This window comes from Typopeltis vanoorti, chromosome 10, assembly GCF_054136105.1.
Source record: "Typopeltis vanoorti isolate ZY-2024b chromosome 10, IOZ_Tvanoo_1.0, whole genome shotgun sequence".
NCBI classification, from domain to species: domain Eukaryota; kingdom Metazoa; phylum Arthropoda; class Arachnida; order Uropygi; family Thelyphonidae; genus Typopeltis; species Typopeltis vanoorti.
The window spans coordinates 130900557-131708676 of record NC_143558.1 but is presented as its reverse complement, the minus strand read 5'-3'; the positions used below and the strand labels follow the sequence as shown (position 1 = coordinate 131708676).

The window sequence follows — 808120 nt, the reverse complement described above, 5'->3', positions numbered from 1 at the left end:
TGTCCAGTGTTTGTTATGTGGATAGGCTGAGGGCATATGGACTGCAAAGTTTGGTAGACAAAAGAAAGAGAGGTGGTATGATTGAGCCACCATTTAAACTGTTGAGAAGTAGTTACAGGTCAATACTTGGGGAGAACAAAAGCAAGGGACAAGGACAATGAGCCATCTCCCTGAAGGTTATAAATGGAAGTGGTGAGCAAGAGGGTAAGGAGTGGCTTTTTTGCATGTAGAATGGTTGGACCATGGAATACATTGCTTGATAGGGTAGTGAGAGCACAGTGAATGAGTTTAAGGAGGGTAATAATAGTGTCAGGCAATAATAATGGTTTTATTGGATCTCTTTTCTGCCTATTAACGAAATTTTTTAACCCGGAAATCTTTAAGACAGTATATTCTCATAGGGAGCACTCCATACCTTTCACGATCTTGGTCACTTTCCTGTGGATTCTCTGCACCACTTCCTCATCTTTAAGATGCCTGGTAAATCAGGTTCCTCATCACAGTAGAAACCAGGTGATTAAATCTCAGCACATCAGTTTATGCGTGGTCTGATCCAAGATCCTGGGTAGTCTTTGCAACATGTGAAATTTTCCCTGTGCACTTTTAGCTTCTGTTGACTATCATTTTCAGATCCTAAATGTCATCCATCTGGAGCACAGTTTAATAAATATATAGCAGTTTGCACTTATTACCAACAAAACCTGATCAGCTGGTACATAATCTAGCTGCCATTCACATTGCCAGATTGTGCCCAGTGAATACTGGGTAGTAGTAGTATGCAAGTACACTGTTCAGACCACACTATGGCAGTCTGGAAGCCCTCTGTATGGGCAACATGTCTAAGTTTAAGATTATCTCCCTATACACTAACTACTCGGCCAGCCTGGCTGGCTAAGTGGTTACTGTATCCACTCTCCAGCCAACAGGCTATGGGTTCGAATCCCACCGTGGGCATGGATGTTTGCGATTGTCTGTGGAAATACTAGTGATGGTGGTCGGCGGTAGATAGCATTGGTGTAGTTATGGTCAGTTAGAGGATCGAGTGATGGAGACAGAGCTTTAGAGCAGGTGCCCTCCCTTGATGAGTCTTTGGACTCCCTGGAGGTGTCAAATAATAATAATAATAATAATGTTCTCCTGCTCTTTTTCTATTCTCTTTAGTGGTACCAGAATGAGAGTAAACCTAAATAAATGCAGTGTTACTGTTAAATAACAAACCTCCCTTGAAAAAAATTCCTCCAAAAAATGTAAATAATTAATAAATTTTACAAAAAAAAAAAAAAATCTTCCACAACTGCATCAATATTCATAGCATAAACACCAACCTAAATGATGGACATCACTTGCAGATGACACCTGATCACCTGTTTTTGAATGAACATCCCAAATCTCTGCTACAATAACAACATATCATCTTAACTGTCCAAATCACATCCTATACAATTACTTCCACCACAAAGTGTTACTTATGCTTTTGTGCAAGCTGAAAGTCCTTGCCAGGAGATTCCTAATCTTGAATTTTGCCTTTTTGACCTTCAGTGGCTTAAGATTTGCTTTTCTTGTTATGTTTCATCTGTTGTTTCTACTATTTCTCCTAATTCTGAAAACCATTCTTACTTTTTTAACTTATCTGTGAAGCTTGATTTTATACAATCCGATTTCCCTAACAGGGGGAGTCCTCTTCCTTGGTGACCACCTTACCGGCCATTAAAGATCAAATATGCATCCTCAAAAGTTTCATATCCATCATAAATTTCAATGTAATATCAATGGTATTACAATTTTAATACGCACTTCGCATCCATGGTAATTTGGATGTATATATACGTCCTGGCCAGTAGCGTGGTTAATGTCCACAATTCTGACTCCCTTTTTTGAATGCCAGTGACCTAGCTGGAAGAGATGAATGAAAGCAAATCATTCATCTTTCAACCAGAATCTCTGAAAATTGTCTACACACACACACCAAACACTTTGGATCTCTACTTAACTAGATCTCTCCTTCCAGGTACTGCTTCTCTTGATAATTCAGATCACAATCTTATCCAGTTTCATCTCTTGTGGAACATCTTCCTCAGCCATTCACAACCATAGGTAGTTTGCATGACAACTATTGTTGACTCTCTAGATGCTTGTATCATATTACTAATATTATCTGTGGTGGAATGGAGGTTTTCGTTTCTCGTTCTGCTCAAAATTCCCATCTTATATGCAATCCATGGTTTTCTAAAAGTGTGCCAGGGCAGTCCAAGCAAAAAAAAAAAGCTTATAAGTGACTCGAGATAAAAACTGCAGTTTCATTCGCCCAAACTAAATCTCACAATACTTGCAAACCATAATTTAAAAAAAAAAAAGTGAAGTCTGACTCCAGTTGATGGGAATAAATGTAAAAAACTTGCAACCTGATAAGACTGACAACCTCCCATCATTCTTCTCATCCAACTTCTACATGTATGACAAAAATAAGCCACTTTCTTTACCTAGAACACTGCACACATGCAGTGCTTCCCTGTAGCTTTCCAGAAAGACAGAAGGAACATGAACAACCTGTACACCAAAAAGCTTCTCATCCAGATGGAATCCCTTATAGCATGGAAGCAAGTCCATATACAGCAACTTCCAAAAAAAGTGATCTGTTTACCATCCAACTATCGAGTTATTGCTCTCACATCAGTATTGTCATGAAAAATTTTTTTTTATTTGTGTGGGGTTCTGCCCGTTCCTCGACCACCCCTTAGGACCGGTTGAGCCATCCTAATGAGGGATTAAGTACTATATCCTATGAATGTATCCTGTGTGTGTTCACTGGGCTGGTTTGACTGCTTGTGGGATGAAAAACCCCAGATAAAGTGGGGGGGAACCCTGCTGTCCACACCCAAGACTGGCTAACTTGGCTAAGGCTGAGAAAGATCCTTAAGCTCCTCACATCGTCGATGGGAATCGAACCTAGGACACTCCTTCCCCAGGCCTTAGAAAGGGTGCAGGCATATGGTTGTGAAGTGCATAGCCACTAGGCTAACCGTGCAGACCTCACGAATAATGAAATTCATCAACACTCAATTTCTTTCTGGAGAAATGTCAACTAATTAATGACCACCAATATGAATTTTACCAATTAACATCCACAGCAGATCTAGCCTACATCTCCCACCTCTGAACACGTGCCATGGAAATTTGGAAAAACTTGTGTTGTTGCACTTGACATTTCCAAGTCATTTGATAAGGTCATCAAGAGCTTCTCATCAAATTGTCATTTTATGGTCTTCCTTCCTTCCTTCCTTTGTAATTAGATTGCTAGTTTTTATCTTAGGTTGTTTGCTGTGTATAATGGTGAAAGGTCTCTCCCTTCAGATTTTCCTGTTAATTCAGATTCAAATAACCAAGTCTCGGTTATTTGAATGTACCGTCTCCCTTGTATATATAAATAACCTACTCTCAATTCCTTCAGCTACTCAGTTTTGCTGATGGCACTCTCCACCTCTCCTACTCATTTAATAAACCTTTCAGTTCTCAAACTTCAAGACTGTTGACAATAAGTGCCCTAAACACTGATCTTAACACTATCCTGCAGTGGGGGAAACAGCCTAGTCACGTTCATTGCTTCCAAAACAGTTGTTTTCTCACAATAAAAGGCTTTCAATAAATTTAAAAGTGTCCTCTAAAACTCATTGAGAGATACGAAAAGATCGCTCCAAAATAATGAGCTATGATACCAGCACTCACATTCTAAAATGTGGAGTCCATGAACCGATCATACTCTAATGGCAAGCTCTTGCCAGGAAAGCTTGTATAATTTGTATACAAGTGAGTAACAGTGAGTAATGTAAAATGATCTCTTATAACCTATAAACCTGAAATATCACTCCAGAATAATGGATCTCAGGTTGATTCTGCCAGACAACGCAAAAACAATGCAAGTACCAGACCCATCACTGTGATGAGGGCTCTGCAATACTACAGGAAAAAACTTCACAATGTGCAGAATTTCAACATCCCACACCAACAAGAACTGCCTCGAGTAAGTACATGCAAGATGACTGTAGTATCTCAATGGCTCATAGAACCATTGCAATACTAAGACCTAAATCAATGATTAAGTTATATTTTCAAATGCAAAAAGAAAGGTGGTGTTTTGCTATATATTAAAAATAAAAAATATTGCAGTTGAAAAACAGGAAAAAGCAAAAGAGTGCAATTCTAGTAGCTATACGACTTAATTAGCAGTAAATTCAGTAGGAGAAGGAATATGAAAAGGTTGGAAGACGCAAGAGTGAGAAAGTGAAAATCGTACATGTGTTACCTAGTTAAGGTAATATATGTTTTAATTAAGAAGGGCTATGATGGCAAATGAGTCTATGCATAGGCTGTAGAAAGAATGGATGTGAGTTTTTGGATATGTGGAATGAGTTTGATTGAATATTGGATTTGTATGAGAGGGATGACCATATATTTAGTATCAGGAGTATATAGATACTTGAATGCATTTAGTTTCAGGAGTCTTGGAAAGATATTAATTGGTAGGAGACTGACACAGAGAAACTGAATTTTAATTGGAGAAATAGTCAGAATCTGTGTCTAAGAGCAACGATGTTATGTAGCTGTTTTAATGATAGGAATGGATATTAGCATGGAAATAATTATAAGAAGAGACTGATTTTGTGTTCTTATGGATCGGACCTATCAAGCATGTGCAAGTATGTCTGTATAAGTAAAACACTAGATAAGAACAGAGATCTACAAGTTGTCCAACTCTCTGATGCAGACTGTAGAGAAGAGTATGCAAAAAAGCATGTAGGTAACTTATGTCTGAACACAAATACTAGGAGTATCAGAAACAAAGAGGTAGAATTTGTTGAATTGGTTATTATGTTTGGACCACATATTGTAGATATTAATGAGACCTGGAGATCAAAAGAAGACATCTGGTGTGAGATGGAGTCTAACAAGATCAAACACATAGTGGGGTGTTGTCACAGACCAGGTAGATCTGTTGCTAGTGATGGAGATATGCATCACCAAATGAAGATGATGGGTGCAAAAAGAATAATCATAATGGGAAACTTTAATTATCCAAACATTGATTGGGTAGCAGCACAATCTCATGAGAAGAATGAGATTTTTCTGCTACCCAATCAATGAGAAGTATTATTGAGCTGTTGAGACACTACTTTCTCAAGTGGCATGTGGCAGAAGGAACTGGAGGTGAAAGAATATTACATTTGAATTATAGTGTCAGAGGGGATTTTAGTTAAAATATTTTTAACTATTCTACCTTTGGTTTGTGACAGAGATCATATAGTACTCACCTGAGAAGTGACAAAGTTTATGAATGTTCCATTCCAAAACATGACGTGCTAAACTGCAAAGCAGGAAATTATGATCACCTGAGGAGTATGCATTGTTCACCATGGTATCAATTAACGGATGGGAAAAATATTGGCAGTGCATGGGAAGTGTTTAAAAAAAAATGCTTAAATGATACAATATCAGAATGTGTCACAAGAGTTCAAAGAATAAATAGGGCAGGAGAAAATGGATGTGTAACGTATTAACCAAAAGATTCATAAGGAAAAGTTGTGGAAGGATTACTGTGTACATAGGAAAGATGTCAGTTATGAAATTTACAAGCAGCAGGCCAGAAAAGTCACAAGTATTGTACATAAACTATGTCTGCATATATGTAAAAAACTGGTTCTGCAAGTTTAGACAGCCCAAAAGAATTCTGTCATTATGCTGAAAGTAAAAGAAAGAATGAATATGAAAGAATAATTACTGACTACAGATATTATGTGGGTGATAGATGCAGAAAAGCTTGATCAACTAATGAGTAGCCATTTTGCTAAAAGCTATCAACTTGGTGTATGCAAAATTGCACTCCACTGCTAGATCTTCACTGGATGAAGAAACTCAGGTATATGAAGAGGAGGCACTACAGCATTTGCACAAACTGAATAAGAATTCAGCCACAGCATGTAGTTGAACTGGCTATTCCTTTGACCAGACTAGACAATTTAAGTGCAAAACATGGAAGATTCCACAAAAATGGAAAGAATGTATTGCAATCCCATTGCACAAGGGTGGTGCAAAGACTGATGTATCCAATTATGGACCTATCGGTATCTGGGATAGTAGTAAATATTTTGAAAAGTTGGTCATGGCTCACATACTGAAATGGGTTGATAGAAAACTATACTCTGCAACGAACAGTATAAGTTTACTAAAGTGAAGGTCATGTTTGGGCAACTTGCTCAATATCTAATAATGTCACCATTGAGTTAGACAAGTTAGATTGGATGCATTATGCTTTTCATTGTGCTAAGGCTTTTGACAGAATACAGCATGGTACACTGTTGCATAAATTGGAGAATACAGCATTGGATTATAGAATATTGATATCTGACTGACAGATATCAAAAAGAGATGTATGGGGGAATATTATTATCATTATTATTATTATTACGGGCAATTCCAGGGAGTCCTTAGACTCATCGAGGGAGGCCCTAAAAATCATGTCCACACAACTATACGACATTCTCACAGTATCTATCGTACCATGCCTTGAACTCACTCACCATCATAGCACCCACAACAGACTCTGGCAGCTTATTCTGCTCATTTACCACTCTAAAAGTAAAGAACCCAGCTCTAACATCCCTGCTAACCACACTCTTGCCCAGCTTCCATAGGTGTCCCCTAGTTCTCCCACCACCAGTCCTGATCTCAAAAATATCCTCTGAATTAATCCTATAGAAACCTTTAGCAATTTGAATATCTCAATCATATCTCCCCTTTTCCACCTATCAACTAAGTTCTGCAACCCACAAATCTTCAACCTGTTCTCATAAGGTTCATTCCATAGACCTGCTATCATCTTAGTCACTCGCCTCTGGATCCTCTCCACCTCCTCCCCATCAAGAAGGAACCTAGGTGACCAAATCTGGGCACAGTAGTTGAGATGAGGTCTTATCAAGGCTCGGTACAGAGGTACAATAACTTACTTGTCTCTGCTCGTCAAGGTATTTTTCAACAACCAAGTGAGTTGATGAGCTGATTTAGCTACTTTTGCAATGTGTCCCCTAAACTTCATCTCCTTATCCACCAACACTCCCAAGTCCCTGGATTCATCAATCTCCTGGAGTACAGTTCCACCAATGTGGTATACTGCTGCTAATCTTTTCACCCCAAAATGCATAACCTTACATTTTGTCAATATGAATTTGTAATGTTTAAAGTAACCAGTGGTCTGCCACAAAGGTTAGTCAATCTTTACATTAATGATATTGGAAGGATTTGACATGCAACAGAGTTATTTACGATGATGCAAAAATAGGTAATTATTATTCAGGCCTCTATGGAGTCAAAAGACTAATCATGGGAGGTTCCTCCTAGGAAACACAAAGTCTACCATACCACTCCTTAAACTCATTGACCGTTTTCGCTCTCACCACTCTATCATGCAATACATTCCATGGTTCAACCACCCTCCATGCAAAGAAACCACTCCTCACCCTCTTGCTCACAGTTTCCTTTTGTAACTTCCAAGGATGGCCCTGTCATCACTCCTTCCCGCTGTTCAACCAAGCGAAAGAACTCCCCAGTGTCAACCCTGTAACCACCTCTCAACAGTTTAAAAGTCTCAATCATATCACCTCTCCTTCTATCTGCCAAACTCTGCAGTCCACATTCCCTCTGCTGATCCTCATAACTAACATTGTACAGTACTGAAACCTTCTTTGTTATCTGCCTTTGTACATTTTCCACAGTAAATTTATCCCCTTCAAATCCTGGGGACCAAATCTGAGAACAGTAGTCTAAGTGTCGTCTGATCAGGGTCTTATACAACGGAATGATAACTCTTTTATCTCTGCAGGTCAGCATCCTTCTCATTATTGCAGCAATCCCCTGTGTTACCTTCACCACCTTTGCAATATGTCCCCTAAATTTCAGGTTTCTATCAATCATCAACCCACAGATCTCTTGTCTCCCCTACTTCCTCCAATAGAGTATGCAGCATCCCATCGATGTGTCCCAAACCTCAAGACCTTATGTTTTGTTGCATTAAACTGACACCTCCATTGATTTGCACATCTGTCTAGCTTATTCAAATCCTCCTGCAAGGCTATCACATCTGCAGTATTACTAATGACCCTTCCCAGCTTCTCATCATCCGCAAACAACTGACTATCCCCTTGCAATCCACTGACAATGTCATTGATATAAATGTTAAACAGTATTGAGCTCTGTGGGACCCCACTTGTAACCCTCTGCCTCCTTGAAACTGCCCCACCATACACAACTCTCTGATACCTATCAGACAGCCAATCCTGAATACACTTGACCAACCTGACATTCAGACCCATGTGCTGCAACTTAAATATCAGCTTATCATGTGGCACCCTGTGAAATGCCTTCTCTAAATCCAAGAAAATGGCAGTATATGCCTTTCCCTCACTACTGCACTTGTAACTTTATTATAAAAGGTTAGCATATTACTAAAACAAGATCGCCCCTTCCCAAATCCATGTTGACTCTCACATATAACATAACCTTATCTGCCCAATGATGTATACGGTCCTTCATTAATTTCTCCAAGATCTTAACTTCTGATAATACGCCAACTGGACTATAATTAGACACAGTCTGCTACTGCCCATATGCAGTGGCACTATCTTACCTTCCTTCCATTCCCCGGGGATATTTCCCATAGCCAGACTTTCATTGAAAAGCCAAGTCAATGGATCTGTCAGTTTTTTAGCACATTCTCTCGAAACTCGTGGTGAAATTCTATCCAATCCCACAGCTTTAGTGACATCCAGAATACTCAGTATTTAGAACACACTCTCCTTAGGCACATCTAAACTGCAAACCTGCCCTATCCCTCTAGTATTAAAATTTACTCCTCCAGGATGACATACTCCAATAAAGTGTTCATTGAACAATTCCACTATGCCCATAGCATCAGTCACCCTATTCTCATTTTCATCCCACAATATCATTCTTCCACAATCATTTCTCCTCCTACTGGCCACATAGCTAAAAAATTCCCTAGGATTTTAGGGTCAATCTCTTCTCGTATTCCAGTTTTGCCTTCCTTACTAGTCACTGTACTGGCCTGTGTCTTATATTCTTCATGCATCTGCTCTTCACCTGTCTCCTTATATCTCTTTCATTGCCTCTTTTTCGCATACAGTTATTGTTTAATATTGTTTGTTATCCACTTTACTCCAAATTGTGTCCTCTTCTTCACTGGTGGAATACAGCTTACTATTGCTGCTAACAAATATTCCTTCACAATTTCCCAAGCACTAATGATATCCCGACTTTCCAATTCCTCCCTCCATGAAACTTCCTCAAGTTGACGTCTATGACTATTATAATCAGCTGCCTTATAATTCCACATAAGTTCCAGTCTCTTGGATACTCCTGCATGTCTGTTCATCTTCCAAGTCAATACCATGTGGTCATTCTCTCTCCAATGGTGGGAGAGATGTCATCTCAGTTATCAACTCTTCTGATGCTATGACCAATTCCAAAACTCTTGAACCTCTTTTTCCCTCTATTACATGTTGCCTAAGACATTTGTCCCTCAAGAATTTTAGAAATTTCATTCCCTTATTGCTACATGCATCTTCCTCTCCACAATTTATACTGCTGTAGTTAAAATCTCCCATAACTAACAATCATTCTTCTTGCACTTGCCAAGCTCAACTGTCTAAACATCTCCTCGTCCCCACCCTTTGTGCTCTTTGGTTTGTAGCAACACCCCACTAACTATTCTGTCTGCCCATCTCTACTTCACACCATATGCTTTCAAAATCATTAGTGTCACTGCCTTCCAAAGGCTCCACTCTTAGAGGACATAAGTCGTCACTTATCATAAGCAGTACTCCATCACTACACTTTCCATTCCTATCCTGCTAAAAATGCTGTACTCAGCTACTTCTATTCCTGTTATTATATCCTCTTCTGTCAACCACGTCTCAGTGATCCCAATAATCTTTTGCCATGCTGATGCTATCAGCGTCACTAATTCCTCTTCTTTCCGGATATGCCTGGCATGTATAAAGCATAAAAATGCCACTGTTTCTATACCCAGCATTATCTATACTGCACTCAGCGTTACCTGATATCGTCTCCCTTCTCCCAAGTACCCATTCCCACAAGAGGCCACCCCTGCTACCATCCACCTTGGACATTCTAGTTTCCCTGAATTGACACCGACTCGTTCGCAACAGCAATCTCTCCAGATGCCTACGTCCTTAGTCATTCAAATGCAAGCAGCCTCTCGCATACAATTCCTTTCTGTCCTCAAATGCCCTCCGAGCATCTACATATTCCAATCCTCTCTTCTGACACATTCTAGCTATTATGTTATTCAATATTGGAAGGGGACCAATCGTTCCTTGCTGTTGGCACACTCTCCCTCGATGAGTCTTTGGACTCCCTAGAGGATAATAATAATAATAATATTATTATTATTATTATTACTGCTCTTCTGCTCAGCTCGTCACTATCATACCTAGGCAACATCACACTATCTTTCCTCTCTGTATCTTCTTTCGTACAACCTCAAGCATGAATCTCATATCTTTCGCTGCCCAATTTACATTACCTCTCAAGTAATTTGTTCCTACCATCAGTCATATCATCCACCCTTTCACCCCTCTTAATTGCCATAACTACACTTTCTATTGTTCCTCCAGGCAAACACTCCGCATGCATCCTATCTTGAACATCACAGATCATCAAGTCCCCATACATTACACCTCTTACCACCCTGTTCCTTCATTGCTCACATGCATCCCTCACTCTCTCTCCTCTAACAATTTCTCTCTGTGTTCCCCTACTTATCTGCCTTTCTGACATCACTCTATCTGTGGTTCTAGTGCTCCCTCACATTCTTCTCATTCCCGCTCTCCTACTGTTTCCATTCTCTCCTCTTCTATCATTCTCATAACTCTCACTCCTACTCTGATTCGCCTTGCATTCATCTCTTCCATTTGCCTAATCACATCTTTCACACTTCTCATTCCCAAGACATTCCACCTGCTCTTTCAGCTCATCTCTCTCTCTCTCTGCAAATCAGCCACTCTTATTTGCCATTCATCTTCCCAATTGAGACCATCTCCGTCTTCACAATCCTTAATCCTTTCCATAGTCCTCACTCTCATTATTTTATTCATGTTTCTCTCACCATTCTCGCCCTCTACGTGGAGAATCTCCCGCCTCTGACTCAACGAGGTTAGTTATAGTCATTTCTAACTCATCAAGTTCCTCCCATTGTCTGCATTTTGCTCATATACGTATTTCCTCTTCTCTCACCTGCCACATATACAACCACTAGGACGCATGTATTCCGTAAGGTAAGGTAATCAGGAGTGCTGTTGATATGCAGTACTTGCAAAATGATTTGAACATGCCTGAATTATGTGCATGTGAAAATAGCTACCGGTGGAATGTTAATGAATGTAAAGTCATACATTTTGGTGTGATTAGATATCTAATATATTATATTGGTGGAATTATGCTAGAAGAAACTGATCAGGCTAGGGATCTTGAAGTCTTAGTACACAGGAAGTTGAAGTTCAAGGGCCATATAGCAAATATTGGAAATACAACTTGGAGAATGATAGCAATTCTGAAATGAATATTTACATGTAAACAAAAGGATGTCGTTTTGCCTCTTTGCAAGGCCTGGATAAGACTTCACTTGAATTATTGCATTCAGGTCTTCTGGTTTCAGCAGTGATTCTGACACAATGTTAAAAATGTACCAGAATTGTTGAATTCTGATTATGAAGACAGATTGAGATTTTGCAGATTGCAGACACTAGCAAACATAGAAAGAGGGATGATATGAATGAATAAATAAAATCAGTTAACGACTATTATTCCCTAATGGGAGTAGATGAGGGCGTTTTAAACCAAATCTATGGAGACTGGGTGACAGCCAAACTCCATCCGTAGAAAATATGAAATATACGCCTCAACTGTTCAGTGATATTAAATAACTTCCGTGAATACAGTACGACAGACATCTACCGTACTTTATTCACGGAATTATTATTTAAATTAGAGATTTCGCGTCGATTTTCTTGAGTTTATGGGATATAAGATCCAAGTTTCGGAGAGAAAAAACCGCTTGCCCGTGCCCAACCGAGATCGTCTATCTCAGAAACCGATCAAAGAAATCTTAGAAAAAGTTTCCCTACTGTGTGACTAGAATCGAACTTAGAAAGGTCTCTTTCCGAGCAGTTTAGAGCTATGGATGTTGAAGCCAGTTCAGCGTGAGTTCACAGTCCTATCTCTGAATATAATTTTTCAAATAAGAATATTTCATCCCTGATTAAGTGTTATTGGGCAATAGAAACTTCTTGAATAAACAAAGCTTTACTTCCTGTTCTCTTTTCTAATTTATAATGGCAACAGTGCCATGGACAATTCCAACCACAGAATCATAATGTATGGGAAAAAAAAGGCTAGTCCACACCACAATAAATGGGCTGAGAGTGAGTTGCAGTCAATACATTCCAATAATGAAAATACTATGTCACTGAGCACTATCCACAAACTTGGCACCTTAACAAGCATGTTTCCTCTTTATAAGCGTATCATCTGTTTGGAGAAAACTATGTCCATTATTTGGAGGAATGATTTTTTTTCCCTACAAATACAACTCAAACGATAATTGCAATGCTAAAACGAACTTTGACATAAAAGATAAGGAGGTCATTTTGCCTCTTTACAAGGCCTTGATAACATCTCATTTGGACTATTGTGCGCAGGTCTGGTTTTCGTTGAGATTCTGATACAGTGGAAAATGTTAAAATGATATCAGGATTGTGGAATACTGATTGGGAAGAGAGATTGAGAATTTGTAGACTGCAGACAGGAGAAAGATAGGGTGATATGATTGAGACTTACAAACTTCTGAAAGGGTCATACAGGATTTCAGCTATAAAATTTTCCATTTTATGGAGGGTGGAGAAAGGACAAAAGGACACCCTTGGAAGCTGAGAATGAATGCCGCTAAGAAGGGGGTGAGATCTAGATTTTTCTTGCATAGAGTGGTGCGTTATTGAAATGGATTGCCATTGGATGTTGTGTGTGCAAGCAGTGTGAATGAATTCGAGAACTATGAGAGTTGGTACATGTATGTAGCCTCCTTCGACGAGTTTCTAATTCCCTGGAGGTCTCTCTTAATAATGATGATAATAATAATATATTTATCTCTCTCACGAAAGGCAGATGAGCCTATAACAAAAAATGCCATGTGAGGGCAGAGTTCGGAATACAGTAATATGTTGATATTCTGCCATATATTTCTCCTGTAGAGCCTGTGTAGCTCAGTGGATGTGGCGTTTGCCAACCAAGGCGCTTGGCCGCACGAAGGAAGACTTGGTTTCGAGTCTAGTCGGCGACTAGAGGAAATTTTTCTAAGCCTTTTTTCGACCAGTTCCCGAGTTAGTCGATCTCTGGCACGGGCAAGCAGGTTTTTCCTCCCGGAAACTCGGGTTTTTCGTCCTGTAAACTCAAGAAAATCGACCGTAGAACCCACATTATTTCAGACATTAAATATATTGTGTTAGAATTAGGGACCACGAGATGGCGGCACATTTGAGCCGTCTCCACTGAGTACCGCTTAATTAGTGATAGCCTTGGGCCATCTATCTCTCTTGGGTACCAGTGGAGATTGAACTGCCCACTCAGTCTCCAAAAGTTAGATAGGGCTAAATGGCCTCGCCTACTCCCCGTATACGGGAATAAAAAGGCGTTAGCTGATTTTTTTGATGATTTCTCCTGCATAGGATTTTTTTTTTTTTTTTTTTTTTTTTGACCAGAGAAGCCAGATCAAAAGGTAATATCATACATGCTAAACATCATCAGTGATTTAGACTCAGGTTTCAGAACAGTTATTGTATTCGCTGTATAAGATACAGCTTGTATAAGCTTCTTCTTCTTCTTTTTTTTTAGTTTCATTCACATTCTTTGCAATTGGCATAATTCAATTTTGTAAGGTCTAGCCTTGTTACATCGTTCGCCTACTCCGTTTGTACCATAATACTAGACAAAAGAAATACCTTCATGGATTGAATCCAGCTGAGATTAAAGGATCTTTTTACAGGCTTTTTATTTATCGCCTCAGTTTTCGAGTTATCAATCTGTAGTGGGTACGGTTTCTCTCTCACTCTCTCTTTCTGCCTTTCCTGGAAACTCTTGTTTCTAAATACCATCTCAAAAAAAAATCTATAGTAGAACACATTATTTCAGACAACACGATCATTAGGATTTAAAATGAATAGATGACATTTGAAGGTTAATTAGAGCCTCGCCTACTCCGTTTGAAAATAAAAATGCATTATAGGACTTAAATATAAAGAGCTAATAAGCTTCATTTCGGCGATATAAACATTATTTAAATTAAGGGGATATTAAATCCCACATTGTTTTAAAACCGAATAAGAAACTCAAAGATTGGAATCAGAGAGTTTCTAGCCGAATATAGTAAACTATAAAGTATCGGCGACCACTAGCGTGAGCTAATGCAAGTGACCCTAGTACGTAGTACAATACCGGACAACTCGTAGCAAAGGTTCTGATCGCTATTCTTAGGTATTTTCCATAATGTAAAAACACATTTCCTAGGAAATGTATGCTGTTATTACATTATGGTGGAAGGTCACTACCCAGACCGGTTTCAGCCTTTTTTTGAGGCTTCATCAGTGAGCAGCTAGACCAATTAATACCAAAGTGTATAGCGAAAAGAACTTATATACTCTGCTATACGAGTTTCCAAACAGGTGCAACCATTAAGTTACTTAAATATAAAGAGCTAATAAGCTTCATTTCTGCGATATAAACATTATTTAAATTATAGAAACTCTCTGATTCCAATCTTTGAGTTTCTTATTCGGTTTTAAAACAATGTGGGATTTAATATCCCGTTAATTTAAATAATGCATTATAGGATTTATTTATTTTCTATGTCATTGTCAGAATTGTGTTCGATTCACAGCCTAAATGTTGGAAATCCTATAATTGAGAATATGGAAGAGTGACTGGAATTATGAAATCCTAGAATTTATTGTCCATTGATATTTTTCTCTTTACAGTGTGTTTGTCATTAAATTCCAATGTCTTTGTAATAGACATTTCCATATATTTTATCGCAATCTTAGAGGATTAACATACTAAACATTAAATGTTAATATTATTATCCAGTTTTCTTTTTTCCATTTCTAATGACGTTGTTATCTTCCGTTTGCTTATGATATCATTAACAGAAATATTATTTTGTGTGCGAGCGATTGGTATCTCCCGTCTTTTATCACTAGTTCTGATCTTATGAGTAGCGCATCTGTGTATATCAGTCGCTAATGACCAATTCTTTTTAGGATTGGTCATTAGCTATTGAGCTGAAGTCTATTGAGTTTTAGACTAATATTGTAATAGCAGAATCTTCCTTGGAAATTTGCATTACCAAGGAAAATCTCCATCTCGCCCAAAAGACAAACCAGCCCGAAGAACACGTGCCTTTAACATAATACATTGACATCATAATCCCGTAGCTGTTAAACCAAGCTTGCAGTTCTGTTCTGACACTGATTTCCCGTATCTATTGCAATTCATGCATGTTTATTGAGGTTCATAATCACTGCTGTTAAATGTTCTACACATACTGGCCACTGAATTAGAAACTTTTATTTAATACCGTGTTGAACCTCCTTTAGCCCGAATTACAGCACACACCCAGTTCGTCATAGATTCCGAAAGGTGCTTGATTGTATCCACGTCTAAAACATACCAGTCATTCACCAGACAGTCTTGTAAGTGGCTCAGATTTTGTGGAAGAGGACGTTGTTACCGGATCTGTTTTTCTAACATGTCCCATACATTCTTAATGTGGTTCAGATCTGGGCTTGTGGTGGCCAGGGAAAATGGAGAAAGTCATTGTCATGCCTGCTGAACAATTTTTGCGCGATGGATAGTAGCATTGTCGTCCATGAAACAACCGTCACCTGCTGGATAAAACGTCAACATTTCACAGTTATACGTCTTAGACAATCAATGCGGGTTAATTTCTCACTGATTAAACATCCAGGATATCTCTCCTTTCGATAACGAACTCAGCTCGGTCGTTTTCGAAATAGTGGCCACAGCCAGACTGGCACCCACAATAAGCCCTTTATCGAAGTCCGAAAGTTTTTGTTTATTTTTTTTTTTATTGTAACCAACACTATTGCCGATTACTGACCAGCATCATTCTTAAGTAGTTGCTAAGAACACGTGGTGACGCACCTGATCAAGTATTTTACATATTCGCTGCATAAGTGACTTTTACGTACATCTGTATAAAGGTCTCTAATTCAATGTCCGGTCTGTGTAGAAAATCCCAAGTATTTGTAAGCGTCGTAACTGAAAATGCGATGATCATAACGGAAAACATTTAGCTAGGGAAAAAGCAAAAGTATATTGAATTCTGGAACTTTCCCGGTAGCCAATCAGAGATAGCTGGCCCAAGTCTATCACTAGTTTTAAGTGTCATCCCGTGACGATACTGGTAACCAAGAGGCGTCATTTCGTTTTTCTTAACCCCTAACACGGTGTGTTGCTGTCTAAATTAGTGTCGGTTTTCAGAAATAGCAGGTGACTTATAGCAGCTGTACCAGAGGTCTAAAATATCTAGTACTTCCACCTACTATCTTCTGATAATAATATAAATAATAAGCTAACGCCGTCTTATTCCCTTATAGAAGGGCAAGGCCTTTTAACCCTATGTAGCTTTTGGAGATTGAGTGGGCAGTTCAGTCTCCACTGGTAGCCAATCAGAGATATCTGGCCCATGACTATCACTAATTATAAGCCATCACCGACGAAGAGCCTAACCCTAGGGGATATGTTACTTTCTGAATTAATTTGGATTCTACGGTCAGGCTATGTAGTAATAGGGGTACATGAATTGTGATATAAGAACTGATCATTATTCCGTTTTCAGAAATTGAGTTATTTCCAATTGCAGTTCGAGTAGACGAGGGGAGAAGATTCTTTTAATATCTACTTTTCTACTGCATACATTTCGAACATTGGCGGCTTGTACATAAGCACTGCGACACTGCAGCACCCCGAAGGAAAAAACGAAAACATTAAATTTTGTTTGGGTTTATAAATAATAACAATACTTAGAACCTTATATAAATGCAATGAAACATGTTAAAGGTTACAGCTTATGTTTCGACATTGACTGAATAGTTAATAATTGAAATTGTTAGATTAACGCTTTAGATTACGAAACAAATGCATAGGGATCTAAGGCGGAATTACCACGTTCGGCCAACTGCGGCGCTAGACTCGCCGATATTCGTCTGCACTTGTCACTGCACATAACAAGTGAATCGGACACTGCTCAACGAGCGGTGTCGCTACAGATAAATTGTATGCTTGCGTGTTATTTCTGTGAGATACAAAATTTTTATTATTGGTGTGTTCGTGGTGAGGTGAAATATTTTTGGCAAATCTTATGTTATTCTGTTAAAACAACATATAATTATTTATTTATTATAGATACAAGGCTGAATTATGACGAGTGTCACTGTTGAAAATATGAAAATAATTATATTTTCTCAATTATCGTTACACGAAACAAATACACTGATCTAATGCAATCTTGCAATGTCGAAACCGACACTGCTCATTGCGCAGTGTCGCTACAGATAAATTGTATGCTTGCGCGCGTTATTTTTATTTCTGTGTACGAAACTTTTATTATTGGTGTGCGTTCGTGGTAAGGGTGAAATATTAAAAAAAAAAAGCAATTTTTACCATGTAAATTTACTTATTAATAAATTGGTTACTGATTAGAAAAAAATGAATTATTTTTCTTATTTTCTATATGCAGCACGCCTACTTAAAATTTTCACCCGGTCGCCACTGATTTCGAATGTTACAAAATTGACCTACGAGCAGCAAAAGTGATTATATTAACCAAGGAAGGAACAATATTCAATATGTGATTAAGTGCATTAATTGTATTTAATCTAATTTTCTTGTAGAGAAATACACGAATAACAGAAATCAAGTTTCGAAATTCCGGGATGTAAAAATAACACAGGCAATAAAAAATAAAAAATAAAAATAAAATAAATAATAAAATCTGCTGAGCACTTTTTATTCGCTTGCAGGGAAGGACGTTTTGGTTCCATCTAACTTTCGAAGACTGAGTAACTGATTCAATCGCTACCAGCAGCCAATCGGAGATAGCAGGACCAAGACCATCAGTAATTTAAAACGGCCTCCAATGAAGAGATGTCAGAGAAGGGCCGTCATCTTGTGGTTACTAATTTTTGACACAATATATTTATTGTCTGAAATAAATCTATTTCAGACAATATGGTCAGTCTTGAGTGTACGAGACGAAAAAAAAATTCACTTGCTCAGGCCAGAGATAGACTACCTCAGGAACCACTCGAAGAAAGTCATAAAGCGACTAGAATCGAACTTCGGGCAGTTTAGCTCTGTAGAAGAAAATGCCACTTCCACTGAGCAACATAGTCCTCAAGGCCTTAAGTGGTGAAAAAAATCAGACGCACAGAAAGTAAGCTATGCTAATTAAACAGGAGAGTTCATGGAAAATCGTGAGGCGCTTGTATCCCTGTGGACGTGGCTTTTGTACCCATAACACCAGCCACCCAGAAGATAATCTTTTCTTCGACCAGTTCCCGAGTTAGTAGGGCTCGGGAAAGCGGGTTATTTCTCCGAGAAACCTTTCCATAAGTTTTATGGAAAGGTTCATTACTCTTTAATTGTTCTTGTAGCGCCATAGAGAAGATCACTTTTCCTTTTCTTTTCCCTCTTCACATGCTGATATTCCTATTACATTTAAACCGATCTATTTGTTTTCAGTTTTTGTGTTATCATTGGAACTATTAATTCTGCTACGTTTTTTTTTTTTTTTAGTCCATTAGAATTACTTTTTCTATCACACACCCACTGCATTCTCTTTTCTATAAGTCTATCTTCATCATAATATCATATAATAGTCTTTATATGACAAAGACATAATAAAAGCAATATTTTTCGTCAGACTAGGTTGCCCAGCTACCAGCCCGCCTCCTCTTGCCTGTGCCAAAGATCGATTATCTTGGAACCTGCTGGAGAAATACCGGGTAAACGTTCCTTGAGATTAAATCCTGAGTGCGCTACTGATCTTGAGAATATGGCATTTGCTTCCACAGCTTCTAGTCTTGATAATGCAATGGTCTCAAAACTTCATAGTCTTGAGAATATGGTATTTGTTCCATAGCGATAGGCGGCCTGAAGAAAGATTGTTATAGGTTTCAGCCGCCAAATAGCGGAACGTTTTCTCGGCATTTTTCCAGCAGGTTCCAAGATAATCGATCTTTGGCACAGGCAAGAAGAGGTGGGCTGGTAGCCAGTCGAGCCAATCTGTTGAAAAAGATTGCTTTTATTATAGCTTTGTCATACAAAGACTATTATATGATGTTATGCTGAGAAGCAGACCTAAAGAAAAGAGAACGTAGTCGGTGTGTGATAATGGCATGTTTCGAATGCCATCTCTATTTTTATTGTTATTATTTTTTTTTTAAAGGGAAAATGTAATGTCATTGCTTTTTAATCTGACTGCGAGTTAATTTTCATAAGGTGCTTGCAGGATTCTTTCTTCAGGGAATTTTGGATTTACCATCTCGCAAACGGGCCAGGAGAACACGTAAAGTTTACACAAGAATTTATCTTTAGGCATAAAACACTTTATATTAAAATTATCATTAAGGAATCCGATCTGGACAGGCTATTATCCTGGAGGGCTTGTAAGAACAGTTGATTATTATATCTGTGAAAAATACTGATGTATTAACTTACCAAAGAACGGGAAATCAAAGTTACAGCAAAATAAAAGCATTTCAGCCACTGTGGAAGAATTACGTTTGGAAGGGGAAGCAGGTTTCCGAAAATATTTTTGCATTAATAATATTTTTATGATAAATAAAATATAAATTCACCAATACGTTTTCTTCAGGTAAGGTCTTTTAGTTCTATTTTGTTTTTCTTTAATTCCTTGCATGGATTACTCTGTATTAAAAGTATTGTTGATTCCGTTTAATCTATTCTAGGAATTTATCATGGTGCATGTAACACATAATTGACACTGTGATCTCACTTGTAAAACTAATTTCGATATATATTTCCTGTAATTTTTTAAACAAAACCAAAACATGATTTTATTGTTATTATAACTTATATATAGTTTATTTTCCCTTCATAATTTATATATTATTCCCTGTATAATTTATCTATTAAATTTATGCTGTTCTCATTTGTAATTATTATTATTATTATGATTCCTGATACCTCCAAGGAGTCCGAAGACTCATCGTGGGAGGACATCTTCAACTGTCTCTACACCTTACCTCTACTACGAATCAACGCCATCTACCGCCCACCTCCAACACCACCACAACTAGTAATTTTTGTCTGTAAATTGCGTGTGTTCTGAAGGGCCGATTTGTATGTATGCGGGATGAAAAACCCGAGTTTCCGGGAGAAAAAACCCTGCTACCTCCGTATCCTAATGTATCCTAATTTGTTGTAAATAATGCTGTACCAATTGCTTACTACTGTACCACTAGTGTTTGGATACGGAAAAAAAAAAAAATTCCTTGCAGACCTGATTGCACTGGTTCTATGCGACTCTGAAAGGACTGCTAAATATGTTGTCACGCTAATTTCATGTTTATTATTATTGTTACATGACACCTCCAAGGACTCATCGTTTGTGTGCTATTCCATGATCAGAAGAGAGAACTGTGAATAACTTAGCGCTGTTGACATTTTGCTTGGGAGAAAGTAAAAGATACAGTAGCGCACTCAGGATTTAATCGCGTATGTGTGTGTGTGTTTGGGGGGGGGGGGGAGTTGAGTGGATGATTTGAGAATACACACTGCGTATCGCATACGACCTATGACTGAGCATCTGCAATGATTCATAAATAGTATAGAAATAGAAGACACGACACAACATAAATAAAAGAAAAAATAATTTTAATTAGGAAAAGATTTTTGGAAAATTTTCTAGTTTTTTCCCTTTTTCTTTGCCCTGTCTCTGGGTGCGCCACTGAAAAGATATAAGACAAAATGATAAGGATTTGGTGACTTTGCTCTACCTAGCACTCAGGTTCAGCTTCGGTTACTTATGTAAGAGCTTTTTGTAACATTGCGAGAAACGGGAATGTGAGTTTTGGAAAAAAAAAAAAAAGTGAAGAATAGCGCTTAGTCGATATCGTATAATTAATCCATTGTGGCACTGCCCAACCTTCTCTATTACTATTACACATGCCGTTTGTTACATAGGAAAAAGAAGCCAGTACTGATAAAAAGCATGCGTAGAGAAACCTTATTTGAATTTACGAATTACAAGATCTCCTGAGTTAGTTTCCTGATTGGTATTAATGATGTAATTTATCTCATGATAGTTTCTTTCGTAATCAGTAAAATAAATTAATTAAAATAAAATTGTTTGGAGTGAGGGACATATACAGATCGGTACTGTAAAACGGCTTTCTACACGTTTTCGTTTATACTGCAGGGAAGTGTTATTTTAGGTCGCTTTATTAATATTATTACTTTTCTCTTTTTATCAGCTGATATCATCTGACGTGGTAGCTGCTGCCTGATTTGCAAGCTGTTTCAGAGAACGGGTGAGAAATAGTATCCGCACATATGCCTAGATTTTTGTTACTCCCCCCCCCCCACAGAAATCTTACGTATTAAAATTGCTTGGATATTACATCACCAAAGGATTCAAAGGCGCGAAGCATTAAAAAAAAACCCAATTCTTATACCTGCCTACACATTCACACATTTTTGGAAATTCGTTCTTGAAATAAATATTTTTTTTGTGGTTGTAGTTATTTTTATTTTTGTTATGTTATGGAAATAGTACCAAAAAACACCTGTTTCTGGTACTATTTCCTTTTAACGGAGGAGTATGAGCGACAAAGTTCATTGTATTTCTACCCTTAGAACCCAATGGATTAAGGTACTGTACTTGTTGTTGGGAGCTCGCAACTTTTGGAGTAGGTTTACTGTTGATATTCACCTGCTTTCCTTCAAAATCTGCCTGTAGCTTGCATTAAAATAAGTTAACATACTTTTTTAAGTATAATTTTCTGCCAAGTAAAAACGAGCTGCTTGATTATGATAGCTTTAACAATCTTTCAAAATGGCGCTTGTTTTAAATTTTATTACTCCCCTAAACTGTGATTATTGTTGCACACAACCCGTTTTGTTTTCCTGGGCGATACCCCACCACTACATCCACATGAGATCTGCTAAAACTTTCATTTGGAAAATTCCACATAAAGATTTTCTCGATGGCGACGCATAATTGTATCAGCATTTTTCTGTTTATTTTATTTTATTTAATTTTTTATTTTATATTTTCTTTTGCCTTTAAATACACTAATTTATATAGTTTACAAATGAAATGTAAAAAAAAACAAAAAACTATTGCTAGTTGAATGTACATTTACAAATTTAATACATAAAATGAGTGCATTTTTAATAAAAAGTACCATGTATTCATTGGATAATGCCTGAGAAAAACTGAGTACATGTATAACCGCTGTGTTGGATATAGTTGAGATATCTAATAAGCAAGTTATAAAGGTATTTCATTCTTGTTAATGTGACATCATGCAGAACTTGAAAAAGGAGGAACTGTTAGTAAGTGAACAGGAGGTATATTAGGAATTGAATAGACTTGATGTAAATAAAGCTGTGGGACTTGATGCTATTTCACCATGAGTTTTGAGGGAGTGTTCCAGAGCGTTAACAACAGCTTTTGTATATCTTTTTAACATGAGTCTCTCACTGGGTCAAGTTCCAAAAGAGTGCAAAGAGGGTAAAATTGTTCCATTTCATGAGGGAGGTGATAAGGGTAGGGCTTTGAATTATAGACCAGTCTGTGTGTCTGGAGTTAAGGTATTAGAGAAGTTAGGACAAAGATTCAGAATTGGGTTGACAACAAAAAAATGCTCTTTGGAGGCCAGCATGGATTTACTAAACGAAGATCATTCTTTAGCAATCTGCTTACTTTTTATAAGAAAGTGACAAATGCATTGGATAAGGGTGTTGCATATACAGTGGTATATTTAGATTTTGCAAAAGCATTTGATAAATTTCCACACAAAGTTTGTAGGACAATCACAAACATCCATGCCATGGCGGGATTCAAGTCCACGGCCTCTTGGCTGGAGAGCAGATACTCTAGCCACTTTGCCCGCCAGGCCAGCATTTATTTTGCCACATGACAAGCTGGTAATTGAATTGGAACGAATGGGGCTGAACAGTGGATTAGTTCGCTGGATTGGAGATTGGCTGTCTGATAGGTATCAGTGAGTTGCCTATGGAGGAACGATATCCCAGAAGAGGAAAGTTACTAGTGGTGTACTCCAAGGGTCTTTTGGGTCAATTGCTGTTTAATTTGTATGTAAATGATATTTGGAGAGGTCTGAATGGTGATATGCAGTTGTTTGCAGATGATGCAAAGTTGGAGAGCTATCTGGAGTAGAGTGGATGTTGTAGTTTTGCAAGAGAACTTGAATACACTGGTTGAATGGGTAAATGAGTGGGGGTGTCAGTTCAATGTTGCAAAGTGGAAGGTTTTGAAATTTGGGAAGCAGCGATGGATGTAGAGTATACAATCGGTGGAAATATCGTGGAAGTGGTAGAGGAGATGAGAGATTTGGGAGTGATTGTAGACAAGGACCTAAAATTTTTGGGACATGCTACTAAAATTGTGAGGACAACACAGCAGATAATGGGAATGATACAGAGAGTACTGACTTGTAAAAGTAAGGATGTTATGGTTCCTTTGTACAAGGCTTTGATCAGGCCACATATGGATTACTGCACAGATTTGGTCACCTGGTTTTCAAAAAGATGAAGATGTGTTGGAAAAAGTTCAGAGACGATTGATTAAGGTGGTTTCTGGTCTCTGGAATGTTGAGTATGAAGACTGATTGATAAAATGCAATTTGCAGAAATTGGTGGATAGGGGGAGGAGACTGGGTATGATTGAGACATATAAGCTGTTAAGAGGTTATTAAGAGATTAATGTCAGGGAGGTTTTGCACAGAATGGGTGAAGATATGAAGAGAACAAGAGGTCATCCCTGGAAGCTGTATAAGGAGGGTGTGAGCAAGGGAGTGAGGAGCAGGTTTTTTGCATGTAGAGTGGTGAGTGATTGGAATGTATTGCCCTAGAGTGTGGTGAGCACAGAGATTGTAAATATATTTAAGGCACGGAATGATAAACTGTGTGTTTAACAGTGGACCTCCCACAATGAGTCTTTGACTCCATGGAGGTTTTTATAATAATAATGTATATGATTTTGGTTTTAATTTTTTCAGATTGTGAAATTTGGATAGGACAGTGATGTGATGCAAGATACTTTTATCAAGAGACAGTATGAAAATGGAATATAAACCATAACTATAGTGACTCTTGTCACCCAGTATTTTTTTTTAATTTAATTATCTATTATTTTTATTTCTATATTTATTTATTTTTAAAATTATTGGAGTTACAGTAACTTTATTGCATCACACCAATAAATGCAAATCTAAAGTTTACCACAGAATTTTCATTGGTATCATTTTCATTGGTAAACAGCACTCTCCATCCTCTTTTCACGGTGTGAAAAGAGGTGGGAGAGCGCTGTTAATAATTGAAGAGGAATTGTGTCCATAAACTGTGGAAGTTCATAGTGCATGCAGAGATTTTGAATCTGTGTGGTGTGAAGTTTAAATTAACAGGCTAGTATATTTAATAGGATGGTGTTATAGGCCAGGGAATGTAGAGAATATTGATTGTGAAATGTTTAGGCAAATTGGTTAGGCATGTAAAAAGAAGGTGATCTTGATGGGAGACTTTAATTACAAGAATATAGAATGGAAAGAGGAGATAGTGTAGGGAACAAGGAAAGTGAGTTTTTTGAATTTCTGAGAGAGATAATTATCTTAAGTAACATTGTGACTGAAGTATCTAGAGGTTTAATGTTTTGGATTTCGTGATAACCTTCACAAAATGTAGTTGCTAATGTGGTGGTGACACTTCCATTGGTTGGTGAGAGAGAGATATTGAAGTACTTGTTTTGGAAAGTGGTGAAACAACCAAAGTACATGCCAAATATGGATATATGTGAAAGTATAAAGTGGGTGATTATAGGAGTCAGCATCATTACATTGGGTAGATGTGCTGAGCAGAAAAGATGTTGACAGTGAATGGAAATTCACAAGGCAGTATCTGACACAAGCAATGTATAACTGCATACCAAGGATTAAGGGAGTAAATAGAATAGGAGTGAAATGGATCAACAGTGAAATCAAGCAAGCTGGATTGGAAATGAAAGAGTTAAGGAAGTAAAAGATGGGTGATGATTGGATCTAAGATTATAAGTGCATGCTAGAAAGATGACAAGCATGGTAAAGAAAGAAAAGAGACAGTATAAGAGAGATTGACTGGTCAAGCCAAGGTTAACTTGAGGGAATTTTTCTGCTATATGGCAAGCAAGAGGAAGCTTGCCATATAGCTTGCCAAAGGATATAATGGAATTATTGAATGAGCACTTTATCAGTGTATATCATACTAGTGTAAATGATGTGGTGCAATATATACAAGGGAGGCAAGTATTAAGAGAACTGGAAATGAAAGAATAAGAGGTATTGATTGGGTTAAATGTTAATAAGGCTGTGGGAAATGGATGACATATCACTACATATTTTAAGGAATGTGCACCACAATTGACTATGCCTTTGACCTACTTATTCAATGAAAGTCTTTCAGTGGGGATGGTTCCTAAAGAGTGGAAAGAAGATGAAATAGTATCATTCCACAAGCATGTTTCTAGAACAGAAGTTTCTAATTATAGACTAGTCTGTATCAGTGGCACACTCAGGATTTAATCTTGGGGAGGGGGCTGAGTTGAATAGACGATTTACGAATACACACTACGCATTGCATATGACCTATGACTCAGCATCTGCAGTGATCGCCAATATGACAAATAGTATAGAAATAGAAGACACAACATAAATTTAAAAAAATCAATTTTAATTAGGAAAAGAAGTGGGGTAGGGCCCCTTGGCCCCCTCCCTGGGTGCACTACTGGTCTGTATAAATGCAGTTGTGGTCAAGGTGTTGGAGAGATTGATTAGGAATAGAATACAGGATTGGGTTGATACATAGCATTCTTTATGATGGTCAGCATTGATTTGCAAAGGGTAGGTCCTGTTTTAGCAATTTATTTGCATTTTATGATAGGGTAATAAGTATGTTAGGGAAAGTCATCTTATTATTATGTGACACCTCCAGTCCAAAGTCTCATTGAGGGAGGTCACCTACAATGAACAGCTATCATCATATATACCAACGCCATCTACCGCCTACCACTAGTATTTTCACACACAATTACAAACATCCATGCCTGTGGCAGGATTCGAACCTGCAGCCTTTTGGCTGGAGAGTGGATATGCTAACCACTTGGCCAACTAGGTTGTCACAATATTTTTGGACATTGCAAAAGCATTGGTGTACAAGCTGCTGAGGATGAGAATAGATAGCATATTAATTAGATGGATTGGAGATTGGCTCTCTGAACAGTACCAGCAGGTTGTGTATGAAAGAGCAGTGTCTCAAAACAGGAGGGTAACCAGTGGCATGCTCCAGGGTTCTATTCTTGTGCCGCTGCTGATGTTAATTCCATTCAGGAAGATTTGAATAGACTTCTGACTTGGACAGTGCAGTGAAGGGAAGTCAATATTAAAATGTGCAATTTTAATATTAATAAGTGCAAGATGTTGCATTTTGGAGTACAGGAATGTAAGGCTGTGTATTGAAGGTCTCGTACTGCAGAAAGTGGATGAGATTCAAGATTTTGGAGTGATGGTTGAGAGTAGACTGAAGTGTAGAGGGCATATTGTTAGTGCTGCTATAATAAGAAGCACTCTAACATGTAGGGATAAGGAAGTGGTTGTGCCACTGTATCAAGCACTAGTCAGACCACATTAGGACTATTGTGCTCACATTTGGTCACCTGCTTTTCATTGTGATGTGGAAACATTGGAGAGAGTGTAGAGATGAATGACTAAGACAATATCAGTACTTTGAAATGCTGGCTATGGAGATAGGATGAAGAAATGTGGATTGTAAAGTTTAGTGGATAGGAGGAAAAGATGTGATATAGTAGAGATTTAAATTTAGTGAGAGGATTTTATCAGATAATTCCAGATGAGATTATGAAAGAGTGGAAGACGAGAGGGGAAAACCAGATGTCATTCCTGGATGTTATGTGAAGTGTGGTGAAGAGGAGTGCGAAGAGTAGATTTTTTTTCACGGAGAATTGTCAGTTAGTGGAACACACATTGCTAATGCAAGGGTGTTAAGGATTTTAAGATTTGGTATGATAAGTATTTTGTCAGTTGAATGAACTTCCTACAATGAGTCTGCTGACTTCTTATATATATGTATATAATATATATAAGAAGTCAGCAGGAAAAAAAAATTTTTTTAGAAATAAGAGTTTGAGTTTTGTTAACGTTGAAGTTAGTAAGATTATCAGAACTTCATTGAAGAATTGTTTGGAGATCAGGATTTAGGATTTCAACTTATATATAATTTTAATGTTATACACACAGCAGAATTAAGCTGCAAATGAGTGGAAAATTAAAGAGAATTTAAACACATGGGTTTGAGCAGTGGATTGAAAGACTTATTGCACTAGTTATGTAAGAATTGCTGAAGCAGTTAAAGCAATGAAGGGTGATGTGTTATGTTTATTAATTGTGTATGTATATATTATCTGTTTTTTTTGCATCTTTTGAGGGGGGGGGGAACCCTGACATCCTAGAATGAGACTGTCTAATATATCTTCAGTTGAAAAATCCCTTTTAAGTTCTTGAATTCAAATGGAATTTCAACATAGATCTTTCTAGCTGAAGAGCAAATGCTCGATTTTCTTGTGACCTTGCTCTGGAGAGTCTCATACTTATTAAGAAATACCCAGGAAGGGAGATTGTTCCGTAACATAGTAGAAAGAATGAATGAAGAGAATTTTGCTATGTGAGTTTATAGTTGTGCTATTCACCATCCTTTCACCGTTCATCTTGACAGATTTGGAAGAAAGTTTGGGATATTTTGATACTGATTCTTATGACCAGTATCAGTGGAAATATTTATTGAAAACATACATTAAAAATTTAATGCCTGTTTATGGACAGTGAATTGAACTGGTCAGTTCATGAACACTTTAATTGTTCTATTCTGTGCTGAGTTAACACTTTTTGGGAGTTCCGGTGTGTGTGGGGAGAGTTGGCTTTTAGTTTGCATTTAAATGTTAGAACAGTATTAATGGTTTGTGATTAATACAAAGTTAACATTTATTCAGAGGTAAAATCATATCTGGAATGAAAATGAGAACTGGTTTCTTGGATTCTGAGAAGGTGATGCTTATGGTGTGGATGACTGATTTTATTGTTATCTCAAGGAGAGAAATCTTCTCTTATCTAGAGATTTGGGTATTGGTCAACAAGTTATTAGAGGGAAAAAATATTTTTTTTTTTTTTTGAGAAATAAGACAGAGGTTGAGTTTTTGTTAATGTTGAAGTTAATAAGATTTTAAGAACATCATTGGCGAATTGTTTGGAGATCAGGATTTTGGATTGTAGAAATGGATCTTCCAAAAGTTTTGTTTATTTGTATAATGAAATTTATTAAATGAGAAGAGGATTCAATGTCATGAAAACATATTTTACTTTTCTCTCTCATTTAATAAATATAACTGTAGATTGGATTTGCAATAATCTGGGTAAGGATGGTAATATTTATTGAAGGAGGACTACAGACAAATGAATAATCACATGGTATCCACAGAGAGAAGAGGATAGCTGAAATGCAAAGAATAGTTCATGAATGGAAGCTTTCTTAATAGGCCTTTGCCAAACCTAATGAATTGCCATAGAGATATTGACATCAGTCTGCTGAATTACTTCAGGTGTTTCCATTGCATATGTTCACCAGTGTATGACATGATATGATAAGAGCTATACTTAAACAATTGCAGAGGAATCCATACTGCAATGTTACTTACTTGAGAAGTTTCTAGATGTAGAAATTAACTGATAATTGATTTCTTCATCATTTTGGAAAGAAGTGCAATAAGAGTAATAGGACATAGATTAGTGGTTAAGGATTGGCTATGAGTCTTAAGAATTGATTCAATATGTGATAAATTTCTATGCTGTGGGGTAATTATGGGTGGAATAGAAGAGTATGAAAAGGCACAACAAACCCCAGGAACAGTTATAAAAATGCCACAAGTAAATTTTACTGGACAGAATTTTTCAGTTTTTTTTTTTTTTTTTTTCTCTCTGGCAAAAAATGAGAAAGTGATTTGAATTGTAACTTTAGAATAGTGCAGGGGATGATGACATTTACTTAGACATCACCAATGCAACTATTGGAGAAAAAAAATAATAAGTCAGAGTTGTTTTTTATGTGAGTAGTAATGTAATAGGAGCATTTTAGTGCAGAAGTGGTCAAAACTGAGTTGGCCAAAAGTTACAGCAGTAGCTTTGTTAACAGACCAAAAAAACATGAATGCTGTTTGGACATCATCCAAGTTTCCTTTATCTTTGGTACTTTCAGAGTCAGTGTAAATGTACACAGAGATAGATGGTTGATGGAAGCTGGTGTGTTGTGTAAAGTGCAGTATAATTACATTGTGCTGTACCAGAAGTCAGTTGACATAGACATGCAATTGTTGGTTAACAGACTTGCATTACGTGTATCACATTCATACATATACAGTTAGTCTTTGACATAAGATATATGCAACTTACGAACACTTGTATTTACAGCAGTCATCCCACAATGCATTTGCTGAATACCGCCTCACTCTACCAGCCCATAGACTGATGTTATTTTTGCCTTCAATACATATTATTGAAGAAATACTTTTGCTCAGGTGCTACTGAGAGTGAGAAAACCCTCAGACTTTTGAGTGGGATATACATATAATTTGCATATAGCATTGGACAAAGGATTATAGATGCAGCATTGAGTGAGGTGACAGCAGAGAAGCTGCTAACAATATATGTTTATTCATTTACAGGATTCAACAAAGATAAAGATAGACTAGAAGCACAGAAAGTCACAGAAGAAGAAGAAAGAGAGAGAGAAAAAAAACCACTCTGAGCTCCATAAACAGTTTATAGTAAAAAACTCAGCAGACTTTTGTTTCTTTTAATAAGATAATTTTGTTGTATGAGGAAATGAACTCCAACATGAGAGACAAAGAGGACAGAATTTTGCAAACTACAATTGCTTGCTACAAAAAATTTTATGCAGAAAAAGAAAAAAACAAATTGTGCAAGGCTACACTGGAAGCAATGTACACATTTTTAGAGAAGCCCATTCTTGCTGTCACCTAATCCCGCTGAAGATAAGCCTGGACCTACCACAAGTTATGCATCTGGTAACCCATCATCAGAATGCTGTATTGCAATTGCTGAAATTGAAGAATTTGTTGTGGCTGACCTGTCCACTCTCCTCCAATGAATGGTCCAATTAATGAAGTAGCAGTTTTGAAGAAATGCACAGAAGCACTATACACTCACTGTTTCATTATTTATTACAGTATGGTACTGTATACAGTAATTTTATGTTAACATTTGTACACTATATCATTTTATTATAAACAAAGATTTAATTGAGATTTAAAATATAACAAAATTTATACATTTTAGCATTGAGGCTTGCTTATTAGTAGAATGAATGGAACTCCATCATAAGCGCCACTGATGCTAAATGTGTTGAAGGTGAGATGCGATATGTGTGATGAAACATGGTTTGTCAATGAGTAGCAAAACTCGCTACCAAACACATTCATTCAGCAAAAGTTTGTGTAATTGGGGAGAAGCCAATGAGTTGTAACTGATGAAGTTGATAATTAAATTTTTATTTGAAAAAGTATGTTTTATAGATCAGAAGTTATTATTATTACGGGTATCTCCATGGAATCAGTAGACTCATCGCGGGTGACCCAAATTATCAAAACCATATTTATCATATCTCTTCTTGAATTCATTTACAGACGAAGAACTCGCAACTGAGTCAGGCAATGCATTCCACTCATTCACCACCCTCCAAGTGAAAACCTCGTTCTCACACCCTTGTTAACCACACTTTTCCTTAATTTCCAAGGATGACCTCTTGTTCTTCCATCACTGTCACACAGCTGAAACATTTCCCCTTCATCAATCTTATAAAAACCTTTTAGTAATTTAAATGTTTCTATCATATCCCCTCTTTTCTGTCTATCAACCACCCTCTGCAATCCACAAGCTCTCAATCTATCAATGTAGATAGCATTTTTTACATCACTCACCAACTTAGTCACTCTCCTCTGAATCCTCTCCACAACCTCCTCATTTCCAAGGAGTCCAGGTGACCCGACCTGAGGTAGATGAACTGGAGGAGGTATATTGAAAAATATTAATGTGAATACAGCAGTGGGCCTGGACAAGATATCTATTTGTGTGCTACAGAATGTGCAAGTAAACTCGGTGCTTCTGACAAAGTTGTTTAATCTGTCTCACCTCTGGCAAGGTTCCAAGGGAGTGGAAAGAAGGTAAGATAGTTCCATTCCAAATTACACACCATTTAGCATCTCTGGAGTGGTGGTTAAAGTATTGGAAAGTTGGTTAAAAGTACAATTAAGGAATGGTTGGATAGGAATCTGATACTTTATAGGGGCAGCATTGCTTTGTAAAAGGTAAGTGCTGCTTTAGTAATTAATTCACATTTTATAATAAGGTGACAGCAAATTGGGTAAAGGAAATGGCTACACCATGATACCACTCAACTTTGCAAAGGCATTTGACAGATTACAGCATGGAAAACTATTACCAAAATTGAAGCAAATGGGAATGGATATGAGGCTGATGGCATGGATAAGGGTGGTTGAGAGACAGACATTAAAGGGTGGTGCATGGTTAAGTGGAATCAAGCCAAATGAGAGTAACTAGTGGAGTGCCCCTGGACTGTATACTAGGACCGCTACTCTTGCAGGAAGAGTAATAGGACATATTACTCTTCCTGCAATGGTTAATTTTGTACATTAATGTGTACAAAACTAGGGAGGGCAGTAGTTGATAAAGACGATTTGGCCGAGTGGTTAGCGTATCCGCTCTCCTGTCAAAAGGCTGCAGGTTCAAATCCTGCCATGGGCATGGAAGTTTGTGATTGTCTATGAAAATACTAGAGGTGGTGGTGGTCAGTAGATGGCGTCGGTGTAGATCAGGGGTCCCCAACCTTTTTCCACTTGTTTATCCCTTTTCAACCCGTTTCTATAATTTGTACCCTTTGTTTTTAAAATAGCTGTTTTAAATACTGACACTTTTGTTCAGTGCCCATCTCAATGTAAAATAGTGGAAATGAGGTAATGAGTTGGGAAAGGAAAATTACTACACTAAAAGTACAAACCACAGATTTAATCTTACAATAATTGTAAAATTCGTAAAAGCGGTGATTCAAACTTAAGATTTATTGTTCCATAACTAACGTTTTGCATTTTATTTGCTTTACTTGTTTTTCCACCATTACTGATTATTTTTCGTGTACCCCGGAACAGCCCAGCACGTATCTCCTGGGGTACGCGTACCACTGGTTGTGAACTGATGGTGTAGATGATGATGGTGGATTGGAGATGGAGAGTTGTAGAGTAGGCCCTCCCTCGAGAAGTCTTTTGACTCCTTGGAGGTGTCACAAAATAATAATATATCTTACATGATGATTTAAATAAATTAACAGTGGGCAAAGGACAATGGTTGTCGATTCAGTGTTGTAAAATGTAAGGTAATGCACTTCGGAATGAAAAGATTACACACTTCATATCATATCAATGGTACTTTATGAAGCTAGTGATCTGAGAGTGATGGTGGATGGAGATTTGAAATTCAGAGGATATATTGCAAGAGCTGGCAAAATAGCTCAGATTAGAGGATGCTGAAGAACACATTAACAAGTAAAGATAGGAGGTTATTATCCCTCTTTATAAGGCTATGATCATCCTCAGATCAGAGGATGCTGAAGAACACATTGGCAAGGTTGTTATTCCTCTTTATAAGGCAATGATTTAGCCACATGTTGACTACTGTGCACAGATTTGGTCACCTGCATTTCTTGGGAATTGGAGGTGGTGGAAAAGATTCAGAGATGAGTGACCAAGCTAATGGTCTGTAGAATGTTTCCTATTAGGATAGATTGAGGGTGTGTGGGTTGCAGAGTTTAGCTGACAGGTGGAGGAAATAGGATATGATAGAAACTTATAAGTTACTAAAGAGATAAGATTGACACAGAAGATATTTTTCAATATGTGGGGAGTAGGAGTAGAACAAGAGGTCACACTTGGATGCGTGAAGGGTATGGGAATTCTTTGAACCTCGAAATGAGCCTCCTGGGGAAGTATCGTGATAAATAGGCTGTAGAACCATATGATGTGTGACAGGTTGCTCTGTCCTGTTGGAATACCTGTGCATGAAATGGAATGTTTTTTGCATGACACATCATATGCAAACCCTGGATGAATAGGACCAACACATTCTTGATAGTGTTTACTATTGAAGGTCACAGTTACACCACCCTCTCAATGAAGTAGGGGCCAATTATGCAATGGCTAGAAACTGCACACCACTGTGCTCTGACCTTCTCCTTGTGAGGTTTCTCTTGGACAAACTTAGGTCTTGAGAAACCAAGAAACCTGTAGGTTCATCTTTTTACATGACTGCTTAGATGGAAATGTGCTTTGTTTAAGAACCAGACATTATGGAGGAAGGATGAATCATCATAGACATTGGTGCACAGTATTCCTGCCAGCAGTGTAATCCGTTGAGTTAAACACTGATCCACCTGTTTGATGTACAAAAAATTACCCAACTCCTTAGGGATTCTCTGTAGTGACTGCCTTGGTATCCTAAGTTTTACTGCTTGTTGGCATTGACTGTGTTTTGGAGATTGTAACACTTGCTTGAGCATGCCCATGATTCTCATTTGTGTTAATAGTTTGTGGTCTCCTCGAATGCCCTTTTGCACTGCAGCAGAACACTCCCAGTACATCAGAACATTTCAATTAAGGCAGTGATGACACTATTGCTTGGGGCATGCTTACAGAAATGATAAACAAACTGCCTACAAACATTGTAGACTTGGACCATTTGCTCTACCAACTTCGTATGAACAAAAATAATGCTTAACAATAAATATCTTTTCTTCTAATGCCAACAGCATTGCTACAGCTAAATGTAATGGCATAGACTCGTGTGCTCTTCTATTAATGTGCATGCAGTTGAATGGCATATCTCATACTGCATGTGTTGAAGGGGGGGGGTGTCGAAGTTCAGTACTGTCTTTTGCACACCATACAATGGGACACCACCCTTTTATCTCTCATGGTCAATGTCCTCTTCAGTATTACGACAGTTCTCTGAGATGTTTTCAGAGAACTGCACCTTGAAATATGTTCTCTGAATAAAATTCTATCTGCAATCACCCCAGTCTCTCTTGCTTAATATGCTTTTTCCAATACAACTTCACCTTGTGAGCATGAAGCATCCCATCTGTGGATCTTGAGTTTCAAAACCTTACATTTAGTTGCATTAAACTGACGGTCCCCATTAATTTGCCCATCTTTCTAGCTTATTCAAAATTTTTTTGAAGAGCCAGAACATCAGTACTATTACTAGTAACTCTCTTGAACTTCATATCATCTGGCATCATTTGCAGTCCAATGACATTGTTATTGACATGAGGATTGAACATTAATGGTCCCAGTACTAAACCCTGTAGAACTTCACTTGTTTCTACTCCCTGATACTTCCCCCACCCATATACAACTCTCTGATATCTATATTGTTTTAATCCTTATGGAGGTGGGCAGTAGATGGAGATGATTCGTAGTAGAGGCTTGGTGTAGTGGTTGAGACAGTTGTAGGTGTCCTCCCACGATGAGTCTTCAGACTCCTTGGAGGTGTCAGGAATAATAATAATAATTATCCAAGTGTAAGCAAACAAAATTTGCCAATGAAAATAAATTCCTGATGAATCCACTTGTATATAGAGATTGTTAATTCACATCGGTTCTCTTAGTATCCCATAATGTACATCACATTTACTTTTGGATGTGTATAATGATTTGCATTATGGGAAGAATCACTATACTTGTTTCGGGTTTTATTGAAATCTCTTATCATTGGGAGGGAGACTCAGGAAAATAAAGCTGGATTAATACAGAAATCATAAGTTTTTAATATGTAAGTAGTAAATCGGTGTATCAGCATATTATTGACATACTCTGGATCAGAGAAAATGGGTGAACCTTTTTTCACTTGATTCTAAAGTACATTATACTTGTCAAGGAATTGTATTCTTGTTTTAATCCTTACCCAAGTGTTAAGCCAACTTTGCATGTGAAAAAGCTCATGCACTTCATATACAAACTTTCTTCATATACAAATTGCATGCTTCATATACATGTTTCATATGCAAATTGCATTCTAATGCCTACACTTGAGTAAGCATTAGAATGCAATATCTTGTCTACTTTATAACCAAGTGAAAAACGTTCATACAACTCTTTGCAACCCCTTGTGTGTGTGTCACTGGAAAAAAAAATTATAAAAGATATTTTCATGCTGTAATTTGTTTGCTTATGAATGGCTAAAATAATAATGAAAAGAAGAATACAACTTCTCATCTATTATAATTATATAGTGATGCTGACTGCAAGGATGAAAAAACAAACAGAAAATGGAACTTCATGTTTAAATCATCTTTGAAAATAAAACATAAGTTCACATCATAAGAAGACATAATCATGAATGGTAGAAGTATTAGAAATAAAGGAAAGGAGTTTTTTTGGCATTTGTCAGCTGATTTGGCCAAAAATTATAGCCATCAGAGAGACCTGTTTGAAAGAGAATGATATAGTTACAGGAATATAATGTAAGGGATGTTGTATGTTCATAGAAGATAATAGGACTGGAAGGGCGTTATTAATGATAGCTGAAGAACTTCAACCAACAAAAGAGAAGTTAAGGAGGATTGTAGGTCTGAGGGAATGTTTCATTTGAGGCTGTCTGGTGTGAGATGGATTCTAATAGGATAGAAATATATTGTTGGTTGCTATTATAGATCTGGAGGTTTCAGAGTAAGATGTGGATGCCTGTATTGGCAGACTAGCATAATGAGTGCAGGCTGAGCAATTATCATGGGAGACTTAAACTATGAGGATATAGATTAGGAGGAGGAAAGGGCACATGCCAAGATGGAAATTGAATTTATACAGTACTAAGGGATAATTACCTGAAAGCATGTGATGGAGGGGACCAGAGGTTTGAGAGTGTTGTATCTGGTAATAGCATCAAAAGATCCATCTATAACTACAGTCGCAACTTTGCCTACAACTGAGAAAAGTGACCATGCAATCATATTCTCTGAGGTTGCCTAACATGTGGAATTCACAGTTAAGAAAAGGTTTACATGGAACTACAAAACTGGTGATTATGACAAACTTAGGTGGCAGCTGGGAGCAGTGCCATAACATAAGAAGCTACAAGGAATGAATATCAGTAGGACATGGGAAGTGGTCAGAGATTTGGAGAGGCAGCATCACAGTGCATACTAGGTCAGGAGGATAAACCGAGCTGCAAAAAAAAATTTTTTTTGTGGAAAGAATATAAACAAGAAAGTGATTAGCATGCTCCTGAGCAATTCAAAGTGCAGGCAAGAAGAATGACTAGTCTGGTAAGGAAGGTTGAATCATATTATGAGAGAAAATTTGCTAAGTAGGCCAAAGTAAATCCAAAAGAGTTTTTTGGATTTACTATGTAAAAAAAAAGTGAGAGAAAGAATGATTATGAAAGGATAATTTTCATGATGGGAAAGTCATAGAAGCAGAAGAAATAGTTGAGTTACTAAGTGATCACTTTGCAACGATATATCATTCCAGGTGGAGGCTGCAGTTACTGATGTGTTAGAGACTGATATAAGAATTGAGGTGGATGAACAAGTTTCTGTGGAGTAACAATAGCAGTGGATGAGGTTAAGCCATACACTGCTATTATTATTAGTTTTTTTTCAGATTTTGCAAAGGCATTTGATAGGTGCCACATGACGAGTTTGTTTTTAAGTTGTAACGTATGGATTTGGATATCTGGTTAGTGCATTGGATTGCTAACTGTCTTTCTGATAGATCAGGGAGTTGTATATGGTGGAAGAATATCAGCAAGTAGGAAGGTTATGAGTGGACTTCTACAAGGTTCAGTACTGCGACCATTATTACAGGGAGATATTCAATTGTTTGCAGATGATGATGTGAAGCTTAGGAGGGTTATTAATAATAGTGCTGATGTTTTGGCTCTTCAAGAGGATTTGAATAACCTGGAAAGGTTGACAGATGAATGGGTATGTCTGCTTAATGCAACCATATGTATGGTTTCCAAATTCAGGATCCATATTTGCTGCAATATCGAGGAGGTTTTGTATTTTTTGTTTTTTTTCTCTCAGCTCAAGAGAGATAAAATGATAGTGATCCTATTGTATAAAGCTTTGTTCTGACTTGTCTGGATTTCTCTGCTCAAATCTGGTCAGCAGGATTTGAGGGTAGTGAAGTAACCTTGCAGAGAGTGCAGAGATGGATAAAAAAATGATATTGGGACTGTACAGTGTTGATTATGAGGATAGACTGAGGACTTGAAGACTTCAGAGTTTGGTGGATAGAAGACAAAGTGGGGGATATGACTAAGACATTTAAACTGTTGAAGGGTTATTATTGGGTTAACATAGAGGAGATTTTTCATATGGTAGAATGAGGGGGAAGGGGCCATCCCTGGAAGTTATAAAAGGAAGTAATGAATATAAGGAATAAGAAGTAAGTTTTTTGCATAGGGAGTGGTAGGAGCATGAATTCATTGCCTGAGGTTGGGGAAAGTGCAAATGGTGGGTTAGTTTAAGTAGTGGTGTAGTAGACTTGATATTGATTAGCATTGACTTCCTATGTAGTCCTGTGACTTCATGGTAGTCAAGAAAATAATAAAATATCATGTGAATACAGGAGTGGGATTGGATGCTACAGTGGGACTGAATGTCAACTCGTGTGTTTGAGAAAAATTGCACTTCCTCTGATGAAATTGTTTAATTACTAATAATTGGTCTGTAATTTGCTACTTCTGCCTAGGAGCCAACTTTGTGACTCAGTATCATGGAACCTAAGCAGAAGTAGCAAATTAGAGACCAATTATTATTTCTGGAGTGGTGATTAAAGCAGGGTGATCATACGTCCCTTTTTTTTAACAGGATTGTCCCCTTTTTTAGACTCTGGTCCCGTTGTCCCAACAAAACCTTAATGGGATGCTAATTGTCTCTTTTTATTAACTTTAGTTCTGTTTTGTTCCTTTTTTGAATTCGTGGCATGACTTCATTCCTGTATGTTCGAATATGGAAAGGATAATGTCTCTGCTGGTGACATGTGATAGCTTGAGATCGAAAACATGCATTCATGCTATGACAGTTATCAACCGTTATGAATGCACTCTCTCTGCGACAGGACAAAAATGCTGCAACCAGTGGTAGCACTGCTTCATCTGGGCTGTAACAAGGTTACTTTGTCCGGCAAAGGTTGGTCGATTGGTAGAGCCTCTGCTACTAATGGCTCAGTTAAGTAAGTTTGAGCGCGGTTAGTAGTTGGAAGAGGACCAATCGTTCGATGCTGTTGCACACTCTCCCTCGATGAGTCTTTGGACTCCCTGGAGATGTCAAATAATAATAATAATATACCATTGTTTTGTACTTCACATGCCAGTGTGTTAGTAATTGTGAAAGTTAAAGTGAGTATATATTGTGAGTGGTGATATTTCATCCAGATTTTATCATGCTGATAAGGAAGTGTAGTTTCACTCAGGATTTAAAAGAACAATATTCCTTCTTGAAACACGATGAAACAACAAACAAGTTGCAATGTACTATGTGCCGTTCAGTTTTTTCAATTGAACATGGAGGCCATTCTGATATAAAACAGCATTTGACGAAGCAAGAACATAAATTGGCAGCCACTGCTTGCAGTTCAAGTTAAGATGTTGCATCATTTTTCATGAAAGATTCAAAAGGGAAATTAACTGACGAAAGTAAATGTCTTGCAGCTCAAGAAGGTTTGTTTGCATTTCAATGCAGCGAAACATAACCTTTTTTTGAGGTCGATGGACTACACCTCTGCAATAGTTAGAAATTTCTTTCAAAAGAAATTTACATGTGGGCAAAAAAAGTGCCAAACAATTTTAGTGAATGTCCTGTCACCTTATGCAATGCGAGAAATAGCAGTTGAATTTAAACAAGCCAAATGTGTCAGTTATGGTAGACACATCAAACCACAGAGATCTGAAGTTTGTGCCTGTCCTTGTTAGGTTCTTCTTTGGTGCATCAATCTGAAGATTGTTAATTATAGCAGCACATCATAATATCCTGTCTTGTGACCTCCTTTTTATCTCTTCATAACTCTTTGTGTCAATTAGCATCATTCTTCTTGTTTGAGTGCCCTCTCCTATTGGAGGTTGGCGACCACCTTGGCAAATTTTGAGCGATTCTCAGCCACTCGGAGCAGTCTCTCAGAGTTCATGCCAGTCCACTATCCGATGTCTGCCAGCCAAGATTTTCTTTGTCTTTCTTGTCCTTTTCTTCCATATATCTTCTCTTTTTATAATCAATTGAAGTATCTTATATTTTTCATTATGAAGTAGGTGACCAAATATGCAGTTTTCCTTCTTTTTTATGGTATCTAAAAGTTCACGTGATTTCCCCATTTGTTCCATTTGTTGATTGGACGTTTTTGCTGTCCATGGTATTTTTAACATTCGTCTGTATAACTACATCTCAAAGGCTTCGTCTTTTTATTGATGTTGTCTTTAAGGTCTAAGTTTCTGCACCATACAGCAGTACAGACCATACATAGCATTTAACCATGCTCTAAGCTCTAAATTTAAACTGCAGTTACACAGTGTTGATTTCATCAAGAGAAAATTTTTCTTGCCATTTCTGGATTGCAATCTTCATTTAACCAGCATCCGAGATATTTAAACTTTGCCACTCTTTCTATTTGTTTTCCATTTAAAGAAAGTGCTGAATTAGGAATTGGTTTCTTGCTTATGACCATGAATTTAGTTTTGGTGATATTTATTTTTAATCTCATTTTTTTAATCTCATTTTTTCACTCTCTTCATTCACTAGTTCCAGAAGATTTTGAAGATCCTGAATATTGTCAGCGAGGAGAGCTGTGTCATCAGCATATTGGATATTACTGATGATTTTACTATTTACATTAATCCCTTCCTTTCAAGACATTTTGAAATATGGCCTCTGAGTATATGTTAAAAAGAAGAGGTGACAGCACACATCCTTGCCTTAGTCCTCGTTTGATGTTAATGGAGTCTGTAATAATGTCATCAACTTGAACATGCCTTTTGGTTCCAATATGAGTTTTCAATGATCCTAATGTCTTTACCATCTAATCCAATTCTTTTTAATAGTGCAATCATTTTAGCATGTGGGACTTTGCCAAATGCTTTCTCGAAGTCGATGAATCAAATGAATATTTCCTCGTTTTTTAGTCAACACATTTTTGGAATAAGATCTGAGAACAGAAAAGAGCCTCTCTTGTTCCCAAACCATTTCTAAAGCCAAACTGGGCATCACTGATGGTTTCTTCACATTTTCTGTATATTCTTTTTTGAATTATTTTCAGAAACATTTTGAGAACGTGACTCATTAGGCTGATCATTGTATAGTCATTACAAGTTTTCGCATTCACTTTTTTAGGTAGCATGATGAAGGTCAACTGTAACCAGTCTTGAGGGATTATGCATGTATTGTAGATCTTATTAAATTGCTTTACTAGTATATTAATGTTGTCACCTTCTAATAACTTTACTATTTCTGCTGGTATTCTATCTGGGCCCTAAGGCTTTACCATTTTTAGCTGAGTTTAGTGCACATTCTACCTCTGGTCTTAGAATGCATGGCCCTTCCATATGTTCATAAGTATTTGCTGGATTCTGTCTGTTATCAGTAAAGAGTTCTTCTATATATTTCACCCATTCTTGTATTTTGTCACCCTTTTTGAATATTATTTCTCCCTTTTTGTTTCGAAGGATACAGAATTGTTTTTATTATTATTATTTGACACCTCCAGGGAGTCCAAAGACTCATCGAGGGAGAGTGTGCCAACAGCATTGAACGATTGGTCCCTTTCCAACTACTAATCGTGCTCAAACTTACTTAACTGAGCCATTAATAGCAGAGGCTCTAACAATCGACCAACCTTTGCCTCTTAAATATACCTGAGGTCTTTTCCAACTTTTTGTGTAGATTAAAATTGTTATGCTTTTCCTGTAGAATTTCTATTTCTTTACATTTTGGCATCATTATGTTATTTAAAAAAAGCACTCGGCCAACCAGGCCGACCTGGTTGGCCGAGTGGTTCCATCTTTGTCAGGGTGGATTTCAGTTTGTCTTCGTTATCAGCTATAACTACTATATCAACAAACTGTAGCCAGTTAATATCAATTCCATTTATCGTAATTCCTATTTCTGTTAGGTCTTTCAATTTATTTATTTCATCTTCAATGTAGAGATTAAACAGTATGGGTGAAAGAGAGCATCCCTGTCTTACCCTCCATGCATTCCTGCTATTGTGGTTTTTGTTTTACTGCTGGCTGTTTCAATTAGGGCTTCTTGGTGCTGGTAAAGATTAAATATGAGCTTTCTATCTTTCCAGTCTACCTTTATTGTTTTTAGGAGGTGAAACATTTGGTTCCAGTCAATACTATTGAAGGCTTTTTCCAGGTTAAGAAAGACTATCAGAGTATTTTGATTCTTCTGAAATCTTCTTTCGATAAGTGTTCTTAGAGCTAGGATTGCTTCTCTTGTCCCCTGCTGTTTCCTGAATCCAAACTGGTCATTGCCAATATACTCTTCAGCTTTCTTTGTTAGTCTTTTTTGTATAATTTTTAGTAGTATTTTCGAAGCATATGATATACTTGTTTGCATTATTTACTTTAGGAATGGGTATGTTAGAGCATTGTGTAAAATCTTTGGGAATGATCTCTGTTTCATATATATCCTTTATCTTGAAAAGGTATGACTTAGTTATGTTTCCTGAATATTTTATTAATTCTGAGGGGATGTTATTTATGCCTGCTGCCTCGTTGGTCAACAGTTCATTTAGTGGCCATTCAAATCCATCTTTTAATATAGTTAGACCAATTTCTTCCACAACAAGTCTTGTTTCATCTTCTATAGCCTTGGTGTTTAGATCTTTTCCACTATATACGAGGGATGTCCAGAAAGTAAGTTCTGATGGGCTGTCAGAGAAACAAAAATATACTTACAAAAAAACTTTTTAAAGTAGACATCTTTCACTACTTTTATACATAATTTCTGCCATTGTTCAGGCACTTATCATAACGGAGCACGCACCAAGAGTAGTATATCTTCATCGCAGAAGGTTGTGGCCTGTGATGCAAACCATGTATTGACTGCTTCTTTGACCTCGTCATTGTCTTGAAACTGCCGGCCACCAAGGAAAGATTACAGATGTTTGAACAGGTGAAAGTTGCTTGGCGTGAGGTCAGAACTATATGAGGGATGATGGAATTGTTCCCAGCCGAAGGTGGCGAGTCACTGGTGGTGGTGAATCACTCATTGCGTGTTTGCCGATGCATTTCAGCTGCTTTAAAGTTCCTCGCATTCAAGAAATGGATAACTGACCTAATTTTACATGTGGCGGGTGATTCGATTTTCTTAGATATTATAAACACACACCAGGAAGCATATACACTGCGAGAATGTCTGAAAATGGCACCAACGCCTTGCTAAGGAATCAGCAAACTCAGCACGCATATACACCATTGCGATTCCAGTGCTGCAGTAGAAATATTTAAAAATGGAACTTACTTTCTGGACATCCCTCGTAGATCTTCCAAGTACTCCTGCCATCTTTTTGAAATGCTTCCTTATCTATAAGTATGTTTATTTTTGATAATTGTACTTCTTGTCTTGTTTTGCTAGCTTATTCCTTTTATAATGTTATAAGCTTTATTGATTCTCACACTCTTTGTTAGATTTTCTATTTCTTTACATATCTCTGTATACCATTGTTCTTTTGCTTCTTTACACTTTCTATTTATCATATTTTTATATGCTTATATTTGTCTTTGCTTTCTTCATTTAGGGAGGTTTTGTATTTTCTTCTTTTAACTATTAAATCTAGAATGTCCTGGGTGATCTATGACTTTTTTATTTGCTTGTTCCTTAATCCTATGCAGTCATTGGCAGCCTTCAAGATTGTATCCTTCAAATGAGTCCATTTTTCCTCTATATTTTTCTTTTCCCTCTCTCCAGTTTTAATGCTTTCATCAGTTTACTGTTTATAATTTCTATGGTTTTCCTCTGTTTCCAGGTTATGTTTCCTTTTCCTTTGCCTTTTCCTTGGTTGTGAGAGCTTTTTAAATTTCAGATTGCATTTCAATAAAACCAAATTGTGGTCACTGTCAACATCAGCTCCTGGGTAACTTTTGCATGATTTTACTTGATTTTTAAATCTATTTCTTGTCATACTATAATCTATTTGGTTCCTTCCTATATGCCCTGGAATTTTCCAAGTATACCTTCTTCTTTTTGGTACCTCATATCAGGTATTAGTAATGATCAGATTGAATTGGTGGCACAACTCCAACAGTCTATCTCCTCTTTCATTTTGGCATCCAAGTCCATACATTCCCATCTCTCTACCATCTTTCCTTCACTAGTGATTGCATTCCAATCACCCACAACAATAAGATTATCTTCCTTTTTGGTGAGTTTGATTAGATTCTCAATTTCTACATATACTCTCTCAACTTCATCTTCACTGTGGTCGCTAGTAGGCATATAAGTTTGTATTATTATAATATTTGTTGGTTTTGCTTCTAGTTTTATCATTATCAATCTGCTACTACATTTTACTGAGTTGATTACTTTTCTTCCCCATTCCTTATTGAGAACCACTCCATTTTTTGCCTTCTCATCACCTGAATAAATGATTCTGTAATCACCACTCTAAAAGTTTCTAGTTCCATTCTATCTCATTTCACTAATTCCCAATATGGCTATTTTTAATCTATCTATTTCTCTCTTCAAATTTTCTAATTTTCCAGTTTGTAGGAGAGTTCTCACATTCCACGTCCCAATGAATGTACAAAGATTTCGCTGGTTTACGACCTGGGAAGCCTTGCTTCTTCCCCTGCCATGCACAAGTATTGAGCCATTGTGTGCTTTACTATCTCTTAGAATGTCCATCCATACCGCTATCTTACTAGGGAAAAATAGAAAAAGGTGGTATCCTGCTTTCCTTGTCCAGCTCTGGCTCAGTGTGCTAGCCATTTCTCATTCTTAATGATTGTCCACCTACCACAGTATCCTTTACACCGTTGTCACTTATGGTAATCTTCTGCTGATCAGGATGAAAGTTGTTGCTGCCCCAACTTCCAGCATGCTGTAACTTATTGAATGGCAGTTACATCTCGCCATGTCTCATCCCTGTCAGTGGAAATGTGTGGATTTTTATAGAGATAGCCATGCTACTGTCTGTCTCATCACTTCCTGTTGGTAGATGCCATCCCATTGTCCATGACTGCTTATTCACAGGTTTCCCTGTGAATAAGCAGCAGTTTATTTGCTGCTAACCTCTGTATCCAGAAGCCATTTCCCTATCTGCAACCTGTGGACGTGCTTGGCAGCATGGGACTCATGCCCCTTGTTAGGTACTTCATCCCAAATAAAGATATTCAGGTTAAAGTGATAGATTTTCAGAACATAACAGGAGAAACAGCAGAACTGCTTGCAAATCATATATTGGATATTATGCAGAAACAGCAGCTGACTGAGAAAATTATTGCATTTTCTGCTGATAACTGCAACACCAACTTCAGTGGAACAAATGAAGTGATTCCGACAATGTATTTTCAAGACTCAACAAAGGGTTAAAAATGAACATTAATGCTATTGGCTGTGCTGCTCATGTTGTTCATAATGGCATACAGACAAGTGCTGATATTTTGCCTATTGATATCAAAACAATTGTAAATAAAATATTTCAGTATTTCTACATTTACACCGTGAGAGTAGAGGAATTGAAGTGTTTCTGTGCATTTACAGAAATTGAATACAAGCATGTTCTAGGTAGTTTACAAACAAGATGGTTATCATTACTACCAGCTGTGAATAGGATTATTGACATGTATGATGGACTCAGATCTTACTTTTTATCACAAGATAAATGCCCTACATTGTTGAAATCATTTTCAGTAATAACCAACAATCAATACTTTGGCTCCATTTCATTCAAAGCCAGCTGAAAATATTCTCAGCAACAATAACGAAAACAGAAAGGGAAAATATTTCAGCAACTGAAGTGGTAGAAGAATTTGAATTGCTCAGACAGAAAATTACAAATAAGGAAGCTGAGAACTTTCAAATTAAAATGTTATCAATTGTTTCAGAGTTCAAAGATGAGGATGTCTTTGATGAAAAAAATTTTTAGACATTACAAATTTATTTTATGATACTTTCCTTGAATATTTAATCAAATGGACTTATCATTTCCAGCTATTAAAAGCATTTCACTGGATTAAGTTGCAAACTCCACTAACTTGAGCTGAATTTGAAAGCAGCCTAAAAGCAGTCAGTGATGTTGACAGTAAAATATTCAGTATTGTTGAGGCACAGTAATCTTTTTGCATGGAATGAGGAGTTAGCTGGAAAAGAGATCAATGCAGCTTGGGTAATTTTCAAGAACTACCTAGTAGAAGCAACGTCTAAATGTATTCCAAGGGTCAGAAGGTTAAATTAGGTAGGTGTGAAATGGATGAATAGAGAAATTAAGCATGCGATACAGAGAAAGAGGGCATTGTGGAGGCAACATAAGAGAAGTGGTGATAACCAATTCCATGAGGATTACAAAGACCAGACAATGCATGCTACTTGGTTGGTATGGGTAGCAAAAGGGAGGTATGAACAACAGTTAGCTAATGAAGCCAAAAAGAATCCTAAGGAGTTCTTTCGATATGTAGCCAGCAAAAAAAAGAATGATTATGGAAGGATGACATTGATTCGAGAAAATGGTATAAAGACAGCTGTTGCGGAAGATGTAGTGGAGATATTTAATGAGCAGTTCATAAAGGTCTTTCAGTCTTGTGAATGTGACTTCATGGAGAGATTGACAGCAGTTGATGATGGGGAGGAGAGACTGACTCTGAGTGAGCAAGAAGTGTATGTGGAGTTGAGCAAACTAGATGATAATAAGGCTGTGTGACTTGATAATATATTACCACATATTCTGAAGGAATGTTCCAGGGAGTTGACATCTGCCATGACATATTTTTTTAATATGAGTCTTGCATTGAGTCAAGTTCCTAAGGAAGGCAAGATTGTGCAGCTTCATAAGGGAGATGATAGAACTCGAGCATCAAATTATAGGTCTATCTGTGTGTCAGGTGTCGTGGTTAAGTTGTTGGAGAAGCTTGTGTGTGAACTAGAATCCAGAATTGGGTTGACAACAGTGGTATTATCTTTGATGAACAGCATGGATTTGCTAAAGGGAGGTCATGTTTTAGTAATCTACTTACTTATTACAATAAGGTGACCTTCCTTGGACAGAGGAGAGGGATACACAGTAATATACTTAGATTTTGCAAAGGCTTTTGATAGATTACCGCATGATAAGTTGATAGTCAAACTATAGCGGATGGAGTTGGATATCAGATTAGTGCATTGGATTGGAGACTTGCTATCTGTTAGGTATCAGCAAGTTGTGTATGGGGGAGCAATATCCAAGAAAAGGAAAGTCACTAGCGGTGTGGCTTGGATCTGTTTTAGAGCCGTTACTGTTTAACTTGTATATTAATGATATTGGTGAAGATTTGGATAGAGATATTCAGTTGTTTGCAGATGATGCAAAGTTGGGATGAACCACTAAGAGTAGAGAAGATGTTGTTGCCTTACAAGAAGACTTGAATAAATTGAGTGATTGGGAATGGGGATGTGAGTTCAATGTTACAAAATGTAAGGTTTTAAAATTTGGGAAACAAAGATGGGATGCAGAATTTATGCTTGGTGAGGATATACTGCAGAGGTGGAGGAAATAAGAGATCTTGGGGTGATAGTGGATAAGGATCTGAAATTTAGGGTACACATTGCCAAAATTGAAAAGACAACACAAAAGACTTTGGGAATGATGTGGAGGACACTGACTTGTAGAAGTAGGAAGATTCTTGTTCCATTGTATAAGGCTTTGATTAGGCCACACATAGACTACTGTGCCCAGATTTGGTCATCTGGTTTTAAGAAGGACGAAGAGATGCTGGAAAGGGTTCAGTGGTGACTGACTGAGGTAGTTTCTGACCTCTGTTTTTTAAGCCACTGATGATATTTGTTATTTTCAAACTGAAGTATTTGGCAGTATATTTAATAAATAATACTTTTACTTGTGCTTAAGTGTATATAATTTAAAGTAGACTTAATATTATCTTCATTTGAGTGGGTGTCTAAACTTGAGATTCCACTCAGTGAAGAATATGCCAGAAAATATGCTGGAAAAGAAGCTACTCCATTATAGCAAATATAAATACGAAAGACTTTTCATTGAATCTTCTTCTGCTTACAAAACCTCAGCAAATTTGGTTGCATGAAACTACCCCAAATTTGAGAAACTCATCTTCTGCACTCCAGCTCAACAGTGGAATGGATTGAGAGATTTAATTGTGAGTCTCCCAATGGTGAATGAGTTTAAGGAGAGGTATGATAGTATTGTGTGAATAATGGTTAGGGAGTGCCTAATTTAGCTCACTAGAGGGCATTATTTACGACTTTAGATCTATTCTCAATTGACATGCTTCATCTTCATTACTTAGTAGTGCCTGTGTGTATGTATCTTATGTTTTTTTATTACCTGATGATGGCAATTTGACTGTTGAAATATTAGAAGTATTAATTTTAGTTAATATAGTCAACTTTGTAATATCCTTAAAATTATAGCTATAAATAGTCATTGTATAAACCTTACCTTCAGGCTTTCTACATTGAAAAATTATTGGCAGAAGATATCCAGAAAGAATATTCAGAGGTACATTTCACTTTTGAAAATTTGATGCAGGACCATAAATGTTCAAAATATTATGTGGGTAAGAGGATGGTTGACGGAGAGATACCAGACAGCAGTTTATTCCCGAGTCAAGTCAGTAGAGGCCTGTGACTAGTAGCATTCTATAGGACCATGGATCACTACTATTTAATTTGTACCTTAAGGATATAGGAAATGATCTGAGATGATATACTCAGTTGTTGCAAATTGACTATTTCTCTATCTGTTTTGCATCATTCATGCAAAATCAGGTAGAGCAATAGTCAATAGAAATTATATTAAATGGATTAGCAATATGGGCAAAGGAAAACAGGTGTCAGTTTAATGTAGCTTTGGCAAAGTGTATGGTTATGCATTTTAGGGTGAAAAGATTACCAGTTGTGTAAAACATTGATGGAACTACACTCCATGACATTGATTAACTCCAGGATTTGTGGGGATGTTGGTGGATAGGTAGTCAAAGTTTAGAAGGAATATTGCAAAAGTGGCTAGAACAGCTTATTGGATTACTTGGTTACTGAAAAACACCCTGATAAGCAGGGATGAATAGGTTGTTATACCTCTTCATAAGGCCTGGATAAGACTCCATCTTGACTATTGTGCACTGATCTGGTCACCTTTGTTTCTTAGAAATGAGTAGAAGATTGAGATGATCTAGAGATGACTAACAAAGATGGTAGTGGCAGGTGTATCGAGTACAACCTATGATGATAGGTTAAAGATTTGTGAATTACAGAAATTTGTTCGATAGGCAGAAAAGTGGGTGATACAAATTGAGACATACAAATTATTATTATTATTATTCATACCTCCATGGAGTCAAGAGACTCATCGTGGGAAGACCTTCCTAGGAAATGCAGTCTATCATACCACTCCTTGAACACATTGACTGTTCTTGCTCTCACCACTATCAGGCAACGCATTCCACGGTTCAACCACCCTCCATGCACAGAAACCACTCCTCAACCTCTTGTTCCCAGCTTCCTTTCGTAACTTCCAGGGATGGCCCCTTGTCATCGCTCCTTCCCGCTGTTCCACCAATTGAAAAAACTCTCCAGTGTCAACCCTCTAACTGCCTCTCAGCAGTTTAAAAGTCTCAATCATGTCACCTCCCTCAGCCGATTCTCATAACTAACATTGTACAGTCCTGAAACCATCTTTGTTATCCACCTCTGTACCATTTCATAGTTAATTTATCCCCTTCAAATCCTGGGGACAAAATTTGAGAACAATAGTCTCAAATTTGGAACAATAACTCTTTTATCTCTGCAGGTCAGCATCCCTCTCAGTATTGCAGCAATCCTCTCAGTTACTTTCACCACCTTTGCAATATTCTCCCTGAATTTCAGTTTTCTATCAATCATCACTTCTGGATCTCTTGTCTCCCTACTTCCTCTAGTATAGCTCCTCAAATCGAGTATGCAGCCTCCCATCGATGTATCCCAAACTTCAAGACTTTATATTTTGCTGCCTTGAACCTATAATCCCCATTCATTTGCCCATCTGTTCAGTTTATTCAAATCCTCTTGAAGGGCTGCCACATCTGCACCATTACTAATAACCCTGACCAGCTTCACATCATCTGCAAACAACTGAATATCCCAATGCAATCCATTGATAATGTCATTGATTAAAGGTTAATCGATACATGTCCCAATACGAGTCCTGTGAAACCTTACTTGTAACCTTCTGTTACAAGTAAGGTTACAACCATACACAACTGCACCATACACAACTCTGTAATACCTATCAGATAGCCAATTCCTGAATCCAGTTGACTAATCTGACATCTAAACCCATGTGCTGCAACTTATGTATCAGCTTATCATGTGGTACCCTATCAAATGCCTTTGCAAAATTCAAAAAAATGGCAGTATATGCCTTTCCCTCATCAACTACTCTTCTCACTTGATTATAAAAGGCAATCATATTACTAAAGGAAGATTGCCCCTTAATAAATCAGTGTTGATTCTCAGATAACATTACCCTCATCTGCCAAATGGTGTATATGGTCTCTCACTAATTTCTCCAAGACCTTAATTTTGTGTCATCACAAACTGGTCTAATTATAGGCCAGTTTGTGATGACACACAAACTGGCCTATAATTAGACACTTCCAATCTGCTACTGCCCTTATGCAGTGGCACTATCTTACCTTCCTTCCATTCCCTGAGCACCTTTCTTGTAGTCTGATTTTCATTGAAAAGCCAGGGAGCTGTCAGTTCTTTAGCACATTCGCTCAAAACCTGTGGTGAAATACCATCCAGCCCCCCCCCCCCCCCAGTTTCACTGACATCCAAGAGTACTCAGTATTTGGTACATCCTCTCCTTTTGCACCGCTAAACCACGATCCTGCCCTATCCCTTTGGTATTAAAAGGGTACTTCAGGATGAAATACTCCAATAAAGTGTTCATTAAACAACTCCACTATGTCCTCTGCATCAGTCACTCTATTCCCATTTTTATCCCACAATGTCATTCTTCCACAATAATTCTCCTCCTACTGGCCACATAGCTAAAGAATTCCCTAGGAATTTCTTTGGATCTTAAAGCCAATCTCTTCTCATATTCCAGTTTTGCCTTCCTCCATACTAGTCACTCCTGGCCTGAGTCTTATATTCCTCATGTATCTGCTCTCCACCCCTCTCTTTACATCTCTTCCATAATCTCTTTTTCACCTGCAGTTCCTGTTTGATAATGTTTGTCATCCACTTTACACCAAATTGTGTTCTCTCCTTCACTTGTAGTATACAGCTTACTATTGCTGCTAACAAATATTCCTTCACAATTTCCCAAGCACTAATGATATCTCACCCTTCTGGTTTCTCCCTTTATGGAATTGTCTCAAGTTGATATCTAAGACTATTATAATTACCCACCATCTAATTCCACATACATTCCCTTTTCTTTGATACTCCTGCATGTCTGTTCGTCTTCCAAGTCAAAACCACATGGTCACTCTCTCCAATTTGGGGGAGAGATGTCATCTCAGTTATTATCAGCTCTTTTGATGCCATGACCAAATCCAAAACTCTCGAACCTCTCGAAATTACCGAAAAGTTTTTCCATGATTAATACAGAAGAAATATTTCAGACCAGGGGAGAATTAGAGGCCATCCTTGGAAATTGAGCGATAGTGTGAGGATTATATTTTTTGCTTGGAAAGGGTTGAATGAGTGGAATAGGTTGCCACAGTCTTGTGGGTGCTGTAATGAGTTCCGAATAAAAGACAAAAATCTTGCTTTCCTGTGAATCAGTTCAAAGCACAGTATGTAGCTATTGCATGAATATCGGATACTGCTTGGTATAATGTTTAGGACCTGCTTCAATGTATGTACAGACTGCATGGAATTGTCCTTAAAATAATAATATAGTCTGAAAATGAGAGAGTGAGAGAGAGAAGCATTTGTGAAAATGGTAGGATACTGTAAAAACCACTTTCTGTATTATGTAATTACCATATTCTATTTCATATGAATTACTATTTAATAAATTGTAATTTTCATAATACCTGGTAATTGTTTTTTTGTTTTTCTGCAGATGGAATAGTGAATCAATCAGAATCATCAAGACTATGATTGAGTAGTAATGGCACTCCCACCTCAATCCTATCAGGTATTGGCAAGATCTGTTCTTCAAACATTGCTTATTAATACAGCATTTCTTTATATGGCATACAATATCTGGTTGTTGAGTGTGCAGTAACTTATGATTTGGTAAAGAAATATAAATTAAATAAGAATATTATTGTTTATCTAGTATTATTATTATTTTTTGTATACATTTACCTGAATTATCAGTACTGAATGATTTTATTTGTAAGCAAATAGTTCCTTAATGAATTCATTGTAACCAGTAAATTTTCTCATGCAAATTATTATTATCATCCAGGCCTCCATGGAGTCAAAAGACTCGTCATGGGAGGTCGTTTTTAGGAAACACAAAGTTTATCATACCACTCTTTGAACCCATTGACCGTTCCTGCTCCAACCACTCTCTCAGGCAATGCATTCCAAGGTTAAACCAACCTCCACGCAAAGAAACCACTCCTCACCCACTTGCGCACAGCCTCCTTTCATAACTTCCAGGGATGGCCCCTTGTCATTGCTCCTTCCTGTTGTTCCACCAAGCAAAAGAGTCCCCCTCCCACCCCCCAGTGTCAACCCTGTAACTACCTCTCAGCAGTTTAAAAGTCTCGATCATATCACTTCTCCTTCTTCTATCCACCAAACTCTGCGGTCAACATTCCCTCAGTCGATCCTCATAACTCATATTGTACAGTCCTGAAACCATCTTTTTATCCGCCTCTGTACCCTTTCCACAGTCAATTTATCCCCTTCAAATCCTGGGGACCAAATCTGAGAACAATAGTCTAAGTGTGATCTGATCAGAGTCTTATACAATGGAATGATAACTCTTTTATCTCTGCAGGTCAGTGTCGTTCTCAGTATTGCAGCAATCCTCTGAATTACCCTCATTGTCTTTGCAATATGCTCCCTGAAATTCAGTTTTTTATCAGTCATCACCCCCAGATCTCTTGTCTCCCCTACCTCCTCCAGTACAGCTCCTCCAATTGATTAGTATGCATCCTCCCTTCGATGGATCCCAAACCTCAAGACTTTTAATTAGTACTGATATCAATTCAAAAATCCCATGTTTATTGATGTATTATGGTAATAGTGAAAAATACTCAAAGATTATGATATATGAGAACCATTCATAAACCTGTGGCAAAAATTTATGAACTTCTGAGACAAATGCAAAACAAAAAAAACACTTTCCTTTTCCTGGGGACAGAGAATCGCATGAAACTGTGGTGATACCTGTGCATTGGGAAAACTGGAAACAGGCAACATAAAAAAAAAAGAGTGCTAAACATTCAAGTGAGTTCTTTACTTTGTCATCTGCCACATTATTAAACTGTTGCATAGATTAGAATTGCACTCCTAAAGATTTTTTTTTTTTTTTTGTTGTTTTTCAGGTTGTGAACAATCTGGTAATGTAAACATGATGAAGAGATGGCATACCAAGAATATGACAAATAGGTGTTACATGTGTATTATTATTATCCTAAGACCTCCATGAAGTTGCAAACTCATCTAGGAAGCCCCTTTTGTCATACACAGAGCTCATCATACTGAAAAGTAATCTATCTTACTGTGCCTTAAACACAATCAAATTCTTTGCAGAAACCATGCTCTCAGGCAGTGCATTCCAATCATTCATAACTCCATGCAAAAAACCTGCTGATCACTCCCCTGTTCACATCCTCCTTATTCAGCTTCCAGGGATGACCTCTTGATCTCCCCCAATCTCTCACCTTTTTATGAAAGACTTCTTCAACCATAATCCTAAAACAATCCCTTACTAACTTGTTTATCTCTATCATATCACCTCCTCTTCCTCCTATCCACTAGACTTTGTAAATTGCATTGTCTCAATCTTTCTTCATATTCAACATTCCAGAGATCAGAAAGTATTTTGGTCAATTGCCTCTGGACCAATGTTCCCTCTAATTTTTTGCTGTGAGTGTGCACAGAAATTTGCATGTGTGCAAAATTTGCCTTCTTTTGAAAAGTATGTGTGTACGCATACGAGTCACCATACTGATCATTTAAGCAAAAAAGTTAAAACATTTTAGTTTACTCTTTACCTTCTAATGTAAATGGGACGTCAGCCAGGTCACCCCAAATCCCCACCGTGTTCCCACACACAGCAGTAGCCTCCCCAGTAAACGGTCAGAAATCACGATTCACAAGCCTTGGGCAGGACTTGATCCGGGAACTTCGCGCATGCAAGGCCAACACGATACCGACTGTACTAGATAGGATTCTAAGTGTGTGTATTATTACCATCACCAAGTAAGTTGGGTGACATCAATCACAGAGCTAACATAAATATTTTATATGTATTTAATATTGATCTGATTAGAAGTAAGAAATAAAGAAATTTTAATTTCATCTTGAAAATCTAGTGTGTGCATATTTTTTGCTTTGTGTGCTAGTTGTAAAACGTGTGCGTGCGCGCACATACACGTTTTACAACACACGTTTTAGAGGGAACTTTGCTCTGGACCCTCTTCAACATCTCTCTATGCTTTTGAAAACCAGGCCACATCTCTGTCCAGTAGTCCATATGGGGTCTAATCAGTGCCTTATACAATGGAACCAGAATCTTCTTACTTCTACCAGTTAGTGTTCTTTGCATCAGTGCCAGAATTCATTGTGGTGTCCTCACAATTATGGCAATATGTCATCTTAATTTTAGATCCTTGTCCACCATTACCTGAAGATCTCTTGTTTCCTCCACTTTCAACAATATACCCCTACCAAGACTAAATTCTACACCCCATCTTTGTTTTCTAAATTTTAAAACCTTACATTTTGCAGAGTGGAGCTGCCATCTTTGAACTGGCATCCCCACTCCCAGGCCCATTCACTCAGTCTATTCATGTCTTCTTGTAAGGTCACAGCATCTGCTATACCCCTTATAGTTCGTCTCAACTTTGCATCATCAGCAAACAACTGTTTCTCATTCAGATCTTACAATTTCATTAACATGCAGCTTAAACAGCAGTGACTCTCCCTAAAACAGACCACTGAGGCACACCACTAATGACTTTCCTCTTCTGGGATATTGCTTCCCCCCCACTTACCTCATACACAACTTGTTGATAGTTATCAGACTGTCAGCCAGTCTCCACTACAGTGCACTAGTCTAATATCCAATTCCATCTACTCTAGTTTACTGTCCACTTATCATGTGGTAATCTATCAAAAGCCTTTGCAAAGTCTAAGTATACTACTGTGTTTTGATCTCCCATGTCCAATGCTAGTATCACCTTATGGTAATAAGTAAGTAGATTACTGAAATGTGATCTCCCTTTCTGCAGATCCATGCTGTCCATCAAAGATACAACCATTGTTGTCAACCTAATTCTGGATCCTGATATTCTCACCAGCCTTTCCAACACTTAACTACAACACCTAATTAATGCCTTATATGCCTATAATTTGATGCTTGAGTTCGGTCACCTCCCTTATGAAGCAGCATAGTTTGCTTTCATTTTACTCCTTGGGAAGTTGACCTAATATAAGACTTATATTAAACAAATATGTCAGATGTAGATGTCAACTTGTTTGCACATTCCTTCAAAATACGTGGTGATTATGTTATCAAGTCCCACAGTCTTATTAATATCAAATTTGCTTAATTCCCCATATACCTATTCCTCACTCATAGTCATCATCCACTGTTCTCAAATTCTCCATGAACGCAGTGAGTGGAGAAAATGGTATAAGGACAGCTGCTAAAGAGGATATATTTCAGATATTTAATGAGCAGTTTATTAAGGTCTTTCATCCCTGTGAATATGACATCATGGAGAGTTTAAGAGCAGTGGTTGATGAAGAGGAGAGACTGACTGTGAGTGAAGAAGAGGTATATGGGGAATTAAGTAAACTTGATAGAGGTATATGGGGAATCAAGCAAACTTTATGTAGCCAGCAAACTTTTTTTGATCGAAAGAACTCCTTACGTTTTTTTTTTTTTTGACTTCATTAGCTAACTGATGCTGATCGGAACTTTTGCTATCCTTAACAACAGTCACCATCCTTGCCTCTTCTTTATATTCTTCATGGAATAGAGCATTGCATCTACTCTTATGCTGCCTCTATAATGCCTTTTTTCTCTGTATCCATTTCACACTTACCTTATTTTAACCTCTTGACCTTTGGAATACATTTAGACATTGTTTCTAGTAGATGGTTATTGAATATCACTCAATAAGCATTGATCTCCTTTCCTGCCAACTCCTCATTCCATGCTACACCTCCAATCTGTCTTCTGAGCTTCTCATAATCACCAACCTTGTAATTCCACATGTACCCTTTTCTAACAGAAATCCTCACATGGTTGGCAACCACTCAGGTAAACACTTCATGGTCACTCTCACCAACTGGATAGAAATTTGACACTTCATTTATAACAACATCCTCTGATGAGATGATCAAAACCAAGACCTTTAATCCTCGTGTGCTCTCTTTTACATACTGCCTGACGTAGTGGTCTCTCAAAAACTCAAAGAACTCGTTTTCTTTATCTCTGGTTGAATCTCGTCATCCCAATCTATGTTGCTCTAATTAAAATTGCCCATAATGATCATAATAATAATCATCATATCTACTTGTTCATACAATCCTGGAATGGGTTGAGCCCCCCCCCAACTGAGGAGGCTAATTAATGCAACTGGGCTTCCACTCCTTGCCGTATCCCCTAAGGGCAGTGAACACACATGGACTATAGTCAGTATTTCTGACTATAGTCCATGTGTGTTCACAGGGCTAGTTTGCCTATTCTTGGGGGACGAAAAAACAGAGTTTCTGGGTGAAAAAAAAATCCTATCTCTGTATGAGACTGGCTAACTCACCTTTTGTCGAAAGAAACTAAGTAAAGGTTCATCACATCATTGACGGGAATCGAACCCAGGTCTTTCCAACCAAAGGGCTTTGTTTCTATACTGACTTGAGCTATGGAGGCTCCCATGATGATCACCTTTTCTTAATTGCTTGGCTAATTTGCTTATGTTTCCTGGTCATTATCCTCTACATACGAAGTCTATATCAACATCCAGCGAAGTATTTCCTTAAGTTTACCTCACACCATGTTGGAGGCTTAATGGATTGTATGCAGCACTCAGAAAGGATTAAAACAGAATTTAATAATTCCTATATTTTGTCTCAGTCACTGACACATCTTCACAGATTACAAAAAAACTAATGTAACATATACACAAATACCACACAATACTAAGCCCAACCATGTGGGTGACTCTAAAGTCCTATCTAGGTGGAACGCCCTCTAAGGGCAGTTGTAGGTGGCCTGGAATGTAAGGTGGGATCTCTGATGATAAGTCTTTCCTAAATCTTAGGAAGCTTAATGCATCTGTATTTATTAAGATTTGGTTGATTTCTGAGAGCTGCTGTTGATTCTAAAAATAGTCTTTTTTTTTTTTAATTTGCTTTGGTGGAGCATGGTGGTTTTTTCCCATGAGATCCTGTGGGTTGTATCCAAGACATGGTCAGCCAGGCCTGACTGACCATATTCGTGGTTGCAGATGTATGACGGGCATCCTCCAGGCAGATGGTTGCTGATCTGCCTGTCTGTCCAAAGTATGCCAGCTTACAGGAACAGGGTACTTTATAAACTCCAGGCACTGAGAGAGGAGGGAGTTGATCTTTTGTAGAACGGATAATAGCAAGTTTGCTTTGGGGCTTAAATGCTGTGTGTAGGTTGTACTTTTTTAAAATCTTTGCTATTTTTTCCGATGTGCCACGGATGTAGGGTATGGTGATGGCATTACTAATCTCTTTGTGAAGAGAAGACTGGGGAATGGGGGAGGAACTGATTTTGTTTTTAATACTGTGATCGCTGTAGCCATTGGAGAGGAAAATGTTGTGTATGTGGTCAAGCTCACACCCAGTTGTAAGGGTGTTTCTACTGGAACAATAATTGTGGGCTCTCTTAGTTAGAGTTTTAATATAAAAAAATCTATGTGTTAAGCTAAAGATCAGCTTTTATTCCAAAAAAGCCCTTCGCATATATAACCGCACTAGCTGGGCCGGTTTGCACTACTGCGCGAACAAATCGCCACTACTCGTGCAACCCTCTCCAAGACAAACAGCGCCATTGGCTCCTTACAATCGGAGCTCTCCGCTGTTCTTAACCCTGAGCTTTGGTCCATTCTCTCTGGCATCTCAGCTTCTGCACAGAAAGAATTTCAAAAAATAAAAAAAAATAAGCATCAAAAAGTATAACAATCTGTGTAAATCCTAACTGCAACCGCTTCAACCCCTCCAAATAGTAGTTAATCTATCTTCCAAAAGGCTCAACAACAATGCCGTCAGTGCCCTAATCCTCGGTCACAATTTTGCTGTCGCACCGAAAGAAGTGCCGGTGCTTGATGTAATGTATAATATCGAATGCAGGATCTGTCTCATAGCACTGGAGATAGTAAATAACATCAGACTTGACGTCGCCAACATCCTCGTTCAGTCATCACCTCCAAAAAGTAATTTATTGTCCAGCCAACGTACTGCTCTCATGAAATTATGGAAAAAAAGAAGTATCATCATCGCTAACACATCTTGCTACAAACTATCAAAACAGCTGGCTAACTCTCTGACCCCTCTCACTGAACTTTCCACATCCTATATAAAAAAAAACTCTACCCATTTTAAAACCCTAATAGAAAATCTAACCTTATATAACACAGACATATTGGTAAGCTTTGACATCTCCTCTCCATGACTTATTTTTCACGGTATTAACAACACCAAAAAACACTTTTAACAACAAAGATGTTTTATTAACGCTTATATTTCGCTGATTTTCAACTCAGCATCATCAGAGCACAACACACATGTAAACGCGACAGTGAGCGAGTGAAACAATATTATTGCAAAAGACAAAAGATCTAAAGTCCTATTTCTGGCGCCCTCTAATGGGAAAAAAAAAAAAAAAAAAAAAAAAAAAAAAAAAAAAAAAAAAAACAGCAGTTATCCAGGAGTTTTTCTTAGGATAACCGTCTCCCAAATTTTTGGCAAATTAATGCAACCATATTTGTTAAGGTTGGGAGAATTCTTCAAAGCCATTGCTGACTCAAAAAGTCATCTTTCAGATCTATAATGACTCCTAAATAGCACATTCGTTTTCCTCCATCTAATCCTGTATGAAGGAGTGTCCAAAGCGTGGTCTGCCAGTCCCGACTTGCCATAGTAATAGTAGCGAATGTATCTTTCATGTTCTTCCAGGCAGATGTTCACTGAACTTCCTGTTTGCCCATAATAGGCCAAATCACAGTCACACGGAACTTCATACACTCCTGGGTGTGCTAAAGGGTGAAGTTTATCCTTAGGCGAGCGGATCAGAGTTGCAAGCTTGACATGAGGTTTGAAAGTGGTGCGAAGGCCATGTTTCAACAATACTTTGGCTATCTTTTCCGATGTACCTCTGATATAGGGAATAGAAATGGTCATGTTGTATTCTTGTGTATTAGGGGAGGGCAGAGTAATGGGCCTATGTAGTATTTTATCTATTTTGTAGGGATTGTAGCCGTTGGCTAAGAACGTATGGCGCAGGTATTGGAGTTCAGTGGTCAGAGCTGTATCGTTAGAACAAATGGCTCTGGCTCTGTGTGTAAGTGTTTTTTAAAATGCCGTACTGTTGGACTGGATGATGATGTGATTGTTTATGTAGGTATCTTCCTGTGTGTGTAGGCTTTCTGTAAATAGAAAAAGATAGTGCACCATCTGAAAGGCGGGTAACTAATGTGTCAAGAAATGGTAAACAGTTATTTGATTCTTTTTCTACTGTGAAGTAAATTTTGGTGTGTTGGCTGTTTAGGTAGGTGACAAAAGCATCCAAAAGTCTTGTCCATGGGGCCAGATGGCAAACACATCATCTACATAGCATAACCACACTTGTGGCTTGTATGTAGCTGTGGTAAGTACTTTGTTTTCAAAGTGTTCCATGTAAAAATTTGCTAATGGGGGAGAGAGGGGGGGAACCCATAGCAGTACCATTAATCTGTTTGTAGAATTCCCCCCCCCCATGTAAAGTAACCTGCATTCATGGTAAATTGAAATAATTCAAAAATATCTGGGGGAAATTAGACTTGATTAAATCAAGAGTGTCTATAAGTGGTACATTGGTAAATAAGGAGGTGACATCGAAACTAACCATTATGTCTGAATCTTTTAGGATTAGATTTTTAACCAGTGTTTTGAAATGGATTGAATTTTTTACAAAAGTAGAGGAGTTGCCAGTAAGGGGGGGCAAGCGACTTGGCTAAATGCCGGGCCAGTTTATATGTGGGACTATCTATGCTATCAACTATGGGGCTTAAGGGACTATTAGTTTTGTGGATTTTTGGTAATTCAATAATACGGGGTGGTTTAACATGAATTGGTTTTATTTTCCTGATGATTTCTTTGGGCCATGATGTCACTTTTTTCAGTAATTTTCGGACATTTTTCTTGTGAGACATTGTAGGGTCTCAATGTATAATTTGATATGTGGAACTGTCACATATGAGATCTTGCATTTTTCTGTTATACTCTTCTTTATTCATGATAACTGTTGCATTTCCTTTATCGGCTTTTGTAATAATAATATTTTTAATTATTATTACAAACTGAACTCCAATATCTGCGCCATATGTTCTTAGCCAACGGCTACAATCCCTACAAAATAGATAAAATACTACATAGGCCCATTACTCTGCCCTCCCCTAATACACAAGAATACAACATGACCATTTCTATTCCCTATATCAGAGGTACATCGGAAAAGATAGCCAAAGTATTGTTGAAACATGGCCTTCGCACCACTTTCAAACCTCATGTCAAGCTTGCAACTCTGATCCGCTCGCCTAAGGATAAACTTCACCCTTTAGCACACCCAGGAGTGTATGAAGTTCCATGTGACTGTGATTTGGCCTATTATGGGCAAACAGGAAGATCAGTGAACATCTGCCTGGAAGAACATGAAAGATACATTCGCTACTATTACTATGGCAAGTCGGGACTGGCAGACCACGCTTTGGACACTCCTTCACACAGGATTAGATGGAGGAAAACGAATGTGCTATTTAGGAGTCGTTATAGATCTGAAAGATGACTTTTTGAGTCAGCAATGGCTTTGAAGAATTCTCCCAACCTTAACAAATGTGGTTGCATTAATTTGCCAAAAATTTGGGAGACGGTTATCCTAAGAAAAACTCCTTGATAACTGCTGTTTTTTTTTTTTTTTTTTTTTTTTTTTCCTGTTAGAGGGCGCCAAAAATAGGACTTTAGATCTTTTGTCTTTTGCAATTATATTGTTTCACTCACTCACTGTCGCGTTTACATGTGTGTTGTGCTCTGATGATGCTGAGTTGAAAATCAGCGAAATATAAGCGTTAATAAAACATCTTTGTTGTTAAAAGTGTTTGTGGTGTTGTTAATACCGTGAAAAATAAGTCATGAATAACCATCAACACCTAAGCTTATCTGTTAGTTTGACATCTCCTCATTGTTTACCAATATTCCCTTAAACCTTAACACTCTTAGAAAACGTTTTTCCTTCTGACATCTTAGATCTCTTTTCCTTTGCCATCAATTCTGGTTATTTTTCTTGGAAGAATAAAATCTACAAGCAGATAGAGGGAACTGCCATGGGCTCCCCCCCCCCTCCCACTTGCCAATTTTTATATGGAAGATTTTGAAAAATGAGCCATAGACTCAGCCCTTCTCAAACCTTCTATCTGGCTAAGATAGGTAGATCAGCGCTTCCAAAACTGTGGGCTGCAAGCCCCTTGTGGGCGTTAAGTTTTGTTGAGGGGGCCGTGAAATAATGAAAACAAATTTAAAATGTTTTAAGACTAAGTAGTTCTTTTTTTAATCTTAAAAGAAATAAATTTAATTTTTATTATTTCCTTTTTGTTATTTTTTTATATTTTAATGGAAAAAAAGCACACATTGGTGCAGGTTCACAAATTTTGCTTCCTGCGTATTTTGGCGATTAATGAATATTAGTAAATATATGTTTATTCATATAAGTTTCATTTCAAAGGTATTGAGAAGAAGCAAAAAAAAAAAAATCTTACAAACGCAAAATCTTGAATATAAACACAATAAATATTATAATAATATATGTCTATATTACGATTTTTTTTTTAGATGAGGGGCCGTGAAATATTTTAATTTTTTAGAAGAGGGCCTTTACATCCATAAGTTTGGGAAGCATTGATGTAGATGATGTGTTCCCTATTTGGCCTCATGGCCCAGACACACTAGACTCCTTCCTCAGTCACCTCAACAGCCTACATTCCGAGAATCCAGTTTACGAAGGAAAAGAACAATTGTTTACCCTTCCTAGACACCTTAGTTACATGCCTTCCTAATGGTACACTTTCCTTCACTGTATATAGAAAACCTACGCACATAGGCAGATACATTCACAAACTCTTCCACCACCACCACTACCCCGCTCAACAATATGGCATTATTATAACTCTAACTAAGAGCCCACAATCTTTGTTCCAGTGAAACCGCTCTTACAACTGAGCTTGACCACATACACAACACTTTCCTCTCCAATGGCTACAGCGATCATAGTATTAAAAACAAATTGGTTCCTCCCCCATTCCCCAGTCTTCTCTTCACAAAGAGTTTAGTAATGCCATCACCATACCCTACATCCATAGCACATCGGAAAAAATAGCCAAGATTTTAAAAAAGTACAACCTACACACAGTATTTAAGCCCACTGCAAACTTGCTACCTTATCCGTTCTACAAAAGATCAGCTCCCTCCTCTCTCAGTGCCTGAAGTTTATAAAGTGCTCTGTTCCTGTAAGCTGGCATACTTTGGACAGACAGGCAGATCAGCAACCATCCGCTTGGAGAAATACAAGTCATACATCTGCAACCACGACTATGGTCAGTTGTGGTTGTAGATGTACCTTACATGGCTGACCATGTTTTGGATACAACCCACAGGATCTCATGCGGAAAAAACCACCATGCTCCACCACAGCAAATTCAAAAAAGAGAGAATATTTTTAAAATCAACAGCAGTGCTCAGAAATCAACCAAATCTTAATAAATACGGTTGCATTAAGCTTCCTAAGATTTAGGAAACGCTCAGAGATCCCACCTTACATTCCAGGCCACTTACAACCACCCTTAGAGGGTGCTCCACCTAGATAAGAGTTTAGAGTCACCCACTCAGTTGGGCTTAGTATTGTGTGGTATTTGTGTATATGTTACATCAGTTTTTTTGTAATCCTTAAAGATGTGTCAGTGACTGAGACGAAATATAGGAAGTATTAAATTCTGTTTTAATCCTTTCTGAGTGCTGTGTACAATCCATTAAGCCTCCGTTATCTACATTGCCTACCTCACACCTTACTGCCTCATTACCACTACCACCACTATTTCCCCCTTGCATCTCTACCTTGTATGGACACAACTCTTTTTTTTTTTTTATCATCAATAGCACTTCACCTCCCTTTTTAACCTTTCTGTATTCAAGAAATACATCATATCCCTCCATCTCTATTCCTGTCAGGATGTCATCCTCATTCAGCCATGTCTCACTTATTCCAACAATTTTTGGGTGAATATTATTATTATTAATATTATTATTATTATTATTATTACGGGCAACTCCAGGGAGTCATTGGACTCATCGAGGGAGGCCCCAAATCATATTCATCACAACTATTTGACATTCATACAGTATCTATCATACCTCGCCTTAAACTCATTCACCGTCACAGCATCCACCACAGACTCAGGGAGCGCATTCCACTCATTCACTACTCTAAAAGTAAAGAACCCAGCTCTAACACCTTTACTAACCACACTTTTGCCCAGTTTCCATGGATGTCCCCTAGTCCTCCCACAACCAGCCCTGTTCTCAAAAATATCTTCTGAATCAATTTTATAGAAACCCTTCAGTAATTTGAATGTCTCAATCATATCTCCCCTCCTCCGCCTATCAACCAATTTTTGTAACCCACAAATCCTCAACCTGTTCTCATACGGTTCATTCCACAGACCTGCTATCATCTTGGTAACTCGCCTCTGGATCCTCTCCACCTCCTCCCCATCAAGAAGAAACCTAGGTGACCAAATCTGAGCACAGTAGTCTAGATGGGGTCTTATCAAGGCTCGATACAGAGGAACAATAACCTGCTTGTCTCTGCTTGTCATCGTATTCTTCAGCAACCAAGTGATTTGATGAGCTGTTTTGGTCACTTTTGCAATGTGTCCCCTAAATTTCAATTCCTTATCTACCAACACTCCTAAATCTCGTGCCTCATCAATTTCCTGGAGCACGGTTCCACCAATGCAGTAAACTGCCGCCAATCTTTTCACCCCAAAATGCATAACCTTACATTTTGCCACATTAAACTGACATCCATTCTCCTTAGCCCAGACCTCCAATCTATCCAAATCATCCTGCAAAATTTTGACGTCATCTGCATTCACTATTGCCCTACCCAACTTCGCATCATCCGCAAACAAATGAACTGTTCCTCTCAGATCATTTCCTATATCATTTATGAACAAATTAAACAGCAGTGGTCCAAGAACAGATCCTTGTGGCACATCACTAGTCACAGGCCGTCTTGTGGACTCTACTCCCGAGTAAACCACTCTCTGATATCTCTCCGTCAACCACCCTCCTACCCATCTCACCAACCCTATGTCCATTCCCATATGCTGCAATTTACTGATTAGAATTCCATGTGGAATCCTGTCAAAGGCCTTGGCAAGGTCCAGTAGAATCACCGTAAACCCATTACCCTTATCCAGTTCAGCCGTCACTGTGTTATAATACGTGAGCAAGTTACTGAGGCATGACCTACCCTTCACAAAACCATGCTGTCCCCGATACAGTATCCCATTTTCTTCTATCCAATCTTGTATTTTCCTCTTGACTATTTTCTCTAAAACCTTGACAATGATTCCTGATATGCTAATCGGTCGGTAATTTACTACAGCAGTCTTGGAACCACCTTTATGCAGTGGAACTATTTTCCCCTCTTTCCACCCGCTCGGGACTAACCCAGACCCGAGACTCAAATTAAACAAAATGGTCAAGTGTACTGACAATTCTTTAGCTGCTTCTCGTACAACACGAGCAGGTATACCATCCAATCCCACAGATGAATTGACATTGAGGTTATGCAATAGACTACTCACCTCCACTTCATTAACCACAATTCCCGTATAATCTACTAGTTTATTCGTTTCTGCAATGTCACCACCTGGATGATATACTTTTGCAAAGTGCTCACTCAGTAACTCAACTATCTCAACTGATTCAATTACCTCCCTACCATCGGCATTCTTTAAAATCAATCTGCCATGTACATTTTTCCTTTTACTTGCTACATATCTAAAAAACTGTTTAGGATTCTCTTTAGCCTGCATGGCCAATGTTCTTTCGTAATCCTTTTTTGCTTTTCTTACCACACTCGTCACCCTTCTGGCCTGTGCTTTATACCGTTCATGTGCCTGCCGGTCACCCTTCTCCTTAAATTCCCTCCATAGTTGTTTCTTTTTTTGCAACTCAAGCTTAATGGTGTTATTCATCCATTTAACCCCTACTTGATTTATTATTCGGACTCTAGGTATACAGTCAGCCATTGCTTCTTGCAAGCACTTCTTAACTACCTCCCATGCACTATCAACTTCTAGTCCTTGCAGTTGTACATTCCATGGCTACCAATCAAACTCCTAAGCTTGTCATACTTTCCAGCCCGATAATTCCACATGTACCCTGTCTTAATTGAAAATTCTACACCTTTAGCCACCTCCCAAGTTAAGACCCTATGATCACTCTCACCGATTGGTGGCAATGTGGTCATATTTGTTACAGCCAAATCCTCAGATGTAATTACTAGGTCAAGTACTCTCTGACCCCTAGTATTTTCCATTACATGCTGTCGCAGATAGTTATCCCTTAATAACCGCATAAAATCCAGTTCCTTCCTCCCGTGTGTCCTCTCCTCACTCCAATCAATGCGACCATAGTTGAAATCTCCCATAATAATCACCCTCCTTTCACCCATTTCTTCTATTTGCTTGTGCATACTGTCACCACCATCTTTTCCATCACCTGGTCTATAGCAGCACCCAATTGTATATTTAGTTCTGCTAGCCACAATCTCACACCAAATGGCCTCAAATGTGCTCTTTTCTCTATCCTGCAATTCAACTTCTATTCTCCTTGGCTGGAGCTCATCAGCTATCATCAACAATACTCCTCCCCCCATTTTATTCTCTCTGTCATTCCTGAACACACTATACCGATCACATTCAATCCCACTAGTTATATCATCTACAGTCAGCCATGTTTCACTAATACCTATAACCTGTGGTCTGGAAGTGCCAACCATGGCCAAAAACTCTTCCTTCTTGTTCCTAATACTCCTAGTATTAGTGTACATGAATTTAAAACCCCCATTAGCCCCAACCCTACCTTGATGCCTTATATTAACTATCCCACTCAGATTTGTTGTCCTTATTTGCTCTGGCATATTATATTCATTCTTACATTCAACTGCCTCCATAAGGACTGTATCTTTACTCCCCCCCCCCCCCTAACAAATCTAGTTTCCCTGAATTTGCACATCCACTACATTCAGCAACACTTTCTCAAGTCTTCTTACACCGTAACCATTCAAATGCAAGCCATCCATCTTATATAGATCCTTTCGCCCATCAAACTCACTCCACACATCCACAAATTCCACACCACTCGTCATACATAACCCACGCATAAAGTCATTTGCAATTATAACCCTCCTTTTAAACATTTCACTGTCATACCGTGGCAAAAGACTAATCGTTCTAACTCTCTCACTCTTTTCTTTTGCTACCTCAAACAATTCATTCAGGTCTTCTATCATTTCCATTTTATCTCCTTTCAAATCATTCGTACCTGCCACAACAATCATTTCTTTCACCCTTTCCTTTTGCTCTCTAATAGACGCAGTTACTTCCTTTATGGTCGCATCAGGTTGGTATGATTTTGTCAAATCCTCTACTAACACACCTCGTACTAACGAGTCTCCATACAGCACTCTATCCTTCATTTTGTTCATGTTCACATTCATACGTCTATTTTTCCTGTCATACCTTTTATTATTGGTTGGTTCATTCAGTCTACTTTTGTTCATGCACTCTAGCTGCTGTTTTGCTCTTTCTATCGCACTATTCAACAACGCGATCTCACCCAATGCATCTATCTCATCTTTTTTGTTCTCTGAGAAACCATTTATACTATCATTCACACTTTCTACATTCACACTCTCACAATTTTCATGTACAACCTTGCCGTTTCTTGTCATATCCTGTTTCCTTCATTCTGAAGGTTGACAAAAATATCACACTTCAATTCCGCATTCTCCCTGCATTTTCTACACACATTCAATCCTTTATTATCTTCTAACCACACTCCGACCGCACTCCGCAAAGCGTACATTTCACAGCTAGTACACTGACTCATTTCTTTTATGCTACCGTTCTTTGATAACGATGGCGAACCTTCATTACTGGCCGCCATTTTCCTTCGCACAGGTGCCATTCTTATCTGTGATGTGTTTTGTCAAATTATACCCTAATCTTTAATAATTATTCAATTAATAAATAAGAGGAAAAAAAGTACAAACATCAGAACATTTAAGTACTAAATATAATTAAATAAAATGAAATATAACTAAATACAGTAACTTAGCTTCGTTTTGTCTTCCACCGTTACGCGTTCGATTCCGACGGTACCAATATATATTATATCGCGACAGCAACTAACTTCCAAAAAACAACCACTGAAGTACACTCGTATTCAGAGAAACAATTTAGCACTCAAAAACGTTGAAAAACGGGGATAAAAGCGGACTATTCACCGATTAAAAATCACTTTCTACTGCACAGCTCAAATTCACCGCCACGTGCAACTCAATTAATGCAGCCATTTAATTTCCCTTATTTCTGATAATTCTAATATTCATATACAAACACAACAGCTTATTCCTGACTATAACAAGTTTCATTGATACCACTTGCTTTTCTTGATCCTTTTCTTTTTCTCCTTACTTATCTCGGAATCTTCTTCAAATCCGAGTATTTTCTCTACACTTTTTTCCCAAGGTCATTTCCTTCCCTTTTTCTGCTCATGTTTCACATCCTCTTGGAACATCTGCGATTCTCATGCTCTGTTTCTACCTTTCCACCCTGTCTCCTTGTTTATCTTGCATGCTTCTCTTTACTCATGCTTCCCACTTCATAAGCACCATTTCAATCTTTCCTTCCTTACTCTTCTTACTTGCTTAGATTCATTCTTTGCACTCATTACTCTTTCTTCAGCAGCTGTGTCTCCAAATGACCTGCACCGAAACCATTTAATTGCAGTCCCTCGCTCTTATATAGTTCAATTCTTCCTTCAAACTCATTCCACACATTAACAAATTGCACACCTTTCTCTTCACACGTTTCTGCTAACACATCATTCATAATTCTAGTAGCAAGGCTTATACGTTGGTCAGACATAACTGGTAATTAGTTTACGGAATTAACAACGCATATAAAGTATATTAATTAAAGGTAACTTTAATGAATAACTTCTATATTTCGGCAACGTCACATTGCCATCTTCAGGAACATAAAGATATGGTATGTGCACGCAGGCACTAACAGAAAGCAAATGAGGAAGAAAGTAAGAAACTAATATTGTTCCTAAAGTCCTAATGGTGCCCTCTGGCAGGCTAATTTGGTAGTCTTGGCATGTGGGCTGAAGTTCTCATAATGTAAGTCTCCCAAATTTGGGGTAGTTTCATGCACCCAAATTTGTTGAGGTAGGAACGTTTTTTAGAGCTGCTGAAGATTCTTTGAATAATCTTTCGTATTTAAACTTGCTGCGATGAATTATTTTTGTTTTTATTATTATTATTATTATTATTAAACAAGACCTCATGGAGTCAAAGACTCATCTAGGAGGTCCTTTTATCTCACACACATCTCATCATACCGGGTCTTAAACACATTCAAACTCCTTGCAGACACCACACTCTCAGGCAAGGCATTCCAATCATTCACAACTCTGCACGAAAAAAACCTGCCTCTCACTCCCCTACTCACACCCTCTTTATACAGTTTCCAGGTATGACCTCTGGTTCTCCCCTGATCTCCCACTATTCTCTGTAGAACTTCTCCACCATTGATCCTATAACAACCCCTTACCAACTTGTAGGTCTCTATCATATCTCCCCTCTTCCTTCTCTCCACTAGACTCTGCAAATTACATCTTTTCAATCTTTCCTCATACTCGACATTCCAGAGGTCAGAAACTACCTTAGTCAGTCGCCTTTGGACTCTTTCCAACATCTCTTCATCCTTCTGAAAACCAGGTGACCAAATCTGGGCACAATAGTCCATGTGTGGCCTAATCAAAGCCTTATACAATGGAACAAGAATCTCCCTACTTCTACACGTCAGTGTCCTCCTCATCATTCCCAGAAGTCTTTGTGTTGTCTTCACAATTTTGGCGATGTGTCCCCTAAATTTTAGATCCTTATCCACTATCACTCCCAGATCTCTTATTTCCTCTACTTCCAACAATATATTCTCACCAAGCATAAATTCTGCATCCCATCTTTGTTTTCCAAATTTTAAAACCTTACATTTTGTAACATTGAACTCGCATCCACATTTTCTTGCCCAATTACTCAATTTATTCAAGTCTTCTTGCAAGGCCACAACATCTTCACTACTCTTTATGGTTCGTCCCAACTTTGCATCATCTGCAAACAACTGAATATCTCCATCCAAATCTTCGCCAATATCATTAATATACAAGTTAAATAGTAATGGCCCTAAAACAGATCCCTGAGGCACTCCACTAGTGACTTTCCTTTTCCTGGATATTGCACCCCCATACACAACTTGTTGATACCTATCAGATAGCCAGTCTCCAATCCAGTGCACTAATCTAATATCCAACCCCATCTGCTCTAGTTTGACTGTCAACTTATCATGAGGTACTCTATCAAAAGCTTTTGCAAAATCCAAGTATATTACTGTGTATCCTTCTCCTCTGTCCAAGGAAGCAGTCACTTTATTGTAATAAGTAAGTAGATTACTAAAACACGACCTCCCTTTAGCAAATCCATGCTCTCCATCAAAGATTATACCATTGTTGTCAACCCAACTCTGGATCCTAGTTCTCACAAGCTTCTCCAACAACTTAACCACAACACCTGACACACAGATAGGCCTATAGTTTGATGCTTGAGTTCGATCACCTCCTTTATGAAGTGGCACAATCTTGCCCTCCTTCCACTCTTTAGGGACTTGACCAAGTGCAAGACTCGTATTAAAAAAATATGTCAAGGCAGGTGTCAACTCTCTGGCACATTCCTTCAGAATACGCGGTGATATATTATCAAGTCCCACAGCCTTATTTACATCTAGTTTACTCAACTCCCCAAACACCTCTTGCTCACTTACAGTCGGTCTCTCCTCCCCATCATCAACTGCTCTTAATCTCTCCATGAAGTCACATTCACAAGATTGAAAGATCTTTATGAACTGCTCATTAAATTTCTTCCAACGAATTTTATGGTGGGTATCTAAGGCATGGTCTGCCAGCCCAGAGCGGCTGTACTGGTGAAACCGGATGTAGTCTTTGTGTTCTGAAATCCTGATATTTGTTGTTCTGCCTGTTTGGCCAAAGTAGGACAATTTACAGCTGCAAGGGACCTGGTATACACCAGGTAGGTCTAGGGGAAGTGGTTGGGCTTTGGTAGAGCGGATAAGGGATGCCAACTTTTTATATGGTCTGTAACAGGAAGGTCATATTTTTTGAGGATGTTGGTTATTTTCTCAGAGGTGCCCTGGATGTAGGGGATAGTGATAGACTTGGTGTAATCTTTATTGTGGAGGGGGGTTGTGGTTTACTGGTTTTAGTATTTTTTGGATTTTTTTGGGGTTATATCCATTGGCTAAGAAAGTGTTGAGGATGTGGTTTAGTTCAGTAGTTAGGGCCTTGTCATCTGAGCAGATTAATTTTGCCCTGTTATATAGTGTTTTCATAACCCCATATTGTTGTGCGGGGGGGGGGCTGGTGAATGTATCTGCCAGTATGGGTGGGTTTTCTGTGAACAGAGAAAACCAAAGATCCATCAAGCTGGCAGGTGATTAAAGTGTCTAGGAAGGGGAGGGTGTTGTTTTCCTCTTTTTCTAAGGTGAACTGGACTCTGGGGTGTTGGTTGTTTAAGTGTGTTAGGAAGGAGTGGAGTGTGTCTGAGCCATGTGGCCAAATAGCAAACACATCATCCACATAACGAAGCCAAATAGTGGGTTTTTGTGGAGCGGAGTTTAAGGCTTTCCCTTCAAATGTCTCCATAAAGAAATTGGCCAAGGGTGGGGAAAGCGGTGAACCCATGGCTCACCCATGCACATACCATATCTTTATGTTCCTGAAGATGGCAATGTGAAGTTGCCGAAATATAGAAGTTATTCATTAAAGTTACCTTTAATTAATATACTTTATATGCGTTGTTAATTTCATAAACTAATTACCAGTCACATCATTCTTGCCCTCTGCCCCATCACATTGTTTTCTTTTATCCTTCTCAACAACCTCCTGAAATCCAATCTCAAGTTCTCTTTGTTCTCTGTCAAGTCATTTGTCCCTACTACCACTATCAACTCCTTTGCTTACTTACTTCTAATATCCAGTACCTTAGAATAAATATACTCTATTCATTTTACCTTCCTGACAACAAGTCTTGTGCATCTTCTCGTTTATCATACCTCTAATATTTGGATTGCCATACAATGCCACTCGCAAGTCTTTTGTAACCTTTTTCATACCAACATCATTTGTATTTGTCTTCTTCATTCTTACATACATATCTACAGTTCTCTTTATTTCACTCTGCATCTGCCTCTTCTCTTGAAACATTTTCACTGACTCAGCTTGCAAATTTTGCATCCTTTTTTTTTGCTATCATTCATTCTTGTTATTTTATCCCAGTCATACACACACTTGTTTGCTGTCAATCCCACTTTCCCCCTTATCATTAATTATACACTGTTTTTAAAATTATTATTGCCTAGTTTATCTTTAATTTCAGTGTTTTTCAATCAACATCGCCCACTTTATTGTCACTTGAACTTTTTTTTTTTTTTTTTTGCTATCACTTCCACACACTCTGAACATTCTCATAATCTACAACTGTCGTGTCAGTTACAATGCCATGTTCTCTACTCATATTTAAACTATTTAAATTCATATTTAAGCAAGTCTCGTGATCCATCAGAATATCACATTTCCTACATACCCATACTCGTTCTTTTCTCTTATTCAGCCTCTCTATATAAATGTCTGCGACATCTTTCCATGCGTACATGCTACATTTGTGGCATCATATATTTTTTTGAGAAATCCACTTGGTTTACTTTGTCTTCCTTGCAGACCTCTTCAATGATTTGCCTTTCACTGCAATGTTGTATCAGTGTGCTAACAGAAACAATGAATACACGATAATGTTGTCTAAGAAATGCATCCAAACACAGTGTTCCACACTCAGATATCTCATTAATTCATTAATGGGTTAATTCACCTTATGTTCGACACTATTGTTTTCAAACTTCCATGAAGGCAAATACACATCATAAGAACTCCATCTGTCACATACAGCTCATCATACTGTGCATTAAATACATGCAGTCACCATAATCTCAGGCAGTGCATTCCAATCATTCTCCACTCCATGTATAAAATATCTGCTTCTCACTCCTTCACTCACACCACCCTTAACAGCTTTCAGGGGTGACTTCCTGTACTTATTCCATCTCCCACCATTGTATGAAAAACTTCAATATTAATCTGATTAAAAAAAAATCCTCTTACCAACTTATATGCCTCTATCACCCTCCCCCCCCCCACACACACACATCCACTAAGTTCTGTAAATTGCATTTTCTCAACCTTTCTTCATACTCAGTATTCCGAAGACGAGAAACTACCTTAGTCAATTGCCTCTGAACTGGTTCCAATATCTCTTCATATTTTTTGAAAACCAGATGACCAAATCTGTGTACAGTCCATATGTGGCCAAATCAAAGCCTTATGCCTTGAACCATAATCTCCTTATTTCTACAAGTCATTGCTAGAATTCATTGTGCTTTTCTCACAATTTTAGCATATGTCCACCTTTAACTACCACACCTCAGATCTCTTATTTCTTCCACCTCCTCCATTATATTCCCACCAATTGCATACGCTTCATCTGATCTTTGCTTTCTGAATTTTAAAACTTGACACTTTGCAACATTGAACTGACATCCCTCACTCCACTCTACTTTTCATAGTGTTTCCCAAGTTTGTATTGTGTCCAAACTACTGAATATCCCCATTCAAACCTTCCCCCAATATGATTAACATATAATTTAAACAACAATGGCTGTAAAATAGACCATTGCGGTATTCTGCTAGTGACTTTACTCTTCCAGGATATTTCTCCCCCCCCCCCCTTATAACTTGCTGATGCCCATCAGATATCTTAATCTGATCTGTTATCCAACCTCATCCATTTCAGTTTAACTATCAACTTATCATGTGACAGTTGATCAAAAGCCTTTACAAAATCTAAGTATACTGTAGTGTATGCATCTATCTTGTCCAGTGTGCCTGTCACCTTATTGTAATAGATAATCAAATGACTAAAACATGACCTGCCTTAGCAAATCCATGCTATCCATCAAAGAGAATGCTACTGTTGTCAACCCAATTCTAGATCTTTTTCCTATAATTTGAAACTAGAGTTTTGTCACCTTCATTATGAGTTAGTACTACCATCTTGCCTTCCTTCCTCTCCTTTGAAACTTGGTCCAATGTAAGATTCATATGCCTTGACAGACATATGCCATCTCAATGGCACATTCTCTCAAAACATGCAGTGATATATATCAAGTCTCATGGCCTTATTAACATCAACTTTACTTCTTACTTCCCCATATACCTCCTGTTAATTCACAATCAGTCTCTCCTCCTTCCTTTCCACTTGACTCAAACTCTACATGATGTGACATTTTCCAGGATGAAATGCCCTTATGAACTGCTCATTTATTATCTCAACTGCATCCTCTGCACTGGTTATTCTTTAGCCATTTTCACCGACCAATATCATCATTCTATAATCATTCTTCTGCTGGCTATGTATTGAAAGAACTCCCTAGTTTTTTTTTTTTTTTTTTTTTTTTTTTTTTTTTTTTGTGCTTTAGCTAACTGCTGCTCATATTACATTTTGCTACCCTTACCAACCAGTTACCCTCCTTGCCTGTTCTTTATACTCCTCATGGAACTGAGGAGTAAAAAATCCTTTCCATAATGCCTTCTTTCTCCAGATTGTATTATTAATCTATTCATTCATCAATCCATTTCACACCTATCTTATATTACCTTTTGACTCTTGGAATGCATTTACACATTTCTTTTACTAGATAGTTCTTGAATAGCAACCAAGTACTATTTATCTCTTTTTCACCCAACTTTTCATTTTGTGCTACACAACTCATCTTATGAGCTTTTCATAATCAACAGCCTTGTAGTTTCCACATATACACAGTCCTGCCATCAATACTGTTACAACTTCTGCACACCTCTGCACTGACCACAGAATTGCACAAGATTGGGTCTGTTAGTGGTGCTGTGTGCAGCCAGCATTCACATGTTAATCAGTAGAGATAGGTGTCTAGCTGTACAGGTTAACATGCAGTGCAGAGATTATGAGAATAGTGTAGCTGTAATAGCACTTCACAAAGTTGGAATGCAGCCATCTGTTATTTTCGACTTGCTAAAAACACTCAGGATCAGTAGAATGTTTGTGTATCAGACTATTAACTGTTATAATGACATAGAAGATGTATCTGACTGCCAAAGAACAGGTCAACCACATTGCATTAGGGAGCAGCACCTTGTGAGGGCTGTGAAGGCATGCCTCTGCCATAATCCTATGAGAACACAGAAGGTGATGCTGCGACAGGGAACGATGCCATATGTACTAATTAATGACCTGGAGGTGAGAGCCTATAGTCTTTTTACGTAACACTTCTTAACACCATAACTTATGCGGCAGAGGATGATAAAATCAAAGGCACTTCTCTGACAGTACGCAATAACAATAACAGACACAGAAATATCATCTTCACTGATGAGAAGATTTTTAGTGGCCATTGAAGAGTCATTTAACTGCCAGAAGGATTGTGTATATACCCTGGATGGTTGCACAGCATGTGCTTTGGCACCAGGGATTCAGATAGGTCATCACGCAACATTGTCTGTGATGGTTTAGTGTGTGTGTGTGTGGGAGGTTGATGTATCAAGGGATATCCAAGTTTCATTTCTGTGAGAAAGGGATCACAACCTCTGCCAAAGTGTATTAAGACACTCTGCTAGAACCTGTGGTATGGCCCCCTGAACAATATCTTGTTTCACAGTAGGGCAGTGAACTTTTCAACATGACTCAGCCTGTGCATATAAGACGAGGAACACGCAACAGTGGCTGGAGACAAATGTGCACAACCACATATCGCCATCTGGAGGTCCCGATCTGACTCCTTTGGGCTTCAAGTTGAGGTTGGAGCTTGAGAGAGTAGCCTGCAAGAAATGATACCTGAGCATTGCCAGCCTGAAGGTGAATTTGGGGTGAGCAGCAGTGGCAGCATTTCCATTTGATATGGTGTGTGCCACCATTGATATGTTACCTCACAGACTTCAGGCATGCTTGAAGGCAAAATGGGGACATTTAAAACATTGAGTGCTGCTGTATGCAAGTTATACGTATGGTTTGTATGTGCTGAAAGCTGTAAACGATTTTACTGATAAATTAAAGATGCACTGTTTGAGTTGTAACAGTATTTTTGGCTAGACAAGGTATATTATTTTCTCACAGAGGTCTTCATGTAGCTGGCAATCACCTAGGTAATTGCTTCATGGTCATTCCCATCAATAACAAGATTTGAAACCTCATTTATAATGACATCCTCCAATGAGATGATTAAATCCAAGATCCTTGATCAGTGCATGCACTCTGCTGCATACTGCCTATGGTAGCTGGCGCTCAAGAACTTGAGAAATTAGTTTCTTTACTTCCAGATGCTATTTTGCCATCTCAATATGTATTTACCATAATTAAAATCACCCATGATCACCTTTTCTTGTTTGCATGGCTGATTTGCTTATACATTTCATTGTGCCTGCCGTTCACATTAGTAGGTTTATAGCAGCATCCAACTAAGTATTTCATTCTGTTCACCTTTATCTCATGCCTTACTTTTTTAAAATGATTTCCACGATTCCCCCCTCCTTCCCACTCACATTTTTACTTATATGGGTATCACTCCTTTTCTATCGTCAGCAGCACTCCCCCCCCCCTTTTTTTTTTCTGTGTTTATGAAAAACATCATGCCATCTGTTTGTATTCCCTTCTGGATTTTAGTGTTTCATTTATTCCAACATTTTTGGGTAAAATAACTCAATTAGTGCAACAGTTTAGTTCCCCTTATTTTTGATACTTGTAGCATTTCTATACAAACATGACAGTTCATTTCTAGGTATGTAAGTTCCACTGCTGCCACCTATTAGATATTACTTCTCCATACCTTCGTCATCTTCATTCCTCTCTCTCTCATTACCCATCCCAGAACTCTCTACAGACCCAAATGCACTGCCCTTATATCCCAGGCCATCCTATTCCTTTTTTGTCTACTTACACATTCACTTCCTCTTTGAGCATCGACCTTTCTCATGCTGTGTCCCCCACCATTTCCTTGTCTTTCTTGCACTCCTTTTCTCTTATTCTCCACACTCATGCTTCTCACATTTCTCCATTCATGAGCATGCTTTTAATCCCTCCTTCCCTACTCTTCCACATAATTTCTTACATGCTCAGATCCATTCTCTGCACTCATTACTTTCTCTTCAACAGTTTATCACTCTTATACAGTTCATTCATCTCTAACTTATCTTACACATCACAAACTGCATTCCTGTCTTTTCGTACATTTCTGTTAATGTACTATTCATAATCTTTTCTCTCAGCCTCAACTTATCACTATCATACCTGGGCAATACACTGTCTACCTTTTCTATGATGTTGTTATATTTTATTCTTCTCAACAACCTCCTGATTATCCATTCTTTCATTTTCCTTGTTTCCAACCAAATCATTCATTCCTACTATTGCTAAACTATTTTGCTCACTTACTCCTTGTATCTAGTGCCTCAATCCCTCTATTCATTATACTTGCAAGAAAACTAACCTTGTGTATTCCCTTGGTCAAGACCTATGATTGATTTCCAATACCATGCCACTGGCGAGTCATTCATTACCTTTTTCATGTGGCCACTATTCGTTTCAGTCTTCTTCACTCATCAGTACATATCTACTATTTTCATTTCATTCTGCATAGTCTGTTAACCTACTAGTAATTGCATTTGTTTTTCATCATATTCTTGTACACTTTCTTATTGTCAATCACACTCTTTTTCTTTGCTATTCAGTTTCACACATGCTTTCTTAAAAGTGACATACTCTTTCCCAACATCTGTTTGCTTACTCTGCCATGTCCCCTGCTCTGATTCAAACAAGCCTTGTGGTCTATTAGCATGTTACACTTTTTGTGTACCCACATTTGTCATCTCTCTTATTCAACCTCTCCACATAAACATTACAACATATCCTCATGCATACATATTACACTCATGGCATCATAAAAATCCACACCATTTAGTTTGTCTTTCACATCAGTCTCTTCAGTGGTATCCCTCTTACTGCCATTTTGTCCCCAACTTCTAAACGAAAAATAGAGAATTTAAAGTAATACTGTCTAAACATTTAACCAAACACTACATATCAATCACAATATTACACAGCAACACTCATTCTTTAAATTGAACAACATTGTAACACAATAAATATAAAATTACTTATCTTGTTGCAGCCTTTACAATGATATTCTCTGTATATATTTGAATCCTTTCCCTGTTGTTTCATATTAAATAACATGAAGAACAAAATACATGCAAAAGTTGCTGATATTTCATTGGATTTCAAACCCACATTTTCTGAGCAGAGATGCTTAAGGCTCAAGGCTGGATAACTGGGAGACCTCCACATGGCCTTTTGGGGAATGCAGAGAACCGACCAGGACTCCTGACCTAATGTCCAGTCCTCATCTTCTCGTGGTGCACCCTGTTGGATATCTACCTGGATACTGAACGAATGAGGATGGGCTGGCAATTTGGGATATAGCTGCCCAAATTGTATTTTTATTGGCTTAAACCACAACTCATAATGATGGTGCAACATGATAGAATTTCATGGTGGCTGGGGCATTGCCTGGTAAACAAGACTCCAGTTGTTTTCGTCAGCAAAACAGGATGAACACCGAAAAGTTAGCTACTGGAACAAAGCCCAACTCAGCATCAGCAGAGAACAAGATTGGTACCATCAGCATGAGAAGCATCAATGGCAAAGAAATGGAACTAGCAGAAGAAATGGATAAGTACCAGATTGACATAATTTTGTCGTCTTTGTTTTGGTAACACCAAAACAAAGAAGACAAAAACAGGTGAGATCCTTCTAAGCAACAAATATAAGATGTTTTATTCAGGAAATAACAATCAGAAAAAAGGAGTAGCTATAATATCAAATACTAAATATGAGGATAATCTTCTTGAATGGCAGGCAATGTCAAGTAGAGCAGTGTGTGGACTAATATCAGAATGAGGAACTTGACATTGAGACTTATTTGTGGTTATGGTTCCACAGATGGTTCTACTATGGAAGAAGTGAAGGAATTTTGTCCTTGTGGACGAATTGGGCCTTGTTGGAGATTTAAACAGCAGAGTAGGAAATGATTACCAATATTTTGGGAAAATTTGGAAAAAAGAGCAACGCTAATAATAATGGTAAGTACTTGCTAGATTTCTGCTTAGGATTAGCCAGCCTAGTTGGCTGAGTGGTTAGCATATCTGCTCTCCAGCAAGAGGCTGAAGGTTCATATCCTGCCATGGGCATGGATGTTTGATTGTCTGTGAAAATACTAGTGGTGGTGGTGGGCAGTAGATGGCATTGGTGTGGTTGATGATTGTAGTTGCAGTTTGTTGGAGTTGGTGAATTGAGTGGTGGAAGCAGAGAGTTGTCGAGTAGATGTCCTCTCTCGACGAGTCATTCGACTCCCTGGAGGTGTCACATAATAATAGTAATAATAGTTATTACAAATTCCGTGTTCCAAGATAAAAGTGTGTGCAAATACACATGGAGAAAAGATGCAAGAAATAAAAAAAAGTCTCATTGATTATGTTATAGTTGATACTGGTGTTTTCCCACTGGTTCAGGACACAAAAGTATATAGATGATTAAGTGATCACTATTTATTTTTGAGCAGGTTCATTCAATTCAATAAAATTGAATTTCATATTGAAAAGAAGAGTGTGTAACAAAGTTTTAAAATGAATCAAGATTGATCAGCTTTCAGAGGTGAACTATAAACTGAAATACACAAACATCAATGAAGAAAAAAATGAAAGAGTTTCAAAACAAGAACCAAACCTTGGAGATGCAATGGCAAATCCTGAAGAAAACATTGATTGATTCAGCCAGAGAGGAATGTGGTACAGTAATTTGCAAGGATAGAAAAATCAAAACTCCATGGTGGACTCGGGAAGTTAAAGAGGCAGTCAAGGAGAAGAAAGAAGCATATCGAAAGTTCCTGGCAAGTAAGTCAGCTTGTACTTTTTGGGAATACTGAGAAAAATTTAAGAAAGCAAAGCTTGTGTAAACTTAGCTAAACAAAAGTCATTTGAAAACTTTGGGAAGAACCTAGGAAATAAATATCAGGAAGGTGGTAAAATATTTTGAGTACTATCGAAAAAGCTCAGAAAAATGAAGGAAAAAGTACTGTGAGAGGTGATGAAGGTTGACATGAAAACTTAATCTAATGATATTCTTGTTGTATGGAGTAATTACTTTGAAAGACTGCTAAATGAAACAAGGAGTGCTGGCACATCAATAATAAAACTCCCAACAGGAATGCAGTCAGGAATATATATCCATATTTGAAGTAGAAGTCATAAAAAAACCTCAAATGTGTGAAAGGCAACTGGAGTAAATGAAATTCAATCCGAAATCCTGAAATATGGAGCTATGAAAGTTGTGCAGTGTTGCATAATTCAGAAGGCCTAGTCAGACGATCGAATTCCAGATGAATGGAGCAGAGCTTACATAATACCAATCTATAAAAAGGAAAATAAAACTGAATGTGAGAATTATAGAGGAATCTCTCTACTGAGTGTTCCTGGTAAGATTTATGCAAGTATTCTTGAGAAATGGAGAAGAACAAGAAGAAGAAATGGAAAAGTTTAGGCCAAATCAAGGTTGTCAGGATCAGGTTTTCTCCTTAAGACAAATAGTTGAGAAATCATGGAAATATAACAAGGAGCTGTATTTTAAGTTTTGTAGATCTGGAAGAGGCAGTATGAAAAGGTGCCAAGATGAAATCTGTTCAAATTGCTCCTGTTATGTAACGTAAATGGGACACTATGTAAAGCAATACATAGTCTTTGTCTATCTATCTGTTTGTCTTTAGCCTGTAATTCCCCCATTGCTGGGATAGGCCTCTCCCATTGCAGGAGGATTGGGTTTACCTCTCGCATGGTGTGCCACTCCATCTTAGGAGAGTGTATACATATTTGTCTGGATGAATGCATGAAGGTGAAAGAGACAATCGCAAACATCCATGCCCTAGGCCAGATTCGAACCTGCAGCCTCTTGGTTGGAGAGCGGATACGCTAACCACTCTACCAGGCTGACACATAGTCTCCACTTGAGTTGCAAATCAGCAGATAGAATTGAAGGAGATACAGGAAGATGGTTTGATGTTAAATCAGGTGTGCGACAAGGGTGTACATAATCTCCCCTGTTATTTATCATCTATATGGATCAAATTATTAAAGAAAGTGGTAAACCTGATATCAAAATTGGAGATGTTTATCTCAGCTCTTTGCCTTTATGCAGATGATGTTATACTTCTAAATAAATCGTAGAAGTCATCAACATTCCCTGACTAAATTGAATAACTGTTATAAATTTGGTATGAAAATCAGCATTAAAAAGACAAAGATGATGAAAATAGGCAGAAACATTGAAAATATCATCTGCATCCTGAATGGAGAACCTATAGAACAAATAAAACATTTCGGCTATTTAGGCACACTTTTAACAAAGATGACCAATTAAATTTGGAAATAGACAGCAGAATTAGCAAAGCTGGTATGGTAGAAAGTCCACTGAATAAATTTATATGTATTAAGGGAGAGATTAGTCAAAACACTAAACTAGCTCTATACAAGATGTTGTTCAAACCAGTTTTAATTTATGGATCTGAGAGCTGGGTTAGAAATAAAACTCTTTATCAAAAATTACAGATATGAGAGGCCTGACAAAGATTAGGAATTGAACAGATGGCATCAATGGCAGTATCATATAAAAAATGGGGATATTAGGAAAAGAACTGACATTGTTGGCATTCAGGAATGTATTAGCAGAGTTAATCTCAGGTGGTATGGCCACTTGAACATAATAGAAGAGGAAAGGTTAGCTAAACAAGTGTTCTTTGCTAGGATGGCAGGAAAAAGCCCCAGAGGAAGACCATGATATAGGTGGATTCATACAGTAAAAAGTGCCTTAAAAGACAGAAATAAAATACCTGATAATATTGGTATGTTGACAGATAACTGGCTAATCTGGAGGAAAATTATCTGTAATTACCTGGTATTGCAAGAAATACCAGGTAATAACAATTAGCATTGTAAACTTGTAAAGTGTTAATATATTGTAATGAAAAAAGAACTGAAGTCCTAATCTGACACTCTTTAATGTTGGATTAAAAGCAGTTTACAGTTGTTCAGGTGAAGTTGGTCTTAAAGTGACAATCTCCCTAATTTTGGTTAAATTAATGCAGTCATATTTGAAGTTAAGAGGATGTTTCACTGCTGATTCTGACTCAAAAAGTACTCTCTTTCTCTCTCTCTCCCTTTCCGCTGTAACTTGTAACACCTTTCATACAACACTATAGTTTCATCTATCTAATTCACTGTGAGAGGATTTAGTTTTTCTTTTACTTTCTTTCTTTCTTTCTTGTGTGGAGGAATGTATTGTACTCTCCCAGCTGTTAAAAGACCTTCCTGTCTGTCCATAGTATCTTAAGTTAATTTAACTAAGTCCTAATCCCACAGGACTTGCTTCATACATACTTTATTATTATTATTATGGGTATCTCCATGGAATCAATAGACTCATCACGGGAGACCCAAATTATCAAAACAATGTCTATCATATCTCTTCTTGAATTCATTTACAGATGAAGAACTTGCAACTCAGTCAGGCAATGCATTCCATCATTCACCACCCTCCAGGTGAAAAACCTCGTTCTCACACCCTTGTTAACCACACTTTTCCTTAATTTCCAAGGATGACCTCTTGTTCTTCCATCACTATCACACAGCTGAAACATTTCCCCTTCATCAATCTTATAAAAACCTTTTTAGTAATTTAAATGTTTCTATCATATCCCCTCTTTTCCGTCTATCAACCAACCTCTGCAATCCACAAGCTCTCAATCTATCAATGTAGAGAGCAATTTTTACATCACTCACCAACTTAGTCACTCTCCTCTGAACCCTCTCTACAACCTCCTCATCTCCAAGTATTCCAGGTGACCAGACCTGAGTACAGTAATCCAAATGTGGAAGTATCAATGCTTTATAAAGGGGAATAATAACCTCTTTATCTCTGGATGTTAGTGTGGTCCTCAATAACCAAGTAATCCTATGTGCAATCTTGGACACCTTAGCAATGTGTCTCCTGAACTTCATCTCCTTAACTACCAACACCCCTAAGTTCCTAGCTTCATCAATCTATTGGAGTACCATTCCATCAATGTAGTACACAGCTGGTAATCTTTTAATCTCAAAATGCATAACTTTACACTTTTCCACATTGAACTGACATCCATTACCTTTTGCCCATTTTGCCAGCTTATTTAGATTATCTTGCAAACTCTCGACATCAGCTTGATTTTTTATTGTGCTACCCAATGCATCATCAGCAAACAACTGAATATCTCCCTTTAAGCCATTTCCTATATGGTTTATTATTATTATTATTCAGGCCTCCATGGAGTCAAAAACTCATCATGGGAGGTCCTTCCTAGGAAACATCACTAAGTCTATCAAGACTCATCATGGGAGGTCCCTCTTAGGAAACACAAAGTCTATCATACCACTCCTTAAATTCATTGACCGTTCTTGCTCTCACCACTCTATAAGGCAATGAATTCCATGGTTCCTTTGGATAAAGTGGTTCCTTTGCATAAAGGTGACTCTAAAACTACAGTAGTTAATTAGACCAATCACCATCTCACGAGTAGTGGTAAAAGTATTGGAAAAGTTGGTTAAAGACAAAATTCAAGAATGGGTGGATCAGGATATGATATTCTATAGAGGCCAACATGGTTTTGTTAAAGGTGGATCCTGCCTTAGCAATCTATTAACTTTTTGTAATAGAATGAGATCTGAGCTGGACGAAGGAACTGGCTACATCAGGGGTCGCCAAACTTCTTTGACCGTCGACCCCTTCAAGAGTTTCTTGACTTTTTATCGACCCCTCTATTTTACTATTATGTAATTATAATAGGACAAGCAAAAAAAAAAAAAAAAGACGCTTATACGAGTTTTTAGATTGTTTATTTTATAGTTACAGTGTTTACTGTATGTATAATATAGTATATATTATTATATTACTATTACTACTACTATTACTATCACTAGTAATATCACTGGTATTACTACCAGCCCTGCTCAACTCTTCAACATAGAGAAGTTTAGTTCGTGAATGAATAACGATTGAATTATAATATTGATGAATTTAAGAACATTAAAGCTCACTTGTATGTCGATGTGCAGAAATGAGACTGGGATTGAATACGTGTAAGTAAATGAGAACCGTGCATGTGTTGCAATCTCGCTCCCGCCGCGCCGACTGGGCAGGAACCACCAACATCCATTTATTGATAAATACGTCATTTTGGCCTACTTGATTGGCCTCTATCTATTTTCATGACCTTGCTCCATCTTACAGGTCCTATTCATGTCACTGTTCCCACGATTCACTCTTAATTGCATTGTCATTCAGGATGGAGGTAATCCAAGTTAACCAAATTAAATATTACCCATACAATGATGTCTTATATTTTTCTATCAACCCCTGAGCCCGAATTGACCCCTAACAATGTTATATCGACCACTTTGGCGACCACTGGGCTACATAGTGGTACTTCTGGATTTTTCTAAGACCTTTGACAGGATACCCCATTGAACACTGTTACGCAAATTGGAGCAGATGGGAATGGATACTAAATTGGTGATATGGATAGGAGAATAGCTCAGGGAGAGATACCAGAAGTTGGTGTTTTTAGGAGCCCAGTCAAGGATTAGGCAGGTGACCAGTGGTGTGCCTTGGGGTTCTGTGCTTGGGCCATTGTTGTTTAATTTGTATATAAACGATATTGGAAATGGCTTAAAGGGAGATATTCAGTTGTTTGCTGATGATGCAAAGTTGGGTAGCTTAATAAAAAATCATGCTGATGTTGAAAGTTTGCAGGATGATTTAAATAAGCTGGTAGAATGGGCAAAAGGTAATGGATGTCAGTTCAATGTGGAAAAGTGTAAAGTTATGCATTTTGGGATTAAAAGATTACCAGCTGTGTATTACATTGATGGAACAGTACTCCAAGAGATTGATGAGGCTAGGGACTTAGCTGTGTTGGTAGATTGGGAGATGAAGTTCAGGGGACACATTGCTAAGGTGTTCAAGATTGCATAGGATTACTTGGTTGTTGAGGAACACACTAACATTCAGAGATAAAGAGGATATTATTTCTCTTTATAAAGCATTGATACTTCCACATTTGGATTACTGTGCTCAGGTGTGGTCACCTGGATTTCTAGGAGATGAGGAGGCTGTGGAGAGGGTTCAGAGGAGAGTGACTAAGTTGGTGAGTGATGTAAAAAATGTTCCCTACATTGATAGATTGAGAGCTTCTGGATTGCAGAAGTTAGTTGATAGGCGGAGAAGAGGGGATATGATAGAAACATTTAAATTACGGAAAGGTTTTTATAGGATTGATGCAAGAACAAGAGGTCATCCCTGGAAATTAAAGAAGAGTGGGTTAACAAAGGTGTGAGAACAAGGTTTTTTGCCTGGAGGGTGGTGAATGTGTGAAATTCATTGCCTGACTTAGTTGTGAGCTCGTCGTCTGTAAATGAATTCAAGAAGAGATATGACAGATATTGTTTTGCTAGTTTGGGTCTCCGCAATGAGTCTACTGACTCCATGGAGAAATCCGTAATAATAATAATGGTTCAACCACCCTCCATGCAAAGAAACCACTCCTCACCCTGCATTTTTGAAAATTATGGAGACAACTGCCGTGTTTGAATAAAACTTTAGTTTAATATAACTAAAATCTACATTCGATGTTTCGACCTTTAAGGTCATCTTCTGGAGCATACAACTATACACAGAAAACAAGCTACACTACAATGAAACTGGTTTGTTAAAGATACTGACCAACCGCTGCAACAATTGTTGGCCTGACCTCTGGAGAAAGAAAAAAAAAAAAAAAAATTATACATCAACGCTAGAGTCCTATTATTAGTGTTATCTGTTGGTTGTAGTAATACATTGGGTGTAACAACAAGTATCGATCTATATACATATATTAACATCATGATTATACTTGTACATTCCAGCCAGTTGTATGGAATGGTTTCTAATACTAGCTGAAGATTGGCTAGAGTCCTGACTTATTTTTTTATTGAGTCCTGACTTATAGTTTTTATTCAAACACGGTAGTTGTCTCCATAATTTTCAAAAATGCATTCGGATCACCGTGTAAGCTTAAAAGAAAGCACTCCTCACCCTCTTGCTCACAGTTTCCTTTCTTAACTTCCAGGGATGGCCCCTTGTCATCACTCCTTCCCACTGTTCAACCAAGCGAAAGAACTCCCCAACCCTGTAACCACCTCTCAACAGTTTAAAAGTCTCAATCATATCACCTCTCCTTCTATCTACCAAACTCTGCAGTCCACATTCCCTCAGCCGATCCTCATAACTCAACATTGCACAGTCCTGAAACTGTCTTTGTTATCTTCTTCTATACCCTTTCCACAGTTAATTTATCCCCTTCAAATCCTGGGGACCAAATCTGAGAACAATAGTCTAAGTGTGGTCTGATCAGGGTCTTATACAACGGAATGATAACTCTTTTATCTCTGCAGGTCAGCGTCCTTCTCCTTACTGCAGCAGTCTTTTGTGTTACCTTCACTACCTTTGCAATATGTCCTTTGAATTTCAGGTTTCTATCAATCATCAACCCCAGATCTCGTCTTCCCTACTTCCTCCAGTATATCTCCTCCAATACAGGATGCAGCATCCCATCGATGTGTCCCAAATCTCAAGACCTTACATTTTGCTGCATTAAACTGAGACCCCCATTCATTTGCCCATCTGTCTAGCTTATTCAAATCCTCTTGCAGGACTATCACTTCTGCAATATTACTAATTCCCAGCTTCACATCATCCACAAACAACTGACTATCACCTTGCAATCCACTGACAATATCATTGATATAAAGGTTAAGCAGTATAGGTCCCAGTACTGAGCCCTGTAGGACCCCACTTATAACCCTCTGCCTCCTTGAAACTGCCCCACCATACGCAACTCGCTGATGCCTATCGGACAGCCAATCCTGAATCCAGTTGACCAACCTGACATCCAGACTCATGTGCTGCAACTTAAATATCAGCTTGTCGTGTGGCACCCTGTCAAATGCCTTCGCTAAATCTAAGAAAATGGCAGTATATGCCTTTCCGTAATTTACTGCTCTTTTAAGTTTATTATAAAAGCCTAGCATATTAGTAAAACAAGAGCACCCCTTCACAAATCATATTGACTCTCACAGATAACATTACCCTCATCTGCCCAGTGCTGTATACAGTCCCTATGTACAAATTAAACAACAATGGCCCAAGCACAGAGCTTGGGCCATTAGATAACTTGAGTTTTAGAGGTTTAGTTAACTTTGAAATGTACTCCAGGATATATAAATGATTCTGCTTTTGTCTTTGGATTTGTGGAGGAGGAAATGTGGAGGGGAATTCATTATTTTATTTTTTTTTATAGTGGTTGTAGTCATCATCTAGAAATGTATGGGGAAAGTTGTTGAGCTCTAGGAAGAGCTGTATCATTAGAATGAATAGCCCATACTCTCTGACTTAGCATTTTAAGGATACCATATTGTTTGGCTAGTGTTATATTTGAAGGTTGATTGCCCCATGTTATCCCCCATCTTTATACATCTAACCTTTAAAACCAAAGTCAGTCTAGGAGATTTATATGTAATTTTATTTTAGTTGGTTAAAATGTTTCAGATTGGTATCTGTGATGGTGCATAGATTTCAAAATCAGCATGTTATATTTAATCAAATTAATGAAGCTTGAATATATAAAAAAATTAAAATATTTACTGTAAATATATAAATATATACAATAGATACAATTCTCTGTAATAAGCAATTCACTTTATATCTCTAAGGATATCTAACATTCTCTATAGGTAATTGCAGTTAGCAAATTCCAATATTCTATATATCTAACTTTCAAATTCTTTCTGAATTCAGAGAATAACTATATGGCCATTCTAGAATTGCTCTATATGAGCTCAAAGAAAATTCTTTTGTTCCCTGATTCTCATGGTTAAATTCAAATCTTAGAGATGATCAAATACTATACAACACAAACTATGAACAGTATTCAAGCTGAAAGTTCTATGGTTTTATGTGACCATATATAAACTTCCTTTGCAGCAGCTTTTATTTTATTACTATATTCCTTTTTTGTTTCTACTCCATTCATTCATTCAATCTCATCTCTTAAATTTCTTACTTTATAAAGTAAAAGGCCTCACTTCACTATTCTACTTGCATATGTTGTCTTCTTTCAGCAAGCAAGTTTCCTTAAACACATCTTTCTTTCATTTTTCTAAGTAGGCATGAAAAATAATCACTCAAACAATAGGAGTAAATTAATTGAGCAGTTCCAAATGCACTTTAATACAGATTCCCTCTTTCTTCTCATAAAACATTCTCACTAATACATGAAGACTTGATACATTATACTGTCATTCAATTATTAACTTGATAGGTTTGCCTTGGAGACAGTTAAAGATGCATATAAAACCTTTTCTGCGATTAGTGTCCTTGGTAAATGTGGCGGTCGAGTTTAGCTAGTCTAGAAAACGTGTTTTTAAAGTTAAATATAGTGTGGCTTTTTGTCACAAATTGTGCTGCAATTGTGCATCGGTTAGAAACAAGTGTCCTTCAGTGGTATTATTGTTTAGAACTGTGTTGTATATATTGTGTTTTCACTGCCGTTTGTTTCACTATATCAACACATGTAAAGATGGCGTCCAACAAGAAACGTACGTCAGCGGCGCGCAGGACTTCTACTACTACACGAAAGGCTGGCTCAGCGTTAGATTTTTTGCAATGGATGCGTTGCGGAAACTGCTATATGTATGCACCGAAAAATGTGAAGGATCTGTGGTCGGTCTGGCAAAATGAGAAGAACGAAAATGTCGACGTATGTGAGAAGTGTCGGGATAGGCTGGAGCGTTTAGGAATGGAAGCTGACTTCGGGACCGTAGCGGAAGAACTTCGGCGGGAGTTTATGAAAATGAAAAATGACCTTCATCTTCTTCATGAGGAAGTGTTAGTGATCGGTAAGGAGATACTGGAAGTTAAAGCTGAGTTTAATGTGTTAAACAGAGAAATTAGGACTATAGAGATTACTTTAGCTGAAGTAACTAGAACAGGATTACATATGGGTGAGTCTTTGGTGAATGATTCAGTAATAAATAGTATGGGAGTGATTGGGAGTCAACATAATAAAACCACAAGTGGCCTAGAAGAAATGAGATGTAGTGAGAGTGGGGGGGTAAGTAATAGAGAGTTGAGTAACGAAGCTGGGAGAGTCATGCTGAATAGTGTAGAGAATGAGTCCATGAGTGTGGACTTGAATGAAGTTAAGAGTGGTAAAATATATGGTGATTCTATGATTAAGGGTATGGAGACTGGTATGCATGAGGAGTGCTTGGCTGATGGGACAATAGAAAGAGTGGCCTTAGCAATAAAGAGAGGGCATGAAGCAGCTAAGATGATAGTTATGGTGGGTACGAATGACCTGAGAGGTAGTATAAATCGGGTAGGAAAAGATTTAAGAACATTATTAGATATTGTGAAGAGGAAAAGTGTCAATGGGAGAATAGTGTGTGTGCTGCCTCGTTTTGACAATTACGAGTTAAGTAGACGAGCAATGATAATGAATGATATGATTGCAAGAATGTGCAGAAAAAGAGGTCTGGAGTTTGTTGATGTTTGGAGTGTGTTTGAAGGAAAAAGGCAGTTGTATGCTAGAGATGGACTGCATCTTAACATGGAAGGACATAAGCGATTGAAGAAGTTATTGTTTTCTGAACAGGTTGAAGTTATTGGGCAGGGAAACTAATATTGAAAAGGTTGAGTGTAAGAGAGAGAAACTTTAGCACTGATTGTGTATTTATTGATCCTTATAGGCTGAATAAATTGCATAAGAGAGGGGATAAAAATCGGCATAGGACTACGGTAGTTAGTGACTTATATATCAGTTCTAAAGCCGGAACAAGATCTAGAGGGAATCTGCAATTTTTGTATACCAATGCTAGAAGCATTCGAAATAAGAGAGAAGAATTTTTGGCATTAGTCAGTGAAATCTCACCAAAAGTTGTAGGCATTAGTGAAACTTGGCTGTCAGCAGAAGATGTGGTCACTGGAATTGAATGTGATGGGTACAGTATTTTCAGGGAGGATAGAGAAGATAGAACAGGAGGAGGAGTACTGTTGATGATAGCTGATGTGTTGCAGCCAAAGAAAGTAGTATATCATGATGATAGACATGTGAATGAGAGTTCATTTGAGGCAGTCTGGTGCGAAATAGTGACCAACGCAACCAAATATACAGTTGGATGCTGCTATAGGCCAGGGAGTACGGGGGGAGATATTGAATTCATGCATCAGCAACTTAGTGCAATGAGTGAAGGCTTGGTGATTATTATGGGAGATTTTAATTACGGTGATATCAATTGGAAGGAGGAAATATCACGTAGCAAAAAGGAAATGGAATTCATACATCTTCTACGAGATAATTACTTGAAACAGCACGTAACTGAAGGGACACGTGGTATGAGAGTGTTGGACCTGGTTATTGGTTCAGAGGTTATATGCATAAGTAAGGTGTCCTCGTTACCTCCAGTTGGTGAAAGCGATCAATGTGGTATTGACTTGGGAGGTTGCAAAATCTGTGGATTTTTCTATTAAGAAGGGGTATGTACGGAACTACAGGTTAGGCAATTATAACAAGCTTCGGAGTGAGCTTGCAGCCATCCCATGGCAGAATATATTGCAAGGGAAAGATGTTAGCAGTGCTTGGGATAAAATCAGCGGGTATCTGAGGAAAGCAATATCAGATTGTGTCCCCATGGTTAGGAGGTCAAACAAGGCAGGCATTAGATGGATGAGCAGTAGTATTAAGCTTGAACTGCAAAAAAAGAAAATGTTATGGAGAATTTACAAGGAGAAAGGCGATCAGGACACCCATGAGCAGTACAAGGCTCAAGCTAGGAAAGTTACCAGCATAGTAAGAAAAGCTAAATCAGATTATGAGAAGACCTTAGCCAAAGAGATCAAGGGTAATCCCAAAGAGTTCTTCCGCTATGTGGCAAGTAAGAGGAAGAATGACTTTGGAAGGATAACCTTAGTGGGTGCTGATGGTATTGAGGTGACAAAATCAGATGTAATAGTCGAGTTACTGAGTGATCACTTTTCAAAAGTCTATCACCTAAGTGAGGATATCTCTATACCTACAGCAATACCTAATGTGAGAATTGAAGCTAAAGAATCAGAGGTATTAAATATATTGCAAAACTTAAATGCAAACACTGCGGTAGGCTTAGATGGAATATCAGCTCGGGTGTTGCGTGAATGTGCAAATGAATTGTCAACCCCTCTCACCTGGATATTTAACTTAAGTTTGAACTCTGGTATGGTCCCTAGGGAGTGGAAGTTAGGCAAAGTGGTTCCTTTGCATAAGGGTGGCTCTAAAACTGCAGTATTGAATTACAGACCAATCACCATCTCAGGAGTAGTGGTAAAAGTATTGGAAAAGTTGGTTAAAGACAAAATTCAAGAATGGGTGGATCAGGATATGATACTCTATAGAGGCCAACATGGTTTTGTTAAAGGTAGATCCTGCCTTAGCAATTTATTAACTATTCATAATAGAATAACATCTGAGTTGGACAAAGGAACTGGCTACACAGTGGTACTTCTGGATTTTGCTAAGGCTTTTGACAGGATACCCCATAGAACACTGTTACACAAATTGGAGCAGATGGGAATGGATATTAAATTGGTGATATGGATAGGAGAATGGCTCAGGGAGAGATACCATAAGGTGGTGTATGGAGGAGCCGAGTCCAGAATGAGGCAGGTGACCAGTGGTGTGCCTCAGGGCTCTGTGCTTGGGCCAATGTTGTTTAATTTGTTTATAAATGATATAGGAAACGGCTTAAAGGGAGATATTCAGTTGTTTGCTGATGATGCAAAGTTGTGTAGTGCAATAAAAAATCAAGCTGATGTTGAAAGTTTGCAGGAGGATTTAAATAAGCTGGTAAATTGGGCAAAAGGAAATGGATATCAGTTCAATGTGGAAAAGTGTAAAGTCATGCATTTTGGGATTAAAAGATTACCAGCTGTGTACTACATCGATGGAAAGGTACTCCAAGAGATTGATGAGGCTAGGGACTTAGGGGTATTGGTAGATAGTGAGATGAAGTTCAGAGGACACATTGCTAAGGTGTCCAAGATTGCACATAGGATTACTTGGTTGTTGAGGAACACACTGACATCCAGAGATAAAGAGGTTATTATTCCCCTTTATAAAGCATTGATACTTCCACATTTGGATTACTGTGCTCAGGTCTGGTCACCTGGATTCCTTGGAGATGAGGAGGCTGTGGAGAGGGTTCAGAGAAGAGTGACCAAGTTGGTGAGTGATATAAAAAATGCTCCCTACATTGATAGATTGAGAGCTTGTGGATTGCAGAGATTGGTTGATAGGCGAAGAAGAGGGGATATGATAGAAACATTCAAATTACTAAAAGGTTTTTATAGGATTGATGCAGGGGAAATGTTTCAGCTGTGTGATAGAAGAACAAGAGGTCATCTGTGGAAATTGAAGAAGAGTGTGGTTAACAAAGGTGTCAGAACAAGGTTTTTTGCCTGGAGGGTGGTGAATGAGTGGAATTCATTGCCTGACTTAGTTGTGAGCTCTTCGTCTGTAAATGAATTCAAGAAGAGATATGACAGATATTGTTTTGCTAGTTTGGGTCTCCCGCGATGAGTCTACTGACTCCATGGAGATAATAATAATAATAAATCTGTAGTCTATTCCACTTTTTTGTGTTAGCTACCTTGCTTGCCTGCTCTTTGCTTAGCAACGAGTCTTCTGGTATCCAGTGATGGCTGTTCTAAAAACAACTGATGCGCTTCCTGTTACCAAGATTGAAAGTGAAACGCGAGTAACAAAATGGCTGCGATTACTACAGTGCTTCACTTTGTAATAGCATATGACACCCGAACACTATCACACCACCGTAAACAAACATAGAATAAAATATTAAAGTAACTTTAACTAACTTGTATTAATATTTAATATATTAAAGCTATTAATAGAATAATATACGTAGGCTGTTCAATAAGTTATAAGACTATATTTATACAGAAAACAGATTACCTTTAATCGTCATCATTTACATGGTCTTTTTCGAAGTAACTACCGTGAGACACAATGCATTTGTCCCAACGTTGTGTCCACTTCTTAAACGCATGTGAAAGTCCTTTTTTTGAGAGTTCTTTCAAAACCGCCTCCGCAGCTTTTACACATGCTTTGTTGCTTTCAAAATGGCGGCCTCTTAGTGGTTTCTTGAGCTGAGGAAACAGCCAGAAATCACACGGTGCAAGATCATGACTGTATGGAGGGTGTGGTAGGATATCTATGTTGTTCTTCTGCAAAACGTCCACTACCCAACTAGCAATATGTGGCCTTGCATTATCGTGGTGCAATAAGAAGCCATTCTTCAACAATGGACACTTCCTTTTGACATGCTGTACCATTGTCCATAAAACATCTGCATAGTATGAGCCATTTACAGTATTCCCAGGTTCTACAGCATGTTGGTAAAGAATGCCTTCGTAGTCAAAAAAACATTATTGTCATAACTTTACCAGCCGATTTTACAGTTGTTGCTTTCTTGGGGGTAGGCGAAGACAGATGCTTCCATTCACTGCATTGTTGTTTCATTATAGGATCATAGTGATACAACCAAGCTTCATCTGCTGTAATGATGCATTTTAAGAAGTTGTTGCCTTCTTGTTCCAGTCTTTCTTTCCATTCTGTGCACACATCCACTCGATGCTGCATTTGCTCCGGTGTCAAGAGTTTGGGAATCCATCGGGTGCAAACACGTTTCAGTCCCAAATGTTCAGCCATGATTGAGTGAACACTTCCCACAGAAATATTCAGGACAACATGCACTTCCCACAGAAATATTCAGGACAACATGCAGCTGGTGTACTGTAATTCTGTGATCCTCCTTGATGATAATTGCTGCTGTGTTGATGATTGTCTCTGTGATGGACGTTGAAGGTCTTCCCTCACGCTCAAGAACTTCCACATTTTGCCTTCCTTCCTTAAAAGTTTTATGCCAGCAAAAAACACTTGCCCTCGACATTGCTTCATCATGGAAAGCTTCATGTATCATGTTAAAAGTGTCCAATGCCAATTTTTGCAAACGCACATAAAATTTAATCACATAACGCTGTTCCAAGGACGCTTCCATTTCGATGACTGGTTACGCGGCTAGTAGGCGCGCCGAAACAAGCTTGCGTTTTGTCACGTGACACTCTGGCACATCAGCCCATATACGCCATCTATCAACCTCTTTTAATACAGACAGCAACATTTCTTTATTCCCCAGAAATTAAAATTGTGATGAGTGGTTTCGCCACAGTAAAATTAGTCTTATTACTTATTGAACAACCCTCGTACATGCAACATTATTTCTCTGTAAATCTTTAACTATTACAACATACAGTAAGGAAGTTTACTACTTATAATTACATTTAAGCCTCCTTTATTATGCTATTGCTTTACCACATGGCAGTTATGATAACGCTAATCTATAAAGTTGTATTACAAAATGTGAACACATCCATACATATTTTGGATTATCTTATACATAACAAAAAGTGTATTCCTCATTAATGAAAAGTTGATATTATTATTACATGACACCTCCAGGAAGTCCATAAACTCATCGACGGAGGGCACTTACTCTACAACTCTGTCTCCACCAGCTACAACGAATCGTAACTACACCAATGCCATCTACTGCCCACCACCATCACTAGTAATTTCTCAGATAATCACAAACACCCATGCCCACAGCATAATTAAAACCCACAGCATTTTGGCTGGAGAGTGGATACGCTAGCCACCAGGCTGGCATTTAAGTAGCTTCCAATATGTGTACGATTTTATATATTTTCTAATCTACATTAGAAATAATAATAATCTAATGTAGATTATTATTATTTTTATTATACTGGTATCTCCATGGAGTCAGACGACTCATCATGGAAGGCACATGCTAACCTTTGTACATGCAATACCTATGAAACCTGTCTTTATTCTCATTCGCTGTCAGGACACACACACACAACTAATTCTGGCAATCCATTCCACTCACTCACTCACCATTCTCCAAGCAAAAATCTATCTGCACATCCTTACTAACCACACTCTTATACAACCTCTAGTTCTCTCTTTATTTGTCATGTATTGAAACATTCCCTCTGTCTCAGTCTTATAGAAACCCTTTAATAACTTAAGTTTCTATCATGTCCATTCTTTTCTGCCTATCAACTAAACTTTGCATTCCACCCACCTTCAACCTATCCTCATAGGGAGAATTTTACAGACCTGTCACCAGTTTCATCCCTCATCTCTGAATTCTCTCCACCACCTCCTGATCCCCAAGAAACCCAGGTGAACAAATCTACGCACATAATAGTTTAGATTAGATGCGACCAAATCATGGCCTTATGAAGAGGGATAATAACTTTATCTTTATTAGTTAGTATGTTTTTCAACATCTAAGTAATTCTTTGAGCTATTTGACCAACTTTTGCAATATGCCCTCTGAATTTCAACTCTGTCTACCATTATCTCCAATTTTCTAGCCTCATAAGTTGCCTTCAATCCAGTTCTATTAGTGTTATACACAGTATGTAACATTTTTGCATCATCAGCAAACAACTGAATATCTCCCATTGAATCTTTCTCTATATTATTAATATACAAATTAAAGTGTAGTAGCCCTAGTTGCTTCAACTTCTGTAATAATTTTCCATGCAGTATTATGTCAAATAGATGCAGTCTTAGGTGTTGATTGTTCAAAATAGCACTTCATGGTATAAACAACACCAGAGGAAAATAAATAATTACTTTAATTAATATTATTATTAGTAGTAGTAATGCCTGTGTAGCTCAGTGGAAGTAGTACTTGCATCCTTTGTGCTGGGTCACCCGAAGATAGACTTAAGTTCAAGTCTAGTCTCCAACTGGAGGAACTTTTTCTAAGCCTTTCTTCGACTGGTTCCCAAGTTAGTCAATCTCTGACACAGGCAAGCAGATTTTTTCCTCTGTAAACTCTGTTTTTCGTCCTGTAAAATCAAGAAAATCAACCCTCGAACCCACATTATTTCAGACAGTAACATATCCTGTTAAGATTAGGTACAAGGAGATGGCAGCACTTGTTTACCCATCTCTTCGTCGGTTGCTGCTTATAATTAGCAATAGTCATGGACCAACTATCGCTGATTAATTGCTGGTGGAGATTGAGCTGTCCACTCGGTCTCCAAAAGCCAAATAGGGTTAAAATGCCTCGCTTACTCTCTATAAGAGAATAAAAGGTGTTAGCTAGCTTAGCTTATTATTAGTTTTGGTAACCTCCATGGAGTCAACAGACTCATCGTGGAATTCTGGGAATGCATTTCACTCATCAACTCTCCACTCAAAAAATCTACTCTTCACATCCTTCTTAACCACATCTTTATACAACTTCCAGGGATGGCCTCTCATTCTTCCCATCTTAGCATCCACTCTTTTTATAATTTCTTCTGTATTAATCTTAAGGTCTCTATCATAGTCCTCTTTTCTTCCTCTCTACCAACCTCTGTAATCTACATTCCCTCAAATGCTCTTCATAATCTACACTGCATAGTCCTGATATCACTTTGGTCATTCGTCTTTGGACCCTCTTTCGTGATTCCACATCACATTGAAAGCCAGGTGACCAAATCTGAGCATGATAGTTCTCTGATGTGGACTGTTGTCCACATCAGAGGTTTGAAAAGTGCTTTATATAAAATGTGGTTTGACCAGTGTTTTATATACAGGCACCACCTCCATATCCCTACATGTTAGAGTACTTTTTATCATAGCAGCGATATGATGTGCAGTCTTTGCAATACTTGCAATGTGGCCTCGGAACTTCAGTCCACTGTCTACCATCACTCCAAGAGCCTGTATCTCATCCACTTCCTGAAGTACAGCTCCACCAATGCAGCACATAGCCTTATATCTCTGTATCCCAAAGTATAACACCTTGCATTTGTTAACATTAAAACTGTGACCCCACTCATCTCCATGTGTGGCCTAATCAAAGCCTTACACAACGGAACAAGAATCCTCCCTACTTCTACATGTCAGTGTCCTCTGCATCATTCCCAGAAGCCTTTGTGTTGTTTTCACAATTTTGGCGATGTGTCCCCTAAATTTTAGATCCTTATCCACTATCACCCCCAGATCTCTTGATTAACATATATTATTAACATCTAGTTTACTCAACTCCCCATACACCTCTTGCTCACTTACAATCAGTCTCTTCTCCCCATCATCTACTGCTCTTAATCTCTCCATGAAGTCACATTCACAAGATTTAAAGACCATTATGAATTGCTCATTAAGTATCTTCACCACACATTCTGCAACAGCTGTTCTTATACCATTTTCTCCTATCAATGTCATCCTTCCATAATCATTCTTTTTTTTTCTGGCTACATATCGAAAGAACTCCTAAGGATTCTTTTTGGCTTCATTAGCTAACTCCTGTTCATACCTCTCTTTAGCTACCCTCACCAACCAAGTCACCCTCCTTGCCTGGTCTTTGTAGACCTCCTGGAATTGGTTATTTCCACTTCTCTTATGCTGTCTCCACAATGCCCTCTTTCTCTGTATCACATGCTTAATCTCTTTATTCATTCATCTCACACCTACCTTATTTAACCTTTTCACCCTTGGAATACTCTTAGACATTGCATCTACTAGATAGTTTTTGAAAATCCCCCAAGCTGCATTGATCTTTTTCCAGCTAACTCCTCATTCCATGCTACACCTGCAAGCTGTCTCTTGAGGTCTTCATAATCACCCCCTTTGTAGTTCCACATATACCATTTTCTCACAGAAGGTCACACACTGCTGGCAACCACCCAGGTAATCACCTCATGGTCACTCTCACCAATTAGTGGATGATTTGACACCTCATTTATAATTGCATCCTCTGATGAGATGACCAAATCCAAGACCGTTAATCCTCATTTGCCCTCTGTTACATACTGTCTGAGGTAGTTATCCCTCAAAAACTCAAGAAACTCATTTTCTTTACTTCCAGTTGCTATCTCATCATTCCAGTCTATATTGCCATAATTAAAATCGCCCATAATGATCACCCTTTTCTTATTTGCTTGACTAATTTGATTATACATTTCATTATCACCACCATCCACATTACCTGGTCTATAACAACATCCAACCAATTATTTGATTCCATTCACATCTATCTCACACCGTACTGCCTCAAAACCGCTGGCACCATTTCCCTCTTGCATATCTACTTTGTATGGAGATAACTCTTTCTCTATCATCAGTAGCACTTCCCCTCCTTTTTTACCCCTTCTATCCTCACGAAATACATCATACCCTTCCATCTCTATTCCTGTCAGGATGTTGTCTTCTTCCAACCCTATCTCACTTATTCAGACAATCTTTGGGTGCACAGACACAATTAATACAACAATTTCATCTGCCTTGTTTTTTATACTTCTAGCATTTGTATACAAACACAACAGCTCATTTCTGTATCTACAGCTAGTTCCACTGATACCACTCACTCGATGTGATCTCTCCATGCTGGACTGGGGCCATTTCCCTTTCTGCTTATTCATTTTAAAACCATTTTCAGTGCCAACTGTTTCCTCTTGATCCCATGTCATTCCATTTCTTTCCTGTCTACACATGCTCTCACCTCCTCTCGGAGCATCCACCTTTCTCAAGCTGTGTACCCCCTGTCCACCTTGAGCTCCCCGTTTCCCTGATCCTCTTGCACACTCATTCTCTCATTTTCTATACACATACCACTTACTTCCTCATTCATAACCACCTCTTCAGTCTCTCCTGTCTTACTTTCCTGCTCTTCCACATCACTTCCCGTTTAATCTGATTCATTCTCTCTCACTCTACTCACTTTTCTACCTTCCAGCAGCATTCTCTCCAAGCAACTCACACCATAACCACTCAAATGCAGTCCATCGCTCCCATACAGTTCATTTCTTCCTTCAAACCCATTACACATATTAACAAACTGTACTCCCATCTCCTCACATATTTCAGCCAGAATATCATTCATAATCCTTGCCTCTCTGCCTCATCTCTCGACAGTCATACCTAAGCAACACGCTGACTACCCTTCCTGTCACACTATTCTCTTTTATCCTTCTAAGCAGCCTCCCGACATCCATTATGACTTGCTCTTTGTTCTCTGTCAAATCATTCATGCCAATTAAAACCATCAACTCCTTTGTCCCTCCTCATATCCAGTGCCTCAATCACTTTACACATTTTACCACCTGGAAAACATTCCTCGTGTTTCCTATCATCCAGCACACCTTTAATAATGGAGTCGCCATATAATGTCAGTCTCTCATCTTTCATTAACTCTTTCGTGCCATCATGATTAGTTTTAATAGTTTTTACCCAAATTTTCTTAATTTCATTCCACATCCATTTCTTCTCTTCCCTCATTCAAACCAATTCAACTTCTGAATCGTGCGTCACATTCTCTCTATCATTTATTCTTTCTAATTTTCTAACTCTGGACACCCTCTTCTCACTTTCACTCTCATTCATCCTTCTGTGCTTCTGTACTTTCGGTCGAACATGCGTCCGACTTTCGCTATCATTCATTCTTTCGATTTTTTTCCACTTTCGATTCCTTCATCAAGCCATTTCCAGTTTCATTCGTTCTCTCAATTTCATTTCCTTCTACCACTCTCGCCTCACTTTTGTCCTTATTTACATCCATTATGGTTTTTAAATCACTCGTTTTCTTTTTTTACTGATTTTTTAACATTCTTTTGCCTCTCCCTCACACCATCCTTCTCTTTCGAAGGTGCAGTCATTTTTCCTGCGACTTTCTCGCTACTAACACTTTTTGTCATCAATTTCATATTTGCATTCATCAATTCCTTGTTCAGGTCACACTTTGCACACACCCTCCTTCCATTTGCCCTAATCATCCACAAATCATTTATGTAATCGAAAGAATACATATAACACACCTCACACTTAACGAAACAGCTGAAGCTAAGTTAAAGTCGTGGAATGACAAAGCCACCGCCATGTTTAATCTGCCGGTTACCACTGTAAAGTCTAATAATAACAACAAATTCATAGTTAAGTTAAAGCAAAACAAAATCCCCCACACTAATAATAATGGTAGCGCACAACTTTTACGGCAGCTCTTACTCAAACAAACACTCATATATATACTTAATTATTCCAAGAATACTTATCTCAATCTGGAGCTCTTCTTACACACATCTGCCACGCTTGACTTTCAAGTGCCCTCTCTTTTTCCAATTATAAGTGCCCTTATAATTGGAAGAAACTTCTGTCCTCAAACCATGCTTGTGGAGAGGTATTATATTGCCTTCTTTCTACTCCTTAGAAACCTTCCCCACTGCAAGACTTTCATTAAATAAGCAGGTCAAGGGCATGACTCACTCATGGCTAACTGATGCACATTCTTTCAAAATACCTGTCATCCATTCCTACAGCCTTATTAACATCTAATCCAAACAATGCTTGATACATCTGTGATTCTTTCACCTTTAATTCTCCTTATTCTTGCCTCCCTTCTACATGTTGCACACCATCATTCATATTACTATGATATACACTGATTAATTGTTCGTTAAATAATTCCACTATATCATTTGTTATGGTTACTCTGAATCCATAATTATCCACTAGTGTCAACCTGCTTTATTTATTTTTCCTCTTGCTTGCCACATAGCAGAAAAAATCCCTTGGATTAACTTTGACCTGACCAGCCAGTCTCCTCTCACATTCTGGTTTTTCTTTTTTAACCATGCTTGTCACTTCTCTGGCATGAAGTTTATATTCTTCATGCATCTGTTCACTGCAAGCTGTCTTATATTTTCTCCATAACAACTTTTGTAACACTGCTTGCTTGATTTCACTGTTCATCCATCTTACTTCTACTCTGTATCTGCTTAACTCTTGGTATACAGTTATTCATTGCTTGTATTAGATATTGCTTTATCATTTCCCATGCACTGCCAACATCCTAGCTCCATAGACAAATTCCAATTGTCTACAGAGCTTTTCATAATCACTCACCTTATAGTTCCACATATAGACCTTTTTTACTGTTTTTGCACTTGCTAATATATGACTGGATTTCCACCTGTCACCTAACAGGTCAAAGTTGCAAATATGGTAGCACTCAATTAGATAGTTGTAGAAAAAATTCAAATTATAATTGAAAGGAACTGATGTCCTAACAAGTACCCTGTAGGAATCAGATAAAACAAAATAATACAGAAAAGTCAAAATGTGATCTTAGTATGACAGCCTCCCATATCTTTGGCAAATGAATGTAACTGTATTTGTTGAGGTTGTGTGTGTGTGTGGGGGGGGTTTCCTAGGTAATGTTGATCCTAAAAAAGTTTCTTAGGCCTATAGCAACTTTACTGCAGTCATATTGTCTTCCCATTTAATGCTGTGTGAAGGAATGTTCAGAGCATAGTCTGTCCTGACTTGCCATCAGTATGGAGATAATTGTGGATGCTGTTTTTGTGTTCCGTAAGGTGGATGCTAACAAATCTACTAGATTGGCCAAAGTAGGCTAAGCTCAGATATAAAATACTTCATACACTCTTGAATGTGCAAGAGGAAGCTGATTCTTAGGAGAATGGATGAAGGTTGCTTGCTGAATGTGTAGTTGGAAAGTGGTATGGAGATTTTATTTGTGGAGAACTTTATTTGTCTTTTTTGATGTACTTATTGTGATCTGGACAGGAAAGAGCAGTGCACAACTGCTCAGATTAGCACAAGAGTGCAGTTTGTTCGCCAAGATGGTCGCTGACCTTCGATAGAAGATAGCACAATAATAATAAGAAGATTGTGATCTAGTATGTTGCTTGTTAGAGCGATAGGAGTACATGTAGTATTTTGTCTTTTATAGGAGTTGCAAAGACACCTACGTTTAGTAGCTACAACTTAATATGTGTGTGTGTGTGTTTTAAGGATATCCATCCTGTCAGTATGGTACACTTAAAACACTTTTTTTGGGGATTTCCTGTAACCAAAAAAAGGATAAAGAATCATTTTGATAGTCATGTAACTAGTGTGTTTAGGAAGGGGGAGAAAGTTGTTAGTTTCGTTTTGTATAGTGAAGTGTATTTTAGGATGTTGCATGTTTAAGAGCACTACAAATGTATCTAATGTATCTGGGCCATGAGGCCAAATAGCAGACGTATAATTTACATTGAATAGTTAAACTGCTGGTTTGTATGTAGCTAAGTTGAATGTCTGATTTTCTAGAAATTCCATGTAGAAATTGGTTAGATTTAAGCATATATGACATATAAGATGTTAAGTGGATGTTTATATATTTTATAAATATATAAACACCTACATGGCACTGCTGTTGGTCCTCCCTGCTGCCCAATGTAGAAATTAACTGTTGTTAATTTCTACATTGAGCCAGTCACTAGATCTGAACACATTAGTATGATCAGAGATTTATACAATGAAACCACCACCTTTTTATTTTGGCTTGTCTGCATCCTTCTCAGTATTGTAGCAATCTTCTGTCAAATGTCTTTACAACCTTTGCATATGTCTTCTGAACTTCAAATTTCTATCTACAGTCACTTTGTGTTCCCTATTTTCCTTCACTTCTTCCATCATAACACACTGAAGTGAGTATGAATCTGGGATCAGATTCATAGATTTCAAACCCTTATATTTATCTGTATTAAACTGAAATCTCCATTCATATGCACACATTTTTGGCTTATTCAAATTCTTCTGAACAGCCATAGCATCAGTTCTTTTACTAATAACCCTTCCAAGCATCATATCATCTATAAACAACTGAATGCCTTCCTGTAATCCAAAGTAACAGTGAACAATGATAGTTCCAATACTGAACCCTGTGGAACTCCACTTGTAACCTTTGTACTCCCAATACTACTGCTCCAATATACAATGCTCTTATATTTATTAGAAAGCCTGAAGCCAGTTTCCAATCCAGTCCACTAACCTGATATCTAAACTCGTATATTTCAACTTAAATATCAGTTTTTTTCATGTGGTTCTCCATTAGATGCCTTTGCAAAATCTAGAAAAATTACAGTGTGTGCCGTTCTCTCATCCACTGTTCTTGTTACTTTATTATTAAAGACAGCTAGATCACTAAAATGCTAGCCTTAATAAATAGCATGGCCCTCATCTTCCTAATTCTATATATAAGGTCTGACCAATTTTTCTAAAATCATAACCATAGAAAAAAAAAATATAATCCATTTATAGTTTGATACCTCCATTCTTCATCATTATTGTGCAGTGGCACTTTCTTATCCTGTTTCTATTCTACAATAACTTGATCTCTTGATATGTACTAGAGCAAAAGTCTGACCAATTTTTCTACAATCTTAACAACCATAGAAAAAATATAATCCATTTATAGTTTGATACCTCCATTCTTCATCATTCTTGTGCTGTGGCACTTACTTATCCTGTTTCTACTCTACAGGAACTTGATCTGTTGCAAAACTTTCCTTTATCAGCGAGGCCAATGACATGGTCAGTTCCTTAGCACATTTTCTTAAAAATATGCAGCAAAATCCCATCCAGGCTCTCTGCTTAATTAATAATATATAGAGTGCTCAGCATTTAGAATACGTCCTTCACTTCTAATACTTCATCTCTCCTTACTTCTCTAGAAATAAAGCCTGCTTTACATTGATGAATCACCTTAATAAATTCATTTTTAAATATCTTGACTACAACATTTGAATTTAGTCACCAAACTATTACTATCTCCATTCAGCAGGGTCATCCATTTCTCCTCCTACTGGCCACACAGTGAATGAACTTAGGATGTTCCTTGGATCACAGGGCCACTCTTCTCTCATATTCTGTTTTTCTCCTTCTTGCTATACTAAGCACCTTTATTACTTAGGCCTTGCATTCCTCATGCATTGCTTTTCTTTATGTGACTTCCATAACCTCTTTTTCATTTACAATTGCTGTTTGATTTCTATAATCACTCATTTTACTCCAAATCACTTTATCATCTGTATTTGAGGTATGCAATCTGCCATTGCTGCTCCCATGCATTTCTGACTTCTCTTTGATTTGAAGATCTGTGGATTGCATTCCTTGGGAAACACATAGTGGTAGACTGTTCCAGAGTACAGGAGGAGAAATTGTTCTGTAGGTTTGGAGTTGAATTGTGAGGGAGTGTTGATTAACTGTTGCACTCATCTGAATGGATTTGACAGAGAGTTAATGAAATATAATTTCAAAAGAGCAAAGTAGGAAATTAGCATCCTATCCAGATGGCAGTTATGCTTTCTGGTCTCTAGCTATTAACTTTATTTTCTATCCAATGCTATTCCCACTACTATCATAACCAGACGGTTCTATGCATAATCACCCACAGAACAGCCAATCCCCTGGCTTCCTAATTCTCCCACTCTTGCAGAGTTGATCTTTGTAAGTGTAAGCCAACCACTGAAAACACTCAGTGCTCTGTTTGACCTTTCACCAAAAAGAGACCATAAAAAAATCTTGTTCAAATTGTATACCAATAAATCCTAATCCTAATGGCATTCCTCCAATTGTTCTAAAGTTATGTACTCCAGAGATAGCTCCCAGTTTATGCCACCTTTTTTATGCTCTCTTATTCCACTGGTATCTATCCTGCAGTTTGGAAATTAGTCTACATACAGCCCATTCCTAAAAAGGGTGACAAATAATTATCTTCAAATGTCTATCCAGTATCTCTCATCTCAATTCTCTCTAACGTAATGGAAAGAACATTCAACACTCAAATTCTATTTTGCTTTGGATATATATATATATATATATATATAATCCAAAGCAAAATATATATTCTGCTTTGGACAAACAGGATATTTTGTTGAAAAAGGACTGTAGGAAAACACCAGTCTCACATTATCCATAAAAAGTCTGAAAAGCTCTTGAAAAAACTATTTTCAAATTGTTTCTGTGAAACCTCTTTGGGCTTGTAAGTGATTAAATTTTCATATTCTTCGAGATCTTCCTGCTGTGCATCTAAATTTAGTAGGTCGGAATCATCCAATTTCTCAGAATGAGATTTAATTAATTAGATTAATTTGAAAAGCCTCTAAAATCATTTGCACAATGTGGAAGAATGTGCTTCCAAATGCACTCATATTGCTAGCAGTAATTTCATTCGACTTAGCAACTTTATAACCAGGCTGAGATTTTTCTGATTTGTCTAGAAAAGTATTGGAAGGCATTCACTTCTAAAAAAAAAAAAGGCCGGTTTCATTGACATGAAATATTTGTTGATCGCATTCTTACACAGTTTTCTTCACAATCTCTGGATATCTCCTTATCTGCACTTGCAGCTTCACCTGTGATTAGAACATTATGTAGACTGTTTCTCTTTTTGAAATGCTCAAATCACCCAGCACTAACATGGAATTCTTCTTCTTTTCCATCATGATAGCCTTTTCTTTCCAGGTTACAAAGAGACTTTTGATTTAATAAAGCCAGTGTTTAGCGGGATCCTTTTTTTGGTTACAATCTTCGATCCATATAAAAAGAAGTCTCTCTAATTCAATCATTATAATACTTGGATTTCGAGTGCATGCATGATGAACTTGATGCAGCCTTTCTCTTTGTATTCAGCAGTTGATTCATCCATTTTTTTTTCTTGTCCTATCTTTGCTCTGGACTCGCCTTGTTCATTTTTCTTTATTATTTCAAGTTTTTCTTCCAATCAGATTACTTTTTGAATCATTTTCACACTTCTATTTTTTGCTCACTAATTCTTTTACTCATGATTAAAAGTTAGGAAAATAATTTAAAATAAAAAAGTAAGGTAAACAATTGCATGAGATACGATCAGCAAAATGCTATGTAAAGCAGACGACATAAATTTTGGCAGTAAATTTGGAACATAGTGTATATGGAAATAGTGTAGTATGCCATTAAAAAATAACTTTGTAAAATATTTCAAATTGGTAATTAAATTATTTCATCCTGGTGAGTGATTTTTTTAAAATAGCTAGCCATAAAAAATGTATAGATCGAAAATTTTTAAAATCCGTAACATTTATTTTTAAGATGTATATATGCTCACTAATTGAATTTTAGAGGCATACTAATCGAATTTGGGTATCGGAAAAAAATGATGCACTAATTGAAAATGCACTAATCAGGGTCATTAATCGAGGGATTGCTGTACTGCTTTCCTTGACTTGTTTTGTATATGCATATGTTAACCTGTACTGTTATTTATTTATATACTGCTGAAACTTCTGCAGTAATTTTGTTTATATGTAGATACTGCATTGTTTAACTTAAATTTTGTATATTCATTTTATTTACTAGTTTATTTTTTGACTAATCATGTATTGCTGTAGGACACCTTGTCTGTTTGGTACCTTCTAGTAATTCTGTCTATACTGCATTGCTAAATGTAATTTTCATCCATGCATATTATATAATAATCACTTCTTTGACTATTTTTCTACTGCTGTAAAAGCATCTGTTATAATTTTACGTATATGTAGATACGGCATTTCTTGGCTTGGTTTTGCGTATTTTGTGTATTAACTTATATTGTTAACTATTTTTGTACTACCATAATAACCCTTGATGTTGTGTGTTGCTGTGCCCTCTGCAGCAGTTCTGTTTATCTGTAGATGCTGCTTTGTGGAACTAGATTTTTGTACAGCCATATTGTTTACAATTTTCTGTAACTGCATATGTATAGTTGTAACCTTTAGTATGGCACAGTATGACCTGTGTTGTCTTTGTATCAAATAAACTATAAACCAAACAAGAGAGCGAGCGCTGAAGCACTATTACACTACTCCAACTTAAACTGGAATGACTATTTCTTTAGCTAAAAGTTGGGAGAGTCGTCCTTATTTATGGCAAGCAGTAAATAAAGTTTTTTTTGGTTAAATTATTTATATATCACATCTGACCATCTTCCTATGGTATTGTTATATTGTATGCTCATATCTGTTGAAAGGAAAAAGGAAAAAATCCATGTTGCCCTACTTTTTTAATTCTTGTTCACTGATGATGATCTGTTATCAAACCAGAATAGTTGCATTAATAAAGTATTATCTACATCTTTCCAGAGCTCTTTCTGATGCAGTATTCTTCAGGTATGCAAATTAATTTATGAAAAATATCTTACTTTTTAAAATCACTCTTGAAGAAGGATGTTCTGGAATTTTCTTGACATGTTTATTGCATCTTTTTACATTTGAGATTATTTAAGAAAATATTTTAAGATTGCTTTAAATTATTTAAAAATGTCAAATGTTATGTGTATTAGCATTGTGATATAAAAAGTTGAGAAATAAAATTTAATATACTGACATTATTCACATCACTCTGATCTAGGTACATCAAGTTAACTCAGATGTTTCTAATAAACAAAGATAAAAAGATATAGGAGAAAAGTAATAAATATTAAATGATAAATGTTAATCACAAATTTTAGATTTTATGTACGGGATAGTTAATTTACTGGCAATAATTTTTTTTTTTTTTTTGAATTTTTCATAGCTAGACAATATATATATTCAAAAACAAAAAAATGAAATTGCAACTCTCTATTTTCGAGATGGAAAACGGAGGATTGATTTTGTACTTGTCTATGTCCAAACTGATGATCCAAAACTTGATCATAATCGAATGGTGTTTGAAGAAAGTCTTGAAGAAGAAGGAGTTGAACTTGAAACTGAAGATAAAATGGTAAATATTAAGAATTTAGAATGAGATAATGTATTATTATTTATTATTGACTTTATGTATTTGGTTGCATTTTGTGTATAGTTTTGTCATAGGCATTATGAATAAGGGCGATGAATTTTATTATTATTATTCAGGCCTCCATGGAGTCAAAAGACTCATTGTGGGAGGTCCTTCCTAAGAACATAAAGTCTGTCAAGATTCATCCAGCGGAGGCCCCCCCCAAGAAACACAAAGTCTATCATACCACTCCTTAAGCTCATTGACCGTTCTCGCTCTCACCACTCCATCAGGCAATGCATTCCACGGTTCAACTACCCTCCATGCAAAGAACTCCTCACCCTCTTGCTCACAGTTTCCTTTCGTAACTTCCAGGGATGGCCTTTTGTCATCACTCCTTCCTGCTGTTCAGCCAAGCGAAAGAACTCCCCAGTGTCAACCCTGTAACCACCTCTCAGCAGTTTAAAAGTCTCAGTCATATCACCTCTCCTTCTTCTATCCACCAAACTCTGCAGTTCACATTCCCTCAGCCAATCCTCATAACCAAAATTGTACAGTTCTGAAACCATCTTTGTCATCCGTCTTTGTACCCTTTCCACAGTTAATTTATCCCCTTCAAATCCTGGGAACCAAATCTGAGAACAATAGTATAAGTGTGGTCTGATCAGAGACTTATACAACGGAATGATAACCCTTTTATCTCTGCAGGTCAGTGTCCTTCTAATAATTGCATCAATCCTCTGTGTTACCTTCACCACCTTTGCAATATGTCCCCTAAATTTCAGGTTTCTAACAATCATCAACCCCAGATCTCTTGTCTCCCCTACTTTCTCCAGTATAACTCCTCCCATAGAGAATGCAGCATCCCATCGATGTTTCCCAAACCTCAAGACCTTACATTTTGCTGCATTAAACTGACACCCCCATTCATTTGCATATCTATCTAGCTTATTCAAATCCTCTTGCGGGACTACCACATATGCACTATTTCTAATAATCCTTCCCAGTTTCGCATCATCTGCAAACAACTGAATATCCCCTTGCAATGTCATTGATATAAAGGTTAAACAATATAGGTCCTAGTACTGAGCCCTGTGGGACCCCACTTGTAACCCTCTGCCTCCTTGAAACTGCTCCACCATACACAACTCTCTGATACCTCTCAGACAGCCAATCCTGAATCCAGTTGACCAATCTGACATCCAGACCCATGTGCTGCAACTTAAATATCAGCTTATCATGTGGCACCCTGTCAAATGCCTTTGCTAAGTCTAAGAAAATTGCAGTATATGCCTTTCCCTCATCCAATGTTCTTGTAACTGTATTATAAAAGGCTAGCATATTGCTAAAACAAGAGCGCCCTTTCACAGATAACAGGGTAATGTTATCTGACTCTCACAGATAACATTACCCTCATCTTGTTTATTATTTTAACGGTATAATAGAACACAGAAACTAAGTAAATAATTAATTTATTAACTTGATGCTGATATTTTGCTGGTGTTATAACCAGCATCTTCAGAGCACAAAAACACTGTTTGTCACAATACGCGAGACTAAAACAACATGGTGTACTTAAACAAAATTGTAGCAGCAACACAAAGACTAGAGTCCTGATTTTGGCACCCTCTATCTGAAAAAAACAAAAAAACAAAAAGAGCTATCATATATTACTAGAGTCCTAGAAAAGTGCTAGTTTTTTCTTAATATGACTGTCTCCCAGATCTTAGGCAAGTTAATACAGCCATATTTGTTGAGATTTGGAGTGTGTTTTAGGGCTTCTGTCGCCTCTAAGAACAAATCTTTTCTAGGACTTGAGTAATATATGATAGCTTTTTTTTTTTTTTTTTCAGATAGAGGGCGCCAAAATCAGGACTCTAGTCTTTGTGTTGCTGCTACAATTTTGTTTAAGTGCACCATGTTGTTTTAGTCTCGCGTATTGTGACAAACAGTGTTTTTGTGCTCTGAAGATGCTGGTTATAACACCAGCGAAATATCAGCATCAAGTTAATAAATTAATTATTTACTTAGTTTCTGTGTTCTGTTATACCGTTAAAATAATAAACATGTTCGACGAACACATAAGTCTGTCCACACGATTACCCTCATCTGCCCAATGCTGTATACAGTCCCTCACTACTTTCTCTGAGATCTTAACAACTACTGATGACACACAAACTGGCCTATAATTAGACACGTCCAGTCTGTTACCACCCTTATGCAATGGCACTATCTTACCTTCCTTCCATTCCCTGGGCACCTTTCCTGCAGCCTGACTTTCATTGAAAAGCCAGGTTAAAGGCACTGTCAGTTCCCTAGCACATTCTCTCAAAACTCATGGTGAAATACCATCTGGTCCCAAAGCTTTATTGAGTTCTCTAGAGTTCTCCGTATCTGAAACACACTCTCCTCCTGTACCTCTAAACCTCGAACCAGCCCTATCCCTCTAGCATTAACAAATTTTTGGCGGAAATTTCCAGGCTCTCATATTTGTAATTATAACATGTTCCTTATATGCAGCATCTACTCAAAAGTAGAAAAATATTTTATTTTCCTCATTGTATGTTTAGTCAGCAAGCATATTGGCATGTAATCAGATTCTGCATAACTATACAGACCGAGACATGCACGGAAAGCTACTGCATTGTTGTCGATAACTTGACACAGAGGCAATAGGGATCGTGGTCGGGAGAGATTGATGGTAATTAATTTTGTTTTGGTATTATTCTTACTAACTGTAACAACGTTTACTTCTTTATTATTTCGAATTCAAATTAAGACTGTTAATTGTTGCTCTTCCTTCAACTCTTTAGTTCAGTATCCTGATATCTTTGTGGCAGTTAAGACGTGCTAAATCTGAAATTATTTTTAGAATTTTTTCTTGTCATATGTTGTCATCAGAGTGGAGGTAATACTGTTTTATTGTTTTGCTTTCAAAAAGTTATAAATTGTGTAAATCATTCCGATACTTCCTTTGTGTTTTAAATTACTATTTAAATTTTAAAACATGAGTGACGGTAGAAAGTGACTTAGTGGTAGTGAATATAAGAAGAGCAGAAAAGAAAAGGAAGCGAAAATTAATGAAGTAGTATCAAAGACAAAAAACTGGACAGTTTTTTTGCATCAGTATCTGCTAATAGTAATTGTGATTTAGAAAAAGAAGTGGTTCAGGAGACGGAAATGGAATCTGTTTCAAATGACGTGCCTGCAGAAAATCCCAACAATTTGGCAGCACAGGTGATAGTGAGTAATGATCGAGCTGAGTGGATTCTAAATAATGTAACACGCAAGTATATCGCAGTTAACGGGTTCCCACAAAATTTAGACGGTGATCTTTCAAAATCACAAAGAGCTAATCCTGACAAAGTAAGACATGTTTCTAAGAAACTCATTGAGAGGAATCTGATTAATGGTAAAAAATAATAAGAGATTTTCTTGTTTACTCTCCTAGTACCGGAAAGATCTTTTGTGCGCCTTGTTGCCCTTTTGGTGGATGGGGAGATGATGATAGTCACTTTGTCAGTGGATTTAACTGGAAAAATGCAGAAGCATGAGTGAGTCATCATAAGAAAGCAACTAGTCATATGAGCTGTCTGATAGCTCTGAAACAAAGAGAAAATCTTGCAGGGAGAATTGACTTACAAATAGCTCAGCAACTGGAAGAAGAAATTAAGTATTGGAAGGCGGCGTTAAAACGAGTAGTTAGAGTTGTAAAAACTTTGGCCAGTAGAGGACTTGCTTTGAGGGGAAAGATGACATTTTTGGTTCTGTGCATAATGGAAATGTAATGATGTGTCTAGAGTTAATTAGTGAATTTGATTCCTTTCTTGTTGTGAGTACATTGCCAAAAGCGGGGAAAAAAGGAAAAGGTTTCGTTTCCTATCTTTCCTTTGGTACACATGAGGAATTTATTAAAATAATGGGCGAGAAAGTAATCAAATTTATTGTGGAAGACCTTAAAATAGCTAAGTACTATTCTATAAGTGACTCAACATCAGACTTGTCTCATGTTGATCAGTTGTCCTTCGTTGTACAATATGTGAAAGAACATGGAACTCCTGTGGAGTGTTTCTTGCGTTCCATTTCTATCGTAAGTCACAAATCTGAAGAGTTTTCAAGAGGTGGTTTTGACTTCACTAAACGAGCTTGGAATTGATGTAGAAAATTGCAGAAGGCAGGCATATGATAATGCTAGTAACATATCAGGCAAGTACACATGACTGCAAGCAAGAATTCTTGAAATAAATCCATTGGCAGAATTCACACCGTGCGCTGGACATTCTTTGTCTCTAATTGCTAGTTGCGCTGTCAAATCCTGTCGGTACTCTTCTGCATTTTTTGATGTCCTTCAGAAAATGTACGTATTTTTCACATCTTCAACACATCGGTGGAGTGTTCTAAGAAAGCACCTGGAAACTTCTGCAAAAGTAATCAAACATCCTTCACCTTCTTGTTGGTCAGCTCGTGATGATTCCTGTCGGAGTCTTTGTGAGGGATGGAAGGAAATAATTTGCACTTTGTCTGAAATTGAAAATGACACCACCCAGAAGAAAGTTATGCGATGTGAAGCAAGTGGGATTCTACGGCAACTTCAGTCACTGGAGTTTGGGATCATCATCTGCTTATGGGGTGATATTCTCACAAGAATGAATGCCACCAGCAAGAAATTACAAAGTGTAAGCATTGATATAGGAATTGTGTGTGAACTGTATGGGTCCCTCGAAGAATATTTCAAAGAACTAGAGTTACTCTATGAATTCTATGAAGAACAGGGCAAAAAATTAGTGGAGTTGACTTGCACGAGGAAGAGAAAAAGAAGAGGAAAAAGCCCACCAGGTTTTTTGATGACAGTGCAGATGAAAGTAACGAAAATGAAGACTAGTACAATTCATTAGTCAGTTTCAAAACTGATACTTATCACACAATTTTGCACAGTCTCTCATTCGAAATGAATCGAAGAAAAGTGTCGTATGAAACTTCTTGAAGGAGTTTGGGTTTCTCACAACAGTACACGTGATATGTGAAAAGGACGTCATAAAAGGCGCAAAAAAACTTCAAGAACACTTTTCGACTGATATTGAATCTGAATTTGTAAATGAATGTCTGCATGTCAGAGTGCACACGAAATCAAGTGGCCTAGAAATAAATACATTCCTACAACTTTCACAGAAAATCCAACAGGAAGTCTTACAGTGTATATATCCCAATCTGAACACTGCTGTTACGATTTTTCTGTGTAAGATGGCAACAAATTGCTCAGCTGGGCGATTGTTTTCCGCCCTCAAAAGGTTGAAAGACTACTTCTGTACCATCTTCTGTCATAGAACAAAACTGACAGAAGAAAGGCTCAGCAACTTGGGAGTTCTACAAATTGAGAACGATGTTACAAGGGCACTGGACTATGAGGATGTGCCTTTGCCGAGCGAGCGGAAAGACATAGAATATTCAAATATTCTAGGACATTTTGGGTGAGTCATAAAATATATATATATATATTACGAATTTATGATATTAATAGGTTATGCAAGTAAATCAACATGTTCATTAAATATGAGGGGTGGCACTTTCTGTGGGCCTAGGGGCGGGAAATACCTAAATACGCCACTGCCAATAAGAGTTCAGCAGTAAGGCAGAGTCATAGTTGATAGAACACTTGTGGTTATCTGGTGTGAGAAGTCCTCAAGTGTGCCGTTTCCTATGACTTAAGGCCTGCAGAACAAATATATATATATAATTCATCTTATGTTTGGCACTGTTGAAGACAGTGCTAATAGTTCCTAAGGTTTCATTTGGTGCTGTATTTGGTATGTTTTTATATTAAGCCATTCTAATTCTCTTTTTTCACTTGCTTAATTCTTTGGTGAGACACCTTTTGGCAACTCGTGTAGGAAAATGACTTCTCCATTGCTTCCACCTCTGGCTCCCACTGATGAGACCTCAATAAAGGTCGAAACTGGTCTGGGTAATGGCCCTTCACTTAATGCATAGCATTATACATGTCTGCAAGGAGATATGCTTTGCATTATGGAAGACTAGGAAGCAGTGATGAGAGCTTGGTCCACCTTTACCACGAGTTTCCTCAGTCCTGAAGATACTTCAGGGGCAAAATTTGTTTGCTTACACTTGAATAAAGGATTAAACTAAATTTTTTTTATTCTTTATTTAATATAGCATCATATATTTGTATAATTTAATAATCTAGTTTTATAAAAGAATGTTTTAAATTTTCTTGCTATTTGTATTTTCACTATATTATTTAAGGAAATTACAACGTACTAGGATATACATTAAAATAAATTTTAATATATTTCTCTATTTCGGCAACGTCACATTGCCATTTTTAAGAACTTAAGTACAAGACACGTGCACGCAGGCACAACAAAACAGTAAGTGAGGAAGAAGTATGAAGCTATTATTTCTCCTAAAGTCCTGATGGTGCCCTCTAGTGGGCAATGTTGGTATTCTTGGGCAATTGGGCTGAAGGTCTTCTGATGTAGGTTTCCCAAATTTGAGGAAGTCTCATGCAGCCAAATTTGTTGAGGTTTGGATCGTTTCTTAGGGCTGAAGCTGATTCTATGAAAAGCCTTTCATATCTGTATTGCTACGGTGTATTATCCTGGCTTTCTTCCACCATATTCTATGGCAGGTATCCAGTGCATGGACCATGCAATATTCTATGGCAGGTATCCAGTGCATGGTCCATGCACTGGATACCTGCCATAGAATACGGTGGAAGAAAGCCAGGATAATACACCGTAGCAAATACAGATATGAAAGGCTTTTCATAGAATCAGCTTCAGCCCTTTACAAGCTTGAAAACATTACAAGCAATTGTTTGCTTGCAATGTTTTCAAGGATTTAAAAATTCTTCTGCCAATCTCCTGGGTCTTCCTCTTTATTGGTGACCCTTTGGTTTATATTTCCAAGCACTATTTGGCCATCTCTCCTTATTCTTTCTTTCCATGTGGTTTTTCCAGTTCTTTCTATAATTTGTGATGTTATCTGTTATGTTAATTATGGATCTGTTTTCTTATTTCTTCATTGCTTATCTTGTCTATTATTTTATAGCCTACGAGTGGTCTTACGAACTTCATTTCTGCAGCTTCCATTTGTCTTTTATCTTGTTCTCACCAACTTCATGTTTCACTGCCATATTTCAGAATTGGTTTGGCTATTATTTTATATAGTTTTATTTGGGTTGTTCTAGGCCAGTGCTTCCCAAACTGTGGGCTGCGGCCCCCCTTGGGGACCGTTAGTTTTGTTGAGGGGCCATGAAATAATGAAAACAAATTTAAAATGTTTTAAGACTAAATATTTCACCTGATATTGACTTTCTGTGTAGCAGTATTGAAACACATCCATCACATTAAATTGATAACTTCTTTTATGTTTATAATTCTTACTTTGTTTATTACCTAATCGTTTTACGTTTCATGTGCTTGTACTGCAGATGTACAATAATATATCTGTCTATATAAAAATATAAGATAATGTGCCATGTCAGATGTGTATGCAAGATGCTAAAAACTAATATTTGCATTTGATTTTTGCAATATTCATTGTGTATGTTTTGTATTGTATATAAATACAATAAATATTATAATAATATATGTCTATATTATGATGTTTTTTTTTTTTTTCGATGGGGGACGTGAAATATTTTAATTTTTCCAAAGGGGCCTTTACATCCATAAGTTTGGGAAGCACTGTTCTAGTGTTCTAGACATCTGTTTACTGAAGTGTGTATTCAAAGTTCCAATGACTGCTAGGAATTTTTGCTTTTTATATGCAATGTCGATTTCTCCATTGGGGCTTGTGTAATTTCCTAGATATTAAAATTTGTTCACTTGTTCTATTACTTCGTTGTGGATGATGAGTTTGCATCTTTTAATTTCTTTGGCTTGAAATGCTATTGATTTTATTTTATTCATTGAGATCTTCATGTCATACTATTTTATTGTTTTGTTCAATACGTGTAGATTTTTCTATAATTGGTCTTCATTTTCAGCAAAAATAACTTGATCATCAGCATATAGTAGGCTGGTTAATTCTTTATTTCTAATTTTAATTCCTATGATTTTATTTTTTCTCCATTCTCTTGAAAGTTTTTTCCATATATTTTGAAGAGTATTGGTGATTATCCACTTCCTGGAATGAGACCTCTATTGGTTTTAATTTATTCAATTGTTTCATTATTAATTTTAATATAGCTTTCCTCCATTATATTCGCTATTGCTTTTGTGGTTTGAGGTGGAGCTTTCAATTCATACAGTATGTCGATTAATTTTGTTCTGTTGATTTGATCATGTGCTTTCTCATAATCTAGGAAGGTTAAGTTCTATTTTTTTTTTCTATAATTTGTTTGAGTGTAAATGTGGGATCTGTGCAGGATCTTCCTTTGCTAAAGCTGCATTGTTCTTCTCCAATAATTTCCTTGGCCAATGGTGTTAATTTATTTTTAATTATATCTAGATATAATTAAAAATAAATAGTTTAAAATATAATAAAAATAAATAAATTAAAAATAAATAGAATAATTAATTGGATTGGAGACTGGCTATCTGATAGGTATCAACAAGTTGTGTATGGGGGTGCGATATCCAGGAAAAGGAAAGTCACTAGAGGAGTGCCTCAGGGGTCTGTTTTAGGGCCATTACTATTTAACTTGTATATTAATGATATTGGTGAAGATTTTGAGGGAGATATTCAGTTGTTTGCAGATGATGCAAAGTTGGGATGAACCATAAAGAGCAATGAAGATGTTGTGGCCTTGCAAGAAGACTTGAATAAATTGAGTGATTGGGCAAGCAAATGGGGATGTGAGTTCAATGTTGCAAAATGTAAAGTTTTAAAATTTGGAAAACAAAGATGAGATGCAGAATTTATGCTTGGTGAGAATATATTGTTGGAAGTGGAGAAAATAAGAGATCTGGGGGTGATAGTGGATAAGGATCTAAAATTTAGGGGACACGTCACCAAAATTGTGAAGACAACACAAAGACTTCTGGGAATGAAGCGGAGGACACTGATGTGTAGAAGTAGGGATATTCTTGTTCCGTTGTATAAGGCTTTGATTAGGCCACACATGGACTATTGTCTCCAGATTTGGTCACCAGGTTTTCAGAAGGATGAAGAGATGTTGGAAAGGGTCCAAAGGCGACTGACTAAGGTAGTTTCTGACCTCTGGAATGTTGAGTATGAGGAAAGACTGAGAAGATGTAATTTGCAGAGTCTAGTGGAGAGAAGGAAGAGGGGAGATATGGTAGAGACCTACAAGTTGGTAAGGGGTTGTTATAAGATCAGTGGTGGAGAAGTTCTACAGAGAATAGTGGGAGATCAAGGGAGAACCAGAGGTCATCCCTGGAAACTTTATAAAGAGGGTGTGAGTAAGGGAGTGAGAGGCAGGTTTTTTTCATGCAGAGTTGTGAATGATTGGAATTCCTTGCCTGAGAGTGTGGTGTCTGCAAGGAGTTTGAGTGTGTTTAAGACATGGTATGATGAGATGTGTGTGTGATAAAAGGACCTCCCAAATGAGTCTTTGACTCCATGAGGTCTTGTTTAATAATAATAATATTTTATAGCATGTATTTAATAAGGATATTCCTCTGTAGTTTCTGCAATCCTTTCTGTTTCCTTTTTTGAATATGTTTATGACTATTGCTGTCTTCCATTCTTGTGAGAAGTTTCCTTCTTCCCATTTTTTGTTTAGAAATTTAATTAATCGTAATTGAAATGATTTAGAGCTGTATTTGTATAGTTCTGAATTTATTCCATCTTCTCCTGTAGATTTTGTATTTTTTAGTTTTTCCAAAATTTTCTTTAGATCATTTAACTGTATTGGTTCTTCATTTGTTTCCTGACTTATTACTTGCTTTATTTCAATTTGATTATTATTGTTTAGAAGCTGGGTTTGGTCCATTCTTTTGTGGAGGAACCTTCTAATTGTAGATTATCCTTTGTTTCTTGAGTCATTTTTTTAATGATTTTATAGCTCTTTAGTTGAGGTCCATATATGTCATGCTCTAATCTTGATACAAATTTTTCCCAGTCTTGTCTTCTGATTTTCCTGGTTTCTCGTGTTATTGCTCTGATTCTTTTATATTCTATTTCATTTCCTATGGTTCTGCATTTTCTTTCTTATTAAAGATTCTATTTATGGGTTCCAGGTTCTTAGTCCTTTCCTTTTTCTTTGCAGTTTTGTTCCTAGGGCTTCATGTGCTGCTTGTTTTACTATTTGTTTAATGTAATGAATGTAATGTATATAATGACATATAATGTATGTATAACATAATGTATATAATGAACAACAGTAAATCTGAATAATCTGGCCTTGCACAGCACAGAGTTTGACACTACCACAATATCCTCTGGTTCAGTACTCACCTTTTACATCAATGCTGGATTAAATTTGAGTAACTATTTAAGAGAGAGTACTGAAGCACTTTTACACCTTCCAAACTTAAATCAGAATAGCTCTATTCATTTCCAAGATTTGGGAGAGTCACTTCCTCATAAATAGCAAGCTGTAGTGTGCTTCTACTCCTCCCCCCCCGTATATATTGGACCTTTTAATATATATAATGCTATGTTTTTCAGTCATTTTATCTATCCAATTTTTGTTATTTATTGTATTTCAAAGTAGTTTTAGCTTTTATTTTACTTATTCTAATTTTATTTTGTAACTGCTCATATAGTAGCCCTCTGTCATTTAGGTCATGGTCCCTTAAATATGACCTAAATTTTCTACAAATAAACCAGCACTGGATAAAAGCTTTCTCAGATTTGACACTTGTTGGTCGACTGATCATTTGATAATCAAAATCCATTTTGAAATATATTCTTCTTATATTTTCTTCTTGAAAAGACATCAGTTCCTTTCTAACAACAACTGGGGTTATGGTTTTAGCAGTTTTTTTGTGTTTGAGTTGCATATTCACAGGTTTCTTCAATTTTTTTCTTTAACACTAAGTTATTGTTAATATATATATATATAAACAAATGTCCCGATTGACTCATCAATGGCCAGCCCAAATCCCTGGGCCTAGAAACATGAAATTCAGAGAGTATATTCCTTCCATGACCTACTAAAAAGGGATTTTTAGAAATTCGACCCATGAGGGAGGCGAAAAGGGGTAAAATGTGTTTTAACAGATTCCTTAATATCTCTTAAGCTTGATGAGATATCAACTTTGTTTTTGCTTACAGAGGTTACTTATACAACTGCTTAAAAATAATTCAGGATTTTGTCCTAATCAATCCCTAAAGGGGGAAAATCTAGATTCGGGGGTGAATTATAGAACCCTTCGTATCTCCTGTGTTTGTTGAGTTATATTTTGGCATATAGGTGTCTTTTTAAAATCTTTAGAAAGTGTTTTAATGGTTTTTAAAATTTCACCCCTAAAAGGGTAAAAAGCGGTATTTTTTATTCGAAAGAGGACATTTCTCTGGTGGTCCTCTAACAGTTTTTTGTAAGCTTATCTATATCTTTATAAAAATGAAACAACAAGCTAAGAAATTTAAAAAAAAAAAAAACTGATTTCAAAAAGAAAAAAAAGAGAAGGGACTTTCACTAGAAAGTGAAAAATAATCCTTTCTTAAATATATGAATTTAAATTTTTTGGAGTCTGTGCCAAATTTAACGCAAACAAGTTGACTCTATACAAAGTATAGTTTCCTACTATACATACTTATCCTAACAAAAAAAAGTGAGTATGTGTATTGGAAGTTACGTATCGTTACTTCATACATTCAGCAATAAGAATATGTTTATTTTCGGTGAAAGTACATGTATGTTATTTTCTGTAGTTACACCCGTATCTGCTAGGTGGTGAGTAGACTTGCAGCAGCATGTTAGCGGTGCATAGGTGACAGAGCTCTCACAAGAGAAGCTGTGACTTGTGTTAATAAGTATGAGTGGCTAAATCTGTGGATTCATATGAGTATTCCATGAATAATTATTTTTCTTAGGACTACTTCGTGTTTCAGTTATTTTTCCATACACTTCTGAATTAGTTCTTTTCAGAACTTTTAGTAATATTCGACAACAATAAAATAGGTTATCGTGTAATTGAAAATTTATGTAATTAGTTTGCGTTAAATTTGGCGCTGACTTTAAAAAGTTTAAATTCATGTATTTAAGAAAGGAATTATTTTTCACTTTTTAGTTTTGTCTCTTCTCTCTTTTTTTTTTTTTTTTTTTTTTAAGTGGGTATAGCAGTTGAGTTTTTAAATGTTAATGGGGAGATGGTGCCTCACACTATTGTCCCCATCACAGGAGATGGAGCTTGCCTGTTCTGGTCCCTCTCCTATCTCATGTATGACACTCAACTAATGGCTAGGGATATTAGCTCACATGTCCTGACCTTTTACTTACTGATTTATGCAAGCTGGTGGCAGCTGGGCAATTGTTTGAGTTCATCTTTGAGGTTTACCGCAATGGTGAGCTCTATCAGAATCTCGGTGCTGAAGGTCACCCCCATGAGGAAGCTATGCTTTTTGCATGATCTTTCTAGGGACATTTCAATGCATACCTGCCACATGAACTGGAAAGTGTCCACCACTCCACGCCTCCCTCAGCCCGACTCTGTCTCACACCTCTCACAGCCATCAGATCTTCCTGTCTCTTGGCAAACATTGTGCCAGATACAGAACTGATAGATCAACCCACAGAGGTGGAGGCACGGCAATTTTCATTAAAAATTTCATCTCTCATCACTCCACAAACATCCCTCCTACCTCCAACCTTGAGGTCACAGGCATTGAGATTCTCACAAGTTCTGTCGACAAATTAAAAATCTTTGCAGCATACCATCCCCCATGAAAATCATTATTATTCTCGGATTTGAACGCCTTATTTGATACCGGAGAGCCTACCATTGTGGCAGGTGATTTAAATGCCAAGCATTCTACCTGGAATAGCCATTCCACCAACAAAAATGTGGAATTTGCTTGCCACATCCACAACTTAAGGATGTGGCAAGCAAATATGCTCAAAGTAATCCTGCGGTGCACCATGGCCAAATACCAACAGAATTACCCCGAGGTGCACAGAACGGCAGTCTCAGTATAAGCAAAGCAATCCTGGAAGATAAGTAGAAAGGTGAGCACTTCCAAGGAAGGTTAAGGTTCACTCAGGCATGGTATATGATCGAAATGTGGCTTATGAGGAAGACAGCACCGTATCTCTGGGTACCATGAGCCACAAGTGCCAGTACTGCAATGCCTCAAGTGGAAGGAGGATGCGACCTTGGCATGTGCTACAGTGCTGGCAAGGTGCAGCTTTCGCCCTTCCAACTTCTGCCTGAGCCTCTCTACAGCCCTGGTAATGGACAGTCACCCTGAGCATGTCCACTTCATGGACTGTGTTTCGGAAACACAATGGTTGCTTCAACATAACATCATTCGGGGCCAAGCAGATTCTTCAAGATGGCTTTTCCGACCTTCAAAGTTCAGGGGCAGGTGTATCACTTGGTAGGAAGTCTGCTGCCAGCATCTCAACAGGAAGCCCACTTCCTACAAACTTGTTTTGTGGATGAGGACAAAAGGGAGGTGCGCTTGAGTGCAGCAACTTTCCTGACCCAAAATAGGAATTGGTCGAACAACTGCAGAGGATGTTATACGACGTCAAAGTTACATAAAGGACCCGAAGACTGCCCTGGACAAGGTACCTCAAACCTACAAGATGTTCAAAGTTGTCATCCATGCAGATAGAAAGGCTGCTGATGCTCATGGATGCTTCTATGTAGCAACACCAAATGAGTTAGCTCTGGTGAATGCTGGTCAGCAATTTGAACAACGAGACATTGTGCTGCAGATTTCCCTGCCTCAACATGATCCAAGACAAAGTTGCCCCTCAAGAAGACACTCTCTGCCGTGAGCTTCTACTCATACCGCATCATTTTCAGGGAAGGGGAGGTCAACCACGTGGAATACTCCCTCTTCAGTCAATTTTTGGTTGACATGTACACCAAATTAAAGACTGGGAGGTTGAAATATCTTAGGAACCACTAGGTGTACCTGGAACAGACAGCTACATTCACTTAAAGGATGCAGTAGGGAAGCAGGATGCTGATGCTGCTCAGCTGGGTCAAAGGGTGTTTCCCCCCCCCATCATCCTTCCCTGGGGAAACCTCACCACATGCATGAGCAGGCTCGAGATGCCATGACACACGTCTCCCATTACGGCTGACCTGATCTGTTCATGTTCACCTGTAACCACAGGTGAAAGGATATCACAGATGCACTGCTACCTGGACAAAAGTCCCACTGTTGTGACATCATAGCCAGGGTGTTCCATCTCAAGATGAAGAACATAATGCCTCTCTTGAACAAGGGCAGCCTGTTTGGAGAGTGCAGTGCTTCAATATACTCTGTGGAGTGGTAAAAGCAAGGTCTGCCTCACATCCACATCTTGCTGTTGCTAGAGCAGTGTATCCTTCCTGACATGATCGACAGTTATCTGTGCCAAAATACCTAACCCTGAACAAGATACTGTCCTCCACAAAATTGTGAAGGCCAACATGATTCATGGGCCCTGCAGCAGCTTGAACTATAATTCACCTTGCATGAAAGGAGGCAGGTGCAGCAACAGGTACTCCTGGCCAATTCTCAAGGATACTCAGACAGTAGACTATCAATGCCTGTGGTATCAGAGGAGGTCTCCAGCTGATGGTGACTTCACCGTAGAAATCAGTTGGATAGAGCTGTACTTCTGTTGGGTGGTGCCCAACAACCCTGTCCTGTCACTTATGTCAATGCTCACATCAGTGTGGAATTATGCAACCTCTGTCAAGTCCATCAAGTACATTTGCAAATATGTGAACAAGGGAAGTGACCAGGCAGCTTTTGCCCTAGAGAACGAGAGGGATGAGATGAAGTTGTACGAGAGTGGGCAGTACATCAGCAGCTCGGAGGGCATTTGGAGGATCTTGGCATTCCCGATTCATGAGAGGTACCCTGTTGTCTTCCATCTTGCTGTTCACCTCAAGAAAGGTCAGCGTGTGTACTTCACCTCCAACAACCTGTCCGAGAAGCTCAGCAGCCCTCCTCACACAACACTTTTGGCTTTCTTTGAGCTCTGCAGAACTGACAATTTTGCAAAAACCCTCCTGTACTCTGAGGTTCCTTTTTATTTTGTGTGGAAGAATAACAAGTTCATGAGAAGGAAGCAGGGGAAAGATGTCGATGGCTGGCCACGGGGTGAAGATGGACCACGTGCTGGGAAGGGTGTGCACCATCCACCCAAACAACACCGAGTGTTATCATCTCCTCATGCTGCTGCATGAGGTTCGAGGCCCAACATCCTTTTCAGAGCTGAAGACTATGAATGGTGTCCTCCATTCCACATTCCAGTCTACATGCAAGGTGTTAGGTTTGCTGGAGTATGACACGCACTGGGATACTGCCCTCTGTGATTCTCCCTTCAAAGTGCTGGAGCTCTTCAGTTATGTTGATGTTCTGTCAACTCTCCGATCTTTTGAGTCTTTGGGAGAAGTACAAAGACAGTCTCAGAGGACATCACACGACAGGTGGAGAGGACGTTGCAAGTCAGTGTCAGCAGGTGATGGATGAGGTGTACAACAGATGCCTGATGCTGATTGAGGATGCAGTGTTGGCTTTAGGAGGACAGGGTGTGCAGCCTGCATCAGTCAGCAAGATCTGGAGTAGTCTTGCGGAACAGGACTATCTAAGGGAGACCAGCTACGACACGAATGCCTTGGGGGCAAGGCATTTGTGTCATAGCTGGTCTCCCTCAGATGTCAATTAACGGGGGTTCACTGATGGATGAGCAGCTCACTGTCTATCGGCTGGTCCTTAGCAGTGGTGAGTCAGGTGCTGGGCAGGTCTTTTTCCTGGATGCTTCTTGTGGTACTGGGAAGACCTTTCCACATCAATTTGCTCCTGTCGAAGGTAAGGAGTGATCATGGCATTGCCTTGGATGTCACATCTTCTGGCATCCCTGCTACGCTGTTGGAGGGAGACAAGATGGCCCACGCTGCCTGCAAGCTGCCTGTCAACCTCATCCATGCAGAAACACCCATGTGCAGCATCTCAAAACAAAGCAATATGGCCAAGTGATGCAGGACTGCAAGCTCATTGTTTGGGATGAGAGCACCATGGTGCACAAGGGGAGTGGGGGTGAGGCACTGAGCATAACCATCAAAGACATCAAGGGCAATGAAGGAGTGATGTGGGAGTCACTGTGCTGCTGGCTGGAGACTTGGTAGACTCTTCTAATGGTGCCAAGGGGAACTCGAGCAGACGAGGTTAAGATGTGCCTCAAGGTGTCGTATCTGTGGCCCCTCATCTGGAAACTCTCTTTCAGGAAGAACATGAGGGTCCACTTCAGAGGCAATGTCTCTGCTGGGCAATTCTCTGAACCCCTACTCAAAATAGGGGACGGAGAGTATCCCAAGTCCAAGGGAAAGGTGACCATCCCTGCAGGCCTGGGCTCAGTAGTGAAAACTCTAGCAAACCTAACAGCCAGGATATACCCTGATATTGCTGATATCAAGTAGATGTCCATGGACTGGTGACGGAGATGGAGATAATAGAGGACGGAGAGTATCCCAAGTCTGAGGGAAAGGTGACCATCCCTGCAGGCCTGGACTCAGTAGTGACAACTCTAGCAGACCTCACAGCCAGGATATACCCTGATGTTGCTGATTTCAAGGAGATGTCCATGGACTGGCTGTGCATGCATGCATGCATGCCATTCTGACCCCGAAGAATGACAAGGCTGCCGTCATTAATGACACTTTAATTAACTCGTTCGAAGGGTCAGAAATAGAGTAGAGGTCTGTGGACTCAGTGGGAGCAAATGGATGACATGGTCCACTATCCCGTGGAGTTCCTTAACGCCCTCCTGCTTCCCAGCACACAAGCCTCTCCTCAAAGTGGGGGCTCCAGTGATGTTGCTACAGAACCTCAACCTGCCCAAACTCTGCAATGGCACCACGCTGCAAGTGAAGGCTCCACAGGAATGTCATCAAGGCCAAGTATTCACTGGCTGTGTTTGGTGAGGGGAGTTGGTGTTCATACCACCAGAGTATCCCTTCTAGTTCAAGAGGTGAAGCATCACAGTCTGCTTTGCTGTGACCATCAACAAGTCCCAGGGGAAGACGCTGAAGATGTGCAGGGATTGACTTGAGGAAGGACTGCTTCTCACATGGGTAGTTCTACGTGGCCTGCTCCAATGTGAGCTCACCCACCTGGTGATCCTGGCACTTGAGAGGAGAACCACCAATGTGCTCTACAAGGAGGTCCTTAAGTAGAGAAAAAACGTCGTAGGTATTTTTCTCATTACTTTTTTTATTTCTTTATCAAATGTTATATTTTGAATTTCAGTTCGTTTTTCTGCATCAACCCACTTTGCTTTATTCAAGCTATATATACTTTTTCGTTGTTAGTTTTCATTTACTTTTGTGAACACCTTTGCGAAGCATGGGTACTATGCTATTATATCACAAAACCAATTCAAAAAGTAAAAATAACAGTTTATAAAACAATAAGTGTTATATACCCAGAAGTGTTATAATTCGATTGTTTTTAAATAACAAACATTTATAAATTTCGAATTCTATGTACAAATGTATAAAAATATCATGTGAGGTATCAAATTAAAGGGAATTTGATTATTATGTTAAAATAGATTGAGAATCCAAATCAGTCATAACTTTGATCATTTCAACTCCAAGGTGCTGCATCATCAGGGTTTTTTTTTTCTTCTCCTCATTTTACATAAGTTAAGGAGGTGAATAGTCTATTACAAAACCTCAATGTCAATACATCTGTGGGATTGGATGGTATAGCTTGTATCGTATGTGAAGCAGCTAAAGAATTGTCAGTACCCTTGACCATTTTGTGTAATTTGAGTGTCGGGTCTGAGTTAGTCCCGAGGGGGGTGGAAAGAGGGGAAAATAGTTCCACTGCATAAAAGAGGTTCCAAGACTGCTGTTGTAAATTACCGCCCAATCAGCATATCAGGAATCGTTGTCAAGGTCTTGGAGAAAATAATCGAGAAGAAAATTCAGGATTGGATAGATGAAAATGGGATACTGTATGGGGAACAGCATGGTTTTATGAAGGGTAGATCATGCCTCAGTAACTCGCTCACGTTTTATAACACAGTGACGGCTGAACTGGATAAGGGTAATGGGTTTAGAGTGTTTCTACTGGACCTTGCTAAGGCCTTTGACTGGATACCACATGGAATTCTAATCAGTAAACTGCAGCATATGGGGATGGATATAGGGTTGGTGAAATGGATAGGAGGGTGGTTGATGGAGAGATATCAGAAAGTGGTTTATTCAGGGGTAGAGTCCAAAAGATGGCCTGTGACTAGTGGTGTGCCACAGGGGTCTGTTCTTGGACCACTACTTTTCAATTTGTTCATTAACAATATAGAAAAGGATCTGAGAGGAAGTGTTCATTTGTTTGCTGATTATGCAAAGTTGGGTAGAGCAATAGTAAGTGCACAAGATGTCAAAATTTTGCAAAATGATTTGGATAGTTTGAAGGACTGGGCTAAGGAGAATGGATGTCAATTTAATGTGGCGAAGTGCAAGGTTATACATTTTGGGGTGAAAAGATTAGCAGCAGTATATCACATTGGTGGAACCATACTCCAGGAGATTGATGAGGCCAGGGATTTGGGAGTGTTGGTGGATAGGGAGTTGAAGTTCAGGGGGCACATCACAAAAGTGGCTAAATCAGCTCATCAAATCACTTGGTTGCTGAAAAATACTTTCACAAGCAGGTTATTGTTCCTCTGTATCGAACCTTGATAAGACCTCATCTAGACTACTGTGCCCAGATTTGGGCGCCAGGGTTTCTTCTTGATGGGGAGGTGGTGGAGAGGATCCAGAGATGAGTGACCAAGATGATAGCAGGTCTATGGAATGAACCTTATGAGAAACAGGTTGAAGATTTGTGGGTTGCAGAAGTTGGTTGATAGGCAGAAAAGGAGTGATATGATTGAGACATTCAAATTACTGAAGGGTTTCTATAAGATTAATTCAGAAGATATTTTTGAGAATAGGACTGGTGGTGGGAGGACTAGGGACAATACATGGAAGCTGGGCAAGAGTGTGGTTAGCAAGGGTGTTAGAGCTAGGTTTTTTACTTGGAGAGTGGTGAATGAGCAGAATAAGCTGCTAGAGTCTGTTGTGGGTGCCATGACTGTGAATGAGTTCAAGGTGAGGTATGATAGATACTGTGTGAATGTCGAATAGTTGTTCTTGACATGATGTTAGGGCCTCCCTCGATGAGTCTGACTCCTTAGAGTTGCCCGTAATAATAATTTCTAGTTAGTACTTCAACAACTGCTTTTATTTTATTTTATTTTTTGATTTTTTTTTGTTTTTTTTTCTTTTAGCATTATTTATGCACACATTCATCTCCTACTCTTTGTTGCATTTAAAATAATACTATGAATTTTCAACCATAATTACAAAAATAAATAAATAAAATAAAATATAAATAAATTCATTTTTAGTACCTCTTTTTATCAAATATCATCATCAAATTCCTGACATGTACCCTCAAGGGATGTACAGGATATTATGATAGTACTACATGAAGAAATATTACTACAAAAAGAAATTGTTGATAAATTTAATTTATCAACAATTTTCCTCCAAATCAATCTGTTATCTGTCAAGACTCCAACATTATCAGATCTTATATTTCTGTCTTCTAAGGCACTTTTTACTGTATCAGTCCACCTATATCTTGGTCTTCCTTTGGGTCCTTTTCCTGCCAACCTGGCAGAGAACACTTGTTTTGCTAATCTTTCCTCTACCATTCTGTGTAAGTGACCATACCACCTGAGATTAGCTCTGCTAACACATTCCTGAATGCTTACATTTTTTATATTATATTCTTTTATTATATTATATTCTTTCCTAAAATTCTCATTTTTAATATGATATTGCCATTGATGCCATCTATTCATACCCCTAATCTTTCTCAGGACTCTCATATTTGTGGTCTCTAGTTTTCATTATTTGACATGATATGGCACTAAAATTGATTGGCACTACTCGCTGGTTTCTTTCTTTCTACAATCAGTTTTTGAACACAGAATAATGGGGTATAATTTTGTTGTTAGTATATAGTTCCAAATTCTTGGACACGTTTGCAATGGACATATAAGTGCTTCCATAGAAACAAATACTGTATATGTAGAGGGGTAAAAAAAAAAGCTGTTTGTTTCAAGATTTATTAGAAACTGATAATTAAGGGAATTTCTATATTTGGTTGGTATATTTAAATATACCAGTAATAAAAAGCACCTCTATATATTTGGTGTAGCTTAGTACTGGAAGGAAAATGACCAGAGAAAACTAATGCAAGTGTACTTGAATTAGTTTAGTAAAAATCAATATAATTCACTTTATATACATTTTCATCCTTCTGACTGAATTCATCCCATGCATTTGTAAACTGCAGCACTTTCTTCTTGCCCAATTTCTCTATCATCTTACTCATCATTTCTGTTTTTTGTATCAGCTCACAACTAGCATACCTCAGTAGCACAGTCCTTTCCTACTATAATATTCTCCATCAGTGTAGAGTCATCAAATATCACCATCATGATTATCACCACTGTCATGAGTTAAAATCCTTATTTCTCAAATCATTTAATGTACAAGAATTCTGTAGTGTTAGCACAGTTGGATGTTTGTGATTACATTAAAAAGAAATATATAATTCTTTAACCTTAAAAACTGAATATCTTATGCAGTGAACTTTGATTACACTTATTTCCTTTATCTTATGCAAACCTTAAAACTAAATCACTAAGATTTTTTAATTATTAATAAAAGCTTTAGTTTGTATTATCTTTCTAAAAATTAAATCTTTCTTACTATTTTTGTAAGTTCATCTCCACATCAAACATTCTTTTCTCGTGGAAAGGCTTAGACGTTGGTTATACATTCTTACTAAATAGCTTAAGGAAATTACAACGTACAATAGAATATACATTAAAATATTGGAAGTGTATTAAAGTAAATTTTAATACACTTCCAATATTTCGGCAACGTCATGTTGCCATTTTCACAGGAACTTAAAAACAAGACACGTGCACACAAGCACAACACATGGTAAATGAGGACGAAGCAGGAAGCTATTCTCCTAAAAGTCCTGATGGTGCCCCCTAGCGGGCAATGTTGGTATTCTTGGCTGATTGGGCTGAAGGTTTTCTGATGTGGGTTTCCCAAATTTGGGGCAGTCTCATGCAACCAAATTTGTTGAGGTTTGGATTGTTTCTTAGGGCTGAGGCTGATTCCATGAATAGCCTTTCGTATTTGAATTTACTACGGTGTATTAAATTCAAATACGAAAATTTGAATTTAATACACCGCCATGGCTTTCTTCCACCATATTCTATGACTGGTATCCAGTGCATGGTCTGCAAGACCAGAGTGGCTGTATTGGTGAAACTGGATGTAGTCCTTCTGTTCTGAAATTCTGATATTAGCTGTCATGCCCGTTTGGCCAAAGTAGGACAGCTTACAGCTGCAAGGGACCTGGTATACACCAGGTAGGTCTAGGGGGGGGGGGGGAGGTTGGTCTTTAGTGGAGCGGATAAGGGATGCCAATTTTTTATATGGTCTGTAACAAGAAGTTAAGTCATGTTTTTTAGGATTTTTGTAATTTTTTCCGAAGTGCTTCGGATATAGGGAATGGTGATGGATTTAGAGTAATCCTTGTTGTGAAGGGGGGAGAGGGGGTTGTGGTTTATTGGTTTCAATATTTTTTGGATTTTTGATAAAGGGAATGCCACAGTATTGCTTAACCAAACAGATTACACAGGTAAACTGAATGCTCTATTGTTAGATCGGGCTACTTGCCTCTCTATCGAGTACAACCCCACCGACTCACAAATTAGAAAACTCCACAGGCTTCTTAAGAAGATCACTTCTTGGCCTGTAGAAGTCACTAACAAATTAAAACCATTTAACTACCCCCCCCCCCCCCCCCCCCGCGTATATATGGACTCCCAAAAATACATAAAGAAAATGTGCCATTACGTCCCATAGTGGATGGCATTGATTCTCCCACATACAAACTAGCTGAACATTTGGCCAAAGCTTTCACACACTATACTGGCATCACACCTTCACACACAAAAAACTTAGCCCACTTCAAAGCCAGCATAGAAAACCTTACACTCCAACAGACTGACGTAATGGTCAGTTTTGATGTCTCCTCCTTATCCATATCCCACTCAAAGAATCCTTAGAGCTAATCCAAGCTAACTTTCCTCCTGATATCACCCTATTTCAGTTCACAATGAATTCAGGCTATTTTGTTTGGCAAGGAAAATTCTACAAACAAATAGAGGGGACAGCCATAGTTTCCCCATTCTCCCTACCCTTGGCCAACTTGTGGCCAACTATGGAGACTTTTGAAGAGAAAGCCTTAAACTCTGCCCCACAAAAACCAACCATATGGCTTTGCTGTGTTGATGATGCGTTCGCTATTTGGCCACATGGCTCCGATGCACTCCTCTCCTTCCTAACACACTTAAACAACGAACACCCCAGAATCGAGTTCACCCTGGAAGAAGAAAAAAACAACTGCCTTTTTCTTAGACACACTAGTTACCCACCAGCCTGATGGAACCTTGGTTTTCTCAGTTTATAGAAACACCCACCCATACAGGCAGATACATTCACCAACAATCCTTCCTCCACCCTCACAACAATATGGAGTCATTAAGACACTACACAACAGGGCTAAACTTATCTGTTCAAATGACGATGCCCTGACCACAGAACTAAACCACATTCTCAACGCTTTCTCAGCCAATGGCTACCCCCCCCCCACAAAAAAAAAAATCCAAAAAATATTGAAACCAATAAACCATAACCCCCCCTCCCCCCCTTCACAACAAGGATTACTCTAAATCCATCACCATTCCCTATATCCGAGGCACCTCAAAAAGAATTACAAAAATCCTAAAAAAACACGACTTAACTTCTTGTTACAGACCATATAAAAAATTGGCATCCCTTATCTGCTCCACTAAAGACCAACCTCTCCCCCTAGACCTACCTGGTGTATACCAGGTCCCTTGCAGCTGTAAGCTGTCCTACTTTGACCAAACAGGCAGGACAGCTAATATCAGAATTTCAGAACACAAGGACTACATCTGGTTTCACCAATACAGTACTCTGGTCTTGCAGACCATGCGCTGGATGCCTGTCATAGAATACGGTGGAAGAAAGCCATGATAATACACCGTAGTAAATTCAGATACGAAAGGCTATTCATGGAATCAGCCTCAGCCCTAAGAAACAATCCAAACCTCAACAAATTTGGTTACATGAGACTACCCCAAATTTGGGAAATCCACATCAGAAAACCTTCAGCCCAATCGGCCAAGAATAACAACATTGCCACTAGGGGGCACCATCAGGACTTTTTAGGAGAAAGAATAGCTTCCTGCTTCGTCCTGATTTACTGTGTGTTGTGCTTGTGTGCACATGTCTTGTTTTTAAGTTCCTGTGAAAATTACAATGTGAAATTGCCGAAATATTGAAAGTGTATTAAAATTTATTTTAATGTATATTCTATTGTATGTTGTCATTTCCTTAAGCTATTTAGTAAGGAAGTAAACATTCTTTTATGGCTCGATTGTAATTTTAATTATTTTAAATAAACTAACCCTCACATATATTTATATGTGAGGGTTAGTTTATAGTCTGAGGATTTCATATTTACAGAGTTCTCAGGATGGTGAAACACATTTTGTTAAGTTGCATGCAACATGGGATGTTCTTACACTCTATGCAGAAAAGTTAAATTTTAAGATGCCAGTCAAGGTAAGTTAATTTTAAAAAGTTTTATGAACATTTAGTACAGTTAGTATCATTAAATGCTGTATTTTTTTTTTTTTTTTTTTTACATATTCATGTCTTTTAGAGAAGATTCTACTGTCAAAATATAGTGTTAAATTGATTTTTTTTTTTTAGTTTACAGCAACTTGCAAACTACAAAAAGTCTAATATTTCTCATTAGATAGACTGCAGTTTTTTTTTTTTTTTTCCCATATACATTTGATTCTCGCACATAAAAGGTCACAGCACCTATAGCATTAGTGCTATGTGTGGACAAGAAGTAAGGAGGAATCTGTTCACATTTTGTTTGAACATCTGAAAGTTGCATTCTGTGGGGAAGACTGCCCCAAAGAACAGAAGCAGATGGAATGAAGGAAGAGGCAATGCAGTTTGTTCAGTGAGTTTAAAGATGCAAAAGGGTGTTGGTTAGAAGTGGCTCTTGTTCTAATGATTTTGGAGGAAAGTGGAGGAATAATAGTGGCTGAATCAGCAGAGCTCTGTCCACGAAAGTATCTGTCTACATAAGAGGCACAAGGCAGAATCTGAACATGTGTTGCGAGAGGGATTGAAATGGATATGTGAGAGAGGAATCATTAATTAATAGATTGTCCTCTTCTGGATAGAATCGAGCATTCTTGGTGAGGATTTTGATGCACCACCTGAAATATGGGAGCAATATTCCATGGTTGGGTGCATTTGAGAATTATATATAGTTACCAGCTGTGAAGGTATGAAGCAGAGCACTGTCTACCTGTCTTGTGCAAAAAGTACCTCAAATTTTTTGGCTGCTGCAGTGCCAGGAAAGATCAGAGGTATAAGTCAGTCCAAGGAGGAAAATCTGATTTTGTTTGGATCTCAGTATTGCTGAAAGTAAAGGAGAGGGATGGGAGCTCTTTCTTGTGAGAGATCAGACAGGACTAAGTTTTGGTGACATTGAAATCTACAAGGTCGTCCTTGCTCCATTGGGATATAGCTATATCAGAGTTCAGGCTACTGGTCGTGGTGGATCTTGAGGATACTAATACTTAAGCACTACAAGGGTTGTCAAATGAAAAGGAGGACTGGCATGTACCGTCATCAGGAAAGCTATGGATAAGATTGGAAATCTGTTAAAGCAGGTCATTTATATACACGACAAAGAGAGTGGATGAAAGAAAGGAATCCTTGGGGACTCCTGCATTGGTGGGAAAATCTGAGGAGAGGAAATCGTCCACAATGACACATAGTTCGCAACCAGTAAGAAAGTTGGTGGCAGACCATAGAATGGCAGTTTGCTAAGTATGACCCTGTGCCAAATCCAATCCAATGCCTTTGAAACGTTGGATGTCTTCATGTGAGTTTCATCAAATTTTTCCATTTCTTGAGTCTTGGGTGGTGAAGGCTAGAATATCAGCTGTAGATTGTGAGTGGTGGAATCCATACTATCGGTCACTGATTATTTGGGAGGTCTAAAGGTGGTTCAAGAGTTGGCTGTTGATAGCCTTTTCCTATTTTAGAGAGAACAAAGGTGAGAGCAGTTGGATAGTAGTTCATTGGTTGACTTTTATAACTTTTCTTTGGGTTGGGCTGGATTTGGAACAACTGGAAAACAGACCCACATTCCTGTGAGGATGTGAGCCTGTTTTCATGTTGTAGGGTAGATTCTTGTTGAATAGGATATATTGAAGAGGTGATACAGGATAGGTGTGTTAGTTCTGGGGCACAATTTTTTAACGCAATTGGTGGGATGCTGTCAGGACCAGATACCTTATGTTCAGGTTATTAAGGATTCTGCAGATTTCTTTCTGTGGAAGAGTATGGGTGATATGGAGAGAGCCATTCTTGGTGGAGTAGAACAAACTTTGTCCAGGGCATCAATTCAGGAATTAGAAGAGAAGAGTGATGCCAGAAAGTTGGCCTTGTGTTCAGATTAGGTAACTACAGTACCATCTGGATATGAGAGTGGTAGAAACCTGGGAAGGCAAAAGTTGCACCCAATGGCCTTGTTGAAAGGGACTAGAAGGAGTGACTGCCATTTGGCCATTTCAGTGTCTAATTTGGGTTTGGTGATGATTCCATTACAGCTGTAAGTGCAGTATAGGCAGATTGGGCAGCTGCAGTTTTACTCTTGGGCAATTCATGGTATGCAGGTTTTTTTCTTTTACTGTGTTGGCACACTTTTTTTGAGAACCAAGACTTGGATGGTGTCTGAGAACTTTGAATGGAATAAAGCCTTCATTCCTATGAGGTTGATTTCTGTTATTTGATCTGAGCAGGTGTTTGGATCAGAAGAACTGAAGCTGTGATCAGACCATGGGAAGGAGAAATAGAAGTCACGGAAGTCATCCCATTTGGTGCCCTTGTGGTACACAAGAGCACCAAAGGACACAAGACTGAGAACTAGTGGGTGAAGGTTGGTATGTGGTAAAAGAGACGTATGAAATTGTGATCTGAGTTACCAGGAGGAAAACTTACATCCACAGTATACTTGGACTGCGAGCTTGTTAGGAAGAGGTCAGATGTGTTGGCAAAGTGGAGGGTGTTGTCAGGTATTCTGGAAGGGAGATTGATCTGCTATAGCTCATTGCTAATGGTAAACACCTCACTATCACTTCCTGCTTGTTCAGTGAAACTGGAGAAGGGAATCCAATATGTGTTGGGGACACTGAAGTCCCGAAGAAGGATGACCTCACTATTGGGCTATTTTGACTGCAAAAAGATTAACTTTAGAGAGAGATAGTTGAAAAAGTCAGGGATTGCCTCTAATAGTGTCCTAACAGTGTATGAAAAATATGTCGAAACCTGAGGACTTCCAACAGCTGCCATAACCTTCTGACTTATGTACAAGGCAAGTAGAATAAAGAGCTAAAGGATTAACTTTCTGCTAATCTTAGGAAATGGCGATACACTGCAAAGTATGTGAGGAAATAGCCGTTGATAACAAGATTATTATAAAGTGCATAAACTCTAACTGCAACAGTAACTATCGTTTTTACTATGCTGAACTGAGTGAAAGTCAGTACAAAAGAAACGATCAAAAGACAGAAAGCAGAACTGGAAATGCATTCCATGCAAATTTAGGGAGCAAACAAGCTCACAGCGGTCAAGTCCTTTGTCCAAAAGCGGTATACATTCCAGTGCTGACCTAGTACTCGCAGGCAAATGAGTCACTCAGCCCTGAACACCAATGCAGCAATGTCCATTGTTTATTTAATGAGTGTGATCTGTGACCTGAAGAAGGGGTTAATTGAACTGAAAACTTCTGCTGAATATACATCTGCCAAAATAGACGAGTTTTTATAAACGATAGTTGTGCTAACAGAGGAAATTAAAGAACTTAAATACAGAACTGGAGCATTCCAATTTACAATTACAGTGCAATCTTAAATTAATTAATCACACTGTTGATGATCTCTGCCAACCAGCCATAAACAGAAATTTGGAAATAGCAACTATCCCTCAAGAGCCCCATGAAAGCATATTATTATTATTATTATTATTATTAAACAAGACCTCATGGAGTCAAAGACTCATCTAGGAGGTCCTTTTATCTCACACACATCTCATCATACCGGGTCTTAAACACATTCAAACTCCTTGCAGACACCACACTCTCAGGCAAGGCATTCCAATCATTCACAACTCTGCACGAAAAAAACCTGCCTCTCACTCCCCTACTCACACCCTCTTTATACAGTTTCCAGGGATGACCTCTGGTTCTCCCCTGATCTCCCACTATTCGCTGTAGAACTTCTCCACCATTGATCCTATAGCAACCCCTTACCAACTTGTAGGTCTCTATCATATCTCCCCTCTTCCTTCTCTCCACTAGTCTCTGCAAATTACATCTTTTCAATCTTTCCTCATACTCGACATTCCAGAGGTCAGAAACTACCTTAGTCAGTCGCCTTTGGACCCTTTCCAACATCTCCTCATCCTTCTGAAAACCAGGTGACCAAATCTGGGCACAATAGTCCATGTGTGGCCTAATCAAAGCCTTATACAATGGAACAAGAATCTCCCTACTTCTACACGTCAGTGTCCTCCTCATCATTCCCAGAAGTCTTTGTGTTGTCTTCACAATTTTGGCGATGTGACCCCTAAATTTTAGATCCTTATCCCCTATCACTCCCAGATCTCTTATTTCCTCTACTTCCAACAATATATTCTTACCAAGCATAAATTCTGCATCCCATCTTTGTTTTCCAAACCCTAAAACCTTACATTTTGCAACATTGAACTCTACCCCCATTTGCTTGCCCAATCACTCAATTTATTCAAGTCTTCTTGCAAGGCCACAACATCTTCACTACTCTTTATGGTTCTTCCCAACTTTGCATCATCTGCAAACAACTGAATATCTCCATCCAAATCTTCGCCAATATCATTAATATACAAGTTAAATAGTAATGGCCCTAAAACAGATCCCTGAGGCACTCCACTAGTGACTTTCCTTTTCCTGGATATTGCACCCCCATACACAACTTGTTGATACCTATCAGATAGCCAGTCTCCAATCCAATGCACTAATCTAATATCCAACCCCATCTGCTCTAGTTTGACTGTCAACTTATCATGAGGTACTCTATCAAAAGCTTTTGCGAAATCCAAGTATATTACTGTGTATCCTTCTCCTCTGTCCAAGGAAGCAGTCACTTTATTGTAATAAGTAAGTAGATTACTAAAACACGACCTCCCTTTAGCAAATCCATGCTGTCCATCAAAGATTATACCATTGTTGTCAACCCAACTCTGGATTCTAGCTCTCACAAGCTTCTCCAACAACTTAACCACAACACCCGACACACAGATAGGCCTATAGTTTGATGCTTGAGTTCGATCACCTCCTTTATGAAGTGGCACAATCTTGCCCTCCTTCCACTCTTTAGGGACTTGACCAAGTGCAAGACTCGTATTAAAAAAATATGTCAAGGCAGGTGTCAACTCTCTGGCACATTCCTTCAGAATACGTGGCGATATATTATCAAGTCCCACAGCCTTATTTACATCTAGTTTACTCAACTCCCCAAACACCTCTTGCTCACTTACAGTCAGTCTCTCCTCCCCATCATCAACTGCTCTTAATCTCTCCATGAAGTCACATTCACAAGATTGAAAGATCTTTATGAACTGCTCATTAAGTATCTCCACCACACATTCTGCAACAGCTGTCTTTATACCATTTCCTCCAATCAATGTCATCCTTCCATAATCATTCTTTCTTTTGCTGGCTACATATCGAAAGAACTCCCTAGGATTCTTTTTGGCTTCATTAGCTAACTGCTGTTCATACCTCTCTTTAGCTACTCTCACCAACCAAGTCACTCTCCTTGCCTGGTCTTTGTAGAACTCATGAAATTGGTTACTTCCACTTCTCTTATGCTGCCTCCACAATGCCCTTTTTCTCTGTATTGCATGCTTAATCTCTTTATTCATCCATCTCACACCTAACTTATTTAACCTTCTCACCCGTGGTATACATTTAGACATTGCATCCACTAAATATTTTTTGAAAATCCCCCAAGCTGCATTGATCTCTTTTCCAGCTAACTCCTCATTCCATGCTACACCTGCAAGCTGTCTCCTGAGCTCTTCATAATCACCCCCCTTGTAGTTCCACATATACCCTTTTTTCACAGGGGTCCTTGCACTGCTGGCAACCACCCAAGTAATCACCTCATGGTCACTTTCACCAATTGGTGGATGATTTGATACCTCATTGATAATTACATCCTCCGATGAGATGACCAAATCCAAGACCCTTAATCCTCTTGTGCCCTCTGTTACATACTGTCTGAGGTAGTTATCCCTCAAAAACTCAAGAAACTCATTTTCTTTACTTCCAGTTGCTATCTCTTCATTCCAGTCTATATTGCCATAATTAAAATCACCCATAATGATCACCCTTTTCTTATTTGCTTGGCTTATTTGACTATACATTTCACTATCACCACCATCCACATTACCAGGTCTATAACAACATCCCACCAAGTATTTGATTCTATTCACCTCTATCTCACACCATACTGCCTCAAAACCACTGGCCCCATTTCCCCCTTGCATCTCTACCTTGTATGGACATAACTCTTTCTCTATCATCAATAGCACTCCCCCTCCCTTTTTACCCCTTCTATCCTCACGAAACACATCATACCTTTCCATCTCTATTCCTGTCAGGATGTCATCCTCATCTAACCATGTCTCACTTATTCCGACAATCTCTGGGTGCACAGACGCAATTAGTGCAACCATTTCATCCGCCTTGTTTCTTATACTTCTAGCATTGGTATACAAACACAACAACTCATTTCTGGATCTACAGCTAGTTCCACTGATACCACTCACTCGATGTGATCTCTCCATGCTGGACTGGGGCCATTTCCCTTTCTGCTTCTTCATTTTAGAACCCTTTGCAATTCCATCTGTTTCCTTTTGATCCCTGATCATCCCATTACTTTCCTGCCTACACATTCTCTCACCTCCTCTTGGAGCATCCACCTTTCTCACGCTGTGTATCCCTGTCCACCCTGAGCCTCCCCGTTTCCCTGCTCCTCTTGCACACCCATTCTCTCATTATCTATACTCATACCACTCACTTCGACATTCATTTCCACTCCTTCAATCTCTCCTGTCTTACTCTCCTGCTCTTCCACATCACTCCCCTCTTGATCTGATTCATTCTCTCTATTCACTTCTCTACCTTCCAGCAGCAGTCTCTCCAAGCGACTCACACCATAACCACTCAAATGCAGTCCATCGCTCCCATACAGCTCACTTCGTCCCTCAAACTCATTCCACACATTAACAAACTGTACTCCCATCTCCTCACACATTTCAGCCAGAATATCATTCATAATCCTTGCTCTCCGCCTCATTTCACCACAATCATACCTAGGCAACACACTGACCACCCTTCCTGTCACACTATTCTCCTTTATCTTTCCAAGCAGTCTCCTGACATTCATTTTGACATGCTCTTTGTTCTCTCTCAAATCATTTGTTCCAATTAATACAATTAACTCTTTTGCTCGTTCCCGCCTCATGTTCAATGCCTCAATCACTCTACTCATTTTACCGCCTGGAAAACATACCTTGTGCATTTTATCCTCTAGCACACCTTTAATAATGGAGTCGCCATACAACGCCACTCGCTCATCTTTTGTTAACTCTTTCATGCCATCATGATTTATTTTAATAGTTTTGACCTGCATTCTCTTAATTTCATTCCGCATCCATTTCATTTCTTGCTTCATCAAATCCAATTCACCTTCTGAACCTCGCGACACATTCACTCTATCATTAAATCTTTCTAACTTTCTAACTCTCGACCCTCTCTTCTCACTTTCCCTCTCATTCATCCTTCTTTGTTTCCGTACTTTCGGTCCAACATACGTCCAACTTTCACTGTCATTCTTCTCACTTTCACTCTCACATATCTTTCTTTGTTTCCGTACTTTCGGACTAACATGCGTCCAACTTTCGCTATCATTCTTTTCACTTTTACTGTCATTCATCTTTCTTTGGTTTAGTACTTTCGTTCCAACATGCGTCCAACTTTCGCCATCAGTCATTCTTTTTTCGCTATCATTCATTCTTTCGATTTTTTTTACTTGCGGTTTCTGCACCACGCCATTTCTACTTTCATTCGTTCTCTCAATTTCGTTTCTTTCCGCCTCACTTTCGTCCCTTTTAACATCCGTTACGGTTGTCAAATCGCTCTTTTTCTTTTTTCCTGATTTTTTAACATTTTTTCGCCTGTCTTTCTCGCCATTCTCTTTCAAACGTGCACTCACGACACAATCGGTACTAGCACTTTCTGTCATCAACTTCATATTCGCATTCATCAATTCCTCGTTCAGGTCACATTTCGCACACACCCTTCTTCCATCCGCACTAAACATCCACAAATCATTTATGTAATCGAAGGAATACATATAACAGACCTCACACTTAACGAACCTACTGAAATCCAAATTAAAATTATGGAATGACAATGCAGCCGCTATTTTTTTTTCTCTGCAGGTTACTAGGTCTAATATTAACGTTTTCGTATTTAGTTTAAGCAAGAAAAAAAAAAACCCACACTAATACTATCGGTAGCGTACAACGTTTACAGCCGCTCTTACTTAAACAATTACGCATATATACTTAATTATTCCTAGTAAAACTTATCTGAATCAGGAGCTCTTCAAAGCACGTTCGTAGCGCCTGACCCACTAGCGCCCTCCCTATATATGAAATAATAAAAAAGATTTCACAAAAACGTTAAGTGGATTTTAATTAGAAGGAGATCGAAGCAGCCCACAGAATCCATAATGCACAAAAAAACAAGCTAAAACATATTATTGTAAAATTCAGATCTAAGGAGATGAGAGATAGATAGCTAGAAGGAAACAAGAACACAAAATACAAAATAAATTCTAAAGATATAAGTAGTAATTTTAAAGACTGCAAAATATACTTAAATGAACAGTTGACTGCAAACATGAAGCATTTACTGTATGCAGCAAAAAAATATAAACAGGATAAAGGCTAAGTTTCTCTGAATCAAAGACAGTAAACTCTTCATGAGAAAGTTTATTTTTCACTTGGTTAGAGTATAATAAATTTGGTTTAATCCTTTATCCAAGTGTGAGCAAACAAAGTTTGCGCCTGAAAGTATCTTCAGGACTGGGTTAAGGTGGTACAACACCAGGGCAACTCGTTGCAAAGGTGGAGCAAGCTACCAACACTCCTATCTCAGTATCTCCTATAATGCAAAACACATCTCCTTGCGGCTATGTCTAATGTTATGCATTAAGGGATGGGCCACTACCCAGACTAGTTTCGACCTTTATTGAGGTCTCTTCAGTGGGAGCCAGGCCGAAGTGGAGATGTCATCCTTATAGTCCTTATAAGGACTGTCTTAAAGGGGCGAAGCAAGAATGCTTTTCATCTTCCCTGTTATCTGTAGAGGACAGTGTATGGATAAGGTGTTATTGAGCTATTAAAGCTCTGATCATGGCAGGAAGGTAACAGCAATAGCCGAGCCTCAGTTAGAACTTCATTGGCTACAGCATTGCCATCCATTACCCTCCAAGGGTATTGGATTGAATGAATCAATCACCGACTATGTAAGTAAAGGTGAAATCTCAAAAATACGGACGATCTCTAGCCCACTCCATAGTGGGCGAAAGACCGTCCTAATCTCAGCGTTGGTTCCACTCAGTGACGGGCTCCCCGACCACTGAGCAGAACCGCTCATATTCCGAGGAAAATAATTCACTGGCAAGTACCCCTCAGCGGGCCGTGCCGGAGAACACTTTCCCCGGAGACTCAAGGTGCTCCTTTAGGGCAAAACCTAAGAGAGCGAACTCATTAACCCAGGATAACAGCAACAGCCGAACCTCAGTTAAACTTCATTGGTTCAGCATTGCCATCCGTTACCCTATATGGGCATCTCATATAGAATCAATCACCGCATCTCACGGTCGATTGATTCTCTATACCAGTGGAGATATCAGGCAGAAGCATTAGCAGGTCATCTCTACCTATAGGAATTGCCAATTGGTGTGCCACCCTTTTAATAATTTACTCTGAATTTAGAGAAAGATGTTCAAAGTTTATTTTTCACTTGATTAGAGTATAATAAATTTAGTTTAATCCTTTATCCAAGTGTGAGCAAACAAAGTTTGCACCTGAAAGTATCTTCAGGAATGGGTTAAGGTGGTACAACACCAGGGCAACTCGTTGCAAAGGTGGAGCAAGATACCAACATTCCTATCTCCTATAATGCAAAAACATCTCCTTGTGGCTATGTCTAATGTTATGCATTAAGGGAAGGGCCACTACCCAGACTAGTTTCGACCTTTATTGAGGTCTCTTCAGTGGGAGCCAGGCCCAAGTGGAGATATCAGGCAGAAGCATTAGCAGGTCATCTCTACCTATAGGAATTGCTAATTGGTGTGCCATCCTTTTAATAATTTACTCTGGATTTAGAGAAAGATGTTGAAAGTTTATTTTTCACGAGTTGCCCTGGTGTTGTACCACCTTAACCCAGTCCTGAAGATACTTTCAGGCGCAAACTTTGTTTGCTCACACATGGATAAAGGATTAAACTAAATTTATTATACTCTAACCAAGTGAAAAATAAACTTTGAACATCTTTCTCTAAATCCTGAGTAAATTATTAAAAGGGTGGCACACCAATTGGCAATTCCTATAGGTAGAGATGACCTGCTAATGCTTCTGCCTGATATCTCCACTTTGGCCTGGCTCCCACTGAAGAGACTTCAATAAAGGTCGAAACTAGTCTGGGTAGTGGCCCTTCCCTTAATGCATAACATTAGACATAGCCGCAAGGAGATGTGTTTTGCATTATAGGAGATACTGAGATAGGAGTGTTGGTAGCTTGCTCCACCTTTGCAACGAGTTGCCCTGGTGTTATATCACCTTAACCCAGTCCTGAAGATACTTTCAGGTGCAAACTTTGTTTGCTCACACTTGGATAAAGGATTAAACTAAATTTATTATTATCTTCATGAGAAAAGATGACATGTCGCACATATGAGGATAAAGTGCAAAGATGACTTCCAAAAACTTTAAAAATAATGAAAGAATCCCTGATTACTTTACAATGGATAATAAGCACATGGATATTAGTATAACTGCTTTTGAAAATTGTATAATTTGTAATGACCCAACAGAATTAGAAAGATTTTTATATTTCAATAATGAGCCTATTCTAAAAATATTGCATTTAAACATTAGAAGTATAAGAGATAAAATGGAACATCCAGAACTAATATTAAATTACCTGGATTATAATATAGATATTTTAATACTAAAAAATACTAACAAATGCAAAAATTTAGAAGGATTTAAAAAATACTATTACTGTAGGGATTATAACACATCTGGGGAATTATTGCTCATTGCTCGAAGGCATTTAACTATTACACACATTAGTACTACAAAAATGGAAACAGACGAGAATGTTAACATTTATTTAGAGAACTACAATTACTACATAATGGCTATTTATATATATCTCATTCTTTTATGCCTTACACAAGAACTGGACACTGTACTACATAATACCAATTATGATAATGTTATCATAATTGGTGACATGAATCCTGATCTGCTAAGCGACAGATGTTATTCTCTCGATTTCATGGATTTTATTAGCCATGTTTGGCTTTGAGCAACATATAAAGTCCCGACGAGGGATTTCAATGGCTGTGCTTTGTGTTTGGATCATGTGTTTATAAGAACAAAGTCCAACTCAAGTCAAGAGAGCAGTGTTAAAACAGCCAATCACAGATCACTTTCTGATAGCAGTAACAATCCATCTACAGTCAGCATCTACAGACATAAAAGATCTCGGCATCCAGTAACCTAGAATAAGCTGTTCTAAAACATAAATTAAGTACTATATCCTGGGAACAAATACAATTTGAAACCAATGTTGACAATGCTTACAGCATATTGTTTAGCATATTAGATACTGAAATACAACATGCCACTGTCATACAGCAAGGAAACAGGCACAATAGCAAAGCCATGGATAATGGCTTTGCTATTGTGCAAGACATAACGTGCAAAACTCAAGAGATAGGATATAGAAAACACCAAAACGTACCCTCACAACGAATACTATGAGAATAACTTCAGATATTATAGGAACCAAGTAAGTCAAAAATTGAAAAAAGGGAAAAACAAGTATTACTGTAATGAATTTTTGAAATGTGAAGGTGGTGCCAAAAAACAATGGAAATTCGTAAGCAATACACTGGACAAAAATATCCGAGAACCAACACTTCCAAGATTTAGTAATGAGGACAACAATCATATAGATTAACGCAGTGAAAGAATGTTAGCATACAGATTTAATAATTGCTTCATAACTGACAATGAAAAACTTGTAAATAATCCTAATAATCCATCTGTAAATTGCGAACTTAAAGAAATGAGAGTTCAATTTTCCTTTTTCCCTACTTGTGAGAATGAAATCAAAAATATTATAATGAAATTTAAAAATTCTTCTGCTCCAGGCCACGATAATATTAATGTCAGAATTGTGCAGGAGTGCCAGGAATTCTGTGCTAATGACTGGTGTACTTCAAACAGAATTTAAGACTGAACATACTCACGTAACCACAGTAATAAGATTTTTTAATTAATTTTAATAATTTTTAATTAAGTCAATATTTCATCCTAAGTATCATAGGACATAATGAGTATGGTTAATTCACACAATACTGGGAATCGCATACAGTTAGAGTGCATTACTGTAGTTACATGTGTATGTTTAGTCATGAATGCTCCACAGGTTTCATTATACAACAACTGAATTAAGAAAGCTGTGGTAATACCAACATATAAAAAAAAAGATGCAAAAATGATCTTCAAAACTACAGGCCAATCTCCCTACTCCTGGTTTTCTCAAAAATATTGGAGAAATTAGTAAGAAAAAAAGATTAGTAACTTTTTTTTTAGAAAAAAAACCACTTCTCTAAGAAGCAGTATGGGTTTAGACAGAAACTAAACACTGAGCATGCACTGATGAACTTCACAAACTTGATTTATTCATCACAAGACTAACACAAACTAACTTTTGCAGTTTTCTAGACCTGCAGAAAGTTTTTGACACAGTACCCCATGATATTTTATTTAAAAAAAAGCTGAAGAATATAGGAATTAGAGGCTGTGCACATGACTGGTTTAAGAGTTATTTAACATCTAGATCACAAGCAGTAAAAATCAACGAAAGTTATAGCAGTTTTCTTCAGGTAAAATGTGGTGTTCCACAAGGTTCTATGCTTGGGTCAGTACTATTTATAATTTACATCGACTTCTGTGACCTATAGTTATCAAGGAAAGTAAATAAACACCTTTGCAGATGATACTGCATTGATATTCACTGCAAATTCTGTAAATGAAATGTGAAATATGGTGAACACAGATTTGCAAATTAGTGACAAATTGGTTTCATGTGAACAAACTCACTCTGAATGCTGGAAAAACAAAATTTATAATTTTTAAACTCAAAAATACACCTAATAGTAAAACGAATTTTTCCATCCATATATTCCTACATAACTGGAACTGCTGTAAAAGTAACCAAAATTGTAACTGTATGGAGATTGAAAATGAGAATACTATAACCTACCTAAGATTAAAAATAGACAGCAACTTATGCTGGAAACCACATATTACAGAAGTATGCAACAAATAAGATTTATGCTATCTCGAGTCTTCTTAAAGAGATTCTTAACTCTGACAATGTTAAGAACCTTATGTTTTGCCTGGATACAAACTGTTGTACAGTATGGTATACTAAGTTGGGGAAAGAACATATCACACCCCACTGACACCATTAATCTCTTTACAAAATAAATTAATACGCATTTTAACCAACATTAAATATAGAGACGCTACCGTGAACACTAAATATACCGTATTAAATATCCTTCCACTTAGACAACTACATGCTGGCCTGGCTGGCCGAGTGGTTAGCATATCTGCTCTCCAGTCAAAAGGCGGCAGGTTCAAACCCCACCGTGGGCATGGATGTTTGTGAGTGTCTGTGGAAATACTAGTGGTGGTGTTCGGTGGTAGATGGCGTTGGTGTAGTTGCAGTCAGTTGGTGGATTGAGTAGTGGAGGCAGAGTTGTAGAGCAGGTGCCCTCCCTCGATGAGTCCTTGGACTCCCTGGAGGTATCAAATAATAATAATAATAATATTTACAGGATGCTACTTTCCTCAAGGCTGATAACCAGTACGTAAGTATTAGAAAAGAAACTTACTTCTGCAGAAAAGCAGGCTTAAAATATTTTATCACTAAAGTGCAAAAAAAATAATACACAAACACTATCTATTTGGCTCCAGAAATCTTCAACGGCTTGCCGCTCTTAACACATACAGAAATCTGGTTAGACAGTATACCTAAATTTTTATAAGAATGATGAAAATTTGTTTAGAATAATTGTATAAAAAGTAATTAACCAATTTATACTAAGAGAAATTAATCAATACAGAATATTCAAGTAATTTTACTGAACTGCGTTGTTCTTATTCCATGTGTACATATGTAATATATATATATATTATTCTCTGTATATATTGTCGATATCTTTGTGTACTATTATGATTTTTTTTTGAATTACTGCATTGGTCTTATTCCACATGTATATATGAGTAGAGCACGCATGCACGCACATATATTATTCTCTAAATATATTTTCCATATTTTTGTGTACTATTTATGCTGTGTAATTGTTACACTTCTTGTAACTCGGACGAGCTCATGCTCTTGGGTTATACATAGGGTGTCATTGTTTTACTATTTTGAAAGATTTGATGGCATTTGTAGAGTGATAGAGAGAGAAAAGGGCAGGGTGTTCCAGTAAGGAAATTTTGAGCCAAAGCAGATCAAATGGGGATTCGAGATTTTGCAGGGTCTGGCATGTTATGTCAGTTTCGATGAATGCACAAGTGCCATCCTTGTGGCAGATAGAACTGTTTAATGTGTGGTTTTGCATTTGAGGTGAACAGTGGTTAAGATTGCCAGTTGGGGTCCTGGCAGGAATATTTATTCTGGTTTAGATGACTATAGGTGGTGGTTCACATCATTTACATTGCTGCCATTTAAGCCATAGATGTTTGTGAAGTGGATGTGGAAACTTTTTTTCCCCCTTTGGTAAGAATTAATATTGGTGGATTGTTTGGAGAGTTTCAGTTGGATTTTTTTTTTTTTTGTGGTTCGATTTAGGGCTGTGCTACCTTGTTTCCATAGGTTCTGTTGTATTTTTTAAGACCAGTGGTTTAATAATCAGCCTAACAATCAAAAGCCGAATTTATAATTTCAAAATTATTTATATTTTTCAACATAATCTCCCTTAAGACTAATACATTTATTCCAGCACTGTTATCCCGTCCCTATAGTAGTTCTCAGTAAGATCTGCAAAATACCCCTCTACAGCTGCAGTCACCCCTTGATTTGAAGAAAAACGCTAACCAGCGAAGAAGAGTTTTAGTTTTGGGAAGAGATAGAAGTCAGAGGGAGCCAAATCTGGGGAATAGGGTCGATGTTCCAACAATTCATAGAGCAGATTCCTTAATTTTCCCATTGCCAAAACACCTTTGTGGGTAGGTGCATTGTCCTGATGAAAGATGATATTTTTCTTCTGCAAACCGGATCTTTTATCACAAATTTTTTCGTCTAGTCTGGTTAAAAGATTGTAATAATATTCCCCAGTTATTGTTTTACCCTTTTCAAGATAATTAATAAACATTCCAAAACACCAGTGCCATGACCTTTCCTGCTGAAGGAACTGACTTTGTCTTTTTTGGTGCTGAACAACTGGCTTCTGTTCACTGTTTTGAGTGCTGTTTGGATTCTGGTGGGTAATGGTTGAATCCAAGTCTCATCCATAGTAATAAATCGATGCACAAAGTCTGTTTTATTCTTGTTAAAACGCTCCAAGCACTGTTCAGAGATTTTCATGCGAGTGTGTTTTTGATCTGCTGTGAGCAAGCGCAGCACCAATCTTGCGCAAAGCTTTTTCATTTGCAATTCTTCATGCAAAATATATCCTACACGTTCTTTTGAAATGCCTGTAGTCTCAGCAGTTTCACACACTTTGACTTGCCAGTTCATTCAATACCATATCGTGCACTTGATCAATGATTTCTGGTGATGTTACACTTTTTGGACGTCTTTCACATGGATCATCTTCAAGACTGGTACGGCCAAGTTTAAACTTGGCAGCCCATTTCTTAATTGTCAGAATCGAAGAAGAAGAGTGCCCATAAATTTTTATGAACTTAGAATGAATTTTTTTTGGTGTTAAACCTTCTTTTACAAAGAATTTTATAACTGCACTATATTGAATTTTATCCATTTCAAGGGATACAGAGACAACACTTTTGCTTCAGACAGCTGTATACTTGATAGAATGGCTTGCAATTTCACATGGATGCTTATGACAGATGTACCAACCTAAAAAAAAAAATCTTGCCATTGCCATCAGTGAAATTCTACATGCGTGCTTTTGGAAACTACTCTAACTGAATTCCCTCCTCAAATGGGAACATGGACCATGGAGATCTTCATTCTCTAGTTCACAAAGGACCATAGAGTAGATATTAGGAAATATTCCTTACAGAGATTTTCTACTCAGTTCATTATTGACAGTTTGCTTTCAGCTCTGTAAGTGAAGCACCTGTTCAGTTTTTTATATTGTTTATTCTAGATCTGCCTCTTTTTTGAGTTCCTGAAATAAGTCCTTCAAGAACTTGCATTGATAAACCATTTGATCTGCTGATATGACCAAGCTAGATAAGTTGTTTCCTTCGAATCTTAGTTATGATGTAATCTCTTGGACAGGCAAAAGAACCAGTTCTTTGTCTTGCTTCAAAATTCGATGTATGGTATCTTCAGGAGTCAACTATTGCACTTCATTTCAAATGCCAGCAACCTCTTTTCATCTTCTTTAAAGACGGTGCAAGTTTCACTTCCATATAGATGTACTGAATTAATAACTACTGTGTGAATAAGGCATAATCTATTTGTAATTGTAAGCCTATCTGTCCAAAGCAGTTTTTAGTTTTTGGAGTGCTGTTGTTGCTTTTATAATTTTTGTTCTAATATCCTGTCTTAATTTTCCATCTTTATTAAAGTTATTGCCTAGGTATTTAAACTAATCAACTTTCTTCTATGAGTGTATTCTCAAGTAGGATTTTTTCAGTTTCTGCTACGGCTCTTCCTTCTTGGTCAGAGGTACAGATATTTGTCACTGTTTTTGATTTTTGGGTACGTAAGGTTAAGCCAATTTTTTAAGAGTATAATTTGAGGTGATTTCCTGAAGATCTGATTTGTTTCCTGCTAAATGATCACTGTCACCAGCAAACTTTAGATGACTTATTCTTCTTCCACCTACTGTCACTCCAATATTACAGTTCTTCAGGGATTCATTTACAACATATTTGTGGAAACAGTTACATAACATCAGTGATAATTTGCATTCCTGTTTCACTCCACACCACTCCATTAGAAAGGGAGCGATGTAAATCCCCATGATTTCATTGATTGTTTCAGAAGATGAGTACAGGGATTCAATCAATCATATGCAGTGTCAAGCAGATGTTATGGCCTTACAAGAGGACTTGAATAGATTGCATGAATAGGCAAATAAATGGAACTGTCAGTTCAATGTTGCAAAGTGTAAGCTTTTGAGATTTGGTAAGCAATGATGGGATGCAAAGTATACACTTGACGGGGAAACTTTAATGGAAGTAGAGGAGATGAGAGATCTAAGAATAATGGTAGATAAGGATCTGAAATTCAGGAGCTACATTGCACAAGTTGTGAAGACGTCCCATCAGATGATGGCAATGATGCAGAAGACCATGACATGAAGAAATAGGGAGGTTTTGATACCATTGTATACAGTGGTGAGCTATAAGGGGTTCGCGGGGGCCCTTTGTTAAATTTTTCTCAAATTTGCGAGCCTCTTGTTTTTCTTGTTTACTTTTTTATTTTTTCAAAAAAAAAATTTTTTGAAACATATTAAGCGATAAACTCATAAGGTAACTTAACAAAAATTAGTCTATTCGGCAGCGTATAGATTATTTGGAATTATTGTTTCAACTCCTCTATAATGAATGTGCCCAAATTTGACAATAAAATAAGCACATGTGCTAACTTGACCCTTCTCTCTTCTAGTAGCCAATTGTATGGTAAAACCAGTAGCCAATCAAATGTTTTATAAAAGATTCCATTCTGTTATATTTTGATAGTTAAAAAATTTTTTTCTTATGTAAGATAAATTAACACAATTCATTATGTGCAAATATTTCATGTTTAGATCATGATATATTTGTTTAAAAATGATATCCTTTAGACGTTGATTGTCCTCACATACTTTTTGATTGGAATTTGTACACAAGCTGTATTAATAAAAGTTTTTGTGTGAAATACGGCTTTTTTTTTTTTTTGCTCGACGATGCAAGCCCTTTGTTAAAATTTCCATAGCTCACCACTGATTGTATGATACCTTGATCAGGCCTCATTATTGTGCACAGATTTGGTTGCCTGGTTTTCATGGTGATGAAGATATGTTGGAAAGGGCCCAGAGAAGATGCACGAAGGTGGTCAGTGGTTTTTGAAATGTGGAGTATGAGGACAGATTGATAAAATGTAAATTGCAAAACCTCATGAATAGGAGGAGAGGGAGATATGATTCAGACATATAAGCTAGTTGCGTTGACATGGAGGAGATTTTTCATAGAATGGGTGAGGGGGATAGGACAAGAGGTCATCGCTGGAAACTGTATAAGGAGGGTGTGAGCAGAGGAGTGAGAAGAGGGTTCTTTGCATGGAGAGTGGTTGGTGAGTGGAATGCATTGCTTGAGTGTGTTGTGGGCGTAGACACATTGTGTCTATCTACACCCACAACACACTTTATCAGTTTAAGGCATGGTTGGATGAGCATTGTGTGCAATAGTGTGTACCTTCCATGATGAGCTCTGACTCCATGGAGGTCAAATGTTAATAATGATACTAATAATATTATTTTGCTATTCCATAATGTTGCAGAATATTCCAAAGGACATCGTGCTAAATAGAATCAAACGCTTCCTGTAGGTCACTATAATTCATCATCATGCCTGTTAAGGATTTAGGCCTAGAGTCACCTATTCTAGCCTTAGAAGTCATCGTTGAATCTCTTAAGAGGACATCCTGGTTTTCTTTTTCCTAACGGTGTGTAATTTAAGGCTTGTTTTGGTAATCTTTCTGTTTTCATTCTTTCAACATGCCAAACATGGTTGGAAGAGGATGACATCCTGACAGGAATAGAGATGGAAGGGTATGATGTGTTTCGTGAGGATAGAAGGGTTATAAAGGGGTGGGGAGTGCTATTGATGATAGAGAAAGAGTTATGTCCATACAAAGTAGAAATGCAAGACGGAAATAGTGCCAGTGGTTTTGAGGCTGTATGGTGTGAGATAGAGGTGAATGGAATCAAATACTTGGTAGGATGTTGTTATAGACCAGGTAATGTGGATGATGGTGATAGTGAAATGTATAGTCAAATTAGCCAAGCAAATAAGAAAAGGGGTGATCATTATGGGTGATTTTAATTATGGCAATATAGACTTGAATGATGAGATAGCAACTGGAAGTAAAGAAAATGAGTGTCTTGAGTTTTTGAGGGATAACTACCTCAGACAGTATGTAGCAGAGGGCACACGAGGATTAAGGGTCTTAGATTTGGTCATCTCATGTAATTATAAATGAGGTGTCAAATCATCCACCAATTGCTGAGAGTGACCATGAGGTGATTACCTGGGTGGTTGCCAGCAGTGCGAGGACCACTGTGAGAAAAGGGTATATGTGGAACTACAAGAGGGAGTGATTATGAAGAGCTCAGGAGACAGCTTGCGGATATAGCGTGGAATGAGGAGTTAGCTGAAAAAAAGAGAACAATGCAGCTTAGGAGATTTTCAAAACTTATCTAGTAGATGCAATGTCTAAATCAAATCTATTCCAAAGGTGAGAAGGTTAAATAAGGTAGGTGTGAGATGGATGAATAAAGAGATTAAGCATGCGATACAGAGAAAAAGGGTATTGTGGAGGCAGCATAAGAGAAGTGGAAGTAACCAATTTCATGAGGTCTACAAAGACCAGGCAAGGAGGGTCACTTGAGTTGGTGAGAGTAGCTAAAGAGATGTATGAACAGCAGTTAGCTAATGAAGCCAGAAAGAATTCTTTTGATATGTACCCAGCAAAAGAAAGAATGATTATGGAAGGATGACATTGATTGGAGAAAATGGTATAAAGAGAGCTGTTGCAGAATGTGTGGTGGAGATACTTAATGAGCAGTTCATAAAGATCTTTCAATCTTGTGAATGTGACTTCATGGAGAGATTGAGAGCAGTTGGTAACGGGGAGGAGAGACTGACTCTAAGTGAGCAAGAGGTGTTTGGGGAGTTGAGTAAACTAGATGTAAATAAGGCTGTGGGACTTGATAATATATCACCGCGTATTCTGAAGGAATGTGCCAGAGAGTTGACACCTGCCTTGACATATTTTTTTAATACGAGTCTTGCACTTGGTCAAGTTCCTAAGGAGTGGAAGAAGGGCAAGATTGGCCACTCCATAAAGGAGGTGATCAAACTAAAGCATCAAACTATATGCCTATCTGTTTGTCAGGTGTTGTTGTTAAGTTGTTGGAGAAGCTTGTGAGAACTAGGATCCAGAGTTAAGTTGACAACAATGGTATTATCTTTGATGGACAGCATGTATTTGCTAAATGGAGGTCATGTTTTAGTAATCTACTTACTTATTACAATAAAGTGACTGCTTCCTTGGACAGATGAGAAGGATACACAGTGATATACTTGGATTTCGCAAAGGCTTTTGATAGAGTACCTCATGATAAGTTGACAGTCAAACTAGAGCAGATGGGATTGGATATTAGATTAGTGCATTGGATTGGAGACTGGCTATCTGATAGGTATCATCAAGTTGTGTATGGGGTGCGATATCCAGGAAAAGGAAAGTCACTAGTGGAGTGCCTGAGGGGTCTGTTTTAGGGCCATTACTGTTTAACTTGTATATTGATGATATTGGCGAAGAGTTGTATGGAGATATTCAGTTGTTTGCAGATGATGCAAAGTTGGGATGAACCATAAAGAGTAGTGAAGATGTTGTGACCTTACAAGAAGACTTGAATAAATTGAGTGATTGGGCACGGAAATGGGGATGCGAGTTCAATGTTACAAAATGTAAGGTTTTAAAATTTGGAAAACAAAGATGGGATGCAGAATATATGCTTGATGAGAATATATTGTTGAAGGTAGATCTGGGGGTGATAATGGACAAGAATCTGAAATTTAGGGGACACATAGCCAAAATTGTGAAGACAACACAAAGGCTTCTGGGAATGATGCAGAGGACGCTGACGTGTAGAAGTAGGGAGATTCTTGTTCTGTTGTATAAGGCTTTGATTAGGCCACACATGGACTATTGTGCCCAGATTTGGTCACCTGGTTTTCAGAAGGATGAAGAGATGTTGGAAAGGGTCCAAAGGCAATTGACTAAGGTAGTTTCTGACCTTTGGAATGTCGAGTATGAGGAAAGATGGAGAAGATGTAATATGCAAAGTCTGGTGGACAGGAGGAAGAAGGGAGATATGATAGAGACCTACAAGTTGTTAAGGGGTTGTTATAGGATCAATGCTGGAGAAGTTCTGCAGAAAATAATGGGAGATTGGGGGAGAACCAGAGGTCATCCCTGGAAACTGTATAAAGAGGGTGTGAGTAGGGGGAGTGAGAGGCAGGTTTTTTTCGTGCAGAGTTGTGAATGATTGGAATGCCTTGCCTGAGAGTGTGGTGTCTGCAAAGAGTTTGAGTGTGTTTAAGACACGGTATGATGAGATGTGTGAGTAATAAAAGGACCTCCCAGATGAGTCTTTGACTCCATGAGGTTTTAGGGTAATAATAATATGGCACACTAAATGTAGGCACGTTGGCCTGTAGTATGGCACTTGCAATGTGCCATAATAAAATTATGGTACGTACTTTATTATGTTATATGTATTTTTCTCGTATGATATGTAATATAAATATAAACTGACCTTATAAATATATCATCAGTTGTACTCCTGTTCTTTTTAAATTCAGCCTGGAAGTCTCATAAATTGAATTCCATTTTTGCTTCAATATGCGAGAGTAAGGTGTACAAAAATATTTTACTTGTGTGGCTGTCGAGGCTAATTATTCTAAAAATTATGTCACTTTTTGCTGTTTCCTTTTTCTTTGCAGTAGGAATAAGGATAACTGTGCATCAGTCTTTTGGCTAGATCTCATTGTTCCACACTTGCTGGCAAATTTTGTGAAGTGCACTAACAATAGGTTCTCCCCTTCTTTAAATAGCTGTGATGGAATATCAATTCCTGCTGTTTTTCCTATTTTAATCTTAAGATGACACTTTCTATTTCTTCTCTAAGTGTAGGATAATCAATCATTGGGACAAAACCCTCTAAATTTTGTTGGTCTAAGCTATCACACTGGAATTGTTTGCTTGAATAGTCATGCCATCTTTTCATTATTATTTCACGATCAATAATAATTGCACCATCTCATTCTCTATTATCCAGCTTTCATGAACAAAGGGCTTTGTTAATTTCTTAATTATTTCGTATGCTCTTCTATGGTTATTCTTATGAAAATTATCCTCAATTTCTTTGTATATAACCATTTATTTTTTTACAAAGTTTACTTTTTTAATCTGCCTTATCAGTCAATTATACTGTTTATTGTTGTCTCAAATGTGCTGAAATGGTTGTAATCTTTTCTGCTGATCACAAAGCTGTAATATTTCTTGGGTCATCCAAGGTTTATTAATAATGCATAATCTTTCTAGGATATTTGCAGCAACATCAGTGAATGTCCTTGGTAAGAGGTATCAGGATCAAGAGAACAGCAGGGATTTCAGAAAATGTAGAACCAAGATTTGTTTTAAGAGAACAGAGGGTTTTGGAAAGAGTAGAACCAATATTTGTTTTAAATAATTTTCATTTGTATTTTATTTGAGTTGTATAAGTTTAAACTTTTGTTTTCTTATTTTTCTCATGGTTCTAAATACAAATTTCAACATGAATGCTACTGTGAATAATTTATGGTCACTTCTATTGTCAGCACCTGGGAATGATCTAGTTCTTGCTGAGTTTATACAGGTTTTATATTTAGTATATAATAAGTATATAATCAGTTAGGTTTCAAGTTCTTACATCTGGTGAGATTCAAGTCCATTTTCATGACCTTTTATGTGGGAAAAGTGTGTTAGTTATGATGAGATCATTCTGAATATCAAATTCTCTCAGTGTCATACTCATAATATTTATAGAAATATTTATAGATTAATAGAAACAAATCCAAAAGAGCCAATAAAGGAGAAAATTCCTCCCTATGTCTATTCATATTTTTTGAATTTCAATTCCCTTGTACTATTGGGAAGTCTTTCTTAGGTGTTTGACAGATCAGTCATTGATTTGGTCACACAAGAGATATCACTATATGAGGTTGTTATTATTATTATTATGGGCAACTCCAAGGAGTCCCTAAACATCATGTCTACAACTATTCAGCTTCCACACAGTATCTGTCATACCTTGCCTTGAACCCACTCACAGTCATGGCACTCACAACAGACTCTGGCAACTTATTCCACTCATTCACCACTCTCCATGCAAAAAACCTAGTTCTAACACTTTTGCTAACCACACTCTTGCCCACTTTCTATGGATGGCCCCTAGTCCTCCCACCACCAGACCTGTTCTGAAAAATATCCTCTGAATTAATCTTATAGATACCCTCCAGTAATTTGAATGTCTCAATCATATCACCCCTCTTCTGCCTATCAACCAATATCTGCAACCCACAAATCTTCAACCTGTTCTCATAAGGTACATTCCATAAACCTGCTATCATCTTGGTCACTCGCCTCTGGATCCTCTCCCCATCAAGAAGAAACCTGGTGCTCAGATCTGGGCACAGTAGTCAAGATGAGTTCTTATCAAGGCTCGATACAGAGGAACAATAACTTGCTTGTCGCTGTTCATCAAAGTGTTCTTCAGTAACCAAGTGATTTGATGAGCTGATTTAGCCACTTTTGCAATGTGCCCCCTAAACTTCAACTCCCTGTCCACCAACCCCCCCAAATCCCTGGCTTCGTCAATCTCCTGGAGTACAGTTCCACCAATGTGGTATGCTGCTGTTAATCTTTTCACCCCAAAATGTATAACCTTACACTTTGCCACATTAAATTGACATCCATTCTTCATAGCCCAGCCCCCCCCAATCCATCCAAATCCTCATGCACAATTTTGACATCTTGTGCATTCACTATTGCTATATCCAACTTTGCATCATCAGCAAACAAATGAATAATTCCTCTCAGATCCTTTCCGATATCATTAATGAAGAAATTAAATAGTAGTGGTCCAAGAACAGAACCCTGTGGCACACCACTAGTCACAGGCCGTCTTTTGAACTCTACTCCTGAATAAACTATTCTCTGGTATCTCTCCATCAACCACCCACCTATCCATCTCACCAACCCTATATCCGTCCCCATATGCTGCAGTTTGCTGATTAGAATTCCATGTGGTATCCTGTCAAAGGCCTTAGCAAGGTCCAGCAATATGACTGTTAACCCATTACCCTTATCCAGCTCAGCCGTCACTGTGTTATAAAACGTGAGCAAGTTAGTGAGGCATGATCTACCCTTCACAATGTTGATGCATATACTTGTATAATAGATATATGTATTGGTTTACCCTTTAATCTTACTACTACAAATATACAATTCACAGGTTTCAAGTCTATGATACAGAAAGAAAGAAATTTCTTTTCTCTGTTGTTAAATCTTCAAATCCTGGCCATCTTGTCTCACATTGAATTGTCCATCCAGTGATGGACAATTCATACCATTCTTGTTGCAGAATCTTGAGTTGTTGATATAATGTTGATATAAATCACATGTTAATACAATGGTCTAACATTCCATGTTCAAGTTGTAAATCTGTTTCTCAGACGAAATTCATGTTTAAATATCTTTATATTTAAAAAATATAAAGAAGATTTAAAAAATATAAGAAAGGTCACCAATAGCACATTTTTTGTCATCTCTCCTAGTGTCTCCAAAAGATAATGTGGTCTTTGTTTGTCCAGGCGATGAACAAACTGCTATGACATTCTGTAAGGTTTCTTTTCATATCTGTATAGTGGGTAATTAAAGACAGGTGACTCCTCTCCTTTCTTCATGCAAGGGTTTAGCTGGAAATAGTGGAATAACAACTTTCACACCTAGGGTTACCCTACCAGGAGCATATATGTGTATACTTCTGATGTGCTTCACCTATTCGATCCAGTGTTACTCCTCTGTCTCATTGAGGCAGCTTGCGGGACCAGGAAGGGGCGGGAGGGCACATGAAAACACTGAGAGCTAAATCAAAGTAAATCTCATATTTTTCACATAGAAGTATAAAAATGGTGTATCATCATATTATTAAACTCTGGAGAACAGATAGTCATATCAAGTTTTTTCCCTCACTAGCAAAGCATGTGCTGCATCATTCACATTTTCTTGCAAGTGATTTGTTTCAACCAGCAGTCACCTCCTCTGCATTTCCTCTCCTCTCCATAGCCTCAGTCACTCTTCTTATCATTGTTGGTCTCAGACATACTTTTGACACCTGCTCCATTTTCACATTTTTCACCTTAGACTCCCCATTCAGCACTATAGTACTTACCAGCATTTCACTGTAGTCGCTCCTCTCTGACTCATCTGTCATTGGCACCTTTCTTCTTATGCCTCCAACTTCCAATCTCTTCAATTTCACTCTGCACATGCCTCACTTCCTCAACCTTAACCTTACCAATTATTACATTGTGGTCACATTATTCATGCTATCTTCTTTACCATTCTTCATTCGTTCTTCTATAATCTCACCATTTTTTGCATCTTCCTCTGTCTTACTACACTCTGCCATGGTATTTACCATATTTGTACTACATTCACTACTCCCAGCTTTCCCTATACTCATATTGTTTGTCGTTTATGTCACCATCAATTGTTTCTTTCAGCAGATCACTTGTCTGCTTTTTCATAAATTTTTTAATACTCATTTGCTGCTGTTTTATGGCGGTACCTCTTTGCTATCAGAAGAGCACTCATTATTCTCATTGTATTCTTGCTGCTATCATCTTCAGTCACTGATATGTTACCACCCATCAACTTTACATTCAAATCACACTTTGCACACACCATCCTTCCATCTACCTTAAAAGTTAATAATTTATTGACATAATTCAATGAATACATGTAGCACACATCACATTTCATGAAACAACTAAAATTGAAATTTAACTCTTGAACAGCAAAGCTAGTGCTATTGATTGCTTTTGATTCTAGTTAGTATACTTCACTCTAAGTTTAACGATTTTATAAACATACTCAAACAAATAAGCCCACATGCTACAAACACTGCAAGCATACAACTCCTGCTCCAACTCTTATGCACAAACACACAAATATCCACAGTTGATTAAAAAACTTATCTGAACCTAGAGCTTTCTCTCACAAGCCTACCAGCAAACTACCACATGATGGTAATGTGTACTAATTCCAGGCATATTCAGAATATGCCTGGGTTCTGAGTTGTTGGCATTAGTTAGTTCTTCCCTCAAAAAGTTATTGGCATTATTGAGACATGGCTGGCAGAAAATGATATAGATAGTTGTATGGCATGTATTGCATTTTCAAGGAGAATTGAGAGGTGTGTGATAGAGAGGCATAGTGGTGTGTCCTGTAAGTAATTATCTACTGGATACCAAATGAACAAGGATAGGATGGCAAAATGGAACTTAGCTAACCAAATTGTATTCTGTATTGGCTTAAATCCTAAACAAATATATAATGGTATATATATTATACCATTATATATTTGTTTATATACTTATGTATATTATACTTAAATCCTAAATATATATACAATATGATGAAATTTCATGCCAGCATGGTCATTGCCAAGTTTCAACAGTTTGCTGTTTTTGCCAGGAAATAGAAAATCATGGTGAACAGCGTAAAGCCAGCACTGGAACAAACTCGTTAAGGTGAAAGTGATGTTTATTTTGGCTGGTATAAATGATTTAGCAGGTGACAAATGAAAAAGTAATAGTTGAGTCTGTTGCCACTGTATGATATAGGCAAGCTGAAATGGAAAGCTATGATCACAAATCAGTCAGTGCACAGATTGTGCAGGAGGAATGGTGTGGAGTTTGTGATTTGGGGAGTCAGTTTGATGGAAGGAAGGATTTATATAAGGCTTACTTGAGTCTTGAGAAAGTGCTTTCAGTGAGAGTTTGGAAGTACAAAGCCAGGGAAACTTAAATGTTTAGTGGGTATGAAGGTGAGTGTGGGTCCAGCCAACCTAGAGGTTAGTACCCCAGGTTAACTTTAGCTGTGATTGCTTTTATGGTTTTAATGACACAAGAACAGTAAAGGTGATACTGCACCATATCAAAGGTTATAGCAATACACAAGGTAAGACAATCACAAACATCCATGCCTGCAACAGGATTCGAACCCACGACCTGTTGGTTGGAGAATGGGTATGCTAACCACTCGGCCAACCAGGCTGTTGAAACAAGGTGTAAGAGAGGTGGTGGGATAAAAGAGATATTGTAGTTGATGTATATTAATGCCAAAAGTATTTGAAATAAGGTTGCGGAGTTTTTTGGCATTGGTTAGCACAACTTGGCCAAAAGTTATAGGCATTAGTGAGACATGGCTGACCGAGAATGATATGGTCATTGGAATGGAATGCAAGAAATATAGCGTCTTCAAAGATGATCGACAGAGGCAGGGGTTTTGCTAAGGATAGCAGGGAGAATAAAGCCAAAAAGTAGAAATACATTAGAGGAACAGGGATTCAAAGGGAAATTCATTTGAGGCTATTTGGTGTGAAATAGTGGTCAGGCTAAATATGTAATTGGCTGCTGTTATAATTCAGAGGATATATGGGAGAATATAAACACATGCGCTTCACAAATTAGCATGATGAGGTAGAGGTTGAGTAATTATTATGGGCAATTTCAACTATGTGGGCATAGATTGGGAGGAGGAATGTTCAGGAAATAGATTTTTTGCAGCTGTTGAGGGATAATTACATGAGATAGCATATGGGCACAAAGTTCAAAAGTGCTTGATCAGATCATTGCATCAGAGAATTCAACACTAACTAATCTATCTACACTGCCTCTGCTTAGAGAAAGTGATCATGTAGCATTGACCTGGGAGATTGTCAGACATGCAGAATTTTCTTTTAAGAAGGGATATATGTGGAATTACAAAGCAGGTGATTATGACAAATCTAGGAGACAGCTTTCAGCAGAGCAATGGCATAAGAATTTGGAGGGGAGAAATGTTGTTGGTGAATGAGAAGTGATCAAGGGATGTTGCAGTATATGAATGTATACCTAGAATTAGAAGAATAAATCAGGTAGGAGTTTGATGAATGAACAGTTTCATTAAGCAGGAGTTGTACACAAAGAAAAGGTTGTGGAGGGATTATAAAGAAGGGTGATCAGCATGCCCATGAGCAGTATAAGGTACAGGCAAGAAGGGTGACTGATATGGTAAGGAAAGCCGAAGCTAATTACGAGAGAAAGCTACTGATGAGGCTGAAAGAAATTCAGGAGTTCTTTTGCTAAATGGCAAGTAAAAGGAGGAATGAGCATGGAAGGATGACTTTAAAAAGTGCTGATGGTGAGGAAGTAACAGAACTAAACTAAATAGTTGTATTACTGAGTGAGCATTTTGCAGGAGTGTACCTTCCAGGTGGCGACTGACTAATAGGAGAATAGAGGTTGAAGAAATGGTGCTTAAAATAGTGCAGAACCTCAATATGAACACAACCATGAGATTAGATAGTATATTGTCCTGTGTATTACGAGAAAGAGCAAAATAATTATCAGTTCCTCTGGACAAATTATTTAATTCAAGTGTCTGTAGTGGGAAGGTGGCATTGGAGTGGAAAGAGGACAAAATAGTCCCATTGCATAAATGAGGCTTGAAGAAAGAAGTAGCAAATTATAGGCCAATCAGCATCTCAGGAGTGGTTGTTAAGGTATTGGAGAAATTAGTGAAGATCAGGACTGTGTGGATAGGAATATGATAGTCTTGTATAAGGGATAGCATGGTTTTGTGAAGAGTAGGGCTTGCCTTAGTAATTTGCTTACTTTTTATAATCAAGTGACAGTGAAGTTGGATAAGGGAAATGGCTATTCAGTGATATTGCAAGACTTTGCCAAAGCATTTGACAAGATTCCACATAGAACTCTGTTGCATAAATTGGAGTAAACCGGGATGGATATAAAGCTAGTGATTTGAATTAGAGGGTGCTTATGGATAGATATCAAGGAGTGGTTTATGGAGGAGTTGAGTCCAGGAGAAAGCAAGTGGTGTACCACAGGGCTCAGCACTTAGTCCTGTATTGTTTAATTTGTATATCAATGATAGAGGAAATGATTTGATGGAAAATATTCAGTTCTTTGCTGATGATGCAAAACTGTGAAGAGCAGTAGTAAATGAAGGTGATGCAGAGATCCTGCAGATAGACTTAAAAACACTGGCAATATGGGTGAAGGTAAATGGCTGCCAGTTTAATGTAACTAAGTGTAAGATTATTGTTATTATTATGTGACACCTCCAGGGAGTCTAAAGACTCATCGAGGGAGGGCATCTGCTCTACAACTCACCATCTCCACCACTCAAATCCTCCAACTACAACGCCATCTACCACCCACTAGCACTACTTTCACAGACAATCACATGCCCATGGCGTGATTCGAACCCGCAGCCTTTTGGCTGGAGAGCGGATATGCTAACCACTCGGCCAACCAGGCCGGCCATGTCTTATCACAGTTTTTGCTTCAAAACATCTTTAATACCTCCTTCAGTTCTAATTGCTGATTTACAACTTACACATACAGCATGAATTTCTTGATTCATATCCCATTTACACCATATATTTGCAGTGTTTGGAACAGCTTTTCTCTCTCTCTCTCTTGGCACCATGTTATGCCTTTTTCCAGATCTACAAAACAAATAAAAATCTAATCCTGAGACTATATGGCCTCCCAGTTGGTTATTCTCCAAATTTCTCTTCCATAGTTTCTCTTAGGTTTCTCCTTAAGTACACTTGCATAACACTTATCAGGAACATTCAATACGAAATTCTTCTATAACTTTCACATTCAATTTTATTTCCCTTTTCTATATATTGGTACTATGAAAGCTCCATCCCAACCATCTGAAATTTCACCTTCTGGTGCAGCCACTGTAAAACTTTCATATCTCCATATCTGAGCATTTCTGGTAAAATATCATTTACTCTATTCCAGCTAACTTTTTTTTTTTTTTAGATTTTTTATGGCTTTTTCTTCCTCAAGTATTAGTATATATTTCTAATTGCATTCCTCCTGAATATTTTCTACTATCATTCTGACTTCTTAATTCATTTAATTGTCTTTCAAAGTAATTACTCCAGACATCTAGTAGAATATCCTTATCTTAAGATTTCATGTCACCTTGGTCATCAGTGATTCTTTTTAAATTGCTCTTTTCTCCATTTGTGATCTTTCTGAATGGCCTCCAGAACATTTTGCTACTTCTCTGATATCATCATCAAATTTCTGACATGTACCCTTGTGTGTGTGTGGGGGGGGGGAATGCACTTTCGGAAGGGATCAGATGCTGTGTGCTATAATTGATGGAACTGAACTGTAGGAAAGTAATGAGGCCAGAGAAGTGTGTGATTGTGGACAGGGAGGTGAAATTTAGATGACATATTGCGATGCGAACCAAAAGAGCACAGATTACATATTTGTTGAAGAACACACTAACAAGCCGGGATGTGAAGGTTACTGTTGCCCGTTATGAGGCTTTAATAAGGCCACATCTGGACCGTTGCATGCAGATCTGTATTCCTGTATTCTGTGAAGATGAAGAAGTGGTGAAGATGAAGAGACGTGATAGTAGTGTTTAAGTTATTAAAGGGGTTTTATAGGATTGACATTGAAGAACCTTTACAGTACATGACAAGAAGGGAGAGAACAACGGTTTACCAATGAAAGTTGTATAAGAAGGTGGCTAGCAAGAGTGTTAGGACTAAGTTTTTTGCTTGGAGGGTGGTGAAAGTGGAATGGGTTGCCAGAGGTGGTTGTGGATGCTTCATCAGTGAATGAGTTTAAGGAGAGGTATGATAGATGTTGTGTGAATGAAGGCTAGCCTGTGAATAAATGGATCTCTCACTTTGAGTCATCTGATTCCTTGGAGATACCTGTATAATAATCATGATAAAAATAATAAAATTTCAAAATACGGAATTGGACATTGAAACTTATTTGTGTCTATGGTCTCACAGAAAGCTAGTAAAGAAAGAAGGATTTTTTTTTTTTATTCATTAGGAGGAGAAGGTATCTGGAATAAAGAAAATGGAAAATCTGGTCCTTGTTGAGATCTAAACAGTAGATTAGAAAATTTAACCCAGGCATATTGAAATGTATTGGTAAAATTTTGTAATAAAGGGCAAAGTCAATAATAATGGTCAGAGCATGCTAGGTTTCTTTTTAAGATACAGACTTGTCAGCAATAATATTATGTTTCAACGTAATAATGTGCACATATTCATTTGACACATGAAAAAAAGAAAACCTTTAGATTTTAAGATCTGAGGGCATATTGTAAAGGCTATGAAGACATCTCAGAGAATTGTGGCAATGTTGAGGAGAACATTGTCCACGAGAGATAAAAATTTGCTGATCTCATTGTATAAAGCTTTGATCTGACCACATCTTGATTTCTGTGCTCAGATCTGGTCATTGAGATTTCAAGGGAGTGAAGTAACCTTGGAGTGAGCACAGACATGGATAAAAAATTATATGAGGGCTGTTCAACATTGATTATGAGGATAGACTAAGGATATGCAGACTGCAGAGTGTGGTGGATAGAGGCAAAGGGAGGATATGATCAAGACATTAAAGCCTGTTGAAGAGTTATTATCATATTAACACTGAGGATATTTTTCATATGGTAGAATGAGGGACAGGAACAAGGACAAGTTGTAACATCCCTGGAAGTTGCATAAGGAGGTGGTGAATAAAAGGATAAGAAGTGAATTTTTTGCATGGAGAGTTTTAGGAGCATGGAATGTATTTGCCTGAGAGGGTGGTGAAACTGCAGACTGGATGATTTTAAGCAGTGGTATGATAGACTTTGTGTTGACACGATGAGTCTTGTGACCCCATGGATACTATTATTGTTATTATTAACATCTGACCTCCATGTAATCACAGAATCATTGTGGGAGGTACACTTTATCCCACACAAAGCTCATCCAACTATGCCTTAAACTGATTCAATCTGTCTACACACTCAGGAAATGCATTCCACTCGCCAACTACTCCATGTAAAGAACCTGGTCCTCACTCCTCTGCTCACACCCTCCTTATACAGTTTCCAAGGACGACCTCTTGTTCTACCCCTCTCCTATTCTATGAAAAATCTCTTCCACATCAGCCTGATAATATCCCCCCTGACTAGCATATGTGTCTGAATCATATCCCTCTCTCCTCCTCCCATTCACGAGGCTTTGCAATTTACATTCTCTCAATCTGTCTTTGTATTCCAAAGACTACTGGCCACCATTGTGAATCTTCTCTTGAGCCTTTCTAACATATCCTTGTCACTGTGAAAACCTGGTGACCAAATCTATTTATAATAAACCATGTGAGGCTTGAACAAGGCCTTATACATGGTATCATAATTCTACATGTTAGGATACTCTGCACCATTGCCATTATACATTAAACAAGGCAGGCATTAGATGGATGAGCAGTAGTATCAAGCTTGAACTGCAAAAAAAGAAAATGTTATGGAGAATTTACAAGGAGAAAGGCGATCAGGACACCCATGAGCAGTACAAGGCTCAAGCTAGGAAAGTTACCAGCATAGTAAGAAAAGCTAAATCAGATTATGAGAAGACCTTAGCCAAAGAGATCAGGGGTAATCCCAAAGAGTTCTTCCGCTATGTGGCAAGTAAGAGGAAGAATGACTTCGGAAGGATAACCTTAGTGGGTGCTGATGGTATTGAGGTGACAAAATCAGATGTAATAGTCGAGTTACTGAGTGATCACTTTTCAAAAGTCTATCACCCAAGTGAGGATATCTCTATACCTACAGCAATACCTAATGTGAGAATTGAAGCTAAAGAATCAGAGGTATTAAATATATTGCAAAACTTAAATGCAAACACTGCGGTAGGCTTAGATGGAATATCAGCTCGGGTGTTGCGTGAATGTGCAAATGAATTGTCAACCCCTCTCACCTGGATATTTAACTTAAGTTTGAACTCTGGTATGGTCCCTAGGGAGTGGAAGTTAGGCAAAGTGGTTCCTTTGCATAAGGGTGGCTCTAAAACTGCGGTATTGAATTACAGACCAATCACCATCTCAGGAGTAGTGGTAAAAGTATTGGAAAAGTTGGTTAAAGACAAAATTCAAGAATGGGTGGATCAGGATATGATACTCTATAGAGGCCAACATGGTTTTGTTAAAGGTAGATCCTGCCTTAGCAATCTATTAACTATTCATAATAGAATAACATCTGAGTTGGATAAAGGAACTGGCTACACAGTGGTACTTCTGGATTTTGCTAAGGCTTTTGACAGGATACCCCATAGAACACTGTTACGCAAATTGGAGCAGATGGGAATGGATATTAAATTGGTGATATGGATAGGAGAATGGCTCAGGGAGAGATACCATAAGGTGGTGTATGGAGGAGCCGAGTCCAGAATGAGGCAGGTGACCAGTGGTGTGCCTCAGGGCTCTGTGCTTGGGCCAATGTTGTTTAATTTGTATATAAATGATATAGGAAACGGCTTAAAGGGAGATATTCAGTTGTTTGCTGATGATGCAAAGTTGTGTAGTGCAATAAAAAATCAAGCTGATGTTGAAAGTTTGCAGGAGGATTTAAATAAGCTGGTAAAATGGGCAAAAGAAAATGGATGTCAGTTCAATGTGGAAAAGTGTAAAGTCATGCATTTTGGGATTAAAAGATTACCAGCTGTGTACTACATCGATGGAAAGGTACTCCAAGAGATTGATGAGGCTAGGGACTTAGGGGTATTGGTAGATAGGGAGATGAAGTTCAGAGGACACATTGCTAAGGTGTCCAAGATTGCACATAGGATTACTTGGTTGTTGAGGAACACACTGACATCCAGAGATAAAGAGGTTATTATTCCCCTTCATAAAGCATTGATACTTCCACATTTGGATTACTGTGCTCAGGTCTGGTCACCTGGATTCCTTGGAGATGAGGAGGCTGTGGAGAGGGTTCAGAGAAGAGTGACCAAGTTGGTGAGTGATATAAAAAATGCTCCCTACATTGATAGATTGAGAGCTTGTGGATTGCAGAGATTGGTTGATAGGCGAAGAAGAGGGGATATGATAGAAACATTCAAATTACTAAAAGGTTTTTATAGGATTGATGCAGGGGAAATGTTTCAGCTGTGTGAAAGTGATGGAAGAACAAGAGGTCATCTCTGGAAATTAAAGAAGAGTGTGGTTAACAAAGGTGTCAGAACAAGGTTTTTTGCCTGGAGGGTGGTGAATGAGTGGAATTCATTGCCTGACTTAGTTGTGAGCTCTTCGTCTGTAAATGAATTCAAGAAGAGATATGACAGATATTGTTTTGCTAGTTTGGGTCTCCCGCGATGAGTCTACTGACTCCATGGAGATACCCGTAATAATAATAATAATAATAATTATCCGATGTTACATCTTCAGAACTTATGCATTGTGGCATCTGAATTTCAGATTCTTGTTCACACCACTACTAGATCTCTCATCTCCTCTACCTCCTTTAAAGTGTCTCCATTAAGTGTTTACTTCGCATCCCATCATTGCTTACCAAATTTTAAAACCTTACACTTTGTAACGTTGAAGTGACATTTTCATACTGTTATCCACTCATACAATTAATTCGTCATCCTGTAAGGCCACAATATCTGCCTGACTCTGCATTACTCTCCCCAATTTTGCATCATCTGCAAACAGTTGCATATCTTCTGTTAAATCAATATCATCAATATACAAATTGGACAGTGGCCCTAATACAGACCCCCGTGGCACACCACTAGTGACTTTCCTCTTTTGGAATATTGACCTCCATATACAACTTTCTGATACCTATCTGACAGCCAATCACTGATCCAACTCAAGTCTGTTATCCAATCCCATCTGTTTCAGTTTATTTAATAGGTTGTCATTGGCTGTCTATCAAAATCTTTTGCAAGATCTGAATATACCACTGTATATGCATCATTTCTCTTGTCCAAGACATTTGTTGGTTTGTTATAGTACATAAGTAAGTAAGTAAAATATGATCTCCTTATAACAAACCCATGCTCTCATATGCTTCTGAGAAAACTTCTGTTATCAAACAATTTCTGTGTCTACTTATCACCAATCTCTCTAATACCTTCACCTCAACTCCAGATATACAGATTAATCTATAATTTGTAGCAACACACCCTGATCGTCAACTTTATGCACTGGAACAATTTTACCTTCTTTCCACTTACGTGAAGCCTGTGCTGTTGTAAGAATCTTATTAACATGTTCACTACCAACTACGAGTATACTCGTAGTTGGTAAATCAGCCACACATGCCAGCTACGAGTATTCTCGTATGACGCTTACCGCCGGCAACGAGATTACTGTACTGAACTTGAAGAAGTGAAAATGCTTGGCTTGTGGAGCTAGCATCAAAACTGTGTATTCTCATAGATGGTATATGCTCTGCACAAGCCAACTACGAGTATACTCGTATGACGTTTACCTCCGGCAACGAGATTACCGTACCGACCTTGAAGAAGTGAAATTGCTCGGTGTATGGGAACAGACTATGCCAAAGTAGCGTGGCAGCAAACGTGTTAAACAGGCATGCCAATGCTACTGCCATTTCCCTGGAACATTCCCTTAAGACACGTGGTGATATGTCATTAAATTCTATTGCCTTGTTGACATCAAGGTTATTTATTTCCTCAAATACCTCCTGCCCACTCACAGTTAAGCCATCCTCTCCTGTCCTCTACATTTAAGTTTCTCATTATTTCACCCTCATTAGGATGAAACACCCTTATAAATTAATCACTGAATACTTCAACAGTGTCTTCTGCAGCAGTTACCATTCTACCATTTTCATCCATTTAACGTCATTGTACAATAATCATTCTTCCTTCTACTAACAACATATGTTAAAAATTCTCTAGGGTTTTTTATGCCAGATTTGCTAATTTCTGCTCATACTGTACTTTTGTTTTTCTTACTGAGTTGCTTTCCTGACTTGTTCTTTATACTCTTCATGTAACTGATTATCACCATTATTCATCTTGTACTGCCTGCAAAGTACAGCAATCCTTCGATTAATGTGCCTCTGATTATTGCGTTTTCAATTAGTGCATCATTTTTTTTCTGTACCCAAATTCGATTAGTGCACCTATATGCATCTTAAAAATAAATGTTACAGATTTTAAAAATTTTCTATCTATACATTTTTATGGCTAACTATTTAAAAAAAAAATACCCACCAGGATGAAATAATTTAGTTACCAGTTTAAAACATTTTACAAAGTTATTTTTTAATGGCATACTATACTATTTCTACGTACACTATGTTGCAGATTTACCGTCAAAATTTATGTTGTCTGCTAATTACACAGCATTTTTCTGATCATATCTCGTGCCTCCTTTGCAATTGTTTTCCTTACATTTTTTTATTTTAAAGTATTTTCACAACCTGTCATCACGAGTAAAAGAATTATTGAGCAAAAAAGTAGAAGCGTGAAAATGATTTGGAAGAAAAACTTGAAATAATAAAGAAAATTTAACAATGTGAGTCCAGATCAAAATTAAAATTTAAATTAAAAGCATTAAGTCTCTTTGCAATCGTGAAAGAAAGGACTGTCAGTGATGGAAAAGAAGAATTCCACTCTAGTGCTTGAGTGGTTTGAGCATTTCAAAAAGAGTAATAGCCTACATAATGTTCTAATCACAGATGAAGCTGCAAGTGCAGATAAGGAGGTGGCCGCAAATTGTCCAGAAATTTTGAAGAAAATTGTGGAAGAAGGGGGTCTGTTGTGACCAACAAATACTTAATGTCGATGAAACCGGCCTTTTTTTGGAAGCAAATGCCTTCCAAGACTTTTCTGGCCAAATTGGAGAAATCTTAGCTTGGTTATAAAGTCGCCAAGTCAAATGGAATTATTGCTAGCAATATGCGAGCCATTTGGAAGCACATTCTTCCACATTGTGCAAATGATTTTAGAGGCTTTTCAAATGAATCTAAGTTAATTAAATCCCTTTCTGATAAATTGAGTGATTCTGACCTGCTAAATTTAGATGCACAGCAGGAAGATCCTGAAGAATACGAAGAAAATTTAATCACTGACAAGCCTAAAGAGATTTCACAGAAACAATTTGAAAATAATTTTTGTACAATCAAAGTTTTTAAATAGCAATGCTTAGAGGCTGAAGAGAGAAGTAGTAGAAGAGGCAATAGGGCCATATTATCAGTATATGAAGGAAAAAAAAAGTGTGCCCACCCACCAAACTATGTTAGCTCAATTCTTTTAAGAAGTAGAATAATAATTTTATATTCTGAATATGTTTTATTGTCTTCCCCCTGTATAGTTTTCCTTTAACTAGTCCCTGAGCTATATACCCTAATTCTTTTATTAAAAAAAAAAATTAAGGCTCAAAAAAGAAAATTTATACTTTTCCCCATAGGTTATTATTTTTGATTAATGCCCCTGTTTTAAAGAATGCATTAATCGAGGGATTGCTGTATCTTCTTACTGATTTCATGCTTAAGCCCCTCATTCATTCATTTTACACCCACCTTATTCAGCCTTTTGGACTTTGGAATACATTCACACGTTGATGCTGTAATGTATTTCTTTGTTAGTTCCCAAGCAGCATTTATTTCCTTACCACCCAACTCCTCATTCCATGCTATAGCTCCAAGCTGTTTCATAAACTTGTTTTAATAACCAACCTTGTAATTCCACGTATATCCTTTCCTCACAGAAGTCTACATATGGTTAGGCATAACTCAGGTGATTACTTCATGATCACTCTCATCAACTGGAGGAAAGTGTAAAACCCCACTCACAATTACATCCTCAATTGAAATAATCAGATCTAAAACTCTCACTCCTCATGTGTTCTCCTTTACATGCTGTCTGAGATAGCTGTCTCTCAGAAACTCAAATTCACTTTCCTCATCTCTTCATTCCAATCTATACTGTTGTAATTAAAATCGCTCATAATAATCACCCTTCCTTTGTTCAATGACCCAAGTTGTTTGTACATTTCTTAATCACTTCCCTCCCATTCCCTTGCCTATAGCAACATCCAACTAAATATGTTTTCCTGTCAATCACCACCTCACATCACACTGCCTCATAACCATTGTCACTACTTCCATCTTTCATGTCAACCTTATGTGAACATAATTCCCCTGCTATCATCAGCAGTACTCCTCCTCCTTTATTGTCATTTCTATCCTCGCAAAAAATACTATGTCCTTGCATTTCTATTCCCTTTAGGATACCATCTTCATTCAACCATGTTTCACCTATTCCTATGATTTTGAGTCGAATAGGTGTTGCACTGATATGATCATCAGCTTGTTGAGAGCTCCTGAACAGATTAGTAGTTATCATTGGCAATTTTACTAGAATTTTACATAGTATTGTTTGATTTTTGTTTCTTGGTGTGTCTGTGTGATTTTTGTGTGTTTTCTGTGTTATTTTAATTATTATTTTTAAGATAGCGTACATATGGCACCGATTAAAAAAAAAAAATGGCGGCCAGATCGCCATGTTTGTTTAAGAGTTTTGATGTAAATGAGTTTATGCAATGTGCTGTCTGTGAGATGTATGCTTTGTGAAGAACGGTGGGAGTCTGGTTAGATGGTGATAGTGGAGTTAATATGTGCAGAAAGTGTAAGGAGAATGAGGATCTCAAGCGTGTTTCGGGTGGCGAGAGTGATATCGTTAATGATAGTCAGAATGAAAAAAATGGCGGTGTGATAGGAAATTGCGAGGTAGTGCCAGATAGGTGTGAGAGCATCGTTGAAAGTGTAAATTAAGGTAGAAATACAGAACGAATGGATGATGATTTGATTGATAATGAAAATGGTGAGATAAATGCGAGTAGTGAAATCGCAAAGTTGAGCAGAGCGATACACAGAGCAAAAAGGCAACTGGAGTGTATGGAAAAATGTGTGCTGAACATACCTAATAATAAAGGTAAAAGTCTATTACGAAAAATAATAGAATGTTCGTAAACGTCAATAAAACGAAGGAACGAGTGCTTTATGGGGATTCGCTATTAAGAGGTGTGATAGTTGAGAGTTTGACGAAATCGTACCAGCTGGGTGCGAACATAAAGGACGTCAGCGAATCTATTCGAGTGCAAAAACAGAGGGTGAAAGAGATAATAATTGTGGCAGGAACAAATGATTTGAAAGAAGACAAAATGGAAATGATAGAGGATGTGAGGGAATTACTTGAGGCAAAAGAGAAGAGTGAGAGAGTTAGGATGCTGAATATTTTACCGCGGTATGACAGTGAAGTGTTTAGAAGGAGGGCCATAATTACCAATGACTTTATGCATGGAGAGTGGTGTGGAATTTGTGGATGTGTGGAGTGAGTTCGATGGGCGAAAGAATTTATATAAGATGGATGGATTGCATTTGAATGGAGTTGGTGTACGGAGGCTTGAAAAAGTGCTGATGAATGATGTGGAAGTGGATGTACAGACTCAGGGAAACTAGATTTATTGAAGGGTGGGGGTAGATATGCAGACTTTAGGGAGGCAGTTGAGTGTATGAATGAGTATAATATGCCTGAGCGAGTATGAAGGACAACAAATCAGAATGGGATAGTTAGTATAAGGCATCAAAGTAGGGATGGGACTAATGGGCTTCTGCAATTCGTGTACACTAATGCCAGGAGTATTAGGAACAAGAAGGAAGAGTTTTTGGCCCTGGTTGGCACTTCCAGCCCACAGGTTGTTGGTATTAGTGAAACATGGCTGACAGAAGATGATTAAGCTAGTGGGATTGAATGTGACGGGTATAGCGTGTTCAGGAGTGAGAGGGAGAATAAAAAGGGGGAGGAGTGTTATTGATGATAGCTGATGAGTTGCAGCCAAGGAGTATAGAAGTTGAACTGCTGGATAGAGAAAAGAGCACATCTGAGGCTGTTTGGTGTGGATAGAATCCAGCAGAACAAAATATACAATTGGGTGATGCTATAGACCAGGTGATGATGGAATAGATGGTGGGGATAGTATGCATAGGCAAATAGAAGAAATGAGCGGAAGGAGGGTAATTATTATGGGTGATTTCAATTATGGTAACATTGACTGGAAAGACGAGAGGGCACATGGGAGGAAGGAATTGGATTTTATGCGGGTATTAAGGGACAACTATCTGTGACAGCATGTAGTGGAAAATACCAGGGGACAGAGAGTGCTTGACCTAGTAATTGCAACTGAGAATGTGGCTGTAACGAACATGACCATGTTGCCACCAGTTGGTGAGAGTGATCATAAAGTCATGACTTGGGAGGTGGCTAAAGCAGTGGAATTTACAATTAAGACAGGGTACATGTGGAATTACTGGGCTGGTAAGTATGACAAGCTTAGGAGTGTGCTTGGCTCAGTGCCATGGCATGTAAAACTGCAAGGGCTGGATGTTGATAGCGCATGGGAGGTGGTTAAGAAGTGTTTGCAGGAGGTAATGGTTGACTGTATACCAAGAGTCTGAATAATAAATCAAGTAGGGGTTAAATGGATGAATAACACTATTAAGCTTGAGCTGCAAAAAAAGAAACAATTATGGAGGGAATTTAAGGAGAAAGGTGACCAACAAGTGCAGGAACAGTATAAAGCTCTGGCCAGGTTGGTAACAAGGGTGGCAAGAAAAGCAAAAGCGGATTATGAAAGAAAATTGGCCATGCAGGCTAAAAAGAATCCCAAACAGTTTTTTCAATATGTTGCAAGTAAAAGGAAAAATGCTCATGGCAGAATGATTTTAAAAAATGATGAGGGTAGGGAGGTAACTGAATCAGTCGATATAGTGGAATTACTGAGCGAGCACTTTGCAAGAGTATATCATCCAGGTGGTGACATTGCAGGAATAGAAGAACCAACAGCTTATACTGGAATTGTGATGAATGAAGTAGAGGTAACTAGTCTATTACAGAACCTCAATGTCAATACATCTGTGGGATTGGATGGTATACCAGCTCGTGTCGTACGTGAAGCTGCTAAAGAATTGTCAGTTCCCTTGACCATTTTGTTTAATTTGAGAGTTTTTATATAGTTTCTACTATATATAGTTTCTACTATATTCGGCATGAAACTCTTTGAGTTTCTTATTCGGCTAAGAAACTATATGGGATGTAATATCCCTTAACTTAAACATGTTTAATTTGAGCCTCGTGTCTGGGTCAGTCTCAAGGGGGTCGAAAGAGGGGAAAATAGTTCCACTGCATAAAGGTGGTTCCAAGGCTGCTGTTGAAAATTACTGGCCAATCAACATAACAGGAATCATTATCAAGGTCTTGGAGAAAATAGTCAAGAGAAAAATACAAGATTGGATAGATGAAAATGGGATACTGTATCGGGGACAGCATGGTTTTGTGAAAGGTAGGTCATGCCTGAGTGACTTGCTCACGTATTATAACACAGTGACGGCTGAACTGGATAAGGGTAATGGGTTTACAGCGATTCTACTGGACCTTGCTAAGGCCTTTGCCAGGATACCACATGGAATTCTAATCAGTAAATTGCAGCATATGGGGATGGAAATAGGGTTGGTGAGAAGGATAGGAGGGTGGTTGACGGAGAGATATCAGAGAGTGGTTTATTCAGGAGAAGAGTCCACAAGACGGCCTGTGACTAGTGGTGTGCCACAAGGATCTGTTCTTGGACCACTGCTGTTTAATTTGTTCATTAATGATATAGGAAAGGATTTGAGAGGAACAGTTCATTTGTTTGCGGATGATGCAAAGTTGGTTAGGGCAATAGTGAATGCAGATGATGTCAAAATTTTGTAAGATGATTTGGATAGATTGGAGGTCTGGGCTAAGGAGAATGGATGTCAATTTAATGTGACAAAATGTAAGGTTATGCATTTTGGGGTGAAAAGTTTAGCAGCAGTTTACTACATTGGTGGAACTGTACTCCAGGAAATTGATGAGGCACGAGATTTAGGAGTGTTGGTGGATAAGAAGTTGAAGTTTAGGGGGCACATTGCAAAAGTGGCCAAATCAGCTCATCAAATCACTTGGTTGCTGAAGAATACGTTGACAAGCAGGTTATTGTTCCTCTGTATCGAGCCTTGATAAGGTTACCTAGGTGACCTTATCAAGAAGAAACCTAGGTGACCAAATCTGGGCTCTACTGTGCCCAGATTTGGTCACCTAGGTTTCTTCTTGACGGAGAGGAGGTTGAGAGGATCCAAAGGCGAGTGACCAAGATGATAGCAGGTCTGTGGAATGAACCTTATGAGAACAGGTTGTGGATTTGTGGGTTGCAAAAATTGGTTGATAGGCGGAGGGGGGGATATGATTGAGGCATTCAAATTACTGAAGGGTTTCTATAAAATTAATTCAGAAGATATTTTTGAGAACAGGCCTGGTTGTGGGCCGACTAGGGGACATCCATGGAAACTGGGCAAAAGTGTGGTTAGTAAGGGTGTTAGAGCTGGGTTCTTTACTTTTAGAGTGGTGAATGAGTGGAATGGGCTGCCAGAGTCTGTGGTGGGTGCTATGACGGTGAATGAGTTTAAGGCAAGGTATGATAGATACTGTGTGAATGTCAAATAGTTGTGATGAATATGATTTGGGGCCTCCTTCGATAAGTCTAAGGACTCCCTGGAGTTGCCCGTAATAATAATAAACTCAAACAGTGAAACCATTCCATCTCCTTTATTTTGGATACTCTGGCATTTTTTAAATAAACACAGCAGTTCACTTTTAGGTCTATAACTAGTCTTACCGAAGCCACTTGTTGGTTGTGACCACCACACTTGCCCTTGCCCCATGTTTATCAATGCTCAACACATATATCTATATCTGCTCAATCTGAAATTCCCTATCTACATCCTGATCTATTCCATTTCTCTGCTGATCATCCCCATAGATACATTCACTACTACTTCCAACATCCACTCTACCTATGCAGTGTCTCCCTTTTCACCCCCTTTCCCTGTTCCTCTTGCATTCCATTCTCTTCATCTCTCGCACTACTACTGCTTCCATTGACAAGCACTTCCCCCTCTTCAGTACCACTCTTCTGATTTTTCACTTCATCTCTTACTTCTGATCTCTTGCTTGAATCACACACTGCACTTCCATCTAGCAATAGTGTATCCAGTGCACTCACTCCAAAGCCCAAATGCAATCCATGATGCCTGTATAATTCCTTTTTTTTTTCCCCTCAAATACATGCTATGTATCTACAAACTGACTCCCTTCTCCTCACACAGCTCTCTGCTAGCACACCATTGATGATTTTGGCTCTTTGTCTCAACTCATCATTTTCATACCTCAGCAACACACTGACAACCATTTCCCACTATACTGTTATTTTTCATTCAGTAACTTCCTGATATTCACCCTTACATTCTCTTCATGTCCACTTAAATCATTTATTCCCACAACCACCACTAATTCTCTTGTTTGTTTCCTCCTCATGTCCAAAGCATGAATAATTTTGCTCATGTACCCTCCTGTATATCAGACATTATGGATTCTGTCATTAACCAATCCAATAGAATCTCCATACTTCTAAATAATAATAAATAATAATGGTAAATAATAATTTTGTTATCAGTGATAGTGATATCTTCACATGGTTGATGATTCTATTGTACAATAGATATGACATTGGAAGTGGTTATTATTTTTGGCTGGAGTTACAGTGTGGTCACCCATTTTGGTCTTGTATTGGATGATGAGTTTCATCACCTAGTGTGAGACCATCATTCTGCTTATATGAGTGATATACTAAGTGACTTGATGTCAGTTTCATGTTTGGTCTGTAGTGCAAGGTTTCAACATTATGTAATCCTTAGCCACCCCACATTGTTTTTGAACCATTTCATTTTTTCTTGTATAATGTACATTACTACTGTGTTATAATAAATTTAGTTTAATCCTTTATCCAAGTGTGTGCAAACAAAGTTTACGCCTGAAAGTATCTTCAGGACTGGGGTAAAGTGGTACAACACCGGGCGACTCCTTGCAAAGGTGGAGCAAGCTACCAACACTCCTGTCTCAGTATCTCCCATAATGCAAAACACATCTCCTTGCGGATATGTATAACGTTATGCATTAAATGGGAAGGGCCACTACCCAGACTAGTTTTGACCTTTATTGAGGTCTTTTCAGTGGGAGCCAGGCCCAAGTGCACATACCAAGGCAGAATCATTAGCAAGGTCATCTCCTCCTATAGGAGCTGCCAAATGGTGTGCCACCTTTTTATTACTTGATACTTTCAGGCGCAAACTTTGTTTGCACACACTTGGATAAAGGATTAAACTAAATTTATTATAGTCTGACCAAGTGAAAAATAAACTTTCATCATCTACTACTGTGTTAATATGTTATACAAGAAAAAATGAAACAGTTCAAAAACAAGAACCAAATCTTGTAGTCTCAGTAGCAAATTCTGAAGAAGGTTGATTGATTGCTAGGGAGGTATGTGGTGACGTTGTGTGTAAGGATAGAAAAATAAGAACACCATGGTGGACACAAAAAGTTAAAGAAGCTTTGGAAAAGAAGAAAAAAAGCATACTGAAAGTTTCTATAAAATAAGTCAGTAGATGCCCTAAAAGAATATGGAGAAAAATGTAAGGGAACTGAGCTATGTGCAAAAGTAGTAAACAAAAGTCATTGGAAAACTTTGGTAAGAATATAGAAGATAAATCCCAGGAAGTTGGGATTTATTGCAGACTATTGAAAAAGCTTCTTATAAACACAGTTAAGAGCACCATAAAAGGAAAGAAAGATGATAAAGGTGACATAAAAACTGAAGTTAAGTATATCCTATGTGTGGACTAATTACTCCAGAGTAATGCAAATAGGAGTACATATTAATATATTTCAAAAATGTTCTAGAGCAATGTAAAGAGGAGTATGTATCAATACCTAAGGTAGAAAAGAGATGTCAGAAGTCTGAAATGTGGAAAGGCAGCTGGAGCAGAAGATATTCAACCAGAAATGCTCAAATATAGAGGTATAAAAGTTTTGCTCAGATACACTGCATAATTTAGAGGGCCTGATCAGAAAAAACTCAAATCCCAGATGATTGGAGTAGAACTCGTAGTTTCTATCTATTAAAAAAGGGGAATCAATTCACGTGTCATAAATATAGAAGAATTTCTCTACCAAGTGTTCTACACTTAGTAGGAAACCCTTACTAAATGTTCAGTAAGGGTTTTTAATAGGGCATTTGACAAATCCTAACCTCGCGTGACAGGCAATAAAGTTCTGAAACATTCTTGTATTGAGATAGTAAAAATATTGACTGTCTACATTATTGTACAAAATATGTATAAAAAAATATACAAAAAATTAAGACGTGTATTAAATACGTGTCTTAATTTCTTTTTAGCCAATATTTATAAAACAAAAGTTCAGTTTCTTATTGTTAAACATCTCCTCGATATATTCAGCTCTTGACTTTGCTATAAATCATATAGAAACAAATACAGATATATTTGTATTTGTTTCTATAGAAACAAATACAGATATATATATATATATATATATATATATATATATATATATATATGCAAAAGATATGTACAGGGATCTTCGACCTATATCGTCCTTGACATGCGTCGTTTTGACTTTACGGTGGTAATCTCATAAATAATTTAAAAAATAAATTTGGACTTGAAGCAGTGCGACGGAAAATTCAAACGTCGTGGGTGAACTTGTTTGTGAGCGCGACGGAAGAATATGCCGTTATGCGGTGTTTGTTTGGGAGAGGTGGTGTCGCTTGGGTTTCAGTATACACTCTTTGGGTACCGCGTGCTTTGTTTACATCTGCTCTCTCTCACTTTTCTGTTTTTTGTGACTTTTTACCCTTCAATATGGTTCCCAAATGAAATGCAGACTCTTTCGATGGCAGTGTGGCGAAGAAAAGGAAAGCCATTACATTAGAAGTGAAATTAGACATTATTAAAAGGGCAAAAAAGGGAGAAATGCCAATGAACATTGGCCGCATGTTAAACTTAAGTCGTACCACAGTTGGGACTATTATCAAGGATAAAGTTCGCATCCTTGAACATGTGAAAGGATTGGTACCCATGAAATAGACTGTGATTACGAAAAAACGTAGTAGGCTCATGATTGAAATGAAAAGGCTTCTTGTTCTTTGGCTGGAAGACCATCATCAATGCCGTATCCCAATTAGCCTCATGTTAATTCATGAAAAGGCGAAAAGATTGTTTTATGTTTGTTTTTTTATTACATTTTCATTTTTGTCATTTTTCTGTACTATACAGTAATTATGTTCTCCCTTTCATTTTCCTATGGCCTAGTTCTGTTTCTTGATATATACGTATGACTTTAGGGTGTTTTAGGTTAGGTGACTTAGGCTATGGTACTTCCGACTTGCATCGAAAATCGCCTTACGTCCGTCCGTAGGAATGTATCTCCGACGTAATTAGAGGACCCCTGTGTGTGTGTGTGTGTGTGTGTGTGTGTATGTAAATAAGTTTTTTTACCTTGGCAATAATGTATATTAAGGTTACCAAGTAATTTTATAAACTTGGTTATTTTACTCCTAATCCCAAGTAAGCAAACAGTTAAGTTTGCGCCTGAACGTAGTTCAAGTCTAAGGGTATTGCACCACCTTTAGACTTGAACTACGTTCAGCTGCAAACTTAACTGTTTGCTTACTTGGGATTAGGAGTAAAATAACCAAGTTTATAAAATTACTTGATAACCCTAATATATATATATATATATATATATAATGTATATGTGTGTTGCATTAAATTGTGATTATATTATTATATTTTTTTTTTCTAATTCTTAGCAAGAGGTTCATCTTGAATGCTTGTTACCTTTCAAAAAGTCTTTACAGACCCAGGTGTGTTCAGTTTTATTTTAAGTTTTTTTTATGATTAATTTTTTATTTTAGATATTTGGTTCTGCTGTTAGAAGGTAAGACGGTATTGATAAATAAGAAGGTATTAAATAAAAGTTTGTAATTCAGTGGCTCGAACATGCGTGTGTTTTATCATGTACATTCCTTCTGCCTTGATACTTCTACCTGCCTATTTATCCTCCAAGTCAGGACTACATGGTCACTTTCAGCAACTAGGAGGAAGTATGACATCTGTCATGAGACCTTCCAATGCTCAAATTTATCATCATCATGCATATCAAGGATTTAGGCCTAGCATGGCCTGTTCCTGCCTTAGAAGTCGTCGTTGAATTGTTTAAGAGGACGTCCTGGTTTTCTTTTTCCTAATGGCTTAGGAAAAAGAAAACCAGGGCAATGATATATGTGAATGATAGTTCATTTGAAGTGGTCTGGTGTGAAATAGTGACCAACACAACCAAATGTACAGTTGGTTGCTGCTATAGGCCAGGGGATGATGTTGAATTCATGCACCAGCAAATTAGTGCAATGAGTGCAAGGTTAGTGATTATTATGGGGAATTTTAATTATGGTGATGTCAGTTGGAAGGAGGAAATATCAAATGGCAAAAAGGAAATGGAATTCATACGTCTTCCAAGAGATAATTATTTGGAACAGCACATAACTGAAGGGACACGTGGTGTGAGAAGTAAGGTACATATGCACCTTACTTATGCATATGTACAGAGGACATATGCATAAGTAAGGTGTCCTTGTTACCTCCAATTGGTGAGAGTGATCATGTGATATTAACTTGGGAGGTTGCAAAATTTATTGATTTCTCTCTTAAGAAGGGGGTATATACAGAACTACAGGTTAGGCAATTATAACAAGCTTCGGAGTGAGCTTACAGCTGTCCCATAGCAGAATATATTGCAGGGGAAAGATGTTAGCAGTGCATGGGATATAATCAGCGGGTATCTGAGGAAGGCAATATCAGAATGTATCCCCATGGTCAGGAAGACAAACAAGGTAGGCATTAGATGGATGAGTAGTAGTATCAGGCTTGATCTGCAAAAAAAAAAAAAAAAAACGTTATGGAGAATTTGCAAGGAGAAAGGCGATCGGTACACCCATGAGCAGTACAAGGCTCAAGCTAGGAAGGTTACTTGCATAGTAAAAAAGCTAAATGAAATTATGAGAAGACCTCCAAGGAGATCAAGGGTAATCCCAAAGAGTTCTTCCGCTATGTGGCAAGTAAAAGAAAGAATGATTTCGGAAGGATAACCTTAGTGGGTGCTGATGGTATTGAGATGACCAATTCAAATGTAATAGTAGAGTTACTGAGTGATCACTTTTCAAACGTCTATCACCCAAGTGAGGATATCTCTGTAGCAATAGCTAATGTGAGCATTGAAGTTAATAAATCAGAGGTACTTAGTATATTGCAAAATTTAAATGCAAACACTGCTGTAGGTTTAGATGAAATATCAGCTTGGGTGTTGCGTTAATGTGCAACACCCAAGTTGCACTCTAAAACTGCGGTAGTTATTATTATTACGGGTGACTCCAAGGAGTCCTTAGACTCATCGAGGGTGGTCCTAAACATCATGTCCATCACAACTATTCGACATTCACACAGTATCTATCATACCTTGCCTTAAACTCATTCACCGTCATAGCACCCACAACAGACTCTGGCAGCTTATTCCACTCATTCACCATTCTCAAAGTAAAAAACCCAGCTCTAACATCCTAACTAACCACACTCTTGCCCAGCTTCCATGGATGTCCCCTAGTCCTCCCACCACCAGTCCTGTTCTCAAAAATATCCTCTGAATTAATCCTATAGAAACCCATCAGCAATTTGAATGTCTCAATCATATATATCGCCTTTTCCTCCTATTGACCAATTTCTGCAACCCACAAATTTTCAACCTGTTTTCATAAGGTTCATTCCATAGACCTGCTATCATCTTGGTCACTCGCCTCTGGATCCTCTCAAGCTCCTCCCCATCAAGAAGAAACCTAGGTGACCAAATCTGAGCACAGTAGTCAAGATGGGGTCTTATCAAGGCTCGATACAGAGGAACAATAACTTGCTTATCTCTGCTTGTCAAAGTATTCTTCAGCATCCAAGAGATTTGATGAGCTGATTTAGACACTTTTGCAATGTGCCCCTAAACTTCAACTCCCTATCCACCAACACTCCCAAGTCCCTAGCCTCATCAATCTCCTGGAGTACAGTTCCACCAATGTGATATACTGCTGCTAATCTTTTCACCCCAAAATGCATAACCTTACATTTTGCCACATTAAATTGACATCCATTCTCCTTAGCCCAGACTTCCAATCTATCCAAATCATCCTGCAAAATTTTGACATCTTCTGCATTCACCATTGCTCTACCCAACTTTGCATCATCAGTGAACAAATGAACCGTTCCTCTCAGATCCTTCCCTATATCGTTAATGAACAAATTAAACAGCAGTGGTCCAAGAACAGAACCCTGTGGCACACCACTAGTCACAGGTCGTCTTTTGGACTCTAGTAAACTACTCTCTGGTATCTCTCCATCAACCACCCCCCTATCCATCTCACCAACCCTATATCCATTACCATCTGCCACAGTTTACTGATTAGAATTCCATGTGATATCCTGTCAAAGGCCTTAGCCAGGTTATGTAGTATCACTGTAAACCCTTTACCCTTATCCAGTTCAGCTGTCACTGTGTTATAAAACCTGAGCAAGTTACCCTTCACAAAACCGTGTTGTCCCCCATACAGTATCTCATTTTCATCAATCCATTCCTGAATTTTTCCCTTGAATACTTTCTCCAAGACCTTGACAATGACTCCTGATATGCTGATCGGTCAGTAATTTGCAACAGTAGTCTTGGATCCTCCTTTATGCAGTGGAACTAATTTCCCCTCTTTTCACCCCTTCGGGAGTAAACCAGACCCGAGACTCAGATTAAACAATATGGGTAAGGGCACTGACAATTCTCTACCTGTGCTGGTATACCGTCCAATCCCAGAGATGTATTCACATTAAAGTTCTGTGATAGACTATTCATCTCCACTTCATTCACCAAAATTTCCCTAGAAACTAATGATTCCTTCATTCCTTCAATGTTACCACTGGGATGATATACTCTTGCAAAGTTCTCACTCAGTAATTCCACTATATTGACTGATTCAGTGACCTTCCTATCATTGGCATTCCTTAAAATCATTCTGCCGTGTGCAATTTTTCTTTTACTTACAGCATATTGAAAGAATTGTTTGGGATTCTCTTTAGGTTGCATAACTAATTTCCTTTCATAATCCGCTTTGACTATCTGGGAGGTCTTCTTCCGTTGCAGTGACGAAATAGAGAGAAAAATTGTGGAATCTAGAGAAATTATTTTCAATCCTGTTCATCTAAATAACAACTTAAGCTACAACCTCCCAGATAGTCATTCAGCTGTAATCATGTACTGGCGTTCACGTGATGCAGCAAACACGCACTCTCCCAACAATGCAACAAATGAAAGAACAGCTTCAAATACAACTACAACGTTTTCATGCTAAGTATGTATAAAGACTGTCTGTGTTGTTCATAATCTTTTAACCCTCAATGTTTAGTGTTTTTTCTTTTATAATGTCACCTGAAGAAGGCTGTTACAGGCCGAAACTAGTAGTGTGTTTATGTTAAAACCTTTTTACTTAAATCTCGGTTCTAGTCATTTAATTCTTCATAAAACTATATATATATATATATATATATATAGACACACACACACACACACACACACACACACACACACACACACACACACACACACACACACACACACACACACACACACACACACACACATCCCATATATACATCTGTAGTCATATGTACATTATATGTATATATGACTACAGTGTCACTTCACAGTATTGTATTCTTTTATGTATTTTTTGTCATGTGTGTGGTTTTTTTGTATGTGGTAGCATATGCATGTATTCTTCTTAGCCAAATGCTAAATAAATAAAGGTTTTTTCCAAAATAGGAAAAAGTAATTACTAAAGGAAAGAGCCAAAAGGCTTCATTTTGGTGATGTAAAATTACATAGCCGAGGAAAAGTACTAAGGAAATGGAAATGTCAGAGAAATGTATTTTTCATAAGTGAACACACAGTCAGTGCGTAAAAGTAATTACTAAAGAAAATAAAAGGTGAATATATGGATGCTTGGGCAGTGCCCACGTCTTAAGTACGAGCTAAAGCAACTTCGGGATGCTGAGGATTGTATTGTTGTAAGCTCTCAGGTCAACTTATGAAACTTTTATGGTTTCTGCAAACATTTGGCTTTGAAATAATGTTGGATTTAATATCCACTTTGTCTATGGAATTTTACATCACCGAAATGAAGCCTTTTGTCTTTTTTTAGTGATTACTTTTATGCACTGACTGAGAGTTCACATTTCTATGAAAAATACATTTCTATGACATTTCGATTTCCTTAGTACTGAATGAGAGTTTTTGCTCTCTTAAGATTTCTGCCTGGTTTCTGAGGAGAATCAATCAGTTCGAAACAGCTGTCAGGCCAGTGAAACCTTTATACAAATCTTCTAATAAAAGGTGAATATAGTGATGCTTGGGCATCACCATGTCTTTTAAAAAGGTGGCAAAAGCAGCTCATAGGGTTGAAGAACACTCTGACATGCAGAGATAAGCAGGTTGTTATCCCTCTTTATTAGACCTTGATAAGGTCCCCCATCTGGACATCTGTGCTTGGATCTTATTGGCTAGGTTTCTTGGAGATGAAGAAAAAGTAGAGAGTATATACAGGTGATCGACTGAGATGGGTGGCAGTTCTATGGAATACTCTTTGAGGATAAGTTGAAGATTTGTGGGTTACAGAAATGTTAATAGGCAGAAAAGGGCTGATGGAGACATGAATTATTTAAATGTTTTATAGAATTGATACAGAGGATATTTTTCAGTACAGGTCTAGTAATGGGAGAAGTGGGGTCATCTTTGAAAATTCAACAAGAGTCTGGCAAGGATATAAGAACTAGATTTTTTGTTTGGAGAATCGTGAATATGTGGAATAGATTGTCAGACTGTTATGGGTGCCCTGTTGGTGAATGAGTTCAAAGCAAAGTATTACAGATATTGTGCAAATGTTGGCTAACTGCTTGACATAAAAAAGTTTAGGGTCTTCCTCACTGAGTCCACAGATTCCATGTAGTTGCCTGCATAATAATAATTATAAAAATTATTTTGTTAGTTATGCCAGCATGCTTTTGTATTCTTCATTAATATCCACATTTAATCATTTTCCTAATATCATTAAAATATATAAGTAAAACAAAAATGGCCCTAAAATACATCCCTGCAGCACACTCTTAGTGACTTTCCTCTCTGTGATACTGCTTCCTCACCCAATACATACTAGCTGATTCCTATCAGACAGCCAATTCACCATTCAACTAATGTGTTATCTAACTTCCATTGGTCTTAGTAGAAATATGAACTTCTCATTCAGTACTCTATTATGGCTTTTGGCAAATTGAAATATGCTGCCGTTACATATGCTACTCTTTTGTAGAATTGCATAAACAGATTGCTAAAACACAATGTTCCCTGCACAAAAACACTTAAGTTGACACTCATTTTGCATCATAGTCCTCAACCATTCTAACACGATTTGAAACGCAGGTCATTGGTCTTAAAACAGTCCAGTTCACTTTCAGATTCATTATTTCACTGATTGTACACCTTTGCCTTGCATAGTTTAGTGATGTCATCAGGCTGCTCATTATCAATGTTTTCTCTCTCATCTCACTGTTGTCATACTAGGTGATTCACGAACCACTTTCTCATCTATATAATATTATCCTTCACTTACCACCATGATAAGCATTGAAATGTGATAATTAATGATAATCATTGTGTATGTGTGAGAGTGTAATCCTCCTGTAATATTGTAATGGGACTCCATGGAGGTGCTTCAGAAATAATACATTTTCATATTCAATAAAAATGCAATAAACAAATCTTACAAATAGTGTGGTATGCTGTTTATAAAAATTTAAAAACATAATTAATTATAGCATAATTTTGTATTATAATACATAATAATGACATAATTGAGTAATCTTCAATATTTTTGACTACTTTTAGGAATACAGCAGAACCAGACAGGAGAGGGCAAAAGATTTTTTGTATTCTTCTGCAGATGCATTCAGTTATGATTACAATCTAATACCGGACGAGCCTCAAAAATTTTGTTGTACTTTTAGTAGAGAGCACGCAGACCAGTAAGTTCAATAAAGAGTTTTGATTTTAATTTTGTCAACCCAAGTTCTGCTGTGATTTTAAAATTTATTGATCGTTTTTTTTTTTTTTTTTTTGTGATAATCCTAATCATGATTAGATCTCTACCATAGTTATATGTTGAATGTTGGGAAGAAACTGAAAAGTGTCAGAGAGCTGTACTGGGTTGAACATATACTGTGCTGAAATGTAATGCTGCCTGCTAATAAAATAAAAATTAGGAAAGTGTTTCAAAGAACTCAGAATTCCATTTACTGCCAGCTCACACTAGTAGAGACTCCTTCTTCTTCTTCTACAGCTTTTCCCACTTAAGTTGGGTCGCTGTTTGTAGTGAGCCTCCTCCACAACTTCCTGTCTTGGGCTGTAGCCACATCCAAGTTCTTCATCCTCAAGTCCTCCTCCACCATGTCCCTCCATCTCTTCTTTGGCTGCCTGTGCTTCCTCCTCCCCTGCACACCTCCATCCTGCTGATGTTATTTTTCCTCAGGGCCACAGCTTCCATAGCATATGTCATAGCTGGTCTCACTACTGTCCTGTAAATTTTGCCTTTTAGATTGATTGGCACCCTCTTATCGCATAACACTCCAGCCATCTCTCTCCAGTTCCTCCATCCTGCTTGTATCCTGCATCCCATTTCCTTCTCAACCTCGCCATCCTTTTTCATTGTTGAACCTAAGTATCTAAAGTCACTGACCTTCCTGATGACATTTCCTTCTGGCTCCAGATCTGTCTCCTTGCTGCCATCCACTTTGCAAAACATATACTCTGTCTTACTTCTGCTCAGTCTCATAACTTTCTCTTCCAGTACTTTCCTCCAACTTTCCAGTTTAGCTGCCACTTCTTCTCTTGATTTTGCACACAGCACGATGTCATCTGCATACAACATAGTCCAAGGCACGTTTCTCTTACCACCTCCGTCACTACCTCCATCACAATATTAAACAGGAACGGACTTAATGCTGACCCTTGATGCAAGCCAGCTGTCACTGGAAAACTTTGTCTCTTCCAGGCAGGTACACACTCTTGTCTTCACATTTCTGTACATTTCCTGCACCAGCCTGACATAAATCTCCGGTACCTTCTTCTTCCTCAGACACATCCAGACTTCTTGCCTGGGCACTCTATCATACGCTTTCTCCAGATCAATAAATAGCAGATGTAGCTCCCGTTGTTTCTCTCGAAACTTTTCCATCATCTGTCGTAACCCAAAGATAGCATCTGTCATCGATCGACCTGGCATGAAGCCAAATTGCTCCTTTGCAATCCCCACTTCCTTCCTCAGTTTTCCATCAAGAACCCTCTCTAGGATTTTCATTGTGTGGGACATGAACTTTATTCCTCTGTAATTTTTACAGTCTTGTGCATCCCCTTTACTCTTGTAGATGGGGACAAGAGTACTTTCCCTCCATTCTTCGGGTATAGTTTCCTGTTGACAAACTTTTATTAACATGTCCCACAGCAGGTCAATTCCCTCTTCCCCCAGTGCCTTCCATGCCTCCACTGGGATCCTGTCAGGGCCCACCGAATTTCCATTCTTCATCCTCTTTATGGTCTCCTTCACTTCCACTCTACTAATGTTCTGCACCATCCCCCTCATAAGGCTCCCCACCTTCTCTCTGAGTCCTTTCATTTTCTTCATTCAAAAGCCCTTCAAAGTATATTCTCCATCTGTTTCTTATATCTGCATCCCTCCTTAATTCTGCAGAGAGTGGTCAAGAATATAGAGTATCCCTGGAATATTCCAGCACTGATAAAGATGACCCTCATTAAAAAAAAATTGATAAAAATGCAAAAATAGTTTGTTTTCTGAGAACCCAGAATTCCATTTACTGTCAACTCACGCTAGTAGAGACTATTATAGTAAATAATCAAAAATCCTGACTGAATTCGAATAGGCACATCTAGATGAAATTCAGTGCAGCAAACTATCTCCTATAACAAACTATTTTTGCATTCTTATCAATTTTGTTTAGTGAGGATCATCTTTATCAGTGCTGGAATACTCCAGGGTTCTGTATTCTTGACCACTCTCTCCATCAGTGACCCTCCCGTCCCTCTCTCTCTCTCTCTAACCTCATCCTATCCATAGTTTTGCTAATGAGTGTACTCTCCATTCCACTTCTTCATTTGAGAACCCTTATAGTTCTCAAATGATTCAAGCTTCAATATCTTCCATAACCAGTTTGTTAAACACTGATGGCCCTCACCACTTTCAAGTTTCAAGTTGGATGGAGGTAATCTACTGAATTTCAATGCAGCAAAAACATAATCATGTCATTATCTGGAAGAAAAATTCTCTTTCACTCTTACTTTTGACAAGATCAGTTTTTCACTTCTTGCACTGACTTTTCTATTTAGTTTATCATGGCATAAAACATATCACATCCGTAGTCTCCTTAGCATCCAGAAAAACTAGGTATTCTTTTTTGTTCAAGATGTTGTTCGTGTTCAATTCCATACACTTTATATATCCCCAATCTGACCAACCTTAGAATACTGCACTCACATTTGGGATGGTGCACCCAAAATCCCCTTAAGAATTCTTGATTATACATAGAAGAGTGCAGTCTACCTAATAGATGATGTCTTTCTTACATATCCCCCCCCCTCCCCTCCTTGATTTACTTTTTCATAGGTGCATTGTTTCTGCATTATGCCATTTGTTATAAGTATGTTCATGAGTGTTGTTGCACTTAACTAGCCAGTACCATTTCTTCACTTTCCTCTAATTATGTAAGGATGCAAGCAGCCACTAATCACCATCCATACACAGTTCAGCTAACTTATGAAACTCATCTTCTTCATTCATTCCATAATTTATGAGATAAAAAACTAATTGATTAAAGAGAAAGAAGGAATCTCTTGCTATGTTTCTTGAAAAATTAGGGATTGTATTCATTTGGAAGATATTTCCCCATTCTTTTTTCAAATGAATATATTCTCCAACTTTTCAAGAAACAATATATTCCTTCATTTTTCTTAACTACCTGTCTACGCACAACACTGTTGTGTTACAGGTTTTTGATCTCTCTCATGTGTAGGGGTAATGTAAAAACAAAATAAATAAATTCAGGTCCTTCTTTGATGAGCCATTCTGTTGGTGGATGCAATGCTCTGTCTCATAATCAACATTCCGGTTTGTGTAATACATCTTCTTTTCAACTGAGGTTGAAACTATTTGTGCCAGTCAAATATTTCCATGTTATTTTCCTTAAACTTAAATTAAACTAGGTTTATGGAAGAGAGGCATAACTCTCTTCCATAAACCTATCACAATGGAGAAGGCATTGCATTGTGCAGAGTTGTTGCATATCTATACTTGGTCATCTTTCCACTACAGCCAAAGCACTCGGTCCATACCAGCAAATTAGCTTCATACCATCATTCCTCCACCTGCTACATCACTGTTGAGCTGATGCACTTGAGCATAAAGCATTCCCTAGGCATCCACCACAATCACACTTTTTCTATCTTATCAGAAAAGTATGTAGAACAATTTCTGTTGCTCCATATCATGGGTTTTTCAGTGTTCTACAAACCAGTTGTGATACTCTTTACACTAACATGCTCTCTGCTGTTGATTGCCATAGTTCATCTTATGTCCACCTTTCTTTCCATAGAAACTGAGACTGTGCAACTCTTTGCATAGCATTTCACTACTAACCTGAAAGCCTGTAAAGATTCTTTAAACCTAAGAGTGATCATTTGTGCATAGGGCTATTTGAGATTTCCTGACTTCCCTTTCAAGCATTCTTTGTTTCCTCTGTGTTTCATGTATGAGGTGACAAAGTTTCCACTGACTGATGTCGTTGCCTGTAGTTGACTTGAGTGACACAATCTTTTACCAATTAGTGAAAGATAGTATCACTCAAATCGTCATGAACGGATAGGTGATTTGGAACATTGATTTATTTGTGATAACTGTTATCATCATAATCCAACTGCCTTGGAGTCAAAAGAGTAATTGTGAGAATTGATGGAAGTTTTTCCACTTGGCTATGCTACCAATGATGTATTTGGTTTAATCCTCTATCCAAGTGTAAGCAAACAAAGTTTGCACCTCAAGTATTTTCAGGACTGGGGCAACTTGTGGTAATGGTGGTATAACTTCTCATCACTTGCCTTAGTATCCCATAATGCAAAGCACATCTCCTTGTGGACATGTATAATGCTATGCATTAAGGGAAGGGTCACTACCCAGACCAATTTCGACCTTTATTGAGGTCTCATCAGTGGGAGCCAGACCTAGAGGTGGTGATGCTAAGGTGGAAGTAATGGAGAACTCATATTTCCATATACTAGTTGCCAAAAGGTGTCATACCTTATTGTTAAAATTCTCTGAATTAGAGAGAGTTGATGGAAGTTTTTTCACTTGGCTATGCTACCAATTATATATGGAAATATGTATGTAATCGTATATGGAAATATGACTTCTCCATTACTTCCACCTTAGTATCACCACTTCTGGGTCTGGCTCTCACTGATGAGACCTCAATACGATACCCAAATATGGTGATACCCAAATTCCAGACAATTTGAGATTTCCCCTTCTTTGAATTACCCTGACATCAAACCTCTCCTGGCATAAACACATCACAACCATTGCATCCTCAGCTTCAAAAAAAATTAGGATTTCTGTTTTGCTCAAGACGTTACTTCACCCCTGAACAGCTGTTAACATTACAGATGTTAATATATGTTAACATCACAAATCTGCCCAGCTATTGAATACTCCTCTCACATATGGGATGGGGGCCCCTAAAAGCTCTCTCAAATTGCTTGACTCAATACAGAGGAGAGCAGTTAGACATTAAAAACCCATCTCTTACCAACCCGCTCCCCCCCCACTTTCGCGCAGACATTTGGTTTCTGCAGTATGTATATTCTACAAATATTTCCATGGGAAATGCTTATCTGAAATAACATCAATAATTCCCCCACATAGTACTAAGTCTGTTGAAACATGTGCAACTGCTGTATTATAGAACAGTCTTCTCCCTGTTGTGTTTCCCAAGGAATACAATATACAGTCTTTCAAATCAAACGTAAACAAGTTCCTCCTTTCCCAACCCACTACCCATATATGGTACTAATGTACTATGGGTTGATCAACCAACCTCTCATGTACAGATTCAACATTAAAAAAAACAAAAAAAAACTCACTGGATTCCTAGAAACACACAAATATCAATTTCTAGGACTGCTTTATTAATCTCATGGTTACATAATTCCTTGTATACCTTCCACTCATTTATCAGTACCTCCTCCTTCCTTTCCATTGCATTCAAGCTTCACAGAATGTTATACTTACAAGGATGAAATACCTTGTGTAATTGTTCATTAAATCTCTGAGCTATCCTCTTCAGTGGTTGCCATTTCACTATTTTCCTTTGAAAACACATCCTCCTATAATCATTCTTTCTTTCAATGACCACATATCACAAGAACTGAAATTTTTTCTTGGCCTGTTGGCAGAATTGCTGCACTTTGTCCATCCTTATCAAATGCGTTACCTTCCTAGTCTCCTCTTTTTTAGTATTCATACAGTCGGTTATTACCATTTATTATTATTATTATTAACATCTGACCTTTGGAGTCAAAGGACTTATCATGGTAGGTCCATACTTTATCATCCAAAAAGTTCATTAAACTGTACCTTAAACCCATTCACAGTTTCCGCACTCACTACACTCTTAGGCATTGCATTCCACTCACCAATCACTCTTCATGCAAAGAACCTGCTTTTCACTTCCATGATCACACTATCCTTAAACATCTTCCAGGGATGGCCTCTTGTTCTACCTCTGTTGTTTTTTCAATCTTCTTTACTCAGCTGCCACCTGTCCCATCTCATGAAAACTAACATATATCTAACCCATTCCATAAAGGTAGACATAAGCCTACTGTCCAACTACTGACCAGTTGCAATCACCTCAATCCTCTCCAAAATAATGGAGAAGTTATTAATGGTCAGCTTCTTCACTACCTAGAAGCTCCTCAATTAATCAGCAACCACGAGTATGGATATTGTCAATCCAGATGCATGGCTGATATCTTAGCATACGTCACTCATCATTGGATATGTGCCATGGAAAGGTTCAGAGAAATGTTCTGTTGCCCTTGGCATTTCCAAGGCATCAAGGCCTGCTTTACAAACTGCCTTTCTTCAGTCATCCTGCCACCCTCTGTAACTGATAGCCAGCTTTCTCTCTCTCTTTCTTTCTTTCTGGTTGTTCACTGTGCATCACGGTTAATGGCATCCCTCTTTGAGCTTTGCTACCAATGCAGAACTTATTTCCACTTATGAAGTTACCGTATTTTTTGGACGATAAGATGCACCCCAAATTTCTGAGACGATTTTTAGAAAAAAATATTATATTATACTCAGGTCTCCATTTTCTCACCTACCCTCTTTCTCTTATACATAAATGACCTACTCTCAATCGCTACAAATCTTATCTGTGGCTTTGCCAACAATACCCTCTCCACTCATCCTACTCCTTTGATATAGTTCCCAGATACTCCTTACATCAAGATTGTCTGCAACCATTGCCTTAATACACTGATCTCCATACCATCCTTCAGTAGGGAAAGAATAACTGAGCCATTTTCAGTGTTGCCAAAATGCAGTTCTGCCTTTTCTCTCTCAAAAGGAGATCTCAGCTCACCTTCCTGCATCCTCAGTAATATGCATATCACCAGGCAGGAGATGAACTCCCTCTTCTTCTTTGACTGACATTTACCTCCAGCCTCTCTTTGCACAAACACCACTTCAATAGTTTCCTCAGCTTCTAAAAAAAACTAGGCATTCTTTTCCACTTGTTACCGTATTTTTCGGACGATAAGATGCACCCCAAATTTCTGAGACTATTTTAAGAAAAAAATATGTTATTATATAAAGATATTTACAAATTCTTACTTAATTTTTATTTATTGTTACAATCATTCGTATTAGCAATATTCAGTTCATCTTCACTCTCTGTACTATCACTCGTCTCGTTAATGTCACCGTTCGTATTACTTTCGTCTGAACTGTTGTTGTCACGCCTTTCAAAAACTGCGTTATCTTCGGTATCATCCATTGCATTACTTATCCCGCATTTCATAAATGACTTTATAATCGTCTCTTCTTTCACAGCTTCCCATGAATTTTTCACCTAGGTACATACTTTGTTGGCCATTTCATACGTCCTGTTGCTGTAACATCGTGATTTGGCTTTGCCATCCATTTGTTCCCCTCTTTCCACATAAAATTTTTGAATGGTTTATTAATAGATCCATCCAAGGGTTGTAATTGACTTGTAAGGCCTCCAGGAATGACAGCTGATTCTGTATTCATTTCTTTTAGAAACTTCCTGGTTGATTCTGTTTTATGCACTCTGAATTGATCCCACACTAACATCGCAGACTTTTTAAACAACACACCTGGACATTTTTCCCATATCTTTTGTATCCATAATTTCATTTCTGTTTTGTCCATCCAGCCCTTATCTTGAACGTGGATGCCACGAGGAATTTCATCTCTCGGTAATGTTTTTCTCTTGAAGATTAACACGGGGAGGGAGTAGTTTTGTTCTGTCCACACAACAAGCTAAAACTACAGTGTAGTGAGTTTTTTCATGACCTGTTGTTTCGCTCACTATTGATTTGGTGTCTTTTGAATCTACTGTCCGATTTGAAGGAACATCAAAAGTTAGAGGCACTTCATCCATGTTTGCAATTTGATTAAGCTCAAAGTTAAATTTCCTTCTTGCTGATATGACAAATCTATGGAATTCTATAATTTTAGCTTCATAGTCAGCTGGCATTTTTTGGGCTAGAGTGGTTTTTGTATGCATGCATAACCCGTGTCTTTTCATAAATCTAAAGCACCAAGACGGTGATCCGGTAAAATTTAAAATTCCATTAGCAGTTGCCCATTGTTTTACTTCAAAAATGATCATTCTCATAGAAACAGATATTCCCATGTTTCGATGATTTTTTACCCAATTTTTCATTTGTACTTCTAATTTTGGCCATTTTTATAGGTGCAAATGGAATGTTTTCTTGTGTTTACATAGCAGTTTTAATTGTTCCTCTTCTTTTCTCCACTCACGAACCATTTTTTCTGTTGGTGATGGACCAAAATGTCTTTCTGCTGCTCTGTTTCCATATTGTTTTGCATAATTTATCACATTTAATTTATAACTCACGTTATATGAAAGTCTTTTTTTTTTTTGTTTTACACTCATTTTATCTAATTTTAAGATAAAAATTTTAACGACTTATAAAAAAATAATTCAAATGAACCATACAAAAGCGCATATGTTTACATACTAATGACTATTGATGCTCTAAATCAGTGATTGTGCAGCGAGATAACTTAGGCACCTACCTTTAGTGGGCGTACTTACTAATTTTATTAACATATTGCACTAGTAATATACTTAAATATACTTAAATACAGTGTAAAGATTCGTGTTTTAATGTTACCTTCGGACCATAAGATGCACATGAATTTTAAGTCGATTTTTCTATGTAAAAAGGTGCGTCTTATGGTCCAAAAAATACGGTATTTTACATTCATGCCCAGCTACTAACCCATACAATTTCCAAATTCACTCATCCTTAGAACACTGTGCACACAGTTGGGGTGATACACCTAAAACCTCATTGAAAATTCTTGATGCTGTCCAAATGAGAGCAATTTGGCTTGTAGATGACCCTTCCTTCACAGGCTCACTTCATCCTCTATCTCACAGATTTAGTGCTTCAGCTTTGTGTCTTCTCTTCTACAGGTACTTCCATGGTCACTGCTCCAGTGAATTGGCAAACATCATTCTTTCATTGCTGTTAGGTAAAACAGCTGCTGTCCAACATCCCATTACATTAAAACCTGCAAACTTATTGAACTTGCTACTCCTCTTTCTCATTTTTTCCATCTACCTCTGTCCTCGAGAACAGCCTACCTGATAATCTGTTTCCCAACAATTTCAACCTACAGCTCTTTAAGAAGAATGTCAATAGGTTTCTTCTTCTTTCTCAACCTTCATTAGCACCTCACACACGGTACACTGATGTGCTATAGGTTCCTGTACCTCTCGTATGTTGAATAAATATATAAAAAAAATGCCCTACTGATTTCTCTACCATGCAAGTTCTCATGTTTAGGTACTTTAAGAAGCTTCTCTGTTTATTATAATTGCCTAATAGAGGACATATAGTTATCTATATGTCCTTTCTTAGTCCAAGTTTTTGAATATATTGTTATCTTCCAAGTCAAAACTGCATGGAACACTTTCACAGATCGGAGGCAGATAGTTTATTTATAGACTGATTCTCAGATTCAGATACTGCTACTAGATCTTGTTGAACTACAAATCTCTTCCATCATGTGCTACTTGAGATGGTTATATCTCCATAATTTCGTAAATTCTTTTTCATCTTGCATGAGTTCTCTTTCTCCAGTCTATATTCTACAATTAAAAAAGTAGTAGCATCCAGTTGTATATTTTGTCCTTTAAGCTTCATTTCAGATATTGATTTTACTCATTTGCAATCATTAGCAATGCTTCCCAGCCTGAAATAAACTGAGCTCATCATTTTCATGGTTTCATCATGGTTTCACTAATGCCGATAATTTTTGGTCCCATTATATCTACTAATGCTATGAATTTCTTGCTTTAGTTTGTGCTTCTGTCATTAGTGTATGTGCAAGATAGCAACACACACCAGGCTATTTAGTATTCTGGTAACTCGTAAAACATGATAGCTTCATGTAGGAAGCTGGAGTTGATTCCTCAGCCAAATTCCCCAATATATTTTTGTGGTTTTCACTTTTCTTTCTTGACCAAGCTGGTCCTGACATCCTGGGGTCACCTTAATTTTACTGTCATCTTTCTCTCTCACTTTGTGTGTCATTATACTCATAATTACAACATCTTAATTTAATCCACATGTCTACACTTTTAAGCAACCACCAAGACATATCAATCTTTCCTAGCTACTCGCATTCAGTCATTCATTGAAGAACAGTTTCTCCAAGAACCTCTAAACCTATTCAAATGTAATCCATCTTGTACATTCATATTCTTTTGGCTATTGTCCTACACATTATACTAAGTGTCCATAGCAGAACAAAGATTCATTAAATTATCTCAACACATTTTTAAATTATTTTCATTGTTGTGCTTTCTTTGTTAAAATATCTAGAACGCTTTTTTTTTTTTAGGTTTTTGATAGAAAACCATGAAACGTTTTTTTCATATGCACAGCGATCTGCAGTCATTTGGGAGATAATTAACAATGCTCATTTCACAGTAGAAGGACCACCAAAAAAGGGTAGGTGAAATCTGTCTTATATTTGAGTAAATATAAAATTTGAGACTGAGTTACATTATATCTAACTTCCTTCCTAATCTTCAAATTATAATCGTATGAATTGGAGGATACTAATTCTGTCTTTTATCTTCAGTAGTGTAATTAGTGCTTTTGATCTCTAAATGTGTTCTTTTTCTTTTGGATGTTAAGCTTAGGTATGTATTTTTCAATTTTTCATTTGGTAAGCATGTGATATTGGGATATTTTTTGTTAATTTCCACAGACTTTTTTTTTTTTGGTTTAGTTGAAATTCTATACATTTCCTAGTTTTATCATCATTTTCTCCTCTTCTCACAAAAATTAGTTTGTATGCAGGGATTGGGAGGGGCATGTGTTAACTCAATATTCTTTCCCTCCTATCCTAACAACAAGCACAAAAAAAAAATTCTAAACTAGATGAGTCTTTGACTCCAATGAGGTCTTGGGGTAATAATAATAATAAAAGATCTTTCTTAATAATACGGGGGATGTTTGAAAAGTTTGATAAAAAAAACAAGTTAAACATATTTTTTTGGAAAATATCACCTTTATTTCTCAACATGGTCTCCATCGAGGTCTACACATTTGGTCCAGCGAGTTTCCAATTTTTTAATCCTATCTAAAAAGTAGGATTTGTCAAATTGTGCAATTGACAGCCTTGATGACATCCTTGTTCAAAGAAAATTTTTTCCCGCCAAGCCAAATGTTTAATTTTGGGAACAAAAAAAGAAGTCACATGGGGTCAAGTCCAGAGAATATGGTGGATGTGGAACCATATGAACCTCAATTTGTGCAATTTTGCCATTGCGATGCCCAATGTATGGGACGTTGCATTGTCTTGATGAAAGAGCACTTTTTTGTGCACCAATCTTGGGTGTTTTTCCTCCAGTTCTTCTTTTAAATGGTCCAACAATGATGCATGATAGACTCCTGTTATTGTCTTACCCTTTTCCAAATAGTATCATATCATGATAATTCCTTGGGAATCCCAAAAAACAGTGGCCATCACCTTCTCAGCTGACAAAACGGTCTTCTGCTTTTTTCGGTTTCTCTTTCACTGGACATTGTCCACTGCTTTGACTGCTACTTGGACTCAGGTGTATAGTCATGGATCCAAGATTTGTCTACAGCCATGAATTGATGCAAAAAATCCTGAAATTGCAATTAAACATCGCCAAACACTGCGTTGAAATGTCTGTTTGCATGCATTTTTGATCGAGAGTCAACAATTGCGGCACCCATGCTCATTATTCATGCTCTTTCTTCTTTGGGGATGATAGTACACTCTGTTTTTCATTTGACATACCTTGTCATACACAAGTATTCCTAGCTTTAAGATCTTTCATAAACAGTGCTTTAAATGTTGTTGTTCTTGCCATTCTCAAGTGCGAAACCACTGGAGAATGGGAACTGGACTACTACTACTAATACTACAAAAAAGAAGTTAATAATTAGAAGAAACACACGTATAAACCACAGTGAAAATTATTTAATTGTAAATATTTCATCCTAAGTATCTTAGGACATCATCAGTACAGTATTTAAACAAAATTAGGAATAACATACAGTTAGGGCATATGATTACAATAGAATCTCATGAAAACGTGCATAACATGCTAAAGTAGTACAAAAAAAAACAACAACAAAAAAAAAAAAACGTTAATTATTTAACACAATTTTGTATGATAATTTCCCATACTTTAGGAATAGTGAGAACGTCGTTGCGGTTTAGGTTTGGTCTGTTTAGTAGGGCTTCAGAACTTTCTTTGTAAATAAAGATCTATGTAAAAGTTTAGCCATTTCCCAATGGATCCTATGGTTTGGATTTTCAATTCCGTGTTGAGAGAGGCCAGATTTCTGTGGTTTAAGAAGACGAATGTGGTCTTGATGTTCCGAGATGTGTTTCTGAACAGACCTACCTGTCTGTCCAAAGTAAGATAATTTGCATGAGCATGGAATCTCATAAACACCAGGTAACATCAGACAGGTAACATCATGTGTTTTTGAGCAGGTAGGTCTGTTCAGAAACGCATCTCGGAACATCAAGACCACATTCGTCTTCTTAAACCGCAGAAATCTGGCCTCTCTCAACATGGAATTGAAAATCCAAACCATAGGATCATCCATTGGGAAAAGGCTAAACTTTTATATAGAGCTTTATTTAAACATGAATGTTTATACAAAGACAGTTCTGAAGCCCTACTACACAGACCAAACCTAAACCGCAACGACGTTCTTACTATTCTTAAAGTATGGGAAATTATCATACAAAATTGTGTTAAATAATTAACGTTTTTTTTTGTACTACTTTAGCACGTTATGCACGTTTTCATGAGATTCTATTGTAATCATGCGCCCTAACTGTATGTTATTCCTAATTTTGTTTAAATACTGTACTGATGATGTCCTAAGATACTTAGGATGAAATATTTACAATTAAATAATTTTCACTGTGGTTTATACGTGTGTTTCTTCTAATTATGAACGCACCACAGGTTTCGTTATTTAAAAAAAAAAAAAAAAAAAAGAAGTTAATCTATCTCTTTTTTTCTTTCAAGAAATATTTGGTTGCAATTACTAACCCAAAGAGTTATTTCGTTGTGTGGACGAATGACTATGGAAGATTAACCTTAGTGAGTCACAAGGAAACGGAAGTGGATAAAATAGTTGACTTACTGAGTGACCACTTTGCAGGCATATATCATCCTAGCAGGTTACTGCTTTAACCTATGTGGTGGACACTAATGTGGGAACAGAGATGGATGAATTGGAGGTTCTTAGGATATTGCAGAATCTCAATGTAAATACAGCTGTGGGATTATATGGGATATCAGCTAGGGTTTTGCAAGAATCTGCAAGGGAACTGGCAATGCCTTTGACTAGTTTGTTTAATTTAAGTCTCAGCTCTGGTAGAGTTCCAAGGGAGTGGAAAGAGGGCAAAATAACTCCTTTGCAATAAGGGAGGTTCTAAGACTGCAATAACAAATTATAGACCAATCAGTATCTCAGGCATGGTAAAAGTACTAGAAACATTGGTAGAATGCATTTGGAATTTATTAACTTCTTATAATAGAGTAAAGCTGAGTTGGACAAGGGAAAGGGCTGCACGATGCTTTTGCTGGATTTTGCAAAGGTATTTGACAGAATACCACATGGAACTCTGTTATGCAAATTAGAACAAATGGGGATGGATATGACACTGGTTAAATGGATAAGAGGGTGGCTGCTGGACAGATATCAAAAAGTGGTATATGGAGGGCCAGAGTCAAGGCAAAAACAGGTGACTAGTGGTGTGCCACAAGGTTCAGTGCTGGGTCCATTACTGTTTAATTTGTACATATATGATATAGGAAATAACCTGAAAGGAAATATTCAGTTGCTTGCTGATGATGCAAAATTAGGTAGAGTAATAGTTAAGAAAGGAAAAAGATGGCTAGGTTATAATCCAGTGAGTGACAGAATCATTTCTCTCAGAGTGAGTGGACATCCAATGAATATGACCATCATTCAGGTTTATGCACCTACTACAGAGGCACCAGGAGAAGACATTAAAGAACTTTATGGCAAGTTACAAGAAGTGATAGATGCAACACTAAAGTGAGTTTTATGGCTACTTATCGGAGATTGGAATGCAAAAGTAGGAGAGACTGAGGAACAAGGAATAACAGGTCGTTTTGATTTAGGTATTCATAACACTGCAGAGAAGAGACTAGTTGAGTTTTGTGCAGAGAATTCTTTGTTTGTTGCTAACACCGCTTTAAACAGTACAAAAGAAGATTGTACACATGGATATCCCCTGATGGACAATACAAAAATCAAATTGACTATATACTTGGACAAAGAAGATGGAGAAGTGCAATTCAGTCTGTCAAGACTTTTCCAGGTGCAGACTGTGGAACAGACCATGAGTTATTAGTGGCTACGATAATGTGAAATTACGGAAACTGAAAACAACACAAATGTCGATCAGATATGATCTTGGAAACATACCAACTGAATTAGTATATTAATACAATATTAGTATACAGAATAGATTCAACACACTCAATTTGTGTGAAAGAGAACCAGATGAACAATGGGAAGAGATTAAAGATATAATTAAAACAGAAGTAAAGAAAAATATTCCAACAGTTTTTAAGAAGAAGTCCAAATGGCTGTCAGAGATGCCATCAAAACTGCTCAGGAAAGGAGGAAAATGAGGGCCACAGGAAATTTGCAGGAAGTATGGCATTTGAATGCAGAGTTTCCATAACAAGCCAGAAGAGACAAGGAAAAATACTTTAACCAGGAATGCTAACAAATGGAATACCAAAACAAGAAAGGAAAAACAAGAGATCTTTTCAAAAAGATCAGAGAACTGACAGGGAAGTTTAGTGCCAAGGTGACAATATTGAAAAGTAAACACAAAGGATATCTTATGGAAGCTGCAGACATCAAAGAAAGATGGAAAGAGTATATAGAAGCCCTTTACAGAAAGGACTCCAAAATTACTGAGAAATTTGAGCAGGATTATACACAGAAATCGGTACCACTGGAGAGTGAAGTGAGGTGGGCATTGCAACAGCTATCCAGCACTAGGAGGAGATGGCATACCCATTGAGCCGCTCAAAGCCCTGGGAGAAGAGGCGGTTAAAATTTTAACAGCTCTATGTGAGCGAATTTGGATAACAACTACATGGCCTAGGGCATAAATGGCGAACCTATGGCACGCATGCCAGAGGTGCACGTTCGAGAATTTTGCTGGTACGTCAATGATTTACAGGTTATATCCTTTTTATACGTTTATAAATTATTCAACCTTTTTTTTTTTTAATTGTTTCAATACGTACAAGTTAAATTTTGTTTTACACCAAAGAGCAGCTATGAAGACAGCTGCTCTCTTTTGAGCAGCTATCTTGTTTGAGCTAGCACAGGAACTCACACATATATTATATGCCATATTTCAATTCGTGGTAGAATTTTATTTGAATTTAGCCTTTGTGATCTGTCATAATGACATCGAGAATTTCAAATGCAATAAAACAAGCACTTATTTCGTGTAATTGAAAAATTGGACAAGAGTTTATAGTTAGATACTGTGTTTCCAGTGCAACATATGGTTTTGCTTGAGTTGCATGTCGAATGAATCACATGTCCCCTCTCACAGCATCGTTTCTGTGAGAGGGGACATGTGATTCATTAGTTAGCACTGTTACAGCTGTCTCTAATTGCACTTCTTCTTCAAGTGTCATCCTCTAGAAGGAGGTTGGCAACCATGTCACGGAACCTTTTTCTTTCTTTTTGCTGCTCTGGAACATTTATGGTAATTCAAGACAGTCCGGTCCTTAATCTCTTCAAACCACATTCTCCTGGGTCTACCTCTCCCTCTTTTTCTATCCAATTTCCCTTCTAATATTAATTTCTGAATGTCTTCTTGTCTAGTTAGATGTCGAAAATATTTAAGTTTTCGCTCTTTAATTATTTTCATTTTTGCTTTCTTTAAAACATCTTTGTTTTTCATTTTCTCTGTCCATGGTATTTTCAACATTCTTCTGATGGTCCACATTTCGAAAGCTTCTAATTTTTTCTCTGCTTCTTTATTTAGAGTCCAAGTTTCATGTTGTAGAGAAGGCTTGACCAGATATAGCATTTTATTAATCTTTTTCATCATCATCATCATCAAATTCCTGCCATGTACCCTCAAGGGGTGTACAGGATTAATCTTTTTCTTGTATCTATATTAATGTTTCTGGATGGTAGAACAGTTTTCATATCAGTAAAGGCTTTTCTTGCTATCTCTATTTTTCTTTTTATTTCTTTAAGGGAATTTCCTCTGTCTGTGAACATTTGTCCCAAATATATAAAAGACTGAACCTGTTCACTTTTCTTTTTGTTAACAGTTATGTTCAGTTGCTTATTTATTGGTTCTTTTGATATAATCATGCACTTTGTTTTCTTTAGGTTAAATTTCTGTTGTAAATTTCTGTGATTAAGTTTTGAAGATCATCTTCAGATTCAGCTATAAGAACTGTGTCATCTGCATACCTGAAGTTGTTGAAGTTCCTACCTCCGACTTTTACACCCTTCAGTTCTGAAATATTTTTAAAAACTTGCTCACTATATATATTGTACAGTAAGGGTGATAAGATACATCCTTGCTTTACTCCTTTTTTTGATTTCAAAGTTGCCAGAATATCTTATTGAGGTCATTTGATTCCAGTATATATTTGTAATTATACGTAGATCTTTCCCTTTTAACCCATTATTCTGTAGGATATGTATTAATTTCTTGTGATCTATTGAATCAAATTGTTTGATGTAATCAATAAAATAAAGATATATGTTTTTCTGGTTGTCAAGGCTTCTTTCACATAATGTTTTCAAATTGACGATTCCTTCTCTTGTACCTTTGTAATTTTGAAAACCTGATTGAGTGTCTTCTATTTCTACTGACAAAGTACTAATTGCACTATCTGTTGAGTAATATATTAAAGACTGCAAAAGCATCCATATCTTAATCAGGGATACAATAAAACTACTTGTTTTTCTTGCATCTGCAGTATAATAGCTGTTGGGGAGGGTGTGTTTTTAACCGCAGGGAGCGAGTTATATCACCTCGCCTCGACGTGAACATGTTTAAACATTTTTTGTGTGCGAGGCATATGCAACACTTTTTAATGTATTTTTTCATTAAGTAAAATCAGGTGTGTCAGTTATACGCGAGGGCGAATTATTTTTGAGTAAATATGGTAAGTGTTTTGCCGACAAAGTGACATTCTTCTGCTGCATCCCTTGCTCAGCTAACTTTAACGATGAGTTACAATGCATAAATATTTTTCTCACTACTGTTTTGTTTTTTCAAACCAACATAATGAAAATCAATTTAATAATACAATAATTAATTTTGCACTGAATAACATTATAAATTTATATATAAATAAATATTATAAATAAAATAAAATATTATTTATAAAATTATAAATAATTATTTATAAAATATAAATAAATATATACCATATTTGCCAGCGTATAAGACGCACTGGCCTATAAGATGCACCCCCTTTTTGGTACACATTTTTTAGGAAAAAAACTTTATCACTGAATATTATAATGAATTAACAGTATTTCAAATATAAAGTAATAAGTAGGTCTACTTTCAACAAAAACCTAATCTAACTGGTAAAGAGTACCCACCTTTTAAGTACCCAGAAATTCATCTCCAGGGCTAAATGAAGAGACACTTGAAACCTCTTGTGCCCTTGGAATCTACAGTTTTGTTTGAGGGCACATCAAAAGCGGTACCTTGTCCATGTTTCCTATTTGCTCAATTTCAAAATTTTCTCGTTTCCTTGCGTTAATGAAGAATCGATGAAATTCAATAATTTTTTCTTCATATTCAGCTGGCATTTTTTGTGATATTTTTGTTTTAATCTGCATACATAGCTTGTTTCTCTTCACGAATCTTGAACACCATGATGTTGATCCAGTAAAGTTGACTATCCCTCTGTTAGTGGCTATCTCTTTCACTTGATGAGACACTGAAAGTCTCGCTTTTCTGTGGTCTAAAATCCAAGTATTCAGTTCTGCCTCAAGTTCTGGCCATTTTGTAGTTCCACTTCATAGGTTATGTTTACTGCGAGTTGCTTTTTTTAGATCCTCTTCCTGATTCTGCCAAGTTCTTATCATTTTCTCAGTTGGGGGTGGCCCGAAATGCCTCTCTGCACCTATTTCCATGTTCTTTAGCATACACAACCACACCTAGCTTGTATGCAATATTGTAGCAATGCTGACGTTTTTTAGCCATAATTTGCCAAGAAATTTAGAGAAAATTTAACAGCAGAAATTTATCACTGTTTACAACAACCCCAACAATAACAACAATTGGAAAGTTTAAACAAACAGGAACACAACTGTGATCGTCGATGATAGCGCATGCACATACACTGAACTCTACGTAACTGGAATGCTCTTACACACCGCAAGGAAGCAAGCAAGAAACATTTTTCTTGGAACAGAGAAAATTTCCAGAAATGAAAGTGATAAAAAACTGAGTATCGGCGTATAAGACGCACCCTGTTTTTCAGACCTATTTTCAAAGAAAAAAAGTGCATCTTATACACCGGCAAATACGGTATATTATAAATTTATATATAAATAAATATTATAAATGGAATAAAATATTATTTATAAAATTATAAATAATTATAAAATATTATAAATAAATATATATATTATTTTATAAATAAATTAATTAAGTTAGATTAATTTTCTATTAATTTTTTCTCTATTAAAAACTGCCCGGCACATCAGCAAATCGATTGGTAAATTTTTGGCACACGCACATAAGAAGGTTCACCACCACTGCCCTAGGGAATGGAAAAAAATCAGTTTATATACCTTTATTGAAGAAAAGCAATGCAAGAGAGTATGAAAATTACTGAACTATAGCACTGATTTCTCATGCAAGTAAAGTCTTACTTAAGATCATCAGAAAAGACTGGAACCATTCATGAAGAGAGAAATGCCAGATGAACAGGCAGGATTTCGAAAAGGCAGAGAAAGAAGAGATCAAATTGCCAATGTGAAATGGGTAATAGAAAGAGCACAGGAATATCAAAAGAATGTCTACCTTTGTTTCCTTGACTATTGCAAGATTTTGACTCTGTAGATCAGAGGTCGGTAATGCAGTGCCCGTGGGCGCCATGGCACCCGCAGTGAATTTTTAGTGCACCCTCAGAGAAATTGTAAACTGTTTTGGAGCTCGCAACAGTAATTTTGCAGCGTAGATCGCAGTATATCTAAGAGATACATTTATTACTAGTATGTGCTAAAATGCAAGAAAACATAAAGGAAAAAACTGCAAATATAATACATGATGGTACAAATTAAGTGAATATTGAATCCAACATTATTTCATAGCTGAATATATAGAAACTAAAAGTTTCGGCGGATGCAAGCATAAGTAGTACCTTATGGGCAACTTGTAGTAAAGGTGGAGCAGGCTCCAGACCTTGCTTGAAGATACTCATCCTCCCAATCGTTTAAAATAGTACTTTCTTTCTTTTCCTTTCACGTTTATCCATTATAAAGGGTTAGAAATATATTTGTAAACCCAAGCATTTGCACTGATAGCGGGAGTGATTCAACAAACACACATACTAAAAAACCAAAGAGGTCTAACAATGTTTAGAAATGGTATGAAGGGTAGATGACATCAACAACTCAAACTACTTATGATCAGAGGTCTCTCGGGCGCTCGCATCTGTTCTGACAGATACATGCTAATTGTTAACATGAATATTCTTTAACCATTAAAGAATATTCCTGTTAACAATTAGCATATATCTGTCAGATCAGATGCAAGCCCCTTGCTTTATCGATCATAATGACAAATGTATTTGTTTATTATGCAATAATAGTGTGGGTATTTCTAAAAAAAAGTAATATAGAAAGACATTTAAAAACCATTCATGCCAATTGTAATTTTAAGTTTAATTATTTAAATCAGGAGGAGTTGGCAATGCAGCGCCCATGAGTGTCATGGCACCCTCAGTATTGCGCCCTTCATATTAAAAAGGTTGCCGACCACTGCTATAGATCATGTGAAACTGTGGAATGTGTTAAGAACAATGGGAGTCCCAGAGCATTTCATTATCCTTCTGAGGAATCTTTATTATGAACAAGAAGCTACTGTCCAAATAGATCTTGGAGAAACTGAGTATTTCACAATAGGTAAAGGGGTGCAACAAGGATGTATTTTATCTCTGTACCTGTTTAACTTGTACAGTGAATACATTTTAAGAATGGCAGGGTGAGGAATCTTCAGTTGGAATTAAAATTGGTGGGAAAAACATTAATAATTTGAGGTATGCAGATGATAACACCTTGCTAGCAGAATGCAAAGAAGATTCAGAGAAACTTATTATGAAAGTTAAAGAAGAAAGTGCTAAATATGGTCTTAACCTCAAAAAGACAAAAGTTATGGCAACATGTGAACTTAATGATTTTGAAGTAGATGGGGAGAAAATGGAAGCAGTTAACAATTTTGTGCTCTTAGGATCCAGAATTGATAAAGATGATTATTGTACTGAAGAAGTTAGAAGAAAGTTATTACTCGGAAAGAAAGCAATGATAAATTTAAGCAAGATCTTTAAAGATAAAGATATTAGCCTTGCAACAAAAATCAGAATCATGAAAGCAATGGTATTCCCTGTGGTACTGTATGGATGTGAAAGTTGGATCCTGAGAAAGAGTGAAAGAAGGAAGATAGATGCATTTGAATTATGGGTTTGGAGATGCTTACTAAGAATACCATGGACTGCAAAGCAAACCAACAAATCAGTGATAGAATAAAGCCAGATTGTACCCTCAAAGCTATTATCATCAAGCAAATATTGTCATACTTCGGACATATTTTGCAAGCAAACGACAGTCTGGAGAAGTTGATGATACTTGCTAAAGTTGATGGAAGCTGGAGAAGAGGAAGACAAAGAATTAGATTGGTGAATGGAGTTAAAGAAACAACTGGAGTGCTCTTGGAAATTCTGAAAGACATGGTCAAGGACAGATCTAAATGGAGAGTGTATGTTCATGGGATCGCCAGGAGTCGAAAACAACTGGATGGAACATAACACACACAATAGTTAATCAAGGCAATGTGGAGTGTTTGCAGAACGACTTAAACAGGGTGTCAGTTTAATGTCAAGAAATGTAAATTTATGCATTTTGGGATAAATAGATTACGAGCCATGTTATCACATTGATGGCACTGTACTCCAGGAAATGAGGAAGCTAGAGATTTAGGGATGGTGGGAGACAGAGTTAAAGTTTAGGGTCATGTTTCTAAGGTAGCCCATATGATTACTTGGCTAGTGAAGAATACATTAAAAAGTAGAAGTAAGGAAGTTGTCATATCTCTTTATAAGGCATTGATACACCCATATATCTGGATTACTGTGCTCAAGTCTGGTCCCCTGGGTTTCTTGGGAAAGAGGAAGCGGTGGAGTGGATTCAGAGGCAAGTGACCCAGATGGTGAGTGGCCTGTGGAATGTTCCCTATGAGGATAGATTAAAGGTGTGTGGATTGCAGAAGTTGGTTGATTGGAGAAAAAGAGGGGATATGATAGAAGCATTTAAGTTGCTTAAAGAGTTTTATAGGATAGATACAGGGGAAAGGTTTCAGCACTTGGCTAGAAGGACCAGAAGAAGGGATCATCCCAGGTTAGTAATGGTGTGAAGACTAGATTTTTTGCTTGAAGAGTGAATCAGTGGAATGGGTTGCCAGAGTCAGTTGTGAGTGCTTTGTTGTTGATGGGTTCAAGGAGAAGTATGATAGATTATATGGGTAGATTGGGTCTCCTGCGATGAATCCTTGGACTCCATGGAGGTGCCCATATAATAATAATATTTGAAGTTCTCTGTGTTACCAATTGTTTCAACTCATTGAAACAGTTAATTAATAATTAATTAGGAAATTTTTTAAAACTTTCTGTTGTTGAACTCCTTGCATTTCCAGTTATAAAGGCATTCAGTGCTGTTATTTTGCTAATTACTCTTCATAATAACAACTAAATGTGAATAAATATGTTAGGTTTCTGCTGATAGAGGAATGGGGAAACAAAAAGAATGAAGGAGGGGAAAAATGAAACAAGCAATGTTCAGAATGTACAAATTATATTTAATTTCTGGCAACTAAAAAGAATTTAACAACTTCTGTGTATTAATCAGAATTAATCAAATTTTGACTGAAATACAGATATTCACTTATTGTAATTAATTACATGTATATAAAGATATGTCGTTATTTCAAAATAAACTAAATTTAGTCAACAAGAAACTAAATCCTATTACAATTATTTTAGTTTCTAATTTACTTCATACTAATTAAAGCGATAATTCATCACTTGGAAATAAGAGCAAAGTCCAGTTGGTTAAAAAATATATATATATATATATCGGGATATATTTTTCTACTGTGAAAAACAAATAGTTAAACAATGCTGATCCCACCCAGTTATACTAATGAGAGAAATAATATACTATCTGGTTACAAAGTGGAGATAATTATTATTAAACATGAATTCTTCTTCTTCTGTATTTTAAGCTAAAATGAAATACAATGATTCAAAAATAAAATGATTCTGAAGCATGTGTGAGACTTAAATATCCTGAAAAGCTGATAGTAACAAAAAAAAGTGTACATGGTGAAAGTAAATAAAAACAAAAATGGCTAAAATAGGTAAGATATTTACAACATCGTGATTTTCTAAAGATAAAAGAATCCATAACTAGTTTTTACAGAGGTAAAAATTTTCAAGAATAGTCATCTCAGGGCAGCATTCACTAAAGGGAACATGAAGGTCATGAGTTTTGAATTTGGTCATAATATTATTGTGAATGGAATATCATAACTACCACTAACTGCACACGGTGGTTGTGTTATCTTGATCTGGTGGATTATGCATATAGAATGTTTCAAAAATAAAATGGTTAATGTGAAATTACAAGTGATTAGACTTAGTAGAAAGGTAGAATTCAGTGGGTTCAACCACCATTCCACAATACTTGATCTAATACTTAGAACTCAGAACAAAATTGGATTCCTTTTCCTGGTATAACTTTGATATTGACAACATTGGGAGTTTCTAAAGAAAAAAGAAATTATTTTCATTTGCCAGCAACTAAAGAATATAATTGTGCATTCTGACCATTTGTTTCATTTTTCCTTTCTTTCATTCACTTTGTTTTCTCTTTCACCTACCTATAAGCAGAAACCTAACATGTTAAGGATACCAAGCAATTTTATAAGCTAGGTTTTAATCCTTTTTCCCAAGTAAGCAAGCAGACAAGTAAGTCAAGTTTGCACCTGAACATAGTTCAAGTCTGAGGCAACTTGTGGTAAAGGTGGAGTAAGCTCCGATCACTTTCCTTAGTATTTTCCCCTAATGCAAACCACATCCCCTTGCAGAGATGTATGATGCTATGTATTAAAGGTAAGGACCACAACCAGATCGGTTTCCCTTAAAGTGCGGGGATATCTCTCCAGAAACTCGCAAAATCCCCTGGATCACCCAATAATGAGTCACCCACAGGATCAGAAAGTCAGAAACTCGGTGTTTTTCCCCTCAGTAACAGGCTCACCCTGCCACTGAGAAGAACTCTGAGAACCGGTCGGTTGGCTCTACACCGTGGCAGGCTCCCCCCACCACCAAGCAGAGCTGCTCATTTGCTCATCTGGAAGGGTAACAGCAACAGCCGTGCCTCAGTTAACTTCACAGGCTACAGCATTGCCATTTATTATCCCCCCACCCTGGATCTGGGTGACAGTAACAGCCGAGCCTTAGTTAAAACTTCACGGGCTACAGCATTGCCATTCATTACCCAAGCTTCCAACTGATTTCGACCTTTATTGAGGTCTCGTCAGTGTGAGCCAGACCCAAAAAATGCTGAGGTTGAAGTAATGCAGAACTTATAAATTTTACCTAAACAAGTTGCCATAAGGTGCTTTGACCTTATTAAATAAAAATCTCAGGATGAGAGTAAGATGTAGAAAGTTTTTTTACCTTGGGTATATACTATGTTAAAGATACCAAGCAATTTTATAAGCTAGGTTTTAATCTTTTTTCCCAAGTAAGCAAACAGACAAGTAAGTCGAGTTTGCGCCTGAACATAGTTCAATGTGGTAAAGGTGGAGTAAGCTCCGATCACTTTCCTTAGTATTTTCCACTGATGCAAGGCACATCCCCTTGCAGAGATGTATGATGCTATGCATTAAAGGCAACGGCCACTACCCAGACTGGTTTCGATCTTTATTGAGGTCTCATCAATGAGAGCCAGAACCAATAAGCTGTGCATTACTTCAACCTTAGTATATTTTGGGTCTATCTCCCACTGACGAGACCTCAATAAAGGTCGAAACTGGTCTGGGTAGTGGCCATTGCCTTTAATGCATAGCATCGTACATCTCCTCAAGGGGATGTGCTTTGCATAAGGGGAAAATACTAAGGAAAGTGATCGGAGCTTACTCCACCTTTACCACGAGTTGCTTCAGACTTGAACTATGTTCAGGTGCAAACTTGACTTACTTGTCTGTTTGCTTACTTGGGAAAAAGGATTAAAACCTAGCTTATAAAATTGCTTGGTATTTTTAATATAGTATATACCCAAGGTAAAAAACTTTCTACAGAAACCTAACATATTTATTCTCATTTAGTTGTTAATTATGAAGCATAATTAACATAATAGCATAAATACAATATTGAATGCTTTTTTAACTGGAAACACAAAGAACGTGAAGTAAAAGGGTTCAGTAATGCTTTGGAGTTAGTTAAGGAATATTTGATAACATCTGCAACACAGTGTATTCCTAGGGCGATGGTGTTGAGGGGAATCGTACGAGGGTTGTTTGAAAAGTTTGGTAAATTTAAAATTGATGGCAACACAATTTGTTCCATTCATACCAGTGTCGGCTTTTTCATGATCATTTTCATCTATCATCATTTTCATTATCACTGGAAAATTTTTAGCCATGTGTGACGTATAGTTCTTGTTTCACAAACATTTAAAATAACTGTGTTCGCATTTTTCATAAAAATAGAGAAAAACGAGTTTTGTGCAGTGATAAAACACTTTTATTTGAAGAAGTGGACAGCCGCACAGATCAAAACCAAGTTAGATGCAGTTCATGGGGACTCTGCACCAGCATTAAAGACAATTTATTTTTGGATAAATGATTTTAAACGTGGTTGTAAGTCCATCGAAGATGAATCGCACTCCAGACTCCTGCCTCAGTTCACTACGAAGGAAATGATGACAAAAATCCATGGTATCGTTATGGAAGACCGCCTAATGAAAGTACATGTGATTGCTGAGATTGTAGGCATCTCAACTGATTCCTGTATGAAAAATTGCACATGAAAAACCTGTGTGCGTGATGGGGATCGCAATTGTTGACTATGATCAAAAATGCATATGAAAAGACATTTCAATGCCAGTGTTTGGCAATGTTTAATCACAATTTACAGGATTTTTTGTGTCAATTTGTGACTGTAGACAAAACTTGGATCAACCACTACACACCTGAGTCCAAGCAGTAGTCAAAACAGTGGACAATTCCTGGTGAAAGAGCACCAAAAAATGCAAAGACTGTTTTGGCAGCTGGGAAGGTGATGGCCACTGTTTTTTGGGATTCCCAAGGAATTATCATGATATCATACTATTTGGAAAAGGGTAAGATAATAACAGGAGTCTATTATGCATCATTGTTGGACCATTTAAAAGAAGAACTGAAGAAAAAACACCCAAGATTGGAGCACAAAAAAGTGCTCTTTCATCGAGACAATGCAACGTTTCGTACATTGGCCATCGCAATGGAAAATTGCATGAATTGAGGCTCATATTGGTTCCAAATCCACCATATTCTCTGGACTTGGCCCCATGTGACTTCTTTTTTTGTTCCCAAAATTAAACATTTGGCTTGGCGGGAAAAAATTTTCTTAGAACAAGGATGTCATCAAGGCTGTCAATGACTATTTTGCACAATTTGACAAATCCTACTTTTTAGATAGGATTAAAAAATTGGAAACTCGCTGGACCAAATGTGTAGACCTCAATGGAGACTATGGTGACAAATAAAGGTGATTTTTTTACCCAAAAAATGTGTTTGACTTATTTTTTTTATCCAACTTTTCAAACAACTATAATAAATTTTGTTTAATCCTTTATCCATGTGTAAGCAAACAAAGTTTGCACCTGAAGTATCTTCAGGACTGAGGCAACTCGTGGTAAAGGTGGGCCAAGTTCTCATCACTCCTTGTCTTAGTATCGTCCATAATGCAAAGCACATCTCCTTGTGGATATGTATAATGCTATGCAATAATGGAAGGGCCATTACCCAGACCGATTTTGACCTTTATTGAGGTCTCATCAGTGGCAGCCAGACCCAGAGGTGGTGATACTATGGTGGAAGCAATGGAGATCTCATATTTACCTATACGAGTTGCCAAAAGTGTCTCACCTTATTATTAAATTACTCTGGATTCAGAGAAAGATATTGGAAGTTTTTTCCCACTTGGTTAGACTATAATTAATTTAGTTTAATCCTTTATCCAAGTGTAAGCAAAGTTTGTGCGTGAAGTATCTTCAGGATCGAGGCAACTCGTCTGTCGAGATCTCAGTAAAGATCGAAACCGGTCTGGTTAGTGGCCATTCCCTTAATGCATAGCATTGTACATGTCTGCAAGAAGATGTACTATGCATTATGGGAGATACTAAGACAAGGAGTGATGAGAGCTTGGTTCACCTTTACCACGAGTTGCCTCAGTCCTGAAGATACTTTAGGCACAAACTTTGTTTGCTTACACTTGGATAAAGGATTAAACTAAATTAATTATAGTCTAACCAAGTTGGAAAAAACTTCCAATATCTTTCTCTAAATCCAGAGTAATTTAATAATACGGTGAGACACTTTTGGCAACTCGTATAATTAAATATGAGATCTCCATTGCTTCCACCTTAGCATCACCACCTCTGGGTCTGGCTCCCACTGATGAGACCTCAATAAAGGTTGAAACCAGTCTGGGTAGTGGCCTTTCCCTTAATGCATAGCATTATACATGTCTGCAAGGAGATGTGCTTTGCATTATGGGAGATACTGAGACAAGGAGTGATGAGAGCTTGGTTCACCTTTACCATGAATTGCCTCAGTCCTGAAGATACTTCAGGCGCAAACTTTGTTTGCTTACACTTGGATAAAGGATTAAACTAAATTTATTATTATTTTCAAACAATCCTCGTAATGCAAATAAAGAAGATATTATGACAGAACAGAGATGGCAGAGAGCAGTTGCATGAAGAGTGTAAAGTTTAAACTTGGAACATGAGATGTAAGGAACAGAGACTGCAGTATTAAAAGAAACTGGTGCTGAAGATCAAGAAACATCTCAGAGAGTTCTTTATTATGTGACCAGTAGGAGGAGGGATCACTATGGAGTGACCTTATTGTAATAATAAGTACTCTGGATGTCAGTGAGGTGTTCATTCAGATTGGATCAGATTTCACATGTTTTAAAGGAGTTGACTGAGTTATTGATCTGGTTATTTAATAAGAGTCTTTCACTGTTTGACCCACTAGTAGTGAAAATGGTGTATATGGGTGGTGCACAAATGTAAGCATCAAACTGTGAACTAGTTTTCAATTCTTCGGTAATACAATATTGGAAAAATTGTTAAGGACTCATTTACAGAAATGGGTGTATGTGGAGAAAATTCTTTATAGTGGATTCGTTAAAGGATAGTGTTTAGTAATCCAGTCACATTTAAAAATTTAAAATAAGGTGATATGTTGATATTTAAATTGCAGTGAATAGATTTAGATGATTAGCTAGTCAATTGAGTCAACTGCCAATTGGCTTTCTGACATATATGAGAGCATTGTGAGTAAATGAGTACCATTACAGTAGAGGAAGTTTCCATAAGGCTTATTTATAGGCTCATCACTCTTTACTTTTTATGTTAATGATATTATGGAATGGATTGCAGAGGCATATGCAACTATTATGATGAAAGCTGACAGAGAGAATAAAGGCCAAGTAACTGTGCTAATAGTGGTTCTGCAGGATGATTTCTTTGAATGGATTGAAAAGGGGACAAGTAATTGGGATGTCAGTTGAAGCTGAATGTAAAATTTATGCTGTAGGAGGTAGAGATTGCAGGGACCTTGTGGTAATGTACAACAGAGAGGTGAAATTACACATGCATGCATATTGCAAAGTTAAAAAACTATCCATTGGATTGTTGCAGTACTGAGAAGGACCTTGACTGGAGGAGATGAAAATAGGGTCATTTCACTGTAGAGCCTTGATTAGACTACATCTGGATTACTGCACATAAATTTGGTCACCTTTGTATATAAGGAGATGGATGACTTTAGAAAAGGAACACCAGAATAGCAGATTAGAATGATATTAGGGCTTTGGAATGCGAGCTATGAGGATGATTGGGGAAATATAATTTACAGCTTGATGGACAGGAAGAGAAGGATGGCTGTTATGGTGTTTTGAGATATTAAATGCTTTTGAGAGGTGCTGACCAAATAGATACTGGGAAGATTTTCTGAAAAGTAGCATAAAGGATCGTAAGAAAGAAAGGGCCATCCCTTCCTTAAAGTTGTACAAGAGAGTGACAGGTAGATTTGTACATGGAGAATGGATGTGTGTTTAATTCATTTTTCCAGAAGATGAGTGAGTGGACAGACATTTAGACAAGAGCCTCATGTGAGAACTACTCTAGGTCCATTAAAGTTGATCATTCAATATCTTGTTGATGATAATAATAATAACTTATTCTTCATCATTACTTGTGATATAGATGAATAATGTGAGCTGTGTATTCCCAAGAAGACTTATTGGTGATATAATATTATTTAAAGTACAACTTTATTTGGGACTGAATTGAAGTCTTCAAGAGTAATATAATAGGCAAATTCAAAAATTAAAGATAGAACTGATAACAATTGATTTCATTATAAGCAAAAGATAGTATTTCATTTATTAAGATATGAATAGTGATATCATGTTGTTTAAAAATAAATTTTTGTTTTGCAGTTACTGATAATTAGAATCTCACAAACTTTGGTAAGAAGAGAAATTAATTGATATCTTTCCTTCCTTGACACACTGGTTACATGACTACCAAATGGTTCATTACCCTTTTTCTGTTTATAGAAAACCCAAACACACTGGAAGATACTTACATAAGCAGCATTTTGTCCTCTTTAAAATAGAGGACAAAATACTGCAAACTCCCATTCTCTCTTGCAACTCATACATAAGATCAGAGAAAACTGTTCCCATTTCTTATATCTATGGTATATCTGAAAAGATAGCAAAAATTCTTAACAAATGTAATCTCTGTTTCATTTGTAAACCACTTATATATCTAGCAACTGTCATCTGTTCTTCTAAGGATCAAATTAAGTGTCTGTGACTTTGCCTACTTAAGACTAGTAGATCTGGTAACGCCCACCTTGAAACACACAAACACTATATTCCTGATAATCTGTATGGCAAGTCAGATTGGACAGACCTCCTGCTGTATATTCCTTCCTTTCACCCATGATGAAATGGAAGAAGAGAACTATACCACATAGAAATCATTGTTTGTGAGACAATTTTTGAAATCAGTATCAGCTTTGAATATTCACCTAACATCAATGAGTATGGCTGCATTAATATGGCCAAGGTCTAAAAGACTATCAATCATTCTAAGTCCATGTTTAATCCAACTTCTTGGAATTAACTTCTTTTTTAACTAGCTACTAGAGATCTCCTTGATATTGTTGTTATTATTATTTTCTATCATTTATAATTTGAAATGTTTCTACAATAATCTAATTGAGTGTTATGTGTTTTATCATGGTTATAATTGTGCCCTGAAGATTTCTGTTTAGAAATCTAGTGTAATATTAAATGTTCAATAAATATATATTTTTTCTAGTGTTGTTTGCACTTTTAAGCACTATTATGAATAACCACCAACACCAAGCATGTTTATACATATATTTTGACCGGCATTGAGTAGGATCTTGATATGCCTTTTTTTTATTATTATCATTGTTATCATCATTATTATTATCCTAAGATCCCATGGAGTCAAAGACTCATCTATGAGATTCTTTTGTGATACATACAGTTCATCATACTTGTCTCAAATACATTCAAATTCTCTTCAGACACCACACTCTCAGGCAAGGCATTCCAATCATTCACAACTCTGCATGCAAAAAACCTGCTTCTCACTCCCTTGTTTGCACTCTCATTATATAGCCTAGATGGGCAAACTGGTGCTCGCGAGCTGCATGTGGCTCCCAAAGCTACTCTGTGCTGCTCCTGAGACACTATTGGTTTTCATTGCCATTTTTCCTAAACTTTTATATTAATACAGGTAACTCTTGTATATTGTGGTACTTATACACGCGGTCTACAAATTGTAGTAACCCCTGTTCAATGCAGTACTTATACAACACAGTTTTTAAAAAAAACATGGTCTACAAATTGTACTAACCCTTTATCTTTTCTTATTTTTTTTTACTGCGTGACTTAAAAATGAAATTTTATCTTTGTTAAATTTGCATCTGCCCATATCACGCATGTAGTTATAAGTAGCGAATTTATATTAGGGGAAATATCCTTTTTACAGGCATGTACATCAATTGTTTACTGTATAAAGTGTTTATTGTTGAAAATGGGTGCAATTCTAGCTCGCCTCCTCGTGGTGCACCGTAGGTCTTGCTAAAGAGCTAGAGCGACTGGTGGCCAGACCATTGTGCAATCTCCTGACCATACTTACACATGGAAACTCAAAACTTTCACAACAGTTCTTCTTCGAACCAGCTGATAAGGAATATTGGACATAATAGCCTATCAAAATGTCAATGTCTTTCTAAACTTCTATGAGAAAAAAACGTCGATCCACTTCTCATTCAAGAATCACATATCGAAACTGAAGATCAAGTTAAATGTAGAGCAATAATCCCTGGCTAAGACATTCTCGGGATTACTTACAGTCGTAGCTACGGCAACATAACATATGTCCAAAATGGTATTGAGAATGCTGTACTGATATCTTCTTCGACTGATGACGAAATCCATAAGATCACTGTTAAAATAGTGGACATTATGATTGTGAATGTATATAAACCCCGCAACTGTTTGGCCAAATGATGTTCTACAGACATACTCCCACCCAACGGTGTACTCTGGGGGACTTCAACAGTCATCGTACTTCTTGGAAATGCGATCGGAATGATCAAAACGGGGAAATATTAGCTGAATGGGCAGATCAACACCATCTTCACTTGGTTTTTGATGCGAAGGAAAAAGGCACCTTTAAATCAAAAGCCTGGAATAAGGAATATAACCCAGATTTGACATTCGTCTCCACTGATAGTGAAAATCAGCCTCTACAGACTTTCAGACATATTCTTGAGGTTTTTCCAAATAGCCAGCACCGTCCCATCTTTATGGAATTAGGAGCCCAAATTTCAGTGATAACATCATTTCCTAGACCAAGTTGGAATTTCCAAAAAAAAGCCAACTGGGAAAACTTCACTGCAGATCTAGATACACGCCTTAGAAGAATCCCCCCAACTTACAAAAACTATACGTGGTTCACTGGAGTAGTTATAGCGGTGGCAAAAATACACATTCCTTGAGGCTACTGAAAATAATACGTGCCTGGATGGACCAATGAAAGCGAATCCCTGTATCGGGAATTCCTTGAAAGTAAGGATCCTGAGATAGGAGTAGAACTGCTCCATAGTCTCAACGCTGCTTGTAGGGAAAAGTGGATTCAAATAACTGGAAACATAGATTTCAAACACTCTAGTAGAAAAGCCTGGTCGCTACTTAAAAAGCTTGGTTCAAGTCCCTCTGTACCAAATTAATCTCCTCTTGTCGATCCGAATCAGATAGCTGCTCATATTGTTTTGCTTTCTAGAGCTCCGATAGATAAAGAACATACTAAAGAGGTAAAACGCAAACTAAAGGCTATGAAGTCTGTAACTCAAAAGAATCAACAATTCTCTTTGCCTTTTTCCCATGAGGAAATATCGTCAGCACTTCAAAATATCAAAATGGGGAAGGCTCCTGGATTTGACAATGTTCATAATGAATTCCTGACGCACTGTGGACCTTATGCAAGATTGTGGCTGGCTAAGTTCTTTAACGATATACTTGAAAGTGACTGCATTCCTAAAGAATTTAAAAGACAAAAATCATTGCTGTGTTAAAACCAGGTAAGCCAGCAGACAGTACTGAAAGCTATCGCCCCATAGCCCTTTTAAGTGCAACCTACAAATTGTTGGAGAGATTAATATTGAACAGGATCAGTGATAAAATTTTGGAATGTGTTCCAATAGAACAAGCAGGGTTCAGAAGAGATCACAGCTGCACAGATCAAGTTCTCAGTTTAACAACCTACATTGAAGCAATATTTCAAAGATGCCTGAAGACTACTGCAGTCTTTATTGACTTAACAGCGGCTTATGATACTGTTTGGAGGAAGGGACTCGTGGGCCAAGCGGTATGGACGCGATTTGAAGAGCTCCTGATTCAGATAAGTTTTACTAGGAATAATTAAGTATATATGCATAATTGTTTAAGTAAGAGTGGCTGTAAACGTTGTACGCTACCGATATTATTAGTGCGGGGATTTTTTCTTGCCTACACTAAATACGAAATCGTTATTATTAGACCTAGTAACCTGCAGAGAAAAAAAAAAAAATGGCAGCGGCATTGTTATTCCATGATTTTAATTTAGATTTCAGTTCGATTACATAAATGATTTGTGGATGTTTAGTGCAGATGGAAGAAGGGTGTGTGCAAAGTGTGACATGAATGAGGAATTGATGAATGCGAATATGAAATTGATGACAGAAAGTTCTAGTACCGATTGTGTCGCGAGTGCACGTTTGAAAGAGGATAGTGAGAAAGAGAGGCGAAAAAATGTTAAAAAAACCAGAAAAAAGAAAAAGAGCGATTTGACAACTGTAACGGATGTTAAAAGGGACAAAAGTGAGGCGGAAAGAAACGAAATTGAGAGAACGAATGAAAGTAGAAATGGCGTGATGCAGAAATCACAAGTAAAAAAAATCGAAAGAATGAATGATAGCGAAAAACGAATGAATAATGGCGAAAGTTGGAGGCATGTTGGAATGAAAGGACTGAACCAAAGAAAGATGAATGACAGTAAAAGTGAGAAGAATGATAGCGAAAGTTGGACGCATGTTGGACTGGAAGTACGGAAACAAAGAAGGATGAATCAGAGGGAAAGTGAGAAGAGGTGGTTGAGAGTTAGAAAGTTAGAAAGATTTAATGATAGAGAGAATGTGTCGCGAGGTTCGGAAGGTGAATTGGATAGGATGAAGCAAGAAATGAAATGGATGCGGAATGAAATTAAGAGAATTCAGGTCAAAACTATTAAAATAAATCATGATGGCATGAAAGAGTTAACGAAAGATGAGCGAGTGGCGTTGTATGGCGACTCCATTATTAAAGGTGTGCTAGAGGATAACATACACAAGGTATGTTTTCCAGGCGGTAAAATGAGTAGAGTGATTGAGGCATTGAATATGAGATGGGAGCGAGCGAAAGAGTTAATTGTATTAATTGGTACAGATGATTTAAGAGAGAACAAAGAGCATGTCAAAATGAATGTCAGGAGACTGCTTGGAAAGATAAAAGAGAATAGTGTGACAGGAAGGGTAGTCAGTGTGTTGCCTAGGTATGATTTTGGTGAAATGAGGCAGAGAGCAAGGATTATGAATGATATTCTGGCTGAAATGTGTGAAGAGATGGGAGTACAGTTTGTTAATGTGTGGAATGAGTTTGAGGGACGAAGTGAGCTGTATGGGAGCGATGGACTGCATTTGAGTGATTATGGTGTGAGTCGCTTGGAGAGACTGCTGCTGGAAAGTAGAGAAGTGAATATAGAGAATGAATGAGATCGAGAGGGGAGTGATGTGGAAGAGCAGGAGAGTAAGACAGGAGAGATTGAGGAAGTAGAAATGAATAGGGAAGTGAGTGGTATGAGTATAGAAAATGAGAGAAAGGGTGTGCAAGAGGAGCAAGAAAACGGGGAGGCTCAGGGTGGACAGGGGTACATAGCATGAGAAAGGTGGATGCTCCAAGAGGAGGTGAGAGCATGTGTAGGCAGGAAAGTAATGGGATGATCAGGGATCAAGAGGAAACAGATGGAATTGCAAAGGGTTCTAAAATGAAGAAGCAGAAAGGGAAACGGCCGCAGTCCAGCATGGAGAGATCACATCTAGTGAGTGGTATCAGTGGAACTAGCTGTAGATCCAGAAATGAGTTGTTGTGTTTGTATACCAATGCTAGAAGTATAAGAAACAACACAGATAAAATGGTTGCATTAATTGTGTCTGTGCACCCAGAGATTGTCGGAATAAGTGAGACACGGTTAGATGAGGACAACAGGATGTCGTCCTCATCTAACCATGTCTCACATATGATGTGTTTCGGGAGGATAGAAGGGGTAAAAAGGGAGGGGGGAGTGCTGTTGATGATAAAGAAAGAGTTATGTCCATACAAGGTAGAGATGCAAGAGGGAAATAGGGCCAGTGGTTTTGAAGCAGTATGGTGTGAGATAGAGGTGAATAGAATCAAATACTTGGTGGGATGTTGTTATAGACCTGGTAATGTGGATGGTGGTGATAGTGAAATGTATAGTCAAATAAGAAAAGGCTGATCATTATGGGTGATTTTAATTATGGCAATATAGACTGGAATGAAGAGATAGCAACTGGAAGTAAAGAAAATGAGTTTCTTGAGTTTTTGAGGGATAACTACCTCAGACAGTATGTAACAGAGGGCACACGAGGATTAAGGGTCTTGGATTTGGTCATCTCATCGGAGGATGTAATTATCAATGAGGTGTCAAATCATCCACCAGTTGGTGAAAGTGACCATGAGGTGATTACCTGGGTGGTTGCCAGCAGTGCAAGGACCCCTGTGAAAAAAGGGTATATGTGGAATTACAAGGGGGGGGGGTGATTATGAAGAGCTCAGGAGACAGCTTGTAGGTGTAGCATGGAATGAGGAGTTAGCTGGAAAAGAGATCAATGCAGCTTGGAGGATTTTCAAAAACTACTTAGTAGATGCAATGTCTAAATGTATTCCATGCGTGAGAAGGTTAAATAAGATAGGTGTGAGATGGATGAATAAAGAGATTAAGCATGCAATACAGAGAAAAAGGGCATTGTGGAGGCAGCATAAGAGAAGTGGAAGTAACCAATTTCATGAGGTCTGCAAAAACCAGGCAAAGAGGGTGACTTGGTTGGTGAGAGTAGCCAAAGTGAGGTATGAACAGCAGTTAGCTAATGAAGCCAAAAAGAATCCTAGGGAGTTCTTTCGATATGTAGCCAGCAAAAGAAAGAATGATTATGGAAGGATGACATTGATTGGAGGAAATGGTATAAAGACAGCTGTTGCAGAATGTGTGGTGGAGATACTTAATGAGCAGTTCATAAAGATCTTTCAATCTTGTGAATGTGACTTCATGGAGAGATTAAGGGCAGTTGATGATGGGGAGGAGAAACTGACTGTTAGTAAGCAAGAGGTTGTAAGCGTATTCTGAAGGAATGTGCCAGAGAGTTGACACCTGCCTTGACATATTTTTTAATACAAGTCTTGCACTTGGTCAAGTCCCTAAAGAGTGGAAGGAGGGCAAGATTGTGCCACTTCATAAAGGAGGTGATCGAACTCAAGCATCAAACTATAGGCCTATCTGTGTGTCAGGTGTTGTGGTTAAGTTGTTGGAGAAGCTTGTGAGAACTAGGATTCAGAGTTGGGTTGACAACAATGGTATAATCTTTGATGGACAGCATGGATTTGCTGAAGGGAGGTAATGTTTTAGTAATCTACTTACTTATTACAATAAAGTGACTGCTTCCTTGGACTGAGGAGAAGGATACACAGTAATATACTTAGATTTCGCAAAAGCTTTTGATAGAGTACCTCATGATAAGTTGACAGTCAAACTAGAGCAGATGGGGTTGGATATTAGATTAGTGCATTGGATTGGAGACTGGCTATCTGATAGGTATCAACAAGTTGTGTATGGTGGTGCAATATCCAGGAAAAGGAAAGTCACTAGTGGAGTGCCTCAGCGGTCTGTTTTAGGGCCATTACTATTTAACTTGTATATTAATGATATTGGCGAAGATTTGGATGGAGATATTCAATTGTTTGCAGATGATGCAAAGTTGGGACGAACCATAAAGAGTAATGAAGATGTTGTGGCCTTTCAAGAAGACTTGAATAAATTGAGTGATTGGGAAAGCAAATGGGGATGTGAGTTCAATGTTGCAAAATGTAACGTTTTAAAATTTGAAAAACAAAGATGGGATGCAGAATTTCTGCTTGGTGAGAATATATTGTTGGAAGTAGAGGAAATAAGAGATCTGGGGGTGATAGTCGATAAGGATCTAAAATTTAGGGGGGACATTGCCAAAATTGTGAAGACAACACAAAGACTTCTGGGAATGATGCGGAGGACACTGACGTGTAGAAGTAGGGAGATTCTTGTTCCGTTGTATAAGGATTTGATTAGGCCACACATGGACTATTGTGCCCAGATTTGGTCACCTTTTTTTCAGAAGGATGAAGAGATGTTGGAGAGGGTCCAAAGACGACTGACTAAGGTAGTTTCTGACCTCTGGAATGTTGAGTATGAGGAAAGATTGAGAAGATGTAATTTGCAGAGTCTGGTGGACAGGAGGAAGAGGGGGAGATATGATGGAGACCTACAAGTTGGTAAGGGGTTGTTATAGGATCAATGGTGGAGGAGTTCTACAGAGAATAGTGGGAGATCAGGGGAGAACCAGAGGTCATACCTGGAAACTGTATAAAGAGGGTGTGAGTAGGGTAATGAGAGGCAGATTTTTTTCGTGCAGAGTTGTGAGTGATTGGAATGCCTTGCCTGAGAGTGTGGTGTCTGCAAGGAGTTTGAATGTGTTTAAGACACGGTATGATGAGATGTGTGTGAGATAAAAGGACCTCCTAGATGAGTTTTTGACTCCATGAGGTCTTGTTTAATAATAATAATATAAATTTCTTAAGGTCATCCCATGTAAAATATTGGGTCATCTCCTAAACAACTTACTGTGTGATCGATATTTCAGGGTAGTCACCGCAGGAAGCATCAGTAAGCAGAGAGTGCTTAAAAGTGGATTACCTCAGGGCTCAGTGCTCGCGCCACTGCTTTTTAGCCTTTACATCGCAGATATTCCTGAAACAGCCAGCAGCAAGTTTGCTTATGTAGATGATCTAGCTTTGGTGATCAGCGACAAATCTATCAAAAGAACTGAAGAAATATTGACAAATGATCTGTAGGCTTTATGTCAGTTCTATAAAAAATGGAGATTAACACCAAATTCTGGTAAAACCGAATGTTTTTGCTTTCACCTGAACAATAGTCTTGTAAATAAAAATCCAGAGATACGTGCTGATGGAACATTAATTTCGTTTAATCCCACAACTAAATATCTTGGAATAACTCTGGATAGAACTCTGACATATAAACAGCATATGATTAATATCGCTGTTAAAGTTCGCACCAGAAATAACATAATAACTAATAATTAAGGAATTGACAGCGTACACTAGAAATATAAATTAAATAGACTTTAATATATACTTTCCGATATTTCGGCATTGTTCGGCATTCCGATATAAGGAATTGACAGCGTACACTAGAAATATAAATTAAATAGACTTTAATATATACTTTCCGATATTTCGGCAAACGTCACGTTGCCATCTTATTGGGAACTTATTACAAAGACGTGCACACAAGTACTACATAACAGCAAATGAGAACAGAAGCTAGGAAGTTAACGTTTTCCAGTTCTCATTTGCTGTTATGTAGTACTTGTGTGCACGTGTCTTTGTAATAAGTTCCCAAGAAGATGGCAACGTGATGTTTGCCGAAATATCGAAAAGTATATATTAAAGTCTATTTAATTTATATTTCTAGTGTACGCTGTCAATTCCTTAATTATTAGTTATCATGTATAACCAGCGTATAAGCCTCTCAACAAGAAAAGAAATAACATAGTTTAGAAGCTTTGTGGTATATTATGGGGCTCAAGTGCCACAACTCTGTGGTACTGCAATGGGTCTAGTTTACAGTACAGCAGAGTATGGTGCTACTGTCTAGCTCAATAGTTACCATGTCGATAAACTAGATACTCAACTTAACTCTACTCTGCGTTTAATAACAGGTTGCGTTAGGAGTACACCCTTACAATGGCTCCCCACTTTGAGCCATATTGCTCCTCCGGAACCACCACGACAGGAAGCCTTGCTTCGTGAATATAAAATAATTTCAAATAACCAAAATCTCCCAATACATGAATTTATTCCAGATGCTTTATCCAATAGACTAAAATCTAGAAGACCTGCCATAAAAACCGCCCATAATCTTCTTAGCCAGAATTGACAGTATGGTGAGTAGGTGGGATGTACTGTGGTCCCAAGCAGTATCACCCGAAGTTTGCAATCACATAAACATCTTCCAAAAACCATCTGGATTTGACCTGCCCAGGAACATATGGACAACGGCTAACAGGATTCGTACAGGCCATGGTGTATGTGGAGACTTACTTTCATAGTGGGGTAAAATATCAAATCCCCACTGTACCTGTGGAGCTGAGACACAAACCATTTACCATTTAGTACAGGAATGCGAGCTGACAGCATATCCAAGTGACTTTTTACCAAATCATATTTGGTAAAAAGTGTTTCTACATTTGATGGCCTTTGTCACTTCCTCCAAAATTAGTTCCAAAAGTGACTACTATGATTGCTGCATTACCCACCACCTGTGTCTCCTGGACCCTGCGTCATCACTCTTCATGCAGTACACACAAGTTACGCACTTGTAGTGGTAGCGAACATAACTAGTGTGGTATAGTGTAGATAAGTACTTTTCTGATTAATAAATACTTAAGATTGATTTTAGTGAAAGTTATAAAACTTTTGTTTAAAAAGGCTGAGCAACAGAAGAGTATAAAACAGGGGAAAAAAAACAAGAAAAGAGAGTGTTTAACCAACAATGGGAGGACAATTTTGTTTTTACTGTTAAGGTTGAAAAGGCTTTGTGTCTTATCTGTCATACAACCATTAGCCACGTTAAAGCCAGTAATGTAAAGCGCTACGTGAATGTAATCATCAAAAGTTTGCATCTGAATTTCCTCCTGAATCAGAACTGCAAAAAAACAAGATAAAATGTTTGAAATATAATTTAATCACTCAACAAAATAGCCTATTTTCCTTCTGTAAGCAAAGTGATTTGGCTAATGAAGCTAGTTTTGTTATAGCTTGGAATATTGCTCGAAGTCAACTACCTTACAGTCATGGAGAATTTGTAAAAAAAAAAAGAATATTAGTAATGCGATTGCAATTCTCTCTCCAGAGAACTCAAAACTTTAACAGGTAATAGAACAAATTCCTATCTCCTGCCTCACTGCTAAGAGACATATTTCTGAAATTAGTTCTATAATCGTATGTTCACTGCAGAGTGATCTGAAAAGCTGCATTGCTTTCAGTTTGGCATTAGATGAATCTACAGACATTCAAGATATTCCTCAGCTAACTATATTTGTTCGCTATGTTACAAACGATGGAAATGTAAAAGAAGAATTTTTAGACTTGATAAGCTTAAAGGAAACCACAACAGGTATTGACATCAAAAATACTGAATTAAATATTTTTAATTAGAACTTAACAAAAATTTATTAAATGCTCAACTACCATTGCATAAACTAGTCAGCATTGCAACAGACAGAGCACCAGCTATGGTAGGTCAAAATACTGGCCTAATTGTGCAGTTGACACATGATATCAACTATCCTGAATGGCTCTTTATTCATTGTGTCATTCACTTCAAGCATTTAGTAAGCAAACACTTCAAGTTCAACAATGTTATAAATTGTTTTAGAAATTGTGAATTTCATTAGGACAAGTGCAAAAACACACTGTGAATTTAGAAATTTTATTGAGGAACTGGAGCTTGAAGAAAAGCCAAGTGATCTTTCATTCTATTGTATTATAAGATGGCTGTCAACTACCAACCTTTTGAATAAGTTTGTTGCTCTTTTTGAATGAATTATAGCTTTCATGAAAGAAAAGAAATATCCACAACTAGATCATGGATGGGTACAGGATCTGATGTTCTTTACAGATATAATGCAACGCCTCCAATATTTAAATCTGGCACTTCAAGGAAGGAACAAAGTTATTACAAACTTGCCCAATCAGTTTTCAGAATAAAATAAATCTTTTTCAAAGAGATCCAGCAACAAAGAAATTTGAAAATTTTCCCACCCTTAACATGTTTGCTGCCAACTACGCGTATACTCATAGTTGGTATATGAGCCTCACAAGCCAACTACGAATATACTCGTATGTCGATTACTGGTGGCAACAAGATTACTCATACTGACCTTGAAGAAGTGAAATTGCTTGGCGTGTGGTAATAAACCATGCCCGAGGAGCGTGGCAGCGAACGTGTTAAATTAAGTATAACTACTTTTCCTGATGCTGACATTAAACACAGTAAACTGAAACAATATGAAGGAAACTTAGAAATACTTTATAATGATTTTTAGAATAGGTTTGAGAAACTAAAAAAGTTAGTCATGTTTAGAATTTCTTGTGAATTCTTTTGCGATTGATGTCATCAACAATGGATGTCCTGTTGTTGCACCTTTTACCTTATTGCTTCAATAAGGTAATATTGCTTCAGTACAATACAGAGCTTATTGAGCTGCAGGAAGATGTGGGGTTTGAAGCTAGTACATGAAAGCTCATTTGTAACATGACCTTTTTGAAACAAATTCCAGAAGCAGATCGTCAGAAAACTGGCTTCGGAATACTCTGTTTTTGGGACAACTTACTGTTGTGAATCTCTCTTCTCTGCAATGAAATTTCTTTAGTCAAAACATCGTGTTATCCTCACTAACAGCTACCTCACTGAGCTTCTTAGAACAGCTTTGACATCTTACCAGCCAGATTTTAAACTATTAACTGCGCAAATCAAGACTCAATCAAAGCCTTCAATGAGTAGAGATTAAACATATTCTTCTTTGACAAGTAGGACTATTATATATAGATGTATTTTTTATTATTTATAAATACAGTTTTAAAATAATATTTTCTGCAGCTCTTGAACATTCAGAAATGTATGAAAAGTATTATGTGGTTCTTATTACTGAAGAACTTGCCCACCCCTGTTATATAGCTTCCAGGGATGACCTCTTGTTCTCCCTTGATCTTGCATTTTACGAAAATCCTCTTCAACATTGATCCAGTAACTACCCCTTACCAACTTGTATGTCTCTATCATATCACCCCCTCTTTCTACTATCTAGTCAAGCCATCCACTAGACTGTAAATTGCATCTTCCCAACCTTTCCTCATATTCAACATTCCAGAGGTTAGAAACTACCTTAGTCAGTCACCTCTGGACCCTTTCCAACATCTCTTTGTCCTTCTGAAAACTAGGTGACCAAATCTGGGCACAGTAGTCCATGTGTGACCTAATCAAAACCTTATACAATGGAACAAGAATCTCCCTACTTCTACAAGTTAGTGTCCTCCGCATCATTCCCAAAGTCTTTGTGTCTTCGCAATTTTGGCAATGCGTCCCCTAAATTTTAGATCCTTATCCACTGTCACTACAAGATCTCTTATTTCCTTTACACCCAACAATATATCCCCACCAAGTGTAAATTCTACATCTCGTCTTTGTTTCCCAAATTTTAAAACCTTACATTTTGCAACATTCAACTGCTCTATTTCCCATAGTTGTCCCAATTTTGCATCATCTGCAAACAACTGAATATCCCCATCCCAATTATTCCCAATATCATTAACATACAGGTTAATCAGCAATTGCCATAAAACAGACCCCTGAGGAATATCACCACTGAGTGACTTTCTCTTCTGGGATATTTCCCCCCCTCCCATACACAACTTGCTGATACCTATCAGATAGCCAATCTCTGATCCAATGCAATAGTCTAACATCCAACCCCATCTGCTAGTTTGACAATCAAGTTATCATGCAGTTATCTATCAAAAAGTCTTTGCAAAATCTAAGTATACCATTGTGTATCCATCTCCTTTATCCAATGAAGCTTTCACCTTATTGTAATAAGTAAGTAGATTACTAAAACATGACCAACCCTTTAGCAAAATTATGCTGTCCATCAAAGATAACACCACTGTTGTCAACCCAATTCTTGATCCTTATTCTCACCAGTCTCTCTAAAATTTTAAACACAACAACTGACACACAGATAGGCCATAATTTGATGCTTGAGTTCTGTCACCTCCTTTATGAAGCGGCACAATCTTACCTTCCTTCCACTCCTTTGGAACTTGCCCCCCCCCCCCATTTACTCTTTCTATCTTCACGAAACACATCATACCCTTTCACTCCTATTCCTGTCAGGATGTCATCCTCATCCAACCACGTCTCACTTATTCCAACAATTTTTGGGTGAACAGACTCGATTACTGTGACCATTTCATTTGCCTTGTTTCTTACACGTCTAGCATTCGTATACAAACTTAACAGCTTATTCCTGGATCTATAAAAAGTTTCACTGATATGAGATAGGCTGCAAAAGTTTTTGACCTGACTTACAAAATGCACACTAATTTTAAAATGCTATGCATGACAGATAGCACCATCTGTGGGGAGCTTAGTATATCAGTTTTAACTGTCTACTGTCGTCATTCAGTTGGAGGCACTCACTTGACTAATACGTGGCACGCTAAATGGCTGTAATGTTAAAAATTTAGTACCACGCCATTTTTAGTTTCTAAAGTTTTTCCCCAAAGATGGACTTTCTCCAAGTGCTATCAAACAGTGATTGGATGGTATTTATGGAAGCTTCTTTATATTCCACTGTGAAAGCATGGAAGAATGGGCTAAACAGTTTTGCCTAGGAAGAAAGCATCAAAGATGATCCTTACGATTGTCGGCCTGTGAAAGTGATGACTGAAGAAAATGTCTCTCTTGTTGAAGAGGAACTGCTTAATGACAGACAGCTGGAAATCAAAGAAATCTCAGCAAAGTTGGGGCTTTCTATAGCAACCATCTTTTGCATCATTCACAAGAAGCTTCCCATGACAAAAGTCATTGCAAGATGGGTGCGCTGACTTTTCTCTTCAATTCAGAAGGAGCATTGTGTGAATTGTTCCTGCAAGTTTTTAGAGCTTTGCCAAGGGAATCAGAAGTGCTAGAATCTATTGCCGTCATGGATGAAACTATGGTCCTTTATTATGATCCTCTTTCCAAATGGAAATCCATGGAGTGGCAAAAAAACCTGGCAAAGCACCGCTGAGAAAATCCAAGGGTACTCAGTCCACCAAGAAGATCATGGCAACAATCTTTTGGCATTGCTGGGGAATTCTCTTGGTTGACTTTAAAGAAAGGAATACCACCATGAATGCAGAATATGATGCTTCACTCCTCCACAAACTGCACGACGCCATAAAGGAAAAGAGACTAGGAATGCTGAATCATGGTGTTCGCTTGCTTCATGACAATGCTCCAGTCCATACAGCTATTATCGTGAAAGCTGCAGTGAAGAACTGTGGCTTCCAGGAGAACAAACACTAGCCCTACAACCAAGATCTAGCACCCAGTGACTACCACCTCTTCTCGAAACTGAAGAAAGACCTTTGAGGAAGAAAATTTGCAGATGATACTGAGGTGAAAGATGTAGTTTTAGGCCATTTGCAGACTATTATGTAGACTATTTTCTGAAGGACATAGAAATGTTAATTCAAAGATATGAAAAGTGTCTTGAAGTAAATGGAGATTATGTCAAAAAGTAATTCAGTTGTTTTCTTTCTATCATCTCTAAAAGTTAGTCAGGCCAGAAACTTGAGGAACCACCCTCATACCACTTATTAGATGTGACTTCTCCAAACTTAACTCAAGCCATTTCTTTTTCTCCTTATTCATCTTAGAACTTTCTTCAAATCCAACTGGTTTCCTTTGATCCCAAGTTCCCCTTCCTTTTTTATCTACATGCATTTGCATTCTCTTGGAGCATCAACCTTTCTCATGCTGTGTTCCCCTATCCATTTCTATGTTTATCTTGCAGACTTATTATCTCATTCTCTATATTCATGCTACCCACTTCTTCATTTATTCACCACTTCAATCTCTCCTTTCCTTACTCTCCTGCTCTTTCATATCACTTCTTACTTGACCAGATTCATTCTCTGTACTCATTTCTGTACCTTGTAGCAACAGTCTCTCCAAATGACTCACACCACCAAAACCATTCAAATGCAGTCCATCACTCTTATGCAGTTCAGTTTATCCTTCAAACTCATCCACACTTTAACAAACTGTACTCCTTTCTCCTCACACATTTCTGCTAATATATCATTCACAATCTTCACTCTCCACCTCAATTCATCACTGTCATACCTGGGCAACACACTGACTACCTTTTCTATCACACTGTAAACTTTTTTCCTCTTCAAGAACATCCTTATATCCCGTCTTATGTGTTGCTTATTCCCAGTCAAGTCAAGTCATTTATCCCTATTACCAATACCAACTCTTTTACTCACTTACTCCTGATATCCAACACCTCAATCACTCTATTCGTTTTACTTCCAGAAAAACAAACCTTGTGCATCTTCTTGTTTACCATACCTCTAATAACAGGATCCCCATACAATGGCACTCGCTGTCGTTCATTAACTTTTTCATACCGACATCATTCAGTTTCATCTTTTTCAATCTTCCATATATATCTCAAATTCTCTTGATTTCACTCTGCATCCATTTCATCTCTTGTCTCATCTTAACCAATTCAGCTTTCAAATCTTACATCACTTTTTGCTCTCATTCACTCTCTCAATTTTATCGCCAGCCATACATGCTTGTTTGCTGTCAGTGTCACTCATTACCTTACTGTTAATTGTACTCTGTTTTTCAACTTATGCTACATTCATATTTCTTTCCTCGTTCTTACCATCAATTGTTACATTCATTAGATCGCTCATTCGCTTTTTGAAACTTTTACCAATTTTTCGATGCTCAAAAACACTGTCCTTCATTGCTATCAAAAAAGCACTCATCCTTCTTGTGTCATTCTTGCTCCTAACACTTTCAGTTATCAGTGTTACTGCATATCTAGTGCTCATTCAGATCATATTTCGCACACACCCTCCTTTCATCTGCCTTAAATATCCATAACTTATCTACATAATCGAATGAATACATATATCATTTTATTGCTGAATGATGAGTCAGTTATGTTCATTATATTTACAAGTGAAATCAGTTTGCAATAGACAGAGCTTGTCTCACCACTTGAGGGAGACTGTGAGAATAGAAGGCCTAGAATTTGTATGAAGCTGTTTCCATCTTTTTTTCAAGCCATAGTGATCTTTACTCTTGGATGAATTATTAATCACCCAGCTGGCATTGATATGTATTCATGTCAAGGTTGCTAGATTAAAATTGCACAGCAGTTGTGATATTCCATTGAAATAATGTTGATGTGAAGTTTAAGATAATTCATATAGTTCATCCATGGATGTTTTGGTGGTTCTTCTTAAGAAGAAGAATCACCAAATCCCTTCTCATCTTAAGAAGGAGATCAGAGTATTTTTTTGAATGTGACCAGGTTGCAAAAATATTTTCCACATAAGTGTTTCAATCTCAGTATTCAGCAGAGTGGAAATGAGTGAGTTAGTGAGTGCTAACTTGTGGATACTGATAATGTTTTAATGGGTGTAGAAAAGCTGAAAGTTACGTCTATGCATCTTGGCAGTGTGCAGAGGGGTGTCGTTTTGTCTGATGGCACTGAATGATGAATGAAAACAGAATATGTGGAGAGAGAAAGAGCTCTGTTGAAAACAAAGATAGAAGACACAAACACTAAGTTGAGGAGGGTGAACGATGCAATTAGGAGACTGAAGTTGGATAGTGTGAGAGAACGTGATAGACAGGGAAAGAGAAAACTGAAGAATGGTGAGAAAGTGTGGGAGCAAGGGTCAGAGAGATGAGGAGGAGAAGGAAAAGAGATAGAGAATGGAGTGAGAGAGATTGGAAGCAGAGAGGGTCATATGATAGAAGAATGAATAAAGCTGTTTGGAGTGTCATGTAAGAAAGTTCGATAAATTGCGGTGTGCAGAGTGGAGTGCCAGAGGACTGCTTGCCTGCAGAAATGATAAGGGCGTGTGGTGATGGCAATGAAGTGAGGTGAAAATGTAAAGGAGACAGTGGTGATAGCTGGCATGAATGACCCGAGAGGTAGCATGAATCATATAGCAGAGTTGAGATTGATATTAAGGATGGTGTAGCAGATATATCGAGGAAGATAGCATGTTGCGTAGGTATGATAATACAGAGTGGAGGAGAAGAGCAGTGATAACGAATGCAATTGATAGTGAGGATGTTTAGGAAAAGAGGTCTGGAATATGGTAAATGTATGGAGTTGATGGATTACATTTGAACATAAAAGGATGTAGGAAAAAAAAAAGATTAAAAAAAGCCTGCCATTTTTTTAAGAAATTTTTAAAAATAACATTATAAACTCAAGGAGCTATATAAGCTTGTCCAGACCAGACTTCTACAAACACCCATGTTCACAGTATGACTTGAATCCATCAACTGTTGTTTGGAGAGCAGGTATGCTATCCACTTGGCCAACCAAGCTGGCTGGTTGGCCAAAATGGAAATATTTCCATCTTGGCCATTTCCAGCCGGCCTTGTTGGCCGAGTGGTTAGCGTACACGCTCTCCAGCCAAAAGGCTGTGGGCAGGTTCGAATCCCGCCTTGGGCATTGATGTTTGTGATTGTCTGTGAAAATAGTGGTGGTGATTGGCAGTAGATGGCGTTGGTGTAATTGAAGGTAGTTGCGGTTGGCAGATTGATGGAGAGTTGTAGAGTAGGTGCTTTCCACAACTGATTTATCCCCTTCCAATCCTGGGGACCAAATTTGAGAACAATAGTCTGAGTGGTCTGATCAGGGTGTTATACAACGGGATGATAACTCTTTTATCTCTGTAGGTCAGTGTCCTTCTCACTATTGCAGTAATCCTCTGGGTTACCTTCACCAGCTTTGCGATATTCCCCCTGAATTTGAGTTTTCTATCAATCATAACCCCCAGATCTCTTGTCATCCCTTCTTCCTCTAGTACAGCTCCTCCAATCGAGTATTCAGCCTCAAATTCATGTATCCCAAACTTCAAGACTTTACATTTTGCTGCATTGAACCGAAACCCCCATTCATTGGCCCATCTGTCTAGCTTATTCAAATCCTCTTGCAAGACCACCACATCTGCACTATTACTAATAACCCTTCCCAGCTTCACATCATCCACAAACAACTGAATATCCCCATGCAATACAGTGATAATGTCACTGATATAAAGGTTAAACAATACAGGTCCCGGTACTGAGCCCTGTGGAACCCCACTTGTAACTTTCTGCTTCCTTGATATTGCCCAACCATACACAATTTCCTGATACCTATTAGACAGAAAATCCTGAATCCAGTTGACTAACCCAACATCTAAACCCATGTGCTGTAACTTAAATACCAGCTTATCATGAGGCGCCCTGTCAAATGACTTTGCAAAATCAAAAAAATTGATTGTCACTTTATTATAAATGGCAATCATATTCCTTAAGCAACAGCACCCCTTAACAAATCCATGTTGATTCTCACAGATAATATTAACCTCATTTGTCCAACACTGTATCTTTAGTCCCTCATTAATTTCTCCAAGACTTTAACAACTACTGATGACACACATACTGGCCTATAATTAGACACTTCAAGTTTGCTACCACCCTTATGCAATGGCACTATCTTACCTTCCTTCCATTCCTTGGGTATCTTTCCCGTAGCTAGACTTTTATTGAAAAGCCAGGCGAAAGGAGCTATCAGTTCTTTAGTGCATTCTCTCAAAACCCGTGGTGAAATATGATCCAATCCCAGTGCTTTACTGACATCCTGAGTACTCAGTATTTGGAACACACTCCTCTTGCACCTCTAAACCTTGAACCTGCCCTACCCCTCTAGTATTAAAACCTTCTTCTTCTCCAGGATGAAATACTCCAATAAAGTGCTCATTGAACAACTCCACTATGTCCTCTGCATCAGTCACTCTATTCCCATTTTCATCCCACAATGTCATTCGCCACAATCATTTCTCCTCCTACTGGCCATATAGCTAAAAAATTCCCTAGGATTTTCTTTGTATCTTAGTGCCAATCTCTTCTCATATTCCAGTTTTGCCTTCCTCACCATACTAGTCACTCTCCTGGCCTGAGTATTATATTCTTCATGCATCTGCTCGACACCCCTCTCCTTATATCTCTTCCATAAATCCCTTTTTCACCTGCAGTTCCTATTCGATATTATTTTTCATTCACTTTACACCAAATTGTGTTAGCTTCTTCACAGCTTACTATTGCTGCTAATAAATATTCCTTCATCATTTCCCAAGCACTAATGATATCCCAGCCTTCCAATTCTGACCCCCATGCAACTGCCCCAAGTTGATATCTAACAATATTATAATCGCCTGTCTCATAATTCCACACATGTTTCATTTTCTTTGATACTCCTGCATGTCTATTCATCTTCCATGTCAAAACCACATGGTCACTCTCTCCAAATGATGAGAGAGATGGCATTTCATTTATTTTCAGCCCTTCTGATGCTGTGACCAAATCCAAAACTCCTGAATCTCTTGTTCCCTCTATTACATGTTGCATAAAACATTTGTCACCTCAAGGATTCTAAAAATTCCATTCCCTTAATGCTACATGCATCGTCCTCTCCCCAATTTATACCAATGTAGTTTAAATCTCCCGTAACAATCATTCTTCTTCTACTTGCTAGGCTGAACTGTTTAATCATCTCCTGCTCCCCACCCTATGTACTACTTGGCTTGTATCTACACCCCACTAAATATTCTGTCTTGCCCACCTCTTCCTCACACCATATGCTTTCAAAATCATTAATGTCACTGTCTTCCGAAGCCTACATTCTTAGAGGACATAAGTCATCACTTATCATAAGCAGTACTCTACCAGCACGTTTTTCCCTCCTATCCTGCCAAAAAATGCTGTGTCCTACTACTTCTATTCCTGTTATTATATCATCTTCCGCCAATCATGATTCTTCTCTTTCTTCTGTTTCACTTTTTTTTTTATTTCTTTGGTGTCTGTTTTTAATATTATAGTGGCTTGAGAAATGAGGGTGTGTATAGTATATTGCAGTGACACGTACAGTATGGTAGAGTGACACGTAGCATGGTAGAGTGTTACTCAAAAAGTTGAACTGTGTCCTTTCACAGTAGATAACACTGGCCAACAAAAAAAAAATTTTTTTCTGCTGATTATGATCTGACACTTGTTTTTTTACTAATTTGGGTGCGCTGATTTCAAATATCAAACCCATTTTTCTCTATCACGTCAGGTTTTTCCTCTGTGGCATTTTCTTTTTGCTAATTTGTAAGTTTTTGATAGTTTTAAGGAGGCAATACAATTTAGAGGATCACAAAAATCGATTTTTTAATATTATTTTCTGAAAGTATGTACTTTTAAAAATCTGTTCCTAACTTTTTATCAAGAAATTCAAAAAATTCCCGAAGATATAGCCTATTATTCAAAGCGGTGTGCAGATCAGAATCGGAGCACCCACCGCTCTTGCTTGTTAGTAAACGAATAAATGCGTAAGAACCTGCAACGGCACGTACTGGCGCTTTGAATGCAAGAGCGGCCGATAACCGACCTAATACATTTAGGTGATGAAAAAGTAGGCTATGACAGCTGCCTAAAACAAATGAATGCTATATTCGTCATAGCAGACAAAGAACGATCGAAATCAGTCAATCGTTAACCGATCGTGAAAGTATGATGAGTGCTTATAACGTTTCAATAAAGTCTCTGGTTTTTTTTTGTCTTATTAATTGCATGTTAGTCAGCAGTGAAGAAAATACATCATGTCTACTGCTCGAAATTGTGTCAATAGTGTAGATTCCTTCTGCTACATTTGTGGCAGCTTTACTGTTCCCAGTCAAAGGACAAATATCACTGATTTCGTTAAGAAAGTGTACTTTGCATACTTTGACGTAAAAATTGCAGATCAGGACAAGTCATGGGCTCCAAATAAAGTGTGTAAGTCGTGTAGAAAATTTACGACAGTGGAGCAAGGGAAAACACCAAAAATTAGCTTTTGGCATTCCAATGATTTGGCATGAACCGAAAAATCACATAATGATTGCTATTTTTGTTTAGTTCAGACTTCTGGTTATAATAAGAATAAGAAAAAAATTGTGCATCCAAATCTCGACTCTGCAATTCGGCCAGTTGCTCATTGCAATGAAATAGCCGTGCCAATTTATAAAGGACTTCCTTTACTTGAGAACGAGCATGATCGGGAAACACCAGATGTTCTTGAGGAGCAAGACCCGGATGTTGATTTAGACAATGAAAATTTAATTTCTAGTTCTGGACCGCAACGTTTTACTCAAGCGGAATTGAATGACTTAGTAAGAGATTTGGGCCTATCAAAGGAATCATCGGAATTGTTAGCTTCAAGATTAAATGAAAAAAACTTACTGGAGCAAGATACGAAGATAACTTTTTATCGTAGCAGGGAAAGTAATCCTGTACAATATTTTAAACACGAGTGTGGGTTTGTTTACTGTAACAATGTGTCAGGTTTACTAACTGAAATGAGTGTTGTACAATATCATCCAAACGAGTGGCGTTTATTTATCGACAGTTCAAGCAGAAGTCTCAAGTGTGTCTTACTATACAACGGGAATGTATATGGCTCAATTCCTACTGGCTATTCAGTCCACTTAAAGGAAACATATGAGGATATTAAAAAGGTTCTGAAGTTATTAAAATATACAGACCATAACTGGATCATCTGTGTGGATCTTAAAATGGTGAACTTTTTACTTGGCTTTCAAAGAGGATATACAAAGTTTCCGTGTTTTCTATGCTTCTGGGATAGTCGAGCTAGAAACCAACACTGGAGTCAGAAACATTGGCCTCTTAGAATATCCTTAAATGTTGGAGAACAGAATGTTATAAATCAACCTTTAATCGACAGAGAAAAAATCATTTTTCCACTTCTACACATCAAACTAGGTCTTATGAAGCAGTATGTTAAAGCTTTAGATTTACAAGGTGACTGTTTCCAGTACATATGTGAAAAATTTCCACGACTTAGTTATGAAAAAATTAAAGCCGGTGTATTTGATGGACTGCAAATTAGAACTTTAATGAGAGACCCAAATTTCATCAACTCTATGAACGAAATAGAGAAAGAGACCTGGACTTCATTTACGATGGTTGCGAATAATTTTCTTGGAAACAAAAAAGAGTGCAATTACAAAGATCTAGCGGAAACAATGCTTGAAAATTTCCAGCCCCTAGTTTGCAACATGAACATAAAGCTTCATTTCCTATACAGTCATCTTGATAGATTTCCCGCCAAAAATTTAGGTGCTGTAAGCGATGCACAAAGCTAAAGATTTCATCAAGACTTAAAAACTATTAAAGATCGGTACCAAGGAAGATGGGATTCTCACATGATGGCTGACTACTGTTGGAGTATTCAAAGGGATTGCCAAAACAGAACACACAGCAGCAATTGCTACAAACAAAAATTTATTCCCTGAAACTCATGTGTAAGTAAAATTGTTATTTTTTTTTATAAATATTCTTGTAATTTTTAATGAATATTGTTAAGTAGTTATGTATCTAATTATTGGCCTCTCTCACATTCAAAGCGCCAGTATGTGCTGTTGCAGGTTCTTATGTATTTATTCGTTTACTAACAAGCGAGAGAGTGGTGAGCTCTCCAATTCTGATCTGCGCACCGCTTTGAATAATAGGCTATATCTTCAGGAATTTTTTGAATTTCTTGATAAAAAGTTGGGAATACTTTCAGAAAATAATATTAAAAAATCGATTTTTTTTGATCCTCTAAATAGTACTGCCTCCTTAAAACTTTCAAAAACTTACAAATTAGCAATACAAAAATGCCACAGAGAAAAATCCTGACGTGATAGAGAAAAATGGGTTTGATATTTGAAATCAGCACACCCAAATTAGTAAAAAACAAGTCTCATATAAAAGTCAGCAAAAATTGCGTTGGACTGTGTAATCATAGTAAAAATGAATAAGAGATATTTCCTATGTGATATTTCTTGTCATATACTCTCAAACGGCTTTGAGAATACAGATAACCCTCATATAACGCAGTATTATTCAATGCAGTTTCGATATAACGCAGTCTACAAATTGTAGTAACCCTTTATCTGTTCTTTTTTTTTTTTTTTTACCGCAAGACTTAAAAATCTAATTTTTATCTTCATTAAATTTGTGTCTGCCTGTATCACGTATGTAATTATAAGTAGCGAATTTATATTAGGGGAAATACCTTTAGCAGGCATGTGCATCAATTGTTTACCGCATAAAGTGTTTATTGTTGAAAATTGTCTTTGTTTTCTGCCAGGAAAGCGCATTAAATTAATTTCAAGCTGAGCACTTTATTTTCAGGTGAGTTACATACAATATGTAATGCTTATTTTTTACGTAAAAGTTTTATTTTTATAGTAATGGCCACTTATAGGGCTTTTGCGATATGGTTGAAAATGAAATTAGTGAATTTATGAATGGGAAATAGATTTTAATCAGTAGGAACCAGTACACTTAACAGATGACGTCGAACCAAACGGCAGGGAATGTTCTGCCGAAGATTCTGATTGTGACGAATCCGTTAAAGAATTCAGTTTAAAGAAATTAGCAGAAGAATGGGACTTGTCAAGAAAGTTAGGAAGTTATTTTATGGATAATGATCTCTCAATGGAGTGCTCCTGAAAATTCACGAGACAATTGGATATTTGTTTAGCTCCATATTATGAAGTTGATAAAAAAAATTGCAGCATAGTCATGAGCAATGTCTTATTACTGACTTCTTAATAACTAAACCAACCAAAGTATGTAATGAGAATTATACAAATGACGTCCAAGAGATTTCAAGTCATGATGACGTACGGCCACTCATAAATAAAGAACATCTACGAAATGTTAGTTTTGAAGACAGTGATGCTGATTAAATTATGCACTTTATTTTATTTTGCCTAAAGCATTTCATGCATTATAAGCAATGAAGTTTATGTACAATTTATATTTTTATAAGTTTACACTATGCATTTGTTTCATAGTTTATATGTTTTCTTAACTTACATGAATTACCTGAATTAAATAAAAATATTTTTTTGTTTGATTTGTCCTTGTTGTTTATATAATTAAAAAAAAAAACGATTTCGGAACCTAACCGTACTTTTTGCTATGTGATCTGAGTCTCGCATAACACGATTTACATAACGTGACATTTCTGTGGAACCTAACATCCGCGTTATACGAGTATTACCTGTATATGATAGGAAATAGAAGCTTATAGAACAATATTTAGTGGGATGTTATAGATCAGGAAATACAGATGCTAATGAGCAGGAAATGTTTAGGCAAATTAGTTTTGAAAATGCAAATCAGATGATTGTTATGGAGAACTTTGGCCATAGCAATATGAACTGGCCAGAGGAGGCCAGCATTTACTACTAAGAGAAGTGAATATTTGAATTTCTTGAGGTAACATGAGGATCAAGAGTTTTGCACTTGGTTTTAGCATCAGAGGATCTCATGACTGAGATGTCATACTTACTCCCAGTTGTTTAGAATGACCGTGGAGGATAAATAGACATGTAGAAGTATCAAAGCAGAAAGAATTTATGTGGAATTTTATTATAGATAGTTAATTGTTATAGACTTAGTGATCAGCTTGGAACAGTACAGTGGATGGCAGAATTTGAAGGTAGAGAGGTAGTCAACTGTCAATAGACTTAGTGATCAGCTTGGAACAGTACAGTGGATGGCAGAATTTGAAGGTAGAGAGGTAGTCAACTGTCAATAGACTTAGTGATCAGCTTGGAACCGTACAATGGACAGCAGAATTTGAAGGGAGAAATGTTGCTATTGCATGTGAGAACTTTAGAAAGAAACTGTTGTCAGAAGCAGCTGATTTTACAGCTTGAGTGAAGAAGGTAGTCATTTGGAGTTAAATGGATGATACATAAATTAAACAGTGTTATTGCAGATGACAAAGAGACTATGGAAGGCATATAAAAAGAGGGATGGGTTGCATGGGGAATATAAGACTATAGGTAGGAAGCTGACTAGTATAGTAAGGAGAGAAAACTTATATTATGAGAGGAGATTAGCACTGTGATAGAAGGAGAATCCCAAGGCAATTAGAAAAAAATGATTGTGGACAAATTACCCTGCTAGATGCAGATGGAACTTGGATGACCAAGGAAAATGACATAGATGAGCTGTTTGATTACTTTATTAAAGTGTTCTGTTCTTGTAAAACAGGTTTTATTCCTGGAGGGATAAAGTGTTAGAAGTGAACGAAGAGAATATATTCTGAATATTGACTACACTAAATGTCGATAAGGCAAGGGAGCTAGATCTAGGTTCACCATGTATTTTAACAGAATGTGCTGTAGAACTGACTGTGCTATTCGTGTTAACATGGCTGTTTATTGAAAGTCTCGCAATTGGACAGATTCCTGGATGTGAAAGGAGGATGAGATAGTGCCATTGAATAAGGGTGGTGGTAGAATGGAAATATCACACTGTGGGCCAGTTTGAATTTCTTCTGTGGTTGTTAAAAGATTTTGGAGAAACTCGAAAGAACTCATAAACAGAATTGGGCAGATGAGGGCAATATTATTTATGCAGACCAGTGTAGATTTGTTGAGGGGTACCCTTATTTTAGTAATCTGGTTACCTTTTACAATGGATGAATCAGAATAATTTTTATTTTGATGACATCTTTCCCAAACACAGCCTTAGTTCACTCCATAAATCAGCTTCATCTTTCATCGTATGTTTTTATATTTTTACTTCTGAGGCCTTTATGTTAGTGTTTTTTTTTTTCATCCTTAACAGTTAAGTTCTAGATTTTTTAATGTTTTAATATTTTTTACTTTTAACTTTTACAAGTTTTATAATGTCTTTACTGTTAATATCACATAATTCATTACTAATTTATTCTCATATATGTTCCATCTTTTAATAGCATCCCATCATTTTTCACTTTACTCTTATTTATATCTAAGATTTCAATGGAGCTCCATCTTACCATTCATATGATATTCGTTACAAATGAATATCATATTCATTTATCACCATCTACAATCTCCGCTTCAAGTTTTCAAAGATCATAATTGCCAAAAATACAGCAAAGATAGGCAATAACAGTTAATTAATGATTATTTCATTAATTATTCAATTTAAAAAGAGCTGTAGTAAAAAAAAATACATTCTGGTTCAAGGGTGCTCCTTAAAAATAAAAACTTTACGTATCTTTTTGTATCAAAGATCACAAAAAGAGCAACATGAACGTTGGTTCAGAGATAAGGTTTTGAAATTTGTGACCCACAGATGGGATGCTTCATACTCACTTGGTGGATTTATACTGAAGAAGTGAAGAAAGCAAGGAATCTTGTGTGATTGTAGGTAGAAATTTGATATTTAGAGGACATACCACAAAGATGGTGAAGAAAACTCAGAGAATTCCTGTAATATTGCGAAGGATACTGACCAAGAGAGAGAGAGAGATTAAAGGGTGGTGGTTTCATTGTATAATGCTTTTCTCAGACCATCCTCTGGATTTTGTTCTTGGATATGGTCACTGGGAATGAAATAACCTTGAGGGCAAGTGCAGAGATGGATAAGAAAAATTATATCAGTATTGTGCAGCATTGGTTATGAGGTTAGACTGATGGCATGCAAACTACAAAGTTTGGTGAATAGAAGATAACGGGGAGAATGCCATTAAGATATTTATACTGTGGAAAGGTTGTTATTGGATTGACATTGGGCTGAATAATAATAATATTATTATTTGCCAGATTGCAAAAGGAAATAGTGAGTAAAAGGATGAAAAATACGTTTTTTGCATAGAGAGTGGTAGGAACCCTAAATGCATTACCTGGGAGGGTGTTAAAAGTAAAAATGGTGGATAAGTTTAAGAAGTATGATAGACTTTGTTGCCTAGCATTGACCTTCCTTGATGAAGTTTATGACTATGAAGGTCAGGAAATAATTCATAAGCAGACCCAGAAAGAGAACTGAGGATGAATGAACAAGATCAGAGTTTTCTAAGAGTTGAAAATAATCTTAGCCAGAGTGGGCGAAAGTGGAATTTCCTGGCTGCACTTCTACCTGTTTGTAAAATTTGTTATTCCAGCTGAAGTAGCCCAAGCCCATCAAAAAGTCAAAATTATTTATTCTTCAGGAGGAATGCTTTGCAATAACATCTGAATGACTTCATTAACAGAATGTTTGTGAATAATGAAATGATGAAAAAACTTGCCATGATATCTGGCCCAAAGCTGATTTGAAATACAGAGTTCTTTGTTGGATGTATGCTTAGAGCATGCAAGTCATTTTAAGATGAATATTTAAAGAGAATTCCAAGGCCTTATTACATCAACTCAATCTAAATTGGAATGACTCTCTCCTTATCCAATATTTGGAAGATGATAATTCTCAGTTATTCTGAATAAAGATTTATTTAAAATAAGAATTTGCCAGTTTCATGTTTTAACCAACTCAGATACTATCTTGATCTCATGGCTCTTGCCATGTACATGAAATTCATTGATGCATCTAATAGACAAGCTTAGGTGGTGAATGTTATTCATATTTTAGAGTCGGCCATGGTTATGAAGAATTGTCTAACCTGAACAAGTTTGGTTGCATTAATTTGCCAAAAATTTGGGAAACTGTTATCTTAAGATCAACTCCTACATAGCTGCAATACTTCTTTTTACAAATTATCATACATATCATACATTGCCATCATCAGAGATAACAAAAAAACAGTGATATGTACAGGCAGGCACTAGTACTAGGCAAATGAGGCTGAAGAAAGGCAACAGAAGTCGAGCCTATCTAATTATTGGCCTCTCTCACATTCAAAGCGCCAGTATGTGCTGTTGCAGGTTCTTACGTATTTATTCATTTACTAACAAGCGAGAGAGTGGTGAGCATTCCGATTCTGATCTGCGCACCGCTTTGAATAATAGGCTATATCTTCGGGAATTTTTCGAATTTCTCAATAAAAAGTTAGGAACAGATTTTTAAAAGTACATACTTTCAGAAAATGATATTAAAAAAAATCGATTTTTTTGAACCTCTAAATAGTACTGCCTCCCTAAAACTATCAAAAACTTACAAATTAGCAAAAAAAAAAAAAAAAATGCCATAGAGGAAAAACCTGACCTGATAGAGAAAAATGGGTTTGATATTTGAAATCAGTGCACCCAAATTATTAAAAAACAAGTCTCATATAAAAGTCAGCAAAAATTGTGTTGGACTGTGTAATTGACAAAGGTGGTTACTGGTCTTTGAACTGTTGGGTAGAAAGATTGAGAAGATGCAATTTGCAGATTCTACTGGATAGGAGGAGGGGTGATATGACAGAGACGTATAAAGTGGTAACGTTATTATCAGATTAATGTTGAAGAGATTTTTCATAAAATGGTGGGTGATGGAGTGAGGCAATCACTGGAAGATGTTAAAGAGGCTAAGCAGAGGGGAGAGAGAAGCATGTTTTCTTGCATAGAGAGTGGTGAATGATTGGAATACATTGCCTGAGAGTGCGGGTCTGCAGAGAATGTGAATATGTTTAAGACATGGTGTGATGTGCTGTATGTATGACAGGGAACCTCTCACCAATATTTGTCTGCATGGAGGTCTGGGAATGATGATGATGATGATAATAATAATTATTAATTTTTATGGCTATTTTGCCTATTTTTGTTTAGGACTACCCATTTTTATAATGTCATTGACTTTTTACTCAATTTTTAGGGCATTATTGATGTTTTAAAGACAGATACATGAAGAATATATGGGAAGAATAATTTTGGACATACCTAATTAGGATGGTACTGGTTGTCTTCTTATTGAGTGGCATCCAGTGTGTGGCAATATACATTTATATTACTGCTGAAGAATGACTGAAAGAAAGGAGAGGGGCGGGTTTTGAAATGTGGAGATAGAGAGATGTGTGAGAATTGCGTGGGAGGCAAGAGGTATGTGAATTTTAAAAACTGGATTTTAAGGATGGGCTGAGAATTATTTAGGAAGGAGGTGAAAGATGGAAATTTTGGGGAAAGGAGAAGGATAGAATATGATGGAACCATCTATCACCCCTAATCTTGTTCCATCATATTCTATCATTCTCCTTTTCTCAAAATTTCTATCTTTCTTAAACTTTGCAGTCATTTACCTTATTCATACTGCCAGTCTATTTGAGTCATCCTGCAGGATGATTTAAACAGACTGGCACTATGAATTTTACACTGTACTTTGACTTTACTTTGGCTCTCTTCCCAGTTTTATATCATCAGCAAACAACTGAATATTTTCACTGAAATCATTTCATTTATCTTCTTGTTCTTCCCCTGCCCTATAACCAAAATAGAACCTTGGTCTCCTGATTTTTTTTTTGCCTCCAACCCTGCCTATTCAAAACTTTTCTCCAGTTTGGACATTGCAATATGATGTTGCTATGTTGATCTTGGTTATCTTTTGGTCTTTACCAAAAAAATTTACTATTTATAGTCTTCTTAGGAATATAGCATTTTTCCATTTAAAAAATATGTCTGGACAGTTGGAACTTTTTTGAGCTTGATTAAACTAGATATTATAGGTATTTTATGTGGTTGGCATAAGTTATTGTTGTATCTTATTCTCCAGAGACCATTATTCATTGGGCCACATATTTTTTTTATTATTATTACATCACACCTCCAGGGAGGCCAAAGATTCATCAAGGGAGAGCATCTACTCTACAACTCTTTGTCTCACTACTCCACCAACCTTCATCATCTAACACCAACGCCATCTACCACTGACTACCACCACTAGTACTTCACAGACAATCATAAACATCCATGCCCACGTCTGGATTTGAACCTGCAGCCTTTTGGCTGGAAAGCTGATACGCTAACCACTCGGCCAACCAGGCCAGCAATTTTTCTAAGGATTTTCCTTTAAAAAGCTGAAATCACATCCTCCACTTCTGCTGCAGGTATCCAGGTTTCATTTCACAATGAATTATCAGTTTGTATATTTGTGTATTCTTCCAGTGAATATCTTTTGATCTGAGTACACATGAATAAAATTCTCCCCTCTTTATTCAATTCTGAACTTCTAATGTTAGATTCTAATTCATGAGATGTTAGATCTAAGATTTAATTTCTTAGATCTAACATCTCATTTTTTTGTTGTTTGTGGTTGGTGTTGAGGTTATCAGGTGAAAAGACGTGCTATTAGAAAGCTCCTGAAAGATCTGTGATTTTTGTATTTATTAAGTGTTTTCTTAGATTTAATTGTGTATTTTTAGTATATCATTGTAGTTTTTTAGTGTAATTATTATACTACAGCATTTTATAACGTAATTGCAAAAATATTAATTTTTACTAATCAAGAACGGTGCCGAAAACTCCTTGTAACAAGGCAGTGTCTAAAGCTCAAGTTCTTACTATTGAGGAGAGCATTTGTCCTGATGAACAAAAGAACTGCTGCAGTGATGATGGTAATTTTTCTGAGGATAAGTTGACATTAGAAATATCTTGATTAAAAGAAATTATTAGAAAATCGTCAAGAGAATTGGAAAAGGTGGAAAAACATTTGATTAAATTTAGACACGATAAGAAAAAGGATTAGAACAAGAACAGGTTGTACTGAACTTGGTAATCAAAATATCAATAACAACAAGGTAAGTCAGTTAAAATCGAAGAATAAACAGGTCATATGGTATGGTGGCTCAATCTTAAAATTGGCACTTGCCAAGGGAGTCACCACTTGTAGTTTCTTGGGAGCGAAAATTAAAAATGTGACAAATTTAATTGAAAAGCAAAAAAGAAAAGTAAAAGAGATGGTAGTTCTGGTAGGTACTAATTTAAGTAATGACAAATATAGTATGAGAGAACATATGAAAGATCTGTTGGAAGAAGCAAGAAAGAAATGTGAGAAAGTAAGAATTGTAGGATTACTACCCAGTATGACAGTACTGAGCTAAGGAGGAGGGCGATGAAAGCAAATGATTTCATGCACAGGCTATGTAGAAGAAATGAATGCGAATTTTTAGATCTGTGGACTTAAGACTTGTATAAGAAGGATGGCCTGTACTTGAATTCATTTGGCATCAGGAGCCTAGAGGAATTACTTCTTGGTATGAGACCTAATGCAGAGAGTAAGGGAAATTAGATCACCATGGGAAGAATGGGAAAACTGTATGTATAAGTTCAGCTATGGTATACTTCTTCTTCTTCCTAACATGGAATTTAGGCCATGTGGCCTGTTCCAGTCTCATGCCATCTCGTTCTTGGTCTTCCGATTCTTCTTTTTCCACTTATTTTGTATCCATATAATATTTTTGGTAGTCTGCTGTTGTCCATTCGATTTAAATGCTCTAGCCATTTTTGTTTATACTGTCTTATGTAGTAATTAATTGGTTTTATTTTCAGGGATTGTAAGATTTCTTCATTTGTTCTGTGGTCCCACATGGTATATCCAGCTGTTTTTCTGAGGAACTTCATTTCTGCTGTATGCTTTGGTTTTGGACCTTTTAAGTATATCTGGTGGAAGGAAAAGAGAAAATTCTAGAACAAGACCAAATAGATTACATATCTAATTATAAGAATAGGCTAGGTGGTAAGTTATTATGTCTATGCCATGGGTGGCCAACTACGTGTCATTTTGGAGCCAAAATAATTCCAGTAAGACTTAGAAGAGCCGCAACCTTTGACCAATGTGATGGTACGGGAGTAAGTGAGTGTGCGATGGCCTAGTTTTAATGAGCTTGTAAGAACTGCTTTGACTTTACACACAACTAATTTTAAGGAGCTTAGTAAGAAAATGGATACAAGGAAGGCCTCTACTAGTAAATAAGTAACTAAAATTATTGTATTTCTACTTTAAAATTATTCTAATTGTTCAAAGTAAACTTCATTTTATGTTTTTTCGAATTAAACTTTTTTGTTGCAGTAATTTTTATTAATTCTATTTTTTTCTCTCTCTCTCTCTCTCTTTTATTTTATTCCTCTTTTTTGTTGTCTCCTCTTCTCTTTTTGTTTGTTCTTTCCTGTTAGATCGTGAATAGCCACATGATGCATGGATGCGAGCAGCATTCAGCTCACGAGTCACGTTGTGGCCACCATTGGTCTATACAGAAATTCCAGGAGCATTAGAAATAAAAGGGTTTAGTTCGTTGCTTTATTGAATACAATGTGGCATAAGATTGTTGGCATTAGTGAAACCTGGCTATCAGAATTCCTAAAAAAACTATTTTTAGGAATGACAGAAGAGATAGGAGAGGAGGAGGAGTACTACTAATGATATCAGATGACTTACAAGAATAAAAAAAAACGAATTTATAATTTCAAAATTAGTTTTATTTTTCACATAATCTCCTTAAGACATTTATTCCAGCGATGCTCCAATTATCCCATCCCTGTAGTAGTTCTCAGTAAGATTTGCAAAATACCCCTCTACAAGCTGCAATCACTTGATTCGAAGAAAAATGTCAACCAGTGAGGAAGAATTTTAGTTTTGAGAAGAGATGGAAGTCAGAGGGAGCCAAATTTAGGGAATAGGATGGATGTTCCTACAATTCATAGTTCAGATCCCTTAATTTTCCCATTGCCAAAACTTTTATGGTCAGGTGCATTGTCCTGATGAAAGATGATTTTTTTCTTCCGCAAACTGGGTCTTTTCTCACAAATTTTTTTTGTCTAGTTTGGTTAAAAGATCGGAATAATATTCCCCGGTTATTTTTTTACCCTTTCCAAGATAATTAATAAACAAAATGCTTTTAGCATCCCAAAACACCAATGCCATGACTTTCCTGCTGATGGAACTGACTTTGTCTTCTTGGGCACTGAACCAACCGGTTTCTGTCCACTGTTTTGACTGCTGTTTGGATTCTGGTGTGTAATAGTGAATCCAAGTCTCATTAATAGTAATAAATCGATGCACAAAGTCTGTTTTATTCTTGTTAAAACGCTCCAAGCACTTAAGAGATTTTCATGCGAGTGTGTTTTTGATCTGCTGTGAGCAAGCACGGCGCCCATCTTGCGCAACGCTTTTTCATTTGCAATGTATCCTACATGTTCTTTTGAAATGCCTGTAGTCTCAGCAATTTCATGTACTTTGACTCACCGATCATCCAATGCCACATCGTGCACTCAATCAATGATATCTGGTGTTGTTATACTTTTTGGACGTCCTTCACTTGGATCATCTTTAAGGCTGGTAAGGCCATGTTTAAACTCGGCAGCCCATTTCTTAATTGTTAAAAATGAAGGAGAAGAGTGCCCATAAACTTTTATGATCTTCGAATGAATTTCTTTTGCTGTTAAACCTTCTTTTACAAAGAATTTTTTAACCACGCAATATTCAATTTTATCCATTTCAAGGGATACAGACAACATTTTTGCTTCAGGCAGCTGTATAAAACAAACTACTTGATAGAATGGCTTGAAATTTTATGCGGATGCTCATGACAGATGTACCAACTTAGAAAAAAAAAATCTTGCCAATAGTATTGCCATCTATGGTTGAGGCAAAGAACTTTTCAGACCACCCTTGCAAGTCCAGTTAGGGTAGAAACACAAGAAAACAATGATGGTAACAACCTCTCATGCAGTGGTGAGTTTGAGTCTATCTGGTGTGAAATGGTGGTTAACAGAATGAAATATGTGTTGGGTTGTTTCTACAGACCTGGCCGCTCAGTTGCAGGGGACAAAGAAATGCATTGCTAATTTAGCCTTATGGGTACCAAATGAATGATCATTATGGGTTACTTTAATTTTTCAAACACTGTTTGGGTAGAAGAGAAATATCATGATAAGAAATAAGAGGAATTTATTGAATTGTTGCGAGACAACTTTTTCAAGCAGCATGTGAAAGAAGGAACTCGAGGTCAAAGAGTGTTGGAGTTGCTCATAGCGTTAGAAGGGGTCTCTGTTAAGCATGTGGCTATTTTACCACCGATTGGTGACAGTGATCATGCTGTGCTTTCTTAGGAAGTATCTAATTGTATTGATGCTCCGATTAAAACTGGTTATATGCTGAACTATAGAGTTGAAAATTATGATCCCATGGTATCAGTTACTGAATGGGAAAATGTCAGCAATGATAGGAATCAGAAAAAATGCTTAAATGAAGTATCTGAATGTATCCCTAGTGTTCAAAGAATAAATAGGTTGGGAGTGAAACAAATGTGCAACCTTATTAAGCAAGAGATCCATAAAAAGATGATGATCTGGAAACAATATCATGAGAATAAGAGTGAGAGGAGTTATGAAATATATAAAATTCAGACCAGAAATGTAACGAGTATTGTGTGAAACGCTAAATCGGAGTACAAAAAGAAATTGGCCATGCAATCTAACGGCAACCCAAAAGAATTTTATCATTATCCCGCAAACAAAAGAAAGAATGAACGTGGAAGAATAACTTTATTGAATGCAGTTGGTACTCGAGTGTCGGAAGCTGATGAGATTGTTCAGTAATGAGTGCTCACTTTGCTAAGCTTTATCAACCAGGTGTATGTAACATGGTGCAGAGTACTACTGTTACATTGGATGAAGAGTTAGAGGTTCATGAAAATGAGGTTGAAGAGCTGTTGCATAACCTGGATAAGAATTTGTACATAGGGACAGATAGATTACACGGTCCAACACAATTTTTGCTGACTTTTATATGAGATTTGTTTTTTGCTAATTTGGGTGCGCCGATTTCAAATATCAAACCCATTTTTCTTTATCACGTCAGGATTTTCCTCTATTGCATTTTTGTATTGCTAATTTGTACGTTTTTGATAGTTTTAAGGAGGCAGTACTATTTAGAGGATCAAAAAAATCGATTTCTTAATATTATTTTCTGAAAGTATGTACTTTTAAAAATCTGTTCTTAACTTTTTATCAAGAAATTCGAAAAATTCCAAAAGATGTAGCCTATTATTCAAAGCGGTGCGCAGATCAGAATCGGAGTGCTCACCGCTCTCACTTGTTAGTAAACAAATAAATGCGTAAGAACCTGCAACGGCACGTACTGGAGCTTTGAATGCGAGAGAGGCTGATAATTAGATACATAACTACTTAACAATATTCATTAAAAATCACAAGAATATTTATAAAAAAATAATTTTACTTACACATGAGTTTCAGGGAATAAATTTTTGTTTGTAGCAATTTCTGCTGTGTGTTCTGTTTTGGCAATCCCTTTGAATATTCCACATGATGGCCGAGTAGTCGGCCATCATGTGAGAATCCCATCTTCCTTGGTACTGATCTTCCATAGTTTTTAAGTCTTGATGAAATCTTTCGCCTTGTGCATCGCTTACAGCACCTAAATTTTCGGCGGGAAATCTTCATAGATTTCCCGCCGAAATGCTTGAAAATTTCCCTGGAAATTTCCAAGCATTGTCTCCACTAGATCTTTGTAATTGCATGCTTTTTTGTTTCCAAGAAAATTATTCGCAACCATCGTAAATGAAGTCCAGGTCTCTTTCTCAATTTCATTCATAGAGTTGATGAAATTTGGGTTCTCTCATTAAAGTTCTAATTTGCGGTCCATCAAATACACCGGCTTTAATTTTTTTATAACTAAGTCATGGAAATTTTTCACATATGTATTGGAAACAGTCACCTTGTAAATCTAAAGCTTTAACATACTGCTTCATAAGACCTAGTTTGATGTGTAGAGGTGGAAAAATGATTTTTTCTCTGTCGATTAAAGGTTGATTTATAACATTCTGTTCTCCAACATTTAAGGATATTCTAAGAGGCCAATGTTTCTGACTCCAGTGTTGGTTTCTAGCTCGACTATCCCAGAAGCATAGAAAACACGGAAACTTTGTATATCCTCTTTGAAAGCCAAGTAAAAAGTTCACCATTTTAAGATCCACACAGATGATCCAGTTATGGTCTGTATATTTTAATAACTTCAGAACCTTTTTAATATCCTCATATGTTTCCTTTAAGTGGACTGAATAGCCAGTAGGAATTGAGCCATATACATTCCCGTTGTATAGTAAGACACACTTGAGACTTCTGCTTGAACTGTCGATAAATAAACGCCACTCGTTTGGATGATATTGTACAACACTCATTTCAGTTAGTAAACCTGACACATTGTTACAGTAAACAAACCCACACTCGTGTTTAAAATATTGTACAGGATTACTTTCCCTGCTACGATAAAAAGTTATCTTCGTATCTTGCTCCAGTAAGTTTTTTTCATTTAATCTTGAAGCTAACAATTCCGATGATTCCTTTGATAGGCCCAAATCTCTTACTAAGTCATTCAATTCCGCTTGAGTAAAACGTTGCGGTCCAGAACTAGAAATTAAATTTTCATTGTCTAAATCAACATCCGGGTCTTGCTCCTCAAGAACATCTGGTGTTTCCCGATCATGCTCGTTCTCAAGTAAAGGAAGTCCTTTATAAATTGGCACGGCTATTTCATTGCAATGAGCAACTGGCCGAATTGCAGAGTCGAGATTTGGATGCACAATTTTTTTCTTATTCTTATTATAACCAGAAGTCTGAACTAAACAAAAATAGCAATCATTATGTGATTTTTCGGTTCATGCCAAATCATTGGAATGCCAAAAGCTAATTTTTGGTGTTTTCCCTTGCTCCACTGTCGTAAATTTTCTACACGACTTACACACTTTATTTGGAGCCCATGACTTGTCCTGATCTGCAATTTTTACGTCAAAGTATGCAAAGTACACTTTCTTAACGAAATCAGTGATATTTGTCCTTTGACTGGGAACAGTAAAACTGCCACAAATGTAGCAGAAGGAATCTACACTATTGATACAATTTCGAGTAGTAGACATGATGTATTTTCTTCACTGCTGACTAACATGCAGTTAACAAGACAAAAAAAACCAGAGACTTTATTGAAACGTTATAAGTGCTCATCATACTTTCACGATCCATTAACGATTGACTGATTTCGATCGTTCTTTGTCCGCTATGACTCATATAGCATTCATTTGGTTTAGGCAGTTGTCATCGTCTACTTTTCATCACCTAAATGTATTAGGTCGGTTATCGGCCTCTCTCGCATTCAAAGCGCCAGTACGTGCCGTTGCAGGTTCTTACGCATTTATTCGTTTACTAACAAGCGAGAGTGGTGAGTGCTCCAATTCTGATCTGCACACCGCTTTGAATAATAGGCTATATCTTTGGGAATTTTTCGAATTTCTTGATAAAAAGTTAGGAACAGATTTTTAAAAGAACATACTTTCAGAAAATAATATTAAAAAATCGATTTTTTTGATCCTCTAAATAGTACTGCCTCCTTAGAACTATCAAAAACTTACAAATTAGCAATACAAAAATGCCATAGAGGAAAATCCTGACGTGATAGAGAAAAATGGGTTTGATATTTGAAATCAGCGCACCCAAATTAGTAAAAAAACAAGTGTCAGATCATAATCAGCAGAAAAAATTTTTTTTTTGTTGGCCAGTGTTATCAGCACTTATCCTAAAGAAATGTTCAGCCAAATATTTGCTAAGCCTTTCACATATTTATATAATTTGAGTCTCAGCTCAGTATATACCACAGGAATGGAAGGAATGTATGATAGTTCCATTGTAGAAGAGTGGTGCAAAAACTCAGTCCAAACTACTGACCTATTAGTATCTCTGATGTGGTAGTGAAGATTTTAGAGAAGTTGATAAAAACTATCATACAGAAATGGGTAGAGAAACAAGCTATACTCTGCAAGGAGTAGCATGGGTTTATTAAAGGAAGGTCATGTTTTAGCCATTTGCTCATATTTTATAATAATGTTACGGCCAATTTGGATAAAGGGAATGGATACACTATGATATGTTGGACTCTTCTAAGACATTTGATAGGATACCACACAACAGGCTGTTGCGGAAACTGGAGAACATAGGATTGGAATATAAACTGTTGACTTGGATCAGGGGATGGTTGAGAGACAGATGTCAAAAGTGGTATACAGTGGGTGTTAATCTGCCAGATTTAAGGTGACCAGTGGTGTACTTCAGGGTTCAGTCCTTGGGCCATTATTGTTCAATCTGTATATTGATGACATCAGACTGAGTCTAACATCTGATGTCCAATTGTTTGCCGATGATGCGAAAATAGGTAGGGCAATCAGGGATTCTACTGATATTCAGCACTTACAAAATGATTTGAATAGGCTGGAAATTTGGGCAAACAAAAATGGGTGTTAGATTAATGTTAGTAAGTGTAAAGTTATGCACTTTGGCATGATTAGAGTTCCAGTAGCATATTATATCAGAGGGGTTATGCTACAAGAAACTGAGGAGGCCAGGGACCTTGGCGTTTTGGTGAATAGGAATTTGAAGTTCAAAGGTCATATAGCAAAAGTTGCAAATACAACTCAGAGGATAATGTTGAAGTGAACCTTGACTTGTAAAAGCTTCGTGCAAGAAGGGTGCCATGCTTGCTCATAGCAGATCAAAAACGTACTCGCATAAAAATATCTGAACAGTGCTTGGAGCATTTTAACAAGAATAAAACTGATTTTGTGCATCGATTTATTACTATTAATGAGAGTTGGATTCACTATTACACACAAGAATCCAAACAGCAGTCAAAACAGTGAACAGAATCTGGTTGTTCAGCACCAAAGACAGAGTCTGTTCTATCAGCAGGAAAGTCATGACATTGGTGTTTTGTGATGCCAAAGGTATTTTGTTTATTAATTATTTTGAAAAGGGTAAAACAATAACCGGGGAATATTATTCCGATCTTTTAACCCAACTAGACAAAAAAAATTTGTGAGAAAAGACCCAGTTTGCAGAAGAAAAAAATCATCTTTCATCAGGACAATGCACCTGACCACAAAAGTTTTGGCAATGGGAAAATTAAGAGATCTGAACTATGAATTGTTGGAACATCCACCCTATTCCCTAAATTTGGCTCCCTCTGACTTCTATCTCTTCTCAAAACTAAAACTCTTTCTTGCTGGTCAGCATTTTCCTTCGAATCAAGAGTGATTGCAGCTGTATAGGGGTATTTTTCAGATCTTACTGACAACCGCTACATTACCAAGAACAGGACGGGATAATGTTGCTGGAGCATTGCTGGAATAAATGTATTAGTCTTAAGGGAGATTTTTGAAAAATAAAAATAATTTTGAAAATATAAATTTGGTTTTTTCATTGTTAGGCCGAGAATGTTTCAGACCACTCTTTTATTAGTCACACCATCCAGATGCAAAAAGGTAGATAAGAATATGATATTGTATGAGGAGCAACATGGCTTTGTAAAGGGTCTGTCGTGTCTTAGTTATTTCCTAACATTTTTATAGTAGAGTGACAGCTGAGTTAGATAAGGGAAATGGCTACATGATTCCGATGGAATTTGCAAAGGCATTTGACCGAATACCACATGGAACTTTGTTATGCAAGTTAGAACAAATGGGGATGGTTATGACACTGCTTATGTGGACAAGATGGTGATTTGTGGACAGATATCAAAAAGTTGTACATGGAAGAGCTGAATCCACGCAAAAGCAGGTAACCATTGCCGTGCTAGCACAGCTACTGTTTAATTTGTACATAAATGATATATGAAATAACTTGAAAGGAAATATTCAGATGCATCATTTGTTTGCTGGTGATGCAATATTAGATAGGATAATAGTTATTCAAGGTGATGCAGAAAGCTTGAGGATGATTTCAATAGGCTGTTAGTATGGACAAAAAAGATTATAGGTGTTAGTTTAATGTGAAGAAATGTAAAGTAATGAAGTTTGGGATAAATAGATTACAAGTTGTGTACCATATTAATGGAACTGTATTCTACGGAATAGAAGAAGCTAGAAATTTAGTGATGATGGTAGACAGAGAAGGTTGCTAAGATAGCTCATAAGATTGCATAGTTGTTGAAGAGGGCGCTAGTGGGTCAAGCGCTACGAACGTGTTTTGAAGAGCTCCTGATTCAGATAAGTTTTACTAGGAATAATTAAGTATATATGCGTAATTGTTTAAGTAAGAGTGGCTGTAAACGTTGTACGCTACCGATATTATTAGTGTGGGGTTTTTTTCTTGCTTAAACTAAATACGAAAACATTATATATTAGACCTAGTAACCTGCAGAGAAAAAAAAAAAATGGCGGCGGCATTGTCATTCCATGATTTTAATGTGGATTTCAGTCGGTTCATTAAGTGTGAGGTCTGTTATATGTATTCCTTCGATTACATAAATGATTTGTGGATGTTTAGTGCGGATGGAAGAAGGGTGTGTGCGAAATGTGACCTGAACGAGGAATTGATGAATGCGAATATGAAGTTGATGACAGAAAGTGCTAGTACCGATTGTGTCGCGAGTGCACGTTTGAAAGAGGAGGATGGCGAGAAAGACAGGCGAAAAAATGTTAAAAAATCAGGAAAAAAGAAAAAGAGCGATTTGACAACCATAACGGATGTTAAAAGGGACGAAAGTGAGGCGGAAAGAAACGAAATTGAGAGAACGAATGAAAGTAGAAATGGCGTGGTGCAGAAATCGCAAGTAAAAAAAATCAAAAGAATGAATGATAGCGAAAAAAGAATGACTGATGGCGAAAGTTGGACGCATGTTGGAACGAAAGTACTGAACCAAAGAAAGATGAATGACAGTAAAAGTGAGAAGAATGATAGTGAAATTTGGACGTATGTTGGACCGAAATTACGGAAACAAAGAAGGATGAATGAGAGGGAAAGTGAGAAGAGGGGGTCGAGAGTTAGAAAGTTAGAAAGATTTAATGATAGAGTGAATGTGTCGCGAGGTTCAGAAGGTGAATTGGATTGGATGAAGCAAGAAATGAAATGGATGCGGAATGAAATTAAGAGAATTCAGGTCAAAACTATTAAAATAAATCATGATGGCATGAAAGAGTTAACAAATGATGAGCGAGTGGCGTTGTATGGTGACTCCATTATTAAAGGTGTGCTAGAGGATAAAATGCACAAGGTATGTTTTCCAGGCGGTAAAACGAGTAGAGTGATTGAGGCATTGAATATGAGGCGGGAACGAGCAAAAAAGTTAATTGTATTAATTGGTACGAATGATTTGAGAGAGAACAAAGAGCATGTCAAAATGAATGTCAGGAGACTGCTTGGAAAGATAAAGGAGAACAGTGTGACAGGAAGGGTGGTCAGTGTGTTGCCTAGGTATGATTGTGGTGAAATGAGGCGGAGAGCAAGGATTATGAATGATATTCTGGCTGAAATGTGTGAGGAGATGGGACTACAGTTTGTTAATGTGTGGAATGAGTTTGAGGGACGAAGTGAGCTGTATGGGAGCGATGGACTGCATTTGAGTGGTTATGGTGTGAGTCGCTTGGAGAGACTGCTGCTGGAAGGTAGAGAAGTGAATAGAGAGAATGAATCAGATCGAGAGGGGAGTGATGAGGAAGAGCAGGAGAGTAAGACAGGAGAGATTGAAGGAGTGGAAATGAATGTGGAAGTGAGTGGTATGAGTATAGAAAATGAGAGAATGGGTGTGCAAGAGGAGCAGGGAAACGGGGAGGCTCAGGGTGGACAGGGATACACAGCGTGAGAAAGGTGAATGCTCCAAGAGGAGGTGAGAGAATGTGTAGGCAGGAAAGTAATGGGATGATCAGGGATCAAAAGGAAACAGATAGAATTGCAAAGGGTTCTAAAATGAAGAAGCAGAAAGGGAAATGGCCCCAGTCCAGCATGGAGAGATCACATCGAGTGAGTGGTATCAGTGGAACTAGCTGTAGATCCAGAAATGAGTTGTTGTGTTTGTATACCAATGCTAGAAGTATAAGAAACAAGGCGGATGAAATGGTTGCACTAATTGCGTCTGTGCACCCAGAGATTGTCGGAATAAGTGAGACATGGTTAGATGAGGATGACATCCTGACAGGAATAGAGATGGAAAGGTATGATGTGTTTCATGATAATAGAAGGGGTAAAAAGGGAGGGGGAGTGCTATTGATGATAGAGAAAGAGTTATGTCCATACAAGGTAGAGATGCAAGAGGGAAATGGGGCCAGTGGTTTTGAGGCAGTATGGTGTGAGATAGAGGTGAATAGAATCAAATACTTGGTGGGATGTTGTTATAGACCTGGTAATGTGGATGGTGGTGATAGTGAAATGTATAGTCAAATAAGCCAAGCAAATAAGAAAAGGGTGATCATTATGGGTGATTTTAATTATGGCAATATAGACTGGAATGAAGAGATAGCAACTGGGAGTAAAGAAAATGAGTTGAGTTTTTGAGGGATAACTACCTCAGACAGTATGTAACAGAGGGCACACGAGGATTAAGGGTCTTGGATTTGGTCATCTCATCGGAGGATGTAATTATCAATGGGGTATCAAATCATCCACCAATTGGTGAAAGTGACCATGAGGTGATTACTTGGGTGGTTGCCAGCAGTGCAAGGACCCCTGTGAAAAAAGGGTATATGTGGAACTACAAGGGGGGTGATTATGAAGAGCTCAGGAGACAGCTTGCAGGTGTAGCATGGAATGATAAGTTAGCTGGAAAAGAGATCAATGCAGCTTGGGGGATTTTCAAAAAATATTTAGCGGATGCAATGTCTAAATGTATACCACGGGTGAGAAGGTTAAATAAGTTAGGTGTGAGATGGATGAATAAAGAGATTAAGCATGCAATACAGAGAAAAAGGTCATTGTGGAGGCAGCATAAGAGAAGTGGAAGTAACCAATTTCATTAGTTTTACAAAGACCAGGCAGGGAGAGTGACTTGGTTGGTGAGAGTAGCTAAAGAGAGGTATGAACAGCAGTTAGCTAATGAAGCTAAAAAGAATCCTAGGGAGTTCTTTCGATATGTAGCCAGCAAAAGAAAGAATGATTATGGAAGGATGACATTGATTGGAGGAAATGGTATAAAAAGAGCTGTTGCAGAATGTGTGGTGGAGATACTTAATGAGCAGTTCATAAAGATCTTTCAATCTTGTGAATATGACTTCATGGAGAGATTGAGAGCAGTTGGTAACGGGGAGGAGAGACTGACTGTAAGTGAGCAAGAGGTGTTTGGGGAGTTGAGTAAACTAGATGTAAATAAGGCTGTGGGACTTGATAATATATCACTGCGTATTCTTAAGGAATGTGCCAGAGAGTTGACACCTGCCTTGACATATTTTTTTAATACGAGTCTTGCACTTGGTCAAGTCCCTAAAGAGTGGAAGGAGGGCAAGATTGTGCCACTTCATAAAGGAGGTGATCGAACTCAAGCATCAAACTATAGGCCTATCTGTGTGTCAGGTGTTGTGGTTAAGATGTTGGAGAAGCTTGTGAGAACTAGGATCCAGAGTTGGGTTGACAACAATGGTATAATCTTTGATGGACAGCATGGATTTGCTAAAGGGAGGTCGTGTTTTAGTAATCTACTTACTTATTACAATAAAGTGACTGCTTCCTTGGACAGAGGAGAAGGATACACAGTAATATACTTGGATTTCGCAAAAGCTTTTGATAGAGTACCTCATGATAAGTTGACAGTCAAACTAGAGCAGATGGGGTTGGATATTAGATTAGTGCATTGGATTGGAGACTGGCTATCTGATAGGTATCAACAAGTTGTGTATGGAGGTGCAATATCCAGGAAAAGGAAAGTCACTAGTGGAGTGCCTCAGGGATCTGTTTTAGGGCCATTACTATTTAACTTGTATATTAATGATATTGGCAAAGATTTGGATGGAGATATTCAGTTGTTTGCAGATGATGCAAAGTTGGGACGAACCATAAAGAGTAGTGAAGATGTTGTGGATTTGTAAGAAGACTTGAATAAATTGAGTGATTGGGCAAGCAAATGGGGATGTGAGTTCAATGTTGCAAATTGTAAGGTTTTAAAATTTGGAAAACAAAGATGGGATGCAGAATTTATGCTTGGTGAGAATATATTGTTGGGAGGAAATAAGATATCTGGGAGTGATAGTGGATAAGGATCTAAAATTTAGGGGACTCATCGCCAAAATTGTGAAGACAACACAAAGACTTCTGGGAATGATGAGGAGGATACTGACGTGTAGAAGTAGGGAGATTCTTGTTCCATTGTATAATGCTTTGATTAGGCCACACATGGACTATTGTGCCCAGATTTGGTCACCTGGTTTTCAGAAGGATGAAGAGATGTTGGAAAGGGTCCAAAGGCGACTGACTAAGGTAGTTTCTGACCTCTGGAATGTTGAGTATGAGGAAAGATTGAAAAGATGTAATTTGCAGAGTCTAGTGGAGAGAAGGAAGATGGGAGATATTATTATTATTATTATTATTAAACAAGACCTCATGGAGTCAAAGACTCATCTAGGAGGTCCTTTTATCTCCCACACATCTCATCATACCGGGTCTTAAACACATTCAAACTCCCTGCAGACACCACACTCTCAGGCAAGGCATTCCAATCATTCACAACTCTGCACGAAAAAAACCTGCCTCTCACTCCCCTACTCACACCCTCTTTATACAGTTTCCAGGGATGACCTCTGGTTCTCCCCTGATCTCCCACTATTCTCTGTAGAACTTCTCCACCATTGATCCTATAACAACCCCTTACCAACTTGTAGGTCTCTATCATATCTCCCCTCTTCCTTCCCCCCACTAGACTCTGCAAATTACATCTTTTCAATCTTTCCTCATACTCGACATTCCAGAGGTCAGAAACTACCTTAGTCAGTCGCCTTTGGACCCTTTCCAACATCTCTTCATCCTTCTGAAAACCAGGTGACCAAATCTGGGCACAATAGTCCATGTGTGGCCTAATCAAAGCCTTATACAATGGAACAAGAATCTCCCTACTTCTACTCGTCAGTGTCCTCCATATCATTCCCAGAAGCCTTTGTGTTGTCTTCACAATTTTATATCCTTATCCACTATCACCCCCAGATCTCTTATTTCCTCTACCTCCAACAAAATATTCTCACCAAGCATAAATTCTGCATCCTATCTTTGTTTTCCAAATTTTAAAACCTTATATTTTGCAACATTGAACTCGCATCTCCATTTCTGTGTCCAATCACTCAATTTATTCAAGTCTCCTTGCAAGGCCACAACATCTTCACTACTCTTTATGGTTTGTCCCAACTTTGCATCATCTGCAAACAACTGAATATCTCCATCCAAATCTTCGCCAATATCATTAATATACAAGTTAAACAGTAATGACCCTAAAACAGACCCCTGAGGCACTCCACTAGTGACTTTCCTTTTCCTGGATATCGCACCCACATACACAACTTGTTGATTCCTATCAGATAGCCAGTCTCCAATCCAATGCACTAATCTAATATCCAACCCCATCTGCTCTAGTTTGACTGTCAACTTATCATGAGGTACTCTATCAAAAGTCTTTGTGAAATCCAAGTATATTACTGTGTATCCTTCTCCTCTGTCCAAGGAAGCAGTCACTTTATTGTAATAAGTAAGTAGATTACTAAAACATGACCTCCCTTTAGCAAATACATGCTGTCCATGAAAGATAATACCATTGTTGTCAACCCAATTCTGGATGCTAGTTCTCACACGCTTCTCCAACAACTTAACCACAACACCTGACACACAGATAGGCCTATAGTTTGATGCTTGAGTTCGATTACCTCCTTTATGAAGTGGCACAATCTTGCCCTTCTTCCACTCCTTAGGGACTTGACCAAGTGCAAGACTCATATTAAAAAAATATGTCAAGGCAGGTGTCAACTCTCTGGCACATTCCTTCAGAAGATGCGGTGATATATTATCAAGTCCAACAGCCTTATTTACATCTAGTTTACTCAACTCTGCAAACACCTCTTGCTCACTTACAGTCAGTCTCTCCTCCTCATCATCAGCTGCTCTCAATCTCTCCATGAAGTCACATTCACAAGATCGAAAGATCTTTATGAACTGCTCATTAAGTATCTCATCTCCACCACACATTCTGCAACAGCTGTCTTTATAACATTTTCTGCAATCAATGTCATCCTTCCATAATCATTCTTTCTTTTGCTGGCTATGTATCGAAAGAACTCCCTAGGATTCTTTTTGGCTTCATTAGCTTACTGCTGTTCATACCTCTCTTTAACTACTCTCACCAACCAAATCACCCTCCTTGTCTAGTCTTTGTAGACCTCATGAAATTGGTTATTTCCACTTCTCTTATGCTGCCTCCACAATGCCCTGTTTCTCTATATCGCATGCTTAATCTCTTTATTCGTCCATCTCACACCTACCTTATTTAACCTTCTCACCCTTGGAATACATTTAGACATTGCATCTACTAGATAGTTTTTTAAAATCCCCCAAGCTGTATTGATCTCTTTTCCAGCTAACTCCTCATTCGATGCTACACCCGCAAGCTCTCTCCTGAGCGCTTCATAATCACCCCCCCCCCGTAGTTACACATATTCCCTTTTTTCACAGGGGTCCTTGCACTGTTGGCAACCACCCAGTAATCAACTCATGGCTACTCTTACCAATTGGTGGATGATTTGACACCTCATTTATAATTACATCCTCTGATGAGATGACCAAATCCAAGATCCTTAATCCTTGTGTACCCTCTGTTACATACTGTCTGAGGTAGTTATCCCTCAAAAACTACAGACACTCATTTTCTTTACTTCCAGTTGCTATCTCATCATTCCAGTCTATATTGCCATAATTAAAATCACCTATAATGTGATCACCCTTTTCTTATTTGCTTGGCTGATTTGACTATACATTTCACTGTCACCACCATACTGCCTCAAATCCACTGGCACTATTTCCATCTTGCATCTCTACTTTGTATGGACATAACTCTTTCTCTATCATCAATAACACTTCCCCTCCTTTTTTACCCCTTCTATCCTCACAAAACACATCATACCTTTCCATCTCTATTCCTGTCAGGATGTCATCCTCTTCCAACCATGTCTCACTTATTCCGACAATCTTTGGGTGAACAGATGCCATTAGTGCAACCATTTCATCTGCCTTGTTTCTTATACTTCTAGCATTGGTATACAAACACAACAGCTCATTTCTGGATCTACAGCTAGTTCCACTGATGCCACTCACTCGACATGATTTCTCCATGCTAGACTGGGGCCATTTCCCTTTCTGCTTCTTCATTTTAGAACCCTTTTTAATTCCAACTGTTTCCTCTTGATCCCTGGTCATCCCATTCTTTCCTGCCTACACATGCTCTCACCTCCTCTTGGAGCATCCACCTTTCTCACGCTGTGTACCCCTGTCCACCCTGAGCCTCCCCGTTTCACTGCTCCTCTTGCACACCCATTTTCTCATTTTCTATACTCATACCACTCACTTCCCCATTCATATCCACTTCTTCAATCTCTCCTGTCTTACTCTCCTGCTCTTCCACATCACTCCCCTCTCGATCTGATTCATTCTCTCTATTCACTTCTCTACCTTCCAGCAGCAGTCTCTCCGACTCACACCATAACCACTGAAATGCAGTCCATCACTCCCATACAGCTCACTTCTTCCCTCAAACTCATTCCACACATTAATAAACTGTACTCCCATCTCCTCACACATTTCAGCCAGCATATCATTTATAATCCTTGCTCTCTGCCTCATTTCACCACAGTCATACCTAGGCAACACACTGACTACCCTTCCTGTTACACTATTTTCTTTTATCCTTCCAAGCAGCGTCCTGATATCCATTCTGACACACTCTTTGCCCTCTCTAAAATCATTTGTACCAATTAATACTATTAACTCTTTTGCTCGCTCCCGCCTCATATCCAATGCCTCAATCACTCTAATTATTTTACCGCCTGGAAAACATACCTTGTGCATTCTATCCTCTAGCACACCTTTAATAATGGATTCACCATACAACGCCACTCATTCATCTTTCGTTAACTCTTTCATGCCATCATGATTTATTTTAATAGTTTTGACCTGAATTCTCTTAATTTCATTCCACATCCATTTCATTTCTTGCCTCATCCAATCCAATTCAACTTCCAAATCTCGCGACACATTCTCTCTATCATTCAATCTTTCTTTCTATCTCTCGACCCCCCCTCTTCTCACTTTTACTCTCATTTATCCTTCTTTGTTTCCGTACTTTCGGTCCAACATACGTCCAACTTTTGTTATCATTCATTCTTTCGATTTTTTTCACTTCTGATTTCTGCGTCATGCCATTTCTAGTTTCATTCGTTCTCTCAATTTCATTTCCTTCCACCACTCTCGCCTCACTTTCGTACCTTTTAACATGCGTAGTTATATCTAAGTAGATTATAAAACATAATGTTTCTTTTACAAATCTTTGTTGACCATAACACTACTGTTGTCAACACCCTCCCGTAACTTCACTACAACTCTTTGTACACTGATTAGGGCTGTAATTCACTATCTTAGTCTTTTATTACCTTCTTTATGAAATGAAATAATTTTATTCTCTCTCCACTCCTTTGAGACATTGCCCCATTGAAGTCTTGTTAATCTCATATCAAGGCTTTTGAATGCTTCCTACAGACTGTAGTTTCATGATTGACTTAAAGGCAGCATATTCTTACAGTATTTGGGCAATATGATTAGAGATTGCACTAATCACATGTGAACTCATATCATGCAAATATGAAGTTTTCCAAACAGATTTAAATTATGGCACTCGACCATATGTCAGTGATTTGAGCAGTTAAACAGTGCTAATGACACTGTTTTCAGAAATATTATTATTATTATTACTATTATTATTTTCGGGCTACTCCAAGGAGTACTTAGACTTTTCGAGGGAGACCCTAAACATCATGTCCACACAACTATACGACATTCTCACAGTATCTATCATACCTTTCCTTGAACTCGCTCACTGTCATAGCACCCACAACAGACTCTGGCAGCTTATTCCACTTATTTACCACTCTAAAAATAAATAACCCAGCTCTAACACCACTGCTAACCACACTCTTGCCCAGCTTCCATAGGTGTCCCCTAGTTCTCCCACCACCAGTCCTGATCACAAAAATATCCTCTGAATTAATCTTATAGAATCGTTTTAGCAATTTGAATGTCTCAATCATATCTCCCCTTTTCCACCTATCAACCAGTTTCTGCAACCCACAAATCTTCAACCTGTTCTCCTATGGTTCATTCCATAGACCTGCTATCATCTTAGTCACTCGCCTCTGGATCCTCTCCACTTCCTCCCCATCAAGAAAGAACCTAGGTGACCAAATCTGGGCACAGTAGTCAAGATGAGTCTTATCAAGGCTCGGTACAGAGGTACAATAACTTGCTTGTCTCTGCTCGTTAAGGTATTTTTCAACAACCAAGTGAGTTGATGAGCTGATTTAGCTACTTTCGCAATGTGCCCCCTAAACTTCATCTCCCTATTCACCAACACTCCCAAGTCCCTGGCCTCATCAATCTCTTGGAGTACAGTTCCACCCATGTGGTATACTGCTGCTAATCTTTTCACCCCAAAATGCATAACCTTACATTTTGTCACATTAAATTGACATCCATTCTCCTTAGCCCAGAACTCCAATCTATGTAAGTCATCCTGCAAGACTTTGACATCTTCTGCATTCACTATCGCCCTCCCCAACTTTGCATCATCAGCAAACAAATGAACTGTTCCACTTAGATCCTTCCCTATATCGTGAATGAACAGATTAAACAGCAGTGGTCCAAGAACAGAACCCTGCGGCACACCACTAGTCGCAGGCCGTCTTTTGGACCCTACTCCTGAATAAACTACTCTTTGATATCTCTCCATCAACCACCCACCTATCCATCTCACCAATCCTATATCCATTCCCATATGTTGTAGTTTACGAATTAGAATTCCATGTGGTATCCTGTCAAACGCCTTTGCCAGGGGTCCAGCAGTATCACTGCCCATTTCCCTTATCCAGTTCAGCCGTCACCTTGTTATAAAACTTGAGCAAATTACTCAGGCCTGATCTACCCTTTACAAAGCCATGTCGTCCCCTGTACAGTATCTCATTTTCATCAATCCATTCCTATATTTTTTTCTTGACTACTTTCTCCAAGACCTTGACAACAACTCCTGATATGCTGATCGGTTGGTAATTTGCAACCATAGTCTTGGATCCTCCTTTATGCAGTGAAACTATTTTCCCCTCTTTCCACGCCTTTGGGACTAAACCAGACCCGAGACTCAGATTAAACAACATGGTCAAGGGCACTGATAATTCCTTAGCCGCTTCACGCAAGACCCGTGCCGTTATATCATCCAATCCCACAGATGTATTCACATTAAGGTTCTGTAATAGACTATTCACCTCCACTTCATTCATCACAATTCCCATATAAACTAATGGCTCCTTCATTTTTTCAATGTCACCACCTGGATGATATACTTTTGCAAAGTGCACGCTCAGTAACTCCACTATATCGGCTGGTTCAGTGACCTCCTTACCATCAGCATTCCTTAAAATCATTTTGCCATGTACAGTTTTTTTTCTTGCTTGCAGCATATTGAAAGAACTGTTTGGGATTCTCTTTTGCTTGCATAGCTAGTTTCCTTTCATAATCGGCTTTTGCTGTTTTTACCACACTCGTTACCCTTCTGGCCTGCACTTTATACTGTTCATGTGCCTGCAGGTCACCCCTTTCTTTAAATTCCCTCCACAGTTGTTTCTTTTTTTGCAGCTCAAGCTTATTGGTGTTATTCATCCATTTAACCCCCACTTGTTTTACTATTCGGACCCTAGGTATACAATCAGCCATAACCTTTTGTAAATGCTCCTTGACCACTTCCCATGCTCTATCGACATCCAGCCCTTGCAGTTGTACATGCCATAGCACTGATCCAAGCAATCTCCTAAGCTTGTCATACTTGCCAGCACGGTAATTCCACATATACCATTTCTTAATCAAAAATTCCACACCTTTAGCCACCTCCCAGGCCAAGACCTTATGATCACTCTAACCAATAGGTGGCAACTTGGTCATATTCATTACAAATATACAGAAAAAAAACTCAATATATACCTGGATGCTTGCTAGTTTGGAAACAAAATAAAAAAGTGGTTTGATCAAACATTTCATTGAACTTTAATCCTGTTACAAGATGGGGGAAAAAGACAGAAAATAGAACTAGGCATTTTCTCCAACAGGTGTTACTGAATGGCTACAGAAAAAATACCTATGACATTCAAAGGTACTGCTGTAAACCAGTTTGCCTATCTAGTTGGCCAAGTGTAACCACTCTTTGTCTGACAGGCTCTAGGTTTGAGTCCTATGGTAGGCATTGTGGGTTAGGTGCTAGATGAATTTTATTCTACCAGTGTGAATCCATCATTCTGCTTATTGGAGCCCTGAAGTGGCTTGGAAATCATCTGTGCTTTTCTAGAGCAGGGATTCTCCAGATTTCTTAACCTGCCTGCCTGCCTACCTACAGTAGTAACACTATACTATAGGTTTACAACCTTTTGTGGGTAGAATTCACATAAAAATATATATTCACATACACTCATGAGACTAAACACTATGACCACATACCTTGTAGCATCTTTGCTCAAGATGACTGCTTGCACCCATCTTGGCATTGACTCCACTAGACCATAGCAAGTGACCTGAGGTATTCTGGGCTAACTAACAGAATAACATTCAAGAGGTCAGTGATTGAGTGAGGTACTGGTGTCAACTGGCAGAAGCTGGGTTCCACTTGATCCCACAAATGCTTGATGGGATTCAAATTAGGAAAATTAGTCATTATCACATGGAATACTTGAATGTGCTGTTTAATATGCCTTGCTGGAAGAATCCTGATCCATCAGGCCACAGTGTCACTATGCAGGGAAACTGGTCCAAAACAATCTCCAGGTGGATACTACCACCACTGGCCTGATTCAGGCCAACTGAGCAGCCTGATTGGCCTCTATATCTATAGTATATGAAACAGAACCAAGGAACAAAACTACACAATATTTGGAAAGTTAAAAAAGAGTTGTCATGTTAGTGAAGTTTAATCTCAATAAGTTGATGATAGAACAGTCAATCAAACTCATAGTTGTTTTTAAGTTCTATTGGCCTTTTCATATATTATAGTATATATATATATATGTATATGTATTTATGTATATGTATATGTATATATATGTATATGTATATGTATATGTATATATATATATGTATGTATATATATATATGTATATGTATATATATATATGTATGTATATATATATATGTATGTATATATATATATGTATGTATATATATATATGTATGTATATATATATATGTATGTATATATGTATATGTATGTATATATGTATATGTATGTATATATATATATATATATATATATATATATATATATATATATATATATAGTATATTGTTTCACCTACAATTCTTCCTGCTAAGATTGTCTTCTTACCATGTTTAAACAATATTTGATATTTGATACTGGTAGTCTTTCACAATGTAGAGGTTTCTGTAGTCATCTTCTCTTGTCCAGCACTAAGAATATAACTTTTTTTTGTTTAAGTTAAGGGATATTACATCCCATATAGTTTCTTAGCTGAATAAGAAACTCAAAGAGTTTCAAGCCGAATATAGTAGAAACTCTATAAAGTTTGGCGATTCCAAGCGTAAGCAAATACCTAGAAACTGCAGCAACTGACCCTAAAGGTAGTGCAAGCTGAGGCAACTCGTGTCAAAGGTGGAGCAAGATCCGATCACTATTCTTGATATTTACCCATAATGTTTACCCATAATGTGAACTTAGCTCCTAGGAGCTGTATTATTGTTCGACATTATGAGAGAAGGTCACTACCCAGACCGGTTTCAACCTTTATTGAGGTCTCATCAGTGAGTAGGCAGACCTAGTTAATATCAAGTTTGTAGCGAACAGAACTTACAACCCTTCTACGAGTTTTGCCATGAGGTGTCCTAATAATTATTTGATATATGAAGAGCCAAAGGCTTCAATTCGGCGACATATAACTTGTTTAAGTTAAGGGATATTACATCCCATATAGTTTCTTAGCCGAATAAGAAAGTTTCTTATTCGGCTAAGAAACTATATGGGATGTAATATCCCTTAACTTAAACAAGTTATATGTCGCCGAATTGAAGCCTTTGGCTCTTCATATATCTAACTTTTTTTTTTTTTTTCTAAATCAAATATATAGTTTTTTCCCATTTTGAAGTGAATTGGCTGTATTTAAGTGCTTAAGGATGTTTACTTGTGGCTATCTGAAGTCTTCTGATATGAATAACTATACATTTTCTTTGAAACAATATGATCTACAGAGCATGAGGATTCATCACCAGAAAAATGTATAAACATGTACAACAGAATAATGTTGAAAGTTTATTTTTCACTTGGTTAGAATATAATAAATTTAGTTTAATCCTTTATCCAAGTGTGAGCAAACAAAGTTTGTGCCTGAAAGCTTCAGGACTGGGGTAAGGTAGTGCAACACCAGGACGACTCCTTGCAAAGGTGGAACAAGCTACTAACACTCCTATCACAGTATCTCCCATAATGCAAAACACATCTCCTTGCAGATATGTCTAATGTTATGTTATGCATTAAGTGAAGGGCCACTACCCAGACTAGTTTCGACCTTTATTGAGGTCTCTTCAGTGGGAGCCAGGCCCAAGTGGAGATACCAGGCAGAAGCATTAGCAAGGTCATCTCTACCTATAGGAGTTGCCAAATGGTGTGCCACCTTTTTAATAAATTACTCTGGATTTAGAGAAAGATGTTGAAAGTTTATTTTTCACTTGGTTAGAATATAATAAATTTAGTTTAATCCTTTATCCAAGTATGAGCAAACAAAGTTTGCACCTGAACCTTACCCCAGTCCTGAAGACACTTTCAGGTGCAAACTTTGTTTGCTCACACTTGGATAAAGGATTAAACTAAATTTATTATGTACAACAGAATAATGTTTATTAAGCAAAACGAAATCATTGAGATCATCATTCTCTTTTTTTTTTTCTTTTCCCTTCCTCCCATTATTTCAATACATTTTTCTTTTAGGTATTCTTCATCTTCTTAAAAATAGAGCATATTTAGCAGCTTATCCTTTGCATGATGTAAGTATTTTTATAAAATTATCTAGCATTTTTTAAAAGTATAATTTTTTTTTGTTTGCCAGGTTAGCCAATTAGATAGCATCTCCATTATTCAGCAAACATATTTGTGAGTTCAAATTCCACCTTTGCTGGTTGTGAATTGATTTTGAAAAATGGATGTTTGCAGATATTTTTTGGGTGGTAGATAAATTTCATTGGATGTGATTAGATTATATTGGATTACGTTGGATGTAATGTGATTACATCACATCCAGCCTTTTTAACAATTTCAAGCCTGAAATTGTTGAAAAAGTTTCAACTACTTCAGTTCTAACATAGAACTGTGTTAGTCTGTAGAATAGCACTACCAGATTATTCAGTCGCCCATGGTACTAATATACTTTACAATTGTCATCGTAGGAATTATCATTAAAAAAACAACAACAACATAAATAACAGAAATTTGTTTTTAAGATAAAACTGAAAAATCTGTAATTTGTTAATGACTTGATTATTTTAACTAAGAAAAAATATGCATTATATTATTCAAACTTAAAACTATTTTTATGGTTAGCAATGAAACTTTTTATAAAATGATAAAATATAAATTTACATGTATTATTTAAGAGTCAAACCTACATAACTGGCAGGAAACCCTCACATAATCTTGTAAAGAATGTGGAGAACCAACTGAGGTGTCTAATCCTCACTTTCTTGTGGTGCACTCTGTTAGTAGGTATCCAACTGGATTCGGCAGTGCAGACTGGCTGGCAATTTTAGACTTATCTGCTCAAATTGAATTACATAGTAACTTAATTCACTTTTAATTTTCTATGGATCTGTTGTATATATAAATATATCAAATATATAAGCCCAAGCTTATATATTTGATGTTCCACTATGCTACCTACATGAAAACTAAGTTTTATTTTTATATATTTCATTAAATAAGTGCATGTGTTAAACACACAAAATAAGTTTGTATTGAAATAGTAGCATTCTTTTACTCACTCATACACATTTATAACCTTAAAATATTGGATCTTCTGGCACTAAATACAAGATATTATTATTATTATTACGGGTATCTCCATGGAGTCAGTAGACTCATTGCGGGAGACCCAAACTAGCAAAACAATATCTATCATATCTCTTCTTGAATTCATTTACAGACAAAGAACTCACAACTGAGTCAAGCAATGAATTCCACTCATTCACTACCCTCCAGGCAAAAAATCTCATTCTCACACCCTTGTTAACCACACTTTTCTTTAATTTCCAGGGATGACCTCTTGTTCTTCCATCATTATCACACAAGCTGAAACATTTCTCCTGCATCAATCTTAAAAAAACCTTTCAGTAATTTAGATGTTTCTATCACATCCCCTCTTCTCCGCCTATCAATCAACCTCTTCAATCCACAAGCTCTCAATCTATCAATGTAGGGAGCATTTTTTACATCACTCACCAACCTAGTCACTCTCCTCTGAATCTTCTCCACAACCTCCTCATCTCCAAGGAATCCAAGCAACCAAAACCTGGAAAACAAAAAAAAAATTATATCTGCAAAGGCAGAAGATATCTTAGAGACTCAAACAAATATTCACAGAAAACTTGGCAAATACTGCTCTAGAAAATCGGAACACAAAATTCTCATCAGTGCGTAATTCCACTAAGGGAAACAGCAGCTACACATTTTCATGCATACAATCACACAGGCAAAATAACAACTTATACCTGTGTACTCAACATATGCCTTACTTCTCTAGCATATTCAGTTACTACTTAAAACAAGTACCAAAAAAAATCAACAGTTTTCTCCATAAATAAATAACAAAATGAATTTAACTTACATATATATTTTTTTAGTATAACATTTTCACCCTAGTATCAAGAGCATCTTCAGCCATGGCTTTCAAATTGAACAACATCAACAACCATTTCTGATTGACAAAAAATCTCAGTCCAATCCTTGGTCAAGTTGATGACAGCAGTGAATTCCTTTTTCTTGTTTGATAAGCTTTATACCAGACAAATCAAGAAACTTTCTGAATATCAACTTCTTCAACCCTAAATTTTGTTCTATATCATTGTTCAATGGAGATCTGCTAATACTTTGATTTCAATGTCAGCCAAACAAAATCATGGAATGGGGGAACCCTTAACCACCTTGCCAGTCATTATGGATCAAATATGCATCCGCATACGCTTCGTATCCATCATATATTTCAACGTAATATCAATGGTATTACAATTTCAATATGCACTTCGCATCCATGATAACTTGAACGTCTATAGACGTCTTAGCCGGTAGCGTGGTTACTACTCACTTGTACAACTTTCAAGTTGAGTGATGCAGCAGTTTTCATGTGGCAACCATTGAAGTAAGAGTGTGTGAGTGGAGCATGACAGAAGTTGTGTCATGGAGCAAAGAGCTGTGATAAAATTTTACTGTAAATTAGGAAATACTGCTACAGAAGTGTACCAAGACCTAAAACAAAGTTTACAGTTTTAACTGTCTGAGCTGTGCACAGGTGTTCCACTAGTTTTCAACTTTTAAAGATGGGGAAATTCATCCTTCAGGGACTGCAAATTCTTCTGGAGTCCCTGAAGGATGAAGACACTGTGGATGACCTGTTTCTGCATGGACAAATGAAAATGTGGTGAAAGCTAGGGAGATTGTTGCCCATGACAAGCAAATAACCACTAGACTACTCACTTGTACAGCAAGGAAATGGCCAGATTAATCTTAAAATAGATTTGCACAAGAGGAAGATTTGTTTGAAGTTCGTGCCATGCACATTGATACACAGAGAGCAAGCATGCTGACAAAATTTCATTCATCCATTTGATCAAGATTGTGATGTGTTGCAAAGAATTATCACCAGTGATGAAAGTTGGTGTTTTCAGTTTGATCCAGAAATGAAATGCCAGAGCATAGAATGGAGCCAAACATCTTGGCTCCATTCTATGCTCAACGAGCACGCTTCTCTCTGGCAGAAGAAAGTCAGGTTTCAAAAATCACATGTCATGACAATGGTCATTGTTTTTTTTTCGATGCTGCTGGAATTATCCACTGTGAATTTGTTCGTAAGGGCAAAACAGTGAACAGTCAGTATTATTTAGGAGCAATGCAATGTCTGTACACCCACATGTCAGTAAAGAACTATTACAAAACAATTCGAAAATTACAAAACAAGATGAAGTCTGCTTTGTAAGGGAGCTGTACAGCAACATTGAGGATATCCAGTTCAGTGTGACCCAAAGACTGAAGGAGGATCCCGTTCAGGACTTCCACTGTGCCTTCAAACATCTGTATGATAGATGTAAATGTTGTGTGGAGTTGGAGGGAGATTATTTTGAATCTGTGTAATTAACAATTCCAAATATAGTTCTTTGTTTTGATATAATAATTATTGTCTCATCACTTGCTGTGTACATATGATAAAAATAGAAACATTACTTCAAATAAACTGCACAGCTTGTTTCGCATTCTTAGAAGACTTCATCGGGTGCATAACACAAGAGAAATACCAACAACAAACATTGCAAGAAAAAAATCTATACATTAAAATGCTAACGTAATAACATTTGTAGGCATTCTGTGTATTTCGTCATTGTTAGGCATGTGCTTGCGTTCAAGATCTTGTGAATGCCAAAGTTTGATAGCAGCTCAATAACATTCTGATCGAGTATTACTGAGGTCAGTGTTGAAATGAACTGGATTGAGGATGGTTTCTTTAGATTCTAAAATTTTTCTTTCCAGTTTGTCATATCATCGAATGATGTTTTCCCATTTGTCCCACATGAGTGGGTGAGTGATAGTTTTCATCGTTAGCGTCAGCAATGTTTGTTTGTATTTCTCTCATGTTATGCATCCAATGAAATCTTCTAAGAAGGCGAAACTAGTTGTGTGGTTTATTTAAAATAAAATAGTGTTTCTATTTTTATCTCTTGGCTTCTAGTCATTTAATCTGTTTCAAAACTGTCTCTCTCAGCCAAGTCAGTTATATATATTACACACACACACACACACACACACATGCACATTAAACCCCATGACAGATATTTAGGTGATTTGCATGACTGCCCAGTGGGAAATTCCAGATACCTCCTGGGCCAGTTTGTCCCTGGTCACATCTATCACTAGTGATGGAAGTGCTTGATAATGTGCAATACATAACTCTCCCATTCATGTCAATCTTCATATTCCCATAGCATGGTTTGTTTCCACAAACAGTGATCTAGCAAGGTGAATATTTCTGCCTTATCAGCATATCCTCTATAGCTGGAGGAATACCAAACCAGAACCTCTAGGTCTGGTTTGGTATTTAGACAACTTTCATCATCGAATAAAATACACTATATCTTCTTACTAGAGGTCTGAAGTGGCTAATGTGATGTTTCATCTTCAGAGTAAGGTCTTCCTTCCCCCCAAATTCTTTTCATATGCAGTGCTGGTTAAGAGCCTTGCTGGGCATGCTTGAAGACCTTGTAGTTGATAAATTATGAACACTCACACACTTGCCTTCATTTGAAGGTACAGCAGTAAAACAGTTTCCGAAGACCAGACAGCTGGCAAATAGTCTGTCTACAAGAAATAGGGATTCCAATTTTTGATTATTACTGAAGGGCATGAATTTTCCTTCCTTACTGACTTTATTGGCATGTTTTGTAGTTGTGCTATGAGACCTGGATTTTTCTGATCTCTGGTTAGAAGAGCACCACAGTTTCAAGACAGAGTTTTTCTAATTACAGGCTGTCGCATTTGCATCTAATTTCATAAACTCCAGGGCGTTTGTAATATGGGCTGGGAGTCTTCGGTAAATTCAGCCACAATCTTATAAGGTTGGTGGGTTTATGTGTACTTTGAAGTCATATTTTCAAAAATATTGTTTCAGTGCATTGACAGGCCTTGTTGCAAAAGGCAGCAAACTGTACCTCTTTATCTTGTGTTTTCTGTATTTGCAATGTTCTGCTTGCACTCTGCTATAGCTATTTCATAAAAAGAAATCTCAGTGAAGCAGTTCAGCATTCAAACATAGTGGATTTTATACTGTGGATTCATTCTGTGTTTTCAAGTTTTTGGGATTTCTTGTTTATTATGAGTTTATCATGAAGCTGTCTTTCAGCGAGAAGTTCTTATTTAGAAATGCCTATTATACATTATAGACATTTCTAAATAAGAACTTCTCTCTGAAAGCTAATTTTTCTATTTATCTAACTTCGCAGTTATTTTATTTCATTGTACTGTGCTTTCACTTGAAAGATAATATGGATTTCATTCAGTTACCAGTCAGTGGAAGATTAGGAAATTAATTTTATTACTTTTCACTTTTAAATAGTGTTATATTATATGCATATTTATTTATAGATTCAAAATGGATTTAATCAAAGTGGTAGAACACACAATTTAAATAAACCTTTACTTTTTTTTTTTCCAGGGACCACATGGAAGAGGTCCTTTTTTGGCTGACCTTGATCTACCCAATGAAAGACGGGTATGAAAAATTTCTGCTTAAATTTTCTATTTTACGATGTTAGTAATTTTGAATTTATTTGACTATTTAAACTTCAACTTCTAATTTGATTAAACAGTTATTATTATTACCTGAGTCAAGGACTTATCGAGGGAGGCCATACATTACCAAAACCGGCTGTTGTACCTTCCCTTAAATTCAGTCACACTAGATTCACTCATTACCCTTAAAAGCAAAGTATTATTCCACTCACTCACTACTCTGTGTGAGAGAAAAACCTAGGTCTTACCCTTTTCTTGATTGTGAACAAACTTAACTTCCATGGATGCCCCATGTTTTCTTCCCACCATCCATATAATTATTATTATTACTACTACTACTATTACCGGCAACTCCAAGGAGTCCATAGACTCATCGAGGGAGGCCCTAACATCATGTCAAGAACAACAATTCGACATTCACACAGCATCTATCATACTTCACCTTGAACTCATTTATAGTCGTGGCACCCACAACAGACTCTGGCAGCTTACTCCACTTATTCACCACTCTCCAAGTAAAAAATCTATCTCTTACACCCTTGCTAACCACACTCTTGCCCAGCTTCCATGTATGGCCCATAGTCCTCCCACCATCAGTCCTATTCTCAAAAATATCTTCTGAATTAATCTTATAGAAACTCTTCAGTAATTTGGATGTCTCAATCATACCACCCCTTTTCTGCCTATCAACCAATTTCTGCAATCCACAAATCTTCAACCTGTTCTCATAAGGTTCATTCCATAGACCTGCTATCATCTTGGCCACTCATCTCTGGATCCTCTCCACCACCTCCCCATCAAGAAGAAACCCTGGCGCCCAAATCTGAGCACAGTAGTCTGATGAGGTCTTATCAAGGTTCGATACAGAGGAACAATAACCTGCTTGTGAAAGTATTTTTCAGCAACCAAGTGATTTGATGAGCTCATTAAGCTACTTTTGCGATGTGTCCCCCTAAACTTCAACTCCTTATCCACCAACACTCTCAAATCCCTGTCCTCATCAATCTCCTGGAGTACAGTTCCACCAATGTGATATATTGCTGCTAATCTTTTCAGTCCAAAATACATAACCTTACATTTTGCCACATTAAATTGAAATCCATTCTCCTTAGCCCCATCCTCCAAACTATGCAAATCATCTTGCAAAATTTTGACATCTTCTGCATTCACTATTGCTCTACCCAACTTTGCATCATCAGTGAACAAATGAACCGTTCCTCTCAGATCCTTCCCTATATCGTTAATGAACAAATTAAACAGCAGTGGTCCAAGAACAGAACCCTGTGCACATTACTAGACACAGGCCATCTTTTGGACTACTCCTGAATAAACCACTCTCTGATTTCTCTCCATCAACCACCCTCCTATTCATCTCACCAACCCTATATCCATCCCCATATGCTGCAGTTAACTGATTAGAATTCCATGTAGTATCCTGTCAATGGCCTTAGGAAGGTCCAGTAGAATCACAGCAAACCCATTACCCTTATCCAGTTCAGCCGTCACTGTGTTATAAAACATGAGCGAGTTACTGAGACATGATCTACCCTTCACAAAACCATGCTATCCCCCATACAGTATCCCATTTTCATGTATCCAATCTTGTATTTTCCTCTTGATTATTTTCTCCAAGACCTTGACAACGATTCCTGATATGCTGATCGGTCGGTAATTTACAACAGCATTCTTGGAACCTCCTTTATGCAGTGGAACTATTTTCCCCTCTTTCCACCCCCTTGGGACTAACCCAGACCTGAGACTCAAATTAACCAAAATGATCAAGGGCATTGATAATTCTTTAGCCCCTTCACATACAACAGCTGGTATACCATCCAATCCCACAGATGTATTGACATTGAGGTTTTGTAATAGACTATTCACCACAGTTCCCATATAATCTATTGGTTCATTCATTTCTGCAATGTCACCACCTGGATGATATATTCTTGCAAAGTGCTCGCTCAGTAATTCCACTATATCAACTGATTCGGTTACCTCCCTACAATCGGCATGCTTTAAAATCATTCTGCCATATACATTTTTTCTTTTTCTTGCAACATATCGAAAAAAATGTTTGGGATTCTCTTTAGCCTGCATGGCTAATGTTCTTTCATAATCTGCTTTTACTTTTCTTACCACACCTGTTACCCTTCTGGACTCTGCTTTATACTGTTCATGTACCTTTCTCCTTAAATTCCCTCCACAGTTGTTTCTTTTTTTTTTTGCAGCTCAAGCTTAATGGTGTTATCTATCCATTTAAACCCTACTTGATTTATTATTCGGGCTCTACGTATAAAGTCAGCCATTGTCTCCTGCAAACACTTCTTAACCACCTCCCATGCACTATCAACATCCAGCCCTTGCAGTTTTACATGCCATGGCACCAAGCAAACTCCTAAGCTTGTCATACTTATCAGCCCAATAATTCCACATGTACCCTGTCTTAATTGTAAATTCCACACCTTTAGCCACCCCTCAAGTCCAAAATCCTATGATTACTCTCACGAATTGGTGGCAACATGGTCATATTCGTTACAGCCAAATTCTCAGATGCTATTATTAAGTCACGCACTCTCTGACCCCTAGTATTTTCCATTACATGCTGTTGCAGATAGTTAATAACTGCATAAAATCCAATTCCTTTCTCCCATGTGTCCTCTCCTCCTTCCAATCAATGTTACCATAGTTGAAATCTCCCATAATAATTACTCTCCTTCCACTCATTTCTTCTATTTGCTTATGCATACTATCTCCACCATATATTCCATCACCTGGTCTATGGCATCACCCAATTATATATTTTGTTCTGCTAGCCTCAGTCTCACACCAAATAGCCTCAAATGTGCTCTTTTCTCTATCCTGCAGTTCAACTTCTATTCTCCTTGGCTGCAGCTCATCAGCTATCATCAATAACACTCTTCCCCCCCCATTTTATTCTCCCTGTCACTCCTGAACACACTATACCCCTTGCATTCAATCCCACTACCTATATCATCTTCTGTCAGCCATGTTTCACTAATGCCAATAACCTGTGGCCTGGAAGTGCCAACCAAGGGCAAAAATTCTTCCTTCTTGTTCCTAATACTTCTGGCATTAGTATACATGAATTGCAGAAGCCCATTTGTCCCATCAGACGATATTCTATAACACCCATTCAGAAGTTTATAGATCTTGATCATATCACCTGTCTTTCTCCTGGGAACCAGAATCTGTGGAAATAATAATAATAATAATAAAATGGAATAAAAATTTACATCAAGGAATTAAACTTTCTCCTACTGTAAACTTAAACACTCTCCTCTTTGCTGATGACCAAATAATAATTACAAATTCTGAAGATAACTTACAGAAAGGTATTTTAGATCTAAATGAGATATCCAAAGATTATGGTATGATAATATCAACAGAAAAATCAAAAACTATGGCCTTTAAAGGACAAGATCCTGCAAGAACTAAAATAGTAATAGTTAACAAGATCTTAGAACAGGTGAATTCATTTAACTACATAGGATGTATGATCACATATGAAAATTAAAAAGATATAAACGTAAAAATTGCAAAATATTTAAAAATAACAGGTGTAATTAACTCTATATTTAAACCAAACCTAGTTCAAAAACAAACCAGACTAAAAGTATACAATACATTAGCCCTACCAGCCTTAACTTATGGAAGCGAAATCTGGACAATAAAACAAAAAGACAAACAAAGATTAACAACAGCAGAAATGAAGTTTATGAGAAAAACTGCAACATATACCCTATTTGATCACAAAAGAAATGAAGAAATTATGAAAGAATTAAACCAAGAACCAGTAATAGAAAAAATTAAAAAATATAAACAAAAATGGATGGAACACGCTCAAAGAATGAAAACAGAAAGATTACCAAAACAAGCCTTAAAGTACAAGCCATTAGGAAAAAGAAAACCAGGACCTCCTCTTAAACGATTAAACGATGACTTCTAAGGCCAGAACAGGCCATGCTAGGCCTATATCCTTGATACACATGATGATGACCAGAACCTGTAATCTGACTCTGGTTAAAATGTGAGCAAATTGCTAAATGTGAACTTCTTTTAGTAAACCCATGCTGCTTCCTGCAGAGTGTATCATGTTTGTTTACCCATTTCTGTATGCGAGTTCTTACCAACTTTTCTAAAATCTTCAATACCACACTAGAGATACTGATAGGTCAGTACAGACACATCAGTTTTTTCACTGTCCTTGTACAATAGAACTATTATAAATTCCTCCCATTCCTCTGGTATCATTCCTTAGCTGAGACTCAAGTTACACAAACATGCAAAAGGCCTATTCATTTGAACACTACTTCAGCAAACATGCTGATATTCCATCTGTCCCTATTGACAAATTCGTATCCAGATTTATGCAACATCTCTTAAAGGATAATGGGTGATATTTCCTGATTTTATTAAATAGTGGAGGGGGGGGATATATATATATATATATATATATATATAGAGAGAGAGAGAGAGAGAGAGAGAGAGAGAATTCAGCTGCTAATGGGTTCAGCATCAACATTTGACTTGGCAATTTAAGTACTAAAAGTACATTTTACTGTTTCAAGTATATTACCAGTACTACTTGAGCTCATAAAAAGAATATGTGTAGTGTGTGAGTGTTTTCATGCTTTCAAATCAGACTGCAGTGAAGGCTGTGGTTTTGACTTGCTTACTTACACTTATTGGATAATCAAGATTTGGAGAGTGGTAGAGATTTTGGATGGATTGAGACATAAGGTCCCTCATTTAGAGTGAGGATTCATTATTTTGGTTATTCATTTGATGAACCTGTTAGGAGAGTGGAAATGGTATTCAGACCTTGAAGGGAGAGTGGAAATCATTGAAAAGAAGAAAGTGAAAAGTTGGAGCAGTGGAAATATGGTATCCATATGGAATGTTTAAAGTTATTGTGTGGGTGTTGTTTTTTTTACGTACATACTGTCTGTAATAATTTTTAGGCTGTAACCATTATTGCAAAAATGTTTTAATTATCTGAAATTCGTTTTGTAGGATCTGCATCCATGGGACAAATTGTCCAAATTCTGTTATTTTTATTTATTTATTTATTATTTTTTATTGGGCAGTTGAGTGGTGCTAGTCAACATATGTGTGGCATTCTATGCAAGTAGATTTTCTGTATTCCAAGAAGACAAAGTAGAGTGATAAGTTTGTGATGAGTGTATCTAAATGGAAGATATTTAAGATGCTTTGCAGATGACATAGTTATCTTTACTTCAACTGCACATGAATTACAGACTTGTATCCATGAGCTCCAAATTGCTAGCAGAACAGCAGGCCTAAAGATAAACCTAAAGAAGACCCTAGTTATGTTCAATAGCTATGTCCAACCAGAAGTAATAAAAATCAATAATGAGAAAATTAAACAAGTAGATCATTACATATACTTAGGACAACAGATATCAATGGAACAAGATATCATGGATGAAATTAAAAGGCGCACGATGTGCTTGGGTGGAAAGCATTTGGAAAATTACATTCAATATTCAAAAGCCACCTACCATTGTGTCTGAAGAGAAAAGTTTTTAACCAGTGTATTCTTCCTATACTGACATATAGCTGTGAAACATGGACACTGATGCAAAGGAAATTCAGAAATTAAGAACAACGCAATTCGTTTTGTAGGATCTGATCACAATTTCTTATCCATGTATTCCACAAAAGGAATACATGGATAAGAAATCAAACCAAAATCTCCAACATCATAGGAAGAGTGAAACGTCTGAAGTCGCAATGGGCTGGGCATATTGCTCGAAGACAGGATAAGCGATGGACAAAAGAATTACTGGATTGGGTTCCATGAGAGGAAAAACGACCACGACGCTGACCTAAATCACATTTGATTGATGATATCATCAGATTTGCAGGAGTGACATGGAAAAGGAGAGCCATGGACAGAGAGTTTTGGAGTAATCTTGGAAAGGCCTTCATCCAGCAGTGGATTGACAATGGATGATGATGATGATATCTGAAACTGGTAGAGTTCTGTTTTTCTCCAGTGTCAGTTGCTGAGGCAGCTAAGGAATGTGTCAAGGGTCTAGGAGTCTTGATCAAATGATAAATACACCATTTGCATATCAGTCTTGAGGTTTAAGAAGGGAGGAGTTTTCAATGCTTTTTCTTTTTCTAATTATTCCTCCATATTACAGCTGCTAGATAGGGAAGGAGGGGAAGAAGTCATTCAAGAACAAGTTTAACTAGCTGGTAGCATGTGTGATTTAAAAAAAAAAAAGTCATACTATGTCTAAGGGACATTTCCTTTTTAATGAGGAGATAGTTGAATTTTTAGAGACAGTTTAAACAGGGAGGTCACATCAGTATAGAATGAAATATTATTTGTGGGAAACATGTATCCTTATCTACATTAAAATTCATTTATTTAATTTGATATATTTATTTAATGCAAGGTTCTACATGAATCCTCAACACTAGACTGGTTTCATCTTCTTTGACTAGATAACAGAGACTTAACCAAAAACTAGATGCTCCTTCAGACCACACAGATTAACTCTTGATCATCCCAAGATACTCAGCAGTGGTTTCACTCAGTGACAAAAAATCCATCAGCAAGCAGATTTTTTTTTTCTGTACAAAATTATATGAAACAAACTTGGCATCTGATTAATAGATGCTGGATTATGCTTCTAAAGCTACTGCCTTTGAAACCATAAAAAAACAGCTTCATGAAAGAGGCAAGCCTTTCAAACAGTTAGAAAATGACTCAGTACGTTTTAGGCTCTATCTACTCTATCCTAGAACTGTAGAGAAAGATCTCCCCCCTTCATAAAATATGACCCCTCAAGTAAATTACTTTTTGTAATCAAACAAATAAAACCAGCAAATGACCAGGAATCTGGCACAAGGCCCAAAGTTATTAAGCAACACATAGTCTAATATGGCCTTTCATACTAAGATTAATAATGAAAGTTTTGGAACTGGACATATACCAAACATATTACTTATTTGTTTGCTTGTGCTTGGCAGATCCAAGCATAAGCAAAGGTTTGCTTATGCTTGGTTATGCTTTGCTTATGCCTGGATCTGCCGAAACTCTTATAGTTTCTATATTCGGCACGAAACTCTTGTTGTTTCTCTATTCGGCTTTGAAATAATGTTGGATTCAATATCTACTTAATTTGAATAATTTTGCATTGTCAAAGTGAAGCCTTTTGGCTCTCTTTTTTTCAGATATTACTTATTAATCACACCCATATACAAACAAAGGAAAAGAAATTCAATCAGCAACTACACACCCATAGCTACACTACCAGTTATCAACCAATTTATGGAGAGGATTGTTTCTTAACAAACTTGCTACATATATAGAAAACTTTGATATCATTCCTAAAACACTCTATGGTTTCCAGAAGAGCAAATGAATAACAACTCTCTTGGAGAATTTCATAGATCTAATCCACACTGCCTTAGATAAAAACACAATTGTTATGGTGATCTTTATTGACCTGTCTAAAGTTTGATACACTAAAGCATGAAACATTTCTAGCAAAGCTAAGACATGTTGGAATAGCTAGGTTTCTGTCCCATCCTGTCAAGTGTCATCTCTACCAAGGAGGTTGTTCTTGACTGTTATGGAACTCTAGCTGGGATCCATTATGTGCAGTAGAAAGATGAGATGGTGAGGCTCTAATCTCTTTCATCTCACAGTTAGTAGTATTATAGGTCCATAGATATGTGTTCATGGTTTTCCTGTTTCACAGGATGAAAAATCTGAATTTCTGGGGGGGGGGGGGGGGAATCCCTCGATTTTCCTATGAGACAGGCAATGCACCATTTGATTGAAAACACCTGATAATAGTTCCTCTTGTTATAAATGGGATTTGAACATTGCTTTTTTCCAACCAAAGGGCTTGTCTGTACCAACTGAGATACAGAAGCTCTGGGCCTCTGCACACATGGTTTAAAAATTAACTTAAAGAAAGGAAACAGATAGCATGCATTGGATCATCCCATAGTACAGAGTTACCAGTAACCTCATATTTATTTAGCATATGGCTCACACATGAAAAGTTACATTACAATAATCATTTATATATATATATATATAAACATAATATTTAATAGACATATGTACTATAATAATACATAATACAGTCATAAAAGACACACTCAAGAATAGACTACAACTCTGTGTCTAGGTTCATTATCCAGTCAACCACACTTAGTGTAACGTGGATGAAGTCTGACAGGTTTCCATTGTATGCATGTCGGGCATATTCTACTGTAATATGATTAATTGTCTGGTGGGATGATCCACAGTTCCACCTGGGTGAGGCAATCATGTCCCATTTGTAAAGGTAGTCTGCACATCTACCATGATTGGTGCAGATTATGTTAAGGTAGACCAAGGTTTCCGAGGTAGGTCAAAACCCAAAGGCATCTGCGTTGGGTCCACTAATTCATGGAAGTACCCTGTTGAAGTGTTACACCAGGATTCTTTCCACTTTTCTTTCATGTTAAAACTTGTCTCTGCAGGATTTTTCATTGTTAAGATTAGAGGGTGCCTTGATTTTAGCCTATTTATTTCTAGGGGTGGGATGTCTTCATGGATTGGGAGATCTTGGGTTTCCATGATTTTGCTGTATTCGTGTAGAAGAAAGTTGGATGAAGCTGCAGAGGTGTGGAGGTGGGATGTTGCTTAGCACCGGGAGCCAGTAAGTTGGTGTTGATTTCACAGTTCCAGTAATAAGGTGCATAATGGTGTTAAGCTGAACATCAACCATGTACACATGGGCACTGTTCAGCCATACAGGTGAGCAGTATTCAGCTGCAAAGTAAATGAGACCAAGAGCAGTGCATTATTTCATGCTTTTAGATTGGATGCTATGTTAATGAGATGTGGTTTAAAAGATAGAGTTCTATCCAAAGTGATACCCAGATATTTCGGGAATCTGTTGTAGCATAGCAGTTTGTGGTTGAAGTAGACCATCAGTTCTTTGTTAGCATGGTTATTATTCAGGTGGAAAAATGAAACTTCTGTTTTGCTAGGATTTGGGCATAATCTCCATTTGCAGAAGTATTCATCTAGGACTTCAATGTCATTTGTTAGTATATCTTCCATTGTAGTAAAGTTGGTGTGTCTGATGGCTTGAGCAATGTCATCATTGTAACAAAACTTCTTGGAGGCTGTATTAGGCAAATCTGCGATGTATAAGTTAAAAAGGAGGGGAACCTCATAGTTCCTGACAGTAACCAAACAGTTCAGGAACAGCTCCAGAAAGTAGAGAGAGCTGTTCTCTCTCCTTTCCTCTTCAGTATCTATATGTGCAATATCAGTCAGCTACCTTTCAAACCAAGATCTTACAGTACACAGGTGACACAGCAATGGTATCCATCTATACTGACATAATTGCTGCACAAGCAAACATACAATACATCAATCTTATCATCAGATTGCTCACCCTAAACTACATTCACATAAACTTTGATAAGACAATACCAATGATTTTCAGAAACCCATTCAGCCAGCCAGTTGACAGTAAGTTATAACAATCAGACATCTGCCCTCCTACATACTAGGCAAATATATAGTGTTTGCTGTTTTTGCAATTTGTAAAAATTGCAAAATACAGTATCATTTTTATCATTTATGTATGTTTATATAATAATCGCTGCATAGGCAAACATACAGTACAACAATCTTGTCACCAGATTGCTCACCTTAACTACATTCACATAAACTTTGATAAGACATAAAATTAAGCCATATATAGAACTACCAAAACAGAATATAAACATTGAAGAACATTGGTGCAAATTAAAGGAAATAATATTAAATTCGGCAGAAAAAACAATAGGTTATACAACAATTGCCACAGAAAGTAAAAAGGATTGGATCTCAAATGAAGTAAAAAGGTTAAGCGATCAAAGGAAAAGCAGGGAACTAAAACAGAACTATAACAGAAATGAATATAATAGATTAACCAGAGAAATTAGAAAACTAGTTAAAAGAGACAGGAATAACTGGTTAGAAGAAAAATGCAAAATGGCAGAAAAGCTATCAAAAGAAAATAACCTTCATGGATTATATAAACAAATAGACCAAATTAGCAAGACATGGACAACAAAAATTATAATGATCAAAAACAAAGAGGGACAACTAATTGAAAGTAAAACAAAAAGAATGGCCAAATGGGAAGAATATTTCAAAGATTTATATAATAAAAACAGCTCCCAGGATATTACGATTCCAGCCACTGAAATGGAAGAGGAAACGAATATCTTTACCAAAGAAATAATAGACACTGCATAGAAAAACTCAAAACTAGGAAAGCTAGTTTTGAGTTTTTATACATGCAGTGTCTATTATTCAAAAGGAACAACTTTTGGAACCATTAGAAACATTATTTGAAAGGATCTACAAAAACGGAGCAGTGCCTACTGATTGGACCAAATCAGTCATAACTCCTATATACAAGAAAGGAGATAAAACAGAATGCAATAATTACAGAGGCATTAGCCTCCTCAGTATTCCAAGTAAGGTTTTTACGAAAGTACTTCAAAAACAAATTAAGCCATATATAGAACTGGCACTAGGAGAAGAACAAGCCGGTTTCAGACCAGGGCGAAGCACAATTGATCAACTATTCACCTTAAGACAGCTAATAGAAAAGACACTAGAGTACAACCAAAGTTGCTACATAAATTTCATAGACTTTTGTCAGGCATTTGATTCAATCCGTAGAAGAGAACTATGGAAGAATTTGGAATTCCCAACAAAACCATAAGAATAATAAAGAATCTATATGAGAAATCTGAAAGTGCAGTACGTTATGAACCAGTTGGTTACAGTGTTGGACACTGTGACCAACTGGTTCCACACACAGAGAGCGGAATAAGACAGGGATGCAATCTGTCACCAGATCCGTTGAATGTTACACTGGAAGAAGCAACCAATAAGGCCTTAAACAATGAAGATTCCGGAATCAAAATATATGGGGAAAATGTGACAAATTTAAAATTTGCAGATGACGTTGCATTACTTGCAAGCACAGATGAAAATCTACAGCGAATTCCTGATAAAATAAAGGAGTGTATAAAATCTGGATTAAACATAAATATAGACAAAACAAAAATTATGCAAATAGGAAAAAAAAGCACCAATCTGAAAATTGAAATTGATAGTAAGAATCTAGAGCAGGTAGAAAACTTCACCTACCTTGGAGGAGTTATTGAGTACAATGGTGAAATTATAAAAGATATAAACAGACTAATCAGTCAAGCATCCCAAACATTTGGACGACTTAATGAAATATGGAAGTCAAGAGACATCAAACAAGTAACAAAAGTAAGAATCTATGGAACAACCTCCCAATACTCCTCTATGGAAGTGAATGCTGGAATCTCAAAAAGGCTGAAGAGAAAAAATTAAAAATGGGTTGCCTAAGAAGATTACTTGGAGTATCTCTGCTGGATTGACTAAGAAACGAAAACATGAGGAAACGACTAAAACAAGAAATAACAATAATAGACAAAATCCAAGAAAGAAGACTGTGATGGTTTGGCCATGTGACCAGAATGGGAACAGAAAGACTACCATTTAAAGCCCTGAATACAACAATGGAAGGTAAAAGATCCAAAGGATGGCCCAGAATTAGATGGATAGACAAAATAAAAGAGGACCTGAAAACCAAATCACAACAAGCGACACCAAACTGAACAGAATTGTTCAGACTCTCCCAGGACAGACAGAAGTGGAAAGAGTTCATTCGGCCTCATCATCATCCACATAGATGATGGAAGAGAGAAGAAGATATAATAATGGTTACCTAACATTTTGTGCTTATTCTGAATTGTATATTTGTAAATACTCTGTATATCTGATGATGATAATAAACTTAATGTATTGTAAAAAAAAAAAATTTTAAAAATCTTCAGACCTCCATGATCAAATAATCATTGCGGGAGGTCCCACTCTCGTATACATAGTTCATAACATTGTGTCTTAAACACATTCATGTTCTCTGCAGACACCATATTCTCAGGGCAATGCACTCCATGCAGAAAATGTGTATCTCACTCCTTTTTTCACACCCTCCTTATAAAGCTTCCAGTGATTACCTCTTGTTCTCCCTCATCTCTCATCATTCTATGAAAAACCTTTTCAACATTAATAAGAATCTCTTACCAACTTGCACAACTCTATCATATCATCCCTCCTCCTATCGGCTGGATTTTGTAAATTGCATATCTTCTCAACCTTTCTTCATACTTAACATTCCAGGGACCCCTCTTGTAAAGCCCCATTTGCACTTGTAGTTCTTCCCAACTTTGCTTCATCTGCAAATAACCGAATATCTGCATTCAAACTTTCCCCAATATAGTTAACATACAGGTTTAACAGCGATTGCCTTAAACCAGACACTTGAGGCACACCACTAGTGACTTTCCTCTTCTGGGATATTGTTACCCCAAATCTTGCTAATGCATATCACTCAGCCAGTCTCCAATCCATTGTACTAACTTAGCATTTGTAAAATCTAAGTATACTACTATGTTTCCATCTCCCATGTCCACTTGTTACCTTATTGTATAAGTATGAAAAATAATAAAACATGACTTTCCTGTAGCAAATCTGTGCTACCCATCAAAGAGAATACCACTGTTGTCAGCCTATTCTGGATCCTGGTTCTTACTAATCTCTCTGACACACAGATTCACCTATATAACTTGAAGCTTGTGTTCTCTCATAACCTTTAAGCAGTACAATCTTGCCTTCATTTTCCACTCATTTGGAACTTGACCCATTGTAAGACACATTAAACAAGTATACCAAGGTTTAACTTCCTGGCACATTCCATCAAAACATGCGGCGATATATTAAGTCCCACAGCCTTAGTAATATTAAATATGTCCAATTTTCCTTATACCTCTTGTTCACTCAGTCTCTCCTCTTCTACTACTCTAAACAATGTCACTTTCACAAGGATAAACTGCCTCTATGAACTGTTCATTTGATATCTCATTCTGATGGCTACATATTTAAAGAACTGCATAGGCTTCTTTTGTGTATGTGGCTTCATTAGTTAATCACTTCTTATACTGCATCTATGCCACCCTTACCAACTGACTCTTGACATGAACTTGGCTGTTCTTTGTATTGCTCATGGAACTGGTTATTATCACTCATGTTGCTTTCATAATACCTTTTTTAATCTGAATTGAATGCTAAATCTGTAGATGTGAAATGCATTCATGTATTTCACATCTACCTTATTTAACCTTGTGACCTTTGAAATACATTTACATTGCTTCCACTAGATGCTTCTTGAATACCATCCATGCAGCATTGATATTATTATTAAACAAGACCTCATGGAGTCAAAGACTCATCTAGGAGGTCCTTTTATCTCACACACATCTCATCATACCGGGTCTTAAACACATTCGAACTCCTTGCAGACACCATACTCTCAGGCAAGGCATTCCAATCATTCACAACTCTGCACGAAAAAAACCTGCCTCTCACTCCCCTACTCACACCCTCTTTATACAGTTTCCGGGGACTCCTCCTTCCGTGCAACATCAGCAAGTGGTCTCCTGATCTTTCCATAATCATCAGCCTTGTTGAGCTATATATATCCTTTTCTCACAGAGGTCTGCAGGTGAAGGGGTAACCACCCAGGTAATCACTCAATCGTCACTCTTACCAAACTGAAGATTTTACACTTTATTTATAACGATATCCTCTTATGATGATCAAATCCAAGACCCTTTATCCTTGCATACCCTCTATATACTTCTGAGGTAGTTGTCCTTCAAAAACTTGAGAAATTCATTTTCAATACTGTCAGATGCTATGTCATCATTCTGATATATATTGCCATAATGAAAATTGCTCATAATAATGACCATTTTCCTGTTTGCTTGGCTAATTTGCTAATACATTTCATCTTCACTACCTTTCACATTATAGGTCTATAGCAAGATCAGACTAAGTGTTTCATTCTGTTTATTTCACTCCATAATGCCTCAAAACCACTGCAAACGCCCCCCCCCCCCCAATCTCTATCTTGCAAGGGTACACCTCTTTTTCTATTGTGAACAGAACCTCCATGAAAAACATCATACCTTTTCATCTCTATTGCAGTCAGGGTGTCATGATCATCCAAACACATCTGACTTATCCCAACAATTCTCAACACTGCTAGTGTTACGAGAAGTAGCGGTGTGTAAAGAGGGCTCCCTTTTGAGCTAAGGTTTTTTGAAATAATTAATAGTATCTAAGTGTGTGTGTGTGTGTGTGTGCATGAGTAAGAGTTGCTATAAAAATTGAGTGCTTGCAGTGTTATTATAGTGTGGGATTTTTTGTTTCGTTTATTTACAAATTCTTTGAAATTAGAGCTCAGTATAGTAACCGGCGAAGGAAAGATGGTGGTGGCTTTGTAAATGGAGGAATTTAAATTTGATTTTAGTCATTTCATGAAATGTGTGCTGTATGTACTCGTTTGATTATATAGAAAAATTGTGGATATCTAAGGCAGAGTGTGAGCTGAACTGAATGAGGATTTCATGAGTACTAATGTCGATAGCTGAAAGTGTTAGTAGCAAGAATGCTGCGAGGAGGAGGATGAGTGCTCGTCTGATAGAAAAGATGGAGTAAAAGGGCAGCAAAAAATGTTAAAAAAGCATTGAAAATGAAAATGAGTGATCTGAGAAACTTAATTGATGGTAAGAAAGACTAAAGTGATGTAAATGTGGTGGAAGTTACAAAACAAGGTGACGAGCGTGAACTGTATGATCACCCAAAAATGAGCAACCTGAGTGATCATTTAACGCAGCGGTGGCTCTGCTCAGTGACAGGCTCCCCACTACCAAACAGAACTGCTCATATTCCAGGAAACGCATCAGCCAAGGAAGCCCTGATACAGAGCACCCCCAATGGATCCAAATCCTTGGATGCTCAAAAGCTCTGTAAGGCATAAACCTTAAGGAAGCAAAAATTCTGCTCCCCCAGAAATAAAGTGCCAACCGGTTTCCCTGTTTAAGTGCAGGGTTACCTCTCCAAAAACTTGTGGAATCAGATACAGTAATGAGTGATCATTTAACTCAGCAGTGGCTCTGCTCAGTGACAGGCTCCCCTTCCACAAAGCAGAACCGCTCCTTTTTCAGGAAAAGCATCAGCTATGGAAGCCCAAAACAGGCCACCCCAACAGATCAAAATCCCTGGATTCTCAAAAGTTCCCTAAGGCAAAAACCTTAAGGGAGCAAACACTCTGTTCCCTCAGAATCAAACCACCAACCAATTTTGATCTTCATTGAGTTCTCAGTGGAAGCCAGACCCAGAGGTGATACCAAGGTTGAAGTAATGTACAAGTCATATTTTTATATATGAGTTGCCAAAAGGTGTCACACCTTATTATTAAAATACTCTGGATTAGAGATAGGTAGTTGTTGAAAGTTTTTCACTTAGTTATACTATAAATTAAAGATACCAAGAAATTATATACAGGTATCCCTTGCTTAACGCAGATTTGATTATCATGGTGAAATTAATTGCAAGAGTTTTGATTAACACGCCAATTTACCACGCAAAATCATGCTCATGCCACGAGGCTGCTAGCCTCGTGGTCCCAAATTCTCTTAATGAGCTGTGTGAGAATGTGAAGGTTTTATTTTTCCCATCAAATACAACATCATTGCTACAACCCATGGACATGGGCGTCATCGCAACTTTCAAAGCCTATTTTCTTAAAAAAGCCATTCTCAAAGGCACTAGAAACAACAACGTGAGAAAATGTGATTACGCTCCACGAATTGTGGAAAAAATTTAACATTAAACACGCAATTGAGAACATATGTGACTCATGGGAGCAAGTGTCTTCTAGTTGCACGAAAGCTGTTTGGAAAAACCTTCTGCCAGAATGAGCTAATGACTTAGGTTGCTTTCAAAATCCTGTGAACAACATAGTCAAAGAAATCATTGCAATTGGTGAAGATCTCGGTTTTGATGGTGTTCATGCAGAAGATGTTAAAGAATTATTGGATTCAAATTCAAAAGATTTCAGTGACAGTGATCTTCTTGAAATTGAACAATGTACATATGAAGACAACGAACAAATGGAATGTGAAGATGAGGTTCCAAAGGAAATAACAGTCAAAGAACTGGATGGAATATTTCGCAGTTTAGAATCGCTTAAGCAGCAAGTAATGGATATGGATCCAGATGTTAATTGAAGAATGCTTGTTTGCCGAGGTCTGGAGAGTCATTTTGCTTGTTATCATAGAATTTATGCTGATAAGAAAAAAACTAAAACTGTTCAAACGATTCTTTACAACTTCTTTTGATTAAAAAAAATTGCAGTAACTAATGTAGGTACAAGTATTTATTAAATATTTACTTTGCATTCATTTTTTATCTTTCCTAAAAGAGTACCATATAAAATGAACTATTAGTACAGTAATCGATCAGGGACGAATTGTACTTTTTACCATTGATTATTAGATTTGATTAATGTGATTTTGATATACGCAGTGACATTGAGTGATTAATTAACCGCGATAATCGAGGGATACCTGTACTTCGTTTAATCCTTTATCCAAGTGTAAGCAAACAAAGTTTGTACCTGAAGTATTTTCATAAGTGGGCCAACTCCTGGTAAAGGTGGTATGACTTCACATCACTTTCCTTAGTATTCCATAATGCAAAGCACATCTCCTTGCAAATTGTATATAAAAATATGATTTCTGCATTATTTCAACCTTGATATCACTTCTGGGTCTGGCTCCCACTGATGAGACCTCAATAAAGGTCGAAACCGGTCTGGATAGTGACCCTTCCCATAATGCATAGCATTACACGTCTACAAGGAGATGTGCTATGCATTATGGGATACTAAGGCAAGTGACGTGAAGTCATACCACCTTTACTATGAGTTACCCCAGTCCTGAAAATAGTTCATACACAAACTTTGTTTCCTTACACTGGGATAAAGGATTAAACCAAGTATATAATTTCTTGGTATCTTTAATTTATAGCATAACCAAGTGAAAAACTTTCAACAACCAACGGTATACCAGCTCATGTTTTACATGAAGCGCTGAGGGAATTTTCAGTCTCCTTTTGACCATATTGTTTACTCTAAGTCTCAATTCTGGGTTAATCCTAAGGAGGTGAAAGAGGAGAAAATAGTTCCATTACATAAAGGAGGCTCCAAGACTACTGTAGCAGATTACTGACCAATCAGCATATCAAGAGCTGTTGTCAAAGTAATCGAAAAGTTGTTGAAGAGCAAAATACAGGAATGGATAGATGGAAATTGGATACTGTATGGGGGCGACAGCATGGTTTTGTGAAGGGTATTTCATGCCTCAGTAACTTGCTGACATTTTATGATACAGTGACAGCTGAGTTGGATAAAGGTAATGGGTTTATAGTGATACTGTTGGACTTTGCAAAGGTCTTTGATAGGATACTACACAGAATTCTAATCAGTAAACTGCAGCATATGGGGATGGATATAGGGTTGCTGTGATGGATAGGAGAATGGTTGATTGAGAGATATCAGAGAGTAGTTTATTAAAGAGTAGTCCAAAAGAAGGCCTGTGACTAGTGGTGTGCTGCAGGGTTTTGTTCATTAACGATACAGGACAGGATCTGAGAGGAACTGTTCAGTTATGTGCTGATGATGCAAAGTTGGGTAGAGCGATAGTTAATTATTATTATTATTATCATCATCTTGGGCAACTCCAAGGAGTCGACAGACTCATCGACGGAGGCCCTAACATCATGTCAAGAACAACTATTCGACATTCACACAGTATCTATCATACCTTGCTTTGAACTCATTCACAGTCATGGCACCCACAACAGACTCTGGCAGCTTATTCCACTCATTCACCACTCTCCAAGTAAAAAACCTAGCTCTAACACTCTTTCTAACCACATTCTTGCCCAGCTCCCATGTATGGCCCCTAGTCCTACCACCAGTTCTATTCTGAAAAATCTCTTCTGGATTAATCCTATAGAAACCCTTCAGTAATTTGAATGTCTCAATCATATCACCCCTTTTCCGCCTATCAACCAATTTTTGTAACCCACAAATCTTCAACATGTTCTCATAAGGTTCATTCCACAGACCTGCTATCATCTTGGTCACTCGTCTCTGGATCCGCTCCACCTCCTCCCCATCAAGAAGAAACCCTGGCGCCCATATATGGGCACAGTAGTCTAGATGGGGTCTTATCAGGGCTCGATATAGAGGAACAATAACTTGTTTGTCTCTGCTTGTTAAAGTATTTTTCAGCAACCAAGTGATTTGATGAGCTGATTTGGCCACTTTTGCAATGTGCCTCCTAAACTTCAACTCCCTATCCACCAACACTCCCAAATCCTTGTCCTCATCCTGGAGTACGGTTCCACCAATGTGATATACTGCTGCTAATCTTTTCACTCCAAAATGCATAACCTTACACTTTGCCACATTAAATTGACATCCATTTTCCCTAGCCCAGTCCTCCAAACTATCCAAATCATCCTGCAAAATTTTGACATCCTTTGACATCCTGTGCATAATACAGATGATGTCAAAATTTTGCAGGATGATTTGGATAGATTGGCAGACTGGGTAAAGGAGAATGGATGTCAGTTAATATGGCAAAGTGTAAGGTTACGCATTTTGGGGTGAAAAGATTACCAACTGTATACCACATTGGTGGAACTGTACTCCATGAAATTGATGACGCCAGAGACTTGGGAGTGCTAGTGGATAGGGAGTTAAAGTTAAAGTTTGGGCAGTGGGGGGCACATAGCAAAAGTGGCTAAAGCAGCTTATCAGATCACTTGGTTACTGAAGAATACTTTGATGAGCAGAGACAAGCAAGTTATTGTTCCACTTTATCAAGCCTTGATAAGACCCCATCTTGACTATTTGTGCAGATATGGGCCCCAGGTCTTGGTGATGGGGAGGAGGTGGAAAGGATCCAGAGGCAAATGACCAAGATGGTAGCAGGTTTATGGAATGAACCTTATGAGAACAGGTTGAAGATTTGTGGGTTACAGAAACTGGTTAATAGGTTGAAAAGGGATGATATGATTGAGACATTCAAATTACTAATGGGCTTTTACAGGATTAATTCAGAGGAAATTTTTCAGAACAGGTGTGGTGGTAGGAGAACTAGGAGCCATCCATGGAAACTGAGTAAGAGTATAGTTAGCAAGGATGTGAAAACTAGAATTTTTGCTTGAGAGTGGTGAATGAATGGAATAGTCTACCAGAGTCTGTTCTAGGTGCCATGATTATGAATGAGTTCAAAGCAGAGTATGATAGATACTGCATAAATATTGAATAGTTGTTGACATGATGTTTAGGGCCTCTTTTGATGAGTCTAAGGACTATTGGAGTTGCCCATAGTAATAATATTCTTTGGCCTGCTTAGCTGATTTTCTTGCACAATATGAATTAGCCTTCCTTATAATACTAGTTACTTGTCTGCTCTTTGTGTTTCCCATGAGCATTGCTGATCACATTTTTGTTTATATTCCTTCCACGATGTTTTTTTTTTTTTTTTTTTTAAACTCCTGCTTTATATTGGTACTAATACACTACTCCTTACGTGGTTTATCCTACTGAACCTGGGTGTGCAGTCTGATTATGGCTCTTAAACAATTTCTGACCACTTCCCATGCACATGTACCTTCTTATGCCATGGCATTCCTCCAAGCTGCCATCTAAGTTTGTTAGAATGACCAAGTTTGTAGTTCCACTTTTGTTGACTGAAATGTTCAGTCAACAAAATGTTGAATGGTCACTTAACCTTATCAGAAGTAGATTTGCTACCATAGTTATAGACAGATCTTTTGATGCTGTTATCAGAACAAACACTCGCAAAGCCTTGGCCCCCTCCATTCCATGCTGTTTCAGGTAATTACACGTTAGTAACTATATAAATGCTATTTCCATCTTTCCATGTGCCCTTTTCTTCTTCCAATCTATATCCTCATTGTGGAAGCCTCCCTTGATAATTGCTCAGCCTGCACTCATTGTGTTAATCTGCCAATGCATAGTAGCCATATCTGCCTGTGGACTCCCTGGTCTATAGCAGCAACAAACAGTATTTTATTTTCCCCTCTTGACCTCTATCTCATACTTAACAGCCTCAAATGAAGCATTTACCTCAGATCTACAATCCTCCTTAACTTCTATTTTTACTGGTTGAAGTTCTTCAGCTTTCATTAATAATGCATTTCCTCCTCCTGCCCTGTTTCCTCTTTTTTCTCTGGTGTCGCTAGTGAAAGGCAGTCATGTTGAGTTATGCTAGAAAATGTGTTTTTAAATTAAAGTATAGTGTGGTTTTTTATCTCATATTGTGTTGCAGTTGTGCTTCGGTTGGATACAAGTGTCCTTCGGTGGTGTTATTGTTCGAAACTCTGCTGTATATATTGTGTTTTCGCTGCTGTTTGTTTCACTACTTCAGTGTCTAAAGATGTTCAACAGATGCCATCATCAACAGACGTACATCAGCGCTCGGAGGACTTCTATGCGAAAGTCTGGCACTGCGTTGGATTTTTCGCAATGGATGCATTGCGGAACCTGCTATATGTATGTGCCGAAGAATGTGAAGGATCTGTGGACTGTTTGGCTAAATGAGAAGAATGAAAATGTCAACGTATGTGAGAAGTGTTGGGATAGGCTGGAGCGATAGGAATGGAAGCAGACGCGGGATCGTAGTGGAAGAACTTCAGCAGGAGTTCATGAGAATGAAAAGTGACCTTCATCTTCTGCAAGAGGAATTGAAAGTGCTCAGTAAGGAGGTTCTGGAAATTAAAACTGAGTTAAATGTGTTGAATAGAGAAATTATGGCTATGGAAATTACTTTAGCTGAAGTAACTAGAAGAGGATTAAGTGGGGGAGAGTCTTTGGTGATTGATGAAGTAATAAATAGTATGGGAGTGATTGGGAGTCGACAGAATGAAAACACAAGAGGTCTAGAAGAGACGAGATGTCGTGAGAGTGAGGGAGTAAGTAAAAGAGTGCTGAGTAATGAAACTGGGAGAGTCATGCTGAATAGCATAGAAAATGAGACCATGAGTGACGCTTGTTTGGACTTGAATGAAGTTATGAGTGGTAAAATATATGGTGATTCTATGATTATGGGTATGGAAAGCGGTATGCCTGAGGAGTGCTTGGCTGGTGGAACAATAGAGAGAGAGAGAGAGAGAGAGTGACTTTAGCAATAAAGAGAGGGCACGATGCAGAAAAGATGATAGTTATGGTGGGTACAAATGACCTGAGTGGCAGTACAAATCGGGTAGCAAAAGATTTAAGAACATTGTTAGATATCGTGAAGAAGAAAAGTGTTAATGGGAGGATAGTGTGTGCTACCTCGTTTTGACAATTATGAGTTAAGTAGATGAGCAATGATAATGAATGATATGATTGCAAGAATGTGCAAAAAAATAGGTCTGAAATTTGTTGATGTCTGGAGTGTGTTTGAAGGAAAAAGACAGCTGTATGCAAGAGATGGGTTGCATCTGAACACGGAAGGTCATAAGCGATTGAAGAAGTTACTGTTTTCTGAACAAGTTGAAGTAATTGGGCAGGGAAATTAAAATTGAAAAGGTTGAGTGTAAGAGGGAGAAACTTAAGCAGTGATTGTATATTTGTTGACAATCACTGCTGATCACATTTGTGGAATAAATTGCAGAATAGAGTGGATAACCATCGGCATGGGACTACTGAAATTAGTGACATGTATATCAGTTCTAAAGCAGGTACAAGAACTAAAGGGAATCTGCAATTTTTGTATACCAATGCAAGTAGCATTCGAAATAAGAGAGAAGAATTTTTGACATTAGTCAGTGCAATCTCACCAAAAGTTGTAAGCATTAGCGAAACTTGGCTGTCAGCAGAAGATGTGGTCACTAGAATTGAATGTGATGGGTACAGTATTTTGAGGGAGGATAGAGAAAATAGAACCGGGGGGGGGGGGTAAATTTTGCTATAGCACCGAAAACGATAGACAAACTTGAAGTTATTTGTAATATGGAAAGAGGCCTAAGATTCATACCTAATAACATAGCAGACAAAATACGTATAGAAACTGCGAACATTTTAAACCATAACAAAACAATAACAAGCAACATAACTAAACATGAATTAACAGTGATAAAATCACTTAAAACAAATCCGAACATAGTAATAACCAGAGACGATAAAGGAAATGCCACTGTCATTTTAAACCGTACCACTTATATATAAAAAATGAATCTGCTGGTCTCTGATAATAACACATACAAATCAGTTAACTGCAACCCAACTAACAGAACAAAAAACAAAACAGAGAAACTACTTAAGTCAATTACCACATGGCCCGAAGATACAGTCAAAAAATTGTTTCCACGCTACGCGCGCTCCCCAAGAATTTACGGGCTACCGAAAATTCACAAAGAAAACACCCCGTTAAGACCTGTCATTGAAGGAATTGATAGCCCGATGTATCACTTAGCCAAAAAATTAGCGGCAACACTCAAGGAGTTGGTAGGTCATTCCCCCTCCTATATCAAAAACACACAACACTTCATAAAATCATCAAAGACATTACATTAGAAAAAGATGATTTATTAGTCAGTTTTGACGTCGCTGTTCTCTTTACGAATGTCCCAATCAATGACACAATCCTTCTCCTACAGAACAAATTCCCTCCAGATATCACGGCGCTTTTTTGCGCATGTATTACGGACGGGTTATTTTGTATGGCAAAACGCCTTCTACTTACAAAAAGAAGGCACAGCCATGGGCTGGCCATTATCCCCCCCAAATTGCTAACTTTTACATGGAACATTTTGAGCAACTTACCCTAGATTCCTCCCCTCTAAAACCCAAAGTCTGGCTTAGATACATTGGTGATGTTTTCGCGATCTGGTCCCATGGCCGCCAGACATTAGACACATTCCTTAGCCACCTAAACAAACAACACAAACGCAATTGAAATTGAAAAACACAACACACTTCCGTTTCTAGATACACTTTTCACACTTCTTCCCTCGGGCAATCTTTCCTTCACTGTTTACCGAAAACCGACGCATATGGGACAATACATACACATAAACTCCTACCACCACCCAACACAAAAACTAGGTGTCTTCAACACGCTAAAAAACAGAGCTCAGACGATCTGTTCCAGTGAACAGGCATTGAAAGATGAATTTAAAATTATCAGTAATAACTTACAGAAAAACGGATACAGCCAACACACTATTAACAAAATTCTCTACAAAACCACAATAAAAAACAAAGACCAACCAGACTACAGTAAAACTATAACCATTCCCTACATTAAAGGAATATCAGACAAAATAAACAGAGTACTACAAAAGTACAACCTCAAAGCCACCTTTAAACCTCCTGCAAAATTAAAAAGCTTACTCAACTCATCCAAAGACCCACTCCCTCCACTAGCTCACCCTGGAGTATACCAGATTTATACTCATACCATATATGGGAGAAACAGGATGCACTATTCCTATTAGACAAAAAGAACATAAACGACACATTAAATATAATAATTATGGTGAAGCTGGCCTTTCTGATCATGCCCTGAATACCTTACACAGAATTGACTGGAAAACCACCAGCTGTCTTCATCACGCTAGAACATGGTATGAACGGAAATTCAAGGAAGCCTGTGAGATTATTATCAACCACTCCATTCTGAACAACAATGATGGTCTAAAAATCCCAAACATATGGAAGGTATATATTCGACCTTCCTCACCAAGAACAACTATAAACAGGACTGTAGAAAAATCCAGTATTGTAAATCAGAAATAAGAATTGTAATACTAAAAATAGGACACCAATTGTTTCTGAAAGAAAACCATCTAAAAGAATGTTTATTCGTGTCATTGTAAAATAGAATTTAGCTTGATGTAAAAATTTATTTATTATTTATTTTTTTATTCATTTTTTTTATTATTTTTTATTTTTTCACCAGAGGTCACGCCAGTAGAATAACATGTGATCAAATCATTGTTTCTGTAGCTTACAGTTAATGATGTAACTCAGCTTGTCCTGTATATTTATGTACGCTCCAGATGATCATCTTGATGTGAAGATCGAAACGTCAGGATAATAAAAAAAAGTTTTTTAACATGGTTGTAAATTCCATAAAATTTTTAAAATGAATCTGATCACTGTGTAACCCTAAAAGAAAGGATTAAATGCAAACACTGTTGTTGGTTTAGATGGAATATCAGCTTGGGTGTTGTGTAAATGTGCAAAGGAATTGTCAACACCTCTTACTTGGTTATTTAACATAAGTTTGAACTCTGGTATGGTCCCTAGGGAGTGGAAGGAAAGCAAAGTAGTTCCTTTACATAAAGGTGCTCTAATACTGCAGTAGTCAATTACTTACCAATCACCATATCGGGAGTGGTGGTAAAATTATCGGAAAAGTTGGTTAAAGACAAACAGGAATTGGTGGATCAGGATATGATACTCAATAGGGGCCAACATAGTTTAGTTAAAGGTCGATCCTGCGTTAGCAATTTATTAACTTTTTATAATAGAATGACATGTGAGTTGGGACAAAGGAAATGACTACACACTGGAACTTCTGGATTTTGCTAAGGCTTTTGACAGGATACGCCATGGAATACTGTTGCACAAATTGGAGCAGATGGGGATGGATATTTATGGATAGGAGAATAGTTCAGGGAGAGATACCAGAAGGTGGTGTATGCAGGAGCAGAGTTCAGTATGAGCCAGGTGACCAGTGGTGTGCCTCAGGGTTCTGTGCTTGGGCAATTGTTGTTTAATTTGTACATAAATGATATAGGAAATGGCTTAAAGGTAATTCGGTTGTTTGATGATGATGCAAAGTTGGGTAGTGCAATAAAAAACCAAGCTGATGTTGAGAGTTTGCATGATGATTTAAATAAGCTGGCAAAATTGGCAAAAGGTAATGGATGTCAGTTAAATGTGGTCAGTGTAAAGTTATGGGATTAAAAGATTACCAGCTGTGTACTACATTGATGGAACGGTACTCCAAGAGATTGATGAGGCTAGGGACTTAGGGGTGTTAGTGGATAGGGAGATGAAGTTCAGGGGACACATTGCTAAGGTGTCCAAGATTGCACATAGGATTACTTGGTTATTGAGGAACACACTAACATCCAGAGATAAAGAGTTTTTTTTTAAAAATAACAATTTTTTTCAATCCAAGCGATAGGATCCATTGGGAAAAGTCTAAACTTTTACATAGATCTTTATATAAACTTGAATATTTATATAAAGAAAGTTCTGAAGCCCTACTACACAGACCAAATTTAAACTGCAACGACGTTCTTACTATTCCTAAAGTATGGGAAATTGTCATAAAAAATTGTGTAAAATAATTATTAGTTTTTTTTTTTTAAATTAAAAAAATTTTTTTTTTTTTACTTCTGTAACACGTTACTCACGTTTAATGAGATTCTATTGTAATCATGTGCCCTAACTGTATGTTATTCCTATTATTGTTTAAACTACTGTACTGAGGATGTCCTAAGATACTTAGGATGAAATATTTACAATTAAATAATTTTCACTGTGGTTAATACGTGTGTTTCTTTTAATTAGAGATAAAGAGGTTATTATTCCCCTTTAAATCGTTGATACTTCCATATTTGGATTACTGTGCTCAGATTTGGTCACCTGGATTCCTTCGAGATGAGGAGGTTGTGAAGAAGGTTCAGAGGAGAGTGACTAAGTTGATGAGTGATGTAAAAAATGCTCCCTACATTGATATATTGAGAGTTTTTGGATTGCAGCATTTGGTTGATAGGCGGAGATGAGGGTATATAATAAAAACATTTAAATTACTAAAAGGTTTTTATAAGATTAATGCAGGGGAAATGTTTCAGCTGTGCGATAGTGATGGAAGAACAAGAGATCATCCCTGGAAATTAAGGAAAAGTGTGGTTAACAAGGGTGTGAGAATGAGGTTTTTAACCTGGAGGATGGTGAATGAGTGGAATCCATTGCCTGACTCAGTTGAGTAAAATGCTTCGTCTGTAAATGAATTCAAGAAAAGATATGATAAATATTGTTTTGATATTTTGGGTCTCTCACGATGCGTTTATTGACTCCATGGAGATACCCATAATAATAATACTGTATCCCGTATATTCTCTCCCTCTAATTACATCCATTCTCTGTAAATCGGTTCTTACTCATGCTGATAATTTTTGGCCAAGTTGTGCTGTCCAGTTCTAAAAACTCCTCTCCTTTATTTCTGATACTTTGGTATTCCTATGCATTCATTTAATTATTTCTTTTGGCCTACATATACCCTTGAATAATGCATTACCAGCTCATTCGCATTTGAAACCTGGGAAACTGCACTCAGATTTCATATTCATTCCTTTACTCACACTCCTTTGTCTGGGACAATCAAACAATCAAACATGTGGCTACACACATGTTTGATTTCTTCTCTCTCTAATATCTCTAGTTTTTCCGATTTTGCACTTCCAAACTCTCGCTGATCAACTTTTCTCTAAATATCTACTTCAGCATCTCTCAGATATAAGGCATATACAAGTCCTTTCATCCAACAAATTTGCTCTGCACATCTATAAACTGCACACCATTCCTCCTGTGCAATCTTCTCATTGGCTCATTAGCAATCATGGCCTTTCTTCTCAGTTCTGTCCTATCATACCAATGCAGCACATACACAATCTTTACTTTCTTTCCTCTTCATTTTTGCTTCTTTCAACAACTCTTTTATATCTTCTCACATTGCTTATTTCTCACCTTTCAAATCATTTGTGGTTATCAAAACAATCGACTCTCTCTCTCTCTCTCTCATCATCATCATCATCATCATCAATTTCCTGATATATACCCTCAAGGGGTGTATAGGATATGATAGTACTACATGAATTATCAGATCTTATATTTGTATCTTCTAAGGCACTTTTTACTGTATCAATCCACCTATATCTTGGTCTTCCTCTGGGTCTTTTTCCTTCCAACCTTGCAGAGAACACTTCAGTTGCAAATCTTTCCTCACCCATTCTGTTTTAGTGACCATACCATCTGAGATTAGCTCTGCTACCTCATTAACCTGGATAATAACCTGGATGCTGACAATATCAAGTTCTTTTCTAATATCCTCATTCTCTAGTCTTTGGTCAAGTGTTTTACTTCTCACCTAGCTCTCTGATCCATAAGTTAAAATTGGCTTGAATGCTGTCTTGTATACAGCTAATTTAGTGTTCTGGCTAATTTCTCTCTTATTACATATAAATTTATTCATTTGACTGCCTACCATACCAGCTTTATTGATTCTGTTGTCTGTTTCCATATTTAATTTACCATCTTCACTAAAAACCATGCCTAAGTAGCTGAAATGTTTTACTTGTTCTATAGGTTCTCCATCCCCAGTGCAGTTGATATTTTCAATGTCTCTGCTTATTTTCTTTGTCTGTTTAATACTGACCTTTATACCATATCTACTATAATAGTTGTTCAATTAAGTCAGGTTGTTCAATAAATCAGCTACAAATCTGTAAAAATAAAATTACCGACTTGTAGCTGATTTATTTTGTATTTATTACAGACTTGTATTCTTAGTATTTATTAGTAATAAAATTACAAACTTGTAGCTGATTTATTAGTATAACATTATCTGCATAAAGCAAAGAGCTGAGATTAACACCTCCAATTTTGATATCAGGTTTAATACCACTTTCCTTCATAATATGATCCATATAGATAATGGATAATAGAGGGGATAACATACATCCTTGTCTGACACCAGATTTGCATTAAACCACCTTGCTGTACTTCATTCAGTTCTAACTGCTGACTTACTACTCAAATAAAGACTAAGTATTGCTTGATATAATGCCCCACTGACACCATATAACTGTAGCATTTTGAATAGTTTTTGAATTAAATTACTCCATACTTCAAGGATATCTTTTTCTCCTGTTTTCATGTCACCTTTATCATCTCTAACTCCTTTTACAACACTCTTTCCTCCATTTCTGAGCTTCTTCAAGACCTCCAGAATATCTTGCCGTATTCTTGATATTTATTTTCTATTTTCTTACCAAAGTCCTCCCATGTCTTTTGTGTAGCTAGTTTTACACAGTGTTCAGCTTTCTTACATTTGTCTCTGTATTCTCTAAGAGCACAAGCTGACTTATTTGCCAAGAACTTTTGATATGCTTTCTTCTTTTCTTTCACTGCCTCTTTAACTTCATTTGTCCATCATGGAGTTTTGATTTTTCTATCCTTACAGATAACCTCACCACATACTTCTCTGGCTGAATCAGTCAGTGTTTTCTTCAGGACTGGTCACTGAATCTCCAAGGTTTGGTTCCTCTTCTGAAACTTTTTCACTTTTTCTTCAATTATGTTTGCATATTTTAGTCTACAGTTCACATCTGAGAGTTGCTCAACTTTTATTTGCTTTAAAACTTTCTTACATGTTCCTCTTTTCAATATGAAATTCAATTTTATCCTGCTCAAGACTAAATAGTGATCACTTCCAATTTCAAATCCTCTGTATACTTGGATGTATCCAATCAGAAGACCTCCTCCCCGATAAACATCAATAATGAACAACAAACAAGGGAGACAAGGAGCAACCAACCACCGGCAAGCAAGAACCATGTGATCAAGCCACACTCTGAACAATGTCGAACTTACGCTACTGAATAAAGGACTTAACTATGCAATAGCACCTAAAAAGGTAAACAAATTGGATTTTATCTACCACATAGAAAGAGGCATCAGGTTCTTACCTAACAATATAGCAGATAAAATATGACTAGAAACTAGTAATGTCCTAAACACACTAAGAGAACCATACAGAACAATCTCACAAAAACAGAACTAGCAGCAATTAAGTCATTAAAAGCCAAACAAAACATAATAATAATAACGAAATCAGATAAAGGCAATGCCACTGTTGTCCTTGACAGGTCAACATACGTACTTCAAATGAATCAGCTAGTAGCCGATAACACACATAAGCTGGTAAATTATAACCCAACAAAAAGGATAAAGGATAAAACAGAGAAACTACTCAAATCCGTCACTTCTTGGCCACCAGACATGGTTAAAAAAACTCAAACCCCACTACGCTTGCCCCCTCAGAATATATGGGGTCCCGAAAATACACAAACAAAATGTACCCCTTCGACCAATCGTGGAAGGAATAGACAGTCCCAATTACCACTTAGCCAAGAAAGTAGCGGCAACGCTCGAGGAATTGGTATGTCATTCCCCTCCTACATAAAAAAATACACAACACTTTATAAACAAAATTAAAAACATAACACTCGACGAAGACGACTTATTAGTCAGTTTCGACGTTTCTGCCCTTTTCACTAATGTCCCCATCAATGACACAATTCTCCTACTACAGAACAAATTTCTGCCCGACATTACAAGCCCTCTTTGCCCACGTACTACAGTCAGGTTACTTTGTGTGGCAAAATAAATTTTACCTACAGAAAGAAGGTACAGCCATGGGCTCACCACCATTCCCCCCCCCCCGCTAACTTCTACATGGAAACCTTTGAACAAAGGGCTCTTGATTCCACAATGCTAAGACCAATAGTCTGGCTCAGATACGTTAACGACGTGTTCGCGATCTGGCCGCACGGGCGACAAACGCTAAACACATTCCTTAGCGACTTGAACAAACAACACGAATGCATACAATTCACCATTGAAATCGAAAATCAAAATTCGCTCCCGTTCCTAGACACACTAGTCACATGTCTTCCTTCAGGCAGTCTATCCTTCACGGTCTACCAAAAACCGACACACACTGGCCAATACATGCTAATTCATACCACCACCCATCACAAAAATATAGAGTCATTAACACCCTTAAAATCAGAGCTACAACAATTTTCTCTAACCAGCAAGCCCTGAAACAAGAACTAAAAATCATCAGTGACACATTCATAAATAATGGCTATAACAAAAATACTATTAATAAAATACTCCATAAAACAACAACAAAAATGAAAATAGATTACAGTAAAACCATAGCCATCCCATACATTAAAGGATTATCGGAAAAAATCAACAGAATCCTACAACATTATAACCTCAGTGCCACTGTTAAACCACCCACTAAACTTAAAACCATATTCAACTCCTCTAAGGATCCTCTTCTCCCATTAGCACATCCTGGAGTCTATTGCATACGCTGCACCTGTAACTTACCATACATTGGTGAATCAGGACGGACAATCCCTATATGCAAGAAAGAACACATTAAATATACCACTATGGCGAAGCAGGCCTCTCAGACAACGCGCTCAACACCTTACACCAAATCAACAAATCAACCCGCTCTTTACACCACACAAAAACCTGGTATGAAAGGAAATTTAAGGAAGCCTGAGAAATCCTGATAAACCACCCAAATATCAACAACAAAGATGGCATGAAAATTCCAAAAATCTGGATGGCACACATTCTGCCTACCTAATATATAAAATCCAGCATAAGTCAGGACTCTAGCCAATCTTCAGCCAGTGAGTATAGCTTCTGTCCTGTGTATATGTCCTTGGTAAATGTGGCGGTCGAGTTTAGCTAGTCTAGAAAACGTGTTTTTAAAGTTAAATATAGTGTGGCTTTTTGTCACAAATTGTGCTGCAATTGTGCATCGGTTAGAAACAAGTGTCCTTCAGTGGTATTATTGTTTAGAACTGTGTTGTATATATTGTGTTTTCACTGCCGTTTGTTTCACTATATCAACGTGTAAAGATGGCGTCCAACAAGAAACGTACTACAGCGGCGCGCAGGACTTCTACTACTCAGCGTTAGATTTTTCGCAATGGATGCGTTGCGGAAACTGCTACATGTATGCACCGAAAAATGTGAAGGATCTGTGGTCGGTCTGGCAAAATGAGAAGAACGAAAATGTCGACGTATGTGAGAAGTGTCGGGATAGGCTGGAGCGTTTAGGAATGGAAGCTGACATCGGGACCGTAGCGGAAGAACTTCGGCGGGAGTTTATGAAAATGAAAAATGACCTTCATCTTCTTCATGAGGAAGTGAAAGTGATCGGTAAGGAGATACTGGAAGTTAAAGCTGAGTTTAATGTGTTAAACAGAGAAATTAGGACTATAGAGATTACTTTAGCTGAAGTAACTAGAACAGGATTACATATGGGTGAGTCTTTGGTGAATGATTCAGTAATAAATAGTATGGGAGTGATTGGGAGTCAACATAATAAAACCACAAGTGGCCTAGAAGAAATGAGATGTAGTGAGAGTGGGGGGTATGTAATAGAGAGTTGAGTAATGAAGCTGGGAGAGTCATGCTGAATAGTGTAGAGAATGAGTCCATGAGTGTGGACTTGAATGAAGTTAAGAGTGGTAAAATATATGGTGATTCTATGATTAAGGGTATGGAGAGTGGTATGCATGAGGAGTGCTTGGCTGATGGGACAATAGAAAGAGTGGCTTTAGCAATAAAGAGAGGGCATGAAGCAGACAAGATGATAGTTATGGTGGGTACGAATGACCTGAGAGGTAGTATAAATCGGGTAGGAAAAGATTTAAGAACATTATTAGATATTGTGAAGAGGAAAAGTGTCAATGGGAGAATAGTGTGCGTGCTGCCTCGTTTTGACAATTACGAGTTAAGTAGACGAGCAATGATAATGAATGATATGATTGCAAGAATGTGCAGAAAAAGAGGTCTGGAGTTTGTTGATGTTTGGAGTGTGTTTGAAGGAAAAAGGCAGTTGTATGCTAGAGATGGACTGCATCTTAACATGGAAGGACATAAGCGATTGAAGAAGTTATTGTTTTCTGAACAGGTTGAAGTTATTGGGCAGGGAAACTAATATTGAAAAGGTTGAGTGTAAGAGAGAGAAACTTTAGCACTGATTGTGTATTTATTGATCCTTATAGGCAGAATAAATTGCATAAGAGAGGGGATAAAAATCGGCATAGGACTACGGTAGTTAGTGACTTATATATCAGTTCTAAAGCCGGTACAAGATCTAGAGGGAATCTGCAATTTTTGTATACCAATGCTAGAAGCATTCGAAATAAGAGAGAAGAATTTTTGGCATTAGTCAGTGAAATCTCACCAAAAGTTGTAGGCATTAGTGAAACTTGGCTGTCAGCAGAAGATGTGGTCACTGGAATTGAATGTGATGGGTACAGTATTTTCAGGGAGGATAGAGAAGATAGAACAGGAGGAGGAGTACTGTTGATGATAGCTGATGTGTTGCAGCCAAAGAAAGTAGTATATCATGATGATAGACATGTGAATGAGAGTTCATTTGAGGCAGTCTGGTGCGAAATAGTGACCAACGCAACCAAATATACAGTTGGATGCTGCTATAGGCCAGGGAGTACGGGGGGAGATATTGAATTCATGCATCAGCAACTTAGTGCAGTGAGTGAAGGCTTAGTGATTATTATGGGGGATTTTAATTATGGTGATATCAATTGGAAGGAGGAAATATCACGTAGCAAAAAGGAAATGGAGTTCATACATCTTCTACGAGATAATTACTTGAAACAGCACGTAACTGAAGGGACACATGGTGTGAGAGTGTTGGACCTGGTTATTGGTTCAGAGGTTATATGCATAAGTAAGGTGTCCTCGTTACCTCCAGTTGGTGAAAGCGATCATGTGGTATTGACTTGGGAGGTTGCAAAATCTGTGGATTTTTCTATTAAGAAGGGGTATGTACGGAACTACAGGTTAGGCAATTATAACAAGCTTCGGAGTGAGCTTGCAGCCATCCCATGGCAGAACATATTGCAAGGGAAAGATGTTAGCAGTGCTTGGGATAAAATCAGCGGGTATCTGAGGAAAGCAATATCAGATTGTGTCCCCATGGTCAGGAGGTCAAACAAGGCAGGCATTAGATGGATGAGCAGTAGTATCAAGCTTGAACTGCAAAAAAAGAAAATGTTATGGAGAATTTACAAGGAGAAAGGTGATCAGGACACCCATGAGCAGTACAAGGCTCAAGCTAGGAAGGTTACCAGCATAGTAAGAAAAGCTAAATCAGATTATGAGAAGACCTTAGCCAAAGAGATCAAGGGTAATCCCAAAGAGTTCTTCCGCTATGTGGCAAGTAAGAGGAAGAATGACTTCGGAAGGATAACCTTAGTGGGTGCTGATGGTATTGAGGTGACAAAATCAGATGTAATAGTCGAGTTACTGAGTGATCACTTTTCAAAAGTCTATCACCCAAGTGAGGATATCTCTATACCTATAGCAATACCTAATGTGAGAATTGAAGCTAAAGAATCAGAGGTATTAAATATATTGCAAAACTTAAATGCAAACTCTGCGGTAGGCTTAGATGGAATATCAGCTCGGGTGTTGCGTGAATGTGCAAATGAATTGTCAACCCCTCTTACCTGGATATTTAATTTAAGTTTGAACTCTGGTATGGTCCCTAGGGAGTGGAAGTTAGGCAAAGTGGTTCCTTTGCATAAGGGTGGCTCTAAAACTGCAGTATTGAATTACAGACCAATCACCATCTCAGGAGTAGTGGTAAAAGTATTGGAAAAGTTGGTTAAAGACAAAATTCAAGAATGGGTGGATCAGGATATGATACTCTATAGAGGCCAACATGGTTTTGTTAAAGGTAGATCCTGCCTTAGCAATCTATTAACTATTCATAATAGAATAACATCCGAGTTGGACAAAGGAACTGGCTACACAGTGGTACTTCTGGATTTTGTTAAGGCTTTTGACAGGATACCCCATAGAACACTGTTACGCAAATTGGAGCAGATGGGAATGGATATTAAATTGGTGATATGGATAGGAGAATGGCTCAGGGAGAGATACCATAAGGTGGTGTATGGAGGAGCCGAGTCCAGAATGAGGCAGGTGACCAGTGGTGTACCTCAGGGCTCTGTGCTTGGGCCAATGTTGTTTAATTTGTATATAAATGATATAGGAAACAGCTTAAAGGGAGATATTCAGTTGTTTGCTGATGATGCAAAGTTGTGTAGTGCAATAAAAAATCAAGCTGATGTTGAAAGTTTGCAGGAGGATTTAAATAAGCTGGTAAAATGGGCAAAAGAAAATGGATGTCAGTTCAATGTGGAAAAGTGTAAAGTCATGCATTTTGGGATTAAAAGATTACCAGCTATGTACTACATCGATGGAAAGGTACTCCAAGAGATTGATGAGGCTAGAGACTTAGGGGTATTGGTAGATAGGGAGATGAAGTTCAGAGGACACATTGCTAAGGTGTCCAAGATTGCACATAGGATTACTTGGTTGTTGAGAAACACACTGACATCCAGAGATAAAGAGGTTATTATTCCCCTTTATAAAGCATCGATACTTCCACATTTGGATTACTGTGCTCAGGTCTGGTCACCTGGATTCCTTGGAGATGAGGAGGCTGTGGAGAGGGTTCAGAGAAGAGTGACCAAGTTGGTGAGTGATATAAAAAATGCTCCCTACATTGATAGATTGAGAGCTTGTGGATTGCAGAGATTGGTTGATAGGCGAAGAAGAGGGGATATGATAGAAACATTCAAATTACTAAAAGGTTTTTATAGGATTGATGCAGGGGAAATGTTTCAGCTGTGTGATAGTGATGGAAGAACAAGAGGTCATCTCTGGAAATTAAAGAAGAGTGTGGTTAACAAAGGTGTCAGAACAAGGTTTTTTGCCTGGAGGGTGGTGAATGAGTGGAATTCATTGCCTGACTTAGTTGTGAGCTCTTCGTCTGTAAATGAATTCAAGAAGAGATATGACAGATATTGTTTTGCTAGTTTGGGTCTCCCGCGATGAGTCTACTGACTCCATGGCTATACCTGTAATAATAATAATATTAGAAACCATTCCCTACCAACTGGCTGGAATGTACAAGTATAATCATGATGTTAATATGTGTATATAGATAGATACTTGTTGTTGCGCCCAATGTATTTCTACAACCAACAGATAACACTAATCTTTTGGATAACTAATCTTTTGATTGTAGTGTAGCTTGTTTTCTGTGTATAGTTGTATGCTCCCGAAGATGATCTTGACATAAAGGTCGAAACATCGAATGTAGATTTTAGTTACATTAAACTAAAGTTTTTATTCAAACACAGTAGTTGTCTCCATAATTTTCAAAAATGCAGAAAAATACCTGGATACCATACTGGAAAGATCACAATATTGATTCAGTCATTTAAGGTTACACGGTGATCAGCATTCATATTTATAGATTTAGGGACACTAAAACACGTGTGTTGAAAAGATTATTTTATTAATTATTAATAAAATACCACTTGACGTTTCGACCCCTGTATCGAGGTCATCATCAGAAGGATACATGTGTATAGGGAACCAAGTTACATGCTCTAGCCTTGTATACCGGTAACTGAATCTGCATTGTTAATTAATCGTTTTCCTAGCCTGACCATTAGCGATAATTAAATAAAATAACATCAAAAATAAAAAATTAAATAAATAAATATATAAAAATACAATTAAAAAAAATAAAAAATAAACGAATAACAAAAAATTAATAAGTAAATAAATAACAAAATAAAAATAAAATACAACTACAATAAACTGCTCAAGTCCTCATGATATTCTTCTGGAATCGTACAGTTCTGATTGTTATATGATTTCCTTCAGCTGCTGGTGAATGTTAAAAAAAAAAAAAAAAAAAAAAAAAAAAAAAAAACTTCATTCAGTTGTCTTCTTGTAGTGCGATTTTTCTTCGGCTTGTTCTGGTTGTTATACAGGTTGTAAATAGGTCCTAAACATTCTTGGAATGATTAGGCCATCATTTTTGTTTAGATTTGGGTTATGTTTGAGCATTTCACAAGCTTCTTTAAATTTCCTCTCGAACCAGGTTTTGCTGTGGTGTATTTTTCCAATCAATTCTGTGGTATGTTTGGAGTGCGTGGTCAGAAAGACTGGTTTTTCCAAAATGGAGGTATTTAATGTGTCGTTTGTGTTCGTCTTTCCTAATTGAGATAGTTCGCCCTGTTTCCCCTTGTATGGTATGTTACATGTGCACTCTGTTTTATATACCCCTGGGTGGGCTAGGTGTGGAAGAGGATCTTTAGAAGAACTGAGTAGGTGTCTCGACTTAGTTGGGGGGTTTAAAGGTGGTTTTGATGTTGTATTTGTGTAGTGTTCTGTCTATTTTTTCAGAAATGCCTCTAACATAAGGAATGGCAATAGCATTCTTTAAATTTTTTTTGTTCTTACTGGTATCTCTGTAGAGGATTGTGAATAGTTTTTTTACTGTATCCAATTTTTATAAATGTTTGGTTGATGATCTTGTATTCCTGGTTTAGAGCTTGTTCATATGAACAAATAGTTTGAGCTCTGTGTTTAAGGGTGGTCATGACACCTAGTTTTTGTGTAGGGTGGTGGTAAGAATTTTTGTGTATGTACTGGCCTGTGTGTGGAGGTTTGCGGTAGACTGAGACAGAGAGACAGCCAGAGGGAAGACGGCAATGATATTTTCGCTATTTGGCAAAAATATCGTTGACGTATCTGAGCCAAATTTTGGGCTTTAGGCATGCTGCTTCTAGAGCACGTTGCTCAGTCTTCCATATAAAAGTTAGCTGATGAAAGTTTATTTTTCACTTGGTTAGACTATAATAAATTTAGTTTAATCCTTTATCCAAGTGTGAGCAAACAAAGTTTGCACCTGAAAGTATCTTCAGGACTGGGATAAGGTGGTACAACACCAGGCAACTCATTGCAAAGGTGGAGCAAGCTCACAACACTCCTATCTCAGTATCTCCCATAATGCAAAACACATCTCCTTGCAGATATGTATAATGTTATGCATTAAGGGGAGGGCCACTACCCAGACTAGTTTGACCTTTATTGAGGTCTCTTCCGTGGGAGCTAGGTCCGAGTGGAGATACCAGGCAATATCTCCACTTGGGCCTGGAATTTGTTTTTGCATTCTGGGAGATACTGAGATAGGAGTGGTGTGAACTTGCTCCACCTTTGCAACCAGTTACCCGGTGTTGTACCACCTTATCCCAGTCCTGAAGATACTTTCAGGCGCAAACTTTGTTTGCTCACACATGGATGAAGGGTTAAACTGAATTTATTATAAAAGTTAGCTATTGGGAGGAGGGGGAAGTGGTGAGCCCATGGCTGTACCCTCTTTTTGAATGTAAAAATTGTTTTGCCATACGAAATATGTTCTGTAAGAGCAAGATAGTATCATTGATCGGGACATTGGTGAAAAGGGAAGTTATGTCAAAGCTGACTGTCTTGGTCGTTGAGTGTAATGTTTTTAATTTTATTTACGATATGTTGTGTATTTTTTATGTGTGAAGGGGACTGACCTACCAATTCCTTGAGTGTGGCTGCTAATTTTTTGGCTGAGTGATAATTTGGGCTGTCGATTCCTTCAACAATCGGACATTATCGTGTGTCTGCTTTGTGTATTTTTGGCAGCCCATAAATTCTGGGTGCGCAGGCATAATGAGATTTTATATTTTGTTGTTGTTTCTTCCAGCCAAGTGCGAACGGATTTGTAGTTTACCATTTGGTAGGTGTTGCGGTCCGATATGAAATGGAGAAAGTATTTTTTTAACTTGGGTATAATTATGTTAAAGATACCAATCTATTTTAAACTTGGTTTTACTCCATTTTTCTACTCTTGCATCAATTGCAGGTGCAAACCTGACAATTTGTCTGTTTGCTCACTTGGGAAAAATGGAGTAAAACCAAGTTTAAAATTGCTTGGTATCTTTAACACCGATATGAAATGGTTCATTTTTTTTTATGTATGCTGTCCGGTCTAAAACAACAGTGGCATTACCTTTATATGTTTTTGTGATTATAATGTCTTGGTTATTTTTTAAGGATTTAAGGGCCGGATTTTTGGTTTTGTTTAGGTTGCTGCTTGGTTTTTTGTTTGAATTTAGTATACACGATGTTTCCATGCGTATTTTATCAGCTAGATTGGTGTGGGAGAGATCTTAAACACCCTCTCGATGTGATAAATGATATCAAGTGTCTTCACTGACCTCAGAGCATTGGTGTAGTTTGGCCCTTTCTTCAGCAGTAAAAGTTCATTGGGTGAGATTGTGGTTTGATTGGTTGATAACCAAGCCGCGGTTATCATGGTGGTGGTTGGTGGTGGTTGGTTACTCCTTGTGATGTCTGTTTGTAATTGGGTGTTCCTTTCGTTATGGCGTCCTGATTGTCTTATGCTTTTCCATTGTTGTAGTGCTTGAAATTTTATTATTAATTTTCTTTGTTTTACAGTAATTGGTGCTTGGCCGAGTTGTCTGTGATCCTGTCTAAAATCTCCAAAATTTCTGGATTAACATAGTAGTCGGATAGCTCTAATTTAAGTTGTAGAACTTTGGCTTGGGTAGATGCTAGTTTTTTTTGTGCCTTTTATATGGAAGACTTTGAGCAACATGCTCTTACGGCAGCATGCCTAAAGTCCTAAATTTGGCCCAGATACATCGACGATATTTTCTCCATTTGGCCCCACGGCCACAAAGCACTAAATACATTCCTTAGCCACCTAAACAAATGTATCCAATTCACCATTGAAATAAAAAAAAACAGCTCTCTTCCTTTCCTAGACACACTGGTCACATGTCTTCCCCCTGGCTGTCTCTCTGTCTCAGTCTACCGCAAACCTCCACAGACACAGGCCAATACATACACAAAAATTCTTACCACCACCAACACAAAAATTAGGTGTCATAAGCACCCTTAAACACAGAGCTCAAACTATTTGTTCAAATAAGCAAGCTCTAAACCAGGAATACAACATCATCAACCAAACTTATAAAAAATGGATACAGTAAAAAAACTATTCACAAGATCCTCCACAGAGATACCAGTAAAAACAGAAAAGATTTAAAGAATGCTGTTGCCATTCCTTATGTTAGAGGCATTTCTGAAAAAATAGAACACTACACAAATACAACATCAAAACCACCTTTAAACCCCCGACTAAGTCGAGACACCTACACAGTTCTTTTAAAGATCCTCTTCCACACCTAGCCCGCCCTGGGGTATACAAAATGCAGTGCACGTGTAACATACCATACATAGGCGAAACAGGGCGAACTATCCCAATTAGGAAAGATGAACACAAACGACACATTAAATACCTCCATTTGGGAAAAACCAGTCTTTCTGACCATGCACTCCAAACATACCACAGAATTGATTGGAAAAATACACCACAGCAAAACCTGGTTCGAGAGGAAATTTAAAGAAGCTTGTGAAATGCTCAAACATGACCCAAATCTAAACAAAAATGATGGCCTAACCATTCCAAGAATGTGGAGGACCCATCTACAACCTGTATAACAACCAAAACAAGCCGAAGAAAAATCCCTCTACAAGAAGACAACTTGGTGAAGTTTTTTTACATTCAACAGCAGCTGAAGGAAATCATATTATAACAATCAGAACTGTAAGAATCCAGAAGAATATTAATGCATGAGGACTTAAGCAGTTTATTGTAGTTTTATTTTATTATTTATTTATTTTAATTTTTTATTTTAGGTATAGTTTCTGGGAAAATTCCCATGCTAATCCTCTTAAACACTATTATTATAATTATGGGTATTATGGCCTATTTTTGTTTAGGAGTGTCCCTTATTTTAAATATATTGGCTATAATTACTCAAAAAAAAGGGATATATATATTTTTGGGCATTATGGGTGAGTATAGAAGGCAAATTATAGATGAATAAAAGAGGTGGAAAAATTTGTACATACCTTGTTTTGATACTAGGATGTCTTCCAATTCCATGATCCTGCTGAAGGTTGTTTATAACGAGGGGGGGAAGGGAGTATGGGGGGAGTGTTTTGACATGGAAAAATAAATTTGGAAACCCGGGTTTTTGTATTAATAATGTATATATAAATATATATATATATTATTGTGTTTAAGGGTGCTTATTTTGGGGGTGGAGAGAAGGGGAAGGGTTTCCTTATGGCGAAACTGGGGCAGGGGGAAACGTTAACAGGGTGCGGACCGTTTTTCGGTTGACTTACTATCATTGGAACATTTTCGGAATCTCGAAACATTCCGAAAATGTTCTGACGATGGTCAGTTGACCGAAACAGTCTGCACCCCATTAAAATTACCCCCTGCCCCAGTTTCCCCAGAAGTAAACCATTCAACCTTCTCTCCCCTCCCCTAAATAAGCATCCGTAAACACAATAATATATTTATATATATATATATATATATATTATTAATACAAAAACCCAGGTTTCCAAATTTATTTTTCCCCGCGTCAAAACACCCCCCCCTTTACCACGCTCCCCTCCTCGTTATAAACAACCTTCAGCAGGATCATGGAATTGGAAGATATCCTAGTATCAAAACAAGGTATGTACAAATTTTTACAGCTCTTTTATTCTGCTATAATTTGTCTTCTATACTTACCCATAATGCCCTGAAATATATATACCCCTTTCTTGAGTAATTATATCCAATGTATTTAAAATAAGGGACACTCGTGAACAAAACAGGCTATAATAGCCATAATTATAATAATCAATTTTTTATAATTTTTTTTATTCATTTATTTTATTTTTTTTTTTAAATTGTATTTTTATATTTTTATTTATTTATTATATTTAAAAAAATTTTTTTTCTCTTTATTCTATTTTATTTATTTATTTTTTGATGTTATTTTATTTAATTATTGCTAGAGGTCAGGCTAGGAAAAATATTAATTAACAACATAGATTCAGTTTACCGGTATACAAGGCTAGAGCATGTAGCTTAGTTCCCTATATGCATGTATCCTTCTAATGGTGACCTCGATACAGGGGTCGAAACGTCAAGTGGTATTTTATTAATAATTAATAAAATAATATTTTCAACACGTGTTTTTGTGTCCCTAAATCTATAAATATGAATATTGATTCAATGATTACAAAAAGAGACGATATCAGCGAACTTTATCAGGTAATTCAGAATTAATAAAACTGATGAATTATGTAAAGTGATCAGTTTAGGACATAAATGACACATTAATTATAATAACTATGATTCCTTCACAACTGTCTCCCATAGGGCTCAGTGTTATCCCCTTTAGTTTTTAACGTCTATGTGTACGACTTACCGCATACCAGCTCAAGCAAGTATATGTACTCTGATGACCTAGCGATCCTGCATCAATCTACCTGCTTTGCACACCTGGAGTCAACCTTGAACACAGACCTGAACATCCTGGAAGAGTACTTGAAGCCAAATCCAATAAAAACTGTGTCCACAGTATTTCATTGACACCTCGACCTTTCTTTCTGTGGGAAAATGGTAGGACACGAGCATCACCCGAAATACCTTGGAGTGAGGCTGAACAGAAGCTTCACCTATAAAAGGCACATCACCAACCTGTCCAACAAAATTAAAAAGAGCAACAATATCATTTCAAGGCTTGCTAGAACAACCTGGGGTTGTGGTGCAGAATTCCTAAGGTCGTCTGCACTAGCCCTCGCATTCTCTGCAGCAGAATATTGTGCTCCTGTCTGGGAAAGAAATGCACATACTAACATTATAAACACCCAGCTGAACTCTACCATGTGCACAATTAGTGGGACAGTGAGAAGCACCCCTCTCTCCTGTCTGCCTGTCCTATCTAACATTGCTCCACCACACATACGGAGAAGACAATCCTTGATTAAAGAATTTAATAAAGCAATGAGCAACCCACTCCTGCCCTTGCACCAAACTCTCATAAATCCACCTAGTCTTCGCCTAAAATCTAGAAAGCCTTTCTGGTTCATAGATGAATTCTCTTCAGCTGCCCTGCCATCAACACCTGACATGTGGAGAGCCTGGTTTTGCTCTTCCTTGGTCATCAATCAACAGGATCAGAACTAACCAGGGCAGATGTGGCTACCTACTACATAAATAGGGGCTGTTAGACCACCCTTATTGTGATTGTTCTCCCAGGCTCAGACGATTACTCATATTGTGAACGACTGCCCAAGGTGCCAATTTCATGATGGTGGCATACAGGACAACCAAAAGGTGACTGATGAGGCCTTGGATTGGCTTTCCAGACTGGACATTTATTTATTCTTTTGCCATAAGAATAAATAAATAGCACTGTGGTGAAGCTGGCCTTTCTGATGATGTCCTGAAAACTTTACATAGAATTGGCTAAAAGCTAGTTGTTTAGCTAGTTGTTACGCTCATACCACATGGTATGAGCGTAAATTTAAGGAAGGCTGTGAGATTCATATCAACCACCCCAATCTGAACAATAATGATGGTCTAAAAATCCCAAGCATATGGAAGACACATATTCTAGCCACTGAACCCTTCTCCCTAAGAGTTGACTATAAACATGACTGTAGATAATCCATAATCTTAAATCTAATATAACAATTGTCATGTTAAAAATAGGACATCATTGTTACTGTAAGAAAATTATCTATATGAAAGAATGTTTCTCTTATGTTATCTTAAATAGAATTTAGCTTTGATGTAGTTTCTAAATAATTAATTTTTAATTTTATTTGTATTTTTATTATTTTTTTATTTCACTAAAGATCGTGCCAGTAGAATAATCATTGATCAAATCATTGTTTCTTTAGCATACTGTGTGAAATGTAACTCAGCTTGTCCTTAAACAGGGTGGCAATAAATTAACTTTCCCTCTTTGGAGATATCTGTAGCTAAAACTAATACACGGAATGAGACCATATTTTATATTGAGACTTTTGAAGGCATGGGGAGATGAATTCTGCGAAAAAAATATTTAGTACCAATAGTCGCCGATAGGGGAAATTTTGGCACTGGCAGAGTCAAAAGCAGTCAAATATTTGCAGTAAATGCAGATATAAAGGATTATGCAAAGTTTACTGTGTGTACGTGACAGCAGCACCACCAATTCCACTTAAAAAGGGATTGGGAACGTTCAGGAAGTTATTCGAATGACTGATGAATTGTGCTCAATATGCATCCTACCTTGCCTCAGCGTGCGTTACCTGTTAAGTTGTTTTACCTTACACAGTTCAATGCCATAGTGGCCCTTCGGAAATTTAGAAAGGCGTCATAACCTGCATACAGATCCTATGTCAGCTGTAGCACTGAGAGCTATGATTAAGAAGTTTGAAGAAACTGGATCACTAGGAGTTAGACCTGGCAGAGGACGGAAAGCAGTGCAAGAAGCTAGTTGTAGACGTTGCTGCTGCAGTGTTCAACGACACAGGGACCAGTACTGGTTCATGGGCTCGTGCCATAGCTCGCAAACTTGATATTGCTTATGGGACAGTCTGGAAAATCTTACGGAAAATGCTTCACTTCTATCCGTATAAGTTGAGTCGTCTGCAAGCACTAACTACTGTAGATTATGATGAGTGCATGACCTTCGTGCTAACATTTCTTGCCTGAATGGAGGTCGACAATGACTGGCCTTGGAGAATATTGTGGGGTGATGAGGCTCATTTTTATCTGAATGGGTCGGTCAACACTCACAACTGCAGAATTTGGGCATGTGATCATCCCCAAGCGATCCAGCAAGTACCACTGCATTCTCCAAAAGTAACCATGTGGTGTGGCTTCACAGTCTACTTTTTTGAGCGTATTAACCCTGCAGGTCCTGTAACCTGCTCCATTACTGGAGAGATTTATCGACGAATGCTGGAAAATTTTGTCATTCCTGCATTGCAGCAAAGACAATGTTTGGACTCCATAATTTTTATGCAGGATGAAGCACGGCCACACATTGAACGTTTAGTACAGCGCCTTTTACGCTAGCATTTCAGTAATGAGAGGGTTATCAGTCAGTTCTTTCCGATGGCATGACTGCCTCGATCCCTGGACATTACTCCATGTGACTTTTGGCTGTGGGGATATTTGAAATCCATTATGTATGTTGGTGGCGTTCCCAACTTGCACATCTTGAAAGAGAACATAAAACGGGCTGTTATGAATATCCAATCTGACTCCTTACGCTCAGCTGTAGAGCATGTTGCACACCGGATGCAATTTGTTGTACACAAGAAAGGCAGCACATTGAATATCGTGTATGTGGTCCAGGGGACCCTGATTCTAATGAATAAAACATTATTTCCTGTGAGTTCAATCACTACATTAATTTCTGTGTCTCTTGCAAGTTGTTATTTTAGTTTAATTATTATTATCATTGTAACACGCCACATATCCAGCTGGAATGAGTGACGTGGCTGCCGCTTACACCATTGGAATATTATTATTCCATTTTATCTGCCTTTAATGTAATTATCCTCTTGTTTTCGGCTCTGCCAGTGCCAAAATTTAACTTATTGGCGACTTTTGGTATTAAATCTTTTTTTCGTGGAATTCATCTCCCCATGCCTTCGAAAGTCTCAATATAAAATTTGGTCTTTCCGTTTATTGGTTTTAACTACAGATTCCTCCGAAGAGGGAGAGTCATTTTATGGCCACCCTGTATATTTGTATATACTCCAGATGATGACCTAAATATGAAGGTCAAAATGTTGGGAAATTAAAATAGTTATTTATAACACGGTTGTAAAGTCCATAATTTCCAAAATGAATGCTGATCACGTGTGACACTAAAACATAGGTAATGATCTTATTCTTGGTCATATGGTCAAACACCTTGGCAAAAATGCCAAAGAATAACTTCTGGACATTCTTAATACTTCTTGGCAAACAGGCAAACTTCCAAAAGAATGGAAAAAATCAGTTATTGTACCCATCCTGAAACCTGACAAAAATGCTGCAGAATGTCAAAGCTATAGATCTATTGCATTAACTAGAATACTCAGTAAAATTACTGAAAGAATCATACGCTCCAGTCTCATGCACTGGCTGACAAAAAAAAAAATAAGAAAATTAACTACTACCAAACTGCCTATAGAGCCCGTATAGGCTCTATACGGGCTCTATAGGCAGTTTCACCGATTTTTGCTATCGACATCTTCAGGGATACAATTGGTAAGCGATATGAAGGTAACAGACTAGGTTTTAACTGACAGTTCTAATTCATAAAAAATTAGTATTGTGCGAGACAATGCGCATGTCTCGGGAACATGATTTATTTGTTACGAAACATAATGTAATTGGCGTGAAAGTTCATTTCTTTGATGTTTAAATCAGATGTGATCTAATTAAAGTTTTCCAAATTTCCGATAGGATTAGGCCTTGATTCTTATTTAGGTTTCCTGTTGAACGGGTGACCATAGCAGCCTCCTTGAAGGTTCTGGAATGGTAGTTCTTTTCTATATAGGGCATATGACTCTTATCCCACTCAATAAGATGGTTGGTAGAGGCAAAGTGGGAAGAAAGGCCTGAAATATCTTGTTTGTTGTTTCTAACATAGCCTATGAGCCCCTTCTGTCTCGTTTCGAAGTTTCTAATGGTCTGATCAGTGTAACTAACACCACAGGAGCAAGGTATATTATATACTCCAGACTACTTGTAGAATGGATGAGGATCTTTCGGTGATCTTAAAAATTTCCAAATAGTATTGACCAGCTTGAATGCTACTCTAATATTGTGTGGTTTTAAAAGGATAGCCAATTTTTTGGCTATCCTTCTAAATAACATTTCCAAAAAATTGGCTATCCTTCTAAAACCACACAATATTAAAACTCACTTGACTAACATTCATAAAAAGTGTTATAGTTTATTAATAATAGACTCATTTCAGAAAAGAAAAAAAAAAACCAACAAAAAAAGACAACTGCCATATTCCTTGATATGACTGCTGCTTTCGATCATGTTTGGATGAAAAAATTAATTCAAACAATACACGATATTGGAATTAGAGGAAATGCTGTAATCTGGATTGCTTATTTCATGAGAGGAAGAAAGATCAAGGTTAGAATCAATGCAGCAATATCTAGAGAGTGGAGAACCTGGACTGAGGGTTCTGTCTGAGAACAGGTTCTGAAGGGACAGGTTCTGTCTGAGAACCTGGACTGAAGGGACTGAGTACTAAGCCTTGGTGTTTCACAGGGCTTAGTCCCTTACTATTCCTTTTATATGTTAATAACATTCATCCCTACCTTACAGAAGACACAAAAGTAGCTTGACATGCAGATGATACAGCCATCTGGCACACTAGTGCTAAAATCAGAGAATCAGAAGAGATTATAAACAAATCCATGAGAGGATTAGAAAAACTCAAAATTAACCCAGATAAAACAAAACTAAGTACCTTTAGTACAGACAGGAAAAATATGCATTCCTACAATTCCAAAGTCATGATCAACAACAAGCTAATTGAAAAAGTCACAAATCCAAAATACCTTGGTGTTACACTTGATCAGGAATTACGTTTTGCACAACATATCTGTAACACTTCCAACAGAGCTCTCAAAAAAATTAAATATACTGAAAAGGCTTTGTGGAACAAATTGGGGTGCAAACCTAAAAATCCTCAAAACTACTTACACTACACTAATAATGGAGTATTCAGCACCTATCTGGTCACCTTCAGCTTCATCGGTAAGGAAAAATTAGAGAAAGTGCAAGCAAAAGCTTCCAAGATTATCATTGGTGCAGTCTCATCCACTAACAACATCAGCACCCAACAGGAATGTGGGCTTGACCTGCTGGAGGACAGACAAAAATTTGCCACCATAAAATTCATTAATAATATCAGATGCTACCAAAGCAATCATATCTCCCTAAAAACTTATGAACAGTGGAATCAAAAATGCAGACTTGACAGATCATCAACTTTACGATATGATGACATTATCAGGAAGGAAATAGGTCTTAGGGAGATATGATCACTTTGGTCATTAATCAGCTAAATGCCCACATAAACAAAGAACCTCTATTTTCCAGTCCTTTACTTCCATAAATCTAAACCTTACCAAACTCTGTGCAAAAAAAGAATCGAAAGAAATACTCAAAGAAAAAGTCTGAAATACTATCAACCTTCTTTCATCCTCCAAACAGGTTATTTATTATATTGATGGATCGTCAGACACCAATATGATTAATGGAGTTGCTGGTGTTCTCCTTCTACTCCTAAAAGGTGAAAACTTTTAATAAAAGTTGGATCTGGGAGAATTGCTTCCAATTTTACCAGCGAACTTGATGCAATTAATAAAGCACTCGAAGCCTACTTAAAATTATCATCATCTCAACAATCAGAGGGAATTATAATTTACAGTGAATCAAGATCATCTATGGAGGCAATCAAAAATGGCAATACCAAGCTCACACAATACACCCATGAACTCTTAAATCAACTAAAGTGTTTAGGAAAAAGTTGCATTTTACAATGGATTCCTGCTCACATAGGCATTGATTACAATGAAGCAGTTGATAAATTAGCAAAAGAGGCCAGAGAACTCAACCAAGAAACTGACATAACTCTTGCTGATGCTAATGCACTAGCAAAAGCTAGACTAATTCGACTGAAATCGTGATACATCAAATTCCGAAAATCAATGCTGACAGAAAGACCTTCACCACAATATCAAGACTATGAACGGGACATTATAGAGGAATTAAAATCAATATAGATGATACGAGAACATATAGAAACTGCAACAACTGCCCTAATACTGAACTGACACCTACATACATTTTTACCTGTCCAGCAATTACAGCAGCCTTACAAGCAATAGTCCATAATTCTGAACAACAGCTCTACACAAACAAAATCACCGACATAGCCAAAGCAGTTCAAGGAGCACATGGAAATATCTAAGACTCTTCAAAGGACAAGACAACAACAGATCTTTTGTCCATTACCATTGTATTGTTTCACTTACTCACTGTCACGTATAAATGCTGTGTTGTGCTCTGATGATGCTGATTTGAAATTCAGCGAAATATAAGCAAGTTAATAAAACATCTTTTTATAAAATAGTTTGGTGTCATTAATTCCGTTAAGAAGAAATCACGAATAACCATCAACAAGTAAACTTATCTGTTAGATTATGGTTTGATAAGGGTGATATCCTGATGGGAATAGAAATGGAAGGTTATGATGTTTTCTGTGAGAATAGACAGGACCAAAATGGTGGGAGTGCTATCGATGGTAGCAGAGGAATTATGCCCTCATAAGATAGACATGTAAGAATGAAATAGTGGCAGTAGTTATTTAGTTGAATGTTACTATAGGTTAGGGAATGTAGAGGCTGGTCATGAAATGTATTAACAACTTGGGTTAGAGAACAAGGGGAGGGTGATTAGTATGAGTGAATTTAATTTTGCAGTGTACATTGAAAGGAAGAAATAGCATTTGGGGATAAGGAAAATGAATTTCTTTAGAGACAACTATCTTAGACAGTATGTAGAGAGGACACACACAAGGATTGAGCATTTTAGATATAATTTCATCAGAGGATGTGATTGTGAGTGAGATTTCACAATTACCACCGGCTAGTGAGAGTGATCATGAAATGCTCATCTGAGTTGTGGCTAACCATGTGATGACTATGAGGAAAGCATATGTGGAATTACAAGCCTGGTGATTTTGAAAAGTTCAGGAGACTACTTGGAGCAGTAGCATGGAATGAGGTGTTAAGCAGCAGGGAGATGAATATTGCATGGGAACTGACCATAAGTATTTAACAACATTGATGTGCAAATGTACTCTAAAGGTCAAAATACTGAATAAAATAGGTGTCAAATGTGGATGGTGAATAAAAGGAAATATTTAAGAAGATACTGTGGATGCAGCGCAAGATGAATAATGGTAGCGATCAATTGCATGAGTAGTGTGAAGTTCAGGCCAGGAAGATGACTCAGTTGGTAAAAACATCAGTACAGTATGAGCAGAAATTAGCATATCAGACCAAGAAAAATCCTATAGAGTTTTTCAGACATGGCAAGTACAAGAAAGAAGGATTATGGTAAGATAAAAATGGTGGAATTGTAACTGTTTCAGAAGACATAATTGAGGTATTCAGTGAACAGTTTATAAGAGTGTTTCATCCTCATCATGGAGAAATCAAGAGAAACTCATGTAGAGGAAATAGAAGAGGATGGCTTAATTGTGAGTGAGGAGGATGTATATGAGGAAATAAACTTGATGTGAATAAGGCAATATGATTTGGTGACATAAAACCACTTGTCTTAACCTACCAATGTGGATGAAGTATTCAGACCATCTATCTACCTTAGGATTTTTCGGATTTTTAATGGATTAAAACATCATTGGCATTTGCCTTTTATCATGTAATTATCCTTCTTCATTGTTAATCCTCTAGTGGCAATTGGAGAGCCATTAGTGAATTAACTGTCATGAGAGACATTTGTGTCACTTGACTTGAAGTATATGTATAACCCAGAATTTCATTCATTGTCCTTTGATATACGAATGTTTGATTTCAATCCAGAAATGACCATATATCAGCCTTTGTAGTGAATTCATTTAGCAGTAGTAAATTTGCTTTCTTTTATTCTTGAAATCAGTGCAGTGGAACAAGACAGTTTATGTTCTCCCATTTTACTGACAACATATGAGGGCTGTTCAATAAGTAATAAGATTAATTTTACAGTGGCGAAACCACTCATCACAATATTAATTTCTGTGGAATAAAGAAATGTTGCTGTCTGTATTAACAAAAGAGGTTGATAGATGGCGTATACGTGCTGAAGTGCCAGAGTGTCACGTGACTAAATGCAAGCTTGTTTCGGCGCGCCTACTAGCCATGCGACCAGTCATCGAAATGGAAGCGTCCTTGGAACAGCGTTATGTGATTAAATTTTATGTGCATTTGCAAAAATCGGCATTGGACACTTTAAACATGATACACGAAGCTTTCCATGATGAAGCAATGTTGAGGGCAAGTGTTTTTCGCTGGCATAAAACTTCTGAGGAAGGAAGGCAAAATGTGGAAGATCTTGAACGTGAGGGAAGACCTTCAACGTCCATCACAGAGACAATGATCAACACAGCAGCGATTATCATCAAGGAGGATCGCAGAATTACAGTATGCTAGCTGCATGTTGTCCTTAATATTTCTGTGAGAAGTGTTCACTCAATCATGGCTGAACATTTGGGACTGAAACATGTTTGCGCCCGATGGATTCCCAAACTCTTGACACCGGAGCAAATGCAGCATCGAGTGGATGTGTGCACAGAATGGAAAGAAAGACTGGAACAAGAAGATGACAACTTCTTAAAACACATCGTGATGAAGCTTGGTTGTATCACTATGACCCTACAATGAAACAACAAAGCAGTGAATGGAAGCATCCTTCTTCGCCTACCCCCAAGAAAGCGAAAACTGTAAAATCGGCTGGTAAAGTTATGACCATAATGTTTTTTGACTACGAAGGCATTGTTTACCAACACGCTGTAGAACCTGGGAATACTGTATACGGCTCATACTATGCGGATGTTTTACGGACAATGGTACAGCACGTCAAAAGGAAGCGTCCATTGCTGAAGAATGGCATCGTATTGCACCACGATAATGCAAGGCCACATATTGCTGGTTGTATAGTGGATGTTTTGCAGAACAACAACATAGATAGCCTACCACACCCTCTATACAGTCCTGATCTCACACCGTGCGATTTCTGGATGTTTACTCAGCTGAAGAAACCACTAAGAGGCCGCTGTTTCGAAAGCAACAAAGCATGTGTAAAAGCTGCGGAGGCGGTTTTGAAAGGACTCTCAAAAAGCGGACTTTCACGTGTGTTTAAGAAGTGGACGCAACGTTGGGACAAATGCATCGCGTCTCAAGGTAGTTACTTCGAAAAAGACCATGTAAATGATGACGGTTAAAGGTAATCTGTTTTCTGTATAAATATAGTCTTATAACTTATCGAACAGCCTCCATAAAAGTAATTATTTTTGTGCAATTTTGAAATGCTTGCATTAAAAATTATTATATTAAACATTTAATTTGTTTTTTTCCAGATAACATTTATTGAAATAAACATGAACTATTGCTTTCTATCCTTGGAAAATACCATTATGTGGATGATCATACTTCAGTTTTAGAAATGAACAACAAATGTTGTTTAAATTACATTATTTGTTTTCAATTGTCAGCAGATGGGTCTGGATGTCAGATTGGTCAACTGGATTCAGAATTGGCTGTCTGATAGGTATGGGAGAGTTGTGTATGTTGGAGCAATATCAAAGAGGCAGAAGGTTACAAGTGGGGTTCCACAGGACTCAGTACTGGGACCTATATTGTTTAAACTTTATATCACTGACATTGTCTGTGGATTGCAAGGGGATATTCGGTTGTTTGCAGATGATGCGAAGCTGGGATGAATGGGGATATCAGTTTAATGCAGCAAAATGTAAGGTCTTGAGGTTTGGGAAACATCGATGGGATGCTGCATACTCTATGGGAGGAGTTATACTGGAGGAAGTAGGGGAGACAAGAGATCTGGGGTTGATGATTGATAGAAACATGAAATTTAAGGGACATATTGCAAAGGTGGTGAAGGTAACACAGAGGATTGCTGCAGTTATGAGAAGAACACTGATCTGCAGAGATAAAATGGTTATCATTCCGTTGTATAAGACTCTGATCAGACCACAATTAGACTATTGTTCTCAGATCTGGTCCCCAGGATTTGAAGGGGATAAATTAACTGTGGAAAGAGTACAAAGGCAGATAAGAAAGATGGTGTTGGGACTGTACAATGTTAGTTATGAGGATCAGCTGAGGGAGTGTGGACTGCCGAGTTTGGTGGATAGAAGGAGGGGTGATATGATTGAGACTTTTAAACTGTTGAGAGGCGGTTACGGGGTTGACACTGTGGAGTTCTTTCGCTTGGTTGAACAGCGGGAAGGAGTCATGCCAAGGGGCCATCCCTGGAAGTTACAAAAGGAAACTGTGAGAAAGAGGGTGAGGAGTGGTTTCTTTGCATGGAGGGTGGTTGAACCATGGAATGCATTGCCTGATGGAGTGGTGAGAGCAAGAACGGTCAATGCATTTAAGGAGTGGTATGATAGAATTTGTGTTTCCTAGGAGGAACCTCCCTCGATTAGTCTTAATAGACTTGTGTTTCTTAGAAAGGACCTCCCATGATTAGTCTTTTGACTCCATGGAGGCCTGAATAATAATAATAATTGTGCAACTTATTTTAAATATCAAAAATTTGTTTCCAATTATTTTTCAACAGTAACTTATTTGCCTTTTGCTTATCATTGTAACAGATGATTTTTTTTTCTTCTGCATTTCACATTTCTAAAACATATGAAAGATATCGTATACAGACTGATTTAGAATTTATGCTAATTTTGAGGATTTCCAATTGCATCCTGCCCTCTCTGCTCTTGGAACTGAATTATAAATAAGTATGCCATCTAATTTTTTTACTGGTTTGATAGTGTTTGTAGACTGTATTCAAAATCTATTACTCATTTTATCATTTTGAAAAAAGAAATAAGGCAGTAATATTCTTGTATCTGTCAAAGCGGGTACTTACCCAGACTATTTCTTAGCAATCGACATCAGTTATGCAGCTGCTTGCTGAAATTATTCTAAGTTTCAGAAATACTATGATATATTTTTGCCATATAAAAACTGTTTACATGTATGCTATAAAAAATAAAGTTCCGTAGTGTGTTAATTTTTTTTTTTAAATGAAATTTCAAATATTACTTCTTTTACTGCTACTTTTACTGCTTCTGTCTTAGAAGTACTTGATAATAATCCTCTCAGGCTAGATAAAGGCTATCGAGTGATTTACCTCTAAGGTTAGTCACTCAATAGCTTAATACTAGAGGGATAGGGCAGGTTCGAGGTATAGCGGTGCAGGAGGAGAACGTGTTCCAAATACTGAGTACTCTGGATGTCAGTAAAGCTGTGGGACTGGATGGTATTTCACCATGAGTTTTGAGAGAATGTGCTAAGGAACTGACAGCTCCTTTGACCTGGCTTTTCAATGTAAGTCTGGCTACGGGAAAGGTGCACAAGGAATCGAAGGAAGGTAAGATAGTGCCATTGCATAAGGGCAGGAGCCGACCGGATGTGTCTAATTATAGGCCAGTTTGTGTGTCATCAGTAGTTGTTTAGATCTTGGAGAAATTAGTTAGGGACCGTATACAGCATTGGCAGATGAGGGTAATGTTATCTGTGAGAGTCAACATGGATTTGTGAGGAGGGCGCTCTTGTTTTAGTAACATGCTAGCCTTTTATAATAAAGTTACAAGAGCAGTAGATGAGGGGAAAGGAATATACTGCCATTTTCTTGGATTTAGCGAAGGCATTTGACAGGGTGCCACATGATAAGCTGATATTTTAGTTGCAGTACATGGGTTTGGATGTCAGTTTGGTCAACTGGATTCAGGATTGCTGTCCAATAGGTTTCAGGGAGTTGTGTATGGTGGAGCAGTTTCAAGGAGGCAAAGGGTTACATGGTGGGGTCCCACAGGGCTCAGTACTGGGACCTATATTGTTTAACCTTTATATCAATGACATTGTCAGTTAATTGCAGGTGGATATTCAGTTGTTTGCAGATGATGTGAAGCTGGAAAGGGTTATTAGTAATAGTGCAGATGTGGTAGTCATGCAAGAGGATTTGAATAAGCAACATACATGGACAAATGAAATGGGGTGGTGGTTTAATGCAGCAAAATGTAATGTCTTGAGGTTTGGGACACATTGATGGGACGCTGCATACTCTGTTGGAGGAGATATACTGGAGGAAGTAGGGGAAACAAGAGATCTGGGATTGATGATTGATAGAAACATGAAATTCAAGGGACATATTGCAAAGGTGGTCAAGGTCAGCATATCACAGAGGATTGCTGCAATAATGAGAAGGATGCTGATCTGCAGAGATAAAAGAGTTATCATTCCATTGTATAAGTCCCTGATCAGACCACACTTAGACTATTGTTCTCAGATTTGATCCCCAGGATTTGAAGGGGATAAATTTGGTGGGTAGAAGAAGGTGAGTTGATATGATTGAGACTTTTAAATTGTTGAGTGGTGGTAACAGAGTTGACACTCAGGAGTTCTTTCGCTTGGTTGAACAGCAGGAAGGAGTGATGACAAGGGACCATCCCTGCAAGTTACGAAAGGAAGCTGTGAGAAAGAGGGTGAGGAGTGGTTTCTTTGCATGGAGGGTGGTTGAACTGTGGAATGCATTGCCTGATAGAGTGGAGAGAGTTAGAACGGTCAATGAGTTTAAGGAGTGGTATGATAGGTTGTGTGTTTTGTAGGAGGACCTCCCACGATGAGTCATGATAGACTTGTGTGTCCTAGGAAGGACCTCCCACAATGATTCTTGACTCCTTGGAGGCCTTAATAATAATAATAATAATAAATAATTCATCTGTGATGTATATGTAGTTCTAATGGAGTTCTACTGTTGCTCCCAATCATCCAGCAGAAGTGTGTAGGGGATAGGTAGTAATGCAATGTTCAGAACTTACGCATTTCTGGTAGGGTTTGGAATCCTGATTGACGATATGTATGATTTCTACATAGTTAAAAATTTATTCTTGGAGAAGTTGCCACTCAAGTGATGCTATGAACAGCAATGCTGCTGGCCAATCGAGAAGATTATCCAAGATTTGGGAAGATATGAAAGAAATAAGTCTTTACACTATTCCAGAACGAACGACAAAATTTCCTTGCTTTCAGTTAGCATTAGCAAAATTAGCAAAAAAATTCTAGCAAGAGATGGCTACTGATAGTTTTCATGCCAAGGTGTACATAATAAACGTATTTTGCTTGACTTGATTTGAAACTTGTTAAATCAATAGATACTAAAGACAATGGTGTTAAATATTTTGATAACCAATTCATTTTAGAACATCTTTTCAGAACCATCTTCTATTAATTTTGCAAATGGGAACATTATTTTTGTTAATATCTTTTTACAACTTAATTGCTCTTCATTTTCAGATTCTTTATAGTGAGTGGTCGAGGCTAAGGTGTTGGTATAAACAACAACCATTGAATCTTATCAGGTATGATTGTTGAATTTGGAGATATTTCACTATATATATATTAAATTATTTAAGTAATTTGTACTAGGAATTTACTATTATTTGAGTTTAGAAAATGCAGTATTCTTATCTAATGGCACAATTTAAAAATTCATTTCAGAAAAGATATATAGTGGTGTCCAAAAGCTAAGGACAAACTACATTTTTACTTGTATATGAAAAAGATATTCGTACCTGCAGCTAAATGTGGACATACATGTATTGCTAGCATACTAATAAGTTATATTACATGAAAAATGTGTTATAAATTTTGTACAGATTAAATTGCAATATATTTTAGGCAAAAATTTCTTAAGGACATACATAGTAAGGGAATTAACGTATACATCACTTACAGAAAACTATGTGTAGAGACATTTCAATATGGAATATATCTGTCCCAAACTGCGATGCATTTCTCATAACATCGTACCATGCTTAGCTCCAAGTGATTCAGGAATTCTTGAGGCAAACTAGCCCTCTCCTCTTTCAGAGCAAGGATAAGGCCATGTTTATTTTCTAGAGGCAGATTGTGAGCAGCATTGTGTCTTCCTATTATTTCCCAAACATGTTCTGTGTGGTTGAGATCTGGGGAACATGCTGGCCATTCAATTCGATTAATATCTTTGGTCTAAATATGTATCTCCACTGCTCGTGTATGATGTGGTGTGCCATTGTCATCCTTAAAAATGAACTCTTTGCCTACAGTACTATGGAACAATCAAACATGATGAACTTCATTTCAATATCGTTCACCAGTCATAGCCCCTTTTCCAGCACTTGTAGCTCAGTCCATTGAGCGTAATGCTTCCCCACACCGTGACCCCAGCATCGCTGTATCTATCCCTTTCAAGAACATTCTCCCGAAGGTAAGCAGTAATATTTTCACACCAGATCAAGTGCCATCTAGAATCGGAGGAAATACTAAAACAACTCTCCTGTAAAGGGTACATTATTCCGTTGGTGTCTTGTCCAGTTTTTATGGATACAACACCACTGAAAATATGCTATATGATGAGCTGTAGATAAAGGGATACAGATTTCAGGTATTAGCATACTTGACGTCTTGCCACAGTTTGTCGAGATATCTGCTTACTCGTACTTGAATATAGCTGACTTGCAAGCTGGCCTGCCATGGTCCATTGATTATATTTTGCTGTTATAACCAAAAATCTGTCTTTATGCTCCCTGATAGAGCATATCATCTAAATGATGTCTTTGAGACATTACGATACATCCAAGTTTGCAACTTTATTCCTTAATAAATAGAGCTTCCTTCAAACACAATTGGTTTAGTGAAGCCTTTTATCCTGTTGAGTGCTACGACATGACCCCTTTGTGTGCAATTCAAAAATTTGAATGTGCATTTACTTTGTAATCTAAATTGTCAGTTATAGTTATACAAATTACCACAACCTGATTTGTCTGAATTTGTGGTTGTAATCTTCAGAAATAGCGTTCATCCTTAGGTTTTGGACAGCAGTGTATATCTATGATTTATTCTATGTTAAGAATTCATTATTCTTCTTATTCATGTGGGGTTCCCCCTTTCCTCCACTGTCCCTTAGGACTGGTTGAGTCCTCCTGATGAGGGATTAAGTATATATTTTATGACTGTAGATCCTTTTGTGTTCACGGGCTGGTTTGCCTGTTCTGAGGAACAAAAAACTGAAGTTTCTGGGTGGAAAAACCTTCTTCCTCCCTATGAGATTGGCTAACTCACCTTTAGTCGAAAGAGACCAGATAAAGGCTCCTCTCATCATGAATGTGAATCGAACCCAGGTCTTTCCAACCAAAGGGCTTCTTCTAAACTGAATGAGCTATGGAGGCTCTAATTCATTATTACTGTAATTCATTCATTATTGATTAGAGTAATTCATTATTACTCTAATTCATTGTTACTGTAATGGAGCTATTCCAAAATGTCATTATGATGTTAAAGAAAGCAGATTCTTTCCTATCCAGAATACTCTGGATAGGAATATTCTCAAATATTCTGGTAGTCCTTCCCTTGTGTTAAGATTGAGTACTGCATGTTAAAAAGATCAGTTATTAAATACAGCCTGTTATAATGATGAATCCAGGATGAAAACAATAATCAAATAATGTAAATGCTCAAAGGGAAAAAAATGTGGGATAAACTGTTTTAATTAGCCATAAGCTGGAGATTAATTTTAGAGTTTACATAATTATGCCTATGTAATTTGAACTCTGTTTATTGCTATTTTGGTTCAGTATCTCAGACAAAAATATTGTTCTCAGATACTGTTGCATCAGCTCTCTTACAGAGCAAAACTTTTGTGATTCCTCTAATACCACATTCATTGAACCTGCAAGCCATCTCTCAGATAAAAAGCATCTTTGCCTTACCAAATCACTCTGTATATCTACTGCCATGATGCCACCTTCTCCCATTGTCTTGTTTACTGTCATTACTACCATTGCTGTTTCTCTCAATTCAGGTATATTGCCATGGTGACAGATGCTCTTACTTACCCCCCCCCTCTTTCTCTCTCTCTCTCTCTCTCTCACACACACACACACACACACAGTTCTATTTTGTTTTTCTGAAGAATTTCCTCTCCATTTGTTGAAACTGTTCATCATGGAGGAAATCTCCCATTGATGGTACTGGCTGTTTTAATTCTTCCTCCTTTTTCTTTACTTTAGTTTCTGTATTCTTTGCTCTACTTCTTCTGAGTATTTTGTATCTTATCCTTGTGAGAGATTTGAGGGGGTGGGGATATTCAGTTGTTTGCTGATGATACAAAACTGAGGAGGGCAATATTCGATGTAGATATCTTACAATAGGTGATGTAAATATCTTACAGGATGATTTACATAAATTGGCAGTGTGGGCAAAGTTATCAAAATGTAAAATGTTAGGTAATGCACTTCAGGATTGAAAGATTACATACACAGTATCATATCGATGGCACTAGTTTACAGGAAATTGACTAGGCTAGGGATATGGGGATGACGGTGAATAAAGATTTAAATTTCAGAGAATATATGTGCCCAGATTTGGTTACCTGGTTTTCAGAAGGATGAAGAGATGTTGGAAAGGGACCAGAGGTGACTGACTAAGGTAGTTTCTAACCTCTGGAATGTCGAGTATGAGGCAAGATTGAGAAGATGCAATTTGCAGAGTCTGGTGGACAGGAGGAAGAGAAGGAGATATGATAGAGACCTACAAGTTAGTAAGGGGTTGTTATAGAATGAGTGCTGGAGAGGTTCTACAGAAAATACTGGGAGATCAGGGGAGATCCAGAGGTCATCCCTGGAAACTGTATAAAGAGGGTGTGAGTAGGGGAGTGAGAAGCAGGTTTTTTTCATGCAGAGTTGTGAATGATTGGAATGCCTTGGCTGATAGTGTGGTGTCTGCAGAGAATTTGAGTGTTTAAAGTACGGTATGATGAGCTGTGTGTATGAATAAAAGGACCTCCCGGATGAGTCGCAGGAGTTGGTAAAATAGCTCAGAGGATTACTTGGATATTGAAGAACACACTGACAAGTAAAGATAGCTAAGTTACTAACCCTCTTTATAGGGCTATCAATCAGCCACATCTTGACTACTGTGCACAGATTTGGTCACCTGGGTTTCTTGGTGATCAAGCTGTTGACTGGTTTGTCACCAGCTTGATCACTCTTGCAAACTTGTCACCACACATCATCAGTCTATGAGGATAGATTGTTAACCAAATTCTGCAATCAAGAATTTGGTTAACAGGTAGAGGAGAGGGGATATGATAAAAATGATAAGTTCCTAAAGGGATTCTATAAGATGATAAGTAGGGTGAGGACACGGGGTCGCCGTTGAAAGTTGTGCAAGTGTTTTAGTAAGGGTATGTGGACAATGTTCTTCCTGTACAGAATGGAAAATGAGTGGAATTGATTGCCAGGGGTAGTTACAAGTGCCCCAATAGTGAACAACACACAAAAAAAATAAGGTTATTCAAGATAATCCCATTTAATTCAAAACTCAGTGGTAAATAAATAGAACATATTATACTAAGAAAGCTCACAGAAAAACAAATGACTGCTGCTTCTAATAAACCAGTATGCTGGACACGGAAAGGTTTATGGTTGATCAATAGGATGAAAGCTCTGCCTGAGCAGGACCAATTCTGTTCTGTCCTTGTTAACAAGAGTGAAATGTCTTACAGTACCATAACTATCTACCAGCATCAACTTGCCATAATTATTTTTCTTTTGCTTGCTGCATAGCAGAAAAATTCTCTTGGATCAGCTTTTACCTTACTGGCCAATCTCTTCTCATATTCTACTTTAAAAAAAAAATTTTTTTTAACCATGCTTATCACTTTTCTGGCCTACTTTATATTCTTCAGGCATCTGTTCACTTCAAACTGTCTTGTACTTCCTCCAATAACAACTTCTTTTGTAGCAATGCTTCCTTGATTTCACCTTTCATCCGTCACACTTATCTTACTCTATTCTTTTGCTTAACTCTTGCTAAGTGGTTTGCATTTCTTGCGTTAGATACTGCCTTATCATTTCGCATGCACTGTCAACATCTTTTCTACACAATTCATCAACCCAATGTATTCCCTTTTCCTTTGCCATCAATTCTGGTTATTTTTCTTCGAAGAAAAAAATCTACAAGCAGATAGGAGGGAACTGCCTTGGGTTTCCTCCCTCTCACTCCCTGTTGAAAATTTTTATATGGAATATTTTGAAAAACGAGCCATAGACTCAGCCCCCCTCTCAAACCTTCTATCTGGCTAAGATATGTAGATGATGTGTTCTCTATTTGGCCTCATGGCCCAGACACATTAGACTCCTTCCTCAGTCACCTCAACAGCCTACATCCATGAATCCAGTTTATGATGGAAAAGGAAAAAAACAAGTGTTTACCCTTCCTAGACACCTTAGATATACGCCTTCCTAATGGTACACTTTCCTTCACTGTATATAGAAAACCTATGCACACAGGCAGATACATTCACAAACTCTCCCATCACCACCCCGCTCAACAATATGGCATTATTAAAACTCTAACCAAGAGATCCCACAATCTTTGTTCCATTGGAACTGCCCTTACAACTGAGCTTGACCACATACACAACAATTTCCTCTCCAATGGCTACAGCGATCACAGTATTAAAAAAATAATCAGTTCTCTCCCCTCCCCATTCCCCGGTCTTCTCTTCAGAAAGAGTTTATAAATGCCATCACCATACCCTACATCCGTGGCACATCAGAAAAAATAACCAACATTTGAAAAAAGTTCAACCTGCACGCAGCATTTAAGTCCCACTGCAAACTTGCTACCCTTATCCGTTTGACAAAAGATTAGCTCCCTCCTCTCTCAGTGCCTGGAGTTTATAAAGTACCCTGTTCCAGCAAGCTGGCATACTTTGAACAGACAGGCAGATCAGCAACTATCCTCCTGGAGGAACACAAGTCATACATCTGCAACCATGACTATGGTTAGTCAGGCCTGGCTGACCATGTCTTGGATATAACCCACAGGATCTCATGGAAAAAAACCACCATGCTCCACCACAGCAAATTCAATAAAGAGAGGCTATTTTTAGAGTCGGCAGAAGCTCTCAGAAATCAACCAAATCTTAATAAATACGGTTGCATTAAGCTTCCTAAGATTTGGGAAACACTTATCATCAGAGATCCCACCTTACATTGCAGGCCACCTACAACTGCCTTTAGAGGGCGCTTCACCTAGATAGGACTTTAGAGTCACCCACATGTTTGGGCTTAGCATTATGTGGTATTTGTGTAGATGTTACATTAGTTTTTTGTAATCCCTGAAGATATCTCAATGACTGAGATGAAATATAGGAAGTATTAAATTCTGTTTAATCCTTTCTGAGTGCTGTATGCAATCCATTAAGCCTCCAACAGGATGTTCTCACAGCACTTAAGCCTCTGCACATGGCTTAACTGCTTTAGATAGTTATCCTTCAGAAACTCAACAAATTCACTCTGATCCAGATTTGGTCACCTCGGTTCCTTCTTGATGGGCAGGAGGTTGAGAGGATCCAGAGGCGAGTGACTAAGATGATAGCAGGTCTATGGAATGCACCATATGAGAACAGGTTGAAGATTTGTGGGTTGCAGAAACTAGTTGATAGGCAAAAAAGGGGAGATATGATTGAGACATTCAAATTGCTAAAAGGATTAATTCAGATGATATTTTTGAGATCAGGACTGGTGGTGGGAGAACTAGGGGACACCCATGGAAGCTGGGCAAGAGCATGATTAGCAGGGGTGTTAGAGCTGGGTTCTTTACTTTTAGAGTGGTAAATGAGTGGAATAAGCTGCCAGAGTCTGTTGTGGGTGCTATGACAGTGAGCGAGTTCAAGGCAAGGTATGATAGATACTGTGAGAATGTTGAACAGCTGCGTGAACATGATGTTTAGGGCCTCCCTCGATGAGTCTAAGGACTCTTGGAGTAGCCCGTGGTAATAATAATAATAATAATAATAATAATCTCTTCTTTCCAATCGACATTCCTATAATTGAAATCTCCCATTAGGATCATCTTCCTTTTACTTGCCCAACTGATTTGTCTAAACAATCAATACTTTCCACATTCCTTGACCTTAGCAGAATCCTGTTAGATATACTATTCTTTTCATCTCAACTTCACACAAAACAGCTTCCAAGTCTTTACATATACCACTATTTTCCACTTCGACTCTTGAAGGACATAATTTGCTTGCTACCATTAACAATACTCCCCCTGCTGACAGTACAGTCATACTCCGAAATTATGCGGTAGGGACCAACAGAAAGCACTTAAGCCGAATTCACGTAACTCGGGGTATAATTTTGTGTGTAATTTATATATACAAACATACAAAATATTAGTTAATTGGGACCAAAGTTTACAAAAACACCTATATTTTTTCAGAAATCTAATCATATTTGCAGTTTTTCGTACATAAAAAAAGAAAGTTATTTCGATGTTGATGGTTTATAAAATCTAATAGATTCGTCTGACAGCATAATGTCTTTTTCTTGTCACGCAAAACTTCTTCATAGCAAGCCAATGATTTTTTTTATTCCTTGACTTGTGGCTACAGTTCATTCCTTGTTAGAATCTATGTTGTTCTCCAAAATCTGTAAACCTTTCTTAATTAAGCTGAGACCTTCTGTTAATTTTGCAGTTGTCATCTGCTTTTCTGGTAGAACTGGATCTGAGGTTTCGGTCTCTTCAGTAGTGCTTTGCTCGCTCATCTCTATGAGCTCGTCGATTGTAAGCTCCTTGTTATGTGAGTCTAACAGCTGCTGACATCTTCACTGTTGACTTCTAAATCTAATTGCCTTGCAAGGTTGACTACTTTTTCTATTGCCTCAGCAACTTCATCAGTTTCTGGCAACATTTCCGTTTTGCATTTAAAAAAGGATGGACAAAGTTTTTTCCAGACACCAAGGTTTTTTTTTGGAAATTTCACCCCAAGAGTCTCCGATAATCCTTACAGCATTTAAACACATTAAACTGTTTCTAAAACTCTTTAACAGACAGTTGCTCATTTTGCCTCATAGCTTCATTCAGACTTGCAAATGAACACAGTGTGTAGTATGCTTTGAATGTTTTGATAACTCCCTGGTCCATCGGTTGAAGTAAGCTGGTTGTATTTGGAGGCATGAAAACAACTTTTACATGTGGATCAAAATCAATTAAAGTTGCAGGAGGGTGACCAGGTGCATTATCAATAATGAGCATAACTTTAAACGGAATTTTTTTAAACTAGCAATAACGTTCAACTTCAGGTATGAAGTGGTGACCAAACTAGTCTTCAAAAATAGAAGCTGTCACCGAAGCTTTAGAATTTGGCTTCCAAATCACTGGCAAGCCACTTTAGATTTATTTTTTAGAGCTCTCGGATTACTGGCGAATGCAGCCGGCACCTGGAAAGATACAACTAGTGGTGAAGCAGGATGGGAATACATATAAGAAACTGCCTAACTTCAGATTCACGTAAGTCTCAGTAGCATAAGTCGGGGTATGACCGTATATCATTCTGAGTCAACCATGTTTCACTTATGCCAATTAAGTTTAGGTGTGCTGATTCGATCAATGCCACAAACTCTGCCATTTATTTCTGATGCTCCATAAATTAGTATATAAACAACAATTTTGCACTCTTTGAGGCCATCCCATGAACACAATCTGTACTCTCTCTCTCCTATAGATATCTTGACTCTGATTTTCATTTATATTCTTACCATCCCCCACTGTTTTGCATTGCATCACTTTGTCTTGCTATAATCACTTCCATACCTTTGTATCCATCCTCTTGCTGTCTTTCCATAACCTGATTTTCAACCTCTCTCTCTCTGACTCTTGTATAGTGGTATAGTACAAACCCTATGTACTCTTAGTAAACAACAATTGCTCCAAATGACCAGCACCATACCCATTCACATGCATTCCATCCGCTTTGAACCATTCTAATTTCCCTTCAAATTCATTCCATACATTCACAAATTACTGCTCACTGCCTGAAAAAAGTCAGCCATCTTGTCATTCAGTATTATTGCTCTCCTTTTCAGTTCACTACTGTCACATCAGGGTAACAAACTGATCACTTTCCCAGAGAAAGTATTATCCTTCACCTCATGCAACAACTTCCTCAAATCTTTTCCACTTTCTTTGTCTCACTGTCCAAGTCTTTTGTGCAACCCACTAATTCTGAGGCCAAAAGCACCTGGTATTCATTTTATTATATCCTCCTATTGTATTGTACCCATAGTCATTCTTTCTCTTACTTGTTACATAGCCAAACATTAAAACTCTTTATTATTTACTTCATCTTCTTAGCTCATTTTCTTTCATAGTCTGATTTAATCTTCATAACCATACTCATTATCCCCTTGCCTGTGCTTTTTGTTTATATTCATTCCACAGTTCTTCCTTTTTTTCTTTTTTTTTCTTTTAGCATTTGAAATGATACTCAGTTTATCCCTCTAATCCTGGGTAAGCAGTCTGATACTGCCTGTCTCGAGCATTCCTTGACCACTACACTTAGCATACATTGCTGTCCTCTTATGCCATGGCATGCCCCCCCCCCCCCCAAAAAAAAGGAAGAAAGAAAGCTTTATTGTTCTGCATAAACTCTTCTTTCTTGACTAAAAATGCAATATATTGAGCAACTTCCAAGAACAAGACTGCATGGTCACTTTCTCTAGTTGGTGGTAGAGCTGTTGTTTCAGTTACAGATAGATCTGCTGATGCTGTTACCAGAACAAAATCCCTGAAACCCTTTTACCTCTCAATCACATGCTGTTTTAGATATTTATGCCTTGGTAACTGTATAATTTCCATTTTCATATTGCCATGTTCCCTTTCATTCTTCCAATCTATGTGCACATAGAGAAAGTCTCCCATGGTAATTGCTTGACCTGCACTCATTGTGCTAATTCATGCTATCTACATCTTCGTCTGAATTCTGAGGTCTATAGTAGCAATGAACAATATATTTTGTCTTATTGGCCCCTTCTTGCACCAGATAGCCTCAAATGAAACATTTCTCTCAAGATATACAATACTCCTTATCTTCTATTTTTATTGAAGTTCTTCAGGTATCATTAATAATACCCCCACCTTCTGATCCGTTCCCTCTATCTTCTCTGAGAATATAATATATCTTACATTCTCTTCCTGTAACTACATTCCATTCTATGCCAATCAGGTTTTGCTGATGCCAATACTTTAAGGTCAAATTGAGCTAAAGAATGCCAAAAACTCCTATCTTTTATTTCTACTACTTCAAGCATTTGTGATTTTCAGTTCCCATATTCCTGATGGACTACATTTGAATTAATTTGGAGTTAGATGTTTGGAGAAAGTGGTGGTCCATTGAGAGTTTGGATGTGCAAAACCAGAGAGACTAGAGATATTATATAGGGGATGCAATCAAGCATATGTCTGGCCACCGATGGAACAAATTAGTGGGAATGGAGGAATGACTTGTGGAAAATAGATATAGCTAGGATAAAGGAACAAGAGTATAGGAATCATTATTATTATTATCTAAGACATCCAGGGAGTCAAGGGTACATCGAGGGAGGCTGTAAATTACCCAACCCAGCTATCATACCTACCCTTGAATTCACTCACACTAGATGCACTCACTACCCGTATGGGCAAATTATTCTACTCACTCACTGCTCTCTGGGAGAAAAATCTAGCTCTTAACCCTTTCTTAACTGAGAACAACCTTAAATTCCATGGATGGCCTGGTGTTCTCTCTCTCCGCCTTCCATATAACGAAAAATTTCATCAGTTGAAATGCTATAACACCCATTCAAAAGTTTATAGACCTCTGTCATATCACCCCTCTTTCTCCTGTTAACTAGCGTCTGTAATCCACATACTCGCAATCTGTCCTCATAATCTAAATCCCATAATCCGGATATAATCTTTATAACTCTTCTTTGCACCCTTTCCACATCTTCTTTATCCCCTTGGAACCCAGGAGACCAAATCTATGCACAGTAATCCAAGTGTGGGCTTATCAAAGCCTTATAAAGAGGCAAAATCACTTCTTTATCCTTACATGTCAAGGTTCGCTTCAACATACCAGTTATTCTCTGAGTTGTATTTGCAAACTTTTGCTATGTGACCTTTGAACTTTAAATTGTTAAATGATTGTGAAAATTGATATTCACGATATCTACCCATGTGTACATCCACATCATTATTTTATTTGTCTTCCACACAGATCTATGCAATGATTTACCTTTCACCACCATGTTGTGTCAGTGTACTAACAAAAACAATGAATTTATGATAATATTGCTTAAGAAATTTATCGAAAACTTCATTCTCCACTCAAATATCTCACAGTGATAAATAATCTGCTATTTAGATTATATCAGCATGTATTTAAATATAAAATTTACTTATCATGCTACAGCCCACATGGTGACTGATGTTTAACTCACTCTATCTTGCACTAATTTCAATTTAATTACAGAATACTGGAGACTGTGTTTAGGAGTACGTCGTCTGCATAAAGTAAAGAGCTAAGTTTGATATCTCTGATTCTAATATTAGGTTGAATGACACTTTCTTTCATAATGTGATCCATACAGATGTTGAGTAAGAGCGAAGATTATATGTACAATTGTCTTACAACCAGATTTTACATTAAACCATCTTTCCATATTTCTTTGAATTCTAACTGCTGACTTACAACTTAAATATAGACTATTTATTGCCCTGTATAATGTTCTATTTAACTCATACAGCTGTATTATTTTGAATAGCTTTTCCCTATGCACCTTGTGATATGCCTTTTCCAAATCTACAAAACATTAGTACAGATCTTTGTCATATTCCCATGATTTCTCGACTGGCATGAATATAAATTTAAGATGCTAAGAAATTAAAAGCAGTTCCGTTTAATATTGTTTGTCATCCACTTTACTCCAAATTGTGTCCTCTTCTTCACTTGTGGAATACAGCTTACCATTGCTGCTAACAAATATTCCTTCACAATTTCCCAAGCACTAATGATATCCCTGCCTTCCAATTCCTCCCTCCACAAAACTTCTCTAATTGATGTCTAAGACTATTATAATCGCCTGCTTTATAATTCCACATACGTTCCTATCTGTTTGATACTCCTGCATGTCTATTCATTTTTAAAGTCAAAACCATATGGTCACTCTCTCCAACTGGTCGGTGAGATGTCATCTCAGTTATTATCAACCAGTGGCGGTCCATATAAGCACTACGACACTGCAGCACCCCAGAATTTGGGGTGCTGCAGTGTCGTAAGGAAAGAATGAAAAAATTAAATTTTGTTTGTGTTTATAAATAATAACAATGCTTACAACATTATATAAATGCAGTACAACATGTTAAAGGTTACAGCTTATGTTTTGACAGTGATTGAATAGTTAATAATTGGAATTGTTCGATTAATGCTTTAGATTACGAAACAGATACACTATGATCTAATGCAGTGTTAGAATTATCACGTTCATCCAATCGCAGCCAGACTCACCGATATTCGTTTGCACTTCTTATTGCATGTAACTAATGAATCTGACACTGCTCTTTGTGCAGTGTATGCTTGCACGCGTTATTCTTTATTGGTGCGTATTCGTAGTGAGGGTGAACTATTTTTTGCAAATCTTATTTTATTCTGTTAAAATAACATATAATTATGTGTTTATTATAGATACAGGGCTGAATTATGATGAGTGTCACTGTTGAAAATATGAAAAGAATTATATTTTTTCAATTATTGTTACATGAAACAAATGCACTGCGATCTACCGCAGTGTGAGAATTATTGTGCCAATTGTAGCTAGACTCGCCGATATTTGTTTACTCTTGACACTGCTCGTTTGGGCAGTGTATCATTGTATGTTATTTCTGTGAGATATGAAACTTTTATTATTGGTGTTGGTAAGTGGTGATGGGGAAATATTTTTAATAAAGCAATTTTTAACATGTAAATTTATTTATTAATAAATTGGTTACTGATTAGGAAAAAAAGAATCTTTTAAAATTTTATTTTGTATATGCAGCACCCCCACTTAAAATTTTCACCGGCCGCCACTGTTATCAACTCTTCTGATGCTATAACCAAATCCAAAACTCTTGAATCTCTTGTTCCCTCTGTTACATGTTGCCTAAGTCATTCGTCCCTCAAAGATTCTAGAAATTCCATTCCCTTATTGCTACATGCATCTTTCTCTCCCCAATTTATACTGCTGTAGTTAAAATCTCCCATGACAATTATTCTTCTTGCACTTGCCAAACTCAACTGTCTCAACATCTCCTGGTCCCCACCCTCTGTGCTCCTGGGTCTGTAGAAACACCCCACTAAATATCCAGTCTTGCCTATCTCTACCTCACACCATATGCTTTCAAAATCATTAGTGTCACTGCCTTCCGAAGCCTGCACTCTTAGAGAACATGAGTCGTCACTTATCATAAGCAGTACTCTACCACTATGCTTTCCCTTTCTATCCTGCTGAAAAATGCTGTACTCTGCTACTTCTATTCCTGTTATCATATCCTCTTCTGTCAACTATGTCACTGTGATCCCAGTAATCTTTGGCCAAGTGGATGCTATCAGTGCCACCAATTCCTCTCCCTTATTCCGAATACTCCTGGCATTAGTATAAAGCATAAAAATGTCATTGTTTCTATACCCAGCACTATCCCCTCTAAACTCCACTGGGCTCAGCATTACCTGATGTCATCCCCCTTCTCCCAAGTACCATTCCCACAAGAGGCCACCTCTGCTACCATCCACACTGGGACACACTGACGCGTTCAGAACAGCAATCTCTCCAAATGCCTACGTCTTTCCTCATTCAAATGCAAGCGGTCTCTCGCATACAATTCCTCTCTGTTCCCAAACGCACTCTAAGCATCCACATATTCCAATCCTCTCTTCTGACACATTCTCGCTATTATGACATTCAGTGTTACTGCTTTTCTGCTCAACTCGTCACTATCATACCTAGGCAACACACACACATACTATCTTTCCTCTCTGTCTTCTTTCATATACCCTCAAGCAAGAATCTCATATCTCTCACTGCCCTACTTAAATTACCACTCAAGTCATTTGTTCCTACCATCACAATCATCTCATTCACCCTTTCACCTCTCTTAATTGCCATAGCCACACTTTCTATCATTCCTCATGGCAAACACTCCTCATGTTTAACACAGTGACAAACAGTGAAACGTATTCATAACAAGACTAAACACAACCAGGCACTATGATAATTTGTATAGGGCAACTGTAAGGTAGCATCTTATATCCACACTACTCAACAATTTGCCATATAATGTAAAACATCTGCACATTTACTGATCATTAAAATGCAAATTGTGTAAATTTATCAGCACGCTTGGTACTTCAAAAGTTGGCACATGTATCTCATAAAACATAGTAACCACAGCAACAAATGCTAACAAAAACAAAAAGTTAATCGTTAATGCCACTGCCTTCAGAAAAGCTAACTTTAACTTTGAAGTTAGTTGGATTACTCTGCCTCATATTCTTTTACTGCTAATATTAGCACCCAATTCATTTTCATAAATATATCATTTCCATTCTTCTATATCCTGCCATGGGCATGGATGTTTGTGATTGTCTGTTTTAATAAGGAAATACCATGAGTAGACATATGAATTAAAAATTATAGTAATGGAATCAACTCTCGTAAAATATTATTTATTAGTATAATTTTTGCCTGAGTATCACAGGCCTCCTCAGTAGATTTAGAAAGCTAATTAAACAATAACTGACAATTCCAAAAGGCACCACCTAAGTAGCTAATGTAAGATAACTAAAAAGGTCAATAAATTTCCTAACTAAAAAAAAAAAAAATATATATATATATATATATATATACATACAATAAAAAGTTAGGAAAGATTAGCTGATTTATAAAGTACTATCTCCCATAAAGGGGATAGATGTAAACCATCGGATCTGTTTAAGTTAGGAGAGTGAAGTAAAGTTTCACATGTTTCTTTATAAAGCCATTCCATGAGGAACTGACTTTTGTGAAGGACTCTTGTCTTGTTCCAATGAGCTCTATGTGTAGTGATGATGACATGTTCTGCAAGTTATCTTTTTAGTTATCTTACATTAGCTACTTAGGTGGCATCTTTTGGAATTGTCAGTTATTGTTTAATTAGCTTCATAAATGTACTGAAGATGCCTGTGATACTCAGGTGAAAATTATACTAATAAATAATATTTTATGTGAGCTAATTCCATTATTATAATTTTAAATTTGTGATTGTCTGTGTGAATACTGGTGGTGGTGGGCAGTAGATGGTGTAGTTGTAGTTGGTGGATTTCAGTGGTGGAGACAGAGTTGTAGAGTAGATGCCCTCCCTCGATGAGTCTTTGGACTCCCTGGAGGTGTTACATAATAATAATAAAATAATAATATTATCCAATGCATTGATATTACTGTGCAGTGTGTGAATATCCCTTAAGTAAAAATGTAATAATAATAATATGATTGTAACGTGAAAATAATGTGATAAAATTGCTATATAATATAAGAAAATATAGTATAACAAAACATTGTTATAAAAAATGTAATAATATTGAGATGTAATATATGAATGTTACTGTGGGTAATGTAATTACTATGTGATATACAGTAGTGGACAAATTAATCTGAACACTCGTTTTAAAGAAAAATTTTAATTTCCCAAGAAAATAAGTACAAAAATTAAACTCGAACTTTACCTAACAATTTCATGAAGATGAACTTGAAATTTCTGGAAATTGCAGTGAAAGTGACGCATCCCCTATTTTGTCGAATCTTCTCTTCGACTGAACGCACCAAATCATCGGGTTACTAAAGATGGTTGCCCGCTCCGTTCATCTTTGTGCATACCTGTCCTTCCTTCATTAAAATGTCTTACCCATCTTCGTACCTTTGAATCACTCATTGCGTGTTCTCCATAAACTTCAATAATTTGCAATGATTTTCAGCTGCTTTAACGTTCCTCACATTCAAGAAATGGATAACTGACCTAATTTCACATGCGACAGGTGATTTGATTTTCTTTGGCATTATAAACACACACCAAGAAGCATATGCACTGTCTGAAAATGGCATCAATGCCTTGCTAAGGAATCAACAAACTCAGCATGCACGTGCACCATTGAGATTGCAGCACTGCAGTGAAAATATTTAAAAATGAACTTACTTTCTGGACATCCCTTGTATTATAATTTAATTTTCTAAGTCACTTTTTCATTATGGTCCCCAAATTTCTTGTTGGGTTAATGTCTGGAGACTTATCTGGCTGCTGAAGCATTTAGGTGTTTTGATTTATGAGGGACACTTTTACTTTTTTTGAATTGTGGCATGGATGGACCTAGATCCTGTTGAAAGATGAGTTCTTTGTATTTCTGGATCTGTGGGACCACTCTTTTCTCCAATATTTTTATGTATTGGTCCCTTTTCATCATACTGTCAACAGGCACAAGTGATCTTGGACTGTCACATGTAAAATTACCCCAGAACATCTTTTTAGCTGGGTGTTTAAGTGCTTGTTGAAGAACAAGCTCCTAAACACCCAGCAGCTGAGAAGAGAAGTCAGCAGAATGACTCATTCTGTTAAAAATGGTTAAGATGGTTAAAACACACAATGAGTATAAGGAGAATGACTTATTCTCTTTGGACAAAGAAATGATGACCCTCATCTGAGAATATGACCTTTCACTTCTCAACAGTTTAATCTTTGTCCACTTTTGTACATTGAACCTCCTCTTTTTCAGCTTAGCCTTTGTCAACAATTGTTTTTTTGGTCTGTGGTCAGTCCCCTCTGCTTCCAACAATTTTTGATGGACTGTCATATCAAAAACATTAATCCTGCTAGCTGTCAGGCCTCTATTTAAGTTTATAGCAAACAATCTTGGATTAATTTTGTTTTTCCTAACTAGTAAACGATCATGAGTAAGTCTAAATTTCCTTTTTTGCCTCCATTTTTCTTTTCTGTCAGGAGAAAAGGTACTTTTATCTCTATACCTCTTGAAAATCACATTAACAACACCTGAACCAATACCACACTCATTGGCAATTTGTCTTTTAGTGGTGAATGTGTGCTGAGAAAGAGTACATATTTTTGAATGCTTTTCTTGGAGATGTGTCCATTTTATAGCGCCTCAAAATGATTATAACAATATGAGTGTAAACTTGTTTACACTATTAAAAATGCACAACACTATTAAGAAACATTGTAAAGACGGTTAAAACACACAGCACTCAACCAAAATAGTGAACTAAAACCAAAACTGAAAATAGTAAACTGAAACCCAAATTATTGTGAACTGAAACAAAAACCAAACCAAAAACTTGATGAAAATTCAGTTTGTTTGGATTAATTTGTTTGCTACTGTATGAATACTGTATTACTATCATCATCATCACTTTCCTGATATGTACCTTCAAGAAGTGTTCAGGTAAACTTAATCATGTAGTTCAGCACTACATGATTAAGTTTACATTATTATTAATCTCCTATCAACAATTTTCCTCCAAATCAATCTATTACTTGTGAGCATTACAATGTTGTCATATCTAACATTTTGTTGCTTCTAAGACATTTCTGACCGAATCAACTATTTTGTTAACCTTTCTTCACCCATTCTATTTAAGTGGCTATACTAGCTCAGATTAGCTCTGTTGTCACATTATTGAATGCTAATAATTTCAAGTTTCTAATATCTTCATTTTTAATTTGATTCTACCACTGATGCCATTGATTCTTACTGCTTAATTACTTACTGTCCTCTTCTGTCAGGGATGGGTTGAGTCTTCCATTTTTCCACAACAACCACCGTCTCAGTTTCTTGCGTGGCTGGTGAGCAGTCTGTATGTTTGTAATCCAGAGTTGACCTTTATTGTTGTTATCCATTTAGTTCTTGGTCTTCTTTTTTTCTTTTATTCTAGCATATAGAGCAAGGTTGAGTAGTATTTTTGATGGCATTCAAAAATACTACTCAACCTTGCTCTATATGCTAGAAATGAGTCTGTATATTTTAGGTCTTGTCTTACAGTTTAATTTGTTTTCTTTTCTGTCCATTTTGTTTTATTTATTTTTCTGAGACATTTCATCTCGAAAGCCTCCAGTTTTTGTATCTCTGTCTTCTTGAGTGTCCAAGTTTCTGAAGCATATAGCACAGTGGGTATTATAATTGCATTATGTAATTTTATTTTTAGAGGTTTGGAGATTTTATTATTTTTCCAGATTTTGCCTAGCTTATTAAATGATGACCATGCAGTCGATATTCTATGTTTAATAGTGATCATGGTATCTAGGTGTTCTGTTATTACTGTTCCTAAATAGTTGAATTGTTTTACCTGTTCAATTGTTGATCCATTCAAGGAGAGGTTTAGTTTTTCTTCGTTTTTTTCCAATTACCAAGATTTTTGTTTTGCCTGTATTTATTCATGCTGTATTCTTTAGCTGTATTGTTTAGTTTGGTTATTAGGTTCACCATTTTTTTTTTTTTTTTTTTGTATGTGTGTGTGTGCTATCATCACAATGTTATCTGCATATTTTATGTTATTAAGGTTATAACCCTTTTACTCCTTCCTAGGCTTGGTTAACCATATCCTCTAAGTAGATTTTAAAAAGGTATGGGAAGATTGGACATCCTTGGGCTGCTTGTTTACTGACATTTATTTTATCTGTCGTTATACTGTTGAATTTAATTATTGCTTCTGTGAGACTATAATATTTTTCTAAGAAGTTTAGGGTATCTTCATCGATTTGTTTCTGTTTTAATATTTTTAATAAGGTTACTCTGTTTATTGAGTCGAATGCCTGTTTAAAATCTATAAAACAGTAACAGATATATTTGATATATTCCCAGTATAATTCTGTTAGTTTTTGTATTATGAAGATCTGATACAATGTGGAGCGATTCTTTCTGAAGCCTGCCTTTTCTTCACTAAGAATGATCTTATATGTGTTCTTTATTCTGTTCTGTAAGACTCTTGTAAATATTTTGTAAGCATGGCTGAGTAATGTGATTGGTCTATAGTTTTTACAATTTTTCTTATCACCTTTCCTGTAAGTGGTGAGGAATTTTAAAGTTGTTTGCTTTCCTTCTTTCTGATGGAATTTGGTCTATCCCTGGTGCTTTGTCAGATTTCATTTGCTTTAGAACATTCTCCACTTCCGATGGAAAGATCATTAAGGTGTCATGTCTTGAGTTAGCGTGGGGCTTTGTTATTAGGTAGCTATTGCTTTCATTCTTAAAGGTTTCTTAGTACGGTTCCATCAATATTGCCTTTATCGCATTTGGGTTTCCTGTTTCCTCACCCTGATGGTTAATGATTGTTAGCAGTAGTGGTGAAAAGTTTTTTGTAATTTCTTTGTGTTATGTAATGTTTTTGAGTTATGATGTTTATATGCTTCATTGCATTTTTCTGCTTTTTCGTTTAGCCAGTTTTCTTTAGCCTGTCTGCAGAGTTTATCAATTTCATTTTTGAGTTGTTTGTATTTCTTCTTGTTTTCTTCTCAGGTATGTTTGTTTATTTTGGTTTTTAGTTTTCTTTTTTCTTCACATTTTTCTAATATTTCAGATGTTATCGATTTATCATTGGGTCTCTTATAAATTCCTAAAGTTTCCCTTGCCAAGTTAATTAATATTTCTTTTCTTGTTTTCCAAAGGTTTTCGGTTTCATCTGTTTGAGTCCTATTTATTTCTTCAATTTTCCTAATGTAGTCTAATTTGGTTATTTTATTTGGTTATTTTTAAACTTTTCCATGTGGAGTTTATCAATTCTACTTCTTTTATAATGATTTCTTTCACTTTGAATTTTATCCGCATTGTTGCAGAGAGGAGTTCATGGTGTGCATCCAGATCTAGGCTTTTGAGCGTTCTTACGTTTTTGATTGAGGTTTTCCATTTACTTCTAATTAGGACATAATCTATACAATTTTGTATTTCTCTATCTGGTGAGGTCCAGATGTATTTAAAAGTAGGTCTATGGTAAAACATTGTGTTTGAGATGACAAGGTTGTTTTCTTTGCAGAAATTGAGCATAGTTTTTCCCCTTTCATTTTCGGTTCGAATTCTAAATTTCCCCATTACATCTTTTAGCTCTTCTCTGAAAGTTCTGATCTTAGCATTGAAATCTCCACTTATGAATAAGATATGTATGGAGTTTATTACTATTATTATTATTACCCCAAGACCTCATGGAGTCAAGGACTCATCTGGGAGGTCCTTTTATCACACACACATCTCATCATACCGTGTCTTAAACACACTCAAACTCCTTGCAGACACCACACTCTCAGGCAAGATATTCCAATCATTTACAACTCTGCATGAAAAAACCTGCCTCTCACTCCCCTACTCACACCCTCTTTATACAGTTTCCAGGGATGACCTCTGGTTCCCCCCTGATCTCCCACTATTCTTTGTAGAACTTCTCCACCATTGATCTTATAACAACCTGTTACCAACTTGTTGATCTCTATCATATCTCCCTCTCTTTGTTGTAGAATAGTTCGATGTCTTCTTCATTGTGACTTGCGTCCGGTGCGTAAATATGGATAACCTTTATGTGTAGTCCTTTTTCTTTGGCTTTTAGTCTAGTTCATATTATTCTGGATGAGATAGGCTTAATATGTGTTACACTTGCAGTAAGAATTTGTTTTATTAGGATTGCAATTCCTTCTCTATGTACATTGTCAATTCTTCCTGAATAGAATAATTTGCCCCCTGGTATGGTTAAGCATCTTTCTGTCCAGTGAGTTTCTGAGATTCCAGTGATATCTCACTTTATTCTTTTCAGATTCTCTTGTAGAATTTGGAGTTTTCCTGCTTTGTATAGAGATCTGATATTTACAATAGCTATATACTTATCACATTTTGCTGACCACATAGATTTCTCACTAACACTATGTGAGGCTCTTGTTGGTGCTTCAGCTACTCCGTACGCGGTAGTGTGAGATGTATTCCCGGTAATTGTGATCCATGGAAGTTTTTGGCATTTTAGTGTGGCCGGCTTGCCTTTTCTCTGCCACACCCTTTGGTCCATGGCTCGCTATTCTTTATTCGGAGCAACTCGTTGGGGCTTCCCTCATCCGCAACCCAGGGACGAGCCTGGTAAGAGTCCGGTCTCCCCCAAAACCTGGCAGATGAGTGGGAGGCTTCCTTCATCTGCCACCAAGGGACGAGCCTGGTAGGAGTCCGGTCTCCCCCAAGACCTGTTTTATTAACCTTCTCCCATTCTATTTAAGTGGCCATACTAGCTCAGTTGGCTCTGTTGACACATTCTTGAATGCTGATAATTTCAAGTTTGTTTCTGATATCTTCATTTTTAATTTGATTCTACCATTGATTCACTCCCCTAATTTTTCACATAATTCTCATATCTGTGGTCTCTAGTGTTCGATCAAGTGCTTTATTTCTAAACGACCTCTCAGATCCATATCTTAAAACTAGTTTAAACACTGTCTTGTGTACTGCTATTTTGGTGTTTTGGCTTATTTCTCTCCTATTCCATATAAATTTATTCAGCTGGCTACCCACCATACCAGCTTTTCTTATTCTGTTGTCTATTTCTAGATTTAACCTGCCATCTTCAATAAAAACTGTTCCTAAATAGCTGAAATATTTTACTTGTTCTACAGGAGCTCCTTTCAGAATGCAGCTATGCTCCTGCCTATTTTCATGGTTTTGGTCTTTTTATTGCTGATTTTCTATGCCAAATTTGTTACAGCTGTTATTCAATTTAGTTAGAGAATCCTGGAGTCTTGCACTAGATGTGTTTAGGAGCTCCTTGTTTTATGCAGATGATACTGCATAAAACAAGGAGCTAAGTTTGACATCTCCAATTCTAATATCAGACTACATGCCACTTTCTTTCATAATGTGATCCATATAGATCATGAATAAGAGTGGAGATAATGTGCATCCCTGTTTTACCTCTGATTTTACATTAAATCATCTTTCTGTATTTCCTTCAATTCTAACTGCTAACTGTTGATTTAAATATAGGCTATATATTGCTCTGTATAATGTTCCATTCATCCCATATAACTATAATGTTTTGAAAAGCTTTTCTGGGCATATGCCTTTTCTAGATCTACAAAACTCAAGTACAGATCTTTGTCATATTCCCATGATTTCTCAATTATTTATTTTAAAGTGCAAATCTCATCTTGTCAACCTCTATTTGACCTGAACCCAGCTTGTTCTTCACCAAGTTTCTCTTGCACAAGCTTTCTCAACCTTTTCAATTATGCTTGAATAAATTTCACCTAGAACACTAGGTAGAGAAATTTCTCTGTAATTCTCAGTTTTATTTCCTTTTTATAGATGGTACTATGAGAGATTTACTCCAATCATTGGGAATTTGACCTTCTGATGAGGTCCTCTGAATCATGCAGTGTACCTACTACAAAACTTTTATACCTCCATACTTAAACATTTCTCATCAAATATCACCAGCTGCCTTTCCTTGTTTCAAGTTTCTGACAGCTTTTTTTTTTTTTTTTTTTTTTTACTTCAAGTACTCCTCTTTGCATTCTTCTTGAAAATTTTCTAGTATTGTTTTGTTGCTGCTTGGTTCGTTTAATAGTCTTTCAAAGTAATTACTCCAGACATCTAGGACATCCTTATCTTCAGTTTTCATGTCACCTTTATCATCTTTGATTCCTTTTACAGTACTCTGTTATACTATGTAAAATATAATGTTACAACATTACTATGCAAATGTAATAATGTAATATTAAGATGTAACATATGAAAATATAATGTAATAATAATAAAAAAAAGTTTATTTAAAAAATTATTATTATATACTATAACTGATGGCAATAAAAATGATGTCATTAATTTTGAATATATAATAATAATAATGGATTATGTCTAGATATCATAAACTCTTATTTAAGTTATTCATTCTTTGCCATAAACATTTGTGCTTAATTAGTGCAAGGTCCTGAAATTAATCTTATATTTTGAGATATATACTGTATTTTCTAATATTCATTAATAAAAAGAGTTTGTAAAAAAAAAAGTATTATTCAGGACCTACATGGTGTCATAAGACTCATTGTGGAAGACTCATCTTAAACAGCACAAAGTATCTCTTACCATTCCTTAAAGTCATTCACTGTTTGTGCTCTCACTACCCTGTCAAGCAATGCATTTCATGGTCCAACCAACCTCTGTGAAAAACTCATCACCCTCTTACTCTGCACTTCCATTCATAACTTTCAGGGCTTGTCCTTTGTTCTTGCTCTTTCCTCTTGATCTGTTATATGAAAGAACTCCCCAGTGTGAATCCTGTAACTATCCATCCTTCAACAGTTTAAATGTCTCAGACATATCTTTTCTCCTTCTATCAACCAAACTCTGCAGTCTGCATATCCTCAGTCTAGCCTCATATCTATCATTGTACAGTCCTGATATAATTTTTGTTATCTGCCTTTGTACCCTCTCCAAGGTTAATTTATTCCTTCAAATTGTAGTGACCAAATGTGAGCAGAATAATCCAGATGAAGTCTGATCAGGGCTTTATACAATGGAACTGCAACTCTTCTCTCTCTGCTTGTTAATATCCTTCTCATTATTGCTGCAGTCTTCTGGGTTACCTTCACTACCTTTGCAATATGTCCCCAAAACTTCGTTTCTATTAATCATATTCCCAAGGTCCCTTGGTTCTTCCACTTCCTCTAATACAGCTCATCTAACAAAGTATATAGATTCCTATCAGTGTGTCCCAAACTTCAAGACCATATATTTATTATTATTATTATTAAACAAGACCTCATGGAGTCAAAGACTCATCTAGGAGGTCCTTTTATCTCACACACATCTCATCATACCGCGTCTTAAACACATTCAAACTCCTTGCAGACACCACACTCTCAGGCAAGGCATTCCAATCACTCACAACTCTGCACGAAAAAAACCTCCCTCTCACTCCCCTACTCACACCCTCTTTATACAGTTTCCAGGGATGACCTCTGGTTCTCCCCTGATCTCCCACTATTCTCTGTAGAACTTCTCCACCATTGATCCTATAACAACCCCTTACCAACTTGTAGGTCTCTATCATATCTCCCCTCTTCCTTCTCTCCACTAGACTCTGCAAATTACATCTTTTCAATCTTTCCTCATACTCGACATTCCAGAGGTCAGAAACTACCTTAGTCAGTCGCCTTTGGACCCTTTCCAACATCTCTTCATCCTTCTGAAAACCAGGTGACCAAATTGGGAACAATAGTTCATGTGTGGCCTAATCAAAGCCTTATACAATGGAGCAAGAATCTCCCTACTTCTACACGTCAGTGTCCTCCTCATCATTCCCAGAAGTCTTTGTGTTGTCTTCACAATTTTGGCGAAGTGTCCCCTAAATTTTAGATCCTTATCCACTATCACTCCCAGATCTCTTATTTCCTCCCAACAATATATTCTCACCAAGCATAAATTCTGCATCCCATCTTTGTTTTCCAAATTTTAAAACTTTACATTTTGCAACATTGAACTCACATCCCCATTTGCTTGCCCAATCACTCAATTTATTCAAGTCTTCTTGCAAGGCCACGACATCTTCACTACTCTTTATGGTTCGTCCAAACTTTGCATCATCTGCAAACAACTGAATATCTCCATCCAAATCTTCGCTAATATCATTAATATACAAGTTAAATAGTAATGGCCCTAAAACAGATCCCTAAGGCACTCCACTAGTGACTTTCCTTTTCCTGGATATTGCACCCCCATACACAACTTGTTGATACCTATCAGATAGCCAGTCTCCAATCCAATGCACTAATCTAATATCCAACCCCATCTGCTCTAGTTTGACTGTCAACTTATCATGAGGTACTCTATCAAAAGCTTTTGCGAAATCCAAGTATATTACTGTGTATCCTTCTCCTCTGTCCAAGGAAGCAGTCACTTTATTGTAATAAGTAAGTAGATTACTAAAACACGATCTTCCTTTAGCAAATCCATGCTGTCCATCAAAGATTATACCATTGTTTTCAACCCAACTCTTAATCCTAGTTCTCACAAGCTTCTCCAACAACTTAACCACAACACCTGACACACAGATAGGCCTATAGTTTGATGCTTGAGTTCGATTACCTCCTTTATGAAGTGGCACAATCTTGCCCTTCTTCCACTCCTTAGGGACTTGACCGAGTGCAAGACTCGTATTAAAAAAATATGTCAAGGCAGGTGTCAACTCTCTGGCACATTCCTTCAGAATACGCGGTGATATATTATCAAGTCCCACAGCCTTATTTACATCTAGTTTACTCAACTCCGCAAACACCTCTTGCTCACTTACAGTCAGTCTCTCCTCCCCATCATCAACTGCTCTCAATCTCTCCATGAAGTCACATTCACAAGATTGAAAGATCTTTATGAACTGCTCATTAAGTATCTCCACCACACATTCTGCAACAGCTGTCTTTATACCATTTCCTCCAATCAATGTCATCCTTCCATAATCATTCTTTCTTTTGCTGGCTACATATCGAAAGAACTCCCTAGGATTCTTTTTAGCTTCATTAGCTAACTGCTGTTCATACCTCTCTTTAGCTACTCTCACCAACCAAGTCACCCTCCTTGCCTGGTCTTTGTAGACCTCATGAAATTGGTTACTTCCACTTCTCTTATGCTGCCTCCACAATGCCCTTTTTCTCTGTATTCCATGCTTAATCTCTTTATTCATCCATCTCACACCTATCTTATTTAACCTTCTCACGCATGGAATACATTTAGACATTACATCTATTAAATATTTTTTGAAAATCCCCCAAGCTGCATTGATCTCTTTTCCAGCTAACTCCTCATTCCATGCTACACCTGCAAGCTGTCTCCTGAGCTCTTCATAATCACCCCCCTTGTAGTTCCACATATACCCTTTTTTCACAGGGGTCCTTGCACTGCTGGCAACCACCCAAGTAATCACCTCATGGTCACTTTCACCAATTGGTGGATGATTTGATACCTCATTGAAAATTACATCCTCCGATGAGATGACCAAATCCAAGACCCTTAATCCTCTTGTGCCCTCTGTTACATACTGTCTGAGGTAGTTATCCCTCAAAAACTCAAGAAACTCATTTTCTTTACTTCCAGTTGCCATCTCTTCATTCCAGTCTATATTGCCATAATTAAAATCACCCATAATGATCACCCTTTTCTTATTTGCTTGGCTTATTTGACTATACATTTCACTATCACCACCATCCACTTTACCAGGTCTATAACAACATCCCACCAAGTATTTGGTTCTATTCACCTCTATCTCACACCATACTGCCTCAAAACCACTGGCCCCATTTCCCTCTTGCATCTCTACCTTGTATGGACATAACTCTTTCTCTATCATCAGTAGCACTCCCCCTCCCTTTTTACCCCTTCTATCCTCACAAAACACATCATACCTTTCCATCTCTATTCCTGTCAGGATGTCATCCTCATCTAACCATGTCTCACTTATTCCGACAATCTCTGGGTGCACAGACGCAATTAGTGCAACCATTTCATCCGCCTTGTTTCTTATACTTCTAGCATTTGTATACAAACACAACAACTCATTTCTGGATCTACAGCTAGTTCCACTGATACCACTCACTCGATGTGATCTCTCCATTCTGGACTGGGGCCATTTCCCTTTCTGCTTCTTCATTTTAGAACCCTTTGCAATTCCATCTGTTTCCTTTTGATCCCTGATCATCCCATTACTTTCCTGCCTACACATGCTCTCACCTCCTCTTGGAGCATCCACCTTTCTCACGCTGTGTATCCCTGTCCACCCTGAGCCTCCCCGTTTCCCTGCTCCTCTTGCACACCCATTCTCTCATTTTCTATACTCATACCACTCACTTCGACATTCATTTCCACTCCTTCAATCTCTCCTGTCTTACTCTCCTGCTCTTCCACATTACTCCCCTCTCGATCTGATTCATTCTCTCTATTCACTTCTCCACTTTCCAGCAGCAGTCTCTCCAAGCGACTCACACCATAACCACTCAAATGCAGTCCATCGCTCCCATACAGCTCACTTCGTCCCTCAAACTCTTTCCACACATTAACAAACTATACTCCCATCTCCTCACACATTTCAGCCAGAATATCATTCATAATCCTTGCTCTCCACCTCATTTCACCACAATCATACCTAAGCAACACACTGACCACCCTTCCTGTCACACTATTCTCCTTTATCTTTCCAAGCAGTCTCCTGACATTCATTTTGACATGCTCTTTGTTCTCTCTCAAATCATTTGTACCAATTAATACAATTAACTCTTTTGCTCATTCCTGCCTCATATTCAATGCCTCAATCACTCTACTCATTTTACCGCCTGGAAAACATACCTTGTGCATTTTATCCTCTAGCACACCTTTAATAATGGAGTCGCCATACAACGCCACTCGCTTATCTTTTGTTAACTCTTTCATGCCATCATGATTTATTTTAATAGTTTTGACCTGAATTCTCTTAATTTCATTCCGCATCCATTTCATTTCTTGCTTCATCCAATCCAATTCACCTTCCGAACCTCGCGACAAATTCACTCTATCATTAAGTCTTTCTAACTTTCTAACTCTCGACCCCCTCTTCTCACTTTCACTCTCACATATCTTTCTTTTTTTCCGTACTTTCAAACTAACATGCGTCCAACTTTCGCTATCATTCTTCTCACTTTTACTGTCATTCATCTTTCTTTGGTTCAGTACTTTCGTTCCAACATGCATCCAACTTTCGCCATCAGTCATTCTTTTTTCGCTATCATTCATTCTTTCAATTTTTTTTACTTGCGATTTGTGCATTACGCCATTTCTACTTTCATTCATTCTCTCAATTTCCTTTCTTTCCGCCTCACTTTCGTCCCTTTTAACATCCGTTACGGTTGTCAAATCTCCCTTTTTCTTTTTTCCTGATTTTTTAACATTTTTTCTCCTGTCTTCCTCACCATCCTTCTCTTTCAAATGTGCACTCGCGACACAATCGGTACTAGCACTTTCTGTCATCAACTTCATATTCGCATTCATCAATTCCTCGTTCAGGTCACATTTCGCACACATCCTTCTTCCATCCGCACTAAACACCCACAAATCATTTATGTAATCGAAGGAATACATATAACAGACCTCACACTTAACGAACCGACTGAAATCCAAATTAAAATCATGGAATGACAATGCCGCCTCCATTTTTTTTTTCTCTGCAGGTTACTAGGTGTAATATTAACGTTTTCGCATTTAGTTTAAGCAAGAAAAAACCCCCACACTAATAATATCGGTAGCATACAATGTTTACAGCCGCTCTTACTTAAACAATTACGCATATATACTTAATTATTCCTAGTAAAACTTATCTGAATCAGGAGCTCTTCAAAACACGTCCGTAGCACTTGACCCACTAGCACCTGATTTCAGTTCTCGTTAGTAATTTGTCAAGGATTGTTCATTACGTATCTCAAGTCTTAAATTACTTGTAATTTTTGCTTTATATAATGGGAAAGATGACCCTATTTGGGTAGATAACTTTGACATTGCACACAAGGAAACTGCTCTTGAGGACAGAAGAAGTGATGGAGAATAGAAGCTTCTTGGTAAGTCTTACCCATTTTCAGTTTTTTTTTCTGAAAATGGGTAAGACTTACCAAGAATCCCGCATATATCTCGCACCACGATTTTTTAACTTTAACTTTGGGAAAAAAGCGTGAATTATATTCGAGTAAATACACTAATTTTTTTAGCTTTCAAGTTCTTAAGTATGGATGATTGATTAAAGACTGGATTTATAAAACGTACAAAAGAGAGCAATATAGCAGATATAGAAATAAGCAATATCACTCCTCTCGTTGATGACAAATTATTTATATTAAGTAAAAATGTATAGTATCTTTATAAATTTTGTTCTATTAAAAATAAATCTTTTTTTTTGTTTAAATGTACATCAAAATTCAAATAAAACAGACATTTACTATGAAATATATTTTTATTTATTATTATTATTATTATTTTGATAAGATACTTGGTAATAATGAAAATTAAAGAAGGGCACATGGATATCTGAAGTTTCAGAAACACTGATCTATCCAAATATTTAGTCTGAAACATAGGTGTATATTACGCTGTTCGTTTTCTTAAATTCCGCTTCGAATTTGGATAGACGAAACCAGCGTGATATGCTCTTCTTACATTTTTTCAGCGTCATTTCAATTTTGAATGTGAAACATATTGAGTGCATTGTGTATTATGTATTTAAGTGACTTTGGACAGTTTTTGACTGATTTTAATTGTGAACTTATTTTTGGATTTTTGATAGACAAATAAAATTTTCAAGATAATAGTTTATAAATGATAAACCAGATGCTGGACCATGTCTTACTTCATGTAATATACATCTGTTATATTATTCTGTAGACTGGTCCCTCCCCTTATTTCTTTGCTCCTTGCTCCTTCCCCCTGATGCTATTAGAGTATTCGAGGACTAGGGGTGAATCTTTCCTATCTTGCTAAGTCATTTCGTATTGTGCAGCCACCGAAGGAGGCAAGCTAGTCTCAATATGTGCCAGTCCCAAGCCCTGATCAATAGCGAAGGTTGATGTCAGGAAACGCATCCGGTCGTAAAACTTTACTGCCAGCTTTAGCTATAATATGAGTCAAAGAGAAAAATGATATGAGGGCTAGGGTGTACCCCTTAAGTGACGCTCAGCCACATGGCTCTACAGCTGCGAGAAGTAGATGAGGGCTACCGCATCAAGGGTGGGTGCGGTTAAAGAAGCGAGCCCAGCAGGTGGAGAGGATGTTGCGAGTGGGAACACTGAATGTTGGAAGCATGACTGGAAGGGGAAGAGAGGTGGCAGACATGATGAAGAAGAGGAAGTTGGACATTTTGTGTGTGTAGGAGACAAAGTGGAAGGGGGAAAGGCAAAGGAACTGGGAGATGGATATAAATTATTCTACTTTGGAGCGAATAACAAGGGAAGAAATGGTGTAGGAATTGTGGTGGGTGGCAGAATGAAGGGCAAAGTACTGGAAGTGGGTAGAAGGAACAACAGGATCATGCGAATGAAATTGGGTCTTGGAGAAGAGCGGGTGGTCATATTATGTGTATATGCCCTGCAAGTTGGCTGTACAGCAGAGGAGAAAGATGAGTTCTGGAACGTGTTAGATGAAGAAATGAGGGAACTGGAAGAAAACGAGATGGCGATTGTTGGAGGAGACTTGAACGGACACATAGGGAGACAGAATAGAGACTGTGAAAGGGTTCATGGTGGCCACGGAGTGGGAATGATGAACCAGGAAGACAGAATGATGAACTTTGCAGTAGCATTTGATCTGGCAATTGTGAACTCGTTTTTCTACAAGAGGCAAGAACATTTGATAACATTTAGGAGTGGTAACAACAGTTCACAAATTGACTACATTTTGACTAGAAGAAAACATCTTAAGGTTGTGACAAATTGTAAAGTAATTCCAACAGATCAAGTGGCACAGCAACACTGACTGCTGTGCGCAGACTTTAAAATAAGATCAAAGATAAGACCTCTGGAAGCCATGGGATGAAGACAATTAAGTGATTTCACTTAAAAGAAGAGAGTGTGAGGAATCGTTTTAGGGAGAGGGTGTTAGAGAGGATTTCGGATGGACTGGAAAGTGTACAAGATTGGTGGAAACATAATTCAATAGTAATCCAGAGCTGTGCAATCGAGGTGCTCTTGATGAGACATCTGGAAAGCTTAGAGAGCAGAAGGAGGGTTGGTGGTGGAATAATAATAATGTACAAGTGGCAGTGACAGCTAAGAGGAAGGCAAAGCAGAAGTGGGATGAGTCAAGCGTGGAAGAGGACAGAGAGGTGTATAGAGTGAGAAAGCAAGAAGCCAAGTGAGTTGTGGCACAGGTGAAGGCCTTGGCATATCAAGATCTGTATGATCAATTAGAAACAAAGGAAGGACAGAGAAAAATTTACCAACTAGCGAAATGTAGAAATAAAGCAGCAAAGGACATCTTACATGTGAGGCAGATCAAAGACGCTGAAGGAAGAGTATTATGGAGGGATGTGGACATAAGAAACAGATGGAGAATATACTTTGAGGGAGTTTTGAATGAGGAAAATGCAATGACTCACAGAGAAGATGGGCAGCCTTTTGAGGGGATGGTGCAGAACATCAGTAGAGTGAAAGTGATGGTGGCCATGAAGAGGATGAGGAATGGAAAATCGGTGGGCCCCGGCAGGATTCCAGTGGAGGCATGGAAGGCACTGGGGAAGAGGGAATTGACCTGCTGTGGGACCTGTTCGTGAAAGTTTGCCAACTGGAAAATATACCCGAGGAATGGAAGGAGAGTACTCTTGTCCCCATCTACAAGAGCAAAGGGGTGCACAAGACTAAAAATTACAGAGGAATAAAGTTGATGTCCCACACAATGAAAATCCTAGAAAGGGTTCTTGATGGAAGATTGAGGAAGGAGGTGGAGATTGCAAAGTAACAATTTGGCTTCATGCCTGGTAGATCAACAACAGATGCTATCTTTGGGTTACGGCAGATGATGGAAAAGTTTCGAGAGAAACAATGGGAGCTACATCTGGCATTTATTGATCTGGAAAAAGCATACGATAGAGTGCCAAGGCAAGAAGTCTGGAGGTGTCTGAAGGAGAAGAAAGTTCCGGAGAAATATGTCAGGTTGGTGCGGGAGATGTACAGAAATGTGAAGACAATTGTTCGGACCTGTCTGGGACAGACAGAAAGTTTTCAAGTAACAGTTGGCTTGCATCAAGGGTCAGCATTAAGTCTGTTTCTGTTTAACATGGTGAAACAGAAGGTAGTGACAGAGGAGGTGAGAGAAGATGCGCCTTGGACAATGTTGTGTGCAGATGACATCTTGCTGTGTGCAGATTGAAGAGAAGAAGCAGGAACTAAACTGGAAAGATGAAGAAAAGTTATGGAAGAGGGAGGTATGAGACTGAGCAGAAGTAAGACGGAGTATGTGTGTTGCACAGTGGGCGGCGGCCAGGAGACAGATCTGGAGATGGAAGGAAATGTCATCAGGAAGGTGAGGGACTTTAGATACTTAGGTTCAACAGTGGAAGAAGATGGAGGAGCTGAGAAGGAAGTGGGATGCAGGATACAAGCAGGTTGGAGGAACTGGAGGGAGATGGCTGGAGTGTTATGCGATAAGAGAGTGCCGATCAATCTGAAAGGCAAAATCTATAGGACAGTAGTGAGGCCAGCTATGATGTATGCTATAGAAACTGTGGCCCTGAGGAAAAATAACATCAGCAGGATGGATGTAGCAGAGATGAGAATGCTTAGGTGGATGTGCAGTGTGCCAAGAAATGATCATCTGAGAAATGACTGTGTGAGGGGAACAGTGAAAGTTACGAACTTAGGAACGAAGATACAGGAGGCAAGGTTGAGATGGTATGGTCATGTGATGAGGAGGGAGGATGAATATGTCCGAAGAAGGGTCATGCAGATGGATGTACAAGGAAGGAGGAAGTGTGGGCTGCCAAAGAAGAGATGGAGGGATCTGGTACAAGAGGACTTGAGGATGTAGAACTTGGATGTGCTGACAGCCCAAGACAGGAGGATGTGGAGGAGACTCATCATCAACAGTGACCCCACTTAAGTGGGAGAAGCTGTAGAAGAAGTAAAAATCCATAGAAGGCAACTGTTTTAAATCGATTTTATTTTTTTAAAACTCTTAAAAATAATAAATTCATTAACTCAAAATTAATAATTAATAGAAAAAGAATAATTTATCAACACGAAATTTATTTCATTTAGATGAGTAATTTGAAAGAAAAAGTTATCGGCAGCTGCTTTTCTCAATAGGAAAGAAGAAAAGGAAGAGCAAGTAAAGAAAGCAACAAGCGATATAAGGTTATTTGGAATTTTAATGAAAGATACCAAAGAGAACAAATTTTCAACAGACCCAGCACCAAAAGTTATAAAAATTTCAACACCAGCCGTCAGAGGAGCTTCTACATCCTCATCCACCAATACCAATGATCCCCCTCGCATCAGCCACTGATACTGACGTAACAACCATTTGTGATGATTCCAAAGATGATGAGGTAAACGATGATTCCGGCAAACTGGAATTATGAACAGATGATCCAATTAAAAATCAAGAGTATTTTATTGAAACTGATCCCTTCTACTGGCCAGAGAAATTTGATGACAAAACTAGAATTGAACTTATAAAAAAAAGTCCTATTCAAGTAAAATTAAATTAATATCCTTTGAATGATCAAGGCAGAAAATTTTCGAATAATTATTTTCAACGAATGGTTAAAAATTCTGAAAATATTAAAAGTAGTCATGTTTCATGTGAAATTGAAATAGAAGAGAAAACTACAATAACATCAAAACCAGGAAATCGAAAAGTAATGTTTTAATGATAATTATATGGTGGATGTTCAATTAGAAAATATTCATAATTCCAAAATAATAGATTTTAATGATCCCACAGCATGGCACATAACCAATAGTAACATACAATTTGTTCAATATGGATCCGAGTTGTGCGATAATATAAGTGTTTATCCTGATACAGAAAATCGGCATTTTGATAAAAAATGGTTTGTAAAAACCACGTAAAACGTAGAATAAGTACTCAGAAATTGGTTGATATAGTGCAAGCAAAAAGATGCACTGTTCTGTTTTCCATGTATTCTTTTTGGAAAAAAACAATGTATGGACCACTGTGGAGTTCTGAGACTGGCAGCATTTGAATCCTCTGTTACCACGTCATGAAAATTCATTATATCATAAAAAAATTACGTCGAATGGAAACCTTTCAAATCAAAAATTAAAAAAGTAGTTTTATAGACGACCAATTACAAGAAGCAATTTTAAAAGAAAAAGAAAAGTGGAGGCATATTTTAAAAGTTATTTTGGATGCCATTCTGCACTGCATAAAAAATGATGCTTTGAGAGGTACTTGTGAAAAAATTGGTCATCCTGAATGTAGAAAATTTTTGAACAAGATAGAATTAATAAGTCATTGCGATCCTATTATTGCGCAACATATTGAATGTCATAAGAAAAATCAAGTTAATTATTTCTCTCCTGTAATACAAAATGATATAATTAATATAGTTGCTTCTAAAATTCGACAGCATATTATTTCAAATGTTCAAAAAGCAAAATATATATATATATTATTATTTGATAGCACACCTGATTCTTCTAACCATTAACAGATAACTCAAATTTTGTGAAATGTTAACATTGATCCTAACATGAATAAATGTAGCATTGAAGAAACCTTCATAGAATTTATTGTGACACATGAAAAAATTGGCGAAGCACTTGCGAACGACATTGAAAAAAAGTTAATATCAGACAGATTAAATATTAGAAATATAAGAGGACAGTCATATGATAATGGAGCAAATATGGCTGGTAAATACAAGGGGGTACAAGCCAGGATATTACTTTTAAACAATGTGGCAAGGTTTGTTCCATGCACTGCTCACAGCCTTGATTTAATAGGCGTTCATGCTGCACAAACATCTGTTCAAATGAAATCATGTTTTGGAACAATTCAACAATTGTTTAACTTTTTTGTAAATTCTAGTAGTAGATGGGATCTTTTAAAGGAAAAATTATCTGTTCGACTTAAAGGTTTAAGTGACACGAGATGGTCCGCAAAAGCTAACGTGGTAAAAGCCTTACGAAATCAAATGCCTTTAATAATACAACTTAATGAAATGTGTGATAGACAAATTACAGTAGACTCTGTAACAATTGCTCGAATGTTGCTAAAATTATTAACAAAATTTAATTTTGTTGCACTTTTATTACTAAATCTCTTAAGGAATTGACAACGTAGATATGAATATAAATTAAATTACACTTTAATACCGGAGAACTGCGAGTTCTCCGATATTGTACTACATACTAGGGTCACTTTCGTTAGCTCACGCTAGTGGTCGCTGATACTTTATAGTTTACTATATTCGGCATGAAACTCTCTGATTCCAATCTTTGAGTTTCTTATTTGGTTTTAAAACAATGTGGGATTTAATATCCCCTTAATTTAAATAATGTTTATATCGCCGAAATTAAGCTCATTAGCTCTTTATATTTAAGTAACTTAATGGTTGCACCTGTTTGGAAACTCGTATAGCAGAGTATATAAGTTCTTTTCGCTATACACTTTGGTATTAATTTGGTCTAGCTACTCACTGATGAAGCCTCAAAAAAGGCTGAAACCTGTCTGGGTAGTGACCTCCCACCATAATGTAATAACAGCATACATTTCCTAGGAAATGTGTTTTTACGTTATGGAAAATACCTAAGAATAGCAATCAGAACTTTACCGACTTTGCTGTGAGTTCTTCGGTATCGTACTACGTACTAGGGTCACTTGCATTAGCTCACGCTAGTGGTCGCCGATACTTTATAGTTTACTATATTCGGCATGAAACTCTCTGATTCCAATCTTTGAGTTTCTTATTCGGTTTTAAAACAATGTGGGATTTAATATCCCCTTAATTTAAATAACACTTTAATAAATATTTCCGATATTTCGGATATGTCACGTTGCCATCTTCAAAAGGAACTTATAAAAAAGGCACATGCACGTAGGCACTACAACACAGTAACTGAGAATGAAGTGATGAAGTTATTGTTCTCCTAAAAGTCCTGATGGTGCCCTCTAGCAGGCTAAGTAGGTGGTGTTCTTGGCAGTTGAGCTGAAGGTCTGCTGATGTAAACCTCCCAAATTTGGGGTAGTCTCATACAACCAAATTTGTTGAGGTTTGGAGAGTTTCTTAGGTGTGAGGCTGGTTCCATAAATAGTCTTTCGAATTTGTATTTGCTACGGTGTATTACTGTAGCTTTCTTCCACCGTATTCTGTGGCGTGTATTCAGAGAATGATTTGCAAGACCAGAATGGCTGTACTTGTGAAAATGGATGTAGTCCTTGTGTTCCAAAATTCTGATATTCGCTGTTCTGCCTGTTTAGCCAAAGTAAGACATTTTACAGCTGCAAGAGACCTGGTATACACCAGGTAGGTATAGGGGAAGTGGTGGTCTTTAGTGGAGCGGATAAGGGATGCCAATTTTCTGTATGGTCTGTAACAGGAGGTCGTCATGTTTTTTTAAGATTTTGGTAATCTTTTTCAATGTGCCTCGGATATAGGGAATGGTGATGGATTTGGAGTAATCCTTGTTGGGGAGGGGGGGGGTTGTTAGGTTTCTATATTTTTTTTTTGAGGGTGGGGGTAGCCATTGGCTGAGAAAGTGTTGAGGATGTACTTTAGTTCAGTGTTTATGGCGATGTCGTTAGATTAGTTTAGCCCTGTTGTATAGTGTTTTCACCATTCCATATTGTGAGGGGGAAGGGATTGTTGGTGATTGTACCTGCCTGTATGGGTGGGTTTTCTATAAACTGAGAAAACCAAGGTTCCATCAGGCTGGTGGGTGGCTAATGTGTCTATGAAAGGGAGGCTGTTGTTTTCCTCTTTTTCCAGGGTGAACTTGATTCTGGGGTGTTGGTTGTTAAGTGTGTTAAGAAGGAGAGGAGTGTATTAGAGCCATGTGGCCAAATAGCGAACACATCATCAACGTAGCAAAGATATATGGTTGGTTCTTGTGGGGAAGATGCTAAGGCGTTTTCTTCAAAGGTCTCCATAAAGAAATTGACCAAGGGTGGAGAGAGTGGTGAACCCATGGCTGTCCCCCTCTATTTGTCTGTAGAATTTTCCCTGCGAAACGAAATAGCCTGAGTTCATTGTGAACTGAAATAGGGCTGAGATATCAGGAGAAAATTTAGCTTGGATTAGCCTATAGTTTCTTTGAGTGGGACATTTGTGAATAAGGAGGAGACTTCAAAGCTGACCATTATGTCAGTATGTTGGAGTGTAAGGTTTTCTATGCTGGCTTTGAAGTGGGCTGAGTTTTTTTGTGTGTGATGGTGTGTTGTCAGTATAGTGTGTGAGCTCTTTGGCCAGATGTTTAGCTAATTTGTATGTGTGGGAATCAATGCCCTGCACTATGGGACGTAATGGCACATTTTCTTTATGTATTTTTGGGAGTCCATAAATACAAGGGGGGGGGGGTAGAGTTAAACGGCTTTAATCTGTTGGTAACTTCTATAGGTCAAGAAGTGATTTTCTTAAGGAGCCTGTGAAGTTTTCTAATTTGTGAGTTGGTGGGATTGTATTCGATAGGGAGGTAAGTAGCCCGATCTAATAGAAGAGCATTAAGCTTACCTGTGTAGTCCTTTTGGTTAAGTACTGCAGTCGGATTTCCCTTATCCGCTTTGGTGATAACTATTTCGCTATTATTCCTCATTTCCTGCAGAGCTTTATATTCCTTGTTGGATATGTTGGTTTTTGGTGGTCTTGCTTTGGAGAGGACACAAGCTTTAAAGCGTACAAGCTTTCATGCACTTTAAATCATGAGCTTCGGTCAATTTTACATGACATTTCATGTACCGCTGCAGACAAAGAATTTGAAAAAACAAGAGGTCGACAGATGGAAGAATTTGAAATATTAAAAAGAACTCGACCATCAATCAAAAACTTCCTACCAACACCGTAATCAACCTTTCTTCAGTCACCCTGAAGCCTGAAGTACTCAACGTGCTTTCACGTGGCCACAACTTCGCCATTGCTCCCAGAAAAATACCTAGTGAGGATATTATGATCCAGATCGAATGCAGAATCCATCACCTTCCAAATCAAATCGCCAACAGTGTAAGACTGGATGTAGCTTGTATCCTCTCCAAAGCAAGACTACCAAAAACCAACATATCCAACAAGGAATATAAACCTCTGCAGGAAATGAGGAATAATAAAGAAATAGTTATCACCAAAGCGGATAAGGGAAAGGCGACTGCAGTACTTAACCAAAAGGACACAGGTAAGTTTAATGCTCTTCTATCAGATCGGGCTACTTACCTCTCTATCGAATACAATCCCACCAACTCACAAATCAGAAAACTCCACAGGCTCCTTAAGAAGGTCACTTTTTGGCCTGTGGAAATCACTAACAAATTAAAACCATTTAACTCCTCCCCGTATTTATGGACTCCCAAAAATACATAAAGAAAATGTGCCATTACGTCCTATAGTGCATGGCATTGATTCCCACACATACAAATTAGCTAAACAATTGGCCAAAGAGAACACACCATCACACATAAAAAAAAAAACTCAGCCCACTTCAAAGCCAGCATAGAAAACCTTACACTCCAGCATACTGACATAATGGTCAGCTTTGACGTCTCCTCCTTATTCACAAATGTCCCACTCAAAGAAACTATAGGCTAATCCAAGCTAAATTTTCTCCTGATATCTCAGCCCTATTTCAGTTCACAATGAACTCAGGCTATTTCGTTTGGCAGGGAAAATTCTACAGACAAATAGAGGGGGACAGCCATGGGTTCACCACTCTCTCCACCCTTGGCCAATTTCTTTATGGAGACCTTTGAAGAAAACGCCTTAGCCTCTGCCCCACAAGAACCAACCATATATCTTTGCTACGTTGATGATGTGTTCGCTATTTGGCCACATGGCTCTGATACACTCCTCTCCTTCTTAACACACTTAACAACCAACACCCCAGAATCAAGTTCACCCTGGAAAAAGAGGAAAACAACAGCCTCCCTTTCATAGACACATTAGCCACCCACCAGCCTGATGGAACCTTGGTTTTCTCAGTTTATAGAAAACCCACCCATACAGGCAGGTACAATCACCAACAATCCCTTCCCCCTCACAACAATATGGAGTGATGAAAACACTATACAACAGGGCTAAACTAATCTAACGACATCGCCATAAACACTGAACTAAAGTACATCCTCAACACTTTCTCAGCCAATGGCTACCCCCACCCTAAAAAAAAAAATATAGAAACCCAAACCCCCCCCTCCCCAACAAGGATTACTCGAAATCCATCACCATTCCCTACATCCGAGGCACCTCGGAAAAGATTACCAAAATCTTAAAAAAACATGACGACCTCCTGTTACAGACCATACAGAAAATTGGCATCCCTTATCCGCTCCACTAAAGACCACCACTTCCCCTATACTTATCTGGTGTATACCAGGTCCCTTGCAGCTGTAAAATGTCTTACTTTGGCTAAAGGCAGAACAGCGAATATCAGAATTTTGGAACACAAGGACTACATCCGTTTTCACAAGTACAGCCATTCTGGTCTTGCTATGCTCTGAATACACGCCACAGAATACGGTGGAAGAAAGCTACAGTAATACACCGTAGCAAATACAAATTCAAAAGACTATTTATGAAATCAGCCTCACACCTAAGAAACTCTCCAAACCTCAACAAATTTGGTTGTATTGGACTACCCCAAACTTGGGAGGCTTACATCAGCAGACCTTCAGCCCAACTGCCAAGAACACCTACTTAGCCCACTAGAGGGCACCATCAGGACTTTTAGGAGAATAATAGCCTCATCACTTCATTCTCAATTACTGTATTGTAGTGCCTACGTGCACGTGCCTTTTTTTATAAGTTCCTTTTGAAGATGGCAACGTGATGTTGCCGAAATATCGGAAATATTTATTAAAGTGTAATTTAATTTATATTCGTATCTACGTTGTCAATTCTTTAAAAGATTTAGTAATGCATAAATAATGTATAAGCTTGTCTACGAGAGTTTTGCACTATTAATATTTTGGGATACAATATTAGGAAAGATAAATAAAATAAATTTTCTTTTACAAGAAAAAAAACACAGTAGAAAATGATTAAATCTCTAAAAAATGAAATTCAAAAGTACCGAAATAATTTTTTTGATTTGCTTCACAATTTGGCAAAACGTTTAGCTCAAACAATAAATATTGAAACTTACATTCCAAAAAAGAGATGCCCGCAAAATAAAAAAATATGCCTGGTGAGAAAGCTACTGATGATTCGTTTGCCATGAATGAATCTCCATTACTGAAAAAAGAAATTGTGTGAAGTTTTAGATCTAATACTCATACAGCTCAATGATAGATTTACTGCTTTACAAGAGGTCGCAAACGACTTCAATTTTTTTAAATGGGCACGCTTTAAAAATTATGCAGCTAGATGATCTTAAACGATGCGCAGCTGACCTGGCATTGAAATATGATAGCGACTTAGATGCTCCAGGATTTGTATGTGCAATTTTAGAGTTTCATATATCAAGCCATGGAAGTGGCTTGATATGTGAAAGTTTTGAAAATTTAGGCAATATGGACGCTTTTCAAATCTTGCAAAAAAATTACAAACTCTCATTACAAAACACGTTTCCAAATCTAGACATAGCATTAAGGATTTTCATAACAGTGCCTGTAATAACAGCTTCCTGCTAACATTCATTTAGCATATTAAAAATTGTAAAATCGTACCTTCATTCTTCTTTTGGAAGAACGAGCGATTGACAAACATGTCTATAATATCAATTGAAAAAGATATTGCAAAAACATTAAATTATGGCGATATAATAGATGTGTTTGCAAAGGAAAAAGCTAGAAAAATTTCTTTATAAAATATGCTGAACTGATTTATGTTTTGATTATATTATTTTATGTTATGCCTATGTCATGTATTTCTTTAATTTATTTGTCATTGAATATGAATAAAAATTTGTTCTTATTTAATAGATTATTTATTTATACAAATACATAATTGGATTTACAGGCAATTCATTTTGATGGGGTTAATAGTAAGTATTTAACATATTGCATTTAGTAAAATTTAACTTGTTACATTTAAATTTTTTAAAATGTTTGGGTTGGGGGGGGGGCACAAGTTAGACACTTGCCCACAGGTACTTCATACCCTCGTTACGGCACTGATTAAAATATACTAAAAGGATGAAAAAAATACGCAGCAAAATAACTAGGAAAGAATTTTAAACATTGAAACAGAAGAAAAAACTTCCACACCCCCTTTCTTACTGAGAGGTCAGTAACTAACACTACCTGGAGCAAGTGGCTTGTTTTACACAAAATGTCATTCTGTACTCTACTACCCCCCCCCCCCTGTGGTTAGCTGGGGAAAACGGGGGGGGGGGGGTAAGGAGTTAGTGGGGCACAAGTTAGACACTTGCCACGGGTGCTTCATACCCTCGTTACAGCACTGTTGACAAAAATAAATAAATCTGATTGCTGCGATTTATTTTCTTGAATTACTCATACATGAAATGTTGTTCAGCATAATAGTACCTTAGTACTGTATATGGATAGAAAGTTCAGGAGAGAGAGAGAAAAGAAGAAGAAATTTGTTAAAATTACATTTGAAGACCAGCAGATCTTTTTTTTCAGGGCTCTATGAAATACATAAGAAAGGGACTCTGTTCCAACAAAAATGCAGCAGTAGACAGAACAAATAAAGAGATCGAAACATTTTTGTGAATTTGAAATGAACTGTGAAGGAATTTTAATAAATTTAGTTTAATCCTTTATCCAAGTGTGAGCAAACAAAGGTTGCGCCTGAAAGTATCTTCAGGACTGGGGTAAGGTGGTACAACACTAGGACAACTCGTTGCAAAGGTGGAGCAAGCCACCAACAGCTCCTGTCTCAGTATCTCCTATAATGCAAAACACATCTCCTTGCGGATATGTCTAATGTTATGCATTAAGGGAAGGGCCACTACCCAGACTAGTTTCGACCTTTATTGAGGTCTCTTCAGTGGGAGCCAAGCCCAAGTGGAGATAGTTTCGACCTTTATTGAGGTCTCTTCAGTGGGAGCCAAGCCCAAGTGGAGATATCAGGCAGAAGCATTAGCAGGTCATCTCTACCTATAGGAATTGCCAAATGGTGTGCCACCCTTTTTTTAATAAATTACTCTGGATTTAGAGAATGATGTTAAAATTTTATTTTTCACTTGGTTAGAGTATAATAAATTTAGTTTAATCCTTTATCCAAGTGTGAGCAAACAAAGTTTGCGCCTGAAAGTATCTTCAGGACTGGGGTAAGGTGGTACAACACCAGGCAACTCGTTGCAAAAGTGGAGCAAGCTACCAACAGCTCCTGTCTCAGTATCTCCTATAATGCAAAACACATCTCCTTGCGGATATGTCTAATGTTATGCATTAAGGGAAGGGCCACTACCCAGACTAAGTGAAAAATAAAATTTTAACATCTTTCTCTAAATTCAGAGTAATTTATTAAAAAAAGGGTGGCACACCATTTGGCAATTCCTATAGGTAGAGATGACCTGCTAATGCTTCTGCCTGGTATCTCAACTTGGGCCTGGCTCCCACTGAAGAGACCTCAATAAAGGTCAAAATTAGTCTGGGTAGTGGCCCTTCCCTTAATGCATAACATTAGACATATCCGCAAGGAGATGTGTTTTGCATTATAGGAGATACTGAGACAGGAGCTGTGAAGGAATTTTGTATAGGCACTGTTTTGTAAATTTTAAATTGTAAACTTAAAATTGTAAATTTTAAATGTATAGTACTATACATTTAAAACCCAGGAAAAATTAGTACTATAAAGTTTTAAATGTATATAATACTAATAGTACTATGGACAGGTCAGGTTTTTTTTTTGTACTTTTTATTTATTTTTTATGGTAACCCAGAAACTCTGCTGTAATAGGATGGTGATCTTATACCAAGTGATGAACTTTATCTCTCACCTGAAGACAATTTTACAAATATCCGTGCCTAAATTGTGATTCAAAACTACAGCCGTTGGTTGGAGAATGAGTGTGTTAACCACTTGGGAAATTAGGCTGCTGAGTACTGATGCCAGTTTTATGAACAGGACCATGAAAATATTTGTAAAAACAAGTAGCAGAAACTGAATGTCTGTGTAAAATAGAGCAGAGTGAACTAGTTAAGGATGGACCCCTGATCAATCCAGCTACTGTCTTCTGGACAGAGCTGGGTGTTCAGGAGCTGTTAGAAGCACTGTCTCAAATATGAGAAGAGTATTCAGTGATTGAATGGATATGTGATGTGTATAGAGTTAACAATTGTTTAAAGATAAAGTAACATCCTGAGGGAAAGAGGCGGAAGGGGATACGTAATTTCTTGGATGCTGACAATAACTATTTGTAATATATTCTGGAGCTGTTAGAAGCACTGTCCCGAATATGAGAACAGTGTTCAATGATTTAGTGGATTTGCTATTTGTATACCATCCGAGAAATTAGGTCCTCTCCTGAGCAAAAGAGGAGAGGACCTAATTTCTCGGATGGTAACTAGAAATATATGTAATATATTCATTCAAAGAATGACTGGAAGGTAGATCCGGTAAAGAGAAATCTTATCTTGAGTGTTGTCAAAAGTAAGACTGAAAGAAGTTAGTTAATTTTTTATAAGAAATAATTTATGGTAGAGCTTTACTAACATTGACTATAACAGGATTATTAAAATCCATTTGAAGATCATGAATTAGGGTTGCAGAAATTTGATATCAGTAGAGTTTGTTGATTTCTGTAATGCAAGGTTTGTCTAATAAGAAAGAAGGGTGCAGTGTGCTATCACCTCAACTGTGAATTCAATTTGAATTCAGCGAAGAAAGTTGTTGATATACATAAAAAAAAAAAGTAGATAAAAGAACAGAGCCTCATGGAACTCCAGCATTAGTTGCACTATTTGAGGATAATAATCCATTCTGAAACTGGGTTGCCAGCTTTCTCTTTGATTGCTTATGTTCATCAGAAGAGTGACCTTATAATAGGAGAGACTATATGATGGTCTCTCCCATTATATGCTGTCTTAAAGAATGAAATATAGTCAGAGATATCAATAGCCACCACTCTTTCTTGGTGATGATGATTTTACACTCATGCTTAGACCCACACTTCACCGTGTAGGCATTTGAGACCGAAATCCTATGGAATAAGTTGGCTAATCCTTATTCAAGGAGTTTCTTATGTCTACAGATGAATGTGTTCATGGGGTCGGTTTGCCTTTCCTGAAGGACGAAAAATCCATGGTTTCTGGGTGGGAAAAAACCTCTACCTCCGTATGAGATTGGCTAACTCATACGGAGGTAGAGGGTTACCTTTAGTCGAAAGAACCAGATGAAGGTTCCTCACATCATGGATGGTAATTGAACCCAGGTCTTTCTGACTGAAGGGCTTCGTCTATACTGATGAAGCTGCGAAGGCTCTTCTTGGTGATATATGGTGGGGGGGGGGGGGGGTTGAATGCACAGATTCATCTTATATTTATCCCATTTACCTGTATTCATTCCATTCCTAACAAGAAATGGGAAGAATATGGGCTAAATTTGAAGTTTCAGAATGATATCACTGCAATAGGTGAGAAAAAAAAAAAAAAAAAAAAACAGGGGACAGCTCTGAAAGCAACCCTTCAAAACAATTTGAGAATTATCGTCTGAACCAGGAGATTTTGATATCAAGTTTGGACATTATTCCAGCTTGAAGAAGTTCAAGTATGTGTTTCTGTTAGGAAAAGTAGATGTGGTTTTTGCAAATTATAAATGAAATTGCACATCAAGTTCTAAGGCCACATATATTTCTGTACTGAATCTTACGGATTCAATACAGATTCAAGTTTGGGGGGGGGGGGTTTACTTTTTTCTGCATGTAATTTGTGTCCGTCTGCTTGACTTTTGTTAGCTATTCCTTAGCTAAATTACATGGAATATATAGTAATGGATTTACTAAAATGAAGAGCCAAAAGGCTTCAGTTTGGTGATGAAAAACTACATTCGGCTTTGAAATAATGCTGGATCTAATATCCACTTTACTTATATATAATGGATTCTTTTCCTGGCCATAGACATGAAGAATTTCTCTCTCTCTCCCCTCTACTAATTGTGTCATTGGCAGTATCTTCCAGTTTTCATTGCATGGGCACTCCAAGACAAAACTGGCAGAATAATGTGAAAAAGATTATTTATTGACCAATCTGGAAACCTCTTGAAGTGTAACTGTTATTTTGGTCTAGAATATCTATCTTGCAGCCACTCCGTGAAGCAGTTTGTTATGGTGCATTTCATTAATGTGGGATTAATGTGATAAACCTTACACTTTGCCACATTCAGCTGATAACCATTATCCTTTTGCCACACTTCCAGTTCTTTATTAAATATTATCTTCTTCAGTTTTGTATCACCATCAATAACAAACTAGATATTCCCTCTCAAATCATCTCCAGTATCATTAATGTAGAAATTAAATAACATTAGACCAAGTATAGAGCCCCATGCCACACACACACATGCTACCTGCCTTTGCCTTGATTCTGTCACTCTCTTCTCCATCTTCTATTTACTATAATATAAGGGTAAATGTGGCGCTCGAGTTTAGCTAGTCTAGAAAACGTGTTTTTAAAGTTAAATATAGTGTGGCTTTTTGTCACAAATTATGCTGCAATTGTGCATCGGTTAGAAACAAGTGTCCGTCAGTGGTATTATTGTTTAGAACTGTGTTGTATATATTGTATTTTCACTGCCGTTTGTTTCACTATAACAACGTGTAAAGATGGCGTCCAACAAGAAACGTACATCAGCGGCGCGCAGGACTTCTACTACTACACGAAAGGCTGGCTCAGCGTTAGATTTTTCGCAATGGATGCGTTGCGGAAACTGCTACATGTATGCACCGAAAAATGTGAAGGATCTGTGGTCGGTCTGGCAAAATGAGAAGAAAGAAAATGTCGACGTATGTGAGAAGTGTCGGGATAGGCTGGAGCGTTTAGGAATGGAAGCAGACATCGGGACCGTAGCGGAAGAACTTCGGCGGGAGTTTATGAAAATGAAAAATGACCTTCATCTTCTTCATGAGGAAGTGGAAGTGATCGGTAAGGAGATTCTGGAAGTTAAAGCTGAGTTTAATGTGTTAAACAGAGAAATTAGGACTATAGAGATTACTTTAGCTGAAGTAACTAGAACAGGGTTACATATGGGTGAGTCTTTGAATGATTCAGTAATAAATAGTATGGGAGTGATTGGGAGTCAACATAATAAAACCACAAGTGGCCTAGAAGAAATGAGATGTAGTGAGAGTGGGGGGGTAAGTAATAGAGAGTTGAGTAATGAAGCTGGGAGAGTCATGCTGAATAGTGTAGAGAATGAGTCCATGAGTGTGGACTTGAATGAAGTTAAGAGTGGTAAAATATATGGTGATTCTATGATTAAGGGTATGGAGAGTGGTATGCATGAGGAGTGCTTGGCTGATGGGACAATAGAAAGAGTGGCTTTAGCAATAAAGAGAGGGCATGAAGCAGACAAGATGATAGTTATGGTGAGTACGAATGACCTGAGAGGTAGTATAAATCGGGTAGGAAAAGATTTAAGAACATTATTAGATATTGTGAAGAGGAAAAGTGTCAATGGGAGAATAGTGTGCGTGCTGCCTCGTTTTGACAATTATGAGTTAAGTAGACGAGCAATGATAATGAATGATATGATTGCAAGAATGTGCAGAAAAAGAGGTCTGGAGTTTGTTGATGTTTGGAGTGTGTTTGAAGGAAAAAGGCAGTTGTATGCTAGAGATGGACTGCATCTTAACATGGAAGGACATAAGCGATTGAAGGAGTTATTGTTTTCTGAACAGGTTCAAGTTATTGGGCAGGGAAACTAATATTGAAAAGGTTGAGTGTAAGAGAGAGAAACTTTAGCACTGATTGTGTATTTATTGATCCTTATAGGCAGAATAAATTGCAGAAGAGAGGGGATAAAAATCGGCATAGGACTACGGTAGTTAGTGACTTATATATCAGTTCTAAAGCCGGTACAAGATCTAGAGGGAATCTGCAATTTTTGTATACCAATGCTAGAAGCATTCGAAATAAGAGAGAAGAATTTTTGGCATTAGTCAGTGAAATCTCACCAAAAGTTGTAGGCATTAGTGAAACTTGGCTGTCAGCAGAAGATGTGGTCACTGGAATTGAATGTGAAGGGTACAGTATTTTCAGGGAGGATAGAGAAGATAGAACAGGAGGAGGAGTACTGTTGATGATAGCTGATGTGTTGCAGCCAAAGAAAGTAGTATATCATGATGATAGACATGTGAATGAGAGTTCATTTGAGGCAGTCTGGTGCGAAATAGTGACCAACGCAACCAAATATACAGTTGGATGCTGCTATAGGCCAGGGAGTACGGGGGAAGATATTGAATTCATGCATCAGCAACTTAGTGCAATGAGTGAAGGCTTAGTGATTATTATGGGGGATTTTAATTATGGTGATATCAATTGGAAGGAGGAAATATCACGTAGCAAAAAGGAAATGGAGTTCATACATCTTCTACGAGATAATTACTAGAAACAGCACGTAACTGAAGGGACACGTGGTGTGAGAATGTTGGACCTGGTTATTGGTTCAGAGGTTATATGCATAAGTAAGGTGTCCTCGTTACCTCCAGTTGGTGAAAGCGATCATGTGGTATTGACTTGGGAGGTTGCAAAATCTGTGGATTTTTCTATTAAGAAGGGGTATGTACGGAACTACAGGTTAGGCAATTATAACAAGCTTCGGAGTGAGCTTGCAGCCATCCCATGGCAAAACATATTGCAAGGGAAAGATGTTAGCAGTGCTTGGGATAAAATCAGCGGGTATCTGAGGAAAGCAATATCAGATTGTGTCCCTATGGTCAGGAGGTCAAACAAGGCAGGCATTAGATGGATGAGCAGTAGTATCAAGCTTGAACTGCAAAAAAAGAAAATGTTATGGAGAATTTACAAGGAGAAGGGCGATCAGGACACCCATGAGCAGTACAAGGCTCAAGCTAGGAAGGTTACCAGCATAATAAGAAAAGCTAAATCAGATTATGAGAAGACCTTAGCCAAAGAGATCAAGGGTAATCCCAAAGAGTTCTTCCGCTATGTGGCAAGTAAGAGGAAGAATGACTTCGGAAGGATAACCTTAGTGGGTGCTGATGGTATTGAGGTGACAAAATCAGATGTAATAGTCGAGTTACTGTGTGATCACTTCTCAAAAGTCTATCACCCAAGTGAGGATATCTCTATACCTATAGCAATACCTAATGTGAGAATTGAAGCTAAAGAATCAGAGGTATTAAATATATTGCAAAACTTAAATGCAAACACTGCGGTAGGCTTAGATGGAATATCAGCTCGGGTGTTGCGTGAATGTGCAAATGAATTGTCAACCCCTCTTACCTGGATATTTAATTTAAGTTTGAACTCTGGTATGGTCCCTAGGGAGTGGAAGTTAGGCAAAGTGGTTCCTTTGCATAAGGGTGGCTCTAAAACTGCGGTATTGAATTACAGACCAATCACCATCTCAGGAGTAGTGGTAAAAGTATTGGAAAAATTGGTTAAAGACAAAATTCAAGAATGGGTGGATCAGGATATGATACTCTATAGAGGCCAACATGGTTTTGTTAAAGGTAGATCCTGCCTTAGCAATCTATTAACTATTCATAATAGAATAACATCCGAGTTGGACAAAGGAACTGGCTACACAGTGGTACTTCTGGATTTTGCTAAGGCTTTTGACAGGATACCCCATAGAACACTGTTACGCAAATTGGAGCAGATGGGAATGGATATTAAATTGGTGATATGGATAGGAGAATGGCTCAGGGAGAGATACCATAAGGTGGTGTATGGAGGAGCCGAGTCCAGAATGAGGCAGGTGACCAGTGGTGTACCTCAGGGCTCTGTGCTTGGGCCAATGTTGTTTAATTTGTATATAAATGATATAGGAAACGGCTTAAAGGGAGATATTCAGTTGTTTGCTGATGATGCAAAGTTGTGTAGTGCAATAAAAAATCAAGCTGATGTTGAAAGTTTGCAGGAGGATTTAAATAAGCTGGTAAAATGGGCAAAAGAAAATGGATGTCAGTTCAATGTGGAAAAGTGTAAAGTCATGCATTTTGGGATTAAAAGATTACCAGCTGTGTACTACATCGATGGAAAGGTACTCCAAGAGATTGATGAGGCTAGGGACTTAGGGGTATTGGTAGATAGGGAGATGAAGTTCAGAGGACACATTGCTAAGGTGTCCAAGATTGCACATAGGATTACTTGGTTGTTGAGGAACACACTGACATCTAGAGATAAAGAGGTTATTATTCCCCTTTATAAAGCATTGATACTTCCACATTTGGATTACTGTGCTCAGGTCTGGTCACCTGGATTCCTTGGAGATCAGGAGGCTGTGGAGAGGGTTCAGAGAAGAGTGACCAAGTTGGTGAGTGATATAAAAAATACTCCCTACATTGATAGATTGAGAGCTTGTGGATTGCAGAGATTGGTTGATAGGCGAAGAAGAGGGGATATGATAGAAACATTCAAATTACTAAAAGGTTTTTATAGGATTGATGCAGGGGAAATGTTTCAGCTGTGTGATAGTGATGGAAGAACAAGAGGTCATCTCTGGAAATTAAAGAAGAGTGTGGTTAACAAAGGTGTCAGAACAAGGTTTTTTGCCTGGAGGGTGGTGAATGAGTGGAATTCATTGCCTGACTTAGTTGTGAGCTCTTCGTCTGTAAATGAATTCAAGAAGAGATATGACAGATATTGTTTTGCTAGTTTGGGTCTCCCGCGATGAGTCTACTGACTCCATGGAGATACCCGTAATAATAATAATAATAATAATAATAATAATAATAATAATATCCATAATAGATTTCCATGTGGTGTCCTTTCAGAATTATTGTATATGTGGTCCAGTTTCAATTTACTTATTAGTCCAGATCTCTATAAATAGCTTATTCCACATATCTATTTTGTTTTTTATTTGCAGAAAATATTTTGGTGACAAGACAGGTTTGTATTTCGCATTTCAATCCTTTTACGTTAGAATGCTAATACCTCCTGCAGTATTTGGTGTTTTGACAACATTGTATGGATTGTCCTCAATACATGATAGTACAGTAAGGTATGTATTATATTTTAATGAAAATTAATCATTGTATACCACAAACATTAAATTATTCTAAAATATTTGGTTTTTTGTATCTAAAAAATTTGGAACTTGCATCGGTACTGCACTAAATGGCACACCTGTAAATGATACCATATTATTCCTGACAAGAAATTATATTCTTATTTTTACTCATGCTTTACTTTTATGTAAACTTTCATATATGCTAGGATCAAGAGTTCTAGATCTGATCATTTCATCAGAGGATGTAATTGTGAGAGAGGTTGCACACTTTCTTCCAGTTGGTGAAAGTGATCATGAAGTGACCACCTGGGTTGTGGCTAGCTATATTCTGACTTTGTGAGAAAAGGATATATATATGGAATTATAAGACTGGTGATATGACAAGCTTAGGAGACAGCTTGGAGGTATAACATGGAACGAGGAGTTGAGTGGTAAGGAAATAAATGCTACATGGGAACTGGCAAAGAAATACATAACAGCATCAATGTGTGAATATATTCTAAAGGCCAAAAGACTGAATAAGGTAGGTGTAAAATGTATGAATAAGGAGCTTAAGCCTGAAATCTGGAAGAAGGTATTTTGAAGGAAGTACAAGATGAATAATGGTAAATAATCAGTCACATGAAGAGTATAAAGAACAACCCAGGAGAGTGACTTAGTAAGGAAAATAAAAGTGTAGTATGAGCAGAAATGGGCAAATCAGGTGAAGAAAAACCATACAGAGTTTTTAGATATGTGGCAAGTAAAAGGAAGAATGATCATGGTAAGATGATGTTAATGGGTGAAAGTGGTAGAATGGTAACTGCTGCAGAAGACATTGTTGAGGTATTCAATGATCAATTTATAAGGATGTTTCATCTTGAGCAGGGTGGAATCATGAGGAACTTAAGTGTTGAGGACTTAGGGGAGGATGGCTTAATTGTGAGTGAGCAGGAGGTATTTAAAAAAAGGTTCGAAGAGTGTTGCAATCTTTTTTGACACTGTTTTCCTGCATAAGGGATGACAATTGAGGATTTATATTGAGTCTTGGCAGATTGTTGTTGTTGTGTCGGGTTGCTATGAAGTATCATTTTAATTAAATTTCTTGGATAGCTGTTGTTTACCAGGGTCTATGATATGTGAGTTAATTCTTCCTGGAGATCTTTTCTTCTGATATGATGCTGGTGGCTCTCTTTTTGAGTATGTGTATGATGCTATTTTTGAGAAATGTGGTGAGTAGACGAGAAGTGAAGATAACATCCAGTGTGGGTTGGTTTATGTAGACTTTAAGGTTGATATGCCCATCTGCTTGTTTTTTTGATTAGGTAATCTAAAAATGTTAGTTGCCTATCCTTCTCAAGTTCCAAGGTAAATTTGATTTCCTAAGGAAGGAATTTATCTTTGTTAGAAAGTCAAAAAGTGCTGTTTTAGTTTTTCTCCAAATTATAAAGACGTCATCAACATACCGCCACCATACTAATGGCTTACTGCCACCATACTAATGGTATACAACATCCCTTGCTTTTGTGGTTTAAACTACATAGGTCAGACATCAGGAAGTCTTGAAATAAGAAAAAAGGAGCACGTAGGGGATGTTAAAAACAACAGAATAGATATCCCCAGATTAGCCCTCCACTTCTTTAACAAGCCACACCATTGAATGAGACAAAAGTTCCATGCCTTACCTAGAAGAAGATTTCTGGTGTCGCAATTTCAAAGAAGCTACAGTGGTTCTTCATTCTGAAAGCAGCCTAAACAGAAATCAAGGAATGATCCTACATGACATATGGAAAACTCTAATAGGATCGCTAAGCTTGCCAGAATTTAGTTTCGCTGCAAACTACAGAGCATGTAGTTTGCAGCGAAATAACAATAACTAATGAAACACGCTCCATGCATATGATGTTATGCGTCTTTTTAATTTTTTAAAAATTCATGTTATATTTTATACGTTTGTTCTATGTACTAGCTACTTTGAGTTGTCTTTTCTGTTTTCTATGCCGTGAAGAAGCCAAACAACCCAGATGGTGAAACTTGTTGGCATAATTTATCATTAAATTCATTGGTCCATAAAAAAACCCAGTGTAATATTATTCTAAAATCTACTAGATCTTATTTCCTACACTCTATAGTCTAACAAATTTATTAGTTTTACAACTGCACCAGTTGGACTATATATTAAGTGTGAGATAAGATCTTAAATCAAAGACCAAGTAGATATTATTTATATTCTCTGCTTATATATATATATATATATATATCCTTAATTTAAACTAGTCGTGGCTTAATTATAAATCCCATAAATTTCTATCCTATGTAGGTTCAAGTTTTTTAGGATAATGCACTGACAGAATCAGTCCATGTTGTTCACAAACCATTTAATCAAACCAAAATTTTACAATACTCTTACTAGCCTCAATTTCTGCTAATCTAACTTTGTTCTATGCTAATTCACAATCTAGCATGTCATTAACTGAATATAAGGCATACCTTGGTTAAGCCTAATTCAACATTATTATACAGTATCTCATAAACATAGACACTTGACATTATTATTATTATTCAGGCCTCCATGGAGTCAAAAGACTAATCGTGGGAGGTCCTTCCTAAGAACATAAAGTCTGTCAAGACTCATCGAGAGGAGGTTCCCCCCCCCCTAAGAAACACAAAGTCTATCATACCACTCCTTAAACATTGACCGTTCTCACTCTCACCACTCCATCAGGCAATGCATTCCATGGTTCAACCACCCTCCATGCAAAGAAACCACTCCTCACCCTCTTGCTCCCAGTTTCTTCACACTTCCAGGGATGGCCTCTTGTCATCACTCCTTCCTGCTGTGCAACCAAGCGAAAGAACTCCCCAGTGTCAACCCTGTAACCACCTCACCAGTTTAAAAGTCTCAATCATATCACCTCTCCTTCTTCTGTCCACCAAACTCTGCAGTCCACATTCCCTCAGCCGATTCTCATAACCAAAATTGTACAGTCCTGAAACCCTCTTTGTACCCTTTCCACAGTTAATTTATCCCCTTCAAATCCTGGGGACCAAATCTGAGAACAATAGTCTAAGTATGGTCTGATCAGAGACTTATACAACGGAATGATAACCCTTTTATCTCTGCAGGTCAATGTCCTTCTCATAATTGCAGCAATCCTCTGTGTTACCTTCAGCACCTTTGCAATATGTCCCTTAAATTTCATGTTTCTATCAATCATCAACCCCAGATCTCTTGTCTCCCCTACTTCCTCCAGTATAACTCCTCCCATAGAGTATGCAGCATCCCATTGAAGTTTCCCAAACCTCAAGACCTTACATTTTGCTGCATTAAACTGATAACCCCATTCATGTGCCCATTTATCTAGCTTATTCAAATCCTCTTGCAGGGCTACCACATCTGCACTATTACTAATAATCCTTCCCAGCTTCGCATCATCTGCAAACAACTGAATATCCCCTTGCATTCCACTGGCAATGTCATTGATATAGAGGTTAAACAATATAGGTCCTAGTACTGAGCCCTGTGGGACCACACTTGTAACCCTCTGCCTCCTTGAAACTGCTCCACCATACACAACTCTCTGATACCTATCAGACAGCCAATCCTGAATCCAGTTATTATTATTATTATTATTAAACAAGACCTCATGGAGTCAAAGACTCATCTAGGAGGTCCTTTTATCTCACACACATCTCATCATTCCGGGTCTTAAACACATTCAAACTCCTTGCAGACACCACACTCTCAGGCAAGGCATTCCAATCATTCACAACTCTGCACGAAAAAAACCTGCCTCTCACTCCCCTACTCACACCCTCTTTATACAGTTTCCAGGGATGACCTCTGGTTCTCCCCTGATCTCCCAATATTCGCTGTAGAACTTCTCCACCATTCATCCTATAGCAACCCCTAACCAACTTGTAGGTCTCTATCATATCTCCCCTCTTCCTTCTCTCCACTAGTCTCTGCAAATTACATCTTTTCAATCTTTCCTCATACTCGACATTCCAGAGGTCAGAAACAACCTTAGTCAGTCGCCTTTGGACCCTTTCCAACATCTCTTCATCCTTCTGAAAACCAGGTGACCAAATCTGGGCACAATAGTCCATGTGTGGCCTAATCAAAGCCTTATACAATGGAACAAGAATCTCCCTACTTCTACACGTCAGTGTCCTCCTCATCACTCCCAGAAGTCTCTGTGTTGTCTTCACAATTTTGGCGATGTGACCCCTAAATTTTAGATCCTTATCCACTATCACTCCCAGATCTCTTATTTCCTCTACTTCCAACAATATATTCTCACCAAGCACAAATTCTGCATCCTATCTTTGTTTTCCAAATTTTAAAACCTTACATTTTGCAACATTGAACTCACATCCCCATTTGCTTGCCCAATCACTCAATTTATTCAAGTCTTCTTACAAGGCCACAACATCTTCACTACTCTTTATGGTTCGTCCCGACTTTGCATCATCTGCAAACAACTGAATATCTCCATCCAAATCTTCGCCAATATCATTAATATACAAGTTAAATAGTAATGGCCCTAAAACAGATCCCTGAGGCACTCCACTAGTGACTTTCCTTTTCCTGGATATTGCACCCCCATACACAACTTGTTGATACCTATCAGATAGCCAGTCTCCAATCCAATGCACTAATCTAATATCCAACCCCATCTGCTCTAGTTTGACTGTCAACTTATCATGAGGTACTCTATCAAAAGCTTTTGCGAAATCCAAGTATATTACTGTGTATCCTTCTCCTCTGTCCAAGGAAGCAGTCACTTTATTGTAATAAGTAAGTAGATTACTAAAACACGACCTCCCTTTAGCAAATCCATGCTGTCCATCAAAGATTATACCATTGTTGTCAACCCAACTCTGGATCCTAGTTCTCACAAGCTTCTCTAACAACTTAACCACAACACCTGACACACAGATAGGCCTATAGTTTGATGCTTGAGTTCGATCACCTCCTTTATGAAGTGGCACAATCTTGCCCTCCTTCCACTCTTTAGGGACTTGACCAAGTGCAAGACTCGTATTAAAATAATATGTCAAGGCAGGTGTCAACTCTCTGGCACATTCCTTCAGAATACGCGGTGATATATTATCAAGTCCCACAGCCTTATTTACATCTAGTTTACTCAACTCCCCAAACACCTCTTGCTCACTTACAGTCAGTCTCTCCTCCCCATCATCAACTGCTCTTAATCTCTCCATGAAGTCACATTCACAAGATTGAAAGATCTTTATGAACTGCTCATTAAGTATCTCCACCACACATTCTGCAACAGCTGTCTTTATACCATTTCCTCCAATCAATGTCATCCTTCCATAATCATTCTTTCTTTTGCTGGCTACATATCGAAAGAACTCCCTAGGATTCTTTTTAGCTTCATTAGCTAACTGCTGTTCATACCTCTCTTTAGCTACTCTCACCAACCAAGTCACTCTCCTTGCCTGGTCTTTGTAGAACTCATGAAATTGGTTACTTCCACTTCTCTTATGCTGCCTCCACAATGCCCTTTTTCTCTGTATTGCATGCTTAATCTCTTTATTCATCCATCTCACACCTAACTTATTTAACCTTCTCACCCGTGGTATACATTTAGACATTGCATCCACTAAATATTTTTTTAAAATCCCCCAAGTTGCATTGATCTCTTTTCCAGCTAACTCCTCATTCCATGCTACACCTGCAAGCTGTCTCCTGAGCTCTTCATAATCACCCCCCTTGTAGTTCCACATATACCCTTTTTTCACAGGGGTCCTTGCACTGCTGGCAACCACCCAAGTAATCACCTCATGGTCACTTTCACCAATTGGTGGATGATTTGATACCTCATTGATAATTACATCCTCCGATGAGATGACCAAATCCAAGACCCTTAATCCTCTTGTGCCCTCTGTTACATACTGTCTGAGGTAGTTATCCCTCAAAAACTCAAGAAACTCATTTTCTTTACTTCCAGTTGCGATCTCTTCATTCCAGTCTATATTGCCATAATTAAAATCACCCATAATGATCACCCTTTTCTTATTTGCTTGGCTTATTTGACCATACATTTCACTATCACCACCATCCACATTACCAGGTCTATAACAACATCCCACCAAGTATTTGATTCTATTCACCTCTATCTCACACCATACTGCCTCAAAACCACTGGCCCCATTTCCCCCTTGCATCTCTACCTTGTATGGACATAACTCTTTCTCTATCATCAATAGCACTCCCCCTCCCTTTTTACCCCTTCTATCCTCATGAAACACATCATACCTTTCAATCTCTATTCCTGTCAGGATGTCATCCTCATCTAACCATGTCTCACTTATTACGACAATCTCTGGGTGCACAGACGCAATTAGTGCAACCATTTCATCTGCCTTGTTTCTTATACTTCTAGCATTGGTATACAAACACAACAACTCATTTCTGGATCTACAGCTAGTTCCACTGATACCACTCACTCGATGTGATCTCTCCATGCTGGACTGGGGCCATTTCCCTTTCTGCTTCTTCATTTTAGAACCCTTTGCAATTCCATCTGTTTCCTTTTGATCCCTGATCATCCCATTACTTTCCTGCCCACACATTCTCTCACCTCCTCTTAGAGCATCCACCTTTCTCACGCTGTGTATCCCTGTCCACCCTGAGCCTCCCCGTTTCCCTGCTCCTCTTGCACACCCATTCTCTCATTTTCTATACTCATACCACTCACTTCGACATTCATTTCCACTCCTTCAATCTCTCCTGTCTTACTCTCCTGCTCTTCCACATCACTCCCCTCTCGATCTGATTCATTCTCTCTATTCACTTCTCTACCTTCCAGCAGCAGTCTCTCCAAGCGACTCACACCATAACCACTCAAATGCAGTCCATCGCTCCCATACAGCTCACTTCGTCCCTCAAACTCATTCCACACATTAACAAACTCTACTCCCATCTCCTCACACATTTCAGCCAGAATGTCATTCATAATCCTTGCTCTCAGCCTCATTTCACCACAATCATACCTAGGCAACACACTGACCACCCTTTCTGTCACACTATTCTCCTTTATCTTTCCAAGCAGTCTCCTGACATTCATTTTGACATGCTCTTTGTTCTCTCTCAAATCATTCGTACCAATTAATACAATTAACTCTTTTGCTCGTTCCCGCCTCATATTCAATGCCTCAATCACTCTACTCATTTTACCGCCTGGAAAACATACCTTGTGCATTTTATCCTCTAGCACACCTTTAATAATGGAGTCGCCATACAATGCACTCGCTCATCTTTTGTTAACTCTTTCATGCCATCATGATTTATTTTAATAGTTTTGACCTGCATTCTCTTAATTTCATTCCGCATCCATTTCATTTCTTGCTTCATCCAATCCAATTCACCTTCTGAACCTCGCGACACATTCACTCTATCATTAAATCTTTCTAACTTTCTAACTCTCGACCTTCTCTTCTCACTTTCCCTCTCATTCATCCTTCTTTGTTTCCGTACTTTCGGTCCAACATGCGTCCAACTTTCACTGTCATTCTTCTCACTTTCACTCTCACATATCTTTCTTTGTTTCCGTACTTTCGGACTAACATGCATCCAACTTTCGCAATCATTCTTCTCACTTTTACTGTCATTCATCTTTCTTTGGTTCAGTACTTTCGTTCCAACATGCGTCCAACTTTCGCCATCAGTCATTCTTTTTTCGCTATCATTCATTCTTTCGATTTTTTTTACTTGCGATTTTTGCACCACGCCATTTCTACTTTCATTCGTTCTCTCAATTTCGTTTCTTTCTGCCTCACTTTCGTCCCTTTTAACATCCGTTACAGTTGTCAAATCGCTCTTTTTCTTTTTTCCTGATTTTTTAACATTTTTTCGCCTGTCTTTCTCGCCATCCTCTTTCAAACGTGCACTCGCGACACAATCTGTACTAGCACTTTCTGTCATCAACTTCATATTCGCATTCATCAATTCCTCGTTCAGGTCACATTTCGCATACACCCTTCTTCCATCCGCACTAAACATCCACAAATCATTTATGTAATCGAAGGAATACATATAACAGACCTCACAGTTAACGAACCTACTAAAATCCAAATTAAAATCATGGAATGAGAATGCAGCCGCCATTTTTTTTTTCTCTGCAGGTTACTAGGTCTAATATTAACGTTTTCGTATTTAGTTTAAGCAAGAAAAAAAAACCCCACACTAATAATATCGGTAGCGTACAACGTTTACAGCCGCTCTTACTTAAACAATTACGCATATATACTTAATTATTCCTAGTAAAACTTATCTGAATCAGGAGCTCTTCAAAGCACGTTCGTAGCGCTTGACCCACTAGCGCCCTCTTATCCATAGTTGACCAATCTGACATCCAGACCCATGTGCTGCAACTTAAATATCAGCTTATCATGTGGCACCCTCTCAAATGCCTTCGCTAAGTCTAAGAAAATTGCAGTATATGGCTTTCCCTCATCTAATGTTCTTGTAACTTTATTATAAAAGGCTAGCATATTGCTAAAACAAGAGTGCCCTTTCACAAATCCATGTTGACGCTCACAGATAACATTACCCTCATCTGCCCAATGCTGTATACGGTCCCTCACTGCTTTCTCCAAGATCTTAACAACTACTGATGACACACAAACTGGCCTATAATTAGACACTTCCAGTCTGTTACCACCCTTATGCATACATTCTTGTTCAGCCAGTTTATGACAGCCAGTCACTGATCCAAATCAGAAGTCTGTTATCCAATCCCATGTATTTCAATTTATTTTCCATCTTATCATGTCATAGTCTATGAAAAGCTTTTGCGAAATCCAAGTACATCACTGTATATACATCTTCCCTGTCCAAGGTATTTGTCACCTTGTAATAGTGCAAAAGTAAGTTAGTGAAACATGATCACCCTTTAACAAACCCATGCTGATGTAAAATCTCTCATGATGTGTGACTTCGTCTTATCGTGTTCGTTGACCAATTTTCCCACTATTTTTACCACCACTCCTGAGATATTTATTAGTCTCTAATTTGTTACTGCAGTCTTGTTCCCATATGCATGGGAATTATTTTGTACTCTTTTTCATTGCCTTGGAACTCACTAGAGCAGAGACTGAAAGAGCCTAGTCAGAGACTCTGTCAGTTCCCTTGCACATTCCTTCAAAATGTGAGGTGATATCCCACTAATCCCACAGCTATATTTATATTGAGATTCCGCAATATTCTAAGAGTCTCCAATTTATCCACCTCTGTTCCCAAATAAGTATCTGTCACACGTAGCAATTGAGCATTAACCTCATTTGTATAATATACCTTTGCAAAATGGTCACTCAATAACACAGCTATTTAATTCTTCTGTCATCTCTTGACCATCAGCACTCATTAAGGTTATTATTCCATGGTCATTCTTCCTCATACTTGCCACATAGTGAAAAAACTCTTTTGGGATTTTCTTCGGTCCGCTAGGCTAGTTTCTTCTTATAATCTGATTTTACCCTCCTTACCATACTGGTCACCTTTCCTCTTATATATTCTCCATACCATTTTCTTTTTCTGCAGTTCTTGCTTAATGATATTACTCATCCATCTAACTCCTACTTGATTAACCCTCTTTACCTTAGGTATATGATTTAATATTGCTTTCTCTAGATGCCCCTTAACAACCCTCCCTGCACTGCTAATTCCACATTCCTCATGTTGTAATAGATTTCACGGTATGATATGAGCACAGATGGATAAGAAAATAACTATTTATTAACTTAGAAGCTAATATTTTACTGGTATTATATCCAGCATCTTCAGTGTACACAACACAAAGTTTGTGTTGTGTGCTCTGTTAATAAATTAATAATAAAGTGCTAAGTTAATAAATAGTTATTTTCTTATCCATCTGTGTTCATATCATACCGTGAAATCTATTACAACATGTTTGACGAACACATAAGCCTATCCACCCACATTCCTCATGTTTTACAATACTCTTGCATCACAAGTCCTCTCCATCACATGCTGCCTCAAATAATTATCTCTCAGTAGGTGTATAAATTCTATTTTTTTTTTCTTTTCTGCCATATGGTCTTTCTTCTTTCCAATCTATATCTCCATATTTGAATAACTCCATAATAATCACTTGACTTGTACTCGTAGTATTTGCTGATGCATGTCTTCCAGATAATTTCTAGGAAAACCCCATGGCCTCTAGCAGCAACAACAAACTGTATATTTTGTCTTATTGGATTTAATCTCACACGAGACTGCCTCAAATGAACAACTACCCACCTACCTATCTCTTATTCTTTTTGACTACAAATCATCTCCTGTCATTGGAACTATCCATCTCCTCCATCTTGTCTTTTCTGTCTTCCCTGAAAATACTAAACCCTACATATTCTATCCCTATAACCACATCTGCTGTTAGTCGAGTTGCACTAATGCTTATAACTTTAGACGAGGTTGCATTAACCAGTACAAAAAAACTCTTCTCTTTGTTCCTAATACTTTTGGCATTAGTATATAGCAACGTTTCTCAACCTTTCTAAAGCCAGGGAACAGTAAAATGGTGAAAACAATTCTACGGACCACTAAGTTACAGAGGCGTAGCTGTGGGAGGGGGTGGGTGATCCGCCCTGGGCGGCACTTTTTTGGCGTTTAAGAAATCTTGCCTTACCGTCTATAAAACAGCAACTGAGTGATGAAATAGACTTTGACAATGTCATCGATTTTGCGAACAGAAAAGCAAGAAAAATAACATTTTAGAATATTGGAATTAAAGTTATACTTCAAAAATAAACATAGTGTTTTTAATTTATTTCCCTATATGACATTTTAACTTTTCATAATTTTTTTAAAAACCCAAGTAGGAATTACCAACATTTCGGAAAAACTGTGCCATTTATAACATAATAAATCTAAAAACATGTTTTGAATACAAATTATTATTATCCAGGCCTCCCCATGAAGTCAAAAGACTCATTGTAGGAGATTTTTTAGGAAACACAAAGTTTATCATACCATGCTTTGAACCCATTGACTGTTCTCACTCTAACCACTCTCTCCCAAGCAATGCATTCCAAGGTTAAACCACCATCAACACAAAGAAACCACTCCTCACCCCTCTTGCACACCGCCTCCCTTTGTAACTTCCAGGGATGGCCCCTTGTCATCGCTCCTTCTGCCGTTCCAACAAGTGAAAGAACTCTCTAATGTCTACCCTGTAACAGTCTCGATTATATCACCTCTCCTTCTTCTATCCACTAAAATCTACAGTCCACATTCCCTCAGTCGATCCTCATAACTTATATTGTACAGTTCTGAAACCATCTTTGTTATCTGCCTCTGTACCCTTTCCACAGTCAGTTTATCCCCTTCAAATCCCAGGGACCAAATCTGAGAACAATAGTCTAAGTGTGGTCTGATCAGAGTCTTATACAACGGAATGATAACTTTTTTATCTCTGTAGGTCAGCATCCTTCTTATTATTGCAGCAATCCTCCGAGTTACCTTCACCGCCTTGCGATATGCTCCCTGAATTTCAGGTTTCTATCAGTCATCACCCCCAGATCTCTTGTCTCCCCTACCTCCTCCAGTACAGCTCCTCCCATCGATGGATCACAAACCTCGAGACTTTACATTTTGCTGCATTGAACCAATACCCCTGTTCGTTTGCCCATCTGGCTAGTTTATTCAAATCCTCTTGCAGGGCTGCCACATCTGCACTGTTACGGATAACCCTTCCCAGCTTCACATCATCCGCAAACAACTGAGTGTCCCATTGCAATCCATTGACAGTATCATTGATATAAAGGTTGAAAACAATACAGGTCCCAGTACTTGATATTTCCCCACCATACACAACTCTGATACCTATCAGTCAACCAATCCAGAATCCATTTGACTAACCCGACATTTAAACCCATGTGCTGCAACTTAAATATCAGCTTATCATGTGGCACCCTGTCAAATGCCTTTGCAAAATCCAAAAATATGGCAGTATATACCTTTCCCTCATCAACTGCTCTTGTTACTTTATTATAAAAGGCAATCATATTACTAAAGCAAGAGCACCCCTTAACAAATCCATGTTGATACTCACAGATGACATTATCCTCATCTGCCCAACACTGTATATAGTCCCTCACTAATTTCTTGCTACTTTCTCCCAGACCTTAACAACTACTGATGACACACAAACAGGCCTATAATTAGACACTTCCAGTCTGCTACCGCCTTTATGCAGCGGCGCTATCTTACCTTCCTTCTATTCCCTGGGTACCTTTCCCGCACCCAGACTTTTATTGAAAAGCCAGGTCAACGGAGCTGTCAGTTATTTAGCACATTCTCTCAAAACCCGTAGTGAAATACCATTCGGTCCAACAGCATTAGTGGTATCCAGAGTACTCAGTATTTGAAACACACTCTCCTCTTACACCTCTAAACCCTGAACCTGCCATGCCCCTCTAGTATTAAAATCTCCTCCAGGATGAAATACACCAATAAAGTGCGCATTGAACATCTCCACTATGTCCTCTGCATCAGTCACTCTATTCCCATTTTTATCCCCCAAGTCATTCTTCCAAATCATTTCTCCTCCTACTGGCCACATAGCTAAAAAATTCCCTAGGATTTTCTTTGGATCTTTGTGCCAATCTCTTCTCATATTCTAGTTTTGCCTTCCTCACCATTCTGGTCACTCTCCTGGTCTATGTCTTATATTCTTCGTATATCTGTCCTCCACCCTTCTCCTTATATCTCTTCCATAATCTCTTTTTCAACTGCAGTTCCTGTTTGATATTGTTTGTCATCTACTTTATACCAAATTGTGTCCGCTTCTTCACCTGTGGAATACAGCTTACTATTGCTGCTAACAAATATTCTTTCACAATTTCCAAGCACTAATGATATCCTTTCTTTCCAATTCTGCCCTCCATGGAACTGCCCTAGTTGATACCTAAGACTGTTCTAATCACCTGCCTTATAATTCCATATACGTTCCCTTTTCTTTGGTACACCTGCATGTCTGTTCATCTACCAAGTCAAAACCACATGGTCATTCTCTCCAACTGGTGGGAGAGATGTCACTCACTTATTATCAGCTCTTCTGATGCCATGACCAAATCTGAAACTCTTGAACCTCTTGGTCCCTCTATTACATGCTGCCGAAGTCATTTGTCCCTCAAGAATTCCAGAAATTCTATCCCCTTCTTACTACTTGCATTTTCCTTTTTCCAGCTTATACTGCTATAGTTATAATCTCCCATAACAAATATTCTTCTTGCACTTGCCAAGCTCAACTGCCTAAACATCTCCTGGTCCCCATGCTCTGTGCTCCCTGGTTTATAGCAACACCCTACTCAATATGGAAACATAATTAATTAATTGGAAGTAAACGATTAAAAGTATATCATCATTGAACAAAGTTTTAATTTTTATTAAACAAATAAATAATATGATCTAATTATGTTACTGCTTACTTCTAATGAGATGGTTGAGCTTCTCGGCCCTTCCAGAGTTGCTGGATATATGGCTCAATATTGGTCAAATTCAGTCGAAGATCGGCACACACACGAAGGCGATTTCTGTATTTTGTTTTTATTTGAAGGAGCAATAAAAATCCTTTCTCACAAAGATAGGTTGTAGAGAACTGCATGACGATTTTTAATGCTTCTTCAGATAATTCGGGAAATTCACTTCTCACTGAAGGCAAGATCCAAAATCAAGCCAAACCAAGATCATGTAATTGCATTTTAAGTCCACTTTCACTTGAAAACTCAATTAACTGTTCTTTTTTTGATAATGAAAGGCTATTCTTGTGGCTGCAAACCTGAAATGGATCGCGAACCCACAGAAATTTCTTATAAAAGTTATTGGGAAAATATGTTTCAAAATTCTGTTTCATATTTTTGAGGTGGTCACAAACCCTTTTCAGAAACTCAAAATCAACAAAAATATCATTTTCCACTAAAAAGGATTCCAATGTTGGAAAAGGTGCAAATTGTCTGTCTTTTACATAATTAATTCATAAAACCATTTTTTTCTTGAATGCCTTTATTCAGTGGTAGGCATCAAGAACAGTTAAAGAATTTCCCTGAAGGGAGAGATTTAATTCATTTAATTTTGAAAAAATGTCTGAAAGATAGGATAGTGTTGATAACCATGCTTTGTCAGCAAGGAGTGATGCAAAATCAGAATTAGGTTCATTTACAAATAATAAAACTTCGTGCCGTAATTGAAATAACCTTGTTAGTACTTTGCCCGTGGAAAGCCAACGAATTTCAGAATGAAGCAAAAGTTGTATATATTCACTGCCCATTTCATTGCAGAGTACTGAAAATAACCTGTTATTTAACGGTCGAGCTTTAATAAAATTAACTAGCTTTACAGCATCATATTTCACAATTTTAAATTCTGGTGGCATTCCTTTGGAGGCTAATGCTTCCCTATGTATGAAACAATGTACTCAAATCATATCCGGAGCTACTTTCTCGACCATAGAAACAACCCCCCCTATGCCTGCCTGTAAGGGCCCAAGCTCCATCCGAACAGAGGCCTATATATTTTTCACACTGGATCCCTTTGTGTATTATGTTGTTATTGAGAGTGTGAAATATTTCTTCTCCAGTTGTTCGGGATGGCAAAATTCTACAAAACAGAATATCATCATGAATGTTGTTATCATGCATATCTTACATAGCATATTAACTGCGCATCACTTGTAACATCAGTAGTCTCATCTATTTGTAATGCATAATAAGGGCTCTTCTTAACTCTTTCAATTAACTGAGATTCTAGGTCACCTACCATATCATTAATTCTGTGACCGACAGTGTTATTTGAAAGAGGAATCAAATCAACATCTTTTAGTAACTTGTTGCCAAACACCGTTTTTACCACATCTTTTATAGCTGGAAGTAGCAAATTTTCCCCGATAGAATGAGGTTCCCTGTTTTTGCTATGCGCAAACTTAAGAGATAGGATGCTTCTAGCCTTGCTATTAATGGAACCCATGGCCGAAACTATATCTTTCCCATGATTTAATGTCCCTAAGCGTCGCTGAAAAAATTCAATTGGCTTATTTTTCACATCACAATGTTTACTTTCTAAATGTCGTCGGAGATTCGCAGGTTTCATGCACTCATTCGACAAACTTCATAACAGAAAATACATTGAGGTTTCTGTTCACTTTCATCTCCACACCAATTAAACCCAAATTCCAAATATGAACTGTAATATTTCCTACTGTATTTTTTCTTTGAATTGCTTGTTTCTTCTTTTTTAATAGTATCAGATTTACTTGCCTTTACAACACTTGTATCACACAATTAGGGTTAGCATCACCTGTTTCATTTGCCCTTCTTTTCAAAGTCCTAGTTCTAAGCCACTTTTCCATTATTAAAAAACGTTTCTGAAAAATATATAAATATATAATACTTGGGTTAACTCAGGACACACTTTTGTCCTAGTATCACTTAACACTTCTCAAGATATACTGAGCCTTGGTTGAAGAAGGGAAACGTTCAATAATAAAAATCAGTAAACAACAAGCCATTGGTTGAAATGCGGATAACACAGGTTCACTTCAAATCTGACGAAACAGCAAGGGAAGGTGGAAGCAATAAAACTATATTATTGTTCACTTCACCCCTCTTTTATTATTGTCATTCTGCCACTACAAATTTAGCAGCAGAATGATGAATAATAAAAAGGGTGATGTGAATAACAATATAGTTTTATTGCTTCCGCCTTGGAACATTCTGACGATATTTTTTTTTAAGTCTCCATTTGATTTCAATAATTTTACTTATTACATTTTAATTTGTTTAGATAATTGAAAAATATATATTTATTTAATTAATTTAAGTCTGCCTGCGGACCACAGGTTGAGAAACACTGGTATATAGAAACTGCAGCATTATCCCTTTAGGGCCCAACCACTTTTACTTCCTCAATTGTTGAAGGACTTGAGAGACTAGATTCCACACTTGTTGGTCATTCTCATACTCACTCGCCTCATGCGTGCCTTCACGCTGATTGCTTTACCCTTCACCCACTCTAATTGCTTAAGTTTTCTGAATTTGTGATTAAGAATGCTTAATGAACAAAGCTTTCTCTCTGGATACCTAACACCAAAACCATTTAGGTGCAGTCTGTCTGCATTAATGAAATTCTTTTTTCTGTCAAATTCAGACACTAAGTTCACAAGTCCTTATCATTCCTTCTGCACAACCTGCATATTGGTTCAAGAACCACTCCATATACACTCCATGAACCATGGAGTTTTAAATATCATGCATACACACTTGTTTTGTATGATTTGTATTTTTTTGATGTTTAGTTTTATGTGCCTAGCTAACTGCATTGAATCAGTAACAGGTAAAGTTGTTCTATTGCTTGGTTTGCTTTTGACAAGTGTAATCTATATGGGATGCAAAGTAGAAGCCTTTATCTAGCTATTATTATTATTATTATTCAGGCCTCCATGGAGTCAAAAGACTCATCGTGGGAGGTCCTTCCTAAGAACATAAAGTCTGTCAAGACTCATTGAGGGGAGGTCCCCCCTAAGAAACACAAAGTCTATCATACCACTCTTTAAACTCATTGACCTTTCTCGCTCCCACCACTCCACCAGGCAATGCATTCCACGGTTCAACCACCCTCCATGCAAAGAAACCACTCCTTACCCTCTTGCTCACAGTTTCCTTTTGTAACTTCCAGGGATGGCCTCTTGTCATCACTCCTTCCTGCTGTTCAACCAAGTGAAAGAATTCCCCAGTGTCAACCCTGTAACCACCTCTCAACAGTTTAAAAGTCTCAATCATATCACCTCTCCTTCTATCCACCAAACTCTGCAGTCCGCATTTCCTCAGCCGATCCTCATAACTATGCTTGTACAGTCCTGAAACCATCTTTGTCATCCGTCTTTGTATCCTTTCCACAGTTAATTTATCCCCTTCAAATCCTGTGGACCAAATCTGAGAACAATAGTCCAAGTGTGGTCTGATCAGAGACTTATACAGCAGAATGATAACCCTCTTATCTCTGCAGGTCAGTGTCCTTCTCATAATTGCAGCAATCCTCTGTGTTACCTTCACCACCTTTGCAGTATGTCCCCTAAATTTCAGGTTTCTACAAATCATCAATCCCAGATCTCTTGTCTCCCCCTTACTTCCTCCAGTACAGCTCCTCCCATAGAGTATGCAGCATCCCATTGATGTTTCCCAAACCTCAAGACCTTACATTTTGTTGCATTAAACTGACAACCCCCATTTATTTGCCCATCTATCTAGCTTATTCAAATCCTCTTGTAGGGCTACCACATCTGCACTATTACTAATAATCCTTCCCAGCTTTGCATCATCCACAAACAACTGAATATTCCCTTGCAATCCACTGGCAATGTCATTGATATAAAGGTTAAACAATAAACAATAAAACTCGTGGTGAAATACCATCCAGTCCCACAGCTTTACTGACATCCAGAGTACTCAGTATCTGAAACACACTCTCCTCCTGTACCTCTTAACCTCAAACCATCCCTATCCCTCTAGCATTAAAACTGAATCCTCTAGGATGAAATACTCCAATAAAGTGTTCATTGAACAATTCCACTATGTCCTCTGCATCAGTCACTCTATTTCCATTTTTATCCCACAATATCATTCTTCCACAGTCATTTCTCCTCCTGCTGGCCACATAGCTAAAAAAATTCCCTAGGATTTTCTTTGTATCTTAGGGTCAATCTCCTCTCATATTCCAGTTTCGCTTTCCTTACCACACTAGTCACTCTTCTGGCCTGTGTGTTATATTCTTCATGCATCTTCTCTTCGCCTGTCTCCTTATATCTCTTCAATAGCCTCTTTTTTGCATGCAATTCCTGTTTAATATTGATTGTCATCCACTTTACTCCAAATTGTGTCCTCTTCTTCACTCGTGGTATATAACTTACCATTGCTGCTAACAAATATTCTTTCACAATTTCCCACGCACTAATGATATCCCGGCCTTCCAATTCCTCCCTCCATGAAACTTCCCGAAGTTGACGTCTAAGACTATTATAATCACCAGCATTATAATTCCACATAAGTTCCCGTCTCTTTGATACTCCTGCATGTCTATTCATTTTCCAAGTCAAAACCATATGGTCACTCTCTCCAACTGATGGGAGAGATGTCAACTCAGTTAATATCAACTCTTCTGATGCTATAACCAAATCCAAAACTCTTGAACCTGTTGTTCCCTCTGTTACATGTTGCCTAAGACATTTGTCCCTCAAGAATTCTAGAAATTCCATTCCGCTATTGCTACATGCATCTTCCTCTCTCCAATTTATACTACTGTAGTTAAAATCCCATAACAATCATTCTTCTTGCACTTGCCAAACTTAGCTGTCTAAACATCTCCTGGTCCCCATCCTCTGTGCTCCTGGGTCTGTAGCAACACCCCCCTAAATATCCTGTCTTGCCTACCTCGACCTCACACCACATGCTCTCAAAACCATTTATCTCACTTCCTTCCAAAGCCCCCACTCTTAGAGGACATAGGTCATCACTTATCATAAGCAGCACCCCACCACCACGCCTTCCCCTCCTATCCTGACGAAAAATGCTATACCCAGTGACTTCCATTCCTGTTGTTATATCCCCTTCTGTCAACCACGTCTCAGTGATCGCAATATTCCTAAATATTTGGGTGACTGGTTGCCAAGTGATGTGGTTTTCAAACGTGTTGACCTCACCTTCAGGTCGTACATGTTTCTTGTAAAGAGGACATTGACATGCTCGTCTGTGTTGATGTGACCTTAAGGTTAAATCAATGTAGAAGTCATATATTCTCCATATGCAAGTAGAAAAAAATCACACCTTATTATTAATTATGAATGAGAATAGTTGTAGACAATTTTTCATCGGGTTACATTATATATTATATTGAAAAATAAATTATATTTTTGTTTCAATCCTATACTCAACTGTAAAGTTAAGTTTGAAATAACTGCATGACAATTCCTGTAATAGTATGAAACCAGGTTAGAACAGTAAAAATCGAGAGTCCAATGGAATGCATAGAAAGCAATGCTGAAATCCTTATCCAGACATTCTGAAAATGAGGTACAGTCAGTAACAAAATAAAAAAATAAAAAATAAAATAAAAAAAAGTGTATCTCAGTAACATCCCAACTGGTTTTCTGGTGAACTTTCCTTCATAATGGAAATAAAGATGCATGTACTAAATTTTGTTAGCATTGGTACATCTCAAGTTATGGCCAACTATCCAGATTGCTTTCGAGACAGTGCATTGCAGTTCATATATCATTTGGGTGGCAACTTCCCAAAGGCTAAATGTTTTAACTGTGTAAAGGTCAGACATATCATTAATCAGTGTCCCAAACCCTTGCAGAAATGATAGAAATGATGTGTTCTGAACATTGCATTACTACCCCGTTCAAACTTTTGCCAAATGACTGGGAGCATCGGTATGCCTCGTTAGAACTGCATGTACACTGCAGATGAGTAAAGGAGAGTTCTTGGATCATTCATTACAAACCATACTTGGTAAAATCACAAAATTTTCATTACAATATCAATTGGAAATTAGCTCCAAAATTCTAACAAGACTAGATCCACTTTCCATTTCAAATATGAATAGGAATAGTATTATTAAAAAATAATTATAATGAATCTATTACAATAGCTGTACAGATAGAAGACCAAATGCAAACAAATGAAACCTTTATACAAGGAAAAATCAGAGAAGTAGAAACATGAAACCTAGTACAATATCTGAAAAAACTTAGTATCTAGACAAGATCATCATAAAGGAAAGATGAATAAATTAAAATATTGGAGGTTAAACATAAGAAATTAAACAAAACTTTAAAAAAAAATCATAAACTAAAAAGTTGAAGAAATTATTTTAAAAAAAAGAAGTAAAGATTGAGAAGGTTGTTGTTCATCAAATGAAGACTTCTCAGGCTCAGAAGAGTTCATGGATTATTAGGAACCATTTAATGCTAATAAAGAGAGGGATACAATTAAAAAAAAAAAAGTAAAGTTCACTGATGAAAAGTTTTCTCACTAGGAATACACTTTATCGAAAAGAAAATAAGCTGCTTCCGAATGAAGAACAGTCACCATGAAATACAAAGAATGGCAAGCAGCTGCAAAAACTGGAAAAGAATTTACATGAAGCAGCATAAACAATTGGTCCTTCACAAATTGAAGACCTCATCAGATTCATCCAAAATCTAAGCTTTAAAGATTTACCAGTTACATTTCAATTATCATATCATCTTTCTTTTTCATTGCCTCATTAAATGTATAAGTTCCATACACCAGTTAAACAAGAAGCCATACAGAATATTATCCTATACCATAATATTAGGCTGATATTTCTCAAAATACATATTTCTGCAGATATAAAGACAGATACTGACTTCTCTCTTATTGGCACTTGGGAAGGTTTAACAGAGCCGAAGTGGGAGTTCTTATCTCTGTTACCCCCCCCCCCCCCTTTCCTTCCTTGGTTTATTCTATAATATTCAGAAGGATGCATCTTGATAATAGACTGGAAATACCATGGATGTGTATTAAGATTTATAAATGTATATGTTCCATTGAGTGGAACAGATTTTATCACATATTATTTTAGTATATATTTGAAATGGCGCCAAAAAGGGCAAGAAATGTGATGCTAAAAAAAAAGCACCGCAGACGAGAACAAGAAGGTTAGTCCAACTAACGAGATTATTGGAGACATGAAGGAGGTTAATGAAAATGAATTAACCTAAAAACAGTGAAGTTGAAGCATATCATCAGAGAGATTACGTGGGAATTGTAAAAAGTTGAGATACATTTAAATGAACAGAGGTTGAAAAATAATTAAACAAGAAAATAAGAAACAACAAAGCAAGGAAACAGGTAAGTCAGAAAATAATTGAAATCAGGTAAGTGACATTGTTAGTAAAAAGAAAGAAGTTATTTAGTATAGTGGCTCTATAATAAAAACATGCCATAAATGAGAGAGTTACAACATTCAGTTTTCCTGAAGCAAAAATTAAGAATATAAAGGAAGCAATTCAAAAACAGAAAATAAGACTAAACGAAATTGTAATTGTAGTAGGTACTAACGACTTAACTGGTGATAAGTTCAGTATGAGAGAGAGAGAAAGAGGACATGAAAGGGTCATTGGAAGAGGCAAGAGTGAGAAAGTGAAAATCGTCAGTATTTTACCTTGCTATGATAAAAATGAATTAAGAACAAGGGCTGGCAAATGATTCGATGTGTAGGCTGTGTAGAAAGAATGGATACGAGTTTTTGGATGTGTGGAGTGAATTTGAGGGAAGGTTGGATTTGTATAAGAGGGTTGGCCTACACCTGAATGCGTTTGGTGTCAGGAGTCTAGAAAAACTAATAACTGGTATGAAACTTAACACAGACAGTCAGACAAGGAGAGAACAATTTCGGATATGCGTTTGTCCGGTTCAGACCCGTCAAATATGTGCAAAGTTGTCTACATGTATAAGACAGTAGAGAAGAGTTGCTCAACTGTGTCAGGCAGACTGCAGACAAGAAAAAACAAAAGAACAAACAGGTAGATTATTATGTCTGTACATGAATTCTAGGAGTATCAGAAACAAAGGGATAGAGTTTGTTAACTTAGTCAATATTTTGCGACCTTAGATTGTAGGTATTAGTTAGACCTGGCTATCAGAATCAGACCTACTAACTGGTATCGAGTGTCAAGGGTACAGTATTTTTAGGAAGGACAGAGAGGATAGGAGAGGAGGGGGGTGTGCTGCTGATGATATTGGACGACTTGAATTGAGACCTATGGTTGTAGTACTACTAACAATATTTAATGTGGTGGTGAGTTTAAAGCCATCTGGTGTGAGGTGGAATCTAACGAGATTAATTGCATAGTGGGGTGTTGTTACAGACCTGGTGGATCGGTTGCTAGTGATGAAGAAATGCATCACTAAATAGAAAAAACGAGTGTGAAAAGCAGGGCCGGCTCAACACGGTAAGCAGGTGATGCGTTGCATCAGGGCGACTTTTTCAAGGGGCGTTGAATTGAGTACAAAAATAAAATAAAAACATATTTTAATATTAAAATTTATTAAATGTGGATATGAACTAAACATGTTCTAATAAATACTGTGAATTTTAATAACATTTAGCAAAATCTGGAAGTTGTTTTTTGCTATGCATAGTGTAGAGCTAGTGGAAGCACTAGACGAGCTGGACGTTCGTCCAGAGCGTTGCGTTTCAGCGGGCACCCTTGCACTACTGACTTTTTTTAAATATGCAGCGCACATTCGCCAGTTAGGATGTGTACCCTTCATAACCTCTATTACGAAGTGACATTTGGGCATTGTTTGCAAATCGTCATATTGGTGATTGCTAAACAAACAGTGAATACTTAGTTAATTCACACTGAGGTAAGTAGATTCAAAATTTAATCTTTATAAATCAAAGAAAAATTTATGCATTTCTTTAAGTATTTATTATATCTTTTATTATTACATTTATTTTTTGTTCAATAGATTTTTTATTTCAGAATGGAACTCTTGGAACTGAATTGTAAATCAAATATTCTACTGGTTTGAAGGTTTTAGCAGACAATTTCAATATCTATTACTTCATTTTACCTTTTGATAAGAAAAGTAAGCCAATAATATTGCTGTATCTGCTGAATCAGATACTTCTAATTCAGGACTATTTCTTTTCAATCTGCAATCATTTGTTCAACTGTCTGTTGACATTATTCTAAGTTTTAGAATCTAAAAACCGTTTACATGTATGCAACAAAAAAAAAAGTTCAGCAGTGTTTTTTTTTTTTTTCAAAATATTTGAGGAAATATTCCAGGGCATTTCATTTAAAGACATAAGTATTCTGCCTCCAGCTGGTGACAGTGATCAATCATGCGGTACTCACTTGGAAAGTGACTGAGTTTATGAATGTTCCATTCAGAAAAGGTTACATGTTGAACTACAAAGCAGGAAATTTTGACCAACTGAGGAGTATACTGAGAATGGAATGGGATTGCTTACTGGATGGAAAGAATATCGACAGTGCATGGGAAGCATTTAAACAATACTTAAATGATGCGATATCAGAATGTGTCCCGAGAGTTCGAAGAAGAAATAGAGTAGGAGTCAAATGTGTAATCTTATTAAGCAAGGATTCGTAAGAAAAAGACGATGTGGAAGGAATACTGTGTGCATAAGGATGACATCCGTAATGAACATTATAAGCAGCACGCTAGAATAGTCACAACTGTTGTACAGAAAGGAAAGTTTGAGTATGAAAAGAAACTGGCTCTGCATGCTAAAGAAAACCCACAGGAATTCTATCGATATGCTGCAAGTGAAAGAATGAATATGAAAGGATAACTCTTCTAAATCCAGATGCTGTGAGGGTTACAGATGCAGAAGAGGTTGTTCAGTTAATGACTGCCCATTTTGTTAAAAGCTATCAACTTGGTGTACACAACATTGAGCTAACTGCTACCTCTTCACTAGATGAAAAAATGCAGGTATATGAGGATGAGGTATTAGAGCTATTGCAAATTGAATAAGAATTCAGCAATAGGGACTGATGGGATATCTGCATGTGTGCTAAAAGAGTGTTCAGCTGAACTGACCATTCCTTTTTAATCCTTTATCCAAGTGTGAGCTCCTGAAAGTATCTTCAGGACTGGGTTAAGGTGGTACAACACCAGGGCAACTCGTTGCAAAGGTGGAGCAAGCTAAAAGGTCGACACTAGTCTGGGTAGTGGCCCTTCCCTTAATGCATAACATTAGACATATCCGCAAGGAGATGTGTTTTGCATTATAGGAGATACTGAGATAGGAGTGTTGGTAGCTTGCTCCACCTTTGCAACGAGTTGCCCTGGTGTTGTACCACCTTAACCCAGTCCTGAAGATACTTTCAGGCGCAAACTTTGTTTGCTCACACTTGGATAAAGGATTAAACTAAATTTATTATGACCATTCTTTGTTTGCTCACACTTGGATAAAGGATTAAACTAAATTTATTATGAGTCTCAGAACAGGGAAGATTCCACAGGAGTGGAAGGAATGTATGGTAATTCCATTGCACAAGGGTGGTGCAAAGACCAATGTATCCAACTATTGACCAATTAGTATCTCAGGAGTGGTGGTGATGATTTTGGAAAAATTGGTTAGAGCTTGCATTCACGTTAGGGTTGACAGTGAATCTCTACTTCGCAATGAACAACATGGGTTTACTAAGGGAAGATCATGTTTTAGCAACTTACTTACATTCTATAACAATGTTACCATTGAACTAGATATGGGGGATTGGATACACCATCATACTTTTGGATTTTGCTAAGGCTTTTGACAGAATACAGAATGGTAGTTTGTTGCATAAATTGGAGAATATGGGTTTGAGTTATAGAACATTAGTATGGATAAGAGGATGGCTGACTGACAGATATCAAAAAGTGGTATACAGGGGATATGAGGTCTGCAAGATTTAAGGTAACAAGTGGTGTACCACAAGGATCAGTGCTTGGTCCACTATTATTCAATCTGTACATTAATGATATTGGGAAGTATTTGATAAGCTAGATAGGTAAGCTAATCAGGAATGCTGCTGATATGCAGTACTTGGAGAATGATTTGAATAGGCTGGAATTGTGGGCATGGGAAAATGGGTGTCAGTTCAGTGTCAGTAAATGTACAGTCATTCATTTCTGTGTGATTAGATATCCAATGTCATATTATATTGGTGGGATTTAGAAGAAACTGATGAGGCTAGGGATCTTGGACTGTTTATGGATAGGAATTTGAAGTTCAGGTGCCATGTGGCAAAAATTGAATACAACTCAAAAGGTAACTGCAAAGCTGAAAGAACTTTCACATGTAAAGATAAGGATGTATTTTGCCTCTTTACAAGGTCTGATAAGACCTCACTTGGACTAATGTGTGCAGGTCTGGTCTCCTGGTTTCTGTTGTGATTCTGATATATTGGAGAGAGTACAAAGGAGAGTGTTAAAAATGATATCAGGATTGTGGAATACTGATTATGAAGACAGATTGAGAATTTGTAGACTACAGATACTAGCAAACAGAGGAAAGAGGAACAGACACAAACTTCTGAAAGGGTTATACAGGATTTCAAATGATGGAATTTTTCAATTAATGGAGGATGAGGAAAGGACAAGAGGGCATCCTCAAAAGCTGAGAATGAAGGCACTAAGAAGGGGGTGAGGGACAGATTTTTCTCTCAGAGGGTGGTGCGTGATTGGAAAAGATCGCCATTGGGTGTTGTGAGTGCAAGCAGTGTGAATGAATTCAATAATAAGTATGACAGCCGGTGTGGGTAGTATATGGCCTCACTCGATGAGTCTCTGACCTCCTGGAGGTCTCTCTTAATAATAATAATTCTACAGTGCCCACTACATCACAGCAGGTGGGGATTTGAGCTGAATCGAAATCCCCCATTGGACTAAATAGAAGGTGGCCCCAGAAGTGGTCACCTCATTGCAGTTAAAAATATAGCTTGGTAATGCTGAACCTAGCAGACATACGGAGGATTCACAACCCTAATTTCCAGGCTTACACTTACATGAAACTTTGTTTTATGTAAGTTTTCCTGTCTTGATTGCATTTACATCTCTTCTGTTATAAACAGAGTAATTTGGATAGAAGATCTTGATATCAATATGTCACATAATCAGCTTCTTAAATTCCACTGCATCGAACATGAAGTCTAAATGGTCCAGAACTGTCAGGATCAGTTCTGGATCATTTAATCTTCCACCAGATTTTACATTGATCTTGTCAGCGAAACTCTAGACCCTCTTTTCAAACTAGCATACTGTTACCTGGGACTGGGATATGTGGTTGAAATACAAAGAATCAGTAAAACAAAATATGCTTTTCTCAATAAGAAAAAAGTTAAACGATCTCTATAAAGAGAATGAGAAGCTGGTTCGTATGTGGCATCATCAGAAGCAACAGCATAACTTGAAAGTCAGAAAAAAATTGGAAGAAAGAAATTTTAAAATAATAATACAGCAATACTTCACACGTAGACCTTCAGCCACATTTTTAACAGCAGTTCACCAAAATCTGACACACCAAGAAAGTACTGTCACACAAATCTGTGTGAATAATAAAAGGTATCCACTACCACATGATATTCTTAATTCGTTTCAAACACGCTATGAACATATGTTTGAAGATAGTAGTTCTGTGGGAAACTATAACGGTTGAACATTAATGCCATTTCTGTTCGCATAGTGAACAGGAATGGCATTAATAGGTGAGCTCAACAGACCCATTACAGCAACTAGCTGTAGTTACTACAGCTTATAAGAATGCTAGACAAGAAATACACTCAGACCTGACAGTCTGAGGATAAGAACTTTTTTTTGCAGGAAGATGACAGTGCATATCATGTGCACACGATACAGTTCCCATGATACTCTGGATTTTATTTTTCCCATTCTGGTTATACTGTTTACTTCTTTTCTTTTTAGAAGTCACGTACCGAGTGAGTATGTAGAAAGCCATACTTAACTCTTTCTAAAACCTAACAGACTTAATAAGCATCTAGAGGCCTATTTCTCAATCTAATGCTGAATACAAGATCTTTTGTTTGCATTATCAACTGCAGTAATGAGATACATAATCAAAAGCGCACAAGTGTATTGAGCTCCCCACTGAGCAGAAGAATTTTTTTCTGTTTCTGCTACATGGTCTACTCCACCTAGTTAAAATGAAAAAAACAAAAAACAAAAAAACAGACAATGGCTGCACTCCCAGTGGATTGTACTCAAGCATTTGAAAATGTCTGGCATTCCCTTTCTGTTGTATATCTTCTGGAAAATTAGGGGTCAGCAGGTGGCAGCTATCTGTTAATAAAGGAGCATAATTCAATACAACTACCTTATTTCTCGTCCGTAGGTTATTATTATTTAGGCTTTCAAGGAGTCAAAAGACTTGTCGTGGGAGGTCCCTCCTAGGAAACACAAAGTCTATCATACCACTCCTTAAACTCACTGACCGTTCTTGCTTTCACCTCATTATCAGGCAATGCATTCCACGGTTCAACCACCCTCCAGGCAAAGAAATCACTGCTCACCCTCTTTCTCACAGTTTCCTTTCGTAACTTCCAGGGATGGCCCCTTGTCATCAATCCTTCCCGCTGTTCAACCAAGCGAAAGAACTCCCAAGTGTCAACCCTGTAACCACCTCTCAACAGTTTAAAAGTCTCAATCATATCACCTCTCCTTCTTCTATCCACCATACTCTGCAGTCCACACTTCCTCAGCCAATCCTCATAACTAACATTGAACAGGCCTGAAACTGTCTTTCTTATCTGCCTCTGTACCCTTTCCACAGTTAATTTATCCCCTTCAAATCCTGGGGAGCAAATCTGAGAACAATAGTCTAAGCGTGGTCTGATCAAGATCTTATAGAAGGGAATGATAACTCTTTTATCTCTGCAGGTCAGCGTCCTTCTCATTATTGCAACAATCCTCTGTGTTACCTTGACCACCTTTGCAATATGTCCCTTGAATGTCATGTTTCTATCAATAATCAATCCCAGATCTCTTGTCTCCCCTACTTCCTCCAGTATATCTCCTCCAATAGAGTATGTGGCCCAAACCTCAAGACCCTACATTTTGCTGCATTAAACTGAAACCCCCATTCATTTGCCCATCTGTCTAGCTTACTCAAATCCTCTTGCATGACTACAACATCTGCACTATTACTAATAACCCTTCCCAGCTTCGCATCATCTGCAAACAACCGAATATCCCCTTGCAATCCACGGATGTCAGTGATATAAAGGTTAAACAATATAGGTCCCAGTACTGAACCCTGTGGAACCCCACTCGTAACCTTCTGCCTCTTTGATATTGCTCCAACATACACAACTCTCTGATACCTATCAGACAGCCAATCCTGAATCCAGTTGACCAACCTGACATCCAAACCCGTGTGCTGCAATTTAATTATCAGCTTATCATGTGGCACCCCAGGACCGCCGAGAATAATTTTTGGGCCTGTGACAAGTCTGTGGTCTGGGCTCCACTTAGAAAAGTGCATCACTTTTTCAATATCTTGGTGTTATTCCATCTTTGAATATTTCAATAGTAAATGCTTGTTTTTTAAATCTTCTTTTGCCTTCTCACGATCCCTTTTCTCCTTTCGTTTTTGATTTCCAGATTTATGATGATACATTTCTATTGGTCAAATTTTTGTTATTAAAAATATAATTTTAATAATTAAAAAATGAAATACTAAAGAATACTTTTATTTTTTAGCACACGGCCCACACTATACAGTTGCACACTTTACAAACAATCACAAAACCTTCGTCTATCCAAATACTAACAAGAACGAAGTGTTCTGGCAAAAACATTACTGTGAATGCAATTACTAGCTAGCGCTAGCACTGCAGACTGTAACAACCTTGCAGAAACGGCTATCGATGTCATCACTGGCTATAACTTCAGCGATCCGCGTCGAGAGAATCAGTTTCTTCCGGTCACTCACGGCAAGCTAAAGAGCGTAGCCGTCTGTCTAAAACAAAACACAGTATCATTCTCGATATGCCATTATTCTTTATCATTGTTGTATTATTACAAGAATTAAAACCATGCATTAAAACACAGTTATACGACATGTCAGGCCTTTTTCGATGCTGGGCCCTTGACAAAAGTCTCAGATGTCATCCCCTCTCGGCGGCCCTGTCAAGTGTCAAATGCCTTTGCTAAATCCAAGCAAACAGCAGTATATGCCTTTCCCTCATCTACTGCTCTTGTAACTTTATTATAAAAGGCTAGCATATTACTAAAACAATAGTGCCCCCTCACAAATCCATTGACTCTCACAGATAACATTACCCTCATCTGCCCAGTGTTGTATACGGTCCCTAACTAATTTCTCCAAGATCTTAACAACTACTGATGACACACAAACTGGCCTATAATTAGACACTTCCAGTCTGATACCACCCTTATGCAATGGCATTATCTTTCCTTCCTTCCATTCCCTGGGCAGCTGTCCTGTAGCCAGACTTTCATTGAAAAGCCAAAGGAGCTGTCAGTTAATTAGCACATTCTCTCAAAACTCGTGGCGAAATACCATCCAGTCCCGCAGCCTTACTGACATCCAGAATAGTCAGTGTTTGGAAAACGTTCTCCTCCTGCATCTCCAGACCGCAAACCTACCCTATCCTTCTAGTATTAAAATTTACTCCTCCAGGATGAAATACACCAATAAAGTGTTCATTGAACAATTCCACTATGTCCTCTGCATCAGTCACTCTATTCCCATTTTTATCCCACAATCATTTCTCCTCCTACTGGCCACATCACTAAAAAATTCCCTAGGATTTTCTTTGGATATTATGGCCAATCTCTTCTCATATTCCAGTTTCGCCTTCCTTACCAAACTAGTCACTCTCCTGACCTTTATCTTATATTTTTCATGCATCTGCTCTTCACCTGTCTTCTTATATCTCTTCCATAGCCTCTTTTTCACGTGCAGCTCCTGTTTAATATTGTTTGTCAACCACTTTACACCAAATTATGTCCTCTTCTTCACTTGTGGAGTACAGCTTACTATTGCTGTTAACAAATATTCCTTCACAATTTCCCAAGCACTAATGATATCCTGGCCTTCCAATTTCTCCCTCCATGAAACTTCCCCAAGTTGATGTCTAAGACTATTGTAATCACCTGCTTTATAGTTCCACATATATTCCCATTTCTTTGATATTCCTGATTGTCTATTCATCTTCCAAGTCAAACCCACATGGTCACTCTCTCCAACTGGTGGGAGAGATGTTATCTCACTTATTTTCAGCTCTTCTGATGCTATGACCAAATCAAAAACTCTTGAACCTGTTGTTTCCTCTATTACATATTGCCTAAGATATTTGTCTTAGGCAATATTGTAATAGAATTCCCTTATTGCTACATGCTTCTTTCTCTCCTCAATTTATACTACTGTAGTTAAAATCTTCCATAACAATCATTCTTCTTGTACTTGCCAAGCTCAACTGTCTAAACATCTCCTGGTCCCCACCCTCTGTGCTCCTTGGTTTGTAGCAACACCCCACTAAATATCCCGTCTTGCCTATCCTACCTCACACCATATGCTTTCGAAATCATTAGTGTCACGCCTTCCAAAGCCTGCACTCTTAGAGGACATAAGTCGTTACTTATCATAAGCAGTCCTCTACCACTATGCTTTCCCTTTCTATCGTGCTGAAAAATGCTGTACTCTGCTACTTCTATTCCTGTTATTATATCCTCTTGTGTGCCAAAGTTTATTGGGATCACGTCTCAGTGATCCCAGTAATCTTTGACCAGGTGGATGCTATCAGTACCACCAATTGCTATCCTTTATTCTGGATACTCCTGGCATTAGTATAAAGCATAAAACTGCCGCTATTCCTATACCCAGCATTATCTCCCTCTAAACTCCATTGGGCTCACCTCTACTTGATGTTATCCTCCTTCTCCCAAGTACCCTTTCCCACAAGAGGCCACCTCTGCTACCATCCAACTTGGGCATTCTAGTTTCCGTGCATTGATACACTGAGTCGTTCAGAACAGCAATCTCTCCAGATCCCTACATCCTTCCTCATTCAAATGCAAGCGGTCTCTCGCATGCATTTCCTCTCTTTCATCAAACGCTGTCCAAGCATCCACATATTCCACTCTTTTCTGAAACATTGTAGGCTATTATATTATTCAATATGATTGCTCTTCTGCTCAGCTAGTCGGAATCATACCTAGGCAACATGCACACTATCTTTCCTCAGGCATCTTCTTTCGTACCTCAAGCAAGAATCTATATCTCTCGCTGCCCAGTTTACCTCTCAAGTCATTTGTTCCTACCATCACAATCATTTCATCCACCCTTTCACTTCTCTTAATTGCCATAGCCACACTTTCTGTTGTTCTCCCAGGCAAACACTCTTCACACATTCTATCTTGCACACCGCTGATCATTGAGTCACCATACATAACACCTCTTACCATTCCCTCTTTCCATTCTCTCCTCTTCTATCATTCCCATAACTCTTTCTCATTCTTTCTCTTCCACTTATCCTATTCAGTGGCACACCCAGAGGGGAGGCCAAGGGGCCCCGGCTCCCCCCAAAGAAAAGGAAAAAACACTAGAAAAATTTCCAAAAATCTTTTCCTAATTAAAATTCATTTTTTTTATTTATGTTGTGTGCTACTTATGAATTAGCGATCACTGCAGATGCTCAGTTATAGGTCATATGCAATGTGTAGTGTGTATTTGCAAAACGTCTACTCAACTCGGCCCCCCCCTCAAAGGTTAAATCCTGAGTGCGCCACTGATCCTATTCATCCTATTCTCTCCTCTTCCATCATTCCCATAAATCTCTTATTCTCTCTCATTATCTCTCTGCCACTTATCCTATTCTCTCCTCTTCTATCGTTCACATAACTTTCTTTCATTCCCTCTCTTCTACTGTTCCCATTCTTTCCTCTTCTCTCAATTCCCATACCTCTTTCTCTCATTCCCTGTCTTCTACTGTTTCTATACTCTCCTATTCTATCATTCCCAAAACCCTCTCTCATTCCTTCTCTCCTGCTTCTATACTCTCCTCTTCTATCATTCCCTAACCTCTCTGTCATTCCCTCTCTCCTACTGCTTCTATTCTCTGTTCTTCTATCATTCCCAAAATTTTCTCTTACTCCTATTCTGATTCACCTTGCATATATCTCTTCCATTCTAATCTCGTCTTTCATATTTCTCATCTCGTTCACAAGATATTCCACCTCCTCTGTCAGCTCATGTATCCCTTTCTGTAAGTCAATCACTTTTACTTGCCATTCTTTTACCCAATCAAAACCATCTCCGTAAACTTCACAGTCATTCAAGCCTTCCACACACTTCTGCCTCTTATTTTCTCATTAATACTTTGCTCGTCATTCTCTCCTATCACACTACTCGTCTGCTGTTCATCATTCTCTCCTATCACACTACTCATCTCCTGACATTCATTTCCCGTCCCTGAAGCAATTAGGTTGGTTATCGATATGTCCAATTCATTAATTTCTTCCCACTGTCTGCATTTTGTGCATATACGCACTCCTTCTTCTCTCACCCGCCACATATCCAACTCCCAGGAAGCATACATGCTGCAATCATTGCATGCCACAAAGTTCTTTATTATATTACATATAATAGAATTCTTAAATGACAGAGAACTCGGTGGCATGCCATTTATGACTGCAGTTGCGTCCTCCATCATTCCTTACTGCCAAGTACGTAACTACTAAACTAATAGCCAAAAAATATATATGAACACTGTATCACGGATACATATATAAATAAATAAATGCTAAATGTAAACACACACACAGACACACACACACACACACATATATATAATGCTATAATCAACTATACTTGATAGCGAAAACTTATCTTCTCTTCCACCGCAATGCCTCCGACTGTGACCTGGGTTTCTCAGTAACCCAACGAAACTCCAAAAACAGAACTACTAAATAACACTTGTGTTACTGAGAAAAAAATGCAGCACAATTCACAAAAGAATTCACACTATACACCGTTTAAAAAACACTTTTCGCTACCACCACTCAAATCGCCCGCCACGTGCTTCAGCAACCATTTTTTGGTCCATCTGATGCCAAAAGGTTTGAAAGGAATTTATTCAGATATCAAAAAAGCATGGAGGTGTAGGTCTTCTTGAATTAAAATTCTCCTATTTAAGCAGTACAGCTTCAAAAATTCATAAAATGATTCTGATTCAGATAATGATTCTGTATCTCCCCCCCCCGAATTTTGACAAAATTCTGCAAAATCGTGGACTAAACTGCCAGTGCTGACATTCAGAAATGACATGCAGGTTCTCATCATATCTTGTCATAATTCAAGGAGTCAAGTAAGTTGCCCTCATGCTTACTCTTAGCATTGGTTCCTGAACCTTTTTTTTGCTGGAAGTTGACAATTTGTATGCTGTGCCTGGCATAACAGTTTCCTCAACAACGAAGGAAAATATTAACCTATTCTGATGATATAGTAGGCAGTTTGAGTTATAATGATTCTGTGTCCCCCCCCAATTTTGAAAAAATTCTGCAAAATCGTGGACTAAATTGCCAGTGCTGACATGTAGAAATTTAATTTTTTTTGGAAGATGGGATCTCAGAGGCATTCCCTTTGATCTAACCTCTAAGAAAGAACCTCATCATATTTCGAATTCTACCTACCTGTCTAGTATTATCACTTCAAGAACTTAAATGTAGAATCATTGAAATATTAGTAAACTGGAAAATTGGGCTACATTCATTTTCATCTAAAGCAGTAGTAGTTGAAACCATAGTCTTCCCTGCCCAGCTGGACATAATAAATATTACAGAAACTGAAGTAAAATAATTATACAGTAAACCTGTGCAATTTTTTTGGTCCATCTGATGCCAAAAAGTTTAAAAGGAATTTATTCAGCTATTAAAGAAGCATGGAGGTGTAGGACTTCTTGAATTAAAATTCTCCTATTTAAGCAGTACAGCTTCAAAAATCCATAAAATACTGTAGACCAGTCATATGCAGACCTTGTCCAGTACTACCTAAGTTTTCATCTCTCACTATTTGGAATAAATTATTACAATGGCAAGAACTGAGATTGTTCTCAGCAATCAGAGAATGCTACAGCATTCTATGATTGCTGAGAACATTCTGGCACATGACATTCTTTCTATTAATAACAGCAGAACATGGTATAAGGAAATCATTAACCTCTTCTGTTAAGAACTTTCACAGTTGGCTCTTTACAGTGATAATCTCTTTAATCTCACTTTAATAACTTCCAAAGGTACCCTAACAGGAAGAATTTTGCTTATAGAATTGCATATAGTTGCATCTAAGTAAATGTCATCAAATGGAAGTACTTTAATGTCAGAGATACAATTTGTGACATTTGTTACAGATTGGAAACAGTAGAACATACACACACATTCTCCAACTGCCTTCTTCCCTTTGTGTTTGGAAAACAGATTAAGTAATGTATTTGGCACTGCAATAGTTAGAACAATTTTTGGTAATACCCCCCCTCACTCCACTTCACAATGGGAATAGAATTTTTATTTTAGAAAAATACATTTCTTTTGTATGTCATATTGTTGAAAACCAACAATAGGACATACAAATGTTCAGTATTCTATTACGGAAATTTTTTGTTCAGTTTCACAATTTTTATATTTAGAATGCCGGATTCTTGGAGATACCACATTTTCTCTTGGTTGTGTAGATGACCCATATTATGCAATATTCAGTAAAGGTGGGATGGGGGGGGGATAAAATGTCTGTTTTTATTATGAGAGGTTTTTCATATGGTTCCATCCTCTTAGTTGACTGTGGATTTTTTTGTCAACTGCAGGGATGACTAGAGCAATACCATGCAGAGACAGTCAACTCAAGGCAGTTAACTTAGAAAAGGTCACCTCGGTACCAGTCTTCTCTGATTTTAGTTTCAATTGGTCTTTAGGTTGTTCAGCTTCATGAGACTGGTGAAAATGTAAAAAGGATAACCTTTGACTTCATGATGATATAAAGGAGCTGCAGCCTTCTTTATCTCTCTCTCTCTCACTATCCATCCATCTTTTCCTTCTCCTAATACTCTTAGGAGAAGGAAACTCTTGCACCTCTAGACTTATGATGAATATCCCTTTTTTTTGTCACCTCAGTAATGGTCTATTCTAGTCTGGGTAGTGACCTTTTATATAATGCATAGCAGTATACATGTCTGAATGGAAATGTACTTTGAATTATGGAATATTAAGGCAATTAGTATGAAAATCAACAGTCCCTTTATCCAAATAGCCTAGTCGGGAAGATACTTGATGCACAAGTTCGTTTTGGTCTACACTTTCATAAAGGATTAAAGAAGAACATAATTCTTGTCAAGCATAATTTACTTTGTATCTAATGAAAAAAAGAAACATTACATGGTTTTTTTGTCTAGTTCTTCTATTTCCCCAATCACTTCCTCATATCTCTGGTTCAACCTCCATCAGAACTCCTCCTTCCACTCTCCATTTTACTGCGCTAAATAAAGTAATGATCCATCTCTTTTATAATCTAGTCTATTCTTCTAACTTATTTGACATCCCATCCCAAACTACACTCCTTTATCCTCACTAATGTGTTCCAGTACTATGCATGATGTTTGTTTGCCATCTCAACTCACAAGACAAGCTTATGCGGTATGGCACAGAAAAAACAGTAGTGAACTTTGAGACCCCCCCCCCTTTCAGTACATGCAGTATGAGATATGCCATTCGACTGCATGCACGTTAATAGAAGATCATGTGTAGAGTCTACGCCATTGCATTTAGCTGTAGCAATGGTGTTGACATTGGAGAAAAATATGTTTATCATTGAGCATTATTTTCGTTCATATGGAGTTGGTGGAGCAAATGGTCCATGTCTATGACATGTTTGCGAGCAGTTTGTTCGTCATTTCTCTAAGCGTGTTCCAAGGAATAATATCATCATTGCCTTAATTGAAAGTTTTCAACATACTGGGAGTGTTCTGCCACAATGCAAAGGGCATCCGGCGAGACCATGAACTATTAACACAAATGAGAATCTCAGTCATGTGTTGGAGCAAGTTACAGTCTCAGAAACAGTCAACACCGAAAAGCAGTAAAACTTAGGATACCGAGGCAGTCACTACAGAGAATCCTTAAGGAGCTGGGTGCATTTTTGTACATCACTCAAGTGATTGGTGTTTAACAGCAGTGGATTATGCTGCATAGCAGGAATACTCTGCACACGTGCTGGCAAATGTTTATGAAGATCCATCCTGCCTCCATAATGTCTGGTCCTTAGACGAAGTGCATTTCCATCTAAGTGGTCATGTAAACAGATAAACTTAGAGATTTCTTAGTTTATCGAGACTTGAATTTGTCCAAGAGAATCCCCTTCACCGGGAGGTTACTGCAAGATGTGCAGTTTCTGGCCATGACATAATTGGACCCTACTTCATTAAAGAGGGTGGTGTAACTGTGACCTTGAATAGTGAACACTACATTCTCAGTGTAGGTTTACAGAATTCCTGTACCCTTCTTGCTCTCCTGATCTCACATTTCTTTGTTTGGGGTATATTGAAGGAATGCCTTGAAACCTTGATGAACTACTGGGTAAAATTACATGATATGTCCAGCAGATGTCCCATCTCTTGTTCCCCAGGACGACTGAGAACCTTCGCATGCACTAAGAAACCTGTCTTGAAAGACAAGTTGCCTATCTTGAGCACGTAATTATTGTCGTTAATGCTTTATTTGACCAAGATTTCAATGATAGTTGTGGATGTGCATATCAAGTATAAACATATATATCTTTCTTAATAAACCCATTTACTCCATAACAGTTGTAGTTTTCAGTACTGTTTTTTTTTGTGCCATACTTACACTTGTGTATAGGATTGAAACAAGAATGTAATTTAGTGTGAAGTATAGTATACATTGTAACCAAGTGAATAACTTTCCACATTCTGTTCTCCTGTACTTCTATATCACCTCTTACTCTCAGATCTCTTGTGTTCTATCATATATTTAAGGATGGTCCGTCTCTTATACAGTTCAATCCATTTCTCTAACTCATCCGCCTCATCCACAAACTGAACTCCTTTACTCTCACACAGGTCTTGCAACTTATTGTTCATGATTTTTGTATCAACCTGCAGCACACTTGCTACCTTTCCTTCCATTATTGTCTGTTATTCTTTGAATACCTCCTGATATCTCGTCACATTTTATCTCTGTGTTCATCCAAATTGTTTATTTCCACTGCCACTTCAAAGTCTTTTTCTCTTACTTACTCCTCACATTCAAAGCTTCAGTCATCCTCCTCACTCTCCCTCCTGGAATGCAGATCTTGTGCAATTTGCTATTCACTGTGCCTTGGTAACAGAATTCCCATACATTGGGAATTTCATTAGCAGAATTCCACCAGTTCACTAACTTTGCTTTCAAATTTTCCATCACTTTCTCATTGTTATTCCATTCCTATGTCCAACATCATTTACTCTGTGTTTCTTATTCTCATTCAAGAATCCTCATAGTCTATTAGAATGTCACACTTTTCCATAACCATAGCATTTTGCTTTTCTTGCAAACAGTGAGCAAGACTGTGAATTTTAATCACTTTAGTACTAGCACTCATGGTTTATCCCTTCTACCTGGTACCACTCACTTTCTTATGTTCTGTACTGCCTTATCTCTAATATCTAATAATAACCTTTCTCTAATATTATTTTCTTCGTGTTCTCTGTTCAAGGAAACCTTGTAATCCATTAGAATATCACACTTCTTGCAAGCTAATGTTCAAAACATTTCTGTTGTTCACTGCTCTCTCCATTAAAATCTTTCAATTTCCCAATGCATGCATAATACACTCACAGCAAGTAGCAGTATACCATCCTCTCAGCCATTGATGTTATTAACTTTACACTCTCGACCATGGAACGCTTTGTCTGTCTTAAAATTTTATTACGAGTTGACCTGTTTTGGCCCACGGCATGGTAGTCATAGAACACGTGTTTTATTGCAGCCATAAAACAAGTTTTCCTGTTTTTGGTTCATCTTTTTCTGATTTGTGAAAAAATTGTTCATTACAGTTGTGAACAGTGACCAGTTCGTTTGCCCTCTGTGTCTAGTGAGTCACTGAGTGAATTATAAATTTATAGTGAAACAAATTTAAAAAGAAAATACATTTTTAAAAGGTAAGTATATGTAATTTAATATTATTTTACTTATTAGTTTTATGATTATTGCATTTAAACTGAAATAATTTAATTTAGCATTTTGGGATTAAATTAGTTGATTTTTAATTAAATGTGCCGGTCAATTTTTTATATATGAAATTGTGCTAAAAACTGTTAATTCCGAATACTTTTTTCCCCAAGAATTAAAGATCATTAAAATCAATATAAAATGAAAATAATGCATATATAGCTTACATTGGCAAATAATTGCATTAAAAAAAATGCTAAAAGATGTTTATTGATGTAATTATTTAACTACATCAATTCTAAACATTTATTGATGTAATTATTGGTCTCCAAGCTTCGTACCCCACCCCCTTCCCCTCCCCGGAAAATTTTCTGCGGACGCCCGTTGCATATGTAACATTGCATATCTAACTATGCAATGGAAGCAACGCTTTATCAGTATTAGGCTTGGTGATATCCTCACAGTATGTGGTTGTAGTGACTGAAATGGTAGTGACCATGAAATGTATAATCAAATTATCCAAGCAAATATGAAAAGAGTGATCGTTATGGGCAAATTTAATTATGGCAGTATAGACTGGAATGATGAGATATCAACTGCAAGTAAAGAAATGAGTTTCTTGAGTTTTTGAGGGATAACTACCTCAGAATATGTAACAGATGGGACATGAGGATTGAGAGTATTGGATTTGATCATCTCATCAGAGAATGTAATTATAAATGAGGTGTCAATATTTGTTGGATTTCTGCTCAGGACATGGACTGGTTATTACTAACACCATGTTCCAACATAAAAATGTGCACAAATTCACATGGAGAGAAGAGGTAAGGAATAAGAAAAGTCTCATTGACTATATTATTATTGATAGTGATGTTTTCTCTCTGGTGCAGGACACTAGAGTGTACATAGGATTTGAAATTGGAAGTGATCACCATTTAGTCTTAAGCAGGATAAAATTGAATTTCATATTGAAAAGAAGAACATGTAAGAAAGTTTTAAAATGAATAAAAGTTGAGCAGCTCTCAGATATGAACTGTAGACTAAATATACAAACATTATTCAAGAAAAAATGGAAGAGTTTGAGAACAGGAATCAAACCTTGGAGATTCAGTGGCAAGCTCTGAAGAAAACATTGATTCTGCTAGAGAGGCATGTGGTGAGGTTGTCTGCAAGGATAGAAAAATCAGAACTCCATGGTGGACACAGGAAGTTAAAGAGGCAGTGAAGGAAAAGAAGAAAGCATATCAAAAGTTCCTGGCAAATAAGTCAGCTTGTGCTCTTAGAGAATACAGAGACAAATGTAAGAAAACTAAACACTGTGTAAAACTAGCTAAAAAAAGTCATGGGAAGACTTTGGTAAGAACATGGAAAATAAATATCAAGGAGGTAGCAAGATATTCTGGAGGTTGTTGAAGAAGCTCAGAATTGGAAGAAACAGTGCTGTAAAAGGAATTAGAGATGATAAAGGTGATATGAAAACTGGAGAAAATTATATCCTTGAAGGTATGGAGTAAATACTTCGAAAAATTGCTAAATGAAACTAGCAGTGATGACAGCACAGTGATAAAAAAACACTGACCATGCATGCAATTAGGAATACATAATCATGCTTGAAGTAGAAAAAAGCCATCAAAAGTCTGAAATGTGGAAAAGCCACTGAAGTAGATGATATTAGACCAGAAATGCTCAAGTATGGAAGTATAAAAGTTTTACAGGCATAGTTTAGAGGGCCTTGACAGAAGGACGAATTCCAGATGATTGGAGTAGAGCTCTCATAGTACCCATATATAAAAAGGGAAATAAAACTGATTGTGAGAATTACTGAGATATTTCTCTACTGAGTGTTCCTGGTAAGATTTATGCCAGTATACTTGAGAAACGGTTGAGAAGGATTGTGGAAGAGAAGCTTGGTGAGGAACAAGCTGGATTCAGGCCAAATAGAGGCTGTCAGGATCAGATATTCACTTTACGACAAATAGTTGAGAAAGCATGGGAATATAACAAAGATCTGTATTTAAGTTTTGTAGATTTGGAAAAAGCATATGACAAGGTGCCAAGAGAGAAGTTATTCAAAATGCTACAGTTGTATGGTGTCAGTGGATCATTATATCAAGCAATACTTAATCTTTATATGAGTTTTAAGTCAGCAGTTAGAATTGAAGGAAGTACAGGGAGATGGTTTAATGTTAAATTTGGTGTCAGACAAGGATGTACATTATCACCTCTGTTATTCATTATCTATATGGATTACATTATGAAGGAAAGTGGTATTAAACCTGACATCAAAATTGGAGATGTTAATGTCAGATCCTTGCTTTATGCGGATGATGTTATACTTCTAAATAAATCTGCTGCAAGTCTGCAAGATTCCCTGACTAAATTGAATAACTGTTGTGATAGATATGGTATGATGGTCAGCAATAACAAGACAAAGATAATGAAAATAGGTAGAAGCATTGAAAATATCAGCTGCATTGTGAATGGAGAACCTATAGAACAAGTAAAACATTTCAGCTACTTAGGTACGATTTTTAGTGAAGATGGTAAATTAAATATGGAAATAGACAACAGAATCAACAAAGCTGGTATGGTAGGAAGTCAACTGAATAAATGTATATGGAATAAGAGCGAAATTAGTCAAAACACTAAATTAGCTGTATACAAGGCAGTGTTCAAATCAATTTTAACTTATGGATCTGAAAGCTGGGTCAGAAGTAAAACACTTGACCAGAGACTAGAGACTACAGATATGAGAGTCCTGAGAAAGATTAGGGGCGTGAACAGATGGCATCAATGGCAATATCATATTAAAAATGAGGATATTAGGAAAGAACTTGACATTGTCATCATCCAGGAATGCGTTAGCAGAGCAAATCTCAGGTGGTATGGTCACTTAAATAGAATGGGCGAGGAAAGATTAGCCAAACAAGTGTTCTCTGCCAGGTTGGCAGGAAAAAGACCCAGAGTAAGACCAAGATATAGGTGCATTGATACGGTAAAAAGTGCCTTAGAAGATATATATATAAATATAAGATCTGACAATGCTGTAGGCTTTGAAAGGTAACAGATTGATTTGGCAGAAAATTGTAGGTAGGAAGTTAGTAATGATGTAAATTTTTCATGTAGTAGTATCATATTCTGTACACCCCTTGAGGGTAAATGTCAGGAATTTGATGATGGTATCAAATCACCCACCAATTGGTGAGAGTGACCATGAAATGATTACCTGGATGGTTGCCAGCAATGTGAGGACCTCTGTGAGAATAGTACTGATGTTAATTCTCTACAGGAAGATTTGAATAGACTTTTAAGCTTGGAAAAATGAGTGGGATTGTAGTTTAAATGTTATTAAATGCAAGGTGTTGCACTTTGGGATACAGAGATATAAGGCTACATACTCTATTGTTGGAGCTGTATACTTCAGAAAGTGGATGAGATTCCTAATCTTAGAGCGATGGGGGGACAGTGGACTGAAATTGTGATGGCACAACACATGTTGTAAAGACTGCACGCCATATAGCTGCTATGATAAAAAGTCCATTGACATGTAGGGAGAGGGAGGTGGTGGTGTCTCTATACAAGGCATTGGTGAGACAACAAATGGACTATTGTGCTCATATTTGGTCACCTACCTAATTTTCACTGTGATGTGGAAACACTAGAGAGCAGTGCCGTCGCCTGACTGTTTCTGTTGGGTGTGCTGTCGTATTGGTTATATAACCTACATACAAATTTCACGTCAATTTGAACATAGGCAACGGCCGTCCACAGAAAATTTTCCGGGGGGGGCGGGGTGCGAAGCTTGGAGACCAATAATTACATCAATAAATATTTAGAATTATTGATGTAATTAAATAATTACATCAAGAAACATCTTTTAGCATATTTTTGATGCAATTATTTGTTGATGTAAGCTATAAATACATTATTTTCATTTTATATTGATTTTAATGATCTTTAATTCTTGGGGAAAAAAGTATTCGGAATTAACAGTTTTTAGCACAAAATTTCATATAGAAAAAATTGATCGGCATATTTAATTAAAAATCAACTAATTAATTAATCCCAAAATACTAAATTAAATTATTTCAGTTTAAATGCAAAAATCATAAAACTAACAAGTAAAATAATATTAAATTACATATACTTATCTTTTAAAAATGTATTTTTTTTTTTATTTGTTTCACTATAAATTTATTCATTCAGTGACTGACTAGACAGAAACTCAAAAAATTCACTCTCCTTGTTACTATCTCTTCTTTCCAATTGACATTTCTATAATTAAAATCTTCCATTAGGATCATCTTAGCATCTTGCTTAACACATTCGGGTCATTTTCCATAGATTCATTTTGATTACTTTTTTCTGTTGGCTTAAAAGTAGAATAATGTTCTCCATGTCAGGTGACTAGCCTGGCGATGGATAGTCCAGTGGTAGGGCAGCTACCTTGAGGCTTCTGAACTAGCCTTCTTCCAAATTTAAACCCATAGGAGGAATAGGGCATATTGAAAGGGAAAGAGAAGATTATAGTAGGTTAGAGTTGAATTATAGTAGAGGTTTATAGAGGGGGACATAGATATATAATGCCAGAAATGGAAAGACTCCATGGTCCTCAAGTACTCTAATAGCACAAGGGTTGTAAAATAAGAAGACTTGGCTGATAAGGCCTTATAGGAAAGTTTAAAGTGAGTGGATCTTTCTCAAAGTAGAAGAGGAAGAGAACAGATCCAGCTAGAGGACCATGGGAGTGCCACTTCCCTTACAATCAAGATGATTGCCTCTTATGGTCCCGATGGTCCACGAGTCCTTATTCAGTATATTTGGGCCACCCCATCACACACACACACACATATATATATATGGTGGTTCCCCTATCCTCACCAAGAGGACCTGCTTCTAGAGGTTACAGGGTCCCCTGAAAAGACCCTGTAAGCCATTAGGAAAAAAAAAACCAGGACTTCCTCTTAAAAGTTCAACGATGACTTCTAAGGCCAGAACAGGCCATTCTAGGCCTAAATCCTTGATAGGCATGATGATGATGCTTAGCACATAGCATAAAAATTTTCTTAGATCAGCTTTCACCTGAACGGCCAGTCTCCTCTCATATTCTACTTTATCTTTTTTAACCATGCTTATCATTTTTCTGGCCTGCACTTTATGTTCTTCATGCATCTCTTCACCTTCACCTCAAACTGTCTTTTACTTCCTCCATAACTTCTTTTGTAGCACTGCTTGCTTGATTTCACCTTTCATCCATTACACTCATCTTACTCTATTTATTCGCTTAACTCTTGGTATGCAGTTTGCATTACTTGTGATAGATACTGCCTTATCATTTCGCATGCACTGTCAACATCTTTTCTACACAATTCATCAATCCAATGTATCGATGCTAGTTGACTATTTTGTGGGTGATTGATATATTGTGGAACTATAACGTGGGTGATTATCAGAAGCTCCTTATGGAGTTTCTGATAATCACCCGCCTTATAGTTCCACATATAGACTCTCTTGATAACTTTTTGCTGTTTTGACTACCTTCCAAACCAATATCTCATGATCACTTTCACCAAAAGGTGGCAGTGTTGATATCTCATTCACAACCATATACTGTGAGGATATCACCAAATCTAACACCGATAAAGTGTTGCTTCCGTCACATGCTGCTTTAGATAGTTATCCTGCAGAAACTCAACAAATTCACTCTCCTTGTTATTATCTCTTCTTTCCTGTTGACATTTCTATAATTAAAATCTCCCATTAGGCTCATCTTCCTTTTACTTGCCCAATTAATTTGTCTAAACAATCAATACCCTCAACATTCCCTGGCCTTAGCAGCATACTATTAGATATACTATTCTGTTGATCTCAATACTTTACACATACTACTATTTTCCATTCTGAATCTTGAAGGACACAATTCATCTGCTACCATTTACAATACAACCCCCCCCTCCTTTTTTTCAGCTTCCTATCCTTTTGGAAAATTCTATATCCTACCATTTCAAGTCCTGACAGTATATCATCCTCATTCAACAAAGTTTAACTTATGCCAATTAAGTTTCGGTTTACTGATTCGATCAGTGCTACAAACTCTGCCCTTTAATTTCTAATACTCAGTAAATTGTGTAGAAGCATAACAATTTTGCACTCTTTGAGACCATACTATCAACACAATCACTTTTTACTCTCTGCTGTAGTGCACTTCTCTCTTTGTCCTGACCATCCCCGTTTTCCTGATCCTGACTTTGATTTTCATTTATGTTCTTATCATCTCCACCATTTTGATCTGCTATAATCACTTCCTCACCTCTGTATCCATCCTTTCACAACATGCTTCTCAACTTTTCTCTGACTCATAGTGGTACTAATTTCATATGAACTTTTATAATTAATCTTAGTAAACAATAATCGCTCCAAATAACCAACACCAAATTCGTTCAAATGCATCCGATCACTATTGTAACGTCTCTCGTATTGATTCCATACATTCATAAATTGAACTCTCTCCACCTGACACAATTCAGCCATCTTGTTATTCAGTATCATTGCTCTCCTTCTCATTAAATTTATCTTTCTTTAGCTCTTTTACAGCTCTCTTCTTACAACTGTCCTCTGACAGAGGGAAAGCTTGGAATGAGAAATCAGATATAAAGGAGATCAGTGCTACTTGGGCACTGATCAAGAATTATTTAATATTATCAGAATCTCAATATATTCTAAGGGTAGGTGGTTTTATAAGGCAGGCATAAAATGAATGAAGAGAGTGATTAAGAATGTTACTTGGAACTCTTCTTTCAGATTGCAGAAGGTTGTGTATAAAGGTGCAGTATCACAGAAGTGAATTAGAAGTGGTATGCTGAAGAGTCTGTTTTTAGCTGCTACTGTATGGTAATGATATATGAGAGAGGTTTATATAAGAATAGGTTGTTGTTTTCAGTTAATGCATAAGGCCTATTTTCAACAGAACTTGGTTGAGGAATATTATTAAGGTGAAGGAAATGAGGGATCTTGGTATGATTGTGGATAAGGATCTGAAATTTAGGACAACATTGCTAGAATTGTATGAATATCACAAAGATTGTGGCACCACCAAGGAAGACATTACATTTAGAAGTAAAGAGAATATGGTGGCATTTGTATAAGATCTTGATCATGCCACACCACATTACTGAATATCGTGTGCAGGTTGTTTGGTCACCTAATTTTTAAAGGTGGGGGAGAATGATATATATATATATATAGAAAAGGGTACAGAGGGGACTAATGTAATATTAGGACTTTGGAACGTTGGAATAAGAACATATTGAGAAAATGTCACTCACAGAGTTTGGTGATAGATTGGAGGAAGAAAGGCAGGGGTGCTATTATTGAGAGATATTATAAATTGGCAAGCAGTTGTTACCAAATTAATGTGGGACAGAGATGAAATGGATGGTGACAGAGTTAGAATATGAAGCTCTCTCATAAAAGGAGATTGTATACGGAGTAGAGACGGGAAGATATTGTGTATAGTTTCTAAGTGGAATACGTTGACTTATAATTTGTAAACAGCCAATGAGTTTTAAAAAACAGTTTAATGAGTTTTGTGAGCGATAGTCAGGACCTTTCATGATGAGTCTTTCCTTTCCTTTTGTGTTACAAGGTGATCAGCATTCATTTTAAACAAGGTTATGGACTCTACAACCATGTTATAAATAATTATTTTAATTTACCAATGTTTCGACCTTCATAGTAAGGTCATCATCTGGGGTATATGCACATGTACACACACACACACACACACACAGAGACACAGAGAGACAAGCTAAATTACATTTCACGTAGTATGCTAAAGAGACAACGATTTGATCAATAGTTATTCTACTGGCCTGATCTCTAGTGAAAATTAAAATTTAATAAATAAAAATTAAAAAAAATACTACAAATAAATGAAATAAAATAAATTAACTACATTAAAGCTATATTCCATTTAATACAACATCAGAGAAACATTCTTTCATATAGATAGTTTTATTACAGTAAAAATGACCTAATTTAACATGACAATTGTTATATTAGATTCAGGATCCTGGATTACCTGTGGTCCTATTTATAATTAACTCTTAGGGAGAAAGGTTAAGTGGGGGAGGGGTAGAATATGTGCTTTCCATATGCTTGGGAATTTTAGATCATCATTATTGTTAAGATTAGGGTGATTGATAAGAATCTCACAGGCCTCCTTAAATTTACGTGCATACCATGTTTTGGTGTGATGTAAACAACAGGTGCTTTTCCAGTCAGTTTTATGTAAAGTGTTTAGGGCATGACCAGAAAGACCAGTTTGACCATAGTTATTATATTTAATGTGTCGTTTTTGTTCCTGTTTTCTGATAGGAATTGTATGTCCTGTTGCCTCTCTATAGGGAAAATTACAGGTGCAATGAATATGGTATACTCCAGGGTGGGCCAGCAGTGGGAGTGGATCTTTGGATGAGTTGAGCAAGTTCTTTAATTTTGCAGGGGGTTTAAAGGTGGCTTTAAAGTTGTATTTTTGTAGCATTTTGTTTATTTTGTCTGATATCCCTTTAATCTATGGAATGGTTACAGTTTTATTGTAGTCTTGTTTATTTCGGTTTTTAAGTGAGGTCTTGTACAGAAATTTGTTGATAGTATTTCGGCTGTAACTATTTTTTAGGAAGGTATTGCTGATAACTTTTAATTCATCTTTAAGTGGTTGTTCATTGAAGCAAATCTTCAAAGCCTTGTTTTTTAGTGTATTAATGACCCTAGTTTTTGTGCTGTGGTGTAGTGGTGGTAGGAGTTTTTTATGTATATATTGGCCAGTATGTGTTGATTTCCCATAAACAGTGTTGGAAAGACTGCCAGGAGGAAGACGTGTTACGAGTGTATCTAGAAATGGAAATGTTTTGCTTTTCAATCTCAATTGTGAATTGTATTCTTTCGTGTTGTTTGTTTAGGTGGCTGAGGAAAGTGTCTAATGTATGGCGGCCATGGGGTCAGATAGCAAAAACATTGTCAACGTATCTAAGCCAGACTTTGGGTTTTAATTAGAGGAATCTAGAGCACATTGCTCAAAAATGTTCGATGTAAAAGTTAACAATGGAGGGGGGGGGGGAATAATGCTGAGCCTATGGCTGTGCCTTCTTTTTGTAGGTAGAAAGTGTTTGCCACACAAAATAGCCAGAACATAGTACATGCACAAAGAGCGCTGTGATATTGGGAGGGAATTTGTCCTGTAATAGAAGGATTGCGTCTTGATTGAGACATTTGTGAAGAGGGTAGAGACGTCAAAACTGACTAATAAATAATATTTTTTCAGAGTGATGGCTTTGATTTTATTTACAGCGTTGTGTGTTTTTAATAGAGGTTGGGGAATGACCTACCAACTCCTTGGATGTTTACACTAGTTTCTTGGCTAAGTGATAATTGGGGCTATCTATACCTTCGACTATCGGCTGGAGTGGGCCAGAAGCAAGTACAACAGGAACCACAAAATGCCTTTAGCGAACAGTCATGTAGTCAACCAATCTAGCCATGCTCTGAACAATGATGAACTCACTGTACTCAGCAAATGTTTAAACTTTGCCATGACACATAGAATGATTAACAAACTTGATTTTATTTTCCATATAGAAAGAAGTTCAGATTTATCTCTACCACCAAAGCAGATAAAATACATTTGGAAACCTCTAACATTTTAAATTTAAATTATACTAATACAATAACCAGCAACCTAATAAAATCAGAATTGACAGTTGTGAAATCACTAAAATGAAATCTGGACATCATAATTACTGGAGATGATAAAGACAGTGCCACAGTTATTCTAAATCAAACTGCTTATGTGGAAAAAATGAATCCAATAGTCTCGGACAACAGCAAATATCAGCTTGTTAACTATGACCCTACTAACTGAATAAAAAAGAAAATGGCGAAGCTACTTAAATCAGTCGCCACATGGCCCGGAGATACCATTAAAAAATTAATTCCTCACTATGCTCGTTCCCCGAGAATTTACGGTCTACCACAGATTCACAAACAAAACACACCACTCCGGCCAATAGTCGAAGGTATAGACAGCCCAATTATCACTTAGCCAAGAAATTAGTGTCAATACTCAAGGAGTTGGTAGGTCATTCCCCATCCTATATTAAAAATGCACACCACTTTGTAAACAAAATCAAAGACATCACAATGGAAAAAAAGATGATTTATTAGTCAGTTTTGATGCCTCTGTCCTCTTCACAAATGTTCCAATCAATGACCTAATCCTTCTATTACAGGACAAATTCCCTCCCGATATCACAGCGCTCTTTGCTCATGTACTATGTTTGGCTATTTTGTATGGCAAAGCATTTTCTACCTACGATATAGTCATATTAGTTTTGAATCAAAAATAATTTCCATTCAGTATTTTTTGAATTACGATGGAGTCTCATTATATAATGCAACTTTATTATTCTCTTTATTTATCTCATTATATAGCAGCCACAGCCTGCAACAATTGCTGTTGTTACTCAAGCACTGCAATGAATTATTTAAATGTAACTTAACTTCATATATATTCCAACTCTGATAATTCTTATGATACAAGAAGTGCAATATTAGCACATATTAAGCATTATACATTTTATTTTATATTTGGCTACTCAATATGAAATCAATGCAAACCACATTTTAAAATTTATTAGCTAACTGATAGTTGTTTCTTTAACACAGAAAATTGGTTCACTCTTCCTGCTCATTGTTATCCTAAAGTTGACCTGTGCTCTGTGGGAAATTGGAATTATATTTTTTTGTTCAGATGACTGCACTGTTAGAAATAGTGTGATACACTAGTGCACTGAAATGTTGGAAGTTTTTTCACTTGGTTAGACTATAAATTATATATTTAGTTTAATTCTTTATCCAAGTGTAAGCAAACAAAGTTTAAGCCTGAAGTATCTTCAGGACAGGAGCAACTCGTGGCAAAGGCAGACTAACTTCACATCACTTGCCTTAGTATAGGGAAATAGGACTTCTGCATTGATATCACCTCTGGGTCTGGCTCCCACTGAAGAGAGCTCAATAAAGGTCGAAATCAGTCTGGGTGGTGACCCTTCCCAGAATGCATAGCATTATACATGTGTGCAAGGAGATGTGCTTTGCATTATGGGATATTAAGGCAAGTGATGTGAAGTTAGTCCACCTTTGCCGCGAGTTTCCCTTGTCCTGAAGATACTTCAGGTGCAAACTTTATTTGCTTACACTTGGATAAGGGATTAAACTAAATATATAATTTATTGTCTAACCAAGTGAAAAAACTTCCAACATCTTTCTATAATCCAGAGTAATTTAATAATAAGATGTGACACCTTTTGGCAACTCATATAGGGAAATATGACTTCTGCATTGCTTCAACCTTGGTATCACCTCTGGATCTGGCTCCTACTGAAGAGACCTCAATAAAGGTCGAAACCGGTCTGGGTAGTGATCCTTCCCATAATGCATGGCATTATACATGTCTGCAAGGAGATGTGCTTTGCATTATGGGATATTGAGGCAAGTGATGTGAAATTAGTCCATGTTTGCCACAAGTTGCCCATGTCCTGAAGATACTTCAGGTGCAAACTTTGTTTGCTTACACATAAAGGATTAAAGTAAATATTTTATTATTATTATTAAAACAAGACCTCATGGAGTCAAAGACTCATCTAGGAGGTCCATTTATCTTACACACACATCTCATCATACCGTGTCTTAAACACATTCAAACTACTTGCAGACACCACGCTCTCAGGCAGGGCATTCCAATCACTCACAACTCTGCACGAAAAAAACCTGCCTCTCACTCCCTTTCTCACACCCTCCTTATACAGTTTCCAGGGATGACCTCTGGTTCTCCCCTGATCTCCCACTATTCTCTGTAGAACTTCTCCAGCATTGATCCTATAACAACCCCTTACCAACTTGTAGGTCTCTATCATATCTCCCCTCTTCCTTCTCTCCACGAGACTCTGCAAATTACATCTTTTCAATCTTTCCTCATACTCAACATTCCAGAGGTCAGAAACTACCTTAGTCATTCGCCTTTGGACCCTTTCCAACATCTCTTCATCCTTCTGAAAACCCGGTGACCAAATCTGGGCACAATAGTCCAAGTGCGGCCTAATCAAAGCCTTATACATTGGAACAAGTATCTCCCTACTTCTACATGTCAGTGTCCTCCGCATCATTCCCAGAAGTCTTTGTGTTGTCTTCACAATTTTGGCAATGTGTCCCCTAAATTTTAGATCCTTATCCACTATCACCCCCAGATCTCTTATTTCCTCTACTTCCAACAATATATTCTCACCAAGCATAAATTCTGCATCCCATCTTTGTTTTCCAAATTTTAAAACCTTACATTTTGCAACATTGAACTCGCATCCCCATTTGCTTGCCCAATCACTCAATTTATTCAAGTCTTCTTGCAAGGCCACAACATCTTCACTACTCTTTATGGTTCGTCCCAACTTTGCATCATCTGCAAACAACTGAATATCTCCATCCAAATCTTCACCAATATCATTAATATATAAGTTAAATAGTAATGGCCCTAAAACAGACCCCTGAGGCACTCCACTAGTGACTTTCCTTTTCCTGGATATTGCACCCCCATACACAACTTGTTGATACCTATCAGATAGCCAGACTCCAATCCAATGCACTAATCTAATATCCAACCCCATCTGCTCTAGTTTGACTGTCAACTTATCATGAGGTACTCTATCAAAAGCTTTTGCGAAATCCAAGTATATTACTGTGTATCCTTCTCCTCTGTCCAAGGAAGCAGTCACTTTATTGTAATAAGTAAGTAGATTACTAAAACATGACCTCCCTTTAGCAAATCCATGCTGTCCATCAAAAATTATACCATTGTTGTCAACCCAACTCTGGATCCTAGTTCTCACAAGCTTCTCCAACAACTTAACCACAACACCTGACACACAGATAGGCCTATAGTTTGATGCTTGAGTTCGATCACCTCCTTTATGAAGTGGCACAATCTTGCCCTCCTTCCACTCTTTAGGAACTTGACCAAGTGCAAGACTCGTATTAAAAAAATATGTCAAGGCAGGTGTCAACTCTCTAGCACACTCCTTCAGAATACGTGGTGATATATTATCAAGTCCCACAGCCTTATTTACATCTAGTTTACTCAATTCCCCAAACACCTCTTGCTCACTTACAGTCAGTCTCTCCTCCCCATCATCAACTGCTCTTAATCTCTCCATGAAGTCACATTCACAAGATTGAAAGATCTTTATGAATTGCTCATTAAGTATCTCCACAACACATTCTGCAACAGCTGTCTTTATACCATTTCCTCCAATCAATGTCATCCTTCCATAATCATTCTTTCTTTTGCTGGCTACATATCGAAAGAACTCCCTAGGATTCTTTTTGGCTACATTAGCTAACTGCTGTTCATACCTCTCTTTAGCTACTCTCACCAACCAAGTCACCCTCCTTGCCTGGTCTTTGTAGACCTCATGAAATTGGTTACTTCCACTTCTCTTATGCTGTCTCCACAATGCCTTTTTTTTCTGTATTGCATGCTTAATCTCTTTATTCATCCATCTCACACCTACCTTATTTAACCTTCTCACCCATGGTATACATTTAGACATTGCATCTACTAAATAGTTTTTGAAAATCCCCCAAGCTGCATTGATCTCTTTTCCAGCTAACTCCTCATTCCATGCTACATCTGCAAGCTGTCTCCTGAGCTCTTCATAATCACCCCCCTTGTAGTTCCACATATACCCTTTTTTTACAGGGGTCCTTGCACTGCTGGCAACCACCCAGGTAATCACCTCATGGTCACTTTCACCAATTGGTGGATGATTTGACACCTGATTTATAATTACATCCTCCGATGAGATGACCAAATCCAAGACCCTTAATCCTCGTGTGCCCTCTGTTACATACTGTCTGAGGTAGTTATCCCTCAAAAACTCAAGAAACTCATTTTCTTTACTTCCAGTCGCTATCTCTTCATTCCAGTCTATATTGCCATAATTAAAATCACCCATAATGATCACTCTTTTCTTATTTGCTTGGCTTATTTGACTATACATTTCACTATCACCACCATCCACATTACCAGGTCTATAACAACATCCCACCAAGTATTTGATTTTATTCACCTCTATCTCACACCATACTGCCTCAAAACCACTGGCCCTATTTCCCTCTTGCATCTCTACCTTGTATGGACATAACTCTTTCTCTATCATCAATAGCACTCCCCCTCCCTTTTTATCCCTTCTATCCTCACGAAACACATCATACCTTTCCATCTCTATTCCTGTCAGGATGTCGTCCTCATCTAACCATGTCTCACTTATTCCGACAATCTCTGGGTGCACAGACGCAATTAGTGCAACCATTTCATCCGCCTTGTTTCTTATGCTTCTAGCATTGGTATATAAACACAACAACTCATTTCTGGATCTACAGCTAGTTCCACTGATACCATTCACTCGATGTGCTCTCTCCATGCTGGACTGGGGCCATTTCTCTTTCTGCTTCTTCATTTTAGAACCCTTTGCAACAACATCTGTTTCCTCTTGATCCCTGGTCATCCCATTACTTTCCTGCCTACACATGCTCTCACCTCCTCTTGGAGCATCCACCTTTCTCACGCTGTGTATCCCTGTCCACCCTGGGCCTCCCCGTTTCCCTGCTCCTCTTGCACACCCATTCTCTCATTTTCTATACTCATACCACTCACCTCTCCATTGATTTCCACTTCTTCAATCTCTCCCGTCTTACTCTCCTGCTCTTCCACATCACTCCCCTCTCGATCTGATTCATTTTCTCTATTCACTTCTCTACCTTCCAGCAGCAGTCTCTCCAAGCAACTCACACCATAACCACTCAAATGCAGTCCATCACTCCCATACAGCTCACTTCGTCCCTCAAACTCATTCCACACATTAACAAACTGTACTCCCATCTCCTCACACATTTCAGCCAGAATACCATTCATAATCCTTGCTCTCCGCCTCATTTCACCACAATCATACCTAGGCAACACACTGACCACCCTTCCTGTCACACTATTCTCTTTTATCTTTCCAAGCAGTCTCTTGACATTCATTTTGACATGCTCTTTGTTCTCTCTCAAATCATTTGTACCAATTAATACAATTAACTCTTTTGCTCGCTCCCGCCTCATATCCAATGCCTCAATCACTCTACTTATTTTACCACCTGGAAAACATACCTTGTGCATTTTATCCTCTAGCACACCTTTAATAATGGAGTCGCCATACAACGCCACTCGCTCATCTTTCGTTAACTCTTTCATGCCATCGTGATTTATTGTAATAGTTTTGACCTGAATTCTCTTAATTTCATTCTGCATCCATTTCATTTCTTGCCTCATCCAATCTAATTCACTTTCCGAACCTCGCGACACATTCTCTCTATCATTAAATCTTTATAACTTTCTAACTCTCGACCCCCTCTTCTCACATTCCCTCTCATTCATCCTTCTTTGTTTCCGTACTTTCGGTCTAACATACGTCCAACTTTCACTATCATTCTTCTCACTTTCACTCTCATTTATCTTTCTTTGTTTCCGTACTTTCGGACTAACATGCGTCCAACTTTCGCTATCATTCTTCTCACTTTTACTGTCATTCATCTTTCTTTGTTTCAGTACTTTCGGTCCAACATGCGTCGAACTTTCGCCATCATTTATTCTTTCGATTTTTTTTACTTGCGATTTCTGCATTACGCAAGTTCTACTTTCATTCGTTCTCTCAATTTCGTTTCTTTCCACCTCACTTTCGTCCCTTTTAACATCCGTTACGGTTGTCAAATCGCTCTTTTTCTTTTTTCCTGATTTTTTAACATTTTTTCGCTTCTCCTGCTCACTATCCTTTTCTTTCAAACGTGCAATCGCGATACAATCGGTACTAGCACTTTCTGTCATCAATTTCATATTCGCATTCATTAGTTCTTCGTTCAGGTCACACTTCGCACACACCCTTCTTCCATCCGCACTAAACATCCACAAATCATTTATGTAATCGAAGGAATACATATAACAGACCTCACACGTAACGAAACGACTGAAATCTACATTCAAATCATGGAATGACAATGCCGCCGCCATTTTTTTTTTTCTCTCTGCCGGTTATAGGTCTAATAATAACGATTTCGTAATTTAGTTTAGACAAGAAAAAAAAAAACCCACACTAATAATACCGGTAGCGTACAACGTTTACAGCCGCTCTTACTCAAACAATCACACATATATACTTAATTATTCCTAGTAAAAACTTATCTGAATCAGGAGCTCTTCAAAACATAATTTAAAAATGTAAGGTTTTAAAATTTTGAAACAAAGATGGGATGTAGAATTTACTCTTAATGGGGATATATTGTTGGAGGTTTAAGAAATAAAAGATCTTGGGGTGATGGTGGATAAGGATCTGAAATTTAGAGGATACATTGCCAATTGTGAGGACAACACAACAAATTCTGGCTATGGTGTGAGAACACTTGTAGAAGCAATGGGATTTTAGTTCCATTGTATTAAGCCTTTATTAGACCACATATGGACTACTGCGCACAGATTTGGTTACCTGGTTTTCAAAAGACGAAGACTGATCTCTGGAATGTTGAATATGAAGAAAGGTTCAGAAGATGCAATTTACAGAGTCTAGTAGATAGAAGGAAGATGAGTGATATGATAGAGCTGTACAAGTTGGTAAGGGGTTGCTATAGGATTGCTGTTGAAGAGGTTTATCATAAAATGGTGAGAGATAGGGAAAGAACAAGAGGTCATTCCTGGAAGCTGTGTGAGGAGGGTGTGAACAAGGGAGTGAGAGGAAGGTTTTTTGCATGGGGAGTTGTGAATGATTGGAATGTATTGCCTGAGAGTGTGGTATCTGCAGAGAATTTGAATATGTTTAAGGCAAGGTATGATGATCTGTGTGTATGATAAAGGCAACTCCTAGATGTGTCTTTGACTCCATGAGGATTTTAGGATAATGGTAATAACCTTATGGAAAAAATATATAAATCATTTTAATAATAATTTAATTGAAGGGGGAATGTATTGTCATTAAATTGGTTCTCATTATCACTAAATTGTCATTAAATTGTATAATATATATATATACACACACCAGGGGGACTCTGCCCCCCCCCCCCATGCATTCCAGACTGATAGGCCGGTTCTCCGTGAATTCTGATGACTCAAATTTTGAAAACTTGAAAGGGGGATGCCCCCAGGTGCCTACGCTGCCAACCCCCTGAGTTCCGGACTGGTAGGTCTGTTCTCCTTGAATTCTGATGACTTGAATCTTGAAGACTTGACACTCAGGGTAGCCCCGAGTTTCAAAACGTTTCAAATAACTTGACAAAAAACGTGACATGAAACCGTTACAAAAAAAAGGCTTATCATTTTATATTATAGAGTAGATATACACACACTATCTACCAATAATCGTCTGGACACCCCTGTTATTTGAAGTTATGGAACATTTCAGGTTCCTTGATAACATATAAACCTGTGTATAGATAGTAGGAAGCAGTATTTCATTGTAGCAGTTGAATACAGTGGTATAGCAACATGACATGAACTCACTGACTTCGAGAAAGGTGTCATCACAGGCTGTCACATTGGTGGCATGTCCATACGTGCTATTGCTGCTCAACTAGAGAATCCAAAATCAACGTTTGACAATGTGATCAACAAATGGAGATGTTCTGGCATCACAAGTGTAGAAAAACATCCAGGATAACTGCCCAAAATGACTGACAGGAACAGGAAGCTGTTAAAACAGGTGGCACACAAACACTGGCTACAATTGGCACAAACCATCTGTGATGAGTTCCAGAGTGCCACTACCCCCATGTTCAGCACTAATACTGTAAGAAAAGAACTCCATTTACTGGGTTTCCATGGAAGAGCAGCGTCACATAAGCCAAACATCACAATAACAACACACTAGGTGGCTCGTCTGGACTTGTGCAAAGAGCATGTGAACTGGACAATTGACCAGAGGAAAACAGTATACTCTGGAGCAATGAATCTAGATTCATCTGTTTCCAGTCTGATGGTAGGGTGTGGAGGTAGCCTGGTGATTGCTTGTTACCACAGAATGTTGTACCCACACAATGTGCCCAGTAAAGTTTGGTGGTGGAGGAGTAATGGTGTGGGGCACATTCAGCTGGTTTGGAGTGGGACCACTGATCATTGTCTGTGGTTCCATGAAGGCAGCTCAGTACCTTGATATTCTGGATAATCAGGTGTTGCCTACACTGTGGAGTTTTTATGGAACAGACTCGTGTTGCTGTCAAGACGATCCCATGCTACAAAGCTGCAGCTGTTATGGAATGGTATGAAGAGATGGGTGTTAAACAACTGCTCTGGCGTGCACAGAGTCCTGACCTCAACCCCATCAAATACCTGTGGGACAAATTGGAGCACCGATTGAGGTCCAGAGCAGCACATCCTCGATATGTCGCTGAGATGGGTGCTGCTTTGATGTTGGAATGGAGACAATTTTCGCGTGATGTCTGCTGCACATTGGCAGAAAGCCTCCCTCAAAGTGTGCAGGAAGTAATCAAAGCCAAAGGTGGCCCTACCCCATATTAGGTTCACCTGCTGGTATCAGTTGTAAATTGCTGAAGTGTCTGAAGACAATTATTGGTAGATAGTGTATATAATTTAATAACAATGAAACAAGCAGTGACCATGGTAGTAGAAAATACTCAGCAGGCATCCAATCAGGAAGACATATCAAAACTTGAAGTAGAATGCACCATCAAAAACCTGAAATGTGGAATGGCAGCTGGAGTAGATGATATTTGACCAGAAATTCTCAAGTATGGAGGTATAAAAGTTTTACAGTGGCTGCACTGCATAATTCAGAAATCCTAGTTAAAGGGTCAAATTCCAGATAATTGGAGTAGAGCTCTCATAGTACCCATCTATAAAAAAGGGAAAATAAAACTGAATGTGAGAATTCTTCTTCATGTAGCTTCCTCAGTGAGAGGGTGCAGCACCATGTTCTTCCAGTTCTCTCTCTGTTGGTGGCTTTCCTTTTTGTTTCTGCATAGCCATGTGATACTGCCCATGATCTTATATCTTCAAGCCATGTCCTTCGTTTTTTGCTTCTTGATCCTTTTCCCATAATTTTTCCTTCTAAAACTGTTAGTATCCTCTGTCCTCCTGGACCTCTCAGTACATGTCCTGCCAATCTCATCTTTCTCTGGATCATTTCCTGTAATAAAGATCTCTGAGTTCTCATTCTCTGTAGTACATCTGTATTTATTATTATTATTCAGGCCTCCATGGAGTTGAAAGACTCATTGTCGAAGGTCCTTCCTAAGAAACACAAAGTCTATCATATCACTCCTTAAACTCGCTCTCACCATTCTCGCTCTCACCACTCCATCAGGCAATGCATTCCATGGTTCAACCACCCTTCATGCAAAGAAACCACTCCTCACCCTCTTTCTCACAGTTTCCTTTCGTACCTTCGAGAGATGCTCTCTTGTAATCACTCCTTCCCGCTGTTCAACCAAGCGAAAGAACTCCCCTGTGTCAACCCTGTAACTACCTCTCAACAGTTTAAAAGGTCTCGATCATATCACCTCTCCTTCTATCCACCAAACTCTGCAGTCCACATTCCCTCAGCCAATCCTCATAACTAACATGGTACAGTCCTGAAACCATTGATTATATAGAGAAAAACCTTTGGAGAATTCATTGCTAAATTTAACACACGTGAACCACAGTAGTAGGTTTTTTCTTACGTAAATATTTCATCCTAGGTATCTTGGGTGCGTACATAAAATGGAATCCAAATTGCGTGAACTGGCGCATTGCAGCCTGAACTTAAATTAAATTAATTAGAATTAAATTACAATTAAGTTATTTTTAATTGTAATTTAATTCTAATTAATTTAATTTAATTTAAGTTCAGGCTGCAATGCGCCACTGCACGCAATTTCAATTCCATTTTATGTGCGCACCCTATCCTTTGTGTCATTCCTAGTATTGTTCTACTGTACTGATGATGTCCTAAGATACCTAGGACGAAATATTTACGTACTAAAAAACCTACTGCTGTGGGTCACGTGTGTTAAATTCAGTCAGTCCTGAAACCATCTTTGTTATCCACCGTTGTACCCTTTCCACAGTTAAATTATCTCCTTCAAATCCTGGAGACCAAATCTGAGAACAATAGTCTAAGTGTGGACTGATCAGAGACTTATACAACGGAATGATAACCCTTTTATCTCTGTAGGTCAGTATCCTTCTCATTATTGCAGCAATCCGCTGTGTTACCTTCACCACCTTTGCAAATATGTCCCCTAAATTTCAGGTTTCAACGAATCATCAACCCCAGATCTCTTGTCTCCCCTACTTCCTCCAGTACAGCTCCTCCCATAGAGTATGCAGCATCCCATCGATGTTTCCCAAACCTCATTAATTCGAAACTTGCATTAAACTGACAACCCCCATTTATTTGCCCATCTATCTAGCTTATTCAAATCCTCTTGTAGGGCTACCACATCTGCACTATTACTAATAATCCTTCCCAGCTTTGCATCATCCGCAAACAACTGAATATCACCTTGCAATCCACTGACAATTTCATTTATATAAAGGTTAAACAATATCGGTCCCAGTACTGAGTTCTTTGAGACCACACTTGTAACCCTTGCCTCCTTGAAACTGTCCCACCATACACAACTCTCTGATACCTATCGGACAGCCAATCCTCAATCCAGTTGACCAATCTGACATCCAGACCCATGTGCTGCAACTTAAATATCAGCTTATCATGTGGCACCCTGTCAAATGCCTTTGCTAAGTCTAAGAAAATTGCAGTATATGCCTTTCCCTCATCTAATGTTCTTGTAATTTTATTATAAACAGCTAGCATATTGCTAAAACAAGAGCGCCCCTTCACAAATCCATGTTGACTCTCACGGATAACACCATCCTCATCTGCCCAATGCTATACGGTCCCTCACTACTTTCTCCAAGATCTTAACAACTACTGATGACACACAAACTGGCCTATAATTAGACACTTCCAGTCTGATACCACCCTTATGCAATGGCATTATCTTTCCTTCCTTCCATTCCCTGGGCAGCTGTCCTGTAGCCAGACTTTCATTGAAAAGCCAAGTCAAAGGCACTGTCAGTTTCATAGCACATTCTCTCAAAACTCATGGTGAAATACCACCCAGTCCCACAGCTTTACTGACATCCAGAGTACTCAGTATTTGAAACACACCCTCCTCCTGTACCTTAAACCTGCCCTATTCCTCTAGTATTAAAACTGACTCCTCCAGGATGTCAGTTTTAATCAGAGGAGATAGTGGAACAATTCCACTATCTCCTCTGATTCAGTCACTCTATTCCTATTTTTATCCCGCAATATCATTCTTCCACAGTCATTTCTCCTATTACTGGCCCATAGCTAAAAAATCCCCTAGGATTTTCTTTGGATCTTAGGGCCAATCTCCTCTCATATTCCAATTTCACCTTCCTTACCATACTAGTCACTCTTTTGGCCTGTGTCTTATATTTGGCATGCATCTTCTCTTCTCTTCACCTGTCTCCTTATATCTCTTCCATAGCCTCTTTTTCGCATGCAATTCCTGTTTAATATTGTTTGTCATCCACTTTACTCCAAATTGTGTCCTCTTCTTCACTCGTGGTATACAAATTACCATTGCTGCTAACAAATATTCTTTCACAATTTCCTACTCACTAATGATATCCCGGCCTCCCAATTCTTCCCTCCGTGAAACTTCCCAAAGTTGACGTCTAAGACTATTATAATCACCTGCTTTATAATTCCACATAAGTTCCTGTCTCTTTGGTACTCCTGCATGTCTATTCATCATCCAAGTGAAAACCACATAGTCGTTCTCTCCAACTTGTGGGAGAGATGTCATCTCAGTTATTATCAACTCTTCTGATGCTGTAACCAAATCCAAAACTCTTGAACCTCTTGTTCCCTCTGTTACATGTTGCCTAAGATATTTGTCCCTCAAGAATTCTAGAAATTCCATTCCCTTATTGCTGTATGCATGTTCCTCTCCCCAGTTTATACTGCTGTAGTTAAAATCTCGCATAACAATCATCTTCTTGCACTTGCCAAACTCAACTGTCTAAACATCTCCTGGGTCTGTAGCAACACCCCACTAAATATCCTGTCTTGTTCACCTCTACCTCACACCATATGTTTTCAAAACCATTAGTGTCACTGCCTTCCAAAGCTTCCACTCTTAGAGGACATAGGTCATCACTTATAAGCAGTACTCCACCACCATGCTTTCCCTTCCTACCCTGCTGAAAAATGCTGTATTCAGTGACTTCTATTCCTGTTATTATATCCTCTTCTGTCAACCACATCTCAGTGATCCGAATAATTTTTGGCCAGGCTGATGCTATCTACATTACCAATTCCTCTCCATTATTCTGGATACTCCTGGCATTAGTATAAAGCATATAAATGCTGTTGTTTTTATACTCAGCATTATCCCCTCTAGACTCAGACTCCACTTTGCTCAGTGTTACCTGATGTCTGTTCTGTCCATAGGATTTTCAGAGCTCTCCTATAGCACCACATTTCAAACGCCATTATCTGTTGCCTTACTCTCTTCTTGAATATCCAGGTCTCACTTCCATATGTGAAAATTGGCCATACTAATGTTCTTATCATCGCTTTCTTTGTCTCGATACTCACAGAACTTCTGAGCAGATCTTTATTTTTCCAGAATGCATCTTTAGCTATGGCTGTTCTTTTTTTTTTATTTCTTTATCTTGCTTTCCATCTGCAGTAAAGTAGGTGTCTAAATATTTGTATTCTGTTGTATGTTCAATTTTCATATTGTTTATGAATTATTCTGGCTCGAATCAGTTTTCTTTTGAGATTTTCATAACTTTGGTCTTTATTGCATTTATATCTAATCCAAATTATTTACCTTCTTCAGTTAGGGGCTGCAGTAATTTGATTAATTTGTTTCTGTTTTCTGCTATTAGATTAAATTAAATTAAATTAAATTAAATTAATTAAATTAAATAAATAAAATTAAATTGTGAGAATTACAGAGCTCTTTCCCTACTGAATGTTCCTGGTAAAATTTATGCAAATATACTTAAGAAGTATAATAAATTTAGTTTATCCAAGTGTGAGCAAACAAAGTTTGCGCCTGAAAATATCTTTAGGACTGAATATGGTGTTGTACTACCTTACCGGTGTAGGTAGTACAACACTGGACAACTCGTTGCAAAGGTGGACAAAGCTACCAGCAATCCTATCCTAGTAACTCCCATAATGCAAAACACATCTCCTTGCGGATATGTATAATGTTATGCATTAAGGGATTGGCCACTACCCAGACTAGTTTTGACCTTTATTGAGGCCTCTTCAGTGGGAGCGAGGCCCAGAGTTTGAGATACCAGGCAGAAGCAATAGCAAGGTCATCTTTACCTATAGGAGTTGCCAAAAGGTATGCCACCTTTTTTATTAAATTACTCTGGATTTAGAGAAAGATGTTGAAAGTTTATTTTTCACTTGGTTAGACTATAATAAATTTAGTTTAATCCTTTATCCAAGTGTGAGCAAACAAAGTTTGCGCCTGAAAATATCTTCAGGACTGAATATGGTGTTGTACTACCGTACCGGGGTAGGTAGTACAACACTGCTCCACCTTTGCTATGAGTTGCCCGGTGTTGTACTACCTACCCTGGTAAGGTAGTACAACACCATATTCAGTCCTGAAGATATTTTCAGGCACAAACTTTGTTTGCTCACACTTGGATAAAGGATTAAACTAAATTTATTATAGTCTAACCAAGGGAAAAATAAACTTTTAACATACTTAAGAAGTAGCTAAAAAGGATTGTGAAAGGAAAGCTTGATGAACAACAACCTGGATTCGTACCAAATAAGTTTATAGAATCAGATTTTCACTTTAAGACTAAAGAAAAAATTAGTCCAAACACTAAATTATATATATATACATATATATATATATATATATGTAGAATGTTTTTTACCTTGGATATAATATATGTTAAAGATACCAAGCTATTTTAAATATCAACTTGACGTTCTTGTCTGTTTGCTTACTTGGGAAATGGATTAAAACCATGTTTATATTTAAAATAGCATGGTATCTTTAACATATATGCATATACAGTATACATATATATATATATATATACATACAAGACAATATTCAAACCAATTTTTATTTATGGATCTGAGAGCTGGGTTAGAAATAAAACACTTGACCAAAGACTGCAGACAACAGATATGAGAGCTCTGAGAAAGATTAAGACACTGAACAGATGGCATCAGTCGCTAAATCATATTTAAAATTAGGATATTGGAACTTGTGATTGTTAGCATTCATGAATGTGTTAGCAGAGGTAATCTCAGGTGGTATTGTCACTTAAACAGAATTGGAGATGAAAGATTTGTGAAACAAGTTTTTTTTTGCCCTCGCTAACAGGAAAATGACCAGAGAGGTAGACCAAGATATAAGTGGAATTGATACAGTAAAATATGCCTTAAAAAATATTTTCTGAAGTATGAAAACTGCATCATGCTAAAAAGGTAATTCACCTCATCAACGGTACTAAGAATATATAACCATATGGAGAAAGCGATGCTTAGAGAGCAGGTTCAAACTACTTGCATAAACATAGCATTTGTTCAAAAGCAGATTGAAATTTTAAAATTGGAATTTTAAGTTTAAGTTAAAATTGAAATTTTAAAATTGGAGTTTTAAGCCTAATTTTGGGATATCCTTCTCTAGGATATCCCAAAATCCAGATATTTGGGATATCCTTGAGAGAATTACTGGCAACTTTATTAAACATATCCCTGAAACAAAGAAAGTAAAACTTATATCCAAATTTCATAGACTTAAAGATTGACAATATTCAGATAGCCAATGGATAAATTTAATAAATATAGTTTAATCCTTTATCAAAGTGTAAGCAAACAAAGTTTGCGCCTGAAAATATCTTCAGGACTGAGGTAAGGTGGTGCAACACCATGTATCTCCGAGCAAAGGTGGTGGACCAAGCTCTCATCACTCCTTGTCTCAGTATCTCCCATAATGCAAAGCACATCTCCTTGCAGACATGTATACTGCTATGCATTAAGGGAAGGGCCACTATCCAGACCGGTTTCGACCTTTGTTGAGGTCTCGTCAGTGGGACGCAGACCCAAAAGTGGAGATACTAAGGCAGAAACAATAGGAGAGGTCATATTTACCTGTACGGGTTGCCAACAGGTTGTTATTGAATAACCTGCTTATTGAATTACTCTGGATTTAGAGAAAGATGTTGGAAGTTTATTTCATTTGGTTACACTATAATAAATTTAGTTTAAACTTTTATCCAAGTAATAAATTTAGTTTAATCCTTTATCCCAGTGAGAGCAAACAAAGTTTGCGCCTGAAAATATCTTCAGGACTGAATATAGTGTTGTACTATCCTACCTGGGTAAGTAGTACAACACCAAGGCGACTCGTAGCAAAGGTGGCGCTACGACATATCCACCTTTCTTCACCTTTTCTACGAGTTGCCTTGGTGTTGTACTACTTACCCAGGTAAGATAGTACAACACTATATTCAGTCCTGAAGATATTTTCAGGCACAAACTTTGTTTGCTCTCACTGGGATAAAGGATTAAACTAAATTTATTATAGTCTAACCTAGTGAAAAATAAACTTTCAACATCTTTATCCAAGTGTAAGTTATGAAGATATTTTCAGGCGCAAACTTTGTTTGCTTACACTTAGATGAAGGATTAAACTAAATTTATTATAGTCTAACCAAGTGAAAAATAATCTTCCAACGTCTTTCTCTAAATCCAGAGTAATTCAGTAATAAGGTGGTGCACCTGTTGGCAACCCGTATAGGTAAATATGACCTCTCCTATTGTTTCTGCCTTAGTATCTCCATGTTTGGGTCTGCCTCTCACTGACGAGACCTCAATAAAGGTCGAAACCGGTCTGGATAGTGGCCCTTCCCTTAATGTATAGCAGTATACATGTCTGCAAGGAGATGTGCTTTGCATTATGGGAGATACTGAGACAAGGAGTGATTAGAGCTTGGTCCACCTACGCTTGGAGTTGCCTGCTGATGTACTACCTTACCTCAGTCCTGAAGATATTTTCAGGCACAAACTTTGTTTGCTTACACTTGGATAAAGGATTAAACTGAATTTATTATAGTCTAACAAAGTGCAAAATGAACTTCTGACAAATTTAAATTTCTACTCATTGAATGAAAACAGTCAACTACTCACAGTTGAGGATAACAACAACCAACCAGAATTAAGTGATAAGAGGAGCTTCCAATTGACTTCAATGAACAGTCATGTGATCAACCTTTCTAACCATGTCCTGAACAATAATGAACTCTTGCTACTTAGTAAAGGCATAAACTTTGCTGTGTCATCCTGGATTATTAACAAATTACATTTTATATGCCATATGAAAAGAAGCTTAAGATTTCTCCCAACCACCAAAACTGATAAAAACAATAACTAGCAATCTAACCAAATCTGAATTGGCAGCTATCAAATCTTTTAAAATCAAATCAGGACATCGAGAGCTGATAAAGGCAGTGTCACTGTGATTTTAAACTGAACAACTTACTTGGGAAAAAATGAATCAATTAGTCTCAGACAACAGTACCTATGAACTTGTTAACTATAACTCAACCAATCGGATAAAAAAGAAAACAGAAAAATTACTTAAATCAGTCACATCTTGGCCCATGGGTGCAGTTAAAAATCTACTTATGCACTATGCTTGTTCCCCTAGAATTTGCAGTTTACTCAAGATTCACAAGCAGAAAGTATAGCTCCAAACGATACTTCAAGGTATCGACAACCTCCAATTATCATCTAGCTTTAACATTCAGATGGTAGGTCATTTCCTCTTCTATGTTAAAAATACAACACTTTGTAAACAAAATGAAAGACATCACACTGGAAAAAAGGATTTATTCGTCTGTTTTGACATCTCTGCCCTTTTCACAAATATCCCAGTCAATGACACAATTCTTTTACAGGACATATTCCTGCATGATATCACCTCTTTGCACATGTATTACATTTTGGCAATTTTGTATGGCAAAACACTTTCTATCTACAAAAAGAAGACACAGCCATGTGCTCACCGTTATTCTCCCCACCCCAATTTCTAAATTTTATGTGGACATTTTTGAGCAACATGGTCCAGATTCCTTTATTTTAAAACCCAAAGTCTTGCTTAGATTTGTTGGCAATGTTTTTGCTATCTTGTCCCATGGCTGCTAAATATTAGACACTTTCCTCAGCCACCTAAACAAAAACTAAACACAAATGCATAAAATTCACAGTTAGAGGTTGCAAGTTGTAACAAACTTCCTTTTCTAGATACACTCGTCACATGTCTTCCTTCGAGCAGTTTTTCCTTCACTGTTTACTGGAAGCCTACACATATGGCCATTTCATGCACAAACTCTTTTCACCACCCAACACAAAAACTAGGTGTCACCAACAGACTGAAAAACAGGGCTTTAAAAATTTGCTCCAGTGATCAAGTTCTTAAAGATAAATTAACCTCCTTACTGGCAAGGCGGATGAAATAGTGAGACCAAATTGTACTTCTTATCATGTTGTTCAATAGGTGTTACAGAATTGTATTTAGCTGGACATCTATAGATGTCCAGCCAAATACAATTCTGTAACACGGAACCCCCAACCATCCAGGACATCGGATATCAGATGTCCTGGCTGGTTGGGGGGTTAAAAGTTATCAGCATACCTTCCTGAAAAATAGCTGTAGCCAAAATGTAACCAGTAAAATTCTTCACAAGACCTGAACTTAACTCTTCTTCTTCTTCTTCTGCAGCTTCTCCCACTTAAGTGGGGTCACTGTTTATTATGAGTCTCCTCCACACCTTCCTGTCTTGGGCTGTCACCACATCCAAGTTCTTCATCTTCAAGTCCTCTTCTACCAGCTCCCTCCATCTCTTCTTTGGCCGCCCACGCATCCGCCTTCCTTGCACATCCATCTGCATGACCCTTCTTCCCACATATTCGTCCTCTCTCCTCATCACATGACCAAACCATCTCAACCTTGCCTCCTGTATTTTCGCTCCTAAGTTCGTAACTTTCACTGTTCCCCTGACATAGTCATTTCTCAGATGATCCTTTCTGGTCACACCGCACATCCACCTAAGCATTCTCATCTCTGCTACTTCCATCCTGCTAATGTTATTTTTCCTCAGGGCCACAGTTTCTATAGCATATGTCATAGCTGGCCTCGCTACTGTCCTATAAATTTTGCCTTTCAGATTGATCGGCACCCTCTTATCACATAACACTCCAGCCATCTCCCTCCAGTTCCTCCAACCTGCTTGTATCCTGCATCCCACTTCCTTCTCACCTCCTCCATCTTCTTCCACTGTCGAACCTAAGTATCTAAAGTCTCTCACCTTCCTGATGACATTTCCTTCCAGCTCCAGGTCTGTCTCCTGGCCACCGCCCACTGCGCAACACATATACTCTGTCTTACTTCTGCTCAGTCTCATACCTCTCTCTTCCAGTACTTTTCTCCATCTTTCCAGTTTAGTTTCCGCTTCTTCTCTTGAATCTACACACAGCAAGATGTCATCTGCATACAGCATTGTCCAAGGTGCATCTTCTCTCACCTCCTCTGTTACCACCTCCATCACAATATTAAACAGAAACGGACTTAATGCTGACCCTTGATGCAAGCCAACTGTTACTTGAAAACTTTCTGTCTGTCCCAAACAGGTCCGAACACTTGTCTTCACATTTCTGTACATTTCGTGCACCAACCTGACATATTTCTCCGGCACCTTCTTCTCCCTCAGACACCTCCAGACTTCTTGCCTTGGCACTCTATCGTGTGCTTTCTCCAGATCAATAAATACCAGATGTAGCTCCCTTTGTTTCTCTCGATATTTTTCCATCATCTGTCGTAACCCAAAGATAGCATCTGTTGTTGATCTACCAGGCATGAAGCCAAATTGTTCCTTTGCAATCTCCACCTCCTCCCTCAATCTACCATCAAGAACCCTTTCTAGGATCTTCATTGTGTGGGACATCAACTTTATTCCTCTGTAATTTTTACAGTCTTGTACATCCCCTTTACCCTTGTAGATGGGAACAAGAGTACTCTCCCTCCATTCCTCGGGTATATTTTCCTGTTGGCAAACTTTCATGAACAGGTCCCATAGCAGGTCAATTCCCTCTTCCCCCAGTGCCTTCCATGCCTCCACTGGAATTCTGTCGGGGCCCACCGCTTTTCCATTCCTCATCCTATTCATGGCCTCCGTCACTTCCATTCTACTGATGTTCTGCACCATCCCCTCAGAAGGCTGCCCATCTCCTCTGTGAGTCCTTGCATTTTCCTCATTCAGAAGTCCCTCAAAGTATATTTTCCATCTGTTTCTTATGTCCACATCCCTCCATAATACTCTTCCTTCAGCATCTTTGATCTGCCTCACATGTAAGATGTCCTTAGCTGCTTTATTTCTACATTTCGCTAGTTGGTAAATTTTTCTCTGTCCTTCCTTTGTTTCTAATTGATCATACAGATCTTGATATGCCATGGCCTTCGCCTGTGCCACAACTCCCTTGTCTTCTTGCTTTCTCTCTTTGTACACCTCTCTGTCCTCTTCCACTCTTGCCTCATCCCACTTCTGCTTTGCCTTCCTCTTAGCTGTCACTGCCACTTGTACATCATTATTCCACCACCAACCCTCCTTCTGCTCTCTAATCTTTCCAGATGTCTCACCAAGCACCTCGATTGCACAGCTCAGGATTACTTTTGAATTATGTTTCCACCAATCTTGTACACTTTCCAGTCCATCCGAAATCCTCTCTAACACTCTCTCCCTAAAATGATTCCTCACACTCTCTTCTTTTAAGCGAAACCACTTAATTGTCTTCATCCCATGGCAACCAGAAGTTCTTATCTTCGATCTTAATTTAAAGTCTGCGCACAGCAGTCGGTGTTGTTGTGCTACTTGATCTGTTGGAATTACCTTACAATTTGTCACAACCTTAAGATGTTTTCTTCTAGTCAAAATGTAGTCAATTTGTGAGCTGTTGTTACCACTTTTAAATGTTATCAAATGTTCTTCCCTCTTGAAGAAAAACGAGTTCACAATTGCCAGATCAAACGCTACTGCAAAGTCCACAACCCTCTCTCCTTCCTGGTTCATCATTCCCACTCCGTGGCCACCATGCACCCTTTCACAGTCTCTATTCTGTCTTCCTATGTGCCCGTTCAAGTCTCCTCCGACAATCACCATCTCATTTTCTTCCAATTCCCTCATTTCTTCATCTAACACGTTCCAGAACTCATCTTTTTCCTCTGCTGTACAACCAACTTGCGGGGCATATACACATAATACGACCACCCGCTCTTCTCCAAGACCCAATTTCATTCGCATGATCCTGTCGTTCCTTCTACCCACGTCCAGTACTTCACCCTTCATTCTGCCACACACCACAATTCCTACACCATTTCTTCCCTCGTTATTCGCTCCAGAGTAGAACAATTTATATCCATCTCCCAGTTCCTTTGCCTTTCCCCCTTTCCACCTTGTCTCCTGCACACATAAAATGTCCAACTTCCTCTTCCTCATCATGTCTGCCACCTCTCTTCCCCTTCCAGTCATGCTTCCAACATTCAGTGTTCCCACTCGCAACATCCTCTCCACCTGCTGGGCTCGCTTCTTTAACCGCACCCGCCCTTGATGCGGTAGCCCTCGTCCACTTCTCACAGCTGTAGGGCGATGTGGCTGCGCGTCGCTTAATGGGTACGCCCTAGCCCTTATATAATTTTCTCTTCGACTCATAATCATAGTTTGAGTTGGCACTGAAGTTTTACGACCGGATGCCCTTCCTGACATCAACCCTCGCATTTATCCGGGCTTGGGACCGGCACCTATTGAGGCTAGCTTGCCTCCTTCAGTGGCTGCATAATTAACAATAAACTAAATTACAATAAAACTGGAACCATTACATACATTAAAGGGATATCAGATAAAATAAACAGAATACTACAGAAATACAACTTTAATGCCACCTTTAAAAAAGAAAACAGAAAAATTTAGATCTCCTGCAAATTAAAGTACTTATTCAACTCATTCAAAGATCCACTTCCTCCCCTGGCCCACCCAGGAGTATATTATATTCATTTCACCTGTAATTTGCCCTATATAGTTGAAACAGGAGAAATGTAGAAATGTAGAGAGAGAGAAATGTAGAAAAAGATCATGATTACAAATAAGTCTGTGCTTAGGTTGTGTAGAAGCAGGGAGTGTCCAGTTTGTTCTTGGTGTGAATTTGATACAACTGGATTTGGAGTTGGGTATCTGGAGAAAGTGTTGTTCAGAGTTTGGAACCACAGATTCAAGGAAAGTAGAGTATTTGGGGTGGGAATTGCATGTATCCTTGAGGTGAGTGATTGGAAAAATGATCAAATGATGCTGTAACTCCTCAGGTTCTGAAATTGAGTGGGATAGTAATCGTAATAAGTTAGGGTGGGGAGGAGAGGATCACGTATTCTAATCCTAGAAGTCTATAATTACTGAGAGGAGTTTTAGGCGTAGAAAAGTTTTTATTAGTTCATCTTCACAATTGTTGACAGAAGATGATATAGGGATAGCAAGGGATATATTTTCAGAGAGGATAGAGGTAACAGGCAAAAGTTGTTTCATGGATGACAATGCTGCTGTTTATTACGGCAAGAAGAATTGTTCTAAAGTGGTTCAGGAAGCATGACAGCACTGACACCATTTCCCTGGCCACCACAAATCCTGGATCTGAATCCCATTGAGAATGTATAGGATATCTTAGAAACACAGATCTGGGAGCAAAGTATATCATGTGTTAGTAGATGTAGATGCAATCCAACACCTTGTAGAGTCTATGCCAAACTGCATATGCTGTAATGCTATGCCAAAATGCTGTAATTCAGGGCTAAACACAGTATTAATTAAAAGTTATGTGTAACATGGTATAGTGTAACAGGAGTAGTGGATAAAATGTTAGTAAAGTGGTTAAAGACACAATTTAGGAATAGGTATAGTTATTAAATTTAATGTGCCGTTTATTTTCCTTTTTTCGGGTAGGAATTGTCCTGTTTCACCTATATAGAGTAAATTACAGGTGAAATTGAATATGGTATACTCCAGGGTGGGCCAGGGAAGGAAATGGATTCTTGGATGAGTTGAATAAGTACTTTAATTTTGCAGTCGGTTTAAATTTTTCTGTTTTCTTTTTTAAAAGATAGAAATATTATGGTGAGACAGAATGCTTTGTGAAAAAGTAGGTCCTGCTTTCGTAATTTACTTACTTTTTATAATAGAGTGATAACTGAGTTGGATAAAGGAAATGGCTATGTTATAGTACTGCTGGACTTTGCAAAGAGTATATAAAGAAAAAGGTGATTTGACAAGATACCAGGTGGAAATCTGTTACATAGGTTGGAGCAAGTAGGGGATGATGCAAATCTGGTGATATGGATAAGAATGTAGCTGTTGGACAGACATCAAAGAATAATATATGCAGGAATTGAATCCTGGAGAATGTGGGTAACTAGTAGTGTACTGCAGGACTCTGTGTTTTGGCTGTTGCTATATAATTTGCACATCAGTGATAATTTGTATATCAGGTACCATTCTAGCCCTGTGGAATTGCATTTCTTCCATAATAGTAGACCACTAGAAGAAAGACTGCTTTAAGTTCAGTTCTCTAGTCACGACTAGTGGAAATTTTTGAGACTTCTTTTCGGCTAATTCTTGAATTATTTGATCCTCACCACAGGCTAGGTTTTTGTCTCCTGGATACTCATTGTTAATCCTGCAACTGAAGAAAATCAATTATAGAACTTGCACAACGTTAGACAATGATATATAGTGTTAAGTTTAAAGTCTATGAAATGGTGGCATTTAACTGTTATATCCGCCTCCTTGGATGACTATGAAGTCATTCATGGCTAAGAGTGGAAATTCACTGCCCACTATCCTTCTATAAGTTAGACCTAAATGGCCTTGCTTGTTTTCTTTGTGGAAAAAAAGCTTTGGTAGATTTATTTCTAACATCAGTAATTAGTATATGATTTTTGGGAAAATGCCTAGTTGTTTTCTGATAATATAAACTGGAAAGAGTGATAGTTAATGATGATGATATAAAGATCTTGCAGAGTGATTTAAATCTGGCAGTGCAGGCAAAGGATAATTGATGCTAGCTTAATGTGGCAAAATGTAAAGTCATGCACTTTTGGAAGAATAAGAGATCAGTTTGCATATGTTGATGGAACTAGAGTGCACTAAATTGATGAGGCCAGGGATTTGGAAGTACCTGAGGAGGGAGTTAGTTCAGAGATTGCATATTGCAAAAATGGGCAAAACAGCTCATTAGATTACTTGAATAAATTTACTTTAATCCTTTATCCAAGTGTGAGCAAACAAAGTTTGCTCCTGAAAATATCTTCAGGACAGAAAACAGGCACAAACTTTGTTTGCTCTCACATAAAGGATTAAACTAAATTTATTATAGTCTAACCAAGTGAAAAATAAACTTTCAAGATTACTTGAATGTTGAAGAATACATTGACAAGCAGGTATAGGGAGGTTATTCTTCTTCTTTATAAGACTTTAATAATGTCACATCTCTATTATTGCACACAAATCTTCTCACTTGGATTATTTGGAATGAGATGTGGTTTGAGAGGATTCAGAGACATGTGACCTAGTTTGTGACAGGTTTGTGCAGTATTCTCTGTGAGTACAAATTGATTGAAGAATTACAAAGGCTAGTTGATATTCAGAAAAAAAAAAGGGATGTGATAGAAACATATAACTTATTATTGGGTACTATAGGATAGCATGATGTTTTTTCATTACATAGTAGGAAATGAGAGAATAATGGGATCACTTGGAAATTGTGTAAGAGTGTACTGGCAAGCATTTGAGGCTAGAATATTTGCTTGGAGGATTGCAAGTGCTTTGTTGGTGAACGTATTCAGTAAAAAATATGATAGTTATTGTGCAAATGATGGTTAGCACAAGTCTTTCATACACAGAGTTATTTTCATAACTCTGTGTATGAAAATATAAAATTTAAGGTTTAAAATGAGTGGAATGTTTCATAAAATATAGATATTAGAAATATTGCAATTAAATCATTAAATATTACAATTATTTTATATGATCGGCTAAATAGTGTGTATATTAATATCAAATGAAAATTGTAGTAATATCTCATTTAATAACAATAAAAAATTGAATCAGATTTTTGCCTCAGGATATTTAAAATTATTTCAATGTTTTTGCAGTAATGAAATTTGCTTAGAGAGACGTTTAGGAAATACCATCATGTGTCCGAAGTGTGAAAAAAAATGTGACTATTATTTACTGAGTGACATCTGTGGTAACATGAAGGTAAATAATAATTTTCATGTATGAGAAATATGGAAAATGCATAATTTAATATCAGAATATTTGAATATTAGATAATACTCCATGTCAGTGGGGTCTAGTCTGCAACCTACAAGCTAAAAGCTGGCCTTCTGTTTTTATTCTGGCTGCAAGTATTACAGCAGCACAGTATTCATGTTGTAGGCTTAATGGATTGTATACAGCACTCAGAAAGCATTAAAACTGAATTTAATACTTTCTATATTTCATCTCAGTCACTGAGACATCTTCAGGGATTACAAAAAACCAATGTAACACATACACAAATACCACACAATACTAAGCCCAACCACATGGGTGACTCTAAAGTCCTATCTAGGTGGAACGCCCTCTAAGGGCAATTGTAGGTGGCCTGGAATGTAAGGTGGGATCTCTGATGATAAGTGTTTCCCAAATCTTAGGAAGCTTAATGCAACCGTATTTATTAAGATTTTGTTGATTTCTGAGAGCTGTTGCTGATTCTAAAAATAGTTCTCTTTTTTGAATTTGCTGTGGTGGAGCATGGTGGTTTTTTTCCATGTGATCCTGTGGGTTGTATCCAAGACATGGTCAGCCAGGCCTGACTAACCATAGTCGTGGTTGCAGATGTATGACTTGTGTTCCATCGGTCGGATGGTTGCTGATCTGCCTGTCTGTCCAAAGTATGCCGGTTTACAGGAACAGGGTACTTTATAAACTCCAGGCACTGAGAGAGAGGAGGGAGCTGATCTTTTGTAGAACAGATAAGGGTAGCAAGTTTGCAGTAGGGCTTAAATGCTGTGTGTAGGTTGTACTTTATTAAAATCTTGGCTATTTTTTCCCGATGTGCCGCGGATGTAGGGTATGGTGCTGGCATTTATAAACTCTTTCTGAAGAGAAGACCGAGGAATGGGGGAGGAACTGATTATTTTTTTAATCCTGTGATCGCTATAGCCATTGGGGAGGAAAATGTTGTGTATGTGGTCAAGCTCAGTTGTAAGGACGGTTCCACTGGAACAAATATTGTGGGCTCTCTTGGTTAGAGTTTTAATAATGCCATATTGTTGAGCGGGGTGGTGGTGGGAGAGTTTGTGAATGTATCTGCCTGTGTGCATAGGTTTTCTATTACAGTGAAGGAAAGTGTACCATTAGGAAGGCATGCAACTAAGGTGTCTAGGAAGGGTAAGCGATTGATCTTTTCCTTTTTCATCGTAAACTGGATTCTTCGATGTAGGCTGTTGAGGTGACTAAGGAAGGAGTCTAATGTGTCTGGGCCATGAATCCAAATAGAGAAAACATCATCTACATATCTTAGCCAGATAGAAGGTTTGAGAGGGGCTGAGTCTATAGCTCGTTTTCAAAATCTTCCATATAAAAATTGGCAAGAAGGAGGGAACCCATTGCGGTTCCCTCTATCATTTTGTAGATTTTGTTCTTCCAAGAAAAATATCCAGAATTGATGGCAAAGGAAAAGAGATCTAAGATGTCAGCAGGAAAAACGTTTTCTAAGAGTGTTAAGGTATCAATTAAGGGAATATTGGTAAACAATGTGGAGATGTCGAAGCTTACCAATATGTCTGTGTTATTTAAGGTTAGATTTTCTATTAGGGTTTTAAAATGGGTAGAGTTTTTTTTATATAGGATATGGAAAGTTCACTGAGGGGGATCAGAGAGTTGGCCAGCTGTTTTGACAGCTTGTAGCAAGGTGCGATTTACTATAGGTCTTAATGGAGAACTGGATTTGGTTTGTGGATTTGTGGTAAACTGTATATTCGGGGGGGGGGGGGACAGAAAGGTTTGAGATTTTTCGTAATGCAGAGGCCAGGAAGATACTTTTTTAAGTAAGTTTTTTAATTTTTTAACTTGTGTTTTTGTGGGATAATGTTCTAGTGGGATCTAGGTAGAGCGATCTTGGGGCTAATCTCCATTTTTCTATTGTATTCCATGGCATTAAGAACGACGGAGGCATTACCATTAGCCGCTCTGGTGATTATGATACTTTTTTCTTTCTGTAATTTCATGAGAGCAGTGCTTTGGCCGGATGATAAATTACTTTTTGGAGGCAAATACTGGGTGAGGATGTTGGCAACGTCAAGTCTGATGTTATTTGCTATCTCCAGTGCTAAGCGACAGATCCCGCGTTCGATATTATACATTAGATCTAGCACCGCTACTTCTTTTGGTGCAACCGCAAAATTGTGGCTGAGGCTTAGGGCACTCACGGCATCGTCGTTGAGCATTTTGGAAGATAGATTAACTACTGTCTGGAGTGGTTGAATTTGCAGTTGCTGTTTGGATTTACACAGATTGTTATATTTTTTGATATGTTTTATTTTTTATTTTTTGAAATTATTTCTTTGCTGAAGCTTCTGAGATGCCAGAGAGAATGGAACAAAGCTCAGGGTTAAGTACAGCGGAGAGCTCTGAGACAAAATATAGGCAGTATTGAATTCTGTTTTAAACCTTTCTGAGTGCTGTATACAATCCATTAAGCCTCCAACATGATGTCCTCACAGCACTTAAGCCTCTACACACAGCACAGTATTCATGGAATATGCCTAATTCAGTGGAAAAAACAAATGACAAAGGTGAAGCAATCATCAGTAAAATAGAAACAGAAATTGGTAATTGCACAATACAAAAAAAAGTATAATTAATTTTTATTGTAGTTTTTGAAAAATAAAAATCCCAAGTATAAGAGAATTTATTGATAAGATCTTAGTCATCACTAGGAAATACATATATTTGAGATTGCATGAAATTTCTTCTTCTAACGTGTTAAGCCTACTGGCCTGTTTCAGAGCTGTCTTAAGCCCTTCTAAGTTGTACCCATCCCAAGGATAAGGTGACTAGCCCTATGACTCCAGGTATATTTTATGGTTGTAGCTGTGTGTGTGTTCATAGGTCCAGTTTTCCTGATGAAATATTACAAAAACTGTAATTTTTATACCATTCTGTAGATCATTGTCTTGATATTATTATTATTATTATTATTATTTAAGACCTCCAAGGAGTCGAGGCCTCGTCGAGGGAAAGCTATGAATCAACCAAGCCAGCTGTCATACCTTCCCCTAAATTCATTCACACTAGATGCACTCACTACCCTCTAAAGGGGAACGTTTCCACTCACTCACTGCTCTCTGGGAGAAAAACCTAGTTCTTATCCCTTTTGTTACTACAAATAAATTTAACTTCCATGGATGCCCCTGTGTTCTCTCCACACCTTCCATATAATGAAAAATTTCATCAGATGATCCTATAGCACCTATTCAAAAGTTTATCGACTTCTATCATATCATATCACCCCTCTTTCTCCTGTTAGCCAGAGTCTGCAATCCACATACTCACAATCTGTCCTCATAATCTGGATATAATTTTTATAACTCCTCTTTGCACCCTTTCCACAACTTCTTTATTCCCTTGAAACCTGCACACAATAATCCAGGCGTAGTCTTATCAAAGCCTTATAAAGAGGCAAAATCACTTCCTTATCCTTACATGTCAAAGTTCGCTTCAACATCACAATTATCCTCTGAGTTGTATTTGCAACTTTTGCTTTGTGACCTTTGAATTTCAAATTTCTATCCACAAATACTCTATTCGCTGCTAATAGGCTATGCAGCAGATAGTGGTAAGTTTTTATGCCAAAAGAAAAACAAACTCTCCAAGTGTTGCTGTGATTTGCTGCTAAGAGGCAATAGTAGCAAAGATGATGCTGAGCAAGCATGACAACTCATTTTGCTTGTTAGAATATGCCAGAACCATGTCTGGTGTGATAGTGCTGCAATAATTTCGAGCAGGATTCCAGAAGGAACCACTTATGTACAACAGCATCAAGTATCTTTGGCCGAGATGTCCAGGGCCAGATGAAGAAACAGTGGATTGTGTTAGAGAAGCTTAAGCATGCAGCTCATGGAAGTTCACTACTTGTGCAAGCTGGTGTCTCACAACCAACAGTGTGGTGAATTCTCCATAAGAAACTGAAGGTTAAACCATTCATGCTTCAGCTGCATCAGGCTCTCAGCATTAATGACAAAGAAGTGCATCTTAATTTCTGCAAGGACTTACAGGAGAGGTTTGAAATTGATGGTTTCATGAAGTCGCTCATCTTTAGCAACGATGCAACTTTTCATGTGTGTGTGGGAAGGTGAATCAGCACAATATGCAAATCTGGGGGTACTAACAATCCCAATGCAGTCATTAGGCATGTGGGAAACTCACTAAAGGTGAATGTCTTTTGCTCAGTTTTGAAGGTGTACAGGCCAGTTTTCTTCGTAGAGCCCACTGTCACTGGAATAACATACATGGACATGGTGGAGAACTGGCTGATGCCACAACTTAATGATTACATCTGTCAACAAGGCAGCTGTCTGGCTCATTACCACACTGAAGTGTGAAGGTACCTCAACAAAAACTTGGTGCAACGTTGGATAGGACGCACAGATCAAGATGATAACATGTTAATGTGGTAGTCACCCATGTCACCAGATTTAACCCCATGTGATTTTTCTTGTGGAGTTTTGTGAAGGACACTGCCTTTGTCCCCCATTCCTCGCTAATCTCGTGAAACTTCGTAACTATATCACCTCAGCTGTGACACTGATCAACCATGACATGCTCACATGCTTGTGGGAAGAAATGGATTATTGGCTTGATTTCTACTGTATCAGCAAAGTTGGACACATTGAGCATTTGTGAGGTTTGTAAACCTCTGCTGTGACACTGATCAACCAAGACATGCTCACACGCTTGTGGGAAGAAATGGATTATTGGCTTGATTTCTACTGTATCAGCAAAGTTGGACACATTGAGCATTTGTGAGGTTTGTAAACCTCTGCTGTGACACTGATCAACCAAGACATGCTCACATGCTTGTGGGAAGAAATGGATTATTGGCTTGATTTCTACTGTATCAGCTAAGTTGGACACATTGAGCATTTGTGAGGTTTGTAAAAAGACAAATTGTAAAGTTTGTACAATTTGTTTATTTTAGTGTAAGAAAATATAGTATCTGTTGTGTAATTTATTAGTGGTGAATGTTTAAAATGTTTCATCGACTTCTAAATAACACTGTACAAATTCCATATACGTTCTTCATTAGAATATCATTCTCACATGTGGGATGGTGTACCAAAACCCTCTCTAGAAACACTCGATACTCTTCAGAGGAGGATGATTGGGTTAAATGGCCCTTCTCTCTCAAGACTCATTATAGTCCCCCTTCCAAAGACATAGTGTTTCTACTTTGTGCATCTTCTACATTTTTATTACTGGTGTGCTACTGAACTAGCTGTTACCATTCCTCCGCTTTCCCTCGAGCTTAAACAGCTGCTGGTCTACATCTATTCACTGTCATTTCTTTCTCTCAGGGTTACATGGTCAGCATTCATTTTTTAGAAATAATGGAGAGAAAAATACGCCCGTGAGAACAATTCCTTTACTTAAAACTGAAAAAAAAAAAAAATCTTGAGATCTCCACTGTATCAAATCATTGTCATCAGAAATTACACACACACACACACACACACATATATATATATATATATATATATATATATATATATATATATATATATATATATATATGTGTGAACTAAAAAAGATGCTTCATCATAATACACTTAAGTACTATAATAAATTTAGTTTAATCCTTTATCCAAATGTAAGCAAACAAAGTTTGCACCTGAAAATATCTTCAGGACTGAGGTAAGGTAGTGTAACACCAGGCAACTCCGAGCAAAGGTGGACCAAGCTCTCATCACTCCTTGTCTCAGTATCTCCTTGCGGACATGTATACTGCTATGCATTAAGGGAAGGGCCACTACTCAGACCAGAGACAAGGAGTAATGAGAGCTAGGTCCACCTTTGCTCGGAGTTGCACTACCTTACCTCAGTTCTGAAGATATTTTCAGGCGCAAACTTTGTTTGCTTACACTTGGATAAAAGATTAAACTAAATTTATTATAGTCTAACCAAGTTAAAAATAAACTTCCAACATCTTTCTCTAAATCCAGAGTAATTCAATAATAAGGTGGTACACCTGTTGGCAACTCCTTTAGGTAAATATGACCTCTCCTATTGCTTCTGCCTTAGTATCTCCATGTTTGGGTCTGCGTCCCACTGACGAGACCTCAATAAAGATTGAAACCGGTCTGGATAGTGGCCCTTCCCTTAATGCATAGCAGTATACATGTCTGCAAGGAGATGTGCTTTACATTATGGGAGATACTGAGATGAGTGATGAGAGCTTGGTCCATCTTTGCTCAGAGTTGCCTGGTGTTGTGCTACCTTACCTCAGTCCTGAAGATATTTTGAGGCGCAAACTTTGTTTGCTTACACTTGGATAAAGGATTAAGCTAAGTTTATTATAGTCTAACCAAGTGAAAAATAAACTTCCAACACCTAAGTACTATAGCATAACTGTTTTGTTAACTGTTTACACTAGTTGTCTTTCCCTCTTGTGAGGGAAAGAAAGAAAAACAGGAAAAGTAAAATTTAAAAAAAAAAAGAGATTAAATTAAATTTAAAATAAAAATGATAAAAAAATTAACAGTTGCACGACTTCAGTTGCTACTTTTTCACTTTTTCCAACAGTCATGTTATCTTTAGGTGCTTTCTACTGACCAGATTTTCTTGTGTCAGAGTTCTGCCATCTTATTCTCCTGTTGTTCTTAATGCTATACCATTTGCAGATGGGTCTTCAAGTTGCAAGTTCATCATTTTTGTTGAGATGGATAAATAATTAGCATATCAAAAGTAGAAGCTTGTGAGATGCTAATTCATTATCAGCTCACTGCACCAAAATTGGTATGAAAGATATTCAATACTTTGAGTAATCTTTCATATCAAGTTTTAGTGCAGTGTAAGGACAGGTGCCTTTCCAATTAATTCTGTAACACATTTGGAATGCATAATCAGAAAGGCCTGTTTTACCATAATGAGAGAATTTAGTGTGTCGTTTGTTCATCTTTTCTTATTGGGATTGTGTGTCCTGTTTTCCCTATGTGAGATAAGTTAAAGGTGAACTGTATTTTGTATACTCCTGGGTTGTTGTTGTTGTCTTGTCCTTTGAAGAGTCTTAGATGTTTCCGTGCGCTCTTTGTACTGCTTTGGCTATGTCTGTGATTTTGTTTGTATAGAGCTGTTGTTCAGGATTAGGATCTATTTCTTGCAAGGCTGCTGTAATTGCTGGACAGGTAAAGATGTGAGTGGGTGTCAGTTCCGTATTGGGGCAGTTGTTGCAGTTTCTATATGTTCTCGTATCATCTGTATTGATCTTCATTCCTCTATAATGTCCTGTTCGTAGTCTTGCTATCGTAGTGGAGGTCCTTCTGTCAGCATTGATCTCGGGAATTTGATGTTGTATCACTGATTTCAATGGAATTAGTTTAGCTTTTGCTAGTGCATTGGCATCAGCAAGAGTTATCATATGAGTTTCTTGGTTGAGTTCTCTGGCCTCTTTTGCTAATTTATCAGCTGCTTCGTTGTGATCAATGCCTACATGAGCAGGAATCCATTGTAGAATGCAACTTTTACCTAAACACTTTAGATGATTTAAGAGTTTATGGATGTCTTGTGTGAGCTTGGTATTGCCATTTTTGATTGCCTCCATAGCTGATCTTGAGTCACTGTAAATTATAATTCCTTCAGATTGTTGAGATGATGATAGATTTAAGTAGGCTTCTAGTGCTTTAATTATTGCGTAGAGTTCGCTGGTAAAATTGGAAGCGATTCTCCCAGATCCAACTTTTATTGAAAGTTTTTCACCTTTCGGGAGTAGAAGGAGAACACCAGCGCCTCCATTAATCATATTGGTGTCTGATGATCCATCGGTATAACAAATAACCTGTTTGGAGGATGAAAGAAGGTTGATGGTATTTAGGCCTTTTTCTTTAAGCATTTCTTTTGGTTCTTTTTTTGTACAGAGTTTGGTAAGGTTTAGATTTATGAAGGTATTTGAAGGTAAAGGACTGGAAAATAGAGGTTCTTTGTTTATGTGGACATTTAGCTGATCAAGACCTATTTCTTTCCTGATAGTGTCATCATATTGTAAAGTCGATGATCTGTGAAGTCTGCAAATTTGGTTCCAATGTTCATAGGTTTTTAGGGAGACATGATCACTTTGGTAGCTTCTGATATTATTTATGAATTTTATGGTGGCAAATTTTCGTCTGTCCTCCAGCAGGTCAAGCCCACATTCCTGTTGGGCTCTGATGTTGTTAGTGGATGAGACTGCACCAATGATAATCTTGGATGCTTTTGCTTGTATTTTGTCTAGGTTTTTCTTTACCGATGAAGCCGAAGGTGACCAGATAGGTGCTGCATATTCCATTATTGGCCTTATTAGTGTAGTGTAAGTAGTTTTGAGGATTTTTGGCTTTGCACCCCAATTTGTTCCACAAAGCCTTTTCAGTATATTTAATTTTTTTAGAGCTCTGTTGGAAGTGTTAGAGATGTGTTGTGCAAAACGTAATTCCTGATCAAGCGTAATACCAAGGTATTTTGGATTTGTGACTTTTTCAATTAGCTTGTTATTGATCATGACTTTGGGATTGTAGGAATGTCTATTTTTCCTGTCTGTACTAAATGTACTTAGTTTTGTTTTGTCTGGGTTGATTTTAAGTTTGAGTTCGTTTGACCATTTTTCTAATCCTCTCATGGATTTGTTTAGAATTTCCTCTGATTCTTTGATTTTAGCACTAGTGTGCCAGATGGCTATATCATCTGCATAGCAAGTTACTTTTGTGTCTTCTGTAAGGTAGGGATGAATATTATTGACATATAGAAGGAATAGTAAGGGACTGAGTACTGAGCCCTGGGGAACACCAGCCCAGGTTCTCCGCTCTTTTGATATTGCTGTATTGATTCTGACTTTGATCTTTCTTCCTCTGATGAAATCAGCAATCCAGATTAAAGCGTTTCCTCTGATTCCAATATCATGTATTGTTTGTATTAATTTTTTGATCCAAACACGATCAAAAGCAGCAGTCATATCAAGGAATATGGCAGTTGTCTTTTTTGTTGGTTTTTCCTGAAATGAGTCTATTATTGTTTGGCAGAAATGGAATAATTGATCTGTTGTCGAATGACGAGTTCTATAAGCAGTTTGGTAGTAGTTGATTTTCTTATTTTTTGTCAGCCAGTGCATAAGCCTGGAGTGTATGATTCTTTCAGTAATTTTACAAAGTATGCTAGTTAATGCGATAGGTCTGTAACTTTGACATTCTGCAGCATTTTTGTCAGGTTTCAGGATGGGTACAATAACTGATTTTTTCCATTCTTTTGGAAGTTTGCCCGTTCGCCAAGAGGTATTGAGATATATAGATACATACTCCTGGGTGGATTAGAGGTAAGAAATGTAGATTACAAAACTGCTATAACCACACTCTGTACATTAGGCGAATATTGGCAAAAAATAAAAAAAATGAATGAACCCTGTGTAAATACACTATTAAGGCAACTTTCAAAACCATCCACAGAATTAAAAATTATACTCAACTAAAGATCCCCTTGCCCATCTAGAGATACACAAAATCCACTGCACCTATAACTTATCATACATGGGGGGGGAACAGGAAATGCAATCCTAATAAAAAAAGATGAACACAAATGATATATGCACTCTCCTGGTAACTGTGATCTTTTCTTAACTAGATCTCCAAGATATATTGTTGTCACCTCTCCTCAGACTACAATCTTTCGGAAGTTTCCTCTATTTCCACTCTTTTGATCCAAACACCATCTCCCAGCAAGTCACAGAAATTATTTTCACAGGCTGATGTAAAGTGTTTCCCATCCAAAATTCATGCCTGCTTTCCAAACCATGTTTTAACAACATGTGTATTCAGATGCTCTGAAGGGTCTGTCAAGCCTATGTTGGATATGAACAGGAAAGCCATTAATGTTCCAAGAGTTATAATTTCCCACAGTACTATTCTCTTCAACAGATTTTTTTAGTGTTTTTTGAAAGGAGTCAGGGATATCTTGAGTGGTAAACAGGTCTTCACGATAAACTTGAATTTGACTCATAGTTCTTTCTTTGTGGAATTTAGTGAATTGTCTGTTGAAGAATGCATCTAAAGGGTTATCTGCTAAGTGCTGCTGTATTCTTATTTTAAAATTTCTTCTATGAAAGTTTTGTAAAAATAAGTTGACCAGAGAGCTTACAGGAATACACCCACCAGCATTTATGAGTTGCCCTAGTGCGGACCATTTAGAAAACAAACACTGCCCAGGCATCCATATATTCTCTTTCTAATTTTTTACAGAGACCAAGCAGAAACTTTAAGAGAGCAGAAACTTTCTTTCAATACTAAGAAACTTGAAATGTCAGAGAGGTGTATTTTTCGTAAGCAAACTTTCGGTCGGTGCATAAAAATATTTACTAAAATAAAGAGACAAAATGCGATGCAAAATGTATCGGTGCTCATCTTCAGTTCGGCATTCGTGTTTTCTAAATAGTCCACGCTAGGGCAACTTGTAAATGCAGGTGAGTGTATTCCTGTAAGCTCTCTGGTCAACTTATTTTTATGAAACTTTCATAGTTTCTACATTCAGCTTTGAAATAATGCTGGATCTAATATTCACTTGATTTTTATGATTTTTCATCTCCGAACTGAAGCCTTTGGGCTCTTTATTTTAGTAAAAATTTCTTTTTTCTGTTTGTTTCTGCTTTTCCACTTTTATCTCTATGTTAATGTTTCTAATGATATTGCTACATTCTATTCATTACATTGGTTTACTACGAACCAGCTTCTCACTTTATACAGGTCTTTCAACTTTTTTCTTTTGACGAAAGCCCGTTCCTTTCCCCATTCAATCATATTCTGTTTTACTGCTTGTATAAATGTTAACCACATATCCCAATTCCAGGTAACATTATTACTTGAACAGAGGGTCTGGAATTTGGTTGAAATGATCAACTGAAAATTTGGTAGAAGTTTCCATGGTCGAGAACTGATCTTTACTTGTTCCATGCAGTGGAATTAAAATATAACTGAGTTATGATCTGAATGCTAATGCTAAGATGTTTTATCTGAATTATCCTATTTATAAGGGAAGAAGAGATATAAATTACCAATACCTTGATTCAGTAATGTTGGATCGTAGCTTCTGCTCAATTATGTTTTATCGTCTTATAACTCTCTTGTTAGTATTTAATTAGTTGTAGGCTGATATATCATCCGAACATGAAGAAAATTTATATTATACTGCGCAACTCCATGTTCAATTGCATGAGCAACTTTGATAAATCAACCTTCAACTGTACCAGGTTATTATAAAGCTGATTTTAGGCCGAGGTTCTCTTTATTATATAGGGTTCTCGCTAAGATTCAAATTATTTTAATGAGCGGTGCAATGAAAAAAATCAGGCAAATACAAGATTCAATTCAAATAAAATTATTTAATGCAGTGTCACATAAATTACATCATAACACAGTATTCCAACAGGGACATTACAATTAAACGAATATAAAGCTCCCAATAAGATACTAGTATACTACTCGGCTGAGCTTAAAATTATAATTAAAAACTATATTAACAGATCTTATTCTTCTTGTTACAAAGAACTTCTATCATACATAACTTCACTCTGACCAAGGTTACATCTCAAAACATTTTAAATATCAAATCAGTTCAAGATATTCAGAAAGAATACAACTCATGAACCATCAGACATTCATTTGTAATTCTCTAAGCTCAGTCAATCAAATTTAGTTCTTGTAAGTTCGAGATTCCTAAATTATAACAAATAGGCTTCTCAATATTCTCGTTCAGTCAATGAACACCTAATTCAATAATATAGCATTTGTCACTTGAAGAGGGAAAAGTCTTAGCACATCGCACATTAAATCTTGACTCGCTGAATACAGCAACTAGGAATAAATTACTTTCGGCAGAATTAATTTTCATTATTTCTCACTAAGTATAGTAAATGTAATCTTATCAGGATATAGCTTCATCACATCATAAGGAGATCGAACAACATTTTTAAATTCCTTGCTGACTTTTACTTTCTAGTAACAAACTTAAAAGAATCTTCTATTTCCGCGATTGATTTATAGACTCGAGAGAATATAATCTTTATGCACTTGTTTAAATTATCTACCCATTTCTTCCTTTTCTTATACGTATTTTCATATGTCCTGCACTATTCCACTGCTAGATGTTAGGAAGTTTTGGTAGAAATCCAACTCCGAAAAAAAGGTAAGTTAAAATGCCATGCGATTCCCGATCCTTTCTATTCCATTTTTGGCACGTCAAAATCCCCCTTCAATCCCTAGCTACCATTCTCTATACACCCCCACTCATTTTTTCTTTTTTACTTTTGTTTTCATGTCCACTCGTTCCTTTTTCCTGCCAGTAACTGGTTCTCACCGATTTAGCTCACATTGAACTTGCTTTACCCTTGGTATTACTATTATTATTACTATTATTACGGGCAACTCCAGGGAGTCATTGGACTCATCGAGGGAGGCCCCAAATCATATTCATCACAACTATTTGATATTCATACAGTATCTATCATACCTCGCCTTAAACTCATTCACTCATTTCTAGCTGATATGGTATATAGTAGTTCATGCTCCAACACGTGCTAGGAGAAATTTTTATGATTTCTCACAACAACCAATCAAATGATTGGTTGTTGTAAGAAATCATAAAAAAACCAATCAAATGATGTCACAAGGAATCTTCTGGATATATTAAAATTACATACATCACAGTTTCTTATATTATTATTAAAGGAATAAAGCAAATAAAATAAATGACACTTTAATACAGAGCCTTTTAATGTCTATGATATACTCTAAAATTACATAAATAAAATTAACTAACAAAATTAGTAGCACTCCTCTCCTCTCCTATCTCTTCTGTCATTCCTAAAAATAGTACATCCATTACACTCGATCCCACTTACCATATTTAACACATCTTTTAAATTTTGTTTTGTCTATCCTCTATTTTTTTTATTAATTCATCTTTTCTTTTCGATGATCTTGTCTGCATATTAAGTTCTTTCATTTGTCTTACGTGCTTTTCTGTTTCTCCAACAGTTTCTCTTTATAGAACAGTTTAATGTGTTCCATTTGTCTTGTATCTGTTCAGTTGTTATGCTAGGTTTCTTATTGGTAATTTCAGCTGATGTTCTTCCATCCATATTTGACTGGGAATTTTGGGGATAATTTCTAGCTGATTTGGTTATACAGTTTTTTGTGATTTTACCAACTGTAGTTTGTTTAAAAGCGCCATCTTTACTGGACTGAATTGGATGATCTGGAAACTCTCCTTTATGCCTCTCTGTTTTAATTAGCTCCCTTTCTTTCAGAAAAATGTGCTAATGTGGTGTTCAGAACTTTTGCATTTTTGACAGGGTTTGAGACACTGATTACCAATATGTCCACTCTCCATGCAGTTGAAACATTTAGATTTGGGGCAGATAAATAAATTAAATTCCGTGTGATGATACAGCGTTCGCCCTTTATACGGGAGTTCACAGTACCATCTAGTCCCCCCAAAATTTTATCCGGGAACCGGCATAGGCTGACGAATCAGACCTATGGCTGGGTCAGTATTCCTGACTGTAGTCCGTGTGTGTGTGTGTGTGTCTTCGGACCGGTTTGCTTGCTTGCTTGCAGGGTGAAAAACACCAGATAAACTGGCAGAAAAAACCCTGCTGTCCACGCCCAGGACTGGCTAACTTGGCTATGGCTGGGGAAGATCCTTGAGCTCCTCACGTCATTGACAGGAATTCCTTCCCCAGGCATATGGTTGCGAAGCGCAAAGCCACTAGGCTAACTTCGCGAACTTGGGGCAGATGCCATCCAAGTGATTGTATGAACCATAATGAAGGCACTGCCTCTGTACTTCAGGAGAGTATACCATAATTTGGGATGTACTGATGTTGACAAAATTTGGTATGAGCGTCTATGTATGCTTTTTCACATCCTGAAATTTCAGTTCATAGAGTTCACCTTTAGATCTCAGGTGGGGAAAAAGACTAAAACCTCTGCTGATTGGAAGAAGGGAAAAAACCTTTCAGTCATGAGACTGAGAATTAAATATTTCTATGATATAGAAATATTGTATACCAGCAGCAAATGCTCTATTTGAGCTACTATAAAATGGCTTCTGTGATACCACCACAAGTAATCTTGTAATACAGATATTAACTTCACTACCAGCAATCTTAATATTTACCTAAAAAAAGAAAAAAAATGGTGGTAACGGGGGCAAAATAAAATCAAAGTGAAAAACAAACAAAAGAAAACCAAAGTACTTACCTTGCTGAAATCCAAGCTGTCATCAATGAGAGCCAGCCCCAGAAGTGATACCAAGGTTGAAGTAATGCAGAAGTCGCATTTCTATATACAAGTAGTCGAAAGGTGTCACACTTTATTACTAAAATACTCCGTATTAGAGAAAGATGTTGAAAGGTTTTTGACTTGGTTATACTATAAATTAAGATATAAATACTATAAAGAAATTTTATTCTTGGTTTCATCCTGTATCCAAGTGTAAACAAAGTTAGCTTGTAAAGTCACTTCACGACTGGGCTGTTTGTATATAGAGACTAATGACTTCACATCATAAGCTGTGGACTAGATTAGAGTGTGATGAAAATCTGTTTTACGTGGTTTGATGATTAAAGATGTTAGTAATACTATTAGAATGCGAAGAGGAAAATTAAAAAAGGAAATAATTTTACTGTGTAAGTGATGTAAAAGGTGACAAGTATAGAATGAGAGTCGATTTGAGAATATATTGGGAAAAATGCAATTACTAAAATACAGTTACTAAAAGATAATTACCTACAACAGCATGTGGTAGAGAGGATACTGCATTTGAGAATACTCAGTCTGGAAATGACTACTGAAAATATTTCCATAACTAAGCCACCCACTTTGTCCATTAGGAGAGGGTTATCATACAGTCTTAAGCTTGGAGAAGGCTGAGCAAATGGGGGATTCTGGGGTTTGTTATAATGGATATCACTGGATACTCTCATGGGCAAAAGATACCAATTATCTCTTTCCCATACTGATAACCTATTTAAATCATCCTGCAAACTCTCCACATGGTCTTAATTCCCTATTACTCTACCTAATTTTGCATCGTGATCAAATAATTCAATATTTCTCTTCAGGTAATTTCCTATAGCATTTATGTACAAATTGAACAGTAGTGGTCCTATTACTGAACCTTGTGGCACACCGGTAGTCACCAGCTTTCTCCTGGATTCTGCTCCTCCATATACCACTTTTGGATATCTGTCCAGTAACCATCCTCTTATCCACATAACCAGTACCATATGGTATTCTCTCAAATGCCTTTGCAAAATCCATCAGAATCATCATATACCCATTTCCTTTATCTAGCTCAGCTGTCACTCTGTTTTAAAAAGGTAAGAAATTAACGGTAAGACATGATTGACCTTTCACAAAGTCGTCTTGCCACTCAGAGTATTGTATTCTTATCTCTCTTTTTGACCAATTTTTCCAGTACTTTTAGCACCGCACCTGAGATACTGATTGGTCTATGATATTGCTACTGCAGTCTTAGAACCTCCCTTATGTAAGGGAATCATTTTGCCCTCTTTCCACTCCCTTGGAACTCTGCCAGAGCTGAGACTTAAATTAAAGAGCCTAGTCAAATGCATTATTAGTTCCCATGCACATTTCCACAAAATTATTATTATGTGACACTTCTAAGGAGTGTCCAAAGATACATCGAGGGAAGGCACCTACTCTACAACTCTCCGTCTCCACCACTCAATCCACCAACTGCAGTGAACCACAAATACCATTGTCATCTGCACCAGTGCTATCTGCTGCCCACCACCACCACTACTAGTATTTTCACAGATAATCACAAACATCCATGGCAGGATTTGAACCTGCAACTTTTGGCTGGAGAGCAGATACACTGACCACTTGGCCAACCAGGCTGACAAGCTGATTAAATATCCCATCTAATTCAACAACTGTATTTACATTGAGATTCTGCAATATCCTAAGAATCTTCAATTCATCCACCTCTGTTCCCACATAAGTCTGTCACATGTTACTGCATTAACCTTACTTGGATGATAGGATGATATATATCCTTGCAAAGTGATCACCCAGTAACTCAACTATTTTATCTGCTTATGTCACTTCATGATCATCAGCACTCATTAAGGTTAATCTTCCATAGTTATTCTTCCTCTTACTTGGCACATAACAAAAGAATTCTCTGGGATTTCCTTTGGCCTGCTTCTTATAATCTTATTGTAATCTTATTTTGCCTTTGTACTGTTCATGAGTTATCTGGTCTGCTTTCTCCTTATATGCCTTCCACAGCATTTTCTTTTTCTGCAGCTGGTGAGGTGGGAAAATGTAACAAAAGTGGTAAGGTAGGGTCCTACAGACCCACCCAAATAATGTAGTGTATTATAGAAATCCATATCTTTTTAATCAATATTAGTAGATTCTTCCTCACAGTCTTGTTCTGTATCAGGCTCATGGTTACTGACTAATTCTAAATCAATTTCGGTATCATCATTTCCGCTAAATGGCTCCTCGTCTGTGAAAGTGTCATCTATAAGTTGACGTAACCTCTGTTCTTCATGCCCGTAACTCATCTGGTAAAAAAAAAGATATTATTCTCAAAATACCCTCTAAATATTTACGAAAATGTATAAAATGTATAAAAAATGTATAAAAAAATATACAGCAGTAACGATAATATTTTAGTAAAATATACATGAAAACAACTTACGTTTCGGAAGTAAATATAGTCACACTTTTGGTAAGGTGGAGTCTGGTGGACCCCAGCACACTTTGCACCTCTGCACACTAAACTTGCTTGCATGCAACACCTGTCGTGTATGGCATCGGGTAGTGGGTTACAGGAGGGGAAGCTATACTGAGGCATGACTCACTGCCACGCGTTGTTAAAAAGTTATAGTCAATTTAAAATCTTTGGGGTCTGTGACAACCTAGATCTTCAAGACCTAAGTCTATGTGACTTAGGTAAGAGGTAAGACAAGAAATACCCATTCCCCCACCTTACTAACACCAGGTGAATGATATTATTCATCCATCTAGCTTCTACATGATTAACCCTCCTTACCTTAGATATACAATTTAATTTTGCTTGTTCTATATGCCCATTAGCTATCTTCCATGAGCTACTAACATCCCTCCCTTTGCAGGATTTTAGTAGGTCATGGAAGATGGAAGATAGCTAATTGGTATCTAGAGGAAGCAATATTAAATTGTACACTGCAAGGCATGTGATTATGACACTACTTCAAGCTTCCTCCAAAGCTTGCCATAATCACCTGCCTTCTAGTTCCACATATATCCCTTCCTGACAGAATATTCCTCATTTTTCACAATATCCCAGTTAGGACCGCATGGTCCTTTCACCAATTGGAAGCAACATGGCCACCTCATGCTGTCTCAAATAATTATCTCTCAGTAGATGTATAAATTCGATTTCCTTCCTGCCATGTGATCTCTCTTCCTTCCACTCTATATCTCCATAGTTTAAGTATTTTATATAATAATCACTTGATCTACTCTCATTGTACCAATATGTTGATACATATCTTCCAGATCACCCCTGTACCCCCCCCCCCCCTAGCATATATCAGCAACTAGTCATATGTTGTCTTATTGGTCTTGATTTCACAGCAGACAGCTTCAAATGAACAGCCACTCCTCCCACCTATCTCCTATTCTTTTTGGCTACAATTCATCTGCTACCCTATCATGTATCATGTCTTTTCTATCTTCCCTGAAAATACTAAACCCTTCACATTCTATTTTTGTAAAAACTACATCATCCGCTGTTAGCCAAGTTTCACTAATGTCTATAACTTTTGGCAAGGTTGCACTAACCAGTGATAACCCCCTCCCTGTTCCTTATATTTCTGGCAATAGTATATAGAAATGCCGGTATCCCTTTAGGCCCTCCACCCCAACCACCTTTACTTCCTGTTAACCATATTCAATATTTTTGCTTGAGAGACTGTATTCTACATCTAAAAGCTCAGATGAACAAAGAGCACTCTCTAGACACATTAGGCCAGAACCAGTTAGATGCAGTCCATCAGCATTATACAGATATTTCTTTCTCTCAAACTCCAGCCACAGGTCTACAAACTCTTCATCATCCCTTCTGCACAACCTGTGCATTGTTTCATTTGCTATCAACACCCTATTCCTCAGTTTACCTGAATCATAGCATGGTAGCAGACTTACAATCCTCACCTTCTCGCCCTTCAGTTTTGCTTCGTTCACCAACTCCTTCACATCCTACCTCATGAAATACTTCTCACCCCTCAGATCATTAGTGCTGACCAAGACAATTGATTCCTTCACATTACCTTTTACCTGTTGTCTTGACTAATATAATTCATTTTGATACCACAGAAACATAATTTTGTTATACTTGAAGTACTTCTCTGATCATAGTTTCTGTACATAATTTTCTCCTTACCTTGTTTTTCTCATTTGTTCACATAATCTCAATTTTTACGTTGGACTGCCTGCTAATCTCTTGCTGCTTCTGCAAATGTTTTTGATTTCATGCTTTGCCCTGTGAAGTATAACATGTGGTCACACTGTTTCCTCTATTTCCTTGTTGAGGTCTATTTTGTGCTTCTGTATTTCCACCACTGCATATTCAATATTAATTCCAACATTAACATTTTTATTTTACTATCAATGCTGTCTAATTGACAGCATTGATAGTAAAATATCTACTGACATTTGTTTCATTCTTGCTGGCTAACTGGCACTTGCTATTGAAACACTTATGCATGTTTGTTTATCAGTTTCACTCACCTTCCTTATATAACTTAGTGAGAATGATAAAATGGAAACCAGTTTGAGATTGCAATTGTTGAAGTGGGATTTGGTTTAATGCAGAAAATGTAAGGTCTTGAGGTTTGGGAAACATCGATGGGATGCTGCATACTGGAGGAGTTATACTGGAGGAAGTAGGGGAGACAAGAGATCTGGGGTTGATGATTGATAGAAACCTGAAATTTAGGGGACATATTGCAAAGGTGGTGAAGGTAACACAGAGGACTGCTGCAATAACGAGAAGGACATTGACCTGCAGAGATAAAAGGGTTATCATTCAGTTGTATAAGTCTCTGATCAGACCACACTTGGACTATTGTTCTCAGATTTGGTCCCCAGGATTTGAAGGGGATAAATTAACTGCGGAAAGGGTACAAAGGCGAATATCAAAGATGGTTTCAGCACTGTACCATGTTAGTTGTGAGGATCGGTTGAGGGAATGTGGACTGCAGAGTTTGATGGATAGAAGAAGGAGAGGTGATGTGATTGAGACTTTTAAACTGTTGAGAGGTGGTTACAGGGTTGACAATGGGGAGTTCTTTCGCTTGGTTGAATAGCGGGAAGGAGTCATGACAAGAGGCCATCCCTGGAAGTTACGAAAGGAAACTGTTTACAAGAGGGTGAGGAGTGGTTTCTTTGCATGGAGGGTGGTTTAACCATGGAATGCATTGCCTGATGGAGTGGTGAGAGCGAGAACGGTCAATGAGTTTAAGGAGTGGTATGATAGACTGTGTTTCTCGGGAGGGGGGGGGGAACTCCCCTTGAGTCTTAGTAGACTTTGTGTTTCTTAGGAAGGACCTACCACGATGAGTCTTTTGACTCCATGGAGGCCTGAATAATAATAATAATAATGGATTGTTATTTTTTGTTATTATTATTACATGACACACCTCCAAGGAGTCCAAAGATTTATTGAGGGAGAGCACCTGCTCTACAATTCTGCATTTCCACCAATTCACCACCTACTGCAAACTGCATCCTCTACACCAGGGTTTCTCAAACTTTTTCTACAATGGAACAGTTCCATTGTAGAAAAACAAATCCTGATGGTTATTTTGTTATGTATTAATTAATAATTAATTGGTAATTTAGCTGATTATTATTAATTAATATTCGATAATTAATAATTAATTAAACATCAATTAAAGTTTAATTTGATTGGTGTTTTAATTGATTTAATTAAAGCGTCATTAACCCATCATTAAATTAATTTGTGCTGATTTTCATTGACATATCCTATTCTGATTACCAAATATATTTATAATATTATTATAAGTACTTACGAGTGAATGTAGACTTTTCTTCTGTGTTCTGGTAGTTTTCTCCCTCCTTTTGTACATCCTGGAGATCGCTTTGTAGGCTAGAGGTGGATGAATCACTATCTGTTCCATCACAAACACCTTCAGTAAGAGATTTCTTAATATCAAAATTAAACAAAGTGCCTTGTCTCTTATTCATATTAGAATTTAAATCTGTATTCCTATTACTTTTAAAAAAATCATGGCACTCCGGTTTCAGAACAAGCACTTACACACTGCAATACGAACTTGCGAAGAAAGTATTCAGTATTACTAGATCTGAGAAGCAGATACAGACCACCTTGATCTTCAATTTCAGTGGAAAAATTTTCTTTATTCTTCCTTGCTGATTGGTCACTGACATTTGCAACATAGATGCTATTTTGTTCAGTTTTGAGAACACGCAGCTTATTGTTGTAATCGGCTTGCAGAATTTTTATGATCAGTCATAAATGGCAGTATTCTCTTTCCCGATTGTTGAAAGATTTTGATGTGAGAAAATTAACGATAATTCTTGAATATTTCCATGTTTAAAAATATACCGCTTGGTCAATGAAATTTGCTACACAGATATCATTTCCTTCAGTTTTGAGAACACACCACCCATTGTTATAATCTGCTTGCAGGCAATTTTTATGACCCATCATAAACAGCGGTATTCCCTTTCCCAAATGTTGAAAGGTTTCGATGTGTGAAAATTAACGATACACAGATGTTATTAGGTGTTCTGGGTCTGAGCTTTTCGACATATTCACGAATATTATTCTCCTCAGAATATTTCTACTATAAAATATTTATAGTCGATTTTTTTTTCGCTCTTCTAAAATTAAAATGACAAATTCCAGAACTTCTCGTGGAACACCTATTCACCTTCCTTGGAACACTAGTGTTCTGCAGAACACAGTTTGAGAAACCGTGCTCTACACTAATGCCATCTACTTCCCACCTCTAGTATTTTCACAGACAATCACAAATATCCATGCCCATGGTGGGATTCAAACCCACAGCATTTTGGCTGGAGAGCGGATACCCTAACCAGGCCGGCATTGTTGTTTTTGTTTAGTGATTTTTTTATCTTTAGGGGAGAGTTTTTTATGAAATTTCAATGTTTGTGGTTGTGGTATGAGAAGGTAGCCTGCAGAACTGCTTTATTATAGATGGAGAAGATACTGCTTCTATAGTTAATTGCAGTGTATTATTTTTTTTTTTTATGGACCCATGCATGAGAGGCTACAGGACCTACAACAAAACAATGCCATGTATGGACAAGTAGTTAAAGAGAAAGAAGGATCTGCTAACAAGTTTTTTGAAAAGGTGGGATTGTGTTAATTGTGAAACACAGTGTGCAGAAGACTGTTTCTCTGATCTTCTTTGGAACAGTCTTATTTCAGATAGAATGAAATAAGATAATGAGAAGTTGGCCTGATATGTTTGTGAATAATTTTGTATGAATGAATGTTGCACATGTAAGAACAAAAGCCACCAGTTGATCACTTGTGGCTTTTGTTTGTTGTTACACAATTAAAGGAAAACAGAGGATGCTGGCCAGCTTGATGTAGTAATGCTCATAAGTGTCTAAAAAGTGGGGGGGGGAATATTGCAGCAAAGAATGCCTGTGTGAGAGAGGGGTTAGTTATATGGTGGATTCCCTCTTCTGTATAATTATGAATTCTTAGGGAGGATTTGGGTACACCATTCTAAACCCAAGACCAGTATTCTACTATCAGTCAAATTTCAGCTGTATAAAGTGTTGTGTGTTGAGAAGGATAAGAGCAATGTTTTAAATGAAAAAGAATACCAAGTTTTTCAGATATTGCAGAGATTACGGATGTAATATGTCAGTATAAGCTAGATGTTTAATCAGCCCAATAAAGAAAAACTGATCTTGATTGGAAATTTGCACATTATCAAAAGTAAGAGGTAATAGCCATGATGGTTGTCAATCATTCTGTATGAGCTGGAAAGTGTGTGTGTGTGTGTGTGTGTGTGTGAGGTAGGGAAATAAATATGGAAAGAGCCACTTCAGGTCTCCAATAAGCAAGCTGCCGGTGTTTCACCAAACAGTCATCTACCCTCTAAGGAAGGGCTAGTTGGCAATTTCTCAAATAGTGTAGTTATTCTTTTAAGGTAGCAATACTGGCTTTATGTGTCAGTCCCATTTGTGAAAATAGTTAACATCACAGAAAGCTAAGATTGGCTTGGCTATTCCTTATAAGCAATAAGAATATTTCTTTATCATTGTTTCAGGCCAGAAAAATAAGTATTGTATGGAAAGCTAAATCAGAGAATAAAAAGAAATTGCCTGTGCAGGCTAAAGGCATATCAAAATTTTACCATTATGTCAAAATTAAAAGAATGAATTAGTAGGATCTGACATGATGTGTTCATTTGTTTTCCAATGATGCAAAGATAGGTAGGACAATCAAGGATGCTATCGACATACAGCACTTACAGAATGGTTTGAATAGGCTAGAACTGTGGGTATAATTGCTGTCAGTTCAATGTTAGTAAGTTTAAAGTTATTATGTGTGATGAGATTTCCAATGCCATCTTGTATTGATGGGATTATGTTCAAGAAACTGATGAGGCTAGGGATATTTGAGTTATGGTGTATTTTGGAATTTGAAGTTCAGAAGTCACATATCAAAAATTACAAATACAATTGACAGAATAATTGTTGTATTGACACAAATGTACTTGTATGAATAAGTAAGTCAATTTTACCTGTTTATAAGGCAATAATGACACCTGTACTAATGCACAGATTTGGCCTCCAGGGTTCAGAGGGGATAAATAAGCTGTTGGGAGGGAACAAAGAAGTTTAACAATAATTATAGTTGGATTATGAAATGCAGGTTATGAGGACAGATTGTGAGTGTGGACTGTAGACACTGATCTGAGAAAGAGGAGTGATGTGATAGAGTTCTGTAAACTATTAAATTTTTGTGATAGGATATTGTGTAATGGAATTTTTTGTTATATGGAAAGTGGGGAGAGAACACAAGGATATCTATGGAAGATAAGTTTGTTTGCTGTTAAAAAAGTGGTAAGAGGTAGATTTTTCTCTCATAGAGCAGTCAGGGAATGGAATGGTTTATGCCTATTGAAATGGTGAATGCATTCTAGTGCGAAGGAGTTTAAAAGGAGGTTTGACAGCTGGTGTATGACTTCCATCAATGAGTTCTTGAATCCTTGGAGGTCTCAGATAATAATAATAATAAAACCTTATTCTCATGGGCTAGAATATTTTTATTTTTTTATAGTTACAACTGTCTTATTATAATTTCTGCAGTTCAAACAAAAAATAGAATAAAAATTACATATTGTTTCAGGCATTTGAAGTGTTTGACAACTATATATGTTTGGTATTTTCTCTGTTTGTGTCTGTTTGGGGTAAGTTGAAACAGTTTTGTTTATGCATACATTATGTTTTATTAACCCTTAAAATATAATTAATTCTGCTGATTTGTAATTTTTGTGGTTTAATTCATAATACAAAGAAAATAAGCTATTTATTTTTACTAATTTATATAAATATCCAGCAGTTTCATAGTAGAAATAGTTTATTTTTATGATGGTATCTTTTTTGTGTACCATAACAATCAGTTAGTGGCAATGGCTCCAAATTGAAATGGACAACACAAAGTGCCAAAGCCGTAATTTGGTACTATCAACCAATAGATAAAGAGAGATTTTCAAATATGAAGTTGACCTTAAAATCACTGTCAATCATATTTTTTGGCAAATTAATACAGCCATACTTGTTTAGATTTTGGGAGTGCTCCATTGCTTATTTCAGAAATAGTCTCTCTCTCTCCTTTAATGACTTCTATGTAGCATTTAGTTTTCTTCCATGTAATTCTGTGTGAAGAGGTATCTGTCATAGGCTGCTAGTCCCGGTTTGCAATAATGTTGGTGAAAAATGTATTTATGTTCTCCAAGGTGGATGTCAACAGATCTTTCTGTGTGTGTGTGTATGTCTGTTTAAACTTCACACATTGCTGAATATAATAAAGGAATGGTGTTCAACCTTCATTCAGCAACCTGAATGAGGGTTGTAGTGGCATTTTGGCTGCTCAAATGCACTAAAAATCTTATATGTCTGTACCTGGCCAAATAGCAAGCGTCATCTACACAGCACAGCTAAACCACTGGTGTGAATGTGGCTGTGCTGAGTGCTTGGTTCTCTTGTTGTTTTCCTTTTCATGTGAAATAACCAGCATATACTGTAAATCTGAATAATTCAGATATGTCTGGAAGGGAAGGGCATTTAATCAAATCATGAGTCTCTCTCTCTTACTGAAAAATTAAGTAATGAAGTAATGTCGAAGGTAATCATGTCTACTCTTTTTAGTGTATTATTTCTTAATATAGTTTTAAAGTGAACAGACTTTCTAAAAATGTATGAAGCAATTTTTTTATTTATTTTTTATTTTTTTACAAAAGTGAACTAATTTTGATGATAATCATTGTAATCAATTGGGTGGTACTAGCATAGGTCATATTAGTTGCAGTGATTCATCTGTTTTGCAGATAAATCATTTATTTTTAGTAAATTCTAGTAATTATTATGGTAGTATTTTACTCACTTCAGGCTGTATAGCTGAATTTGTGTGTTTGTTTACAAATTTCAATATGCAGTATCATTCAAAAAGCATTTTTAACTTCACCAATGCATATGAGGAAAATGTTGGCAAGACTTCTTTGTTCACTGAGTTTAGCATGATGGATTTCATAAGATGTTTGTATTCAATTTACTTCTTGTCAAGAGTGAATGGTTTATGGTATGAAAGCAAGAGTGAGGAGAGAGTGTGTTGGAAATGACTTAAGGACAAGAAATGCAAGTTGTGTGGAAAGCAGAAATGATGTAATTAATATTAATGATGTAAGGCAGGATAGTGAATTGCAGAGAAGGTGTACACAATAGTGGACAAAATATGAATGAGAGTATGAGAAAGTGACAAAACATGTTTCTCAGGTGAAGAAATCGAGGATGTTAGTGAAGCTGTTAGTTTGCATATGGGAGAAGTGAAAGAATTGATTTTCTTGACTGGCAATCATTTGAAAAGTGGGATATATGCAATGAGAGAAGATGTGCAAGAGTGGCTGATAGAAGTGAAAAAGAAGAATATGGCATTAAATATTGTGGATCTGCTGCCTCAGTTTGATAGGAGTGAAATGAGAAGAAACATCACAATTAGTAAGGAGTCAATGAGAAGATTGTGCAGGAAAAATAGTGTGCAGTTTTTAGATGTATGGAGTGAATTTGATGGCCAAAGGACTTGAATATGGAAGGACAGAATATGGAACTCCAAAACTATTAATTTGAATAGTTTTGGAGTTAGATGTTTGGAGAGAGGGATGTTGGAAGTGTAAAATCAGGGAAACTAGGAGTACCATACTAAGGGTGATGCAGCCAAGTGTGGGTTCAGCCACTCCTGGGATAAATTAGCATGTATGAAAATGATTATGCAATACCAAATTTAGTTTCACAGGCTTCAAATTTGAATGGGTTCGTAACGACATTACAAAAGGGTAACTATATGTTTAAGGGGATATTGAAATGCATGTACATGAATGCCAGAATTATCAGAAATAAAGGAGAGACGTTTTTGGTACTGGTCAGCTCTACTTGGCCAAAATTAATAGGCATCAGTGAGACGTGGTTGACAGAAAATGATATAGTCACCATGATAAAAACGTGAAGGGTATTGTATTTTCATGGAAGATAGAGGAAATAGAACAGGAGGTCAGGAGGAGGAGTATTACTAATATCTGAAAAAAATTAGAAGATAATGATGTTTAGTTGGACATTTTAAGGATATCTGGTATGAGAGGCCAAATAGGATAATATATATTGTTGGTTGCTGTTGTAGACCTGGTGGTACACAGAGAAATGTGAATGCTATGCATCTGCAGATTAGCACAGTGATTGCAGGCCAAGCAACTATTATACAGGAATCAGCTGGGAATTAGAGGAAGGAAAGAGGCATAGCAAGATGGAACTGAAATTTATACAATTGCTAAGGTGATTACTTGAAACAGCATGTCATGGACAGGACCAGGGCTGAATCTGATAATACCATCTTTTGATGCTATTATGAGATCCAGCATTGTCAAACAACAGTTAGGAGGATAAACCAAGTGGAAGTCTAGTGGATGAGTGCAGATATGAAACAGGAACTGGGGAAAAAAACATTATGGATGGAATATAAAGAAAAAAGTGATCACCATATTCATGAGGCAGTATAAAGTGGAAGCAAGACATTTGACTAGTGTGGTAAGAAAATCCAAATCAGATTGAGAGAAAATTAGATAAATAGTCAAAGTAAATCCAAAAGAGTTTTTTTTTTCGCTGTGTAGCAAGGTAAGAGGAAGAATAATTAAGGGAGGATGACTTTAATCAGTGTTAATAACTTCATCATCATCATAACACTAATTACGGGTATAGATCATATTGGTCTGTTCCGGTCTCATTATCCATCCAATATCCTTTTTTGAGGTCTACCTTGCCTTCTCTTTCCAATTGGCTTATATTTTAATATTTGTTTAGGATGTCGGGTGTTGGCCATTCGGTTTACATGTTCAATCCATTTTTTTTTATTATTATTGTTATTCAGGCCTCCATGGAGTCAAAAGACTCATCATGGGAGGTCCTTTCTAAGAAACACGTCTATCAAGACTCATCGACGAAGGTCCCTCCTAGGAAACACAAAGTCTATCATACCACTTCTTAAATGCATCGACCGTTCTCGCTCTCACCACTCCATCAGACAATGCATTCCATGGTTCAACCATCCTCCATGCAAAGAAACCACTCCTCACCCTCTTTCTCGCAGTTTCCTTTCATAACGTCCAGGGATGGCCCCTTGTTGTGACTCCTTCACGCTGTTCAACCAAGCGAAAGAACTCCCCAGTGTCAACCCTATAACCACTCTCAACAGTTTAAAAGTCTCAATCATATCACCCCTCCTTCTTCTATCCACCAAAGTCTGCAGTCTACACTCCCTCAGCCAATACTCATAACTGACATTGTACTGTCCCGACACCATCTTTGTTATCCGCCTTTGTACCCTTTCCATAATTAATTTATCCCCTTCAAATCCTGGGGACCAAATCTGAGAACAATAGTCTAAGTATGGTCTGATCAGAGACTTATACAACGGAATGATAACCCTTTTATCTCTGCAGGTCAATGTCCTTCTCATAATTGCAGCAATCCTCTGTGTTACCTTAAGCACCTTTGCAATATGTCCCTTAAATTTCATGTTTCTATCAATCATCAACCCCAGATCTCTTGTCTCCCCTACTTCCTCCAGTATAACTATTTCTGGAGTCCTATATATAGTCCTAGCTATTTTCATGGATCAAAACTTCGTCGGCATTCTACCTTTTATCATGCCATTACCTTCCTCCGCCATTAATCTCGTTATGGCTATTCTATAGCCATTAGTGGATTAACTGTTGCTGAGTGACCTTTGTGTCCCCCTGTCTTTATGCCTATTGTGTTGCTTAGAATTTCATTTACTGTCCTAAGTTATTTGACCTTTCTTGCCTCTAAAATGATTTATTGTGTCTCTTCCCAACAATTGAAACGAATTTCACATATGCGAAAAAAATCAATCCTGAAATGACCACTGATCAGCTTTTGCAATGAATCTATTTAGTGATAGTAAATTTGGTGTATTTTATTCTACAAATCAGTGCACTGGAAGAGTTGCACTGATTGTTCTTTCACTTTACGTATAATAATTGAATAATTGTTTTTCGAATTTCAGAATTTTCAAATGTTTGCTTTGAAAATATTATGTCAAATATTTATATTTTTAAATAATATTTATTGAAATAAATATGTCCTTTTGCTTTCGTTTCTAGCCAAATAGCATTATATGGATCATCACAATTCAGTTTTAGAAACGATTTTTTGTTATTCATAAAGACAGAATAAAAAAAATGTTAAAATGCTAAATTGCATTACTCGGTTTCCGATTGTGTCTTTTTGGTATCAAAAATTTATGTCCAATGATATTTTAGCAGTGATTCTTCGCCTTCGTCTTTTATTTATTTATTTATTTGTGTTATGCATATTACGATAATATCTAGTGCATATCCTCGTAGATATGTTGAAAATACGTGAAAAATATCATATACGGAAGGATTCAAAATTTTTGCTCATTTTGAAGATTTTCTAATGCTTCCCCCCCCCCCCCATCTCCTTATCCTCTCCTGGAACTCAATTGCATAACTACTCAAAATTTCTATACAGGTTTGAAAGCTTTTCTAGACAGCATTCAAAATCAGTTACTTCATTTTACCATTTTGACAAAAGATATACGGCAATCAGATTGTACCGTGAAGCTTCTAATTCTGTTCTATTTATTTGCAATCTAAAACCAGCTGTTCTACTGTCCGCTGAAATTATGTGAAATTTTAGAAATAATATGCTATATTTTCACCATGCAAAATTGTTTATATGCATACCACACAAAAGAACGTTCAGTAGTATTATTTTTGTTTGTTTTTCTTTAAAAAAATCTAAATACTATTTCTGCTGCTGGAAGCTATTTCTGAAATAATCTACGTCTTATAAATACTTGGTAATATCCTCTTAGCTGGAGGAAAAGTTGAAGGCTTATTACTCTCAGTGCTATTGAGAAGAAAGGGGAGAACACTAAAGTCGCACTAAAGTGCTTCAGCCTGTAGTGCAGAATATGTCAAGAATGTCTTGTTTCCTTTTCGATTGTTGATTACAGATATCCTAACAGAAATACTGACATTTCGTTTACATGCTTATACATTATTTATGCCAAAATAATTGCTTAATTTATAATGATCAGTTTCACTTTTATTATCAAAAATTAGAAATTAAATCATACAGTTATCTTGAAAAAGAGGATTTGAATTATTTTCAAAGAAAAGGTGCATATGCGTTTCATAATCTTTTTTTTTTTGGGGGGGGGGGGGTTATAGTCCTAATCAATCTGCAGATATTTCAGATAATTTATTTCATAAATCGTTCGCAAGACAGCTGTTACAAATGTAAATCACTTGGGGAACATACCCATTCATTTTAGTGTAAAATAGTAGCAAAGGTTCAGTTACTTTAGATATGTAATCTAGAAGAAAATGTTATGTCTGCTGAGATTAGAATCTTACGTGAATAATTTTTCTGACATGATTTCTCTATTCGTTATAATGTAACCAATTTCCAGATTTTTTCCCTCATGCAGACTCCATGTTATATGCAGTGATTTCTTCTTTGTACTAAAAAAAAAAAAAAATCAGATAACAGAAGAAAAATATGTAGTATTTTCTTTTCCACTCAAACAAATGTTCTTTCTTTGTGTTTTGAAGAGAAAGTGCAAATGACTTTTTTCTTACTATTTTTGCCATTATAACATCTCATATAATTATAAGAGTGACATTTTACCATTTTTCTCCCACACAAGAAACAGAAATAAGGTAGTAATAATATTGTTGATTATGTCAAACTTCATTGTAGCAGAAATTTTTATTACAAAACTTTGTAATATATATATATATATCTCCGAAACAAGAAATTTGGAACCCATATCACATCAATGTTGAGTGTTGGCAAGGTGAAAATGTTCCCGTTATTATTTATATATTTCATTTATTAAGTGGGGGGGGGGGCTATGACCAACACCCCGTGTTCCGGTCTGGTAGGCCAGTTCTCCTTCAATTGTGATAACTCGAAAAGGGGTTCCGCCCCTGAATTCTGATGACTCGAATTTTGAAGACTCGACACTCAGGGTAGCCCCTGAGTTTCAAAACATTTCGAAAAACATGACATAAAAAGGCTTATCATTTTATATATATATAGGGTAGATTTTATTTCATTATTTTTTATTGTTTTGGTGAAATACTTTACCTGGAATACTCTTTCCAGTTCCTCTGGAACTGGAAAGAGTATTCCAGTTCCTCTTATATTTTATTCCTTCGAAAATATCATTCTGTGTCATAAAAAGAACTTAAAAATTCGCTTTCAAGATGAAAAGGAAACAGTTCATTTAGGTATCCCTCTATCAATATTTGTAGTCCTGAAAAGGACTGTTTTGATGGCCTTGAAAACAAACATTTTTTATTTCATATTGTTCAGAATTAAAATTCTTGAACAGTGTGGAACACCCTAAAGCAAGGGTAAACACACAAAGCAGTTTTACACTCAGGGCACCAGATTTTTGTTTCCTTTCTGATATTTTTTTTTATTACATACATAACATTTGCATGCGGGTTTTGTACTTTCTTTGTACAAAAAAATCTAAATATTACTTCTGCTGCTGCTGGAAGCTATTTCTGAAATAATCTATGTCTTATAAATACTTGGTAATTCTACAAATCAGTGCACCGGAAGAGTTGCACTGATTGTTCTTTCACTTCACGTATAATAATTGAATAATTTTTTTTCGAATTTCAGAATTTTCAAATGTTTGCTTTGAAAATATTATGTCAAATATTTATATTTTTAAATAATATTTATTGAACTAAATATATCCTTTTGTTTCTAACCAAATATACATAAATAATATTGTCTGATTTATAATTTGCTAATTTATAAAAATCACCACATAGTTTCATTAGAGAAAAATAACAAATTATTAGAGAAAAATAACAAATTAAATAAAAACTGTACCTATGTTTCATAACAGTTTTCGGGTGTGTGATAGTAATGCAATGGGGGGGGGGGTAAACTATCAGAGGCGAAATAAAGTTCAATTCTATTGTGAAAGGAAATGAAATTTTGATATACATATTTTGAATGATAAAAATAAGCAAATGTATAGCTTACTTTAAAAATTGGAGAATAAAATATCTGAATTATGCAGAAAATATAAATTTAAATCATAACTGTTAATTTCATTTTGTAATGATCAATTATACAAGGAAACCAAGAAAGTGAAAGTACAAAGAATAGTAGATTACTATACAACATGAAGAAAAAAATTTAGTAATATGATTAAAGAATTTCATGTTATTCTCTATAAAGCAAAGTTGCTCAAGCGTGTCCTAAAGGAAATCTGTGAAGTATTATTCGATTTCGAAGGTTTTGTACAAAAATAAAAATAATATAAACTGGAACGTTGGCAGCCGGTTTTCTTTTCTTTTTTTAAAAGAATATTTCAAATAATTATCGTGAATTAATTTCTTCGAGAACAAAGAAAAATCTTTTGTCTAGTAAGCGATTAGAAAAAAAATTAGCACAAAAAATAAAAAATTAAATTGGTTCTCCAAGGTAAGGCTTTGTTCACTTAAATATTTTTAAGTGAACAAATTATACAAGATCTTTATTTTGTCCAGACATTAAAATTGTATTGTACAATAAAAAGAGAAAACAAAAATATAAATAATTTCTCTATTTTTAGTCTATCCTATATAACTAAAATCCAGTTAACCAGCATGGAACAAGGAAGTGCGTTTCTTGTTATAGGCAACTGAGAGGCAGCTACGAACGTGAGATAATCCGATTAACCATGATTAACCATTCTCTTCAGCATGAGGTGAGGGTTTATCACACTTTTTAATGGACATGACAGTCGAATTGCACTTCTTATCCAGTTCTTTAAACAGGTGGGCTGAAACATATCCAGATTTAGGTGGACGGTTAATATTTCATTAATGTAAATATTGAAAAGTGTTGGAGACAGAGGGCATCCCTCTCTTACTCCTTGGTTTATAGATTGTTTTTCAGATAACTTTTCATTTATTTTTATTTCATTATCTTTGTATATATTTAATATTGCATCTAGTAAAATATTAGGTATATTTATTCTTTGTAATATATCAAACAGTATATATCTTTTTACTTTGTCAAATGCTTTTTCGTAATCTATAAAAAAAAGATGAGTTTCCAAATTAAATTCTCTTCTTTTTTCTATAAGTAGTTTTAAACAGAAAGCTGCATCCTTTTCTAAATCCATTTTGACATTCTGATAATATTTTTTCACTGTATATTTTTAGTATATTATTCTTCTGCTGATTTGCCATTTTTTATTTTATTTAGGTTTTCCTTTAATTCTTTCATTGTTATCATATCATTTAAGGTATTGTGTAAGTTTCTGGTGTAATTATTTTTGAAGACAGTGTTATCCATCCAAAGATCTGTAAAGTAATCCACAAATTCTTTTACATCTATTTCACAATTTATATTTGCAGTTTATTTTATATTTGCATTCATGTGTTTTAGTATTTTGTATACGCTGGGTCTTATTTTGTATGTCATTTTCTAGATATGATACAAATTTTTCCCAGCTTTCTCTGTGTCTCTTTCTGCTTTCTCTTTTGGCTATTGCTCGGCTTCTTTTATATTCAATTTCATCTTCTTGTTTTTTTTCTACTTAACCATCTTTTAAAAGCCAACTTTTTATTTTCAATTATTGTTTTTATTTCATGGTCCCATATATGTAATTTTTTATTTTTATGATATTTTTTGTGTGTTCCTAGACTTTCATATGCTGCTGATGCGATAATTTATTTTATATTATTCTATTCTTTCTCAATGTCTTCATTTTCTTGTATTTTTTCTAAGTAGTTATTAATCCTCTGTTGGTATAAATTTCTTATACTTGAATCATTTAGTTGTTTTAGTTTGTAATTAGATTTTGTTTCTCTAGTTTGTTTATTTTTTGGATTTTTTGTATCCAGTTAGATTGAAATCTTAGTTTTGCCTGTACTAAATAGTGATCTGTGTCTATTTCTAGCCCTCTTTTAACTTTAACATCTAGGAAGAGGTTTTCTGCTTTTTCATTTGTTATAATAAGAGATGGCGCTAGGGTCACTGAAGAATGCAGCAGTGGATTTGAACTGTTGTTAAAAAAAGTGTTTTATAAAAGGTGTATAATGTGAATTCTTTTGTGAATTGTGCTCCATTTTTTCGTCAGTAACACAAGTGTTGTTTAGTGGTTCTGCTTTAGAATTTCATTGATACATATTGTGTTATTTTTGAGTTACCGAGAACGCGAGGTCACAGTCAGAGTATTGGCCGCAGAAGAAAAGATAAGTTATTCGCTATCTGGTATAGATGAATATAGCGTTTATATATATATATATTATTATTATTATTATTATTGTTCCGGGAAACTCCAAGGAGTCGACAGACTCATCGAGGGAGGCCCTAACATCATGTCAAGAACAACTATTCAACATTCACATAATATCTATCATACCTTGCCTTGAACTCATTCATGGTCGTAGCACCCACAAAAGACTCTGGAAGCTTATTCCACTCATTTACCACTCTCCAAGTAAAGAACCTAGCTCTAACACCCTTGTCAACCACGCTCTTGCCCAGCTTCCATGCATGGCCCCTAGTCCTCCCACCACCACACAGTCATCTCTCGACTTACATCTGTTCGAGTTATGTCCTTTCAAAGATACATCTGTGAACCCATTATGGAATAAATAGCATTTTCAGCAACAGTGCTTTCAGCGGAAACTTTCTTCGGCAGTCGGACATGTCTTCAACAGGCCCTCTGTTGATTCTGTGTTTGAGAAATGGGTTATTTGTGTATTTATTGTTAAATATTTTGCGATGTTTTGTGCACATGGTCCTTACACGCACAATCAAAAAATCTAGTGAAAAATCACAGAAAAAGAAGCGAGCAATTGATCTTGCATTGAAGTTGCAAGTTATAAAGCAACACAAAGCTGGTAAGCCCGTCAGTGTGATTGCACATGACTTCAAATGGTCTCATTCTACAGCGACAATCATTTTGAAAAATAAGGATAAAATTATAGAGGCTGTGAAAGGATCTGCTTCCATTGAAGCAACGACAAGGTCCTATCGGTGATATGGAAAAGCTACTTGCATCATGGATAGAGGACCTGAACCAAAAGTGCATACCCCTTCACCATAAATGCTAAGGCACTAAGTCTCTTCAACATGTTGAAGGAGAAAGCAGAACCCGATTATGACTATGAATTCAAAGCTTGTTCCTGTTGGTTCATGAGATTCAAGCAGCGTTTTGCACTGCATAATGTGAAAATATATGGTGAGTCTGCAAGTCCCAATGAGAAGGCTGCCAAGGAGTTTGTGGAGAAATTGGATAAAATTATTATGGAGGAAAATTATTTGCCATAGCAAATATTTAATATGGATGAGACGTCCTTGTTTCGGGAAAAAATGCCCAAGCAGACATTCATCCACAAAAAGCTAAAATCTATACCTAGTTTCAAAGCTGTTAATGCCCTTACTACAATTCTGTTGTGGATAATATGGCTGGATATAAACTGAAACCATTTGTGATATGACAGAGTGAGACTCCACGAATCTTTAAAAACATTAGAAAGCATACTCCCAGTTCATTATCGGAGCAATAAGAAGTTGTGGGTGACTCAAAAATTGTTTGAGGATGCCTTAATCAACTGCTATGTGAGTGAAATAAAACGCTATTGTGTGAAAGAAAATGAAGAATTTATAATTTTATTCATTCTAGATAATGATCCAGGTCATCCGTCTTATAGCGGTGATCTTCACCAAGTTCAAGGTCATGTTTCTCCCTCCAAACACTACTTCATTGATCCAACCGATGTATCAGGGAGCTCTTGTAGTGTTTAAGGCTAATTATCTACGGAGAACTTTTTCAAGCGATTTCTGCTACTGAAGAAAATGCCCAGACTCTCGTGAAATTTTTAAAAATATTCAATATTTATCATGCTATTAAAAATATTGCTATGGCTTGGGATGAAGTGACCTCTCAGTGTATGAGTGGCATATGGAAAAAAATAAAAAGATCTGTGAATGATTTTGGAGGTTTGTAGTAGTGGGCCTAGCAAACAATCATAATCTCGAAGTGAATGATGACTACATAATTCAACTCATAGGAAGTTCACCTGAAGAGTTGACCATTGAAGAATTGGTTGAACTGGAGGAACAACTGTTGCAGAAGAGGAAAAATGAGAAAAGGAAGAGGTAGTTACACAATTTACAGTGAAGGGTCTTGCAAAAATGTTCTTTGCAGTTAGCAAAGTTCCCAAAATTGCTGAAAACATGAACCCCAATGTTGAACGCTACTTAATAATAGAAACGAAAATACATGATGCGTTTGCTTGCTATGAATAAATTTACAATGAAAACAAGAAGAGGAATAAGCAAAGCACATTTGACGTTTTCATAAAAAAAACAAAGGTTACACCAGAAGAGCCACAGCCTGATCATTCACACAGGGAAGACAACAAAGATGTGATTGTGAAGGAAGATTGGGGTGATTATTCTCCTGTTTTATAGTGGCAGTAACACACAGTACAGTTTTATAATAGGGTTTAAAAATTAAAATGACGGTATAATTATTACGGTTAAGTAATAGCCCCTGTAACTCTGTTCATTTAATATCGACTTACGTCCAGCCGGCTGGAACGGAACCCGGACGTGAGTCGAGGGATGACTGTATATACATTTAGCATTTATATATATATATATAATACAGTATTTATATAGCATTTATATATAATTAATAATTACTTTAGTAGTTCTTCGGCAGTAAGGATTGATGGCAGATTCAGCTGCAATCTCAAATGGTATGTCACCAACTCCTCCGCCATTTAAGAACTCTAAGTAATATAATAAGGGACTTTGTGGCATGCAGTGCTTGCGGCATGTTTGCGTCTCGGGAGTTGGATATGTGGCAGGTGAGAGAAGGGAAGGAGTGCGTATGTGACCAAAATGCAGGCAGTGGGAGGAAATAAATGAATTAGATATATCGATAACTGACCTAGTTGCTCCAGGAATGGGAAATGAATATTGGAAGATGAGTAGTCTGATAGGAGAGATTGAAGAAAAAAATATGAATGAGAAAATAATAGTTGATAGTGTGAAAGGCATGAGTGACTGTGAATGTTTTGGAGATGGTTTTGTTTGGGAGAATGAATTTCGATTAATAGTGACTGACTTGCAGAGAGAGCTGAAAGAGGGGGTGGAATGTCTTGTGAATGAGATGAGAACTCTGTTATATGAAAGATGAGATTAGGAGAATGGAAGAGATAAATGCAAGGCGAATCAGAGTAGAGGAGAGAGAGAGAGTTTTGGGAATGATAGAAGCTAGAAGAGGAGCAGTAGAGGAGAGGGAATGATAGAAGAGGAGAGAATGGAAACAGTAGAAGAGAGGGAGTGAGAGAGAGTTAAGGGAATGATAGAGGAGAGGAGAATGGAAACAGTCAGAGAGAGGAAATGAGAAGAATGCGAGGGAGTGCTGGAACCAGGGATAGAGTGATGTGAGGATAGCAGGTAAGTAGGGGAACACAGAGAGAGAGGGTTAGAGGAGAGTGAGGGATGCAGGTGAGCAAATAAGGAACAGATTGGTTTGAGGTGTGATGTATGGAGACTTGATGATCTCTAGTGTGCAAGATAGGATGCCAGAGGTGTGTTTGCCTGGAGGGATGAGAGAAAATGTGGCTATGACAATTAAGAGGGGTGAAAGAATGGATGAAATGATTGTGATGGTGGGCATGAATGACTTGAGAGACAGTGGAAATCGGGCGGCAAGAAATTTTAAGTTTCTTGCTTGAAGTTGTGGAAAATAAAATGCAGAGAGGGAAGATTGTGTGTGTGTGTGTGTGTGTTGCCCAGGTATGATAGTGACGAGCTGAGTAGAAGAGCAGCAATACTGAATCGAATAATAGCCAGAATGTGTGAGAAGAGAGGATTGCAATGCGTGGATGCTTGGAGGGCGTTTGAGGACAGAAGAGAACTGTATGCTAGAGACTGATTGCATTTGAATGAGGAAGGACGAAGGTATCTGGAAAGATTGCTGTTTTCTGAATGAGTCAGTGTGTCAATACAGGGAAACTAGAATTCCCAGGATGGATGGATGGTAGCAGGGGTGGCTTCTTGTAGGAATGGGTGCTTGGGATAAGGGGAACGACATCAGGTAACATTGAGCCCAGCGGGGTCGAGAGAGGACAATGATAGGTATAGAAGCAGTGACATTTTTATGCTCTATACTAATGCCAGGAGTATCCGAAATAAAGGAGATGAATTGGTGGCGCTGATAGCATAAACCTGGCCAAAGATTATTGGAATCTCTGAAACGTGGCTGACAGAGTATGATATAATAACTGAAAGTGAAGCGGCAGGGTGCAGCATTTTTCGTCAGGACAGGAAAGGAAAACATAGTGTGGAGTACTGCTTGTGATAAGTGATGACTTATGTCCTCTAGGAGTAGAGGCTTTGGAAGGCACAAATGGTTTTGAAAGCATATGGTGTGAAGTAGAAGTGGCCAAGATAGGATATTTAGTGGGGTGTTACTATAAACCAGGGAGCACAGAGGGTCAGGACCAGGAGATGTTTAGGCAGTTGAGCTTGGCAAGTGCAAGAAGAATGATTATTATGGGATATTTTAACTACAGCAGTATAAGCTGGGAAGAGGAAAATGCAAGTAGTAAGAAGGGGATAGAATTTCTGGAATTCTTGAGGGACAAATGTCTTTGACAGAATGTAACAGAGGGAACAAGAGGTTCAAGAGTTTTGGATTTGGTCATAGCATCAGAAGAGCTGATAATAAGTGAGATGACATCTCTCCCACCAGTTGGTGAGAGTGACCATGTGGTTTTGACTTGGAAGATGAACAGACATGCAGGTGTATCAAAGAAAAGGGAACATATGTGGAATTATAAGGCAAGTGATTATAATAGTTGTAGGTATCAACTAGGGGCAGTTCCATGGAGGGTAGAATTGGAAGACCAGGATATCATTAGTGCTTGGGAAATTGTGAAAGAATATTTGTTAGCAGAATAGTAAGCTGTATTTCACGGGTAAAGAAACGGACACATAAAGTGGAATGCAAACAATATCAAACAGGAACTGCAGTTGAAAAAGAGATTATGGAAGAGATATAAGGAGTGGGGTGGAGGACAGATACATGAAGAATATAAGACGCAGGGCAGGACCGCAACCAGAATGGTGAGGAAGGCAAAATTGGAATATGAGAAGAGATTGGCACTAAGATCCAAAGAAAATCCTAGGGAATTTTTTAGCTGTGTGGCCAGTAGGGTTAGAAACAATTGTGGAAGAATGACATTGTGGGATAAAAATGGGAATAGAGTGACTGATGCAGAGTACATAGTGGATTTGTTCAATGAGCACTTTTTTGGAGTATTTCATCATGGAGGAGGTTTAAATACTAGAGGGATAGGACAGTTTTAGAGGTGCAAGAGGAGAGTGTGTTCCAAATACTGAGTACTCTGGATACCAGTAAAGCTGTTGGACTGGATGGTATTTCACCATGTTTTCTTTTTCCAAAGTTTCTTAACCTTTTCGAGTCTGCTGTCGTTTCCCATGTTTTCTCTCCGGTTTGGATTTCGTTGAGACTTGAAAGTAATATTTGTTTCCCTAAGTCAAGTGACTAGTATGATGATAGGTATCCTAGTGGTGGGGCTGCCACCCTTAAGACAACTAGGTTTGCCTTTTTTAGTGGATAGTGGAAACTACAGTTTGAGAGGAAAGAGTCAGCCCCTTGCCCTCAAGTTGCTCTTATAGCACTGGGGGAGGGGAGGTAAGAGTAAGAAGTAAGAGAGAGTAGAGTGAAAGAAGAGTAGAAGACCAGTCTCCAGATGTGATATACAAGAAGTATATATTTTATGAAGTAAGATCAGGTCTAGCTTGGGTATCTCGCGTTTGCCATGCCGATACTCACCAATGTGCGCCCCTGAGAACAACTTAACACGTATAAAACCAACAGTAATAACTTTAATGAATTAAAAGTTCAAATATTTGTTACTGAAAGTAACAGTACATCATCAGTGTAGAACAAACAGTTAAAGGAATGGAATACAAAGTACAGAACAGTCAGTGGATTACCAATGAAAATTGGTGCATTGTGCTAGAAAATTAATATTAATAAATTATATTAAATAATTCTTAAAAACTATTTCATTGATGGTTGCATAAGATAAGAATCTCCCAAACTTTTGGGAGAGACAGACAGTCGTTTCGATTCAAATTCGGCCTATGTAAAAGTGCTTCGCAACTCTCTTTGAAAAGGCGTTCATATTTAAACTTGCATCTGTGGAAAAAACAAGCTTTATCCCACAGGATATTATGTTTAGAAAGTTTAGAAAATTTATTAATATTAATTTTCTGGCACGCAGCAACAATTTTCATTGGTAATTGTACTTTGTATTCCATTCCTTTAACTGTTTGTTCTACACTGATGATGTACTGTTACTTTTAGTACGAAATATTGGTACATTTAATTCATTAAAGTTATTACTAAAGTTATTGCCAAGCCAATACTCACCAATGTGAGCCCCTGAGAATTGTTAATAACTTAACATGTATAAAACCAACAGTAATAACTTCAATGAATTAAAGGTTAAAATATTTGTTGGTTAAGGGTGTTACTTAAGGGGGAGCTTAAGGGTCAAAGCTGTATAACTGAGAGGAGACCTCCACATAGCCTTTAAAGGAATGTGGAGAACCGACCAGGTCTTCTGACTTAATGTCCAATCCTCACCTTCTCGTGGTGCACCCTGTTGGGTATCTACTTAGATACTGAACGGACAAGGATGGTCTGGCAATTTGGGATTTAGCCGATCAAATTGTATTCTTATTGGTTAAACCAAAATATAGAATGATGGTACAACATGACAAAATTTCATGCCGGCTGGGGCGTCGCCCGGTTAAACAAGGCCCCCCCCGTTGTTTTCACCAGGGAACCATGGCGAACAGCGAAAAGTCAGCTACTGGAACAAATCTGAAAATAAACCCCAACTCAACATCACCAGAGTTAAAGATCGGTACTATCAACGTAAGAAGCCTGAATGGCAAAGAATTAGATAAGTACCAGATCGACATAATAGGGGTGACTGAAACAAAAAAGACCAAAACTGCTGAGATCTTTGTGAGCAATAAATACAAAATGTTATATTCAGGCAATGATAATCAAGGAAAAGAAGGAGTAGCCATAGTATTCAACACAAAATACGATTCTAATCTTCTTGAATGGCAGTCAGTCTCAAGTAGAGTAATGTGGACAAATATGAGAATGGGGAACTGGACAATGAGACTTATTTGTGATATGGTCCCACAGAGGGTTCTACTAAGGTAGAAGTGGAGGAATTTTTTGAGGCTTTAGAAAAAGCAACTAACACAATGAAAAATGAAAAGTTGGTCCTTGTTGGGGATCTAAATAGCAGAGTAGGAAATGATTGTGAGACATACAGAAATATTTTGGGAAAATTTGGAGAAAAGAGCAAAGCTAATAATAATGGCAAATATCTGTTGGATTTCTGCTCAGGACACGGACTGGTTATTACTAACACCATGTTCCAACATAAAAATGTGCACAAATTCACATGGAGAGAAGAGGCTAGGAATAAGAAAAGTCTCATTGACTATGTTGATAGTGATGTTTTCTCCCTGGTGCAGGACACCAGAGTGTACAGAGGATTTGAAATTGGAAGTGATCACTATTTAGTCTTGAGCAGGATAAAATTGAATTTCATATTGAAAAGAATAACATGTAAGAAAGTTTTAAAGCGAATAAAAGTTGAGCAGCTCTCAGATGTGAACTGTTGGCTGAAATACACAAAGATTATTGAAGAAAAAATGAAAGAGTTTGAGAACAGGAATCAAACCTTGGAGATTCAGTGGCAAACTCTGAAGAAAACATTGATTGATTCTGCCAGAGAGGCATGTGGTGAGGTTATCTGTAAGGATAAAAAAATAGATGGTGCCCGTCGCTCTAACGGTATTTTAGAATGTGCTCTAGGAAACAAAAAGGTTGGGAACCCCTGGGTTAGCATAATCCCTCTCCAGCCAAGAGGCTACAGGTTCAAATCCCACCAAGGGCATGGATGTTTATGATAGTCTGACTAACCATTTATCATATGTCCTGCTGTAACCTGTGTCCTGGCTCATTACGAATGTCTTTGCACCATAAAAATCAAATAAAAAATTAAAAAACCTCCTCTAAAATATCCCCACCAATCTTATACACTGCATCCCATCTTTGCTTCCCAAATTTTAAAACATTACACTACATTACCACATACTTGCCCATTCAGACAGTCCTTTTATGAAATCAATTTGAAACACAGAAATACATGAGTGAGAAGTCTTCTTCTCACTTGTGTATTTCTGTGTTTCAAACTGCTTTGGAAATGTCAAGAATAACAGAAGAGAGATCTTCAAAACCATTCTGTGGCATGTATCCAGAGGTAGGCAGATGGTGTAGATTAAGAGATCTGCCATGGGTCTAGAGTTATTATGAGACCTCACATCGAGTCAAGCGACTCATTATATAGGTTCCAATCTCATACAGAAAACTCATCATACTGTGTCTTAAATGCATTCACTGTCTTTGCACTCACCACCATTTCAGGCAGTACATTCCAATCACTGCTCTCCTCACCTAGTTTCTCACACCCTCCTTATACAGCTTCCATTGATGGTGTCTTGTTCTTCCCATGTCTACAGCTATTCTGTAAAAAATCTCATCCACATTAATCTGGTAATTATCCCTTAACAACAAAATTTGATAAAAATAAGAAAAAATAAGAAACCAGAGGTCATCCCTGGAAACTGTATAAAGAGGGTGTGAGTAGGGGAGTGAGAGGCAGGTTTTTTTCGTGCAGAGTTGTGAGTGATTGGAATGCCTTGCCTGAGAGTGTGGTGTCTGCAAGGAGTTTGAATGTGTTTAAGACGCGGTATGATGAGATGTGTGTGAGATAAAAGGACCTCCTAGATGAGTCTTTGACTCCATGAGGTCTTGTTTAATAATAATAATAATAAAACCTTATCCCACCCACAGTATAAAAAAAAATAACAAAAAAAAAGTACTATAGATTGATAATAACCTTTTTTGTGGGGGGGGCACACATAAAAAATGTTTCAATCATGCCTATCCCCCCCCCTCCCTCTCCTGCTGTTCATTATGCTCTGCATTTATTCTAATAAATTATGAAGAAAGCTGTGTTACAGTAATAACTTCAGTTTAATATAAATCAAAATATTCACCAAACATTTCAACCTTCATATGAAGCTTGAAAACAAACTGAGGACAAGCTATATTACAATATGCATAGTATGCTAAAGTCATACTAATTTGGTCAACATTAATACTGCTATCCTGACCAATAGAGGGATTAAAAAAAATTAATACATCAAAGCTATCCTGTTATCTGTTTAGCTAGAAATTTCTAACAGATAAATAAGAAAAATTAGCTAATAAGTTACAGATTACTCACAGATAAATTAGAACAAACACGGAATTGACTGTGGCCAGTATATGAAATATGAGTTGAAATTATTGCTTAGGGTCCTGAAGTTAAAGAATTACCAGAGAACTTCCAAACAGAAATTATGTAGAATGAATCATCTATATTCTTAGGTTACTGTTATTGTTTAGATTAAGATGGTTAATGAAAATTTCACAGACTTGCCTAAATTGGTGTTTATACTACTAGGTTTTTCTTTGATGTAGGGAACAGTAACCTTTCCAATGAATTTAGTTAGTGTAGGGGAGTTAAGAGAATGATTTGAGAATCCTGATTTATCAAAATTGTTAAATTTTATGTCTTTTTTGCTTCTTTTTTGATGGATTGGGATTGCACATTTGGTTTTCCTAATATGAGGGTTGTGTGAGAAGTCTGGTAAATTTCCAATAGACATCGACACAATTCGTTCATTCATACCAGTGTTGGCATGTATCATCTTTTTCATGACCCCTTGAAAAATTTTAGCGATGTCAACACGTATTTCTCATTTGGCAAACACTTAAAATGACTGTGTTCGCATTTTTCATAAAAATGGAGAAGAACGAGAAATTTCCAACCGAGCCAAACAAAAATTTATCTCGGTGGGAAAAAATTTTCTTGGAATGAGGATGTCATTCAAACACTTTCAGTTGAAGAAGTAGATGGCCATGCAGATCAAAGCCGAATTAGATGCAGTTCATGAGGACTCTTCACCAGCATTAAAGACTATTTATTTTTGGATAAATGAGTTTAAATGTGGTCGTAAGTCCATCAAAGATGAAGCGAGCTCTGGACGCCCGACTGAGGTCACTACGAAGGAAATGAATGACAAAATCCATGGTCTCATTATGGAAGATCGCTGAGTGAAAGTGCATGAGATTGTAGGCATATCAACTGAACAGGTGTATAATATCCTGCACAAAAACTTGCACAAGAAAAAACTGCATGCAATGGATGTCACAATAGTTGACTGCCGATCAAAAATGCATGCAAAAAAACATTTCAACTGTGTTTGGCGATATTTAATCGCAATTTGCAGTATTTTTTGTGTCTATTCGTGACTGTAGATGAGACTTGGATCTACCACTACACACCTGAGTCCAAGCAGTGGACAATGTCTGGTGAAAGAACACCAAAAAATGCAAAGATCATTTTGGCAGCTGGAAAGGTGATGGCCGCTGTTTTTTGGGATTTTCCCAAGGAATAATCATGATAGACTATTTGAAAAAGGTTAAGACAACAACACGAGTCTATTATGCATCATTGTTGGACCGTTTAAAAGAAGAACTGAAGAAAAAAATAGGCCATCATTGACATACACAAAAGTGTTCTTTCATCAAGACAATGCACTGTTTCACACATCGGCCATTGCAATGGCAAAATTGCACAAATTGAGATTTGAATTGGTTCCACATTCACCATATTTTCTGGACATGGTTACCATGTGACATCTTGTTCCCAAACTTAAAAATTTGGCTCGGTGGGAAAAAATTTCTTCGAACGAGGATGTCATCAAGGCTGTTAATGACTATTTTGCACAATTGGAAAAATGTGAAATTAGCTGGATCAAATGTGTAGACCTCGATGGAGACTATGTTGAGAAATAAAGGTGATTTTTTCCAAAAAAATGTGTTTATCTTATTTTTTTTACCAAACTTTTCAAACAACCCTTGTATAAGGTAAGTTAGAAGTGACTGGATTCAATATACACTAGGATTGGGCATGAGGGAGGGGTATCATTGTAGAGTAATTTTTTTGCACATTGGCTAACATGTCTTCAAGGCCCCACACTGAACAATGAAATTCATCTTATACCAAACGACAATCACAAACATCCGTGTCCACATCTGGGTCAAACCTCCAGCCCATAGGTTGGAGAGCGGGTATGCTAACTCTCAGCCAACCAGACTGAATTAACTTACCTGTCTTGCATTTTTCTCTGTTCTTTTTCAGGGTATCTGTCAACTTACTTGCTAGGAACTTTGATACACTTTCTTTTTTTATTAAAATAGCTTCTTTAACTTCTTGTATCCACCATAGAATGAATTCTTATTTTTCTAGCCTTACAAACAACTTCACGATATCCCTCCCTATCTGCAGTGCCAGCTCTAGGGGTCTTGGTGCCCCGATGCAATTTTAAATTTAGCACCCCTTACTTTTTTTTTAAACGTAGTCAAAATTTAAAGGTCAAAAAATCAAAACACACATTTTTATGTAAAATCGTATACTTTGAAAAATACATATATTAACATCCCAATTGGACAGGACGTCTATATACGTGCAACAAAATCTGGATAAGGTGAATGCTATCTGCTGAAAGAAAGCGGAAAAGAAGTGCAATTTAGCCGCCATGTCTATTAGGTGTGATAATCCTTCATGCTAAAGTTAACTTAACCAGATTATCTTGTGATAGCTGCATCTCAGTTGCCTGCAAGAAACACAATTCCTTGTTCTATGCTGGGTAACTGAACTTTTAGTTATATTGGATAGACTAAAAATATAGAAATTATTTTTATTTTTTATTTTCTCCTTTTATTGCACAAATTTTAATATCGGGACAAAATAAGAAATCCTTACATGCTTTCTTCACTTGATTATTGCATATCTTGGAGAATCAATATCATTTTTAATTTTTCGTGTTAATTTTGTCTAATTGTTTAGGCGACAATACATTTTATTTGTTCTCGAAGAACTTAATTCACGATAATTATTTTAATTATTTTGATGAAAAAAAAACGGGCTGTTGCTGTTCCAGATTGTTATTTTTATTGAAAATCGAATTTCAGAGAATACTTAACAGATTGCACGAAGGACATGCTTTGAGACTTTGCTTTATAGATAATAATATGGAAATCTTTAATTATATCAGATCTGAAGTGTGCATTCTTGTGAAAAGTATGAAATACAACATTAGAAGAACATTTTTATTTATAATTCGGTTGCTATAAGCGGTCGTGTTAGCAGGGGGGGGGTAAAATACTTCAAAACAATCGTAAAATTTTAATAATTTCCATATAGGACATGTCTCAGATAATTTCTTCGTGTATATATATATATATTTATTTATTTATTTATGTTGCTTCCACTCACTAAAGGTTATTTTATAACACAGAGAGTAATTGTATGCGAGAGACCGCTTGCATTTGAATGAGGAAGGACGTAGGCATCTGGAGAGATTGCTGTTCTTAACGAGTAAGTGTGTCCCAGTGTGGATGGTAGCAGGGGGTGGCCTCTTGTGGGAATGGGTACTTGGGATAAGGGGTACGACATCAGGTAACGCTGAGCCCAGTGGAGTCTAGAGGGGATAATGCTGGGTATAGAAAAATGGCATATTTATGCTTTATACTAATGCCAGAAGTATTTGGAATAAGGGAGAGGAATTGGTGGTACTGATAGCATCAGCCTGGCCAAAGATTATTGGGATCACCGAGACATAGTTGACAGAAGAGGATATAATAACAGGAATAGAAGTTGCTGGGTACAGTATTTCTCGACAGAATAGAAAGGGGAAGCATGGTGGTAGAGTACTGCTTATGATAAATGACGACCTATATTCTCTAAGAGTGGAGGCTTTGGAAGGCTGTGACCCTAATGATTTTGAAAGCATATGGTGTGAGGTAGACGTGGGCAAGACAGGATATTTAGTGGGGTGTTGCTACAGACCAAGGAGCAGAGAGGGTGGAGACCAGGAGATGTGGAGACAGTTGAGCTTGGCAAGTGCAAGAAGAATGATTGTTATGAGAGATTTTAACTACAGCAGTATGAATTGGGGAGAGGAACATGCATGTAGCAATAAGGGAATGGAATTTCTAGAATTCTTGATGGACAAATGTCTTAGGCAACATGTAACAGAGGGAACAAGCAGTTCAAGAGTTTTGGATTTGGTTATAGCATCAGAAGAGTTGATAATTACTGAGATGACATCTCTCCCACCAGTTGGAGAGAGTGATCATATGGTTTTGAATTGGAAAATGAATAGACTTGCAGGAGTATCAAACAGACGGGAACGTATGTGGAATTATAAAGCAGGTGATTATAATAGTCTTAGACGCCAACTTAGAGAAGTTTCGTGGAGGGAGGAATTGGAAGTCCAGGATATCATTAGTGCTTGAGAAATTTTGAAGGAATATTTGTTAGCAGCAATGGTAAGCTGTATTCCACGAGCAAAGAAGAGGACACAATTTAGAGTAAAGTGGATGGCAAACAATATTAAACAGGAACTGCATGCGAAAAAGAGGCTATGGAAGAGATATAAGGAGACAGGTGAAGAGAAGATTCATGAAGAATATAAGACACAGCCCAGGAGAGTGACTAGTATGGTAAGGAAGGTGAAACAGGAATACGAGAAAAGATTGGCCCTTAGATCCAAGGAAAATTCTAGGGAATTTTTAGCTATGTGGCCAGCAGGAGGAGAAATGACTGTGGAAGAATGACATTTTGGGATAAAAATGGGAATAAAGTGACTGATGCAGAGGACATAGGTGAATTGCTCAATGAACACTTTACAGTATTTCATCCTGGAGGAGTCGGTTTTAATACTAGAGGGATAGAGCAGGTTCAAGATTTAGAGGCACAAGAGGAGAGCGTGTTTCAAATACTGAATACTCTGGAAGTCAGTAAAGCTGTGGGACTGAATGGTATTTCACCACGAGTTTTGAGAGAATGTGCTAGGGAATTGAGAGTGCCTTTGACCCGGCTTTTCATTGAAAGTCTGGCTGCGGGAAAGGTGACCATGGAATGAAAGGAATGTAGGATAGTGCCATTGCATAAGGGCGATATCAGACTGGAAGTGTCTAATTATAGGCCAGTTTGTGTGTCATCAGTAGTTAGTAAGATCTTGCAGAAAGTAGTGAGGGACCGTATACAGCATTGGACAGATGAGGGTAATGGTATCTGTGAGAGTAAAATGGATTTGTGAAAGGGTGCCTTGTTTTAGCAATATGCCTTTTATAATAAAGTTACAGGAGCATTTGATGAGGGAAAGACATATACTGCCATTTTCCTAGACTTAGCAAAGGCATTTGACAGGGTGCCACATGATAAGCTGATATTTAAGTTGCAGCACATGAGTTTTGCATGTCAGGTTGGTCAACTGGATTCAGGATTGGATGTCCGATAGATATCAGAGAGTTGTGTGTGGTGAACAATATCAAAGAGGCAGAAGGTTACAAGTGGGGTTCCACAAGGCTCATTAATGAGTCCTGTATTGTTTAACCTTTATATCAATGACAATGTCCATGGATTAGAAGGGGATATTCAGTTGTTTGCGGATGATGCGAAGCTGGGAAGGGTTATTAGTAATAGTGCAGATGTGATAGCCCTGCAAGAGGATTTGAATAAGCTAAATAGATGGGCAAATGAATGTGGGCATCAGTTTAATGCAGCAAAATGTAAGGTCTTGAGGTTTGGGAAACATCAATGGGATGCTGCATACTCTATGGGAGGAGTTAAACTGGAGGAAGTAGGGGAGACAAGAGATCTATGGTTGATAATTGATAGAAACTGAAATTTAGGGGACATATTGCAAAGGTAGTGAAGGCAACGCAGAGGATTGCTGCAATTATGAGAAGGACACTGACCTGCAGAGATAAAAGGGTTATCATTCCGTTGTATAAGGCTCTGATCAGACTACACTTAGACTATTGCTCTCAGATCTGGTCCCCAGGATTTGAAGGGGATAAATTAACTGTGAAAGGGTACAAAGGCGGATAACAAAGATGGTTTCAGGACTGTACAATGTTAGGTATGAGGATCTGAGAGAGTGTGGACTGCAGAGTTTGGTGGATAGAAGGAGAGGTGATATGATTGAGACTTTTAAACTGTTAAGAGGTCATCTCCAGTTACAGGGTTGACACTGGGGAGTTCTTTCGTTTGGTTGAGCAGCAGGAAGCAGTCATGACAAGGAACCTAGAAGTAACGAAAGGAAACGGTGAGTAAGAGGGTGAGGAATGGTTTCTTTGCATGGAGGGTGGTTGAACCATGGAGTGCATTCCCTGATAGAGTGGTGAGAGCGAGAACGGTCAGTGCATTTAAGGAGTGGTATGATAGACTTTGTGTTTCCTAGGAGGGACCTCCCTCGATGAGTCTTGGAGGCCTGAATAATAATAATAATAATACTTTGTTTTGTTTTTCAACTGTTGAGTTCATTTGAAATACTAATGAATATAATTTTTCGATATTTTAAAATTAGTTTTCGTGTAGGAATGTAATGCAATTTAACATATCTTGTGCATAAAAGCAGAAAGTTGTTCTCAAACAGCAGCAGTATATCTAAATCTGTAAGCGTATATATCTTGGAAACCACCAAAACGTTCACTTGGAATTTCCTAATGGAGAAAATTCAAAGTAACATAGGTTCCCTCTTCAAGTGAAGAAGTCATGAACTTTACAAATCTGATATAATTAGTCATTCTCATTATGTCCGATGTTCAGTTGACAAAAATAGGTAGAAAATAATCACGTGCACTTTCTGTTCAAAAATCACACAAAGAAAGTACGTTATAAATTACACTTCATTCTGAAATCTCCACTCAGTAAAAAAGAAAATACAGTTATCCCTTGCCTAACACAGTTTTGCGGGATTTGATTAACATGCCAAAATGAATTGTGACAGTCCCTTTATATCCAAGGCAAGAGTTTTGATTAACGCCCCTTTAACCCTGTGGAGCTTGCAGCTGATCTGAGAGATATATGCAAAATGTTTAATATAAATATTCCTACACAATTCAATGTATAGCTTGGAGGTCATGAGTAGCTGTGCATTCATATGTTATGAGTGATATTCCAAACTGTTTTTTGCTGTCAGTTTGATTTAACACATGTTATGTAAAGGTTTGTGATATTTGATAGTAAATTGTATCTGAGAGATACCATGACCTCCAATGTCGGTATAGTATGGTATAATTTTTCTTTTTTTTTTTTTCATTAATTTCTAGATTGTAGCTGAAAATAAATAAACCATCATGTATTACTGAAATAGAGAACCAAAGGCTTATTTTTCATACATGTCCTCTAGGAGATGTGCTTTACATTATGGAAAATATTAAGGAAAGTGATCTGGAGCTTACTCCACCTTTACTACGAGTTGCCCATTAGGTTGCTTATGCTTGCATCCACCGAAACTTTTAGTTTCTATATATTCAGAACGAAATTCTTGTGGTTTCTATATTCGGCTATTAAATAATTTTGGATTCAATATCCACTTAATTTGTACCATCATGTATCATAATTGCAGTGTTTTTTCTTTTTGTTTTATTGCTCATTTGCCGTGGTCTGGAGAGTCATTTTGCTTGTTATCATAGAATTTATGTCGATAAGAAAAAATTAAAACTGTTCAAACGACTCTTGATAACTTCTTTTGATAAAAAATTGCAGTAAATAATGTAGGTAGAAGTATTTATTAAACATTTACTTGGCATTCATTTTTTATCTTTCCTAAAAGAGTACCATATAAAACGTATTATTAATACAGTAATCGATCATGGACGAATTGTAATTTTTACCATTGATTATTAAATTTGATTAACGCGATTTTGATATACGCGGTAATAACATCGAGGGATTAATTAACCGCATTAATTGAGGGATACCTGTACTACGTATTTTCTTATTATTCTTGTCATCATAATTATTATCTGGCATTTTCTTTTAGTACAAAAAAGAGATCGCCGCATATTTAAAAAGTCATTTCCACTAGTTTAGATAGGTACCGATTTTTTGAAGTAGTGATACTTTCGTTACAACTTTCCACTAAGATGTATGAGTATGCTTCCCAAGAGATTTACGTTTGTAACAATTGTCTTATCAATGGTTTTGAAAATAAAGTATTTTAAACATCAGCAGGATGAATAGGTGGGTCCCCCCCCTCCCAAAAAAAAAAGCTGAACTTTTATGCACCTATTTTTTTCTTAATTCAAATATTTCTTTCTTAAATAACTAAATCAAGTAATTTATAAATTTTCGATAATAAAAGTGAAACTGTGATTATTATAAATTAAGAAATTATTATTATTATTATTATTATTATTAAACAAGACCTCATGGAGTCAAAGTCTCATCTAGGAGGTCCTTTTATCTCACACACATCTCATCATATTGCGTCTTAAACACATTCAAACTCCTTGCAGACACCACACTCTCAGGCAAGGCATTCCAATCACTCACAACTCTGCACGAAAAAAACCTGCCTCTCACTCCCCTACTCACATCCTCTTTATACAGTTTCCAGGGATGACCTCTGGTTCTCCCATGATCTCCCACTATTCTCTGTAGAACTTCTCCACCATTGATCCTATGACAACCCCTTATCAACTTGTAGGTCTCTATCATATCTCCCCTCTTCCTTCTCTCCACTAGACTCTGCAAATTACATCTTATCAATCTTTCCTCATACTCGACATTCCAGAGGTCAGAAACTACCTTAGTCAGTCGCCTTTGGACCCTTTCCAACATCTCTTCATCCTTCTGAAAACCAGGTGACCAAATTTGGGCACAATAGTCCATGTGTGGCCTAATCAGATTAAAGCCTTATACAATGGAACAAAAATCTCCCTACTTCTACACATCAGTGTCCTCGGCATCATTTCTAGAAGTCTTTGTGTTGTCTTCACAGTTTTGGCGATGTGTCCCCTAAATTTTAGATCCTTATCCACTATCACCCCCAGATCTCTTATTTCCTCTACTTCCAACAATATATTCTCACCAAGCATAAATTCTGCATCCCATCTTTGTTTTCCAAATTTTAAAACCTTACATTTTGCAACATTGAACTCGCATCCCCATTTGCTTGCCCAATCACTCAATTTATTCAAGTCTTCTTGCAAGGCCACAACATCTTCACTACTCTTTATGGTTCGTCCAAACTTTGCATCATCTGCAAACAACTGAATATCTCCAACCAAATCTTCTCCAATATCATTAATATACAAGTTAAATAAACTTGTTAAATATGGCCCTAAAACAGATCCCTGAGGCACTCCACTAGTGACTTTCCTTTTCCTGGATATTGCACCCCCATACACAACTTGTTGATACCTATCAGATAGCCAGTCTCCAATCCAATGCACTAATCTAATATCCAACCCCATCTGCTCTAGTTTGACTATCAACTTATCATGAGGTACTCTGTCAAAAGCTTTTGCGAAATCCAAGTATATTACTGTGTATCCTTCTCCTCTGTCCAAGGAAGCAGTCACTTTATTGTAATAAGTAAGTAGATTACTAAAACATGACCTCCCTTTAGCAAATCCATGCTGTCCATCAAAGATTATACCATTGTTGTCAACCCAACTCTGGATCCTAGTTCTCACAAGCTTCTCTAACAACTTAACCACAACACCTGACACACAGATAGGCCTATAGTTTGATGCTTGAGTTCGATCACCTCCTTTATGAAGTGGCACAATCTTGCCCTCCTTCCACTCTTTAGGGACTTGACCAAGTGCAAAGCTCGTATTAAAAAAATATGTCAAGGCAGGTGTCAACTCTCTGGCACATTCCTTCAGAATACGCGGTGATATATTATCAAGTCCCACAGCCTTATTTACATCTAGTTTACTCAATTCCCCAAACACCTCTTGCTCACTTACAGTCAGTCTCTTCTTCCCATCATCAACTGCTCTTAATCTCTCCATGAAGTCACATTCACAAGATTGAAAGATCTTTATGAACTGCTCATTAAGTATCTCCACCACACGTTCTGCAACAGCTGTCTTTATACCATTTCCTCCAATCAATGTCATCCTTCCATAATCATTCTTTCTTTTGCTGGCTACATATTGAAAGAACTGCCTAGGATTCTTTTTGGCTTCATTAGCTAACTGCTGTTCATACCTCTCTTTAGCTACTCTCACCAGCCAAGTCACCCTCCTTGCCTGGTCTTTGTAGACCTCACGAAATTGGTTACTTTCACTTCTCTTATGCTGGCTCCACAATGCCCTTTTTCTCTGTATTGCATGCTTAATCTCTTTATTCATCCATCTCACACCTACCTTATTTAACCTTCTCACCCATGGTATACATTTAGACATTGCATCTACTAAATATTTTTTGAAAATCCCCCAAGCTGCATTGATCTCTTTTCCAGCTAACTCCTCATTCCATGCTACACCTGCAAGCTGTCTCCTGAGCTCTTCATAATCACCCCCCTTGTAGTTCCACATATACCCTTTTTTCACAGGGGTCCTTGCACTGCTGGCAACCACCCAAGTAATCACCTCATGGTCACTTTCACCAATTGGTGGATGATTTGATACCTCATTGATAATTACATCCTCCGATGAGATGACCAAATCCAAGACCCTTAATCCTCATGTGCCCTATGTTACATACTGTCTGAGGTAGTTATCCCTCAAAAACTCAAGAAACTCATTTTCTTTACTTCCAGTTGCTATCTCTTCATTCCAGTCTATATTGCTATAATTAAAATCACCCATAATGATCACCCTTTTCTTATTTGCTTGGCTTATTTGACTATATATTTCACTATCACCACCATCCACATTACCAGGTCTATAATCTAAAATCGTCGCTTGGTGTCGCACTGATTAGATCGTCGGCTTGTCGAGAGCTCCTGAAAAGATTAGTATTATTTTGTGTTAACATTAGATATTTTACTAGAATTTTAAGTAGTATTGTTTGCTTTTTGTTTCGTGGTGTGTCTGTGCTAATTTTGCGTGTTTTCTGTTATTTTAATTATTATTTTTATGAAAGGATAGCGTACACATGGCACTGATAAAGAAAAAAATGGCGGCCAGGTCGCCATGTTTGTTTAAGAGTTTTGATGTAAACGAATTTATGCAATGTGCTGTCTGTGAGATGTATGCCTTGCGAAGAGCGGTGGGAATCTGGTTAGAAAGTGATAGTGGAGTTAATATGTGTAGAAAGTGTAAAGAGAATGAGGACTTCAAGCGTGTTTCGTGTGTCGAGACCGATATCGTTAACGGTAGTCAGAATGTAGAAAATGGCGGTGTGCTAGAGAATTGCGTGGTAGTGCCAGATAGGTGTGAGAGCGTCGCTGAAAGTGTAAATGAAGGTAGAAACACAGAAAGAATGGATGATTTGATTGATAATGAAAATGGTGAGATAAATGCGAGTAGTGAAATTGCCCGTTTGAATGGCACAATACACAGAGCCAAAAGACAACTGGAGCATATGGAAAAATGTGTGTTGAACGTACCGACAAATAACCGGAGGAAGTCTGTGACGGCAAAAAATAGAATGTTCGTAAACGTCTATAAAATGAAGCAGCGAGTGCTGTATGGGGATTCGCTATTAAGAGGCGTAATAATTGAGAGTTTAACGAAGTCGCACCAGCCGGGTGTGAACATAAAGGACGTCAGCGAATCTATTCGACTGCAAAAACAGAGCGTGAAAGAGATGATAATCATGGCAGGAACGAATGATTTGAAAGAAGACAAAATGGAAATGCTAGAGGATGTGAGGGAGTTGTTTGAGGTAGCAAAAGAGAAGAGTGAGAGAGTCAGGATGGTGTGTATCTTACCGCAGTATGACAGTGAAGTGTTTAGAAGGAGGGCCATAATTGCCAATGACTTTATGCGTGGGATATGCATGGAGAGTGGTGTGGAATTTGTGGATGTGTGGAATGAGTTCGATGGGCGAAAGGACTTATATAAGATGGATGGGTTACATTTGAATGGAGTTGGTGTACGGAGACTTGAAAGAGTGTTGATGAATGATGTGGAAGTGGATGTACAGACTCAGGGAAACTAGATTTCTTAAGAGGGGGGGGAGTAGATATGCAGACTTTAGGGGGGGCAGTTAAGTGTATGAATGAGCATATTATGCCCAGGCGAGTACGACGGACAACAAATCAGAATGGGATAGTTAGTATAAGGCATCAAAGTAGGGATGGGACAAATGGGCTTCTGCGATTCATGTACACTAATACCAGGAGTATTAGGAACAAGAAGGAAGAGTTTTTGGCCATGGTTGGCACTTCCAGGCCACAGGTTGTCGGTATTAGTGAAACATGGCTGACAGAAGATGATAAAGCTAGTGGGATTGAATGCGATGGGTATAGCATGTTCAGGAGTGACAGGGTGAATAAAAAGGGGGAAGGAGTGTTATTGATGATAGCTGATGAGCTTCCGCCAAGGAGTATAGAAGTTGAACTGCAGGATGGGGAAAAAAGCACATTTGAGGCTGTTTGGTGTGAGATAAAATTTAGCAGAACAAAATATACAATTGGGTGCTGCTATAGACCGGGTGATGGAGTGGATGGTGGGGATAGTATGCATAAGCAAATAGAAGAAATGAGTGGAAGGAGGGTAATTATTATGGGTGATTTCAATTATGGTAACATTGACTGGAGAGAGGAGAGGGCACATGGGAGGAAGGAATTTGATTTTATGCAGTTATTAAGGGACAACTATCTACGGCAACATGTATTGGAAAATACCAGGGGGCAGAGAGTGCTGGACCTAGTAATTGCAACTGAGAATGTAGCTGTAACGAACATGACCATGTTGCCACCAATTGGTGAGAGTGACCATAAGGTCATGACTTGGGAGGTGGCTAAAGGAGTCGAATTTACAATTAAGACAGGGTACATGTGGAATTACCGGGCTGGTAAGTATGACAAGCTTAGGTGTGTGCTTGGCTCAATGCCATGGCATGTAAAACTGCAAGGGCTGGATGTTGATAGTGCATGGGAGGTGGTTAAGAACTGTTTGCAGGAGGCAATGGTTGACTGTATACCAAGAGTCTGAATAATAAATCAAGTAGGGGTTAAATGGATGAATAACACTATTAAGCTTGAGCTGCAAAAAAAGAAACAAATGTGGAGGGAATTTAAGGAGAAGGGTGACCATCAGGTGCAGGAACAGTATAAAGCTCAGGCCAGGATGGTAACAAGGGTGGTAAGAAAAGCAAAAGCAGATTACGAAAGGAAATTGGCCATGCAGGCTAAAGAGAATCCCAAACAGTTTTTTCAATATGTTGCAAGTAAAAGGAAAAATGCTCATGGTAGAATGATCTTAAAAAATGCTGAGGGTAGGGAGGTAACCGAATCAGTCGATGTTGTGGAATTACTGAGCGAGCACTTTGCAAGAGTATATCATCCAGGTGGTGACTTTGCAGAAATGGAAGAACCAACAGCTTATACTGGAATTGTGATGAATGAAGTAGAGGTAACTAGTCTATTACAGAACCTCAATGTCAATACATCTGTGGGATTGGATGGTATACCAGCTCGTGTCGTACGTGAAGCTGCCAAAGAATTGTCAGTGCCCTTGACCATTTTGTTTAATTTGAGCCTCAGGACTTGGTCAGTCCCAAGGGGGTGGAAAGAGGGGAAAATAGTTCCACTGCACAAAGGTGGTTCCAAGGCTGCTGTTGAAAATTACCGGCCAATCAGCATAACAGGAATCATTATCAAGGTCTTAGAGAAAATAGTCAAGAGGAAAATACAAGATTGGATAGAAGAAAATGGGATACTGTATCGGGGACAGCATGGTTTTGTGAAGGGTAGGTCATGCCTCAGTAACTTGCTCACGTATTATAACACAGTGACGGCTGAACTGGATAAGGGTAATGGGTTTACAGTGATTCTACTGGACCTTGCTAAGGCCTTTGACAGGATACCACATGGAATTCTAATCAGTAAATTGCAGCATATGGAGATGGATAGGAGGGTGGTTGATGGAAAGATATCAGAGAGTGGTTTATTCAGGAGTAGAGTCCACAAGACGGCCTGTGACTAGTGGTGTGCCACAAGGATCTGTTCTTGGACCACTGCTGTTTAATTTGTTCATAAATGATATAGGAAAAGATCTGAGAGGAACAGTTCATTTGTTTGCAGATGATGCGGAGTTGGGTAGGGCAATAGCGAATGCAGATGATGTCAAAATTTTGCAGGATGATTTGGATAGATTGGAGGTCTGGGCTAAGGAGAATGGATGTCAATGTAATGTGGGAAAATGTAAGGTTATGCATTTTGGGGTGAAAAGATTGGAGGCAGTTTACTGCATTGGTGGAACCGTGCTCCAGGAAATTAATGAGGCACGAGATTTAGGAGTGTTGGTGGATAAGGAATTGCAAAAGTGGCCAAATCAGCTCATCAAATCAGTATTTCTAGCCTAGCTCCCATTGATGAGACGGCCCCGAGAGAAAGCTCCATGTTCCAGTCTTCTTTTGGATTCCAGTTGCCAGTTACCAGATCCCGAGAGAGAGCTCCTATGTTCCAGTCTTCTTTTGGATTCCAGTTGCCAGTTACCAGATCCCGAGAGAGAGCTCCTATTCCAGTATTGTTTGGTAAGAACCCTTCTAGTTTCTCTTTTGTTGGTTTTTATTTTTTGCTCCTCGTTCCAATAGGTGCAGGTCCGTTTTAGGGTATTTCCTTTCGGGGACTAAAATTTGCTATTCCGTTGATAAGGTATTTGCTTTCAAACAATGTCGAGATTCTTGCCAAGAGTTCGTACTCTTGGGATCGAAATTGACCCAAACATCGACAAAGCGACGTTTGTGAGAGCCCTTCTCAAAGTAGTCAAAGCAGAAAGTATTTATGGGCTTACCCCTTACGGGGGGGCGGGGGTAGATTCCAAATAGTAACAAACAACATAGAAACAAGAGAAACGCTCCTTAAAGGCGTAGAATGTGAAGGGAAAAAATACCTACCCTTCCTAGTCGGGAGTATTTTAAAATCCGTAATAATTGACAGGTTTCCACTTGAATATCTAGAGAAAGGGGAGGAAATCATTAAAACCATTTTCTCCAAGTTGGGGACTGTCCGAAACGTAACAATCGGACAAGACGCGGATATCCCAGAGTGGAAATCAGGGGAAGTGAGCATTTCAATCGAGATGAAAACCGAGGTTCCCAACTTGATTTTTTTAGGCTCAGCAAGAGTAATAGTCAATTATCCAGGCGTAAGAAAACAATGTTTTCGGTGCACCGCTTTGGGTCACCTTAGCGCTCACTGCCCGAAAAACAACACATGCCGCAACTGCTTATCGACAGAACACACATTGAATCAATGTGAGTCACCATGCCGTAAATGTGGGAACATATCCCATAAAATAGAAATTTGTCCTAATAGGACCCTTGCAGAAAGAGCAGGAGGCGCCATAACACCTGCGGCAGTAGCCCTTCCTAAGCTCACAACACAGGACTTTCGAGCTACCGGCCAAACAGTAAACGAACCACAAACAACTGAACCAGAAGAGTTTCCAGCCCTCCAACCGCCAGCTTCCGCAACGACTACATTAGGAAATCGGGCAATAACTGGGAGGAATGCAGAAGGGAGAATTAGGAAGAAAAAGAAACAGAACACTAAGAAATCGAAGGCAACAATGACAGCACAGAAACAGAGGAAATGGAAATCAACACCAGTACAACTAAACGACCCATCACGCCAGAAGAAGAAGGAGAAATGAAACGAAATAAACAGGACACTGAAAGCCAAATAGAAGCCTCAAGTTCAGATGAGGATGAGGAAGGAAATGAGATAATATCGCAAAACAACTCAGAAAATGAGGAAGAAACCTCATCAGAAGAAGAAGACAGAGAGCAAGGAAACAATCCAGAAATTAAGGAAGGAACAGACTCTGTTAAAAGCAAGACTCCAAACGGCTCTGTCATTCTGCAGAACTTTAAGTGATCTCCTAAAACGGCAGAAAAACTATTTCAGATAATGACCACAAAAGGAGAGCCAACTTTCTTGTTCTTTAAGAGGAGCAATAAACTCATATGGGGAGAACTCTATGTAAAGGATATAACCAAGGTCGAGCCCCAGCAACTGGACGGTCACCTGGACTTAACAGAGGAAGAAAAACAACACTTATGTGACACATTGAAGTCGCTGACACGAGTAGATCTGGAAAAGAGATACTCAGGGATAATGAAGGAATTTGAAAAAAGAACTTTACCAGTAGATTCAAACACCGGTTCTTCTCACCCCATTACAAAACCAGTAAAAAGAAAAGACCCCCGATATGAATATTCGAATGTAACAAAACGAATCCTATTCTATCTTAGGAATAAACCCGAGATAAAAAAACAAAGTCCACACAGCAGTACAGGAAAAGGGAGACGTGGGTTTGCAATGTGAAGGTGAGCTAGAGAGTCTTAGAATATGGCTCAAGTTTGGGAAAGTCACTTACGACCGAGCGGAATGGAATGAATGCTTGAAAAGAATATGGCAACTTAATGATGAAGAGTCAGTACACGTACTCACAGCGATGGAAAACGTGGTAAAAGACTATGAGGTAGCGGTAAAAGATAGCAGGGCAAATATGACTTAAAAAAAAAAAAAAAAAAAAAAGCCCCTTCTAAGTTTCTTGGTTCTATTTCTGTATGTTCACGCTTAATCCACATAGGAGGGGGAAGACCTGAGAACCCGAGCGGCGAAGGCTTACAGCGAGGCGATGCAGCTCCTTGCGGGCTGCATCACTCGGGCCAGGCTCTTCCCCCGTTCTTGCGGTACTTTTCTGTTAATTCACCGACTTTTGTTGTTCTGTTTATGTGTATTCTAGCTCCTTTGTCGTTTCTGTTTATGTGAATCTTAGTTCTTTTGATTTTCAATTTATGTGTGTCTTCCTGCATTTGTCTTTTCACTTCTTTCATCGGCCAGACATCTGAAGAGGTGGCTGGCCGGAGAACGCGGAGGAGAACGGATGGAGGGAGATGATGTCGGAGATCTGCTTGGTGCTGGCATTTAAGTCAGGCCAAGTAGATCGACTGAGGCCTCTTTTAACTATCTACTACTATCCACTCTATCTTTCCTCTCCTCTCTCACTATCAGGCTGACTCTCAGCACAACTTTTTTTAAATCTAAAGAGGCCAGTGATGAAAGGCATGAACTCCCATTCTACCTGAATAAAGGTCGAAAATAGTCTGGGTAGTTGCCCTTCCCTTAATGCATAACATTAGACATATCCGCAAGGAGATGTGTTTTGCATTATAGGAGATACTGAGACAGGAGTCTTGGTAGCTTGCTCCACCTTTGCAATGAGTTGCCCTGGTGTTGTACCACCTTAACCCAGTCCTGAAGATACTTTCAGGTGCAAACTTTGTTTGCTCACACTTGGATAAAGGATTAAATTAAATTTATTATACTCTAACCAAGTGAAAAATAAACTTTCAACATCTTTCTCTAAATCCAGAGTAATTTATTAAAAAAGGGTGGCACACCATTTGGCAACTCCTATAGTTAGAGATGACCTGCGAATGCTTCTGCCTGGTATCTCCACTTGGGCCTGGCTCCCACTGAAGAGACCTCAATAAAGGTCGAAACTAGTCTGGGTAGTGGCCCTTCCCTTAATGCATAACATTAGACATATCCGCAAGTAGATGTGTTTTGCAACCTTTGCAACGAGTTATCGTGGTGTTGTACCACCTTACCCCAGTCCTGAAGATACTTTCAGGTGCAAACTTTGTTTGCTCGCACTTGGATAAAGGATTAAACTAAATTTATTATACTCTAAGCAAGTGAAAAATAAACTTTCAACATAATTTCCTGAGAAGATTATTGTCTTATATTTCTAGGACAAAAGTTATTTCCTGAGAAGATTATTGTGTAGTATTTCTAAGACAATAGTTATTTCCAGCTGCAGTAAAATTTGGAATTTTTTAAGGTAAAAAAAACTAACACTACTGAATTTTTTGTTGTATACATGTGAATGGTTTTTATATGGTGGAAATATAAAAATAATTTCTAAAACTTAGACTAATGATTGTAGATTGCAAAGAAATAGTCCAGAATTCGGTGAATACAAAAATATTATTGGCTTATTTCGTTTATTAAATGGTAAAATGAAATAATAGACTGAATACTGTCTGTGAAAACTTTCAGTAGAAAATTAGAGTAGTTATTTATAATTCAATTCTGAGAGGGGAGGGTATAATTGGAAATCTTCAAAATTAGCAAAAATTTGAATCAGTCTGTGCAGAATATCTTTCATATATTTTTTCCATACCTATGGAAGTTTCTCCACATCTCATTTTATATTATCGCATATCTAAGCAATATATGCATCATACAAAAAAGTAAATAAAAATCATCTATTGCCATTTCAAGAAGACGAATAAGTTCTTGTTGAATTATCACTGCACAATCATAAAGTTATTTTTTGGTCATAAAAGTAGAAACACTTGTTTCTAAAACTGAAGCTTGATGTTCCTTATAATGGTGTTTTCCAAAGAAAGAAAACAAAAGCTTATATTTATTTTAATATATGTGACTTTTAAAAAATACAAATCTTTAACATAATGATTTTCAAAACAAGCATTTGAAAATTCTGCAATAATATTTACGGTACATGAAAGAAGATAAATCTTTTGTTCTATTGTACTGATTTGAAGAATGATAGACAGTAAATTTAGTACTACCATTAAATAATTTTATTACAAGGAAGACTGTTGTCAATTTAAGTAGATGATTTATTTGACCTATATTGTTTAACCTTTATACCAGTGACATTGTCAGTGGATTTCCGTGGGATATTCAGTTGTTTGCGGATGTGGTAGCCCTGCAAGAGGATTTGAATAAACTAGACAGATGTGAAATGAATGGGGGGGAGGGTATCGGTTTAATGCAGCAAAATATAAGGTCTTGAGGTTTGGGACACTTCGTACTCTATTTGAGGAGTCGCTGGAGGAAGTAGGGGGGAGACAGATCTGGAGTTGATGATTGATAGAAACCTGAAATTCAGGGGACATATTGCAAAGGTGGTGAAGGTAACACAGAGGATTGCTGCAATACTGAGAAGGACACTGACCTGCAGAGATAAAAGAGTTATCATTCCATTGTATAAGACCCTGATCAGACCCCACTTAAACTATTGTTCATTAATTTGGTCCCCAGGATTTGAAACAATGTGGATTTTATATCCCCTTAATTTAAAATATTGTTTATATCGCCGAAATGAAGCTTATTAGTTTTTTATATTTAAGTAACTTAATGGTTGCACCTCTTTGGAAACTCGTATAGCAGAGTATATATATAAGTTCTTTTCGCTATGCACTTTGGTATTATGGTCTAGCTACTCACTGATGAAGCCTCAAAGAAGGCTGAAACCGGTCTGGGTAGTGACCTCCCTCCATAATGTAATGACAGCATACATTTCCTGGGAAATGTGTTTTTACATTATGGAAAATACCTAAGAATAGCGATCTGAACTTTCCCCACCTTTGCAACGAGTTGTCCTGTATAGTACTACGTACTAGGGTCACTTGCATTAACTCACACTAGTATCGCCGATACTTTATAGTTTACTATATTCGGCATGAAACTCTCTGATTCCAATCTTTGAGTTTCTTATTTGGTTTTGAAACAATGTGGATTTTATATCCCCTTAATTTAAAATATTGTTTATATCGCCGAAATGAAGCTTATTAGCTCTTTATATTTAAGTTGTTAAAGTGACTTGTCAAGAGATCAAACCTGTCAGCCAAAGAATTAATAATAGTGTCCACAATTGGAAGAAAAAATGCAATTTTAAAGTTAGATTGCGGATTAACTGGCGCTTTGTCCGAACATTCATAGCTGAACAGTCTTTTCTTACGTCTGCGTAATGTACTGCTTTTGAACTCAGGAGAAATTTCTAAATCTAATGCTAACTCTTTTGCAGATTCGAGTATAACATTAAAATTTTTATCTGATCTAAATTCTTTATTAAAGTCTATTACATTATTCAAAATTAAGTGGATATTGCATACCACATTATTTCTTAGCCAACTAAGAAACTCAAAATAGGAAATCTAATCCAAGAGTTTCATGCCAAATATAGAAAACTTTGTAAAGTTCGGCAAGACCAAGCGTAAACCAGCACCTGGTAGTGCAATGCTGGGCAACTCGTAGTAAAGGTGGAGTAAGCTCCAATCACTGTATTTAGTATTTTCCCATAATGTAAAACACAGCTACTAGGAGAAGTATTATTGTTCTACATTATGAGAGAAGGTCACTACCCAGACCAGGCTCTTATTTCAGTAATTATATTTGTGCATCTTTTGACGAATCGTACAGTAAAGAAATAAGCTCTGACTACTGAAACTTTAGTATTACATCTAGGTCTACCTACTCACTGACGAGACCTCAAAAAAGGTCGAAACCGGTCTGGGTAGTGACCTCCTCTCATAATGTAGAACAATAATACATCTCCTGGGAGCTGTGTTTTACATTATGGGAAAATGCTAAAGACAGTGATTGGAGCTTACTCCACCTTTACTATGAGTTGCCCAGCATTGCACTACCAGGTGTTGGCTTACGCTTGGTCTTGCCGAACTTTATATAGTTTTCTATATTCAGCATGAAACTCTTACATTAGATTTCCTATCTTTGAGTTTCTTATTCGGCTAAGAAATAATGTGGTATTCAATATCCACTTAATTTTGAATATTTTACTTTGCCGAAGTGAAGCCTGTTGGCTCTTATTTCAGTAAAGTCTATTACATTATTTAACGCGTTTATAGATTCACTTAAATTTGTGTTTGTATTCTGAAGCATTTTACTCACTACATTGATCCTGCACAAAATTTCATACCAGGTTATAAGTGAACACAAAAATCCTTAATCTTTAATTTTCAATGCTGATGTCTTTGCTTCATATTTTGTATTATTATCAATTTGAATATTATCATAAATTTCCACAAAAGAATCAAGATATAATATTGGATCTGTCAATCCTCACTTCCTATCTAGTATCAGATAAAGTTTTAAGTGGTATTTTGGTGTACTTTTTCAGTACATCCCATTGTTTAGTGGAAGCACTAAAGAAATTATAAATTTCTTGTATAGTACTAAAAAAAACTCACTGTTTCAGTATTAACTTAACTTTTTCAGTATTATCATCAGTGATTACCAAATTTAATGTGTGTGCTGTGCACAGGACAAAGAGGGCTTGAGGATTAATATTTGATATGTGTCTCTGAAGGCTCTGTGTTTTCCTCGCATATTTGCTCTGTTATCGTATCCTTATCCCCGCAAATTTTTAATATCTAAATTTAAATCTTTTAATTTATCTAACAGGTATGTGGATAAACCTTTTCTTGTTGAATCAAAAACTTCTAGGAATTCCAAAAAATGTTCTTCCGCAGTAATTATATTTCTTTCATCTTTATGGACAAATAGTCATTTCTTCAGTATGACTTATGTCAGGGGTGCAGTCTAGTATTATAGAAAAATATTTGTTATCATCTAAACAATGGACTGAACAATTTGATTTGAAATTAAAGATATTAATTCATTTTGAATATTTTTACTTAAATAATGAGCGTTTTTTTTTTTTTTTTTTTGGTTCTGGATTTTGGCCCAATGATTTGCAATAACAATATCAAATTTTGAAAATAATTCTACTAATTTTAAAAAATTGCCATTTATCTTTCTCATAAATAATATCCGATGTTCCATGAAAAGCTAAACACTGCCCTGCAAGATATTTTATTATATCGACTATTGTATCAAGAACAGCACAGCAATGTCATTTCTCAACTTCATATGCTGTTCAAGTTTACAATCTATTGTGGTATGATTTTTTAATTGTTTTTTAAGTTCCATCCACTTAATGAAATATCTTAAATGTGATGCACTTCCTTCATGAGAAGTAAGAGTTTTCGATAAATTTTGTCAATTAGAATAACCATAGGTAGTTAATTTCTGGTTTCTTTCATTTGAAAATATTTTGCAACAAAAACAATAAACACAGTTTACGGAAATGGAATACATGAGCCATGTTCTTGGCAAAATTTCATTGTTTACTACTTTACAGTTATAATAAACATTGCTAAAACTTTGACCAATCATCACGTGGATAAAAATTATTTCTAGTTTGTTTTAGTCCTTGTTTTATGAGAAATTTGTGAATATTACCATTAATATGTATATTATGTATATTATTTCTGGGAAAACTCCCATGTTACTCCTCTTAATAAACTATTATAATTACAGCTATTTTGCCTGCTTCAGTTTAGGAGTGCCCCTGTTTAAATGTCATTGGCTATTTACTCACAGATTCTTAGGGCATTGTAGGTGTAAGTTTACCAAAACATATATGTAGCAAAAGGAAGAGAAATTTACACATACCCTTTTCTGGGTGTTGCGGCTTTTCTTCTTTAGAAGAAGAAAAAGGTATGTGTAAATTTCTCTTCCTTATGCTACATATACGTTTTAGTAAACTTACATCTACAATGCCCTAAGAATCTGTGAGTAAATAGCCAATGACATTTAAACAGGAGCACTCCTAAACTGAAGCAGGCAAAATAGCCGTAATTATAATAATAAATACCATTAATAATTGCAGGCCAAGTTGCCAGATCACTTGAATTAAAACTGGTTTGGAGATTTGTAGTGTCGCGTATGACTGATGGTGATGGTTCTAATAAATCCAAATCAGAAGTCGTATTTGATAGCTGTGTAGAAAGTTCTGCAAAATTTGTGGAATGTTGATTCTCTTCATTTTCATCTTGTTTGTTATCTTCAGACTTTTTGAGAAATTTAGTTAGCTGTCCTCTCAGTTTCCCTTTTTGAAGTTCTTTTGGTGCTTTTCTTTTTTTATTTGCAGCTCCGGATAATTTTTTTCGTCTCCATTATGCCCAAATTTATTCTGAAATAAAATCTATTAAACAAAAAATTTGGTAAGATAAACAATAAATGTAAATAAAAGATAAAAGTAAATACTTACAAGCAAAATTCTTCTTTGATGTGTAAAGCCTTAGTTTAAATTTTGAATCTACTTACCTCAGTGTGAATTAACTGCACATTTGCTGTGTGCTTAGCAATCAACAATTCAATGATTAACAAATAATAACCAATTAAGCAAACAGACAAGTAAGTCAAGTTTGTGCCTGAACGTGGTTCAAGACTTATGGTGGTGGTGCAACACTAAGGCAACTCATGGTAAAGATGGATTAAGTTCTGATCACTTTCCTTAGTATTTCCCATAAATGTAAAACACATCTCCTAGGAGATGTATGATGTTATACATTATGGGTGGGGGTCACTACCCAGACCGGTTTTTTAACCTTTATTGAGGTCTCATCAGTGAGTAGGAAGACCCTGAAATGCCAAAGTTTAAGTAATACAGAGCTTATCAATTTTACCTATGCAAGTTGCCACAAGGTGCTTTGACCTTATTAATTAAGAATCTCCGGATGAGAGAAAGATGTGAAAAGTTTTTTACCTTGGTATAATATATATTAAAGATACCAAGGTTATAAAATTACTTGATATCTTTAACATATATTATATCCAAGGTAAAAAACTTTTCACAAATAATAACCAAATACCACTTCATGATAGAGATTAAGCTAGTTACACGTGTGTGCCTCACATTCTAACTGACGAATGCAAATGTGTTGCATGTAAGAAAAAAAGAAAGTCGGTAGTGTAAGGCGCCCCCTGTAATACGACGCCCCAGGTGAATGCTTGGGGCATCTGTGTTTCTGCCAGCACCATACTACAGCTATTCAACCACTCCTCCATAATCAACTTGCACTTTTTGCTGAATGTTATTAAAAGTCACAATATTAATTGCAATATATTTAGTGCATATCCACATCAAATAAACACTAATATTAAAATGTGTTTTATTTTATTTTGCTTACTCACTTCAGCGCCCTGATGCAACGCATCGCCTGCTTACCATGTTAAGCTGGTCCTGTGTAGCTGAATCAATCATTGTTTTCTTTGGGGTTTGTTACTGAGTCTTCAGAATTTGGTTCTCATTTTCAAACTCTTTCATATTTTTCTTGAATGATGCTTGTATAGTTCCGTGCAGTTAACCTGATGTGAGGAGCTAAAGATCTTTCTCAGACATAGACAAGTTAGCCGGTCTTGGGCATGGACTGCTGGGTTTTTCCTTCCACAAAGCAGGCAAACTCTTAAGAACACAGTGCTTCACAGACAATTACACATGTTTGAGCGTGGGGGTAATGACCCCACATCGTAGTGAGTTATGAAACCCATTTTTGGGTTTCATAACTTTTAATTCTTTTTAAAAACTCTCTTATATATTTTTCTTTTCATTTATTTTATTTTTTTTTTCTAAAACAAAGTGTTGACTTATCACTTTCATATTCCCTGTATCCTGGACCAGTGTGAAGATATCTATCTACAATAGGATAGTCAATAAGACTTTTTTCTTGAATTTTCTCTTCGTGTGAATTTGTACACATCTTTATGTTGAAGCATGGTTAGAGATGTGTACAAAGAGATAAAGAGAGATAAAAATTTGATTTAAATTTTTATTCCTCTCTTACTGTTCTCTGGAACAGTTTTTTCTTTTATGTATTTTCTCAAGAGTAATAATATGCATGTCTTCAAATGTTATCCTCCTGCGAGATCCTCCTGCAAGGCCACAAAATATGCTCTACTTCTCATTGTTCTATCAACTTTTTATCATCTGAATACTGGTGAATATCTCCAGATAAGCTGGTCCCATGTTATTAACATAGAAGTTAATATTGTTCCAAAAACAGATTCCTGTGCTAACAAGCCACTAGTTACTTTCTCTTTTTTGGGATACCGCTCCTCCATAATCAACCTGCTGATATCTATCTATGAGCCAGTGAGCTATTCAACTCACTAATGTTATCTAATTCTAACAGTTTCAATTTAGCTATCAGCTTGTCATGTGGAAGTCTATCAAAGGCCTTCAAAAAATCCAAGTACACTACCATATATACATTTCATTTCACTAGAGAATTTGTCATTATAATACATAAGCAGATTGCTAAAGCATGACCTTTGCCTAATAAATTCATGCTATCCATCAAAAAGAATACTGCTATTATAAATCCATTTCTGAATTCCAGTTCTCACCACACTCTTGATCATCTTAACAACTCCAGACACATAAATTGACTTAAGTCTTATTCTCCCCTTTGTGAAGTGGAACAAAGAAGAACAAAAAGTGATTAATATGGATGATTTCAATCAATATTCTCATAATTGAAATCACCCATAATGATCACTTTTTGCTTGCTCACTGAGCTGAGTTGCCTATACATTTCTTTTTTTCCATCCTCCACATTCCCCAGCCAGTTTCAACACCCAACGAAATATCTTATTCTGTCAACTTCCCCTCACACCATATGTTTCAAAACTTCTGCCACTTTTTTATCTTCATATCTCAATGTTGTGTGGACATCATTCCTCTACTATCATCAGCAGCACTCCCTCTTCCTTCTTGCCCTTTCTATCCACACAAAAAACATATCATTCCATTTCTATTCCCATCAAGATATCATTTTCATCCAACCACGTTTCACTTATTCCAACTATTTTGGGGCAGCTGAACCCTATCAAAGCAACAAGTTTATCATTCTTATTTCTGATACTCCTGCCATTTCTAAATAAGCATACAATTCATTTCTTTGTCTGTAACCAGTTTTATTCATGCCACCCGTTGCCTGTGACCTGTCCATGCTTGTTCCTATCCAGTTATCCTTTGTCTCATATATCCCCCAGGCTCAACTACTCACCATGTATTCCAGGCCATTCCATTTCTATCCCATTATATGCATTCATTACTATTACTGCTTTCAGAATCCACTCTCCTTACACTGTCTCCCTGATCTCCCTGACCCTCAAACTTACATTTCTGTTCTCATGTTTTCATCTCCATTCACAGTCACATTGATCTCACCTGGCACTACTCTCCTGCTTATTTGCATTATCTCTGACTTTCACTGGTACCTTATTCACATCACACTTCTTCACTTCTTCGAAGCAACAGACTTTCCAAGATGACTAAACCATTCAATTGCACTCTCTCTCTCCTTCACCTCTTTACACTTCCATTCATCCCATACATTCAGAGTCTGCACACATTTCTGCTAACAATCCATTCAAGATCTTGGCTTTCTGCCACAACTCACCATTTTCATTATTGCACAACACGCAAATTACTTTTCCCACCACATTGTTGTTGTTCACTCTTCTCAGTAATCTCTTGATCTCCATCCTCACATTCTTCTTATTCCAAACCAAATCATTTATTCCATCACAACCATTGACTCCCTCACATACTGTCTTCCCAATAACCAGTTCTTGAATTTCTCTGTTCATCTTGCTTCCTGAAAACAGTCCTTGTGTACCCTTTCATCCACCACACCTTTTATAATTAAATCTCCATATAATGCTACTCTTGAGTCATTTGCTTTCTCTTTTTTATCCCCCATCTTTCATTTAATTCTTTAGCACTCTTTCATTTGTATCTGCCATTTCTTCTTAATCATTTCATTGTTCAATTCTTGCATTCCAGCAATTGTTCCCACTAATGCTCCATCAATCAGGCTTTCTTCCATTCTCAAGTCACACCAGCTCTTGCTTTCTTAGTCAGCTCACTTCTGTTTCTGCATTTACACTTACTTTTCTGGCTATCATTCTCTGTCTTACACCTGTTACCATCTGTTGTCTTTTATTTTTCACTTCCTGTTCCTTGCTTTCTTTCAATCATTCAAACCACTACAGTTCTTAAAAAGATCACACTTTCTGCACACCCTCACTCTCTCACTTCACTAGTTTATTATTATTATTATTGTGTTCAACTCCAAGGAGTCCTTGGACACCGAGAGAAGCCCTAAACATCATGTCGAGAACTATTCAGCATTAATGCAGTATCTATCATACTTTTCTTTGTGGCAGGTTATTCTACTCATTCACCACTCTCCAAGTAAAAAACCTAGTTCTAACACCCTTGCTAACTACACTCTTGCTCGGTTTCTAGAGATGGCCCCTAGTTCTCCCACCACCACACCTGTTCTGAAAATCATCTGAATTAATCCTGTAAAAGTCCCTCAGTAATTTGAATGTCTCCATCATATCACTCCTTTCCCACCTATCAACCAGTTTCTGTAACCCACAAATCTTCAACCTGTTCTCGTAAGGTTCATTCCATCTTGGTCACTCACCTTTGGATCCTCTCTACCTTCTTCCCATGATGATCAAGAAATCCTGGTTCCCAGATCTACACACAGATGGATTCTTATCAAGGCTTGATAAAGAGGAACAATAACCTGCTTGTCAAAGTATTCTTCAGTAACCAAGTGATCTGATGAGCTGATTTAGTCCCTTTTGCTATGTGCTCCGTAAACTTTAACTCCCTATCTTCTAACACTCTCAAGTCTCTGGGTTTGAGTACGGTTCCACCAATGTGGTATACTGCTGATAATCTTTTCACTCCAAAATGCATAACCTTACACTTTGCCACCTTAAACTGACATCCATTCTCCTTACCCCATTCTGCCAATCTATCCAAATCATCCTGCAAAATGTTGACATGATGTGTGTATTCACTATTGCTCTACCCAACTTTACATCATTGGCAAATAACTGAACAGTTCCTCTTTCCTATATCATTAATGAACAAATTAAATAGCAGTGGTCCAAGAACTAGTCACAGTTCACCACTAATCACAGTTAACTAGAACTGTGACTAGTGGTGTCCCTGTGGCACGCTATTAGTCACAGGCCTTCATTTGGACTCTACTCCTGAATAAACTTATCTGTGATATCTCTCCATTAACCACCCTCCTATTCATCTCACCAACCTTATATCCATCCCTATCTGCTCACTAAAGTTTAATCTCTCAATAAACACATCTGACACATTCGCTTACAAATACATATTACACTCCTTACAATCAGCCATCATAGTAAAATCCACACCACTCACCATATGTAAGTTTTTCACCATGCATCTGGTTTTCTCTCGATAAGCTTATATAGTTCCTTCAGTGTATTAAGGCTTTTTGGGATTAAGTATATTTCCTATAAATTGCATCGAGTGGAAACAGTCTCATTGGAGGAACATAATTTATGCCATATTTTTATCCTCTAAAATATTCTTATCTCAAAGTATGAACTCGTTTTGCTATGAGCCAGAGACTTTCTTATATATTTAGAATTTTGCCACGGAAATAATTCAGAGAAAAATTGTGCATCATAATGTGTTTTCACAAATATTATATTCACAAACTCTGCTTTGAGAAATATGATTTGTATCTGAAAATTAAGATTTTGTCAGAAAGTAGTTTAGCCTTGAAATTAATTTTGAAATGGAATTATTTCTTGATTCATAAATATTACGCTTTATAGGATTTCTCTTTATGAAGTTATGGCGACGTGAACAGTCATATTATGGTTGGCACTGGGGTTTGACTGATTTTGATGTAGAGCAGGTATTTAACATGTTATGAAAATACAAATTGAAGAATTTTGATTAATAATTGATTAAGTATACTTCTTAAAACCTAATACAAACTACTTCGACTGCATAAAGTTAATTTTTTGTCATTACAAGCACATTATTGAATATTAATATACCAAAATTCTTATGTAATGGCTTACTTTCATGCACATAATTTTTTTTTCCCACAGCAAAGTAATTATTGAATATTAATCTTGAATTAATTTGTGATTATAGAAATCAAATGAATCAGTTTTAGATGATAAAATTATTAGAAGTAGTTTGTTTATCATAATTGAACAGTACAAATGTGGCAAGTCGGGTCTAGCAGACCCGACTTGCCATAATGATAGTGTCAGATGTATTTTTTTTTTTTTTGTTTACCAAGGCAGATGTTATATTATATTATGGACAACAGACAGTTCTTCTTTTTTTTGAAAGTTTATTTTTCACTTGGTTAGAGTATAATAAATTTAGTTAATCCTTTATCCAAGTGTGAGCAAACAAAGTTTGCGCCTGAAAGTATCTTCAGGACTGGGGTAAGGTGGTACAACACCAGGGCACTCCTTGCAAAGGTGGAGCAAGCTACCAACACTCCTATCTCAGTATCTCCCATAATGCAAAACACATCTCCTTGCAGATATGTCTAATGTTATGCATTAAGGGAAGGGCCACAACCCAGACTAGTTTCGACCTTTATTGAGGTCTCTTTAGTGGGAACCAGGCCCAAGTGGAGATACAAGGCAGAAGCATTAGCAGGTCGATAGGTAGAGATGACCTGCTAATGCTTCTGCCTGGTATCTACACTTGGGCCTGGTTCCCACTGAAGAGACCTCAATAAAGGTCGAAACTAGTCTGGGTTGTGGCCCTTCCCTTAATGCATAACATTAGACATATCCGCAAGGAGATGTGTTTTGCATTATGAGAGATACTGAGATAGGAGTGTTGGTAGCTTGCTCCACCTATGCAAGGAGTACCCTGGTGTTGTACCACCTTACCCCAGTCCTGAAGATACTTTCAGGTGCAAACTTTGTTTGGTCACACTTGGATAAAGGATTAAACTAAATTTATTAGACACTTCTTCTGTATGTCCATAGTAAGCCTGGTCACAAGAACAGGGCACTTTCATAAAACTCCTGGATGTGATAAAGAAGAGTATTTATCCCTAGGTGAACGGATGAGAGTTGCCAATTTGACATAACGTTTAAATACGTTGCATAGCTGATATTTATTGAGCACTCTAGATATCTTTTCAGATGTGCCTTAAATGTATGGGATAGTGGTCCCACTGTTATACCAAATTGTTGTTTTCACATACTGTGACAAACTGTTTTTGCTCTGAAGATGCTGGATATAATACCAGCGAAATATCAGCAAATAAGTTAATAAATACTATTATCATTTTGTGTTGGCATCAATACTGTAAAAATAAATAACATGCACTATGAGCACATAAGACTTTCCACATGTTTTAGTAGTACATTTATGAAGTAGTGATAGTCCTGAAAGATGTAATTATAAATTTTTTATCTAATCTTCTACTGGTTAGGAAAAAAAAAAGTGAGTATGTAATATTGATTGATGATGATGTGGCTAAGTGGAGGGAAGGTTCGAAGGGGGAAAAGAGAGACTTGACGCTATAACTTTGGTGATTATCGAAAGCTCTGTAATCAGTTTACATCATTATACGTGATAATAAGCTCAAAGTAGTAAAGAGATTGAAAAGTTTATTTTTCACTTGGTTAGAATATAATAAATTTAGTTTAATCCTTTATCCAAGTGTGAGCAAACAAAGTTTGCACCTGAAAGTATCTTCAGGACTGGGGTAAGTTTGTTTGCTCACACTTGGATAAAGGATTAAACTAAATTTATTATATTCTAACCAAGTGAAAAATAAACTTTCAACATCTTTCTCTAAATCCAGAGTAATTTAATAAAAAGGTGGCACACCGTTTGGCAACTCCTATAGGTAGAAATGACCTTGCTAATGCTTCTACCTGGTATCTCCACTTGGGCCTGGCTCCCACTGAAGAGACCTCAATAAAGGTCGAAACTAGTCTGGGTAGTGGCCCTTCCCTTAATGCATAACATTACACATATTCGCAAGGAAATGTATTTTGCATTGTGGGAGATACTGAGATAGGAGTGATGTTAGCTTCCTCCACCTTTGCAACGAGTTGCCCTGTGTTGTACCACCTTACCCCAGTCCTGAAGATACTTTCAGGCGTAAACTTTGTTTGCTCACACTTGGATAAAGGATTAAACTAAATTTATTATAGTGAAGAGATTGTCAGAGTACAGGATTAACATAGAACTGCATACCAAGAATCAGTAGATAAAGGTTAAATAGTGAAAATGACCACAGAAAGACTTCTTATGAGAAAAGCATAAAATGGCCATCAATACACTGATGACTCTTTCTTTTAAGGTTACATGGTGATTAGCATTCATATTTATTAATTTAGGGACACAAAACATACGTGTTGAAAAGATTATTTTACTGATTATTAATAAAATGACTTGACATTTCGACCCCTGTATTAAGGTCATCATCAGAAGGATACATGTGTATAGGAACCAAGCTGCATGCTGTTGCACTCTATGAAGGTAAATTAAATCTACGTTGTTAACTAATCTTTTTCTTAGCTTGACCTCTAGTGATAAAAAAAAAACCTACAATAAATTCTGCTAATGTCCTCACGTACTAAGATTCTTCTGGAATTGTACAGTTCAGGTTGCTATTGAATGTTCAGGGAAAAAAAAAACCCATTTCACTAAGTCTTCTTGTATTGAGATTTTTCTTTGTGGTTGCTATGAAATGAGTTATATCCAAGTTGAGCATTTCACATGCTTCTTTGAATTTCTGCTCGAACCAGGTTTTGGTGCGGTGTAGGGCCGGTTTTGTGTTGGGTGGTGATAAGAAGTTTTGTGTATGTACTGGCCTGTGTATGTAGGTTTGTGGTAGACTGAGAAAGAGAGACAGCCTGAAGGAAGATGTGTGATGAGTGTGTCTAGAAACGGAAGAGAGTTGCTTTTTTTCTATTTAAATGGTGAATTGGATGCGTTTGTGTTGTTTGTTCAGGTGGCTAAGGAATGTATTTAGTGCTTTACGGCCGTGGGGCCAAATGGCAAAAATATCGTCCACTTATCTGAGCGAAATTTTGGGCTTTAGGCACGCCGACTCTAGAGCTCGTTGCTCAAAGTCGTCCATATAAAAGTTTGCTATTTGGGGGGGGAGTGGTGAGCCCATGGCTGTACCCTCTTTTTGAAGGTAAAAATTGTTTTGGCACACAAAATACCCGGAGTGGAGTACATGGGCAAAGAGGGCCATGATGTCATGTGGAAATATGTTCTGTAAGAGCAAGATAGTATCATTGATCGGGACATTGGTGCAAAAGGGAAACTATGTCGAAGTTGACTAATTGATCTTGGTCATTGTGTGTAATGATTTTAATTTTGTTTATGAAATTTGTATTTTTTATGTAGGGAGGAGAATGACCTACCAATTCTTTGGGTGTGACTAATTTTTTGGCTAAGTGGTAATTCAGGCTGTCAATTCCTTCCACAATTGGACATAATGGTGTATCTGTTTTGTGTACTTTTGACAGGCCATAAATTCTGAGTGCATGGGCATACTGAGATATTAATTTTTTAATTGTTTCTTCCAGCCATGTGTTAACTGATTTAAGTAATTCAGTTGTTTTCTTTTTGTTGTGTTGCATGGGGTTGTAATTTACCATTTGGTAGGTGTTGTGGTACGATACCAAATGGTTAATTTTTTCTATGTTGGTTGTCCGATTTAAAACAACGGTGGCATTCCCTTTATCTGCTTTTGTGATAATAATGTCATGGTTATTTTTTAGGGATTTGAGGGCTAGTTTTTCTGCTTTGTTTAGGTTGCTGCTTAATTTTTTGTTTGAATTTAGTAAACAAGCAATTTCTATCCTTATTTTGTCAGCTAAATTGGCGGGGAGGGATCTTAAACCTCTCTCAATATGATAAATTATATCAAGTTTATTTACTGACCTCGGAGCAATGACATAGTTTAACCCTTTCTCCAACAGCGCGAATTCACCTTGGGTGAGATTGTAATCTGATTGGTTGATAACCAGGCAGTGGTCCGATGGTGGTTGGTTACTCCTAACTTCGTTTTTGAGTGATTGGCTGCTCCTTTTGTTATGGCATCGTAATTGTCTTGTGCTTTCCTGTAGTTTTAATGCTTGAAACTTTGTTCTCAATTCTTCTTTATTTTTGAGTAATAGGTGCTTGGTCGAGTCATCTGTGATCTTGTCCAAAATATCCTAAATTTCTGGATTAATATAACTGGATAGCTCAAATTTTAGTTGTAACACTTTGGCTTGGGTATATGCTAAGTTTTTTCGTGCCTCGTGGATCTGTTTCCTTAGTTAACAAAAAACAAAGATTTCAAGAATGCTATTGTCATACCATATGTTAGAGGCATTTCCAAAAAAATAGACAGAACGCTACACAAATGCAACATCAAAACCATCTTTAAACCCCCGACAAAATTAAATATAAAACCCCTACTCAGTTCTTCCAAGGATCCTTTGCCACACCTAACCCACCTAGAGGTTTACAAAATACACTGCACATGTTACATACCATGCATAGGGAAAACAGGGCGAACCATCCCAATCAGGAAGGATGAACACAAACGACACATTAAATACCTCCATTTTGGAAAAACCGGCCTTTCTGACCACACACTCCAAACATACCACAAAATTGATTGGAAAGGTATCAAGTCCCTACACCGCATCAAAACCTGGTTCAAGCAGAAATTCAAAGAAGCATGTGAAATGCTGAAACATAATCTGAATCTGAATAAAAATGATGGTCTAATCATTCCAAGAATGTGGAGGACCCATCTGCAACCTTCATAGCAACGACAAAGAAAAATCTCAATACAAGAAGACTTGGTGAAGTGTCCCCCCCCCCCCCTTAACATTCAATAGCAACCTGAACCGTTCAAATCCAGAGGATAATCGTAATATAACAATATGAACTGTACAATTCCAGAAGAATCTTAGTGCATGAGGACTTTAGCAGAGTTTATTGTAGTTTTTTTTTTTATCACTAGAGGTCAGGCTAAGAAAAAGATTAGTTAACAACATAGATTTAATTTACCTTTATAGAGTGCAACAGCACGTACCTTGGTTCCTATACACATGTATCCTTCTGATGATGAATTGCTCAATACAGGGGTCGAAACGTCAAGTTGCTTTATTAAGAATTAGTAAAATAATATTTTCAACATGTGTGTTTTGTGTCCCTAAATTCATAAATATGAATACACTGATGGATGAAGAATAAACAATGCAGACTAGAAACTAGCAAGCATAATAAGAAAAGAAAAACATCAATATGAAAAGAAAGCGCCTTTGGAGTGATGATAACTGAATAGTGATAGGTGATGTTGACAGTGGTAGATTAAAGCTGCAGATTATGCAGTAGATTATTTAATGAGCACTTAGTGTATTTGTTAGTGGTGATATTGTTATGCAATTGATAGGATTATTAGAATGACAAGAAGTGAATGAAGTGAAGGTGTATGAGGTGATAAGTAAGCATTGTTGTTAATGAGGCAGGCTGTAGGGCTGGTTGATCTATTGTTGCATAATTTTAGAAAATATATAAAGAATGGGTATTAAACTTGCGAAACTTTGAAACTTATGAAACTCTATTTCCATCTCCAGTTTGCAAACCTTCACCTACTTTTCCTGACACAAACCCCACTTGTGAAGTGGGGCTTATGCATATGTTCACTTCAGTATACTGTGTCAAAGAGTACTCAGCTTGGAATCTTCAGATTTTGACCTCCTTTAGCTGTAAATCTCTGATTCATATGCTGTCGCTACTGCTCTCCTAATGCCACCAGCAATTCTGAACTTTTACATTTCCTTTCCTTAAAGTAGATATCCCCATTCAACTTTACTAGCAGTGAGGTCATTTTCCTTGGAGACTTCAATATTCACAACATTGCTGGCTTTCCTATTCCAAGTACATAGATCAAGCAGATAGCCTGAAACATTTGCCATTACCAACAGCCTTAGGAAAATAGTACACATGCATACTAAATACCAGACAACCCCAACCACTCTCTGAATACCTTGGACCTCTTCCTCATAGTAACCCATCCATGTTAACTAAACTAAACTCTGAATTTAGTCTGTCATCTGGGCAGTTCAGACCACAATCTCATGCTGATCTCCTCTCCTTGGAACAGCACAAACACAATCATTCACATCCACAAATTATATAGCATTACAAAAATGCCAAGTGAGTTGATCTATGCAACTGCTCTGCGACATTTCCTTGGATGGATTAAAGCTTAATGCAACCGTATTTATTAAGATTTGGTTGATTTCTGAGAGCTTCTGCCGATTCTAAAAATAGCCTCTCTTTTTTGAATTTGCTGTGGTGGAGCATGGTGGTTTTTTTCCATGAGATCCTGTGGGTTATATCCAAGACATCTTCAGTGATTACAAAAAATTAATGTAACATCTACACAAATACCACACAATACTAAGCCCAACCATGTGGGTGACTCTAAAGTCCTATCTAGGTGGAGCGCCTTCTAAGGGCAGTTGTAGGTGGCCTGCAATGTAAGGTGGGATCTCTGATGATAAGTGTTTCCCAAATCTTAGGAAGCTTAATGCAACCGTATTTATTAAGATTTGGTTGATTTCTGAGAGCTTCTGCCGACTCTAAAAATAGCCTCTCTTTTTTGAATTTGCTGTGGTGGAGCATGGCGGTTTTTTCCACGAGATCCTGTGGGTTATATCCAAGACATGGTCAGCCAGGCCTGACTAACCATAGTCATGGTTGCAGATGTATGACTTGTGTTCCTCCAGGCAGATGGTTGCTGATCTGCCTGTCTGTCCAAAGTATGCCAGCTTGCAGGAACATGGTATATTATAAACTCCAGGCACTGAGAGAGGAGGGAGCTGATCTTTTGTAGAACGGATAAGGGTAGCAAGTTTGAGGTGGGGCTTAAATGCTGTGTGTAGGTTGCACTTTTTTTAAAATGTTGGCTATTTTTTCTGATGTGCCACGGATGTAGGGTATGGTGATGTCATTTCTAAACTCTTTCTGAAGAGAAGATTGGGGAATGGGGGGAAGAACTGATTTTTTTTTAATACTGTGATCACTGTAGCCATTGGAGAGGAAAGTGTTGTGTATGTGGTCAAGCTCAGTTGTAAGGGCAGTTCCATTGGAACAAAGATTGTGGGCTCTCTTGGTTAGAGTTTTAATAATGCTGTATTGTTGACAGGGGTGGTGGTGGGAGAGTTTTCCTTCACTGTCTCCCACCAGGTGGTGGGAAACAGTGAAGGAAAGTGTACCTAAGGTATCTGGGAAGGGTAATCAATTGTTTTATTCTTTTTCCATCGTAAACGGGATTCTTGAATGTAGGCTGTTGAAGTGACTGAGGAAGGAGTCTAATGTGTCTGGGCCATGAGGCCAAATACAGAACACATCATCTACATATCTTAGCCAGATAGAAGGTTTGAGAATGGCTGAGTCTGTGGCTCATTTTTCATCATCATCATCATCATCAAATTCCTGCCATATACCCTCAAGGGGTGTACAGGATATGACAGTACTATATGAAAAATTTACATCATTACTAACTTCCTATCTACAATTTTCCTCCAAATCAGTCTGTTACTTGTCAAGACTCCAACATTATCAGATCTTATATTTCTATCGTCTAAGGCACTTTGTACCGTATCAATCCACCTATATCTTGGTCTTCCTCTGGGTCGTTTTCCTGCCAACCTGACAGAGAACACTTGTTTTGCTAATCTTTCCTCTCCCATTCTATTTAAGTGACCATACCACCTGAGATTAGCTCTGCTAACGCATTCCTGGATGCTGACAATGTCAAGTTATTTCCTAATATCCTCATTTTTAATATGATATTGCCATTGATGCCATCTGTTCACGCCTCTAATCTTTCTCAGGACTCTCATATCTGCGGTCTATAGTCTTTGGTCAAGTGTTTTACTTCTGACCCAGCTCTCGGATCCATAAGTTAAAACGGGTTTGAACACTGTCTTGTATACAGCTAATTTAGTGTTCCGACTACTTTCTCTCTTATTCCATATGAATTTATTCATTTGACTTCCCACCATACCAGCTTTGCTGATTGTGTTGTCGATTTCTATATTTAATTTACCATCTTCAGTAAAAATCATGCCTAAGTAACTGAAATGTTTTACTTGTTCCACAGGTTCTCCATTCACAACACAGTTGACATTTTCAATGATTCTGCCTATTTTCATTGTCTTTGTCTTTTTATTGCTGACCTTCATACCATATCTATTACAACAGCTATTCAATTTAGTCAGAGAATCTTGCAGACTTGTAGCGGATTTATTTAGAAGTATAACATCATCCGCATAAAGCAAAGAGCTGACATTAACATCTTCGATTTTGATATCAGGTTTAATACCACTTTCCTTCATAATGTGATCCATATAGATATGGATAACAGAGGGGATAATGTACATCCTTGTCTCACACCAGATTTAACATTAAACCATCTTCCTGTACTTCCTTCAATTCTAACTGCTGACTTACAACTCAAATAAAGACTAAGTATTGCTTGATATAATGCCCCATCGACACCATATAACTGCAGCGTATTGAATAGCTTCTCTCTTGGCACCTTGTCATATGAATTTTCCAAATCGACAAAACTTAAATACAGATCTTTGTTATATTCCCATGCTTTCTCGACTATTTGTCGTAAAGTGAAGATCTGATCCTGACAGCCTCTATTTGGCCTGAATCCAGCTTGTTCTTCACCAAACTTTTCTTCCACAATTCTTCTCAACCGTTTCTCAAGTATACTTGCATAGATCTTGCTAGGAACACTCAGTAGGGAAATACCTCTGTAATTCTCACATGCAGTTTTATTTCCCTTTTTATATATGGGTACTATGAGAGCTCTACTCCAATCATCGGGAATTCGTCCCTCAGTCCAGGCTTTCTGAACTATGCAGTGCAGCCACTGTAAGACTTTTATACCACCATACTTCACCATTTCTGGTCGAATATCATCTACTCCTGCTGCCTTTCCACATTTCAAGCCTTTGATGGCGTTTTCTACTTCAAGTATGGATATGTATTCCTGACTGCATGCCTGGTCAGTGTTTTTTATCACTGTGCTGTCATCACTGCTTGTTTCATTTAGCAGTTTTTCAAAGTAATTACTCCATACTTCAAGGATATCTTTTTCTCCTGTTTTCATGTCACCTTTATCATCTCTAACTCCTTTTACAGCACTCTTTCCTCCATTCCTAAGCTTCTTCAACAACCTCCAGAATATTTTGCCACCTTCTTGATATTTATTTTCTATATTCTTGCCAAAGTCCTCCCATGACTTTTGTTTAGCTAGTTTTACACACTGTTTAGCTTTCTTACATTTGTCTCTGTATTCTGTAAGAGTAAAAGCTGATTTATTTGCCAGGAACTTTTGATATGCTTTCTTCTTTTCCTTCACTGCCTCTTTAACTTCCTGTGTCCACCAGGGAGTTCTGATTTTTTTATCTTTGCACACAACCTCACCACATACCTCTCTGGCAGAATCAATCAATGTTTTCTTCAGAGTTTGCCACTGAATCTCCAAGGTTTGATTCCTGTTCTCAAACTCTTTCATTTTCTTTTCAATAATCTTTCTGTATTTTAGTCTACAGTTCACATCTGAGAGCTGCTCAACTTTTATTCGCTTTAAAACTTTCTTACATGTTATTCTTTTCAATATGAAATTCAATTTTATCCTGCTTAAGACTAAATAGTGATCACTTCCAATTTCAAATCCTCTGTACACTCTGGTGTCCTGCACCAGGGAGAAAACATCACTATCAACAATAACATAGTCAATGAGACTTTTCTTATTCCTAGCCTCTTCTCTCCATGTGAATTTGTGCACATTTTTATGTTGGAAAATGGTGTTACTAATAACCAGTCCATGTCCTGAGCAGAAATCCAACAGATATTTGGCATTATTATTAGCTCATTTTTCAAAATCTTCCATATAAAAATTGCCGAGAGGGGGGGGGGAAACCTATGGCAGTTCCCTCCATCTGCTTGTTGATTTTATTCTTCCAAGAAAAATAACCAGAAATGATGGCAAAGGAAGAGAGATTTAAGATGTCAGAAAGAAAAACGTTTACTAACAGTGTTAAGGTGTCAATTAAGGGAATATTGGTAAACAATGAAGAGATGTCAAAGCTTACCAATATGTCTCTGTTATTTAAGGTTAGATTTTCTATTAGAGTTTTAAAATCCGTAGATTTTTTATATAGGAACTGGAATGTCCAGTGAGGGGGGGCCAGAGAGTTGGCCAGATGTTTTGACATTTGTAGCAAGGTGCGTTGGTGGCATTTACTATAGGTCTTAGTGTGGAATTGGTTTTGTGGACTTTTGGTGAACCTTATATACGGGGGAGGAGACAGAAAGTTTTGAGTTTTTTCATAATGCCATGAAGATACTTTTTTTAAGTAAGTTTTTTAATTTTTTAACTTGTGGGGTTGTGTTCTAGTGGGATGTAGGTAGAGCGATCGCTGAGGATAATCTCCATTTTTAGATTGTATTCCATGGCATTAAGAACGACTGTGGCATTACCCTTATCCGCTCTGGTGATGACGATAGTATTTTCTATCCGTAATTTCTTAACAGGAGGGCGTTGACCAGATGATAAATTACTTTTTGGAGGCAAAGACTGGGCAAGGATGTTGGCAGCATCAAGCCTGATGTTATTTGCTATCTCCGGCGCTAAGTGACAGATCCCGCGTTTGATATTTAACATCACATCAAGCACTGATACTTCTTTCATTGCAACTGCAAAATTGTGGCCGAGGCTTAGGGGCACTGATGACATTGTCGTTGAGCCTTTTGGAAGAAAAATTAACTACTGTCTAGAGCGGTTGAATTTGCAGTTGTGGTTTGGATTTACACAGATTGTTATACTTTTTGATGTGTTTATTTTTTATTTTTTAAAATTCTTTCTGTGCAGAAGCTTCTGGGAAGCCAGGGAGAATGGACCAAAGCTCAGGCTTAAGTAAGCGGAGAGCCCTGATTGTACAAATAGCGGCGATTTGTTGCTGCAGCAGTGCAAACCTGGTGCGGTTATATATGCGGAGGGCTTTTTTGGAACGAAAGTTTATCTTTAGTTTAACACAGTAGGGTATCACTCTTGTATCCTGACATCTTTTTAAAAAGGGCCAGCCTGTTTAGTTGCCTAGATTTTCGTAGTTTCAACTTACCTTATTGTCTGGATTTGCGTGCTATTCTTTCTCCATGAATGAATGAATAGAATCTGTGTGTAGAGGCTTAAGTGCTGTGAGGACATCATGTTGGAGGCATAATGGATTGTATACAGCACTCAGAAAGGATTAAAACAATGTAATACTTCCTATATTTCGTCTCAGTCACTATCACATCTTCAGGGATTACAAAAAAACTAATGTAACATCTACACAAATACCACACAATACTAAGCCCAACCACATGGGTGAAACTGAAGTCCTATCCAGCTTTGCACTACTGCGGGAACAAATCGCCACTACTCGTGCCATCCTCTCTGAGACTAACGCCATCATTGGCTTCTTACAATCGGAGCTCTCTGCTGTACTTAACCCTGAGCTTTGGTGCCGGTGCTTGATGTAATGTTTAACCATACTACCGGCCAGGACATATATATACATCCATGTTACCATGGATGCGGAGTGCATATTAAAATTGTAATACTATTGACATTACATTGAAATATATGATGGATACGAAGCATAGGAGGATGCGTATTTGATCCATAATGGCCGGTAAGGTGGTTAATATTCAATGCGGGATCTGTCACTTAGTGCTGGAGATAGCAAATAACATTAGACTTGACGTCGCCAACATCCTCACCCAGTCTTCGCCTCCAAAAAATAATTTATTGTCCAGCCAAAGCACTGCTCTCATGAAATACAGAAAGAAAAAAGTATCATCATCAGCAGAGCGGATGAGGATAAAGCCATGGAATACTAATCTTAATGCCATGGAATACAATCAGAAAATGGAGGTTATCATCCGAGATCACTCTACCTAGATCCCACTAGAACACGACCCACAAAAACACAAGTTAAAAAATGAAAAAACTTACTTAAAAAAGTATCTTCCTGGCCTTCGGACATTACGAAAAAACTCAAACCTTTCTGTTTCCTTTCCCCCCGAATATACAGTTTACCAAAAATCCACAAACCCAATTCCTCACTAATACCTATAGTAGATACCACCAATGCACCTTGCTACAAACTGTCAAAACAGCTGGCCAACTCTCTAACCCCCTCACTGGACTTTCCAATTCCTATAAGAAAAATCTACCCATTTTAAAACCCTACTAGAAAATCTAACCTTAAATAACACAGACATATTGGTAAGCTTTGACATCTCCTCATTGTTTACCAATATTCCCTTAATTGATACCTTAACACTCTTAGAAAACGTTTTTCCTGCTGACATCTTTGATTTCTTTTCCTTTGCCATCAATTCTGGTTATTTTTCTTGGAAGAACAAAATCTACAAGCAGATAGAGGGAACTGCCATGGGTTTTCTCCCCCCTCTGCCAATTTTTATATGGAAAATTTTGAAAAACGATCCATAGACTCAGCCCCTCTGGAACCTTGTATTTGGCTAAGATATGTAGATGATGTATTCTGTATTTGGCCTCATGGCCCAAATACATTAAACTCCTTCCTCAGTCACTTCAACTGCCTACACCCAAGAATCCAGTTTACGATGGAAAAAGAAAAAAACAATTGTTTAGCCTTCCTAGACACTTTAGTAACACTCCTTCCTAACGGTACACTTTCCTTCACTGTATATAGAAAATCTATGCATACAGGCAGATACATTCACAAACTCTCCCATCACCACCCCGCTCAACAATATGGCATTATTAAAACTCTAACCAAGATAGCCCACAATCTTGTGGGCTATCTTGGTTAGAGTTTTACTAATGGCGCTCCACCTAGATAGGACTTTAGAGTCACCCATGTGGTTGGGCTTAGTATTGTGTGGTATTTGTGTATATGTTACGTTAGTTTTTTGTAATCCCTGAAGATGTCTCAATGACTGAGATGAAATATATAGAAAGTATTAAATTTAGTTTTAATGCTTTCTGAGTGTTGTATACAATCCCACGCCTCCAACATCATTGAATATTGCTCTCACATCTGAGTTAGTTTCCCTAAGATACTGGACACTCTGTACAGAAAAGGACGATCCGACTGATTAATAATTCCTAATGCACTCTCACCTCAAAAATGCTGGACTCTGTACTGAAAAGGACAATCCTTAATACTCTCTCACTAATACACTTCACTCATTTTTACACAGGCATTCCTTGTGAAAGTGAGTGAAATTTTGTGAAAGTTGTGTTTCCTCTGCTTGCATCTTTTACAAATACTTCTACTGGATGAGAGATAGATGTAGAAAGTTTTTTACCTTGGGTATAATATATGTTAAAGATACCAAGTTATTTTAAATATAAACCTGTTTTTTTACTTCATTTCCCAAGTAAGCAAACAGAAAGTCAGTCAATTTTGCACCTGCAAGTGTTGCAAGTCTAGCTGACCCTGCACGCAGTGCAAGTCCAAGGCAACTCGTGGTAAAGGTAGAATAAGCTCTGATCACTATTCTTAATATTTTCCCTTAATGCAAAGCACATCTCCTGGAGATGTATGATGCTATTTATTAAAGGTAAGGGGCCACTACCTAGACCAGTTTCGATCTTTATTGAGGTCTCATCATAGCATCATACATCTCCAGGAGATGTGCTTTGCATTAAGGGTAAATATTAAGAATAGTGATCAGAGCTTGTTCTACCTTTACCACGAGTTACCTTGGACTTGTATTACGTTCAGGGTCAGCTAGACTTGCAAGCACTTGCAGGCGCAAACTTGACTGACTTGTCTGTTTCCTTACTTGGGAAATGGAGTAAAAATCCAGGTTTATATTTAAAATAACTTGTTATCTTTAACATATATTATACCCAAGGTAAAAAACTTTCTACATCTATCTCTCATCCTGAGAATTTTATTTAATAAGGTCAAAGCACCTTATGGTAACTTGTGTTGGTAAAATATTTATAAGCTCTATATTACTTAAAACTTAGTATTTCTTAGCCTGGCTCCAACTGTTGAGACCTCAATAAAGGTCGAAACCGGTTTGGGTAGTGGCCCCTTGCCTTCAATACATAGCATCATACATCTCCTCCAGGAGATGTGCTTTGTATTAAGGGTAAATATTAAGAATAGTGATCAGAGCTTATTCTACCTTTACCATGAGTTACCTTGGACTTGCAATACGTGCAGGGTCAGCTAGACTTGCAACACTTGCAGGCGCAAACTTGACTGACTTGTCTGTTTGCTTACTTGGGAAATGGAGTAAAAAACCAGGTTTATATTTAAAATAACATGGTATCTTTAACAAATACTTCTACTGCTCATCAGAATTACTATTAATAATATTCCTACTCTTTGTCAAATCGATTCAAATACATGCAGCAAGTAATGAACACTACCTCATCTCACACTGCATTTTCAAACTCTCTGAATGAATTTTGCCTCCTTTTCATTCATCCCTTCTGTTGCTGCCATCTTAAACAGTCAGCCATCTTATATGCTTCTGATTAATGAATACAATCCACATATCTTCAATGTAAATGGGGAACTAGTTCCTTCTTGGTCATCCTTGATAATAGTGAACTATAGGGTGAGCAAGCTCTAATGTGATCCCCCGTTCAAAAAATATATTTTATTTGTTTATCAGGAAGGTTCTCAAAGGAGTAAGAGTGGAATCAAAATAGTGGAATAAAAACCACTGTACATGATGAGTGTTAAGACAAAGGTTTCTAGTCATGAAAAAGTTTGTATATCTTCAGTTGTTGTTAAGGTATACTGTGAAGTCATTTGAGTAGTTTGCTTATACTCTATGATAAAGTGGCAAATGTGATGGAGAACAACAACAACAACACCTCATATATAGTACAGAATCCTCACAGGCTGCCTGGCTTGAGAAGACAAATTACATGGGAAGATATTAATGAGTTTAATGTTGGTAAATGCAAGGTTATCAACTGAACATTTTGAACACCTTGCGACTGAATAATAATATCATTGCGATACAATGGATGATGACGCTGGAAATCTAGAGATAATGGTGGACAGTGTCCACTATTAAGCAGTCCACATTGCTAAGGTGGTTATGTCATTCACATTGAATAACTGCAATATTGAAAAAACATTAACTTGTATGAATACGAGGACATTAACATATGTGAATAAACAAGTTATTCTACAACTTAACAAAGCTTTGATATCATTTTTTAAGAGATAATACTGCCATAAGGTTTCTTCGATTCATATAAAAACACAGGAAAATAACCAAATAATGTTTATTTTTCAAATGCCATATATTTCAGCTTGAAAATCACAGGCCAACATCAGTGGCAATATTAGTTAACAGAATAAAATAGTTAGTAGAATGTGAACAATGGATTGATTTGAAACAGTAAGAGCTGTTTTATGTTATATATAAAACTGAGGAAACACAGTATTACTCAGGTTTATTAATAATAAAAATAACTTTGATGTATGAATCGAATAAGACTCTTGAAGTTGAAAGTTTATTTTTCACTTGGTTAGAATATAATAAATTTAGTTTAATCCTTTATCCAAGTGTGAGCAAACAAAGTTTGTGCCTGAAAGTATCTTCAGGACTGGGTTAAGGTAGTGCAACACCAGGACGACGCCTTGCAAAGGTGGAGCAAGCTACTAACACTCCTATTTCAGTATCTCCCATAATGCAAAACACATCTCCTTGCGGATATGTCTAATGTGTTTCTTTGTGTTTCCTAGGAGGGACCTTCCTCGATGAGTCTTGATAGACTTGTTTCTTAATAATATGGAGGTAAGAAATGTTTTCAGTGGCTGCACTGCATAATTCAAATGGTCTGGTCAGAAGCTCTGATTCCAGATGATTCCCATAGAACCCTCATAATTCCCATCTTTAAAAAAAATATTTAGGAAAAAAAATAAGCTGAATGTGAGAATTACAGAGGAATTTTTCTTAATAAATGTTCCAGTTCACATGGAGAGAAGACACAAGAAATAAGAAAAGCTTCATTGACTGTATCATTGTTGATATCATAAGGCTGGTTCAGGATACAAGGGCGAACAGGGGATTCGAAATTAGAAGTGACCATTACTTAGTACTAAGTAGGATAAAAATCAACATCACATTGAAAAGAACAGTATGTAAAAAAGTTTTAAAGAGAATTAATGTTGAGCAACTTTTACAGGTAAACTGTAGACTCAACTTTTACAGGTAAACTGTAGACTCAACTTTGCAGCATTTTAAAAACGAGAACCAAAACTTGGGGTCTCATTGGCAAATTCTGAAGAAGACTTTGATTGAATCAGCTAGGGAGGCTTTTCTATCCTTGTCTACAAGGATAGAAAAATAAGAACCTATGGTGGACACAAGAAGTTAAAGAAGCACTCGTTGAAAAGAAGAAAGCATAGCAAAAGTTCCTAGCAAATAAGTCAGCAGATGGCCTAAAAGAATACAGAGAAAAACGTAAGTGAGCTAAGCTATGTGTAAAGGTATCTTAACAAATGTCATGGGAAGATTTTGGTAAGTGGATGAGTATGGAAAATAAATATCAGGAAGGTGGCAAAATGTTCTTGAGGCTATTGAAGAAAGAAGAAAATTTACTGTAAAAGGAATCAAAGATGATAATAGCACCATGAATACTGAAGATAGGGATATCCTAGATGTCTGCAGAAATCACTTTGAAAGACTTTTAAATGAACCACGCAGTGATAGAACCATACAAGAAAATTTTCAAGAGGATTGCAAAGAGGAGTACATATCAATACTTGAAGTAGAAAAAGCCATCAACAACTTGAAATGTCAAAAGGCAGCTGGAGTAGTGTCTGGAGCCAATTATTAGTATATAGTGTATATATAAAATCATTCAGAATATAAAATATTCTTAGCACACCCATATTACAAATATACTCCAGGTTTACAAATGAACTTTTTGTGGGTGTGAGCCACCACAAAAAAAAAGAAAATAAACATATTGAAAGAACTCTCTAGAATTTGGGAGTTGCTTTTGCCCCATCATCTAGTTTCCTCTTATAATTAGTGATGAACTATTTACTTATGCTATAATTTATTCTATTTACTGCCAATCGTCTTGCTGATCATCTTTTCATTATATTCGCTCCGTAACTTTATCTGCAACTTCTGCTTAATGATGTGTATTGGCTACCTAACACTTATCTGATTAATTTTTCTAACTCTGGGTTTACAGTCTAATACTGCTTTCTTGAAATATCCCTTTACCATTTCTCATGCACTGCTACTATTTTTCTCCTCTAAATTTATAATGCTATATCACTGCACTAAGCTGGAACGCTGTTCGTCATAGTAACCTGCTTGTAATTTCTTATATACTTCTTCTTAACAGAAAATTGTTCATGTCTTTCAATCTCCCATGTAAAGATTTGCATACTTGCTCTCCCGAATCAGAAGCAGTGGGGTTTATCTTTCTTATTTTAAAGTTTTCTGATGTTATCACCAGATCCAGCATTCTTGAACCTTGAGTCCCTGTGAGAAGTTCTGCACCCATTGTGCTGATTTGCCAGTGCATGTTAAAGATACCAAGCTATTTTAAACCTGGTTTTACTCCATTTCCCAAGTAAGCAAACAGACAAACAAGTCAAGTTTGTGCCTGCAAGTGTTGCAAGTCTAGCTGACCCTGCACATAGTGCAAGACCAAGGCAACTCATGGTAAAAGTAGAATAAGCTCTGATCACTAATCTTAATATTTACCCATAATGCAAAGCACATCTCCTGGAGGAGATATATGATGCTTTGTATTAAAGGCAAGGGGCAACTACCCAGACCGGTTTCGACCTTTATTGAGGTCTCATCAGTGGGAGGCAGGCTAGAAATACCAAGATTTTAGTAACAGAGCTTATAAGTATTTTACCAGAACAAGTTACCATAAGGTGTTTTAACCTTATTAAATAAAAATCTCAAGAGGAGATATAAATGTAGAAAGTATTTTACCTTGGGTATAATAAATGTTAAAGATACCAAGCTATTTTAAACCTGGTTTTACTCCATTTCCCAACTAAGCAAACAGACAAACAAGTCAAGTTTAATACAAAGCATCATACATCTCCTCCAGGAGATGTGCATTGCATTATGGGTAAATATTAAGATTAGTGATCACAGTTTATTCTACTTTTACCATGCGTTGCCTTGGTCTTGCACTACGTGCAGGGTCAGCTACACTTGCAACACTTGCAACACTTGCAGGCCAAGTAAGCAAACAGACTTGTTTGTCTGTTTGCTTACTTGGGAAATGGAGTAAAGCCAGGTTTAAAATAGCTTGGTATCTTTAACATTTATTATACCCAAGGTAAAATACTTGCCAGTGCATGTTAACCACATTCTCATATATATATTCTAGCCTATAGCAGCAACAAGCTATGTATTTGATTGTTGTGGCCTCTAGATAGTTTTGAATAAACTACTATCTGCATTTCTCTCCATCTAATGTACTCCTATTCTTTGTGGCTTCATGTCTTCTGCTTTTTTTAGCAAAGCCCATCCTGTTTCCGTACTCTCTTACTATATCCCTTTCTTCTATGTCTACATCATCCACTATAAACTAAGTCTTACTAATACCTGTAGCTTTTGGCCAAGTTAAATAAACCACTGTCAAAAACTCCTTATTCTGAATTCTTCTGGCATTAGTAAATGGCAACTCTTCCTTTTCATCCTGCATCCTATCTCCAACCTTGTGTTGATTATCTCATTTAAGTTCAGAACCTGAGCAGCTACAGTCAGCTTCATAGGATCATTCTCCTACTCACTTACACCTAGGATGTTTACATCTAATCTTGCCTGCATTTTCTCTAAATACTCTAGTTTCCCTCACTCTGCACTTCTGAATTCTCATTGAAGAATATCTTATGAAGAAATCAAAGCAAATCCATTCAAGTGTAGACCATCTACCTTATATAATTCTCTTTTCTATCAAATTCACTCTACACAACCACACCATTCTTCTTCCACAACATACACATTCACTCATTCGAAATCATGGCCCTCCTTATTGCCTTGTCTCCGTCATACTATCTCAGCAGACTCACAATCTTTACTTACTTGCTCCTGTTATTCTCTTGTACCAGCAACTTTTCTTATCCTCGTGCTTACCACACTTGTTTCCGTATGTACCTACTGAAAATCATCTTTTTCACTTTTCTTTTGCATCATCATAGCTTTGTTACAGGGAAACATGTTTTTTTGTCATTCTTTCCTCAGGCATCTGTTATTATAGAGTATCCATAGAGAATTCTGTCTTTATCCTTCTTCTTTCACTTCACTTGTTATACTCCACTTTCTCTTCTCATGCATCTTTCTCTCTCTCTTTTTTTTGTTTCTCATACAGGAGTAGCAGGGTTTTTTATCCCCTGAAAATTCGGTTTTTCATTCCACATACTGACAAATTGGCCTTCAGGACACTCACAAATTACAGACAAAAAAAATCTTAGTGGTAGTGGCAGACAGTAGATGCTGTTGATTGAGATAGATGGAAGTGGTGGAGGTAGAGAGTTGTAGAGTAGGCGGCATCCCTTGATGAGTCTTTGGGATCGTCGGAGGTGTCATAAAATAATAATAAAATTATTCTTCTGTTATTCCTTTCATCAGACATTTCTTAAACCATTCATCTCACTTTTTTTTCTCCTGTGAAGGATTCCACTGAAGTCTTTTCTTGCATGCGGCCCTTTTCTTTATTTTCCATCACTTCATTCTTGCTATCACTCATATTGCATGCATCCTCTTGTTTCCACTATTTTACTTACAATAATCTCACTGATCACATTTGATGATCACTGGTATAGCCTAGTTGCTTTTCCATAATCTAAGCAATTAACCAACTAATCTAGTGACCAGCCAAGTTTTTATCCTTTCTACTAATTTATTTTCTGTCCATATTTGCTACAGTTTATATATTGCTATATTATATTTTTACTTCTCATGGAATTATTTTTTATCAATTGCATTAATAAAATTAAACGATACCATGACTTTTTTTTATATCAAACTCTGTGATAATATTTCATAAAATCAAAACAAATTGCAAAGATAAAACTTACATTAACAAAGTCATGTTTTTCCCTCCAGGATATATCTATATACATATATATATATATATATATATATGTATATATATATATATATATATGTATATGTAGATTTTTTTTATTATTTTTTTTTTGAACTTGATAAAATATACATTGGAAGATAGTTAACAAAAACGGACTATTTACATATTATAAGAATGTATATTTCAGGAAAAAAGGATTTTCTTTTTAATAATACAATAGAAATGAAGGAAAAAAGTACATTAGTGGTAGGCAAGATGTGTCTTTTCAGTAAGAGTCAATATTACAGTTCAGCATCACTTTTAGTTATTCTTCAACTGAAGTGTATTGTTGTCGGCAATCCAGAACAGGATACCAGTTGGATTCCACTCCTCTATGAATTTTGTGACAATTCCTGTTTCTTTGAAGTAATCAAATTCCAGTGAAAGCCTGCTTTGTAGTTTCTGCCGTAGGCTACACATGAGGGTTTGTTCCGATTCAGTGATGGATGGGTGCTGGTTATTTCTTGTGTTCTTAATGTAGAAACTGTAAATAAATAAATAAATAAATTTCGTGTGATGATACTGCGTTCCCCCTTTTTACGGGAGTTCACAGTACCATCTAGGCCCCCCCCCCCCCAATTTTATCTGGGCTCTGGAACCGGCATAGGCTGACAAATCAGACCTATGGCTGGGTCAGTATTCCTGACTGTAATCCGTGTGTCTTCAGACCGGTTTGCCTGCTTGCGGGATGAAAAACACCAGATAAACTGGCGGAAAAAACCCTGCTGTCCACGCCCAAGACTGGCTAACTTGGCTATGGCTGAGGAAGATCCTTAAGCTCCTCACGTCGTTGACGGGAATTGAACCTAGGACACTCCTTCCCCAGGCATATGGTTACAAAGCGCAAAGCCACTAGGCTAACCACATGGACAGAAATTGTAAATGATGGCCTTGGTGCAGATGAAGAGGAAATTACATATTTTGTGTTTGTTCTCCTCTGTATGGACTAAATTCCAGTAGTCTTCTTGGCTGTGTGCGTAGTTACAGGTGCTAGAGGCTGTATTCAGGGCGTAGGTGATCATCGCTTTGTATGCAGGACAGGCTAGATATGTGTGTTCCAAGGTGCCTGAAACTTCACAGAATAGACACTAATCCATTTGTCTTAGCTGAAATTTGTGGAGCTTAGTAGGAGTTGGCAAGATGTTATGCCATAGCCTCCACTGTATGTCGGAATCTGGTTTGGTACACCTCGATTTATATGGAAGATCCCACTGAAAACTGGGTGGCATGTGCAGCTTAGTAAATGAGAGGGTTAAGGATGAATATAAGAAGGGCAAAGTTGAAGGCACTGTTATGAGGAAGTGGTATATTCTCTTGTAGTTGGAGGGAATAATTGGAAGTGAGGCTTCAGATGATGCAGGATGAAAGGTAGGCTCCCCGCAGTTTCTAGAAGAAATACGGATTCCCTGAGGTGTAGCGATATCTCTGGATAGGCTTTTCTAATAGCAGTTTGCATCTGTTGGTATTGCTTTTCAGTTTTTGGGTTCTTCATTGGTAGACTTGTGAATGTTTTCCGCTTTAGCTCCCTGCAGTTTCTAGAAGAAATACGGATTCCCTGAGGTGTAGCGATATCTGGATAGGCTTTTCTAATAGCAGTTTGCATCTGTTGGTATTGCTTTTCAGTTTTGGGGTTCTTCATTGGTAGACTTGTGAATGTTTTCCACTTTAGCTCCCTGCAGTTTCTAGAAGAAATACGGATTCCCTGAGGTGTAGCGATATCTGGATAGGCTTTTCTAATAGCAGTTTGCATCTGTTGGTATTGCTTTTCATTTTTTGGGTTCTTCATTGGTAGGCTTGTGAATGTTTTCCACTTTAGGGTCTGGGTAAGGAGGTCCACTATGATTCTTATTCCTGCCCAGTTCCATGTAGGGAAAAGAAATGACTGGCCATTTGTGAGACTTGCTATGTTTCTGTTCGAAAACAGTGGTTCTGATAGTACAGCTGACTCTGTTGATCCTGTCAACAGAGGCAGCTGTATATGTATGTGACGAAGTCCTGTCTTTTTCAACCTCTGTAGAGCATCTTTGTAAAAATGAGGTAGTTTAAGAGGAGATGGTGTAGAAATGGCCATTCGGAGGATTGTGGAAAGTGTAAGTCCTTGGGTGGATGATTTCATGATGCATTCGAAGGTGGTTATGTAAGCATGACTGGACTGAAGTGTCTTTAGAAGAATGATTATCCTCAAGGATGTAATCTTGTTTTCATGGGAAATCAGGCCTTGACCTCCGTTATTGAGTGGCTTGCAGATTTCAGAGTATGTTGTCCAGTTAGTATTGTTCCAGTGGGAACGTTTGATTGCCTTTTGAATGTGATGGATAAATTCTTCAGGGGGTGTGAGTACTTTGAGAGTATTCCATAACACACTCGCAGCCATCTGGTTAACTATTAGTACTCTTCCTCTAAGTGTAGACATGGAACGAATGCTGTTCCATTTACCTAGCACCTGTTTAAAACGGTTGTGCAACTGTGTTCAGTTCAGTGTGTTATATATTCTGCTGTTGCCAAGGTACACACCGAAGTATCTTTGTCCTTCACTTGACCAGGTACATTCAATTGGAGAATCATTTCTATCCTTCCATCTGCCTGACCACAAACCAGTAGTTTTTGAAGAATTTAATTTGGCCCCTGAAGCTTGTGCATATACTCTGTGTGCTTCCTCGGTTACTGTCATTTCTTCTTTGTTTCTGATTATTACAGTGATGTCATCGGCATATGCTGATAGGCTTATTTTTTTATGTGGATCTGTTATGCTGGTTCGTTTGGAGATGATGGTGTCATGTACTCTTTTTAAGAAGGGTTCTATGTCCAGTGTGTATAATTGTCCAGAGAGAGGACATCCTTGCTTGATCCTTCAAGAGTATGACAAAGTGCGAGTGAGCCTGTTGTTGATTTTTAAACAGAAGTGTGCATCTCTGTATAGCAATTGCACTGTTTCAGTGATGAGACAACCATAGCCAAATGTCTTTAGAACTTCATAAAGATACTCCTGCTCTACCCTGTCGAAAGCCTTCTCCTGATCAAGGCTGATCAGTGCTAGGTTTTCATGTTGGCTATTCGCGATGTGGATGAGATCTCTTATTAAATGGAGGTTATCATGTATTGATCTTCCTGGGACAGAGTACGTTTGATGTTGGCCAATAACTTCAATAAACTTCAGCAAACTGAATAAATGGCTTTATTCGGTTTGCTATAACTTTGGAAATTATTTTGAAATCGGTATTAATTAGGGAGATTGGACGCCAGTTTTGGATATCCGTGTACTCTCCCTTCTTCGGTATCAGTTGTGCTACTGAGGTCGTGACGGATTGTGGGAGCCCGTTAAGGTAGGCTTCTTGCGGTGTTTTGAGGAGAAATGGTCCTCAAAAATCGGAGCTGATTCCAGAAGACTTGGAAAAACTCTGATGTGAGACCATCAAGGCCAAGAAATTTGTTTTTTGGCAAGGATGTGCATGCAGTTTTCAGTTCATCTAGCATGATTTTGTTTTCTAAGTGGTTCCGATCTGTTGCAGAGATTTTTTTTTGTTTCTTTCAGTATTTCGTGAATGGCATGATGGGATATTCATGTGGAGCTGTATGCATTCTTGTAGTATTGTAGGATTTCAGAAGTGATTTTACTTGGATCGTCTGTGATGCTGCCATCTTGAAGTCTGATAGCAGAGATGGAGTTTGCTGCCTGGCATTTTTTTTAAAGAGAGAAAATATTTTATGGGGGCATATGAAAGATTTATTTGTGTATGCCGCGATCGAAGTAGGGCACCTTTTGTTGATAATTCTGCGTGTCTTTGCATGGCTTGGAAGGCAGAATGATATTCAGAATGATAGATAGATAGATTACTTGTCCACCCATTCCTGAATTCAAACTCTTATCAACTTTTCCAAGACCTCAACTGTTATTCTAGAGATGCTGTGTAATCCACTGTCTATTTTGGGACTACCCTTATGCTAAGCTTCTAATATGTTTTCTAAGGAATGTTGCCTCTTTCCATTTCTCTGGAGTTGTTCTTGTGTTGAGACTCCAGCTAAAACCAGGTCAAAGGCATTAATAATTTGTTCACAAATTATTAGTGCCATGCAATATAATGTCCATGCAAGATTTTAGAATATCTTAGAAATGCTTGTAAACCCCTTATGTATTTTAAGTTCATCTGTGATAGATGCCATTTTATTTCCATCCCGATGATAGGCCCTACCAAAGGAATTGCTCAGTTGTTTAACTCTTTCTTCTGCAGCTTTTATTATTTATCAGTCGCATTCAGTAAAGCTTTCCTTTCCAAGTTGTCCTTTCTTTTACTTTCTACATAGGGAGAAAACAAAGTTCAACATTTCTTTTAATTAACTTAGTAAACTGCTTCTCATAATTTTTGTTTTCCTTGTTGTGCTTGTTACTTTGCTAATCTTTTATAATACTGCCTTCCCGGTGCTCTTTTTGCCAAAACCTAATATATCATTTTCTTTTATGGAGCTTTTACTCACTAGGTTTTTCTTCATTCATTTATTTCAACTAACTCTTTTAATTGGAAGTACTGGATGGCATGAGCGTTCTGGCTAGAACAAAAGTGGAATGATTTGCTATGGCTAATGATATAAATGAGTACTATTTGTGAGATTTAGTAGTAATTCAGGAGAAGGGTGTTTTTGGCAAGGTATGATCACAAGTTAGCTGCAGAAGAAAATGGACTTCACTGTGCCATTGTAAGTGATTATGTTTGTAGCAGCAAGTGTGAAATGTATGGTCTTTGTAGAACAAGAGATTTATGGCAAGAGATTGACACTGTAGAATGTGTTTGTCGAAAGTGAGCGAATGCCAGAAGTTTGAATAGTGTTAGAAGAGGATAGAAGTGAGCTGAAAGATGAAATGTGTGATAATGTGATCGACATAGTTATTGTTGCAAGTGGTTTGCGTGACTGCATAAATGACTTGGTGTAAAATGAAGAGAATGACCAGATGGTAATGGAAAAGATAACATACTTATGTGGAGTTCTTCACAGAACAAAACTTCAGATCGAGCGGTTGAAGAAATAAATGCCTGGTAGATTGTATTAGACAGAAGCGAAAGAAAAGAGCGAGAAAAAACCCAGCATGAAAGAGCTAAAGCATGAAAATAAGGATCAGATTTTGTATGATGATTCATATACAAGGAGTCCTTGAAGAGAGTGAGATGAAATTGTGTTTTCCTGGAGCTAAGATTAAAGGTGTTAGTGATGCATAAGGATGCAGACAGTTTAAGGTTTAAGATATGTTTATTTTGGATGGTACAAATACTTTAGCAAGTGACAAGTGTGATTTGTGAGAAGACATGAAACATTTGCTAGTGCATCAAAATAAGAAGAGTGAGAAAAACTAAAAGTTGCGAGTCTATTGCCACGATATGATAGATGGGAGCTGAGACAGAGAGCTATTATCATGCCAAGTTGTGCAAGAGAGATGGCATGGAGTTTGTGGATTTGTGGAGTTAGATTGATGGAAGGATTGATTTATATAAGGTGATGGCTTGCATCTAAATGGATTTGGTGTCAGAGAAGTCTTGAGAAAGTGTTGTTCAGTGAGAATTAGGAAGGACAAAGTCAATAGTTTGGAAGTACAAAGTCAGGGAAACTAGAATGTTTAGGCAGATACAGGTTACCATGGGTCCAAGCAACCTAGAGGTTAGTAAGTAGGAGAGTGATCGCATAGTGCTACATTTTGCATCATTGAGTCGGCTTTCAGCAGAGCTATGGGTGTAAGAATTTTGAGGAAGGGAAGTGGGCAAGAAGTGTTTGAAGGAAGCAGTATCTAAATGTGTACCTAGAGTCAGAAGGTTAAATCAGATAGGAGTTAGATGAATGAATAGCTTCATTAAGCAGGAGTAGCATACAAAGAAAAGGTTCTGGAGGAATTATGAGCACAGGCAAGAAGGATGACTGATATGGCAAGGAAGGCCAAGACTAATTATGAGAGAAAGCTAGTGGATGAGGCCAAAAGCCTAAGGAGTTCTTTTGCTTTGTGGCAAATAAAAGGAGGAATAAGTATGGAAGGATGACATCAAAAAGTGCTGATGGTAGGAAGGTAACAGAATCAAATCAAATAGTTACAGGAGTGTACCTTCTTGGTAGGTGATATTGACTGTAGGAGAATAGAGGTTGAAGAAATGGAGATGCTTAAAATATGCAGAACCCGAATATGAACACAGCCATGGGATTAGATGGCATATTGGCCTGTGTATTACTATAATGTGAAAAGGAATTATAAGCTCCTCTGACCAAGTTGTTTAATTCAAATCTCCTGTTGTGGGAAGGTGCGATTGAGTGGAAAGAGGACAAAATTGTCACATTGCATAAATGAGGCTCAAAGATAGAAGTAGCAAATTATAGGCCAGTCAGACATCTTAGGAGTGGTGGTTAAGGTATTGGAGAAATTAGTGAAAGACAGGATTCAGGGCTGTGTGGATAGGAATGTGATAGTCTTTTATGAGGGACAACATGGTCTTGTGAAGAGTAGGACTTGCCTTAGTAATTTACTTACTTTTTTACAATCAAGTGACAGTGGAGTTGGATAAGGGAAATGGCTACTCAGTGATATTGCTACACTTTGCAAAGGCATTTGAACAAGATTCCACATAGAACATTGCTGCATAAATTGGAGCAAATGGGATAGACATGAATCTGGTGATTTGATTTAGAGAGTAGCTGATGGACAGATATCAAAGAGTAGTTTATGGAGGATTTGAGTTCAGGAGAAAGCAAGTGACCAGTGATGTACTACAGGGCTCAGTTCTTGGTCCCCTGTTGTTTACTTTGTATATTAATGATATAGGAAATGATTTAAACAGATTAGCAGTATGAGAAAAGGTAAACTGTAAATGCAACTAGTGACTCAGGTGTGATTGTGAATGGAAAGTTGAAGTTCCATGGGGATGAAGTTGTGGAGAGTATTCAGAGCCGAGTGACCAAGATTGTGGCAGGTCTGTGGAATATTTCATATGAAAATAGATTGATGGTATGCAGGCTTCAAAAATCAGCTGATAGGTAAAAACGGGGAGGTATGATAGAAGCATTTGAGTTTTTAAAGCGGTTTTATAGTATTGGCACTGAAAACTTTTTTCAGTACATGGCAAGACAGGAGAGAAGGAGTCAATAGTGGAAGTTTTGGGGATTAGGACTAGATTTTTTTGGAGGGGTGGTGAATAAGTGAAATAGGTTGTCAAAGGTGATTGTATGTGCTTCATTGAATGAGTTTAAGGAGAGGCATGATGGTATTTTGTGAATGATGGCCAGTGTGCGAATAATGGATCTCCCACAATTAGTCTTTTGACTCCATTGATATATAATATAATATTACTATTATTATTATTATTACGGGCAACTCCAGGGAGTCATTAGACTCATCGAGGGAGGCCCCAAATCATATTCATCACAACTATGCGATATTCATACAGTATCTATTATACCTCGCCTTAAACTCATTCACTGTCACAGCATCCACCATAGACTCTGGGAGCGCATTCCACTCATTCACCACTCTAAAAGTAAAGAACCCAGCTCTAACAACTTTACTAACCACACTTTTGCCCGGTTTCCATGGATGTCCCCTTGTCCTCCCACAACCAGCCCTGTTCTCAAAAATATCTTCTGAATTAATTTTATAGAAACCCTTCAGTAATTTGAATGTCTCAATCATATCTCCCCTCCTCTGCCTATCAACTAATTTTTGCAACCCACAAATCCTCAACCTGTTCTCATACGGTTCATTCCACAGACCTGCTATCATCTTGGTCACTCGCCTCTGGATCCTCTCCACCTCCTCCCCATCAAGAAGAAACCTAGGTGACCAAATCTGGGCACATTAGTCGAGATGGGGTCTTATCAAAGCTCGATACATAGGAACAATAATCTGCTTGTCAACGTATTCTTCAGCAACCAAGTGATTTGATGAGCTGATTTGGCCACTTTTGCAATGTGCCCTCTAAACTTCAACTCCTTATCCACCAACACTCCTAAATCTCGTGCCTCATCAATTTCCTGGAGTACAGCTCCACCAATGTAGTAAACTGCTGCTAATCTTTTCACCCCAAAATGTATAACCTTACAATTTGCCACATTAAATTGACATCCATTCTCCTTAGCCCAGACCTCCAATCTATCCAAATCATCTTGCAAAATTTTAACGTCATCTGCATTCACTATTGCCCTACCCAACTTTGCATCATCGGCAAACAAATGAACTGTTCCTCTCAGATCCTTTCCTATATCATTAATGAACAAATTAAACAGCAGTGGTCCAAGAACAGATCCTTGTGGCACACCACTAGTCACAGGCCGTCTTGTGGACTCTACTCCTGAATAAACCACTCTCTGATATCTCTCCGTCAACCACCCACCCATCCATCTCACCAACCCTATATCCATCCCCATATGCTGCAATCTACTGATTAGAATTCCATGTGGTATCCTGTCAAAGACCTTAGCAAGGTCCAGTAGAATCACTGTAAACCCATTACCCTTATCCAGTTCAGCCGTCACTGTGTTATAATACGTGAGCTAGTTACCGAGGCATGACCTACCCTTCACAAAACCATGCTGTCCCCGATACAGTATCCCATTTTCTTCTATCCAATCTTGTATTTTCCTCTTGACTACTTTCTCCAAGACCTTGATAATGATTCCTGTTATGCTGATTGGCCGGTAATGTTCAACAGCAGCCTTGGAACCACCTTTATGCAGTGGAACTATTTTCCCCTCTTTCCACACCCTTGGGACTGTCCCAGACCTGAGGCTCAAATTAAACAAAATGGTCAAGGGCACTGACAATTCTTTGGCAGCTTCACGTACGACACGAGCTGGTATACCATCCAATCCCACAGATGTATTGACATTGAGGTTCTGTAATAGACTGGTTACCTCTACTTCATTCATCGCAGTTCCAGTATAAGCTGTTGGTTCTTTCATTCCTGCAATGTCACCACCTGGATGATATACTCTTGCAAAGTGCTCGCTCAATAATTCCACTATATCGACTGATTCGGTTACCTTACTACCCTCAGCATTTTTTAAGATCATTCTACCATGAACATTTTTCCTTTTACTTGCAACATATTGAAAAAACTGTTTTCAATATGTTGCAAGTAATTTGGATTCTCTTTAGCCTGCATGGCCAATTTTCTTTCATAATCCGCTTTTGCTTTTCTTACCACCCTTGTTACCATCCTGGCCTGAGCTTTATACTGTTCCTGCGCCTGCTGGTCACCTTTCTCCTTAAATTCCCTCCACAATTGTTTCCTTTTTTTTTTTGCAGCTCAAGCTTAATAGTGTTATTCATCCATTTAACCCCTACTTAATTTATTATTCGGACTCTTGGTATACAGTCAACCATTGCCTCCTGCAAACACCTCTTAACCACCTCCCATACACTATCAACATCCAGCCCTTGCAGTTTTACATGCCATGGCACTGAGCCAAGCACACACATAAGTTTGTCATACTTACCAGCCCGGTAATTCCACATGTACCCTGTCTTAATTGTAAATCCCACTCCTTTAGCCACCTCCCAAGTCATGACCTTATGGTCACTCTCACCAATTGGTGGCAACATGGTCATGTTCGTCACAGCCACATTCTCAGTTGCAATTACTAGGTCCAGCACTCTCTGCCCCCTGGTATTTTCCACTACATGCTGTCGCAGATAGTTGTCCCTTAATAACCGCATAAAATCCAATTCCTTCCTCCGATGTGCCCTCTCCTCTTTCCAGTCAATGTTACCATAATTGAAATTACCCATAATAATTACCCTCCTTCCACTCATTTCTTCTATTTGCCTATGCATACTATCCCCACCATCTATTCCATCACCTGGTAGCTGTATATAATATATAATAGTATATAGTAATATAATAGTATAATAATAATAATATTGTGAAGTACTACTGCCTTATTAACATCAGATTTACTGACTTTCTCACATAACTCCTGTTCATTTACCATCAGTCATTCTTCTGCCATACCCTGTATGCTCTAGCTTCTCACGATGCTGCCTTCATGAGAGTGAATACCTTAATAAGCTGCTCATTGAATACATCAACTATATTCTTGGCATAGGTTACCAATCTGCCAGTGTCATCAACTAATGTCATTCTCAATCATTTTCTTCTACTTGGCACATTTTCTTCTACTTATTATTGTTTCACTTTATTTTATATTATATATATATCTGATCCAAACATGAAAGGCCTCAAGACCTATAGTGGGATTTGTGCCTGTGTGAGCAAGAGTAATATGTTCACATTTTGCTTGAATAGCTGAAGGTTGTGATCTTTCCAGAATGGGAGTGACTGTTCCAAAGGACAGAAGAAGATGGGATGAAGGAGGAAGCAGTGAAGTTCATTTGGTGAGTTTCGAGATGGACTGTAAAAGAGTGTTGGTTAGCAGTGTCTCTTGTTTTAATGATTTTCAAGGAGAGCGGAGGAATAATACTTGGCAACTCAGCACAACACTGTCCATGAATTGATCTGTAGAAGAGGCACAAGGCGGAAACTGAATGTCTGTAAGAGAGGATTGAAGTGGGCATGTGAGGGAAGGATCATTAATTAGCCCGGATTGCCATCTTCGAGCAATCACTACCCAAATTTGGGAGCAGTATTTCATGGCTGGGTGGATTTGAGATTTATATAGTGTTAGGAACTGTGAAGTAGCGTCTCGTGCAAAAAAGTACACCAAGTGTTTTGGTGGCTGCAGAAGTTATAGTTGAAAGGTTGTTGTTCCAAGAAAGATCGGAGATGTAGATCAGTCCAAGTAGAAAAATCTGATCATGTTTGGATATCTCAGTATTACTTAAGACAAAGGATGCAAGATAACAAGGTTGTCCTTGCTACACTGGAGTATAGCTAGTAGATCTGAGATTACGTCACTGATCATAGTAGATCTTGACGATTTTGATATTTGAGCACTACAAAGTTTGTTGAATGAAAAGGAGGAATGGAGTGTACTGTCAGCAGCAAAGCTAAGGATAAGATTGGAAGTTTGTGAAGGCAAGTCATTTATATATGAGAGGAAGAGAGAGTGGGTGAAAGAACAGAAATCTGGGGTACTCCTGCATTGATGGGGAAATCTGAGGAGAGTAAACTGTCCACTCTGATACATGGCGAGTGACCAGTGAGAAAGTTGGTGATCCAGTTGCAGAGTGAGTAAGGCAGACTATAGGATGCCAATTTGTTAAGTAGGCCACTATGCAAAACCTGATCAAAAATCCTAGGGAATTTTTTAGCAATGTGGCCAGTAGGAGGAGAAATGACTGTGGAAGAATGATATTGTGGGATAAAAATGGGAATAGAGTGACTGATGCAGAGGACATAGTGGAATTGTTCACTGAACACTTTATTGGAGTATTTCATCCTAGAGGAATCAGTTTTAATGCTAAAGGGATAGGGCTGGTTCGAGGTTTAGAGGTACAGGAGGAGAGTGTGTTTCAGATACTGAGTACTCTGGATGTCAGTAAAGCTTTAGGACTGGATGGTATTTCACCACGAGTTTTAAGAGAATGTGCCAGGGAACTGACAGTGCCTTTTACCTGGCTTTTCAATGAAAGTCTGGCTTTGGCAAAGGTGCCCAGGGAATGGAAGGAAGGTAAGATAGTGCCATTGCATAAGGGTGGTAACAGACTGGAAGTGTCTAATTATAGGCCAGTCTGTGTGTCATCAATAGTTGTTAAGATCCTGGAGAAAGTAGTGAGGGACCGTATACAGCATTGGGCAGATGAGGGTAATGTTATCTGTGAGAGTCAACATGGATTTGTGAAAGGGCGCTTTTGTTTTAGCAATATGCTAGCTGTTTATAATAAAGTTACAAGAACATTAGATGAGGGAACGGCATATACTGCAATTTTCTTAGACTTAGCAAAGGCATTTGACAGGGTGCCACATGATAAGCTGATATTTAAGTTGCAGCACATGGGTCTGGATGTCAGATTGGTCAACTAGATCCACCATACACATCTATCTGATAGGTATCAGAGAGTTGTGTATGGTGGAGCAGTTTCAAGGAGGCAGAGGGTTACAAGTGGGGCCCCACAGGACTCAGTATTAGGACCTATATTGTTTAACCTTTATATCAATGACATTGCCAGTGGATTGCAAGGGGATATTCAGTTGTTTGCGGATGATTCGAAGCTGGGAAGGATTATTAGTAATAATGTGGTAGCCCTGCAAGAGGATTTGAATAAGCTAGATAGATGGGCAAATGAATGGGGGAATCAGTTTAATGCAGCAAAATGTAAGGTCTTGACGTTTGGGAAACATCGATGGGATGCAGCATACTCTATGGGAGGAGTTATGCTGGAGGAAGTAGAGGACACAAGAGATCTGGGGTTGATGGTTGATAGAAACCTGAAGTTTAGGGGACATATTGCAAAGGTGGTGAAGGTAACACAGAGGATTGCTGCAATTATGAGAAGGACACTGACCTGCAGAGATAAGAGGGTTATCATTCCGTTGTATAAGTCTCTGATCAGACCACACTTGAACTATTGTTCTCAGATTTGGTCTCCAGGATTTGAAGGGGATAAATTAACTGTGGAAAGGATACAAAGACGGATGACAAAGATGGTTTCAGGACTGTACAAGGATAGTTACGAGGATCGGCTGAGGGAATGTGGATTGCAGAGTTTGGTGGATAGAAGAAGGAGAGGTGATATGATTGAGACTTTTAAACTGTTGAGAGGTGGTTACAGGGTTGACACTGGGAAGTTCTTTTGCTTGGTTGAACAGCAAGAAGGAGTGCTGACAAGAGGCCATCCCTGGAAGTTACGAAAGGAAACTGTGAGCAAGAGGGTGAGGAGTGGTTTCTTTGTGTGGAGGGTGGTTGAACCATGGAATGCATTACCTGATGGAGTGGTGAGAGCGAGAACGGTCAATGAGTTTAAGGAGTGGTATGATAGACTTTGTGTTTCTTAGGGGGGGGGGGGGGGGATCTCCCCTAAGAAACTTAGGGGTGATCCTGAGTCTTGACAGATTTTATGTTCTTAGGAAGGACCTCCCACGATGAGTCTTTCGACTCCATGTAGGCCTGAATAATAATAATAATAATTCATGGCTTGATTGTAGAGGTGGGTAGTGAAAGCAAGATCAGCTGTGGATTGCGAGTAGAGAATCCATACTACTTGTCACTGATTAGTTGGTATGACTCTAGGTGGTTCAAGAGTTGGTTGTTGATGAACTTCTTCATTATTTTAGAGAGAACATAAGTGACAGCAGTTGGATGGTAGTTTGTTGGTAGACTTTTACCACCTTTCTTTGGGGGTTGACTGGATGTGGAACATGTTTTCATATTGTAGGGTAGATGCCAGTTGAATAGGATTGATTGAAGGAGCAATACAGGAGAGGTGGTAGTTTTTGGGGGACAATTTTTTAACACAATAGGTTGGATACCATCATTTCCAGATGCTTTGTTTGAGTTCAGGTTATTGAGGATTCTTTGGATTTCTTTTTCTCGGAAGACTAAGGGCAATATGATGGGACTCGTTCTTGGAAGAGTGGAGAGAACTTTTCCAAGGTCATCATTGCAGGAATTGGAAGAGAAGAGTGATGCCAGTAAGTCGGTGAAGTAACTGCAGTAGCATCCGGATGTGGGAGAGTGGTGGAAACAAGTAGAAGGTACTGTATAATCTGTAGTTTAGGAAATTGAGGTGAACAGTGGCCATTGAGGTTGCCAGTTGGGATTCTGATAGGAATACTACTTCTGTTTTTAATTACTGTAAGTGGTGGTGCATGTTATTTATATTGTTATTTTGGCCATGGATGTTGGTGAAATGGATGTGGAAACTTTTATTTTGTAAGAATTAATGTTGGTGGGTTGTTTGGTTTGGATTTTTGTTGTTTTTTATGATTCTTTTGGTTGGATTTTTGATGTGTTTTTTTTATTGAATTTTTTTTTTAATGAGTTTTTTTAACTATTTTTTGTTGGAGAATTTTTAAGATCCACATTAAAATCGTGCTTCTTTGGGTTGTGGTTCATTTTATTTGGTGAGGAAGAGATGAAGTGGAAGTGGTCATTGCAGTGAGAGGTGACAGACTTGCAAACACACCGCTCATACAGATAGAACATGGTCTCTTGTCTGTATGTGGCCTTGACAGTTGCCCCTGCAGCCACAGTACTTGATCTCCCTCCAGTCATGAACTGACAAAATACATGGCTGCAGTCTTGGTCCCCTATAGTGAGATTGGTATGTCATTGACAGTATCACTCTCATTAAATTGGGGAAGAGTGCAGGGGGGACAGAAACTGGAACACTTGCTCTAATGACCAAAAATGGTTACAGGTCTTTAAAAAGTAAGGTGGTGGTATTTCACTGGGTGATGAAAGACATCTACCACCTAGAAATTTATTTAGAGTACAATTTTGAATTTGGCACACTACCTTTTTCTATTTCCTTTCACTTTAACTGTTCCTGTCATATGTAACCAACTTCTCTCTTGAATCTAAAATACACTATTAAAAAAAAAAAAATACACACCATTTCCTCCTGCTCTCCTATCTAATACTTAGGGATTCTAATATTCTTCTTGGGTATGGTTGTTTAAAAAAAAATTAAAAACATAACAGATTAGCAACTTTAATTTATTTTATAAAATGAATTTTTTATATACAATTTTGTAATTATACAAAATCTGTGTAATTAAAAACTGTTAAATAATTCAGTAAAATACTTCCTTTGCAGGATTTGGTTAGACCTGACTATGAAGATTCTGCAGACCACTATTGTCTCGATAAAGTTACAATGGTGAGAATATCTCAGCTATATCATAATAACTTAAATATTTCCAGTCATATGATTATTATTATATTCTTAATCTCACTTGGCCAATGCCCTAAATAATCAGGGTTAAATGGGTTCTGAAACATCTTGAAGTTGATGTAATGTGAGTTACTTGACATCCAGCCAGCTTCTGTTTTTCCATATTTTCTGAAATTGTGGCATTGCTGACCTTGCCATGGTAATTCTTCTTTTAATTTCTGGTTGACATCTATCTACTCTTGGCACTTATTAGAGCTCCAAGGTAAATGAATTCGTCTAACTTCTCAATGTCAGTGTTGTGGGCAAAATTGTCATTTTCATCTATGGCCAAGTATTTTGTTTTATCACAATTAATTATTAAACCATATTTCAGGCTTTCCCATTCAACTCTTTTAATGAGGGACTCCAGTTCTCCTTTGCTGCTGGCAATAAGAATGGTATTGTCAGCATACCTAAGATTATTTATATTTTTGCTGCCAACTGAGAAACCACTATTGTGTCCATTAAGTGTCTTTCTCAGAATGTATTCTCCATAAAGATTGTATAGATAACGGGGAAGTATGCATCCTTGTCTCACACCTTTCTCAACATTGAACCACTGAGATGTTTCTCCATCCATTTTCACGGCAGCCTGATTCCTCTCATAGAGTTGTTGTAAAAGGCGTTTCAAATGTTCTGGGATAACCCTTTTACTTATTATTTTCCACAAGTCCTCCCACCAGAACACAATCAAATGTTTTGGTGTAATCAATGAAGCACAAGGGAATATTAAATTTGTGAGCCTTAGATTAGAAAGTTGATTTTTTTGTTTTTCAGAATTGCATTCGTCGACATTTTCTTTTTTGCATATTGGAATAAAAATGGACTTTACCCAATCATCAGGCCAATCTCCTGTGTCTCCCATATTTTATTACACATTTTTCTGATGATTTTGATTCCTATGGGTTCCAGACATGCAAGAAGTTCACTTGGTATTTGGTCATGGCCCAGAGCTTCTTCAACTTCTCTTAAAATGGAAGGTTCTGCATGGAAGTCTCTGGTGTTTTCTTTGTTGAATGAGACTGATTATCTTTGTATAGATTTGAGCTATAGTCCTTCCATCTATTAAAAATGTCAGTTGGATGAGTAAGAATATGATTGTTGATATCATCTATACTTGGATATTTTGGTTTAAATTTTCTATTCAACAGCCTTATTTTGCTAAATAGGTCTGTTTTCAAAACTCAATTAGATTTGAATTAGAGGATACTGAATGGATCCCCATAAGGAAAGGTGTGAGGAAGGGTTGTTTGATGTCCCCACTTCTTTTAATGTCTATAGTGAATGGATGATGAGAGAGGCCTTGGAAGACCTCAAGGATGGAATAAAAATAAATGGACATCTGATAAATAATATAAGATATGCAGATGATATTGCACTCATGAGCAAAACAGAGGAAGGTTTGCAAAGAATTTTGAATAGATTGAACAGGATTGAAAATTAAAGATATAAAAGATGAGTCTTGACAGACTTTATGTCTTAGGAAGGACCTTCCTCGATGAGTCTTTTGACTCCTTGGAGGCCTGAATAATAATAATAATAAAAACGAAAATAAACATTAAAAAGACAAAAGTGATGAAGAGTTCAAGGAAAGGAAATGAACTGATGGAAATCATTTTGAACAGACAAAGAATAGAGAATGTAAAAAGTTTCAAATACCTTGGGAACTGGATAACAGATGACAATAGATCTAACTATAAAATTAAGAATAGAATTAAGAAAGCAAATGCAGCATTTTTCCAAACATATATACTTATTAGGAAACAGAAATCTGAACAAAAAATTAAAAGTAAGATTCCTCAGGACAATGATTTGGAGTATGGGGACATATGGATGTGAGTCCTGGATGATCAATAAGGAGGTGACTGACCAATTGAATGCATTTGAAATGTGGTGTTTGAGAAAAATGGATCGTATCAGCTGGACTGAAAGAGTGAGTAATGAAGAGATTCTTAAAAGATTCAAGGTGAAAAAACACTATATGGCTAGTATTCAGAGAAGAAAAATAACGTTTGCAGGACATTTGATGAGGGACTCTTCTGGAGAGCTCCCCAGAATAGTATTACAGGGGAAGGTGGAAGGGAGGAGAGGAAGAGGATGACTCCGACTGAAATGGAAAGACAACATTAAAGATTGGACAGGAAAGAGTCTTAAAGAAGTAAGTTTGCCAAATAAAAAAGCCGCCATTTCCCATTGACAGTTAAATATGTGCTTATTATATTTTATTAATAAAAAATTTATGGTCGTACATATTAAACTGAACATTTTAGAACTCACTTATTAAATACTTAAGGAAACAACCCATAAAGTATCATACGATGTGAATTTCATGAACTTTTATAGTTTATATATATATATATATATATATATAATTATATTATGCATGAATTCTCCTACTCAAATTGCGAGTCTCTATCACCCCGAGTTTCACATTTGAACGATAACTCGCTCCCTGCAGTAAACAATACGCCATCCCCAACAGCCATTATACTGCAGAAACATGAAAACGAATTAGTTTTATCATGTCACTGGATAAGGTTCACAGACATTATTTGCAGACTGTGTAATATATTTCTCAACAAATAGCGCAATTACAGACAACTGGGAATATAAACACTAACTAATGAATCACATCTTCCCACAACAGAAACTGCTATATACAGCAGGTGCAACATATGGTTTTGCTTGACACTACCCCGTCACGAACGAGTTAAAACTAAGAAATATGTAGTGAATGCATTTCAGATATTATGGAAATCGGTTTAAGAGAATTAGCATTTCAATTCCATTGTCAGCTTGTTTTGTTTGGGTTGCACGAATTTTTGTTGATACCGCACCAATCATATGCACTTCTTAATAGTGGCTTTATCTCTATTATACTGGCCTACAGTTGCGCACATCTTTCACTTCTCATTAGTAATTTGTCAAGGATTGTTCATTACGTATCTCAAGTCTTAAATTACTGGTAATTTTTGCTTGATATAATGGGAAAGAAGATGACTCCATTTGGGTAGATAACTTTGATTGCACATAAGGAAACCACTCTTGAGGACAGAAGAAGTGATGGAGAATAGAAGCTTCTTGGCAAGTCATACCCATTTTCAGTTTTTTTTCCTGAAAACTTTAATTTCAGAAAATCCCCGCATATATCTCGGAACACGATTTTTTAGCTTTAATTTTGAGAAAAAAGTGCAAGTTATAGTCGAGTAAATACAATAATTTTTTTAGCTTTCAAATTGTTAAGTATGGATCATTGGTTAAAGACTGGATTTATAAAACGCACAAAAGTGAGCAATATAGCAGATATAGAAATAAGCAATTTCACTCCTCTCATTGATGATAAATTATTTATATTAAGTAAAAATGTATAGTATCTTTATAAATTTTGTTCTATTAAAAATAAATCTTTTTTTTTGTTTAAATGTACATCTAAATTCAAATAAAGCAGACATTTACAATGAAATATATTTTTATTTATTATTATTAATATTATTTTGATAAGGGTATTTTGAAAAGGTACTTGGTAATAATGAAAATTAAAGAAGGGTACACGGATATCTGAAGTTTCAGAAACACTGATCTATCCAAAAATAATTAGTCTGAAACATAGGTGTATATTACGATGTTCGTTTTCTTAAATTCCGCTTCGAATTTGGATAGACGAAATAGCGTCTACGTCTATCCAAATATGCACTTCTTACATTTTTTTTGGCGTCATTTCAATTTTGAATGTGAAACATATTGAGTGTATTGTATATTCTGTTTAAGTGACTTTGGACAATTTGACTTTGATTTTAATTGTGTACTTATTTTTGATAGACAAAATTTTAAAGATAATATTAATTAGCTGAGGGACCATAGCTAAAAATCCTGTATATGTGCATGATAGACAATGGACGTGTCAGGCTGACGCGGCTCGAATTAAATTAATAAACATAGGTTATTTATGAGCTATAAAACTCTTTAGATGATCTTTGTTTACATATACTGCAATTGGCCCTTGTTACTTTTTGATGTATTTTTGCATCATTTCATTTTATGCATTACAGTAACAGTGTTACTGTGCAGTTGCCTTTTGTTTTATAAAATATATTGTTGTTTAGTAAATTTTTTTGTGAATTTGAATTATTATTCACGTAAAGTAAGTACATCTATTATATTTTTGCTAAGTTTGAAAATCAATTAACTTGTTTCATTTTAGTTAATTGTCTTATTTTGAAAACAAAAGATTTTTGTTATATTCGGTAGACGTCTAGAAAATAAATAATTTTCAATAAGAGATTTATTTATATATGTTCTTGTTCTGGTTGGAAGACATTGGGGTTGGCGTCCTTTTACTAATTTCTTTAATAAATAATTTTAATATTCTAGAAATTTCTTAATTATTAAACAATTACCAGAATGTAAAAAATATTAAATAAACATCACTGAGAAATCAATCAATGCTAATATCTCTACATGTTAATTTTCAAAAAATACCTAAAACGTAAGCATATTTGTTATTCAAAACATCTGAAAAATCAAATCCTGTAATAAAAAAAAAAATAGCCAGTTTTGGGCCATTCACGTTAAAAATAATAGACGATTAAGGAGTTAAAAAAGTTTAAGGGAAAATTTCAGAAATTATTATTTATTTTGGTGGACAACTTTTAACGCTCTTCTTATTTTAAAGTCTAACCAAGTGTGTTAACCTCTAGATGTCGGAAAAAAAGCAGAAGTTATCTGGTGCACAAAACAAGAAAAGACAATTGCAACAAGTACAACTGGAACATAAATTAGCTGGATCGCTGAATAAATTTTTAACTTCAGGACCACATAAAAAATGAAGAACAGAAAGTTCTGATGAAGCAAGTACTCAGTGTAGCTCTACCACAGAAAAAGAAAGGACACATGATAACTATGAAGATACAAATGTTACATGTGAAAATGAAACTGGCCTGACTGTACTGTCTACAGAAGTTGCAGCAGAAGAAATATTGGATTCCAATTCAGCACACGAAACTTCAAATTTTACTTTAAATTTTAATGTTAATGATCCAGGTACTTGGCCAAATCATATAACTACCAAAGTTAGAGATTGTTTAGTTGAGCATTGCCCGCTTCAAGTAGTTAATAACGAATTTCCCAAAGATGAATCTGGCTGCATGTTTTCCGATTCATACTATTATTGAACTTTAGCAAATGGAGAAAAACTTTTACGAAGTTATTTAGTTTATTCAGAATCGTGAAATTCGGTTTTCTGTTATTATTGCAAAATATTTGGCAGTCAAAATTCCCAACTTTCTAACGAATATGGTTGTAACGATTAGCAACATTTGAGTCATATACTAAAAATACACGAGACAAGTTCCACGCACATTAAAAACTGTTCAAAATACAGCAAACTTAAAATGTCGTTGGATAAGAAATGCATTATTGATTGTGCACAACAAAGATTATACGAAACTGAGAAAAAATATTGGCAATCTGTTATTGTACTATTAATCTACATAATACAATATTTATCAAGACAGTATATAGCTTTTAGAGGTTCTTCACAAAAACATTTTGAAAATGATAACGTCAATTTTTTAAAGTTATTAGAAACTGTCACTAAATTTGATTCGATAATGGCAGAACACTTGAATCGCATCCAAACATCACATAAAAGGATCATTGCTCATTATTTAGGTGATAAATTACAAAATGAAATCATCCATACAATTTCTGAAGCTATAAAACAAAAAATTTTAGAAATGGTTAAATAGGCAAAATGTTAATTAATTCTTGACACTACTCTGGATATAAGCCACACAGAACAATTATCTATTGTTATTAGATTTGTTAATCAAAATAAAGATACAAATATAGCAGAAATTCCTGAACATTTTTTGGGTTTTCATTCTGTAGAAGATACCACTGGGCAAGGACTATTTCAATTTATAAAAAAATTATTAAATATTAACATGCTGGATTTACGCAGCCAAGCTTATGATAATGGTTCTAATATGCAAGGCAAACATAATGGACTGCAGAAAAATCCTTGAAATAAATTAAAGGGCTTTTTTTATTCCATGTGCTGCTCTTCATTAAATTTGGTAGTTAATGGTGGAGCTAAGATATCCTGTGAAACTTAATTTTTTGGGGGTAATACAGGAATTATATAATTATTTTTCAATATCTGTGAAGCATTGGGCTATATTAAAAAGACATATTTGTGTTTTAAATTTGAATCCACTTTCTGCTACTAGGTGGGAAAGTAGAGTAGAAGCAATAAAGCCACTTAAAAATAATATCATGGAAATTTACCAGGCTCTTTTTGATATTATGGAAGATGAAACTAAAGATATCGATTTTAGAGTTCAGGCAGACAACTTATAATTTATTCGTTTAAATTTATTTGCTCTGTTCATGTTTGGTACAAAATCTTAAGTCTCGTAAATGTTGCAGGCATAATAATGCAGAATCCGACATTTGATATAGGAAAAATTATAGAAAATCTTGATTATGTTATACAAGAATTAAATACTTGCCGAACAGACCAATATTTTGAAAATATTATTAGAACTGCAAAAGAAATAGCAAACGATCTTAATATTGATCCTATTTTTCCAAATATTTGCAGAAGCACAAAAACAAAGATGTTTGGTTACAAAGCATCAGATGAGACAACGCATGATCCTAAACAAAATTTTTAAATAAATTTTTTCTTCCCGATTTTAGACACGACAATAACTTCAGTCACGGAAAGATTCATACTCTTAAAACAACATAGCGAGGACTTTAAAGTTATAAGAGACACTAGCAAATTAAAAGATTGGAGCGATGAAGATTTAATTAAACATTGTAAAGATTTACCTTAAAACTGAGCGCCAATCGCGATATTGATGGTATGACTTTATTTTGAGGAATTAAAAGCTTTGCAATGTTTTATTGAAAAAGACTCGGCTCCTCAGGATGGTTTAAATTATATATATGAAAATAAATGAACCTACACGTTTCCGAATACTGCAATTGTGATGTATATTTATTTAACATTACCAATACCGTAGCATGGGAAAGAAGTTTTTCAAAACTGAAACTAATAAAAAATTATTTGCGGTCAACAATGTCTGGAGAACATCTAACGGATTTATCAATTATATCAATTGAAAATAATATTATGGATTCATTAGACGTTGAAGATATTATTAAAAATTCTGTGGCATCTAAAGCAAGATGGATAAATATGTAAAATAAATACATTTATACTAATTGTTATATAGTTAAAAGCATATCTCCAAATTATCTTTGTTATGTAATATTTCTTTTTACATTAAAATAAAAATTTTTCATGAAACTTATTTTATGGGGGCACTGAAAAAAGTTTTGCACAAGGGCTCCTTCTACCCACGGTGCGGCCTTGCAAGCAGTCCAACCATAAAAAACATTTGAAACAGATAAATTCAAAAGAATTAAAAAAAATGTGGAAGAAAATGACTTGAGATTAAAAAAAACCACATCGATGAAGATTTAACAAATTTTAATAATCATTTATTGAATCACAAAGAAAGAGCCTCCTTTGAATTTCCTCCTAAGACCAGGGAATGCCTATCAGTGTCAATGATAAAACTATTGAAGAAAAGAAGAATGATGAATACAGGAAAATACTATTTATAGTATAAAATTATCTGTAAACAACTGAGGCAGAATATCAAAGAAGACTAATATACAGTAGAACTCGGTTATAACGATCACAGTTACAGCGAAATCACGTTTATAACGAATAATTTTGAAGGTATATTTGAATTACATTGCATGCATTTCATGTTTATTACGAATTCGTTTCACGCGAATAACGAACGAATAATACGCGTTAGTCGTTCCTTTACTGACATTTCGTACGTGCGCATTTTCTGGTTGTGGAAAAATGTCGGGAGTCAAATGGAAGATTTTATCGGTTTCCGAAAAAGTAGAAATTATATGGGAGGTGGAAAGTGGCCGATCAAATCTGACAGTAGCAAAGAAGTATGGTTTGTCCCCATTTACAATATCAACAATTTGGAAGAATCGCGAGTTGACTCCGAAAGCTTTTGAAAACAATTTATCGAAGTGTAAAAAACTTAAAAAGTGTAATAAAAGTGACGTTGATGAGGCACTTCTTTTGTGGTTTAAAGTGCAAAGAACTGCTGACTTACCTATTAGTGGAACAATTTTGAAAGTTCAAGCCGAAAAATTTGCTGTTCAACTTGGTTATAGCGATTTTAAATGCAACAATGGGTGGATTGATCGCTTTAAGAACAGAAACAATATTGTCTATGCAAAAGTAAGTGGCAAGGCATTGTCCATTGACAAAAACGTTGTTTCTGACTGGATCAAGAATGTATGGCCGGACATCAAACGAAGGTATGGATACAACAACATTTATAATGCAGACGAAGCAGGGTATTTTTATAATTTAATGCCCGATAAAACGTTTCCATTTGAAAACGAAAAGTGTATTGGCGGAAAACGTATCAAAAATACTCGCAATTTTAGTTTGTGCGAACATGACCGTTAGCGATAAAAGAAAGCTTCTTGTAATTGGAAAATCAGCAAAGCCTAGATGCTTTAAAAACATGAAACTTCTCGTTGATTATACAGCGAATAAGAAGGCCTGGATGACATCTTCAATTTTCGAAAATAAAATTCGCAAGTGGGATAAAAATCTTTGCAGTAAAAACCGGAAAATTTTGTTATTGATAGACAACTGTCCTGCCCATCCTGTAGTGGCTAATTTAACAAACATAAAACTTGTTTTTTTGCCACCGAATGTGACATCTGTCTTGCAACCACTCGATCAAGGCATAATTAGATGTTTTAAATCCCATTTTCGTCGTCTGATAGTCTTGGAACTGATAGAACGCAGAGAAAAATCCACGGAAAAAGCTTATGCTTACGACTCGAAGATCAGTGCACTTCACGTAATACCTTTAATGAGTGATGTTTGGAATTTGGTGTAATCGTCTATGATACAAAACTGTTGTAAGAAAGCCGGCCTTACGGAATACGAGTGCGAATCTGAAGAAGATGAAGAGGATAACCTACCGTTATCAGCGTGGTTAAAAGTGCAAAACTTGAACAATTTTGAAACGTGTGCAGAGATTGATAATTTTATAGACATTGATAATGGCGTCGCAACTTCGGGTATACCGACAGACGCTGACATCTTAAAACAAGTCTCTCATACACCAGAAGAAGATAATAGTAATAGTGACTCCGAGGAAGAAAATAACAATGATGAGAAAATTGTAACCTGGTGTGAAGCAGAAAGTGCTTTACATATTTTAACGAGATTTATGGAATCGCGATCTGTAAGTTCAGACGACACATTCAAGCATCTTAGTGGTATAAGGAACAATTTCAAACATATGCAATATGTGTCTTCTGCAAAGCAAAGCACGCTTGATGATTTTTTATGTAAAAATGTGAAGTAAAAAAAATTTTTGTTCTTTATATGTAGGTATGCACATATGTATTTATGTTACCCAACATACCTATGCTGAGAAAAATCTGAAAAGATTTTTAATTCACTCAGATTATGACCTTCTTGGATATAACGAATAACAGATATTATGAACAAATATATGCGGTCTGTGGAATTCGTTATAACCAAGTTCTACTGTATATGGAACGACAAAGTTGGCAGAAGCAGCTAGGCTCTGCAGTGTCCTAAAAAGTTGAAAAAGAATAAGTCTAAAGCAACCATTACCATCAGCCTTCATAGACAATAGCTTAGGACTTTGATTGGTTCAATGCCATGGCATGTACAACTGCAAGGAGCAGAAGTTGATAGTGCATGGGAGGCAGTTAAGAAGTGTTTGCATGAAGCAATGGCTGACAGTATACCTAGAGTCCGAATGATAAATCAAGAAGGGTTAAATAGATGAATAACACCATTAAGCTTGAGCTGCAAAAAAAGAAACAACATGGAGGGAATATAAGGAGAAAGGTGACCGGCAGGCTCATGAACGATATAAAGTGCAGGCCAGAAGGATAACAAGTGTGGTAAGAAAAGCAAAAAAGATTACGAAATATCATTGGCCATGCAGGCTAAAGAGAATCCTAAACAGTTTTTTCGATATGTTTCAAGTAAAAGAAAAAATGTATATGGCAGAATGATTTTAAAGAATGCCGATGGTAGGGATCTGATATAACTGAATCAGTTAATATAGTTGAGTTACTGAGTGAGCACTTTGCAAGAATATATCATCCAGGTGGTGACATTGCAGAAATGAATGAACCAGTAGATTATACAGGAATTGTGCTGAATGAAGTGGAGGTGAGTAGTCTATTGCATAACCTCAATGTCAATACATCTGTGGGATTGGATGGTATACCAGCTCGTGTCATACGAGAAGGCTAAAGAATTGTCAGTACCCTCGACCATTTTATTTAATTTGAGTCTCGGGTCTGGGTTAGTCCAGAGGGGGTGGAAAGAGGGGGAAAATAGTTCCACTGCATAAAGATGGTTCCAAGACTGCTGTTGTAAATTACCGAACCGATTAGCATATCAGGAATTGTTGTCAAGGTCTTAGAGAAATTAGTCAAGAAAAGAATACAGGATTGGATAGATGAAAATGGGATATTGTATGGGGGACAACATGGTTTTGTGAAGGGTAGATCATGCTGCAGTAACTTGCTCACGTTTTATAACACAGTGATGGCTGAACTTGATAAGGGTAATGGGTTTACAGTGATTCTACTGGACCTTGCCAATGCCTTTGACAGGATACCACATGGAACTCTAATCAGAAAACTGCAGCAGATGGGGATGGATATAGGGTTGGTGAGATGGATAGGAGGGTGGTTGATGGAGAGATACCAGAGAGTGGTTTATTCAGGAGTTGAGTCTAAAAGACAGCTTGTGACCAGTGGTGTGCTGCATGGCTCTGTTCTTGGACCAGTTCTTTTCAATTTGTTCATCAATGATATAGGAAAGGAATCTGAGAGGTAGTGTTCACTTGTTTGCTGATGATGCAAAGTTGAGTAGAGCAATTGTGAGTGCACAGGATGTCAAAATTTTAAATGATGATTTGGATAGCTTGGAGGAACATTGGTGGAACTGTACTCCAGGAGATTGATGAGGCCAGAGATTTGGGAGTGTTGGTGGATAGGGAATTGAAGTTTAGGGGTCACATTGCAAAAGTGGCTAAATCAGCTCATCAAAATCACTTGGCTTCTGAAAAATACTTTAACATGCAGAGGCAAACAAGTTATTGTTCCTCTGTATCAAAATTTTAAAGGATGATTTGGATAGCTTGGAGGAACATTGGTGGAACTGTACTCCAGGAGATTGATGAGGCCAGAGATTTGGGAGTGTTGGTGGATAGGGAATTGAAGTTTAGGGGTCACATTGCAAAAGTGGCTAAATCAGCTCATCAAAATCACTTGGCTTCTGAAAAATACTTTAACATGCAGAGATAAACAAGTTATTGTTCCTCTGTATCGAACCTTGATAAGACCCCATCTGGACTACTGTGCCCAGTTATGGGTGCCAGGGTTTCTTCGTGATGGGTAGGAAGTGGAGAGGATCCAGAGGCAAGTGACCAAGATGATAGCAGGTCTGTGGAATGAACCTTATGAGAATACGTTGAAGAATTGTGGGTTGCAAAAATTGGTCCATAGGCGGAAAAGGGGTGATATGATTGAGACATTCAAATTACTGAAGGGTTTCTATAAGATTAATCCAGAAGATATTTTTGAAAATAGGACTTGTGGTGGGAGGACTAGGGGCCATGCATGGAAGCTGGGCAAGAGTGTGGTTGAGAAGGGTGTTAGAGCTAGGTTTTTTACTTGGAGAGTGGTGAATGAGTGGAATAAGCTTCCAGAGTCTGTTGTGGGTGCTACAACCATGAATGAGTTCAAGTCAAGGTATGATAGATACTGTGTGAATGTCAAATAGTTGTTCTTGACATGATGTTAGGGCCTCCCTCGATGAGTCTGTCGACTCCTTGGAGTTGCCCGGGATAATAATAATATAAATAATAATATACATATAAAACATTCCCCAGTGTCATTCTAAACAGAATACAAATCTCCATCAATGAAAAAAGCTGCAAAGAACAGACTGGTTTCCAGAAAGGCTTTTCGACAATAAACTGCATTCAGACTATTACTCAGCTAACAGAAAGGTGCAGAGAATACCAGATGCCACCTTGTTTTCTTTTTATATATTTTAAAAATGCATTTCACATGGTTGAACATAAATGCAGTATTTCAAACTTTAATAGAACAAGTAGTAGGTGATGTCTTATTGCCTAATCTCTTCACATCTACTCACTGGACAGCATCATTCAAAAAACTGACATGAAAGGCGGAATAAACATTGATAGTGAAATGTTAAATATTCTATTATTCGCTGACGATGTGGTATTAATATCTGATCCCCTCCGAACTCTTACAATCAGTGCTGAATGAAATAAGCCAGAACTGCCAAAAAATTGGATTGGAAATACATCCAAACAAAACAAGATGGATGAAAAATGAATACTGTAAAGATTATACAATCACTCTAGAATCCCACACCATTGAAAAATTTGACAGTCCAAAAAAATGAATAACGACATATCAAATGAAAAGCAAGGAGAAAAAGAGCTGCTTGGATAGCCTTTAACAAAATAAAATTAACAATCAAAATATATTATTATTATTTGTGACACCTCCAAGGAGTCTGAAGACTCATCGCGGGAGGACACCTACTATTATACAACTGTCTCAACCACTACACTGAACCTCTATTACCAATCATCTCCATCCACCGCCCACCAACACCACAACTAGTATTTATTGTCTGTTAATGGCGTGTGTTCTTAAGGGCCGATTTGTCTGTATGCGGGATGAAAAACCCGAGTTTCCGGGAGAAAAAACCCTGCTACCTCCATATGAGATTGGCTAACTCACCTTCGATTGAAAATCGTCCAGATAAAGATTCCTCCCATCGCGACGAGAATCGAACTTAGGCTTATTCCAATTGCACTATGGAGGCGCTATAATATAGATAGAAATAAGAGACCATCTTTTTCACTAGTCTCATCCTGCCAGCATTAATTTATGGCAGTGAAATATGGAACACAAGAAAGAATGTGCAATATAAATAAAATAGACCACGTAAGACATACTCAAATCAGAAAGTCTGGACTCATTGATATAATAAAAGCAATCTACAACAGCAAAAGTAGATGGGCAGGACATCTCACCTGAATGAGAGACAACAGATGGACAGTCAGAGTAACAAATTGGTATCCGAGAGATACCAAAAGGAAACCTCGAAGACTGGCCTTATGGTGGGAAGACCCAGTGATCAAGAAAGTTGGAAGAATATAGAATCACAGGAATAGCTGGAATCTTTACGACCTGCAGTCATGGAGAAATCCTGACTGAAATCACAGGTCCATCAGGGTATTCAGGACACAAGTACATTTCTCTATGAAGACAGATTTTAATTGTCCGATGATTCATCAACCCTCATGACATCATCCTTGGTAAGTGCTCTCTCTTGATTCAGATCTTGACTCAGTTTTTTCTTATCTCTTTTTTTCTTTTTTTAACTTTCCTAGATCATTAGGGTTGCTGAAGCATGCGGCAGGTGATTTGAGGTGTGGTAAAAAAAAAAGTGTTTTTTAAAAGGTGTATAGTGCGAATTCTTTTCTGAATTGTGCTACATTTTTTTCTCAGTAACACAAGTGTTCTTTAGTGGTTCTGCTTTTGGAGGTTTGTTGTTATATAGTGTGTTATTTTTGGGTTACTGAGAAGGCGATGTCATAGTTGGCAGCATTTGTGGTGGAAGAGAAGATAAGTTTTTGCTATCTGTATAATTGAATATAGCGTTTATATTTACATATGTATATTTAGTATTTTTATATATATATATATATATATAGCGATTACTTTAGTAGTTACCTTGGTAGTAAGGAATGATGGCAGAAACAGCTGCAATCACAAATGGCATCTCGCAAACCCTCCACAATTTAAGAACTCTACATGCTGCATGCCAAAAGGACTTTGGGGCATGCAGTGTTTGCAGCATGTATGCTTCCCTGGAGTTGGATGTGTGGTGGGTGAGAGAATGGGGAGTGCGTATATATGCAAAATACAGGCAGTGGGAGGAAATCAAGGAATTAGATATCTCAATAACCGACGTAGTTGCTTCAGGAACAGGAAATGAATGTTGCGAGTTGAGTAGTGTGATAGGAGAGAATGACACGCAAAATATTAATGAGAAAATACAGGAAAAGAAAATACATAAAGAAAATAGAAGCAGTAGAAGAGAGAGTGGTTTGGGAATGATAGAAGAGGAGAGTATAGAAACAGTGGGAGAGAGGGAATGAGAGAGAGGTATGGAAATGCTAGAAGAGGAGAGAATAGAAACAGTAGAAGAGAGTTATGGGAATGAAAGAGGAGGGGAGAATGGAAACAGTCAAAGAGAGGAAATGAGAAGGAGTGCTGGAACCAGGGATAGAGTGATGCCAGGACAGCAGGTAAGTAGGGGATCACAGAGAGAAAGGGTTAGAGGAGAGAGAGTGAGGGAGTGCAGGTGAGCAATCGAGGAACAGAATGGTTAGAGGTGTGATGTATGGAGACTCGATGATCTCAGGTGTGCAAGAATAGGATGCCAAAGGTGTGTTTGCCTGGAGGAATGCTAGCAAATATGATTATGGCAAATAAGAGGGGTGAAAGGATGGATGAAATTATTGTGATGGCAGGCACAAATGACTTGAGAGGCGATGTAAATTAGGTGGCAAGAGATCTGAGATTCTTGCTTGAGGTTGTGCAAAAGAAAACACAGAGAGGAAAGATTGTGTGTGTTGCCCAGGTATGATAGTTACGAGTTGAGCAGAAGAGCAGTAATACTGAATAGCATAATAGCCAGAATGTGTCTGAAGAGAGGATTGGAATATATCAATGCTTGGAGGACAGAGGGAAACTGTATGCGAGAGATTGCTTGCATTTGGAGGCAGGACGAAGCTGTCTGGAGAGATTGCCATTTTCTGAACGAGTCAGTGTCAATGCAGGAAAACTGGAATTCCCAGGGTGGATGGTAGCTGGGGTGGACTCTTGTGGGAATGGGTGCTTGGAGGAAGGTAGACGACATCAGGTAACACTCCGGTGGGGTCGAGTGCGGACACTGATAGGTATAGAAACAGTGACATTTTCATGCTCTATACTAATTCCAGGAGTATCCAAAATAAAGGAGATGTATTGTGGCTCTGATAGCATCAGCCTGGCCAAAGATTATTGGGATATCTGAGATGTGGTTGACGGAGAATGATATGATAACAGGAATTGAAGTGGCTGTGTACAGCATTTTTGGCAGGATAGGAAAGGAAAACGTGGTGATGGAGTACTGCTTATGATAAGTAATGACTTATGTCTGCTAAGAGTAGAAGCTTTGGAAGCAGTGACACTAATGGTTTTGAAAGCATATGGTGTGAGGTAGAAGTGGCCAAGACAGGATATTTAGTGGGGTGTTGCTATAAACCAGGGAGCACAGAGGGTGGAGAGCAGGAGATGTTTAGGCAGTTGAGCTTGGCAAGGGAAAGAAGAATGATTGTTATGGGAGATTTTAACTACAGCACTATAAGTGGGAAGAGGAAAATGCCTGTAGTAATAAGCGGATGGAATTTCTAGAATTCTTGATGGACAAATGTCTTCGGCAACAAGCAATAGAGGGAACAAGAGGTTCAAGAGTTTTGGATTTTGTCATAGCATAAGAAGAGCTGATAATAAGTGAGATGACATCTCTCCCACCAGTTCTAGAAAGTGACCGTGTGGTTTTGACTTGGAAGATGAATAGACATGCAGGTGTATCAAAGGAATGGAACGTATGTGCAATTATAAGGCAGGTGATTATAATAGTTGTAGGTATCAACTAGGGGCATTTCCATGAAGGGCAGAATTGGAATGCCAGAATATCATTAGTGCTTGGGAAATTCTGAAGGAATATTTGTTAGCAGCAATAGTAAGCTGTATTCCACGAGTGAAGAAGCAGACACAATTTGATGTAAAGTGGAATGCAAACAATATCAAACAGGAACTGCAATTGAAAAAGAGATTATGAAGGAGATATAAGGAGAGAGGTGGAGGACAGATACACGAAGAATATAAGACGCAGGCCAAGAGAGTGACCAGTATGGTGAGAAGGTAAAACTGGAATATGAGATGAGATTGGCACTAAGATCCAAAGAAAATCCTAGGGAATTTTTTAGCTATGTGGCTAATAGGAGTAGAAATGATTGGGGAAGAATGACATTGCGGGATAAAAATGGGAATAGAGTGACTGCTGCAGAGGACATAGTTGAGTTGTTCAATGAGCAATTTATTGGCGTATTTCATTCTGGATAAGAAGGTTTCAATACTAGAGGGATAGGGCAGGTTTAGAGGTGCAAGAGGAGAGTATGTTCCAAATACTGAGTACTCTGGATACCAGTAAAGCTGTGGGACTGGATGGTATTTCGCCACGGGTTTGAGAGAATGTGCTAAAGAACTGACAGCTCTGTTGACCTGGCTCTTCAATAAAAGCCTGGCTGTGGAAAGGTACCCGAGGAATGGAAGGAAGGTAATATAGTGCTGCTGCACAAGGGTGGTAGCAGACTGGAAGTGTCTAATTATAGACCAGTTTGTGTGTCATTAGTAGTTGTTAAGGTCTTGGAGAAATTATTGAAGGACTGTATACAGCGTTGGGCAGATAAGGGTAATGCTATTTGTGAGAATCAACATAGATTTGTTAAGGGGTGCTCTTGCTTTAGTAATATGATTGCCTTTTATAATAAAGTGACAAGAGCAGTTGATGAGGGAAAGGCATATACTGCCATTTTTTTAGATTTTGTAAAGGTATTTGACAGGGTGCCAAATGATAAGCTGATATTTCAATTGCAGCACATGGGTTTAGATGTCGGGTTAGTCAACTGGATTCAACATTGGCTGTCTGATAGGTATCAGAGAGTTGTGTATGGTGGGGCAATATCATGGAGGCAGAAGATTACAAGTGGTGTTCCACATGGTACTGGGTCCGCTGTTGTTTAACCTTTATATTAATGACATTGTCAATGGATTGCAAAGGGATATTCAGTTGTTTGCAGAAGATGTGAAGCCCCGAAGGGTTATCAGTAATAGTGCAGATGTGGCAGCACTACAAGAGGATTTGAATAAACTAGACAGATGGGCAAATTAATGGGGTGTCGGTTCAATGCAGCAAAATGTAAAGTTTTGAGGTTTGGGATCCATTGATGGGACGCTGCATACTCTGGAGGAAGTAGGGGAGACAAGAGACCTGGGAGTGATGATTAATAGAAAACTGAAATTCAGGAGCATATTGCAAAGGTAGTGAAGGTAACCCAGACGATTGCTGTATACTGAGGAGGACGCTGACCTGCATATATAAAAGAGTTATCATTCCATTGTGTAAGACTCTGATCAGACGACACTTAGACTATTGTTCTCAGGTTTGGTCCTCAGGATTTGAAGGGGATAAATTGACTGTGTAAATGGTAAAGAGGCGAATAACAAGGATGGTTTCAGGACTGTACAATGTCATTTATGAGGATTGACTGAGGGAATGTGGAATGCAGAATTTGGTGGATAAAAGAAGGAGAGGTGATATGACCAAGACTTTTAAACTGTTGGGAGGCAGTCAGAGGGTAGACATTGGGGAGTTCTTTGGCTTGATCGAACAGCGGGAAGAAGTGATGACAAGGGGCATCCCTGGAAGTTACGAAATAAGGTTGTGAGCAAAAGGTGAGGAATGGTTTCTTTGCATAGAGGGTGGTTGAACCATGGAATGCATTGTTTTAGAGAGCGGTTAGAGCAGGAACGGTGAATGGGTTCAAGTAGTGGTATGATAAACTTTGTGTTTCCTAAAAATGACCTCTTGACTTCATGGAGGACTGGATGATGATAATAATAATAATAATAAAACCTTTTTTGTTTATGTTTCTTAAGTATAGCTTTCAGTCTAAGTTTTAACTCTGTCACCAGTCGATTATGATCAGATGCAATAACCACACTAGGATAGGTTTTTGTAATCAGTTTGGTGTCTGACTATAATTGCATTATTATCCTATGGCAGTCACCAAGTATATATATAGCCTTCGAGTGGTAACTTAAACTACATGTTTGTGATTATTAGTTCCTCTTTTCAGAATTGAATTAGATGGTCCCCACTCTCTCATTTCTTGTTTTCAGTTGATGTTCGCCAACTATATCTTCACTTCCACCTTTCCCAACTTATGCTAAAGTTTAATATCATGTTCCTCTGTATTTCTTATTAGTTCTTTTAATTGAGCATAAAATTCTTTGAACTTGGTATCATTCTTGTCAACAGTAGGGACATAGACCTGTATAAGATTAATATCTAGTGGTTGACCTTTCAGTTTGAATATCTGAGTAGGGGATGAAGGTTAACCGTGACTTGGCATCTTTGTTTATTATTATTCTAACTCATATTCATTATTAGGACAGAATTACTGCTGAAAACACACAGATACTGTTAGGAATATGTTTTCCTGTATTTTTCCATGAAAACATTATTTTTGTGGAAAAAATACCAGAAACATATTCCTATCATGTCCTCTCTCCATAGAAGCCTATGCAGTGACACACATAACAAACAAACAAACTTCTATTTTAGCAGCAAATGCAGCTAAAATAAAAGTTTGTTTTGCTTATGTGTATGCAGCAATTATAGTGTCTGTAGGAGGGGAGATTTTTTTTTTATTATGTAGGGTCATTTTCAATCTTGTTGTTTCTAATTTAACTAATTGTCAGTAGATATAGTACACTGACTGTAAATGTCTCTGTACTGTATTTAGTGATACAATAAAACTTCTTTTTTTTTTTTTGCATCTACAGTATGGTGTCTACTGTGGATGGAATGCTTTTGTCTATATAGGGATATTTTCTTTCCAGTCTTCAAAAAGAATAGATGTAGTGAGAAAAATTCATCTATTCCTGCATAATCAGAAGAGGACTGCATCTGATAATCTCCAGCAAAATACTAGCATATGTGGGATATCTACTGTTGATAAAATAGAAGGGCTATTGACGACAACAAAAAAAAGTGATGAGGGTAAAATTTTTTGAACAGGTAGTTAATTTTTATTATTTTTTTTAAATAACAGACAAACCTTATAAATTTAAGGAACTATACAAACTTATCCAGAGCAGGGATTATGCAAACATCCATCTGCATAGTATGGGATTTGAACCCATGACCTGTTGGTTGGACAAGGGCATATGCTAACCACTCAGTCAACCAGGCTGGTAGATAATAGATTGTGCATACCAATGATCCTGACAGCATAACTATCAGGGTCATTGGTATGCAATCTCCTTGCCATAACAAGCGCAGATACTGATGTATTACATAAAATACTTTTCTACATAATGTAAGTTAAATCTTGCTTGAAAGGTTAACAATATGAAAATTTTGCTTTGTTTTCTATTATAAACTAAATTGACTTTCAAAAATATTATAACAAGCATACAAGTATATCATGTTTCAGTAGTAATAAAAGTATTTCAGAATCTTTATTAATAAAAAAAAAAAATGTAGAATCCTTATTTTTCTACTTTTTTTTTTAAATGAAAACAAAATGCTCTTCTTACTATTCCTTAGGTAGTTTGACTGTAAATTAATGATTTTCTGTTACTTGCTCAATATTTATTAACAAGAATGCTATACCATGTTATTAGATAATGCTAAGATTTTATTTTAATGTCATTACCTATAATATGGATAGTTATTTTTATTAAAAGGGATCCTTGATGTTTAAATTATATTCATAGGAATTTGTTCCAGTAATGCCACAATGGAAAAAGGCAGTTCGAAATTCTATTGCATTATCTGCTGTAATTTTTATGGTAAGGCTTCTCTTAAGTATTTTACAATATATTTTGGCTATATTGATAGCAAGTTCAGGTAACCAGTTCAATTTTTGTTTTTAAATCATCTTTTGATATATTTATTATTTATTTAGTACTCATTTCTAAAATGGTATGATATAGGCTAGAATGAAAAGGGATCTTTCTCACATGATCCTAATTTTGCTCTTAAAATAAAAAAAAAATAAAAATAAAAAATAAAAAAATAATAAAAAAAATTTAAAAAAATATATATACATACATACATACACAGTCATACCCCGAAGTTACGCAGTAAGTGGACCAACAAAAAGCGCATAAGCCGAATTCGCGTAACTCGGGGTATAATTTTGCATGTAATTTATATATACAAACATACAATTGGGATACATACAATACAAACATACATACAAAGGTACCCATTCCCTGGGTACCTTTCCCACAGCCAGACTTTTGTTGAAAAGCTAGGTCAATGGAGCTGCCAATCCTTTAGCACATTCTCTCAAAACCCGTGGTGAAATACCATCCAGTCCAACAGCTTTACTGACATCCAGAGTACTCAGTATCTGAAACACACTCTCCTCCTGTACCTCTAAACCCCGAACCTTCCCTATCCCTCTAGTATTAAAATTTACTCCTCCAAGATGAAATACACCAATAAAGTGTTCATTGAACAACTCCACTATGTTCTCTGCATCAGTCACTCTATTCCCATTTTTATCCCACAATGTCATTCTTCCACAATCGTTTTTCAGCCTACTGGCCACATAGCTAAAAAATTCCCTAGGATTTTCTTTGGATCTTAGTGCCAGTTTCTTCTCATATTCCAGTTTTACCTTCCTCACCATTCTGGTCACTCTCCTGGCCTGTGTCTTGTATTCTTCGTATATCTGTCCTCACCCCTTTCCTTATATCTCTTCCATAATCTCTTTTTCAACTGCAGTTCGTGTTTGATATCATTTGTCATCAGCTTTACACCAAATTGTGTCCACTTCTTCACCCGTGGAATACAGCTTACTATTGCTGCTAACATATATTCTTTCACAATTTTCCCAAGCACTAATGATATCCTGGCCTTCCAATTCTGCCCTCCATGGAACTGCCCCTAGTTGACCTACGACTATTATAATCACCTGTCTTATAATTCCACATACGTTCACTTTTCTTTGATACACCTGCATGTCTGTTCAACTTCCAAGTCAAAACCACATGGTCACTCTCTCCAACTGGTGGGAGAGATGTCATCTCACTTACTATCAGCTCTTCTGATCCAAAACTGTTGAACCTCATGTTCCCTCTATTACATGCTGCCGAAGACATTTGTCCCTCACGAATTCCAGAAATTATATCCCCTTCTTGCTACTTTCATTTTCCTCTTCCCAGCTTATACTGCTGTAGTTAAAATCTCCCATAACAATTATTCTTGCACTTACCAAGCTCAACTGCCTAAACATCTCCTGATCCCTACCCTCTTTGCTCCCTGGTTTATAGCAACACCCCACTAAATATTCTGTCTTGGCCACTTCTACTTCACACCATATGCTTTCAAAACCATTTGACACAAATAGTTTTGACAAACTGCCTTCCAAAGCCTCCATTCTTAGAGGACATATGTTATCACTTATCATAAGCAGTACTCCACCACTATGTTTTCCTTTCCTATCCTGCCCAAAAATGCTGTACCCTGCCACTTCAATTTCAATTATTATATCATCCTCTGTCAACCACGTCTCAGAGTTCCCAATAATCGTTGGCCAGGTTGATGCTATTAGCACCACCAATTCATCTCCGTTATTTCGGATACTTCTGGCATAGGGCATGAAAATGTCACTGCTTCTATTCCTATTATTGTCCCCTCTCGACCCCCCCCCCTCCCCAGGCTCAATGTTATCTGATGTTGTTTCCCAAGTACCCATTCCCATTAGAGGCCACCGCTGCTACCATCCACCCTGGGAATTTTATTTTCCCTGCATTGACGCACTGACTCGTTCAGAAAACAGCAATCTTTCCCGATGCCTTCGTCCTTCCTCATTCATATGCAAGCAGTCTTTAGCATACAGTTCCCGTCTGTCCTCAAATGCCCTCCAAGCTTCCACGTATTCCAATCCTCTCTTCTCACATGTTCTGGCTATTATTCGATTCAGTAATGCTGCTCTTCTGCTTAGCTCGTCACTATCATACCTTGGCAACCCACACACAATCTTCCCTCTATGCCTTTTATTTTGCACAACTTCAAGCAAGAATCTCAGATCTGTCGCTGCCCGATTTACACTGCCTCTCAAGTCATTCATGTACACAATCATTTCATTCATCCTTTCACCCCTCTTAATTGCCATCACCACATTTTCTATCATCCCTCCAGGCAAACCACCTCTGGCATCCTATCTTGCTCACCAGAGATCATCAAGTCTCCATACATCCTACCTGTAACCATTCTATTCTTTGATTGCTCACCTGAATCGCTCTCTCTCTCTTCTAACCCTTTCTCTCTGTGTTCCCCTACTTACCTGCTGTCCTCGCATCACTCTGTCCCTGGTTCCAGCACTCCCTCGCATTCCTCTCATTTCCTCTCACTGACTGTTTCCGTTCTCCCCTCATCTATCATTCCCATCTCTCTCTCACTCCCTCTCTTCTACTGTTTCCATTCTATCCTCTTCTATCATCCCAAAACTCTCTCTCTCTCCCCTATTCTGATTTGCCTCACATTTATCTCATCCTTTCTTCTAATCTCAACTTTCATACTTCTCATCACATTCACAAGATATTCCACCTCCTCTTTCAGCTCATCTATCTCTCTCTCTCTCTGCAAGTCAGTCACTCTTAATCGATATTCATTCTCCCAAACAAAACCATCTCTGAAACTTTCACAGTCACTCATGCCTTCTACACTATCGACTATTATTTTCTCTTTCATATTTTTTTCTTCATTCTCTCCTATCACACTACTCATCTTCCGATATTTATTTCCTGTTCCTGGAGCAACTAGGTCAGTCATCGATATATCTAATTCATTTATTTACTCCCACTGCCTGCATTTTGCACACATACGCACTCCCCCCTCTCTCTCTCACCAGCCCCATATCCAACTCCCAAGATGCTTGCCACAAAGTTCCTTATTATATTACTTATAATAGAGTTCTTGAATGGCAGAGGACTTGGTGACATGCGATTGCATCTGAATGCACCATCATTCCTTACTGCCAAGGAACTACTAAAGTAATCGTTAATTATATATAAATGCTATATAAACACTGTATATTATATATATATATATATATATATATATATATATATATATATATATATATATATATATATATATGAAAGAATGATCATTAACTCGATTAACATACATATTTTTATAAAGAATTGAATGACTAGAACTGAGATTTAAGTAAAAAGGTTTAATATAAAAACACGACTAGTTTCAGCTTGTAACAGCCTTCATCAGGTGACATTATAAAATAGAGAAAATAGAAAAAACACTGAAGCTTAAATAAACAATGAACATCATAGTTTATTTAATGTATAGAGAGTCTCAATACATAATTGACACTAAATTGTTGTGGTTGTATTTAAAGCTGTTCTTTCATTAGTTGTATTGTTGGAAAAGTGTGTGCTAGTAGCATCTCGTGAACGCCAGTACATGATTACATCTGAATGACAATCTGGGAGGTTGTAGCTCAAGTTATTATTTAGATGAACAGGATTGAAGATGATTTCTCTAGATTTCATGATTTTTCTCTCTAGTTCATCATTGCAACGGAAGATGTTAGTAGATTTTTCCCAGCAGACTTTGTCTCTTTGGTTTTCATCATTAGCATTATTTCTGGTGTATACAATATTTTATATACACCAGAAGAAACAAATAGATTCAAAGGCAATATATCTATTCCTTACATAAGTACAGTTTCACATAAATTAGCAAAAGTTCTAAGAAAATACAATATCAGAACCTTGTTCACTCCACTTCCAAAGATCCGTTCTTAATAAGCCACCCAAAACCTTGTCATCATCAACTCAAATACCCTGGTGTATATAAAATATTGTGTGATCCTGCCATATGAATGGATGTTTGTGATTGTCTGTGAAAATACTAGTGGTCGTGGTGGTCAGTAGATGATGAGGTTCGCTGTAGTTGGTGGATCTAGTGGTGGAGACGTAGAGCTGTAGAATAGGTGCCCTCTCTTGATGAGTCTTTGGACTCCCTGGAGGTGTCATATAATAATAATAAGAAGAAGAATATGTAAATAATTAAGAGCAGATGCATTTTCTCCCATCTGGTTTTATACCATTATGAATTATAATATGAGAAAGATACAAAACTTCATTGAAGAAAAACTGGAACTTTGGTTAATTGGTTATTTAATTGAAGTTTTGAACTTTAAATATTCTGAAATTACTGATTTCAGTAACTTGCAACAGCATTCAATGCAAGAAGAGAAAACAAGCAATCATCCTGAAAATGTGTTGCTGCTTTTTTACCCCTCATTACTCAGTTACTCCTCATTAGAGCCTGAAAGGATTAAGCTGAATTCCATGCACCCAGGAGCATTATGGTTAATTCATATCGTATGATTGTCCTCCTTCAAACTTATCAGTAGTATTCACTGTTCAAATATAATTTAGAAAATGAAGAAACTCCTTCAGCACATGCCCATTATTCCTCTATATTGAAGAGAAAGAAGTTTATAGGATCATAAAGTTGGGAAGAATTCTGATTCACCAAAAAGTAGCACTGCTCATGCTTCAGGAAGATTTGCATAGACTTTCGACTTGGACAAAAGAGTGGGGTTCTAGTTTTAATATTAGTAAGTGCATGGTGTTGCATTTTGAAGTGCAGAAATATAAGGCTATGTACTATATTGAGTGGATGAGATTCAAGATTTTGGAGTGATGGTCGAAAGTAGACTGAAGTTTAGAGAGGATATTGCAAGTGTTGCAAAGACTGCACATCATACTGCCACTATGATAAGTACTCATGTAGGGATAAGGAGGTGGCTGTGCAACTGTATAAAACATTGATCTCATCACACTGGTTAAAAGTTTTTCCACTTGGTTATGCTATAAATTAAAGGTGCCACGAAATTATATCCTTGGTTTTATCCTTTATCCAAGTGTAAGCAAACAAAGTTGGTTTGTGCAGTAATTTCATGACTGAGCAACTCATATATATAGAGGCTAATGACTTCATATCACTTGCCTTAGTATCCTATAGTTCAGCGTTTCCCAAACATTTCCTATGATGGAACACTTCACAAATCCTGAAATTTTCACGGAACACCTTGGTTATTTTGTAATGTATTATTTATTAATTGTTAATTTAGCTGATCTTTTATTATTAATTAATAATTGATCCTTATTTATTAATTGATTAAACATAAACATCATTAAATTAATTTGTGCTGATTTTCATTGACATATCCCATTCTGATCACCAAAAATTTATAATATTATTTTAAGTACTTACGAGTGAATGCAGACTTTTTCTCCTGTGTGCTGGTAGGATTTTCCCTTCTTTTGTACATCCTGGAAATCGCTTTGTAGACTGGTGGTGGATAACTCACTATATGTTGTGTCACAAACACCTTCAATAACAGATTTCTTAATACCAAAATTAAACAAAGTCCCTTGTCTCTTATTCTTATTAAAATTTAAATCTGCAGGCCTATTACTTTTAAAAAATCATTCACTACAGTTTTGAAACCTTCTCCCTATAATACGAACTTGCAAAGAAAGTATTCAGTATTACTAGATTTGAGAACCGGATACAGACTACCTTGATTTCAATTTTAGTGGAAAAATTTTCTTTATACTTCCTTGCTGATTGGTCACTAACATTTGCAACACAGATCTTATTTCGTTCAATTTTGAGAACAGAGGATATGCCGCCCATTGTTGTAATCGACTTGCAGGTAATTTTTATGTTTGGTCATAAACAGCAGTATTCCCTTTCCCGATTGTTGAAATATATTTTGATGTGTGAAAATTAACGATAATTCATGAATACAGTATTTCCATGTTTAAAAATATGCCACTTGGTCACTGACATTTGCTACACAGAGGCGAAAATTATACTATTAAATAATCTTTGTACGTGAGTTTTTTCTGTTATTAATTTTGTATCAGGCATCTTAAGATGCCTGTGACACACAGGCGAAAATTATACTATTAAATAATCTTTGTACGTGAGTTTTTTCCATTATTAATTTTGTATCGATATGTCTACTCACAGCATACCTCTTTTAAAACTTACACAGATGTCATTTCCTTCAGTTTTGAGAACAGATGACAAATTCCAGGAGAACTTCTCGTGGAACACTTATTCACCTTCTGCGGAATACAGTTTGGGAAACCCTGCTATTGTTCAAAGCACATATCCTTACAGACGTATAATGCTGTGCATTATGGAAAGGGTCGCTACCGAGACTGGTTTCGACCTATATTGAGATCTCATTTGTGGGAGCCAGAATCAGAAGTGAATAAGAAGCATTCACTTCATTTTTTTCTGCATTACTTCAGAAGTCATATGGAAATATGACTTCTGAAGTAATGCAGAAGTCATATTTCCATATACAAGTAACCAAAAGGTGTCGCACCTTATTACTAAAATACTCTGGATTAGAGATAGATGTTGAAAGTTTACTTCACATGCAAACTTTGTTTGCTTACACTTGGTTAAAGGATTAAACCAAGAATATAATTTGTTGGCACCTTTCATTTATAGTATAACAAAGTGTAAAGTTTAATTTTAATTAAATTTAGTGGGTTAATCAGCACAAGATGTGAGGAAGGTTTGGAATGAAGAGATTAAGAAGTCTTTGGAATAATACTGTCACGGTTTTGGCATTGGTTCAGCTTAGCAGTAACAAACAAAGCCACACTTCCACTTGGAGAAAGTGATTGATCATGTGGTCTTATGATAATTTTCTGTTATGAAGTCACAAACTAGTAATTCTTACAAACTGAGGAGTAATTCTTACAAAGCTTAGATCAGTGCCATGGCATTAGAATATGGAGAGGAAAGCTATTACCAGTGCATGGGAAATGGTCAAGGGATGTTTGAAGAAAATGATTTTAGACTGTATACCCAGAGGATCAATCAGGTATAACATTATTATTATTATTATTCAGGCCTCCATGGAGTCAAAAGACTCATCTCAGGATGTCCCTCCTAGGAAACACAAAGTCTATCATACCACTCCTTAAACTCATTGACCATTTTCGCTCTCCACTCTGTGAGGGAATGCATTCCACGGTTCAGCCATCCTCCTGCTTACAGTTTCCTTTGGTAAATTCCAGGGATGGTCCCTTGTCTTCATTCATTCCTTCCTGCTGTTCAACCAAGTGAAAGAACTCCTCAGTGTCAATCCTGTAACCACCTCTCAACAGTTTAAAAGTCTCAATCATATGACCTCTCCTTCTTCTATCCACCAAACTCTGCAGTCCACATTTCCTCAGCCGATCCTCATAACTAACATTGTACAGTCTTGAAACTGTTTGTTAACACAGTTAATTTATCCCCTTCAAATCCTGGGGACCAAATCTGAGAACAATAGTCTAAGTGTGGTCTGATCATGGTCTTATAGAACGGAATGTAACTCTTTTATCTCTAGAGGTCAGCATCCTTCTGATTATTGCAGCAATCCTCTGTGCTACCTGAATTCACCACCTTTGCAATATGTCCCCCTGAATTTCAGGTTTCTATCAATCATCAACCCCAGATCTCTTGTCTACCCTACTTCCTCCAGTATAGCCACTCTATCAAGTGGCTATACTGCAGTGTGGCATCGATGTGTCCTAAACCTCAAGACCTTACCTTTTGCTGCAGTAAACTGAACATCCCTATTCATTTTCCCATCTGTCTAGCTTATTCAAATCCTCTTGCCATTAAACAGGAGCTGCAGAAAAAGCTGTGGAAGGTATATAAAGGAAAAAAGTGATTAGGAAGCCCACGAGCAGTACAAGGCACAATAAGAAGAGTGACTTGTTATGGTAAGGAAGTAATTATGAAAGTTAACTAATGATGCCAAAGGAAATCCCTTTGACTATGTGGAGTGTAAAAGAATGAATGACTATAAAAGCACTTCATTAGCACTTCAGTGAGTGCTAATGGTAGGGAGATGAGAGAAGTAAATGAAATAGTTGAGTTACTAAGTGATCATTTTCCAAAGGTGTGCTGTCTGGGTGGAGCAGACATGTGACAGATGGAGATCCAGGCAAAGATGTTGCAGTGCTAGATGTGTCATTGACTGATGAGAAAATAGAAGCAGGTGAATTAGAGATACTTACAATACTGCAGAGCCTTAATAGTGAATGGTCAGTGGAATTTGAAGCTCCTCAATTTAATTTATGCTTTAGTTTTGGGAACATGATATGGAGTGGAAAGAGTACAAAATAGTTCCACTACATAAAAGAGACTCCAAGACAGAAGTTGCAAATTATAGGCCATTCAGTATCTCGTGAGTGGTGGTTAAAGTATTGGAGAAGTTAGTAAATGGTAGAATTCAGGAATGGGTGGACAGGATTGTGATTCTCTGTAGGAGTTTATATAATTTTGAGGAGTAAGTTTTGCTTTAGTAATTTGTTTACTTTTTATTATAAAATGATATTTGAGCTGGGTAAAAGGAAATGCGACTCATTGATCCTGCTGGAGTTTGCAAAAGACATTTGACAGGATTGCACGTTGAACCCTGCATGATGATTTGTGACTGATGGAGAGATATCAAAAATCAGTATATAGTGGAATTGATTCCAGGAGAAAGCAGGTGATTAAGATGTACTTCAGAGCTGAGTACACTACTGTTTAATTAATACATCAGTGATACAGCAAATGATTTAATTGGAAATACTGAGTTGTTTGCCAGTTGCCAAGTTAGAAAGAGCAATAGTCAACAAAAATGATGTAGTGACTCTGCAGGGTGACTTAAATAAACATTGTGTAGGGGAAAAAGATAACTGCTAATGAAAATAAAACCATTTATTTATAAAGTGCTTCACTGTGTGTGTGTGTGTGTGTGTGTGTGTGTGTGTGTGTGTGTGTGTGTGTGTCATCTATACCATTAATTTTAATGGTATAGATGAGAACACAGACTGATAAAAAATAACTATTTATTAACTTATTGCTGATATTTCACTGGTATTCTATCCAGTATCTTCAGAGCACAAAAACAGTTTGTTACAGTACACAAAACAACAATCCGGTGTAACAATGGCACTAACTTGAACAATTGTGATGTACAACAGTGCTAATTAGGCACCATCTATGTTGGGGGAAAAAAACAAAACAGAGAAAGCAGGTATTAATTAGGTCTTAAGATGACTGTCTCCCTATTAACCTAATTAATACCTGCTTTCTCTCTCTCTCTCTCTTTTTTTTTTTTTCAACATAGATGCCACCTAATTAGGGTTTTAGTCTTTGTGTTGTACATCACAATTGTTCAAACTAGTCCTATTGTTAGACTGAATTGTTGTTGTTTTGTGTACAATAGGTTTTTATGCTCTGAAGATACTGATAAGAAAATAACAGTCTGTGTTCTCATCTATACCGTAAAAATTAATCAACATGTACGACAAACACATAAGCCTTTCTGCATGTTATATATATATATGTATATATATATATATATTATGTATATGCAACACACAGACTGGAAGAATGAAAATTGTAGTTGTGAACTACTGTACACACATGCACATATATACAAATTAACTTAAAACAAGTTTATTAAAATTATTACTATTATTATTATTCAGGCCTCCATGGAGTCAAAAGACTCATCATAGGAGGTCCTTTCCAAGAAACACAAGTCCATTAAGACTCATCAAGGGGGGGGGGTCCCTACTAGGAAACAAAAAGTCTATCATACCACTCCTTAAATGCATTGACCGTTCTCACTCTTACCACTCCATGAGGCAATGCATTCCATGGTTCAACCAACCTCCATGCAAAGAAACCATTCCTCGCCCTCTTTCTCATAGTTTCCTTTCGTAACTTCCAGGGATGGCCCCTTGTCATGACTCCTTCCCGCTGTTCAACCAAGCGAAAGAACTCCCCACCTCTCAACAGTTGAAAAGTCTCAATCATATCACCCCTCCTTCTTCTATCCACTAAATAAACAACAGTTTTGTCATCAGACTTACATCATCAGGGATACACAACTTGTTTGAAAGACTAAAAAAAATCATTTACACATAGCAGTTGTTATCAGAACTTCAAAACCAGTACATACAAATGAAGTAACAATTAAAAAACAACAACAATTAGTTTGAAAGAAACAGAAATGCCATATATTGATCAAAAGTTTTCCAAAAATGTTTAATAAAGCTCAGAAATGGTCATACAATGTATTAAAAACCTGTGTTTAATCCATCATCAAGTTTGGTGTGCTTGCAACAAAAATCTAACAACTGGGGATTTGGGATATACAGAACATGACAACCACAAATAGCATTGTTCCACGGCTTACATAATAATTAAACAATTTTTGTTTTTCTTTTGGTAACTATATTTGTATGTACTAGTTTTGAAGTCCTGGTGACATACTATGTGCAATTGATTTTTTCTAGTCTTTATACAAGTTTTGTGCCTCAGACGACGTAAATCAGACAGCATGAAACCTGCCTGGTTATATTGTTTATTTTAATAAACTTGTTTTATGTTTAAAAACATGTGGTCTCAATAGAAGAAATTAAATAAAGATTACATTAATTTTGTTACATTTGATTTTAAATGCCAAGGAAATTAATAAAAATTAATAATGTTAGTCCTGTGCAGTGAACTTATTGTGAAAGTGTTTTAAATCTAAAAAGTGAAAGAAGGATAGATATTTTCCAAATTCAAACTCAGTATTTGTGTGTATTGTTGGAATTGAAGATATGATAATAAACAGAGCATCATCAGTAAAAGTGAATAAGAAGTACATTATACTCTTTTTCAGGTTATCTTGGAAGTAAAGAAATATACTACAGGCCATACTGCTTCCGAAGGTAGCGGGATATTAGTTCACTGTTACTATGGCATGGCAACAGTAAAGTGCATCGCATTCAGTGGCGTATTTAGGTATAGGCCGTATAAGCCTGGGCCTAGAGCAGCAAATTTTGAGGGGCAGCGGAAATTTCCAGGCTCTTATTTTTGTAATTATAACATGTTCCTTGTATGCTGCATCTACTCACAAGTAGAGAAATATTTTTCTTTTCCTTAATTGTAAGTTTAGTCTGCAAGCATATTGGCATATAATCAGATTCTGCATAACTATACAGACCGAGACACGTGCACGGAAAGCTACTGTATTGTTGTCGTTAACCTGACACAAAGGCAATAGGGATCGCAGTCGGGAGAGATTGATGCTAATTAATTTTGTGTCAGTATTATTCTTACTAACTGTAACAACTTTTCCTTCTTTATTATTTCGAATTCAAATTAAGATTGTTAATTGTTGCCCTTCTTTCAACGCTTTAGTTCAGTATCCTGATATATTTGTGGCAGTTAAGACGTGCTAAATCTGAAATTATTTTTAGTTTTCAGTGCCCTTCTCTTATGTTGTCATCAGAGTGGAGGTAATACTGTTTGATTGTTTTGCTTTTAAAAAGTTATAAATTGGGTAAATCATTTCGATACTTCCTGCGTGTTTTAAATTGCTATTTAAAATTTAAAACATGACTGACGGTAGAAAGCGACTTAGCGATAGTAAATATAAGAAGTGGTAGTATCAAAGACAAGAAAACTTGACAGTTTATTTGCGTTGGTATCTGCTAATAGTAATTGTGATTTGGAAAAAGAACAAGAACTTGTTGAGGAGATGGAAATTGAATCTATTTGAAATGGCGTGCCTACAACAAATCTCAACGATTTAGCAGCACAGGTGATAGTGAGTAATGACCCAGCTGAGTGGATTCTAAATGACGTAACATGCGAGTATATTGCAGTTTCCGCAAAATTTAGACAGTGATTTTTCAAAATCACAAAGAGCTTATCCTGACAAAGTAAGACATGTTTCTAAGAAACTCATTGAGAAGAATCTGATTAACCCCTTAATGCACCAATTAAAAATCAGAAAGCAGTCGTTTTTCTGCCAAGTTTTTTATTCTTTATTTTCTTTATACACGAAAGAACATTAACAAATCTTGGAGAAAAAAACAAAAAAAAAAATCTTTTTTTGCAAAAAAAAGGTTAACTAAACTGCATCTACTTTGCTAAACCGAGTAGGCAAAAAAAAAATCTTGAAAATAATAATATTTTAGTCAAAATTTACCACTGTGTGGTAAATTCTAAAACCGGGATGACACAAAGAGGAACGACACAGTCAGCACACATATATCTTGTTTCTTTGCAAACCCTTTTATTGTGTTCATTCCTTTTTCTTGAGCAAGAAAAAAGAGGAAACACTGGCGAGTTGGATTTTCTTTCTTTTCTGTTGGTGGTGTGAAAGATGGAAAATGTCGTGCAGATAATCTCAGTGGTGTTGGGATATTTGATGAACGTACACTTCTTGAAATGCTTGTAGTTTTATATTTTTCAATGGATAGTTCAATTACTTTGAGGCGAAAATCAAGTGAATCCATCTTACCACTAGATTTTTGGTAAAGCACGAAAGCATTCCACAGTGCCAAGTCTAAGAGATGAAAGAAAATCTTTTTATAATACTTCTTGCCTCTCTTTCTGGGTACAACATACGGAGACAGGTGTTGATCAATGCAATGAACACCACCTATGGTATGGTTGTAATCCAACACAAGTTGCGGTTTTTTTATTCTTCCTTTGTGCATCTCTATATCTACCATTGATGTAGTGTGAATGGTCGAAATAAGAGAGATATCTTTCTTGTCCTTCCATTTCATTACACACACTTTCCCTCTCTGAAAACCAATTACTTCTCCAGTTTTCAATTTTTTATTCTTCAATTCACTGGGTACTTCTTTTCATGATACGCATAATGTTCCATAAACATCAGTTTTATTTATTATCAATAGATCCACTAATCCAGCTGAATTATAGAAATTGTCCATAATCAAACAATAACCTTTATTCAATAAAGGTTTCATCAGAGTCATCACTACTTGCGAAGACATTGGAAGATTGCTAAAATCTCTGTCCAGAATCATATTCTTGCCAGTATAGATTATAAAATAATAGACATATCCACTTTGTGATTCACATAATAAGTATGTTTTTATGCCAAATCTGGCCCTTCTGAGAGGAATGTATTGAACCCATCACAAAACTTTCGTCAATAGTCACCAATTTCTCTGGCATAATCGAATTGCCAGATTTTCTATTCAAATCTTCATAAATTGGCCAGATTTTGTTGAGTTTTGGGTGAGGGTGATTTGCTGGATCAAATTCATCATTATTTGAAAAATGTAGAAATTGTTTTATGGCCTCGAAGTGTTTCCCGTTCATACAATCTGGAAAAAATGGTGTATATAATAATGGATTTTTTGTCCAATAATGATGATATTCTGATTTTCTTACTATACTTTGCAAAAGTACAACAGCCAAAAATACTCTGATTTCATTTGGATTTGTGTCATACCAAGAAGTATTTTCTTTATCGCCGGTACGACTCCTCGCATATCTATTTGTTTCATCCACAACACGTTGAATCAATTGAACATCAAAAAAATGCTCAAAGAAATTTAGGCAGTTCTTATCGTGGACAAAAAATGTGCAAACGAAATAGCTGATACACGCTGTTGGCAACTTTTCTCGGCTGAAAGGAAATAGGCACAAAATTGTCTAGCGTGTATATTCGGTTGTATTTATATGTGAAACCAAAATTCACGGTCACACGTATTAACTCGGGTATGTGAAAAAAATTCAATTTCTTGGACCAGAGTTAACTTGGTTGAGTGTGTTAAGGGGTTAATGGCAAAAAAATAATAAGAGTTTTCTTGTTTACTCACCTAGTACCAGAAAGATCTTCTGTGTGCCTTGTCGCTTTTTTGGTGGAGGGGGAGCTGACGATAGTTGCTTTGTTAGTTTTTTAATGACTGGAAAAATGCAGAAGCATGAGTGAACATCACGAGAAAGCAACTAGTCATATCAACTGTCTGATAGCTCTGAAACAAAGAACAAATCTTGTAGGGAGAATTGACTTGCAAATAACTCAGCAACTGGAAGAAATTTAGTACTGGAAGGTGGTGTTAAAATGAGTAGTTGCAGTTGTAATTCTTTATATATTATTTTAATAATTATTTATTAAAATAATGGACGAGAAAATAATCGAATTTATTGTGGAAGAACTTAAAATAGCTAAGTACTATTCCATAAGTGGTGACTCAACACCAGATTTGTCTCATGTTGATCAGCTGTCCTTCATTGTACGATATGTGAAAGAACATGGAACTCCTGTGGAGTGTTTCTTGCATTTCATTCATATCGTAAGTCACAAATCTGAAGAGTTACAAGAGGCGGTTCTGACTTCACTAAATGAGCTTGGAATTGATGTAGCAAATTGCAGAGGGCAGGCATATGATAATGCTAGTAACATGTCAGGCAAGTATACAGGACTGCAAGCAAGAATTCTTGAAATAAATCCATTGGCAGAATTCACACCGTACACTGGACATTCTCTGTCTCTAATTGGTACGTGTGCTGCCGAATCCTGTCGGTACTCTTCTGCATTTTTTGATGTCCTTCAGAAACTGTACGTATTTTTCACATTTTCAACACGTCGGTGGAGTGTTCTAAGAAAGAACACTCCACCTGGAAACTTTTGCAAAAGTAATCAAACGTCCTTCGCCTACTTGTTGGTCAGCTCGTGATGATGCCTCCTGGAGTCTTCGTGAAGGAAGAAAGGAAATAATTTCCACTTTGTCCGAAATTGAAAATGACACCACCCAGAAGAAAGTTATACGATGTGAAGCAAGTGGGTTTCTATGACAACTTCAGTCACTGGAGGTTGGGATCATGGGGTGATATTCTCGCAAGAATGAATGCCACAAGCAAGATATTAAAAAGTGTAAACATTGATATAGGAATTGTGTGTGAACTGTATGGGTCCCTCGAAGAATATTTCAAAGAACTAGAGTTACTCTGTGAATCCTATGAAGAACAAGACAAGAAACTTAGTGGAGCTGACTTGTATGAGGAAGAGAAAAAGAGGAAGAAAAAGTCCACCAGGTTTTTTGACGACAGTGCAGATGAAAGTAAAGAAAATGAAGACGAGTACAATCCATCAGTCAGTTTCAAACTGATACTTATGACACAATTTTGCACAATTTCTCATTCGAAATGAATCGAAGAAAAGTGTTGTATGATAACCTCTCGAAAGTGTTCCAGTTTCTCACAACAATGCATGTGATATGTGAAAAGGACATCATGAAAGGGGAAAAAACTTCAAGAACACTTTTTGACTGATATTGAACCTGAATGTGTAAATGAATGTCTGCACTTCAGAGTATGCCTGAAATCAAGTGGCCTAGAAATAAATTCATTCCTACAACTTTCACTGAAAATTCGACAGGAAGCCCTATAGTGTATATATCCCAATCTAGAAACTGCTGTTGCGATTTTTCTGTGTAAGATGGCAACAAATTGCTCAGTGGAACGATCATTTTCCACCTTCAAAAGGTTCAAGCACCACAGAACAATTATGACAGAAGAAAGGCTCAGCAACTTGGCAGTTCTACAAATTGAGAGCGATATTACAAGGGCACTGGACTATGAAGACGTGATAAATACCTTCACTGAGCAAGCAGCAAGACATAGAATATTCTAGGACATTTTGGATGAGTCATAATATATATATATATTTATATTACGAATTTACGATATAAATAGGTTATGCATGTAAATCAATAAAATGCCACCCTTCATTAAATATGAGGGGCGGCACTTTCTGCGGGCTTAGGGCTGGAAATACCTAAATACGCCACTGGTCACGTCCCCTAAAAGCCATCATTGCCTAAATCACATCATTTTATGTATAAGATTACATTATGATTGCTAATATAAAATTGCACAGACAAGATGACTCTATGCGACTGTGTGCCTTTGGATTTTCTGGAATTAACTGATAGGCTGTAACAAAGTAGATGTCATATAGTTTATTATAAAGTGGCTTAAGATTAGCAGTGATTGTTTACGTTATGAAGTGAACTACACTCATCACAATGCACATTTCCGAATATGACAAGTTTTATTACAATAATATATACATAAACACTCTTATCCCTTCATTAATTTAATGAGGAAGCTCCTCAACACTACTCAGGCTGTGGGTAGTATCGCCACACTGTGCATCTACACTAAATAAAGATTCAGAGCTGCTATTTACCATGAAACACGTTTTCCACCACCTCCTCTATCATTCCATCAAAGGACCAGAATTTTTCTTCTTCTCCAATAACGTGAGTTACGCAACTTTTCCATGTGCATCAGTAATTTTTTGAAATCTTTCCATGATGAGTCATTCAACATCTGAAATTTTGAAAGTTATATTTTTAGCTGCAACATGCCCCTTAATATGTGCCCAGATGAGTTCTATGGAGTTCAGTTCACAATGGTATGGTGGAAGACACTTAACTGTGTGTCTTTTCTGTTCGGCAGTTCTGTTGATGCGATATTTTTGAAACTGACTCTTGCCATTTGCCACCAAGTTCAATAGTTCTGTTTTCACCATATCAAAAGTAAAACCGATTCCTTTCAGCCACTTCTGAATGTCCTTGTTGCATGTAGCCTGAGATGGCACATTTTCCAGTCGGACAGAATGGTAAGGTGCATTGTCCATTGCAATAACGCTGTTAGGCTCAATGTTTGGCAGAAACATGTTCATAATGCTTTCCATTCATTTCCTCATGATAATTGCCTTGTGATTTCATCCGTAATTTCTTGCCGTAAAATTTGGGTCTTTGGTACAAATCTGTCTTCACTGCCAGCGTGCATTATGATTATATGAGACCCCTTTCCACTCGGTGCTTTCAGTCCTGTCGTTAAGGCCAACAAAAATGCTTGACAAGCACTTTTTACTGTTGCATCCTTTAGAACTTTAGTGCAGGTGTGACTGACATTCACCCAGGTTTAATCTGTATAATAAATTTTTCGTTCTTCACAGTGATGCCATAAAATTATATCTTTCCTTTCAAGTAATGCCAATGATTGCTTTCTTGTGGCGTAAACAAAACCAAGGTCCAGTAAGTTATTGTTAATGAAATGTGAGGAAGATCTTCATCATTGTTTACAGCAGTGATTACCGTATATATCGTAGAAATTTCATTCTTTCGGAAGAAATCGTGCACTTTCTGACAAGTTGCTGACAGCATAAAGTTGTCGTGTTTCACTGAGCATGTGGATAGTCCTACGCTGCTAGGCCTCTTCTTCCCCGGCATACGCAGTTGTCTCGTCGTGGTCAATTCCTTCTTCGTGTGGTATACTGCCCTCTTGCTTACACCTGTCAGTTCCACTACTTCACAATATTGCCTACTGTTTCATCAGGATTTCTCGTCTGTAAACCAGCGTAAACATTTAGTATGACGTCCTTTTCGGAGCTTCTCAGAGTTTTGCCTTTAGAAGGCACTACTGATTTCGGACTACCATGAGTGGGAATACAAGAGCCAGCACCACCATTCATCTCTGCCATGTTTTGGGTAAAGTCTGCAGTCGGCGCAGACTACATGATAGATAATTGCATTTTCCAAATAAATGTTCCCTGTAACAATTTAGGGTATGAAACATAATTCTAGCATCGGTAAGTAAGCAAGTAGTAAAATAATTATATGAAAAGTACCACACGATGTGATAATGTAAAAAAAAAATAAGGAACTATTTTATGCAGCGTAAGCTTATAGTATGAATGGTAAGAAAAGCCGGAAACGTAGCTTACTCCGCTACTAACAAGATAACCTGAAAAATAGTATAGTAAAAATCCAAAGTAACTAATTAATCCAAATATTTTATGTGTTAATGATCGCAAATTCAACCTTTGATTGTTCACATATACAAAATTTGGATTCAGCAACTTGTTGAATTTTTTATTGAGTAACAAGTCTGTGAAAAATTAAGACATTTTTTTCAGTCCAAGTCTTAGTACTTGGACATGAAAAACCCTAGTCTAAACCTGTCAGTACTTTGGGAGAGAGAGAAATAAAGTATTAGAAAAAAAAGCGCAGCATTCAGAAATTGATGGTTAGAAATATCATACTCTATGAAGGAAAACATAGCTTCAAGTTGAAATGATTTGCTTTAGTTAATTTATTATTATTATGCAGGTATCTTCATGGAGTCAAAGACTCATTGCAGGAGACCCATCCTAACCATTATTCATACTCTGTTAATCCATTCCCCTCATTCACCACTCTACAAACAAAATTTCTACTCACCTCCTTACTAACTACACTTATATAACTTCCATGGGTGACTACTTGTTATCTTCCAACTTGTCATATATTGAAAAATTTCTCTTCTGTCAGTCTTCTGCCCACCAACTAAACTGTGCAACCCCTACACCTTCAACACTTTCACTGGTTTGATTGCATTGTCCTGATCTGGAAAAAACCTAATTGACGAAATCTGTGTGCAGTAGTCATTCGAATGTTTGTGTAAAGAAGGCTCCCATTTCAGATAAGTTTTTTGAAATAATTAATTGTAAATAATTTTGTGTTTATGAGTAAAAGTCAGGGTCTGGCTCCCACTGATGAGACCTCAGTAAAGGTTGAAACTGGTTCTGGTAGTGACCCTTCCCATAATGCATAGCATTTATACATACCTGTAAGGATATGTGCTTTGCATTATGGGATACTAAGGAAAGTGATGTGAAGTCATTAGCTTTCATATACGAGTTGTCCCAGTCCTGAAAATACTTCAGGTGCAAACTGTGTTTACTACACTCGGACAAAGGATTAAACCAAGTATATAACTTGTTTGTATCTTTAATTTATTGCTGTAAAAGTTGTGCAATTGCAGTGTTTGTTATGTGTACTTGTTAGATAGAGTTTGTTTATGAAATTTAGCACCTCCGCAGCACAATTGGAAGAACAACGGTATGTTGCGCCCTTCGATTGGAATAGGCCTAAGTTCAATTCTCGTCACGACGGGAGGAATCTTTATCTGGCCGATTTCAATCAAAGATGAGTTAGCCAATCTCATACGCAGGTAGCAGGGTTTTTACTCCCGGAAATTCGGGTTTTTCATCCCGCATACAGAAAAATCGGCCCTTCAGAACACACGCAATTTACAGACAAAAAATACTAGTTGTGGTAGTGGTGGAGGTAGGCAGTAGATGGTGTTGATGGAGATGATTCATAGTAGAGGTTCGGTGTAGTAGTTGAGACAGTTGTAGGAGTCCTCCTGCGATGAGTCTTCCGACTCCTTGGAGGTGTCACGAATAATAATAATAATGAAATCATTAAAGTTAAAGCTTAGTATTGTAACCAAAAAAAAAGGATATGCTCATCTTCAAGGAAGATAGAGAAGATAGAACAGGGGGGGAGGAGTAGTGTTGATGATAGCTGATGTGTTGCAGCCAAAGAAAGTAGTATATCTTCTCTATATTATTTAAGGAAATTACAATATACTAGGATATACATTAAAATAAATTTTAATATATGTCTATAATTCGGCAACGTCACGTTGCCATTTTCAAGAACTTAAGTACAAGACATGTGCACGTAGGCACAGCAGAACAATAAGTGAGGAAGAAGTATGAAGCTGTTATTTCTCCTAAAGTCCTGATGGTGCCCTCTAGCGGGCAATGTTGGTATTCTTGGGTGATTGGGCTTGAAGGTCTTCTGATGTAGGTTTCCCAAATTTGAGGAAGTCTCATGCAGCCAAATTTGTTGAGGTTTGGATCGTTTCTTAGGGCTGAAGCTGATTCTATGAAAAGCCTTCCATATCTGTATTTCATATCATAAAAAGTGGGCTGAGTTTTTTATGTAGAATACATAAAAAACTCAGCCCACTTCAAAGCCAGCATAGAAAACCTTACACTCAAACACACTGACATAATGGTCAGTTTTGATGTCTCCTCCTTATTCACAAATGTCCCACTCAAAGAATCCTTAGAGCTAATCCAAGCTAAATTTCCTCCCGATATCACAACCCTATTTCAGTTCACAATAAACTCAGGCTATTTTGTTTGGCAAGGAAAATTCTACAAACAAATAGAGGAGACAGCCATGGGTTCTCCACTCTCCCCACCCTTGGCCAACTTTTATATGGAGACTTTTGAAGAGAAAGCCTTAACCTCTGCCCCACAAAAACCAACCATTTTGCTTCACTACGTAGATGATGTATTCGCTATTTGGCCACATGGCTCCGATGCACTCCTCTCCTTCTTAACACACTTAAACAACCAACACCCCAGAATCAAATTCACCCTGGAAGAAGAAAAAAACAACTGCATTCCTTTCTTAGACACACTAGTCACCCGCCAGCCTGATGGAACCTTGGTTTTCTCAGTATATAGAAAACCCACCCATACAGGCAGATACAACCCCCCCCCCCCACAACAATATGGAGTCATTAAGACACTACACAATAGGGCTAAACTTATCTGCTCTAATGACAATGCCCTAACCACAGAACTAAACCACATTCTCAACACTTTCTCAGCCAATGGCTACCCCCCCAAAAAAATCCAAAAAATATCGAAACCAGTAAACCACAACCCCCCCCCCTCCCCCTCACAATAAGCATTACTCTAAATCCATCACCATACCCTATATTCAAGGCACCTCGGAAAAAATCACAAAAATCCTAAAAAAACATAACTTCTTGTTACATCCAATAAAAAATTGGCATCCCTTATCCGCACAACTAAAGACCAACCTCCCCCCCCCCCCTAGACCTAGCTGGTGTATACCAGGTCCCTTGCAGCTGTAAGCTGTCCTACTTTGGCCAAACAGGCAGGACAGCAAATATCAGAATTTCAGAACACAAGGACTACATCCGGTTTCACCAATACAGCCACTCTGGTCTTGCTGACCATGCACTGGATACCTACCATAGAATACGGTGGAAGAAAGCCAGGATAATACACCGTAGCAAACACAGATATGAAAGGCTTTTCATAGAATCAGCTTCAGCCTTAAGAAACGATCCAAACCTCAACAAATTTGGCTGCATGAGACTTCCTCAAATTTGGGAAACCTACATCAGAAGACCTTCAGCCCAATCGCCCAAGAATACCAACATTGCCCGCTAGAGGGCACCATCAGGACTTTAGGAGAAATAACAGCTTCATACTTCTTCCTCACTTATTGTTTTGTTGTGCCTACGTGCACGTGTCTTGTACTTAAGTTCTTGAAAATGGCAACGTGACGTTGCCGATATAGAAATATATTAAAATTTATTTTAATGCATATCCTAGTACGTTGTAATTTCCTTAAATAATATCGTGAAGATATACTACTTTCTTTAGCTGCAACACATCAGCTATCATCAACACTGCTCCCCCCCTGTTCTATCTTCTCTATCTTCCTTGAAGATGCCACTATCCTTTTTTCAAATGCATAACCAACGTCTAAGACTTTCCACAAGAAAAGTAGTATATCAAGATGATAGACATGTGAATGAGAGTTCATTTGAGGCGGTCTGGTGTGCAATAGTGACCAATGCAACCAAATATACAGTTGGATGCTGCTGTAGGCCAGGGAGTATAGGGGGAGATATTGAATTCATGCATCAGCAAATTAGTGCAATGAGTGCAGGTTTAGTGATTATTATGGGGGGATTTTAATTATGGCGATATCAATTGGAAGGAAGAACTATCACATAGCAAAAAGGAAATGGAGTTCATACATCTTCTACGAGATAATTACTTGAAACAGCACATAACTGAAGGGACATGTGGTGTGAGAGTGTTGGATCTGGTTATTGGTTCAGAGGATATATCCATAAGTAAGGTGTCCTCGTTACCTCCAGTTGGTGAAAGCGATCATGTGGTATTGACTTGGGAGGGTGCAAATTCTGTGAATTTTTCTGTTAAGAAGGGGTATATACGGAACTACAGGTTAGGCAATTATAACGAGCTTTGGAGTGAGCTTGCAGCCATCCCATGGCAGAACTTATTGCAGGGGAAAGATGTTATCAATGCATGGGATAAAATCAGCGGGTATCTGAGGAAAGCAATATCTGATTGTGTCCCAATCGTCAGGAAGTCAAACAAGGCAGGTGTTAGATGGATGAGCAGTAGTATCAAGCTTGATCTGCAAAAAAAAAAAAAAATGTTATGGAGAATTTACAAGGAGAAAGGCGATCAGTACACCCATGAGCAGTACAAGGCTCAAGCTAGGAAGGTTACCAGCATAGTAAGAAAAGCTAAATCAGATTATGAGAAGACCTTAGCCAAAGAGATCAAGGGTAATCCCAAAGAGTTCTTCTGCTATGTGGCAAGTAAAAGGAAGAATGACTTCAGAAGGATGACTTTAGTGGGTGCTGATGGTATTGAGGTGACAAAATCAGATGTAATAGTTGAGTTACTGAGTGATCACTTTTCAAAAGTCTATCACCCAAGTGAGGATATCTCTGTACCTGTAGCAATAACTAATGTGAGAATTGAAGCTAAGAAATCAGAGGTATTTAATATATTGCAAAATTTATATGCACACACTGCTGTAGGTTTAGATGAAATATCAGCTCGGGTGTTGCGTGAATGTGCAAATGAATTGTCAACCACTCTTACTTGTGTTGGATTCTGAATGAAGAGAAATTTAAATTATTAATACTCTCCTCAGAAACCAACATAATCCACCATGGCAAAGGCTACATTTGTAAATATTATTTAATGTAAATCACTTGTTTATAATTTAATATTCATATAACTACCTTTAATTTTATCTAATATTTAATTATTTAATCAAGAACGTATGTATTAATAGTAGAAAAACTCTGTGATAAAATATTATTAAGCTATTTTAATTATTACTATGTTAATATTATAAGAACTTATATTTGATAATTTAACTGCGCAGTATTTGAAATGTAAATATTCTCTATTTATTCCTGTTTGTGAAAGTTTAACGTTATGTAATAGCTCAATTTTATTTGTTTTGTTGTCATGGAGACGCATGTAAGTAAGCGAGCGCAAGAATTGGAACAGAACGTGAAGAGGAAGTTTATTGAAAATGCTGAAAGTTTACTGGAAAGTTAAAGAGATCTCGAGAAGAATTTAGGCAGGAAAAATGGATATAAAAAGGAGGAACGCTGGAAAAAAAGAGCATTAGGAGATTAGAGCATTAGAGATTTATTAGAGAGAGAAGGATTGGCATTAGGTTGGAATCGGGCATTCGGCAAGTCACTCAAGCAACTAAATAAAGTCTACAAGTTGAGAAGCAGTTAGCTAATAAGTTTCTGAATAACAAATAAAGCAACGGAAGATAGCTGAGTGACTACTGAATGACTAGCGATATTTTAGTTGAGATTTATTTTCAGGGCCGACCTTTCAAGGACACACTGAAACATGAAGCATAGTAAGACTAGAGAATAAATAGAGGCAACAGGGTTGTGTTTAATGATAGCGGTGTTTAGAATTATAGTGCCTAAAGAATTATTTGAATGCCAGAAGAATGAACATCTGTGCATATAAAACCCCAAGTTAAAGAATTATTGTGTATTGCCCTAATTCAAGAGTAATCAGTAGTGCTTCATACAAGAACATCTGATTATATGTATTGTGCCCGTAAATTAATTCGGTTAATGCTAGAAGATTTATTTTAATGAGTGCTGTTTATTGTTAAAAGTGTTTACAGTTATAAAAAGTGTTTGTGTGTATGTTGATGAAGGAAGAAGATTAACGGTAAGATTATTTGAACTTTAATATTTCTGTTCAGAGAAGTGTGTGAGTTTCATCTTAGAATTCCCTGATATAACAGTAACTATCGCGGAGAATTAAAAGAAGCGTAAAATTAAAAGTGTCTGTTTATGAAGAGGTATTACTGCAATTTTTATTGTATTTGGAACTTAAGGAACTATGAAAAGACTGTGATATAGAGATAACAGATTTATCTTGTCAGAGTTTGATTGTACTTATCGGAGAAGCTGAAGTGATTGTGATATCTTAATTACTGATTTGAAGTTAAGTGTAAAATTTATGATTTTAACATTAAATGTTTGTTTTTGTTAATGAAAAGTTGTATTTTGCCTGAATCTCTTTTACTGCACCATTCATAAAATATTCGAACCAAAGCGGGAAAATTAAGTAAGTTAAATATACTCGGCCAGTATATATAATAACATCATATAAAAGAGGATAGGTTATGAGTTGATTTTTCTTCAATTCTTGAACTAATTCAGATATAGAGTGCACAGTCTATAAATATAAATTTTCTCTATATTGAATTAGAAATCAACTAGCAACTTATAATTTTGTTTAAGAACATCATAGTGACTAACATGTCGGATCCAAAGTATAAATTAAGAAGTAGGATCCAACACTTGGATATTTAATTTAAGTTTGAACTCTGGTATGATCCCTAGGGAGTGGAAGTTAGGCAAAGTGGTTCCTTTGCATAATGGTGGCTCTAATTACAGACCAATCACCATCTCAGGAGTAGTGGTAAAAGTATTGGAAAAGTTGGTTAAAGACAAAATTCAAGAATGGGTGGATCAGGATATGATACTCTATAGAGGCCAACATGGTTTTGTTAAAGGTAGATCCTGCCTTAGCAATCTATTAACTTTTCATAATAGAATGACATCTGAGTTGGACAAAGGAACTGGCTACACAGTGGTACTTCTGGATTTTGCTAAGGCTTTTGACAGGATACCCGATGGAACACTGCTACGCAAATTGGAGCAGATGGGAATGGATACTAAATTGGTGATATGGATAGGAGAATGGCTCAGGGAGAGATATCAGAAGTTGGTGTATGGAGGAGCAGAGTCCAGGATGAGGCATGTGACCAGTGGTGTGCCTCACGGCTCTGTGCTTAGGCCATTGTTGTTTAATTTGTATATAAATGATATAGGACAGTGGTGGCGAACCTTTTTATGCGCATGCCAAAAGTTTACAAATCGAGTTGCTGACGTGCCGGTGCGTGCCAAAAACTTAGAAATCAAGTTGATGACGGCACGTTATCAATTTGATTTGTAAGTTTTTAGTAGGGGAAAAATTAATAGTAAATCTATAATTAATTTATAATAATATATAATATTTTATAAATAATTATTTATAATTTTATAAATAATATTTTATTTTATTTATAATATTATCAGTGTAAAATTGATTATTGTATTATTAAATTGATTTTAATGTTGGCTTGAAAAAAAAAAAAACGATAGTGAGAAAAATATTTATGCATTGTAACACCATAAGTTAGCTGAGCAGGGGAACTCAACTTGTCGGCGAAATACTTACCGTATTTACTCGAAAAACTCAAGATTACAGCTTAACAAATTGATGAACAGTTAAAACCCGTTTCCTGCTACATAAATGAACATTTGACTAAACTTAATAAGCAACTTCTTTATGAACCAAAACAAATGAGAGCAAGTGGTGCAGTTAAATATGTATGGATAAGAGATGGCAAACTATTCATGAGAAAGAATGACAACACTCAAGTGATACTGATAAAAACACCGGACGATCTCAATGAACTCAAACAAAGAAGGCAGTAAATCTAAATGTTACCTATGAATAATTGGAGCAATATAAACCTAATGAATTTAGGATTTAACATGAATAATTTAGATTCTTATACACCTGTAAACTGTAAAAATATATATAATTTAATTTCTGTTAAGAAATTTTTTGATACTACTATAAATTCATCCAAGAATTTCAATATATATATCACGTTGATATCAGATCCATAAGGTCAAATTTTGATAATTTAATGTTAATTTTTTACAGAGATCCAATCATATATAGATGTACTAGTCTTACGTGAAATATGGATCAAACTGCTTGAGGTTGATCATTATTCTCTCACAGATTACAATATGTATTATGATTGTTGCGATTATAAACGTTCAGGTGGATTAATTCTATATGCTAAAAAAAAATATTTATAAATTTCACAAACGGGAATTAAAATTGCAAAGTGCTGAAACTGTAATGATTTACGATACAGCAATGAATATACTTATAATTGTTATATACCACGCATGCGATGGCCCAGTAGATATCTTTCTAAAAGAGCTAAATAATATCTTAAAAACCTTAAAGTATGACAATATCATACTAGTGGGGGATATAAATTTGGACCTTCATAAGAGTAATAGTAAAACTGAAGAATATAAAAATATATTATCTACTCATGGGTTTCTTGCTTACATCGATGGCAATACGAGAGAAGTGTACAACTCGAATAGTTGCATTGATCACATATTCATAAGAAACAGAATGGCCTTTGAATTATCCACTGCAATCTACATTAGTAATATAACAGATCACCATTCGATACTTTTGAAACTATCTATACCTGATAGTGTTAACATGAGTTGCACAGGGAGTCAGAATAAATTTGTAATTGGCACCGATTATAAAAAATTTGAAAGATACATAAAACATTATCAACCGCCACAAACTGACTTATTAGACACAAATCAGTTTCAGTTATATGAAATTTATCAAAATGATTAAATATGCAGACACTAAATCGCAAATCATAAAACAGTTACTACAAAAAAGGACGTTCACACACACTGGATAACAGATGAACTAAAAAAATATGATAAAGACAAAAGAGAAGCTCTACTATAAGCATAAAAAAATCCATACAATTTAAATTTTGAATATGACTATAAAAATTTCATGAAACATCTAAAGGAAAAAATAAAACAGGCAAAAGAACATTCTCTGCTATCGAAATTTCTTTCTTGTTGTAATGATAAAAGTAAAGAATAGAGGTTGGTCAATATGATAATAGGTAACACAAAACAGAAAACGCGAGAATTTCCAGAGGGCAATGACATCACTGATATACTTAACAAAATCAACAACCTCTTTACCAACTATGGCAGTTGTGTTTTCGACCCTTTCTGCAGGGTCAAATGTGTGGCCTAATCAAAGCCTTATACAACTGAACAAGAATCTCCCTACTTCTACAAGTCAATGTCCTCCGCATCATTCCCAGAAGCCTTTGTGTTGTCTTCACAATTTTGGCGATGTATCCCCTAAATTTTAGATCCTTATCCACTATCATCCCCAGATCACTTATTTCCTCTACCTCCAACAATATATTCTCACCAAGCATAAATTCTGCATCCCATCTTTGTTTTCCAAATTTTAAAATCTTACATTTTGCTACATTGAACTCACATTCCCAATCGCTCAATTTATTTAAGTCTTCTTGTAAGGCCACAACATCTTCATTACTCTTTATGGTTCGTCCCAACTTTGCAAACAACTGAATATCTCCATCCAAATCTTCGCTAATGTTATTAATATACAATTTAAACAGTAATGGCCCTAAAACAGACCTGTCAGGCACTCGACTAGTGACTTTCCTTTTCCTGGATATCGCACCCCCATACACAACTTGTTGATACCTATCAGATAGCCAGTCTCCAATCCAATGCAGTAATCTAATATCAAACTCCATCTGATCTAGTTTGACTGTCAATTTATCATGAGGTACTCTATCAAAAGACTTTGTGAAATCCATTAATATTACTGTGTATCCTTCTCCTCTGTCCAAGGAAGCAGTCACTTTATTGTAATAATTAAGTAGATTACTAAAACATAACCTCCCTTTAGTAAATCCATGCTGTCCATCAAAGGTAATACCATTGTTGTCAACCCAACTCTGGATCCTAGTTCTCACAAGCTTCTCCAACAACTTAACCACAACACCTGACACACAGATAGGCCTATAGTTTGATGCTTGAGTTTGATCACCTCCTTTATGAAGTGGCACAATCTTGCCCTCTTTCCACTCCTTAGGAACTTAACCAAGTGCAAGACTCGTATTAAAAAAATATGTCAAGGCAGGTGTCGACTCTGTGGCACATTCCTTCAGAAGACGCGGTGATATATTATCAAGTCCCATAGCCTTATTTACATCCAGTTTACTCAACTCCCCAAACATCTCTTGCTCACTTACAGTCAGTCTCTTCTTCCCATCATCAACTGCTCTTAATCTCTCCATGAAGTCACATTCACAAGATTGAAAGATCTTTATGAACTGCTCATTAAGTATCTCCACCACACATTCTGCAACAGCTGTCTTTATACCATTTTCTCCAATCAATGTCATCCTTCCACAATCATTCTCTCTTTTGCTGGCTACATATCGAAAGAACTCCCTAGAATTCTTTTTGGCTTCATTAGTTAACTGCTGTTCATACCTCTCCTTAGCAACTCTCACCAACCAAGTCGCTCTCCTGGTCTTTGTAGACCTCATGAAATTGGTTATTTCCACTTCTCTTACGCTGCGTCCACAATGCCCTTTTTCTCTGTATCGCATGCTTAATCTCTTTATTCATCCATCTTACACCTACCTTATTTAACCTTCTCACCCTTGGAATACATTTAGAGATTGTATCTACTAGATAGTTTTTGAAAATCCCCCAAGCTGCATTGATCTCTTTTCCAGATAACTCCTCATTCCACGCTACACCCGCAAGCTGTCTCCTGAGCTCTTCATAATCACTCTCCCTTGTAGTTCCACATATACCCTTTTCTCACAGGGGTCCTAGCACTGCTGGAAACCACCCAGTTAATCACCTCATGGTCACTCTTACCAATTGGATGATTTGACACCTCATTTATAATTACATCCTCTGATGAGATGACCAAATCTAAGACCCTTAATCTTCATGTGCCCTCTGTTACATACTGTCTGAGGTAGTTATCCCTCAAAAACTCAAGACACTCGTTTTCTTTACTTCCAGTTGCTATCTCATCATTCCAGTCTATATTGCCATAATTAAAATCACCCATAATGATCACCCTTTTCTTATTTGCTTGGCTAATTTGACTATACATTTCACTATCACCACCATCCACATTACCTGGTCATCCCACCAAGTATTTGATTCCATTCACCTCTATCTCACACCATACTGCCTCAAAACCACTGGCACTATTTCCGTCTAGCAATTATTCTTGTGAGTAATTATTTTCTGAAATGAATTTATAAAAGACATTTTAAGAAATAGATTGATTGATGAATCTAGTTTGGCATGTGTATTACTAAAACTGACAAAACATGAACCTGATATAAAGTATTTGGCATCTAATGTACAACAGCAAAAAATCTCATTAATAAATTGATAGATTAATATTGATAAATTAATAAATTGATAATAGATTGATATTGATGTGTATACGACAATGCATATGTCAAATTATGCATTCATTTTTATGAAATTCTATGTTAATTTTTAAACTTGTTTCAATAAAATTAACTAGATAAAATCATTCCAATGTCTTTAACATACCAATTGAAGAACAGTGGTATCGAAACTGACTGCTGCACTGCCATATACAACTTTCTGATACTTTGACAGCCAGTCACTGATCCGACTCAGAAGTCTTTTATCCAATCTCATCTGTTTCAATTAATGAGATTGTCATGTGACAATCTCTCAAAAACCTTTGCAAAATCCAAGTACACCACTGTATATGCATCTCTCCTCTGTGAGGTCACTTTGTTATAGTACATAAGTAAGTTAGTGAAAGATGATCTCCCCTTAACAAACCCATGCTGATAACCTCAGGGAATACTGCTTTCAACCCATTTCTATATCCTACATCTCACGAATCTCTTCAGTATACCTTCACCACAACTCCAGATATACAGACTGGCATATAATTTGAAGCTACTGCCTTATCACCACCTTTATGCTGTGAAACAATTTAACATCTTTCTACTCCCTTGGAACTTGTGCTGTTGCAAGACTTTTATTAAACAGGAATGCCAGTGTTACTGCCAATTCCTTGGAACATTCCCTTAAGATGGGTGGTGATATTGCCTGTGTAGCTCAGTGGAAGTGTGTTTTCTAAACCGCCCAAGGCAGATTTCCAGTTCAAGTCTACTGATGACTAGAAGAACTTTTGCCAGCCATGAGAACTATTATTATGTGTTACATAATAATAGTTCTGATATGTCATCAAATCCTATTTCCTTCGTGACATCAAGTTTATTTATTTCCACAAATACCTCCTGCTCACTCACAATTAAGCTGTCCTCTATCCTTAAGTTCCTCACTATTCCATCCTGATCAGGATGAAATATCCTTATAAATAGATCAGTGAATACCTCAACAATATCTTCTGCCACAGTTACCATTCTACCACTTTCATCCATTAATATCATCTTACCATGATCATTCTTCCTTCTACTTGCCGTATATCTAAAAAATTCTCTAGGGTTTTTCTTTGTCTGATTTGCCAATTTCTGCTCATAATTTACTTTTGTTTGCCTTACTGAGTCACTCTCCTGGCTTTTCTTTATCCTCTTTAGAGGGAGCTTGTGTAGCTCAGTGGATGTGGCGTTTGCATACCACGGCACTTGGCCGCACGAAGGAAGATTTGGTTTCGAGTCTAGTTGGCGACTAGAGGAAAATTTTCTAAGCCTTTTTTTGACCGGTTCCCGAGTTAGTCGATCTCTGGCATGGGCAAGTGGGTTTTTCGTCCCATAAACTCAAGAAAATCGACTGTAGAACCCACATTATTTCAGACATTAAATACGAGTGTTAGGGACCACGAGATGGTGGCACCTGTAGAGCTGTCTCTCTTCACTGCGTGCTGCTTAATTTGTGATAGCCTTGAGCCAGCTATCTCTGATTGGGTACCAGTGGAGATTGAACTGCCCACTCAGTCTCCAAAAAAGTTAGATAGGGCTAAAAACGGTCTCGCCTTCTCCCTGTATATACAGGAATAAAAAGGCGTTAGCTGATTTTTTTTCCCCTTTTATGTAACTGATTATTACCATCATCGTGTACTTCCTCCAAAGTACTTTCTTTTTCCAGATTTCATGCTTAAGCTCCACATTCATCCATTTTACACCTACCTTATTCAGCCTTTTGGCCTTTGGGATACATTCGTATGTTGATGCTGTTATGTATTTCTTTGTAAGTTCCCATGCAGCATTTATTTCCATACTGCTCAACTCCTCGTTCCATGTTACAGCTCCAAGCTGTCTCCTAAACTTGGGATGATCAACAGGCTTATAATTCCACATATATCCTTTCCTCACAAACGCCTGCATATGACTAGCCACAACACAAGTGATCAATTCACGATCACTTCCACCAACTGAAGGAAAGAGTGAAACCCCCTCTCACAATTTCATCCTCTGATGAAATGATCAGATATAGAACTCTCCATCCTCACGTGCCCTTCTTTACAGTGCTGCCTGAGATAGTTATCTCTAAAAGAGCTCGAGAAAGTAATTTTCTTTATTGCCAAATGCTCTCTCTCTTTACATTTTAATTTATACTGCCATAATTAAAATCACCCATAATAATTACCCTTCCTTTGTTCATTAATCCAAGTTGTTTATACATTTCTTTAACACCACCTTCCACATTCCTGTTACGATGGCATCTTCATTCAACCATGTTTTACTCATTCCACTGATTTAGGGGTGAATAAACTCAGTCACTGAAACATTTCATTTCCCTTATTTCTGTTACTTCTAGCATTTGTAAACAAACACCCTACCCTTTTTCCTCTTTTTCTCTTGCATTCTCATTCTCTCCATCTCTCACACTACTACTGTTTCCACTGCTAATCACTTCTGCCTCTGCAATACCACACTCTCCTGATTTTTCCCTTCATCTCTTTCTTCTGATCTCTTGCACGCATCACACTGTATTTCCATCCAGCAGCCCCTTCTGCAATACATTCACTCCAAAGCCATTTAAATGCAACCCATCACACCTTTATAATTTCATTCTTCCCTCAAACATAAGCCATACATTCACAAACTGCCCTCTCTTCTCCTCACACAGCTCTGCTCTCATACTATTCATGATTTTGGATCTCCATCGCAATTCACCATTGTCATACACACCGACAACCTTACCTACTACACTGTTATCTTTCACTCTTCTCAATAGTTTCCTGATATTCGCCCTCACATCCTCCTTTCGTCCACTTAGATCTTTCGTCCCCACAATCAAAACTAACTCTCTTGTTCATTTCTTCATCATGTCCAAAGCCTTAATTATCCTACTCATTCTCCAGCGTGAATAGCAGACATTATGTACTCTCTCAGTAACTAGTCTTCTAATTATGGAGTCTCCATATACTACTATCCTGGAATCGCTCGTCACTTCCTTTTCTCTTTTTTTCTTTCATTCCATTCTCTTTCACACTTTCTTTAGAGTCCACTAGACATCTAACGTCACTCTGCATATTCCTCATTTCATTTTTCATTTTCAATAACGGTTTCATTAAATCTTGCATTCCGATAATTTCACTCTTTATCACTCCCACAGTCTCACTACCTCTCGTTTTTCTGCACCCTACTTCAGTTTCCTGTCATATTTTCTTTTGCTTCTACATCCTTGCATTCTCTCACTCCTCAGTTTCTCTAACTTTCGTTTCATTTCCATTTTTCGTAACTTTTGGTCTACATCCTTGTATTCTTTCACTTCCTCAGTTTCTCTAGCCTTTGTTTCATTTCCTTTTCTTTCGTTAGTTTCACATTCTTTGTCCCGTGGTCCAAAAAAATATCGAACTTCCGAGAAATCCATACTTTTTCTTGTCTGTCATTCATTCTCTCTCTCTCTCTCTCCACAAACACATCTCTTGCACTCCACCATGCATACATATTGTACTCACAACATCAAATCATTTTCAAAAAGTCTTTCGTTAATGCCACTTAATTTATGCATCACTCATCTGTTAGCTCCGGTCAACGCCCACGTGGTTGGTCTTGTGACTTCCATTGTGTTATACTTAAAAAGGCAATTTCAACTAATAAATCCAGAATTCTCACCAAATTGGAGGCGGAAGAAATAAGAAATCTTGGGGTGATGTGGATAAGGATCTAAAATTTAGAGGACACGTTGCCAAAATTGTGAGGAAAACGCAACAAATTCTGGGATAGATACGGATGACTTCCTTCCTTCTACAAGGAAGGAGATTCTTGTTCAATTGTATAAGGCTCTGATTAGGCCACACATGGACTACTGTGCACAGATTTGGTCACCTGGTTTTCAAAAGGATGAAGAGATGTTGGGAAGGGTTCAGAGGCGATTGGCTAAAGTAGTTTCAGATCTCTGGAATGTTGAATATGAGGAAAGATTGAGAAGATGCAATTTACAAGGTCACTTCTGGATGGGAGGAAGACGTGATATGATAGAGACGTACAAGTTGGTAAGGGATTGTTATAGGATCACTGTTGAAGAGGTTTTTCATAAAATGGTGGGAGATCAGAGAACAAGAGGTCATCCCTGGAAGCTGTATAAGGAGGATATGAATAGGGGAGTGAGAAGCAGGTTTTTTGCATGCAGAGTTGTGAATAATTGGAATGCCTTGGCTGGGAGTGGTGTCTGCAGAGTGTAAGAATGTGTTTAAGGTGTGGTATGTTGAGCTCTGTGTATGACAAAGTCTATAATGGGACCTCCTGAATGAGTCTTTGACATGACTATATCAAACCAGATCTCACCTGATTGCAGTAATTATACAATAGGTTTGCATGTCATTCAGTTTGCACGTGCATATAAAAGAAAACCACTACGAGAAGTGTGTAATTTATAGAGACTCATTGAGCTCTTTGCCAACTATCTCTTCTCCTGTGTATAATCCACATCCAGTGCTGTATGAATGTTACACCTATTGTACAAAATAAAAACCCTTAATATTGATCTAACAGATAAGCTTAGGTATTGATGGTTATTCAGGACTTATTTTTCATGGTATTAACAACAACACCACACACTTTTATCACAAAGATGGTTTATTAATGCTTATATTTCGCTGATTTTCAACTCAGCATCATCAGAGCACAACACAGTTGTAAAAGCGACAGTGAGTGAATGAAACAATGCAATTGCAATTGGCAAAAGATCTAAAGTCCTATTTTTGGCACCCTCTAATGGAAAAAAAAAAAAAACAGCTATGAGGGAGTTTCTCTTAGGATAACAGTCTTGCAAATTAATGCAACCATATTTCTTAAGGTTATAAGAATTCTTTAAAGCCATTGCTGACTCAAAAAATAATCTTTCCGATCTGTAACAGTTCCTAAATAGCACATTCATTTTCTTCCATCTAATTCCATAAAAGGAGTGTCCAAAGCATGGTCTGCCAGTCCTGACTCACCATAGTAAGAGTAGCGAATGTATTTTTCATGTCCTTCCAGGCGGATGTTAACTGATCTTCCTGTTTGTCCATAACAGGCCACGTCACAGTCACATGGAACTTCGTACACTCCTGGGTATGCTAAAAAACACTTTATTTTAAACACAAGTATTTTAAAAACACTTACACACAGAGCCATTTGTTCTAACGATACAGCTCTGATCACTGAACTCCAATATCTGCGCCATACGTTCTTAGCCAACGGCTACAATCCCTACAAAATAGATAAAATACTACATAGGTCCATTACTCTGCCTTCCCCTAATACACAAGAATACAACATGACCATTTCTATTCCCTATATCAGAGGTACATCGGAAAAGATAGCCAAAGAATTGTTGAAACATGGCCTTCGCAACACTTTCAAACCTCATGTCAAGCTGGCAACTTTGATCTGCTCGCCTAAGGATAAACTTCACCCTTTAGCACACCCAGGAGTGTAGGAAGTGACTGTGACTTGGCCTATTATGGGCAAACAGGAAGATCAGTGAACATCCGCCTGGAAGAACATGAAAGATACATTCGCTACTATTACTATGGCAAGTCGGGACTGGCAGACCATGCTTTGGACACTCCTTCACACAGGATTAGATGGAGGAAAACGAATGTGCTATTTAGGAGTCGTTATAGATCTGAAAGATTATTTTTTGAGTCAGCAATGGCTTTGAAGAATTCTCCCAACCTTATCAAATATGGTTGCATTAATTTGCCAAAAATCTGGGAGATGGTTATCCTAAGAAAAACTCCTGGATAGCTGCTGGTTTTTTTTTTTTTTTTTTTTTTGTTAGAGGGCGCCAAAAAAATAGGACTTTAGATCTTTTGTCTTTTACAATTATATTGTTTCACTCACTCACTGTCATATTTACAAGTGTGTTGTGCTCTGACGATGCTGAGTTGAAAATCAGCGAAATATAAGCGTTAATAAACCATCTTTGTGATAAAAGTGTGTGTGGTGTTGTGAATACCGTGAAAAATAAGTCATGAACTTTAATATTGATGTTCGGTTGTGCCAAATTGGAATTAAGGAAAATGAGACTGTAAATGCAGCTGCTAGATTAGCTCGTACTTGCTCTGTGTATTGTTTGACAGTACCATATACGAGATAAAGACAGTTATAAGTTCAAAGCTAATTGTTTGGTGGCAGTCATCATAGCAAGAAGTATTGACAAACAAATTATATGACATTAAGCCTGAAATTAATCATTGTTATTCTAATCAATGTAGAAAGAGAAGATGGGAAGTTATTCTTGCTAGGCTCTGCATCGGTCACAGTCATCTTACACATTGTTATTTACTAAGAGCTGATGACCCTCCTGGGTGTGAAAAATGCAATATGCATCTTACTATTTGTCATATTCTGGTGGAGTGCTAGCACTTTATATAAGAGAGGAATGAAATTTTTAACTATCTAGCAAAGCCATATATAACACTGAGGCAGATGTTATCAGATTCTGACAGATTGCATGATGTTTTTAATCTTCTACAAAGAATTAATTTATATAAACACATTTTACTGTAATTTTATTTATATGTAGATACTGCATTGTTTATCTTAATTATTGTGCATACATATTATTTACTAGTTTTCCTTTGACTATTTATGTACTTTTGCAGCCCTTGACCTTGTGTATTGCTGTGACCTTTGCTGTAACTTTTGACCTTATGCATTGCTAAAACCTTTGCTGAAATTTTATTTATATGTGGATACTGAATAACTTAACTTAATTTTTGTACATAATATTAGTAAATAATATCTTTGACTATTTATCTTTGACCTTGTGTACTGCTATAATTTTACTATGACACAGTGGGACCTTTACTGTTCTTGCACCAATAATCCCTAAACCAACCAACCAACCAACCAGATCTGCTCTCTGACAGATTTCTGCTTCAGTATTACTAACATCAATCTCAAGTCTCTCTCTCTCTCTCTACACAATTCATTACTTCACAGGTAATTTGTACAAACCATTCATCTCATCTATAATTTCACCTTGCTTCATTGCCTTTGCCACTCACTGTCATTTCACTTGGTATTAACTCCTTTCAGCACTGAACTCAGCATATTCCAAATCATTGAATCTCCATAAGTGATATTTTTAACAGATTTTTCCTTCTTCTCTCACTGGCATCCCTGACTCTTTCTGCTTCCAATCTCTCTCTCTCTCTCTCTCTCCCACTTCATTCCTCTCATCTCTCTCTCTCCCACTTTCCTTCATTCCTCTCATCTCTCTCTCTCTCTCTCTCTCTCTCTCTCTGTCTCCCACTTTCCTTCATTCCTCTCATCTCTCTCTCTCCCACTTTCCTTCATTCCTCTCATCTCTCTCTCTCTCTATTCCTTGCGACTTTCTTCAATTTCTTCTCTTTCCCATCTTTTTCATTCTCCTCTCTCCCTCTCTGACATCCTTCTCTCTCTCTCACACCTACTCACATTCTCCTTACAGGGGCTTTTGTCCACTATGAATGACAGAGAGAAAGCTGCCAATCCAGTTACTGAGTGGTAGACAGACCAAAGGCAACCATGACTTATTTTTAATGGTATTAACAACACCAAATGAACTATTTTATAAAAAAGATAGTTTGTTTGGTGTTGTTAATACCATTAAAAATAAGTCATGAATAACTGTCAATACCTAAGCTTATCTGTTAGATCAAAGGCCACCAATTTGCTAAGCATGTCTCGATGCCCAACATGATGAAAAGCCTTGAAAGCCAGCCTGGTTGGCCGAGTAGTTTGCGTATCTGCTCTTCATCCAAATGCTGTGGGTTCGAATCCTGTCGTGGACATGGATGTTTGTGATTGTCTGTGAAAATACTACTGGTGGTGGGCAGTAAATGCTGTTGGTGTAGATGATGTGGTGTATTGAGTGGTGGTGGTGATGGAGAGTTGTAGAGTAGGTGCCCCCCCCCCCCTCGATGAGTCTGGGACTCCCTGGAGGTGTCAAGTAATAATAATAATTAGAATAATGTCAAAGGCAGTAATGCACGTTGCTCCGAACCTTCCATGGCATGTGATGTAGTAAGAGATCACCCATCTATCTAGATTGGCAGAATCCATACGATTGTCATTGATTAACAGCTGGGTCTCTAACTAGTGGAGAAGTTGATTATCAATAACTTTCTCTATTATTTAGGAGAAAATTGAAGTAATTGCATGTGGGTGTTAGTTAGATAACATGCTTTTATCCAATTTTTGGAATAGGTTGAATATATGCTTGCTTCCATGTGTTGTGATAGTGCCATCTCAGTATAGAAGATTGAAGAGAGACAATGGAGAACAAGTGTAGGCGCTGGATCACATGATTTCAGTATAGTTTAAGAGATTGGGACAAAGACTTTTTAGTGTTTAAGCTATTTAGTAATTTTTCTTTTCTTTTCTGAAAAACATGACACATATGGTGCTTAGTTACTGGCATGTTATAGGGGTCATTTGTCTTGGTCATCTGTGCTGGAGTTAGAGTAAGAAAGTGATGACATTAGGTTAGCTTTATATTTGAGTGCTTTGTATTTGAGGGCTGAAAGGTGGAAGTGAAGGCGAACAGAAGTTGCATCCAAAAACCTGCAAAAGAGATCAGAAGGGTTTGTAAGTAAGAAGCTGGGCTTCTCATTGCAAGACATATGTGCCAAGCCAAGTTTTTTTTTTAAACGCTTTCATACAGCTTTTGTTGAACCAGGACTTGGAAAGTGGATGAGAATTTTGGGTCAGTTGGGAGATGAAGACCTTCCTGCCAGTGAGAATAATTTCTGTAACTTGCTCAGGGCAACTCTCTGAGTCAGAATGCCATGCTCTGCAGAGTGGAATCTACAGAGCATGGAAAGGAAGAATAGTAGTTCCAGAAATCATTCCACTGGGTATTGTTGGAGGGAAACAAAAACTCATGATCCAAATTTCCAAGATGGGAGGTGACCTCTATAGTGTATCTCAAAGGAGAAATGGCTAAAAAAATATCAAAGGTATTTTAAAATTGGAGAGGGAGGTTATCAGTAATTCATGTTTGTAGATGTGTGATTTGTGTTAGGTCATTGCTTATAGGAAAAATTTAAATTTTCTTCATTATGTCCAGCTTGACTGGCATTGGAAGAAGGAGTGTCACTTGAAGTAGTGGACTATAAGGTTACCTCACAATATGACGTCAACGTTTGAATAGCTGGAAAGCAGAAGGTTGAGCTTCGTGGATAGGAAAGTGAAGTGGTCAGAGTGGGTTCCAGAATTTGGAGAGTGGTGAATATAGCAGATTTATGTTTACTGAATTGCGCAAAGAAACCTTGAGCCATTCTTTGAACCAACAGCAGTAAACGATTTGACTCCTTCCAACTACTAACCACGCTCAAACTTGCTTAACTTTTTGCGAGCCATCAGATTGCATAAAAGACATAAGTGCTACCCTCTTGTTGAAATGAATCATTAAGAGTGTAATTTTGGCATTGAACGTGGACTGTGGTTGATAAAGGTGCACTGTGGGTTTCTCTCACAAGCAAGAGGTCTGGTCTGGACGTCTGTAAGTGATGATGAATGTTATTTATCTTGGAAGTGCCACGGATATTTGTAAAGTGGATGAGAAAGTCAATTTTTTTTTAAGGGATTCTGATATGATTTGAATATTGCCCTTGGTTTGATGGGATTAGTTTTGTGTGTGTGTGTTACTATGAATTATTTAGGTATTTTTTAAGTGTTTCCCATGCAGTCCATAATCCAGCATACTCCTCAGATGGTCATGATTTACTACTTTATAAGAGGGTGGTCTGAAAAGTTCCCAGCCTAACAATGAAAAAACGAATTTATAATTTAGAAATTATTTTTATTTTTCAACATAGTTTCCCTTAAGACTAATACATTTATTCCAGCAATGCTCCAGAGCTATTATCCTGTCCCTGTAGTGGTTCTCAGTAAGATCTACAAAATACCCTATACAGCTGCAATCACCTCTTGATTCGAAGAAAAATGCTGACCAGCAGGGAAGAGATAGAAGTCAGAGGGAGCCAAATCTGGGGAATATTTTTGTCTAGTCTGGTTAAAAGACTGGAATAATATTCCCCAGTTATTGCTTTACCCTTTTCAAGATAATTAATAAACAGTATGCCTTTAGCATACCAAAACACAGATTCCATGACCTTTCTTGCTGATGGAACTGACTTTGTCTTTGGCGCTGAACAACCGGCTTCTGTCCATTGTTTTGACTGCTGTTTGGATTCTGGTGTGTCATGGTGAATCCAGGTCTCATCCATAGTAATAAATCAATGCACAAAATCAATTTTTATTCTTGATAAAACTCTCCATGCACTGTTCAGAGATTTTCATGCGAGTGCATTTTTGATCTGCTGTGAGCAAGTGCGGCACCCATCTTGTGCAAAGCTTCTTTATTTGCAATTCTTCATGCAAAATATATCATACACATTCTTTTGAAATGCCTTCAATCTCAGCAGTTTCAAGCACTTTGATTTGCTGAGCATCCAATATCTTATCCTGCACTTGATCAATGATTTCTGGTGTTGTTACGCTTTTTGGATATCCTTCACATGGATCATCTTCAAGGCTGGTATAGCCATGTTTAAACTCGGCAGCCCATTTCATAATTGTCGAAAACGAAGGAGAAAAGTGTCCATAAACTTTTATGAACTTTGAATGAATTTCTTTTGGCTTTAAACTTTATTTTACAAAGAATTTTTATAACTGCACAATACTCAATTTTATCCATTTCAAGGGATACAGATAACACTTTTGCTTCAGACAGCTGTATAAAACAAACTACTTGATAAATTGACTTGCAATTTCACATGGATGTTTATGATGGATGCCTTTGACAGATACCAGCTTAGAAAAAAAAAATCTTTCTGATAGTGTTGCCATCTGTTGTCAAGGCCGAGAATGTTTCAGACCACCCTCTTAGTTCAGCATGTAAACTTTTTCTAAATGTTCCATTCAGAATCTTAGCCACCTCCCATGTGAGTATCACATGATCACTGTCACCAACTGGAGGCAGAATAATTACTTCTTTTACTGAAACTCCCTCTAACACTCTTTGACCTCGAGTTCCTTCTGTCACATGTTTTATAAGGCTTTGATATGACATCTAGGCTACTGTGCACAATTTTGTGACCTGGTTTTCTTTTGAATGTGGCAATGGTAGAGAGAATTCAGAGGCAGTGACCAAAATAGTGACTGGTTTGTGGATTGCTCCATATGAGGAAAGTTTAGCCAATATACAGAAAGGAAGATACATAATAGAAGACTATGAATGTTCCATTCATAGACTTCTATTATGTCATGATGCCATGACCTTTCCTGCTGATGGAACTGACTTTGTCTTCTTTGGTGCTGAACAACCGTTTGGATTCTTGTGTGTTATGGTGAATCCAAGGAGGATTCATATGGTGAATAAAGGGGATTTTATTATTATTATTAAGATTCATCAAGGGAGTCCCTAAACATCATGCCAAGCACTATACAGTGTTTACGCAGTAACTCGCACTCCGCTAAATCATACTTCATTTTCAACTCATTCACAGTCACCCACATTCACTTGGACCCATAATAGACTCTGATAACCTATTTCATTCATTCACCACTCTTCAAGAAAAGATCTAGTCCTTACACCCTTGTAACTACACTCTTGCTCAGTTTCTAAGGATTTGCCACTAAATCTCCCACCACCAGACCTGTTTTGAAAAATTTCCTCTGTATTAATCATGTAAAAACTCTTGAGTGATTTGTATGTCTCAGTCATATAATCTGTCACCCACAATCTTCAACTAGTCATAAGGTTCATTTCATAGACCTGCTACCATCATGGTCACTCATTTCTGGATCCTCTCCACCTCCTCCTCCTCATTGCTAAGAAACCCAGGTGACTAGTCTGCATGCAGTAGTCAAGATAGGATATTACCAAGTCTCAATAAAGAGATATAGCAACCTGCTTGTTTCTTCTCATCAGGGTATTCTTCACTAATCAAGTAATCTGATGTGCCGCATTAGTCACTTTTGCAATATGTCCTCTAAACTTTAATCCCTATCCACTACACCCCAAATCCCTGGAGCACAATTCCATCAATGTGGTACACAGCTGGTAATCTTTTTGTCCCAAAATACAAAGCTTGCACTTTGCCATATTAAATTGATATTTTCCTTTGCCCAGACTGCCAGTCTTTCCAAATCATCCTACAAAATTTTGACATCATCCATGTTAACTATTGCTCTACCCAAGTCTTCATCATCGGAAAACAACTGAATAGTTCTTCTCGAATCCTTTCCTATATCATTAATGTACAAATTAAATACTAGCTGCCTAACAACAGAAACCTGTGACACACACCACAAGTTAGAGGTCTTCCTACTAATTGTGTGCCACTACTGCTCCTGAATAAACTATGCTCTTGTTATGGATTTCAGATTTCTTTTTTCTTTGGTCTATTTTATTTCTTACTTGTACCAGGAGTTAGTTCCGGCAAATTTATTTAGTTTTAAATGACTGCGCCAGCTGGCGACTATTTCCCGATTCTTAGGTCTACTTTAATGACTATCTCTACAATAATGCTTAGTAACGGGAACACGTGGTATGCAGTCGCGGCTCCCCCTTTTTTCTTACATAAATGTTTCCCCCTTCACTTACACAGGTTCGAAATTTTAATAAGTGGTAAGTCAGTCTCATTTAACAGAACATACAAACTTTGATCTAAAACAATGCATTTTAATATTACTATTTATAATATACATGAAATCAAGCAATGGTATTAATATACAAGAAATACATTTCTGCACACATGCAATGAGCTCATTCAATCTCTCTTACGTACCTCTTAAAATACATGGTTATGCAATCATAACTCAGAAGCATTATTTAATCAATGTTACTTCAGTGGCTTGCTCTAAGATTGAATGATACTTCTGTTATTATGTTAGTTCTGGCAGTACTAAGTTATTCAAATTTATACATGATATTTTCGCTCAATCTTATTAATTTCAAATCTTATGAGAGTTAATCTCCTTGCTATAAGATTTATGCAATTCACAGGCTCATTGTACAAAGTAGTACTTTTAATCAATGCATTTTATATAACACTACGTTTCTTGAACTGTTCCATTAAAAGTTCACACATACACACTTTCATAAGTCACAGCAGGAAGGTCCCAACAGGACGTTCAGTCCTAAACGGATCTCCTAGTCGGGTCAAGCAAGGCTATGCTTAAGGTTTCCCCTTTCTCTTTGTTCACACTGGTTTATACAGCACTTCTTATGCATGTAGGGTAAGAAATATTTGGCTTACCGGTTATTCTCCTTAGCGAAGTTGTCCCTTGGCTTTATGGCTGATCTTTCCTCGGATATGGCAAGACTTCCTTGTCGTTTCTGCTGTCTTTCTTGACTCAAATCTTTCGAAGTGTTGAATCCTTCTAAGTAGTTACATTGGCAGTAATTCACCAATGGCCCTGTCTGCTGGTTCCTTGTTGTACAGTTGGATGACCAGTACATAATGGAACCCACTGCAACGTGGAGGGTTGCTGGAAACTGGCGACAAGCATCTTCAGCCTTTACGGCCTTCTCACTGGCACACAAAAAAAATGTAGGAAACAAGAGAGCATTTGAAGAGCATGGCACGCTTATATTATGGCAGCGAGTGCCCCCCCCCTCTCTCTCTCTCTCTGTGTCTACGTCACTCACTCAGCTGTCTTTGATTGGTCTCATACAGTCATGTTCTTTACTCGGTGGCCTTCTTGACGGAACTCTTACTGCAGGGGTTACTGGATGATGTCTCGGATTTTTCTGCTGTGTCATGGACTGATACGTAATGATGAGACTCTCCGCTGATTGGGTAACAACTCTGAGGTCACTTAACACAACTTTCCCCTGTATCGGGCATGATTTCTAACATAGCTTTTGAATTACCTTACAATAATATTATTGGTTAAATTGCTATACTCTCAAATTACACTTTATTCATTGCTTCTATGCCTTTGCTCTTGAGAGCTCAAGCATGTCTTTATCTTAAGTGAGTAATTTTCTCATGTTGTGGCTGAAACAAATGGCGGTCACAGAGTGGGCCATTTATTTCCAACACAACACTCTGATATCTCTCCATCAACCACCCTCTTATCCACTTCACCAACTTTATATCCATCCCCATTGTTTCAATTTATAGATTAAAATTCCATGTACTATTCTGTCAAAGGCTTTTGCAAAGTTCAGAAGCCACTTTAAACTCCTTACTTTTATCCAACAGCTGTCACTGTATTATAAAACCTGAGCAAGTTACTGAGGCACAACCTACCCTTCACAAAAACCAATGCTAATCAGTCGGTAATTTGTTACATCAGTCTTGGAGCCTTCTTTATGCAATGGAACTATTTTCCTCTCTTTCCATCCATTGGGACTAACACAGAGCTGAGACTTAGATGAAATAATGTGGGCAAAGGCACTGCCAGTTCCCTAGCACCTCACCTTCTCGTAAAATTCAATCTGGTATATCATCTAATCCCATAGCTGAATTCATATGAAGGTACCATGCCATGCACCTTCACTTCATTTACCTCAGGTTTCATATAATCCTTTGTTTCTCTCGTTATTGCAATATATCCACCTGGATGGTATACTCTTGCAAAATGTTCACATAGTAATTCTACTGTTTCGCTTAATTCGGTTACCTTCCTACCATAAGCATTCATTAAAATTAATTTGCCCTAAACATTCTTCCTTTTATTTGCAACATATCGGAATAACTCTTTCAGATTATCTTTGGACTGCCCTGCTAATTTCCTTGCATACTCTGCCTTTGCCTTTCTTACTACACTGGCTACCCTTCTGGACTGTGTTTTGTACTGCTCATGTGCCTGCTGGTCACCTTTCTCTTTGAATTTCGTCCACATTTTTTTTCCCTAGCTCCAGCTTGATGATGATCATCATCCATTTACCTTCTGCTTGATTTATTTTCCTAAGTATGCAGTCTGTTATTACTTCACTCAAACACTCTTTTACCTCTTCCCATGCACTATTAACACTCAGCCCTTGCAGTTTCACATGCCATGGCACGGCACTGATCCTGGCAATCTTCTAAGCTTGTCATGCCTACTAGCCTAGTAATTCCGCATATTCCCTCTCTTAACTGAAAGTTCTACACACTTAGCAACCTCCCAGGTTCCACATTCACTGTCACAAGACCATATGATTGCTCTCACCAGTTAGTGGCAATGTGGTCATATTGGTTATGGAAATTTTCTCTGATGCAATTACTATATCTAGCACTCTCAAACCCAGAGTACATTTCATCACATGCTGCCTCAGGTAATTATTCATTAGTGACTGCATAAATTCCATTTCCTTCCTCCCATGTGTCGTTCCAATATATGTTTACATAGTTGAAGTAGCCCATAATAATTACCTGCCCTCCACTCATTGAGCTTATTTGCTGATACATACTCTCCCCATCATCCTTTACATCCCTTGGTCTACTATAGAAGCATCCAGTTGTATATTTTGTTCTGCTGGCTGCTCTCACACCAGATGGCCTCAAATGTGATGTTTTCACTCTCCTGCAGTTGAAATTTTACTCTATCTTTTGTTGCAGTTCATTGGCTGTTATCAGTAATACTACTCCCCCCTGTCCTCCCTGAACACACTTTACTCTTCACATTCTGTCCCACTAACTATATCATTTACTGTCAGCCATGTCTCAATAAGGCCAATAACTTATTTAGTTTAATCCTTTATCTAAGTGTAAGGACACAAAGTTTGAGCCTGAAGTATCTTCAGGATTGGGGGCTACTCGTGGCAAAGGTGGACTAAGTTCTCATCACTTTCCTTAGTATCCCATAATGCAAGCACAGCTCCTTGCGGACATGTATAATGTTGTGCATTATGGGAAGGGTCACTACCCAGACCGGTTTCAACCTTTATTGAGGTCTCTTCGGTGGGAGCCAGACCCAGAGGTGATACCAAGGTTGAAGCAGTGCAGAACTCATATTTCCATATGCCAATTGCTAAAAAGGTGTCACACCTTATTAGTAAATTACTCTGGTTTAGGGAAAGATGTTGGAAGTTTTTTTTTTCTCACTTGGTTAGACTATAAATTATATATTTAGTTTAATCCTTTATTCAAGTGTAGGCAAACAAAGTTTATGCCTGAAGTATCTTCAGGACTGGGGAAACTCGTGGTAAAGGTGGACTAAGTTCTCGTCATTTTCCTTACTTTCCCATAATGCAAAGTGCATCTCCTTGTGGACATGTATAATGCTATGCATTATGGGAAGGTCATTACTAAAGACCAAAGTTTGTTTTCTTACACTTGGATAAAGGATTAAACTAAATATATAATTTATAGTCTAACCAAGTGAGAAAAAAAAAAACTTCCAACATCTTTCTCTAATCCAGAATAATTTAATAATAAGGTGTAACACTTAAATATAAAGAGCTAATAAGCTTCATTTTGGCGATATAAAAAAAAAAAAGTGTGACACCTTTTGGCAACTGGCATATGGAAATATAAGTAAAACATTGCTTCAACCTTGGTATCACCTCTAGGTATGGCTCCCACTGAAAAGACCTCAATAAAGGTCGAAACCGGTCTGGGTAGTGACCCTTCCCATAATGCTATGCATTATGGGAAGACTATTGGTTAGACTATAAATTATATATTTAGTTTAATCCTTTATCCAAATGTAAGCAAACAAAGTTTATGCCTGAAGTATCTTCAGGACTGGGCAACTTATGGCAAAGGTGGACTAAGTTATTATTATTATTTATTATTATTACCCCAAGACCTCATGGAGTCAAAGACTCATCTGGGAGGTCCTTTTATCACACACATAGCTCATCATACCGTACCTTGAACACATTCAAACTCCTTGCAGACACCACACTCTTAGTCAAGGCATTCCAATCATTCACAACTCTGCATGCAAAAAACCCTGCCTCTCATTTCCCTAACTGACACCCTCTTTATACAGTTTCCAGGGATGACCTCTGGTTCTCCCCCGATTTGCTGTAGAACTTCTCCAGCATTGATCCTATAACAACCCCTTACCAACTTGTAGGTCTCTATCATATCTCTCCTCTTCCTCCTGTCCACCAGACTCTGCAAATTACATCTTCTCAATCTTGCCTCATACTCGACATTCCAGAGGTCAGAAACTACATTAGTCAATCACCTTTGGACCATTTCCAACATCTCTTCATCCTTCTGAAAACCAGGTGAACAAATCTGGGCAAAATAGTCCATGTATGGCCTAATCAAAGCCTTATACAACTGAACAAGAATCTCCTTACTTCTGCAAGTCAATGTCCTCTGCATCATTCCCAGAAGCCTTTGTGTTGTTTCACAATTTTGGCTACGTGTCCCCTAAATTTCAGATCCTTATCCACTATCACCCCTAGATCTCTTATTTCTTCTACATCCAACAATATATCCTCACCAAGCAAAAAATTCTGCATCCCATCTTTGTTTTCCAAATTTTAAAGCCTTCCATTTTGCAACATTGAACTCGCATCTCCATTTCCATGCCCAATCACTCAATTTCTTCAAGTCTTCTTGCAAGGCCACAACATCTTCACTACTTTTTATGGTTCGTCCCAACTTTGTGTCATCTGCAAACAACTGAATATCTCCATCCAAATCTTCACCTATATCATTAATATACAAGTTAAACAGTAATGGCCCCAAAACAGAGCCCTGAGGCACTCCACTAGTGACTTTCCTTTTCCTGGATATTGCTCCCCCATACACAACTTGTTGATACCTATCAGATAGCCTGTATCCAAATCACTAATCTAATATCCAACCCCATCTGCTCTAGTTTGACTATCAATTTATCATGAGGTACTCTATCAAAAGCCTTTGCGAAATCTCAGTATATTGCTGTGTATCCTTCTCCTCTGTCCAAGGAAGCAGTCACTTTATTGTAATAAGTAAGTAGATTGCTAAAACATGACCTTCCTTTAGCAAATCCATGCTCTCCAGCTCTCCATCAAAGATAATACCATTGTTGTCAACCCAACTCTGGATCCTTGTTCTCACAAGCTTCTCCAATAACTTAACCACAACACCTGACACACAGATAGGCCTATAGTTTGATGCTTGAGTTCGATCACCTCCTTTATGAAGTGGCACAATCTTGCCCTCCTTCCACTCCTTAGGAAATTTACCGAGTGCAAGACTCATATTAAAAAAATATATCAAGATAGGTGTCAACTCCCTGGCACATTCCTTCAGAATACATGGCAATATATTATCAAGTCCCACAGCCTTATTAACATCTAGTTTACTCAACCCCCCATACACCTCTTGCTCACTTACAGTCAGTCTCTCCTCCCCATCATCTTCTGCTCTCAATCTCTTCATGAAATCACATTCACAAGATTGAAAAACCATCTATGAATTGCTCATTAAGTATCTCCACCACGTATTTTGCAACAGCTGCCTTATACCATTTTCTCCAATCACTGTCATCCTTCCATAATCATTCTTTCTTTTGCTGGCTGCATATCGAAAGAACTCCCTAGGATTCTTTTTGGCTTCATTAGCTAACTGCTGTTCATACCTCTCTTTTGCTACCCCTCACCAACCAAGTCACCCTCCTTGCCTTGTCTTTGTATACCTCATGGAATTGGTTATTTCCACTTCTCTTATGCTGCCTCCACAATGCTTTCTTTCTCTGTATTGCATGCTTAATCTCTTTATTCATCCATCTCACACCTACCTTATTTAACCTTCTCACCCATGGTATACATTTAGACATTGCATCTACTAAATATTTTTTGAAAATCCCCCAAGCTGCATTGATCTCTTTTCCAGCTAACTCCTCATTGCATGCTACACCTGCAAGCTGTCTCCTGAGCTCTTCATAATCACCCCCCTTGTAGTTCCACATATACCCTTTTTTCACAGGGGTCCTTGCACTGCTGGCAACCACCCAAGTAATCACCTCGTGGTCACTTTCAGCAATTGGTGGATGATTTGACACCTCATTTATAATTACATTCTCTGATGAGATGACCAAATCCAAGACCCTCATGTGCCCTGTCTTACGTACTGTCTGAGGTAGTTATCCCTCAAAAATTCAAGAAACTCATTTTCTTTACTTCCAGTTGCTATCTCATCATTCCAGTCTATATTGCTATAATTAAAATCGTCCATAATGAACACCCTTTTCTTATTTGCTTAACTAATTTGATTGTATATTTCATTATTGCCAAAAGTTCTCATCACTTTCCTTAGTATCTCATAATGCAAAGCACATCTCCTTGTGGATATGTATAATGCTGTGCATTATGGGAAGGGTCACTACTTCAGGTACAAACTTTGTTTGCTTACACTTGGATAAAGGATTAAAATTTTTGTGACCCTTTCCATAAAGCATAGCGTTAAGGGAAGTGTCACTAAATATATAATTTATTGGCCTTATTGAGACAGGGCTGACAGTAAATGATATAGTGGGATAGAATGAAGTGTAAAGTGTGTTCAGGGAAGACAGGGGAGAAAGAATGGGGTAGTAGTATTACTAATAACAGCCAATGAATTGCAACAAAAGATAGAGTAGAATTTCAATTGCTGACGAGTGAAAATATCACATTTGAGGCCATCTGGTGTGAGAGTGGCCAGTAGAACAAAATATACAACTGGATGCTTCTATAGACTAGGGGATGTAAAGGATGATGGGGAGAGTATGCATCAGCAAATAAGCTCAGAGAGCAGGTGATTGTTATGGGTTACTTCAACTATGGTAACATATATTGGAATGACACATGGGTCAAAGGAAATGGAATTTATGCAGTTACTAAGGAATTAAACTAAATATATAATTTTTAGTCTAACCAAGTGAAAAAAAACTTCCAACAAGGCCAATAACCTTTGGCCAGAATGAGCTAACCAATACCAAAAACTCCTCACCCCTTGTTTTGAATGCTCCTGGGATTAGTGTACATAAAGTGCAAAAGCCTTTTAGACCAGCACTGTTCAGACACTTTATACTAACTATCCCATTCTTGTTTGTTACCAGCAGTAGTAACTTATTATTATTATGTGACACCTTTAGGGAGTCCAAGGACTCATTGCAGGAGGGCATTCTACCCCACTTCGCTAAATACATATCACCCTCTTCCCTACTACTTAATGCTATTACTACTATCAACATTGTCTACTGCCCATCATCACCAACAACAGTATTTTTTTTTTGCCTGTAAATTAATTGTGTTCTGAAGGCTGATTTGCCTGTATGTGGGATGAAAAACCCAAGTTTTCAGAAGAAAAAACCCTGCTGCTACTACCACATGAGATCGGCTAACTCACCCTCAACACACCACCGAACTTAGTCGTCTTATGCACATTCTTACACTCACCTGCCTCACTGATATCTGTCTATCCACTCAACAGCTCCTCCCCCCCCCCTTCCCTAATAAAAATCCTCTAGTTTCCCTAATTTTGCACATTCACTGTCACTTCATTCAACATCACTTTCTTCCAAACTCTGACCACCAAATTCATTCAGATGCATCCATCACTCCAATCCTCCACCCATGCGCAAATTCCACACTATTCCTCCTTGCATAACCTACACATTGACCCATTCACTATTATGGCCTTCCTTTTCATCTCAACTTTGTCGTACTGCAGCAACAGACTTACTATCTTAACTCTCTCATTCTTTTCTTTTGCAACTATTTTCAGTAACTCTTTCATGTCCTTTCTCATACCATACTTTACTCCTTTCAAATAATTCGTTCTAGCCAAAACAGTCATCTCTTTCAATGTACCCATTTATACATTGTAAATTTTTGCAATTGGGAAGCATGATTTTTCCTCTCACCAATCACACCTCTTATGATAAAATCACCATACAAGACCTTATTTAATAATTTTTCCTTCTCTCTTAATCAAGCATTATTTTCTCGTACTTCTTTCTTTCTGTTATCAGCTGATCCACTCACCAGACATTTCTGCATTTGCCGCAGCTCATGCTTCATCCTCTGTATTTATCCCTATAATTAATCTATTTATCACTTTTAATCTATCTTTCAATGCTATCTTCCATTACACCATCACACACATTTTCACACATATTCTCTATTCTGTCCACCACTTCAATCTCACTTCTTAATCTGCACTTCTACCCCTTGCTTTCGTAGCATTTTCAGCACACTCTACCATCACTAACACTTCAAACCAAAGTACATTTGTCTTTGGTAATGTGTATATTTTCCAGACACAGTACAAAGTCCCTCTGCTTGAATTCTTGAAACATTACATGCCTTGGGTGCTACTGTTCTTTGATGCTTTGCATCGGTGAAGTGTGCTACACTATATAACTTACCATGCAGAAAGACTATATTGACTACATTTAAATAAAAACTTTTAATTTAAATCTAATTACAACCACAATACAATCTAATTCTAATGCAATTTGTAACTAATATCATTGTTTTTTCTAAACTAAACAGCTTTCAGAACTTTCCAAACACAGGTCTATTACAAGATGCCCCCTGACTGCAATCCCATGGAATAGATGCCAAAGAAATTTTCCTATACATGACCTGACAGGACACAACAGGTTACTTCCGAAAGTTGTGTAAAAGGATGTGGTTAGCAAAGGTGTAAGGATTAGATTTTTTGTTTGGAGAGTGGTAAATGAGTAAAATAGGTTGCAAAGGTCATTGTGAATACTCTGCAATAAAGAGATGAACTTCCTAGGGAGATATGATAGGCATTCTGTCAATAATGATTAGCATTACCACCTTGAATTGATCTGTTCAAAAATAGGAATGCTATCCCCATAAAGCACCTCACAGTGCTTGGAGCAAAGGTAATCTTCTTCTGCAGCTTGTCCCACTTAAGTGGGGGTCGTTGTTTTTGGTGAGTCTTCTCCACATCCTCCTGTCTTTGGCTGTAACTACATCCAAGTTCTTCATCCTAAAGTTCTCTTCCACCAGCTCCCTCCATCCCTTCTTTGGCCACCCGTGCTTCCTCCTCCCTTGTACATCCATCTGCTTGATCTTTCTTCCCACATATATTCGTCCTCCCTCCTCATCACATGACCAAACCATCTCAACCTTGCCTCCTGTATCTTCGCTCCTAAGTTCATAACTTTCACCCTTCCATTTGCATAGTAATTCTCAGACGATCCTTTCTGGTCACACCGCACATCCACCTAAGCATTCTCATCTCTGCTACCTCCATCCTGCTGAGGTTATTTTTCCACAGTTTCCATAGCATATGTCATAGCTGGTCTCACTACTGCCCTATAGATTTTTCCTTTCAGATTGATCAGCACCCTCGTATCGCATAGCACTCCAGCCATCTCTCTCTCTCTCTCTCTCTCTCTCCAGTTCCTCCATCCTGCTTGTATCCTGCATCCCACTTCCATCTCAGCCTCTCCATCCTCTTCTACTGTTGAACCTAAATCCCTAACCTTCTTACCAGCTCCAGATCTGTCTCCTGGCCACCATCCACTTTGCAACACATATACTCTGTCTTACTTCTGCTCAGTCTCATACCTCTCTCTTACAATACTTTCCTCCATCTTTCCAGTTTAGCTGCCACTTCTTCTCTTGAATCTGCACACAGCAAGATGTCATCTGCATACAAAATTGTCCAAGGCCATCTTTTCTCACCACCTCCATCACAATATTAAAGAGGAATGGACTTAATGCTGACCCTTGATGCAAGCCAACTGTCGCGAAAACTTTTCGTCTGTCCCAGGCAGGTCCGAACTCTTGTCTTCACATTTCTGTACATCTCCTGCACCAACACGACATATTTTTCAGGAACCTTCTTCGCCCTCAGACATCTCTGGACTTCTTGCCTTGTCACTCTATCGTACGCTTTCTCCAGATCAATAAACACCAGATGTAGCTCCCATTGTTTGGGAGCTACATGGGTTATGGCAGATGATTTCCATCATCTGCCATAACCCAAAAATAGCATCTGTCGTTGATTGACCAGGCATGAAGCCAAATTGCTCCTTTGCAATCTCCACCTCCTTCCTGAATCTACCATCAAGAACCCTTTCTAGGATTTTCATTGTGTGGGACATCAACTTTATACCTCTGTAATTCTTACAGTCTTGTGCATCCCCTTTACCCTTGTAGATGGGGGACAAGAGTACTCTCCCTCCATTCCTCGGGTATATTTTCTGTTGGCAAGCTTTCATGAACAGGTCCCACATCAGGTCAATTCCCTCTTCCCCCAGTACCTTCTGTGCTTCCACTGGGATCCTATCAGGTTTTCCATTCTTCATCCTCTTCATGGCCTCCTTCACTTCCACTCTACCGATGTTCTGCACCATCCTCTCAGAAGGCTGCCCATCTTCTCTGTGAGTCCTTGCATTTTCCTCATTCAAAAGTCCCTCAAAGTATACTCTCCATCTGTTTCTTATATCCACATCCCTCCATAATACTCTTCCTCCAGAGGCTTTGATCTGCCTCACATGTAAGATGTCCTTTGATTCCTTATTTCTATATTTTGCTAGTTGTTAAATTTTTCTCTGTCCTTTTGTTTTTAATTGATCATAAAGATCTTAATACGACATGGCCTTTGCATGCACCACAACTCTCTTGGCTTCTTGCTTTCTCTCTCTCTGTATGCCTCTCTGTCCTCTTCCACTCTTCACTCGTTCCACCTCTGCTTTGCCTTCCTCTTAGCCCTCACTGCTTCTTGTACATTGTTATTCCACCACCAACCCTCCTTATGCTCTCTATTCTTTCCAGATGTCTCACCAAGCACCTCAATTGCACAGCTCAGAATTGCTTTTGAATTATGTCTTCACCAATCTTGTACACTTTCTAATCCATCCAAAATCCTCTCTAACACCCTCTACCTAAAATGGTTCCTCACACTCTCTTCTTTTAAGCGAAACATGTAATTGTCTTCATCCCATAGCTTCCAAAAGTTCTTATCTTTGATCTTATTTTAAAGTCTACGCACAGCAGCCGGTGTTGCTGCGCCACTTGATCAGTTGGGATTACCTTACAATTTGTCACTTCTTTAAGATGTTTTCCTCTATTCAAAATGCAGTCAATTTGTGAACTGTTGTTACCACTTCTAAAAGTTATCAAATGTTCTTCTCTCTTGTAGAAAAACGAGTTCACGATTGCCAGATCAAATGTTACTGCAAAGTGCACAATCCTCTCACCTTCCTGGTTCATCATTCTCACTCCATGTCCGCCATGCACCCTTTCACAGTCCCTATTCTGTCTTCCTATGTGCTTGTTCAAGTCTCCTTGGACGGACAGTCGCCATCTCATTTTCTTCAAGTTCCCTCATTTCTTCATCTAGCATGTTCCAGAACTCACCTTTCTCCTCTGCTGTACAGCCAACTTGCGGGGCATATACACGTAAGACAACCACTTACTCTTCTCCAAGCCCCAGTTTCATTCACATGATCCTGTTGTTCCTCCTACCCACTTCCAGTACTTCACCCTTCATTCTGTCACACACCACAATTCTGACACCATTTCTTCCCTCTTTATTTCCTCCAAAGTAGAACAATTTATACTCATCTCCCATTTCCTTTGCCTTTTTCCCCTTCTACCTTGTCTCATGCACACATAAAATGTCCAGCTTCCTCGTCATGTCTGCCACCTCTCTTCCCTTTCCAGTCATGCTTCCAACATTCAATATTCCCACTTGCAACATTCTCTCCACCTGCTGGGCTCACTTCTTGAACCGCATCCACCCTTGATGTGGTAGCCCTTATCTACTTCACCTCACAGCTGTAGGGCAGTGTTGCTACATGTCGCCTAAGGGGTATGGCCAAGCCCTTGTATCACTTTCTTTTCGACTCATCAGATCATAGCTAGAGCTGGCAGTGAAGTTTTTACCATTGCCATTTATCCAGGCTTGGGACCGGCACCTACTGAGGCTAGCTTGCTTCCTTCAGTGGCTGCATAAGACGAAATGACATAACAAAATAGGAAAGATTCATCCCTAGCCCTCGAATACTGTAATAGCAGGGGGAAGGAGCAAGAAGCAAAGGAAGAAGAGGAGGAACCAGTCTACAAATAATATAACAGATGTATATTACATGAAGTGAGGCATGATCCAGCATCAGGTACCTCGGGTTTGCCATGCCCGTACTCACTAAAGTGAGCCCCGGAGGAAAGGTAATCAGAAATTAAATATTGGAAAGTGGGAAGTTGACAGCCATTCAGGGAGGGTGCTAAGTGCATTGATGTGTTAACACTTTAAGTGGTTCATATTAGTACATGAATTCACTGATATGATGTTCACTATAGTATGGGCAGAAGTAAGAAGATGAGTTGCTCATAACAAATGAACTCCTGTTTTCTCGGACAATTAGCTGTTATATTTGGCTTATTTAAAATTTCATTTAATAGATTTCTAATTATTGTAGAAGTAGGAAATGTGGTGGATTTGTGAAATATCCCCAAGACCCCCTCACATCCTTCTGTTTTCCCCTCTCATCTCAGAACCTGTTGTCATTTGATGCTAATGTGATATATTTCCTATGTTATATTCTTTTTAGTACCATCTATGCAAAAATTATATTTTAACTGAAGAAAAAAAAAAAAAGCTTAGGAAATGCTGTAATTCTGAGCTAATTGTATTTTTAATATTTCAGCTAATATTGGTATTAGCAGCTGTGTTTGGCATAATAATTTATCAATTCGCTGCACAGGCAGGACTAATTTTTTCACATGGAGATAGATATGCTCAGTATGCAGGAATAGTTGCCTCATCAAGTGCATCTGTATTGAATCTGATTATCATAATCATCTTAGATCAGGTACTTAGTCTGATAATATTGCTTTAGATCTATACTAGTACAGTTACATCCCAAGTTATCTAAGTAATGTGTTCCATAAACCTTTATGTAACTCGAATTTTATGTAAGTCGAATTTTTCCATCTCTGATATCGGGCCCAGCCTCTTCTTGGTAATAATTGTGCCCTTCAACGCTACCTCACGTTTTGTGCTTTCAACAATGAGAACTTTATCCTTCACTATGGTGTTCACTGTCGAAATAGGTCGATTTATTTCCGGATTGAAAATTCTATCAACTATTGTTGATAGAATTTTCCCGCCTTCATACATATGAATTCCACTTTTCTTCTAAAGTAATTGCAGACCTTTGTTTTTTAGGTTTATCACCAGCACATTCGGTTTTGCGTTTACATTCCATTTTAAGAGTAAAACAACGACGAAACTAGTAGTGATAACAAGTGACTGAGCTTACCGCGCAAGGCATTTACTACTGTACTGCAATAAGGCTGTCAAAGCTGCACCTGCTCAAAGCGGCAAATGGGTTCATATGCGCTAGTAGATTTATTACATAACTGCGAATTTGCATAAGTCACGTGTTACGTAACTGTATTTACAATAAAATATTGAAAGCAGTTGTAACATTTTTCTGTGAACAATTATGAAAAAGTAAAATTGTTATGTTATCCCACATTGTTTTCATAATTAGATTTAATGAAATGAAAACAGCACAAAGAATAATTTAAATAATTAAACACAGGTTTAACAGTTCAATTATTTTGTCTCTGATATAAAGATATTTTCTTGGATACAATATAAAAATTATAACAGACACTAATGCACAAACAATAATTGGAAAAGATTAGACTAGTAACCTGAAATCCTAAGTGGGATTCCCTACCTTGACTGTTAAGTGGAAGGTCTAAGAATTAATGTTTCCCAAATCATGAAAAGTTTATAACACAATATATTTATTTAGATTAGTTTTTTTTTTTTAATCTATTACTGATTCCAGGGGAAACAAGTAAGTCTTTTTAGTTTGTAATTGTTGTGGTGGTTATTTGAGCATAATAGTTTTTTCCATTAGATTCTGTGCACAGTATCTAAGATATGGTCAGCTAGACCTGATTGACCATAGTTGTGTCAATAGCAGATGGTTTTTTTTTTTTTTTTTTGTTCTTCCAGACAGATGTTCACATATCTCCCAGTTTGTCCATAATCTGACAAGTTAATTATCATATTTGCAATAATAACTATTTTAGTATTCTCACAAATATGTCCATTTTGTTAATATAGAGATTGTAGTAATGGCATTAATGTTTTCTGTAGCTAGAACACCTCATAAAGAATAGGCAGAACTTTAAAGAAGAATAATGTGATTATTTATGACACATTGCTCACTACATCTCTGTGTTTTGGTGTTGCTATGAATTATAAATTGTTTATAATTATTATTTTATTTTATTGCTCCTAATAATGTCAGAAAAATTCAAATTAAGGGTGGTGTTGCCCAGTGAAAAGAAGACACATAAACCTATTACAGTACATTAGACACTAAGATTAAAATTATTAAATGTAGTTATGATAGTGTATCGAACATTGAGAGAGCACAGGCCGTGCTTGCCTCCTACTGCTGTTGTTGCAGTTGATTTAAAAAAAAAAAAAAATGAAGGTGCTAACCAGTTGGTGCTGCAGTTGTCCGTAAACGTGACAGTCTTGTTGGCTAAACAGAGGGACTTTTGATGGTGTGGATTGGTCACTGGGCTGGTTGCATTTTCCCTTTAGCCAAGCTGTTCAGAATAACTTTTTCATTTGCAAAAATTATTCTAAAATTTTCATTTGCATATCTGACATAAATAAATGCTTTATTTATGTCATTTACACACGACAGCTTAAAAATCATATTAAATCATTACATGCAGCTTGGCTAAAGGGAACAGTTTGGTCATCGGTTTGCACCATTGAAAGTTTTTCTTTCCGTTTTGGCAATAGGATTGTCACGTTTACGGATGGCATTAGTGTTGACTGGGTAGCACATTTATATCTTTATTTTTATCAACTATGGCAGCAGTGGTGGGAGGTGGGCTTGGCCTGTGTTCTTTCAATGTTCGATATATCATCATGCAACAATGGAAATAGTACCCTTTGATTGGAAAAGGCCTAAGTTCGAAGCTTGCTGTGATGAGAGGAATCTTTGTATGATTTTTTTTTTTTTTCAATTGAAGGTGAGTTAGCCGATCTCGTACAGAGGTAGCAGGGTTTTTTCTCTCCCAGAAACAGGGGTTTTTCATCTCACATACAGACAAATTGGCCTCAAGAACACAAAAAAAAAAAAAAAAAATACTAGTGGTGGTGGTGGTGGGCAGGCAGTAGATGGCATATGTGTAGGTGAGGATGGTAGTGGTGGTTCACTATAATTGGTGGACTCTTGAGTTGTGGGGTGGGTGCCCTCCCTCAATGAGTCTTTGGATTCCCTGGTAATGTCATGTAGTAATAATAATAATCTCTACACAACTTTCAGTGCCCATATAAAGCTAATTGTCCTTACTCTCCTAAAGATAAACTCCCTCTCCTCTCTGTTCTAGAGCTGTGCACAAGGTTCCTTGTTCATGTAAATTGTTACATTTTGGGCCAACTGGGAGATCTACTAACATCCACCTTGAAGAATACAGTTAGATCTAGTGATCAGCCAGATCTGATTAACCACACCTTAAATATGAGGGTGGTCTGAAAAGTTCTCGGCCTAACAATGAAAAAACGAATTTATCATTAGAAAATTATTTTTATTTTTCAACATAATCTCCCATAAGACTAATACATTTATTCCAGCGATGCTCCAGCACCATTATCTTGTACCTGTAATGGTTCTCAGTAAGATCTACAAAATACCCCTCTACAGCTGCAATCATCTCTTGATTCGAAGAAAAACGCTGACCAGCGAGGAAGAGTTTTAGTTTTGAGAAGAGATAGAAGTCAGAGCGAGCCAAATCTGGGAAATAGGGATGTTCCAACAATTCACAGTGCAGAACCCTTAATTTTCCCATTGCTAAAACACTTTCGTGGGCAGGTGCATTGTCCTGATGAAAGATGATTTTTTTCTTCTGCAAACTGGGTCTTTACCCACTGATTTTTTTTGTCTAGTCTGGTTAAAAGATCAGAATAATATTCCCCAGTTATTGTTTTACCCTTTTCAAGATAATTAATAAAACAAAATGCCTTTAGCATCCCAAAGTACCGATGCCATGACCTTTCCTGCTGATGGAACAGACTTTGTCTTCTTTGATGCTGAACAACCAGCTTCTGTCCACTGTTTTGACTGCTGTTTGGATACTAGTATGTAATGATTGAATCCAAGTTTCATCCATAGTAATAAATCGATGCACAAAATCAGTTTTATTCTTGTTGAAATGCTCCAAGCACTGTTCAGAGATTTTCATGCGAGTGCATTTTTGATCTGCTATGAACAAACGAGCCACCCATCTTGCACAAAGCTTTTTCTTATGCAATTCTTCATGCAAAATATATCCTACATGTTCTCCCTCTAGTCTCAGCAATTTCATGTACTTTGACTCGCCAGTCATCCAATACCATATTGTGCACTTGATCAATGATTTCTGGTGTTGTTGCACTTTTTGGACATCCTTCACATGGATCATCATCTTCAAGGCTGGTACAGCCACGTTCAAACTCGGCAGCCTATTTCTTAATTACTGAAAATGAAGGAGAAGAGTGCCCATAAACTTTTATGCGCTTCGAATGAATTTCTTTTGGTATTAAATCTTCTTTTACAAAGAATTTTATAACCACACGATACTCAATTTTATCCATTTCAAGAGATACAGACAACGCTTTTGCTTCAGGCAGCTGTATAAAACAAACTACTTGATAAAATGACTTGCAATTTCACATGGATGCTTATGACAGATGTACCAACTTCGAAAAAAAAAATCTTGCTGATAGTGTTGGCATCTGTGGTGGAGGCCGAGAACTTTTTGGGCCACACGCGTATCTTACATAGAATGAAAAGGGGGGAGGAACCACGCTTCCCTACAGCAAACACAAACTTGAAAGATGTGACCTTTTTTGAATCAGCAGCAGCAGCACATTTAAAAGGAAAAAAAATCTAATAAATAAATATGTTATAAATTACAGTTATAAATTATGTTATAAATTACAGAGTTATAAATAAATAATAAATTAATATAATTAATTTATCAAACTTACTAGTATTTTGCTAGTTTTATACCCAGCATCTTCAGAACACAAATTACAACTGTATAACCACAAAGTTAATTTGGAGAAGTCAGGCTGTTTGATCTAAAAATTACTGTCTCCAGAATTTTGGCAGATTAATGCAGCCATAATCACTGACATTGGTGGAGTGATTCATAGCCACTGGTGATTCCAAAATTGTCTCTCAGACCTACAGGTTCGTGCAGTAGCCTAGTGGCTGTGCATTTTGCAATCATATGCCTGGGAAAGGAGTGTCCTAGGTTCGATTCCCATCATTGATGTGAGGAGCTGAAGGATCTTCCTCAGTCATAGTCAAGTTACCTGGTCTTGGGCATGGACAGTAGGGTTATTTCCCCCATTTTATCCTGGGGTTTTTCATCCTGCAAAGCAGGCAAACCGGTCTTAAGAACTCAACACTACAGTACATGGGATACACAGGGCTTTGGGCTGACCACCTTATCCTATGAACGGTTTGAGGTCCGATGATTAATAAACCCTTGACACCGCAATGTAAAAGAGGGTAAAAAGATGATGAGATGAGACCTATAGCAACATCTATGAAACACCAGAGTCTTCTCACATTTAATCATCTGTGATGAACTATCCAGAGCATGGTCTTCCACTACCAACTTGCCATATAGATGATTGCAAATGCAATCATCTGTATGGCATTTTAGGTTGTTCAATCAAATGTTAACTGATCTGCAGGTCTGTCCAAAGTGGACTAAACGGCAGGCATAAGAAACTTTATACTCCTAGGATGTGCAAGCAGATGAAATTGATACTTAGGAAAATGAATGGAGTTAGATAGCTGAATGCAAGGTTTGAAAGTGGCATGGAGATCATATTTGTAGACATCTAGTTATTTTTTCTGATATCCTGAATATAAGGGATAGGGATGGCTTTGCCATGATCTTGTGTGTGTGTGTGTTGTGTGTGAGTGAGATAATTAAGAGCTTAGTTAAAAAGAACACAAGCAAATGTTTGCTAATTCTCACACTGTAGATTTGCTAGTGTTTAAACAATTACCCCCCCCCCCCCCATGCACATAAATGAATATTTTAATGCCTTATATTCCTATTAGGATAAATCCGATATGTTGAAATAAAAAAAGTGTCAAATATTCCATATAAGTAGCTTCTACCACCAGAAATAGCATAAATGTAAAATATACTCAGTTCCTACCACCTTAAACGAAGTGAAGCATAAGTGATTCTGGTAGTCAGGCTTATATGTTGATTACATTACTATTATTACTATTACCCCAAGACCTCATGGAGTCCAAGACTCATCTGAGAGGTCCTTTTATCACACACACACACACACACACACACAGCTCATTATACCATGTCTTAAACACACTCTAACACCTTGCAGACACCACACTCTCAGGCAAGGCATTCCAATCATTTACAACTCTACATGAAAAAAACCTGCCTCTCACTTCCCTACTCACACCCTCTTTATACAGTTTACAGGGATGACCTCTGGTTCTCCCCTGATCTCCCATTATTTTCTGCAGAACTTCTCCAGCATCGATCCTATAACAACCCCTTACCAACTTGTAGGTCTCTATCATATCTCCCTTCTTCCTCCTGTCCACCAGACTCTGCATATTACATCTTCTCCATCTTTCCTCACTCGACATTCCAGAGGTCAGAAACTACCTTAGTCAATTGCCTTTGGACAATTTCCAACATCTCTTCATCCTTCTGAAAACCAGGTGACCACATCTGGGCACAATAGTCCATGTATGGCCTAATCAGAGCCTTATACAACGGAACAAGAATCTCCCTACTTCTACACGTCAGTGTCCTCTGCATCATTCCCAGAAGCCTTTATGTTGTCTTCACAGTTTTGGCTATGTGTCCCCTAAATTTCAGATCCTTATCCACTATCATCCCCATATCTCTTATTTCTTCCACCTCCAACAATATATCCTCACCAAGCATAACTTCTGCATCCCATCTTTGTTTTCCAAATTTTAAAACTTTACTTTTGCAACATTGAACTCACATCTCCATTTCCGTGTCCAATCACTCAATTTATTCAAGTCTTCTTGTAAGGCCACAACATCTTCTCTACTCTTCATGGTTCGTCCCAACTTTTGCATCATCCAAATCTTCACCAATATCATTAATATACAAGTTAAACAGTAATGGCCCTAAAACAGACCCCTGAGGCACTCCACTAGTGACTTTCCTTTCCAGTTCCTAGATATCGCTCTCCCATACACAACTTGTTGATATCTATTAGATAGCCAGTCTCCAATCCAATGCACTAATCTAATATCAAAACCCATCTGCTCTAGTTTGACTGTCAACTTATCATGAGGTACTCTATCAAAAGCCTTTGCAAAATCCAAGTATATTACTGTGTATCCTTCTCATCTGTCCAAGGAAGCAGTCACTTTATTGTAATAAGTAAGTAGATTACTTACTTATTACAAACATGACCTCCCTTTAGTAAATCCATGCTGTTCATCAAAGATAATACCATTGTTGTCAACCCAATTCTGGATCCTAGTTCTCACAAGCTTCTCCTACATCTTAACCACAACACCTGACATACATATAGGTCTATAGTTTGATGCTTGAGTTTGATCACCTCCTTTATATTGATTGTAATAAAATATAGTAATTAAAATACTTTAATAATTCCAGTATTTTGCTAAGACAAATTGTCAACATAAGGAACAGTGTTCAGAAAGATGAGTGCATGCACTCACTGCACTGGGTAAGAGAGATTGAAGCAAAGCACACAAATATAGGTGTCAAGTCTAGAATGTCACCACCTGTTGGACTAGATCGGGTGTTCATGACTGTTCAGTTGAGTATAAGCAAATAAGAAATATGAGATTCCATTCTATGGTAGCTTTTCAAATTATGGACCTGAAAGTTACTGCTTAAAGACCATGGTAGCAGAGCAAAATGATTCTTTGGATCTTAACTAGAATATTTTAGTTCAGCATAAGGCTTTAGTGCACAGGCTGCTATGGGAATCTCACAAGATGCATAAATTGCCAGTTTTCATTGAACCACATGGTTGAATTTTAAATGTGAATGAGTGCAATGTTACAACTGAGATTTATTTGTATTATTATAAGTAAATGAAATTAAACAAAATTAAGCGTCTCTGTAGCGCAGTTGGAAGAATGATGGTACGTTGCGCTCTTCGATTAGAAAAGGCCTAGGTTCGATTCTTGTCACGACGGGAGGAATCTTTATATGGATTTTCAATTGAAGGTGAGTTAGCCAATCTCATACGGAGGTAGCAAGGTTTTTTCTCCCAGAAACTCTGGTTTTTCATCCCTCATACAGACAAATCGGCCCTTCAGAACACACAGTTTAGAGACAAAAAAAAAAAAAAAAATACTAGCTGCAATGGTGGTTGTGGGCAGTAGATGACATTGATGTAGGTGATTGATAATAGAGGTTCTGTGTAGCAGTGGAGACAGAGAGTTGTACAGTAGGTGTCCTCCCGCGATGAGTCTTCGGACTCCTTGGAGGTGTCATGAATAATAATAATAAACATTGGTGCATAAAGGACTACATATTTGTAAAATTAAACTTAAAAAAAAAGTACAAAAAACATGGCTAGTACTAATAGTGAAAGTGTCAGTTGATGGTAAGACACATCAATAAATTAGAGATATGGAAGTTATAAGTACAGGAGCTGAATTTTATTTTTATGTTTGTTTTATTTATATATTTTAATGATGTAGAAATAGACTTTTTCCTATTTAATTTTTTGGCTGAAAAATGAAATTCACTGATTGCCAACTGTTACTTACAGTGTAATTGCAGTATTAGCCAAATAACTCTGCTTATTATCACAAATAGTGATAATAAGCAGGTAAACACTTTAAATGTAAAGACAGCAAATGATTTTTAGACAGACTGCTGAAGTTATTTATTGAGAATCTGGTGTTTAATGTAATATGAGTATAATTGCAATGAAATAAGATTACTTATTATCCTCTTAATTCTTATTTTTTTAACTTACAACATTGGGATGAACCCTAGCAGTAGCTCTTGTTATCTTTTATCAAAAATGTGCAAGTTGTGAAATTGATGAAAGTGCTATTTAATTATACAGATTCTCGTACAGATTTTGGATAATATCTACAAGAGTGCTGCTATAGGCTACATATTTGTAAAATTAAACTTAAAAAAAAAAATGTACAAAAACATGGAATTCAGTATAGAATTTGTTGGGGTTACTTAAGGGTTAAAGCTAGATAACTGGGAGGAGACCTCCACATCGCCTTTCAAGAATGTGGAGAACTGACTGAGGCTTCTGCCCTAATTTCCAATCTCACCTTCACGAGGTTCACCCTAGTAGGTATTTACTGGGTACTATTGGTTTAAAACACAAATGAATATAATGGTACAACATGACAATATTTCATGCCAGCTGGGGTGTCACTCGGTTAAACAAGGCCCCATCTGCTTTCATCAGAGAACCAGGGAGAACAGTGAAAAGTTAGCTACTGGAACAAGCTCCGATTCAGTATCTTGAAGAAGAAGAATAAACCCAATAGGGTTTAGAGGTAAAAAAAAAAGCTATCAAAAACTTGAAATGTGGAAAGGAATCTGGTGTAGATAATATTCGACCAGAAATGCTTAAGTATGGAGGTACAAAAATTTTGCAGTGGCTACACTGCATAATTCATAAGGTTGAATTCCCAATGATTGGAGTAGAGCTCTCATAGTACCCATATATAAAAACAAGGGAATAAAACTCTGAATGTGAGATATACAGAGGAATTTCTCTACTTAGTATTCCAGTAATATTTATGCAAGCATACTTGAAAAGAGGTTGAGAAAGATTGTGGAAGAAAAACTTGAAGAACAAGTTGGGTTCAGGCCAAATAGAAGTTGTCAAGATCAGATTTTCACTTAAAGAACAATAGTTGAGAAATCGTGGGAATATGAAGGATCTGTACTTAAGTTTTGTGGATTTGGAAAAGGCATATGATAAGACTTCCAGAGAAAAGCTTTTCAAAACACTACAGTTATATGGGGTAAATGGAACATTTACAGAGTAATACATAGTCTATATTTATGTTGCCAATCAGCAGTTAGAATTCAAGGACACACACAGAAAGACAGTTTCATGTAAATTCAGGGGCAAGACAGGGATGCACATTATCTCCACTCTTATTCATCATCTATATGAAAGAAAATGGGATTAGGCCTGATTTTAGAATTGGAGATGCCAAACTTAGTTCTTTGCTTTGCAGATGATGTTGTATCCTAAATACATCTAGTGCAAGTCTCCAGGATTCAGCAACTAACTAAATTGAATAACAGCTGTAACGCATTTCAGTGATATTGAAAATCAATGATAAAAAGACCAAAACTATGAAAATAGGCAGGAACACAGAACTTCAGCTGCATTCTGAATGGAGATCCTATAGAACAAATAAAATATTTTAGCTATTTAAGCACAGTTTTTAGTGAAGATGGGATGTGAAATCTGGAAGTAGAGAACAGAATAAGCAAAGCTGGTATGGTAGATAGCCAGCTTAATAAATTTATATGGAATAGGAGAGAAATTAGCCAAAACACCAAACTAGCAGTATACAAGACAGTGTTTAAACCAGATTTAAGTTATTGATCTGAGAGTTGGGTTAGAAATAAAGCACTTTATCGAAGAATAGAGACCACAGATATGAGTGTTCTAAAAAAATTAGGGGTGTGAACTGATGGCATCGATGTCAGAATCATATTAAAAATGAAGATATTAGAATATAATAAATTTAGTTTAATCCTTTATCCAAGTGTAAGCAAATAAAGTTTGCACCTGAAAATATCTTCAGGAGTGAGGTAAGGTGGTACATCCCTTGACAACTTGTAGCAAAGGTGGACCAAGATCTCATCACTCCTTGTCTCAGTATCTCCCATAATGCAAAGCACATCTCCTTGCAGACATGTATACTGCTATGCATTAAGGGAAGGGCCACTACCCAGACTGGTTTCGATCTTTATTGATGTCTCGTCAGTGGGAGGCAGACTTAGAAAAACCTTACAAGCATGAAATGTTAGATATGACAATATTGGAGTGCTCACAAGTAATAGATTGATTTGGAGGAAAATTGTTGATAGGAGATTAATAATAATGTAAACTTAATCATGTAGTGTTATCATAATAAAGCAAATACCCATTGGGGTACATATCAGGAAATTGATGATGACGATGGCTTCCTGAGTGACAGTTTGGAAGGAAAGCAAGACTGGTGGATTATAGGATTTTGAGATTGAATGCCACTTGTGATGAGAAAGTTAAACACCTTAGGAAAATGTTATTGTTTGAGATATCATTGAAAGTTCAGTGGAGGAAAGTCAGCAGATGGAAGCGTAACTCATGAAAGAAATAATATGCTTAAGTGGAAATCTTTACAGGACAAAGTAGAAGAGCACGTGTCCGAAAATATCAGATAATTGGCAGAGCTGGAAAAATAAATAGCCAGCAGGGGTGAAGTAGGAATCAGGAACATATCATTCTGTGAGAGACGCAGCATAAGGTGAAAAAAATTTTATGGTATTCTATGATAAGAGAAATACTTTATGAGAATGTGACTAAATCTTGTTTTCATGGTGTGAAAATTAATAATATTATCGAAACTGTCAGGAGGCAGAAAGGTAGTGGAAAAGAACTGATATTTTTTGGCCTGACACTAATGATTTAAAAAGTCAAAAATATTGTATGAGAGAAGATTTGAAAGTATTATTGGAAGAAGAGTAAGAGAAGAAATGTAAGTTTTCTGCTATGCTGTGATAGAAGTGTGTTGAAGAGAAGGCAATAATCGCAAATGAATCGGTGGGTTGTGCAGAAGAAATGGTGTGCATTTTGGATCTGTGGACTAAAGAATTAATATAATGTTGATGAAGCTGATTTTTTTGAATTGCACTTAAATGATTGGAAGGTAGGGATCTAGAAAACATTGTTCACTGAGAGTGAGGAAATGCAAAGTCAAGGAAACTAGACCTTTTAGGGCTGATGAAGGTGAATGTTTGCAGCCACTCATGAGAAGAGTGAGAATCTGGTTTGACAAGAGGTTGTCAGTACAATGTATAAAAGGGCCTATGAGGATACTATAGTTCATGTATACTAATGCAAGAAGTATCAGGAATAAGAGGAGTGAATGGAATTGCATAAAAGAGATAGATTGCATTTAACTGGATTTTTTGTAAAACAACTGGAGAGATTGTTGATAGAAGGAAATGCAAATGAGTAATGTGAACAAGGATAAGAAGGAATCATAAGTGATGTGAATAAGCAGGAGAGTGGACCTGGTGAATCCAAGTGTTTGTGAGAGGAGAGTAGTGTGAGAGTTGAGAATGTGACTACAAGAATGGAAACTGGACAGAGAATGGGGAGAGTTGAGGAAATCAGAGATGTATTGTATGAAGAATGGATTCTTCTAGAATGAATGCATGTATAAGTGTAGTCAGTATAGGAATGGGATGACCTAGGAGTACTTGAGCCTACGATATATGGAGTAAATGGTTATAAAAGTGTGTAGACAAGGGCTGGTTGAAAGAAGTTACAGATGAGGAGTGTAATGGGTAGGATTGGTTATAGACTAAGAAATGAATTGCTTTGCTTATTTATAAATAAGCAAAATTGTTCCAGAAGTATCAGGAACAATAGAAATGAAATCATTGCATTGATTGAGTTTAATTAGAGATCTGAGGTTAATATTAGAGGTTGTGCTTCAGAAGCATGCGAAAGGGAAGATGGTTGAGTGACCTATCATGATCCAGAAATTATAATGTAGTGTTACGTCACGTACTTCCCTGGTTCTTATTAGTTATATTATCTTATCTCGCTTGCTCTCAGCTATTCCATTGCCGACAAATTTATATTCTTTTAAGTCGACTGCGCCAGCCAGCAACTGAATTCTGACACACAATTTAAACTACTGAAAAACAAAATAGGGATCAAGTGGTTTGCAGTCGTGGTCCCCCTTTCTTAGTTGCTAATGGATTCCCCTACTAATTATGCATGGTCTGAAATTTAACAAATGGTAACTCATTTCTCAGAACAATGACAGACTCATGTGGTTTGAATTAAAGAAATACATTTATTTAGACAAATACGTATATACACTTTAGTTAGAAAATTCCAATTCTAAGGAGCCTGAACTCCCCCCTCCCTTTTTAGGTTAATGTATCCAAAAGGTTTACTCTAAACTCTTATTCTATCAATCTCTTACTCTTCTTTGTATAACTACATTCAGGCTCAGTTCCCATGTATAGGAATAACACATATACATAGATACATTCTATAATCGTAGTATAGAGCATATCAGACGTACTCCGTCTTGCAAAATTCACGAGACAATATTCTCTCTTATATTCAGGCTTTATCCTCCCCCAAAATTTAGTTAATATTCAAATTTAAATTTAACGCAATGATATAAATGTTCTTCCAACATAAACAGTCTGAAACCTTGGTTCCCAACTCAACTTAAGCTTAAGGTGTTATTTGCTCCTTAGACATAGACAAAATGTCCAAGAAAACAGTTCTTTAGATACAAAATGGAAGTTGACTATATGGAGCTCCTTAACGTTCTGTTTCTTATACCCTCTTTGGTTATTATTCAATTTTTTTATTACGAAAGCTTGCATCTTACCGTTCTTGCTTTTCTGGTAGTTATTGGGACTTCCTTAACTAGACTTCCGGGTTTCCTCACCGTATATTTCTTATGGCGTCTGCGACATACTTCTATTCTTTTCGATAGAGGTTCACCTCTTCACTGATTTATACGTTGGCATGGCTAACCAACGGCTCTTTCTGGCAGCATTCCTTCAACGTGGCTACACTTGACATGGCACGTACAGCAACTGGGAAAGTTGGTGCTGAGTATGGCAGCAAGCTTCGCAGCTATCCAGGACTTCGATCAGGAACCAGGAACAGAAAACAAGAGAGCGATTGAATTCCGCGCCGAAACCTATATAGCTAATGTGAGCGCCCTCTCTTGGTGACTACGTCATGCACACAGCGTCGGCCGATTGGTCACCGCAGCTCCGAACTGTTTTTGACATGGCCCAATACATATATCATCTTATATACATCTTTCAGCATTTATACATAATCTTCCTTTGTTAAATAATCCACAAACAGTATCTACTTAAATTATGGGTTTCTCAAAAATTACTTAATATCTACAAAAAAAATGGTTATACACAGTTCTGAGTTACCAAGATGCACATTTTCTTCTGGAGGCATAAGCATGTCCATATCTATGGCTTTTAACGTTACCTTATGTTGGGTCGGAAATAGGATGACTCATTAAAAGTGAATCGGCACTTTTTCCGACACAACAGTAGAGTTCAAAAGAAGAGCAGCAATAATTAAAGATGCGATAGCAAGAATGTATCAAAAAAGAGGCTTGGATTATGTTAATGCAAGGAGTACATTTGATTATGGAAGAGAATATGCAAGAGATGGGCTGTATTTGAAAATGGAAAGACACAGGCATCTGAAGTAATTGTTGTTTTTTGTGCAAGTGAGAATAGTAGGGGAGGGAGACGAGTTGCCAGAGGCAATGGCAGGGAATGTCTCTTTTAAGAACATTCACTTGGAGGATTGGAGAAAGTATGGTATGGTATATCAAGGGTTGAATGAAGTCTTGGGGGGCAGTAGCAGTAGGTATAGGAATAGTGATAATGCACTGATTCTTTTCTAGACAAATGTCAGAAATAAATGGAATGAAATGGTTGCATTAATAGATTCAACCTGTCCAGAGATTAATGGTATCACTGAAACATAGTTGACAGAAGAGGATATCCAGACAGGAATAAAAGTAGAGCCTATACAACATATTTCGGCATGATAGGAAAGATAAACAGGTGAGTGCAGTATTACTTCTGTTGTAGCCTCTCAATAGTGGTGAATTTGGGAGGAAATGGTACTAATGGTTTTTAGAGTGTGAGGTGGGAAGAATAGGATATTTAGTGGGTTGTTGCTATAGGTCAGGGAACACAGAAGGAGAAGAGCAAGAGATGCTTAGGAAGCAAAGTTTGGCAATTGCAAAATGAGTAATCATTATGGGAGATTTTAACTACAGCAGTATAAATTGAGAAGAGGAAATTGCATACTGTAATAAAGAAACAGAATTTCTGGAATTCTTGAGAGACAGATGTCAACATGTTGTAGAGGAAACACATGGTTCAAGAGCTCTAGATTTGGTCTCCTAGCATCAGAGAATCTGATTGTAACTGAGATGCTATCCTGGCCTCTGGTTGGAGAGAGTAATAATGTAGTCCTGATTTGGAGAATGAATAAACACATAGAGATATCAAGGAGGAAGGCATTTCTGTAGAATTATAAGGGAGATAGTTATAATACTTTTAGAAATCAGTTTGGAGAACTTTCATGGATGGAAGAGTTGGAAGGGATAGAGATCACCACTGCATAAAAATTAGCGATGAAACATTTTTGAACCAGCAATGACAAGATGTGAATCTCAAGTGAAAAAAGATGCTATGCTTTGGTGTAAAATGGATGATTTTGGAAATCAGACAGGAACTGCAGAAGACAAGGAGGTTATCTGAAAAAGTATAAAGAGAGTGGTGGATGGCAGCATTTTGAGTAGTATAATACTCAGGCCAGGAAAATGACTAGCATAATAAGGAACATAAAGCTGGATATGATTAGAGATTTGTTCAGAGATTATGAGGAAATTTTTTCATTATGTGGCCAGTAGAAGGAGAAATTATTGTGGAAGAATGACATAGTTAGATGAAAATGGAAATCGAATGACTGATGCAGAAGATATAGTTCAGTTGTTTATTGATCACTTAATTGTGGCATTCCATAAAAGTAGGTTTTATTACTAGTTGGATAGGGGGCAGGGCTTAGAAGTGCATGAGGAGAATATGCTTCGAGTACTGAGTTCTCATGATATACTTCATGGGATTGTTCCACATGTTTCAAGAAAATAATCTAAGGAACTGACAACTCTGTTGTCCTGGCTTTTTGAAAAAATGCCTAGCTATGGGAAATGTGCCCCCAAGAAATAGAAAAAGGATACCATTGCATAAAGGTGGTGGTAAAATGGAGACGTTAAACTATCAATCATCAAGTCTTTCTGTGCCTGATTGCACATAAGGCTGCAATGCTGGTTTTCCATCTGCCCCTGTCCCTCGCAGCTGCTCTTGCTTCTGTCTAACTTGCCCATCTTGCCTCCTTCATTTCGGATTCCATCATTCTTCTCCAAGTTAATTTTGGGTGACCTCCAGAGCATCTTCCTTCTGGAGCCCAACTCAGTGCTACTTGGGGAATTCAGTTTATCCTTATGCGAAGAACATGTCTGGCCCATTTCCATCTTCTTAGGTGAATCTTGGAGAAGGTTTTCTTTAAAAGTTCCTTGTTATAGTTCGCCCACCGTTCGTAGATCTCTCCTTGGCATTTTGCCAAGAATAGTCGATTCATGCTGAAGGGGAGAAAGAAATGAAGGATGTACGAATTGGTCGCCAACATGCAAAACCACATGCTTTCTTGTCTGTCGCTGTACTATTACTAGGCTTGATTTTTGTTGTCGCTTTTTTGCATTTTTTTTTATTATTAATTTGTATGATGGATCCAGTATAGTCAACAAGTTATGTTGTTAAACATTTCAGTAGCTCTTGCAAAAGAATATTGAATAATGTGCTGACATTCTGCGAAAAAGAATTGTCTCCTTGTTCCCCTTTCTCAAATCATAAAACATGCAAGTGCAATTGCATCGGGGTCGAGTTAAAAGAATTCGTAGGGAATTAAAAGGTGAAGGTAACTGTAACTTTGAATGGTTTTTAATGTAGACGTTATAAGAAGAACTATTCACGAATTTTATGTAGTCGAGAAAAGAGTGCCAACTGTTCCGAAATTGATTCCTGTGCTTAAAGAAAAAATTAATTTTCCATGGAAAAGAGAAACTTTAAGGAAAATACTTCATGAAATTGGATTTTGTTTTAAAAAGTCCCAGAATAAAAGGAAACTTATCATGGAGCGAAGTGACATTATATTATCTAGAACGCAGTATTTGAGAGCAATAAGACGTTTCAGGGAGGAGAAAAGACCGATTGTGTATCTAGATGAAACTTGGATTGATAGTAATTTAACTTATGGAAAATGTTTGCAGTCTAAAGAAGAATGTGGAGTGCTACAAACCAGAAATGCCTTGTGGCGCATAATAATTTTGTGTGCGGGTGGAGAAATGGGTTTTTTACTGAATTCAAACTTACTATACAAAGCCAATTACCATAGGCAAATGAATTCTATGATCTTCAAAAAGTGGGCAGAAGAAAAACCAATTCCAAACCTTCCTAAAAATGCTGTTGTTATAATTGATAATGCTACATATCACTCTATTCGATTAAACAAATTCCAAATTGGTCTAATAAGAAGCAAGTTCTTATGGATTGGCTCTCTGCAAATAACATTTCTCATTCCCTAGATATGCGAAAAATTGAATTGCTTAATTTGGTCAAAAGAAACTTGCCCACAACTAAACTATTTAAATTCGAAACGATGCTCAAAGAGCATGGATTTCTAGCTTTGAGGCTACCACCATATCATTGCGATATTAATGCTATTGAGTATGTTTGGGCAGAAGTGAAAAGTTTCATTCGCCATTGCAATGTAACTGGAGATATTGACATGTCGAAACTTTTTAAGCTTTCAGAACAGGCAATTGAAAGTATTACAGTTCAAAACTGGGGAAAATATTGCTTTCATGTCACCTCATTGAAAAATATGTATTGGGACAGAGACGGAATTATCGAATAATTATGCGAACCTTTGTTGATCAGTTTAAGTGAAAGTGATGGTGATTCGGACACCGATTCAGATTACTATGAAGATTAAAAGGATTCGATAATGGTATTTTTTTCCAACCTTTTTTTTGCATGGGTTTGTTAAAAGAGTCGCAACAAGTCATAAATAATTAATCGGTTTAGGACATTAAAGTGTCTCAGTTCTCTCAACTGTAAGTTTAGAATATCTAAGTTCATTTGAAAAAATTTCTGTTTTTCTGTATAATTATTTTTATTTTATAGAAAACTTTCTTAAAAATAAACTTAGTTAAATTTTTGTTTTATGCTATACCTTTTTTAATTTTGTTAATACTCTACGTACATTTTTCCAACTGTTACACAAGCAAAATAGTTACACTTTAAAAACTACTATGTTCATAAAAGAAAAGCTAAATTTTCCGACCTGTAATAATAAACAAACACATCCCAGAAGACAGATTGATTACCCTATTATCGGAATGGATTCTCCTTTTTCTGACATGCGCAGAAGTGTCGAGGGATGTTGTGTCGGAAAAAGTGCTGATTCATTCTGATGAGTCATCCTTTTTCCTACCCAACATAAGGTAACGTAAGAAAGGATGGATAAGGATATACTTATGCCTCCAGATGGAAAATGTACTTGTTAATGACCTAGAAAATGTATATATTCAGTTTTGTAGATATTAAGGAATGTTAAAGAAGCCCATAAACTGAATAGAGAATGTTTGTAAATTATTTAAGATAAGAAAATCATGTAAAAAAAGAACATGTATATAAGTTAATAAAAGTTTTAGGCCATGTCAAAGACAGTTCGGAGCCGCGGTAACCAATCGGCTGCCACCATATGCATGACAACACTACCGAGTGAGGACGCTGTTTTGTGGTATATAGGTTTTGGCGGGGATTTGAATCGCTCTCTTCTCTTTTTCGTTGGTTCCTGGTTTCCTGAGCAGAGAGCTGAGTAGCTGTGAAAACTTGCCGCCATGCGTAGCAAGAATTTCCCCTTGCTATACATGCCACGTGGATCAAAGCTGCAGCTATAATGCAACCAGAGTTCTAGAAGAAAGGGCCGCTGGTGAATTAACGCCAGTGTACAAGTCAGTGAAAGAGTGCTCCTTTTCGAGTAGGATAAAAGAATAGCGGAGACGCCATTAAAGAAAATACAGTGAGGAGATCCGAGAATCTAGATAAGGAGGTCCTAAATCTACCAGATAACGCAAGAACGGTAAGCTGAAACCTTTTTGTATTAAGTTAGAGTAACCAGAGAGGAAAGAGAAACTGAATCTTGAGAAAACAGCCAATTTCCGTGTTGTGTCTAAAGAACTGTCTGCATTTGGACATTTTGTTTATACCTAAGGAATAAGAGGCATCTTAGGCTTGAGCCGAATAGGAAACCGAGGCTTCGGACTGTTTGTGTCGAGAGAAGGAAATTAATGTCATTATGTTAAAATTTAATTTGAATGCTAGCTAAAATTCTGGGGTGAGGGGGGGGGGCAAAGTTTGAATATAAGAAAGAATGTTATCTCATGAAATCTTTGCCAGAATTGTAGAATAAGCCTGTATATATATGTATTTTATATGTGTGATAGTAATGGGTAATTTAGTATAAATTAACAGAGTCTGAGAATAGATATATAAAGAAGTGTAAGATTTTGTCAGTATAAGAAATTATAGTGTGGAACCTTTTCTGGATGTGTTAATTTAAGAAAAGGGAGGGAACTCAGACTCTTTTAGAATTGAAAGTTTTAACTAAATATCTCTATGTTTGTGTCAAAAATAAACGTATTTCTTATGTGTAAACCAAATGAGTTTGTCATGTTTCTGTGGATTGAAGTACCACTTGAAAAACCATGAACTGTGTATTAGAGGGAAATCCATTAGTTACTAAAGAAACGGGACCACGACTGCAAACTTCTCGAACCCTGCATTCTTCTTAGTATTCTAGGATAGTATATCATAATTCTGTTGCCGGCTGGCGCAGTCATAAAATAATATAAATTTGTCGGCAAACGAAATAACTGATAAGTACATAAAATAAGATAAAGGCTAACAGATAATATAAGGATAAATATCAAAACACCAACAAAGAAGATATAACAAGGGACCTCTAATCGGTGGGCCAACTATAGCGATTTTTAAAATTCTTCTGAAACACTTGTTTTGGAAAATTTCCAAATTATTACTTTGTGCCTTGGTAAGTTTCCAAGTTTCAGAGCCATATAGCAGTACTGCTCGCACAATAGATTTATATACATCAATTTTCACTTTAACTGTAATATTTGATGCTTTCCATAATTTGTTTAATGACCTGAAACAATTTTGTGCTTTAGCAATTCTTTGTAAAATGTCTTCGTCAGTGCCACCTTGTTTATTTATTACTGATCCAAGGTATGTAAAAGTATCAGCATCGTCAATTGTTTTGTTTTTTAACTTAATTCTTTATTTGATTTTTCATTTATTCTCATAACCTTGGTTTTCTTCTTGTTTATATATGTAGACCCACAGTTTCTGCACATCAAGCAAAGTCATCAATTTTTAGCTGTAAGTCATTTAACTTGGGTGACAGGAACACTATGTCATCATCAAAATGAAGGTCTTCCAGTGTAGATGTAAAGTCCCAACGTATTCCTCTCTTTTGATGATTAATTGAGTTTTTCATAATGCAATCAATTAAAATTATAAATAATAGACCAGATAGCACACAACCCTGCTTAACTCTAGTTTCAATGATAAAGAAGTCTGTAAGTTTTCCATCTACTTCCACACAAGACTTGTTGCCATTATACATATTCTTAATAATGTTGAGAAATTTATAAGGTATGCCATATTCTTCTAATATTTTCCAAAGTTTCTCTCTATTTATTGAGTCGAATGTTTTGCTGAAATCGATGAAGTTTAGGTAAAGTGGGGCTTGAAATTCTATACATTGTTCGATTATATTTCTAAGAGTGAATATTTGTTGAATGGTTCTGCAACCAGTTTGAAAACCTGCCTGTTCTTCTCTTAGTAAATTTTAGACTTCCTTTTTTAATCTATTAATTAAATTTCTGGTAAAAACTTTTGTGGAAATTGAAAGCAAACTTATTCCTCTCCAGTTTTCACACTTGGTCAAATCTCCTTTTTGGGGGATTTTTATTATTACTGCTTCTTTCCACTGTTTAGGAATGTTTTTCTGTCTTCCATATCTCATTGTATAGCCTTTGTAATTTGGCAGTAGTTGTGTTAAGATCAGCTTTTAACATTTCAGCATTGATATTATCATTTCCGCATGCTTTGTTAGATTTTAGTGCCTTTCGTTGAGCGAAGTCAAAGATGCCTTCGCTCAACGAAATCTCATCTTCAGAAATGTTCAAAGTGGGTATTACACTAGTTGTAATATTTTGCACCTGTTGAGATCCTTGATCTACCTTTACATTCAAAGCTTCTTCACAATAGTCTCTCTATCTTGCTTCGATTTTGGAGTCAATCATCAGTAACTTTCCTTATTTTTGTCTCTAATGGAGGAAGGGATTGCTTTTTTGCTACCATTGATTTGCTTTATGATCTGGTAAGAAAATGGACAAATTAGACAACTTCTAATTTTCTGCAGCATGTTGCACTTCTTTTGCTAATTCATTAATATATTTTCTCTTGTCGGCTGTTGCATTGCAGCTCTCTTTATGCTTTTTTTAGTTCATTATAGTGATTGCTATGCACCTTATAATCGTTCTTAATTTGTATTGTTCATTAACGATTTAATCGTTTTTCTCTCCTCAATGATCTTCCACGTTTCTGCAGTTAACCATTCTTTATTTTCTTTTTTCTTCGTTTACCAACTACAACTTCAGCAACTTCATTGTATGTATTCCTAAAGTTTTTCCAATATTCTTCTACTTTGTTGTTTTCTATGTTACATTTTGATTTTCCTCTATTTCTAATATATTGAATCTGTTCTTTATCTCCAAAGCAAACTTTTCTCTTGTTTCTTTAATTTTTAGTTTTTCAATATCAAATGCAGTTCGTGAACCTCTTTTCTTTCTTAATACACTTTGAAGTTTTAATTTCAACTTCATCACTAACAAGAAGTGGTCAGAACTAACATCTGCACCACATTTGACTCTCACATCAAGCATGGATCTTACGAATTTACTATTGATAGTAACATGATCAATTTGGTTTCTTGTATTGCCGTCCGATGCAATTGAAGTCAATTTATGTATTTTTTTATGCTTGAATTTACTTGCTCCAATGACAAAGTTGTTCATTTCACAAAAGGATACAAACATCATGCCATTTTCATTTTTGGTCTCCACAATCCTCGAAACCTAAGGAATTTTTCTTCTACACATTACCTTTTACCCACTTTTGCAATAAGATCGCCAATGAGTATTATCATATTGTGTTTTGGAATATAATTTATTACCTTTTGGAGTTGTTCATAAAAGCATTCTTTTATTTCTTCATCTGCATCATTAGTAGGTGCACAACCTGCACAACAGAAAGTTTGATAAATTTGGAATAGAACCTGGCTTTTATAATTCTCTCATTTACTGGTTCCATTCCATCAGGCTTTTGGTTACTTTTGGGTTCAATATTAGCACAACTCTTTTTTCGTGCTTCACCTCTGATCTGGAGTACACTATTGTCTTGTTGTCTTTAGTTATAAGTCTACTAAAACCAGTCCATCTGAGTTCGCTGATGCCTAAAATGTCTAACTTGTAATTGTCCATTTCATTTTTTACCTGCCTAGTTTTTCCTACCTGGTACAGTGTTCTGACATTCCATGATCCAATCTTTAAAATTTTTTGTGGCTTCATAAGTGACTCTTTCAACAACAAGGTTTCCAAAAGGTTTTCCCCTTGATGTGTCATAGATACGTTATCCACATCAGACCAGGCTAGATAACCGTCTTCTGGGGGTATCGCAAGTCACGTCTGTTGCTAGGAGCATTTGTTCATCCAGATTTGCAGTTTCTGTAATCAGATAATTTTTACAGGGAGGGGGTGATTATCCCTTTGCCCAACCCCAAAGGGGACCCGGCTATACCCCCGGGACTGGGTCTCCACTTATTGCCTCTTACGATACGCAGGAGCGTGGTTGGGATATTCTACTCTCTGCCCCAACACAGGGACTGTTGAACTATAGACCAGTTGATATTGTTTTCTGTAGTTCAGATTTTGAGAAATTAGTGAGATATTATGCCATAGCACAATTGGAAGAATAGTGGAACATTGCGCCCTTCGATTGGAAAAGACCTGGGTTCGATTCTTGTCGTGGCAAAGGGAATCCTTGTATGGACTTTTTCAGTTGAAGGTGAGTTAGCCAATCTCATATGGTGGTAGCAGGTTTTTTTCTCTGAAAAACTCTGGTTTTTCATCCCACATACAGATAAATCGGCCTTCAGAACACACGTAATTTACAGACAAAAAATACTGTTGTTGTTGGTGATGATGGGCAATAGATGGTGATAATTGTGTCATAATGGAGAATTAAGTAGTAGTGGAGAGGATGAGATGTGTTTGCCGAAGTAGAGTAGTGTGCCCTCCCATTATGAGTCCTCGGACTCCCTAGAGGTGTCACATAATAATAATATAATAATAATAATATTGTAAACAGCATTGAGCAGATAGGGCAATGTTATCTGCCAGGGTTAGCATGGATTTGTTAAAGGGCTCTTGTTTCGGTAATTTGCTTTTCGTTTTATAATAAAGTAACAAGATATGTTGATGAGCTAAAGATATATACACCTATTTTTATTTTTTCCAAGAAATTTGACAGGGTGCCAAATGACAAGATGATATTTAAATAAAACATGAGTTTAGTTTAGATATGGACAGCCTTCACTTGAATGCATTTGGTATCAGGAGTCTTGAAAAATTTTAATTCATATGAGATCTAACACAGAGGAGAGTCTGGGAAACTGAAATATAATATCTAACACAGAGGAGAGTCTGGGAAACTGAAATATGATGGGAGGAATTGTAAGAATCTGTGTATAAGAGTAACAACATCAGGTAGCTGTGTTCATGATGGGAATAGTTAGTATTATGGAAATTATTATTATTACTAACATCTAACCTTCATGGAGTTAGACACTCATCATGGGAAGTACACATCATTGCATACAGTGCTCATCCAGCTGTGCTTTAAACTGATTCAGTGTGTCTACATTCACAACACACTCAGAAATGCATTCCACTCACCAAACACTCTCCATGCAAGGAATGCCCCCCTCCCCACTCCCATTCCGTGAAAAATCTCTTCAATGATTATGAAGAGAGAACAATTCTGTGTTCATATGGTTCACATGTGTAAAGATGTCTGCACAAGTATGGAACTAGATAAGAACAGATCTTGAAGTGAATGAATTTGTCACACAGATAAAATATACAAAAAAAAAAACACATGCAGGTAACTTATGCCTCTACACGAATGCAAGGCGTATCAGAAACAAAGGAGTGCAGTTTTGTTGCCTTGGTTAATATATTTTGACTTCATATTGTAGGCATTAGTGAGACCTGGCTATCAGAAGCTGACATGCTAATTTGTATCGAGTGCAAAGGGTATAGTATTTTTAGAGAGGATAGCAGAGGAAGTTGAAACAGTTTTTTCATGTGGCAGTGACTTTGAAGCCATCTGGTGTGAAATGGAATCTAACAAGATCAAATACATAGTGGGGGGTGCTGTTACAGACCTGATTTTTCCAGGTTCTATTCCAAAACTGGTGGATCAGTTGCTAGTGATGAAGAAATACATCACCAAATAAAGACAATGGGTGTGAAAAGAGTAATCATAATGGCAGACTTTAATTATCCAAACATTGAGTGAGTAGTAGTAAAATCTCATGAGACAAATGAAATTGAATTTATTGAGATGTTGCAAGACAACTTCTTCAAGCAGCATGTGACAGAAGAGTGTTGTGGTCAAAGAGTGTTAGATTTGATTATAGTGTCAGAGGGTGTTTCATTTCAGTTATAGATGTAACTATTCTACCTCCGGTTGGTGAGTGATTATGTGGTACTCATTTGGGAAGTGGCTAAGTTTATGAATGTTCCATTCAGAAAAGGTTACATCATCATCATCATGAACCATGGGCACACTGCCCGTTGGTGTTCGATGCCTCCTTCACTATCTTCTTCCACCTTTTTTTTTTGTCCAGTGCACAGTATCACAGTTTCCGTAACCCCATTCCACACCAGTCCTTTATGTTGGCTATCCATTCTCTGTATGGTCTACCTTTTCTGTTTACATCATCCACAATGTCAAACACGAATGTCTTTATCTTCTGACCCTTGCTCATTCTGCAGATGTGTCCAAATAATTGCAGCTTCTGTTGTATAATCTTCTGCATTAAATTCTCCTTTGGTTGTTAGTTAACATGTTCACTGCCAACTACAAGTATACTTGTAGTTGGTATGTGAACCTCACAAGCCAACTATGAATATACTCATATGTCAGTTACCGACCGCGTACTGATTATTCGTACTGACCTTGAAGAAGGAAAAGTGCTTGGTATGCCCGAGGAGCGTGGCAGCGAACGTGTTAAAAGATTATATGCTTAACTGCAAAGCAGGAAATTATGACCACCTGAAGAGTATGCTGGATTGTGCGCTAATCATTTGTGAATTTCTCTACCCATCATATTCTTAGAATCTTGTAACAAGTTCTTTCAAATGCCAGAATTCTTTTTCTTGATTCGCATGTTTCTGGTACTCTTAATTTCGTTTGCAAGGCTGATTGCTTTACTTTTCCAGATGTTATCCATTGCCTTCAGATTTGTTCTTCCATTTTACAAACCTGATCGTTATTTCTTTTTTACAGTCCAAGCCATAAGTCATTTTACTTCCCAAATATGTGAATTGTTCTACATTTTCTATATCAATTCCATGGTTAAAAGGTTATATGCTTAACTGCAAAGCAGGAAATTATGACCACCTGAAGAGTATGCTGGATTGTGTGCTAATCAGTTGTTGGATGGAAAGGATATCAACAGTGCATGGGAAGTGTTTCAAAATACTTAAATGATGCGATATTAGAATGTGTATCCCTAGATTTTGAATAATAAATAGATTAGGAGTGAAATGAATATGTAATCTGATTTTATTACAAGAGATTTGTAAGAAAAAGATGTTGAAGGAATACCATATGCATGAAGATGATGTCAGTTATGATTATTATAAGCAGCAAGCTAGAAGAGTCACAAGTTGTATGGAAAGCTAAATATGAGTATGAAAAGAAATTGGTCCTCCAAGTTAAAGACAACCCAAAAGTATTCTATCATTATGCTGCAAGTAAAAGAAAGAATAACTACTGAATGCAGATGATATGCGTGACCGATGTAGAGCAGATTGTCCAGCTAATGAGTAGCCATTTTGCTAAAAGCTATCAGTCTGGTATATGCAACATTGAACTCATGGCTACCTCTTCACTGTATGAAGAAACTCATGTGTATGAGGAGGAATGTACTAGAGCTCTTGCACAAGCTGAATAAGAATTCTGCAATAGGAACAGATGGGATATCAGCATGGATGCTAAAAAGAGTGTTCAAGTGAACTGGCTGTTTCTTTGACCAAGCTATATAATTTGATTCTCAGAACAGGAAAGATTCCACAGGAGGGAAGAAATGTTTGGTAATCTCATTGCACAAGAGTGTTGCATAGACCAATGTATCTAACTATCAACAAATTAGTGAATATAGGATTAGATTCTAAACTATTGGCATTGATAAGAGAATGGCTGACTGACCAATATCAAAAAGTTGTATATGGGAGGAAGGAAGGGGGGGGGTGAATCTGCAAGATTCAAGGTGGTGTGCCTCATGGATCAGTCCTTGGTCCATTATGATTCAATCTGTACATTATTGACATTGGAAAGGATTTGACTTGTGACATGCAGCTATTTGCTCATGATGCATAGAGAAGTAGGTTAATCAGGAATGCAGCTGCTAATATGCAGTACATGCAGGATGATTTGAATTGTCTGCATGTGAAAATGTCTGTCAGTTCAATGTTAATAAACAATTCTTTTATTATATTGATGTGATTATGCTAGAAGAAACTGATCTGGCTAGGGATCTTGGAATTTCACTAGAAAGGAAGTGGAAGTTGAAGGGTCATATAGCAAAGATTTTTAAAACAACTTAGAGAATAATTGCAAAGATGAAACAAACCTTGATATGTAAAGATAAGGAAGTCACTTTGCCTCTGTATAAGATCTCACTTGGACTACTGTTCGGATCTGGTCTCCTTTTCATGGTGATTCTGATATAGTGGAGAGAGTGCAAAGAAGAGTGTCAAAAATGATATCAGGATTGTGTGATGTGCTGATTATGAAGATTGAGAATTTGTAGGCTGCAGAAGTAGAAAACAGAAGATAGAGGGATGATATGATTGAAACTTTAAACTTCTGAAAGGATTATACAAAATTTCAGTATATGGAATTTTTCATTTTATGGAGGGTGGGAAGAGAACAAGAGGGCATCCTGAGAATGAATGTTGTCAAGAACAGGGTGAGGACTAGATTTTTCTCTCATAGGGTGGTGTGTAATTGGAATGAATCACCATTGAATGTTGTGTGTGCAAGTAGTGTGAATGAATTAAAGAATAGGTATGAAAGCTGGTGTGAATAGTATGTCCTTCCTCGATGAGTTCTTAACTCCCTGGAGGTCTCTTTTAATAATAATAATATCATATTAGTGAACTGGATTGGAGACTGGCTATCTGATAGATATAAGAGAGCAGTGTCAAGGAAGCAGAAAGTTACTGCTTTATGTCATGATGTTTTCAGTGGATTGTGTGGAGATATTCAGTTGTTTGCAGATGCTGTGAAGGTTCATAAGTAGACAGTGTGATTTGCTAGCCCTTCAGAAGGATTTATGATACACAGGACAGAAAGAGAAAAGGAATGTAGATATCAGTTTAATGCAACTAAAGTAAATTTGTCGAATTTTCAGTTCCATTGATCGGAGACTGAATACTCCGTTGGCAGAACTATATGGAGGAGACATGGGATTTTGGGGTGATAGTTGATAGAAATTGGAAGTTTAGGGGAGATATCATGAAGGTGGTGAAAGAAATCCAGAGGATTGCTGTGCCCATATCTGCTCAATTGTGCTTTAAGAGGATAAATTAACCTTGGAGTGAGTGTAGAGGCATATAACAGAAATATCAGGATTGTACAATGTTAGTAATTAGGATGGACTGAGAGTATGTGAACTGCAGAGTTTAGTGATTAGAAGATGAAGAGGTGATATGTTGAAAGTTTTTTCCCACTTGGTTAGACTATAATAAATTTAGTTTAACACGTTCGCTGCCAACTACGAGTATACTCGTAGTTGGTAAACCAGCCACACAAGCCAGCTACGAGTATACTCGTATGATGCTTACTGCCGGCAACGAGATTACTGTACTGACCTTGAAGAAGTGAAAATGCTTGGCTTGTGGAGCTGAACTGTGTATACATCAAAACTGTGTATTCTCATATGAGAATACATCAAAACTGTGTATTCTCATAGATGGTATATGCTCTGCACAAGCCAACTACGAGTATACTCGTATGAAGCTTACCGCCGGCAACGAGATTACCGTACTGACCTTGAAGAAGTGAAATTGCTCGGCGTACAGGAACAGACTATGCCGAAGTAACGTGGCAGTGAACGTGTTAATCCTTCAAAGCAAACAAAGTTCTTTGTTTGCTTTGAAGTTCTTTGTTTGCTTTGTTTTTTCCCACTTGGTTAGACTATAATAAATTTAGTTTAACACGTTCGCTGCCAACTACGAGTATACTCGTAGTTGGTAAACCAGCCACACAAGCCAGCTACGAGTATACTCGTATGATGCTTACTGCCGGCAAATTGCTTAATGTGAAACTTTAATAATTACTTGGATAATACTTGGATAATACTTGGATAAAGGATTAAACTAAATTTATTTTAGTCTAACCAAGTGGGAAAAAACTTTCAACATTTTTCTCTAAATCCAGAGTAATTTAATAATAAGGTGAGACACCTTTTGGCAACTCGTATAGATAAATATGACTTCTCCATTGCTTCCACCTTAGTATCACCATCTCTGGGTCTGGCTCTCACTGACAAGACCTCAATAAAGGTTGAAACCAGCCTGGGTAGTGGCCTTCCCTTAATGCTTTGCATTATGGGAGACAAGGAGTGATGAGAGCTAGGACCACCTTTACCACGAGTTGCCTCAGTCCTGAAGATACTTCAGGTGCAATCTTTGTTTGCTTACACTTGGATAAAGGATTAAACTAAATTTATTTAGTTTAATCCTTTATCCAAGTGTAAGCAAACAAAGATTGCAAAGATCTGTCTGAATCCAGACAGATTGGTCTGTAATTTGAAGCTTTAGTATTATCACCTCTTTATGAAGTGAAACAAGTTTGCTCTCTTTCCACTACTGGGGAATTTTGGCTAATTTAAGGCTCATGTTAAAGATGTATATTAATGATGTTAACTCCCTAATTGAAAAATTAATGATATATATTGCTCATTGACTAGAATACCAAGCATGTTGAAACAGCTTTCACATGGAACACATATCTAAAAAGAGTAATGATATTTATTTTTAACATGTATACAGTAGAATTGAAAAATAAGTTTTATACATCCAGGTGATCACTATGACATATGGCTCACCAAAAATTTCCAAAAGAAAGAATATAAGGCTGCCACATATCAAAAAAGTATTAGCATGCAAATATCCACCAGATCCACATACCTCCCTACTAAAGCAAAGCTGTTTGTGGGAAAAGCCTTGTCTTCCATAAAGAACACAGCAGATGTGGTGGTGGTGGGTAAATTAAAATGTTACGCAATTTCTGACTCCATTGTCTCTCAAGCCAGGATTTCAAATCCATATTCACCAGTATTACTGTTGAAAATGCTTTTTTAGTTTATCTGAGTTATAGAATAAGCTGCCATCACATTGTGGGTTTCTTCTATTACTTTGTGGCAACTAATGCTTCAAATGAGGATATCTGATGTATGAACAAGTTATGATTTTTGCTATTACCTCCTTACCCCAAGTCATGTCTTATTGACTGACTTATTAATGCAGTGGTTTGAATAGATGGTAATAGAATGGTAACTACAAAAACAGTGATATGTTGCTAAGTGGGATATGTCAAAGAACATCTTAGCTACCTGAGAACACTCAATTTCTGAATAAGAATATTTGTACATCACCTGAACAGCATGCATGCATTCATATGTTCACTTTAAAAATTGAATGACTCACTATTATTCCTGGATCTTATGTTTGTTTATTTACACTTGGCTGCTTATATATAGGGGGTTGTTGATTTCACATCAATTGCCTCAGTATCCCATAATTTAAAGTACACTTCCTTTTGGATATGTATATTGCTGTGCATTATTGGAAAGGTCACTACCCAGTCTAGTTTCGACCTTTATTAAAATCTCATCAGTGGAAGCCAGATCCTGAAAAAACACCAAGGTTGAGCCGATGCAGAAATCTTATAGTTTCCTTATTCAAGTAGCAGAAAGTTATATCACCTTATTATATACGTGTGTGTGTGTGAGAGAGAGAGTGAGATTTATTTTGACTCAGTGAAAAAGTATAATTATCTGTGATCCAGAGTGTTTTTATATTCTGGATCTTAATAATTTTAATAGTCACCGTTATTATTTAAGTATTTGTGTTTTTATGTGGTTCTCACTCACAAAAGGTTATTGTTATTAGTAAACCTATAGTACATTTGTATCATGGGTGATCTAAGGTTGTTTTTTTCCCCCCCATTTTTATCAATTTTGTATATCTTTTTGTAATTTTATTTGTTTATGTTTTGATGGTCCGTAAACCCTGCTCTGGAGACCAAATATAGTGGTGGTCTCACACCAGCTTATGAAGTTCATCTCCCACCTAAAGACAATCAGAAACATCCATGCCCACAGCAGGATTTGATCCTGCAACCTGTTAGATGGAGAGTGGGCACACTGACCACTCAGCCAACCAGGCTGAGTGGTTAGCTATGCCCCCTCCCTTTGTGTGTGTGTAATGTATTTTGTATCCAAGTAAAAAAAAAAAAAATTTCTACAACTATCTCTGATCTAGATTATTTTAATAATAAGGTGTACACCTTTTTGCTACTTGTATATGGAAAATATAAAATTTCTGCATTAATTCAACCTTGGTATCTTTCCAGTTCTGGCTCCCATTGATGAGACCTGAATAAAGATCAAAACAGTCTGTGGGTAGTTGAGCTTCCTGTAATGCATAGCAATATACATGTCTGAAAGGGGGTTTATTTTGCATTATAGGAAGTGCAGGAAATTGATGTGAAGTCAATAGCCTCTCTATACAAGCAGCCTAGTCATGAAGATACTGCACATGCAAACTTTTCTTACACTTGGATAAAGGATTCAATGCAGACATACTTTCTTTTCAAGCATAATTTACTTTGTAACCAAGTGAAAAAAACTTTCTACAGGTAGTTATAACCTGCTTTGGTAATCATACACCTCCCTCGAAGCAAAAAACCTACTACTAGCATATTTGCACCACACTGTTATACAGGTTTTTTTTTTGGTGGGGAGGGGGGATCCATTTGTTCTCTGCGTACTGAAAAAAATTTCATTGTCATTCTTATAAAATCCTTCAATAATTATAATTCTTCAATAACTTACATGTTCTATCATGTACCTCCCCTCCCTTATTCATCTACCAGCTGATTTTTGAAGTCCAGAGACCTTCAATTTATTCTCATAGATAGCATTCCATTGACCTGCCACAATCTAGGTGACTTACATCTGGATCCTCTCCGACAACACATCTTCATCCCCATAGAATCAATGCGAATAGATCTGTGTGCAGCAGATCCAGATGAGTCTTGATTAAAGCCATGTAAAAGGGAATAATAACCTTCTTATCCCTGTTTGTCAGTGTGTTCTTCAACAGCCATGTAATCTGATGAGCTATACACATTGTATTGCAAACATATCTTTTAAACTTCAACAACCTGTCCACAGTAACTTCCAAATTCCTGGTCTTAGCAGTTTCTGCAGTTCATCAGTGTAGTACTTGGCTCGTGATCTTTCCATTCCAAGGTGCATGACCTTTCACTTGGTAGCATTTAACTAGTAGCCACTTGCCTTTTCCCTTCTGCCAGTCTGTTTAAGTTATTCTTCTTCGTATTATTATTATTATTATTATTCAGGCCTCCATGGATTCAAAAGACTCATCGTGCACAGATGCAAAGAAACCACTCCTCAACCTCTTGCTCACAGCTTCCTTTCGTAACTTCCAGGGATGGTCCCTTGTCATCGCTCCTTCCTGCCATTCCACCAATTGAAAGAATTCCCCAATGTCTACCCTGTAACTGCCTCTCAGCAGTTTAAAAGTGTTGATCATATCACCTCTCCTTCTTCTATTCACCAAACTCTGCAGTCCACATTCCATCAGTCGATCCTCGTAACTGACACTGTACACTCCTGAAACCATCTTTGTTATCTGCCTCTGTACCCGTACCACAGTTAACGTATCCCCTTCAAATCCTGGGGACCAAATCTCAGAACAGTAGGTCTAAGTGTGGTCTGATTCTATACAACGGAATGATAACTCTTTTATCTCTGCAGGTCAGCATCCTTCTCAGTATTGCAGCAATACTCTGGGTTGCTTTCACCACCTTTGTAATATGCTCTCTGAATTTCAGTTTTCTATCAATCATCACCCTGGGATCTCTTGTCTCCCCCTACTTCCTCCAGTATAGCTCCTCCAATCGAGTATGAATCCTCCCATCAATGGATCCCAAACTTCAAGACTTTACATTTTGCTGCATTAAATCGCTATCCCTATTCATTTGCCCATCCGTCTAATTTAATGAAATCTTCTTGCAGGGCTGCCACATCTGCACTATTACTGATAACCCTTCCCAGCTTCACATCATCCGCAAACAACTGAATATCCCCTTGCACTCCATTAACAATATCATTGATATAAAGGTTGAACCATACAGGTCCCAATACTGAGCCCTGTGGAACCCTACTCATAACCTTCTGCTTCTTTGATATCCCCACTATCAGACAGCCAATCCTGAATCTATTTGACTAACCCAATATTTAAACCCATGTGCTGCAACTTAAATATCAGCTTATCATGTTTCACTCTGTCAAATGCCTTTGCAAAATCCAAAAAATTGGCAGTATATGCCTTTCCCTCATCAGATTTATTTTATTCATTAAATCGTATGGTCTCTTATTAATAAAGTCTTCAGTTTTAATACATTAGACCAAATATGAACAATTTAACTTCACAGATGAAACATATATCAGGTTGATAGCCAACTTGTATAAGGAGCAAGAAGCCACAGTAAGAACAGGTGTTGGATTGACTGACTGGCTTCAAGTTGGAAAAGGAGTTAGACAAGGATGTTTACTTTCTCCTCACTTGTTTAGTATATATGCAGAGGACATCATGCGTGAAGCATTGGATAAGCTCAGGGCAGGAATTACGATAGGAGGTAGATTGATCAGTAATCTGAGGTATGCTGATGATACAGTACTCCTTTGTAATGACATGGAAGAATTAGGACTAATTCTTAACAAAGTTAACAAGATCAGTAATAACAGAGGACTTCAACTCAATTCTAGCAAGACAAAGATCATGGTTCTCAAAAGAAAAACAAACAGAGAAGCTTTTGAGAAACAAATGTATCTTAATGGAGAAAGAATTGAGGAAGTCATCAAGTTTGAGTACCTGGTATCCATTATTAATGTGAAGAATTGCTGTTCAGAAGATGTCAGAAAAAGGTTAGGAATGGCTAAAACAACAGTCAGAGACCTGTCTAAAATCTGGAAGGATGGATCTATCTCCATTGGAACAAAGTTGAGGATTTTAGATGCAGTTGTTTTTCCAACAGCGACTTATGGATGTGAGACTTGGAACCTAAAGAGGTCAGATAAGAAACGGATATCTGCTTTTGAGATGTGGTGTTACAGAAGGCTGTTGAGGATATCAGACACTGAAAGGTGTACAAATGAATGGGTGTTAGAAAAGATTAGTAGAACTTTAAGGCTCCTTATGGATATTAACAGAAGAAAGTTAAAATATTTTGGACACATAGAAAGGATGGAAGGAGGACTTCTCAGAACAGTAATAGAAGGTAAAGTTCCTGGAAAAAGAGGCAGGGGTAGACCATCAATGAGATGGATGGATGGCGTGTGTGGAGTGACTGATCTTCAGAGAGTTGAAGCCGCCAGAAGGGCAAACAACAGGACTACATGCGAGGCCTAGTGTGGAACATCATTGAGCATCGGAGTGACCATACGGCATCTGCAGATGCCCAGTGAACACAGACAGACAGACACGGTGAAACATAAAGTACAGTGCTCTGAAAAGGACAAATGCAAAAAAAGTAAGTTACTAAATCATCTTACCTTCCTGAAGAGATGCAGAGATTTTTCTATCATCCCGAATTTCTTAGTTATCAAAGGACATATCAAATCTGCAACGGCCAAAAGAATTTACTACAAGACTTCGTTAGCACTTATCAGAGAAAGGATACAACACAACAGGTATGAACTTAACATTATTGACGTGAAGTGCTGAGAGCAGTTTGATGATATATCTAACAGTTTGGACTACATGACTTGGAATAACATACACCGTTTATTACAGAGTAGTTACAAAAAAAACTTTGAGGAAGAGTAAAATCACACAAATTAAAAAATTTGAGGTACTTTATAAGAAGAAATACCAGTCACAACACAGTCTCCCAAACAACAAAGTCATTTTGAACTTATCTGATTACAGGCTTTCTAATCATGAATCTGAAATCCTTAAAAAGGGTTTCAACTTTTCTATCACCCCAAATTACATTCCAAAAATAGATTTGATATGTGGAATAGAAAAAAGTCTTTATCATCTTCCAGAAGCCACAGCCAATGCTATCAGATTCAACAGTACGATTATTCTTGTTTCGGCAAAACCACCAGTACCTAACACTACTCCATATGATAAAAAGGCAATTTACGGAACAACAAAGATATTATAATCACAAAAGCGGATAAAGGCAATTCAACAGTCATTCTAAACTCGAAAGATTACTTCGATAAGATCAACTTGTTACTATCGGACAGTACCACTTACTAAGTCTTAGATAAGAATCCCATCATGAGTAATCAATCATCTTGAGATAAACACTCTTATCCGAAACACGACCAGTTGGTCGGAAGAACTAAAAAGAAGATTCAAATCCTTACACCCCATTACTCCACGCCTTTATGGTGCGCCAAAGATTCACAAAACAAACGTACCGCTAAGTCCAATTGTGGATGGAAGATCCTCACCTACTAGCAACACATCTTGCAAATTTAATGAAAGGACATATCAGACAAACAGAAACCTGTATTAAGAATTCTCACCAATTTGTTGAAAAAATTAAGACAGTCACAATTTCACAAACTAACATTATGGCAAGTCTAGATGTTGTGTCCCTATTCACCAATGTTCCAGTTGATGAGTTGGTCAACATTCTAAAGGATCTCTTCCCTCAGGACATCACCCATTTGTTCCATCATTGCCTGAAATCAAATTTCTTCATAGTAAATAACATGGTATACAAAAATCAGAAGGTCTAACCATGAGTAGTCCCCTGTTACCACTATGCACAGACCTATTTATGGAAAAACTTGAAAAAGATATTTTTTCCAACATTTCACCTATACCTTCGATATGGTTGGGATATGTCGATGACGTGTTCATCATATGGAAAGATACCATAGAAAACCTTCTAGTGTTTCTTAATAAAATCAACACACTACACTATAACAACAAATTTACTATGGAACTAGAGAAGAACGATGAACTAACCTTTCTTGACATATTGGTGAAGAGAGAATATAACAATGTCCAACTGTCCATTTACAAGAAACCCACAGATACAGGAAGATATCTACATTATTCGTCAAACCATCATCGATCACAAAAACACAGCATCATTCATATGCTCCACAATAGAGCCTTAAAGTTTATTTCAAAAGAAGATGATGTACAGTTAGAACTGTCGCAAATGGCTAAGACTATCGCTGAATGGATACCCCACCAACATTTTAAACAAATTTCTATTCAAAGACAACCTCCAACAACGTGTAACTGATTCCCAATATGTGTCCACAGCAATGATTCCCTATATTAGTTCAGTATCCACAAAATTAGCTAGAATGTTAAAAGCTCATAACATCAGAGTGGTTTTTAAACCAACGGAACAGTTCAATTTAGATGGACACACTTTTAGCATCCATGCTGATATTCCATTAGACCCTATTGCAAAATTTACATTCAGCTGAATTTCTTCTTTTAGAGTAGAGATAGAATTGAGCTCAATCTTGCACACACCAGGCTGACTGCTTTTAGCAAAAATGAACAGTCATGAACTGAATAATCTCTTCTGCATCTACTACCTGCATTCTATCCACAATGATAAGAGTTATTCTCTTCCGTTCGTTCATTCTTTTACATGCAACATAATAATAGAATTGTTTAGGGTTATTTTTTTTCATACTCCGATTTCCATATAATATCACTCTTCTGGACTGGGCTTTATTTTCTTGCTTAATAAGACTGCACATCCATTTGACTCTAACCCTGTTTATTCTATGAACTCTAGGAATGCATTCCAACATTGCATCACTCATGTATTTCTTAAATACTTCCTATGCACTGTCAGTATACTTCCTATCTAGTAGTTGATACCATGGGATCCAACCTGGTATTCTTCTCAGTTAGTCATACTTTCCTACTACGAAGTTTAGCATGTAAACTTTTCTAATCTTGAATAACTTTTTTTAGGGACCAACATGGTTTTGTGAAGGTCACGTCTTGCCTTAATAATCCAGATACTTTTTTTTTATAATATAGTGACAAATGAGTTGGATAGAGAAAATCACTACTCATGAGCTGGAACTTTGGGAAGGCATTTAACAAGATTTTATATGGGGCTTTCTTGCATAAATTGAAGCAAACAGTAGATGGATATGAAGCCAGTGATTTGTGCAAGAGGGAGGATAATGGAAATATATCAAAAATGGTGTACGGGGAGTTCAATTCACAAGATGGAAGGTGACAAGTGGTGTACAGCAATGCTCAGTAATTGGTCCTTTGCTGTTTAATTTATACATCAGTGATGTAGGATATGATTTACAGGAAAACGTTCAGGTGTTTGCATGATGCAAAGCTGGGTACAGCAATAGTCAACAAAATTATGTAGAGATCCTAAGATATTTTAGCTATGGCCAGTACTAGCAGAAATGATTGTGGAAGAATGATGTTGCGGGATAAAAATGGGAATAGAGTGACTGATTCAGAGGACATAATGGAATTGTTCAATGAACACTTTATTGGAGTATTTCATCCTGGAGAAGAAGGTTTTAATACTAGAGGGATAGGGCAGGTTTAGAGGTGCAAGTGGAGAATGTGTTCCAAATAGATTACTCTGGATACCAGTAAAGCTGTGGAACTGGATGGTATTTCACCACATGTTTTGAGAGAATGTGCTAAAGAACTGACAGCTCTGTTGGACCTGGCTCTTCAATAAAAGTCTGGCTGTGGGAAAGATACCCAAGGAATGGAAGGTAAGATAGTGCCGCTGCACAAGGGCAGTAGCAGATGGAAGTGTCTAATTATAGGCCAGTTTGTGAGTCATCAGCAGTTGTTAAGGTCTTGGAGAAATTAGTGAGGGATTATATACAGCTTTGGGCAGATGAGGGGTAATGCTATCTGTGAGAATCAACATGGATTTATTAAGGGGGCGCTCTTGCTTTAGTAATATGAATACCTTTTATAATAAAGTGACAAGAGCAGACTTATTTTACAGGATTCTGACAAACCATGCACACATCCAAACGAGAATTATCAAATGTAATGGCCTAATAGGTACTAACACTTCTTTATTCATGTAACTTGGTGCATTTGTATTTACACCAGTACAGCCTTGATAATGCTAGACAGTAGTTAGTGAAACTGGTTGGCAATTTGTATTTTATTCATTAAATCGTATGGTCTCTTATTAATAAAGTTTTCAGTTTTAATACATTAGACCAAATATGAACAATTTAATAGTGCTGTTATCAACCCATTTCTGTATCCTACCTCTCACCGATCTCTCCATTACCTTCACCATAACTCCCGATATACAGATTGGCCTCTAATTTGAAGCTACAACCTTATCACCATCCATTATGCAGTGGAATAATTGTAACCTCCTTCCACTCCCTTGGAATCTGTACCGCTTTAAGACTTATTAAACAAGCATGCCAATGCTACTGCCAATTCCTGTAACATTCCCTTCAGATTATTGCATTTGTAACATTTCCAGGGAGCCCAAAGACTCATCGAGGGAGGGTACCTACTCTACAACTCTGTCTCCACCAACCACAACTACCATCATCATCTACACAACTGCCATCTACTGGCCACTACCATCAATTTTATTTTCACAGACAATCACAATCATCCAAGCCAATGGAAGGATTCAAATTTACTGCCTTTTTGCTGGAGCGCTGATACAGTAACCACTCGGCCAACAAGATGCGTGGTGATATGTCATCAAATCCTATTGCCTTATTAACATCAAAGTTATTTATTTCTTTCCTCAAATACCTCCTGCTCACTCACAATTAAGCCATCCTCTAGACTTAAGTTCCTCATGATTACACCCTGATCAGGATGAAACACGCTTATAAATTGATCACTGAATACCTCAACGTCTTCTGCCACAGTTACCATTCTACTACTTTCATCCATTTACATCATCTTGCCATGATAATTCTTCCTTCTACTTGCCACATATCCAAAACACTCTCTAGGGCTTTTTCTTTGCCTGAGTTGTCAATATATGCTCATACTTCACTTTTGTTTGCCTTACTAACTGAATCACGCTCCTGGCTTGTTCTTTATACTCTTTTTGTAACTGATTATTTACCATTATTCATCTTGTACTTCCTCCAAAAGTACTTTCTTTTTCCAGATTTCATGCTTGATCTCCTCATTCATCGATTACACCTACCTTATTCAGCCTTTTGGCCTTTGGTATACATTCACACATTGATACTATTATGCATTTCATTGTCTATTCTCAAGCAGCAGTAATATCCTTACCTCTCAACTTCTCTTTCCATTCTTTAGCTCCAAGATGTCTCCTGAGCTTGTTATATCACCAGCCTTATAATTCCACATATATCTTTTCCTCAGAAGAGTCTGCGTATGACTAGCCACAACACAGGTGATTAGTTTATGATCACTTTTACTAACTGGAGAAAAGTGTGAAACCCCTCTCACAATTACATCTCCTCTGATGTAATTGTGAGAGGTAATGATCAAATGTGAGAGGAATGATCAGATCTAAAACTCTCATTCCTCACATGCCTCCTTTACATGCTGCCTAAGATAGTGATCTATCAAGAACTCGAGAAATATGTTTTCCTTATTCCCAAATGCTGTCTCTTCATTCCATTCTATACCACCATAATTAAAATCACCCATAATAATTACTGTTGGTTTGTTCCAAGTTGTTTATACATTTCTTCATCACTATTTTCCACATTTCCAAGCCTATAGCAACATCCAACTAAATATTTCTTCCTGTTAACCACCCTGTTGCACATACTGCTTCATAACATGCACTAGTGGGCCCAGCGCTGCAGATGCGATTTGAAGAGCTCCTGATTCAGATAAGTTTTACTAGGAATAATTAAGTATATATGCATAATTGTTTAAGTAAGAGCGGCTGTAAATGTTGTACGCTACCGATATTATTAGTGGGGTTTTTTTTCCTTGCCTAAACTAAATTACGAAATCGTTATTATTAGACCTAGTAACCGGCAGAGAAAAAAAAATGGCGGCGGCATTGTCATTCCATGATTTTAATTTAGATTTCAGTCGTTTCGTTAAATGTGAGGTCTGTTATATATATTCCTTTGATTACATAAATGATTTGTGGATGTTTAGTGCGGATGGAAGAAAGGTGTGTGCGAAGTGTGACCTGAACGAGGAACTGATGAATGCGAATATGAAATTGATGACAGAAAGTGCTAGCACCGATTGTGTCACGAGTGCACATTTGAAAGAGAGGCGAAAAAATGTTAAAAAAAACAGGAAAAAAGAAAGAGTGATTTGACAACCATAACGGATGTTAAAAGGGACGAAAGTGAGAGAACAAATGAAAGTAGAAATGCCATGATGCAGAAATCGCAAGTAAAAAAAATCGAAAGAATAAATGATGGCAAAAGTTGGACGCATGTTGGAACGAAAGTACTGAACCAAAGAAAGATGAATGACAGTAAAAGTGAGAAGAATGATAGCAAAAGTTGGACGCATGTTAGTCCGAAAGTACGGAAACAAAGAAAGATAAATGAGAGTGAAAGTGAGAAGAATGATAGTGAAAGTTGGACGTATGTTGGACCGAAAGTACGGAAACAAAGAAGGATGAATGAGAGGGAGAGTGAGAAGAGGGGGTCGAGAGTTAGAAAGTTAGAAAGATTTAATGATAGAGAGAATCTGTCGCGAGGTTCAGAAGGTGAATTGGATTGGATGAAGCAAGAAATGAAATGGATGCGGAATGAAATTAAGAGAATTCAGGTCAAAACTATTAAAATAAATCATGATGGCATGAAAGAGTTAACAAAAGATGAGCGAGTGGCGTTGTATGGCGACTTCATTATTAAAGGTGTGCTTGAGGATAAAATGCACAAGGTATGTTTTCCAGGTGGTAAAATGAGTAGAGTGATAGAGGCATTGAATATGAGGTGGGAGCAAGCAAAAGAGTTAATTGTATTAATTGGTACAAATGATTTGAGAGAGAACAAAGAGAGTGTCAAAATGAATGTCAGGAGACTGCTTGGAAAGATAAAAGAGAATAGTGTGACAGGAAGGGTAGTCAGTGTGTGTTGCCTAGGTATGATTGTGGTGAAATGAGGCGGAGAGCAAGGATTATGAATGATATTCTGGCTGAAATGTGTGAGGAGATGGGAGTACAGTTTGTTAATGTGTGGAATGAGTTTGAGGGACGAAGTGAGCTGTATGGAAGCGATGGACTGCATTTGAGTGGTTATCGTGTGAGTCGCTTGGAGAGACTGCTGCTGGAAAGTAGAAGTGAATAGAGAGGATGAATCAGATCGAGAGGGGAGTGATGTGGAAGAGCAGGAGAGTAAGACAGGAGAGATTGAAGAAGTGGAAATGAATGGGGAAGTGAGAGGTATGAGTATAGAAAATGAGAGAATGGGCGTGCAAGAGGAGCAGGGAAACGGGGAGGCTCAGGGTGGACAGGGGTACGCAGCATGAGAAAGGTGGATGCTCCAAGGGGAGGTGAGAGCTTGTGTAGGCAGGAAACTAATGGGATGACCAGGGATCAAGAGGAAACAGATGGAATTGCAAAGGGTTCTAAAATGAAGAAGCAGAAAGGGAAATGGCCCCAGTCCAGCATGGAGAGATCACATCGAGTGAGTGGTATCAGTGGAACTAGCTGTAGATCCAGAAATGAGTTGTTGTGCTTGTATACCAATGCTAGAAGTAACAAGGCGGATGAAATGGTTGCACTAATTGCGTCTGTGCACCCAGAGATTGTCGGAATAAGTGAGACATGGTTAGATGAGGACGACATCCTGACAGGAATAGAGATTGAAAGGTATGATGTGTTTTGTGAGGATAAAGGTAGAGATGCAAGAGGGAAATGGGGCCAGTGGTTTTGAGGCAGTATGGTGTGAGATAGAGGTGAATAGAATCAAATACTTGGTGGGATGTTGTTATAGACCTGGTAATGTGGATGGTGGTGATAGTGAAATGTATAGTCAAATAAGCCAAGCAAATAAGAAAAGGGTGATCATTATGGGTGATTTTAATTGTGGCAATATACACTGGAATGAAGAGATAGCAACCGGAAGTAAAGAAAATGAGTTTCTTTAGTTTTTGAGGGATAACTACCTCAGACAGTATGTAACAGAGGGCACACGAGTATTAAGGGTCTTGGATTTGGTCATCTCATCGGAGGATGTAATTATCAATGAGGTGTCAAATCATCCACCAATTGGTGAAAGTGACCATGAGGTGATTACCTGGGTGGTTGCCAGCAGTGCAAGGACCCCTGTGAAAAAAGGGTATATGTGGACCTACAAGGGGGGGTGATTATGAAGAGCTCAGGAGACAGCTTGCAGGTGTAGCATGGAATGAGGAGTTAGCTGGAAAAGAGATCAATGCAGCTTGAGGGATTTTCAAAAACTATTTAGTAGATGCAATGTCTAAATGTATACCATGGGTGAGAAGTTTAAGTATAAAGAGCTAATAAGCTTCATTTCGGCAATGAAAACATTACTAAAATTAAGGGGATATTAAATCCCACATAGTTTTAAAACCGAATAAGAAACTCAAAGATAGGAATCAGAGAGTTACTAGGATCACTTGCATTGGCTAACGCTAGTGTTCGCCAATACTTTATAGTTTACTATATTCGGCAAGAAACTCTCTGATTCCTATCTTTGAGTTTCTTATTCGGTTTTAAAACTATGTGGGATTTAATATCCCCTTAATTTTAGTAATGGGTGAGAAGGTTAAATAAGGTAGGTGTGAGATGGATGAATAAAGAGATTAAGCATGCAATACAGAGAAAAAGGGCATTGTGGAGGCAGCATAAGAGAAGTGGAAGTAACCAATTTCATGAGGTCTACAGACCAGGCAAGGAGGGTGACTTGGTTGGTGAGAGTAGCTAAAGAGAGGTATGAACAGCAGTTAGCTAATGAAGCTAAAAAGATTCCTAGGGAGTTCTTTCGATATGTAGCCAGCAAAAGAAAGAATGATTATGGAAGGATGACATTGATTGGAGGAAATGGTATAAAGTCAGCTGTTGCAGAATGTGTGGTGGAGATACTTAATGAGCAGTTCATAAAGATCTTTCAATCTTGTGAATGTGACGTCATAGAGAGATTGAGAGCAGTTGATGATGGGGAGGAGAGACTGACTATAAGTGAGCAAGAGGTGTTTGCGGAGTTAAGTAAACTAGATGTAAATAAGGCTGTGGGACTTGATAATATATATGACCGTGTATTCTGACGGAATGTGCCAGAGAGTTGACACCTGCCTTGACATATTTTTTTAATACGAGTCTTGCACTTGGTCAAGTTCCTAAGGAGTGGAAGGAGGGCAAGATTGTGCCACTTCATAAAGGAGATGATCGAACTCAAGCATCAAACTATAGGCCTATCTGTGTCAGGTGTTGTGGTTAAGTTGTTGGAGAAGCTTGTGGGAACTAGGATCCAGAGTTGGGTTGACAACAATGGTATTATCTTTGATGGACAGCATGGATTTGTTAAAGGGAGGTCATGTTTTAGTAATCTACTTACTTATTACAATAAAGTGACTGCTTCCTTGGACAGAGGAGAAGGATACACAGTAATAGACTTGGATTTCACAAAGGCTTTTGATAGAGTACCTCATGATAAGTTGATAGTCAAACTAGAGCAGATGGGGTTGGATATTAGATTAGTGCATGGGATTGGAGACTGGCTATCTGTGATAGGTATCAACAAGTTGTGTATGTGGGAGCGATATCCAGGAAAAGGAAGTCACTAGTGGAGTGCCTCAGTGATCTGTTTTGGGGCCATTACTGTTTAACTTGTATATTAATGATATTGGCGAAGATTTGGATGGAGATATTCAGTTGTTTGCAGATGATGCAAAGTTGGGACGAACCATAAAGAGTAGTGAAGATGTTTTGGCTTTGCAAGAAGACTTGAATAAATTGAGTGATTGGGCAAGCAAATGGGGATGTGAGTTCAATGTTGCAAAATGTATGGTTTTAAAATTTGGAAAACAAAGATGGGATGCAGAATTTATGCTTGGTGAGAATGTATTGTTGGAAGTAGAGGAAATAAAAGATCTGGGGGTGATAGTGGATAAGGATCTAAAATGTAGGGGACACATCGCCAAAATTGTGAAGACAACACAAAGACTTTTGGGAATGATGCGGAGGACACTGACGTGTAGAAGTAGGGAGCTTCTTGTTTCATTGTATTAGGTTTTGATTAGGCCACACATGGACTATTGTGCCCAGATTTGGTCACCTGGTTTTCAGATGGATGAAGAGATGTTGGAAAGGGTCCAAAGGTCACTGACTAAGGTAGTTTCTGGCCTCTGGAATGTCGAGTATGAGGAAAGATTGAGAAGATGTAATTTGCAGAGTCTAGTGGAGAGAAGGAAGAGGGGAGATATGATAGAGACCTACAAGTTGGTAAGGTGTTGTTATAGGATCAATGGTGGTGTAGTTCTACAGAGAATAGTGGGAGATCTGGGGAGAACCAGAGGTCATCCCTGGAAACTGTATAAAGAGGGTGTGAGTAGGGGAGTGAGAGGCAGGTTTATTTCGTGCAGAGTTGTGAGTGATTGGAATGCCTTGCCCGAGAGTGTGGTGTCTGTAAGGAGTTTGAATGTGTTTAAGACACGGTATGATGAGATGTGTGTGAGATAGAAGGACCTCCTAGATGAGTCTTTGACTCCATGAGGTCTTGTTTAATAATAATAATAATAATAACATTGCTACTATTTCCTTCTTTGTTTATGTCTACTTTATGTGGATATAGTTTACCTTTTGTCATCATCAGCACCCCCCCCCTTCTTGTCCTTTCTATCCTAGCAAAAAATACTGCATCCTTCCATTTCTATTTCCGTTAGAATATTATCTTCATTCAGCCATGCTTCAATTATTCTAATGATTTTGGAGTGAATGAGCTCAATCAGTGAAACATTCCATCTCCCTTATTTCTGATACTTCTGGGGACTCCAAGGAGATCACACCCAAAAGAGACAGCATCAGCTATTGGACTACATCCACTCTGAGTCCTTTCAATGGCCCAGCTGTTGCCTCCGAGCAGTTTCTTGCACTCTTGAACTCTCTCTCTCTTCAAAGTTCTTTGCAGCTTTCCCTAATGTTACTTGTCTGCTGTGGTCGCATGGCTGTATTTAGCCTTAGGTGGAGTTTACAACTCACTTTGGGCACCACACCCAAGCAACCCATTTGTTATCAAACTCAGTAATTCATTTTTAGGTCTATGACCAGTCCCATCCAAGCCACTTGTTGGTTGTGATTTCTCCACCACACCTGTCCAATCACCTTTATCACCACTTACCACATATATCAGCTCAGTCTCAACTTACTCACCAATATCGCAATATACTCCATCTTCATACACATTCACTGCCACTTTCAACAACCACTCTCTCTCCCCCTATGCCATGTGTTCCTGATCACTTAGTTTAATGAGATATCCAATGGCATATTGTATTGGCAGAATTATGCCAGTAGAAAGTGACAAAGCTAAGAAGCTTGGAGTGTTAGTAGCTAAGAAGGATAATTACAATGGTGGAACAATCATTAACGTGTAAGAATAAGGAAGACATTTTGCCTTTTTACAAGGCTTTGATACAACCTCATCTGACTATTGTGCATAGACCTGGTCTCCTGGTTTCCAAAGGAAAGCAGATACAGTGGAGAAGGTGCAAAGAAGAGTGTTTGTTTAAGATGATATCGAGACTCTAGAAGGTAAAATAAGGCAGTGATATGATAGAGACTTACAAACCTTTGAAAGGATCATATAGAAGATTATTATATGGAAATTTCCATTCATGGAAGTTGAGAATGAATGCAGTCAAAAAAAAAAAAAAGGTTGAAAGGTCGATTTTTCACTTATCGAGTAGTATGTGACTGGAATGACTTACCTTTTGAGGTTGTGAGTGCATGTACAAGGTGGGTTCCAAACGTTTCTGGCCTGACATACATACGTTAAAAATTCGTGCCAATTTTAAAATGCCCAGTGTGACAGATATCACCACTATGGGGATATTAGTGTTTCAACTCTCTACCTGTGTCATTCAGTTGGAGGTACTTGTTTGATTAATACGTGTCACAGTAAGTGGCTGTAATGTTAAAAATTTCAAACGTCAAATGTTTCGGCAGATCCAAGCGTAAGCAAACTTTCATGACAGGGACAACTCATAGTAAAGGTGGAGTAAGCTCCGATCATTATCAGTATTTCCCATAATGTAAAACACATTCTGTGAATAGTTTGCTTATGCTTTGATCCACCAAAACTTTTATAGTTTCTATGTTTGGCATGAAACTCTTGTAGTTTCTCTATTCGGTTTTGAAATAATGTTGGATTCAATATTTACTTAATTTGAATAAATGATTTTTTTCTTCTGCAAACCAGGTCTTTTTTCATGAATTTTTTCGTCTAGTCTGGTTAAAAGATCGGAATAATATTCCTCAGTTATTGTTTTACCCTTTTCAAGATAATTAATAAACAAAATACCATGACCTTTCTTGCTAATCAAACCGACTTTGTCTTTTTTGGCGCTGAACAGCTGGCTTCTGTCCACTGTTTGGATTCTGGTGAGTAATGGTGAATCTAAGTCTCATCCATCGTAATAAATAGATGCACAAAATCAGTTTTATTCTTTTTCAAGCGCTGTTCAGAGATTTTCATGCGAGTGCGTTTTTGATCTGCTGTGAGCAAGTGTGGCACCCATCTTTTGCAAAGCTTTTTCATTTGCAATTCTTCATGCAAAATATATCCTACACATTCTTTTGAAATGCCTATAGTCTCAGCAATTTCACTTTGACTCGACAGTCATCCAATACAATATCATGCACTTGATCAATGAATTTTGGTGGTGTTACGCTTTTTGGATATCCTTCACATGGATCATATTCAAGGCTGGTACGACCACGTTTAAACTGGCCAACCCACTTCTTAATTATTGAAAACGAAGGAGAAGAGTGCCCACCTTTGCCGGCAAAGGTTGGTTGATTGGTAGAGCCTCTGCTACTAATGGCTCAGTTAAGTAAGTTTGAGTGCAGTTATAGTTGGAAGGGGACCGATCGTTCGATGCTGTTGGCACACTCTCCCTTGATGAGTCTTTGGACTCCCTGGAGGTGTCAAATAATAATAATAAACTTTTATGAACTTTGGATGAATTTCTTTTGGCATTAAACCTTCTTTTATGAAGAATTTTATAATTTAATTTTATCCATTTCAAGGGATACAGACAACACTTTTGCTTCAGGCAGCTGTATAAAACAAACTTCTTGATAGAATGACTTGCAATTTCACATGAATGCTTATGACAGATGTACGAACTTAGAAAAAAAAAATCTTGCCAATAGTGTTGCCATCTATGGTTGAGGCCAAGAACATTTCAGACTGCCCTTGTATTAAATAGTGTAAGCCAAAGCACTTTTGATGCCAAAGGTTATATTCTCATCAGCTCTGTACTAGATTTTGAAACTTTTTAAAGATTCATTTGCATATACCTATAAAAGAGAGTCATGAATGCTTCCTTTGTATCTATTTAAAAGTAATACAAATTTAGTTATGAAGGATATTATAAACACATTTATAAAATCTGGAGGTGTTTACAATATCCTTCATATTAATAGTGTTTTTATTAATAAAGATAAAAAAAACAAACTAACTAAAAAAACTTTATGTTAAATGAGCTGTTTCTTTTTTTTACCAACCATTGGACTTCATATTATTTGGTTATTTATTCTTTTAAAATTTTAAATATGAAAGACTAATAAATTATGAGAAATGAAAAGAGCATCTTTAAATGCTCTTTCCATTTGTCATGGGTGGAGAGATATTGGATAAATATAGACTAAAGGGAAATAGACAGAGAAAGAAGTAAAACCAGTGAATATGGAACAGGCAAATGCTTAATCTTTGATGAGGATAAGAAGACGAAATGATGTGAAATGATGCGTACCTGGATAATATGAAGATTAGGATGACAATGTGCAGATGATATTTTTTAAAAATTAGCACAAAAATCGTGTGCAACTTGGAGAACAACGTGGAAGATTAAAACCAAATATAAAAGGAATAATTATTTACTTAATAACTAATGTGGGGTGCTGATAAGGATTCACATAAAATATCAGAGAGTTATATTAAAAAATTAGGAATAGAACAAATTTTGGAAGGCAGTAGATTTAAAAATTATGAAATTAAAAAAAAAAAGATATATAGTAAAGGAAACCAGCCAGCATTATTTCTGTGTGACCCACTGGACATTTTAGTGGAATATCATCAGATAAATGTTAGAAAGGTTTTTCGGTATTTTACTATAATCGATCCTTTCTATGCACAAAACAATTTTGTTTGTGTTTTGTGCATAGATCACATTTGTGTTTCATAATCTTGAATTGCATTGCATTCCAAAATTTGTTTTATGGAATTCCTACCTTTTGATGTATTGTTACTTGTGTATTTGGTTTTCACCTTCCACATTGTTTTTCTAATCTCACATAATTTTCAGCTTATTTTTTATTTTTTTTAAATAATGTAAATATTTACCATCATCTTGATCATGTTATTCTGTGGTGTCTGGTTTATTACTTTCAAATTTAAAATTTTGAATTGATAAATCACCATTTAAAGCCTGTGCACTAGTATAAAAGAGGTAGCTCCATTAACATAAAGCAAATCTTATATTTTTTTATCTTTAGACCAGGTAACGTCATGAAACTTACATTTCAGAATATCTAAAATAGTGTTTTTAGTTATTTTGGGAAGTCTTTCTTTTATGAAACAGTAATTTCATTATAATGGATTACAAATTTTCAGTATAATTTATAGATTATTATTGTTCTTGAACTGTGAATTACTTTTCTTAAAACAGATTTATACCTACATTGCAGAATGGTTTACAGACTTTGGTAAGTTTTAAGTTTCATCATTTCTGCAAAATTTGTAAGATAAAAGCTTGCATTTTGACTGGTTTCATTATAATATTGATGAGGATAAGAAGAAAAAATGGTAACAACACAGTTTTATTCACAGACTTACCATTTATGAAAAACTGGCAATGTTCTTTAGACTATTAACTCACAATTTTAGCACTTCAGTATAATGCATGAAGTCTAAGTATTACAGAAGTACTAGATTAGCAGTTTATGTTGGTAATGGAGAAATAAATAGTGATACATGGAGGGACAAAGCATATGTTGGTATACTCATAACACACAATTATTCCCCCCCCCCGCCACCACCAAAAAAAAAGTGTCCAGGATAATTTTATTATTATTCAGGCCTCCATGGAGTCAAAAGACTCATCATGGGAGGTCCTTTCTAAGAAATACAAGTCTATCAAGACTCATCGAGGGAGGTCCCTCCTAGGAAACACACAGTCTATCATACCACTCCTTATATTCACCGTTCTCACTCTCACCACTCTATCAGGCAATGCATTCCATTGTTAAACCATCCTCCATGCAAAGAAACCACTCCTCACCCTCTTTCTCACAGTTTCCTTTCATAACTTCCAGGGATGGCCCCTTGTCATGACTCCTTCCTGCTGTTCAACCAAGTGAAAGAATTCCCCAGTGTCAACCCTGTAACCGCCTCTCAACAGTTTAAAAGTCTCAATCATATCACCTCTCCTTCTTCTATCCACCAAACTCTGCAGTCCACATTCCCTCAGCCGATCCTCATAACCAAAATTGTACAGTCCTGAAACCATCTTTGTCATCCGTCTTTGTACCCTTTCTACAGTTAATTTATCCCCTTCAAATCCTGGGGACCAAATCTGAGAACAATAGTCTAAGTGTGGTACTTATACAACGGAATAATAACCCTTTTATCTCTGCAGGTCATTGTCCTTCTCATAATTGCAGCAATCCTCTGTGTTACCTTCACCGCCTTTGCAATATGTCCCCTAAATTTCAGGTTTCTATCAATCATCAACCATAGATCTCTTGTCTCCCCTACTTCCTCCAGTATAACTCCTCCCATAGAGTATGCAGCATCCCATTGATGCTTCCCAAACCTCAAGACCTTATGTTTTGCTGCATTAAACTGAAACCCCAATTCATTTGCCCATCTATCTAGCTTATTCAAATCCTCTTGCAGGGCTACCACATCTGCACTATTACTAATAACCCTTCGCAGCTTTGCATGATCTGCAAACAACTGAATATCCCCTTGCAATCAACACACAATGTCATTGATATAAAGTTTAAACAATATAGGTCCCAGTACTGAAGTTGTTTCATCAATAAAGTTGTTTTGGTGCATTTGAATTGATATGTATGAATGGCCAGCTTACACTCATGACTCTGATACCTTTTGATAATCTTCTCTAGTTAAGTGGACAAGTTATGTCTTCAAGATTCTTATTCTCTTTCCAACTGAGAGAATAAGTATTATTACAGTGAACCGTGAACCTATTTGCATTGTTTAATGAGAATGCAAATAGGTGTGAGATATTTGAACTGGATATTGTAGTCAATTGCTTTTTCATCTGTCATCACTATAATTTAGATAACAATACCAAATATTCTTATATAAATTTTCACAACTGTATAAAAGGCATAACTGATAAAATAGTATGCAGCTTGTTAAAGATACGAAGAAATTATTATTACTACAGGTATCTCCATGGAGTCAGTAGACTCATCATGGGAGACCCAAACTATCAAAACAGTATCTATCATATCTCTACTTGAATTCATTTACAGACGAAGAACTCACAACTGAGTCAGGCAATGCATTCCACTCATTCAACACACTCCAGGCAAAAAATCTAGTTCTCACACCCTTGTTAACCACACTTTTCTTTAATTTCCAGGGATGAACTGTTGCTTTTCCATCACTATCACACAGCTGAAATATTTCCTCTCCATCAATCTTATGAGAACCGTTTAATAATTTAAATGTTTCTATCATATCCCCTCTTCTCAGCCTATCAACCAACCTGTACAATCCACAATCTCTCAATCTATCAATGTAGGGAACAATTTTTACATCACTCACCAACTTAGTCACTCTCCTCTGAACCCTCTTCACAACCTCCTTGTCTCCAAAGAATTCAGGTGACCAGACTTGAGCACAGTAATCGAAATGTCGAAGTATCAACGTCTATAAAGGGGAATAACAACCTGTTTATCTCTGGATGTTAGTGTGTTCTTCAGTAACCAAGTAATCCTATGTGCAATCTTGGACACTTGACCAATGTGTCCTCTGAACTTCATCTCCCTATCCACCAACACTCCCAAGTCCCTAGCCTCATCAATCTCTTGGAATACCATTCTATCAATGTGGTACACAGCTGGTAATCTTTTAATCCCAAAATGCATAACTTTACACTTTTCCACTTTGATCTGACATCCATTTCCTTTTGCCCATTTTGCCAGCTTATTTAAATCATCCTGCAACATCAGCTTGATTTTTTATTGTGCTACCCAACTTTGCATCATCAGCAAACAACTGAATATCTCCCTTCAAGTCATTTCCTATATCATTTATGTACAAAGTAAACAATAACGGCCCAAGCACAGACCCTGAGGCACACCACTGCTCACCTGCCTCATGCTGGACTCTGCACCTCCATACACCACTTTCTGGTATCTTATTATTATTATTATTCCGGGCAACTCCAAGGAGTCGACAGACTCATCGAGGGAGGCCCTAACATCATGTCAAGAACAACTATTCGACATTCACACGGTATCTGTCCTACTTGCCTTGAACTCATTCACGGTCGTAACACCCACAACAGACTCTGGCAGCTTATTCCACTCATTCACCACTCTGCAAGTAAAAAACCTAGCTCTTACACCCCTGCTAACCACATTCTTGCCCAGCTTCCATGTATGGCTCCTAGTCCTCCCAACACCAGTCCTCCTATTCTCAAAAATAACTTCTGGATTAATCTTATAGAAACCCTTCAGTAATTTGGATGTCTCAATCATATCACCCCTTTTCTGCCTATCGACCAATTTTTGCAACCCACAAATCATCAACCTGTTCTCATAAGGTTCATTCCACAGACCTGCTATCATCTTGTTCACTCGTCTCTGGATCCGCTCCACCTCCTCCCCATCAAGAAGAAACCCTGGCGCCCAAATCTGGGCACAATAGTCTAGATGGGTTCTTATCAAGGCTCAATACAGAGGAACAATAACTTGTTTGTCTCTGCTTGTTAAAGTATTTTTCAGAAGCCAAGTGATTTGATGAACTGATATAGCCACTTTTGCAATGTGCCCCCTAAACTTCAATTCCCTATCCACCAACACTCCCAAATCCCTAGCCTCATCAATCTCCTGGAGTACAGTTCCACCAATGTGATATACTGCTGCTATTCTTTTCACCCCAAAATGCATAACCTTACAGTTTGCCACATTAAATTGACATCCATTTTCCCTAGCCCAGTCCTCCAAACTATCCAAATCGTCCTGTAAAATTTTGACATCCTGTGCACTCACAATTGCACTACCCAACTTTGCATTATCAGCAAACAAGTGAACACTTCCTCTCAGATCTTTTCCTATATCATTGATGAACAAATTGAAAAGTAGTGGTCCAAGAACAGAGCCCTGTGGCACACCACTATACCAGTGAGTGGAATAAACCACTCTCTGGTACCTCTCCATCAACCAGCTCCTATCCATCTCACCAACCCTATATCCATCCCCATCTGCTCCAGTTTACTGATTAAAGTTCTGTGTGGTATCCTGTCAAAGGCCTTTGCAAGGTCCAATAGAATCACTGTAAACCCATTACCCTTATCCAGTTAAGCCGTCACTGTCATAAAATGTGAGCAAGTTACTGAGGCATGATCTACCCTTCACAAAACCATGTTGTCCCCCATACAATATCCCATTTTCATCTATCCAATCCTGTATTCTTTTCTTGACTAATTTCTCTGAGACCTTGACAATGATTCCTGATATGCTAATCGGTCGGTAATTTACAACAGCAGTCTTGGAACCTCCTTTATACAGTGGAACTATTTTCCCCTCTTTCCACCCCCTCGGGACTAACCGAGACCCAAATTAAACAAAATGGTCAACGGTACTGACAATTCTTATCTGCTTCACATACGACACGAGCTGGTATACCATTCAATCCCACAGAAGTATTGACATTGAGGTTATACAATAGACTACTCAACTCCACTTCATTCACTACAATTCCCGTATAAACTATTGGTTCATTCATTTCTGCAATGTCACCACCTGGATGATATATTCTTGCAAAGTGCTCACTCAGTAACTCAGCTATATCAACTGATTCAGTTACCTCCCTACCATCGGCATTCTTTAAAATCATTCTGCCATATACAATTTTTCTTTTACTTGCAACATATCTAAAAAACTGTTTAGGATTCTCTTTAGCCTGCATGGCCAATGTTCTTTCGTAATCCTTTTTTGCTTTTCTTACCACACTCGTTACCCTTCTGGCCTGCGCTTTATATCGTTCATGTGCCTGTTGGTCATCTTTCTCCTTAAATTCTCTCCATAGTTGTTTCTTTTTTTTGCAGCTCAAGCTTAATGGTGTTATTCATCCATTTAACCCCTACTTGATTTATTATTCGGACTCTAGGTATACACTCAGCCATTGCTTCATGCAAACACTTCTTAACTGCCTACCATGCACTATCAACATCTAGCCCTTGCAGTTGTACATGCCATGGCCTCTGAACTAATCAAAATCCTAAGCTTGTCATACTTACCAGCCCGATAATTCCACATGTACCCTGTCTTAATTGTAAATTCCACACCTTTAGCCACCTCCCAAGTCAAGACCCTATGATCACTCTCACCAATTGGTGGCAATGTGGTCATATTTGTTACAGCCAAATCCTCAGATGCAATTACTAGGTCAAGCACTCTCTGACCCCTAGTATTTTCCATTACATGCTGTCGCAGATAGTTATCCCTTAATAACCGCATAAAATCCAATTCCTTCTTCCCGTGTGTCCTCTCCTCACTCCAATCAATGCGACCATAGTTGAAATCTCCCATAATAATTACCCTCCTTTCACTCATTTCGTCTATTTGCTTGTGTATACTATCTCCGCCATCTTTTCCACCACTTGGTCTTATATAAAGCCATTCTCTTATCCATATCACCAGTTTAGTATCCATCCCTATTTGCTCCAATTTGTGCAACAGTATTCCATGGGGTATCCTGTCAAAAGCCTTAGCAAATTCCAGAAGTACAACTGTGTAACCATTTCCTTGGTCCAGCTCAGATGTCATTCTATAATAAAAAGTTAGTAAATTGCTAAGGCAGGATCGACCTTTAACAAAACCATGTTGGCCCCTATAGAGTATCATATTCTGATCCACGCTTTTTTGAATTCTGTCTTTAACCAACTTTTCCAATACTTTTACCACCACTCCTGGGATGGTGATTGTGTAATATTTTGAGGGTTCTTTATTTAATATAAATTTACTAATGTTTCTTTGATTTGGTATTTTTATCCTACTGGCTGCGCCATTGTTAATTATCTATGAATCTTTAATCTGATTATAGATGTTGTAATATATCTATCTATTTCTTTAGACTTTTCTTCTATATTTTCATTCGTTAACTTTATTATACTTTATCCTTATCCATTACCTTTCTATATAGAAAGGTAATGGATAAGGATAAAGTATCCATTACCTTTCTATATAGTCAGTTAATCTTAATTCTCTTTCTCTATTTTCAGTATATTATACTTATACTTGAGATTTCTAGAAATTTATTTGATTATTCCAGACTGCGCCACTAAAAATCTCTAATTGGCATAAGAAAATATTTATACTTCCTATAAAGCACCTCTATACAGCTAATTACAGTCGTGGCTAACTCCTAACTTAAAATTCGTACCAAGGTTTAATTTCTTTCCCGCTTACAGGATTGGATTTTATTTGAGAACAGTGCAGTTGCTAAAAAGATCAGACAGCACTTCTTATAAATAAAACAAACATATTTATTCACACTAAGACCGTAATACAGTGTATACACTTAAACGATGCTACTATCATTTCCTCTCAAGGCTAAGCATCAAAATTAAAACATCATATAGGACAACTCTTAGGCATGTCATAAACATCAAAGACATAAATCATCAAACAATTAATTCTATATATATAATAACTATCAGCCCATTTACAATCTAGGAATTATCATGCTTTGACTAATAAAATCTCCAATTCTAACTTTCACAAAAAAAATGTAACACTCACTTAGCAACCAACTTCTCACACCATTACAATTCTAAATTCTATAATTATCTTATCAGCTCTTTTAAACCATTTCAATGCAATACAACGTAAGCTTAAACTTTCATTAATATCTTTTCAATTATTCTAAAAGCAGATTCACTTCATGCGAGTTAGTTTTCAGTCTATTACATCTTTCAGTTCTAAGAATTCAGTCTATCCAAAACAGTCCTTCACATCATAAATAAGAGAAAGTTTTTCAACAAAAAAATTCAACTCACATTAATTCTTTCATAGGCACAATTGCACTTAGTCGTATCTTCTCGTTGGGCTTATTCTGGATCCCCCCTCTATGATCAAGGCTTGCTCTATCGCTTCGGACGCGTCATGGAAACCGTGTTCTCCTCTAGAATTTCTCACGGAGCTGGAGCTTTATCTTTCGGCATTGTAGACACTAGGACGTGTAGTCTGACGGTCAAAGCTTTGTCATCCGGGTCCTGAGCCGCTACTTGCTCTATAAGGTTTTGCCTCTGGTTATCCTCCACGAATTCATCTGGGATTCCATGGATCGACCTCCCCCCCTCTTCTTCTGGCGTCATGTCTCCCGATGCACGATAGTCGATGCCTGCTAGTCGATTTACCTTAATCAATCCCTGTCAGTCCATCGCTGATCTTTTTATTTCCTCTCTCACGGAACCCTGCGCGAAGTTTTCAGACTCCAGATGTTTCCGCGCAAACTTTGAATTAAGGTCTGAGATCCTCGTACCTATCATGTGCTAACTCCTTTCCTTCTAGAAATTTCCGACTTCTATCTTCCTGAAGTGTAGTTTAATCCCCTTTTCAGCATAGCATATAACAGCTTCTGATGTATACCGCCCCTTCTGCTATCGACCTGGACTACGGTATCGGACTGCTTTGGTTACAATGGGTTTCTATTCTGCTCTATACCAAGTGATCCATCAAAATACATTTCCGAATTCTAAGGTAATTGAATTGCCCGTAAACTTCTATTTTTAGATACTTGTTTACTTTATTTTAGCATGTTTAATTCCTCGGGGTCTCTACAGATGGGCATTTTGTATTAATTATGTAGGTAATTCTAACATACTTCTGCTCTCTAAGGAATTTTCTTTTGAAATATACACTCATATATCTTCTATCTACAATATCATGTAAATTTTTCTGGGCTAATTTTATATGGGCTGATATTATTATTATTTACATCTATTATATACAAATTTACAATTCTTTGAATTTCGGATGTGACTCCTGTAAAATCGATGCAATAAAACATTGTGAAAATTTATGACGCTGCATCGAATTTGACAATTGGTCTGTACTACTGCAGTCTTATAGTCGCTTTTAAGGAACTACTTTGCCTTCCTTCCACTCCCTACGGACCATACCAGAGTTCAAACTTAAGATAAATAACCAAGTAAGAGGTCGTTGACAATTCTTTGCACATTTATGTAACACCCGAACTGATATTCCATCTAAATGGCAGTGTTTGCATTTAAATTCTGCAATATACTAAGTACCTCTGATTTATTGACTTCAGTTCTCACATTAGTTATTACTACTGGTACACAGATATCCTTACTTGGATGATAGACTTTTGAAATGTGATCACTCAGTAACTCTACCATTACATCTGAATTGGTCACCTCAATACCATCAGCACCCACTAAGGTTATCCTTCGAAAGTCATTCTTCCTTTTACTTGTCACATAGTGGAAGAACTCTTTGGGATTACTCTTGATCTCCTTGGCTAAGGTATTCTCATAATCTGACTTAGCTTTTCTTACTATGCTGGTAACCTTCCTGGCTTGGTAACCTTCCTAGGTGTACTGATTGCCTTTCTCCTTGTAAATTTTATTTTTTAATTCATAACGTTTTATTTTTTTACAGATCAAGCCTGATACTACTACTCATCCATCTAATGCCTACCTTGTTTGTCTTCCTGACCATGGGAATACATTCTGATATTGCCTTCCTCAGATACCTGCTGATTTTATCCCATGCACTGCTAACATCTTTCTCCTGCAATATGTTCTGCCAAGGAAGTAAGCTCACTCCAAAGCTTGTTATAATTACCTAACCTATAGTTCCGTATATACCCCTTCTTAAGAGAGAAATCCATAAATTTTGCAAACTCCCAAGTCAATACCACATGATTCTCTCACACCAATTGGAGTTAACAAAGACACCTTACTTATGCATATATCCTCTGAACCAAAAACCAGGTCCAACACTCTTACACTACATGTCCCTTCAGTTATGTTGTTTTATGTAATTATCTCTTAGGAGGTGTACGAATTCCATTTTCTTTTTGCCACGTGATATTTCCTCTTTCCAATTGATATCACCATAATTAAAATCCCCCATAATGATCACTAACCCTGCAGTCATTGCACTGATTTACTGATGCAGGTATCACCCCCTGTACCCACTGGCCTATAGCAGCAACCAACTAACTGTATATTTGGTTGTGTTGGTCACTATTTCACACCAGACCGCCTCGAAAGAATTATCATTCACACGTCTATCCTCTTGGTATACTACTTTCTTTGGCTGCAACTCATCAGCTATCATCAACAGTACTCCTTCCCCCATCACATTCAATTTCAGTAACCACATCTGTTTACAGAAAAGTTTCACTAATGCCTACAACTTTTGGTGAGATTGTACTGACTAATGCCAAAAATTCTTCCCTCTTGTTTCGAATGCTTCTTGTATTAGTATACAAAAATTGCAGATTCCCTTTAGTTCTTGTACCAGCTTTAGAACTGATATGCATGTCACTAATTTCGGTGGTCCCATGCCGATTTTTATCCATTCTCTTCTGAAATTTATTTCCCGAATAAGGATCAACAAATATATACATTCACTTTTTGCATTTCTCCCTCTTACACTCACCCTTTTCAATTTTAGTTTTCCTGCCCAATTACTTCAACTTCTTCGGAAAACAGCTTCTTCAATCGCTTATGACCTTCTATGTTCAGATGCAACCCATCTCTTGCATGCAGCTGTCTTTTGCCTTCAAACACCTTACAAACATTTTTTTTGCACATTCTTGCAATCATATCACTCATTATCATTGCTCATCTGCTTAACTTATAATTGTCAATACGAGGCAGCACACACTATCCTTCCTTTGACACTTTTCTTCTTCAAGATATCTAACAGTGTTCTTAAATCTTTTGCTACCTGATTAATACTACTACTCAGGTCATTTGTACCCATCATAACTAAGAATTATAAACACTTTAACACAAGAATATTTTAATGTTTGCGAAATATTTCAGTCTGAAACTAACAGACTATCCTCATTGGCTTGATAGGAACAGTTTTTACAAGGTGGAATACGAACAATTGATCATTCAAAAGTAGAACGGGCCGCGTGATGTTACATTGCTAAGCATTAAAGAGAAGTAAATTTCATCAGAGTGATGAATAAATTATAGGTATTAATTTAGGATTTCATATAACAATCTTAATTTATAAATTCGATTAAAGATAAAGTTAGACTAATGTAAGAATTAAAGGTCTCAATTTAAAATTTAAAAAAAAATATTTTTTTTAGTGTGTTATCCGGATTAAACTTTCCCATATTTTTGACAAGGATATACAATCATTTCGATTGGAGGAAATGGTATAAAGAGCTGTTGCAGAATGTGTGGTGGAGATACTTAATGAGCAGTTCATAAAGATCTTTCAATCTTGTGAATGTGACTTCATGGAGAGATTGAGAGCAGTAGATGATGGGGAGGAGAGAGTGACTGTAAGTGAGCAAGAGGTGTTTGGGGAGTTGAGTAAACTAGATGTAAATAAGGCTGTGGGACTTGATAATATATCACCATATATTCTGAAGGAATGTGCCAGGGAGTTGACACATGCCTTATCATATTTTTTTAATACGAGTCTTGCACTTGGTCAAGTTCCTGAGGAGTGGAAGGAGGGCAAGATTGTGCCACTTCATAAAGAAGGTGATCAAACTATAGGCCTATCTGTGTCAGGTGTTGTGGTTAAGTTGTTGGAGAAGCTTGTGAGAACTAGGATCCAGAGCTGGGTTGACAACAATGGTATAATCTTTGATGGACAGCATGGATTTGCTAAAGGGAGGTCATGTTTTAGTAATCTACTTACTTATTACAATAAAGTGACTGCTTCTTTGGACAGAGGAGAAGGATACACAGTAATATACTTGGATTTTGCAAAGGCTTTTGATAGAGTACCTCATGATAAGTTGACAGTCAAACTAGAGCAGATGGGTTTTGATATTAGATTAGTGCATTGGATTTGAGACTGGCTATCTGATAGGTATCAACAAGTTGTGTATGGGGGTGCAATATCCAGGAAAAGGAAAGTCACTAGTGGAGTGCCTCAGGGGTCTGTTTTAGGGCCATTACTATTTAACTTGTATATTAATGATATTGGAAAAGAGTTGGATGGAGATATTCAGTTGTTTGCAGATGATGCAAAGTTGGGACGAACCATAAAGAGTAGTGAAGATGTGGCCTTGCAAGAAGACTTGAATAAATTAAGTGATTGGGCAAGCAAATGGGGATGTGAGTTCAATGTTGCAAAATGTAAGGTTTTAAATTTTGGAAAACAAAGATGGGATGCAGAATTTATGCTTGGTGAGAATATATTTTTGGAGGTAGAAGAAATAAGAGATATAGGGGTGATAGTGGATAAGGATCTAAAATTTAGGGGACACATCGCCATAATTGTGAAGACAACACAAAGACTTTTGGGAATGATGCGGAGGACACTGACGTCTAGAAGTAGGGAGATTCTTGTTCCATTGTATAAGGTTTTGATTAGGCCACACATGGACTATTGTGCCCAGATTTGGTCACCGGGTTTTCAGAAGGATGAAGAGATGTTGGAAAGGGTCCAAAGGAAGGTGACTGACTAAGTTTCTGACCTCTGGAATGTTGAGTATGAGAGTATGAGGAAAGATTGAGAAGATGTAATTTGCAGAGTCTGGTGGAGAGAAGGAAGAGGGGAGATATGATAGAGACCTACAAGTTGGTAAGGGGTTGTTATAAGATCAATGGTGGAGAAGTTCTACAGAGAATAGTGGGCGATCAGGGGAGAACCAGAGGTCATCCCTGTGTGAGTAGGGGAGTGAGAGGCAGGTTTTTTTCGTGCAGAGTTGTGAATGATTGGAATGCCTTGCCTGAGAGTGTGGTGTCTGCAAGGAGTTTGAGTGTGTTTATGACACGGTATGATGAGATGTGTGTGTGTGATAAAAGGATGACCTCCCAGATGAGTCTTTGACTCCATGAAGTCTTGGGAAATAATAGTAATAATAATAATAATAATAATAATAATATTCTTTTTTCTATAGAGCATCCGGTTTGTCCAAAATACAACAAATTGCAGTTACAAGAAACTTGATATATACCAGGCAGAGACATAGTTGAGCATTTTTCTTTAGAAGAGGAGAAATAGGTGGATATTTTGTTAATAGGGATGTAAGTAACTGTTAAATCATATTTCTTCAGAATTCTTGACATTGGTTCTGAAATCCCAGACATATATGGAATTGGAACTCGAAGTATTGGTTCTTTGTTGTTCTGGATTGGATTGTAGGAATCAAACAGATGTGTAGTTTTTTCGAAGAAGCCATTTAATTTCATGTGTTGTTTGATAGTTGAAAGTTCTTTCTGTAATTCATGGGGAGTTGAGCATTTAGTTCTAGCTCATGGAATTACACATTTTATTATTCCTGTTTTTTGATAATGATGATGGGCAAATTGTTTGGGAATGTAATGTCCAGTAAAAGTGGGTTTTCTGTTAACTGTTGTTGTCAGAATACCTGAAGGTGAGCGGATGAGGAGGATGTCCAAAAAGGATAACTTGTCTTTTTCAATCTCCATGGTAAACTTAATACAAGGATGTAAGAAATATGATTTAACAGCCACTTATATCCCTATTAACAAAATATCTGCCTATATCCCCTCTTCTAAAGATCAACGTTCAACTATGTCTCTGCCTGGTGTATATCAAGTTCCTTGTAACAACAATCTGTCATACTTTGGACAAACCGGACACTCTATAGAAAAAAGAATACAAGAACATCAATCATACATTCTTCACAACAAATCCAATAAGTCTGGGTTGGTGCAGCATGGGATAGAGACAAGCCACAACATTCTCTGGTCCAAGACTTACCTTCTACAGAGATGTTACTATAAATTCGAACTCCTATTCAAAGAGAGTGCTGAGACCTTACTTCAACGCCATAGCTTGAATCGAAATGACTGTATATCCTTGTCAAAAATATGGAAAAGTTTAATCCAGATAACACACTAAAAATTTTTTTTATTTTATTTATTTTTTTTTTTAAATTGAGACCTTTAATTCTTACATTAGCCTAATGTTATCTTCAATTGAATTTATAAATTAAGATTGTTATATGAAATTGTGAATTTATAATTTAATTCATCACTATAATTTATAACAGAGATGATTCGTAGTAGAAGTGCGATGTAGTGGTTGAGACAGTTGTTGGTATCCTCCCGCGATAAGTCTTTGGACTGCTTGGAGGTGTCAGGAATAATAATAATAATAATAATTATAACCTATACTTTATTCATCACTCTGAGATTTACCTCTCTTTAATGCTTAGCAATGTACATCTTTTGAATGATCAATTGTTTGTATTCCACTTTGTGAAAACTGTTCCTATCAAGCCACTGAGGATAGTCTGTTAGTTTCAGACTGAAATATTTGGCAAACATTAAAATATTCTTGTGTTAAAGTGTTTATAATTCTTAATTTAATGTCACAAGTGTCTCTCAAGAATAGAACCCACCATAACTATCATCTTTTTTCCATCATTCCCTCTCTTGATTGCTAAAGTCACTCGATCTATTGTTCCACCAGCCAAGCACTCCTCAGGCATGCTGCTTTCCCTTAATCATAGAATTACCATATATTGTGCCACTCATAACTTCATTCAAATCCAAACAAGTGTTATTCACGGCCTTATTTTCTATGCTATTCAGCATAACTCTCTCAGTTTCATTACTCTCTCTCAATTCTCTTTTACTTACTCCCTCATTTTCACGACATCTTATTTCTTATGGACCTCTTATGCTTTTATTCTGTTGACTCCCAATCACTCCCATAGTATTTATTACTTCATCAATCACCAAAGACTCTCCCTTACTTAATCCTGTTCTAGTTACTTCAGCTGAAGTAATCTCCATAGTCTGAATTTCTCTATTCAACACATTTAACTCAGTTTTAATTTCCAGAATCTCCTTACTGAGCACTTCCAATTCCTCTTGCAGGAGATGAAGATCACTTTTGAGCCAAAGAGTCATTATGCTTAATATTATACACACCTTTTCAAAGCCTGTATAATATTATGCATAATGGGAAGGGCCACCACCCAGACTAGTTTCAACCTTTATTGAGGTCTCATCAGTGGGAGCCAGACCTGAGAGAGATACCAAGGCTTCCCTGGGAAAAGGATTAAAACCAAGTATATAATTTCTTGGTATCTTTAATGTATAATAAACCCAAGGAAAAAACTTTCTCTCATCCAGAGATTTTTATTAATAATGTTGAGCACCTTTTGGCTACTTGTATATGAGATATGGCTTCTGCATTACTTCAACCTTGGTATCTCTCCCTGGTCTGGCTCCCACTGTTGAGACCTCAATAAAATCGAAACCAGTTGGAAGCTTGGGTGATGGATGGCAATGCTGTAGTCAATGAAGTTCTAACTGAGGCTCAGCTGTTGTTGTTACCCAGTAGATGGGCAACGAATGGTAATGCTGTAGCCCATAAAGTTATCTCAGGCTCGGCTGTTGCCCCTCAGATGAGATATAAGTGGGTCTGCTTGGTGGTGGGAGTGGGCCTGCCACTGGGTAGAGCCAACGCTGAGAGTTCTTCTCGGTGACAGAGTGAGCCTGTTACTGAGGGGAACAACCACTGAGTTAAATGATCCTTTGGGTCACTCTTTGTTGAATAATCTGGGGTATCTCACAAGTTTTTGGAGAGGTAACCCCTGCACTTAAACAGGGGAAAACTGGTCTGGGTGGTGACCCTTCCCGTTATGGATAACATTATACATGCCCAAAAAGTGGGGCATGTGCTGTGCATTATAGAATACATGCTAGCCTCTATATACAAGTAGCTCTGACGTGAATCTATTTCATGTGCAAAACATTGTTTTGCTTCCTTGGAAAAAGGATTAAAATCAAGTATATAATTTCTTGGTATCTTTAACATATAATAAACCCAAGGTAAAAAACTTTCTAGTATGCAGCTCCTTAAAACTATGGCAGATTAAAAGAATTTATACCAATAGAGCAGAACACTTTGAATGAAAGTGAACAACTACTTATTAAAAAAGAAAGAATACCAAAGACACATCAAGAATGGATAGCATTAAATAATAATTATCTTCCATCTATTATTTTATGTGCCACTTAATTTTATTACATGGTCAAATTTGATGGCATATTATTATTATTATATATATCTCGTAAAATCAAATGACTTATTGTGGGAGTCATTGCATATTGGTTTTGTTACATGGATAAAAACTCAGCTATTATACAAATCCTGATTTAAATCTCACAAAACATTTTGGAAGCAGCACAAGTTTTTTTAAAACTCCAGTGACTGCAACTGAGAATTATCTCATCATCAACATGATGAGATAATCTTGCCAGATATGAAGAAGTGTTCAATGTTTTCTCATCTTCATGAATGCTATTTCATTATCTGTCATTGATAATGGCAGATTATGTCTCTGGTGAAATACTGAATGAGACATTAATATATTAATTAATTTGCTGTAATTTGCTTTGTGTGTGGTTCATTCCAAAAGTTAAAGGCTGATGACACTGCATTTTAGATATCAAAAGTTTTTCCACTTGGTTATACTATATATGCTATAAATTAAAGATACCAACAAATTATATTCTTGGTTTATCCCTTATCCAAGTGTAAGCAAACAAGTTTGCACCTGAACTATTTTCAGGACCGGGGCAATTCGTGGTAAAGGTGGTATGACTTAACATCACTTGCCTTAGTATCCATAATGCAAAGCACATATTCTTGCAGACATGCATAATGCTATGCAATATGGGAAGAGTCACTACAGACCATTGAGGTCTCATCAGTGGGAGCCAGACACCGAGGTGATACCAAGGTTGAAGTAATGCAGAAGTCATATTTTAATATAAGAGTTGCCAAAAGGTGTCACACCTTATTATTAAAATAAGGTGCATCACCTTTCTGGATTAGAGATAGTTGTTGAAAGTTTTCCAACTTGGTTATACTATAAATTAGATTTCTTGATATCTTTACTTTATAGTATAACCAAGTGGAAAAACGTTCACTAACTATGATGAAAAGCCAAAACGGCTATTTTTTTCTGGCGAGGTTTTTCGCTTACTGGCTGAAAAACAATAAGGGATTTTTATCCCCTTAACTTATGTTCACTAACTATCTTTAATCCAGAGTATTTTAATAATAAGGTATTGACACCTTTTGGCAACTTGTATATGAAAATATGACTTCTGCATTACTTCAACCTTGGTATCACCAGAGTATGGAGAATGAGTTAATCGACTATGAGATGCGGTGATTAATATCCTTGGAGGGTAATGGATGGCAAGCTGTAGCCAATGAAGTTCTAACTGAGGCGCGGTTATTGCTGTTAACCTCCTGCCATGATTAGAGCTTTAATAGCTCAATAACACCTTATCCCTACACTGTCCTCTACAGATAACGGGGAAGATGAAAAGCATTCTTGCTCCGCCCCTTTAAGCCAGTCCTTATAAGGACTTGGTATTACCTCTGCGTCTGGCTCCCACTATGAAACTTCAATAAAGGTAGAAACCGGTCTGGGTAGTGACTCTTCCCATAATGCATAGCATTATACATGTCTGCAAGTTCAGGTGCAAACTTCTTTGCTTACACTTGGATGAAGGATTAAACCAAGTGAAGAATCCTTAAACGTGTGGACAGACTTATGTGTTCGTCGAACATGTTGTTTATTATTTTAACGGTATAATAGAACACAGAAACTAAGTAAATAATTAATTTATTAACTTGATGCTGATATTTCGCTGGTATTATTTTACGCGAACAAATTAACACCACTCGCCGGGAATTAGCACAAGCAAATACAACCATCAGCGCATTACGAGAATCACTGCATAATATTCTAAATACGGAACTTTGGCAGATCTTAGAGAACATCACCGACGCAACGGCAAAAAAAGAATTCGACAGAGTCAAAAACCGGCACCAAAAGAAGTTCGAAAATCTACAACAACGGAACACCATACAACGACCGCAATTACAACAAGACCTCGTTGTCGTGAATCTATCGTCACTCACCTTAAGCAAAGAAGCCACGACTGCTTTAAGTCGAGGGCACAACTTTGCCTTAACTCCCAAGCAGGTTCCAAAAGCCGAAATAATGGCGTCCATCGAACGAGGAATTTACGACCGGCTTCCAACAATAGCTAACAACATACGTTTAGATGTGGCCAACATCCTAATCAAGTCCAAGCCTCCAAAAAATAATATCCCACATAAGGAATTCATTGCTATAAAAGAGCTACACAACAACAGCCAGATTACCATAACAAAAGCAGACAAAGGAAATGCAACCGTGGTGATGGACACAACTGAATATGAAAACAAAATGCACACACTATTACAAGATCAGTCAACATACAAAATTATAGATCGCAATCCCACCAACACACAAAAGAATAAGGCACGAAAATTATTAAAAAAAGTCACTTCCTGGCCCAAAGACATAGTTAACAAACTCAAACCCTTCCATGTTAAAACACCGAGGATCTATGGATCACCAAAAATTCACAAACCAGGCTCACCCCTACGCCCAATTGTGGACAGTATAAATAGTCCCACATACAAACTGGCTAGACATTTAGCGAAGCTACTAGCCACTCTCACTAACAATTCTCCCTCCTTTATCAAAAATTCAGCACACCTAAAAAGCATCTTACAACACCTCACCCTAAAAAGCTCAGACTTAATAGTAAGCTTTGACATCACTTCACTATTCACAAATGTACCACTAATAGAAACCCTCAATCTACTGAAGTCACACTTCCCCACTGATATATTTGAACTATTCAAATTCACAATACATGCAGGATATTTCACATGAAAAGGGAAAATATACAAACAAATTGATGGGACAGCCATGGGCTCCCCCCTCTCCCCCCCTAGCCAACTTTTACATAGAACACCTGGAAAAACAAGCAATCAATACAGCCACTCTCAAACCAACACTTTGGCTATGCTATGTTGATGATGTGCTTGCTATTTGGCCACATGGCCCTGAGACATTGAAAACATTCTTAGCACATTTAAATAGCCAACATCCAAAAATCCACTTTACTATGGAACTGGAAGCCAACAACTGTCTGCCCTTCCTGGATACACTCATCACACGTCTCCCAGATGGTTCCTTATCATTTTCAGTTTTCAGAAAACCCACACATACAGGCAGATACTTACACAAACAATCACACCATCATCCTTCTCAACAATATGGCATATTAAAAATGCTAACCCATTGAGCGAGAGCAATCTGTTCAAATGACAAGGCTCTCACTGCTGAACTGACTCACTTACGCCACACCTTCTTGGCCAACGGCTACAATCCACAAAAAATAAACAAAATACTAAACACTCCTAAGAAACCCCTCCCACCATCCACCACAGAGAACTACAACAAAACAGTCACCATCCCTTACATTAAAGGTACATCCGAAAAGATCTCAAGAATTCTCAATAAACAAACTACGCACTACATTCAGACCATGTAGCAAATTAGCCACCCTCATCCGCTCACCCAAGGACAGCATTCCTCCTTTATCACATCCAGGAGTCTACCAAGTACCATGCTCATGCAATTAAGCCTACTATGGTCAAACAGGAAGAACTGTGAATATCCGCATCAGCGAACATAAACGATACGTCCGGAAATATCATTATGGGAAGTCGGGCCTAGCAGACCATGCTCTGGATACCCCTACACACAGGATCAACTGGAAAAACACAAAAGTACTACACAGAAACCCATATAAATCAGCGAGATTGTTCTTAGAGGCGACAGAAGCCCTAAAACACACTCCAAATCTCAACAAATATGGCTGTATTAACTTGCCGAAGATCTGGGAGACAGTCATATTAAGAAAAAACTAGCACTTTTCTAGGACTCTAGTAATATATGATAGCGTTTTTTTTTTTTTTTTTTTTCAGATAGAGGGCACCAAAATCAGGACTCTAGTCTTTGTGTTGCTGCTACAATTTTGTTGAAATACACCATGTTGTTTTAGTCTCGCGTATTGTGACAAACAGTGTTTTTGTGCTCTGAAGATGCTGGTTATAATACCAGCGAAATATCAGCATCAAGTTAATAAATTAATTATTTACTTAGTTTCTGTGTTCTATTATACCGTTAAAATAATAAACAACAAGATTAAACCAAGTATATAATTTCTTTCCAAAAGAGAAAAGTAATTTGATTAATTACTTTTCTCTTTTGGCAGATGTTTAATGGTGACTTTTCTATTCTGAAAGGCTAACATATTTTATTCTTGACAGTACAGTTCCTGACACACCCTCAGAATCTCTGATAATTTAACCCTTTTTCAAATTATTCTTTTTACACATTTTAAGAATTTCAAAAATAGAAGAAGAATTAAAAACTTGCATGAAGATAATTTATAAGGCAGTCTCTAAAGTACTTTGAAAGAGAAATAAAATACTAAAAAGAAAAACATTCAACATTTGAAACACAGTTATAGAAAAGGTAATAAATGAAGAACAAGTAGCATATAAATCATTTTTTTCACAGAAGATTCACACAAAAACAAAAGAAATATAGCTAAAACTATAGCACAGAGAGCTCACAAAGATGCTTGGGATAGATTCATTAATAAAAAATAGAAGATATACATGGAAGATGGCCAGCCTAGTTTGCCGAGTGGATAGCATACCGATTCCGCAAACAACAAGCCATGGATTCGAATCTCATCATGGGCATGGATGTTTGTAAAAGGATGCTCTGGACTAACTATAGCTCATTTAGTTTATAAGGCTTGTCTTATTTATTAATTTTTTCTTTTTAAAGAAAACTCATAGCCTATAAAATATTAAGGAAATTAAAACAATGAAGGAAGAAATATCACACAATTGAACATTACACAAGAGTAACAATGGATAGAACATAAGAATATAAGGTATGACCCAAATTTATTAATTGAAAATAACAATGAAAAAATTAGGACTGGAATAGAACCAGGTAGATTGGAAGAACTGAAGGGAGAAATAAAGATATCAAAAAATAGAAAATCAGGTGGATTAGATTGTATAAATACAGAGTATTGGAAGTACAATAGTGCATATTTACATCAAATATTCTTAAAGTTAATAAGTAACTGTTCAAAGAAATGTTTCGTTGTATCAGACTGGTCAGAAGCTAAGGTTAAATCTGTATTTAAGAAAGGAGATAGAGATAGACTGTAGAAATATGACAGAGGAATAAGTTTATTAAATACAAGTTACAAAATTTCATGTAGTCCTATCATATCCTGTACACCCCTTGAGGGTACATGACAGGAATTTCATGATGATGAAGTTACAAAATTTACAATTAAATTTTGAATAAAACACTTGTGAAAATTGCAAACAATCTACTCTGAGAAGAACAAAATGGTTTCAGGAATGGACAATCACATATAGACAATCGATGTTTTAAAATAAGTTATTGAAAAGTTATGAGAATTTAATTTGGCAACCCATTTGATCTTTATAGATTATAAAAACATGAGAATGGGGAACTTCACAATGAGACTTATTTATGTCTATGGTCCCACAGGAGGTTCTACTAAGGTAGGAGTGGAGGAATTTTTTGAGGCTTTACAGAAAGCAATAGACACTATGAAAAAAAGGAAACGTTGGTCCTTGTTTGGGATCTAAATAGCAGAATAGAAAATGATTGTCAGACATACAAAAATATATTGGGAAAATTTGGAGAAAAGAGCAAAGTTAATAATAATAATGGCAAATACCTATTGGATTTCTGCTCATGACATGGACTGGTTATTACTAACACAATGTTCCAACATAAAAATGTGCACAAATTCACATGAAGAGAAGATGCAAGCAATAAGAAAAGTCTCATTGGCTGTTATTATAGTGATGTTTTCTCCCTGATTGATGCAGGACACCAGAGTATACAGAGGATTTGAAATTAGAAGTGATCACCATTTAGTTTTGAGCAGGATAAAATTCAATTTCATATTGAAAAGAAGAACATGAAAAAAAGTTTTAAAGCGAATAAAAGTTGAGCAGCTCTCAGATGTAAACGGTAGACTTAATACACAAATATGATTGAAAAAAAAATGAAAGAGTTTGAGAACAGGAACCAAACCTTGGAGATTAAGTGACAAGCCCTGAAGAATACACTGATTGATTCAGCCAGAGAGACATGTGGTGAGGTTGTCTGTAAGAATAGAAAAATCAGAACTCCATGGTGGATACAGGAAGTTAAAGAGGCAGTGAAAGAAACGAAGAAAGCATATCAAAAGTTCCTGGCAAATAAGTCAGCTTGTGCTCTTAGAGAATACAGAGACAAATGTAAGAAAGCTAAACACTGTGTAAAACTAGCTGAACAACATTTTATTATTATTATTATTCACGCCTCCATGGAGTCAAAAGACTCATCGTGGGAAGTCCTTCCTAAGAACATAAAGTCTGTCAAGACTCATCGAGGGGAGGCCCCCCCCCCCCAAGAAACACAAAGTCTATCTTACCACTCCTTAAACTCATTGACCGTTCTCGCTCTCACCACTCCATCAGGCAATGCATTCCACAGTTCAACCACCCTCCACGCAAAGAAACCATTCCTCACCTCTTGCTCACAGTTTCCTTTCGTAACTTCCAGGGATGGCCTCTTGTCATCACTCCTTCCCGCTGTTCAAATAAGCAAAAGAACTCCCCACTGTTAACCCTGTAACCACCTCTCAACAGTTTAAAAGTCTCAATCATATCACCTCTCCTTCTTCTATCCACCAAACTCTGCAACCCACATTCCCTCAGCCGATCCTCATAATTATCCTTATACAGTCCTGAAACCATCTTTGTCATCCGTCTTTGTATCCTTTCCACAGTTAATTTATCCCCTTCAAATCCTGGGGACCAAATCTGAGAACAGTAGTCCAAGTGTGGTCTGATCAGAGACTTATACAACGGAATGATAACCCTCTTATCTCTGCAGGTCAGTGTCCTTCTCATAATTGCAGCAATCCTCTGTGTTACCTTCGCCACCTTTGCAATATGTCCACTAAATTTGAAGTTTCTATCAATCATCAACCATAGATCTCTTGTCTCCCCTACTTCCTCCAGTATAACTCCTCCCATAGAGTATGCAGCAATCCATTGATGTTTCCCAAACCTCAAGACCTTACATTTTGCTGCATTAAACTGACATCTCCCCATTCATTTGCTCATCTATCTAGCTTATTCAAATCCTCTTGCAGGGCTACCACATCTGTACTATTACTAATAATCCTTCCCAGCTTCGAATCATCCGCAAACAACTGAATATCCCCTTGCAATACACTGGCAATGTCATTGATATAAAGGTTAAACAATATAGGTCCTAGTACTGAGCCCTATGGGACCCCACTTGTAACCCTCTGCCTCCTTGAAACTGCTCCACCATACACAACTCTGATACCTATCAGACAGCCAATCCTGAATCCAGTTGACCAATCTGACATCTAGACCCGTGTGCTGCAACTTAAATATCAGCTTATCATGTGGCACCCTGTCAAATGCCCTCGCTAAGTCTAAGAAAATGGCAGTATATGCCTTTCCCTCATCTAATGCTCTTGTAACTTCATTATAAAAGGCTAGCATGTTGCTAAAACAAGAGCGCCCTTTCACAAATCCATGTTGACTCTCACAGATAACATTGCCCTCATCTACCCAATGCTGTATACGGTCCCTCACTATTTTCTCCAAGATCTTAACAACTACTGATGACACACAAATTGGTCTATAATTAGACTCTTCCAGTCTGCTACCGCCCTTATGCAATTGCACTATCTTACCTTCCTTCCATTCCCTGGGCACCTTCGCCGAAGCCAGACTTTCATTGAAAAGCCAGGTTAAAGGCACTGTCAGTTCCCTAGCACATTCTCTCAAAACTCGTGGTGAAATATCATCCAGTCCCAAAGCTTTAATGACATCCAGAGTGCTCAGTATCTGAAACACACTCTCCTCTTGTACCTCTAAACCTCGAACCAGCCTATCCCTCTAGCATTAAAATTGACATCTCTAGGATGAAATACTCCAATAAAGTGTTCATTGAACAATTCCACTATGTCCTCTGAATCAGTCACTCTATTCCCATTTTTATTCCACAATATCATTCTTCCACAGTCATTTCTCCTCCTACTGGCCACACAGCTAAAAAATTCCCTAGTATTTTCTTTGGATCTTAGGGCCAATGTCCTCTCATATTCCAGTTTCACTTTCCTTACCACACTAGTCACTCTTCTGGCCTGTGTCTTATATTCTTCATGCATCTTCTCTTCACCTGTCTCTTTATATCTCTTCCATAGCCTCTTTTTAGCATGCAATTCCTGTTTAATATTGTTTGTCATCCACTTTACTCCAAATTGTGTCCTCTTCTTCACTCGTGGTATACAACTTACCATTGCTGCTAACAAATATTGTTTCACAATTTCCCATGCACTAATGATATCCTGGCCTTCCAATTCCTCCCTCCATGAAACTTCCTGAAGTTGACGTCTAAGACTATTATAATCACCTTTATAATTCCACATAAGTTCTAGTCTCTTTGATACTCCTTCATGTCTATTAATTTTCCAAGTCAAAACCATATGGTCACTCTCTCCAACTGGTGGGAGATATGTCAGCTCAGTTATTATCAACTCTTCTGATGCTATAACCAAATCCAAAACTCTTGAACCTGTTGTTCCCTCTGTTATATGTTGCCTAAGACATTTGTCCCTCAAGAATTCTAGAAATTCCATTCCCCTATTGCTATATGCATCATCCTCTCTCCAATTTATACTACTGTAGTTAAAATCTCCCATAACAATCATTCTTCTTGCACTTGCCAAACTTAGCTGTCTAAACATCTCCTGGTCCCCATCCTCTGTGCTCCTGGGTCTGTAGCAACACCCCACTAAATATCCTGTCTTGCCTACCTCTTCCTCACACCATATGCTCTCAAAATCATTTGTCTCACTTCCTTTCAAAGCCTCCACTCTTAGAGGACATAGGTCATCACTTATCATAAGCAGTACCCCACCACCACTCTTTCCCCTCCTATCCTGACAAAAAATGCTATTACCCAGCTACTTCTATTCCTGTTATTATATCCCCTTCTGTCAACCATGTCTCAGTGATCCCAATAATTTTTGGCTAGGCTGATGCTATCTGTGCCACCAATTCCTCTCCCTTATTCCGGATACTCCTGGCATTAGTATAAGCCATATAAATGCCATTGTTTCTATATCCAGCATTATCCCTTCTAGACTCCACTGGGCTCAGTGTTACCTGACATCGTCTCCCTTCTCCCAAGTATCCATTCCCACAAGAGGCCACCCCTGTTATCATCCTCCCTGGGACACACTGACTTGTTCAGAACTGCAATCTGTCCAGATGCCTACGTCCTTCCTCATTCAAGTGTAAGCAGTCTCTCGCATACAATTCCTCTCTTTCCTCAAACACACTCCAATCATCCACATATACCAGTCCTTTCTTGTCACACATTCTCGCTATTATGCCATTCAATATCACCGTTCTTCTGCTCAGCTCATCATTATCATACCTAGGCAACATGCGCATTATTTTCCCTCTCTCTGTCTTCTTCCTTACAGCCTCAAGCAAAAATCTCATATCTCTTGCTGCCCGACTTACATTACCACTCAAGTCATTTGTTCCTACCATCACAATCATCTCATCCACCCTTTCACCTCTCTTAATTGCCATAGCCACCCTGCCTATTGTTCCTCCTGGCAAACACTCCCCACTCATCCTATCTTGATCACCACGGATCATTGAGTCACCATACATTATACCTCTTACCATTCCCTCTCTCCTATTGTTTCCATTCTCTCCTCTTCTTTCATTCCCATAGGTCTCTTTCATTCCCTCTCCTCTACTGCTATTCTCTCTTCTAGCATTCCCATACCGCTCTCTCCTACTGTTTCCATTCTCTCCTCTTCTAGCACTTCCATATCCCTCTCTCATTCTGTCTCTCCTACTGTTTCCATCTTCTTGTCTTCTAACATTCCCGTACATCTCTCTCTCTCATTCCCTCTCTCCTACTGTTTCCATTTTCTCCACTTCTAGCACTTCCATATCCCTCTCTCATTCCATCTCTCCTACTGTTTCCATCCTCTCATCTAGCATTCCCATACCTCTTTCTCATTCCATCTCTCCTACTGTTTCCATTCTCTCCTCTTTTAGCACTTCCATATCTCTCTCTCATTCCGTCTCTCCTACTGTTTCCATCCTCTCGTCTGCTAGCATTCCCATACCTCTCTCTCTCTCTCTCATTCCCTCTCATTTACTGTTTCCATTCTCATTTACTGTTTCCATTCTCTCCTCTTCTTGCACCCCCATACCTCTCACTCATACTCCCAAAATTCTCCCTCTCCCCTACTCTGAATCGCCTTGCATTTATCTCTTCCATTCTCCTAATCTTATCTTTCATACTTCTGCTCTCATTCACAAGACATTCCACCTCCTCTTTCAGCTCATCTATCTCATTCTGTAGGTCAGTCACTCTTAATCTAAATTCACTCTCCCAAACAAAATCATCTCCTGAACTTTCACAGTCACTCACACCTTCCACACCATCAACTATTATTTTCTCATTCATATATATATTTTTTTCATTCTCTCCTATCACACTACTTGTCTTCCTACATTCATTCCCCGTTCCTGGAGCTACAAGGTCGGATATCGATATTTCTAATGCACTTATTTCCTCCAACTGCCTGCATTTTGCGCACATACGCTCTCTGCTCTCTTTCACAAGCCACATATCCAATTCCCGAGATGCATACATGCCGCAAGTACTGCATGCCACAAAGTCCCTTATGATATTGCTTATAATAGAGTTCTTAAATGGTGGAGGACTTGGCGATACGCCACTTACGACTGCAGCTGAATCCGCCATCATTCCTTACTGCCGAGTAGCGTAATCTTTAATAATTATTCAATTAATAAATTCTGTTAAATAAATAACATAATGAAATACAGTAATGAAAACTTAGCTTTGTTTTGTCTTCCACCGTTATGCATTTGATTCCAACGGTAACCAAAATATATTATATCACGACAGCAACTAACTTCCAAAAAACAACCACCGAAGTACACTCGCATTCAGAGAAACAATTTAGCACTCAAAAACATAGAAAAACGGGGGGGAAAAACGGACTATTCACCGATTAAAAATCACTTTCTTCTGCACAGCTCAAATTCACTGCCACGTGCTTTGGTAAGAACATAAGAAATAAATATCAAGAAGGTGGCAAGATATTCTGGAGGTTGTTTAAGAAGCTCAGAAATGGGGGTAAGAGTGCTGTAAAAGGAATTAGAGATGATAAAGGTGACATGAAAATGGGAGAAAAAGATATCCTTGACGTATGGAGTAATTACTTCGAAAAATTGCTGAATGAAACAAGCAGTGATGACAGCACATTGGTAAAAAAAAAGAACACTGACCAGGCATGCAGTCAGGAATATATATCCATACTTGAAGTAAAAAAAGTCATCGAAAGTCTGAAATGTGGAAAGGCAGCAAGAGTAGATGATATTCAACCAGAAATGCTCAAGTATGGAGGTATTAAAGTCGTACAGTGGCTGCACTGCATAGTTCAGAAGGCCTGGACAGAGGGACGAATTCCCGATGATTGGAGTAGAGCTCTGATAGTACCCATATATAAAAAGGGAAATATAACTGAATGTGAGAATTATAGAGGTATTTCTCTACTGAGTGTTCCTGGTAAGATATATGCAAGTACTCTTGAGAAGAATTGTGGAAGAGAAGTTTGGTGAAGAACAAGCTGGATTCAGGCCAGTAGAGTCTGTCAGTATTAGATTTTTAGATTACTTCAGATAGTTGAGAAATCATGGGAATATAACAAATATCTGTATTTAAGTTTTGTACATCGGGAAAAGGCATATGACAAGGTGCCAAGAGAGAATCTAGTCAATATGCCACAGTTATATGGTGTCAATGGGGGCATTATATCAAGAAGTAAAGTCTTTATTTGAGTTGTAAGTCAGTAGTTAGAATTAAAGGAAGTAGAGGAAGGTCGTTTAATGTTAATTCTGGTGTCAGACAAGGATGTACATTATCCCCTCTGTTATTCATTATGGTATCATTCCTGAGCTGAGACTCAAGTTATACAAATGTGGGAAAGGCCTAGCCAATTCAACTGAACATTCCTTTAACAAATGGGCAGATATTCCATCTGTCCCTGTTGACAAATTCTTATCTAGGTTATGCAAGAGCTCTACAACCTCATTTTCATGAACTTCTAACTCATCATCCAACGTAGCAGTAGCACCATGCTACATACACCTGGTTGATACATCTTAGCAAAGTGAGCACTCATTAACTGAACAATCTCCTTAGTTTCCGACACTCGTGTGCCATCTGCATTCAATAAAGTTATTCTTCCACATTCATTCTTTTTTTTCTTCTCTTGCACCTCGTAGCTGCAACTCCTAACCAGTCCCTCCCCAGTTCCAAATGACAAAGCTATCAAATTTATCCCTGATCTAAATGCATTCATTGGCTCTTCTCAGACCTGATTCTTTCCTACTGATTTCCATGCTGCTTACATTTTATCTCTATACTCACCCAATGTCTAGCATTTCCCTGTCCATATTGCTTACTCATTCACTCGCTCTCTCTCTCTCACTACCCCATATCTTGTTCAATTCCACCTGACCTCTCTTACTTTCTGCTGTTTTATATTATTTTCCTTTCTCAGAGTATTATTCGCCTTCAATTCTTCCATTATTGAGGAAATTGATATGAATTCAGCAACCTCTGTATACAAGTAGCCTAGTTGGAGATACCTCAAGTACAAACTTTGTTTGCTTATTCTCCTCATCTCCATCCCCCATGAAGATCAGGAGCATATGTAATGTGTATTTAGGCACTGCATGATCTGGATAAACAGAGAATGGCAGGTTTGAATAACACTGGAAAGAATAGCATGAATAAACCTGAAGCAGCAAGCTAGAAAGTGTTAGTAAATGTAAGCAGAATAATGTGATAAAATATACTCTATATTTATGCAAATTAGGTTAGTGTATAAGAAGAGGTTGGTTAAGTGGAAACCACTATCCTTTTGCTTGTTCTTACTACAGCATCAGATAAAGCATGTTAGTCTTGCAATATCAAAGCTCAGTAATATTAAAGTGCATTCTTTCAGTGAAAATTATCATAAGATAAGGAAAAATGATAGTAATTTACAATTTATCTGACTCTTCATTCAGTCATAATGGTGAGTTCTGAAACTGAACGGTCACACATTGCTATGATTTTTTTCTCTATTTTCAGTAATTCAAGATAACATCTGTGGATCCCTATTCTGCATATGTATTTATGAATTGTATTGTGAGAGTTTTTAGGAGGTTTTACTGCCACTTTCAAATTCATCAGCACAATCCATCAGCTAATTTTTCTTTCTTAAAGATAAATATGCTTTTTATCATTACTAGGTTTATCAAATCCTTGTTATTTTATTTTGGTTAAAGATATTCAGCTTAGAAGAAAATCTCTGAATATGAACACTGTATCTGGCTGATAAAACTTCATGAGTCTGAAATGGTCCATGTTAAAATTACACTAGTCCTGTGATCCTTTGCTATTATCCCAAGCTGTTTCATTGAAGTATCTTTAAATATGAACATTTGTTCAAAAAAAGCTTGAAACCGTATTACACCATCCAAATTATAATTACAATGATAAATTGTCTAAAGTTGAAGAAATTATAATTTCCAATTGTGTGGAACAATCCCCCCCCCCTCCACAGGGATCCCATACCATTACATAGTTTGAACCCACTGCACATGCTGCTGCATTTAAAAAAAAATAATCATCACAAAACCACACATTTATAATCAGTTGATTCTGTATTTCTCACTGTTCTCTTAGTTTTATATAGGAACAATTTAACAATTTATACAACAGGGGAATCATGGAAGTTAAGATTGTTCTCAGTCAAGAAAGGGATAAGAGCTAGGTTTTCCTCCCAGTGAGCAGTGAGTGAATGGAATAATTTGCCCTTAGGGGTAGTGAGTGCATCAAGTGTAAATGAATTTAAGGGAAGGTATGATAGCTGGGTTGGGCAATTTACAGCCTCCCTCGATGAGTCCTTGACTCCCTGGAGGTCTCAGATAATAATAATAATATTTAAAACTAAATATCTTTGAAACACTTTCGTTAATTAAATACTTTCCACTCTGGCTACATGTGTTTATTCTTCAGTTATCGAAAACTCGCAAGTTTCTCATATATTACAAAATTCTGGAATTTGGAATCTTATAAAATTTTTTAAATCTATAATAATCATTAATGGTCCATGATTTGTTGCCAGTTGGGTTGGCTGAATGGTTAGCGTATCCGCTCTCCAGCCAAAAGGCTCTGGTTCGAATCCTACCATGGGCATGGATATTTGTGATTGTCTGTGAAAAATACTAGTGGTGGTGGTGAGAAGTTGATGGTGTTGGTGTAGATGATGAACATAGTTGAGTGGTGGAGACAGACAGTTGTGGAGTAGGTGCCCTCCCTCGATGAGTCCTTGGACTCCCTGAAGGTGCTATGTAATAATAATAATAATAATAATAATCTGTTTTTTTGTATTCCCTTCCATAAGAGAGCTACTCTGCCTTCTTTCTATTCCTTTCAGATCCTGCTCATGTTACAATTCAAACAGAAAACTACCAAGTCAGTATTACCAATTTGCCCATGTCACCTAAACAAACACACTTCCCTTTAAATGCCATGATTTTTGCTTTCTTTCTCAAAATATTTAAATTGTATTGCTATCTTATTTTATTAATTCATAAACTAATGTTTGAAGCTCATCTTCATTACTTAGTAATATAATCTGATTGTTTGCATATGGCATGGTGTTGATAACAGTTTCTGCTGGTTAACTAGATACCTTGTTTTATTGTTGTTTTCCATACTTTAATATTATTGATCAAGCTACATCCCTGCTTCTAATTGTAACTTTATTTTTGTGTCTTTATATAAAATTTCTATAACTTGTACTAAATGTAATGAATATCCTTGCTTTTTCATTTCACTACATGGTTTTTCTCTATGTATTTTATCAAAACTTTGTATAATCTCATCATCATCAAATTCCTGATATATATATCCTCAAGGGGTGTACAGGATATGATAGTACTACATGAAAAACTACATCATTATTAACTTCCTATGCACAATTTTCCTCCAAATCAGTCTGTTACCTGTCAAACACTCCAACACTATCAGATCTCATATTTCTATCTTCTAAGGCACTTTTTACTGTATCAATTAGCTGGAAATGAGATCAGTGCAGCTTGGGGGATTTTCAAAAACTATCTAGTAGATGCAATGTCTAAATGTATTCCAAGGGTGAGAAGGTTAAATAAGGTAGGTGTGAGATGGATGAATAAACAGATTAAGCATGCGATACAGAGAAAAAGGGCATTGTGGGCAGCATAACAGAAGTGGAAATAACCAATTTCATGAGGTCTACAAAGACCAGGCAAGGAGGATGACTTGGTTGGTGAGAGTAGCTAAAGAGAGGTATGAACACAGTTAGCTAATGAAGCCAAAAAAAAAGAATCCTAGGAAGTTCTTTCGATATGTCTCCAGCAAAAGAATGAATGATTATGGAAGGTAGACATTGATTGCAGAAAATGGTATAAAGACAGCTGTTGCAGAATGTGTGTGTGGTGGAGATACTTAATGAGCAGTTCATAAAGATCTTTCAATCTTGTGAATGTGACTTCATGGAGAGATTGAGAGCAGTTGATGATGGGGAGGAGAGACTGACTTAGTGAGCAAGAGGTGTTTGGGGAGTTGAGTAAACTAGATGTAAATAAGGCTGTGGGACTTGATAATATATCACCACGTATTCTGAAGGAATGCGCCAGAGAGTTGACACCTGCCTTATCATATTTTTTTAATACGAGTCATGCACTTGGTCAAGTTCCTGAGGAGTGGAAGGAGGGCAAGATTGTGCCATTCATAAAGGAGGTGATCGAACTCAAGCATCAAACTATAGGCCTATCTGTGTGTCAGGTGTTGTGGTTAAGTTGTTGGAGAAGCTTGTGGGAACTAGGATCCAGAGTTGGGTTGACAACAATGGTATTATCTTTGATGGACAGCATGGATTTGTTAAAGGGAGGTCATGTTTTAGTAATCTACTTACTTATTACAATAAAGTGACTGCTTCCTTGGACAGAGGAGAAGGATACACAGTAATATACTTGGATTTCACAAAGGCTTTTGATAGAGTACCTCATGATAAGTGGATAGTCAAACTAGAGCAGATGGGGTTGGATATTAGATTAGTGCATGGGATTGGAGACTAGCTGTCTGATAGGTATCAACAAGTTGTGTATGGGGGTGCAATATCTAGGAAAAGGAAAGTCAATAGTGGAGTGCCTCCGGGGTCTGTTTTAGGGCCATTACTGTTTAACTTGTATATTAATGATATAGGTGAAGATTTGGATGAAGATAATCAGTTGTTTGCAGATGATGCAAAACTGGGATGAACCATAAAGAGTAGTGAAGATGTTGTGGCCTTGCAAGAAGACTTGAATAAATTGAGTGATTGGGCACGGAAATGGGGAAATGAGTTCAATGTTGCAAAATGTAAGGTTTTATAATTTGAAAAACAAAGATGGGATGCAGAATTTATGCTTGGTGAGAATATATTGTTGGAGGTAGAGGAAATAAGAGATCTGGGGGTGATAGTGGATGAGGATTAAAATTTAGGGGACAGATCGCCAAATTAGTGAAGACAACACAAAGGCTTCTGGGAATGATGTGGAGGACACTGACGTGTAGAAGTAGGGAGATTCTTGTTCCATTGTATGAGACTTTGATTAGGCCACACATGGACTATTGTGCCCAGATTTGGTCACCGGTGCCCAGATTTGGTCTTCAGAAGGATGAAGAGATGTTGGAAAGGGTCCACAGGCGACTGACTAAAGTAGTTTCTGACCTCTGGAATGTTGAGTATGAGGAAAGATTGAGAAGATGTAATTTGCAGAGTCAGTCTGGTGAACAGGAGGAAGAGGGGAGATAGAGACCTACAAGTTGCTAAGGGGGTTGTTATAGGATCAATGGTGGAGAAGTACTACAGAGAACTTCTCCACCATTTTTCCTCCTACTGGCCACATAGCTAAAAAAATTCCCTAGGATTTTCTTTGGATTTTGATGCGAATCTCTTCTCATATTCCTGTTTTGCCTTCCTCACCATACTCGTCACTTTTCTGTCATTTATCTTATATTCTTTGTATATCTGCCCTCCATCTCTCTCCTTATATCTCTTCCATAATCTCTTTTTCAACTGCAGTTCCTGCTTGATATTGTTTGTCATGCACTTTACACCAAATTGTGGCCTCTTCTTCACTCGTGGAACACAGCTTACTATTGCTGCTAACAAATATTCCTTTACCATTTCCCAAGCACTAATGGTATCCAGCAAGTTGATATCTAATAGTCTTAGATATCAACTTGCCCTCCATGGAGCTGCAAGTTGATATCTAAGACTATTATAATCACCTGTCTTATAATTCCACATGTTCTCCCTTTTCTTTGATACCCTTCATGTCTATTCATCTTCTGTCACACATATGGTCACTCTCTCCAACTGGTGGGAGAGATGTCATCTCAGTTATTATCAGCTCTTCTGATGCTATAACCAAATCCAAAACTTTTGAACCCTCTTGTTTCCTCTATTACATATTTTCTAAGACATTTGCCCCTCAAGAATTCTAGAAATTCCATTCCCTTAGTACTACATGCATTTTCCTCTTCCCAGCTTATACTGTTGTAGTTAAAATCTCCCATAACAATCATTCTTCTTTCACATTTAAGTGTGTTTGTTTAGGTGACATGGAAAAATGGATAATATTGACTTGGTAGTTTTCTGTTTGAATTGTAACATGAGCAGGATCTGAAAGGAAGAGAAAGAAGGCAGAGTAGCTCTCTTATGGAAGGGAATACAAAAAAACAGATTATTATTACATAGCACCTTCAGGGAGTCCAAGGACTCATCGAAGGAGGGCACCTACTCCACAACTGTCTGTCTCCACCACTCAACTACGTTCATCATCTACACCAATGCCATCTACCTCCCCTCCATATGGGGCACCTGTTTGTGATGGAGGGGACCTCCCAGTGATGCTACTGTCCCCTTTCATTCTTCCTCTTTTTCTTTGCTTTTCTTCCCATATTCTTTGCTCTTTTTCTCCTGAGTCTTTTTCACTATCCTTTTTCCAGACCACCATCACTGGGATCCAATGCCATGTTTGCCATGCGGTGTGACCTGTGGACATCCAGAAAGGGGAGATCCTGGTAGTTTTGCACTACTTTGGCCTCTGCTTCGGCACAGTGGTGGTCCTGGATGGCCCAGCCAGGATCAATCGGCTAGTGGGCTTGCCTGCAAGGGTCAACTGTGTTGCAGTAAGTCTCCACCCCCATGGTCTGGGGTCGGGATCCTAGTCCTGCTGCAGTGCCGTTATAGCATCCAGGGTAGCCTTGGCGTTCCACTCCTGAGTGCAGTCTTTGCTTGTCGGGTAGTGTGCATCTATGTGTGCTCCATGGTGGGTGGTGAGCTCTAGCACCGAATTAAAAATTCCTTAAATATGAATTCTTCATCCTCAAATGTTTCAGGGGATGCTAACAAAGTCTCAACCAAGTACAGATTATATAGACACAGCATATGGAAACAGAAGTAAGAAACAAAAGATATCGGATACTAACATAAATGTACCAACCTTTTGAATCATTCATGCAACAGGTGTAAAACCAATTTGGAAAATGTCACCCTTCTTTATTGAAAAAGGTTTAGAAGGACTGGCAGGATCTCCCAAAGCTGTCAAGAAATTGCATTCTGGTGATATCCTCGTGGAAACAATGTGCAAACAACATTCTGAGAAACTATTGAGAGCAGCAACGACAATGGGTGGAATACAAATTGCAGTAACGCCTCACAGAACACTCAATTCCAGTAGAGGAGTGATATCATAATGGGATCTCCTTGAGGTTCCTGATGAGGAGATATGTTCAGAGCTTAAAGATCAAGGAGTGACGGGTGTGAGGCGAATCCTGATACCCAGGGATGGTCACCTGGTCTCAACCAAGAACATCATCCTTACTTTTGATACATCTAGGCCTCCGATCTGTAAAAGCAGGGTATCTCAGCTCTCCTCTTAGAATGTACATCCCTAACCCACTGAGATTCTTTAAATGTCAAAGATATGGACTTGCCCAAGTTGCCTGTCATGGTTCTACTACCTGTGCCCGATGTGGTAGTAAAGAACATGAAAATAAATCTTGCTGTGAAAAAAAAAGCTAAATGTGTGTTGACACATCTAGCTTCTTCCAGCATACTTGTGCATGTCAGAAATGGAAAGATGAAAAAGAGATACAAAAAATTAAAGCAGAACAAAACATAACATATCAGGATGCAAAAAGAAAGCTAGCCACCATTACACCTGTTCTATGATCCTCTTATGCAGAAAAAGTAACAATTAAAAAAGTGCTAGCAGCAACTCAAACATGTATGTCTATTCCACCATTTGATAATTTCCCCATATCTGAACTTTACGATCGCAAGTGCTTCTCTGTTGAGCGCATTAATCACAAGACCTATGGCCTTACTCCAGAGACAACTTCAAAAATGGTCCCATTCATTGAAAACTCATCTGTCAAAATAATTATGGTGGAGACTTCACTCCAAGGTAAACCACCAGAAACTCGCACAGAAAAAATTGATACCTCGATACCCACTGAAAGCAAACTAAGCATACCAACTGACCTTAACACGTTCGCTGCCACGCTACTTTGGCATGGTCTGTTCCCCTACGCCGAGCAGTTTTCCTTCTTCAAGGTCAGTACGATAATCTCGTTACCGGAGGTAAACGTCCTACGAGTATACTCGTAGTTGGCTTGTACGGAGCATATACGGTCTATGAGAATACACAGTTTTGATGCTAGCCCCACAAGCCAAGCATTTTGGCTTCTTCATGGTCACTACAATAATCTCGTTCCCGGCGGTAAGCGTCCTACGAGTATACTCGTAGCTGGCTTGTGAAGCAGGTTCACCTACTACGAGTATACTCGTAGTTGGCAGCGAACGTGTTAACACATTTGATGGTTTGAACACTCTACCAGAAGAAGAGATGGACACTGGCCATCCATACTTCGCTAAAACCGTGGATAAATATAAATCTGACAAAGGTAAGCCCATAACCTCTCAAAAACCAGACAAGTCAATAAAATCAAAACAATAGGAAAATTTTTACAATGGAACTGTCGTGGGATCCACCAGAATATTGACAATATCAAGATGTTGTCGCAGAAACACAAACCTTTCTGTTTCTGTCTACAAGAAACTTACTTAAGACCCAATGAGGACCGTACTTTTAGGAATTTCACTGTTGTATGTAAGGATAGAACTGGAGATGGTCCTGCTCATGGAGGAGTAGCTATCCTAGTGGGCAGTCATACTCCTTTTCATCAGGTCCAACTTAATACTTCTCTGGAAGCGGTAGCGATTCGCTTCTCTGTGGGATTCCTTATTATAGTATGTTCAATTTATTTACCACCAAATGCTGAGTTAAATGAAATTGATCTTGATAACTTTATCTCCCAACTGCCTGAACCCATACTTTTGATGGGTGACTTTAACGGTCACAATACTCTATGGGGTAGTGCCAACACAAATAGACAAGGTCAAATCATTAAAAAAATTCTTGATAATAATAACGCATTCAAATAATAATAATACATTCAAATGTAGATTTTAGTTATATTAAACAAAAGTTTTTATTCAAACACAGTAGTTGTCTCCATAATTTTCAAAAATGCATTTGGATCACTGTGTAAGCTTAAAAGAAAGGATTGGTAATAATAACCTTTCCCTTCTAAATAATAAACTCAATACTTTCTTCCATATACCTACCTGCTCATATTCTGCATTTGATCATACAACATGTTCCTCTTCCATTCTTCCACTGCTCATGTCGGACATTGAAGAGAACATATATGGAAGTGATCACTTTCCTGTTCTTTGTACAATGTCTTCACAGGAACCATGTTCACCCACATGGATACCTATATGGAAAATGGACCAGGCTGACTGGAACACTTTCTCTCATCTTGCAAAATTTAATGCTGATGCCATCAGTCAAACACCTATCGATGAAGCTGTAAAATATATAACAGAATGCATTGTCCAGGCAGCAACAACCTCCATCCCAAAAGCATCATCTCGATTTCCAGTCTATCCAAAGCCTTGGTGGAACCCAGAATGTCAGGCAGCCAAAAAAGATCAACACAGAGCATGGAGCATATTTCATAGATACCCCACCACATCAAATTTAATAACTTTCAAGCGTGCTCAAGCCAAAACATGTTTTGTAAGATGTCAGAGTCATAAACAATCATGGATCCAATTTACTACATCAATGAATCAAATAACCAGTCCAAAAATTGTATGGGATAAAATCTGGAAAATGAAAGGCAGATATAATACACATTGTTTGTCCACCTTAGACTATGATGGAAGTGTTTTTGCTAAACCCAAAGCTATTGCAGATACTTTAGGAGAAACGTTTGCTAAAATCTCAGCAACAGCTTCATATTCTCCAGAATTTTTAATACTGAAAGAGCAGCAAGAGAAACAAAGGCTTAATTTTTCTACCAACCTTCTTCAGCCGCATAATCAGTCATTTATCAAGGAGGAACTAAAAAGAGCTCTCCTACAATCTCACCCTAGTGCAGTAGGACCTGATGACATCCATTATGAAATGATAAAACATCTACCATCATCTTCTATGGATCTTCGTCTCTTATTATACAATAGAATACTTGCAGAGGAAGAGTTTCCAAATTCTTGGCATAAGTCAATTGTCATTGCTATCCCAAAACCAGGAAAAGATCCAACACAAACAAATAATTATCGACCCATTGCTCTGACCAGCTGTCTTTGTAAGATACTAGAGAAAATGGTTAATGCCAGACTTCTCTGGTATTTAGAAAGCAACAGTCTTCTTTCCAATAAACAATGTGGTTTCTGTAGACATCGATCAACTTTAGACCATTTAATTCGATTAGAAACTTGTATAAGAGATGCATTTCTGACGCGAGAACATCTTGTCTATGTTTTTTTTTTTGACATGGAAAAAGCTTATGACACAACCTGGAGATATGGCATATTAAAAGACCTCTATAACCTAGGTCTCAAAGGACACCTCCCTATATTTATTAAAAACTTTCTCTCCAGGTGAACTTTCCAAGTCAGAGTGGGAAGTACGTTATCTCGACCATATCTTCAAGAACAAGTTGTTCCCCAAGGCTCTATCTTAATTGTAACCCTTTTTGCTATTAAAATCAACTCAATCATTGAACAGCTTCCTCCTACTGTAGACAATGCTCTGTATGTTGATGACTTCACAATTTACTGTCACTCACATAACATGAGGATAATTGAAAGACAACTTCAGGAAGCAATTGATCATGTCTTTCTGTGGGCTCTTCTTAATGGGTTTAGGTTTTCAACAGAAAAAAGTGTCTGTGTACACTTCTGTCGAAAATGCACTCTTCACCCAGATTCTGAACTAAGAATGGGACCTACTGTTATTCCAGTAACTACAGAAACCAAGTTCTTGGGACTCATTTTTGACAGAAAACTCACATTTCTAGCACACATTCGTCAACTAAGAGAAAAGTGCAAAAGAACTTTGAACCTTCTTCGCACTCTATCCTCTACTGGATGGGGTGCTGATTGAGCTTCATTGCTCCATCTTTATCGTGCACTTATACGTTCAAAGCTGAATTATGGGTCCTAAGTCTATGGTTCAGCAAGATAGAATAACCTACGATGGTTGGATTCCATCCATCATCAGGGTATACTGGTGCCTTTCGCACCTCACCCACTCCAAGTCTCTATGTAGAAGCAAATGAACTGGCTCTATCACTTCGACAGAAACAGTTGTTTCTTAATTATGCTCTAAAAATAAAATTTCTCCCAGATCACCCTACATTGAATAGTATCTTCTCTCTACATTAGGAAGCTCAATATCACACACATCAAAAACTGCTATTCATCCTTTTGGTATGCGTATTAAAGAAACTGTGCAAGCTGTTAGTATAAATGTTGACAACATTAGCTACACTAAACATAACAGCATTCCTCCATGGCAGGTTTGTACACCATCCTGCAACCTCTCACTTTGTCAGCTACAGAAATTTTATACCCCATCATCAATTTACCTGCAATTGTTTAATGCACACGCTGATTTCTTACTCATGTATACTGATGGTTCAAGAACTAACACCTCTGTTGGCAGTGCTGCTGTGTTTCCTGACATTATTATCTCAAATCAGATCCCACCAGACTACATTAATTATACAGCAGAGTTACATTGCACTTGTGCATATAAAAGAAAACTGCTACCAAAAGTGTATAATTTATACAGACTCATTGAACTCTTTACAGGGTATCTCCTCTCCTATGTATAATCCTCATCCAGTACTTTATGAAGTGCTACACCTGCTTCACAAAATGAAAATCCTTAATTTCGATGTTCAGTTCTGCTGGATTCCCAGCCACATCGGAATCAAAGGAAATGAGGCTGCAGATGCAGCTGCTAAATCAGCCCATACCTTCTCCGCATACTATTTGACAGTTCCATATACATGCTATTCTTTATTCATTTATTCATGCTATTCTTTCCAGTGTTATTCAAACCTGCCATTCTCTGTTTATCCAGATCATGCAGTGCCTAAATACACATTACATATGCTCCTGATCTTCATGGGGGATGGAGATGAGGAGAATAAGCAAACAAAGTTTGTACTTGAGGTATCTCCAACTAGGCTTGTATACAGAGGTTGTTGAATTCATATCAATTTCCTCAATAATGGAAGAATTGAAGGCGAATAATACTCTGAGAAAGGAAAATAATATAAAACACAGAAAGTAAGAGAGGTCAGGTGGAATTGAACAAGATATGGGGTAGTGAGAGAGCGAGTCAATGAGTAAGCAATATGGACAGGGAAATGCTAGACATTGGGTGAGCATAGAGATAAAATGTAAGCAGCATGGAAATCAGTAGGAAAGAATCAGGTCTGAGAAGAGCCAATGAATGCATTTAGATCAGGGATAAATTTGATAGCTTTGTCATTTGGAACTGGGGAGGGACTGGTTAGGAGTTGCAGCTACGAGGTGCAAGAGAAGAAAAAAAAAGAATGAATGTGGAAGAATAACTTTATTGAATGCAGATGGCACACGAGTGTCGGAAACTAAGGAGATTGTTCAGTTAATGAGTGCTCACTTTGCTAAGATGTATCAACCAGGTGTATGTAGCATGGTGCTACTGCTACGTTGGATGATGAGTTAGAAGTTCATGAAAATGAGATTGTAGAGCTCTTGCATAACCTAGATAAGAATTTGTCAACAGGGACAAATGGAATATCTGTCTATTTGTTAAAGGAATGTTCAGCTGAATTGGCTAGGCCTTTCCCACATTTGTATAACTTGAGTCTCAGCTCAGGAATGATATCACAGGAATGGAAGGAATGTATGATAGTTCCATTGCATAAAGGTGGTGCAAAAACTGATGTGTCTAACTACCGTCCTATTAGTATATTTGGTGTGGTAGTAAAGATTTTAGAGAAGTTGGTAAGAACTTGCATACAGAAATGGGTAGACAAGCATTCTATATTCTGCAGGGAACAGCATGGGTTTACTAAAGGAAGGTCATGTTTTAGCAATTTGCTCATATTTTATAACAGTGTTACGGCTGAGTTGGATAAAGGAAATGGATACACTATGATAATGTTGGATTTTTCTAAGACATTTGATAGGATACCACACGATAGGCTGTTGTGTAAACAGGAGAATATGGGATTGGAACATAATCTATTGACTTGGATCAGGGGATGGTTGACAGACAGATATCAAAAAGTGATATACAGTGGGTGTGAATCTGCCAGATTTAAGGTAACCAGTGGTGTACCTAAGGGTTCAGTCCTTGGGCCATTATTGTTCAATCTATACATTAATGACATCAATCTGGGTCTATCATCAGATTTGCAATTGTTTGCTGGTGATGCGAAGATAGGTGGGGTAATCAGGGATGCTACTAATATTCAGCAATGACAAAATGATTTGAATAGGTTGGAAATTTTGGCAAACTAAAATGGCTGTCAGTTTAATGTTAGTAAGTGTAAAGTAATGCACTTTGGTGTGATTAGAGTTCCAGTGGCATATTATATTAGCAGGGTTATGCTACAAGAAACTGAAGAGGCAAGGGATCTTGGTGTATTGGTGGATAAGAATTTAAAGTTCAAAGGTCACATAGCAAAAGTTACAAATACAACTCTTAATTTCTGTGTTGAAGCAAACCTATTTAATATGTAAGGATAAGGAAGTAATTTTGCCTCTTTATAAGGCTTTGACAAGACCACACTTGGATTACTGTGTGCAGATTTGGTCTCCCGGGTTCCAAGGGGATAAAGAAGCTGTGGAAAGGGTGCAAAGAAGAGTTACAAAGGTTATATCCAGATTATGGGATTTAGATTATGAGGACAGATTGCCAGTATGTGGATTACAGACTCTGGTTAAAAGGAGAAAGAGCGGTGATATGATAGAGGTCTATCATATTTTAAATGGGTGTTATAGCATTTCAACTGATGAAATTTTTCATTATATGGAAAGTGGGGAGAGAACAGGGGGGCATCCATGGAAGTTAAATTTATTTGTAGTCAAGAAAGGGGTAAGAGCTAGGTTTTTCTCCCAGAGAGAGCAATGAGTAAGTGGAATGATTTGCCCTTACGGGTAGTGAGTGCATCTAGTGTGAATGAATTCAAGGGTAGGTGTGATAGCTGGGTTGGGTAATTTACAGCCTCCCTCGATGAGTCCTTGACTCCCTGGAGGTCTCAGATAATAATAATAATAATACATTAAAAAAAGCCAAATGAGAGGTAGTGCAATGAATGAGGTAAAGAATCATTTCTTGGAGAGTTCGCTGTGGTAGTTGGAATGAATGATTTGCACAAAGAGAGACAGAAAATGTTAAGTTGCTGAGAAGAATGAAAGAAAAGAGTGTAGTAGGGAAAGTGATCAGCATGTGCTATTAAAATGCATGCCAATCATATCTTTCTTTACATTACTAAACATGCATTTACACCATAAAACTTGTAACCCATTCCACATGCTCATCACATGCTTTACCATTTGTAACTCCACTTTCTGGGATGACCACAAGTTCTCCTCCACATCTCCCATATGCTGTAAAATTTCACTTGTGTATATTCTATAAGTTCCCCTTACTAACTTGGCTGGGTTGGCCGAGTGGTTAGAGTATCCACTCTCCAGCCAAAAGGCTGCGGGTTCGAATCCTGCCGTGGGCATGGATGTTTGTGATTGTCTGTGAAAATATTACTAGTGATGGTGGTGGGCAGTAGATGGAGTTGATGTAAATGGTGATGGTAGTTCCAGTTTGCTGTAGTTAGTGGATTGAGTGGTGGTGATGGAGTTGTGGAGTGGATTCCCTCCCCCGATGAGTCCTTGGAGGTGTCATGTAATAATAATAATAAGAAGAAGAAGAAACAGATCCTCATCTGAGAATAGATAGACTGATGGATGACTAGTGGCCTTCCATCACTCTCTCTTCATATGCACAATTCCATAGGCCAGGTACTCTGATTACACACCACTTGATATTCTCAGTAGTCTCCTTTAAAATCAGGTGACCATATCTGATTTTAAAGGAATGTACTCAGTATGTTGTGTTATCAAAGCCAGTCATACTGGAAGAATAACTTTCTTATTCCTATAAGTGAGTATTCTCTTCAGGATTGTAGTTATGTGATCTCATGTGATAATTTAACTATCTTAGCTATAAGGCCATAAACTTTAATACTCTATCATCACACCATGGACTTTCATTTCATTGAACACTCTTGCCGAATTCCTTCGCCCACCAGTTCACAGTCTTGTATCCTTTGGCACTACAAGGGTGCCAACTGGGAAGACCTCTGTGACTTCTATTCCTGCTTCTCATAGTTCAACTACTGTTTCAGTTCTTCTGATCCAAACCCCTGCTCAGATCAAATAACAGAAATCATTCTTACAGTAATGAAGGCTTTCAGCTCTTATTCCATTTCAAATTCTCAGCCACTATCCAAGCCTTGGTTCTCAAAAAAGTGTGCTAATGCTGTAAAGGAAAAATCCTCTCCTTACCACAAATGGCTCAAAATCAAAACTCAAACTACATACTCTGCCTACACTACAGTCAGAATGAATCATCACCAAGTCAGACTTTGAAAGGGCCAAATGCTGCAAACTCACCTCCTGCCCAAATGCAGTCACTCTTTCTGGTCCCCATGCCAAGGCCATTGGGTGCAACTTCAGCCCACTCACTGCATTGATGATCTAGACAAAAGTTCTCTCCACTCCACCAAGAATGGCTCCCTTCATGTCACCCATAGTCTTCCAACAAAAAAAATAAGAATCCTTAACAATCTGAACACAAATAAGGCATTTGGTCCTGATGGTATCTCACCTATTGTGTTAAAAAATGGTACCCTAGAACTAATAGCCATCCTGTATCACCCCCTTCAATCTATTTTATTCAACTAAGATAGATTGAAGGGGTGGTATTTATCTACCCTACAACATGGAAACAGATCGACATCCAGTCCATCCCTAAGAAAGGTGTTAAAAGTCAACTAACGAACTACCGTCCAATTGCTCTCACTTCTGTTCTCTCTAAAATTGAGAAGGTCACACAACCAACCCTTGAACCACCTAGAGTTGTACCAACTAATCAATGACCAGCAGTATGGATTCTGCCCTCAACATTTCAAAAGCATTTCAAATGCGATCGGGTTTCGCACAGGGGCCCACTTAAACTGCCATCCTATAGTCTGCTTCCACACTCTGCAACCGGATTGCCAACTTTCTCACTGATCCCTCACTACATGTCATGGTGAATGATTTCCTCTCCTCAGATTTTCCCACCAATGCAGGAGTACCTTAGGGTTCTGTTCTTTTGCACACTCTGTTCCTCTTGTATATAAATGACCTACTCTCACAGACTTCAATTCCTATCCATACCTTTGCTAATGACAGTACACTCCATTACTCCTTTTTCTTTCAATAAACCTTGTAGTGCTCAAGTATTAGAATCCTCAAGATTTACCATGACTAGTGACATGAACTCAGGTTTCCTAACTATCCCAGTGTGGCAAGGACAACCTTGTAAGCTTCAGTGCCACCAAAACTCTGCATTGTCTGATCTCTCACAAGAAAGAGCTTATATCCCTACCCCTTATCTTAAGTAAGGGATAGGGATGTAATATTGAGATATCCAAACACAATCAGAATTCTCTTCTTGGACTGACCTGCACCTCCGATCTTTCCTGGCACAATGACATTTCAACTATAGCCTCTGCAGCCACCAGAAAACTTGGTTACATTTTTGTACAAGACATTACTTCACAGCTGCTCACTCTATACAAATCCACCCAACTACTGAATACTGCTACCATATTTGGAGTGGTACACCAAAATCCTCTCTGTGATTGCTCGATTCTATCAAGGAGAAGGCAATCTGGCTAATTAATGATCTTTCTCTCACACCCACCCACTTTAATCTCTCTCTCATCACAAACATTCAGTTTCTGCCTTGTGCCTCGTCTACAGATACTTTCATGGACAGTGCTCTGCTGAATTGGCACTATCATTCCTCCACTCTCCTCCAAAATCATTAAAACAGAGCCACTGCTAACCAACATCCTTTTACAGTGTCCATCTTTAAACTCACCGAACCAACTTCACTGCTTCCTCTTTCATTCCATCTACTTCTGTCCTTCGGAACAGTCTTTCCCATTCTGCCTTCCCCAAAGATTACAAATCCCCAGCTATTCAAGCGAAATGTGAACAGATGAGTCTTGTGTTTTGGAATCGGCATCCTATTACCCACACATGGCACTAATGTCTACACACACAGAAGGTCTTGTGACCTTCTGTGTGTGTAGATCAAATATATATATATATATATATATAAAATACTATGCTTGCAATGTCCATGGTCTAAAATGCATAACTTTTCATTTAGAAACAATGAACTAAAATTTATTGTCGTGTGTCCAATGAACCAGTATGTTGAGATCATCATCATGCAAGATTCTGTATCAGAAATCTCCCTAATCTCCCTTATGCATGGCCTAATGGATAATGTATCTGGCTTTGAATCGAAAGATTGAAGGTTTGAGCCCTGTTGTAGATGTAGTCAAATTGTGGATTGTGTTTTGCCCAAGAAGGGTAAGAGAGCGTGTCATTGAATAAAAGTAGAATGGAGATGTCAGAGTATAGAACAGTTTGTATTTCTTCTGTATCTGTTAAGATTTTGGAGAAATTACTGAGATACTGTGCACAGCATTGGGCCAATGAGGGTAATGTTATCTGCAAGAAGCAGCATGGATTTGTCAATGGATGCTCTTGTTTCAGTAATTTGCTTGTCTTTTATAATTAAGTAACAAGAGCCCTTGATGAAGGAAAGAAATATACAGCTTTTTGGATTTTACAAAGGTGTTTGATAGGATGCCACATGATAAGCTGATATTTAAGTTAAAGCATGGGTTTAGATATTAGTGACTGGATTGGTGACTGGCAGTTATAGAGTTCTGTACAAGAGAGCATCGTCAAGGAAGTAGAAGGTCGCAAGTGGGCTAACACAGGGCTCATTACTCAGAACCCCCTACTTATATCAGTGCTAATCAGTTGACACTGTTAAGATCTTATGTATGGTGGAACAAGAGGAAGGAGTGAGGATAAGGAGCCAATGTCCACTTCTTGGACATTGTGAATGGAAGTGGTGAGCAAGAGGGAGAAGTGGTTTTTTGGAATGGATGGTGGTTTGACCATGGAATGCATTGCCTGATGAGTTTAAGGAATGGTATGATAAGCTTTGTGTTGTCTGACATTGGTCTCCCATGATGATTCTTGTGTCTCCATGGAGGCCCTGAACAATAATAAAAAATTATCACCCTTCCTAACTTTGTATTAATGGTAAATATATAGAATTGCTTCTCACTTTCCCATGGTATGGTTTCTTTCCACAAATAGGTTCTACTAAAGCAAGTATTGCTGTTGAAGGTATGCCCTAAAAGCATACCTTCAATAGCTGAAGGAAATTCCCAACTAGACATCTAGGTGGTAGATGCCTTTCATCACCAAGTGAAACACTACTGCTGTGCTTATTAGAGGCTTGAAGTGGTCATTGCTGTGTTTCTCAAGAGTAGAGGTTTTTCTACCCACTCTCCTCCCTTTCTTCCTACATGCAATGTATGTGTGGTGGCCTTTCTGTTCACACTGTAATAATTAAACTAGTTAATCAGTATCTCCTCTATTTGCAGCTTCCACAGATGAGCTGCCAACTACTACATATGACCAGACCTGGTAGTAACACTTTAAGAGCTGTCGGGAGCAACTGGCAAATTATCCTACTGCTGTTTACTCAGTCCTAGTATGGCACCTTTCAACGGTTATTGTCAAGAACCACTCTTGGTTGAAGCATGGGTACTTCTTGTGTGAGAGTTGACCACAAGTCCATCACTCTGCTCTATTTATTTTCCTAATATTCCACTCACTTTGGTACAAAATATGTACCAAAAATATCAAAACTGTATTAAAATATTGCCACAAACAGCACAAATGTATCCAAAAAATTTCATCAAAATAACAGATTTCTATGTTAAAAAAATATAACATCTGGATAGTCAGGTCTAACATTAATGATGTGCACCACTACTTATAGGCATCTAAACCTTATAAGTTATTCATCATTGAACCTCAAATGGAATTTGCAACTACAGAGTGTCCTAGTATTGATAAGAATAATACCTATTTTTTTGGAGGCAGAGGAAACTATTGATGTAGTTGTGTTTATGCTAGGAGGTAAATGCCAATCCAAGGGGAGGAGTGAGTGAGAGAGAGAGAGGATTCTGTTTGGTGATTTGTTTATTAATGAGGGAAAGGGTAGGTGATCTGAGATCCCTTTAATGAAAAAAAATACTGTGTTTTGGCATTGAATGTTACTGGGTTATCCTTGCTCCATTAATTGATGGTGTGGAGATCATTAAGGCAATAGTTGCATATGATCTTGAAGCTTAAGATGTCTTAATAATGCTCTAAAACTGCGGTATTGAATTACAGACCAATCACCATCTCAGGAGTAGTGGTAAAAGTATTGGAAAAGTTGGTTAAAGACAAAATTCAAGAATGGGTGGATCAGGATATAATACTCTATAGAGGCCAACATGGTTTTGTTAAAGGTAGATCCTGCCTTAGCAATCTATTAACTATTCATAATAGAATAACATCCGAGTTGGACAAAGGAACTGGCTACACAGTGGTACTTCTGGATTTTGCTAAGGCTTTTGACAGGATACCCCATAGAACACTGTTACGCAAATTGGAGCAGATGGGAATGGATATTAAATTGGTGATATGGATAGGAGAATGGCTCAGGGAGAGATACCATAAGGTGGTGTATGGAGGAGCCGAGTCCAGAATGAGGCAGGTGACCAGTGGTGTACCTCAGGGCTCTGTGCTTGGGCCAATGTTGTTTAATTTGTATATAAATGATATAGGAAACGGCTTAAAGGGAGATATTCAGTTGTTTGCTGATGATGCAAAGTTGTGTAGTGCAATAAAAAATCAAGCTGATGTTGAAAGTTTGCAGGAGGATTTAAATAAGCTGGTAAAATGGGCAAAAGAAAATGGATGTCAGTTCAATGTGGAAAAGTGTAAAGTCATGCATTTTGGGATTAAAAGATTACCAGCTGTGTACTACATCGATGGAAAGGTACTCCAAGAGATTGATGAGGCTAGGGACTTAGGGGTATTGGTAGATAGGGAGATGAAGTTCAGAGGACACATTGCTAAGGTGTCCAAGATTGCACATAGGATTACTTGGTTGTTGAGGAACACACTGACATCCAGAGATAAAGAGGTTATTATTTCCCTTTATAAAGCATTGATACTTCCACATTTGGATTACTGTGCTCAGGTCTGGTCACCTGGATTCCTTGGAAATGAGGAGGCTGTGGAGAGGGTTCAGAGAAGAGTGACCAAGTTGGTGAGTGATATAAAAAATGCTCCCTACATTGATAGATTGAGAGCTTGTGGATTGCAGAGATTGGTTGATAGGCGAAGAAGAGGGGATATGATAGAAACATTCAAATTACTAAAAGGTTTTTATAGGATTGATGCAGGGGAAATGTTTCAGCTGTGTGATAGTGATGGAAGAACAAGAGGTCATCTCTGGAAATTAAAGAAGAGTGTGGTTAACAAAGGTGTCAGAACAAGGTTTTTTGCCTGGAGGGTGGTGAATGAGTGGAATTCATTGCCTGACTTAGTTGTGAGCTCTTCGTCTGTAAATGAATTCAAGAAGAGATATGACAGATATTGTTTTGCTAGTTTGGGTCTCCCGCGATGAGTCTACCCGTAATAATAATAATAATAATAATAATAATAATGCCTAGTTTGTCAAATGAGTAGGATGAACAGAGTGTACTATCAGCAGAGCTGTGCATAGGATTAGTGGCAACTGAGAGTAGGTCATTTAGGTGAGAGAAATTAGAGTAGGTGATGAGCAGAGTCATGAGAAACTTCTCCATTGGTAGTAAAGCCAAAAGAGAAGAATCAATCCACCATGACTGCAGTGAGTGACCAGAGAGAAAGCTCACTATCCAGTTACAGAGAGTGGAAGGTAGATTGAAGAAAAGCAATTAATTGAGCAGGCCTTGATGCCAGACACAATCATAAGCTCTGGAAATGTCAAGAGTAACAGCACATGTTTCTGAAAACCTTTTCATAACTTTTGTATCCAATGGCGAGCGATGTAGGCTAAGATGTCAGCCATGGATCTAGATGGGAAGAATCCATACTACTGGTCACTGATTAATTGGGAGGCCTGTAGGTGGTTGAGAAGTTGACTGCTGATAACTTTCTCCATTATTTGGACAAGAAGTGATGTGATAGCAACTGGTTGATATCACATCACTTCTCTTCAAAAGACTTTTATCTCCCTTTTTTGGAATGGGATGGATGTACAGTGATACCTCAGCTAATGAAGATAATTCTTTCCAGAATCACATTCGTTAGCCGAAATCTTTGTTAGCCAAAACGTGATTTCCCGTAGGTTTCTATAGAAAATTGTAAAATTCGTTTGGGATGCTACCTACTATTTAAAGATAAGTTTTATAAAATAGTAAAAAGCACACTATAAAAGGGCAAAAACTCACCAAAGGCTGAGATGAACAGCTACCCAATTAGATGAAGGAGAATGAAAAGTAGAATGAAAAACTGACGATCTTTACTATTATATACACTTTATTAAACTGAAAATATGTACACAACGTTTTTACTATTTTTCTTCCAAATTTTCAAACTTTATTCAAGGTAAGTCTCCTATTCTTCAGTAGCTGGCCTCTGTCTCTTTGCTAAAGGAGAAGTCAAAAATCTTTCCAATGTTGATTGAACTTCTCTTTTTTTCAGAATGTTTTTAAAGCGATTCAGACACTTGTCTTCAACCAAGGCACAAAGTCTGTTCATTTCAGCTTTGTTAGGATGCCACTTTGTAGCCAAAGACTGAAACTCTTCCCAGTAGTGCAGCATTTTTTTAATGTCACCTGTTGGCATTCTTCCCTTTTTTATTGCTGTCCTCCTCCTTTGATGAGCACTCTTTATCTTCCTTGTCTCTTTCCTGATTCAGTTGCTTTTTTCAACTCCTCAAGATCTTCTGTTGTCAGATCTTTTGAGTATTCTTCATCTAATTCTTCTACATCTTCTTCATTTACCTCCAAATGTAATGCTTTACCCGAGGAGACTATCTTATCTACAATGCCTTCATGTTTGCTGCTTTATGTTAGTGCACGCATACACTAAAACATTCGTTAGCCGAGTCCGAAAAACAGTGAAAAAATCTTCGTTAGCAGAAACATTTGTTAGCAGGGTCACTCGTTGTTAGCCGAGGTATCACTGTATATTTGATTCCATACATAGAATAGGTGTCAGCTGAGTATAGAAGATTGTAGAGATTATATAGGGTAGATGTTAGATCTGGAGCATAACATTTGGACAAAACAGGAGAAATATCATTGGACTTTTTAGTGTAACTTGTTTATTATTCTCCTGATGTCTTGTTGCCAAAAAACAACACAAGGTATATGATGCTCATTTTCTGGTGTGGTAGGAGGTGATTTGCTTTAGTCATCTCTGCAGGAGTTGGAATAAAAGAGTGATGTCCAGTATTTCAACTTTATGTTCAGGTGTGATAACAATAGTGCCATCTGGATAAGAGAGAGAGAGAGAGAGAGAGAGAGAGAGAGAGAGAGGAAGAAGTGCAGGAGAGCAGAAGTTGCATCCAGTGGCCATTGTTATGGACCAGAAGGCATGGTTTTCATTTGCACAGTAGTAACTTTTCTGTTATGAGCCCTTTTAAAGTCATATTTGGAATTTTTGATAGCTGTTTTGCATATATCATGTGTTATGGCTGAGGTTCTTACCTTGTTGCAAGCAGTAATATAGAATCTAAGTGTTTTTTTTTTTTTGTTCATCATTGTTATGCCTTTGTTACACCAAGACTTAGAAAATGAATGAGAAATGAAGGACTTCATTCCAGCAAGGCTAATTTCTATAACTCACTCAGTAGATGTTTGGTCAGAAGAGAAGAAGTCCAGTTTACAATGTGCTGGCTCAAACTGCTAACATCCATGTGTGCTACGATGAACTCGAAAGAAAGATTGTTGAATCTAGGGAAATTTCTCTAGATTCCTCTCATATCAACAACAGCCTGAGTTACAATCTCTCTGATGCACACGTTGCTTCTGTTCAGTACTGGCGCACTCGCGACAACACGTAGCATTTGTTTGTTTGGAACTCATACTTGCATTTTTTTTTTCAAACACGCTACTGTTTTTTATACTTGTTCTGTTAGTACAATTTTAAGTCTCTGTAATTTTTTATATACTTCTTTGATTATGATACCTGAGGATGTTCATGTAACGAAACTAGTAAACTAGTAGTATCTTGTTAAATATATCTTGTCATCTTTTCTCTCGGTAATAGTCATTAAACCTTTTTTTATAATATTCCAACCGAGTAAAAATGAATTTTGAAAAAATATATATATATATATATATATATATATATAAAATTACCATTTGAAAGATTTCAAAACTTATACAGGGTGTTCGGGATAAATTTGACATATTTATAATTAATTATATTTTTCCGTAAGTTACATGTATTAACACACACTTCTCTTCATTTAAAAGTTTGGACCCTTCTTCATTCATATACAAGATGTCAGAAAGGATGGATAGCTGGAACCCACCTGAATCATGGAAGAGAATAACTTGTATCATGATGATTCGTGCCCGCCATCAAAATAAGGATATTACGACTGCTGCCCAATGCTCCCTGAATACAGTAAAAACAATCAGGCATGAACTAGAGACTTGCAATGGTGACTACGAGGATGTAGCAAGAAGAAAGATCCCTAGCAGACGATCTGATTGCGTTCGTACAGCAGAATTCCTCGCAAATCTGCAGGAACAGGTGTTGAAGAACCCTGGCATTGGAATTCGGGCTTTGTTCGTGGAGTTGCTAACTGTAGTCAAGCCCTGGATAACAAGGGTAGCCAATGGTAGGCCGTATGTATGGCAGCAGGATTCGGCCCCTTGCCACACCTCTGGGAAAAGTCAAAAATGGTTGTCTGAAAATTTCTACGACTTCACCAGTCCAAATGTTTGGCCTCCAAACTCCCCAGACCTTAACCCCATGGATTATTTTGTATGGGGCGCAGTTGAAAAAGACACCAATCGCACTTCCAGTAATACAAAAGCCCAGTTAATGGATAAAATTAAAACAGTTTTTGCGGCCCTTCCCAGGGAGACTGTAGCATCAGCTTGTTCGAGGTTCCGAAGCAGAATTGAAGCTGTGATCGATGCTAATGGTGGTTATTTTGAGTAAATCTTGTTGATAGTATTGTAATTAACTCTGCCTGTAATGTTTTTTTGTCAATTCATTAAATTTAATAGATACAAAGAAGATTTTCTTTTTCCTTACGAAACTGTCAAATTTATCCCGAACACCCTGTATGTCTGGGGGGGGGGGATGCTGTGAAATATCAAGTGATCTACAAGAAAATTAATTTTAGATTTTAGTTGTAAAGAATTACTGTTATGATTTGGAATAAAATTTTCCACTTATTTTAATATATCAGATTGTTTCATTTTATTGTGGAATTAGTTACCCTCTGGTTGATTTCTTTTCTTTTTTTTTAGAAAGGCCAAGAACCCAAAGGGATTATGAAGACAGTCTAACAATCAAGATGTTTCTCTTTAGATTCATAAATACATATTCATCACTTATTTATATTGCTTTTTTCAAAGGAAGGTAAGAAAATGATAGTGTGGCTATTTTGCATATTCATATCATAAAATTTCTATAAGTTGGCATAATTACTAAGTATAAGAATGCAGACATTTAATTACACTTGAGCCGAATAAGAATATCTTACTAATCTTTCAAATTTTTACTTCCTAATATGATACAGTTTGTGAAAATCATCAGAAAGATATTCAAAAATAAAATAATGCATTTTCCATTCATTTGGTTGTAGGCTACATTAACCAGCTCACTTGACATAAATAACATTTATTTTACATTTTTGAAAATTATGGAGACAACTACTGTGTTTGAGTAAAACTTTAGTTTAATATAACTAAACTCTACATTCGACGTTTCGGCTTTTATATCAGATTGTTATGGGAGATTTTAACTACAGCAGTATAGATTGGGGAAAGGAAGATGCATGTAGCAATAAGGGAATGGAATTTCTAGAATTCTTGAGAGATAAATGTCTTAGGCAACATGTAACAGAAGAAACACGAGGTTCAAGAGTTTGGGATTTGGTTATAGCATCAGAAGAGCTGATAACTGAGATTACATCTCTCCCACCATTTGGAGAGAGTGACCATATGGTTTTAACTTGGAAAATGAATAGACATGCAGGAGTATCAAAGAGACGGAACGTGTATGGAATTATAAAGCATGTGATTATAATAGTCTTAGACGTCAACTTGGGGAAGTTTCATGGAGGGAGGAATTGTAAGCTGGGATATTATTAGTGCTTGGGAAATTGTGAAGGAATATTTGTTAGCAGCAATGGTAAGCTGTATTCCACAAGTGAAGAAGAGGACACAATTTGTAGTAAAGTGGATGACAAACAATATTAAACAGGAGCTACATGCGAAAAAGAGGCTATGGAAGAGATATAAGGAGACAGGTAAGAAAAGATACATGAAGAATATAAGACACGGGCCAGAAGATTGACTAGTATGGTAAGGAAAGTGAAACTGGAAAAAGATTGGCCTTTAAATCCAAGGAAAATCCTACGGAATTTTTTTAGCTATGTGGCCAATAGGACGAGAAATTATTGTTGAAGAGCACCATAGTGGGATAAAAATGGGAATAGAGTGACTGATGCAAAGGACATAGTGGAATTGTTCAATGAACACTTTATTGGAGTATTTGATCTTGGAGGAGTCAATTTGAATACTAGAGGGATAGAGCAGGTTTAGAGGTGTAGGTGGAGAGTGTGTTCCACATACTGAGTACTCTGGATGTTAGTAAAGCTGTGGGACACAGCTTTACTAACATCCAGAGTACTGGATGTTAGTAAATGGTATTTCACCACATGGATGGTATTTCACCACAAGTTTTGAGAGAATGTGCTAAGGAACTGACTGTGCCCTTGCCTTGGCTTTTCAATGAAAGTCTGGCTGCGGGAAAGGTGCCCATGGAATGGAAGGAAGGTAAGATAGTGCCATTGCATAAGGGCTGTAGCAGACTGGAAGTGTCTAATTATAGGCCAGTTTGTGTGTCATCGGTAGTTAGTAAGATCTTGGAGAAAGTAGTGAGGCATCGTATACAGCACTGGGCAGATGAGGGTAATGTTATCTGTGAGAGTAAATAAAAGCTAGCCTTTTATGATAAAGTTACAAGAACATTAGATGAGGGAAAGGCATATACTGCCATTTTCCTAGACTTAGCGAAGGCATTTGACAGGGTGCCACATGATAAGCTGATATTTAAGTTGCAGCACGTGGGTCTGGATGTCAGAGATTGATCAACTGGATTCAGGATTGGCTGTCTGATAGGTATCAGAGAGTTGTGTATGGTGGTGCAGTTTCAAGGAACCGGAGGGTTACAAATGGGGTCCCACAAGGGCTCAGTACTAGGACCTATATCATTTAACCTTTATATCAATGACATTGCCAGTGGATTGCAAGGGGATATTCAGTTGTTTGCGAGTGATTCGAAGCTGGGAAGGATTATTAGTAATAGTGCAGATGTGATAGCCCTGCAAGAGGATTTGAATAAGCTAGATAGATGGGCAAATGAATTGGGGTTTCAGTATAATGCAGCAAAACGTAAGGTCTTGAGGTTTAGGGCACATCGATGGGATACTGCATACTCTATGGGAGGAGTTAAACTGGAGAAAGTAGGAGAGACAAGAGATCTGGGTTTGATGATTGGTAGAAACCTGAAATTTAGGGGATATATTGCAAAAGTAGTGAAGGTCATGCAGAGGATTGCTGCAATAATGAGAAGGACACTGACCTGCAGGGATAAAATGGTTATCATTCCGTTGTATAAGACTCTGATCAGACCACACTTAGGCTGTTGTTCTCAGATCTGGTCCCCAGGGTTTGTAGGGATGGTGTCGGGACTGTACATTGTTAGTTATGAGGATCGGCTGAGGGAGTGTGGAGTGCAGAGTTTGGTGGATAGAAGAAGGAGGGGTGATATGATTGAGACTTTTAAACTGTTGAGAGGTGGTTACAAGGTTGACACTGGGGAGTTCTTTTGCTTGGTTGAACAGCAGGAGGGAGTCATGACAAGGGGCCATTCCTGGATGTTTCAAATGCCTGATGGAGTGTCTGTCACCACTCAATCAGCGAGAACAGACAGTCAGCGCATTTAAGGAGTGATATGATAGAATTTGTGTTTCCTAAGAGGGACCTCCCTCGATGAGTCTTGATAGACTTGTGTTTCTTAGAAAGAACCTCCCCTAATGAGTCTTTTGACTCCATGGAGGCCTGAATAATAATAATAATAATAATAATAATATCAAGGACATCTTCTGGAGCATATGCACTATATACAGAGAACAAGCTACACTACAATCTATCTGGTTTGTTAAAGTTACTGACCAATCGTTACAACAATTGTTGGCCTGAACTCTAGTGGGAAAAAAAAAATAGAATATACATCAACGCTTGAGTCCTATTATTATCTGTTGGTTGTAGAATTACATTGGGCACAACAACGTGTATGTATATATATTTATATATATATTTACAATATGATTATACATGTACATTCCAACCATTTGGTATGGAATGGTTTCTAATACTAGCTAGAAGTTGGCTAGAGTCCTGACTTATGCTGGATCTTATGTAGTAGGTAAACTGAATGTGTGCCATCCAGATTCTTGGAATGTTCATGCCGCCATTGTTGTTGTTGATATTTGGGTGGTTTATCAGAATTTTGCAGGCTTCCTTAAATTTCCTTTCATACCAGGTTTTTGTGTGGTGTAAAGAGCGGGTGCTTTTCCAGTTGATTTGGTGTAAGGTGTTGAGCGTGTGATCTGAGAGGCCTGCTTCACCAAAATGGTTATATTTAATGTGTCTTATGTGTTCTTTCTTATGTATAGGGATTGTACGTACTGTTACACAAATGTACGGTAAGTTACAGGTGCAGCAGATGCAATAGACTCCAGGATGTGCCAAGGGGAGGAGAGGATCCTTATAGGAGTTGAATATGGTTTTAAGTTTAGTAGGTGGCTTAAAGATGGCATTGAGGTTATAATGATGTAGGATTCTGTTGATTTTTTCCGATAACTCTTTAATGTATGGGATCGTTATGGTTTTACTGTAATCTTGATTCTCTTTTGTTGATATTTTATGGAGTATTTTATTGATAGTATTTTTGTTATAGTCATTATTTATGAATGTGTCACTGATGATTTTTAGTTCTTGCTTCAGGGCTTGCTGGTTAGAGCAAATTGTTATGGTCCTGTTTTTAAGGGTGTTAATGACTCCATATTTTTGTGATGGGTGGTGGTATGAATTAGTATGTATGTATTGACCCGTGTGTGTTGGTTTTCGGTAGACCGTGAAGGATAGATGGCCTGAGGGGAGACGTGTGACTAGTGTGTCTAGGAACGGGAGCGAGTTCTGATTTTCAATTTCGATGGTAAATTGTATGTAAACTCCTACCCCACTATGCCTGCCCCTCCCCTTCCCCCAGAATTATGGTGTCCCGAAAATACACAAACAAAATGTGCTCCTTCGACCAATCGTGGAAGGAATAGACAGTCCCAATTACCACTTAGCCAAGAAATTAGCATCGACACTCAAGGAGTTGGTAGGTCATTCCCCCTCCTACATAACGAACACACAAACAGAATTATAAAGAGAATTAAAAACATAACACTCGACAAAGATGACTTATTAGTCAGTTTTGACGTTTCTGCCCTTTTCCCAAATGTCCCCATCAACGACACAATTCTCTTACTACAGAACATATTTCTGCCTGACATTACAGCCCTCTTTGCCCACGTACTACAGTCCAGTTACCTTGTGTGGCAAAACAAATTTTACCTACAAAAAGAAGGTACAGCCATGGGCTCACCACTATCTCCCCCCCCCCCCCCAGCTTTTACATGGAAACTTTTGAGCAAAGAACTCTTGATTCCGACACTCTAAAACCTACAATATGGGTTAGATACATTGAGATGTGTTTGCTATCTGGCCATGTGGGCGACAAACGCTAAACACATTCCTTAGCCACCTGAACAAACAACATGAACATGTACAATTTACCATCGAAATTGAAAATCAGATAATCTATGAGTCTTTGGACTCCCTGGGGGTGTCAAATCTGATGAGCTACATTGGCCAATGTTCATTATGCTGTCTGTTCATGCCTCCCTCTCGGCCAACAGTCCCTAGCTTAATTACATTTAGTGCAGTTCCATCAATATAGTCCACATCTTGTAATCTTTTCATTTAAAAATACATAACTTCATGCTTTTTTTACATTAAACTGGATCCCATAATTTCAGTCTATTGAAATCATTCTGCATATTCTCTGTATTTCCTTGTTTAACTATTGTCCTGCTCAATTTTTTTTCCCTCAGTGAAGCAATTAAATATTTCCCTTCAGATAATTTCTTTATCATTTATGTACAAATGGTATGGCAGTGGTATAAGCACAGATCCTTGTGGACATCACTAGTCACTTCTTTTCTCCCAAATTCTGCTCCTCCATACACTTTAGTAACAGTCCATCAGCTATCCTTCTACCCATATCACCAACTTTATATCATCCTTGTTTCATCCAATTTGCATAACAGAGTAGTTCCATGCAGTATCCTGTGAAATGCCTTCACAAACTCAACAGTATCACTGTGTAATCATTCTCTTTATCCAACTCAGTCATCACTCTATTATAAAAAGGGAATGAATTACCTTTATAAGCTAAGTAATGCTGCTTCACTTAGAATATCATGTTTTTATCCATAGTAGATAGAAGGAAGAGGGGAAGGGGAGTATAAGTTGGTAAAGAGTAATTACCATATTAGCATGAATGAGATTTTTCATAGAATATCCGAAGATAGGGGAGAACGAGGCCATCGCTGGAAGCTATATAAGGTAGGTATGAGCGAGGGATGTGAGGAATAGATTTATTTCATGGAGAGTGGTTGGCTGATTGGAATGCATTGCCTTAGAGTGTGGTGAGTGCAGAGACAGTGAGTGCATTGAAGTCAAAGTACAATAAGCTGTGAATGTGTGAGAATGGGACCTCCCACAATAAGTCTCTTGACTGCATGGAGGTGTATGGTAACTATGAAAGATCTACTGTAATCATCTGGAATTCTAGTTTTTGACCGGGCTTTCTAAATTACGCAGTGTAGCCACTGCAAAACTTTTATTCTTCTGTGTTTGAGAATTTCTGTTCAAATATCATGCACCTTCAGCCTTTCCACGTTTCATCTTTTGATAGTTTTTTCTACCTCAAGAATCGATGTGTACACTTGTTTGCATTACTCTTAAATGAATTTTGCTACTGTTATGTTACTGTTTATTTCAATTAACAGTCTTGAAATAATTACTCCATGCTAAGGTAGTTTAAGATTGACTAAGGTAGTTTCTGATCTCTGGAATGTTAAACATGAAGGTTGAGAAGATGCAATTTACAGAGTCTGTTGGATAGGAGTAAGAGGGGTGATATGATAGAGAGGTACAAATTCATAAGGGATTGTTATAGGATTAATGTTGAAGAGGTTTTTCATAAAATGGTAGGAGATTTTTTTTTTTTTTTATGTTGGGTCCATATACGAGAGGTTGGCTGATCAACCTATAGTTCTTTAGTACTGTATATGGGTAGTGGGATGGAAAGGAGGAACTTGTTAACATTCGATTTGAAAGCCTGTATATTGTATTCCTTGGGAAATACCTCAGGGGGAAGACTGTTCCACAGTATAGCAGGGATGAAGGAGGAGGAAAAGAAACTTGTTCTGTGGCTTTCAAGGTGTACTGTGAAGGGATGTTGGGAGGTGGCTGTACGTGTTCCAATGGGTTTAGTACAGAGTGGGGGAATTATTGATGTTGTTTCAGATGAGCATTTTCCATGAAAATATTTGTAGAATATACAAATTGCAGAGACTAAACGTCTGTGTGAAAGTGGGAGAAGTGAGTCGGTAAGAGATGGATCATTTATCAGTCTAATTGCTCTCCTCTGTATTGAGTCAGACATTTTGAGGGGGCTTTTAGGAGCCCCACTCCAAATGTGAGAACAGTATTCGATAGCTGGGTGGATTTGTGATTTGTATAAAGTTAACAGATGTTTTGAAGTGAAGTAACGTCTTGAGCGAAAGAGAAAGCCTAGTTTTTTGGAAGCTGAGGATGCAATGGTTGTGATATGTTTATGCCAGGAGGCCCGATGTCATGGTAATTCCGAGAAGAGAAATTTCATCTTGTCTGGGGATTTGAGTATTATCAAAAATAATACTTGGGGAAAATAGTTCTTTTTTGTGGGAAATAAGACATAACTGGGTTTTACTAGCATTGAAGTTGACGAGGTTATCTGAGCCCCATCAGAGGATGTTTTGGAGGTCTGTGTTATAGGAAGTTGTGGTTGATGTTCTGTGGGTTGAAGTGAATTGTGTAGGGTAAGGTTTATCAAAAAAAAGGGAGGAGTGCAATGATGTCATCTGCAAAACTGTGTATTGGGTTGGAGATCAACGGAAGTAGATCGGTGAGAGAACTGAACCTTGTGGGACCCCAGCATTCATTGGATAGTGGGAGGATAGGGAGTCATCTATCATTACATATAGTGTGCATCCAGACAGGAAGCTGGCAATCCATTTGCAGAAGTCCTGAGACAGTCCAAATGATGGAAGTTTGCTTAGTAAGCCTTTGTGCCAGACCCGGTCAAAGGCTTTAGAGATATTGAGTCCAACTACTTGGGTTTCACCAAATTTTTCCATGGTATATGTCCAGAGATGGGTGATATATGAGAGCAGGTCACCTGTTGATCGGCATTGGCAGAATCCGTACTGTTGGTCGCTTAATAGCTAGGTACCTTCAAGGTAGAGTTGTAGTTGAGAATTGGTTTTCTCCATCACTTTAGATAGAATTGAGGTGAGTGAGATAGGGCGGTAGTTAGATGACAGCGATTTGTCTCCCTTTTTGGGAATGGGTTGAATATAGGCCAATTTCCAGGCTTTGGGATATACCAGTGGAGTAAGATAGTGTGTACAGATGGCAATTGGGTAAGAACAACAAGTCATCCCTGGAAGCTTTCCTGGGAGAAACAGGTTTTTTGCAAGGAGAGTTGTGAATGTAATGCATTGTTTGAGAGAGTGGTGTCTGCAGAGAATTAGAATATGTTTAAGGCGTAGTATGATGAGCTGTGTGTAAAACAAAGGAACCTCCTAGATGAGTCTTTAACTCCATGAGGTCTTAAGGCAATAATAATTCCTGACATCTGTCTTTCACCAACTTTTCCATTACCTTACCACATGAGATAATGATTAGACTATAATTTGCTTCTACATTTCTTGAAGTCTCTGTTATGCAGCAGAACTAATTTTGTTTTCCTTCCTCCATTGAGACTTTACTAGAATGGAGACTTAATTTTAACAGTCTTGTCAAAGGCAATGCCAATCCCTTTGCATATTTTTTGTAATACCATCCAATATCTGATATCCCATATAACCTCACATTCATATTTGTGTACAGATTGTGCAAAAATCTTAGTACTTTCAGTTCATCTCTTCCCACATCTGTTATTGCAGTATCTTCACTTGGATGATAAACCATATTAGAGTGTTTACTTAATAATGCAACTATTTTGGCTGTCTTTGTCACCTCACTGCCATCATTGCTCATTAAAGTTATCAGTTCATAGTTATTCTTCCTTTTAGTTACAAGAAAGATTGACACCTGGTGTTTGATTGAGGCTAAGATTATTTGTTGAAAGTTTTTTCACTTTGTTATAATATAAATTAAAGATGCCAAGAAATTATATTCTTGGTTTAATCCTTTATTCAAGTGTAAGCAAAGTTTGCAGGTGAAGTATCTTCATGACTGGATTACTTGTATATAGAGGCTGATGACTTCAGATCAATTGCCTTAGTATCCTATAATGCAAAGCACATATCCTTTTGGGTGTGTATAATGCTAATCTCTAATCCACAGTAATTTAATACTAAGGTGATACACCTTTTCACTACTTGTATATGAGAGACTCCCACTAATGAGACCTCAGTAAAGGTCAAAGCCAGTCTGGTTAGTGGCCCTTCCCATAATAAGGGAATTGATGTATATAGAGATATACAAGTAACCCAGTTGTGAGGATACTTCAAGTGCAAACACTTTGTTTGCTTACTCTTGGATAAAGGATTAAACCAAGAATATAATTTCTTGGCATCTTTAATTTATCTAAAATTATTTGGTAGGCTAATTTACATGTCTGTTCTTTTGTTTGTAGCAGTTGGAGACAAAATAGGTATTAGAGTGAAGTTAATGAATTATTTGGAATGTAAGGTGAAAGTTGTGAATGGTGTCGTTTTCCAGGGCGGTTTGTTGTTCCACATGCAGTATATCTACATTGTGAAATATGGAAAACATATATGTGAAGAAGGTGAATAAGAGAAGTAAGTGAGTAAATATGGGTAAGTAAGAAGTGTAAAACTGATGACATGAAAACAAATGTAGCACAGTGCAAAAGTGAGTGTAATTGGCAGCCTGAAAGTGAGTATGAAGTGTTAGTAAGGAAGCTTGGCTACCAGCATGGTAATGACTGAATGACAGTGAGAAACAAATACAAGAATGACTGAGTTGGTTATGGTAAGGCAAGAGACGAGGTTTATTTTTTTATATATTTCATATGGGGGTTCCCACATTCTTGAGGATGTCTTGAACCCTTCTAATGAGGGATTAAGTACTGTATGTATTTTATGACTGTAGCTCCATGTGTGTTCATGGGGCCGGTTTGCATGTTCTGAGGGACGAAAAACCTGAGTTTCTGATGAAAAACCTCTCTACCTCCATATGAGACTGGCTAACTCACATTTAGTTGAAAGAGACTAGATAAAGTAGATAAAGATTCCTCAGGCTATGGACGAGAATCGAACCAGGTCTTTCCGACTAAAGAGCTTCATCTATACCAACTGAGTTACGGAGGCTCGACAAGGGTTTATGAAATTGTTATATGATGGATATGAATAGAAGAGTACAGACAATTAAATGAAAGATAGCCTTGAGAAAGAAGTAATGAATGATTTAAGAATGGTGCTACACATGAAGTGTATTATTAGCAGTGTAGTGTATGGGATGGAGCATAAGGTTAGCTTTCCAGGAGGAAGGAGAAATATGATCATTTTAATCTTTGGAGGAATATTTGTATGAATTATTTGGTTGGGCATCTGGAGATTGTTGTGGAGAATAATATATAACAGTTTGGTAGGAAAGGTAGTTAGCATGTTGACAAGGTATAACATTGATGGGTTATGATGGTGAGCAAAGATTTTTGCAATGCTGTGTATGAAAAAAGAAAAAGGAATATATTTTTAAATTTGTGAAATGAATTGGAGTGATGAAACTATTTAAGAGAAAGATTGAATGCATTTAAATTAGTTTGTTCTGAATCAGATGGCAACAGCATCGACTACATACGGGTAAACACAAGATAGCATAAATTAAGTGAATATTAAATCCAACATCATTACAAAGCCGAATGCAGAAACTATAAAGGTTTCGTAAATAAACTATAAAAGTTTCATGCGGGAATACACTGCCACTATACTATGAGTTGCCCTAGCTGAACCTTATAGTTAGTGATGAATGCTCAAAGTACCCGTATATTCGCCTCCTATTGGTTCATTTTGATAAGATTGCACTAGTCTGATAGCCATCAATCTATTCAAGTCTTCTTGTAAGGCCAGAACATCTGCTCTACTCCTCATAATTAATTCCAACTTTGCATCATCTGCAAACAACTGAATGTTCTCATCCAAAAGGGTATATGTGGAACTACAAGTGGGGTGATTATGAAGAGCTCAGGAGACAGCTTGCAGATGTAGCATGGAATGAGGAGTTAGCTAGAAAAGAGATCAATGCAGCTTGGGGGATTTTTAAAAACTATCTAGTAGATTCAATGTCTAAATGTATTCCAATGGTGAGAAGGTTAAATAAGCCCTTTTTCTCTGTATCACATTAAGCATGTGATGCAGAGAAAAAGGGCATTGTGGAGACAGCATAAGAGAAGTGGAAATAACCAATTCCATGAGATCTACAAAGACCAGGCAAGGAGGGTGACTTGGTTGGTGAGGGTAGCTAAAGAGAGGTATGAACAGCAGTTAGCTAATGAAGCCAAAGAGAATCCTAAGGAGTTCTTTCGATACGTAGCCAGCAAAAGAAAGACTGATTATGGAAGGATGACATTGATTGAAGAAAATGGTATAAAGACAGCTGTTGCGGAATGTGTGGTGGAGATATTTGATGAGCAGTTCATAAAGGTCTTTCGATCTTGTGAATGTGACTTCATGGAGAGATTGAGAGCAGTAGATGATGAGGAGGAGAGACTGACTATAAGTGAGCAAGAGGTGTATGGGGAGTTGAGTAAACTAGATATTAATAAGGCTGTGAGACTTGATAATATATCACCATGTATTCTGAAGGAATGTGCCCAGGAGTTGACACCTGCATTGACATATTTTTTAATACGAGTCTTGCACTCGGTCAAGTATTTAAGGAGTGGAAGGAAGGCAAGATTGTGCCACTACATAAGGGAGGTGATCGAACTCAAGCATCAAACTATAGGCCTATCTGTTTGTAAGGTGTTGTGGTTAAGTTGTTGGAGAAGCTTGTGAGAACTAGGATCCAGAAGGGAGGTTATGTTTTAGTAATCTACTTACTTATTACAATAAAGTGACTGCTTCCTTGGACAGAGGAAAAGGATACACAGTAATATACTTGGATTTCACAAAGGCTTTTGACAGAGTACCTCATGATAAGTTGACAGTCGGATTAGATCAAATGGGGTTGGATATTAGATTAGTGCATTGGATTGAAGACTGGCTATCTGACAGTATCAACAAGTTGTGTATGGAGGAGCGATATTGAGGAAAAGGAAAGTCATTAGTGGAGTGCCTCAAGGGTCTGTTTTAGGGCCATTACTGTTTATTTTATATATTAATGATATTGGTGAAGATTTGGATGGAGATATTCAGTTGTTTGCAGATGATGCAAAGTTGAGACAAACCATGAAGAGTAGAGAAGATATTTTGGCCTTACAAGAAGACTTGAATAAATTGAGTGATTGAGCACGGAAATGGGGATGTGAGTTTAATGTTGCAAAATGTAAGGTTTTAAATTTTGTAAAACAAAGATGGGAGTCAGAATTTATGCTTGGTGAGGATATATTGTTGAAGGTGGAGGAAATAAGAGATCTGGGGGTGATAGTGGATAAGGATCTGAAATTTAGGGGACACATAGCCAAATTTGTGAAGACAACACAAATGCTTCTGGGAATGATGTGGAGGACACTGACTTGTAGAAGTAGAAAAATTCTTGTTCCGTTGTATAAGGCTTTTATTAGGCCACATATGGTCTATTGTGCCCAGATTTGGTCACCTGGTTTTTGGAAGGAAGAGATGTTGGAGAGGCTCCAGAAGTGACTGACTAAGGTAGTTTCTGCTCTCTGGAATGTCAAGTATGAGGAAACATTGAGAATATGTAATTTGCAGAGTCTGGTGGACAGGAGGAAGAGGGGGGAGATATGATAGAGACCTAGAAGTTGGTAAGGGGTTGTAATAGGATCAATGCTGGAGAAGTTCTACAGAAAATAGTGGGAGATTAGGGAGAACCAAAGGTCATCCATGGAAACTGTATAAAGAGGGTGTAAGTAGGGGAGTGAGAGGCAGGTTTTTCTTGTGCAGAGTTTTAAATTATTGGAATGCCTTGCCTGAGAGTGGTATCTGCAAGGAGTTTGAGTGTGTTTAAGATACGGTATGATGAGGTGTGTGTGTGTGTGTGTGTGTGATAAAAGGACCTCCCAGATGAGTCTTTGTCTCCGTGAGGTCTTGGGTAATAATAATAATAATAATAAATCTTCCCAATATCATTAACATACAGGTTATACAGCACAGACTCCTGAGGTCCACAAATAGTGACTTTCCTCTTCCACGATATTGCCCCCCTCATACACAACTGGCTGATAATATCATATAGCCAATCTCTGATCCAATGCACCAGTCTAACATCCAACCCTATCCACCCTAGTTTGACTATCAACTTATCATGTGGTAATCTATCAAAAAACTTTGGAAAATCTAAGTATATTAATGTGTATCCATCTCCTTTATCCAATGAAGCCTTACCTTATTGTAATAAGTAAGCAGATTACTAAAACATTAAAACATGACCTCCCTTCAACAAATCCATACTGTCCATCAAAGATAATACCATTGTATTCATTCATTCATCCGTTTCACACCTTCTTTATTTAACTTTCTGACCATTGGAATGCATTTAGACATTGCTTGTACTAGATAGTTCTTGAATATCCCCCATGCTGCATTGATCTCTTTTCCACTAACTCCTCATTCCATGCAATACCTGCAAGGTGTCTCCTGAGCTCTTCAAAATCACCAGCCTTGTAGTTGCACATATACCCTTTTCTCACAGAAGTCCTCTCACTGCTGGAAACCACCCAGGTAATCACTTCATGGTCACTCTCACCAATTGGAGGGTGATTGGACACCTCAGTTATAATTACATCCTCTGATGAAATGATCAAATCCTTGTGTGCCCTCTGTTACGTACTGTCTTGGGTAGTTGTCCCTCAAAAACTCAAGAAACTCATTTTCTTTACTTCCAGTTGCTATCTCATCATCCCATTCTATATTGCCATAATTAAAATCACCCGTAATGATCACCCTTTTCTTATTTGGTTGGCTAATTTGATTATACATTTCATAGTCACTACCATCCACATTACCAGGTCTATCCAACCAAGTATTTTATTCTATTCACCTCTGTCTCACAACATACTCCCTCAAAGCCACTGGCACTGTTTCCCTCTTGCATCCCTACTTTGTATGGACATAACTCTTTCTCTTTCATCAATAGCACTCCCTTTCCCTTTTTACCCTTTATGTCTTCACAAAACACATCATACCCTTCCATCTCTATTCCTGTCAGGATGTCATCCAACCATGTCTCACTTATTTCAACCATTCTTGGGTGAACACTCTGAATTGATTCAGCCATTTCACTTGCCTTGTTTCTTACACTTCTAGCATTTGCATACAGCATAACAGCTCATTCCTAGATCTATTGCAAGTTTCACTGATACAACTTATTAGATGTGATTTTTCCCTACTTAACGCAAGCCATTTTTTTTTTTTCCTTAGAACCTTCTTCATATCCAACCATTTTCCCTTGATCCCAGGTCAACCCTTTCCCCTTTTGTCTACACATGCATTGACATCCTCTCGAACCATCAACCTTTCTCACACTGTGTTCCCCTGTCCATCCAGAGCCTCCCCATTTTCCTGTTTGTCATACATACTTATGCTCTCATCCTCTATACTCATTGTACCCATTTCTTCATTCATAACTTAGAACCTTCTTCATATCCAACCATTTTCCCTTGATCCCAGGTCAACCCTTTTCCCTTTTGTCTACACATGCATTGACATCCTCTCGAACCATCAACCTTTCTCACACTGTGTTCCCCTGTCCATCCAGAGCCTCCCCATTTTCCTGTTTGTCATACATACTTATGCTCTCATCCTCTATACTCATTGTACCCATTTCTTCATTCATAACTTAGAACCTTCTTCATATCCAACCATTTTCCCTTGATCCCAGGTCAACCCTTTCCCCTTTTGTCTACACGTGCATTGACATCCTCTCGAACCATCAACCTTTCTCACACTGTGTTCCCCTGTCCATCCAGAGCCTCCCCGTTTTCCTGTTTGTCATACATACTTATGCTCTCATCCTCTATACTCATGCTACCCACTTCTTCATTCATAACCACCACTTCAGTCTCTCCTTTCTTACTCTCCTGTTATTTCACATCACTTTTTACTTGATCAGGTTGATTCTCTGCGCTCATTTCTCTACCTTCCAGCAGCAGCAGTCTCTCCAAATAACTCACATTAAAAGCATTCAAATGAAGTCCATCACTTTTATACAGTTCAATTCCTTCTTCAAACACATTCCAAACACTGCTCTCCTTTCTCCTCATTTATTTCCACTAACATATAATTCATAATCTTCGGTCTTGCCTCATTTCATTACTCTCATACCTGGACAACACACTGACTACCTTTCGTATTACAAATATCCTTCTCAACCACCTCCTAATATCTAATCTTACATGTTCCTTGTTCCAGGTCAAGTCATTTGTCTCTATTATCACTACCAACTCTTTTGCTCACTTACTTCTCATATTCAGCACCTCAAAAATTCTATCCATTTTGCCTCCTAGAAAACAGACCTTGTACATCTTCTCATTCACCACACCTCTAAGAGTTAAATTCCAATACCATGCCACTCGCTTGTCTTCTGTTACCTCTTTCAAACCGATATCATTCGTTTCATCATTTTCACTATTCCATACCTATCTAGAATTCTCTTAATTTTACTCTGCATCTGTTTCATCTCTTGCTTCATCTTAACCAACTCAGCTTTCCAATCTTGCATCGTATTTTTGCTCTCATTCACTGTCAATTTTATTGCTAGCCATACACACTTGTTTGCTGTCAACGCCCTCGTCACCTTACCTTTAATGTACTCTGTTTTTCAAATTATGCTACATTTATATCGCTTTTGTCTTTCTTACCATTGATTGCTAAGTTCATCAGATTTGCTTTTCAAAACTTTTCAAAACTGAGACATGGCCTTTGCTGTTACCCCTCAGACGAAATATGAGCAGTTCTGCTCAGTGGTGGTGGGGTGAGCCTGCCACTGGGTAGAGCCAAATGCTGAGAGTTCTTCTCAGTGACAGGGTGAGCCTATTACTGAGGGGAACAACGCTGAGTTTGATCCTTCGGGTCGTGCTTTGTTGGCTGATCCGGGGGTGGGGGTGATCTCATGAGTTTTTGGAGAGGTAACCCCACACTTAACACAGGGAAACTGGTCTGGGTAGTGACCCTTCCCATAATGCATAGCATTATACATGTCTGCAAGGAGATGTGCTTTGCATTTTGGTATACATTATCAAAAATTATGGAGACAACTACCATGTTAGAGCAAAACTTTAGTTTAATATAAACCAAAATGAACACTCAATGTTTCGACCTTCATATCAAGGTCATCATCTGGAGCATACACATATATACAGTAAACAAGCTGCACTACAATCTATATGGTTTGCTAAAGTTACTGACCAACTGTTGCAACAATTATTGGCCTGACCTCTGGTGAGGGGAAAAAAATACCTTTACTATATCAAAGCTAGAGTCCTATTATTATTATCTATTAGGTTACAAAATGAAATTGGGCTTAAGAGTAACATGTTTTTATATATATATATATATACACACACACAGGAATACCTCGATTATCGCGATTCTCGATTTATCGCGGTTTATAATTTGATACCAAAATTCCAATTATTGTGCTCCAAATTCGAATTATCACGGCCGCAAGATGTAGCCCACTACATATGCAACCAGTTCGAGTCGCCACTCTCCATGTATCGCTCTCTTGTAGCGCTTCATTTTACTCCAACGGCGCCTTCTTACCAGTAACTATCTGCCCTTGCCTGAAGTACATGTGGATATTTATTTCTCTTGTTATTTACCCCTACAATGAATGCTAAAAGAAACGAGGATGATTTCAAGTCTACAGCTATCAAGAAGAAACGTAGAGTGATCAGCTTAGAAGATAAGTTGCATATGATAAATAAGTATGAAGCAGGCATAACCAAAGCCAAAATCGCAAGCCATTAGGAAAAAGAAAACCAGGACGTCCTCTTAAACGATTCAGTGATGACTTCTAAGGCCGGTACAGGCCATGCTAGGCCTAAAATCTTGATACGCATGATGATGATGATGATGGAAATTGCAAGAGAGTACGGTCTAAATGAATCAACTGTTCACCATATTTTAGACCACGCTGCAAACTCTAGGGCTTCGATTTAGGACTAAAAGAAATTGAAAAAGGTGATGTTCAGGACCTGCTTCAGTGACGTGATAAGGAGCTGGATGATGAAGACCTAATTAACCTCGAGAGAGGACATGCTTACGATGCTCAAATCGGTGATAATGATGAGCAAATTGACTTGGCACCGAAGGAATTTACCCTCAAAGAAATGGACGAAATGTTTAGAATTGCTGAAAATTTTAAAGAAAAAATCTTGAATGCCGATCCTAATCTCGAGCGATCACTGAAAGTTCGTCAGGAAATTGAAAATTCCATCCGTTGCTACTGAGTTTTATATGAAGAAAAAAGAAAGAAAAAATTCCACCAGACAACTCTACACCAATTTTTATCCAAGAAAGAATAATTCTATGTACTGTATGTACTTATATATAAATAAAGATTAAAGAATAATCTTGTTTTTCTTAATGAACCTTCATTTTTTACTTAATGCATTTAACACATTTCTTTTTTACTTGATATATAAAATTTAATTAATAGATTTGAAAAATCCTTGGCATTGATCACCCATTTTACACGCATTATTTATACCAATTATCGCGGATTCGATTATTGCGATATTTTTCGTGGCAACAATAACCGCGATAATCGAGGTATTCCTGTGTATATATATATATATATATATATATATCGCTGTTCATATTTACTCGGTAGATAATGTTATGAAAAATAAATTTGTTTGAGTGATTATAATACCTAGAATAAAAAAGAATAAAGTTTAATGCTGAGATACTACTAGTTTCGTTAAAAAAATCAACTTCTTCAGGTATCAAAGACAAGAATTATATAAAAAATAACAGAGACATTATAAAATTACATCAACAGATCTAATATAAAAGACCGTAGCACAGTTTAAACAGGAATGCATGCTGGAGTTCCAATTGAAGTTGACTCCATGTGTGAGTTATCACGAGAGCGCAATACTGGACAGTGCAATATGTGCATCAGAAAGATTGTAGCTAAGGCTGTTGTTTACTTAGCATAAACAACAGCCTTGTTGATTGTAGCTAAGGCATTGAAGATGTGTGCACTGGTCACACGTCTTCCCTCAGGCAGTCTATTCTTCACGGTTTACCACAAACCAACACATACTTGCCAATATATACATGCTAACTCATATCACCACCTGTCACAAAAATTTGGAGTTATTAACACCTTTAAAAACAGAACTATAACAATTTAGAAGAGATAACTGAGTGGTTATGGTGTGAGTCGCTGAGACTGCTGCTGGAAAGTGGAGAAATGAATAGAGAGAATGAATCAGATCGAGAGGGGAGTGATCTGGAAGAGCAGGAGAGTAAGACACGAGAGATTGAAGAATTGGAAATGAATGGGGAAGTGAGTGGTATGAGTATAGAAAATGAGAGAATGGGTGTGCAATAGGAGCAGGGAAATGGGGAGGCTCAGGGTGGACAGGGTTACACAGCGTGAGAAAGGTGGATGCTCCAAGAGGAGGTGAGAGCATGTGTAGGCAGGAAAGTAATGGGATGATCAGGGATCAAAAGGAAACAGATGGAATTGCAAAGGGTTCTAAAATGAAGAAGCAGAAAGGGAAATGGCCCCAGTCCAGCATGGAGAGATCACATCGAGTGAGTGGTATTAGTGGAACTAGCTGTAGATCCAGAAATGAGTTGTTGTATTTGTATACCAATGCTAGAAGTATAAGAAACAAGGCGGATGAAATGGTTGCACTAATTGCGTCTGTGCACCCTGAGATTGTCGGAATAAGTGAGACATGGTTAGATGAGGACGACATCCTGACAGGAATAGAGATGGAAAGGTATGATGTGTTTCGTGAGGATAGAAGGGGTAAAAAGGGAGGGGGAGTGCTATTGATGATAGAGAAAGAGTTATGTCCATACAAGATAGAGATGCAAGAGGGAAATGGGGCCAATGGTTTTGAGGCAGTATGGTGTGAGATAGAGGTGAATAGAATCAAATACTTGGTGGGATGTTGTTATAGACCTGGTAATGTGGATGGTGGTGATAGTGAAATGTATAGTCAAATAAGCCAAGCAAATAAGAAAAGGCTGATCATTATGAGTGATTTTAATTATGGCAATATAGACTGGAATGAAGAGATAGCAACTGGAAGTAAAGAAAATGAGTTTCTTGAGTTTTTGAGGGATAACTACCTCAGACAGTATGTAACAGAGGGCACACGAGGATTAAGGGTCTTGGATTTGGTCATCTCATCGGAGGATGTAATTATCAATGAGGTATGAAATCATCCACCAATTGGTGAAAGAGACCACGAGGTGATTACTTGGGTGGTTGCCAGCAGTGGTGCAAGGACTCCTGTGAAAAAAGGGTATATGTGGAACTACAAGGGGGGTGATTATGAAGAGCTCAGGAGACAGCTTGCAGGTGTAGCATGCAATGAGGAGTTAACTGGAAAAGAGATCAATGCAGCTTGGGGGATTTTCAAAAAATATTTAGTAGATGCAATGTCTAAATGTATACCATGGGTGAGAAGGTTAAATAAGGTAGGTGTGAGATGGATGAATAAAGAGATTAAGCATGCAATACAGAGAAAAAGGGCATTGTGGAGGTAGCATAAGAGAAGTGGAAGTAACCAATTCCATGAGATCTACAAAGACCAGGCAAGGAGGGTGACATTTAGTGAGGAAAGCTAAAGAGAGGTATGAACAGCAGTTAGCTGATGAAGCTAAAAAGAATCCTAAGGAGTTCTTTCGATATGTAGCCAGCAAAAGAAAGAATGATTATGGAAGGATGACATTGATTGGAGAACATGGTATAAAGACAGCTGTTGCAGAATGTGTGGTGGAGATACTTAATGAGCAATTCATAACGGTCTTTCAATCTTGTGAATGTGACTTCATGGAGAGATTAAGAGCAGTTGATGATGGGGAGGAGAGACTGACTGTAAGTGAGCAAGAGGTGTTTGGGGAGTTGAGTAAACTAGATGTAAATAAGGCTGTGGGACTTGATAATATATCACCGCGTATTCTGAAGGAATGTGCCAGAGAGTTGACACCTGCCTTGACATATTTTTTTAATACGAGTCTTGCACTTGGTCAAGTCCCTAAAGAGTGGAATGAGGGCAAGATTGTGCCACTTCATAAAGGAGGTGATCGAACTCAAGCATCAAACTATAGGCCTATCTGTGTGTCAGGTGTTGTGGTTAAGTTGTTGGAGAAGCTTGTGAGAACTAGAATCCAGAATTGGGTTGACAACAATGGTATTATCTTTGATGGACAGCATGGATTTGCTAAAGGGAGGTCATGTTTTAGTAATTTACTTACTTATTACAATAAAGTGACTGCTTCCTTGGACAGAGGAGAAGGATACACAGTAATATACTTGGATTTCGCAAAAGCTTTTGATAGAGTACCTCATGATAAGTTGACAGTCAAACTAGAGCAGATGGGGTTAGATATTAGATTAGTGCATTGGATTGGAGACTGGCTATCTGATAGGTATCAACAAGTTGTGTATGGGGGTGCAATATCCAGGAAAAGGAAAGTCACTAGTGGAATGCCTCAGGGATCTGTTTTAGGGCCATTACTATTTAACTTGTATATTAATGATATTGGTGAAGATTTGGATGGAGATATTCAGTTGTTTGCAGATGATGCAAAGTTGGGACGAACCATAAAGAGTAGTGAAGATGTTGTGGCCTTGCAAGAAGACTTGAATAAATTGAGTGATTGGGCAAGCAAATGGGGATGTGAGTTCAATGTTGCAAAATGTAAGGTTTTAAAATTTGGAAAACAAAGATGGGATGCAGAATTTATGCTTGGTGAGAATATATTGTTGGAAGTAGAGGAAATAAGAGATCTGGGGGTGATAGTGGATAAGGATCTAAAATTTAGGGGACACATCGCCAAAATTGTGAAGACAACACAAAGACTTCCGGGAATGATGCGGAGGACACTGACGTGTAGAAGTAGGGAGATTCTTGTTCCATTGTATAAGGCTTTGATTAGGCCACACATGGACTATTGTGCCCAGATTTGGTCACCTGGTTTTCAGAAGGATGAAGATATGTTGGAAAGGGTCCAAATGCGACTGACTAAGGTAGTTTCTGACCTCTGGAATGTCGAGTATGAGGAAAGATTGAAAAGATGTAATTTGCAGAGTCTAGTTGAGAGAAGGAAGAGGGGAGATATGATAGAGACCTACAAGTTGGTAAGGGGTTGTTATAGGATCAATGGTGGAGAAGTTCTACAGGGAATAGTGGGAGATCAGGGGAGAACCAGAGGTCATCCCTGGAAACTGTATAAAGAGGATGTGAGTAGGGGAGTGAGAGGCAGGTTTTTTTCGTGCAGAGTTGTGAGTGATTGGAATGCCCTGCCTGAGAGTGTGGTGTCTGCAAGGAGTTTGAATGTGTTTAAGAAGCGGTATGATGAGATGTGTGTGAGATAAAAGGACCTCCTAGATGAGTCTTTGACTCCATTAGGTCTTGTTTAATAATAATAATAATAACAAGATAAAAACAAAGAAAAACAATTAAAAGTTAAATTCGTCATCTAACTAAAGCAGAAATTCTGTGGTGCCCCCCTTTCCATGATGCCCTAAGCAGGTGCTTAGTTTGCTTAATGGTTAATCCAGCCCTGCTGATCACAGTGTAAGCATGAAAGAAAAGAATTTCTTTGTATCTTTAATTTATAACAGCATTTTAATCATTTCTCTGGCCAAGCGCTCACTGACTTGATTAATTCTGTTATTTTTTTTTTGATGCAGTTTATAGGATTGTAGTTTACCAGTTGATACATGTTGTGATTGGATACCAATTGTTTCATTTTTTCAAGTGAGCTATGTGATCGAAAATGACAGCAGCTTTGCCTTTGTCCTTAGTAATAATGTTATTTCTTAGAGAATAATGTTATTTCTTTGTTATTTCTTAGAGAATAATGTTATTTCTTTGTTATTTCTTAGAGATCTAAGGGCTTATTTCTCTGCTTTTGTTAAATTGCAGCTAAGTTGTTTGTGGGCAAGGAGATAATTTTACTACTTTCAATGTGGTATATTAAGTCTAATTTGTTGATTGACTTTGTTGTGATAGCATAAACCTTTTTTGCAGAAGCGAGAGTTCTCATTCATTCAGATTGTGACTGGATATTTTGTGTGTTGTGTGGCTTTAGTCTTTGTAACTTTGCTATTAATTTTTCTTTCTTTTTTTACAAAATGTGCTTTGCAGAGTCATCTGTAATTCTCTCTCTCTAGAATATCCCTATCTACATTACTTGCTGTGCAGAATTGTATGTAAACCTCTGTAATTACAGACAACTCTGCATAGCACGTTTTATTTAAAAATAAAAATAAAAACTAATAGCAAAGTAATAGAGACATACATAAGAAGAAAGTAACAGACAATCTAGATACCATGGCCAGAGGAGCAGCAATCTCAAACAAGCGAAGTGAGGAACAACCAACCATCATTGGACCACAACCTGAACAATGGAGAACTCTTGCTACTGCAAAAAAAGGCTTAAACTATCTATTGCACCAAGGTCTATCATCAAATTAGACTTCATATACCACATTGAAAGAAGTCTAAAATCCCTCCCCCTCAATATAACTCAAAATTTGGATAGAAAACTCAATATACTAAATTATAATAAACAATTAAGTTGCAATTTAACCACAGCAGAAAAATTAGAGAGAAAAATTGGCCTTATATATCTAAGAAATAACAAAGACATTGTTTATTACCAAGGCAGACAAAGCTATGCTACTGTCATTCTTGATCAGATAGCTTACTTGAAAAAATGAACCAATTCATAAAGTACAGTCCTACAAGACAAAAAAAAAAAAAAAAAGAATTAATCAAATCAGTCAAATTGTTTCCTTGGCCAGAGGAAACAATTAAAAAGCTGTTATCACATTATGCCTGCACTCCCAGAATTTATTGCCTGCCAAAAATACACAAAACAAACACACCATTATGACTAATTATCAAAGGAATTGATTGCACCAGTTATCACTTATCAAGAAACTAGTTAGTCAGCTTTGATGTAATTGCCCTTTTCATGAATTTCCCGATCATTTGACATGATTCTTCTCATACAGAAAAAAATGCCACCAATATCATGGTCCTCTTTGCCTATGTACTTCACTCTAGCTATTTCATGTGGCAAAATAATTTTTACATGCAAAAAGAAGGTACAGCGATATGCTCACCACTTTTCCTATCTGTAGCTAACTTTCACATGGGAGACTTGAGTAACCAGTGCTAGATTCAGAAAGTCTAAAGCCCAATGTTTGGCTCAGATATGTTGACAGTATATTCACCATTTGGCTCCAATACCAACTAACATTAAATACTTACCTAAGTCACCTGAACAAACAACACAATACAGTTTCCACAGATGACCTCTTGTTGTACCATCCTTCCTTCCCATTCTATAAAAAAAACTTCTAATTTAACCAGCTATCAAATTCTGACCAACTTATACGTTCCAACCATATTCCTTTTCCTCCTATTCATGAGGTTTTGCAAATTATATTCCCTCAATCTGTCTTCATACTCCACATTCCATAGACTTCTTTTTAACATATCCTTATCACTCTAAACCAGGTGATTAAACCTGTGCATGTTGATCCATACAAACCCTCATCTGGATCAGTCACAGAGGATACTGCTATTTACCTATTTCTGTATCCTAATTCTTACTAATCTCTCCCATACCTTAATCGCAACATCAGATAAATAGATTGTTATAATTTGTAGCCACAGCCTTTTCACGACCTTTATGCGGCGGAAGAATTTTACCTTCTTTCCACTTCACACGGACCCATGCTGTTATAAAACAATGCTACTGCAAACTTCCTGAAATATTCCATTAACACATGCAGTGATATGTCATCACATCCTCTTGCCTTATTGACATCAAGGTGATTTAATTCCTTATATACCTCCTGCTCACTCACAATTTAGTCATCCTCACCTATTTCCTCTACAGTTGAGCTTCTCATGATTTCACCCTGATGAGCATAAAACATCCTTATAAATGGTTCACTGAATAGTCAAGTTATTCATAGTATATTAGCACATTAGCTTCATGCATGGGCTAAGTGTTTTATTGATTTTTATTTTTATTTTTGTACACAATTTTGTAGGCCAGACTCGTGCTCATTTTTTGCTCCGTAAAACCTTGCTGAATTTATATATACACAATATTCCAGGTTTAGTCTCCTTATTAAAATCTTGTTCTCTATGAATTAGTTTTTTCAGTATTGCAGTTAGCTGATCTGAGGACATAACCACTTAGGCAATGTGGCCCTTAAACTCTATCCACCATCACATCTGGGTGTCTCTCTTCTGATTAAAATGCAGTAAACCACACTTGGCGACAATTAATTGAGATCCATTATTATTTGTGCATGGAACCAGTCTGTTGAAATCAGTCTGCACAGAATCTGCATCAGTTACATTTCTTATGCTTCCTCCTCAACTTTGCATATCAGAAAATAACTGGATATTAACCTCTGGACCATCTACAATAATATTAACATTATTATTATTATTATTAACATTTGACCTCCTTGGAGCCAGAGATTCATCGTGGGAGGTACACACTACTGCATACAATGCTCATCCAAACATTTCATAAACTGATTCAATGTGTGTGTCTATATCCACAACACACTCAGACAATGCATTCCACTCACCAACCATCCTCCATGCATAGAACCTGCTCCTAACTCTTCTGTTCACACCCTCCTTATACAGTTTCCAGTGATGTCCTCTTGTTCTACCCTCTCTCCCATTCTAAGAAAAATCTCTTCTGCCTGAATCTGATAACAATCACCGACTATCTTATATGTCTCAATCATACCCCTCCCCTCCTCTTCCTCCTGTTTACGAGGCTCTGCAATTTACATTCTCTCAATCTGTCCTCGTACTCCACATTCCAAAGTCCACTGACTACCTTTGTGAATCTTCCCTGTACCCCTTTCCAACATATCTTCATCACCATGAAAACCAAGCAACGAAATCTGTGCACAATAATCCATATGAAGCCTGATCAATGCCTTATGCAATGGAATCATAACCTCTTTATTTCTGCATGTCAGGGTCCTCTGCATCATTGCTGTTATCCGATGTGATGTCTTCATAACTTCTGCAATGTGACCCCTGAATTTCAGGTCCTTGTCCATCATCACTCCTAGATCTCTCATTTCTTCCACTTCCGCTAAAGTTTTTTCCCTACCAAGCATCCCATCGTTGCTTACCAAATCTCAAAACCTTACACTTGGCAACATTGAACTGATAGTTCCACTTACCTGCCCATTCATGCCCTCTTGTAAGGCATTAACATCTGCTTCACTGTACATTGCTCTCTCTAGTTTTGCATCATCTGCAAACAGCTGGATATCACTAGTTAAACTCAACCCAATATCATTAACATACAAAATTAACATCAGTAGCCCCATGCCAAACCTCAACAAATTTGGATGCATGAGACTGCCCCAAATTTGGGAAACATTTATCAGAAGAACTTCAGCCCAAAGGCCAAGAACTACCAATATAGCCCGCCAGGGGCACCATCAGGACTTTAGGAAAACGTTAACTTCCTAGGTTCTGTTCTCATTTGCTGTTATGTAGTACTTGTGTGCACTTGTCTTTGTAATAAGTTCCCAAGAAGATGGCAACGTGACGTTTGCCGAAATATCGGAAAGTATATATTAAAGTTTATTTAATTTATATTTCTAGTGTACGCTGTCAATTCCTTAATTATTAGTTATCAAAACTGACCCCATCGGCACACTGCTGGTGACCTTTCTCTTTCGGGATACTGCAACCCCATCTACAAATTTCTGATACCTATCCAACAGCCAGTCACTGATCCAACACAGAAGTCTGTTATTCAATTCCCATTTGTATCAGTTTATTTAAGAGCTTCTCATGTGGCAGTCTATCAAAAGCTTTTGCAAAATCTAAGTGTGCACCGTATATGCATCTTCCCTGTCCAAGGTATTTGTCGCCTTGTTATAGTACATAAGTAAGTTAGTGAAACATGATTTCCCCTTAACAAACCTGTGCTAATAACTACAGAGAATTCTGCTATTATCAAGCCATTTCTGTATCCTCCTCCTCACCAATCTCTCCAGGACCTTCACCACAACTCCACATACACACACTAGCCTATAATTTGAAGGTACAGCCTTATCACCACCTTTCTGCAGTGGAACTGTTTTACCCTCCATCCACTCCCTTGGAATCTGTATTGTTGTAAGATTTATTAAACAGGCATGCCAATGCTACTGCCAATTCCCTGGAACATTCCCTTAAGATGAGTGGTGATATGTCATCAAATCCTATTGCCTTCTTCACATCAAATTTATTTATTTCCTCAAATACCTCCTGCTCACTCACAATTAAGCCATCCTCTCCTATTTCCTCTACACTTAAGTTCCTCATGATTACACCCTGGTCAGGATGAGACATCCTTATAAATTGATCGCTGCATACCTCAACAACGTCTTCTGCAGCAGTTACCATTCTACCACTTTCATCCCTTAACTTCATCTTTCCATGATCATTCTTCCTTCTACTTGCCACATATCTAAAAAAATCTCTGTAGGGTTTTTCTTTGCCTGATTTGCCAATTTCTGCACATACCCTACTTTTGTTTTCCTTACTAAACGAGTCACTCTCCTGGCTTGTTCTTTATATTGTTCATGTGACTGATTATTACCATTATTCGTCTTGTACTTCCTCCAAAGTACTTTCTTTTTCCAGATATCATGCTTAAGCTCCATATTCATCCATGCCTTTGGAATACATTCGCACATCATCATCATCAAATTCCTGCCATGTACCCTCAAGGGGTGTACAGGATTTGACAGTACTACATGAAAAAATTACATCATTACTAACTTCCTATCTACAATTTTCCTCCAAATCAGTCTGTTACTTGTCAAGACTCCAACATTATCAGATCTTATATTTCTATCGTGTAAGGCACTTTGTACCGTATCAATCCACCTATATCTTGGTCTTCCTCTGGGTCGTTTTCCTGCCAACCTGGCAGAGAACACTTGTTTTGCTAATCTTTCCTCTCCCATTCTATTTAAGTGACCATACCATCTGAGATTAGCTCTGCTAACGCATTCCTGGATGCTGACAATGTCAAGTTCTTTCCTAATATCCTCATTTTTAATATGATATTGCCATTGATGCCATCTGTTCACGCCTCTAATCTTTCTCAGGACTCTCATATCTGCGGTCTCTAGTCTTTGGTCAAGTGTTTTACTTCTGACCCAGCTCTCAGATCCATAAGTTAAAATTGGTTTGAACACAGTCTTGTATACAGCTAATTTAGTGTTCCGACTAATTTCTTTCTTATTCCATATGAATTTATTCAATTGACTTCCCACGATACCAGCTTTGCTGATTCTGTTGTCTATTTCTATATTTAGTTTACCATCTTCAGTAAAAATTGTGCCTAAGTAGCTGAAATGTTTTACTTGTTCCACAGGTTCTCCATTCACAACACAGTTGACATTTTCAATGATTCTGCTTATTTTCATTGTCTTTGTTTTTTTATTGCTGACCTTCATACCATATCTATTACAACAGCTATTCAATTTAGTCAGAGAATCTTGCAGACTTGTAGCGGATTTATTTAGAAGTATAACATCATCCGCATGAAGCAAAGAGCTGACATTAACATCTCCAATTTTGATATCAGGTTTAATACCACATTCCTTCATAATGTGATCCATATAGATAATGAATAACAGAGGGGATAATGTACATCCTTGTCTCACACCAGATTTAACATTAAACCATCTTCCTGTACTTCAATTCTAACTGCTGACTCACAACTCAAATAAAGACTAAGTATTGCTTGATATAATGCCCCATTGACACCATATAACTGCAGCGTATTGAATAGCTTCTCTCTTGGCACCTTGTCATATGCCTTTTCCAAATCGACAAAACTTAAATACAGATCTTTGTTATATTCCCATGCTTTCTCGACTATTTGTCGTAAAGTGAAGATTTGATCCTGACAGCCTCTATTTGGCCTGAATCCAGCTTGTTCTTCACCAAGCTTTTCTTCCACAATTCTTCTCAACCGTTTCTCAAGTATACTTGCATAGATCTTGCCAGGAACACTCAGTAGATAAATACCTCTGTAATTCTCACATTCAGTTTTATTTCCCTTTTTATATATGGGTACTACGAGAGCTCTACTCCAATCATCGGGAATTCGTCCCTCTGTCCAGGCTTTATGAACTATGCAGTGCAGCCACTGTAAGACTCTTATACCACCATACTTCAGCATTTCTGGTCGAATATCATCTATTCCTGCTGCCTTTCCACATTTCAAGCCTTTGATGGCTTTTTCTACTTCAAGTATGGATATGTATTCCTGACTGCATGCCTGGTCAGTGTTTTTTATCACTGTGCTGTCATCACTGCTTGTTTCATTTAGCAGTTTTTCAAAGTAATTACTCCATACTTCAAGGATATCTTTTTCTCCTGTTTTCATTTCACCTTTATCATCTCTAATTCCTTTTACAGCACTCTTTCCTCCATTCCTAAGCTTCTTCAACAACCTCCAGAATATTTTGCCACCTTCTTGATATTTATTTTCTATATTCTTGCCAAAGTCCTCCCATGACTTTTGTTTAGCTAGTTTTACACACTGTTTAGCTTTCTTACATTTGTCTCTGTATTCTGTAAGAGTAAAAGCTGACTTATTTGCCAGGAACTTTTGATATGCTTTCTTCTTTTCCTTCACTGCCTCTTTAACTTCCTGTGTCCACCAGGGAGTACTGATTTTTTTATCTTTGCACACAACCTCACCACATGCCTCTCTGGCAGAATCAATCAATGTTTCCTTCAGAGTTTGCCACTGAATCTCCAAGGTTTGATTCCTGTTCTCAAACTCTTTCATTTTCTTTTCAATAATATTTCTGTATTTTAGTCTACAGTTTACATCTGAGAGCTGCTCAACTTTTATTCGCTTTAAAACTTTCTTACATGTTATTCTTTTCAATATGAAATTCAATTTTATCCTGCTCAAGACTAAATAGTGATCACTTCCAATTTCAAATCCTCTGTACACTCTGGTGTCCTACACCACTGAGAAAACATCACTATCAACAATAACATAGTCAATGAGACTTTTCTTATTCCTAGCCTCTTCTCTCCATGTGAATTTGTGCACATTTTTATGTTGGAACATGGTGTTAGTAATAACCAGTCCATGTACTGAGCAGAAATCCAACAGATATTTGCCATTATTATTAGCTTTGCTCTTTTCTCCAAATTTTCCCAAAATATTTTTGTATGTCTCACAATCATTTCCTACTCTACTATTTAGATCCCCAACAAGGACCAACTTTTCCTTTTTCATTGTGTCAGTTGCTTTTTCTAAAGCCTCAAAAAATTCCTCCACTTCTACCTTAGTAGAACCTTCTGTGGGACCATAGGCACAAATAAGTCTCATTGTCCAGTTCCCCATTCTCATATTTGCCCACATTACTCTACTTGAGACTGACTGCCATTCAAGAAGATTAGCCTCGTATTTTGTGTTGAATACTATGGCTACTCCTTCTTTTCCTTGATTGTTATATATAACATTTTGTATTTATTGCTCAGAAAGATCTCACCAGTTTTGGTCTTTTTTGTTTCAGTCACCCCTATTATATCGATCTGGTACTTATCTAATTCCTCAGCTAGCTCCATTTCTTTGCCATTCAGGCTTCTTACTTTGATAGTACCGATCTTTACTCTGGTGATGTTGAGTTGGGGTTTGTTTTCAGATTTGTTCCAGTAGCTGACTTTTCGCTGTTCGCCCTGGTTCCCTGGTGAAAACAACGGGGGCCTTGTTTAACCGGGCGACGCCCCAGCCGGCATGAAATTTTGTCATGTTGTACCATCATTTTTTATTTTGGTTTAACCAATAAGAATACAATTTGGTCGGCTAAATCCCAAATTGCCAGCCCATCCTCGTTCGCTCAGTATCAAAGTAGATACCCAACAGGGTGCACCACGAGAAGGTGAGGATTGGACATTAGGTCAGAAGCCCTGGTCGGTTCTCCGCATTCCTTTAAAGGCTATGTGGAGGTCTCCTCTCAGTTATACAGCTTTGACCATTCGCACATTGATGCTGTTATGTATTTCTTTGTGAGTTCCCATGCAGCATTTATTTTCTTACTGCTCAACTCCTTGTTTCATGTTATTGCTCCAAGCTGTCTTCTAAGCTTTTCATTATCCCCAGCCTTATAATTCCACATATAATCTTTCCTCACAAAAGTCTGCATATGACTAGCCACAACACAGGTGATTACTTCATGATCACTTTCACCAATTGGAGGAAAATGTGAAACTCCCTCTAACAATTACGTCCTCTGATGAAATGATGAGATCTAGAACTCTTGATCCTCGTGTGCCCTTCTTTACGTGCTGCCTGAGATAGTTATCTCTCAAGAACTCAAGAGATTCATTTTCCTTATTCCCAAATGCTATCTCTTCATTCCAATCTATACCACCAGAATTATAATCACCCATAATAATTACTCTTCCCTTGTTCCCTAATCCAAGTTGTTTATACATTTTCTTCATCAACATATTCCGAGGCCTATATCAACATCCAACTAAATATGTCTTCCTCTCAACCTCCACATTACACCACACTGCCTCATAATTATTGCCACTATTTCTCCCTTTCATGTCTACCTTATGCGGACTTAATTACCCTGCTATCATCAGCAGCACCCCCCCCTCCCTTCCTGCCCTTTCTTTCCTCGCTAAAAATACTGTACCCTTCCATTTCTATTTCCGTTACGATGTCATCTTCATTCAACCATGTTTCACTTATTCCAATGATTTGGGGGTGAATAAACTCAATCACTGAAACCATTTCATCCCCTTTATTTCTGCTACTTCTGGAAGTTGTAAACATAAACACAGCAGTTCATATTTAGGTGTATAGCCAGTCCTATCTAAGCCATATGTTGGTTGTAATTTCCCCACTACACCTGCCCAATCACCTTTATCACCACTTATCACATATATATGCTCAGTCTAAACTTCTCCACCCAAATTCACTCTCTCTCTATGGCAGTTGCTTCCCAAACTTATAGATGTAAAGGCCCCTTTGGAAAAATTAAAATATTTCATGGCCCCAATCGAAAGAAAAAATCGTAATACAGACATATATTATTATAATATTTATTGTATTTATATTCATTACAATTTATATTTAATACTTTTTTTTAAGATACAATTTATATTCAAGATTTTGTGTTCGTAAGCTTTTTTTGTGCTTCTTATCAATATCTTTGAAATGACACTTATATGAAGCATGTATTTACTAATATTCATTAAGCGCCGAAATACGCAGGAAGCAAAATTTGTGAACCAAACCAATGTGTAATTTTTTCCATGAAAATATAAAATATAAAATAAAAGAAATAATAAAAATTAAATATGTTTCTTTTAAGATAAAAAAATATATACTTAGTCTTAAAACATTTTAAATTTCTTTTCATTATTTCAAGCCCCCTTAACAAAACTTACAGCCCCCAAGGGAACTGCGGCCCACAGTTTGGGAAGCGCTGTTCTATGCTATGTCTCCCTGTCCATCCAATCTCCCTCCCATTTCCCTGTTTCTCTTGTATTCCCATTCTCTCTCACGCTACTACTGTTTCTACTGTCAAGCACTTTTGTCTCTTCAGTACAACTCTACTGATTTTTCCTTTCATCTGTTTCTTCTAATCTCTGGCACGCATCACACACTATACTTTCATCCAGCAACACTTTCTCCAGCACATTCACTCCATAGCCATTTAAATGCAACCCATCATGCCTGTATAATTTCATTCTTCCCTCAAACACATGCCATACATCTGCAAACTCCACTCCCTTCTCCTCACATAGCTCTGGTAGCATACCATTCATGATTTTGGCTCTCTGTCACAACTCGCCATAATCATCACCATCATACCTGAGTAACACACTGTCAACCTTTCCTACTACACTGTTATCTTTCACTCTTCTTAATAGTCTCCTGATATTCATCTTCACATCCTTATGTCAAGTTTGATCATTCGTCCCTACAATCACAACTAACTCTCTTGCTCATTTCTTCCTCGTGTCCAATGCCTTAATTATCGTACTTATTCTCTCTCTCACCCTGATAGCAAACCTTATGGACTCTGCCAGTAACAAGCCCTCTAATTATTAGGTCTCTATATACTGCTATCCTGGAATCATCACTTCTTTTACTCTTTTTTCTTTCATTCTTTGCACAATTTCATTATTTCCACTAGACGTCTAACATCACTCAACATATTCTTCATTTCATTTTTCATTTCCAATGACTGTTTCATTAAATCTTGCATTCCGACAATTTCACTCTATCTTGCTACCTATCATTCGGCCACATCTACTTCCTTTTCCTCATTCCTACTTTCTTTTGCTCCCTTATCACTAACTTTTGCTTGTACATCTTTGCATTCTTTCACTATTTCAGTTTCTCCAGCTTTCGTTTCATTTCCATTTTTTGTAATTCTTTCTGCAACTTTCGCTTCTACATCTTAGCATTCTTTTACTCCCTCAGTTTCACTTGCTTTCGTTTCATTTCCGTTTTTCACAACTTTTTCCGTAACTTTCGCTTCTACATCCTCGGTTTTTACATACACAATTAGGTATTAACATTCAGTACACGTAAAACAACAGTAGCCCTAGTATTCCAGTGGTCACTCATCCTTTTATACTCAGCAGCTCTCTATATATAATTGCCTTAAATCTGTCAGTCAGTCAGCCTTACCTTATTCATGCTGCAAGTCTGTTTGGCAAACATCTCTTTCAGTTTGTATAACAAAGAAAGCCATGATTGCAAATGAGTCAATATATAAGTTGGGCAGCAGGAATGATCTGCAATTTGTGGATGTGTGGTATGAGAGATGAAAGAACTCATATAAGACTAATGGTTTGCATATACAGTTTGAGAATAGTGGATATTTTTCTGTTCTCTGAGATGCAAGACTTTATTTATTTATTTTTTTGGCAATCCCAGGGCGTTTCTAGTACTGTATAATTTCACTCATTAAAATTGTTTTTATATATATTTATTATATTTCAATACATTTCCTTGCCATTTCATTTTCTTTTTGTTTATTGCTATTAATACATTTATGCAATGAATAAAATACAACCTTCGTTATTATTATTATTATTATTATTATACAGTATCTCGGAAGTCTGGAGATTCATTGTGGGAGGGCTGCACTGACATTTAAACACACAAAACCTCTTATTCCACTCATTCACCACTCTCCACATAAAAAAATCTAATTTGCGCACTGGTACACAACTTCCACAAATGATACCTAGTTCTCTGGCCATTTGTCCTTTTTTTGTAAAATTTCGTTTCCATCAATTTTATAAATCCTCTTTAATATCTTAGTCCCCTCTTCTCTGCCTATCAACTAAACTTTACAACCCATAACCTACTCCCATTTATGGAATGATCTCTATCCTCATAGGGATCATTCCATAGATTTGTCACCGGCTTGGTTACTCATCTCTGAATCCTTTCTACCACATCCTGATCCCCCAAGAAATCCAAGTGACCAAATCTGGTAGTCAAGATGTGACCAAATCATAGCCTTATAAAGAAGGATAATAACTTCCCTATCTTTACCTTTAGAATGTTTTTCAGCATCCAAGTAAAACTTTGAACTATTTTATCAAGTTTTGTAATATGCCCTCTGAACTTCAATTTTCTGTCTACCATTATCATCAAGTCCCTAGCCTCATCAATTTCCTGCATTCCAACCATCAAAGTGGTACATGGTATGCATCGTTTTCAACCCAAAGTGCATAACTTTACTTTTGTAACATTAAATTGACAATCATTATTCTTTGCCTACAGTGCCAATTTATTTAAATCATCTTGCAGGATATCTGAATCATTTTATTATTTCTCTCCTCAGTTTTTCATCACCAGCAAACAAATGAATATCCTCCCTTTAAATCTTTCCCTATGAGTATCTATCCTATCAGTGGTCCTAACAGGTGCTTATAGGATAGATACTCATATATCCTATAAGTGCTCATCAGGACCACCGATAGTTCAGAAAGATCTGGGTTCATTTCCTATTAGTGGTCCTCACAGGCTCTTAAGTGCCCATGACCTTTCCAAGTATTTGTGGGCTTTGCAGCCACAACTGTAACTCGAGGATAAGTTGGTTAGCCCTATGCCTTCTGGTGTTGTGTCCTATGTCTGTAGATGTGTGTGTGTTCACTGAGCTGGTTTGCCTGTTCTGGGAGATGAACAACCTGAGTTTCCAGGTGAACCTCCCCCCACCTCTGTATCAGAGACGGCTAACTCACCTTTTGTCGAAAGAGATCAGATAAAGGTTCCTAACATCACTGACGGGAATCGAACCCAGGTCTTTTATGACAAAAGGGGTTCATCTACACCGATTGAGCTATGGAGGCTCTCTCTCTATGAGTATATCATTCATATATACTAGTTAAAGAGTAGTGGCTCTAGTACAGAATCCTGAAGTACTCTGCTAGTTATCCTCATTCTCCTAGATTCCACTCCATTATCTACTACTCTCTGGTGTCTCAGTTAGCCCCCCCCCCCATTCCATGCTACTAGCTTCATATCCATTCCCATTAGCTCCAATTTTAATAGTTTTCCATGTGGTGTTTTGTCAAATACCTTTGCAAAGTCCAGCAGCATCATGCTGTAGCCATTTCTTTTATCCAGTTCCACTATCACTTTATTGTGAAATGTGAATAAATTACTAAGACACTACCTACCTTTTACAAAGACATGCTGCTGATTATAGAGTATCATATTTCTATCCACCTACTGTTGAATTTTGCCTTTCACCAACTTTTCGAATACTTTGGCAATCACTCCTGATGTAATCAGGCATCATATGTAGTGGCACATAGTATGCAACATTTTCAACCAAAATTTTCAACCCCAAAACTGTCACCTGATATATTACTCCTCATATAAAAAGGTAATCGAAGGAAATGACATCTTGGTTGGTACAAATGATTTGAGAGACAAGAAGTATTCTACGAGGGAGGATTTAAAGGAGTTGTTAGAAGATGAAAAACTGAAGAGCAAGAAGATTGACATTGTAAGTCTCCTACCATGCAATGATAAAGGCGAACTGAGGATGAGGACGTTGATAGCCAGTGAGTCTATACATAGATTGTGCTGAAGGAACAATCTAGGATTTGTGGATCTGTGGTCTGTGTTTGATGGAAAGAAGGATTTGTACAATGCTGATAGACGGTATCTAAATGTTTTTGATGTTAGGTGTCTTGCGAGAACTTTGTCCACCGAACATGCTGAAGTTAAATTTAGGGAAACTTAAGCAAGTGACTCTGTGAAGGCACCATGAAGTGAGTGCATGTGAGAATGACCAAGTGAGGAATCTAGTCTCTCAAGCAAAAATGTGAAATATGGTAGTCAGTTTGGAAAGTAAAGGTGTGTGTGTGTGTGGGGGGGCTAAATAGATATTGCAGTTTCTATATACTAAGGCCAGAAGTATCAGCAACAAGAGGTAGAAGTTTTTAGCATTGGTTAGTGCAACCTCCCCAAAAGTTATAGGCATTAGTGAGACTTGGCTAACAGCAGATGTAGTTACAGGAATTGAATGTGAAGGGTTTAGTATTTTCAGGAAAGATAGGATGGAGGAGGAGTACTGCTGATGATAGCAGATGAATTGCAGCCAAAATGAATAGGAGATATGCAGGAGGGTGGCTGTTCATTTGAAGTAGTCTGGATGAGATTGTGGTCAGTAAGAGAAAATATACAGTTGGTTGTTGCTGCTATAGGACAGGTAGTTCCACAGATGATCTGGAAGACATTCATCACCAAATTAATACGAGTACAGCTCAAGTGATTATTATGGGGAGGGGGGGGACTTCGACTTTTGAGATATAGACTTGAAGGAAGAAAGATCACATGATGGGAAGGAAATAGAATTCATACACTTGCTAAGAGATAATTATTTACTGCATAATGTGATGAAGGGGTCTGGGGATGGGAGATTACTGGACCTGGTCACAGGATCAGAAGAGCTATCCATAACCAAGGTGACCACATAGCTTCCGATTGGTGAAAGTGACCATGCAGGCTTAACTTGGGAGATTAAAAAACATGAGGAATATTCTGTCAAGAAGGGATATATGTGGAACTACAAGGTAGGTAATTATGACAAGCTTAGGAAGATACTTAAATCTGTACCATGGTATAAAACACTGTAGGGTAAGGTTGTTAGTAGTGCATGGGAGATAGTTAAGGGTCATCTAAAGGAAGCAATGTTAAATTGTATACCTAAGGGAAAGACAACAGATACAAGTTAGATGTATGAGTAATATAATTAATCACGAGCTGCAAAAGAAGAAAATGATGTGGAGGGTATTTAAAGAGAAAGGTAACCAGCAAACTCATTAACTGTACCAATGCTCAGGCAAGAAAGGTAACCAGCATGACAAGGAAGGCAAAATCAGATTATGAGAAGAATCTAGCCAAGCAAGCCAAAGGAAATCCTAAAGAGTTCTCTCATTATGTGACAGGAGGAAGAATGACTATGGAAGATTAACCTTAATGAGTGATGATTGTCACGAGGAAACAGAAGCAGATAAAATAGTTGAGTTAATGAATGACCCCTTTCCAAGGATATTATATCATTCTAGTGAAGTTACTGCCATAACATATGTGACAGACACTGATGTTGGAACAGAGGTAGTTGAACTGGAGGTTCTTAGGATATTGCAGAATCTCAATGTAAATACAGCTGTGGGATTAGTTGGAATATCAGCTAAGGTTTTGCGAGAATGTGCAATGGAACTGGCAATGCCTCTGACTAGGCTCTTTAATTTAAGTCTCAGCTCTCATAGCATTCCAAAGCAGTTGAAAGAGGGCAAAATAATTCCCTTGAATGAAGGAGGTTCTAAGACTGCAGTAGCAAATTATAGATTAATCAGTATTTCAGGCGTGGTGGTAAACGTACTAGAAAAATTAGTCAGAAAGAGAATTCAAGAATGGATGGATAAAAATATGATACTGTATGAGTGTCAACATGTCTTTGTGAAGGGTCAGTGATGCCTTAGTAATTGAATTACTTTTAATAATAGGGTAACAACTGAGTTGGATAAAGGAAATGGCTACACGAGGATTTTGCAAAGGCATTTGACAGAGTACTGCATGGAACTTGGTTACACAAATCAGAACAAATGGGGATGGATGTGATACTGGTTAAGTGGAGAAGTGGGTGGCTGCTGGACAGATATCAAAAAATGGTATATGGAGGGGCAGAATCGAGGCAAAAACAAGTGACTAGTGGTGTGCTGCAAGTTTCTGTGCTGGGAGACCATTGCTGTTTAATTTGTACATCAATAATATAGGAAATAACCTGAAAGGAAATATTCAGTTGTTTGCTGATGATGGGAAATTATGTACAATAATAGTTAATCAATGCAGTGTAGAGAGATTGCAGGACAATTTAAAGAGGCTGTCAGTATGGGCAAAAGATAATGGGTATCAGTTTAATGTGGAGAAATGTCTTGTCATGTGTCATCTCCTTCCAGGAGGTTGACTACCATGAGCTTCCACCATGTACAGTTTTGTGCTTCTCTCTTACATTCTTCACAAGACAAAAAAGGTCCAGTCCTTAATATATCCTATCCAATCTGTTCTTTGTCTTCCTCTTCTTCTTTTTCCTTGTATCATTCCTTCTAAAAGTGTTTTTTTGTAGGGATTCATTATGTGACCAAGGTAGGGGGTTTTCTTTTTCTTAATGGTTTTGAACACTGTCATATCTTCTCCAGTCATCTGTAATATCTCTAAATTGATTTTTTTGGCAGTCCATGGGACTCTGAGGATCCACAATTCAAAGGGTTTTAGTTAATTTTCACAACATTTTGGTATTGTCCAAATTTCTGCTCCATATAGCAGTGTTGACCATGCATAGCATTTGGACAGCCTAATTCTTGCTTTTGTGTGAATTTCCCTTGAGTCAGAATGTTTTTCATGCTAATGAAGATTGATCTAGCAATTTCTATCCTTCTTAATATTTCCATATCACACTTTCCATTCTCTGTAATTAGTTTTTTTTTTTTTGACTTGTAAGATGTTATTCCGGAATCTATTTGTAATCATTATATAGTCCGTCTCTGGCTCTGGGGCTTTTCCATGTGTAAAGTTGTATATTTTGAGAAAAATACATTATAAGCCATGTATCACGTTGATGGCACTGTACTCCAGGAAAAAGATGAAACTAGAGATTTAGCGGTGGTGGTGGTGGTGGTATACATAGAGTTACAGTTTAGAGGACATATTGCTAAGGTAGCCCATAAGATTACTTGGCTATTGAAGAACACATTAATATGTAGAGATAAGGAAGTTATTATTCCTTTTTATATGGTCTTGATACACTCACATCTGGATTACTGTGCTCAAGTCTGGTTCTCTGGGTTTCTTGAGGATGAGGAAATGGTGGAGAGGATTCAGAGATGAGTGACTAAGATGGTGAGTGATCTGTGGAATGTTCCCTATGAGGATAGATTGAGGTTGTGTGATTGCAGAAGTTGGTTGATAAGAGAAAATATGATATAAACATGTAAGTTCTTGAAAGAGTTTTATAAGATTGATGCAGGGGAAATTTTTCAGTACTTGGCTAGAGGTACCAGAACAAGTGGTTATCCCTTGAAGTTGAATATAGGTGTGGTTAGTAAGGGAGTGAGGATTAGAGTTTTTTCTTGGAGAGTTGTGAATGAGTGGAATGTGTTGCCAATGTCAGTTGTGAGTGCTTTGTCTGTTAATGGGTTCAAGGTGAGGTATGATAAATTATGTGTATATATTGGGTCTCCTGCAGTGAGTCTTTGGACTCCATGGCAGTGCTTGTATAATAATAATAATTGGTCTGTAAGTTGTACTTCTGTGTTGACTCCACCTTAATTAAACTTTAACTTAAACTATCTTAGAACTGTCGTACCATCTTTCTTTCCCTTGGAACATTTCCAGATCTGAGACTTAGATTGAACAACTTCATCAGAGGCATTGCCAATACTCTTACACATTCATGTAGTACACATGAATGTGTAAAAGTATTGGCAATGGCTGACATGTCAGCCAGTCCCACTCCTGTATTCACACTGATATTTTTCAATATGCTAAACACCTGCTCATCTTCCTCAATTTTGATGTTCATCTCTGTCACATCAGTGACTGCAAATTCTTCACCTGGATGATATACCTTTTCAAAATTTTCACTGAACAACTCAACTATTTCTTTTGCGCCTGTCACCATTCAACCATCAGCATTGATTAAAGTCATCCTGCCGTAGTCATTTTTGATAGCCATAGTCACTCTAGATTCCTCCCTTTAAAACCCAAAGTCTGGTTTAGGTATGTTGATGATGTTTTTGTGATCTGGCCCCATGGCTGCTAGACACCTTCCTTAGCCACCTAAACAAACAACACAAACTCATATATTTCACAATTGAGATTGAAAAGCAGAACATACTTTCGTTTCTAGATACACTTGTCACACGTCTTCCTTCTTGCAGTCTTTCCTTCACTATTTATCGGAAACCAACAAATACTGGCCAATATATACACATAAACTCCTACCACCACCCAACACAAAAAGTAGGCATCATTAATACTTTAAAAAACAGGGCTTTGAAGATTTGCTCCAATGAGCAAGTGCTTAAAGACGAATTTAAAGTTATCAGCAATACTTTCCTAAAAAATGGTTACAGCCAAAACACTATTAACAAAATTCTCTAGAAGAACTCAATAAAAAACAAAGATAAACCAGACTACAATAAAATGATAACCATTCCTTACATTAAAGGGACATCAGATAAAATAAACAGAATGCTATAGAAATACAACCTCAAAAGCCACCTTTAAACCTCCTGCAAAATTAAAAAGCTTACTCAACTCATCCAAAGATGCACTTCCTCCGCTGGCCCATCCTGGAGTATACCGTATTTATTGCACCTGTAATCTACCATATATAGGGGAAACAGGACGCAAAATTCCTATCAGACAAAAGGAACATAAATGACATATTAAATATAATAACTATGGTGAAGCTTGCCTTTCTGATCATGCCGTGAACACTTTACATAGAATTGACTGGAAAGCACCAGTTGTTTACATCACACCAAAACATGTTATGAATGTAAATTTAAGGAAGCCTGTAAGATTCTCATCAACCACCTTAATATGAACAATAATGATGGTCTAAAAATCCCAAGCATATGGAAGGCACACATTCTATCCATGGATCCTTTCTCCCTAAGAGTTAACTATAAACAGGACTAGATAATCCAGAATCTTAAATCTAATATAACTATTTTCATGTTAAATTAGGACATCATTGTTACTGTAAGAAAACTATCTATATGAAAGAATGTTTCCTTATGTTATCTTAAATAGAATTTAGCTTTGATGTGATGTAGTTTCTAAATAACTAATTAATTTTTAATTTTATCTGTTTTTTAATATATATATATATATTATATTTTCACTAGAGGTCATGCCAGTAGAATAACCGTTGATCATGTTTCTGGTATATTTGTATATACTCTAGATGATGATGACCTTAATATGAAGGTTGAAATGTTGGGAAATTAAAATAGTTATTTATAACACAGTTGTAAAGTTCATAATTTCTAAAATGAATCTTATAGCATCAACCAATAATATATTATGTCCTATTGGCCTCTATCTCATACCAGAAATCCTCTTTAAGCAATATCCCACCTGTCCTATTCTCTCTGCCCTCCCTGAAAATTCAATATGCTTTATATTATATTCCTGTAATTATATCATTTTCTGTCAACCAGGTCTTACTGATGCCTATAATTATTGGCCAAGTTGAGCTGACCAATGCCAAAAACTCTTCTCTCTCTCTTATTTCCAATACTTATGCAATGCTAAAATTGCATTCAGTTGCATAATCAATTTTGTACTCATACTCATTTATCTCAACACCAACAGCTAGACACCTTCTTCTTCTTCCTATCATGGAATTTAGCAAAATTGGTCTGTTCCATTCTCATATCATCACTTTCTTGGTGTTCCAATTCTTTTTTTTTCCTTTTATTTTATATCCATATAGCATTTTTGCCAGTCTGCTATTGTCCATTCGATTTAGATGTTTTCTAACCGTTTTTGTTTATATTTACTTATATATGGGTTAAGTGGTTTTATATTCTGGGATTATAAAATTTCTTCATTTGTTTTATGGTCACACTTGTTATATCGAACTGTTTTGATGAGAACTTTCATTCTTACTGTTTGAATCCATTTTTCATTCTTCTTTTTTATGGTCCATGTTTCACTTTCAAATAATAAAGTTGGTTTAGACAGAACTTTATATAATATGATTCTGGTGTGTTTTTGTATCAAGGATGCCTTAAATATATTATTTATTATGCGTTTGCTTTAACAAAATTTGATAATTTAATGTCTCTATCTTTTTTGCCTTGATGTGTTAATTCATATCCCTGGTATTTGAAAGTATTACTTGTTCTAATATTTTATTATCTATCACTATTTTACTTCTTATTGGGTTTTCTTCTTTGAAAGCCATTATTTTTGTCTTTACTTTTGATATTCTCATATTCTGAAAATTCATTTAATAATTTTACTGATCTCTCATACTGCCACTCCTTAAACTCATTCACTGTCTGCACATTCACTACTCTCTCAGGCAAATATATTCCATTGGCCAACATCTTACTCATCACTTCCTTTCACAACTTCCAGGTATGGCCCCTTGTTTTGGTTCCTACATCTTGTTCTACTATGTGAAAAAACCTCACTGTATCAATCATGTAAATACCTCTCAACAATTTAAATGCCTCAGTCTTGTCACCTCTTCAACTTCTATCCCCAAACTCTGCACTTTACATACCCACAGTCTGTTCATCATAACTAACATTGTAAGAGTCCAGATATCATTTTGGTTATTTTCTGTATCCTCTCCAGGGTTAATTTATCCTCTTCAAATCCAGTGACCTGATCAGGGCTTTATACACTACACTTTTATCACTGCTGATCAAAATCTATCTTATTATTGAAACAATCCTCTGGGTTGCCTTCACTACCTTTGAAATATGTCTCCTAAACTTCAAATTTTTATTAATGATCATCTCAAGATCTCTTGCCTAACCCTGCCCTCTAGTAGAGGTCTACCAATAAGGTATGCTCCTCTCATCTGTGGATTCCAAATTTCAAGACCCTACATTTAGATGCATTAAATTAACATGCCCATGCTGAAGTCTCAAAACTGATCTCTGTAGAATTCCACTTGTGCTGTTCCTCATCCTTGATACATCTCTCCTATATAGAGGAGCTATACAGTCCTCTGATATCTATCAGACAGGCACTTGTTTTTGTATCCAAAAACAAGTGCCTGTCTTCCACTCAGTGGAGCTATCAGTTCCATAGCATATTATCTCAAAATGCATGGTGAAATTCCTATCCACTTCATTAATCTGATATCTAACTCCATGTGTTGCAACATAAATATGAAGTCTTATCATGTGTCACTCTTTCAAATGCCTTTGCAAAAAAAAGAAAGAAAGGGAAAAAAAATCACAGTGTATATTCCTTTCCTTTCCCTCATCAACTGCTCTTTTCACTTTACTATAAAAGGCAAGCAAATTACCAAAACAAGAGCACTCTTTAGCAACTCCGTCTTACTTTTGCAGATAATATTACTCTTCTCTGCCAAATTTCACATATGATTGCTTACTAATTTTCCCAAAACTTTAACAACCACAGAAGAAATACAAACTTGTCTGTAGGTCAATGCCAGCATTTTGCCACCACCTTTGTGCATTGCCACTCTCTCTCTCTTACCTTCTTTCCATTCATTGCATACTTTCCCAGTAGCTTCCACTGAACAGCCAGATCAATAGAGCTATCAATTCCATAGCATATTATCTTAAAATGCATCATGAAATTCCTTCCACTGACTTATTGTTCTTCCAGAATACTTAGCATTCGAAACACATTCTCCTTATGCACTTCTACCCCCTTCAATCCCTCCCATTCCTCCATTAAAAATCTGCTTTTCCAGGATAAAATGTCCCAATAAATTGATCATTAACTAGCTCCACTATATCATTTGCACTGGTCAGTTTATCTTCTTTTCCATCTAATGGGGTCATTTATCCACAATCATTTCTTTTACTGGCCTCATAATAAAAGATTTCCTTGGGATTTTTCTTTGACTGTAGAACTAATCTCTTCTCATATTCCATTTTATTCCTCACTATACTAGTCACTTCCCTGGCTGTATATTCCTCATGCAACTTCTGTCCACATCTCTCTCTCTTTGCACTTATTCCACAACTGCTTTTTCGACTGTAGTTCCTATTTTAATTCATTAGTCATCTACTTTACACCAAATTGTTTTAGGAGAGAGGGAATGAGAGAGATATATGGGAATGCTAGAAGAGGAGAGAATGGAAACAGTAGGGGAGAGAGGTATGGGAATGCTAGAAGAGAGAATAGGAGCAGTAGAGGAGAGGGGATGAGAAAGATGTACGGGAATGAAAGAAGAGGAGAGAATGGAAACAATAGGAGAGAGGGAATGGTAAGAGGTATAATGTATGGGGACTCAATGATCCGTGGTGTTCAAGATAGGATGTGTGAGCAGTGTTTGCCAGGAGGAACGATAGAAAGTGTGGCTATGGCAATTAACAGAGGTGAAAGGGTGGATGAGATGATTGTGATGGTAGGAACAAATGACTTGAGTGGTAATGTAAGTCAGGCAATGAGAGATATGAGATTTTTGCTTGAGACTGTATGGAAGAAGACAGAGAGAGGAAAGATAGTGTGTGTTGCCTAGGTATGATAATGAGGAGATGAGCAGAAGAGCAGTAATATTGAATGACATAATAGCTAGAATGTGTGATAAGAGAAGACTGGAATATGTGGATGCTTGGAGTGCGTTTGAGGACAGAGAGGAATTGTATGCAAGAGACCGCTTACATTTGAATGAGGAAGGACGTAGGCATCTGGAGAGATTGCTGTTCTGAATGAGTCAGTGTGTCCCAGGGAAGATGGTAGTAGGGGTGGCCTCTTGTGGGAATAGCTACTTGGGAGAAGGAGAATGACATCAGGTAACACTGAGCCTAGTGGAGTCTAGAGGGGATAATGCTGGGTATAGAAATAACAGCATTTATATGCTTTACACATGCCAAGAGTATCTGGAATAAGGGAGAGAAATTGGTGGCGCAGATAGCATCAGCCTGGCCAAAAATTATTGGGATCACTGAGACGTGGTTAACAGAAGGGTATATAATAACAGGAATAGAAGTTGCTAGGTACAGCATTTTTCGGCAGGATAGGAAGTGAAAGCGTGGTGGTGGAGTACTGCTTATGATAAGTGACAACCTATGTTCTCTAAGAGTTGAGACTTTGGAAAGCAGTGACACTAATGATTTTGAAAGCATATGGTGTGAGGTAGAGGTGGGCAAGACAGGATATTTAGTGGGGTGTTGCTACAGACCCAGGAGCACACAGGGTGAGGACCAGGAAATGTTTAGACCGTTGAGTTTGGAAAGTGCAAGGAGAATAATTGTTATGGGAGATTTTAACTACAGTTGTATAAATTGGGGAGAGGAAGATGTAGGTAGCAATAAGGGGGAATGGAATTTCTAGAATTCTTGAGGGACAAATGTCTTAGGCGACATGTAATAGAGAGAATAAGAGGTTCAAGAGTGTTGCATTTGGTTATAGTATCAGAAGAGTTGATAATAACTGAGATGGCATCTCTCCCACCAGTTGGAGAGAGTGACTATATGGTTTTGACTTGGAAAATGAATAGACATGCAGGAGTATCAAAGAGATGGGAACGTATATGGAATTATAAGGCAGATGACTATAATAGTCTAAGACGTCAACTTGGGGAAGTTTCATGGAGGGAGAAATTGGAAGCCCGGGATATCATTAGTGCATGGGATATTGTGAAAGAATATTTGTTAGCAGCATTAGTAAGTTGTATACTACGATTGAAGAAGAGGACACAATTTGGAGTAAAGTGGATGACAAACAAACAATATTAAACAGAAATTGCATGCGAAAAAGAGGCTATGAAAGAGAGAGATATAAGGAGACAGGTGAAGAGAAGATGCATGAAGAATATAATACACAGACCAGAAGAGTGACTAGTATGGTAAGGAAGGCAAAATGAAATATGAGAGGAGATTGTCCTCAAGAGGATTTGAATAAGCTAGATAGATAGATGGTAAATGAATTGGGGTTTCAGTTTAATGCAGCAAAACATAAGGTCTTGAGGTTTGGGAAGCATCAATGGGATGCTGCATACTCTATGGGAGGAGTTATACTGGAGGAAGTAGGGGAGACAAGAGATCTATGGTTGATGATTGATAGAAACCTGAAATTTAGGGGACCTATTGCAAAGGTGGTGAAGGTAACACAGAGGATTGCTGCAATAATGAGAAGGACACTGACCTGTAGAGATAAAAGTGTTATCGTTCTGTTGTATAAAACTCTGAGACCACACTTAGACTATTGTTCTCAGATTTGCTCCCCAGGATTGGAAGAGGATAATAACTGTGAAAAGGTACAAAGGCAGATAACAAAGATGGTTTCAGGACTGTACTGTGTTAGTTATGAGGATTGGCTGAGGGAATGTGGACTGCAGAGTTTGCTGGATTGAAGAAGGAGAGGTGATATGATTGAGACTTTTAAACTGTTGAAAGGTGGTTACAGGATTGACACTGGGGAGTTCTTTCACTTGGTTGAACAGTGGCAAGGAGTGATGACAAGAGGCCATCCCTGGAAGATATGAAAGGAAATCGTGAGCAAGAGGGTGAGGAGTGGTTTCTTTGCATGGAGGGTGGTTGAACCATGGAATGCATTGCCTGATGGAGTGGTGAGAGCGAGAATGGTCAATGAGTTTAAGGAGTGGTATGATAGACTTTGTGTTTCTTAGGAAGGACCTCCAGCGATGAGTCATTTGACTCCATGGAGGCCTGGATAATAATAATAATAATCTTTTTTACATGAGGAATGCTGTTTGCCATTGCAGTTATTCAGCATTTCTTAGCTAGTCCCATGCACTTCAGACATCTTTCCCTTGCATTTGTTATATGCATGGAACTGTCCTAATCTGAGTTCCAAGATTCTTATAGACATTTGCAAACAGTTGCATATCAGCAGTTAAACTATCCCAGTACTATTAATATGCATGTTAATCAATGCTGGACTCAGAATAGACCCCTATAGCATGCAAGTAGTGACTTTTCCCTTTCCCCATACATAAGTTGCTGATAGCTATCCAACAATCAATCTCCTATCAGCTCACTAATCTCACCTCTAATCCCATCTGCTCCAATTTAGTTATCAAATTGTTGTGTAGCAATCTATCATGGGTCTTTGCAGAATCTAAGAATACTAATGCATATGCATCTTCCTTCTCCAGTGCATTGATCATCTTGTTATTGTACATAAGTAAACTGATAAAACATGAACTCCCTTTAACAAATCCTTTGCTGACAGTCATACAGAATACTGTTGTTATCAACCCTCTTCTGTAACCCAGCTTTCACCAACCTCTCCAGCCCTTTAAACAGATCTTCAGATATACAGATTCTGCAATAATTTGTAGTCATAGCCTTATCATCTTTGTGAAGTGAAACATTTTTACCTTCCTTCCACTTTGGGATTTTTGAACAGGTAAATCAAGGATTATATTAACTATCTGAACATTCCCTTAAGACACATGATGATATGTCATCATGTCCTATTTCCTTTCGATATAAAGCTTGCCTAATTACTTATATACCTCTTGCTCGATCACAGCTAAGCCCCCTGCTCCCATTTCCTCTACACTTGTCTTCTCATTATTTCATACTGTGATGATGATGAACCACCCTAATTGCTCACTGAATACCTGAACCCTTTGTGGCAGTTACCCATCTACCATTTTCAGCCATTAACATCATCTTACCATGATCATTCTTCCTTCCTTGCCACATATCAAAAAAAAATGTAAAATGTTTTTGGCCTGATTTCTTTATTTCTGCTCTTTTGCTGTCCTTACGAACTGAGTCACCTTGTTCGTCTGCTTTTTATTCTCTTCATGCAGCTGATTATTACATGTTCAGCCTCCACAGTGCCTTCTTTTTCCATATTTCATGCTTAATCCATCCATTCATTCATCCTTTTGACATTCTGAATACATTAACAAGTTAATGCTGTTAAATATTTCTTCATTAGTGCTGAAACATCATTTATCTCCTTTCCACTGAACCCCTCATTCCTTCCCAAGACTCTGTTCTCCTATGTTTTTTAATAGAATAAAAAAATATAAATTAAAAAGTATAAAAAGAGCAAATAAACTTTTTCATTTGCAAAATAAGTTTTTAGAAATATCACATTATTTACAGCATCATCAGTGAATCAGCTTTGTGTTTTAGTTACAAAATTTCCTGCCTCTGAAAATATTCTTTCCCATAAATATTTTTAAAATGTTTAATTTTCAGTGAAGCTTTGTATAATAGGTGTAAAGTTTTTGTTTCTTTTCAATTGATTACAAAATACTAAATTCTGTTTTGATTATTTTGTAGTTGCCATTTGTAGAAGCTTTTCATTTGTTGATGTTGCATATTTAATATAGCACTTCTTCAATAGATAAATAATGTTTAATTTCCTGATGCATTAATATTCTTCTTCAATAGACAAATAATGTTTAATTTCCTGATGCATTTGATTCATCTGGTATTATACTTTTGATGTCATGCCTTTTGCAAAAAACAGTAGTGTTGACTTTGAGTCAGGAAAAAAAGGAAGTAGTTGTTCTTCTTGTATTTCAGAATTACATAAATAATTTAGCAAACTAGTAATTTTCTATCTCTTTGTTCTCCAGTTCTCATTAAAAGTACTTTATTTTGATAAAAAATTTTTTTTCACTATAACACACTGATAATTATTTTGCTGTTTGTAAGTTTCTCTGTGGCTCAATGCTTCAACAACTATTTTTATATGGTTAATAAATTCTAAAGTATATTCTGAAATTATAGTTTTTCTTTTTTTATTATTATTATTACCCCAAGACCTCATGGAGTCCAAGACTCATCTGGGAGCTCCTTTTATCACACACACACACACACAGCTCATTATACTGTGTCTTAAACACACTCAAACAGCTTGCAGACACCACACTCTGAGGCAAGGCATTCCAATCATTTACAATTCTACACAAAAAAAACCTGCCTCTCACTCCCCTACTCACACCCTCTTTATACAGTTTCCAGGGATGACCTCTGGTTCTCCCTTGCTCTCCCACTATTTTCTGTAGAACTTCTCCAGCATTGATCCTATAACAACCCCTTACCAACTTGTAGGTCTCTATCATATCTCTCTCTCCTCTTCCTCCTGTCCATAAGACTCTGCAAATGACATCTTCTCAATATTTCCTCATACTCAACATTCCAGAGGTCAGAAACTACCTTAGTCAGTTGCCTTTGGACCCTTTCCAACATCTCTTCATCCTTCTGAAAACCAGTTGACCAAATCTGGCACAGTAGTCCATGTATGGCCTAATCAGAGCCATATAAAACGGAACGAGAATCTCCCTACTTCTACACGTCAGTGTTCTCCGCATCATTCCCAGAAGTCTTTGTGTTGTCTTCACAATTTTGGCTATGTGTCCATTAAAATTTTAGATCCTTATCCACTATCACCTCCAAATCTCTTGTTTCTTCCACCTCCAACAATATATCCTCACCAAGCATAAATTCTGCATCCCATCTTCATTTTCCAAATTTTAAAACCTTACATTTTGCAACATTGAACTCGCATCCCATTTCCATGCCCAATCACTCAATTTATTCAAGTCTTCTTGTAAAGCCACAACATCTTCACTACTCTTCATGGTTTGTCCCAACTTTGCATCATCTGCAAACAGCTGAATATCTCTATCGAAATCTTCACTAATATCATTAATATACAAGTTAAACAGTAATGGCCCTAAAACAGACCCCTGAGGCACTCCACTAGTGACTTTCCTTTTCCTGGATATCGCTCCCCATACAAAATTTGTTGATACCTATCAGATAGCCAGTCCCCAATCCAATGCACTAATCTAATATCCAACCCCACCTGCTCTAGTTTGACTGTCAACTTATCATAAGGTAATCTATCAAAAGCCTTTGCGAAATCCAAGTATATTACTGTGTATCCTTCTTCTCTATCCAAGGAAGTAGTCTCTTTATTGTAATAAGTAAGTAGATTACTAAAACATGACCTCCCTTTAGCAAATCCATGCTGTCCATCAAAGATAATACCATTGTTGTCAACCCAATTCTGGATCCTAGTTCTCACAAGCTTCTCCTACATCTTAAACACAACATCTGACCCACATATAGGCCTATAGTTTGATGCTGGAGTTTGATCACCTCCTTTATGAAGTGGCACAATCTTGCCCTCCTTCTACTCCTTAGGTACTTGACCGAGTGAAAGACTCATATTAAAAAAATATGTCAAGGCAGGTGTCAACTCCCTGGCACATTCCTTCAGAATACGTGGTGATATATTATCTAGTCCTACATCCTTATTAACATATAGTTTACTCAACTCCCCATACATCCCTTGCTCACTTACAGTCATTTTCTCCTCCCCATCATCAACTGCTCTCAATCTCCCCTTGAAGTCACATTCACAAGATTGAAAGACCGTTATGAACTGTTCATTAAGTATCTCCACCACACCTTATGCAACAGCTGTCTTTATACCATGTTCTCCAATCAATGTCATCCTTCCATAATCATTCTTTCTTTTGCTGGCTACATATCGAAAGAACTCCTTAGGATTCTTTTTAGCTTCATCAGCTAACTGCTGTTCATACCTCTCTTTAGCTTTCCTCACTAAATGTCACCCTCCTTGCCTGGTCTTTGTAGATCTCATGGAATTGGTTATTTCCACTTCTCTTATGCTGCCTCCACAATGCCCTTTTTCTCTGTATCGTATGCTTAATGTCTTTATTCCTCCATCTCACACCTATCTTATTTAACATTCTGACCTTTGGAATACATTTAGACATTGCATCTACTAGATAGATTTGGAAAATCACCCAAGCTGCATTGATCTCTTTTCTAGCTAACTCCTCATTCCATGCTACACCTGCAAGCTGTCTCCTGAGCTCTTCATAATTACTCCCCCTTGTAGTTCCACATATACCCTTTTCTCACAGAGATCCTCACACTGCTGGCAACCACCCAGGTAATCACCTCATGGCAACTCTCACGAATTGGTGGATGATTTGACACCTCATTTATAATTACATTCTCTGATGAGATGACCAAATCCAAGACCCTCAATCCTCGTGTGCCCTGTCTTACATATTGTCTGAGGTAGTTATCCCTCAAAAACTCGAGAAACTCATTTTCTTTACTTCCAGTTGCTATCTCATCCTTCCAGTCTATATTTCCATAATTAAAATCACCCTTTTCTTATTTGCTTGGCCAATTTGATTATACATTTCATTATCACCACCATCCACATTACCTGGTCTATAACAACATCCCACCAAGTATTTGATTCCATTCACATCTATCTCACACCGTACTGCCTCAAAACCACTGGCACTATTTCCCTCCTGCATCTGTACCCTGTATGGACATAACTCTTTCTCTATCATCAAGAGCACTTCCCTTCCCTTTTTACCCCTTCTATCCTCACGAAACACATCATACCCTTCCATCTCTATTCCTGTCAGGATGTCATCCTCTTCCAACCATGTCTCACTTATTCCGACAATCTTTGAGTGAACAGAAGCAATTAGTGCAACCATTTCATCTGCCTTGTTTCTTATACTTCTATCATTTGTATACAAACACAACAGCTCATTTCTCTATCTACAGCTAGTTCCACTGACACCACTCACTCGATGTGATCTCTCCATGCTCGACCGGTGCTATTTCCCTTTCTGCTTCTTCATTTTAGAACTCCCTTCAATTCCAACCGTTTACCCCTGATCCCAGGTCATCCCATTCCTTTCCTGTCTGCACATGCTCTCACCTCCTCTTGGAGCTTCCACCTTTCTCATGCAGTTTACCCCTGAGCCTCCCTGTTTCTCTGCTCCTCTTGCACACTCGTTCTCTTATTTTCTATACTCATACTACTCACTTCTCCATTCATAACCACCTTACTATCTCTTCTGTCTTACTCTCCTGCTCTTCCACATCACTTCCCGCATGATCTGATTCATTCTCTCTACTCACTTCTCTACCTTCGAGCATCGGTCTCTCCAAGCGACTCACACCATAACCACTCAAATGCAGTTCATCACTCCGATACAGCTCACTTCATCCCTCAAACTCATTCCACACATTAACAAACTGTACTCCTGTCTCCTCACACATTTCAGCCAGCATATCATTCATAATCCTTGCTCTCTGCCTCATTTCACCATAGTCATACCTAGGCAACACGCTGACTACCCTTCCTGTCACAGTATTTACTTTTATCCTTCTAATCAGCCTCCTGATAACCCTGACATGCTCTTTGTCCTCTGTCAAATCATTTGTAGCTATTAAAACTATTAACTCTTTTGCTCGCTCCTGCCTCATATCCAATGCCTCAATCACTCTACTCATTTTACTGCCTGGAAAACATACCTTGTGCATCCTATCATCCAGCACACCTTTAATAATGGAGTGCCATACAATGCCACTCACTCATCTTTTATTAACTCTTTTGTGCCATCATGATTAGTTTTAATAGTTTTTACCCGAATTTTCTTAATTTCATTCCACATCCATTTCATCTCTTATTCGACTTATTACACATAACCAGATCTATTAAAGCATTTTTTGATTTGGTTATTCACTTTTAAGAATCTTTCAGTTATAGTAACAACAGAATTCAACAACTAAATGCAAAAATTTTTTCAACTTGTTTTTATTGTTATTATTATTATTTTCCTGACCTCCATGAAGTCACAACTCATCGTGGGAGGTTAACCAAAGCCAATCATACCACTCTTTAAACTCATCTAATGTCTGCATGTTCACCATCCTTTCAGGAAATGTATTGCATACTATTATCACTCTTCATGCAAAAAACTTACTTCTTACCCTTTTAGTGAATGCTAGGAGTATCAGAAACAAAGGGGTAGAGTTTCTTGCCTTAGTCACTAGTGGGAACTCATTGTAGGCATTAATGTGAGAACTGGCTATCAGAATCAGACCTACTAATTGGTATTGATTGTAAAGGGTATACTATATTTAGGAAGGATAGATAAGAGAGAAGGGGTATACTGCTAATGATATTCGATTACTTAAAAACGGTAAGTGTTGAGACCTGTGAGTGTATTACTAATACCAGTTTTTCATTTGGCAGTGACTTTGACGTCATCTGATATGAATTGAAATCTAACAAGATCAAATGCATAATGGGATGCTGCTACAGACCTGATGAATCAGTAACTAGTGATGAAGAAATGCATTGCCAAATGAAGACGATGGGTGCAAAAAGAGTAATCATAATGGTAGACTTTAATTATCCAAACATTGATTTAGTAGCAGTAAAATCTCATGAGAAGAATGAAATTGAATTTATTGAGCTGTTGTAAGACAACTTCTTCAAGCAGCATGTGATAGAAGGAACTTGAGGTCAAAGAATATTAGCTTCTGGCTGCAGTTGGTGACAATGATCATGTGATACTCACTTGGGAAATGGCTAAGTTTATCAACGTTCCATTCAAAAAAAAGGTTACATGCTGAACATCTACAAAGCAAAAATTATGACCAACTGTGGAGAATTCTAATTTAAGTGCCGTGTTATTGGTTGCTGGATGGGAAGAATATTGACAGTTCATGGGAAGCGTTTAAAAAATACTTAAATGATGCAATATCTGAAAGTATCCTGAGAGTTTGAAGAATAAATAGGGTAGGAGTGAAATGGATGAATAATCTTGTCAAGCTAGAGATTTGTAAGAAAAGGATAATGTGGAAGGAATACAGTGTGCATAAGGATGATGTCCATTATGAAAATTATAAATAGGCTAGAAGAGTCGCAACTGTTGTACAGAAAGCTAAGTGTGAGTGTGAAAAGAAACGGGCTCTGCAAGTGAAAGAAATAATGAATATGAAAGAATAACTCTACTGAATGGAGATTGTGTTAGGGTGACAGATGCAGAAATGGTCAACTATTTAGTGTTCATTTTGCTAAAAGTATGCAACATTGAACTCACTGCTAGTTCTTCACTGTATGAGGAAACGTGTATGAATAAGTACCAGAGCTGTTGTACAAGCTGAATAAGAATTCAACAATAGAAGCTGATGGGATATCAGCATGGATGCTAAAAGGGTGTTCAACTGAACTGGCTATTCCTTTAACAAGGCTATATAACTTCAGTTTCAGAACAGGAAAGACATCTCAGGAATGAAAAGAATGCTTGATAATTTTATTCCACAAGGGAGGTGCAAAGACCAATGTAACCAACTATCGACCTATATCAACTAAAAATTTTGGAAAAATTGGTTAGGACTTGCATTCAGACATAGGTTGACAGAGAATCTCTGCTTTGCAATGAAGAACATCGTTTACATGTTTCAGCAAACTGTTCACATTCTATACTAAAGTTACTATTGAGCTAGACAAGGGGAATGGATATACCACGATACTTTGAGACTTTGCTAAGTCTTTATTGACAGAAAACTGTTGCATAAATTGGAGAATATGGGTTTGGATTATAAAATATTAGTGTAGATAAGAGGATGGTTGAATGACAGATATCAAAAAGTGGTTTATGGGGGGAATGTGAGTCTGCAAGATTTACTAATAACTACTCTCAATCCTTGGTCCACTGTTATTCAATCTGTATATTAATGACATTGGGAAGGATTTAACAGGTGACATACAGCTGTTTGCTGATGATACAAAGATAAGTAGGATAATCAGGAATGTGGCATATGCAGAATTTGCAGGATGATTTGAATAGGCTAGAATTGTGGGCATGGGAAAATGGATGTCAGTTAAATGTCAATAAAGGTAAAGTAGTTGTGCACTTTGGCATGATTAGATATTCAATGTCATTTATATAGGTGGGATTATGCTGGAAGAAACTGATCAGGCTATAGGGATCTTGGATTAGTAGATAGGAAGTTGAATTTTAGAGGCCATGTAGAAAAGATTGCAAAAACAACTCAAAAGATAATTGCAGTGCTAAAACGAACTTTGACAATAAGGATGTCATTTTGCCTCTTTACAAGTTCTTAATAAGACTTCACTTAGACTATTCTGTGCAGGTCTGGTCTCCAGGTTTCCATCTTGAATTTGATACAGTGGAGAGAGTGCAAAATAAAGTGACATCAGGAAAATTAAAAATGACATCAGGATTATGCAATCCTGATTATGAAGATGGATTGAGAATTTGTACACTGCAGACGCTAGCAAACAGAAGAAAGAAGGGTGATACGATTAAGACTTACGAACTTCTGAAAGGGTCATACAGGATTTCAGTTGATGGAATTTCTTTATTTTATGGAGGGTGAGAAAAGAACAAGAGGGCATCTGTGGAAACTGAGAATGTGATTTCAATTTTTCTCTCATAGAGTGATGCATGATTCGAATGGATTGCCATTGGATGATCATAAGGTCTTGACCTGGGAGGTGGCTAAAGGTGTGGAATTTTCGATTAAGACAGGATATATGTGGAATTACCATGCTGGCAAGCATGACAAGCTTAGGAGATTGCTTGGATCAGTGCCATGGCATGTACATCTGCAAGGGCTGGATGTCGATAGAGCATGGGAAGTGGTCGAGGAGCATTTACAGGAGGTTATGGCTGATTGTATACCTAGGGTCCGAATAGTAAAACAAGTAGGGGTTAAATGGATGAATAACACCATTAAGCTTGAGCTGCAAAAAAAGAAACAACTGTGGAGGGAATTTAAAGAAAGAGGTGACCTGCAGGCACACGAACGGTATAAAGTGCAGGCCAGAAGGGTAACGAGTGTGGTAAAAAAAGCAAAAGCGGATTATGAAAGGAAACTATCTATGCAAGCTAAAGAGAATCCCAAGCAGTTCTTTCAATATGCTGCAAGCAAAAAAACAAAACTGTATACGGCAAAATGATTTTAAGGAATGATGATGGTAAGGAGGTCACTGAATCAGTCAATATAGTGGAATTACTGAGCGAGCACTTTGCAAGAGGATATCATCCAGGTGGTGACATTGAAAAAATGAAGGAACCATTAGTTTATACAGGAATTGTGATGAATGAAGTGGAGGTGAATAGTCTATTACAGAACCTTAATGTGAATACATCTGTGGGATTGGATGGTATACCGGCACAGGTCTTACGTGAAGCGGCTAAAGAATTATCAGTGCCCTTGACCATGTTGTTTAATCTGAGTCTCGGGTTGGGTTTAGTCCCGAAGGTGTGGAAAGAGGGGAAAATAGTTCCACTGCATAAAGGAGGATCCAAGACTACTGTTTCAAATTATTGACCGATCAGCATATCAGGAGTCGTTGTCAAGGTCTTGTAGAAAGTAGTCAAGGGAAAAATACAGGAATGGATTGAGGAAAATGAGATACTGTACGCAGGACAGCATGGCTTTGTGACGGGTAAATCATGCCTCAGTAACTTGCTCAAGTTTTATAACACAGTGAAGGCTGAACTGGATAAGGGTAATGGGTTTACAGTGATACTGCTGGACCTGGCTAAGACGTTTGACAGGATACAACATGGAATTCTAATCCGTAAACTACAACATATGGGAATGGATATAGGGTGGGTGGTTAATGGAGAGATATCAGAGAGTAGTTTATCCAGGAGTAGAGGCCCCAAAGACGGCCTGTGACTAGTGGTGTGCTGCAGGGTTCTGTTCTTGGACCACTGCTGTTTAATTTGTTCATTAACGATATAGGTAAGGATCTAAGAGGAACAGTTCATTTGTTTGCTGATGATGCAAAGTTGGGTAGGGCAATATTGAATGCAGAAGATGTCAAAATCTTGCAGGACGACTTGGATAGATTGGAGTTCTGGGCTAAGGAGAATGGATGTCAATTTAATGTGACAAAATGTAAGGTTATGCATTTTGGGGTGAAAAGATTAGCAGCAGTATACCACATTGGTGGAACTGTACTCCAGGAGATTGATGAGGCCAGGGACTTGGGAGTGTTGGTGGATAGGGAGAAGAAGTAGTTTAGGGGGCACATTTCAAAAGTGGCTAAATCAGCTCATCGACTCACTTGGTTGTTGAAAAATACTTTGACGAGCAGAGACAAGCAAGTTATTGTATCTCTGTACCGAGCCTTGATAATACCTCATCTCGATTACTGTACCCAGATTTGATCACCTAGGTTTCTTCTTGATAGGGAGGAGGTGGAGAGGATCCAGAGGCGAGTAACCAAGATGATAGCAGGTCTATGGAATGAACCTTATGAAAACAGGTTGAAGATTTGTGGGTTGCAGAAATTAGGTGATAGGCAGAAAAGAGGAGATATGATTGAGACATACAAATTGCTGAAGGGTTTCTATAGGATTAATTCAGAGGATATTTTCGAGATCAGGACTGGTGGTGGGAGTACTAGGGGACACCTATGGAAGAAGTTCGTTTTAAATGCAACTGTCATTTTAAATGCTACAGAATATGATAACAAAATGAAAAGTCTCCTGGAAGATACCAACACCTACAAATGCATAAACAGAGACCCAACTTGGCCTATACACAAAAAAACAAATGATCGAATAAAAAAGTGGCTCTCTGGATGGAAGAACTTTAAAAAAATACTTACTTACAATCAAAACATCCTTTGATAAAAAGAATATATGGTGTTCCAAAGATCCATAAGACAGATATACTTTTAAGACCACTAGTAGATGGAAGAGATTCACCGACTTCCAACTTGGCAAAATACCTCACCAACATGATCTCAAAACATATAGGAAAAACATCTTCCTTCATAAAAAATAGTAAACATTTCATAGAAAAAGTGAAAGATATACATATTGGTCCAACAGACATTTTAGCAAGTCTCTTTTAGCAAGTTGTTTACAAACGTCCCGAGACAAGAAATTTTGAATCTCCTAGAAGACCTCTTCCCTCCGGACATCATGAATCTTTTTAAACATTGTATAAACAATACTTTTTTCACCTATAAAGATAGAATCTGAGAACAAAAAGAAGGACTGGCCATGGGTTCATCATTATCACTGGTATTAGCAAACCTATTTATGGAAAAATTTGAAAACAGTGCTCTTAAGAATTACCATAAAAAACCAAAAATATGGCTACGCTATGCGGACGATATTTTCATCATATTCAGTGGAACAACAGATGAACTTATCAATTTCAAAGATGAACTTATCAATTAACAGATGAACTTATCAATTTCAACAATTTGTACAACACCATAAAATTCCCTTTAGAACAAGAAAAAAATAAAAAAAACTTCCTTTTCTGGATATTCTATTAGAAGTTAATGAAGAAAGTAAACTCTCCTTCTTAGTATATAGGAAGCCGGCAAACACGGAAGATTTCGAAATGCAAGCTCACACCACCATCCTTCACAAAAAATAAGCTTAATTAAAACTCTTCGAGACAGAGCATACAATATCTCCAGCACACAAGAAAGATGTAATGAAGAACTAAAATACTTAACACAAATTCTCCAACAGAATGGATATGAAACAAAAACCATCAAGAGAATCCTTAAAATGCCTCCAGCTAACAACACAATAAAACAGGATTACAAAAACGCAATCTCGCTTCCTTATATCAAAAATGTTACAGATAAGCTAGCCAAATTAATGAACAAGCACAACATAAAAGTAGCCTTCCTTCCTATGGAAAAAATCTCAAGATTCCTACATCCACCAAAAACCACCTCATCATCCTCTTAAAAAACCAGGAGTCTACAAAATCCATTGCTCTTGCAGATTTGCTACGTAGGACAGACAGGAAGATCTGGAGAACTACGCATGGCTGAACCCCAAAAAGATATACAATACAAAAGAGAACAAAAAGCGGGTCTTGCTTTCCATACCACTTTCACTGGACACGATGTACTCTGGCATAAAACGACGATGTCATACATAGAAAACAACAGTTATATAAGAAAATTTAAAGAAGCTGCTAATATGCTAAAAAACCCAACCCAATGCAGTAAAAATCAAGGTTTAATTCTCCATCAAGTGTGGTCAGCTCTAATAAAAACTCTACCTCAATCTGAGCTCAGACTGTATGAATGAGAACAAGAACATGACATCCTCCAGTATTGTTCAACGTCAATAACGTTATACATCTGCATTCTGTTATTTGAGTTTTATGAATAGCCAGACGGTTATGATTTGTATTTATTAATTCTCTTGTTTAAACTTTAAGTTATACTATTTACCCCCTGAAGATGTAAATGCTACGATTTGCGAAACTTGTCGAGAACTATTATTTCAGTGTTTTATATAACTGAATAATAAAAAAATGTGGTGTAATCACTGAAATATATCTCTTGAACAATTAGCCACAGAAGTCTACGCCTGCAATCCTGAACGCTATTATTATTATTATTACCCCAAGATCTCATGGAGTCAAAGACTCATCTGGGAGATCCTTTTATCACACACACATCTCATCATACCGTGTCTTAAACACACTCAAACTTCTTGCAGACACCACACTCTCAGGCCATACATTCCAATCATTCACAACTCTGCACAAAACAAACCTGCCTCTCACTCCCCTACTCACACCCTCTTTATACAGTTTCCCGGGATGACCTCTGGTTCTCCCCTGATCTCCCACTATTCTCTGTAGAACGTCTCCAGCATTGATCCTATAACAACCCCTTACCAACTTGTATCATATATCATATCTCCCCCTCTTCCTCCTGACTCTGCAAATGACATCTTCTCAATCTTTCCTCATACTTGACATTCCAGAGGTCAGAAACTACCTTAGTCAGTCACCTTTGGACCCTTTCCAACATCTCTTCATCATAGGTATATATATGAAAATAATCAAATGCAAATAAGATTAAATCATGAGCTATCATATATGAGAGCGATAATCCAAGGGGTCCGACAGGGATGGCACCTCTCAGCAACTCTCTTTAATATTTACCAAAATGAAATAATAATAAAATGGAATAAAAATTTCCATCAAGGTATTAAACTTTCTCCTACTGTGAACGTAAACACTCTCCTTTTTGCTGACGACCAAATAATAATTACAAATTCAGAAGATAACTTACAGAATGCTATTTTAGATCTAAATTAGATAAACAAAAAAGTTCACAGAATGATAATATCAACAGAAAAATCAAAAACTATGGCCTTTAAGATCCAGTAAGAACTAAAATGGTAATAGATAACAAGATCTTAGAACAGGTGAATTCATTTAACTACCTAGGATGTATGATCATATATGAAAATGAAACAGATATAAACCTAAATTTCAGAATATTTAAAAATAACAAGTGTAATTAACTTTATATTTAAACCAAACCTAGTTCAAAAACAAACCAGACTAAAACTATACAATACATTAGCCCTACCAGTGGTATTATATGGAAGTGAAATCTGGACAATACAACAGCAGAAATGAAGTTTATGAGAAAAACTGCAAAGTATACTCTATTTGATCACAAAAGAAACAAAGAAATTATGAAAAAATTAAAACACGAATCAGTAATAGAAAAAATTAAATATATAAACATAAATGAATGGAACACATTCAAAGAATGAAAATAGAAAGATTACCAAAACAAGCCATTAGGAAAGAGAAAACCAGGATGTCCTCTTAAAAGATTCAACGATGACTTCTAAGGCCGGAACAGGCCACGCTAGGCCTAAATCCTTGATATGCATGATGATGATTATTATGTGACACCTCCAGGGAGTCCAAAGACTCATGCTTCAGGTGCAAACAAAGTTTGCACCTGAAGTAATTTCAGGACTAGGCAACTTGTGTATAGAAGCTAATCACAAACATTCATGCTCACAGCGGGATCTGAACCCGCAGCCTTTTGGCTGGAAAGTGGATACGCTGACCCACTCGGCCAACCAGACCAGCATTAACGTTGATGATTACACAGAATTTTTATATAATGAAAAACTAATATGTAATTGTAATTTACATATTAATTTTATTGCAGTTCAATAAAATTCCATTTTATTCAACTGCATTTTCTTTTCATATATATATATATATATATATATATATATATATGCAGAAAGTTTTTTAACTTGGGTATACTATGTTAAAGATACCAAGCAATTTTATAATCTAGGTTTTAATCCTTTTTCCCAAGTGAAGCAAACAGACAAATAAGTCAAGTTTGCGCCTGAACGTAGTTCAAGTATGAGGCAACTCTTGGTAAATGTGGAGTAAGCTCCGATCACTTTCCTTAGTATTTCCCCCTTCCTTGTGGAGATGTATGATGCTATGCATTAAATATATATATATATATATATATATATATGATGAGACATATTTACTGTACAGTACAAAGATTCAGTACATAATGCGGAGTACTAAATTCTTTATAAATGTAAGTATACATTTTTTAACCAACTAAATATTTATCCCTCGTATTTACATATGGATTGGCATGAATGTGCGTACAATTCACTGTATTATATAGTGAATTGTATGCACATTCATTGTATAGTGAATATCCATGCCCAAGGCGGGTTCGAATCCTGCCTTAGGCATGGATCTCCTCTCCAGCCAAAAGGCTGGAGAACAGATAAAAAATGGCCGAGTGGTTAACGTATCTACTCTCCAGTTGAAAAGCTGGAGAGCAGATACGCTAACCACTCGGCCATTTTTTCAGTGTAATTGGAGAGTTTGTGATACACAATGTGCTCCATGATTTGGTTGATTACAGATAATATGATGATGGGTCTGTAATTACTTATGTTTAGTTTTCCTTGTTTATGTGTGAGAGTGATTAATGTAGTCTTTAGTGTTTTAGATATGTGCCCCATTTCAAAGATTTTTTTTAACAATTTTAGTATAACTGGATAGAGGTTAGTTGAGTGTTTTTTGTTTTTTTTTGATGATTTTTGGTCTGATTATGTTTATTTCTGGTAGGATTAATTTGATGAATTGCAAGTGGTAATTCTTCTTTTGTTACTATGGGGAGCCACAATAACAAGTTTCTAGTAGAGAATGTTTCCTGCAGAGTTTGTGAAGTGCTGATTAAAGTTGTTTGCCAACTCTTTGAGGGATTTGGGCTCGCAAGCAAAGCTGTGTTTTCTTGTTTCTGAGGCAGTGGTTTTTTGTATATTGTCCAGTATTTCATTGATCAGGTGCCAGATTTCTTTTATGTCGTTCTAAGTGTTGTTAATTGCTTCTATAACAGTTTCTTTTTGCCATTCTAATCTGTGTTGTTAGCAGATTCCATTTCCTTTTGTATTCAGCTTGTAAAACTGTATTGTTAGGTGACCTCTTAAGTTTTTTTCATAGGGCATCTCTCCTTTGTATATCTATTAATATGTTGTCTGTTTTCCATTGATTGTTTGGTTTAGGAGCATATTTTTACTTTTGTTAATTCTTTGTTATATATTTTATTAAATGTAAGTTTAAGATAAGTATATAGAAGAGCATCAGCAGAGTCTGAAAATGCTATTTGCATCCAGTCTGTTTTTCTGATTTTATCATTTACCTTAGTTTCATTTATGATGCCCTTATACTGTTTCGTGGTCTCAGTGAATTTTAAAACTTCTGGTTCAGTATACAACTGTAGTGCAGTGAGATAATAGTCTGCCAGTTTACATGTTATGTCTGTGCAGTTAGCCTAGTGGCTTTGCGCTTCGCAACCATATGCCTGGGGAAGGAGTGTCCTAGGTTCGATTCCCGTCGGAGACGTGAGGAGCTGAAGGATCTTCCTCAGCCATAGCCAAGTTAGGCGGTCTTGGGCGCGGGCAGTAGGGTTTTTTTCTGCCAGTTTATCTGGTGTTTTTCATCCCGCAAGCAGGCAAACCGGCCCCATGAACACACAGGGATACAGCGAAGAATACCTTGAGGCATAGGAGTGACCATTCTATCCTCGTATTTTCAGTTACGAAATCCAAGCATGCTTGGAAGGTTGTGGGCCTTAAAGGCCTGTTAAAGCCATTGGGATAGATAATTTACATGTTATGATGGCTGCTGTATAGCTGTTTGGAGGGAGCCCATATGTTTATGTGGTTAATACAGGATGAGGTGATTATATTTTCGACTATCTCTTCCCATGTGTACAACTGTATGGATGGGGTTATGTTATATGCTGATAAGAGGTATTGTGCTGTGTTGTTATTTATGTTCATAATGTTGAAAGTTTTTCCACTTAGTGATATTATAAATTAAAGAAGCCAAGAAATTATATTCTTGGTTTAATCCTTTATCCAAGTGTAAACAAACAAAGTTTGCACCTGAAGTAATTTGAGGACTGAGGAACTTGTATATAGAAGCTAATGACTTCACATCACGTGCCTTAGTATCCCATAATGCAAAGCACATATCCTTGCGGACATGTATAATGCTATGCATTATGGGAAGAGTCACTACCCAGACCTTTAAAGAGGTCTCATCACTTAGATAAATGATAAAATCAAGAATATAATTTCTTGGCATCTTTAATTTATGTTCATAATGTTATATTTATGTCACCTATTATTATTAGGTATTCTGAGGTATTCTTAAACTTAAAAATCAACTTGCAATGTGGCATCCTGTTAAATACCTTTGAAAAATTCAACAAAATGATGGTGCATGCTTCACCCTCATCCATAGCTCGTTATGCTAACATAAAAGGTTACCAGATTACGGAAAAAAAAGTTCTCTTTATTAAATCTGTAATGCCATGCATAAATATTATTGCCCTCATCTATCCAATTCTGTATACGAGATCTTACCTGTTTCTCCAAAATCTTAACTACAGAAGAAATACAAACAGGCCTATTTGATACCTCTGTTCTACTGCCAACCTAATGCAGTGGTATTACTTTAACCCCCACTCACCCTTCCACTCTCTGTGAACCTGTCCCATCACAAGACTTCCATTAAATGCCCAAGCCAATGGCACAGTTAGTTCCATGGTACATTCCCATAACACACATGGAGAAATTCCATCTAGCCCCTCCTCCCCCCTTATTAACATTTAGTGTATTCAGGATTCAGAATACATCCTCTTCCTTCACTTCTAACACTTTATTCTTTTAGAAATAAAGCCTGTAGTACTAGGATGGAAAACACTAATAAAGTGATCATTAAATAGCTCAACTATGTCATCTGCTTTAGTCATCTGATTCCCATCTCCATCCAGCAAGATAATCCATCCGCTATCGTTTTTCCTCCTCCAAACCTCATAGCAAAATAAATCCCTTGGAATTATCCTTGGATCAGTGGCCGCCTTCTGGCTGGTGCTGCAACCAAACAGTATTAATATAATATAGGCAAAGTGGATACTAGATTCAACATTATTTCAAAGCCATATGTTCGTAGAAACCATGAAAGTTTTGTAAGTTGACTTGAGAGCTTATGAGAATACGATCCACAGCATCCTCAACATGGATGCTTGGGCAGCACCCATGTCTTTTAAGCAGTGCAAGCTAAGGTAACTCAGGGATGCCAAGGATTGTATTCTCATAAGCTCTCAGGTCAACTTACGAAACTTTCATAGTTTCTACAAACATTGGCCTTGAAATAATGTAGGATCTAGTATCCACTTTACCTATGTAATTTTACATGACTGAAATGAAGCCTAATAGCTCTTTCTTTTTGTAATACTAATCACTTTCCTAGTCTGAGTCCTATATTCCTCATTCAGCTGGTTCTCCACCTCTCTTTCTTTGTGTTCTATAATCTCTTTTTCTACACAATTTCCCATTTTATTTCTCTTATCATCCATTTGACTCCAATTTTTTTTTTTTTACTCCAGTTGACAGCGATGGCAGATATGCAATCAGTCACTGCTGTCAACTTATTCTTAAGTATTTCCCTTATACTATTGATCCCCCATCTTTAAATACTTTCATCCATTGTACTGCTGCAAGCTGGTTTCTATGTCTGTAGTCTCTTGCCTTATAATTACACATAAATTCTTTCTGTTTTGATACTTACACATGCCTATTCATCCTCCAAGTCAGGACTAATTGGTCACTCTTGCCAATGGGGCAAGTATGATATATCAGTTACAATCAGATCCTGTGATGCTATGACCAAAAACAAAATTCTTGATCCTCATGTTACCTCCACTACATGCTTTCTAACAGTTGTACCACGAGATATCAAAAAGCGTTGGTTCTCTTATTGTGCATGCTGTCTCCTTTGTCCAGTTTATATTGCTATAGTTGAAGTCCCCCATAATGATCACTTGCTTTGCACTTGCGAAACTAATTTGGCTAAGCCTTTCCTACTCATCACCAATTATATTCCCTGGTCTGTAGCAACATTCCACTAAATATCTTGTCTTATAAACATCTATCTCACAAAGTATACTCTCAAAGCCATTAGTGTTATCTCCACCATGATTCTCCAACCTGAGAGGAAACAATTCATGTCTTATCATGAGTAACCCTCCACCACCACATTTACCCTCCCTATCCTGCTGAAATGTGCTATACCCTTAAATTTCTATCCTTGTTAGAATATCCTCCTCAGTTAACGAAGTTTCACTGATACCAACAATCTTTAGTGAAACTGAGTCAATCATTTTCACAAACTCATTCTCAGTGCTCCTGCATTTCTATACAGAAAAACCAGTGCATTGCCAGTATTCTTATCGACATTATTACTTCCTTCATACTCCACCCTCTCATTACTGAAGCCACTCGCTATTCCTTTGAGGCCATCCCTGCAACATTCTAGCTGTGCAATTCTAGTTTTCCCTCCCAACACTCACTTGCTCAGAAAACAACAGTCTCTCCAAATATCTGCACCCTTCCTCATTCAAATATAATCCAGCTCTTGAATACAAGTTTCATCTGTCCTCAAATGTACGCCACACTTGCACATATTTCAACTTCTTATCCTGCACATTCTTTCGTCATCTTATTCGTTATCACTTCTTTCTCCCCCCCAATTGGCATACTGGGACATCCTGCCCACTCTCTCTCTCCTCAGACACATTTCTGCTGCACTGTCTAACATCAACCTCGAATCACATGCTTAACACAATTTACACTACCTCTCAGATCATTTGTTCCAGCCATTACTATCATCTGCTTTACTTTCATCCCTCTTTACTACCATTGCTACACACTATCTTTCCACCAGGCAAGTGCTCCTCTGGTACTCTACACATCCCGAATCATCAAATCTCCATACATGATGCTCCAAACAGATTCATTCATCCTTCTGTTACTGGCATCTCTGACTCTTACAGCTTCCAATCTCTCTCTCTCTCTCATCTGTCTATTCCTTGCTTCCACACTCTCTCTCCTGACTTTCTGCAATTTCCACTCTTTCTCTCTCTCTCTCTCTCTCTATCTCTTCCTCTCTGATGATGTTCTCTTACACTTGCTCTCATTCTTCTCACACTAGCCAGCCTTTCCATCCTCCTTTCTTTATTCACCCTCCTCAACTCAGTCTTCATTCTCTTAATCTCCATTCTCAGTAGTTCTGTTTGTCTCTTCATACATCCTGCTTTCAATTTACATTCACACACAGAATCATGGCCATCAGACAAACCTTCTTCATCTTCTGCACTGCCCAAGGTTAAATCCTTAATATTCTTATCTTCCAAAACACTACTGGTTTTGACACATTTCATGTAGAACATTTTTTTTTGTTGTACTTTACAAAATATTGCAACATTTCACAGGTCATTTATTGCATTTTAATATCTTGCTGAGATATTTTAATTATAGAAGCACTTACATCAGTATGATGAAACATTTCGTTATTTTTGTCCATTTCAAAACTATCTGCACAATAACATAATCATTTTCAGATTCATCATATGACTTTTCCCGAAATCTCTTTTTATTAATTCCATCAACTGCTAAGTGAATGGAGTGATTAAATTTTCAAGTGGGCTTTCAAAATTCTGAATTCACATTCACTCCAAAATTCAGAAGTATTCTGAAATCTCTTGAATATCAATTGATGAACATTTTAGAGGTATGTAAACTATCCTAAATTAAATATATTCACAGTAGTACTTAACGGTATAACCAACACCAAGAAGAGAAAAGTATATTTATTAAACTCACTAATATTTCGCTGGTTTTCTCCCCAGCATCATCTGAGCACACAGTACTAAAATAAGTAATTGTAGAAACAATTTAAATGGTAACTGACACTTGACATCCTTACATGGTGCCTCTATATATCAGATAACTACAGAGTTAATTTAGAGAAATCCATCTATTAGGTCTTAAAATGATAGTCTCCCAGATCTTTGGTTAAGTAATGCAACCAGACTTGTTGAACTTGGGAAGTGCTTCGTAGCTGATGCTGATTCTAAGAATAGCCTCTCAGACCTGTCGACTTCTATATAATGTAGATGTTTTTTTCCATCTAATTATATGTGAAGGAGGATCCAGAGGAAAGCCTGTCAATCTTGACTTGCCATACAGTTGATTTTGGACGTAATTTTTATGGTCTTTGAGGTGGATGTTAACTGATGTACCAGTTTGTCCAAAGTAGGCTAATCTACAGGCACAAAGAACTTTATATGCTCCCGGATGTTCAAGAGGATGTAGTCAATCAATAATTTAAAGATACCAAGAAATTATATACTTGGTTTAATCCTTTATCTAAGTGTAAGCAAACAAGTTTGCAACTGAACTATTCTCAGGACTGGGGCAACTCACATCACTTGACTTAGTAACCCATAATGCAAAGCACATATCTTTACAGGTATGTATAATGCTCTGCTTTATGGGAAGAGTCATCTTTAGGAGAATGTATAAAAGTAGCTATCTGTAATATAAATGTCTGTTTACGTAATATAAAAGTATGTTACATGTGACTATTTTGTTGTACTTGATTTTTATTAAAAACAACACGTAAATCCACAATTCGGTGGATCACCTATTAAAATACAATGTTGTCGCGAGCTAGGAAATGAAAGAAATTAATAAATAATTAATATTTAAGATGATTAGTTTTTTAATGATTACATAAAATAAAAGTCTCCCAGATCTTCGAGAGAGAGAGAGGCAATCATTTCGATTTAAATTCGGTTGGTGTAAAAAAGCTTCACAACTTTCTTTAAAGAGGCATTCATATTTGAACCTGCATATATGAAGGAGAATAGCGTGATCCCACCGGATATTATGGGTAGTGGTAATACTGTGTTGTGCTAGACCAGACTTCTGAGGTTTGTTGTAATCAATATAATACTGATGTTCTTTAATTCTTTTTTCCACAGAACGGCCAGTTTGTCCAAAATAAGAAATATCACATTCACAAGGAATTTGGTAAAAGCCAGCCAAAGACAGAGATGACAGTTTATCTTTTGTAGAAGGCAGTAAGGAAGAAATTATGTTGATAGGAATATAAGTGGGAATCAATTGGTACTTTTTTAAAATTCTACCTATAGGTTCTGAGATTCCTGGAATGTAGGGGATTGGAACTCTGTGAACTGTTGAAGAAACCTTAGGTATTGGAACATAAGATTCAATTATCTGTTGGATTTGATTAGGGTGGTAATTATTAGATACCATTAACTTTTTAATGATGGAAAGTTCTTGTAAGATTTCTGGAGAAGAGCAAACTTTATGTGCCCTATTAATTAGAGATTTAAGAATGCCAAATTTTTGAGATGTATGGTGAGCAGACTTTTTATGAATGTATCTGCCAGTAAATGTGGGCTTTCGAAAGACGCTTGTAGATAAGGTACCGGAAGAAGTTCGAGTAAGCAGGATGTCCAAAAATTATAAAGTACCAGAATTTTCCTTTTCCATGGTGAATTGGATATGAGGATGAAGGCTATTTCATCAATTCAATACACCATGGAAAAGGAAAATTCTGGGACTTTATCATTTTCGGACATCCGGCTTACTCGAACTTCTTCTGGTACCTTATCTACAAGCGTCTTGCATCTTTCGAAAGCCCACATTTGCTGGCAGATACCTTCATAAAAAATCTGCTCACCATACATCTCAAAAATTTGGCATTCTTAAATATCTAATTAATAGGGCACAAAAAGTTTGCTCTTCTCCAGAAATCTTACAACAAGAACTTTCCATCATTAAAAAGTTAATGGTATCTAATAATTTCCACCCTGATCAAATCCAACAGATAATTGAATCTTATGTTCCAATACCTAAGGTTTCTTCAACAGTTCGCAGTGTTTCAATCCCCTACATTCAAGGAATCTTAGAACCTTAGGTAGAATTTTAAAAAAGTACCAATTGATTCCCACTTATATTCCTATCAACAAAATTTCTTCCTTATTGCCTTCTACAAAAGATAAACTGTCATCTCTGTCTTTGGCTGGCATTTACCAAATTCCTTGTGAATGTGATGTTTCTTATTTTGGACAAACTGGCCGTTCTGTGAAAAAAAAGAATTAATGAACATAAATATTATATTGATTACAACAAACCTCAGAAGTCTGGTCTAGCAAAACACAGTATTACCACTATGCATAATATCCAGTGGGATAAAGCTATTCTCCTTCATAGATGCAGGTTCAAATATGAATGCCTCTTTAAAGAAAGTTGTGAAGCTTTTTTACACCAACCGAATTTAAATTGAAATGATTGCCTCTCTCTCTCTCGAAGATCTGGGAGACTTTTATTTTATGTAATCATTAAAAAACTAATTATCTTAAATATTAATTATTTATTAATTTCTTTCATTTCCTAGCTCGCGACAACATTGTATTTTAATAGGTGATCCACCGAATGTTCGTTACTTGTATTCTATTCCTATCTGTTTGTATCACTGAAGATGTACTATTAGTTTGAGTACGAAATATATACCTTATTTATTAATTAAAGTTATTACTGTGGACTTAAGTGTTGTTTTTAATAATTATACTATGCCACAGGTCCCTCTAAAAATAAGAATTGTACTTGATTTATTATCACATTAGTCATATAACGACATTATAGTATTATATTCAAATGAAACACAAATTGATGTAGAAAATTGCAGTCATTTCATTTATTCACATTCTTTTTTCTCATCTATAATCTGTATGATATTAAATGATAATAAATTTTTACTTTTCTGCTTCAGATTAGTAAATTTATGAAAGTGTTGAACTTTGAGTTGCTATTCCCAAGAATCAAGAAAGATTCAAATATTTCCTGAGTAGAAAAATGATTTGTACTTCAATGAATTTGGTATTCACTGTTTTTAAAAAAGTGTTGCTTAAGGGTAAAGTATGTGCCAAATCAGGAAACTAGAACTATAAGAAGGGGTACAGCTACCAGTGAAGTAATGAGTGTGAGAACAAACAAAAAATGATGAATATATAATTCTCCAGGTAACAAATCAGAATGAGATTATTAATGAGGTTGTTAAGAAAAGCTAAATCAGATTATGAGAAGACCTTAGCCAAAGAGATCAAGGGTAATCCCAAAGAGTTCTTCCGCTATGTGGCAAGTAAGAGGAAGAATGACTTCGGAAGGATAACCTTAGTGGGTGCTGATGGTATTGAGGTAACAAAATCAGATGTAATAGTCGAGTTACTGAGTGATCACTTTTCAAAAGTCTATCACCCAAGTGAGGATATCTCTATACCTACAGCAATACCTAATGTGAGAATTGAAGCTAAAGAATCAGAGGTATTAAATATATTGCAAAACTTAAATGCAAACACTGCGGTAGGCTTAGATGGAATATCAGCTCGGGTGTTGCGTGAATGTGCAAATGAATTGTCAACCCCTCTCACCTGGATATTTAACTTAAGTTTGAACTCTGGTATGGTCCCTAGGGAGTGGAAGTTAGGCAAAGTGGTTCCTTTGCATAAGGGTGGCTCTAAAACTGCGGTATTGAATTACAGACCAATCACCATCTCAGGAGTAGTGGTAAAAGTATTGGAAAAGTTGGTTAAAGACAAAATTCAAGAATGGGTGGATCAGGATATGATACTCTATAGAGGCCAACATGGTTTTGTTAAAGGTAGATCCTGCCTTAGCAATCTATTAACTATTCATAATAGAATAACATCTGAGTTTGACAAAGGAACTGGCTACACAGTGGTACTTCTGGATTTTGCTAAGGCTTTTGACAGGATACCCCATAGAACACTGTTACGCAAATTGGAGCAGATGGGAATGGATATTAAATTGGTGATATGGATAGGAGAATGGCTCAGGGAGAGATACCATAAGGTGGTGTATGGAGGAGCCGAGTCCAGAATGAGGCAGGTGACCAGTGGTGTGCCTCAGGGCTCTGTGCTTGGGCCAATGTTGTTTAATTTGTATATAAATGATATAGGAAACGGCTTAAAGGGAGATATTCAGTTGTTTGCTGATGATGCAAAGTTGTGTAGTGCAATAAAAAATCAAGCTGATGTTGAAAGTTTGCAGGAGGATTTAAATAAGCTGGTAAAATGGGCAAAAGAAAATGGATGTCAGTTCAATGTGGAAAAGTGTAAAGTCATGCATTTTGGGATTAAAAGATTACCAGCTGTGTACTACATCGATGGAAAGGTACTCCAAGAGATTGATGAGGCTAGGGACTTAGGGGTATTGGTAGATAGGGAGATGAAGTTCAGAGGACACATTGCTAAGGTGTCCAAGATTGCACATAGGATTACTTGGTTGTTGAGAAACACACTGACATCCAGAGATAAAGAGGTTATTATTCCCCTTTATAAAGCATTGATACTTCCACATTTGGATTACTGTGCTCAGGTCTGGTCACCTGGATTCCTTGGAGATGAGGAGGCTGTGGAGAGGGTTCAGAGAAGAGTGACCAAGTTGGTGAGTGATATAAAAAATGCTCCCTACATTGATAGATTGAGAGCTTGTGGATTGCAGAGATTGGTTGATAGGCGAAGAAGAGGGGATATGATAGAAACATTCAAATTACTAAAAGGTTTTTATAGAATTGATGTAGGGGAAATGTTTCAGCTGTGTGAAAGTGATGGAAGAACAAGAGGTCATCTCTGGAAATTAAAGAAGAGTGTGGTTAACAAAGGTGTCAGAACAAGGTTTTTTGCCTGGAGGGTGGTGAATGAGTGGAATTCATTGCCTGACTTAGTTGTGAGCTCTTCGTCTGTAAATGAATTCAAGAAGAGATATGACAGATATTGTTTTGCTAGTTTGGGTCTCCCGCGATGAGTCTACTGACTCCATGGAGATACCCGTAATAATAATAATAATAATAATAATAATAATAATAATGCCAGAAGCATTTTGGAACAAAGGAAAGGAATTCTTGGCATTCATTAGTAATTATTTATCAAAAGTTATTGGCATTATTGAGATGTTTATAGATGATCATTTAGGGGTCTTACAGATGATCATATTGTACTAGGGGTCAGAGAGTGCTTGACCTAGTAATTGCATCTGAGGATTTGACTGTAACGAATATGACCACATTGCCACCAATTGGTGAGAATGATCATAGGGTCTTAACTTGGGAGGTGGCTAAAGGTGTGGAATTTACAATTAAGACAGGGTATGTGGAATTCTCAGGCTGGTAAGTATGACAAGCTTAGGAGTTTGATTGGTTCAGTGCCATGGCATATGAAACTGCAAGGGCTGGATGTTGATAGTGCATGGGAGGCGGTTAAGAAGTGTTTGCAGGAGGCAATGGCTGACTGTATACCTAGAATCCGAATAATAATTAAATGGATGAATAACAGCATTAAGCTTGAGCCACAAAAAAAGAAACAACTGTGGAGGGAATTTAAGGAGAAAGGTGACCTGCAGGCACATGAATGGTATAAAGCCCAGGCCAGAAGGGTAACAAGTGTGGAAAGAAAAGCAAAAGCGGATTATGAAAGAATATTAGCCATGCAGGCTAAAGAGAATCCCAAACAATTTTTTTGATATGTTGCAAGTAAAAGAAAAAATGTATATGGCAGAATGATTTTAAAGAATGCCGATGGTAGGGAGGTAACTGCATCAGTTGATATAGTAGAATTACTGAGTGAGCACTTTGCAAGAGCATATCATCCTGGTGGTGACATTGCAGAATTGGAAGAACCAACAGCTTATATGGGAATTGTGGTGAATGAAGTGGAGGTGAATAGTCTATTACAAAACCTCAATGTCAATTCATCTGCGGGATTGGATGGTATACCAGCTCGTGTCGTACCAGAAGCGGCTAAAGAATTGTCAGTGCCTTTGACTATTTTGTTTAATTTGAGTCTCAGATCTGGGTTAGTCCCAAGGGGGTGGAAAGAGGGGAAAATAGTTCCACTGCATAAAGGAGGTTCAAGACTGCTGTTGTCACTTACTGGCCAATCAGCATATCAGGAATTGTTGTCAACGTCTTGGAGAAAATAGTCAAGAGAAAAATACAGGATTGATTAGATGAAAATGGGATGCTGAATGGGGGACAACATGGTTTTTGTGAAGGGTAGATCATGGCTCAGTAACTTGCTCACGTTTTATAACACAGTGACAACTGAACTGGATAAGGGTAATGGGTTTACAGTGATTCTACTGGACCTTGCTAAGGCCTTTGACACGATACCACATGGAATTCTAATCAGTAAATTGCAGCATATGGGGATGGATATAGGGTTGGTGAGATGGATAGGAGGGTGGTTGCTGGAGAGATATCAGAGAGTGGTTTATTCAGGAGTAGAGTCCAAAAGAACGACCTGTGACTAGTGATGTGCCGCAGGGTTCTGTTCTTGGACCACTACTTTTCAATTTGTTCATTAACGATATAGGAAAGGATCTGAGAGGAAGTGTTCACTTGTTTGCTGATGATGCAAAGTTGGGTAGAGCAATAGTGAGTGCACAGGATGTCAAAATTTTGCAAGATGATTTGGATAGTTTGGAGGATTGGGCTAAGGAAAATGGATGCCAATTTAATATGGCAAAGTGTAAGGTTATGCATTTTGGGGTGAAAAGATTAGCAGCAGTATATCACATTGGTGGAACCGTACTCCGGGAGATTGATGAGGCTAGGGATTTGGGAGTGTTGGTGGATAGGGAGTTGAAGTTTAGGGGGAAGATTGCAAAAGTGGCTAAATCAGCTCATCAAATCACTTGGTTGCTGAACAATACTTTAACAAGCAGAGACAAACAGGTTATTGTTCCTCTGTATTGAGCCTTGGTAAGACCCCATTTAGACTACTGTGCCCAGATATGGGTGCCAGGGCTTCTTCTCGATGGGGAGGAGGTGGAGAGGATCCAGAGACGAGTGACCAAGATAATTGCAGGACTATGGAATGAACAGGTTGAAGATTTGTGGGCTGCAGAAATTGGTTGATAGGCGAAAAAGGGGTGATATGATTGAGACATTCAAATTACTGAAGGGTTTCTATAAGATTAATTCAGAAGATATTTTTGAGAATCGGACTGGTGGTGGGAGGACTAGGGGGCCATGCATGGAAGCTGGGCAAGAGTGTGGTTAGCAAGGGTGTTAGAGCTAGGTTTTTTACTTGGAGAGTGGAAATGAGTGGAATATGCTGCCAGAGACTGTTGTGGGTGCCATGACTGTAAATGAGTTCAAGGTGAAGTATGATAGATACTGTGTGATTGTTGAATAGTTGTTCTTGACATGATGTTGGGCCTCCCTCAATGAGTCTAAGGACTCCTTGGAGCTGCCCGTAATAATAATAAGTTATTGAATAGAATGTCAGGAGTATACTATTTTCAGGGAGGATAGAAAGAATGATATGGAGAAAGGAGTATCATAGATGACAGTAGATGAAGTTCAGCCAAAAAAGAGTATGAATTCAGTAGGGCGGGTGTCAAACGATGCAGTGCATTTGAGGCCATTTGTTGTAGGATTGAGGGTACCAGGACAAAATATATAGTTGGTTACTACCGTAGGTCAGGTGATGCCAATAAGCTGAGTTGAAGGTGGGCATGTATTTATTATGGAAAGTCTGCGTGGTTAGCCTAGTGGCTTTGCGCTTAATAACCATATGCCTGGGGATGGAGTGTACTAGGTTCAATTCCCATCATTGACGCGAGGAGCTTAAGGATCTTCCTCAGTCATAGCCAAATTAGCTGGTCTTGGGTGTGGACAGCAGGGTTTTTTCCACCAGTTTATCTGGGGTTTTTCATCCCACATGCAGACAAACCAGCCCTGTGAACACACATGGGGCCAGTTTATCTACAGTCATAAATACTTAATTCCCCCATGAGGGGACTCAACTTGCCCCAATAGGAACCGGGTAGAAAAGGGAGGAAACTCCATATGAATAAATAAATAAATTATGGAAACATAAATTGGAAGGAGGAGAGGACACACATGTGAATGGAAATGGAATTTATACACCTACTTTAAAGGAATAATTAACTGAGACAGCATGTCATAGCAGATACCAGGATTTTAGATTTTTAGATCAAGTAATTGCATCGAAAGATTTGTCTATAACCAACATGACCACATTGCTGCCAATTAGCAAGATTAATCATGTTATCTCAACCTGTGAGGCAGCTAAACTTGTGCAATTGATAAGAGAGATTTGTGGAATTATAGATGTATAGAGGTCATAATTACAACAGAATAATTTTGATCAATGCTGATGGTAGGAGATGGCTGAAACAGACAAAATAGTTGACTTTACTGAGTAAATCAAGTTCTTACAAGCCCATCTCTTTCCCATACACTGTACTATCATATCATAGATATTGGGACCTTTCTTGCAGTGGGCTGCTAAAAAAAAAAAAATCACATTCAATATGTATCACAGAGCCAGATTTAATACACAGATGTGACAGGGTTTCATTTGAGTGGTTTATGGCAAAAGAGGGGTAGATGAAATATAGGTGAATAGTTTGTTATAGAACCTTGATGTGGATACAGCTGTGTGATGATATATATAAGCTTGCACAAAACCCATTCACAAGTTTTGCAGTCACCATGCCCTCACACAGAGCATTTCACTTAGCATCCACTCTCTATGTAAAGAACCTGCTTGTTACTCTTTTGCTCCAGAGGAAATTTTTCACTAAATCAGTAGTGGAAAGGGGGGGGGGTAGAACTAGGGGTCATCCCTGGAAATTGAACACAAGTTTGGCACAAGTGTGTGAGGACTAGATTTTTTGCTTGGAGAGAGTGGTGAATGAGTGAAATAAGTTTGCCAGAGTCAATTCACTTGTGATTGCTTCATCAATGAATAAGTTCAAAGTGAAATGTGACTAGTATCGTGTTAATGCTGCTTAATACTTGAGGAAATATCCACGACCTCCCATAACATTCCTATGGGTAACATTGAGATGCCCTTGTGTAAAAAAATAAATAATAATTTAGAAACTTCATTTCTTCATTGTTCTCTTTACTGAAAATTTTCACTTTAGCTTGTATATTAATACAGGTTTACTTGCATAGCCTAGTTTGCTCCTTCGAGATAATGCTTGAACAAAAGCTCCAAACCATAGAACACATATTTTTAAAAAAAGCAAGCATATAAAGCTATACTACATTGCAAACCTAATCTAGAGACTTAGCTGCATTTATCCATCAGAAATTAGAAAAATTCTCTTTCCTTCTGAATGTTGACCCCAGTTAAAAATCACTGATGACAATTTTCTACAGTTTAATTCTCCTTTTCTGTAATTTAAGGTCTATAACAGCAGTTCTGTGTGTATTTAGTTTGGTTTTATCTTGCATTGTATAATGTATGAGTATAATAGTGTGAGATTAAGGCCAGTAAGCCAAAATATACAGATGGTTGTTCCACCGATAATCTGGAAGACCTGCATCTCCAATTAGTACAATGAGTACAGGTTGAGTGATTATTATGAGTACAACTATGGAGATATAGACTGGAAGGAAGAAAGATCACATGGCAGGAAGGAAATATAATTCATATACTTGCTAAGAGATAATTATTTAATGCAGCATATGATGAAGGGGACTAGCAGTGGGAGAATATTGGACCTGGTCATGATCAGAAGAGGTATCCATAACCAATAAACAACATATTGCACGATGATCACAGTAACTAACTTTAGTGAAATGAAAGTACAGATATTTCATACTGAAAACAACAGTACATAAAATGAGAATCTTCCAATGGTTTTGTAGATTTTCATTTTATGTAACCATCAAAAATAGTTTTTAATAATATTATTTATTAATATCAATTTCTAGCATGCAGCAACACTTTTTAATTGGTAAACCACCGATTGCATGTACCTTGTATCGCGTTTCTTTGATTTGCTTGTTTCTACGCACTAATGATGTACTGTTGTTTTCAGTACATCATTGGCGCTTTCATTTCACTAAAGTTAATTACTGTGGTTATCGTGTAATTGTTGTTTATAGTCATGTCACAGGTACCTTTAAAGATTAAATATCCATAAGCAAGGTTACCACATCATTGCCCCTGATTGGTGAATGTGACCATGCAGTCTTGATTTGGGAGATTGTAAGACATTAGGAATATTTTATTAAGAAGGATTATTTGTGGAACTAAAAGACAGGTGATTGACATTATTATTATTATTATTATTCGTGCATCTCCAAGGAGTCTGAAGACTCATTGCGGGAGGACACCTACTATACAACTGTCTCCACCACTACACCGAACCTCTACTACCAATTATCTCCATCAACGCCATCTACCGCCCACCACCACCACCACTATTTTTTGTCTGTAAATTGCGTGTGTTCTGAAGGGCTGATTTGTCTGTATGGGGGGATGAAAAACCCTGAGTTTCTGGGAGAAAAAACCCTGCTACTGCCGTATGAGATCCTCCCATCATGACGGGACTCGAACTTAGACTTGACATGCTTCGGAAGAAGCTTAAATCTGTATTATAGCATAAAACACTGCAGGGTAAGGATGTTAGTAGTGCATGGGATATAGTTAAAGGTCATCAAGAGGAAGCAGTATTAAATTGTATATCTTAATTGTATATTAAATTGTATATCAGGTAGGAATTAAATAAATGAGTAATATCAATAAGCACAAGCTGCAGAAAAAGAAAATACTGTGGATGGTATATAAAGAGCAAGGTGACCAGCAAACTCATGAACAGTACAAGGTTCAAGCAAGAGAGGTGACCAGCATTACAAGGAAGGCAGACTATGAGAAGTAGCCTTAATGAGTGGCGATGGTCACGAGGAGACAGAAGGGGATAAAATAGTTGAGTTACTACGTGATCACTTTGCAAGTGTATATATCATCAATTGAGGTTACTGCCATAATCTATGTGACAGACACTAATGTGGGAAAAGATGTGGATAAATTGGAGGTTCTTAGTATATTGCAGAATCTCAGTGTAAATACAGCTGTGGGATTAGATGAAAGATCAGCTAATAATTTTCAAGAATGTACAAGGGAACTGGCAGTGTCTTTGACTAGGCTCTTTAATTTAAGTCTCAGCTCTCATAGTGTTCCAAAGCAGTTGAAAGAGGGCAAAATAATTCCCTTGAATGAAGGAGGTTCTAAGACTGCAGTAGCAAATTATAGACCAATCAGTTTCCCAGGCATGGTGGTAAACGTGCTAGAAAAATTGGTGAAAAGGAGAATTCAAGAATGGGTAGATAAAAATATGATACTGTATGAGGGGCAACATGGCTTTGTGAAGGGTCAGTAATGCCTTAATAATTGAGTTACTTTTTATAATAGAGTAACGGCTGGGTTGGATAAAGGAAATGGCTACACAAGGATTTTGCAAAGACATTTGACAGAATACTGCATGGAACTGTTACCCAAATCAGAACAAATGGGGATGGATGTGATACTGGTTAAGTGGAGAAGTGGGTGGGCTGCTGGACAGATATCAAAAAGTGGTATATGGAGGGGCAGAATCGAAGCAAAAACAAGTGACTACTAGTGTGCTGCAAGTTTCAGTGCTGGAACCATTGCTGTGTAATTTGTACATAAATGATATAGGAAATAACCTGAAAGGAAATATTCAGTTGTTTGCTGATTATGCGAAATTTGGTAGAGTAATAGTTAATCAAGGCAATGTGGAGAAGTTGCAGGATGATTTAAAGAGACTGTCAGTATGGGCAAAAGATAATGAGTATCAGTTTAATGTCGAGAAATGGAAATTTATGCATTTTGAGATCAAAAGATTACAAGCCATGTTTCACATTGATGGCACCGTACTCCAGGAAATAGATGAGCTCCCTTATAACACATTAACATGTAAGTTATAAGGAAGTTATCCCTCTTTATATGGCCTTGATACATCCACATCTGGATTACTGTGCTCAAGTCTAATGCCCTGGGTTTCTTGGGAATGAGGAAGTGGTGGAGAGGATTCAGTGCGGGAATGACTAAGGTGGCGAGTGGCCTGTGGGATGTTCCCTATGAGGATAGATTGAGGGTGTGTGTGTGTATTACAGAAGCTGGTTCATAGGAGAAAATGAGGGGATATGATAGAAACATAGTTGCTTAAAGGGTTTCATAGGATAGATGCAGGGAAAATGTTTCATCACTTAGCTAGAGGGACCTGAACAAGGGGTTATCCCTGGAAGTTGAATAAAGGTGTGATTAGTAGGAGTGTTTGGACTAAATTTTTTGCTTGGAGAGTTGTGAATGAGTGGAATGGGTTGCCAGAGTCAGTTATAAGTGCTTTGTCTGTTAATGGGTTCTCCAATGATAAGTCTTTGGACTCCATGGAGGTGTGTGTATAACGATAATAATGATTGAAGTGCACATTCATATGTAAGTTTATAAGGAAGTTGTTATTCCTCTTTATATGGCCTTGATACATCACATCTGGATTACTGTGCTCAAATCTAATTATTATTATTATTCATGACACCTCCAAGGAGTCCGAAGACTCATCGCGGGAGGACTCCTACAACTGTCTCAACTACTACACCGAACCTCTACTACGAATCATCTCCATCAACGCTATCTATCGCCCACCTTCACCACTACCACAACTAGTATTTTTTGTCTGTAAATTGCGTGTGTTCTGAAGGGCCGATTTGTCTGTATGCGGGATGAAAAACCCGAGTTTCCGGGAGAAAAAACCCTGCTACCTCCATATGAGATTGGCTAACTCACCTTTGATTGAAATCGTCCAGACAAAGATTTCTCCCGTCGCAGCGAGAATCAAACCTAATCCCCTGGGATTCTTGGGAATGAGGAAGTGGCAGAGAGGATTCAGTGGGGGGAATGACTAAGATGGTGAGTGGCTATAAATTAAAGATGCCAAGAAAAATCAAGTGTAAGTTATAAAAATTTGCATGTGAAGTATTTTATTTTCACTACTTGTATATCGGAAATATATGACTTCTGTTTTACTTCAACCTTGGTATCTCTTCTGGATCTGGCTGTCACTGGGGGAGAGTTTAATAAAGGTCAAAATTGGTATGGGTAGTGGCCCTTCTCATGATGCCTGGCATTATACACATCTGAATGGAGGTGTGCTTTGTGTTATGGGATACTAAGGCAATTGTGAAATCATTAGCCTCAGTCATGAAGATACTTTACATGCAAACTTAGTTAGCTTACACTTGGATAAAGGATTAAACCAAGTGAAAAAAATTTCAACATACTACTAACTATTGTTTTATTTTATTTTTTATGGTGTTCCTACCCACATAAGAACAACAAAGAAACAAATTGTTTTCCCTTTTTATTAATATAAACACAAGATTTTTTTATATTTTTATCAATTTTATATATATATATATATTGTATTTTTAATTAATTAATTTTTTTACATAGTTCTGAAATTCTGCTCTGGAGACCAAACACGGAACTTTTTCAAGCCACTTCAGGTCTCCAATAAGTAAGATGGTGTTCTCACACCAGGTGATAAAATTCATCTTCCATCTAAAGATAGTCACAAATAACCATGCCCACGCCATGATTTGAACCCAAAGTATCAGGTAATAACAATACTCTGCTGGTTGGAGAGTGAGTATGCTAACCACTCAGTCTAACTTCATTTACTATTCTTAAGAGACTAGGGACCCTACCTCCTGCTCAAAACCACCAGTTTTCATTACTTTGTTGTTTGGCCTATTGGTCTTCCTTAAAAATGTAGGATATTTTATATGGAATGCTTGAAAAACTGTCTTGTCTTGAGA

At 37.5% G+C, this 808120-nt stretch overlaps 1 protein-coding gene across 1 annotated transcript; it reads left to right on the top strand.

Moving 5' to 3' along the window:
* The first annotated feature begins 22050 nt into the window (after nucleotides 1-22050).
* On the top strand, nucleotides 22051-643063 carry LOC150102798 (anoctamin-5-like). Its single transcript, XM_090398743.1, has 17 exons — nucleotides 22051-22091; nucleotides 51839-51913; nucleotides 107373-107561; nucleotides 131294-131392; nucleotides 184345-184481; nucleotides 194708-194817; nucleotides 267514-267569; nucleotides 272993-273049; nucleotides 327861-327925; nucleotides 377105-377239; nucleotides 449426-449531; nucleotides 473013-473073; nucleotides 519941-520023; nucleotides 555017-555079; nucleotides 574916-574990; nucleotides 629744-629908; nucleotides 642869-643063. The coding sequence occupies exons 2-17, from the start codon at nucleotides 51887-51889 to the stop codon at nucleotides 643061-643063; spliced, it is 1623 nt and encodes a 540-aa protein (XP_090254869.1). The 5' UTR covers nucleotides 22051-22091; nucleotides 51839-51886.
* The last annotated feature ends 165057 nt before the right edge of the window (nucleotides 643064-808120 follow it).

What these genes read in the sequence shown, in the direction of transcription:
- LOC150102798 (XM_090398743.1), top strand. Translation starts at nt 51,887, where the DNA reads ATGGCACTCCCACCTCAATCCTATCAG. An exon ending in ATACATGATAGTACAGTAAG is followed by an intron (nt 377,240 to 449,425) that starts GTATGTATTATA and finishes ATGTTTTTGCAG; the next exon opens with TAATGAAATTTGCTTAGAGA. An exon ending in CTGATTTTGATGTAGAGCAG is followed by an intron (nt 520,024 to 555,016) that starts GTATTTAACATG and finishes CTTCCTTTGCAG; the next exon opens with GATTTGGTTAGACCTGACTA.